The 1,153,433-nt window shown below is 42.9% G+C and overlaps 2 protein-coding genes across 3 annotated transcripts; both read left to right on the top strand.

The window, feature by feature from the left end:
• The first annotated feature begins 55,473 nt into the window (after nt 1-55,473).
• LOC126481827 (ecdysone-induced protein 74EF-like) lies at nt 55,474-56,019 on the top strand. The gene is made up of 2 exons (XM_050105786.1): nt 55,474-55,631; nt 55,680-56,019. Exons 1-2 carry the CDS (start codon nt 55,474-55,476, stop codon nt 56,017-56,019), a joined length of 498 nt encoding a protein of 165 aa, XP_049961743.1.
• A 554,090-nt stretch (nt 56,020-610,109) lies between these two features.
• On the top strand, nt 610,110-1,091,545 carry LOC126481354 (uncharacterized). Of its 2 annotated transcripts, none has more exons than XM_050105052.1 (7): nt 610,110-610,212; nt 940,793-941,167; nt 1,002,952-1,003,081; nt 1,054,553-1,054,728; nt 1,067,596-1,067,616; nt 1,076,400-1,076,526; nt 1,091,411-1,091,545. In XM_050105052.1, the coding sequence occupies exons 1-6, from the start codon at nt 610,122-610,124 to the stop codon at nt 1,076,516-1,076,518; spliced, it is 912 nt and encodes a 303-aa protein (XP_049961009.1). In that variant the 5' UTR covers nt 610,110-610,121; the 3' UTR covers nt 1,076,519-1,076,526; nt 1,091,411-1,091,545. The 2 variants fall into 2 exon arrangements, with proteins under 2 accessions (XP_049961009.1, XP_049961008.1); XM_050105051.1 differs by lacking the exon at nt 610,110-610,212 and adding an exon at nt 741,442-741,600.
• The last annotated feature ends 61,888 nt before the right edge of the window (nt 1,091,546-1,153,433 follow it).

Here is a 1,153,433-nt window from a genome sequence, read left to right as displayed (position 1 = left end):
ACTGCAGTACTCGCTATCGATAAACGCCGCTACCCACACTCACGGACACAGAAAGCGAGCTAACGTAGTGGCGCCAGTGAACAGAGCAAGAAAACGAGAGGTGGCAATCCCAACGCACGACGCCAACCTGTCAATGGCTCGAAGGCGAGCCGGAGCACGGCTCAGAAACCTAACAAGATAGATCGTAAATAACATTACCGTGACTAAACAATGTACATGCGAGGGCTGCTGAAAAGTAATAACTTGGAATTTCTTACGTAAAATCTCTTAAGGGTTTTTCTTAAATGAAACAACCATTATTAACATTCTACATCTTCATTCTTCTTGTATATCTATTTCTCAACGTAATCACCCTGGCGACGAAAACACTTCTCCTTACGGGAGACCTGTTTCTTGGTACCGTCAGTGTACAATATACTCGTATGACGTAGCCGCAGCCTAACCTCTAGCTGTACCGCTTCATCTCTACCAAACTGAAGTCCTCGAAGATGTTCTTTAAGTTCCGGAAACAGGTGAAAATCAGGTGGGGACGAATCTAGATTGTATGGAATGTGATCGATGACAATGAACTCAAAGCGTCGGGTTGTTGCAGACGTCGCAACGCTCGGGTGTAGTACGGCATTGTCATATTGAGAAAAAAGTGTGTGAAATCTTATGGGAATTAACTGCTAAGGTCATCAGTCCCTAAGCTTACACACTACTTAACCTAAATTATCCTAAGGACAAACACACACACCCATGCCCGAGGGAGGACTTGAACCTCCGCCGGGATCAGCCTCACAGTCCATATCTGCAGAGCCCCAGACCTCTCGGCTAATCCCGCGCGTGTGTCATACTGAAGGAGAGAGTGCTCCATGTGAGGACGAACCCTTCTGCGGTTAGAAACTCGTTTACAGCACGCTGTTTCTCGAGCATCGATGTGCTTACGTTGCATATCGCCATGTTACGTGGTACAGCTCGGAGCCCTATTGCTGGGGAGCGCTGTAACGTGCTTCTCGGAAGCAGGAAACTCGACCAAGCAGTATGCATGACACGTAATACGAGAACCGAAATTCAGAACAGAAAAAAAACTCTGAGGCATTCTTTTCAGCGTGCCATCGTATATGTTTATTTACTTACACGTGTGCTTTTTATGATTTTATTATTGATTTAGGACAGGTACCGCTTTAAAGTGAGCCTATCCGGCACTACTCTAGGTAAAATAATATGACATAAAAAAGAATTAATTGCAGCTCTTGTAGAATACACATAGAAAAAATGCACGTTTGTCTTCGAGGCTCCCCTTGCAAAGAAACTCTCGTCCGGAGACAAGGTGCTAGTTTTGAAGTAGTAATTGCTGCTGAGAAAACTGTCGCTTGTTTTTACGTGCGGGGGCCGGTCCTGGCGACGCTGGTCGTCTTAAATCCATGTGGCTCCAGCCTTGGCCCCGTCTGTGGTTCCCTCTCCCCAGATAATAAAGATAAATAAGCACCGGCAACGCTCCGCCAACTTGGCTGGCGCCATGGCGCAAAGAATTACGCGTTACGTTAAATAACGTCTCGCGGCAAATGAGTTTAATGGAGGGTATTACGGCCGAGCTTACTCTGTGTATAAGTTATATTAACAGAGGATTAGTTGCATCACACGGCATAACGAGGCGTGCGAAAAAATGCCCCGTAATTTATTCTCATTTACAAGGGCGTAAACGCTGAAATATGAAAAAGTGTTTCGGCGGCAGCCTGTGATCGCTACATGTACAATAAATTTAGCCTGCTGCAGAAAGAATCGGTGCTTGTTAATAAATAAAGTTTCTTAAAAAATTTTGTCACATCTGATATTCACTATACACGGTAATTTTCGGTATTCTGCACCAGTCAGCCAGATTATTGGAATTTAATATGTCTAAAAAAAAAAAAGAAAAAAATTTCACCTTGCTTCATCTACACAGGTGCGGCACACGAAAATCAGAAGCAACTTCAACGTGTAACACATTTAGAAGGATGTTCCAGAAACCGATATTCCTTTTCAGTTAAATACATCCGCTTCCAAGGAACTTTGGTATGCTTCGACAAAGACTGGCTGCCGAAATATTTTAATTGTGTATTGACAACACTCATACAACGCTCATATAACTGAGATTTAAAATGTCATTTGAACAATGTTCTAAAAGATAAAATTTAAATTTCCAAAATGTATTATAAAGGGTATTTAAGAAAGAGTATGGAATACTTTGAGAGGTGGTTGTACTCATCGAAACAAGAAATATGTAACTTCCTAGCAGATTAAAACTGTGTGCCCGACCGAGACTCGAACTCGGGACCTTTGCCTTTCACGGGCAAGTGCTCTACCATCTGAGCTACCGAAGCACGACTCATGCCCGGTACTCACAGCTTTACTTCTGCCAGCACCTCGTCTCCTACCTTCCAAACTTTACAGAAGCTCTCCTGCGAACCTTGCAGAACTAGCACTCCTGAAAGAAAGGATATTGCGGAGACATGGCTTAGCCACAGCCAGGGGGATGTTTCCAGAATGAGATTTCCACTTTGCAGCGGAGTGTGCGCTGATATGAAACTTCCTGGCAGATTAAAACTGTGTGCCCGACCGAGACTCGAACTCGGGACCTTTGCCTAAAGGCTTTCCGTCAAATGTGTCGGCGGGGTATTATGATACCTTGCTCACAGTAGTCTGCATCACCTGCCAGTTTAGCCGAGAGCGCTAATGCGCTGCTTCCTGGACTCGGGTAGGCGCACCGTCCTGGATCGAGTCCACCTGGCTGATTAACGACGAGGGCCGGTATGCTGACCAACCTGGATGTGGTTTTTAGGTGGTTTTCCACATCCCACTAGGGGAATACCGGGCTTGTCCCCATGTCCCGCCTCAGTTACACGATTCACAGCCATTTGGGCCATGTTCACACTGTTTCATGATTTACACTAGACGCAGACAGCTGCAGTACACTGATTCCGTACTGGGGGGGGGGGGGGGGGGGGCGGGGGGAGGGGGGTTTATGGAGTAGCAGCAGGTAGGGCACCCGACCGCACCATACAATTAACCATGCCAAATCAGATTGTAACTTTGCCGACCCTGCAAAAACTGCGTTACAAGGCAAAGGCAAAGGAAAGAAGAAGAACTCACAGTAGTCTGGCTACCATTAGGTGAGCCATAGTCAGTTGTGTGGTTCGAGTAGTGTTGTAGGCTACGTTAGTTTACGTTGTGTTTCTCTGCCTTACTGCACAGTACTGTCAACCCTGGGTATGTCTTTTACTTCCTTCTAAACGCAGAGTCACTTACGTGTTTACAATTATTGCGCTATTTGTACGTGAAAATGGTGTAGTACATTTACATCTTCACTCTCGCACTACGTGTTAGAAATGAAAGCCTACTTCCAGATGAGTGAAGTGGCGGATATGATATTCTGCTATGGTTTAGTAAATGGATGTAGCCTGCAAGCCCGTGCCCTCTACGCTCAAAGATATCCACTGCGTAGAGTGCCATCTGATAAGCTGATCGGCAGGCTTATCCAACGTCTGAGGGACACAGGTACCCTTGCACGTCGGGGCACTGGAAGGCCCCTCACATTCCACATGCCTGGCAGGGAGGAGCGTGTGCTACGTAGGGTGGAAGAAACCATTATGATCAGTGTGCGACGATTAGCAGCAGCGGAAGCCGTGCCTCATCTCCTATCTGGAGGGTATTTCGCGAACAATTGCTGTACCCGTGTCATCTACAAGGAGCTCAGTCCCTAAGGCCTCAGGATCATCAAAGCAGACGGCGTTCCTGTCAGTGACTGTTGCAGAAGTGTGCTGCAGATCCACTGTTCTAATCCAAGAATTTATTCATCAACGAGGCAGGGTTCATAAGAGATGGTGTTGCAAATCCCCATAACTAACATGTGAAGCATTACTGGAAAGAGGGTATCGACACCAATTCTCATCAACGTATGGGCAAGTATACTTGACAGTGGAGTAATAGGGCCACACATGCAATCACAGAGGTAAACTGGGGCGCATTATCTGGACTTCCTCATTCAAGTATGTACCTGCCTTGTTGGAGGTTGTGCCATTCCGGAAACGAAGACAAATTTGGTTCATGCACAGTGGCGTACCAGCACACTTTCGTCACAATGTGCGCGAACATTTGATGCAGACATTTCAGACCGCTGGATTGGTAGGTGAATGGGGTGGGGTGGGAAGGGGGAGAGGGACGGCACACCTTGACCTGCTCGTTCCCCAGACATCAATCCCTAGGATTTCGGTTATGAGGCCACTCGAAGGAATTGGGTCTACTCCACGCCAATCAACGATACTTGGACACTACAGGATTGTGTCTTCAATGCGTGTCAGCATGTACTATAACAACAACCAGAAACGGGTGTACTCCAAAGGGTGCGCCATTCCTTACGCCGGAGGGCAGAGGGTTGCATTGTCGTGAACGGAGGCCACGTTGAACACCTCCTGTAAACACGTGTTTATCGCAGAACTATGCGTTTCCGGACCCATGTTTGTTGGAATTATCTCAGAAAGTTCGCACTTTCGGACCTGTGTTTATTTGAATAATTTTTTAATGTTTCGGAGAGTACTACCACCTCTCAAAGTATTCGACATTTTATCTGAACGCCCTGTACATACAGCTCCATGATCCTGTTTGTTAGAACTGTAATTGAATGAAACAAAATTAAACAGGAATAAATACACGAGTATAAATATTTAGTCCAGACTGTATGTCTTTAAATATCACAAAATCATTGTACGAGTACACGATCATTACCACTAGTCACTGTAACAGTCCGTCTTGTTCGCTACTGTATCTTTGTATTTTCAAAGGACACCGTAAAGCATTTTGGGAGCAGCTATAATCAAACTTGTTGCACTCTGCCTCGTCAGTTCGTAGTACTACTGCACAATGACAACTGTACGTGCGAACTGACGGGATGCAGTGTATCGAGTTTTTTAAATGTGATTCTGATGATGGCTGTGGCCGAAACCCATGCATTAAGTGCATCTTTAACCTTACCAACTAATTTATTTCGGAAGTAATGCTTTTTAATATGTATGATGTTGACAGCGCTTCCGCTGTCATTCTGTGTTGCAACGTTCAGCAACTGGCTATCAATGATTTCGTGGTTTTATTGTGATTCTGAGAGATGGAGCTCTTTCACGAGGAGCATAACTCTTCTAGCTTAGTGGAGTAATGTCTGTCTCAATCTTGCAAAGATGAACCATTCTTTGATGAGCGCTTGAATTCAGATTCATCTTCCAGTCTCGCAGGGCTGTGTGTGGTGTTTAACGCTGAGCAAGTAGGCAGACATGTAAAAAAACATAATTAAAATTATCATGGAACATGATATGCTACAAGCATTCAAACGAAACCTAATGATCGACGTTTTGTGATATGGTGACTACGTGACATGAATCTGACACAGGATTAAGTGACAGACTTAAAGCGCGGAGGAATGGAAAAGTTTCTGAATGATGCTAGTTTAAAAAATAGCGGGTTGTGACGTGACGGCCTTCCGAAGCGAGCACCGCATAAATGGCATAATGGGTATATACGAGCTCTGATAGTCAGTACTTATTCAAAGTCAATAAATGCTAGGCAAACCGCTATTCTCAGACTGGGCACTGGAAGTCCATACTTGTCCAAGAACGAGGTGGTCCAAGACTTTCCTATCAAACAGGATTGGTTGTTGTCTATGACGCATCTGACGATAGAATTACTGGGTAAGGAACAAAAATCTTGGGGCGAAACTGTTCTTGGCACATTACTGCAGATGTGACTTGATCCATTCTTCTACTGAACCAACGATATGGTTTCCTACCATAACAGTAGGTCTGAGGAATGTGTGATTGAAGCAGTGAAGTTATGGGAACGACGATTATCAATGTGTTATATGATGAGCATTCATTACTTAGGTTTTTTTTTTTAATTTCCTTTCGAAACATTCACATATAGCCATTTCATCACTGAAAACGCTATAATACAGCTTGTTTTGACAGTTCCGAGTATACTTTATTTATTATATTTTAATTAATTAATTTATTTATATAAGAAACTTTGTTTAAGAAAATTCTCTGCTTCTTGTTTATTTTTGGTATTTTTAGTTGTGATTTTCAGTGGTTTTATTTAGGTTTTAGCTTCAGTCTCTTAAAAGCTAAAGAATGTAATTGGTTTTAGATACTACAGGATCGATCTCGCTGATACTCCTCGTCGGAACTGTCCCACCTGAAATCTCTAAAATGTTTATTTCGCTAGAAAGACCGTTCGGCACAACTAGATGCTATGTTGTATGATGCGTATGGATTGATGTGTCAAAATTTTTATCAACGAAAAGTTCACTGCTTCTGAGATAATCTCTAGCAGAATATTGATCGTGAAAAGATGCAGGCTCGCAGTGTCATTCTACACTGCAACTCCGATAGATCTAAGTCACGTGATATGTGAAGAATGTTTGCCAAATCTTTTATAAATTGATAAATACACACCTTGATTGCGTACTATTTTCTTAAATTTGTTTATTGTACCATCGACTAACTAAATATTCACAATGGAGCTTAATATCGTCGCACAACAATAGCAAAATCTCTACAACATAAAAAACGTCCGATCTCCGTAATCGCTTCACGCAGAGTCCTCAAATGTTGTTGTTGTTGTGGTCTTCAGTCCTGAGACTGGTTTGATGCAGCTCTCCATGCTACTCTATCCTGTGCAAGCTTTTTCATCTCCCAGTACCTACTGCAACCTACATCCTTCTGAATCTGCTTAGTGTATTCATCTCTTGGTCTCCCTCTACGATTTTTACCCTCCACGCTGCCCTCCAATACTAAATTGGTGATCCCTTGATGCCTCAGAACATGTCCTACCAACCGATCCCTTCTTCTGGTCAAGTTGTGCCACAAACTTCTCTTCTCCCCAATCCTATTCAATACTTCCTCATTAGTTATGTGATCTACCCATCTAATCTTCAGCATTCTTCTGTAGCACCACATTTCCAAAGCTTCTATTCTCTTCTTGTCCAAACTATTTATCGTCCATGTTTCACTTCCATACATGGCTACACTCCATACGAATACTTTCAGAAATGACTTCCTGACACTTAAATCAATACTGGATGTTAACAAATTTCTCTTCTTCAGAAACGCTTTCCTTGCCATTGCCAGCCTACATTTTATATCCTCTCTACTTCGACCATCATCAGTTATTTTGCTCCCCAAATAGCAAAACTCCTTTACTACTTTAAGTGCCTCATTTCCTAATCTAATTCCCTCAGCATCACCCGACTTAATTAGACTACATTCCATTATCCTTGTTTTGCTTTTGTTGATGTTCATCTTATATCCTCCTTTCAAGACACTGTCCATTCCATTCAACTGCTCTTCCAAGTCCTTTGCTGTCTCTGACAGAATTACAATGTCATCGGCGAACCTCAAAGTTTTTATTTCTTCTCCATGAATTTTAATACCTACTCCGAATTTTTCTTTTGTTTCCTTTACTGCTTGCTCAATATACAGATTGAACAACATCGGGGAGAGGCTACAACCCTGTCTTACTCCCTTCCCAACCACTGCTTCCCTTTCATGTCCCTCGACTCTTATAACTGCCATCTGGTTTCTGTACAAATTGTAAATAGCCTTTCGCTCCCTGTATTTTACCCCTGCCACCTTTACAATTTGAAAGAGAGTATTCCAGTCAACATTGTCAAAAGCTTTCTCTATGTCTACAAATGCTAGAAACGTAGGTTTGCCTTTCCTTAATCTTTCTTCTAAGATAAGTCGTAAGGTCAGTATTGCCTCACGTGTTCCAGTGTTTCTACGGAATCCAAACTGATCTTCCCCGAGGTTGGCTTCTACTAGTTTTTCCATTCGTCTGTAAAGAATTCGTGTTAGTATTTTGCAGCTGTGACTTATTAAGCTGATAGTTCGGTAATTTTCACATCTGTCAACACCTGCTTTCTTTGGGATTGGAATTATTATATTCTTCTTGAAGTCTGAGGGTATTTCGCCTGTTTCATACATCTTGCTCACCAGATGGTAGAGTTTTGTCAGGACTGGCTCTCCCAAGGCCGTCAGTAGTTCCAATGGAATATTGTCTACTCCGGGGGCCTTGTTTCGACTAAGGTCTTTCAGTGCTCTGTCAAACTCTTCACGCAGTATCATATCTCCCATTTCATCTTCATCTACATCCTCTTCCATTTCCATAATATTGTCCTCAAGTACATCGCCCTTGTATAGACCCTCTATATACTCCTTCCACCTTTCTGCTTTCTCTTCTTTGCTTAGAACTGGGTTTCCATCTGAGCTCTTGATATTCATACAAGTGGTTCTCTTATCTCTAAAGGTCTCTTTAATTTTCCTGTAGGCGGTATCTATCTTACCCCCAGTGAGATAGGCCTCTACATCCTTACATTTGTCCTCTAGCCATCCCTCCTTAGCCATTTTGCACTTCCTGTCGATCTCATTTTTGAGACGTTTGTATTCCTTTTTGCCTGTTTCACTTACTGCATTTTTATATTTTCTCCTTTCATCAATTAAATTCAATATTTCTTCTGTTACCCAAGGATTTCTACTAGCCCTCGTCTTTTTACCTACTTGATCCTCTGCTGCCTTCACTACTTCATCCCTCAAAGCTACCGGTTCTTCTTCTACTGTATTTATTTCCCCCATTCCTGTCAATTGCTCCCTGAATCTCTGTACAACCTCTGGTTCTTTTAGTTTGTCCAGGTCCCATCTCCTTAAATTCCCACCTTTTTGCAGTTTCTTCAGTTTTAATCTACAGGTCATAACCAATAGATTGTGGTCAGAGTCCACATCTGCACCTGGAAGTGTCTTAGAATTTAAAACCTGGTTCCTAAATCTCTGTCTTACCATTATATAATCTATCTGATACCTTTTAGTATCTCCAGGGTTCTTCCATGTATACAACCTTCTTTCATGATTCTTAAACCAAGTGTTAGTTATGATTATGTTGTGCTCTGTGCAAAATTCTACCAGGCGGCTTCCTCTTTCATTTCTGTCCCCCAATCCATATTCACCTACTATGTTTCCTTCTCTCCCTTTTCCTACACTCGAATTCCAGTCACCCATGACTATTAAATTTTCGTCTCCCTTCACAATCTGAATAATTTCTTTTATTTCATCATACATTTCTTCAATTTCTTCGTCATCTGCAGAGCTAGTTGGCATATAAACTTGTACTACTGTAGTAGGTGTGGGCTTCGTATCTATCTTGGCCACAATAATGCGTTCACTATGCTGTTTGTAGTAGCTTACCCGCATTCCTATTTTCCTATTCGTTATTAAACCTACTCCTGCATTACCCCTATTTGATTTTGTGTTTATAACCCTGTAGTCACCTGACCAGAAGTCTTGTTCCTCCTGCCACCGAACTTCACTAATTCCCACTATATCTAACTTCAACCTATCCATTTCCCTTTTTAAATTTTCTAACCTACCTGCCCGATTAAGGGATCTGACATTCCACGCTCCGATCCGTAGAACGCCAGTTTTCTTTCTCCTGATAACGACATCCTCTTGAGTAGTCCCCGCCCGGAGATCCGAATGGGGGACTATTTTATCTCCGGAATATTTTACCCAAGAGGACGCCATCATCATGTAATCATACAGTAAAGCTGCATGCCCTCGGGAAAAATTACGGCTGTAGTTTCCCCTTGCTTTCAGCCGTTCGCAGTACCAGCACAGCAAGGCCGTTTTGGTTATTGTTACAAGGCCAGATCAGTCAATCATCCAGACTGTTGCCCTTGCAACTACTGAAAAGGCTGCTGCCCCTCTTCAGGAACCACACGTTTGTCTGGCCTCTCAACAGATACCCCTCCGTTGTGGTTGCACCTACGGTACGGCTATCTGTATCGCTGAGGCACGCAAGCCTCCCCACCAACGGCAAGGTCCATGGTTCATGTAGGGGGAGTCCTCAAATATACGGTACATATTTGGTTACTTATTCCAGAGAGATGCGTCCGTTCCACGGAAGGTCCAATTCTAGCAGGCAGTTTATACTATTCTCGCCATTAATTGTTCGTCGCAGCGTCGTTATAGAGCTGGACACTTGTGCAGGTTTGTAGAACAAAGTACAAGACCAAGAGCAGTAGACAGCAGAGCAGATATCAGAAGGCTCACACTATTCACGACCTCGTTTAGTATTTTATACGTTGCTGAATGCCAACAAAGTTTGGAGGCTGCTTGGGAACTGATGACCAAGAGCTCGAAGATTACTAACACATACGTTAATTCGATGAGTATTTCGAGGACATTGTAGGAATATATGGATTGGATCTTCTTCCTGATAAGGTCATTCCTATTTATTAAGCATCTGGAAGATGTGTTTCCCCACACATACAAAACTTTTCAGTTGTGCTAGGGAGAACAATTAAAATGTCAGTGGAATTTCCTGCCCCAGAGAAAGCTTAAACACTAAGAAATAATTAACAGCGTGGAATTACAGAGTCCAATGGAACCAAACAAAGGAAAGAATATCGACAAAACATGCTATCTTTTAAAGTAAATCCATCTTGATTACTTAATTTGCAGAAAATTCCGAAGTCCAACGAGTCTCTGTTTTGGAGTTTACCGTGGTGTTTGCATCAGGGAATTCTAACAGCTGGAACCGATTAGTGATTGGCGAAGTGAAGTGAAGTGTAGTAGTTCTGCTTAGAAGTCTTCGAATTCAGGGCGACAGAAACGTCATCTCTTACGTGCGTCTCCCTCCTTATGACGGGGAGCAGATTAAGAATTGTGTTAATACGAGTGCCTAGTCACCGAAAAAACTTATCGATACAATGAATATAGATAGTTTCATTTTATCATTTATGTGTCATTTCGCAAGCTGAGTGTCCTGAGAAAGAATAAATAAGCATGTTCAGGATCAAAATGTTAGACCGAAAAGCATGTTCTGTATGCGCCTTATGATCTGGTACTGACGAATAAAATCTAAACCTGAAAAGAATAAAGAACGGATACGCGGATACCACCAACATGAGAAGGAATGTGTAGATATGGAAACTCTAAGAAGCAAAACATTTCGGCTCAATAAATTCTTGAGGGGAACTGAATTAAATTTTACCAGCAAATGTTCATAGGTACAACAAACTTAGGAATAAAAGCTGTGTCTAAATCTTGAGATATTCCAACTCAAAAGCTGTGAATAAATCGTGACATATTTCCGAACTATCGATGAAAGATTATAAGAAAGATAACAATAATTTGAAAGAAAATGCATATAGTAAGAATCACATTGAAATGAAATCGTAGGTTTGAGCTAAACTTGAAATTATATCGATGGAGTGAATGTTATTAATCTATGAAGCGCGTAAGTAATGCAGTCTTCATTGTAGAGGAGGAGACTTCTGGATGATACAGGAAAGGGAGTTCCAATGACTAAGAAAAGATGCCAAGAAACATGAAAGAGAAATTTTATATGAAAGATTCAGTTTTGCCATAAGTGGTAAGAGCGTATCAGATGAATAAACGTTTGGAAATTATTGAATTTCAAAGGGATTGATGAGGTGGTTAATGAGGTACCTACAGAAATACTAAAATCATTGCAAGTTTCAGGAATGAGGTAAAATATCTGGTACACAAGTACACTGAAACACGAGAAATCATAGATATTGGAAGATCAGTTAAACATATCTTGTAAAACTCTGGCTGAAATAAAATATTTAAGGACTGGAAGAAATACTTCTGAGTTACAAACAGATTAGCAAAGGAAGGAGCGATAAGGAAAGCCACGATAACATCATGGCATTTGTGATGCTGTACGCGTGGCATACACAGTAGACTATGTTGAGAAAATTTGGTGTAAGGTACAGACGCTGGAAGATAATTTATGATATAAATCAAATACAAAGCTGAACACAGACTAAGATTCAGGAGGATGAAATGTAAACAACAGATTACCGCTGCTTTGTTTACCTCGTAATCCGGGAAAAGAATGACGGATGTAACGGAAACAATGTGGAGGAGAATTTTCACAAAATGTGCTGATCCAGCTAGTGGAAACCTACGGGTAAATTCGAAGAGTTCACAATACATTTAAACCTATTTGCTGCATTTTATACATTGAATGACCGAAAGGTCTTAGATATTTTTTGAAGCATTAAGTAAAATTTTCTTCCAAATCTCAGAATGTTACGCTTTCAAAACTTGCTATTTGTCACGTTTTATTTTAAAAGATTATGTGTAAAGAACATATTGTTTGATTCAATCTCTTAATGTTTCCTTCATCGACCCATGTCGGGAAGAGTGAGGTGCTCATGTCCCTGCGTACAAAATTATGATCATAAGTCATCCGCTGGTTGAAGCGAATTGGTTGGGATCGTTATTTTTCATAATGGCCGTTTGCGTGCTGCTCCTCTTGGGGCTCCTGGTGTTCTGGTGACACCTGTCGGAGCTATTGTGCCGTAGTTGTTGCGTTCCACAATGGGTGTGTGTGTGTGTGGGCGGAAGGGATCAGGCGAGGCTTTGCCATGTTGGTGTTGGGACAATCAATAGCTGTTTACGATAGCCGACAGTTGGGTTACATTTCACAAAACATCCCACAGACCACATCATCCTTGTGAAGACTAATTGAAACTCAATCGTATGTCAGTTCCCAGAAGCTTCTATTAGTAGGAGCCATTAACGCAGTGACATTTGTGTGAGATGTAGATACGGTTGGTTCGTATTTAATTAACTTCACATGTTTTAAATAAGCGTTACGGGAAAACTATGTGCTCTGCAGCAGCTGCAGTCTCCTTATTACCAAATCACTTGTCTGTGATATTCATCTAATGTTTACGTCAGAGGGATATTTACGTTTAGTCTTGTTTTATAATTAGATATGTAACTGACAGAACAGTTATAAAAGAAGAATAGGGGCCATAAGCAATGGGGGAGATTCAGTAAATTGCAGTGTATTAAGCACGTTTTCCTTGCAGTGGAAGTTGTACATACTTCGGTTATAATCAAAATGGCCGTGCTCCTTCTGTGACGGATAGCTTCGTAACGACACGTCAGTTTCGTACAGTAGACGTTTAGTTAGATTCATAATAAATAACTGTTCTCTTATAGTTCTGTTTCAATTATTTTTGCCGCGTGGGGTAGCCGTGCGGTCTAGGGCGTTTTGTCACGGTTCGCGCGGCTATCCCCGTCGGAGGTTCGAGTCCTCCCTCGAGCGTGGGTATGTGTTCTCCTTAGCGCAAGTCAGTTTAAGTTAGATCAAGTAGTATGTAACTTTAGGGACCGATGACCTAAGCAGTTTGGTTCCGTAAGATCTTACCAGAAGTTTCCAAATTTTTTCAGTTATTTTTATATGTAAGATGATCGTAAAAGAACGAATTTGGAGATCTTCTAAATGCACTCACGGACGAAAATAAATAGAAAAGATTTATGTGTACGCAGTTAGGGTCCCAGGCTTAAATGTTTCGTGAAAAGTCGTTATAAAATCTTAATCAGTCGGGTAGACCGGTCGCCTGGGGCCACTTCGGCGATCTGCGTATCGATGAAAATGACATGATGATGATGATGACGACACCGTTGTTATCCACGTCCTGAACGGAGAAAATTTCGGACCCAGCCTAAAATCGAACCTGGGCCCCTTGGCATGGAAGTCCCTTACTCTGGCCACTCAGCTACCGGGGCGTACGCGAAAGATAGAAGACAAGATTCGACTGTCACTGGACGCTACGTGCCAGATGGGCCGGCTACTGAAACGCTTTGCACCGTTCGTCATTTCTTTTCGACATTGCCGTCGCTTTCACGTTCGCTCAGCAATGGACTTATTTTGGATTCCTCTCGTCTTTAGGTTTCATCTGTCGTTTGTTTTCGACCTTATTTACAATTTAATATCAGTTTTCACCTATAACGGACGAATATTTTTATTGGGTCCTAGTGTTTTCATTTGGGTCCTAGCAGAGTTCCACTACTTCAAAATGACATCCGAATCGATGCCCTAGCTAAGTGCGTTTTCACGCTACACTAATAAACATCACTACGCGGTGCTAATTCGTATGGAGCCGCGCGACCGCTACGGTCGCCGGTTCGAATCCTGCCTTGGACATGGATGTGTATGTTGTCCTTAGGTTAGTTAGGTTTACGTAGTTCTAAGTTCTAGGGGACTGATGACCTTAGCAGTTAGGTCTCATAGTGCTCAGAGCCTTTTGAACGATTTGCTAATTCGTAACAATAAAGCGCAAGCGCCTCAGTGGAATGATCGCTTCATATCAAAGCAAATACTAAGGGACAAACACATGCAGACGTAATGTATCATTTGTGAGCTCAACCACCGTTTACGACACATTACTTATTATCAATTTCAGTCCGACGGTGCTTTGTCACGCAAGAAAGTTAAAACGACGTGCGAATAGAAGTTGTCTCGTCAAAGGTGAAAATAATCTCCTCCGCTTACATTCTTCTAGCGCAGAGTCAAGAGTCAAGCATGTTCGAAATATCATTTACCATGAAAGATCTTAATCTTGGAATGAACTCAATGAAAAACGGGAAAGCAGCGGAAGTCGACGATATATGCGTGGAACAGATCACACAGCTCGGACCTAGTGCCAAGCAATGGATCCTGCAGCTCTTTAATCATTGCTTAAAAACGTGTAAGATCCGAAAGATGTGGAGGAAATCAAAGGCAGTGGCGCTACTAAAACCTGGGAAAGACGCAGGTCAACCGAAGAACTACCGCCCAACAGCACTCCTGTGCCATCTGTACAAACTGTACGAACGAATAATCCTAAACCGCATAGCAAATATCGCAGACCAAAAGCTCATTCCCCAACAGGCTGGATTCAGACCCGGGAAATCATGCACCAGTCAAATCCTAGCACTCACAGAACACATAGAGGAAGGGTTTGAAAACAAACAAATAACAGGTGTAGCACTGGTGGACTTAAGTTCTGCATACGACACCGTCAACCACAGAAAGCTCATGGAAAAACTGTACTGTACATTTAAGGATAATCAGTTCACAAAAATCACTGAATCTCTGCTGCAAAACAGACAGTTCTCTGTAATGCTGGACGGGAAAAAAAACCGATGGCGTCGACAAAAGAACGGTCTCGCCCAGGGCAGCGTGCTGGCCCCCCTACTCTTTAACCTAAACATCAATGATCAACCAACACTGGAAGGTACCACCCATTTCTTGTATGCCGATGATCTGGCTATTACAGCGCAAGGAAATAGCTTCGAGGAAGTAGAAGGGAAATTAGAAAGATCGCTACACGTAATGTCTGAATACTATAAAGAGAACTCCCTCAAACCAAATCCAAAATCATGCGTTTTAGACAGGTACGTGCCGAGTAAAACTGTGAGGGACGGGAAAAACCCACCGTGGTACAACAACAAAGTTAGGAAACTACTGCGAAAGCAAAGAGAGCTCCACTCCAAGTTTAAACGCAGCCAAAACCTCTCAGACAAACAGAAGCTAAAAGATGTCAAAGTTAGCGTAAGGAGGGCTATGCGTGAAGCATTCAGTGAATTCGAAAGTAAAATTCTATGTACCGACTTGACAGAAAATCCTAGGAAGTTCTGGTCTTACGTTAAATCAGTAAGTGGCTCGAAACAGCATATCCAGACACTACGGGATGATGATGGCATTGAAACAGAGGATGACACGCGTAAAGCTGAAATACTAAACACCTTTTTCCAAAGCTGTTTCACAGAGGAAGACCGCACTGCAGTTCCTTCTCTAAATCCTCGCACAAACGAAAAAATGGCTGACATCGAAATAAGTGTCCAAGGAATAGAAAAGCAACTGGAATCACTCAATAGAGGAAAGTCCACTGGACCTGACGGGATACCAATTCGATTCTACACAGAGTACGCGAAAGAACTTGCCCCCCTTCTAACAGCTGTGTACCGCAAGTCTCTAGAGGAACGGAGGGTTCCAAATGATTGTAAAAGAGCACAGATAGTCCCAGTCTTCAAGAAGGGTCCTCGAGCAGATGCGCAAAACTATAGACCTATATCTCTGACGTCGATCTGTTGTAGAATTTTAGGACATGTTTTTTGCTCGAGTATCATGTCGTTTTTGGAAACCCAGAATCTACTATGTAGGAATCAACATGGATTCCGGAAACAGCGATCGTGTGAGACCCAACTCGCTTTATTTGTTCATGAGACCCAGAAAATATTAGATACAGGCTCCCAGGTAAATGCTATTTTTCTTGACTTCCGGAAGGCGTTCGATACAGTTCCGCACTGTCGCCCGATAAACAAAGTAAGAGCCTACGGAATATCAGACCAGCTGTGTGGCTGGATTGAAGAGTTTTTAGCAAACAGAACACAGCATGTTGTTATCAATGGAGAGACGTCTACAGACGTTAAAGTAACCTCTGGCGTGCCACAGGGGAGTGTTATGGGACCATTGCTTTTCACAATATATATAAATGACCTAGTAGATAGTGTCGGAAGTTCCATGCGGCTTTTCGCGGATGCTGCTGTAGTATACAGAGAAGTTGCAGCATTAGAAAATTGTAGCGAAATGCAGGAAGATCTGCAGCGGATAGGCACTTGGTGCAGGGAGTGGCAACTGACCCTTAACATAGACAAATGTAATGTATTGCGAATACATAGAAAGAAGGATCCTTTATTGTATGATTATATGATAGCGGAACAAACACTGGTAGCAGTTACTTCTGTAAAATATCTGGGAGTATGCGTGCGGAACGATTTGAAGTGGAATGATCATATAAAATTAATTGTTGGTAAGGCGGGTACCAGGTTGAGATTCATTGGGAGAGTGCTTAGAAAATGTAGTCCATCAACAAAGGAGGTGGCTTACAAAACACTCGTTCGACCTATGCTTGAGTATTGCTCATCAGTGTGGGATCAGTACCAGATCGGTGTGACGGAGGAGATAGAGAAGATCCAAAGAAGAGCGGCGCGTTTCGTCACAGGGTTATTTGGTAACCGTGATAGCGTTACGGAGACGTTTAATAAACTCAAGTGGCAGACTCTGCATGAGAGGCGCTCTGCATCGCGGTGTAGCTTGCTCGCCAGGTTTCGAGAGGATGCGTTTCTGGATGAGGTATCGAATATATTGCTTCCCCCTACTTATACGTCCCGAGGAGATCACGAATGTAAAATTAGAGAGATTAGAGCGCGAACGGAGGCTTTCAGACAGTCGTTCTTCCCGCGAACCATACGCGACTGGAACAGGAAAGGGAGGTAATGACAGTGGCACGTAAAGTGCCCTCCGCCTCACACCGTTGGGTGGCTAGCGGAGTATAAATGTAGATGTAGATGTAGATGTAGACATCTAAGACACAGCGCTTTCCACCTCCGCACAAAACAGGCAAACAGGAAGCTGAACGTCACCTGGACTGGCAACAAACTGGACCATACGGACAAACCAACATACCTTGGTGTCGTGCTGGATAGATCACTGACGTACAGATAACACTGTGAAAAAACCTGCCAGAAAGTTGCTGCCAGGAACAACATTTTAAGAAAACTGACGAATAGTAAATGGGGAGCTAATCCGACTGTATTACGAATAACTGCTCAAGCACTTTGCTTCTCTACGGCAGGCTATCCATGCTCTGTATGGTCCCGATCCACACATGCCAAAAAAGTCACTAGTCCTTAATGAAACATGCAGGCTAACAACAGGATGCATGAAACCCACTCCACTTGGGAAAATATACAAAGCAGCTGGATTCTCATCTCCTGAATCCCTTAGGATTGCGCACGAACATACAGAAAAATTTTAACAGATTTTCGACGAGCGCCACCCACTGCATGGTTCTTCATGTGGACGTAGTAGACTTAGATCGCACAAGAGATTTATCACTAGTGAAATGAACGAGCCTCCGAAGGACTACCCTGCCTCACGAGAAATACCCAGCGGCAGTACATCAAGCTGGAATATTTGGAGAACACTGAACCGCATCATTACAGACATAGCACCAGTTAAAGCAAACCTAATCAAATGGGGCTTCAAGGACGAAGGAGACAACAAATGCGACTGTGGTGAAGTTCAGAATATGGAACACCTTGTACAGTGTTCCATCTGCCCCACAAGGTGTATCCTTGACGAACTATGGCTTGAGAAGAGAGAAACATTGGCCTTGGCCCGACATTGGGCTGAAAGGCTTTGAAACAAATCACCGGACACGAAAAAGTAAAGTAAAGTAAAGTCTTCTAGCGCAATCGCCTTGGTAATAATTACATAAGTAAATAAATAGACCTGTTGGTAACGAAAAAAATAGTGTCTTTCGATATGAAAGTGGCGAGTTTGGTTACGCTACCGGGAACACTGATGGGGGAATTTTTTTGTAATATTGTTATATTGCTAGTAATTTTTTCGCTAAAAGGTTTTCTATGTATGGTACCAGTTTATGGAAAAGTTTTAAGGCCATGTGACTGCTTCATATAATAAATAACTATCACGGCACGGATAAAACCAACAATTCGGACACTGTTATTCTGGGTGCACTACGGCAGAAGAAGGCTGCTGTGATCGTGGATGAAACGTTGTTTTTTTCGGTGATAGTAACTGACAATATGCAGCTGCACTATGCTAAGAAACACTATGTGTAAATTGAGCTTGTAAATTACTCTTGATTGCTTCCTGGGCCTTGACATGTTTTATTTCTTATTTCATTAATTTATTTATTTAGCATGATCTGATTACGGTCATCAGACCCCTCTCTTACATCGGATTAGGGTTTCACACAGTTAGTTACCTAGGAAATGTATTATGTTGTAATGTTCATGTTGCAGTTCGTAATTGTGCCCTTTGAAAGATTATACCCTTTCCTGGAGGTATTGATTTGGTATTACACTAACGAAAAAAAATACAACACCAAAGAGGAATTGTGCGACATAAACGAAATTTGGTACGCGTGTATATACATCTGAAGGATGATGTATGAGGGTTGTAACTATTTATTCGCAACCAATACAAAGGAGTTACATGTTTACACCTGTTACTGTCTTTCAAAGTAGTCACCAGCGTTGTGTAAAAGCGGTTGCCAGCGATGTCGAAGGCTTAGAATACCGTTAGCAGAGCCTGTTCTGTTGATGGTGCGAATGGAGCCGTCTACTGCCTGTCGAATCTCTGGAACAGTTCTGAAGCGACTGCCACGAGGTGGTCCTTCATCTTCGGAAACAAATCAAGTCACAAGGACTTAAGTCCACGGAGTATGGTGGATGGTACAGTACTTCCCAGTTCCATCGACCAAACAGAGCAGCCACAGCTTGCGCTGTATGCATCCGCGCATTGTCGTGCAAAATGATGGGTGTAATGCGCAAAAAGTGTCGCCGCTTCTTTCGCAAAGCTGATCGCAGGTGATGCTCCAAAATGGAACAGTAGTACTGTTCATTGACGGTCTGCCATGGAGGAACGTAATGTGTTAGGATAACACCATCATGTACACGAGAATCATCATAAGTTTCACCATACTGGGGCTCTTACGCACTTTCTACTTTCGCGGCGACCCATAATGACGCCATTCGTTGGATTTGCGTTTCAGTCGTGCCTCGTACGATGTGGCCCATGTCTCATCCAGTATTACGATACGGCGTAAGAAAGCCTCTCCTTATCGTTCATGGCGCTCCAAGTGAGTCTGAGCAGCGTCGTAATGCATCCATTTCTGCATTTCCGTCAAGTCATGTGGAACCCATCGTGATGAAATTTTTCGCATGTCCAGGCATTCCTTCAGGATGCCAAGCACAGTCGTATGCGCTAATCCGATTCCGTGGGCGAGCTCACGAATCGTATGGAGTCGATCACTGACCACTAACACGGCAACAGCATGCACTTCTTCTTCATAGACGCTAAGACGACCTGCCTGATGCATGTCTGCCACAGTTTGCCGACCTTCGTTGAAGGCTTTTACCCATCATGCCACTGTACTGTACGGCAATGCCGATTCCCCGCAAGCCTCTTCAAGACCTTGATGACACTTTCGTGCTGTGCCACCTCTGGCACATTCAATCTTGACCCAACTTCGTTGTTCCTGTTTCGAAAACATAATGACACCGTTACGTTAGACCGCTTGCTCACAAGTGACTGTGTTTCCCCCAAATTGTGCGCACGACGGTGACGTACAACGGGCGTGTCCATTTTATCGGAGATAAGGTAGGTATGTCAACAACGTGTGCTGTCAGCGACAATAGTCGATTCCATTGCATAGCGTCTTCACAGCAGTGTTGCCACTATTTAAGTTCAAACCTACGTATAATCTAATTTCGCGCAAGTCGCACAACAGTGATGCTACTAGGGCCACTATGCGAATGCCCATTAGTTTTGCTTCAAATACACGATGTAGAAATCGCGAGCGTTATTTACCTCTGAGATTAGATGTGCTGAGTTGATGTTGGTCAAGAATCCTCTAAGGCGACAAAGATGTCATTAACAACAATTCACTGAAATTTAACGAAGTTGTGTAATAGCGGTTCGAGAAGCTGGATCTTCCTTCTGCAATACTGCTGACAGACTTGGCTAGAATGTAGCCACTGTACTTGATTGCTGGCGGTGATGATCGGGGTATTGTGCTGTCTTAAGATGACCGGACTCGTCACGGCTGCGTTGCACTACCGAGAAGGAAGCCCAAAGAGTTCGACGTATGGCTATGACGAATCGTACTGCATATGAAGCAGCAATCTGAGCAACAGCTGGGACCACAGTGACACAACGACCTTGGATAAAAGGCTTACTTCAAGAACAGCTCTGAACGAGACACCCTCTAGTGTGCATTTCACTGACTCCAAACCGCCGCCATTTATTTCAGTAGTGTCAAGCGAGAGCTCATTCGAGGGCGAGGGGGGGGGGGGGACCTATTATGTTTTCTGATTAAAGGTGATTCTGCCTTGGTGCCAGTGATGGCCATACGTTTGGTAGAAGGTGGCCAGTTCATCGTCTGCAACCAACCTGTCTGCGTGCAAAACACATTGGAACTCTACCTGGAGTTATGGTCTGGGTTGCGATTTCATATGACAACAGGAGCCGTCTCGTTGTTATCCCAACCATTCTGACTGCAGACTTGAACGCCGTTGTGGTGTTTCGACCTATCGTGCTGCCATTCATGAACAGCGCTCCAGAGGAAGATTTCGAACAGGGTAACGCTTGCCCACAACCGCTGTAGTAACCCAACATGCTCTATAGAGTGTTGACGTGTTGTACTGCCTGCTTGATCACCAGATCAGTCTCCAACGAATATATATGGGTCATCATCGGACGACAACTACAGCATTAACCGTCCCTGGATTAACCGTCCGAGTCCATCCCAAAAACTGTCGTTGGGCACATGTACGAGACATCCATGCACGGTTTCATGCTTGCATTAGACATTCTGGCAGTTACACCTGTTATAAATGTACCAGCAATTCACATTTCCATTAGCTTATCTCGCCCCTACATTAACTTATTATATTGCAATGACAAGTACTTAAGTATGTTATCTAGACAAATGTATTTATAAAATGCGTGTGAAATCTTATGGGACTTAACTGCTAAGGTCATCAGACCCTAAGCTTACACACTGCTTAACATAAATTAAGGAGAAGCACACACACCCATGCCCGAGGGAGGACTCGAACGCCGCCGGGACCAGCCGCACAGTCCATGACTGCAGCGCCATTAGACCGCTCGGATAATCCCGCGCGGCGACAAATGTAATCCCGAATTTTTATACTGTAGGTTAATTATTTTTTGGTGATGGTTTTTCCGTCATTGCATTTACTTTTTGATGGTAATCTGTTGTGATGGCATATATGGTTGGTGTTGGTATTAGCCATGTATGTGTTTGCCATAAAAGAAATAGAAGGATATAGAGTCGGGAAGCATAGGCTATTATTTAACAGGGCAATGGTTATGATCTAACATTTCCCCAACTCATGAAAATATTTTGTCCTCCTAATTTACTTATATCAGCCATGCTACGTTATGTATCATCAGTTGCAAATGTTAGTGTCTCATACTAAGATTAGCATGATGGGAACTTGGCATTCATACATTTTTAGCCTAGGACAAGAGCGGAGCTGATACTTTGAAATTGATAAATACGACATCCGACCAAAAGCGTCCGGATGCCTATCAGTGCACATAAGTAGAGGTGTGTCCACTCTTCGTCTTTTTGACGACTTGAAGTCTGCTGGGAACACTTTTACTGAGGTGTCTGAATCTTTCAGGAGTTGGAAAGTTATGTTTACGTTTCTATCCATATTTGCGGAATAAATTTGCATTTGTAAACTCCATCTTCAACGGAACACAGTATAATTCTTTTTCTATCTATCTTTACATGTTTCGAATCCTTGTGTGCCATCTTCTTGGTCTCGATCTATTTCTGTAAAATACCCTACAAAGTTCATATTTGCTTTTTGTTTCTTTGAGAAAAACAACCATGCGCTTTGTATGATATTTTACAGAAACAAATCGAGACCCGCTCAACATAATGGAAAAAGAAATACATTGTGTTTTACATAAGGCGGACTTCAAAAGCCCAAATTCAGATGTGTGAATATCTGCGGAAGAAAGTTCATATTTCCTTAACAACTCAAACCAGAGAAGGTAGTGATCTCGAACGCAGGTAGGTACTCTGGAGGGGGGGGGGGGGGGTCTAGTCCAACTGAGGGATGTTACTGTCCACAAATCTTTGACTCACAGATGATACTTTATGACGGAGTGAGTTATGTAATGCTCCTAAGCAATGATTAATATTCAATGATCTGCCTTCGAGTCAGACGTTGATCATAATTTTCACTAAACCTAGGGACCGATGACCTTAGCAGTTTGGTCCCATAGTCCTTCCAAATATTTTAGCACATTTCAGCTCTTCTCTTGACGTCTTCGCGATGGAGGTCTAAACAGCAACTCCCAGCGCTGAAATCAAGCGATTTTCCTGTAGATGGACGAGGAAAGCATTTTAGATACTCTGCCGGTCAGAATGGACACGAAGAGGCCTCAGGAAATGGCATAAAAGGTGTCACTGAAATTGCCTCTTTCTTTGGAGCGCTCGTTTTCACAGACTTTGCGACTGGAAACGACAGTCTGCAGTGCGATGTGAAATGGGACGATGTTTCCGGCATCCTTAGAGACTGCTAACCGCCCCCCCCCCCCGGACAATTCAACTCTTTTCTAAGGACTAAGGAACTGTGTGCAGCAACATCAATGAACGTGGTCTGACTTCTACGCAGTGTAGCGTGACAGCGTGACTGCAATTTTTGCTGAGGTATACAGAATAGAACCGCTAGGAATCTATCAAAACATTCAACAAGATATGAACATGATTCGAATCGGCAAAAGTAGTTCGCGTTTTGTTTGTCGCCCTGTTTCGCGTCCTGAGGCATGATGAGGGGGAAAGGGTGATTGCCTTCGGTGCCACATAAGGACTTTTTCAACACACGTTCAGCTGAGTGGCGCTCCGTTAATGTTCTAGCATCTGATGGCAGGAAACCTCTTCGACACTCCTTACATTCCGCAGGTCTGCAACAAGGTGCTAGAGCAGTACGGGGCACCACAAAGCTGGATGGGCGTCGATGTATCTATGGAGGTACATTTTTAAAGTGCTCAACAAAGGTGCATAGGTGGCATCGTGGGTCTTGCCAAACTAGGTGTTCCTAGAGAGAGCCTTTGTTAGCGTATACAAACATGTGTCACCGTTACATACAGATATACAATTTTCTTTCAAAAATAAGACTAAACTAGGGAAACTAGGAAATGGCCCGGGATGTGGAAAGATGCCAGACGGATTACACAACGGCCAGAGAATCCGAAATCACCTATCAGAGAAACCGAAGCAAGACATAAGTAATGAGATGTAGCGGAAAAAGAGATTAGCGATAAAGTTAACATCTTAACTAGATACTAAAAAGTAAACGAAGGTAAGAAATTCTCCTTCTCAGGAAGCCAAGTAATGTGTGGAGGACGACGGCAGGAGGTTGTAAAAGGCAAGGTAGTATAGGCAAAGAGGGCATTCCTGGCCAACAGAATTGTATGCATCTAACAGTGGCCTTAGAATGAGGAAGAAATTTCTAAAAATATACTTTCGAAGCACAGCAGAAATGAATAATAGAGCGTGCGAAAATCGAAAACAAGGAAAGTGCGTGTGAGATGTGGTGCTATAGAAGGTTGTTGAAAGTTCAGTGGATTGATACGATAAGAAATGAGGTTCTCCACTGTATTGGTGTGGAAAGGAACATGTGGAAAATACTGATAAATGAAGGGACATTATAAAAGGAGATGAATTCCACCCTATTAGTTGGAATTGCGGAGGCCATAAACTGGATGGAAATCATGCGGTGTAAGCCCAACAAGCAATAATTGAGAACGGAGGATGCAAGTGCTACTGTCAGATACAGAAGCTGACGTAAGTAAGGAATTCGTGGCGGGCCGCATCAGACCAGTCAGTAGACTAACTTAATAAATAAGAAAATAAATAAACCTCTGATTGATTTAGTTAGAGGCTAAATGTAGGAGTATGATTTTGTATATTGAACTGACTGTACCCTTAAAATGACTGGTTTTCTACATTTTCTGTAGTGTTGGATATAAGCAAAAGATCTAGCCAGTCCGGATTCACGGCAGTACAGTTTTCTGTAAACTGTGTGAAATATTTTAGCAGTATTCTTTCCTACTTCATTCGAAATGAAAGATGTAAGAGAGTAGAATTGTCATACAGTCTCTCTCTTACACCATATTTGTAAATCTAAACAGTAGGTTTTCCCGAGAATAACGCAGCCTTTCTTATAGTGATTTTCCTATACGTTCCTAAACACTTCAGCAGCAGTTTGGTACAGTTTTCACTGACATGTTAGAATTCTAGAGTCAAGTGTTACAATACGTTCAACGTCTATTGTCATATATAGTTGCCCTACGAGCGTTTTGTATGCAGTTAATTTTACGTGGTATTTCTAATACATTCTTAAACTTTGAATCCATTTTTAAAGAGCCTCATATTCGCTGTTCACAGTGGAAGATATTTATTCCACAACTGTAATTTTGTCCTTTGGGTAATTTGCAAGTGGTACTGCAAGAGACTTTGCTGGAGCTCATGTCAGGCATTAAATTGCTCCAACATTTATATATCATCGTCTGACAAGTACTGAAGCAAAGTCCTTTGCAGCACCACTTGGAAATGGCAAAGAAGCTGAAACTGCAGTTGTGAAGGAAATAACTTCTAAATTAAACGGTGAACATGATAACATGATGTCCTACAAAAAATTCTACGTGGCTGTGTATCCCGACGATGAGAATTTAATCTTGGATCAATATTTTGTGTATCGTAGCATTTATGAAACTGTTTTCGTACCGGTAATGAGTACTATGATTCCTTTGAAAGAAGAAATCCATTAACAGTGTTATACCAGTAAATTCCAACAGCAAAATGTAGCTGTAGCATCCAATGGACGCTTGGAAGACGCAGTTCGGAGATGGTGCAATACCAGACGTAGTGAGTCAGAGTAGGATAATTAGTTACTGGCCAGTTCAATGAATAGGAGAACATGAGGGGGTGACTCCGTTTTAGAATCATTTTTGCTTCTTCTCTGTGGCACAAGGGACAGAAAAATAACCGCTTGGTTTGAGCGCGACCGCTCGCCTCGCGCCGCACTGACGTTTGAGGTGGCTCGGGCAGGGGTAGCTTTAATCACGATCGTGGGCCAACTATTCATCAAATGTTTCAAATGGCTCTGAGCACTATGGGACTTAACATCTGAGGTCATGAGTCCCCATAGAACTTAGAACTACTTAAAGCTAACTAACCTAAGGACATCACACACATCCATGCCCGAGGCAGGATTCAAACCTGCGACCGTAGCGGTCAGGCAGATCCAGACTGAAGCGCCTAGAACCGCTCGGCCACAACGGCGGGCAACTGTTCATCCCCAAATTTATTATGACACGGCATTTTAAATAGCACTTCATCGTACATCTTGTGGTGCTTCTACTTTTAAGACAGCATATAAGGATAAAACATGTTAATTCGGACTGGCATGGCGCCATGTCACGGATTGTGCTGCCCCTCCCGCCGGAGGTTCGATTCCTCCATCGGGCATAGGTGTGTGTGTTGTTCTTAGCATAAGTTATTTTATGTAGTATGTAAGTCTAGGGACCGATGACCTCAGCAATTTGGACCCTTAGGAATTCACACACACTTGAACATTTTTCGGAGTGGCGAAGAATTCGACCAGTTGTTTTTCTTAGTTGTCGGAAAGCTGAATCTTTTTTACAAAAGGGCAGCCATCTTGGCCAGAAAGAAGTTGCCCATATGTATCTGCAGAGCTCGGGCTGGTGATTTAATAGCTTGATTTTTTTCGGCTGATTCAACTAGCGTTTCTTGCGTGTAAAGCCGGTGAACACTTTGAATTAGTTTGCTATTAATTGGGCTTAACTTGGTCATTATACAGTAGACCAACAACGTTTTGCAGATTTGGAAAATTTACAGTGTTTTTCCCAACTATTATGTGGAGGCTCGAGTCATAGGCAGGTCGAAATAACGGCAGATATTAGATCTCTGTTTAATACTAGATTGAGTCAATAAATTAGTCGCAAACCCCAGAATACGTCATATCATTTTAAATTTCACACCTATACGTCTCTAGAAGATCGCGTGGAAAGTAGGTGATACAAAGTATTCCGCGACCAATAGTTAATGATCTGCAGTCAGACCAATGTGACAGGTATGCTATGACTGTGTACCCGATTCGAATATCTCGGTTTCTATGAGCCGAGCGAATGTCCGCAGAAATCTCTATAGCTAAATTTGTGCTGTATGTAATTAGAAACGTACTTCAAGGAAAATATAGTTCAATTGGATACAGAACTTCGGTAAAGAACACTAAAAAAGAAAAACTGAAACATGGAGCAGCTTGGCCGCCCTGGTTATGCAGTGGTGGGCCATTGTTTCCAATTCCAGAGTTATTTCGCAACCCCCAAGAGACATCGGTCTTGTGGGTTACAACATTGCAAGGAACCAACTAAATCTGATATATCTAGGGAGGTCACTCGTTAGATGCGATCGCATCGACAAGATTTATATGCTGCAGGCTTTAAACGCTTTGTCAAGCGATGGGGTATGTGTTTAATATAATGTATTTTCGTAGTCTTTCTCACGACCGACATTCTCATTCTCCAGGTTTAAATTATATGCAACACCTTCTGGTCCCTGAACGTGTGAATAAGGAACAAGCTGTCTAAGCTATTTTTGCTGTGTAATGGAAATCTGATTGTGGCGAAACAAGAGCTACATCATTTGAGAGATACAGAGCGAGCGAGTGTGTCGGGACGTACACCAGTTCATTGCTACTAGCGCTACATAGTCATAATGCGCCTGTGCGTGACACGCAAACTATTGCACCATAATCTAAGAATGAAATTAAGTAACTTCCAGGTAGCTCCCAAACAAATGTTTTCGGTAAAAGTAGGAAGTGAACTCGCGCGGACTGTACACGGTCCTTGATTGCTTAGATTTCACGGAAGGAACTATCTCTATGCCGCCCGTAATGTTGGCAAAACCGCGTGGCAAGTGGTAAGAGTATTTTACGCTGTTGAAGGGAACAGTTAACTTGGGTAATTAGAAGTCAAGGCAACAGACCTTTTTTTTTTTTTTTTTTTTTTTTTGGGGACTTACCGTAGAGGTCGCCTCTGAACTGCTAATAGTGCTGTTTACGATAGGGACATTATTATCAGGAATATTACTATATATCTGTGCGTGTGAACTTCTACTGAATATATTAATCAGTCGGAACTCGAAATTTTTGTTTATAATCATAGATCCTGATCCCGTTGAGTAAATATTTCCATTCAGTGAGCAAGAGAAGAAAGTAGACTTGCAGACTGGAAATATGTGTATGTGTGTGTGTGTGTGTGTGTGTGTGTGTGTGTGTGTGTGTGTGTGTATAGAGGGTGTTACAAAAAGGAACGGCCAAACTTTCAGGAAACATTCCTCACACACAAATAAAGAAAAGATGTTATGTGGACCTGTGTCCGGAAACGCTTAATTTCCATGTTGGAGCTCATTTTAGTTCCGTCAGTATGTTGTATCACGTTGGAATGTAGCCTCATACGTAAAGAGAACATTTGCACTGACATGAGGATTGAGACATTGCTGGATGAACCATTCGCAGAAGTGTACCCGTGGAGGCCAATCAGCTGCTCATAGTGCCTGCACACGCTGTACATGGTACGGAAACAGCTGGTTCTCCCGTAGCACTCTCCACACAGTGACGTGGTCAACGTTACCTTGTACAGCAGCAACTTCTCTGACGCTGACATTAGGGTTATCGTCAACTGCACGAAGAATTGCCTCGTCCATTGCAGGTGTCCTCGTCGTTCAAGGTCTTCCCCAGTCACGAGACATAGGCTGGAATCTTCCGTGCTCCCTAAGACGCCGATCAATTGCTTCGAACGTCTTCCTGTCGGGACACCTTCGTTCTGTAAATCTGTCTCGATAAAAACGTACCGCGCCACGGCTATTGCCCCGTGCTAATCCATACATCAAATGGGCATCTGCCAACTCCGCATTTGTAAACATTGCACTGTCTGCAAAACCACGTTCGTGATGAACACTAACCTGTTGATGCTACGTACTGATGTGCTTAATGCTAGTACTGTAGAGCAATGAGTCGCATGTCAACACAAGCACCGAAGTCAACATTACCTTCCTTTTTTTGGGCCAACTGGCGGTGAATCGAGGAAGTACAGTACATACTGACGAAACTAAAATGAGCTCTAACATGGAAATTAAGCGTTTCCGGACACATGTCCACATAACATATTTTCTTTATTTGTGTGTGAGGAATGTTTCCTGAAGGTTGGCCGTACCTTTTTGTAACACCTTGTATATATATGAAGAACTTGGAAAGCACCATATCAACTCCTTGGAGAGTTCCAAATTAACCACAAAGCTATTTCTAGAGGAGAATTTATGACAATTCCCAACATTAAGGTACAGAAAGGAGCCAAAATAGATACCGATCACTATCTTGTAAAGCTAAACTTAAATTCATGCTAAATTCAGGAAGAAATAATAATAAACCTATGTGAAAGCATTTAGAAACCAGGAATATTGAGGCAGATACTCAAAGTTATTTGAAATCCAAATTGCAAGGTGAGACATGGGACGAAATGATATCTCAAATAATGAAAGCGGCAGAAGAATCTCTTCCAACCAAAACTACACACAAGAATATCTGGTGGAATGAAAAGTGCAATGAAGCTTTGGAAAACAGACAAAAGCTATGGCAAAAATTTAAATCGAATCCGATACAAGACAACCTGGAAAGGTTCAGAGAAGGTAGAAAAATAGACCCCTACATGGTCAGAAACAGAAAGAGAGTGTATGAAGAGCTATCCCTTCAACAAGTACAGGTGCACATCACACAAAACAAATCCAGAGACTATTACCAATAATTCAAAAGACACCTGGAAGGTTACGAACCACCAACTTTAAATTTTCGTTACAAATCAGGGAAATTAGGTACAAATGACCAAGAAAACTGCCACATTTTAGCATACTATTTCGGAGACCTTCTCAACTGTAAAGAGCCTCCAGAGAAATTCAAAACTCCAGAAGAAATCCCTGCAGAATCACATCCACCAACTCTAAATGAAGTCCAGCAAGCTATTAAATCCCTGAAGAACAACAAATCTTCTGGTGAAGATGGAATCACAGCTGAACTTTTGAAATTCGGTGAGGAAAAAGTGGCACTACACCTCGGTAACATTATTAAGAACATTTGGAGAACCGAGAAAATCCCAAAAGACTGAAGGACGGAACTTATACATCCACTTCACAAAAAGGGTGACAGATCAGATGTGAACAATTACAGGGGGATTCCCCTTCTACCCATTCCATACAAGGTCCTTTCCAAGATATTGCTAAATAGGATTGAACCAGTTCTAGATACACAGATAGGAGAATACCAAGGTGGATTTAGAAAAGGGAGGAGCTGTTCGGAGCAAATTATTAACCTTAAAAACATGATTAGAACACTTGCTGGTCAGCCACATGTTACAACGTTTATTGATTTCAGAAAAGCGTATGACTCTATACGCAGAGAAAGCCTCTTCTGAACTCTGGAGAAATTTGGAATTGACAAAAAACTAGACAGATAGTAAAGCAAACACTGACAGATACCAAGCCCAAATTTCGAGGTAGGATTTCTGAACATTCAAAATCCAAACGGCTTTGAGACAACGTGATGGACTCTCCCCAATTCTATTCAACATCACTTTGGAAAAGATTATGAGGGAGATATTGGAGGAATACACACGACGAAAAGTAAAGGGAATTTCTTTTGTAGAATCAGTTAAAGGCCTTCTGATACATGCACTAGCTTCTGCAGATGATATTGCTCTCCTATCCACAAATATAGCAGATGCAATTAAACAAATAGAAATTTAAGCAAAGCATGCAGCTCAATCTGGTTTACAGATATCACAAGAAAAAACTAAATTCATGTCTAACAAATATAAAGAAATCAAAGAATTGCACGCAATTATTGGATGTATCGAAAGGGTCAAACACTTTAAATATTTGGGAGAAACAATAACGGATACTGGCATAGAAAAGAAGCTGTCAAACTTCGAGTACTAAACTTAGGAGGGCACACATTTTAACACAGAAGCTGTACAACAAAAATGCGTATCTCGAAATGCAAAGTTATTTCACTGCAATACAGTGACGAGAACAGAAGTTCAATATACAACAGAAACACTCTCCCTCAACAACAAAAGTGTAATAGATGATCTCGAGTAGAAGGAAAGAGTAATTCTGAGGATGATTCTTGGTGGACACAAAAATTTGGTGACAAATGGGTAAAGAATACCAAAGACAAGATCTACCAATTTATTAAACCAGTCACAACGGAAATGAAAAAGAGAAGGCTGATGTTCTTTGGTCATCTGGTGAGAATGGATGATGGGAGATTAACAAAGAAAATCTTCAATATAATTCAACAGAGGAAAACACCCAACTTTTGGTTGAAAGGAATAAAGAAAGACCTCGGTGAACTAGGACTTACAGAAATGGACGCAATGAAAAGGGACAGATACAGAATGGCCATAACTGAATTCGAGGTTTTGCAGGAGGCCCCAAAACCAAAGACCAGCCAGCCGCGGTGACCGTGCGGTTCTAGGCGCTTCAGTCTGGAACCGCGAGACTGCTACGGTCGAAGGTTCGAATCCTGCCTCGGGCATGGATGTGTGTGATGTCCTTAGGTTAGTGATGACCTCAGATGGTAAGTCCCATAGTGCTCAGAGCCATTTGAACCATTTGAACCAAAGAACAACAGGAAACTAACTGCTGAACATCTGGAAAAAATGGCAGCAGGCAGAAAAGTAGCCTGTGATAAGAGAAAGAAGAAAGTGACATGAAATAAAATATCATGATGGGAACAGCCCGGAAAATGTCATCTGGAATGAAGAGGTACCAGAGAGCAACTAGTACCTGTTTGTTTGCGAATATTCAGCTTTTCTAAAATCCAGTCAATTATATTAATGATAATGGTCGCCTATCTCTACTGATAGTTTCGGAACGACGTATGTAGGTATCTAAGTGTACTAGAGAATATGTTGAAATGGAAGTAAATCTGAGGCTGATGCGTCTATATCGCAGTTTATGACTTATTTACTCTCATCTTCGTAAGTGGCGTCTCTTGATATTGTCAATTTTTTTATTATGAAGATCCTCTTCTTAATTTTTTATTATATATAAATATCCTGTTATGGTAATCTTATTTATACGCTGAGCCTTTTTATTCAACCGAACAGACATTTTTTCTGATTGTATTTTAAATTTGTAGTGAGTGACAGTCTGTGACCAATGTGATTACGACCCAGTGATGCAGCGATGACACAATGACATCATCGAGTAATAGCACTGACATATAAATTTATTGCGACCACATCGTCGAACTCTGTGCGATCCTAAGTAATTCAGTGAGCTAGTCGTCGACGACATATCAAACACCAATCTTCGCTTACATGTTTTTGCCACGTGTTAGGCTAAATCAGGGGTTCCCAAGAAAATTTTCTCGAGGACCCCCTCATCGAGTATGATTGGTACCTTGTCATATCACAGTATCAAGTACCTAAAAAAGCTAAATTAAGAGTAGTTTTATACGTTTTCTATTTTTGGCACTTAGAAAAAACACTGACATACTCATTACTGAAAAAATATTGAGCTTATAACTTTTTCAATTTAGCCATCATTGTTATTGTTAAATTTCTGATTATTGCTCAAAATCTTGGTCTTCAAATCTGGGTGTTTAGAATAACAAACTCCTTAAAAATATAATGGCTAATTGTCGTCTGAAATGCGAGTTTCTGTGTAAAGTTAGTTGTAAGGTTAGTTGTCAGCTGCAAAGAGTCAGCACGCGCAGTCTAAGGCATATAGCAAAACTATTTGCTTCTATCTAACTCTAGTTTTGTGCTAGAGTGTGCTAGTGTCAGTTGACTCTAGGAAGACGGTAGACGCAGAATATAGCGTTCGCTAAAGCTCTGCTCATGCAGGAAGCGGCCAAAACAAAAAAATCTGTTATCATAAGAAATATATTTAGTACACTTTTTATTCTAATAGCATCTAGCGGACACACCTGGCATAGCTCGCGGACCCCTGGGGGTCCGCGGACCACCTGTTGGGAACCACTGTGCTAGATGATGGATTTTGTGAGCCAACTTAAACTCTGAAATGCAGATTTTATGTATAGGGATTTAATGTGGACTTACATCGACGGTGAGCGTTAGTGCAAGAGCTTGTCATACAATGACATTTTCAGGAACAAATTTAAAACTGGTACTCATATTAGTGTAGGGGTAGTCAGCCTTTCTTAAATATCGCCCATTTCTGTATCTCTGTTAGTAGTAATATTTTCTAACCGTCCACTGATTCCGCAGTAAAATGGTGATTTATAATATAGGAAATAAACTTCACTTTGTAAAATTTAAAACGCCGAGTTACAACAAGTTAACGATAATAATAACAATAATTACTTACCTTACTCTTTACGTCAGGTGTTTGTGGAAATATAGTGAAAACGTTTTTAAAACCACTACGACCTACCGCCCATCATTAAAGCTGGAACGCTTTCTCGTGTATTAGCGTTTTCATTATCCTTAGCTGTAAACTTCCTCTAGGATGACGCTACCGGGGAAAGCCTACATCGCTATAAAAATTCGTTTGAGTGATCTGCGCCATTCGGAGACGCACAGTGTTCCGAGCAAAAACAGCCTTTAATTGCCGTAGCCTCCCGGAGCCCCGCTCTCCGAAAATTAAAATTTATCTCGCGCGCAGGCGCCATAGGTCCATTCTGGGCGAATTAACAAATTACTCTAGATCTCTCGTCGCCTTTGTCCACGCTGCCATCCATTCAGACGATCCGCGCGGCTGCTTAATTAACCTTAAAAACTGGAGATAGTAAAGAGCGCGGACGCAAGATGTTGTAATTACCGAGTGGCTGCCCGGAGCCTCGCCGCGCCGCGTCTCGGCCCGCTCGCCTAATGAACAAAGCCTTTATGTGCGGTCATTGCGTGTAATCATCCGGCGCCGGCGTCCGCCGCGGCTGGGAATTTAATCTGTGGGCCGCTTTCGCTTTTTGCCGGCCGTCGTTACGCTGGGCCTACCGCCGCAGCAAGTGCCCGCCGCAGCAAGTGTCGTCCGGTGTCCGGTGATCGCCTCCGCACTCATTAGTGGCGGCGTGGACCGAGGGTGGACCAGCCACTGGCCACTGGCCACCAGCACCAGAACGCAACCGGTCGTGCGCTGCCTGCCCAATGGGGCGAGCGCGTTCGACGGTCCAGCAGCCGGGGCGATCTCCATTGGAAATCTACTTGTTTCCCTCTGGTCATTCAACGATAGTTGGCCATTCCAGCTGTCTGTGTGTAGGGCATCTAACCAGTAAATACGGTTACGATTTAAGTTCCCGTTTTATGAATGTCTTGCCTTATACATAAAACTGAGTAGCATCGTGCTCCAGTCTGAGGTGTAGCGCCTGTGTAAGTAAGAGACGGTAACTGGCAGACAGCTTCAGACAATGAGTTATGGTTATCGCATGACAGATGCGCTCGGACCTAGTAGCTACCTACAAGTAGCTGTGACCGAAAGTTATCAGTATTTTACGGGCTATGAATATTTTTATGATTATTGCGACTTTCATTTACACTACCGGCCATTAAAATTGCTACACCAAGAAGAAATGCAGATGATAAACTCGTATTCATTGGACAAATATATTATACTAGAACTGACATGTGATTACATTTTCACGCAATTTGGGTGCATACATCCTGAGAAATCAGTACCCAGAACAACCACCTCTGGCCGTAATAACGGTCTTGATACGCCTGGGCCTTGAGTCAAACAGAGCTCGGATGGCGTGTACAGGTACAGCTGCCCATGCAGCTTAAACACGATACCACAGTTCATCAAGAGTATTGTGACGGGCCAGCTGCTCGGCCACCATTGACCAGATGTTTTCAATTGGTGAGAGATCTGGAGAATGAGCTGGACAGAGTAGCAGTCGAACGTTTTCAGTATCCAGAAAGGCCCGTGCAGGACCTGCAACATGCGGTCGTGCATTATCCTGCTGAAACGTAGGGTTTCCCAAGGATCGAAAGAAGGGTAGAGCCACGAGTCATAAAACATCTGAAACGTAACGTCCACTGTTCAAAGTGCCGTCAATGCGAACAAGAGTTGACAGAGACGTGTAATCAATGGCACCCCATACCATCACGCCGGGTGATACGCAAATATGGTGATGACGAATACACTCTTCCAATGTGCGTTCACCACGATGTCGCTAAACACGGATGCGACCATCATGATGCTGTAAACAGAACCTCGATTCATCCGAAAAAATGACGTTTTGCCATTCGTGCACCCAGGTTCGTCGTTGAGTACACCATCGCAGGCGGTCCTGTCTGTGATGCAGCGTCAAGGGTAACCGCAGCCATGGTCTCCAAGCTGATAGTCCATACTGCTGCAAACGTCGTCGAACTGTTCGTGCAGATGGTTGTTGTCTTGCAAACGTCTCCATCTGTTGGCTCAGAGATCGAGACGTGGCTGCACGATTCGTTACAGCTATGCGGATAATATGCCTGTCATCTCGACTGCTATTGATACGAGGCCGTTGGGATCCAGCACGGAGTTCCGTATTACCCTCCTGAACCCACCGATTCCATATTCTGCTAACAGTCATTGGATCTCGACCAACGCGAGCAGCAATGTCGCCATGCGACAAACAGCAATCGCGATAGTGTGCAATCCGACCTTTATTAAGGTCGGTAACATGATGGTACGCATTTCTCCTCTTTACAGGAGGCATCACAACAACGTTTCACCAGGCAACGCCAGTCAACAACTGTTTGTGCATGTGAAATCGGTTGGAAACTTTCCTCACGTCAGCACGTTATAGATGTCGCCACGGGCGCCAACCTTGTGTGAATGCTCTGAAAAGCTAATCGTTTGCATATCACAGCATCTTCTTCCTGTCGGTTAAGTTTCGCGTCTGTAGCACGTCATCTTCGTGGTGTAGCAATTTTAATTGCCAGTACTGTATTATTGCCAATTTGCTTAATTATTGGTGTGAATGATGATATGAATGAATATTTTATGTCTGTTCGCTTAGTAAATGTTAGCATGACAATTATGTACTGAAAGAGTGAATTATACTCGGGGAAATTGTAAGTGTAACTACCTAGTTTATGGGACTGAGAAAACGAGATACGTTTTATGATAGGTTTGTTGTTTAAAGAGGCAGCTATTTTGATGTTTGTGGATTTTATAGACTAAATTTTTACTTTTGATAAACTTCATGAAAGCAATTACGCAACTGTAAGTCAAAAGGAAATGCGGGGGTTGCCCAATTTAATAGCAATATTGAATTGGTTACGATGTATATCAGCCAGTCACAGGACAGTGCATTCCCGAGTGTTTTGTGCGCTAAGAGAATAGCTTTCTGGAGGCCTTGTTCAGTTCGGATCTCATCCATGATTGGACGTGCATATAAGGAGCCCTTAATAGATATGGAAATTTTATGGAATAATGGTTGAAACTTGACCGTTAACTGCTGTACAGTGGACACAATCTTATGAAAAAGACGAACAAGTGAAATCGATTTTAATATGCAAACTTTGACTTTTGAATATCCAACAATCTCGTAGTGTATTATAGAAGGTATTTATGTGGCTACCGGTTCTCAGTACTCTTTGTAATAATATACATCCAGCAACTATCCACCAAATCCAAAAGTTCAACTAACGTTAAGTACTGATTAAATATTATAGTTTTCCCGCTAAGAAACAAACAAGAATGGTAATGAAAATTGAGGATGTGTTGGATGAGAATCGGTTTGGATTTATGACAGGTAAGTGCACCAGAGAGGCAACTTTGATGTTGCGGATGATAATGGAACGTAGACTGAAGAAAAGTCGAGACACGCTCATAGGACTCCTCGACATGGAAAAAGCGTTCGACAATGTCAGATGGTGCAAGATGTTAGAAATTCTGGGAAGAGTAGGCGTAAGCTGTAGAGAAAGATGGGTAATATACAATAAGTACGAGAACCGAAAAGTAACATTGACACTGGAAGACCAGGAACGAATTCCTCGGATTAAAAAGGGTGCAAGAAGAGGTGTTGTCATTGGCCCTACGGTTCATTCCACACGTGAAAAAGCAATGAGGGAAATAGAAGAAAGCTTCAAGAATGGAATTAGAATTCCACACCAAAGGATATCAATGATAAGTTTCGCACAAGACATTACTGTCTTCCGTGAAAGTGAAGAAGAACTCCAGGATCTGCTGAATGCAATGAATAGTCTAATGTATATAAAATATGGAGTCAGAGTACATCGAAGAAAGACGAAAGTAATGAGATGCAGGAGAAATGGGAACATCGAAAAACTTAACATGAGGACTGGTGATAACGAAATAGATGAAGTCGAAGAATTCTGCTACTTAGGCAGCAAAATAATACATGTTGGTCGAAGCAAGGAGGAGATGAAAAGCAGACTAGCAATGGGAAAAAGGGTATTCCTGGCCAAGAGAAATCTGCTTGTATCAAATATAGGCCCTAGTTTGAGGAAGTAATTAGTGAGAACGTACATTCTGAGCACAGCGCTGTATCGTATTGAAACATGGATTGTGGGAAAACCAGAAAAGAAGAAGATCGAGGCATCTGAGATGTGGTATTGCAGAAGGGTGTTGAAAATTTGATGAACTTTTGAGGTAAGAAACGAGGTTCTGCGAAGAATTGGCGAGGAAAGGAGTATATGGAAAAAAACTGTCAGGACGACAGGACGATACGACATCTGTTAAGACAATTGGTTCAAATGGCTCTCAGCACTACGTCTGAGGCCATCAGTCCCCTAGAACTTGGAACTACGTAAGCCTAACTAACCTAAGGACATCATTCACACCCATGCCCGAGGCAGGATTCGAACCTGCGCCCGTAGCGGTCGCGTGGTTCCAATCTGAAGCGCCTAGAACCGCTTGGCCTCACCGGCCGGCTCTGTTAAGACATCACGGAATATATCTGTCTTATAACTGAGGACTTAGGTTGCAAGTGCTACTCTGAGATGAAGAGGTTGGCACAGCAGCACAGGAGAAGAATTCGTGGCGTGCCGCATGAAACCAGTCAGGAGACTGATGACACAAAATATTACTTACAGATACAGTAATATTTGAGGATGCCCTTAATTTTGACAGAAGTTGATGAATTCGGCCGTGATCTGAGTAAAATTGGCTTCTTACCCCAGTGGCAGTGGACTCGTATATCTATGTCAAATCCATTGAGTCTCATAACATACTAATTTACTTAGGTAACCAATTAATGATGAGATCGGCACATGAGCGGTCCAGCGTGCCGCAGCACAATGTCTGTATTCGTTCTTGAGCAAAAGAGTTTCACGACTACTAATCTACTGTTTCGAAGCTGTTGCGATTACGTTTTGTATTGGCAGTAAGAAAGGCGTGGCTACTTTGTTAAGATGTGCGGAGTAAATAGCTCTGCGTGATGTATCATCTTCAAGGAAGAATCGCCGTTGTGCAGGTGCACGTGTCCACTGGCTCATTTAAGGAAAGGTGGGATCTATTTTGATATCCTGAGGTTTGCATATCGGAAAATAGTAGAGTATAGGATTTGAAGACAAAGTGGCTAGGACAGGGTCAACTGCAAACGCAAAAAGGAATCGAGACGTGTCCTTTCGTACACCTGTCACCGCAGATATTAGAGCATAAGTGATCCAGAGACATGTAAATCGTCGCAACAAGTGAACATTTTGTGTAGGTCTTGTAAATGTGTTTTACACCATGTATCGTAGAAGCCCTGCAAAAATGACATGTCCAGGAAATGAAAGATGAAGATAAGGCAAAATGTGCGAATTACTGTACGTGGCTATATCAAATAATTGAGAGTGAAATGTTGGATCCCCTGCTGAGTGATGAAGCATGCTTCCATCTGGCATAGTGGTCAACAAACAATCCGTATGCGAATAACTAGGCGCTTCTTCAATATCAAAAACTCTGAATGTGGTGTGTTGTGTCAGCAAGATTGATCGGGTAGCTCATATATTTTTGAACAACAGTAAACTCTGTGTGTATAGGTGCGAATCTTTGGGGAATTTTACGCTCACTTGACCCCCACATGAATGCACGTCTGCTGTCTTTCAATATGATGGGGCAACGTGTCACACTTCACGTGAGTCAATCACACGAATTCCTGAAAAGTTCACAGAAGAAAGGACTATCAGCAAAGGGCTTTGGCCGCCCATTCGCTGGACGTAACCAATTGTGTCTTTTATCTGTAGGGCAGTCTAAAGGGAAAACGTATGTATATAATCCGATAATGTTAGAAGATTTGAAGTCAATATTCATAACGAAATTTTGAGAATTGATGCGTCGAAGTTGCACCAAGTGTTTATTAACATGTCAGGGCGCCTGCAAAAGTGGAGTGAAGTACCACGAGGTAATTTTCAGCATCTGATGTAATATAATGTAAAAGACAAGATCAGTGCAATAAATTCAGATCTTACCATTATGTTATAGGTTATTGGTTCAAATGGCTCTGAGCACTATGGGACTTAACTTCTGAGGTCATCAGTCCCCTAGAACTTAAAACTACTGAAACCTAACTAACCTAAAGACATCACACACATCCATGCCCAAGGCAGGATTCGAACCTGCGACCGTAGCGGTCACGTGGTTCCAGGCTGAAGCGCCTAGAACCGCACGGCCACACCGGCCGTCGTTATTGGTTACTCCTTTATTATGTAATTACTACGTAATTAAATTATGACTAACTGAAACCCTCAGCTGCCGACAGGTGTTGTTGATATACCTCGTTGTGGACAGCTGAAAATGTGTGCCCCGACCGGGACCCGAACCCAGGATCTCCTGCTTACATGGCAGACGCTCTATCCATCTGAGCCACCGAGGACACAGATGAATAGCGCGACTGCAGGGACTCATCCCTTGCACGCTTCCCGTGAGACTCACATTCCGAACTCTCCACAATTCTATTTAGATAAGGTACGTTACATACGTAGAATTGTGGACAGTTGTGAATGTGTCTCACGGGAAGGGTGCAAGGGATAAGTCTCTGCAGTCGCGCTATTCATCTGTGTCCTCGGTGGCTCAGTCAGCCTTCGGCGGCGCAGCGGTTCGGACGGTGTTTACGTCCCTGCCGCACGTCTGCACGACAGGTGTTTACGTTACGTGTGTAGCGGTGTGTGGCGGTATACATAGGACGAATCATGGCTTTGTCGTTCCGCAAATCGACACTGAAATTTAGTTTTGCTAACGAATATGCTCGACCGAAGGCTTACGAGATCGAACGTTATTTACGGGAAGAGGTGAAAATCGAACCTGACGTTCTAGTTGGAATACACTTATCTATAGTCAGCAGCGTGGTCTATGTCAAGCTCATAAATGAAGCGGCATGTGACGAACTACTACTTCGACACCGACAAGGACTTCGTTTCTGTCATTCGGACGGGAATGTTGGAGCGGTAACTGTTGAACACGCCGGCATGGGCCTCCGAACGATCCGCGTATTTGAGCTTCCATTCGAAGTGCCAGAAGAATTGGTGACAGACGCCCTGCGTCCTTACGGAACGATCCTATCCCACGTGGCTGAGAAATGGGCGAGTTTCAAGACGTATCCTGTCCTCAATGGCGTCAGACAAATACGGATCGAACTCCGAAAACACGTCCCGTCATACTTGTACATCGCCGGTTGTCGGGCGATTGTCATTTACGACGGACAACCAAGGACGTGCTCTGGGTGTGGGAAGGAGGGACACATACGTTCTGAGTGTGCTCAACGAAGGTTATTACAGCTGCCACGGGATGATCCACCCCTCACGCCGCATCCGACTGTGCTTCCCATGACTTACGTCGCCGCATTACGCGATGACGTGGGCCGCGAGACAGACGCGTACCAGAACACACAGACCGCGACGGATCGTGGCGAGCCACAGACAGACGACGTTGCGGTGGACCGCCTGCAGCAGTCACAGGACGCCCTCTCTTCGGTTCCGCTTGCGGCCCCTTCAGATAACGCACTTGGAGACGTCGATCATACGACGGCGCATGATTCCGACGTCCCCCACGAGCAACTGGAGACCATGCTGACCTCTGATTCCGAGGCCCGGCAACGTAAACAGCGATCACCAAAACGCCGGAAGAAGCGTCGCCTCACGGTGGAGAACGACCACTCTGATCTAGCAGACGATTCTGAGAAGTTTACGGGTACAGAACAGACGACCATGGATACAGAAGAACTGCCTAGCGTGGATGCAACGGTGGCCAGCGGGACGGCGGCACGACCTACCGCTGACGATGCTCCAGACACAGCGAAGGCGCTCGATCGACGGCAACAGGCTACTGAGGAGGCTACGGCGCCTGCACCGCACGACAACGATGGGACACTAGGGGACTGGTCAGAAGACCCACCCCCGTGGGGAACTGATGATGCTACAGGAACTGCTCCCACGCACTCTCCCGGTGTAAGACCGGAAGGGTGCACGGAATAACGGCAGACCATATGAGGGTACGGCGGAGGACGTTAGTACGACAGCAGCCTATGTACGGAAGAATTAGCGACCGTACGGTGCCCTATCTACGTTGACAGCCATGCAACAAGCTTATCGGATAGGGTCTGTTAACATCAATAGCATTGGGACGCCGGTAAAAATCAAGATGCTCAGTGACATGATAAAGGCTGCGGATTTAGACATAGCACTATTACAAGAAGTTCGGGTACTTCCCCCCTCGGATTTTTACGGTTACGACATTTACTGTTCCCCGTGTGACGAGAGGGGCGTTGGCACAGCTATTCTATTAAAGGAAGGGATACGTGCAGACGAAGTGGAATATTTGCCTTCTGCCCGTGGTACGGCCGTGACCATAGGTGGAATACGTTTGATCAACATATACGCACCGTCAGGCTCGGATAAGAGAAGGGACAGAGCAGATTTTTACGCCCATGAGGTTACACCGTTGTTCCAGGGACGATACGATGGTTGCATACTCGGCGGAGATTTTAATTGTGTGCTCGATAGAAAGGACCAACAACCTAACTATACTACTAGCCAAGAACTTGGGGAGCTGGTCAACGGGATGGAATTAGTCGATACATGGGACCTGAAGTATCGAAACCAACCAGGATATACATTTTTTACTAGCCACTCCGCGGGCCGTTTGGACCGGATCTACGTTTCAAGGGCGTTAGCAACGTCGACGGTGGACGCAGAAATATGGCCGACGGCATTTACAGACCACGAGGCATATATTTGTACGGTTAACCTTAATAGACAGCAGGTGTGGAGACGGAGGGGTAATTGGAAGATGAACGTCTCCCACCTGCGAGATGCAGAATGCCGACGCATGGTGGAGGACGCGTGGCATGGCTGCCTCCGTCGACGAAATTCTTTCGGTTCTGTCCTGCAGTGGTGGATCGAGTGCGCGAAGCTAGCTTTACGGAGGACGTTAATAGGTTACGGGAAGGAAGTTTCTCAATGGCAGCGCACGACCACTGAGTTTTACTTTACGGCTCTCCGGGAACTGTTAGCACAACCACCTACACCAGAACGCCAGACGGCCGTCCACCGAGTTAAGGCGAAGCTGGTACAACTTGCGAAGCAGAGGATGGCAGGTACGATGATACGCGCGAGGTCGCAGGATTTCCTGCCCAACGAGGTTCCCTCGATGCATTATGTGATAAAGGAAAGACGAAGAAGACGCAGGAATTTAATACATGAGATCGATCTCGGCGATGGCCGTCGTTTTACAACACAGAGGGACATAGCACAGGCGTTCACGGACCATTTTAGCAGATTCTATACGAGCAACGGGGAGGATCAGAGGGAGCTGGGGAACGTTCTGGAAGAGATCCCAGACGCGACGAGTGTGAACGGGGAAGCGGACGGGTTATCTGAAATTACGTGTGAAGAGCTGGAGGAAGCGATTACACGAGGTGCTTGCAACAAGTCCCCAGGTCCAGACGGATTCCCGTTGGAATTTTACCGCGCCTTTGTGACCATTATGACACCGATGTGGCTATGTATGTTTAATGAGCTCCTGCAGCTAGAAGTACCGGTTCAAATTCAATTCACGGAAGGGCTCATGATACCAATACCGAAGCCCCATGGTGGCAAACGGCCTTGTGATTATCGCCCCTTGACCCTCCTTAATAGTGACTACAAGATCTTCATGCGCATCCTGGGAAGTCGTATCAAAAAGTCGCTGGAGAATCGAATACATGCCGATCCGACTTGTCTTGGCGGCATCAGTAATATCCACACAGCCTTGGGAGACTATCGTGACGTCGTCGCCCTCGCGGCAGCATGCCGCCTCCGGGGGGCGATGGTTGCAGTAGATTTCGATCATGCTTTTGATCGCGTGGATCATGTGTACCTCGCGGCGGTGATGAATAGGATGGGTGTCTCGCCATTATTGACCAATGCTGTGATGCGTTTGTTGCACGGCGCCAGATCAGCGATGGTGGTCAACGGAGGGAGAACTGAGTATTTTAAGATCTTAAGATCAGTGAGACAGGGTTGCCCCTCGTCGATCCTCCTTTATGCAATCGCCTTAGAGCCGTGCCTCGCAGGCCTTCGCCGCCGTCTTAGCGGGATCTCCCTACGGCAATTATCATTCAAATGCAGAGCATACGCGGATGATATTGTGTTCCTCGTACGGAATGAGAGGGAGACTCAAACAGCACTGGATTGGCTACAGACGTATGGGATGGCAGCTGGAAGTGTGGTCAACTACCGAAAATCACAATTCATGCATGTGGGGCGTGGACTAGAACCAGGAACGGAAGGACCCTTACCTGCGGTGGAAACCCTCCGCTGTTTGGGTATCACCTTTCATAAAGAGACAGCGAGAACGGCTGCGGACAATTACCGAAGATTGTTACTCAGAGTCCGCACGGCAGTACGACTAAACGCCCTACGGTCGATGGATATGCTGCAGCGAGTGTTACTCGTCAACCTTTATCTCGCGCCCATGATGTGCCACCTGACGCACCTTCTTCCCTTGACGCGCACGATGGCTATGAGGATTCAGGCGGCTTTTGGGTACTATGTGTGCCTGGGACAACTCTTCAAGGTACAGTACAACACGCTTACCCTCCCAGCGCGAGAGGGGGGCGTTAGTTTAGTGAACGTGCACGAGAAGGCGCGTGCCATGTATATTAATACTATGCTCAAACGGTGGCGCAACAGGAATCACTCGCTTACGGGGACGATCATCGAAGAACTCGTACCCACATCGCATCTTCCTCCAGTCAGTGTCGGCCATATATCACCCCCTTTAACGTATGTGCGCCCGTTCCTCGTGGAACACAGTTAAGTTCGAGAGCGTTTACCGACGACCCGACAGTCGACATCGAAGGACGTGTACCATCTGCTTCTTCGACAGATCGCCCGGAATAGGGTGGAACGCAAACATCCAGCTGTTAATTGGCACGTGGTGTGGCGCACGGTCCACCTCCCCCACCTACCTACATCTGTCAGGTCAACATGGTACATTGTCGTCAACAGAAAATACCCTACAAATGATAAAAAGTACGCAATACATTTGGCGGATTCGCCCTTGTGTCAGCAATGCGGCGTGCTGGATACGGACGACCATCGGCTGGTCTGCGGCGAGGCATTGGCTGTCTGGACTCTCGCAAGAAAGATAATAGCGTTCATGCGGCGCACTATCTATACAGCAGTCTGTTCTGACATAGTATTTTTTCCAGAGGAAACGTATTTTCCGCGTCATAAGACGAACGCAGTGGCGTGGATCACAGGTATGACGGTCCATTACATCTATAGAGACACACGTACGAACTTACTGAACGTCCTGGATTACTGGCAATACTTGCAAGATGGACACACGAAACTATTACGGCTACAAAAGTACAAGGATTGGTATGCCAATTTCCTGGTAACGGTATTTGCGGACCCGCCATATACTTGGGGTGTGCCGGGTGCGCAAAGATGAGCGGCGGTGCTTTCGTTGTGAAACCGACCAAGTAATGTGATCGACTAAGAACACTATGCGAGTATGCGACCTACGAAAAACTCACGCTTGAACAGTTAGCAACTGGATGTACTTCAAATTTTGTTTTCATATCCATAAATACTTTTCTTTAGGGTGCCGGAAGTGGCCCCACCTTGATTTTGTTGTTATTTCATGCTGCATGGTAGGACGGCAGCGAGGTTCCTTCCAGAACAGTTATCATGTGTCAGGACGTACTATGTTTATTTTGTGAATAATAAAGGTTTCTGTTTCTCCTTTCTCTTACCTTCCTTCACATATAAAAAAAAAAAAAAAAAAAAAAAAAAGATGGATAGAGCGTCTGCCATGTAAGCAGGAGATCCCGGGTTCGAGTCCCGGTCGGGGCACACATTTTCAGCTGTCCACATCGAGGTGTATCAACAACACCTGTCAGCAGCTGAGGGTTTCAGTTAGTCATCATTTATTCCAGGGCAAAGCTGCACGGTCATCTACAGTATCTGTTCTTTCGAGAACAGTTACTATCTTCATGTATATAGTTGAAGGCTACCCAGCCATTGACCTTCTTCTGTGCGAATGCACACAGGTTGCCCAAACTCTTACGGGAATCGCCAAAGCGTTCGCAAGTAATGAGTGAATGGGCAAATGTCTATAAGGTACATTACATAGATAGAATTGTGGAGAGTTGGGAATGTGAGTCTCACGGGAAGCGTGCAAGTGATAAGTCTCTGCAGCCGCGCTATTCATCTATGTCCTCGGTGGCTCAGATGGATAGAGCGTCTGCCATGTAAACAGGAGATCACGGGTTCGAGTCCCGGTCGGGGCACACATTTTCAGCTGTCCACATCGAGGTGTATCAACAACACCTGTCAACAGCTGAGGGTTTCAGTTAGTCATCATTTACTCCAGGGCAAAGCTGCACGGTCATCTACAGTATCTGTTCTTTCGAGAACAGTTGCTTTCTTTATATACTACTTAATTGCCTATTTGCTATTGTATCTGCTCATGGCTGACGACAATTCGTGCGTAATTGGCGAGCGGTCTGTTCTTGGGGGCGGTTTTTCGTGCGCCACCTTATAGCTAGAGTGACCTTAATTTCGGATGCAGTGAAGGTATTCACTCCTAGAGTAAGACAAATAACAAAATGCAACACAGAAGACCTACATGAAGAGGAACTCTTTTTTTCAGACCAAAAATAGGAACCAGAGAAGCCATCATAACAGCAATGAATAAAATGTCGGGTTTCCAACCGCGTCAGTTGCTTAAAACTATACGAGCTTTCGGCCAAGCACTCCTTGGCCACTGTCAAGTTGCCGGCTGTGACGTGACTGGTGCCCGTGACGTTGCCATATATGGGCATGTTTTGAGTCGGCGTTCGATGTGCCCTCTTCAACCCCGCGATAGCTGGATCCCACGCAGCGCTGAGCTGCAAGCCACCGTCTCTATTCAGGGTGTTTGCGGTAATTTTTATTTCAATAGCTTCGTTTATTAAAATGTCACAGAAGCCGTTAGTGCGAGGCACGACAGAGGTATCGTAAAATTTTATGTGTTGACCGTTTTCTAACGCATGCACAGCTAACGCAGATTTCTGTGGATAGCGCAGGTGATAATACCTCTCATGTTCTTTCACTATGTAAAATTTGACGATACCTCAGTCGTGGCTCTCACTAACGGTTTCTGGGACAGTTTAATAAAAGAAGCTATTGAAATAAAAATTACCCTAAACAACCTGAATAGAGACGGTTCAAAAATGTGTGTGAAACCTTATGGTACTTAACTGCTAAGGTCATCAGTCCCTAAGCTTACGCACTACTTACCCTAAATTATCGTAAGGACAAACACACACACCCATGCCTGAAGGAGGACTGGAACCTCCGCCGGGACCAGCCGCACAGTCCATGACTGCAGCGCCTCAGACCGCTCGGCTAATCCCGCGCGGCGATAGACACGCTGGCTTGCTGCTCAGCGCTGCGTGGGATCCAGCAGTCGCGCGGTTGAAGAGGGCACATCGAACGCCGACTCAAAACATGTCCATGTATGGCAATGTCACGGGCACCAGTGACGTCACAGCCGGCAGCTAGCGTAAGTAAGGGCGCATCAACTGACCACTGACAGTCATAACACTTAACAATGGCCAAGGAGTGCTTGGCCGAAAGATCGTGTAGTTTTAATCAATTGACGCGATTGGAAACCCGAGAACATTTTATTCAATGTTATCGCCGTGAGACTTTGCATTCATACATCGTAACAAAATGTAGTTCCTCGTAAACAACTCGCAGTAGAATCACAACACAAACACTGCTGACATTCTCATTTATCCTACTTTTAGTTTGTTAGTGTCAATATGCATTGTTCCATTTAAAGAAGTGTACGCTTGTACAAATAGTACACTAACAAAGCATTAATTCAATCTGTTTATTGGCTATCAATACTAACTCCTGTCTCCCATTTTGCGAAAACCGTACAACAACACCACTTTCCATTTCTGCTATATTTGCGCTGTAAGTTTTAGGTGATTCACCCTGTATGCTTATATACCGCACATATTTAAAAAAATAAAATAAATAGCCTATATCAGTGTGAACGTTTATTAGGGTATCACATAAGAAACCTGAAGTGGTCAAGTATTTTCCGAGATTTCTGCTATCAACATTAACCTAGGCCTTGTCTTTATAATTATAGTAGTACAGATTACACCATGACGATGTGAAACATTTGAGCAGGTTCAGTTGAACGTACGTCATTTATTATTTTCTTAATTTCTCCTGGAAAGTCATATGACAGGCTCTTAAACTGCAACCTCCCATGTGCCTGGTTCGAACTGGGCGCCGCCGCTGTGGTCGGCCGGTACATTTACTGAGCGCCCTTTCCCTCCCCCCTGTGCCCCCATGCCTCTAGAGGGCCCGCTCGCTCCTTAGGGGTTAGCGCGCTAGAGCGCGACTGCCGCGCTATCAATAATTCGGCGACCGCGCTCCGAAGTAAATTGAAGGAGGGGAGCCAACGACTTCGCATTTTTTATTTGTAAGCCAGGCTGGCGGGGAACGCAGACGGCACTATAAATAAGTGATAGCGGAGAGCGTGAAGTGAAATACTCACCGCCCATAGAACAAAAGTGCCATTACAATGCGCACCAACTTCCTGCCGGCTCCAACTCCGGTATGAAAGTTAAATAGCAATCAGATCCAAGTTATCAAGTCAGCCACGCAGATAGTTGCCCATAATGCGGTATACGAAAGCAGAATATTGTAAATGGAAAGTTCTTTCCGAAGTGAAATCCCGTCAATTTATAACGATGTTTAGAGAGCAAACTTCCTCAAATGTTTAGTTTTCGCCTTCAGGTTTGAGGAGATTTCTGTTTGGCGTACACGTATCCCAGATTTTCATCATATACGTTATAAATGTGACATGTAACTAAATTCCTCTGAGTTACAACCTACGGTTTTCTATCCTAGGACAATTTCTTTTTATTTAAGAATCATTTAGTAGCTCATAAATGTTAGTTTAACCGAATCACAGAGAAGTAATTCACATAATCTGTTGTACGTAGCCAGCCGCTGTGACCGAGCGGTTCTAGGAGCTTCAGTCCGGAACCGCGCTGCTTTTTTTAATAGAGGTGGAGCCCCTCCACGCCCACACCGGCATGATGGCCAACACAAAAGGTCTACTGCCATCTCTGCATAAGGGTTAGTATTCACTAAAGTGAGGTGTCGTAGGATGTGGATACTGCGATGTCTGCGTACGTCTGGTTAGGATTAACCATTAATACGCGCTCATCTGGAGATAGATTGGTCGAAATCTGACGAAGGGTAGCGGTTTGAAGGGCAGAGGAAAAAAAGTGCCAAAGCAAGAGCCAAGGGAAAAAAACCTCTGCGAAAGTTAGGTCGGGCGGCAAGAGCAGTAGCGGTTGTCTTGCTGCCTGCGATAGGTTGTCTAAGGATAGGCTTTGTTAGTAGTGGGTATCATGCATGTCGATACCTTGACGTTGTGCGTTTGTGCTGATCGGCGGCTGGCGCTGGGTGCTGGTACAGAGTCCTCGTTCAGCGTCCTGCAACCTGCAACAGTTAGGTTTGTTATCGGTCTTGTGTCCGATAGGTCATATACCGGAGGTACAGTGTGAGGGAATGTTGGCAGATTGCTTGTGCGTCTGTGGGCGAGCTCGTCGGTGTCCCTGCTGTGGCCTGTTGGTTGGCTCTAATAGCAGCTGGTAGTTGCCAGTCAGTGTTGCTGATATGCAGGGGCTTACCGGCGTTTGTCGCTGTTTGCGTATGTTAGTTTACCATAGGTGGTTATGCCCTAGCTGTGGTTGCTGCTGCTACAGTCGCAGGTTCAAATCGTGCCTCGGGGATGGCTGAGTGTGCTGTCTTTAGGTTACTTAGGTTTATGTAGTTCTAAGTCTAGGGGACTGCTGACCTCAGATGTTAAGTTCCATAGTGCTCAGAGCCATTTGAACTATTTTTGTTGTACGTATTTCAAACATGAATACACGTACAAAGTTTCAAGCTACTGCAAACAAAATGATCTGACAAGACAGTGTAGCAAAGTGACCTCTATTTGGTTGCACCATAAATATTCGTTACTGTACGCATTCTGTCTGGAAATGAACTCACTTGTACGCCGCAATCGCTGTGCAGACACTTTCATTGTTCCAACGTGACCGGTTTCAGCAGTCTTATGTTCCCATTGTCTGACCTTATGCAACTTACTATGAAGCTGCCATGTTATATTCCGTGCAGTCAGAACATAAAAACCACTGTGCGCATTTTACAAACTGTATTCGCTTTATCAACTGGACTTTTATGAAGGATGTAATGTAACATGGCATTTTTATTCCTTCGATAAGATCAGATGATGTAAGCATAAGACTATTGAAACCTGTCATCTAGGATCAATAATAGGATCTACATTGCGATCAAGGGGAACGAATAGTGTTCATTTCCAAACACACCGATCGCCCTACAGCAGAACACGTGTACCTTACAAGTATTCCGTTTGGAAACTTAATGATGTCGTTTTCTTCATTCTCAATTTTTTGTTGAAGTTCTCCACGCTGTCCTGTACTAGGATATCACTAATGCAGCGTACTTCCATTTGAACCTACTCACTGTAATTAAACCTTGGTCTTTCTCCACAATTTGCACTCCTCACACTTCCCTCCGTTACCAAACTGAAAATCAAGATGTGCAATAAATTTCCTACTCCACAGTGAAGTTCAGTACCTTTGCATTCGACCCTACAAAAACCTGTTGGTGGTTGATATATTTGTGGACATCCGGAGGAGAGACAGGGAGGGAGGGGGTAACTGTCATCAAATGATGGAAAAACCTGCTGCCCTTTATTCTTTGTAGCTCGTGCAATGGATATGTTTCGGAACAATTCAATTGTCCACCGGTTTCGTTAACGTAAGTAATTTTTATATCAGTAACTGTTGATAAACCAACTGTTCTGAAACATGTCCAAAGCGTGAAACATGAAACACAAGTTGAAACTACAAGCTAGTATACACGTAGTCTTGAGAAAGATGAATGAAAGCAGCTTGCTTCAGTGGACAGAAGAGTATGTCTTGATTCCCGGAGTCAATTAAACGACCAGGTATGGTCCTTTACGGACGAATGCAGTGAGCTGAGCAAGACGATAAGACAATTCTGTGGCGATCTTGGTTGTGGATTTATTTACTCCGCTACATAATTGAGAAATGTAGGAGCTCCATTGGTAGTTCAGTCATTCACTACGGACAGGATGTGTCCACCTGGGTACCAGAATTCCTGTGGTACGAACATAGAGGCTGTTTGTGCACCTCTATAGAGCGTAGAAGTTTATTTGTCGTACATGGAAAGATTTATATATCAACGACATAACGTATAGGAAATAACATCCATTCATTCAGTGAAGAAGATATTGGTAACAACACTAGTTTCCGTTGAAATGACCTAGAAATATTATTTTGTAATCACTGATAATACAACAGCTTAGTGGTAACTGATTTCCTCCATTACATATTCTTTCGATTAGTATGTTATTATCTTCCTTTTTTTTCGCGCACATGTATCTGCTGAACCCAAAATCATCTACAATCTGTTTAAAATGTTCTTTTTTCTACTGGTCCCTGTTAAATCCCCCCTTCCTGTATCAAGTTAAATAACTTTTCCTGGATGCCGTTGCTGAAGCCTAACTCATCTCTCGTAAAGGACTTCCATAGATATCTTTCCCTCATATATTTAACAACTTTCTGTCATGCTTTATTGGAACAACGTTAATCTGCGGCAGCAAATTTCAAATTCTTCCACTTTCTCCTTCTCTGATTTTTGAATGTCACAAATATTAACGATAGTAATGTCAACACAGTAATAAGATGAAAAGAGGGGCACAGATAAATTCTGTGTTCATACTACCCGGATTCAGATACCCTAGTAGACGCAACCTGTGTGCAGTGAACGACTGAACTACGAATGGAGCTCCTACAGTTCTCAACTCTGTAAGTGAGTGAATAAATCCACAACCAAGATCACCCCAGAATTGGGTGATCACCTTCTTAAGCTCACTACACTTACCAGTAAAGGACCATAATTGATCGTTTAAATGACTGTGCCAATGAATACCTCTGTTCATATTCGCTGAAGGAAACAGCTTTCATTCATCTTTCTTAAGACTACATAATCCTGTCTTTTAGTTTCTACATGTTCCTCATGTTTCACAAATTGGTCACTTTGCAGACCAATTCAACTATCGGGAGTCGTTGATATAAAAATTATTTATGTTCGCAATAGTGGTGGATAATGGAATTATTCAGACAGATATCCATTGCATGTGCTGTAAACAATATCTGCAGCGCAAACAAGGTAGTAAACATGTAGCAGCTCCTGGTCGCAGAGAAGCGTGGTTTCCACTGGATTTAAAAGTTGTGCGAACAGAGGTTGTCATCCAAAACAAGGCGCCATTGCTGCGCGACATTAGTTGAACTTAATGCTTTTAGTAGTTGACAAAGCAGCTCCACATGTTAATGACAAGACCGCACCAATAAAGATAGCGTTCCTGGCCAATCTAGCTCATATTTCCGAGAGTGCCTCCGTTACCAACATTAGCGCTCTCAACAAAACCCATTCCCACTTGTTTTGCTAGAACTTCGGCCACAGTTTCAGCATATGAGACGTCTCATGCTAGCACAAATGTTTCCTAAGCAACCTTCATCTCTCATCTGTTGGAAAGTATTGTCGCTTTTTCCTTTTCTCTGTGGATAGTGTTCATAAGATGTAACAAAACGACATTTTTTCTTTATTTGTTCACAATACCTCCTGCGATTTTCGATTATAACTTTCTACTCAGTCGTTTCGGGAACAGAGTCTTTTAATTGAGATTGATACATATATCTTTCTCCAGCATCAACGAAAATTTATAACTACATCACGGAATCACCTAGCATAAAAATTAAAATTGTTTGAGGTAGGCCAAAAACGCCCTCACTAACTTGCTCGTCTCACTAACCAACATCTCTCTTAAAATTCTGTTCCTCCGCAACTGGCTCATCTTAAAACTCGGATTTGTTGAGACATCATTTGAAATACGTCCGATAATCTTCCCATTATCTATTATATGGCTTCCGATCTATTAAATCTAACTGCATATTTTGCTGCTCTCCTGCTGAAGAAAATCTTTCGTTGCACGCCATGTAGAATACTTCCCATGACCAAAATTCATTTATATTTAATACTCCATAGTCAGAAGCTTTCCCTTTCAAGTACCCAATGGTTCAAATGCCTCTGTGCACTATGGGACTCAACTTCTGAAGTCATTAGTCCCCGAGACCTTAGAACTAGTTAAACCTAACTAACCTAAGGACATCACACACACCCATGCCCAAGGCAGGATTCGAACCTGCGACTGTAGCGGTCTCGCGGTTCCAGACTACAGCGCCTAGAACCGCACGGCCACATCGGCCGGCCAAGTACCCAATGACATATCTTACGCTTATCACACCACGAGGTAAGAAAGCTTCCCTCGAATTCTTTTAAAAAAATTACGGGGAGATTTTCCCCCTGTGGTAGAAACTTAGGGAACTGACCAGACATACCTCTGCCACTCGCAAACCGAAATTCTTACCACCACTCACAGGCTGAATGTAAGGAGGATGTCTCGCTATAAAGATATGCATTCCCTTCCTACCGCTTTGTTCTCTTGCATGGGTCTTACTAACCACGTAGGTGCTGCCTAGCCTCATCACTATCATCAGTGTTATATTGTCTTTAAAAATTAACTATTACCCTTTCCTGAGGCAAAATATCTTGACCTTAGCCCTCCCTCTCAAAAGGCACCTTTAAACGCGTCAGGCTGTAGGCAACCTTATGTTTCTTTCTCCTTATTAGTCCTCACACTAACTCCATCTGTAAGGTAGGCCTAATAAATTTCTACGTATTTACAAAAGAGTGGTATTAGCCAAGGGAATAGGTGATGATTGTAAAGGATTTCCTTTAGCTTAATACTAAACTGCATGCTGTATTTGTTCTGGTAGTTATTGTGGGTGTGAAAATATGAATGTTGCAGTTGCCGCTCGCCTTAGCTTGCCTTCAGCAGATGAGCCGGCTGTCTGGATGCTCGATGGGCGGAGTGAGGGGGTGGAGGTAGGGGGTAACGCTGGCCACCTAAGTCCAATTCACGGCCGCCCGTTGTTGCATTCACCACGGCAGATGGTGGCGTGTGTCTTTGACAAACTTAGCCACGATCGAGAAAGAATTCTCATGCTTGCTGAATCCAACAGACTCGCCCTGCCCTCGCCAGTTGGCGAATATGAATCCAGACGTTTCCCCAGATGACAGCCCAACCACGCAAATGATGTGTCCCGTGAAAATAACATCTGAATATTCTGAGGTAGCCATGGGAAGCCGGCAAAGGCGAGTCTTTTGTTTACTGCCGACGGGCCACTGATGCCTTAAGCGTAAACAAAAAAAGACAAAGTTAATGAAAGTTTTTCGGTGGATACCGTTTGATAGGTCGTAACTTGGATTCTTTGGGAATGGCCATGTGCCGTAGTGGTATACTCGCAAGTTGCTGGAAAAATCTGAAGAGGAGTTCGGATAGGTCTACGTTTGAAATTTTTCAAAAGAATTGACGCCGAATCTTCCGCAACAAAATTGTTAGGAGGTTTCGGAATGGTGGAGCAAAATACGCAGCCTCAGATTGGCCAGAATCGCAGTATGGGTTGGATTACACCAAGAAGGAGAAAAAGAGAAATGTATGAGACACTTTCTCGCTGGGAGCCTTAGTAGAGACTTTCTCAGTGAGAACCTTAGTGGAAGTCTCTTCCAAAAATGGTTCAAATGGCTCTGACCACTATGCGACTTAACTTCTGAGGTCATCAGTCGCCTAAGAACTAATTAAACCAAACTGATCTAAGGAGACCACACACATCCACGCCCGAGGCAAGATTCGAAAATGCGACCGTAGCGGTCGCTCGGCTCCAAACTGTAGCGCCTAGAACTGCACGGCCACTCCGGCCGGCGAAATTTCTTCTCTGGGTCTCATAGCACACGCTTCTTCGCAGGGTGCCACAGAAAACACTTCTTAGCTGGGAGCTATAGGAGACGGACTTGATCGTCGAGTGACGAAGAGAAGAAGGCAATTCACGAGCAGAAGGGAGACGCCACGCTCGCGTTTGACCCCACCTGCAGCCTCATCGTGCATCGTCTTTGGCGAATGATGGAAGTGTCGCAGCAACAGCGTACAAGATTCGTATGGGATAATGGGCACACTGGTTCAGATTGAGAAGTCAGTCGCTGTGTGGTCACCATTTGCCCAACACGGTTTCTTGTTCGTTTCGTCTATTTTAAGCGAACTTTCCCAGTCCTTACACTTATCGCATACTCATACGTGTATATGGACTTATTCTTCCGCGACGAGTTCTTCCGTGATGAGCATTTGCCTCTTGTTTGTCCTGAGCAAGCATTGAAGTCGTAACGATAAATATACATAATTATCAACCCTCGTTTCATTACAGTACCTGGTAGACCCCATGACTGCTTAGTAATTATCAATGTTCATTCAGAGCAAAGAGCTTCAGTCCGTGTATTAGGACCAAACCTTCCCTTCCGTTTCTGTATGTACAAGTCCTTACATACACCTGGACCATAGAGGAGAACTTGTACCTTGAGACAAGATGTTCTATGCATGTCTATGGCAAAATAGATTGACAAGAGGCTTACCCCATTGGCGCCTTGCAGTTTCTACTGCCTCTCATGGCCTGGGTTTACTCATTTCTCGCTCAGTCGTACCATTCCGTATGAATTAATTAACATTTGGTCAACAATCTGTAGGTTCTTCGTAAACTTGGTGTTTCAAAATTTCCAGTCCCAGACACAGAATTCTGATCTTTGTCTCTAACTACTTCACACTTTTGAATATGAGATACCATATGTTTGTTCAAACTGTCACGCCTATCGAGAACTAGACTATTATTTTTCATGAAGTTCGTTTTCTACGTAAGTCATATCTTCATGCACACCATTAATCTGACTATCAATTTATGCTTTGTTGACTAGACTATTTATCCATTCTGCATCAGTTTCCCTACGCTGACTACTCAAACTGTTTGCCTCCAGGACTAATCTACCAGAAATAATCTGAAAGTTGCAGTAATTCTCTTAGTGATTTATTAACGCTTTCATGTACCATAATGTATGAAATATTATCTTACTATATACCAGCTATAATCTGGTCGCAATACACTTTTCTTGCATACGCTAGTGTGTACTCCACAGGGGCCACACTCACTATGCGGCCATGGTGGGAGCAGTATCGTTGGATATAACTGCTAACTGCAGCAGGATTGGCTGCATTGAACAGTGACAGAGTGGAAGGCTGCAGGTTGGAGCAATGGCAGCAACAGTAGTAGCAAACAGAAGTGGCAGTGGGTGTGGCAGCCACAGCAACAACAGACACAGCAGCCAGGCACAGCAGCAGCTGCATCACCAGCACCAGATGGAAGCATCAGCAAAAAGGCAGAAAAAGTTGTGTCGCTAATGAAGTGGTGAAAGCACAAAGCGTATGCTATGGCAGTCGGGATGGCAGCAGCCAGAGCAGCAGCTGCAGCCAGAGCAGCAGCAGCAAGAGTTGTAGCAGAGGCCAGGGCAGCACGGAGCGGCAGCAACAGCAGCAACAGCTATGGAGGTCGCCTGAGTGGCCAGGGGTGCCAGCAGCAGCAGCAGCAACAGCTGTGGTGGTGAGCTGTGTGGCAGGTGGTGCCAACAACAGCTTTGACAATAGCCAGGGCAGCAGGAGGTGGCAACAGCAGCAACAACAGATACGGTAACAGCCAGGAGATAGGGGGGTGGCAGCAAAAGCAGCAACAGCTGCAGCAGCAGCCAGTGTATCTGGGATGGCAACAGCCACACTGGCAGGAGGTGGCAGCAGCAATAATTGTGGCAGCAAATAAGATGGTAGTGTCAGCAGCACCAGCAACAAATGCAGTGGTGGCTGGGGCAGACGATGGTGGCAACGCTGCAGCAGCAGCAGCATCGGCGATGGCTGCTGGGGAGACAGCAGCCCAGGTGCCAGCAGCAGCAACAGCAGCAGGCAGGGGTTGTCAGATGCAGCAGCAACAGCTGTGATGACGATCATAGAGGGCAGGGGCTGACAGCAACAGCAGAACAACTGTGGCAGCAGCCAGGCTGGCAGTGACAGTAGCAGCAGCACCAGCTACAGCAGCAATGAGATGGCAAGCAGTGGCAGCAGCAACAGTTACACCTGTGGAAGCGGCATCAGATGGCAGCAGCAGCAGCAACAGCTGCAGTGGTGGCCAGGGCAGCAGCAGATGGCAGCAGCAAAAGCAACAGCAGCAGCTGAACAGCTGTGGTGGCAGTCAGGGTGGCAGAGGGTGGAAGTAGTAGCAGCAACAGCTTTAGTGGCAGTGAGGGCAGTGGAGGCTGCTAGCACACACAGCTGCTGCAGTGGTGACAGTAGCAGCAGCAACAGCTGCAGTGGTGACTAAGGTGGCAAGGGGTAGCAGCAGAAGCAGCAGCAGCAATGTGGTGGCGGCCAGGGCAGGATGGGTTGGCAGCATCTGCTGCAGCAATAGGTGAGGTGGTTGCCAGGGTGAATGGGGATAGCTTGGCAGCAGCAGCAGCAGCAGCATCTGTTGCAGTGGTCATGATGGCTGTGGCAAGGGACCATAGTGGAAGCAGTAGCAGTATCATCAGTCGCCACTGCTGGGGCAGCAAGCCCTAGCAGCAGCTGCAGCAGAAACTGAGATAACTGAGTATGCCAGTTTATCTTATTCCTACCTAATCTGTAAAAAAGATGTATGCAGACTGAAACTTCCTGACAGAAGAAAACTGTGTGTCAAACCGAGACTCGATGAGACATGGAGATGAGGTACTTGCGGAAGTAAAGCTGTGAAGATAGGTCACGAGTCGTGCTTGGGTAGCTCAGTTGGTAGAGCACTTACCCGCAAAGGGTGAAGGTCCCGAGTTCGACAGTCAGCACAGAATTTTAGACCACCAGGAAGTTTCATATCATCGCACACTCTGCTGCAGAGTGGAAATTCGTTCTGGAAACAATCCCCCAGGCTGTGGCTAGGCTATATATCTGCGATATCTTTTCTTCCAGGAGTGCTGGTGTTGCAAAGATCTCAGAAAAGCTGCTGTGAAGTTTGGAAGGTTGGAAATGAGATACAGGCGGAAATAAAGCTGTGAGGAGGGTCTTTTTTTTTTTTTTTTAATGGTGCTTGGGTAGCGCAGTTGGTAGAGCACTTGCTCACAAAATGCAAAGGTCCCGATCCGGCACACAGGTTTAATCTGCCAGGAAGTTTCATCTCAGCGCACACTCCTCTGCAGAGTAAACATTTATTCACTGAGCGTTGAACGACCTAAGTGGAAGCAGGGGTCTGGGATAGACGATATCCCTCTGAATTATTGAGATGCTTGAGAGATTCATCCACGGCGAAAGATATAAGAAGCAGACAAATAACCATAAAATTTTAGGAAACAAGCAATAATATCTGCTCCAAAGAAGGCAGGTCTGAGTACTGCTGACGTATCAGTTTAATGAATCATGCGTGAAGAATACTGTCACCAACCGGTAACAGAAGAATGGGAAAATTGAGAGACACCGACCTTGTGTAAGATTCAGTTTGGATTCTGGAGAAAAGTAAGAACACGTGAGGCAACACTGATACTAGGTCTTATCTTAGAAGGTAGAGTGAAGTAAGGAGAACCTACAATTATCGCATTTGGAGTGTAAGAGAAAGCTTTTCACAATGTTGACTATTTTACATTCTTTGAAACTCTGATGGTACCAAGTGTAAAATATGGGGAACGAAAGCTTATTTACAATTTGCACGATAAATTAGGCTGCAGTTTTGAGAGTGGAAGGAGTGAAATGGAAGCTGTGGTTGAGAAGAGAGTCAGGGTTGTGGGGCATCCCTAAACAAGCGGTAGAAATTTTGGAAGAAAGCTGAAGTTTAGGAAGAAGAATTAAAATGTTTGAGGATTGTAGAAGGCATTGTAGTTCTGTCAGAGACAGCAAAGGTCTTGGAAGAGCATTTGATTGAATGGGTATTGTTTTGAGAATGGATTACTAAATGAAAAGTAGCAATAGTAAAACAAGGGAAATGCGCTGCAGTCGGATGCAAACAAGTGACGATGAGGGAATTTGAATAGGATAAAAGATCCTCAAAATAATAAACGATGAGCGGTGCCGTGATTCTAACGCCTATCGTGCGCGCTTATCCATCGCTAGAGGGTGCCACAGGGGAGTTCTGTCTCTGGCGAGATTGCCCAGGTGTGGCCTACCAGAGGGGTTCGTGCAGAGCACACTGGAGGGCCGGGTTTGAGGCTTTGCTTTTGAAGACGGGCTCATGGCTAACTTGCCTAATGCTCGTTAACTCGGTGGACCTCCGAGAGAATGTGATACACTCTAATTATTATTTCACTATTTAAGTCACTTGGTTTGTTCGGCAGGGTTCAGCCTTCCGTGGTAGAGCTTCCTTTTTATTACATATTTACCGGTTACTGTGTCGGTCATTTGGTGACACAGATGGATAAGGACATACGATCTTGTGTTCAGTTAATTTTGCATTTGTAAACAGCTTACAGTTTTGTGTGATATCTAACGCCACACTAGAGTTTTTAGCAGGTGTTCCTAATCGAAATGGCCCAGGCTGGGCCCCCTAAGCTATTAATAAGATTGTTTTCTTAAGCCCAGTAGTGCAGGTTTTGCAATGAAAAATATTTTCTTACAAATGCAGCAAAAGTGCGTTAACTTATTGTATTCTCTGTTATGAGAATTTTTAATTGCTCTCTATTGTAAAAAAGAGGGGTAATGAAGAAACTGGTGCAGGTAATTCCTAAATCTTATACATTGAGTATGAGACTCACCTATTTGCTGCCACACTATATGGCGTGTGTGAATTTTATAGTGTTTTTAATAATAGCCTTGTGAATCTTTTGCTAATTTCGGCTGCTCGGCGGTGTTCTTGTGGAGTGTCACAGGTTCTAGCGCCTGTAAAAACCACTTTCAAAACCAGGATGTTGCTTAGAATGTTTTGTAAAATTTCCCCGTAAACTCTTTTACTACAATTGTTATACGAGTATATAAGATCCCTTAAAACTTCTTTAGATTGATTCAAATGTCCTTCGATGAGCCCATTTAAGCTTCAGTTGGGGGTTTCTGTGAGTTTATGCAAATTATTTCATGCAGTGCTAAAAGCTATTAAGTATTGTTTGATTTTATATAAAAGCCTACACCGTTAAGCTTATGTAATTTTACTCTCAGATGCTCATCGGTGCAAGGAATATTTGTTAAAGTACATCACATCTGTGCATTTCGTTTGTAGGGCTCACAATTTGGAAACGGGTAACTGTACGCATTGGTTTTGGGGGCCGTTCTTTTACGTTTGCTGATGTGGTGAATTACGTGACTTTTTTGTAGTTTTGGTACATTTTAATTCAAATGTGCGTTAACAAATGATGTTCAATCACTATTTGCCCAGGCCTTCCTTGTAGAACTGTAAACAGTGGTCTGACATGAATTCTGCTACTTAAGCAGCAAAATCATTGACGGCACCAAATGTACAGTGAAATAATGCTCACTTGCAAAAGCAAGCGATGCATTTCAGAAAGAGACATTTACTAGCGTCGAGTAAATAGGAAGTTGTTTGCGATGTCCACGTTCGGTTTAATCAGGATGTAAAAAGCTCTTTTAAGGTGACAACACTGTACCCTCTCTATGTATACTGGGTGTTAAAAAGAGGTACGGCCAAACTTTCAGGAAACATTCCTCACACACAGAGAAAGAAAGTCTGTTATGTGGACATGTGTCCGGAAACGCTTACCTTCCATGTTAGAGCTCATTTTATTACTTCTCTTCAAATGACATTAATCATGGAATGGAAACACACAGCAACAGAACGTACCAGCGCGACTTCAAACACTTTCTTACAGGAAATGGTCAAAATATCTTCCGTTAGCGATGATACATGCATCCACCCTCCGTCGCATGGAATCCCTGATGCGCTGATGCAGCCCTGGAGAATGGCGTATTGTATCACAACCGTCCACAATACGAGCACGAAGAGTCTCTACATTTGGTACCGGGGTTGCGGAAACAAGAGCTTTCAAATGCCTCCATAAGTGAAAGTAAAGAGGGTTGAGGTCAGGAGAGCGTGGGGTCCATGGAATTGGTCCGCCTCTACCAATCCATCGGTCCCCGAATCAGTTTGGATTCTGGAGAAAAGTAAGAACACGGGAGGGAACACTGATACTAGGTCTTATCTTAGAAGGTAGAGTGAAGTAAGGAGAACCTGAAATGTGCAGGAGCTCCATCGTGCATGAACCACATGTTGTGTCGTACTTGTAAAGGCACATGTTCTAGCAGCACAGGTAGAGTATCCCGTATGAAATCATGGCGGTGAATCGAGGAAGTACAGTACATACTGACGAAACTAAAATGAGCTCTAACATGGAAATTAAGTGTTTCCGGACACATGTCCACATAACATCTTTTCTTTATTTCTGTGTGAGGAATGTTTCCTGAAAGTTTGGCGGTACCTTTTTGTAACACACTGTATATTTCAATATCATTTGACCTATTAGTCACTTCCTCATCATGAGTGATAACACTTATCTCACATACAAGTATTTAAAGATCACTCACAGTAGCACTTACAGTGACAATATCCTCATCATATACTTCACTAACACTATAACTGCCTGCACTATGATCACTGGAGCTACTACTATTTCCATCAACTACACTATATTTCTGTATAATATTCATAATATCCTCTTTAATCACGTTACATCTCTTTTCATTTTTCTCACACCTACTTCTGCATCTTCTTCTTTTCCCTTTCTATGCCCTGTTATATCACTACGTAATCTACATAATTCCTCTATCCAGTGGTCATAATCCTCTTTTACAACATCGCTAGCTTTACTACTAGTTTCTGTAATCACATTTACAACATGTTTTTAGGTTCTACTACCCACTACTTTTCGTATGCACTTGCAAGACACACTCTCTTCCTTAGTTGGAACACTGTCTGTACGATGGGAAATCTCATAAACTTTCCTGGGTTTATTATATTTTTCGCTTTCCTTTTCTCTAACAACTTCAGGTAAACCTTGTATCCACTTTAATTAGGAATTCCATTCTCTATTTCCCCATTTATACATATCACAGTCAGACTAAGCAAAGTAGTCCTCATTTATATTTTTCAAACAAGACTTTATGCTTTTCCTATTTTTTGTCTATTCTCTTTTTCCTCAACTGGAATAATTTCCGCTGTTATATATTTGCTCTTGTAGTTTGGGTCTATCGCTTCTATCTGCTCCACCTCAGCCTTTCACTGTTGCTGCCCATTGTCTTCCTCTTGATTGTCATTGTAATATGACCATCATTGTAATATGACCACATCTACCCCCAAAACCTCTTCCACCTCTCCTATCTCTATCCATTCTCACAGCTCTCATACCATATTCTCTGTCCCTGTCATTTCTATTATTATTATTACCTATACTTTTGTTATTGTAGAATCTGTGTTCATTTGATCTGTTCTGTCCATCCAACTTGCCGAACCTTCTCAAAAATACTAACCTGTCTTCGTTTCCTAAATTAATTTAACCGTGTACACTCCATGGTAATTTACAGTGCAACACATTTAATAACTGTTCTTCAATAACCAATCCCTTCACATGTTCTACCTTCCCGCAGAGCTCCTCACAGTAGGTCATCATAGATTTATCCAAATTAGATCTATATGAAAGTTCATTTAAGAGTTCTCGTTAGATTTTGGCAATTTGTTAATTTTTGGTAAGGTCTTGTACGGCCAAACTGCTGAGGTAATCGCCTCCTAAGTTTACCCAGTACTTAATCTAACTTAAACTAACTTAAGCTAAGGACAACATACTAACCATGCCCAAGGGAGGACTCCAACCTCCGACGGGGGGAGCCTCGCGTACCGTGACAAGACGCCCCAAACCGCGCGGCTGCACCGCGCCCTCGGTAGATTTCACTTCAATAGCTACTTGACCAAAATTTCTCCTCGAATTCACTTAAAAATTATTCCAAAGTTTTACAGTTCCTAGTAGCCCTAACCACCCAATTCCTTGCAATACCACAACATTTTGTTTCAGCTATTAAGTCCCTACAATACTCAGGTAACTCTTTAGATATTAATTTCTTGCATGCTTTCATAAAAGTTACAGAATTATGTTTTCTTTTGTGTCAATTTTTCTGGTTCAGCCCCCACGTTATTATGGCATGCCCTTCCAAACGGAAAAATCGTGGTTAACCACTCTATGCATTCAAAACCTTCCATTCTTTCTGCAATATTAGCTGCAACTATCCTCAAGTCTTCTACCTCTGGCCCTTTGATAACTGAAATTTGTTGATTTACCTGATGCACTAATGCTTTATTCTTATTACTGGCATCTGTATAAACTTTTTTTACAGTTTCCTTTAATTGCCCATTGCCCATCTAGCGCCTAACTAAAGTCCGGAATTCTAGCTTCAGTTTCTGTCGGTATCTGACTTGAAGTTACTTCTGCATTATCTAATCTTTCTTCACACGCATCTACCTTTTCGTTGATGATCTTTTAGGGCTGCTTTTATTTCTGCTTCGACGTTTTTTAATTATTGCCCCCATTGACTTGCTATTCATTACCTCGACGTCTTTCTTTATTGTATCCTTATGTCTTTATAAGCTAGCCCTATCTTTTCACCTGAAGTTTTGTTTACTGATTTATTTAATATTTCTTGCATTATTCTCTTTCAGACTTTACTTGTATCTTAATGTCTGCGTTGTCCTAGTCAGTTATTCATCTAATTTCTTTCTTTCAGATATTGATTCTGTTCTCATTGCCTGTATAGACTGACTTAAACCCAGAAAAGTACACTACTGGCCATTAAAATTGCTACACCAAGAAGAAATGCTGATGATGAACGGGTATTCATTGGACAAATATATTATACTAGAACTGACATGTAATTACACTTTCACGCAGTTTGGGTGCATAGATCCTGAGAAATCAATACCCAGAACAACCACCTCTGGTCGTAATAACGGCCTTGATACACCTGGGCATTGAGTCAAACAGAGTTTGGATGGCGTGTACAGGTACAGCTGCCCATGCAACTTTAACACGATACCACACTTCATCAAGAGTAGTGACTGGGGTATTGTGACGGGCCAGTTGCTCGGCCACCATTGAAAAGACGTTTTCAATTGGTGACAGATCTGGGGAATGTGCTGGCCAGGGCAGCAGTCGAACATTTTCTGTATCCAGAAAGGCCCTGCAACATGCGGTCGTGAATTATCCTGCTGCAATGTAGGATTTCCCGGGCATCGAATGAAGGGTAGAGCCACGGGTCGTAACACATCTGATATATAACATCCACTGTTCAAAGTGCCGTCAATGCGAACAAGAAGTGTCCGAGACGTGTAACCAATGGCACCCCATACCATCACGGCGGGTGATACGCCAGTATGGCGATGGCGAATACACGCTCCAATGTGCATTCACCGCGATGTCTCCAAACACGGATGCGACCATCATGATGCTGTAAACAGAACCTCGATTCATCCGAAAAAATGTCGTTTTGCCATTCGTCACCCAAGTTCGTCGTTGAGTACACCATCGCAGGCGCTCTTGTCTGTGATGCAGCGTCAAGGGTAACCGCAGCCATGGTCTCCGTGCTGATCTCCCATGCTGCTGCAAACGTCGTGGAACAGTTCATGCAGATGGTTGTTGTTGTGCAAACGTCCCCATCTGTTGACTCAGGGATCGAGACGCGGCTGCACGATCCGTTACAGCCATGGGGATAAGATGACTATCATCTAGACTGCTAGTGATACGAGGCCGTTGGGATCCAGCACGGCGCTCCTTATTACCCTCCTGAACCCACCGATTTCATATTCTGCTAACAGTCATTGGATCTCGACCTAAGCGAGCAGCAATGTCGCGATACGATAAACCGCAATCGCGATAGACTACAATCCGACCTTAATCAAAGTCGGAAACATGATGGTACGCATTTCTCCTCCTTACACGACGCATCACAACAACGTTTCACCAGGTAACGCCGGTCAACTGCAGTTTGTGTATGAGAAATCGGTTGGAAACTTTCCTTATGTCAGCACGTAGTAGGTGTCGCCACCGGCGCCAACCTTGTGTGAGTGCTCTGAGAAGCTAATCATTTGCTCTTCAATTACGGGAGAAAGTCGTATGCAGCAGATGTTCGGCTAGGTCTGTGTGATTTTGCAGTCTACCATACATTTAAATGACAGTAAACAAATGTTAATAGCAAATGATTGTAGACGAAATATAGTGATTTTAATGTTAACTGCCTTTGAGTTGACGATCATACAGCTAGTTAGGTCAGCTTGGAGTACTTAAATTCACATGAATGACTTATATCAATGTGCCTATATTGACACATATGGAATGGCTTTGAATAGTACAGCGCTTCTCATCAAAGTTAATAAAATGAAGTTTTAACGAGCAACCTGATAAGAACTGAAGACAATTACCTACTGTGGTGGTAACGTATTTTATGTCAACATTTTATAAATATCTTAGACAAGGTGTGAAAAAGTTTGTCACTCAGCAATATGTAAACAAAAATTACGCAATGGGTGTCAATTACTACCTGTGTTTCACGGTAACTAACACAAGCACAGATTTCCTCACACGCCACTGGTTTCTATTTGCAAAATACATAAGCCACAACAGTTTTATGACGAAATGAAGTAGAAGTTTCTCTTCACCTTGGGGTTTCTTGTTCTCAACGGTAACAGCGGCACACAGCATCCGTTACGAAATTTAGTCGTTCACAATTTATATATGAAATCTCTGTGTAAGTCGGCGAATGACTTTGTATTCAAATAAATACCAGTTTTCGTCACAGTATAAAACTTTGATATAAAACATTGAAAGTATAAGGATGCTGATTTTTAAATACATCGATAAACACACGAGATAATCTTTAAAAATAAAAAGGATATTATTACTCGACCTACAGGTTGTAATGGATCTGGGAGTTGTTATTTTTTTACCGTATTTGTCGATACTGAATTGAAAATGTTTTCTTATATTTTTGTCAGAATTTATTATAATTTGTCTTATTATATGTTAATTTACTTATGTTTTTGAGAGTAAAAGCATATTGATTACTATTAGAAAATGTATCGAAGAATAGCAAAGAAACTGATTGTGTAAAACATCTTTGACGTTGGAGTAGTCTTTGACTATAGTCAGTCCGAGTCGGAAGCTAACTCTTGGTGTGTGTTGACGGAAGAACAATGTGAAGGTCGCCGTCATAAATAATTTTGAATTATGTTACTATTATTTTTGTATTAACTAAAAAGAAGAAACTACATTTGAAGAAACTGTATTTGAAACACCAAAATGAGAGAAACACTCTGAACCACGTCATTTTCTGCAGCCGACAATGATGCATTGTGGAATCATACTTAGACAACTGAAGCCAAGACTTATATTTGCTTGCAAACGTCTAATGGAAAAGGTACTGTCACGAAATATGGCAAATTTAAGTTTATAAAAAATAGTGACCATATTTTCAACTTGTGTAATAGCCGGGATGCCATATTTCAACTGGGGACTGTAGCCGGGATATTGTGTTCACGAGATCTTCAACAGTGCTACAAGGAAGAAAATTTTTGTGTGTTAATACCAGTTTCTTCAGAATGTGTGTTATAGTTATTGTGTTCATCGGGAAGTAAAAGTTTTGGAGAAGAAATGTTTCGGCAAAAAATATAATTTTCGACAGAAGAAAATACTTCAAGAATTTTGGTCAACAATCACAAGGATGGAAAACGTGGTTTTGCAACAGTAGAAGAGTGTTCCAGATAAGTCACGAAACCCTCGTATTTTATTAAAACAATATTTTTATCTTGTTTTGTATTGTTGTGTATAAATTTTTGTTCTTCACAAAGACTTATGAGATTTTCGAGAGTATTGTGCCTAAAGTAGAAAGTAGTAATTTAATAGACTTTGAACATCAGGACATGTCAAATGAAACAGAAAGAACCGATCAATTTGATTTAAAAAGTTTTCTTGTAAATTTCACGAAAGAAATAAAACAATCAGTTGACGACAATAAGACATACTGGGATGAAAAAATTGATAACATTTTGTTGCAAGTCCAAGCAGTAAATACCCAAGTGGGTGAGCTTTCGAACAGAGTTGGCAGTGTTGAGGAAAAAATTGAATCTGTGGACGCAAAAGTAAATGAAATTGATGTTAAATTGAGCGGTGAAATTAATACTGTAAAAATGAGTTACTGGTAGATAGGGAAAGAAATTTAATTGATTTTAATGAGATAAAAGGGGAAATTAAAAATTTGGATGAGAATACAAAAGTTTTAGTTAAAAATGTACAACAAGAAACTGACAATCGTTTGGTTACTCTAGAAGAAAAAGTAGAATGCAATGATTTGGAAAACAAAAAATCTGTCAAAGAACTTAGCGAAAAAATTGAAAATATTGACATTGAATTTCAAAGCAAAAATTACAATGTCAACACGTGTAATCTTATATCTAATATTCCAGTGAAGCACTTTTCGGTAGATGGACCCTTACATCCTGTTGATTTTATGCAGTATTGTAAGGATTGTTTTTTACCTCACTCACCAGATGAAATAAAAATTAAATTTGTGGAAAAATTCTTGGAAGGGGAAGCTTTGACTTGGGCAAACCAGATTGTAACTTTGGGGATGACCTTTTCAGAATTTGAATCAAAATTTTTGGAAAAATTTTGGGATGACCTTAAACCAACTAGAATCAAAAGTGAATTTTTGAATGGGCGAAACTATAGGGAATCAGATGGGAACATGAAACAATTTTGCAAAAGTGAACTTCCAAAACTTATTCATTTAACAAAACCTTTGGATGACTTGATCAAAATTGATACCTTAAAGAGAAGATTGCCATCAGCAGTGCATTTGAGTTTAGTTCATTGTCCTGATAGTAATGTAGAGCAGTTTCTCAATTATATTGAAAAGTTGGATAGGGTAACAACAAGAACACACAGTGGGTTTACTCAGAAAGGTAATGGTCAAAATTGGGGAAATGACAACTTTCAAAAAAGGGAACAAAACAATTATCATGGCGTCAGTCAAAATTCAGGGGGATATAACAGTTTTGAAAAGAAGGACCATAATTTTTATCCAAAACAAGAACAACATTTTCGCGTTAATAATCAACAAAATAGAGAACACTTTATGGATCAAAATCACAGAAATTTTGATAGAGGTCAGTACAATAGAAACTACGAACAATCAGGTAATGGGTGGCATAGGAATGGGATCAGAAATGTTGATCAGAGACATTGGCAGAACCACAATCAGCAGTTCAAACAGGAACCGGAAATAAAAAACGAGTAGACGCCCCCTTGAAGGTCCGCAAGGTTGAGGCAGAAGGTGAGCATGATGAAAGGACCAATGGATGTGACTATCATAAACCCAAACAGGTCAGTTCCAAACCTAAGCTATCACATGAGGTCATTAGTTGTTACTTATTGAAGAAATTTCAAGAGGAAAATAATGATGTTAAAGATAACATTTTCCGTACACAAGAACATACAGTAGATAAAAGGAATTGTGATTCATTTAATTTAACAGAGTTTTACACTTGGGCAGAAAAGAAAAACACTTTGTCGGATGATGTAATTTGCAGTAGTTCAGAGATGTGTGTGAATGAAAGAGAGAATGCATGCTGTGAGAATGAAAATGTTGGTGAAAGGGATCTGGTAACTTTAGAAAGGGGAAATAATATTTTGGGGTATAATTTGAATGTGTATGACCTGAATATGTGTAATGATAATGATGTTGTTGATAAAGTTGATAATGATGGTAAAGGTATTGATGATGATGTTGAGGAAAGGTATTTCATTAGTTTAAATAGGGAGTTGGGTGTACACATGGTTGAAAATGGATTAAATAGTGAGAATATTATAGAAATTCCCAGGGATGTTACCAGGATGAATAAAGCTCACAAGCTGGATGTATGTGAAAGTGTGAATTTTGATGTTGTTGGTAAAGAATCTGACTACACAAATAACGATGACACATGTATAACTTCAAACCTAAGTGAAACTTTTACAGATACTAATGATACACACACATTTCTTATGAATATATGGCTGAACAGTGAAACTATTTCTTTTGACAAGAACTTTAGAAAGATGCTTATTAATGTATGTGAAACTGTATGTCCTGAGTGGTGGAAAAAGATCAGTTATTTTATTTTTGAAAAGCTGAAGGATAAGTACTTCAGTAGTATACAATGTGATTTGGATGAAAATTCTTGGCTATTTGAGGTAATAGAGAGTACTAATGACAATTTTGTATCTTGTGCAAATTTTATAACTGTGACAAATAATACATATAATGGTATACCATATGATTCTGATAAGTATAGGTTTGGGGAAATTGAAAGTGATTTATTACATGAGAATATAGGTTCTGAGAAAAGTGATCAATTTTGCAGTCCTTATATAAAAGTTCAAATTGGGTCATGGATTGGTAAATGTTTAATTGATACAGGAAGTGAGATCTCTGGAATATCTGAAAGATTAAGCAAAAAATTGAAAGTGGGGAAAGATTATGTTGAAATGCCAGTTGTTGGGGTAAAGATAAAAGGTGCCACTGGGAAGAGGAGTAAATTGGTAAAAAGCCAGGCTTTAGTGACATTTTTAATTGAAGGCTAGTTGTTTACACATGGATGTTTTGTAATTCAGGAATTTAATGAGGATTTTCTTTTGGGTATGAATTGGATAGTAAAAGTAAATACAGCATTTGATTGGGTTGGAAGAAAACTTTTGATAGAAGCTAGTGAAAGGGAATACATTCAGACAAATTTTGTGAACACACTTGGTGATCAGAGTAATGGAAATTTTGACAGTATTAATTTACTAAAAGAAAATAGATTGGAGAATATTGAAATTCATAGATTTGATACTGATGAAGTTGAATTTGGGAATTTAGTGAATTTGAAAATTTCAGAAACACAAAATTTATCTGGGGAGCAAAAACAACAGTTAGAAAATCTGCTGTGGGAATACAGTGATGTTTTTAGTGACATACCTGGTAGGGTAAAGGGTTATCAGTGTGAGCTTCAGGTAAAACCTCATGAACCATTTTTCATAAAACCATACACTATTGCAATATCAAAAAGACCTGCTGTTGAGAAAGAGCTGAAAAAGATGGAAGGATGTAATATAATAGAAAGGAGTATCAGTGCATATAATAATCCTCTAGTAGTAGTTTCGAAAAAAGATGGTGGAGTATGATTGGTTTTGGACTCTAGACACTTAAACAAAATTATGTTCAGACAGACAGACCATCCTGAAAATATTGATGAGTTACTCTATAAATTTACAGATATAAAATATATGTCAAGTTTGGATCTAACTTCGGGTTTTCATCAAGTACCACTTTCGGTTAATTCTAGAAAATATACTGCTTTCTTGTACAATGGTAAGAGTTACCAATATTGTGTTGTGCCATTTGGGTTAAATTCTTCTGTTTCCGAATTTATAAGAGCTTTGGATCATGTACTGGGGCAAGAACTTGCGTCTAAACTGATAATCTATGTAGATGACATTTTGGTTACAGGGAAAAATTGGGAGGAACATTTTTTGATTTTGAAGTCAGTTTGTGAAAAACTTAGAAAAGGGGGGATGACATTGAAATTAGAGAAATGTAAATTTGCAGTTTCTGAATTAAAATTTTTGGGTCATGTTGTCACAGACAAGGGAATTTTGGCAGATCCAGAAAAAATTAAAGCAATTTCAGAAATTCCTATTCCTAAGACTAAAATACAATTAAAGTCGTTTTTTGGGTTATGCGGTTATTACCGAAAACATATAAGTGATCAGAGTCTGAATGCACCATGTTTAAGTCAGTTACTTAAGAAAAACACTGTTTGGGTTTGGGATAAAAGTTGTCAGGAAGAGTTTGATAAAATTAAGCAAGAGTTGTGGAAGCAACACTTATTACACAGACCTGATTTTAATTTACCATTTTGTTTGAACATTGATAGCAGTATTTATGGGCTTGGAGCAGAGTTATTTCAAGAAAGAGTAGAGAATGGAGTTAAGATACATTGTACCATAGCATTTGCAAGCAGAATGTTGCTCAAGCATGAGAAAAATTATAGAGTCACAGAGAAGGAACTTTTGGCAATTCATTGGGCTTTTAAAAAATTTAGAATTTACCTTATTGGACATAAAACCATAGTATTTTCGGATCACAAAGCTTTGAGTTACTTACAAGAGTGCAAATTATACCACAGTAGATTGACCAGATGGGCAATTTTTCTGCAACAGTTTGACTTTGAAATCAAACACTTAAAAGGTTCTGAGAATGTAGTAGCTGATTCACTTTCAAGGTTACCAATTGGGGGAGAAAAGGAGATTTTTCAACAAGAGGAGGAAAAACAATTTAAAATTAGATACTTGAAAGGGGTGGAAAATGAGAAAACAACTAGAGCTATGTGTAACAAAATTAGAAAAAATCAAAATTTGGATCAGAGTTGGAAATTAATCAAAGAATGTTTAGGCAAGAAGGGGTATGAGAAACTTGATAAATTTTACAAATTACATAAGGGGATTTTATTTCGGAGAACAGATGTAGATTCTGATAATTGGAAACTGTGTTGGCCAGAGGCAGATGCTGAAAAGCTGATCATTTACATACATGAAAGTTTTGGTCATTGTGGGATACAGAAGTGCATTCAAAAGATACAAGAAAATGTATATTTTTACAATATTGGAAAGAAGGTAAGAAAAGAATTGGCAACCTGTGACAAATGTCAGAGAGTTAAAGTGAGCAATCAAAGACGTGGTGGAGAGATGCAAAACATTATTCCGGAAAAACCTTTAGATCTTATCGCAGTGGACTTAAATGGAATGTTACCAAAGAGTAAAGGTGGTCACTGTTACATATTTGTTATGGTAGATGTATTTTCAAAATTAATTAAACTATATCCAGTGAAAAAAGCTACTAGCCATGAAATTATAATAAAAATTGAAAGAGATTACTTCACACAGGTGGGTAAACCAAAAGCTATATTATGAGATAATGGTTCACAGTTCACCTCTAAAATTTGGAAAAAGTTTATTGAAAGATCAAAATTGTAGCATATACTTATATCTGTTTATTCTCCGTCCACCAATCCTGCAGTAAGATATATGAGGGAAATTGGGAGACTTTGTAGAATCTATTGTAGCCATAAACATCCAACCTGGTTTGAGCACATTCGAAATTTTGAAGATATTATGAATAGCCTACAACATAGTTCCACAGGATTTTCACCGTATGAGATTATGTTTAATATTAGACTTCCAAATGTTATACCAGAACTTATTGAATTTCCTAAATAGACACCTTTAACTATGCAAGAGAGAGAAGATATTGTCAGGGAAACTATGAGGAAACAAGGGGAAAAGAGGAATAAAAGACATAACAATAGGGTAAGATTAACCACTTTTAAAATTGGGATCTTGTTCTGGTCAAATCTCATGAAAAATCAAAAATGTTAACTTCAGAAATTAAAAAATTCTTTGATATCTATATTGGGCCTTTTGAAGTCATAGAAAATCCACACCCTAATGCTTATCGTATGGTGTATCCTAAGTCAAAGAAATTATTTGGTCTTAGGAATGTTGTCTCTTTAAAACTGTATAAACAGAAATCATAATTTCAAAATTTAAATAATCTATTATCATCTAAAACAAAAGTCCTCCACTGGAATATGCTTGTTAGAACAAAACTACCTGTACAACCAAGTATGTATATTTGCATGTATAAATTAATAATTTGAAGTCACATGTTAATTGAAACAGATGAAAAAAACACTGATGTAACAAAGAATGAGAGAAAGATTTATTTTTACTTTTTTTACAAAAAAAAGTCTCCCTAGTGAGCATTTCTGAATTTTTCTAATTTTGGAAGCTAAGTCTTCCCTGTGGGTGAAGGCATGCATGTGAGGACATGCGTGCAAAGGTATAAGTTTCAAAACCAATTTTAGATAAAGCCTCATGATATATGAGCAGTTTATTGTTGTTTATACTAATGTTGTGGGGAGCAAAAGTACTCTTCACAAGAATGTGACTTGTAATAATATTGTAGTAGAGAGGAAAGTGTACATAAATAATTGCAAAAAATTTAGATAATACTGATGTATCTTTAGCTGTACTAAAAGAAGAAAATCATAAGAAAAAAAATACAAAATAAAAAAAACATGAGTAAAAAAAGAAGAAAATCATAAGCAAAAAAAATACAAAAACAAAAAAACCATAACTAATAAAAAAATATAAAAATTAAAAAAATCAGAATTTAAAATATATAAATATATATATATATATATATATATATATATATATATATATAAAAGGCAAATATAAAAAAACCTCCACACTATATACGTTCATGAGCCAGTTGGCGCAGTGTGACCAAAGAAGTGGTTGTAGATATCTTATTCTAGGAAATGAGTTTTACCTTTCTATTATTTTCAATCTGTATGCTGTATGTTAGAATATTTCTCATGTATGTTTTATACCATGTATATTCGTCATGTCAAATAATTTCTTTACTTGAATTTTTTTTGTGTATGAGATTGATGGGGAAGTATCATTGCAACAACAGCCAGTAACAAGTCCACAGATTCAAAGAGTCCAAATTTGGAAGAGGTTATCAGACTGCATCATTAATTTACTAATTGTGTAATACAGATTCCTCACTGAGTGTTGTCGGGATTTTGTTGTATATGTCCATAACAACAAAAGCCCTGGGGGGCAGTTGTAATGGATCTGGGAGATGTTATTTTTTTACCGTACTTGTCGATACTGAATTGAAAATGTTTTCTTATATTTTTGTCAGAATTTATTATAATTTGTCTTATTATATGTTAATTTACTTCTGTTTTTGAGAGTAAAAGCATATTGATTACTATTAGAAAATGTATCGAAGAATAGCAAAGAAACTGATTGTGTAAAATATCTTTGACGTTGGAGTAGTCTTTGACTATAGTCAGTCCGAATCGGAAGCTAACTCTTGGTGTGTGTTGATGGAAGAACAATGTGAAGGTCGCCGTCATAAATAATTTTGAATTATGTTACTATTATTTTTGTATTAACTAAAAAGAAGAAACTACATTTGAAGAAACTGTATTTGAAACACCAAAATGAGAGAAACACTCTGAACCACGTCATTTTCTGCAGCCGACAACGATGCATTGTGGGATCATACTTAGACAACTGAAGCCAAGACTTATATTTGCTTGCAAACGTCTAATGGAAAAGGTACTGTCACGAAATATGGCAAATTTAAGTTTATAAAAAATAGTGACCATATTTTCAACTTGTGTAATAGCCGGGATGCCATATTTCAACAGTAACAGCGGCACACAGCATCCGTTACGAAATTTGGTCGTTCATAATTTATATATGAAATCTCTGTGTAAGTCGGCGAATGACTTTGTATTCAAATAAATACCAGTTTTCGTCACAGTATAAAACTTTGATATAAAACATTGAAAGTATAAGGATGCTGATTTTTAAATACATCGATAAACACACGAGATAATCTTTAAAAATAAAAAGTATATTATTACTCGACCTACAGGTCCAGTTCTGTCATGAGTCTTACGTGCTTTTATAATATGTCTTCCCTACTCGAAGTCCACTTTCCGTCCTAACACAGACAAAATAAGACTGCTACATGTTGTAGTACAGACCAAATAAAATCGTTGCATTTCACGTGACTACGAACAGTGGCCAAGCCTGTTTAACAAATGGTACTGACACGTGATGTAGCAGCTTAACAGTTTGTGGGTCTGAATGTTACAGGATCTTCAGCTGAATACATAGTCAGCAATATGTCTCTTGCAGCTTTGCAGAGCTCCATGGTACGCAATACAAGTGGCGTTTGACTCCACAATAATTCAGAGCAAACCTCTTCTTTTGTAACACAGAATTTAGCTGCGATTTTGTAAAATAGTAGCATCATCCAGCAATCATCCGAGGCTACTTTTAACATAGCTCGTTGCATTTCACGTGACTACGAACTGTGGCCAAGCCTGTTTAACAAATGCTACTGACACGTGAAGTAGCAGCTTAACAGTTTGTGGGTCTGAATGTTACAGGATATTCAGCTGTATACATAGTCAGCAATATGTCTCTTGCAGCTTTGCAGAGTTAACACACAATCACCACACACCTGGATTGTGCTCGCTCTACTACTGATTACTTTGGCAATCTTTGTTCGAGTGATTTTTCTTCTCAAAAAAGGACGCGACAGAAACGCTAAGATTAATATGCTGGAATTCCCTCAACAATTGTTACCTTTTTTTAAGCCATGACTGTTTATAATAAACAATACATACTTTTACAATCTTTTTAGCACTCTAAACTTCTTAAGTAAATAAATAGAACATAATACACCTAATTATTTCTTAATAAAGTTTAGTAGATGTATACGTTAAAGTACTCCGTCTTCAGGCCACAAGTGGCCCATCGGGACCATCCGACCGCCCTATCATCCGCAGTTGAGGATGCGGATATGGGGGGCCGTTTGGTCAACACACTGCTCTCCCGGTTGTGATGATGGTTTTCTTTGACCGGAGCCGCTACTATTCGGTCGAGTAGCTCCTCAATTGGCATCACGAGGCTGAGCGTAACCCGAAAAATGGCAACAGCGCTTGGCAGCTGGATGGCCCCTATCCAAGTACCGATCACGCCCGACAGCGCTAAACTTCGGAGATATCATGGGGACCGGTGTATCAACTGTTGTGGCAAGGCCTGGTTACTGGTTAGGTTACTTTCATTTCCACCACGATGTGGCAGCACTTTAGGGTGATTCGCAACCCACCCGTTTCTGAACCACATTGCATCATTGCAAGCAATAGATGGCATAAGCGTCTACATTAATCATGTATCATAGGTGCCTCTTTCAGTGCCAGTGGACCACTGCTTCAGCTGTGCCATCTGTTACTTTTCAAGACTATTGACGTATAAAGATGAACAATTTACATACTCGAACTTGAATAATCCTGTGAATAAACCTATTCTGTTATTAAAGCTACTGTTTAGTGCAGTAATGATACCTGTATCGTTAAACATTTCTGAAAATATTTGTTTGTAGTGTAGTTGAAATGTGCTTTTGCAGGAGAGAGTGGATCAGGTTATGGTTGTGGTGGGGGCTGTAATCAGTTACTGTTAGGTGCACAAATCACGCAAACCTTAATTTTCTTAAGAACTACTTAATCCACATTGCCTTAAAAGGATCAAATTAAAACAATACGGCTGAAGACTTAGTCAAGAAAACTTGCGATACCTCCTGGGCTCAAGGCCAAAACCACACCAAAGACAAGAACAGCTGAAGGCCTGAACACAGGTTATAAAAAATTGCTTTAAAGAATTCATGCGGCAGAAGGCCTTATTTTAAAAAAATATTTCATGTAAATAGTAGACTGAAGGCCACACACAAGACATTGAACAACTCAGGGCTTAGGGCCTGGATTACAATAATTTCAGATAGAACAAACTTTCAAAACTTTAGTTATTAAACAAATGAGGCTTCCAATTTTTAATTTAAGTTGGGTGAAGGCCTTATTTAAAATGAAAACAAACCAAATTAATAGCCAGCTGAGGGCCTCGCACTGTACATTAGACTACAATGAAAATCACAATCTAAAATCAACAGAACAGTGGTGCTCAGTAGCGTTCCAAGGGTCGACCTGAGGAGGTAGCTCTAACGTAAGGTGGGATGAGACAGGCAGCCAAGAGTAATGTTAAATAATCGGATGGCAACCCCATCCAGGGACGGCTGAAGGACCGATCAACAACCTAATCAATTCCCTTCGCCCGACCAACGGCACGACAATGGAAAGTATCAGCCGAAGATGAAGATTCCAGCAGCATTACGTCTTGCACATTGGCGTCTAAGAACAGCCAAGGCACAATAACCACTCATAAGAAAAAAATATGAACAAACAACTGAAGGTCTGTCGAACTACACGCAGTGCCGGACAGCACCAACACTGCGAGGAAAAACACATTGCCAGAAAACTGTGCTAACGACCAGGACAGGTAACTGGGGCGTTAATGGCCACAAGGCAGAAAATACCGCTGATGCACTTCACTGATAAGTAACAACCAAATTAATAGCTAATGACTATAGAGTAAGACGGCTGCAAAATTTTGGCAACTCCAACACACCATACGTTGCTGCTAGCCGAAACGGCCCAGGAACCAACAACCAGCAATGAACGAAGAGATGTCACAGCAGTTGAGGTTTCATAACAGGTTAACTGATCACTTCAGTGTCCAGGTTCGGTGGGCAACGAACTTTGTAGCTCACGCAGCTAGCGCCTCAGAATCCGACCATGCGTGCACGCCGCCAGTGGTCCCAACCTCATCTTGCGCCTCGGAGACTTACTCGCTGCTCTGTCCCAACCGACCGACTGCCACACACACCACCTCACGGAAATATAGCAGGCACACCAAAGATGGTCCAGCAGTGCTAGTATCGATAAGCACTGCTGCTGCCATTGACGGAGGCAAGTCAGCAACTCGTTATGGTAATAACTCAGGGAGAAACAAGACGCCACTCGATTGCGACAAAATGCCAAAGAACAGACGGCATCAACGCGAGCCGGGCACGGTTCAGTAGTCTTGTACGCAAGTGAAACGCGTGAAATACGTGCGCTTCTTTCGTTCTCCGTTCATAATTTATGCCCTTTGTAATACTTGATAGCATCAGACTGTTGCTCCTAATCTGATACTTTGGAAGAATGGGAGCGAGGCATTTTATTTTATTTTTTGTTTAAATGCTCCAGTCTCTCTCCTGTGTCGTTATTGGTATCATTTCCTCGACTTGACCATTTACTTTGAGAACATAGGTGAGTGATAGGAATGCTTTGTAGAAGCCAAAGAAGACCCTTTACTTATTCGCCCAAGCAGCAGCACAAATCAACAGAACTTCGCTTTCCACGTGTTTTTGGTGTAGCAAACAGGGCCTGCCTGATACATCTTTAGTGAATCAAAAGGCCTTCCTGCACCATTCGTGTTGTCTGATAAAACAGCAAGCAGCTCTATCGACTTTTATGTCATTACTCTTTGGCTAGCGGAGTGGGCGCCCCCACCCTCTCCTAAAAACTGCGGCCATCGCTCTGAACTAAGGACAGAGGTTGACATTGCGTTGGAGAGTCGTATTCTAGTCCTTGGTCACTAAGCGTGTGTGCTCCCAGTGGACACCGCATTAGATTAAGTCGGGATGTGTTTCACTAGGGAGATCTGTAAACCTTAGTGCATGAGCGCCTTCTTATTACCTCAGAATTTCATTGCATATATTTATGTTTATTTCGCGTGAAATTCACTTAGTTTGTATCACTTTCGACTGTGTGTTTGTGTCTTAGTCGTTAATCGGTTTTCTTACATGCGGGCCCACTGGGCACCTAGGTAAGTAACGCCTTTCGCTGTAATTTTGATCCGTTTTGTCTCTAGTGATTTTCCCTCTGGTCTTTAATGCGTGTCTGAAATGACTATTTCCGAGTGAGTAAATTTTCTGGGAGACAGAATCCTGTTGCTTTGTGCGCGATTTTGAGACAACGTGGCGAGTGGATAATTCGTTGGTATAGTGGAGTCAACTAAAAAATATTCGTGTTCACGTTAATGGTAATAGCTTTGGTTTCAAGTGATATGAATATCGCATGACGAATTTGCTCTAAAGTTCTTTTAACGCTCTTGTTGTGAGTTATCCTGTAGATATAGTTCACATGTTTATTAACACCATTTCCATAATGTTCTTTCCGCAACGGTCACGCTCCGGCGCATACTCTTCACGTATACTCATTGTCTCCTATTGCTTATAGATAGAAATTCCACTCCTGAGATATGTACCAACCCAATTAGATTGGATTAAATTCTGAGAGGATAGACTAAACTCCAAGTGAGTCGTATCTTTTTTATTCAAAAGTAAGATACTTTGTGTTATAAATTTGATGTTCGCCTATGAAATCTCTTTGTTAATCATCATACGAACCGCGACGTCCCTCCCAAGACGTTAACATACGAGAATTTACAAAGCACTTCCTAAGAATTTCATAATCGTTGCAAAGAAAATGATGAAAACTAAACCGTGTCGTCGTACGATTGGTCGGAACTTGCATTATCATTGGGTATTGTCTGATGAATTAGATTCATGATATGGCCTAATTTCTTCTCCTATCCGGCTTGATCTCTGAGAGTGCGACGGACATTTATAGAATAACTACTTGTACTTCTCAGTTACAAAATATTAACGTGTCTCATTATTTGGCACGAAACCAAAATCCACTCATGAGATGTTACACAATGAGTTAACAGCAGAGTTACAGTGAGAGATATTATTTATAGTCATCTTAGGCAGATATTCTGTCCTTTACATAACCGTTTTTGATTAAACAGTTCTACCCAATGGACGTAACCTGTTCTAGAAATGTCATAATGCTACTTCTCACTACAGGCAGCCCTTTGAGGTGAACGATAAACAGTTCAGAGAAGAAGAGAACTGAAGCTTTTTAGGTGTGACACAAGAATGCCGAAGCGTTGATGGGTATACCGAATAACTTATGAGGATATACCCAATCGAATCGGGACTCTGAAATTGACGATTTAGTCTGAATAAAATAAGGCATCGGATGATAGGGAATGTCCTAAGGCATCTAGCAATTGTCAATTTGGTAACGAAGATATGTGTGGAGCGCAAAAATTGTAGAGAGAAACTAAGGAATGAGCACAGTAAGCAGATTCAAACTGATGTAGGTTGCAGTTATTTGGAGCTGAAATGGCGTGCAAAAAATAGAGTATTATGGAGAGATCCTTCAAAACTACCATCAACGGAACACTACAACAAGAGGACATTCCCTTGATTGGAGCGAATCATTATAAAGAATAAACTTTTAAGAACGTGGATCACAACAGTCAGGTATTCTCGTTTGTAGCTAAGCAGACACATTACGTCATACGTCACATATCAATTGAAAGAGTCAGGTTAACACTTGCTGTCCTTCATGTAGTATAGTGTTCACAAAATTAAGCAGCTCCGGATTAGAATCCAAGTGTGGTATACAGTTTCCACGATTTCGATCGTCTACTGAGCATTTAAGTGTGAGCTGTAGAGTAATCGTGTGGATATAGTTACGTTGATGAATAAATTTATACGCAGATTTTTACAACAACGTCAGTTCCACTGAAGGCCGCCGTAAGTTTTCGACTCTTTCATTCTTTTCCACATCATTTAGTAGCCACTATTTGCTCGTCAGCGTCACGAAGTGTTGATTGCTTAATCGGAGAGTTTGGAGACTTAAGCACGATTTGGTAAGAAAAATAATGTTGAGATTGAAAAGAACAGACACGATATCCATATGAGTATTATGGTCTGTCGATGATACTGTAATTCTGACAGAAACGCTAAAATGAGGGAGGTCAGTTGAACAGAAAGTATTGTGTCTGAAAAGAAGTTATGAGATGAATATCAATAAATTATAAGAAGAGAACTGGCGTGTAGTCAACTTAATTCTGGTGATGTTGACAGTTAGGTTAAGAAATAAGACGTTAGAAGAATTTTTTGTGTAGGGATCAAAATAACTAACGGTGTACGAAGCAGAAGTATATTAAACGAAGAAGGCAATAACAAGAAAAGCCTTCTTTAAGAAGTGAAACTTAACACAGGAGTTTTCAAACTGTGTCGCTTCTCCCAAGGTGCGACGCGGTAGTTTCATAAAACTAATTATTTAATTTATTTGCTTTCTGATTACAAGAAGAACATGTGCGCAGATAATGATATCCGGAGAACAGATAAGTAATTTTTCTTTTACTACTATGGCGTTCTGAATGTTAGCATTGTCGGACGCATATCATTTTTAATTATTGTTTGTCTTCTGCGATATCTGTTCCTGTGGGAGGATGAACAAAATTATGAAATACATGAACTAAACGTGATATCGTGCAGCTGTGAAGACATGAATAGCCAAATACAGTTTCGGTTTTACGAGTGCCACTGCTGGAAATGAAGAACAACCACAACGAGCCCTTTCCTTCAGAATTGTAGCTACTGAAAGCATTCTACCTAAAAAAGTGAAACGGCATTTGGATACAAATTGTACTAGTTAATAAGCAAACCACAGGAATACTTTTACCGTAAGTTAGAAGAAATGACAGAACCAATAAAAATTCACCAAACGAGCTACAATTCCTATAAAGGTTCATCTTTCATTATACTAAGTTGCCTACCGTGTATAAAAGAGTAAGAAACGTCAAATCAAAGCGAAAGATCTTATATTACCAGCTGTTCTGGACACGGTATCTCTTCGGACAGGTAAGTCATCTACCAAGCAACTGGCAAGTGATCCTTCGTTACACAACACTACTAGCAGCAAATTCTGATGACATTAATGATCAGCCTTTGGAAAAACTCGAAGATTATGATGATTTCGCTATTCTGTTGGGTTAAACTAAAGACAACCAAAACTATGCCCATCAAATTTGTTAAGTGCGGTTAGTAAATGTAAGAAACTTTCTTGAAAATCTTCTTTTGAACAGAAAAATAGCTCTTCGAACAAAATCAACAGACCTTTTTGAAATACTTCACTCCATTATGAAAGCAAACAGCACCAGTTGGAAAATTTGTGTAGCGTGTGTAGAGATGGAAGTCTTAGTATGGCTGTCTCTTACGCCGGACTGCTAACTCTGATTCTTAAAGAGGTTCCTCTTGCTACTTGGACACAGTTTTATCCACAGAGACGCACTGGCATCGAAAGGCATGAGTCATTTTGTAACGCCAGAAATGCATATCCTCCTGTTTCCATCTATTGTACTATAAATTCTTTCCTTACTTTTTTACCTGAAGATATCGCAGTTCTGTGACTTTATATATTGTAATTGTTTTACAATATATATATATATATATATATATATATATATATATATATATATATATACATACATGGGTAGTGATAACTCTGCCTCGTGGAGTGTGGGCAGAGCAGAGTCTGGCTGGAGAAGGGCGGTGGAGCAGGTGTGTTGAGTGATGCTCCCGCGAGTTGCCGCCTCTTTCGGGGTTTGGCAGCATGTAATTGCGCTCCACTCGCTATGATAGTTTCTGACACGGTGTCGCGGACGGGAAGCATTAGCTGACACACATCAAGAGCCCGTTTCGCCTGGTGACCGTGTCGAGAAGAAGGCGCGCTAGCATCCAGCTTCTGCAACAGCGACGGCCGACAGTAAGTGACTGTCACCACCTCCTCGATGGACGACTTCAAACCTTCCATCAACCAACAAAGAAGACTGAATGCACTTAAAGTTTTAGAACTGTGTAGCAGACATCAGCTTTTAATACTGTTCCATTTGCCTCACTAAAATACAGCAACATAGTATGAAGCTTTGTTGCTCATTATCCCAATTTCATTACCAAGCAGGGTCCCTTCCTTTTCCGAAATGAACCCGAGTGTCGTTAAAATTCAAACTTCAGCATTAAAGTAATATCATTCCATTTCACTGCTTTAATTTCAAAGTTCAGTTAAAGTATTCATAGCTGGCTACAATAAACAAACAGAACTATATTTAGATTACATAAGCACAAATTCGGTGTGCGAGTTTTGGTACCATATTTTAGCTTACCTGTGGCTGCAGCTCAGTTTGGTACGTACTAAATTTTACTCTCGTTAAATGTTGAAAATCTTTTAATTCAAGTTCAGAGTTAAATCTCTTATTTCTAAACTGCGTAGATTCAAGTTGCTTTTGAGATGATTGTTGATGTAGCCCAAGGCTAACCTTATTTAATTTAATTTAGCAGTGCTTCAGAAACAAAGTTCACTAAACTAACTTTCAATTTCCTGGATTTATTAATTCTTTTGCTAAATTAAGTCAGAGTGTAGCGAAATTTATTACTTCTGACAAACATTCAGTTTCCACACAACGCGTGTCAACCTTCAGTTGCCACGCTTCTAGTGTTAATTATATGTGCATTAACCTTTCTTTTTCAGTTATTATAGTAGCTGTCCATAGGACTGGCTACCGTAATTTTCCCCAATTCTCAAATATCCAATTACCGCCAGTTAATTGTTAACGTAACGATCGCACATTTACTTTCTTTATTAACTTTACCCTTTTTCAAAATTAATTTCCACCAATTTCGTTTGCATTTTACCTTTCGTTTTGATGTAACCCTTCCTCCATCTTTACCGACAGATTAACTTCGATGACGATTGCATTTCCCAAATTTCCATTAGGCACACATAGTTTCATTTTTCATTGTCATTAAGGTCGATAAGTGAGGGGGAGGTTACAATGTCCTTTACGAGATTTTTCGATCAGCCGATCGCTTTAGTCGAGATGTTTCAAACAAATGTGCTCATGATTAATGTGCATTCTTATTCAATTTTTAAATGACGGTATTCATTTCTTAAGTAATGCATTATTTTCCTTAAATAACGAAAATTAATTCTTAAAATTAAGCAGTTTTCCAAATGTGAAAATATGATTCGAGGATCAGAATTGTCATGCACTGGGGTTGGATAAAAATATGGAAGCGACCACATTACCATGGCTTAAACGGTGTAGGACACTCGTTGGTATAAACAATAGCTTCCAGTCTTCTTTGAACTGATAAATATGGTTTTCAAGGGAATCTTACACCATTGTTCCTGTAAAATAGTAGCAAGTTCAGGTAACGATAACGGAGGTGGATAGCGATCACACACCTGTCTCTCCAAAGTAAACCCCAAAGGCTCAATAATAATGAACACTGACGACTGTGGTGGACAGGGGTGAAGCGATAATTCATCCTCGTGGCCACAAAACCAGTACTAGACGACGCGAGCTGTGTAGGCAGGGGCCTCTCGTCTGGGAACGCAGCATCATCTGTGGGAACAAACATCGTACCAAGGATTGGATATAATAGTCCAAAACTGTCTGTTCTTCGACAGTTGGGAGACCATGCCGAGTAGCTGTGGGGCTCATTGACTGCCATAATATCTCTGCCCAAATCATCACAGAACCCCAGTCATGTTTCATACTTGGGTCGTTAACACGGCCAGAAGCTGGAATCAGTGTGAAACAAGAAAATTCCTGGCAGACTAAAACTGTGTGCCGGACCGAGACACGAACTCGGGACCTTTGCCTTTCGCGGGCAAGTGCTCTACCAGCTGAGCTACCCAAGCACGACTAACGCCCCGTCCTCACAGCTTCACTTCTGCCAGTACCTCGTCTCCTACCTTCCAAACGTAACAGAAGTTCTCCTGCGAACCTTGGCAAAGGTCCCAAGTTCGAGTCTCGGTCCGGCACACAGATTTAGTCCGCCAGGAATTTTCATATCAGCGCACACTCCGTTGCAGAGTGAAAATCTCATTCTGGAAACATCCCCCAGGCTGTGGCTAAGCCATGTCTCCGCAATATCGTTTCTTTCAGGAGTGCTAGTTCTGCAAGGTTCGCAGGAGAGCTTCTGTTAAGTTTGGAAGGTAGTAGACGATGTTCTGGCAGAAGTGAAGCTGTGAGGACGGGGCGTTAGTCGTGCTTGGGTAGCTCAGTTGGTAGAGCACTTGCCCGCGAAAGGCAAAGGTCCCGAGTTCGAGTCTCGGTCCGGCACACAGTTTTAGTCTGCCTGGAAGTTTCATATCAACACACACTCTGCTGAAGAGTGAAAATCTCATTCTGGAGTGTGAAACAAGATTCATCCCACCAAATGACTTTCCTCCAATGCTCCCTACTCCACGTTTTATGGCGTCGGCACCATGTATTCCTGTTAGGAGCACTTGCATCAATGATAAGTGGGTTTGGAAATTAAGCTGCATCACCGATAAGTGGGTTTGGAATTTCAGTTCGCGCTCATACTTTCAGTCACATTTTGATTTACTGAATGATTATTTCCACTTTCCCTGAAAGCGGCATGAGTCTTCTGCACGGTGCCTCTTGAAACACGAAACACCTCTGCTCCCTTGTGCGAGGATTCCTCTATATTGTAAGTTACCTTGTTGTGATTTTCAGGTAGTAGTAGTCTGCGAACCCCTACTCGTTAAATATTTTTCTTGTCTGGAGAATAACTTAATTTTTGTTAAAAACCAGGATTTGCCAACTCCGATCTTTTAAGGCTTATATTGCACTCTTAAATACAATACATATTAGATGATAAGTATCTTATTACAGGAGACGTTCTGGGTAACGAATAACAAGCGTTTTTTCAATACATATATATATACACCGTTGGTAGAAACTTGTGGTCATTGGCATTGCTTGACACCGTGGGTGCCACAGAAAACTCTTTGCCGTCTTTGACTACATTGTCCGTAAAGACTCCAATTATGTCTTCATCTCTCACGGAACGGCACAGAGGATAGAGTACCTCATATGAACAATAAAATACACAAAACAGGACTTGTCCCCTAATAAATCTTCTTACATAATAATTAAAACTTTATAATCTAAGCGATTGTTCTGGATTACAAAAATTCATTCTACGAATAAAGCTTGCTGATTTTGATTCAGAATTATTACGAGATTTCACTTCTACTCAACGAAGTTTTTTATTTCCAAACTGCGTCTACAAAATGTACGGAAAAAATTGTTTCCTCACGTTTTTTATAGAAGCACCCACAATACGTGCACCAACAATTTGTCCAAACTACGTCTACAAAACATGTGGAAAAAATTGTTTTCTCACATTTTTATAGAAGCACCCAGAATACGTGCACCAAAAATTTGTCCAGGCTCTAATTCACTTAGCTACGACGTAACGCTCTGACATCTACGCATAACACTCTTCTGACCGCGAATGATACTTAAAACGTATTGAGGACACTACACAGGTGCCATTCGTTGCCAAGTTCAGCAGCGAAACCTCCAGGCTACGTTAACATCTGCATTTATGTTCACGTGTGCATTTCTCACGGTGTTTCATTACTCTTGCCCAAACCATTCAAATTAAAAGCGTTGCGATCGAGAAAACCTGGTCAGTACTGTATCTAATAGTCTCTTGTTACGTTATTACTCTACTGAACACCAATAATTATAACTGAACGCAGATTAACTAAAACTAATTAAAGATTAAATTAATTACGAACAGAAGCTATTTGAAACAGAGATAACTTCCCACTTTCAAAACAGGTGAAGTAGTTAAGACATTAAAGAACCCATTCAATTGCAGTTATCCCATGTCCCATAGTAAAGGACCTTCCTCTGTTTCAGGCTACCAGACAGTGCAAGACCGACAAAGAATGGTTTAACTGTCCTGATGTTATATAAACACCCCTAAGATGTATAGCGTTTTACTCACCATAAAATTCTGCACCACAAGAGTTAATAGTATATTCTAGTTAACTATAATGTATCATACAGCATTTAAATGTGTAGAACGAGAAATATTTACAAATGTTTCGCAAAACATATCTTCATGGCTGACACCAACAAAAATTGTAGAAAATCGTGGGAACTTCTTATTGCGGTCTACAGTGCTTATACCTTCAAGTAACTCTAAAATCAATTACGAGATTGAAGCACTGACCAAGAAACATCGCATGTTCGTAGGTACCTTATCCTCTCGGTTCAACATTCTCAGCTACCTTCCACTTTATGTTAATCAATACAACTGGATCAAAGATCCTTTTAGTACAGAACTTCCATTAAAACTTATCACGAAAGACAAGAGCACTTCACTGATATTTCCTCAGACTCAAAACTGAAATCTAAGTTCATTAACTCATCACTGCATGAGTTTTGGAGCTTGCTGAAGCATGAGCATGGGCACGAGTTTCTTACCTCTGGAAACATCTTAATATATGAGATAAGATTTTGCAGTGGTTGGGAAGGGAGTGAGACGGGGTTTTCGCCTCTCCCCGATGCTATTCAATCTGTATATTGAGCAAGCAGTAAAGGAAACGAAAGACAAGTTCGGAGTAGGTATTAAAATCCATGGAGAAGAAATAAAAACTTTGAGGTTCGCCGATGACATTCTAATTCTGTCAGAGACTGCAAAGGATTTGGAAGAGCTGTTGAACAGAATGGATAGTGTCTTAAAAGGAGGGTATAAGATGAACATCAACAAAAGCAAAACGAGGATAATGGAATGTAGTCGAATTAAGTCGGGTGATGCTGAGGGAATTAGATTAGGAAATGAGACACTTAAAGTAGTTAAGGTGTTTTGCTATTTGGGGAGCAAAGTAACTGATGCTGGTCGAAGTAGTAAGGATATAAAATGCAGACTGGCAATGGCAAGGAAAACGTTTCTGAAGAAGAGAAATTTGTTAACATCCAGTATTGATTTAAGTGTCAGGAAGGCGGTTCTGAAAGTATTTGTATGGAGTGTAGCCATGTATGGAAGTGAAACATGACGATAAATAGTTTGGACAAGAAGGCAATAGAAGCTTTCGAAATGTGGTGCTACAGAAGAATGCTGAAGATTAGATGGGTAGATCACATAACTAATGAGGAAGTATTGAGTAGGATTGGGGAGGAGTTTGTGGCACAACTTGACTAGAAGAAGGGATCGGTTGGTAGGACATGTTCTGAGGCATCAAGGGATCACCAATTTAATACTGGAGGGCAGCATGGAGAGTAAAAATCGTAGAGGGAGACCAAGAGATGAATACACAAAGCAGACTCAGAAGGATGTAGGCTACAGTAGGTACTGGGAGATGAAGAGGCTTGCACAGGATAGAGTAGCATGGAGAGCTGCATCAAACCAGTCTCAGGACTGAAGACCACAACAACAACAAGATTTTCAGCTTTGGTAGCCATCAAAATGAAATGTGAATGAATGTGGAGAAAGACTGCAGAGATTTGAAGAGTATTAATGATGAAGCAGGTGCATCCTCCTCACTGATTTCGTTGCAAGACTAAGATTTAATAACATTTTAAAGTTTGCTGTGGTCTAAAATTTTGAAAACGACTTTATTAACGTGTAAGAGATACATTGTATGTGGCATCATCTGAATAACTTTATGTCAATTGCATAAGTGTGCTACAAACAACGCCCCCCCCCCCCTTCCCACCTCCCAGACAACCCGCTCGCTCGAATAGTTGATGTATCACAATATGGTTCTACATTCCGTTGAATAATTCCTCCGGTGAACATAAAATAACTGTCTTCCTGGCTATTACTTGGTAATACATCTGCCACAGGCTGCCTGATTTTAATGCAGTAATTATAAATATGATCTAGTATAGACACTATCAGTAGCTCTTGTTTTTTGTTGGGGATCTAACTCTTTGGTGGTCACACGTGAATGTGAAAACTGGAATATTTTGGATTGCTTCCACTGACGTATGGTTAATTTTAAAACTATGTATAGAGAGTCTGATTTTGCATTTTCTACGGTATTACCAACGTTTTGGTAACTGCATTTAGAGATCTGAAGATTGTGTGTTGTAACACCAAAATTGATTGCAAGTAAAATAAAAACTATAAATACAGTTGAATGTGTCCACCACAACTTCATAAAGACACATATTAATAAAGTTTATTATTAGGAAGTCCCTCCTGAATGTACTTGCATTGAGAGTGGCTCTATATGGAAGCGATGTATAGACAATAAATAGTTTAGACAAAAAGAGACTAGAAATTTTTGAAATGTGTTCTACAGGAGAAACGTGAATATTTGATAAGTAGATCGAATAGCTAATAAAGAGGTAGTGCGTAGAATTGGGAACAAAAACCTTTATGGCACAGCTTGACTAAATAAACAGCCTGGCATGACTTCAGGCACCTTGAGGCATCAAGGGATGTTCACTAATAGAGGAAGAAGGTGCAAATAAATGAACGGGATAGACGAGGTTTGAGAGCCACAGAATAGCACGTCGTCAGACTGAAGACCACAACAACAAAAACTACTGATGGTACCCCAGTTTCTAGATGGCTAGATGGCGCTCGCACACAATCCCTTCCCGATCCTTTGAGAACTGTAAGATTCCTAAGAAAGTTTTCCGGCACACAGGGACAACAAGTGATTTTGTCCCTGGATGACTCACGGTTTTTTTTACAAAATAATTAAGACAGTTTTTTCTTATTGTTACCTGTAGTGATTTTCCTATCTTCTTGGATAATCAGCTGCTGTGTATTTCAGAGTGAATGCATCTTGAACCATCTTTTTAGGAACACTATAAAACACATTACGTAAATGCTTTATATCACGTAGGGGTAAGAGACTGCATTGGAAAGCTTCTAATTTATGGTTACAAATTGGAGGACTAGGACTGCTTTACGCTGAGTGCCTACAGAACTAAATAAAAACAAAATCGGCACATGAGCAAAAATGCTGTATAGCAGTCATAAATTAACAGGTAAAAAAAGTAAAAAAATACAATAATGCAATATACCTGGAACTTACCTTTATATTTGTTTTCTGTATTTTATCCGTTTAGTCGTATCACGGACTATCTATCTTCCACTTCCTGGCTCTACTGGTGGCACCTCTTGTAAATACGATTAAATTTTATAAGCTCAGGATATCACACCAAGTCACTTTGAGAAATTATGAACATGTGCGGATATGGCTATAATTCATCATGATCATATGCCACTGGCTTATGCTGCATTATTAACGTTCCCTCCAGTGACAATCGCGCAATTAAGATGTAGTGTTACAAACTCATGTTAAATAAGTATCAAGCGTCTTAAATCAACATACGTCACGTTGAAGGATGTCGGGTTCTGGATAGTTACACCCTATCGCGGTGCACAGTGTAAACGCGAATGGCTGACTTTGGAACTAACTGCATTCTGGTACGCTAAGTTTTGGAATGTTCTCTTACGAGACTCTGAATTTCAATGCTCATTTTGTATAAGTAAAGAAGAGTTTTGGAGGGTACACTCGTGGTGTTTTTAAGCCATATTTCAAGATAAAGAAACAGGAACTGGCTGTACCTCATTTTCGAATCAAAATGTCAGATGTTGACTTCTGTAATTATACACCTCAATTTGCAGAGACAAAAAAATGCTTTCAGTAAGTAGGTTTAAATTGACGTAGTTTCAGTAGTTCTGCAAAGGTGAGGAGGTTTGTTGAGGATAAATTAGCAGGGAAATCTGTGTCTAAGCGGCCTTCGGACTGAAAAGGTCAAGAATGAACAGCCTATGGACGTCATTGCGTAAATGATTATCGAAGAAATTGAATAACTTATATAAATGTCTTTGTTAAATACTGAAAATGAAATTTGTTTAAAATATAAAGAAATAAAACTATAAACTTCAGTTCTTGTTGGAGTTAAAAAATACCAACAACGTTTACCTTGCGGATTGGTTACGAGAGGTGATGAAGGCCTCAGTCTATCGAAAGCATGTTACGAAATTTACCGCAAATCAAAAAAGGAATATACACTCATTCAGTTCGGGAACATCTTTTTTATTACGTAAATCGTATGTCATGGCACGAACGTCTTGATGTTCTGACAGGGCGTATGCTGAATGGAGTCTACTGGGGTACACATGTATGTGGCACCCGAATATAGTAAAAATCATAATGCAAACTACACTGAAACTATTATAAGTAATGAACATGTTTGATAGGCTTTATAAAGCGGATCGATGACTGTGCACTACATAAGAACCAGATACTACTTCTAGTCTGAGACTATAGTGATGGAGTGAGAGAGCACTTGGTGCTCAGCAATGGGTAGCTCTCTGTGAGCAAAAGAGGATGGAGTATTCAGTTTTTGTGGTGAGCTCTGTGAAGCCACCTGTTGTTAGACTATAATGTAGAAATTACGAGTATATGTATTGTTAGAGGTACGAATGTGGGAGCAGAAGTCTTCTCACAAACAAGGTGAAGATATTGAATATTTATGAGTTTCCTTTTGCCGGTGCATTAGTGTAGATGAGTTGGTTGATAAGTTGCAGTTGTTGGGTATCCCCAGAATGTACGTAAAGAGATTTGATGTGAAGGCTAGTTAGATATTACACTTTTGTAATATATCTAAGATTTGTTAACACAGGTAGAAGTAATTTCATGCTTTGTATTTATGCCTTTTTAGTGAGTTTAGATAATTCTTGCTGTATAAATCTCGTTGTTATGACTCAGTTAATAAACAGGATGTAATTATTCTGAGTAATGTAATTTAAACTGTCAAATGTTTTGTGAAGTCAGACGTAACTTCCAATACAATTTCACTATTGAACAGGTCAGTGTAGTAATTCACCGAGTCAGTATCGTCTCCCTGTCCAGGTCATATGTTTTACAAAGACATTGAATTTTTCTTAAATGTTTCCATTTATCTGCCAAAAGGATTTCATGAACATTTCAAAATATTAGGCCAGCATTGCACACCGCTGAGCCTGTAGCTAGTATATTTTATTCTTTTTCACGAGAGACCAGAACATTTCGTAATCCACCGTTGCGCTTTAGAGGTGAGACAATTTTATTTATTTGTAATGCGCACAGCAACCAAAGTTATTAGTTTTGAACAGGGCCACAGGATTCAGTGCCTAAGGCGCTGAGTGCGTTTATTGGTATTGGGAGTGGCATTGCCCAGTTAGTTCGTATAAAGATTTTGCTAACAATAACACAGAGTAAGCTCACCACTTGCAGTTACAAAACACTACACGATAACTCGTTTTGTATTCATTCCTCAAGCGCACTTTCATTCAACGTAATCCAAAGATCTAATTTGAAGAACGTTACAACGTAAGTGTAGAATTTTAACGAACAAACAACCTTCATACTGTATTTACGACCACGAGCTCTGTTATAATGCCTGCCGGAGTGGCCGAGCGGTTCTAGGCGTTACAGTCTGGAACTGCAAGACCGCTACGGTCACAGATTCGAATCCTGCCTCGGGCAGGGATGTGTGTGGTGTCCTTAGGTTAGTTAGGTTTAAGTGGTTCTAAGTTCTAGGGGACTGATGACCTCAGAAGTTAAGTCCCATAGTGCTCAGAGCCATTTCAACCGCTGTTATCATACGGAATAATTCCAAATACGATAGCCAGTTGCGCTGAGCGTCATGATGATTTCTGTAAGAGATGTGGGCGACGGGTGTAAGAGATGTGGGCGATGAACTACTGCTTCTAATCATGTACGTCATAGCCTTTTAGTGGTTCAATGACAAGCAGGAATCCTGCAAAATATGGGGACTCGGCTTCCATTCCCCGGTCTTCGGTTCAAATGGCTCTGAGCACTACGGGACTTAACTTCTGTGGTCATCAGTCCCCTAGAACTTAGAACTACTTAAACCTAACTAACCTAATGACATCAAGCACATCCATGCCCGAGGCAGGATTCGAACCTGCGACAGTAGTAGCAGCAGCGCGGTTTCGGACTAAAGCGCCTAGAACCGGTCGGCCACCACGTCCGGCCCGGTCTTCGGATATTTTATTACTCCTATTTAATTTGTCGTTACTGATGTGTCGTTACTAGCATTTTGTACACGTGGTTCGCACAGTAGTACCACGCCCGAAAAACTGTAACATCTGTCCAATAATTAATTGTATCAGCACATGCGCATACTGAAGTTAAACATGTGCAGCAGATGACCATAATTACGTTGTAGATAATCAGTCTTCTGACTGGTCTTATGCGGCCTAACACACCTTATTCTCCTATGCCAAACTCGTCATCTCAAATTAGATCCTACATCCAACATCGTCGATTACTGTTTTTCTTTTTTGGTATATGGAAATGGAAATGAGCTTTTGACGTCATTGGCCGGCATGCGTCTTGCGGGGAATGTCCGGCCGCCTTGATGCAGGTCTTATTACATTCGACGCCACTTTGGACGACCTGCACGACGGATGGGGATGAAACATGACGATGAAGACAGCACAACATCCAGTCCCTGAGCGGAGAAAATACCCGACCCAGCTGGGAATCGAACCCGGATCCGTACGACGGCAATCCGTCACGCTTACCACTCAGCTATCGGGGCGGAATTTTTTGATATATCACGATCTCTGTATTCCTACAACATTTTGATGTCTACACTCCTTCTAAGTTCATGGAATTAGGCACTTATGTTCATACTCCCCCTTCATCTTGTCAGTGTTTTCCACATGTTCCATCCTTCGGAGCGTATTATTTCGTATTTTATCACTGTAGCATTCTCAAACAAGACTTCTTAAATGCTTCAGTTGTCTTCTTTTACAGGTTTTCCAGTGTCCATGATTGAGTTTTCCAGTGTCCATGATTGACTTACATATAATACTGCGTTTCGAAAATATTATACTCTCAAAAACTTCTTCCTCAAATTAAGGCGTACGTTACTAACAGACTTCTTTAGCGAGGAATGTTCTATTTCTCTTTGACAGTGTACTTCTTATATCCTCCTTTGTCCAACATACTTTACTCTGATTCCAAGGTAGCAGAATTCATTTACCTTCCCTCCTTTATTGTCCGAATCCTTATCTTAATCGCTGATCTGATTTCTGATACTGCTCATTACTTTCGCCTTTCTTTGGTATACTATCTATCTGTGTTCTGCGTTCAATAAGAGTGTTCATTCCACTTGACAGTTCTACAAATTCATCCTCACTTTGAATGATGCCAACGATGTCATCAGTTAATCTTATCTTTTCTATCCTTTCTCCTGAACTTTAATTCTACTCCTCAATCATTCTTTCATCTCCACCACAGCTCCTTCTTGTATAGGATGAACTTAAGAGTAAAAAGACTGCATCCCTGTGTTACACTCTCTTCAATCCTAACACTTACCTCTTAGTTTATCGTTGATATTTTTACTTCTTTGTTCCTGTGTAGACTGTATATGAGGTTTCTTATAGCTTATATCTAATTATCTGACAATTTCAAATGTGTTGTAACATTTGACGTTGGCAGATGCATAGTAATTAAGAAGGAATTTCCTGTGTCTTTCATGTTATTTGGTCGCCAATATTCCAAAGCTCTGTTTGACTCTAAAGCTTGAGCTCCTATGTCTTCCATACCGACTCTCATGTCTGCTTCTATCTCGTCAACGCAGCTCCTCCCCCTTGTAGAGACCTTCATGTATCCCCCGTATTTATTCTGTCCCTCCTTTGTGTTTTGCAGTTGAATGTCTTTGGACAACGCCGTAGCTTTTAATTTCACCGAAATTTGGACTATTCTATAAGCTGAATCCATCCTTAAGACCACCATTTACTTTTCGGTTTCTTCACATATTTAGTGGATACACAAAATGTTCGACTGCTGCCCTGGCCAGCACATTCTCCAGATTTCCCAGCAATTGAAAACGTTTGGTCAATGGTGGCCGAGCAACTGGCTCGTCACAATACGCCAGTCACTACTCTTGATGAACTGTGGTATCGTGTTGAAGCTGAATGGGCAGCTGTACCTGTCCACGCCATCCAAGCTCTGTTTGACTCAATGCCCAGGCGTATCAAGGCTGTTATTACGGCCAGAGGTGGTTGTTCTGGGTACTGATTTCACAGGATCTATGCACCTAAATTGCGTGAAAATACTCGTATATTCACATGTCAGTTCTAGTATAATATATTTGTCCAATGAATACCTGTTTATCCATCTGCATTTCTCCTTGGTGTAGCAATTTTAATGGCCAGCAGTGTATTTTCGTATGAAATTTTAATTAAAATGCTATTTTATAATAATGACGGAGTGGGAGCAACATCGACAAGTTATCAAAGCCAACTGCAGTTTCACGTGGACGGATACCTCCTTCTCAACGGTTTTAGGACGATGAGAGGCCGAACGGCAATGAGACGACGCCAACGTTTGGCCGAATGCACTGCCTGTCGCTCGTTGGACTCCGTTTACCTATTGCGTATGCGCCTTTGGGAATGATGTTTCCATGTCTGGTAACAAAAATTTTTCTCAGTTTATATGTAAACGATGCCTATCACGCTGAAAGGCGGCTGTTCTTTGTGTGAATTCCAAAGGGACCACACTGCTGAGGTCATCCATCCCTGGAGTTACACATAACTTAAACTAACTTGTGCTAAGAAACATACATACACATACACACCCATGCCCGAGGGAGGACACGAACCTCCGTCGGGAGAGGCCGCGCAATCCGTGACATGGCGCCACAAACCACGCGGCCACTCAGCGCGGCGGCTGTTCTTTCCGACAGTCCTCAACTGCGCTATTTTTATGCAGTTATTAATCAAACAATATGCCTTCGTGGAAGCGTAATATCAATGCCTTTCAATAATGGGTTGACATTGGTTAAATGTGCACATAAAGCAGCGTATATGCATAACTTAATTTCCTGGCCAGGAGTAATTGGTGTCTCCTCTGAGTCGAGGCTTGCTGTAAGTTGACTAATGAATGGTGGTCTGCCAGGGAAGGCAGAGGAACAGGTGAATGTTCAGAGAATCGGCCAAGCCGGAAGGGAGGCTCCACAACAGGCTCACCTCCCGCATGGCAGACTGAGCCAGTTCGGGGCGTTGACCAGGGAGAAAATGGTGTGACTGACGCCACCAGACGTCACCGTGTCATGGGCACAACAGTAGCTCCCACACCAGAGCAGCAACAGGTACTGTTTTACGTCACACACGCCAGCAAGATGTTTTTTCTGTTAAAAATGGTGAAACTCGATTTGGTTGGCTGCGCGATTGATGACGTCAGAATAAACGGTGGAGCTGCCTCGTTTTTGAAGGAAAATCTCTGATTGGCTGATTCTCTGTTTGACAGAGGATCGAGGGAGTGTATGTGTTGGTATAAGATGATTCTGATGGTGCTGAAAAACACAGAGTCATTCTGATTCGGTAAAGACCTTTTTTGGCGCAGTCCTGATGGAGACGCATGGCCGATGAGTGTTTTGCGGAGAAAGATGGAAGACGGGCGCTGCGCGCCGAGGACGGCAGACGCCCCACCCTCACAGCTTTACTTCTGCCAGTACCTCGTCTCCTACCTTCCAAACCTTACAGAAGCTCCCCTGCGAACCTTTCAGAACTAACACTCCTGAAAGAATGGATATTGACGTGAGTCGTGCTTCGGTAACTCAGTTGGTAGAGCACTTGCCCGCAAAAGGCAAAGGTCCCGTGTTCGAGTCTTGATCCAGCACACAGTTTTAATCTGCCAGGATGTTTAATAAGAAATATATCTACATCAACGGATAAAATCACCTACTCGACCATCTGTGTACAGGTTAACCAAGATTACTGCATAATGGCATTTACATAATACAGTTTCGCTGTTTTATGTCCTATGTCACTTTTCATTAATAACGATGGGTGCGTTCTGCAGCATTCCTTGTGGAAGGGCCGATATATTCTTATTGTGTTCGAACCTATATAAATCCATTCATAGTTTGTTACATTTTAGTCATAATTTGGTGCAGACGCCTTATATCTACGATGTTCAACCTTTCTATAAGTTATTTGTTTTAAGATATAAGTGCGTTGATTTTTTATCTTTGACGGTCATGGTATACGCAGTGTTTCTCGCCACGTTGATTTGCAGCGCGGCATCTAGGTCTACTTAGTTTCACGTTAGCTCCTGAGGCCAACCGCACGGCGTCCATGGAGACGAGGCGCACGCCAGAGCTTAAGTTAAGTCTTGGTGTTGACTTAGTACTTATGTACCGCATTTGTAAAATGTGGCTACGACTGTTCAGGCTGTTTTAGTTCCATTTCTAGACCATGTCCTCTTACACAAATTATAGATTCAGGTGTATCTTCTGAAGAAGGCTCAATTACTTGGGCTGAAACCTAGGTAAAGGTTGGTTTCATTACCGCAAACGAGCCTGATAGTTTCTTATATATTACACTTACATTGTCCCTTCCCACTAGGAGTCTGAGTGACTAGTAGTTCTGTTCTTATTTTCTCACAGTCCATATTTCACTACCATACAATACTCTGCTCTAAACATACATTCTCAGCAATTGTTTCCGCAAATTAAAGCCTATGTTTGATACTAGTAGACTTCTCTTGTGCAGAAAATGCATTTCTGCAATACTATTTTCCTTTTTATACCCTTCTTGCTCAGTGCATCATGCGTTATTTTGCTTCTTAGACAGCAGAATTTCTTAACCTTACCTACTTCGTGCTCCCCAATTCTAATGTTAAGTTCCTCGCTCTTTGCGCTTCCTCTGCTTCTCATTACATACGTCTCTCTAGGATTTACTCTCAGTGCCTGTTCTATACTTATTAGATTGTTGATTCTTAGAACTTAGAAGATATTGCACCATGTTATACTGTCGAATGTTTTTTCAAGTTCGACGAGTCCTGTTAAAGTGTCTTTATTTTTTCATTCTTGATTCCATTATCAACCACAACGTCATAACTACCTGTCCATTGCCTGTACCTTTCGTAAAGCTAAACTGATTGTCACTTAACAGCCGTGTGGGATTAGCCGAGCGGTCTAGGGCTCTGCAGTCATGGACTGAGCGGCTGGTCCCAGCGAAGGTTCGAGTCCTCCCTCGTGCATGGGTGTGTGTGTTCGTCCTTAGGATAATTTAGGTTAAGTATTGTGTAAGCTTAGGGACTGATGACCTTAGCAGTTAAGTCCCATAAGATTTCATATACATTTGATTTTTTTTTTTTTTTTTTTTTTTTTTACTAGTTGTGAACAACATCCTCCAACGCCTTCTGCAGCAACGGCATGAAGGAGTTCTTTGGCCTTTTCCCTTTATGTGTGGTCTATAGAAACCATCCTGTAGCATCATGGATTTTTCCATGTGATAATGAAAGGAAGCGGTGGTGGGTACAGGCTCGAGTTCAGTAAATAGGATCAACTGGTTGCTGGTTGCGGTGGTTATACAGAGATGAAGAGTTTTGCACTGTAGAGAACAGTAAGCAGAGCTTCGCCAAATAAATTAAAGATCTGAAAAGCACAATAACAAACCACAGGAATACTAGATTAAAATAACCACTGAAGCTGGACGAAAGCAAGAACAATTTTCATGATTAGGATTGTTCTAAGGACGATATCGCAAAGGGAAAGGAGCTATAAACTTAAGATGTGAGTGATGGTGCTTAAATGTAAATGCAGACACGGAAAAACTTGCGTAATAAAGCAAGCGTCGTTATTATCAACAGGCGGATAGCAAACCGGCGCTAGCAAGACGAGATCCAGACGTCGTCAGCAACAAACCCGCTGGAGACGAGCTGCAGTGCCTGTGAGCGGCGTTTAGCCGTGTCGCGCGGCGGCTGCCGGCCGTAACAGCTCCTGCCGCTCTAGGCATGCGGCTCAGTTTTACAGCTGCAGCGCTTTAACGGCGCCCGCTGCACGCTGTACAACATAAATGCAATTAAGTAGTGTTCTCCCCGAGTTATTTACGAAGCCAATAAAATGCAAGTGCCATTGTTTCTCTGACTTTTACGGCTGTTTAACGCCCCTCCCAGATGTCGCGCATAAGTTGTAGTTCATATAACAGCCATTTCGAGGAGTTTAGTTACGAGATCACCCGTATTTTAAAACTTTCTCTCGTTGTGCTCCTTTCGTGGAACGAAAAATAACAACAAAGAAGTCGTGGATTACATCACTTCCTTACCAAGTTTACGGTAGCATCATTATGCTGTTTGACGTTGGTGTAAAACAATGCAGATTAAAATTAACACAGACGTTAAAATTTGCGTATTATACTAAGTCTGTAAACAGGGAACAAGCATGCCGCTTTAACACTGTTAAAAAAATTTGCTATATGATTTTTATGTTTGAGTGCATTACTGAGTCTTAATATAAGTACGAAACGTACATTTTGACTGGAGAGAGGATTTTCACGAAGAGACGACACGGACTGTTGTGTCGGAATGAGAGCCACTAACAGACTTCAGCGTGCACCGGAGCACGTTGTTGGACCCTTGCTGGTCATGTTCAAGGGACTGCATAGAAATCAATCCAAGAGCACGCAAGGTTCTATTATTGACATTTTATACAATGTGAAATGGGTATAAAAGCAAATATTTTTTGTTGAAGTATGAGGACGGTGTACTGAACAATATTACTTCAGCATTTATGTCACTTGAAAATTAATAATTATTGCTATTAATAGCAGTATGTTTTTAGGTTGATTAGTACCCTCAACTAATGTGGCAAGAAAAATCCATTAATATTTATTTTTCCTTGAGCAGCGGAAGAGGTGTTGAAGTGCGGACATGTGAAAGCACAACGGTTAGTCTATATTGACAGGCGTATTCCACTTAAGAGGAGAACACGGCAAGTGGCATAACTCGATTTCCCAGAAACTTCGCTCAGTGCAAGAGGAATCAAAATAAGTGAACACGTGTCTGATTTGATCCGTAGAGACTCGATCATTTCTAAGGAAACGTCAGTCAAAGCTATCGAGGTACTTTATGTGACTTTAAGTGAGTAACTAATTCAACCAAAGATTTAGCAAAAGAGCTAGTGTCGCGGCTTCACATTTTTGCGCCCTGTATTTGAAAGCGAATTACTTTCTTATTTTATTTTATTTTGTTTTATTTATCTACTCCTATCCCTAAAGGATTGCTACAAAAATAGTTTTCCAATTTATAATGAAATACCGTTGTCGTTTTCGTCCACTGATCGTATGTCTGGTGAATGAATAATAAAAAAATGAGAAAATTATTTGAAATTGTTTTTCGTGCAATTGCGGTAGTACGTCTCGATTCATAATCAACTGCAAACTCCATTTTCCGGTAAAATGATCCGTTACGCATGGGGCCTGAATCTAAATTATTGCCAATGCATGAAATCTTCAGCAGTGTTAACGGCGCTACTTTTCCGAGCGAGATTCATAACAAGAAACGTCACTGTGGCAAAACTATCATCATGAATTGCTCGTGTTGTTCGGCATTTCTGTGTTTCGGCTGTTTGTACAATCAGCATCTTCCAAGGAAAACACCAAACCTTCCTGAAGAGTAAACGTGAGAATGAAATATAGGAATTATTATAAACATTGGTTTTAGAATGAAATATAAAAGTATGAGAATTTAAAAATGCTTTAACTCCAGAAAATACCATACACACATACGTTCCATAACATATGTACGACACTTATTGTGAAACCCAGCTGCAATTCTACAATTATTTTAAAGTCGTTGTATCCCTTAAATTGGCAATAAAATTCATGTAGTAACCTTCTATGGACAGGACAAGTGAAATGAAAATAAATAAATAAATGAAAACAATAATAGAGTGTCGAGCATGGCACGCAAAATTGAGACGCCGCGACGCTGGCCACTGTACCACCATTTCGGGTGAGATTATAGTGTGTTGAAAGGCAACTAAATTACGTCGAAAACTTTGACCTTCGGTTTCTCAGTCTCCCACTGAGAGATGTTTCCAGGAAATCAGGTTTTGGCACTTGCCATGTTCTCCTCGTTAGTGGCGCAATTTCGGCCGTGTGGAAAACATCAGGTCGTAAAGTCTGTGGCGTCTTAGTGGGAAGACTGTTTGGGGCAGAGAAAAAACAACCAACACATTGACACGTGTACATATTAAGGTAACACATACAAAAACATTTGCGCTCATACCCGTTACGCCCTGTGTAGCATATTCATAATGAGTGAGAACTTGTTGTTCCCTAACAATTGAATCTGATAGGAGGCACAACAAACTAATTGTGCCTCAAATGTTTGACAGTTGTCCCTTTAATATGTATAATTTCTTCCACTCCATTAGGCCGTATTGCGCCACGTGGAGAACATTTGAAATAAAAACAGTGTCTGTTGCAGCTTATTCTTTTATTAAGAACGCATTTCGCCTTCATGGGTCATCTTCAGATTATCTTCAAATTTTCCTTTAAAACATAATAAAAGTAATAAAACGGTTCTGTGCTAGATTGCAGCGATGTGTCTTTGAGTCTAGGCCTGCCACTGTGGTAGAGCGATTCTAGGCGCTTCAGTCCGGAACCACGCGGCTGCTACTGTCGCAGGTTCGAATCCTGCCTCGGGCATGCATGTGTGTGATGTTCTTAGGTTAGTTAGGTTTAAGTAGTTCTAAGTTTAGGTGACTGATAACCTTAGATATTAAGTCCCATAGTGCTTAGAGCGATTTGAACCACAGGGCGTAGAACCTTTTCTTCAGTCTAGCACAGAATTGTTTTACTATTTTTAATATGTTAAAGAAAGAAAATTTTAAGATAATCAGAAGACGCCCCAAGACGTCAAAACGCTTTGTTAATGAAAGTACAAATGAAAACGAAGATTGTTATAATTAAAAAGTAGAGATATTTTTGAAGATTGGATTACTTTCATAGCTGAAATGCAAGAATATTTGATTAGTATCTCCCAAGTACAATCTTTCAATATTATTCAATCCGACTAGTTACGAAATAAATCTCGAAAATATTTTTTAAATATATAGTTATTCATATGTCAATAACGTTAGTTCGACACAGAAAATTTAAAATCTGGAATAAAAGGAAAAGATCACAACCACTAAAGAAATTCTGTTGATAACAGCATAATTAAACAGCAAAAAATGCCCATGTTTCATATTCCTCTAAGAGGAGACACAAGTGCTTTCTCAACTTCGGTATTATCATTTTTTCAAAAAGGGTTCAAATGGGTCTGAGCACTATGGGACTTAACATCTGTGGTCATCAGTCCCCTAGAACCTAGAACTACTTAAACCTAACTAACCTAAGGACATCACACACATCCATGCCCGAGGCAGGATTCGAATCTGCGACCGTAGCGGTTACGCGGTTCCAAACTGAAGCGCCTAGAACCGCACGGCCACACCGGCCGGCTATCATTTTTTCTTACAAAGACTTCACATCTTATTATGCTAATAGATTTAATTCATCATTTTCATAGATTCTGTTTTCTTAATGTCAGCTGATCTGACACAGGTTCAAGAAAATTCATTCTCATAGCTACAGGTGTAGGTGTAATGTAGTTAAAATCTAAACTATCTTCCGAAGCAGCCGTGGTTCGGATTTAGATGCCTCCACACCAAGAGCAGCCTCACCTGTCGGGTCCATGGACCAGGACATGGGCCCCCCTCCCGACTCCACGTCTCAGAATCCATCGCCACCCCCACCAAAGAAAGAGAAGATCCCTCCTATGGTGGTTTACAACCCCACGAACTACATTAAACTGAACACAGAACTGTAACGCCTTATTGCAGGCCAACTGCCGACAGTTTACCAGAAAGACGATGTCAAATACCTGCTTGAAACAAAGGGCGATTATCTCCAAATCCTCAACTTCGTGAAGACGAGGGTGATGTACTAATACATTCATCAGGCTTCTGTTGGCAGAAGAAAAACAACTGTCATCAAAGACCATCCCTGCGAAGTTGCAGAAACAGACGTCAGGGACGAATTACTGTGTCTAAAGTTCTTGGACCCTTTAGTCCAACAATAAACAAGAGGAACCCTGCGTCATGGAAGTTAATCCCTATGACCACCCATGTTTTCTCCCTTATTAGGGAAGAGGACGGCTAACATAGTTACCAAACCAGGTATCTCCTGTGCACCAAAGTGCGTATTGAATCCTATGAAGGCAACAACAGCGCCTCCATCTGCCCCAGGTATCAACGTTTGCGACACACCAGCAATTAGTGCTCACTGCTTTTTCGGTCTGTCAGGCATGCCAGCTCCCATCCAGCAGAGGACGGCAAACACCCGGCTTCAGAAAATTCCACATGCGCCCACTGTTTCGATAACACACACGACCCCCACCATCTGGCTTCCTACAAGGTTTGCCCTATATACCAGGAGACTACGAAGTCTTCCCCTCCAAGAAAAAAGCGAATCAGTCATCATCACCATCAAGGAAGAGCAAATATTTCCCAATCTTAAAAGGTAGACCTGATGATCATCAAACCACAGAAGCTCCATCACCTGACGCATCTGTGACACAGGGTCCCCTTCTGACTCTGTCCCCTCCTACCACATTCACCGCTGCAGCTCAGTCTATTCTTGCTCATCCGTCTCCTGTGACGAATACTAATGCCCACCAAACAGAAAGACCATCTTCAGCCTCCTCATGCCCACCTGCTGAAGTGGCACAGCTCTCCAATGCGGCACCTTTTCCACTAGTTATCCCTCACACCCCTGCCTGCCGTAGGTCGAGCATCCCACCTGGGATATTCCCCCAGTGGTGGAGACAAATCGTTCTTGTGGGACTACGTGAGATAGATTCTCTGGGTCTTCTCTGTGTTCACGCAGCCCAACATCAACGCTGCTTTCGTGAAACAGCTCAAAAGATCCTTCGCCTGGAGGGCAGCCTCACAAAGGTCATAGCCCTTGTCGATGGAGTTAACTAGATCTTGTTATAATGGCGGGTCGTCTACCACAGAATCATCAGCACCATCGGGATGTAGTTATCTGTATTTTTTATGTTAATGGCATTAAATCATATGAAGACTGAACTGAACACCTTCCTCTACAACCTCCTTGTGGACATTTTACTTGTCTCGGAAACCCATCAGAAACTCGCAGCCGATATTCATCTCCATAACATGGTTTGCTATCGCACTGACCAATTCCATCGCCGAGGTTGGGGGCACGGTAGTGTACTTACATAAGACACTCATCCATAATCACGAGGCTCTCCAACCACTAGAACATATAGTGGCTACGGCGGTCACTGTTGCTGCCTGACTTGGTTCTATTACTTTTGCTGCTTGGTATTTGAGCCCTACCCTACCACTTCTTAAAGTGACCTCCTTACATTGATATCATTTGAGAAAAGTATTGTTTGGGCAGATCTAAACCCAAGCATCTGATTTGGCATTGTCGCATTGCTAATCGCAAGGGCAGACTCCTCCTTGAACTGGAAGATTCTCTTGCACTGTTTGTTGTCCACACTTTCCCACACATATACCAGTTCTGCTGACTGTAAGCCGGACATTCTGCATATGGCCGTTTTCAAGATCATTGTGGTACAATTTTCGTTGGAAGCACTCCACGAACAGGCTTCTGGCCATGACCCCATGTTCCTGCACCTTACTAATGTCACTCTGCATTAGACACCCATTTTACCTTGACGATCATGGATTGGGACAAATTTTCCAGGTTCGTCAAAAACGCCACTTGGCAAAACCTCGACCTTACAACTGCTGCCTATCTGGTTCGTGCTGTTGATTACCTAACCACAAAAATCCAGAAGGCAAGGAAGGCCTCAACTTCCATTGTCCCATGGGCTTTAATCCCAGTGGATGACTTGCCTTCCCTATTGCAGGAACTAGAAATCCAGAAGAACAGCTATCACAGGTGGTCAAAGCAGTTCCAAGACCCTCGGAATAAGTATTGCATGAGACGTCTCCAACGTGAACTCCGCTACCGTCTCGCCGACTGGAAAACAGAGCAATGGGAGGACAAGATGTCCGCCTTTATCCTCCAACATAAATCAGAATGGTCTGCTGTCCAAGCCCTACTGTGCCCTGCAAAAAGACCAACCATCCCATCTGCACAGTGGATGGCTTAACTTACGATTCTCTCTGTGTGGTAGAAACTCTGGCCGATGTTTTTGGGAAACGAGCACCACTGTCAATTCCCACGCAAGCCACTGATCTTATTTATCAGCAACCTGAACTGCTGTCTCACAATTGGCCCTTTCCCTCCACAGTAGAAGAAGGCCAAACTGAGTGACATCCCAAAGCCATCGAAGGATCCTACAGTACCTACTAACAACAGATTCATTATCCTTCTAAATACCGTGACAATGGTCCTAGTCCCAGAACCTTTGATCTTCCACGTCACTTCCTAGCCTCTGGCAGCGGCTGGGACAATCTCTCTGGAACAGTTCGGATTCACTTATCACCAGTCGGCAAAAATTAAAGTTCTTAGGATCACAGAGTACGTCAGCAAGGGCTTTAGCTCCAACGTGTCGATACCGGCGGTTTTCCTGGACCTGAAAAACACATACCTCAAGATTTGGCAGGAAAATTTTGTGTAAAATATGCTCATATGGACGACCATACCAGCCATCTATATCAAGATTGTACACGATTTCCTCCACGGCAGAACCTTCTTTGTTACTCAGCAAGGGAAACGCTCGAGCTTACGTCACATGTCGATTGGTACCCCTCAAGGCTCTGTGTTGATACAGCGCTCTATGCCACTGGCCGCAACCCAGACCAGTCACTCGTTCGTCTCCAGATGCAGGTGGACGCGATGGTCACCTTTTATAGTTCAAACAGGATTGCCTTCAATGTCGTCAAAACTATGGCCGTCTACTTCACCAATGGCGCCCAATCCTCCGCCACATCACTATTGCTGGCGTGTATGTTGCATGGTGTCCGCATACCAAATACCTAGGCGTCTGGGGAAGGGATTAAGAACTGCTCTTCCATCGCCATACAGAATATGTCACCCAAAAAGGACAGAAGCTGATAAAAGCGTTGTATCCACTCTTCAACAGCAGGGAACTGAACTTAGATACCAAGCTCCGACTGTACCGGATGGTTGTCCACCCTTCCCTCACCTATGGCTCCTCCGCATGGGCCGCAGTTAGTGCCTCCCGGATGCAGACCCTCCAGCGCCTGCAGAATAAAGTGCTTCGGTGGAGCCTGTATGCTCCTCCCCACACCAGGGCTGTTACCCTCCACGAAGAAACTATCAAGGTGACTCTAAAGACGTCCATTGGAGAGAAGGCAAGGCGTAGATGCCGTGTGTGGCACTGTCACTGGCTAACAGCACGTCGGCACCATGACTCCCCAGCCCTGCCACTGCCACCCTATTCCTTTTATCATCCATGGGGAATCAGATTCGAACTATGGCCAATGATAGCCCTATTACGGCCCCTAACAAAGTGTCATTCTTGCTATGACCACTCGATATATGACGCCCATAATGCGACCACTAATATCAGTCCCTATATAGTTATGTTCCCTATTGCCTGACAAAGTGTCAGTCTTGCTACGACCACTCGATATATGAGGCCCATAATGCGACCACTAATATCAGTCTCCATATAGTTGTGTTCCCCGTTGCCTGCTACCTTAAACTTAGACCGTGGGAGGGTGGACGGAGCTTCAAGTCCCACAGCCACACCCTAAACATGCACTCCAATTATGTCATTGTAGGACAGCAAAAGTGTACCCTTACACCAAAGCAGTAAGGCCGTGAGGAACCGGTGACACTGTATCCTAGCCTACCATAAAAAAAGAAAAAAACACCCCAGCAATCTGTAGTTTTTCTCCCAACGACGATGGCTGATCTAGGCATCGAAAGCTTGAGAAATGTGTTCGAACTGACGCGGCTTGAAAACGAGAAGATTTTACGAAGCTGCAAGAGTTACAGCAGAACTCGAGTCGAAACCCTCAGCAGCAAAACAACAGAAAGGGAGCACCGTAACCGGAGAACTGGAGGAAGAGTTGGATTTCTAAAACCATTCATCATTGCTGCAAATATTGATAACAGGAAAACGTCTGCCGAAGCCATAAAACTTCGACTCTAGAGCAATGCGTGAAAGTCATTTGGTAAGATGACTCTTGTTTCATACTACTTCCAAATTCTGGCAGAGCTTACAATCCTACAGTGAAACATGACAAGGTTTTTAGACTGTTTGTCAACACGCTTTATGTATTATATTGCTTAGGGTACACTTATTTCCTTTATTATTGTGTCATACCTATTTTGTATAATTATTAGGTCTGGGAAGAATTTTGTTGATCAGTTATTAACTGCGTAATATTCTTTTCATGCCATCGTGTTAGTGTGAAGAAACTTAAGTTTTTAAGAAATGCTTTTATAAAATAGGCCGACGCCTGAATAACTCCCAGCCCTTAACACACTCCACGCAAACCCTCAGCAACATTGTTGAGGTTTCATAGAAGCCTACAGTGTGCTCAAATAACTCTAAATTACGATGAACAAAGTAGGAGACTATTCGCTCTGAAAGACTGGGAGTCACTCAAGCAGTGGAGATCCATGTGCGATAGTCGAAATAAAGAAAATCTCTAATGGGTCAGTATTCAGCATCTTGTGCGACATTTTGAACATAACAAAGATTGCTACCTACTGGGGGGTTTCACAGCTGTACATACCCATTCACAGCCGACGCAAGACAGCAGCAGAAATACTGAAACTTTGTCAGAGCAATTGAGAGTTCTTTAGCGTTCTTATTACCTTGAGATGGTGCTAGTCATATCACTATGACCCGTAGAAAAGAAATAAAGCAAGCAGTGGAGTCATCTGAATTCATTTTCGCCACTACCATCCAACATCGGACAAGAAGAGGCTGAGTGTGGTTTGGGGAATGCCATGGTGTAGTGTAAGCAGATTATTTTTGTAAGGGGCAAACCGTCAGAGGACGTGAAGACATGACAGTGTCAAGGCAAAGCATTGTGGGAGTCCGTCCGAGCCACTGATTTTTCTCCACAATGTACCGGCTCACTGAGCGCAGAACGTAGTCAGACACGGTAGCACTTCTCTGAGCTGTCCAATTTTACCTCATCTCCCGTTCCCATTACATGCCAACCAATGTCTTATTCCCATTTTCTCTGATGATATAGCCATCGTATGCGTGTCTACTACGTCATTTTGCTGAACGGAGAAAACGCAGTTTTCTAAAACCAAAGCCTCCCCCAGGTCATGTTTCTATCGAAGAAACGTGGTGGATTTAAGGAAGAAAACTGATCGGTGAGAGGTGCATATCGATAGTTACTACGCTCGCCCATTTTTGGCCACAGAACTCTATGACATCCCTGCCAGGCCAAGAAAGGGCATGTCCAGGGAAGCCGATTTCAGCGGCTCCACCGCCGAGGAGGAAGAAGTTCCCGAAAGCAGTGATTTTAGATACTTTCTTTCGTGGTTGCTGGCCGGTCACAGCACCGAGAGCCGACTTCGGCGGTGATCGTGTGTGAGACCACGCGGCGGACTTGTATCTACGTTAGTACTGAGTACCACGCGGCACTGATTTTGCGGAACTGTCTCTCAAAAATGGAAACACCCTGTACTTACGTATGTTGCTCAACTGCAGCATAAAGGCGGACTGTTTGCCGCCGAGAAAATACTACGTGGTGACCAGTTTGTGAACCTTTATACTGCCTGTTTTGTTGAAGCTGGTTAACGAGGATGATTTGTGACGTTCGGCATGTCAGACTTTTGTAGTGGCCGTCATCGGAATAATAAATGATTTACTTTCAACTTTTCAATTGGTGAGAGATCTCGAGAATGTGCTGGCCAGGGCAGCAGTCGAACATTTTCAGTATGCAGAAAGGCCCGTACAGGACCTGCAACATGCGGTCTTGTATTATCCTGCTGAAATGTAGGGTTTCGCAAGGATCGAATAAGGGTAGAGCCACGGGTCGTAACACATATGAAATGTAACGTCCACTGTTCAAATCGACGTCAGTGCTAACAAGAGGTGACCGAGACGTGTGACCAATGGCACCCCATACCATCGCACCGGGTGATACGCCAGTATGGCGATAAAGAATACAGGCTTCCAATGTGTGTTCACCGCGATGTCGCCAAACACGGATGCGACCATCATGATGCTGTAAACAGAACCTGGATTCATCAGAAAAAATGACGTTTTGCCATTTGTGCACCCAGGTTCGTCGTTGAGTACACCATCGCAGGCGCTCCTGTCTGTGATGCAGCGTCAAGGGTAACCGCAACCATGGTCTCCGAGCTGATAGTCCATGCTGCTGCAGACGTCATCGCACTGTTCGTGCAGATGGTGGTTGTCTTGCAAACGTCCCCATCTGTTGATTCAGGGATCGAGACATAGCTGCACGATGCGTCACAGCCATGAGGATAAGATGCCTGTCATCTCGACTGCTTGTGATACGAGGCCGTTGGGATCCAGCACGGAGTTCCGTATTACCCTCGAGAACCCGACGATTCCATATTCTGCTAACAGTCATTGGATCTCGACCAACGCGAGCAGCAATGTCACGATACGATAAACCGCAATCGCGATAGGCTACAATCCGACCTTTATCAAAGTTGGAAACGTGATGGTACACATTTTTACTCCTTACACGAGGCATCACAACAACGTTTCACCAGGCAACACTGGTCAATTGCTGTTCGGGTATGAGAAATCGGTTGGAAACTTTCCTCATGTCAGCACGTTATAGGTGTCGCCAGCGGCGCCAGCCTTGTGTGAATGCTCTGAAAAGCTAATCATTTGCAAATCACAGCATCTTCTTCCTGTTGGTTAAATTTAGCGTCTTTAGCACGTCATCTTCGTGGTTTATTAATTTTAATGGCCATTAGTGTATTTTCGGAACACTATACAGTGGTGTATCGCATTCACGTCACGACAGACGTTTAAGGTAGCCTACATGGAGAGCAACGCATGCGTTCATCATGGACTGCCGCACTCTTTCGCACTTCCCGACCTCTCTCCTAATTGTGTCACGGGAGACGTGAACACGGTGTTGAAGGACGTACACCTCAGTAACTGGTCCAGTATACATAAGGATTTTAAATGCGCCCAGAGGTAAAAATCCAGGGGTTTAACTGCGGTGATCTCGTAGACCATTTTAGAGGGCCTTCGCGTCCTATCCAACGTCCGGGGTAGATGCTGAAATGTCGGCAATCCGTAGTGCGGAATGGGGTGGTACTCCGTCATGAAGAAATCACAAAACCGTTCTTATTTCCGACGGTACATGCTCAAGCAGCCCACGCAGAGCATCCCGCGGGCAGTCCAGGTACGTTCCTCCATCGAGGCGTTGTTTAATAGTAACCGGCCCAAGCGGGTGGTCGCCAAGAATCCCTGCCCACACACTGATGCTGAACCGATGCGGATAATACGGGTCAATAGTTCCCCGACTTTTGTCTGTAGCCAGCAGATGACGATTACGCAGACTGATGACGCCAGTTCTGGAACAGGTTTCATCGTCGGTAAAGGGACTGATGACAGAAATCCCATAATTATGCCGATCTGGAGCAAAAACAATCGACAAAGTCTTCCCGTTCAGGGAAATCCACTGCTGACAAACATTGAACTCATTGCAGGTGATAGTTATAGTAGAGGTTGTCATGCAGGATACACATAATCGGACTTTAGCTTCCACCTCGCTATCGGGCCACGTTCTTGGATCTTCCATTAGGGTTCGTCGCAGTATCTCAGTATCCTGTAGCATCGGTCTTATAAATCTGGTTTATGCATAGTCAGCCGACTCTCTGCACATTCGTCTGTCTGAAAGGATTGATCATCACAAAAACGTTCAAAAAGGGATTGAAATGTTGTGTGACGGAGTAGGTGTCTGTGACGGTACTTGTTTTGGTATAGCCGTGCTGCCTCTCGGCTGTTTCCATCTGCTTGGCCGTACAATCCTGTTACTTACTTAGTCACACAGCTTGCAACACACATGTAACACAGGGTACGTGGTCAGAGGAACATCCGTTCGTCTGTGCCATCTACCGTGGCGCCGATGCATTTCCGGACACATTTTCATAGGGCCCTTTTTCCTCCATTTCCCCTTTTTCCTCCATTTCTTGTCGGGATCCGTCCCGTAGTTTTTTCGGTTTTACTAATGTTCACCTTGTATGTACTTCCGCGATTTGCTGTCTTAATTATATAGAGTTTGATAGTGTATATTCTATGTCTGCGCTTAATCACTTGTTTGTTGTAGACCCGGTCATTGTTGTCTGGTATATAACTGCTGTTGTTCTGAGGGTTTTACAGGTCGGCCATTCAACCGCAGTGAATCTGATGTTGCCATAACGGAGAAGCTCATAAAAGGCTATTGGCTGGGACTCAGATAGTTGACTGCAAATTTTGAATTGTCACAAATAAGTGCAAGTAGTCTACGTTGACTTGTTTTTAAATGTCCTTTCAGTTGAAATAAATTTAATTTTACTAAAAAAAAAAATGGTTCAAATAGCTCTGAGCACTATGGGACTTAACATCTTAGGTCATCAGTCCCCTAGAACTTAGAACTACTTAAACATAACTAACCTAAACTTGACATTGCGCGAGCTTTAATGTCATTTTTCAGCCTAAATGCCTTGCTTGTATCTTTCCTTGCATAGCGGTAATTGAATAACAGTACCTTCCATTTAAATAGGAGTCTTCAGCTGATCAGTGCTTGTATTTTTCTCTAATCTGCTTGCGTGTTTGTTAAACTGTTTGTTATTATGGATGCATTTTGTCTATAAATTTTATAACAGTATTATTCTCCAAATACAGTAAGTCGCCTTCTCCACAATCCTGCATTACAGTGTTTGTATACATTGTGTTCGGAAATTTGTGTTAGAACCTTCTAGGACTTGTAAAGCGGAGTGAGTCCATAATATTTTGAGTAGGAACCAAAATGTGGAAATGTCACCCAACGACGCTACAGAGAGTCAAAGTGATAGACGCGGGGTGACAGTAAAGGCAGATGGGGGTGGATGGAGGAGGGGCAGGAATGGGTGGAGTCGGCAGCATACCGAAGGGCAGGAGATGGACAGGGAGCGCAAGGACTGGGAAAGGAGGAGTGAGAAGGGCAGGGGTGGGGGGGGGGGGGGAGGATAGAGGAAACAGCAGAGGGGGTAGAGGGAGGAGAGGGTGCCCAATGGAGGAGGGGAGGGGAAAAGGAGGGTCAGAGTTAGAATGAAGGATAAATGTCGAGGCGAAGCACATCATCTGGGATGGGGAGACATTCGAAGTTCCTTTGGGAGAGGAGGTGGATGATGTGAAGTTGGAGAGAGGATGGGACACATCGGTAAAGGCGAGGCAGAGGTGGAAGTGGAGAGAAAAGAGAACACCAAGGGGTGAAGGGGACCGAGATGTGTTCATAGAAAAGTAGGAGATGTGGGAAGGGGATGAGGTGCTTGAGGATCCTAGTGGACTATGGGAGATAGTACGGAAAGCGAGGCGGAGTGCATAACTTTCAAGGATTTGGAGGGCCGTATAGAGTTTAGGAGGGGCGGAGATCCGGGCAACACTGGATTTGTAAGTATGAAGGATGGTTCAAATGGCTCTGAGCACTATGGGACTCAACTGCTGTGGTCATAAGTCCCCTAGAACTTAGAACTACTTAAACCTAACTAACCTAAGGACAGCACACAACACCCAGCCATCACGAGGCAGAGAACATCCCTGACCCCGCCGGGAATCGAACCCGGGAACCCGGGCGTGGGAAGCGAGAACGCTACCGCACGACCACGAGATGCGGGCATGAAGGATGGTGGAAGGGTGTTCGAGAGGAGGCATAACTCTTCTTTACTGCGAAGAGCACACTGTATAAGCATGTATCGAGTAGCTATGGTCGCGCCTTTGTTTTTTCGCGCCAGAACTAGCAAAGGAGTCACGTGGTGGTGTTTAACGCGGTGCGTGGTGTGAAGATGTTAAGGAATCTGGTTAAGAGGATTAGTAAATTTTGTGACTATAATGGTGTTTGATGCTGTGTAATCATTCGTGTACCTCACGAGACATAATCCGCGGTTCGCGAAGTCAAAAACCACGAGAACAATCGCGAAAACGCGATTAGATGCCCGCGAGGATCACATCCGCGCCGGTAAATGAAACTTGGATTACCTATATTGCCACGAACGTCGCATCTGGATTGCAGTGTGGGATCATGTAATGTGGTGTAGTGTTACTGTATGTATCAGCGTATCAACATATTTGTTATTTTGTGAAGAGTGTAACAGTGCAGCCCCGTGTAGCGCAAATGTTAAAAAAATACATCAATGGATTATACTATGCTAAAACTAGAATTTTGCTAATTGGCACTCCTTTGTTCCCCTTGTTAGTTATCGTTTATTACAGTAATACTCAAGCTGCTGTTCCTAGACTGCAAGGGAAGAAGCGAATGACGATTGGATTTACGAGGTGAGTGGGTACATTTAGCAAACTAAGACGGAACTATAGCCTCCCCCTCCCCCATTCGCTCACAACTGCAACATGTCCATATGATTTCCCTAGCAGGACTCTTGTAACGTGGATTATATGAGGAGCTCTTCTTACAAAGCGAGCTGACAGAGAGTCGACTGCTGACGCAGTTCCCGAAACCTTACACATGCGAGCCAGAAGTCAGTTGTCTCAAGAAGGTCTCTTCTAACGTTCATGAAGGCTTCGTGCAGACCATCCCGCCACCTACAGTAGAGGAGAACATATGCGACAGCAGCAAACTCTCTCAATCCTGTATTTGAATAATCTTTAGTAATTATGAAAAGTTTACCTAATGATCTTTTAATCGTTTTTGTAACTGTGTGTTAAGCAATTCTTAATAAAATCTTGTCAATGTCTCTGCCAAATAAATTTACCACGGGGGGTTTCCACCCCATTTCGTCCCCCCACTACCATATCAAATATGTAGAGATATGTTATGATCCCGGCTTGAGTTTTTCGAAATGATATTTAAGTCTTCATGACTGCCCTTACTTCTCTGCGGAACACGTGGTCCTCTCACATCGATTTATAGATCCTGAGGGCCGGCCGTCACCGTGTATCCACGTGATAGATTTCGGCTTCCGACGAACATGGCAGCATGTGACACTACGCATCGCAGAGAACCGCGGCCGACCGCGAATCCTGGAACCCACGAGTGCGGGCAGGCAGGCCGGCCAGAGGCGGGGATTTGCGGCGTCGCGCCGACCACGCGCCGGCCCGCGGGCGCCCCCCCCCCCCCCCATCCCCCTGTCCCACCCTCCCCCGTATCCATTTATAATCAGCTTAGGGCCGGCTCAGTGCGGATTATGGGCTTCGATGCTGTATGTTATACCTCTTAGCGGCGCGCTCAACAAACGCCGCGCCGGACCCGTCCCAACCGGGCCGCATTAGGCCGCACGGAACGCCACCGCCGCCGCCCCCACCGCTGTGGTCACTTCGGCCAAAGGTGAAGTCGACACCGAGTGTTTTACTGAAACGCATCGCGTGAATGCTCAGGTATGCCGTTTGAACGCATACATTACTTCAACTGACACAACATGGAAGTTGTTCATTTCCTTCAAAACCGGAATTTTACTCGACGGTGAATTAATTCCAGTTTCATGGTACATGAATGCATCTTCCCGCGACGACATGCACTGATACAATTCTCTCGAGCTTCCAGCAGCGTGGTTCAACCATTTCGCTGCTATAGACCAGCCCTTTGCCTTTCGTGCTGAGGCTGCCTTTGTTATGGCTGTACTGATCGCTGATGCCTGTCCTGAGAGACGACGTTCCGGCAGGTATGAAATACTTATCATCCAACTTTTCCAAAAGTATAACGCGAAAAAATTAGATTTTTGCACTTATTATAGTCTGAGATCTTCACTCCATACAAAACTAAATGTCTTACTGTGCTGCATGGAATTAAGTAAAAGAGTGCACGAAATTTTAAAGATTTGGCAGATATAGAAACGCATTCGTAAACTGTGCGTATGGCTGACTTTAGGTAAGAAATCGAAATTTTATTTAAAACTGAGAGTTGAACTATCTCGCAATTCGTTATTGATTTTTATATGTGATGTACGGTCGGGCATGGCGCTCCCAGTTCTTTTAACCTGGACTCTCCAGCTGCTATGAAACATTTATCGTCCATTTTTAAGAAATCTGTAAGGTGCATATTTCGATTTTTGCACATCCTACAGCTGATATCTTCGCTTGATAAAGCACTGAATTTCTTTTCGTGTACTGTGCTGCACCAAGTTAAGTAAAACACTGCACCAAATTTTGGATTTGACGGATCTAGAAAGGCAGCGTGTAAACTTTGCATGCGGTTGATTTTAGCTCATACATTGCAGTGAATGAAATGTACGTAAGGTGTCGAAATTTTATGTAACATTGAGAGCAGGACGATATCTGACTTCTTTCTTGAGTTATTGGGATTTATATCCGAAGGACGGCCACAAAAGTTGATCATATCTCATAAACAATGCAATCAAGATTTTCCGTAAATGATAGCATACAGAGAGGTACATTTGTTGTCCTGTGAATATTCGAAACTTTTTATTCACCGAAATAAGGAGGATATTCGTCCTAAGCAGAGAGAGATCGATAGATCAGGACGCATTCAGGGCAGCCCTGTTGGAAAATCCAAGTGTCGCGAGTATACACTTACGAGACATTTGGGGAATGGCGTAGGATGGCGTGTATACCTGCCTACAGCAGCGGAAAGGTTAAAATCCAAGAATATTCGGCCGAGTATTCCTCGGTGATTGTCTAATGGTGACTAACTTTTGGTTGCAGCTACTGCCCTTATAGAGCCGTACTGCCTTCTGTAACGTTACTGGTGCTTGCTCCAGCGCCACATAAGGTATAGTTTTCGTTGTGCACCCACCGTGCCTTGTCCGCAGCTCGTGGTCGTGCGGTAGCGTTCTCGCTTCCCACGCCCCGGTTCCCGGGTTCGATTCCCGGCGGGGTCAGGGATTTTCTCTGCCTCGTGATGACTGGGTGTTGTGTGATGTCCTTAGGTTAGTTAGGTCTAAGTACTTCTAAGTTCTAGGGGACTGATGACCATAGATGTTAAGTCCCATAGTGCTCAGAGCCACCGTGTCTTCTTCAACCTCTCGATGACCAGGTCCCAAGCTGTGCTTAGCTGCAGACTGCCGTCCTTATCGAGGGTGATGTCAAAAATTTTAGCTGTTTTAAACACATAAATCGTCGAATGCAATACTGTATCCGTTTTCTAGAGGATGCTCTCCTACCGCTGGTTTCTCAGGGAACGAAGGCGAAATCATCTCTCGTGTTCTGCACAGCGCTTTTCTATAGTCGCACAGTCCGCACGACCTAAAACTGTCCACACCCACACGGTATTTTATATACTCCTGGCGTTCTGAGGTCTACATCGTCGTTCACGGGCCTTATGAGTTCAACTTTTATTAGAGCTCTGAAGACACAACCATTTTATGTCTCTTTAGGAGCAGGCAATATTTCCTGTTACAAATGGCAAAAACACAAGATTCTTCGACACCTCCTCAGATCTTTCTGATTACTTGTTTTCGGAAAGATGTCTTGCGAAATCTGGTAGTTGTTGTAGCCGATTTCCTTGAATACTTTCCGTGAGTGGCTTAGTTCTTTAGGTTGGTTTTCAGACTCTGAGACAGCTTCCTCTCGATGCACCAGTGTCCTCACACTACGATGGATGGTGATACCTATTAACGAGCAGATATTGGTCCGTGTGGCAGGGTTTCCGGTAAACATCGCCGCTGAGACGTCCATTTGTTTTACGGATGACGAGCGCGTCAAGGAACGGCAAGGCACCATCTGTCTCTACTTCCATCATGGACCGGATGTTGTTGTCATATTGTTGATGTGCTTCAAGAAACCGCTTAGTTTTTCACGTCCATGAGACGAATCAAAGTACGTGTTGTCGACGTAACGATAAAAACAACTAAGCTTTTCAGAAGCTATGTCCTCAAAGTACTACATCAATGGCTATAACTGGACCTAATGGAGTCCCCATCGCGACGCTGTAAACATTCTAAATCATACAACGTGCTTACATAAATCGACAACAGTGTCGTCAAACAACTGGGAGAGGAGGTCTACAGATCTTTGCTGGGAACGCCCGTGAATAATGACACCACATCGAAGCTGACCATAATATCTTCTGTAAGACTCAGGCATTTAATTCGATTGATGAAGTAAGTCGTATTGCTGATGTGGTGCACACAGTGATCAACGTGCGGAGTAAGAAGGCTGATGTTTCGTGGATCTAAGTCGGCGATCCACTGGTGCTGACGATGGGACCTAGAGGGATGTAGAACGCCGAAGTAAGCGTGGTGGGAGTGCGGCGAAAACATTTTCTTATGAGGTGGTGGAGCGAGCACCAGTAACGTCGCAGATAACAGCGGGACTATGCAGTCATCAGTTGACAACAGCCGAGGAGTACTCGGGCGAAAGCCGCATTAAGTAGCTGGAAGCTTGAGAGAATTTTATCAGTTTCCGAATAAGTTTGGTGTCACATGTAACCGTTCCTGACTGCGGAAACAAACAGCTGAAGGTACTTTTAATTCAAGGTTACTTGTAGCAGATCGCGAGGATAGATCCTACAATGTCTCTCCCTACTTCTAAGATGTAATAACTCAGACGGGTATAAGTAGTTAAATGTCCCTATTTTGACCATATTCGAATGCGATTTCCAACTGTTGTTCAGCATTTTCTGAATTACATTATAAGCAGCTGTCTACAGGCCCTGTATTATCACTGCCAGTGTCGGCTACTAATCACACCGTAGTATACGATTATTTTAATAATACAGCCTCATCAGAACTGCTAAACATAAAAAGAAGAAAAAATGATTCAAATTGCTGTGAGCACTAAGGGACTTAACATCTGAGGTCATCAGTCGCCTAGAACGTAGAACTACTTAAACCTAAGTAACCCAAGGACATCACACACCTCCATGCCCAAGGCAGGATTCGATCCTGCGCCCGTAGCGGTTGCGCAGTTCCGGACTGAAGCGCCTAGAACCGCTCAGCCACAACGGCCGCCATAAAAAGAACATAGATATCGAAACTCAATAGCTGATGTGTCAGAACTACTATTGTGGGAAGGTTGAGAGCTATTATCTGGGAGTGAAAATCGCCAGAAAAAGGCAGTTTACCCAAAAAATCTAAATTGTTTTTATGACTCGAGATGAGTATTACTCTTTACAGAAAATAACATTTACACAAGTTTATGCCGACAAAGCTTTACGTAAGTACTTAAGCATTAGAATCTAGTGCTCCACAAGCACGAAAAGAATGTATGAAAGTACATTAATGCACTCAGTTTACCATAAGGAGCTAGCCTCTGTCACAGACGTGCAAGCGCCTAGTAATCTGGTGCAATTTCACACTTTTTCCCATAGCATACACGGCAACTAAGTGTTTGGGAAAACTCTCGAAAAGCATGGAAACAGATAAAACATACACAATTAAATAAATATATGAAAACGAATAACTGCAAGCTAACGCATAGAGCTTGCTTAATGGAACCTGGCCGTAAATACAAGAAAACATTTCAGAATTCAGAATAAAAACTTTTATGGATTTATAAAGTGGACATTATTAAATAAAAGTGCTACTAATATTATTGACAACCGACTGCAAACAGTCACAAAAGGGACTAACTTTAAGTTAGTACCATGGGGCAAGCATTTATTATAATTAATGCCGACAGCACAACACAATCACAATGGAATACTTTTTAAACAAAATGGCGTAGACATTATAATAACTTGTGCTCTTAATCCCCGCAAAACCTGTCAAAATCTAACGCGTAAATTTTTTTTAACATTCGGGCAGTGGAGCAGTAACAGTTACAATGGAAAACACGGCCAGATCCAAACAGCACTGCAACGGTAATGAAAGAGCAAATGAAGCTTCGCCAAAAAAAAAAAAAAAAAAAAAAAAAAAAAAAAAGCAACGACCATGCACACATGAAACACGAAAGTCGCTCCGCCGTTAGGCAGGCAAGCTGATAGCTTTTTGTTTTAAAGTGCTTCTGATCACATTAAATTGCCTTTGGTACTCCGCTTGCGGTGCGGTTGTCGTAGGTCTGTCACTCGACGACCCTTCAGACCCTAGAATGTTCAGCCTGAAGTCTCGCTATATCCAGTCCAGTGAGTTGGTACCCTCCAATGGGCCAGAAGGAGAAAGCATCAAATCCATGTGTCTTAAGTTGGTGGAAGGCAGACAGAGATACCAGATTTCACACACAACACGAAGCCAAACATTGCTTTGTCTCCATCGAAACACTTTGTCCCTGTTACGAAAAGAATTCCGAGTAGTTTCACCCGTGGTCTTGAGGTAGCGCCTTTGAGTAGTACTTAAAACATCACGTGTCCAGGGTTCTAGCCTTGCCGTTGCTTAACTTGAATAACAATCGCCAGCAATGGCGTCCAAGACTTCCGGCATAAGAATACACTATCGTTCTGCCAACACCAGTGTCAAAGAGGGCGGAGGAGCGGACAAAGTATCAAGGAACGCTCTTGTTTTTGGGGTGTAAAACTTTACATAAACGACGGAAAAATCAGCAATGATCAACAGCATTAGGACGCAAAAGGCAATGGAAACCACTGCATTAAGGACGCATAATGCGTATCCACAGGGTATGTCGCCTGAAATTCAAAAGGGTCATGATGACCTCTTCATTGGCAAAAGTTTCCAGACAAGTGCCCAGTTCGGCTCTTTTAGAGGTGACTCCAAGGTGGCAGGTGACACTGAGAAAAAGGCTAAGTAACCAACGAAAGGGTAGCGCTCCTTGTGTCGGAGCGAGAAATGTCAATAAATGAACGTGGCAGGGAAGCTAGAAAATCTGAAAAGGAAAATACTAAGTCTAAAACAAGATACAGAGGGGTTAAATGAAGTGAAATGGTAATAAGACAAGGACTTCTGGTTAGATGAGCAAAGGGTAATATCAATAGTAGCAGAATATGTTATAACAGGGGTGGTAGGGCAGTCATTAGGATACTGGGAACAGTTCAGTGATAGGGTTGTTCTAATAGGAATCAACAGCAAGCCAAGGTCTTTACCTATATTTCAGGTACACGTCGCAAGCAGAAGATGATGAGATACAGGAAGTATATGAGGAAATTGAAATCGTAATTCAGTATGTAAAGAGACACAAAAATCTAATAGTGGTTGGAGATTGGAATGCGGTTTCACGGAAGAAATAGAAGAAGGGCTCACGGAAGAATATGGGATTGGTAGTCGGAGTGAAAGACGAGAAACGCCAATTGAGTTTTGAAATATTTCAGCTAGTAATAGAGAATAATCTGCTCAAGAATCACAAGAGGAGGAGGTATAACTGGAAAAGACTTGGAGATACAGTAAAATTCCAATTAGATAACACCACTGTCATTCAGAGGTTCCCAAATCAGATACAGGGTTGTGAAGCGTACCGAGGAGCAAGTTTAGACTCGGTCAAAATTTAATTGATGTAGAGTAAAAGACAAGAACCTAGTTAGGGACATTTAATCCGCTAAGAAGTGGGATACGGAAGTACTAAGTAACGAGGACATACGGTTGATGTTCTCTGTGGCTGCAGATATTGCGATAATGAATAGCTCAGCAGGCAGTTTAACTGAAGAGAAATGGCCATCTATAAACCGGGAAATCACACAAGTCGGAAAGAAAAACATAGGTACAAAGAAGACAGCTGCGAAGGAACCACGGATAACATAAGAAATACTTCACTTGATCGACAAAAGAAGGAGGTACAAAAATGTCCAAGAAAATTTACGAATACAGAAACATAAGTCACGTAGTACTGAAATAAATAGGAAGTGCAGGGAAGCTAAGAGGAAATGACTACATGAGAAATGCGTAGAAGCCACAAAAAAGAACTTACTGTTGACGCATTTAGGAAAGTCAAAACAACATTCGATTAAATTAAATGGAAGGGCGCTAACATGAATAGTGGAAAGGCTATTCAACTGTTAAACGCAGAGGAGAGAGCGGATAGGCGAGAAAAGTACGCTGACGGACGCTGTGAGGGTGACGACCTCTCTGATGACGTGATAGAAGAAGAAACAGAAATCAGTTCGGATGAGATAGGGGATTAGGTATTAGAATCAGAAGTTGAAAGAACTGTGGGAAACTTAAGATAAACTAATGCAGAATGCATAGGAAACATTCTTTCGGAATTGTTAAAGCCGTTGGGGAAAGTCGCAACACAACTGTTTACATTGGTTGTAGAAGAAATGGGACTGTCGATACACCATCAGACTTCCGGAAATACGACATACACACAATTCCGAACACTGCAAGAGCCGACAAGTACTAGAATTACAGCACAATCAGCTTAATAGCTCACGCATCCAAGATGATGGCTATAATAATACAAAGAACAATGGAAAATAAAGTTTCGGATCTATTAGACGATCAGTTTGGTTTCAGGCAAGGTACAGGCGAGACAGAGGCAGTTCTGACGTTGCAGTAGATAATGGAAGCAAGACTGAAGAAAAATCAAAAAGCATTCATACGGTATGTCGATCTGGGAAATGTTCCGTCGGAATCAAATGACACAAGATGTTCGAAATTCTGAGAAAAATAGGTGTCAGCTTTAGGGAAAGACTTGTAATACAGCTTATGTACAAGAACCAAGAGAGAACAACAAGACTGGAAAACAAGAATGAAGAGCACGTGTTCAAAAGGGTGTAAGGACAGGGTTGTGGTCTTGAGCCCCTATTGTTCAGCCAAGTAAGACGAGAATAATGAGGAGATAAATAACAGCGAGAAACCTAACATCAGACCTGGCGATCACGGAGCAGATGTTTAGGAGTTCTGCTACCTAGGCAGCAAAGTAACCCATGATGGACGAAGCAAGAAGGCCATAAAATGTATACTAGCATCAGCTAAGGGAGCATTCCTAGTCAAGAGAAGATTATTAGTATTAAATGCAGACCATAATCTCAGGAAGAAATTTTTGAGAATGTACGTTTGGAGCTCAACATGGTATAGTAGTGAGACATGGAGTGTTGGTAAACCAGAAAAGAAGAGAATCGAAGCATTTGAGATATGGAGCTACAGGAGAATGTTGAAAATTAGGTGAACTGATAAGATAAGAACATACCAACGGTCTTGCCGCAGTGGTAACACCGGTTCCTGTCAGGTCTCCGAAGTTGAGCGCTGTTGGGCTTCGTTAGCACTTGGATGGGTCACCGTCTGCCAAGTGCTGTTGTAAGCGACGTGCACTCTGGAACTGTGAGACCAATTGTGAAGCACTTGACTGATAAGTAGCGGCACTGGTCAGGAAAACTGACAATGGCCGGGAGAGCAGTGTGTTGACCACATGCTCCTCCGTATCCTCAGTCGGTGACACCCAAGGGGTGAGGAGGACACGGCGGTTGGTAGGACCGTTGGGCCTCCATGTTCGAACGGTGACAGGATGGTAGGACATCTGGTACGACACCAGAGTAGACCAAATATAGCTGTAGATGATAAATAGGTAAAAACTGTAGAATAGGCAGACTGGGATACATCAAGCAAGTAACCGAGAATGTGGGTTACGAGTTTTATTCTGAGAGCACTGTCGGTTACAGTGTGAAATGACAGAATAGAGCGACGAGTTCTGTCTATATTAGATACTCGAGTCGGTAGACGGCTGACTTGATATCTTCATCTAATCCTACCCCAGTTACACAATATACTGCCATTCTTGATATTATCCTATGTTCGTGTCACTTCTTCCCATTTCAGATCACTGGCTTCCGCTATATCTGGACTGAGCCTTTACATTCCCCTATTCAGATTTTCTAGCTTCCCTACAACATTTCAATAGCTGACATTCCATGTTCTGGCTCGTAAAATGTAACCCCTTTATTGATTATTCAATTATTTCCTCGTGGTCACCTCCCCACTGGCAGCCTCCTGCTGGAAATCCGAATGGGGAACTAATCCCTAATTATTTGCCGATCGAGCTGCAGACCATGTGTACTGCGGATACAAATGGCGACTGACAACAGCAAAGAGAGTTAAATGAACTCCTCTCGTGTCCAGTTACGTTTACTGGAAATGAAGTTTATGGAATACACTAAAATGCAGACGGAATACAAAATACGGCCACCCAAATTCAAGCGTAAATATCAGTAGCACCATCAGAAACTCCGAGTCGCTCCTGGAATCTAGTCATAGCAATAGAAAGCTACACTACTGGCCATAAAAATTGCTACACCACGAAGGTGGCGCGCTACAGACGCGAAATTTAACCGACAGGAAGAAGATTCTGTGGTATGCAAATGATAGCTTTTGAGAGCATTCACACAAGGTTGGTGCCGGTGGCGACACCTACAACGTGCTGACATGAGGAAAGTTTCTAACCGATTTCTCATACACAAACAGCAGGTGATTGGGGTTGTCTGGTGAAACGTTATTGTGATGCCTCGTGTAAGGAGGAGAAATGCGTACCATCACGTTTCCCACTTTGATAAAGGTCGGATTGTAGCCTATCGTGATTGCGGTTTATCGTATCGCGACATTGCTGCTCGTGTTCGTCGAGATCCAATGACTCTTAGCAGAATATGGAATCCGTGGGTTCAGGAAGGTAATACGGAACTCCGTGCTGGATCTCAAAGCCCTCGTATCACTAGCAGTCGACATAACAGGCATCATATCAGCATGGCTGTAACGGATCGTGCAGCCACGTCTCGATCCTTGAATCAACAGATAGGGACGTTTGCAAGACAACCACCATCTGCACGAACAGTTCGACGACGTTTGCAGCAGCATTGACTGTCAGCTCGGAGACCTTGACTGCGGTTACCGTTGACGCTGCATCACAGAAAGAAGCGCCTGCGATGGTGTACTCAACGACGAACATGGCTGCACGACTGGCGAAACATCATTTTTTCGGATGAATCCAGGTTCTGTTTACAGCGTGTTGATGGTCGTCCGTGTTTGGCGACATCGCGGTGAACGCACATTGGAAGCGTGTTATCATCATGGACATACTGGCGTATCACCCGGCATGAGGGTATGGGGTGCCATTAGTTACACGTCTCGGTCACATCTTGTACCCACTCATGGCAATTTGAACAGTGATCGTTATATTTCAGATGTGCTACGACCCGTGGTTCTACCCTTCGTTCGATCCCTTGAGCAGGATAATGCTCGGCCGCATGTTGCAGGTCCTGTCCGGACCTTTCTGGATACAGAAAATGTTCGACTGCTGCCCTGGCCAGCACATTCTACAGATCTCTCGCCAACTGAAAACGTCTGGTCAATGGTGGCCGAGCAACTGGCTCGTCACAATACGCCAGTCACTACTCTTGATGAACTGTGGTATTGTGTTGTAGCTGCATTGGCAGCTGTACCTGTACAACCCACCCAAGCTCTGTTTGACTCAATGCCCAGGCGTATGAAAGCTGTTACTACGGACAGAGGTAGTTGTTCTGGGTACTGATTTCTTAGGATCTATGCACCCAAATTTTGTGAAAATGTAATCACATGTCAGTCCCAGTATAATATATTTGTCCAGTGAATACCCGTTTATCATCTGAATTTCTTCTTGGTTTAGCAATTTTAATGGCCAGTAGTGTACCTGTCCTCCAGACTTGTGGTAAACAAAATTTCTTTTTAGAGTACACGTAAATTACCTACAGCGGGTTCTCTACACTTTCCGCCGCATCCATCACGTACTGATTACAAGGGCCCTTACTATTCTCTCGTCGCACTCTTCGCTCGGTATCCTCTCTCGCGCCACCCCTACCTACACTGTCGCTTCGCATTCGCTTTCGCACCGTGACATACTTTTGGCCTTTTCAGTCTTTCAATTGACTGTCTCGTAAACATTCATCTAATCGAGCTCCTATTGTTGAATCGGTTCCCTTCGTCGTTGCCGCCGTGTCAGGCCCTTGCAGGTGAATTGGTTCAAATGGCTCTGAGCACTATGGGACTTAACTGCTGTGGTCATCAGTCCCCTAGAACTACTTAAACATAACTAACCTAAGGACATCACACACACCCATGCCCGAGGCGGGATTCGAACCTGTGACCGTATCGGTCTCGCGGTTCCAGACTGTGACACCTAGAACCGCACGGGCACTCCGGCCGGCCTTTGCAGGCGACTTTTCAAATATATCCGTCGTCAAGGAATCATAAATATTAATTTTTAAATGGAAAGCAACACTCTACATCTAACGACCCGCATTAGTTTAGTTTTCACAGATAACATAAGAGTTTTCGGAGCCGGTAGATTTCCATAACTGCTCAGGGACCGCGTTGGTTTTGTAGCAGACATTACCATGAATATAATAACTATGATGTGATCGGAGTTCGAAAGCCTCATGTGAACGTGGACAGTGAACTACCGAAGTCTCTGGCATTCTCAATGTTCATGACTCTGCAGTTCCATTATCCATTAAACAGCGTGACATGCAAGGAATTGCTGCGTTATTAGTCGTAAAATGGAAACTTTTACTGCCAGGAATACCACATTTATTTAAATATTCCTTACTATTACACCGCGGCCCGAAGAATTTCTTGTTGCCACCCAACATTTCTTCCCTGTCTGCGATGGACGCCTTGAATGGGGTTGTAGCTTTTTAGAAGGTTCGCTGTCATTTAGGGCCGTAAAAGTGTACATTTTATAATACTATAGTTTGACGTCGACATATAACATGACGTAAGTTCAAATATTTAAAATTGGCTGCAGTGCCCGGCAGTGACCTGGAATGTTAGTATCTGCCACACAAAGTGATTGGCCCTGAGCCTTGTTGATACTAATAGCGAATGCAAGCCGCATGTGAAACTGCAATCGCTTTACATCCAAGGATATATTTAAATCGCTGAGTATCAACAGAATAAGAGGATTGAATATGCCTTCACCTGCGGCATGCCCCGTTGTGATGGCAGCCACTATTGTGTACGGCAGTAGGTTCTTCAGGGAGAGCCTATGTAACAGCAGCAGTTAATCAATAAAGAGTTTGCTGTCATATTTCTCTCAAAGTTTTGAGCTTTCGCTCGTCCCACGATCTAATGACGTCTGATGACATTATCTCCAACATGTCGTGCGAAACTGCTACTGCCGTCCTAATGTATGACAGAACCTGGGAGCGAAAACGGTCACACAGCAGGTTCGAATACTCCAATACTGAGTTTGTAGCCTCCAGTAAAAGACGGTAGTAGGCGCATTACCCTTGTCCGTTCCGCAACTAAGTAACTTCCCCCCACTTATACCTCCCGAGGAGAACACGAATGTAAAATTAGAGAGATTAGAGCGCGCACGGAGGCTTTCAGACAGTCGTTCTTCCCGCGAACCATACGCGACTGGAACAGGAAAGGGAGGTAATGACAGTGGCACGTAAAGTGCCCTCCGCCACACACCGTTGGGTGGCTTGCGGAGTATCAATGTAGATGTAGATGGGTATTGCCGCTGTAATGTATTGTCAGTATCTTTACCACGATATATTTCGTATGTTAGGAATTTAATTTTTCATTAATTTTCTTCACGGTTTCACCTGAAAGTTGAAATTTGAAGTAACTGGACTAAGAACTTGAAAGTAAATCGTGTGGTACTTTTAGAGACTTTTGGTAACAACATTTCCCATTTATATATTACATGCATTTATGTTTCAAGTCGAATTACAAAATCTTATGTAACCACTCATCTTCCTCTTTTATTGAAATTAAAGTGTGCAAATTTTCATTAATGGAGACGACATTAGCAATGAGATCTTCACTTTCGAGCAATGACCAACGACGGGCCGTGCGAAACTGCTACTGCCGTCCTAATGTATGACAGAACCTTGGAGCGAAAACGGTCACACAGCAGGTTCGAATACTCCAATACTGAGTCTGTAACCTCCAGTAAAAGACGGTAGTAGGCGCATTACCCTTGTCCGTTCCGCAACTAAGTAACTGCCTTTAGTACGGTTCTAACAAGCATACCGGGTCAGAATAAACTAGCTACTTTGTGTCAAGTAGGATTCGATATATCAGCTTTCTTACGGAGGACGGCATGTATTGCGATAGATCAAAAATCGAGAATTGCAACTACGGACCCGCGCTTGTATGGATGCATGATTGAACATGCCGATCCGTCGGACTGGACAGGTGAAAGTCGTTCATTTAGATTATGTTAACCAACCACAGAGTGGATTTTAGACATTTCCTTCAAGCGAACATTGCGGCTTTTGTTTTGGTTAAATGTTCAGCAAAATGAACATCAGAAAAAATTATCTGGATACTAGGACAGCTAAGAGGACGAACTTTAGGCGTGACGTGGGTCTTACTTATGGAATCTGTTAGCACCGATAAAGGTGTACGCTATGGCTTTCATCTCATCCTTCTCTCAAGATACCGTCTACAACATCTTAGCGATTCACTCAACGTCTTTCTCCGCTGTTTGGTGTGATCAACGTGACAGGAACTTCAAGCCCCAGCTAGTGTCTACAGTGTGCTTCCCATCATATAATACACGGAATACTTGTGATGTAAGCATCGTTTCACTGTGTCAGAAACGTCTGTCTAGTACGTCCGATTGCGGCATCTCAAGTCTTACTGCTGTATTGTACACTGACGTAACCTGTAAGAGCCATGTGGAAAAAATTGTACCAGTCGTGAAGAGTTGAAAATGATGTGAGAAAAAAGAAATCCTTACTAAAAATGATATTACTTCGAAAATCCATTAACAAAGGCCGCACCATGTGATACAAAAGGGGCACAAAGCAAAATATCTTGCTATTACTGACAGCGATTCTCGTGAATAACTACACCTTCTATTCATACATTAGGTCAGAAGAGAATTAACCTCTTTGTAAAACTTATTTTTTCAAATTCGCGTTTCTTCACTCCTAATTTCTGTCTAGATGGAATTTCATGTATAGTTTCCGTATTGTATACTTAGGATATTTGTGAGTTGGCTCTATATTGTAGAACTATGTCTCTTTCCCTGTTATGCTGTCCAACAGGCAGTAAAATTTACAGTTCTGCATACCAAAAAGGCTAGTGGTCTCGGTGAATCAGCGTAGACTACAGTATACTTGGGCTCGTGTGTAAGCCTGGCTTCCGGCAACACCAAGTCACTGCACAATACATGGTCACTCGCTATTCCCGGGGACCATTAACTAGGGACTCGTCTTTCTCCATGCAGCTGCGGTAGCAGGTTTCTCCTGCTCCCATAAAAAAATGTAATGCGTGGTTCCTGTAGAGACCCGACGGATTACTACCGCATATGCATAGATTTCAATGCGGTGAAGTGTGATCGAAACTAGTTATACCGTAGAAATAACGAAACACGTGCATCTTAGATGGAGAAATGAATGATATAATTTTTAAGAATTATTAACATACTTGCCGAGTTCTCTTGATACGAATACGTCCGCAGTAGCGATTGAATATACTGTCGATTTGGAGAAGGATGGCTAGATACAATTCTTGAATATTTTGTAGTTGATCGGAAGGGTTGAGGCTGGTTTGGTCAGTTAGGATATAGGATACCAACCCACTCCGACCGATAGCGAAGTGTGAATAGCTTTATCCATCCTGTGGACCTGATAGTAGTTCTAAACACATTTGCATACATAGCAAATACGATATCTAAGGTGATCACGTACAGCCTGAACGTCAACGTTCGAGACTCCTGTTCAGAGAGTAAGGGAAACTACAGAACTCTCTTCCAGTGCCTTCATCTTATCCTAATTACATACTGACTGTCGGTTAACTCTCTGTCAGTTGTCTTTTCATTCTTCTGTATATTAATGTAGTCATCGATTTCTATGCATAACAGCTGCGACTACATTAGTTCTTACTTTTAGCTGCCGATGATAACTTCTCGATTATGAGGTGGATATTATTCCGAAAGTTTGAAGGTATGTCTTCAGTCTAGCAAATTCTGTATAGTACGTTCAAAACACATTTACTTGTCATTTCCATCAAAGGTTTGCATATTTTGAAGCAGTTCCTTCTGTCTTGTTTGATCACAAATATTCTGAAGTTTTGTAAAGCTATTACTTTAGTACATAATTATATGGGTACTCTACATCGACTACCATTTCGTCTTTTGTTAAACGAGGAGAGAGTTTCCCCTCCTCATAAAAATCCCCAGTCTACCTGTTCCCGCTCCCACGTCTGCACGCTGAAATTGCTTTAATACTGCTAACGTTGACGATGTTGCTGTTAAATACTCCATTATTATTTAAACTTCTCAGTATGATGAGTGTGTCTTTTTGACAATCTCTCCATTTACAATTTGTTCAAGATTTTCCTCCAGCTATATCAGTTCACTTTCTCTGTAGCTTCTATTGCTATTGTTTTTTTTTTTTCTTTTTGTAAGCGCGTATTTCCGTTACCAGCTTTTGTATTTTCAGCCTTCGTTGTTCAGGTGAAGTATACTCCGTGTCATCATACCACAGATATCTACAGTTGAAATTGGCCGCCGGAAACTGGAGCCAGAGTTAAAGCGCGGTACAACACTGACGTGAATGAAAATCGTCAAGTCATATTCTTCTGTTTACCTTGGGAACGTACAGACAAACAAATATTAACTTAAAGGAAACTAATTTTGTCATCTGTTCCAAATAGGCAAAAAATCGTTTCAGCAAACATATCTCTGTCTGTCATTTCCAGCGGGTAGTTTTTGTGCTGTCAAATGTACAAATCTCGGTATGAGAAAAGCAACTGCAAGTAAATGGCTGGTAACGGAAAGTTTACTTCAGTTCAACAATGAAAGTGTATATTTTATCCAAATAGATATTCGCAAGGTTCGTAAATGATCACTGTAGCCGAGTAAACAACATGCAGGCTTTATACGTATAAGTCACCTTTTCAGATCCATGCGGTTTTCTTTTTCGCGATGAGCGAACTTGTTTATGAAGCCCTCTACTGTGTTATATGAAACATTTCGATGGTGTGCAGCTAATTTTCTACAGAAAATGCGACAGAGACTTGGCTACAAATGAGTGCGATTTACTTCTGAATGAGAATGATCTCCCTGAAGTCAGACGTATCACTTAACTATCTCTGTTTCATACCATATGAGATATCTATATTACACGGTAACAGACTGACGCCGAGTTAGGCCTGCAAGCACAAGTTTCGTTCTATAACAGCCAAAGACAGTACATGAGCAAGATGAAGCATCTGCATCACATCGCTTTCAGTCGAGTCGTTTGTTCTTGTGGATGGAGAGAATTTGACGACATCGGAGACTGGAGCACGTTATGCGATCCCGAGCACAGCGCGACAATAGAGGAAACGTAATCGATATTTTGGAGAATGAGATATCTCTTCTTCATCGATCTCCTCCTGTGCCAGACTAAAACCTACAGAACGCGTATCGGCAGAGACGAAACGGCACGTGTAATCAAACTCGCCCCTCACCACAACGAGAACCAGTGATGACCTCTGGAACATCACCCGGGAGGAGGTGGCAGGAATTGTCTTGCCATTTCACAGATTGCCTTTCTCGCGGATTGCAGACAGTCATTGAAGCTGAAAGTCTTTTGGAGGGATATTAACTGGTAAAGAAGCCACAAGCAGGGCACTATTGAGAGCCTAAAATCTATTTACAAAAACCGTGCACTATTTATTGTATTAATTTCGTAATTAGTACAGATTAACGGAGTAAAGCAAAAAATTCCACTAAGCAACAAAAATTGTTGACGAACCATCACGGGTATAGAAATAAAAATTACTTAATAACAAAGGAACAGCAAAGAACAAATAACTTATGTGAATGCAGCCGGATGACGTCGTAAGCTACCGCCAGTATTTCGATAGGAGCACACGTTGCAATTTAGTAGGCAGTACAGTTTACCGTTTAAAATGGGGTGTGCTCCTGTCGAAATATCGGCAGTTGTCAACGACGTCACTCGGCTGTATTCCTCTAAGTTATTTGAACATTGTGTACACCGGGAGAAACTAAGGTTAACTGACATAGCTGAAGCAAAAATTTGAACAAAACGTAAATTTAATGGTCATCAGAGAATGCTAACATTAGCACTACAAAAGGAATACCACTGCGAACTCAAAGGCATAAGCGGATAGGAGTACATTGGGGGGTCTTAAGGGGAGGAGTAACTGTCTCCTGATGTAACAGAAGACGAAATGGGATTTGATGTAGAGAACCTATAGGATTACATATTAAAGAAAAGCTTTACAAAGTTGTAGAATACTTGTGATCAGTAAGTCGGAAGGTATTACTTTAGAATTTTTAAATGTTTAGCGAAAGTGGCAAGAAAATGTTTATTCAAGACTGTGTATAGAATACATTACTCTAAATGAATGACATACAAACAATACAGAAGATATCATAGGCAGATAAATGTTAGAACCATCATCGGCTCGGGTTAACAAGTCATACATCAAAGTTTGCAGCTGTGGCTAGGAATGAGTGTTCGATCAGAGGGATGGGTGCCCTCTAATAAGGATAACAGGAAATGGTATAACGGAATTAGGATTCCTTATGAATAAGAAGGTAGGGCAGAGAGTGAGATACTGCGAACAGTTCAGTCGTACTGCTGTTCTGATCAAAATCGACAGGAAACAGACAACAATAGTTCAGGTTTACATCAGACGTCGGAAGCAGAAGATGAACAGACAGAGAAAGTGTGTAAAGATAGGGAACGGGTAATTCAGTACGTAAAGGGAGACGAAAATTGTACAGTCATGGATAACTGTAATGCAGTCAGAAGAAAGGGAGTAGAAGAAACGGTTTTAGGAGAATATGGGCTTAGTAGCAGGTACGAGAGAGGAGAAAAACTACATCTACATCTACATTTATACTCTGAAAGCCACCCAAAGGTGCGTGGCGGAGGACACTTTCCTGTTCTAGTCGCGTATGGTTCGCGGGAAGAACGACTGCCGGAAAGCCTCCGTGCGAGCTCGAATCTCTCTAATTTTACATTCGTGATCTCCTCGGGAGGTATAAGTAGGGGGAAGCAATATATTCGATACCTCATCCTGAAAAGCGCCCTCTCGAAACCTGGACAGCAAGCTACACCGCGATGCAGAGCGCCTCTCTTGCAGAGTCTGCCACTTGAGTTTGCTTAACATCTCCGTAACGCTATCACGCTTACCAAATAACCCTGTGACGAAACGCGCCGCTCTTCTTTGGATCTTCTCTGTCTCCTCTGTCAACCCGACCTGGTACGGATCCCACACTGATGAGCAATACTCAACTACAGGTCGAACGAATGTTTTGTAAGCCACCTCCTTTGTTGATGGACTACATTTTCTAAGGAGTCTCCCAATGAATCTCAACATGGCACCCGCCTTACCAACAATTAATTTTATATGATCATTCCACTTCAAATCGTCCCATTCGCATATTTCCAGATATTTTACAGAAGTAACTGCTACCAATGTTTGTCCCGCTATCATATAATCATACAATAAAGGATCCTTCTTCCTATGTATTCGCAATACATTACATTTGTCTATGTTAAGGGCCGGTTGCCACTCCCTGCATCAAGTGCCTATCCGCTGCAGATCTTCCTGCATTTCGCTGCAATTTTCTAATGCTGCAACTTCTCTGTATAATACAGCATCAACCGCGAAGAGCCGCATGGAACTTCCGACACTATCTGCTAGGTCATTTGTATATATTGTGAAAAGCAATGGCCCCATAGCACTCTCTTGTGGCTCGACAGAGGTTACTTTAACGTCTGTAGACGTCTCTCCATTGAGAACAACATGCTGTGTTCTGTTTGCTAAAAACTCTTCAATCCAGCCACGCAGCTGGTCTGATTTTCCGTAGGCTCTTACTTTATGTATCAGGCGACAGTGCGGAACTGTATCGAACGCTTTCCGGAAGTCGAGGAAGATGGCAACTACCTGGGGGCCTGTATCTAATATTTCCTAGGTGTCATGAACAAATAAAGCGAGTTGGGTCTCACCTGATCGCTTTTTCCGGCATTCCTACAGAATAGATGATGGGTGTCCAGAAATGAGATACACGCGAGCAAAAAACATGTTCTAAAATTCAACAATAGATCGATGTCAGAGATATTGGACTATAGTTTTGCGCATCTGCTCGACGACCCTTCTTGAAAACTGGAACTACCTGTGTTCTTTTGCAGTCATTTGGAACCTTCCGTTCCTCTAGAGACTTGCGGGTTCAAAATGGCTCTGAACACTATGGGACTTAACATCAGAGGTCATCAGTCCCCTAGAACTTAGAACTACTTAAACCTAACTAACCTAAGAACATCACACACATCCATGCCCGAGGCAGGATTCGAACCTGCGACCGTAGCATTCGCGCGGTTCCGGACTGAAGCGCCTAGAACTGCTCGGCCACCGCGGCCTGCTGTTAGAAGGGGTGCAAGTTCTTTCACGTACTCTGTGTAGAATCGAACTGGTATCCCGTCAGGTCCAGTGCACTTTCCTCTGTTGAGTGATTTCAGTTGCTTTTCTATTCCTTGGACACTTATTTCGATGTCAGCCATTTTTTCGTTCGTGCAAGGATTTAGAGAAGGAACTACAGTGCGGTCTTCCTCTGTGAAATAGCTTTGGAAAAAGGTGTTTAGTATTTCAGCTTTACGTGTGTCATCCTACGTTTCAGTGCCATTATCATCCCAGAGTGTCTGGATATGCTCTTTCCATCCACTTACTGATTTAACTAAGACCAGAACTTCCTAGGATTTTCTGTCACGTCGGTGCATAGAATTTTACTTTCGAATTCACTGAACGCTTCACTCATACCCTTCCTTACCCTAACTTTGACATTCTTCAGCTTCTGTTTGTCTGAGAGGTTTTGGCTGCGTTTAAATTTGCAATGGAGCTCTCTTTGCTTTCGCAGTAGTTTCCTAACTTTGTTGTTGAACCACGGTGGGTTTTACCCGTCCCTCGCAGTTTTACTCGGCACGTACCTGTCTAAAACGCAACAGATCAAAAAAGCGAGGTGGCGGGGTCGGCGCGTATATACGAACAGATCTCAAAGCGAAAGTCTTATGTACGTCAAATCCTGCTGCAGAAAAAGAGGCTGAATTCATGTTCATTGAAATAAATATACAAAGTCGGAAATTCTTGACTGGCGTCGTGTACAAGCCGCCAAAAATAAGCTCAATGAGTTCCTTCCAGTCGGAATTACATTCACTTCAGTGTCAATACGAACATGTCATCGTAATGGGTGACTTGAACATAGACCTGCTAAGAGACACTCCCTCCGCAATAAACCTAAGAAGACTGTTTAGTTGCAATAGCATGAACATTCTTCCATTACAACCTACACACCATACGGCGCACAGTCATACTCTTATAGACGTAATCGCAGCGAAACAGACTGACAAAGTAAGAGATGTTGTTCAAACATCGTCCCCTGGCCTCTCAGCACATGATGTAATATTCCTGGCCTACTCTGCGCAGCCCCCAAGGATCAAATCGCGTAACATAACTTGTAGGAACATGAAACGTATTGACCTTGACTCTCTAACAGCCGATTGCTCAGAAATCTCATGGCATCAAATAATCAGAAAACCCACAATCGACGGCAAAATTAATGAACTTGGTGATAAACTCACTGCCCTCTATGACAAACATGCACCTGTGCGCACAATCCGTGTAAGAAAATCTCCTGCTCCATGGCTGACAGCTGAATTACGTCAAATGATGACTAATAGGGATGCTGCCCACAGGCGTTTCAAGGCAAATCCGAAACCCGAGCGTTTCGAAGAATATAGATAGCTACGGAACAGAGTGAAACAATGCATTCGCAATGCTAAAATCAGGCACGCTCGCTCCCTTGTATGCAGCGATCTGACGCCCACGACTCTATAGAAGAATCTCCGTAGCTTGGGGATCGGAAAGGCAAAATCGGAAACTACTTTTCATGTGTCAGCTAACGAATTAAATGAATTCTTCTCTGCACCTCTGAATACCAGCACAGCTGATAATTACCGTCCACAAGAATCCCCAAACAGGATAACTAACAACGATACCTTACATCTAAAACATGTAACAACAAATACGGCAAGAAAAGCAATAATGAGAATCTCTTCTGATGCAATAGGCAACGACAGTATCGGTATAACCATGATTAAGAATGTTGCCGATATCTTAGTACCTGTCTTAACTGACATATTTAATTTTTCCCTCGTGAACGGAATATATCCCACTGCATGGAAAAGAAGCCTAATTCGACCCATCCCTAAGATCGAAAACCCGCAACTTCCTAGTGATTACCGACCAATTAGCATACTGCCTGCTGTTTCCAAAGCACTTGAATATATTGTTCATGACCAAATCACTGAACACTTGCATGAATTCAGCCTATATGACAAATTTCAATCCGGTTTCCGTAAACATCACAGCACAAACACTGCTCTAATTAAAGCAACTGATGACCTGAAATATGCCATCGACTATCGAAAGGCAACAATATTGACGCTACTGGACTTCAGCAAAGCTTTTGACACTGTTAACTTTCACATATTGCTCAGAAAAATGCAACAGCTTAATTTCTCTGATAGTGCAATGAGATGGTTTGAAGGCTACTTAAAAGACAGACAGTAATGTCTGCGTAAATGAAAAATCTTCCTGGAAACATGTTTCCTCGGGAGTGCCACAAGGATCAGTCTTAGGACCACTTTTGTTTTCTTTATATGTCAACGAGAATTTCGTCGGTTCTGTCCTCCTGTAAATATCATTTCTATGCCGACGACCTCCAGCTCTACCTAAGCGTCAGACCTGAAGATGTAAACACTGCAATCGCTCAGATGAATGATGATCTGTCTTCAGTAGTGACATGGGCGAAAAACCTGGGGCTTAAACTAAATGCAAAAAAGACGCAAGTAATCTTAATAGCCCATCAGAAATTAATAAGTTCAGATTTCCGCGGATGGCTACCTCCTATTCTGCTCGACGGTACTCCAATACCATATCAGAAAACAGTGAAGAACCTGGGTGTAACTTTGGATGAGCATCTCAACTGGGCGGAGAATACAGTCGCAGTGTGAAAGACGTCTGCTTGTCTCTATGCTCTCAAAAAGTTTCGGAACATATTTCCACAGAACTTGAAACGCCAGCTCGTGCAAGCACTCGTTCTACCGAACCTCCACTATTGTGATGTGATTCAACAAGGCATGAGGAGTGAAAACAAAAGACGGCTAGAGCTAACCATGAATGCCTGTGTGCGTTACACCTGCAACATTCGCCGATATGATCATGTTAGTGCTTCAAACTCCGAGCTAGGGTGGCTGCGGTCGGACAAATTGCGTGACTACCACACTTTATGTCTACTCCACCGACTCCTCGTCGCGCAAGCACCCCAGTACCTTGCTTCAGAGATTAAAAACCTGTCATGTCATCATAATCGAAACACGAGGTCACTCTTATTTGGTATCCTAACTGTGCCCACTCACAAATCAAAAACTTCTGCAAACTCCTTCTCAGTTGCCGCTGTCCGCCTCTGGAACAAACTGCCCCTTACCTTGCGCAAAATTCGATCTCCTGCTGCTTTTAAGAAGAAGTTGAAGCATTTCCTACTATCATCCTCACAAAGTTCTCCACAAAATTAATGTACAAGGACAATCCCCTCATCTGTCAAATAGCAAAGCTAGCGTCTCCTATCTTGCTCCTCAGATGCCTTCCTCTTCATCTATCTCTATTAGCCACGCAATCTTCTTTTCCTTTATATTTCCTTAATTATGTTTCATCATGTCTCTATTCTTCTCCTCCCTTCACCATGAGTCTCCCTCATACTCCCTGCTGCCAGCACTCCTATTTAAAATCTGTCTCTTCAGTAATGCCTAATTATAACAGTACTTGCGACCTAAGAATATAAACTCTACATGTATGTATTTTTCCAGGTGTATCTTTCAAATTGTTTATTTCACATTTTGTACTAGATGTAGTTTAACATGCCTACTAAAACATATGAATGTAAAATAAGTAGAATGCCTGGTTAGATGTAAGAGAGGGCCTGATGGCCCTAATCTTGCCAGGTTAAATAAATCAATAAGTAAATAAATAAATAAATAAATAAAACGCATTTTATGATTGCCTTGAACTTTTTCCATAAACACTCAACATTGTCAGTGTTGGAAAAGAAATTTTCGTTTCGATCTGTTAGGTAGTCTGAAATCTGCCTCCTATTACTCTTGCTAAACAGATAAACCTTGTAAGTAGGCTGTTTAGGTTTTTTTATTGGTAACACCACCTCTGTATGAAAATCACTGGCTGCGCTGTGTGCAGTCTGTGGCTAGTTTTGCATTGTTGTCTGCCATTGTAGTGTTGGGCAGCGGCAGCTGGATGTGAACAGCGCGTAGTGTTGTGCAGTTGGAGGTGAGCCGCCAGCAGTGGTGGATGTGGGGAGAGAGATGGCGGAGTTTTGAAATTTGTCATGAACTGCTATATTTATATATGATGATAACAAGGTAAATACATTGTTTGTTCTCTATTAATATCTTTCATTTGCTAACTATCCTTAGTGCCTTCAGTAGTTTGAATCTTTTATTTAGCTGGCAGTAGTGGCGCTCGCTGTATTGCAGTAGCTTGAGTAGCGAAGATTTTTGTGAGGTAAGTGATTTGTGAAAGGTATAGTTTACTGTTAGTCGGGGCCCATTCTTTTGTAGGGATTATTGAAAGTCAGATTGCGTTGCGCTAACAAAATATTGTGTGTCAGTTTAAGCACAGTCTTGTATAATTGTTCAAAGGGGAAGTTTCATATGTCGACCCTTAGCCGAGGATACCTCACTGGAATCTTCTGATTTTTTTTCTTGTAGTTTGTGTAATTAGTGTAGCTTTTGTTTATTGCTAGCGCATAATTTTAGAGAGAATCTCCTTTGGAGTTGCAGTCTTTCATTGTTGTACAGTAAAACAGTTGTGGCATGCATGTAGATTGGCACCAAGTATTTCACAGCTGCGCTTGCAATTAACTACATATTATTTTCAGTGCTATGTTAATGTGTTCTCTTATTTTTGCTCTTCAAATTGTGCTTCTCTGTGTTATCGTGTGAAATATTGTGACAATAATGGCGTGTGAAAAACGTAACACTAGGCTCCAAAGTAAACTGAGAAATAATAGTGACGAAGAGGGTAGCTTGCCAGCACCACTGTGTAATGAATTAACAGACGTTCAATGTAGAAATTTGGTAACTGTGCATAGCGAAATGGAGCGGGCTGCAAACAATGGCGTAGACAGTGAAACAGGTAGTGAACAGGGAAGCATTATCGATCGATCGCTCGGCAACAGCTCGCCTCAGTAATCCGAAATGACAGGACACAATTTTGCAAATACTGTTGATTCAGGTTTTGCGTCCTCACCGTTTTCTCAAATGAGTCAAGAGACATTTTCCGCTTGTCAAAATGTGAATGTTGCCGGTGAAAATTCACTGCCGAAAAGCACTGAGGAACATGTTTCAGACACCAGTGCATTGTTATTACAATTAATGCAACAAATGGGACAAAAGCTTGAAAAGTTAGAGACAATGGAACAAAATCAGAGACAAACACAGCAAAAGTTGGACACAGTGGAACAAAATCTTCAAAAGTTAGACACAATGGAACAACACCAGAGACAAACACAGCAACAGTTAGACGCAATGGAACAAAATCTTCACACCACGCTTGAACAAACACGAGAAGATTTAACTACTGAGTTACGTAACATTGAATCGAAATGTCAAAAAGTCTGTAATGACGTAAAAACACAAATTTGTGAGCATTTTCAACCTATTTTTTCGCGGCATGAAAATGCATAACAGAATCACGAAGCAGCCATAAAAGAACTGCAAACCATTGTTCATGAAAATCATGAGACCTTGTGGGCTAAAATTGACTCAGTTGCATCTACCGATTCGGTTACGCAACTTGCAAAAACTCAGGAAAACTTAAAGGACACAGTAGATTCGATCTCAACACAAATGGACACTCTGAAACTTGGTTCAGAAAAACACACTGAGGAAATGTGTTCACTATCGGAGAAAGTAGCCGAACTTTCGGATCAGGTCACTAACTTAGCTACAAAGGTAGATGATGATCTGAATGACACAAGACCCGTAGCCTTCACTGACACAGAAGAGTATGAACAAATAAGAAAATTCAAACAAAATCAAAATCAAATCAATACACAGTACAAAAGAGAAATCCGGGAAGTACAAGATCAGTTGACGCAGGTGATACAAGAATTACATATTTCAGAGGACACTCGTGCTCCAACATGGGAAGAGGAACTTAGAAATACGGAAAAGCCACAAAATAATAACACAGGGCATTTCGGTAATTATGAAAGGAATTGGCAAGCTGGACCGAATTTTGTGATGGAACCGCCGACACGACGTAACAATGACCGATATGCTACTCGCCGACACGATGACTTTGACTATAAGCTGTTCATTACTACACGTAAATTCAAAACATTTAAGAATTCTGCCAACGACATTCATCCACAAGCGTGGCTCCATCAATTCTCTCATTGTTTTCCTCCCAACTGGTCATTAGAACACAGATTAGAATTTATGTGTGGCTACTTGGAGAATGAACCAGCTGTAAGAATGCGATCGGTCATTCACGATTGCCACAGTGAAGGAGAGTTTTACCATGCCTTCCTCTCAGCATATTGGTCTCAAGCCACACAAGACCGAGTAAAACATAGCATCATAATGATGAAACGTTTCGAACAATCTGAATTTTGAAGACATGTTGCATAAGAATCAGTATCTTTCAAACCCACACAGCCCCTCAGAACTCATCCGCATTTGCTTAATCAAACTGCCTGAACATTTACGACATATTATTTTGGCAGGACGTTGCAAAGAAGACATTGAAGCATTTCAGGGACTCTTACAAGAATTAGAAATTGACACAGACAGTCGCCGGGTGCGAAAACAGGAAAACAATCACTACAGGTCACATACGTCACAATTCCGTGACGACAGAAACAATAACTGGACACGACAAGACTATTCTTACAACGAAAATCGTGACCAAAACAGACACCACCCATATGACAACCACTGGCAGAGTAATAATAGTTATGGAGAAAGATCGCATTTCCGAAGTAGTGAATATCACAGAGATTACCTTAGAAACGGACAATATGGGAACCAAAACAATTATTATCAATGGAGACAGAATAACTTCAGACGCAACAGTTCAGCGCGCAGTTACGATTCAGGGAGAAATTCTCCACCACGTGACCGACAAGAAAGAAACTATGGCATCTACCGACATGACGACAGACGATATGATCGTAACGACAGACCTGAATTGCATCAGAACTGGCGGGATTCAAACAGAGCAGGGCACTTTCGACAACGTGAATTTGTAGAAGCTAGGTCTCCTAATCCCAATAAAGGCGCGCGCCAACAAAGAAACAGACAATGACTCGCACCGCAGGCAGCCACCTGCGCCGGCTGGCTCAGAGAAAAATAACATAGACGCTAACCTTGAGAAAAAAATTTCAGTATTCTTTACCGACGTATACCAAATGACAATTGCATTCCAGTTCAAACTCTGAGTACTAGGAAGAGCAAAGGTTTACACCACATTTCACACGTAAAACCATTTATTGAGAGATAATCTGCTTTTTAACTTTGTCATTGCCATAAAACTTTTCACTTCACATTTCTAGTATGCTTTGTCAGACTTAGAATCTGTTAATATGTAACAATGTTTGAAGTTAAATATCCAGTCAAGAACCAAGAGAACTTATTTAAACAGAAATTACGAATGCATTGTTATTGTGAACAGACGACACAGTGTTATTGTATTTGTACATTCTTGCTTGTTAGTTGCACGTTTACGTAACGACTATAAGGCTCACATACTTAGAACATTTACCAATACTGCTAATGAGATTTTCATGCAACATTTTGGTTTACTTGAAAAGACATTCTATATTTGAAGTACTTTCTGTGAGATACCAGATGACACAGTGGTTAGTTTATGTGACAGCTACACGATTTTATCACGACTCTACTAATGTGTGACACAATTTACAATGTTGCTTTTGCGGTGTATCTGTTTTATATCTGCACAGTTTTTTCTGAGTTATTCTGGAAAGTAAAACAGGTTTTAGCAGTAACTTTTGTGGTATAGCTACAAGGAGACAGCCTTTTCCATAGCACAACAATACGTTACAGCACAGTACTTTCATCATTACAAAAATAAGCGTAATAACTAAGATATCTCTACGCAAAGCATTTCACTTTTGTTTATCATGAGGTAAGTACATTGGCTTCTGCAGAACTTAGCTTTCGGAGGAAAATAACTACGACACTTCCACAGAGATTATCTTACAACAAGATGCACATTTAGCGCTACAGGACACGCATTTCAGTGATTAATTTTGTGCTTAAAACATTTATTTTTAAAGATTTTTGAATTACAAAGAAAGTTTTCTCTGATACATTTCATTCCATTGCTGTAATCTGTAACACCTGAGGGTATAATTACATTAATCCTCAGGGGGGTACACGCTTACTTTGTGAACCATGTGTGTGGCAACCACAAGGAACCCTAGCTAATATGGTATTTGCTTATACAACTTTACACATCGGTACCATATTTCTCTAACACATAATTACACAGCTATCTGATCATTTAACTGAGAGATAAACTTTTTTTACTACGTCAGTGACAGATGTTTACGCAATTACACAGTTGGATAACTTCACACTTATGAAACTGTATTTTGTCTGTACTTTGTAAACTGTTCATATTTTTTCGGAATCATTGTGATACTATGAGAGCTTTGAATGATGTATTTGGTAAGGGAGCATGATTTTAAAGTACATTTGAGGCAGATGACACTATTGAAATGAGCAGAGAATATTTTTTATGGTTTGAAATTATTGCAGAAAGCTACGACCTTTTTGAGATTTGACTGAGGTGTTATGATGGTATTTTTACGATGACGATGTGTTTATGCTGTTGAGGTATGTTTATGTCAATAAGATGATGCTACCATATATGAGGAATGTGATTACGTGTTTATATGTATATGAATAATGAAAAGAAGTTAGGGACTCTTGACTTGTGAAATAAGATGTTGGAAACCAAGAATCGTACTTTAAAAGTTATGAAATGTGTGTAAATGCGTGAATGCATCACAATGCCGGTGAAAATTTTTTTGGACACTGTTATATTCACAGGATTTTATTTCTACACATTTGCAACGTAAATTCTCGACCTGTGAAATTTTTATATGAGACTGTCGCTGTAGCGGAAACTGCTGTCGTAAATATTTCCGTAAGAAAGTTAAGTGACCACCTGCATGTGCGTCGTCGGCACACCGCTGTGTCAGACACCTGGAGAACAAGCCATTAGGGTGTGCCTTTCCGGAAGCACAGGTAGAAAAAAAAAGGGGAGGCCATAATCATCGCTATTGACATTTCCTTGTTGAAAGCATACTGTGGAGCTCGTAATTTATGATATTTACTGAAATGCCTAATGAAATGACGAGAAATATTTTTACATCTGCACACCTGATTACGACAAGCGTCTTTCTATGAGAGTTGAGAGAATTTCTACTAATTTATGAAATGTCACATGATTATTGAATGATATTTTTATGCTTTGGTTTGCGTAATTGCTTATTTCATTTGATACCTGTTTTCCAGCTGTGTTACAGCATTAGTTTTATAAAATAAACTTAGATTCATTTGCTAATGTGAACACTTTCTGTTAACAGATCTATTAAATGATAATTTTGTAATCCACATTCTTTAAAAAAAGGAGCACTTGGAAAGGAAAGAACAATAAGAAGGGACTAGTAACAGTAACTGGACACATAATTTTCTTTTCAAGTACATGGTAATATTTCTTTTACAATAAGTTGTTGTGGTGCACCACTTTAATTACTTAGACATTAAGATGTGATTATACATTTCCCTTATCTGCATTGTTATCTTTAGTGTACTATTTTTTCTGCTTGAGCTATGTCATGTTTAGATATAAGCTGCTGTTTGTCAGGCATAGTGCTACTGAACTTTAATTTGTGTTACTCTGCTAAGCCAGATTTATTTTTTTGTTTGCTGCGCATTGCCTCATATTAGTTGTAATGTTGAATTGCTTGGTAATTTAGATTTACTGTAGCTTGCTTTGCGATTTTCCATTTTTTTTATTGCTGTTTATAATAATTGTTTTATGTGCTGCTGCATTGCCTCGTCCCTTAGTTTAGCATCTGAGCTCAGTAGATTTAAGTTAGCTTAAGAGGGGGTAGACTATATAAGAAACTGACTATGGACAATAGAAAAAATGCATTGAGAAGTTATATGAAAAAGATTTGGACCAAAATGAGTATTGTGCAGTGGAGAAAATCTATTTTGAAAGAGGATGTGAACAGAATACAGACAGCAGGCTTAGATAGTACAATTGGGAATAATGATGAACAAAGGGAGATCTCCATGCAAAATACTGCAGTAAAACAAACCCTGTCCTTTCCTTTTGTGTCATCCCTCTATATGTTTGTGTACCCTTGTGTATTTGTGTTTTTCCTGTCTTTATGTGTTTATCTGATAAGAATTGTAGAATTTTTCTAATACTAAGTTACATTCACTATGATGAGGAATACTGTTCTCCTCAAATACTATTGGCATTATAATGTGTTATTTACTTTGTACAGATGTTTAGACATTATTTATTCTGTTTTGTGTTAATGCTCATGTGTGAAGTTGATGTTTCGAAAGTTATTCTGATCTTTTATGTATTTACTCATGTCATAATTCCTGTAACACTGATGTATATGTTTATTTCTATTCTTTTGTAAAGCCCGTACTACAAATGTTGTCTGTATTGTTATGTTTTTAATGATGTATTTTGTACCTTTGTAATTATATTTTCGTGTTATAATATTGTAATTGACACCAGTTAATCAAATTAAGTAACTTGTAAGTTCCATTTCACTGCACACGTTTCTGTTGGTCATAGTATATGGACAATATGTGAGAAGTAGGGACTGTTAGTGTTTGCACGTGTGGTGATAATTCAGCAAGGGACTGGATAACAGCATTGCTCGTTCTAAGGACAATTCCAAAAAACTTTGTGAGTGCACAAGTGGGGTTTATGGACTTGCTATATTATCCGCAAGACTCTTCAATGGTGATTGTGCACCTGCACAGTCACAACAGATGGCTGCTGGCTATCTCTACAAGGACTACAGTGGGTCTACATCTTTGATGATCCATCAATACCATTATTTCTAAGGACTGCAGTGGGTCTGCACCTCTGGTGGCCCACCAATACCGTAATCTCTACCAGGACTACAGTGGGTCTGCTCTGTGATGACCTTACCTACCAATACTCTTCAAAATTTCGACTGGCTCTGCTGTGGGTTTGCTCTGTTGTGGCCCATTACCTGTATGCACGTCAAGAGTCAGCACTGTCTTTCCGTTGGAAGGACAACACTACTTCTTCAAGACTGCATGGAAATCCACTACTTCTTTGTGCATTTTCTTTTACTGCTCAGACTTTGAGAAAAACTCTGCATTTTTACTGTGATGAACAATCTGGACTGTCTTTATGGACTGTGAGAAATTTTTAGCTTTTGACCAACATTGTATCAATAAGTGTGTGCATTTGATTTCTTTGTTACTGTAATCATGAAAAATTTTTTCAAATCTGTATTGGCCACTGCCCAATCCAATTTGTAAAATTTTTTGTGGGGAGCATGGGGGCTATGTAAGTAGGCTGTTTAGGTTTTTTTATTGGTAACGCCACCTCTGTATGAAAATCACTGGCTGTGCTGTGTGCAGTCTAAGGCTAGTTTTGCATTGTTGTCTGCCATTGTAGTGTTGGGCAGCGGCAGCTGGATTTGAACAGCGCGTAGCGTTGTGCAGTTGGAGGTGAGCCGCCAGCAGTGGTGGATGTGGGGAGAGAGATGGCGGAGTTTTGAAATTTGTCATGAACTGCTATATTTATATATGATGATAACAAGGTAAATACATTGTTTGTTCTCTATTAATATCTTTCATTTGCTAACTATCCTTAGTGCCTTCAGTAGTTTGAATCTTTTATTTAGCTGGCAGTAGTGGCGCTCGCTGTATTGCAGTAGCTTGAGTAGCGAAGATTTTTGTGAGGTAAGTGATTTGTGAAAGGTATAGTTTACTGTTAGTCAGGGCCCATTCTTTTGTAGGGATTATTGAAAGTCAGATTGCGTTGCGCTAACAAAATATTGTGTGTCAGTTTAAGCACAGTCTTGTATAATTGTTCAAAGGGGAAGTTTCAACCTTCCTCCCTTTTTTATATTTGTATTTGCTTCCATATACAGGGATGCTGCAACGGGGTTATGATCACTCATTCCCTGTTCTGCGCTTACAGAGTCCAAAAGTTCGGGTCTGTCTGTTATCAGTAGGTCCAAGATGTTATCTCCACGAGTCGGTTCTCTGTTTAATTGCTCGAGGTAATTTTCGGATAGCGCACTCAGTATAATCTCACTCGATACTCTGTCCCTACCACCCGTCCTAAACATCTGAGTGTCCCAGTCTATATCTGGTAAATTGAAATCTCCACCTGAGACTATAACATGCTGAGAAAATTTATGTGAAATGTATTCCAAATTTTCTCTCAGTTGTTCTGCCACTAATGCTGCTGAGTCGGGAGGTCGGTAAAATGAGCTAATTATTAACCTAGCTCGGTTGTTGAGTGTAACCTCCACCCATAATAATTCACAGGAACTATCCAATTCGACTTCGCCACAGGATACACTACTACTAACAGCGACAAACACACCACCACCGGTTGCATGCAATCTATCCTTTCGAAATACCGTCTGTGCCTTTGTAAAAGCTGGCCGGAGTGGCCGTGCGGTTCTAGGCGCTGCAGTCTGGAACCGAGCGACCGCTACGGTCGCAGGTTCTAATCCTGCCTCGGGCATGGATGTGTGTGATGTCCTTAGGTTGGTTAGGTTTAATTAGGTCTAAGATCTAGGCGACTGATGACCACCGAAGTTAAGTCGCATAGTGCTCAGAACCATTTGAACCATTTGAACCTTTGTAAAAATTTCGGCAGAATTTTTCTCTGGCTTCCGCCAGCATTCTGTACCTATAACGATTTCAGCTTCGGTGCTTTCTATCAGCGCTTGAAGTTCTGGTACTTTACCTATGCAACATCGACAGTTTACAATTGCAATACCGACTGCTGCTTGGTCCCCGCATGTCCTGACTTTGCCCCACACCCGTTGAGGCTAGTTGCCCTTTCTGTAAATGCCCGAGGCCATCTAACCTAAAAAACCGCCCAGTTCACGCCACACAACCCCTGCTACCCTTGTAGCGGCCTGCTGTGTGTAGTGGACTCCTGACTTATCCAGCGGAACCCGAACCCCACCACCCTATGGCGCATGTCAAGGAATCTGCAGCCCACACGGTTGCAGAACCGTCTCAGCCTCTGATTAAGACCCTCCACTCGGCTCTGTACCAAAGGTCCGCAGTCAGTCCTGTCGACGATGCTGCAGATGGTGAACTCTGCTTTCATCCCGCTAGCGAGACTGGCAGTCTTCACCAAATCAGTTAGCCGAGGAAGCCAGAGAGGATTTCCTCCAATCCATAGCGACACACATCATTGGTGCCGACGTGAGTTACCACCTGCAGATGGATCCACGCTGTACCCTTCATGGCATCCGAAAGGACCCTTTCCACATGTGGAATGACTCCTCCCAGATGCACACGGAGTGCACATTGGTTTTCTTCCCCTACCTTGCAGCCATATCCCTAAGGGGACCCATTACGCACCTGACGTTGGAGCTCCCAACTACCAGTAAGCCCACCCTCTGCGACCATCCGGATCTTGCAGACTTAGGGGCAACCTCTGGAACAGAATAAGCAGCCATGTCCGGCCGAAGATTGTTATCAGCTGGAGACAGAGCCTGAAACTGGTTTGTCAGACAAACTGGAGAGGCCTTCCGTTCAGCCATCCAGAATGTATTTCGCCTCCCTGCCACACCTCGATACGACCTCCCACTCTACCATGGGTGAGGGGTCAGTCTCAATGTGGGCAGTATCCCGGGCAGCCACAGCAATAGTCTGATCGGGGATGTGTGGACGAGCTGGCCGTCCCCGACAAATCCCCGTGCGGACCCCCACAGTGCTGCCCATTGGCAAGAGCCTCAAGCTGTGTGACCGAAGCCAACACTGCCTAAAGCTGGGAGCGAAGGGATGCCATCTCAGTCCGCATCCGAACACAGCAGTCGCAGCCCCTATCCATGCTAAATACTGTTGTACAAAGAAAGTCTGAACTAATCTACAGATAGCACAAAACATTTCGACACAAAATTTAAACGGTTATGAAAATACAAGACTGTCTAGTAAATGCAGTAATGCTGCTACTTGCGCACTGCTGACACACTGCTCGGCGGCAGAAGGCTACCTAATTGCATTATGCAATAAATTCCAACAAATAATAGCGAATAGCCTGTTCAAGAATAACAAAAGGAGGAGCTGTACTTGGAAAAGACTTGGACACAAGGAAATATTTCAGTTATTCATAATCACACAGTGGTTCGGAAATCAGAACTTCGATTGCAACGAATATCGAGGAGCAGGTATAGACCGGGATCACAATTTAGTTATAATAAGTATCAAAGTTTGTTGAGGCTGTAAATACTGCGGTAATGAATAGCTCGATAGAAAGTTCATCTACATCTACATGATTACTCTGCAATTCACATTTAAGTGCTTGGCAGAGGGTTTATCGAACCGCAATCATACTATCTCTCTACCATTCCACTCCCGAACAGCGCGCGGGAAAAACGAACACCTAAACCTTTCTGTTCGAGCTCTGATTTCTCTTATTTTATTTTGATGATCATTCCTTCCTATGTAGGTTGGGCTGAACAAAATATTTTCGCATTCGGAAGAGAAAGTTGGTGACTGAAATTTCGTAAATACAGTAGATCTCGCCGCGACGAAAAACGTCTTTGCTTTAATGACTTCCATCGCAACTCGCGTATCATATCTGCACACTCTCTCCCCTATTACGTGATAATACAAAACGAGCTGCCCTTTTTTGCACCCTTTCGATGTCCTCCGCCAATCCCACCTGTTAAGGATCCCACACCGCGCAGCAATATTCTAACAGAGGACGAACGAGTGTAGTGTAAGCTGTCTCTTTAGTGGACTTGTTGCATCTTCTAAGTGTCCTGCCAATGAAACGCAACCTTTGGCTCGCCTTCCCCACAATATTATCTATTTGGTTTTTCCAACTGAAGTTGTTCGTAACTTTAACACCCAGGTACTTAGTTGAATTGACAGCCTTGAGAATTGCACTATTTATCGAGTAATCGAATTCCAACGGATTTCTTTTGGAACTCATGTGGATCACCTCAACTGCCACCTGCCACACCATACAGCAATCTTTCCTAAATCGCTTTGCAACTGATACTGGTCTTCGGATAACCTTACTAGATGGTAAATTACAGCATCATCTGCGAACAACCCAAGAGAACTTCTCAGGTTATCACCCAGGTCATTTATATAGATCAGGAACAGCAGAGGTACCAGGACGCTTCCCTGGGGAAGGAAAGCTGGAAAGGAAGCCACAGGTACAAGGAAGGTAATTGCCAGAAAATAATGGCTAACAGAAGAAATAATTCAGCTGATCGAAGAAAGAAGAAGAAACAAAAATAATCAAGGAAATTCAGGAATACAGAAACACAAGTAACTTTGGAATAATGTAAATAGCATGTGCAGGGAAGGTAAGGCGAAATGGCTGCATGAAATATGTGGAGAAATCGAAACAAAAATGACTGACGGAAGGACTGACTCAGCATAGAGAGAAGTTAAAGCAACTTTCAATGAAATTAAATGTAAGGACGGTAATATTAACAGTTCAATACGAAAACCACTATTAGATGCAGAGGGTAGACAGAATCCGTGGAAAGAGAACACTTAAGAGCCTATGAGGGGTGGGGACTTTTTTGATGACATGATAGAAGAAGAAACAAGAGTCAGCAGCGATGAGACTGGGAACCTAGTATTAGAATGAAAATTTAAGAGTTGTGGACGAGTTCAAATTAGGAAGAATGCGTAAATAACACTCATTGGAATTTCTAAAATGGAGAAAAATCGACAACAAAATGACTATATATCTTTGTACATAGAATGTTTGAGAATGGCGGTATACCATCACGCTTTCGGAAAAACGTCGTCCACACAATTTCAAACATAGCAAGAGCCTACAAGTGCGAGATTTATCGCACAATCAGCTGAACAGCTTTTGCATCCTGGTTACTTGCAAGAGTAACACACAGAAGAATAGAAAAGAAAATTCAGGATCTGTTAAGTGATAATCAGTTTACCTTTACGAAAGGTAAAGGCACTAGAGAAGTAGTTATGACATTGTGGTTGATAATGGAATCAAGAATGAGAGAAATAAAGACACTATAACAGGACTCGTCGACCTTGAAAAAACATTCAACAGAATCATATGGTGCAATACCTTATAAACTCTGAGAATGGACAATCTACTAAGTATAGAACAGGCACAGAGAGTAAATCGTAGATTGACGAATGTAATGAGAAGCAGAGGAAGCGCAAAGAACAAGAAACTTAACACCAGAATTGGGGGAGCACGAAGTAGGTAAAGTTAAGAAATTCTGTATCCAAGAAGCAAAATAACGCATGATGCACGGGGCAAGAAGGGTATAAAAAGCAAACTAGTATTGCAGAAATGCCTTTCCTCGGCAAGACAAGTCTACTAGTATCAAACATAGGCCTTAATTTGTGGAAAAAATTGCTGAGAATGTATGTTTAGAGCACAGTATTGTCTGGTGATATGGACTGTGGGAAAGTCAGAACAGAAGAGCATCGAAGCGTTTGGAATATGGCGCCACAAATGAATATTGAAAATTAAGTAGGCTGATAAGGTAAGGAATGAGGAGCTTCAGAATCGACGAGGAAAGGAATAAGCGTGAAACACTGATAACAAGAAGGAACAGTATGATACGACATGTGTTAAGATGTCAGGGATTAACTTCAGTGGTATTAGAGGGAGAGAGAGAGAGTAAAATCTGTAGAGGAAAACAGAGAATTATATACAGGGTGGTTATAATTAAACTTTAGAACCGTCGTAGAAATAACACCACTGGTCAGAATGACGTCAAATTGCAACGGAATATTACCGGAGAAGGGGAAACGTATGGCAGAAAAAAAATAAATATTACTAAATGTAGCAATAAATGGCGCTGTAAGCAGCATAATTTAGTAGTGGTCGACTACAAATGAATAATGCAACAATGCCTAAGGTGTGCGTTTGACTTTAAACAAACTGTGCTGCTCAGTGTGCCTGGCTGTACAGGTGTGATACTGTTAGTTACGTAAGCTCATACACCACGGCAAGGTCATATCACGACGGATGGGAAAAATCGGTTTTTAATAGTCCTGAGATCAAAAACCGCATAAAAAGCATCACTCACATATATTTTTAATTGTCCTGAGGCAAAAAACCGCATAAAAATAATCAATCAAACAGGTTTTTAATTCTCGCATAAAAAGCATCAATCAAAATCAAATCGGATTATTAATTTACGTGTGACTGGAGCAAAACACGTTGAATATGCTGTCCACCGTTTACTGCAACAACTTGAAATCAAGAAACAGCATGTTCCACAACTGATCGAAACGTTTCTGAGGTCACGTTCAGAATGTGTTGCACAATGTGTGCCTTCAATGCAGCTGAGCTTGCAATCGGAACACTGAACACTACAGCTTTCAAATAGCACGACAGACAGAAGTCCACGGATTAAGATCAGGTGATCGGGAGGGCCAGGCTGTAGGGAAATGGCGGTTGAGTATTTACGAAATGGCGCTTCAGAAGCTGCTTAAGTGGATTTGCAATGTTCGGAGGTGCGCCATCTTGCATAAAAATGATTCCGTCCACACATCCACGCTGTTGGTGAGATGGAATGACGTGGTTGCCCAAAATACAACTCATAGCGGTTGCCAGTGACGGTACAGGCAACAGGTCTGGAAGCACCTGTCTCTTCAAAAAAATGTGGCCCTATGATAAATGATGCCGTAAACCCGCACCACACACTGACCTTTACAGTATGAAGTGGTACGGTTGATTTGCGTATGGATTTTCCGTTGCCCATATTCGACAGTTCTGCGTGTTGACATATCCTGTCAGACGGAAATGAGCTGCGTCTGTCCACAAATACTTCCACCGCCAATCATTGTCCACTACTATGCGAGCAAGAAATTCTAAAGCAAAGGCAGATTAACAGGAAGCAACTCGTGCACATGGGAAATTTTGAATGGATAGCAAAGATGGATGGATGTTTCGTAGGATTTTACACACCGTGCTCATGGGTATGTCCAATGTTCGGACAATTCTTCGTGGACTACACGTCTGCACATCACCACTTGTCTCCTCCTGCATTGCTGTAGCCACTGATTCCATTGACGTCTCATCAATTCGTTTCCTCCCTCTACGTGGTTTCACACCAGAAGAACCCGTCTTTTCGAATTTCCGAATCATTTTCCCCAGACCCACAGCAGTCATCGGACCAACGCATTTTTTCAAACCCTTCAGAGTCCGGAACTTCTGCATAGCGACCTGTGCACGGTCATCATTCTCGTATAACAGCTTTATAAGCAGAGCGTGACCCTGCATTGAGACAGTCGTGGCGAACGCCGCAGAGGCGAAAGGAGGGAAAGCCGTGTGCCAGGCGTGTTAATACCAACTTCAATGGCTCGTGCGCATGACAGATGTTTTCATTTACGTATTCTGACACTTACAGCGCCATTTGCTGATCAATTTTCACGGTATTATTTTTTCTTCTGCCATTCGTTTCCCCCTTTCTCCGCTAATATTCCGTTGAAATTTTACGTCATTCTGACCAGTTGTATTATTTCTTCAGCGTTTAGAAAGTTTAACTTTAATTATAATCACCCTGTATATCCAGCGAATAATTGATGGCGCGGGTTGCAATTGATACCGTGAGATGAAAAGTTGACACAGGAAAGGAATTCCTGGCAGGCCGCATCAAACCAGCCAAAAGTTTGACGACTTAAAATAAATAAATGCTGTTTGAAGAGATTTCAGGATTGCAGCCAGTCGTCGTAAACTCCATTCCGCGATATTTCAACTGGACACCTGCCAGTCATCTTCAGGTGAGACACTGAAGACAGACGAAGACTTTTTTTTCTTTGTAGTTATTTCATACACATGCCTCAAGTGGGCAGGGTTTGCCTGGCAGCAGCACAGTTCTCCACTCTTCAGTCAAGAGACTATATGAAATGCCACAGAAGAATGGTACACACCTAGAATATGAGAATAAAAGATGAAGTTTACACATGAGAAGGGAAAACAATTGGAGTTAAAATATACGAAAAAGAGAGTAGTTTGACGAGGCACTTTTACGTAAAGTCCACACATAATTAAAATGACACTGGACGAATATGTAACACACAAATACTGGCGGCAAGAATAGCACAATTAAACATGGTGTTCACAGCATGGGACACGACACTGTACACACACAGCACTTATGTAACATACACAGTGAGCACCAAAACATGACAGAGAGTAACTGGATTAAACGTGGAAGGACTTACCAACGGAAGGGAGGTCAGAGAGGACGGAGAGAGGAAAGAGAGAAGTGGGTCAGCAGTGGAGGGGATGGGGCATAAAGGGGCAGAAAGGGGGTTGGACGGTAGCACACCAAGTGGCAGGCGACCCAGGAAGGAGCGTGAGGACTGGGAAAGGAGAAGTGTGTGGGAAATGGGGTAGGAGGGAGGAGTTGGAAGGAAGGATAAATATTGAGGTGAAGCACATCATCTGGAATGGGGAGACGTTGGAATTTCCTTGGGAGAGGCGGTGGAGGGTTGGAGGTGGAGAGAGGGCAGGACCAAACCATGAAGGATGGTGGAAGGATTGGATGGACGTCTGGCCAGACAGGAGTTTCAGGAGGCGGAGTCGATTGTGCGCTTTGCGTTGGTTGGTAACAAGATGGGGAGTCCAAGCGAGATGATGGTCAAGGGTGAGGCCAAGATATTTCAAGGCAGGAGTAAGTTGGATTGGGTTGTCATAGATGGTGAGGTAGAAACCATGAAGCCGGAAGAAGACGTTCTTTGCTCCACGTCATATAGCTCGTTGACGGTATTACCGCGCATGCTGACAGAATGACTATACCGCATGGCGGCAACGCCCTCGCTGGTCGAACTGGAAGGATCGGCTGTTTTCGTTGTTGTGCTCGGTCATCGGAGTATTCTGGCGTCTTTGTCTGGAGAACGTCTCGGAGATGACGGGATTCCACGCGTAATCCAGCTGATAGCCGCTGTCACGGTTCATTAGATTTTCCGCGATACTTATTCCAGCGGATTCTTTTATAATGCAGTCCCAAAATGATGTTGCTGTTGCCAAATTAATCTTTTGTCATAATCCACTGAATGTCCGTTGGGGATACATTGTTCCGTAACTGCAGGCAAGCTGGGTTGCAGGTGCGTGCAACGTTTATGTTCTGTGCAACGTTCTTCCACTGTGTGTTTTGTTTGTCCTAAATAGGCCGTACCACACTGGTAAGGGATTTTGTAAATTCCCACTGTCTGCAATGACAAGTTATGCTTCACTGATCCCACCAGGTCTGAAATCTTAGATGGTGGGCGGTAAATCACTTTCACCTGAAAATTGCTACGGACTCTTGCTATTTGGAAGCCCTCTCACACTGATTTGTACTTCCATTGTTCAAGTTGCCACAACCCACGCAAAGCTATTAGTATGCTTAAATCCCTTGTACATAGTGACCATACAGTGTCGGATGCAGTTACTTTACATAAATCCCTTGCACATTTAAGGACAGTCTTCAGAGACAATGGATACTTGACCCGGGCAATTAAAAGGCCACTCTCAGCTGAAACCAAGAATTGGGAAATGGATGAAGAGTAGAACGCGCTAGCAAAGTTCCCAGCTTTTCTACCCTACGTTGGAAATATTTCCTTCAAAATAGCAAGAATCCTTAATAATATTCAGGCGAAAGTGATTTTCCGCCCACCGTCTAAGATTTCGGAGCTACTGAGATCCGTGAAGGATAACTTGTTATTGCAGAAGGTGGCACTTTAAAAAATACCTTGCCAGTGTGGTGTGGCCTTTACAGGACAAACAACACGCACAGCGGAAGAACTCCGCACAGAATATTAACGCTGTATTCGCCTTCTGCATCTCAGTACGTCTACAGTTGCAGAACATTGTACCTGCAACGGAGATCCAATGGAGTACGACCAAACATTAAATTTGGCCGCAGCAGCGACTTTTTGGGAGTCCATTATAAAAGAATCCGTTGAAATACGCATCGCGGAAAATCTAATGAACCTTGACAGCGGCTACCAGTTGGATAATGCGTGGAATCCCGTCATCTACGAGATTTTCTTCAGACGAAAACGTCAGAATACTCCGATGACTGCGGTGAGCGACAATGCCGAAGAGAGCTGATCCTTGCAGATCCACCAGCGAAGGCGCTGCCGCCGGGTGGTGTGGTCCTTCTGTCACGGTGACTGACGCATACGCGGCAATACTATCAGTGCGCTACGTAAGGCGGAGCGGAGAACGTCTTCGTTAGCCTTCGATGGCTCACCCGAAGATCACTGGCAGGTGTCCACTTGAAATATCGAGGAGTGAGGTTTACGACGACCGGCTGCAATGCCGAAATCTCTTCAAGCACTTAATTCGCCAGGAAAATTTTAAATTTCAAAGTAAAGCTATCACAGTTGTAATATTTGCTGGCACCATATTCTTCTGATTAAATATGTTCTTTATCTTCCTGTTTCATTTCACTAACCCTTACTACGTGTAAGATCAGCTTTCGAAGTTCCATTTTTATCTTTTTTGCTCTCCTGTAATGTTCGTACTATTGTAATGCCCCACCGAGTTTCAGTAATAAATCCATACTTGAAACTCCAAAAGATCGCCATTTGTAAATAGAAAAGATTCATAAATTTATAGTCATAATTCTAGCTTACTCAACGTGAAAAATATATGATTTCCTGTCAGTGGTGTTTTTAAATTAGGACTCTTATTGTGATGGAGAGAGAAAAATAACCCGTGTAAAGTCTGTGGCATTAAGCATAAGTGTAGTGATTGATGACTAGTGTGTTACATTCCTTCACATAACTTCAAGAACAACATAAAATCTGTTGTTAAACACAAGTATTCGATAATGATGTTTGATCCTAACATGTCTTTTTGTCCAAAGGCATAATACATCTGTCCTGTGTGTAAGACAAACGGTAGTAGGCAACATTGTTTCAAAATTACATAATATTTGTTATAAATTTTTGTAATTAAAAGCGTCCTTTTACATCCCAATTATTCAATGATTTACAAGGAAACCGAAGGAACGTGACTGTTTAATGAGGAAGTTGGATGTTTCATTTATTGAATAAAAGCTATAATTTATTACCTTACTGTTCCATTCAACCACTTCTAACTTCATTCAAAGACTGCTCCATAACATGAATTAGCAACAACTTTGTATTTAATAAAGAAAATGATAACAGTGTGTTCTGCATTCTACAGCCCTGTCAGCAATTTAGAAGATTATCGAACGCTTTTATTTACGCCGCTGAGCAAAAATCAAGTTGTGTAGGAAATTATTGATGAAGGGAGACCTCCAAACTTTAAACTCCTATGTGTTAAGACAACCGTTCCCTCTGTACCCTCCATAAATTAATAGACAGTACAGTTAATTAAACAGCCTGACAACATCAACAGAAGAGATGGCCACAAACTCCCGGCGTCCTGGCTGCCGGCCATCCCAGTCCAGCGGGCCGCGAGCGGTCGCGGGGCAGAAGCTACACGGGACACGGACGTATCGGCACAAACAGCTGTAGAGCAACTGTCTGTCCACTTCCGCGCACACCAGGAGGAAAACTTGCCGACCAGAAGCCGAACGCTGATTGGCGGAAAGATACCAATCGTTGACTACATGGACATCCACGAATAGCCACTTTCTCTCCATCTTCCCTTACGTCAAGACTAGCCAATCATATTAGGGGGCCAATTAAAAGTTTTACAACAGTGACGTCAGACATCGATAGTCTGTAATAAATAGAAGCACCTATCCCCATGCAAAAGCTGTCGTGCCCTGAGGAAGGCCGTTGCAATTCGGCCGAAACGTCGGTTTTAGTTTATTATTGTTGTTAGTTTTTAGCAATGACGCGGCATAATACCCAGAAGAATTTTAATCACCATGACACCGGCCCCGGAAGCCTAAGTACTTACAACACTTTAATGTATTTATGTAACTTGGAATTAGTTTTAGCTACTGCCAGACTAAAATCATAATGAAGTCTTATCCAGTAAAACGGTGGTTTTTGATGGCACCGTTAAAGCACTGGGGAGAGATCAAAAATCAAAAGCGAAAAATGAAACATGTCCTTTCGGACAAATCAGTTCAGTGCCAACACTCTCATCCACTCATAACTGATGGCACAACCATACCATAATCCGTCCGAGACTAATAGGTGACTTTCTTACCTGTTATTTCCAGGCTACTATGGCATTAAGCAAATTACTTGGTTGAATTCTTCCCATATAGTCGCACTGCATTTGTTAGCTAGCAAGTTGTCCGTATTTGGTAATCACTTCTAGTTTCTTCAGATACAAATATCCACTGGTAAGTAATTATACTTCACGTAATGTTACCGCAAGTAAACTATGTGTTTGTTCGTGTGTGTGTGTGTGTGTGTGTGTGTGTGTGTGTGTGTTTGTGTGTCTGTGTGTCGCGCTGAAACCACCAAAGTCTTATTCGTTTAATAGTACTCCATTAGCAAAACAGTAAAACGTCCATCTCTTTTTAAGCGATTCACACAAAACAGTTACTCTTTAAGCAAGTAATAGTTTACCATAACGGAAAACAAGCTGTATAACAGCGTAATTAAATTAAAAATTAAGATTTAAGAATATTAGGCATAAGTAAACTACATTGATCGAAATAAATTGCAGCATCCGAAAATAATTAAAGTAGAATAATGAAATTCCAGGAATATATTTGTCTAGGTAATGTTTTTCAGGGATTGATACTGCAAGATCGCAGGTTAACTTAAGGTCAAGATCAGCCGTTGCAGATGTGAAATGCTCGTACACCAGTAACCGGTGTCACCGCAAGAGTGTTGAATGAAAGCACAGAAACAAGGAAGTGTTGTATTGTATAGTCGCTGGATGTCAGTTTGTGGGATGGAGTTCCATGCCTGGCGGAGTTGCTCGGTCAAAACAGCAATGGTTGATGCTGAAACTTCCTGGCAGACCAAAACTGTGTGCCGGACCGAGACTCGATCTCGCGACCTTTACCTGGCTGAAATAAAGCTGTGAGGACGGCGTGTGAGACGTGCTCTGTTGGTAGAGCTCTTGCCCGCGAAATGCAAAGGTCCAGAGTTCGAGTCTCGGTCCGGCACACAGTTTTAATCTGCCAGGAAGTTTCATATCAGCGCACACTCCGCTGCAGAGTGAAAATCTCATTCTGGAAATGGTTAATGCTGTTTGTAGGTGACTGTGGATTTGGCGTCCGACATTGTCACGCATGTGCTCGAGTGGAAACAGATTTGGTGATCGAGCAGGCCATGGCAATATGTTGAGTCTCTGTAGAGCTTGTTGCGTTACGGACGCGATATGTGGGCGAGCGTTATCCTGTTGGAAAACAGCCCCCGAAATGCTGTTAATGAGTGACAGAATAACAGGTCGAACCACCAGACTGACATACAATTGTGCAGGCATCGTGCTTGGTATAATTATGGTAGTGCGTCTGCTTTCATGCAAAATCGCATCTCAGGTCATAACTCGAGGTGTAGGTGCTATGCGTCAATCACTCAGACAGGTTGTTTGCAGGTCATCAACTGACCTCCTCCTAACCAACACACAGCCATCACTGGCACCGAGGGAGAAAGAGATTTCACCAGACAGCACAACAGACCTCCTCCCAGCCTTCAGTGAAACCTTGCTTGACAGGACTGAGGTCGCGAATAGCGGTGGTACTGGGCAGCGGAACACACGCTACAGGGCGCCTGGCAGGAAGCTCTCCTTGTAGTAGCTGATTTTTAACAGTGCTACAGGACTGCTCAGATTGCTGCTGCAGATGCAGTAGGATGCGCGAGTCACACGCTGAAAACGCCACTTGGCCGCCTTGAGGCCGGTCTTCTTTCGACAATAACATATACGTGAACATCGCTACCACAAATCGTGCACAGTAGCTACATTCATGCCAAGTCTTTGTGCAGCATTACAGCCCCATTACATGAGCTCGTTTAAACACAGTGAGGTGTTGATGATTCAAATGGTTCAAACGGTTCTAACCACTATGGGACTTAATGGGTTCAAATGGCTCTCAGCACTATGGGACTTAACTGCTGTGGTCATCAGTCCCCTAGAACTTAGAACTACTTAAACCGAACTAACCTAAGGACATCACACACGTCCATGCCCGAGGCAGGATTCGAATCTGCGACCGTAGCGGTCGCGCGGTTCCAGACTGTAGCGCCTAGAACCGCTCGGCCTCTCCGGCCGGCATGAGACTTAACATCTGAGGTCATCAGTCCCTAGACTTAGAACTACTTAAACTTAACTAACCCAAGGACATCACACACATCCATACCCGAGGCAGGATTCGAACCTGCGATCGTAGCAGCAGCGCGGTTCCGGACTGAAGCGCCTAGAACCGTTGGGCCACAGCGGCGAGGTGTTGATAATTGCTCTATGTCCTTAGAGGTATTTCTGAATAACATCAAACCAAGATGTCCACTCCCAAAGGTAACAGACGCCCATAACCCTTTCAGCGTGCATTGAAAGAAAACGTGTTTTTCAATTTCCTAGTGGCGCTACTAGTGCAACTCTAATCCGACTGGCGCGAAAGTCGAGTATATATCATCTTTCAAATGTGGAAACGCGCCTACCGGCTTTCGTTTATGTCGCATAACTCCTTCTTGGTGCTGCTTTTTCTTTCCTTGTGTGTAACATTCACCTTAATACAAAGTCTATCTCTAGGATTTGACTATGCTCGTAGTGTGACAAGGCATGCTGGCAATCCTCCCATGCGGATGCTAGCGATACTCACATACGAAGTTGTGCTTGTTGAAACGTAGATTATCCTTGCGCACCCATTTTGACATTCATATTTCAAGATACTTTGAAGCACCATACAAACATTAACTGAATTTCTCTAGTCTAAATGGCGCAGGCATGCACTTAAAGGTACCTCATTGTATCAAAAAAATGGCTCTGAGCACTATGGGACTTAACATCTTAGGTCATCAGTCCCCTAGAACTTAGAACTACTTAAACCTAACTAACCTAAGCACATCACGCACATCCATGCCCTAGGCAGGATTCGAACCTGCGACCGTAGCAGTCACGCGGTTCCAGACTGAAGCGCCTAGAACCGCACGACCACTCCAGCCGGCGTACCTCATTTTATCAGTAGTAGCATAAAAAATTAAGCTCTAGTGCTGAATAAATCATATTCTGGTATTCCATCCTCCTTTCTTTGATTTGCACTCTTTTTCACATGGCCATCTCCCTAAGATCTCTTTGGAGTTAAGTCAAACTTATTTTCTTCCGATGCACTGTCATCAAGACAATTGGTTTGAAATTACTCTCGTCCCGCAGTCGTATGTACATGCATGAGAACCAGTAGCTAGATTCGAAATCGTTCTCATAAGGAGGTATTAAATTTTGCAACTATAATTGTAAACTGTCTCTCTACTCATAGAGAGAAGCTATGTTACCAACACCATTCTTCCTGCTCTCCGTCTGTATACCACGTAATTACTGTTATTAGCTTTATCGAGCGTAATTATTTCCGTAGGTTGAGGAAATATGTTTCAAGGTACGAACCGTTAGCTTGATGAGAAGAGGAGGGAATACGACTCTATTCCTTAATTCCATTATTACTATTGATACGATCTGGATGACTGTGTCGCATGACCTCGAACCACGCTCGTGCATGTAATTCTACCATAAAAACAGGTGCAGCTTTTCTGGAGAGGCTCATTAAACGTGCTCGCTATCTAACTATGCCCGCTGAGCGGTACCGCCCTCTCGATCGCCACCGTTTCAACTATCTCAGATCAACTTCGCGAACGCCATATCGTACTGCAACTACCTTCGAGTTATCTTCAGTACTGCGCTGCATTAAAGTGTCAGAAGGCAACAAGTGACAATCATGACGGTTTTGTATGTCCTGTGCTCATGATCAGATGTGTAAAACTCTCTGACGTATCAAGTAATTTCCGTCTCCACCGAAAACGGTGATGGATTTTTTTACTGCAGCTTAGTCACGTAGCCGGCCAGGGTGGCCGAGCGGTTCTAGGCGCTACAGTCTGGAACCGCGTGACCGCTACAGTCGCAGGATCGAAACCTGCCTCGGGCATGGATGTGTGTGATGTCCTTAGGTTTGTTAGGTTTAAGGAGGTGTAATAAAAAAGGTACGTAGCTGGTAGAATACTTAACTTTAATCCATAATTGGTGTACATCGCTCTTGACTGTACATGCTTCACAAGATAAATATCAAATGCTATGGCGCCTTGCAAGGTCGTAGCAAATGACGTAGCTGAAGGCTATGCTAACTATCGTCTCAGCAAATGAGAGCGTAATTTGTCAGTGAACCATTGCTATGAACGTCGGCTGTACAACTGGGGCGAGTGCTAGGACGTCTCTCTAGACCTGCCGTGTGGTGGCGCTCGGTCTGCAATCACTGACAGTGGCGACACGCGGGTCCGACTCGCTAGTGAATCTCCAACAGAAAGAGGTTCCTACTCAATGGTCTGAAGATGACCACAGTAGTGGTCGAAACCGGTCACCTTGATAAATAAATTGTGATCAAGACTGTTTTTAATAGTAAATATTTATAAGACATTGATCACTGCTGTTCCCGTAATGCATTCAAAAGTAAAGAATGTATTTAGTTTTGTTTTGTTGTAACCCTATACGGGAAAAAATGTGTGCAATAGCAGATACGTAAGTAAAACATGTTTCTTTTCCACAGATAATCACTTGTCTTTATACTAATTTCCACGACTGAATGTAGCAGTGTGTGTTTTGCAGCGCTAGGTTCTGTTGTTGCCCAACGTTAACAGTGGTGTTTATTTCTGAAGAGGGTAGTAACTTCCCTTTCCGAACTCCAACCTCACTTTTATCGCTTTTACCTCGCTGCAATTACACTTCCAAGCAGGGAGAACAGATGCCATCGCTGTTTGTAAGAGATCGGGAAAATTAACACAACTCTCGGGAAGAAGAGTCGTATCGAGCAGCAATAAATGGTATAAAATACTCGTAAGATGGGCCGGCGGATAACAACGGCGCTGTGTACGGTGGGCGCGCATCCGTCCTGCGCCCTGCGTCCACCCCCCTGTGTGCGGCAGTGGAGGGTGCGCCCCCTGTCGCTTGCCGGAGCGGCGTTATTCCACCCACCGCGGGGATGGCGGCGGGGGCGGGAGCGGGGGAGCGGCAGACGACAATTACACAAAAAAAGTGGACAGCCTCCTCCACGACAGGCCGCCGTTAAAAATGAAGTACGCGGCCGCAGAGGCAAGCGGCAGGTCCTCGGGCCATCCATTGGCCGACGCCATTCGCACTGACAGTTATGCGACGAGTTAAGTTGCCCCTCCCTTCTCATAACTCGGCTGAATTAAAACGAAATGCCCCTATACTTATTAATTCCAGCCGCGCTAGACAGAGCGTGGCTCCATAACCTGTGAATTCAAAACGATTCCAAGTAGGAACCAGGACATAAATGATACGGTGGAATCACTTGAATAGTCATTTTCTGCAACCTAGATCACGATCATTTCCGTACTCGTCTTTGCACTTCACACTTATAAAGTTCTTCTGGACTGAAAAGAACTGATACATAACCTTTTGTATCACTTGCAGCAATAGAATTGCTAACATGATGACAGTGAGTAGGGCAGAATACTGAAAAACTCTGCAGTCACGACAGATTGAATTGTTGATTTCTTGATTATGGACTGCACAAGTCAAACAATGACGGATACAAGTAAACGTATGATTCCAGTATCTAATCATAGGCCTAGTGTTTTTCGCTTGTACACAGAAGATGGCCGGAGTGAGATAGTGTTCTTCCCATTCACAGCAACCATTCTTGCTAACGTCTGTAATTATTTATGTCACGTCAATGTGGGGTGCACTCACCACAAAGACTGTCAAATCTGGTTAATGATAAATGATCCTTTGCATTAAAAAACTTTGGGAACCCATATGATATCGTAATGTTCTGATCGATGCACTCTGTTCCACAAGCGCTTTAACACTGCAGCCATATTTGACGGGTATTCCGACTGCATTTTGGCATGTTACATGAACATATCATTGGGGTAGCTGTTACGGGTGTGGAGTGAATGTAGGGGAACTTTCACAAAATGCAAGATTTATTATAAACTGTATTAAACTTGTTTTTCTTTCAATTTTCTATGACCTAAATGTGCTTCAACAAATCTGCTAATTAGAAAAGTTCTATTGCTTCCTCAGTTGCATCTACAACTATAGTTAAATTCTTACAGGTACATTAATATTCATTTAAACTCATCGACAAGTGTTACAACACATTTTTAGATGAAGTAAATGTACAGATAAGTAAATATTTTGCAGGTTTTCTTCACACATCATTATCACGTTTATCTGTCACCTTATTTACTATTAAACGATATTAGTTGACCCACAAACTTTTCGGAGGTGGTGTGCCTTTCGTTTCTCAACTATAAAGTTAGCCGTACAGTAGACGACGAAGATGGAAGTGTGTTAGTTGCAAACAAAGCGGAGGGGTGTCTGTGGTGAGACCAGACTACACTACTGATCTTATAGGGGGCCAGCAGTCTTTTGAGTAGTTCCTGAGACAACAATCTGGTTAACATAGCCTTCGCTATGACGCTACTACGAATCATTTAAAGCAAGATGACTCTAAAGCCGTTATTTTCTTGCGAGGGCGTGCTGATGCACTTTCTGGTTGGATGCTGATGGTATCCTCTTGAGTAAAATATTCCTGAGGTGCAATGGTCACGCTACTCGGATCTTAATACGAGATTTAATCAAGAGGAGGAGGATATTAGTGTTTAACGTCCCGTCGACAACGAGGTCATTAGAGACGGAGCGCAAGCTCGTGTTAGGGAAGGATGGGGAAGGAAATCGGCCGTGCCCTTTCAAAGGAACCATCCCGGCATTTGCCTGAAGCGATTTAGGGAAATCACGGAAAACCTAAATCAGGATGGCCGGAGACGGGATTGAATCGTCGTCCTCCCGAATGCGAGTCCAGTGTGCTAACCACTGCGCCACCTCGCTCGGTATTTAATCAAGAGGATGTCATCATCAGGAACAGCAAAACGCGTTCTACGCGTCGGGGCATGGAATGTCAGATCCCTTGTATTGTACTATATTGAAATGGGGACCTAGAAACGACGGAGAGGCTTCGTCCCCGCTGTAGCCCGTAGTGGTACACAACCCCACAACAGGCTACAGCAGTCCACTCACCCCACCACCACCCCATACCGAACCCAGGGTTATTGTGCGGTTCAGCCTTCGGCCACTGTGCAACCCCCCCCCCCCCCCCCCTATTAATGTCTCACACAAGACGAGTGTTACCCCCAATGTTGCGTCGTAGAGTTATTATGGTGTACGAGTACGTGGAGACAGTGTTTGCGCAGCAATCGCCGACATAATGTAACTGAGACGGAATAAGGGGAACCAGCACGCATTCGCCGAGGCAGATGGGAAACCGCCTTAAAAACCATCCACAGACTGGCCGCCACACCAGACCTCGATACTAATCCGCCGGGCCGATTCGTGCCGGAGACCGGCACGCCTTCCCGCCCGGAAAGTACTGCGTTAGACTGCACGGCAAACCGGGCGGGCTTCAGATCCTTTAAATGTGCAGGCGGCTTAGGGAATTAAAATGGGATTTGTAGAAGTTAAATATACTGGGAATTAATGAAGTGTAGTGACAGGACGTACAAGTCTGGTGAGGTAAGTACAGGATTATAAATACAAAATCAAATAGGGTTGAGACAGGAATACGTTTAATAATGATTAAGGAAAGTGGCAGTTCGGGTGTTCTTTCTTGTAAAGCATAGTTAGCACACTGGTGAACAAGGGAAACCTGTTGCAGCAACATCCCTCGATCTAGACTTCACAACCGTGGTGAGGCATACAAATTGTCCGTGAAGCCTCTCGGTGGGGCTGGCGCATTGCCAAAACCACATGGTGCAAGATCCCAATCCGCCTCATTGGGGAAATAAATTTATTCATGCTGCCCTTACTTGAGCGAAGACAAGGACATGCCACAACGAAGTTAGGTACATTCATTATAAATTCTCGATGTTCTGAACCGAGCAATGTTTGTTTTCAGATGCCGACTACGACGAGACATACTCCATGCCTGCCGTCACTTCAGTGTGGATCAGTCAGCTTCATTTATGTCTAGCTTCATCATCCGCTGGCTGCTGTTCTACTAGCTGCAGCTAAAGGTGATGATACTGGAGCCCGAGTAAAGATGGGACCACCTCCAGGGTGACTTCGCCCACTCTCTGGACATCTAAGAGGGCTGAATGAAAAGTAATGCCTCCACCTTCGTTAACTGGGTTTGGATAGGAATATTTTTATAAATAAAATACAGAAATAATCTTTAAAATGTGATATTTAATTACAAATATTCACTTTCCCACACAATCGCCAGACAATTGGATATATTTCTGCCAACGATGAATATGTTTTCTGAAACGGCCCGGAGGAGGCCGACACTCCGTTTCCGCAACCACAGTCTCACAGATAAAAAAAAAAAAAAAAAAAAAAAAAAGTTCAAATGGCTCTGAGCACTATGGGACTTAACTTCTGAGGTCATCAGTCCCCTAGAACTTAGAACTACTTAAACCTAACTAACCTAAGGACATCACACACATCCATGCCCGAGGCAGGGTTCGAACCTGGTTTCAGACTGTAATGCCTAGAACCACTAGGCCACCCCGGCTGGCTTTACTCACAGTTCTCTCAACGTCTTTATCAGAAGCATAAGATGTCCCCGAAGATCGTCTTTCATTATCAGCAACAGATGAAAATCAGACGGTGCTAGATCTGGAGTGTATGGAGGATGCCGTACGGTGGTGAGATTCAGTCGCTGAAGTCAGGAGTCAGCATCCGGGGTAGCCATGGTGCACAGATGTTCCGATAGCAAAGCAAAGCAATAATATGACCCACACATGCTTATGAAATGCCGATTGTGCTTGCAATTTCTCTCTGAGTGATACGACGAACGTCCTGAATCAATCTGTCAACATTATTTGCTTTTTAAACTCTACGGCTGCTGTCACAGCACGTCCAACTCTTTGTTTGGCACGCGGGTCACATGTTCCCGCCTCAACATCTTTAAACATACTCGCTGAACGTCGCACAGTTCTCCCATCAACACCATCTCCATTAATTGCTTTCATTCTCTGATGAATCTGCTTTGGCGTGATACCTTCTGCTGTCAAGAATTCAATGACTACACGTTGCTTAAATCGCATTGATCGACCGTCTGCGCAGGGTTCCAAACTTAACACTGTAACAACGCAACCGTTCAATACTAAGACTTCGCGCCAACTGGAGCTGTAGAGGAGAGGCTACGGAACAAGTCACCACCTGCTGCACACTAATTCTGCCAATTGTGAAAGAGTTACGAATATGGAGGCATTCCTTTTCAGTCAACCCTCTTACATGAGATACTGGGTTGGTGACCTGAGAACTAGCACGGCACACGCCTGGCCGTCCACCCTGGCAGCTGGCTCTCCATTCCACATGCCTGTTGTCCGCCGAACTCTGACTTCAGTTTCACGTCTGCGAGGTTACCAGCAGCTGCCATTTCGCCGAGGCAGCGCTCCTGCCTGACGTTCTGGTAATAAGCAACCTATCGACCTGACGCGCCATCCTGAGACGACCTCCCTGGTATCCGGGCGCCTTAACCTATTACAACGAGAAGCCAACACCTACCACATTATTGTACGTTTGCCAGATAGGTGATAAACAGACTTCTTGATACATGATAAACAGGCTTACTTTCACACGCACACACAGGTCTCATAGCAACGGTGGGCACCATCTCGCAGCAGCTATTCCACATTATGAAGCAACGGAGCAGTGCCATATATATATATGTCACAATTGCGTCAGCGACAGTAATTATTACGTAGAGCAAGTTCCATTGGGGAGGAGGCGCATAGGGTATACGCTTGATATACATATTGGAAGTTACCAGTTGGATTGGCTGAATGAAGGCATATATGTGGTAGTTGGAAGACTTGATGACGCAGTAATTAGTTACTAAGGTGAAACATACCATTACCCACTTTGCTACGCACCAGACTACTGTCAAGTAATCATCTTGGTGAATCACCTGCGATGTACAATGTCTCATCAAGTATTGGAAAAATAGACAGTTGATAATATTATCAGAACTACGCCTAAACCCTTACAGACAGACGTCGCTTTGAACCCTGGTGTGTGTTATTTACCACAGCAAACATAAGTAACCTAGTATCAAACATAGGTATTTATCCGACGAAAACATTTCTGAGAATGTACGTTTGGAGCACAGCGTTGTATGGTAGTGAATCGTGGACTGTAAAAAACCAGGAAGAAAAGCGAATTAAACCGTTTGAGACGTGGTGCTATAGAAGGACGCCAAAAATTAAAATAAGGAATGAGGCGGTTTTCTGTCGAATCGACGAAGGAAGGAACATTTGAAAAACACTGACAAGAAGAAGGGACAGTAACAGTACATTTGTTAAGATATGAGACATTTGTTTCCATTGTACTCAAGGGAACTGTAGAGGCTAAAGTACGGGAAGACAGTGACTGGAATACATCCAACAGGTAAAAGAGGATGTTGGTCACAAAAGAGCAACTCGTAGCAGGCCTCGTCGAGCAAGTCAGAATATTGAAGACTAAGAGAAAAAACCACAGCAGAAACAATAATTGTAGGATTTGGCTTAATCTGCACTCCACACACAAGGAACTGGAATATTAGGGAGTGCTTTATTACGTGCTTCAACGTCAGAGGGTTATAACCTCGGCTTGCCTAGAAATTTGAGAAAATATTCGAGAATATCATCACGATTGCAACTGTATACCCCATAATCGTGACTCATCTACCCACAGAGACGCAAAGGAACATTTTTAGTTTTCACGTGGAGTTTAGCTTTCAAGTTGTTGCTCAGTTTTCAGAATGGTTTTACCTCCCGAGTTCAGCATCGTAAAGAATGTTACTAAAAATATGAGTTTTCATGAAAAATTTTAGTTCCGAAAAGAAGCTTAGTTCGGTGGGAAGAAGCGGGATGGATGCAAGAAAACATTAAATGCGATGAAACTGCTAAAACCGACCTCTCACGAAAAGCGGGATATTTAAGATGGAAACGATCTCTGAGAAACGTTGTAAATGGCAAAAAGTGTAGCCACACTACAAATATTTAGCACTGCAGTTATAACATGCACAAAATCCATGGATAAGCAGAAGAGACGCACACAGGTCACTTGGCAGTGGAAGGAAGGTACAAAAGAAGACCAGAGTTTAACGTACCGTCGACAGGCAGGTTGCTGGATAGGGAGCACAAGATCGGTTTACAAAAAATATGGGAAAGGGAATCGGCCGTGCACTTTTCGATCGAAACATCCCGGCATTTGCCAGAAGAGGTTTAACGAAATCACGGAAAACCTAAATATGGATGGCCAGACCGCGATTCGAACGCAATTCCTGCTGAATGCGAGTCCGATGTGCTAACGACTGCCACCACTTTGCTCGCTTTGGAAGTGGACTAGTATTTTCGCAAGTCCGATAACATTGTTCAAGTTGCCTTTTACGAACAGATATCACAGAATTTAGAATAATTTTTGGGCCATTTACTTACACTGCAACTACATCCAAACTGATCAGATGATTTCTAATTTCTAATGCGAGCGTGCAGCAAGACACTGAGGTACGTCCACGGTCCATTCTGCCTCATTCCCCCATGATTATTGAATAAGAGATTCCAGCAGCCAATGTCAGTTCTATTTAGTCAACTTGAAAGCAGTCAGTCTGTGTAGGGAGCATTTTCTTTATTTGCATGAAATTTATTTCATGGGCCAATATGGGTTAGAACTGACGGGAAGCTCCTGATGCTTTGGTGGAGTAAAATTTTCGCCTGTTCATTAGGTTAAGAAGTACGCTGGTATAGGCATGCGTATTCAAATACAGAGACATATAAACAGGCAGAATATGTCACTGCGGTCGTCAAGGCCTATAGATGGCAACAAGTGCGTGGCACAATTGTTAAATCGGTTACTGCTGCTACAATGGCAGGTTTTCAAGATATAAGTGAGTTTGAACGTGATGTTATAGTCGGTGCACCAACTATGGGACACAGCATTTCCAAGGTGGCGATGAATGGGGTATTTTCCTGTACGACCATTTCACGAGTATAACGTGTATACCAGGAATCTGGTAAAACATCAGATTTCCGACATCGTTGCCGGAAAAGATCCCGCAAGAACGGAACCAACGGTGACTGAAGAGAATCTTTCAACGTGAGAGAAGTGCAACCAGAGCAGTCGCGCCTTATTTTACTTCGCTTGGGTCTTGTCTGGCGCCACTGGCTCGGGTTTGCTATAGATTTACTGTTTGTTCAGTAAGCATTTTTGGTCGAAGTCACCCTAGGAGGAGGTGCTGGCCGTGTGATGTGTCTCTGGGTGGAATGTCATTTGGTCTGAGGCAGCGGAATTGCACGGTCAGAGCCGTGGTGTTTGTGACATCGGGGTCTTACATGAGTTGAGTTGGGCTGATTAAGGCGAGTTGGTCTTTGAAAGCCGCATCCGTCCGACAAAGGAAATTGGCTGTTGCACGGGTGGTGTGTGGTGCGTTTCGGTCGGTTGGGTCTGTATTCGTCGCGTTCGCTAACTAGTGCGGGCCTCTGGCTGTGGAAAGGGGCAACTTTAAGGCAATCCAATCGTTGATTAGTGACACTGCAATTCATCGGGTTGTATGGACTGCCGCTTAACGTTGCTCGCAGCCTGGGTCGTCTGCTTCACCCTAGACCGATCTGCCGGATATGCCATCCGACTGACTGTCTAAAAATTATCATGTCAAGACACCTGTTGCATCCATGCAGCGCCGATACTTTACACAAGATGAGTATTAAGTGTGATTTCGTTTGACTACAGTAGTCTAGTCCATACTAGGGCCTCAAGATTTAATTTGCAAATTTCATCTGAACTGGTACACAGATAGCTGTTTTCTTGTTAATATTAATGAAAGCATATTATATTGCTCTACACTGTGGCCTTAAGATTTACATTGCAAATTTCACCTGAACTTTTACCTAGCTGGCTCTTTCCTTCTTCTTCTTATTAAAAGCATATTATATTTCCCTCAAACTGTAATGTTAGGATTTAAATTGCAAATTGCACCTGGACTTTTGCGTGTCTGGCCCTTTATTATTATTATTATTAAAAGCATGTTATTTTTCTTTTAAAATGTGGTCTTAAAAATAGAATTGCAGTATTTATTTCTGTGGTTTTAAGTTAAATTTTAAGTTATCTGTAAATTTTTATTTGCTTGAAACAATAACCAGTAGATTTGGGGGCTCAGGCCTTCCCATTTTTCTTAACTCCACATTGTCAGGTTCACATTCTTTCCGCAAACTGCTGCAGATTTCAATGCCAGGCCATCAACAAGTGTCAGCGTGCAAACCATTCAACGAAAAATCATCGACATGGGCTTTCGTAGTCGAAGGCCCACTAGTACACCCTTGATGATTGCACGACAGAAAGCTTTACGCCTCGCCTGGGCCCGTCAACACCTACATTGGACTGTTCATGACTGGAAATATGTTGCCTGGTCGGACGATTCTCGTTTCAAATTCAATGGAGTGGATAGACGTATACGGGTATGGAGACAACCTCATGCAGTCATGTACCCTGCCTGTCAGCATGTGACTGCTCAAGCTGTGGAAGGCTCTGTAGGTGTAGGGCGTGCGCAGTTGGAGTGATATGGGACCTCTGATACGTCTAGATACGACACTGACAGGTGACACGTACGCAAGCACCCTGTCTGATCACCTGCATCCATTCATGTCCATTGTGCATTCCGACGAACTAGGGCAATTCCGGCAGGACAATGCGACCCCCCACACGTCCAGAATTGCTACAGAGTGACTCTTTGTGGTTTAAACACTTCCACTGGCCTCTAAACTCCCCGGTCACGAACGCTATTCAGCAAATCCGGGATCCCTTGCAACGTTCTGCTCAGAAGATATCTCCACCCCCTCGTACTCTTGCGGACTTATGGACAGCCCTGCAGAATTTGTGGTGTCAATTCCCTCTAGCACTACTTCAGACATTATTCGAGTGTATGCCGCGTCGTGTTGCGGTACCTTTGCGTCCTCGCTGAAGTTCTACACGATATTTGGCAGGTGTAACAGTTTCTTTGGCTTTTCAGTGTAGATTTTCTGTGACGGTACCGCTTACTGCTACAGTGTGACTGTCCGTTCCTCTGGGCGGGGAATAGATGCAATGTTGTACTAAGTTTTTAGATTGTTTTTTGGGTCTGACAAGCCCCATATTGAGAGCTGGAGAGCAGGACATGAGACAACGTGGAGTAATGAACTTTACATAGCTCTCCAGAGCCTGACAGGAAAAAGATCTGCTGAAAATACAACTCCTCACTGATTCGAGGTTACGTGTAGGGTCGTCTTCTGGTTTTCGGCGGAAAGGCGTTAAGGTAGGGTACTCAACGGAAGTCTGTGTGAATGTTCGATGGAAACAACGACGTAGGTCAGAAACATATGGGTGAAGTTAATCACGAATAGAAGTGCAGAGAAGCTACCAGACTCTCCGCCATGCTCCATTACACCTTCGGCAGCTTCCTCGTCGGCGATTCATTCTTGCAGCAGCCATCGCCTGGTGATAAATGATGGCAATTCTAGTCTGCATAAGGCATAAACAACAAATATTACTTATGACGACTTGTTATTTCTGATGGATCAAATTAGATTTAATTTAAATTTTCTCCGTGTAATACACTGTTATACTCCTGAGCTGGAGGTAAAGGTAGGCGCTGTGCAGGGCACAAACGGGAAATGTTATATTTTCCTGTCTGAGAAGTGGGACACACAGATGCTCATGCAAGATGTCTCCAAGCTACGAATATCTTGTAGAATCCTCATGGGCTGATTTCTCGCGCCTTAAATACTTTACCCAAACATTTGCAAAGAAGACAAAGCATTTAATCTCATATTCAGAAGAGATCTTTGCCTCACGCGCCTTGACACTATCCGGAGTCATTTTTATGGTCTGGACTGGGAGTCCTTCATCAGTTTCTTTTAATTTGCCGAGAAGATTCTTTTGATGCGATGGATTCATTTTCGTAGGGAGACTCCTTAATGACAGCGCATTTTCCTCTTCAACGGGTTGATAATGGTCTTTCGTAATGAACAACTGGCTTCACACTCTCCGGTGCTACAGTGAAGGAAAAGAGTGTGTTTGCACACCAGTCGACACAAGGGGATTGGAGAGGAAGCAGTAACGGATTTGATGATCTGACATTATTTTATTTGTTGTATCTGATTGTGCAAATTCTTCTTCGCCAAATGCATCTGTATTAAACAGGAAAACACTCCGCATTTTGCCGGCCGAAGTGGCCGAGCGGTTAAAGGCGCTACAGTCTGGAACCGCACGACCGCTCCGGTCGCAGGTTCGAATCCTGCCTCGGGCATGGATGTGTGTGATGTCCTTAGGTTAGTTAGGTTTAAGTAGTTCTAAGTTCTAGGGGACTTATGACCACAGCAGTTGAGTCCCATAGTGCTCAGAGCCATTTGAACCATTTTTGAACTCCGCATTTTAAAACCAGGCAGGTAATCTTCCATTGTTGCTTTTCTAGTATATACAAATCCGAACAATTGAGCTATTTGGTACTGGATTGCCACTCTTCCCAAGTGGCTGTTAAGCTATGTCTTCATTTCATGATCTCTTAAAGCGTTTAATCGTCTCTTGCCAAATGGAAATGTACATCGTCAATGTGGTGTACTTAATCAAATGTTTAGTGACAGAATTAATCTAAAAATTTGGCGCAAAATAACAGTATATTATATATGTACTTATTAAACTGTAATCAGTAAAACGTGTACACACAAGTGGCGTACCGTTAAAGGCAATCCTTCTTGTGTCATATATATAAGTCATATGTAACGAAATCATGAAGTATTTATCCCTTTCTTCTACCCGGACTTACCCCACCTGTAACTTATCTCTGAAATTCCTTCCTCTCATTTAACCTGTCAGACGTTCCTAAAATATGTTCAAAATATTATTCATTGTATTACTATATTCAACTTGTAATAATATGGTATAAGTTCCTTATTGAATAAAAATATATCACAAATTAAGATACGCAAGCACAAAAATGTGACAAATTACACACCTCAACAAAGATTTGGAATATCGCAGAAATTATCAGAATGACTTCTAAAAATGGTTCAAATGGCTCTGAGCACTATGGGACTCAACTGCTGAGGTCATTAGTCCCCTAGAACTTAGAACTAGTTAAACCTAACTAACCTAAGGACATCACAAACATCCATGCCCGAGGCAGGATTCGAACCTGCGACCGTAGCGGTCTTACGGTTCCAGACTGCAGCGCCTTTAACCGCACGGCCACTTCGGCCGGCCCAGAATGACTTCTCATAGTACTTCTATTGAGGTTTTTACGATTACGATATTTACAAAATAAACATAATTTCTTCTGAAAACAGAAATTATTTTGATTGGTTACAGAAAATCTTTACAAAACAAAGTAGCGTCTCTCCCAGGCGTACAACCTCAAAACCAAAATGTGAAAATCTTAATCTCATCCTGATGATTATCAGTCATTAGCTGTGAATAAGCCCTTCCCGAACGCAGAGAAGGCATGCTCTGTACGAGACCGTCAAGTTTATCTTAGGGTATGAGATCCGATTCCTCAATGATAGCTTCAGCGAGATCCTGAAGATTGTCAGTTGGATTCGGACACTGTGCAGTGGACAACTTCATCAGGTCCCATGCATGCTCAGTCGCATTCATGTCTGGGGACTGTGCTTTCCAATGCATCCGTTTGACGTTGCATCTTTGAAGATACCGAGACAGTGCTACAGTACAGAGTGGTCTTGCATTGCCATCGACTAGTATGAAGTTGTCACCGACATCCTGTAGGTCCTTACAATCATTTGTAGGACCTCTTGGAAGTGTCGGAAATCAGCCAAATGGCCGTAGATGAGGATTAGAGGGATCCGCCGTCCCATCGTTATTGTCGCCCAGAACTTTACACTTTCACTTGCAAACGGATCGACTTCCTGACCGCATGGGCATTCCTGGTGTCATCGAACCAGTCCTGATCTCGTCACAAAACTTGACATTACTACATTCTGAAATATTCCCATATTGGTGTGCAAGAGCCCAAAACCTTCTATTGCGTCGGTTCCGTTGGTTCAGTGCAAAACTTCTCGTTGGTCTACTCAAGAGCACCTTGATGCAATTCTCTACTCACTGTTTGATCTGGGATACGAATCCCTGTTGCTCGGGAGAAGTCATTTCCCATATTTATGAATCTCATGATGGGCACCTACGAGCCAAAAGTTGAAGGAAACTGTCATGCACTGGTGTTGTCATAAGAAGATGTTCACATTTCCCGCCTCTCTGCACTTTCTCCACATATTAGACATACCACTTTCAGTGACATGTAACCGATCGACATCTTGCTGTGTATGACTTGCTGAAACTAACGCCACTCTCCTGACTCTATCGAAGTGTTGTGCGCCTTGAGCCGTGCTGCGGTTCACGTTGGTGCTGTTGTAGGTTTCCGTCCTCTGTTGGAGGCCAGACTATATCGTTTAGTTGACATGCTTGCGGTTGTTTGTCTTCTTCTTGTGTTGACTGGCGCCACTTGGATTCTCAAGCGTTGCCTGTCCGCTAGTGGCAGCAGCGGCGTTATTGATATGTAGTAACTTTGGCCCTATCTTAGGAGTGACGTGGTAGCTCTTCCGGGTCGTGTGAGTGAACAGTTCGGTTGGGGACTGTGGAGGAGTCACAAGTGCAGTGGCAGAACACGCTGGGATGGCTGGTGGCACGCATTCACTGCCGGAAGGAAGGGATGTGAGCGGTCTAAGGCGCTGCAGTGATGGACTGTGCGGCTGGTCTCGGCGGAGGTTCGAGTCCTCCCTCGGGCTTGGGTGTGTGTGTGTGTTTGTCCTTAGGATAATTTAGGTTAAGCAGTGTGTAAGCTTAGGGACTGATGACCTTAGCGGTTAAGTCCCATAAGAGTTCACACACATTTGAACATTTTTTGTAAAGGCTGTGATCGCGAGGGTACACGAGCTAGCCGTCATCCAATCCAACGAGCCTTAAGTTGAGTGGATTTTAATCCGAGGAGTGAAACCTCCACCAATGTGAGATCTCACCATTCTCCAGTGACTTGAGTTCGTGTTGATGCTCGCAGTGTCACGAGACGAAGAGCAGCGAGTGGAGTGCTTGACGAAGGCGGGGGTAATTAGCTTTCCTCGACTTCTTGTTATTAATTGCTGCATTCTACAAGGTGCGACAGTACAGCAATGAGACTAATGTGAAAAAAAAGTTTGCTCATCGTATTAGTCAATTTCATTGTTGTCTCCTTCAAAGTAGTTCACTTCAGATTGCAATCACTTTTTATAGCGTTTCTGCCATTGATGGTAACATTTATGGAACTCATCTTGTGTAATATCTTCTAACACCATCGTCACAGCTTTTTGGACGTCTTGTGTTGTTCGAAAATGGTGTCCCTTGACCGCCGTTTTGACTCTTGAAAATAGAAAAAAAACGCATAGAGCGATATATGAAGAACAAGGTGACTGTGGTAGTATTGAAATTTGTTTTGAGGTTAAAAATTTCTGTAGTGACAGAGCAATATGGGATGGAGCATTATCGTCATGCAGAATCGAATTATCAGCACTGATGGCACAGACACGAAGAACACTTATACGAAGTCTTTCTAAAATTTCTTTGTAGTACTATTGGTTAACTGTTTGCCCAGGAGGCACCCACTCTTTATGAACAATTCCCTTGGAATCAAAGAAGCACACAAGCATGCATTTCACTTTTGACTTTGACATGCGATCTTTCTTTGGTATGGGTGATCCCCTCGAGCACCATTGCGAACTTTGGCGTTTTGTCTCTGGATCGTACTGAAAAAAACCATCTTTCATCACCAGTGATAAGACGGCTCAACTATTCTGGATTAATATCCATTTGCTCTAACAGAGCAGCCGCCATATTTTTCCGTGATTATCGCTGTTGTAGTGTGAAATTTGTATGGTCCATTTTTGCACAAATCTTTCTCATACCAAGATCTTCAGTTATTATTAGACGAACCGTTTCTCGATTGATGTTCAGTTCTTATGCAATCATTTTCACGGATAATCTTCGATCAGATCGTAAGAGTTCAAGAACCCTGGCCAAGTTGACATCCGTCCGTGAGTTTGATGGTCGTCCACTGCGGTCTTCTTGTTCAGCGTTCGTTCTGCCTTCACTAACCATTTTACACCAACGAAAGACTTGACCTCTTGACATAAACTCCTCTCCAAAAGCCTTCTCAAGCTTACCGTAAGTTGTCGTCGCGTTTTCACCCAATTTAGCACAAAAAGAAATGGCGTACCGTTGCGTAATATTATGCGGTTCCATTTCCGTGACGAGAGACATAGACTTAACTTATCATAGCACATCTCACAATTGAGCAGTTGCATCCATGTGCCGCTTGGACTAGAAGCAGCTTATAGATCAAGGTCAATGATATTGTGCCTATGCAAGCCCGCAGGGTTGCCACATCTTGCAAAGAAAATCAGTCTCATTACTTTATTGTCACACCTCGAATGTGATACTGTTTGTTATATTCAACCAGCGGTATTTATCCGGCCTGGTGGCCGCTAACGCCCAAGTTACCTGCCCTGGAGGTCGGTTGGTGTTTCTTCTGCTCTGGTAGTAGTGGTTCCTTTCTCCTTTCATATGCCCTAAACACAGCATTCTGAGGACGTAGTGCTCACCACCGGTTCCGGCCTTGGCATGTTGTTCCATCGTTGCCTTGGTTATCGGACGTTAGATAGCTTCAGCAGATTATCATTAGTCATTGGTTAGACTGCCTCTAGTCTGAGTTACCATTTTGTGATGCGAATGCAACTCTTGGCTGCCTTTCTCATTGCTCGCAAAAGTGTTTTTGGCCTGATCTCCTCAGAGGTCGATTCCTGGAGCACCGCCAGTGACTGACCCTTGTGTTTTATTATTGCATTATTTTATTATTGTATTATCAAGTTACCATCATTTTTCTCACCTGTTTGGTGATCAGTTCCTTGTTCTTTTGAATTAACCTTGTCATTGTATTTGCTGTTTTATGGTATGTTCTAATTGTTTTAACACAATTGCCACTCTTGACATTGCAGTAAGTTAAATGGTTGTGCTATCGAGTTTATTATCATTTTGTCCCACCTGTTTGGTGATCATTTGCCTATCTTTTAAATTAACTTTACTATTGCACTGCTATTTGACAGTGTTTGCAATTTTTTTTAAATAATTGCCATTCTTGGCGTTTAAAGCCTTCAGCCACGAAACAATTCTTAATTTATTGCCAGTAAGATCTCCAGCCATGAAACAATTCTAAATTTATTTCCATTAAGACCTCAGCCATGAGTGTCGTTACTTGTCTTAAAATTAAGATTAGGGAATTGTGTCTTTGCAGCGAGCATTACAACATTTTGTCATTTGACTTTATATTGTAATAACTGTAATTGTAAATTGCAGCTAGATTAATCAGTTCTTAATTTATTGCCACTGAGGCCTTCAGCCTTGGACATGGTTACTTGTTATAAAATCATAATTTGGTAATAGCGTTTTAGCAGTGAGCTTTAACGACTTTGGTGATTTGTTTTTTATATTTTCATAACTGTAATTGTAAGTTACAACAACTTTAAACAATTATTAATTCATGTCGATTAAGACTTTCAGCAGTGAAAAAATTCTTAAATTATTGCCATTATTTTTATTTGTTGGTGATATTGAATAAATTGTGTATGATAGAAAAGGCCAACCACTAGTGACTGATTATGGCCCCATCCATAATCATAACCAAAACCTGTCTTCCTTGGCTACCAGGTTTCAAATGGTAGCAGAGCTTGGTTTCGATTGTTATATTGCCATTTCAGTTACTGTTGGTTTTGTACGATTCCTGTCTTTGGGATTTCTGCTTTAGGTGACCATTTCTGTAATGTTCGTGAGGCAGTGCCCCGGGCTTGGGCTATTGAGGAAGGACCACCTCACCTATGAGTTGGCGATAAGACGCCAGCCTATGGAGGGTGTGTTCTGGACTTAGCAGCCCGCCTGCATGCTACGATTCGTCAGTCAGTTGATGTCACGCCGGATGTTGAGGGTGAGTCAAAAGCGGCCATTAATTTTTGTTTAAAACTGTTGGGAGTCTTGAAGAAAACATCAGCTTTTTAGAGGGCACTCGACCTAGTGGCAGTCAATTAGACAGAGTGTGGGCACAGTTGATACATTTAACCAACCGGATATCTGATTTAACAGCATTAAAGTTAGAGGATCATGATAAGGAATCAACTGCTGAATTGGAGTCCTTGGTTAATAAATTGCAGTTTAAGATTACGTGTTTAGAGCTTGATGTGAAGAGGACGGGGGAGCAGGATTTGTTACCTTCCAGGCAGTGCACTAGCGAGCCGGGGAATAACTCCCTTATGTCCTCGAGGTGTTAGTTAGGGCGTCTGATAAATTGCGTAATCCCCTGGTCCATGTGTTTCGAGACATCACAGAATTAGCTACAGACTGATTCGAGCAAATTGAAAACGTGTTACGTTTGTTTTTTCGCTTTGAGCAACACGCTGATGCGTTTGGTGTTTTACATCAGGTAATTTTGTCTCTTTTGCATCCTTTAACTAGAGACGAATTGAGGACTCTGGTATCCAGGACTATGGAAGAAGGGTTTTCATTGCAGCAGTTGAGGAGGCTTGTGATCAGTGAAACCTTGACAATGGGAGTTCGTAAACAGGTCGGTGTTGCTATATTTGGCAGATGCACCAAGATAGGGAGGAGTTACATCAATACGTGGAAAGGATTAAGACGGCCTGTCTAGCCTTGTTAGTTGACTTGCCAGAACGGGAGTTAGTTTCAATTGTCCTGAGGGGAATGCGAACGGCGGATAAGGCACATTTTGTTTTTCATGGTCGTCCCTCCACTTGGGAAGAGCTTCATGGCGCCATTGTAGCGATATTTTCGTTGCCGCTCTCGGACAATAGACACCGTGAAGTTCAGCCCACTGGCTTCACTAAGGGGAACCCTGGATTACCAACATCAGCTGAGTCTGCGAAAGAGGATTTGCAGCTTTGTTTCAGGTGTGGACGAACAGGGCATTTAGTTCATCCATGCCTTCAGCGACGGACACCCAGAGTCAGTAAATGCCGACCAGCTGGACAGCGACCCCCGAGGTCGAGCCTTTAAACCCTGGTGTGCCGTTTCACTGCTCGATCATCACCCGCACTGCCTTATATTCGTTCTCTAATATGTGGCAAATCCTATCTCTGCCGTTTTGGATTCTGGTAGCTCCTTTTCATGGTTGAGCTAAGAATGGTTTCTTTAATCTTGTCATCTTGTGAGACTCTGGCCAGTCCCTTCCTCAGTGCAGAGATCTCAGGTTGCCAATGGGCAGCTGTTGCCTCTGCATGATTGGGTCTGATGGAGTATCTTGGTTGGGGATTTCTCGTGACCCTAGTCTTTGGCCTTGGTGATTTTGGGATGTAATTTTATCAGTAAAACTGGTCTTGTCTTGGGTTATTCGGGGTACACCTTTTTGTTTAAGTTTTCTTCTGGTCAAAATTTTCGCTTCCGTGTGTATACTAAATATAAGGTGCATTGAGATGCGGGAATGCTGGCTGTTGATACTAAGGTTAGCGAGTTTGATCTCGCCCATATTTCTTCCCAGCAGGCCTCTGAATTAAGGGGTTTGTTGGAGAGGTTCCCAGAGCTTCTCTGTGACAGACTTAGGATTACCAATGCTCTTGACTACCATATTCGTCTGTCTGACCATATTCCCATCAGGCAGTCCCCATATCGCCTCTCACCGCCTAAGATGAAGATAATAAGGGAAAAGATCTCCAAAATGCTTCATCAGGGAGTTCTTAGGCCTTCTACATCCGCTTATGCCTCCGCTATATTCGTCATATCTAATGATCGGGGGCTGGACTTTCGGCCTGTTGTGGACCACCGACGCCTGAATAAGAAGACTGTCCAGGAATTAGTCCCTTTACCTGATCTTCATATCTCCTTTACCTGGTTTTCTGGGACTGATTGGTTTACTGTACACAACCTGAAAGAAGCCTATTATCAATTTCCTTTAGCCAAAGAATGTAAACACGTTACAGCATTTTGTACTGATAGGAATCTGAATTTAATAGGGTCGCCTTTGGTTTAGCGAAAGCCCAGCCATCCTTACTCGTTTGCTGGATAATATTCGTGGAGATTTGAAATTAGCTGTGTTTACAATTACCTGGACGATTTGGTAATTTATAGTCGTTTGTTTCAAGAGCATTTGGAACATATCCAGCAACTTCTTGCTAGGTTGCATGAGGCCAGTTTGCCTGTTAAACCCAATAAGGTGACATTAGGTAGGCAGCAGCTGTCCTTCTTAGGTCACATAGCATCAGGGAAGAGTATTCACATTGATCAGTAGTGCACTAATGCCTTGAGAGCCCTTCTGGGCGAGGGATTGCGAAGTTCATAGGGATGGCGAATTATTTTAGACGTTTTGTTCCTACTTTTGCCCAGTTTGCGGCTCCTCTAAATGAACTGTGCCGGAAAGGGTTGCGTTTTGAGTGGGGACCTGCTCAAGAGACCGTGACTGAGCATATTATGGCGACCTTAGCCAGTCCTCCCGTTCTCGTAGCGCCTGATATTAATAAGAAATTTATTGTCCGAACCGACGCATCGAATGCGGGTCATTTGGCAGTCCTCCTCTAGGTGTTCGAAGGTCAACAGCAGCATTAGCATAAGCGCCGAGCTTAAATATTCTGTTTACGAATGTGAGGCATTAGCCATCTTGTTAACGCTGGATAAGTCCCGGTTTTATCTCGAACACCCAAGCAAATCGTTAATGGTAATGCACCAGCCTTTATTTCGGCTCCCTTCAAGGCCTGCTGTTTCAAAGCGGTGTTAAAAATGTAACTACCACTCCGTATTATCCGCAGGGGTCCTTTGCGGAAAGGGTCAATTGAAACCTTAAATACGCAAAAGTCTTCCAGTAAGTGGGATTCCAGTCGGCCTTGACACACTTTTGCCTTAAATACCACCAGCCACGTGGCTTTGGAGGCTACTCCGGTTTCCTTGGTGTTTGCTTGTACTATTAATTCCCCCTTTCGAACTTATTGGGGATTCAATACTTAATTTATTGTATGTTCTTACCATACGTTGTCGACACGTTTTCACCAAATTAAACGCAAAAAGAAATGGCGTTCTGTTGCGCAATACTATGCGGTTCCATTTCCGTGATGAGAGACACAGACTTAACTTATCACAGCACAACTCACGACTGAGCAGTTGCATCCATGTGCCGCTTGAACTAGAAGCAGCTTATAGATCAAGGTCAAAGATATTGTGCCTATGCAAGCCCGCAGGGTTGCCACATCTTGCAAAGAAAATCAGTCTCATTACTTTATTGTCACACCTCGAATGTGATACTGTTTGTTATATTCAACCAGCGGTATTTATCCTGCCTGGTGGCCGCTAACGCCCAAGTTACCTGCCCTGGAGGTCGGTTGGTGTTTCTTCTGCTCTGGTAGTAGTGGTTCCTTTCTCCTTTCATATGCCCTAAACACAGCATTCTGAGGACGTAGTGCTCACCACCGGTTCCGGCCTTGGCATGTTGTTCCATCGTTGCCTTGGTTATCGGACGTTAGATAGCTTCAGCAGATTATCATTAGTCATTGGTTAGACTGCCTCTAGTCTGAGTTACCATTTTGTGATGCGAATGCAACTCTTGGCTGCCTTTCTCATTGCTCGCAAAAGTGTTTTTGGCCTGATCTCCTCAGAGGTCGATTCCTGGAGCACCGCCAGTGACTGACCCTTGTGTTTTATTATTGTGTTATTTTATTATTGTATTACCAAATTACCATCATTTTTCTCACCTGTTTGGTGATCAGTTCCTTGGTCTTTTGAATTAACCTTATCATATTTGCAGTTTTATTGTATGTTCTAATTGTTTTAATACAATTGCCACTCTTGGCGTTACAGTAAGTTAAATGGTTGTGCTACCAAGTTTATTATCATTTTGTCCCACCTGTATGGTGGTCAGCTTCCTGTCCTTTAAATTAACTTTTGCTATTGCATTGCTGTTTGACAGTGTTTGCTAAATTATTTAATGATTGCCATTCTTGGCGTTTAGGGCCTTCCGCCATGAAACAATTCTGAATTTATTGCCAGTAAGGCCTCAGCCGTGAGCGTTGTCACTTGTCAAAATTAAAATTAGGCAATTGTGTTTTTGCAGCGAGCGTTAAGACATTTGGTGACTTGTCTTTGTATTTTAATAACTGTAATTGTAGGCTGCAGCAAGTTTAATCAGGTCTTAATTTGTTGCCATTAATGCCTTCAGCCTTGAGCATGGTTACTTGTTATAAAATCCTAATTTGGTAATTGCGTTCTAGCAGTGAGCTGTAACAACTTTAGTGATTTGTCTTTTATATTTTAATAAGTGTAATTGTAAGTTACAACAACTTTAAACAATTCCTAATTCATGCCCATTAACGCTTTCAGCTGTGAAATAATTCCTTAATTACTACCTTTATTTTTATTTGTTGGTGATACTGAATAAATTGTGTATGATAGAAAAGGCCAACCACTAATAACTGATTACGGTCCCGTCCAAAATGGTAACTAAATGCTTTCTGCCTTGGCTACCAGGATATTTGACAGCCGGCCGGTGTTGCCGTGCGGTTCTAGGTGCTTCAATCTGGAACCGCGTGGCCGCTACGGTCACATGTTTGAATCCTGCCTCGGGCTTGGATGTGTGTGATGACCTTAGGTTAGTTTGGTTTCAGTAGTTCTAATTTCTAGGGGACTGATGACCACAGATGTTAAGTCCCATAGTGCTCAGAGCCATTTGAACCATTTTTTTTTTTTTTGTTATTTATCGTGTCAGTGTAGTGCTGAAAAAGGAACGTGATGAAGCTGTTGTTGATACTGGGCTGTTTGAGGTGTGCCGCTGCCGCAGCGGTATGTTTACATGACTAGGAAACGAACGCAAAGCATGCCGATAGTATACTCCGTCCAATATATGGGCTGTAACTGGATAATGCATGAAGTACCGCGGTCAGTCAGTCCTCTGGTATCGTAGACTTCATTATACAATAGTATTAAAAACATTTATTGAACAGTGTATTTCGGTCGACAATGACGCGTCTGACACTATCATGCGTCATGAAGGTACAGAAATTGCCTACTCTTTCCATGATCTTAAAGCCGAAGTTCTGTTTGATAACTTCCCAGCTATGTGCAAGAGCGTACTCATGATCGGTAAAAGAGGGATTTTTTTTTTTTTTTTGGTGGGGTTTAAGGGCGCTCAACTGCTGAGGTCATTAGCGCCCAGTCACTGGTGTTAGAGCACAAGGAACCTGCTAAAACTCAAGGGGATGGGGGGACATCAAAAGGACCGGACAAAGATGCAGATGAAATAAGTAAAAGGTTAAATGTCTTTGGTCAAGCCAGTTAAAGTTATAAAACGCAGAAGACGAGCAGCTGCTCGAGCGTCATCAGCTAAAACATCCGGTAAGGTAGATGGCAGGGACAGGACAACACGAAATTGACTAAAACGGGGACACGACAATAAAACATGGCGCACCGTTAATGCCTGACCACAAGGGCACTGTGGGGCTGGGTCACCAGAGAGCAGGTAGCGGTGGCTAAACCGGCAATGCCCAATCCGCAACCTGGTCAGAAGGACCTCCTCGCGCCGAGATGGTCGGGAGGAAGTTGTCCAAGCAGTTGGGAGCGGTTTTACTGCCCGGAGCTTGTTTCCTTGGAGGGATGACCAAGCATCCCACCACAAGGACACAAGCCTCTTACAGACATCCCCACAAACGTCAGATGACGGGACACAATGGGAGGCTGGGCGAGGCTGGAGGACTGCAGCCTTGGCTGCAGCATCCGCAGCCTCATTCCCAGGCACTCCTACATGTCTGGGGACCCACAGAAGGCTGACAGAACCGCCATTATCAGCGAAACAATGGAGGGACTGCTGTATTCGGTGAATCAAGGGATGGACCGGATAGGGAGCCCCAAGGCTCTGAAGAGCACTGAGTGAGTCAGTGCAGAGGACATACGATGAATGGTGGTGGCGGCGGGCATACTGAATGGCCTGATGGAGAGCAAAAAGCTCGGCCGTAAAGCTGGAACATTGGTCAAGGAGCCGGTATTTAAAGGTGGCGGTCCCGACGACAAAGGCACAGCCGACACCATCGTCAGTTTTGGAGCCATCGGTGTAAATAAAGGTGTGACCAGCAAGTCGAGCACGAAGTTCGACAAACCGTGAGCAATACACAGCAGCCGGAGTACCCTCCTTCGGGAGTGAGCTGAGGTCGAGATAAATAGGAACCGGAGCCTGGAGCCAAGGTGGTGTCGGGCTCTCACCCTCTCTGAAGGTGGTAGGGAGGGCAAAATCCAATTGTCGAAGCAGGCGACGGAAGCGGACTCCGGGGGGCAGCAGAGCAGACACATATAACCCGTACTGACGGTCGAGAGAGTCAGCGAAGAAGGACTTGTAAGAGGGGTGGTCGGGCATAGACAACAGCCGGCAGGCATACCGACACAGCAGTATGTCGCGCCGGTAGGTCAACGGTAACTCGGCAGCTTCAGCGTAAAGACTCTCGACAGGACTAGTGTAGAAGGCTCCGGTCGCAAGACGTATCCCCCGATGGTGGATGGAGTTGAGCCGGCGTAAGAGGGATGGCCGAGCGGACGAGTAGACGAAGCTCCCATAATCCAGCTTCGATCGGACTATGGACCGATACAAGCGAAGCAGGACAGTGCGATCCGCTCCCCAAGATGAACCGCTAAGAACTCTGAGGACATTAAGGGAACGTGTACAACGGGCCGCCAAATAAGAGACATGTGGAGACCAACACAGTTTCCGGTCCAACGTGAGCCCTAGAAACTTAGTTGTGTCCACGAATGGGAGAACAAGGGGACCAAGATGTAAGGATGGCGGAAGGAACGCTTTATATCGCCAAAAGTTGATACAAACCGTCTTCTCTTCAGAGAACCGGAAGCCATTTGCCACGCTCCATGAGTAGAGGCTGTCTAGACAACGCTGGAGGCAGCGCTCCAGGAGGCATGTTCTCTGGGCACTGCAGTAGATCGCGAAGTCATCGACAAAGAGAGAGCCTGAGACATTAGGTGGAATGCAATCCATAATTGGATTGATCGCGATGGCAAAAAGGGCTACGCTCAAGACGGAGCCCTGAGGCACTCCGTTCTCCTGGAGGAAGACGTCGGACAATACGGAACCCACACGTACCCTAAACTTTCGATCCGTTAAAAAGGAATCAATAAAAAGGGGCAGACGACCGCGTAGGCCCCACTTGTGCATAGTGCGGAGGATACCTCCTCTCCAACAGGTATCATAAGCCTTCTCCAAGTCGAAGAACACGGCGACCGTTTGGCGCCTTCGCAAAAAGTTGTTCATGATGAATGTCGACAAGGTCACAAGGTGGTCAACAGCGGAGCGGCGGCGACGAAAGCCGCATTGGACATTAGTAAGTAGTCGTCGAGATTCAAGAATCCAAACTAACCGAGCATTAACCATGCGCTCCATCACCTTACAGACACAGCTTGTAAGAGAAATGGGGCGGTAACTAGAAGGAAGGTGTCTATCCTTCCCGGGTTTGGGTATAGGAACAACAACGGCGTCACGCCAACGCATGGGGACCTGACCTTCGGTCCAGACGCGATTGTAGGTACGAAGAAGGAAGCTTTTGCCCGCCGGAGAAAGGTGGGCCAGCATCTGAACGTGAATGGCATCTGGCCCCGGAGCAGAGGACCGGGACAGTGCAAGCGCACGTTCGAGTTCCCGCATGGTAAAGGGGGCATTGTAAGTCTCCAGATTCAGCGAGTGGAAGGAAGGTCGCCGAGCCTCGTCTGCCTCTTTCCTGGGAAGGAAGGCAGGATGGTAATGGGCGGAGCTTGAAACCTCCGCGAAAAAGCGGCCAAAGGCGTTGGAGACAGCCACAGGATCAACAAGAACCTCATTACCTGAGGTCAGGCCAGGTACTGAGGAGTGGGCCTTAATGCCCGACAGCCGGCGCAGGCTACCCCAAACAACGGAAGAGGGAGTAAAACTGTTAAAGGAGCTCGTGAAAGAGGCCCAGCAAGCTTTTTTGCTGTCTTTGATGACTCTACGGCATTGCGCACGGAGTCGTTTGTATTCAATACAATTCGCCAACGTAGGATGGCGGCGAAAGGTGCGTAAAGCACGTCGTCGAGCACGGATAGCGTCCCTACAAGCCTCGTTCCACCAGGGGACGGAAACGCGACGGGAAGAAGAAGTAGTACGAGGTATGGAACGTTCGGCAGCATTGATGATAACAGCCGTGAGGTATTCGAACTGACTGTCACAACTGGAAAAATCGCGGTCCGGAAAGGTCGCCAGGGAGGAGTAAAGTCCCCAGTCAGCTTTCAGTATGTTCCAGCGCGAAGGACGTGGGGATGGGGTGTGGTGCAGGAGACGAACGACACAGGGGAAGTGGTCGCTCGAATAGGTGTCAGAAAGGACATACCACTCGAACCGACGGGCAAGAGTGGTAGAACAGATCGAGAGGTCCAAGTGGGAGTAGGTATGAGTAGAGTCCGAGAGGAAAGTCGGGGCGCCGGTATTGAGGCAGACAAGATTGAGATGGTTGAAGACATCCGCCAAGAGTGAGCCTCTTTGACAGGATGCAGGAGAGCCCCAAAGGGGATGATGGGCATTGAAGTCGCCAAACAATAAGAATGGCGGGGGAAGCTGATCGATCAGGTGCATCAGGTCAGCCCGACTAACAGCAGATGACGGTGGAGTGTAGACGGTACAAACGGAAAAAGTAAAAGCAGAAAGAGTAATGCGGATAGCTATTGCTTGGAGTGGGGTGGTCAATGGGATGGGATGGTAATATACATCGTCCCGAACGAGCAACATGACCCCACCATGAGCTGGGATACCGTCCACAGGGGCGAGGTCATACCGCTCCGAGGTATAGTGGGAAAAGGCAATACGGTCAGTCGGGCGCAACTTGGTTTCCTGGAGACCAAGGACGAGCGGACAGTGCAGGCGGAGGAGCAGTTGTAATTCCTCCCGATTAGATCGAATACCCCTTATGTTCCAATGAAACAACGCCATTGCTAGTCAAAAAGTTGGGGGAACGAGACGGGGAAGAGCTGGTCACCTCGATGGCCGCGGAGGGCCAGGTTGCGAGGCAACAACGCTACAACTGACGGCAGGCGGATCCGGTTCCATCGACTCGTCGCCAGCTGCGGCCGCTGTCCCTGATTGTGTAGGAGGGGCCGCATCATTTGCCGACAAAAGGCCGGCGGAACGCCTGGCAACAGAGCGTCCCGGCGAAACTGAGGACGGCCGGGAGCAGCGACTCACGGATGAAGCGTCAGATGAAACGCGCCGGGGTGGAGAGGGGGATAGAGATTTTTTCATGGAGGCCTTCTTGGAAGGCCGAGGAGGTACAGGGATGGTGGGCTGGACCCGAAGAAGGTCCTCACGCACGGGGTCCGTTTTGGAACGCCGGACCTCGGAAGCCGGGGTCCGGAACGTTTCCCCGATGGACGCCTGAGAAGAGGATCGCTTCTCAGGTGGCGTGGGGGGAGGAGGAGGAGGAGGAAGGGTGGCCCCTGGGGCAGGGGGGGTGGGGGCCGCGGGGGAGGAGGATTTGGAAGGGAGGGATTTGGGAGGCGGAGGCAGAGCCCCCTGACGGGCAGAGGAGGCGGAGGGGGGACAGGATAGAGGTGAGGATACAGCGGAAGGAGTGGACACAACGGAGGCAAACGAAGTGGCCAGTGACACGGGATGAAGGCGGTCATACTTCTTCCTGGCCTCAGAATAAGAGAGCCGATCCAAAGTTTTGAGTTCCTGTATCTTTTTCTCCTTCTGATAGGCGGGGCAGTCCGGGGACCTAGGCGAGTGGACGCCAGGACAATTAGGGCACCGAGGTGGTGGGGTGCAAGTATGTTCCTCACGAAGAGGACGTCCACAGTCGCCACAAAGGGGCTCAGCCTCACACCGGGACGACATGTGCCCAAAGCGCAAACACCTAAAACAGCGCATAGGAGGCGGGACGTAAGGTCGCACGTCGCACCGGTAGCACATCACCTTTACCTTCTCCGGGAGAACGTCCCCCTCGAAGGCGAGGATAAAGGCCCCGGTGTCGATGCGACGGTCCTTGGGGCCGCGCTGGACTCGCCGGACGAAATGCACGCCGCGGCGCTCCAGGTTGGCCCTGAGCTCCTCATCAGATTGTAGCAGGAGGTCACGATGAAAAATGACCCCCTGCGTCCTATTGAGTGCCAGATGTGGGACAATGGAGACTGGGATGTCCCCTAGGCGGTCGCACGCCTGGAGTGCCGCCGATTGTGTGGCAGAGGTGGTCTTGATAAGAACAGACCCCGATCTCATCTTGCTGAGAGCCTCGATTTCCCCGAAGACGTCCTCAATGTGTTGAACAAAGAACATGGGCTTGGAGGTGGCGAACGTCCCCCCATCTGTTCGAGAACAGACCAAATAGCGGGGGAAGTACTTCGCCCCAAGCCGGCGGGCCTGTCCCTCCTCCCATGGAGTGGCCAAGGGGGAAAGGGCAGGAGAACCAGAACTAGAAACCGTACCTTTTCTTTTGGAAGACTCGGCCGCAGAGCGACCTGATACATGCTGACGTTTCATGTGCGAAACGTCCGCCCCGATACCACCCACTCCGACCAGGGGCTCTCCCCACGGGCGCCACCCAGCCGCAGCAAGGGCCACCTGGCAGGATGACCATTGCCGGGAGTCCTGATGCCCCAAGGAGACGAGCATCTACTCCTTGGCCAACGTGGGGAGGGTGCAGCTCAGGTATCGGCAGTACGATCCCTGTGTTGTCAGGGGGCTACAACCTAGAGGGTACATGACGACCCCACCACAACGGGCTGGCTACCGTGCTGGATTTCTGGTGCCATGGAAAGTCCATCATGATCGCTGGTGCAGATGGAGAGGCACTATGGGCGTAACGTGGACAACCCATCAGGCGTTTAGGCCCAATTGGAGGAATAATGGGTATGGTGACAACGCCGGTGCAATGCTGAGTGCCAAGGTCTTAGTGCACTTAGGACCAGTGGTACACCATGTAAGGTGTCCTTCCCCAAAAGGCTCGTACTTCTGTAGAATTTTGAAAAATGGAGGTCAAACCCCAAGGGGGACCATCACATTAAGGCCAAAACATTTGAGACTCCTTTTAGTCGCCTCTTACGACAGGCAGGAATACCGCGGGCCTATTCTAATCCCCGGACCCGCAGGGGGGGGTAAAAGAGGGAGGTCACGTTAGTGTCGCAGTGAATGACTAAACGACGGCCCTGTATATTCTTACTACATATTCTGGCTTTTTCCAAGATAATACAGACCGGATACGTCTACCTTGTTCACGGTTCAGGGTGACGGTTCGATTGCGAAAAACTCTATTAGATTAGTGGTCGCCGGCCACACTTTTCCCGTCGATGGTTACGCCCTTGGATACACAGTGAAATGCATCAGAGTGATTTGGATTATCACTAGCTCCAGTTCGAACAAACAGCTGTTGGATTTTAAAAATATTCAGTTTTAAAATATTTTCATCATTTCGCAGCCCTATCAACAACTGTATAAATATTAATTTTAATATTAAAAACCAACAGCCTCAGTTGCAAAGGTAAATCTATGCAAACTTGGCAACTGAGGCTGTTGGTTTTTAATATTAAAATTAATATTCAGTTTGTCCAAGCTGCTTGGTGCGCTGTCACGCCTTCTCATAGGACACTGGTCGTTTGCATAGCGTATACACTCCTGGAAATGGAAAAAAGAACACATTGACACCGGTGTGTCAGACCATCCATACTTGCTCCGGACACTGCGAGAGGGCTGTACAAGCAATGATCACGCGCACGGCACAGCGGACACACCAGGAACCGCGGTGTTGGCCGTCGAATGGCGCTAGCTGCGCAGCATTTGTGCACCACCGACGTCAGTGTCAGCCAGTTTGCCGTGGCATACGGAGCTCCATCGCAGTCTTCAACACTGGTAGCATGCCGAGACAGCGTGGATGTGAACCGTATGTGCAGTTGACGGACTTTGAGCGAGGGCGTATAGTGGGCATGCGGGAGGCCGGGTGGACGTACCGCCGAATTGCTCAACACGTGGGGCGTGAGGTCTCCACAGTACATCGATGTTGTCGCCAGTGGTCGGCGGAAGGTGCACGTGCCCGTCGACCTGGGACCGGACCGCAGCGACGCACGGATGCACGCCAAGACCGTAGGATCCTACGCAGTGCCGTAGGGGACCGCACCGCCACTTCCCAGCAAATTAGGGACACTGTTGCTCCTGGGGTATCGGCGAGGACCATTCGCAACCGTCTCCATGAAGCTGGGCTACGGTCCCGCACACCGTTAGGCCGTCTTCCGCTCACGCCCCAACATCGTGCAGCCCGCCTCCAGTGGTGTCGCGACAGGCGTGAATGGAGGGACGAATGGAGACGTGTCGTCTTCAGCGATGAGAGTCGCTTCTGCCTTGGTGCCAATGATGGTCGTATGCGTGTTTGGAGCCGTGCAGGTGAGCGCCACAGTGAGGACTGCATACGACCGAGGCACACAGGGCCAACACCCGGCATCATGGTGTGGGGAGCGATCTCCTACACTGGCCGTACACCACTGGTGATCGTCGAGGGGACACTGAATAAGGCACGGTACATCTAACCGTCATCGAACCCATCGTTCTACCATTCCTAGACCGGCAAGGTTGGTTGGTTGGTTGGTTGGTTGTTTGAGGGTAAAGGGACCAAACAGCAAGGTCATCAGTCCCTTGTTTCAAATAGACTCCATTCTGCTAACGGGACATCTCAGTATAGTCAGAAAAATAAAACAGAAAAAGGGGAAACGTAAAAGGGCAGTCACGTTGTCATTAGTAAAAACAAATGAAGGAAGTTGGCAAGAGAACGGACCCAACACTATGCTGAAGCAGCATAAGCAAGACCACCTGTGTCTTAAAAGGTACAACTGCTATAATGCAGAAAGTACGGATGGGAATAGAAAAACTAACCAAGCCTTAAAAAGAAGGGGTAAAAACAGAGTAAAAGGGAAAGAAAGAGGATTCCGGTCAGGGAGGTGAATCGGGAATCTCTGAACACTGCCTACAGTGGGAGACACCCAAACACTCACCGCCCCGCCCCAACACCAGAGGGAGATTAAAAACTTTAAAACTGAGAATAAAAACCACTCTCCTGGAGGAAACCTAGAACCAGAGAGACCATCCGGGAATCGTCAGCCAACATCAAAGGTAAAGTGTGGGGGAGTCTGTACTTTGCACGCAGAGCCAAAAGAAGGGGGCATTCAACCAAAATGTGGGCCACTGACTGGAAGGCTCCACAACCACATAGCGGGGGTGGCTCATCACGCAAAAGGAAACCATGGGTCAGCCTGGTATGGCCAATGCGGAGACGACACAGTGTGGTCGAGTCCTTGCGGGAGAGGCTAAAGGAAGAACGCCATGGGCCTGGATTCACCTTAATGGCACGAAGTTTATTAGACAGTGGAGTAGCCTCCCAAGAATTGGCCCATGACTGTGCAAAGTGGGATTTGATGTGAAGCCGTAAATCCGCTGCAGGAGGGGTTACAGAAAACGGGGGGTAAGTAACTGCTCCCCCAGCCAAACGATCAGCGAGCTCATTACCCGGGATACCCACATGGCCCGGGACCCATAGGAAATCAATGGAACAAGCAGCACGGTGAAGATCAGCGAGATGGTCATGGATGGCAGAGACCAAGGGATGGCGCGAAAAACACCGGTCAATAGCAACAAGGCCACTCAACGAGTCCGTACATAACAAAACGCGGTTGTGTTGGGATTGTTTAATAAAGGTAAGGGCCCGGGAAATTGCCATCAATTGCGCAGTAAACACCCCACATGAGGGTGGCAGTAGATGATTTTCCGTTCCAACAAAGGACGTGAAGGCATACCCAACATGATCAGCAGATTTAGAGCCATCAGTGTAAAAAACAACAGCATCCCGAAACTCCCATAAAATTTGGCGGAAAAAGGAACGGAACACCACCGGGGGGATGGAATCTTTCGGACCGCGGCGGAGATCCATCCGAATTCGAGGCCGAGGAACTAACCAAGGAGGGGTGGAGGGGAGGGAGCGAGGAAGACAGGACAAAGAAGGAAGCCGAAAATCACGGGTAAGAGACGCAAGGCGCAGCCCAACCGGTAAACCCGCCCGAGGGCGGGAGTCAGGCGGGCGACGTCCATGGTCTGGGAAAAGGATAGAATAGGAAGGATGAGCGGGAGAAGAACGGATAGTAAGGGCATAAGACACCAGAAGCTGGGACCGCCGAACAGAAAGGGGGGGGATCCCAGCTTCAACCAAGAGACTATCAACAGGGCTCGTAGGGAATGCACCGGTGGCCAAACGGATACCACGATGGTGGACTGGATCCAGCACGTGCAGCGTGGAAGGAGCAGCTGAACCATAAACTTGACAACCATAGTCCAAACGTGACAGAACTAGAGCACGATAAAGACGGAGGAGGAGGGAACGGTCCGCACCCCAAGAGGAGTGGGCAAGGAAGCGAAGGACATTGAGTTTTCGGAAACATCCTACCTTCAGGAGTCTGATATGGGGCAGCCAAGTGAGCTTGTTGTCGAAAAGAAGACCTAGGAAACGAAACTGTGGAACCACAGGCAATCTTTGTGCAGCGAGATAGAGCTCTGGATCAGGGTGGACCGTAGTACGGCGACAGAAGTGGACCACCCGCGATTTTAAAGGAGAGAATTGAAACCCGTGTGAGAGGGTCCATGCAGAGGCACGCCGTATAGCCACCTGGAGCTGCCGTTCTGCAGATGGCATCGAGGAGGAACTAACCCAAATGCAGAAATCATCCACATACAGGGCAGGGGCGACCAAGGGACCGACAGAGGCCACAAGTCCATCGATAGCAATGAGGAAAAGAAGGACACTCAAGACAGAACCCTGTGGGATGCCCGTCTCCTGGGTCCGTGGAGAACTAAAAGCAGTACCAACTCGAACTCTGAATGACCGATGGATCAGGAACTGGCGGATAAAAATCGGGAGTGGGCCCCGAAGACCCCACTGATGAAGGGTTAGTAAGATGTGATGGCGCCAGGCCGTGTCATAGGCCTTGCGAAGGTCAAAAAACACTGCAACCAAATGGCGGCGCTGGGAAAAAGCCTGCCGAACTGCGGATTCCAAGCGAAGCAAATGATCGATTGGAGATCGTCCCTCTCGAAAGCCACACTGGTAAGGGGACAATAGATCCCGAGATTCGAGGACCCAAGTGAGCCGACGGGCTACCAGCCGTTCAAGTAACTTACAACCAACATTGGTCAAACTAATTGGCCGATAGCTGTCAACAGATAGGGGGTTCTGACCAGGCTTAAGGACAGGAACCACAATGCTATCCCTCCACTGAGAAGGGAAGTCACCCTGGAGCCAGATACGGTTAAACACCCGAAGAAGATGGTGCCGTTGTGGAGCACTGAGATGTTGAAGCAGCTGGTTATGAATGGAATCTGGGCCAGGGGCCGTATCATGAGAAGAAGATAGAGCAGAAAGAAATTCCCATTCAGTGAAAGGTTCGTTGTAAGATTCTGACTCACAAGTGGTGAAACATAAGGTGACAGCTTCAGCCTGCTGTTTTTGATGAAGGAAAGCAGCTGGATAGGAGGCCGACGCTGATGCCACTGCAAAATGGGTCGCAAGATGTTCTGCGAGAACTAATGGGTCCGTACAAATGCCATCTGGGAGGTGAAGGCCTGGGAGGGTGGACTGCCGATGGCAACCTTGGAGAGAGCGAAGTGTAGCCCATACCCGTGACAGAGGGACAGTGGAACCAAGGGAAGAAACGAATCGTTCCCAACATATCCGTTTGCTCTGTTTAATTAAATAACGGGCTTTAGCGCGAAGGCGCTTAAAGGTAGAAAGGCTGGCTACAGATGGGTGCCTCTTAAAGTGTTGCAAAGCTCGACGGCGATCACGGATGGCAATGGCAATGGCCGTACTCCACCACGGGACTTGCCGACGACGAAATTGTCCAGATGAGCGCGGGACAGCAAGGTTAGCAGCGCGAACAATCGCGGCAGACACGTCACGTAGGACGTCATCAAGACAACCCAACAAAGAGGGAGAAAACTCGACCTGTGCAGTATATAGAGGCCAATCGGCGCGGTGGAAAGACCAACGAGGTAACCTGTCCATCGGGGAGCGGGAAGGGAGCGTGATAATCAACGGGAAATGGTCACTATCACAAAGGTCGTCGTGTGGCGACCAGTGTAATGAAGGGAGGAGAGAGGGAGAAGAAAGAGAAAGATCAATGGCAGAAAACGTACCATGACCAGCACTGAAATGAGTAGGGGAGCCATCATTAAGAAGGCATAGGTCGTGGTCTGCAATAAATTGGTCTATAAGAAGACCTCGTCTAGATGGAAAGGCACTGCCCCACAAAGGATGATGAGCATTAAAATCCCCAAGGAGAAGGAAGGGAGGAGGAAGTTGCTGAAGAAGGGTGGTTAAGGCAGCAGGTGTAAGAGTCCTGTCAGGAGGGAGATAAAGATTGCATACTGTGACTGCAGAGTCTAAGTGGACCCTAACAGCAACTGCTTCCAATGTAGTGTGGAGAGGAATCCACGTGCTAGCAATGTCTGTACGGACTAACGTACAAACGCCACCAGAAGCCCGCAAGGGTCCGACCCGATTTCGACAGAAAACACGGAACCCACGGAGGGTCGGTGAGTGAGCATCAGTAAAATGAGATTCCTGGAGAACCACACAAGCTGCTGAGTAGGACGAAAGAAGGGATTTCAATTCCGGAAGGTGACGATAGTAGCCATTACAATTCCACTGGAGAACCACAGAACGATGGTTTAAATGAGGGCTGAACACGCTAAATCCAGTCATACCGCCGGGTCCCCACCCGTCACCGACAAGGAGGGGGCGACATCCATAAACGACAGGTCAGAATCCGGTTGTGAAGCCGGGGAAGGGACCTCTGGTGACACCAGAGGCTCTTTGTCCCGGGACTTATGTTTCTTCTTCTTTTCAGGCTGAGATCGAGGAGGGCTGTGTGGCATAATGGAGCCAGCTGCAGCAAGATCAGGAACAGAAAGAGACCGGGCGACCGGGGGGCCGATAGACCGCGGCTCTCGCGGTCGCCGCGCTGCAGCAGACCTTTGACCTGGAAGGTGCCGGGAAGGGGCATCCCGGGAGAGGCGCCCTTGACCGGCAGACGCCGAAGGAGTGGGACACTTCTCCGGCTGGGGAGGGGGAGCAGCGCCCAGAGGAGAAGGTGTGGGAGCCGCAGGGGAGGGGGGAAGGAGAGGGGTCCGGGATGGGGGTAAGGAAGGGGGAGGAAGGGATGAAGATGTAACCAAGGCGTAACTAGATGTCATGGACACAGGGTGCAATCGTGCGTATTTCTTACGGGCCTCTGTGTAGCTTAAACGATCAAGAGACTTATACTCCTGTATCTTTTTTTCTTTCTTATAGACGGGGCAATCTGCTGAACGAGGAGAATGACTACCACGACAATTTACACATACAGGAGGGGGAACACAGGGACTCCCCTCATGGAGTGGACGTCCACAGTCACCACAGAGAGGGTCCTGGGTACAGCGAGAAGACATGTGGCCAAAACGCAAGCACTTAAAACACCGCATAGGAGGTGGGATGTACGGCTTCACATCACAGCGATAGACCATAATCTTAACTTTCTCAGGAAGGGTATCCCCTTCAAAGGCCAGGATAAAGGCACCAGTATCAATACGATTATCTTTAGGACCCTTCTGAACACGCCGAACAAAGTGAACACCCCGCCGTCCGAGATTGTCCCGAAGTTCCTCATCAGTTTGAAGGATGAGGTCTCTGTGAAAAATCACACCTTGTACCATATTTAGAGACTGGTGAGGGGTAATGGACACGGGAATTGTGCCAAGATGGGTACAGGCACGAAGGGCCGCAGATTGGGCGGCCGAAGCAGTTTTAATCAGTAACGAACCCGACCGCATCTTGCTCAGGGAGTCCACTTCGCCGAACTTGTCTTCAATGTGTTCCACAAAGAATAAAGGTTTGACACTGGTGAAAGTATCTCCATCAGTCCTGGTGCAAACTAGATAACGGGGGAAAGGTTTTGCCCCTAGACGACGCGCCTGACCCTCCTCCCAGGGGGTAGCCACGGAAGGGAAGGCCGAAGGGGCAAGAGAAGCAGCACTTGAGGAATCAGTACCACGCAGAGAGACGGCCGCAGAAGAGCGGCCAGAGTTTTGGACCCGTATGCGTTTCATCTGCATAGCGTCCGCCCTGATACCACCCACTCCGATCAGGGGCTCTCCTCACGGGCGCCACCCAGCCACAGCAAGGGCCGTCTGGCACGGCGGCCATTGCCGGGAGTTCCGATGCTCCAGGATGACGAGCAACCACTCCAAGGCATGCATGAGGAGGTCACAGCTCAGGTATCAGAAGTGTGATCCCTGTGTGTTCAGGGGGCTCAACCAAAAGGGTACATAGCGACCCCACCACACGGGCTGGCTACCGTGCTGGCTATGCACCCTAGCATCAGACAACGACGTAAAAGAAAAGGTGGAATGTACTATGAGGGCACACGTCGGAGACACTAGGTAAGGTGCTCTTCCCCAAATGGCTCACACTACGGAAGAGAAATTTTGGAATGGAGGTCAAACCCCAGAGGGGGACCAAGGAACGCCAAAAGGAGGAGATGATTACGCAAAAAAGCCGGAGTGTAGAACCAACAGAACCAGGAGGATAGCGGGGGCCAACATAAGCAAGGACACCAATAGAGAGAGAGGAGAGGGCGAGGGGAAAGGGGTATGGAGGGGAAAGGAGGGGAAGGGAAAGGAAAGGAAATGCAGCCCGGGAGAGAAAGAAGGCTGCAATGGCTCGGGGCCCCGTGCTCGCCACGCACGTATCCACGAAAGAGTTGTGGACCCCCTGGGGGGAGACCGGCAAGGGAACTTGCTGTTCCAACAGGACAATGCACGTCCGCATGTATCCCGTGCCACCCAACGTGCTCTAGAAGGTGTAAGTCAACTACCCTGGCCAGCAAGATCTCCGGATCTGTCCCCCATTGAGCATGTTTGGGACTGGATGAAGCGTCGTCTCACGCGGTCTGCACGTCCAGCACGAACGCTGGTCCTACTGAGGCGCCAGGTGGAAATGGCATGGCAAGCCGTTCCACAGGACTACATCCAGCATCTCTACGATCGTCTCCATGGGAGAATAGCAGCCTGCATTGCTGCGAAAGGTGGATATACACTGTACTAGTGCCGACATTGTGCATGCTCTGTTGCCTGTGTCTATGTGCCTGTGGTTCTGTCAGTGTGATCATGTGATGTATCTGACCCCAGGAATGTGTCAATGAAGTTTCCCCTTCCTGGGACAATGAATTCACGGTGTTCTTATTTCAATTTCCAGGAGTATATTAAGGATCTGAAGTCATTGCCGCAAAAGCCTGAACAATGAATCCATGAATTGCTTTATCTAACTTTTTCGTTGCTGTTAAATCTTTAACGTGTGGCTGTGTGTTGTGTGACGGTTTGCACCCACAACAGTGGAACAACGTTCTACAATTCCCTGCACAAGAAGATTTTAGCTGCGGATATATATCTGTGTCTCCTATATTGATTACATGCTCGTGAGGTGACGCAAGGCAAAACTAGGCTAATTGTACAGACGATACCACGTGAGTTTTGGGTTGTTTGTAGGTGACTCTGAGTTCACTTTGAAATGTAAGATTCATTCATGCAAGAGAAACCGCGTTAACTTTGTAAAATTATGCAACATTCAAAGCCCGGGTGAGGTCACAGAATATGTTGTTTAGCTATGCCAGGACTTTCTTTGAGAAAAGAATATGGCCTTCTGCAAAGGAAACTCAATACAAAGGCTTTGCAGTGAAACAGTTAATGAGTCATGCAGTAAGAAATAAGTCATTATACTACTTTCTTAATCATTTTTGAAATTGTTGGGAGAATTAATTTTATTGTGCAATTAGTGACGCTTTACTTACATACATTTTTACAGGTATCGTCACTACTACATGTTCACGGCTGACAGGAAACATACGCTAAAAGCCATTGAGTGATTGCTGACAGGACTCGTGGTTGCTCTATCAAATCGGCACAAAAATTTTAAGACTGAACGAAGAAAAATTCACACAGTCTGCCTGCCACTGACGCCACTCCGATAAGAAGGGATTTTCGACGATTGAGGCAAAAGACACAGTTTAACTGATTGACAAAACGTAATTCTTTCTGTTAAGTTGAGGTGGCTTCAGAAAACTTGGATCATTTACAAAATTGTCATGCCTCCAGTCCATATCTGCCATAAATAGAGAAGATACCCCGAGGATTTCCCCTTCAATGATATGCCCTAACATCAGCAGGCTATAAACGGTATGAACATACTTCTATCGCTGCCAGTCTCATAGAGGCGTCCGTGGCACTGATGTATTATTCATTGCCTTTTCAGGCACTTATTCTGACGTAAGGTGATCGTTACGACTGTCACTGTGCTGAAGCACTTCGTGAACAGACTGGCGTCAAAGCTTGCCATTAAATATTGAACCGCTACAAGCGGTTATTATGTCTTTGTCCTAGCCCTCGCCAAAGGCTCTGGGACAGCGCACTGAAGCACCTTCAGACAGAGAGCTTGTTGAATATTATAATTCTCATCATATTACTCATTCTCCTACGCCGAAACGTTATGTATGTCCTGGGAATCGGTGACAAATGTGTATATTATATTCATTCGTTCCCTTCGTGTTGAGAGTCATCATTGTTTCAACTGGTTCGTACCATCCATCTCTTCCATTATTTTATTAAGCTTTCCCTTGCTATATACCTACAATTTTATACATTGTTCGCCACTGTACATTTATTTATCAACGAGTATTTGGATACATGACTCAGTCCCACTCAATAATTTTACGTAAAACGACATCGTATTAAGGTTTTTGTAAACTTTACTGGTACTGAAAGAGGTGGAGCAATGGTTAGCAGAGTGGTCTCACTTTTTGTAGGACACTGGTTCAAATACCTGTGTGGCGACTCACATTTAGGCTTTCTAGAGGTCCACTACATCGTTTGACGAGAAATAACGGGTGACTCACTACAAATGAACAGGGCCGATTTTATTCTCTAAGTTGCCCCCGATCCGAGTCAGTTATCCAACTACATCTTCGTCGGTAACGTTAAATGTTGTCTTGAGTACTTTCCAGTAAATTTCATGTTTTAGATTTCATTGAACTGTGGGAGTCGCCCACTCCCTGACTGGAAACACATACTGTTCGTCAAGATAAAGACCGATGAACCTGAATGGCATCGCCAGACGCAATAAAACAGGCCTTCATTTATTTCTTTTAATACACACAGTTGCCATATCCTTGTCGGCGGCTAGTAGCTTAGCAAACCGGCGAGGAATCTGCTGAACCAAGTGGCTGGCTTAGGCAAAAGACTTTACTAAGAGAGTTGTCGTCCGTGGTGTGGAAGATAAGTCCTGTCGAAAGTTCAGCTCTGTGTTGGCGGTGACCACTGCGCACATGTGTTGTATTTAACGCGCCGTTCTGGGAGTACTCTGTCCCTCCCCCATTACTTGCCGTGCTGTCCCATCCGGTGGTCCGCTATTTCAGATGCCATGATGAATGTTAATCCTGGCCCACCGGTTCATTGCGATGTCTGACCCAAGTGACGCTACAGTTTAGAGCGGTTTTTGCCCCAGGCTGGAACGATTTTGGTAGGCCCCTTGACTAAGCATCAGTGACGGCTTGTATAAGAAGCTGGTATTTATCCTCCATGGATATGGTTAAGTGGTCATGTTGCATGGTCGCAGGAGTATAACTGGTACTGGAGCAGTCCCACACAAAGGATGTTACAATGCAGTAATCAAAGAATCGAGTGGAAATGAACGTCTTCGGTCCTACTGATCGACTGACTGTAGCCTACCGAGGTAAAAAGTATTTATGGCGCCGAGGAGAGGCTCTGCGTTTTGATGTCATTCATCGAAACTGAATCGGTTCTGCACGATTTGTCAGCAGTCTTCCGTTCTGCTACATGTGCTTAACCAACTTATGTTATTGTCTTAAATGGTTTGTCAAATCCCTGATGGTTGCTCTTGCGTCCTCTTTTGCGCTTCCTACATCATGTTATGAGGCAGGTTGATCTGCACTCGTCAAACCCTTCCCACTGAGCTCTCTCGCACTCGCACACGGAACTGTTGATATCGCTCTCTTGTTGACCGACTAACCATGTCGTAATATCTATGCCTAGCGAGTGGTTCGTGTTGGTACTTCAGCGCACTTGAGCGATGCTGTTCTGTTCGGGATTAGGAAGTGACTCTCCCATTCGCTTATTTTCACGACGTATACCGAACACTTACCGTAGAGTTGTCCTTACTATTCTCTTGACTACATTCTGCATTTCTTTAACATCAAGGCTGCAGCTCTCTTTGAACCAGCAATTCTAATCTGGCTACTATTGCACTAGTTTACTTTCTTTGGTATTGTGAATCCACTCCTTCACAGCAGCCACACATCGAGCCCATGACCCAACAGACGCTGTGTTCCCGAAAGAGATTCTCGTTATTCTCCTCTACCGAGCTGAATGTTCGTTGCTGATTGCTCTGGGGCTTTCTGAAGGAATTTCTTATCGTTACTGTTAAATTGATGTTATGATAGCATTCTAACGCATGATTACCATCGCTATATTCCGTGAATCTAAATGATAGGGCTTGTTCTTTGTCATCAGATACGATACACGGCTGCGTCGAACAAATACGCGGCCATCACTGCATAACAGGTTGCAGAAAGCCTCATTGAACGTACTGCGTTCTGCAACACAGGCCACTATCAACTGTGATCATATACCACACAAATCTCAGGAGTTCATGTTTTATAAACAATGCCTGTCTTCAGACAGTGAAATCGATACCGTGAGATAACCCATGCCATTGAATGCAACGACCGCCACGAGTCATCAAAGGAGGTTATCCCACAGACAGAACCTGTGACATCAAAGGGACAATAGAATGTCCAGCGACATTAATGTGACCATCTGTCAAAAACCTGAATAGCCACCCTCCGCAGTGTGGACGGCTGCGAGACCTGCAGGAAGATTGTCAGTGTGGCTCTGGAAGTGACTGACGATGCGCACTATGCTGACTCCAGTGGCTTGTCCAGCTGCGCTAGTTTTCTTGGTGGATGCGTAGCTTGTTCCCGTAGATCCTCGGTTGGGCTTTAATCCGAGGAGTTTGGTGGGCAGAGGAGTATGGAAGACTCATACTAGTGCTCTTCTAACCATGCTGCACACTGCGAATTGTGTGAAATGTGGCATTGCTCTGCTGGTAGATGGCGACAAAAAACATACTACATATATGGATGGACATGGTCCCGAAGGACAGATCTATTCTGCTTTCTACAGTGATGAGATCACCCCAGGAACGCCACGTAAATATTCCCCAGCTCACAACGTTGATTGTTTGATTGGTTGATTTGGGGCAGGGGACCAAACAGTGAGGTCATAGGTCTCATTGGATTAGGGAAGAAGGGGTGGGGAAGGAAGTCGGCCGTGCCCTCTCAAAGAACCATCCCGGTATTTGTCTGATTTAGAGAAATCATGAAAAACCTAAATCAGGATGGCCAGACGCTGGTTAGAACCGTCGTCCTCCCGAATGCGAATCGGGTGTGCTAACCACCGCACTACGTTGCTCCGTGTATCGCAACGTTCGCTCGATTTTTGCGAAGTTTTTGCTTTCAGACGTTTCACGTTCAATGGAGGATAAAAAGGGCGCATAAAATCCGATTCTTCTGAAAATGCCACCTGTCGCCACTCAGTCGACGTCTGCTGCGGTCCTGGCGTGCAAATTCCACTCTTCGTCGCCTATGAGCGGCAGTCACCACGGGTGCATGAAAGAGACGCCTGCAGCAGAGGCCCATAAGCAGCTACGTTCTCTGAACCTTCGTTGAGGTTTCATGTGGCAGTCAGTTGCTCAACACTTGCACATAGATTCACCCGTACACATCTCCTCATCCTCTTTCACCCATGTCATCTATGGCCTGTGGTGCACTACAGTTGCCTCGATACCGATTACAATTTTGCTTCACTGAAACAGTCATTGAAGAAGACCTGGCTGTTTTGTACTTGGTAATTTTGCTTAACTGAAGCTGTTATTAAAGATGGTCTGCCTGTTTTCTGTTTTGATAATTTAACTGAAGCTGTTATTATCCTAATCCTGCATGTTTGTTCAAATAATCTAATGGCTCTGAGCACTATGGGACTTAACATCGGAGGTCATTAGTCCCCTAGAACTTAGAACTAATAAAAACCTAACTAACCTAAGGACATCACACACATCCATGCCCGCTGCAGGATTCGAACCTGTGACCGTAGTGGTCGAGCGAGTCCAGACTGAAGCGCCTAGAACCGCTCGGCCACAGCGGCCGGCTCCCTGTTGCTATTTGGTAACATTACTTAACTGAATCTGTTATCACCGAAGTCCTGCTCATTTGGTGTTTGGTAACTTCTCTTAACTGAAGTTGTTATTATTGGAGGCTGCCTGTTTTGTGCTTGGTGATTTTACTTGAATGAAGCTGTTATCACTGAAGGCCTGCCTGTCTTCTGTTTGATAATTTTACTTAACTGAAGATTTTATTGGAGAAGGCCTGTCTGTATTCTGTTTGGAAATTCTACTTAAATGAAGCTGTTATTGAAGAAAGCTGCTTGTTTTCTATTTCGTAGTTTATTTAACTGAAGCTGTTATTATTTAAGGCCTGGTTGTTTTATGTTTGGTAATTGCAACTGATATTATTGAAAGCCTCCTGGCACTTTTTAATTAAATTGACTACTATGTTATAATTTGGGTCAGCTGAATTATTAATCAAGGCCTACCTGTTTTTGGCTTGGTTCAAATGGCTCTGAGCACTAAGGAACTTAACTTGTAAGGTCATCAGTCCCCTAGAACTCAGAACTACTTAAACCTAACTAACCTAAGGACTTCACACACACCCATGTCCGAGGCAGGATTCGAACCTGCGACCGTAGCGATCACGTGGTTCCAGACTGTAGCGCCTAGAACCGCACGGGCCTACCTGTTTTTATTGCCTTGTTATTTATAGCTGATATCTTACTCAATCTGTGTTGTAAATAACTGAAAGATCTAGTGCTCAATTTGTTGCTCGGGTGTGACTTTATTCATAAACCTGGATTAGTTCTCCACTTTGCGAGCCGCACATTGTCTTTTAGGTTTTCGCCTAAAGAAGAAACGTTTTTGCTCTTGCCGTTGTGCAACTGTGGGGGATTCGGCAAATTTGCCATGTGTCTGATGTGGCCCTTCTTGAGCTAGGTCAGGCAGGACAGTTGTTGAATTTACTAGGGGAGTTTCCAGAGGATTTCTCTAATAAGTTGGGGGTCACTTATGTCACACAATACCACATAATCTTGGCTGACGATATTCCGGTGCGGCAGTCTCCATATCGCCTCTCGCCACCCAAAATGAGACAGAAATAGGCGAGTATGTTGGAGGATGGGGTCGTTCAACTGTCTACCGATTTTTCTCGTTTCTAAAGCTGAGGGCCAGGACTAGAAGCCGGTAGATGATTATAGACTCCTTAAAAAAAAGGTTATCGTATAATCTGTCCCCCTTCCCGATCTTCACATCTTCCTTACCTGGTTTTCTGGGGCTAAGTGGTTCACAGTACTTGATCTCAACCAAGATTGTTATCAGATTCCTCTTGCCGGGGAATCTCAACATTTCACCGCCTACTGCACTTATTGTAACCCTTATGAGTTCAACCAGGAGCCGTTCGGCTTGTCCACTGGGGCGGCAGTTCTGTTTCGTTTGTTAGCTCATATCGTGGGAGACTTTAAGTTTCCTCGTGTCTTTAATTACCTTGGTGATATTGTCATATATAATCAGTGGTTTGGGGATCATATTTCCCATCTTTGGGTAGCTCTCTCCAGGTTCCTGGATTCGAGGTTGACCTTTAAGCCGTACAAGGTTACATTTGCTACGAAACAGGTGTCCTTTTTGGGCCATTTAACTTCCGGGGACGGCATTAGGACTGACCAGGAACGAATTAAGGTCTTCAAGAAATTTCCTCAGTCTCGCAATAGGAAGGAGATAGCAAGATTAATTGTGATGTCTAATGATTTTCGGCATTTAGTACCTGGTTTTGCCCAGATGACCGCTCCCATGAATAAACTACGTAGGAAGGGGGAGAAATTTCTTTGGGGTGAGAGGCAACAGGTGGCTTTTGAAGCTATCAAGACCACTATCACCAACCCACCAGTCTCAGCCGTTCCGGATTTCTGCAAACGATTTATCGTTCAAAGTGATGCGTCCAATGCCGCTATTGGCTCTGAGCACTATGGGACTTTATATCTCAGGTCATCAGTCCCCTAGAAGTTAGAACTACTTAAACCTAACTAACCTAAGGACATCACACGCATCCATTCCCGAGGCAGGATTCGAACCTGCGACCGTAGCGGTTCCGCGGTCCCAGACTGGAGCGCCTAGAACCGCTCGGCCACAATGCCGCTATTGCTGCATTGTTGTTGTAGGACGATCAGGGTATAACACACCCATTAGCTTTCGCGTCTAGGTTGTCTGGTCCCGAGATGACCTTTTATGAGTGCAAGGCGTTAGCTGTGCTTTTCGCCTTAGTGAAGGCATAGAGAGTTTGATCTCGAGACAATCAGGCCCTAAGTTGGGTATGGGCTCGACGCAGGAAGACTGGTAGGATTGCCAAGTGGGCAGTCCGCATCTCCGCGTTTCATTTCAAAGTGCGACACAAGGAAGGATCTGACAGCCAAGACGCCTACGCCCTCAGTCGCTTGTATGAGTCACAGTCAACATGTGTTTAGAAGACATCGTTCCTGTGAAACACAACTATCTGTTTATTCACATGAAGTGTTGAGTAGTATTGACAAGGGATTTCAGATCGATTGCGTATTTCTGGATTTCCAGAAGGCTTTTGACACTGTACCACACAAGCGGCTCATAGTAAATTTGCGTGCTTATGGAATATCGTCTCAGTTATGAGACTTGATTTGTGAATTCCTGTCAGAGAGGTCACATTTCGTAGTAAATGACGGAAAGTCGTAGAGTACGGCAGAAGTGATTTCTGGCGTTGCCCAAGGTAGTGTTATAGGCCCTGTGCTGTTCCTTAACTATATAAACGATTTTAGAGACCATCTGAGCAGCCGTCTTCGGTTGTTTGCAAGTGACGCTGTCGTTTATTGACAAATAAAGTCATCAGAAGATCAAAACAAATTGCAAAACGATTTAGAAAAGATATCTGAATGGTGCGAAAAGAGGCAGGTGACCATAAATATCGAACAGTGTGAGGTCATCCACATGAGTGCTAAAACGAATTCGTTACACTTCGGTTACACGATAAATCAGTATAATCTAAAAGCCGTAAATTCAGCTAAATACGTGGGTATTACAATTAGGAACAACGTAAATTGGAAGGAACACATAGAAAATGTTGTGGGGAAGGCTAACCAGAGACTGCGTTTTATTGTCAGGACACTCAGAAAATGTAACAGACCTACTAAGGCGACTGCCTACACTACGCTTGTCCTTCCTCTTTTAGAATATTGCTGCGCGGTGTGGGATCCTTACCAGATAGGCTGACGGAGTACATCGAAAAAGTTCAAAGAAAGGCAGCACGTTTTGTATTATCGCGAAATATGGTAGAGAGTGTCACAGAAATGATACAGGATTTGGGCTGGAAATCATTAAGAGAAAGGCGTTTTTCGTTGCGATGGAATCTTCTCACGAAATTCCATTCACCAGCTTTCTCCTTCGAATGAGAAAATATTTTGTTGACTCCGACCTACATAGGGAGGAACGATCACCACGATAAAATAAGGGAAATCAGAGCTCGTACGGAAAGATATAGGTGATCATTATTTCCGTGTGCTATACGAGATTGCAATAATAGAGAATTGTGGAGGTTGTTCTATGAACACTCTGCCAGGCATCTGAATGTGAATTACAGAGTATCCATGTAGATGTAGATGTAGAAATGGAGGGCTGTTGAGAGTAAGGGCGTTAGGGACTCTCACCCAGTTGTGTGTATCGTTGTAGCTAAATTTTCCAAGTTATTTGTGGACCTTAATACCAAGCAGAATCAAGATCCTTTCTGGGGTTCATATAGAAAGCTACTCTTATCCGGCGGTGCGGTTAGCGACTACTGCACCTGGAATGGCACACCACGTAAAAGCGTTAACGAAGCCAGGGACTTTAAAATTTGTTTGCCTCAGGAGCTGGTGCCTCTTGTTTTCCATTATTTTCATAATTCTCTTATGGAAAGACATCTGTACTTCTATGAAACCTTGGAAAAGTGTAAGGCTCATCCCGCTTGGCCCACGTTGTAAATATAAGGATATCACGCGATTAGTGGGTGAGTGTGAGGCCTGTAACAAGGCTAAACCCAATAATAGTCCTCCGAAAAATGGCTCTGAGCACTATGGGACTTAACTTCTAAGGTCATCAGTCCCCTAGAACTTAGAACTACTTAAACCTAACTAACCTAAGGACGACACACACCCTCATGCCCTAGGCAGGATTCTAACCCGAGAACGTAGCGGTAGCTCGGTTCCAGACTGTATCGCCTAGAACCGCTCGGCCACCCCGGCCGGCTCCTCCGAAAAGGTTGCTACAATCCGAGAGTGAGGATAACCCTATAGGCAAACACTTTATCGATTACGTAGGGCCTCTTCCTTGTACCAGCAAGGGGAACCGATATATTCTAGTACTTGTTGACGCGTTTTTCAGATTGGTGTGGTCAATCCCTAGTCTTGGTGTCATAGTGGACATTACCACTGCACATCTCACCAAAATCTTCAGCTAGTTTTTGACCTCCTAAGGCGCTTGTTAGCGATAAATCTGTGCCGTTTGTTTCCGAACAGTTTAAGCAGCTTTGCTTTCGTAACGCCGTTAAGCACCTAATCACCACGCCGCATGTCACGTATCTTTGGCCGAGAGTGAATATCACAATATTAAGTCAGCTTTGATCATTTACTGTCATAAGTCACCGAGTAAGTGGGATACCACCTTGCTCTGCCTCAGTTCTGCATTTAACATTGCACAGCACGAAGCATCCAAGGCAGCTCCTGGCGCTCTATTGTTGGCGTATCCCATCAATTCCCCTCTATCCAACATGTGTGATATCAGCGACCTCCTGCCTTCGTCTGTTACTCCTGAAGATCTTAGGGAAAACTGGGAATGTATAAGGAATAACACTAAGTTAGCCCACCGCCTCCAGGCACGGCGATATAATAGTAATAGACGCTCCTTTCAGGGTAAGATAGGAGATGAGGTTTTCATGAAGAACTGTGCCGGTCGGGTGAAGGGTGGTGCCAAGCTCGGTAAGTGCGCTCCTCGTTTCATAGTTCCATGCTCTATCATCAAATTTCTGGGTCCTCTTAACTTGCTTGTCAGGCATATGGTCACTGGTAAGGTCGTCAGGATACGCCTTAATCAACTTAAGGCCGTTAGTTAAGCTTCCCCTCTTTCTTCTGTGGGCTGGACTGGGGTCCATTGGTTTAAGGGGGAGAGGCTGAGTTGTGGCGGGGTTCATGGCATCGCCTTTCGAATTCCTGGCGCCACTAGCTCCCTGTCGTGTGATGTCCTTCTGGTTTGAGGACTTTAAGATCGTTGATCGACGGTGTTGATGGAGACGGAGCGTGTTGTGGCGTGATGATTTGGTGAGTGGTAACGGAGCGAGGAGGGCGGTGTGCGAGGGCTGCCCGGCGAGTAAGGCGAGCACCTAGGCAAACTTCTTTGGCACAGAGTCCGGCGAGTTGTTGCTGGGCGTATTTCTGGGCCGATTTGGATTCGTGGCTGACTTCGAGTGCAGTTTTCATGCATAGTCTGGCCAGCCAAATCTGGTACGTGACACACCGATGAGAGAGTTGACGCCAGTTTTGATTTGCTGAATTCTGGGCCCCTTTGAAACCGGGAGGCTTCAGCTTCGATTCGTGAACTTCCGTTAAGTTTTGGTTTTGAAGTATTGTTATTTTCTTATTGATCCCTATAGGTCTGATGGGATCACTGCGATTTCTTAGCTGATCTATTCACCACCAGTTGGTTCCTTGAATTGTGGTTGTTGTTTGCTTTCTCTTAGTCGATACTGGCCTTGATTGCTTGTTAACGGATGTCTTAAACTGTGTGAGCCAATGGTGTTTCCTGATCGGTACGTTTCTTGTTTATCTTCTTGCGAAACTTTTTCGAATAAGTAATTTTCCTTGTAATACTGCTACGTGCCGGTCACCAAATACCTTCTGCACATTGTAGACGCCATCGCTCTGTTATAATATTGGCTTAGGAGGTGCCAATGTCTCAAAATTTGCGATTGCTGTGGCAATGTAATGGGCTTTGGCAGCATAATTTTCTTTCGGGCGTTTCGGCGACGTTGTAGAGGTGGTATCTGACAGTGACGCGGGCATACCGTTTGGCTAGTTATTGTTGCTTTCTCGTAATTAATGTTGTTGTGTTAATATTTCGTTTGCCGATCTGTACGCAACGAAAAGAACCTTGGAAGGCCGGTCCTCTCGTTGTCACCTTTTTTTGTGTAGTCTTGTGCTCCTTGCGTATCAGTCTTCTGGTGGCTCTTCTTACTCTACGTTACTTAATAGAAGCAGATAGTCATGAAGGCCTACCTGTTTGCTATCTGGTAGTCTTATTTAACTAAATCTGTCATCAAAGAAGGCCGACTTGTTCTATATTCGATAATCTTACTTAACTGGAGCTATTATCATTGAAGGCCTGACTGTTCTCTGTTTGGTAATTTTACTTTACTGAAGCTGTTATCAAAGAAGGCCTGCCTGTTTTCTATTTGGTAATTTTACTTAACTGAAGTATTATTAAAGAAAGCCTACCTGTTTTATATTGGGTAATTTTACTGAAGTGAACCTGTTATTATTGAAGGCTGCCTGTTAAATTAGGTTCCGTTTCGTAAGTTGAGTTAGCTGTTTTTATACTCCTATTTTTAAGCTGTGATATCTTTCTCAATCTGTGTGGTAATTAACTGAAATTGTGGTTGCCAAAATCCTACCTGGTTCAGAGGTATTTGTGCCAGTAAGATAGTAACAGGAAGTGACAGATGATGGTATATGCGCCCTAAGCCATAACCTTTTACAATGAAATGAATACCCCTAGCTGCATACAGGAGTTGATATAAGTCAATGGGGACAGTTGAAAATGTGTGCCCCGACCAGAACTCGAACCCGGGATCTCCTGCATACATGGCAGATGCTCTCTCTATCCATCTGAGCCACTGAGGACACAGAGGATAGTGCGACTGCAGGGAATTATCTTTGGCACGCCTCCTGTGCGACCCACATTCCCAACTTACTGTACCGCTCTGTGCTCATAGTGCCCGTGCCCATTATACTCATTACCCGTGGCTTTTTGCCGATTCCCACATGAGTTCGGGCACTGTTTGTGATGCACTATGAACACGGAGCGGTACAATAAGTTGGGAATATGGGTCGCACAGGAGGCGTGCCAGAGATAAATCCCTGCAGTCGCACTTTCCTCTGTGTCCTCGGTGGCTCAGATGGAGCAGGCATGGTAGCTCAGCATGTTAGGTCCGAGGCCCGCGTGCTCTCTGCATTAAAAAAAAGAAATACTGAGTCAGGGAATCAACGATCAACTTGAACGTAAGTATAGTGTCTAGTGAAAAAAAAAATGGATAGAGCATCTGCCATGTATACATCAGATCCCGGGTTCGAGTCCCGGTCAGGGCACACTTTTCAACTGTCCCCATTGACTTATATCAACGCCTGTATGTAGCTAGGGGTATTCCCTTTCATTTTAATTTCATTCTAATGAGCTGCATGGTCACATGCGGACATGTCCGAAAGAACAGATGACATCTTCATATATATATATAACACTAACCTTTTGCCTGACATCAGTTTACCCGTAGTTGTAGGTTTCAGATCTAAATAGTATCTCAGCAACAACCGCCAAAATTTAATTTATTAGCAACCTTTTCTTTTGCAAGTAAAGAAACTGGTGGTAGAATAAATAAGACTTCTAAAATATCATTTAAGATAAATTTTAAGGAAAAACCCTTAAGAAAAACTATCTGAAATCCTGACGCTAAATTCAAACCATAACAGAGATGTTTAATGTTGCGTTTAACATTGCAGTCCTAATTCAAGGTTTAGAAAACTACAGAAATGATTAACAGGCATTTAACATAAAACAGATTACATGTAATTAGGAAAAAACAAGCGGTCCCGGTAAATTGGCTGATGACAAGTTTTATATAACACTAGCAGCTGGTCGTGCAGACGGGCTGCCATTGTATTGCAGAAACAACGCTCAGATTAGTTGGTCAACTGAGTTCTTAGGCTCTCGCTATAATATGGTTAACAGGGAGAGCAACCACGTCAGGACTGACCATTTCCTTTACTTAAGATCCTTTTAGATTAACTCACAATATAGACCACATGTGTGCTCAACCTATCCTGTGACATATAAATTACTAGTTAACACAAATAGAAAAAAATTACACCACCAAAGGACACTGGAGGAAATTTATAAAAAGCGAGTCGTTCGCTGAAATCGCGTTATGAACTGCTTAATTTAAACTGCGCCATTTCGGCCAAAACCAGGCAAGGGGCTTCCACACCGGTAGTTTAATAGTAAAAAAATACGCAGTACAATGACCTTAAAGTATTCACTTCAAAAGTCCACAAAAGCTGTTTTACAGATGACGATGGATAACCATAACAGCAAGTGAGAGGAATGCCTTTTCACACGTCAGATATAGATACCTGGACTGTAACTGAATGCTCACCGTAATTCCCAGGAAGTAGAAACATAAGTTAAAAAACGCTCAGTCAATGGCTGCATTCAGTTGAGCATATCCATTAGCCGCCATCGTGTTTGATCATTTTGAACTGACCGATAGAAGATCAAACCAGCACCACAGTGGACACGGACTTTTTCGGAATAATGCAATTCCAGGTGGCAGTAGGGGCACACTAAATAATTTCTACATCGGGCAATCTCTACTAATCCAGCAGACTCAGGACATCACGCAATCTGCTCTGACTAATATTCCAAATGCAGCATAGGGCCAAGGATCTTGTCGGCCACAATTTCACGGTGCTTACTACCCACCGTCACCACACAAACCGCTAGACAATCGATTACTTAGAGAGAGCAAGCAATCCCGCGGTCGCGCTTAAATCGACCCCATCGTTACTGCACTTCCCTCTGGTGGCGAAATCCGCTCTGACTCAACCACCGCCAGTGATGCTGCCCAACCAGAGGGATCTGTCGGTACAGAATGGCGCCGCAATGTACCCGCACGGCACACTGTGTAACTATTACACCCTACGCCCATTTCTCTCAAAAGTTCTCCCACCGCCCTGCCCTCCATTACCAGATGTCCTACATCAAGATACCTCAGGATGCATCCCGTCAACCGACCCCATCTTTTTGTTAAATCGTATCGTAGCACTTCTCTCCCCGCCTCGATCCCGCACCTCAGCATTAATTATCGGATGTACCTATATAATTCGAAGCATCTTCCTTTAGCACTTAATTTCAAAAGCTTCTAGATTTCAGATTATTCTGTAACACCACCAGTGGTAATTTCACTTCATTGTTAGACTGCGCTACAGACAAATAATTTGAGAAATGAGTTTCTGAGGCGTCAACTTATGTTGCATGTTAACGTACTTCTCTTTTTCAAAACAGTTTTTCTTGCTATAGCAGATCAACTGAAAGTTGTATATCCTTTTTCACTTCCGCCATCGTCAATTAAACTAACGTTCATCCAAGCAATTAGAGTGGAAAGCGGATACGCCTTAAAGATAATATCAGCTATGTTGCGGAGTGTCGCTGCAAGACGAACTAATAAAACGCGATTGTTCGCAGTGGCAGGAAACTTTGGACACTAAACTAAGGCTTGACAATTAGAATGTAATATAAACAGTGTTTCCCATACTCTTACTAATGATTATCTGTTTAACTGAATAACTATTACGGCCTCTAAATGAGGACTGTGGTGACTATGGAAACGTCCTGCTAAGCATACGAGGATTGTTGAGTGAGATAAACCTCTGAACCTCGCTCTTATGAAAAAAGGGCTACGCGGAGCTCATTAAAAATAGGTACAGTCTAGTAGCCACTCTAATTAATGTAGTAGGTTAACTTCAATTTACAGTGTTACCAAGTGAAATCTATTAGTTCTTCTAATGGAATTATGCCTGTGATGCGATTGCATTACAAGAACAAATAAGTTTCAGAAAAAGAACCTGCACTGACGGTTTACTTAGTATAAAACAACTGGCAGACAGAAAGGAAAGGGTTTTAACCTAGAGTTGCTCAGAGCGTTTGTAATTATGAAAAAGATTTTGACCAAGTCAGCAGGCAGCTACTGTGACATCATGGAAAAAGAGGCTTCCCAGCGCATCTAATTAACTCCATGGAAGCTTTTTACAAACACACAAAAATTATAATCGAAGATGGAAATAACTTTTCCCACAATCAACAACAACACAGGGATTTGCACAAGAATGTGGCCTAGGTCCTAGTCTTTTCAGCAACTACGTCGATGACCTAGTCAGGACTTGGAAACAAAATATAATCTACTACGTAAAGATCAACAGAGAGAAATGTTTTAATATCCTGCTGTAAGTTATTGATCAAATAATGATTGGAGGAAACGAAATTAATTTTCAGAGAACCATCAATAGCCAAAATTTGTTAAAAAATACACGTGACGTGTAAACCTACACTAGTAAAACGACATTCAAGAGGAAATTTCCTACAAGATCTAAAATCTTAACACATAGTGTAGCACTGAAATAACAAACCAACTTTCAATGTCTTGGCTGTGACGCAGGACGTAATTTCGACCATAAAAGTGTTAACAAGATCTTAGAATTTAGTTAAGTCTCTGGAACAGTTAGAAAAATGCTACGAAAGCTAGCCACGAAAGAGACGCAGGTGAAGTTTTACAAAGTCATGATAGTACCTATAATGCGTTATGGATCTGCTACATGGGTTCCCCACGGAAAAAAGTATGTGTGCAGGATCCTTTCTGAGGGAATGAGATTTCTCCGCAGTGTTTAAGAGTACACGAGAATTGATCGAATCAGAAACGAAGACATCGCAAATTAATTAGAAGTTGATACAATGCACGAGACAATAGATCTGATTAGATACAGACATTACGAGCATGTAGATGAAATGCCTGAAGACAGACTTCCAAAACAAATACTTGATTACAGACATTGTTGGACAAGACCAAGGAGCGGGTCACGGAAGAGCTAGATTGACCTTGTTGAACGGAACGGTAAATCATCTAATCGATTACGGGAGAAGAAGAAGACGAAGAAGAATTTCCAGCTATGTGGCATATTACGTTCTATTTCATACCTTTGTTACATCAAGTCAAACAATTTTTTTATTTCTACAGAATGTAATAGCAATCGTAATAACACAGTTTCGAAAATAGCAGGTTTGCCCAGCGGTGTCACACGATATCCTTCTGCGAGTATCTGGTAGACAGAATAAATATGTAGGTCACTATTTTAGCTTAATATTTGAAAGATTCCTCCACAAAATACCTAAATTTATTTACGTTGTTACACCTTCTCCCACTACCTTGCTGACCAGCTTCCTCCTACTGTGATTCGTAAAAGCTCATTTCAGGTGACGCAGAAGTTAGTCAGATTGTGTTGGGTAATTTTCGAGATAAATTCCTTATTTGTCCCTACAATCGCCTACTTTCGTACCCTACTATTCTCAGCAATTACTGTTGTCCTAAGTACAATTGATGATTTTTGTAAAATATAGCCAGTGCGCAAAGTACGACAGTGTTCTCTCCAAACATGTTAATTGGACTTGAAAAGACGAGGCTTTGAGACGAACAAAAAGGCAAATTAATTCGATTCTTATCGGACCACGATTAAATGTTGTTTGTCTTGTAAGTAGCCATAATGTCATGCCAATACCAAAAAGCATTCAAGACTGACCACAATGTAGCTGTTATATGCAAAGTTTTTTTCTTATTAGTGGAGTTCTTTTTCCTAGAGATCAGAAGAAACTGCGTCATACCGCAGAATTCATTGAATTTCATTGCTGTCCTAACACAGACAAATACACCTGTGGTCGACTGGTAGGATCCTTGATTAGTAATCAAAATGACCATACTCCCGGGTTGGAAAAACGCCACGGCTTACATTTTGAATAAAAATTAACAGCACTGGCGTGCGAAGACTTCCGACACTAAAACTCACCCTCATTCTGCCAACGGCTTTGTCAAAGGCGCCAGAATTTCAGGGCACTCTCTTGTCCTTGGGGTGGGAAATTGCCCCTAAGGGCGAAATAATCAGTAATGGTCAACGGCATGAGAATTTGGAAGGCAAATGGAAGTCTCTCCATTAAAGACAAATAATGTGTATCCACAGGACATGCGGTCTGCAGTTGAAAAAGCGAATGACTATATATCCATTGCTAAATGATTCGCTAACAGTCTCCCGTTTGGGCCTCCAGGAAGGGAGAGCTAAGGGGGAGGTGACCTTGAGAAAAAGATTGAATAACCAACGAAACGACAACGTTCTACGAGCCTAGACGTATAATTTCAGAACCTTGACCGTGGTAGAGAAGGCAGAAGATACGGGAAGGGAAATGCAAAGACTCAGTCTAGATGTAGTTCGGGTCAGTGATGTGAAATGGTGTGAACATATGGACTTCTGGTCAGATGTGTACAGGATGGTATCAACAGCAGCAGAAAATGGTATAACGTGGGTAGGATTCGTTGGAACCAGGAAGGTAGGGCATAGATTTTGTTGCTGTGTACAGTTCAGTGGTAGGGTTGTTTTCATCAAAACCGACGGCAAACCAACACCGACAACGATAGTTCATATATACATGCCGACGTCGCAAGCTGAAGAAGAAGAGAGGAACAATATGAGGATATCGGACGGACAACGCATTATGCAAAATGGAAATGAAAATCGAATTGTCGTGGGGGATTTGAATGCGGTTGTAGGGGGAGGAGTAGAAGAAAGGGTTATGGGGGAGTATGGACTTGACACGAGGAATTAGAGAGGAGATAAGACTAATTGAATTCTATAATGAATTTCAGCTAGTATTAGTGAATATTCTCTTCAAGAATTACAAGAAGAGATATGCTTGGAAAAGGCCAAGAGGTACGGGAAGATATCAATTATATTTCATCATGATCAGACAGAGATTCCGAAACCAGATGTTTGATTTTAAGGCGTATCTGGGAACAGATATAGACTCAGATCAAAATGTAATAGTGGTGAAGAGTAGGCTGAAGCTTAAGAGATTAGTCAGTGAGAACCAATATGCAAAGAAGTCGGACGCGGAAGTACTAATGAATGGGAGAAACGCCTGATGTTCTTTAATGTTACAGATATGCAGTGAGGATTATTTCACCAACGAGTACAGTTGAAGAGGAATGGACATCTGTAAAAAGGGCAGTGAAAGAAACTGCAAAGAAAATCATAGGTACGAACAAAGTAACTGTGAAGAAACCCTGGGTAACAGAAGACATACTTCAGTTGATCGATGAGAGAAGGAAGTATAGAAATGTTCAGTGATATGCAGGACTACATAAATACAAGTCACCGAGGAATGAAATAAACGGGACGTTGAGGGAAGCTATGATGAAATGGCTGCATGAAAAATGTGAAGAAGTCGACAAAGATATGAAGACTCAGTATATTCGAAAGCCGAAACAATCTACAGTGAAATTTAAATAAGGGTGGTAATGTTAAGAGAGCAAAGTGAGTTCCGCTGTTAAATACAAAGGAGAGAGCGGATAGGTGGAAACAGTACACTCTGTGAGGATGAAGATTTGTCTGAGGTGGTGGAAGAAGTAGCAGGAGTTGATTTAGAAGAGAGAGGGTATTCAGTATTAAAATTAGAATTTAAAAGAGCTTTGGAAGTCTTAAGACCAAATAAGGCAGAAGAGATGGATCACATTCCAGCAGAATTTCTAAAATAACTGGGGGACGTGGCAACCAAGCATCTAGTCACGTTGGTGTGTAGACTGTGTGATTCCGGCGAAATACCTTCTGACTTTCGGAGAAATATCATTCACCAAATTTTGAAGACTGCAAGAGCCGACATATATGGAAATTATCGCATAATCAGCTTAACAGCTCATGCATCGAAGTTGCTGACAAGAATAATATACAAAAGAATGGAAACGAAAATTGTTGAGGATGTCTTGGATGATGATCAGTTTTACATGAAAAAATGGTAAAGGTACCAGAGAGGTAATTCTGATGTTAGGTTCATAATGGAAGCAATACTAAAGAAAAAGTCATGACACGTTCATAGGATTTGTCGGCCTGGAAAGAGCGTTCGACAGTGTCAAATGGTGCGACATGTTCGAAATTCTGAGAAAAACAGAAGTAATCTATAGGGAGAGGCGGCTAATACACAACATGAATGGGAACCAGGAGGGTGTGATAAGAGTAGATGACCAACAACAATGTGCTCGGATTAAGAAGAGTGTAAGATGGGGATGTAATCTTTCAGCATTACTGTTCAATATATGCAGCTGAGTAGCAGTGATGGAAATAAAACGAAAGTTCAGGAGAGGAAATAAAATTCAAGATGAAAGAGTATCTAAGATACGATTCGCTGATGACATTGTTATCATCTCTGAAAATGAAGACTTTCATGATCTGCTGAAGGGCATTAACAGTCGAATGAGTACAGAATATGGGTTGAGAGGAAATGGAAGGAAAGTGAAAGTGATGAGAAGTAGCAGAAATGAGAACAGCGAGAAAATTAGGATCAGGACTGGTGGTGACGAAGTACATTAAATTAAGAAATTTTAGTACCTAGGCAACAAATAACCAATGACGGACGGAGTAAGCACGACATCAAAAGCAGATTAGCACTGGCAACATGTGCATTCCTGGCCGTGGGAACTCTACTAGTGTCAACCATAGTCCGTAATTTTAGGAAAAAAATTCTGAGAAAGTACGTTTGGAGCACAGTATTGTATGGTAGTCAAACATGGACTGTGAGAGAACCGGAACGGAAAAGAAACGATGAATTTCAGATGTTGTGCTACAATGTAGAAAATGTGGTGGACTGACTAGGTAAGGAATGAGGTTCTGTGTAGAATCAGAGGGGAAAGGAATATGTGGAAAACAGGGACAGGATATAGCACATCCGGTAAGACATCAAGGAATAATTTCCATGGAAATAGAAGTAGCTGTAACGAGCAAAAACTGTAGATGGAGACGGGTATCGGAAAACATTCAACAAATAACTGAGGACGTAGGTTTGCAAGTGCTGCTCTAAGACGAAGAGGTTGACGCAGGAATGGAATTCGTGGCGAGCCACATTAAACCAGTCAAAAGACTAATGACTCAAAAATAGTACCGTTTGTTTGATCATGCAACCTCGTTTATATTGCATCCAGCAATCAATGCTTTGCTTCAGGTTGTGGTATGTAATTATGAACAGAACGAATAACGACACGCATAACGAATTTTTTCATCGGAACGGTATCTGACCATTAACACACCTTTACTGATCATGTTTTCATCTCATTAAAAATGCTTGTAACAGTTGAGCACGTGTAGATTCCAATTAGATTTGACAGTGTATCCAAGCACGACCACTGTTAGAGTTTCAGCGAATTTTTTCCAATTGTCTCTGGCCCACACTCACCTTCCTGTCCGGTCCACACTTAAATATGATGCATCTGTAGTAGCATACCCTTTGTTCATAAATGTGTATTACCAATTACCTTTTGTTAGGGGGCCATGTCCTTAAGTCATTGTCACTATTCTTGTTACCTTATATACCTTTTCAAAACATCTTCGTCAGACGTCGTGTTAAGAACCATTAAAGGTCATCCTTTGTGATCATTTAACCACCATCTTTCATTAATACATCCCATAGATCCAAAGTTCATTCCTACCTGTAACTTAACTTGTTACAATTATGTAATGCATATACTTTAATTTAAAGGAAACTTATTTCTGGACTCCATACCTAGATTAAGTCAAATAGCACCGTGTATTCATGAGCTTATTTGCCAATAAAAGTTACACGTTGTACATAAAATCGATACTGATGGTATTAGTGGACCAGTACGCTTGAAATACATTGAGATCTTTTATACGTCAGCGTATCGTAGGCAAGCAAAGTGATATGTAGATGAGATGGTATGGTGAGAATAAATGAGAATTAAAACATTCCCATGTACTTGATAACACAAGTCATGGTCAGTCGTAGCAAAATTCCGTTAAATGCACCTATTTTGCACTGAGGTCACACGCTCGTGTTGCCTAGATGCAGGGCCAAATGCTGCGTCATCCATAACGTGGTGCGCAGTTACGCTAAAAAAATTGTGACAGGTCAGCAAAAACTATGCCTCATCAGCAAAAATTCTCCCTTGTCAGAAAAGCATACATACACACACACACACAAAGTTGTTATGTCAGCACATCATTCCGCAAAATCTAATCGGAACATCTTTATGTTATCCAATTTATACCGAATACTATGCCGACGCTCAAAAGCGGATTTAAAAAAACTGAATGCTCGAAACCTTTTCTCAGAGTTCTTTAATTCAACAGTACGTGTTATCGTATGGGTCTGCTTCGGCTCCAAATTGTGGTAACAATTCTTAGTCCAGTTACCCAAAAATTGAGCATCTTCACATGATCATTGAGCTCTTGAAATTATTTCTTTCTTATTGCGCTCGCCAGAATCCAGTTTGATACCTACATTAACTCTACATAATCCTGCTGCAACAGATAGTTTAATGGTGTCCTTAGTACATTGCCCATCTTCAACTAATAATTCTTTCATAATGTCGCATCCATTGCCTATGGACATAATTTTCATTGCTCTAGGTAACATCATGTCATGCTTCGGTAGCTCAGATGGTAGAGCACTTGCCCACGAAAGGCAAAGGTCCCGAGTTCGAGTCTCGGTCGGGCACACAGTTTTAATCTGTCAGGAAGTTTCATATCAGCTCACACTCCGCTGCAGAGTGAAAATCTCATTCTGGAAACATCCCCTAGGCTGTGGCTAAGCCATGTCTCCGCAGTATCCTTTCTTTCAGGAGTGCTAGTTCTGCAAGTTTCGCAGGAGAGCTTCTGTAAAGTTTGGGAGGTAGGAGACGAGATACTGGCAGAAGTAAAGCTTTGAGGACCGGGCGTGAGTCGTACTTCGGTAGCTCATATGGTAGAGCACTTGCCCGCGAAAGGCAAAGGTCCCGAGTTCGAGTCTCGGTCGGGCACACAGTTTTAATCTGCCAGGAAGTTTCATATCAGCGCACACCCCGCTGCAGAGTGAAAATCTCATTCTGGTTACCTCAGTCAATTTACCTGCTGGGGTAACCAATCGCTCCTCATTATCAAACCCTCTAAAACCGAGGCAGTAGTTATAGGACGAACCAGCGGCACCTTTCACCTTCATGACTTCTACCTTACCATTTACGCCGTCCTATCCAACTAACTAACACACTAATGTATCTTGGAGTAACCCTCGACTGGCAACTAACGTGGAACCCTCACGTACTAAACATCCAACAGAAAGCCCACAATAGACCAAAACTACTAAAAGTAGTTACAGACTGAACATGAGGATTAAAACCCTCCAATATTCTCCACACCTACAGAACCCTGACCGGACCCATAATGTTCTATAAATTCCTTCAAATTCTCTATCCATGCATTCCGTCTCTCTTTCCGCATCTGTTTACCTTTACCCACCTGCGTCCTCTTCCATCTCATCTCATTCTCACTCCTCCTTACCCACATGGATCACCTACAATTTTCCTATACGTCAGCAAACTACTTTCCAATAATACTGTTGTTTCCCCTCTGATTACTAAACCTTATAAGCTACCACACCTTCACAAACACATCCCTCCGTCCCTACACCTCCACACAGTCTTATCATATTCCAACGCAACTTCGACCTTCTCTCTCTCCCGGACAATGAGATCCGCCCTGATACTTATTCCTCCTACCAAATTTTATCCCTTTTCCACTTATCCCACTCTACATCAGGGCTCCTCTCTCCTCTTCCCTCTACATCCTCTCGTATCCTTTTTTTTTTTTTTTTTGTGCCGCTATTCTCCCCACACACAATTGATCCTCCTCACGCTCTGTCTTTCTCAATGTATATATCCTCACTATCTGTTTCACCTCCTAGCTATCACCTCCTTATCCATCCACCACACCCATCCTGAGCCTCTGTGGAACATAGTCTACCGCCCAGGGTACTTTTTTATCCAGTCCTTCAGACATTAAGTGAAAGTGTAGTGCTCGAGTGTTATCTCATAGAAGCATTCCACCTCATCTCAATTGTGTTTGTAAGTTATATGTATTCTTCGTTCTATTAGCTGTCCGTAGTTAATCTTTTTAACATAAAATGTAAACAGTCCTCATATTTTTATTTTTCTATCACCTTTGATATCTTTTTACCGTTCACTTGGCTGAAGAGGGGAGTATTGTACCGCAGACAGCCCATCCCCCGCGAATATAGAGAGTGGGGGATGAAGTAACAATAAAGGAAATAGAAGCCTGACTGCGTTATTAGTTACAAAGCAGTTTATTACGACAGAAGTGAGGATTGCTTCATGCTCAACGCTTTCGAAACAATGTGAGGTCACGTGCTTCTTTTTGTGGGGTTATTCGACTGGTCTCTACTGAGGCAAGTGAACAACGAGGAAAAAGTAAATGTCAAAGGACTGTTGCTCCTGAGAATAATGAAACTGCAATATTTGATGCTGTGAATTCTAGCCCCCACTTTAACACTCCGCTGTTAAGTCATGAATGGGGAGTTACAATACTGTTTGCTGAGTTTTGAAATTTGGAAAATGTAATCGTTTCTTCTTACCCTCAACCACGAACTGTATGGCAGTGATTTCCACAACCGAGTAACCTGTTTAGCAAACACAGTGAGACACCAGTTTTCTTATTCGAATACCGTTCTGTCACGAGTCGACCTTCACGAATCACGGTATGATCAACCGACACAACATATATTTTTGGAATGTGGAAAATTCACAATGCTTGCGCCAAATTGAACATCACCGTCTATGAAATATGAATCTTTGGTGTAGAATACTTGATGAAAAGCTCATTGGTCATTCTTTATCGATGGCATATTAAATGGTGATAACTATCGAACATTGCTGGAGGATGACCTTCCAGTATTGCTTGCAGATCTTCCCTGGGAACTTGCGACTAACAATGTGGTTTCAACATGGTGGTTGTCTAGTACATTACTCTTTAGCAGCACGAAAAGTATTAAACCGCGAGTAAAATCAACGGTGGATCGGAAGAGGCCCTCCAGTGTCATCTTACTTTGCCTCACTTTTGTATGTGGGTTCACTTGACGTGTGAAGCTTGTAATGAAACGCGCAGTGACATGATGCAGCGTTATATCAATGTAGGTGAGCTGATTCCATCAGAAGCACTTATCAGTTGCGTGTAATCATTCCCTGTGTGGAAAAATAGGTATATGGAAGTGAACGCCGATATTTTTGAGCATTTACTGTGAAATTATATCTTACTAAGAAGCACCACATTGGTGAGAGGGCACACCTCAAACGAAAAGCCTGTTGGTGAGAGGACACATCTCAAACAAACAACCACTTGGTGGGAGGTGAGAGGACGCACCACAGACTAGCTATTTTCACACTTTATGAACACTTTTGGTGTTATGCTGTAACCCAATGAACTTTCTAGAGATGATACCGTTTTGCAACTTGGCTGCGTAATTTGTCGATTACAGCCCCAGCTATCGCGCACCGACAAAAGAGTTGCATACAAAATTACGTCAATTTTCCTCCCTGGAATCGCATTCTTCAATAATACAATATCAAAGCAGCCACAAGGGCTCTCATTGTTGTAGCCGGATAGCATTTATAATAACACATAATTTTCCGATTTTTAAACGAATGCGTAGTTTTTGACGTATTTTGTGGTCTTAAGACTAAAAAGGAATCACTCTCTATAATCTTTAAGATTGCAGGATACAGCAACGTTCCAAGAATGAGCCAGAGTAGTTCTCGGACAAGAAGACTAAGGCCGAAGGGTGCTACACGAATATGCTACTAACAGGTGAATGTATTCATCATCGGAAATAAAGTGCTGCCAAATCCAGTGTTCAGTTCTGCCCTCCCCTTTCCACACTATCTGACTGCACTAGACCTAGTGACAGTGGGACACAAGTTCCACCTGTGACAGGGAACACGTCTTGTAACGAAGATAGTAAACAAATTTCATGTAAGTATACGCTGAAAAAATCGTAGGAGAATAAGTAATCGTGAGATTGCTAACTAAATAACCGGACGGCGTTAGGCCAAAATAAAATAAAAGAAGATAAGGACAGAATCGTACACAGTGACTACGTGATGGCATGTACGCCATTGCTTCGACGGCCATTACCGAGACCCGATAAACACGCGACGGTCATCAGCAGTTAGCTGAAAGGTTAAATGACATATTTTCCTACGATTTCGGCTTGATCCTGTCTAGTATTGAGAGCCGCGTCGTGCTGATTGCTATCTTGGTGGCTATGTCGTGTGACTAGGGCCTTCCCGTCGGGTAGACAGTTCGCCGGGTTCAAGTCTTTCGATTTAAGACACTTCGGCGACTTGCGCGTCAATGGGGATGAAATCATGATGATTAGGACAACACATCACCCAGTCCCTGAGCGGAGAAAATCTCCGACTCAGCCGGAAATCGAACCCAGCCCCTTAGGATTGACACTCTGTCGCGCTGACCGCTCAGCTACCGGGGGCGGAATTGGTGGCTATAAACGAACAGATTGTGCTATTGAGTGAATCAGTAGACTGTTACACAAACACCAAATCTGAAGATTTGCGAAATCATGACGTAGCAAACGCGATCTCGAATCGCGCTTATTGCAGACCATAACCTCAGCTACATTAAGGAGCTTTTTGAGTATGAGGAAGTGCTCTAACTTCAAACAAGTCTTTGTTCTGGTTCGGTCGAGGCACATCTCGGCCATAAAATGCGACAAATGTCTAACCAATAGTAGAAGACGGGTCCCACTACTTAGCATGCTTCAATAGCCATCTGACATGCTAACATGTAGATTGTGGAGGGTATTCTGCGGAAATCTCTCTTGATGGAAGGATGTTGCGGAGAAGTGAAATCAATCCAGCGTATTGTTCAAGAATAAATCTTTCACTCAAGAGGAGAACACTCCAAGTGCCATCGTCCTATTACCAAGGAACTTCACTCAGTGGAAGAGGAGTCAACGTGTCTCGGTTATCCGTACGTGCTTGACCGCTTCTGAAAAAACGACAGCCGCAGCATTAGAGGTAGTTTCGAGTTTCTTTACGAACGTGGTTTACACCGTGCGACTTTTCAGTTAGAATGGAGGCTCAGTGGTTAGCGCCGTAGCTTTTTAACTTTGCGCCCCGTGTTGGAAACACGATTATTGTCTTTATTTACTTTATTTTTACTATTTTCAACCATCTACCCATGTCTGTAGGAAGGTACTGCACGAATGTTTCTTATCAAATCAGGTAATACAAGGGAGATATATTAACCGTTAAATTACGATGAGATTTCACAATAACTGTCATATATATATATATATATATATATATATGTGTGTGTGTGTGTGTGTGTGTGTGTGTGTGTGTGTGTCTGTGTCTGTGTGTGTGTGTGTGTGTGTGTGTGTGTGTGTGTGTGTGTGTGTGTGGGTGTGTGCGTGTGTGTGTGTGTGTGTGCGTGTGTGTGTGTGTGTGTATGTGTGTGTGGATTGCTGAAGCGTTACAATCTTTTTAATTTTTCAGTTCTGGTATTTCATCGTCATCTCAATTCTTTTATTACTTCATACGTTTTATTCATATGCTCATTCCTCAGGAAGATTTGGTGCACTCCCTTGGATGATACCGTTCGTAGACACATTTGAAACACAAACATTTCGAAAACCACTAGCAACACGTGAAGGCAAGTTTGTCACAGTGGCGAAAATTTCTCATGTTGGCAATAATTTCGCCGGCCGATGTGGCGGAGCGGTTCTAGGCGCTACAGTCTGGAACTGCGCGATCGCTGCGGTCGCAGGTTCGAATCCTGCCTCGGGCATGGATGTGTGTGATGTCCTTAGGTTAGTTAGGTTTAAGTAGTTCTAAGTTCTAGGGGACTGATGACCTCAGAAGTTAATTCCCATAGTGCTCAGAGCCATATGAAACATTTGGGAATAATTTCGAGGTCAACCATGCACAACTGATCACTTTCCCTAAAACTGGCGCTTGCAGCTGATGATGAATCAAGGTGCACGACAGGGATTTCAGAGAAAACTATTTCAAATACGTTTCTCTCTTTTTTATTTATTTAACTTATGTACAGTACGGAGATGAATAAGGACAACGTTGTAGCAATATGCACTGGAAAACATTCGTGTACTAACTTTCTACAGATATGGTTCTATAAATGAAAAACAAGAACAAAAGTACTAATCGGGTTTAGAACATTGGGCGCAAAGTTACGAAGCCGCGAAGCTAACCACTGTGCCACCACTTCGGCTGAACGTTTGGCGTGGTAAAACGCACATACAGTGCCTGAAAATACCTCGAAAGCTTTGACCATTGTTTTTGCAGAAACGCTCGAGATATGTGGTAGCTTATTTTGACACTCTTCCACTGAGAGATTTTTTTAAGAATCGGGTGGTGGTACTTGCCGTGTTCTCCTCGTCAGTGCAGCTTGTGGTAGTGAAACCTTCTTCCAGACCGAAACAATGTACTGATCCGGGCATCAATTCCGTAACCTTTTGGTTGTAGGTTTCCAGGTTCAAGTCTCAGTCTAGAACATAACTTTAATCTGCCAGAAGCGTAAAACAACCTCATAGTTACGATAGCTTCATTCTAGGAACATTTGGTCTTAGGAGCGTCTGAAACAATGTTTTGTATACTGAAGGCTGAATTCAAGTAACTTGGATTTACAGACGGAAGTGTTTCAATATCATTAGGCAATGGTTATTTACGGTCAACATTACTTATTCTTGTCACGCAGAGTGCAGGCAGAATAATATGTGAAAGCAACCTTCATTACAATAGATGGATACGAAAATAAAAATAGCACCCACTTACTCAGAGCGGTTCCGGTTTCTGTGTGCTGGGGCGGAGAAGCGTGCGCCTGTCTAAAAGCTTGAAAGCGGCAGGCGGAAGTGCGAATACGCCTGATACGGTATCGACGCGGCGGAGGGGGAATATGGCGAAAAGCGTGTGCCGCGCAAGTTTTCTGGATTATCGCGTGCGTCCGGCCATTAGCGGGCGATGACGATGCCATTTCCCGTCGGGCTGATGCGATCTGCGCCAGCGTGTCGCGCTGCCCTGGAAAGTGGACGTCGGGGCGGGCACGTGCGCGCCCCGCGAGGCCAAGCTGCGCCTGACAACACGTGCCACGTGCACTGGCTGCTGCCGCGGTGAAGCTTTTTCGAGGCGTACATACAACCGCGGATCCTTTCCTTTATCTTGTACGAGGTCTGTTAAAAAAATTCCAGGCCTTTCTCCGCAAAGTTTTTCTACTATTACTTTTTACTTAGTGTGCATGGTCTAAAAAAATGGTTCAAATGGCTCTGAGCACTATGGGACTTGACATCTATGGTCATCAGTCCGCTAGAACTTTGAACTACTTAAACCCAACTAACCTAAGGACATCACACAACACACAGCCATCACGAGGCAGAGAAAATCACTGACCTCGCCGGGAATCGAACCCGGGAATCCGGGCGTGGGAAGCGAGAACGCTACCGCACGACCACGAGCTTCGAACTGCATGGTCTACTTCGAAATACTCTCCTCCACAATTGATACACGGTTCCCAACGCCGTTTCTACTTCTGGAAGCAGTCTTGGTACGCCTGTTACTGGATCGCACAAAGCGCCGTCTGCGAATTTTCTTCTATCTCGTCTATCGTTGTAAATATTCGTCCTTTGAACGGGGTTTTCAACTTTGGAAATAAAAGAAAGTCCACAAGGAGCAGGTCTTGAGATCACAATGTAGGAGGCAGCACAGTGATTTGGTTTTTTTGTGCAATTGCCACTCGCCAACAGATATGAATATGCGAGTGCTTTATCGTGATGCAGGAGCCATGAATATTCTCGCCACATTTCAGGCCATTTCCTTCTCACATTTCCTTTCACTCGTAGCAACATGTCCCGATAGTACCGTTGGTTAACAATGTGGCCCGAATTAATGATGAACTAATTCTGCAAAGTCAAAGAAAAGTATCATCATGCCTTTGACGTTTGACACGATCTCAAGAGCATTTTTCGGCCTTGGAGAACATTTCCCGACCCATTGTGAAGTTCGATCTTTGCTCTCAACATTATAAACGTAGACCCACGTCTCATCACCACTTATAATTCTCTTAAGGAACATCTCGTTCTCATTTGCAGGATCCAAATGCTCGTCATAGATTGCGAGACGAAGGTCTTTCTGGTCTTGACTCATGAGCAGTGTCCGAACTTGGCTGCAAAACGATGCATTCCAACATGCTGTTTCAGGATTTCATGACAGGATATAACAAAAATGTTACATTCTTCTGCAATCTCTCGGACGGCTGGTCATCGATTACACGCACAATTTCGTTGATGTTCCTGAACGTCGTCGATAGATGGTGGAGGGCGTCCTGAACGAGGAACATCTATATCTCCCGTCTGACCATTTTTTCACCGTGTGAACAATTCGTAACGCCGAGTGTGGCATAAGCACTCATCACAGAGGACTTCCTACATCGTTTGGTGTGTCTCTGTAAAGGTTTTTTCGAGTCACGCAAAATTTTATGTAGGCGCGTTGCTTCTGTAACTGTGCCATCTCTAAATTCGAAAACTGTGCAACACAATGTTTTATTCGATACAACACTGAACAATAACTAACAGATAAACAACATTGAAACCTCCGGAATTTATGCATTAAGCACAGACGTGTGCAGTGATGCCAACAGCATTTCGCTCCAAGTCACCATTGGCGCGAAATTACGAACGTTGCGGAATTTTTTGAACAATGTTACTTAAAATCCGTCTTGATTGCAAATTTTTTTTTTTATTATTCATATGACCGGTTTCGGTTCATTCAGAACCATCTTCAGATCTGTAAAAATAATTATACTAATTTACTATTTCACGAAAGCAAATCTTTTTCATCCTATCTTATCAACATCAAATGTACCAGAACGTACCTGATATTTAAGTTACAGGAGTAACCCGTCCAATTCAGCAACTTTCACATGCTACGTCACATAAAATTGGTTGGCAGAGTGCACGTCATTTATATTAATTATAACACTATTACCGACAGGTGGCGTCTGGTACATTTGTTACATTCCATTTGCACATACTGTATTCAGTAGATCTTTTTTATATTAAAAATATTTAATTAAAATATGTAGATGTCAAAGCTAAAATCTGTACTTGTCAGGATTAAAAAACAGTAAAATTATCATTTTTATACGATCTAACAGGCATAGGGCGATTTATATATCTATGGTGCTGGTGTGAACTTGTTTTCTTCTACGGTCTGCTTCCGTGGTTCCCGCCACTTTGGTGTTGTGCCGCGGTCCGCTCAGTCGTCTGCTGTCCATCGCCGCGGGCAAGAGGGCCGCACAGGAGGGCCCCGTCAACGACGCCAGGCGTTGCACGCGTCTTCCGGCTTCTCCACCGCGCACCATCTTTCATCCCTCGGACTGGATCTCCATACGCAACAGTTGTCATCATAGTAGGTCGTCATAAATGCTAAAATAGGCGTTATGATTGAATTCGCTTTGTTCGTTGAGGATTAAATCCGGATCTTTATTTTTGTGGGTGTATATTTCGATCTCTTCTAAAATGTTAAGGAACCGTCCCTTGTGAGCTCTATGCAGGATGTCTAAGTTGTTTTCAATATTCGTGACTGAGTGCTTTGTCGCAGCCATATGCGCCCCAAAAGCTGTTTTGTTTTGAGAGTAGGTGTGCTCCCTGAATCTGGTTTCAAAGTTCCTACCAGTCTGCCCTATATATTGCTTACAGCAGTCATTACATTTGATTTTATATACACCTGAATCCTGAAATTTATTCCTACTATTACACAGTCTATGCCGGAGCTTCAATTTTAACGTGTTATTTGTTCGGAACCCTATTTTAACGTCGGATTTACGAAAGCTTCTTTCAATTTTGTCTGCAATTCTTCCATTGTAAGTGAGAGCTACATATTTTTTCTTGTTGTTCCTCTTAACTGCTACTTGCCTTCCTTCTGTTTGTTCCATTTGCCTCTTCTTTATCTTCCTATAAATATTCATCACCTGCTTACACGTATATCCGTTCGCTACGGCCACTTGTTTTAAAATACTTAACTCCTTTTCTACTTCGTGTTGGCTTAGTGGCAATCTTAGTAGCCTGTATACCATCTAAGTAAAATATGCCCATTTGTATCGCGGTGGGTGACAAGAGCGCTTGTTGATAACTAGATCTGTACACGTAGGTTTTCTGAATATGCTAAATTCATGCTTCCCATTTTTCTTTATTAGTGTTAAATCTAAGTAATCTATACGGTTGTTTTCTTCAAATTCCATGGTGAATCTAATTTTCGGGTGTTGAGAGCTCATATTTTGTGCTAAGTTTTCGATATCATTTTTATCTCCTTTGTATAATAAAATGGAGTCGTCCACATATCTCCTGTAATATACAATTTTCTCAGCGATACTAGGATTTTCATCAAAGAATTTGTTTTCTAAGTGATTTACAAAAATGTCAGCCAGCGTCCCAGCTAAACTGTTCCCCATTGCCAGCCCGTCTTTCTGTTGATAAATTTTACCATTGAAAGTAAAGTAATTGAACGACAAGACATGTTCCAACATTTCCACTAGTTCAATCACTTCCCCCAGTGCCAATTTACCATGAGTGAGGAGATTGTTCTTAATGATCTCAATCGTTTCTTTTACGGGAATGTTTGTGTACAGATTGGTGACATCCAATGAAGCTAGTGACGCATTCTGAGGTATAAGTACGTCTTTAATTTGCTCGGCAAATTCGTAGCTGTTGCTAATGTTGAAAGTCCGACGATATGTATATGCCGCCTTCAATCTGTTATTTAGCTCTTTATTTAATTTATAACTTGGGCTGCTGGTGTATACCTAAATCCCGCAATTAACTCAAATACAATAAAAAAGACTGTCGCAGAAGTGAAAATTGCATGTGATATCGCAAATATGAATAGATACGAACAGATAAACACGGCAATTAAAGTAAAGGAGTCGATTATAGATGAAATGCACTCTGCTCAGAAGAACAGAAACGAGCTACTAACTCTTAAGGGCTTGAATAAGAAGTTAGAATCACGTAAGGCTATCGTCACAAAGGCAGATAAAGGCGGCACTATGGTTTTAATACACGATACAGACTATATAGAGAAAACTGAAAAGTTCTTTATGGAAAACGGAATAGTAGAAGTCAAGAAAGATCCAACCAAGAAATTTCAAACAGAAATAAGGAAACAAATAGATAACAGTGTGTTTCTATTCACAGAGGAGGAAAAGTTTAAACTGAAAGTAATGAATCCGCGAATCCCCGAATTACGATCACAAATAAAGCTCCATAAAGTTGAAAAATCGATTCGCCCAATCGTTAATAACACCAGCAGCCCAAGTTATAAATTAAATAAAAAGGTAAATAACAGATTGAAGGCGGCATATACATATCGTCGGACTTTCAACATTAGCAACAGCTACGAATTTGCCGAGCAAATTAAAGACGTACTTATACCTCAGAATGGGTCACTAGCTTCATTGGATGTCACCAATCTGTACACAAACATTCCCGTAAAAGAAACGATTGAGATCATTAAGAACAATCTCCTCACTCATGGTAAATTGGCACTGGGGGAAGTGATTGAACTAGTGGAAATGTTGGAACATGTCTTGTCGTTCAATTACTTTACTTTCAATGGTAAAATTTATCAACAGAAAGAGGGGCTGGCAATGGGGAACAGTTTAGCTGGGACGCTGGCTGACATTTTTGTAAATCACTTAGAAAACAAATTCTTTGATGAAAATCCTAATATCGCTGAGAAAATTGTATATTACAGGAGATATGTGGACGACTCCATTTTATTATACAAAGGAGATAAAAATGATATCGAAAACTTAGCACAAAAAATGAGCTCTCCACACCCGAAAATTCGATTCACCATGGAATTTGAAGAAAACAACCGTATAGATTACTTAGATTTAACACTAATAAAGAAAAATGGGAAGCATGAATTTAGCATATTCAGAAAACCTACGTGTACCGATCTAGTTATCAACGAGCGCTCTTGTCACCCACCGCGATACAAATGGGCATATTTTACTTAGATGGTATACAGGCTACTAAGATTGCCACTAAGCCAACACGAAGTAGAAAAGGATTTAAGTATTTTAAAACAAGTGGCCGTAGCGAACGGATATACGTGTAAGCAGGTGATGAATATTTATAGGAAGATAAAGAAGAGGCAAATGGAACAAACAGAAGGAAGGCAAGTAGCAGTTAAGAGGAACAACAAGAAAAAATATGTAGCTCTCACTTACAATGGAAGAATTGCAGACAAAATTTAAAGATGCTTTCGTAAATCCGACGTTAAAATAGGGTTCCGAACAAATAACACGTTAAAATTGAAGCTCCGGCATAGACTGTGTAATAGTAGGAATAAATTTCAGGATTCAGGTGTTTATAAAATCAAATGTAATGACTGCTGTAAGCAATATATAGGGCAGACTGGTAGGAACTTTGAAACCAGATTCAGGGAGCACACCTACTCTCAAAACAAAACAGCTTTTGGGGCGCATATGGCTGCGACAAAGCACTCAGTCACGAATATTGAAAACAACTTAGACATCCTGCATAGAGCTCACAAGGGACGGTTCCTTAACATTTTAGAAGAGATCGAAATATACACCCACAAAAATAAAGATCCGGATTTAATCCTCAACGAACAAAGCGAATTCAATCATAACGCCTATTTTAGCATTTATGACTACCTACTATGATGACAACTGTTGCGTATGGAGATCCAGGCCGAGGGATGAAAGATGGTGCGTGGTGGAGAAGCCGGAAGACGCGTGCAACGCCTGGCGTCGTTGACGGGGCCCTCCTGTGCGGCCCTCTTGCCCGCGGCGATGGACAGCAGACGACTGAGCGGACCGCGGCACAACACCAAAGTGGCGGGAACCACGGAAGCAGACCGTAGAAGAAAACAAGTTCACACCAGCACCATAGATATATAAATCGCCCTATGCCTGTTAGATCGTATAAAAATGATAATTTTACTGTTTTTTAATCCAGACAAGTACAGATTTTAGCTTTGACATCTACATATTTTAATTAAATATTTTTAATATAAAAAAGATCTACTGAATACAGTATGTGCAAATGGAATGTAACAAATGTACCAGACGCCACCTGTCGGTAATAGTGTTATAATTAATATAAATGACGTGCACTCTGCCAACCAATTTTATGTGACGTAGCATGTGAAAGTTGCTGAATTGGACGGGTTACTCCTGTAACTTAAATATCAGGTACGTTCTGGTACATTTGATGTTGATAAGATAGGATGAAAAAGATTTGCTTTCGTGAAATAGTAAATTAGTATAATTATTTTTACAGATCTGAAGATGGTTCTGAATAAACCGAAACCGGTCATATGAATAATAAAAAAAAAAAATGCAATCAAGACGGATTTTAAGTATTATAAAATCACTGATTGCGGTTGTCCCATAAGACATTATGTCTGTTTTTGCAAAATTTTTTGAACAGGTCTCGTAAGTACGACTCACAGTCGTGAGTGAGACTCATGACCATTTTTAATGATTTTTTAATATAATTCTACAAAAAGCTGATAGGTCATAGAAGGTAGTCACCAGATGTTAGTGGAACTCTTATGTTTTCATTACGCGCTTCGGGCGTAATCCATCGTCAGATGACATGCTGGATTAATAACACACTTTTATATTACAAATGTGGATGCATACAGAAACGTTATAACACAGGCGCAGGTAGCACGTGCCGCAATATGCTATAATTACAGTGTTGTGATAAAGAAGTCTTTGGACTTTGAAGACGGTGAACTTAATATATTCAGACAAAGAAAGAAATACCCAGCAAGGGCGGCAAGAAGAATTTTAGCCAATGACTCTTCTCCAGCATATGTTCGATAAGAACCCCTTTTCATCCAGTGACGATGGTCCACCAACGGTAGCCACAGGAACTTTTCCCAATAATTCCACTTCACCACCATAATCGCGGGAAACCTCGTCCCCCCTTTATAAGAGAAAGCGACACTGGCCTTTGAAATTGTTGAGTCAGCCGTGGACTCCACAAGGTCCTCAAGGAGATAACAGTGAACAGGCAGAAACCTCCATGATGCACAAGAAATATAAAGTGGCTTCAGCACCATAATCTCTACAATTCATCACAGACTATGGGAACGCTGTTCGTCTTGGATGACCTTATTTTCGGAATCACAAAGCATGTTATTTCACATTAGTACGCCCTCCACTATCTGTGAACTAAGGTTCCTGAGCCGTGCTGCGGCTCGCGTTGGTGCTGTTTGTGGGTTTCCGCCCTCTGTTGGAGGTCAGACGGCATCGTTTAGTTGGTATGGTTGCGGCTGTTTGTCTCCTTCTCTTGTTGACTGGCGCCACTCCGTTACGCAAGCGTTGCCTGTTCGTTAGTGGCAGCAGCAGCGATTATCGATTTATAGTAAAAGTTGCCCTATCTTTGGGGCGAAGTTTTTTTTTTTTTCCAGGTCGTGTGAGTGGGCCAGCTCGTTTGGGGACTCAGGAGGTGCCAGGTCTACGCAGTGCGCAAAAAACACGCTGGGAGCACTGGCGGCACGCATGGACTGCCGGATGGAAGGGCTGTGGTCACGAGGGTGCAAGACCTCGTCGTAAACCGGATCTAGCAAGCTTCAAGATGAGTGGATTTCAATTCTAGTAAAAAATCCTCCACCATTGTGATATCTCGCGATTCTCCAGTGACTTGGGTTCGGGATGCTGTTCGCGGTGTCGCCGAGGCGAAGACCAGCGAATGGAGTGCTTGGGAAGGGGGGGACTGTTTAGCTTTCCTCAACTTCTTGTTACTATTTATTGCTGTTAAGTTCAACCAGCGGTAATTTTTCTTGTCTGGCGACCGCTAACGGCCCAGTTACCTGTCTGGGAGTTAGTGTACGTAATGGCAGTGTAAGCCTCGCCTTGCCGCTGCTGTCCGGTAAGGCGTGTCGTTTCACAGCTTTCTCGATTGTACGCCGGTTGGTGATTCTTCTACTCTGGTGACAGTGATTCCTTTCTCGTTCCGGCCGCTCTAAACACAGTATTCTGGGGACGTAGTGCAGATTGCCGGTTCTGGCTTTGGCGTATTGTTCCATCGTTGCATTTCTTTTATCGTACGTCAGGTAGCTTCAGCAAGATTATCGTTAGTCACGCGTTAGATTGTCACTAGTCAGAGTTACCATCTTTGGAAGTGAATGCAACTCTTGGCTGCCTATCTCATTGCTCGCGGAAGCGTTTGTGGCCGGACCTTCTCAGAGGTCGATTCCTGGAGGACCGTCTGTGGCCCCTTGGTTCTTGTAAGACATGTGTGTTCTAAAAGGTCTGACGGCCATTAGTTCAGTGTAACGCTCCTTCAGCCCAAGCCTTCTGCCGGTACAATATGTCTTAGAACCCTTTAAGGAACTTATGCACTGGTCCTCGTGTTTTATTATTGTATTATTTATTACAATACCATGTAATGCCTACATTAAAGGTGATATATGTCTAGTTAAGAGTTCTGGTCGCCTTCTGGAATAAATCTAGCAGTGTAGTGTTCAGTGGATATTAAGGGTTGTGTTACAAAATTTACCATCATCTTATTTCACCTGTTTGGTGACCAGCTGCTTGTTTTTTTTTTTTTTTTTTTTTAATTAGCCTTTGCTATTGTATTTGCGGTTTTACAACAGGTTTCTAAATTTTTTGTATTATTGCCGATCCTAGCGAGTAAGGCTTTCAGCCGTGATTGTCGTCACTTGCCTTAAAATTCTAATCTGGTATTTGTATTTACGCAGTAAGCCTTTAAAACCTTATTTACTGCCATTCCTGGCGTCTGATGCCTTCTGCAGTTTTTGGGGCGACTTGCCTTTATTATTTCAATACCTGTAATTAGTAAGTTGCAGCGTGTTTTAAACAATTCTTCATTTATTGTCATTCCTGGCGTGTAAGGCCTTCTGCCCAGAGTGGCTTGCTTTTAAAACATTATCTGCTGTATCTGTATTTAATGGTGCTTTGCTAAATTGTAACTAACTGAAAACACTATTATTTACGCAGTTGTTTATTCCTTCATTATTAACGTGTGGTATTTTTATTTATTGTTGAGTCTGGAATTACTGGTTTAAAATAAATTGTGTGTAACTGTAAAAGGCAACCAATAGTAATTGATTATGGGCCCGTCCAGACTCCAAATCCTTAAGCACTTCCAATTTGACTTCGTCTTCTACGTGCGTTTTCCACAGCTAGACTGATCGTTAAATCTAAACTACACTCCTGGAAATTGAAATAAGAACACCGTGAATTCATTGTCCCAGGAAGGGGAAACTTTATTGACACATTCCTGGGGTCAGATACATCACATGATCACACTGACAGAACCACAGGCACATAGACACAGGCAACAGAGCATGCACAATGTCGGCACTAGTACAGTGTATATCCACCTTTCGCAGCAATGCAGGCTGCTATTCTCCCATGGAGACGATCGTAGAGATGCTGGATGTAGTCCTGTGGAACGGCTTGCCATGCCATTTCCACCTGGCGCCTCAGTTGGACCAGCGTTCGTGCTGGACGTGCAGACCGCGTGAGACGACGCTTCATCCAGTCCCAAACATGCTCAATGGGGGACAGATACGGCGATCTTGCTGGCCAGGGTAGTTGACTTACACCTTCTAGAGCACGTTGGGTGGCACGGGATACATGCGGACGTGCATTGTCCTGTTGGAACAGCAAGTTCCCTTGCCGGTCTAGGAATGGTACAACGATGGGTTCGATGACGGTTTGGATGTACCGTGCACTATTCAGTGTCCCCTCGACGATCACCAGTGGTGTACGGCCAGTGTAGGAGATCGCTCCCCACACCATGATGCCGGGTGTTGGCACTGTGTGCCTCAGTTGTATGCAGTCCTGATTGTGGCGCTCACCTGCACGGCGCCAAACACGCATACGATCATCATTGGCACCAAGGCAGAAGCGACTCTCATCGCTGAAGACGACACGTCTCCATTCGTCCCTCCATTCACGCCTGTCGCGACACCACTGGAGGCGGGCTGCACGATGTTGGGGCGTGAGCGGAAGACGGCCTAACAGTGTGTGAGACCGTAGCCCAGCTTTATGGAGACGGTTGCGAATGGTCCTCGCCGATACCCCAGGAGCAACAGTGTCCCTAATTTGCTGGGAAGTGGCGGTGCGGTCCCCTACGGCACTGTGTAGGATCCTACGGTCTTGGCGTGCATCCGTGCGTCGTTGCGGTCCGGTCCCAGCTCGACGGGCACGTGCACCTTCCGCCGACCACTGGCGACAACATCGATGTACTGTGGAGACCTCACGCCCCACGTGTTGAGCAATTCGGCGGTACGTCCACCCGGCCTCCCGCATGCCCACTATACGCCCTCGCTCAAAGTCCGTCAACTGCACATACGGTTCACGTCCACGCTGTCGCGGCATGCTACCAGTGTTAAAGACTGCGATGGAGCTCCGTATGCCACGGCAAACTGGCTGACACTGACAGCGGCGATGCACAAATGCTGCGCAGCTAGCGCCATTCGACGGCCAACACCGCGGTTCCTGGTGTGTCCGCTGTGCCGTGCATGTGATCATTGCTTGTACAGCCCTCTCGCAGTGTCCGGAGCAAGTATGGTGGGTCTGACACACCGGTGTCAATGTGTTCTTTTTTCCATTTCCAGGAGTGTATACTGGGCGGATACACTTACTTACTTGGAAATTTCAGATATCTGAGGCCTTTTCACGCACGCGCATTACCACACTTTCTTTTGTATTCAGAGTCCATTTGTGACTCAACATCTCCATAAACTACACTTTATTTGACTTTTCAAATAGCATAATCGTTTCATACACATGTAGCGTTTCGTTAGTCAGTAGCGATACTTTCTGGCCCTTTATACGTTTTGATTCAGTCCATAATATTTTGATGCTACATTAGATAACTACAAGTTGAAATATATTGGAATTTCTTCAGAGATTTTTTGTGAATATTTTAGAATGATGGACACATGGTCCAAGGTAGCTCGTTACATATCAATTATATTTCGTCTGATTTCTTGATCCCATTTATTTTTGTATCTGCGTGGCAAAAAATATCTGCAAGACCGCGCAAATATCAACGGTATGCGCTGCACGGCTTTTTTCGAAACAAACTTGTTCTGGTCAGTCACGGAACTTAGTATTGATGATAGTTATGCGTTTTTTGCTTGCCGTCTTCAAGCTTACAAACAGTGGTGTGTGGCTTTGTCTCAGGTTTTTCGTTTTTAGTTTGCCATTTGCTGCTCTGTGTTTAGTATTGTACGTTTTGGCAATTTTTATCAGTTGGGAAGATATTTTAATCCATACAAAGGTAACTGGTCTAACTTATGGAATATATCACAATTAAATTATTACTCTGTCACGAGCCACCGGAGACTAGTGGTCCATTGTACCAAGCTACTCAGAAAGTATACCAGTACAACTTCAGACTTTCGTCGGTGGATTCCAGGTTACCTCTGTATATTGTTTACATACTGAATGCAAAAGCATTAATGTGTCATTCATTGTGTTCAAAATGGTTCAAATGGCTCTGAGCGCTATGGGACTTAACTTCTGATGTCATCAGTCCCCTAGAACTTAGAACTACTTAAACCTAACTAACCTAAGGACATCACACACATCCATGGCCGAAGCAGGATTCGAACCTACGGCAGTAGCGGTCGCAAGATTCCAGACTGGAGCACCTAGAATCGCTCGCCCACAGCGGCCGGTGCTTAGTATAGGGAAATAAAGTTTTTCGCGAAGTTTGCTCTGGCCCAAAACAGTAAAAAAAATCACCGTCCGAACAGTCCTTCGAAGGCCCAACGGTACCAACCGGCCGCCGTGTCATCCTCAACCCACAGGCGTGACTGGAAGCAGATACGGAGGGGCATGCGGTCAGCACACCTTTCACCCGTCCGTATGTTAGTTTTGCGAGGCTGGAGCCGCTCCTCCTCAGTCAAGTAGCTCTTCAGTTTGCCTCACAAGGTCTGAGGGCACCCCAATTGCCAACAGCGCTCGGCAGACCGGATGATCACCCATCCAGCCCGACAGCGCTTAACTTCGGTTGTAAGTAGGCTGTTTATGTTTTCTTATTGGCAACGTTACGTAGCGCTCTGTATGAAAATCACTGGCTGTGCTGTGTGCAGTCTGTGGCTAGTTTTCATTGTTGTCTGCCATTGTAGTGTTGGGCAGCTGGATGTGAACAGCGCGTAGCGTTGCGCAGTTGGAGGTGAGCCGCCAGCAGTGGTGGATGTGGGGAGAGAAATGGCGGAGTTTTGAAATTTGTAAGACTGAATGTCATGAACTGATATATAAATATTATGACTTTTGATGACTATTAAGGTAAATACATTGTTTGTTCTCTATTAAAATCTTTCATTTGCTAACTATGCCTGTCAGTAGTTAGTGCCTTCCGTAGTTTGAGTCTTTTATTTAGCTGGCAGTAGTGGCGCTCGCTGTATTGCAGTAGTTCGAGTAACCAAGATTTTTGTGAGGTAAGTGATTTGTGAAACGTATAGGTTAATGTTATTCAGGGCCATTCTTTTGTAGGGATTTTTGAAAGTCAGATTGCGCTGCGCTAAAAAATATTGTGTGTCAGTTTAAGCCCAGTAACGTATATAATTTTTAAAAAGCGGACGTTTCATATGTCGACCCTTAGCCGAGGATACCTGACTGGAATCTTCTGATTTTTTCTTGTAGTTTGTGTAATTAGTGTAGCTATTGTTTATTGCTAGCGCGTAATTGCAGAGAGAATCTCCTTTGTAGTTGCGGTCTTTCATTGTTGTACAGTAAAACAGTTGTGGCATGCATGTAGATTTGCACCAAGTATTTCGCAGCTGCGCTTGCAATTAACTAGATACTATTTTCAGTGCTATGTCAATGTGTTCTCTTATTTTTGCTCTTGCTCTTCAATTGTGCTTTTCTGTGTTATCGTGTGAAATATTGTATCAATAATGGCGTGTGAAGAACGTAACACTAGGCTCCAAAGTAAACTGAGAAATTATAGTGACAAGGAGCGTAGCTTATCAGCACCACTGTGTAGTGAATTAACAGACATTCGAAGTAGTAATATGGTAATTGTGCATATGGAAATGGAGTGGGCGGCAAATAATGGTGTAGACAGCCCGCATCTCGTGGTCGTGCGGTAGCGTTCTCGCTTCCCACACCCGGGTTCCCGGGTTCGATTCCCGGCGGGGTCAGGGATTTTCTCTGCCTCGTGATGGCTGGGTGTTGTGTGCTGTCCTTAGGTTCGTTAGGTTTAAGTAGTTCTAAGTTCTAGGGGACTGATGACCATAGAAGTTAAGTCCCATAGCGCTCAGAGCCAATGGTGTAGACAGTGAAACAGGTAGTGAACAGGGAAGCATTATCGATCGATCGGTCAGCAACAGCTCGCCTCAGGATTCCGAAATGACAGAACGCAATATTGCAAATACTGTAGACTTAGGTTTTGGGTCCTCACCGTTTTCTCAAATGAGTCAAGACACATTTTCTGCTTGTCAAAATGTGAATGTTGCCGGTGAAAATGCACTGCCAAAAAGCATAGAGAAACAGATTCCAGACACTAATACATTATTATTTGCAATTAATGCAACAAATGAAACAAAATCATAGAGAAACACAGCAAAAGCTTCAAAAGTTAGACGCAATTGAACAAAATCTTCAAAAGTTAGACACAATGGAAGAAAATCTTCAAAAGTTAGACACAATGGAACAACACCAGAGACAAACACAGCAACAGTTAGACGCAATGGAACAAAAGCTTCAAAAGTTAGACTCAGTGGAACATAAGCTTGAACAAACATGTGAAGATTTAACTACTGAGTTACATAACATTGAATCGAAATGTCCAAAAGTCTGTAATGATGTAAAAACACAAATTTGTGAACATTTTCAACCTATATTTTCGCGGCATGAAAATGCATTACAGAATCACGAAGCAGCCATAAAAGAACTGCAAACTATTGTTCATGAAAATCATGAGACCTTGCAAGCTAAAATTGATTCAGTTGCATCAACCGATTCGGTTACGCAACTTGCAAAAACTCAGGAAAACGTAAAGGACACAGTAGATACTCTGAAAATTGGTTCAGAAAGACACATAGAGGAAATTAGTTCATTATCAGAGAAAGTAGTTGAACTTTCGGATCAGCTAAATAATTTATCTACGAAGGTAGATGATAATCTGAATGACACGAAACCGGTAGTCTTTAATGACACAGAAGAGTGTGAACAATTAGGAAATTCAAACAAAATCAGAATAAAATAAATGCGCAACACCAACGAGAAATCCGGGAAGTACAAGATCAACTGACACAGGTAATACAAAAATTACGTATTTCAGAGGACACTCGCGCCCCAATACGGGAAGAGGGACATAGAAATACGGAAAAGCCACAAAATAATAACACAGGGCATTTCGGAAATTATGAAAGAAATTGGCAAGGTGCACCGAATTTTGAAATGTAACCGCCGAAACAACGTAACAATGACCGATATGCGACTCGCCGACATGATGATTTTGACTATAATCTGTTCATTACTACGCGTAAATTTAAAACATTTAAGAATTCTGGCAATGACATTCATCCACAAGCGTTGCTCCATCAATTCTCTCATTGTTTTCCTCTCAACTGGTCATTGGAGCACAGATTAGTATTTATGTGTGGCTATTTAGAGAATGAACCAGCTGTAAGAATGCGATCGGTCATTCACGATTGCCGCAGTGAAGGAGAATTTTATCATGCCTTCCTCTGAGCATATTGGTCTCAAACTACACAAGACCGAGTAAAACATAGCTTCATAATGATGAAACATTTCGAACAATCTGAATTTTCCAGTCTCGTGAAATATTTTGAAGACACGTTGCACAAGAATCAGTACCTGTCAAACCCATACAGCCCCTCAGAACTCATCCGCATTTGCTTAATCAAATTACCTGAACATTTACGACATATTATTTTGGCAGGACGTTGCAAAGACGACATTGAAACTTTTCAGGGACTCTTACAAGAATTAGAAATTGACACTGACAATCGCGGAACGCGAAAACGGAAACACAACAATTGCAGGTCACATCCGTCGCAATTCCGCGATGAAAGAAATAATAACTGGACACGACAAGACTATTCTCACAACACAAATTGTGACCAAAACAGACACCACCCGTATGACAACCGTTGGCAGAGCAGTAATAATATGGGAACCAAAATAATTATTATCAAGGGAGAGAGAATAACTTTAGACCCAACGGTCCAGCGCGCAGTTACGATTCCAGGAGAAATTCTCCACCACGTGACCGACAAGAAAGAAACTATGGAATCTACCAACATGACGACAGACGATATGATCGTAACGACAGACCTGAATTGCATCAGAACTGGCGGGATTAAAACAGAGCAGGGCCCTCTCGACAAGACGAATTTGTAGAAGTTAGGTCACCAAATCCCAATAACGACGCGCGCCAACAAAGAGACAATACGCAATGACTCATACTGCTGGCAGCCACAAAACGTACGTATGAAACTGACGACGCAGCTGCCGTAGCTAGTAATTACGTAAGAATGGAAGACATTAGAGACATCTTACTCCAGGAACACGACGTAAAACATAACAACATTTCATATCCTGTGATTCACATTACAGTAAATGACGTAAAATTTACGGCAGTACTTGACTCAGGCAGTCCCATTTCAGTAATTAGTGGAACAGCCTTTTGCAAATGCAACAAATCGAACGATTGTCCCACACTTCCGTTATGTAAGATTAAATTACAAGGTGCAATCTTTGGTAAAAAGTGTAGATGTGCGCCAACAAACCAACTTAGAATTATTTTGTCAAAGCCACAGCTTCTCTATGAACTCTCTTATTGTTCCATTATTGTCGACGGAAATTATATTGGGAGTAGACTTTTTGAATGAATACAAAGTAATCTTAAACTTTCAGGATGCTGAAATAAGTTTAGAGAAAGAAGGTAGGTCAATAGCTTTGAAATTTGAATATTGGCTCTCAAACCATGATGAAGAAATTAATCGGCTTTACCTTCTGTTAGACAACAGTTCGGAATTTTCTACAGAACTAGACAGTAACAATCACTCTGCAAGTACTGACAGGGATGATATCGATGGCATAATTGAAACTAATGAGTTAATTCAGAATAAAATTCAAACAATTGAGAATTGTAATGACGGTGATAGGCAGGACCTTTTTGAGATTTTACAAGCACATTCCACAGTTTTTACTCACAAAACAGGAACAATGAAGGTATTTCAATACCAATTTCGAGTTCGTGAGCATACTAAATTTTGTGTTAGACCATACGTAATTCCAGCACATTATAGGGACCATGTTAGAACAGAAATACAATCTATGCTTGACGAGGTCATTATTGAGCCTGCAGTAAGCTCATACAACAATCCATTACATGTTGTTGAGAAGAAAAATGGATCGATCAGGCTTGTCTTAGATTCGAGACAAATCAATACTATCATCATTCCTGAAACAGACAGGCCGCAAACGTTAGAAGAACTTCTTCAGAATTTTAATGGTGTAAAAGTGTTGTCTTCTATTGATCTCAGATCCAGCTTTTATCAGATCGAACTTCATCCAGAATGTAGAAAATACACAGCTTTCCTTTGTTTCGGCGTTTGTTATCAGTTTCGGAAACTTCCTTTTGGTTTGAACATTTCTTCGACAGCATTCATTCGCGGGCTAAATTCCATATTACCTGAGTTCTTAAAACGTCACATCACCTTATATGTGGACGATATTCTGATTGCAGAAGCCTCATGGGAAGAACACAGTCGCATCCTCAACAGCGTGTTACATTTTTTTGCAGAATCTGGAATTACAGGTAACTTGGAAAAGTGTGAATTCGGTTGGACAAAGGTGACGTTTTTGGGACATATTATTTCTTCTGAAGGCATTCAGCCGGATCCTTAAAAGTTAGAAGCAATCAGAGCCATTCCAGTTCCATCCACAAAAAAACAAGTCCGCAGTTTTCTAGGTCTCGTAAATTTTTACCGTCGTTTTCTGAATATGCAAATTCTTGTTACACCAAAACTTTGTTCTCTCACAGGGAAAAATACGATTTGGAACTGGGACGAACTTTCACAGTTGGAATTCGCTACTTAACGCGCCAATACTGGCTCATCCAGATCTGTCACAAGATTTCTGCCTTAGCACGGATTCTTCTAAAGTCGGTCTTGGTGCCCATTTATTTCAAGAAGCCATAGAAAATGACACTACCGTTCAGAAAACCATTGCTTTTGCTAGCCGAGTGCTAACAAAATCTGAAAAAAATTATTCCGTTACTGAATTAGAAGCATTAGCTATCGTTTGGGCATTTAACAAATTCCGTTTCTTTCTTCCTGGTAAGCACGTAAAAGTATACAGTGATCATCGTGCATTACAAAGTCTTAAGTCTTCAAAATTAAATCATGACAGGTTAAAACGTTCTACATTGTTTCTGCAAGAGTTCCACTTCGCAGTAATCTACATTCCCGCCAAGGACAACATTGTTGCGGACGCACTGTCACGCGCACCGGCTGGGCTTGAGAAAAGTACTACAGAAGGCAACCTCGAGAAAAATTTCAGTATTCTTTACATTCAGAAAGTCGCCTTTGAAAACTTCATCACCATATCTTTAAAGGACATTGCTCATGAACAAGATACAGATCCGATTTGGAAAGACATCAGGAGCAAATGGCATGAAAAGACACACACACAGATTCGGCATTATTATCTGGTTAGAAACAACATACTGTTCAAACGCTGTACTGTTGATGACAAGCTATGGGTACTTTGCATTCCAGACGATTTTGTTAATAAGCTCATTTGGTACACTCATTTCAGCTATGCACATTTTGGTCCACGAAAATGTTATCATATTCTTCGAACGACTTGTTATTTTAACAATATGGAAAAGAGAATTCGAAGAGTCTTGTCTATTTGTAAACTTTGTCAAAAGGCGAAACCATCTACTGTCTCACATCGTGCTCCGTTGTTTCCTATTATTCCTTCTAAATTAAAAGAATTTGCTGCTGTTGATCTCTTGGGACCGCTTGTCAGAACATCTAATGGGTTTTCGTACGTTCTAGTCGCTGTTGAACTTACTTCAAAATTTGTTACTTTCACACCGTTACGTAAAGCCACTGGACAGTCTGTATCCAACGCCTTTGTGAAAAATTTCTTACGTGAAGTTGGACACGTTAGTAAAGTCATTTCACATAACGGACCGCAATTCAGATCTGCTATTTGGTCACGCATGCTTCGGAATCATAAAATCAAACCTGTTTTTATTTCATTGTACTCACCACATTGTAACCGCTCCGAACGGATTATGAAAGAAATCAATAAGGTTTGCAGACCTTATTGTCACAGTAAGCATCGGCATTGGGACAGATATTTACACTTATTTCAAAATGTGCTGAATGAAATGCCTCATGACTCCACTGCTTTACCACCTACTCTTGTACTGAAGAATGAAGAACCACCGAACAGAATCAGAGAGCTTGTACCTTTCCCGAAAACACGTAAACTTCGACACAAAGACATAATTGATTTGGCTCTTAAAAATATAAAATCTGCACCAGACAAAAGGAGAAAACTACACGGTAAACCAAATGCAAAGAAATTATGTATTGGTCAGAAAGTTCTCATTAAAGATCATTCATTGTCACATAAGAAGAAACACTTGAGTCACAAATTCTTTCTAGTTTACAATGGACCTTACAGAATCCGATGTATACCACATGATAATTGCGTTGAAGTTGAAACTCTGCGTACTAGGAAGAGTAAAGGTTTACACCACATTTCACATGTAAAACCCTTTATTGAAAGATAATCTGCTTTTTAACTTTGTCTTTGCCATATAACTTTTCACTTTACATTGCTAGTATGCTTTGTCAGACTTAGAATCTGTTAACATGCAACAATGTTTGAAGTTAAATATCCAGTCAAGAACCAAGAGAACTTATTTAAACAGAAATTACGAATGCATTGTTATTGCAAACAGATGACACAGTGTAATTGTGTGTCTACATTCTTGCTTGTTAGTTGCACGATTACATAACGACTATAAGGCTCAAATACTTAGATCATTTACCAGTACTGCTAATGAGATTTTAATGCAACATTTTGGTTTACTTGAAAATACATTCTGGATTTAAGGTACTTTCTGTGAGATACCAGATGGCACAGTGGTTAGTTTATGTGACAGCTACACGATTTTATCACGACACTACTAATGAGTAACAATTTACAATGTTGCTTTTGCGGTGTTTCTGTTTTATATCTGCACAGTTTTCTGAATTATTCTGGAAAGTAACACATGTTTTAGTAGTAACTTTTGTGGTATAGCTACAATGAGACACCTTTTCCGTAGCACAACAATACGTTACAGCACAGTACTTTCTTCATTATGGCTATAAGCGTAATAACTAAGATATCTATACGCAAAGCATTTCACTTTTGTTTATCATGAGGTAAGTACATTGGCTTCTGCAGAACTTAGCTTTCGGAGGACAATAACTACGACACTTCCACAGAGATGATCTTACAGCAAGACGCACATTTAGCGCTACAGGACACGTATTTGAGTGATCAATTTTGCACTTAAATCATTTATTTTTAAAGATATTTGAAGTACAATGATACAAAGGTTTTCCGTGATACATTTCATTCCATTGCTGTAATCTGTAACACCTGAGGGTATAATTACATTAATCCTCAGGGGGGTACTCGCTTACTTTGTGTACCATGTGCTTGGCAAGCACAAGGAGCCATAGCTAATATGGTATTTGCTTATACAACTTTACACATCGGTACCATATTTCTCTAACACATAAAATACACAGCTATCTGATTATTTAAACAGAGAAACAAACAATTTTTACTCCGTAAGTGACAGATGTTTAGCCATTACACAGTTGGATAACTTCACACTTATGAAATTGTATTTTGTCTGTATTTTGTGAACTGTTCATATTTTTTCGGAACCATTGTGATACTATGAGAGCTTTGAATGATGTATTTGGTATGGGATCATGATTTTTAAAGTACGTTTGAGGCAGATGACACTTTTGACATGAGCAGAGATTTTTTTTTAGGTTTTGAAATTATTGGAGGAAGCTACAACGATTTTGAGAGTTGACTGAGATGTTAAGATGTTATTATTACGATGACTATGTGTATTATGCTGTTGCAGTATGTTTATGATCAATAAGCTGATGCTATATGAGTTACTTGAGTATGCTACATATCTGTTATGATGAAATATTGAAGAAGTGTCGACGAATAAGGTAAGGAATAATGAGTAGTTGTTAGGGACTCTGGTTTGTGAAAAAGGTTGTTGGAAACCAAGAATCGTACTTTAAGAGTTATGAAATGTATGTAAATGCGTGAATGTATTATAATAAGTGACCACCTGCACATAATGCGTCGTGGGCACCCAGCTGTGTCAGACACCTGGACAAAAAGCCATTAGTGTGTGCCTTTTCAGAGGCACAGGTAGAAAAAAAAGGGAGGCCATTATCCTCGCTATTGGCATTCCTTTGTAGAAAGCATCGCAAATACGACACTCTCAAACTTGAAAACATATGATTATACTGTGGAGCTCTTAATTTATGATATTTACTAAAATGCCTAGTGAAACTATGAGAAACATTTCACGGCTACTGTCTTGCTAGTTGAGAGAAATGCCATATGGCTTGCTTTATGTATTTATTTACTCATTTTGTTTAATATCTAGTTTCTAGCTGCACTGCAGCATTGGTTAAAATAAAATTTAATACATGTACTAATATAAATATTTTATGCCTACAGATCCAGTAAATAAGTTTATGATATATTCAAAAAAACGAAGGAGCATAAAAAGACATTTCCCTTCGCAGGAATTGCATACGGAATTTTCTTTTCAACCACTTGGCAATTTTTTTGGTAGAATAACTTCTTGTGGTGCACCACTTTAATTACATAGACATTAAGCTGTGAATATACATTTCCCTTGTCTGCATTGTTGTCTTTAATGTAATATTTTTTCTGCTTGAGCTATGTCATGTTCAGATATAAGTTATTGCATTTGCTGCTGCTGTTTGCCAGGCATAGTGCTACTAAATTTCACTTTGTATTACTCTGTTAAGCTAGTTTTACTACTGATTTATTTTTCTTGTGGCTGCACATTGGCTCATATTAGTTGTAATGTTGCATTGCTTGGTAATTTAGATTTACTGTAGCTTGCTTTGCAATTTTCCATTTTTTTGTCATTGCTGTTTGTGTTAATTGTTTTGTGCTGCTGCATTGCCTCGTCCCTTAGATTAGCATCTGAGCTCAGTAGATTTAAGTTAGCATAAGAAGGGGTAGCCTATAAGAGAATGAGTTGCGATGAATTTGAAGAAATGAACTGAGAGGCTATACGAGAAAAGTACAGAAAGCAGTTATAGATAGGACTTTTGGAAATAATGAAGAACGAAGGGAGAGCTCCGAGAAGTAAAGAAAGTTTTGTTTGCAAAATACTGCAGTAAAACAAACCCTGTCCTTTCCTTGTGTTATCCCACTATGTGTTTGTGTACCGTTGTGTATTTATGTTCTTCCCGTCTTTATATGTTTATCTGATAAGGTGTATGTTGTAGAATTTTTCTAATACTCAGCTACATGAGCTATGATGAGGAATACTGTTATCTTCAAATATAATTTGCATTAATAATGTGTTACTTACTTTGTAAAGATGTTAGACATTATTAATTCTGTTCTATTTTAATGCTCATGTGTGAAGTTGATGTTTCAATAATTATTCTGATCTTTTATGTATTTACTTATGTCATAATTCCTGTAACACTGATGTATATGTCATTTCGATGCTTTTGTAAATCCTGTACTACAAATGTTATCTGTATTGTTATGTTCTTTAACGATGTATTTTGTACTGTTGTTATTGTATTCTTATGTTATAAAATTGTAATTGATACCAGTTCATCATATTATTAACTTGTAAATTACATTTCACTGCACACTTTTCTGTTGGTCATAGTATATGGACAATATGTGAGAAGTAGGGACTGTTAGTGTTTGCACGTGTGTTAATAATTCAGCAAGGGACTGGATAACAGCATTGCTGGTTCTAAGGACAATTCCAAAAACTTTGTGAGTGCACAATTGGTGGTTATAGACTTGCTATATTATCCGCAAGAGTCTTCAATGGTGATTGTGCACCTGCACAGTCACAACAGCTGGCTGCTGGCCATCTCTACAAGGAGTACAGTGGGTCTGCATCTTTGCTGACTCACCAGTACCATTATTTCTACAAGGACTGCAGTGGGTCTGCACCTCTGGTGGCCCCCCAAACCGTAATCTCTACCAGGACTACAGTGGGTCTGCTCTGTGATGACCTACCTACCAATACTCTTCAAAATGTCGACTGATTCTGCTGTGGGTTTGCTCTGTTGTGGACCAATACATGTCTGCATTTCAAGAGTCAGCACTGTCTTTCCGTTGGAAGGACAACACTACTTCTTCAAGATTGCATGGAAATCCACTACTTCGGTGTGCATTTTCTTTTACTGCTCAGCCTTTGAGAAAAACACTGCAATTTTACTGTGATAAATGATCAGGACTGTCTTTATGGACTGTGAGAAAATTTTAGCTGTTGACCAACATTGTATCAATAAGTGTGTGCATTTGATATCTTTGTTATTGTAATTATGAAAAATATTATCAAATCATTATTGGCCACTGCCCAAAACAAGTTGTAAAATTTTTTGTGGGGAGCATGGGGGCTATGTAAGTAGGCTGTTTATGTTTTCTTATTGGCAACGTTACGTAGCGCTCTGTATGAAAATCACTGGCTGTGCTGTGTGCAGTCTGTGGCTAGTTTGCATTGTTGTCTGCCATAGTAGTGTTGGGCAGCTGGATGTGAACAGCGCGTAGCGTTGCGCAGTTGGAGGTGAGCCGCCAGCAGTGGTGGATGTGGGGAGAGAAATGGCGGAGTTTTGAAATTTGTAAGACTGAATGTCATGAACTGATATATATATTATGGCTTTTGATGACTATTAAGGTAAATACATTGTTTTTTCTCTATTAAAATCTTTCATTTGCTAATTATGCCTGTCAGTAGTTAGTGCCTTCCGTAGTTTGAGTCTTTTATTTAGCTGGCAGTAGTGGCGCTCGCTGTATTGCAGTAGTTCGAGTAACCAAGATTTTTGTGAGGTAAGTGATTTGTGAAACGTATAGTTTAATGTTAGTCAGGGCCATTCTTTTGTAGGGATTTTTGAAAGTCAGATTGCGTTGCGCTAAAAATTATTGTGTGTCAGTTTAAGCCCAGTCACGTATATAATTTTTAAAAAGGGGACGTTTCACAGTGATCTGACAGGATTCGGTATTACCACTGCGGCAAGGCTATTGGCCCAAAACAGTAAAAGTTGCAAAAGACGGCAGCCCGGTTAATCAAGTATGAAACAAAAGCTGTAGGCTTTAGTGGTCAGAGTCACAGCACGCACCATGCGAGAGTTTAAAAAAGGAATAGCCTATGTTACTGTACTTGCGGTCTAGGATTTTTCTGTCTGGAAAACTTTTGCCGCATGACAGGCGTTGCCACTACATTATTACAAAAGAATGAACAGGAGAGGCGGCCAATAGTGAAATCCTTCAGTGACTTACCACAACGTGAGGAAAATTATCTTGTTTGTGAGTTAGTAGAGTCAGCTGTTATGTTTACTCAGAGCATAAGATGTTTTGCCTGGAGACTGAAAATAATGCCATAAGTTGGGTTATAGGTAGACCATGGAAAATTTGTAGAATATAAAGACGGGCCTTCCAGTGTGATGTGTAATTTATTAAGACAACTGAAAACATGATTTCGGATAGTGTAGTTCGTACGGTTACTGAAGAAGAGGATGTGGAAGACGGTAAGAACGAGTCTAGCGCTCTCGACGATAAGGAAGCCATCGAGGAGAGGAGCAAATAGCATTGTGTGAATACGATTTTCACTGGTTACTACTTTTGCTTAATGACTGGTCTGCGTATTAAAGTAGCGAACCCGACATCTTTCAGGCTAAATAAAAGTTACAGAATGGTCATCAATTGAAACCGCACTGCATTCCAATTCCATAGTTTGCTTCGGGATCATAGGGATGGTAGAGATAAGATAGTGCTTCCTAAGGAACGGTGCCACTTGAGTTTAAATGTCAACATGAGTCCGTCGCACGGGACGGGGTGGGGAGGGACGGCCACTAGGAGACTTTAAACCTACATGAAAATAGAACAACCCATTCATTGGAAGAGGATGGTCTGTGGTACTAAGTTGTGGGTTAGTAACTGTGGAACTTGCAAAATTACCTAGCCTGACAAGGCTTCTTAGCATCTAGAGGCCAAGCATGTGGAATATATTATTATTAATATCTGGGTTCCTTATCCAGCTCGGGAACATGGTGTTATATATATATATATATATATATATATATATATATATATATATATATGTTGTGGTCGAAAGCTTTTCTCCTTTTGTGTTGTTGATACCAGCAAGAGGAATGACCGCAGCTGTAACTATTTAGTCTCTCAAGAAAATCTTTCCAAATTTGGTCCTAAACCTATCGTCAACGATAACGGGGCCGCCTTTGGAGTCGAAGGATTTTAAACGTTTTTCTTTCGAAAGCGTTCACCACGAAACAAGGTTATCCCCTGCTGTCATTTGCCGAAAGTGTGAACAGGAACTGAAGCTTGCTTACCACCACAAAAATAAGATTTGCATTTAATACCGCCACCAATATGTGTCACAAGACGGTTCACAACCAAACAAATGTTAGCGTGTGTGCCTAACTCTCCCAAATCCAGTTTGTTGTCTATTAATAATCTGTTGCCGGATGACAGGGAACGTAGTGTTATTAGAGAAATTTTGAAATGTGCAGAGGAGGAAAACACGCGTATGTAACCAGTGTGGGTATCAGACCTCACTTCGTCCCTGGCAAAAGGTCTTTGTTAAAAACTGTCGTGCAGCTATTACGGCCATCAATATCATTTTGCAGGAGATGGCTCCTTGTTTTTCGCGGCCGTGGGAAATTCTGGGGCTCGTTACCGTAGTAACTGTCCTGGTTGGTATTCTGTAGATATAGAAGTTTAACAACAGAGCACATTTGTCGCAAGTTAAATCTAATTAGATGAAATGTATTCACAACCATCCATCACCTGTATAAGAAAATGACGACAATGGTAATCTGCGCCGGATACGGACAAGAAACCGAATTTCACGACTTACTCGAGTGGTCACCTTAACCGCTTTGGCTGTCCATGCACGATTCGCGGCCAAACTCGAACTTGCATACGTCGTCGTTTCTGCGTCACAACTCGTACTCGTACACGCAATACGTAATTCCCGCACAGTGGAGAACGTTTTAATCGAAAGTCGCTGCCTGGTTTCGGCGGCTAAATACGATTTTTTGTGAATATTCTGTTAAGAAGGACGATTCAGTGTTGCTTCGGACATGCACACATGCACGGGAGTTATATTATGCGTACACGAGTACGCGTTGTGACCTACAAATGACGACTCATACACTACTGGCCATTACAATTGCTACACCAAGAAGAAATGCAGGTGCTAAACGGGTATTAATTGGAGAAATATATTACACTAGAACTGACTTGTGATTACATTTTCATGTAATTTGGGTGCATAGATCCTGAGAAATCAGTACCCAGAACAACCACCTCTGGCCGTAATATCGGCCCTGATACGCATGGGCATTGAGTTAAACAGAGCTTGGATGGCGTGTACAGGTACAGCTGTCCATGCAGCTTCCACACGATACCACAGTTCATCCACAGTAGTGACTGGCGTGTTGTGACGAGCCAGTTGCTCGGCCACCATTGACCAGACATTTTCAGTTGGTGAGAGATCAGGAGAATGTGTTGGCCAGGACAGCAGTGAACATTTTCTGTATCCAGAAAGGCCCGTACAGAACCTGCAACATGCGGTCGTGCATTATCCTGCAGAAATGTAGTGTTTCGCAGGGATCGAATGAAGGGTAGAGCCACGGGTCGTAACACATCTTATATGTAACGTCCACTATTCAAAGTGCAGTCAATGCGAACAAGAGGTGACCCAGACGTGTAACCAATGGCACCTGATACCACCACGCCGGGTGATACGCCAGTATGGCGATGACGAATACACGCTTCCAATGTGCGTTCACCGCGACGTCGCCAAACACGGATGCTGTAAACAGAACCTGGATTCATCAGCAAAAATGACGTTTTGCTATTCGTGCACCCAGGTTCGTCGCTGAGTACACCATCACAGGCGCTCCTATCTGTTATGCAGCGTCAAGGGTAATCGCAGCCATGGTCTCCGAGTTGATAGTCCATGCTGTTGCAAACGTCGTCGAGCTGTTGGTGCAGATGGTTGTGTCTTGTAAACGTCCCCATCTGTTGACTCAAGGATCGAGACGTGGCGGCGCGATCCGTTGCAGCCATGCGGATAAGATGCCTGTCATCTCGACTGCTAGTGATACGAGGCCGTTGGGATCCAGCACGGCGTTCCGTATTACCCTCCTGAACCCACCGATTGCATATTCTGCTAACAGTCATTGGATCTCGACCAACGCGAGCAGCAATGTCGCGATACGATAAACCGCAATCGCGATAGGCTACAATCCGACCGTTATCAAAGTTGGAATCGTGATGATACGCATTTCTCCTCCTTACTCGAGGCATCACAACAACGTTTCACCAGACAACGCCAGTCAATTGCTGTTTGTGTATGAGAAATCGGTTGGAAACTTTCCTCATGTGAGTACGTTGTAGGTGTCGCCACCGGCGCCAACCTTGTGTGAATGTTCTGAAAAGCAAATCATTTGCATATCACAGCATCTTCTTCCTGTAGCACGTCATATTCGTGATGTAGCAATGTCAGTGGCCAGTAGTGTAGATGTTTGGATGTGGCCGTGAATCCTGCACGGATGTACGGATTGCCAAAGCCTTTAAGGCCACCGTTCGCTTAAAGGTAGCAATCCGGGTTCGACTCACAGTTCGGCAGATGGTAGTTGTTCGTATTCGCAACTGCGAATACATTTAATGTACAGGGCTATTACAAATGATTGAAGTGATTTCATAAATTCACTGCAGCTCCATTCATTGACATATGGTCACGACACACTACAGATACGTAGAAAAACTCATAAAGTTTTGTTCGGCTGAAGCCGCACTTCAGGTTTCTGCCGTCAGAGCGCTCGAGAGCGCAGTGAGACAAAATGGCGACAGGAGCCGAGAAAGCGTATGTCGTGCTTGAAATGCACTCACATCAGTCAGTCATAACAGTGCAACGTCACTTCAGGACGAAGTTCAACAAAGATCCACCAACGGCTAACTCCATTCGGCGATGGTATGCGCAGTTTAAAGCTTCTGGATGCTTCGGTAAGGGGAAATCAACGGGTCGGCCTGCAGTGAGCGAAGAAACGGTTGAACGCGTGCGGGCAAGTTTCATGCATAGTGATGTGAAAGATTCAGTGTTTAAACCTCCTCTACCAAGAAACGTGCCAGAACTGCGAGCTCGCATCAACAATGCTTTCGAACTCATTGATGGGGATATGCTGCGCCGAGTGTGGGAGGAACTTGATTATCGGCTTGATGTCTGCCGAATCACTAAAGGGGCACATATCGAACATTTGTGAATGCCTAAAAAAACTTTTTGAGTTTTTGTATGCGAGTGCAAAGCATTGTGAAAAATCTCAAATAATAAAGATATTGTAGAGCTGTGAAATTGCTTCAATCATTTGTAATAACCCTGTATTTCACAACGTCTGCAGTAGCCGCGGTGCCTGTTCCTTTGCACATGCAAGAATGTCTGAAGGAACGTAGCATCGTTCTCTTTCACAATACCGGTAATACAATGTCGTGTCGAACTTCCAGCATGTTAAGAGTAGCTGTGGGACCGACCGGAGTTGCCGAGCGGTTCTAGGCGCTGCAGTCCGGAACCGCGCGACCGCTACGGTCGCAGGTTCCAATCCTGCCTAGGGCATGGTTGTGTGTGATGTCCTTAGGTTGGTTAGGTTTAAGTAGTTCTAAGTTCTAGGGGACTTACGACCTCAGCAGTTGAGTCCCATAGTGCTCAGAGCCATTTGAACCATTTGAACCAGTAGCTGTGGGTCAGCAACTACCGTTAATCAGTAGGACGAAAAATCAGTCAAAAGTTGCATATTTTAATTTTTTTATTCACTCGATGACTAGTTTTGGGACTGGACCCATTTTTAAATCATCATAGCATAGTCAAAACTGGTATTTACAAAGATGTACAATCCATATAAAATGTGCAACGAACAGTTATAGCGCTGTAAATGTTCGTTTTAATTCTTGTCATGGTTTTCACATCTTCTAAAATACCATTTTTGACTGTGTTACGATGATATGAAAATGGATTTTCGGCCCGAAACTAGTAACAGATTGAATAAAAAAAGTAAAATTTGCAACTTTGGACTAGTTTTTCGTTGTACTACTTAGGTTACTAATCGTCTTGCTGACTCAGTGGCTATCTACGGCGCTATTATTTTAAAGCTAACTGTGTTTGTTGTGGTCTGGGTGCGTCCACTTTGATGTAAATCTCGGTGCCGTTGAAAAAAACAATACTAAAGGCGTCCTGGTAAGACGAATGCGTGAGTTCTAGTGCAGCACACTAACAATGAAAGTATCACAGAATAGTGGATATTAAAATATATTACTCAACTTTCGTAGCGCTGGTTACAGCGGTTGTAGACTACAAGTTTAGCGTGTCGATCCTGCTTTCATTACAGTACCATGAACACAAACTATATACTGTTCTCTGGACTAAACTCGGAATGAAACTAATTACCTGGCTCGATGTGCTATTCGAAGAACAGTCAAGAACTGACAGTACTCAGTGAAATCTCCAGGCAGGAGGTCTTTGTTCATATACGATAGAATTCACTGTTTTGTTTCTGCTGAAGACTATCTGTCAGTCACTGTTTCTGTCTCACTCGACGACTTGAACAGTTGAAGACCCGACGAACGTTCTGCAGGAACTTCGTAGCAATGGTCGGACTGATTTAAAACTTGCAACTGACGATCTCTTCTCGTGCACGGTTACTTAAGCGAGCGTCTCTCTTCCCGGCAGCGCTGCCGCTGTAGGAGGTGTGATTCTCATTGGTAGCGTGATCGGTTCGCGCGCAGCGATGTTCCTGCTGCAAACGGGCGTTCACGGTACTTCTGGAACAAATTTTCGTTAACTCTTCTTGTGTGGTATCTCAGTAAACCACAGTATTTACTAGTTGCAATATTTTAGCACTTTAGCGGGGCAGCGTCTCGCGATTAGTTACCAGGCTTTGTTTCCTTTAGTCAAACCTTCTATGTATGGTTGCTGCCCCACGGCCTCCTCCCGCCCTTCTCCAACCCGACACCCTCCGCAGTTTTCGGTCGAAAGCTGGAAGCAGTACTTGCTGTGTCCTTGTAGAGAAACTGACACTATTTTTAGGTTATCACGTCTAAATTATCCGGCTGTCGTGATTAGGATTATGCGGTAGAGGATGAGCCGCTCGGGCAATGACTCTGGTTATTCATTCCAGAGAAGTGCTGCAAGTGTTGTGGTTGGCGCTCTTTGAACAATGAAGAGCTCGACTCAACGCCGCTTGGTGCTTCGAGTAGTCTGTCAGCTGGTGGGTGGGTGGGTGAGAACGACGAAGGTGCAACGTCGAAGCACCGCGGCCATACAGGAGGGGCACATACCCGTAGCAAGTGACAGGCGTCCATCGCTGGCTTTATATCATTTCTCTCTCGCTGCTGCGTACAGTGAATGGTGAGCTGGTGCAAATTATGCATGTCATCTTCAAACAAGGCTTTATGTGGATGTGATGAAGTGACGGTTTCATGCTACCATGGTAGTTACTTGTGGTTGCCAGTTTAATCAGCCTGCAAGAAATGGCGGCGTGGTATTTGTTTGCTAGTTGGCGGTGCTCAACACTATTTCTATTGCTGATAAAAGCTATTCAGTATGTTACTGCTTTTGGGGCATAGTAGCGCGACTAGAATGTTGTAGTTTCTTCATCGGCGTTACTCTTGAGGTACTTGGTTTCTTTACGGCGTTGTTTTTCTTAGTTGTGGCCCTGGCCTGGATGCGGAAGACGGTCTCTTATGAGCTTGCCGTCAAGAATAAAACAAAATATTTTCAAACTGCATAGTTCAGTGTATTTGTATTCAGTATAAGAAGAGGTGGATTCTGTCTTCACTAAAAATAAAGGTTCTTATGGCTGTGTATTAGTATTAAGCTTATACTAAGAATTATGCTAAAAATAGTGATGTAACTTCGAGAAACCATCTGAAGGTGATACTGAAAAGTTTTGAAAACGGTGGTGATGGTGGTTAGTGTTTAACGTCCCGTCGACAACGTGGTCATTAGAGACGGAGCGCAAGCTCGGGTTAGGGAAGGAATGGGAAGGAAATCGGCGTGCCCTTTCAAAGGAACCATCCCGGCATTTGCCTGAAACGGTTTAGGGAAATCACGTAAAACCTAAATCAGGATGGTTGGAGACGGGATTGAACCGTCGTCCTCCCGAATGCGAGTTCAGTGTGCTAACCACTGCGCCATCTCTTCGGATTTTGAAAACGGGTTCATGGAATAAAACATAATTATTCAAAAAAGAGACTGGTTGCTGTTATATGTAACTTATTTACATTTAGTGTTTTTGTATTGGTCATTTGTGTTGCTACTATGTGCCTTTTTGGTAGTATTAAAATAGTGTAATATTTAACTAAAAGCGTTGTTTTTGAAGTATTTTTAAATATTCAGGCCCCGTTGGCGACAACGCACATGCTGTTTTAATGTCATGTCAGCTTCCCCAGCTGAGTGAACAGCATGGCTGAATACCGTGCGAAAAGCCTAGGTTCGATTCCCGGCCGGGTCGGAGATATTCTCCACTCGGGGACTGGCTGTTATGTTGCCCTCGTCAATATTTCATCATCATCGACACGCAAATCTCAGAAGTACCATAAAATAAAAAAGAACTTGTTGCAGGTGCCGAACTCCTCGAAAGGGGATTTCCAGCCAAAGTAGGTCAGAAGCCCTTCTCCTTCTTTTATTGAAGTCGTCACACGGAATTGTTTTTAAATACTTAGTGTTCTGTGACTTTATAGGTTTTCCCAGTGCAATAAGTTTTTTTCGGGTTTGCTGCTGGATCCTAAAATTAACTAGATTCCATATTTCGGCGATCCAACTGTTCGCCATGTTTAGGAGAATGCTGCTTCTGCTGATGAGTCCCATTGAGAACTGACACCAGGCTTTTTTTGTTTTCTTTATTGAATTTCGATTCCCCCCAGGGAGGAGGGGGTGGCGGGCTGATATAAGCATAATATGCCGCTCTGCAGCCTACAGAAGCTTAATGAGGAAATATCAAAACAATAAAAACAGGCGATAAAACGGTGACTGTTTAAAACTGGAAAATGGCGAAAAGTTACAAAGTGAGAAAATAAAAACAAAGGTTGGTGATGTCGATTAAAAGACATAGTAATTAGACACGCACAATTAAAAAACATGGTGACAGTCCGGTTTCTGTTTGCAAGAGTTAAAAAACACACCTAGCCGCAGTGTGGCGTCTGTTCGCAACACTTAAAAAAGGGATGCACAACACTGAACACTCACATGAACACTGCATTATACAGCAGACACGCAGGCATATGGGCTAGGGGGGAGGGGGGGGATGCTCCGGACAGATGAGGGGGAGAAAGGGGGCAGGAGAGGAAAAGCAAGAAAGGGGGAAGCCGATGGAGGGAGAGGACACAGAAAAGGGGAAGGAGGCAGGGCGGAGGCGAGAAGAAGTGGGGAAATCAGGGGGGGGGGGGGAAGCAAAAGGACTCGGGAAGAGAAAAGGAGTCAAAGAGAGGGTAGGTGGGGGAAAAATAAGATGGAAGGGGGGTAGGAGAGGGAGCCTGGGAAAAGGACAGAGGGAGGTGGACGGAGGTGAGGATCATTGATAGGAGGGATAAATGGAGGGAAAGAGGGCACCATCTCGGAGGGGAAGTTGACAGAAGTCACCTTGGAAAAGGAGATGAAAGATGTAGAGCTGGAGGGTAGGGAGGAGACAGTGGTGAAGGCGCGGCAGTGGGCAGGGGTTGGACAGGAGAGGAGCAACTGGGGGATGGTGGGAGGGGGGGATCAAGTCGGCGGGAGGTGTAGAGGACGCGGATATGTTTGAGGAATAGTAGCAGATGAGAGAAAGGAATCTGGTCATAGAGGATCTGCATGGGGTACGGCAGCTTATACAGAAGGCGAGGTGGAGTGCATGGCACTCTAGAATATGGTGGGACATACAGGATCCGGCAGGGGGGGGGGGAGGGAGGGGGAGGACGCAGATATCCTGGTGGTACTGATATAACACAGGATGCAGAGGATGGGACAGATTAAGGATTTGGATTTGTAGGTGTAGAGGATGGTAGACAGGTTCAACCCCCATGTCGACACCAGGCTGCAAGCCCTATATAGGCCTCGCATGTCCTGCCCATCACGGTTGCTGCCCTCCAAGACTGGGCAGGTGGCACTGCACTTAGTAGAGTACAGGTGGCAACGATATATCGCATTCAGGGACGATTTTCGAACGCTCGGACTGGCTGCACCGAAGAACATTCTGTTTTGATGCAGAATAGTAGAGGATTCCACGTCCTCCTAAGAGGAAATCATTGTCTCTATTAATTAAATTATACAACAACCTAATTTCAATTGCCTCTTTGTAGACTACAGCCTGGCGCCGGTTCCCAGTGGGACTCATCAGCAGAAGCAGTATTCTTTTGAAGATAACTAATAATTGGATCACCGAAATAGGTAATCGAGTTGATTTTAGGATCCGACAGCAAATGCAAAAAGACATTCAATACGTAGTTCGCTGTTTTCGCCCAAATTACATAAAATATGGTTGAAAATAAATATATTTGTAAAAACATTCGTGTATGATCATAATTTGTGTGCTTTAGAAACTGGTTTTGAAGTTTTGTGTGTAAAAACTGGAATTAAATGCCACTAATTTTTAAATACCGTTTAGTGCATTTGCAAATGTTGATTGAGCTGTCTTGTAACTAACATTACCTAGATAAAGCTGGATATTAGACTGTGGAACTTTGGGCAACTGTAAATCAGTTCTATCAGTAATGTGTTATTTTCTTTTTGTGTTCGTTAAAAAATGTTATTCTTTTAGGTGCATGTTTGAGACCAGCATGTTCCACTTTCAATGCGCAGCCTCCCTACCGTTTCAATAGTCATTAATAAGAAAATGGAACGGGTGTCCCATTTCCAGCAGCTAGGATGTGATGCATCTTTTGAGGAAGAGAAAGAGACAGATAAAAGAACTAACAGCTAGCAACATATGTAGCTCCATAATTAACAACATTAATTTGTAAAACTAAATAAAAGTTTAGAAAATCATTGCAGCAACGAAAGTACAAAACGGGCCAGGAAGCTGGCCATTAAGATTGAGAGACGGAAGACGACTTGATACGTCAAAAATGAAGTTCCTCAGAGCAGTGAAAGCCTACACAAGGGAGGATACAAAAAGAAACGAAGAAATAGGAACAGAATTTGTGATACAGTCATTAACTGAAAAAGTAATCCGACGAAAGTAGAATTGTAAAGAGCATGTACTGCAAATGTCGCCTCAGAGAATCCCTCAAACGGTAGAACACAATACTAGTGTAAGAAGGAGAGTAGGAAAGCCAGGGAAGAGATGGTGAGACCAGAGTAGGAAATGAGTTCTGATCCCGATGGGCAGAAGAAGAAGAAAATGTCAATGATTTAAAAAAAAAAATGGTTCAATTGGCTCTAAGCACTATGGGACTTAACTTCTGAGGTCATCAGTCCCCTAGAACTTAGAATTACTTAAACCCAACTAACCTAAGGACATGACACAGACCCATGCCCGAAGCAAGATTCGAACCTGCGACCGTAGACGTCGCGCGGTTCCAGACTGTAGCGCCTAGAACTGCTCGGCCACTCCGGCCGGCCAGTGATTTTCCTTTCGTTCATAGTGATTTATGAAATTGAGAAATAATATATCGTAGTCTCCATCACTTATAAAAAACTGATATCTTGAAGCGGTAAAAATTAATTGTGCTTCAAAACAGCATGAAAGCCGAAATTTCCATAGCGTAATGAAAAAAAGGCAGGAGAAGACGAAATCTTTTAAAAATTTATACAGGCTGTAGACAAATTTCTCAAAACTTATCATTGTCATTGAAAAAATTCCTTGATGTAAAATTACTTCTTATAGTTTTGTAAGCTTAATAAAGATTTCGTTATGATTGTGCGACTGTGAATGTGAGAGTAAAATGAATTAACATTCTGAAGACCATATTGAAATTAGCATCTCGGTGGTGGAGGATACAAAAAATAATTAACTTGTAACTGCAGTATAGCAGAACAAAAGTGATATCGAGGATTAACGAGAAAATCTGATTGGAAGCCACACCGTGGGCGACACACAGTGCCTTATTCTCTCCTAAGTGAGTGAAACGTTGCACAGACGAAGGCGCACGGAGCACAGTAAGATTCTCGGTTATGGGGTCGCAGCCACGCACGTCGCACCAGCGGGGCGGGGGTCCCCCAGGGGCCCCTGGCGGCGGCGGCGCTAACCAACAGTCGCGACCCGAAAATGAGCGGCCGGGGCCGCGTCGGCGCTCGGCAGTCTGGGAAATAGGCGCGCGCTCCTCCCGTAGGACATTAATTTTCATTAAAATACACAAAGCCCGCACTATTCCTCGAGGGTTGTTAAATTAGCCTAGGGGAGACGTCCCCGCCGCCACGGCGAGCACCGCGCACCGATAAATTCTGCCGTCTCGCTAATAAGGTGCCGAGCTGCCCTTGCTGCCACAGAGACGTATAACGTGGGCCTCGGCCACATCCAGTGACCTGTGTCTCCTGTCACCGCTAGGTGCCGCGCTGCCCACCGACTTTCCTCCAAAAGTGAATCCAGAAGACGCTGCTCCATGAGGCTGCTTCTGTTGTGTTCTTGAGTCCAAAGATTGGTTTGATGCAGTCACCATACTACCAATCCCGTGCAAGCCTCTTCTTCTCCGTAGAACTACTGCAATCTGCATCCTTTGAATCTGCTTACAGTATTCATCTCCTGATTCCCCCCCCCCCCTCCCACACACACACATCATCATCAACAGTACACTGGTGATCCTTTTATACCTCAGGATGTGGCTTATGAACCGATTTCTTCTTCTGGTAATGTTGTACCACAAATTTCTTTTCTCCCCAATTATATCATTATTTCCTCACTAGTTACTTAATCTACTCATCTAACCTTCAGCATTATTCTGTAGCACCAAACTCCAAAGGCTTCTAATTTCTTCTTGCCTATACTGCTTATCGTTCACGTTTCACTTCCATTCATGGCTACACTCCTTACAAATACTTTCAGAAAAGATTTCCTAGTAGTTAATTCTATATTGGATGTCAAAGAATTTCTCTTCTTCAAAAATGATTTCTTGCGACTGTCAATCTATATTTAATGTATTATCTACCTCTGACATCACCAGTTAGTTCTCTGCCCAAATAACAAAATTCATCTATTACTTTACGTTTGTCGTTCCCTATTCTAACTACCGCAGCAAGCCTGATTCAATTCAATTACACCCCATTATCCTTGAATCGCTTTTTTTTATTTTCCTCTTATATTCTTCCTTCAAGACACTGTCCAGTCTGTTCAGCTACTCTCACCAGTCCTTAGCTGAAGCTAGCAGAATTACAATCACATCGGCAAACCTCAAAGGTTTTATTTCTTCTCCCTGAACTTTAATTCATACTCATTTTTCTTTGGTCTCCTTTACTACATGAATGACTGGTATCGGCGATAGGCTCTAAACCTCTCTCTAACTCCCTGTTCAACCACTGCGTCCCTTTCATGCCCCTCGACTCCTGTAAGTGCCATCTGATTTATGTACATATTGTAAATAGCTTTTCGTTCAAATGGCTCTGAGCACTATGGGACTTAACGTCTTAGGTCATCAGTCCCCTTGAAATTAGAACTACTTAAACATAACTAACGTAAGGACATCACACACATCCATACCCGAGGCAGGATTCGAACCTGCGACCATAGCAGTCCCGCGGTTCCGGACTGCAGCGCCTAGAACCGCACGACCACCGAGCCGGCTAATAGCTTTTCGCTCCTTGTGTTTTACCCCTGCTGCCTTCAGAATTTTCAAGAGAATATTCCATTGTTAAAAGCTTTCTCGAAGTCTACAGGTGCTGTAAACCTAAGTTTTCCTTTCCTTAAGTGTGTTCAGCTATTTCGACCCGAGGTAGAATTCCACAAGTTTTTCCATTCTTCTTTAAAGAATTCGTGTTAGTATTTTTCAACCGTGACGTATTAAACTGATAGTTTGGTGATATTTACATCTGTCAGCACCTACCTTCTTTGGAACTGAAATTACTTTATTCTTCTTGAAGTCTGAGGATGTTTCGCCTGTCTCATACATCTTGCACCCGGTGTTGCGGGTTCGATTCCCGGCAGTGTTGGGGATTTTCTCAGCTCGGGGACTGGGTGTGTGTCGTCCTCGCCATCATCAACCGTGAAAGTTTGTCGATTGGACTGTGTAATGATTGGTAATTTTTACGGGCGCTGATGACCGCGCAGTTGAGCGCCCCACAAACCAAACATGATCATCACCATCTTCTCTTCAATGGCCTCTGTAATTATCCTGTAAGTGTTGTCTATCTTTCGCTAGTGAATTCCTTACATTTCTCCTTTAGCTATTTCTGCTTGCCTACTCTGAACTTCGTGTGCGCCTCACTTTTTAGACGTTTGTATTTCCTATCGCCGCCTTAATTTGTGAATTACAATATTTTCCTCTTTAATCACTTCAATTCAACTTATCCTGTGTTACCCAAGCATTTTTACTAGACCTTGTACAAAAGGAGAATACTACATACTATGAAAGTTAGAGCAAGGTTCCATACCCTCTTCCTTCATCACACGATCGTCAGAAATAGCCTGAAAAGCTTGTAACTGTGATGGAGGCAAAGTTGTGCTGAGAAATAACCGTTAAGAACAAAATTCGATACGCTGCGCCGTCTCCGAGTTACTTAGCATTGAAGTTAGCCAGTCAGGTCATCGCACGCGCAAATTATTGTAGCCTGACAGAGACAGTGTTGCCAAATGTGTTCCTCGTTTGCTTCCCTTAAACCGAACAAACCTAACTTTTGCTCGCCCAGCCTAAATTTATCACTTGAAAAATAGGCAGTTTTAACTGCTAATGAGCATTTCAAAAGGTGATAACCCACGAACACACAGATATCTGTGCGTCACTGCATTTTAGCGCCTGCAAGAGCATGAATTTGCTCACGCAATGACCCGACTGGCTAAGTTCAATGCTAAATAACTCGGAAACGACACAACGCACCGACTCTTTTTCTTAACAATTATTTCGCAGCAGAATCTCAGTTGGAACATTCTTACAAGCTTTCCGGACTGTTTCTGACTACCGTGCATGTTGAGGCTATTATCGCTCGTGTATTTAATTTGGCTATGAGAACATGCTTATGTGTTTATCTTAGGAGTCGATGCGGATACCAAAATGCTGTACAGACTCAGTTTCCAAATATCTTAAGATTGTTGTAATATAGAACTCAAATCTAAATCTGTGTAGTGAAGTTAAGAGTAGAAATTTAGATTCGGATTCAAGGTCAGGAATGTACTAAGGTATTTGACCAAAAGTCAAGTGTTGTGACTGAATATTTCGACTTATAATCCTCACTTAGAGTCGTAATACAATTCCTTCAAGATTTTGGCTTCAAAGCTGAGTTCAGGTGAGTACCGTACCTCAATGAGTTCAGAAAATACAGAAAGAGGTTTTCGAAGTACTATCTTAGCCGAAAATTTCAACCCACCCCGCCCGTAACAAGTTTCTACAACTTCCTTGTCTCCACAATTTGACATGTTGTTAAGTTTTAAGGGAACTGTATTTGCACCTGATCAGCAAGCTCCTTTGTTGTGTCACGAGATGCCATTTCCGCCAAACTATGTCAGTGAAGAACTGACGAACTTTTTCTAATAGTATATATCGCTGCCTCTGCTCTTGCTTACAATAAATGGTGCACTGATATAACAAACACGAAGTCTGCCAACAGCTACAGTGTTCATAATGTTCGTTTCTGCTCCTCTATTTCAGGCAGGTCCTTAAAATAAGTAGGTCTATAATGTTTAGAGCAATGTATCTTCCTTTTCGTCCTTTATATTTGCCACAAAATGAACAAATTCTTCTACTACGTCTGTTTTCAAATTAACAGTTTTGCTATCGCCTTTATGTGGGATACATTATTTTAGTTACCTATGTACGTTTGCTGACGGCACCGCTGTGCTCCTACAACTGTCCCGGAAGTCAGTTCGCTGTGGCATATCTGCTTTCTCCTGTTAATCAGAATAATTGTAAGTTCCCAGGAGTTACTACGAATGTAACCACTATCAGTAGTTCCTTTACTCGATTCTCGATAGGTTCTTTAACGACACAGTCCCAGAAGTTAGATGACTATGTCAGAAGCTTAGTATGATCGCAATCCATTCAATGTAACTCCGATGAGCAATGTTCTGCCACTGCCGACCTATTAGGCTGCTGCATTGTGGTGTGCCGTTGGTGTTCTCGGCAACCACCTTTGACAGTGCACACCATATGACATATTCAGGGTAATTCAGAATTACACCGACAGCAGGCGTCTAGAGGAACAAAACTGAAACGTTATCAAACGACGCTACAGAGCATTGAAGCTACAGGCGCCGGCGACCGTGTATGTATGCATGTACAGGGTGGATCCGTTATTATGTTGCAAACTTTCAGGGATTTTGGAGAAGGGTAAATGTGTCAGCCAAGGTCAGGCAAAGTTTTACAGAAGTTCAAAATTGGCACGTACTTCAATGCGAGATGCTTTTAAGAATTTCCACAACGAAACTCTGTCTCTAAATCTGGCAGAAAACCCAAAGAGATTCTGGTCATACATAATTCACACCAGTGGCAAGACGCAATCAACACCTTCACTGCGCGATAACAACGGTGAAGTCACTGATGACAGTGCCACTAAGGCAGAGTTATTAAACACCGTCTTCCGAAACTCCTTCACCAAAGAAGACGAAGTAAATATTCCAGAATTCCAATCAAGAACAACTGCCAAGATGATAAACATAGAATTAGATATCTTCGGAGTAACGAAGCAGCTTAAATCACTTAATAAAGGCAACAACTTCGGGCCAGATTGTATACCAGTCAGGTTCCTCTCAGATTATGCTGACAAAATAGCTCCATATTTAGCAATTATATACAATCAATCGCTCACAGAAATATCCGTACCTAAAGACTGGAAAATTGCTCAAGTCACACCGATACCGCAAAAAGGGAAGTAGGAGTAATCCGCTGAATTACAGGTCTATATCACTAACGTCGATTTGCAGAGGCTTTTGGAACATATACTCTGTTCGAACATTTTGAACTACCTAGAAGAAAACAGTTTATTGACACATAGTCAGCACGGTTTCAGAAAATATCGTTCTTGAGAAACACAACTAGCTCTTTATACTCATGAAGTAATAAGTGCTATCGACAAGGGATGTCAAATTGATTCCATACTTTTAGATTTCCATAAGGCTTTCGACACAATTCCTCACAAGCGTCTTCTGACTAAACTGCGTGCCTACGGAGTATCGCCTAAGTTGTGTTACTGGATTCGTGATTTCCTGTCAGAAAGGTCACAGTTCCTAGCAATAGGCGGAAAGTCACCGATTGAAACAGAAGTAATATCCGGCGTTCCCCAAGGAAGTGTTTAGGCCCTCTATTGTTCCTGACCTATATTAACGACATTGGAGACAATCTGAGTAGCCGTTGTTTGAAGCTAATGCTGTCATTTACTGTCTTTTAAAGTCATCAGATGATCAAAACTACTAGCAAATTTATTTAGATAAGATATCTGTATGATGCGAAAAGTGGCAATTGACCCTGAATAAGGAAAAGTGTGAAGTTATTCATATGGGTACTAAAAGAAATCAGCTAAATTTCGTTTACGCAATAAGTCACACAAATCTGAAGGCTGTAAAATCAACTAAATACTACGGGATTACAATTACAAATAATCTAAATTGGGACGATCACGTAGATGATATCGTGGGTAGAGCAAACCAAAGACTACGATTCACTGGCAGAACACTTAGAAGGTGCAACAGGTCTACTAAAGGTACGGCGGGCAGTAACTGCCGACCGTCACTGACTGTGTATTTCGTTGAGACTGCTGACCGCAGCGGCCACGCCACTCAGTGAGTAGTTACCTCTGTGAAACGAACACACACGCGAGTTCGCAACATGGATGCTAATACCATTCTAGGTTTTTTGGTGGACGGGGAAGAAGAAGAGGAAATTATTGCAATGCTTACAAGATCTTGTCCCCACAGCATTTTCCAAACAGGGAAAAGTGAAGGAATTTATGGTAACTTAGTAATCGATCACTTGCGAAACGATGAAGAGAGGTTCAGAAATTTCTTTAGACTTAACCCATCTCAGTTCGATTTTGTTTTAAGTCTGGTGAGAGAAGATATAGCAGGAACAGCTACCAGTGCAGTGCAAACTCCAATAGAAGCCGACGAAGAAAATGCAGTGACTTTACGGTGAGTAGCTGTATAAAAGCATACGTATTCATCAACAATGATTTAACATGGATAATTTTGTATCTCTATGAAATAACATAAATTTCTATTAAAATAATAGCCGGCCGGTGTGGCCGTGCGTTTCTAGGCGCTTCAGTCTGGAACCGCGTGACCGCTACTGTCGCAGGTTCGAATCCCGCCTCGGGCATGGATGTATGTGATGTCCCTAGGTTAGTTAGGTTTAAGTAGTTCTAAGTTCTAGGGGACTGATGACCACAGATGTTAAGTCCCATAGTGCTCAGAGCCATATTAAATTAATAAGTTTATTTGGAAACGACTCAGGGCCTGTACAGTTTGTTGTTTATGTTTACATTATCTTTACACTGAGTTTACATTATCATTAGTAATTATTTTCAAAAGTAGTATCACCTACTTGTGGTTCGACGTTTGTTAATGGGGTGAAAGTGTACGTATCGTCTCCAACCGATGAAGTTCGTTCTTAGCTTAAAATTTCAATTTTCGCTTTATTAATGAGGTGACGCGGTAGTTTACTAATGGACGCTGCGATGCTCCTCATGAGCAGCCCCACATCATCTTCCGGGTCCCGATTATTAGCCAAGCGCTACAGCAATTCCAATCGTTGTTGGCCCCTTTGGTTGATTGCATCCCAGTGTGTTTTCCTCGATCTGCGAGCTGAGATGGAAGAGTTGGCAGAGGACAAGGAATCAATGGCTTGTGGAGTGTCAGGCCCTGTTTCATTGGCATTTTGTCATTCATCTGATAGCAGTCCTTCAACACTTATTGGCTCCTTTAGCGGAACACTGCAAAAAGACGACCGCTCCTTTCCTACAGCTCTCAAAAAGCCTAGTCTGTTGAACAACGCCAATTTTGTTGTTGAACTTGGTGCTGCAGAACCTGTTTGCAGTTGTTCTTTTCGAACTGTTTTCCAGTAGTTATCTCTGATGCCTTTCCGTCTCTTCTTACACCGGTTACCTAAAACGGAACGATATTTGTTTAGCTGTGTAATTAGGACAATACATTTATGTTTCATGTATTAATAATAATTATGGTTTGTGTTACAGGTTTATAGCTACAGGGGAGAGTTTTGTGTGACTTGGATATGGTTTCCGGATATCATCAAGCTACGTGAGCATCATAGTTCGTGAAACAGTAGAAGCTATGTGCCAACACTTGGTACCTATCCTCCTGCCTCCTCCATCTCGAGAATCTTTCATGAAAGGTGCGAAAGAATTCTACACTCTTTGGGGTTTCCCTTACTGCTGTGCTGCGATTGATGGGAAACATATAAGGATACGGTGTCCTGGAAAAAGTGGTTCCCTTTTCTGGAATTACAAAGGGTACTTCTCCATAGTATTTTTGGCATTGCTTGATGTGAACTGTAAATTCGTTGCGATAGACGTAGGTTCATATGGGAAGGAAGGAGACAGTGGCATATTTAATAAGTCGGCAATGGGGAAAATGATCATGAAAGGAGACGTGTTTCCAGCAGATGAAGAGCTTCCATTAACTGACATCAAGATGCCATTTGTTATAGTAGGCGACGAGGCATTCCGCTTCCGAAAGCATATTCTCAAGCCTTACACTCGCTCGTCTGCCCAGCAAGATAAATCAAAAGTGACCTTCAACTATAAATTGTCACGAGCGGGCTGAGTTTCTGAAAACGCTTTTGGACTTTTGTGTCAGGTATTTCGAGTGTTCTACACAAATCTGAATCTGCAAACTAACACATGTGATAAACTCGTTACAGCTTGTTGCTGTCTACACAATCTCATCAGGGAAGCCTATTTAGAAAAAGGAGGACGACCTTTATATGAACTTGACCATGACGTGAGTTTACCACAGAACATTATTCCCCTGCCCCGAACAGGGGGATTCTACCAAGCTGAAGGGTTTCAGGTACGAGATACATTTAAGAATTACTTCTGTGAAACTACAAATCAATGATTAGAACCTGGAAAAGAACTAAGGTTCTGTTACTACTCGTAACGACTATTGTAATCGTTTAGTGACAGAAAGAATGGAAGCATTGTTGTAGCCCTCATATTATAAAATTTGTCACAGTAGGAAAAAAACATAAATAAATGAATGTGTATATGCAAAACACTTACCATCTTTTTTCATTGCTTCTCCTGTCTTCGTCCACAACTTATCCTTTGCCATCACGTTTGTGAAATCTGTATGCGTATTATCATGAGAGTATCTGCTCACATACTTCACTAACTGTTCGTCGTCGTCATCGTGGAAACCTTTCTCCGACATAGCGCGTCGTTGATTTCTGCAGTCGTCACACACCTGGCTGTCGCGGCCCAACTGCTTGACTGCTTCTGCAGCGACCGAGACGCGGCAGTCGCGATGACGCCAGGACCGCTGACTGCCGAGCAGTTACAACGACATATGTTCCGTTGCTTTGCCTAAGAGCAGTAGTCAATGTCACGCAGTCACTGCCGGCCGCTACGGCCGGCAGTTGCAGCGAAATAGTACCTTGAGGAGACTGCTTACAGCACGCTTGTCCGCCATATTCTGGGGTATTACTGTGCGGTGAGAGATCCGCATCAGGTGGGACTGACGGATGACATCGGGAAAGTATAAAGAAGGGTAGCACGTTTTGTCTTGTCGCGAAATAGGGGAGATAGTGTCACAGACATGATACGTGAATTGGAGTGGCAATCATGAAAACAATGGCGTTTTTCATTGCGACGGGATCTTCTCATGAAATTTCAATCACCAGTTTTCTCCTCCGATTGAAATAACATTCTGTTGGCACCCACATACATGGGGAGAAATGATCATCACGATAAAATAAGAGAAATCAGGGCTCGCACAGAAAAATTTCAGTGCTCGTTCTTCCCGCGTGCCGTTCGAGAGTGGAACGGTAGTGAGACGGCTTGAAGGTGGTTCATTAAACACTCTCCCAGCACTTTATTGTGAAAAGCAGAGTAATCACGTAGATGTAGATGCAGAAAGAGTCCAAAGTTATAAGCGAAAGCGTTCTGATACCTCTGGGTGTGGAATGCATGTACCGGTACTGTTGTTGCTAAGATTATTCGGGAGGCAGCTTTCAGAGGTGGTAGTATGAACGAAAACGAGGAAAAAATGTTCAGCAATATCTCCTCTAAAACGAATATCTTAGAAGCTATGAGATCGTGATCAATAGAGGAAATATGTTTGACATTAGTGAAGATGAAAAAGTGCAAATAGCTCCTCATGAACGCATTTTAGAGCCCATGTTTATTGGAAGTTTTTCTCTTGCTTTGGTCTATATTACCCACACTGATTGTTGCCTGCCTTACAATCGTAGCAATAACAGTACTGGTACATGTATTCCAGTGAAGGAGGGATCCGAACGGCTTTCGCTTATAGCATTAAACTCGTTCGATTCCGGACTAGGGTTCCTGTTCTTAAATTTAAACATTTGTCCTGTTTCGTCATCCGCTGCAAGTTTGTAACATCATCATGTAATCACCTTATATATACATTCTCTATAAGTAAATGCGCCAGCGCCTGTAACATCGACGCGCTGTAAGCGTCTTTGGTTCCTATCCTCATTCTGTTCCTCAAGACACCTTCTACATCCTCTCGAAGTATGCCATTGTAGTTCTGAACACACTACATGTCTTGCTACATAGGCGGGTATCTGGTTGACAACGGAGTTCTGTAGTCTGCAGATTTATAGGGCTGTCCGAAACAGCCACGTGTTGTAGCCATTCTTTTGGAACACCGTCCTCAGATGTTCAAGTTCTTGGTTGAGACTATCCCTGTCAGAGAAGATGACAACCCTATGTACCATTCAGCTGCGGAGAATAGAATGAATTCTCCGTAAACACTGTCTTCTACCCGGGCATTTAAGTGCGGTCACTACCAGGAGGCGCTGCCGAAGTGATGGGCGGTTTTGCGGTGTGTCTGACAGCGGCTGGAGTAAACTCCGTGACGTCGTGGCCAGCATTATCCTTGGCCCGCTGCTAAAATTTGCGTCTTTGGTCACTGTGAGTTCGGTGGGACTGAGTGTAGGTTGGGGCTGTGAAGATTTCTCGTATTAAATAAAAATCAGTCTCTGCGCGATGCACGGAACCAGATTTGTTGGCCCGCATCTCGTGGTCGTGCGGTAGCATTCTCGCTTCCCACACCCGGGTTCGATTCCCGGCGGGGTCAGAGATTTTCTCTGCCTCGTGATGGCTGGGTGTTGTGTGCTGTCCTTAGGTTAGTTAGGTTTAAGTAGTTCTAAGTTCTAGGGGACTGATGACCATAGATGTTAAGTCCCATAGTGCTCAGAGCCATTTGAACCAGATTTGTTCTCGGCATCTGAATTTGGAAGAAGCCTTTGTCCACTGTGATGTTGCATTGGGTTCTCGTCCGCCAGTTTCAAGAACTTGGTATAGGGGGATCTGGTGAATATCATCCGTTGGTTCCTGATTCTTAGCGAACTCGTCATAACACCTATGTGCTAGCAGCTCTTGGTCGAGCGGTTTTCAACTTACGCTTCGATCTGAAAATATAATGGTGAGCGTCCGATTAGCGTGTGTATGATTATGCTTTGTCGTGCAGTAGCAATTGTAACTCGCCATTCTGGTTATCCATCGTAACATCTAAACATCTTCATTCACGAATACATTAAATGATCTCACCCAATTTACGTTTCTGTAAATGTGTGTGATTAAAGTAGTGGTGCTCGAGCTGTTGGACTAAGTTTATCCGCACTTATAATTAAAATTTATTGTTTATTTGGGAATCAGCTACTATATGCGCAACATCCGAATTTTTCAAATATATTTAAATTGTGTATTAGTGTTGTAAATACAAATTGTTAATTAGTGGTTCGTATGTTACTGTGTATCTTGATGTATCTGTTCTTTTACGTTGTGGATCCAGCTAAAGAGGCCTGAGTACGATAAATACCTTTACTAAAAGTCTTTGTTGATCCATTATGGATTGTGGGGCCTGAAGATGGCATAAATGTAATGCCGTAACTGGTAGCATATAAGAAGTTCATAAAATAATTTTCTACAACACATACGGCTGCTGGTAAATTATTGCATCAAGAAAAAAATTTACTAAAAGTGTCTATGTCTCTAGTGTCGATAGCAATCCACACTTCAATGAAGAAAGAGAAATTGCTTGGCTCTGCTAATCCTACTTGTATCATACTTTGAATTTAAAGTTGTCAGGTTATTCTACCTGCTTGGAACCAGTGTTCTTCCTTCTAATTGGGCGCCTCAGTTCGGAACCACGCGGCTAGTACGGTCGCAGGTTAGAATCCTGCCTCGGACGAGGATGTGTGTGATGTCCTTAGGCTAGTTAGATTTAAGTAGTTCTAGGTCTAAGGGACTGATGACCTCATACGTTATGCCCCATAGTGCTTAGAGCCATTTGAACCATTTTTTCTCTTTCTAATTACCTGCAGACAATCACGTGATAGTGGATGGCTGATGTTAATAACCTGCAAACTATTTTCAATAGGTTTTTGGACCTTGTAATGTGGAATATGCAGGTTAATTTTGTGGACTTGTAATCTGATTAGAAGTCTGTGTTACACACCTATCGACTTTTTTAACATAATGTTGTTCTCAAAAAATAATTTTAAAAAAATTTTATTTAGTCATTGCTGAAAGTTGTGAATATCTCTCAACAGTTGTGTTGAAAATTAATGTAATAATTCCGGGGGTAGCTACTCACATCGCTATGCGTCATTTTCTGTGTTTTAATAAACTGGTTTGTGATTTTAATAAATATGTTAATAAAGTTGCGGCCCAGCATCCTTCCACTAAAACCATCTCCCTACCACATTGCAAGAATATTCGTCTGTTATTGAACGGGTCAGCTCTTTTGCCTTCGTTATACACAGGAGGCACTTGCGCTTTTTTTTACAGTCGCTTGGGCTTATCGTTGGACGGCAGATTTCTGAATTTGGTCTAATGAAACAAAGCTATGGATAACTGGCAAAACGTCGCAAGTTTTACTTTTATTTCAACAGTGATAAAAGGACTGATCATATGTTTCATCGTTTATCTGCCAAATTAACGTACCATCCAGAATTACAGTAAAGCCGTTACATAGAGTGCGAATGGTAAATTATCTCGGTGATTAGCACATAACACTGGAATCAAATTATAAAATAACAATTAATACTACCACATGCCGTTCATGTCTGAGATGACAGAAAAGATTTTATTACCTACATGTTCAAAACAGTAATGAACATCACCCGCTACTGTTTCTACTGTTTCGTACCCGTTAACGATGTTCCTACACTGTAAAATTTTCCGTATGGAGCATGGCGTGGTTATATTGATTTCAAATACTGTACACTACAATATTTTTTCTTTTATTTTTACGGAAAGTAGGTCTAGTAAATTTCCTTTTCTGATGGTTAGAAGGGCAACAACAAAATTATCTAATTTTTTTAAAAGTTAGATTTTGTCGTATAATTGACAGTTCCCTACTGGAAACTGCTGATATTTTACAATGGTTGAAGAAAAGCTCTCACAGTTTCTTGTCCTAACACTCAAGAACGAACTTGTAACCAAGGAAGGCTAAAAACAAGGTTTCCCTCTCCTCAGTTCTGATGCAGCAGTCTGTACAATACGCAGTGGCAAGTGCTTGTAGATAATGCAGCAGCGGGCGGATGTAATCTGGATACTAGGAACAGCTGTTCTGGGCGATCTGATTACTTTGCGGCTGTTGGTGATCAACACCTGACGCGCTCTATAGAAATTATTGTACCAATTATCTGCATGAGAGCAGAATATCACACTACGAACTTCGTAAGCTCAGCATCAGCGAGAGTGAGGAAATTCGATGGTGTAGCAGCAGCAAACTCATAATCGCTCCTCTTCTGAATCTTCCTACGTTTAATAACGTATTTAATGAGCCGAAGTACATAAGATAGGCATTTCTTTATGTGAGATGGTGCAACCTACAATTACAGCCACAGTTACTGGATGTTCCACACTCTCTTTCAATGTGGTTCGTTAGACGTCAGTTGGTTTTCCTGTAGTCTCGATAACAATTTACCAAATATATTTCAGTAGTCGCTGTCCCTTTGTCACCTGTGTTATCATATCCAACTTGGTTGTTGGCAATGTGAAGTCCTTAGTCTAGAGACATTCGACCTGGTCGAGCTAAAATATCTTTATGTCTATTTGCGGCTCCTGGTTTATGTAACAGGGGTGTCTATCTCCTTAAGACCACGAATTCTATGAACTCATTAAATGACAAATTCATATTTACATTACCACTGACAACTTCATAGAAAATGCCTTTGTCGAAACTCCCACGTCTTTTTACTTCTCCGTAACGGGTAGCGAATATTCTTCGTCCAGAAGGATTCTACTGACGACGGTGTGCAGTAGGGTGTTCAAAAGCATAGTGAATTTCGAAGTCGCACTCACAGAGCATTATCACACCGACAATACTTTTAATATATTTCACAACGTTTTGTATTCTTCGACTAAGGCCTTAGACTGTGTAGCTCACAACCAGCTAACAAAATTATGTAGTAGAATGGAACACCGGTAGCCGTCCTTTCGATGTTATTTATTACCTAGATATCAGTTTCGGTGATTCAATACACAATTTCCAGGCCTTAACTAACGCTGAAGGGATTAACTCTAGTCATATACATGATCCCATCAGTGGTCAACATCAGTCAACCTGTTTCTACAGACTGTAACAACAATGTTGTCTCCAACTCATACCGTTGTTACGGTCTTTTTCAATTCATGTTGTAAATAAACTTGTGAATATTCCAATGAGGAAGCGCTACTTTGGAGAAGAGTGCTATCACAGAAGTAGGAAATAGGCAATGAAAAGTGATGGCATTTGTGTCCCTGAGGCACACTGGCCTAAAAAGTCAAGGTTAAGACACGTTTGGATTTTGAGCAGCTGAAGAAATCAAAATGTCAGCCGATGGGCCTTCATTTACTGGAGGCAATGTGTGAACCTTGGGAGGTGGAGGTGTTGGGGTGGTAGAGGAGGATCTTTGGGAGGGAGGAATGGGTGAACGAGATATTTTGTGTTGAGAGTATCAAATAAGGAGCGATTTATCGAAAAATGTGTTCATCCAGTATGTACAGCTTAAACCATTTCAGATTAAGAACGTTTCCATGTGGGGGAATGGCATTCCTTTTACTCATACGAAGAGTGGTGTTTTTGTGTGAATTCTTATCTAATTACTTATACTGTTCCTACTTGGTGGCGATTGGTGGGAAAATATAATAGCGAACGAGATGGAAACGGCGTATGAAGTTCGCGGTGTACATTTTCCAGTCCGTGTTTCGATATCGGAATAATTTTGATTATTGTCGTATAGTTACAGGAAAATATGTGATTCTTTGTGTGCACCGACGAGTTTAACACAATTAGACTACTTAAATGTAGGCTGGCGATCTTTATTTATGCTGGATTTAATCATATAGCGGCATAGAGACTAAACGGAAGTACAACATTATCGATACGAGTAAATATGAATAGCAGAATGTCACGTAATTTGTCTCATGGGCTGCATATCCCAAAGGGAGCGAGGATTCCGGTCGCCTTCGCATGACGACACGGTAATGAAATGAAATGTCGTGTGGCTAGGGCCTCCCGTCGGGTAGACCGTTCGCCTGGTGCAGGCCTTTCGAGTTGACGCCACGTAGGCGACCTGCGCGCCGATGGGGACACACAACACCCAGTCCCTGAGCGGAGAAAATCTCCGACACAGCCGGGAATCGAACCCGGGACCTTAGGATCGACATTCCGTCACGCTGACCACTCAGCTACCGGGGCCGGACGACGACACGGTAACAGAGAGAGTGGAACATTGCAGTCGGTCGGCAGTTCGCATTTCTCTGTATATTTAGACTTCAAATCCTTCTTATGCAGCATAATTCAGAAATTTATTTATTCGTCAGGTAACTATTCAACGGAATTTCTAAAATCATTGGTAGAAGTGATGTCCGAACGACTGTTCAAGTTTAAGGGTGGAATCCATGGGCCTCATAATAGAAAAGGTGTGATCCCAGCAAGTGATGTCCGAACAACTGTTCAAGTTTAAGGGTGGGATCTATGGGTCTCATAATAGAAAAGGTGTGATCCCATCAATTCCGAAGATACCAATGGCAGATTAACGCAAAACGTCTGGACTGTCAGCTTAAGACCTTATGCATACAAGCTGTCAACAAAAATCATATGCAGAAGGATGGAAAATAAAGTTGAGTATCAGTCATATGTCGGTCAGTTTGGCTTTAGGAAAGGGAGATGCATAAGAGAGACTGTTCTCAAGTTCTTCCCGATAACGGAACCAAGGCTTAAGAAAAATCAAGACGCGTTCATAAGATCTATCCACCTATAAAAAGCGTTCTACGATGTAAAATGGTGCAAGACGTTCGAAATATTGAGAAAAATAGGAGTACTCTGTAGGGAAAACGGGTACTAAATACAATATTCGCAAGAGCCAAGAGGGAACAATAATACTGGAAGAGCAAGAGTTCTGATTAAAATGGCTCTAAGGCAGGGACGCAGTCTTTCACCCCTAGTGTTCAATCTACACTCCTGGAAATTGAAATAAGAACACCGTGAATTCATTGTCCCAGGAAAGGGAAACTTTATTAACACATTCCTGGGGTCAGATACATCACATAATCACACTGACAGAACCACAGGCACATAGACACAGGCAAAAGAGCATGCACAATGTCGGCACTAGTACAGTGTATATCCACCTTTCGCAGCAATGCAGGCTGCTTTCTCCCATGGAGACGATCGTAGAGATGCTGGATGTAGTCCTGTGGAACGGCTTGCCATGCCATTTCCACCTGGCGCCTCAGTTGGACCAGCGATCGTGCTGGACGTGCAGACCGCGTGAGACGACGCTTCATCCAGTCCCAAACATGCTCAATGGGGGACAGATCCGGAGATCTTGCTGGCCAGGGTAGTTGACTTACACCTTCTAGAGCACGTTGGGTGGCACGGGATACATGCGGTCGTGCATTGTCCTGTTGGAACTGCAAGTTCCCTTGCCGGTCTAGGAATGGTAGAACGATGGGTTCGATGACGGTTTGGATGTACCGTGCACTATTCAGTGTCCCCTCGACGATCACCAGTGGTGTACGGCCAGTGTAGGAGATCGCTCCCCACACCATGATGCCGGGTGTTGGCCCCGTGTGCCTCGGTCGTGTGCAGTCCTGATTGTGGCGCTCACCTGCACGGCGCCAAACACGCATACGACCATCATTGGCACCAAGGCAGAAGCGACTCTCATCGCTGTAGACGACACGTCTCCATTCGTTCCTCCATTCACGCCTGTCGCGACACCACTGGAGGCGGGCTGCACGATGTTGGGGCGTGAGCGGAAGACGGCCTAACGGTGTGCGGGACCGTAGCCCAGTTTCATGGAGACGGTTGCGAATGGTCCTCGCCGATACCCCAGGAGCAACAGTGTCCCTAATTTGCTGGGAAGTGGCGGTGTGGTCCCCTACGGCACTGCGTAGGATCCTACGGTCTTGGCGTGCATCCGTGCGTCGCTGCGGTCCGGTCCCAGGTCGACGGGCACGTGCACCTTCCGCCGACCACTGGCGACAACACCGATGTACTGTGGAGACCTCACGCCCCACGTGTTGAGCAATTCGGCGGTACGTCCACCCGGCCTCCCGCCTGCCCACTATACGCCCTCGCTCAAAGTCCGTCAACTGCACATACGGTTCACGTCCACGCTGTCGCGGCATGCTACCAGTGTTAAAGACTGCGATGGAGCTCCGTATGCCACGGCAAACTGGCTGACACTGACGGCGGCGGTGCACAAATGCTGCGCAGCTAGCGCCATTCGACGGCCAACACCGCGGTTCCTGGTGTGTCCGCTGTGCCGTGCGTGTGATCATTGCTTGTACAGCCCTCTCGCAGTGTCCGGAGCAAGTATGGTGGGTCTGACACACCTGTGTCAGTGTGTTCTTTTTTCCATTTCCAGTAGTGTATTAATCGAAGAAGCAATAAGAAAGCTTCAAGACAGGAAGGTATATCAGAGATAGGATTCATTTATGACATTCATATCCTCCGTGAAGGTTAAGATCGGTTAACTGGAACGAACAGTCTAATGAGTACTGGATATCGATTGAAAGTGGACATGAAAAAAGACAAAGGCAGTGAGATGTAGCAGAAATCAGGATAGTGAGAAATTTGACATCAAAGTTGGTGATGACGAATTAAATGAAGTAACGGAATTCTGCTGCCTTGGAAGCAAAATAACAGATTACGGATGAAGTAAGGAGGACATAAAAAGCTTTAATCTGAAGGAGAAATTTCTGAGAACGCCCGTTTGGAGCAGAGCATTGTGTGGTAGTTAGAGATAGAATGGGGGGGGGGGGGGGGGGGCGTCCGCACCCGGTAGCTGAGTGGTCAGCGCGCGCGACAGAATGTCAATCCTAAGGGCCCGGTTTCGATTCCCGACTGAATAATCCCTTATTCGTGCTCGTGGTATTTTTGAAGTACAGCTTCAAGTAGTGCTCGTGCTATATCTTATGTATCTTCAGAAGATGATGATTACTTGTTATTTACCTCTTATTCCTCTTCATGTAGTAGCACGAGCATAAAATTTCTTCTTGACGTACGTGTTGATACACAACCATCAAATAATATATGGAATAAAATAACAGTCGCAAGTTGCGGAAGGTAGGAATCACAAAGTCTTGACGTAGGTTTTAACCCATTTAAATGGACCTTCTTCAGAAGACTTATTACGTTTAGAACGAAGTGACGCGAATACTGCATGTAAAATGTTAATTACGGTGTGACAGTAGTTTGGCCGTTCCATTCTTAAATCGTAAGAGTGGACCTGTCAAACTACTGGCACACCGTAGTTAAATTTCATTTTCGATATATTTACATCATCTGTCATCAATTAAACCAGTGACAATTACGAGACTGTTCACTAACGACGTAACATGGACGTCACACCAATCTAGATGTAATAAGATTTCTGAAGAAGGCCCATTACATAGGTTTAAACCTAGGTCAAGAGTTTGTGACTACTACCTTCCGCAACTGGTGGCTGTTTTTCATTCCATATATTATTTAATGGATGCATATCAACGCGTACGTTTGCATAGTGGCTGCTGCAGTCATGCTTAAGATTCATTCATTAAATGCAAGTGAATATTATTTTGAGACCAGAAACAATCTCCAAAAGCCCTCTGCCCTCGTATTTTGTCGCCTTCCGTTGAAACAAAACAATGATAGTACGCGATCACACTTCGCAATGCATTATGTACAGGCTTTTCACTTTATAAAACAAAACTAAGAGACGGTTAACACTGCTCACCTGTATACTGAGTCTTTTCACAATATTAAGAGCACATTCGTACTCGCTTTTTGCTATAGTTCTCATTTTAGTACGCGACCTCATTCAAGATACGTTAACCTAACCACAGCATGTTGCCAAGTGTCCAAGTCTTTCTTGCTGCTGCTGTGGCGCGTGTTTAACGGCATTCGCGCCTTCCAATTCGCTCTCAACAAAGTTACTGATACTACCATGAAGTGATGGTTGAAATTGTCGCTGCAATAAATATCTATGAATACCAGTATTGCTGGCCCCTCTTTTGATGACAAGCGAGGTAGATTATGCCTGAAGACGGCATACTAAAACGCTGAATCTGGTTGCTCAATAAAATAAGGTTGAAAACTGATTGCTGAAAGGCGTTTAATTTGACATATATATATATATATATATATATATATATATATATATATATATATATATTATGAACCACCATATATATATATATGGTGGTTCATACCATAGTACTTTTATATATGTCCGCTATTATAGTCTGTATAAAGAAGTCATGCAGGGGGGGGGGGGGGGGGGAGAGAGAGAGAGAGAGAGACATCTGCAAGAACTTGAGATAAAAAATGTATTTTTATTTCCAAGCGTGAAAAACACGCGTATTCCAAACCTTGTCTGAAGTTTCCGCGGTCGCTTTGACACGTTATCTACGGAAGCAGAGCTCTCATCGAAGCTTCTGAACAAGCACTGTTCTTATTGGCGCAAAATGATGCTATCGACTGACGTGGCTGCTGCCCCGAGAATATGAATATTTCAGAAGCCGGCGCTATTACTCTGTGGCCGACTCCCTGCATCACTGTGCACACTCACAATGGTCGGCCACTGTGGAGCTCAAACAATTGCTGCTCTCTAGTGTGAGAAGGTACGGTAGTGTACTTTTAATATAACCACGTGATGTCGTTTTTATTTCGGTCTAATTAATGGAAGAAAAGTCAACTCAGTCAGTTGTTATGAAGCTCTACGTCTATTTTCACTTGAAAATCAGTCGAGTAGTTTACATGAATAGAAATTCGACTAATAACTGTGGCCAAACAAACAAAAACCGTATTACCTAAACTTTTATGCAGGCTATGGACCACGTTTCTAAGAAATTATTTAAAAAGGCATTTCTAAGTTCCTGTTGCCCTGATAGCAGAAGTTTCATATACTGATCGTGAATGTGGCATGAAGTCACTGTCAATATTGTACTTGGCTAAGATGCTGGTTGAAAAGTATGAAATTCGTTTTCGTTTTCAGCAAGAATTTCACTAAGCTGCAAGTTTCAGAGGACTGTTCCAACATCGTTCTCGTTAGATTAGTTACATCACTTATTAATTCTGCTGGATTACCTTAATATACACAAAATATATTGTTTCACATTTCTCAAGAAACTATAGCTTGTGACTTTCATATACCTTCTGTCAACTTTTCTCTTTGTGTAGCTATTGTTTCTTATTTGAACTCGTTGCACTGGAAAGGGCTCTGCCCTTTGTGAAATATCAACTGAATCCCAAGTCAAACAAAATACGCCTCTTCCATTGGTCCTTGGAAGATACGAATATTCTCCTGAAATAGTTATTTCGTTTATTATAGTGCTCTTCTGTTCAAATCACCATATCTAGAGTGTAAGTACGTATCTATTATACTAAATTATGAAGCAGAATTAACTGTTACTAGTCATTTTTAAGGCGAGCCGCTTGCTTAACGGGGACATCGACAATCAATATAGTATAAATGCAACATTAAAATTCTACAATAGCAATTATTGTCCCTTTGTTTTAGCACTACTGAAATAGTGATCGTGTTACCAGTCTCACGTCTAAAAATAAGCGACAAACGGTACTGTCCCACCACAAAGGGAAGAGCGTTCTCATTAATTTATCAGAGTCCTCTTTACGAATAGCTGTTGAGAGCAGCCACTGATGTCCGAAAATGTAATTAAACAGTTTTCCAAGGTTATTTCACACTTTACGTTTGGATGCACAGCTATAACAATCACTATAACCAATAATTCCGAAGGTCGCTGCGACCGAGCCGTTCTACGCGCTTCAGTCCAGAATCGAGCTGCTGCTACGGTCGCAGGTTTGAATCCTGCCTCGTGCATGGATGTGTGTGATGTCCTTAGGTTAGTGAGGTTTTAAGTACACTACTGGCCATTAAAATTGCTACACCAAGAAGAAATGCAGATGATAAACGGGTATTCATTGGACAAATATATTATACTAGAGCTGACATGTGACTACATTTTCACGCAATTTGGGTGCATAGATCGTGAGAAATCAGAACCCAGAACAACCACCTCTGGCCGTAATAACGGCCTTGATACGCCTGGGCATTAAGTCAAACAGAGCTTTGATGACGTGTACACGTACAGCTGCCCACGCAGCTTCAACACGATACCACAGTTCATCAAGAGTAGTGACAGGCATATTGTAACAAGCCAATTGCTCGGCCACCATTGACCAGACGTTTTCAATTGGTGAGAGATCTGGAGAATGTGCTGGCCAGGGCAGCAGTCGAATATTCTGTATCCAGAAAGGCCCGTACAGGACCTGCAACATGCGGTCGTGCATTATCCTGCTGAAATGTAGGGTTTCGCAGGGACCGAATGAAGGGTAGAGCCACGGATCGTAACACATCTGAAATGTAAAGTCCAGTGTTCAATGCGCCGTCAATGCGAACAAGTGGTGACCGAGACGTGTAACCAATGGAACCCCATACCATCACGCCGGGTGATACGCCAGTATGGCAATGACGAATAAAGCTTCCAATGTGCGTTCACCGCGAAGTCACCAATTTCGGATGCGACCATGATCATGCTGTAAAGAGAACCTGGATTCATCCGAAAAAAGTGACGTTTTTCCATTCGTGCACCCAGGCTCGTCGTTAAGTACACCATCGCAGGCGCTCCTGTCTGTGATGCAGCGTCAAGGGTAACCGCAGCCATGGTCTCCGAGCTGATAGTCCATGCTGCTGCAAACGTCGTCGAACGGTTCGTGCAGATCGTTGTTGTCTTGCAAACGTCCCCATCTGTTGACTCAGGGATCGAGACGTGGCTGCACGATCCATTACAGCCATGCGGATGAGATGCCTGTCATCTCGACTACTAGTGATACGAGGCCGTTGGGATCCAGCACGACGTTCCGTATTACCCTCCTGTACCCACCGATTCCATATTCTGCTAACAGTCACTGGATCTCGACCAACGCGAGCAGCAGTATCGCGATACGATAAACCGCAATTGCGACAGGCTACAATCCGACCTTTATCAAAGTCGGAAACGTGATGGTACGCATTTCTCCTCCTTACACGAGGCATCACAACGACGTTCCACCAGCGAACACCGGTCAACGGCAATTTGTGTATGAGAAATCGGTTGGAAACTTTCCTCATGTCAGCACGTTGTAGGTGTCGCCACCGGCACCAACCTTGTGTGAATGCTCTGAAAAGCTAATTATTTGCATATCACAGCATCTTATCTTGTAGGTTAAATTTCACGTCTGTAGAAATTCATTTTCAGGGTGTAGCAATTTTAAGGGCCAGTAGTGTAATTCTTAGTCTAGGGTACTGATGACTTTAGATGTTTTGCCCCCTAGTGCTTAGAGCCATTTGAATCAGTAATTTGTATAGGAGTCTTAACATTACCTCATATTGAACTTTCCTGTATGATGTCTGTCAAGATAATTGTCTTTTGCTAATTGTGTTTGCCAGATTGATAAAATGAGATATTATCTGTGTTATCGGCTCATATCAATTGTAGGTTTATTTGTCTGTGTGTTCAAAAATATTGACTTCACTCGTGTTTGCAGATGTGATTTATTCTAGGGCAATCAGAATATTTAGATAACAATTACAAATATATGTATTGCGCCAAAGTTCGGCCTAGCGTAACGAATCACTCTTGCGACCGATTTAAAAAAAGGACAATATAAGGAGCGCATCGCAAGACTCCTCAGCATCTCAGCCATCCTCACCACATACACACAAACTGGCCGCTACATCTGGCATAAATTTTTATACATGGTCCAATATGAAGCGCCTCATTTGAGAAATGCAGATCCTTGTTTTCTCGAAGGAATAGACATGAACTGAACAAGTGACACGAAAATTCAGTACTCACCGTCAGACCAATTTAACAGCTTTAACGATCTGATAGATTAGTTCTCGCATCTACAGAAACTCACGGTACGTTAAGACTATGGAATATATTTGTTGTAATAGCGCCAGGAAACAATGGTGTACCACAAAGACGTCACATTAAACAAAAAAATTGAACGAGCAGCTTGATAATAACTTGCCGAGGCGAAAGAGATTGGGAATCATTGCACCAGACACTTATTTCAATAAGTAATAAATAATATTTACCTGCTGACGATTCCGTCGTTTCCCAGGCAGCGCACCGCAGTGTGTGCTGTTGAGATTAAATACTTCACGACCGCACAGAGAAATGCCAAAAAAATCACTATGGTTCTAATAAGAACTATAGCTTCCAGCTTCCAGAATAAAATTGCAGCCTGCACCGGGGAGTGCGTTGATCTGAAACTTGCTGACAGAATAAAACTGAGTGCCGGACTGGGCCTCTAACCTGGGACCTTTGCCATCGGCTATTACTCACCCAACTGAACTATCCAAGCATGTCACACGATTTACCCTTACAGTCTCTCATGACTGGGGAAAGTTAAGAAGTTAGTGTGGGTCGATGGTCGTGCGTGAATATAGCTCAGTTGGTAATGCAATTGCCTACGACCAATAATGATAACAGGTTTGAGTTCGAGTCCGCCACACAGTTTTAATCTGCCATGAAGTTTCAAATCGACTTACAGCTTTTAGGTGCAAAGGGCATCTTTACCGCCTCTTCCTCTTCCACATTTTCTCCCTAAGGATTACTGCTCCATCCACATAGCATAATAATAGCCGCGGTAAAAGGTAAAGTCATTAATTTCCTAAGAATTTTTTCTCCATTCGCATTGCAAGATAGCAGATGCAGTAAAAACTAGAGTCGTCAAATTCGTGTATGGTTGATTGTCCAGCCGGTGTAGGTGGAGGACGTGCTGTCTTTGGCACCCTACCCCAGTTTCGAACTAGTGACTGCCACTTCGATGTGTAAAGAGTGGCTTGAATGAGAAGATTATAGCATTAACAGTAAGAATAATCAGTGTCTCTGGAGCTTACCCTACTTCTCGGTGAATTTCCTGTCATGTTCCTTCTTACTCTGGAGTCTATTATGTATTCAGATTGGCGCGTGAATATTCATTAAAAAATATTGGTACAAAAATTAAAAATCAGCATCGTATAAGAATGTCACGTATTAACTGATTTAAAAAACAACGCATTTTCGAAGCCGAATAGACCTCCGCACAACGGAAATTAGTTTTTACGGCAAATTGGTCTTTATGGCCGTCACATTGCGGAATCTCTAGGGAAGATTAATACGAATTTGTAGAAAAATTGAGACGTAAGTTGATGTACTAGACCTGGTATGTCATATTAGTTTCTTCGGAGGAAGCGTATTTCATAAATACAAATTGTCTAGTGCGTTAGTTTAAAGATACGAAGGAAAAGACGGAAGGAAGAAAGATTGGGCTATCACCTCCCATCAGCGACCAAATCACAAGAGACAGTGCACAAGCGCGGTCTGGAGGAATACTGGGGAAGATCTCATTCACTTCCTTCGCAAATGAGCCGTTCTGAGATTTGGTTTACTCGATTATGGAAACCACTGAAATCTTAATTCGGATGTCTAGCCAGGGAATTGAGCCCCGTTTCTTACGACTGACATTAGATTTTCTTAACCTCTGTAACACCTCTTTCCCTGGCGGTAATGCGACGAAATAATTCTATTTTGCGTGTATTTAGAAGCTACTAAATCAGCGACAAGAGTGAGTTAAAGGGGAGATTTCGCACAGGACTGGCCGTATACAAAATTTCATGCAAGTCCACATTGGTTTAGCCTGTATCACTTCATCTGCTGCTTGCGACATTGGCATGTATACCTGGATTACCATTGTCGCCGAAGGTTAGCTGTCGAATCCGATGACAACAACTCTGTTACTGAACTAGTCACAGTATCTAACACTCTGCCTTACTGTCCTATCATAACGTATCCTACATATCACTCTATTCTTCTGACCAGAAATCCTAGCCCTTCTTCCATTTCACTTCACTGATCCGACTAGTCCTTCATTGATCCTTTTCCGTTTTCAGATTTTCTAGCGCTCCCACAACGTTCAAATTTCTATGTTCCCCCTCGTAGAATGTTAGCCCTTCGTTGATTATTCCATCTCTTTTTCATGGTCACCTGCTCCTTGGCGGTCCCTTCACGGAGACCCTAATGGGGACTAATCAGGAATCTTTTGCTAGTATAGCGATCATCGTAACACTTTTTCAATTACAGGCTACATGTTCTGTGAATACACATAATATGTCATGAATGGAGTGATTTGCATTGCCTCCTGTATCTCATGTCTTTGATCACTACTACTTCTTCCGCCTGTTAGGGACAGTTTCCCACTTCAAGGACAAGAGAGAGGTCTGAAACCGCCCACTCTACCACCCTGTTTGACAAGGTCGTTGGCAGAACGAGGAACATGATTTTTAATCAAAATTCAAGCAGTGCTGAGTTCGAAACTGGGACGGAGGACGTTTTTGTTTAGCGTTCGAGAAGCTACCCCTAGACCACAAGTAACAAACAACGCATACTGCAATGATGTTTAATGTTTATTGGGTTATTACTGTCATTATTTCTTGATTTGTATAGGTTTCGTTACAGGTTTAGGTGATTGGTCCCTGTTATGACAAGAAAGATATCTTCAATTTTACAAGAGAAAAATACTTATCGTTTAGCGTACGCGAGCTCATTGACGTAAGTCAGGATTAAATGTTAGCATTCAACCACCACAATGTTAGTTCTTACAACACAAGAACGCGTTTCATGAGACAGTGATTCCATCGTCGCCTTTTCGACAAGCCGCACGGGGTAGCTGGACGGTCTGAGGCGCCTTGTCACGGTCCGAGCGCCTCTCCTCGTCGGATTTTCGAGTCCTCCTTCGGGCATGGATGTGTGTGTCGTCCTCAGCGTAAGTTAGTTTGATTAAGTAGTGTGTAAGCCTAGCGACCGATGACCTCAGCGGTTTGGTCCCATAAGACCTTACCACAAATTTCCAAATTTCTCTGAAAACAAATTTTCTGCTTTCTTGGAATAAAATAACGTAATAACTGATTGGGCTACGTGTGCTTTTTTACTTTAAAAAGCCAACTGGAAATATGAAAATATGGAATCACTTTGACATCCCCAGTCAGTAGTGCCCATTACTTCATGAGAATAGAGTACCAGTTGTGTTTCCCAACAACGATGTTTTCTGAATCCGTTACGATATCCAGTCTCGCAACAACAACCTTGTGATCACTGATCCCAGTACCTGTCAGGATACTCCCTATTTCTCAGGATCATTTGTCAAGTATGTTTTCGCAAACATTTTCACTTCGAGTAGGTTCATGAAGTAAATGTTCAAAATAATTTTCTGAGAACGCGTACAGAACGATTTCGGACGACGTTTTATACCTCCGACTTTAACCACGTATTTTCGCCAACAAATCGAGGATACATTGAATCAACACAACCTATAACTGTATGAGTGGGGTACCTGTTTGAACTGAGACTCAAGTTTTCTTTGAAATGTTCAGCACTTTTATCATTTGAGCCTGGAGAGTTGGTAAAAGGAAGCAATTATTAATTTATTCCGATTGTGAAGTACAATCTCTACCGATATTAAATCACAGGAGATATTTGCTTCGATTTCACTAAAAGGTAATCTACTTCTGACAGCAATAAACTCTCTACCCCCTTTCTGAACATAGTTCCTTTCTAAGAATTTCGGCTATCTCCAGCTTTAGTTAGCTTCCCATACCTATAGCTCTAGTCTAGGAGCTCTGGTTCTTTTCCAACACAGCTACGACAATTTACAATTCTAATTGTTTCTATGTGTACTTTACTGGTTTGTCCCGCACTCCTTTAGACTGCCCCCCTTTCCGTAGTGTCCCGAGACCCTCTAACCTAAAAAACCTCCCAGCTCCCTTCGCAGACCCCCGCTATCCGTGTAGTCGCTTCCTGTGCGTAGTGGACCACTAACCTATTAAGTGGAACCCGGAAACCCACCACCCTACAGCGCAAGTCAATGAACCTTCAGCCTAAAACTTCGCAGAAAACGTCTGTGCCTCTGATTCAGACCCTCCACTACGCTCTGTACCAAAAGACCACAGTCGGTTCTGTCGGCGATGCTACAAATGGCAAGGTTTGCCTTCATCTCGCAAGTAAGGCTGGAAGTCTTCACTCTTCAGCTAGCCGCCGGAAACAAAAGAGAATCTCTTTCGATCCAAAGCGACACACATCGTTAGCTTCGACATGAGCCACTATCTGTCTTAACCACTTTGGCTATCCGTGCACGACGCACAGTCAGACTCAAACTTCCATACTTCGTAGTTCATGCGCCACATGCTACACTCGTACATATTATGTAATTTCCATACAGAGGGAGGACATTTTAATACAAAGGAATGTCGGCGGATAAATACGATATTTCGGTGCCCGTGTTGTTAAGAAGTTCGACACATTGTTCCTTCAAGGAGATGGCACTGCGGCAACTGCAGCCGTCAAGTTGTGACGCATGAACGACAGCATTTGGAAGTTTATGTCTGGCCGTGAGTCGTCCACAGACAGCGAAAACAGTTAGGGCGTAAAACTGGAAATAAGGGTTCGAGTCCCGGTCCGGCATAAATTTTCATTCTCATTCCACTATACAGTTAATGATCATCCACAGTCTCAGCTACGAATACGTTTCATGTTTTATATACTCCTATCTTGACCCAAATTCGATTTAGTAAATCATCATTAGTTATGCGATGTGCAGCATCTTTAGCTTTCTTCTATAGCACCGATTTTTAAAAAAAATTCTGTTCTACGCCTGTCTGAATTGCTTATCTCCCATGTCTCACATAACATACTACAGCCCGGACAAATGCCTTCGGAGAACGTTTTAAAACACGTTTACTGTCTTGTACTAATCTTTTCATATTTATTGCTCCCAACATTCTATCTAGTCTGTTCAGCATATTCTAGTCATTCTCTGCCCTCTACAATTTCCCCTCTCTCACGATCTCCAGCGCCAAGTTAATTATTCCTAAATGCAGTAGCACATTATCCAGTAATCTATCCTTTCTTCTGGTAACGGCTTTTCGTAGATTTATTTCCTCACACTTAACAGTACTTCTTTATTTTATATTTTAACTGTCTACTTGCATTTTACCATTCTTCATTAACGCTACATTTCGAGTACTACCAACGTTCCCTGTAGTAATCAGCTTAATTTGGAAATAAACCATCTAGCGTACAGAAGTGCCTTCGTAATTCACATTACAGGGTTTTGTCCACAGCGTCACTTGCCTAGATCAGGATTCTGCAACATAACGCACAAGCATGCACAAACAAGGATCCCAATTTTTTTTTCAAGCGAGGGGCATTGACCTTTAAGTTGAGAACCTGGTAGGTAACAGCTACGTCAGAGCGAGTATGTAAGCTACTCCACTGCCTTGCCTGTCAAACAGGCCCCCAACCGATCGGCAGCGGAACGCCGCGCCACCCGTGACAAGTCTGCCGGCGGGACACTGAAGCCGGCGGTGACCCGAGAGGCAACGACGGCGAAAATTCCGGCATAATTGGCGCTGCCGTGTTGACATTCCATCAGAGGGCGCAGGAGCGGCGCTAAATATTGCAGCGCGCAGATCGCGCGCGCTCGCTGCGACGAATAATTGATGGCCGTCTGTGGCGGCGCAGTGCGGCCGGTGCTGCCTGGGCGTGCTCCGGGTTGCATAATGCAGTCAGCAGGAGGCTGCGGGTACAGGGAGGGGTGTCGTTCCCCGAACAGGTGTCGCGGCCGCAGGGACGCCAAAACCGCAGCCTGCGGCCGGCTATCGATCTCGCCTGGCAATCCGTGGCTGCCAGGTTTCCTGTATCAACGCTAAGGACGATAAGCGATACTGCGAGTACAGTGTAGGACACTAAAATTGCAACACCGAGAAGGCGGACCGCAACAGTCCTCAAACTGGCATGACGTGTACTATAAGCTGGAATATGCAAATCGTTAGCATTTCAGCATAACCATAAAAAGTGCATAGGAGCAACGCCTATTCCATTCCGCTCCTAAGGGCACAAGAATGAAAACTTTTCCTGTGCAGAGTTATGGATGTAAATGAAAGGCACTAGATTTTCGACTTACCTAGCAGCTTCAAAGACATTTAAATCAAAACATCTTGACGTATCTGCGCTTTTTCAGTCTTTAACACCCACGTCGTATAATACACTGAAGATGCAAAGAAACTGGTAACCCTGCCTGATATTGTGTAGGGCTCCCACGAGCACGCAGAAGTGCTGCAACACGATGTGGCATGAACTCGACTAACGTCTGAAGTAGTGCTGGAGGGAACTGGCACAATGAATCCTGTAGTGCTTTCCATAAATCCCTGAGAGTATTGGGGGGGGGGGGGGCGGTAGAGATCCCTCCTGAACAGCACGTTGTAAGGCATCCCAGATATGCTCAATAAAATTCATGTCTGAGGAAATAGTCGTACGGGAAAATCTATACTTCATCGCTACGTCAGAGATGCTGTGTCCCACCGCTCGTGTGACTACTATAACACCACGTTCCAACTCACTTAAATTTTGATAACCTGCCATTGAAGCAGCAGTAACCGATCTAACAAATGTGCCAGACACTTGTTGTCTTATATAGACTTTCCCGACCGCTGTGCCGTATTATGCCTGTTTATACATTATCTCTCTATTTTGCCGCGCGGGATTAGCCGAGCGGTCTAGGGGGCTACAGTCATGGACTGTGCGGCTGCTCCCGGCGGAGGTTCGAGTCCTCCCTCGGGCATGGGTGTGTGTTTGTCCTTAGGATAATTTAGGTTAAGTAGTGTGTAAGCTTAGGGACTGATGACCTTAGCAGTTAACGCCCATAAGATTAAAAAATAAAATCTCTCTATTTGAATAGGCTTGCCTATACCAGTTTCTTTGATGCTTCAGTATACAGGGTGAGTCACCTAACATTACCGCTGGATATATTTCGTAAACCACATCAAATACTGACGAATCGATTCCACAGACCGAACGTGAGGAGAGGGGCTAGTGTAATTGGTTAATACAAACCATAAAAAAATGCACGGAAGTATGTTTTGTAACACAAACCTACGTTTTTTAAAATGGAACTCCGTTAGTTTTGTTAGCACATCTGAACATATAAACAAATACGTAATCAGTGCCGTTTGTTGCATTGTAAAATGTTAATTACATCCGGAGATATTGTAACCTAAAGTTGACGCTTGAGTACCACTCCTCCGCTGTTCGATCGTGTGTATCGGAGAGCACCGAATTACGTAGGGATTCTAAGGGAACGGTGATGGACCTTAGGTACGGAACGGACTGGAACAGCACATTACGTCCACATGCTAACACCTTTTTATTGGTCTTTTTCACTGACGCACATGTGCATTACCGTGAGGGGTGAGGTACACATACACACGTGATTTCCGTTTTCAATTACGTAGTGGAAGTGGAATAGAGTGTGTCCCGACATGTCAGGCCAATAGATGTTCAATGTGGTGGCCATCATTTGCTGCACACAACTGCAATCTCTGGCGTAATGAATGTCGTACACGCCGCTCTACATCTGGTGTAATGTCGCCGCAGGATGGCACAATACGTTGTTTCATATCCTCTAGGGTTGTAGGCACATCACGGTACACATTCTCCTTTAACGTATTCCACAGAAAGAAGTCCAGAGGTGTAAGATCAGGAGAACGGGCTGGCCAATTTATGCGTTTTCCACGTCCTATGAAACGCCCGTCGAACATCCTGTCAAGGGTCAGCCTAGTGTTAATTGCGGATTGTGCAGGTGCTCCATCATGCTGATACCACATACGTCGACGCATTTCCAGTGGGACATTTTCGAGCAACGTTGGCAGATCATTCTGTAGAAACGCGATGTAAGTTGCAGCTGTTTGGGCCTCTGCAATGAAGTGAGGACCAATGAGGTGGTCGCCAATTATTCCGCACCATACATTTACAGCCCACGGTCGCTGTCGCTCTACCTGTCTGAGCCAGCGAGGATTGTCCACGGACCAGTAATGCATGTTCCGTAGATTCGCTGCTCCGTGGTTTGTGAAACCCACTTCATCGGTAAACAGGTAGAGCTGCAACGCATTCTCTGTTAATGCCCATTGACAGAATTGCACTCGATGATTAAAGTAATCACCACGTAATTGCTGATGTAGCGACACATGAAACGGGTGAAAGCGGTGACAATGCAGTATGCGCATGAAACTACTTTGACTCAGTCAATCGGCTCTCGCAATGTCCCGTGTACTCACGTGTGGGCTCATGGCAACAGCAGCTAACACACCAACTGCATCCGCTTCTCCTGTGACGGGCCTGTTACGGACCCGTTTGCGTGCTACGACCATACCTGTTGCATACAGTTGGCGGTAGATGTTTTGCAATGTGCGGCACGTTGGATGCTCTCTGTCCGGGTACCGTTCTGCATACACCCTGCTGCAGGCTTCAGCTGCATTTCGTCGATACTCGCCATAGATGAGTATCATCTCCGCCTTTTCAGAATTCGAATACACCACGGTCACAGTTCCTACAACACTACACTATCACAGACGTCTGGTAACACGGTGTACTACAGTTGGTCTGCGTGCGGAGACGAATTCAGAATAACAATAGCAGCAAGCGCTACATGCGGACACTGCGACAGCTAGACCAAACCACAACAGTGCACTACAGCCACACCCGTAAACACTGTCGTCATCGTAAACATGTCCTTGCAGATGCTGCTCGCCGACCGTGGCCCGTGTTTGTTACAACACGCAACTGAACGTCGGAGGTTTCAAGCGTCAAATTTAGGTTACAATATCTCCGGATGTAATTAACATTTCACAATCTACAAACGGCACTGATTACGTATTTCTTTATATGTTCAGATGTGCTAACAAAACTAACGTGGTTCCATTTTTAAAAAAAACGTAGGTTTGTGTTAAAAAACATACTTCCGTGCATTTTTGAATGGTTTGTATTAAACAATTACACTAGCCCCTCTCCTCACGTTCGGTCTGTGGAATCGGTTCGTCAGTATTTGATGTGGTTTACGAAATATATCCAGCGGTAACGTTAGGTGAGTCACCCTGTATAATGCATTCTGTCAAGTAAAGTAACACGGTGAGTGATGTCATGCCACATAACATGGCACACACCATCATATCACCCAACATGGCATTTGTGATGCCGTGCAGCGTGACACACGTTCCACTAAAATTTAGAATCCATGCATCCCCACTTCTAATTGCAAGATGAAGGTGTACCAGCATTTTGCAGCTTAAAGTCATCATTACGCTGAAGAAGTATGGTTAACTCGTAAAAGAAGATGTATTGTATTAAATGTCTTTGAAGCTTCCACATAAATAAAAAAAACAGTTCCTTTCTGCTGCATCCGTAACTCAGCCCAGGACATTTTCGTTGACCCAGGCGACAACTGATCCGTAAAGGATTTCTTACTGTCTTTAGTACCATGTTGCTTATATCGTGACAACGGATAAAGCTTTCAAAAAATCACAGGGCGGCCATTAATTAAGTGTATTTGTCTACTTCCTTAAAAAGTTTGAACCGATTTGCACAAATTTGAAACGTAGAAGTGGCGCACGAAAAAATTCACAAAAAATGTATGTCTGGCACACAAAATCTGAATGAATCTCAGTGTTTGAAAACGAGTTTTCAGTTATATCGTAAGTATGTACTTTTAAATGATCTACATAAAACAATTTTCCGCGTTTCCATTTCATGTAAGAACGAATTTTAAGTGCTGCATTTAGCACGAATTTAAACCATGGCACCGCGACGAGGTACAAAGGTTAGTGAATAACACAACATCTTTTTGCCTTGATTTATCTACCTTCGTGCAGAGGTTGAATCGATTCGTACAAGTTTAAAGTGTACCTCAGAAATATCCCAGGAAGATGTGTTCTATGCACGTAAAATCCAAAGGAAGCAAGATTTTTTTTCTAACGTATAAAACATATCTGACACCCAGGTCTGATACATCGGTGGACCAAGCTTGAACTTATCAGTCTCGTTTCAGTACGGAATAATGTAAGGATTACTGTTTTTGCACCTAAGATCAGAACGAGGGTCAAGGCATTCAGTTCAGCCCAATTAAACTATTTTGCAACAGGAAATAATCGAATTGCACTATCTGCCCTATCGCTGGTTCCGGATCGTCGTTGAAACCTTGCTTAATATACTATGACAAGGCTATAGTAAGATAGATGTTCGAATGGCTATACAAATGGCCGCTGTTCCGTGCTAAACCAAAAACCTTTCTCCCCATGTTCCTAGTTCAAACAGGAACTGAGCACCTAGAACCTCCAACCAGCAATTCTACGCGACGCCTTTTCACACATATTTGTTATAGATCTTTCGCGCTGTAACTGTATTACACCGTGGGCTTCGTATTCAGAATGACATCTGAAAGTTTGTCCGTGAAAAGATAATGCACTGCATTATGAAAGGGAAATCTGTGTCAGCACGTCGAAACTGGACAATGACAGAAGAGGGAGAAGCTACTCTGTCAACGGACCTTCAACTTCTTAACCAGTATTATAGGAAATGGAGGCTCTGCTCAAATCAAAATAAAACTGAGGTAAGCGTATTCCACCACAAAAATCATGAGGCAAGACGAGAGTTACAAGTAACATTCTGTAATGAGCGATTGAAGCACAACAGCCATCCAAAATATCTAGGAATCACTCTTGACCAGTCACTAACCTATAAAAAACACCTAAAATAACCAGTCAAAAGATAAAAATTCGAAATAACATATTAAGAAAGCTGACTGGAACCTCCTGGGGAGCTGAAGCCAACACCCTCCGCATCGCAGCAGAATCTCTTGTTTACTCGGTGGCAGAATACTGCGCCCCAGTCTGGTACGGGAGCACACAAACGAAGAAAATAGATGTCCAGCTTACTACCACCATGAGGATCGTCTAAGGAACTCTGTAAGCAACTTCACTTCCCTGGCTTCATGCCCTTTGCAATATAGCTCCTCCCTCCCTCAGAAGGCAACAAACAGCTATCCGAGAATGGAAGAAAATATACCTATCCGAAAAATATTGGACCATCTACCAACTACCCGCCTAAAACCCAGGAAACCTATATGAGAAGACGAAGTCCTCAAATTCCCAGAAAGGTACGACATAACAAGGGAATGGGGACAATGCTGGTCGCTGAATAATCACCAACCTCTCATCACTGATTTTGATCCTTCGGTACCGGTGGAAGGAAAGCAAATGCCCAGAAGAACTTGGTGCAGACTTAATCGTGTGAAGACCAACCACGGCAGGTGTAAGGCCATTCTCCTCAAATGGAAACTCACTGATGACCCACGATGCGACTGTGGTGCAGAAGAACAAACAATACCTCACCTGATCTTCGAATGCCCTGCGAGGAGGTTTGAAGGAGAATGGAGGGATATTATGAATGCTACTCCACGTGCTGTTCAGTGGGTGACCTACTTAGATATGGACTTGTAATAGCTGCAGTGGCAGTCTCCCTAATCTTTCGCATACTGTTGTATGCAATCAATCATTTAATAATGTATTTGTAATTCGTTTATTATATTAATTAATAGTATATGTGCAATTTGACTCTGCAGATGCCATACGCTAAATAAATAAATAAATAGAACCGTACACTATAGAGTATGCCGTTTATCGTACCGATATACACAGAACAACGAGGACAGTACCACTACCTACCTAATAGTCGTTATGTCCACCTTGGCACGGATAACAGCGACTACACGTCGTGGCATGGAAACACTGTGGCTTTGGTATCCATTGGGGGAAGAGGAGGGGGGGCAGGTTGTCACCGTACGTGCACCGACATGTTACATAATTCCTGTTAATTCCGGAAAGGGAGCGATGAGCTCTGACGCCACGTTCAATCACATCTCAGATGTGCTCTACCACGTTCAGATCTGCTGCGTTTGGGAGTAATCGTATCAACTGGAAGTCGCCATTGTGTTCCTCGAACCACTCCATCTCTCTTCTGGCCTTGTGACGTGGCACGTTATCTTACTAAAAACTGCCACTGCTGTTGGGATACATAATCGTCATGAAATACATTGTCGTCAATAAGTGTACGACAATGCTTGTCCGTTACTGTACCTTGCATGTGCTACGCTAGACACATGGACACCCGTGTGAATGTTGCCCAGAGCATAATGAAGCCACTGATAGCTTCTCTCCGTCCCGCAGTACAGGTGTCAAGGAGCTGTTTCCCTGGAGACAACGGATGAAGGTCCTAGCATCGGCTTGATGGTATCGGGATTCATGAGCCGTTTCAATGCTCTGCCACTGCGCAAACGTCAAATGCTGGTGGTCAAGTGTCCATTTCAGTCATAATTACCAAAGTCGTGGTGTTAACATTTGTACATGCACGGTTCGTCGGCTGCGGAGGCCTATCGTTGGGGGTATTCAGATAAACATGTGCGCTGCCAAGCATTAACGTCTCACGTTAGTTCCGGCAGTGCCCCGCCTACGGCGTCCGATATCTGCAATGAGGAATGGCTGTCCAACTCCACGACGTCTGGACGTGGTTTTATCTTTGTTTTGCCACATGTTGGAGACACTCACCACAGCATCCCTCGACCACCTGACAAGTCGTGCAGTTTCCAAAATACTCGTGCCGAGCCTCCGGGCCATCACATCTGCCCTCGGTCCAATTAATAAAGATCACTCTCTTGCCCCATTCTACACACGGGCAGCAGGCTCACTGATACTACATGCACTGTACATGTGTCTGCCTAGCAGTCATTCCTCACCAGGTGCTGCTGGTATCGCCTGAACGGATTTTGTTCGTAGTAGCTCGGTGATTATAATATTCTGGTTGATCAGTGTACATTTGGTGGCGTTGGTCAGAATTTTACATCTGGTACGTCCATATGTAATAGTCATGAGGTGCATAGTCAACCCAAACCAAAATCTCAATGGTCATACACGACAGGAGCCCGAGAAAAGAGACACGTTGTTATTTATGCCCAGCATCCGAGCAGGCTGGTGCAGTCATGTTACAAACCTCCACTCAGAAAGTGGGGTTCCTAGTAGCAAGAAACGTATTCATATAGGCAGTGCAATCACTACTGGAGCTCAACGCACCGTCAACACATAGATCAGCATGGTGACCACTGTCGCAGATTTCTTGACCCTGCAGCTGAGGGAGGGTCAGTGGCACTGCACTGTCTTTCGAGAGCACGAGTTCTGCGTAGAGCATCACGATGAACGCATATGTGGGGGCTACTCGCAGATGGAATGAAGAACGTTCCCAGATCAAATTTGTCATCCGCACCTAGGATGGCAGAATGAGATTGGCTACACAAAGAACCACATCTGGTTCGCATAGCCTGTAACTTCCACAGCAGGCGTTACAAACCTGATATGTTTTGGATGCTGGCAGAGACGTACCTTCGAAATCTCCTTAGCTTTCAGCAAGACAACGTAAGAACGCATATTGCATATTCTGCTATAACATATCTTGTTACAGAATTGCACGTCCTTCAGATCTTTAGCCTAATAAATGTAGACCATTATGAGTTGATTGGGAGTGATTGCTACTCGACCACTCGCCAGCCTCGACAGTACACAAGCTCTGGTTCTGAGTTGAAGCAACATTGAGTGATGAACCCCAATCAGTCATCCAAGCTCAATTACACTCACGTCCAGCCAGGTGAGAGGCAATATTTGCGCCAGAGGTGGTGGCCGTTCGGCCTACTGAATTTCGCCCCCTGTATCCTTCCAAATCATTTCAAATTTAATCAACTTGACGCATTACTACACTGTTTACTCACAGTTAATAAAATTACGTTACTTTCGATCCTTCCGTTGTTCGTTTCCAGCAGTGCAGTTTTTGATCTGATACAAACATCTGAGTGGGTGTAACCCCAGTCGAGAAACAAATGACGAAGGCAATAGCAAGTTGTGTTCCAGTTAATATGAGTGCTCTCATCGCGTTTTCACTTTGGCTTATTCTAAACACTACCTAAAGCATCATTTTTGCATAATCGAAACGAGATACTTATCTTGATACTTATCTTATACACCACCACGCCGTTAGAGTCGGAAAGCAGGCACCGACATAGATAATTTACAGACAAAAGTGCAGGGCCAAAATGCTAACCACTGCGAGTAAGTGGATTTGATCTGCAGACTACTGCTTAATACAGTCGAGCCGGCCAGTGTGGCCGTGCGGTTCTAAGCGCTTCAGTTTGGAACCGCGTGATCGCTACGGTCGCAGGTTCGAATCCTACCTCGGGCATGGATGTGTGTGATGTCCTTAGGTTAGTTAGGTTTAAGTAGTTCTAAGTTCTAGGGGACTGATGACCTCGATGTTAAGTCCCATAGTGCTCAGAGCCATTTGAACCATTTTGAATACTGTCGATCTGTGCTAAAGTGATCAAAATTAGATGTTAACAAGGGAAGCATCTCATCTTGAACAGTTAAAAACCGTTTTAATGATTTTATAATATAGAGATTTGTGTTGCTCAGTCCCCCTTAAAGTAATTTTTCAGTTAAACTATATTTATGTACAGTCGACGTTTGATTGCTGAAAAACAGCGTGCTTTCAGATATTTCTATTTCAACCGTTCGTACTATATCCAACGGCAAAGATAAAATACAGTTTCGTTTCTTGTAAAAGTATAAATTCACAGTAGCTTCATCGTTTTGACATAAAAAACTTACGTTACCTCTACTGAGTCTAGCGCAATGGTATAGATCTCTTGCACTCCAATGGCCGTACGTGATTATTACTTCTCTGTGTTCTGCACTACGATTTACTGATTAAGAAACGAACTCCAAGAGAAAGTGAAAAGAGTCATTCTTTGGAATAAAATCCACTGTTCTCGATCGGGGCGTAAGTAGTGAAAAATGTGGTGGTTTTACAATGATCAAGTGTCTAGTTTAGAGTTAACCATACTCCTAGAAGAAACATTTTACCAGTTCCACACAAAAACAAGAGTCAGTGGTCTATTTGGAGATCATAAGCTCAAAACAATGAAAAACATTGATCATGGCTTGCTACCAATAAAAATGAAACAAGGTAAATCCAAGAATGTTGGATATTCACGTCTTGCAGGCAATGGCTACATGGGAGACATATTAAAATTTGATAATCTAAGATTAGTGCCCTTTTACGCCTCGTTAAGCTGGATCTTGGTTTGGTCTGGTTTGGTCTGACGTATTTCCTGAGGGTTTGGCATGTCATATATCGGTCTGAAACGTGGAGGACCGGTGTACTGAACATAACCGTCACAGACGCTAGCAACAGCCCAGCAAATCGGCTACTGGAGAACATTGTCCTGTCACTGGTCTCACTATGAACAAAACACTACGGAGATTCCGAAATGCACTTTCAGCTATTGGGATAGTGTTACGAAGGAAGCTGTTGAAATTAAATTAGCAAGTTACCTTGCAAATGAAGATGGAGGTTTTTCTTAATTTCTGCGTTAAATTCTGCTCTCCCCCTTGTCAGAAGACGGAGGGACAGAGCTAATGCAGCCTCACCCATTTAGTAATTTTCAATGAGGATAAATTCTGGTGTCAGTCATATTTGGTTGTATTGTAGTGCAAGTGTTTACACTGTGTGTATGTGTGTGTGTGTGTGTGTGTGTTATCTTTCCAGAATTGCTCTGCAAACCGAGGGTTTAAATTCACTTGCACAGCGTTTACATTCCGCAGTTTTGCGTTGACAGGGTGGTTATCGGCCGAAATAAAAGCGGTTATCGACGACGAGGCCCCGCTGTATTCCCGCGAATTTTTTCTGTAATGAAACCATAGTGGCATCGTCAAAGTATACGTACAAAATCAGCTTAACTACGTCTCACATATTTATAATATGGTGTAAACTAGGCCACAGTGCCGGTGGAGTCACTACGCTCACAGCGCTACTGTCCATAATAAGCTGCTATGCCGTTACCCATGGACTGAGCGCAATGGACAGTCTTACTTCCCTTGAAGCATTTCCAAGTAAGAGTACATTGCTCGGTCACATACGCTATGGTGCCCACAGAGCAAGGATGTAGGTTTCAGATGAACACTATTGCTATAGTCATATCAAAACTGTGAACTCGTAAAATAAAATATACTGTCAGTTGCAGTTCCTACGAGCCTAAGATTTCATCCTATAATGGCAGTAGAAAACATGTGGTAATAAGCGACAATATATTACGCTATCTGGACGACTTCATTAGCAAAAAACCATAATGATCGTATACTCATTTAGTATATCTTTCTCTCTGTCCATTACCCCCTCCCCTCTTTCTGTCCATCTCCTCCTCCTCCCCTATCTCTCTGTTTATCTTCTCCTGGCCCTGTATCTGCTTGTCTGCTCTTCCCTCACTCGAATTTCTATCATCCCTCTCTCTGTCCTTCTGCTGCTTCCACCTCTGCCAATCTGTTCCTTCACCCTGCATCCAGCTCTCCCTCTCTCTAAGCCCATCTCTCTATGTCCTCTCAACCCTTCTACCTCCTGCTCCCCTCTCTCTGTCCATCTCTTCCTCTCAGCTCTCTCTTTCCATCTCCTCCTCTCTCCTCTAATGGTTCATCTCCTTCTCCCCCCTCTTTCTCAGTCCATCCTATCCTCTTTCCCTTCTCTACCCATCTCCTCCTGTCTCCACTCTCTGTCTATCTCTTCGTATCCTGCGTCTCGTCCGTTTACTCCTGCCCCTTTCTCTGTCCATTTCACCCTCCTCCCAGTTGCTATCCGTCTCATCCTCTTTCCTTTACCTGTCCATCTGCTCCCGACCGTCTTGTCCATCTGCTCTTTCCTCCTCTGTCCATCTCCTCCTCCCTCTCTATGTCAATCCCCTCCTCTCCCCTCTGCATCCTCACCCCATCCAGGTCCTCCTCTGCCTTCTCTCTGTTCACATCACCTTCCCTTTCCCTCTGTTCACCTCTTCCTTTCTCTCTCTCTCGTCCAACTCCTTCTCTTTCCATTCACTGTCCCTCCTGCAACACTTCTCCCCCCCACTTCTCCTCACCCTCTCTATTTCCTCCTCCCCCATCTGTCCATACTTAACCATTCCTACCCCATTAAGGGATTGCTATTTCTTACAACTTCTGCATGATATTCTCCGGGTAGTAAGCTTTTTTTCATTTTGAATCATCAGTCTTCTCACTGGTTTGATATGGCCCGGCACGAATTCCTCTCCTGTGTCAACTTCTTCCTCTCAGAGTAGCACTTGCAAACAACGTCCTCAATTGTTTGCTGGCTGTACTGCAGTCTCTGTCTTCCTCTACAGTTTTTGCCCTCTACAGCTCCCTCTAGTACTGTAGAATTCATTCCCTGATGTCTTAATAGATGTTCCATCATCCTCTCCCTTCTCCTTGTCAGTGTTTTCCACATATTCCTCTCCTCCCGGTTCTGTGCAGAACCTCCTCATTCCTTACCTTATCAGTCCTTCTGATTTTCAAAACTCTTCTGAAGCTCCACATCTCAAGCTCTTCGATCCTCCTCTGTTCCGGTTTTCCCACGGTCAGTGTTTCACTACCATAAAATTCTGTACCCCAAACATACATTCTCAGAAATTTCTTGCTAAAGTTAAGTCTAATGGACTTCTGTTGGCCAGGTACACCATTTTGCCGGTGCCAGTCTGCTTTTGATGTCCTCCTTGCTCCTCATAGTTAGTAATATGTGTACCAAAAAGTAAACTAAGCTCCGTCCGAACAGACCTTGAAGGCCTAACGATACTACAGACCTCTACGTGATCCTCAGACCACAGGCGTCATTGGGTGCAGATATGGAGGGCTTGTGGCCAGCACTCTGCTCTCCCAGCCTTTGTCAATTTTAGTAGCCGGAGCCGCTACTTCCCCATCATGCAGCTCCTCAATTGACCTCAAAAGGGCTTAGTGCAACCCGTTTGCCAGTAGTGCCCGGCAGAGTACGCGTACCGAATTTAATTGGAATCGTTCCAGGGATATAGGAGGAAGTTTTTACCCGTTTTGCCAGCGTACGCGCATGTCACATAATTCACATATATTAACATATTTCACACTTATTAGTATATGTATTTCTTTTTTATCTCTAGCAGCTTTCATCTTGGAGTTCCGTTCTCACGGAATTCAGTGTTTATGGCATCGTATCATCTGAACTATATATCGTACAGTCATATATTTTTGCAAGCATGTTGAGTGATATATGTGAATACAGTCTGCAGAATGTGTCCTAATGGAATTAGTAGTAAAGAAATAATATATTAAAGGGTAAAGCTTGATGTGGCAGTTCAGCTCATGAACATCTTATACGTAGTAAGCGGTAGATTTTTTTCCTTTCATCATTTTGTGGTGCGTGACAGTGAGACAAAGATTGGCAAAGCCTTGAAATTATGTGTAAAGTACAACACGAGTTTCCTCATCCTCTCATTGTGGGTGAATATATTCTGAGTATTTGCGCTTCGCTTCGTGAGCTACACTCCTTTTTCACGCCTACCCCATTGAGAGAAGTGTAGTTGTAACAGACATAGCTGTTCGTTCCCGACAGTAAATGATATGTGTTTCACGTTTAGGTGAAATCGACCCAGTATTTTAGGAGGAGATGTGAAACATACGTACAGACATACATACTTACACACATACCCTTTTATGTCTAGAAACCATACTGCAAATTTTTCTATTAATTCGGCTTAATTTCCGATACGACATGATATCTGTCCAATGAAATACAACGGACCTGCAGCGTTAGAAACACGCTGGTCTTTTTCCGCCTCCTTTCACTAATTAACAAAACAATTTTGCCATCCAACGAGAACGACAGCCAGTGCTGTCATCTGTAGAAGATCTCACCTCTTCTGTAAAATCTAAATGGTAGCGTATTAGTTAGAAAAAAGGAACGTCGCTATAGAATCCACTAAGCAGCACTAAGGTGGAAGGGCGTGATGTTCTACTCGTGACCGCTCCCCATGACGCGGCTGAATTGCCGCGGCACTGCCGACGGCAAGAGGGCCCAACAAATGGACGAGGCCCGCCTGAGGCCTGCGTTATGACAGGCGATGTCCGCCGCAGCCACTTACAGCGTGCATTCACGTTAAACCAAACGGGACAATACGTCGCTGGGAGGCTCATTGTTTGGCGGCTGTCGCGCCGGGCTATTTTCCAGGACCCCCGCCTCCAGCCTGGAGCCTGCATTCCTCTACCTAGCTCGCAGATTGCCATCTCCCTGCGCCACGCCTCTGACTGTTCCCATCCCCGCCCGGCCGTCCAGTCCCTTCATTTTCCAGGCGCGCGCTCCCATTGGGAGGCACCGGCGCGCACCGGCCTCACGACTCAGGGTGGAGTGGGTTAAGCCGGGTCGTAACATTTTAACATGTCGCACTGCGTCTGCTGCCGGCGGTAGGTGGCACCACCCAAGCCTTCATTAAGGCAGTCTATTAATTATCACCAGAAGAGGGCTGTAAAGGGCTTTATCGCGTTCAGATAGACTGAGCCTAGCTTATCGCATATAAGAAAAGTTCGGTCAAGAGTACGCATCGTCTAAGAGAACTTGTTTTAGGTTTTTTCTGTGTTTGTGCACTATGCGGGAAACACATTCCTTAATCAGTTTCCTTTAATTTAAGTCTATGGTCACAAACTTTTTGTTAACAGATTACCGGTTTCGGTAATCTGTCTTTAATGACCATCATTAGATCCACAGCAAAAATGGAAAAAGCATAAATACATTCTCAAGCTGTATACAGCTTAAGAACAATACACAGACCATAATGAAAAAGAATTACTGACACAATTTACATTTGTGCGCTTTAAAGGTGAAGAAGCATTGAAGTGCTCAAATGTAAATTTTGTCAGTACTGCTTTTCCTTGTGGTCTGTGTATTGTTCGTAAGCTGTATACAGTTTTCGAGTGTATTTATGCTTTTCCCATTTTTTCTGCAGATCTGATGATGGTCATTAAAGACCGAAACCGGTAATCTGTTAACAAAAAGTTTGTGACCGTAGACGTAAATTAAAGGAAACTTATTACATATACGGGTCACTGTTCTTTCGCGACGATGTCGCAGCTTGTGAAACCATTCCATTGAAGCAGTGCATAGTGACATGATGGACCGCGTCTATAGCACGGCTGATTCCACACGGAAGCCCCGGGTTCGATTACCAATACCGACAGCGTTTTCCCTTGGTAGGAGGACTAGTACGGAGTGCACTCAGCCTCGTGATCTCAGCCCTAGCTACTTGACCGTCTAGGAGCATCTCCAGACCACATAAGCCCACAGTTGCCAGGGGAGGGGTGGGCTGACCCCACGCCTTCGGCACCGAATCCTTTGACGCCACTAAGAGAGGATGACATGGCGGTCGGTCGGTCCCGATGAGCCTATCAGAGACTCTTAGCGGATTCTAGGACAGTTATTTACTTTTGCATTGTATTATGTCTTGGTATTCAAGTAAGACAGCATTTTCCTTAGGAACGAATTAATATACGCATGTTCTAATGCAAACAACTTTACCCAGTCAGTTAATTTGCCAACGGCCTTGCCACAGAGGTAACACTGATTCCCGTCAGATCACCGAAGTTATGCGCTGTTGTACCTGGTTAGCACTTGGATGGGTCACTCTCCGGATCTGTGAAACGCTGTTGGCAAGCGGTGTGCACTCATCCCTCGCCAGGCCAATTGAGCAGCTACTTGATTGAGTAGTGACTGTCTTCGACAACGGCCGGTAGAGCGGTGTACTGACCACGTGCCCCTCCATATCCGTATCCAGCGACGCCTGTCGACTGAGGATCACATGGCGGTCGTTCGGTACCGTTGGGCTTCACTAGGCCTGTTCGGATGGCGTGGACTACAATTTATCGTACCAGCTGTCGACTCTGCACGTTACAAGACTTTAGTCCACCCTACAGCAGCTGATGGTATCTAACGATATATTTTTAAACTAATGGACTTAGAGCTGTAGTACTTACCACTGTGACGGTTGATTCACAGGCGCCCACTGCCGCACACCAACAGTACAGAAGGCAGCAGAAGCATCTAAAGTAAAGAAAATTCTCCTATACAATCCTAAGGTTTATTCGCCGGGGAGTTTTCCTCCTTCTCGCATAATACGAGGCGAGGAAACTGCTAATCAAATCACTGAGTACAGTTACACGGCTGAAAACAGTGATCCAGTGAAAAATACCTTAGCGAGGAATGTCTCCGGAAGTGTAGAGTCAGTGTCATAAACATGCAAGCATACACGACCATTTTTAACATACCCTTTGCCAAAACCGTCGTCAGTTGACAAAAGAAGACGAGGGCTTAAAAAGTAGAAATCTTTACCACTGTAGAATGCTCTCGAACGACAACAGAAAGAGAAAAGCCAAATACGATTTTCTAGAAGAGGATAAAAGCAAAAATGTAGTTTCCCATAGCTTCTCAGATAACCAAGTACGGAAATGAAATTCTTGTGCTGAGGTATCAGATCTGGTTTTGATGCTGAATGCATACAGCGTCACACATGCAAAACATGGTGACTTGACAACTATACGAATTATGATACCACATCATTATCTACACCAGCGCCGGCAAAATATCGCGCTATGTGAAGTTAGAAATGGCTCTGAGCACATCTGAGGTCATCAGTCCCCTAGAACGTAGAACTACTTAAACCTAACTAACATAAGGACATCACACACACATCCACGCCCGAAGGAGGATTCGAACCTGCGACCGTAGCGGTCGCGCGGTTCCAGACAGAAGTGCCTAGAACCACGCGACCACTCCGGCTGGCTATGTGAAGTTAGGTCGGCTATAATGCAACAGCGATGTCGCAACAGCAGTCTCCAGACACACAGCGGTCGTTACGGTTTTTTGTTCCATCCCGTAAATGTAAGCTGTCGAGCAATAAAAATGTATATAAGAATTCCGTTTTGAGATGCTACTGCACTGATAGGAAACAAGACAACGGCATTATATATTATTTATAACCATAACGAATTATATACGTCCGATAGCGGAGCAAACGAAACCGAAAATTAGAAATTGACGGTGACTGGTATCTTGAGAACAATACAGTACATATGTGCATCTTCATATTTTCGCGGCGGAAATACTGATCCATAAAATTTCGGGCGTGCAGCCGCATAAATTTGACTTCTTCTTCTAATATTTCGGCTGGCCGATATTCAGCCGAAATATTAGAAGAAGAAGAAGTCAAATTAATGCGGCTGCACGCCCGAAATTTTATGGATCAATACGGCACATAGTTTACGAAATAAATAATAGCCGAAATCGTGACTTCCCGCCCAGCGTTTTATAACGTCAATGGTGCAATAAATAACTGGAATTGATACTTTCTCATTCACCAATTCACGGAGACAATGGCGCAATTCTTTCCAGCTCCTCATCGTCACTGATGTCGGTAGCAACGCCGAAACCATCTTCAACTTGGTCGTCGCCAAAACAGGTCATTAGTTCCTCGTGGTTACTTATGATACATTCCATTGTCCGTTCTGATCTAATAAGTATTTCGACGTGCTCGACCGTTTCTCCTCCACGAGGCTCCACCCACAGTCGCAAGAGCTTCGCACAGCAGACTTTCCACTTCTTTTATTGTAAACAACTTGTTACTTCTCCACGTACTCCATACTAACTCAATCGCGTTGAAACTGCAGTGGTATGGTAGCAGCCTTGTTACAAAATGATGCAGCTCGTTGGCTGTTTCGTCTTATTAGTCGTAGGCTTATTTTCTTTAACGAACGAATGAACCAGAAGCTTTTTCATATTCATATCCGAAGTAGTATTTCGCGCCACGTTTGCGGTTGCGGCTTTGTTCACTGTAGCTGAATGATGTGGAGCGTTGTCCACTCTCGGTGGCTTCAGATCGAGCCGGCGTGGTAGCTCAGCGTGCTCGGTCAGAGGGTTATCTACCCTCTCAGGGGGCTCCCGTCTTGGGAGTATGTGGGTGGCAACCACACGGGCCCTTAGCTAAGCCTGGCATTACTCCCACTTACTTGTGTCAGGCTTTTCCTGTTTCCTTTCCTATCCGGCCCCCCTCGGCCAACTCTTGGTTTCTTCGTCCCCAACGGTATTAGGTTTCCGAGGCCCAAGGGTGTCTTTCACTTTCTTCTCTAGTATCTATTATCTACCCTTCGACCCAACGGCGAAGCGAGCGGAAGAAGAATCTTATATCCCAGGTTCTCAAAGATCGTGGAGGCGGAAGAGGTCATGCCAGACGAACTGGCTGTAAAGGCGCCGCTCAGCCATCATTGAGCTCGCGGCAGTTCGTTGCAGTTCTGGTACCTGAAGTCACATGTCACATACATATGTGCCGTGATGAATTGTTCCAGAATTATAGTGTGTGGGTCATTTCCTCGCAAGCTGTAATCCACCTTAAAGAAATTCACGCAAATGGCAATTTCTCCTGTCATTTTCTCTAAAGACCAATGGCGATGGGATAAGGACGATGGTAGCAGGCTCCGAGTGAGGCTGGAAGCTACTAGTCTGGACCTGCACACTGGCGGCAGGTGTGTGATGGTCGCCTTCCTGAGAACCCGTGTGACTACTCGGGAATCCGGTCCTGCATCTGCGACTGGGCAGGCCTATTTAGGATGACCGCTGCCCACCCTGAATGGGGAAGGCCCTAGAAAATGTGGGCTAAACATCGGAAGTCACACTTTAACCGGGCTGGGAATCCGCACCCAGTAGGTCACTCCTTATACTGCGGACGTAAACAAAAGAAGAATGAAATTATTATGACAATAGGGACATGGAATGTCAGGACTCTCCTGGACGTGAACAATTACAGACCAGAGAGAAGAACCGCTCTTATCACCCAAGAACTAGCCCGTCTAGATATAGACATAGCTGCCTTGAGTGAGACAAGACTCTCAGGTGAGGGACACATTAGTGAGGTACGTTCAGGGTACACCATCTTCTGGAAGGGAAAGGATCCAAGAGAACCACGCATCCATGGTGCAGGATTTGCCGTAAAAACGAAAATAGTGAAAGATCTTCGACTTACACCTGTCTCAATTAATGAAAGACTGATGACACTTAGAGTACCCATTGGTTCAGACAGATTCATCACCTTCGTCTCTGCATATGCTCCTACTTTAGACAGTGATGAAGACGCAAAGAATCAGTTCTACCACCAACTGAACAGTACTCTCGCTAAAATACCCATTCAAGATAAATTAATTTTACTTGGTGATTTCAATGCCAGAGTGGGAAGGGACAACCGTTTTTGGAGAGATGTCATGGGTAAACAAGGGGTGGAAAACTGCAATGCAAATGGGTTGCTACTTCTTGGTCTAAGTGCTGAGCACGAGCTTTTCATCTCCAATACCCAATTCCGTTTGCGTAACCGCTATAAGACCACATGGATGCACCCACGCTCCAAACATTGGCATCTTATGGACTACGTTATTACGCGACAGCGTGACAAGAAAGACATTTTCATCACAAAAGCAGCACTAAACATCGATGAGTGCTGGACGGACCATAGACTTTTAGTCAGCCGTTTGAGAGTACCAATGTATCGCAAACCACGATCCCACTTTTCAAACCCACCACGCAGAAAATTCAACATAAGTAACCTGAACAACAAAAACGTTCGCTCACACTTCCAAGACATACTGTCTGAACAACTTAACAAAGCTCCAGCAACCACAGATGACGTCGAACAAGAATGGACCACATTAAAGAACATCATCAAAGAAACTGCTGAGAATGTTGTTGGTTGTAGTGCACGGAAAAGAAGTGACTGGTTTGATGACAACCACGGAGAAATCCAAGCCATCATCAATGCAAAGCGGGATGCTTACCTATCCCTTGCTCAAGATCCATCCTGCGCAGAAAAGATAGGCACACTTTCAAGAACTCAAGCAGAAATGTCAAAGTGAAATACGAGTAATCAAGAACAAATGGTGGCATCAGAAAGCCACAGAACTCCAAAATCTTTCTGATGCAAGGAACCTGCGTGGCTTTTACGCTGGTATTAAATAGCTGTATGGACCTATCCGCTCCTCATCAGGAGCCCTGAAAGCTGCTGACAACTCCACCATTTTTACTCAAAGTCAGGACATCTTAAATCGTTGGAAAGAGCACTTCAGCTCACTGTTAAACAGCCCTTCTACTGCCGCTGGAGATTTTCTCAAAAATGTCCCACAGCACCCTCCAAAACCCTGGCTGGCTGATCCTCCTACTTTTCAAGAATTTTGCAAGGCACTCAAGAGTGTGAAACCTGGGAAGGCTCCTGGACCTGACAGCATCCCGATGGAGCTTATTGAGGGTGGCGGCTTGCCTGTAAAAACTAGACTCTTCTCACTTATTATACTAATGTGGGAAACCCGCAAGGTACCAGCTGACTTGAAGAACTCCACAATTGTCACCATCTTCAAAAAGGGCGACAGAAGCGTCTGTGGTAACTACCGGGGAATATCTCTACTCTCTGTCACTGGAAAAATTTTTGCAAGAATCCTTTTAAATCGCCTCCAGACACTTTCAGAGACTATACTACCTGAGTCTCAATACGGGTTTCGACCTTCAAGAGGAACAATTGACATGATCTTCTGTGCACGACAACTACAGGAGAAATGCAGAAAACAGCAAAAGCCTTTACTACTTGTTTTCTACGATCTAGAAAAGGCCTTTGATACAGTTCCCAGAGAAGCCATGTGGATGGTCTTAAAACGCTTCGGCTGCCCTGAACATTTTGTTGATTGAAGCTCTCCACGTTGATATGACTGGACAGGTCCTCTGCCAGAATGAAATGACTGGTGAATTCCCAATAACAAGTGGGCTTAAACAAGGATTCATTCTAGGACCTACATTGTTTGCATTGTATCTGGCAGCTATGCTTTACGAGACAACCGTAAACAATGCAGGAATAGAACTAAAGTACAGGTTTGATGGAGGATTATTCAACCAGTCCAGACTCCATTCAAAAAGGTTCACCAGTACCACTCGTGTGACAGAGCTGCAGTATGCTGATGACAATGCCTCTCCAGCTCATTCACCTGCAGAGTTGTAGCTGTCAGTTGATTCCTTCAGCAGGGCGTACGAACGATTTGGTCTCTCCATCAATATTCCAAAGACAAAGGTGATGGCGCAGCCAACTCCTGGCTCCTCCGTTCCTGACTTTAGCATATCCATCTATGATACACTCTTGGAACAAGTGGACCATTTCCTCTACCTGGGAAGCATACTGTCATCCAACTGCTCATCTGGAAAAGATGTGGAGAATAGATTACGTGCTGCACATGTAGCATTTGGTCGTCTTACAAAGCGTGTCTTCCTGAATAAAGACCTAACACTATGCACCAAACTGATGGTGTACAAAGCTGTAGTCATTTCCACCCTGCTATATGGTTGCGAAACCTGGATGTTATATCGCTGCGATCTGAAGAAACTAGAACGCTTCAACCAACAGAAGCTAAGATATATCATGAACCTGAAATGGGATGACTTCATATCCAACACGGCTGTTCTAGAGAAAGCAAAAATGCATAGCATGGAAGCTCTTATCATTGGGCATCAACTCAGATGGGTCGGACATGTCCAGCGGATGAAAAATGACAGACTTCCACGCCAAATGCTGTACAGCGAAGTGAGCACAGGTAAAAGGCCACGAGGTGCCCCTCTCAAACGTTATAAGGATCAGTACAAGAAAAATCTGAAAAACTTGAACATCGATCCGAGTAACTGGTCCACAATAGCAGAAGACCGAAGTCGCTGGCGCTCAGTTACCTCAAATGCTCTTCAAAACTTTGAGCTGGAACGTCGAAGAATGGAGACTGACAAACGCCAGAGACGTAAACTCCTCCAGGCTCAGCCACGTCCTCCACCTTCCATCAGCTGTAATGTCTGTGGCCGCCTGTTCCACGCTAGGATTGGATTGCTAAGCCATCAACGACACTTCCACGCCTGAACCGTGACAAAGGAAATCTCAGGAGAGAAATGAAAACTCGGATACGAGTATCAGCCGACGACGACCCTCTGTAATAAAAAAATTAAAAAAAACTGAGTGAACGGATCAACAGAGAACCTGAGCGGGTGTCATCCGACGTCCGCCCCGAACAAACGAACAATATCGAACAAAATGAGATGTAAAAAAAAAAAAAAAAAAGAAAAAAGATAACTGAGTGGTCAGCGCTACAGAATGTCACACCTAAGGGCCCGGTTCGATTCCCGGCTGGGGTTAGAGATTTTTTTCGGTTCAAGGACTCGGTGTTGTGTTGTCCTAATCATCATCATTTCATCCCCATCGACGCGCAAGTCTCCGAAGTGGCTTCAGATAGAAAGATTTGCAACCGGCGAACAGTTTACCCGACGGTAGGCCTAGTCACACGTTGGAACGTTGTCCATTGCTGTTGTTGTAGTGACTGGAAAGTGTTGTAAAAGGTTCCTGAACCACTTAATAGATCTTTTATGGGTGACGTCATCATAGAACTCTCGCACCGAAAAACTAAAATTGCATAAGGCGCAAAACCATTGGACCAGCGTGCATGCATCACAATTAATCTTGCTTCCCTTCCCATCGGCTGATGACCGCTACTGCTTGGAGTGTCATCCGTCCAGCATTTAGTGACTACCCGGCATTAAGCCACGTTTCGTGTAATTATCGAATGAGTACCTTAGCCCACCGGTCCGTGCAAGAATACGCTTCGAGCCGTAGCACTGATGCTTTGTAACGGGAACTCATACATTTAAGGACTGTCTTTAGGGACGTTAATTTTCTGCTACAGCAAGATAGCCAACATTTTCCTGTTGTAGCCGGCCGGTGTGGCCGTGTGGTTCTAGGCGCTTCAGTCTTGAACCGCGTGACCGCTACGGTCGCAGGTTCGAATCCTGCCTCGGGCATGGATATGTGTGATGTCCTTAGGATAGTTAGATTTAATTGGTTCTAAGTTCTAGGCGACTCATGAACTTAGAAGTTAAGTTGCATAGTGCTCAGAGCCATTCTTTTTCCCTGCTGTATTATGCATATACAGGATGACTATTATTGAATTATACGAAATAAAATCGTCAAAATTTCTGAACGGTTTGCGGTAGGACGTTCAAATTGCACATTTCGTCGCGGGGCATGATGGGAAGTAGTATGCGCATGCACGGTTTGGTTTAGTGACGAAGCCTACTTTCATTTGGATGGGTTCATCAGTAAGCATAATTTAGGCATTTGGGGGTTTGAGAACCCGCATTTCGCCATCGAGTAGTCTCTTCACCGTCAACGGGTGACTGTGTTGTGCGCATTGTCCAGTCACGGAATTATCGGCGCCATATTCCTTGATCCCACGGTAAGTACAGAACGGTACTTGAAGGTTTTGGAAGATGATTTCATCCCCATTATCCAAAGTGATCCTGATTTCGGAAAGATGTGGTTCATGCAAAATGGTGCTCGACTCCGTCGATGAAGAAGAGTGTTTGATGTCCTCGAGGAAAACCTTGGGGACCGTATTCTGGCTCTGGGGTACCCAGAGGCCTTCAGGCCACTGGAATGAGCGTCGATTTGCCGCCATAGCCTTCGGATCCAAGCAAATGCAACTCCTTTTTTGGTGCTATGTTAAAGACAAGATGCACAACAATCATTGCTGAGCTGAAAACAGCCGTTCTGGAGGTCGTCGACAACATTGATGTTTGCAACGGATCACGCAGAATTTCGCTATTCGTTCGCGCCACATGAGCGCCCGTGACGGCGGGCATATCGAACAAGTCATAACCTAAGTCCGAATTTCTGTAGTGGCGTTTACATGTTGAATAAATTGTGTGCACACCGTAGTTTGTAACTAATTTGCGTTTTTTTCATGTAGTTCAATAACTGTCATCCTGTAGGCCTCTATGCCTATGAAATGCGTCATTTCGGAAATAAACTAGGTCAGTATCAGGATCAGAATGCTTTTTCATCTTTCTAAGAGTGACTAAAGGTATATTATTTGATCCAGACGGCTCGGAATCGTAATGGCCCAAGTCTACCTCTTGCAACTTTTGCAATAACATTCACTTACTTACTAATTCCAAGAGTTTTTGTTGCTCGTTGCACAACTTTATCGGAAAAAATTGGTGGTTGACCATAAATACTTTCGCATTCTTTCTCCAACTCGTAAAACTCAATAGTTTTCCTTAGTAACCACAGTGCCAAGCTGTTTAGCGGCACACCTCAAATTGGCTTGGCTCTGAGCAAACTTCTGAGGTCATCAGTCCCCTAGAACTTAGAACTACTTAAACCTAACTAACCTAACGACATCACACACATCCATGCCCTAGGGAGGATTCGAAACTGCGACCGTAGCGGTCGCGCGGTTCCAGACTGTAACGCCTAGAACCGCTCGGCCACTCCGGCCCGCAGCGGCACACCTCGATGCAGAGAATTGTCACTAGGCGAATGATGTCTTTTCTGTGGTCTTTTCCAAGTACCAGAATTTCCTAATACACATCGAGAAAAAGGTACTGTAGGATTCATACAGGACGCACGTTGCTTATGTACACACTGAACAATGCCGGCCCGCGGGAGTTTCGACGTCATGACCGGCAGCGATTACTGCGCTGGGATTGGTTCGCGCCACATGCGTAGAGCCTTACTCTTATCGTTTTTCACTTGTCAAACTGTTACGTTTCCAACTTGAAACGCAAACGTCAATTGCAATGTTTGTGGGAACTGGCTATATTCTTATTTCCTTGAGTGCCTAAGAGTTGTGGCGTGTCGAACAGCACGGCTTTATTCACCAGCACCAGCGATAATTTTCTTAGATACGTGACGCTGGTGCTGCCAGAGCTTGACTATGGGACATTTTGCAAAAATCCAAGTCTTTGTGATGAAAAGTGAAACCTATGTCAATGTTAGATCACACCTTGACACCCAGGCACAACCTTGAACCATGTCCCAAATTTAGTATCCACAACGGAATTACTGACAAAACACAATTTTTTAAAGGATGTGCTTGTGATAATGACCTCGACATTTAAATAACTCTAAGCAATATGAACAAAGACAAGTGAACGTTACTACAGTAGGACGCAATTATGTTGACAAGAACATTACAAAATGTCCGCAGCAGTTCGTATTGCTAACTAACGCTCCAGTTGACAAAGTTACTGAAAGGAATGGAGCTGCATCAAATCGTGGATGTAGTTCTTTCAATTAGGCACGGTGGCCTGACTATGATTATCACGGTGACAGTTCGTCTGGTAGCAACACCCAAGAATCCTACAGGTCTGAGAAGTGCTTATAAATGAGCCAGTGTTATCTAGTTCGCAGCTGGACTACCATACTATTGGTTTCCCTAATATACCGGAGCTATAAGCTATGCTTACCATAATCTTCAGTGAAACGTGAGCAGAGTGGAGACACAGCGACTCCGAGACTTGAAAACGCAGCCTCCATCTCCTGTTCGTGACGTCAGTATCATTGCGCTCTGGACTTGTAATCATTCTCTCTCATTCACATCTCGCTCACCATCTTTCTCGTCCACGTGCCCCAATGACTCCTTTCCCTGTATCTCTAAAAGCATCACTAGCTGCTGTCTTCCCGTCAACAATAACCGTCCACCAGTCTTCCTAAAAAGTAGCAAGCGCCGTCAAATGGCTTAACTGTTTCACAGGCAAGGTTTCACGCTAGAAAACACCGAAATACCAACCAACAAATCTATCACAATTAGTTCCTTCATTTCTAAAGGTTTGCTGCCGAGTGTTACACTCTCATGACGTCACACTTAACACTCCAATCGGAGTTCATTCTGTCATGAGCTAGCCGCGCATTTTAGGTCTCATGAAAACGTACAACGACTTGCTACGAGGCAAATATCCGATTCTACTCCAGCGTTTGTCCGTAAAGTGGCTCAGAGCTGTTTCAAGTTGTTTTCCATTATTTCATTTTTTTAATAAAGCCAGGAGTTGTTTATCTACCATATACGTTTGTCATTTCAATAGCTCCTAGTGCTAGAGTTCCATCTTTGAAATGGAGACCTTTTTATCTCGGCGACCCGCCGACTGTCGTGTAAATGGACAATCGCTTGTCCACCGGTACTCTGTGTGCCAAAGCGACATCCATTCCCCCCAGGGAGGAGGCTATACTCCATTCCGCCGACTGCTCGACTGCTACGTCCCTGGGAAGGTAGGCGCGCTTCCGACCTCCCCTCCTCCCTTTACCTCCCCCCCCCCCCCCCCCCCCCCGTCGCCCTCCCACAAAACTCATCCCAGCAATACTCGCTTCTAAGGGAAGCCCACATACGATCACTATGATAATACGTAGCCCGTTAAGATAATTCACCTGTCCCCCGTTTTCATCATTAGATGTTATATGAAACACTTCTACATCTACATCTAGAAGGATACCTTGCAAATCACATTTAAGTGCCTGGCAGAGGGTTCATCGAACCACCTTCACAATCCTCTATTATTCCAATCTCGTATAGTGCGCGGAAAGAATGAACACCAATATCTTTCCGTACGAGCTCTGATTTCCCTTGTTTTATCGTGGTGATCGTTCCTCCCTATGTAGGTCAGTGTCAACAAAATATTTTCGCATTCCGAGGAGAAAACTGGTGATTGGAATTTCGTGAGAAGGTTCCGTCGCATCGATGAACATCTTTCTTTTAATGATGTCCAGCCCAAATCCTGTATCATTTCTGTGACACTCTCTCCCATATTCCGCCATACTACAAAACTGGCAGCCGTAATTGGAACTTTTTCGATGTACTCCCTCAGTCCCAGCTGGTAAGGGTCCCACACAGATCAGCAGTATTCTAAAAGAGGACGGACAAGCGTAGTGCAGGCAGTCTCCTTAGTAGGTCTGTTACATTTTCTAAGTGTCCTGCCAATAAAACGCAGTCTTTGGTTAGCCTTCCCAAAACATTTTCTATCTGTTCCTTCCAATTTAAGTTACTCGTAATTGTAATACCTAGGTATTTAGTTGAATTTATGGCTTTTAGATTAGACTGATTTATCGTGTAACAGAAGTTTAACGAGTCCCTTTTAGCACTCATGTGGATGACCTCACATTTTTTGTTATTCAGGGTCAACTGCCACTTTCGGCACCACTCAGATTTTTTTTTAAATCGTTTTGTAGTTTGTTTTGATCTTCTGATGACTTTATTAGTCGATAAACGACAGCGTTTTAAGGGTTGTAGTGTTACCTCCGCATCACTTATCGACCTTAATGACAGTGAAAAATTAAACCGCGTGTACCTAATGGAAATTTGGGAAAATCAATCGTTACCGAAGTTAATCTGTCGGTAAAGAGGGAGGCTGGGTTACATCTAAAATGAATGGAAAAATGCAAATGAAATTGGTGGAAATTCATTTTGAAGAAGGGTAAAGTTAATGAAGAAAGTAAATGTGCGGTCATTACGTTAACAATTAACCGGCGCTAATTACATATATCAGATCTGGGATAATTACGGTCGCCAGTCCTATGGACAACTACTATACTAACCGAAAAAGAAAGCTTAATGCACATATAATAACCACTAAAAGCGTGGTAACTGAAGGTTGACACGTGTTGTGTGAAAACTTAATGTTTGTCACAAGTAATAAATTTCGCTACACTCTGAGTTATTTTACAAAAGAATTAATAAAACAGGGAAATTGAAAGTTAGTGACTGAAATTAATAGTGAACTTTGCTTCTGAAGCACTACGAAACAAAATAAAATAAGGCTAGTCTTGGGCAACCTCAACAATCATCTCGAAAGCAACTTGAATCTACGCAATTTAGAAATAAGAGAGTTAACTTTGAACCTAAATTAAATGATTTTGAACAATTAACAATAGTAAAATTTAGTATGTACCAAGCAGAGCTGCAGTCACTGGTAAGCTAAAATACGGTAACAAAACTGGCACTCTTAATTTGTCCTTTTGTATTCTAAATATTTGGTTATTGTAGCCAGCTATGAATACTTTAACTGAACTTTGAAATTAAAGCATCGAAATGGAATGATATTACTTTAATGCTGGCGTTTCAATTTCAACGACACTCGGGTTCAGAAAAGGAAGGGACCCTGCTTGGTAATGCAATTGGACAGTGAGCAACAAAGGTTCATGCTAAGTTTCTGCATTTTTGTGATGCAAATTGAACAGTTTGAAAAGCTGAGGTCTGCCATACAGTTCCAAAACTTTACGTGCTTTCAGTCTTCCTTGTTGGTTGATTAAAGGTTTGAAGTCGTCGATCGAGGAGGTGGTGACAATCACTTATTGTCGGCCGTCGCAGTTGCAGAAGCTGGATGTTGGCGCGCCTGCTTCTCGACACGATCACCAGGCGAAACGGGCTCTTGATGTGCGCCAGCTAATGCATCCCGTCCGCGACACCGTGTCAGAAACTATGATAGCAAGTGGAGCGCAATAACATGCTGCCAAACCCAGAAAGCGCGGCAACTCGTGGGAGCGTCACACAACACACCTGCTCCACCACCCTCCTCCAGCCGGACTCTGCTCTGCCCCCGCTCCACGCGGTAGAACCAACACTACGAAAGATCCTAAACACTTTGGTTCTCCACACGATCTATCGATGTAATCATTCGATAGCATAGTTTTCCATGGGCAAGACCCAGAGTAAAAATACAAATAGTATTTACAAAACTAACCAATTATACATCGACATACATGCACACACACACACACACACACACACACACACACAATACAAAATGTAAAACAATTAAAACATATAAAGACATAGAAATGTCATATCTTCAGGTAACAAAATAAGGAAAAAATTTATAGTTCAATATATGGCAAGAGGAGGATATGCATTTCCTGCGTTACACGTGCCCCACATTGTCTGAGGATGTTCGTGTAACCTAAACAGACTCAGAAAATGACCTCCCCCCCACATACACAAAAAAACACAGCGGAAATGCACATACTCAAAACATCAAGAAAATTTAGCGTTAGGCTAATTAACCATAAATCAATTTTTAGACCATAATAATTGAGTAGAGACACTTTTAATCTTATTTCACTCTGTCATCTTGCACAAATCAAAACAGGTTGCCAACATATTAAAATTCATAGAAAACATAGAAAATGGTTTAGATATTCAAAAATCAGCAAAATTCCTAACAGTATCAAGAAATGGAATACTATTTACAAAATTAATCAGAGTACAAGGTCATAAAAACAGGTAGATCAGAATACGCAAATTAATAATTAATTACGTAGATACACATTTTATATAACCTTTTCATAATTAATATTCTAGCCATGAGCGTCCACTTAACGCTAAACAAGATAATAATACTAAGCAGATCGAAAAAAAACATAAATATTGACAGCAGAATTCTTTCAGATCAGCTGTCCGGGAAGAAACACAACTCCGCCCTCCGTACTCGCAAGTGCAAATAATGCCGACAGCGGCACAAGATCCGACAGCGGCTCCACCTCGCCAGTATCGTTGCACCCGCCTGTGCGGCACGCTTGATCTCACTCGCCTGTGTAACAGCGTTTCCAGAACGTCCGTTTCACTGAATTCTTTCGGGAAAACTCACTCCCGAGTAATCTCAAGGAGTCCATTAACACTATCACAGTGGCTAACTCAAAACTGTCCTTCATCACACGCATGTACTAGCCTGAGACTTAAAACAGCGTCTACGTACATCGGAAATGACTAGTAAACACATATTCATAAATCTTTTAGCTAGTTACAAAATCATATTTACACTAGCTAATCTACTGTGACTCAGCAAAAAACTTGAACTAGCAGCTTGGATTTTTCAATTGGTTAATAATCAGTTACTCTTAAATCATTTAATCAAAATTAATTACTTATTAATCACAATTTATTTAATGACCACTTTGTCAGGCAAAAGCATGGCAACGTGGCAAATCCTTAAATCTTAGACTCTATATTTACATACTGAACAAATGACCCATTCTGTGGTTGGTACAATTTCAAGCCTACAATGTTCGGTATACCAAATAGTTTTCCAGAGCTTGGATACTCTAAGCAATAAGCATTTCGGTGAGGTATACCAATGACTTTATATGGTCCATTACAAACAAACTCTTAATTTAGAGACTTCATTGTCTATCTCGCTCGATTTCTCATGACCTCTTACAAGTACTAAGTCTCCGATTGCAAACTTAGCAAAACGCGCTTTAGCGTCATGACGACGTATGAGAGCATCGGCTTTTAGCTTCATTATATTTCGCAAGAATCATAAAAGAAGGTTGTATACCTGGAAGAATCCTGGAGATACTAAAAGGTATCAGATAGATTATATAGTGGTAAGACAGAGATTTAGGAACCAGGTTTTAAATTGTAAGACGTTTCCTGGGGCAGATGTGGATTCTGACCACAGTCTATTGGTTATTAACTGCAGATTGAAACTGAAGAAACTGCAAAAAGGTGGGAATTTAAGGAGATGGGACCTGCATAAACTGAAAGAACCAGAGGTTGTAGAGAGTTTCAGGGAGAGCATAAGGGAACAATTGACAGGAATGGGGGAAAGAAATACAGTAGAAGAAGAATGGGTAGCTCTGAGGGATGAAGTAGAGAAGGCAGCAGATGATCAAGTCGGTAAAAAGACGAGGGTTAATAGAAATCCTTGGCTAACAGAAGAAATATTGAATTTAATTGATGAAAGGAGAAAATATAAAAATGCAGTAAATGAAGCAGGCAAATAGGAATACAAACGTCTCAAAAATGAGATTGACAGGAAGTGCAAAATGGCTAAGCAGGGATGGCTACAGGACAAATATAAGGATGTAGAGGCTTGTCTCACTAGGGGTAAGATAGATACTGCCTACAGGAAAATTGAAGAGACCTTTGGAGAGAAGCGAACCACTTGTATGAATATCAAGAGCTCAGATGGCAACCCAGTTCTAAGCAAAGAAGGGAAGGCAGAAAGGTGGAAGGAGTATATAGAGGGTTTATACAAGGGCGATGTACTTGAGGACAATATTATGGAAAAGGAAGAGGATGTAGATGAAGACGAAATGCGAGATAAGATACTGCGTGAAGAGTTTGACAGAGCACTGAAAGACTTGAGTCGAAACAAGGCCCCGGGAGTAGACAACATTCCACTAGAACTACTGATGGCCTCGGGAGAGCCAGTCATGACAAAACTCTACCATCTGGGGAGCACGATGTATGAGACAGGCGAAATACCCTCAGACTTCAAGAAGAATATAATAATTCCAATCCCAAAGAAAGCAGGTGTTGACAGATGTGAAAATTACCAAACTATCAGTTTAATAAGTCACAGCTGCAAAATACTAACGCGAATTCTTTACAGACGAATGGAAAAACTAGTAGAAGCCAACCTCGGGGAAGATCAGTTTGGATTCCGTAGAAATGTTGGAACACGTGAGGCAATACTGACCTTACGACTTATCTTAGAAGAAAGATTAAGAAAAGGCAATCCTACGTTTCTAGCATTTGTAGACTTAGAGAAAGCTTTTGACAGTGTTAACTGGAATACTCTCTTTCAAATTATGAAGGTGGCAGGGGTAAAATACAGGGAGCGAAAGGCTATTTACAATTTGTACAGAAACTAGATGGCAGTTATAAGAGTCGAGGGGCATGAAAGGGAAGCAGTGGTTGGGAAAGGAGTGAGACAGGGTTGTAGCCTCTCCCCGATGTTATTCAATCTGTATATTGAGCAAGCAGTAAAGGAAACAAAAGAAAAATTTGGAGTAGGTATTAAAATTCATGGAGAAGAAGTAAAAACTTTGAGGTTCGCCGATGACATTGTAATTCTGTCAGAGACAGCAAAGGACTTGGAAGAGCAGTTGAACGGAATGGACAGTGTCTTGAAAGGAGGATTCTGATAGAATCGCCTTGGGCTTACCAATATAAACAAAATAATCGTTCACAAGCTTGCTATAGACCACTTTGGCTGTAGCTCTCCTAATCGGGTATAGTTTGATGAACTTGGAAAAAGCTTCTAGCACTAGTAGAATGTAAGCTAAGTTTCCTGATGACTTGGGTAAAGGTCCATACAAGTCTACGCATAGTAATTCAAAGGTGTCGTTAGGCCTTATACTTTGCATAGGACCACGACTCGTACAGTTGATAACATTCACTTTCTGACATAAACCGCAAGTTTTCACTCTGTCAGTAACGCGTGTTAACATGTTATTAAAATGCATAACTTCACGCAGATTTTCCGTACATTTCTTCTGTCCACAGTGACCATACGCCAAATGGTAGTAGTCTATAATTTCCGTGACGTATTTGGTGGGCAAGCACACCTGCCAAATATTACTATCTTCACCCTTACGTATGTACAAGATATGATCGTATCTCTTGTAATACTTCCTCAATCATTTTGTAGAAGCTCCATGCATTTTGCAGCTGTTTGAGTGTCTTCAATGAAGTGAGGACCACTGAGATGGTCACCAATAACCCCGCACCATAAGTTTACTTTGCACGGTCGCTGTCGCTCTACCTGTCGAACCAGTAATGCATGTTTCGTAAATTCACTGCACCGTGGTTTGTGAAATCTGCTTCATTGGTAAGCAGGGAGAACTGCAACGCATCCTCTGTTAATACCCACTGACAGAAATTCACTCGAATATTAAAGTCATCTCCATGTAGTTGCTGCTGCAGAGACGCATGATACAGGTGAAATTTGTGACGATGAAGTATGCGCATTACACTACTTTGACTCACTGCACTGCCTCTAGCGATGTCATGTGAAGTCATGTGTGTGTTCATGGCAACACAAGCTAACACACCAACTGCACCTGCTTCTCCTGTGATGGGTTTGTTATGGACCTGTTCGCGTGTTACGACTATACCTGTCGTATACAGTTGTTTGTAGATGTTTTCAAATGTGCGGCGCCTTGGAAGATCTCTGTTCGGGTACCTTTCTGCACATAACCTGCAGGCTGCAGCTGCATTTTGTCTGTACTCGCCATAGATGAGTATCATCTCTGCCTTTTCGGAGTTAGAATAAACCATTTCCACAGTTCTTACAACACTGTACACACTGTTGTATTTGCGACCTTCTCACGTTTCTATTGTGCGTACTTCTGTTCTTACTTGTGTACAGTACACTATTACAGACGTCCGATAACACATTGTACTACAGTTATACCGAGTACAAGGACTAACTCAGCAAGCTCTACATGCAGACACGGGAACAGCCAAACTCGTAAACAGCGTATTCTCCGTAAACATACCCCTGCAGATCTTGTTAGTTACAACACGAGACTGAACAGTTGAGATTTCAAGCATCAACAGATTACCTCGATGTACTTAAGATGTTGGAATGTATGGAACGGCATTGATTAAGTATTTGTTTCTATTTTAAGTTGTGCTAAACATAATAACAGGTTTCCATTAAAAAAAAACATTAGTATGTGTTGAAAATCAGACTTCCGAGTATTTCTCAAGGGTTTGTATTAACCAGTTACAATGTTTCCTTTCCTCACTTTCGGTCTGCGGAATTGCTTATTCAGTGTTTGTCATGGTTTCGGGGGGGGGGGGGGGGCGGGGCGGTGTTTGTAATGGTAATGTTGCCTGGCTCGCCATGTATACTGTTACTTGCATTTGCTCGCCTGTTGAGGGATCGGATTATTACATCCGTGTTGAATATTTTGTGTTGTGTGGCCACTGCCAAGGTTTGGCCTGGCTTCAAAGTATTAATTGATGTTCAAGAGCGATTTACGTTTTGTGTGCTTATTTACCGTCTGCTCGCTTTGGTGATGTTTTCTTGCTTTACCGACTGCGAGACAGTACAATTCCCATTAACTCGTATACGCAAATGTAATTGTGACGCAATGGAATGCATTATGAGGTAAAATATCTGGGCATCACTTCATATAAACTCTAAGTAGGGTAGGTGTGCTGAACTGGTAATATAGGCTCAATTAATAAAATACAAATCAGAAGTAAATACAACCCGTGAACATGGGAGAAACTTAAATCAGTCTTACATCTGCTTTACAGCCCGCAAGGAACGAATAAGGTAAGAGTGATAATCATCTCAACAGATTGTCTGTCTGAAATGCACACTTGCTGTTGGTACATAATGACTGGTTCGATCGTACCAGGAAACAAAGTATTTGTTCCACATGCAAATATCCTGAATCAGCTCGGTCATGGATGAGTCCTTTGCTACAAGACGAAATATCAAGTCGCCTTGTCTAATCGTGTTTAAAAGAAACGAATCCAAAACAGTTAACCATTCTCCTCAAGTAACAGCCAACACTGCATGTTATTCTCACCAGCATCAACGGTTTCCTTCCTTTTCAACCTGCTGGCAGCAGCGACTCATCAGTCATGGACTGAAGAGACGATTTTCAAATGCAAGTCCTTGCCCCTATTCCGCGTTTTCTGATCCAGGGGCGTTCTTCGCGTCCCACGTACATTTTACATTTCTCTCTAGCACATAGTCTCACTCAATAGCCCACACAAACTACTCTCCACAAACGGGAAGACTCGCCCAAAGATTGTCCAATGAAATCCTAGATAAGCAGCTTTAACATCCCACCTAGTTGATATTTTTCAAGCCGCCCTCTAAGGATCATTCCAGAGTTATGCGCGTGTTGTCGTGTCTCGATGACGCCATTCGTCCTCCACAAAGAATGAGTAACTGTCACTTAACTTTAGCACATGAAAGCAACGAGATAACTATCATTTTCCCAGGACTACTTCCTCCACATTTCTCGGAAGGCCTGTTGGCGAACTGCCCCGCCATGAGGTTCTTTTCAACAGCAATAGCAGTTCATAAAGTAACTTATTTCGCATTGACTGGATGGACAACATTGTACCCTAACCGATACTTATTGAAAGTCGGCATTTCACTACGGATGGAGTTCGCGAGTCTGCTCGGCGCCGTCACGACAAAACGACGAGACCGGCAGATCCCAACTGCCGGTAAGCTATCAGGTCACTGCTCTCTCCACAAGTGAAACTCCCTTAGGAAATCGCCCCATTCCTGAGACCACGCCTGCTGCCCACAAACGGCTTTCCAACCTGCCTGATGCGTGGCTCATCCATTTCTTCTGCAGAGACGTGCAACTAGTTAAACAACGAGATATACAACTGGATATTTGGACTTAAGAAAAAAAGCAAAATGAAATGAGTTAGGCGTCAGCGGCTCGATCTCCTCAGTCATTATCATTACTTATGAAAATGAAAAACAGATTTCAAATAATCAGCTCAATCTTCACACAGATTTCCGCAATTCGGTGCAACTCAAATAAAACAACGTATCACCCTAACTCTAGGCAAAGGCGTTTCATGTTACCTGAATTAGTACAGAAATTGAGCCAACGTCTGCACAATTTCAAGCCCGAGCTCCTCTCCATCTAAGTCTCAGCATCAGAACTCATGGTTTTGTGCTCTCGCTGTAATAATGTATGTATTGATATAAATCTGTCTTGATAGGAGTTTGCATTATTTTTGCAGTACTTTACGTGTTGGAGCTTAAATGACAGATTGGTAGACAAGTAGAAAGATTAAATATATATCTACCAGAGGTTCTCTTTTAGCTTATTTAGGTACAGAAGAGGGGCAGCAGCCTTTTCAGTAGTTGCAGGGGGGCAACAGTCTGGATGATTGACTGATCTGGCCTTGTAACACTAACCAAAACGGCCTTGCTGTGCTGGTACTCCGAACGGCTGAAAGAAAGGACATGCAACTTTACTGTATGGATAGAAATCTGGCGTTCTACGGATCGGACCGTGGAATGTCAGATCCCTTAATAGGGCAGGTAGGTTAGAAAATTTAGAAAGGGAAATTGATAGATTAAAGTTAGATATAGTGGGAATTAGTGAAGTTCGGTGGCAGGAGGAACAAGACTTCTGGACTTCTGGTCAGGTGAATACAGAGTTATAAATAAAAAATCAAATAGGAGTAATGCAGGAGTAGGTTTTATAATGAATAGGAAAAAGGGAATGCGGGTAAGCTACTACAAACAGCATAGTGAACGCATTATTGTGGCCAAGATAGATAGAAAGCCCACGCCTACCACAGTAGTACAAGTTTATATGCCAACTAGCTCCGCAGATGATGAAGAGATTGATGAAATGCATGAAGACATAAAAGAAATTATTCAGATAGTGAAGGGAGACGAAAATTTAATAGTCATGGGTGACTGAAACTCGACAGTAGGAAAACGAAGAGAAGGAAACGTAGTAGTTGAATATGGATTGGGAGTAAGGAATGAAAGAGGAAACCGCCTGGTAAAATTTTGCACAGAGCATAACTTAGTCATAGCTAACACTTGGTTCAAGAATCATGAAAGAAGATTGTACACATGGAAGAAGCCCTGGAGATACTGGAAGGTATCAGTTGTGGACTCTGACCACAATCCATTGGTTATGAACTGTAGATCAAAACTGAAGAAACTGAAAAAAAGGTAGTAAATTGAGGAGATAGGACCTGGATAAACTGAAAGAACCAGATGTTTTAGAGCAGGGGAGAGCATTAGGGAACGATTAACAATAATGGGGGAAAGAAATACAGTAGAAGAAGAATGGGCAGCTTTGAGAGACACAATAGTGAAGGTAGCATAGGATCAAGTAGGTAAAAAACCAAGGGTTAGTAGAAATCCTTGGGTAACAGAGATACTGAATTTAATTGATGAAAGGAGAAATTTAAAAAATGCAGTAAATTAAACAGGCAAAAAGGAATACAAACGTCTCAAAAATGAAATCTACAGGAAGTGCAAAATGGCTGTGCAGGGATGGCTAGAGGACGAATGTAAGGATGTAGAGGCGTATATCACTAGGGCTAAGATAGATACTGCCTACAGGAAAATTAAAGAGACATTTGGAGAAAAGAGGGACGACTTGCGTGAATATCAAGAGCTCAGATGGAAACCCTGTACAAAGCAAAGAAGCGTAAGTAGAAAGGCGGAAGGAGTATATAGAGGGTCTATACAAGGGAGATGTTCTTGAGGACAGTATTATAGAAATGGAAGAGAATGTAGATGAAAATGAAATAGGAGGTATGATACTGCGTGAAGAGTTTGACAGAGCACTGAAAGACCTAAGTCGAAACAAGGCCCCAGGAGTAGACAACACCCCATTAGAACCAATGATAGCCTTGGGAGAGCCAGGCCTAACAAAACTCTACCATCTAGTGAGCAAGATGTATGAGACAAGCGAAATACCCTCAGATTTCAAGAAAAATATAATAATTCCAATCTCAAAGAAAGCAGGTGTTGACAGATGTGAAAATTACCGAACTATCAGTTTAATAAGTCACGGCTGCAAAATACTAACACTAATTCTTTACAGACGAATGGAAAAACTGGTAGAAGCCGACCTCGGTGAAGATCAGTTTGGATTCCGTAGAAATATTGGAACACGTGAGGCAATACTGACCCTACGACATATCTTAGAAAATAGATTAAGGAAAGACAAACCTACGTTTCTAGCCTTTGTAGACTTAGAGAAAGCTTTTGACAATGTTGACTGGAATACTCTCATTCCAATTCTGAGGGTGGCAGGGGTAAAATACAGGGAGCGAATGGCTATTTACAATTTGTACAAAAACCAGATGGCAGTTATAAGAGTCGATGGACATGAAAGGGAAGCAGTGGTTGGGATGGGAGTGAGACAGGGTTGTAGCCTATCCCCGGTGTCATTCAATCTGTATATTGAGCAAGCAGTAAAGGAAACAAAGGAAAAATTCAGAGTAGGAATTAAAATCCATGGAGAAGAAATAAAAAATTTGAGGTTCGCCGACGACATTGTAATTCTGTCAGTCAGCAAAGGACCTGGAAGAGCAGTTGAACGGAATAGACAGTGTCTTGAAACGAAGATATAAGATGAACATCAACAAAAGCAAAACGAGTATAATGGAATGTAGTCGAATTAAATCGGATGATGCTGCCGGAATTACATTAGGAAATGAGACACTTAAAGTGGTAAAAGGGTTTTGCTATTTGCGGAGTAAAATGACTGATGATGATCGAAGCAGAGAGGATATAAAATGTAGACCGGCAATCGCAAGGAAATCTCTGAAGAAGAGAAATTTGTTACCATCGAGTATAGATTTAAGTGTCAGGAAGTCGTTTCTGAAAGTATTTGTATGGAGTGTAACCATGTATAGTAGTGAAACGTGGACGATAAATAGTTTAGACAAGAAGAGAATAGAAGCTTTTGAAATGTGGTGCTACAGAAGAATGCTGAACATTAGATGGGTAGATCACATAACTAATGTGGAGGTATTGAATAGAATAGGATAGAAGAGAATTTTGTGGCACTACTTTACTAGAAGGAGGGATGGGCTAGTAGCGCATATTCTGAAGCATCAATGGATCGCCAATTTAATATTGGAGGACAGCGTAGAGGGAAAAATCGTAGAGGGAGACCAAGAGATGAATACACTAAACAGATTCAGAAGGATGTAGGTTGCAGTAGGTACTGGGAGATGAAGAAGCTTGCACAGGATAGAGTAGCATGGAGAGCTGCATCAAACCAGTCTCTGGACTGAAGACCACAACGACAACAGGTACAGACAAAGCATGTCCTCCATATTATCCATCCTACTCTTAAGACGTCTTTAGTGTGTACCCGGCAGAGGTTCGAGTCATGCCTCGGGAATGGGTGTGTGTGTTTGTCCTTAGGATAATTTAGGTTAAGTAGTGTGTAAGCTTAGGGATTGATGACCTTAGCAGTTAAGTCCCATATGATTTCACACACTTTAGAACATTTTTTTAGTGTGTATGCTCACGTTACACTTGAGGTTATGCGACGTTACGAGTGGGTTAAAACTTTGTTGGTGTGACAGACGATTCAGGTCGATGCCTCCAACGATACTTATGTCAAGTTCATTTCACAAACATACATTAAAGTAAATTCATGTACCACCAGTATAGCGAAGCGAACCCCCAAAAAATTACTTTAAACTCGTACATTTATAGATCAGAAATAGCTTTATCTAAGCATCTGTGCCGTTGCCAATTCTACCAATCCGTATAAGAGGAAAACATGACACTGCAAAAATGAAAATCGAAGAAAAATGCTCTGACATGGCCGCTATTACGGCTGGTTAAAACCAGTATGAACCCAACTAACGGGTGCCACGGCCCACGTGCGTTGCTGTGTTCAAAATCCACGATGCTATAAAAATTTCTGGCAAAGTCCAAGATACGAGCCAGGACATAGACCGTGAAATACTTTCGGTAGGTGTAACAGCTATACAATTTGCTGGAAACATATGAAAATTAGTACCACAGCGGGACCTCAAACCGGATTTCCCACTTGCCGCCAACGGTTCCCTTAACAACTTAGGCTATCGGACCACGCCTCCAGGAACATCAAAAATTTCCATACGTTCCAGTGTCTGATACACCCCCATTTCTTTTTAACAGGTTTGATGCAACCCGCCACGCTTTGCTCTCGTGTGCCAACCTCTTCATCTCAGAGTAGCACTTGCAACGATCGTATTCAATTATTTACTAGATGTATTTGAGTTTCTGTCTTCCTCTACAGCTTTTAGCCTCTAAGGCTCCCTCTAGTATCATGGGAGCTGTTACCTGATGTCTTATCAGATGTTCTGTCATCCCCCTCCCTTCTTCTTATCACTGTTTTCCATACGTTCTTTTCGTCTCCCAGTCCGCAGAGGACTTCCTCATTGTTTACCTTATCAGTCCACCTGCTTTTCAACATATTCTTTTTTTTCATACCACCAAATCTCAAATGCTTCTAAACTCTTCTGTTCCGGTTTTTTCACAGTCCACGTTTCACTACCATACAATGCTGTTCTGCAAACGTACATTCTCAGCTATTTCTTTCTCAAAATGGTTCAAATGGCTCTGAGCACTATGGGACTCAACTGCTGAGGTCATTAGTCCCCTAGAACTTAGAACTAGTTAAACCTAACTAACCTAAGGACATCACAAACATCCATGCCCGAGGCAGGATTCGAACCTGCGACCGTAGCGGCCTTGCGGTTCCAGACTGCAGCGCCTTTAACCGCACGGCCACTTCGGCCGGCTTTCTTTCTCAAATTAAGGCATATATCTCATACTAGTAGACGTCTCTTGGCCAGGAATGCCTTTTGGCCAGTGCTAGTCGGCTTTTATGTCCTGCTTGCTCTGTCTTTCATGTATTAGTTTGCTGCTTAGGTAGTAGAATTCCTTAACTTAATCTACTTCGTGATATTAAATCCTAATGTTAAGTTTCTCGCTGTTCTCATTTCTGTTACTTCTCATATCACTTACTTCTTTCTTCGATTTAGTCTCAGTCCATATTCTGTACTCATTAGAATGTTCATTCCATTCAGCAGATCCTGTATTTCTTCTTCACTTTTTCTGAGGACGGCGATGTCGTGAGAAAATCTTATCGTTGATATCCTTTCATCTTGAATTTTAATTTCACTTTTGAACTTCTCTTTCACTTGCATTGTTGCTTCTTCAATGTGTAGACTGAACAGTAAGGGCGAAAGAATTATCATTGTCTTACACCCATAGCGCTCACCCAATTACGTGGTTAGCGCACAGTGATAAATTTATGTAATTTTCTCATTGGTTTTGGCTTGAAATACTTCCAATATCTGTTTACGACAGCTTCGCTATAGTTCGCTGCAGTGAAGGAATATGGATGTATGCATGGATGAGTGTCCGAAGAAACAGTTCATCGCACTATACAGAAACAATGGAATACAGACACTGCACTAATGTATTTGGCGCCAAGACCCAAGGCAATCTGATGAAGCAAATAAGTCTCTCTGTGTAAGTGAATGACACAGTTGTGCGAGTACTGTAGGAAGCAGACACTTGGAAATGTTTTGATTTGAACTGGTCCTGAAGGAATGCTCAGATAGCCGCAGATGTTAAGGTAATCGCTGGCGGCAAGTGAAAAATCCGGGTTCGAGTCCACTTCCGGCAAAAATTTTCATAGGTTTCCTATAAATTGTGTAGCTGTTGTGGTACCACACTCCTAATTAGCGAGTGTATTTCATGGTTGAAAAAGGATATACCCCATGATTTAATACGACAATAAACCGCCAGCAGCGTCTACATGCATACAAGCATGTTAGAAGAAACATTGCATTGAAATATAAAGACAGTGCAATACAGATATTGCACAAATGTATTTCAAGCTAAATGTCAAGGCAAACTGACGAGCGAAAAAGCCTCTCCCAGTGAGAGCTCTGTGGTAAACAGACACTGGAACAGCCCTGGAGGCGTGCTCTGACAGCTGAAGTAGACAAGAAGATGGTCGTGAAAAGCGGGATGTCCTGGTTCGAGTCCGGCTCCATCACAAAGTTTGATATGTTTCCAGTAAATTGTACAGCTGTTATGGCACTATATTTGCAGTCAGAGAGTATTTTTCATGATTTAATACTGCTATAAATTATCAGCAGCGTAAGCATGCATGTTCGAAAGAACATTGCATCGAATTGTACAGACAAAGCCAAGGAAAACAGCGCACGAACCACGTAATTTTGTGACCACTGTGGGAAGCAGATACTGGGACATATCGACATTTGAGTCAGTGTGGGAGGCGTGCTTGAATAACCAAAGTGACTAGCGGGATCTGAGTCCCAGTCCAGCACCAATTTCTATATGTTTCCAGTAAATTGTACAGCTTTTGTGGTACCATATTCGCAATTAACGAATATAGTTCATGTTTTAAAACGGCTAGAAGTAGTCAACAGTGACTGCATGCACGTCTGAAATAACATCGCCTCAAACAATACAGACGCTGTCAAACACATTTACCACACTAACAAGGGGAGGCCTCGACGTTGGGACGGGGATTTACTGCAAGGTACTCCATTAGGACAACAAAACGTGTAAGCAGTAGCGCGCACTTCTCAAGCGTTATTGAGAAAATCGCAAGATAATTTCGGTCGTCAAATATATACCTGTGCGTAGCCATTTTTACCATGAAGCTGCGGCAGCCGTGTGGTTAGTGTTGAAGCCCCTAATCACTGGATCGAGTTCCCTTCGTCTGTTTTTTTTTCTCAACACAGCCATTTTCTTTACTATTTATATTACAATTGATATAATGGGGAAAATACGTGTAATCGGATGAACTTTTATTAAATTTACAATGTTATTTGGCAGTCTACTAAGTTTTATTATCACAAATAATGTAATATTCATAACTATCGACTAGTAAACGACCAAACGCATAAAGTGATAATGAAAATGTATGCTTGTCCGTGACTTGAGAAATCCCTTATACCTGGAAAGAGCCTGAAACGACTTGTTTTTGACCGACACAGACGACTTTCGAAAGATGTACAATTAATCGTCGCTCTCGACATTACGAGTACAAGTTGCAGGATGGTATTTTTCGTACAAACATGGAAAACATACAGTTGAACGGCAGCAGCTGCATTGAATAAATGCTGTGTTTCCGCATACGCAACGTCTTTTGACGTTTTCCGTGGAAAAACTAACCTCGTTAACATTTTCAAAAACCTCTCTTTCAGAGGATACTTTGGAAGCAAACCATGCATAACATAGTATTTCCTAAAAAATCGGGGCTAATAATTGGTTGTGCAGTATCTAGTGTATTTTAATAGCGTCTTCCGAGAAGCAATTTCTCGTTCTCTTTCGACTAAATACGAACAATTTTGAAGACACCGACAAACATACATTTTCAGTATCGTTCTATGCGTTTGGTCGTTTACCAGTCGATAGTTACGAATATTATATTATTTGTGAAAATAAAAATTAGTAGACTGCCAAATAACATTGTAGATCTAATAAAAGTTCATCCGATTACCCTTATTTTTCCCATTATATCAATTGTAATATAAATAGTAAAGAAAATGTCTGTGTTGAAGGGGAAAAAAACTGACGATAGGACTCGATCCAGCAGCTTGAACTCCAACCACATTTTCTTTTCTTAAGTTGTTCTATATTATTCGTTGAATTTGTTCAGGGCGGACGTTCGATGACACCGGTACAGTTTGGTCCCTGATCAGTTCGTTGAGTGTTTTTATTAGAAAGGGTATCTAATGCTCTGACCGAACACGCTGAGCTACCGTGCCGGGCCCACTCGACTGCAGCCGCTTCATGGTAAAAATGGGCACACACAGATATATATCTGACGACCGGAATTATTTTGCGATTTTCTCAGTAACGCTTGAGAAGTACGAGCTACCCCTTACACATTTTGTTGTCCTCATGGAGTACCACGAGTGTACGAAGTTTGCAGTAAATACGCGTTCCAAACGTTGTGGCCTCCCCTTGTTAGTGTGGTGACTGTGTTTGACAGCAGAGGTAACAGTGGTAGTGGAGAACACTCCCCTTCATGTCACACCGGGATGGCAATGAAAAGCGTAGAAGGCCGGCCGTAGTGGCCGTGCGGTTCTAGGGCGCTACAGTCTGCAGCCGAGCGACCGCTACGGTCGCAGGTTCGAATCCTGCCTCGGGCATGGATGTGTGTGACGTCCTTAGGTTAGTTAGGTTTAATTAGTTCTAAGTTCTAGGCGCCTGATGACCTCAGGAGTTAAGTCGCATAGTGCTCGGAGCCATTTGAACCATTTTTTGAAAAGCGTACAAAACAGTTTAAAGAACTACTTTCACGCTCGCCGCTTTCATGATTACGCACTATCACCCTTGGTGTGTGGATTTTCGATTCTTGTTTTTGTTACCGGTTCTGTTTATCTTTTGAAGCTAGGTTTTTTGGCGCCAAGGCATAGAGTAAATTTGCGAGGAAACTTCCAATATTCCGGCACTTCACTAACAATTAAGTGTTCACTAATTAAAAATGTAAATACATGTTCTAAACAGTAATTAAAACTGTATATTTAAACTATATACGATGTGTTGCTAAGCAATGTGTACATTAAGTGCGTGTGAAGATTTGAATCTTTCATTCTGCACATATTGGTGAGCTGTTATGAAATTTCCCGCCGTATTAAACCTGTGTGTCACATGGCGTCTCGAACCCAGAAACTATGAAGAATAGGCAAAATTGATGCTGTCGAAGCTGATCCTGATTCGTGCCTCAGTCGTCCAACCATGCTCCGTCAATCAAAAGGAAGAAGCTACCGGACCTGCAGTCACACAATGGGGCGACGCTAAAATCAAGCTGTGACGTTGCACCTCGGAAAGCCGCCATCAGGGAGGGTGGCTGCGGTGCTGTGGGGGCCTATCAAAGTAGATCTGAAGTCCTGCGAGTTGTGTGTGACAGGGCCGCATGGAGAGCGGTGCGCAGTCGGACAGAAATAGCAGAGCCCAACAGGCACAGTTAGGTCATAATGTATATTGTGGTTGAGGCTGCAGGAATGGCGAATATTCAGGAACGTGTAGACGGACTGCTATATCTTTGAGGGAACCAGTCGTCGGATACAGATAGCAGATATACCTACTGAACCTGAATATTTATAAAATGAACTCCTAATCTTTGAATTTTTACATAGGACGCTTCCTGTCGCAAAAAGTGTAGTATATTGAACAGCCATTGTAATTTACACTACTGGCCATTAAAATTTCTACACCACGGAGATAACGTGATGCTGACGCGAAATTTAACCGACGGGTGAAGATACTGTGATATGCAAATGATTTTCAGAGCATTCACACAAGGTTGGAGCCGGTGGCGACACCTGCAACGTACTGACATGAGAAGAGTTTACAACTGATTTCTCATACACAAACAGCAGTTGAACGGCGTTGCCTGGTAAACGTTGTTGTGATGCCTCGTGTAAGGAGAAGGAAATGCGTACCATCACGTTTCCGACTTTGATAAAGGTCGGATTGTAGTCTATCGCGATTGCAGTTTATCGTATCGCGACATTGCTGCTCGAGATCCAATGACTATTAGCAGAATATGGAATCGGTGGGTTCAGGAGGGTAATACGGAACGCCCTGCTGGATCCCAACGGCCTCGTATCACTAGCAGTCGAGATGACAGGCATCTTAACCGCATGGCTGTAACGGATCGTACAGCCACGTCTCCATCCCTGAGTCAACAGATGGGGACGTTTGGTTGTTGAAACCATCTGCACGAAAAGTTCGACGACGTTTGCAGCAGCATGGACTATCAGCTCGGAGACCATGGCTGCGGTTACCCTTGACGCTGCATTACAGACAGGAGCGCCTGCGATGGTGTACTCAACGACGAACCTGGGTGCACGAATGGCAAAACGTCATATTTTCGGATGAATCCAGGTTCTGTTTACAGCACCATGGTAGTTGCATCCGTGTTTGGCGACAACGTAGTGCACGCACATTGGAAGCGTGTATCCGTCATCGCCATACTGGCGTAACACCCGGCGTGATGGTATGGGGTGTCGTTGGTTACACGTTTCGGTCACCTCTTGTTCGCATTGATGGCACTTTGAACACTGGACGCTACATTTCAGATGTGTTACGACCCGTGGCTCTACCCTTCATTCGATCCCTGCGAAATCCTACATTTCAGCAGGATAATGCACGACCGCATGTTGCAGGTCCTGTACGGGCCTTTCTGGATACAGAAAATGTTCGACTACTGCCCCGGCCAGCACATTCTCCACATCTCTCACCAACTGAAAACGTCTCGTCAATGGTGGGCAAGCAACTGGCTCGCCACAGTACGCCAGTCACTACTCTTGATGAACTGTGATATGGTGTTGAAGCTGCATGGGCAGCTATACCTGAACACGCCATCCAAGCTCTGTTTCATTCATTGTCCAGGCGTATCAAGGCCGTTACTATGGCCACAGGTGGTTGTCGTGGGTACTGATTTCTCAGGATCTATGCACCCAAATAGCGTGAAAATGTAATCACATGCCAGTTCTAGTATAATATATTTGTCCAATGAATATCAGTTTATCATCTCCATTTCTTCTTAGTGTAGCAGTTTTAATGGTCAGTAGTGTATCTTGTTGTCCGGTGCTCGTATTCTCGCGGTAGCGTCCTCGCTTCCCGAGCACGGGTTCCCGGGTTCGATTCCCGGCGGGGTCAGGAATTTTTCCTGCCTCGAGATGACTGGGTGTTGTTGTGTCGTCTTCATCATCATCAGTCATCCCCATCACGGTCGGAGGAAGGCAATGGCAAACCACCTCCACTAGGACCTTGCCTAGTAAAGCGGTGCGGGTCTCCCGCATCGTTCCCCTACGCTCTGTAAAGAAGCGTGGGACTTCATTTCATTTTCAGTGTATCTTGTTACAGGATACAATTTACAGGACGTGCTTGATAGTGACCTACCGCGTTATGTACACCATACTGCGACCGACATAGATTTTAGGAATTTCAAGAGAAGTAGTGTGTGATAGTATAACTTGGAACAGTGCTGCGGAATTGGAAGACGTAAGATGACGAAATATCAAACAAAGCGTCGACTTGACGATACACAGAAAACTACAGAATCGACCAGAATGTTTTTAGATGAGATAAATCAACTTATCCCATTGTTCAGTAAGGAATTTGTTTTCAATTACGACCAATCGGGATTTGAAGAGGTAATGCAAATAACAGAAAGTCTGGAAATTCAAGGTAGCAAGAGAACTATATCATGATCAATTAACATCAAAGCATTAACGCTTTCATATACAGTTATGCCGATATTAACGGAGATGGTAAATTAGCTAGAATGTTATTCACTGTGCTCTGCCTATAAAAATTATACTACTTTAGAACAAGATATCCCTCCTGAAAGGTGTGTTACGTTGCAGAACATACCACCTGGAACCACTGGACAAATTCAGCCTCTAACGGATTGTTTTTCAGTGGCTATAAAACATATTATTGCCCTATCTGCAGCTATGCCTTAGAGGATAGCAAGATTCACAATAAGCTCCACGGTCGAAAGTTTCGTATTCTGCTGTATACTATTACATTCCACTAGTTCTCTTCACCTCATTATAGCAATACGATTCTATATTCATTCTTTAAGAGTCGTTACATAGCTGAACGTCCTTCACGGTATGTAACCCCAAAGAGTTCATCTTCGATCCTATTGTTACGAACTTCTGTGATAACTGTGAAGCGGCATTTTCCATTCGGTGTTCATGCTGCAAGTTAATGGTTTGTTGTGAACGTTTCTTGAATATCGATGATGCCTTCTTTGTGATGTGAAATACATACGTACATACATCCCATAAAAAGTTGATCCCTGCACCTCCCTGGCAATTATTTTCCGTCGCCCTCCTGATGGACATGCTTACTGATTATCTGCTAAAACTTTTCCTGTCCTTACTGTTGACATAACGCTTAGAGGTAGCCTTAATAAGGATTGAACTTGCGACCTCTCACTCAAGGAATACCCTGCAGGATGAACATAGCCTGTGCTTTCTGCGATGCTATGACGATGATCTTTAATCCATTAACAAGTGGTGGAAATTATATGTGAACTTTGACTGGGGCAATGGTCATTGCGTAGCATGTTCCCCTTTAAAGTGATTGCTGGTAGTACAGTGGCAACAGAGGTAGTCATCGGAGTGTCAAGCAGATTACGTCGGGGCCGATAAGTAGTAGAAGGGGCACATGTGGGACACTATGTAGGGGTCAGAGATTTTCTCTGCCTCGTGATGACTGGGTGTTGTGTGATGTCCTTAGGTTAGTTAGGTTTAACTAGTTTTAAGTTCTAGGGGACTGATCACCATAGATGTTAAGTCCCATAGTGCTCAGAACCATTTGAACCATTTGACCCTGTGTACTACTGTAAATACCAACAGCGGTTACTTTCTCTGTGTGTGTTTCATGATCGTCAGCAGCTGTGAGTGGTATTAAACAATCGATGAGAGTGCGTAAGAGAGTGTATAAGGGACATACTTTGAAAACCTTCTGCAGTCGCACGAGGATCTTTGCAACTTTGTGGTTAGATCTTATGTGACCAAACTGCTTAGGTCATTGGTCCATAGGCTTAAACTGTACTTAATCTAACTTTAACTTACGCTATGGACAATATACAAGCCCATGCCCGAGGGAGGGCTCGAACCTCCGCCGAGGGTAGCCACGCGGATTCTGACAAGATGCCTCAGACCGCACGGCTACCCCGCGTGGCACACGAGGACCTCTCCCCAGTTTAATATCTAGCACGAATGTTTTATAGATTTGCATTTATTGATACAAATCAGTTTATATCATGTCTTTATGTAAATAAAAAGTAAAAACAGATATTGTATGAGTTGTTCATTCTGCTGATAATGCAATATATGTAATCTCTGTATATTTTGGTGCTTTGGTCACGTGAGGAACATTTAATCTACGTAAACCTTTGTAAGTGGAGAAGTGACAAACGAAGGAGTCAGTCTTTGTTTGACTAGGTTCTGAGTGAATGAACGGGCGTGAGCGTGGAGTTCGTGAAAAAATTAATTACTATCAGGAAATGTGGGCAGCTTTAGTAATGGTGGAAAGAGGAGCAGTTTAAGAAGATTATGGAGACAGCCCATGGAGATGTATAACCCAGTAACTGCGTAAAGAATAAAAGGAAATTCAGAACACAATTGGTTCGCTAGTACTATAATAACTCACCGATGTTGTGAGAAGAAGATAAATTCCTAAATTCGACGCAGAAGAGAATTTCGCAAGAGTTGACGAATTTTGGAGAAAAGAAAAGAAACAAAAACCAAGTATTTCGAACAGAACAACGTTTTGAACATGAAAACGCAGAAGACGTAGAAATTTAGTATTAGTTAAGCATTTTAAATTCGGAAGTATCACATCAAGGCAACGTAAACACCGCACGATCTCTCCTAGGAGGGTACCGAGCTGTAAGATGTGCTATTTAGGACAGGGCGTAGGCTGCCCTGCATGTCAGTTCTGTGGACTGGGTTGCGAGTGGATGCCGACTGTTATTGTGACTATTGTTGATTGTGTACTGGTTCGTAGAACTTAATTTTCGAAAGTTACTTTTATTAGTACAAGGATCAAAGCTTGTGGTGGTTGAAGGAGAAAGTAATAAAAGTGACAGCTTGCCTTTAAAACATATGTAGCCATCATTGTTTAATGTGCATAATCTGTGCCTGCAACATTTCAAGGGCTTGTATGCCTTTATCAAATATGGTGGAATCCCTGAGACTTTGATATTTTAAAGCTATTATTAGCTATTATCCATAACTGGAAGCTTGCCGTGAAAACTAAGTATGGAGGTGTCTCTCAGAGGGTTGTTCTTTTTTTTTTTTTTAATGGTTATTACCTTAAGAATTTTCCTGTTTGTTTAATTGAAATAATTTCATCCCCATCCGGCGCGCAGGTCGCCCCATGTGGCGTCGAATGTAATAAGACCTGCACCAAGGCAACCGGACCTGCCCATAAGGGGCTTCCCGGGCAATGACGCCATTTAAATTGAAAGAGATTGTATTGTTAGATGAAGTATGGTGGAAACAGTGAGGTAAATATACATAATTGAAAGCTTACCTTGAAAACACATTGGAGGAGTCCCTTGAATGCTTTTCGTAAAATGGTTAATACCTTTAAAAAATAGTCTTGCTTGTTTATTGCTAAACATTCTGGACTCATTGAAAGCTTTCAAGGATTTGAAAGCACTTTTGGCGGGTTCTCTTAAATTGTTTTTTTTTCCTCCAAGCCGATTAACACTTTCTTTAAGAATTGGGCAGATGTAAACCTTTCTCAAGCGCCTGAGTACCCCTGTAATTAACGCTACGTTTTTTTTATTTTAATTCTTTAAAATCTGTTATTACATTTATCAAAACAGCGGAAATGTTTTCTTGCTTAAACATTTTGTATCTTGTTTAAATAAAGTCTGTAAACTGAACGATGCAAGATGTTTTCCCTGAACCTTGCCTAGCTGTTCGACGTTCCCTTGGCCTTATTTCTAAAACTGTTGTTACGTTTTGACTGGCCATGTCAACTGGTTATTCAAAGCGTGGTTTTATTGCAGAGGGGAAAACGTTTAAGCATCTATCACCCTGATTATTTACTTAGTGATAGCCCATAATATTTAAGGTAAATTACTGTTACTTGTACAGTTGCCATTTTCAGGTCACAGTTCACTATGGAGGCTGTATTATAATTATGAAATAAATAATTAAAGGAAAATTAAAGGCAGGAATGGTGATTGTCGTTTCGATTGCAACGAAAAGGGAATATTGGTACAATTGAATTATTATGAAATATTGTGCGTGTACGAAATTGTGCTATTGTTCATTCACTTTACCTTGCGTCGTTTCTTCCGATGTGTCCATCACTACTTATATATTATAATTATATTTCTCGTCTTCTGAAAGCTTCTCCTTCCGTTAATTTTACGAAACTATGACCGTGGACTTCTTTTCCTCCATTTCAATTGTAGATGGAGGCAGCCGACTCCAGGGAACACCATTGCCTCTCAAGATGATATAAAATAAGAAAGAATTCTTCTTAACTTGGTTGTATTTCATTTTAATAAAAATACTTAATACTGCTATTAAGTCTTTTCTTATTCAGAAACTCATATGATACAAAACACTCGTAACCCGTCATACTCCCAGCAGTACAGCTTAACGAAACTTCTACATACGAGAGAGTGAAACGAAATCATGTACAAAAAAGTGTATGACGTTTTATGGTCATTTGTCTACGTTTTACTGCGCTTTCGTAACTAATGTCTTTGCCGACGCTTATAGTTCGTCTTTGATTCTGTCGTTATTGCTGTTTCATTTTTTTAAAATGAAGTTTTAATATTAACATATCCGTGGTTTCTTTCACCATGCACCTACACAAAGCGCGGCGTTGCCCTGGTCTCACCTTGTTAAATGAAGAGCAGTTCGCCTACGAAGCTAAGATTCGCTATCAGGTTGGCGAGCGAAGAGTTGCCGATGTCACTGCGTGTGTAAAGGCGGCGTTGGATAAGCCCCTCGTCGTCACCGCGGAAACTGTTGTTGGAGTAGGTGACCCGTTGCCACTTTATACCATTGCGTTGGCCAGTTTAGGGCAGAGCATTGATTTTCTTCAGGCCGCTCCTCCCACTCGTAAATAACTTGCTCGTCTTCAGGAACAACTTTTACATTGGGAAAATCGGTTTAGCAATCTTGGCCATGTTCCGCGTGGTACCGATAAAGTGGACGTTACTCAACAATTGCAGGCTGAGGTTGATATATTGCAACGTGTTGTAAATCAGCGTGCTTTGGAGAATGTAGCGTATTCGAGTGGCGATCAGGTTTCTGACACCGAGCTGATTTGATAATCTTGGTGAGGAGCTTACTTCATCTCAGCGTTTAGCTATGAGTAATTTCAGTAGACTATTACACCCTATAGGAATTTTATTGAGTTACGTCAGTGGATGATCAGTTTCAAACTGTCCTCCCGCTCGAACAACGAGTTGCAGTGTAATCATTATTGTCGGGTGCAATCAAGTAATGAGCCTTTGAATTAATATACTGAGTGGATCCGAATACTAGTTTTGGCTTTGGAATTGCAAGTTCCAGAGGATCAAATTGTCGACAACGTGCAGGAAGGGATGAGGCGCGAGTATCGATCTCACATCACCTTTCCAAGCAAATCCTCCAATTTTGATCAAATAAGAGCTTTGGTTTCCAGCATTGAGAGGCTTAGTTATTGTGGTCATCAATCATCGGGTTCAATCATCTTTTGGTTGTTTGGGAGCTTGTGGTTGTTCGGTGCAACATAAATTCGATAGTGTCCCGCGACAACGATATAAAGTTTGTTTTCGTTGTCGGCAGTTGGGACATTTTATTCGTGAGTGTCCGGTTCTGTCTGATTCATTACGGTTAATTGATGGCCGGTTTGTTGCTGAATTAACTAATCTCTTTCGGATTGTGTTGACATCCACTTGCTTTTTATTCAATGACCAGTATTACGAACAGACAAATGGAGTTGCGATGAGTAGTCCGTTGTCTCCTGTGATCGCAAATGTATTTGTGGAAGGATTCGAGGAACGTGCATTAGAGTCGGCGCCTTTGAAACCCGCCTGTTTCTTTAGATATGTTGACGATACCTTTGTTGATTGGCCTCATGGTAGAACATCTGAACTCGATTCACCCGAACGTTCGTTTAGCGATGGAGGTGGAAGAGGATGGTTGCCTTCCCGTCCATGACGTGTTGGTTTAGAGGAAGGATGATGGAACATTGGGACATACAGTCTACAGGAAACGTACTCACACCGACTTGTACTTACAGGCTAATAGTTGTCAGTATCGGGCTCAGCGTGAAGGGGTACTTCGTACCTTGGTGCACAGGGCACATGTCGATTCCGACGCTGACACTTTGCCAGCTGAGCTGTCCCATCTTGAAGTTGTAACGCCGGAAATGCATATCCTCCTATGTCCATCTATTGTACTATAATTTGTTTTCCTTATTTTTGTTACCTGAATATATGACATTTCTGTGTCTTTACGTATTGTAATTGTTTTACTATTTGTATATATATATACTTATGCATTTATGTTGATGTATAATTGGTTTGTTTCGTAAATATTATTTGTATTTTTACGCTCGGTCTTATCTAGGGAAAACTGCTATCGAACGATTACATCGATAGGTCGTGTAAAGACTCAAAGTGTGTAGGATCTTTGGTAGTGTTAACTCTGCCGCGTGGAGTGCGGGCAGGGCTGTAGGGGTCTGGCTGGAGTAGCGAGTGGAGCAGGTGTGTTGTGTGACGCTCCCGCGAGTTTATGCGCTTTCGGGGTTTGGCAGCATGTAATTGCGCTCGACTCGCGATGATAGTTTCTGACATGGTGTCGCGGACGGGATGCATTAGCTGGCGCACATCAAGAGCCCGTTTCGCCTGGTGACCGTGTCGAGAAGAAGGCGCGCCAACATCCAGCTTCTGCAACAGCGACGGCCGACATTGAGTGACTGTCGCCACCTCCTCGATCGACGGCTTCAAACCTTCAATCAACCAACAAGGAAGACTAAAAGCACGTAAAGTTTCAGAACTGTATGGCAGACCTCAGCTTTTCTAATTGTTCCATTTGCCTCGCAAAATTACAGCAACTTAGCGTGAACCTTTGTTGCTCATTGTCCCAATTGCATTGCCAAGCAGGGTCCCTTCCTTTTCCGAAATGAACCCGAGTGTCGTTGAAATTCAAACGCCAGCATAATTTCCATTTCACTGCTTTAATTTCAAAGTTCACTTTAAGTATCCATAGCTGGCTACAATAGTTAGATTACACAAGCACAAATTAAGAGTGCGAGTTTTGTTACCGTATTTTAGCTTACCTGTGACTGCAGCTCAGCTTGGTACGTACTAAATTTTACTATTGTTAATTGTTCAGAATCGTTTAATTCAAGTTCAAAGTTAAATCTCTTCTTTCTAAATTGCGTAGATTCAAGTAGCTTTAGAAATGATTGTTGAGGTAGTCCAAGACTAACTGTATTTCGATGTGCTTCAGAAAGAAAGCTCACTTTTAACTTCAGTCACTAAATTAACTTTCGATTTTCCGGTTTCATTAATTCTTTTGCTAAATTAAGTGTAGCGAAATTTATTACTTCTGACAAGCTTTCAGTTTTCACACTACACGTGTCAACCTTCAGTTGCCACGCTTCTAGTGCTAATTATATATGTAATAACCTTTCTTTTTCAGTTATTATAGTAATTATCCATAGGACTGGCGACCGTAATTTCCCCCAAATCTCAAATATCTAATTACCGCTAGTTGATTGTTAACGTAACGGCCGCACATTTACTTTCTTTATTAACTTTATCCCTATTTCAAAATTAATTTCCACCAGTTTCACTTGCATTTTTCCTTTCATTAAGATGTAACCCTTTCCTCCCTCTTTACCGACAGGTTAACTTCGGTGACGATTGCTTTTCCAAAATTCCCATTAGGTACACGCGGTTTCATTTTTCACTGTCATTAAGGTCGATAAGTGAGGGGGAGGTTACACGTGGCGACCTGGTGACAGGACAATCTTCAAATTTGAGGTTGTTCTGGACACGAATTTTGCATTGTACAAATCTCGTAACAAAGTACTCGTTACGAAATGGTCGATACGTCAGCGAGAATATTAGTGTGAGGAATGCTAATTAGATTGAGATTTGGCATTTATATTGAAAATTATTAAAATGAGTGAAGGCAACAGTTACCAAAATTTGGTAGGCTTGGATAAGGAACAATCGGTCGAACAGTGGGGAACGCGCCCCGCGGTACCCATTGTTCAGGGACAGGCGGCTAGCATGAAAGACGCGACCGCCGAAACGCAACAAAGAGCAGAAATGGAATTCCACACTTTAGAAAATGTTTCGGAGTCGGAAGTGAAAATCAAATGCGAATCCCTTGATGACGAATACGGGGGGACAAATAAAGAGGAAGCCGCTACTGAAGTAAAACCGGTAGTTTCCGGGAATTTAACTGATTTATTGAATGTTTAGATTAACGAAATCAAGAGTCAATCGGCCAAGCAAGAAGCTCAGTCTGAAAAAATTGAACGAAAGGTAGACAGTCACAACAAAGCTATTAATGTTGTTAACAAAAATGTTGGAGTTGTTAACACAAAAGTTGATAAAATCAAAGAAGATATTGTTGTGATTAATAGCGAAATCGGCAATCTTAAACAGGAAATGATAGGCGTTCAGGCGGAAATTGCGAGCATAAATACTCGATTTTATTCCGAAATTAGCAGAATCGAGATAAGTGTAGGAGAATCAGTTGCTCCGATCATCGAGAATAAGGTGACGGAACAAATTCAATTAGTGAAAAAAGAGGATCAAAAGAAGGTGGAAACTTTAAAGGCTTTAGTATCCGAAGTAGATACCAAAGTGACGAAGCAGGCTAATACCTACGAAGAGAAAAAAAGGGAAGTAGAAACGCTTGCGACAACCACTTGCCAAGTAATTACGAGAGTGTCGGAATTAGAAAAGAAACTTGACGAAAAACAGAGCTATGTGTCAATCTATGCACATAGTTCGGAATTGTTGACGAAAGAGGAGCGGTTCGACCCCTTGAAAAAAGGCGGTATACACGCGACGGATTTCATTAAAAATTGTGAAAGAGTTTTACCCAGATCATGGACTAATGAGAGAAAAATTAATGCGATTATTGGTGTGTTGGCTGGCGATGCCAAGCGTTGGGGCTTAAACCTCGACATTACGGACCTGACTTTTGACGAATTTAAAAATTTTTTTCTGGCTGAATACTGGTCACAGCAAAAACAGCAAAGTGTCTGGCGCAAATTTGTCGTATCGAGGCCTTTCGATGCGAATTCGCGCGGTTAGATGAAGGAGTTTTGTGAGGGCTGGATCCGCAAGTTGGAATACTTGCGTGATCGCCGCACAGAATCCGAAATAGTCTGGGAACTCTACAAAAAGCTTCCAGATGATACAAAACGCTACGTAGGAAGCAATTACAGAACAATAAATGATTTCCTGGAAAGAGTGGAGGACGAGGACAATTGGCGCAATAATCACGACAGTGGTAGAGGCCGTGGTAACAACAATGGGTACCACAGCAACCACAACAACGATAACCGTGGGAATAATGCATGCCCCAACCATGGCAGCAATAACAATAATTGTTCGGATCGTAATAACAATCGCTACAATGCAAATAATAACAGGAATGACGGAAACCAGTATCATACTAACGTGATACGGGCTTCACAGAATAGTAATAACGCCAGAGGGTGTGATCAGCCGCCTCAGCAGCATCCGGGGACCGTATCTGCTGGGACGAGACAGGGAAACCATTAGCCACGCCGGTGAGGGGCCGACCGGGCGTGGAGAAATTTTGGCGGCCCAATAGCAGGAGAAAACCCAGGTGTCGTCGATATGAAAATTCCGTGTGGAATAATCAACGGCGGGAGAGTGTGCCAATGTTAGGAGAAAGGAGTGCTCCCACAAGTAGTAGATCAGCTGTATACACGGCAGTAGGAAGTACATTCACTGTCAGTGAGAACAATTTAAGTAGTGTTCCGGAAATCGATTATAAAGTGGCAGCTGTAATACCCACAGCGGAGCTGGAGATTGAGTTTAAGAATGATTCGCAAGTGTTGAGAGAAGATCAGATGTCGGATAAAACGTCCGTCATCGAGCGAGGGGATGCAGAGAGGGATGAGGTCTGGTTAAGGCAGTTCGGTCGCTTATACGACGAACTAAGAGATTATAGGGGCCTGTATGGGAGAAGTGTTTATGGGGAGCGCGTGCAGGATTTTCCGCGTCTCGTCCCGCAGGAAGATAGTGTTTGTGAACTGATAGAAAGTTCTGGCCCTAACCGGCAGACTTTACCAGAAATAGTTGATGTTAATGGGGAGCACGAGCAAGATTCGCCGTGTTTCGTCCCGCAGGAGTTAGATGTTGAAGTAGTAACGGAAAGTTCTGGCCCTAACCGGAAAAATTTACCGAAAGCTATAGTGGTAGAAGTGGCCGATCCATCCGACGCAAACCTCCAGTTTAAACATTGGGAGAGTATTAAGGAAAAAGATTACGAAAATTTTAGTGATAGCCGGACACGATTGGTAGAAAAGCACATAGATTACAGCGTGTATGAGGTTAGAGCTGACATTATACTGTCAGACGATAACAGTGTGGGTTGCGCAGATCTAGAGGAATTAATTGCAGATACTTCTGGGCATATTTCTCCAGGTAGATTGGCAGAGGAGATCAATCTGACAGAAGAGGAATCAACGAAGGTGACAATTAGTGAATTGATAGCAAAGCAACACTCACTAGTTGACGAGTTACAGGAAAAGGTTTCGGTATTGGAGGCGAAGCTACAGACTAAGCCTCAGGACAGACGTGTTGAGATTAAAACTGTATGCGAACAGAGGCTGAAAAAGCCGCCAGATAAACCGGATTTAGGATCAAAGCCGGATGGTTTTTTCTGGAATGACCTGGATAAAGACGAGGATTTACTGTGGGAAAATAAAGAAACAGTCGAGGACAAGTGTAGACAGATAGTAGTGTCTGTTAATATGCACGAACTACAACTAAACGTGTTGATTGACACCGGTGCAGAATTGAGTGCTGTATCTGGGAAAATATTTGAGCTACTGAAAGACAGACCTGGCATCGTAGTTATGCCAGTAACAGGAGTGAAAATTATCGGTGCTACTGGGAAGGCCAGTAAACCGGTCACAAAACAGGTTTTTGTCAACTTCGAGATATGTGGGGCACGATTTGAACAAGAGTTTGTCGTCGTGCCAGACTTAACTCCGGAAGTAATTATCGGGTTAGATTGGCTATTAAAGTACCGCGCAGTGATTAATTGCGAAAGCAAAACTTTGACATGTACGTCCCAAGATAAGACAATAGTAGTTAGTTTTGACGAGGCAGGAGACGGTGTGCATAGGCAATACCAGCCTATACAAATTGTTAACTGGCCGGATGGTATTGACGTAGGTATGAATCTGAACTACTGTAATATGAAGAATCTCGGCTTTGACAATAATGTAGAAAGTGAATTGGAAAGTATTGTAGACGGTGTGTCAAACGTAACACACGAACAAAGACGAGGCCGACTTTGCCGTACCTATTGCCATCACAACCATAGGGCATGGGGCAAATATGTAGCAGTATTTGAGAGAATTATGAACACCTTGAGACATGAATCTACGGGATTTTCTCCAGAGGAAATCCTGTTGCGTGACAGAAGTAAAAGTTTAGTGGAAGAGATAATCAAATTCCCTCCACGGATTGACATTAGTATTTGTGTGAAAAAAGATCGTTTGCGATAAGTAATGAAGCTAAAAGCCGATGCTCGCATGCGTCGTCATGACGCTAAAGTGCGTTTTGCTAAGTTTGCAATCGGAGACTTAGTACTTGTAAAAGCTCATGAGAAATCGAGCGAGTTAGACCATGAAATCTCTAAATTCAAGTTTGTTTATAATGGACCATATAAAGTCATTGGTATACCTCACACAAATGCTTATTGCTTAGAGTATCCAAGCTCTGGAAAACTATTAGGTATACGGAACATTGTAGACTTGAAATTGTACCAACCTAGGATCGATTAATACCACACAATGGGTAATTTATACAGTATGTAAAATAGAGTGTAAGATTTAACGATTTGCTAGATTGCCATGCTTTTGACTGACCAAGGTCATTAAAGAAGTTGTAATTTATAAGTAATTAATTTTGATTAATCAATTTAATTTTAATCAATTTAATCATGATCTAATCAACTGAAAAATCCAAGCTGCTAGTTTAAGTTTTCAGCTGAGTCACAGTAGATTAAGGAATGTAAATATGATGTTGTAAATAGCTGTAAGATTTCATAAATATGTGATTTACTAGTCATTGCCGATGTACTTAGCCGCTGTTTTAGGTTTCAGGCTAGTACATGCGTGTGATGATGGACAGTGTTGAGTTATCCACTGTGATAGTGTTTATGGACTCCTTGAGATTACTCGGGAGTGAGTTTTACCGAAAGGATTCAGTGAAACGGACGTTCTGGAAATGCCGTTACAAGGGCGAGAGAGATCAAGCGTGCCGCACAGGCGGGCGATACAATACTGGCGGGGCGGAACGGCTGTCGGCTCTTGTGCCGCTGTCGGCTCTTGTGCCGCTGTCGGCATTCTTTGTACTTGCGAGTACGGAAGGCGGAGTTGTTTTTCTTCCCGGACAGCTGATATGAAAGAATTCTGTTGTCAATATTTGTGTTTTTTTTATCTGATGTATATTATTTTCTTGTTTAGCGTTAAGTGCACACTCAAGACGAGAATATTAAATATGAAAAATTTATATAAAATACGTATTCTATGTAATTAATTATTAATTTGCGTATTTTGATGTACCTGTTTTCTATGACCATGTAATCTGATTAATTTTGTAAATAGTATTCCATTTCTTAATACTGCTAGGAATTTAGATTTTCAGAATAGCTAAACAATTTTCTATGTTTTCTATGAATTTTAATATGTTGTCAACCTGTTTTATTTTGATCAAGATGACAGAGTGGAATAAGGTTACGAGTGTTCAAAATGGCTCTGAGCACTATGGGGCTCAACTGCTGTGGTCATAAGTCCCCTAGAACTTAGAACTACTTAAACCTAACTAACCTAAGGACAGCACACAACACCCAGCCATCACGAGGCAGAGAAAATCCCTGACCCCGCCGGGAATCGAACCCGGGAACCCGGGCGTGGGAAGCGAGAACGCTACCGCACGACCACGAGATGCGGGCAGTTACGAGTGTCACCACTCAATTATTATCGTCTTAAAATTGGTTTATGGTTAATTAGGCGAATGCTAAATTTTGTTGATGTTTTGAGCATATGCATTTCCGCTGTTTCTTTTTTTTTTTTTTTTTTTGGACATTTTCTGAGTCTGTTTACGTTACACGAACATCCTCAGACACTGTGGGGCACGTGTAAAGCCGGAAATGCATATCCTCCTATGTCCATCTATTGTACTATAATTTGTTTTCCTTATTTTTGTTACCTGAATATATGACATTCCTGTGTCTTTACATATTGTAATTGTTTTACTATTTGTATATATATATACTTATGCATTTATGTTGATGTATAATTGGTTTGTTTCGTAAATATTATTTGTATTTTTACGCTGGGTCTTGCCTAGGGAAAACTGCTATTGAACGATTACATCGATAGGTCGTGTGAAGACTCAAAGTGTGTAGGATCTTTGGTAGTGTTAACTCTGCCGCGTGGAGCGCGGGCAGGGCTGTAGGGGTCTGGCTGGAGTAGCGAGTGGAGCAGGTGTGTTGTGTGACGCTCCCGCGAGTTTATGCGCTTTCGGGGTTTGGCAGCATGTAATTGCGCTCGACTCGCGATGATAGTTTCTGACATGGTGTCGCGGACGGGAAGCATTAGCTGGCGGACATCAAGAGCCCGTTTCGCCTGGTGACCGTGTCGAGAAGAAGGCGCGCCAACATCCAGCTTCTGCAACAGCGACGGCCGACAATGAGTGACTGTCGCCACCTCCTCGATCGACGGCTTCAAACCTTCAATCAACCAAAAAGGAAGACTAAAAGCACGTAAAGTTTCAGAACTGTATGGCAGACCTCAGCTTTTCTAATTGTTCCATTTGCCTCGCAAAATTACAGCAACTTAGCGTGAACCTTTGTTGCTCATTGTCCCAATTGCATTGCCAAGCAGGGTCCCTTCCTTTTCCGAAATGAACCCGAGTGTCGTTGAAATTCAAACGCCAGCATAATTTCCATTTCACTGCTTTAATTTCAAAGTTCACTTTAAGTATCCATAGCTGGCTACAATAGTTAGATTACACAAGCACAAATTAAGAGTGCGAGTTTTGTTACCGTATTTTAGCTTACCTGTGACTGCAGCTCAGCTTGGTACGTACTAAATTTTACTATTGTTAATTGTTCAGAATCGTTTAATTCAAGTTCAAAGTTAAATCTCTTCTTTCTAAATTGCGTAGATTCAAGTAGCTTTAGAAATGATTGTTGAGGTAGTCCAAGACTAACTGTATTTCGATGTGCTTCAGAAAGAAAGCTCACTGTTAACTTCAGTCACTAAATTAACTTTCGATTTTCCGGTTTCATTAATTCTTTTGCTAAATTAAGTGTAGCGAAATTTATTACTTCTGACAAGCTTTCAGTTTTCACACTACACGTGTCAACCTTCAGTTGCCACGCTTCTAGTGCTAATTATATGTGTAATAACCTTTCTTTTTCAGTTATTATAGTAATTATCCATAGGACTGGCGACCGTAATTTCCCCCAAATCTCAAATATCTAATTACCGCTAGTTGATTGTTAACGTAACGGCCGCACATTTACTTTCTTTATTAACTTTATCCCTATTTCAAAATTAATTTCCACCAGTTTCACTTGCATTTTTCCTTTCATTAAGATGTAACCCTTTCCTCCCTCTTTACCGACGGGTTAACTTTGGTGACGATTGCTTTTCCAAAATTCCCATTAGGTACACGCGGTTTCATTTTTCACTGTCATTAAGGTCGATAAGTGAGGGGGAGGTTACAAAGTTACGTTTCATAAAAATGGTTATGGTGATAGACAGATTGAACATGCGTTGCGCTATCTACCAACTGTACATCGGGTGATCGATGTACACCTAAGTATACAGCCTTTCTGCCTTACGTGGGAAGCACTTCCAACAAGATCGATCGTATTTTACGGAAATACGATGTGAAATGTGTTTTCCGACCTCCACCTAAAAAGAGATGGCTTTTGAGTTCTGTTAAGGATGATCTCGGTCAGCGTAAGGCGGGTGTATATCGCATTCCCTGTAGCTGCGGCGTGGCATATATTGGTCAAACTATCAGGGCCGTGGACGACCAATGTATTGAGCATAAACGGCACACACGATTACAGCAGCCAAGTAGATCTGTTATTGCCGAACATTGCTTGGATACTGGTCACCCCATGTTATGTAATAACATCGAGATATTGGCATGCACGTCCAGCTACTGGGCCGTTGTTATTAAGGAGGCAGTTGAGATTAGATTAGCGATCAACCTCGTTAACTGGGATGGAGGGTTTCGTTTAGACTCTGTTTGGAATCCGGCTCTCTCCCTTGTCAAAAAACAGAAGGACAGAGTTCGTAGTCTCACTACCAATATCTCTGACTTTGGTCGTCTTTGGTGGCACCAGCGTTCAGTGTGTGTGTCATCTTTACTGCTTCAGTCCGTGAACCGAGGTTTTAAATCTGCATGTACGTCGTCTGTCCGTTGCAGTTTGCCTTGAAAATGGCGGGGTGTTCTCCCGCCGAAATATCCGTGGTCGCTGAAAGAGTTACTTGGCTGAATTCCCGGAAGTTATTTAAAGGGATAGTGTGTTTTGTTGCATTTAAGCTATTATCTGCCCTCCGAAAAATTTCATACATTAGTGCCTCATATTGTTGCTAATATATCCTGTTTAACTAATTTCGGCTATGGTGCCCCCGATCCTATTTGTCTGTGGCAATAGTTAGTCAGGTAGTTTTCAAACAATGGCACTGAAGAATGCATACTAGCTGTATTCTAATTCCATTATTAACGCACGAATACCTACTAGTATCGTAGCTTGCGTTTCATTAGAGAGCAAATTAGCTTCCTCAAAGGCTAACTAAAAGCATTCTCACTGTTAGCACATAGAGTTTATCCGAGTAAATTTCTTCCCTGATTACTATTCGCGTTAACTGACGACAATTCCTAAGGACATGCAGTGTTCCACCTCTCATCAGCGCACTATCTTTCTTTATTCTAGCCGCGTGGGACGAGCCGAGCGGTCTGAGGCGCTGCAGTCATGCACTGTGCGGCTGATTCCGGCGGAGGTTCGAGTCCTCCCTCGGGCATGGGTGTATGTGTTTGTCCTTAGGATAATTTAGGTTAAGTAGTATGTAAGCGTAGGGACTGACGACCTCAGCAGTTAAGTCCCATAAGATTTTACACACATTTTGTTTTCTTCTTTCTATTTCCACAAACATTACGTGTCAGTACATGCTCTGCAAGCCATTGTGCTCTGCATGATGTACTCACTAACGTAAGCGATCTACTCTAGAGTTAATAAGTGTATAGAACGAGGAAAGAATGTTTCTTATCTTGACTTCATGATCTCTACATTAGATATGTATGCATGCTGCAGAACTGTTGCACAGTTTCTCGCAGTACACAGGATCTACAAATTTTCCCAACTAGGTGTACCACAAGAAAATCCGTGTTTTTTTCCCTACCAGATGCGTTTCGCTTTATTGAGGTAAGGCGTCATCAATGGTCTGTAATTAAAGATACTTATAATTTGATTTGTTTTTGAGATCGGAGATAAGTTCCTTAACAATATGTTGCTTTTTACGTACGATGATTTCCAAGAGGAGAGTAAGCTACACAAATACCGGTTTGGTTGAAGGATTAGCCTCCGGGGAAGTTGAAATTGTATGGCAGAATTTCGCATGAAACTGAGAAAAGTTTACGACGGAACTCGTGCGGCGGAAATACGAATTCAAATATCCGCTCCCGTTTCTGTCAACTCGCGCCGGTAATACGGCGGGCCGCCCGCCTAGCACGGAGCCTTATAATGCCGCGGAACTTGGCCTGCTCTTGGACGTAATCTCTGTCGACGTAAGCCCAACTCACACAAAATTCCTGCGCCGGAGTTTAATGAAACAGAAAGCCAAACACATCAGGGATATCCGCCGCGGGGCCCGCGCTCCCGTTACCTAGCGACGCGCAGACGGGCCCGGAGCGGCAGTGCCGCGGCGCGTCCGCTCCCGTTACGTCCCCGGTCGCCAAGTAATGAGCGGCAATCGCGTTAAACTGAGCAAATGTCCAGCCGTAAACTCGAGCCCGACTCACCAGGCTTGGCTGCATTAATTAAGCGAATCGGTTTTCGTAGTGTGTTGAACAATTAAGCGGATGTAGCCAGTCGTTCGTCGGCCGGAGGGTTTACCGTGAGCGCTGTACCCGCAGCAGTATTGCATGTCCACCAGCGAATTCTGATGCCAGTCTGTAATCGTCGAATTTCGTCTCACATTCGCGACGGAAATAAGATATGCTCAAATTAATATGAGGTATCTCATTTTATTCTACTGAAATTGTGAGTTTACACTGTTTCATTGAAAAGAAAAAGAACTATTCGATGATTGCTGAATCCCTTTGAGGATCAATTTATTTATGCCTTACGCTTCGTCAACGTAAAGAAGTATGTCCTGTTGCTGTCAGTTGTGTGTCTTTCACATTAACATAGCTTTGACATAAGATTGTATAAAACCAAACGAACAGGATTAAACTAAACGAAACGGAATTCTTCTCCTTGAAAACAAACACTAATGTATCTGCTATCTACACGAGCACTAGTGTGCGAATGTTTGTTTCACATACAACTTGACACGCCATATCCACGTGCAGTAATCGTTCCTGGTTATCTGCTCATCGATGAATTCCGAAACGTGTCTTATGAGCAATAAAGTCATTCTTTGCTTATGCTTGACTTCTACGATTGAGACCCAGTCCACCTGAATGGAGAACTACTGATTTTTATAAAAATGGTCACCTGTCTCCTGCCTGACTTTAAGTGAAAAAATGGTTCAAATGGCTCTGATCACTATGCGACTTAACTTCTGAGGTCATCAGTCCCCTAGAACTTAGAACTACTTAAACCTAACTAACCTAAGGACATTACACACATGACGGCCGGTGTGGCCGTGCGGTTCTAGGCGCTTCAGTCTGGAATTGCGTGACCGCTACGGTCGCAGGTTCGAATCCTGCCTCGGGCATGGGTGTGTGTGATGTTCTTAGGTTAGTTAGGTTTAAGTAGTTCTAAGTTCTAGGGGGCTGATGACCACAGATGTTAAGTCCCATAGTGCTCAGAGCCATTTCAACCATTTTGAACACACACATCCATGCCCGAGGCAGGATTCGAACCTGCGACCATAGTGGTCACGCGGTTCCACGCTGTAGCGCCTAGAACCGCTCGGCCACTTCGGCCGGCAAGACTTTAGATGATTGAAATCTAAAAATTCTCGAAAATCTTGGAATCCATAGGACCGATCTCTTGCCAATATTAATAACGACAAAAATGGACGAGATTCTAGATTTCCGGAATGGATTACCAACCGTGAGGCGCCATGTCACGGATTACGCGGCCCCTCCCTCCGAAGGTTCGATCCTCCCTCGGTCATGGCTGTGCGTGTTGTTCTTAGCATAAGATAGATTAAGTAGTGTGTAAGTCTAGGGGCCGATGACCTCAGCAGTTTGGTCCCTTAGGAATTCACCCACATACATTTTAGAGACATCTACATCTACATCCATACTCCGCCAGCCACCTGACGGTGTGAGGGCGCTAATCTCTCTCTGATATTTTCGCCATGGTCTCTTTGCGAGATATACGCAGGAGGGCGCAATATACTGCTTGACTCCTGGGTGAAGGTATGTTCTCGAACCTTCAACAAAAGCCCGTACCGAGCTACTGAGCTTCTCTCCTGCAGAGTCTTTCACTGGAGTTTATCTATCATATCCGTAATGCATCTGCGATTACTAAATGATCTTGTAACGAAGCGCGCTGCTCTCCGATGGAGCTTTTCTATCTCTTCTATCAACCCTATCTGGTACGGATCACACACCGGTGACCAGTATTCAAGCAGTGGGCGAACTTGTGTACTGTAACCTACTTCCTTTGTTTTCGGACTGCATTTCCTTAGGATTTTTTCAACGAATCTCAGTATATCATCTGCATTACCGACGATTAATTTTATATGGTCATTCCATTTTAGATTACTCCTAATGCCTACCGCTAAGTAATTTATGGAATTAACTGCTTCCAGTTGCTGACCTGCTATATTGTAGCTCAATGGTAAAGGATCTTTCTTTCTATGTTTTCGCTGCACATTACACTTGCCTACATTGAGATTCAATTGCCATTCCTTGCACCATGCGTCAATTCGTTGCAGGTCCTCCTGTATTTCAGTACAACCTATCTATATACTGCAGCAAAAAGCCTCAGTGAACATCCGATGTTATCCACAAGGTCATTTATGTATATTGTGAATAGCAACGGTCCCACGACACTTCCCCGCGGCACACCTGAAATCACTCTTACTTCGAAAGACTTCTCTCTATTGAGAATGACATGCTGTGTTCTGTTACATAGGAACTTTTCAATCCATTCACACAATTGTTCTGATAGTCTATATGCTCTTACTCTGTTCATTAAACGACTGTGGGGAACTTTATCAAAGGCCTTGCGGAAGTCAAGAAACACGGCCTCTACCTGGGAAACTGAGTATATGGCCCTGTGTGTCTCGTGGACCAAGAACACGAGCTGGGTTTCACACGATCGTCTTTGTCGAAACCCAGTAGTTTAATGCGACCCGTCACGAATTCCTCTCGTGTGCGAACCTTTTCGTTTCTGAGTAGCACTTGCAACCTTCGTCCTCAATTATTTGCTGGATGTGTTCCTATCCCCCTCTTTTTCTGCTGTTTTCACCCTCTGCTGCGCCCTCTAGTACCATGGATGTCATTCCGCGATATCATAACAGATGTCCTGCCATCCTGTCTTTTCTTATTATCAGTATTTTCCCAATATTCCTTTCCTTGCCGATTCTCCGGAGAACTTCCTCGTTCCTTACCTCACTTTCTGTAATATCACATCTCAGATGCTTCGATTTTCGTACGTTCCGGTTTGCCACAGTCCATGTTTACGATACAATGCTGTGCTCCGAACGTACTTTATCAGAAATTTCTTCCTCAAGCTAAGGCCTATGTTTGATATTAGAAGACTTCTCTTGGCCAGGAATATCCCCTTTGCCAGTGCTAGACTACTTTTTATGTCCCCCTCGTTCGGTCTGTCATGGACTATTGCAAAATTTAAAGTTATGTCTGACAAGTACTATAGTGATCCCTTGTTACACTTTCAGAACATATTTTTTGTAGTCTGCATAAGAGTATTACTTTTCTTTACGACCGAATTCGAGTATACAGAGCCATGGTCAGATCTCCAACGCTTTTATTACATCCGTAGCATGTCTGCTTTTAAGCTCCAGATTATTCGCCACCTATGTGCAAATGCGTATTTGGGTTTAATGATGTACATTATTGTTAATTGTAGACTAAGGTTTAATATCAAGCCTCAAAGTTATATACATCTGATGATGGTTCTTCATGGAAGAGACTCTCCATGAACAAAACTTGAATTTCGAGGAGAACTAATTGGATATCGTACTCATAACAGTACAAATAATGATGTTAACTACAATTTATTTCTATCTTATTTTCACTCTGCAGTGGAGCGTGCAATGGTTTGAAACTTCCTGGCGAAAAGAAAAGTTCCGTGATTCGAAACCCGGTGCTGCACACAGGTTTTGTCTGCCGCGATGTTTCAGTTTCACTGGCACAGGCAATGCCTGCAGGTGAACAGCGACCGTTTGAAATCAAAACTGCAGAGCAGCCGCGAAGTCCCATGTAACTCTTATTTGTTTTGACATGTGTCACCTGACCAACGCGAGCATCGTCAGATAATACGTGGCCAAGGGCCACACGTTACAAATGTCGGGCTGTGTGTAATGCCGCGGTAAAACATCAAATGACCACGAATTTTCATTTCTCATCGCACACACAGCTCCACGTATATTATCCTTCCATGAGTTCCTTACTTTGACTCGCTTGTGTAGGGTGCTTTCGATTGGTTCCCGGTTTCCACTTCAAATATACGATAGCAATAGAGAAAGAAAATAAACATTAACACAGAAAGAGGTACCCAGAATTTTCAGGAAAATGCGTTGATAACCGAAAAAAACTTCAAGTTTACGTAAACTATAATAACAAACAGAAGTACTGGAATAACACAGATTTTCTGGAAATAATTAACCCTACTGGAAATGAAAACGGCGAGAAATGAAAAGATACGAATACTAATTTCTTTTAATTTACCTGCGAATTTCCATAAAACTTGTTGCGAAGATGGTTCCTATGCCACGTCCAACCGAAGTCGGTGAATAAATTATTTTCTGAAATGTTTCTCCTATATTCTTAGTGTGACATTACGCTTGCTGCTACCATGTACGCCGTAACACACAGTTCTCGACGTAAAGACATGTACGTGCTCTTCACTCATAGACTATGTGGTCAAAAGTATCCTCGCATCCCTCAAAAACATACGTTTTTCGTATTATGTGCATTGTGCTGCCACCTACCGCCAGGTACTCTATATCAGCGACCTCAGTAGTCATTAGACATCGTGAGAGACCTGAATGGGGTGCTCCCAGGATGTTCTCAAGGACTTCGAACGTTGTCAGGTGATTGGGTGCTACTTGTGTCATACGTCTGAACGCGAGTTTTCGCAGTCCTAAACTTCCCTAGGTCCATTGTTTGCCATGTTATATCGAATTTGAAACGGTAAGGTACACGTACAGCACAAAAGCGTACAGTTCGACCTCGTCCGTTGACTGACAGAGACCGCCGACAGTTGAAGAGAGTCGTAATGTATAATAGGTAGACATCTATCCAGACCATTACACAGGAATTCCAAACTGCATCAAGATCCACGGCAAGTACTACGACAGCGAGGTGAGAAAACTTGGATTTCATGCTAAAGTTGATGCTCGTAAGCCACACATCATGCCGCTGAGTGCCAAACGACGCCTCGCTTGGTGTAAGGAACGTAAACATTGGACGATTGAACAGAGGAAAAACGTTGTGTGGAGCGAAGAATCACTGTACACAATGTGGCGGTCCGATGGCAGGATGTGGGTATGACGAATGCCCCGTTGAACGTCATCGACCAGTGTGTGTAGTGCCAACAGTAAAATTCGGAGGCGGTGGTGTTGTGGTGTGGTGGCGTTTTTCATGGAGGGGGCTTGCATCACTTGGTGTTTTGCTTGGCACTATCGCAGCACAGGCCTACTTTGATGTTGTAAGCACCTTTTTGCTTCCACTGTTGAAGAGCAATTCGGGGATGGCGATTGTATCTTTCAACATGATCGAGCACCTGTTCATAATGCATGGCCTGTGGCAGAGTGATTACACGAGGATAACATCCCTATAATGGACTGTCCTGCACGAAGTCCTGACCTAAATCCAATGGAATACCTTTGGGATGTTTTGGAAAGCCGACTTCGTGCCAGGTCTCACCGACCGACTTCGATACCTCTCCTCAGTGCAGCATCCCGTGAATAATGGACTTACATTTCCCAAGAAACCTTCCAGTACCTGATTGAATGTATGCCTGCGAGAGTGGAATTTGTCATCAGGGTTAAGGGTGGGACGACAACATACTGAATTCCAGCATTGCCGATGGAGGGCGCCGGAACTTAAAAGTCATTTTCAGCCAGGTGTCGAGATAGTTTCGATCACGTAGTGTACACCACATTCTCTCAGAAGTAGCCAGCAAAAGAATAAAACCCGCGACCTGCTGTGTAAAAAACCGCCACTTTTAATAGTCAACAAACAGTTGTAAATTTTATATGATGGTATTTAATTTCGTTACGATAGTTCAGTACTGTGGAGTTCTCCACTATTCAATAATCTGAAGCTCAGAGTTAAGAATGCATACCACGCAACGAACTATTTTCAGCCCATCAGAAGTAAGTCACAAATTTCCCCCAGATCTCAATCACTTTCCGAAATACCGTGCTTCTTAAAGAAAGCAAATTATACCACCATTTCATAAAATCATTATTCCGCTGTCTTGGTCTTCAGTTCTAGAACTGGTATGAGAAAATCTCTCTCTCGCCGAGAAAGTGAAAACTTTCTCTATGCTGAGAGACTGGAAGATAATGTCGTATCTATTCGGCTTCATAGTTTTCGAGAAAACCCGAATTTTTCTCTTCTTGATCAATCCAGAATTCGTAATTTACTTCTATCATCCCCAAAACTCAGATTTTTTTCTGTCATCAGTCTTTTGACCGGTTTTATGCCGCCCGCCACGAATTCGTCTCTTATGCGAAGCTCTTCGTTTTTGATTTGCACTTGCAACCTACATCCTCAATTATTTGTTTTCCAATTTCTGTCTTCCTCTATAGATTTTGCCCTCAACAGTTCCCTCTAGTACCATGGAAGTCATTCCCTCATATCGTAACAGATGTCCTATCATCCTGCCCCTTCTCCTTGTCAGTGTTTACCACATACTCCTTCCCTTTCCGATTCTGCGCAGAGCCGCCTCATTCCTTACCTTATCACTCCACCTAATTTTCAACATTCGTCTGTAACACCACATTTAAAATCATTGGATTATCTTCTGTTCCGGTTTTCCTACAGTCCATGTTTCACTACCATACGACGCAGTGCTGCATACGTACGTCCACAGAAATTTATTTCTCAAATTAAGGCCTGTGTTTGATACGAATAGACGTCTCTCGGCAAAGAATGCCCTTTTTGCCAATGTTAGTCTGCTGTTGATGCTCTACTTGCTCCGCACGTCATTGGTTATTTTGCTGTCTAGGTGGCTGAATTCCTTAACTTCATCTACTTCGTGATAATCACTCCTGATGCTCAGTTTCTCTCTGTTGTCATTCCTGCTACTTCACATTACTGTCATCTTTCTTGGATTTACTCTTAATGAATATTATGTACTCATTAGACTGTTCATTCCATTCAGCATATTATGTAACTCTGCCTTTCACTGAAGATAGCAATGTCGTCAGCGAATCGTATCATTGATATCCTTTCACCTTGAATTTTAACACCACACCTGCAATTTTCTTTTATTTCAAGTCATTGCTTCTTCGATGTACAGATACAAAAGTAGGGGCGAAAGGCCCCATCCCTGTCTTACACCCTCTTTAATCCTGAGCACTTGGTTCTTGTTCGTCCAATCTTGTTATCGCCTCTTGACTTTTACACATATTGCATATTACACTCCCTATAGCTTACCCCTATTCTTCTCAGAATTTCGAAAATATTGCACAGTTGTACACTGTCGAACGCTCTTACCAGATGACAAGATCTACGGACGTGTCTGGATTTTTTTTAGTCTTGCTTCCATTATCAACTACAATGTCAGAATTGCCTCTGTTACCTTCACCTTTCCTGAAGCCAAACTGATCGTCATCTAGCATATCCTCAATTTTCTTTTCCATTCATCTGTATATCATTGTTGTCAGCAGCTTGGATGCATGAGCTGCTAAGCTGGTTTACGATAATTCTAAAACTTGTCAGCTCCTGCAGACTTCGGAATTTTGTGGATGATATTTTTTCGAAAGTCAGATGGTATGTCGCCAGACTCGAATATTCTAAACACCAATGTGAAGCCGGCCGGAGTGGCCGCGCGGTTAAAGGCGCTACAGTCTGGAACCGCGCACCCGCTACGGTCGTAGGTTCGAATCCTGCCTCGGGCATGGATGTGAGTGATGTCCTTAGGTTAGTTAGGTTTAAGTAGTTCTAAGTTCTAGGTGACTTATGACCACAGCATTTGAGTCCCATAGTGTTCAGAGCCATTTGAACCAATGTCAACAGTCGTTTTGTTGTCACTTCCCCAATGATTTTAGAAACTCTGATGGAATCTTATCCATCCCATCTGCCTTATTTGATCTAAAGTGCTCCGAAGCTCTCTTGAATCCTGATTCCTAATACTGGATCCCTTATCTCTTCTCAATCAACTCCTGTTTCTTCTTGTATCATATATCATAACTCTTCCTCCTCATAGAGGCCTTCAATGTACTCTTTCCACCTATCCATTTTCTCCTCTGCATTCAACTGCGGAATTCCCTTTGCACGCCTAACGTTACCAACTTTACTTTTAATGTCACCGAAGGCTGTTTTAACTCTCCTATGTTTTGAGTGAGTCCTTCCGACAATCATATCTTTTCCGATTTCTTCATATTTTCCATCCAGCCATTTCGTCTTTGCTTCCCTATTCTTCCTATTTATTTCATTTGCCAGCGACTTGTATTTTTGTATTCCTGAATTTCCGTCAACATTTTTGTACTTCCTTCCTTCATCGATCAACTGAAGTATTTGTACAGTTACCCATGGTTTCTTCGTTGTTACCTTTTTTGTACCTATGTTTTTGTTTGCAACTTCTGTGATTGCATTTTTTAGAGACGTCCTTTCCTCTTCAGCTTTACTGCCTACTGAGCTATTCCTTATTTCTGTATCTATATCCATAGAGCTTAGTCTTCATCACTTCAGCCTAGTCTTCATCACTTCAACATCGTGAGCTGAGTATGTACCTGGTATGTGTTCGCCTTACACTCTAATATCTGATTTCAGAATCTCTGCTTGACGATGACGTAATCCAACGGAAATCTTCCCCTATCACCCGGTCTTTTCCAAGAATACCTCCCCTTCTTCTGATTCTTGAACAGAGTATTATTCGCTGTTACTAGGTGAAACTTGTTACAGATTTCACTTAACCTTTCTGCTCTCTCATTCCTTGTCCCAAGCCCATATTATCCTGTAATCTTTTCTTTTGTGTTAGCAGAAGAGCCGACACCGTGTAACGCGTTTTAGCTCCCGCAGGCTGGCGTGAGGAGGGAAGAACTATACTGACGCGGGGTCTGGAACATGACAAGGAATGGGAATTCAGAAAGCGGACGTAATTAGTTTGATACTCAACTTTAATCCATTAATGATGAACGTCGCTCTTGACGGTACATGTTTCACAATATTATCTGTTCAGAATACATTCTTGAAGATAGTAATTATAGTAACTGAATATGGCGCCTTGCTAGGTCGCAGCAAATGACGTACCTGAAGGCTATGCTAAACTGTCGCCTCTGCAAATGAGAGCGTATGTAGACGGTGAACCATCGCTAGCAAAGTCGGCTGTACAACTGCGGCAAGTGCTAGGGAGTCTCTGTAGACTAGACCTGCCGTGTGGCGGCGCTCGCTCTGCAATCACTGATAGTGGCGACACGCGGGTCCGACGTATACTAGCGGACCGCGGTCGATTTCAAGGCTACCACCTAGCAAGTGTGGTGTCTGGCGGTGACACCACATTTTCTTCTACAGCTTTCCCTACAGCTGCATTACAGTCTCCCATGACTATCACATTTTCACATCCCCTTACATTCTGTATTACCCTTTGAATATCTTCATACAATTTTTGTATCTCTTCATCTTCTGCTTGCTACGTCGGCATGTGTACCTGAACCTATCGTTGTCGACGTTGGTTTGTTGTCGATTCTGATAAGAACAAGCCAATCACTTAACTGTTTGCAATAACACACTCTCTGCTGTATCTTCCTACTCATAACGAATCCTACTCTCATTATGCCATTGTCTGTTGCTGTTGATATTACCCTATAATCATGTGACCAGAAATTCTTGTCTTTTTTCCATTTCCCTTCATTGATTCCAACTATATCTAGAGTGGATCTTCGCATTTTCTTTTTCATATTTTCTAGCTTGCCTACCACATTCATTCCTCTGATATTCCACGCCCCATCTCATAGAACGTTACCCTTTCCTTGATTATCCAATATTTACCTCTTAGTCACTTCTCCCTTGGCCGTCCCCTCCCGTAGAGCCGAATGGGGAACAATTCCAGAATCTTTTGCCAATGGAGAGATCATGACGACACTTTTTCAATTACACTCTGCAAGTCCTGTGGATACACGTTATGCCGGCCGCGGTGGCCGTGTGGTTCTAGGCGCTCCAGTCCGGAGCCGCGCTGCTCCTACGGTCGCAGGTTCGAATCCTGCCTCGGGCATGGGTGTGTGATGTCCTTAGGTTAGTTAGGTTCAATAAGTTCTAAGTTCTAGGGGACTGATGACCACAGCAGTTGAGTCCCATAGCGCTCAGAGCCATTTGAACCATTTGATACACGTTATGTGTCGTATTTACCGAGAAGCAAATAATATACAATTACTTGAGGACACAAATAAGGAATTTTCTTCTACACTCTAAGTCGTTTCTCAATATTAAGCACATTATGAATTGTAGGTGACCTACAGCTCAGTTACACAATATAATTCACAAGCTTACTGATCATTAATCGTCAACAACTTTCTTGATTCGCGCGGCATTCATACTCCATTCAGCAATGCATTCGTTCTTTGAGCATAGCAAAATAAATATTGCCGAAGAATTGATATGAGTAGATACTGTTTTAAAACAGAAATACTACGTAAATTGGGCTGTCAAAACAAAATACTGTCCGAAACAGTATTTAGTGACATAGTACTTTAAACCATCATCTGATGTACCTAACAGAATGTTTGTAACTGAAATTTAAGCATTGTTATTCTGAAAGGGTAGACAACATTCCATTGGAACTACTGACGGCCTTGGGAGAGCCAGTCCTGACAAAACTCTACCATCTGGGGAGCACGATGTATGAGACAGGCGAAATACCCTCAGACTTCAAGAAGAATATAATAATTCCAATCCCAAAGAGAGCAGGTGTTGACAGATGTGAAAATTACCGAACTATCAGTTTAATAAGTCACAGCTGCAAAATACTAACACGGATTCTCTACAGACGAATGGAAAAACTAGTAGAAGCCGACCTCGGGGAAGATCAGTTTGGATTCCGTAGAAACACTGGAACACGTGAGACAATACTTACCTTACGACTTATGTTAGAAGAAAGATTAAGGAAAGGCAAACCTACGTTTCTAGCGTTTGTAGACTTAGAGAAAGCTTTTGACAATGTTGACTGGAATACTCTCTTTCAAATTCTGAAGGTGGCAGGGGTAAAATACAGGGAGCGAAAGGCTATTTACAATTTGTACAGAAACCAGATGGCAGTTATAAGAGTCGAGGGACATGAAAGGGAAGCAGTGGTTGGGAAGGGAGTAAGACAGGGTTGTAGCCTCTCCCCGATGTTGTTCAATCTGTATATTGAGCAAGCAGTAAAGGAAACAAAAGAAAAATTTGGAGTAGGTATTAAAATTCATGGAGAAGAAATAAAAACTTTGAGGTTCGCCGATGACATTGTAATTCTGTCAGAGACAGCAAAGGACTTGGAAGAGCAGTTGAATGGAATGGACAGTGTCTTGAAAGGAGGATATAAGATGAACATCAACAAAAGCAAAACAAGGATAATGGAATGTAGTCTAATTAAGTCGGGTGATGCTGAGGGAATTAGATTAGGAAATGAGACACTTTGCTATTTGGGGAGGAAAATAACTGATGATGGTCGAAGTAGAGAGGATATAAAATGTAGACTGGCAATGGCAAGGAAAGCGTTTCTGAAGAAGAGTAATTTGTTAACATCGAGTATAGATTTAAGTGTCAGGAAGTCCATTCTGAAAGTATTTGTATGGAGTGTAGCCATGTATGGCAGTGAAACATTGACGATAGATAGTTTGGACAAGAAGAGAATAGAAGCTTTCGAAATGTGGTGCTACAGAAGAATGCTGAATATTAGATGGGTAGATCACATAACTAATGAGGAAGTATTGAATAGGATTGGGGAGATGAGAAGTTTGTGGCACAACTTGACCAGAAGAAGGGATCGGTTGGTAGGACATGTTCTGAGGCATCAAGGGATCACCAATTTAGTATTGGAGGGCAGTGTGGAGGGTAAAAATCGTAGAGGGAGACCAAGAGATGAATACACTAAGCAGATTCAGAAGGATGTAGGTTGCAGTAGGTACTGGGAGATGAAAAAGCTTGCACAGGATAGAGTAGCATGGAGAGCTGCATCAAACCAGTCTCAGGACTGATGACCAAATCAACAACAACAACATTCTGAAAGGCTATATAGTACCTCAGCTCGATTGGTGTACGGAATGTTACTTCATTAATTCGCAGGTTTCTGTTTAACTAAACGTGCTGAAAAGAGTCTGCGCATGACTGTATGGGCAGAAAGCAATAACGTGCAGACGGCAGCTTCCCAGAGTGCGACCGCTCTCTGTACTCCACCCAAATAGAAAAAAGAAGTGTTCTGCAGCCTCCTAATCGTTAATACATTTCGCTAATCCACAGGACCCTTAAATAACTGTGGAGTTGAGGTCTTCCATTTTATGTGAAGTAAACTAGAAACGTAGGGAGGCCGGGCGTGAGAAATAGGAACTGTCAGTTTTAGACATGGACATACCGCAAATAGAACTTAGTGCAAATATATATGAAAACTGCATATGAAATTGCATTTGGCCAAGGTGCCACAGGTTGGCAGTTAGATGTACTTACGTAAAATGACATTTAGAAATGAGTTGCGTTTAATTCCAATTTTTACCCACTATGCGTCAAAACCACCTCCTCAAGCATCGAAATTACGGACATCCATGAATATATTTGCGTATATATGTACGTTCAAGCTTGTTCGATGTAATTCTGTCGCTAACAGTGCACTGAATACACACTAAGATAAGAAAAAGAAACAACACACCGGAGGGAATTATCCGAACGGGATGGAAAACGCTAGATGTGATGTACAGTTGTGCTCGAAAGTATCCGAACGACCTGAATTGTATTTCGCCTGATTCACATGCAACCTATGTAACACAGCTGTCTAGCAGGTCCTCTAATCGCTCCTAGGTACAGTCGTTTGACTATTGACCGTGGTGCCAACAAGTCACCACTAGAAAACACTGCTCTGTATCGCAATAACTCAAGATGTAAAGTAATACCTAGGTACTACAAATACCAGGGAACCCCTTATCACAGATAAGACTGTCCTTAAGGCCTGTAAGCTCACATTTATTACAATAAATGACATACCTGAAATGTTACCACTCATTGTTACGTCAGATAGGAAATGCACGTAGTAAGTTCGTCGTATTCATGATTTCCTTTTCAAAGGAACATACCGTACCTATTGTTTAACGCAACAGGACATAAAAAATTTAAGTTATTCACGAGCAGATAGTTGAGAATATGTATGCACTTCGAATGACACGACGCAACGTCTCGTTCTCCATCTGAATTCAAACCCAGGTCATGCAGACTAACCAAAGACTTTGTGACTGAGGGAAACTAACAGTGATTCCGCACTAGGCATACACAGAGTGACATACCTCGATTTTAGACAGTATCAGTTAGCAAATATCAACTTTAAATCACATAACCAAAACATTTTTAAGGAACTCGAATTCCTACCCAGCATCAATGGTCCTTTTTAAAGAACTACGAGAGATGTTAAATATTCCTTCTTCACAAGTAACTTATTTGAAAAAGCGTGAGGTAAAGGTTTGTGTTGGACAGGGATTCGAACCGAGAACCTAATCGGATTGTTATCGAAGCACAATCAACTGTGGCATATCAGATTTTCTCGGCAGTAGCTAGATGTTTTAACTGATATGACGAGACGAAACGTTAATTTTTTCCTTCCTAGGACTCCAACCTCGCACCTACCGCTGTTATATTCTAGAGAAAACGAACGTTAAATATGGGTCTGTTACACCAGCAGCGCCATGGGAGCATATTTGAACTAGAAATAATATGACGAAGAGTTCAATGCTGACTGGGAAACAAATCCCACATATAGCGTTGTTGACTGCACACAAAGAGACGTCAGCGACCGAATTTTTCTACACCAGCAGTTCGGAATAACATGCTTGAACTTACAGTGATCGCCCGAATAATTCTGTGTCTCGCTGGGCGTCAAAAACGTCAGATATCGTTAATGTTGACAATGTATGAATATACATTAAACATCTAAATTATTATCCACCAGCAAATAGTTGTTCTCATGCTAGGACTTGATAATACATAATGAAAACTTTAGACATATTATCAATCCAGTAGGCCACCAAATCCTCTGCTCTGTGACTCTTTTTCTATCATAACAACGTTGCGCTACACTGGATGAGAATTCTGACACACGGGCCCCGTGTAGTGGTTTGCAGCATGTTCAGTACATTAATTTACTTGCTTGATCCAATCGTTATTAACTAGCTGCCTCGGCTACCCAGAGCATACATTCAACTCTGTTTTGTAATCACCGAAATAAAATCACGTAACTGCCACCTACACTGAACTGCCAACAGTGTAGGATGCAGAAATTTAAATTGGAAGTGTCCCTTTCCACATGAGCTACCGCATTGCGCTATCTGTTTGTTGAAAACGTCGTGCACTGCAAAAGGAAAGATGTAACTGTCTGTCTCACAGAAGTTATCAGTCTAATGGAACTTTGAACAGAATTCCCTTCACTTCTCAACCCAAAATAGTTGCATGTGGAAAAAGGGCTAACTTCTGCGACATTTTGGTCTTTTCAGCTTTAATAGACGGCCAGGCAGTAGACGCATCTCGAAACTTTTGTATTATGTATGAAAAGAGCGCAACGTGCCAAGATAAGTCAGAGAGGTATTTTCTACAATAGCTGTCGTGTGGTAGTGGCATTTTATTCTTCGTCAAACCTTGTTTGACAGCTTCAGTTCAGAGCAAGTTTTCCACATGCATGTAATCAATAAACTGCAAGTGCATATTCAGACTGTTATAGACAACATCAGAGAATTCGCATATATCGTTGATGATTAATTTCTCTCTCATGTTTACTATTGTTTTAACAACACTAAAAGAAGCCTTACGAAAATTGTGCACTATAAGAAATGAAATTAAGCTACCCACGATAACCCTACGACAAAAGTCTGTTTCAGTAGAACTGAGTATCAGTACACAAGCGTGCCTCTATTGGCACGAATTAATAAAATACTATTCAGATTTCGATTGGGTCTGTGTTTGATTGGTATGCTGTGTCATACTGAAGTGGTATGCAAATGTGGCACTTCATATATAAAGTTATGTATTCCTAAAAACACAAAATTTGCTTGTCAACAGCGGAAAGAGGCATTATCTGTTGTGCAGCTTTGTAAGTTTTTCACCATTGCACTATGAGCCGAAAGTATTTTCTGGCGATTTCCTTATCGATGTTTGATGTGGCTGATCGATGTTTGATTTGGCTGCTTGTATCTCTTTCACAGAAGGGATAAAAACTTCACAGTCGGCAAGACGATAACCGCAAACCTTAACAAAACTTTCACACAAGTCAGCACATTACCAAAGAGCTAGGGAAGATGGATATGTCTATACTTCCTTTTACGAGGCCAATAGTGGCTTGAACTAGTAAAACCCTATTTAAAGGACGAGATTAGTTGCGATTTTCACGTGCAACGACTTTCCTGGTCTGAAAACCGTAAATTTAGAATCTTTTGTTACACCTCAAGCGATAATAGCTCAGATTATTCAATGTAAATGACAGGAAAAAATCAAGTGGACTTTGAGGCTTATTTCCGTGCACAAAAGGAAGTACCTCGTCGATAACAGAGTTGCCAAACATACCTTGCCTGGTTGCCAAATCTCAGGTACATTACCAGCAGGAAGAAGACGAACCGATGTGATCCTACAGCGGGCTGGGATGTGATCATAGCTGGCATCTCAAAGTCGCGGCTGCTACGCAATGGAAAATGTATTCCGTCTGATTCACGTTTCTGTAACTAGGTTTAGGGACTGGAGCGTATTTACTAATAATGCTCACCATTGACAGCAAAGCCAAGCATCATAAAGCAGTATCTCTCAAGGTTGTTTATAAAATTTCTTTCCAAAGTGTACTCAAAACTAAGAACGTTATTGACAGACGATTCCGTGACTCGCCGATAGTCGAGCACAAAAAAAAGGTACATGTATGTGTGTGTGTGTGTCGTGTGTGTGTGTAAGTAGTGTGTGTACCTGTGTGTGTGTGAGGGGAGAGAGAGAGAGAGAGAGAGAGAGAGAGAGAGAGAGAAATGAAACCAATGAGAGACAGAGTAAAAAACTGTTGTAAAGAAATTTAATCATGATACATAAAGAAATCTTTCATTACAATGACATGTTCCACACCATTACGAAATGTCGTTTGGAATAAGTACTAAACTAATCACATCTAATCATATCATATTATTGACTAGCCATGAAGAGGCACGAACTACCGAAATTTTCCCCAATATCAGTAAGGAAATCTAAACTTGAAAATAAAAGACAACAGTATTTGCGATAAAACAGGACTCCTATCAAGCCCCTTTGGTCCCTGTTAACTAACCACGAAAGATGTCTATATCCCTCCATTCAGAAGTAAGAAAGTGTACATGCATTTAAAGCTGAAGCGCATGATGTGATGTTCTGTGACAGAGATAGTATCAGTTTTTCTTACCAGCTGCTAGGTGTTTCAAACTAAAATAAGGATACAAATTTTTGTGCCTCAGTGACAATCGAACCGCTCCCCTACCGTCCTTCTTTATTATCCACGAATGCAGCTTAAGTATTAATTGCTTACTCACAAACAGTATGATGTGTGCGTGTTAAACCAGAAATAACGACACCTCTTGCGATTGGTGGCAACACATGAACAGACATTAAAAACGCACTTTAAGTGTCACTATCAGGTTGGGTTGCACGTGGTAGGGCTTGAAATGAAGTTATGAATATTTTTGTACTGGATCAGCATTCGGACCCACATACATACCTTTGCAGGGCCTAGAGATGATTGCAGTCCTTGGAAAAGGAACGAAATGATTGAACTATAACGTTCCGAGAGATTCAGATCCTCGAAGGAGGAGATACGATTTCGAATCACAGACCAGCACCAAATTTTTCAACGTCTTTAGTTCAATCAACTACAAGTAAATATGAGCCCTGTACCTTTAAAAGGCTATCGGTTCAACAAATATAATAAAATTATCTAATGTAAGTAAGTATGCTGGCGACAGTATTTCTGTTTGGCATGACTTCCGCCTATGTCATTTCCCAATGTAAACCCGCTCTGCCCAGTTGGTAATGAAGGAACGTGATGTTTAAGGCGTATTCTGGATTATAACGTCTTTCTTTGGAGGTTAGCAGAGGTAAAAGAAATCTGTTTGTGCCTCTTAAAAGTAAATGCCTGAAACCATGCGTTGCACCTGTGATAGTTCTTTCCACCAGACCATTGTGGCCACATTTTCCCGCCCCAGCCCATGTAGTGCTTAGCTTGCAAAATTAGTCAGACAGTGGCTCTCAGCACTATGGGCCTTAACATCTGAGGTCATCAGTTCCCTAGACTTAGAACTACGTCGACCTAACTAACCTAAGGACATCACACACATCCATGCCGGAGGCAGGATCCGAACCTGCGACTGTAGCAGCAGCGCCGTTTCAAAAAATTAGTCACTGTCAAAAAAATGCGAGTCTATTAAATGGTTAAGAAGAAGCAAGCTTCTGACGCGGAGATTATGCAATTCTCATGTCAGCAGGATGTAAAGACTCTTCTAGGCATCATAGCCTCGATGTGAAGCCATTTTGAAATTTTCACTAATTCAGTAAATTTCCTAGTTCGAGAAAACCACAGTGAAGTGTGAAGTTACCGGATAATTCGATTATTACCGTCATTATTACTATCATTTTCTTCATATCGCTGCTTGAGCACATGTGCGTGAAGATTATTTAATGCCTTTTGGTCATTATAGAATTAGTTGCCCGGGAAGAGGTTCCTTCCCTGTCTACAGAATCCCTTTCGTGTTAATACCAAACATCAGCAATTACACCGTAGATTATATTAAAACTAAAGCAATTGATGAAGACGTTACTTGATAACAAAAACGCGCTGCCCTTCTTCATTTACTTACGCCTAGAAATGGCTGTCGAATACTGCCAAACTAAAAGCCAAGGGATCTTACTACCTTCCGATATACGTCGCTGTCGGTTCTTCTATATGATTTGGTCGACGTTATCAGTTTCGAGTTGTGTATGACAGAGAGTGTTTTAGAAAATCAATTGATTTCCTTCCTTTGCAACAAAAAGAAAGATTTTCATTCTAAGCTATCTAAGTTCAAAATTTTCGCAATATTAGTTCAAATTTAATATTCGCTTCTATAATGTAGGAAAGTATTTCACAGTTGGAAAACCCGCATCCGACTCATTGACGTTACGCTTAATCGCTGACCATAAATTCTAGCTCAGAGTGAAACCAGTTTAAGTACCCTAATGAAGCGAAGACTGTTTGCCAGTGCTCTTTCTCACCGGAAAATATGCAATTAACTCATTGGGCTCCAATAGTACACTGTAACAGCAATTTCTGTATGTATGTAATGCATACGGATTGTAGAATTTGGTGGTGTTCTCTCTTCCACTTATGTATAAAATGTGCCAGACCTAATCGGGCTCTTTATCATTACAGGCCCTGGGCAGTGCAACATCATACTGACAACAGTAATGTACTTAAACTGACAACCTCACTGTTCATTTTAGCTGATTTTGTAATCATTTAAATAAAAAAAACATGACCTTCCAGTGGGAGACATTTCGTCCCCCTTTCCCCCTTTTCCAGAGTACGGCCAGTAAACGATTCACAAACCACGATTTAGTGCCTTTAAGACGATTTCTTTAAATAATGTCGTAGCTGAAGGAATTTAGTTTCTTCTTAAAACGTATTACGTAGCAACGTTCACAGATAACTAAAATAGGAAAAGCTCTTTGTCCAGGTACGAATGTTATAAAACAAACTTCCCACAGTTTGTGTCAGGTTGATCTTTTCGTCTGATAGCACCCCTATCTACTACCTTTGTGTTTTATTGCTCGGTGTTCAAAAAGCAAAACATTATGCCTGCTCCCACGATGTATTAGAACGAGGTATTAGAACGAGGCATCCAGTTACCGTCTTCTTTTACTGAGATTTTCATATCACAATGAACACAAGACGCCGAGATAAATGTGTATATTATCCGTGATGAAACATCGCACATTCCACTCATCCTGATCCATTCGTTACGTGTATCGGCAGCAGTGAGTGATATTAAATCTGTTGTGTGGCGACGATTAACAATAACAATGGTAGTAATAACAAATCAGTAATCAAGGACGTTTACTGCATTACAGACAATTGTTAACGATTTACAAAACAACCAAGAAAGGCTGAGTGTTTAATTGTCGCACTGCATAGGTGTTCTTACCACTTTGTTACTGGTCTCGTGGAAAGAACTATCACAGGTGCAACGCATGGGTTTAGACGTTTGCTTTGAAGAGGCACAAACACATTTCTTTTAACTTTGGTAACGTCAAGAGAAAGACGTTATAATCCAGAATCCGCATTAAACATCACGTTCCTTCATCACCAACTGGGCAGAGCTGGTTTACGTTGAGAAATGATATAGGGGGAAGTCATGGTCAACAGAAATACTGTCGCCAGTAATCTTACTTACATTAGAAAATTTTATTTTGTTTGATGAACCGGTAGCCATTTAAAGGAACAGGGCTCTTATTTTACTTGTACCTGATGAACTAGTGATGTTGAAAAAATTGGAGATGGACTGTGATTCGAATTCGTATCTCCTCTTTCGAGGATCTGAATCTCTCGGAATAGTATAGTTCAAGAGCCGCGGGATTAGTCGAACGGTCAAAGGCGCTAAAGTGACACACTCGACTGTGTGGCTAGTCCCTTCAGAGGTTCGAGTGCTCCCTCGGGAATGGGTGTGTGTGTGTTTGTTCTTAGGATTATTTTAGGTTAAGCATTGTGTAAGCAATTGATACTAAAACTGTATTCGTGGTTGATAAAGAAGGAAAGTAGATGTGCGGTTCGATTGTCGCTGAGCCACAAAAATTTATATCCTTATTTTAGATTGAAGCACCTAGAAGCTGGTAAGAAAAACCGATACGTAACATTTGATTTTACTAAAGTTAACAATCAGATTACGTGTTGCATTCCTATCTCCATCACAGAACTTCACATCATGCGCTTCATCTTTAAATGCATGCACACTTTGTTACTTCTGAATGGAAGTATATCAGACATCTTTCGTGGTTAGTTAACAGGGACGAAAGGGTCTTGATAGGAGTCCCGGTTTGTTACAAAAACTGTCGTCTTTTATTTTCAAGTTTAGATTTCGTTACTGATATTGGGGAAAATTTCGGTAGTTCATGCCTCTTCATGGGTAGTTTACAAAATGATATGATTAGGTTAGTCTTGCTGCATAGATTATGTATACGACATTTTGTAATGATGTGGAACATCTCATTTTAATGAAAGATTTCTTCATGTACCATGATTCAATTTCTTTACAACAATTTTTTACTCTCTCTCTCACTCTTTTTTATTTCTGTCTCTCTCTCTCTCTCTCTCTCTCTCTCTCACACACACACACACACACACACACACACACACACACACACATACCTTTTTTTTGTGCTCGACTATCGGCGAGGCACGAAAACCTCTGTCAATAAGTTTCTTAGTTTTGAGTACATTATTGAAAGAAATAATAAAAACAACCTTGACAGGTACTGATTTATGATGCTTGGTTTTCAGTCAATGGTGAGTATTATTAGTAACAACGCTCCAGCCCCTCAACCTAGTTACAGAAATGTGAATCAGACGGCATACTTTTTCCATTCCGTAGCAGCCGCGTCTTTGAGATGCCAGCTATGATCATATCCCAGCCCGCTGTAGGATCACATCGGTTCGTCTTCGTCCTGCTGGTAATGTACCTGACATTTGGCAACAAGGCAAGGTATGTTTGGCAACTCTGGTGTGCACGGAATTAAGCCGCAAAGATTACTTGATTTTTCCGGTCATTTCCTTTGAATAATCTGAGTTATTATCGCTTGAGGTGTAACAAAAGATTCTGAATTTATGGTTTTCAGCCCAGAAAAGCCGTTGCACGTGAAAATCGCAGCTAATCTCGACCTTTAAGTACCGGTTTACGAGTTCTAGCCTCTATTGGCCTTCGTAAAAGGAATCCATCTTTAGTAGCTCTGTTGTAACGTGCTGACTTGTGAGAAAGCGTCTGATGTGGTTTGCGGTTCCAATCTTGCTGACTATGATGTTTTTATCCCATCTGTGAAAGAGCTACAAACAGTCAGTTCAAACATCGATAAAGAAATCGCAAGAAAATACTTTCGGCTCATAGTGCAATGGTGAAGAACCTACAAAGCTGCACAACAGATAACGCATCTTTCCGCTGCTGACAAGCAAATTTTGTGGTTTTAGGAGTACATAACTTTATATATGAAGTGCCACATTTGCATACCACTTCAGTATGACACAGCATACCAATCAAACACAGACCCAATCGAAATCTGAATAGTATTTTATTAATTCGTGCCAATAGAGGCACGCTTGTGTACAGATACTCAGTTTTATTGAAACAGAGTTTTGTCGTAGGGTTATCGTGGGTAGCTTAATTTCATTTCTTATAATACAGTGCACAATTATCGTAAGGTTTCTTTTAGTGTTGTTAAAACAATAGTAAACATGAGAGACAAATTAATGATCAACGATACTTGCGAATTCTCTGATGTTGTCTATAACAGTTTGACAATGCACTTGCAGTTTATTGATTACATGCATGTAGAAAACTTGTTGTGAATTAAAGCTGTCAAACAAGGTTCGACGAAGAATAAAATGCCACTACCGCACGACAGCTATTGTAGAAAATACCTTTCTGACGTATTTTGGCACGTTGCGCTCTCTTCATACATGATACAAAAGTTTCGAGATGCATCTACTGCCTGGCCGTCTATTAAAGCTTAAAAGAATTAAATGGGGCAGAAGTTAGCCCTTTTTCCACATGCAACTATTTTGGGTTGAGAAGTGAAGTAATTATGTTTAAAGTTCCATTAGACCGATAACTACTGAGAGACAGATAGTTACATCTAATCTTCTGCACTGCACGACGTTTTCAACAAACAGATAGCACAATAGAGTAGCTCAAGTGGAAAGAGTGGCTTCGTATTTAAATTTCTGCATCCTACACTATTGGGAGCTCAGTGTATGCACTGGGTAGCCGAGGCAGATTGGGTCAACCAAGTAAATTAATGTACTTAACATGCTGCAAACCACTACGCGGGGCCTGTGTGTCAGAATTCTCATACAGTGCGGCGCAACGTTGTTATGATATAAAAATGAGTCACAGAGAAGAGGATTTAGTGGTCTATTGGATTGATGATATGTCATATAAATATGCTCTGGGTTCGAATACAAATTCTGCTGAGGATTTTCGATAAGGAGAGACAGATTCTATTCCCTTCTGGCTACGCTAAATGAAGAAGGTATAATGGCTTTGTGGTCTGAAATGCACGTCAAACATAATATTCCTTCTCTACCAAGTAGGCGTTGGTTGATCCACAATAAAGTCAGGAGTCGCGTCATGCAGAAACTCTGTCAGCAGTAATTTTTCTTATCCTAGTTATTTATTTCTAGAGACGAACCAAACGCTATGTAGGGTCACAGGATACTTATTCCATCTTTCATTTGAGCTTCAGTATGTCGATAAAATTGGTTCTGAACTGGGAATGCAACTCAGACCGCCTTTAACGCGGAATTTGATCCCTTCGTGACAATACAGCTCGACTACAATTTGCTGTTTGTTCAAAACTGCAGATTCCTCAACATCTCCACATATTGAGCGTGAATATGTTCGAATCCTGGCCCGGCACTAAAGTTTTCACTATGTATTATCAAACTGTAGCGTGAGAACACCTATCTGCAGGTGGATAAGAATTTAGATTTTTAATTTATATTCATACGCTGTCCACACTAACGATATCTGACGTTTTTGACGCCCAGTGAGACACAGAACTATTTGCGCTCACTGTAGGTTCAAGGATGTTTTTCCGAGCTGCCGGTGGAGAAAAATTCGGTAGCCGATGTCTCCTTGCGCGCAGTCGACGACGAACTCTTCGTCACATTATTTCTAGTTCAAATATGCTCACATGTCGCTGCTGGCGTAACAAACCCATATTTAACGTTCGTTATCTCTAGAATATAACAGCGATAGGTGCGACGTTGGAGTCCTGGGAAAGAAAAAATTAATGTTTCGTCTCGTCATTTCAGTTAAAACATCTAGCTACTGCCGAGAAACTCCGATATGTCACGGTTGATTGTGCTTCGATAACAATCCGATTTGGTTCTGGTTCGAATCACTGTCCAACAAGAAGCTTCTCCTTACGGATTTCAAGTAAGTTACTTGTGAAGAAGCAATATTTGACACCTCTCGTAGTTCTTTAAGAAGGACTATAGACTCTGAGTAGGAATTCGAGTCCGTTAAAAATGTATATGTTATATAATTTAAAGTTGATATTTGCTAACTGATACTGTCTAAAATCGAGGTACATCCATCTCTTATGCCTAGTCAGGAATGACTGTTAGTTTCCGCCAGTCACGAAGTTTTTGCTTAGTCTGCACGACCTGGGTTTGAATCCATATGCAGAACGAGACGATTCGTCGAGTCATTAGAAGTTCATACATATTCTCAACTTGATGCTCGTGATAATTTAAATTTTTAATGTCATTTTGTGTTAAACAGTAAGTACGGTATGTTACTTTGAAGAGGAAATCATGAATACGACGAACTTACTACGTGCATTTCCTATATGACGTAATAATGAGAGTGGTAACGTTTCAGGTATGTCATTTATTGTAATAAATGTGAGCTTACAGGCCTTAAGGACAGCCTTATCTGTGATAAGGGGTTCCCTGATGATATTTGTAGTACCTAGGTAATACTTTACATCTTGAGTTATTGGGATAGAGAGCAGTGTTTTCTAGTAGTGACATGTTGGAACCATTTTCAATAGTCAAACGACTGTACCAAGGAGCGATTAGAGGACCTGCTAGACAGCTGTGTTATGTGTGTTGCATGTGAATCAGGCGAAATGCAATTCAGATCGTTCAGATACTATTGAGCACGACTGTATATCTACAGGCAAAGAGATGATTAGGCTTTCATTAAAACTGAATGATTTATTCAATAGAAAGAGCCATACTACCTCACCAGGTCAATAACACGTTGGTCCACCTCTGACCCTTAGGCTAGAGCAGTTATTCGGCTTGGCATTGACTCATAAGTGTTTTGGATGTCCTCCTGAAGGATATCGTGCCTATTTCCGTCGAACTAGCGCATTAGATCGGTTGGAGGACCCTGGGGAGAGATCTGGCGGCTTTGCTGGCCAAGGTAAGGTTTGGCAATAACGAAGACAAGCAGTCGAAGCGTAGCTTGGCTTGCCGTTAAAGGTAAGACATTGCGGCATAGAACATCGTCGATGTACTGTTGTGCTGTAAGGCTGCTACGGTTGAGAACCAAGCAGAGTCTGCTACCATATGAAATGGCACCACAGGCCGTCACTTCTGATTGACGGATATTATGGCAGACGACAATCAGGGTGGTATCCCACGGCTGTCCGGGTCGTCTTCAGACGCATATTCCTGGCAATCTGAACTCAATTTGAAGGGGACTCATCACTCAGTGAATAACACTCCAGGTCAGATGGTCTGGGTTGAGATTTCATTTCATTGCAGGACCCCTTCGGTTGTCGTTCACGCAACCATAGAGCGCCACAGCGCCACCAAAGTGACTACTGATTTAATTAGTCCTAACGGGTGAGTAGGAGAAGGAGATTCGTGTTTAACGTCTCTTTGAGAACGAGGTGCTTGTGGTTAAATATCACACACTCGTAACACTACTTAAGGTGTACACAGAAACAGCGCAAGCAACCAATACAAATGAAAACCAAGCGTAATACTAATTCATACGCCAAAGGGGACAATGAAGGGTCTTTATATTTGGTAAAACCCAAAAACCTCTCCTCTTATATCAAACACTAATACTGTAAACTTTACAGTCATAGGAAGGAAGGCTGGAAGATTAGAGTTCCTGGTGACTGAACTCACGGGAGACCTAAAACAGAATGGCCGAACGCGGATTTGAACCACTTTCCTCCCCAATCCGAATGGTTCAAATAGCTCTGAGGACTATGGGACTTAACATCTGAGGTCATCAGTCCCCTAGAACTTAGAACTACTTAAACCTAACTAACCTAAGGACATCACACACGTCCATACTCGAGGCAGTATTCGAACCTGCGACCGTAGCGGTCACGCGGTTCCAGACTGAAGCGCCTAGAACCGCTCGGCCACAACGGCTGGCTCCCCAATCCACATCCAGCATGTTGAACATTGCGCGAACTCGCTCGGTCTATTCAGCTGGAAAAAAACACTCTTTTATTTTGGGAGGCTGTCTCACACAAGACCCACGAACGGTACCATCCTGGTCAGTGTGACAACTAAAGAAAACAAAGCCGTGAAGAAATCATATGCTTGAAGAACAGCACTGCCCAAACCCCAGTCAGGCATAATATCGCCTCTCTCGCACTACTACGCTCCCATAGCAGTACCAAACGTAATGAATAGCCTATACCAGTAGTACCATTACCGTTGAACAGCGCCAACGTAAGTCCACAGCCAACCACAGCTCATAACTACATTAGAATGTAACCATCACTTCCACATATAGCGTTATAGGAGGTGACATGAGTAGCTATCACCAGCCCACCGTCCTTTGTGAACTTGAACGAGAAGGAGAGAGAGAGAGAGAGAGAGAGAGAAAGAGAGAGAGAGAGAGAGAGAGATAACCAGCGTGGGACGCGTATCACTATCTGACCGCCCTGCTATTCGCCCACGGCGCTTCGAGGTTACACCGCCAACGTTCTCGCCCACCGCCTGTCTGACCGCGAAAATCAAGCGCTAGCCGACACTACGTTGATCAAAGAGAATCGTTAGCCACAAAAACACTTGCAACCACTCTTCTCTGGAATCGATAACTAGAGTCATTCCCCGAACGCCTCACTAACTTCTCAACTGCAAAATGCTTGGTGAATGCGGGACACACCGCTTTCGTTAATGTTTGTCCGCTTTGTCATATAGTTGACAGTTTTGTCCTTAAATAATAGTCTAACAAAACCCACTGATTATGCCACACCACAAGCGTGCATTTGATAAGCTGATTTTTAAATGACCAGTATAGCTCTTCCTCAGGTATTCCCTCGTACTAACACACACCCTGAAATTCCTGAAAACACCGTTGGAGGGATACTGACGTGGACAGCCCTACCGCAATACGTTTTGAATCTCTCTGGTTCCTGTGGCATTAGTTTCCAAAGGTGAACGACCACAAAACATGTTCTTTTGTAGTTTTAGTGGTGAACGTCATTCTCCTGGTTTGTGAGGTGCCATACCTTCCTCAAATGAATATTGGCAGCCTCAAGCCGTTGACATCAGTGTGGAAGACAGAGGAAAGTAAAGAGCGTTAATGTCCATTCGTAAGTACATGTTTTCCATATCTTCTCATTATAGGCGAAACATTTGGAGATCATTCCTCAACTCAGATTCACTCTGGTAATATTTCGTTCTATTCGAGTTTCGCGGTTTTTGTGGTGAACGTAGTGTCATCGAGTTTCTACCACACGAGCGGATATTATTGTCTGAGATAATGCGCCAACAGTTTCAGTTTTCAGTCTGTATTTCACCCCTTGAACATTAGTTGCTATTTCCTGTCTCGTTGTAACACACAGCTCGTCGTCGTATCCGACCGAGGGACACGGTGCCATGGCGTGGATTCGCATCTTGGGGATGGCAGTTTACATCCCCGTCCGGCCAGCCAGATGTGGATTTCTCATGATTTTCCTAGGGCCTATGCTGGTAAGTTCACCGGACAAAAAATTAGTCACCCCGGCGCATACAAAGACGGATTGTTAAACATTTGTTTCAAGCTGCCATCGCACGTAGACAAGAGTAAATTCAAGGGCGCGAGAGAATGGCAGAAAGTGGCAGTCGTGTGGGGGCGTGCCACGCCCGTACAGTATGTGAAGTTGCTAGATTTCTTAAAGTTTAGCGGCACACTGTTCAGTGTGACTACAAGCAGTGGTGCAACGCACGTGGCTACGAAGCACGTCAGAATTGAGGTAGGGAAAGATCCTGACTGAGAAGCACCAGAGACGTATTTCCTGGCTTGTCAATCAAAGTTGCTTCCATAACTGAAAAGAATTGCTGCACGCAGTGAATGAAAGTCCATCCCAACCTGTTAATCAGAAAAAATTGCCGTGGGAACTGAATGCAATGAACTTCGGAATCGTCACCTTGCAAGAGGCCATTGCTCACACGGGGACATAAGGATGCGTTCCTTCAATGGGCTACAAAACATCTAACGTGGGCAGTAGCTGACTGGGGGAACGTAATGTGGTGTGACGAATCAGGTTTTCTTTTTTTATTCAAATCAAACGACGCACGTCGTCGACTACACCGAAGGCCGAATAAAACATTTCGTATTTAATGTTATGCAAGTCAAATTCGCAGAGGTGCGACTGTCATATTTTGTGTGTGTATTTCTTATCATGAATTGGGCTCGCTCACTGAAGTGGCCGCTAACATGAACCAACAAGTTTATACGAACATTCTGAATGATCAGTTGTAGTCTTTCAGTCAAAATCTGCATGATGGGTATGTAATTGATACCCATTTTTTTCAAGACGCCAATAGCAAAATTCATCGGGGTGGAAGATTACGTGACTGGTTTCCTGAATGTTTCCCCGCCCTATTGCAGCTTGATTGGCCTGCAGTATTTCAATTTAGCCTCATAGAAAATCTGTGCGACATGCTGGAAAGAGACGACAACGTCGACATAAGGTTCCTGTAATTTGGTGGAAATGTGCGTTCATTCCCTGATCGAGTGGCTTAATCTGGATGTGACGTTCCTGAATAAACTCGTGGACTCACTTCCTAACCGAATCTAGGCCGTTATCAAGTCCAGGGTCGGAATTACACGGTGATAGATGACGCTTGTAAAGATTTATCTAGGAATAATTGATTCTTTGTCCTGTGAGCTCATGATAGCTTTTAACTTTCTCGCAGACGGGAGTATTTCTAATGACCTTGTTCTTGACGGGACGTTAAATCTACCTTATTTTCCTTTTCATCATAGCACTTTTGTAGGACTGTTCATCACGGTGAAACTTACAAAATATTGTCACTTTGTAATAGGTACAACAATGTAGTCGGTGATTACTGAACATATACACCTAAAAATCATTCTCTGCTGCAATACATGAATAGTTCATATCAGTTGTCCCTGAAGGAAAACCTGATATCGACTGAACTCTTGGAATGGATGAATTACTTCACCTTAACTACTTTCTAGTCTTGGCCTCTCATCAGACAGCTGCGAAGCTATCTCCTACAAATTTCACGTGTTTTGTGTTCTGTTCATCTTTCTTTTCAGGGTTGTTATTTATACATTATAGTACAGGTACCTGCGTCTTTGATAAGTGGTAGTCTGAACATGAGCTTGACTGAAGGCAGTTGTAATTAGTTTGAAAGGTGGCTTTCATTTGTGATGTTCATTTCGCATATTATTCTGCATGTTTGAAATAAATAAACTCGTATAATGGTTAGTTAGTCTTATTAGATGGATTAGAAAGAGAGATACATGATGATTAGACACATGTCTGAAATAATATGGGCTTTGGTAATGATAATATTTAGATGCATGCTGTAGGTGTAAGCAAAGTGGATTTGCCAATGGAGGAGGGGAGGCGAAGGCCGGTGAGCGCCGGAAGAGCATTGTGCAGGGGCCGCGGGTCCCGGGGGATGACCTGCAAGCATCAAAAGGAACGCCGCCGGGTGCCAGGTGAGAGAGAGAGAGAGGGAAATGTCGAGCAGACAGAGAGCGTCCAACGTACGCACTGGCGCCGTCCGGTCGCGAGCTGTTTTAGCGGCAAATGGGCTGAGCTCTGGTTAGGCAGTTCATAAGAAAGTGCGGGAAACGCTGAGGGTCAACGCCCGCTGTTTGGACAGAGAAATTGTTGGATAGGTGGAGGAATTGTATCACTCCGTGAGGGAGATGTGGGAGGCCTTTGCAGCATTGGGACTCGCTGATTAGAGTTTGGCGGCAAGATTGTCGCAAGAGCATCGGGCAGAGCAAGGCAGAGGGAGAGCGTCTTGTGGCGTGAAAGCGGACATTCGCAAAGTTCGGTAGCTCTGAGATAGGGAGGGACTTAGATTCTGAAGACTATGCTGTTTGTGATCTAGAGTCTGCAGCCACAGTAGGGCATTGACTACTAGAATAATTGCAGTTGATTCCGCCTTATATGCTGGCAGTCACCATTGAACGTAGTCAACCAGTGCACAGAGCCATCATACTGGTATTGCACGATAGTACAAGACACACAGGGCTGCACCTTAAAGGTTGTTGAGCCAGTCTTGAAAGAGGAGTCAGCACGCTGGTAGACAGTATTGTAAAACTTGCAGCAGCGGCAGTAAAGTTAAGAAATAGTTGTTGGATCGTGTTCTTGCCATCCACTGAGCATTCGTGCAGTTTTGCTTACGATCCGTTATTGGTTATTTGTCTTTTTGCATGTTTTTTTGGTTTGTTTCTTGGTGGTGGTGTCCGAAGTGCGTATTATTTCAGACACAAAAGAGATTATAGGAACACAGTCAGATCGCATTTACCATTTGCTTATCCAGGGGCATAATTAAATCTGACTTCGCATCAACTTAACATTAAGAGCTGAGAGCCAATCTTACCAGTGTAGTATATCTAAGAACAGTGGACAGTTTGTTTAACTTGTTTTCATTCATGATTTTTTTAATATGATCTAATTTCTATCATGAGATAATTTTCAATAAATACAAGTTATTTACAATATCGCTTTTGATTCAGTAATCAGCGGTAGTTAGCCGTCACTGTCGCACTGATATATTTTATTCATGTTTAATAACGGCCACTACCCCAATTGAAAGACATCCAACAAGTTCTTCGAAATTGCCTTAATTCAGGTCTGAACAGTTATTTGCAAATCAGAATAACAGTTCTGCACACATGGCACAAATAGCTTATAATGTATACGACGCCAAGAAATGAATTTTCTTCAGAGATTACACTGATATGAATATTTTTTATTTGTTATGTTGTTGCACAGTGTCAATATTAACGTGAGATGTATGGTGTTTCTAATGTACTTTGAAACTTAGGTGTGCTTGTTTCAGTCAAGTGAATAAAATGGAATAACTTGATGAAATATTGCTTCTTCAGTAAGTCCATCATCATTAGGAGTAAATTCTAAATGTTGGAAGGTTTATTAAGTGTATGTTCCTTCATTGTCAATGGAGAAGAAATGGATTACTTCATTGAAACGTAGCCTTGCTCTCTCTGAAGATGATTTTCGTCAAGAGGACGCGACGGTACTTTTTCGTCCAGCAATTGGACAATAAAAGGCTACATGCTGTCACAAAGTCAAGCCCTGCACGTCTGCTTTCATGCTGTGAAGAAACAAGCTCTGTGTCTGTATGTCTAAGTTACCGAGAGAGATATAGATTTTTTTTACCTCTAGTCACGCGGCCACGGTCAAGCCAGCAGCGCCTGACTCAATTCGTCTACACTCAAACAAGAGAGGCGCAATAATCTAAACTGAAATTAAATGCTTAAATAATGTCACAAGACTTGACCTGATAATAAAAAAGCTTGGCCATTTTTAAATGTTTTGAATCACAGCGTGATCCTATGGTAAGTGTCCACGAAAATCCACTTTTTACGGCGTTTCAAAAGCACGTAGTATTGAAATTAGAAAATTATTCGTTCGGAATCAGGTTCATTTTATTATAAAAATTTCCGTAGAGCTTTCCATGAAGCTACCTCTCGTAATTTTTTAATTAAGGCGTGAAAAGTGATTTTCAGATCAAAAATTGCAAAAACTGGTTGGTTTACCTAATCTTTATCATTAACGTACAAAGATAAGAAGACAACGATATATTTAACATATGTAATAATGAATCTGTACAAACTTTCAAGAAGATACTTCTGTTTAACAAGGGTACAGAAATTAGAAAAGACGCAGTTCGGAGGTTAGTCCTCAGCTGCGCGGAGTGGCCGTGCGGTTTAGGGCGCCATATCACGGACTGCGCGACTCCTCCCGCCGGAGGTTCGAGTCCTGCTTCGGGCATGGATGTGTGTGTGTTGTTCTTAGCATAAGTTACTTTAAGTAGTGTGTAAGTCTACGGACCGATGACTTCAGCAGTTTGGTCCCTTAGGAACCCGCACGCATTTCAAAGTTTTGAATATTTGTTGGTCTTCTACTAACGTCGGTGTAAATAATTTTGCAGTCAAAAAGGGTGCTACAAAGGTACTGCTGCTTACGCCAGAAGCGATCTAACAGCAGGTCTTCCGTTTACCGTGAACACTAAGAATGTGTAATGAGTATATAAAATCGAGTGGTCTTCATTTGAAGGGTTATTCGATCGTCGCGAGTTATACGTGATGGTCCTCGCAACGCTACAGATATGTGCGGTGATTCTGTCCGTTACTGTGTCCGCTGAGCATCAGATGGCGTTAATGATGACTGGCATGGTAGTTTTCCGACTGAATTAGATACTGATCTTATATAGTGCAAGTATGCAAAAGAAAACTTATACTTGGATTAGAAGTTGAACTGGAATGTTTCATTTTTAAGGCGAACAGTTAACAGTCCGTAGTTAACAGCAGGAATAGTAACTCTAAAGACAACTAAGAGTACAGATCGTCTCTGAACTGTGAGAGTGGTGAGTACTACAAGATACATTTAATAAACTTTAACATCATTTCTTGTGCGTGTGAATTATTAGTAGAATATACTGTTTCGTTAAACGGCCCTCGACTTTCATATATCGTCGTAGTTACCGACTCCTTTGAATTATACGTAGAGAATTAGAGCACTATTTAATTCCGGCGAGCATAGGAATGGATATGCAGACTGAAGACTACTGCCTACAATTTTCCCAACGCTTTTTGGATGCGCTTGCCAGTAGTTATCACGCCCACATAAAATATAGTGCTATTAAAACTCGCAGAAACCATACTTATCCTTGTTTAATTGAGTTGCATTAATTCTGGATATGTTGTTGTCGCTGATTTATTATCCAGCTAGCAAGAAAGGCTTGATTTTGATCAGAGACAGAGTTAAATTTGCCACGTTCTGATGTAACTGCATGGGAGCTGCCCATTAAAGTGATGAAAAATAAAAGGTGCTTAAAGGAAGACACTTGGTTCACTAGAAATATACAGGATGCTTACGTCGAAGTACATTATATCCTAGAGGATATGGAGGCTAGAAAAAGCTGAATTGACTGATTTATTTTGGATAAAGGACAGAATTAAGAGAAGTATTAACCAATCGTCATAATGTATTTGTGGTAGATTATGAGTGTGCTTTTAATGTTAAATCTGGGCAAGTATTTTTCAGAAAACCTCGTCAGATCCCTAATGCTAATAAGGAAGCCACCATGAAAGAGATCAGAAGTTTGTTGGATTGGGGTTTACGGAAAAAGCATTTAGTGTTGCTGTCGTATGCTCTCTGGTTGTGTGTTCTATGAAATTATGAGTGAGTAACACCCCACCCCCTCAAAGAAAAAAAAAAAAAAAAAAAGAAAAGAAAAATATCGATAAACTGCTGCAGAAATCTGGGGAATTAAGTGTCTCACTCCAGTTAATATAAAGAATGGATACTAGATTTAGACTTTGATGAAACAATCTGGTAAATGTGAGGCCTTTTTGCGTGAGGGAGTCTGCTAGCAGTAAAAAATTGTCTCTTTTGGACTAAATAACTCTGTGTGTGCTTTTGTGAGAGTAATGGCTCATGCACAGGGAAAAGAAATTTTAGAGCTAGTGACAGTTTATGCAGACGCTATGCTGTTAGCAAATCCAGTATGGGGAGAACATATTAGTTTGCCGGACTGGTGGAAAGAATAAGAAAAGGAGACATGAAATTAAAATTAGGAAATTCCTAATGTGATGAAGAAAAATGAAATTTCATGTCACATAAAATTTGTAGAAGAGGTATAATCTGCCAGGCTATCTATTATTGAGAAGTTTGAAGCACCTGAGAACAAAAGCAGCTCAGATCTATGTTTGTGTTATTGACGGTCTACTGACGTTTTAAGCTCGATCAGCCGTTTACTGCACCTTGCTGCATCTATTATTCAAAAGTTTACCGCCTGCCTTCGGAGTGAACAATGCCAGTCCACTTCTGAAGAACTGAAACTTGTCTAACAAGCAATATAATATTGTCATCTAGATTCTGTAAGTCCCTTTTGTATGTCAGTCGATGCGAGTAAATATGGACTAGCAGCTGAGGTGTTACAGGTGGAAAATAAAGAGGATATAAAAATACTTTTAAAGGACCGTGTGTGTGCTTCATTCACTAACACCTGCAAAGCGTACTTATATCATCCCGGAATTAATGGCACTTTCCACAGTATTTGGTACGCAGACGTTTCAGCATTACATTTTGAGTCACAAAGTGATAATATATTGTGGCCACAAGGCTTTTACATTCATAAAAACTTTCAGACTGGGGCATGTAAGACTAATAAGGTAGGCAGAAGCTCGACCTGAAAGTAGAGATACACAAGTTAACTGCGATCTGGTAGCAGAAACCAAGGAGAGAAGTACCTTAAAGAAAATCTTTAAAAACTTAATAAGAGAAACGAGTGATGGTGATCAGTTGAGGCTGGGGGACCCCAGTTATTCTAAGGTAGCGCAGTACTACTGCCTACATAAAGAAATTTTAATACAAAGAAGAAAACTAGATTCAGCAGAATTGGAACTATGTTTTCAATCTCAGATAAATTATATATATTTTCCATAATGGCAGTTTGCAACTACAAACGTATCGCCAAACTAAGTTCAAAAATGTACTGTAGAGTAGAAAAAAGGCTGTGTGGCGTTCGCTGTGTTATTCAGTGGTTTGGTATTTAACTAATTTGTAAATGGAAATGATAATCTTATTTTATTACATTGAGTAATTACTAAGTAATTTTTCTCCCGGCTAAAAATCTGATCAAGTTGCTAAAGAACTCCAAGTTAACGTCGTGTTAAAGTGTTGTCTGTAAGTCGTGTGTCACTAAATCACAGTTCATACAACAGATTCTATACAACTATTGATTAAGATGTAAGCAGTTATCTTCAGCAAAATGACCATTAAAACCACCGAATATCAGCCGCTCACAACACTGACATATGTTACCTGAAACAATGTTCTTCGCAACTCGTGCGTAATTAATTTCGGCTCCATACATCAGCTAGAAAAGTTTGTTATAACGTTCGTGCTATGAGCACTGGTTTTTAAGAACCAATCTGATTCGAATTATTTTCATTAAAATTACGTTCGGCATTTATGTCTGCAGAATTGTGTAATTTGAATTTGCCGCTGTGATAATTGTTTACATGGCGGCAGACAATTGATAGAGACTTTCTATTGTTAGAGTAAACAAGTATTTTAAATGCTTATTGAACTTTACAGGAACTCTACTTTCGTATTGAGCACTATTTAAACTTCATCAAGCAAACATTTGATTTGTTTCTAAGGAAAACACAGACAAAACTGCGATACAAATCGCTGTCATCAATGGCTGCGCTCCTTGCAGCGGAAAGAAATAATTAACACAGATAATGCTTACTGAGTGAGGAATTAAAGTTACAAATAATTATTCACTCATATTTATAATAATAATGAACTCTATTTTCAAGTAATTATTAACAAATAATTACAATTTCTTAACAGGCCTCAGTTTGATATACGTCTTGCGTGCTGAACCTACGAAAGCCATCCAACAAAAGGTAAAAACAAAGGAAGACAAACGCAGATCATAAAAGCACTTTACAATTATCATTGTCTTTGTATGATACACATCGATATGTCCAATTATATCATAGAATATTATATAAATAATTAATTCACTAAAAGTTTTCATTGTTTTTTCATACGTCGAATACATAATGTTTATAACTGTTAGAGGCATAATTTCCACTCGTTGCACTGTAGCCAAAAACTTATCTCGTGGATGTTACAGCTGGCAACCTGTGTTGTGTGCAGAAGGTGCATGCGGTAATGGAAGAGGACATGTACACTGCAGAACCAGTTACAGGCAAGAAATAATAAGAGAGGGAGTTATGCATGACATAAATCGATGTCGAATCTATTGTGCTATAACTCATTCGAAATGGACAGATCCTACCAAGAAGTTTGAAGAAATCATCGACAACCTCAAACACGATGCAACAGGATTTACTCCAAGCGAACTAATATTTAATCAGGAATTAAAAAACATAATTTCAAGCATGGTTTATTTTTGAGTTCTGTAGAAAATCTCCCTGCTGGAAAGGGAGATGTAGGCGAGAGCTAATATACTTAAAAAATACTCGCCATAGAAGACATCATGAAGCGATATTTGCCCCTCTAGTTATGGTACTGTTGAATTGACATCAGTCAAGACGAAAGAGAAATCCAAAAGAATTTTAGCATCAACTAAGACGTATACCAAATACCGATTAGAATAATAGGTAAGCCACATGCGAATACCAACAGGTTAGAGTATCGAAAGAATAAGAAAGAGTTGGGACCGAAACATTGTGGAACCGAAGAAAAATGTAAACAATAACAATTAGAACCTGCACGGATTTTGGCACTCTTCGGCAGATTCGCAGTTTGGCGCACTGTGCAATCCCAGCTGAACGAAATCTTATTTCAGCTTTCTGCTTTCATTCCTTCTTCTTTCCTCTCCACAGTCAGTAGGAAAGAAAAATATTTACATGTTTGTATATGAGCTCTTACCGTGTAAGGATCTTCAGAGTATAAGAATTATTCACCGATTTGGATATACCTGATTTGTGCGTTAACATTCGTTTGAGGAAATTTTGCATTAATGGATTTAAGAACTTTCTGTAACCACGAAAGAAGAACAACGGATATGGCAGTAGATATGGGCTGTAATACCTGAAGGTAAAGTTAAGTAGCAAATCTGTAAATTCCTTGGAAGAAAACAGTGGTAAGAGCTTTGTGTAATATAAGGAAATGATAATGTTGTATTTTAAAATGCTTTTTGTCTTGACTATAGGTAAGAGAGTTTAAAATGCTTGTGGCAGATAGAGGTAAGAAAAAGCGTCTTGTTATTGTATGAAGGAGATGTGAGGAGGTGGATTGTTGCTCATGACAGAAATTTGTGCAGAGAAATCAGCAGCCCGACGAAAGAAAATAGAAGCGATGTCATTAGGGGGACCGATTCAATGAAGAAATGATGTCTAAAGGGGCCAGTACGCTGACGTAATATGTGGAGAAATGAAAATGGAAATAAACTTTATACGTATTCATTTCCCTCATGTCTCAAGAAAGTACTTTAGAAAGGAGTATATTTGCTCCAAGGAAAAAGTTCAACTAAGATGTAAGAACTGACAAACACGGATAGTGACAAACACGGACAGTAAAATGGACAGATAAAATGATTAAGAGATGTAGATTATTAAGAAAGGCAAATTTAATAGACAGTGGTGTTGATAAAGTAACTGAAACGCAAAGCGGCTGTCGAAATAGAATAACTTTCGTGGTAGAGTAATTCATACGCTAACTGGGCCATGTAGCTGAGGTTACTCAACTTTACGAAATAAAGAAACAATATTACAAAAATAAAAAATGCAAGGTAGCCGATGTATGACGAAGTAAAATATCGCTGTGAGCATGTTAAAATAAAGAAAAATAGTTTTGTAAAAAGAACTGTTTGTGTATCAGACCCCGCAGTGAAAGAGAAATTGAGATTACAATAATAATAGTTCCACGCATTTTGGGAGTCAGCCACTGTAATTGGGGTGGGAGGAGGTACCCACTAACAAACCTTAAAAAACTAACCTTTTATTAACATCATACATTTCAAAATAGATACTGATGTGGAAGTGAGGTACAAAACTTGAAAATATATTTCAGCTAAACCTTACCAGTAACAGCGCATTTTCCATAACATTTACACCAAGTGGAGAGGTACTTCACGACTATCGCTTGCGCCTTTGTCCCACATTGTGCGTGTGGTTGGCGTGGTTCAATCGGATTTGGCATGTTAATGTGAAGGGGTAGCCAGATGCCCTTCCTGCCGCCATCCCGTACCCCCTGGGATGGAATCAGAGTACCCCATCTGTCTGCATCCAGTGTAAATCATGGAAAAGTGCGGCTGTGTTTCAAATGTCTGTGAGTCGTGTAACTGAGGCGAGACGTGGGAACCAGCCCGGTATTCACCTAGAGCGATGTGGAAAACCGACTAAAAGCCACATCCAGGCTAGTTGGCACTCCAGCCCTCGTCGGTAATCCGGCAGGCGGATTCGTTCCTGGGCCGGCGAGCCTACCCGAGTCCAGGAAGCAGCGCATTAGCGCTCTCGGCTAACCTGGCGGGTCAGAGGCACTTCACGACTACCGCAACAAATAATGAGATACTTCCGTCAAATGTCGTTAATCCTCATTCACAACATATGTTTAAAGTTATGTAGTCGAGTAAGAAGGCTCCTGAACCTGAAAATATTAATATGGCATTTGTTGCGAGATGTCACATTCGCAACAAAAACATAATTTTTTGTGTTAAGTATTACTGAAAGATTTTGAACAGTTGCAGGTGCTGATATAGGAAATCATAAAAACTAAATATTTTTCAAATATTAAAATATAAAGAACCAGACCTGATTACATTTTCTGAAGGTGGGCACAAAGGAGACCCCCCCCCCCAAAACCCACCCCTCGACCTTGATGTTGCGACGGTTGATAACAGACATAATCTCGAAACAGAAAGTACTTTCTTTTGACTTCTGAATGAGGGGCGTTCAATAAGTAATGCTCTTCTTTTTCTTTTTGGCAATTTCAGTTGAAAAAATGCGGACTCTTTTGTGGGACATCGTGGAATATTTCCGCTTCAACCCCTATAGTTTCATGAACTTCCGATAGGCGGCAGCACTATATGTAGCCTTTAAAATGGAGTCTATAACGGATGTCTAGCAGAGAGCGGTCATTGAGCTTCTTCCGGCGGAAAACCAGAGCACTGCAGATATTCCTGGGAGCTAGCAGAATATCTACGTAGAGTTTATGGTGAACAACAGGAAGTGAGACGCTGGGCGAGCCGACTGTTGTCATCGCAACAAGGTCTCGCACACCTGCTCTATCTCCCACGTACCGGCAGGCTACACACTGCTGTGATTTCTGCAGTGATGGAACGTACGGACATTCCAATTGCAGGTGATTTAAAGAACACAATCAAACACCGCACTGCACAACAGTGGATGATGGGGAGGTTATTAAAGCCGTAGGACGTTGACTCCAACGTAGACCAGTAGATCAAGCTGGCATACAGACCCTTCCATGAAGATGGGGTAAGGTCGTCGTATTGAACGGATATTATGTTGAGAAACAGGGTTTTGTACATAAAAGATTGGGGGATGAAATGTTGTATTGGTCTCTAGAATAAAATCAACCTGCTTTCAGAGAAATAGGTTTTCCATTCCTTACTGAACACTCATAAAGAGAGAGCAATTAGTAGAATTTATTTTGCCCTCATTTAGGATATTAAGATAAAAGAAGCTGAAACTCGATTATCTGTTTCTTAGGTACTCGGACACATCGTGTAATCTTCCTCGCGTGAGCTGTGTGGGGAGAGCGGCGTAAAGGACAACAATCGAAGTGACTACTCCACTACCCTTGTAACGGAACAGAGTAGCGAGAAGAAAGCTCACCATATTGATATCCCACCCTGTACCTGAAGTGAGAAGTTAATGAATGGTCGATAGTACACTCACCAAGTGCCTACGGTCTGTAAAATGATACGTGAGTTCGAAAGTTGTATCTGTGCTGTGTTTGTCTTCCTTTCGGGTTAATGGACTGAAACAAAAAAGTAAAACATTTTAAACAAGAAATCCAATACGTCTGAATATAAAGAATGACTGAATTGGAAAAAATCAAAAATTTTCTTTGATATTTGTGTGCCCATGTAATAATATGTTATGAAATCTCCTCGTGTTATCAGGAGAGTGGCGTCGTCATCATGATGCAACGTTTCAGTGGGTGCCGTTTCCATCAATTTCATGCGAAGCGTTGGAATGCTGCTGTTGACCGGATAATAGCTTCCTTACACAAGGATGTTTTAGAGAGAAGGGTTTTGTCTTTCGACTTTTCCTTCAGAAGTATGGGGCGTTTTTATTTGGTTAGCATACTTGGTATTGCTCCTAACTATTCTATGGTGCGTGAGCATTATGCGGGTTTAGGTTTCGTGACTCTGCAGTTAACGCAGGATAGCCTTGGGTCTCTTGTAGGATTCGTGTATCTAGGGGTAACTCCCTATATATCTTATCAGTGGTTCGTCCGAGTTGCTTGCGATCTCGTAAAATGCGATCGTAAGTTCTCAGAATCTTTCTTTCAGAGTTTTGATTTTCTTTGCTTCGTGGGTGTTGCTCTTTGAGAAGCGAGTGGGAACGTGTGGCGCCTGTTTTAGTGCTCAGCTTTGGACTCAGCAGTCTCAGCCTGTGTCACTTGCCAGCTTATCCCTAGACAAGGCAGACGTACTGGCCCCACCAGCATGCAGTAAAGTTGCATACGTGTTGTTGTTGCGAGGCTCCTGTTCATGTTGAGGACGTGGTAAAGGGTTTTTGGTCTGGCGCTTGCTTTTATCCGGAGATCCTCGATGTGGTGCCTCCCGGTGATGTGTTGGTCAAGAGTAGCTCTTAGATACTTAGCGGTGTCTTCCCAAGGGATTTTTCGCCTCTGTGGTCGTAATGGTGTGTCTTGACGCCTTCGATGTGGAAGGCAGCGCTTACCTCATCTCTGTGTTAGCATTATTACTTGCATTTTTTCTGTGTTGCTAGTTTTCAGCCATTTCTTCGCTCAGGTTTCCGTCTTATCGAGCAGGTTCTGTAATCTACTTGTAACTATTCTCTCATTGCTAATGCTCGAGAAGAACGCTGTGTCGTCAGCAAGCTGTGCAGTTTGTGTCTGTGGGGCGGCCGGTGTGTCAGCAGTGTACGAGTTGTACATCACTAGGTCTACCACGACCCCTGTAGGACATCGGGAAGTATGCTGCGCTTAGAGGACTTAGCAATGTCTAGTTTGACGCTGAATGCGCTGTTAGATAAGTAGCTATTCAGTAAAATAACAATTTGGACAGGGAACCCTAGTGTGTACAATTTGTACACTAAACCATTCTGACACACACTGTCGAACGCCTTGGCTTCGTCTAGCAGCACTAGGCCACAGTAGCCTTTCCGGTTGAAGGCTCTGTGACGGCAACGACTACTCTCATTAGTTATTGCGTTGCTGAGTGTCTATTTCGGAATCCGTATTGGAATTGCGGGAACAGTCCTTCTCTACGTATGTGTTGGTCAATGTGAACCAATAGGGGCGCTCGTATAGCTAACTGAGCGTGGGAAGTAAGCTTATGGGACGGGGGTTCTGAAGGAAGACTGGGTCATTTCCTGGTTTTGGCGATAGCGACTACTTCGGCATGTTTCTACTCTTTCCAGACTTTTTGTGATCGTGTGATCTCGTTGAAGGTTTCTGTTGGTTTTTCTATCGCTGGTCGCTGGCTGGGGCAGGTTTTTAAGCAGTTCAATGGTGAGGAGATCGTGGCCTGGGGCTTTGTCAGTGGGCAATAACTTGAGTGCTTTGGCTACGGCGTCATCTTCTGCTGCGAGAAACGCTACTAGTTCTCGGTCCTGTGGCTCTGCTGGAGTGAATTGAGTTGGCTTTGTGTTGGGCTATCAGCACTAGTCCTCTCTCGCCGTGCAGAGGTGGCATTCTTGTGCGTCTTTTAGTGAACTGCTTGTTGACCTGCCAGAGGCAGTTACGCCCCTCTTTTAGAGTCGTGACGTGGTTTCACCATTTCTGGTTTCTGTGTTCAGTTAGTGACAGATTTAACTATCTTTGTAGTCTATTGAGCAACCTCCTGGTGTTCGGATTTCGTGTTAGTTTTCATTCCTTCGCGATCGTGTATTTTAGTGTCATATGGTCAAGCAGCTGGGTTGGCACTCGCTGGATGAGGGAGTGAGGCTCTGGTGGGTCTGGGTGTAGCGCCCAGTGCTGCCTGTAAGATCGCGTCGGTGAAACTTCTTAGCGTTTGGTCTACATCTGCTATTGGAAGCTGTATACTTAGGATTTCTAGTTTATGCGCTTGTGTAAGGCAAAATGTTGGTTGGGGGGGGGGGGGGTGGGGGGGGGGGGGGCAGGGCGGTAGCCACCCACCCACTTCAGTCTCAATGATTACAAGATTGCGGTAGGACGACATTCTGTTCAGTGAACTCACGGCCACAAACCCTGCGAGAGCTTTTGTAACAGCTATGTCGAGGACGTTCATTCTGTTGCCGTTCAGTGGGATGTGTGCGGGTGGCTTACTGCCCCATACATGTTGGCAGTGGATGCACGCGATGCATTTCACTTGTTGGCTCTCTCTATTTGCGCAGACTGGACTGCCAGTCTGTGTATTTTGCGCTGAGGTCACCCGCAGTTATGAGCTTGCCTCTAATGTGCCCTAATTTCTTTATGCCTCCTTCTGTGGGTGGTGGGTCGGTATCCAATAACCACAGTTACCGGATCTGTGGCTCTTACTACCTACATTGCTACCGTTTCCAACTGCGTCATATATAGTGGTCGTATTTGGTGATGTGCAGTCCCGCTCTCGATGTAAATTGCTACCCTGTTCCCTGCAGTTGGTCGGTCTCGTCGGTACCAGAGGCAGATTGGTGCCTTTGTTCTAATTCCCTGTTTAAGGTGAGTCTCTAACACCCTGCACAAATCTATGTTTTTGTCCGCCAGGAACTCTTTCAATATGAGTGCCTGTTGGACAAGGCAGTTGGCGTTGAAAATGCACATTTTCAGTCCCTGAATCGTTAGTCTGTCCATCGCGTTTTGTGGTGGCCTGGTTGTCGTAGTAGTCTACGTGGGCCTAACTGCCGATCATATTTCGGCTGTGAGTTTTTCGAAGTTCATGTTCGTAGTTTGCATGAGCACGTGAACGAGACTGACGATTTGGGTGAGGGCTGTTGGAAAGTGTTGTATGTGTGTGTCTGCATTGTCACTGAGAGTAGTCTGAGGTGCCTTGGTCAAATTTTGTGCTGTCCTGTGTGTAGGCTCGTCTTGTGGTAGTGATGCGATCTGGACACTGCTCCTGCATTTGTGAGAGGGAAGCTCTGTCTTCATTAGCGGGTGTGTGCCTGTGTTGTGGTTGTGTTGGCCGAGACATTCACTCTTCCTTGTTGACACGCAAGCACTGGTATTTGTGCAGGGCAGCACAGATAGCTGGCGATGTGTCCACAGCCCCAATTTGCGCATGTAAGGAGCTCATCTTGTTCCAGTTGCATTCTCTGGACGGTTGGTTCCCCGAGCATCGGACGCCTTTCGATGGTATGTCACAGCTCCAGCTGATATTCTCTATTATTTGACAGCTGAAGCACTGTGCTGCTATCGAGTTATGTTTGAATGGTTCAGGACCATCACCATACACCATCTTGGAATATTTTCCGTTTTTGGGGAGTGTCTGTTAGCACGGCAACACAGAGCCGTTTGTTTTCGCCTAAGCCATTTCTCCTCACTGAGCGAACGTCGTAACCTTGAGTGATTACGACGGACCTGATGTCAGCGGCAACTGTTCATTTGGGGAACACTGCTTTTAGTGGTTTTTGTAGCCCTGTGTGGAAGGTATAGTAGGGGATCTGTTTTTCTCCCAGTGGGGCTTTAATGATGTTATAGTCCTCTAACGTCCGCGCCGTTAGTTTTTCTTGTCCCCTCCCGCTCGCGTCCTATGTTTTTCGTAATCATGATGTTTCTTGGACATCTTGATTACGAAAAACACAGGAGGCGCACTGCGACATTCAGTGTACAGGAATAAGACACATACGGATCTTTACCTCAACGCTAGGAGTTGTCACCATCCAGGGCAATGCATCTCAGTGCTAAACAGCTTAGCACTCAGGGTCAGGCCCATCCATCTTGACAAGAAAAGATTGTATGACGAGTTACAACATCTAAAGGAAACCTTCCGAAAAATGGCTATAGCGAGACACAAATTAGACGAGCCTTGAGGAACGATAGCAGGCGGAGAAGAGAAAAACCAGAAAAGGACAAACCAAAAGCTATGCGTTCATGGCGTATGCGGTGCCACCAACGTCCAAGATAGCAAGAATCATGAAGAGGTACCAAGTGAAGAGCAACCTTAACGCAACAAAGAAAATCAAGGATATTCTTGAATCGACCAAAGACGCTCTAGGACTTTGATACCGAGGGTCTACTGAGTGTAAAAGTGGAGTGCAACACATAGGGCAGACACAAGGCTGTATCTCGCAGCGCCGCACGAAACGTGTAAGAAACGTACGTCTTGGGCAGGTAGACAAGTTTGAGGTGGCAGAACACAGGATCAGCGAAGAACGAATTTGAGGAAACTAAGAAGTTATGTCACGCTAACGGATTTTGGGATTCGGTGGCCAAGGAGGAGGTAGAGCATTGCCTACACGACAAATTAATTAATTGGGACAATGGTTATTATTCCAGTTCAGCATGGGATCCGGCATTCAGGAAAATCCGGCAGAAGCGCTCCGCTCTGAAGAGGACCGCGGCCGAGGCTGGAATGAGCGGACATTGGGTGCCGACAACCGCACAGGAGCCGCAACAAGCGTCCACCCCACCAGCGGCGACGCCGAGGGCGCCGCGCAATTTTGCTGCCGTGTGATTGGCCGGTGGGCAGCCGGTGGGCAGAGTCTGACAGAGGTCCAGTGGCTGTAGAGAAACGCGGCAGGCAGCATCCCGAATATCACTATGCAGCTCGTTAGCGATGCGGACCACATTGGCTTAGCTCCCAGAGGATAATCTCTCTGCGAGAGTCGTTAATAAGTGGTGATTCGCATAGTGCTGCGAAGCGAAGGATGTGACACCTGGACGCGCTACCAGACCTTTCAGGAACTGATGCTGCAGCGAGTGCTTGTTGCTTTTTCCGCCTGAACTGCCCCGGAGACTAGGCACCCGTCTCATTTTCTCTTTTACAGGAAGAAGATATGGACCTGGCTGCCATTTTTGCGTGTATACAGTGCAGGGAGATTAGGGACTCCGAATGGCTAGATCTTCGTAGGCGTCTCGTCCCCTTTCACAAAAGAGCAGAAGTGTAGTGCTTTCACGGAACGCAAAGCGCCGTGTTCCAGAGACAACTCAAATCCATTGCCGAGAAGCCAGAAGGAGAAAGTCGCTTTTGCGACAAGAAGGGTGTGGGTGATCGGCGCTTAACGGAAACTTTTCTGCCGGCGTCGTCGCCGCCCTCTCAGCCTTCGAATCCGAGCCAAATTGACGAGGATCGCTCTGAGCAGTCGGCTGAGGCGGCCATGGCTGCCAATGCCGAACGTTGCGAAGTTGCCATGTACCGTCTCAACACGAGAGGTAATCTATTCCGCTTCACGGGAGACGGGAGAAATGGCCTTCACGGTGAAGGTCATGTTGACAGCAGACAGTGTCATCTGCACGTTGGCCGCCGCCCGGGGCCAAATCGCTGTCTGTGGAGTGATCAGCCGGCCGAAGTGGCCGTGCGGTTAAAGGCGCTGCAGTCTGGAATCGCAAGACCGCTACGGTCGCAGGTTCGAATCCTGCCGCGGGCATGGATGTTTGTGATGTCCTTAGGTTTAACTAGTTCTAAGTTCTAGGGGACTAATGACCTCAGCAGTTGAGTCCCATAGTGCTCAGAGCCATTTGAACCATTAGGAGTGATCGGCAACAAGCCAGCAGCACCTGCCGCAGCGGCTCCGGCCGCAACCGCGGCAGACGTGGATGCGACAGTCGCATCGGCCGCAACTGTGACCAATGTGGCAGAAACAGACACACCACAGGGATGTGGGACAAACACGCCCGGTCGGAGTGAGGACAGGAAGGTGTCGCAAACCTTAATGAAGCGCGCTGACGCAGCTGTAGAGGAATCCTTCAGCACCCAGTTCAGCAGGCCGAAGTAGCAGAAGAAGTGGGCGAAGAGGAGAGGTGGCACGTCAACCAGATTGAGGATGGCTTCATCGCTCCCGATCGGAAGCAAACTGCTAGAGCTTTTGAGCTCCAGAAAGTGTGACCGGCTGCTGTGGAGACTGCAGGGTCGTATGGAGACATCCCTGGAGCAGCCGAAGAGGACAGGACGCTTCTGCCACAGCTAAATAAACCGCGTCACCCTCCAGCGACCAGCATGTGGTGGTCAGGAGGCTACGAGACATTGCACGAGAAGATACACTGCAGCGGCAAAACCCTCGGCATTCGCAAGGGAGGCTTCGGCCTGTACAAGCTCCAACTGGAGAGTATCGGTGATAATGGGATGCTTATGAAACTTGCAAAAGAATAAAAATGGATTGTTTCACCCGTAACGCCGCGCCGCAGAAGCAGATGAAGGTGGTCTTCCGTCACCTTCCACTCAAGGCGGAGCTGTTCGTGAAGCAGCAGCTCCCTGCTCAGGCCATCCCAGTCCGCTCCGCCGACCTGATGAAGTCGCTTAGGACACACAGGAACATTCCTCTCTTCCTGGTTGTCCTGGTCGACAACATCGAAACACGAAAAATTTTCGAGACTGGAAAGGTCGAGGACTTTTCGGTGAAGGCTGAGCCACTTCATGCAAAAGAAAAGAGAGCCCTGTGATACTCCTGCCATTGCATGGACCATGTGGCGCGCTACTGTCACATGGTAGCCCACTGTGCCAAATGCGCTGGACCGCTCCCAATCAGGGAGTGCAGCAACAAGAAGGGAGACCCGCCTACTCGCTGCAAATGTGCCTTCCGTCACAAGACAGCCAAAAGACGTGTCCAGCCGCAGCTCTGCGGACGCCGCCAGGGGAAAATGCTACCCACGAACATCACGCCTGCAGCAGAGGCCGAGGTCGAGGACGCATGAAGGAACAACACGCAGCCTCGCAGCATGCAGAGCACATGCAGCAGCCAGCGGACAAGATCCCAGTGACGAAGAATGTCGCAGTCGCAGCCCCTGGAACGGAGGAAAACGAACTCGGTACTCGGTATATTCCCGTAGACACTAAGCCAGCTTATGCCCCATATTCCGGCTGTCTTCGAATCAGCAATGGCTGCCCTCCAGGCCAGCGCAGTCAAAACCCAAGAACATCAATGACGATGCCCATATCCATGGCCTGACGACATGCACATTCAATGGGAACGGCTGTGTCCCCAGCAGGGCGAATTTCGCAAGTTCCTATGGGACGAGGATGTCGACATCTGTCTGGTGCAAGCAACATTCTTAAAAACCGGCATAAACGTGCGATCAATGAACTACTGCTAATACCAAGACGACAGAGCCATTCATAAGAGCAGCACAGCTATGTACGTCAAGAGGTAGCTGCGACATCATAGAGTCCACCTGATGGAGCTCGCCATGTTGGAGGCCATTTGTGTGGCCGTCAACACCAGATGAGGTAGGTTTCAATTCTCTGCTGTCGTCACTGGAGGGACGACTTTACATTGCGGGAGATTTCAGTGCAAAAAGCTTGAATGTAACTCTCGCCTCACAAACACCACTGGACGACGACTCTCATTTGTTGTTCATTGAAACGGTGCAGTCAGCCTGGGGCCGTTTGACCCCATGCGTTACCCCGCCCGAAGCCGACAGGAGAGCATGAGACAATTCACTTATGACAAAACGCGGAACGCCCTATCATCCGACCAGGTCCCAGTCATCTACGAGATGGACGTGATCGGCGCCTCCCATCGAGAGTAGCGTCCGAGTTACAGAAAGTTGGACTGCGAGCATTTCCACAAGGCAATATTAAATAAGACGCTGCTAACACCGAGTAGTCGGCACACCTTGGCGCCAGTATTCCTCTACTGAAGGATACTACGAGCAGCAAATGCAGTCTTCCCCAAACGGCCACAGTGGGCACGAGGCTTCTCGCGTCAGTTAAGGGCACAAATCCTGGCGGCTGTCACCGAGAAGAACCGACTATTCCGTTAATGGCAGTTCACTCGCCAATGCGACGCAAAACGCCTCGTCAATCGCATGCGATTGGAGTTAAAGAGAACAGTCTAAGAACATAGGAAAAGAGAATGGGCACGCCTGGAAAATTGTGAAGAACTTCTTGAGGCGCTGACAGCGTGTACCACCGTTACAATTCGGTAACGAATACTTCAGTATGCCAGATGCAAAAGCCAGCCTGCTGGTCGACGCATTCGCCGCAAACTTCACGGTAGTGGTTCAAATGGCTCTGAGCACTAGGGGACTTAACTTCTGAGGTCTTCAGTCCCCTAGAACGTAGAACTAATTAAAGCTAACTAACCTAAGGGCAACACACACATCCATGCCCAAGACAGGATTCGAACCAGCGACCGTAGCGGTCGCGCGGTTCCAGACTGCAGCGCCTAGAACCGCTCGGCCACTACGGCCGGCTGACGTCTGTGACGGGCACACTGCCGCCGGCTCGACGAGCTATTCCAGATCTTCCTAGCACCTAGAAATGAAGAAGAAGTAATAGAGTCGATTACGGAGGAAGAAGTAGCGGTGCAGGTTCGTTCCCTTAACAACAGGAAAGCAGGAGGCAGTGACGCAATAAACAACTAACTGCTGAAGAACCTCCCACCAGGAGCACGCCAGCATATAGCTCACATATTCAAAGAGATACTCCGCACAGGCAGTTATCCTGCAACGTGGAAACACGCTGAAAATATGGTCATCCTAAGACCGGCAAAGATGCACACCATATCACTAGCTACTGACCCATCAAACTGCTCACCTCCCTCACCACCCACCCTCCACCCCTTCCTCTCGTAAGATTTCGAGAGGCTGTGTGCGAAAAGGCAGACGTCACCCAGGATGAGCAGACCAGCACTTTGGTTTTTGTAGCGGTCATTCAACCTCTGACCAGCTGCTGAGACTGGTAGGGCCACCGACGATATCACTGAAAACTAGAGAATATCTTGCAGTAGTTTTCCTTCGTATGTCCAGAGCAATCGCTTGCGTCCGGCACAACTGTCTCGTATATTCGGGATACGGATGTCGCACACTGTCTTCCTAAGTGAAGGGAACGCTCCACATCAGGACAGACCGAGGTAGATTATGACGGAACGACTGTATACTTGTGATGCTGGTACAGATTTGTAAAAATTTTTGCGAGTATTACTTTGTGGGAAACATCGGTAGTAGCGAGCCACACTGGGTTTGTCTTCACTACTTTCGATTCGAGTATAGAAGTTTGAATCTTCCACACCAACCGACCAACTGCCAGGCCCGGAAACGGTGAAAGGACTAAATATACGTCGACCGATGAGACGACCAACCGAACGACCAACCAACGGTCGTCCTGCTCCAATCCCCCTCCGTCGGACAGTTCGTGTGTGTCGCCAGCTGTCGGTAAACAGATAATATTTTGTAATGTAAAAGAGTAGTTTACGTTATTATTGAATGTAATGATCGATGAATTAATCCAAGCTTTTACAAATTAAGACAATAAGAATCAAAACTGTAGAGAAACTGAAGGCGAGTTCTGATAGCATGAGAAGGATGACGTCCATTAGCGACGCATGCAACCCTAGCAGAAAGGTAGAGGCAGCTTGAGCTTTGAGGTGGGATTACCCGTTGCTCATGGCTGCGGAGGTGAACCTTAATATTGTGCAATAAGTGCTGCAATTCACTTGAAGGTGTGTGGTGTCTTTTATGTGCACTGAGGAAAGTCGTCTCGTAAAGTATGAGGTCGTGGACGGAAGAATTTCCCGACTAAATGGCTGTTTTTGGTTACGGTTGCAATGGATCCCGTAACAACAATGGTGCAAAATGTGACGTATGTTGGAAGCACGACATAGACATGGTGGGTGACGTGAAGAAGCGATGCTACACTGGATTTATCCACACTGAACACTAACAACGAATAGGACTTCACAACAAAAGGCAAGACTTTGTATTTAATTTTGTGTAAAGTCATTTGAAATGGAGTAGCTCATCAGTATGTTTCTCTGTGAACTTTAAATGTAGTGAATTCAACTAACCAACAAATTGTTTACCTACACCATGAACAGTTCCTTATGTCAAAGTTCTACAAAATAACAACAAAGCATAAATCTAAACCTACAAACAGAAGTTAAAGAAAACATTGGAGTGTTAGCAAATATCAGTGTTGTAATAACGTAACGTAAATAGTTAATGAACCGTGCACGGGTCGCGTTGATCCCATTTATTGTTTGTCATCTTCTACTACGGTACTGCCGCCTCGTTTTCTCATTCCATTTACTGGCGTCACTAACTTCCTGCCTTACTTGCTCGTGAGCGGCAGCAGCAGCGCGTATCGATAAGTGCACTGTCGTACCATCTCTGGAGCGACCGATAGTATTTCCGGATCGTCGTGTGTCCGGCAGTGAATTGGAGACGGACGAGCAGTGCAGTCGGGACGCAGCAGCAGAGAAGGGGACGTAGCGCCGGTGAGGCGCCGACAGCCATTGCTCGCCGACCGCTGGCGACACACATGAACTGTCCCACGGAGGGTGATTGGAGCAGGACGACCTTTGGTTGGTCGTTAGGTTGGTCGTCTCATCAGCCGACGTATATTTCGTCCTTTCACTGTTTCCGGGCCTGGCAGTTGGTCGGATGGCGTGGAGCAGAGAGGAAATCTCCGCGGCGGTAGTTTGGCCGAGGCCGCTGGCAGGGTCCACGCGCGGCCGGAGTGTGTGGTGCTGTTCCCATTGCTACGAGGTCCGTGGCTCACCGATCCTGGACACGAAAGATCAGTTTCGACTTAATCTACCAGCAAGTCACGACTGTTGTCATTGTGGTGTTGGGGGTTTCGTTTTCGGCTGTTGGGACATTCCCGCGAGCAACAGCGTGTGTTTTCAAGTTGTCATATCTTAGCCACCCTCCGGTGGAGTTAAACTGTACTTGGTTATTTTGAACTGAAGTGCACCAGCGGAATCTTCTGCCTTGTGGCCGTTAACGTTCCGGTTACCTGTCCTGGCCGTTGACGTAAATTCAGGCAGTGTATATTCCTCATCGTGTTGTCGCTGTCCAACACGGTGTGCAGTTTGACAGCTCAATGTATAATTGGTTGTGGGCGCCAATACTTTCTACGTTGTTCCATTGAACTCGCTGTTCTGTATTGGTAGGGTGCAGCGGACGTTATCTTGCAGGTGCGTCCGTTGACTATCTGTCGGGTGGGTTGTCGTCGGATCGATAATTGTTGGGCCGACTACCGCTCTCACCTAAGGGAGCATTAGCGTTTGAATTCCAGGCCTACCCTCGGAAACTTCTGAGAGCCGTTGGATATACTGCGTTTTCTTATTTGTTCTTGTTGTTTGTATTTGTGTTGCTTCTAGCCGATTTTTAAATTAAGGTTATTTTGCTCTTAAGGCGTAAGATTGTTTGGGCCTTCAGCCTAATTTAAAGAATTGTTTTAAGTAATGCCGTTGCCCTTTTTGAAAGTTTAATTTTGTTGAGTCGTAAGTGATGGATCTTCAGCCGATTTCGAATTAAAGTTGTTTTGCTCTTAAAGTGTCAGACTGTTTTGGTCTTCAGCTTGATTAAAGAACTGTTTTGAGGTAAAGCCTTTGGCCTTTCAAAAATTTATTTTTGTTTTAGTCTTTAGTGATGGGCCTTCAGCCGATTTTTAAATTAAAGTTGTTTTGATCTTCAGATGTCAGATTCTTTGGGTCTTGAGCTTAATTAAAGAACTGTTTTAAGATAAGTCCTACTGCCTTTTAAAAATTTCTGATTTTAATTTGAATCTCAAGTTATTGGCTTTCAGCCGATTTTAAATTAAAGTGGTCTTGCCCTCAAGGCACGAGATTTTATGGCGTATTGAGCCGGTAATTAGGTTCCAAAAATTAATGCCGTGTGTTTTTTTAATTTTTTTGGCTCTTATAATGTTTGGTCAAATAAATAAAATTGTATGTTTGAGTGTAACTGACAGCCGCTTATTTTGGCCCCTTGCCACAGTTTAAACTACCTGTCCTGTCCTGCGGGTTTAGGAAAGCGTCTCAGTTAACACCATTTGTGCGCATAGCTCGCTTTGGAAAAAAGCATAATTTTCCAAGGAACGTGATATTTTAATCAAATTCAGGTAAATTTAAATGCTAATTTGTCCACAATATTAAGAAAAAGTGCAGCTTCAGCAAAGTTTCGTTATATTTTTAGAAATGGCTGACTGAAATCGTCACCATTTTTTTTCAGAATGGCTAGAGGAAAATATGGGTAGTAAATAATTCCAAATTAATTTCTACAAAACTGATAGGATTTGAATAAAGCAATTAAAGTAATTAGCTCAGTTTGAGCTTTGTAACCACGAACAATACCGCAGATGATTTATTTCATGTGGATAATTAAGATGAGTTTCACTGCAGAACGTCCAGCAGAGGAATAGTTTCCTGTTTGGTGGATGGATAGAGTCCGAAGTAGGCAACGATACTTGGGAAAAGTGACCTGTAGGAGGGAGTGTTGGCTGGAGTATCAGAATTCGTGTATTCATTTATTGCTTGTGTAAAGAATAAACTAGGCCTTATCCGAAATAAACGGCAATCGCGTATCAAACAAAAGTGAATCATTTAATATTTCAAAGGTGTTCTATCATGCAAACTGAGTAGACGTGATACTCCAGCGAGCAAAAAAAAAGGGAACAGTGATTTTGTCTGTGTTGAGGGACATTTTTAAACTCGAGCGACAGAACGGTGAAAAAGGGAGCAGTTGGAGGCTTCTGGGGGCTGTCGCCCCAATGCTGCACGTTTCGTGTGTGTGTGTGTGTGTGTGTGTGTGTGTGTGTGTGTGTGTGTGTACGTGTGCCGGGATGTCGAGCTACCGGACGACCTGATGTACAGCGCGGTGGCGAAACGCTTTTAGCTGGGTTTCGCACTAAACACGGAGAGTACAAAGCAAAGTTATTTAACAAAGGAACATGTTCAGGAGTGTTGCGAAGAGAAGTGCCAGCTATTACGGGAACGATAAGGGGAACGGTTTTATATAATTGTCCAAATTTAATATGCTGAACAGATGGAATCATGAGGGTTTGGTCGAAACGACCACAAACCGACATATACTTGCTGGGGTGCCACCTGAGTCGGTGCTCGGTCCCTTGCTATATTCACACTGTACACTACGCGCGTCGAATTGGCAGTGTAAGCCGATGACCCAGTGCTGAACAGCCGCAACATGAATGCGCACCCGATGCAACTCTGTCTCCAATTCGGGTGCGACACTCTGGGTACATGGTCAACGAAATGGCAGCAGAAATTCAAAGCTGTGAAGAGCCAGGCAGCGGTCTTCACCAGAAGAATGGTGCCGCTATATCTCCCGCCCGTCGAAATCCTGGAAGCACGTATGCCATGGAGCAAGACGGCGAAGTACCTAGGTGTCACCCAGACCATAGACCCTCCTGGGCGCTGAACCCGCAGTTGATACTACCGCATCAACACACCATCACGCTGTGCTCAACACTGGTCCAACCACTATTGGAACACAGTTGTGGTGTAGGGAAAGGCCTCTGATTGGCTCATCGCAAAGCTGCAGAGGACACAGAACCGAGCTCTGAAGACCGCTCTACGTCTTCCGAGGGAATACTCCCTTATGTACGGCACAAGGACATAGGCCTCCTTTTTCTTGCAGGACAAATTCAGGATCATACCAAGATCCTTATACGAGAAGATGGGACAACCCCACGACCGGCTCACCCGTGGCCTCGACCACCAACCACACCTCAGACCAGCAACACTTTGGCCAGGCCTTCTGCGACAATAATTTACTCACAGAAGACACAGGATATCGTCACCACATCACCCAAGGACAATTCGTATAGGTAAGGTTCTTCTCTTCTTCCCCACAGAAACAGCAAGTGAAGCTCGCCAATAGAGCATCAGCAACATCCCGACACTTCGCCTGAAGATGATGGATACGGAATCCAATGAAACGTTACGACAACGACACCTCTCGGCTGATAATCCGAGAAGAGTTCACAGCGAAATACGACGAGAAAGCCTGCAATCACACAATAATATGTCGTTTTGTGTTTTTGATGTGCGTATATAGTTATGTTTTTGTATATCTAACAGAAGTAAGAAAAATTTGCTGGTAATGTTTTCTTGCAGATATGGTTTTAATAAACACTCGGTTCTAATCTCCAATTTGGTTGAAGAATTTTGTGACAAAATATGGTAGTAGGTGATGTAGAGAAGCAACAATGGTATCTCTACATTAACACGGTGTGTAGTGAGAGGTCGATTCCACCCCTCCCCAACCGCCTGTTAATACATGTAATATGCAATAACGAAGCTATACTACTTTCCAGATGATACTATAGCTTAACCAAGGTACAGAAATTAGAGAAGAGACACTTCAGAGATCAGCTTCTACCCTCGCCTCCGTTTGAAAAATTTTGGAAGTCAAAGTTTGAAAGTTATCGAACTGAGATTTTGATTGTACAGAAGCAGGGTATAACTATACTCAGAGAAAGATTAGGAATGTTGTTAGTCAACTAACAAAGATCTATTTTGGACATCTGAAAAATGTAAAAGCAATAACATTTTTGGGACCAACGATAAATTTTTATACAAGCTCATATTTCTCGATAAAGGCGTTAGGGGTGGGAAAACTTCGTGTGCTCCTATGAATCTGTCATGTCCCCCTCCTAACGTTTCTCGATATTTCAAGATACACATATACTTTAAGGGAAGCAGTAAAAATAATTGCAGAAGTACCAATGAAATCTGTAACAGTGGAAGCAGTTGAAGAAAATGATTGTAACAACGGCATTTGGGTAGCATTTCTCGAATTATGGTAGAAAATGGGCCATCAATCCGAAACTTCTCGTGCAGCTGTCCTAAGTATTGACACTGGGATGGTGTTTGATGTTCAAGAACTGACAAAATGGCCTTGGATACACGAAATGGGAAAGAATATTGAAAAAAATTTCATGTACGCAACTATCAGGAAACGTATGAAGGATCCAGTTGAGGAATGGAAAGTGTTTCAAGGACAACGTGGGATTCGCTATGCTAAATTCGTTGGTGACGATGATTCCAGTTCGTTCAGATAAATAGTTGACAGCAGGCCCAAAGATGACCTAAAACATAAAAGCTAAAATGTGTGTGTCATGAGAAGAAATAAATGCGTAAAATCAGGCAGAATTCTGTAGTGAAAACCTTGAAGTTGGCGAGATCATTAGAGGCGTCTAACTGGCAAAACAATCAATCAGCTTAGTGAATACTATAGCCAAGCCATTAGCAAAAATACAAAAACGCTGAAGAAATGAGAAACGCTATATGGGCTAAATTTTTCCACAAGACCTCATGTGATGGGTAGCCACTAAACAGCTTACTTTCAATTTCCCATTGACTGTTGTAAATCCGTCTCAAAGCTGAGGCAGCAGGAACCGAACACGCACATAGAAACACCATACTTGAAGCTGTTGAAGCAGTAATAAAGCCAGTATATAGAGATATAACGCATCCAGATGATCTGAAGAAATGTCTCACAGGAAAAAGTCAAAATGTGAGTCAACAATGCTGTGTGGTCCAGGGTGCCCAAAAACGTATTTGTGGACTTTAAAACACTGAATACTGGGGTCAATGATGCTGCGATCTTCTTCCGTGATAGAAATGCAGGTGTAATAAAGGTTTTGAAGCAATTTGACTTAAGTCTGGACATTATACAGAAGTAATCGTACAGGAACTGCTTAGACAGCGGGTCTCGAAGACATAAGCAGCAAGATCTCTCAGACGGAGAAATAGAGGTGACAGCACTTTATTTACTATACGTAATTTGTAAAACTGAAGCTATACCAATTTTAAAGATGGTATTATAGTTCAACAAAAGTAAAGAAATTAGAAAAAATTGTAGAAGTCGAAGTTTTAAAATCATCGTCCTGAGATTTTTATTACAGGTACGTAGGGCATAATTTTACTCAGAGAAAGATTAGGAACGTTGTTGGTCAACAGCTAACAACGATATAAGTAATTTCGTAATGAAATAGGATGCTTGATGGGCACCGCTGCAGATGCTGAAAGCCGTATATCAGCTATTGTTCCGTTTATTGTCAGCAACGAGAGACCGACGGGTCTTCACTTGACAGCTAGAGAATGTGCAGTGATTCTGTCCGCCACTGCATCTGCTTAACTTTGGATGGTATTAATGACGACTGACTTTTTCAATCGATTTAGATGCCGCGCTGATGTAGTGTAAATGTGTAAAGCTCAACTCCAAGGGTAGTATCAATACCCTATCCTGATAATCTTAATTTAACACCTATGTCTACCGTCCTAATTGCAAATTGCTTCAGACACTTATTCGGCCTGCATTTCTACCACTGAAGCATTTTACAGCATCATTGACCCCAACATTCAGTGTTTTCAAGCCGACAAATATTTTTGGGTCACCCGGGCCCATAAAACATTGTTGAAAGACTCGCATTTTGAGTTTTTCCTGTGAGACTTCTCTTCAGAAGATTTGGATGTGTCCGATCTCCACAAACTGGCTGTATTATTGCTCCAAAAGCTTTACGAATGGTGCTTCTATGGGCATTTTCGGCTCCTGCTGCCTCAGCTTTCTGTCATTTGCGCCAGTCAGTTGAATATTGAAAGCAAATTCTGTAGTGGCTACTCATTACATGACGTCTTGTGGGAAAACTTAGCCCATACTGCTTTTCTCATTCCTTCCAGATCGTTTCTTTTCCTGATAATTGCTTGGCCATGGCATTCACTAACCTGATTGATTGTTTTGCCCATGGAACGTCCTCTAATAACCTCGCCATCTTCAAGCGTATAGTTAGAAAATTCTACCTGGTTTTACGCATTCAAGTACACATTTTGCTCTTGACATGACACATTCTAACTTTTGTGTTTTAGGTCATCTTTGGGCCAACTGTCAAATACTGATCTCAGTGAAGTGGAATCACCATCAGCAATGAATTTAGCATAGCGAACTCCACGCTGTCCTTGAGAACGTGAGACGATGCTGTAGAATTCGTCCCTACTGAAAATGGGAAGGCCTCAGACACGGCCAACCGATTCGTCTCCAATTCTGCAGGTCGCTTGTGTACAACCCAAAACGAAGGATTCTAAGATATTTTGGGTCAACACCCCCGAAATTTTGAGAAAATCACCCCTAAAGGTTATGACGAGCAATCGACTCACAACTGGAGGGGTCGATAGACAATTGTAAATAGAGCATTTTTGATCTTCAGGTATGGGGTCCGCAACGCATACTTTTCCAGAAATCGAGGAAAGAAACTTTTACAACTGTCGCTTCTGTACACAAACGGTAAACGCTTTTCGCCCACAGCGCCGATAGATAATTACCAGCGGGGTGCAGAAGGCCTCTGATCAATTACAAAACAAATATAAACAAAAAAATAAAAATAAACACAAAAATAAAATTCAGAAAAAGGAAGATTTTGTTTTGTTTGTAAAGACAGCCCTAACCTTGAATTCCCATATTTCCCCTGATATATAGACAGCCCTCTGGGGTAGCTTTAGTCAGGAGCCAACGCCTGAAGTGGACCAGATTTTTTTGTTATAGGATGAAAAGTGGCGGTGGCGCTTAGTTTCTTTTTTTTGTAGTTCCATTTTCCTAAGGGACTTTAAAATAAGAGAGGAAAAAAAGAAAAAAAGGAGTAAAAATAAAAAACTAAAAAAATTAGAAAAACTAACAAAAAAAGAAAAAACAAAACAAAAATGGCGCAGGGGTTAACCTACTTTAAAAAAAATAAAGAAAATTGCGCAACGGCCAAGGTAACCGGCTGGGAATCGGAGAACCCGAGTTCGAATCTCGAAGAAACCTTCCATATCTCAATTGATAGGGATAAGGGGGTCAATAAGGTAAATAAATCAATAAGGAATGATAATAATAAGGTAGGCAAACTAATTTCCCTAACACCGTGAATTAGTAAAGTATTAAGGTTTTAAGCCTTGTCACATGAAAATAACTCCGAGTAAGAGTGCTGCGAATTCCTCACGAGGGATCACAGATAGCCAACTGCGAGACACTTGTTAAAGCGAGGCACGGGGCGGAATGCACGCGGGGAGAGTTATGTTGTCCCAGTTGCCTCTTCGTCATATCATAGTTGTGAACCTGGAAGAGTGAAGGTGTCCAGCGCAAGCCTTCTTGGAGTCAAAGAGCTGTTTTCCATCATTTTGCTGCCGCGAACCTCGTGGATACATGTAGTGATTTTTCCATCGTTAATGCGCCGAATGAAATACAATTTGTGAATGAATGCAGTGTTCTTCCGTAAGTAACATATGACCAGTACTGTATGTAGTTCGTAGTAATTAGCTCGTCTGTTTATACCTTACTAACTAGTTATTGTTTGTTGTGTCATATCTTTCAGGTGCATAATCTAATGGAGGATGTACACCCTTCGACTAGCTCTGTAATATATAGTTGGGAGCCTGTCACAGACGATGGCAAGCGGGAAGTTACCGATGCTGTGTTTTGGTTTGTAAAAGTTTTGCAAGACAGATGAATTGTCAATGCACTACTCTGAAGCAGGCAGTTCTGTTTCTCGGCGTTCCAGATTGATAGGAGCGGCTATCGTCGAGCGTCAACGGCACGCCACTAAATACGTCTCTCACAAGGAGGTACAAAATATAGCAGATATACGGAAAGTGGCGGCTTTTTTCAGCACGCAAACGGCGTCAATTATGACCGGTTTTAATCGTGATTACGTGACCAACGCCGATCAAACAGGATGCGAGTATCGGGTTAACATTCGACGCACGTTATCGCATAAGGAAGAAAAACGAACGCTTGCCGCAGTTGGTAGTAAAAACAACCTAATACACTCGTACATGGCGCAATATGCCATCACAGCCTCTGGAAAAGTGTTGCCTAAGGTTTTCCTGGGTTTACAAGAAACGAATGTTACATTTGGCGATCGCAGGTTCGAATCCTGCCTCGGGAATGGATGTGTGTGATGTCCTTAGATTAGTTAGGTTTAAGTAGTTCTACGTTCTAGGGGACTGATGACCTCAGATGTTAAGTCCCATAGTGCTCAGAGCAATTTGAACAGTTTTTGTTACATTTGGTGCTCGGGTTATAGAAGGGGTCAATCGTTTAGCCGACTCGTTGAAAAATGTTTACGTTACCTCTTACAAATCCGGGAAACTGACGAATACGACGTACAGAACATTTCTTGAGAATGTTTTAAACTCATACGTTTGTGATACCAAGTTTTGTCTAATATTGGTTTCCTGGACTGGACAAATTACTACTACAATATATTACACGATGTTTATAGATGGCGAGGGTCAGCCGACGTGCACAGTAAAAGTAATGCCGTCAAACTGCACACCTGTATGCCAACCGTATGATATTTATTTCTATCGCCAGGTTAAAAACTTTATTTCCAGGCATTGCAGTGTATTTCTGGAAACCCAGCGGGAATTGCAAAACCGCACGGATGCAATAACTATTCACAGCATAATTCATAACCATCTTTCAGCAGCGAAATTTCAGGCAATGATATGGTATGCGTGGTACGCATCTAAATTAATTACCGAAAGAAACGTATTTTTAAATGTAAACCAAGTTTGTTTTCCGCCGAATCTTCGGAAGGAACAGTGCAGCTGTCGAAAGATTGCGTTAATTTGATGTTCTTGGTGCCGTGAGTATATTTGTTTCGAATGTTTATATGACAAGTACGATCCATCTAGTTGTTCGAAGAAAAGTGAGGACACATAACAGCGACTGGAAGAGCCATAACAGTTAGGGGTGATTTTCTCACAAACTCGAGGGTGTTGAGCAAAAATATCTTAGAATCCTTCGTTTTAGGTTGTACACAAGCGACCTGCCAAATCTGAGCCGAATCGGTAGGCCGTGTCTGAGGGCTTCCCCTTGTGAGCGGGAGCTCTGTGAACAGGCGTCCAGTTTAGGTGGCATCAGGTGGCTCGAGTAAACGTAGTCTGTATGCCATAGGACAGAGGCCACTACTTGAAGGACACTGTTGGAGACGCAGTCAAAACACTGATAATTTTATTTCCGAATTTGTTTGTTTGGTTACCTAATTGTTTATCAGTTACTGCTATTATTCTATTTCGTAATGAGAGTGATAGAAGGTGTGAATGTTCAAATGGCTCTGAGCACTATGGAACTTAACTTCCGAGGTCATCAGCCCCCTAGAGCTTAGAACTACTTAAACCTAACCAACCTAAGGACACCACACACATCCATGCCCGAGGCAGGATTCGAAACTGCGACCGTAGCGGTCGCGCGGTTCCAGACTGTAGCACACAGAACCGCGCGGCCACCTCGGCCGGTGGTGTGAATGTGAAATACTGTTTTACGTGAAGTTTTTATACGATACTATGAAGTAACAGGTCACATAAATAATGTTCGGGAATACTTGTATGTTAGTCATTCGTAACGGGGAATTCTTTTATAAACTATTTCGTCGGTTTATGGTGCTGGGGAAATGAGTTTATGATTTCGCAAAAACAGATTTGTTGAATGGGAATTTATATTATATTTGGGATTTTCCAACAATATTTATGGTAATTTACTGATCAGATTCAGTGACAAATTTTCAATGGTTGTGTGTATACGCACGAGACCGATCGGGCTTGATGCTGCTTTCTGGTTGGTTGTGATGTTTACCTACCAATCACAAACTGGCATATTAGCCCGTGTTTTGGCAACAAGTAGCTTGTTTTGTGTAAAGACAGGAGCAGACTTGGGGCTTGGATCTCATAGTGATCAGACGTACTGATATGTGCTCCGCTGAAAATATTAATATTGCCATGTTTCGGTACTAAAATGTTTTAGAAGTACCGTAAAGAGTGGAAGAGAATTCGAGTTCATGCACCGGGTAAAATTCAGAACTTTTAGTGACATTTCGATTATGAATTGCCATAAATTGGCTATGGTTATGAATGATGTGAGAGTGTGAACTCTTCCGACTATGTACGATTTAGAGTAAGGCTTGGTAGTGACTGTTTTATGCTAGCTTATCTTAACAGAATTAAAAATTACACACACAGATACTTTCATTTTAATATTTCCATCCACGGCCAAAACAGACTTACTGTGACATGAATATTCAAATGCGTGTGAACTCTTAATGGATCAAACCGCTGAGGTCATCAGTCCCTGGACTTACACACTACTTAAACTAGCTTATACTAAGAACAACACACACACTCCCATGCACGAGAGAGGACTCGAACCTCCGACGGGAGGAGCCGCACAATCTATGACATGGCGCCACTCTGTGCGGCTGCGACTTGAATATTATAATGCACATAGCTCCTTTTTCTATAGCTTTTTACGACTGAGAAAGTCATGCCAGTATATTCAGGGAGATGTGTGTGAAGGAATTCACCAAGAGTTGAGTGGAACTTTGTAAATGAAAAACTCAGCGTCACCGCACGTGTTGCATCGTCCGGAAAGCATAAAGAGCTGTAGAGAAGAGAACCGCGGTCCACAATAAATGTGGAAAAGAACAGTGTCGAACAGTAATAAGAAATCAGGATATAACAATGTGTGACAAAGTGAAAAAGCAAAACACTGCAACGAAAATTCTAATCCTACTGTGGGAAGAATAACGACATCGTAGGTACGACAGAAGAAGGGGCGCGGGGTTAGCAGATGGAACGACGAATGCAGCGGCATCCGATATTTCACTAACTGCATTGACGGGGTTAGCAGTAGATGGCAGCCCACGAAATGATTTAGCTGGAGGCGGACAAGGGACCCGCACTTCCAGCACACCGAGAGTACAGTCGACGTATGGAGATGAGTTAAGTTTAGTTCATCCATTGTTTGCTTGTCTCAAAAGACTTTTTAAAATGGAAGGGAATGATAATTCTGTAGTTGTGAAGAAAGAAGGCATGATTCATTTTGATGGAAGTTCCAGCTAGACTAGCACTACAGTGTAGATAAATGTGAGTGAAATAGAGGTTAATGATGTTTTAGTTGCTAATTTGCAACACTTATCTCCAATGGTGGGAGAAAAACAGAGACAACATGTTTTAACAGATGCAAGTAGCGGAGAGAGTACCAGCTCTTTTTATAGCAGATTGAGTAATACTAATGATGTTCTTTTATTTGACATGACCCAGGGTGACTTAAGTTAACAGGAGACAAGAGAGTCAGATGTGAAACTTGATATGTTGTAATCAAAGCAAAAGGAACAAGGACGTGTAAAGGAGATGTTAGCAGCATTAACGCTTACCATCAAAGATGCAAACAGAAATTTACTAGTGAGCTTAAGTAGCAGTCTGTTACTATGCTTAGCCTCAGTGAAGCAAATAAAAATTTAGCTAGTGAGTAAAGCAGCGGTCTGATACTATAAAAGATGTAGTTGGTGAGCTTAAGCAGCTCAAAGTTGAAACTGATAGTAAGTTAAAAAAGGAGGCTGCTGAGCTAAGGGAAATGTGGCAAAAAGAATTTAAGGCTTTTCATGAAAAGGTCGAAGTTAAAGTTTCTCGAGTTGAGGAAAGTTGTAAGAAATCCTCAGACACTGAAACAGGAAAATTAACAGAGTCTTTACAGAAGGGATTTAATGAAAGCAAGAAAGACTTTGTCAGATCTAAGAAAATGTTAAGGAAGTAGAACATGAAATTGAAACAGCATATATGAAAGTGAGCATACAATTTTGAATAGTAAAATCAATGAAGAACGTGAATATTTATTAAAATCTATAAAGGTTGTGTCTGACCGTGTGGAAGTAGTAGAAACTAATATGGATCATTTGAATAGTCAGGCGGGGGTGGTAGGAAATGAGCCGCACGATCATAACAAAAGACTAAGTAAAGTATAACATAATCTACAAGTTGGTACCAACACTGATAACGGGTAATTTGTAGTAAGGAGGAGGTGACGTGTGTATGATCCATGTGATAATAGAGGTTCAAATTAACAAGAACATGTGTGAGATGTGACAGAGGAGTAATGTTTTCACGAAGAAGGCGAGAGAACAGATAGTGAAGAACTACAGAATTTAGACGAGAGAACTATTGTGGATGTGATTAATGAGAATTTGTTTGTAATAAGAGCAGAGGCGCATACTGAGGATGACCATAGTGGGGGTCAGATAAGTAATGGATTGGAGGAGGTTCAGGAACAAAAATATGAGGTGTCAAGGTACTTCGATTTGTCGTTAATCGACAGATTAACTGCTACTAAGAGGATAAATAGTGAAAGTAATCCTATAAACATCTGTGTAATCTCTAGGCATGGGGAAAGTTCTGAGAAAAGGGAAATTGGACACAGTTTGCTGGATGAATCCGAAAGCAATAATAGTGGGGGGGGGGGGGGGGGGGGAGCAGGCCAGTCTGAAGTTAGGGGTACAAGGTGAGGAAAGGTAGTGTTTAGCTCTTAGTCAAAAGTGTTTGGACGATTTACCAAACAGGGAGGGACAATGCCTATAATAGGGAGAAATATAATTGTATCATTTTCTAGAAAAAGGGATTTAACTGCAGAGGAGAATAACAGATTTCCGACGACGTATTGTAAGAAAACGAATTGTGTGGAAGGGTATAATGAATATGGCACTGAGACTTGCTGGTTTTAAGAGATATTTACACTAATAGTAGATGTAAAATGAGGTAGCGGATCTACTGACCTTGGTAGACAAACCACCTGGCGAGTGGTGCCCTTCCCAGCTCAGTGTGTTCATTCTTATTTCCTGGTGCACTTTACCATAACTCTTTCCTATCCTGGCTCTATTCCCATTATGCTCCTCAATTTCTTTTGTTTTACTCTTTTCTATCTAGGGTCTATCCCATTTAATGTGACCACAATGTCTGTGGATTAGGTGATCTGACAGTTCTACTCTTCAAACATATGCCATGTCATGCATAAAACATTTCTTGGAAGATATGGCAAGAAATAATTTTTTTGTACCCAATTTGATATGCTGAGGGTTCAATGTTCTGTATAAATGTTAAATTTGGAAGTAATAAGTTTCTGGTATACATTCTGAATGATAAATTGGAGTCAGTTGTAGAGTTTGGTAAAATGAATGTGGACTGGTGTGACAGGAGGTTAATGATGAGTAACAGTAAGAGTGCAGAAGGGAATAAGGTGGAGTCGGCTTCAATGAAAGTCAGTGGTTGTTGCGTATAGGCAGTAGGGCCTGAACCTGATGTTTTTGCAGATAGTAATGCGCAAAAAGGGGTTGTTACTCCAATGAAGACGTGGAAGATTTGAATGAACAGCCAGTGGTTCCTGTGTGCTATGTTGTAGTTGGAATGGTAATGCACTGAAAGGAAGTTTAATTTAAGAAGCTAATAGAGGTTTATGTGAAGCAAATATACCTTTATGTTGTTGTGATAACTGAAACTGTAAGTGATGTAGTGCAGCTTAGTGAGGTAAGTTCTGTTGCATGTGGTATGAATGTAATGGCTGAACAGGTACATTTTATTTTATTAAACCACGTGAATATAAGATGAAGAAAGAATTGTATTCTAGTAACCGGATCGCCAGGGAAAAATGATTCAGAAATAGTCTCTTGAAATTTGTAAGCTTTGTATTGCTGAAGGTATCGGGCAGATAAAAGAAGTTGCCATAAATACCTCAAAGGGCATTGCACACTTAATGCTAGGTACTCCAGTTATTGACAGCACTACTTCAATTTATTTTCAAGTTGTCAGTATTCCTTTTCTGCCATTCTGTACTTTGGTCTAACATATTTAACCATATTTAACTTTTTTAACTTCTGTAGTTGAGTAAACGCAGCAGGTGATATTGTGATGTTATAGCTATGAACAGAGGGACATGTTTAATTGTGAAGTGAATGGATAGTATAATTTGAAGTGATTACGGGATGTGTTTGTGAAAATGATGGGATTAAGGATTATTTGAGTTAACTTGAGGATGGTGGGAGGTGCTGTGCTGATGAAAAAGTGTAGTGGATTTTGAACTGATTATATAAAGTTTACTGAAGATGAAAAAGAAAGTAACATACCAAGAAATGCAGACTAATGAGGAATAAGGTATTTAGTTACAAACATAGATGTGTGGTCACGGTGAAAAACAAATGATGATAGAATAAGGTGACACGTTGCAAGGACGCGGCATGTTGCTCTTATGGGAAATGGTTGATAGACTTTTGTAATATGAATAAATACTAAGTAACTAATTGAAGGAAACTAAGTAGTATGATGATGTCGAGTCTAACTGAGAACACTGAGTAGTTATTGTAATATGACTTGAACCAAGCATCAGAAGGAAAGACGGAAAGAAAGTGATGTGAATAATTTTGAAAATAATTTCGTGATTTTGGAGGTCATTTGTTTGTGTATTAGGTAAATAATTATATTTTAAGGATGTTGAGAGTCATCCTTGTTTGTCTACAATACCTATGTCTGAATATAAACTCTAATGAAGGGATGGTATAAGCAGTGGTAACTATGTTATCTCGTAAACATTGTCCAAGAATGACTTGTGCCAGTTTTAAGTTCTTTGTAAATTTTTGCGAAACCTAGTTAAATAAAAATTACTGAGTTAATTAGGTAAATCTAGAAAATGCTATGACTAGCAACCTGTTTTACTAAAGTCACAGTTTGATTCTCATTGAGAGGTTTTTCAAATGTTTCCCATTTTTGCCAGTAGAGTTCATGAACTGAAAAATATTCTCTGTTAATTTACTTTAAAGAAGAAGTAAAATTTAATATAAAATACTTGTTCTGATACTTATCTTTTTGAAGACACTTTGTAAAACTGTAGTCTTAGACGAAACTCTGTTTTCATGAACTATTATAACCCTTCTACCTCTCCAGCTAATTAGGCTTTTCTATGTAACTCTGCACGTGAAGTCCCTAATCTGTGCGAAAAAGTCATCTACTCCGAAGAATAATGCAAAATCGAGAGATGAGGTAATAGCCGAATCACCACTGCTCAGTACTCGAACAATGACGTTTCGAAACAAATTTCTGTTAACTCTATGTATTTATCTTACGTGAACAACTTTTTAACTAACAGTAATTAGTGGAAAGTTTGGAAAAAAGGTTTTCAAAGTATGTAATTAATGATAATAACTAACGGTCGCCAGTTCCTCACAGGAAAAAGAATAATAGTAATAATACTGAACCTTATGCTCGTAAGCAATCGTACATAAGAATAGTTGTTGGCGTCGTGACGTAGGAACAGTACCTAAGGCACAGTTTCAAGTACTTCACACCACACATGTCACAGTAGTCAAATGATAGTCAAATAGCAAACTCATACAACATATTACCTTAATTTTCTAAGATCAATTAAAGTAAGATTGTTTACTGGCTGTGGACAGAAACTTTATGTTACATAGTTCACCGTAATACTGAGTGCCGTAATTCTAGCAAGCAGAGACGTTGTTTGAATTTACTCTTTGGTAAGGACTGAAATTTACCTGGTAATTACTCTGTGATTTCTTTGTAATAAAAGTTATAAATTGTGCCACAAGCTATAAATTAGAAATTATGCTTTGAGAGTAAAATTCAGTGTCCAAGTTACGTAAAGTTTTACTACCAATTTTTTTATTACGAAAGTTACTCTGTTCTTAGTAAATGAAGTAATATTGGCTTCTATATCAATCTATATCTGACATTATTCATACTGCAGTAAAGGATTTCATTATTATGTAAATGTCCAATAGTTGTAAAAATTATGTTTTGATAATCTAATAAATTACTGTTTACTTCATTTTCAGCTCATTTTCTGTTCGTGCAAACGTGTAGGATGGATACTACTTGGATAACGACTTAGGAAAATTATTTGCGTGACAATACGAAAGAAAACAATGTTATTTAAGCAATAAAATTCCAGCTAATCTGGTCAGCGTATTACAATTCTAGTTATAAAATGTCTAGACCTTACTTCACTCTATGATGCCGTTGGTTTGTCGAGCGGCTTTATTTATCGGTAAAATGGGCATAGATTGATCTTCTTGCCGTAGCATAACCAATAACAAGGGCCCATAGTACTCTTGATATTACGTGAATTACTCTAGCTGCATTTGTACTGTGCCCAATGAATGGCATACATATAGCTAGCCCATATTAAACAACTGCCAAAGCAACTATTTCAGTGTTCACTGCTCCGCACTTCTGCATAGCAACACCGGCGAATATATACAACAACGACAACACAGTCTCCTCGCGAATCGGAACTGCCACTTTCTTGGCGCGCCCAGCGATGATGCATTTATAATTTGTGATGTTCCTTGAGAATAAGTTTTCCCTGACTAGGCCAGTGTGTCTACTTACAAAATGTTAACGTTCGATGCGTATTCTCTTTCTTAAATAACAAATAGCAATTGTAACTTGACAACATATTACAAGAATAGTATTCAGCATGACTAATATAACAAACGTCGCAAAACACGTAGAAAATGTACGATCATCCACAGAGTTGTAGTGTTATACTATGAACTCTTAACTGAAGCCCGGATTGCAGTTGAAGGTCAGATGTTATGGACGTAACATACGTAGGTGCCCCAATGATGTAAGATGCATGATTTATATTGTAGCAGGACACTAGTGAAGTGCCAGCTGTAAGGTACGATAAATCTACAGACATACATGGGCGCACTGTACAGTGAAAAGTGGAGGAAAAATTTAAAGATTGATATTCATAATGTAACTAAAATACTATAATAAGCCCAAACCGAGTGAGCAGCAGAAGATAACTTGTTCTTTTAAAAAGGAATGCGTATAATTAATAATTTTGTGAAGAATGTTAAAAATTCGTTTTGTAAATCATAGGCTACGTTAGTTTTAGAACTACTACGTCTGAAGTAAGATAAATGTAACTTATGGCTTTGAAATAGACCCGTTGTTTCAGTTTAATTATCAAAAAATTACAACCAAAGGGAGTGAGAGACAAAGCACCTCTGCATCCTCCCTATTGGTTTGGGCGATCTATGAACAGGCTTGCAGTGTGAGTAACGCAGAAGTTTTAGTGACATTTAAATCATTAATTACTGCCTGACGTGTTGCTAACCTTTGAACTTTAACATCCTGTACCGTGAGACTATTATTCGCAACGTTTGGGCGAGCAAATGTAAAAGAAACAATCCGTTCGTAGACTTTAGGCGTAGAAAGATTCATAAGGGCACGCAAAGTTTTCCCAGCCATAGCTCCTTTACCGAAGCGTGTCAGCCCACAGAAACATCTGACGTTCGTCTCAAAAAGTTTATTGTTTTTACATTTTTCAGACCGTCCAAAATTCTTTCGTACTCCCACAACTCTGACAAGAGACGTCCAAACCAAGAAATGAATCGTTTCTTTTGTAGATATTTTCAGATTTTTCATCTCTCCAGCATTAAAAGTACAGATTCAGTTTGACTAACCTCTGCTTTTAGTACTCGTAAATCTAATAATATCTTATATCACTGATACTGGTTTCACTGTATACTTCATTTTTCTTCACAACCTTCTTTTTAATCTCTTAGGGGTGAAGAACTTGGTTCAGTGTTGCTTGCCTTAATCTCATACTGTAGATGTCAACTTCCAACAGAACACTTTCGGTATAGTCTCTTTTCCTTATTTTTTCTCTTTCTAAATATTCTTTATGGTAGAGTCATATTCAAGACAGAAACACAACACTATGAGCAAAAAGTCCAAATACACACAACGAAAGGAATGATCATTATAAAACGTGAATGATACCATGAATTATGCCACGAACAGGAAGTGAAAACACGGCAACCAAAGTATCCAACCTACGAAGCAACATGCTCATTATAAATCAACATAATTCGTGGCCTCCTTAAGCAAACAGTTTACTTGGTATCGTAATTGAACAAGTACTCATGGAACATATAGAAATTAATTGCGTAGTAAATTATTTCAAAATATATTAAAATTACTTACAGTCATCCAAAATCAACGAAACGGACATCAAATTAAAGAGAAAACTCCAAACAACAACTTTGCATAAAAAATAAATGACTTTTTATACCCACACATACCCACACACCTTTTGTGCTCACCTTGACTTGAAAGGATGTGTTTCGTTTTCGAAGTTTTGTTTCGTGTGCCACCTGCAATGTTACAGAAAACCGCATTGCAGGTGGCCTAGATTATACTCCAATTTTAAGGTGAGCAATTAATTGTTCATGACTGCTGTGAATTATACACAGGGAGTTACAACATTCCATTTGTTACAACATTTCATTTCAGTTTCAACTAGCTTAGTTGTGAATTGCAGACTAAAGATTATGTGCGGCCCATTCTCCATTACTTTTTGGCCGTTAATATCAGTAATTTATTGGTTCTTGTAAAAGGCAGTAGTATTCAGAAACCGCACAAACGAACCTTTTAAACTTTAACACATGTTCAAAAACTAATTATCAAACCATTTATTTTTACCCACCGTCCTACAATGCCCAGCAGCTAAACTCGATGAAAAACAGTTGTACCTGTGATCTTGCTCTCTAATTACCTGGGCATTGTCAAGTAATGCGAATTATTAAATCAAAAACTTACAGTAAAGTTGAATAATAATAATAATAATAATAATAGCGTGTATGCTAATGAATAATTTATGTTGACGACACCGAAATTTTTAAATTGAGTGGACTGATTTCCATACTTCGAGAGGTGTTAGTAGGGACGAAAATAAGAAAAAAATTGTCGACTAAGCAAGGGCTTTAAAGTGCATATGTTAAGAGCTGTGAGTACTTGTTCAGTAGATGAGATCTATTTCACAATAGCTACGTGGTCATAGCGTGTAACGTATGTATTTTGTTTTGGTCCATATTACTGAAATTTTGCCACTGGAGTTCTGGTTCACCCTATTTGTCCAACGGGACCTGACTTTTGAACCTTCTGTACACTATGTAACTGATCGTAATGCCTTGCACATGTACAAAAGTGAAATACTTTCAGTACAGATGTTGAAGCAGACTTCAACAACCTCAGCAACCAGACAGTAGAGCTTGTTTTCTTTTACTCCTTCGAATACATGTGACAATGAAACTGTTGCTCCAGGAAAAAGGTAACAAAGCAGTGGTGAAAGTTTCATAGTAAAAAATAAGAGAGAATCTTATCGGCGAAATTAGTTTGCAAAGAACTTCTCTCCATACTGGTTGACAACTGGCAAGGAACAGAGATGTTGTTGGACAGGAATAACCACAGGCAATGATGGGCAGCATGAAACACAGTACATACGTAACGGACGTAGAGTGGTATATTTATAGCGGGATGTGGTACACATTTCATCACATGGGAAATCAGGATAAGAGACATAAATAACATTAATGAAACTTATTGGCAGGTTAATATTGTGTGCCGGACAGCGATTCGAATTCGGGACCGCTGCCTTTCACGGGCAAGTTCTCTACCGACTGAGCTAATCGAGCTTTACCTCCACCACTATCCCGTCTCGTACTTTCAAAACTTCACGGAAGTTAAAGTTTGACACAGAAGTTAGTGTTTGACACAGACACGATTCCTAACATAAAGGTCGATATCGGACTCTTCGTAAGGAATACGTCCTTCTCGGGCACTAATGTACATTTTGGATCCGTTATTCATGCTGGCTGCCAAACTGTTGAGGAACTCACTCCTCTCTCAAGGCGGTTTTCAGTTCTTGTGCAGTTCGGGGAGGGATGCCAAGAGCATGTCAGTTATGCCATATAGGGTTTGTATCCGAGGAGTGCGCATGACATTGCACACGTCACTATCTTCACCTTCCAGTGTGTGCGACACGTCAGCGGTCATGCGTGGGCGGGCACTGTCGTCCAGAATGTCGTGACTTACCCCACCAGTAACAGATGGAAACGGTACAGAATAATCTCCCTGCAATTCCGCTGTGCTGTGACTGTTCCTCGCGGTGTTAGGCCACTGCGTATTTTGCCTGCCAACGCCATAACGCCCAGCCATACCGATGACGCTCAGTCTTCGGCTTATAACGTATTCCACCATCTCTCCACTCTAAGTCGCGGCCAGAATCGCTTACCACCGACTCATCGGAGAACATAACCCATGACCACTGTTGCTGAACCCAAATAACATTCGCCTTACACAAACGAACTCTTGTTCTACAATGCCGTGGATGACGTGGGATGCATTTAACAGGCTTCCGTGCATAGAAACCAGCCTGACGTAACTGCCGCGAAACGGTTCTGGCAGAGACACGTCAACTGGTAGCGGATGCAAGTTCTACAGGAGTGAGACTTTTGCCACTATATATACGTATGGATCCTTTCGCGGCATGTTGGTCCGTCTACGACCACCGCAATGCTTTCACATAGCATTTACACCTCCGAAAGCCTTTTTTAAACGCGAGATGACGTATTCTGGACTCATGCATTACTGTGATCATAGCAGTAACACGTTGACCACCTTCTAATCGTCCAACTGCTCGTTCACGATCATAAGCGCTCATATGATATCATGCAGACATGTTGCCGTATCACACAGAATGTCCCACTAATCGATTCCACAACTGTAGTCAAACATTGTACTGCATAAACTGTGGGACGGATGCAGAACGTTCCTGCATAGGCTTCTATGCAGTTAACACGTCGCTCACTCTACGTTTCCTTGTACTATCATTGGCCCGTTGCTCTATAGTAAATGTCAATTATTCCTTATCAGTGTGTTTCATTCTAGGCGCAGTAGCCAATCATTTGATATGTTGCTACGTTGCTTAATCTCTGAAGCTGTCTGCTTAGTGTAATTAGCTTTCCTAAATAGCCGACATAATCGTTACTGCCTTCAAACGTTAGATTAATGATATAAGAGGTGGGATTTCTGCTTCCCTTCTTCCTAGGAGAAGAGAGTTCTCGAACGGCTTACCAGTAAAATTAAATAAGAAAAGGCTGAGGCTAAGGTTAGCAATTACTTGCTGTGTTTAATTTGAAGCACGTTGATTAATTGCAACAGTTTCCTGATAATCCTGAAGATTTATTCACAGAATTTTTAATTGAGGGCTGAAAGAACTTTCGCTTCTTTCACGCCCTTTAAGCTTCGGGACAATATCAGGAGATTAATTTTAAGTCGAGGCAAGGCACGTGCGCGTAAAAATTTGTAGCCTAACTTCTGTAACCTTGCTGTCAGAAGTGTAGCGTCGGCTTTGCTCGCTACTGGCTTGGCTCTGACTGCTATATCCTATTTTATGTCCTCACAGAAGGCATACTTAAATAAAAATTTTCTGAAACTGAATTGATAGCGAAGTGTCTTTCGGTTACTAGTTCATATAAATATTTTAGTTTCAGAGATCAATGAAGTTACATATAGCTTTACGTAACGAGGCCGTTAACTTTATTGAAATGTGTCACTTCATGTAAAATTTCATCAGGGTCACTAACATGGCAGTGAGGGAAGAAATTACAGTTAAGTTATTAAACTTATCAGTGAACTCTGGATATGAAACACACTGTTTTGATTTGTGGCCATGTAAATCAACGTATCAAAATAATAATATCGAAATTAAGTAGCGAGGACAGATGTTTATCACATATCATGAAACAGATTTAAGACAGTTGCTAATCGAAGTACAGTTCTACGTAAGTTATTTTCTTGAATCGCTGATGTTACTCGTGATCTATATAACAGGCCTCTACTTATTTTTTGTGTCTGTTTTTCTTTTAAGTTTTATGGTCTGCTCTTATTCCAACATGCGAGTGCAAGTCTAAAATGATGAGATGTGGAGTTAAGGTTTCGGGGGACTATCTAGGCGCTTGATTAGCGCGCTCTAACGGTACTAAAATCCGTTGTGTGCCTGGTCTCTCGTATCATTCACTTGTCCCGTTTGTAACGTTTCTTCTCTGTCACTCTCGTCACTGTCCATTGAGACATTTAGATATTATTTCCGTCTTTACTAGCTGGTTGTATAGAAGATCGTTCTCGGCGTGAATTTGCTTGTTCTTTCAAGTGTGGACCTTTTCCTGGCTTGTTATTTGCCAGATCTGACTATATTAACTGCTGGTTCGGCGGGTCGAGCGTGGTGACGCAGCAGCTGGTACTGCCGGCTTGCGGTAGCTGTTTCATAAGTTCCTCGAGTCCACATAGAAGTCTATTGTAGGATGTCTCAATAACGCAATGTATGGTAGAAGCTGACAGAGGTTTTGAAGCACGTCCCAAGCGCTGGGATCCATGGTGCGCCTAACATTTGTTGCACGAGCACATGAGTACGCCAGTAAAATATGCCATTATCCGCCTAGCTACTGCTGCAGACGGTAGTTAATTGATATAAGTGATCCTGCCTGGTCGAGATACTCCTGACCCAACCTTCTCACTGCAACACGTTCAAGTAAAAAAAGACTAAACGATGTCAGAAATGGAATATTCGATGCTCAGTGCTTCCACGGTTAAACGGATTAAAATTAAGGGCCTTGTTCATCCTCAACCCGACTGACATGGCCAGAGACTGTCCTGTCACTTGCACAGTTAGGTTACTACGTGACATAAATTCGTCCTACTCAGTACTGTACAAGATACTTATTCAATGTTTGTTGCTTGACTAGAGTTCCTCTACGGTGCCTTCATTTAAATTTACACTGTTAGTGGTGCAGTGGAATTTTTCTAAGCTACTCTGGAATGAATTTCTATGTTTCTCTACTTCCCTGTTCTCTTTAATCTTTTTAGTCCTGAACCGCGAATTTACTTCCAAAACCTTTTCTTATGAATTTACTTCATTTACTAGCGATTCATCAAGAACATTAACACAGTTAATCACACTATGTGAGTGTGGAAGTAGTTGCCAGTGGGTAACTGATGAAAACAAATTAAATTTCTTTCAACAAATGGAAATTGTATTCCTCAAACCCAATTTTTTTTAAACAGATTTAAAGTTATAATCATAAAGCATCCTCAAAATATCAAGTTACAATTTTATTCAGAGGCAGAAAGAACAAATATTGACAGTATGAGGTTTCGGGCACAGAAGCTTGCCGCTGCCTTTTTGACACGGCCATAGTCACGACCGCTCACAACAACCTCTAAAAGACTACACTGGTGCAAATCTGCAACACACCAGATTACTTTAAACCAAAAATTTTAACAACTCACACAAACACACAAACTCTGCACCCCGTAGGAGGAGATGGAAATGGTACAAAACACTAACATTAAAAAAATTAACTAGCCACCGAAGGTGAACTTGATTAAAAAAAAAAAGAAAAAGGTGGCAACTTTATATACTAAAATGACCATTTAAATAAAAACCCATGAAATGCAGCCTTACATAAAATGTACAAACATGCTCTACATTACACACATACCGCCTCTCAAGATGATAGGTAAGATAAAAACATATTTCAGGAATTCGGCCGCTACTCTTCAAGCAATAAATTCGTTAACACCGAATCCGACAAACATGACAGAGGCAGCTATTAACGTACGGCAGACCGACAGACAGACAGATAGACACTAACTGCCTAACAACTGCGGACGGGAGACAGACGAACAAGCTGGGGACGAGAGACTGACCAAGAAAACAAGTAGAATTCAACAAGTAAATAAAACAACATATCACGAATCACTTAACTTCTAATAAACTACGATGTCTGGCGAAGACCTAGCGCAGCACCCCCAAAACATTCTTCCGAATCGTCCGCTGACAGCCGCTTTAACGGACGCAGGAGGGCGCGCCGATCTCCCGTCTCACGGCGTCGCAGCTCGCACAAGGCAGACCGATGTCGTGAGTTGGCTCCTGTTGCTCTCGTGTCGGCCGCGAAGCCTCTAGCCCTCGGTAAACGGCTCGGCCCACTGGACTGACGTGGCGACCTCACACGCGCCGACGCTCAAGACGGAGAAGTCATCTTGTGTCCCAGTGCGCTACCGACCGACCGATCAATCCAACCGCCAATGACCATTGCCTGAACAAACTAGAGCAGACTGGTGGCCTAACACATACTAGCACTCCGGACGACAGACAGACACTGGCTATCCATCTTCTGTGACTGATGTTTTTAGAGGTAACCATTGCTCTTCAACTGAACTGTATTGTGGTATTCATTTTGGCTGTACTTACAGCCTTACAGAACTGCAGACGCAAGTTATCATTCATCAGTACTCCATTATCTCACTTCATTCCACTTACATCCTTCAGGACGATTCTTTTGAACTCCAAACTGTTCTTCATAATTATCAAATAGTTATGTGAGTGTATATCTACTCCTGGGTAAATCATCGCGTGAACCAGAGGTAATATCTGCCGTTCCTGATCTAAACGACATAGCAGACCGACTGGCGAGTTTTTTTCCCTTTACTGTTATTTCAACATCTGTACATCAGGTAGGCTGGCAGCAGCATCTTAAGCTGCTCTTCAGCCTCAGAGTTAACTATCAGAAAACATAAAGAAGACACATAAGAGATTGGCAGGCAAAGAACAATAGACTCAGAATACAAAAAACACGGATCCGTTCACACACGACGAGAAACACACGAAAAACTGTCGGCACGGCGCACAAACACTGATGATTTAAACGGCACAGGTGAACGTTGGAGCGTGACGGCGAACACTAAACACAAACACGATGGCACACGTACGGAAAACGGATGGCGATGATCTCTGGCACGTGAATGTCCACGTAACGTGTGCGAGTCTGGGGACATGCCAAGAGGGGTAAAAGGGGGAGGGGGAGGGAGAGGGGAAAGCAAAGATGCCAATGGCAGATGAGATGGGAGGAGGAATGGAGGTATGGGGGAGGGGTAGCCCAGGGGATGAGTGGAGAGAAAGGGAGGAGAGAGGGAAGGGGGAGAGAAGGGAGAGAGAGTGCCCAAAGGAACAAACACAGGAAGAGGGAGGGAGTATCAAAATTGGTAGGAGGGGTAGATGGAGGGCATCATCAGGGAGGGGGAGCTCTACCACCTTGGGAGAGGGTGTGTAGAGTGGAGAGAGTGGGTGGGACGTGGAAGTACAGGCGCGGCAGTGGACGCGGGCGGGAGAGGAGGGGAGAGACCAGTGGGTGAGGAGGATCGAGTTTATGGGATGTGTAGAGTAACCGTATCAGTTTTAGGAAAAGGAGGAGGTGGGGGAAGGGAATAAGGTTGTTCCGTATTCATGTGGGGGAGGGGAGACGGATACAATAGGCGAGGCAAAGAGCATGCCATTCTAGGATCTGAAGGGATTTGTAAAAGCTAGGGAGAGCGGAGATCCAGGCAGAGTGGACGTAGGAAAGGATAGGACTAATGAGGGATTTATAGGTATGGAGGATGGTGGACGGGTCCAGACCCCAAGTACAGTCGGAAAGGAGCTTAAGGAGACAGAGTCGGGAGCGTGCCTTGGCTTGGATTGTCCAGAGGTGGGGGGTCCAGGAGAGGCGACAGTCGTGGGTGACACCAAGGTACTTAAGGGTAGGGGTGAGGGCGATAGGACGGCAATAGATGGTGATGTAGAAATCGAGGAGGCGGAAGGAAGGGGTCGTTTTGCCTACAATGATCGCCTGGGTTTTGGAAGGATTGACCTTAAGCAACCACTGGTTGCCCCAAGCAGTGAACCGGTCAAGATAGGATTGGAGAAAGTGTGGGGGCAAGGGCAAGGGCAAGGAAGGCGGTGTCATCGGTGTACTGGAGAAGGTGGATGGGGGATGAAGGCAGCGGCATGTCCGCCGTATACAAGAGGTAGAGAAGAGGAAAAAGGACGGGACCCTGGGGCACACCGGCGGAGCGGAAAAAGGTGTAGGAGTCCGTGTTGTGGATGGTGAAGTACGAAGGACATTGGGACGTAGTTAATAGGAAGGGCGAAGGTTTGGAGCTTGAAGAGGAGACTGTAATGCGACACATGGTCATAGGATAGTTCAAGGTCAAGGTAAAGGAAGATAGCAGAGTGATGGGAATTAAGCTGTTTGGAGAGGAGATGAGTTAGGTGAAGGAGAAGGTCATTGGAAGAGAAGCACGGCTGAAAGCCACACTGGGTAATGGGAAGGAGGCGGTGCTGGCGGAGATGCTGGTGTATGTGTCAGGTGAGGATGGATTCCATGACCTTGCTGAAGACTGAGGTAAGGCTGATGGGATGGTTGGAGCTGACAGCAGATAGCAGTTTACCGGGTTTAAGGAACATCAGGATACGGGAGGTTTTCCACAGGTCAGGGTAGTAGCCGGTGGAGAGGACTACATTGTAGAGCCTGGCCAGGGTGGAGAGGAAAGAGGCAGAAGCTTCACGGAGGTGGCGACTGATGACACGATCGTGACAAGGAGCAGTGTGCCGGCCGCGGTGGTCTCGCGGTTCTAGGCGCGCAGTCCGGAACTGCTATGGTCGCAGGTTCGAATCCTGCCTCTGGCATGGATGTGTGTGATGTTCTTAGGTTAGTTAGGTTTAAGTAGTTCTAAGTTCTAGGGGACTGATGACCATAGCTGTTAAGTCCCACAGTGCTCAGAGCCATTTGAACCATTTGAACCAGGAGCGGTGTTGTGTTTTGTGCGGAGTGTAGCGATGAGTTTCTGTGTAGTGATAGGGGCATTGCGTTCTGTGTGTGCAATGTTGTCCAAGTACTGGAAACCAGGTGCAAGGGGAGGGACATAGTTGGATCGCAGGCATCTGGGAAGAGGGAGTAATCGAACTGGGGATCGTCAGGGAAGTAAAGACATTGTAGAGGTAGGAGGCAAAGTGTTGGCCTTACTAATGTTGTCAGGGAAGGGTTGGTTGTCATGAAGGAGAGGATAGTAGGGGGGGGGGGGTTATATCTGGTAAGGCGACAGAAGGCTGACCAGTACTTGGACGAGTTGATAGGAAGGGTAGCGTTTAAACAGGTGCATGTCTGTCGTTAGTCCCAGCATTTCTTAGCCACGAGCAACTTACGGATGTGTCTCTGGAGTTGCCGGTGGCGTCATAGTCCATCCGGGTCACGCGTCGGGAGGAATTCACGGTAGAGACGGCAGGATTCACAGAGGAGGAGGGTGGCCTGTGGGGGTAAGGTAGGACGTTGGGGGTGGATGGCGACAGAAGGGACGTGGGCCTCCACGGCCTCAGACTAGGTCTGCTGGAGAAAGGAGTCGGCATGGGTAATATCATCAGGGTGGCGATAGCTGAAGGGGTGGCCATCGACCTGGGTGGATAGGGTATTCCGGTAGGCATTCCACTTGGCATAGGAATAATCATGGATGTACTTTGGGGGAGGGTCATGATGGGGGTTGGGGTGGGGGCGACGACTATCTGAAACCGTGAGGAGGACAGGGAGATGGTCATTACCAATGGGGTCCAGGACATCTGACATTACGCTGCCAAGGAGGTTAGGGGAGGAGAGGACCACATCAGGAGAGGTGTTGGATTCAGGGCGGGTGTGCTGGGGAATGGGGACGAGGTTGCCTTGAAGGGAGGAGAGGAACCAATGCCACCACTATAACTGGGTGGCGGAATGACTACATGTGTTGAACTTGGTGGCGATCACGTAGGAGGAGAAGGTACAGTCAATGTGGGAGAGGAAGTCAAAAGGAATAGGGGCGTTAGGGCGCTGGTGATGGTAAGGCCAGGCAAGAAGAGACTAAGGATCAGGTGCTCTGTGGGCCCGGGAAGGAGAGCTTGGAGCCAAACTGGGATCTGGTGGTGGTGACCAGTGGCTACTCTGCCACGCGCTATCTGCAGGGGATTGTTGGAGCGATGAATGAGGTAGGGCAAGGTGTGAATGGTGTGGTGGGGCTGAAGAAAGGTTTCATTGAGGAGGAACGCATCCATGTAGTGGGTGATGAGGGTGTGCATGAAGAGGTTATTGTTGGCGGGAAGGGAACAGATGTTGTTGAACAGGATACGGTGCTGTCACGCCATGACAGGGATTTAGATGAGGGTGTCGAGAAAGGAGATTATGTAATGGGCCAAATTGTGGGAGTAGGTGGCATAAATTTTAAGGTGGAAGACGGAATGGGCGGCGATGGATATCTGCTGGAGGGAGTGAGGGTGATGGAAAGGGTGGGCATTCTGTAGCACGATGGTGAGGAACCTGATGATGTCCTCAGCAGGGAGGGGGGAGGCGAAGGGAATTTCCAGGAGGGGTGGGGGCATTCAGAGGGCGAACATGGATGGTGAGTTCAGGAGAGGTCGGACGGGGTCGGGCTTTACATTTTTGGGATGTTGTAGATTACAAGTATTACAGGAGGGAGGGTACTGAAGGTTAGAGCACTGCTGGAGGAAATGTGCTTGCATACAGTGTGGGCAGGTGGGGACCTCGCGGCACTCAGATGTTGTGTGTGCGTTGTAGCACAGACACCTCTGGCAGCAGAGGGATTGAGAAGGGGAACGGTAGGGGTCGACTTTGTATCTTTGGTTGAAGAGGAGGGCACCCTCCTTCAGGAGGCAGTCAATGGAGGGGGCGTCTTCTGAAAAAACCCGGATAAGGCAGGTGGGTCCGGCAGAGTTAAAAATGCGACGGATCGCCCCGACCTCCAACGAGGGATACGCCTTGAGCTCCCCTGCGATCGTCAGACTAAGCTGAGTGATCACGGCAGTGAGGGTCGGCGGGCAACATGGGTGTTGGGGTTGGCGGATAGAAGACGGGGAAGGAGCAGGGGTGAGGGAGGTGTTGGGGCCAAACCTGGTGATGGGGATTTGGGAAAGGATGTCAGTATGAAGGGTGGGGCTTGGGGAGGAGATGAGAACAGAGTCTCTTCAGGGAGTGAGGAGAGAGATGGAGGCTCTGGGGCTTGGGGAGGAGATGAGAACAGAGTCTCTTCAGGGAGTGAGGAGGGAGATGGGGGCTCCAGGGAAGTGTTCGTGGAGGAGGAGGGAGAGGCTCCTGGCCTTGAGGAGGGAAGGATTGGGATGAGAGAGGAGGTATTTGTAGGAAGAGGGGGGGAGGAGGAGCAGGTGACGGAGGGAGCAGGGCCAGGCAGGGAGACATCCATGGCATCCTGGGGCGGGGGGGTGTGAAGGAGGATGGGGTGGGGCCTTTTTGGGAGCTGAGGAGGTGGTGGTGCCACTAGGGCATTTAACGGAGGGGTGAGTGGTGACTTGCGGGAGGGGAGCAACAGGGAGGTGGCGGGAAGTGGCAAGTCCCAGCGTGGATGCAGGAGCCTGACCCGGAGATGGTGAAGGCGATGGCGATGGCGATGACGGAGATGATGGTGATGGCGAAGGCAAGGGTGAGAGCTGGGCATGGGCAGTGGCCCATTGGGCCACCACCCTAGCGGGAGCTGCAGTGGCAGGCTGGGGGAGTGGGGGGAAAAGGATCAGAGGTGGAGATGCGGGAGGAAGAAGCGGCGGAGGGGGTGACGAAGAGCGATGGTGAAGGGAGCGTAAGAAGAGGAGGGATGGAAGGAGGGGGTGTTGACTGGGCACACCAAGGTGGTGGCGGCGGAGGGGGAAGTATTAACTATTGCGGTGGTGGTGGTAGTGGTAGTGGTGGTGGGGGCTGACATGATAAGTAGGAACTAATAGAGGAAGACAGGAGACGGACGAAGACGGACGGAAACGGACGAAGACGGACGACAACCGGGGCGAAAGTCCCACGCTGCTGGCGCTGGCGGGAGGCGACCGCTTGCAGGAACGCTGGCTGGCTGGCAAGATCGCCGCAACTGCTGCTGCCGCGGACCGGACCGCCGCTACCGCTGCTGCTGCTGCTGGCTGGTCTGCTGCCGCTGTCTGGTCGGGCTGCTGCTGCTGCTGCTGCTGCGGCTGGCTGGCTGGTTGGCTGGCACCTGCAAACCTAACGCTTCGATTAGTGACAGAAATCACGAATCAAAGGGCGGCACTCGTGGCGAGGTGCCTCCGGAGATGACTGGCGAGCTCATAGCGCCCCTTAAATGCACCTGAACAGGCAACCTTTCCCCTTTCCCACCAGAGGGAGAATCCAAAGCTGCGATTGCCTCAGCCGCACCACCGCCAGAAACGGAGGGCGATGCTTCACGCTACGCACTACGGCGCGCTCTTCGAAGCAGCAATTTTTACCACAGCTCAAGTCCTACTAACGAAAAAGGAATGTTAACAATCTACCGTAGTGTTCCTGATTCCTCACGCGACTGGCGCTAGTACCCTTTCTTGTAATGCCATCTTTGCCATCGATTTCGCACTGGTCGGCCGCGAGTCAGTTGTTCATCGCGGATTCGGCTATTTAAGTCTGCAGCGTCGAGGCAGCAGCTCTCACTGTGTTGTCGGCTGGTTGCGGTTGCAGCACGGTCGGGAGGTTGGCCCTTACTTGGTGCGCATACTCATTGCTGGTGGTGCGCCTGGAGACGGCGGACAGGTTTCGGGTTCCGGCACGAGGCGTGGTGTTTGAATTTCTCGCCACATAGCGCATGTTGAGAAGAAGAGCTAGCGGAGCGTCGCCTGGCATTAACCGTTCTCCCGGGCGTATGGTGTGTTTGATTTCAACAGGCGCAGTTGTGTGCTTATATATGTATATGCTAATGATTTACTTATGTTGTGTACAGTGACGAGTCTGATATGTCAAGGTTATTTCCATCTTAGTTTCCTACCACTTGAGGAAGGACCTGCAGCTATATGTAAGGAAACCCTATGAGTGCCTTATTATTGCGTGAGTGTGTGGTGGCACCGCCAGACACCACACTTGCTAGGTGGTAGCCTTTAAATCGGCCGCGGTCCGGTAGTATACGTCGGACCCGCGTGTCGCCTCTATCAGTGATTGCAGACCGAACGCCGCCACACGGCAGGTCTAGAGAGACTTCCTAGCACTCGCCCCAGTTCTACAGCCGACTTTGCTAGCGATGGTTCGCTGACAAATTACGCTCTCATTTGCCGAGACGATAGTTAGCATAGCCTTCAGCTACGTCATTTGCTATGACCTAGCAAGGCGCCATTATCATTTGCTATTTATCTTGTGATGCATGTACCGTCAGAACGATGTTCACCAATTATGGATTAAAGTTAAGTATTCCAGAAGCTACGTACTTTTTTTACTAGACTCAACTTCTTTAACTGTTCCAGACCTCACGCCAGCCTGCATGAGCTTAAACGCGTGCCTTTCGGCTACCTCATAGTGGCTTGGCTGTCTTGCCAAGTCACAACAGATTGTATACCTAAAATTTTTGTTATCTTCACCATTAAGTACCAAAATTTGCACCTTAACGAACGACGATGTTGTCTCGTGAAACTACATTAGATTCTATGAAAGTGTAATTTTGGCGGGCTCTTGCTCCTTTAAAGCAATTCTCAGCTATTGCCATTACCTTTCAAGGAACAATCTTACTCACTGGTGTACTGAAGTGTTTAAGTGAATACTTAAGTGTTGAGTTTAAAAAAAAAAAATTAAATATCTTCAACATTTCGCGGCCCTGTCATCAACCGTATAAATATTAATTTAAATTATAATAATGAGCAGCCTCAGTTGCACCGTTTACCTATAACTTACCTCGGTGCCCTAGTGGCTGCCGCATCGCAGTGGCGAAGTGGGGCCGAGGCAGTACCAGGTTAGTTTTACAGTTTGACCATAATTTACGGATTTGTAGTTTTAGCTTGACGATGTCCATTATGGAGAAACAGTAAATAGTGTTATTCTGAAGGATGGGTTATCCCTACTGAAACCTAGATAATAATAGGTAAACGGTGCTACTGAGGCTGTTCATTATTAAAATTTTAATTAAAAAATAATTTTTGGGCGAGCCTTGTTGTTTTGATTTTATGTTTTATTCTTCTACGGAATGCGAATGTGCAATTGAAAATGTGCTGTTTTAGTTGATTTATGTTTCAGTTGTGTGGAGCGCAGTGTATTTCGTCTGGTACGGTGGGACGGGGCACCGGGGCTTGATGACTTGGCCGTTGCGAGCAGGACCAACACCGACTCAAAGGAAGGCTTCGGCGCTTGTTCGTGACGTCACGTCAGCTAGGCACGGAGAACGCCAGGTCTGTTGCAGGCATCCTCATAATGGTGGTATCTTCCTGTCTGACACAGGAAAATGTGAAAAATTGTTCTGAGGGTTTTCTGCAATCAATTAATTGTGCAATTCATTACACTTCTTAACATATAGTGTACTCCTGAACTTAAATTTCCACCTGTTTTAAGGATTGATATACAAAAACAACTTTATGGTCCTGCAGCAACAGAATTCGTACTTCTGAGGTAGTTACGTTTGTACTGGGTAGCTTTTACAAGAAACTGTGAACATATTGGTGCTCTTCTTTAGGTATCTTGGTTGACTATGGGGTGAGGAGCACTGAAAGTTAATGAAATATCTTGCGATTGTACACGTTGGGGTAGGGGGTGGGGGACAGAAGAAGAGGCAAGAGAGAGATACTTGTTTTATCAAATAAAACTTTTTTATCTTATAAAGTTTCTCCTTTCAGTTGCAAGAGGGAAATACTTATCTTTTCCGATGTGCATGTTTAAAAAAGTTTAAGCACAGCAGTACTTTCGATGTATGAAACTATTTTGTTTCCTGTTTAGAATTCCTTTCGTTGAAAACGACTGTAATCTAATGACCGGAAACAGCTGGACATTTACACATGTAAATTAGTTCACATTTCCAGTGACGATGTCAAACGAAAATAAATAAATAAATAAAACGAGTTCATTGAACGGGGGTTGGGCTAAGTTTCTATAGCAAAATGGATCGAGTAAATATAGTTACTTGAATGTAAAATTTCCGAGGCTTGCAATGGGGCAAAGCATCTCTTCAAATTGATCTACGTTTTTTCGACAGGATTCAGTAATACAGAACTATGATCTTCATTTGTAGCTTTACGATAGTAAGAAAATCTTTCATCCAAATACAACTGCAGAATCCAAAACAATACCAAACATTTTGTTCAAAAATAAGAGATTTATAGTGATACGCACGCCCAGGCGTTTCTGCCTGCAACAGACCTGGCGTTCGCCGTGCCTAGCTAACGTGACGTCACCAACAAGCGCCGAGGCCTTCCTTTGAGTCGGTGTTGGCAGAACTGTGTTTCGTTAGACCGGGCTCCATGTTCGTGACCTTCTGTCTCGACCTCGTCCTTAAGTTACGTATTGCTGTTCTCTTTGTTTCTGGCTCAGTCAGGTCCTTAAGTTTTGTAGCTCGTTCCTCCGCCGCCTTGGCGGACGCACGTTTCGCTCGAAATATGAATGTAAACCTGTAAAACTGGTTCACTTTCTAATTAGTACTTTATTAGATTGCTGGAGGCTCCGCCTTAGTAATTCTGTATTATCTGCCATTTTTATCATATTTGTACCTTGTATGCTGACTGTGAAGTTTAGCTCTTATAAAGGAGGGTTTCGTGTGCATATGTCCTTAGGGTATGTTTAGATGCCGAGGCGCTGTTTTTTAATTGTTTGTTATTTAATTAGTGCCCACTTGTACTGGCATCAACTGGATTATTCCTTAGAAGTTCGTGTGCCCGACGTCTTCATTGTCGAGCGTTAAAGTCTTAGAAATTCCCTGATTGTTATTTGAGTGCCTTATATTAAAGCCTTAATGTTACACGTTGGAATGAATTTTTATTCTAAAGAGAAATCTTTGTACAAAATAGCCTTGCGGCTTCAGAGTTTGGAAAGTTTTGATTGTATTAAGTACTCACTCCAACAGAAATTTTCTTACTGTTTTCTGCATTTGTTATGCAGATTTCAACAGGGGTTTCAGAAAAATGTTTACTGTGCTCATGTGAGGTTGTAAGATTTAAGTTTTATTATATTTAAATTGTGCAAGCTAATAACCATTGTTCATCACAAGCTGTGTATGTTTGGACCTGCTGCTTCCTGCCGTATTATTGTCAACAAATACGACGTTCCAGTTCCAATGACGCAATTGGTATGCCACACGACACCTTCTTCATCAAGACTTATTTGAAGACTGAAACAATGGTTTCTCTATTGACGAATACCCAACTCAATTCCACGCTTGATTAAAAACTGAGAGTAGGTACCGTATGACGAAGACAAAAATGAAAATTCAGGATTTAGCAACCTGTCGATTGCTAGGTCGTTTCAGACGCAGTACAGCCTCGAACTGGGGAATTTTAGAGAAGAAAATTAGTTGTGCTTTTTCAAAGGAATCATTTTGAGGTCCGCTTTTGCTGGTTCGAGGAAACCACTGACAATATAAATCTGGATTTCCGGAAGGGCATTAGGACTACCTCCCTCCGGGGTCGATGCTCACGAACAAACAGCTGAATGTGTGATATTTTATTTACGTCAGCAGTATTCGAGGATCTGAATTGTAGCCCAGTCGGAATAATGCACACGGTGGCCGCAAGTGCCGGGAGGTCGCTTCGCGGAATGGACGACGAAGACTGCACTCACAGCGGCGTAATAATATCTTCTGCGAACCGACCAACTTTGCTACATCGCTCGAGCTTGGACAACGGTGCTGGCTTTTCGTCCGGTTCCGAAGGCTAGTGGGCCCATGTATTGAGTTCACAAGGCACTTGTTACTGAGAATCAACCACCTGTATACCTTGTATCGAGGGAAAATTGTTGTTGCATGAGGTTCGAATCCTGCCTCGGGCATGGATGTGTGTGATGTCTTTAGGTTAGTTAGGTTTAAGTAGTTCTAAGTTCTAGGGGAGTGATGACCTCAGATGTTAAGTCCCATAGTGCTCAGAGCCATTTTCACCATTTTTTTTTTTTGGTTGTTGCATGGCTTGGAAGCAGTTTCACTGTAACATTCTAACTTACAGATATAGTGTTAAATAAGAAGGTAAACCAACTGCTTTCAATGTTTTGTGATTTATGAGAAAGTGAAGTTAGAAAATTTTGTAATCCAGCAGGAGACACTGGTGTCAGTGGCCGATACTTAGTGAAGTGTCTAAGAAAGCTTCAACTGTTCTTTAAAGCATGTTTTGACGTTTTTAAACATTATCACTTGCTACTACACATTGACTCCCGAATTCATTTCTTATTCGGCTGTAGTGAATCAGTACTCTCCAGATCCAGTCCTCGCTAAAGTTTATTAACTTTTAATGACATTTATTGATTTAAAACTATTTCGTTTACTATTAGAAATTTCTTTAATTATCTGTGCCAGGGTTGGCAAACGTTTAAGAGCGTTCATTTTAATGCGTATGGCTTTTTGGTTTCTCAGTTACTACGAGGGTAATCCCAAAAGTAAGGTCTCCTATTTTTTATAAGTACATAGATCTGCCGGCCGGTGTGGCCGAGAGGTTCTAGGCGCTTCAGTCTGAAACCGCTCGACCGCTGCGGTGTCAGGTTGAATCCTGTTTCTGGTAGGGATGTGTGTGATATCGTTAGGTTCGTTAGGTTTAAGTAGTTCTAAGTTGTAGGGGACTGATAACCTCAGATGTTAAGTCCCACAGTGCTCAGAGCCATTTGAACCATTTTGAACATAGACCTGTTTGTTTCTGCAATGGTTTACATCGGTTTACAGCTGGAACATTAGGCTATTTTTCGACGTAATCACCTTTTCTGTCGATGCATTTTTGTAGACGCTGTGGCAGTTTTTGTATGCCCATGTCATACCAGCTCGCCTCCATGCTGTTCAGAAAGTTATGAACCTCTTCTTTCACCTCGTCGTCGGAGCTGAATCGCTTTCTGGCCAAATGTTCTTTTAACCTAAGGAACAGGTGGTAGTCACAGGGCGCCAAGTCGGGACTAGGTGGGTGGGTGATTATGTTCCACTGAAACTGTTGCAAGAGACCAACGGTTTGCCGAGCGATTTGTGGGTGAGCGTTGACATGGAGATTGTGTATGCCCTTGCTCAACATTCCTCTTCTACGGTTCTGAATTGCCCGTTTGAGTTTTTTCAGAGTCTCACAGTATCTGCCAGCGTTAATTGTGGTCCCAGCGATTCACCTCCAACGACGAGGTGAAATAAGAGGTTCATAACTTTCCGAACAGCATGAAGGCGAGCTGGTATGACATGGGCATGCAAAAACCGCCACAGCGTCTACAAAAATTCATCGGCAGACATGGTAATTAGGTCGAAAAATAGCTAAATGTTCAGGCTATAAACTGATGTAAACTATTTTAAAAATTAACAGGTCTACGTACTTACAAAAAATAGGAGACCTTACTTTTGGGGTTTCCGTCGTAATAAACTCCCAGGTTAATGTTGAGATAGTTCCTCCCAGTGGAGAACTTGAGTTTGGTTGTTATAATGATATAAAGGAATGATAAAGCTGTGATGTTCACCTCTCGATCCCAGTACTATCAGTCCTAGAATCGTTACACCATGAGTGAGGGACTGAAATGCTGAACATTCACTAGGGTTTTACCTTTCATTTTCATTTTAGCCGATACGATGCCATGAATGATCATCAAATTGCAGGGAATTTAGAAGTTATGAACATGTAATAAAGATGGAAGCTGTACTGCCTGCTCTCACTCTAGGTCAGAATAACCACACTGATATCCCTTGCATAAGAGCAATTTCTCTTCAAGACTTCTGAGGTACAAGTAAATACAGCCTCGTTGTATATTCCATTTCAATAACGCAGAAAAGCAATGATTACGCATCACTGTTGTCGGAGCTTTGCTGATCAATTTCGACGTACACTCATCTCTAGCAGCTTCTTATGGTGGTTAATGGGATGGAAGGCAAATTAAACACGCAGTCAACCATCTTCAAGCCCCATCTCTTTCAACGCTTGGGTCATCATGAGTGTGTAAGAAATAAAAAATATAGCTGACTTTGTACTTCCTCCTGTACATGTCTGTTCCGTTACACATTTCCCTTTTTCAGGAGAGAATGGAGAAGTAGTTTTAGCGAGAAACATTATTTAGCTGATGGTTCGTTAAGACTAACGTTTCTACTCTTACAACACCTACAAATAGTGGCCCAAATGAAACATGTGTGGATTAGTGGAAAGCTATTAAGTGATGAATAATGCAGAGAGACAGTTCCGCTTACCCCTAGCAGCACCCGCTCTTAAGCGATCAGAAACGCTAGTGTTACGTTGCCAGTCTATGCAAAACTTCAGACGGCGTACAACTAAGCAAAACTGAGTCAGCGATATCAGGATCTCTACTTACAGGATATCAGCAGCCCCACGCGTCTAGTACACGAGAGGCCAGAGATTTGTTTCGCTCGGCTCTGATGGGTTATACAGACATGTCAAATACCCTGAGGTAGGAAATTTAGAGCAAATAAGTATCCACGTGGACAGTCTGGAGCTTCAGGAACGATCAGAACGGCGACCATTCTTGCGGCTTCCCTTGACGTGGCAGAAAGGAGAGCTGTCTGAGAATTGGAGCGCCCCAAGAAAACACTGGGAACAAGAATGACAACACATCGTCTCTTCAGGCCAGTAATCAATTCTATGTGCAGCATGTCCATGTACGTAGCACAGCTGGAGAATCTGAGAAGAACTAATGTTGCCAGATTGTACTCATCACTGTCCTAGCGCGGCGGTGCGGGGCGAATCTGCGTACACAATGTGATCACAAAGTTATCTCTGAACAAAGTAACACAAGGGCATATATTGCCTGTTCGTTTGCAACCTACCTCGATAAGGAAGATATTAGACTCTTGGAGCGGCGGTTAAAATTATCGAAACATTTGGTTTGTTCTTTGATCTCTTAATCTGAATTGTTAAATAGTTGTTTTGTGCTATTTTTGAATATAACTGTCCTCTATAAGGGTCTGAAAACTATTTCTGGAAACAGCCAGAAAGCGATGGTGAATGTACGTTCATAACCTTCAATCTACTAACCCACAACACAGCTCGTCCAAAGTGATTTTTTTTAAATAGAGGTGGACCCACCCCGACGCCCACACTGGCATGACAGCCAACACATGCGACAGGTCATGCAAGGTTAGCTTCGTCAGTAGTGGGTATCACGTAGGTTGATACCTTTGTCGTTGTGCGGTGGTGTTACTCGGCGGCTTCTTCTGGGTGCCGGTGGTGATGTCTCGGTCAGCGTCAGCATACCGGTAACAGTTGCGTTCGTCATAGTTTTATGTCCGATAGGTCATATATCAGATACATAGTGTAGATAATGCTGGAGGTTTATTTGTGCGTCAATGTGTGAGCTCGTCGGTTTCCCTGCTGTAGCCTGCTGGTCGGCTTTAAAAGCAGCTGGCGTATCCAGGCAACGTTGCTGATATGCAGGGGCTTCCCGATATTGTCGTTTGTGGGTGTATGTTAAGCTCGCCATAGTTGGTTTTGCCCTAGTAAGTATATTCTTTGACCGTTTATGCTTCCATCTATGCTTGTGATCATAGTTTCCAGAGTAGTGACGAAAGGATTGTTGGAGTGTCTCGAGTTTCTGTATAGTCGTGTGCCGTGTTTTTGAATACTTCTTTGAGGGTTTCAAGGCGATAATCATTGTGAAGATCCACGATGCGTGTATACCGTGGAGCGTTGCTAATAATCTGCAGGCGGCGCAGGTGTGTAAGAGCTGCGTATCCCCATACGGGTCCTGCGTACGTCATCAGAGGTCTAATCAGTGTCCTGTATATGGACCTCGACACCCTCCGATTCAGTGTACTTTCCCTGTTCAGCATTAGGTGTAATTGTCTGAGCCTCGCGTGTGCTCTATTGGCAACGTGTTGGCTATGTGGTCCCCACATGCAAGTTTCCTGTCCAGCCAGATACCGAGATATCTGATTTTTAAAGTGAAAATAAATGTTTTAACTTTCTGAAAATGACACAGAGGAGCCAGGAACTTTTCAACGATGAGTAACAGACTACTGTCATTTAATGAAGCAGTATACACAGATCCTAAGACGGTTATTAGTAGCCAGCAAACAGCAGTCTGAAGCTGTGGTCTAAGGCGTGTGTGACTAGAGACCGGTTAACGAACATGTGCATTTGCAAATTATGTTGATTTTACGATGTTTGAATACGTTCGTCCGCACTGGGTAACAACGACACGAATGTATTTAACAGGACTGACAACGACATACTAATGTGTCAGCTTAGATTACGTTGACATGGCTTAAAGCCGTAATGTTAGCACTTGATAAGGGCCTAAGGCCGAAATTGAAATAGTGTGTGAAGATGATGTCCTTCAAAAACGCGTTTTTCGTTGCGATGGGATCTTCTCATGAAATTTCAACACCAGTTTACCCCTCCGATTACGATAACATCTGTTGGCACCCACACACATATGGAGAAATGATCATCACGATAAAATATGAGAAATCTGGGCTCACACAGAAAAATTTAAGAGCTCGTTTTTCCCGCGCGCCGTTCTATAGTGGAACGGTAGAGAGACAGCTTGAAGGTGGTTCATTGAACCCTCTGCCAGGCACTTAACTGTGAATAGCAGAGTAACCACGTAGATGTAGATATATATTTCTTACTATTGCCAAAGCGTAATCTGTTAACGTGTACAAATATTCGGTTTTAAATTTTTGACACAATGACAATTATAATGATGCTTGAATTAAATTTTCAGTGCATTCTATTTGGATCGCAATGACTAAAACATTATTATGTGAGTGTGGCTAAATTTTATTATTTACCGGAAAGGTAACATAACTTAATACAACACATATCCGTCACTGTAATATATGGATACGGCAGCGCGTAAGTTAAGTAAGTACTGCGAGCAGGTACAGTCCAAAGCCGTCTGTGACAGCCTAAGTGAATCAGTGCTCATGTGAAGTGCGTATGATGCAGCGAGCTAACAGAGTGAATGCTCCAGGTCCACTCTGTAGCTGATTTACACCAGGCGGAAAGCTGAGTGCATTGAATCAAATGGCTGTCAAAGATGACGCTTACGTGGCTACGTTACTAATTACTGTACTATGTTTTACAAATGTGAAGGGTAAACAACGTTATACAAATGCTCCTTGGTATTTCCATTATGTAAACTTTTCTGGTATCAAGAAAGAGAAACTAACTTAAAGAGTTCTTGGTTTATGGAATTTCACTGATCGATTACGTAAGGACACTGGAAAAAATGCTCAGAGAACTCCATTATCGTAAATACGTAAGCTCTGTTGACGTAATTATGTTCTCCCTTTAACAGTCTTCCTCGTAATCACACTGCTCCAGAGACACAAATTCCACACACATACACACTCACACTCACACATACACACACACAGACAATGTAAAAAAAGCATCGTATCAACAGCAAAGAATTATAAAAGTGCTGTTTTGATGTGGGTATGTTATATGGCACTGTGTTGCATTTACCGAAATATTTGTTCTTGTTAATGTATGACTAACCACACACATTTCTAGTATGATCATTAAAACGACTGAATGCCTACAATTACTGTACGAGTTTATCTCGCGAAAGTTATTTAATTAAAATTTTCCTTTCCTGTGTTCCGAAATTTGGTTGCCTGAATTTATAAAGAATTATTATGTAATTACCTGCACACGACAGTTGGGTTTTTGCTGTAGTGCATTAACACATTCACTGCTGAAAGCTAATTACTTAATTTAAAACTTTACCTCTCGTAATGACAGAATTAATCAATTTGAAATAGGTTCTGAAAAGCGGTGTCTCAATTTTTCGAGTACGAACTAATGACGTTCCGTATCTTTCGTAGTCTGCAGCCGGAAATTAGGCTTTGTCACACTGCCCAGCGACCGGGGCTGCTTCACATGTTTGTGATATTTGTTTGGGTTCCAGGAGATAATTTCTGCAGAACGTACGCAGTCATTATTTGCCACAATGGATGCCCACGCAATTATTTATTCGAGATTATGGAGATTCAATTTATTCGATACATAAGTTTTTAGAACTGACGAGTGCTACGCCCTAGCAGTACTGATTCTCATTTATCCGGACAGTTCCGAGTTCGTTCCCTAGCATAAAAATTAGGGTACCCGGCAGTTTCTAAGAATGCTTTCATTATACTTCTCTTCTATCCAGTGAATACATAATGATTAACTTCTGTGCAGTATTCTCTTCTAGTATTCTGTCGATCCACCTTTCCTTAACCAAAGTGAAAACAGTTCTGGCTCTTATTCCGTCTTGGACTCTCGTTTCTTGGTAACTTTCTGTTCGATAAATGTTGGCTCTTTTTTCTTTCTCCAATCTTGTTCTGGTTTTATATTATCGATCCACTTCTTCATGGTTTGAATACTTAACTTACTAAAATTTCAGCCACACTTACAACAACGAGGCCATGTTCAAGTCACCTGCAACATCTTTACGTTCGTTGCTAATCTTCCAAAACTGGTTCAGTTATACCTCTCCTCTACATCGACTCTCTTTCTGGTTTCTCTCCTCACGTCACCGTCCGAAGTTAGTAGGAAATAAACTTCTCCTTCCCGTAATTACAGATGAACGTACTTCCGCGAACTCGTGTCCATCACGAAAAGCGTTCCCACTTCTCCTTCAACTGCTTCTTCCTTCTTTTTTCATTACAGCTGTAACGTCCATCTTACTGTGCCACAATACTTCTTTACATCAATAAGACATGTGATTTACACTTCATTTATATTTTATACCACAAAACATTTATCTCTTTATTCGTCGATTTCGTCTTACGACTAATAAAAAAGATATAGTACGCACTACATTACATCAGTGATAAAAATCTTGAGTCATTAATTGAAATATTCTACTGGGATTTGTAAATGGAGAAAACTTCTGCCATAGTAGTTATTGTGGCCAGAAAAAATTAATTTGACTTGCGAAAGTTATCAAATCAAACTGAAAAGCTGTTTCTTGTTAACTGAGGGAATTCCGTGCATACAATTAAGGTTCAAGGAGTAGTATTCAGGCAACCAATTAGTGGCAGTGTTCCATCCAGACAAAAGGCAGTCTTACTGTCGGAGCACAACCGCACTTAGTTCTGTGACTCACAGAATCGGCTCTACTGCTGAAAATTTCAAAACGTAATAGTGTTATCTCTTCGCTTAATATCTCTAACAAAGTGCCTGGGGGATTCCTCTTAAGTCGGCAGAGAAGAGAATGTTTAACCATTACATACCCAGACGTTAGAGACGGTCACTCCTGCGGCTGCAAGGTACTCCGCGGTGTGCGTGTCTCCCCTTAGCTGCGAAAATCGACACAAAACGGTCGCCAACCGTAAAACCGGGTCGGACAGAACAACGCTACTAAATCGGCCAGGGGATTCGCAAGAAGAGCGGCGAGGAAATGGCGAGCGCTCGGCATAAATCTGCGTTTCACAGGTGCTTAACTCCCGAGCGGGAATTTTCTTTTCGCAGGTTTTTATTGTGCGCCGCTCCCCGGCTGGTAATGTACAAAATACCCGCGACGCGGCGCCATCAGCGGTAATAACTCGGCGCCAGGGCACAAAGCCCCACTAGTGGACCGCCAACACTTTGCTTAACCCTCCCATAGAATTGCAAATTTCTATAGTGGCGCGCGCCGCCATCTGGCTGTTGAAGCAGAGATGAAAAGGCAATAAAGGACGAGTCATACAAATTCATGATTTCATTGCGAGATCTGTCTGCTAGCGTGTTTTCGCAGCCGTGGGATTGGAGCGCGCGTGCATTTTCATTGGCGCCGGCGGCGGGTCTCAAGACCCTGCAGTGGCTGCCTGCTAATGCCCTCCTTTTGTCAGTCGGCTGGGGCGCGAGAGCCGCTGAGGGCTGCCGACTGGGACGGGGGAACAAATCTGCTTCATCGCAGTGGCAGTCGTCTGGGGCAAAGCGCCAGTTTGTAGTGCAGTACCTACTTTTAATGACCTCCAAGCTATGGATGTATTGACATCCTCTGTACTCAACATTCCAGTCTTACCATGAAGAAAATTGTAAACGTTTGGCATGGCATCAGCATGAGTTCAATGTTGTATTTTAGAAGTGCCCTGATCACGGATGGTGCTCTCTTGTACAAGAAAATGCACTCCAAAACGACGCACCACGAATGAATGATCCGAATGGCAGACAAATCGGTAGTTGTGATGTACAGTCGTGGACAAAACGAGCGAGACCTCTTGCCTTTTCTCTATGCTGATCCGCGCAGCTTTAAAGTGTGCTACACAGCATAACAAGCAAGGCGACGAAGTGCTACCAACATACTATGCACAGGCGTGAAATTGAAAAACTATCCGAACTTTGTCAGACTGTTTTCAATCATGTGGAAGACTTTATTAACGCTGATTAGTGTGTTAAACACAAAACACAAATAAAAGATACAAACGAAGAAGAAATGCTGATTAGTATGAACTAGCGACATATTATGCGCATTCTGCCACGAAACGGTCTGTCAACGTTCAGACCAGTCATACTGGATTACCGTTGGTGACCTACCATGAAAGTGTCCTAATTTAGCAGTGCATGAAGATTCATAACGAATTTCAGATAAAAATAATTTAGTGCCACACTTGAGTCAATTCCATTATTGACAGGCGGGAAAAAAATATTAAATTCTACAAAATTTTCACATTGAAATCCACATGGCGCTGGTGGAGAATAAAGATAGCAATAAAACATATTGTGACGCGAGAATTTCTTAAAATTGCTTTACTGATAGTCTATCTGCTTCCATCGAGATTAGAACCGAAAACAAACCAGACCTCCCTTGCAGTAGCAAGCACCTTTCACTATGTTAGCAGACAACCCAGGCCAACAGCCATCTATTATTACCCCAGACATGAATAAGCCGGCAATTTCGCAATGAAAATGGCAAAATGAACAGCAGTTTCTGTTGCATCTGGACTCAAAAACATGAATTTTCTACCTTTACGTCACGGCTTATGTGATAATCATTCGGGATGATTATCCAAATAACAAAATACTGTTATTAGCGAGTAAATTTTGTAGGATTAATCTGTACCACTCCAGGAAATAAACGGCGACATAGCTGCCAAACGTATTTTACAATATTTAGAATTCTACATTAGACTCGCCAAAGTGTTTCTTAAGCTAGCTAGCAATGGAAATCCTCGCACTTTTAAAACGCGGTGGAATCAACACTAGTACCTGAATTACAACGTCTATAGGCAAATGGATTTTATTTGCATTCCTGTAAACGTGATTTGGATCGAAAACGTAGCTACGATTAATATACTGATGTATCGACTGCGACTAGAACATTTCGAAATACCTTTCAAATGGTTCAAATGGCTCTAAGCACTATGGGATTTAACATCTGAGGTCATCAGTCCCCTAAACTTGGAACTACGTAAACCTAACTAACCTAAGGACATCACACACACCCATGCCCGAGGCAGGATTCGAACCTGCGACCGTAGCAGCCGTGTGGTTCCGGACTGAAGCGCCTAGAACCGCTCAGCCACTGCGGTCGACCTCTACCTTTATTCTGTACTGACTCCCTGTGGGTGTCAATATGAAAGTCTTATAGAATTTCATACTTCTTCCTGTCTATTTTTCCGCTTCTGTCAATAATTGAATTGACTTAAGTGTGACACTGAATGATTTTAACGGAATTTCGTTATGAATCTTCACGCATTCCTGAATTTGAACATCCTCATGGTAAGTCACTAACGGTCATCCAGTATGACTGGTCTGAACGTTAACACAAACCGTTTCCGTGCCGAATGCGCTTAATATTTTGCTAATTCGTAAAGAACTGGTGTACTTTGTCTTACTAAAACAGTTATGTTATCTCGGTAAGCTGAAATTCATTTTTATTACTACAGTTCATACTAATTCATTGATATCTTATATTTAGGTGTTGTGTTTTACACATTAATCAGCGTTAATATAGTCTTACCCATGATTGAAAGCAGTCTGACAATGTTCGGATAGTTTTTCAATTTCACGCCTGTGCAAGCATGTTGGTAGCACTTCGTCGCCTTGCCTGTTATTCTGTGTAGCAGACTTTACAGCTGTGCGGATCAGCATAACGTAAAGGAGAGGGGTCTCGCTCGTTTTGTCCACGACTGTTGTACAGACAGCAAATCGTTACAGAAAAATTTTGTTATTTACTAAAGCGAGAGAGCTTCGCAAACTGAGCACGTCAATAGCGGGTTGGTCCACTTATGCAAGCAGTTATTCGGCTTGACATTGATTTACAGTGTTTTTGGCTGTGCCCTAAGGAGTTACCAAGTCAATTTCTGTCGAACTGTCGCATTAGATTGTCAAAATCCCTAGGTATTTGAAAGGCCCTGTTCTAATGCTCCAAACTAAACAGGCAAGTTGGCATTCCGCCACCGTCTGGGGCGCCTCCAGACACTCTTCGGCCTAGAATATCCTCAAATAAAGTAAAATTTTCTTCAATGATGAGTCCCGCTTCAAACATATCCCCTACGACGAGCGCAAACATGTCTGGGTACACCCTGGACGAGAATTAAATACCAACTTGAGTGCAGCCCGCCATACAGCCTGACTATCAGGAGTGATGGCGTGCTGTATCTTTTCATAGCAGGTGCTCATCCGTTGGCGATATTGTACGCCCAGTTTCGTTTCCATCCATTGCACGTTTCCAGCGCAGCACTACGTCGACATATTCTCCGCCCCGTTTCGTAGCCCTTCGTGGCAAGCCGTTCTGGGCTTAAATTTCAGCAAGATAATCCCCTCCCGAACTCGGCGAGTGTTTCTACCGCTTGTCTTTGCACTTACCGCATCACACCTTAGCCAGCAAGGTCGTTGGATCTCTTTCCAGTAGAGAATACTTTCAGAATTATGGGCAGAGCCATTCTACCATCCCAGAAGTTTGACGAACTAACGCGCCGTTTGGACAGGATGTGGCAAGTATCTCTGAGGATGACGTTCAACAACTCTGTCAGTCAACGCCAAGCCGAATAACTGCTTGCATATGTTCTAGAGTTGGACCAACGCGTTATTAACTTGCTCATTTTGTGAAGCTCATTCTTTTCGATAAACCACCCAATTTATCTGAAGCTGCAACCGTTTGTTGGCTGTACACGTACATCACATCTATCGATTCCCGTCCCACTCACATAAATCCTTCATGGTCGGTAATTTTTTTTGTCTTATAGTCTATTACACTTTCTTTCCCGTTACTTTTTATTTCCGTAACTGAACATGGTTCGTCTACTGGCCGTCTACTGGCCTTCTGGGTCTTCATTGATCTGCAACATCAATTATTGTTTTCATTATATTATAAACGCAATTCTTTTATATTGTTCAAATTACATTTGTAGTACATAGACGTACTACTCTCAGTAATCTTACTCTAGTCGATCATAGCTGCTAATTAATTTTTTTTTTTCACTACCAGTTCCGATCACATGGTAATCCTCCAGTAGCACGTGTACGACGTAATATTAAATCTCCCGATCACTACCTGACAAATTCTTGACCTTTATTTGTTATCATGTTACGAATTTAATGGCAGTATAAATGTTAACAGCTAGCTGCATTGTGCGACGCTTTCAGTTAATGATCACTAGATACATAAATACCTACACTTTAACGTTAAGGTAAGAGGTATAGCTGATCGGAATGAAACTACTTAGCTAGTGGAAGGGCTGGACTGAATGAGTGTGACGCATTGTTTTGGAACACAATGCATTAATTGCAATTCCGGTATTCAACAACCTTTTTCTCAAAAAATGATACTAACATCCCCACCAACACATCCTTTATTACAAGGTATCGAATCGCTGAAAGCACAGTAAATATATCTTACGGATGAGGTAACACACAATAATAATATGACTCAAATGGCTTCATGCACAATTGTAACAAAGCAGAGTAGAAATGACTTTTCAGACAATTATATCAAAACAGAATATAAACGACTTCCCAAACATTTGTAGCGAAACGGGCACTAATCTCTTGATTTCATTTAAGTCAGGTATAATTTTATGACTTGGATATGAAACTGGAAAAAAAAACATTAGTAATCTTAGACAACCCCTTTCAACCTTGAAGTATTTTGAGTGAATGGTATACTGAAATATGATCAAACAATGAACAACATTTTTTCATGCATGCCCATCAAGTAGTCAAAATACCAACGCAAATAATTACTTGTCTGTACGATACAGCTCCGGCCGCTGTGGCCAAGCGCTTCAGTCTGGAACCGCGCGACCACTACGCTCGCAGTTTCGAATCCTGCTTCGGACATGGATGTGTGTGATGTCCTTAGGTTAGTTAGGTTTAAGTAGTTTTAAGTTCTAGGGGACTGATGACCTCAGATGTTAAGTCCCATAGTGCTCAGAGCCATTTGAACCAACTCAACATCGTTGTTGTTCTTCATAACGGGTCATTATCGGTAAACCTGAGGCCACTAGAAGCCAGTCAATGCTGCTTACAGAAAGCTACCATCGGCCCCTATTCATGCCCAGTAACCCACCACAGAGGACACGGGAAACATCAGCCAACGCATGCAGTGGCACCCGCCAAACCGGAAGTCCAACGTGCAAGCCTTCTCTCCTATCGACTGCAACAAATACACATAATAACATTAACGTGTGATAGTCATCGCCACTGTCACCGCGAGGACCAAGTAACCGTTCCACAGCGGTACGGCGAGCAGCGTCCTGCTCAGAGATCGAGGTGAACCGAATGATGAATGCGGAATGACACTACACCAATGTGCCCGATAAGCTTTACCACAGTCGCGCTACTCCCAGACCCCAGTTACAGTGAGAGGAATGTGCGGGAATTCATGCCAGCGCTACTCATGACGACTAGCGGTCGGCACAAACGCATAAGTTGGTTTGAACATCTGACTACTTTACTAGGCATGATTGGATTAGAAGTGCAATTATTTTATCTTCTTCCAACATTTATACTAACTTCCCATCTTGAAGTAAAGGGAGTAGAGTATAATTTCAACTCGAAACAAAGGTTAATTTCTCAGTGAAATAATTGCCAGCTGTGCAAGAATCGATAAGGGTGAGCAATGAAATTACATAACTGACTGAGGATTAAATACTGCATATTTACATTTGTCGCCAGACAGTTACCCCTTGCCTTCGAATCACTCACTTCTGCATCATTTGTAATTCTGATGTATAAATGTCCCGTTTTTTAGTATCCGAGGGTGATTCGGATTCCCCGCCTAACTCGAGTATCGATATGGAGAACGGATCAGAGATATTCCGGCTACGCAATGCAGCCGCAACTAGTTCCCGCGGAGGCGCCACTGAGCTACCACAAGCATGTGATGTGGAGCCGTCCACTGACGTGAGGCTTCCTATACGTCCCACGACCCCACACTATCCAGTCATGCCACTATTTTAGATCACTCAAGCATTAAGTATGCACCATTAATCAGCAGAGTTCGGCCTAGCCTGTATTACGTTTTCCATTCAGGTTGCTCCCTGATCTGCTGGTGTATACTTAATATGGCTTTGCTCCACTCTGCACTTGTTTTTTGGTTAGCCTTTCACTTAGTCGTCTACTTCCGGAAACATTTGTTGCTCCACCAATCAGGGCGGGTTATAATAAACTGCGTTCTGTCTGCGCAGAGCAGGTTATGAAAGTGGTGACGAGAACATTCTCACTGTACGACTCCGCCAGTGCAGTATGGATCCCGAATTTTTAAAGTCACGGCAGAAACAGTTGCTGCAAGATTCCCGTAATGGCAGCAACACGAGCAGCACTGGGAACCCACAGAATGAGCAGAAATCGCTATTGCAACTACTGCAAAATCAACAATAGTCTGTAGATGCAATTTCCCCGTCTCCCCGTACGCCATTCGGTTGCTCCGACGTCGATTTGTTCCTCACTGCAAGGCAAGTCAAGAGCCTGACCTTGGATATAACTCTCTCCTAATCATAAACCGATCGAAGTGGTGCAAAAACCACGGCCACCGTCTGACATCAATAATATGAGTTTTCCATACGTTTATGGTTTGCTGGCTGACTTTCATGGTCACCAAACCCACGTAATTGTAACTAGGCTCCAATTTAGCCTATGTGTTACGCTACGTAAGCAAAAATATCCTGCATGTGCTGCTGACTGGCAAGGCTTTTTACTGTAGGCAGTGTGGTACAAAGTATGCCAACTCATTAATCCATGACGTTATTATACGTCATGCTCTTAACAGAGAAGTTAGTGCGAAGTCGTCAGAGTCGTCTGATTTAACATTGAGCCATGTGCACAAACTTGTCAAATGGCACAAAGTACCTGGGTCAGGAAAGTTACATTTCACGACCCCTGTAGTGTCGACGATGTTAGTAGTATTAGTTGTCGTTGCGCCCTTCGATCAGCTAATAGCTTCCGATCAGCCCCATCATCCGATTTACGGAGCACCCTTCGTCCGGTATTCCAGCGACTCGGAATTCATTAGCTAGAGCGGTAGTTAGCGATCCACTGCCCTCATCTCCAGTTGAGCGTAAACACTAAACCTCTTGTTCGCCGTCGGCGTGTTTCAAAGCAAACCGAGGCTCGTACAACGATTTCCCCTCCCCCCCTGCGGGTCCGGATGTTAGAATAGGCCTGAGGTCTTCCTGCCTGTCGTAAGAGGCGACTAAAAGGAGTCCATCCCCCTCAAGGGGGTAGTTAGCGCCTGCGTCCGGAGACGGACGGTCCCATGACCTATATTTGTGGTCTTTTTGGTTTTTTACTTCTCGTTTCTTCCTTCTTTGGTTGGTTCCTTTCTTTGTTCTTCTCCATCTCACTGTCTTCCTTACTCTTTCCCTTGCCTTTTTTCCCTTGCCTTTTTTCCCTTGATTTTTTTCTCTTGCCTTCTTCTCCTTGCCTTCTTCTCCTTGCCTTCTCTGGTCTCCGCTTCGGCGTTTGAGTCAGTCTGTCCTCTCTCTCTTCCTTTTCCTCTTCTTCCTTCCTCCCTGTGGGCGCCTGAAGGCCGACCCACGCGTTCGCACTCGTAGCCCGTGACGGGGTAACGCGTAATTCCCCACTCTGGGTCGACAAGTAAGGCACGCACGTACCCCCTGGTAAAGGCCAGGCCCAGGGAGGGGTGATTGCCTGAGCTGATACCTTCTGACCATGCCCATTGGTCCCTCCGTCTGTTTCTCGGGAGGTGTGACCTGAGGTGTAAACAGTCACCTAAGGCGGGAGTGCCCTCTGAGAGGGTCCCCATAAGGAAGGAGCGCGCTATCGGAGACGCTGGGAATCATGGGGGATTCCTCCGCAATGGATTTCTCTTCTTCTCTCTCGACTTCTGCCCACAAACGGAAACATGACCAGCCCCCAGTGACAAACGTTCTACCGCCTACCCCACAGTTCCTCGTCATTTCTCGATCTGAGGACGGAAAGGATTTTTCCTCTGTCAACCATTTCGTTATCCAGAAGGGCGTAGATGCCATAGCCGGTACTGTTAAGTCTTGTACGAGGTTGCGTAATGGTACCTTCTTACTCGAAACTGAGAGCGCCTTTCAGGCACAGAAACTGCTTCGAGCCACACTCCTGTACACGTTCCCTGTCCGGGTGGAGGCTCACCGAACTTTGAATTCGTCTCGTGGTGTGGTCTATACTAGATCCCTCGACGGATTGACTGACGAGGAGATTCAGTCTTTCTTCGCTGAGTAGGGCGTGACGGCTGTCCATAGGGTCATGAAAAAGGTCAACAATGACCTTATACCGACCTGGACACTTTTCTTGACCTTTGATAGTGTTAAGCTGCCATCGCGCATCAAAGCGGGCTACGAGGATATTTCTGTTCGCCCCTATGTCCCGACACCTACGCGCTGCTACCAGTGTCAGCGTTTCAATCACACTCGACAGTCTTGTTCCAATGCAGCTAAATTTGCACTTCTGGCAGGGATGCCCATGAGGATGACTGTCCACCTCCGTCTCCTCGTTGTGTGAACTGTCAGGGTGGCCATGCAGCATCCTCCCGCGACTGTCCCGTCTATAAGGAAGAACGCTGTATCCAAGAAATTCGGGTCAAAAAGAAAGTGTCCACCTCGGCTGCTCGCAAGCTATTGGCTAGTAGGAAGCCCACGCTGCTCCCAGCGGGGAAATACAGTACTGTCCTCGCCTCTCCTCGGACTACCAGGGAGGTGGCAACCCAGACATGCGATCTGACCTTCAGCACCACGGTCGTCCGTTCGGCCAGTGCTAAGATCGCATGGTCGACGTCTCCTCTTCCTCCCATCACCCCACAGACACCAGCCCCTTCATCTGCTTCTGCTAAGACGAAGACCCAGAAGTCAGATGCACGGGCCTTCAAGAAGGAACCGTCCCGTGCAGAATTCCTACGTACCTCGACCTCCCAGCCATCGACCGGTACTTCCACCAAACGACCTTCCAAGAAGGCTCATAGGAAGCACAGTTCTCCTTCTCCGCCACGGCGCATTTCATCTCCTGCGCCACCCAGCGGTTGCCGCCCCAAGCCGTCATCCGTTTCGCCTGGCCGCACCGCTGGTAGCCGAACATCTGGCCGTCCACCGGCGGAGGAAGCTCCTCCTCCCGGCCATCTTAACGAGATTGCCGATGAACCTATAGAACCAATGGACGATGACTGTCCGCCTACTGATAGCGGCGGCAGTGCTCGCTCGAAGACAGGCCCTCAGCAGCCTTCGAGGTGACCCCTTCTTTCATCTTCCTTTTCTTCTTACGATGGCAGTTATTCACTGGAATATTCGCAGCATTCGCTCCAACCGAGAGGACTTGAAGTTGCTGCTCCGCTTGGTTCAAATGGTTCAAATGGCTCTGAGCACTATGCGACTCAACTGCTGAGGTCATCAGTCGCCTAGAACTTAGAACTAATTAAACCTAACTAACCTAAGGACAGCACACAACACCCAGCCATCACGAGGCAGAGAAAATCCCTGACCCCGCCGGGAATCGAACCCGGGAACCAGGGCGTGGGAAGCGAGAACGCTACCGCACGACCATGCTCCGCTTGCACCGTCCACTCGTCGTAGCCCTCCAGGAAACGAAGCTACGCCCATGCGATCAAATTGCCTTGGCACACTACACCTCTGTGCGTTTTGATCTACCCTCTGTGGTAGGTATCCCGGCTCATGGAGGGGTTATGTTGCTGGTCCGGAATGATATTTACTACGATCCCATCACGTTGCACACCGGCCTGCAGGCAGTTGCCATCCGAATAACTCTCCTCACTTTTACATTTTCCATTTGTACCGTTTACACTCCATCGTCGTCTGCCGTTACCAGGGCAGACATGATGCAAATTATTGCTCAGCTACCTGCGCCATTTTTGTTAACTGGAGACTTCAATGCCCACCATCCCTTTTGGGGCTCTCCAGCATCCTGCCCGAGGGGCTCCCTGTTAGCAGACCTTTTCAACCAGCTCAATCTTGTATGCCTCAATACTGGCGACCCTACTTTTCTTTCGGACACATCTCACACCTATTCCCATTTAGACCTCTCTATATGTACTACCCACCTTGCACGCCGGTTTGAGTGGTATGCTCTTTCTGATACATATTCGTGCGACCACTTCCCGTGTGTTATCCATCTCCTACAGCATACCCCCTCTCCATGCTCATCTAGTTGGACCATCTCCAAAGCAGACTGGGGGCTCTTCTCTTCCAGGGCGACCTTTCAGGATCAAACCTTCACAAGCCGCGATAGTCAGGTCGCACACCTCACGGAAGTCATTCTCACTGCTGCTGAATATTCCATCCCTCACCCTACTTCTTCTCCACGTCGCGTACCGGTCCCCTGGTGGACCGCAGCATGTAGAGACGCTTTACGTGCTCGTCGACGTGCTTTACGCACATCTAAACGCTACCCTACAGTGACGAATTGTATCAATTACAAACGATTACGTGCACAGTGTCGTCGTATTATTAAAGAAAGCAAGGAAGCGAGCTGGGCTGCTTTCACAAGTACCTTCAACAGTTTTACTCCTTCTTCTGTTGTCTGGAGTAGCCTGCGCCGGCTATCTGGCACTAAGATCCACTCACCAGTTTCTGGCTTGACGGTCGCGAATGACGTGCTTGTGGCCCCTGAGGATGTCTCCAATGCCTTCGGCCGCGTTTTCGCAGAGGTTTCGAGCTCCGCTCATTACCACCCTGCCTTCCTCCCCCGCAAACAGGCAGAGGAGGCTAGGCCACCTAACTTCCGCTCCTCGAATCGTGAAAGTTATAATGCCCCATTCACCATGCGGGAACTCGAAAACGCACTTGGCTGGTCACGGTCCTCTGCTCCAGGGCCTGATTCTATTCATATTCAGATGCTGAAGAACCTTTCTCCTGTGGGTAAAGGTTTTCTTCTTCGTACTTACAATCGCATCTGGATTGAGGGACATGTTCCCGCATGTTGGCGCGAGTCTATTGTTGTCCCGATCCCTAAGCCGGGGAAGGACAAGCACTTGCTTTCCAGTTATCGACCCATCTCGCTTACCAGCTGTGTTTGTAAAGTGATGGAGCGAATGGTTAACTCTGGTTTGGTTTGGCTGCTCGAGTCTCGACGCCTACTTACCAATGTACAATGTGGATTTCGTAGGCGCCGCTCTGCTGTTGACCATCTGGTTACCTTGTCGACCTTCATTATGAATAACTTCTTGCGGAAGCGCCCGACCGCGGCTGTGTTCTTTGATTTGGAGAAGGCTTACGACACCTGTTGGAGGGCGGGCATTCTCCGCACCGTGCATACAAGGGGCCTTCGCGGTCGCCTCCCTCTTTTTATTCGTTCCTTTTTAATGGCTCGACAGTTCAGGGTACGTGTGGGTTCTGTCCTGTCAGACACCTTTCGCCAATAGGATGGGGTGCCACAGGGCTCAGTTTTGAGCGACGCTCTCTTCGCCATAGCGATCAATCCAATAATGGATTGCCTCCCAGCTGAAGTATCAGGCTCCCTTTTCGTGGACGATCTTACCATCTATTGCAGCGCGCAGCGTACATGTTTCCTGGAGCGCTGTCTTCAGCGTTCTCTTGACCGTCTTTACTCCTGGAGTGTCACCAATGGCTTCCGTTTTTCTGCCGAGAAGACGGTCTGTATTAACTTCTGGCGCAACAAAGAGTTTCTCCCACCGTCCTTACGACTCGGTCCCGTTGCTCTCCCATTCGTGGAGACAACAAAAATTTTAGGTCTTACATTTGACAGGAAACTTAGCTGGTCTCCACATGTGTCATATTTGGCTGCCCGTTGTACCCGTTCTCTAAATGTCCTCCGTGTTCTCAGTGGTATGTCGTGGGGAGCGGATCGAACCGTCCTACTTCGCCTATATCGGTCGATCGTCCGCTCCGAGCTGGATTATGGGAGCTTTGTATACTCCTCTGCACGGCCATCCATCTTACGCCGCCTCAACTCCATACAACATCGGAGTTTACGACTTGCGATCGGAGCGTATTATACTAGTCCTGTTGAGAGTCTTCATGCTGACGCTGGTGAATTGCCACTCACCTACCGGCGCGATATACTGCTTTGTCGGTATGCCTGTCGGCTATTGGCAATGCCCGACCACTCTTATCGTTCCTTTTTTGACGACACTCTCGACCCTCAATACGGGTTGTATGTCTCTGCCCTGCTACCCCCTGGAGTTCGCCTTCGTCGCCTCCTTCAACACCTTAATTTTTCACTCCCTGCAACCTTTCGAGTGGGCGAGAGCCACACGCCACCTTGGCTCCAGGCTCAGGTTCGCGTTCACCTTGACCTCAGCTCGCTCCCAAAGGAGGTTACCCCCGGTTCGGTCTCCCACTTCCGTTTTGTCGAACTTCGTTCAAAGTTCATTAATATGACCTTCATTTATGCAGATGGCTCTAAGACCAATGACGGGGTCGGGTGTTCTTTTATTGTCGGGGCACAAAGTTTCAAATACCGGCTTCATGGCCATTGTTCGGTCTTCACAGCTGAGCTCTTTGCCCTCTACCAGGCTGTTCTTTACATCTGCCGCCACCGACATTCTGCTTATGTCATCTGCTCCGATTCACTGAGCGCCATCCAGAGCCTCAGTGATCCGTACCCGGTTCACACTTTCGTGCACCGGATACAACGCTCTCTTCAGCAGCTGGTGGACGTCGGTTCTCCGGTTAGCTTTATGTGGGTTCCTGGCCATGTCGGCATCCCTGGGAACGAAGCTGCAGATGCCGCGGCCAAGGCTGCGGTCCTCCACCCTCGGACAGCTTCTTGTTGTGTCCCTTCGTCAGATTGTAGCAGGGTCATTTGTCGGCGCATTTTATCGCTGTGGCATGCTGAATGGGCTGCACTTACAGACAACAAGCTTCGGGCCTTGAAACCTCTTCCCGCGGCTTGGACGTCCTCCTCACGCCCTTCTCGTCGGGAGGAGGTAGTTTTGGCCCGGTTACGAATTGGACATTGCCGGTTCAGCCACCGCCATCTGCTGACGGCTGCGCCGGCGCCGTTCTGCCCATGTGGGCAATTGCTGTCGGTCCGCCACATTTTAACGTCCTGTCCGGATTTTAACACACTGCGTCTTGATCTTGGCCTGCCATGTACTCTAGATGCCATTTTAGCGGATGACCCACGAGCAGCTGCTCGCGTTCTTCATTTTATCAACTTGACAACCCTCTCTAAGGACATTTGATTATGCTGTTTTTTTAATCCGATGCCTGTCAGTCTGTCTTTTATCGTGTTTTCCATTTCGTTGCTGTTTTAAACTTGTGACTTGCGGTGCATTCCTAACGTAGTCTGGGCGCTAATGACCGTTGAAGTTGTGCGCCCTAAAACCACAAAAAAAAACCGATTTCCTTCACGTCGTTCTCACATAATTCCCAAAAAGTCCGTGCAATCAAATCTTACCCACACTGCAGCTCACGGTATCAACGGCGTCACTGCCGTTTCCGTGACGCCACTTGTTACGCACGCCGAAAGACCAGTGTCTGTCTCGGCAGACGTTGGCTCTAAGCGCTCCTGCGCACTGTCTTGCCTGCGCTCGTAGCAGCACAAGAAGGGTTGCAGAGGTTCCTGTTACAACTGGACGTTAATGGACCGGCAGCAGATTTCTAATTGGAAACAGCGGCAGCTGTATCTCTGATTAATGAGGACACGTACCGGCACACTGGCTGCCCGCACCTGATGTTCCCTCAGTTCAAAGTGGTGACGTACGATTGGCAGTCGATCCCGCTGTGGAAACAGATCGTATTCGATTCTAGGAACCAAAATGCTACTTGACAACTAACGCAGCCAGTGGTCAACTCTTTGACGACAGCTAACATCTTTAGCTTAGACACTTTTGTGCTTTTTTTGTTTTGCCGGCCGCGGTGGCCGTGAGGTTCTGGCGCTGCAGTCCGGAACCGCGGGACCGCTACGGTCGCAGGTTCGAATCCTGCCTCGGGCATGGGTGTGTGTGATGTCCTTAGGTTAGTTAGGTTTAAGTAGTTCAAAGTTCTAGGGGACTTATGACCTAAGATGTTGAGTCCCATAGTGCTCAGAGCCATTTGAACCATTTTTTTTGTTTTCCAATTCAACTGCGATACCATCCACAGAGCTTGATAGTACGAGGGCTGTTCGGAAAGCAAGGTCCGATCGGGCGCGAAATGGAAACCACAGTAGAAATCTGATGAAGCTTTGGGTGGATGTGTTGGGCAGTGCTTCTAATACGCCCGCTGATGCGTCATGTCACTCTTTTCAGTTCTGTGCGCACAGTGAGCACGTAAAGATGCCTAGAGCAAAAGTATCTCCCGCCAAACATGAAAGTCTGGTCAGAGATTTCGGCTAGTGCTCTGCAACCCACATAACAGTCATGCGATTCCTTCTTCATGACAATTCTCGGCCGCTCTCTACCAGGGAAATGAAGACGCTCCTGCACGAACTGCTTGCTATAAAGGCGGCATTTAGGCAATATGGACTAGCGTAGAAAATTAGCGGAAAGAACAGGCGGCGGCCTTCTATGACGAGGATATTGGGAAGTTGCTACTAAGCTCCGTCCAAGACGGAGGGGTGACTGTGTAGAGAAGTAGTAGGAAGGTGTACCTAACTGTTGCAAACAAAACATTTTTGATTTTGACAATGGGTTCCATTTTGCGACTGATGGGATATTATTTTCCGAAAATCCCTCGTATTATAATGACTGTGTGACGTCTGCTCTTTTGGACATGTGAATTGAAATGCCTAGATCCCGTGTTCGAATCTTGGTCCAGCAGACATTGTCACTAGTCACTGCTGATTCCACATGAAAGTAGCGATGCTGCTGATATGAATAATTCCCTCCTTTTCTTACGTTTTCTCCCCTCACTAATTTCCATCAGCTTTATATGCTGTATGCGACATTTAAGCAGCGGCCTGAACCTACGTTAGGTTGTGCAACAATATTCCAGACTTTTGTAACCTTAAAGTAATGGGCAGTGGTAAGATTTTGTAGACTTTTCCTAGTTCCTTTCGCTGTCCACGCGCAAGTTGAAGGAGGTCGACAGCAGATTTCAAAGAATGTGATTTATGTTCACAGTTCGTCTAGCCAGTAGGGTACGCCCATGGTCGTAGTTCAGAAACCAAGTAGATGACTACTAATTTGTGATGATTTTACGTCTACCGTTAATGTTTAAGTAAATGTTAACTTACATCCAATTCCTAGGCTGGAGGAACTGTTGGCAAAATTGCCTAGTGGGCTGTTATTTTTCGAGAATAGATCTCGCTGCCGCCTACTTTCAGCGGGATGTAGATAATCAGATGAAATCGTTTTTAGTGTTTATTATGCTACTCAGCATGCATCGTTATAACGGATTGTCACATAGGTTTGCGACTGGTACGGCGATATTTGAGAGATCCTTTGAACCAATGAGCCAAGGTATCCATAACAGTTTTAATTATCTAGATCACTTGTTATTTACTGTGACCATGTGGGAGAAGCACCTGTACAATCTACAGACTTCGTTCAAGCGTCTCAAGGACAATGATCGATATTGTTGCCTCGACAGACGTAGTTTCTCTGAGCCAAGTGTAAAGTACTTGAGTCCTGCCTCAAGTAAGGAAAGCCTCACACCCACACAGGATCATTTCGATGCAATCATTAACTTACTGGCTTCGCAGAACCTCAAAGAATTTGTGTTGTTCTTGGACAAAGTTCATTGTTGGGCGAAATTTATTCCGAGTCAGTCCTAGCAGTTAAAGTTGTGTCGTCAGAGGCGTGGAAGAAATCATTCACAGAACTTAAAAACTCTCTTAGGCTGGCTGCTTATTTAGCAACGTACCATCCGGGCATCACTTGCCACCGATGTGTGAGATTGAGGCAGTGATAACGCGCAGTCCCACATAGACGCCAACGGCACGGAACAGGCCACTGTGTTTGCATCTGAAACATTAGACGTGGCACAGAGCAATTATTTGCAAATTGAGAAAGAGGTGTTAGCTATTATATAAAGCACCAGTAAGTTTCAGTTATGAACAGAAACAGTCTGAAAAGCTTGTACGGTAATTCAGGGAAGATTGTGCTCGGAAATAATAGTTAAAAATCGGAATTGAAGTCAGCCCATCAGGTCACTGCGCGTACAAACTCAAGCGCTTTGGTTGATGCGGTTAGTGTGGAAGATAGTTCACGAGAAGGGTCAGCCTTTAGCTCGGATTCGATCCTTACTAAAACTCCATTCAAACTTTCTTATCGCTCTCTTGTTCGGTTTTAGGAAACTAAATGAAGATAACGTTTCGCGACACCGTCTCTCACGGAGCGTTTAAATTTGCACGCTTAACGACTTGATTGGCTAACTTCAATGCCAATTAACTAGGAATCGCAGCAACACGTCTAATTTTTTTCTTAGCAATTATTTCTCAGGGCCATCTACACTGCAACATCCTTAAAACATTTTCTGACTGTTTCTTACTACCCTGTATATGTATGGTACTAACTTTCACCTGATCACTGATCAAAAGCCCCTAATTTCCCAGTTTAGTCCCCATTCTAAACTTCCCTATAACACCGCGCAGCAGCTGCAACGGTGGGCGTTGTTCTTGAGCAGCTGTATCTATGAGATCCACTGTCGACCCATCACACAGCACTCAAATTCAGACGCACTTTCCCATTCGTCGTGTGGCCCAGATGCTCGGTATGAAGCGCAGTGTTTCGGCTTGGACGTCAATGAACGACACAGTGTCGAGAAAATCCGTATTACGGCCCTTGAAGTGGATCCAGAAACAGGTCGTGAATAGCTACTCTGCAGGGTGTTGTATCCTGTATGGAGGGGCTGGCTGGAGCTCTTGCTGTGGCGTGCTGTATCGTGATTGATTGCGTGTTGTAAAATTTCACCAAGACTGAAATAAAACCAGTTACTTATTATTAATGTAACATGAGATTTTATTTAACCACTGCTTTTCCCGGCTAATGATCGTTATTTTGTTAAAGAAATTTCCACTTGTAAAGGTATAGCAATGTTTTCTGTCAAGCAATGTAAATGGCACTAAGTTCATGCACAAAAGTATCATATTTAACCAGCAAACAAGCTAATGTATGATAAGTAATCTGAACTAAGCAAGAGTAATGATTTTTAGTAATTTTCAGTGCTGTTGCATAATAGTCTCTTTACTAGTTGTAGATCGTTTATCAAATTAAACGTTACAGTTATTCGAGGTGGCAACACTTCTCTTTAAGCAAAATGAACAGGTTTGTCCCTCAATAGCAGATTCACACAACACTAACGTATTTTTTCCTGTCAAAATATTTCATAAAAGTTGTACGAAATAGATGCTGTTTGTATTCATAGAAGTTCACTACATTTAGAGATTATTCACCGTGCAACTGGAATTTATTACCTCAGAGTGTGTTCTGGGTCACCAATACACAATTATTATCGCAATTATGACTAACAACATTTATGTCTATATAGAAAAGTAATTTAAAACTGCCGCTGCAGTATTTCACTAAGATGGCAGCTAATTTAAGACAATCACTTCTTCTGCAGGCACTGTTTTACTATTAAAAATAATATGTATTAAATATTTTGGTGCCTTCAGTATACGCATTAACATTTGAAAATATTTCTCAATGTTAATCGCTTATTATTCAACATTTACCTATAAACCACGCTTTAGATCAATGGCGCTAATGGCTGCGCTCCTTTATAGCTGATCATAAAATTTAACATTTATACAGGTCGAGAATCACAGTGAAATAAAGCTCCAAACAAAGAAGATTCATTTGAATGACACATAACCTCTATTTTGAAAATATTACATTAGCAACGTAATACAGTTTTTTGCAGACTTCGGTGTTACGAGACATCACTCACTTCCTATTAGTACAACAGTTCGAACAAGAAGAAGATTTATTCTAGAAGAATCATAGATAACAATATATGGAGATTTTCATTATCTTTTTCCATGGGTACTGTCTGAGACATAATTTTTTACAAAATATTAAATTATCTCATTGAGAATAATTATTTATTATTTTATTAAATATGAAGTCCTTTATATTAATATCATGGGGAAAGTTCATTCACATTTCACACACAATGCTGTCGTGAATATTATTCTGAATAAAATATAGGCGTGGATATTACACTGCCTAAGTACATCAACGTGAAGTAAACATTCACCACACTACTACAAGTTTCTATACCGTCTGTCCCCGCAGAGGATGAAAAGCTGAAAGTAAGTATGTTGGAATAAAAGAAATTATTCCGATAGTTACGGAAGACAAAACTTCAACTCTCATGACGGATTCCAGGTCGATAATAGGAGAAGGAAAAACAGTAGAAGAACGTATGCTGGTGGCAAGGAATGAACGTAGAAGCTACCTAGTAGATTTTTAAACAGAGTATAATTTATTCATCGCTAGTATTTAATTTAAAAATCATGTTAGAACGTCGTGTACTTACAAAAGGCCTGGAGATCAGAAAAATTTCCAGTTGATTACATAATGGTAAGTTACAGACTTCGAAACGAGACTTTAAGCAGCAAAACATTTCACAGGGCAGATGTGAACTCTGACCACAATTAACAGGGCATGAATTGCAGATTAAAACTGAATATACTGCGCAAAGGTAACAAATTGAGGAGATGAGACCTAAAAAAAATCTAAAGAACTATATTTTCTGGAGAGCTACAACAAAGCATTAGCAATGATTGTTTGAAACGGGAATAGGGAATTCAATCGAACACGGATGGGTAACGTTGAGACATGGAATAGTGAATGCATCAGTGGGTCAAATATGCGAAAGCAAAGCCCAGTATTAATCCTTAAATATCGCACGAGATATTAAACCAAACTGATGAAAAGAGAAAATAATATATATACACAAAATGAATCAGGCAAAAGGAAATACAGATATCTCCAAAATGAAATTCACATGTAGTCCAAAATGGCAAATCAGCAGCGGCTACACGATTAATACAAGGGTGTAGAAGGATACAATAAACGCTACTTCCTGGACTCAGGTAGGCGCGCCAGCCCGGGATTGAATCCACTCAGCGGATTAACGACGACGGCCTGTGTGCTGGCCAGCCTGGATGTGGTTTTTATGCGGTTTTCCACATGCTACTAGGTGAATACCGAGCTGGTTCCCACGTTCCGCCTCAGTTACACGAGTGGAAGACATATGCAACACATTCACACTATTTCACGATTTACACTAGACGCAGACAGCTGGGGTACACTAATTCCGTCTCGGGGGCTATGGGGTAGCGGCAGGAAGAGCATCCGGCCACCCCTTCAAATTAACCATGCCAAATCGGTGCCTAACACTGCCGACCCTGCGCACAATGTGGGATAAAAGCAGTAGCAAAAGAAAAAGAAAGAAAGTAGAAGGATACAATAACTATGGGAGAGAAATGAATTTTTGCACTGTATGAATATCAAGATACTGAGATACCAGCTGGTGCTAAGCAAAGAAGGGAAAGATAAAAGATGGAATGAGTATGAAGGAGGATCATGCAAGGGAAATTAATCTGAACGACATGTTATAGAAAGGGTTGAGGAAGTAGGTGAAGGTGAGTGGGAGATATACTGTAATACGACAAGAATTTGAAGAGCACTGATAGATCAAAGCGGAAACGAGAACTATAGAGAAGACGAGGGTCCCTCAGAATTGCTGAGTTCCTTGTGTGAGCCAGCTATTCCAACTGGTGGGAAAGATATGTGAACGGCCTAAGCGACCTATTACTTCAAGAAGAATGTTGTTGTTGTTGTGGTCTTATGTCCTGAGACTGGTTTGAAGCAGCTCTACATGCCACCCTATCTTGCACAAGCTTCTTCATCTCCCAGTACCTACTGCAACCTACATCCTCCATGCTACTCTATCTTGTGCAAGCTTCTTCATCTCCCAGTACCGACTGCAACCTACATCCTTCAGATTCTGCTTAGTGTATTCATCTCTTGGTCCCCCTCTACGATTTTTACCCTCCCCGCTGCCCTCCAATACTTAACTGGTGATCCCTTGATGCCTCAGAACATGTCCTACCAACCGATCCCTTCTTCTAGCCAAGGTGTGCTACAAATTTCTCTTCTCTCTAATTCTATTCAGTAACTCCTCATTAGTTATGTGATCTACCCGTTTAATCTTCAGCATTCTTCTGTAGCACCACATTTCGAAAGCTTCTATTCTCTTCTTGTCTAAACTATTTATCGTCCATGATTCACTTCCATACATGGCTACACTCCATACAAATACTTTCAGAAACGACTTCCTGACACTTAAATCTATACTCGATGTTAACAAATTTCTCCTATTCAGAAACGCTTTTCTTGCCATTGCCAGTCCACACTTTATATCCTCTCTACTTCGACCATCATCAGTTATTTTTCTCCCCAAATAACAAAATTCATTTGCTATTTTAAGCGTCTCATTTCCCAGTCTAATTCCTGCAGCATTACCCGATTTAATTCGACTACATTACATTATCCTCGTTTTGCTTTTGTTGATGTTCATCTTATATCTTCCTTTCAAGCCACTGTCCATTCCGTTCAGCTGCTCTTTCAGGTCCTTTGCTGTCTCTGACAGAATTACCTCAAAGTTTTCATTTCTTCTCCATGGATTTTAATTCCTACTCCGAATTTTTATTTTGTTTCCTTTACAGATTGAATAATATCGGGGATAGAATACAACCCTGTCTCACTCGCTTCCCAACCACTGCTTCCCTTTCAAGCCCCTCTACTCTTATAACTGCCATCTGGTTTCTGTACAAATTGTAAAAAGTCTTCCGCTCCCTGTATTTCATCCCTGCCACCTTCAAAATTTGAAAGAGAGTATTCCAGTTAACATTGTCAAAAGCTTTCTCTAAGTCTAGAAATGCTAGAAACGTAGGTTTGCCTCTCCTTAACCTATTTTCTAAGATAAGTCGTAGGGTCAGAAGAATGTAGTGATTCAATTTCTAAAGAAGACAGATGCTGATACCTGTGGTTATTACGGAATTATCAATTTAATGAGTCACAACTTACAAATGACTGACCAAATTATTTACAGAAGAATGGAAAAAGTTCTAGAAGCTGAACTTGGGAAAGTATCGTTTTGGTTCCAGAGAGAAGTAGGATCACGTGGAGTAAAACGTTTTCTACGACGTATCAGAGAAGACAGCTTAAAGAAAGACAAACTTACGTTGATTGAATTTGTAGATTTAGAAAAGCTTTCGACAGTGTCGACTGGTCTACCCTCTTTGAAGGTCTGAAGTTAGGTGGGTTAAAATACAGGGAACTAAGGGTTTTTTGTAACTTGACAGAAACCAGACTGACCTTGTGAAATGTGAATACGTGGGCGGGAAGCAGTGGTTGAGAGGTGTGGGCGACACTGTTGTAGCCTACCTCTATTGTTATTCAGTATGTACCTTGAGGAAGCAACAAATGAAATACAGTATAAATTTGGAGAGGGGAATAGAGTACAGCGAGAAGAAGTAAGAACCTGGAGATTTTCCAGTGATACTGTAGCTCTCTGAGACAGCAGAGGTAGCTCATAAGCAGATAAATGGAATTTATACGGTCTTGGAAAGAAGCTATGAAATGGTCGACGAAATCAAAACAAGGACAGTGGAATGTAGTTAAATCAAATAAGCGATGCTGAGGGTATTACATTAAGGGGTGAAACATTACGAGTACTGGATGTGTTTTGCCATATGGGCAGCAATACAAACTATAATGGCCGGACTAGACAGGTTATAAAATTGATACAGGCAGCACGAAGAAAGAATAATTCTTGATATAGTGGGTCGCGGTTTAATGACACTAGATATATAGCTATCTGTGCCAGAGGGGAGCAAAGGTCGATATTTTGTCAGGGATGGTGGAAGAGAAATCGACACTTTATGGGTACTAGAATGGGCTCTTTCCTTGGCTCAGTGGATGAGATGTGAGTGAAACATCGGTGGTTCCACTATTAGTCATTTATTGAGACATAAGGCCGTTTAAACAAACCGAGTGATACAGTGTGCCTTAACTTGCTCAGTTCCTCAAGGCAGCGGTGCGGTGCGGGGTCGCAGCGTGCAGCTTCCAGTGACCGCCGATATGGTGACGGCTCGTGCTGCAGCGGAGCACCAGGTGGCGTATTCTTCCCTCAGTAACGTGCCCCTGACACTATGCGGCGGCGGGGCGGTCTTATCGTTGTGAATTCGCTACTTTCATCATTAACAAGCGGCTATAGCGTGGCATGGAGAGCACCGTCCCGGAATCGATCCAGCGATCCTCAAGTTCGGCATCTTCTGGCGGAATTCATCAGCCTCAAGGTTCACAGGTGATCCATTTAGTGGGGCTGCAGTCGGGGGCTGCAGTCCCTTTGTTCTCTCACCTATTAAGTACCACGTGAACTTCTTTCTGGTAACATCTGGGATGGCATCTTCCGTGTTGACCTATTGGCATGGTATTGACATCATCTTCTGTCGAGCAGCGTAGCAGCTGTCGTTGCAGTGAAATATTACATCTACTAACTAACCATCAGTTCGTCCGCCCAGGCAACGGTTCTTCAACTCTTCATTCTCTCTCGGAGGACCCCTCATAGGTCTGTTTGTCGGAGATATTTATTTGACGTTTTCGCCAATGTGTCAAAGTTCCTAAGGGAGGTGCTGACGCTTCTGTCGTTGATCTGTACTTCTCACGTTGGACAGAAACATCATCAATGTGGGAAAACGTGCCGGATTGCCTTGTTTTACTTCTGTACTGGAGTGGGCGGGCATTGCTCTGTCGTCCTCCACCGCATCGCCAAATATGTCTCACATGTGAGTTCAGTATGCTAATAGCACCTGGAGCATTCACCGCTGATGTAAGAGCTGCACTGGTCATTGTTCACCTTGGAAGCACTCCCATCTGCTTGATTGTTGAACAGTCGAAGTGCTGAATGCTGCTGTGCAAACTCCGCTGGTCATTGGCCTTGTTGTTCGACTGCTGCCACTTCCGAATATTGTGACTGAACGTGTCAAAGTCTCTAAAGTGTTCACTTAAACTAAAATAAGTCTTTAAGTGTATTTCTGCCGGATCTCTGCTCTGAACAACCATAAATAACATGTTATTATTATACACACTTATTATACATCCTTCATTCCTCTCTCATCCAGAAAAATTGGTCCTCGAATTTTCTCCTACGTCCATCTACAAATGACTAGCAAACAAGAAACAAAAACAAAGTGAAAACCTTAATCTGTTAGGAAAATTATGTAATTCATTCAATCTGTTACAGTTTGAAATACATCAGCATTAAGAAAATTTCTGAAAATAATGTTAGAAGTATGGTAGAATGACGATCAGTAACAATACAATGAAGTAGCAAACAACAATTATCTCGAGGTACATTTTAGCAGTACATGTCAATGGTTGGTTGGTTGGTTGTTTTTGGGGAAGGAGACCAGACAGCGAGGTCATCGGTGTCACCGGATTAGGGAAGGAAGTCGGCCGTGCCCTTTGAAAGGAACCATCCCGACGTTTGCCTGGAGCTATTTAGGGAAACCACGGAAAACCTAAATCAGGATGGCCGGACGCGGGATTGAACCGTCGTCCTCCCGAATGCGAATCCAGTGTCTAACCACTGCGCCACCTCGCTCGGTGCATGTCAATGCTCAGGATTTTTGTAGCCCATTCAACTGGAATTTGATGCACTGATATCTTATCGTGGGTCTTGTATTTTCGTCTGATACACAGGAAATAAGTACAAAGTATAATTATCAACAAGAGAGTTCCAGAAATACCGGTTCCCAATAACGTAATTCAGGTTTATATTCCTCTTGGAACTGTACTATATACTGAATCATAGTGTTGGCATCAATCTTGACTTGTTATGCAATGATAAGAATATCTAATGACTGCAGGGCGGAGGAATCAAAGGAGTTGTTTACATAAGACAGATTTTGAGGAGTCAGTAGTTGCATAGGTGTTTCTGGCCACTAAATTAGTGGATACAATGAGGTGACAATGGTCGAACTGGTTATGGTTGTGGGTAAGTGAAATTTCACACATGAGAGCGAACATAATATGCCATTAACTATCAGTCCACTATATTTTTAATAAGGAAAGTGGTATTGCAATTATTGTACACCTTGTATGTCCGAGATACTGCTATCAATACATTCTACTGAATGACTTGTACTTATTTAAGCATGTGGTGTCTAATCATTCGTCGGTACATCCTACTATTTAAAACCCAGAATTCCCCTTTGTGTATTTTGCTAATTCTCTTTTCTGTACCTGGTTCCCTGTCAGTACATTATCGCTAGAATCTGTATTAAACTTACTTACTTTTGCATTAGAATGCTAGATTTTATATTGTGGATACACAATTGACTGCGTGCAGCTGAAGGTTATATGGGGCCGAGTGTGTGTTCTGTTTCAGTGGATCTTGCGGTCTTCCACTTCGCAATAGTATTTTCTACCATTGGTAGCATTACATCTGTTACTCCCTTAAACTATTTCCACCAGCCTGCATGAACAACAGTTGTTTTTGTGTGGAACTGTAACTTGATGTTAACTGGTGATTCAATTTCGAGTACTGGGTAAGGACCCTGGTAATCTGTCACAAATTTTGTCATCTTTCCTTTAGCAACATAGGGATTGGGTAGAACAACCTATTGTCCAGTTTTAAAATCCGGATATTTAACATGTACGTTGCCTAATTTCTCCCGCCATTCTAATGCTCTGGTATTTGTTTTCTGTATTTTTTTCCACACATCCTTAATGATTAGAGCAAATTCATTAATTGCTTCACCATTCTTTCCTTCTTTTGGCCTTATAAAATCGAATGGTGTCAGCATCGTCCTTCCATAAATAACTTCATAAGGCAGCGTACCTGTTTCTTTGTGTGTTTTGATGCTGTATGCACTTACACAGTATGAATTGATGATGTACCAAATGTTGTGTTGGTCATTGATGAAGTAACCAAGCATCTTCCTGATAGTGTGGTGGACCTTTTATGTCCATCCATTGCCTTGTGGGTGTAATGGGGTGGTACATAATTTACGTACTTTCAGCAGACAGCAAAGGTGTTTCATAAGGTTGGACATGAACTTACTACCTTGGTCGGTTATAAGTGCTGCTGGTACTCTGAATTTTAAAATCCAATTATTGACCCTATCTTGCACAAAGGTGTTTGCTCGTTGATCAGGGAAGTTTACCATGGTTAGATAACTTGAGAAATGGGTTTTAATCGTTAGTATGTACCTATTCCCAGCTGATGTTTTATTAAAGGGACCATAAATGTCCATTTATGATAAAGGGATGTGATGCTTCTGGGTGTCTTTGTAATGGTATACGTTGATGGCAATATTGTGCTTGCTGGGTGCATGGTATGCAATTGTGCATGTATTGTGCTACATCGTGCTTTCTTGTCCCCCCCCCCCCCCTCCCGTCCCCCTCCCGTGAAACGTTCAGCAATGTGTCTTTCAGCAGTTCTTTGACGACCCTGACCTGAAAGAATGCGATCATGGGCCTCTTGCATGACTTCCTGTCAGAAGTGTTTGTAAACCATGATTCTCAGTCCGAGTCTAGTTGTTCGACATAGGACCCCAACCTGTAGACAAAACAGCCTTTCTGTCATGTATCTTTTGCAATCTGTGACCGAAGCCTGTGCTTTTGCCATTCTTCTTCATCATGACCTACGGCTTCTAATATTCCTACCTTTCTGTTAGGACAATGTGTGATGTAATGTTTCTTCCCAGGTTTATTAATGACTTCAAAGTCAATTTTGAAGAGGGAAAGGGACCAATGCGTCAAATGAGTTGATGGGTCTTTTATCTCAAGTAACCACTTGAGAGCAACATGGTCCATGATTATCTTGAATATATTCTCATACAGATAGCACCTGAAATATTTTTTACCATAGATCACACTCAGTAACTTCTTTCCCGTTATTGAGTAATTCCTGTATACTGTATTTAACTGTCTGCATGCATAGCCTACTGGATGTTCTGCACTGTTAATGTTTTGACCCAAATCTGCTCTGACAGCATATGCAGATGCATCGCGGGACAGGATGATTTCTTTTCTGAAAGCTGGATAAATTAATACAGGATTATGCGTTAATTTGTAATTCGGTGTTTCAAAGGCTGTGTCGCATGCTGTTGCCTAGTGAAATATAGTACGTTTCTTCAATAACTGCATGAGAAGTCATGCTATTTCTGCATAGTCTTCTACAAATTTTCTGTAATAATCTGAGAGGTCTAGAAATTGCTGTACTTCCTTGATAGGTTGTGCGGTTGGAAAATCTATAACTGTGGTTATTAGCCATAGATCGGTTTTCATTCGGTGTTCGCTGTTCACACGTCCTAAATATGCTACTTCCTTTAATGTGAAGTGACACTTTTCCAAATTTAATGTTAATTTAGCGTCTCTGAGATGTTGGAAACTTCTTGTAAGAGAATCGCATGCTCCTTGACGTGCATTCAAAATACAATTATGTCATCGAGGTATATCATGCACTGTGGCGGTTTCAACCCATGTAACACACCATCTAGGAATATTTGGAATGTTATGGGGGCATTTTTTAATCTGAAAGGCTCCCTTAAGAATTGCCAAGCAGTATTATGTCTGTCCTCTAGTACACTTCTATTTGATGGTACCCACTCCTCAAGTCAATTCTGTACAAGTATATACTGCTGCCGAGATGGTCAATGGTATGTACAACATTCAGTAATGATACTTATCCGAAATTGCTTTGCTATTTAAATGCCTGTAATCAGAACAAAACGGCCCACTGAAGGTATGCCACCTCCGCCTATACCACTTAACTTACACTATGTGATCAAAAGTATCCGGACTCCCACAAAACATACGTTTTTCATATTAGGTGCACTGTGCTGCCATCTACTGCCAGGTACTCCATATCAGCGACCTCAGTAGTCATTAGACATCGAGAGAGAGTAGAATGGGGCGCTCTGCAGAACTCACGGACTTCGAGCGTGGTCAGGTCGCTTGTGTCATACATCTGTGCGCGAGATTTCCACACTCCTAAACATCCCTAGGTCCATTGTTTCGGATGTGACAGTGAAGTGAAAATTTTAAGGGACACGTACAGCACAAAAGCGTACAGGCTGACCCCTTTTGTTGACTGACAAAGACTGTCGAAAGTTGAAAAGGGTCGTAATGTGTAATAGGCAAACATAAATCCGGACCATCACACAGAAATTCCAGACTGCATCAGGATCCACTGCAAGTACTATGACAGTTAGGCCGGAGTTGAGAAAACTTGGATTTCATGCTCGAGCTGCTGCTCATAAGCCTCACATCACACTGGTAAATGCCATACGACGCATCGCTTGGTGTAAGGAACGTAAACTTTGAACGATTGAACAGTGGAAAAGCGTTGTGTGGAGTGACGAATCACGGTACACAACGTGGACATCCGATGGCAGGTTGTGGGTGTGGTGAATGCCCGGTGAATGTCATCTGCCAGCGTGTGTAGTGCCAACAGTGAAATTCGAAGGTGTTATGGTGTGGTCCTGTATTTCATGGTGGGGCCTTGCTCCCCTTGTTGGTTTGCTTGGCACTATCACAGCATAGGTCTACATTGATGCTTTAAGCACCTTCTTGCTTCCCACTGTTGAAGAGCAATTCGGTGATGGCGATTGCCTCTTTCAACATGACCGAGCACCTGCTCATAATGCACGGCATGTGGCGGAGTGGTTACACGACAATAATATGCCTATAATGGACTGGCCTGCACAGAGTCCTGTCCTGAAGCCTGTAGAACAACTTGGGTATTTTTTGGAAGGCCGACTTCGTGGCAGGCCTCACCGACTGACTTCGATAACTCTCCTCAGTGCAGCACTCTGTGAAGAATGGGGTGCCATTCCTAAAGAATCCTTCCAGCCCCTGATTGATCGTATGCCTGCGAGAGTGGAAGCTGACAAAGCTAAGGGTGGGCCAACGCCATATTGAATTCCAGCATTACAGATGGAGGGCGACAACGATCTTGGATGGTCACAACTCCTGACCTCAATGCAGTTTGCTTATGACTGACACGGGAGTCCCAATGTCGACTACTAGCCAACGTGCCTTACTGTTAATAGTGCCTGATAACCGGTACTCCGCCTTTGCAAGAGCTCTAATAGCATATAATTTTAATGGAAACGCCTAGCGGCGGTTCTGCAGTTCCTGTTCACGTTGAACAGATCCCTGTTTGCAAAATTACCTGTACTGCTACACTCACAATATATATCGCCCACCCTTTAACAATTTGCACACTGTGGTTCTAGACACTTTTTCGCGATGTGCACCTGCCGATCGCATCTGAAACAATGAAAGCCAGTGGAAAATACATTTTTTCTTTCCTTATACTTCCTCGTGGCGTCTAATTCTTCCTATTCTGTAGCAATGTCGAAAGAATTACTTAAATTATTTGGAAATTCAGTTCTAACATTTCACGAAGTTTCAGGTGACAATCCTGGCAAAAAAGTTTATATGTGTCTATTTTCCGGTTCTTTTAGAATATACTTACTGGCTTCATCACTGGCTGACAATTGGTAAGTGTTCTACTCACTATTCGTATTCTATCCACAAACTTTCTATTGTTTTATTATCTCTTTGGGACATGGAGTTCAACTGCTCCTATAAAAGCGGCAACTCTTCCGCTTTTTAAACCCTTTGAGCGAATCTTGTCTCAATTCTTCAAAAGGTCGTGATATAGTACACGTGCCACAGCTTCCTCAATTAACCATAACTTTGTCATTTGCAACATCTGTTCATCCGACCAGGAACCTAGTTTAGCGGATGCTAACAAATCAGCAATAAATGCTTCTGTACCATTTCTTGGGCAGAGAAGTGGGTCACAACGGTGGCCGCTGATGAATCTAATATGGGAGAGATTGCACTGGATGTCGATCTACATTCGGATAATCGATTCACCAATTCATTATTGTCAGAACTCAACTGGGCAACCTGATTAAGTAGGCTATGAATAGCCTCGTGGATGGAAACTCTTTGTGTCTTACTGTCTGTCACGGTAACACTTTCCAGTTTAACAAATGGTTAGTCGCACGAAAATACTTCTTATAACCATAAGAAAATATACTCAGCTATATAACAAGTAAAATTAGAAATTGGATTACAGTTCCGAAAAAAATAACAGGAACATCCAACACCATCTGGAAAGAAATTCGCTAGCGTCAAGTTTCTTTCAAAGAATGGGAGTTTTATATTGTTTGCTTTTTTACACAGAGAAGACGTTACATTAAAAGAAAAAACATCTGGGACCAATTTGCGCTGACAAATGTACTTAAATACTGTCCGTTGGCTGCAGGTTGTCACCTGCTGTCTATGGGCTGATCATGGCCAGCCGCCGGCGATGGTGTCACAAATACCACAAATTCCCCAACATTTACATCTCAAAACAGAACCAAGGTTATCTGACACCAAATGTAGCGGGTCGGGTATTGCCCATTCGTCCTCCTCCACATCGACAGATACGTCACACACTTGAGTTCAGTATGCCGACAGTGCTGGAGCAGTGACTGCTGATGTGTGATCTGCGCTCGTCGTTGTTCCCCTAGGAAGCATTGCCCGTCTGCTCTGTCGTTGATCTTTCGAAGAGCTGACTGCTGCTACGGAAACTGCGTTGGTCATCGGCCTCCTTCTTCGACTGCTGCCGCTTCCGAATGTTGTGGCTAAACGCGTCAAAGTCTCTAAAATGTTCACTTAACCAATAAAAATTCTTTAAGCATTTTTCGGCACTTGAACAACCATAAATAACACATAATTATGCACAATTATTATTCACCCTAAATTGAAAAGGAGGAAATCCTTAATTCTGTGTCTACACATATTATAAATTAAAGTCTACCGCAGCCTTTTTGTGTTCCATCTGAACGCTAATCTGAGAATCTTCTGTAGGGATCTTGATACCTTTTTCATTCACAGACAGACTGATTTACGAGGAAGACTTGTGTATATAGGGTGATTCACTAACTATTGCCACCTAGAATAACTCCGAAAGTGTGATAGGAGCTGAAAAGTTCGTGGGACAAATGTTGCATGGAACAACAGACGCCATAATATGAAGTTTGATTTGTTGTTACTAGGTGGGGTCGCTTAAGAGATATGAGGGTCAACTTTGTTTATTTAAGTGGGATGCTATAGTTTGGTACTTATGTTCTGATAGCGACTGTCGAGACGAATCCAATGTAAGGTCTTTGAAGGTCAAAAAGGTGACATGAACGTCCATTTACAGAAGGTGTTCGAAGTGATGATCATTGGTATCAATACAGTGAGGCAATCTTCTGATCATGGACTGAATGGTATTCCTTATCACTTCGGCACTTATCGAAGCACATGCTCTGACAATTCTCTCTCGTATATCGTGCAAATAGTAAATATCCGCCGAATATGGCGTTCAAATGGCTCTGAGCACTATGGGACTTAACTTCTGCGGTCATCAGTCCCCTAGAACTTAGAACTACTTAAACCTAACTAACCTAAGGACATCACACACATCCATGCCCGACGCAGGATTCGAACCTGCGACCGTAGTGGTCACGTGGTTCCAGACTGTAGCGCCTAGAACCTCTCGGCCACTCCGGCCGAATGCCGAATATGGCGTATCCATCTAACTTGCCACTGTCACGTAAACACCATTCGACGGTTTCGCAATACAACACTAATAGGAATGGTAAGACTAGTATCGTCGAATCAATCGAATGTGAATGATGTATTCCTTCGAAGAACACGTCGATACGCTTCTCATTTACGGAGAACGCCAACGAAATTCAGTGAGAGCTAAAGACTTATACGCTGAAACACGTCCTAAACGTACTCACCCTACACGTCGTACGTTTTAATATGTGTAAGGTAAACTGAGAATAAGTGGATCTTTAACGCATCGGAAACATATCCGACAAAGAAAAGTTACAGACGATGAAACGAATTGTGGTCGAGATCCTTGTGTTAGTTCGTGTCAGATCGTAAGGGAATCTGGCATGAGCCTGAGTAATGTTCGTATATTGCATCGCAATAAATATCATCCTTATCATATCACCAAGAATTAACTGCGATGGATTGTATACGTCGCATTGAATTCTGCCGATGGGCTCAACTTCAGATTCAGAGGGATGACACCATTTTAATTTGATTTTCGTTACTGACGAGGCTACATTCATGAACCCTGGAAATGTTAATTTGAATAACATGCATTATTGGACAACTGAAACTCCATGTTGGTAGCTGCAAATTGCACACCAAAAACAGTGGTCGGTGAATGTATGATGTGGGACTCTGGAGGACAGAATTACAGGCCCCTATTTCATCGAAGGAAATCTTAATGGTAAGAAGTACATCACATTCCTGCAAGAAACATTAGGTCTGTTATTGGAAGAAATACCTTCAGGAACAATGATTAGAATGTGGTGCCAAAGCGATGGGTGTCAGGCGCACTTTTCGCTGATGCCTAGAAATGAGTTACAGAGACAATTCCCAAGTCGTTGGATTGGACACGGAAGAGATGTGTCGTGGCCGGCTCGTTCGCCAGATTGACGCCTCTGTATTTTTCTTGTGGGGATTCGTAAAAGACATTGTTTATAAAGACGTTGCAACTACACCTGAAGATATGCGAGAGAGAACTGGCAGAGCATGTGCTTCGATAAATGCCGATGTAGAAAGGAATACCATTCAGTCCATGATAACAAGGTTGCAGCACTGCATTGATACCAATGGTCAACACTTCGAACACCTTCTGTAAATGGACGTTCATGTTACCTTTGTGACGTTCGTTGGCCTTCAAAGACCTTACACGTCATTGCATTCGTCTCGGTAGCCGTTATCAGAAAATAAGGACCAAATTATAACATCCCACTTAAAAAAAAAAAGAAAGTTGACCTTTATATCTCTGAAGCGACCTCATCTAGCAACAAAAAACCTACGTCTTATTATTGCCCCCGTTGTCCCATGCAGCATTTGTCCCACAAACTTTTCAGCTCCTATCACACTTTCGGAGTTATTCTTGGTGACAATAGTAAGTGACTCACCCTGTATAATGTTTTGCCATTATGCCTTAGAAGTCATCCGACATAGAAACTTAGTGCTACCCAAGTGAAGCAGCGGTGGGTTGTAAATCTAATACATTTTTAACTTAACTTAGATCTCTAAGTTTATAATTTAGCTTTTCTAATTTAGCTTTGCATAGATGTAATTTGGATTCAAATGATATGTTGAAATTCTAATTCCTTCTTATCCCGTGAGATGGGTGAGGGTGTTTTTGGATGAGTTATAGTTCCGCGATAGAAATGTCGAGTGTCAGTAATAATACATCAAACACTCAATAAGACAATGAAACGAGGCACCGATGCACCGTGAAGGAATTATCTGCATCCGACGGAAACTAGTAGGTGTGATATACATGCACAGACAAACAAATAATTACAATCTCGATTGTTTGGTTGAGTCAAGAGAAAGAGGCTCACAAATTGAGTAAGTCAGTAGCGCGCTGATCTACTTCTGGCCCTTATGCAAGCAGTTATTCGGCTTGCCATTGATTGATGGAGATGTTGGATGCCCTCTTAAGGGATATTGTGCGAATTTCGGTCCAATTTTCTGGTTAGATCGATCTTCAAAATCCTGGGAGAGTTGTAGGGCTCTGCCCATAATGCTCCAAATATTCTCAATTAGGGAGATATCCGTTGACGTTACTGGGCAAGGTAGCGTTTGGCATGCACGAAAATGAGCAATAGAAAGTCTCGTTGTGTGCGGGCGGGCATTACCTTACTGAAATATATGTCCAGGATGGCGTACCAAGAAAGGCAACAAAATGGGCTGTAAAATACCGTCAACGTTTCGCTGCCATGGCTGACTACCAAAGGGCTCCTGCTAAAAAACGAGCTTTCACTCCAGGCCATCAATTCGTTGTATGGTGGGCGACAGTCAGCTTGTTATTCCACCGCTGTCGGGGGCTTCTCCCCTTCGTCCTGGAGTCTCATTGGAGTAGTATTGTCTTCAGAGATGAGTACCGCTACGAACTGAGTTTCCATGACCAAAGAATACCTGTCGGGAGCAGTGGGATACCAACACGACTACCGCCCTCCTTACGGCCCGACAACCAGGAGTTATAGTCCGAGGTGTCATTTATTTTCGTAGCAAGACCCTTTTCGTCGTCATCCGCAGCATCCTTACAGCGCCGACACATGTCAGAAAGTTTCCATGCCATGTATTGTTCACTTCAGGATAAACCTTCCCGGGTTAGTAATTCAGCAAAATGATGCCCGCCCACACGCGGCGATAGTGTATACTGCTTGTCTTCGCGCTTGCCAAACTTCGCCTTGGCCAGCAAAGTCACCGTATGTCTCCCAGATTGAGAACGTTTGAGGCATTATGGAAAGGGCCTCTAACCATCTCGCGATTCGGACGACCTAAAGCGCCGATTGGACAGAAAATAGCACGGTATTCCTCAGGAGAACATCCAGCAATTCTACCAATCTATATCAAGTCGAATATCTGCTCGTGTAAGGGCCAGATGTTTAGCAATGCATCTAACGATTTAGGTCCCATTCGGATAATTTATTCGCGGTTAATCTTTTTTTTCTTTATCTTTTTTTCTCTCAGTGTTTATTTTCAGACATTCTTCCTCAGTTGCTGTTTCATTTATGTTTATGATGTAGATAAGAACAAATGTTATGCACTACAATGGGATATAGCTTCTGCTACCCCTAAGAATCTAAATTAATAATGATCTATGTTAGCCAGTAAATAACGACAGTTACGCATTTCTATTGTAGTCAAGCATGAAATAACGTTAGCAGAAAGTAGACTGAGTTTCTCAAGTAAACATCATAACTGAAACGACCATCCAGCAGGTGACATTACCACGGGGCAACCTGGTGGCTGGTTGTAAAATTTGTGAGGTTTGCTTGAGAAACTCAGTCTTTATTGAGCTAATGTACGAACATGAGCTTGTATATTCAGTCAATAGGCACGTTGCTTAATGTAATAGCTATTTTATGATTGGCTGCTGATATAATGTTCTCATATTTATGAAATATTATTCTCAGATATGATACGATATAAAATGCATTTAGTTAAGATTCAATGAAATGTACCGCAAAAAGTACGTTATTTTCCATGTTGATCTATGCTTTATAGACCTGACGATGGCAACGCAGTTTGCTGAAGCCGGTCATTACAATAAATGCTGCACAATAGCGATCTTGGCTGGTTGAAGTTGTACCTATTTTTCTGCATTAATCTAGGTCGCCCCTAACTTGATCAAGTCAAGCAAATATCCCGTCCAGAAAAATACATATTTTGTAGCACCGTCCCTGGAACGCTCCTCAGATGAAGCATGAGGGCAGCTGCCGCTAGTGTCGAGTGGGTTGGCTACCACACCGGCGCATGTTGGTCGGTGGATGGGTGTTCCTCTACTGCGATACTTTTAAAGTGTTCAACAAAGGCGTGTGGGTGGCACCGAGTGTAGCTGAACTGGGGGGGGGGGGGGGCGGGTTGGTATCCTGGAGAGGCCCTTTGCATATGCAAATATCGCACTACTCCGATCACAAACCAGAGGAGGACTCGAAAAAGGGGAGGGATGAAAAAGCACAAATACCCTTTCGCTTTCAGAGACGTTCGTACTTCGTCGAATATTTTCGAATGGTCCCTAGTTTCACCTGGTATACCACAGCATAGGTTAGAGAAGGTTCGAATTGTCCAGGGCCTAATAGATTGTGTCTACGGTTGCCAAGAACGCCGTCCTATAGCACATCCAACTACGAACTCTTGTTTTCGAGCTCAAAACGTGTCCAAACGAACGTCCCAGACGAAGGAGTGGTTTCGATCACGCTCTTTATGGTAACTCCGAATGCCCCTCCCTTTCGATACTGATGTTTTGCTCGGCTGCCCATAAGGAACTTGAGCGGGGGTGAAATACGAGGAAGGGGAGATTTGACGATCTTCGATAGTGTGACACGTCCAATGTGGTACTGGCCAGAACTGTCGTAAAATGTGTGCCTATGTGGCATCATTAACTCACTTTACACTTCCCTTGAAATTATGCGCCTGTAGATACTTTAGGGTGAAATTTCTGATTTCTGCGTCACACTGGGAGAACAGAGGTGTAGGTACTTGTGTATGCATGTAAAAAACGTAGTAGGACTACAGGGTTATTTCCTTCGAAAGCTGTATTTAATAACTTTTAGTCCGTAGTCTACTTACATCACATTTTATGTTTGCATCCCAGAAAAATTCATTTTGATAATGTACCTTTGTACTACCTCTCGCACGGGTGCTCACACACACACACACGCCCACACACCCACACACACACACACACACACAAACACACACACACACACACACATTCACACACACACGGTCATTAGGTGTGCTTGGTTGCATGTTAATGAACACCGAACGTATTATGCAGAATGTGAAGATGATATTTTCCATTGATGTCAAAACATCCTTATACAATTTATTATCGGTGCCAAGCTGTAATTCAATATAAGTAGACTAAAACATAATGACTTTTCCGTTTTTTATACAATTCGATAATGTGTGTCTAAATTCCCACTGTTTCAACCAGCGTCATGACACTATAGCCAACTTCATATGACCGAAAAATGTTCCTGTAATGTTTCCATCAGATAGCTATCCCGCAGTTGCTCGAGAACTAGGTAACAGTGCAGTAAAGAGTATTAAAATGAAAAGCGACTGATGGCATAGTGTATCTACAGAAATCACCGAAACCTGCTACAACTGATTACCTCTGACTAGTAAAATATGTTCCGAGCTTATTAAAACCTGATTACATGTGACTGGTGGAATATTTCCGAGCTTCCAAGCAATTGGTTAAATCAGAAAGATTTCAGCGGCTCAGGTAGCAAAGAATTCTTTGTTAATATTGAGGCTCCGTGGGTTAAGAAATGGGAAAGAGAAGTCAGTCTCCTTCTGGTACAACTGGAGGAAGCTGACCTATTCCAGAGGGGAGGATGGACAGCACATAGACACCGACGGTACCAAGACTTAGTTAAATAATAATGTAGTTCACAACATTACTGTCAACCATCCGTCAAAGGACAATGCACGGGCGTCTCTAGGAAAACTCAATGATGCATCAACCTTCGAAATCAGCTAGAGCTGTTCTTAAGAACAATTCGATGTTCGTTGTAGATATGCAGAATACGTATGAGATAGCGAATGAACAGAATTTTCAAAAGAAGCGTGACATACCGACAGATGTGAGGAGTTCATTAAAATGTTGATGAAAAATCCAATAGGGGTGGAACGTGTAATGACCTAGGGATAAGATAGGGGCTAGGTTTGTAATAGGAATGACAGGTGCTCAGATTCGCACAATGAACCGTAGCTTTGAACAGCTGTTGTATCTTGACAAAGCTTAGGATTTCACGGAGTGCTATTAATTTCGGACCAGTCATACATCGCTGTGGTGTAAGTTCAGAATAGCCATTAGCCATATTACCAGCTGGTATGTAGGTTAAAAAATATAATTGTGATGCGCGTTCGACTTGGGAAAAGTTCCTAGGACATACTAGTATGCTAATGTTTTAAATATTTATTCCCAAATATCATAGTTGCTAAGCAAGTGCACAATTCAGATGTTAGAATGGTAACGTTTCAACAGACGTTTCGTTTTTGTAGTTTGGTTTGAGGAGACTGCTATTTATGCTTTGCTTTCGATACATCTGCATATCAAAACGATATTTTCAGAATCAAGGTATCTTCTTTCATTTAACAAAATCATTTAATTGTTGTAAACCACAATTAATTCGATAATCATTTACCATACTGCAAAAGTTACGAAATATTTCTTCATTGGTTCATTGTGGTATAGACATAAAGCAGAAAATTGGTATCCAGTGAAAAGGTAGGGAAAATATTTGAGTTAGCTGTTAGACAGAAAAATGGTTAGGATATTTATGCGGTTTTCTTCCCGACTGGTTCTATCTTCTCTGGATTGCAATACATTATTTTAATTTTAGTGAAGTGTCACTTTGAAAGACAGTGCCATATTCCACCCTAAGCCTTTAGAAGGCGTGACGACTCCACTAGCCAGTTATCTCCGAAAGAGGGAACAGGCAATTATCGCGTTGCAATGATCGCTGTAGCGTACAATAACGCAAACAGTAAACTGCAAAGCGATAGGCGCGCTCCCCAAGCGGACAAAGGGTGCTTGTTGATACGTCCACACCTGTCATTTCATGCGTAACCAATCGCTCACCGTGAAAGATACACTTTGTACGTGGCCTGACTTCGGTGCAGTTACCTGTGAACATACATAATACCGAGCCACCTCCTGACACGATGTTGTAATTACGTGGCAAGCACACGGAATTAGCGACGCTCTTGCGCTTGATTACAGAACTGGGTGCAGATGGGGTGGCTGAGTAGTGTATAAAGGGGAGGAGTGGTGAGTGGGGGATGGGGGTGGAGTGGAAGCCAGTAATCTGAGGCCCGGGCATACGCAGTGCTGCCAGCTGTAGTGAGCGCATAAGCGCATGCACTGAAATTTACAATCGGGATAATTGTCTCGCGACTGTAGTTCTAACGTGAATTTCTCGAACATCCCTTCCTCTAGTTTCTCCGTCCTTTGGGAAACATTAATCATAAACTATGCCTCCAGCTTTGCCTCCAGGACAAGGTAAAGTACAATGAGTTGCCGCTGTCCATCGGCCCTTGCACCATCATCAGCTGTTAATAAAATAGAATTCTTTACTTCCGTTCAGTTCTCCCTCACTATATGTAATTTTATTTTTGTACTTCCTCATCCAGCAGTAGATTGATTATAATAACAATAAACATTGATTATGATACTAATATTATATAATAATATGTCAATAATAATATAATGTACATTATATAACATCAAATAATAATATAATGTACGTTATTAATTACTGGCTTCATAAATGCTAATGTTAAACACATTATACAATTTATTATGTTACTATAGATTGTAGTATTGATTTTGTAAGGCTCCTAAACTGTAGATGTGATGAATCTCCATTACGTAATCAGTCTGCTGCTTACTGTTTATCACATTTATTATGTACTTTCTGCAATGTGGCCTTTTTTTATTGTATCAGAAATAAGGGTCCGTTGCTCAACGTCTGTATATTCATTTTTCACCTTCTGTTTATGCTTTTCTCCTGATGTACTACTGTAGACTTGTTTTTAACAAACTTTCTCATTTTTTTACTTATTCTTTTTGAGGCTTTATCGTCCAATCCGTTGGCTAACCTATATTTCAAGCCTATACAAACTCCTGAAGGTGACAAAATAATCAGTTGAAACCGATACAGTGCGATTATAACTTCTGGGCAGCTGACGACTGATTTTTATTTTGGTGAAAAGACGTCAGACTGCTGTTGCTGAACAACAGCTATTAACAAAATCATGAACATTTCAGTAACTGGAACATGACAACAATAGAGTTTTTGCAGGAGAGGACGGTCATGCGCAAATAACTCCGTTGGGTGGAGTTACCTCGTGACTGATGAAGAAATCATACGCCTAACGGAAAATTAACGGCTGAAGAAACAAAATTTACGAACAACGTTAGCTATCAATTAGCTGAGTAGTGGTCGACATCTCTCATCCACTGAGATATCACGAAGTGTCCTTAGAACATTTTAAAATAGCGTCCCGGTCTCTGACACACAGTCATCTCATCTAACAACTCTGAAGCTGTAAAATACAAGTTTCGATGGACTTCGTTGATTGCGTTTTTTATTTAGAAAAAAATGCAGCGAAATGCCTAGCTAACTAATTTGTGAAAAAATAATATATCGTTGGAATAACCGGACTTCAACGGTCTTTCAGCCTAAAATATATGTAGAGGGACGAGACAAAAGAGTTCAATATATATATACGCTGTAGAAATAGCACCACTGGTCAGAATGACGTCAGATTGCAACGTCATATTATCGGAGAAGGGGGAAAACGTATGGCAGAAGGAAAAAAATTGTGAGAAAATTGTTCAATAGATAGAGCTGTATGTGCCAGAATACGTAAATGAAAACAACTGTGTCCGCAGCTCGTGGTCGTGCGGTAGCGTTCTCGCTTCCCGCGCCCGGGTTCTCGGGTTCGATTCCCGGCGGGGTCAGGGATTTTCTCTGCCTCGTGATGACTGGGTGTTGTGTGATGTCCTTAGGTTAGTTAGGTTTAAGTAGTTCTAAGTTCTAGGGGACTGATGACCGTAGATGTTAAGTCCCATAGTGCTCAGAGCCATTTGAACCATTTTTGAAAACAACTGTATTGCACCCGACCCAACCGAAGTTGGTATAAACACCCCGGGTACACGGCTTTTCCTCCTTTCGCGTCTGCGACGTTCCCCATGACTGTCCCAATGTGGGATCGCGCTCTGCTTGTAAAGCTGTACTACAAGAATGATGCACCCGTCGCTCTGCGTAGGGTCCAGGCACTGAAGTGTCTGAGAAAAGGCGTTCGTCCGATGACTGCCGTGGGTCTTGAGAAAATGATTCAGAAATTCGAAAAGACGCGTTCTTTTGTTGCGCAACCTGATAGAGGGAGGAAACGAATTGATTCGATGTCAGTGGAAGCAGTGGTCACAGCAATGCAGGAGGAGACGGGTGGTGGTGTGTAAACGTGTAGTGCACGGAGAAATGACCGAACATTGGACATATTCGTGAGCACGGTGCGTAAAATCCTACTTAACATCCTTCTTTCCTTTCCATTCAAAATTACCCATGTCCACGAGTTGCTTCCTGTTAACCTGCCAACAAGTCAGACCTTTGCTTTAGAATTTCTTGCTCGAATGGAAGTGGACAATGATTGGTCGTGGAAGATTTTGTAGACAGACGAAGACCACTTCCATCTGACAGGTTATGTCAATAAACAGAATTGTCGCGAATGGGCAACGGAAAATCTACACGCAGATCAGCCAGTACCACCTCATTCTGAAAAGGTCACTGTGTGGTGCGGGTTTACGACATCATTTATCTTAGAGCCATATATTTCCGAAGAGACAGGTGCTTCCAGTCCTGTTACCTGTACCGTCACTGGTAAGCGTTATGAGTGTCTTTTGCGCCACCACATCCTTCCAGCTCTCCAACAGCGTGGATGTGTGGATGGGATCATTATTATGCCAGATGGCACACCTCCACACATTACAAATGCAGTGACCGGCCTTTTCGGAAATTCTAGAATTATCAGCCGCCCTTTCCCTACAGCCTGGCCGTCACGATCGCCTGATATTAACCTGTTTGACTTCTGGCTGTTGGGCTCTCTGAAAGATGTTGAGTCAGTGTTCCCACTGCAAACGTAGCTGCATTGGAGGCACGCATTGCGCAACACATTCTGAACGTGACTCAGTAAACAGTTCGATCAATTGCGTAATATGCTGTTCCTCAATTTCAACTTGTAGCAGGAAGCGGTGGACAGCATATTGAGCAGGTTTTCCGCCAGTCATACGAAAGTTGATAATCCGACTTGATTTTGACTGTTGCGTTTTATACGGTTTTTGGTCTCAGGACACTTGTGACTGATGCTTTTTATGAGGTTTGTGTCCTCAGGTCAACTAAAAACCGATGCGATTGATGATTTTGTGTGGTTTTTGGTCTCAGGACAATTATAAGCAGATGTGACTGACGCTTTTTATGCGGTTTTTGGCTAGGACAATTAAAAACCGACGTGAGTGAAGGTTTCTGTGCGCTGCTTCGCCTCAGAACAATTAAAACTCGATTTTTCCCATTCGATGTGATATGAACTTGCCGTGGTGGATGGGCTTACGTAACTAACAGTATCACTTCTGCACACCTTCGCACACTGAGTAACACAGCTTGTCTAAAGTCAAATGTGCAATTCATCATTGTTCTTTAGAGACGAATGGAAAAACTGGTAGAAGCCGACCTCGGGGAAGATCAGTTTGGATTCCGTAGAAATGTTGGAATACGTGAGGCAATACTGACCCTATGTCTTATCTTAGAGAATAGATTAAGGAAAGGCAAACCTACGTTTCTAGCATTTGTAGACTCAGAGAAAGTTTTGACAATGTTGACTGGAATATTCTCTTTCATATTCTGAAGGTGGCATGGGTAGAATACAGGGAGCGAAAGGCTATTTACAATTTGTGCAGAAACCGGATGGCAGTTACAAGAGTCGAGGGGCATCAAAGGGAAGCAGTGCTCGGGAAGGGTGTGAGACAGGGTTTTAGCCTATCCCTGATGTTATTCATTCTGTATATTGAGCAAGCAATGAAGGAAACAAAAGAAAAATTCGGAGTAGTAATTAAAATCCATGGAGAAGAAATAAAAAATTTATGGTTCGCTGATGACATTGTAATTCTGTCAGAGACAGCAAAACACCTGGAAGAGCAGCTGAACGGAATGGACAGTGTCTTGAAAGGAGGATATAAGACGAACATTAACAAAAGCAAAACGAGGATAATGGAATGTAGTCGAATTAAATCGGGTGATGCTGCGGGGATTAGATTAGGAAATGAGACACTTACAGTAGTAAATGAGTTTTGCTATTTGGGGAGCAAAATAACTGATGTTGGTCGAAGTAGAGAGGATATAAAATGTAGACTGGCAATGGTAAGGAAAGCGTTTCTGAAGAAGAGAAATTTCTTAACATCGAGTATAGGCTTAAGTGTCAGGAAGTCATTTCTGAAAGTATTTGTATGGAGTGTAGTCATGTATGGATGTGAAACGTGGACGATAAATAGTGAAGACAAGAAGAGAATAGAAGCTTTCGAAATGTGGTGCTACAGAAGAATGCTGAAGATTGGATGGGTAGATCACATAACTAATGAAGAGGTACTGAACAGAATTGGGGAGAAGAGAAATTTGTGGCACAACTTGGCTAGAAGAAGGGATCGTATGGTAGGACATATTCTGAGGCATCAAGGGATCACCAGTTTAGTATTGGACGGCAGCGTGGAGGGTAAAAATCGTAGAGGGAGACCAAGAGATGAATACACTAAACAGATTCACAAGGATGTAGGTTGCGTAGGTACTGGGAGATGAAGAAGCTTGCACAGGATGGAGTAGTATGAAGAGCTGCATCAAACCAGTCTCTGGACTGAAGACCACAACGTGTGTTGTTGTGGTCTTATATATGTATTCACAGACGATGAGGCAACACCAAAAGGTAATTAATGTACGGTAATGAAATTTCTGAAATGCGTTTGTGTAAGTAACATGTAAACTCGAGATAAAAAACTGCAAATGTGAGATGCTGATAGATTAATAACCGGTGTAGCCGCCAGCAAGCGTACAGACATACATGTTTTGTGTTGTACAAGTGTCAGATATCAGTTTCTGGATGGAGTTCTACATCAGTCAATACAGGGACTCTTAATGTTGTAAGACACTCCCTTGGAATGCTGTTCATGAATGGCAGCATAACAAGTCGAAACGAGAGTGTTCCTTCTGTCATACGAAATAGCATCCCAGGCAATAACTCTACATCTACATCTACAATTACTCCGCAAGCCACCCAACGGTGTGTGGCGGAAAGCACTTTACGTGCCACTGTCATTACCTCCCTTTCCTGTTCCAGTCACGTATGGTTCGCGGGAAGAACGACTGTCTGAAAGCCTCCGTGCGTGCTCGAATCTCTCTAATTTTACATTCGTGATCTCCTCGGGAGGTATAAGTAGGGGGAAGCAATATATTCGATACCTCATCCAGAAATGCACCCTCTCGAAACCCGGACAGCAAGCTACACTGCGATGCAGAGCGCCTCTCATGCAGAGTCTGCCACTTGAGTTTGCTACACATCTCCGTAACGCTATCACGGTTACCAAATAACCCTGTGACGAAACGCGCCGCTCTTCTTTGGATCTTCTCTATCTCCTCCGTCAACCCGATCTGGTACGGATCCCACACTGATGAGCAATACTCAAGTATAGGTCGAACGAGTGTTTTGTAAGCCACCTACTTTGTTGATGGACTACATTTTCTAAGGACTCTCCCAATGAATCTCAACCTGGTACCCGCCTTACCAATAATTAATTTTATATGATCATTCCACTATAAATCGTTCCGCACGCATTCTCTCAGATATTTTACAGAAGTAACTGCTACCAAAGTTTGTTCCGCTATCATATAATCATACAATAAAGGATCCTTCTTGCTATGTATTTGCAATACATAACATTTGTCTATGTTAAGGGTCAGTTGCCACTCCCTGCACCAAGTGCCTATCCACTGCAGATCATCTTGTATTTCGCTACAATTTTTTAACGCTGCAACTTCTCTGTATACAACAGCATCATCCGGGAAAAGCCGCATGGAACTCCATGTGTTGGTCCAGTGTGTATCACACAGACAAATTGGTTGCAGGACATCATCTGCCTCCATCTAATCAACACACGGCCAGCACTGTCACGGAGCAGGACTGGCTTTTATCAGAAAAAAGCGATGTCCCCCCAACCCTCCATTGAGCTCTCGCTTGACACCACCTAAGCTGAAATTTACGGTTGTTTGGTGTCGCTGGAATGCACGCCACAGGGCATCTGGCTCAAAACTGCCTTGAAGCAACCGACTTGCAAAAGTTCGTTGTGTCACTGTGATGCCAACTGCTGCTCAAATTGCTGCTGCAGATGCAGGAAGATAACCAAGATCCATGTGGGCCACACGATAATACTCCCTCTGGGTAAAGTCACGTGGCTGCCCTGAGCCCAATTTTCTTGCGACCATACATTCCCGTGAGCACTGCTGACAAAGTCACGTACAGTGGTTACACTCATGCCAAGTCTCTCTGCATTATTGTACAAATAATATTAAGCTTCTCACAGCCCTTCCCACGATCTCGTTCAAACTCAGTGAGGTACGACAATGGAGTTTTGTCACCTTTGAGGTATTCTTGACTAAGTTCAGCTTACCATGTTCAATATCACAATCCCAAAGGGAAATAACGCTCACGACCGTTATAGCTTGTATTTAAAGCAAACGCGATTTGAACACTCAGAGAGGAGCTACTAGTGCCACTCTTACGGAACTGGAGCGAGATTTAAAGAAACGTCAGCTTTAGAATATGTGTGAAACGAGAACGATTGGGTAGCTATTTATTCTTTTCTTCTTCTCCCGGAATCTCTTCATATTTCCGCTAAGGTTCGTCCGCCTTCCATCTGTCCAGACGATCTCGCTCTTACTACTTGGCTTTTCCTGGAAACCCTGCAATATCTGAGACTTAATTCAAAATTATTTGAGATCTCTTTCTGATTGATCCCGACTTCATACAAGTGCTTTCTTATTTTTTCAACCTATATTGTGGTCGCCTTTGATTTGGTGATGTAATTGACGATTTTCTTACCTTTTCCACGTTCGTTCATTCTAAAGTGGTGCGCATAACACTTTTCTCGCATGTAGTGTCTATGATCTTCTCCACCAGTGTATACACATTAATTTTTTCTCTTCGTCCTCGTTCTGTTATTTCCTTTTTGCGGTCTCAGAACCTTCCTTAGGAAACCGACACGGTTCGGCACACAGTTTAAATCTACTAGGAAGTTTCATATCAGCACACACTCCACTGCAGAGTGGAAATTTCATCCCGTGAACATCTCGCAGGCTGTGGCTAAGCCATCTCTCCTCAATATCCATTCTTCCAGTCTTGTAAGTTCCAGACGGGGGATTCTGTGACGTTTGGAAGGTGAGAGATGAGGTACTGGCGGAAGTAAAGCTATGAGGACAGGCTCTGATGCGTGCTCTTGTACCTCAATCGGCAGAGCCCTTCCCCGCAAAAGGCAAAGGTCGCACCATTGAGTATCGACCCGGCACAAAGTTTTAATTTGACAGGAAGTTTCGTATCAACACACGCTCCACTGCACTAGGCTGTATGTTAGTTCTACCTTCCAGACTCGTCCACTATTTGCTTCTTTATCTTTCTCATGCGGTTCAATCCCTTCACCAAACTACAGAGTTACAAATCTTGTATTCATATGAGTTTCTACATAATGTTCATATTTCTTGTATTCTGTTTTGTCGTAGGAAATTGATTCTTGTCTTTCTGCTATCTCGTTTAACTTTCAGGGCACCATTAAAACACCTTCTTTATACTTGACTAACAACTCCAAATCATCAGCAAACGCTAGGTACTCCACCTGAAAACCCTGCCTCTTTGCACCTAAGAAGAATCCCTGTCCATCTTTCGTAACTTCCTTCCACATTCTCATTATGTCTTTCAGTGCGATGTTAAGTAAAATCGGAGAGACCCAATGTCCGTGCTCAGATCTCGTTTTATTGTCAAAAGGCTCTGAAATTCCCTCATGAAGTTTTACCTTGAAGATTTTTGTCGCTAGCGTTCACTTTGTAAATGCCCTAGTTCTTTCCATCCATTCCGAATTCTTCTGAAGAGCGTCTGCCGGTAGACTGATTCACATGCTTTTTTTCAAGTGAATGAACAAATCTACAGGTTCTCTACATCTAACTGCTCTTATTCCGAGCATGCTTTTCTGACAGCAAATCTCTTATCGACATGTTGTCCTTGGTATTTGGCTATTTGATAATCCGTTTGTTCTTCTATCATGGTTAATAATTCTTTGGAAAATATTTTGCAAAAATGATAATAAACAGAAATCATCAGCAGCTGTATGCGTCTGTATGGTCTCCGTTATAATGGGATGAGTATGTAAGGACACGTTTCCAAACACTGGATATTGTTCATATTTTCCAGATGTCTGAAATTTCATGATGTAAATTTTGTGCTGTTTTAAACATCTCTGTTACTATTGCATCCTTCCCAGATTTTTGGCGAATTTCTTTGTTTCCATGAGTTCCAGTGGGTTTGACTTTGGATTTATATTTAGTTTTCTCTTCATCTTTACTCTCTCCATGGGATCCTCACAGATTAGAAGTGTTGAAATAGTCGCCCAGAAGTGGGAAATTATTGTTATTTAATGCTATAATATCATTCTGCCTCTTGAAACACTGACCCGAGACCTTGTATTGTTGTAGTTATTCCTCGAAAGTTCTCTATACTCCCTCGGTTTTAATTTTCTTGAAATCCTCCTTCTGATTTTCTAAAGAACTTTGTCATACTTCCTCTTCTTCCCCTGTAATCACCCTTGCAGTTGTTTTCATATGTTAATTTAAGTCTTTTCATGTTTCCTCGATTTGGCTGGAGTATCATGCAGTAGGTGAAATAACAGAATTGAATCATTTTGCTTCTATAGATGAATGTGACACAGTTCCAGCTCGAAAGGAAACAAGGAAATAAAATGGATACAAAATAAAGAAAAAAACAATAACGCACGATAAGAAGTAGGAAAGATAAGAACGGTAATGTACCTTAAGGAAAAAATACAAGAATGTTTATTAGATAAAATTACAATAGACGATTGAAACAGCCAACTGAAAAGCACATGGCTTGACTAAGAATACCTACGAGAGGTAGTCATAAAGATTTATCACGTCGAAAACACTTACGTAATTAGTTCCTCGGTTTATTTTACTTCATTTTTATTTTTTATTTTTATTTTTTTTTGCAGGCATTTGTCCACAGTTCTGGTGCACAATGAAACCCTTGGGCAACAGTACCAGTCACAATGCCATGGTAGCCAAAACTTAATGGTACAGGACATTGACTGATAGGACACGCAAAAGTAGATTTAAATTTTTCTACTCTTGGTAAATGAGAACTTAAATAAGTTTAATGACTGTTTTTTTCAAAGCAGAAAAAATCAAAATGTACGAAGAGAACAGATACAGTTTCATAATGAACCTTCAGTGTGCTGCAAATGAGGAACATGAATTCCGTTGTCGTAAACCTTTCTCTAAAGAGGCAGCTTCTTTGCTATACAACCACAACAACATTACATTTGATGTACACTGAGATGCCTATGGTCTTAGTGGAGTCGTACATCGCACCTTCTGCAATGCAACTACATTTTATACCTTTAAATTATTTGCATGTTAGAAACATAGTAGTTTTGACTAATTCAGTTAATATATTTTATCAGGGCAAGAGACAGTATAGCCTAATAGTCCCCTCACACGCTGCTCCGAGAAACTGTTAACGTTTGCGACGGAAAGCACTTATGTAAGATATGCTTTCCACCAGACGAAGATGATGTAGTGACTGAAAAAGTCTTCTGCCTTGCGCAGAGCTACAAATTTACTTTGTTATTTTAATTAGCAGTCGTAATTCTCACAAGACGGTAAATGTAGTTACGAGGAGCGTTCACTAAGTAATGCAACACATTTTTCCTGAAATCGAGTTGACGTTATTCAGAATTCCTGTACACAATATAATTACCCAATCTTCTGACTACAAACCCTATTCGTTAACATGATCTCCATTCAATGCGACGGTCTTACGCACCCCTAACTTGTAAGGCTTCTTCGCCCACATGGTACCTCTCTACTGATCGACGTCGGAGCCAACGTCCTCCTTTATCAATAAATCCCTCCAGCCGCGGAGTGCATCCTTTATTGGACGAAGCAGATGGATGTCGGAGATCCGGGCACACCCAAACTGGTGGACGCGTGTGTCAGCACTACCAGCACGGACATACAGTTGAGCAGTGAGGTATTTGATTGTGACTCGTCGATCACCTCGAATGAGAGTGTCCGCACGTTCTAACATTACAGCAGTCACAGCAGTGTGCGACCGGCCGGCACGCAGGAGATCGCACAGTTCTGCTCGACCATGCAGCAACAACTACAGACACCTCGCCGAACGACTTACCGTGCTTTTATTCACTGCCTGTTCCCCATAGAAACTATGAAAACGCCTATCTGCGATGCACTGGTTTTGTACTAAGAACGCTCAGTGACAGTTTCGAACGCACCTCTGTTACAGACGCCATTTTGGAAGGTATGTATAGCGTCGCCACCCATCGCAACTTCTTGAAACTATATAAATTAAGGGGGAATATACCGCAATGTCCCAAAACAAATTTCACATATTTCCACCGAAATTGACCGAGAAAGAAAAGTGTGTTGCAACATATACTGAGTGCTCGTCGTAGCTGATTACCTGCACGATACATGTGTTGGCAGGAACATTGCAGGAATTCTGCCAGAACACCGGGAATGAAATTTTACCTTGTAAGCACACGCAGAGAGCGATGAAGTGGCGTGGGTTTAAGCAAATATTTCTTTTAAGAACTGGAGGTCTGAGCTCCACTTCCCTCTAGAGTGGAGTCGGAATTACGGAATCGTGTGGAGAGCCCAGCGTGTAAACGCCGAGGGTGACTGTTGCGAGAATAATTGTGTTTCTTCTGCAGGTGGCGCGTGGAAGGGCGGAATTTCCATCATAATGCGGTCGCCTTCTTTTGATTCAGCCGCAGCGCGTGGGAGGGGCATTTAATTATCCGGGCCCGAGCTCTCTGTTATTTCCCCCGGGAAGTGGCAGCAGGTCAGGGAAACGGCGCACGCCCGAAAATGCGGGAAATATTTGCCTCCAGCACTCACCACCTGCCGCCGTTGTCGCCCTCCTTCGCGCAAAAAATTTTCGCATATCCTCGCTTTCTGAGATTTCTATGAGTAGGCTAAACGGTCATCAGGGAAATTAGTACTTTCACTCTGCGCTACTAAATTAATTTAATCCATTTCTAAATGTATATTTTCCATTAGTTTTTATACCGAGAAAGTCACTCAAGGTTTTCTTTAACAAGACTCTTACCTCGCAGTACATCAATGCATATTTCATCTAACGCAAGCACTAAAATACATCGGACTAACAATCGATCTGTAGCTAACTCACTTAGAAGCCCTGCCTTGTAACCATCCAAAAGAAAGCCAGCAATCATGTAACACTCCTAACCGGTCGATCATAGGTATTAAATTCCAAGACCACCTTCTATATCTAAGATATCCACACGGATCCTTTTCTCATCAATACAGATACTGAACAGATCACTGCCTCTCCCTGGATTCACCAATCCATTAAAATTCTATAGAGTCGTATTCTCCGCCTCGCTTTACATATTAGATGTCCTGCTCTATACGGATGCTGGCTCACTGAAGAAGTTCACACATCTTGTCAAACAATTGGAATACTTACACCTTCCCTGTGTCTCCCATCAAAATGAATACTTCTTTGAATCCTTATCTTCATATTCTGCCGCATTTCGTCATGTCCAATCTTTTATGCGAGCATTTCACATTTTTCCAAAGGGAATTTGAACTATTTTCAACACGAAAGTCACTAATTAATTCTCGATATCCACGCATCAATTACAATTTACCCTGCCTCTTTCATTCCACATCAAGTCTCCTCACTACTACCTGGTTCCTACCAAATACCACACATTGTACTTTTTCATATCACTTCTACCTTAATATAGTCTGCATCCCACCGTATAGTCGTCCTCACCATATTCAATCTATTCGCCATCTTGCCAACAAGTTTCAGATATCGTCCTACTATTATTATTGTTGTTATATACACTAACAACAAAACTGTAAAACTCTCTTGCCTGACCGTTTGAACCAGTGAATCTCAAAAACCAGCAGGCTGTCACAGGTAATTTGTGACTAGCTTTGTTCAAAATACAGGCTTTATTTCACCAAAATCGGGTCTTTATTTAATCAAAATTTGATAGCGAAAGACAAGGTATTGTGATTTAAATTTTACCTAAGACTGTCGTGCCTTTCAGTTGTTTGTTTCAAAATGATTATCTCCAAAACTACTCGAACGATCGTCACTGGGTTTCAACAGGTTACTAGAGCATAGCTTCGTACAATATACAACATTTATTTCTGCAAAATCGAAACATGACAAAAAGGAAGATACTGTAATTTAAAGTTTTATCCAAAATCATCTACTCAGCTTAATAGTGCGAATGAATGATCATCACGGCGTAGTAGACCAAAGAACCAATAGATGGCGCTGTTACCTCCATAGTATACAAAATAACCAATACATGGCGCTGTTAGTTTCTTTAACTCAGTGACAGATATGTCTGTGATTTAATAAACTGCTGCAATCTTGTCTTTATGAGTACAAATTAACAGCATGTTTACTTGGCTAGGATATTAGGGTTTACTGCTTTAACTTTGGTTATTAAAGCTTAAACGACATTGCCTTGCTCATTTCGATAGGTTTTTATTTATATTGTTTGCTAGAATACACTAATTTGTCAAGGGTGATACGTGATTATTTTGGTGCCTGCATATTACATTTGAATTTCGTTTCGTTTATAAATAAATTGCCTTGAAAACTGTTCAGTCTTTCTGAATAGACCAGAATGTCTAAAGGGCTAGGGCCTATGCGTTCTCAAGAATCCAGGGAAAATTGTGAGACAAGACTTGCTGTGACTCGAGAAAATCGGGCTTCAATTCACTCTTTAGAAACTCCTTCGGAAAGCAAGGCCCGATGTAGCTCTGATCGAAAACGTCACGCATTATCTTACTCCTCAGAACCTTTCATTCGAAAAGGCTAAAAGTTGCTTCTCCCCAACGCAAAGGCACAGAAGCAGAAATTTTGATTGCAAGTTGAGCGGGCTAGGGAGTTTTTATACCCAGAATCCTGTTTCTTCCTAATAATTTACCATTTCACTTAAAACACGTACAATTCCCGATGAGCTTATGTTATGCTATGACCATTAACAAAGCACAAGGCCAGACGCTGCCTTCTGGAAACGTGCACCTTTGTGTCAATTCCTTTTCACATGACCAGCTCCATATGGCTCACTGCTGTGTTAGTGAAGCGAACAGATTCTTCGTTCGTGCGGTGATATGACTAAAAATTTTGTATGAAGAGAAGCTTTATCGGTCCCAAATAATGAAAGACGTTTTAAAAATTTTGGGACTGTTTCCTTACACAAAAAAAAAACTGTCCTATAAACATGGTCTCTAAAGAGTATATCTTAAGACCCCTTCAGCACTTGTTCTTCCTTGATACTGTGAAACACATCTACTGGAAGCTCTCTGCTTTCAATATTTTGGGAGGAGGTAGTACGGACCAAAACCAGAGTAAACGGTACAGTAAACAAGGACTCTACCAGGTGTACCGGTATGAAATGAGCGTTTTTTTGTGAAAATCAAATATTAATTTTGAATTGAAAAGTAAAAACATTTTATTCAACGTCCTGACCATTGATTTCTATACATTTTGACCACCTTTCTGGCAATTTGTGGACACAACGCCAATAGAAATGTTCGTCTTTTGAAGCAAACCAATCAGACACCCAATTTTCGACTTTTTCGTAGGAATCGAAGTGTTCCTCAGCCAGTGCGTGTCCCATTGATGAAAAAAAATATGGTAGTCGGAAGTGGACAAGTTTGGTTAATACGGCGGGTAGGGTAGCAACTCCCAGCCAAGTGTCTTGATTGTATCTTGAACCAGTTTTGCTTTGTGTGCAGGTGCATTGTCGTGTAAAATAAATTACTTTGTCATGTCTTATGGCCCATTCCGGTCTTTTTTCGATGAATGCAGAGTTCACATTGATCATTTGTTGTTTGTAGCGATTAGTATTCACTGTTTCACCGGGTTTTAGAAGCTAATAATAATAATAATAATAATAATAATAATGTCGTGTGACGAGGGCCTCCCGTCGTGTAGACCGCTCGCCTGGTGCAAGTCTTTCGATTTGACGCCACTTCGGCGACTTCCTAGTCGATGGGGATGAAATGATAATGATTAGGACAACACAACACTCAACCCCTGAGCAGAGAAAATCTCCGACCCTTTTAGAAGCTCATGATACACCACACCGTTCTGATCCCACCAAACACAGAGCATTGTCTTCTTTCCGAATCGATCTGGTTTTGTTGATGGTTGTCTCGGAGTAACCCATGATTTTTCCCCTTTAGGAATCTTAAAATAAATCCATTTTTCATCAACAGTAACAACTCGATGCAAAATTTATATTCTTTAATGTCTTTGAAGCAAAATTTGACAAATGGTTTTTCGATTTTCCATCTGTCTTTTATTCAATTCATGTGGCACCCATTTTCCACACTATTGGATCTTTCCCATGGCTTTCAGACGGTCAGATTTTGTTTGTTGTGCAACATTTAGCATTGCTGCCATTTGTTTCTAACTCAATCATCTTCATCCAATATTGCTTGCAATTCGGCGTCTTCGAAGATTTCTGGTGGTCCTCCACGTTCTTCATTTCTTACATCAAAATCATTATTTCTGAACCGTTGAAACCATATTTTGCATGTTCGTCTGATAGAGCATGATCACCGTATGCCTCGACAAGCATTCGATGCGACTCTGCAGCACTTTTTTTCAAATGAAAACAAAAAATTACTGCTTTCCGAAAATCATCACTTTGTGGTACAAAATTCGACGTGGTTAATATGATGAAAACCTATGATGTTGTTTGTTCCATGACGATGTATGTTAAATATCTTGCTCGTTCACAACAAATGTTCCCTATCGATACATTTGTATCTTAACGCTCATTTCATACCGGTACACCTGTAAACAGTATCGGTCCTGTCAACTTTCTAGGTTTACTCTTGCAATTACCTTTACATCTGTTGATTTTGTTTAAGAGTGACGAACTGAGTTTTGTCTGCTAGGAAATCTTAATTGTATTGACAAATCTGGCCGGCCAAGGTGGCCGAGCGGTTCTAGGCGCTAGAGTCTGGAACCGCGCGACCGCTACGGTCGCAGGTTCGAATCCTGCCTCGGGCATGGTTGTCTGTGATGTCCTTAGGTTAGTTAGGTTTAAGTAGTTCTAAGTTTTAGGGGACTGATGACCTCAGAAGTTAAGTCCCATAGTGCTCAGAACCATTTGAACCATTTTTGACAAATCTGGTCCAATGCTTGGTTAAGTTTATATTGTGTTCACTGAAAGACTATGTGATACTGCGTCAGATTTCTTCCTGCAGTCGATGAACACATCAACCTGGATGACTACGCCTACGGATCTCTGGATCTCATGAACGGACAGATCAAGCTGAATTTCATAAGAGCCCTGTTTGTGGAGTCCGTGTTCATTTTTAAAGAGGATAATTTCGTTCTCCAAAAGTGTGATACTATCTGAGCATGAAACATGTTCAACATTTGTACAAATGACTGACGTCGGTGATATGGGACATTAATTATGTGTATGTTTCCTACGAACTTACTAGAAAACGGGAGTTACCTGTTTTTCTCTAGTCCAGTGGTTTCCAACCGTACTTGGACCATTACCCGTGAGTATAATTAGACATTAGCTACTACTCCCTCCTTCCCTGCCCCCACCCTCTGTCGTCTTTTGCCGCCCCCCCTCTTCTTTATAATATTATTACCAACTTTAGCACCTATCTAAAATGCAGAATGAAATGCTTGTCTTGGAACACTCTCATTTTTATAATAATGAAAGATGAATGATATTTAGTTTGTGTGTGTGTGTTTTAGAATGAATGACGAAGGAATTCGTGGTGCATTGCAACGCTACGCGTAACTCCTCCTCAGAAAAGAAAGCTAACTGTTGAAAGTGAGGGCACACTTTTGTTACAAAACATGTTGACCCCGCATTACTGCTCTCCTCCGTGGCACTTGCTTCACCTGCACTTTGCAACCCATTCAAAATGAAAATGGTTCAGACGTGTGCACTATACTTACTATTCATAAATAACTTCACTGCTGGATTCCTTACTTCTGAACAGGCAGAATTTGGACGACTTTAGGCTGTTAATGCATTGTGCATGACCATAGCCACTAGTAGTAATAGTAATGATAATAATAACTATAGTACTGTGTTTAACACTACAGCAGCAATTACGTAGTTCCTGCTATGTCGTGCTGTCAATTAGTCCTTTTATCTTACTCGAGGCGAGTAATGGAGCAGTTTCTTGATTATACTGCACGTACAATCTAAATCTTGGAGAAGATATTTTCTTGAGATATTTCGTATTTGTTACGTATATTTCTCACTTTTATCGTCAGCGATGAACGGAACAAAACACGACATGAGTTAGTAATGGGTGGTCTATATGAGGAAACAGGAATCTTCACAGCATTAATGCTGCTACTTGATAAAAAGTAATTATTGATAACCTATATAGTCTCTATTATGGTATTACAAAATTGTGATAATAGTAATGATCTTTAGAAACTAATTTAGTTTCGTGACTGAAATAGAATTGAGTACTTTTGTTTTTACTCCTCAGAAAATTTCATTTTAGCCCTCAAGGGGTAATTACCCGCAAGTGGGAACTTCTGATTGAGTTTCTAGGTACCCTTAGCAGCTCCGTCGACCTACGATCTATTATTTGTAGCAGGAGAGCACCTTCTTTTGCAAAATCTTTGCAGAATGTCATGGGTATCTCATTCGGTCCAGATATTTTTCCCTTGCCAAGCGATTGCAGTGGTTTTCCTATTCTGCGATGAAGTACTTCAATATCTGCGATCTCAGCATTCCTGCAATGAGGAAGAAGGAACTGTATTACGATCCTATCCGGTGAACCAGTTCCGCCTTTCCGAATTCACTATTTGGGCCTTATATTTGTCATCTACCGTTTCGACTGAATGGGTGACTTCAATCCCCTTACTGAATTTACATAAAATCTAAACTTGTTACGATATTTATTCGGATAATTTGGAAATCATTTACTTTCAGATTCATTGAATGCTTGTCGCTTTGCACTTCTTACTCTAAGTTTCACTTCGTTCGGATTTTGTTTACTAGCTATGCTTTCACTTCACTGTTATCTGTGATGAAGCTCTCTTCCTTGCGTAAACTGTTCAGAGCACTGATATGGAACACGTCTAAACTGTGTTCGGTACATACTAGTCGAAGGGGTACTAAACATTCGTTTTTATCCATTTCTGTTCCACATCTTTGTCCTCAGAGGTGAATCTTTGATGTTGAGTAAATAGTCTGTAATTTGTATCCTGTACCTCTTGCTAAGCAAACACATTTTGCTTGTAATATCCCTAGTGTGTTTTGCTATCACAGCCATCACCAATATTCTCCTGTACTGATTCGATAAAGTCTGATCTTTTTGTTGCTAAGAGGTCGAAGAAGCTAACTTCACGGATCGGTTCAGTACCTGTTCGAAGTAACTTCCAGACCAGACATTCAGAGCAATCTAACATAAACTGTCTCTGTGACTAGTTTTGATCCTAATAATCCCTCACTCTCTTGCTAGTAAACTGAAGGCTCCTTCTGTTACAATAGCACAATCAGGAAACTTTATCGCTATAACTCACAAGTCCTCTCTGAAGCACGAAAGATCTTGACACGGGTGGTCTATAATACTTTCACTAAACTTCAGTCAGATTATTTCACATTTGGAATCAGTATTAATCTCAGTATACTTAGGGCGATAAATAAGCCGCCACCAATAGCTCCTAACCTATCGTTGGCATTATATTTAGGATGTCGGTGCTATAAATGTTAGCTTGCAATCAACTTCGTGAACCTAATACTGACCGGGATTCATTACTTTTCATAAGCGATAGCAACTCTGCGACGTTACTAATAGTGCTGCTGTAGTTAACTAACTTTACATAAACCTTTTCTATTTCCGATCATTACGAACGAACGTTCTTGTCGCTCTCGATCTCGCATTCAGTACTCTTTGAAACGGCTTTGTTTTTCCGGCAGTGGTAGTTGTGCGTTAACATTGATACATAGCGGTACGGACTGGTTTACTTATGAGCAACTAGTCGATAAGCACCTCGTATAAGAGCTCACTGAATTCAGTGGAAGAGCGCTGAGAGACGGTAACGAGCATATCACAGTACTTCCTGTACATGGGCAGGAAATGGGGGAAATGGTTGATTCTGCTTATGACAACAGTGTACAGGCGGTCGAGCAGTCAGGACTGGTAAGTGAGCATCCAGGGCTGCCGTTAAATGACGGAACCGAAAATTAGGTATAATTAAGAGAATGTATTTCGGTTTACGGAATACAAAGAGCTTGCCTAGGGTCGGAAGTTACCAGGTTTAGGCCAATCTAGGAGGTTGAACAACTAATTGAGATGGGCATCGGAAGGGGAGGCGGTTCTTGTTAACTTACGTTGGCGGCCAGTCATGAAACGCAGGGCTCTGCCTCCCACGAAAGACGTCAGTTCTGCTCGATGTCTGGATCACAAGGGAGCGAGGCAACTTCATTCTGCGCTGTAAAACCCTCCAGACTCACACACGCTATTGGCTAAAACCGATGGCGTGAATTCACTAGCAGTGTCAGGAGAGGACTGAAAACTTCTCTTGTCAGCAGCTTTAACTGGACATACCTTCCTCGGTTCTGAAAGAGAGGCAACTTGTGACACGTAGGCACAGCTGAAGTTGCTCTGGGAGTGAACTTGTAAAGATTTGACTGGGCCTTTGAAATAAATCTTTTAAACGAATTCTCTAAATATTCCTCGATTGGCTGCCAATCTGTACTTTCCGCATTTGTGTATGCTTGGGTACGACAACTCCATGCCTGGAAAACTATGCTTTGCATGCCGTTGCTGACAATCCTGCCGACAGTAGTCAGTGCATTTTGCTAACTCAGCACGAAAACCGAACATGTGGTTTGAGAATATTACACGGAATACAATCACAAGCATTTTACACGGTTGTAAAAGTACGTTTATAAAAGGATTAGAAAAGATGGATACCAAACAAAACAGATAATAGTTACATAATTACTATGTAATGACCCACAGGAGACCACCGGCCACTCATACAAAAATACTCAGAAAGTAGTAACAACTTCAGATGTACACTGAGGTGACAAAAGTGATGAGATATCGGCTAATATCATGTTGGACGTCACTTTTCTCGGCCTAGTGTAGCATCTCATTGTGGCAAGGACACAAAAAATAGTCAGAAGTATTGAGCAACGATACCTCTATAGTCGTCCATAATTGCGGAAGTGCTGCCAGTGCTGGATTTTGTGCACTAACTGACCTCTCGATCATGTCCCATAAATGATCGATGGTGTTCACGCCGGTTGATCTGGGTGGCCAATATGTTCACTCGAAATGTCCAGAATGTTCAAATCAATGCGAACAACTGTGTTCCGGTGACATGGCGTATGGCATCGATTAACATTTCATCATTGATTTGGAAGTCCTTCAATGGCTGAGAATGGTCTCCAAGCAGCCGAACGTAACCATTTATAGTCAATGATCGGTTCAGTTGGACCGGAAGATCAAGTCCATTTCATGTAAACGCAGCCCACACCATTATGGAGACACCACCAGCTTACATAGAGCCTCGGTCTCGGCCGCACTCTGACCCCACCATCAGCTGTTCCCATCTGAAATTAGGCTCATTTGACCAGGCAATGGTTTTCCAGCAGTCGTCGACGGTCCAGGAGAGACGCTGCAGGCGACATCCTGCTGATAGCAAAGGAGCTGGCGTCGGTCGTCTGCTGCCATAGCGCATTAGCTCCAGATTTTGTCGTATTGACCGAAAGTATTCGTTCGTCGTACGCCCCACACTAGTTCCTACGGTTATTTCACGCAATAGTGCTTGTCTGTTAGCACTGACAACCTTATGCAAACGCTGCTACTTTCGATAGTTAAGTGAAGGCCGTGGGCCACTGCGTTGTCCACGGTGAGACGTAATGCCTGAAATTTGTTGTTCTCAGTACATCCTTGACACTGTGGATCTTGGGATTTTTAATTCCTAACAATTCCTGAAATGGAACGTGCCATGCTTGCTCCAACTACCGTTCCGCCTTCAGTGTTTATTAATTCCCGTCGTGCGACCATAATCACTCGGGAAATCTTTTCACACGAATCACTTTAGTTCAATCGGCTCCTCCGGCAATGCACTAACGCCATCTGTGTATGTGAAACATCCAGTGTATTTACGATGGAGTTCAGGTTCATTTAAAGCGTAAAAAACTATGGACAGAACAGTTTAATGTTTACAGGCGATAAGAGGGAAAACTTTCTTGTTGCAAAAAGTAGCAGATGGTCCGTTTTCCCGCTAGGAATCCATCAGTATTTTGACTTTAGTGATGTTCAGAGATGGTGATCAAACTTATTTTCAATGAACATTGCTCAGAAATATTTCTGAAAGTGTCATCCGTTTAGATTAATGCTTAACTTACAGGTCTTACGGAGTGTCTAAACCGTTCACCACGACTCACGAAAAAGAAATCCATAGGTGCTTATCAACATCTCTAAAACAAAATTCATCACACTGCAGTATCAACAACGTCTCTGAACGTAACTAACATCAAGAACTCTTTTGACCCCCAAGGAGAAAAACGTGTATCTGTTACATTTTTGCTAGCTCTTATAAACATTAAAATATTTGTATACGTGGCTTTCTTTGCACCCCAAATTTTTAAACAAAAGGAGTGCTTAAACATTCTTATGAGCTGGTCATTCGATGCTGTTTCAAATTTCTTGCAGTGTGTATGCGTTCTAAATCTCGAGCGAAATAAAATCCCTTATTCGTTTTCCATGCGTCGGTATTGATCAAAGTGTCCTCTTTGCCTAGTATTAGCTCTACTAAAGGCCCCACAACATCGATATGTAGTTTGTATAACGACTGAATAAGAGCGAGTACGTTCGATTCGTGCGAGAGACGTACCGTAGTTACTGACCATTTCCGTTACGTTCACTATACTGCATTACCAACACTGGCATCCGAATTCAATCCATTTGTTACTCCCTTCTACAAATCTGACACAGTATTTCCTTTCAACAGGTATTATAAAAAATTAAGTGTTTCAAAATGTAATAGATTACTGCATTTATACTTTGAGTGTATATGACTTTATGTAAATGTTTATAAATAGTTGTATAGAGTACAAAACTAAAGCGTTCGTAAACAACTTCTACAAAGAGCGTTCAAAAAGTTTCGCACAGTCGTCTCTAATTTTTTTATATTTTGCAGAAGGAGAATGAATTTTTTTGTGAACGTACTTTGAACTTTTAGCTATACATTAAGCCTACTCAATGTAGCCTCCATCAGCTGTGACGCATGTAGCCCAACGTTCTTTTCATGATGTAAATGCCCTTTGGTAAAATTCTGGGGATGGACTTTTACACCATCGCTTGACACAGGAAATAAGGTCTGTCTCACTATCAAATGTTTTACCACGTAGGTGGGCCTTCACACGACCAAAGAGGTAAAAATCAGACGGAGCCAATTCCGGACTGCAGGGAGGATGAGGGACAATTATGCAACCCATTTTCCTGATTTTCTCCTGCGCCATAGGGGCTGTATAGGGTTTGGCATTGTCATGGTGTAGTCCGATGAGCTGACGCTGAAGCTGTGGTCTGCGGGTTTTGATGGCACGTCGCAGCCTGTTCAGTGACAAACGGTGACGGTCCCGGTTAATTGTGGAGCCAGGTTCCGAAAAGTCAGTGAAAATGACACCACACTGATCCCCGAAGAAAGAGGCCATCACCTATCGGCCTGCTGTCTCCGGAAGTTTTGGGTTCTTCTTACGAGGGAAACCCGGATGCCGCCACTTCATGGATTGGGTTTTGCCCTCAGGTTCGGACAGAAACAACTATGTTTCATCCTGGGTAATGACGCCGTCAAGACACTGTTTCCGCTCTTCAGTAAAGGTCTTCATGAGACCCTTGCACACATTCTTCATTATCGATTTCATATCTGTTGTCAGTAATCTAGACACCTAACGTGCACACATTTTTCTGTACCCTAGTGACTGTATCAGTGATATCACACTACCCAGTGATAAACGAGTCATTTCAGCAAGGTGCCGTGTCATCACACATGTGTCATTTTGGATGATTTGATGAATGATCTCCATATTCACATCACTCACTGCAGTGGACGATCCACCGCATCGTGTAGAACCTCTGCAACCACGGCTGGATACTGCTGCGACCCAGTGTGTCCTCCTCATAAACAGGGAGCAACTTCCTGTGAATCGATGTGGCAGTGTCATCGCCGATTTTGAAGAGCAACTCCATCACCGACAGTTGTCGCGACCTGACATCTACTTCACGGTCCATTATGGCTCACCTGTAAATAAAAGAAAATACTCTTATGCACCTACTTACAGCTAAATGTTCCAAGTATGTTCAGAGAAAATTTCATTCTCCTCCTGCGAGGAATAAAAAAATTAGAGATGACTGTGCAAAACTCTTTGAACGCCCTTTGTATAAAGTTTACCCACAAATAGGATGATCTATGTTTCATAACTGCTGTCTGGTCGACACGCAGCTCTTATCTCGACGACTCTCACGGTCAACACTCACTATCAGGTAGCAGGTGCAATTTACACATCTAGTACGTGTATGAAACATGTCCTCCCACAGGCACGCCGCACACTTCATACATCCCACACAGTGGTGAACGCGTCACAGCTGGGAGATACTGTATGGTGGCGAGGGAAGTGGTGAGTACGCATATCGCATTTCAGGTCCATAGGAATTTAGCGCTCTCTAGTGTCCGCAAATGTTTGTCATGCTGTTGTGCAGAACAGCTGTCACCTGTCGGAAATGAGCATAAACACGGGGAGCTGGATCCGTCGTTTCCATTACCAGTCCGATGGTGTTTTCCTGAGGCCTAATTCAGAGCAAAGACCGTCCCTGCCCTCTCCCACCCCCTCCTCCATCAACCGGCGACGCGCTGCTGTCTCTGATGGAAGGGAATAGAGAGCTACGTTTCTATAGACTATTTTTCGAAGTATGAGATAAATACGAAAGTTTTATCACTGCTCAGCACAGCAATTATCCTTACTTATTGCTATGTAGAGTTTTGTGAAGTTCGATTGTAGAGGAGAGCTTTGTACCGTGGTACACGTTTCCGGCTTTTGCCCTGTAATGTGAGTTCAATATATTTTCTCTTTCCATTTTTAACTGAAGGCATTTACTTTCTATGTGCTGCAGTCTCTGCTTGAAATTACAAAAGATAATTAAGGTTTATACAAATGTGAAAACACGTTTCTAGGTACAACGTGACCATGTACCTAGGAACTAATATTTGATTGAAATTTAAAAGTTTTACGATCGAGAAAATGCTGTCATTACTGTCCTTGCACAGTGGTCTCTAGTTTTTTTATTTCTGAATGCTGAAGATTAGATGGGTAGATCACATATCGAATGAGGAGGTATTGAAAAGAATTGGGAAAAAGAGGAGTTTGGGCACTACTTGACCAGAAGAAGGGATCGGTTGGTAGGACGTGTTCTGAGGGATCAAGGGATCACCAATTTAGTATTGGAGGGCAGCGTGGAGGGTAAAAATCGTAGAGGGAGACCAAGAGATGAATACACCAAGCAGATTCAGAAGGATGTAGGCTGCAGTACGTACTGGGAGATGAAGCAGCTTGCACAGGATGGAGTAGCATGGAAAGCTGCATCAAACCAGTTTCAGGACTGAAGACCACAACAACAACAACAACAACAACAACTGTACTTAATAGTCTGTTGCATTAATACAATGTTATACACCTACGTCCAGTAAGTGAAATCAAGTAAAGCATTAGTATCATAGGAAACCTTGCAAAAGATAACTACATTTTGAAAATAGAAGCTAATGGAAACCAAGACAAAATTTTCAATACAGGTAAAATTGATAAGACATTAAAATATTCTGTTTATTTGCTAATACCAGGTACTCCATGGGAAAGACCTTTTCCAGTTTCAAAATTTTTACATAAATACTTCTAGAAATATATAGCATTTGACGAAGCCATACTGAAAAGCAATGCCTCTAGAATTTTTTGTGTGAAGACTTAAAAACTTTTTAAGTAAAACAAACTTCATCAACACATCTTTTTTCTTCACGTCTAAGTATGTATTTCTCAAAATAATTTCTCTTAGAACGAACACATTTCTCCCGACGAGAGACAAGTTTGATTATACTGTCGTTGTATAGTGTTTGACTACGGTGACGCAGCTGCAACGTCACCTCTGTGTGCACCGCTTCTCACTGTCAAAGTGAAGCCCTCGTAGGCATTATTTACGTTTTGGGGACATAAGAATCGGATGGTTGCAAGTCGGGAATGTATGGAGGATGATAGACAACAGTGGACCTAGACCGTGGGATTGTTGCAAATGTCGCAGCACGTTTGTGTCGTTGACATTGTCCTAGTGAAAGAGAAGATGCCTAATGTGTGCACGAACCTATTCTGGCGTTAGAAACTCGCCATCGTAAGTTTAACTCAATTTCCAAACTGAAGGAAACATTTCACGACATTCGGTTCAGAACTGCTACAAATTTGTAGGCAAGAGACTGTCAACACAACTGGCACTGATGTGAGTATCCTACGAATTCCACATCGCTGGCAACGGGTTATACACACTGCTGGTGACTACTTCGAAGGTCAATAAAACTTTGAAACACGTATCTATTTTGTACAATTTGTAAATAAAAAGTTTCTACTATTAAAGTTCCAACCCTCGTGTATTCTGTATGTCCTGCAATCACTGGTATTATTATTATTATTATCATCATCAATACTGGTATTATAATTAGCAGCAGGAACCGTATTTGTAATATCAGCAGTATGAACTTTATTAGTTCTTAGTACTGCCAGTCACGCTGTCGTCAAATTCAAACTTTTTCTTTTTATTTTAACAGCATTTTATTTGTATTTTTTAAATTTTGGCATTTATGATGTATATATGAAGACTGAAGCGACGAATGAAAATTTGGACCACGGGCTGTGATTCGAAGCTAGGCCTGCTGCTCACTAGGCATAAGCGTTAACCACATTGTCTTTCCTTAGTGACTATAGTGTAAAAAAATTGTATGTAAAACTGCTCCGACGTTACAGATAGGGTCATAGCCCAATCTCATCAGATTAAATAAATAAAAATATTGTTTCCCAAGGAATCTCAGTTGCTTTTCAGTTGAGACTGCTCAATCCTGATCTATACTTGGGTGCCCGAGTGGTACTGGAGTGATGTTATCCGTTGTGGCCAGAGGGTACAGGCCATTTTTCCGGTTAGACTTCCCGGCCTCGCACTGGAGTTCGGTAGTCGCGCATTGCCGGTTCGTGCCCTGCAAGACAAGCACCTCCACTCGCTTATCGGACCACGCCTTTCCCGCGTGGCTGAACATGGCTGCTAGAGGGGCGTCTAGCCCGGCGCCGGCTAGATATATGACCCAGCCGGCAGCTGCGCTCTGCGGGCAGATCACGCGCAGGCGATGGTTCCCACGACCCCGTAAAGAAAGTAGTCGGTGAAAGCGAATAACGTGGTGCTGCGAATATTTCTGCGAAGAGACTATGGCTGCATCTGCTAAAATTTAATTTTACAACTGGATCATAAAAAGTTGTATCACACAAGAAAAGGTATGAATGACATTTGAGCTTCAGGTGATGATTCTCGAAGAATGTTCTCGTTCGGATTGTCGAGTTTCCGTCTTTGTAATAGAAACGTTCTTAGCGTGTTCCCAGAAGTTTAATAAACACATTAGACACTGAACGAAATTTTCACTCTGCAGAAGAGTGTGCGATGATACGAAACTTCCTGGCAGATTAAAAGTATGTGCTGGACTGAGACTCTAATTCAGACCTTTGCCTCCGCGGGTAAATGCTCTAAATGTTTAAGTCAGGTCTCCACAATATACTTCCTTCCAATACTGCCAGTCTTACAAGTTTCGCATGGGAGCTTTTGTGATGTTTGGAAGGTACAAGATGAGGTGCTGTGGAAGTAAAGCTGTGAGGAAGGTTTGTGGATAGCTCAGTCTGTATAGCACTTGCTCCCAAAGGCAGAGGTCCCGATTTCGAGTCACAGTGTGGCACACAGTTCTATTCTGTCAGGATGTTTCACAACAAATGCACATAACCGAGACTTTATTTATCAATAATATATTCTTCTTCACTATTTACAACAGTCTGTCAACGATGATGTAACTTTCCTATTCCACGTCTGTAGAAATCACATGGTTTCGCGGCGAAGAACTCGTCATGTTCAGAAAGCATATCCATTCGGTTTTCCGATAACAGAAGAGATGAGACTGTGAGCTCTCAAGATCAGGTGAATAAGGTGGGTTCGGACTGACTTCCGATCCCAACTCGTGAATAGTGCTTTTTGTCAGTCTAGCAGAATGCGGGCGGGCGTTACCGTTGAGTAGCATCACTTCACGCAGTCTTCCTGGTGGTTGTTCTTGGATCGCGTCTGCAAGACGTCTCAGTTGTTGACAACATATGTCAGTAGTGATCGTAGCACCTTGGGGAAGCAATTCGTAGTACAACACAACAATGCTGTTCCACCAGACACACAACATTACGTTATGCGGATGTGCGCAGGTCTTTGTACAGGGAATTGCGGTTTTGTTTGGACTCAGCCATTCCTATCTTTTCCTTGTGTTAACATAAAGACACCTTTTGCTGTGACCAGTAATAGTACAGGATAGGACTAGTCGGTGTTGTTCACGAGCCAATTGATAACTAGCAAGCAGAAATGCAGATACGTGCAGCTGCAGATTTTTGTAGTTTTGGTTTAGACCATGCGGTACCCATACACCCAACTTTTGAAGCTTCTCCATTGCATGAAAACGTCGCACGACGATGAAATTACCACAACTCATCACACCTGCCGTTTCTCGAGAGCACAGACGTGACTCACTGTGTGTTAATGCGTTTGAACAACTTTCGTGAAACCCCGAAGGTCTTCGTGAACGTATACAGTTATTAAGGTCAAAACGATCCTCCTTAAAACGAGAAAACCATTTACTTGCCACGCTCTGTCCAGTGGCACAATCCACTTACACGGCGCACATGTTTCTGGTGGCCTCCATTGCTGTCACCCCTCTATGGAACTCAGACAGAAGAATGTGTCGGGAATGTTCCGGTCTCTCCAATTTCACTCTACTTTCTAGCGTCCTCAACTCCACTCACTATCTCCAAATGAAAAAATTGACGATATGTATACTCAAATAACAACAGTGAACTGCAAATAAGAAAATGACAATCGATAAATAAACCCGTAGCAACGGAATACCAACTTGCAAAATAAAAACGCTATGAAACCATGCATCAACCTAATACAGATTATAACTATAAAATTAAGCACGGGATGTCACTATTGTAGGCATTTCCTTTCTTTATTTAAGCATGCCATGTCTTCCGTGTCTATTTCAATTCATGATGGATATATTGAAGTATAACACTACAGACCAGGTGATCCATATACTTTTATGTGACTGTTTCCCAGTGTAAGGACAGTAACGATAATTACAATATTTTTCGTCATAGAATGTATAAAATCAAGTAATAGTCATTGCGTATACTAGTTTTTTTTTTTGTTCTAAACAAACGTGGACATCGCTAGACACTTGATATATGTTGTATCAGGTTGTAATATTAGTGCTAATTTGTGCCACTGTTGCAATTCTATTGAACTAATTCACACTGTTTTTACGAAGTATGCCGTGATTTTTCTGCTTACTTTAGGCGACAGGAGCTACAAAAATTTCACTGACATAGCGACAGTAGATTGGCAATTTGAATTTCTTTCGCAATGTTACAGAGCTGAAGGGTAACTCTCCCACTATAGCAATTAAGTAGGTATAGACTCGATCGCTCACTTATTGTTTCCGTGGTCTGTGGACAGCTAAGTTTTTAAATTGTGGCACAAAACACTGTCCACTGTCGGCACTGGCACTACGTTGACGACGTTCGAAGGATTTGGGATTAGTACAGCAGGATCAGTCAATGTCAGCTATTCTAAACTGCTTAGGACTAACTCCAGGATGAACTGTAACAGAAATTTTTAAAACAGTTAATCCAACACACCGCCTCATATTGTGCACTGGATACGAAACGCCAGACAACAGTGCTGACAAACGTCTCTCAACCTCTCAGCCTGGTTAATATTAGAACAGGAGACACTACTCCAATCTTGAAAGTTGGCACTGAAGGAATGTGAGCCAGCAATGTGGTAAATGTTAATATTGCAGATTTATATGATCTGAAACAGCAGTGAAAAGTGACTGAAAAGACCGGTTCTTACACGTTCAGTTGGTTTCAGTTTTGTGATGTTATTAAATGTCGCTTACTTTTAGATGCCTCATAAGTATTGTTTTCCCGAGCCGACTCCCGAAGATACAGTATCGCCTCACTGCTCTTCGTCATCTAAATTCTATTGAAAGAAAGCTCGGACTACATTGGAAAAAACGGAATTGAAGAACTCCACTGAGGAATAAATTCGTAAATTAAAGTTCTACTTCCCTAGTAAAAAGTCAGTCACATATAACGCGATTCTTTAGATACCGTGTGGAACTATGAACTTCCTTATACAGCTACGAGCAGGTACAAAGTCCATGACTAACTAGGGGCAGTTTTGAAGATTATGGTGCGGTCCGTCCTTGATGCTGCTGGGAAAACAGCATCCATCATTACACTTGAGTGTAAAAGCTGTCATGCAATCGGTACTTCAGGCGACAGTAAAATTAAGTACTCCTAATTTTGGCTGGTATCGTAGAACAGCCTGGCGAGGCTGTGACAACAATTGGCCTCATCAGCTGGCGTGACGTAGCTGTCTTCCTGAAAGTGTAGCCTAACCGCCTTGTGCGTCATTCTCTCCCAGTCGATACCTTCGGACCATTCACAAAGACGTCTTCCATAGCGTCAATTCCGCAACTCAGTTCCATTGAGAGATAGTAATATTATTACTGCTATTACTGTATATTACTTAAGTGTTACCCACTTTTGCACAAGCAGATTTTTTTATTTCCTGTTCATTCGTAACTGAGAAAAAAATGTTTTCGTATTTATTACGGATTTTCTACATCGAAGAAAACTTGGTGGGAAGGTAACGTAACTTCGTACACATATATACTATCAATGGGGCGTAAATGATAAGAGCTGCAGTTCTCTGTGACAGGTATAAAGGAGACCACAATGCATTAGCGTTGTTCGTATTAGATTTTGTTACTAGGCTTGGTGCGATATCCACAGAGATGGCAAAAGTCGTGGGATAGCGATTACACATACGCACATTGCGGTAATATCACATACACAGGGTATAAAAGGACAGTGAATTGGAAAGATTGACATCTGTATTCATCTGATTCATGTGAATACTTTTACGACATAATTATGGTCGCACCATCAGATTTAACAGACTTTGAATGCGAAACGGTTGTTGCAACTGCACGCATGGGACTTTGCATTTAGGAGATTGTTAGGGAATTCATTATTATGACATCCATAACGTCAAAAGTGTGCCGAGAGTGCAAATTTCAGGCATTTTTCTCACATCGGACGAAACAGTGATCGAAGGCCTTCACATAACGACTGAGAGCAGCGGCGTTTGGATATAATTGTCGGTGCTAAAAGACAAGCAACAATGCTTGAAATAACCCCAGAAATCAATGTAGGACTTACGAACATATCTGTTAGGACAGTGTCGGCCGGGGTGGCCGAGCGGTTCTAGGCGCTACAATCTGGAACCGCGCGACCTCTACGGTTCGAGACCTGCCTCAGGCATGGATGTGTGTGATGTCCTTAGGTTGGTTAGGTTTAAGCAGTTCTAGGTTCTAGGGGACTGATGACCTCAGAAGTTAAGTCCCATAGTCGTAAGAGCCATTTGAACCATTTGTTAGGACAGTGACGCTGGGTTATGGCAGCAGACGACCGACGTGAGTGGCTTTGCTGTTATGCAATCATACTCCAGGCGACACTAACACTAAGTACTCGTAATTTTGGCTGGTCTTTCAGAACAGCCTGTCGATGCTGTGACAGCAATTGGCCTCATCAGCTAGCCTTCAGCGCTTCTTCTGACAATACCGATTGGACATTAACGACCGTAAAACCGTACCCTTGTCGTATGAGTTACGATTGATGTTGGTAAGAGCTGATGGTAGGGTTGGCGTGTGGTGAAGACACCACGAAGCCAGGAAACCAAGTTGTCAACAAGGCACTGTGCAAGTTGGTGGTGATGTCTCCACAACGGTGTGGGGCTGTGTTTACATGGAATGGACTGTGTCCTCTGGTCCAACTGAACCGCTCATTAACTGGAAATTGATAGGTTCTGCTAATTGGAAAGCATTCGCAGACATTCATGGATCTCATGTTTCAAAAAAACGACGTTATGTCACAAATCCACCGTTGCTCGCGATTGGTTCGAAGAACATTGTGGACAATTCGAGGGATCGATTTTACCGTCCAGATCACCCGACATGAATCCGTACGGATCTTTATGGGACATAATCGAGAGGTCAGTTTGTGCACAAAATCCTGCACCGATAACACTTTCCCAATACAAACTGTTACGAAGGTAGTTTGGCTCAGTATATCTGCAGCGGACTTCTAACGATTTGTTGAGTCCACACCATGTCGCGTTGTTACACTATGCCAAGCAAAAGAAGACAGGACATGATACTGGGCGATATCCCACGAGTTTAGTCACCTCAGTGAGTAATGGGCCTGAACGGCGTCAGATGATGCGTGTGGAGCAACAAAGACGAAAGAGTCTATTATTAGTCTGCACGTGCAATCCCGTAAATGACGAAATAACCACAATTTTTCTGTGGTATATCTTATATGTGACTTGAATGTAACGTAAACTTCCTGGACGACCATTACTGAAACAGAAACGGACAAACTTTACGCTACGTGCTAACTTCCGAAACTGTGTACAAACTGCCACACTCCTCACCGACGTATATAAAACATAGGGGAAACTGTGTCGGTGACTACACGTTCCTCAGCCCAGGCATTCTAGATGACATGTTAAACAAAAACTGCTGATAGTATAAGAAGTGACTATGTGCCAATATTATTCTCTACGATAACCAATAACCCTTCCCCATCTAAGTGTGGAATAGTGCCTTTCTATCCAATGATGATGGGTCAGCAATAGTATCCAGAAGAGTCTAGCCAATAACATCCCTTCCTCCGTATTAGCTTGGCAATATTAGCCTATGACGATGACCCACAAAGATATTAACCAATACTCCCACTTCGCCAGCACAAAAGCAGAGAAACTCCCCTTTATAAGAGAATTCGACGCTGGCCTCTGACAGTCTTCTAACAATAGTGTGCACGGAAAAACCCTGAAGCATAGGACCGAGAAGAATAGGACCAAGGTATTCCTGCCTGTCGTAAGAGGCGGCTGAAAGAAGTCCCTCATCTTTCGGCCCTATAAGTTCAGGTCCCATTTTGTGGTTTGACCTACCACTTCCCAAATTGTACAGAAGTGCGGGCCATTTGGGGAAGGACGAATTACATGGTGCACCAGTTATCCATAGTGTCATTAGATTCGATCACCTGTGAAACACCCTGCTTAAGTCCGCCGGACAGAACAGGTAGTTGGAATTGTGGAAAAGGCACAAAAGGGGGCTGTCAGTTACACTCAAACACATATAACTTTATTTAGTTGTACAAACAATACAGCAAATATTTTTGAACTTAGTTATCGGCTGAACAGGCCACACTATCTTATGCCTTAAGGGCACAACCACTTAAATTTAGAAACGGCTGAAAGGAATTAACTTAAAATTCAGACTCAAAACAGAATATTTAGAAGGCAGAAGGTCTCACATAAGTAAGTTCTATAACTTGGCTGAAGGCACAACAAATCCAACACTTGAACAGCAAAGAAATTTAATTTAAAAACAGCTGAAGGCCGATTACTTAAAACAACTAAAATAATTTTTAGTAGGCAGAAGGACCAAAACTTTATCTTTAAACATTATTTTACACAGGCTGAAGGCCCAAGCAATCTAAGATTTAACAAGTAAGGGATTTAAATTTTAAAGCAACGGAAGGGCCGTTATTGAAAAACACAGCTACAATAAATTTCAAAAGGCAGAAGGCCCAAAGTTTATAAAAAAAAATATATTTTGAATGAGGCTGAGGGCCCAAAGAATGCAAGACTTGACAAGTAAGGAACACTCAATTTTAAAGTGGCTGAATGTCCATTATTTAAAACCTAAGTAAAAGAATACAGTTTCAAACCATCGGGTATAAGCCATTAAAATACACAATCAAACACCAATAAGAAAAGGCAGTACAGCCAGCGGCGCATAGAAGCTTCCGGGGGTCGGTCTGCACTTGAAATATTAACGTTCGCGTAAGGGAGACAGGTAGTCGGCCCAACTATATCCGACCCGCCAGCAACCCACCCAAGAGGTAGTCAGCGGACCCACCGACAGGACGACTTGCTTTCCACCCGACCAGTGCACAAGGAACTCAAACCATTAACGTAAAAGGTGTAGTCACCCACAACCAAGTATGCATTAGTTGTCAAAACTACACACGCATGTTGGACAGCAACAACAAGGTGAGGAAAGGACACTGCCTGAATTTTAAATCAGCGGTCGGTCAGGGCAGGTAACCGGAACGCTAACGGTCACAAAACAGAACATTCCGCTGGTGCACTTGGACTTCAAATAACCAAAATACAGTTAAACTCCACTGGATGGTGGCCAAACTTTCACCAACTCGAACACTCGCTGTTGCTCATGGGAATACCCCCAAAAGCCATCCATGAAAACGAATGGTACAATGGAACAGTTTGGATTCGGCAATTAAATCACCACTCAACTTTAATGCCCTGGGTCGGTGAGCCACGAACCACGTAGCAATCGGAACAGCTCCCACACACTCGAACACTGCGTAGAGACCGACAGCAGGCCCGGCCCAATGCGCCAAGCGGAGATTTCCTGGCTGATCCACACCAACCAGCCGACTGCCCAGAGTCAGTAAGCCGACAACATTTAAAATAACTTGTCAACGAGAATCACACAAACTACACACAGTTTCACAAACACCTGGATAAAGAAGTATACAATGCTAAAAGCAGTGAATCTACAATAACAGGGATGAATCACGAGTCGGCACACAGAGCCAACCCATAAGCGATCGCCGACCAAATACACGTCGTCCGGCAAGGCGACCGATCGACAACCAATCGAAGTCGTCGCCACTCGAATCATGTGTGACGACAGCCGTCGGGCGAGTGATAGGGGTCCAGACCTCACCGCTGCTGCGCCCCAACTGAACTTGTGCTGCGTGCCAACTCAAACACTGCCAGGTCCGAACTTACTGCTGGCACGTTCCCACTTACTGGAACATCTGAACTAACTCTCAATACACGACAACCGACAAGTAATAGCAGACAGCAAAGATAATACGCCACGGCTTATACCGAGAAGCGCCGCTGCTGCCACTCACAGGCAGACAAGGCGGCAACTCAGTGACACCAGTAATTGAAATTAACGTAACGAGGTGGTAGTTCAGTACAAACAGAATGTCAAATGAGGTATGGCACGAACACGAGCCATGCGCGACTCAACCTGCACCTATTCTAGTCATGGTTTTGCATCTCCACCTGCAATTCTATTACTTGAGGGAGGACCATTCCAGGGTACATCATCTAGTTCCGTTGTCTCCTGTCCTCTTTCGCCCCCATGAGAATATTGGATTTCTCTGCAACCAATATCCAGCACCGTAGGCAGTCCGTTGTGGTGGGGCCGTTATATACCCATTTGGTGCTAGCCCCCTGACAACTCAGAAATCGAACTGCTGATGCCTGAACTGTAAACTCCCTATGTATGCCAAGTAGTAGATGCCTGTCTTCCTGGGGCATCAGAACTCCAGGAAACAGTCATTTTGTCATGTGGCTGTGGGGATGGCCAATGATCAGAATGAAGAGGATCGTCATCTTTTGCTGGGGACAGAATGGCCGAGCAGTTTCTAAGAAGGGAATGGTTGATTTCAATGCTTGCATGTATAACCCTAAATCATTCTCCTCCCTAGCAACACTTTGGGAGTAACGTAAGGCTTCCGAAGATCCATATTCGCCTCATTACCTAGTGTGCGGCAGAACTGATGGGAAATACTTCCTACATACGAACCATCTGTTTTTATTGAGCACCTGGAGGATACGTTTAGGGCAGTGAAAGCACTGTCAAAAATGTGCAGTGGGTCGATTTTGATTCAGATGGCATCCGTCACCCAGTCCCAGGCGTTACTAGCCTGTGACAAGCTGAGTAATGTTCCCGTTTTGATCACTCCCCATAAAAGCCTCACCATAGTCCAGGGAATTACTTTTCATCGCGACCTTCTGCTGCACTTCGACGACGAGCTACGTGCCAATTTAGAATTGCAGGTGTTCATTTCGTCTGACGCGTTTACAGGGGACCCAAAGACAATAGGTTTGCCAGTGGTGCCTTCATCATGACCTTTGAGGGTGATTCGTTACCTGAGAAGGTCAAAGTGATGGTGTACTGCTGTGACGTCAAACATTATGTCCTTTCCCCTATGCAGTGCCTTAAATGCTGGAAATTCGGACACATGTCCTCCCAGTGCAATCCCAGCGCCACATGTAGAGACTGTGGACGTTCACTTTATCTGAATACTCCACGTGCGCCTCCTTCCACCTGTGTGAACTGTGGAGAGCACCACTACCCTCGCTCGTCAGACTGACTGGTACTCCAAAAGTAGCGGAAAATTATGGAGTACAAGACCCTCCACAGGCTGTCTTATTGTGAGGCAAATATGAAATGCTAAACCCTGTTCAAATGCTGTCTTCCTATGCTGCTGCCAATACGGCTTCGCCATCGATGACGCCATTATGCCCATCATCAAAATGTTTAGTAATAAATTCTTAGTCTGTTTCTTCAACAGAGAGAGTGAATTCAGAACGAATTTTCAGTTTCCAGAGTAGGCAGCACTGATTTGACATTTCCTGTGCCAGACTAGGAAGTTTGAGAGGGAGTCGTTATTATTTGAACGATTATGTAGTTAAAGTAATAGTAAAATAATGTAGGTGCAATAATACTGGCAAACTAAAAATAGTTGTTCATCTCTTTCGCTTTCATGACTGACTTTTTCTCTTGCTTAATTGCTATTTTCGTATTTAGGTGTTGCAAAAGCATTGAATTTGAATATTTTTACTATCGTGCAGGGAGTTTCAAATTATCTAAAACATGAAAATTCTACAAACTTTATATACATTGTTGTTGAGTTTCTTTAAACTTCATTGGGAAGTAATACAAATCTGATTGTAATGAAGAGAGCATACCGTTTCTAAAATCTATGGCGATTATTTGATTTTTCTAATCATTATATTTTATTTTGTTTAGTTTAGTAAGCTGTAAGCTGTAAAGTCACCCAAGTAATTTTCAGAAAGGCAACAACTTGAGACACATCCGAGACCAATTACCTACCTGTGGGCGCCTAGGAGCATTTTGAAGGTATTCTCTGTGAAGTCATATTTTGAAAATAATAAATGTGAACAGGTTCTACCGTGCATTTTGTCGAATTGGGAGATCTTAGAGGAACCATTGGCCGTTTCATCGTGTATGTACGACACAGGAGGGCGGGATACAGAATCACTGGAAAGGCATAAGGACCCTTTTCTGTTTCAGGTCACGTTCAAATTGTGTCGAATGGTTCGAACGGTCCCTAGGGGTTCCAACCCGTACCCGACAGAAAAAACTGCGGTGGCGCTATATTCCAAGGCGTTAAATCATGTCGATTGGGTTGGAGTCCCATGATGTCGTTTGAGAATGGTTTAATCGCCCAGGAGGTGACAACAGAGCCGAGAGTCGTCAAGAAGGTGTTCTAATTGTTCATTACACTGCGAACTGCCGTTTTCGTGGCGAAATGCGTGGGAATCAACGTCCCAAGGAAAGAGATGGTTTCATTGACAACCTTTACGCCAACCTCTGAGGACTTTGTGTTTAAATTCTGACCTGAGGTGTGTTTCAAATGTTTTCCACGGCTGCCTCCATAAGAAACCGGGTGATTTCAACGCTTAATATAGCGGTTCTGACCCCCATCGCGGAGGCGTCAAAGGAAGAGGTGAAATTTGGGAAAGAGAAGCTCTGACGAGCTTCCCATTGTGTGACACGTCTAGGGTGGCGTTGGGAAATTTCGTGCCATTGTCGCATTATTAAATAACTACCGATATCACATAAGCTTCCGAGGGCGTCGTCGCACCATTACAAAGGAACGTTGATGGCACCACTGAGCCTAATTTAAAATTTTTGCTCTGGAATGGAAGACGGTTACGTGGTTCCGAAGAAAGTGATCCTTCAATTGCACAGTTTATACCTGAAAAGATGGAGCAAGTTATTGGCAACAGTAACTTATATTACATCTTCCGTTATTATTGTGAAGTGTTTGACTTAATTTACAGTTTCGTTCACGCTCACACGCTTACGTCATTTTCATAGCCGATGTGAGGAGATTTAGTGTACATAATAGGTGGATAGGTTACTTTTTCCACTATTCTTTTTTTAATTAATTATTGCTCCACATGTACCAAATTCACATCAATATTTAGCATGTTAATTTTCTATATAGAATACGTCGTGGTGATCTTATCTACTTTTATGAACTATATTTCAAAAGTTTAACACTATGGTTTTCATATCTGACTTGGAGTGCTGTATTTCATTATAACTTCGTTTTTTGTCATTTAACGTGTATAAATTGAGTCATTTCCAACAGTTTTGGTTAGGGTTGCTTAGTACTTCTTTTAACAATTATCGATTACGTGTAGTGATGCTTCGACAGTCTTAAATCTTCGGTGATAAATTCAGAGCATACTAGTACATAATTCTTTCAAAAGTTATCAGCAAAGACCCCTCTGAATGCATTTTGGGAATTTTGATAGTTATAAGAAATTTTTTCTATTTATTGAATACGAGACTGTACAGATTACAAATATAGCGTATTAACTTTAATTAGTTAGTTTCTATGGTATCACGTATCGATACCACGGACATCATAGCACTGAAATTTCCTGTTGTGTCGTCTCCTTGCGTGTTTTTCCCTGTGAAAAGACTTAACATTTTCCTGTAATATGCGAAAAACATTCACATTTTTTTCATGTGAAGTGCATCGAGTGAAAAGGACAAAGACAAAAGCACGATTCTTTATATACGTAGGCGGTGAGTAAGAAAGAAAAAATAAATTCTGTTAATTTTCGTTTACCTAATAAAATAGTTGACACTGTACCTTTAGGAGTGGTACCGCTGAGCTAGCAAGTCGCACACTTCCTACGTTCCATATTAAGAGGTCTGTAATACGTGTAATAATTGTTAATTTATCTAAATTGTTTTCAGGATACAAAATGCTATTTGCTACTGTTGAAACCATCCTTTATTTATAGGAGAACTGTGTCCTATCCTGTAGTTATTAGAAGTTTTATTAGTTACGACCTCACCCTATTGTGGTCCGCCATTACATTCGGTACAACTATTATTGGCACTTATGGTTCTCCTAGGCCAGATATTATTGAGATTAATTATTCAGTTTATGCATTTATTAAAGTATGAAAGTATTTCAGCCATTATTTTCTTTTACTGATGTCAGTTTCGCCATGCTGGGTCCCACATGTCGAGTACGTTACTTTTCACGTAGGCGCCATTACAGAGACAGTTATAACTAAATATGCTTCATGCAATTAAAATTAATAAACCAGTGTGCCACTAATAGATATATATACTTACGACCTCTAAAATTTCAACTCTTGAGACCAAAAGAGATCATGTTGAAGTGTTGCTTTTTCTTTGGTGTGCCACAACGCATGTACACAATAACGTAAGTTAAAAAAAAATTATTTCAAATGGCTCTGAGCACTATGGGACCTAACATTTGAGGTCAACAGTCCCCTAGAACTTAGAACTACTTAAACCTAACTAACATAAGGACATCACACACATCCATGCCCGAGGCAGGATTCGAACCTGCTACCGTAGCGGACGCGCGGTTCCAGATTAAAACGCCTTGAAACGCTCGGCCACACCGGCCGGCACGTAAGTTCAATAAAAGGAAATAATTACGATTAATTATTTAGCACACTGAAGTGTTTGGTGTAATAAATCTATGTTAACGTTTTTACAGTTTAGAAGATTGAAAACAGAGCTGTGATAAAAAAAATTAACTTTTATGTAGTTAAAAGACAATTTCATACAATACGCTACAATTACACCACACACAGATTATTCATTAAAATTTACACACACACACACACACACACGCACACAGAAAATATACATGTAATTACCCTACACTGTCTGACGCTGATAGCAGTCATGCGGGGTCTGGCGGACCCTGTGCTGCGTGCCCACTGAGCCACGACTCCGGTGCCTCTGGGCTGCAAGCGCCCTCTGACGCCACGATACATAATGGCCGACGGCAGCCACTCAGCCTACTTCCAGTTGGAGCCCCTTCGACACGACACCGTTGTTCGTACTTAGTAAAGCAAGCCCTATCCTGTTTACAATTTTATGAGCTGGACTCAAATACTTGTCGCATTATTCATAATGAGTCTTCATATGCTTGGAGACGTACCAGTTAAGTAAATCTTCTGTTTATTTCGTTATCCTGTTCGCTTATTATTTCTACTTCTGCCCGGCTTTCCTACGACGACAGTCGCCACACTACTCTGTAGCCCACCTCTCTTTACCGCTGTGTAGAAAGTTTTGCACGACAGTTCCTACACCACATGATAAGGCAGGAGCACTGGAAACTATCTGTATTCTGATGCGGTCTGTAAAACTAATATTGATAACTAAATGACTAAAATTTAACGGTAGAATGTTTAGGGAGTATGTAAAATGTAAACTATAATGGCCAGAAATGTCACAGTAAATAAAACAATCTGGACTATTATGAAATGGTCTAAAGGATTTCGCATTTCTACCCAAGGTTTCGTTTCCGTCTGCGGAGAACACTTTCAAGCGGGTCGCAGCTACTTTGCGAGTTCGATTCACACCCTGGCTCGCTAATGACTGCGGGAAAATTTCGTTTACACGAGCTTCCGCGCAGCGGCTTGACGTCACATGTTTTGAATACCCGAGCGCAGTTGGTCGTTGTCGACTGCTCTCGTCCGCTGTTGCTGTCACGCCATGGTGGAAGACTGGTATACATCTTCTTCAGAACTGGGATCCAAATGTCTATTCATTTTCACACCATCCTCCTTTCTACTGAAATCCCAGGGGTGTTTTACAATCTCTGTGGCCTTTCTGTAAAGTCCTCTAAGGTATCGGCTTATGGCCGCCAGTTCTTTAATCCCATCAGGATAAACGTGGTGGGCTCCAGACTGCGAAGCGCGTACCTCAAAACCTGTTTTGTCAATCTCCGCCCTTTACCAATCGCTTTTGCGCTCCTCTAGTCGTTTATTGACCACAACTACATGGAATCATATAAATATATGCTTTTTAATTGCGTTTCAAGCAGCTCTGGTTCGCAGATATTCCTTGTTCCATCCGTCAACGTTTTTATAATGCCTTGCTTTTGCTGTAGGTGATGGTACGAATCCCAGGATAGGTAAAGGTCTCTGTGCGTGGGTTTTCGTTAAACTGTGTGGCCTAAATTATCTGTTCTTTCTTGAAAACTAGCACGTCAAGAAAATTTAATCTTCAGCCAACTTCTTCCTGCATGGAAAATAGAATCCTCGAATGTATCCCATTGAGATGCTTGTGAAAACGAAATAGTTTCTCTCTGCCGTGCCTCCAGAAACTTATCATCCACGTACCGGAACCAAATATTCGGTTTTTTGTTGGGTGTTTCCAACGCCTACCACTCGAAATTCGCTGCAAATGGGCTTAACTCTTCTGTGCATGACCCACATCGTACACACGTGCGTATCCCTGGTCCATTGGACCCATCGTGTCTAATACGAAAATTTAAATGAAAACAGGTATCTTTTTCTATTTCTAATAGTTTTTATTAAATTAAAAAGAGCATAGTTTTTAAACCAGAATATATTTATTTTAATATATTACATTATGCAGACATAAGCCACCACTATTCATTGCCACAGGCTGTTGACAAGTACATGAGTATGGTATTTAAAAAGCTCAAATCATTAAACTAAAAAGCATCACACCAGTTTTTAAAGCTGTGGCACATCACACTGCTATGGTCCCAGGATCATGTTTTGTGCACTCACATCACACTGTCTCTTTTTTATGGCCTTTGAAGCAGCACACATGAAGACCTTCTCTTCTGACAACCCATTGTACTGTTGCTGTTGTTTACGCAATAGTAATGAACTTCTCCATATCCGGATATACAGATATATGCAGAAAGGGGTTAGAAGATATTATGATCATAAACGCCTCGATCACCTCCAGCGGAAGTTCACTAACTGAAACATCCGAGCATTTATCTTCGTCAACATGAAGCAAAATTTCCCAGAAGATGAACATTCTCTCTCTAGTTACACCTTGACAATTTACTTTCAAGTACGCAAACTCTTCTTGCCTCTAGGATTTTGTGTCTCACAATTTCTTCAACAGCGGCTAGAGGAATAAATAAATCCCAAGCGTCTTTTGGGATGTGATTATGCCCCTTGTTGGTCCTGATATAAATTTCAACCATTTGTGTACAGGCATTTTATTTTGCACCGTGAGGGAGTGGGGGGGAGGGCTTTTACTCCATAAGATAACATGTAGGCCAAGATATGTTAGAAGATTCACTGCTTTTTTGCCCAGAGGTATTATTAACTACACCATCATCCCCATCATTATAACCATTACTTTCTTCTTGATCCAAAGAGTTTTAAGCCGCTGCCTGAGGACCAGCTGCATGGTTTTCATTCGAAGAAATACTTGTATCTGTCAGGAGATAATCTTCAGCTACCCATTGAGTAATAACTGATTCAAAATTTTGGGTTGAAAAACGCGCATGGCTTTCTTTCCCGCTACTTCTTTTTAGTTGTCGGTTCTGACATTCTATCTGAAAAAGAACAGTGTGAAGAAATAACCTAAGTAGTCTTTCCTTCTATAGACTGCTGTTCATTATATTGTTTAGTGTTACAAATGACCCTTAGCTTTCTTCCAAATGAATATTGAATATCAAACATAACACTGCTGTAGAACAAACTCTTACAACCCTTATATACTGTTTCACACACTTGTAAACGTCTACTGAAATAATTCGGTTTCTTACACACCGCAGGAGCACCCTGTCTGACAGTTGAAGAGAGTTGCAAGTTATAACAACGTATTTTCTGTAATCACAACAACGTATTTGTGGGACAATGACATTGTCTGAGAATTCCCAAAAAAAAAGGTATTGCTTGCAAACCAATATAATTTAATGATACTAAGATATAAACCACAGTGTCCACCGGACCCACGTAATGTAAATGTGTGGCATAAGGAAGAAAAAATAGGTGACATTTAAAACTAATGACACAAATTCCTAGTACTATCTTTAATGCGTTATTATGTATTTGTAGAGAGCCTAGTGATGAGTTGGGGATCAATTTTAAGTCTTTCGTCCAGGAATGAAATGTTAAAATTCTTCCTTGTCCTTTGGACGCTGGGTATGCATAGTAGAGTTACGGGGCTTTCCGTAGCTACGCCGTCGGCGGTCTGTTCATAGATCTCATCGTTCCATTTAAAACACGAGGTTATGAGGCGACATAGGGAGGAAAAATCTGATTCAGTTGTCGCATCACCTCACTGAGCGGAACTATAATAAACAGCGACAGCACATCGAAACTAAGTAATATGTGCGTTTAATTTACTTATAAAACGTACCAAATTCTTGATATACGAATTCAATCTGTCCGTATGCGGTCGTAATAATGTTGTTGAAATCTTGGTAATCGCATAGGTTGGGGAACCAATTGCACTCGCTGTAGGTCTTAGAGGAACAGGTTCTTTTGTGCACTTTCAGCAACCCTTAAAGTCTTGGTGGCAGTGTGACTGGATTGAACAGATTTTTCTCAACGCTTTGTTTGATATCTGACTCTTTTATCAGCCGCGAAACAGTTTTAAGAACTATGTCAATGGGGTTCTTACTCTGAGTCGTATATGTCTGAGGATCTAATGGGTTGTTAATTTTGCATTCAAAATGACCCATAATTTCCATTGTCAGCGGGGAGAATAATGCCATTGTCTTCATTCAGCCGTTTTAAGGCATTCTTCTCACCCACAGTTAAATTACTTTTCGAGGTTTTGCGCGAGCCAGTACTCTTACAGCTTCTGTTCGTATTTATTCACCTGCAATTGTGTCAACACTGGCTGTTATTCCTCCCTTTGGCACAACTCGTGGACTAATGGTAAAACCTCCACAGATTTCTCATCGTCGGATAACGAATGTCTGGATAAATTTATAACCACGAGGGAAGCGTCTAAACCATGGATCGTCTGATTAGTTTGCAAATGATGAAACCTCTTCATCTGTCGATTAGACGTTGTCAACATATGCTTCTCAATAGTATCGTGGTTTAATCTTTCAGCAGTATCACAGTCATCACTACCCAGTACATTGCTAATAGTAATGTGGAGAGATATTAACTTACAGACTCTGCTCGCTGTGTCACCACGCGGCTATTGAATCCGTTGTCGCAGTAAGGACTCTTCCGTCCGTCTGAAAACCCGTTGCGCCTTGGCTGAGTTGCATTAAACATTTCCGGCCATTAAACCATACATTTTACAATTAGACGCGGGGTGGAGGTGTCAAGATGTCAAAAAATGTGCGATGCATGGAAGGTTTCTAGATGAGGAGAACGCAGCTTTTGTGTTCCCTCAGATTTCTGTCTCGTAGCGGAGCAGTCAGTAGCCATCCTGGGTGTGCTCCGATCCTCCTTGAAAATGTCCTCTGCGAACGGGAACAAAACGTTGGGTTAAAATGTGAAATCCATTAGATTACGTCATAGTAGCCCGCAACATTTTATTAATTCTTACCGCCGTTGACGGCATGTTATACACGATTCCCACTGCGATTGGTGATAGGTTTCGTAACCGATGCCTTAGTTCCGATGTTTTCAGGCGCACAACCGCCAGTCTAGCTAACCCAACTGTGGTAAGGAATGTGCGCTCCAATATTATAGTCGTGTAGTTAATACTCTTGCAATAGAGTAACTTGGGCAATTTAAAAAGTGGTAGGTTGCTCGAAATTCTGAGGAAAATAGAAGTAAACAAAGCGGAAAATGGTTCAAATGGCTCTGAGCACTATGGGACTTAACTTCTGAGGTCATCAGTCCCCTAGAACTTAGAACTACTTAAACTTAAGTAACCTAAGGACATCACATACATCCATGCCCGAGGCAGGATTCGAACCTGCGACCGTAGCGGTAGCGTGGTTCCAGACTATAGCGCCTAGAACCGCTAGGCCACCCCGAACTAAGCGGAAAGATGGGTAATAAACAGTATATAAAAGAACCAACAAAGAGAAATAATACTGGATGCCCAAGAAAGAAGTACTCGGATTAGAAAGGGTGGAAGGCTGGAACACAGCCTTTCTCCGCTTCTGTTCAATCTGCACATCAAAGAAGAAATGACGGTACTGGAAGAACGGTTCAAAAGTTGGATTAAAATTCAACGCGAAAGGATATCAGTGATAAAATTCGCTGATGACGTAGCTACCCTCAGTGAAAGTGTCACAAATTACGGGACCTGTTGAGTGGAATGAACAGCCTATTGAGTACTGAATATGGACGCGAGTAAACCGAAGAAAGACGAAAATAATGAGAAGTACGGAGCAGACATGAGAACATGGGGAAACATCATGTAGCAAAATAACCTATGAGAGGCGAATCAAGGAGGACATAAAAAGTAGACTAGTATTGGCTGAAAGGGCTTTCCTGGCCACGAGAAGTCTACTAGCGTCAAACATTGGCCAAAATTTGACGAAGGTATTTCTGAAAAAAATGTGAGTGAAATCTTATGTGACTTAACTGCTAAGGTCATCAGTCCCTAAGCTTACACACTACTTAACCTAAATTATCCTAAGGACAAACACACACACGCATTCCTGAGGGAGGACTCGAACCTCCGCCGGGACCAGCCGCACAGTCCATGACTGCAGCGCCCTAGACCGATCGGCTAATCCCGCGCGGCGGTATTTCTGAGAAATTACATTTGGAGCACAGCATTGTATGGTAGTCAGTCACGGACAGTAGGAGAACCAGGACAGCATATAACGAAGCATTTGGGGTGTAGAGATAGAGAACAATTTTGAAAATCAGGTGGACTGATAAGTGATGATGTCGCTCTCTGCACAATTGTCGAAGGGAGGAACGTATGGAAAACACTGAGAACGAGGAGGGACAAGATGAGAGTACATTTTTTTGGCCTCAGAGAATTACCTCCGTGGTACTAGAAGGAACGCAGGGGGTAAAATCTATAGGGTAGGACAGAAATCGGAAGACATCTAACAAATAATTGAGGACATAAGCTGAAAAATGAATAGGTTAGGAGTGGAATTCGTGGCGGTCAGCATCAAACCCGGTTTACATCAAACTGGTCAGAATACTGATAATACCCCCCCCCCCAAAAAAAAAAAGCCTTCGTGGACAGAGCGGATTTTTTCTGTGAAGTACTGGCCTTTGGTGGTTGGGATGTTGTCTCTGAGATAGCCAACGGCTTGAATCTGGCGATAAAAAACGTTGTATTAATTGTTCGACTCCACACTCTTCCCTCGCGCAGAATAAGTAATACCGGAAAAGGCTCATATTTGGCATAGTGGGTGAGAAGAAGAAGTTTTCGATCGTGATCGCTCTCTAAAGACTGGATTTCTGAGCCCGCGGATGTCGACATGTGAGAAAGGCCAACCATATGGTTAAGGACTATGGTTATGACTAAATGGACGACTTGTCAATATTCAGTTATTAATCCCAATGAAATATTACATTCCATCCTCATGTCACCTAGGCAGCATGCAAAGGAAGTTAGGCAAAACCGAAACAGCCACTGTAGAAGTTCAGAGGCCACCACAACGTTAACTTCACTGACATTACCTGCTGCAGGACTGGTGTGTCGACACCTCAGCTCCTCTCTTAAGTCGTATGGCAGTCCTGTGGCATGTAGCCTACAGTGTAACAAGTCGGTATAGGAACACATCCAGTGCGACGCTTCGCCAGGTATCTAGTCGTCTTTTGCTATCTAATAAAGGGTGATGTGACAATAAGCATAGGTTATCATATGATGTCATTCGCCCACTGAACATCTATTTTTTCAATCAACACTCTTCCAAGATTTTAGGTCTGTTTTACCAGATTCCCAAAAATCTTGTGAAGACATCCTGTGCTGAAATATCGAGTAGGGTGTTGACTTCTTAGCCAGGTGAAGAGACATATTATGCTGAAATGTCCATTACAGTCTCCTGAGTGAACCTTCACCGCGGAGATTGCGCTGTTTAGAAATATCCTTGTAGACTAAAACGGACCTGACTCGAACCACGGTTCCTTGTCTTTCGAAGGCAATTGACCTATCCACCCTCACAGCTTCGCATCTTCCAGTACCCCTATCATACCTTTCTGTCTAGTAGGTGTATTACGGTGATTTAAGGGGGCGATTAATGATGTGTAGTTCCTACTCTTCATCCATGTGATTTGTTGATAAATATGCAACTCTACACTCATTGATACCTTACACAGTTAATACATGTATACAAATTTACATTAAGTAAGTGTGGGCATGCAGGCAAAATTTGGGAAACGTAAATATTCGCAATTTTTAGTTATCACTCACGTATATTTATTTTATCTCTATCACATTGCAGTACGTTTCAAGCATGTTTTGATCATCATCATTCGTTCACAGATATATGTTTCTTAACGACAATATATATTAAACCAAAATAAAAATAGCTCAGCTTTCTTCATACCTCTACTGCTGCTGGAGTGGCTGTTGGGGCACTTGTTGTGTGGGGGTTTTAGGGGTGAGGGGGGACAGTGAGTGACTAGAAATCGATATCCAGTGATGTCTTGTGTGAAGCAGTACCACATTGTTTGTTGTATCTGATACCATACGCTCTATGGGGTGAAGACAGTTTTGAATGTTGCTTTGGTGCGCTTTTATAAGAGACACAAATATGTCGTTTGTTCACTATAGAAGAACAAAGTTTTAACGCTTGAAACATGTTGCAGTATGTTAAATACAATACGAAATCAGTAAATGTGACTGATTTCAGGTGAAATACAAATAAATATCCCGCAACCCGCTACTCTGTCTGTGTTTTCATTTAAGTGGAAAATGATCTTGTCATTTTTGCAACAAAAATAAAATTCAACGTAGGGCAATGTTATTTTCAGGCAGAGTCCCAACCTTATAAAAACATGACCAGTTTCTAAGCTAGTCTAGCCCTATTACGGTTCTTAATGTGTTTGCAGACGTCGTGTTAACTGCTTCTCCGCATCTGATCATCCAGATGCTGATCACTTTCTCGTTACCTCTTACTTTCATATTACCTTCCATGATTTTATTTTTCGGATATAGAGTTGTTTTATAACACCTTAGTATATTGTCCAGTCACAGTAATGCGACCACCTGTCCGAAGCTTAAATAATCACCTTTTGCAACGCAAACCGCTGCGAGAGATGCAGCAAGGGAGTCATTGAGGTTCTGGCAGGTACTGACAGGGATGTGGAGCAATGTCACGAGCAGCTGCGGTAGGTTTCTCGCTTGGAGATCCACAGCGCGAACAGCCTGATAGAGGTCGTGTCGTCGCTGGTTCTCGATTGTGTTTAAATCAGTGGAGTTTGTGAAGTACTCAAAACTTATCATGGTGCTCTCCGAACCACGCACGTATCCTGCCAGTTTTGTGGCACGTGCATTGTCCTACTGGTAGATGCGAGATGCCATTATGTGGAGGAAAAACACATTGCATGTGTGGGGGGGGGGGGGGGGAGTCCGCAAGGAATGATGCATACTTTTCTTGATCCATTGTGCCTTCCAGAATGACGAAATCACCCAGTGGATATTTGCAGGATGTTTGACACCTGTCTGATGGACCATAAAACGTTCTTCAACCGAAAAGGTCACTGAGCCGTAGTAATAATTGCCGTTTTGAAAAGCGCGCCGCAGCGCGTAGTGTAAAGCAGTCGATCTCCGTTGCTGGCGGTGGCGCCGTTGTGGCAATCGCAGCTTTGGTGTCTCCCTCTGCTGGGAAAGGGGAAAGGGTGCCTGTTAACGTGCATTTAAGGGACGCTATGAGCTCCGCAGAGGGTCAGTCTGGGTCAGGGGAGTCTGGTCAGTCGTTCAGTCGCTCCGTCTGGCGGTCGGTGATTCGGTGAGTCAGTCAGTCGAGGCGAGTCTAGTTAGTTGGTCAGCCGGCTCAGTGTGGAGCAGTCAGTGTCTGTCCGTCGTCGGAGTGCGAGTATGTCTCTCGCTTGAATCAAACTTTAAGTCAGAAAATGAGAGTGTTTCCACTCCACCAGTAACAGAACTCAGCCAGTTGTCGCCCGGTCTGGGCTGAGTTCCTGCATCTGAGTCTGCCCGTTAGGCCGCCAGTCTGCTCGAGTTGCTCGGGCAACGGTCATTGGCGGTTGGATTGGTCGGTTGGTTGGTCGCGCACTGAGACACGAGATGACTTGTCCGCCTTGAGCGTCGGCTCATGTGAGGTCCCCACGTGAGTCCAGTGGGCAACGCGGTATAGAAAGGGGTAGTGGCTTCGCGGTTGAGAAGAGAGCAACAGGAGCGGAACCACGACATCGAGCTGGCCGGGTCGAGCTGCGACGCCATGCGACGGGAGATCGGCGCGCCTTCCTACGTCCGTTGAAGCGGCTGGCAGCGGACAGTTCGGGAGAGCGTTGGGGGTGCTGCGCCAGGACTTCGCCAGCAATCGCAGTTTATTAGAAGTTAAGTTACTGGAGATATGTTGTTTCACTTACTTGTTAAATTCTACTTGTTTTCTTCGTGAGGTCACCAGCCGCTATGTTTTGGGGTCGTTCCACCATTCGTCTCCGTTTGCCCACCCGCGGGAAGGTGGTTATTGTGAATTGGGCGGTCCGTTTTTCCCTTGTGGAGATGAAGAGGTTTACAGCAATCTGCGGTTCGCGTTGTTTAGTAACCCCCCCCCCCCCCCCCCCACCCTCTCTGTCAATCTACCACACGTTAATAGTTGCCTCTGTTATGTTTGTCGGATTCGGTGTTAACGAATTTATAGAATTTGGGTAAGGGCCGAATTCCTGAAATCTGTTTTTATCTTGCCTATCAACTTGCGAGGCGGTATATGTGTGTAATGTAGAGCATGTTGTACACTTTATGTAAGTCTGAATTTCATGGGCTTTATTTAAATAGTCATTTTTATAAAGTTGCCACCCTTCCACCATAAGACCCCTTTTAAAAACAAATTGCGCTTTTGGTGGAAAATAAGTTCTTAGTGTGAGTGTTTGCACAAATTCCATCACTCTTAGCCTGCCGGAGTGGCCGTGCCGTTCTAGGCGCTACAGTCTGGAGCCGAGCGACGGCTACGGTCGCCGGTTCGAATCCTGACTCGGGTATGGATGCGTGTGATGTCCTGAGGTTAGTTAGGTTTAATTAGTTCTGTTCTAGGCGACTGATGACCTCAGAAGTTAAGTTGCATAGTGCTCAGAGCCATTTGAACCATCCCTCTTACCGGGTGCATAGTTAATGTGTTTGTGTGAGTTGTTAAAAATTTAAGTTTAAATTAATCTAGTGTGTTGCAGATTTGCACCAGTGTAGTTTTTCAGAGGTCGTTGTGAGCGGTCGTGACTACGGCCGTGTTTAAAGGGGGCGGAAGCTTCTCAGCCCGAAGGCTCCTACGGTGACAAAAATAAAAAGCTTTTAGGAATAAAATTCACATTTGTTAAATTGTAACTTGATATTTCGAGGGTGCTTATAAATTTTGCTTATAAATTTTAAATCTGTTTTTGAAAAGGCTGTTATGAATAAAATTTCCATTGGTTGAAATTTAATTTGTTTCGATCAGTTACTCCTTGGCAACCACTTCCACGCTCACATAGTGTGTTAATGTTCTTGATGAATCGCTAGTGCCGGCCGCGGTGGTCTCGCGGTTCTAGGCGCGCAGTCCGGAACCGTGTGACTGCTACGGTCGCAGGTTCGAATCCTGCCTCGGGCATGGATGTGTGTGATGTCCTTAGGTTAGTTAGGTTTAAGTAGTTCTAAGTTCTAGGGGACTGATGACCACAGCTGTTAAGTCCCATAATGCTCAGAGCCATTTGAACCATTTTTTTTAATCGCTAGTTGTTGTTGTTGTGGTCTTCACTCCTGAGACTGGTTTGATGCAGCTCTCCATGCTACTCTATCCTGTGCAAGCTTCTTCATCTCCCAATACGTACTGTAAACTACATCCTTCTGAATCTGTTTAGTGTATTCGTCTCTTGGTCTCACTCTACGATTTTTACCCTCCACGCTGTCCTTCAATACTAAATTGGTGATCCCTTGATGCCTCAGAACATGTCCTACCAACCGATCCCTTCTTCTTGTCAAGTTGTGCCACAAACTCCACTTCTCCCCAATCCTATTCAATACTTCCTCATTAGTTACGTGATCTACCAATCTAATCACCAGCATTCTTCTGTAACACCACATTTCAAAGACTTCTTTTCTCTTCTTGTCCAAACTATTTATCGTCCATGTTTCACTTCAATACATGGCTACACTCCATACAAATACTTTCAGAAAAGGCTTCCTGACATTTAAATCTATAATCGATGTTAACATATTTCTCTTCTTCAGAAACGCTTTCCTTGCCATTTCCAGTCTACATTTTATATCCTCTCTACTTCGACCATCATCAGTTACTTTGCTCCCCAAATAGCAAAACTCCTTTACTACTTTAAGTGTCTCATTACCTAATGTAATTCCCTCCGCATCGCCCAACTTAATTCGACTACATTCCATTATCCTCGTTTTGCTTTTGTTGATTTTCATCTTATATCCTCCCGTCAAGACACTGTCCATTCCGTTCAACTGCTCTTCCAATCGCTAGTAAATAAAGTATATGCTTTAAGAAAAGATTCTGAAAGTAAATTGTCACGATTCAGTCACCTATCGCCCTCAGTGTACGTCCAGCTGTGGAGGTCGAACACCGGCGGTGGTCGCTTCAGTGTGACTGGACCTTGTATATGGCTCACTTACATACCATTTGACAAGTAACTGCTATCTCCAGACCATCGATGATGTGAACATGAAATACCAGTTGTCAAAGTAATCGGGCATTGGCGCACAGGTCACAGCCTTCGTAGCCGATGGGCTGCAGCCCGCGTGGCTGCATGAAGCGAGTGCTTGCTGCGATGGCCCATACGTAGTAACGTTCGCTGAGCGGTCGTTAAGGAGACCCTTTGGCCCATTCGGGCGCTCAGTTGCTCAACTTGTATTCACATTTATACATCTCCACAGCCATCGTTCAGAATAGCGCTATATGGAAAGTCTCTTCGGGTTGCTGCCGGATCCTAAAATCAGTTCGATTCGATATTTCGGCGATCCATCTGGTCGCTATCTTCAGAGGAATGCTACTTCTGCTGGTGAGTCCCGCTGAGAACTGACGCCAGGCTGCAAATCGGCATCCTATATAGGCCACCGTACAGTACACGGCGCATACCACGGTTGCTGCCCTCCAAGACCAGGAGGTGGCGCGGCCCTTAGCAGAACACTGGCGGCAACAATATATCGCACTCAGGGCCACGCTAAAGAACGTTCTATTTTGATGCGGGATAGTACTGGATTCCACGTCCTACTAAGAGGAAACCCATTGTCTCCGTTAATGTAACTATCCGCCAATCTAATTTCAGTTGCCTCTTTATAGATACTGTTCTTAAAACCGGAAGTGTTGGCAAATATCACAGTTTAGTCAAAATTCACTTAAGCGGTGTTCTGCTACTGCTGATTTTTCCGGCTGTTGTAGCCTCGTATGGCGCTGAAGTTCCACACACCTGCCATGAACTGTGCGAATCGAACTGCCGATGTAAGCCTTCCCACATTGACACGGAATTTTGTATACACCAGGTTTCCTAAGCCCCGAATCATCTTTTACAGAGCCGGGTAGTGCCATAAAATTCCTTAAAATCCCTCCAGTCTTAAACGATATGCCTCCAGCAAAAGGGAGAAAGGCCATGGATATATATTCCTCTTCATGCACCTCCAGCGATGGTCCAGAATCCATATCCCGATGAATCTGCTTATAAGAGTATCCATTTTCCTTAGAAACAGAATGCACAAGTTCATGGGTTAAGCTGTCCGCGTCGGAAATGGCGGATGTTCTGCGTACCAAAATCCTAAGGATATCACTGCGTTGGTGTGGTTGATGAATACTCTTAGAATGCAGATACCAATCTGTGTGCGTCAGCTTTCGGTGAACACTGTGTCCCAAAGTGCCACCTGCTTTTTATAAAGTATAACGTCTAAAAATGAAAGCATCCCATCTGAAATCTGGCTATTGCAGGACAGAGCGGATCAGGTTGTAGATGTGGAAAGGCGTCAAGATCAGTTACTGTTAGTAGTACCAAACACACAAACTTTATTTTCCTAAAGACACTTAATGACACATGCCGTTAAAAGGATTCAAAAACAACACGGATGAAGGCCCCAACACAAGTTATTAAAATTGCTTTAAACAATACACACGGCTGAAGGCATTATCTTAAAAATATTTGACGTAAAGGCTTGGCTGAAGGCCATGTACTGAAAATTAAAACAAACTAAATTAATACACGGCTGAAGGCCTCGCACAGTACTTGAGACTACAACAAAATCGCAATCCAAAACAACGGACAGTGGTGTTCAGAAGTGATCCAAGAGGCGGTCTGGGTAGGTAGCTGTAACATAAGATTGGGCGAGATAGGCAGCCAAAAGTAATACTAAAGAATCGGAAGGCAACTCGACCCAGGGGCAGCTGAACCTAATCAATCCCCTTCCGCCCGACCAACGGAAAACATCAGCGAGGACGAAGATACTGGCAGCTCTACGTCTTCAAAATTGGCGTTTAAATACAGACAAGGCACAATAACCACTCAAAAATATAAACTAACACCAAGGCTGTCGAACTAACGCCATGCCGGACTGTGTCCCAACCGACCGACTGACAACTCCTGTGCACAGGCAGCATTAACATAACAGCTCAGTCGAAATCACACACGCTAGACTCAGTTGCACGAAAACACTTCCACAAGAACTCGAACAATCCTAAAAGCAATCACTGTGGAACAGCAAGGAGAAACCACAAGTCGACATACACAGAGTTTCCATATGTGGTCGGCAACAAAATACACGACTTCCGATGAGACGATCGACCGAACGACCAGCCAAGGTCGTCTCCACTTAAGTTGTGTGTGTCGGCAACGGTCGGACGAGTCATGGCTGTCCGGAGCTCACTGCAGCTCCATCGCGACTCCCTTGATGTCCTTTCGGAACTCGGAGACACGGCGACCCGGGCACACTGGCTCTGACCGAACCATGCATACAGAACACTTGCCCGTTGGCCACCCGACGTCTCTGCACAAGGAAGGAACCGACCCACGTCCGGCAAGATGACCAACTGACGAGGCCCAGAGACGGTCAAAGGACCAAGTACAAGTGGCCCGATGAGACGACTGACCGAACGACCAATCAGCGGTCGTTCCCGCTCCAGTCTCCTTCCGTCGGACAGTGCATGTCTGTCGCCAGCAGTAGGCGAGTACTGGCTGCCCGTACCTCACTGGCGCTCAGTATGAACTGCTGCTCCGTCCCCGACTCCTAATTCGTCCCCGACTGAATTCCCGACAGACGACGACCCGGAAATACTAACGGTCGCTCCAAAGATAGTATGACAGTGCACTTATCGATAAGCGCTGCTACTACCACTCGCGGGTAAGCAAACCAGCAACTTAGTGACGCCAAAATAATTGAATATGAAAGAGGCGACAGAACAATAAAAACAAGATGACGAGAAATATACGGGATGACCGCGAGCCGCGCAGGGCTCACCATCACTTTCAACCTCCGTGGTAAATTTAATGCGGGGATGAAGACAGTTGAAGTAGTCTTAAAATCTATTAAGAGCTTTACGTCCATGTGACCAGACGAAAAAGTATCATCCACATATCTCCAGAAGTACGTTGGTTGCAAAGCCGAAGTCCAGAGTGCCATATCCTCTAAGTCCTCCATAAATAATCTGCCTACTATGAGTGATAAAGCACTACCATAGCCACTCCGTCATTCTGTTCAAAAACCTTTACGTTAAATAAAAATACTTGGATGTCAGCACATGACGACAAACCTTCACCAACACTTCTTCCAGTTTTTCACTAATCAAACTAATGGACTCTTCCAGAGGGACTCGTGTACACAGAGATACCACAAAAAAACTCGGTAATAGATCTGAAGGACACAGAATCAAAGATTTCAATCGTCGAATAAAATCCACCGAAACGGAGATATGGTGTTCACACTTGTGAACATATGAACTGAGACCAGATGATAAATACTTCCCCAGGTTATAAGTGGGTGCACTCAAATTACTGACAATAGGGCGTAGAGAAACCCATTCCTTCTGCAACTTAGGCATTTTGCCATTCACGGTATCCTTTGACCACGGCTGCATGCGAATTGTTTACAAACTTCGCCGTTTCGGAAATTCTTCGACCCTTGTCTCAAAGCCAACGATCATGCCCTTCTGGACAACAGACAAATCGCTCCGTTTTTTGCGCCTCCCGACACGCTTTACGAGTATATACCATCCACTGCTAGTGCTGCCACCTACCATCTGTAAGTCGCTACTGCATGTTAACGTCGAACAACGGCGGTGGTCGCTTTAACGTGCCAGGACCGTTTATATGCCTCATTTAAATAACATTTGCTATCGCCAGGTCATCGATGGCGTAAACATGAAATACCAATTTTCAACGTAAAAGTGCTTTTCATCAATCACTGACACCAGTTAACAAAAATCAATAAAGGAATATTATTTGGACTGCTACAACGTAACACACATCTTTCACAGTTAGGCGAAGAAAAGGAGAAAAACGAGAAGAATCATTGGTCCACTGGCGTTGGCGAATCACACCGAGGCTAGACTTGGAAATGTAAGTACAGTATTTGAGAAAACAATACATTGAAATTTCTGTTTTATAGTACTGGATTTCTCCCTCGATGACTGCCGCTTACCGTGGCGAGGAAGTATGTGCACTCTGCTATGATCCAGAGAGCTGTACTGGACGGAGCGTAAGATTTGGCATGGCCTCCCTAGCCAGAAAGGTCTTTTCAGCAGGAATCAGACGAAATACGATATATAATAATTGCTGTAGATATCTATGTGAGGATATAAGATATGTGAATCTACCGTTAAAGGAATAGTGGGGCCGCAGGGAGAATACACCAAAGACTACAGTTGAGATCAGTTAGGTGATTTTTTTGCCTTCAGCCACTTAAGAATAACGAATAGCTTTCCCCCCATATAGCCAGTCATAAATTTACATGGAGTGCTACGGCATTACATTTGTAATAGCCTGTTACTACAAATGAGAAAGCGATCCCATGAAGAGAAGACATCAGATATTACAGAGGTTATAATGTTAGTATTGACCATTTTCTGGTAACATTAAAACTAAGAGTCTCACTGTATAGCAATAAAAATGCACACATCAAAAAAAGTATTGCATCACCTCGGCGCCGAGAGTTCAGCAACTTGTGCAGAAAATTGGAATAGATACGTACATAAACATCATTTCGCCCTTTGTATAGCTAATGAAAACCACACATTGCATGTGTACCACCATACAGCGAGTCCTGCAGAGGTGGTGATCCAGATTGCTGTTCACACCGGTACATCTAATACCCAGTACCACGTCATCTAGCACTGATGCATTGATACATTCGTCATGGCATACTATCCATAAGTTCATCAAGGAACTGTTCGTCCATATTGTCCCACTCCTCAAGGGCCTTTCGGCTTAAATCCCTCACAATGGTTGGTGGGTCACGTCTTTCATAAACAACCCTTTTGAATCTATCCCAGGCATGTTCGATAGGGTTCATGTCCGGAGAACACGCTAGCCACTATAGTCGAGTGATGTCGTTATACTTAAGGAAGTCATTCACAAGATGTGCACGTTGGAGACGCAAATTGTGGTCCCTGAAGACGAATGCCTCACCAATATGCTGCCGATGTGGTTCCACTATCGGTCGGAGGATGGCATCCACGTATCGTACAGCCATTACGGCGCCTTCCATGATCACCAGCGGCGTACGTCGGCCCGACATAATGCCACCCCAAAACTTCAGGGAACCTCCACCATGCTGCACTCGCTGGACAGTGTGTCTAAGGCTTTCAGCGTGACCGGGTTGCCTCCAAACACGTCTCCGACGATTGTCTAGTTGAAGGCATATGCGACACTCATCGCTGAAGAGAACGTGATGCCAGTCCTGGGCGGTGCATTTGGAATGATGTTTGGCCCATCTGTACCGCGCTGCATGGTGTCATATGGACCTCGCCATGGACGTCGGGAGTGAAAAATGGTTCAAATGGCTCTGAGCACTATGGGACTTAACTTCTAAGGTCATCAGTCCCCTAGAACTTAGAACTACTTAAACCTAACTAACCTAAGGACGTCACACACATCCATGCCCGAGGCAGGATTCGAAACTGCGACCGTAGCGGTCGCGTGGTTCGAGACTGTAGCACCTAGAACCGCTCGGCCACCACGGCCGGCGACACTCATTAGTGAAGATGCGCATAATGCAGCCTATTGTTCGCAGTTCGAGTCGTAACACGACGTCATGCGGCTGCACGAAAAGCATTATTCAACATAGTGGTGTTGCTGTCAGGGTTCCTCCGAGCTATAATCCGCAGGTAATGGTCATTCACTGCCGTAGTAGCCCTTGGGCGGAATGAGCGAGCCATGTCATCGACAGTTCCTGTCTCTCTCTCTCTGTATCTCCTTCATGTCCGAACAACATCGCTTTGGTTCACTCTGATACACCTGGACATTTCGTTTGTTGAGATCCCTTCCTGGCACAAAGTAACAAAGCGGATGCTATCGAACCGCGGTATTGACGGTCAAGGCATTGTTGAACTACAGACAACATTAGCCCTATACTTCCTTCCTGATGCAATGACTGGAACTGATCGGCTGTCTGACCCCTTCCGTCTATTATACGCTGCCAATGCATGGTTTTTTGCATCTCTGGGCAGGTTTAGTGACATCTGTCAAAGAGACTGTGTCTGTGATACAACATGCACAGACAACCTCTTCACGAGTTCGGGGAACCAGGGTGATGCAAAACGTTTTTTGATGTATGTACAGTCAATGGGCAAACATGAAAAGAAGTTTATAGAATACATTTGCTACAAGATGGAAGCATTAGATGATTGCACAGGAAACATTTAGGTGAAAACATGTGAAAGAGACATACAACGTTAACGCGGAGTGGAAGGAAATAGTAAGAACAATAAACGTAGCTGCTGGAGATGCTTTTGGGGAACCAGAAACTACCAGGCATCATAAAATGTAACAAACAGGCCAACCTGAAATATCTACGATCGAAGAATATATAGAGGAATATATATAGTATAAGTGGCACACAGTAGTGGTCAGAAGAGACACAAGAAAAATAAAACAACGAACTGGAATATTTTCCGAGTGAAGTGAGCCATGATGTACACGGGAAAAAATTGAAGCCTGTAAAATGGTGAACACTATCGATAAATATGGAGATGTGGTTCAAATTAAATCCATTTCATAAAAAAGTGGCAGGATTGTTTCCTATAACTGCGGTTAGCGACGAGAATATTGATCTTACACCAGTGGAAGAACTCAGAGTCCGAAATCATAACTCATAAGTTTGCTGAATTTTGTGAATAACTTTTGGGGAATGTAGTGACATACCAGAAGACTAGCAAACTGCATTGTAACTTCATTATTTAAAAAAGTGGATCGCAGAATATGTGACACTTATGGAAGTAGTATGCTAGTAGAAGATATATGCGAAAATAATAACATATAGACTAAACTCTCGGAAACGTTTCTTAAGGAGGAACAGAACGGGTTTCGGATCGGAAGATCTGGCTAAGGAATTTTCCAGTCTGTTAAATTATTGGGAAACACAGAGAATGCATTCATTCCACGGCTATTGGATATGAGAAGATTTTGACAAAATAAACGGTCTTACATTATGGGAAATTTTAGAAGAGAATGGTATACCCAAGCATCTAATAAAAGTAATTCAAAATATGTAACGACAGAATAACGTTGTGCACCATTTTAAGTTTACTAATAAAGTTACAAATACGCTTCAGTCTGCAGGTGATCAAATAATCGTAGCCTACTCAGAAGATAATTTAGATAGAGGCATATCTAGAGGTGAAGAGAATGACATTCCATGGTGAGGAGCATTTAAGAGAAAAATAATAATTGATGGTAAACAAATAAATACCTTTAAATATCTGGAATGTGAGGACTCATATATTATAAGCAATGACGAAGAAAAAAAATGCAAAAGTTCCAGCAGGCGATAGATACTATAAATCGTACATACCTCAAAAAAGTTAGAAAAGAGGCAGTACGAAAATGTGACGGCAGTACCAGTTCTAATGTATGGGCCATAGATGTGCCAGTCAAAGGATGAAGATTGAAGCAATAGGGATGAGACTCTTGAGGCCTGTAGATAATTACAAACTGATAGACTGGATAAGAAGTAGCGAAGTAAGGAGTGAACTTGGTAGCAAAAGAATACTTCAGAAAATAGAAGAATACAGAATGAGTTGGCACAAACACATTCCAAGGATATCAGAAGAACAAATACCTAAATTAATATACAAACAGACACCCCAAAGGAAAAGGGATAGTGGGTGTCCTAAGAGTAGATGGAAGGACCTGCTATATTACACTTGAAAGGGGATCAGAAAAGGCTGCATAAACCAGAACTAGATAATGTGACAGTGAGTGCTGTGTTTAAAAACGCCACCAGTCTCCACTAGAAAGGCAAGAGACACCTCAGACCTCAACGCACGCATTAAACGGGTCACCTACGGCCGATTTCTAAAGAGGAAACGGTGTGTGCGATTTCACAGTCCCTGGAGCCAAAACACAAACAAACATACTGTGGATGGCGCACGCCGCTCGCTACCGCATTTGTTCCCAACCTGTTCCGCTGGCGGTCGGAGGAAGTTTAATATCGAACACGGTAATCAATAGTTCCTCTCCCTTTGTGGGCGAGGACGAGAGGCAGGAAGGGAATAAAACGCCGCAGCCATCACCCCCACCCTCGCCGCCATCAGCCCTGCCCCAGCTACAGTTAGCCGGCCGCGGGGCTAAGGTCTAACAGCGAGCAGTAAGTAATAACGGCAGCGTGGCGGGGAGGCTCTATGGCAGCGCGTGGTCGATGCCGTGTTGCGATATTAAAACCTGTAGCAGCCGCTTGTTGCCCGCTTCCGCTGCCGTGGTCGCGCCCCGCGCCTGCAGCTATGCAGCCCGCGCTGCGGCACAGCCGTGCGGCCTGCAGCTCCGGCGCACGCGGTGTAGCTCCTAAATGAGAAGAAACGGCTCCCTAAACGAGGTGGGTGCGTGGGCGTCGGCCTGGCGCTATATTCACACAGTTAAACTCCCAGGCGTCCCGCCGACCCGTTCATCATGCCACCAGCTGGGCGCCTGGTGTAGTTGGCAATATTGCTTAACGAGATTTAGGGCACTGGTGCGACGCGATGGGATATAAAGGCGCGCTGCATAGGCGGCAGCTCTCAAACAAAATTCGAGTGTGATTCACTCAATTTCCATGATACACGCATTTGGCAGGAAAGAACTAAACTTTGTGCTCTGGAGTGCTTGATGCGTGACGTGTGAAAGCTCGTATGGAAACGGTGCGCCTCACAGAGCTAAACAAATGCATCACGCGCGCGACAGGTGCACAATAGTTGCTGATCGGTTCATTGGGCTGAGGGATGACGTCATTTTCGCTTCGTGCTAACTGTCAAAGAGCGCTCAGCTTGATGCAGTAATAATATGATTGAAGCCAACGCTCCGATTTTCGAAATTCAATGTAATGCTGTGACAGTTCAGAGCTGGTGGCCCTACGCGACTCGAAACTCTTCAGCTGGAAGTTATTATACGGAGCAGTCCTTACTAGTGTTCAGTACTTATTACTTTCTATGATAATAATCAGCACTGGTTTTCATTTTTCTATTCCTTCCAGTGTCCACTGATGGTTCTGTACTACTGATAACCAAATGATACACTCCTTGATGGTTGTTAGATGTGCAGGGCAATTGACTTGACGGACAGTTTAGAAAATAATCTTCCACTAAATACAAAAATTCAACGAAACCCGTGTACTGGCCAAGGAGCCAGGGTTGGTGAAGTGCTGGATGTGAGGTGTCCCTGAAATATTAAAATATATTCTAATGAATCTTAGCCTAGCATCATACCTTACATTCAGTTTCAGTCGCTCCGTACGTAAACTCCATGACATTTTAAGGAAGTAACTGCATTTAGTGATTGTCGTACTGTCGTGTAGTCGTAAAGTAATGAGTATACGCACACTTTACATTTCTTTATGTTGAGGGCCAATTCCCATTCTCTGCACCAAGCGTAGATCCACTGCTTGTCTTTCTGCATTTCGCTACAATTTTCTAACATTGTGATTTCTCTGAATAAAACAACACAATCTGCGAAGAGCCTCATGGAACATCCATAACTATCAACTAATCATTTATGTACTTGGTGGATATTATTGACGTATCATCGTTTCGAAGACGTTTCCTCGAAACCTAATATGCCAAATTACCTCCGGGTTTCTTTAACACCTTAAAAGTGAAATTGGGCGCAAACAGAAAGATACGTGAAACTTCCTGGCTGATCAAAACTATGTGCCGGACCGAGACTCGAACTCGGGACCTTTGCCTTTTGCGGGCAAGTGCTCTACCACCTGAGCTACCCAAGCACGACTCACGCCCCGTCTTCACAGCTTTACTTCTGCCAGTACCTCCTCTCCTACCTTCCAAACTTCACAGAAGCTCTCCCGCGAACCTTGCAAAACTAGCACTTCTGAAAGAAAGGATATTGCGGAGACATGGCTTAGCCACAGCCTGGGGATGTTCCCTGAATGAGATTTTCACTCTGCAGCGGAGTGTGGTAGAGGACTTGCCCGCCAAAGGCAAAGGTCCCGAGTTCGAGTCTCGGTCCGGCACACAGTTTTAATCTGCCAGGAAGTTTCATATCAGCGCACGCCCCACTGCAGAGTGAAAATCTCATTCTAGGAACATACGTATTGCATCATTTTGCCCGATCTACATACCCCCCAAATTTTGTGCGTCTGTTCGACGACCACACTCGAAAATTAGGATGATCTGTTATTTTTTCCAGCCATTAGCAAGAATTCGCTCCGCAGCGTGGCTTGCGCCCTGCGTGAGAAAAAATGTCCACATCTCAACGGCCAATAACTACTAATCGTAGCACACACTGTTATAGACAATGGACAACGGCATATCCCCACTTTATTCGCCGCAGGAGCCTATTACACTAGTGTTTCGCACTCCTCCCGCCACAGGACACCGGAAACATCGTGTTTTTCTTTTTTGACTTACGACGTAATGTCAATCACAGTATAGCAACCAAGACAAAATATGCCTCTGGAAAAAAAAAAAAAAAAAAAAAAACAGTACAGGCCGAAGAAGACCACCGTTATCATTGTCGAAATGTTGGTTTCATCACTGATTCACGATTGTGACTTGAAGTATGACGCCCTTATAACACTCAGAATACTTTCGTGTTAACTGACTATGGCTGCAGCAACCTAGGCAATTATATAATTCTTACTCTGGCTATTCATACGTAAATTAAAGCCCCCCCCCCCCCCACCGCGGTTCCTGTTTGTGTACTCGGATTAGTCTCAGGAACTACTGTTGGGATTTTAAATCGATTTTCACAAATAGATTGGTTCACAAAAAGGTTTGAGATTATAAGTCATATATATATTTTGTGAAATTTGGCTGAGCTATGATTAACTTAAGTCCCCCGCAGCTGTGCTAAAGATGCCATTGCCAACTAGTGGTGAATTGCAGAAATCGTGGCCATCATCAATACCATTCATAAATGAGGCACCTGCCACATTTTTATAGCTGCCTGTGGAGGATAATCTCAGAAACTACTGTAAGGATGCAAGAATAAAACAGCCTCACGAAATACTGTATGTCTGCTCCTCCTAAACCACTGGTTCGATTAACCTATAATCCGTAAACGAGCACTGTAGGATGAAAGCTATCTAACTACTGTACGGGTGGCAGTGAAAATGTCTTGACATAGGAGCACAGCTCAGGAACGTCTGCAGCCCTTTTAACTAAATCTGATTTGTACGAGCGGATAGGAGCAGGCCACAGAATCTTTAATTTTTAAAAAAAATCTGAAGCCTTTATTTCAATTTTTCATTTAGCAAAATTCTCAAAAGATAGCAAAATCCCTAAACTTTAATATTTACACATTTTGAACCCATCTGAGCAAGGAGTCATGAATAGTTAAAGCCGTGCGGGATTGGCCGAGCGGTCTAATGCTCTGCAGTCATGGAATGTGCGGCTCGTCCCAGTGGAGTTTCCAGTCCTCCCTCGGGCATTGGTGTGTGTGTTTGTCCTTAGGATATTTAGGTTAAGTCGTGCGTAAGCTTAGGGACTGATGACCTTAGCAGTTAAGTTCTATAAGAATTTACAAACATTTGAACATTTTTTTGAATACTTAAAATCAATAAGCAAAACAGGAAAGACGTTAATCTTAGTTGTTGCTCTATGTTAAATTTAACAGTTGTGGAAGACTTTCATTTTAGCTCTTCGGAAGCCAGTTTAGTCGTCGCCTCTAATCAAGGACGCAACTGTTCGAACGCTTATATACAGTTACACAATACAACTGGTGCAGTCAAAAGCTTACACCGCAAAAAAGCCATAAGATACAACTTGTTAACACAAGCGAACATTGTGGAGAAACAGTTCTGAAAATAGAGTGACTGCCGAAGAAGAAAAGTGACTTCATTTCAGTGTATCTCCTCTAATAATCATAAGCCCTTTAAGCAATAGCTTAAACCAGTAAGATATTTAAACCAGTTTTGAAGCGGAAATGTTACATGCATTTATAATGAAAGTAGGAAAACTTCTACTGATAGCTGACGCATACAGTTTAGCTTAAAAAACTCTTTCAGTAGCAGAGCAGGGATTGCAACAGGTAGCGCAGAGGCTAGTGACTGTGCAATACACTGGTTATACAAAATTGTAGTTCCTTATAACCATTTCCAAGATAAATAATCGTAATATGAGTCATGATTTATAAAGAAACAACATAACTATTTAAAGAAAGTAATACTGAAAGTGACTGTATGTAACACCATCTGGGTCGTCTGAAGAATTAACCTTCAGTTACACACTTAATACGAGGATGCATATGCGATGCTCGCCCCGCGGCCATGTGACCTAGGCGACATGCTTAAATTAACCTATCTCTCTTATCGGCGGCTGGCTTGCTGCAGGCGCAAGTGGCGTCAAATCACTGCGCAAGAGCCGCGCTGACCGATATTTGCTTTGCTCCGCTACATCTCAGTTGTAGCACGTAAACCACCAATCGATACTGGGTTCGCGAATCTACACTGTAGTCAGAGCAGATCAACTGTCTGAAGGTAGTAGTATGCAGAGCTTGACCGCTACATCTGACAGGCTTATAGCAAATCGAATCAGTATAGTCACTGCCTGACTTGCAGACTTGCGCTTTAACTGCGCCAAGAGCAGCTGACACTCAGAATATCAGTCTTACGTCACTGGGGCTTCGGAATCTCATTGACTACCCTCCTACCCCCCATCCCCTTCCTTTCTCCTGGAGACTGCGAGTGAGAGCTTCTAACCGCCGGCAACACTATGTCGGTTGCGCCACCACCAAACCACTAAGCAGGCGCTGCCACTCACGTAGGCCGTGATAACGTGCAGAAATGATCTCAATAGATCTATCGTACTCGATGCTGTACCAAAAGGGCTCATCGTCCCCCCGCTGTAACTACTTCCTGTTGCTTCCCAGTGCCTTAACTTGGTTCATGAGATTAAAACTTTGTTTGCCCGTAGCCATATTCTGAACTACTAACGTAAGTGGGATAAGTGTCTCAGCTATGCGAAAGATTCCGATAAATCCCGGAGCAGCTTACACGTGATCTTGTCTGTAGCCCTTTCCACATCTTAAAATTTTTAAAGGAGGGCAAGTCACCAGTTTTAAAACAGGTACGACGCTCCCTTGGTTGTACCCTTCTTCTTCTGACAGTGTGCCAATTTCCGTCTAATGGCGGCAGGATCTCACCTATCTGGAGGGGGGGGGGGGAATCCTTTAATGCCCACAATTTTGAAATGGGAGAGTGAGAATTAACTGCACAGATTAAAATCAAGTTTACTGGAGTAGTTTTTGTGTGATTCATTTATAGCTGTACTGAATTCATTTTAACCAACTAAGTGATACACCTGTGTATTGTCAGTTCTACGATGTTAAATAATAAGAGCAGGCTTAAGACTGTGATTGAGTTCGTCGCAAAGAAAGGCTGCAGATAGTAGCAAAAATTGTTCAAAGGGCTCTGAGCACTATGCGAGTTAACTTCTGAGGTCATCAGTCGCCTAGAACTTAGAACTAATTAAACCTAAGTAACCTAAGGCCATCACACACATCCATGCCCGAGGCAGGATTCGAGCCTACGACCGTAGCGGTCGCTCGGTTCCAGACTGTAGCGCCTAGAACCGCACGGCCACTCCGGCCGGCCGGATAATAGGAAACTGTGGTGACGTGGTTAACAACATCTTGGAAACAAAGTTGTCTACACCCCATAAAAAATAAAGCAAACGCATTAGCACTGTCCAGAATCCCTTGCGGGCCAAAAGGTACAAATATACACTCCAAACTATAAATCTTGATGCCTGCAGTCATATCCTTACTGGGAATAAACCAAGAATGCGATGGAAAGCATCAACAATCACAAATATATATTTATGCCATTTCTGGTACGTGGTAACTGCCCTAAATAATACACAAGTAGCTTTTCCATTGGCTTCTCATCCCGGTAAGACTGCGGCAACCCTTGCCAGACATTAGAATTCGGCCTAGCACTTTTACAGCCCTGACACCTTTGCACCAACTTACGGATCTCAGAATGAAGAGAGGACCGGGTCTGGGTTCATTCTTTAACTTTTGATATCGTCTTAAAAATACCAAAACGAACGCCTCCCACAATCTCCCACCTTGCAGACGAACTAATTAAAATATCGAAAACACGCATGTATCAAATTTGATGGAGGGTTTGTCTTTGACCTACCATCTCCAGTACAGCTATGAAGAGGCAGTCTTTTACTGAAACTTAAACCTGGTATTTCTCCGCCATGAGTAAGCTGTTGGAAAATGCTATTACTTTAGCGATCCTCAGCCTGTTTCTGAGCGAAATGTGAAAATAATTCAGTAAACTTGCTAAAGACCAAGTTACACTCTGTAGGGAAGCAGCATACTCACGCTTATAAAATTCACATCAATCTTTCCATTGTGTGCCAGCCTAGACCGCGGCTTTATATGTAAGAACGTGCGCAAGGAAAAAAGGCCCCAGTTCTCTCCAGACGCTGATTAGCACACCAGCAGTGCCGGGAGTCGCGTCGCGTCGGTATCGTTGATATAAACAGCCTCGGATGCAGTAATAAGTTACTCGAGATACGAGTAACCATGAAATCGTTTTCGAGGGAAGTGTTAATTTTGGGATGACGTTAATGATCTATCTTTAGTTTGCGTATGTCGTATTTTCACGTGCCGCCGCAGGACAGACATTCTACCATTATTAGCGTGGCGTTTGATGAACATTATCATCAAATTATGGCGAGCATTCACTTAAACATTTAATTTGAACAGTTATAGTTGCATCAGCGCATTAGAATCTGAACTGCTCTGGAAGTTGGATTGTGTGGATTCTTTTTGGTCTGTGACTTTCAGAATATAGTGAACATTTTAGAGAGAATGGTTTTTGATTATTAATCCCAGACAATCTCCTAATTCCTCAGAGCTGTAAGCTGTAGCTATAAATGTATTTCTCAGATGAAGTGGGCACTAGGAATTCTAATTACAGGCTTCACGTTTTACTAATCACTTTATGGTTGCCAATATTGTAGTTAGAGAGCCAGTGTTGAGAACGGCAACAACAGCATAAAATAAATAATTGGAACATTAACAATTATTCCACCCGCCGCCCCACAACTCACCACGATCCGGAACCATTCTGCATCCAACTCATTATCATTGAACATTCTGCTGAGGGCATCAGCCACCTGATTATCAGCATTATGAATATGCTTCTCTATGAAACAGAATACTGAAATCTGAAATCCAGAAAACCGTCCTCGCCGTATGGCCAGTCTTTCGTGGCCTAGTTAACACCAAAATAAGGTCTCGACGATTGATCTCAAGTAAGATCGGTCGATGTTCCAAACAGAACCGAAATTATTCCAGAGCGTAAAGCACTGCCACACCCTCCAACTCAGAGACAGAAGAATTATCTTTTGAGAAGCCTCTGGATCCACATGCCACAGGATGACGTTCGCCAGCATCCTGCTCCAGTAACACACTACGAGCCCCAAGGCAGAGGCCTCTGTCTGGACTATAAGGTCTTTGTCAAAGTTGGGGATTGATAACATTCATGCCGTACTAAAGGCCATTTTAAGGTATCACATGGTGCTTGCTGACTATGTGTCCACTGAAACTGGACGCCTTTACGACGAATGATATTCAGTGGAGCTGCTAATTGTGCAAATTCAGGAATAAACTTCCAGGAGAAATTAATCAGTCTCATATGATCCCTCTAAAATTCTTGGGATGAGGAAAAGATCTAGTAACACTAGTTCACTCTGTACCTATCTTGACCCCAGTTGCTGAAATTAAATGCCCCAACAACGAAATCTCTGGATGTGCTAGATTCAATTTACTAGATGTAATCGTAAGGCCAGCTTCTTTAAGCCTGCCCAAAATGTGACGCAAATGCTCAAAATGCTTATCAAATGGCTGACAATACACAACAACGTCGGCGAAATAGTTATATACAAAGCGAAATTTAATCTCATCTAACACAAAATCCAAAGGTCTGGAGAGAACATCAGCACTAAGGTGAGCCCTGAATAGAAGTTGGTTATATTTGAACAAATTATAGTCGGTACAAAACGCTATCAGCTGCTTAGAGTTTATGGTAAGGGGTCTGTGGTGGTACACTTGGTATAGGCCTAACACAGTCAAAAAATGTGCCCCAAAAAACCACATAAGGCATACGTGCAGATCGGGGAGAGAGACCAATTGTGTAGCGCTCTGTAGTCGACAACAGGCCTGTAACCTTCATCCCTAGATTTGGGAACAAAAACAAGAGCGACACGTTTGGAAACGTTCGCGATCTGAGGACACAATCTTACAAAAGTTCATCGATATTCTTTCTCATCTCCTCCTTCTTAGGTGGGGTAGTCTATAAGGTGGATGACGAACATGAACGATGAATTTGTTTTGAAGACGATTATTAACACCTAACTCTCAGTAAAACACTGGTAAATTTTGCCAATAACTGCTAGTAGCTTTTTGGTTCTCCCCTTTCTAAACGAGAATCATCAAAGTCGGTTTTCTAGCTTAAACATAATTAGTTCCAAAGTTAGGATTATTACAAACATGAAATCTCTGGTTTGGCTTCTACTTAAATCAAAATATACAATACAGAGTTTGCACGAACAAATCGTTTGCCACCCAAAACTTAATGGCCCATGAAACATCAAGGATTTTAATATGAGCACTGAAATAACCAGGAACGGGAACAGAGTCGCCACTGACTGAATAGCTCTTTTGCTGAATTGGATTTAATGCTGAAAACATACAATGGCCTTTATGTTACAAAAATACTGCCACCTCATTGACCATAATTACTTCTCAAGTCGCACAGTGTACAAACTGGCCCTCAGTTAATTATTGTGGACACACATGGCAATGAACCTGGAAGCATGGCGCTAATGTTATTACACCTTAATCGCACATGATGCATGCACGACATTGAGGTGAGATAGGTTTCCCAGAGAAAGAGAGCCCTGAACGATCCTCCACATGTATGCCCTAGAACATATTTTTAACATCATGTTCATTACGGAATTGAAAGCGTTAAGGAACTTTAGCTATTCCTGCTGAGGCTGGCCACTTCAGACATCGTAGCGCCTAGTGCGTCGGCATCCCACTTCACGTCCAACCAACACGGGATGCCTGAATCACTGAGCTATATTCATAAGGAAAACCTACGTCGTCTGTGTTGTCAACACAAATATTTACCAGCGGCCACAACACAACACATCACCAGGTCTCCACCAACGGCCGCCAGGGGCTGCTACCCGTTCGCGGAGCCTGCAGAACAGCTGCACCAGAGGTCGCACTACTTTGATACGCCAGGCATGATGTAGCAAACAGTTCCGGCAGATACATCCACCAAATGGGAGAAGGGCAGTTCGAAGCACCACTTGGAAGTATACAGATGTGCCACTCCGGCAGCTACGGCCAGACGCCTATTCTAGCTTGTCGATCTCTTGCGGATAGCCTTTATGTAGTCGACGAACATCTTGACAGTAGAACTGTTTGATTGTAATCACTCCCCGTGAAGTGTCGGGTTATTGTATATTTTCGACGACCCGCAGTTGGGATCGAGCCTGTTGTTCTTTTGGAGACTGTATTATTGTTTCGTTTCGAGTCCAACAAGTTGTTTTCGGACTTGTGTTTTCCGAATTTCAATTCTGCTATCGCAGATACGAGGGCTGTCCAGAAACTAAGTTATGATTAATCGCGAAATGAAAATCACAGTGAAAATCTGAAATGTTTCATTTGTAACAGTTAGCTACACCTTTCAGCTACTTCTTTACGTAGTCGCCGTTCTGACTCAGACATTCGTCGTAGCGTTGTACCAACTTTCCAACACCCTCATCATAGAAGGCAGCCGCCAGTGCTTTCTGCCAACTCTCTACGCTGGCCTAAAGCTCGTTGTTTGTGCCAAAATGTTGTCTTCATAGCCAGCGGTTCGTTTGAGCAGAGATGAAACTCAGTGGGAGACAATTACGGGCCGTTTTGTGGGTAACCAAACATTTCCAATTGAAACGATGCAGGAACATCTTCATTGCCCCTGCAGAATGAAGCTGAGAATTGTCTTGAAGAAGAAACCGCACGACCGTTATGTAATGTTGGTTGCATAGCTTCAGGAAAAAATTCTCACCAGGACCTCTTACTTGGCGGGAGACACTATTGCCTATAACATCTTTACGCGCTCACTAAGAGCTCAGGAATGAAAAGAGCGACATAACTCTACCTAGAGTCATACTGGAGACACTGCCCAACACATCTTTGCAAAGCTTTATCGGATTTTCATAGTAGTTTCCATTTCGCGATCAATCGTAACTTACTTTCTGGACAGCCCTCGTACTTCAGTTCCAATACTCCAACATAGTTGACAAAGGTCATCATCAGCGACTGAAGAAGAAAATAATATTCGTTAGTCAGCCCACTTCTCCTTTTCTCAGAAAGTATCTCTTCAATAATTGTGTCAAGCTATTATTGCAATGGTCCAGGTTTTCGAATAAAACTGCTAATCATTCGAACTAGCCACCGTTGAGCCAATGAACAAATCAATTGTAAAATAACAACATGAGCAACCTAAAAAAGATTAACATGAATTGTTCATACATCAAGCAACTACAAAGTTTCTGTAGTATTCACCCTAGTCTCAATAAGGTGACCAAAACCCTGTAAAACAGACAATAACTGATACGACATTCCACTAAACGATTTCCTCAACATAGTCAGTTTATTATTCAATAACATGTCACCCTGGCTCCCACAGTCTGACAATCGTGCTACCTCGCCTGTTCCATCTCCCTACTCAAGCACATTTCCTTTTTGTTCAAAGGAAATAATTTTTTCTGCTAACTGGTCAGTTACTAATTTTTTATCGGGACTAATATTAACAATTCCCATGTCTCCAATCCCATTACAGAGAAGATTAAAATGAGTCTGAGTATGGTACAATTGAGAATGTGACAGGACATAACATTGAAGCAATTTCAATGTTACTCCTAGTATACACGTAGAGCGTGTCATTTATCTCAATTTTTAATGTAGTAAACTTCACAATTAACAGCAGAGATAGCTGAACATTAATCTTTACACAAGATGAGCCAACTCCAGCACGCTGTCTTGAAAACTTGAAATGATTAAGTACAGGGAAAACGTTAATTTGAGTTATTTCACAATGTTAAATTTAACAGTTATAAACGACTTCATTGTTACAGTTCGGAAGCCAGCTCGCTTGTGGCAGGGTTGCAAGTGTATGGAGGATGTGGTGACTGTACTCACGACTCCAGAGAGTACCGCACCACAATCGATAAGCCGCGCTCGAAACACTGGGTTGGCAGTACGAAATATACCGAGGTCTGCCAGGGGCCGCAGCTGCCAATCCATGGGCATCGCGTGTCTGGATAGCGATTGGTCGATGCCTCGTTAATTACCGGAGCACGGAGCTGCGGAGGACACTTCTCTTCAGTACGCCGAATCGTGTACAGCATCGACTTACCGCCCTGTCTGCAAGCTGCAGTATTTGTCATCTCCGAGACCTACGCTCCGTAGGCATCATAGTCTAGCTCTGCACTCTACGCAGGCATCATTCAGAGGGACCGTGACAGGAGGTTAACAGTTTGCCTTACAATTTAAATTCCTTTAGCGTGAGCCGTAAGTGGCTGCAAGGTACGGATGCGCCTTACGTTTCCCGGCGCTTACACACGCCAAGGCTGTGCAGTGCACTACGCATGGTGGCGTCCGAAGTCGTGCAGACGCCCTCGGGATTTGTAAGTACGTGAGTGAGATGCCAGTAACGTGACATTTCTGCAGGTATCATAAATAATGAGGATTAGTTTCCCATTGGAAACGAAGAAGTCATTGTCTCAAACGCAACGACACATTCTCAAACGTTTTATTTTCCTTTATAAGGAAACATACATTGATGAAATGCATCTTGATAATAATATCCCCAACAATGCAATGATCTAAGACTGTATAATATTTTGTTCAAAACATTCTGGGACCTGATACGTTAGTACGTTGCCAAATATATTTTCAAACGCAACGTCTTCACAATGACATGTACACATATTTAATAGTCTTCGATTGTATGATATTGTTAAAAACAATCTGGCACATGTAATGCATTCCCACGTTGTTTCGCTGCGTCATTTATGCTTTCTGCACACTACACAAGCTCTCGCAGGATTTACTTTTGACGGTGTTGGATCAATATCTTTGGGAAAATGTGCCCAACGTAGCGCGTGCGGTCTTTGTGGTATATCGCCGGATGAGAATGGTCCATTCCGATTATATTCCGGTGAAAATGTAGTTTTCAACAATGATTCTGCAATCTGAGTCCTATATTCTGCGTAGCTCTGTCGTTTGCCGCAGTGTATTTTGTAATACAGAATGTACGTGTTAAATAAAGCAACATCAAGAAGGTAAAAGAATATCTTGCGGTATCCTTTCATACATTTTCTCATCAAAGGGAAGCATGCGAGCATCTGATCTTGGCGATCAATTACAATCATGCCTCTATTGTATTCGACGACACATTTCGGTTTCCACGTCGCATTGTGGAGAGATGTGTCTGTGGCAATCATTTCTGCTGTTGAATGTTTTGTGGAAAGCATGTAAACGTCTCGTTTATCTTTCCATTTTAGTACCAATATTCCATTACAACTCCTCACTCCCATATTTAATTTTGCGGGTTCAGGAAGCCTGTGGCCATATTTTTTCTGTTTGAGCGCACTGTTCCAATCACATTAGTTTTATTGGTGAGGAGAGTTTTGAAAAGTTTTGGTGAAGAAAACCAATTATCTAAATATAGAGTATGCCCTTTGTGTAATACCGACTGTAATAGTTCTAGAACTACTCTTTCAGAGGCACTACCATTAGCATCAAGTTTGTCACTAACCACGTATATCTTAAAATCGTAGCAGTATCCTGAACTTACACATTTTATAAATTTTAACACCAAATCTCGCCCTTTTTGATGGGTTAAATTGTTTGTAGGATAAGCGCCCCTTAAATTTCATTAATGATTCATCAATGGCAATATTCTCTTGCATTGTGTACACTTCCTTAAATTTTTGATTGAACATATCTATAACTGGTCTTAGTTTGTACAGCTTATCTGTGTTGCTGGCTAAACCGTTATTCGCTAGATGCAGAAATCTACTTATGTGCAGAAATCTCCTGAATGGCATCTTCTTCCTAAATATTGGCGTTTCTATAACGGCCCTCCTAGACCAATACACCTGAATCGACGGTTTCCTTACTTCAGCCATGATTATACATAGCGCAATGTATATTTTTATTTCATTACAGCCGATATGAGACCACTTTTGGTCTATTTTTCGTCTCGTCTGTTCATTGTTCATTGTTGAGTACGTCTTGTGCATATCTATTCGTCTCAGTTAAATATTACATAGAAAACGTCTAATTCTCTTATGCTTGTACTCATGTGCTGTAAAGGTGCTTCCTTTATTCCGGGCAATTTCGTGTACGTCCAGATTGTTGATTCATTGTCTTCCTTTTGCCACATCCACGACTCTGACTTTTGCTGCTAGGTTTGCTCTTCTTCGCCAGTATCATCTTCAATCACCAGCCACTTTCACCGTTTTCGTACAGGAGGTAAAACGTCGCTACCACTGGCACTGCCGCTGCCGAAATATCCTGCAAAATCATTGTCGGCTATGCCACCACATGTCTCCCTCTCCTCGTGAACACGTTTGCTACACGTCGGGAACATTGTGAAAGTATTTTTGTAATTTCGGTAGATCCGAATGCGGCGAAGAACACTTCGTGTATGCCGCGTGTGCTCGATCAGCTCCGCAACGTGTCAGAGACATTCTGTTTACATTTGGCGCGGCTGACCAACGACGTCTCTCACACGACATGCGCCTGTTCGGCGCGGTAAACGTACCACGCACATCTCTCATACGTCTAAGTCATGTTTGGCCAGATCGGCAGACTACGTCTCTCACACGACATTGTAAGCTAAGGGGTTAATATTGTAGAGGACTTGGAATTATTTCATACTTCTAAATGTGCTGGACATTTCATAAGAGTAATTATCATTTAAAGTGAATATATCTTCACGTTTACTAAATATCATTTTAATACTAATTGTTGGGAATCGTTTTTAATGAAGATAATCCATGGCGTCGCGTCGTCCTGGATTTCCAGCAGAGGATGTGTGAGTTTTTCCTAACAAATCTTCTGCAGCGTACTCGAAATAATCTTGGCAACATGTAGGCCAGATTGTTTTTATTTTACTGCCTTTATAAATCTTTATCTTGGAATTGTAGGTTGGACTATTACTTTTTTGTGAGTCATCAGTCTTCCGACTGGTCTAATGTAGTCCGCTCAGACTTCCTCTCCTGCGCTAATCTTATCATTCGGAGTAGCACTTGCACTATTTGTCTCCCATTATTTGTTGGGTATATTCAAATCTCTGTTCATCGCCTATTCCTTACCTTATCGCTCTACCTGACGTAAAAAATTCTTCTCTAGCACTAGCACTAGCACTAAAACTCTTCTATTCTCTCCTTTGCCAGATTTCCCAATATCCATACAAAAGTAAAACTGGTCTTGTGGCGTTGTTGACCGGGAGGGAAGTTTGGGGAAGTTTGACCGCCGAGTTGCAAGATGACACCACAATGGGCGACTTGCGTATCGGTGATGATGAATGATGCTGACGACAACCACAACACCCTGTCCACTAGCGGAGAAAATCTACAACCCAAGAATCGAACCCAGGCCCTCCGAATGGTAGAAAAACACGTTACCACTCTGTAAAAGAGACTCCCAATATCTATGATTCAGTACCACACATTACTGGGTTCCAAACGTACATTATCAAAAACATCATCCTAAAATTAAGGCCAATGTTTGATACAAGCATAGTTATGAAACTTCCTCGCAGATTAAAACTGTGTACTGGACCAAGACACGAACTCGGGACCTTTGTGGAAGGCAAGTCCGAGTCTCGGTCCGGCACACAGTTTTAATCTGCCAGGAAGTTTCATATCAGCGCGCACTCCGCTGCAGGGAGAAAATCTCATTCTCAAGCATAGTTACGTAAGAAATGCCCTCTCTGCCTGTGGTAGTCAGCTCTTTGTGTCCTCCTTGCTTTGTCCGACATGTTTCCAAGGCATCACATTAATTGATTTTCATCCGTGATTTTAATATTTTCTGTTACATCTCATTACCTTTGATTCAAATGGCTCTGAGCACTATGGGACTTAACTTCTGAGGTCAACAGTTCCCTGGAACTTAGAACTACTTCAACCTAACTAACCTAAGGACATCACACACATCCATTCCCGAGGCACGATTTGAACCTGCGACCGTAGCGGTCACGCGGTTCCAGACTGAAGCGCTTAGAATCGCTTGGCCACACCGGCCGGCTCTCATTACCTTTGTCTTTTTCTGATATACTCTCAGTACATGTTGTGTACTCACTACAATTTTCATTCCATCGAACAGATCCTGTATTTCTTCTTACCGTTCACTACGGATATGAGTGTCATCAGCGAAGCATTCATTGTCATCCTTTCCACTAAATTTTAATCCCACTGTTAAACGTTTCTTCTCTTTCCTCATTGATTCCTCGGTATATAGACTGAAGAGTAGGAGTGAAAGGCAGCATTCTTATACATTTTTAATTAAGTTTTCGGTTGTCCAATCTTATTGTTCCCTCTTGGTTCCTATACATATTATACAAACCGGCATTCACTATAGCTTACTCCTATTTTTCTCAGAATTTTTAACTTCTTGCACCATTTTCCACTGTCGAATGCTTTCCCAGATCCATGAATGCTATGAGCATGTCTTGATTTATTTTCAGTCCTGCTTCCATTGTCAAGTGCTACGTGAAAACTGCCTCACTCTCCTAAAGCCAAAATGATCGTTGCCTAACACATTCACAGTTTTCTTTTCCACTTATCTGTATATCATTCCTGACAACAGCTTGGATGCATGAGCTATCAAGCTGCTTGTGCGATACTTTTTACACTTGTCTACCGTTGCTGTCTTTTGAATTAGTCTCGATTTTGAACACCAACATCAGTAGTCGTCTGGTTGTCACTCCCCACAAATTCCAATTGACTGTTACCTATCCCTTCTAGCTGATTTGAACTCAAGCCTTCCGGAGATCTTTTAAATTATGACTCTACTGCTGGATCTGCTATGTCTTCCCTACTGACTACGCTTTCTTCCTCTAACACGTTATCAGACAAACCTTCCCTCACAGAGGTTTCCGATGTACTCCTTTCACCTATCCACTCTCTCGTTGCGTTTAACAGCGGAATTTCTATTGCACTCTTAATGTTACCACCCTTCCTCTTAATTTCAACTAACGTGATTTTGACAGGCCTATGTATGCCGAGTCAGGCCATCTGACGATCATTTTTTGTTTGTTGTCTTCTCATATCCCCTGCAGCCATTTCGCCTAGGCTACCGGGTATTTTTCAAAATAGCTCTGGGCACTACGGGACTTAACATCTGTGGTCATCAGTCCCCTAGAACTTAGAACTACTTAAACCTAACTAACCTAAGGACATCACACATACATCCTTGCCCGAGGCAGGATTCGAACCTTCGACCGCAGCAGTCGCGCGGTTCCGGACTGAGCGCCTAGAACCGCTAGACCACCGCGGCCGGCGGTATTTTTCATTTATTTCATTTCTAAGGGAGTTATAATGATACATTCCTGTCCATCCCTGAACGTTTTTATAGTTCCTTCTTTCGTCATCAACTGAAGTACTTCATCTGTTGACAAAGCTTTCTTCACATTTACCTACTTTTCACTTATGTTAGTCTGGCCAACCCCTATCACTGCGCCTTTAGAGATGTCCACTCCTCTTGGAATAAGCTGCCTGCTTTTCCCACAGTGTCCACATCCTTAACGATCTTCAAGCACGTCTTCTCATCCCTCATTACACCACTCTCCCAATTCTTTCGCAGGATTCTCTTAACCTTCAGTCGACTCTTCATAATTTTTAATTTTTTTTGTGTGTGAAATCTTATGGAACTTAACTGCTAAGGCCATCAGTCCCTAAGCGTACACACTACTTAACCTAAATTATCCTAAGGACAAACACACACACCCATGCCCGAGGGAGGACTCAAGCCTCCTCCGGGACCAGCCGCACAGTCCATGACTCCAGCGCCTGAGACCGCTCGGCTAATCCCGCACGGCTAAATTGTTTTTTGAGTTTATATCTGCCCCTGGATACACATTACAATCCACTATCAAATTTCGGATGCTCTGTTTGAATGTAATCGAGCTGGAATCTTCCGGTGTCTCCGTTTCTTTATGAAATACACTTCCTCCCTATGTGATTCTTGTACAGATTATTCCCTATTCCCATACGAAATTTGTTGCAAAACTCATTACTTTTCCTCTCTCAATCCTGTTGCCAAGCCGATAACCTCCCATAATCGTTTCTTCTATTCCTTTCCCTATAACCGCGCTCACATACCCCATGATTAAATCACTTAAGAATGAAATAAATAGGAATATCAGGGCAGCCCAGACTAAATGGCTGCAGGAAAGATGTAAGGAAATCGCAGTAAGAAATATCGCTGGAAGGACTTTCTCAGCATGTAGGAAAGTCAAAATATCTTTTGGTGAAATTAAAAGCAAGGGTGATCTTAAGAGTGTAATGGGAAATCCACTTTTAAACTCAGAGGAAAAAGTGGCTAGGTGGAAAGAGTAGGCTGAAGACCTCTATGAGGGGGAGAAATTCTCTGATGACATGATAGATCAAGAAATATGAGTTGATAAGGAGCTCATAGGGGATGCAGCATTAGATTCAAAATTTACAAGAGCTCTGGAATACTTCAATCGAATAAGGCAGCCGGCCACTGTGACCGAGCAGTTCTGGCGCTTCAGTCCGGAACCGCATTGCTGCAGCGGTCGCAGGTTGGAATGCTGCCTCGGGCATGGATGTGTGTGATGTCCTTAGGTTAGTTAGGTTCAACTAGCTCTAAATTCTAGGGGACTGATGACCTCAGTTGTTAAGTCCCATAGTGCTCAGAGCCATTTGAACCATTTGAACCATGCAGTAAGGCAGAAGGGACAGAGAGCATTACATCCGAATTTCTAAAATCGTTGGGTGAAGTGGGAACCAAATGTTAATTCACGCTGGGCCGGCCGAAGTGGCCGTGCGGTTCTAGGCGCTGCAGTCTGGAACCGCGAGACCGCTACGGTCCCAGGTTCGAATCCTGCCTCGGGCATGGATGTGTGTGATGTCCTTAGGTTAGTTAGGTTTAAGTAGTTCTAAGTTCTAGGGGACTGATGGCCACAGATGTTTAGTCCCATAGTGCTCAGAGCCATTTTTTGAGAGTAACCGGAAAGAGACAAAAGTAATAAAAATTAGCAGAAATGAGAACGTTCTCCTCAGGATCGGCATAGAAAGGAACAGGTGACAAAGAATAACACGGTACTAGAGGGAACTTCAGAGGTTAGAACTGTAGAAGAAGACAGATTCTGAAATACATCCAGCAAATAACTGAGCAGCTTGTAAGTGCTACTCTGAGACGAAGAGGTTGGCGTCTGCATCTACATCTATATGGAAACTCCGCAAATCACATCTAAGTGCCTGGCAGAGGGCTCATCGAACCACGTTCACAATTCGTGAGAAAAACGCATTAGTTTTAATAATGTCCACTCCAAATCATGTATCATTTCAGTGACACTCTCCCCCCTATTTCGTGACAATACAAAACGTGATGCGCCTTTTTGAACTTTTTCGATGTACTGTGTCAGTCCTATCTGGTAAGGATCCCAGAACGCACAGCAGTATTCCAAAAGAGGACGGACAAGCGTAGTGTAGGCAGTCTCCTTAATAGATCTATTACATTTTCTAAGTGTCCTGCCAATAAGACGCAGTCTTTGGTTAGCCATCCCCCACAACATTTTCTATGTGTTCCTTCCAATTTAAGTTGTTCGTAATTGTAATTCCTCGGTATTTAGTTCAATTTACGGCCTTTAAATTTGACTGATTTATCGTGTAACCGAAGTTTAACGGATTCCTTTTAGCACTCATGTGGATGACCCCACAATTTTGTTATTTATGGCCAATTGCCCATTTTCGCACCGTACATATACTTTTTCTAAATCGTTTAGCAATATGTTTTGGTCTTCTGATAACTTTACTAGTCTATAAATGACAGTCTTAACTGCAAATTGTCACCCAAATCGTTTATATAGATAAGGAACAGCGAAATTCCTGTTGGGGAACACCAGAAATCACTTCTGTTTTGCTCGATGACTTTCCGTCAGTTACTACGAACTGTGACCTCTCTGACAGGAAATCGCTAAATCCAGTCACATAACTGACATGATATTCCGTAAGCACGCAATTTCACCACAAGCTGCTTCTATGGTACAGTGTCAAAAGCCTTCCGTAAATCGAGAAATAAGGAATCGATATGAAATCCCTTTTCAATAGCGCTCAACACTTCAAGCGAATAAAGAGCCAGTTGTGTTACGCAAGAACGATGTTCTCTAAAGCTATGTTTACTGTGTGTCAATAGACCATTTCCTTTCAGGTAATTCACAATGTTCGAACACAATATCTGTTCCAGAATCCTGCTGCATATCGACGTTAATGATATTGGCCTGCATATAATTTAATTACTCCTACCATCTATCTTGAATATTGGTGTGGTCTGTGCAGCTTTCCAGCCTTTGGGTATGGTTCTTTCGTCGAGCGAACGGTTGTATATGATTGTTGAGTATGGAGCTAATGCATCAGCATACCCAGAAAGGAACCTAATTGCTATACAGTCAGGACCAGAAGACTTGCTTTAATTAAGTGATTTAAGTTGCTTCACTACTCCAATGATATCTACTTCTACGTTACTCATGTTGGTAGCTGTTCTTGATTAGAATTCTGGAATATTTGCTTCGTCTTCTTTTGTGAACGCGTTTCGGAAGGCTGTGTTGAGTAACTTAGCTTTGGCAACATAGTCTTCGATAGTATTTCCATTGCTCTCGCGCAGTGAAGGCACTGATTGTGTCTTGCTGCTAGCATACATGATATATGGAGGCACAGGAGAGGAATTTGTGGCCGGCCGAATCAAACCATTCAAAACACGTAGTATTAAAAAAAGGGGTGATATTCCAACCTACAGTTCCAAGATATGTATTTACAAGGAAACGTCAAATGAAAACTATGTGCCCACATGTTGCCAACATTGTTTCGAGTGCGCACCAGACGTTTTGTTGGAAAGAGCTTACACATGGTTTATACATTTCTAATCTCTTCAGAAGCGGTATCTACATATTTCGAGCTCTAAAGAAAGACCTTCGTTGTCGTCCATTGGCTTCGCTCGAAGACGTGAATGGCTGGGTACAATCATGGTTCCGTAGAAAACTGCAAACATTTTTCTCTGAAGGCACTGAGCGTATTGTCGAAGGAAGCGACAAAAATATTTGCTGTTATGGTGACGTAATAAATAGCTTTTCCATTTGACTACCTCTTACAGAAGCAGCTACAAATGTCTACTGTGCATCTTATTCTGATACCTTGGAAAGCTAATCTTTAAACTTGAGGAGAGATGAAATATATGGATTCATAACAGCACGAAATGAAATAAAGTAATAAGTGATACAAAAACCAACTTCCACTCAGTTCGTAATAGCAACCGTGCGCCTATTACTTCGTGGAAGCGAGCAGTCGGATATCTACCCACGAAGAAATACATGTGAAAATTCCCAGACAAACCTCCCCATGCTAAACTAACCTTCGTGAGGTGAGTTTGTCTCACCTGATTCCTTTTGATTTGTAGTGTCCACTCAACGTCACAAACTGCCTCCTCGAATTCCTCATCCCAAGGTCGAACAACAAGTAACCAACAACAAAGGCATGTTACTCTCAAACGAGAAGGACCAAACGCCTAATTATTGTTAACTAATACTATTGGTCACGAGTAAACCGTCTCACCCCAAGGGCTTAAGTTTGTCACAATGATCAAGCAAGCAGGTTGCTGAAGAGCTTGTACCGATAGACCAAATCTGATTGTATCAAGTTCTCTGAGAGTATACTAAATGCAAGTATTGTGATCCACGTAGCAGCCAAATATATGGTGAGGAAACAAAAGTGCTGAGTAAACAGGTACCTCTCAAGCTATTCGTAGCAGAAGTGAGATACCATACAGGAGAGATCAGAGATAACATAGAGATCAGTAACAGAGAGAATGGGAGTCTGATTTCGAGGGCTGTATACTTTAGGAATCAAGACGCTACTCTTACGTCAGTGACTTAATGGACACTTTCCTTCCAACGCTGGCGTCGCTTCCTACTCGTCGACTCGTACCCGTACTAAAGCGTGCAGTTGTGTGTCGACTTCTCTTGTTACCATGATGAAATTTGCGCCTTTTTCTCAGCTCAGCAGAGTTTACAGAGATTTGTCTCACAAACATGGTAATACGGTCATAATTTCGAGGGAATCCTGAAACAATGTTTTACTGAACGAAAGACAGAATATGTGACAGGTTAGTAGGTGATAAAAAAGCTTGTTCTCAGTATCAAAGTAAACGTTTAATTTCTTCACTTGTGTTGTTGCAAACACGCTCGGGTTTCCATGTTGTTATATTATGTGGTTATTTCTCGTCATTAGAAAACGCTAAACGCAGAAGCATGTGGAAATATTTTACAACATTCTGAGACGATGACTGTATCAGCATGACAAAGCAACTTATCATAAAGTAACATCCGTGAAGTAATCGTTTGTGGAGAACAATATTCCTCAAATGGACTGGCCTGCTCTGAGTCCCTACCCTAATCCAATGGAACGCCCAGACCGCAGCGTATAATATCAGTATCTCCTCTAGTTTTGGCTCTTGAGGTAGAATGGGCTACCACTCCTCCATAACCAGACGCCTCACAGAAAGTGTCCGCAGGAGAGGTCAAGCCATCCTAAAGGCCAAGAAGATAAACACCACACCTTAATGCCTACAAGTAAGGTACGGATAATGTTGATCATTTGGTGTAGATCCAAACTGAGACACACAGTTTTTTTTCGTTTCTCCTCTTGTACTGATAATCAAAATTCATTAAGGAGCATTATTTTGAAGCACTAAATATATTTCCTCCCCCACCTTGCGTGATAGACGACATGTCATGACATGGTTCTTCACCAGGACATATAGCAACTACTTCCAAAAAATGGCGAGGTACGACTAGGACACGCGCACTCAAGTTTCCGTACAAACTTAATTATGTATATAGATAATTCATCTATTCCGGAAATCGAGAATGTACGACCGTATTTGCCTGTTATCGACACTGATACTGGCGAGATATTGTTTCAAGGATTACGAGATTTCTGAGAAAGTTTAAATATCGATAATATAATGCGACATAATGTCTTGCAGGTGGCAGGTAACCATTATTTTACAATCATTAATTCTCCAATAGAACGAGAAAATCAGTATGTAAAGGGAGACGAAAATCTAATAGTCTTGGGGGACTCGAATGCAGTTGTAGAGGAAGAAGTAGAAGAAAAGGTTAGAGGAGAACATGGGTTTGGGGCAGGGAATGACAGAGAAGAGACAGTAATTGAGTTCTGTAATAACTTCAGCTACTAATAGCGAAGATTCTGTTCAAGAATCAAAAGATAGGGAGGTATACTTGTTAAAAGCCGTGTGATACGAAAAGATTTCAGTTAGATTTTATCATGGTCACGCAGAGTTTCCGAAATCAGATGTTGGATTGTAAGGAGTACCCAGGAGCAGATGTAGACTCAGATCACAATGTAGTACCGATGAGGAGTAGACTGAAGTTTAAGAATTACTTTTGAATGCATTACGGGAACAGCAGTGATCAATGTCTTATAAATAATTACTATTAAAAATAGTCTTGATCACGATTTATTTAACAAGGTGACCGGTTTCGACCACTACTGTGGTCATCTTCAGACCATTGAGTAGGAACCTCTTTCTGTTGGAGAGGTTCCTACTCAGTGGTCTGAAGATGACCACAGTAGTGGTCGAAACCGGTCACCTTGTTAAATAAATCGTGATCAAGACTGTTTTTAATAGTAATTATTTGAAGTTGAAGAGTTAGTCAGGAGGAATCAATACGCAACGAAGTTGAATACAGATTTGCTGAGGCATTACAAGATAGACATGAAGTTCTCTAAGGATACAGATAAAGCAATAAAGAACAGCTCATTAGGCAGTACAGTTCAAGAGGAACGCACATCTCTAAAAAGAGCAATCACATAAGTAGGAAAGAAACAGGAGTCGATTTAGAGAAGATAGGGGATCAAGTGTTAGAAAAGAGTTTGAGATTTGGAGGACTTAAGAAGAAGTAATGCACAAGGGATAGATAACTTTCCATCAGAATTTCTAAAGTTATTGAGGGAGCTGAAGGCAAAACGACTACTCACGTTGGTGTGCAGAATGTATCAGTGTGGTAACATACCATCTGACTTCTGGAAAAATACCATCCACAAAAGACTGCAAGAACTGACAGGTGCGAGAATTACTGCACAATCTGATTACCAGCTCTGACCAAGGAAAAAGCAAGACACTTTCAGAGGATTTGTCGACCTCGAAACGGCATTCGACAATGCAAAATGATGCAAGATGTTTGTAATTCTGAGAAACATAGGAGTAAGCTGGAGGGAAAGACGGGTAACATACAATATGTACAAGGGCCAAGAGGGAATAATAAGAGTGGAAGACAAAGAACGAAGTGCTCGGATTAAGGTGCAAGACAAGTTATTAGTCTTTCACCCCTAATGTTCAATCGGTACATCGAAGAAGCATTTATGGAAATACAAGAATAGCTTATGAGTGGAAGCAAAATTCAGCGTGAAGGTATATCAATGACACGATTCGTTGATGGCATTGCTATCCTGAATGAAATTCAAGAAGAAGAATTACATGATCAACTGAATGGAACGAACAGTGTAATGAGCACAGACTATGGATTGAGAGTAAATCGAAGAAAGACGAAAGTGACGAGAGGTAACATAAATGAGAACAGAGAGGAACTTAACATCAGAGTTGATGGTCACGATAGAGATGAAGTTAAAGAATTCTTTTACGTAGGCAGCAAAACAACCAATGGCGGAAGAAGTAAGGAGGCATCAAAAGCAGACTAGCACTGGCATTAGGGGCATTCCTGGCCACGAGAGGTCTACTAGTATCAAACCTAGGCGTTAATTTGAGGAAGAAATTTCTGAGAATATAGGTTTGGAGCACAGCATTGTATCGTACTGAAATATGGACTGTAGGAAATCCGGAACACAAGAGAATCTAAGAGTTTGAGGTTTGGTGCTACAGACGAATGTTGAAAATCAGGTGGACTGAGAAGATAAGGAATGATACGGTCCTGCGCGAGATCGGAGAGGAAATGAATATGTGGAAAGTACTAACAAGGGAATGGACAGGATGATAGGATATCTATACAGACATGAGGGCAAAAACTGTAGAGGAAGACAGAGATTTGGAAACATCTAGCAAATAGTTGAGGACGTAGGTTCCAATAGCTATTCCGAGGTTGGCATAAGATAGAAATTCGTGGGGGGGGGGGAGGGGGGTGCATCAAAGCTCTCCATTCAGGCTGATTATATGACAGTGATAAAAGTAAAAACTTAGGCGCGTTTCGGAATTTATCCATCACCAGCGATTACTGCACTTTGACGTGAGGTTTCAAGTTATAAGTGAAACAAACATTTCAAGTTTGACGTCGGGTAACAAATGAAAAAAGACACATTTTTCCGTATGATGTGTTTTAAATTAATAATTCTAGGATATTTTGCCTTTACTTGTACTGTGAAGCTCTACGTCTTGCAAAATTTCATCATTATAGATCGGCGAGAAGTACCATTTAGCTTTTTGATGACTGCGAGTAACAAAACGTGAGACCTAAATGGCCGTATCTTTGGCTGCATTGAGTTAGAAGCTTCAGTTTTATACACCACGAAGGGAGGTGAGCCTTAATATGTCACACAAATTTTGAGCTTGATACGTCTACCCATTCCCGAGGACAAGGATTTTTAAGAGTCGGGCAGACAGACGGACGGACAACAGGCGACCCTATTAAGGTTCCGTTTCTACCGATTGAGGCACGGAACTGTAAACATAAATATTTCTAGGCTTATGTCTGTTTCGGAAAAGATGCCTTGTTTCTCTTCGCCAATGATATTTCGACTATTTTACAGTATATTTTTGTAGTTGCCGACATAGTAGATAGAAAGCTTGTAATTTTGAAATGTTTCTCAGCTCCTGAGTCAGAACTGGTACTTTGCTCAATAAATAATCAATTCCTGCAAAGGCAGTAGGGGCTTCGACACGCTGTTATCTATACATCCATAAAACGTAGAAGAAAGCCTTTAAAGATGTTTCGACAGGTGGTAGTTTACATTCAAGTACTTACTGTATGCGAGTAACACCCGAAGAAGGAGTATACTCTGTCGTAAAGGAACTGAACGTGAGTGGTACCTGATGCGACTGCAATCTTCCTTTCAATGAGAACAATTGATGTGTTCAATATTGGGTAGTACGTAACCGAACAGATCGGCTCGCTCTGTTTCCCCTTACCGGTCTTACAGTCCATGACTCGTCACGAGAACTGAGTAGTATTATTTAAGAAGGAAGAGCCCAGTGAGTGAAGGAAAATGAGTAAACAGCATACATACATTAGGTAATTAAGTTTGCAGAAGTAAGATACACGAAATTGATTTTTTCTAAAATATCCGATTTTGGAACTACCAGGGTCACCCCTTCTCCTTATCAGGCAACTCATTTTTCTGTGACAAAGAACCAAACTGAGGAGTAGCCCAAGAACAATTATCAGTTAAACGAAAAAGCGAAAGACAAGTTTCACCCTGCTGCTTCAGTACTAAAATCAGTCATCAATAAAAGGCAGAATATGTTTTCAATAAAAATAATTGCGTGCAAATAAACACACGAGAGTGTCAAAGGAAGCATAAAATAAGACACTGCAGTAGCACGCACAACACTTTCTTGTCTTCTGAACATTTCCAGGCATGCGTACACAGCATACTGCATTTCACGTACCCAAAAGACGCTTTTGTTGTCCTTTGCCCTGACACATGAGACACTGCTTCAATCTTTTTAAGTAATGCAAGACTTGTTGGAAAATTATGTGGAGGTAAGTGATGAATGTGTTATAGAACAAAAAAAGCTTTGTGTTCAGTAATTATTTCAAAAATCACAAGACCATATTGATCCTGTACAGATCTAGTTCTGGACCGTTTATCGTCTAGGGGTGACGCAAAATCGTGAATTTATGGTCGAAACCGTACTGTGGGCAGTTATGTTGCCTTTCACTGCCTCTTTTTATTCCAATAGTAACGATGAAAAAGGAAGGAAGAATAAAGTTGGAACGTCCCATCGACTGCGAGATCATTAGAGCCGGAGTACAAGCTCGGATCACGAAAGGATGGGGAAGGAAATCGGCTGTCCTCTTTTTTTCAAAGGAGCAGTCCCGGCATCGGATGGAGCGATGTAGGGAAATCACGGAAAACCTAATTCTGAATGGCCGGATGGGTCTTATTTGTCTACCTCCCGAATGTAAGTCCACTGTGCTAACTACTGCGCCACATCGGTAATAGTCCAGAGTTCAGATACAAAGATAATACCTAGCCGGCCACCAGTTCGATACACGGAGATTATTTCACTTCTTAGTATTAGATCGAACATTTTTGACAGCTGAACCTCGTAAACATTTTTAGAAACACTTATAATAAATAAATGTGTTCAAAGAAAACCACGACGCCGCATGTAGGAGTTACAAAAATTGGTAATAAATTGGTATTCGTAGAGGTATCGAGGAAAATGTAAACCTGTAAACTTTGGAGGCTGATGAATATATGTGTGACACCACTGCAGCTTGATTTCACCGCACAGCTCGCAAAGATAGTAAATAGGGGAACACGTCGGGAGCAGATCATAAACTTTTTGCGAATTTCACTCCGTGTACTCAGCTCGGAGGGTCAACAATATACGGAGATCTTAGCACTTGAGGCAGAGCGTTTGGTTGGGCCCAAAGAAGCCGGTTGCAGTTATCGACGAATCGGTCGACATTTGAATAGGAGCGTTGTCGTTATTCTACAATTTTGGTAGGAATGTATGATCTAAAACCGAAAACAACGTCGAGAAGGAAGCTGTGGACTTAGAGAGACAACAGAACGTGAAGACCGAGCAATCGTCAGAGAGGTACTCAGAGCTTCAGATTATCGTTATCCCGAACCCGGCGACTAACCGGTGATTCAGTTAATTGGCGGCTCACGAAAAGAGGACTGAGCTCACTGCGCCACTTCCGCACTCTGTACACCGACAAGCCCATTTACAGTGTTGTCGGGGACATTGGGCCTGGAATCTCAGTAACTGGAGTATGATTGTCTTGAGTGATAAATTCCGCTTCAGATTTAGCCCCGATCACTGGCGAATACCTGCTTGGAGACGCACCGTACAGTGGTCGGTTACCAACCCGAAGGTCGCCCGCCGTGCGATGCAACAGCCAGGAGCGATTTCGGGCCTCCATTTCGTTTAATATCTGGACCACTTTGGATTTCATCCTTAGAACCCTTACAGCACATCGCTACGTTGACAATAATTCACGTCCCGTTATGTTGCCTTTCATGACCAGCCTACTTGGGCTTACATTTCAGCAATATAATGTCCGCCCGCACAAGGCGAGAGTTTCTACTGTTTATCTTTGTGCTTCTGAAAGCCTATCTTGGCCACCAAGGTAGCTAGATCTCTCAGCAATTTTGAATTGGAGCATTATGTGTGGGGCTATCTCACAAGGTCGGGTTTTTGACGATCTGACGCGCCAGTCGCTCGGAATCTGGTATGATATCCCTCAGGAGGACATCCAATAACTGTGTTAATCAATGCCAAACGGAATAACTGTCTGCATATGGGCCGAAGGTGGACCAACGCGTTACTGACTTGCTCAATTTCTGAAGCTTTTTCTCTTGAACAGATCATCCAGTTTTTTCGGAAATTGTGAACATTTGTTTGTATGTACGTGCACAACACATCTACCGATTTTCGTCGCATTGATATAATTCATTCGTGGTTCATCGCTTTCGAGTCGCATAGTGCTTTATGTTGGAATCTTATGTTGAGAAATTAGATAGAACGATCTACTTTACTTTGTATAAGGCTTTCCATAGCCAGGGTCGGATAAAGTTTTCTTGATTTTCGAGAACCTGTCATCTACTGGTCTGTACCACAATGAATACACATGGAATGTATGTCCTATCACGATTTGTAACGCTATATTTGGGAAAAATGTACGAAGACGGTACAGTTTTGTAATACTTACGATGTTTCTGGACCATTAAAAAGACTGTGATTTTGAAATCCAAAAAGAGAATAATTCACGCTCTAATTTTATGATACTTGTGAAGGAGCCATCATTAGCTGTACACGCTGTTCACATTTTATCTATGACACGCTGCCATCTAGCTGCACCATATACCTCGTCTAAGGTGGATCATCAATATATAGAACATGTTATACAAACGTAAACTGATGTGTAAATGTGCATTTTACCGCATATTGTGATTCTGAAGACTTCAAAGTCATCTGTGAGCGCTGCATATACAGACATGGCCATGTGCATAACGTGCGTTTTGATTGTAAATGTTTTATTTTTTAAAAACCTTTGTACAATGTTGCACATTTTGTCCACCATAATGACAACGTAGCATGAGATTCAAAATCACAATGAACACGTCCTGTAGCAAAAAATTACTGAAAAATGTGTAAATGTACAGATTCCATTCCTGTTTCTTGTAATTTCAAACAAAAAAAATTTTCTCTCGAATATTAACCCTTACAACATCAAGGGTGATGGAGGGGGAGGGAGGGTGGAGGTTCCTACTTCGTGCCCAACTTTTGTAATTATTGTGATCTCCCTAGAGTCTTTACATTTTAAAATTTTAAGAAGATATTTTGTTTTTATGAACTGGTCTACTACATTCCAAGTATGTTTTAAACTTGTTAGTTAAAATTAATCCATAAATTTGATTTCCAGTAGATGTGACTTTTCCCATCGAAGATCGTATTCAGTATTCCCAGGATCACGGCCTTACTTACGTATCGGTATATCTTTAAAAAGTATATTGAGAGTAAAAGACTACAATAATTTACAATTTATTATAATTTTTTTGTGTTGGTCAGAACGTCGGTGGTAGACGTGATTGAAAACGAGTTGATATTGCTAATAGTGTATTAAAAGCTGCTGTCTGCTTCTAGACCCTAATTACATCAGCACTTCTTTAAAAAGTAAGCTGTTAAATGGTTCAAATGGCTCTGAGCACTATGGGACTCAACGTCTCAGGTCATCAGTCCCCTAGAACTTAGAACTACTTAAACCTAACTAACCTAAGGACATCACACACATGCATGCCTGAGGCAGGATTCGAACCTGCGACCGTAGTGGTCGCGCGGTTCCAGACTGAAGCGCCTAGAACCGCTCGGCCACACTGGCCGGCCAGTAAGCTGTCAAAATAACTCAACAGCAAGTAACGAATTTTATTTCCTTTAATTTATGTTAGGGTGGGCGGAAAAGCCCCCCCCCCCACACACACACACACACGTGTTAATGTGCGTTTTGGAATATGCATTGGTATTGCTTAGGGTAAGGCGTAAATCATGAGACGAGATATTATCTGTTTACATCCATTACGCCACAAACCAGCAGATAACAGCTGCATCTGTCGAAAGCGGTTGTAAAAACTAAAAACAATTTATGCAATCTCAGCTACAAAATGTTTTGTAACAAGTGTGTTATGTATAGATTCAAATTAGGAAATCTAAAACGTCTCTATTGCCGAAGCAAGAATTATGTGTAAATATTGCGATTTTACTGACACCAAAGAGATGGCGCTGTATAAAATATGTCTTCAGCCTGCACCAACATGACAAACACAAAATTTCGTTGATATGAACGTCATGTCTGAGCCTGCTCAAGGGTTCCTTTCTCCACTCGTAATTTGTCATGTCTGAGCCTGCTCAAGTGTTTCCTTCTCCACTCGTATTTTGTCATCTTTGAGCCTGCTCAAAGGTTTCCCTCTCGTGTTTATGAAAGTACACGTCTTCCCTTGAGGAATATATTTTGCGGCAAGAATAGTTTTCTCCGTACGGCACGCGATAGCCTACGTCTGGTTCGCGTGTGCTCCAGCTCCTGACACGGTAGGCAGCCTAAGAGGCTTTGCGCTGCGCCTAGTTCGCGCTCCGCCAAACGCGGGACGTATTGCCACGCCTAAGACGGCGCGCCGCCCAGTAACGACGTTTATACCGCGCCGGCAGGCGGTGCGGTGGGCTGGCAAGCGCCGGCCTTGTTATCGGCGGGGGGCGGAGCGGGGGCGGCGGCGGTCGGGGCGTCGGCGGCTCAGGGATTCCCTTTGTCCGGTGCGTCGCCGCCCCCACAGCCAGTAATGAGGAGCCGCCAGCTCCCGGCTGCGCCTCGTTACTCGTACAGCCGCGACGCCGACGCCGCCTCCGACGCCGACGCCGACGCCGCTGTCGCCCGTGGGGCTCCTCTCTCCGGTAGCGGCGGCGGCGCTGGCGAGCCAGAAAACTGAGCGCTAATAGCGCGGGCCGTGCCTGATTGATGAGGGTCCGAGTGGCCGCCGGGAAGAGGCCGTACTGTCTGCGCACCGAGAAACGTAAAGGCGGTCGGGTCTGCGGACACTGTTCTCTCTGACAGATTAGTTGCTCTGACGGGTCTTGCTGTTCAGACGCTGCCAGCACTGTCCGCTTGCTACACAATGAGACAGCCACATCAAGTGGAAGCTCAGCAGCTGTCAGCTACCAAAATAGTCCACTTTCAATTGAGAAGCTACCCCTTACTTATCGAGCTAACCTGATTGCGATATAAAATATGACCGTGGATCGCGTGTATACCTGACGGAATTTTTCTAATTGGATAAGGTTATCTTTCCCGATAAGAAGGGGGAAAGCGTACAACCGATCTTTCTGATAGAAAATTCTACTAAAAATAAAAAAGTAATTACACCGAACAGGGCTAAAATTTGGAAAAATACATTCACTCACGAACAACACTGGACAGAAAAGGGGTACCGCTGATCAAGAATCCAAAAGTTACACTGATGAACGGAAAGGAAATAATTACGGTCACCGGCCCACTAGGGCGATTTACATCCAAAATCCAGTACAAGATGATGGGAAAGAAATACATTTATTATTAAACACTGAAGTGGCAACTGAATGTTGTCACGTTTTTTGACACCTATTTTAAGTGAGTATGTAATGATTAAGAAAACTGAGAAGTCACTTTCGTGTTAAGTTTGTCATTAACTTTTGAAAAGGCAATCGAGTAATGACGGGAAAATATCCACTTAAACTGTATGTTAGTACTGAATTTCGTTATGTGAACAATGACTATCAGAGACCTCAACATAACGTCATCAAAGAAATTTACAGAAAGGCAAGCAGTTTTTACTTTGCAGTTACTTAATTTTCAAATTGGATTTCATATCATTTTCTGAGCAACTGAGTCTATTTTTACTGACTTGAACAGAATTAATTCTAGAATACGTACCAAACCAAACAGCCATGTGCTCCAAGCTATATATAAAATAAATAAAACTTCCGCACTCTTAGTTTGTGCATTTTCTGTAGATTTGAATTTTTTCCAGTGATAGATTCTCAAACTTCGGTTAGCATATAAGGAAAAAAGGGAACAAGGACCCTGCTTGGTAACAATGTCTGGGGGCAATGAGGACACAATCGCCCTGAATTTAACTGATTATTATTTAAATAAAGTTTATTAATCAAATCACATTCAGTTGTGCTGCTGGGTTAGCCGTTAATACTGTCTATCAATGAACAGTCTTACTTCATTGCTGTGCGTGCGACGAAACTCGGAGCCGACGACGAATCTGTGTTGCTGGCACTGCTGCTGTTGTTGAAGACGGTACCATCTAGTGGGGCCACGGCTAATTACAGGGACGGGCAATCGTAATTAATAAAGCCTCTTCCGCCCGTCCGCCGTCCTTCCTCCTGCTTCTAGTCATTTGGCCGGCGCGCGTATATGATGCCGCCGAAATGCTACTCTCTACTGCGAGAGCATTAACACCACACTTCCGCACATTACAAGCGCTGGAACCCGTCCCCCGCTTTCTCCGCGCGCTGTGCGCAACAACCCAAAGATTTCACTACGCACAAGCACTGCTATTATCGTTGCCACTCGATGCAAATAACAATTCCCTTGGCTTTTTCCCAGAACTTATAAGTTTCACAGTAAAACACAGATAAATACAATGAAACGTCAACAGACTTCTACCTAAATGTACACATACAGTGAATCAGTGTTCTTACTTATTAAAAGAAAGCATCTAAATTACAAATATTTACATAAAATAAAAAAAAATTATATATCGGTAGCAGGTGCCATGCATCATGCATTTTCGGTGTTACAAGCTGTAGAACCAAATGTCTCCGAATGTCACACAAACAACCCCTTCTGGAAAAATACCATCGTCCAAGGCAAGGTGATACAGATCACTATTGGAAACAGCTGGTTAATTACAGTTTCGGCAAATGAAGAAACCGCTCCTATCGCCATCGTGTTCTTTGATTATATCACTCCATCCCCACTCCTTCACCACACCCAGATCAAAGTTGTTGGATTACGGGTTGGATAACTCAATCCGCAATGGCGTGTGCAATGTTTTGCAACTTTATGATATTCTAAAAATGTGTACCGGACCCAAACTCGAACCCTGATCCTTGTCCATCGCGAACAGTGCTCCAAGCATATCTCACTACCTGTCCACACAGCTTCACTTCCGCCAGTACCATACTTTACCGAAATTCTCCTACATACTGGGCTTGTGTCGGCTCCCTTCGATGGAGCCCTCTTGCGTATTCGGTTTATATGCAGGATGGGGAAGATAAAAGCCGCTCAGACATTTTCAATTCATTTCTGGCCGCATCAATGGAAGACGAAAAGACCTACAGCTACTCCCAACAGGATGGAGCAACTACCCATAGAGCCGGCCTAATTTTGGAAACTGGTCGGCACAGTCTTCACACCTGACAGAATTGTTAGCAGAGGTCAGCCTGGTTGCGGCCGTAGCTGGCTACCAATGTCACCTGCTCTTTGAATGTGCGATCACTTTATGTAGGGAGCCCTCAGTATAAGGTGTACCGAAATCGCCCTCACAATCTTTAAAAACTGCTGCAGAACATTTCTAATGAGATTACAGCAACTCCAGCAGTCCAGCGTCGATCCGCCTTCAGCAACTTGCCGACAAGGACCCAAAAGTGCCAAGAGAAGAATGGTGGCCACTTTCAACATCTGCTGTAGACAGGTTAGTACTGTTTTTCTTTTCCTCTGCTGTATTGTTTTTTGTAACCTGGACTTTGTTCTCTGGGGCGCTTTTATTTGCCTGACATTGTACCAGCGACCCAGTATGAGTCGACCTCAGTATTATTGCACCCAACAGTGAGTGCACCTCGATCAGCTTATCTGAGATCTTACCGTGATAATCCACGAGGTCACGATGAACTACTTGATAGTAAATGTCCAAAGTATCCTGAGAGCATTCACAGTGTGATGCATTTTCCTTAATCACCACTGTAGTTGTGCGGTTCGGAAGGCCACGTGCAATAATATCGTGATCGCATAGTAGGGTCCCCAATTTAATTTGCAGGTTGTTTGTCAATAGAAGAGTCACTGAGTGTCTAGGAGTGCAAGCCACTCTATTATGGGGCATGTAATGTAGCAATTGAGGAAGACGCCTGCTCGCGTCCACGTAGGAAGACGCATGTACTCTTCAGTGTTCGCATTGCAGATCGTCTCCATAACTGCTATAAAGCGAGTGCATATGTTCTAACGGTGTAGTGTAAACATCCTGGCGCACCATGGCGTCTCGGTGGGCGCTGTCTGCATTTGACAGTTGCAGCACAAGTTCTCCAAGGCGCCTTACAAGCGAGCCCCTGGAGACAGCGCTCAAGGCTGGCATGTGGGACCTGTTGGGTGCTGTAGTGGAACACCACAGTACACATTGGCAGGCGATGAATGCAAAGGTAATGAAGTGTCCTTTACTAAATGGTGTAACCGGCAGTACTGAGATACATACTTTCAATAACAACTATCTCTTAAAATAGCCAAACTACGCACAACTTCTGAGAACGAATATCCACACAGCTTGATAACAACAATTTCAGTCCTTGACAGTGCCTATCAGGTGCAGTTACACAGACATTGAAGTGGTATGCATCAGGAAGGATTAGTAACGACACAAATCCAAAAGCCTGGGACCTCTTAGGCTGTCCATTGATGAAAAACAAGCTCTCACTACACCATGGTCCCACGAGACAGTACACTTCTGATCTATCACATGCGAACCCAGTCGTGCAGTGCCCTTGCAACTGCATGACGGAAGTGCAGCATCACACAGAGGCCGTCGCGAGGGCGAGATTACGACTTGGCTGGCAGCAGCAGCAGCACGCATCAGATACCTGTCAAAGACTTATAGTGGCTGTCGGCTGGTCAGAGCCCAGAGTGTAACTGGCGGGGACGGATCGCCGTCCTAAATATGCCTGTGTGGAAGAAGGTATGCACAGTCTCCCGTGGACACATGACTGCTGTACTGTAACCTGCGCACGCCATAATGGTGTTGATTGTGCCCGTAGACGTAGTGGCGGCTACGGGACGCTTGACGGTAAAGAACCCTCCAAGGTGAGGCAGGGACCTTACCTGGCACGCAGAGCACATCCATTAGCATGGTGGCAAAATATGATTGAGTGCAGCCCTGCATACACTCATATTCCCCTTAAAAGAGATGATGCCACCATCTGAGAGAAGAGCAGCACTCAAGAGAGGAGCTGCAACACAGATTCCAACGGAGTCTCAACAGTACAGTCAGTCAACGTAACCAACAACTTGCTGAATACCGTAAGACAACTTCGTATCCCACAAGCATTGAACAACACCAAAACTTCCCTAATACACTGAAGCACCAAAGAAATTGTGAAAGGCGAGCATATTCAAATACAGAGATTTTCAAACTGACAGAATACGGCGTTGCCGTCGGCAACGCCTAAATAGGACAACAAGTGCCTGGCGCAGTTGTAGGATCGGTTACTCCTGCTACAATGGCACATTATCGAGTTTTAAGTGGGTTTGAATGTGGTACTATAATCAGAGCACGAGTGATGGGACACAGCATCTCCGAGGTAGCGATGAAATCGGGATCTCCCGGCACGACCATTTCACTAGTCTACCGTATCAAGAATCCGGTAAAACATCAAATCTAGACATCGCTGCGGCGGGAGGAAGATCCTGCAAGAACGGAAACAACGACGACTGAAGAGAATCGTTCAACGTGACAGAAGTGCAAGCCTTTCTCAGGTTGCTGAAGATTTCAATGCCGAGCCATCAACAAGTGTCGGCATGGGAACCATTCGACGAAATATTATCGATATAAGATTCTGAAAAAAGTAGGGGTAAGCTATAGGGAGAGACGGGTCATATACAATATGTTCAACAACCAAAAGGGAATAATAAGAGTGAACGATCAAGAACGAAGTGCTCGTATTAAGAAGGGTGTAAGACAAGGCTGTAGCCTTTCGCCACTACTCTTCAATCTGTACATCGAGGAAGCAATGATGGAAATAAAAGAAAGGTTCGGGAGTGGAATTAAAATACAAGGTGAAAGGATATCAATGATACGATTCGCTGATGACGTTGCTATCCTGTGTGAAAGTGAAGAATAAGTAAATGATCTGCTGAACGAAATGAACAGTCTAATGAGTACACAGTATGGTTTGAGAGTAAATCGGAGAAAGACGAAGGTAATGAGAAGTAGTAGAAATGATAACAGCGAGAAACTTAACATCAGGATTGATGGTCACGAAGTCCATGAAGTTAAGGAATTCTGCTACCTAGCCAGTAAAATAACCAATGACGGACGGAGCAAGGAGGACATCAAAAGCAGACTCGCTATGGCAAGCCAAGAGGTCTACTAATATCAAATACCGGCCTTAATTTGAGGAAGAAATTTCTGAGGATGTACGTCTGGAGTACGGCATTGTATGGTGGTGAAACACGGACTGTGGGAAAACCGGAACAGAAGAAAATCGAAGCATTTGAGATGTGGTGCTATAGACGAATTTTGAAAATTAGGTGGACTGATAAGGCAAGGAATGAGGAGGTTCTACGCAGAATCGGAGAGGAAAGGAATATGTGGAAAACACTGATAAGGAGAAGGGACTGGATGATAGGACATCTGCTAAGACATGAGGGAATGACTTCCATGGTACTAGAGGGAGCTGTAGAGGGCAAAAACTGTAGAGGAAGACAGAGATTGAAATACGTCAAGCAAATAATTGAGGACGTAGGTTGCAAGTGCTACTCTGAGATGAAAAGGTTAGCACAGGAAAGGAATTCGTGGCGGGCTGCATCAAACCAGTCAGTAGACTGATGACCAAAAAAAAAAAAAAGTTTCTAATGCCGGAAGGCCCTCTCGCGTACGACACAAAGTTTTTCGCCTCTCCTGGGCCCGTCAACACCGACAGTGGACTGCTGATGATTGGAAACATGTTGCCTGGTCGGACGAGTCACGTTTCAAATAGTATCTAGTGGATGGATGTGTACGGTTATGGAGACAACCTCATGAACCCGTGGACACTGCATGTCAGCAGGGGACTGTTCAAGTTGTTGGAGGCTCTGTAATACTGTGGGGCGTGTGTAGTTGGAGCGATATGGGACTCCGGGTATTTCTAGATACTATTCTGACAGGTGACACGTAAGAAAGCATCCTGTCTGACCACCTGCATCCATTCATACCCATTGTCCATTCCGATGGACTTCGGCAAATCCAGAAGGACAACGCGACACCCCACACGTCCAGAATTGCTATAGAGTGGCTCTTCTGAATTTAAGCACATCCGCTAAATTCCCCCGTTATGAAAATTATGTAGCGTATGTGGCATGCCTTGCAACCCACTCGTACTCTTATGGATTTATGAAAGCCCCAGAGGACTCATGGTGACAGTTCCCACCAGCAATACTTCAGACATTAGTCGAGTCCATGCCACGTCGTGTTGCGGCACTTTTGCGTGCTCGCGGGGGCCTTACACGATATTAGGTAGGTGGACCAGTTTCCTTGGCTCTTCAGTGTAAGAAGCCCAAAATTGACATGAGCATCTGACAAAAATGTAAAATACAGCTAACAAGACAATGATATCTACAAAGGAAATACACAGCGTCCGCATAGAGCAGTGGCAACTGGCTAACGCAGGCGATAGCGAGGAGACCATGTCTAAGTAGGAATTGCTGCGAAATTTCCGTGTAAGCGCAACCCAAGGCCCAGAAGAATACAGGAAACGGTCTTCAGCGCAAGTGAGGACGGTGACCAGTAGCAGGGTCAGCAGCGTCAACAGACTGGAAATGACTCAGCTTGCGACACACACAATTCGTGGATGCCCAGTCTCGACCCTGTGGCATCAGCTGGACGGCTTGACTCTCCTGAGGGGCAGCCATGGACGCAGTAGTGACGTGGACGGTGCCTGCGAGAGCGCCTGATATGATAAGGCCAGCGATGAATGCACTGAAATAAGAGTTGGCATCAGTGTCATCAAGGCTGGCTGTGGAAAGGCCAGAGAGGACCCTACTGGACTGACGAGAGGTCTGCCATAGTCGTCGATAGGGCAGGATTTGATTGGTGGGTAGGCTGTAACAGAGCTGGGAATGACTGGAGTGACGAGAGGGCTAACGTCATCGTTAACAGTGCTGACGACGACCGGATGGCTCGCCGTGTCGGGACCAGTGACGACTTCACTGACGAGAGAGCTGACGTATTTGCCAACAGGGTTGGCAATGAGTGAACGCTAAAAATTAAATAAAAGCAGTCTCGGTCGCTTTTTCAGATATTTATTCGTTAGCAACTGGTGTCGGCCCTTTTCCTCCCTGCCGCTGTGGTTGCTGGTAACGGTAGATGGAGCGAAATCCTTAAAAGTAAGGACGTAACTACTTCTTCGGATCTCGCTCTGTCTGCCGCCACCAGCATCCATAATGGCGGGGAAAAGTGAGAAGATGGTCTGAGGAAAGAGCCGAAACTGGTTGCTGACGAATAAAAATCTGAAAACGCGATCGAGACTGTTTTTATTTGATGCTTAGGATTTCATAACCATCGAGGAGGGCTTGCAGTAACATGGTTGGCGACGAATGTGGTCGATGGTGTTGGTGACGACAGGAGGGCAGGCCCTATCAGGGCGGCGATGACATGAGTGACGCCGAGAAGGTCTGAATCTGAAGGAGTCGCATGCAAGGGCCATGCCGGGATCGGAGGGATGTCTGCGCAAAGCTCAGTGGAAACGAAAGTAAGTGCTGCATTTCAACCAGATTGAAAGTGACCCAGCTTGCGACACATACAATTCTTGGATGTCCAGTGTCGACGCTGTACATAAACACGCTCGCCCTAACACTGTGGGAAGTCTGTCCATAACTGATCAAAATAGAGTAACCGTTTTAACGTAGCCGGAAACAACTGTCATTAAGAAAACGTGTATCTAATCGTTCCACCAATAAGTTAAAGCATATGTCCTGGGGACGAGAGTCTTGAGAAAAGTGACACAGCAAACAAAAAACGTGTCCCAGCACCTGCAATAAAGAGAGCAGTGCAGTGTGTATCTTGTAAACCGTATGCAATAAAGCGCGTTTCCAACTGTCTCCGCTACGTAGCTCAATCCTCTTTCTGGCCGTAGAACACCCAAAAAATCGGCGGAAGTGCGGGAGCGCCGTGCTGAGATGTGACCTTCATAGGTAAACCTGAGTCAGTTGAGTTGCGCTCTGCAACGTTTGAGAATATGCTGACCATGTAACTGAGAGGCTTGAGTCAAAGAGTGCTCTGACGTTTGGGCAAACATGATAATTCAAACAAACACTCGAATATTATGCGAAAATACCCTTCCATTGTGCCTGGAACCGCAACTGCTGCAGTAGTAAGAAAATATATCAGATATCTATAAGAAACAATGCAGATCAAGAGCATCAAACAAGAGAATCCACTGAACTGCACAGAAAGTAGAGATATGCCGAGAAAATGGCTTCATTAAATTTCATTCACTGAGAACCTCCAACACCATCAAGAGGAACATCAAACGAAAGCATACCGAAATCGAGATAACGTACCATAGAAGACAAACTGTGATAATACAATAAGTGTGAAGCAAAATATACTAATACACGCTCAGATTTCTACTGACTAAAAAACACATCAGCGATTGAGAAACCCTGCTCCAAGAAAAAGAAACTTAAATACAGAGAGAAAGGTGAAAACACGCGAGAATCTTCCTCGTTGACATTTGAGCTGTCCTTTACTAGCAGTACTGAGGGAGACACTTCGCAGTAACAATTGATTATTAACATAGCTAAACTAGGCACTCCATTCGACGACAGAAATGTCAGTTCTTGACAGTGCCTATCAGGTACACACTACAACAAAATGCATAGATGTTGAAGTGGCAGTAGTAGCATCACAGTCCCATGAGGCTGAGAGCTCGCAGGCAGTCTGCTCGTGTGTAGCAAGGTGGCATCCTTACACGATCCCATGACCTGATGAGCTCGTGGGCAGCCACATCCAGAACCTGTGGAGTGGTGACATCGGGAGTGGTTGACGGCAGTGCAGCGTCATACGGAGCTCACAACGAGGACGAGGCATTAGCTTGGCGGTCAGCGGCAGCAGCAGCTGTTGTACCCGTATCGGACACTAGTAGTGGCCGTTCGTTGATCGGAGCCCGGAGCGTATTCGGCCTTTGAGGGGCAGAGTGCCTACATAAGCGGCCAATTCGATGTCCACCTGAAGAAATCAGGTGGTGGGTCATTACAAATAAGCAGGAGAAGAATGTACGAATCACTTGGCTAGTTACAGGTCGAGACTAGCGCTAAGATAGTGTTTCGTAAATGTATAAGTGATTGTGCATTGTTACCAATGTTTATTATTACCTGGTGAACGGTTCTTAATTTGTGGCTGTTTCTCATAATGTTCTCAGATTCTCATTAATGTTTACTTAAGCTTAGAAGATTATGTTTCTTTTTACATGCTCTGTGTAATCTGCAGTAGACCATTTGATCTTAGTACGTACATTTCTATTCATTACCATTTTTAATGAGAAATGCCGATTGTAGTTGGAGTTATCCTGTATGGCCGGTTACTAAGTACAATTATCAAGTTGCTAAATTCTTGAAGTGTCGGCTTGGTATGAGATTGTCTCCCTGTTCTTATTATGGACATTCATGGCAATAAACGTGTGTAGTTTCCATTGTTTTGGTTCAGTACTGCATTTAAACATAAAAAAGGAGTTGTTTCTTTGTGATTAATATTTTCGTGGTCTGGTACTTCCACTCCAAACCCTTTGCTCTCAACGTTTCATATACCTTTCGGAGCCAATAAGTAAAAATATACTGCGGAGAAATTGCGAAGCTACGGAATGGATATCACACTTTGCAGTGCAATTTACGTTGATTTTAAACTTCCTCGCAGATTAAACCCATGTACCGGAATGGGGCTCAACCCAGTATCTTGCCTTTCTCCGAAAATGAGCTCAGTGGCTCTTATTGGACGTACGACGGTAAAATGATTCCAGTATGGTAGGTGCACTTAAAATCCGACAAAAAATTCTAAGACGAAGGAGATAACGGGCCTGTACTATTAAAAATCGAACATTCAGGAAATATTCCACTTGTCTTGTGCGAAGACGCTATTGGAAAGTACGTCAATACGGCGAGGTATGTGGCCTCTCCGGGTGGAACTAGAGCTGACCGTAATTGAACGCTAGCGATTGGGAAAGTACATGGGACCAAATATTGTAATGTAGCTCTTGTTAAATTGATACCAAAGATTGTAATACAGCTCTTGTTAAATTGATACTGCTGTTGCTAGGATGTACTATACCTTTTATCTTTGACATGGCGTTGTCTTTGACTGTATCCTTCAGTGTTTTCCCTGATAACATCTGGCAGTGTGTGACTTTGCCTCTTAAGGAAAACTATTGTACACAGCTATTACTGTAAAAAAATTTTACTGCTATGGGGGCTCGGAAGAGGAAAGTACTCTTATTATGGTATTATAACATTCCAGCCGTTCATGCCAGTAAGTGATCACTATTTAAGCTCATATTTAGGGAAACTGTGTACTCTCTATTGATTTGATTTACTCATTTTAGGCTCGTGCTTGATAATCACCATTTGACCGAAATGAGTAGCGAAGCGGTTTCTGTAAGATAAAGTGCAGATGAAGGTCCACCATGAATATTAACGATTAGGGAATTCCCCTTCCCGCAGAATCATAAGGAAGTGGCAACGGTCATTGGAATCGTCAACTTCTTCAGACAATTCGATTCCAGTTTTACACAGAAAGCCGGCTTCCTTAACCAGTTGAGGAAGGAAGGGCATAACATTGATGCGGTGAGTCTCACAAATCTGTTTTCGAATATCTTACGCACTGTTGCGTGACCCAGTGTTGGTAATCTAGGATTTATGTCTAGACTAATGCTTTGTTGTGGCAGTGTTGTACTGCAAGAAGACTAAGGTGGTAGGTGGCCTATGTCATATGGATCCCGTGGGTTGTCATTGCCTGAGGATAAGTATCGTGTACATGAGCTAGAGGCTCTGGCTGTGTTACTTTCGAGCGACAAATTCTATTTTTGAGTATAGACTATTTTATCTCGAAAGCAATAATAACGCCTTTGAGTTTTGACAAGCCCAAGATGCACAGGTAGGTTAGCAACATGCGATACTCGAACATCTACTTTCCAGTTTGAAGCCAAGCGTGTAAGTGGCATAGACAGTGTTATTGCCGATGTAGTAAGTACACTGTTTGCGGTTGGTGCTATGGGAGACGGAAGTCAGGAAATTAGTGAGCGGCTGTCGAATTCTGAAATTGTTAAACCAATTTTGGGGGAGTTTCTAGCTCTGTTTAAAGGTATGATCAGATGTCAGGAGGAAGATGGAACTTTGAAACAGATTAGGGTGAGGTTGGCGATTGGGGAAGAGGTTAAGCCTTATCTACTGAAGGAGGGATATGGTACTGTAAGGCCAGGAGTGACCATTGCCCTAAGATAGTGGATCCCAGCAAACTTATTCTGATGAGTTTTGCATGCTATCATCAGTTCCCGATGGTTGAACGTTTGGGTGTGTACAAGGCACGTGTCAAGATCTGTGACGAGTTTATTACGAGGCACATGAAGTCTCCCATGAGGACCACGGTGCAGGGTCGCGCAGTGTTTGGTACCTTTGGTCCATATCAGCCTAAGCATCATATAATGCTACAGCTTTCACTTCTACACTTTTCAACCGGTTTTGTTTTGAGTTAAAGGTGAGGTATTATACCACCACTCCCTACTATCCGCATCTATCACTTGATGAGAGGGTGAATTGGATTCGTATTGTTAAATGTGTGACGCCTTTGCAAGCAGCTACAATAGAATGAAACCTATTAATACAGGGTGTTACAAAAAGGTAAAGCCAAACTTTCAGCAAACATTCCTCAGACACAAATAAAGAATAGATGTTATGTGGACTTGTGTCCGGAAACGCTTAATTTCCATGATAGAGCTCATTTTAGTTTCGTCAGTATGTACTGTACTTCCTCGATTCACCGCCAGTTGGCCCAATTGAAGGAAGGTAATGTTGACTTCGGTGCTTGTGTTGACATGCGACTCAGTGCTCTACAGCACTAGCATCAAGCGCATCAGTATGTAGCATCAACAGGTTAGTGTTCATCACGAACGTGGTTTTGCAGTCAGTGCAATGTTTACAAATGCGGAGTTGGCAGATGCCCATTTGATGTATGGATTAGCACGGGGCAATAGCCGTGGCGCGATACGTTTGTATCGAGACAGATTTCCAGAACGAAGGTGTCACGACAGGAAGACGTTCGAAGCAATTGATCGACGTCTTAGGGAGCACGGAACATTCCAGCCTATGACTCGCAACTGGGGAAGACCTAGAACGACGAGGACACCTGCAACGGACGAGGCAATTCTTCGTGCACTTGACGATAACCCTAATGTCAGCGTCAGAGAAGTTGCTGCTGTACAAGGTAACGTTCACCACGTCACTGTATGGAGAGTGCTACGGGAGAACCAGTTGTTTCCGTACAATGTACAGCCTGTGCAGGCACTATCAGCAGCTGATTGGCCTCCACGGGTACACTTCTGCGAATGGTTCATCCAACAATGTGTCATTTCAGTGCAAATGTTCTCTTTACGGATGTGGCTTCATTCCAACCTGATCAAATTGCAAATTTTCACAATCAACATGTGTGGGCTGACGAGAATCCGCACGCAATTGTGCAATCACGTCATCAACACAGATTTTCTATGAACTTTTGGGCAGGCATTGATGGCGATGTCTTGATTGGGCCCCATGTTCTTCCACCTACGCTCAATGGAGCACGTTATCATGATTTCATACGGGATATTCTACCTGTGCTGCTACAACATGTGCCTTTACATGTACGACACAACATGTGGTTCAAGCACAATGGAGCTCCTGGACATTTCAGTCGAAGTGTTCGTACGCTTCTCAACAACAGATTCGTTGACCGATGGATTGGTAGAGGCGTACCAATTCCACGGCCTCCACGCTCTCCTGACCTAAACCCTCTTGACTTTCATTTATGGGGGCATTTGAAAGCTCTTGTCTACGCTACGCCGGTACCAAATGTGGAGACTCTTCGTGCTCGTATTGTGGACGGCTGTGATACAATTCGCCATTGTCCAGGGCTGCATCAGCGCATCAGGGATTCCACGCGATGGAGGGTGGATGCATGTATCCTCGCTAGCGGAGGACATTTTAAACATTTCCTGTAACAAAGTGTTTGAAGTCACGCTGGTACGTTCCGTGCTGTGTGTTTCCATTCCGCGATTAATGTGATTTGAAGAGAAGTCATAAAATGAGCTATAACATGGAAAGTAAGCGTTTCCGGACACATGTCCACATAATATATTTTCTTTCTTTGTGTGTGAGGAATGTTTCCTGAAAGTTTGGCCGTACCTTTTTGTAACACCCTTTATATGGTATTAATACTGCCAATCATCAGTCACATAAGTAGGTTAGCACACTGGAGTCGCATTCGTGAGGACGATTGTTCAAACCTGCGCCGGCCGAAGTGGCCGTGCGGTTAAAGGCGCTGCAGTCTGGAACCGCCAGACCGCTACGGTCGCAGGTTCGAATCCTGCCTCGGGCATGGATGTTTGTGATGTCCTTAGGTTGGTTAGGTTTAACTAGTTCTAAGTTCTAGGGGACTAATGACCTCAGCAGTTGAGTCCCATAGTGCTCAGAGCCATTTGAACCATTTTTTGTTCAAACCTGCGCCCGACCATCCTGATTTAGGTTCCCTAAATCGTTTCAGACAAATGCCGTGATGCTTCCTTACAAAGGGCACGGCCGAATTCCTTCCCCATCCTTCCCTAATCCGATGGGACCGATGACCTCGATGTTTGGTCCCCTCTCCTAAAATCAACCAACTAACCATGAGGCATGTAAAACTCTCCATCTGGGATTATGTTCGCCTTACGACCAATTCTGCCCTGTCTTACTTACGGTCGATCGATGACTTACTGTCTAACAGAATATCTGCTGTAGTGGTTAAAGAGAAGCGGCACGACGCCAGGTAAAACATTTAATCAGTCCATAGACAGGAAGCTAAATTTTGTAAAGTGGAGACGATCTAATAGTATGACAGGAGCGGACCAGGCTTACCAATAAATGTTGTCAGAGTGAGGTGCAGGAGAAGCTAACGGGGAAGCTATTGCCACGGTCCCTGGGATCTTAGAAAATTATTAACTTTGTTACACCTTTGACTGTTGTTATAAAGCAGATTACGACAGCAGTGGATGTCTTACTCTTTCGCAGCTTAAACTATCTTATGGCTTGGGTGACGTGTAAATTGTATGTTGCTGAATTTCAGTGAGACGTTCCCCTCCGGAAGAATAAAAAATGGGGAGGGGAGAAATAGCAACCACTTCGGTGTGGAAGACAGTGCTGTGATTTCACGGTGCAGATCAAGTTCCACCTGGTTCAGCAGAGGGTGCCAGGGCTACTGCAGTTCTCTCGCCCTGTGTTGCTATTCGGACAACAATGTACCTGTTGCATTATTTAAAAATCAACCTTTACCTGGGGTTTCGTGACTACAATTCTGAGATAGACCTCATATTGACGTGAAAACTATGACAGGAGTGATAGACTGTCAGCAACAAAGGGAAACTCACGCTGCTGATAGGAAGTTGTTTTTGTTGTTGTGCAAATGTCTTAAAGCTTCCAGGCTGAGAGACTAGTTAGTTAGTTACGTGTTCCATAGGTCATTTGACTGATTCCTTTATCGACATGATATGAGACGTGTCAGATTACAGGATATGTATACATATTTAGTATCAACATTAAAGAATACATATTTTTGTCCTCACGCGAATACACTTAAAAACTAGTTTTTACACGCTACTAGTATTTGAACAGAAAAATCTTCCGTGGAATAGAAGGGATACTCCAGAAGAAACGATTTTATGACAGATTTACAACTTGCTTTGCTACAAGTCAGACATTTTCTGTTATTGGGCAAATGATCAAAAATTTTTGCACTTGCACATCGAACTCTTTTCTTAGCCGCTGGCAGCTTTAACAGTGGGTAAGAATGGTCGTTTCCTCTTCGTCAGTGTGGACATAACTGTTCTTTCCTGATTGTGATGGATTATTTATGACGAATTTCAGTAGGCCCTTGACGTCTCGTGACTGCTGGTGACATCTTCGGAGGCAGTCAAACGCAGCATCTTAGCCCAGAAGTTCAAATGAAGTAAACACTGCCTGTGAAAGCCAACACTGTATGAATATAGCACAGTTTCGATAGAATCTCTGTAAAGTCCTAAACAATATGCTACACTGCTCAACAGCCAAAACTTGGATTGAAATAACTAAGTACGATCTGTTGTACTAGTATACACTGAATATTGAAGTTACGTTGGCTATGTACTTAATACATATTTGTAAGTGGCTGACATCATTGAGCACATTAGCACGTCAATGTACGTAGTGACACATTAGAACATAAAATATATTAGGCGGCCCTATAATTCATTTCAATATCTATAATTAATTCATACCGAGTTAGTGCCCCATCGCTGATATTCCCCAGATTTAAAACTCCCTAGTTTCCTTCAGTTTTGTCTTCATTCAGTTTCTGAATCATGTAGAAAATATGCATACGTCTCTGTCGAGAACTGTTGACTGTTCGAGTGTACTTTATGCTGGATATGAGGCTGTATTTTCATTTGCTAATGGAATGGATGCTGCAAACAAACAGTACCAACTGCATTAGTGCTTCTGTCATCTGATGCCGACACATTGTATCCGCACCGCCATGTTTAAACGGTGACCGATCGAGTGGGCACAGTGGACAGTGCAGTAGAGTCTCATTGGTAGAACGACGGTTCAAGTCCACGTCCGACCATCCAGATTTAGATTCTCCACGATTTTCTTAAATTGTTCCAGGTAGGCATTGGGTGGTTTCTTTGAAAGGACACGGACAGTTTCCATCAGTATCCTTGAAACCTTCAAAAACAATGTAGCGTTTCTACTGACCTCGATGTCGACGGGTCATGAAACACTAATCTTCCTACATTTTTTCTTTAAAGGGAATATACAGGTATCGGAATTAGTATTACTTTCTATTTAGATGCATTATTGAGAATGTTGTAAGTAGTATTCCTAGTTATAGCATATGGTCGAACGCAATATGATATAAAGTCAATGATACAACTGTTTGTAAAAGAGACTATTTGTAACAGAAGATAATGAACATTTCACTAAGAAATAGGAAAAGAGAGTATGTATATTAAGGGTTCCTATCTAAATTGAAACTATATTTGTAAACTGAAGTCTGCTAGTTCTTTTGTGCAAATTACACGTTGTAAACCCCTAGCCTTGCGCAAGTAGAATAGGCCGCTGACAAACGTGTATAGGGAAGCGTGCAGTGCGCTGGCTTGGGAGATAAAAACGTGAGCTAAACAACTATCGAGCCCCTGCAACGGATCGATGAACGTGGCTGTGCACGAGCCAGGCTGAGTGTGGTCTTTAGGCCGTTTCCCACGCTCTCTTAGTCTTAGGAAAATATGATACACAAACAGTTAGACTACGATAACACACAAAACAAAGTTCAAACGATTCACTGACAGTTGACGCGCAATTCCCTCAGGAATGGCAAGCGGCCACCAAGTTGAAAAAAAGAAATCTGCTAAGATCTGAGTAAAGTGGACCCCATCCTAAATCAGGGTTAACAGTAAGCAAAAGAAGTAGAGACTACCACTAACTAACCTCGCTTAGTAAACCAAATGAAGTCTAACTGCTGCCTTTATCTGGCCGGAAAAACATTGGCTTTGACAGCCTAATCACGGTCTTGTCAGTACCCGTAACATTCTAGCAGTGTCATCTTCTCATCTGAGGTACTCAGTCGTTTCAGGATGACTAACAAATCAATTTTGGCTGTTGCCACTACATTGCGCACACATTCTCTGCGTTCTTTAGCAACGTCTCGAATCACTCTAGTATTGTTCAGTACATTACTTTTCCGGTTCGTTAGTTGAGTTGTGTGCCAATCTACGCGGTTTGCACACCTTCCACTTTATCTCTCACCTGACTTAACCTCGTATTAATCACTTTCACACTTCTCAAATAACGTTATCGATATGATCCCTCCCTGTTTCTACCGTGTAGCTGTCTGCAACACTATATCCGCTACTTGCATAATATGTCATACGAAAGTTACAGCTACTCTTATTTGTCGTTTTATATCTGAGACCACGGCTTCTTTCTGTGTCTCCTTTTGTTGCTTCCTGAATATCTCTTGTAGCCTGCGAATCTCGTTTATAACTTCCCCTACCTCGAAAGATAGTCCCACTGTGCAGTGATGACTACTCAATAATACATCTGGCCGTTTGGGAAACAGCCCTCTGGAGTTCAGTGGTTGTTGAGAAATGAATTTTCCACTTCTCTGGTGTCGAGTAGCAGTGTCACAAATGCTGTTATTCTTTGTGGTGTCCCTGCTTTTACGCCACCTAGTGGGAAGTAATGCCTGTCAATTGCCCTACCTTCTCCAAAAGGGTGTCCACATAAGAAAAGGAACTAATGTCACGCACTAATATTGTGTTAACTCCTAAAGTACTGTGCAGGTATAATATTGCGAAGCAAAGACGAAAAAAACGTGGTAAAATGCACTGTAAACTAGTTTCACGATATAAGGGTCGTACAGTGTCATGTTCATAGCACTAGTGTGTGGTAGCACATTATCGTTAACCTTCCGATGTATTTTGCTTTGCTAAGACATTGTTGGTGGAATTTTTGGTAATGCATCTACTGCACCACTGAATGGCTTCACTCTTCTACTGTCTACAATGGAAGTTGGTAGCTAATTCGGTCTTCATGTGAACTGGAGACGTCATCTCTATAACTTGATATGGACAGACAAATTTCATTAAAAATTTCTTGTTTTTCCTTTTTGGCATGTATGGAATGGTAAACAATACATATTGGCCAATTCTGAAACGTAGAAGCTGACTTGTGAGTGTTTCAGTCTTATGCCCAAAGGTGTCAGTAAAACTGTGGTATCTGTAATAGCCTTTTCTTACTATTGTCTTCTCCAGTGAGCAGAAAAGCGCCAAGCTCTTCACTCAGGCACCGCGAAGGAATGCTAGACACTGCACTCTGGTGGCGCACGTAGCTTGTGGCGTGTCAGGCACACAGCACGACAGAGACGCGACAATGGGGCGGCCTCTAAGGACATGATGGCGTCAACACTCTCAAAGACAGATGTGCGTTTAGACTTGTGCCCAGCCCATCTTCCGGATGGCATCTGTCGTGAAGGTGGATGTCGCCTGTTATTACTCCATATTCTAGAGTTTGCAGAATGACGTCCTGGCTACCGTCTTATCGTTTCGTTTGCGCTCCTTGATAAAGTGCTACTCGCTGTGTAGCAATAACCTATGACCGTGAGAAATTGCAGGGCACTTGCACTTCTGATTCGGTGTTACGCCACTTCATGCTCATTGGGGATATGATCTTTATTGCGATTTGACTACATACACCATGATGAAATGGTGGGCAGTAGTTAATGTTCTTGCTTGCGTGCTCTAGGGAAGGAATAACGGTAAGCTTCACCTGCTTTCAAAGGAATAGGGTGCCGATTCGAATGAGGGCATGGCGACGGTGGACCGAGGGAAGCGCGTTTTTTCTGTGGAACCTGAGTGGAAACATTTCTGGATGGCCAAGTTCTGCAGTCTCATTGAGCAGGCACGTTGGTTGGCGCTTGTCAGGAGGCAGCCACGTCCAGGTAGACTGACTAGGGCTGCGAAGACGCCACTGCGATGGCCAGCGCATTGGAGACTGGCAATAAAGCAGAGGATGGACCCTTGTTAGGCAGGAAGCCGACAAAACAATTTTGAGCGTTCTGCGTATTTCCGTGGGACAGGTCATTGGCGCCCAGACGTCCAGACTGTTACAAAACAAATTTGTGAAAGCACGAGGCATTTAGTGAGTTTATGCCCGTTCTTTGGAAACTTTGAAATGGAAGTACCACAGTAAATAACAAGCTTTTTATGGAGGGGTGTGGTTCTATCCTGGTCATGTTGTTAGCAAAAGACATCTCGTAAACGCACGGGAAAGAGGCCTCGAAGCTGAATCCTTTTTTCCATTTCTCCCAATTAACTTTCAAATCTCTGATTGGTCAAATGGGTGTATGCAGAGCAAGGGGCGCTCTCCGAGCTTCGAATTCCATGCTCCAGCTTATGATGGGCTTGTGCTAAAGTGGGGGAAGTCTAAGATGTAAATAGGCTTTTGGCTACTGAGCTGAGGAGGAAAGCGGACAGAAAGAGAAGATCAATCTTGTACTGACGCTTCGCTAGTAAAGAAATGCAGGTTTCTACCTAAACGGTGAGACTTGTGTCCTTTGCTAGTGTGCCACTTAGAGCCTGTGCCAGTCACCTTCTGAACGGCCAGAGGTACTGCTTCTAGCATCAGGCACACGAGTGATGAGTGCGTGTACGTATTTGTCTTGAGTCATTTGACATATTCCGTCGCGCATAGTCATGGCATGGAGTCAAATTGGTTTGGCAGACCAGCAAACGGGTCCACCTGCACACTGGAATCCACCGGGGTTTCAGAGACTTGTAGAAAAGTACCTGCATTCCGAATTGACGGAATGCGAGGCCGCGTACTTGCATTTTTCAGATGCGCTCTGTTAATAACAGATTGCGGACGTCCATGACTTCAGTCGCCGAAGGCATCGTGGGTTGCCGCCCCTGACCAGCAGAAGGGTAAAATATTCGCTGCTACGGCGTATGGCTCCAATATATGTTTCTCAGCACCCTGTCCTTTCGAACGATATATATTTTTTTGGACTCAAGTGGAACTCTTCCGCAAACTGCTGCAGATTTCAATGCTGGGCCATCAACAAATGTCAGTGTGTGAACCATTCAACGAGACATCATCGATATGGGATTTCGGAGACGAAGTCCCAGTCGTGTACCCTTGAAGAGTGCACAACAAAAAGCTTTAAGGCTCACCTGGGCCCGTCAACACCGACACTGGACTGTTGATGACGGGAAACATGTTGCCTGGTCGGATGAGCCTCGTTTCATATTGCATCGAGAGGATGGACGTGGACAGGTATGGAGACATGGAACCTGAGTGTCGATAGGGGACTGTTCAGACTGATGGAGGCTCACTAATGGTGTCACGCGTACGCATTTGGAGTGATATGGGACCACTGATACGTCTAGATATGACTCTGACATGTAGCACGTACGCAAGCATCCTGTCTGATCGCCTGCATCCGTTAATGTCCATTGTGCATTCCGACTTAGGCAATTTCATCAGGACAATGCGATACCGCACACTTCCGGAATTACAACAAAGTTTCTCCAGGAACACTCTTGTGAATTTGAACACTTTCGCTGGTTACCAAACTCCCCAGACACGAACATTATTGAGCACGTCTGGGATGCTTTGCAACGTGGTGTTCAGGACAGATCTCCACCGGTTGTACTCTTACGGATCTATCGACAGCCCTGTAGGATTCCTGGTGTTAGTTGCCTCTAGCACTTCAGAAGTTAGTCGAGTCCATGCGGCGTAGTGTTGCAGCACTTCTGCGTGCTCGCAGGGGGCCTACACCAGTTTCTTTGGCACTTCAGTGTATTATTGCGATTTGGTGAAACTATTTTGACAATTTTGAAATATTAACATTTGTTAGAGTCTGTGCTTCTGTGCTTCAGAATACAACTTAAAGACTATTGCGGTATTCGTCAATCTTAAATTACCGTCTTTTAGGGCAATAACTTGTCTTTCATACTTTGGTTGTGCCGTTGTCTACTTGGTTATCAAGTCCTCCAGTTCTTTCAGTATGGCAGTGAGTACATTCTTGCAAGTCACTAGCGTCCATATACCGTGCTAACGTCGCAGAGTTGGTGAAGCTCCCAGTCGGTGACGTCTGGGAGTATGCGTTCGGTTCCACCGTCTCCTAGATGCCTGAAGGAGCCACGAATTCCCGATTCTGCCTGGTGCTAATGGATCCCTGCTCATTCCCAGTGCTGCTGGCGGCACTGCTATCCAAGGTGCAAAACTGTGTGGAACAGAGCTCTCTTTGTCTCGACATAACATAATTTAGTCGAAGTTACAGAGCCATGCGGAATGGCAGCGTGGTTTGAGGCTCGCATTGCTTGGCCCCTCCCGCCAGAAGTTCCTCCCTCGGGCATGGGTGTGTGTTGATCTTAGCGCAAAGTAGTCTAAGTTGTGTGTAAGTCTAGGGACCGGTGACCTCAGCAGTTTGGTCCCTTAGTAATTCACACACATTGAAACAGTTGAAGTTACAGATTTATGAACAATGGTTGATGATGTGTCGACAGAAGTGCCGACACAGTGTTGTTTGAGGTGACCGAAATACACGCTATAAGCTCACTCAGGATGGCGTGAGGTCTGAAACAGGATACGTAATGAATGCTATAAAGAAAAGTACGTAGCTTCTGGAATACTTAACTTTAATCCATCATTTGTGTCTCGCTCTTGACGATACAAGTTAGACTCTTTAGATACATGCAATATAATGCTAATGGCGCCTTGCTAGGTCGTAGCCATTGACTTAGCTGAAGGCTATTCTAACTATCTGCTCTGCAAATGAGCGAGGCTTCGTCAGTGTGCATCGCTAGCTACGTCGTCCGTACAACTGGGGCGAGTGCTAGTACGTCTCTCTAGACCTGCCGTGTGGTGGCGCTCGGTCTGCTATCACTGAAAGTGGCGACACGCGGGTCCGACATGTACTAATGGACCGCGGCCGATTTAAAGCTACCACCTGGCAAGTGTGGTGTCTGGCGGTGACACCACAGTTGATAGTGCATGTAGAGTTTTGAACACTTGGGTTTGCTAGCATGCCAAGGGCAGTTCACCATATGGCAGGAGTCGCGTTTCGGCAACCATGAAATCTGCACGTTTTCAATATTTTGAACATCTGAGTCCAAAGCTTTCCGTACATAGAACTGAATTCCTTGTAAGAGTGTAGATACTGTGATAATGAATACCACAGCAGACAGTTTAGTTGAAGAAGAATGGACATATCTAAAATTTTAAATGGACATATCTAAAATTATGATCACAGACGTTCAGTATAGGAACAAATGTACACGGATGAGATACACAAAGGAACTTTGGGTAACGGAAGAAATACTTCAATTAGTCGACGAGATAAGAAGTTAGAAAAATATTCAAGGCTAGACTGGAGTATCTTAGCAATTAAATAAATAGGAGATGCAGGGAAACTCCCAGAAGCGCAGATACTCATCACAGGCAAATACACATATTCTGCATGAAGGATATCTCCACTCACCAACAAAAGGTATTTGGTGTGCGTTGTACGGCATACACATTATTGGCCCTCTGCTTTTAGTTACACGTTAGACTGTGGCAGACATTTGGAGATCTTTCACTCTTTCTATTCACAGTTAACAGACACATATAGAGAATCTGTATGTAGTATTTCAACAAAATAGAGCATCCACTCACACATCCAACTAAATTATGGCTCTTATAACCAACGTGTTTCCTGAAGACCGATTGTCGGTAGAAGCCTCACGCCCCATAAGGTCCCTGGACTTAACTTCGCGTTATTTTTGTTTATGGGGCACACTAAAAAGCAAAATGTATGCCAAAAATCCTCTCATGATAAATGGTCATAAACAGAAAATTACATACAAGTTATCAACATTACGCCTGCAGAATTACAGTGTGTTTCTGGTAACGTCATCAAACTAAGTCCGCGATTCCTGAAAGTCCTTGACCACCACTTCCAGCAGCTTTTATACACAGGTAACTACATGACTTTAACGTTACTATTATCTTTTCTTGTTTAGTAAGTTCATCGTTAATGAATATCGAGCGTAAGGCGCACCAGTTTTATGTGGGACACCCTATAGATGAACAATACGCATAGGTACACTCAGAATAATGTTACTGTTCAACATAACAATATTAACTTATACACGAATCTCTCATCACATATTTATATATGTAAGGCCACGAAATGATAAAAAATAGATACGAAAGAAAGAAAATAATTAAAATATACGTAGTTTTCGTAATATTTCCTACGCGATATCAAATAAGTGACGAGACCATATAAACAGAGGGAGGGGAAACAGGAAACTTATAGAGAGAGAATTTTCGCAAAAGGAGGACAGAGAGGAGTGAGAAGCAGCCAGAGAGAGGGAAAGGGGGGGGGGGGGGGGGAACAGCAGATTGACAGAGGGGGAGGCAAGAAGAAAATGAACACATAGGGAGGAGTAGATGGACAGGGAGAGCGTGTGAAGGAGATGTACAGAGAGAGGGGAGAAAGAGATGGCCAGACAGGGGGGTGGATAGAGGATATGGATATGAAAAGGAGACTGAAGGAGTTGTGACATGAGCTTACAAGGGCGAAGTCAAAGGTATAAAGCTCGTATTAAAATAAAAATCTTGTAAAAATTATATAAAATTAATCTTGCTTGTTTCTCAATTTCATTTTTAGGAACACAGCAAAACACTAAACATTAAACATGTTATTAATAATTGATAGGTGTAATACAATTCTACTTCAGGTATAAAAAGTGGAAATACATTGAATCAAAACTAAATTTAGCACATGTTTCTCTTAATAACTCATCAACCTGTTCAAATTGATTTGAAAAATATGACGTAAACTATAAAAAAACGCAGAAAATAATTACTTAATAAAAATAAGTTTTTAATATAACACGCTTTTTAATAGAACCGGAAATTATAAGATCATTTCTCCTCGCTCCTACAGATACCTTACCCTGTACAGGAAGTCCTGAGAACCTGGGGTTGTGAATTTTTAATTCTTATGAAAGCACTTATAAAATTTAAAACTAAAAGTGTTTTTTCCACTTGTAACCCTTCCACTTGTAACCCCTTTTTGCCACCTATCAGAAACCATTTAAGATTCAGTAACTGCATTTATGAATGTTAATTAAATATCGTAGGGAAAATTCCAATTGTTCCATTCCGAAACATGTGCTGACAACTAGGACATGGTAAAATCTTGAAAAAGAGGAGCGGTCTCAGCATCCGTTTCGAGAATTGTGTCACTGAGTTTCCAACCGTTGCAGAGCGATCGTCGTCAGATCGGCAAGTTTCCCCCGGCAGCTGGCAGCAGACGTGGCGCCGCCGCGAGACAGAGTGCCGGCAGTCACGTCACGTGATGCGGGCGCGCGATAACGCGCAGCTGTTTTGCGCCGGCCACCGCCACCGCCGCCGGCACCGGCTTCGTTAATATTCCAGCTGTTTACGTGCTTTCATGACCTCCCGCCGATATTAATGACCTTTCGCCTCCGGCCGACATGGACCGCCCGCCGACCGCCGCCGGGACAGCACGACACGCCCGGCAGATAACTTCGCCTTCGGCATGAGCCCGCGCGCCGCGGAATAACAAACAGGCCCGACTTATCGTCATCTGGAGAGCGTCGAGACACAAGAAGCTGGACGATTCACAGTATCTCATTTACATAGGCCTTCTGGCGACAGTATTCCACTGCAATACAGATCAACACTGTAGTGCACTGAAGAGCCAAAGGAATTGGTACACCTACCTAATATCGAGAAGGGCCCACGCGAGCACGCAGAAGTGCCGCAAGATGACGTGGCATGCGCTGGACTAATGTCTGAAGTAGTGCTGGAGGAATTGACACCATGAATCCTGCAGGGCTGTCCATAAATCAGTAAGAGTACGTGCTTTCTGAACAGCACGTCGCAAGGCATCCCAGAAATGTTCAATAATGTTCATGTCTATGGAGTGTGGTGGGCAGTGGAAGTGCTTAAACTCAGAAGCGTCTTCGTTGAGCCTCTCTGTAGCAATTCTCGACGTGTGGGGTTTCACATTGTATTGCTGGAATTGCTCAAAAAATGGATCAAATGGCTCTGAACACTATGGGACTAAACATCTCAGGTTATTAGTCCCCTAGAACTTAGAACTACTTAAACCTAACTAACCTATGGACATCACACACACTCATGACCGAGGCAGGATTCGAACCTGCGACCGTAGCTGTCGCACGGTTCCAGACTGAAGCGCCTAGAGCAGCTTGGCCACATCGGCCGGCTAGAATTGCTCTAGTCCGTCGGAATTCATAATGGACATGAATGGATGCAGGTGAGCAGACAGAAGGTTTACGTACGTGTCACCTGGCAGAGTCGTACCTACACTATCAGGGGTCCCATATCACTCGGCATTGACGGGCCCAGGACAGGCGTAAAGCGTTGTGTCGTGCAGTCATAAAAAGTGTACAATTGGGCCTTTGGCTCCGAAAGCCCATATCGATGATGTATCGTTGAATGATTCGTACGCTGACACTTGTTGATGGCCCAGAATTGAAATATGCAGCAATTTACGGAAGGGTTGCGCTTCCGTCACGTTGAACGATTCTCTTCAGTTGTCGTTGGTCCCGTTCTTGCAGAATCTCTTTGCAGCCGCAGCGATGTCGAAGATCTGATGTTGTACCGGATTCCTGATATTCACGGTACACTCGTGTAATGGTTGCACGGGAAAACCACACTTCATCGCTATCTCATGCTGTGCCCCCATCGCTCGTGCGCCAACTATAACGCCAAGTTCTAACTCACTTAAATCTTGTTTACCTGCCATTGTAGAAGCAGTAACCGATCTACCAACTTCACCAAACACTTGTTGTCTGATATAGGATTTGTCGACCGCAGCACCGTATTTTGCCTGTTTAGATGTCTCTGTTTTTGAATACGCGTTCCTATACCAGTTTCAGTGTATTTGTTTTCAGAGTGATAAATTGGTATTGTTAAAGGGATAATTAATCGGAAACCTTACTGTAAGAATCGAGCCCTCACCGGTTCTTCGGCGACGTGAAACACGCTACCTAGGAAGCATCATTGACGAAAGGTGGAACTTCGGGAAACACATTGACACTGTAACCCAGAAAGCCCTTCAAACATTAAACAATCTCATCTCCATCAGACACAAAAGATTTCATCTCCCCCCTCATCTCATAAAATTATACCACAATAGTATCTTAACATCAATACTGGGTTACGGCTCGGAAGTCTGGGCACAGAGGCTCACGAGGGCTGTGCCCGCCATGACAGTGACAAAGGTTCAGAGAAATATGATACTCAGATCTGTGGGGTCCAATAGAACATCTCCAGGGGGAGCGGTATTAGTCATAATGGGCTCTGCCCCCTGGACATTAAAATTAGAGAGCGGGCTGCATGGTTCTGGGTCAAGAAAGGTAATATCACGAAGCCAGAAGAGATATTAGGCACTGGGGCTGGGGATAAGGGTGAGATTCAGCAGAAGGGCGAGCAATTGTGGCAAGAACTATGGGAGGCGGATGAAACAGGGCGCAGAACATTTAAATTTCTTCCAAGCGTTAGGGAACGATTGAAAATGAGATACTTTGAACCCGATAGAAGACTGATCCATTTTCTCAGTGGACATGGGCCTTACCCGACATATTTATGTCGTTTTGGGAAAAGGGCCACACCCGCGTGTGAATGTGGCGAATCAGAGGATACCCCCGAATATGTGATCTACGAGTGCCCCCTTTCCAATTATTGTTGCTCCTACATTACGTGACCAATTACCTGACCGCGACACATACCAACTAATAAGACAAGAAGACACTTTTCAGCTAGAAGATGAGGTATCACGAAAAGTGTTACAGGAATACCTGAGGAACATAAAAATACGAAGAAATTGAGACATACTAAATACTGAATACGCGCCCTAATCCTGTACCGCCTGCGCGTGAGTAGGCCGACTTTTAGTCTGGAAACCGCCACGTACAGGACCAGGGGGAGTGGGGAACAATATCACCAATACTAGACAAGGCACCGGACGTGACTTAGGTTAAAACTAGTTAGTAGGACTTAGATTAGGAAATTAGTTATTAGGAACCTGCAGCGAATAACATCTTGGCCTGCCCAGTGTCAGGGGCACGTCCATCGGGATTATCTCGATGGACAAGGCTCTAAAGTAGGTTTATACATTTCTGACACAAGTGTGACGCTGCAGGCAGTAGAGTTTTAGTTAAGAGATTATATATTATATACTAATAATAATAATAGTAGTAGAAATTTAACTACCCATTGTCATTAGTTAAAACTGTAGCTAAGAAATTAATTAAACCTATAATTAGCTGCGTTTGATGTTTTGAACAAATTAGGACCCACTAATCATATAAGGTAGTGGATTATGTTGTATAATTATTATTATTAGTGACTGAAATAAAAATTTCAAAAAAAAAAAAATAGGTAGGCGAGACGTAACCCATGTTAAATTACAAGACAACGAAATTCATATATAGGAAGTTTCCTGCTCACAGCGTGTGCTAAAACGGTGCCCAATTGTGAGTACAGGTCCAAATAGAACTTGACAGTTAGGGCACTGCTTTTGCCGGTCGCTTTGTGTAAAGAGATTTTCGGGGGTTGAACAAAAATATCGAAACCGGAAAACAAAAAAACAAAAAAAAATAACCATGCCTAATGCAGCGTAACATGCCTAATACCGCTCCTGTGTGGTTTTCAAAGGAGTCGTGTACCAATCTTCATGCAAAATAGAGGCAGGCTCAGCTGACGATTATAGAAGTGGACAGCGATCACGCACCCTTCCCTCCAAAGGAGAACACAACGGCTCGATAATACCGAGAGCTGGTGACTCGTTGTCAGGGGAGATGCGACAATTCAGCCTAGTGCTCGCAAAACCAGGACTGAACGAGGCGAGCTGTGCGAACAGGGGGGGGTCCTGTCGTATTGGAACACAGCATCACCGTTGCGAAGCAAACATTGTACGATGGTACGGCTCTGATCAGCCAATATGCCCACATAATACTTGGAAGTAATGCAACATTGCAAAGTAACCCTGAGAATCACGGAGTACCACAACACGACTGCCCAAACCTTAACTTAACACTCTCAATGTTTTACTCTCTCCATAGTATAGTAACCTTGAGATAAATGGAGTACCACAATATTGCTGCCCAAATCATCTTTGAACATCCACCATGTTCTACTCTCTCGATCGGGTTCGAAACATTATGAGACAAGAGTTCTCCGACCAAATGAATTCCTTCCATTCCTCCATAGTTCACGCTTTTTCCGTTTCGCAAATAAAATTTTTCTATCTTGTGACGATATCAATCGTGGTTACAAATCTTATATGTCTATTGTTAGTTTCAAGCGGACGCATCAATCTGGAGAGATGATCAGTATGATTGAAACCAGTCATCGAATTGAACAAGTACTTGCGACAACAGGCTGTTTTGGTTTTTTACGTATTGTAAAACTTCGGATCGCTGTTATCTTCAAGGTTACCATGTCAACCCTCATTTATTAATTTTGATACGATCTCACAAATTGTGATCACATCCATTGATGTTCTATTTTACGTACTATGACTATCATTCATTAGTTGCACGATTTCTGTGGCAGTTCGTTCCATTTTGTTATCAAAGTCAGATAGTATTTTGAAACTGGTTATTGGATCAAGAATTTATTTGTAATAAGACACAGTCTCACTAAATCAGGGCTTTAAGATTCCACTTGTTTTAATAGTCATTTCACTAAAACAATAACCACTTTCCTACACTCTCATAATTGCTCTTGCGGGCCATCTAATTCTACTAACTAAAGGGAAAATCGCTTTTGAAATTGGAGACTTAGAACATTTTCATCACAGACATGCAATAAATGTCCCATGACATTAAACTCTGATTCAACGAACAGAAATCAATAACTATGCTCAACACCAGGTGATATGCGCCTTCAAATATTGTCATTTAGCTTAAAAACAAATAACTTGAATAATAAATTATTTAAAACACTTGGATGCATAATCGATTGTATATTTACATTAAAGAAATATCTTAAAAAGATACAGATTGATGTATGGCCTTAATTAAGAAAACAAGGGCACCAAAATTAGTAGAGAAACGATTAAGCATTTTAAAGATAGTGAAAACATACTGGAAGATATGCAATGAATCGCTTAACAGGCCTCACGTCCGCAAATATTCGGATTCGAGAATGACGTATTCAACTCTAAATACACCGGACAGAATATAGGCGTCGCATTAGAGTACAGATGCTGGCCGCACCCTGCAGACATTTTCCGTTTCACTGAAGTGGAGGAAAAGAAGTACTACTCTGTTGAAGCGTACACGAATGGGTGCAACGTAGACTATGTAGTGGGCTCAGAAATAGCTGTATCTATTAACCAGAAGCTTACTGATCAGTTACAGCTCAAACTGTATAAGGATTTCTCTAACAGGCGAGTATAATAATTTGCCATTCTACATACGCTTGAGTCGATAACCCGTCTAACGACTATTGACAGAGTTGTAGCAATCCACATCGAAGGCAAGATAACATTGAAAGCGTTGCGATTTCGGAAGAATCATAAGTTCTTGGTTGTAGGAATACGATCCTAAATTACAAGATTACAGAAGCACAGCTGGCAGATACATTGCAGTTGGGTCCACTCTCATGCGGGTTTATGGGTCAAAGAACTAGCATATAACGTTTCTATGGAAGTAGCCGATCAATAGTAATAGGAAATTACATAGAAATACAATATGGAAAGAAGGCTATTGACTGGCAACGAACTAAAAAGGGGGGAATAATGAAACAGTATTTTACTACAATTTGCCAAAGCTTAACGATTACGCTACCACTAGCAACCAGCAGCCAAGTTATCAGACCGCTGGAAACCGGAAGTCTGTTACAAAAGGTTGAAAATAACGGAAGACGCACAGTGCATCTGTAATGGTGGACAGGACACTATTGGCTACCTGCTTTTCCGGCTGCAGCATTTTAGCAACAGAGAGTTGACAATCTGAAAATGCAAATAACTGATAAAGGAGGACTATTGTCCATCAGTAAATCAGACTCAGTTCAGAAATTCGCAACTGATTTTTGTAACTTTTGTAATTCGATACTATTCTGAGTTTTATCACTTCATGAGAGTCCTGAAACACATGTGTGTATACTAGAGCCCGACAGATTTATACTCCTAAATCGTCCAGTCCTTGACACACTTATTAGATTATCAAAATATCCACGGGTGAACTGCCCCTCTACAGTGTCCAACGGGCACAATATTTCGGCGATCATACATGTCGCCATCATCAGGTGAACTGACGGACTGAGCTCCTGTGAACCGTGACTGTGGCTATAATCTTAGCAAGGCTTGGGAACCAGCGATTAGGTTAATCAAGAGTAAATAGAGTAAACGTATAGTTGTGACGACCACGGCGGACAGAGTCATCACACCGACGTCATCTCACACGCCGTCGCAATCTGTTCCACCGTGTGACCGTGGCGCGGGGCGCAGACGGCGGAGGGAGTGCGCCGTGGGCGTAGGGTATTTAAATCGGCCGCCGCCGCGACCGAAGCCAGTTCCCCCTGAGCAGCCATAGCGTACGGATCTCCGTACCGGCACGTTCACAGGAGCTCAGCCCGTCAGTTCACCTGATAATGGCGACATGTATGATCGCCGAAATATTGTGCCCGTTGGACACTGTAGACCGGCAGTACACCCGTGGATATTTTGATTATCAAATACGCCGGGAGAAACTCAAGAATCACACTTATTAGATTGTTCCACAACGGAAGGGGCATATACCCGTACTTCAATATTCATTTAAATTTACATGTGATAAGCTAACTGGTAATTCTAATTTTGTATTTAGAATAAACCTGATGTTACTATATGAGTCTATGAACATTGTTGATCTCAAATTCTGTGGATAACATTTTATGTTAACTTTCAAACATGTAATGTTACACAGTAATAGGGCACTTTTAATGAAGAATTAAATAATAATGACAGTAATAAAAATTGAAATCTTGCTGTTAACATTCTAGAGCTTTATTCTTCATGTCGACATATTTATTTGCCAACATAGTCACCCTGGAGATCAGAATATTTCTCCTAATGAGAGACCAGTTTGTTGACACCGCCACTGTAGAGTGTCTGACTTCGTTCACAGAGCCACAACCCCACTACTGCTTGCACCACCTCATCACTTTCAGAGTGAAGTCCTCGAAAATGTTTTTTAACTTTTGGAAACAGATGAAAGTCGGATGGGGCCAAGTCGGGACTGTATGGAGGATTGTCGATCGCAGTGTACCAAAAACGTCGGAGTACTGCAGATGTCGCAGCACTGATGTGTGGACGGGCAACATCATGCTGAAGGAGAGGGTGCTCCACGTGTGGATGAATTCTTGGGCTTCGAATATTACTACAGTACGGTATTTCTCACGCAATGACACAGTTACGTCACACATCGCCATGTTACACGCTACGATGCAGAGCCCTCTAGCGGCAGAGCACTGTAAGTATGTAGACATGAAGAATAAAGACATAATTTTAATAAAACTATGGAAAGCCCAGTATTGAAAGTAAGAATATTATGAAAAGGATAGCTGCTTCTAACCATTTAGCGGAGATGCTGAGCCGCAGATAGACACAACAAAAAGACTGTCAGAAAGTGAGCTTTCGGCGAACAAGGCCTTCGTCGAAAACAAACAACAGACACACACACATACTCACCAAACGCGGCTTACACACACACGACCAGTCTCTGGCTGCTGAGGCCAGACTCAACAGCCTCAACAGCCAGAGACTGTGAGTTGCACTTTCGTGAATTGGTGTGTGTATGTTGTTTACTTTTCCCCGAAAGCTCACTTTCTGACAGTCTTCTTCTTCTGCCTATCTGTGACTCAGCATCAAATATAGTGAGTAACAACTATCCGTTTCGTAATATTATAATGTTAATAATGTCTTTAAGACACGTAAAGAAATTGGGAGGCATTACATTTCAGCAAACCCTCGTAGCTCAGTCACCGCGAATAATGAATGACTTTTGTAATAGGTATTAAAATTCGTATCTATTTTCATTTGTGTTTATGATTTTTCATGTCTATTTGTCTTCAGAAGCAGAGGGAAGGAGAGCTTTCCGTTTTTTCAAAGAGTATTTACTTTCTTGCACACATTGTGTCTGCAGTGTTGATCGAAGATGTCACGTTAACTGCATGCTGGTAAGAGAAGAGACGCTCGAACTGATCAGAATCTATGACCACAGGAAAAGTGGTTTGTTTCTGTGTCCACACGCAAACAGAAATAACGAGCGTAGGAGCCTTCAGCTAGGAGGATACTTGTGAAGGAGACGCCGCGCTGTGGTCACTCTGCCGCTGTTCTTCAATGATCGGGCGATATTCACTATGTTACACTACGTGGAATTTCCTCTACGTTGGCCATTACTCTCAGAGTAACCATTTGAGTCACATTTTTATAATTGATTCACGAAATAAGTATATAGTCTTTTCTTTAGTGCTGTTCCCCCGTGCCCATATGGTCCTTAGACCACAAGTTAGTTATCACGTTTGTTTACTCATCATACGAGTTGTATGCAGTTGTTCACCACATATGATTTACGTATGCTAATGCTGTGAACTTGTAAGTGTTCCGCGATTTCAAATGCTGTGACATACGTCTACCTCGTAAACGATTAGGAATTTGTTGTGTTGGAATGTTTGGTAGGCTCGTAACATTTCGAGAATAATATGCCTTTCTAGGTTTTGCATTATTCGTTCCACTCGGCTGTTAATGACCAGTAAGCACCTTCGTCTTACCTCTGAAAACAGTGCGAGCTTAACGTGTATTGGACCAGATCTGCGACTATATACAAGACTTCCAATAGATGGTCAACACATTATTCTTAACAGAACAAAATCGACAGACGTAAAGGAGTACTCGAAGGAGGCGTGACATCGCAAGCGGTCACATGCTTTAACCATGAATATATGTTCAAGATATGCTAAATTTTATTATATTTACATAAAGAAAAATATTAACTTATCAACAATCTTCAAATCGAAGCTAAACACTTCATTCTTTTATACGAAATTAGTGAATTTACTTATGGCTCTTCTGTTGCCTCTCTCTGCAGTCGCTTTCAGAACTCGAATTAATACACAACCACATTAACAGGACTTAATTTTAAATTGTTGGCGTAACCACGTATCAAAACAATAAAATAAAACGTTGGATTGTTGAAGGTGTATGAATGAGGACAGTGTTGTACTTCAGTTTACAAAAGTAAGGACAAGATTTTATTTATTCTTTTATTACTACGATCGAGCTAATAAATCTTACAAAAAAAGACAAACGTAAATCAGGAAAAAGTATGGTGTTTGACTGGCAATGCATTTGTCGGGGGCTGTAAACTAAACAAACATTCCCCTGAATTAATTTGTCTTACAAAGCACTCTCGCTTTGTTTACATGTATCCCACTGTGATGTCCAATTGTTTTCAGATGGAATCAGCTACGACCATGTGCACTAAAACCTATTGTTGACGGAGAACTGAGAGCTGTGAATACCATTTAACAACCCTACTTCAGTGCAGCACACTTCATCCTTTCACCTCGATTTAGAGGGCAGCAGAGAACGGCATGCTGCGTGCGATGAGCGGTGCGCTGTGGGAGCCACATTGTTCTGACGTGACCACAAAAACTTGCAAATTACGCGAACTGGCATTGTGATTATTAGAAGGTGGGAAACTTCCCTACCATAGCCCTGAAATCCCGGCAGATTTCACAGTGATGTGCACCCGTTAGCTGGTCTGGCCAAGCAATTTCACGCACAGGCACGAAGGTGCATGTTGGAATTGTTAAATCCCAGACGGCCGACACGGGACGAATAAGTTCACCCTCATGACACATGGTATGTCTGAGATGACATGCAGCTCCACTGTTGAACAGCTAGTAACCGCCACTGGCTGTTAGTCTACTACTAATCGCAGATCACAAGTCTTACCCACTAGGGAAAGACCTGAAGCTCTACACCAGGGGAGGACCAGAAGAAGAAGACAAAGAATCAAAATTACTTTCCACCAAGCCTCGGTTCAAGAGCTGAATTAGCAGAAAAGACCTGCATTCATATTGTACAAACGAATTCAACTGTCCCCTACTCATTGAATCTCCACTCTTCACTATTCTGCTGGCCTATTAGCCAATCCAGACACAGCACTAGGGCTCTCACGCTGGGGAACAAGTCTATGCTTTGTATATTCTGAGAGGAGCCAATTAGTGACTCATGTCCCATCTGAGAAAAGATGATTTTAGACTAGGGAGGCATCATCGTCACGGTAAGCTTGGCCACGATTCAGCAAGAAACGTCTACCCAGACAGTCTCTCATTCAAGGAGAGAGAGATGATCCTTCCTGGTCGACTATTTCCAATTTTTGAAAGGCTGTTCAGCCTCAAAGACAGTCATACCCAAGAAATATATGTTTTTGCTGGTTGCTAAAAGAACCTGGCGACTTCTTAGCATCAGAGACAGTCTAGCCTTCGCTAAACACACGCACCAGCTGTCCTTCTAGTATAGTCCCTCCCGTCTTCTGATGTGAGAATGTAGTTTTACGACCGTCCCAACGTTTGCATAGAAGCTCAGCTTACAGCAGTCTGCCTTAAATGGCTTCCTCCACCCACTTTCCACCAACTTGCCATCTTCACGACAGTCTGTTGCCTGGCCCAGATAAACTGTTTTGTGAGAAGGTGCCCTCCTGGTTTGACCCTTAGTGGAAAGAGTGGAATTCCACAACCCGAAGTACCTCTGCAGGTACAGTTCACAGAGTTTAGCTTCCCCAAATCACTCGCACAGCCAGGTCACTGGCGTGCAGTCCATCTTCCTCCCTGTTATCCATCACCTCCACTATGATTCCTCGTCCAGAAGTTTTCTACAGGCTACATAGGTAGTTATATGAACATTCCTTCCACAGTTTCCTCATGTAAAAATATAAGCCACATACACCATATGTCGTACTGGGGAACATGTAGATCGTGACCTAAAATATGAATATTAATATTACCGACAGTGTAGTGTATGTGAGAGAGTAGAATCCCATCTCCCCACAGAACTGTTCCTGTTTACAATGTATATATATCGTCGGAAGCTCTTTAAGACTGTTCACAGACGATACGGTTTCCTACAATATGGAAAAAAATACCAGATATCACTATCAATGTACCAAATGACCTGTGGAGCATTAACAAATGATACAAGCCCTGGTAGTTGGCATTCAATGTAAATAAATATAACATACGCACATACATAGGAATAGAGATCGTCTATTGTACAACTACACGTCTGACAACTAATTGCTGGAAACAGGGAGTAGGAGTAACCATCAAGATCGACCAAGGCGGGAGGACCACATAAAATAAAAGTGAGAAAAGTGAATGGGATTCATAGGATAAATAGGAAATGTAACTCGTCCAGGAAGGAAGTGGCTTGCAGGGCTCTTATTTGACTGATTCATGAGTACTTTTTGTCAGTCTGCTATCCTTACACAGTAGGATTGGTAGAAGAAATAGGGAAGATTCAGCTATGCATGGAATTTGAGAAGGAAGATCAGGTAACTATACTTCGGGGTGGGGGTGAAGAAAACCGCCTGGCTATGAACCCCAGATATAGTATTAGGAGTGACCGGTACATAGTAGTTGCAAAAACAGGGCACACAAATGTGGGGATTGTGGAGTTCTTCCGGCGCCATAATCAGTCCTGGGTAAACATTGCTGTAAGGCATGTTAATACTGGAGGATGTTTCAAACACTGGCAAAATCTCACACAAGTATTGTTCCTTTTAATACTACTTGTAGGTGGGGAAACACTACACGTGGCCTGCACCTAAATAGGAAAGGGAAAGATAAGTTAGCTTCTCTATTAGCAGATACTGTAAAGGGGGGTGGGGGACAGTAATACAAGGGATGATCCCTGTGATTATTGGGACCAGGCAGACAAGTTTTTTTAGGTTAAAGCCAAAGTCGAGACAGACAGCAATCAAGAAAAATAGAATAAAAGAAGCTTCATGTACAGCAAATGGGGATAAAGCAAGGGGCATATCAGTTCACATCATCAAAATATGAGAGGAATGAAAAAAAAAGTAGGTGAGCTCTTAGTTTGTTTAGATGATCTCTAAAATAAGAATGAGAGTGATATACTTTGTCTGTCTGAACACCACGTAACTGTGGGGATGGAAAGCATCAGTGTAAATGGGTATAATTTAACATCTTACACTTGCTGATCTAGCACAGCCAAAGTAGGAGATGCCATTTACACAAAACAATGGTATAAGTACAAAACCGCAGAAAGAAGTAAATTTTGTGTCAATCAGTACTTTTAGGTTTCTGCATGTGAACTACAGTTAAATAATGTAGTTTTGATATTAGCAACAGTGTACGTTTCCCCATTAGGAGACAGAGTAATTCATAAAAAGTTTGTCTTCCTATTGGGCAACGGCCTTGCCGCAGTGGATACACCGGTTCCCGTGAGATCACCGAAGTTAAGCGCTGTCGGTCGTGGCCGGCACTTGGATGGGTGACCATCCCGCTGCAATGCGCTGTTGCCATTTTTCGGGGTGCACTCATCCTCGTGATGCCAATTGGGGAGCTACTCGAACGAACAGTAGCGGCTCCGGTCAAATAAAACCATCAAACGACTGGGAGAGCGCTGTGCTGACCACACACCCCTCCTATCCCCATCCTCACATGAGGATGATACGGCGGTCGGATGGTCCCTATGGGCCACTTGTGGCCTGAAGAGGGAGTGCTTTGTTTTGTCTTCCTATTATGCTGTCTGTCCAACAAAAAGGAGAAGGTATTAATCTGTGGTGATTTCTATGTACACTTTCAAAGCAATTCTGATTGGAAAAGTGAATTAGAACTGCTGTTAATTGCATATAACTCAGAATCAGTGGTCAGTTCCCCTACACATATAGCTCAAGAGAGTAGCACTCTAATAGATATTGTAACTGTACAGCAAGAGGATTTAAAACTAACACATACTTTCCCTGTGATGAATGGATTATCAGATCATGAGGCACAACTGATTAACTTACAAAACTTAGCAAAGTGTAAAGTTCAGAAACCATTAGCTAAAACTGTAAGGCTGGTCAGCCTGGTATCTATATATCAGTTCAAAGGAAGTGTAAGAAACGTTAAGTGGGGAGATGGATGTAATGAGCCAAGTGACAATGATAAATGCAACATATATATTGATAAATTTGTATCCCTTTTTAACATGGTTACCAAAAAAATTACTAAATGTAGCAATAACAGTTTTCAAAGGAACCTTGGATTACTACAGGTACTGAAGTGTCTTCATAAAGAAAAAGAAAATTGTATGAGGCAGCAAGAATTAATAAGGGCCCAGCAGTAATTTTATACTATGAAAAATATTGTAACATACTGAGGAAAGTTGTCAGGAAATCAAAACATATGTATGGTAGAGATGAAATTAAAAACCCGGGCAATAAAATCAAATCAGTATCGAATGTTGTTAGAAGATAGGCGATAAATTACCACTGTGATAGGTAGTATTACTATTAAAGGGAATGAGACTATCTTCACAAACAGAACACAAGTAGCTTATCATTTCTTAAATATAGGTGAAAAAATTGGTGACAATAGTTCAAAAGAAAAAGCCAAGCAGTACACAGACTAGTCAGTTTTCAGAAAGCCTTTTGTTGTTGTGGTCTTCAGTCCAGAGACTGGTTTGATGCAACTCTCCGTGCTAACCTATCCTGTGCAAGCCTCTTCATCTCCGAGTAACTACTTCAACCTACATCCTTTTGAATCTGTTTAGTGTATTCCGCTCTTGGTCTCCCTCTACGAATTTTACCCTCCACGCTTCCCTCCAATACCAAACTGGTGATTCCTTGATGCCTCAGAACGCGACCTACCACCGATCCCTTCTTTTAGCGAGGTAGGGCCACCAAAACCTCTTCTCCCCAATTCTGTTCAGTACCTCCTCATTAGTTACATGGTCTACCCATCTAATCTTCAGCATTCTTCTGTAGCACCACATTTCAAAGTCTTCTATTCTCTTCTTGTCCTATTTATCGTCCATATTTCACTTCAATACATGGCTAAACTCCACACAAATACTTTCAGAAAAGACTTCCTCACGCTTAAATTTATACTCGATGTTTACAAATTTCTCTTCTTCAGAAAAGCTTTCCTTGCCATTGCAAGCCTACATTTTATATCCTCTCTACATCGACCATCATCCGTTATTTTGCTTCCGAAATAGCAAAACTCATCTACTACTTTAAGTGCCTCATCCGCTAATCCAATCCCCTCAGCATCATCTGATTTAATTCGACTACATTCCATTATTCTCGTTCTGCTTTTGTTGACGTTCATCTTATATCCTCCATTCCGTTCAACTGCTCTTCCAGGTCCTTTGCCGTCTCTGACGGAATACAATGTCACCGGCAAACTTTAAAGATTTTATTTCTGTTCTGTGGATTTTAATTTCTACTCCAAATTTATCTTTTGGTTGCTCAATATACAGACTGAATAACATTGGGGATAGGCCACAACCCTGTCTTACTCCCTTCTCAACCACTGGTTTTCTTTCATGCCCCTTGACTGATAACTGCAGTCGGGTTGCTGTGCCAATTGTAAATAGCCTTTCAATCCCTGCATTTTACCCTGCCACCCTGAGAATTTGAAAGAGAGTATTCCATTCAACATTGTCAAAAGCTTTCTCTAAGTCTACAACCTACCTTCTAAGATAAGTCGTAGTGTGAGTATTGCCTCACGTGGAACAGCAAATGAGTGGTTTACGTCTTATCTACAGAACAGGAAGGAAAAAGTTTCTTTGTATGGTTTAAGTGATTTAAGGAAGTTTCCCACTTCTTCTAACTGGGGTGAAATTACATTAGGTGTTACACAGGCTTCGATAATGGGTCCCCCTTCATGGGTCCTCTACTGTTCTTGATATATGTAATGACCTCCCTTCTTTTCTGAAACAAGTATCTAAACTGAAACTGTTTCCTGATGATACTCCAGTTAAAGAAACTCCAATAGAAAATGATACAAATAATGTATTTGGAAAAGTTATTGATTGGTTCTCGGCAAATGGGCTTGCTCTGAACTATGAAAAAACACAGTAAATCCAATTTTCTACTGCAAGGAACACAGTTCCTTCAATAAATATACCACATCAACAGAAGTCAGTAGCCAGGATAAAGCATAATAAATTTTTGCGTGTACATATACATGAGAATCTTAATTGGAAAATTCATATTTAGGATCTCCTAAAGCGACTAGGTTCAGCAGCTTTCGCAGCCAGAATAATTACTAATTTTTAGGATATAGAAATTAGCAAGCTAACTTACTTTCACTCTCTGATGTCATAACGAATAACATTTTGGGGTAACTCACCACTTACGCAAAAAGTATTCACTGCTCAAAAGAAAGTGGTTAGAATAATGTCTGGGGCTCGTAGTCACACATCTTGAAGGCATCTGTTTAAAATGATAGGAATTCTTACACCAGCCTCACAGCACATTTACTCTGTAATAAAATTTATTCTCAACAATATGGACTAGTTTAAAAACAAGTGGTATAGCAGAAGAGAAAGAGACTTACACTCTTCTCTACTTAACCTATCATTCGCACAGAAAACGGTAAAATTTGCTGCGGTTAACCTTTCCGATAGAGCATATATCCTTGACAACTCCTTCTATACCATAGATGAACTGAATAGGAATAAATGAATCTATAGGGATAATACATGCATTTTGCATCATTCAAGGCAATGGGACACGTAGTAAAAATTTTAAACTTTTATAAAAAGGAATCGCTGATTCATGTGTGCATTTCTTATGCACATAACACGTTCCACATCATAACGGTTACAATGAGATTGATCAATGGAACACGTAACTAACTAGTTAACAAACGAAGAGCGGCGCATTACCTCACAAGATGGTTTAGTCTGCACAGAGCATTTGACATTCAAGTATCTCTAGTTGCAGACGGTACAATATAGGCACACATCGATTTATTACTAAAATTTCGAAAGAGCACTTTCCGGGAAGAATGGGACAACATTTTACTTCCTCTCACATACATATCGCCGAATGAGCAAGACGAGAAAACAAGAGAAATTAGAGGCAATACAGAGCCTTACCGATAATCACTCTTCCCACACGCCATTTGCGAGTGAAACAGGGAAGGAAGGCACCAGAAATAACCTCCTCCACATATCGTTAGGTGAATTGTGCAGTATGATGTGGACGAAGATTTTTATCAATGAGGCCTTGACCAGTGTAGGTTCTACGAAAAGACACGCTCTCTCGCATTATTGGGTCTTTCTAATGATTTTAGGTTATGTTTTGAGGAGCCAATTATTTACAGCATGTAAAAATTGTCGAAAACTCATGGTTGCACACAGCTATATTAACCAGTTTATTACAGAACCAGTTTCAGTCATTAACACATCTTCTCGTACGCTGTGAAATCGTAATCAAATGTGTGATAACTCGAAACCACTGTCAACCATCGTGACACAACTAGAGTTGTGCTCTACCAAAACAATGTTTCGATAATTTTGGTGCACCACAGGAGTGACGGAGAAATTGGTTGAATTATCGGCAGTATTGGTAACTTTGGTATTGAAAGAAACATAATTGGATGTGTAAGATAGAAACCGGGACCCAATGATTTCTTTCTATTTCGTTTCTTTCTTATTTTTTATTTATTTATTTTTTGTGCATATTTAGAACTCCACTCCATTCAGTGTAATTATTGTTATTTTGTGCTCAGTAGAACGTTCCGCCTCGTGATCAGAGACAAGAGGTTCCTTTTATTATTGATGACAAAGAAGTTTGATTATGAATAAGCGAAACATGTTTTATTTAAGTTCGACGAAGTATTCAAGCAATGTTTGACACACTTTAGTTTTGCGTTTTTTTTAATGTATCTCGTTGTTGAAGAAATTGCGTTTTCTAGCGCTATGTTATACATCTATATTGTTTTCTTCATTTGTGCTACAACATCCCTCTGTTTCACGTCATAAATCAACAAGTTACAAGTAAAACCTCAATCACCATTTTTCAACTTCAATTTTGGTATAAATGCTGTTTATTTTTAAGTAACAAATGGTTCAAATCGCTCTGAGCACTATGGGACTTAACATCTGATGCTATCAGTCCCCTAGAAATTAGAACTACTTAAAACTAACTAACCTAAGGACATCGCACACATCCATACCCGAGGCAGGATTCGAACCTGCGACCGTAGCGGTTGCGCGGTTCCAGACTGAAGCGCCAAGAACCGCTCGGCCACAGAGGCCGGCTTAGAGTGGAGATATTTATGTAGCGCAATAATGTTCTGTATGTTCCAGGACCCTTTACATATTCTCACTTACTTTCTATATGGTTTACTGCTTCCGGTTCTTACAGTAATCTAGCAAGACACTGAATGCCCATCTAATGAAAGTGAACGTTATAACTCCCGACAGGTATGGAACACATGTAACGTACATATAACGCTGGTATGGCATCTGAACAAATCTGTTATGAAATCTACCGTAATTTACGCTTATGTATAATACCTGCAGTAGTTTTCCAACTCTAGGCACGCCCCAACATGACCATTTAACTTTACTTCAGGAGCACATCAACCATCCATCAGTTTTGTGGCAAAGCATCTGATGTTGTTGTTGTTGTCGTGGTCTTCAGCCCTGAGACTGGTTTGATGCTGCTCTCCATGCTACCCTATACTGTGCAATGTTCTTCATCTCCCAGTACCTACTGCAGCCTACATCCTTCTGAATCTTCTTAGTGTATTCATCTCTTGGTCTCCCTCTACGATTTTTACCCTCCATGCTGCTCTCCAGTACCAAATTGGTGATCCCTTGATGCCTCACAACATGTCCTACCAACCGATCCCTTCTTCTAGTCAAGTTGTGCCACAAACTCCTCTTCTCCCCAATTCTGTTCAATATCTCCTCATTAGTTATGTGATCTACCCATCTAATCTTCAGCATTCTTCTGTTGCACCACATTTCGAGACCTTCTATTCTCTTCTTGTCTATTTATCTTCCATGTTTCACTTCCATACATGGCTATACTCCATACGAATACTTTCAGAAACGACTTCCTGACACTTAAATCTATACTCGATATTAACAAATTTCTCTTCTTCAGAAACGCTTTCCTTGCCATTGCCAGTCTACATTTTATATCCTCTCTATTTCGACCATCATCAGTTATTTTGCTCCCCAAATAGCAAAACTCCTTTACTACTTTAAGTGTCTCATTTCCTAATCTAATTCCCTCAGCATCACCCGACTTAATTCGACTACATTCCATTATCCTAGCTTTGCTTTTATTGATGTTCATCTTATATCCTCCTTTCAAGACACTGTCCATTCCGTTCAACTGCTCTTCCAAGTCCTTTGCTGTCTCTGACAGAATTACACAGTCATCGGCGAACCTCAAAGTTTTTATTTCTTCTTCATGGATTTTAATACCTACTCCGAATTTTTCTTTTGTTTCCTTTACTGCTTGCTCAATATATAGATTGAATAGCATCGGGGAGAGGCTACAACCCTGTCTCACTCCCTTCCCAGCCACTGCTTTCCTTTCATGCCCCTCGACTCTTATAACTGCCATCTGGTTTCCGTACAAATTGTAAATAGCCTTTCGCTCCCTGTACTTTACTTCTGCCGCCTTCAAAATTTGAAAGAGAGTATTCCAGTCAACATTGTCAAAAGCTTTTTCTAAGTCTACAAATTCTAGAAACGTAGGTTTGCCTTTCCTTAATGTATTTTCTAAGATAAGTCGTAGGGTGAGTATTGCCTCACGTGTTCCAACATTTATCCGGAATCCAAACTGATCTTCGCCGAGGTCGGCTTCTACCAGGTTTTTCATTCGTCTGTAAAGAATTCGCGTTAGTATTTTGCGGCTGTGACTTATTAAACTAAGAGTTCGGTAATTTTCACATCTGTCAACACCTGCTTTCTTTGGGATTGGAATTATTATATTCTTCTTGAAGTCTGCGGGTATTTCGCTTGTCTCATACATCTTGCTTACCAGATGGTAGAGTTTTGTCAGGACTGGCTCTCCCAAGGCTGTCAGTAGTTCTAATGGAATGTTGTCTACTCCCGGGGCCTTGTTTAGACTTAGGCCTTTCAGTGCTCTGTCAAACTCTTCACGCATTATCATATCTCCCATTTCATCTTCATCTACATCCTCTTCCATTTCCATAATATTGTCCTCAAGTACATCGCCCTTATATAGACCGTCTATATACTCCTTCCACCTTTCTGCTTTCCCTTCTTTGCTTAGAACTGGGTTTCCATCTGAGCTCTTGATATTCATACATATGGCTCTCTTTTCTCCAAAGGTATCTTTAATTTTCCTGTAGGCAGTATTTATCTTACCCCTAGTGAGATAAGCCTCTACATCCTTACATTTGTCCTCTAGCCATCCCTGCTTAGCCATTTTGCACTTCCTGTCGACCTCATTTTTGAGACGTTTGTATTCCTTTTTGCCTGCTTCATTTACTGCGTTTTTTCATTTTCTCCTTTCATCAGTTAAATTCAATATTTCTTCTGTTACCCAAGGATTTCTACTAGCCTTCGTCTTTTTACGTACTTCATCCTCCTTCTTCAACTGTATTTCTTTCCCCCATTCCTGTCAATTGTTCCCTCATGCTCTCCATGAAACTCTGTAGAACATCTGGTTCTACAGAGTCCTTAAATCCCCACCTTTTTGCAAGTTTCTTCAGTTTTAATCTACAGTTCATAACCAATAGATTGTGGTCAGAGTCCACATCTGCCCCTGGAAATGTCTTACAATTTAAAACCTGGTTCCTAAATCTCTGTCTTACCTTTATATAATCTATCTGATACCTTCTAGTATCTCCAGAATTCTTCCATGTATACAATCTTCTTTCATGATTCTTGAACCAAGTGTTAGCTATGATTGCTCTGTGCAAAATTCTACCAGGCGGCTTCCTCTTTCATTCCTTAGCCCCAATCCATATTCACCTACTACGTTTCCTTCTCTTCGTCTTCCTACTGTCGAATTCCAGTCACCCATGACTATTAAATTCTCGTCTCCATTCACTACCTGAATAATCTCTTTTATCTCATCATATATTTCATCAATTTCTTCATCATCTGCAGAGCTATTTGGGACATAAACTTTTACTACAGTAGTAGGCGTGGGCTTCGTGTCTATTTTGGCCACAATAATGCGTTCACTATGCTGTTTGTAGTAGCTTACCCGCACTCCTATTTTTTATTCATTATTAAACCTACTCCTGTATTACCCCTATTTGATTTTGTATTTATAACCCTGTATTCACGTGACCAAAAATCTTATTCCTCCTGCCACCGAACTTCACTAATTCCCACTATATCTAACTTTAACCTATCCATTTCCATTTTTAAATTGTCTAAGCTACCTGCCCGATTAAGGGATCTGACACTCCACGCTCCGATCTGTAGAACGCCAGTTTTCTTTCTCTTGATAACGACGTCCTCTTGAGTAGTCCCCGCCCAGAGATCCGAATGGGGGACTATTTTACCTCCGGAATATTTTACCCAAGAGGACGCCATCATCATTTAATCATACAGTAAAGTTGCATGCCCTCCCATGAACCTTGGACCTTGCCGTTGGTGGGGAGGCTTGCGTGCCTCAACGATACAGATAGCCGTAGCGTAGGTGTAACCACAACGGAGGGGTATCTGTTGAGAGGCAAGACAAACGTGTGGTTCCAGAAGAGGGGCAGCAGCCTTTTCCGTAGTTGCAGGGCCAACAGTCTGGATGATTGACTGATCTGGCCCTGTAACACTAACCAAAACGACCTTGCTGTTGTGGTACTGCGAACGGCTGAAAGCAAGGGGAAACTGCAGCCGTAATTTTTCCCTAATAATATATCAAAAATATAAAACTCATATAAATTTTCTGAAATGGACTTATATCCAAACTGTCGCTAAGTATGTCAAAAATATGTTCTTAGATTTAATTAGGGACGGAATTATAGTTTTGGGTCGAGAATGGTTTCGTACCTGAAGTGCAACAGGCGTAAAGCTTTGCGCAGTGGTAACGGCAACACAGCGGAAGCCCACTGTGCCAGCCTCCTGTTACTGCAATGGTGGCAGGAGGAGTCCATGTGACTACTTGTCAAGCCCAAACTAAATCTGACTATAGAATGAACCGAGTCAAGATAGAACGTACGAAGACAAAAACTGAATAATGGTCTGAAATTAACCCACTAAGGAGAACAAGTTGCGACAAACGACCAGGGAGTAGGACAAGGTCGTGTCAGCGACGCCGGCTAACGCCAGCTGTAAAGACCTTCCGACAGCTGACAACAATCGGTCCGTAATTGCCCGTGGCGGCGCTGCGCACGGGAGGCGCACCGCGCATGCGCCGCCGGCGTCGCGTGGTGGCAGGCCGGCCCGCGCCTCGCGGCAAGAGGGTCAGTATGGGCGCGATCCCCGTCCGGGACATGTCGAGCGGCAGCGGGGTGCGCGCCGCCTGCTGCCTGCTGGCGCTGCTCTCGCCGGCTCTCGTGGGTGAGTAGCGAGCGCGCCGGGGGGACGGGCCGAGCGCTGCGGCCGGCGAGGGAGCCGCCGCCAGCACCACCAAACGTAGTAAAACTCGGCGGGGCTGCAGGACGTGTCCCTACTTCTGGAAGTAGATCGTTAGCACCAATCATCGCGTCTGTATTATGTGCGTTGTCGAAGATTTTTGCGAGGAGAATTAATGTCGTTTTTTTTTTTTTCTAACGACGACACAAACTCACAGAAACAACAAAGCCGTTACACTACCCCTTGCTGTTTTGCAAATTCTTTATCAGGATGCACAGTCAGTGGACTCTATAATAATAATGATTTGGTTTGTTATGCATTGAAAACAGGAGGTAGGAATAGTAGATAATACTGTAGTATTACGCCGAAAGTTTTCGTTGCGCAGTTTTGTATGTCTACATTTGTCATCTCCTTATACCGCCCACGTCTGTACTCCCAGATTCTGGCTACGCTGCTTCGCCACATGCAACAATCACCGCAGAGCACGCAGCACGTGTCTGTGTTATTTAGCTGTCAAAGCTTACAATCAGCAGCTGATACATAAAATCAGTCTCTATTTGCTGCTATGTACAGCAGTCCTTTAAATACGACGAAATCTGATACGACCATTTCGGTTAAGAAAACAGCGAGGAAGTGAGGCATGAAAACATATTTGGATACTTCTAACAGAGCTATAATGGGCTTACAAATGATTCTCTGAAATGAAACTAAGATTCTCTGGTAAGAATAAAATCTCACTAAAGTTCCAGAAGAGGCCGTAATCAAGATAAGGAACTAATTTCACAACAAACATTGTTGACGTAAGACTGTGCTGAAACACACGTTACATTTTTCGACTCAATCGTTTTAATACTCTAATCACTGTTTCATTGTTCTCCTGTCCACAATCGTTGTTCCCTTACACACAAATAAGCGATTATATTTTATATCCTTCCACTTTCCAAGCACTGGTACGCAACAGTGCAGAGTCTGGGCCACACTTACATATAACAAATTCCTATATCTATTGCAGAATAAGCTGCCACTAAACGTAACTGCACGAAGGAAATTAATATTAACCGACCGTATGAATGGTTGATGTGAAATTTATTTCACTACCCATTATTCGTGTTTCCTACTTACCTATGGAAACTGTTTTCCAGGAGCGAACTGTGACCTCCAACCTATCCCTTTGTGTACACAAACTAAAATGACTAATGGGCTATACAAGACGTTCGGAAATACCTGTTACAAATTTTTAGGACTTGTGGAGGGTAGTGAGTACATAATATTTTGAACAGGAATGCTACCGTTTCATTTCAACGACGCTTTCGTTTCAGATGTTAAACTTACCCACTTCTGCTTGAGGAATTGAATTAAACGTGACGAAATATTATTGTTAGGTAATAATTCGAACGAAACATAACGAAACACCCATTTATAGTTCAAGCACATTTGTTTATATTGACGCCTAAACATTATGTGTTTACATTATCAAACAACAAAAAAGAACCTAGCATGCAGGATGCACACAACAGATGTGATGCATTGCAACAATGGCTCCATGTGGCTCCCACAAACGTTGTTTCGTTATGTTTCCTTTCGAATTTTTACCTAATATTTGCACTGCGTCGCGTCTAACGCAATTCCTGAGGCAGAAGTGAATGAGTTAAACATTTGAATTGAAACCACAGTAGAACGCAAACGGCATGCTTCCAGGCATGGGTTCCTATCCAGAATATTATGTAACCACTCCAATCTACAAGTCCTAGAAGTTTGTAACGGGAATTTTCTAACCCATTGTATTTATTGTGTCCTAAACTCTGCTGATAACCGGCCTACATTGGCTTCAATTTATCCTCCATATTTTGTTCGCTTATAACACATTTCGAGTTATGTTCTCCATGTAATCTTTCACTTAGTATCAGACTAGGGATTCGCATGTATTGATGATCACGCAGAAATTATCGTGATGATCTTGGGAAGAATTAGTAGACTGGTGCTGGTATCTGATAAACGTTTAGTTATTTGATTCTGATGGCAGCTATGCCGTAGCCCCTATGGATTCTCTTGAAAATTCCCCAATGCGAAGAACGTTGTCAGACTGTTTAAATTCGATGTATGGCCGCTGCATTTCGTTGCTCACTACTGAGCAAAACTTTAAGTCATTCTGGCCTGAAATAGTGGCAGTTTACGCGACGGACGTTAGTTAAACACACCGATGAAATCTGTTACTAATATGCTCGATTAAAAAGTCCTGTGCAGGTATCAAGCAACCACAAAATACGAATATTTTTTGTTTGCTATGCATGTGAAAATATAGTTCATAGAAGGATCTGGCAGTCTACACTGACAACAGGCATGGGGTAGGCAGGATATATATAAAAAAAAATGATATCCACATTCGTCGCGTACTAGGTGACGTCATGGTCGTACTGCATGGTTACATCATTTAAACTACTACTTAAGAACGCATTACCCTCTTTTAGTCACATCCTTTTTTTGGTGCATCCTCTTGTCACGTCTTTACTTCTGGAGTTTGATTTAGTGGCTCCAAAGCCTCTCCAGGGTTGCAGTTGAAGAAGGGGCGGCGGCGGCGCTTCTAAGGTTGTGCGTGACAGGAGTCCAGCTGCGCGACCTTGGTGCGCAACGAGCCAATCAGGCACTTACTGTAGGCCGCTGGCTGCACCCGCCCGCTCCCTGGTCACGGGAGCCGCCGCTCGGCAGAGAAATCCTCAGGGTCGCGACGTGCTGCCAACAGCGGTTCGTCTGCCGTCAGGCTTCACACACGTTTCATAGACGATTCTTGTTGTGACCTTCACATGATAGTTATGTTATTACTAATTCTAAAACCCATCGATACTATCATGGATTAGTAAATAACCAATTTCAGATATAACTGGTTTACTCACTATGCGCAAAAACTTCCGCCCAAAGACAACTATGTTTACTGATGAGAGTATCTCCTTTACTTCTGTACTGAATTATCTCAGTGCCTGCGTTCAGGCTCTAATAAAATGCTCCAAGCTACTGAGCTACTGAAACACTTTGTGTTAATCCCGTTAAACACACAGGATGAATAGCATATTCACCATTTTGTGTACCATGCCCGTAATGCTGCTTTGTCTTCAGTATTGGGAACCATGCTCTGCTAGCGACACTAATAAGCTTCATGTCAAAGTGAGAGAAATAATTTCAAATTATTTCTTGAGTTTCTATCAGACTTTCAAATAATAATGAAAATGGCCGGCGCTGGATTAAGGCCACTACACTAAGAAGATGTACATAAGTGACTCGCATTCAACGTGTTAATTTTATGTGTGAGTGGTTCTTCCCCCATGGGGTTCTGCAAAGATCAGTTCCCTACCCCCCATCCCCTCCCCGCCCCCTACCGTATTCCTAATTCTACTAAATGCCATTGCGACACAAGTGGACACATAAGGCTGGTTCAATAGTCTGCACATACCTGAACTAAGGAGTTTTGTACGAACTTCCGGTATGCTGGAATAACTTTGGTCAGCAACTTCTGTTAATCAGTAGAACGACAACCAGTCCAAGTTGGAATTTTTTACTTTTTATTCGTTCGATGACTAGTTTTCAGATCATCCTAACAGAGTCGAAAATCGCATTTTCGAAGATGTCAGAAATGTGCAATGAGTTACTTGTACGCACTGTAAATGTTTGCAGCGCATTTCCGACGTCTTCGAAAACGTCATTTTCGACTTTGTTATGATAATTTGAAAATTGGTCTAGGCCCGAAACTAGTCGTTGAATGAATAAAAAGTAAAAATTTGCAGCTCGGACTGATTCTTCGTTCGATTGAAGGAGTTTTTGTTTATCTACACATTTAAAGACCTAAGCGTATATTTGACGAGCTACTTCAGGAACACATCGAAGAAGAATTTCAACGGTTGCTACAAAAAATTTTTTCGCCTGTTCAAGGATGGAATGAAGCAGACGGATGAAGCTTGGAAAACTGTAGTGATTCATTACGACACCTGAAAAGTCTGGTACAAGACGGTCTGTGCTTTATATGTCAAGTGTGCAATCTGTAGTATTTTTCTTTCGTTAGACCTAACTGAAAGACGAGTTATTATCGAATGTAAGTTCATATAAAATTTCTTCATGTGGGGAACGAGTCTTCATACTTCGCATACGTAGTACAGTAGTGCATAGGTACATAGTTTCACATATGGCTTACACTGATAATCTGCACTACCTACCTCCCGAGACGTCACTGGTAGTAGCAGATACACGAAAATAATTAGATAATAGCAGTTGCTTTCGTCTCAGTTCCCGTAGCTGAGTGGTCAGTGCGGCTGACTGCCAGGCGGAGAACTGAGGTTCGATTATCGGTGCCTCCGGATATTTTACCTTGTGGAGGGCTGTGACAATGCACTTAGCCCTGCGACACCAACTGAGGAGCCACTGGACGAATTAGTAGTGGTTACAAGGTCAAGAAAGCCGACAAAGACCGGGAGATTGCTGTGCTGACAGCAGCAATCTCCCAGTCTTTGTCGGCTTTCTTGAGCTTGTAACCACTTGTGCTGACCGCAAGTCTCTCCATATCGCATCCAGTAACGTCATTGGCAGAGAACTCGCAGCTTCACCCGCCTTTACGTTAGCTAGGGATCTTCACTGTAGCCTCCTAATATATATATATATATATATATATATATATATATATATATATATTCACTTATGAAATTTTTTATTAACAATCCGAACGAATTCAAAAGTAATAGCAGTGTACATGGCTACAACACTAGGAGAAAGGATGATCTTCACTACTCAAGGTTAAATCTAACTTTGGCTCTGAAGGGGGTAAATTATGCTGCCACGAAAGTCTTTGGTCACTTACCTAATAGCATCAGAAGTCTGACAGATAGCCATATAGCATTTAAAACGAAATTAAAAGAATTCCTGAATAGCTACTCCTTCTACTCATTAGATGAATTTTCGGAAATAGTAAGTGGGTAATTTCCTCCCGCCCCCCAAAAATATTAAGTGTCATGTAATATTTTGTGTAATGTAATATCTTGTATAGACACCTTCTATTAATCTGACACGTTCCACATCATTACGAAGTGTCCTATTCATGATCTATGGAAAAAGTACTAATGTAATCTAAACATGTTTTGGAGGAAGAAAATTGATAGTACTCACAGATAAATCTATGAAGCATGGTTTGAAAATATATGATGAAATTTTTGTAAACGCAGTAAATTCGCCTTCTGGGGCCTATGGTTATACGTTCATATTCGCACTGTGATTTGTGTTAAGTAAATTAAATTTATCGAAAGAAAATGAACTGCGGTATATAATTACAGCTTAGGCTTTATTCATGTTCATTTATTAAACACGTCACAAACACCGTTTGCTTAGTTCTTGTCGGACATTGCTTTATATAGAGCATTTGATACCAATGTTTTTCCTTCATCCTTTCCACAGACTGTAATTTGTGGACCGTACGTAGACTGTGTTGTTTATTAGTGTGCAAATTAAAGATAAATGTATGAGGAAAACTATTTAGTTAATATGTAAGGAAACGAAATGGTGTATTTTGGAATAATTTTTAATGCTTAATAGATTCGGCTACTTCCCTTCTACGTAACTATTCTGTTTTTGCTTGCGATTGTTGGACTTTGTCAGAAGCATGGCAGCCTGCGGTACATCTTCAGGTTTTAATTATCTAGATTTCATCTATTACTGTATTGATTGTATGTCCTCGTGTCGCTTTGGAGCGTCATAAACATAGGAAAACATTTTCCGGATGTGGGAGCACGTCATGCTGTGAAAAATATATACGTTTTGGCTATTATTACTGGCAGCATTCATCAGGATGTATACTTTTGGTATGCGCTTGCTGATTTGTGTGTACTATTACCTCCCTGTCCCTCCAGCTGAAGTGACTTCGCGTCCTGCCGTGGTATGTGATGATATAGTATGACAGGATATTGCACCAGATTACCCTCCGTTAGTAAAGTGGGTGCACTCAGTGACTGTGCTATTATATATAAATTATGGAGCGGAGCAATCAGTCGACCTTTTTGTTGCAGGTTTTATTTTGCAAATCCTGATTTTAGCTAGTGCCTAGTCATTATCAATGCACTATTTTCTCGTCTCGATTCATGTCAATTTCCTGCTGTCCAGGCGTCAGTCTAAGTTCTTTCAATATTCAAAGAACTCTGACTGACGCGCGAACAATAGGGAACAGACATGACTCGAGACTAGAGAATAGTGCATTGATAATGACTAGGCACTAGCCGAAATCTGGATTTACTTAATAATACCCGCAAAAGAAATGACGACTGATTGCTACGCTCCATAATTTACAGATTTATAAAAGGATAGTGCAAGTTAATTTTGTTCAATTCTCAGTGAGGAATTCGTGCAAAGTTCCATCGTGACGTCGCGTTGCTTGGGTGTTATCCAATTACGCCTAATTCATGTCAGTGACTCCTGTTGTCTCCATATCCGCAATCGAGGCCAGGCCGCCGGCCTCCTGTGAATGGCGACCGAGGTGACGAGGCTATAAGAATCCTCACGGTTCATGTTAGTCTGTCGCCAAGTTATCTTGGTATTACCTCTTATTTTTCTCCCAATTAAAAGTGGGTAAAACACGGACATGCTTAAATAAAATTTATCCGCCACAATTAGTCACCACGACGAGGGCTGCCTGTAATATTAGCCAAAAACTTCGTAATTTTATCATATTGTGACGTGGTCAATCTATCAGAAGAATTTTATTGAAGTATGCTCTGGCCTCCTAAGCTAACGTTTATATCTATACAATTTGGCCTCACTGACATGGAGAGACTCGCAGAAACCCATAGTGCGAGAACCCTCCAGGAAACATGAGTTCATCACATGAAGAACTGATAATAAATTTCCGACAAGTATTCCACCGGCCTCGCAATTACATGTTAGGATGACTGATTCGCATGGGCAATCGTTTTTTGCTCATGGTGTATGCATTTGCCTGCCGGCCGCGGTGGTCTCGCGGCTCTAGGCGCTCAATCCGGAGCCGCGTGACTGCTACGGTCGCAGGTTCGAATCCTGCCTCGGGCATGGATGTGTGTGATGTCCTTAGGTTAGTTAGGTTTACGTAGTTCTAAGTTCTAGGGGACTGATGACCACAGATGTTAAGTCCCATAGTGCTCAGAGCCATTTGAACCATTTTTGCATTAGCCGAACGGCACCCGCGGTAAATATGGGCCCCATAACGAACTTGTGCCGTCCCACTAGACGCCATGCACAACACACGTCACGAACGCTCGGCTACGTCCAGAGCGAGGCTAGAAAGCAGTATGTCAATGAAAAGGTTTACTCAGTAAAGTAATTAACTTTGTCTCAAGTTATGGAGAGCACCAGGCTATTTAAATGCTCAGCTACGTAGTGTTCAACTGCCTCTGCAACTCGTAAGACCTAGAATCTCTCGTGCTGTGACGTACGCCACAGTGTCCGAATATCTAGTTGTCACCGTGAGCTGAATTAGTAATGTGTACAGCTTACACTCGTTTTAGGTCGCAGAAACAGATATTTTGATGGTGAAGAACGAGCTGATTTTCAGATCCCGTTCTGGGCCGCACAATAAATTCACGTTTAGAGAGACTTCGGAGTTTCTGATCGTCTGGCAGGGCCGCATAAGCAGGGTTTTATGATCGAAGACAAACACCAGTCATAAAATAGACTAATTCATTTCCGAATTTCGTAAGAACATTTCCTTGATGGACTTATAACAGAAATATCGACACACGCAATCTTGTGAATGACTTAGTGGACCGGTAAATCAACAATATAACGTTTCCCTCATTGCATTTCTCTCACTTACCATCATTTCTCCATTTCTGTATAGGTTGTGACCGGTAACACATTACAATAATATGTTTGTAGCCCTAATGACTACATCTTGCATACAAGAGAAACGCACCTGGCTCTGTTGGATGTTTGCAAACGTCTATGTAAGTGGAGAATTGTTACTGACCGCTACACAACAGCTAAATGTGGTCCAACTGTTGTTAGGCCATATCACTATTGTGTAAGAGAAAAGTGTGGGAGACAACTGTCGGACGTATTTCGCAGCTTTTATAGAACAAACAAGTTGTGGAAGCCGCAGAATTATGTTAATTATAGTCAGTTCTATCCTTACCGCGTCTTGCTTCTAGAGTCAATCTAACGTGCGACATAGTTTCGCAGGAGGCCTAAGACTATGACGTAAACTTGATGAGACATGCCTGTGCTGAACAGGTCGCTATAATAAATGTGACTCACTGTTCACATATTTTTATTACTCGAAACGCGTCAAATAAATAAGAATTTCTGGACAGACAGCACCAGATATCCCAGAAATCTGTTGAGCATTGGCATACGTATCCTTAAACATGTATGGTCAGTTTTGAAAGTTTCTGTCTCCTATTAAAAGATTTTCGGAAATACAGATGCTGTATGACGTTAACAACTTGTTATTGCAGATCCCTTTAAGAGTAATTTTTAAAGTTATTCTGAGCGGCACGTAACGAATCATTCGTCTAATGGACGGTTTATTGTTTTAGCGCACACTGATGTGTAGCGATAGAACTACGAGTGAACGAGTCACATAAAGATTCGTTTATTGGAAGCTGCAATTCTTGTGTCTATAGGTGAACAGATTAGCCAGCTACTACGTCACTGTAACTGGGGATGGATTCATCTCGCTCGAAGGTCTCGAGAAAAACTGCCAATTTCTCGAGGATATCGTAAGGCATCCGAGGGAGTACTCAGCTTATCTCTCTTGACCAGGAGTGGAAATTAACTTCCCTGTTAGAGTAAGAGCTACCCCCTACGAGTACAGATGTCGAGTTAGCTTGTGTATCGACTAGCTGCGGCTGTCGCTGTCTGTGTTGTTACGCGAACGAAACGAACGGTGAAGCGCGGCGGCTGGTGTCATCGGTATGTTTCATTGAGGGGCTGCAGTTTAGGTTGACTTGCCGGAACATCTGCTTTAAGGTGATAGTAAAGAAACTAACAAGCCTAAGCTCAGGGTGGATGTTTTTTCCACAACAAACGTATTCAGTGGAATACTCATAAAGTTGTATTTGCTCTTCCACCAAATTAATTTATGATTTTTGTGTTTATTTTTAATTATGTTTTCAAAACTGTACATGCTTCATGAGGAAAAACCGTAACGAGGAACAGAAAACTTTATCCTCGAAGCAATAATACGAGGTGTATTCGGAAAGTAAGATTCGATTAGGCGCGAAATGGAAACCACTGTGAAAATCCGATGGAACTTTGCACAGATGTGTTGGGTATTGGTTTTAGTGTGGCTGTCGATCGCTTCACGTCCTCTTTTCAGTTCAGAACTCAAAGTGATCACGTAGAAATGCCTAAAACAACAGTGTCTCACACCAAGTGTGTGCATCTGATGAGAGATTTCGCCTGAAGCTATGCAGCCTACATAACATAAATGTCATGCGTTTCTTTCTTCAAGAGAACTTTCAGCCTCATTCTGCAGGGGCAATTAAGACGTTTCTGCAGCGTTTTCAATGTGAAGTGTTTGATTGCCCACAATATAGTCCTTAATTGGCTCCCTCCGTTGTTCATCTCTGCTCACATGAACCGCTGTCTATGAAGACATCATTTTGGCACAAACAAGGAAAGGCAAAGCAGCATGGAGAATTGGCGGAAAGCACAAGCAGCTCTTTTCTGTGACGAGGGTACAGGAACGTTTGTACAGTGCCATGAAAAATTTCTAAGTCGGCCCGGCGACTGTTTAGAGAGGTAGCTGGAAAGTGAGGCTAACTTGAACGAATTACTGCGGTTTGAAGAATAGATCAGTGATAATATCCTAATAACATGAATAGTAGGCGTACTTCATTCTAAGTGGAGAGTTTCTTTATCATTTGTCATGAAGTTCAGTTTAACTTTATTTTCCTCTTTATCACTTTTCTGCTGTTGAAAACGGTTCATGGAATTTTTCAGAAAGGATTTGTCGCTTGTAACCATAGGAAGGTCCTGCTTCACCGGTCAGTGTATGTAAATTTCCAGATTAATGAAAATACGAAATTCTGTTTCATAATTTTGCGGCTACTCAAAACAGACCAAGCAAACCTGTGAAACATAATATGTGATTCATTACAGTTCTCTGTTTGACAAGACTATATATCACAAACCATCCATTCATCGCATTGCGACAGCGGTCACTGACCGCTATACGGACTAAAGTTATTACAGTCATCCCTGTCTCCTAAACGGTGGTACATGGCCTTCCTCATCCAACGTCATGTAATGGTGCAAAAATATGTAGTCGTTTACGCTGTTGGTATGTGCTTCTTGTGGAGAAATAAGGTGGTTAGATATTCCATGGACGTTGGTTTACAATGCAGTACACAGAGAACTTTCGGTATCCTGGAAGGAACGTAACAGTGGCATTATGGCTTAATTAAAGTCCTTGTGAGGTATGTAATCGTCTTTCATAGAACAAAGAAATTAAAAAAAACGAAATGAAGTTTTTGGATATGAGGGAGATATTGGCTCAGATAGGAGTAAACCAGGTGGTTTCATCACGACCGTAGCGATCTTCATGAGAAAAGGCTGTAAGAAGTCAGTATGCTTTTCTACTTGACTAACCACTTTTTTGAATTTCGTTACTTGATGTTCTACATCAGCCCCTTTAATGAATCATCCTTCACCCGATTCCATCTGTTCTCTGAAAGTCATAGCTTTCGAAAATATTTGAAATGAGTTATATGGTTGAATTGTTATTGAATTAATCAGCCCTGAAGAGGACTCACTGTGTAATACCCCTTTAGCACCAATTCACTGGTCTCCCCTCTGTCCATCTCTTTCAAATCATTCTAACCACTTCTCTATTGCTTCTAGCCATTCATTTGTCAACTATAAAAGCAATAAATGGTAAAATTTCTCGAAGTTATTCAACACGATGTCTTGAAGAAGCTACGTTTATTGCAGATGCCAAGGTTCAAATGGCTCTGAGCACTATGGGACTTAACATCTTTGGTCATCAGTCCCCTAGAACTTAGAACTACTTAAACGTAACGAACCTAAGGACATCACACACATCCATGAACGAGGCAGGATTCGAACCTGCGACCATAGGGGTCGCGCGGTTCCAGACTGAAGCGCCTACAACCGCTCATCCACAGCAGCCTGCGCAGATGCCAAGGATAAGGAACTAATATGTGATAGGTATAAGCGTACGTAGAGGTTCAACTAATATGTAGTCTATTTACAATTAACAAGCACGCTCATGTTCAGTGCAAATTTTATCAGGCTTAACATGGTGAAGAAAGTAAAAATGCTATCTTAATTTTGATATAAACTAAATTTGGCTACATCACGAGTTAATAAAATGACATGACTACTTCAAATTGTTCTATGAATCATCTTCACATCATAAAATATCCTCACATACCGTGAAACGTCACATGTTACACAATCAAGTGCTCAGTCATTAAAATATTTTAGTGAGTCAGTACCTGATACCACAACAAGCAACTTTTTACAGTCTGTAACGATATTTTACGGTCTGAAGATGGTTACTAGCCCAATCGAAACAGGAAGTATTTATTTTGTTTTACTTTGTGTGTCATGCTCCGTGGGAGCAAATTGCGGAGCACGTTTCTAATGTCATGGAACGAGTCAGGGCATGAAGTTATCAGAGAATAGCAATAACAGATTAAATGAAACGTATGTGAATCCTTTTCAGACATCAAGCCGTAAGTTTAAATAAACATTATCATAAACGTAACAAAGGAATCAGCTAGTTTCCTTTATTCTTAATTTTTCGAGGAGGAGTGAGCCATGTGCAAACTTTTCAGTTTAGACTTGAAAGTGGGTCGATTACTGTTAAAATATTTTAACTCTTTTGACAGTTAATTGGAAATGGTAGCAGCAGAATACTGTACGTCTTTCTGATCAAGAGTCACGGAGATGCTTTCCAAATGCACACTGGATTAATGTCTGTTATTAACTGATGGAAAGCTGCTAACTCTTGGGAACAAGCTGACATTGTTAACAACAAACGCCATTAAAGGAAATATGTATTGAGAGGCCAGTGTCAGAATTCCCTGAGTAGTGAACAGGGGTCTAGAAAAGTTGTTACCTTAGAATACACATTGCTCGAACCGCTCGTTTGTAGGCCAAAAAACTATTTTTGATACAGAAGAATTACCCCAAAAAATGATACCATAGGCCTCAAGCGAATGAAAATAAACAATATAGACTAATTTTCATGTTGAATGTAACTTTTTTCCGATACTCTTCTAATGGTAAAGGAAACAGAGTTTTGTTTTTGAACCATATCCTCAACATGGGCTTCTCACGACAGCTTACAATATCTGAACACCTAAGAATCTGAACTCTTCACTCTCATTTATTATATGCCCATTCTGTGTAATCAAAATGTCACTTTTTGTTGAACTGTGAGCTGTATCTTACTGTGATCTGGCATCAATTCATTTTCTCGTGATCCGGACAAGAGAAGGTCACGTTTAACGCAAACTGACTTTCGGAAGTATAATATTGCCATGCGCTAAGAAAGACCGTAATTATTTTTGCTAAAATGTATGTAAATTTATTTACCGTGAGCCTGGGCAGATATGGTCTTGAAACGATGATTAAATTCCATGTGGATGCCCACAGGACCCTGAGACTAGAAAAAATAACGAGCACCATTTCGCAGCACAAGCCTATCGTAGAATAAAATTTTGGTCCGTGCATGCTTCTTTAACGTGTCTTTAAAGATTTAATGGCGGCTTTAAAAGACGAAAGCGTGTTTTAATTAATGGCCGACTCAGTCGCTTAATACATGGAAGGCGGTTCTACTTTTCATACACAGCTTGTCAGAGCCGAGTTTTCAACACTGCAGTCCGTATTTACTTAAGAAGAATCTTTCTCCCCCACGCTCCTCACCTTAAGCCCTCCCTCACGCTCTCCAGCTCCTCCTCTCCGTCCCTCTCTTTTCCTCCTTCCTTGGCGATTTTTATTCGCGAATGGTTCAGATTCACGTTCGCACAGGTAACGGTAAGCGCCTTTTCAGTGGTACATTCGTGCACGGGCGGAGCCAAATTGTCGCGTTTTATGTCGTTCGTGAGATACGTAATTTGCTTAATTGCCGCAATAACTGCGCTTAATGAAGTCTTTAATTATTTAAATTGTAACTCTGAAGTATGTGTTTATTTGCCGGATAAGATTCAGTTCCTCCCACTCCCTCTGCGAACGAAGCATTAAAAATTCAACTCGGGAAGTTTGCTGGTTGATCTTTCTTGTTTTTCTAATAACTTACCTCACGTCTTATCGTATTCCTCATGTCTTATTGTATTCACTGGGCAGCACATGTTGCAAGGGACATAGAATTTTTTAGACAGACTCGCCGTGTTTGACATAGTATCACATTCAAATGCAAATGTGAAGCGGTTTAGTAGCCTACATTTGTCGCATCTGTCTAGTAAGCGTCAGTCATATCTCTGCCTGCTGCTCAGATCCCTCACATCCATCTACAACGGCCAATGGAATTGTTCGAAGTATGATTTACTGCTATAGGGTTTCGACGTTCTCGTTACCGGACGTGTTAACTGGTTGTGCTTCATGGACAGCAAATTCATTTTCAAATAGTCGCTCTCGTGCTGAAGGATATTACATCAAGTTTTCGGATACGTGTAGTCCGTCTGGAATATGTATGTGAATAGTAACGTAAGCCGGTCGCTGTGGCCGACCGGTTCTAGGCGCTTCAGTCTAGAATCGCGCTGCTGCTGCGGTCGCAGGTTCGCATCCTGCTTCGGGCATAGATGTGGGTGTTGCCCTTAGGTTAGTTAGGTTTAAGTAGTTCTATGTCTAGGGAACTGAAGGTCTCTGATAGTCCCATAGTGCTTAGAACAATTTGAACCAATTGAATAGTAACGTAAACATTATCACTATTTGAGTGTGTGTAATGTGTCATGGAGGTTATCGGAAGACGTGAACACGTACGCAGTCGATGAGTTCGTACGAAATATCAATGTGAAACAAAATGCACGCCAAATGACGATATTTCACGACTCAGTGAAAGTGCACGTCCTTGTATCGTGTCGCGACGATCGCGCGCGCCCTTGTGAGCAGGAACTGAATGCTGCCCACTTAATCTTATACGCATGAGGACTGAACATACATACTGTAAAACTGTATAGGTCAGGCTAAGATAGATTTGTCTATAAAACACGGCAACAGTTACAGTTAAGATATGTGTGTTTATGAACTGTGAGCAGTGTGGCACATATTTTCGTTATTTTTTTCTGTTCTCAGCAGACGAAACATTCTACCAGATATTGGCATGAGTGATTCCAGAACGTCTTCTGACCTAACCTAGGCATTAGTAAACTACAGGAGGAATTGATGGTGCTGGTAGAAAAGGACCACATGTCTGAGCGTATTCTGGCAGAACAGTTGCAGCATTCGTTGTACTGCGTTTACTAGCACAATGCTATATTACCTGCCAGTTCGCTTACAAATGGTTCAAATGTCTCTGAGCGCTATGGGACGTAACAGCTGAGGTCATTAGTCCCATAGATCTTAGAACTACTTAAACCTAGCTATCCTAAGGACATCACACACATCCATACCCGGGGCAGGATTCGAAACTGCGGCCGTAGCAGTCGCACGGTTCCGGACTGAAGCGCCTAGAACCGCTCGGCTACCACGACCGGCGGTTCGTTTACAGTCTACAATTTCTTTCCTTGAGTAAGTTTCGGAGACGTCTTAGTTCTAAAGCACATCTCTCCTTCTGCAGAGTGACTAAAACGTAACTACTCGAATACTACCGTGCTACAGGCTTAAGTACTCAAGTTTTGTACCATTGACAAGATTTTGTACAATCTGCAACTGATTTTGTGGAAATTTTTACTATGTATTACTTGGGCAATTTGAATTTCGCTCTAACTGAATCAGTTTTTCGAAGTCATTCGCAGTCTCCGACAGTAAGTTGAGTGCCTATGCCGAAGTATGGGTTTTAGTAGAGGAACACAAAAGACAGGGTTGTTTCACTTTTGTCCGATAGCAAAACTGTGTTTGCTCCACAAACACAGTACAGATACTTTAAGAATGTCAGTCGTAAGAAGTGCTCTACTTCATGGAAACTTATGCTCTGACACGTATCTGGACATTTTGAAAGTCCTACAAATTTCTTGCTGTTACTTCTAGACGCTGCTCATTTTATTTATAAAACGTAATTGTATTGTCAAAGTCTCAGATGATGTCACCCTTGTTTACATTCATTAATATTCTACAGTAACACCAGTGATAAAAAATAGTCCATGGTCAAGAGGCAGTTCGTAGAAGAATTTAAAAAAAAATTTATATTTTCTCAGTAATCCTTGCATTCATAATATTATCCGTCTTGCAGATGGATGGATCGCAAAGTAAATTAGTTTTATTTTCCTTCAGTTACGTATTAAGAAATAGTAACTAGCGATAGCTGGTATGTTACGAAGAAAGTTTCCGTGAATAGACCATGTCCATATGAAAATAAACGATTATATTGTAAAAGCATCTCTAATTGTTACTGAGTTCAAATATACCAACATAGTTACGTAGATAATCAGTGGCATAAATAGAAATTTCCGTACTTACAATTACGGACGGGATAAAAGTACTTCTTTGGCTTCGGAACGAGTGACTTACGATGTGATAAAAAGAAAATTCATCCAACGACGTGAAATGCCTGACAGTAACCAGACAAAGAGATAATGGGAAACTATATTGCAACGTACTAAAGAATTTTTATTACGTTAATAAATTCCTGCGAATACACTATCCACGATATTTGACTTCGCTGCGGATAGGTAAACACGAGACAGAAAGTAATTGCATGACTTTGGAAACCGACTACCACTCACCTTATCTGATAAAAGTTGTTGGATATTACTTTACTGAATTTATTACAGGAATGCCTCCTGTGATTGCCTGGGAAGGGTAATGTATGACTTGCTTCTGTTAATATCACATTTACCTAACACCACACTGATGCTCACTGCCACTACGCATGTACACTGAAGCGCGAAAGAAACTGGTATAGGCATGCGAACTCAAATACTGAGATATGTAAACAAGCAGAATACCTACACAAGCCTATGCAATACCTATACAAGACAATAAGTGTCTGGCACAGTTGTTAGATCGGTTAATGCTGCAACAATGGCAGGTTATCAAGATTTAAGTGAGTTTGCACGTGGTATTATAGTCGGCGCACGAGCGATGGGATCCAGCATCTCCGAGGTACCGATGAAGTAAGGATTTTCCCGTACGACCACCTCATGAGTATACCCTGAATATCAGCATTCTGGTAAAACAAAGTCTCAGACATCGCTGCGACCGGAAAAAGATCTTGCAAGTACGGGACCAACGACGACTGAAGAGAATCGTTCAACGTGACAAAAGAGCTACCCTTCCGCAAGTTGCTGCAGATTTCAATGCTGGGCCATAAAAATGTGTCAGCGTCTGAACTATTCAACGAAACATCAGCGATATGGGCTTTCCGAGCCGAAGTCCCACTCGTGTACCCTTGACAGCACGATACAAAGCCTTACACCTTGCTTGGGCCCGTCAAAACCAGCATTGGGCTGTTGACGACTGGAAACATGTTGCCGTGTCGGACGTGTCTCGTTTCAAATTGTATCGAGCGGATGGACGTGTACGGGTATGGAGACAACCTCGAGAATCCATGGATTCTACATGTCAGCAGGGAACTGTTCAAGCTGGTGGAGGCTCTGTAATGGCGTGGAGCGTGGATATTGGAGTGATATTTGACCCCTGATACGTGTATATACGACTCTAGCAGGTGACACGTACGTAAGTATCCTGACCGTTCACCTGCATCCAATTTACGTCCGTTGTGCATTCCGACGGGCATATGCAATTCCAGCAGGACATTGTCACACCCCACACGTCCAGAATTCATACAGAGTGGCGCTAAGAACATTCGCCTGAGTAAAAACACTTCCGCTGGTCACCAGAATTCCCATACATATAAATTAATGAGCATATCTGGGATGTCTTGCAACGTGCGGTTCAGAAGAGATCTCCAACCCCTCGTACTCTTACGGATCTGTGGACAATCGTGCAGGATTCGTAGTGTCAATTCCTCAGACAAAAGTCGAGTCGAAACTTCCTGGCAGATTAAAACTGTGTGCCCGACCGAGACTCGAACTCGGGACCTTTGCCTTTCGCGGGCAAGTGCTCTACTGGCAGAAGTAAGGCTGTGATACCGGGCGTGAGTCGTGCTTCGGTAGCTCAGTTGGTAGAGCACTTGCCTGCGAAAGGCAAAGGTCCCGAGGTCGAGTCTCGGTCGGGCACACTGTTTTAATCTGCCAGGAAGTTTCAGATCAGCGCACACTCCGCTGCAGAGTGAAAATCTCATTCTGGAAACATCCCCCAGGCTGTGGCTAAGCCATGTCTCCGCAATATCCTTTCTTTCAGGAGTGCTAGTTCTGCTAGGTTCGCAGGAGAGCTTCTGTAAAGTTTGGAAGGTAGGAGACGAGGTACTGGCAGAAGTAAGGCTGTGATGCCGGGCGTGAGTCGTGCTTCGGTAGCTCAGTTGGTAGAGCACTTGCCCGCGAAAAGCAAAGGTCCCGAGTTCGAGTCTCGGTCGGGCACACAGTTTTAATCTGCCAGGAAGTTTCATATCAGCGCACACTCCGCTGCAGAGTGAAAATCTCATTCTGGAAAAGTCGAGTCCATGGCACGTCGTGTTGGGGCATTTTGCGTGCTCGCGGGGGCCCTACACGATATTAGGCAGGTGTACCGCTCTCTTTGGCTCTTCAGTGCACAAACCAGTAATACATAAGCATAAAAGCAAAAATTATATATCTTTCAAAATACTAAAATACTATGAATAATTGTGATTCAGTTTCAAAATCTGCCTCTTACGCCTAAAGCAGTTAGCACTGTATCATGGCAGCTCCGAAAGCTTCAGCATCACGTTGGTTGTTCGACGGAAGTGAATCCACATTTTTCCAGTGCTTCCTTTCCTGCTTTTCCTGGGAATCGTAGTGGTACACGTGAAACTTGTCCTTTGTCGTTAAGTAGCCAAAGAAGTCCTCTATGTTCACCTTTCCCAGCTGTAACTGTGTCACTGCCACCTCGTTTTTGTTGTCTTTTTTGATTGGATGTGAGCAGTCGTGGAGCCTAGCGGACGGCGATATTTGTCGTCTAGTTGATGTCGTGCAAGATGTTGAAAAATATTCCATGAGAAATTTTCGACAGTTTACTTGATTGTGGTACTCCGGTCTCAGAGCACCAGCGTCTCGACATCTCTTGCGATTTCCTGTTCTCCTCTGAGAAGAGTTGTTCGATCTCTCAGGCGTCTACACCACGTAACCCCTGCGTCATATGAGAATGCAGTGCTGCCGCACTCCTCCACCCACTCGTCGTAGACTGTACCACCTGGCTTGTTCCGTTCAAATGGAGAATCTTACATTCTTCTAAGTTTCAATTTACTGACGTAGAATGACTCTCACTTCCCCCTGAAGTTATTATTATTGTTTTAAATAACAGCAATGTTCTCAAGATATATTTCACTGTTGAATTCAGTGTTCACTCTGTTACAGAAAAAAAAAAAAAAAAAAAAAGAAGAGAACTGCTGCCTGTAGAGTCTGTGACTCCGGCTACGTCCATTATCAAATATGTATCATTCTGAGAGGGTCAACATTTACAGGCTTTCAGTATTTTACATCGGCGTCCAAACTCTTCTTTGTACACTCTGTTTTTCCTTTGACTGAAGTCGATGATGGCTCGAATGACCATAAAACGAGAAAATCACACATCTTCTTGCCTCAGCTGTCCACAGTAGAGTATTGCTCTTGTTAGTGAGCAGTCGACAGTTATCTGTGGCATAGAAAATAGAGCAAACTCTTCTTCTACATCTACATCTACATCTATACACCGCGAGCCACCTTACGGTGTGTGGCGGAGGGTACTTATTGTACCACTATCTGATCCCCCCTTCCCTGTTCCATTCACGAATTGTGCGTGGGAAGAACGACTGCTTGTAAGTCTCCGTATTTGCTCTAATTTCTCGGATCTTTTCGTTGTGATCATTACGCGAGATATATGTGGGCGGTAGTAATATGTTGCCCATCTCTTCCCGGAATGTGCTCTCTCGTAATTTCGATAATAAACCTCTCCGTATTGCGTAACGCCTTTCTTGAAGTGTCCGCCACTGGAGCTTGTTCAGCATCTCCGTAACGCTCTCGCGCTGACTAAATGTCCCCATGACGAATCGCGCTGCTTTTCGCTGGATCATGTCTATCTCTTCTATTAATCCAACCTGGTAAGGGTCCCATACTGATGAGCAATACTCAAGAATCGGACGAACAAGCGTTTTGTAAGCTACTTCTTTCGTCGATGAGTCACATTTTCTTAGAATTCTTCCTATGAATCTCAACCTGGCGCCTGCTTTTCCCACTATTTGTTTTATGTGATCATTCCACTTCAGATCGCTCCGGATAGTAACTCCTAAGTATTTTACGGTCGTTACCGCTTCCAATGATTTACCACCTATGGCATAATCGTACTGGAATGGATTTCTGCCCCTATGTATGCGCATTATATTACATTTATCTACGTTTAGGGAAAGCTGCCAGCTGTCGCACCATGCATTAATCCTCTGCAGGTCCTCCTGGAGTACGTACGAGTCTTCTGATGTTGCTACTTTCTTGTAGACAACCGTGTCATCTGCAAATAGCCTCACGGAGCTACCGATGTTGTCAACTATGTCATTTATGTATATTGTAAACAATAAAGGTCCTATCACGCTTCCCTGCGGTACTCCCGAAATTACCTCTACATCTGCAGATTTTGAACCGTTAAGAATGACATGTTGTGTTCTTTCTTCTAGGAAATCCTGAATCCAATCACAAACCTGGTCCGATATTCCGTAAGCTCGTATTTTTTTCACTAAACGTAAGTGCGGAACCGTATCAAATGCCTTCCTGAAGTCCAGGAATACGGCATCAATCTGCTCGCCAGTGTCTACGGCACTGTGAATTTCTTGGGCAAATAGGGCGAGCTGAGTTTCACATGATCTCTGTTTGCGGAATCCATGTTGGTTATGATGAAGGAGATTTGTATTATCTAAGAACGTCATAATACGAGAACACAAAACATGTTCCATTATTCTACAACAGATTGACGTAAGCGAAATAGGCCTATAATTATTCGCATCTGATTTATGACCCTTCTTGAAAATGGGAACGACCTGCGCTTTCTTCCAGTCGCTAGGTACTTTACGTTCTTCCAGCGATCTACGATAAATTGCTGATAGAAAGGGGGCAAGATCTTTAGCATAATCACTGTAGAATGTTAAGGGTATCTCGTCTGGTCCGGATGCTTTTCCGCTACTAAGTGATAGCAGTTGTTTTTCAATTCCGATATCGTTTATTTCAATATTTTCCATTTTGGCGTCCGTGCGACGGCTGAAGTCAGGGACCGTGTTACGATTTTCCGCAGTGAAACAGTTTCGGAACACTGAATTCAGTATTTCTGCCTTTCTTCGGTCGTCCTCTGTTTCGGTGCCATCGTGGTCAACGAGTGACTGAATAGGGGATTTAGATCCGCTTACCGATTTTACATATGACCAAAACTTTTTAGGGTTCTTGTTTAGATTGTTTGCCAATGTTTTATGTTCGAATTCGTTGAATGCTTCTCTCATTGCTCTCTTTACGCTCTTTTTCGCTTCGTTCAGCTTTTCCTTATCAGCTATGATTCGACTACTCTTAAACCTATGATGAAGCTTTCTTTGTTTCCGTAGTACCTTTCGTACATGATTGTTATACCACGGTGGATCTTTCCCCTCGCTTTGGACCTTAGTCGGTACGAACTTATCTAAGGCGTACTGGACGATGTTTCTGAATTTTTTCCATTTTTGTTCCACATCCTCTTCCTCAGAAATGAACGTTTGATGGTGGTCACTCAGATATTCTGCGATTTGTGCCCTATCACTCTTGTTAAGCAAATATATTTTCCTTCCTTTCTTGGCATTTCTTATTACACTTGTAGTCATTGATGCAACCACTGACTTATGATCACTGATACCCTCTTTTACATTCACGGAGTCGAAAAGTTCCGGTCTATTTGTTGCTATGAGGTCTAAAACGTTAGCTTCACGAGTTGGTTCTCTAACTATCTGCTCGAAGTAATTCTCGGACAAGGCAGTCAGGATAATGTGACAAGAGTCTCTGTCCCTGGCTCCAGTTCTGATTGTGTGACTATCCCATTCTATACCTGGTAGATTGAAGTCTCCCCCTATTACAATAGTATGATCACGAAACTTCTTCACGACGTTCTGCAGGTTCTCTCTGAGGCGCTCAACTACTACGGTTGCTGATGCAGGTGGTCTATAGAAGCATCCGACTATCATATCTGACCCACCTTTGATACTTAACTTAACCCAGATTATTTCACATTCGCATTCGCTAATAACTTCACTGGATATTATTGAATTCTTTACTGCTATAAATACTCCTCCACCATTGGCGTTTATCCTATCCTTGCGGTATATATTCCATTCTGTGTCTAGGATTTCGTTACTGTTCACTTCCGGTTTTAACCAACTTTCCGTTCCTAATACTATATGCGCACTATTTCCTTCAATAAGAGATACTAATTCAGGAACCTTGCCCTGGATACTCCTGCAGTTTACCAATATTACGTTAACTTTTCCTGTTTTTGGTCTCTGAGGACGGACGTTCTTTATCAACGATGATAATGTCCTCTCTGGTAAGCCGTCAGGTATTTTATCGTTTCGCCCAAGGGGGGGTCCCTCTAACCTAAAAAACCCCCGTGTGCACGCCACACGTACTCTGCTACCCTAGTAGCTGCTTCCGGTGTGTAGTGCACGCCTGACCTGTCTAGGGGGGCCCTACAGTTCTCCACCCAATAACGGAGGTCGATGAATTTGCAACCATTATAGTCGCAGAGTCGTCTGAGCCTCTGGTTTAGACCCTCCACACGGCTCCAAACCAGAGGACCGCGATCGACTCTGGGCACTATGCTGCAGATATTAAGCTCAGCTTGCACTCCGCGTGCGATGCTGGTTGTCTTCACCAAATCAGCCAGCCGCCGGAAGGAACCAAGGATGGCCTCAGAACCCAAGCGGCAGGCGTCATTCGTTCCGACATGTGCTACTATCTGCAGCCGGTCACACCCAGTGCGTTCAATAGCTGCCGGAAGGGCCTCCTCCACATTACGGACGAGACCCCCCGGCAAGCACACCGAGTGCACACTGGCATTCTTCCCCGACCTACCCGCTATTTTCCTGAGGGGCTCCATAACCCGCCTAACGTTGGAGCTCCCTATAACTAATAGGCCCGCCCTCTGTGACTGTCGGGACCTTGCCGGAGAATCGGCCACTGGCCCAACAGGCGAGGCATCCTGTGGTGGCTCGGAAACGATGTCATCACCACTAGGAAGCACCCCGTACCTGTTGGAAAGGGGTAAGGCAGCTGCCACGCGGCCAGATCCCACCTTCGCCTTTCGGCCAGGCACGCGCGAGCCCACCACTGTCCGCCATTCACCCTGGAGTGATGGCTGACCGGTAAGATGCTCACTGCCGGAAGACGCAGCGACATCAGAGGTTCCATGTGATTCCAAGGCCACCGAAGTAGGCATAGGTCTCACCACAGTTGCCCCAACGCCACTACGAGCCGACGCCTGCGCCTCGAGCTCGATGAGCCTAACAGACAAAGCCTCCACCTGCCCCCGAAGAGTGGCCAATTCTCCTTGCGTCCGCTCACAACAACCACAGTCCCTACACATGACTATGTTTACCCTACTCTATACGGTGACAAATGCCCAAGATAATCTTCTGATGAGCTACTCTGATAATCAAGAAACACTCACTGAAATACGAGACGCGAAAACTACGCTAGGTTTTCCCAGAAAAACTATTTAAAAGCTAAGCGCAGCAAATAAGTACAAAAACGCTTTATACAAACAGTACTCGCTGCTGCTGGTGCTCTCGCTCTGGCTGTCACAAGACAACTGCTGATTCAAGTGACTAGTGGCTAACGGCCGCGAAACAAACAAAAGACGGTTTTAGGGCGCTTTCTGTTCTAAACGATCAAGAAAACACTAAGAAATCTAACACGAAAACTACGTAAAGTTTTATCAAGAACTGTTAGTTACTATGCAGAGCAGATAAACACAAATAGAATCCCTTCCTTAGTGGAAGGTCGTAAACAAAATGCAAAATAAACGCTTTATACAAACAGTACTCGCTGCTGCTGGTGCTCTCGCTCTGGCTGTCACAAGACAACTGCTGATTCAAGTGACTAGTGGCTAACGGCCGCGAAACAAACAAAAGACGGTTTTAGGGCGCTTTCTGTTCTAAACGATCAAGAAAACACTAAGAAATCTAACACGAAAACTACGTAAAGTTTTATCAAGAACTGTTAGTTACTATGCAGAGCAGATAAACACAAATAGAATCCCTTCCTTAGTGGAAGGTCGTAAACAAAATGCAAAATAAACGCTTTATACAAACAGTACTCGCTGCTGCTGGTGCTCTCGCTCTGGCTGTCACAAGACAACTGCTGATTCAAGTGACTAGTGGCTAACGGCCGCGAAACAAACAAAAGACGGTTTTAGGGCGCTTTCTGTTCTAAACGATCAAGAAAACACTAAGAAATCTAACACGAAAACTACGTAAAGTTTTATCAAGAACTGTTAGTTACTATGCAGAGCAGATAAACACAAATAGAATCCCTTCCTTAGTGGAAGGTCGTAAACAAAATGCAAAATAAACGCTTTATACAAACAGTACTCGCTGCTGCTGGTGCTCTCGCTCTGGCTGTCACAAGACAACTTAGGCTCATCTGTCTCTTAGCCGATGTTATCATAAATAATGTAGTATGGTCTTTCAGTTGCTGGGACACTTTCTACTTTTGTACATTACGATAAACGCTGAATATAACGGTACTGTTCATCTTCTGAATCTTTGATGCTTTTATCTTGTAGTACAAATTCTTTTTTCCTTTTTTTAACCTGAGGAAGGAATGCCTTCAGATAGTTATCAAATGGATTATGATAACAAAACATCTTCTGCAGAATAACTATTATTTTCAAGTTTCACTGCGGAGATATCTTATTCAAAGAAATCAGATCATTCTTGCTGTCAAAGAATGGCTATCCTTTATTGCCTTCATTGCCTTCATCAACATCCGGTCTGAATCTCAGTTCTTTTTGTCTTCCTCGACTTTAAGATCTCCACAACCGCCTTAACTCGCTCCCTGTAGTTTCTTTTCCTTTTGACTATAATAACGTATCACACACTAGAAGAGCTAAGCTAATGGTGTCGTTCATGCAGCCAAGTTCATTCTGTACGTGACAAACAGAGCCGTTTTTGCATCGATAGTAGCTATGTCCAGCATCTACTGTGAAGAGCAGCTATTTTTTCTTTAACTGGACTTATTTCTCTTTGTGTCCTCCTTATATTCACTTTTATCGGAGAATTTTAAGGGGAAACGACACTATGACAGATGTACTGCAAGAAGTAAGGCATTCTAGAGTATCGTGAGATTATGCCTTCTCGATATGTAACCCACATTACTTACGCATCATGTTGGCAGCATCCATCCTTACAGATAATATTCGAGGGCTGCCAGGACACAGTCGGCCCCCAGATGGCGACCAAAGCGCCACAAGACGTCGCCGAAGCCACTGGCCTCTTCCTTACGTTAGTCACGTGACAGGACGCAAGACCTGTTGGTATCCCGGAGCCTAGCGCTGTACTTAGGCCTGAGAGACCAGTTCACTGCTAGCGAGCTTCCTGGGCTAGGCGCTGAATGGTTACGCATTTTCTCTATCAGGAGCTCACTCCTGAGCCGCCGCTACGCTGTCACCGCCGTCTGAATCATCCTTCTCATCCACGATCCTGAAGAAGACGGGGCCTTTACATGGTGATCAATTCCCGGATTTGCAATAATTCTGTGATTACCTCTGATTCGGCTTTGCCGGACAGAAACTTTTCCTGCCAAAACCTAGACTCTAACCTCTCCCGGACCCTGTGTCTACACGAGTGTGTCCAGTACTTTAATCAAACTTGTTTCTACCTTACAAGTGTCACGATCCGTTAACTGGGCGTGAAAGCCTGCGCCCAGGTTATCCCACACCGCGGAGCTCCGACTGGTTACTGAATGCGCCTCCGCACCAGAAGGAACGTAGCGGACACTCATACCCACTTATTACAGCGAGCCGGATATCTTGTGTTGCGCCTAAAGCAACAACTGTCACGGAACATCCTCATAGAGAAGTGCAGCTGCAACAAGGGGGGAGCGTTGTCGGGAGCCTGGGCGTTCTTTTCATGGGCAATTGCGGTAGTCCCTAGGCTACGACATTCGGGCATTTAGACGTAAACTTCACAAACATGTCAACACCTGATGGCCCTACTGACACTTGATCATTATCTCAGGGAAGAAGAAGCAAATGGAACCAGAGAATAAAATTATTAATAGTGGACTGTATACTACGCCTGGGACGTGGTGTTAAATCTTGGTTTACTAATGCTGCCAACGATGCGTCCTAACGAAGGGCACTGTGGTCTGAAGGTAGTTATCAAACTGATACTGGTCACCAAATATAAGTAAAAAGAGACTTGGTTTGCTGCAAGCTATGTTTTTCACAAATAGGTGATAACGGCATGTAAGGGACTTAAATACAAAACAAGCAAATTCGAAAGGAAATACGGAAATTTGCAGATGTCAAGCCGGAGTTATTTTTTTGAAATGTTGTTAAGACTAACACCAAAGTTCCACAGGAGAAAGAAAGGGGAAGTAGCGTACGTAACTTTCTTTTTTTTTTTTGTGTTTACCAGTCGTATATACAGTCCTACTCGACTCTGAAGTCCTCACGCCACAGTGCAGTGGTATGTCTGTATCTACATACAAACTCTGAAAGCCACTGCTAGTAATTTCCTTTCCTGTTCCACTCGCAAACAGAGTGAGGGATAAACGGTTGCCTATATTCTACATAGGAGCCCTGATTTCTCGCATCTTAACATCGTTGCCCTAACGCGAAATGTAAGTTGTCGACAGTGGAACCGTTCTGCAGTCTGTTTCGAATGCCGGTTCTCTAAATGTTCTCAATAATGTTCTCGAAAATAGAATCGGCATTCCTTTTGAGTTCCCAAAGTATCTCCGTAATACGTGCGTGTTGTTTGAACCAACCGATAGCAAGTCCAACAGCCCACCTCTGAGTCGCTTCAATGTCTTCCTTTAATCTAATCTGGTGCCGATGGCGAACATTCTAGAAGTACTAAAGAATAGGTCGCATCAGCGTCCTATGTACGGTCTCCGTCCTAAAATTCTCCCAATTAACCGAAGTCAACCATTCGCCCTCCCTACCACAGTTCTCGCAAGCTCGTTCCATCTCATATAGCGTTACAATTCGGTATTTAATCGAAGTGGTTGTGTCAAGGAGCACACTACTAGTGCTAAATTCGAACATAGAGGAGCCAAAACAAAATGGTACAGACCATTTGCATTATTAGTGCGTGTGCCAGGGTACATAGGTGGAGGATTGCGGGATGGGGTGGGAGGGGGTGGAATATACCGATTTCTAGGGTGCTGGTAACTTTCTACTGTTTAACGACAGTGCTCAACTAAGACCATTAAGTTACTACATATGTGGTTAGGTCACCTAGCGACGCATGCCGAAGACTGGGAGTAACAAATGCAATAAGTAACAAGTCTGAAATGTATAGGTAGGATACAAGGCTTCGGATGTGGAAAGCCAGTTGTCCGGATTCTTGTAACAATATAAACAATTTTGTTTGTTGACAACCATTACACGTAGATCGTAAGTTGGCCTTCTTATCACACAGCCAAATAATGTCACCTGACATTTTATACATAAAATATTATAAAATATTCAAGACATTAGCGGCCACTGCCCTTTAAAATTTTACCACCAATAAAAACTCACCTGTAAAGGTGCAGTTGAAACAGTAACAGACAACCTCTACACATTCAGAGAGTTGTGAAACAAAGGGTTTTGAACAACAACCTAAGATTCTTAAAATCTTATTTACCTAAAAGAAAAACGCAACTTGAATACAGGTTGCGTCCATAATTGTTTACAGGGAAAGGTAATTCATTTAATTAAACAACTCGAATACAGGAAAAGGCAAACAAGTGAGATGGTAACATATTGCTGAATTTTGGACTTTCTTTAATCAACTGTCGGTATGCTACCATAGGTAATATTCAAGAACAATGGAGCTAGACCGTGGCCTAAATTAGGTTAACTAAGCCCAGCCAAGTTTTAACTGAGTTCTACAACACTTGTCAATTTAAATACAGCAGAGGGATTAAAGGAGACCTCACACGATTTTGTTAGTAGGACATTACACCCAAAATATGACCTGAATACAAAAAATTTACTAGAAAATTTTTAACAATGTGCAAAGGCAAGTTGTTTACAAGACAAGCCCCTAACGATTGGCGCCTGACGGATAGGACATATTCAGTAACAGTAGTTAGTACAAAATCCACTGGTTCGTACAGCTCCCTTTCCAGCTGAAATTAATGCACACAAACAACGATGCAGAATTCAGCAACAAAAGAAGGAAGTATAAATACTCACGCTGTCGCATGGAAGAGCAGTAGCGCATATATCAAGAAGTGTTTCCTTGTGCCAATTTATTGCACATGAAATCGCAAGTACTCATTAATGAACTCCACACAGCTGACTGTGAAATAATAAATGCTTAAAAGGCAACGCAGCCGTTTTCGCCTGCTCACATTAAAGGCGTGACAGGACGAATCTTTTCATTACATTTTTCACGGTAGCTGAATTTAAACCCACAAAGTGAAACATGAGTAGGGCAGATATTAACAAGTCATTCCGCAAGGCATTATCAAGGCTCAGACAGTGCAATTCAGTTACGAAGTTTCTCTGGTTTTCAGCTGAGTTATGGTGTCATCGTGAGGCAACGTTTCGACAAGTTTCTCTACCCGTTACCTTCAGTCGAAGAAGCCTGAAGATGACGAGTAGGAATCTCGTCGAAACGTTGCCGCGAAACGACGCTTTGACTGGGCTGATAATCCGAGAAGATTTCATCATAGCTGAGAAAGCCTGCGCTCTCAAATGGTACGTTTCAGTATGTTGAGATAAAGCTTTCCACGAACAGTCGCTACTGATGATGCACGATCAATATCTTAGCGTAAAACAGACCATTTATCCAAACGGACAGAGAGGATGAAGGCAGCACGATGCGGTACTTGCACCACGACTGTCAGAAACAACACAACGCGTCCTCCCGTTTAACTTGTTATCGCCTGTCGCTGGTTCCAGACTGTTAACCTCGCTGTCTGTCCATACCCGTCAACGTCAACAGGGACGTGGCAGCGTTCAGGTGCTCACGGCTGCTCTCAGCCATCCTCTCCCGACCTCATGCATGAGCCAACTGCCTCCTTTTTCGCACAAGCACCGTCTTGAAAATGTGTCTGGCCGTGGTGTGCGCCGTCCCGCCCCGTCAGTAGGAAGCTCAACTGCTGCGCCAGGGACGTATAGGTGGAACAACCGATCGTTTAAAGGCGATACCGTAATTATTCTGTATTTTGTTTAGTTTCGGTTAAATAATCCTTTTCCAAAGAAAGGTGTAATTTTTATTCGTAAAATTTTCGTTGATTTGAAATATTACGTTGTTCTACAAAATGGGAAAAGCGATCAGTGCAATTTTAATAACAATGACGACAGAAACGAGCAATAAACACAAGGAAAAAGAACTGGCGCAGAATTGCTGAGACAATAATGTTGCTGTTGTGTGTCGTGGCCTAAGGTACGCCAGTACGTGAAGTGGACAAGACTTACCGGACGAGAACCGTACAGTAATTTCTCACTGTCGTCGTCAGACATCCGTTGTATTTCAAAAGGGCCCCAACTCCTGTCTGGAAATATTTTTGCTAATTAACACAGCAGTGAAGCACAATGGTTTGCTTTAAAAGTTAAAGATTTGTCTCCAATTTCTATGATATACTAAAAGACTAGGGACTTACGGTAACAGTAATATATTACAAGCTTAACAACAGTTCATTCACAGTAAACAATAAAACGGGAAGTAGCTGATCTGCTGCCTGCGTCTAGTTCTTCAACACCGATTTTCGTCCTTTAGTACCAACTGTTCGTAGTGCACAAATAGTGGTAAGATCCCGGATTCAAATGGTTCAAATGACCACCGTCAGGGTTGGTTCAAATGGCTCTGAGCACTATGGCACTTAAAATGTGAGGTCATCAGTCCCCTAGAACTTAGAAGTACTTAAACCTAACTAAGTTAAGGGCACCACACACACATCCATGCCAGAGGCAGGATTCGAACCTGCGACCGTAGCGGTGGCGCGGTTCCAGACTGTAGCGCCTATAATCGCTCGGCCATCCCGGCCGGCAAGTTTATCACAGGAAATAATAACAAAAAACCGAAAATAGGTTATTCCAGAAACAGATTATTTTGAGTTGTTTTAACAGTCACGTTAAGCTGGCGTGGAAAAAAAACAATATAACGTAAATCCGACGGTTTCAGCGATAACCGCCTTGTTTTGTGGCGCTGTATCAATATGAACGCATCAGTGTCTCCCGAAACTGTAATAATGAATTGCAGACATCGGAAAAGTGTATTCGTCTGCATGAGACCGGTTACCGGCTGATGTAGCGCGAAGCCCTTCAGGTGACGAGGTTTACTCACGCCAGGCAGCTCGCGTTTCCGCGGAACACGCGGCCAGTGCTCGGGGGTGTCGTGCAGCGCGCCTCGGCGACCCCGCATCGATTCCTCACGCGGGTCTGCGCGGCCGGCGGCGATGGTAGATTGCGCCAAGGACGGCCGTAATTGCCGGCCAAATGCGCCTCTGTTTTCGCATTAGCGCCGCCGCCGCCGCCGGCTCCACGCAGCCATTTGCCCCCGGCGCTGGCTCGCTAATTAGGAAACGCGTGGCCGTGTCGTCGAACACGGGCGTCCGGGGTGCGGCCGGCGTGTACTGTCATCGCATTACCCGTGTGTACCGAAGAACGATGGCTACCAGCTGCCGGCTGAGGCACTCCACTCTGCTACTCGACGTGGATCTGGAAGGCTCCGATTCTGACAAAGCCTTACTATTACAGAGAACAGTGAAAATGCTGTCCTCGACAACCCACAGACAACTTAGTGGCCTGCGATCCAAGACTCGGGTAGATTTAAATTAGATTAAATCATGAATTCTGACGAGTGGGGACTTAGCCGCCTCTCCGCAGGCCTCACAGCAAGCGACACCAATGCAAAGCGACAAAACCGCGTTTCGAACACTATGTTGGCAGAAATCACGAAATCAGATACTGGATTGCAAGGCGTAGCCAGTAACAGATATATAAGCAGATCAAAATACACTCCTGGAAATTGAAATAAGAACACCGTGAATTCATTGTCCCAGGAAGGGGAAACTTTATTGACACATTCCTGGGGTCAGATACATCACATGATCACACTGACAGAACCACAGGCACATAGACACAGGCAACAGAGAATGCACAATGTCGGCACTAGTACAGTGTATATCCACCTTTCGCAGCAATGCAGGCTGCTATTCTCCCATGGAGACGATCGTAGAGATGCTGGATGTAGTCCTGTGGAACGGCTTGCCATGCCATTTCCACCTGGCGCCTCAGTTGGACCAGCGTTCGTGCTGGACGTGCAGACCGCGTGAGACGACGCTTCATCCAGTCCCAAACATGCTCAATGGGGGACAGATCCGGAGATCTTGCTGGCCAGGGTAGTTGACTTACACCTTCTAGAGCACGTTGGGTGGCACGGGATACATGCGGACGTGCATTGTCCTGTTGGAACAGCAAGTTCCCTTGCCGGTCTAGGAATGGTAGAACGATGGGTTCGATGACGGTTTGGATGTACCGTGCACTATTCAGTGTCCCCTCGACGATCACCAGTGGTGTACGGCCAGTGTAGGAGATCGCTCCCCACACCATGATGCCGGGTGTTGGCCCTGTGTGCCTCGGTCGTATGCAGTCCTGATTGTGGCGCTCACCTGCACGGCGCCAAACACGCATACGACCATCATTGGCACCAAGGCAGAAGCGACTCTCATCGCTGAAGACGACACGTCTCCATTCGTCCCTCCATTCACGCCTGTCGCGACACCACTGGAGGCGGGCTGCACGATGTTGGGGCGTGAGCGGAAGACGGCCTAACGGTGTGCTGGACCGTAGCCCAGCTTCATGGAGACGGTTGCGAATGGTCCTCGCCGATACCCCAGGAGCAACAGTGTCCCTAATTTGCTGGGAAGTGGCGGTGCGGTCCCCTACGGCACTGCGTAGGATCCTACGGTCTTGGCGTGCATCCGTGCGTCGCTGCGGTCCGGTCCCAGGTCGACGGGCACGTGCACCTTCCGCCGACCACTGGCGACAACATCGATGTACTGTGGAGACCTCACGCCCCACGTGTTGAGCAATTCGGCGGTACGTCCACCCGGCCTCCCGCATGCCCACTATACGCCCTCGCTCAAAGTCCGTCAACTGCACATACTGTTCACGTCCACGCTGTCGCGGCATGCTACCAGTGTTAAAGACTGCGATGGAGCTCCGTATGCCACGGCAAACTGGCTGACACTGACGGCGGCGGTGCACAAATGCTGCACAACTAGCGCCATTCGACGGCCAACACCGCGGTTCCTGGTGTGTTCGCTGTGCCGTGCGTGTGATCATTGCTTGTACAGCCCTCTCGCAGTGTCCGGAGCAAGTATGGTGGGTCTGACACACCGGTGTCAATGTGTTCTTTTTTCCATTTCCAGGAGTGTATAATAGAAGCCTATCCTTGCACGACCTATAGCAGGCAGCAAGACATCCGCTACTGCTCTTACCAGCCAACCTAATTACCCCAGAGGTTTTTTTCCCTTGGCTCTTGCCTTGGCACGTATTTTCCTCTGCCCTTCAAACCGCTACCCTTCGTTCGACTTCGACCCAATCTATCTCCAGATGAGCGCGTATTAATGGTTAGCCTTAACCAGACGTACGCAAACATCGCAGTACCCACATACTGCTCCACCTCATTTAAGTGAAAACTAACCATTATGCAGAGATGGCAGTGGACCTATTGAGTTGGCCATGATGCCGGTGTGGGCGTGGAGGGGCTCCACCTCAGTTTACCTCTATTTACTAATAGTCATGAAGGGCAGACTGAAGTTTCAGACAATATTTAGGAAAAAATGAGTCCTCAAAGAATTGAGAAATGGAGGTACTAAGGAATGAGGAGATGCTTTTGAAGTTCAAATGGTTCAAATGGCTCTGAGCACTATGGGACTTAACATCTGAGGTCATCGGTCTCCTAGAACTTAGAACTACTTAAACCTAACCAACCTAAGGACATCACACACATCCATGACCGAGGCAAGATTAGAACCTGCGACCGTAGCGTCGCGCGGTTCCAGACTGAAGCTCCTAGAACCGCACGGCCACACCGGCCGGCCGCTTTTAAAGTTCTCTGAGGCTATAGATACTGCGACAAGTTTAGGTTAGTAGGCAGTTTAGTTGAAGAGGTTTGCTTATCTGTAAAAAGCGTAGTTACAGATGTTGGAAATGTAACCGTCCGTACAAAGAAGATAGTTGCAATGAAACCATGGGTAAGAGAAGAAATAATTCAGCTGGCGTTGACGGATGTAACTACAAAAATGTTCTAGCAAATACAGGAAAACAAATACAATTCACTTTCCAATGACATAAATAGGGAGTGCAGGGAAGCTAAAGTGGAATGGCTGCATGAAAAATGTGAAGATATCGAAAACGAAATGATCGTCGGAAGGACTGTCTCAGCATGTAGTAAAATCAAAACAACCATCGCTGAAACTAAAAGCAAGGGAGGCAACAATTAACAACGCAAACGGGAATTACACCGTTAAATGCAGAGGAGGGAGTGGATAGTTGGAAACAATACATTGAAAGCCTCTATAAGGGGGAGGACTTGTTTAATGGTGTGATAGAAGAAGAAACCGTGCTCGATATCTAAAAGATAGTGGACCAAGTATTAAAATCAAAATTTTAAACAGCTCTGCAAAACTTAAAATCAAATAAGGCAGAAATAACATTCCACCGGGGTTGCTAAAATCCTTGGGGGAAGCGGTAACAAAACGACTTAGAGCGTTGGCGTGTAGAATGTGGCGGTGTACCATCTGTCTTCGGTACATCGTCCACACCGTTCCGAAGATTGTAAGAGCCGACAAGTGCAAGAATCATCGCACAATAAGCTACAGAGTTCATTCACCCCTGTTGCTGAAAACAGTGATACCTAAAAGAAAAGAAAAGAGAATTGACAATTGCTTTGGCTTTAGGAAAAGTAAAGGCACCAGAGTGGAATTTGTGCTTGATAACGGAGGCAAGACTGAAGAAAAATGAAGACATGTTCACAGGATTTATCAGTCTGTAAAAAGCGTTCCACAGTGTAAAATGGTGCAAGATGTTCGAAATTCTGCGAATAATAGGCGTGAGCTATAGGGAAAGACGCGTAGTCTACGATATGTAGAAGAACCAAGAGGGAGTAATAAGAGTGGAAGACCAGGTGCGAGACGGGGATGCTGTCTTTCACCCCTACTGTTCAATACATAAATCGAAGAAGCAAGGAAGAAAATAAGAGAAAAATTTAAGAATCTAATTAAAATTCAAGATGAAAGGATAACAGTGGAAAGATTCGCTAATGACATTGCTGTCCTTAGCAAAGATGAAGAAGATTTACAGGATCTGCATAATGGAATGAACAGTCTAATGAGTACGAAATATGTATTGAGATTAAATTGAAAAAGGACGAAAGTAATGAGAAGTAGTAGAAATCAGACAGTGAGAAGCTAAACACCAGGAATGTTGATCACGAGGTAGATAAAGTCAAGGAATTCTGTTCCTAGACAGAAAAAAACACATGACGGACGGAGCAAGACTGGCAAAAAGGGCATTCCTGGCCAAGAGAAGTCTACTAGTATCAAACACAGATTTTAATTTCGGGAAGAACTTCTGAGAATGTACATCTAGAGCACAGCATTATATGGTAGTGGAGCGTGGGTTGTGGGAAAACAAGAACAGATCAGAATCGAAGCATTTGTGTGTAATGCTACAGAAGAGTGTTGAAAATTAGGTGGACTGATAAGGGATGAGAAGGTTCTCTGTAGAATCCAGGAATGGAATATATGGAAAACACTGACAAGAAGAAGGGAGAGGACGGTGGTCATCAGTTAAGACATCAGAGAATAACCTACACGGTCATACAGGGCGCTGTAGAGGGTAAAAATTGTCAGAAGCCAGATGACTAAAAAAAAAAAAGCCGGTAGCGAAGATATTTCTGATAAACTTCTGAGATCGTCATTGTGGGGCAGTTCGTATCTTTTAAGGTACACGCTTCCTAGCCCATGGTTACTGAACGTTTTTTCTTGCTTTAGCCCGTAGTACCACCTTCCAAAATATGGAAAGCAATGAGCTTGGAGCACAAAATATTTATTTCATGTTATCTGAGATGATGTTCTCATAATTCTTAAGGTATGCATTTTAGAACCCATGGGTACTAGATCTTTTTGTTTCGAGTTATCGGTCCTGTCATATTCCCGAATATTCACTACTCCTTCCGGGACACCCCTTTGTATGTATTAATGAAGTACAAAATGTAGGCGATAAAGGAATTGCATCGAAGATTTTAATCTGTAGAAGGGACATATTAGTGAGACCTTTCACATTCTGCTTCATGCAGCAACTGTTAATTTGCAGCAACTGTTAATTCGACTCTGGAATGACGGGTAAGTGCAGAAAACAGTATACGCAAAGAAAAACCAGAAAAAAACATTACAAATGAAGGCGACTGTAGCAGTTAGGTGCAGATAAAATGATTAGCGAAAGCAGGAAACATTGTACGACTGCGTGAAAGAGCCTGATAGACGGACAGCTCAAAAAAATGCACCAATAATTACAGTATCCGAAGCCCTACGTGTCCCATTAAGTAGCCATATCGCAACATATTCCTTCTCAAGAGAACACAAATGGGACGTATCGGTACGAAAAGAGAGTACAACTGACACCGAAACGTACATAGGTCTCCAGCGCTATACGTGGCCTTCAAAGTGACGTCTGTAACTGACGTGCATTCCAGTCGGAGAGCTGTCTTTGGGTTTCTTTTAACAGAAAGCATCGCAGACACTCATAGGAACTTGCAGAATGTCCACGGAGGTCTGGCAGAGAACAGCGAACTTCATTGGACTGTTTTTCCCCATCCACTCTAAAGCCCAGATTTTGCACCTTCTGACTCCCAATTCTTTGGCGCAGAGCACTTCGCGGCAAGCAGTACATGGATGAAGGGGAGATTATTGATGCAGCAAGATGTTGGCTCCGACGTAGATCAGTAGAGTGGTAACATGTGGGCATACAGGTCCCAGTGAGGTGGTGGTAAGGCCCCCGCATTGAGCAGAAATGATGTTGAATGGTAGAAATTCGTAGCCAAAAAGAGTAGGGAATAATATTATGCATTGGAATCCTGAATGAAACCAATCCGCTTTCAAAAAAATATCTGTCGCATTACTTATTGAAGGCCCCTGGCAAGTAAAATATCTGCGTGTTTGAAAAACAACCTAGTAATTTTCATTACTATAATTTACTCCATACTGACTCTCTTTAGTATGTTACGTAGACACATGGCACCCAGGCTGCTCGGGGCTTCGGAGTAAAGCGCAGGCAGAGCGCAGTAGTGTATCGCTACTAAATGTCGGTCCTCATGAGTGATTGTTTCCCCTCCACTCCGAAAGCAATTGGCCCTGCATGACTGCCCCGTTGTCCAGAGCTGCAGTGTTTGGTGCATAAAGCGCAAATGAAATAATCTGATCGAACGGCACTCGCTTTACTTCGTTAATTGACTTTGTGTAATGAACTGCGCACGCTACGGATCATTAGTGAAGAGTGATGGCCCAAGCCAGGCCGTCCGACTATCGGACTGTGACTGCAACGGCGGATACGTTGTATTTAACGCGACGGCGCGGCGTCTCTTCAGTATTGCCACAGCGTTTGTATTTGAAAACAATCAACTGGTAGCCAAGATCGCAGGAATCCTTTTTATTCCATGATTACAGATTTCGGCCAAACTAAAGCCACCTCTAAAAGACACATACAGGTTACAACATCAAGGCAAACAATGGTGATATTAATAGTTGTCTATAACACGCAGGCATTACAAAATTGTCGTAAGTAGCACATAGGCGTCCAAGAGAGATGAAATTATAAATGTTAAGTGTATCCATCATATACAAGCGCAAACTAGGTACTCTGTGTGTCCTAAGATACGATGATGGCGGCTTTAGTTTCCCCGAAACCGGTAATCATGGAATAAAAAGAATTCCTGCGATCTTGGCTACCAGTTCATTGTTTTACAAGCATCTATATCGCTCCCACATGAGCATAATGTGCTCCCTACAAAACATTTGTATTTGAGCCGATGGTTACTGCTTCAAGAGCTTCCCGGCTGTGACGACCTTCTACGTTTCAACTGACTGTAAGTACTCGGCAGCTCGGGCTGCAGATGTGTGTGTCGTTTGTTTATGCCGTTCTAACACAGCCTGCTACACAATCACAGGACTGACGTTGCGAGAAACACCTTCAGCTGCTAAATTGACCAACCTTAAACAATATCAGATTTAGTCTACAGATCAGTTAATCGTTTCTGCGTGTCATAGTGCATTGTTGTGGCAGGCTGGTTACAAACAGTTAGTAATCTTCTCTATAATTTACACTATTATACTGAGTGGATACATAGTATTCTTTCAGTCGTAACTCTCTCTCTCTCTCTCTCTCCGTCCGAACAGACCACGGAAGGCCCAACAGTACTGACCGACCGCCGTGCCGTCCTCAGACAACAGTCGTAAATGGGAGCGTATATGGATGGTTACGTGGCCGGCATAGCGCTCTCCTGGCCGTTGTCAGTTTTGGTGAGCGGAGATGCCACTTCTCAGTTAAGTAGCTCCTCAATTCGCCTCACAAGGGCTGAGTGCAACCCGCTCGGATGACTTAGACGGTGATCCATTCAAGTGCTAGTCAAGCCCGACGGCGCTTAACTTCCGTGATCTGACGGGAAGACGTGTTACCATTGCGGTAAGACAGTTGGCTAATCATAATGCTTTCCAAATACGTACTCGTGGTTACTGATATTTCAACCATTATACCATAGTTCATAGGCGTTCATATCGGTTCAGGACATTGTAGTTGCGAAAGGTCACATAAGACTCCACGTTCATATACAGCTATCTAATTTTAATATTTTGCGTTGAGGAAGAAGAGGTACTCAGCAATCAGCTGGAATCTGATTAGTTTTTATTATTCTTGCAAATCCAGGTATCGGCTATAAACAGCCATCTTCAGTGCATTTGAGCTACAGTTGAACAGACACGCAGCAGTACGTGTAACCGTATGTTCTCACAGGTGTATAGGCGAAAGTAAACTTTGTGGCGGAAATCTAGATTTGTAAGAATAATAAAAACTAATGCGACTGCGACTGATTGCTGTGTGCCTCTCCTTCCTTATAGCGTACGGTCGCTGTGTATAACGGTTCATTATAGAACTAAAACTGGTTATTTTATGCTGATTCAGGTGGACAGTTGAGCTCTTTCGGACACTGCAGGAAGATTTCTTACTTACCAACTGTGCTACTGTTCTGTCTACAAATCTGTCGTCTTGTCAGACTTTTCTGTCTTCGTTCCTTTCTTCTTTCCAACAACTTAAAACGCTACCTGTTCTCGTTTGATGCAGGATTAGCGCCTCTGGAATGATGAATAGTAAATATTATTGTTTGACATCGAGAGTTGCGTAAATAACTCGTGCAAACTATATAGATCTACCAGTAGCCGACGTTGAGAACGATTCAAAGCTAAAAACCATTTAGAACCATGTTTGTGGTACAGGACAGGTGTGTATTTGGTTATTCCATGCATTAATTAAACTGAAAATGGATACATAATGCATACACGCGGTAAAGGCACTCTTTTTTTATAAAGCTGAGAGAGAGAGAGAGAGAGAGAGAGAAAAGAGCTAACATTTATAGCTGAAGATCTGCCGAAGCTACAGAGTACTTCAACTGAATCGTAGAATATTTAGTATCCATTCGTTTAACTCCACCGCACCAACAACGTGCACACAAATATTCCCGTTGGTATTAGGAGTTGTGATAGCTGTGTTACAGAGCTCCCTTGTCATTCGAATCATCCACAGCCGCGAACGGTATAAAAACACAGGGCCGCGTTTGATGAGCGACAGAGTCGCGGGTGTTTTAAATACAAATACTAAATGAGGAAACGAATAGGTTAAACAGACAGAAACGGTTTAATACGAGCACAAAGCAAATATGGGTTGTTATATAAAACCGCAGCGCACATCTCTCCAACAAACGTAACGCTGTGCGCTATCTGACCTCAAAGTTCCGCATGACCCGTTAGCGGGAAACCCTGAAAGCAATCTCTTTGTATGCATTGCTCTGGGACGTCAAATGCCTTCCGATTCATCAACCACCTTTCACATCCGTTTTTCTTCTGCTTTTGTCACCACGAGCTGCGATAAGGTTTATGACAACGACGAAATAATTAAAATTGTTCGTACAGTATATTTTTGTAGAGCGTTACGAGTGAGTCGATGAAGGTGACTCGCTGTGAAAATGCATAAACGACAGTACCCCGCTCTATGGTTACAATGACGAAAATGAAGATGATTCTGTTCACACCCAGTTTCATAGGAGGCGTTTAATCAGGTCGAGAAAGGATTAATTCGACTATATGCAAACAAGCTAGAAGTACATCGGTGCTACAGTATGGTACAGTACAGTGCAATGCAGTAGAAAGGGTTACTGAAAGAAATACGCAGTGTGAAACGCCCACCAAACCCACTGGGCAGAACAGGTAATAGGATTGTGTAAAGGACCAAGGGTTGAAGTCAATTTCTGCTTCTAATTGTCATTTATTGTATGTTAGCAACTCTTTCAAAGCTGAAGGCCTCCCACAAGAAATCTTAACAAGATAAAAATCCAATTAAGATGGCAATAAAATAATTCAAAAAAACAACATACGCAAAGTGCAATCCAAATGTCTGAGGGTCACAATTAATTCCTAGAGTTTTAGAATACATTACCATAGGCCTTAAAAGGCCCCCATCCATGAACAAGATTCCCGTTTTCACCTGAAGGGCGTGTTTTTGAAGATAAGAGTGCTGTATACAGTATACTTAGTGTATTTATTAATAAAAAGTTGATATGATTTTTATTTTAGCCAATGCCCAAACGTAAGAGAGGAGATATCTTGCCAGTTCTGTAGAGAAACGGTGAAAACAAGAAGAACAGCGAAATGAACGAAACACGAAGAGCGCGAAGCACGGTTCAGTTCCCAATGAACGAGAATAATCATCGTGAGAATCAGAGAAACCGAAGAATAGTGAAATGAACGCATTGAATAATCAAGAACTGCGACACAATCGTACAATAAAAGTTTGTGAACTCAAGCCAGCTATGAAAATATGACCCAACGAGAAGCACGGACGAGGACAAGTAAACAGTACAAGATAACAAATGAAGAATTTCACTACGACCCGACGAATATTACAAACACATCTGCCAATTTTCCAACCCGAAAAAATTCATTAGAGAAACACAAGGCTTCTGTTGCATGAATGGAAAAAAATTTCTTACCATCACTGGAAGCACCTCCGCAGGGAATTTACATCACATAACCGGGGAAACTCCAGAATAAAAACACTTTCTTCATAATATAAAAGCATATAACACCTGCTACCAAATCATTTCTTTCGGTGTCACTTCGATCAACACAAACAGAGATGAAATCGATTGTTTTTTTCCATCTAGGGACAAATCCATCACATGGGATCATCACTACCACAACCAACACAGACCATAAATTTCTGCAAATACATTTCATTGGCAATGAAGAAGCAAAAATTGATCAAGGATGCACAAAAATCAGGGGACTGACGCTACAAGTACTCCGAGATCTACAGAGGATCTTACACACACACAATCAACTGATTTACATACTCAAGATAGCGCAACACCGAACGATTTCTGATGATTATAAAGCTATAATTCGACCCGCTGGAGAACGCGAACGTTGATTTAACACCTTCATATAAATGAAGTCTTCATTCTACTTGTGGAAGACGAAAACAAGAGCTGTGACATAATTTTACAACGAATAAGGGAAGGACTACAACACATTGCAGAAACACACCGTCCATGTGATGCCCTTCAATATCCACCAATATTTCTGCACAGCGAGGACGGATATCATTTTAATATGAGACAAATCAAACCTGAAACAGGCTTAGAAACAAACAAAAATGTCACTTCCAATCAGTTTTACGCTTACCTTTTAATGATCGGAGACAGTGAAACATGCAACCACATTCTCAACACACGCAGTTTGTTTCAACAGTTCCTGGTAAACATGTAAGAAAAAACAGAAGCGGTTCAAAAATGGTTCAAATGGCTCTGAGCACTATGGGACTTAACATCTGAGGTCATCAGTCCCCTAGAACTACTCAAACCTAACTAACCTAAGGACATCACAGACATCCATGCCCGAGGCAGGATTCGAACTTGCGACAGTAGCGGTCACGCGGTTACAGAATGAAGCGCCTAGAACCGCTCGACCACCGCGGCCGGCAGCAGAAGCGGAACGGATGCCTTACATACGACTAAATTAGAAGAAACTACTCAATGAAGAATGCATCCACCTTCGAGATGCAATCATAAATAACGGAAACAATGTCATACAACCGTCGTACATAGGAAGTCCGAGACACATATACGAATACACTTAAGACGCAATGACATACATAAGAAAATATGGACGATGTGACCTGTTCATGACATTCAAATACAACTCGTCGTGGGCAGAAATCAAAGAACAACTAAGATACGGACAAGCTCCTGTGCGTCGACACTACATAATAGCCCGAGTTTTCCGACAAAAACAAATGGGTCTTTCGAAGTCATCACAAAATACCACATCTTTGGAACCATTAGATGTCGGATGTACATAATCTAATGGCAACACACAATCTCATATTGCTACACGACAGAATTCACCTCACGGATATCGACAGAAGCATCCAAGCTGAATTTCCCGGTCTAGAAGAAGATCCGAAACTGTAGTACCCAGTATTGGAAAACATGATTCACGGGCCGTGCAGGCCGTTACTCCCAAATTCGCAATGGATGAGTGATGGATAATGTACAAAAAAAGTAACCAACACCATAGCTAGGCGGCACACAAACCGGAGTTGATAGCTATCGCAAATACAGAAGACGATCACCCAAAAACGGCGGCTTCACAGCAAAAATACCAATTCTAGGCAGCGAAGAACTGGAAATAGATAATCAATGAGTAGTTCCATATAACACGTACCACATAACACTATATTCTAAAATATTCCAACCACACATAAACGTAGAATACTACAATTCAATGAAATACATCAAATATGTCCGTAAGAGTGTGAACAAGGCCAGTATTTCAAATAGCCAAAGATAATGAACAACAAAACAGAAACGACGAGATCTCACGTACCAAATGGGAACAAACGCCAACAGTAACGAGGCATCGTGGCTGATGTTCGGGTTTCCCATACACGAACGCGAACCAACTGTGAACATATAGCAGTACGTTTGGAGAATGGACAGAGATTTTACTTCACAAAAGACGCCGCCAGAAAAACTGCAAGCGAACCACCTCAGAAAACAACATTAACAGCTTTTTACCAGCTGTGCTAAAAGGATCCATTCGCGAAAACCTTACAATACATTGACGTCCCTACCAATTGTATGTGGAACACAAAAAGAAAAACCTTTCAGCGACAAAAACGAGGAATTTCAGTAACAGATCATCCAGCAATCATGAATAGCGGCTCACTAGAACTCAGTACATCCGAACAACGCCGAATGTTTCTATCTCCGGATGTTGCTACACGAAATACAGAAAACAACACAGATCTCAAGACTAATGACGGTTACCTATGCCAGACGTACATAGAACAACGCCAAGCTTAGGACTATTGCAAAATGATAACCACTGGGAATTAACACTACAAGAAAACTCACTCACGGCCTCAGCTGAACAAATGAGAGACTTATTCACCATAGTTCTAACAACATGTAACCCATCGAATCCAAAACAGCTATGTGACTCCTTCAAAAAGAGTATGACTCATGACATACTATACCAAATCCCACAAGCTCATCCTGAACTGACCATCGAATTCAATTACATCATCTTCAATGCAACACTTATTCGCCACGAAGATAGCGCGTGTTCGAGCAGTGCATCGTCACTCACTCAAAAGGCACTCTGTGAAAGGGCTGGTAGAACTTTCTGAAAGCTGGTTGTGACGTAGTGGGGTGGAGGAAGTGGGGTCACGCCTTCTGGCTCTCCAGTTTAATGCAGACTATCCGATCGTATCAGACAGCTTTTCTTTTACTGAAGTTTCATATATCGACGCCATATAACCTTACAAGAAAAACACTGGTAGCAGTGAGATCTGGCAGTTGCATAGAAATATAACTCACCAACAAATGCGGGTATCAGATTTTAAGATGTATACGGACATTAGAATTGAGTTCAGGAGATTCATCATTATGCTGAAACTTCTCTGGGAACTTTCACGGAGAACAACACGTACATTCTCCAACGATTGTGCCAGGAAATCTGGAATGGACATGAGATAACGCACTCCATTGAAGTGTGAACGCATCAGAAACGTTCGGGTATGATGAATTTCTACAATTTCAGTTCACAAGTCAGTAAAGAATAATTGTAGATATCGCTAAAGAATAATTGCGGAACACGTGAAACGTGTGTGACGTACAGTCAGTTCCAAAAGAAAGTGTACGCCAATTTTTAAATGTAACGTCTGCAGCGACATCTCTGGTAATGGTCTCGAATCGGTACTCATTGTGCTTTGGCACAGTGTATAGATAAACATTGTGAGAGTTGAATGTTTCGTTTATTCGGTTGCAGTTCACAATGAGTGCAAAACATCTGAGCCCTCAAGAGGCAGTGAAAAAATGAGCAATATTCATCAAAAATGCCTTCTGAGGTCCGTTAAGATGGTATTTGGTTCGTACGAGGCCAACTGGATGCTTCAAGAGGATAATGATCCGAAAAATCGCAGCCGTCTCTGTACAGCGTGGAAAAGGACAATGGGATGTCCACGATGGATGGGCCTGCAGTGTCTCTGGACGTAAATCCGAACGAAAATTTTGCTCGTATACTAAGATGGAGCTTAAAGGAAAGCCAATATATACTTTGAAGCTCATATAAAATCAGGACGATATGGATATCGTTACGGAGAGAATATGGAAAAACTCCCGTGAGAAGCATTCCAAAAAGGTGCCAAGCTATAATCGATAATGGCGGCGATTGAATTAACTCTTAGGTAATTGTGCAGTCAGTAATAACATGTATTTTCATGTACTTATATATTTATAATAGTGTCTTTTATTTCACGCAGAAAACACCGTACACTTTCGTGTGGAACTGACTGTATTGTTTTGACCACTCTAGGCGCTTTTGTTTATTCATAAACTTTCTGGCAAAAGTATCGCATACTACCTGAGAAATACTTCTTAATGTCAGATAGCGAAGAAACAAAACACTTGTTCGTTTTTACAATATCTTATACACCTACGGCACTTGCAACACGTAAAAGTGATTAAGAAATGATGACTTTCTTTGTACACAGTGAAACAGCTGCGCATCTCTATCGAATATTTATTAAATCCTAGAATCAGTTAAGCCATCAACATAGAAGGATTCTCTTCGGCTTCAGTTCCACTGCAGCAGGAAAATATGGAGTCCCCATTAAAAACGTTTCGTGGTTTAAGCGGATTCCTAGCGAATCAAAATAGTATGGGACTGTTCCATCTTCTGCGCAATTTCTGTTCATTTCTATTCTCTCGCTTGTGCCATTGCCTTTGCCGGACCAGAACGAATCAACAGCACATAGAGATGCGTCCGCTGGCGACCTGTAGTCGCAGCATTCTCCGTATTATGGCCGTCTTCGAAATGCTCCAGCCAATAAAATCAGTCGTAAATGCGGATCCAGGGACGAGCACGTTAACTGCCCCTTTCAGCGCTGGCGTCGGAGGAAATATTAACCTCCGTCTACTTCGTACCACCTAGTGCATTCAGAAACCAGGAAAATGTTTGCCTTTCTCTCACGTGAGTGTTCTGTTCCTCCAGAATTTTACATATCTGACACAATTTCATCTATTACAACCCACTTTTATATTGGCTGAAAGCACTTTGGTAGTGGTAGACAAAACGTTGTAAATAAATGAATCTAGTCCATTCTAAAGAACTGGCAAATGAATTCAATTTCATGTTCCGTTTTATGAAAACAGAAAGAGCAAGACACCCGTTCTCAAGGCCAGTTACACAATTTTCATCATCAGAATGAAAATGTATACATTATGTAATTGTAAAAAGTGTTGGTCACACTCTTCAGAGACAAGGAGAGGCGTCAGATATCGTTATAATTAGAACAATGGAAAACATTACGATTTAATGTCCAGTTGTAAGAGAATAATAAATTACAACCAGCTAAGGATAGCTCTGACTTATATAAAGGAACTATCCCCGAATTTTCTAGAAGAGATTTACGGAAACGTTGGGAAACAGAAACCTTTTGGCCTGACGGGAACGTACATGCCTCTCCTTCAGAAATAAAGTCCAGTGCACCAGATTGAGACTCACCTCTCTCCATTCAGTCTCATTTAGTACACATTGGCGCTTGCAGAAAACCATTGACCCACAGATATAGTTGATAGCAAATGGTGGACGAAGGTCCAAAATCCAACCCCAAATCGGGGCCAATAGTCTTGAGACAAGACGCTAAATTAAAGAAATAAATCGATACTCCGTAAATTATCAACGAACCTTGCGCGAGTTAAGGAACTTCTACTTGACACACTTTCGATGATATGCCAGAAAATATACGTAAATGTAGATGCCGGAGTGGCCGAGCGTTTCTAGGCGCTACAGTTTGGAACCGCGCGACCGCTACGGTCGCAGGTTCGAATCCTGACTCGGGCATGGATGTGTGTGATGTCTTTAGGTTGGTTAGGTTTAAGTAGTTCTAAGTTATAGGGGACTGATGACCTCAACAGTTAAGTCCCATAGTGCTCAGAGCCATTTGAACCATTTTTGTAGACGTTTGTTATGATTGTTAATGGTGATAATGATAGAAGAAAAGAGACAGTGAAACTCGATGCTGGGATGTCTCCTCTCCCTCTCGGGTAGCTCGTTGTGGTTAACTTGAACGGTATGCTGTCAACTGTGTCACATATCCTCATTTTACGAGACACTACGCAAAGAGCGAATAATAGATCCTCCACCATTGTGAAAAGTCTGGTGATGCGACAGCTTACTTCAGTACCTCTCCTACCGTTGCCGAGAAACTATAAATGATAGTTCCCTACTATAATTTTCTTCCACAAGACCGAGAGTAAATGCACCAGAAACGGTACTAAGTACATGAACCTCGGTGGTCACGACTGGTATTGGCCAATATCATGAAGTATAATAGAGGTGTCTAAATAATATTTCATAAACAACATGTCGAAAACCAAAGAACTAATGATTCGACGTGAATGGAAGGGTATGTTGCGTGTTTTTCGGGTAGTACCGATTTGATTGATTACGTATCCAACAGCTCGAGTGGATCCTTTTCTGAAAGAACTATCGGCCAGTGCCTGTGGGAGCTCGAGATACATAGCGTGAAGTTACTCGTGAACTTTATTCTCCGTGAGCCTTCACGCCGTCTTTGCTATCTGCGGTCGCTGTTCTCTGCAAGACATGAATCCAACATCCACTCGTCTCATGGCGGATGATTATAATTAAACTAGCGGTGTCTCGAGTGCTTCAGTGTGGGGTCTAAAAGTTGCAGAACGCTGAATCATTTTAGATGCGTTCATTAATAAATTCCCTCGTGGAGTACATTGCAAAACTAATAGTTCCACTTTCTACGACCAGGTTGAAATATGGCCCTGTAAGCAGACAATGTGAAATGTTTCCTGTTTTGACGTCAGTGTGCTGTTTGTCGCTTGCCGACGGGGGTTGATTTCTTTTGTGAAGTGACTGCTGGTGCAAAGGATTAAGGCGGCTGAAGTTTTCTGTACACGATACAACGGTCATTGGCAAGAAAAGCCGCGTCTACTGGTGAAGTTGTTTTATCAGAACGCCAGCAATAGTAGCTCAGCACTGCTAGAATATCGCATGCAGAAGCAGATCCGTTTCTATTAATGGGCTAAAGAATATGATCAGGAAATTCGAAGAAACAGGCGATTAGGTGGTGCAGCAGGGAGAGGGAAGTGGCCCGTTCTCAAGGTGGGTGTTGATGACGTTCCTTCGGATTCTGCAGTCAGCGCTTGAACTCTGTCAAGGGAATCGTCTCTCCCCTGATCAACAGTTCAATAGATTTTGAGGTACATTTTACGAGGGTGTCCCTAGAAGATTCAGAATGTGCACCAAAAGAAACCCCAGGATAGGGTATAAGTCCTTGACTTTTCCTCTCGTTATTGGCCACGAGTGGAAGTGGATGAAATGTGGCCCGAGAACATTCTTAGAAAAATGCCGTGAAACCACCGAATTGTTGCATCTGGGGTTCTACTCCCCTATATGCTGCGCGGAAACAATCAACACACTCAGCTTGTGTGACTCCATGTTCGCTTCACAAGCTTCTTCATTCTCGGCCCCTTTTTGAACGAAGAAATGGCACTTCACGGGTATGTTAATTGTACAATGATACCTGCACGTTGTAAAGACCTCCTCGTACAAAGTGTGATATGCAAGAACGAAAGTGTACACAGCACTGTTTCCGTGCAAGTTGGAGCGAAACCACATTTCGATTGCCAGATGAAACATTTGCTTAGGAAAACCACATTATCTTTAGGTAATTTCAAGACGAGTCACCTTCCAGACCCCCGACTTAATTCCACAAAGGGATATCTCACGACCATGTCTATCAAGGATGTAACTGGACTCCTCCTGATCTAAAGGGTAGCATACGACGACTTATCGATCTGATAACACCGGATATTTTGCAAGCAACTGTCGGCCATGCCGTGTTACGGATGCAGCCTGTTGCTTAGTAGGGATACTATGCTGAAGACATGTAACTTGTGACCGTATATTAAGAAACGGGCCAAAGCTACAGTTATCATGTGTTTGCTCCCCTTTCCGATATGCATGCTGCCTTTTTTCAGCATTGAAACCTCAATCTGACAGCTTACAGGTCCATATTTTCACCTGGTGGCAGACTATTATTTTTTCAGCAGACTCCTCGATCGCAGGTATTACTGTACATACGTACGATGTTTCAGGTATCTACAGTGTATACAGCCCGCACTGCAGCAATCGGAACACCGTCAATTTAATGATAACCAGTCGATTCTTTCATACTCTTGCTGAAGTTCTTATACCGGTAGTGCTTGTAGATCTCGATGGCTTCTCGGAACAAATGGATACGGTAATTACTTTACGTCGATAGAACTTGAATGTCGATGAATTTTATAGTTTTCAGCATCTCTGCTGGCTGAGTCGCTTTCTCCGTCGGTTACAACTTGTTATTTGGTTCGTTTTACATTGTGTTGGTGTTAACGAAACATCCTGTTCTTTTCATAATCGCTTAACCCCAACTACTTGGTATTCGGTAACCTACTGTGGCTGTGAGCGGATCCTATTTCCCTTAGGTCGATCTGAAGCAATACGTGATTTTGTTGGTACGATGTCTTATGTCGTGTTTTAGGAGCATACGGCCGATTGTCACTGTGAGCATTGTTTGTGCGGAAGGGACACCGTTCACAGTATTTCTGCGTTAAAGGTGTCGAATCACAAACCCATTAACATTGTAAGACTTTCGACGCCCTTTGAGGAATATCTACTGTTCCTCAGAACACGTTCCATGTCACATTAAGGACTTAACTTGTCGCCGCCGTTGTCAATGAAATGTGCATACTCTCGAACGACTTCCACGGTTGTTTATTTGTGTAATGTTGATTACAAAATCTGTAACGCCAGTGGTAAAATGTAATTAATTTATTTTGAAATTTTCCATTAAATACTGTTTTTCCAGCTCCACCATCGTTTGGAGTCCACCATAAACTGCAGTTTCCATTGTCATTGACTGGGAAAATTAGTCCAAAGCCCTAAAAGGGAAAGAGTATAGCACCTCCCATAAAACCGTGCCAACCTACGGATCGAAGAAGGTTTTACCTTATGAAAGTTCGTTAGCGCAGCAAGCCACAGGAATCATTTTCAATCTACCGGTGCAATCAGCCGAATTCCTTGAGTCTAGGTAAAAACCACCCGTAACTTCTCTACTCACTGTCGACTCTTACAATTTGTCCTACACACTTTGTTTTTTATCATCAGCCATCAGCCTTCGGACTGGTTTGATGCAGCCCGCCACGAAATCCTCTACTGTGTCAACCTCTTCATCTGAAAGTAGCACTTGCAACCGGTGTCCTCAATCATTTGCGTGGATGTATTCCAATCTCTGACTCCCTCTAGTACCGTGGAAGTCATTCCCTCATGTCTTAACAGATGTCCTACCATCCTATCCCTTCTCCTTATCAGTGTTTTCCACACATTCCTTTCCGCTACAATTCTGCCCACAACCTCCTCATTCCTTACCTTATCAGTCCACCCAATTTTCAACCTTCGTTTGTATGACCACATGTTATATGCTTCGATTCTATCCTGTTCCGGTTTTCCCACAGTCCATGTTTCACTACCATACAATGTTGTACTCCAGACGCACATTGTAAGAAATTTCTTCCTCAAATAAAGGCCTTTGTTTCGTACTAGTAGACTCCTCTGGGCCAGGAATGCCCTTTCTGCCATTGACAGTCTGATTTTCATGCCTCGTTGCTCCGTCCGTCATTGGTCTTTTACTACCTAAGTATGAAAATTCCTTCATCTACTTTTTTGTGACCATCAAACGTGATTTTAAGTTTCTCGCTGTTCTCATTTCCGCTACTTCTCATTACATTCATCTTTCTTCGATTTACTCTCAGTCCATATTCTGTACTCGTTAAGTTGTTCATTCCATTCAGCAGATCACGTAATTCTTCTTCACTTTCACTCAGGGTGGCAGTGTTATCAGTGAGTCGTGACGCTGATATCCTTTCACCTTGAATTTTGATTCCACTCCTGAGCCTTCCTTTATTTCCATCATTGCTTCTTCGGTGTACAGATTGAATTAGTAGGGGCGAAAGACTACATCCCTGTCTTACATCCTTTTCAATCCGAGAATTTCGTTCTTGGTCGTCTTATTATTTCCTCTTGGCTGCTGTACATATTGTATATTACACGCCTCTCGCTAAGGCTTACCTCTACTTTTCTCAGAATTTCGAACATCTTGCACCATTTTACATTGTCGAACGCTTTTTCCAGGTCAACACATCCCATGAACGTGTCTTGAGTTTTCTTTAGTCTTGCTTCCACTATCAACCACTACGTCAGAATCGCCTCTCTGGAGCCTTTACCTTTCGTAATGCCGAACTGATCGTCGTCTAACACACCCTCGATTTTATTTTCCAGTCTTTTGTTTTAAGGCTCTTGTCAGCAATATGGATGCTTGAGCTGTTAAGCTGATTGGGTGATATTTCTCGCACTTGTCAGCTCTTGCAGTCTACTGAAGTGTGTTGATGATATTTTTTCGAAAGTCAGACAGTTTATTGCCAGACTCATACATTTTATACACGAACGAGAGTAGTTGTTTTATTGCCACTGCGGCCATTGAGATTTTAGAAATTGTGGAGGAATGTTATCCATCGCTTATGCCTTATTTGATCTTAAATCCTCTTTTAAATTCTGATTCTAATACTGGATCCCCTATCTCTTCTAAATCGTCTCCTGTTTCTTCTTCTATCACATCAGACACATCTTCCCCCTCATAGAGGCTTTAAATGTATATTTTCCACCTATCCGCTCACTCCTCTGCATTTAACAGCGGAATTCCTGGTACACTCTTAACGTTTCCACCCTTACTTTTGATCACACGGAGAGTTGTTTTGAATTTCCTGTATGCTGAGTCCGTCCTTCCGATAATCATTTCTTTTTCGATTTCTTCACATTTTTGCTGCAACCATTTCGTCTTAGCTTCCCCGCACTTCGTATTTATTTCATTCCTTAGCTACTTGTGCTTCTGTATTCCTGAGTTTCCCGGAACATTTTTTACTTCCTCCTTTCATCGATTAACCCAAATTTTTCTTCTGTTGCCCATGGTTTCTTCGCAGTTACCTTCTTAGTACCTACGTTTTTCTGTATAGCGTCTGTGATGTCCCTTTTCAGAGATGTCCATTCCTCTTCAGCTGTGCTGCCTCCTGAGCTATTCGCTATTGCTGTATCTACAGTCTTAGAGAACTTGAAGCGTATCTCGTCATTCCTTAGCACTTCCGTATCCCACTTCTTTGCGCATTAATTCTTCGTGACTACTGTCTTAATTTTCAGCTTACTCTTCATCACTACTATATTGTGACCTGGGTCTATATCTGCTCCTTGGTACGTCTGATTCCAGTATCTGATTTCGGAATCTCTGCTTGACCTTGATGTAATCCAGCTGAAATCTTCCCGTATCACCCGGCCTTCTCCCAGTGATTCTTGAAACGAGTATTCCCTGTTACTAGCTGAAATTTATTACAGAACTTAATTAGTGTTTCTCCTCTCTCATTACTTGCCCCAAGCCCATATTTTCCTGTAACCTTTTCTTTCACTCCTTCCCGTACAAGTGCATTCCAGTCCCCCATGATTAATTGTGGAGATATAGACTTCAGCTTGAAGCTAGTCATTCTCAATGCACCATTATTCTCGCTCAATCCATGTAATGCCTGTTGGTCGGGCTTCATCCACAATTCACTGAATTTTACACTTAATTTCATCTCCCTTTACGTACTGTATCACCCTTTCAATATCCTCATATACTTTCACTATCTCTTCATCGGCAGCTTGCGACGTCGGCATGTATATCTGAAATGTCGTTGTTGGTGTTGGTTTGTTGTCGACTCTGTTAAGAACAATCCTGTCACTGAATTGTTCACAGTAGCACACTGTCTGCCCTGTCTTCCTACTCATAACGAATCATACTCCCGTTACACCATTTTCTGATTCTGTTGATATTGCCCTATACTCACCTGACCATAAATCCTTATCTTCTTTCCATTTCAATCACTGACCCCTACTGTATCTAAATTGAGCCTTCGCATTTCCCTTTTCGGATCATCTAGTTTCCCTACCATGTTAAATCTTCTGACGTCCTCCCCCGCTCCCCCGGCCCCGACTTCCGTTGATTATTCAATCTGTTTCTCATGTCACCTCTCCCTTGGCAGGCTCCTCTCGGAGATCCGAATTGGGAACTATTCCGGAGTCTTTTGCCAATGGAGAGACTGTCATGACACTTTATCAATTACATCCCACATGTCCTTTGGATGCACCTTACATGTCTTTAATGTAGTGTTTCCCTTTGCCTTCTGCATCCTCATGCCGTTGATCATTGCTGATTCTTCCGCCTTTAGGGGCAGTTCCCCAACCCTAGGACAAGAGAGTTACCTGAACCTCTGTCCGCTCCTCCGCCCTCTTTCAAATGGCTCAAATGGCTCTGAGCACTATGGGACTAAACATCTGAGGTCACCAGTCCCCTAGAACTTAGAACTATTTAAACCTAACTAACCTAAGGACATCATACACATCCAGGCCCGAGGCAGGATTCGAACCAGCAACCGTAGTAGTCGCGCGGTTCTGGACTAAAACACTGTTCATAGTAAAATTGAAATTGTTGGACTTTTATGAAGTTTTACTCGAAAATTGTTGATTTGTAACGTCAATAAGAGGAATGTTGTACTAAAAGTGTAGAAATAAACACAAATTTAACGTATAGCACTAGAAATTGCAATTTACTAAAAAAAGGTAAAAATAGAAAAACACAAAAGAAAAGCATATAGAGCATCACTCTAATACTTCGTCGAGTATAAGTAAAGCATTAGTAAAATTTTCCTGGGCTGCCAGCCGCGTCGGGTGCGATCTTAACCGCCTGACGCGGCTGGAAGCCCGGGAAAATTTTATTAATTCATATCGCCAGGAACCCACGCATTCATACATATGTAAAGCATTTCATGTTATTCAAAACTACTTTCATTCTTATCAAAAATAACAGAAACTCTAACTATGATGTGCAAACTACATGGTAAGTAGAAAATAACAATAATAATTATTTAGATTCGCTCATGTTCGCGCACTTGCACCAAAAGTAATACCTCTGTTCACGCAAAAGCCCAGGATGTACGCGATTAACTAACTTTTATTGCTTGTAAAACGTTATTTGTATATTGTATGGACATAAAATGTGCCAACGTCCTTGCAGCAGTGCTAACAGCGGTTATCGTCAGATCACCAAAGTAAAGCGCTGTCAGGCTGGGCTAGCACTTTGATGGGTGACCATCCAGTCTGCCGAGCGCTGTTGGCAAGCGGGGTGCACTCAGCCCTTCGGAGGCGAACTGAGGAGCTAGTTGACTGAGAAGTAGCGACTCCGATCTCGTAAACTGACATACGGCTGGGAGAGCTGTGTGTTGACGTCATGCCCCTCCATATTCGCATCCAGTGACGCCTGTGGGCTGATGACACGGCGACCGATCGGTACCCTTGGGCCGTCCTAGGCCTTGCGGCGGCGCGGTTCCTTCCGTCCCTTTACGACGAACCTGCACCTACCTGTGAACATTGTCTCAGCAGATCATCAGTAGGGAAGCCGAGCGAAACCTACTGTACTTCGACATGAACCAGGTTGCAATTAAAGTCACTAATCTATGTTCCGGGAGAAAGTTTTCACACGAAATGAAAGGTTGGAAATTTTGTCCTTAATTAATATATTATGAAACTTAGGTGAACATGTATCACTGCCAAGCCCGTGCTAGTCTTAACACAGTCACTCACAATCGCTTTCACTCACGTTAGCAAATTTATGGTGTTACATTTCCCGAAAACATAAGGGCTACAAAAATACGGATTATTTTTGACTGAGATTGCTCGCCCAATATTAAGTCTGTCGGTACCTAATGCAGTCACAGTTTTTAACCACCGACCTGCTCAATACGCCACGTGGAATTTATATCTTTTCTCGTCACAAAATTCACTTAAAAATTCCGAAATTTCTACACATCCATCGGAATAATTATGCCGTCACTTACAACACTTTTGATGTATGAAACACTGCTAGATCCTGGAAGTTATCATTTCCATCGGAACTACTACTACACACGTCCGAACTGTTTCATGGCTGGGCTCCGACTCCTCTCTAGAATACTCCAAGTCTTCTCCACCAGCAGAGAAAGGCGCGCGAAGAATATTTCTTTACCATTGGTCAGTTTAGTCAACAGCAAATAGCAAAACAACATTCTCCCGCGTCAATCCGCGCTTTTCATCAATAACGAATCGTAAAATAGTAAACCTAATGACTGCACTTTTTACCGGCGTAATTATCTAATTTGCTGAAGTTTTGTTTATGCATAAAGTTATTTACTATTGTTATTTATACCTGAATTAACTTTCCCTTTAGCATAAACTTACTTTACAAATCTATTCTACAAAAGTCCCCATTGTCCACATCCATACCTCTTCGAAATGTTCCCGCACTAAATCCCACTACATAATTCGTCAAACAATTATCTTCATATTTACCTTAAACCACACTCACGCATCATTCATATTGCTAAAACACGTGTATAACATTTTACATACACAAAAAGACATAATAACACTTTATTAAAATACTAGAACAGTTTATGAAAAAACATTCAACTACTTTAGTGCACTCTAGTGGGCACAATCGAAACTAAATTACAGTCTCCTATCCAATACTGTCCTCTATCGGCTGATACATAAACTATGCGCGCGTCCAGTCTCACGTCACCATATGTCACTATCCAGCTCTGAGACACATCTCCTACTTCAGCGCCTCCAAGGCAGGATCGGTATATGGGACTACGCCTAAGCCTCTTCGGATCGAGTTTTAGAGTATTGACATAATATACACAATGGACAAACACTGTAATTACGTGCAAAACAAACAAAAGATAAATGGACGTCGTCGGCTCCCGGTTTCTGTCTCGCACATTTATTTATATCTCTTTCCCTGCCAGTGCTACCAGTACTACCGGTACTCCTATAATTTATTACGTCACTGACGTACTGTACCAAAAGTATCGAACCGTTGTTTTCATGGATCGCAATTTTATTTATAGGTGACGTATCATAGTTGAATGTAGACGGTAACAAACAAATTAGGTACGATCTGGCTTTGCGCGTATATGCTGTGTTTAATGTCCGTATTTGCATTTGCCGGCACATCTTGGTGCTGGTTGGCTGTGCGCCACGCCATCTCGGCGGTACATTTCTGCGCGGGGCCGCACGTTGTGCGCGCTGCCTCGGGACGTCATACGGCGGACTAATCCGCTGAATGTCAGCCCGCCGGCCCGCGCCAGCGTTAGCGGCCACTGAAACAGCGCCCCTGGGCACCTCGCGGACACGCCGGCATTTGTGCATTAATTACGACGCGGATTGCCAGAGGACCGGCGCAGGCGGCGCCGAACGACACCGTCGCTGACACCGGCATCGACCCGGCGAGGCTGGCGCGCGGCGCGCAGTTCTGCGCTGTGCGGAGCTCCGGCGGCGTGCCTGCCATTCATAATTCACTCACTTGTTGGGACCGCTGGGCCGGGCCGCCGTAATGAAGCGCTTTCATTTGTTTGCTTCATTTGGGACGCCGGGGGAGCCCGAATTCCCGCGCGCAAGTGGCTGTCTACGCCCGTGGCAGGCGGAACGAGCTACCGCCGCCGCCGCCGCCAGCTTCACTGTACAGGCACATGAATTCCGTCTCGAGCTCAGGAGGGCTACTAAGCGATGCCAAGGCGAGTACACGAGCTGCGGTACTTGCCTGCAGCTACGTGTACACCAGCGTACGGAATGTTAATTTCGCTTCTCGGTTCCCTTACGGATTGTGCTGTCTTCTTCTCCCAATGGACTCTAGCAACGTATTCAATGCAGAATTGTAGTAGTTAGAAGCTGGGGAAGACACGAAGTAATCCTTTAAACTAATTCCGCTTAAGGGGGTGGTCCAGGCTGACGCTCGATTTTGGAATTTATAATACAGGGTGCTTACAATTAAAGCTAAACTTTCTAAACGCTGTAGAAATAACGCCACTGGCCAGAATGGCGTCACGTTGCAACGGAATATTATCGGGAAATGGGGAAAACGTATGACAGAAGAAAAAAATTGTATGAAAATTGATCAATTGATGGTGCTGTATGTGTCTGCATACGTAAATGAAAACACTTGCCATGCACACGACCCATTTAAGCTAGTATAAACGCGCCGGGTACACGGTTTTTCCTCCTTTCGCGTTTGCGACGTTCGTCAAGACTGTCTCAATGCAGGATCGCGCTTTGCTTGTAAAACTGTATTACAAGAATGATGACAGTGCACACGTCGCTCTCCAGAAGTTCCGGGCACTGAAGGGTTTGAAAAAAAGCATTGGTCCTATGACGGCCGAGGGTCTGGAAAAAATGATTTTGAAATTCGAGAAATCGGGTTCTTTTGGTGTGCAACCTGGTAGAGGAAGGAAACCTTAAGCATTTTTGTATGATTAATTTGTCATTTGTGGTCGACCACTTAGAGCACCATCTATTGCAATATTTTGTAACTATTTATTTTTCTTCGCCATACGTTTTTCCCCTTCTCCGATAACATTCCGTTGCAATTTGAAGTCATTCTGACTAGTGGTGTTATTTCTCTAACGGTTTTCAAAGTTTAACTTTAATTATAATCGCCGGCCGAAGTGGCCGAGCAGTTCTAGGCGCTTCAGACTGGAACCGCGCGACTGCTACGGTGGCAGGTTCGAATCCTGCCTCGGGTATGGATGTGTGTGATGTCCTTAGGTTAGTTAGGTTTAATTAGTTCTAAGTTCTAGGGGACTGATGACCTCAGATGTTACGTCCCATAGTGCTCAGAGCCATCTGAACCATTTTTTAATTATAATCACACTGTGTATTGGAAAAATCCTACATACCACATTCGAAAAGAAACACCGACTCGCTTGTTAAAAAAGGTATAATTCAATTAGGACACTAAGGAATTAAATACTTTAGTCGTTGGTAATGAAACATGGACTTTGGGAGACCAGAACAGGATAAAATCGAAGCATTTCAGATGTGGTGTTACGGACGAATGCTGAAAATTAGGTGGACTGATAAGGTGAGGAATGAGGAGGTTCTGTGCAGAATCGGAGAGAAAAGAAATATGTGGAAAACGCTGACAATACGGAGGGACAAAATGATAAGTCATCCGTTAAGACGTGTGGAAATGACTTCCATGGTACTAGATGAAGCTATAGAGGGCAAAAACTGTAGAGGAAGACAGACAATGGAATACATAAAGCAAGTAATTTAGGACATGGGTTGCAAGTGCTACTCTGAGATGAAGAGGTTGCCACAGGAGAGGAATTCGTGGCGAGCCGCATCAAATCAGTCAAGAGACCGATGAGTCAAAATAAAAAAAAAGCCGCCATTGGGCATTGATTCACATCAATGGAGCAAGATTCGAGGATGGGTGTCCTGCTTAATAGGTAGAAGCACTGGCCACTACCCCATCCGGACAGAGTAGTCACCATAACCTCACGGACTATGCTAGGACGCCTCGCGCCAGACCCAAATGCTCATACCACACACTACTCATGCTGTGCCCCTCCTCGTCATCCTCATTACTCGAGGCATCCCGCTTATTCCCGTAAGAGTTCGAGCTTGGTAAAAGTCATGGTGGCCCTTAAACTGTCCTTCATTTTGGACAATGCGCTTCGTTAGTAGATTCGATCAAATGACTGTTATCAAGCATAAGCTGGCATGAACGGCTGGGTGTGTGACTAGCTGTCGTTGTGAACTTTGCTTCTTTATGAAATCTATTGTACACAGCAATTAATGTAAAAAAAATGTACTAGTATGGTGGCCCCAAAAGAAATAAATACTCTTATTATGGTATAACTTCCCAGCCGTTCATACCAGCTTATGTTTAATAATGGTCATTTGACTGAAGCTAATAGCGAAGCGCATTGTATAAAATAACGAACAGCTGAAGGTTCACCATGAATTTTAATATTTATTTGGCGGTTGAATATCCCCAACCGCAAACAGACATACGTTCGTGCTTGGTGTGCATCTGCCCTGAAGGGATCTTTGGTCGGCAGACACCGCATGTATAATGTAACAGCATGTACACTTCATGAGTTACAGCTACCGCCAATTAGAAAAATGCTATTTGGAGAAAAAAAGAAACAAGCGTTTAAAATTTCCACTTACTTTTTTAATACTGAAACTGAACAAACACTAAACCAGCAATATTAGCATCCAACAGTTGGCGTTCTTTGACGAAATTACATCCATTTAGTCGCGTCTGATTATCAATAGAAGCGTTTTTTGCACGAATGGTATTAATTTTGGAACCCTTTCTATCCATACAGATACGTTTGTCATTTTAAAGCATTCACCTTTTACTTCGTATAAAAAGGTTGCGAAATGACAAGCAGACGTGTTCTTTCAGATTGCTTACCATAAAAATCATCGCGTTACGAAGAGAAATTTGGTTCAGAATAGTGTTTCAGTTTATACTAATTACCTCTGTGATACTGTCGGAAAGTAACAGGACCCAATTTTGCGGGGACGGTTATAGTATAACATCGGTTGCATTCGAGGATTTTAATGCAACTGACATCCTGCTAGTAAATCGCAGTTTTAACATATTTTAACATTTACGGCACACATTATATGAATGAATCTTAAAAACAGATTCTCTAAGGAACACATTAGGACATTAAAAGAAAATCTACCCTGGTCAACCCATTAATACGCAATCACAGGCAATGTCCGCTCCCCCTTCCCTATCGGCACCTCGCATACGGACACTAACATGATCAAGTTTGTGGACAATTTATTGTGTTTCATTCTGAATAACCTTAATGCAGAGTGTTGAGCTGGAGGTACTCAGATAAAAGTAATTCCATAAGGTATACTATTATTCTGTGAAGCTCCTCGCAGTAGCTGAGGGAGTTACTTTCTAATCAGTTATTTATTCGTGTACTCTCTCACAAAATTTTCGTGTTTTATTCATTCTCCAGTTTCTTTTGTAGAATAATGTTTCAATCAGATTTATTTGACATATATGCTGACTCGTCCATTTCCAAGTAATTTTGCAGTGCACAATATCACGGAACCTGATTAGTACACAAATAAAAATAGACTATGAGACTTACACTGAAGAGCCAAAGAAACTGGTACACCTGTCTCATATGGTGCAGGGCCCCCGTGAGCGCGCAGAAGTGCGCATGGACTCGAATAATGTATGAAGTAGTGCTAGAGGGAATTGAACCCATGAATCCTGCAGGACTGTTCATTAATCCATAAGTGTACATGGGGTTGGCGACCTCTTCTGACCAGCACGTTGCAAATCATCACAGATATGCTCCATAATGTTCATATCTCGAGAATTTGGTGGCCAGCGGGAGTGTTTAAACTCACAAGAGTGTTCCTGGAGCCGCTCTGTAACAATTCAGGACATGTGAGGTGTCGCATTGCCTTGCTGGAAGTGCCCACGTTTGCCGGAATGCATTCAGGACATGAGTGGATACAGGTAAACAGACAGGATACCTACGTAAGTGTCACCTGTAAGAGTCTGAACCAGACGCATCTGGGGTTCCACATCACACCAACTGCACACGCTCACATCATTACAGAGTCTCCACCAGCTTGAGGACTCATCTCCTGCCATGCAGGGTCTGTGGATTCATGAGTTTGTCTCCATACCCGTTCCCATCTATCCGCTCGATACAATTTGAAACGAGACTCGTCCGACCAAGCAACATGTTTCCAGTCATGAACAGAACAATGTCGGTGTTGACAGGCCCAGTCGAAGCGTAAATCTTTGTCTCGTGCTGTCATCAAGGGTACACGAGTGCGCCTTCGAGTCCGAAAGCCCATATCGATGATGTTTCGTTGAATGGTTCGCACGCAGACACTTGTTGATGGCCCAGCATTGAAATCTGCAGGAATTTGTGGAAGGATTGCACTTCTATCACGTTGAACGATTCTCTTCAGTCGTCATTGATCCCGTTCCTGCAGGATATTTTACCAGTCGCAGCGATATCTGAGATTTGATGTTTTAACGGATTCCTGATATTCACGGTACACTCGTGGAACAGTCGTACTGGAAGATCCCCGCTTCATCATTACCTCCGTGATGCTGTGTCCCATCGCTCGTGCACAGTCTATAACACCACGTTCAAGCTCACGTAAGTCTTGATAACCTGCCATTGTAGCAGCAGTAAGCGATCAACAACTGTGCCAGACACTTGTTGTCATACATGGGACTATTATGAGATATGAGATGCACGGAATTATTTTACGTCTCTTTACACCCACTGATGACAATGGTAACAATATTCTCCAAACTAAGGTTACTTTGAATACTCCACTGCTTTACTAGACGTGATCCTAGAGGAGGTCGTATGCCCTCGCCTCCGGACTTCCGTATGTAGCCACCGTAAGCGTAAAAAGAGACTGTATTCACCTACTTTAAGAATTTGTAAACTTTTATCTTCTGTCCTTGTTTGTTATCTACTCTCAACTGTAAAAATTAATTTCACTAACACTGCCACTGCACTGCGCGAATAAGTGCATTAGTAAATTTATTGTGCATTTAATTATACTTTAAGTCCCCCTGCTAACTGTGAACCTATAAAGACCTGATTTTCTCCTAAACATATTTTGCTCAACCTGTCTCTCCTGCACAGATATGTAACATATCTGACTTCATGCTGCCAAAACGTGTAATTTTTTGTTTATATTCACACTTTTGGAAAAATTAGAATCTAAAGGCATGATCATGTACGTACGTTTTACGTTTGCTACTTGGTCATCAAAAAGGCGATGGCAAATTTTTTATACGTCTCTCGTTGTATATGAAGCACGCTGCGTAGTCTAGTACATTAAATGTATAACTACTTTTTAACCTGACGACGCGCTACCTCATCACAGTTGTTGAATGGAAGTTTTTAATTACAAAGGATGTCAACGCAGACGATTACCAGGGAAACTCACGTGCTTCATATAGAACACTCGAAACAAATCAGTACGGCACAACCTGCTCTCACAGATTTATGTCGACCAAACAATCGCCGAATATATGTAGCTACTTGAAAATGACCAAAATAGTAAATTGTACAAAGGTGTGAGAATAAACTTCAAATTAATACTAGCAGGTGGCATGGAGTCATTTAAAAAATTCATGACAACTGTGGATCCAGTGCACAGAAAATGACTGAATACGAAGAAATTATGTTCGAGCCATCCGCATACTCTTAAAGGTTAGAGAAACGAAGCTGAAGCCAGTATCCAGTTTGACCGAAGGCTAAAGATTTTTCCCGATTATGTACGCCGAAGTGTTACAGAAATGACCAGTAGCGACAAACGGACCACTGAAAGAGCAATAGGTACACTGAGCTTTCCCAGAGGAACTGATTACGAATTTTTATATCTTTTTGAGATGTGGCCTTACGTATTAATAAGATTGGACTGTACTAACAAATCACTGTATCCAGAGAGCATTGAGTGTACAACCTAATTTGGCAAAATATATTGTAACAGTTACGTAGAGAAGAAAAAAACCAATTCCAAATTGTATTTGTGATCCTATATCCTAGCAAAATACTTTTTCTGTTAATATTTTGAGACAGGTAAACAGGAGCTAGAGAATAGCTGTATGTGAGGCACGCTAGTTCTGTGCTGAGAAAATGAGATAGTTCCTCTAAGTATTTTATGGTCTTGTAAGTAAAACTGAAGCTAGTTTCACAAAGAGATGTCCCAGGAGGAGTCGTTAGTTTTCAGGGATGTGACAGCAACATTCGAAACTGGAATTCTAGCAAACATGAGAATACCTTAAAAATTATGAGCACTTATTCATCTTCGGTACTGTGAAGAAGCTCTCTTCTACTGCAAGTTCTTTGTGTTATTTTGGGAGGAAGTAATATGGACAAATACGAGAAAAAATTATCTACTAAACGTGAGCTTGAAATTGCATAGCTTAGCACTAGTTCAGTACATGAGTTACGTTCCTCATTGCTCTCAAGGTATCCATTTTAGTGCCCGTACTTGCTGGATATCTCTTTCTTGTTATGCTCCGTAAACCGCTTCTCAAAATATGTAAAGCAATGAGCTTGCAGTAGAAGAGATTTGTTTCACAGTGTCGTAAAGGAAGAACTTTTCATACCTCTTAAAGTAAACTGATCATACGGAACATTGTAACCACCGACCTACTATCGATATAAACCCGTCCAGGCTATATCAGCGTGACCTGACGAGGAGTTACTGCTAGTCAAACACACGTAGTTTGCATGTAGTATCAGTGGGTGTGCTGTCCGTGTGTAGAATGGAGAAGCCACAGCCACGCGGTCTTTGTGAGTTTGAAGGGGGTAGATTGCGATGACCCGCGAGCTGGGCACGGGCATTTCGGGAACTGCGCGACTTGTACGGTGTTCGAGGGGTGCTGTCGTGAGTGTCTTCAACACGTAGTGAAACCAAGATGAATACACTTCCAGACGTTGTGGGGTCTAGCTCTCGCCCCTCTCACCAGATGTCGGACGTCGTAGGCTGAGCGGGCTGGTGGAACAGGACAGCTGTCGAACTGTTGCTAAACTGACATCAGACATTAATGCTGGGCAGAGTACAATTGTGCCCGAACACGCAGTGCACCCAACACTCCTTACGATGGGCCTCCGCAGCCGACGACCCTTGCATGTGCCAATGTCAACACTACGACATCGGCAACTGCTACTGAATTGGACACGTGGCCTTCCACACCGGACGTTGCTGCAGTGGCAGTCCGTTGCAAGACCTGATGAAACCAGATATCGTACCTTCTTTATCAAGCCGGTGGGACAGCGTGAATCCGTCGTCTTCCAGGGGAACAGCTCCTTGACACCTGCATTGGAGGACGAAGACAAGCTGGCGGCGTCTCCGTTATGTTCTGGGGAACATTTATGTGGGCATCCATGGGTGTAGTGGAGCTAGTTCGCGGCATGATGACGGCCAAGGAGATCGTACACCCTTTCATCACGATCATGTTTCCCGACAACAGTAGTATTTTTCAACAAGACAATGCAATATGTCTAAAAATGGTTCAAAAGGCTCTGAGCACTATGGTACTAACTGCTGTGGTCATCAGTCCCTAGAACTTAGAACTACTTAAACCTAACTAACCTAAGGACTTCACACACATCAATTCCCGAGGCAGGATTCGAACATGCGACCGTGGCGGTCGCGCGATTCCAAACTGTAGCGCCTAGAACCGCTCGGCCACTCCGGCCGGCACACCATCTCTAAGGCCAGGAGTGTGGTGAAGTAACTCAAGGAACGCAGTGGCAAGTTCCAACTGATAAGTTGGCCTTCCCACCTCGACAGATCTGGATCCGATCAAAACATCTGGGATGTGATTGAACGTGGCGTCAGAACTCATCGCTCCCCTCTCCGGAATTTACGGAAATTAGGTGACTTGTGTGTGCAAATGACGTGCCTGTTCCCCACAGCGACCTAATAAGGCCTCATAGCTTCCAAGCCACGATGCGTCGCCGTTGTTATCAGTGCTAAAGGTGGACATACCAGTAACTAAGTAGATGGTCATAATTTTGGGTATTCATTTTATAGCTCATGTTTGCAAGATTTATTTGTTTCGAGTGACCGTCCTGTCAAGGGCAGCTCGTCTTCTATTATCTCGAGATAGGGGAGAGAGTGTCTTGGATAGGATAAGCATGTTGGGATGGCATCATCGTTGCGATGAGACCTTTCCAGGAGGAAATTTTAATCACCAGCCTTCTCATCTGAAACTGAAAATATTTTATATTTTCAGAAGTTGGTGCCCCATAGTTATTATATAACATAAAAATGTCATACCACTGTCTTGAGCTGCCACTAAAATACTTTATTTATTCACAACCAGCTTCAGTCGTTTGGCCATCATCAGGTTCATAAAAGAATTCACAGCATAATGTTGGGCGATATAAAAAACTTTATTATCAGGTGATAAAACCATCAATAACACATTTTCATCATATCGTAATATGGGTTACGTCATCCGTATATAAAAACTGCTCCAGTCTACATATGGGGAAATGATTATCTAATAAAATAAGAGAAATCACAGCTCAAACAGAAAGATTTAAGTAGTTGCGCAAACATTACCGCGTCGTAATTTGTGATATTTCTGTCGAGTCTCCTGCGAGAACATACCGATCTCGATACCATATTTCGGCGATCAAGCTGGACGCCGTCTTCAGGTGAGTAATCCGTCGCGCTAACTCGCCGGAACTGAAACCAAACACGCAGCGGCGGCACCTTTAACATCGACCTCAGGTCCACCGCGCAGACATAACTGCCCTCTAGCGCAAGGCACAACAGCGCACCGGTGGTCAAAGGTCGTGGAAACGGTAAATCGATATCAAACACTACTGGCAGCGTTTTATGACCGAAGCATACACCGTTTTTACTTAATGTCAAGACAAAACAGGTCTCCAACTCTCAATTAAAGGCTATCCCTTATCTCTATTTGTAATATTGTCAGATGGTTGGATTTCAATGGCTTCTTTCACTACACAGTCCCTATACCGCCACATATTGTCGGCGTATCTCCAGAAACATTTTGGTTTTACTTGTCCCTGGAGATGTATCGACGGTACATGGGAGGCCACATGAGAGGAATGCTCTGGTTTGTTTCCTAGATCATTTGAATTGCCTGCATCCCAATATAACGTTCACGATGGAAGTTGAAACGGATGTAAAACTTTCGTTTGTAGGTATCTTGGTCTGCAGGAGGGGTGATGGGTCATTAGGACATAGAACGTACCGTAAGCCCACGCATACTGACCGATATCTTCATTCATCAAGTTGTCATGCCTCGTACGAACGCAATGGCGTCCTACATAACATTATTAAAGAGAGCTTACGCCATCTCAGATGCAGATACTTTGACACAAGAACTGAGTCATCTGAAAGCTGTGTTCATGCAGATTGTTTATACTGACAATCAGATCAATTGTGGTCTACAGATTGGAGCTTCGCGGGAACCAATACCTAGAAGATACAAGCAAATCAGTGGAAAGCCTACCTTTTGTGGGAAGCATATCTTCAAAAGTAGGAAGAATTTTAAAGAAATTTGGTATTAAAAGTCTGTTCCATCTGCCAGCTAAAAACAGAACTCTGCTGGGCTCAGTGAAGGATGATTTGCGTTTGAGAAAGCCCGGGGTCTACAAGACTCCCTACCTTTGCGGGAAAGCCTACGTTGGACAAACAATTCGTACAGTCCAGGATCAATGCGTGGGGCATTATCGAGACACGCGTTTATTTCAGCCAGGAAAATCTGCAGTGGCGTAACATCGTCTTACTGGAGAACATAAAAAGTTGTTCAAAGAGGCACGTCGCGGTATTGGGACTGTGTAGTGAAAGAAGCCATTTGCATCCGCCTATGTGACAATATTAGAAACAGAGATATCGGATATCCTCTAAATAAGAGATAGAGCCCTGTTTTATTTTGCATTAAGAAACAATTGCCTCTGTCTCGGTCATCAAAAGCATTTAATAGTCACCAACTGCGACATAATAGCTTGTATCATGTGCATTTAGTAGTGTTTGATATCGATGTATAGTTTCCGCGAGTTTTCTCGATCGGATCGCGCAAGGACGGTGGACCTATGTTCGGTGTATAAGGGAGCCGCCGCGGCGTGTTTGATTTCTCTTCCGGGGAGGTGGTGCGACGGATTACTCACCTTAAGGTGACGGCCAGCTGGACCGCTGAGATACTGTGTCCAGACATTAATATCCGAAAGATTTAAGTTTTATTTTTCCTCTCGAGCCTTTAGAGAGTGGGAAGGTGGAGAAGTAGCCTCCCCCTTCGAGTTCGGGGGTTAGAATAGGCCCGCGGTATTCCTGCCTGTCGTAAGAGGCGGCTAAAAAGTGTCTCAAGAGTATCGGCCTATATGTGATGGTCCCCTCTCGGGTTTGACCTCCACATTTCCAAATTCTTCCGAAGAGCGAGCCAATTGGGGAAGGGTGCATTTTGTCCATCGTGCATTCAGACCTTTAGCCAGCTTTCATGTCGTCGCATTGCCGTCCCGCTCGGTCTCCATTTCTTGAGCGAGGATACATTCCTGGGTGCCATTTCCACCATGCACTGTGCAGTGTTGCTTTTTGAGGAGACGACGACCATGGAGTTCTTTGCACCAAATATCCAGCACGGTAGCCAGCCGGTTGTGATGGGGCCGCCGTGTACCCTGTTGGTTATAGCCTTCTGACAACACAGGGATCGCTCTGCTGATGCCTGCGCCGTTAATTCTCCACGTATGCCAAGGAGTAGATGCCTATCTCCCTGGGGCATCGGGACTCCCGACAAAGTTGGTTAGAAGACCCTCCGTCAGGCACTTACACGTGAATGAGCAGTCATATAGATACAGATATGGATCTCTGAATATGGACCATTCCTGCTGGGACATACTGTATGCCACACCATTTCAAGTAACTTTACTGTCAGAAAAACCTTTAAATGCAAGCTCGCAATCATATCTTTAAAAATGCATATCTGAACTTGCTGCCAATATTGGTAGAGCCGAGATAGTCAACGAAACAGCTGTTTTCAAGTTGCAGGTGAAAAACTTCTAACAAAGTGACCTCCACAAGGGGGGGGGAGACGTATGACCATGAACGTAGGATCCCCTCGATATATCACGAAAAGAAGCTTCTCTAGCATTTAACATTGAGCACCACTACTCGTTGCCCCTGTTTTAGCTGAATGCTACACTACTGGCCATTAAAATTGCTACACCACGAAGATGACGTGCTACAGACGCGAAATTTAGCCATCAGGAGGAGGATGCTGTGATATGTAAATAATTAGCTTTTCAGAGTATTCACACAAGGTTGGCGCTGGTGGCGACTCCTACAACGTGCTGACATGAGGAAAGTTTCCAACCGATTTCACATACACAAACAGCAGTTGATCGGCGTTGCCTGGTGAAACGTAGTTGTGATGCCTCGTGTAAGGAGAAGAAATGCGTACCATCACGTTTCCGACTTTGATAAAGGTCGGATTGTAGCCTATTGCGATTGCTGTTTATCCTATCGCGACATCGCTGTTCGCGTTGGTCGCGATCCAGTGGCTGATAGCAGAATATGGAATCGGTGGGTTCAGGAGGGTAATACGAAACGCCGTGCTGGATCCCAACGGCCTCGTATCACCAGCAGTCGAGATGTCCGCATGGCTGTAACGGATCATGCAGCCACGTCTGGATCCCTGAGTCAACAGATGGGGACGTTTGCAAGACAACAATCATCTGCACGAACAGTTCAAATGGTTCAAATGGCTCTGAGCACTATGGGACTCAACTGCTGAGGTCATTAGTCCCCTAGAACTTAGAACTAGTTAAACCTAACTAACCTAAGGACATCACAAACATCTATGCCCGAGGCAGGATTCGAACCTGCGACCGTAGCGGTCTCGCGGTTCCAGACTGCAGCGCCTTTAACCGCACGGCCACTTCGGCCGGCCACGAACAGTTCGACGACGTTTGCAGCAGCATGAACTATAAGGTCCGAGACCATGGCTGCGGTTACCCTTGACGCAGCATCACAGACAGGAGCGCCTGCGATGGTGTACTCAACGAGTAACATGGGTGCACGAATGGCAAAACGTCATTTTTTCGGATGAATTCAGGTTCTGTGTAGGTTTGAATCCTGCCTCGGGCATGGATGTGTGTGATGTCCTTATGTTAGTTACGTTTGAGTAGTTCTAAGTTCTAGGGGACTGATGGCCACAGATGTTATGCCCCATAGTGCTCAGAGCCATCTGATTTGAACCAGGTTGTGTGTACAGCATCATGATGGTCGCACCCTTGTTTGGTGACATCGCGGTGAACGCACATTGGAATCGTGTATTCATCATGGCCATACTGACGTATCACCCGGCGTGATAGTATGGGGTGCCATTGGTTACACGTCTCGGTCACCTCTTGTTCGAATTGACGGCACTTTGAACAGTAGACGTTACATTTCAGATGTGTGACGATCCGTGGCTCTACCCTTCATTTGATCCTTGCGAAACCCTGCATTTCAGCATTATAATGCACGACCGCATGTTGCAGGTCCTGTACGGCCTTTTCTGGATACAGAAAATGGATTGCTACCCTGGCCAGCACATTCTCCAGATCTCTCTCCAACTGAAAACGTCTGGTGAATGGTGGCCGAGCAACTGGCTCGTCACAATACGCCAGTTACTAGTCTTGATGAACTATGTTATCGTGTTGAAGCTGCATGGACCGCTGTACCTGTACACGCCATCCAAAGCTCTGTCTGACTCAATGCCCAGGCGTATCAAGGCCGTTATTACGGCCAGAGGTGGTTGTTCTGGGTACTGATTTCTCAGGATCTATGCACCCAAATAGCGTGAAAATGTAATCACATGTCAGTTCTAGTATAATATATTTGTCCAATGAATATCCGTTTATCATCTGCATTTCTTCTTGGCGTAGCAATTTTAATGGCCAGTAGTGTACTAACACCGTCCCAAAATGTTCTGATGCATGTTATAATATTCGCAACTACGTCAGTGAAGCTGTAATGTTGTTGGAAGAAGTGTTGGACACAGTTCTGTTGACATGATTTTAAGACGCAAGTAATAAATATGTTACCAACACCGCAACGCACGACGTGGGCTGGGAAACGTGAGAGCTCGGAAATTTGATGGTGAAACTAACGCGGAAAGTGGCTTGAGCAGCCAGGGTTCTTTTTTGATGTATTCCACCGTTCATAATACGACAAGCTTCCGGTGCCCAGACGGCGCACCAGTCGGCCTCCACATTCTTCTGCTTTCGCTCCCGGTCTGAGGCAGACGGGAGACGCCTCCGGCTCGGCGAGTGCTCTACGCCGGGGCGACGTTTTACGGGCGCGATGTGCGGCACAGTGGTGCGTGAAGCGCCGGCGGCGGCACAGTGGGGCGGCGTCTGCTGCCAGCAGCGGTATCGGGTTGCGACCGGCCGCCGAGATAACGGCGGGCGGGGCGCGTGGCGTGTCGTGGTTGCCCAAGGCCGCAGCACGGCGCACCTCGTCACGTCGGCGCCTGTCACCGACCCGCGGACGCTCTTGCGTCGCATTTACACAGCTGAGCGCTCTCTGTTGATTGAGCTAGAGCGCTTTTTATTATTTTCTAGCTGAGAAACCGGCGTTGGCCGGGTATACACATTACCAATTTTCTAATAGAAAGTAAAGTAAAAAATGAACTGCGTTTGTACTAAAGTACCGAAAAAACATTATTTCCATGTGTTCGTGAAAATACCTTTGAAATTATGGTACAGTAATACAAAGCAATACATAAAAAAAGCATGATCACGAACAGTTCCTGTGTGAAGGGCTCAGGTGTATCGTGTTTCTATAACATGAGTTTGTAAACCTCTAACTCTGTAAACGACTATGGTTTCCGCCGACAGCCTTTTGCACCTCGCAGTTGAAAGCTGTCAAAAGCACTGCCAGATATCAAAGACTTCCTTACGTTTATTCCACTGTAGGAGTGTATTATTAATAAACAATAAATCTACTAAAATTTCGTGCATGTTACGTCCGATTTCTTCACGCATGTCATTTCATTCTTTGTGACACCGTATCGCGTCATCTATGTGTTCTACAATGATACACTACCGGCCATTAAAATTGCTACACCAAGAAGAAATGCAGATGATAAACGGGTATTCATTGGATGGATATATTATGCTAGAACTGACATGTGATTACATTTTCACGCAATCTTGGTACATAAAAATGGTTCAAATGGCTCTGAGCACTATGGGACTTAACATCTGTGGTCATCAGTCCTCTAGAATTTAGAACTACTTAAACCTAACTAACCTAAGGACATCACACACACCCATGCGCGAGGCACGATTCGAACCTGCGACCTAGCGATCACGCGGTTCCAGACTGAAGTGCTTAGAACCGCACGGCCACACCGGCCGGCTCGGCCATCGTTTACCGGACGCTTTCAATTGGTGAGAGATGTGGAGAATGTGCTGGCCAGGGCACCAATCGAACATTTTCTGTATCCAGGAAGGCCCGTACAGGACTTGCAACATGCGGTCGTGCATTATCCTGCTGAAATCGACTGAAGGGTAGAGCCACGGGTCGTAACACATCTGAAATGCAACGTCCACTGTTCAAAGTGCCGTCAATGCGAACAAGAGGTGGCCGAGACGTATAACTAATGGCACCCCATACATACACGCTTCCAATGTGCGTTCACCTCGATTCATCCGAAAAAATGACGCCTTTCGTGGACCCAGGTTCGTCGTTGAGTACACCATCGCAGACGCTCCTGTCTATGATGCAGCGTCAAGGGTAACCGCAGCCGCGGTCTCCAAGCTGATAGTCCACGCTGGTGCAAACGTCGTCGAAATGTTCGTGCAGGTGGTTGTTGTCTTGCAAACATCCCCATCTGTTGACTCAGGGATCGAGACGTGGCTGCACGATCCGTTACAGCCATGCGGATAAGATGCCTGTAATCTCGACTGCTAGTGATACAAGTCCGTTGGGATCCAACACGGCGTTCCGTATTACCCTGCTGAACCCACCGATTCCATATTCTGCTAACAGTCATTGGATCTCGACTAACGCGAGCATCAATGTCGCGATACGATACACCGCATTCGCGATAGGCTACAACTCGACTTTTATCATAGTCCGAAACGTGATGGTACGCATTTCTCCTCCTTACACAAGGCATCACAGCAACGTTTCAAGAGGCAACGCCTTTCAACTGCTGTTTGTGTATGAGAAATCAGTAGGAAACTTTCCTCATGTCAGCACGTTGTAGGTGTCGCTACCGGCGCCAACCTTGTGTGAATGCTCTGAAAAGCTAACCATTTGCATATCACAGCATCTTCTTCCTGTCGGTTAAATTTCGCGTCTGTAGCACGTCATCTTCGTGGTGTATCAATTTTAATGGCCAGTAGTGTACAAATTCGTAGGTATGTCCAGTGGCGTATGAGGATACTGTCCGCAAAGTGTACTGCGATTATAGTTAGTGCAAAAGAAGTAATAAACTTAAATGACATGCACAATTAGGCAGTTTCTCACGCATATCATGTCATCTCACGAAGTGAGGTGGCGCAGTGGTTTGCACACTGGAAGCGCTTTCGCCAGGACGACGGTTCAAACCTGCGTCCTGCCTTTCTGATTCAGGTTTTCAGTGATTTCCCTTAACCGCTTCTGTCAAATGCCGGGATGGTTCCTTTGAAAGGGGGCTGCCGACTTCCTTGCCCATCCTTCCCTAATCCGATGGGATCCGCCTCCTCCCCCCCCCCCCCCCCCCCCCACCCAAAAAAAAATCCAACCAACGTATCTCCTGAAATATGACTATGACAGTTTGGGATCTTACCCCAAAAACGATTTTGCCTGTATGTGTACCAAATTTGGTTGAATTATGTCCAATGGTTCAGGAGCAGATGTGGAACATACACATACATATATCCATATTTATAATATGTATAGATTTCTGACTTTTCCGGGAGCTAGTTTTTCAACTTCTTTACTCTGTCTTATACCATTTCCTTGTTTTCCTTTAACGTGTTACTAGCATACCGCACTTAAGTCGGTAAAAGCGGAACCGTTGTAGGACCACTTTCTTGTCTGTTTGGTAAGACCATTTTTTCTCAGGAACGGGTAAATCTATCAACTTGAAGTTCGCGTTAAATGGCGAGGTCTACGGTCCCTTGGTGGTGTAAAAAATTTAAGCTCCTAAGTCAGTGCAATCAAAATCTACGGCCAGTGCGTCCACACAGACGAATCGTTCAGTGCCTTTACGTGAGCATAAGGAAGTGGCGATTAGCGAGACATTTATGAGTCAAGAGAACTTTGTACGCAAGTGTAAGGACATGAAGAGCAGCAAAAAGAGTCAGGCGTGGCTGGCCGTGCCCATGGACGTAAGGCGTGTAAAGTTTTTGAATTTGCTGATGCTTCCCGGCGGATTGTTTAACGTGCCTACAAGCGGTGTAAGACACGTAGCCACCAAACACGACATTGGAGTAGAGGTCGAAAAAAAGATGCTGACTCGGAGGGACCGGAGATTCGTTTCACGGCTTGTGAATCAAAATTGCTTCCAAACCCGACAGGAATTGTTTCAGTCAGTGAATAAAGGTCCATCCGAACCTGTTAGCAAGAGAACATCGCGAAGGGAATAGAATGCAATGAAAAGTTTGGAGTCGATCACCTTACAAGACGCCATTGCCCACAAAGGCACATAAAGATGACAATAACAAAGTTCATTGTTTGAAAGAATGTGCTAAAGGTTTTCTGAATACTCCCCCACTCCATCCCACTCCATCACATCTCGACTGGCCTGCAACTCACCTGACTCGTGTCCCATGGAAAATCTGCGGGGAGTGAATTCTGGAAATAAAAGAAGTAGTCTGGAGTGAAATAATAAATTCAGAGTGAAGTATATCAACTACAACATTCACTAATTGCACTGTCATCCTCAGTAGAAGAGGGAGATGTAAATGATCTGTTGTGTGGTTGTAGCGATCTAGTGAGCGCAGAATGTGGACCGAGAGTGAACCTATAGTAATGAGGAGCAGTGGGCAGTATACTGTCTTCTCACTAATGTTGAAATACGCGTTATTTTCCTTTATGATCGTTCGTATCTTTTACCGATGCCATAATTTCAATAATGTTCATACAGTGACCTGTCTGTAATTTTCGAATGACATTAAAAAGACGTGCACACAGGACCATTCTATCGAAATAGTGCTATGCTGATTCTCTTGATTTTGACTTCGTTGTCTCGTCGCAGGGGTATGAAAATGTCTGCAGGACTTGTTAGTACGAAGAAGCTGTACTGTTGCAGGATTGTTAGATTCACTAATTCACTAACTACTAAATAAAACCAATTTCTTCATTATATTTTCCGTATTCGTAATGATTCAGATGACTGACCACAATAATAGTAAAACTTCCACACTAATGTAACTTTCAAATGATTAAGAGAGCTACAAACTCCAACAGCCCGACTACTTGTACTGTCCGTTCCAGACTCTGTTTCTCGATTGCCCTTCCAGCCAAGTGAGAGAGAGGACAACATATACATATAAAGGCAAGTTACTTAATTACATACGTCTCTGGTAAAGATCCTATTTAAATCCATTGACTACAATTTAACAAAACTTTGAGGAACTGCATTTGCATATTTTCGTTTTTAAACTGCAAAAATGGCCGTGCGCTTCTAGGCGCTACAGTCTGGAACCGAGCGACCGCTACGGTCGCAGGTTCGAATCCTGCCTCGGACATGGAAGTGTGTGATGTCCTTAGGTTAGTTAGGTTTAAGTAGTTCTAAGTTCTAGGGGACTGATGATCTCAGATGTTAAGTCGCATAGTGCTCAGAGCCATTTGAACCAGCCAAAACTGCAAAATAATCGTAATCATACCAAGTACAAACAGGCATGCATGAAATAATGAACTTCAGTAAGCGTAAATGTGTATGAACTTCTTCGCCTAAAAATGAAATTATCGATACCCTTCAGTATGATACAGTTCATAATGTCTGTAGCGCTTCATTACGCCAGGCTATGTCAAACTAGTATTTACGCTATTTGAAGTGAGCCAGTTGCAGGTCTTTTGATCTATCGTCTAGTTTGCGTCTAGTATGATCGAGTTTAGGATTTGATTCGTGTTCCTGTGTTACGTAAGCATTTCAGCATTCTAACAGTCTTTTTAGACATTTGGCGGTCACTTAAGTAGTATGGGAATAGGAACAGAACAAACGACCTGTGGCACTCCACACTTCACAATCGCCCTTTCTACATCTACGCCTACACCTACATCTGTCATTCCGTAGGCCACTTTGTCGTGTGTGACGGAGGTTACTTTGTGTATCTCTGTCACTGCCCCATTTCGTGCTCCAGTCGCAAATAATTCGCGAGGAGAACAATTGCCGCTGCGCGGGATTAGCCGAGCGGTCGCTGGCGCTACAGTCATGGACTGGGCGGCTAGTCCTGGCGGAGGTTCGAGTCCTCTCTCGGGCATGGGTGTGTGTGTTTCACCTCAGGATAATTTAGGTTAAGTAGTGTGTAAGCTTAGGGACTGATGACCTAAGCAGTTAAGTCCCATAAGATTTCCCACCCATTTTTTTTTTTTGAACAATTGCCAGTAGGCGTTTGAAATATGATTCGTCCCTGTATGTTAGTTCCCCATAGTGGACGTTCTTTCGCTTTCTTTTGTGAGGGTACGACATTTCCTCTGACACAATTTTTATTTTCGCAGGTAGAAATTCTGTTAGGTCAATATTTTACTGATCTGAAGCGAGTAAGTTTGGCAAACAATGTTCCGCGGACGCCGAATTGGGTATGGATGGGAAATGAAATCTTTCATAAAGGAAACATCCCAGGATATGATTTATTCGATTTAGGGAGACATCAAAAAATCTAATTTGAGAACGACGAAAGGATGACTGAACCGCCGCCCTCATCTTTGCGAGTACAGTGGGTTACAACTGCGTCACCCTGCTCGGGCGTTATACACTACTGGCCATTAAAATTGCTACACCAAGAAGAAATGCAAATGATAAACGGGTATTCATTGGACAAATATATTATACTAGAACTGACATGTGATTACATTTTCACGCAATTTGGGTGCATAGATCCCGAGAAATCAGTACCCAGAAGAGTCACGTCTTGCCGTAATAACGCCCTTGATACGCGTGGGCTTTGAGTCAAACAAAGCTTGGATGGCGTGTACATGTACAGCCGCCCATGCAGCCTCAACACGATACCACAATTCATCAAGAGTAGTGACTGGCGTATTGTGACGTGCCAGTTGTTCGGCCTCCATTCACCAGACGTTTTCAATTGGTCAGAGATCTGGAGAATGTCCTGACAACGGCAGCAGTCGAACATTTTCTGTATCCAGAAAAGACCGTACAGGACCTGCAACATTGAGTAGTGCATTATGCTGCTGAAATGTAGGGTTTCGCAGGTATCGAATGAAGGGTAGCGCCACGGGTTGTAACACATGTGAAATGTAACGTCTACTGTTCAAAGTGCCGTCAGCGCGAGCAAGAGGTGACTGAAACGTGTAATCAATGGCACCCCATACCATCACGCCAGGTGATACGCCAGCAAGGCGATGACGAATACACGCTTCCAATGTGCGTTCACCGCGATGTCGCCAAACACGGATGCGACCATCACGATGCTGTAAACAGAACCTGGATTCATCCAAAAAAATGACGTTTTGCCATTCGTGGACCCAGGTTCGTCGTTGAGCACACCATCGCAGGCGCTCCTGTCTGTGATGCAGCGTCAAGGGTAACCGCAGCCATGGTCTCCGAGCTGATAGTCCATGCTACTGCAAACGTCATCGAACTGTCCGTGCAGATGGTTGTTGTCTTGCAAACGTCCCCATCTGTTTACTCACAGATAGAGACGTGGCTGCACGATCCGTTACAGCCATGCGGATAAGATGCCTGTCATCCCGACTGCTAGTGATACGAGGCCGTTGGTAAGCAGCACGGCGTTCAGTATTATCCTCCTGAACCCACCGATTCCATATTCTGCTAACAGTCATTGGATCTTGACCAACGCGAGTATCAATGTCGCGATACGATAAACCACAATCGCGATATGCTACAATCCGACCTCTATCGAAGTCGGAAACTTGATGGTACTCATATCTCCTCCTTACACGTGGCATCACAACAACGTTTCAAGACGCAACGCCGGTCAACTGATGTTTGTGTATGAGAAATCGGTTGGAAACTTTCCTCATGTCACCACGTTGTAGGGGTTACCACCGGCGCCAACCATCTGTGAATGCTCTGAAAAGCTAATCTTTTACATATCACAGCATCTTCTTCGTGTCGGTTAAATTTAGCGTCTGTAGCACGTCATCTTCGTGGTGTAGCAATTTTGATGGCCAGTAGTGTATCTAAGTTCCATCCGAGTGTTACTCCAGGCGCACTCAGTCTATCGCCAGAACTCAGTTCCGCTTCTCTAGCCGTACTGCAACAAGAGCTATATGTTACTATAGTCTACGTGATGTGCGTAAAACAGGTAGTGTGGAGAATGATGGAAAATGGTACTTGTTTCTCTATGAGCAAAATAGAAGTTCTCACGAGTCCAGCCTTTGTGTTACTGCATATACGCGTACGATTCAAAGTGGCTGCCGGGAAAGGAAGGCGGGCCTCTTTGTAGACTAGGGGACGCCGGGGAGTGTGACCCGCTCCCTGGAGCAATAAAGCGGAAGTACTTGCTGTCAGCCGGAAGGAGGGTGCATTATACTGCCGCGAACACAGAGGTGCATGCGCAGAGCGAAGGTGCCCCTGAACCGTAAAGAAAGCTTGGTAATTGGTGATGTCGATTTCTAAGACCACTAGGAATAGAAATTGAAAACGATCAAGGGAACGGCATTGCCTCGGACAATCGCGGACATGCACTCACCAACAGTATCAGAGGATCTCACAGATATCCGATCTTAGAGCTACTTTCCCTGCTCTAGGCCGCCTACGAGGTGGACAGGAAATACATGAAGTTACTCAGAAGCCGCCGCCATGCTGTAGCCACGTATAATAGCACGTTCGGCCACTGTCACTGAATGGTATATACGTAGTCGTTACCAGTGTTTTAATCGAAACTGAGCATGAGTTATTTAAAATAATTTTAGAAACTAAGGACTGTTTCCATGTTATGCAATTCACTTTCGATACTGCTGAATACTGCACTGTTGCACAGATTGCCGATCTGCTTCGAAATTCAAAACAAAAGTTCGCTTCGGTAAGCTAGTGCACGCTTCATCATCCATTGGTTTATTTAAACCATAGAATTTGGATAAGATTGCATACGTCGGTCATCTCAGACATTAAAATCATTATGTTGCTTAAATTGAATATTCTCATTCGTCCTCTCCTCGTAAGCTAACAGAACATTAGGCTGTAGAAGTTTCTAGATATTTTGTCGCACCAGAAATAATGCCCACGTGGGAGGAAAGACAATTATTATCCTTTATCTCAACGTTAATGCCCGCAACCGTGACAAAACGGTCCGGCATACGTACTGGAACAGTGAAAATCACGTGGCACTCATCGTCTCTTGACTGTACTTTCGACATATATTTGCAAATAATCACAAGAAACTGTGCAACGTGAATGCGGCATACGCTCTTAAAATGTTCATATAAAATGTTCAGACCTATAATAAATTTCCATTGTTATTGCAACTAGTCATCAGCGGTAAAGTAAAATTTAGACCCCAAATGATCCAAATACGAGAAAACTAGAAACGAAAGAAGGAAACTATCAACATTTTACAGAAATTACCTCCTTTCACATTTAGCTTCTCAGTTAGCGTGGGAGATCTGAATCAAGCCGTGCGCCCCGCACGGTCCGAGGCGCCTTGCCAGGGTTTCTGCAGCTGGCCCCCGTCGGAGGTTCGAGTCCTCCCTCGGTCATGGATGTGTGTGTGTTGTCCTTAGCGTAGGTTAGTTTAAGTTAGACTGAGTAGTGTGTAGACCTAGGGACTGATGACCTCAGCAGTTTGGTCCCACAGGAACTTATCACATATATCCAATTTTCCGTCTGAATCAAATTCTCTGCTGATATACCATAAAAAGTCTTTACAGCCTGATAGGCAACTTTGGAAGTCCTAGGAACGTAAATAGAAAAAGCTAGTTTTTGCTTTATTTGATACGGTGCTCGGCTGTCCAACAATTTTCCTAGTCGAGTGCCTCTTGTTTCATGGGGGGTGGGGGGTGGGAGGTGGGGGGTGGGGGGGTGGCGTACAGTAGTGGAAATCAATATAAAGGCATGGATATTTGTAGAAAAATTAAAACTGTTGCCTGCAACAGTTGTGCACAATGCGTATGCAGTAGAATGAAACCCAGTCTACCAAACCAATTCAGTAAAATTGTACGGCATTTGATGTCAGTAGTGCAGTAGACAACAACGATTTAGGTGGCAGATGATGGACTTCAGCATAAAGACAGTCGTCTCTGTACGGAAATGGTTTGTGCGTACGGGGGGCCGGAGTGGCCGAGCGGTTCTAGGCGCTACAGTCTGGAACAGCGCGACCGCTACGGTCGCAGGTTCGGATCCTGCCTCGGGCATGGATGTGTGTGATGTCCTTAGGTTAGTTGGGTTTAAGTAGTTCTAAGTTCTAGGGGACTGATGACCTCAGCAGTTAAGTCCCATAGTGCTCAGAGCCATTTGAACCATTTTTTTGTGTGCGTACGTGCCTTTACTGAAGACAGAAAACAGACACCATTAGTGACAGTGCGCGTTGCGTACATAAACCGCGGTTATTACAGTGCCAGACTGAAAACTGTTATCATTCAACGAAACAACAAAAATCGGTACGTACAACGAATCTGATGTTTAAACAAGATAATGCATATGTATATAATATATAAGGAATTATCAGCCCTCATTGCGGTAATGAAACCAACGTTTACCTAGGTTTCAGCGCAGATAATTGACCCTTCTTCAGAAGATATAACTGAATCTATAATTTGTGTAAGAGGGCGTGGTCTGGAAGTAAATCTTTAACAGCCTGAATAGGCGTAGTCAAATTCTAAAAATTACCGCAATTGAGGCTGATAGTTTCTTCTATATTAGATTATAAGGATTGCTGACCGGGCTGCAATGTTGAAAGTACAAAGAAACATATGTATATGTTCCTGTTACAACCAAAAGTGGTTTTAAGACAGAAATATCTATTTCTTATCCTGGTCGGATCGTAGTCTCGACTTGAACCCAGTAGAAATCTTGACTAATACTTGCAAGGCGTATTTATTGCAATGAAAGGCCATTTGAGGCCGTTTGTGAGCTGAAAAGAGCGGCACGAGAAGAGTGGGTGACAATTTCACAACAACAACTATGAATCATAACAAAATCAGTGCTAAAAATAATGTTTGAGGTAATTAACACGAACGAACGAACTACTAACAATGCAATAACACAACACGGTATTGAGTGCCTTTCTACGAGTTTCCATCCAGGAAATCAAAATTTTTTTTGTTACTTATGTTGTGAAAGAAACTAAACTGAAAACCCAAAGAAACTGGAACCGCGCGAGGCCGCAAAATTTCCGCAACACGACGCCAACACGACGTGGCATGAATTCGAAAACTGTCTCAAGTAGCGCTGCAGGGAACTCACTCCATGAATCCTGTCTATAAGTGCGTAAGATAACGAGGGGGCGGATATCTCTTGTGAACAGTACGTAGCAAAGCATCCCAGATATGCTCAATAATACTCATGTCTGTGACCTAGCAGCCAGAGCATGTGTTTAAATTCAGAAGAGTGTTCCATGAGCCACTTTGTAACAATTTTGGACGTATGGGGTGTCGCTTTCTCCTGGAATTTCCCAAGTCCGTCGGAATGCACAGTGGACATGAAAGGATGCTGGTAATCAGACAGCATGCTTACGTTCGTGTCACCTATCAGAGTAGTATCTAGACATATTCCCGGGGTCTCATACGGCCCACTTCATTACAGAACCTCCATCAGCTTAAACAGTCTCCTGCTGACATGAAGGGTCCATGGATTCATGAGACTGTCTCCATACACGTCCATCCGCTCGATACAGTTTTAAACGAGACTCCTCCGACAAGGCAACATGTTTCCACTCATCAACAGTCCAATATCTGTTTTAACGGGCCCAGGAGAAGCGTAAAGATTCGTGTCGTGCAGTTATCAATGGTATACGAATGGGCCTTCATCTCAGAATGCCCATATCGATGATTTTTCGTTGAACCGTTCGCACGCTGTCACTTGTTGATGGCCCAGCATTGAAATCTGTAGCAATTTGCGGATGGGTTGCACTTCTGTCACGTTGAACGATTCTCTTCAGTCGTTGTTGGTCCCGTTCTTGCATGAACTTCTCCTGGCCGCAGCGATGTCGGATATTTACCGGATTACTGATACTCATGGTAGACTCGTGAAATGGTCGTTAGGGATAATCTCCACTTCATCGCCACCTCGGAGATGCATTGTTTCACGGTTGCTGCTCCGATTATAACACCACGTTCGAACTCCCTTAAATCTTGATAACCTGCCATTGCATCAGCAGTAAGCGATCTAACAGCTGCATCCGACGTTTTTTGTCTTGTATAGGTTTCAAATGGCTATGAGCACTACGGGACTTAACTTCTGAGGTCATCAGTCCTCTAGAATTTAGAACTACTTAAACCTAACTAACCTAAGGACATCACACACATCCATGCCCGAGGCAGGATTCGAACCTGCGATCGTATCGGTCGAGCGGTTCGAGACTGTAGCGACTAGAACCGCTCGGCCACTACGGCCGGCTCTTATATAGACGTTGCCCACCGCAGCGCCATATTGTGCCTTTTTACATATCTCTGTATTTGAATGCGCATTTTAATACTGTTGGGTACTTCCTGTGAGATTTGCTTCTTCCAAAGTATTACACCCTTTTTCCCTTTCAAAAGACAAAATTGTACTGGTTATGAACCGAAACAAGCACCAAATAAGGATTTTTGGCTGTTTTATGTACGACAACATAAAATGCAAAATACAAAACGGGCACTTAATAGTAAGAAAATGTACAGTTTGCACTTAAAATTTAAAGTATCGCTCTTTTCAATTACACGAAGGAAGAGAGTTATATCCATTGAAGTTTGAGCCGTAATCATGGGATGTGCATGTTAACTTTACGAGATTGTCCAGCAGAGTGTAACGACACCTTGCGTTTCTATTGCCACTGTGCATCTGCTAATAATCAGGCGTCTCATCGCATATATATATATGAGTTGTGGAGCCCCAAACATGTGTCCAATTATGTCTTTTTTTTTATTTGTACCGAGAACAGAACTAATATGAATTTATCAGACCTGGATGACGACGGAGCTCTGTGTGCCTCGCAGCAACTAGAAATATCGCTGCGGTGTGGAAATTGCTTCATCCGCAGCGGCAGAACAATGAACTGTTTAAATGCGGCCGAATTAAAAAAAAAAAAAAACAGGAATTACAAGGCACTCGCACGTCGTGGCAATTGCACCGGGCGCCGCTTTCGCTCATCGCACGTAATAAACGTCAGCGCGGGAGGTCCATTGCAGTCGGACAAGACGCGTCGGGCAGCGACGCCGGTAGATTAATGAGCACCCCAAGTAATTTAGCACCGAGCACCGGGGGACAAGTTGGCACGCGGGTGTTTTTTGGTCGCCGCCGGCGACTCGCCACGTTTTTGCTCGCGTGACGTCCGTGTGCGGGCAGCGGCGGGCGGCCAGAGGTAGAGAGAGCCTTTGTTTGACCGAGGGGTGCAGTAGGGCAGCGCGCGGCCGGCACCATCCAGGCGCCACGGCGGACCCAGCGCCGCCTCGCCAGCGATAAAACTCGGCGGGGCGCGTATTTACATCGGCAGCGCCTAATGGACGGCGGGCTTTGTCGCACCTGCGCGCCATTGTGCCGCGCCGCCAGCCGTCCGTCTCCGTGCCTGCTTTAGATGCTAAACACGGCGCCTGCGCCAGCGCCCGCTTCCACGCTTTCTCCGGCACCGCCGCGCTACCTTGCGATCGCCGGGAGAGCTTATCGGCGTTGTAAACAATTGCCCTCGTAGAGTAGAAAGAACTCCATTAGGTATCATCAAGTGTTCAGGTGTTTCTTAACCCGGCAGTGGTGTGGCCAGGAGGGGTTCTTACGCTAGTGGTTTGTGGAGTGCTCCATACCTCACGTAGTGTTTCGTGCTCTTATTCTGTATACTTTAACATTGACATTGGTGGCTTAATCAAATGTGAAATATCACTAAGGGCAAAATTTATTGAGTATTATTAACACACAGTTACAACAATAAAATGGAAATTTATTTAGCCGGCCGCTGTGGCTTAGCGATTCTGGGCGCTTCAATCCGTAACCGATCTGCTGCTATTGTTACAAGTTCGAATCCTGGCTCGGGCATAGATGTGTGTGATGTCCTTAGGTTAATTAGGTTTAAGTAGTTCTATGTCTAGGGGACTGATGACCTCAGATGTTAAGTCCCATAGTGCTTACAAGGGAACCTCCCCATCGCACCCCCCTCAGATTTAGTTATAAGTTGGCACAGTGGAGAGACCATGCAAAACTGAACAGAGATCAGTCGAGAATACAGGAAGAAGTTGTGTGGAACTATGAAAAAAATAAGCAAAATATACAAACTGGGTAGTCCATGCGGAAGATATGCAACATCAAGGATAGTGTGAGATCAAGAGCGCTGTGGTCCCGTGATTAGCGTGAGCAGCTGGGGAACGAGAGGTCCTTGATTTAAGTCTTCCCTCGAGTGAAAAGTTTAATTTTTTTATTTTCAGACAATTATTATCTGTCCGTCCAAAGTAGCGAACAGTAGTCAACTGCCAGCAAGGGAGCCTCGTTAGCAGGAATACTCTATCATCCGTGCGCTGTAGTCGACTGACGTCCTGTGTTTCGATGTTTGTTTAGGTGTAGCGTCCCCATACTACGGCGCAGTTACCTCGCATCGGAAGGACGGACGGACGGACAGATAATAATTGTCTCAAAATAAAAAGTTAAACTTTTCACTCGAGGGAAGTCTTGAACCAAGGACCTCTAAATAAAAGATTCTAACTACTGAAGGGACTAACTACTGATAGGCATAGTTACCAAATGAAAGATTTTGATAAAGAACAAACAATGTATTTACCTTAATAGTGTTCAAAAGTCATAATATCTATATCAGTCCATGATATCCAATATTACAAACTTACTGTCTCTGTCCAGATCATCCGCTTCCAAAACTCCGCCATCTCACTCCCCACATCCACCACTGCTGGGGGCTCACCTCCAACTGCGCAACGCTACGGGCTGTTAACACCCAACTGCCCAACACTACAATAGCAAATTCCAACAATGCCACCCAGCCACAGGCTGCACACAGTACGGCCAGTGATTTTCATACAGAGCGCTACGTGGCGTTACCAATATAAGAACCTAAACAGCCTACTTACACTAGCACACCGTTACTTGGTAAATGAAATCATTTCATGGCAATGTGAACATTTTACCTTCCTCGTAGGTTAAGGATTTGTTTCTTATGATTCTGTCTCCTTTCGCATCAATGCATTTACAGTCGATAAGGTGAAAGAAGAGCCCTGACATGTGGAGTGGTCTAGGTTCGGCTGCTTCGCGCTTCTACCACAACGGTCACCCGTATTTGTATGAGTCACTATGAGAAAGCCTCGATGTTATCGAGGATTTATAGGCGACTGTTATTTTCGCCAGCAGCTGTTTGCATAGCGACACAACAACACATCCGGCTGACAGAGCTCTGTTTCGGCGTACGAAGCCTTACATTTTTTACTACTGACTGCATTTAGTTTGTTCCGTGAAATTACGGAATGCTGCCAGATGATTTATATTTCTTGTCGGGATATTTCTGCTGACAACGATTCAGCCATCTTCAGGTGAATGTTTCACACTGGATATTGCTAGTTGACATCGAAAACGTCATACCTAAATTAGGCGTGGAGACGCCTGCACCAAAACAGCCACTACATGTGTGACCTCTGTCAAGTTTCGCGCCGTCTTCAAATACCGCCCCATCTGTGGCACGCAGGCTCATGCGTAATCATGATACTGCATGCGCGATCTCTGTCGGAATGCGGGTCGCAGTCAAATTTAGGATGTAAAATTTATGAAATCAACTGTCCCTAGACATGTCATTGGTTGTAACATGTTTTCTTCCCGAAGACAGTAAGGAAATGACCTGATTCCACTTCCTATCCAGCTCAAATACACTATCATTATTAATAAGATCTTTTACTAAACGTACTTTCCCCGATACCTTAGTGACCGAATCCGAGAAGGGTCTCGCCGAAGCCAATATCAAGATTCCCGTGACAAGATAATCCATGGAATGTCCTTTGGAGAAGCAGTAGTTCACTATGGCTTACTAGGGTGCGACAGGCGAGCGTGTCGATTATGTTCAACGCTCCTTTCACTCGCTGTGTGCGTCGTCTGACCAAGTAGGCTTTGGCACAGTAGCAAGGTATTCTGTAGATTCCCGCCCTCCTCAACACCAGATCGTTCTTCTCCGAACGCAGAAGAGCACAGTCTTCGTAGGTGGCGGGCAGATTATTTTTACATAAGTGTTTCCTTAAGATTCTGTCTAATTTAAACTAAATATTTCCGAGATATCGAACTTGAGCTGTTCCTTCTTCTCTTCATCTTGTGGATGACCATCTTTCTTCTTCCTTAAAGCTTAGTTAGATTAAGTAGTGTGTAAGCCTAGGGACCGATGACCTCAGCAGTTTGGTCCCATGGGAACTTACCACAAATTTCCACATTTCTCTATCGTTACTGATGACTATGAATGGTGTCTTTACGCTCACATAAGGATGAGAAAGAAAAGGTTGACCCAAATAAAGCAGTAACTCCCCATAAGGAGACCAGCATGCACCAACAAAGGATAATGTTATGCATCTGGTGGAACGTGGTGTACTAAGAATTGCCGACGTATAACCATTACTGCTGACATTTATTGTCAACAACTTGGAGGTCTTGCACATGTAGTCCAGGAACAACGACCAGAAAGACTTCCTGAAACAATGCTGCCCCACCATAACGCCCGCCCGCTATCTGCTCGACTGACAAAAAATACTATACAGGAGTTGGGTTGGGAAGTTAGTCCTCACCCACCTTACTCACCTGATTTTTAACTCTCAGATTTTCATGTTCTGTGCTCTCTATCGAGCAACCTTCACGGAACACCCACTCCGGAAGAAAATGAGCTCCGACTACAGCTTGACTAGTTCTTCTCTTCAAAACCACGTGGTTTCTATAGTCACTGAATCGAAAAGTTACCTACAGTCACTGAATCGAAATGCTACCTCAGCCTTGGTAGACTGTTGTAAATATTGAACGAGGATATATTATTGATGACTAAAATCTCTGTTATGTGCGTCTGTCGTGTTCATTAATCGTATGGAACGACGCTAGGAACATATGCACCGACCCAGTATAACTGTCGTCTCCTTCTCATGTGCGCGTACCTTATAAATTTCTATATCCCTGTCTATTTCGAAGTAAGACGCAGACCTGTTTTTTCTCAGGTTTGGATTTCAGGTGGTTCGTAGTATAATACTCAGTGAAAACCTTTAGTTCAGTTGCAAGAACGTCTTCAATTACCCCAGACTTTTTACTTGGGTGACTAAAGCGAGATTGTCTGCATATATGAAGCTTTTTCACGTATTAGAACTCGATAGGCCATTCGTGTACATACTGCAGAGTGTGAAGCACACAACATTTCATTGGGACAAGCCATTCTTTGGATTCCCCAACTCCACAAGAAATCTTCGATTGTGCCATAAAGTGCTAAGTATTTCTCTGAAGCTATAATCATATGTCATCCTTTCACAACTATTAATACATAAATAAAGATAATGAGCGGTTCTTGGCCATTCATAGGTTCAAATCTATATATTTTGGGCAATGATGTGATCATCCCTAGCTTAAGGTAGAGAACTAACACAATACTTCCACTTTTTGCAATGTTCGCTGTCTACCTCATATCCTACACCAGACATACGTGCTTACTTTCCTGTTATCTGATACTGACTTTACTTCATTTAGGTTAAAGCAAGAGACAGTTCTCAAGTATAACTCAAATTATTTCTGCTGTGCACATATATACACATGTTCCAATCATGAAGACATAAATTCACACCAATAAATGTCACTTTTCACATTTTCACAGCCTAGACAACTACTCGTGTGGACAAAAAGTAACTGCCTAGATCCAGGTTTTGCTCTGATATGGTTTAAAAAAATCTACACATTTCTACACTACCCTGAACAACGACAATCAACTCCTTACACAATAATCCATTCAAGAAAGCCTGGAGACAAAATCAGATTTACAAATCATTTAGAGACAGAAAATTGACAGCTTGCTCGCTGAAGTGATATGAGTATCACGTACAAGTCTCCTAGCGAACAAAACAATGTAACAGAACATTGTGTACGTTCATCCTCGTGAAGGCTATTCAACGAAAATTCAAGTCGGCACCACAGGATCTCAAGACTGACTTCATCTGAATCCTGCATTAAGCCAACCGATCTCCAAATCGACAACACACACTTAACCTCACCATGTTTCCATGTTGATAGTCCTTTCAACAATAACGTGGTTTGACCAATAATTAATCGAATCAGATCATAGACGTCACTTATGTACGAGGGGCGTTTGAAAAGTCCGTGCACAAATAGAAACTACTTACGTGTTATGGGGTGCACCTTTTTTATATTTCAACATAGTCTCCTTTTAGACTTATACACTTCGTCTAACGCTGTTCTAATCTGTTGAGCCATTCCCAATAATAGGAATTGTCCAAGACTTTAAAATAGTTTTAATAAAATTTTTGTCCCGCCAGCCATTTATTCAAATTGATTAACAAACAGTAGTCTGAGGGAGCCAGGTCTGGAGAAAAGGGGGGATGTGAAATGAGTTAGAATCCGATTAACATTAATTTTGCGACCACAACTACTGAGGTGTGTGCTGGTGCATTGTCGTGATGGAAAAGGACTTTTAGCGTTCCAGTGCATTCAGACTGTCCATTAACGATGAATAATATGCACCTGTAGTAGTTTTACCCTTTTCTAGATAGTCGATGAGGATTATCCCTTGCGAACCCCAAAAGACAGTCGCCATAAACTTTCCTACCGAAGGAATAGTCTTCGTCTTTTTTGGTGCAGTTTCTCCGTAGGTAACGTATTGTTTATATTGTTCTTTGGTCTCAGGAGTATAGTGATGTATCCATGTTTCATCCACAGTGACAAAACTACGCTTAACGTTATACGGATTCTTTCTGAATAGCTGCAAACCATCCTTGCAAACGATTCCGTTTTTGGTCAAGCGTGAGCAATCGCGGAACCCATCTTGCGGATAGCTTTCTCATGTCCAAATGTTTATGCAAAATATTATGCACCCGTTCATTCGAGATGCCCTCAGCACTAATAATCTCACGCACCTTAACTCTTCTGTCATCCATCACCATATAATGGATTTTGTCAATGATTTCTGGAGTCGTAACCTCCACAGGACTTACAGAACGTTCAGCATCACTTGTGCCCAGATGGCCACTCCTAAAATTTTCAAACCACATATAAACTATTCTAATCGAAGGTGCATAGTCCCCGTAATGTTTATCAAGCTTCTCTTTAGTCTCCTGAGGTGTTTCGCCTTTCATAAACTAATGTGTAATCACCACACGAAATTCTTTTTCGTCAATTTTTTGACAATCACTCGACTTCCTTGATTCACACGAATTCCAAACACAAAGAATTAGACCAATATGGCTGAAACTTGGTGTGCGTTCTTTCCAAAGATGCTATTTACTAAAAATGACCTCGATACGCGCCGGTGGTGTCATTTCTCGGCTTTGCACGGACTTTTCAAACATCCTTCGTAAAGAAATACACCCCTTACAATGGTCTGGGTTACAAATATCATAACACAAACATTCGTTTAAACTAGAAAATACAGTGAAAACCATTTATAATCCATACGAGTATACGATTAATCAGATAATCAATTGAAAGAGAGAGATTTTATCACAAAAAAATCTTCAAACCTAGGTTTCCCCGAAAATTTGAAGATAAATAATTTTCTCTAAATGTACATCATTTTCTAATCTCGGTGGAGGCCATTCGTTGTTCTAGGGACATTTCCAAAATGTGGTATCAGATAAGGTCGAAACCTCAGGATGGTCGCCCTTACAGAAGCAATAACACTCAGATTCATATTTTAGGTACCCTATTCGCCTTTTCCTCCAACAATGCCTCTTGCATATCATCAACACCTGATGAATTTGTGTCAGTTGTTTCTCGGCATTTCATGCACTCGTCCAGCTCCTTTACACCCATGTTGTTCTCCCATCGTTGTGGTGGTGCATTACCAGATTTTTGATACTGCTACAGGTTATGAGATCGAATCCCACTGATCTCAGCTAACTATTAAATCTTTGGGACTACTAGCTTCTTGTCCAAAGCTATACTCGCTAATGCCCTCAATATCATTCTAGTTATACCGATTTTGTTGATACAACTGATAGTGCCCGCAGTCGCAAGATGGAAGGCATTCATTGCACTGCTTTTTTATAAAATCACTGGGGTTTGGTCGAATTTATTTTATGGATACCTTGGTCGATTTCCCATATCGTTATCATCACATAAATATTCTAATGAGTCATGCAGAAACTATGTGGATACCGCAGTATCCTCTTTGCATCTCCCTACAAGTGTTTGTTGGCAGTTTGCTGACAACCACATGTACCAAATCTGAATTAATTCAGACAGACTGAACAGAATGTCCAGAAACTATATTTTTCATAACACAGCTGTGAAGTATTTTAACGGGCTACGAAAGCACAACGTCATTACGTTCTGTCCATTAATGATGACCTTTTTTACTCTAACTTGCACATCAGACGATGAATAACAGATGAGGAAGTCGGCTCTAAACTCCTTTAGGTGCTGTAGTCAGAACCTATAGAGTGCATTACTGTTCTGGAGTCATCCTCTAGGTACCCACAAGCAAATTCCAAATGATGGCACAATGGTCATTTAGGAGGCAGTGAATAAACAAACTGTTTCATCCATGCCTTAGGATGGAGTGCACTATCAAAATGAAGAAATTATTTAATAATGAGAGGAGGCAGCCCATCCTCAGGCTGACACCACTGTGTTTGTTTTGTATCGGATAACCAACTGTTAATGTGGACAATATCTGTACCCCACAATATCTGTACCTACGTAATTTGCTTGAGGAGTCAGAGAACTTTATTAAGTTTTAAATTTGGCCAGAGTACTTGTTTGAACGCAGGCAGCACCGTATCGTCTCTGTCGCCATTGTTGAAAATTTTATTTATTTATTTTGCGTTCGATATGCCAGATGCCTTACAGTACTATTCACAACTTGCGTGGGAAACTTAATTAACATGCAAATTCAACGAAACGCTATTCATTATAAATTTAGTTATACATATTACAGTACTTATAAACCTATAGTGTATACATGTTGTAATCTGTCAAAAAAATTAACAATTAAACAGGAGCACTTAAATTACAAAGCCAAGAAATGGCACAGTCCGTGAGTGTAAGCAGATCCTCTAGTGAACCGTCCCGAAAACCATGAATTTCACACTCGATTATGTGCTGCATCGTCTGCATTTCGCCGCAGTCACAGTGACGGCCGTCCACGTAGCCCCACTTGGCCATCAGCTCGTTGGACCGTTCAATACCAGTTCTCATTCTGTTGAGTGCCACCCAGATTCTTCTTGTTGTGCATAGTAGTTGGAACGAACAGTCGCATGACAGGACTGTGCGGTGAGGATGTTTCCACAAGTATCTAGGTGTGGAAAAGCCCTGACATCTGAGATGTCTCCCCTATAAAAATACCCGATGTCAGATATGATGACTATGAAAGAGAAAATGGGCTCTAAAGTCAATTATTGAAACTGCTGCAACATTTTAAATTTATCTTCGTCAGAAAATAACAATTCAGTCGCAAAGAATTCTTTAGGGGATTCCAGCACACTGTACCTACTGCCAAGAATGTTGCTCTTGGAGGATTCCGTATTGTATGAGTCATCCAGCTGCTACTCGCCCAGAATTCTCAGTTGCCCCACGATCAAGTTAGAAATTTAGGATAGAAAGTTTGATGTTAAGCTCCTTCCAATAACTAAATTGTGTTTGTTGACGGTCTGATACATATTGTATATCGTTACACACATATCGGAGTTAAATCACAGTAATATTAATAAGCCTTTAAGAATTCCTTGCATGTTTCTACAATCTCTGTTTTGTGGTCGCTTGAATAAATCGATACTCACTCAGCTTAAGTTGCAGTGTGTTATTAACTTTTTTCTCCATGTTAATTAATGATTGCGTTCTCTGTTAATTATACTTTTGCTAGACTGGCAAAATGTTTCAAGCGTCACGAACGCCAGGTCAAGTATGTAACCGGAACGTAATAGCCGATAATGCTATTTGCAAACTGCAGAAACATTCAAATTACTTCCATAAGTAGTAATTTGCAATTCAATGTATTCTGCTCGGAGCTTCAACGTGCTACTCTTTCGGGAAAAATTAGTTTAAATTTATCGCTTCTTCCAACTGTCGAGTGGCCAAGTTCGTTCAGTGCCGAAATTTTTCTTCGCTTATTTGTGGTAACTGCTATCAGTATGTATAGCTACAGTAGTTTCATTAACTGGTGCGCAAGGTACACATTCGCGTTAGTGATGTACCGCGAAACGAATCTACATATAAAAAGGACAAATGAAAGATATTGCCAGTAAAATATAAAATCTTTTGATTCCACGGGGCACACTTCCATAGGGTGAAATTCGTTTAAAGGCTGCTATTTTATACTCCAGTAATTCCTAGTTGAAAGTAATACAGTCGTAAAATAAAGATTTTAACTACTTTATCCACTAAATGCATTTTAAATGGCAGCTACTGATAAGAAGATCCAAATGAATGCACGACATTTAAAGCGCGGTGTGAATTTTTAATAATTTTGTCCTACCTTCCTAAGTCACCGAAATGAATCAGGCGCAGATATCACCATGCCCCTGAACAGATTCCATAAGGACGGAATGTTCATCACTTCAGATGTTCCTGTGATTCTTTACATTAACCATACAGAAATTTATTCTTAAATTCACATGAAAAAGGGGTTTTAGAAAGGCGTGTAAAAGTGTATTGTGGCAAACTGAATATACATAGATCAAAGACTTTATTCTTGCATGATAAACCGTAGTTTTCGAATGGGAGTTTCGCAGTTGTCACACATAACGCAACTTTAAATGTGTAGAAATGATACATGCACATTCTCAAAATACATTAACCGGCTTGTTGTTGTTGTTGTTGTGGTCTTTAGTCCAGAGACTGATCTGATGCAGCTCTCCATGCTACTCTATCCTGTGCAGGCTTCTTCATCTCTGAAACCTACATCCCTCTGAATCTCCTTAGTATATTCACCCCTTGGTCTCCCTCTACGATTTTTACCCTCTATGCTTCCCTTCAATACAAAATTGGTGATCCCTTGATGCCCCAGAAAGCTTACTACCAACAGATCCCTTCTTCTAGTCTCCTCTTCTCCTTAATTCTCAGTAGTTACGTTATCAACCCATCTAATCTTCAGCATCCTTCTGTAGCACCACATTTCGAAAGCTTCTACTCTCTTCTTGTCTGAATTATTTGTCGTATAGCTACACTCCATACAGATAATTTCAGAAAGGACTTCCTGACACTTAGATCTATACCCCCGATGTTAACAAATTCCTCTTCTTCAGAAACGCTTTCCTTACCATTGTCAGTCTACGTTTTATATCCTCTCTACTTCGATCATCATCAGTTATTTTGCATCCCAAATAGCAAAACTCATTTACTCTTTAACTGTCTCATTTCCTAATCTAATTCCCTCAGCATCACCTGATTTAATTCGACTACATTCCATTATCTTCGTTTTGCTTTTCTTGATGTTCAACCTAGATCCTCCTTTCAAGACAGTGTCCATTCCGTTCAACTGCTCTTCCAGGTCCTTTGCTGTCTCCGACAGAATTACAAGGTCGTCGGCAAACATCAAAGCTTTTATTTGCACTCCATGGATTTTAATTCCTAATCCAAATTTTTCTTTTGTGTCCTTTACTGCTTGTTCAACCTGCAGATAGATTAAATAACATCGAGGATAGGCTACAATTCTTTCTCACTCCCTTCTCAACCACTGCTTCCCTTTCATGCCCCTGGGCTCCTATTAACCGGGTTATAGAAACATAAATTTGTAACGAGAGATAGATATTGACTCAGATACTTTCTTGATACAAGATACTAAACATTTGTATAATTTATAAGATCGTAATACTGTACGTTGGAGACATTACATAAACCCCTGTTTTCCAGGAAATATGAACAAGATACTTGTGTACCACGATGGTACAGACCTAAAACATATGCAGTAAAATAATATTTCGCTTCGTATTAGACCCTTTGATAGTATTAATTTCAATCTAAAGCTTCGTATTAGGTCCTCTGATAGTATTAATTTCAATCTAACATTTTCTGCAGACACTAAAGCAAGCTGACCTATACAGTAATAAACAGGTACAATTACGTTATATGTAGACATACAAGATACACTGCAGAGTCAAAATTGATTCTGGTTACCTCTTATTGGAAAATGAAACTGTCAGCAATAAATTTCTGTTGTTTCTGAAATCTGAAGAACAGAAATGGGAACACGGCTTCAGTAAGGTGTCATATAAGCGTTTCCTATGTAATCACTGAACGAACCATTAAATATAGATGGCAACATAATCAAGTGTCGAAAAGTTGTTGGTAATAGACAACAGCCATTTCTTGAATTTCAAACTGTACACTAGAAATCGGTTGTTGACTTTTTTATAAGAAAGCTTGATAGAGCTGTTTCCAGAAAGCTGGTAGTTATCTTCAGAGCAATATATTTTAACACCACTGGTACATGCAATCCAGTGTGGTAACATTTGACAACTAAGCAAAAGGAGACGGTTTTCATCGTGAGTCACAGAGTCGTTGGTAATATTCACGCTGCATGGAGACGCATCTTCAGGAAGCACACTAGGTTAAATGCGGATATAGGTCGAAATAGCCACCTGAATGTGAAATTTATATGTACCTGTTTTAATATCTTTGAATCACAGGAGTTGAATTTTCCGAAATATCAGTTTAATTCCGATTAGTTTCTAATTTTTAAATACTTCAGATGGTGAACGTGTGGCGTTCGTTTCTCCACTTGCGGTTCTGAATTAAATGCAGTGCATCACTATTCCCTGGTATGTGAGACACGTTAACATATAATGTACATTTTCTCAGCCACTCACGTGACTGCTATGCTGCTGCGTATTCTACCATCACCATTACATTTCGCACTGTTGGCGGCGAAATATGCAGAATTATAGTTGTAGTAGATATATAAATAATTTCGTTTGTCTTTCGTTACAGTGATAAAAAACGAAAGGAATATGAGGGTACAGGACATTCAGAATTTATATACCTTACTTTGAGTCATATCTCTGTAAATCGAAACCAGTTTTGGTATTAAGATTAAGCTTATCCATTATGGATATCTTAGAATTCGTGACTTTAACTGAATGTAAATACATAAAATTGCAACTAGTCATTTTTTTGAACAGTTATTTATTATTCCATGAACCGGTTTTCGAATCTTTTCAGGTTCATCTTCAGATGCTTTTCTGGAAGTTACATCCCTATTTCTAGCATACTGCTGCATGCTGGTTTGCGGCGGTATGGGCAGCTTTTCCTGTTAGTGTCCATCTGTATGCTCCGATTTTGAGGGCTAGTTGGTACATCACTTCACACACTTTTACGCAATCTGTATGCACGATGGTGAAACTTTGTCAGCATCCAGCATGCTGCCCATACTGTTGCAAGTAAGCATCCATTATTACGCAAGAAATAGTGATATACCTTCGAGAAACATCTCAAACTGAACCCGAAAAGGTTCGAAAAGCGGTACGTGGAATAATAAAGGAATAATAAACAAGTAGTCAAAAACGTGACTGATTGTGGTTTTGGTATCATCTTAACTAAACCTCTAACAGAGTTTCCAGTCAGCGACTGCTAGATTTCGCCAAAATCACAGATATTTTCTTACACTGACAATGAGCCCACATGCCAGACTTTCGGAAAATAGTGGAGGAGATAGTTTATACGGTATGGTTTCTTTCTCGTTTTCATTATTGTTTTTAGTATTCTCTTTAGCTTTACAAACGTTATTTCAGAACGGCAGTTAGGAAGAAGTGTAGAAAATTACTTACTATCAAGTGAGCCGTGACACGTTCCAGGAAGAGATCTTAAGGCGAGTTTTTTGTCGCACGATGGAAGTGAATTTTAAATGATGGATCATCCCAGGGAGGCAGAAAGTTCCCGATAAGGCCTGCCGGAGCATTTGACATGACGGACCAAGTTTTCCTTCGGAGAAGCGGCGCCGGCAGAATGGATGGGATCATAACGAGGTTACCGCCTGTAACGCGGTTTAAAATAATTCTGATGACGCTCTGGCGGTTAAGCGAGGCTTCCCGGCCGGCCCAGCGCGGATATTGCTTCCGCGATAAGAAACAGCCAACTCCCTGGCTCCATTCAGCCCCGAGGGGCCATCTCCATGAAAGCCAGAAGTGCCTTCCGCGCTGCACTCTTTGATGTTCCTACACTTTACTCAGCATCCCGTGCGCACCACAATAATGATCAGAACGGTGCTCAGGAAACATTTTTTCAGCAATTGAGCTACTCACTAATCACTTCCTGAGGGCATAATGTGGTTTGATAGGCAGTTTTATCATTCAGTTTCGTGTGATTCGCTATGCATGTCAATTTTTATGGCATTGTGTGATTCATTGAAAAGTTAAGCAACCCTATTACCTAGGTAACAAAACAACACATGAAGGACGAAGCAAGGAGGACATATGAAACAGACTAACAGTGGCAGGTAGAGCGTTCCTCGCCAAGAGAGTCTATTAGTATCAAATATAGGTCTCCTCTGATGAATAAATTCCTGTGAATGAACTTTTAGAGCACAGCACTTTTTTGTAGTGGAACATGAACTGGAGGAAAATCTAAACGGAAGAGAATCGAAGCATTTGAGATGTGATGCTACAGGAAGAATATTGAAAAGGAGGTGGACTGACAGGTGAAGGAAAAAGGAAGATGTCCTCGGAATCGGCGAGGAAAGGAATATGTGGAAAACACTGACAAAAAGAAGGGTCAATCTAATTGGACATCTGTGAAGATAGCAGGAGATAACTCCTATGGTGCTAGAGAGAGCTGCAGTGGGAAGATAGATTGGAATACATCTTACAAATAACTAAAGATGTGGGCTGCAATAATTCATGGCAAGGGGCATCAAACCAGTTACACTGCTGACTGAAAAAAATGACTCTCCTACCTCATAAACCGCCTTACTGGCTGGTTCAAATGGCTCTGAGCACTATGGGACTCAACATCTGTGGTAATCAGTCCCCTAGAACTTAGAACTACTTAAACCTAACTAACCTAAGGACATCACACACATCCATGCCCGAGGCAGGATTCGAACCTGCGACCGTAGCGGTCACGCGGTTCCAGACTGACGCGCCTAGAACCGCACGGCCACACCGGCCGGCAAACCGCCTTACTTTTAGCCGCAATTAATGTGCGATACGAAATAGCAGTCAGTTCTGTTCGTACTGTAGCTCTTAATAGTGAATGCAGTCGGTAATAGGCAAAGTAGGACGAGAATAAGAAATGCGACAATGTACCGGGTGATCAAAAAGTCAATACAAATTTGAAAATAAACCACGGAATAATGTAGATAGAGAGGTAGAAATTAACACACATGCTTGGAATGTCATGGGGTTTTGTTAGAGCCACCCCATATTGGTAGACACGTGAAAGATATCTTGCGCGCGTCGTTTGGTGATGATCGTGTACTCAGCCGCCGCTTTCGTCATGCTTGGCCTCCCAGGTCCCCAGACCTCAGTCCGTGCGATTATTGGCTTTGGGTTTACCTGAAGTCACAAGTGTATCGTGATCAACCGATATCTCAAGGGATGCTGAAAGAGAACATCCAACGCCAATGCCTCACCATGACTCCGGACATGTTTTACAGTGCTGTTCACATCATTATTCCTTGACTACAGCTGTTGTTGAGGAATTATGGTGGACATATTGAGCATTTCCTGTAAAGAACATCATCTTTGCTTTGTCTTACTTTGTTAAGCCAATTATTGCTATTCTGATCAGATGAAGCGCCATCTGACGGACATTTTTTGAACTTTTATATTTTTTTGGTTCTAATAGAACCCCATGTCATTCCAAGCATGTGTGTCAATTTGTACCTCTCTATCTACATTATTCCGTGATTTATTCAGTTTTCAAGTTTATACTGACTTTTTAATCACCTGGTATTTGTGTAATCACACTGCTGATGTAATAAAATGCTGTTACAAATGACTTCATCTATTGTTTTAACAAGTTTTTTCCAAGTCAGTCTAATGACGAGGTAAAATTGTTTCCCAAATTGGGCCTTTCCAGTAACATTATGTAACTTGATGTTAACAAATACTATTTTGATCTGGATTAAAAATTAAAAATAAGTTGCTGTTAAGAAGAATCACGCACTTATGTATTGCCTTTATGTCTTCAATTGATTCATCACACGCTAAATAAAACAAAAAGATCTTCGTTGTAGATTTAAATACAGTTGACTGGTGGTGAAGTATCAGGGATACGTTCCCAAACTGGACTTACCTTATATCACACCATTTGGATTAAGTTAAAGGAATTTGATACCATAATGATACCATGAATTAATATCGACAGTTGGTAAAACAATGCAAGGCAGTTCATTACACTTCAAGGTGAGAGATCAGTTCTGAGCAGTAACTCGGAAGTAAGTTTTGTTTCTCTAACAACACATTTTTGTACCCTACATTCACATAACGTATACAAAGACGTGATGGAAAAATAATAATAGACTGTCTCGGTGATTAAGGAAGCCTGACAGGGAGGTTAATGATTTAATAGTGACATTAAACATCTCTAATGTCAATAGATTCAAATATTTTACATCATGCCTTTAACTGTTTCTGCAGTAAATAAGAACATTACGATAAACAGCGACAGAGTAGTTCTGACAGTCATAGACGAGCTAGTAACGAGAATACGAACATCAGGGATGCCGTTACTTCGTGATATATTCCACACTCGATTATGGATCGTGAAATGCTGACAGATATAAGCTTTTAACATGTTAGTGCGCAATGTAAGTAATTGAGCCACGCATTTTGTTGTTACTTGTTTGCTTGATGCTCTCCGTAGCTAATTTATAATTCTATCAACTGGTTTTTTGATAATGAGCAGAGGGGAAAAATAAGCCACTTACCAATGAATCTCAGTTAGTTTCAAATACAGCTATGTCTAGGAAAATACATTAACTTCTTAGAAATAAGTGATACTGGTGTGTACTCAAATATAAAAATTTCTTTGCGATTCCAGTTCCGGAGACTAATATGAATATGCAATACCTCGATTTTTCATCGGCAGCATAATCTCTGCGTTAACGCCGCGCAGTGATACAATTACCAAACATTCGCCTGCCTGATGTTTACCGCAACGTGAAACAGTCCGGAGTTCGATAACCAGTCGATTTCTAGGACTTTTTTTCGTCACAATTCTTGATTCACCTCTGGCATGGCTATGTTATTGTCAAAAATGCGAAATTCCGTTGTTGTTCAGAGACTCAGTACACTCTGTCCGTTCAAAGTTCATAGAAAATTTAAGTTCGTACCACTTGCAAGTGGAACATGCCGAGAAAAGCACAGTGGTATTAAAATCAACCGTCGGGTGAAGGACTGCTTTACTTACAGGTGATTCCATTATATAGGTTTGCAAACTGGTCCATGTTTATACGGTAGTATTAAATAGAGTGAAAAATAATTGAAGATGCCCCGAGAGTACACACTTGACTGGAATAGGAACAAAAAAGTTCATAACTATAAATTACGGGAAATGGACGATGACTCTGCACTGAAGCAGCTAGTAGTGGTACGTTATACAATACAATGTATGGTATTAACTTTTTCTATGCTACAAAATATGTTCATATTGACCTCCAAGGGATACAGTTTTACACAATAATGAGACCAATCCCAGTACACGCTCTTGACATGTTTCCCGCCTGCATTGAGTAGTCTTGGGAAGGGTTTTGACTCTCCTGCATGAAAGATAATACTGTCCCTATCGCCTGCAACGTGTGCAGATATTGGCGGCGGATGTTCCTCCATGGGAAAATTTTGACGACGCTCGGTGTCTATGGAAGGCGTAAACAGAAAGAAAAAAAAAATATTTTTGCATGTCAATTCCACAGAGTGGTCCCATATTATGTATACGAAGGTTTATTTATCGATATGTATTAACAGGAGGAGTAGAACTCGAGGAATAACTTCAGAAGCGATAGCACTGTCCAGGCCAGCGCTGACTGCTATCGCCAACCGCCCGGCGCTACTTGAGTCGCTGCTGGATTGCTGTTTATTCTTCGTACTTTACTGTCCCTGTTAATACGTATCAATGGAACATATATCGGAACAAACTCATCTGGGAGTGCTCTATCGAATGGGGATGTAAAATTCCAATTTAGAGTATTTATATTTGTAAAGGGAAACAAACCAACGGTTTCTGCTGACACTGGGCGTCGCATGGAAGATATGACGAACAGTGGAATTACTCTAGCTTCGTAATGCAAATACGGACTTGCAGATATCTGCCGTAACACCAAAAAAAATGTACCTGAGGTCTCTTAGGAGCGGCACCAGTTATGCAGATGTTGTACGATATTATCTGTTTGCTTGTTGCTTTATACGTCCTTGGGAAAGCGTTCTTCTATAAACTGTGTATGTTATCAACGAAGTCAACTGATTGTTTATACAACGACAAATAAATCATGAGTAAATAAACAAAGGTCCTTTTGCATTCTGCTATGTAGTTTCTTCTTGCTGACAGTATTTTTCTGTCCTATCTCACCTTTAACAACTTCAGGACAAACCTAGAACCCCATTCTAAGATTCATAGCACTTATTTTCGATGACTGATAATCTATAGAGCAGCATTACAGTCTAATACACGCTACGGTTGCAGTTTCGAATCCTCCCTCGCGCATGGAGTGTGTAATGTCCTTAGGTTAGTTAGGATTAAGTAGTTCAAGTTCTAGGGGACTGATGACCTTAGAAGTTAAGTTCCATAGTGCTCAGAGCCATTTGAACAGTCTAATACATACAGTCGAAACACTACGGTGTGAGACTTGTTACCATTTGGCAGCTTGAGCGATACTAGCGTTCCAAGCGATCAGAAAGCAGTCAGTCACATGTGTCATAAGGAGAACATATGTTTTAATTACTTTTCTACCGAACTAAATATATAAAAGTCATATTTTTTTCGTTTCCTTGCATTATTAAATTATCAAGGGACATGTATTATCGCGAAATAAATTAAGAAACAGCCGAATTTCACCGATACAACGACATAAGCTAAAACTTATTCATCAAGTAATACTTTCGAATATGTGTTTTACTCCAGCTTACTCCGCTGACAAGAAAAGAGTATAAATACATATTTCATGCATAAGAGGTATGTATTCTTGTATGTTCTTATTAAGATAGTCACTTTCATTGACAAGAAAAAAAAAATTATAGAGTCTAATGATTCGCCCATTCGTACAGTTCACTCCGCTTTCTGATACAAGAATAATTTTGTAAATGTATTTACTTTTACTCCAAAATCGAATGTCTTGAAGCTTATTACCGTTTGTGGTTCAGATGAATAGAAAATAGTGAAACGGGTTTCTTCTCTGTTGGGCACAGTTTCGATGAGTTGGACATTTTACATTGAACAGCAAGAACATTATGACTACCTACCTAATAGCCGGTATGTCTACATTTGTCAGGGATAACAGCGGTGACTCGTTATGGCAGGAAAGCAATGAGTCCTTGGTAGGTCACCGGAGGGAACGTGCACCACATTTGCATGAGCTCTGACTCCACAATCAGTCACATCCCAGATGTGTTTGATCTGGTTCAGATCTGGCGAGTTGGGGGGGGGGGGGGGGAGGCACATGACTTGGAACGGGTCAATATGTTCCTCGGATCACTCTATCACATTCCTGATCTTCTGACATGGTGCATTATTGCATTATCTTGTCGAAAACTGCTACTGCCGTCGCAAAACGTGATCACCATGAAGGGGTGTACGTGATCTGAAGCCAATGTACGATACACCTTGGTGGTCATGGTGCCTAGCAAGAGCTCCGATGGATCTATGGAAGCCCACGTGATTGTTCGCCAGAGCATAATGGAGTCACCGCCAGCTTGTCTTCGTTCCGCAGTACAAGTGACAAGGAGCTGTTCTCCTGGAATATGACTGTATGATAAAGAAGGTATAGGGATTCATCAGGCCCTGCAACGCTCAGTCACTGCGCCAACGTCCAGTGACTATGGCCATGTGCCACTTCAGTCGTGGTTGCAGATACCGTGGTGTTAACATTGCCACTAGCATGTGTCGTTGGCTGTGAAGGCCCATCTTTAGGAGCGTTCGGTGCACTGCATGTTCAGACACACTCGTACTCTGTCCAGTACTAAATTCCGACGTAACTTCGCCGTCTGTCCTGTTTTACCAGTCTTCCTATCTTAGGACGTCTGGACGTAGTTCCACCCTGGTTTCGTCATGTTTAAAGACACTTACCACAGCACTTCTGGGACACCCGACAAGTTGTGCAGTTTCCTAAATGCTCGCGCCGAGCCTCCGGACCATCACAATCTGACCTCAGTCAAATTCAGACAGATCGCGCGACTTCCCCCATTCTAAACATGGACGGCACGCTGTCTGATACTGCATGCACCATGCATGTGACTTAATAGTAGTCACTCCTCGCCAGGTGACTCTGCTGTCCCCTGGACGGTTTTATACCTATAGAACGTCGGTGGTCATGATGATCTGGTTGATAAGTTTATTATGACTTCTGTGCGGTTTTACCTTCATCTACGGTTGTGGTGGCTTGTTTGGTACGTTAAATAATTTAGGTATTGCATTCCATACAGATTTCTTAGTCCCAGAGTCACTGATTTGGCTGGAAGAGAAACGAACAAGACTTAGCATTGTCGGGTGCATTTTGTGCAAAAGGTCAGGTCTTCTGGTTTTTACCAGCAATTTCTTTGTTATTAAAGGAAACTGACGTTATTCAGTAAATATCTGTACGTTACAAGAGAATCGTAAATAAACTGTCGTGCAATGTATCGTTTCACATCTCTCAGGGTCCTTATAAAACTAATGAATGAAAAATCTATTTTTATTTTTTGCGGATACTATATTATAAGTCAATATAAACGATAGACTTTCGCTCATACAATGTCGTACTTAGATCTGTCTCTTGCTAGCCGCTTGGCTTGTTGCTGTCGTAGGGGAAGGGAGTAAAAAAAAAATAAAACGGAGTGTCGCGACTGTTAAATTACACTGTGATAATATCATGTGTGATTTGCAGGTAGTGGGCCACGAGTTTCACCTTGCTTCCTTAGTTGGTTCGTTGATTCGAGGGAGAGGACAAACAGCAAGGTCAACGGGCCCATCGGATTAGGGAAGTATGGGAATGGAAGTCGGCCGTGTCCTTTCACAGGAACCATTTACCTGAAGCGATTTAGGGAAATCATGGAAAACCTAATTCAGGAGAGCCGGACGCATGCTTAAAACGTCGTCCTCCCGAATACAAGTCCAGTGTGCTAACCGCTGCGCCACGTCACCCGATGTTGTTTTCTACTTACAATGTATATATGTCAGCACTTAGAACATTGGCGCATATTGTACACTCCTGGAAATTGAAATAAGAACACCGTGAATTCATTGTCCCAGGAAGGGGAAACTTTATTGACACATTCCTGGGGTCAGATACATCACATGATCACACTGACAGAACCACAGGCACATAGACACAGGCTACAGACCATGCACAATGTAGGCACTAGTACAGTGTATATCCACCTTTCGCAGCAATGCAGGATGCTATTCTCCCATGGAGACGATCGTAGAGATGCTGGATGTAGTCCTGTGGAACGGCTTGCCATGCCATTTCCACCTGGCGCCTCAGTTGGACCAGCGTTCGTGCTGGACGTGCAGACCGCGTGAGACGACGCTTCATCCAGTCCCAAACATGCTCAATGGGGGACAGATCCGGAGATCTTGCTGGCCAGGGTAGTTGACTTACACCTTCTAGAGCACGTTGGGTGGCACGGGATACATGCGGACGTGCATTGTCCTGTTGGAACAGCAAGTTCCCTTGCCGGTCTAGGAATGGTAGAACGATGGGTTCGATGACGGTTTGGATGTACCGTGCACTATTCAGTGTCCCCTCGACGATCACCAGTGGTGTACGGCCAGTGTAGGAGATCGCTCCCCACACCATGGTGCCGGGTGTTGGCCCTGTGTGCCTCGGTCGTATGCAGTCCTGATTGTGGCGCTCACCTGCACGGCGCCAAACACGCATACGACCATCATTGGCACCAAGGCAGAAGCGACTCTCATCGCTGAAGACGACACGTCTCCATTCGTCCCTCCATTCACGCCTGTCGCGACACCACTGGAGGCGGGCTGCACGATGTTGGGGCGTGAGCGGAAGACGGCCTAACGGTGTGCGGGACCGTAGCCCAGCTTCATGGAGACGGTTGCGAATGGTCCTCGCCGACACCCCAGGAGCAACAGTGTCCCTAATTTGCTGGGAAGTGGCGGTGCGGTCCCCTACGGCACTGCGTAGGATCCTACGGTCTTGGCGTGCATCCGTGCGTCGCTGCGGTCCGGTCCCAGGTCGACGGGCACGTGCACCTTCCGCCGACCACTGGCGACAACATCGATGTACTGTGGAGACCTCACGCCCCACGTGTTGAGCAATTCGACGGTACGTCCACCCGGCCTCCCGCATGCCCACTATACGCCCTCGCTCAAAGTTCGTCAACTGCACATACGGTTCACGTCCACGTTGTCGCGGCATGCTACCAGTGTTAAAGACTGCGATGGAGCTCCGTATGCCACGGCAAACTGGCTGACACTGACGGCGGCGGTGCACAAATGCTGCGCAGCTAGCGCCATTCGACGGCCAACACCGCGGTTCCTGGTGTGTCCGCTGTGCCGTGCGTGTGATCATTGCTTGTACAGCCCTCTCGCAGTGTCCGGAGCAAGTATGGTGGGTCTGACACACCGGTGTCAATGTGTTCTTTTTTCCATTTCCAGGAGTGTATTTTAAGCTTTGTGATTCATATCGATGTGTGATGAAAGAACGTGTTAGGTGTACTTCTGCTTTGGAGCTAAATGGCGAAAGTAAGAGTTAGTGTAATGACGAAATTTTACTTACCTTACATATAAACTACAGTAAGAAGAATACAAGACTAAATTTGTACTGTACTTGGTGGTATATAGCATGCGATAATGGCTATAGCCCATCTAGAAATCGAGTCGAAATGAGCCAGGATGCCAACTACAGGTAAGACATTCGTTTCTGCTTCAGCCCCCCTGACAGAATTTATCAGTCGTGATTGCTGGCGGATGTGCCACGCTCCCGCCAATCGTTCCCAGTTTGTTTCAACCGCTGAGGAATCTAAAGAAGGCACTGCCGCGGCAACAGTCAGTCATGTAGGTCGGGGCAACAGGGGCAAGACCTACGAGATAGGGCTGACCTACCAGCCGCAACGCCTCAATAATGTAACGACTACAGACCATATTACGCACTACGCCTACTTCTACCCCCTATTACACTGACAAATGCAATGTGGCAGTGTTAATTCCTGTCACAGCCTCCACACACGGATACGTCAATTGCAAAGCTCTACGGAAAACCAGGAATTACAAGTCAAGACGGCATGACAGTGCCCTGTGTCCAGTGTTGTCGTTGGACTTTTAACACTGCTGGCGCACCTCTCTTTGTTGTCTTGTTGACAAAAGACACTTAGTCGCTGTTATGAGACTCTGTGACGACGTCTGTTGAATTCCACCTTGCCGGAGTTGCAATGTTCACGTAGTGTATCAAGTCGTAGTATACGAACTCGATTTGCTGAAACTGCTATTGAGATAAAATTGAAACAATAGAAAGGAGTCCTACACTGAGGTGACGAAATTCATCGGATATCTCCCAATATTGTGTCGATGCGTCGATCCTCATTTTTCCCGGTGAAGTGCAGCACCTCGAAGTAGCATTGACACCACAAATCGTTGGAAGTCCCCTGCAGAAATAGTGAGCCACGCTACCTCAAAGCCGTTCACAACTGCGGACCTGTTATCATTGCGGCATCTTGTGCATGACCTGACGTCTCGATAATGCCCCAGAATGTCGATGGGATCAACGTCGGCGATCTGGGTGGCCGAATAGTTCGCTCGAGGAATCGAAAATATTCAGACATGTCGCACTGTCATCCACAAAAATTCCATCGTTGTTTGGAACCATGAAGTCCATGAATGACTTCAGATGGTCTCCAAGTAGCCGAACATAACCATTTCCCGTAAATGATCGGTTCAGTTGGACCCTGCGTATTCCATGTAGACGCAACTGCCGCGCGGGATTAGCCGAGCGGTCCCAGGCGCTGCGCTCATGGACTGTGCGGCTGATCCCGGCAGAGGTTTGAGTCGTCCCTCGGGCATGGGTGTGTGTTTATTTGTCCTTAGGATAATTTAGGTTAAGTAGTGTGCAAGCTTAGAGACAGATGACCTTAGCAGTTAAGTCCCATAAGATTTCACACACACATATTAGACGCAACTCACACCATGATGACGTCACCACCAGCTTGCACAGTGCTTTGTTGACAGCTTGGACCTATGGCTTCGTTGGGTCTGCGTCAAACTCGAAACCTATAACTGAAATCAGGAGCCGGCCGAAGTGGCCGTGCGGTTAAAGGCGCTGCAGTCTGGACCCGCAACTCCGCTACGGTCGCAGGTTCGAATCCTGCCTCGGGCATGGATGTTTGTGATGTCCTTAGGTTAGTTAGGTTTAACTAGTTCTATGTTATAGGAGACTAATGACCCCAGAAGTTGAGTCCCATAGTGCTCAGGGCCATTTGAACCATTTGAAATCAGGACTTGTTTCACCAGGCCTCCATTTTCCAGTCGTCTAGGATCCAACAGATATAGTCACGCCTCCTGGAGAGGCGCTGCAGGCAATATCGTGCTGTTAGCAAAGGCACTCGCGTCGGTCTTTTGTTGTAGCGTATCAACGCCAAATTTCGCCGCATTGTCCTAACGGATACGCTCGTCGTACGTCCCACTTTGATTTCTGCGGTTATCTGACGCAGAGCTGCTTTTCTTTTATCGCTAAGAAGGCTACGCTAACACCGGTGGCCTCGGTCGTTACGGAAGTCGGCCACTGCGTTGTCCCTTGTGAGAGGTAACGCTTGACATTTGGTATCGTAGACACACTCTTGACATCGTGCGTATCGGAATACTGAATTCCGTAACGATTTCCAAAATGGAATGTCCCATGTGTCTAGCTCCAAATACCACTCCGCGTTCAAAGTCTGATAATTCCCCACTTGCCGGCCGGAGTGGTTCACAAGGCTCTCACCACTATGGGACTTAACTTTTCAGGTCATCAGTCCCCTAGAACTTAGAACTACTTAAACATAACCAACTTAAGGACATCACACACATCCATGCCCGAGGCAGGATTCGAACCTGCGACCGTAGCGGTCACGCGGTTCCAGAGTGAAGCGCCTAGAACCGCACGGCCACACCGGCCGGCGAACCAAGTTACAACAAAGGAATTTAAGAGTCAAAACTTCCAATCCTACAGATTTTTATGATTCCTCCAGGAACTTTAGCACTTTCGCTTTCCGACCATCTGCCCCTCATAAAGTGTATGTTACCTAGATATAGACACTGTTCTAATGAAACACTACTAACTAAGAACAGTTTATACAGTCAGTAGAACGCCGGCCGGAGTGGCCGAGCGGTTCTAGGCGCTTCAGTCTGGAACCACGGGACCGCTACGGCCGCAGGTTCGATTCCTGCCTCGGGCATGGATGTTTGTGATATCCTTAGGTTAGTTAGGTTAGGTGGTTCTCAGTTCTAGTGGACTGATGACCTCAGAAGTTAAGTCCCATAGTGCTCAGAGCCAATTCCCCACTTGCGGCCATAATCAGATCGTGAATCTTTTCACGTGGATCACCTGAGTACAAATGACAGCTCCGCCAATGCACTGGCCTTTTGTAACTTAAGTGCACGATACTACCGCTATCTGTAGATGTGCATATAGCTGCTTATCACTTAAGTGTATCGGGAAGGAATATGGCAGGAGATGAAGTAATTTACAAAGATCGGACTGAGCCGAGGACCCCTCTGAACCAAGAAGACGGCTTCGGCCTGCACGTCACCCAGTGGCAGCGCCGCGTGACTGCCTGCAGTTAGCGCGCGGCGACTACAAACGTGTCGTTTTGAGGAGTGGCCCTGCCAAATAGGAAGCGGGCAGAGCGCTTGGCGACACCCGGCTGGGTGGGGCGTATCCGCGCGCTGCCCAACCTCAGGCCGACACACACACACACACACACACACACACACACAGCGCTGCCTTCTACACGCCAGGCGCCGCTTAGCGGCAACTGCCGGCAGGCACGCTCGCCTCCCGCCTTTCAGCGCGATACTTAGCGGCCGCGAGACCGCGCCTCCAGCCGTCACGCACCGCGACCGGCACTGTGATCCAGGTCACCTCGGCCGACGGGCCGCCTTTAAGCTCGTGTCGCTCTGCTTGGAGGTGTGTGCCTTTAGTGAGCTCGTCAACCGTTTTTCATTTTTTTAAAGTGTCTGCTCTGATGTTGTCCTGTTCCTGTCCTTGCTAGTGCTATACCGTCTATATGTACTAGGCATGTTCAGAAAATTATAGATTTTAAATTTTTTAGAAAAAGTGTACTTGGAAGAAAGCAGTATGTCTTACGGGAATCGTCACGTTAGCTTGCGCGAGTAATGAGTGGATGGGCAAATGTCTATTGGGTACATTAATATGTAGATTGTGGACAGTTCTGAATGTGGGTCTCACGGGAAACTTGCAAAGGATAAGTCCCTGCAGTCGTGCTATTCATCTCTGTCGTCGGTGACTGAAATGGATAGAGCGTCTGCCATGTAAGCAGATCTCGTGTTCGAGTCCCGGTTGCACGTTTTCAGCTGCCCCCATCGAGGTATATCAACAACACCTGTCGGCAGCTGAGGGTTTCAATTCATCATCATTTATTCCAGAGAAGCTGCACGGTCATCAGTGTTATCTGTTCTTTCGAGAACAGTTACTATCTTCAAAAAATGGCTCTAAGCACTATGGGACTTAACGTCTGAGGTCATCAGTCCCCTAGAGTTTGAACTACTTAAACCTAAGGACATCACACACATCCATGCCCGAGGCAGGATTCTAAACTGCGACCGTAGCAGCAGCGCGGTTCCGGACTGAAGCGCCTAGAACCGCTCGGCCACAGCGGCCGGCCAGTTACTATCTTCATATATAAAACGGTATGTTGTTGATACAGTTGTTGACTATTTTTTTCACATAATCGATATTACATTCAGAGCATGCGGTGAGCCGTTGCACAAGCTTCTTTATGCCATCCTTGAAGAACTCTCCCACCAGTTCCTTCCCCCACTGAAAATCTTTCTACATCTGTTCGTCGGTTGAAAATTTAATTCCACTCGTATGTGTCTTCATGCAGCTGTAAAGATGACAATCTGAAGACGCCAAACGGGGGAACACGGGGTATGGTTCAAAACATCCAGGACTAAATGAGTCCAAGAGCGGCTGGGTGTGAGAGCGGGCGTTATGCTGCAACAAGCACACTTCTCTCGTCAGCACACTCCCCTCCTTTTGTCCTGAAAAGTCCTTCTGAGCTCTTTGAGGGTCTGTCAGTATCTCTGTGCATTGATGGTCTTCACCCGAGGGAGGAATTCGACCAGAATTAAGCCTTTCCGGTCCCAAAACACAGAGGCAATGATTTTATAGTCCTAAATTGTGGTTTTGTATTTTTTAGGAGGTGGGAAATCGGTGCGACGCCTCTGTGGAGACTGTCTTCTTGTCTCACGCGTTCATCTCCAGTGACAATAAATCTTGTAAAAATCTGCAACTTCTAATTCAAGTTGCTTAAGAAACTTGCGGACTCTATTGATCATATTTTTCTTGTGCTGCTCTATCAGCTGCTTTCGGTCCCAACTAGCCCACTGTTTCCATTGTCCCAGAGTTTCTTTGAATGTCTCGTATTTTCAGGAAACGTCGCAGAAATTTCATCCACTGTCGATCGGTGGTCTCCACGAAGAGTTTCCTTTTCCTCGAGTTTCTGTACCAACCCGTCAGTCAAAATGGAAGGTCTTCCACTCCTCTGCTCTCCATTAACATTTCTTCCATTTTTACTAAACTCATTACACTACTTAAATACACCCGTTCTGTTTATAACGCCTCCGCCTAAAACGTTTGGATTCGCGAAAGAATTTCGGTAGGTGTTATTTCTTCTGCGAAAACGAAGCGTACCTACAACGCGGCTCGCACTTTGCGGGACTTCTTACCGACATGTTTCACGCAACTTGACACTACACCTTGTGTTTATGTGGTCCTACGATGTTCCTGCGAAGGTCGTGCTGGTCAGGGAATCTACCTCTGTCATTCAGTGTTACCAGTCCTAAAAAAACAACAAACCACAGCCCGTTATGGTCACACAACACCTATTTTCTAAACATGCCTCCTGCGTACCCAGCCCACACAACTTAATTACTTATAATCTATTTTATTTATACTTCCTACTTAGTGCCCCCCCCCCCCCCTAGAAGACATCACGGTGGTAACAATGCGTCTAGCCTTGATAAAATAATGGTCACAGTTCAGAGAGGAAAGCAGGGGTACATGGGGCACATCATCCTGGCCGCATGCGGTCTATCATTGATCTAATGGCAGCCCACCTCTCGCCGTTCGTTCTTGTAAATTATTGCTTTTACTCTTCCTTCATCCGCTTCCAGAAATGAGAGGGCGGGTCCATGTATAAATTAGTTGTCGTAACACTACATTGTTTTATCTACATTGGTTGAAGTGAATATTTGTCAAGCAAATGATATGAAGTAATTAACAAATGCTGTGAAGTAATTCTTCTCCAAGTACTCACAGACACACTCTTTGAGACTGGGCTGTTTAGCGGTCGATTGAATTTTCGTCAGACCAGGAATCTATGCATGCAGCCTTGTAAACATGGCAGTTTCTGTGATCTAGAAAGATCTAGCTTCTACAGAATGGTCTCCAGGAAAACGTAGCAGAAAGGGCAACACTTGGTCACAAAGATTCTCGGAATAAACATTTCACTCCCACAAGGTCACAAAACAAGCTTTGACATTAACTACACGATCCAAATGCAACGGCTGGTAGACTCGTCACACTACATTACATGCCTCCTATCAGATACTGTCTGTGTGTTGGTTAGACAACTGAGAAAGTGAAGTTTCACGTTTGCGAGATGTCGGACTCCAAATTTCCGTTTCATGTGGATCTCTTCACAGCGTTCCCTCGGAAACTTGTTAAAATGAACCTTTGTTCACTGATATTAACAGTCCCTGTTGAGATTCAAACAGATTGTCACTCACAAAGCATGACGCCCCCAACCTCTGTCGGGCCGGACGAAGTGGCCGTGCGGTTAAAGGCGCTGCACTCTGGAACGGCAAGACCGCTACGGTCGCAGGTTCGAATCCTGCCTCGGGCATGGATGTTTGTGATGTCCTTAGGTTAGTTAGGTTTAATTAGTTCTAAGTTATAGGGGACTAATGACCTCAGCAGTTGAGTCCCATAGTGCTCAGAGCCATTCAATTAACCTCTGTCGGTTACGGTGCTTTAATAACTACTATTGTTAATGGTGTCACGCGACTGAAGGGGCACACATTTCCTTATAGATACGTTGGACAGTATGCTTTGACACATCGAAGAATCGAGCAATTTCATTCACGGTGTATTCAAGGGCACAGCAAAACACGACATCTCTTTACAGGAATTCTGTCACGTTTCCATCGCCGCCCATCGTACTGCGTTATTCCATACAACGGTCTGGTACATATACACACCACTCCACTGCCATACCGTACCTTAGCGATGAAAGGTCCCATGAGCGCCCGATACGAGTTCTACACCACCTACAGCCATCGAAAACGGTCAGTGTGTGCTGTTCATTTACTCTCCCCTCCGCCAAATCATTGCGTCATCTTCTCTATACCTGGTTCATACAGCTAAATCCACAAGTACCTTCCAATGCGGTGAAGAAAAAACTCTAAGAAAGAACCATAGCGTAAGAATGGACAGTTCCATCTTTTTTCCATGATGCACGTGTAACGCCGTTCCTACTTTTGGGTGTTACTGGGTGGAAGCAGCTTCACTGCAGTCGTAAGTGAAGCAAGCAGACAGGCACGGAAGCACTGATAGGCAATTTCACAAGCATGGCCGTTTGTACAACCCAAGGCAATCGGGATGAGCCATGCAATCATGGTCACGTTACAGAAATGCCATGAAATTACGAACTGGCCTGCGGAATGCTACCGTACTATTGAGACACAAAGTTGTTCACCTGTACGTGGCTGGAAGCAATGTACCGACAAAAAAAATGGCTCTGAGCACTATGGGACTTAACATCTATGGTCATCAGTCCCCTAGAACTTAAAACTACTTAAACCTAACTAACCTAAGGACAGCACACAACACCCAGTCATCACGAGGCAGAGAAAATCAATGTATCGACAGACAAGCGTGTTATTGATCACTATAAACACCCCCTGAGTCTAGCACACTTATGCGCACTTTGACAGCGCCCTCCACGACAGCAGATTCACACAACATTCCATCGCGTTTTGACCCAGCCAGCAGCTGACGTCAGTCTGGGCAACCATCTCAACCTGAGCAGTCCGCACATGGCCATCCCGCCGCCGTAACCTCCGACGTCAGTGGCACAGATAATACAACACGGGCATGCAGAGGCTTAAGACTAGAGGCAGAGTTTTGCAAGCCAACGCCGGCCAGCACCACCGCCTCTAACCCCCCCCCCCCTCCCCCCCCCCCCCCCCGCATTTCTTCTACCCCATAGCAGCCCCAGTCCCTCCAGGTCGCTATACATATTTCACTTACATGCACTGATACGCTATGGGCATTGATTACAGGAAGCTATACAGTGCCGCATCTTTTGGTATTGGTCTCTCTTCATTTGACCTAATCTACCACCAAGTAATTGCGTACTACCTGAGTTGTCAAGTCAGAGGGGTGTTCTGAACACAATTTCGACACAAAGCAGCTCAATAGGCTGTAGAGTGGAAGGGTTAGGCTAGCAATAGAACAGTGCTTCACCATTGACTAGCCACTCATTTATCGAACACATAAGTAAGGTATTACCCAAAAGGAACAATCAGTACAAATTACAAAATAATATTCTTTTCCTTTAAGTCACTCAAACATTTAAGCAGGCTAATAGCAATCATTTAACTGAAAACCTTTTAAGAAACCAAGAGTAGAAAATTTGAATGATGAGTTAAAATCATATTTAAATAGGCTCTGACCGAGCACATATTTTAAAACGAAATACTTCCTTTAAGGAACCGGTGATCAAAATTAATTACATAATCCTCAACAACCATATTACATCCAAGACATTTAAGATTAAACAGTAATATATAACATCAGAGAGCTGCAGTCCCAAGTTTTAAGCAGCACTTTTCAGATGGACTGTACTGCAACAGTGCAATACAGGTCCCTCAGAGGATATCCCCACACAGGAAGTTATTACCGCAATCGACAAAATATCAACATCATTCCATGTACAGACCTAAAACAAACTAAAAGCTCTCTTAAGTTCGGTACAGTTAATTCCCTTGCAACATAACATACATCACAAGTCTAGCCCTAGGACGGCACCGACATCCCGCAGTTTAGCACGTGAGAAACTACAGCGATGCACTCATCACGTATCCTTGCAAAATCCAAGAACCGAGAGCCGGCTCCCCAATAGCGGAACATTGAACCACGCGCAGCGTGTGGGTTTGCGGGATGCTGATCTCGCCTTTAACCTCAACACCAGTTCAAATACTAGTCAGCATACAATCTTGAACCACCATACGCATTCCTTCAGTTACTGCATAGAAAGCCAATGTGATAGGCAAACAGACCAGCATATGATAAAAGCTTAAGCAATTTCCCTACTAGACAACCCTTATGAATAGTTGACGTAATTTTTTTTAAACGTGAGCACACCCACAATAAAAAACAAACAAACAATGCCAATCATAAGGACAGTAGCCCATAAGGAAGTAGCAATGGTAACTTCTGCTTAGATTGGCTACAAATCAGCGCGTGATTTAACACACCAGAGAAGTCTTTACAACATAACCATCAATATAATAGCAAATTACTCATACGTGTACTCCCCCACGATTTCTATTCGCAAAGCCATAGACAAAACGTGGTGAACGTATCACTTAGACCAACATAATGGTGCTTCCTCAGTGACCCCAAATAACTGACTCCCTTAGCTGCACAGCAAAGAACCAGACCTAATGAAACCACCACAATTTTCTCCTCTAAATTGTCACAGTACAAGTGAGACTCAATCACAAATGTAATTTTACATCAGTAGTTCCCGTATAAATACAAGTGCCTGATTTTTACCCGTTTATAACGGCAGGCAGCAACATCGTACGGAAAAGAGCGTAGACACAAGCTCTTACCAATTCTCTTCTCTGAAAGCAGCCACCGCAACTCTCTGGAACCACTGGGACGTCCAATAGAAAAATCGTTACTCCTTCACACAAGTTACAGGACGCTCGCTTCCCGCTGCTTGCTACGGCGCCTTCCGTTCAGAGCCAACTTCTATATCTCTATGCGATAGGTCCGGTTCCACACTCGCTGCGTCAACCCGACAACCGTCTTCCACCACGTCCCGGAGAACGCCCCCCCCCCCTCCCACGCCGCAGGACCACGCCCCGTTACTCATCGCGTAGGCCCCAGAGGGCGCTGCTTACCGCCCTGACCGTGGCAGGAAAGATAAACCACCAGAGTGGCCATATCGATATGAGCCGCCATGGCTCACTACTTACAATGCGTTTCTCATTCAGCTCTATGCTATTGCTATCCAGTTTTGCTGAAATTTATGGCCGGCCGGAGTGGCCGTGCGGTTCTAGGCGCTACAGTCTGGAACCGAGCGACCGCTACGGTCGCAGGCTCGAATCCAGCCTCGGGCAAGGATATGTGTGATGTCCTTAGGTTAGTTAGGTTTAAGTAGTTCTACGTCCTAGGCGACTGATGACCTCAGAAGTTAAGTCGCATAGTGCTCAGAGCCATTTGAACCATTTTGAAATTAATGAGGAGGCTGCCACGAAATGTTGTAGAAAGAACCACGGGACGGTAAGTGCAGTTCGGTGACATGTGGATCAGAATACTATATATGCAAAAGGATTGTGACATGTGCCAGGCATGCTTGGCGAAATCTGCACCCTGTGGCAACAGTAGCCGAAGTGGGCAGTATGATGCCACACCTAACGGCATTCAGGATGTGAGCAGTGAGAATGAGTTTTGGGTACCAGCGTAACAAATGCGTCCCAGATCCTTATAAAAAGTTGCGAATTTTGAGGCAGATTCCCCTCCCGAGGTTGTTCCTTGGTGAAAGAATTGGAACAGGGATCACTCAGTTCCATGATGGCGATTGAATTGCTAACTGACCGATAACGGGAACAGGTCACGAAAATTGAGAATGGCCAGGAGAGCAGTGTGCTGAGCACACGCCCCTCCATACCGCATCCAGTGATGACACTAAGTCGCAGCTCTTGCTCTAGTGGCTGGTGTTGCTGCCTCTGGATTCGATTCCCGACCATTTTGGGGAGTTTGTCTGTCCGGCGACTGAGTGTTTGTATTGTCCTCATAATTTCATCATCACCACCACCATTAGTGGCTAGATTGGACTGTGTAAAATAACTGAATTGTGTAAAAATTGGGACTTTGTATCCGCGCTGATGACCGCGCAGTTGAGCACCCCGCAAACCAAACATCGTCATCATCAGTGAAGACACTGGCAGTGGATCACACGGTGGCCGGACAGTACCGATTGGCTCGACATGGGCTGTGGACGAAGTTTACGTTTCAATTCATCATGTATCTCTGCCGATGACAGGAACGACGCCACTCTTGTAACCATATAACTTGTAATGTTTCTAAATAGCACGCACTGTTTTCAACATCTACGTCTACTTGATTACTCTGCTAGTCATATTAACGTGCCTGGCAGACGGTTCAATGAACCACCACCAAGCTGTCTCTCTACCGTTCTACTTCCGAACAGCGCGCGGGAAAAACGAGCACTTAAATTCTTCTGTGCGAGCCCTGATTTCTCTTATTTTATCCTGTTGATGGTGCCAACAGAATATATTCGCATGAGAAGATCCAAGTCGCAATAGAAAACGCCTTTGTTTTATTGATTGTCACCCAATTCACGTATCATGTCTCTGGAACTATCTCCCCTATTTCGCGATAGTGCCACACGAGCTTCCCTTCTTTGAACTCTTTCGATGTCATCCGTCAGTCCCACACGATGCGTATCCCAGTTCGCACATAAATACTCCAGGATAGGGCGGAAAAGCGTGCTGTAAGCTGTCTCTTTAGTAGACCTGTTGCACCTTCTAAGTTTTCTGCCAATGAATCGCAGTCTTTGGTTTGCTATACCCACAACATTATCTATGTCACCGTTCCAATTTAGGTTATTTGTAATAGTAATCCCTAAGTATTTAGTTGAATTTACAGGCTTCACATTTGTCTGACTTAATGCGTAATCGGAATTTAGCGGACTTCTTTTAGTACTCATGTGAATAACTTCACACTTTTCTTTATTCAGTGTCAATTGCCACTTTTTGCACCATCCAGATACCGTATCTAAATCATTTTGCAATTCATTTTGGTCATTTGAAGACATTACAAGGTGGTAAGTGACAGCATCATCTTCGAACAACCTAAGAGCGCTATTAAGATTGTCTCCTTTGCCGTTAATATAGATCAAAGCAGGGCCTATAACATTTCCTTGGGGAACTCATGTTATTACTTCTGTTTTACTCGATGACTTTCCATTTATTACTACGAACTATGACCTTTCTGATAGGAGATCACAAATCCAGTCACATAACTGAGGTGATTTTCCATAAACACGCAGTTTGGTTATAAGACGCTTGTGAGGAACGGTGTCGAAAGCCTACTGGAAATATAAAAATATTGAATCAATTTGACATCCCCTGTTGATTGCACTAATTACTTCATGAGTAAAATGGGTTAGTTGTGTTTCAAAAGAACGATATTTTCTGAATCCGTGCTATGTGTCAATTAATCGTTTTCTTCGAGGTAATTCATTATATTCGAAAACAGTATATGTTCGAAAACCTTGCTGAAAATCGACGTTAGTGATATGGGCCTGTAATTATTCTTGTTTCCCTTTTTGTGTATTGGTATGACTTGAGCAGTCTTCCATACTTTAAGTACGGATCTTTCTATGAGCGAGAGGTTGTATATAATTTTGCTAAATATGGAGCTATTGTATCAGCATAATATGAAAGGAACCTGATGGTGTACAATCTGGACCGGAGGCCTTGCCTTTATTAAGTGATTTACGCTGCTTTCCTGAACCAAGGATATGTACTTCTATGTTTTCTAATCTTGGGAGTTGTGCTATTCTTACGTACCACTGGGCTGGGCTGCTTTAGGTTGATACCATTTTTCTACGCAATGGCTCTGTCTCAGGGGAAGAAAGGTAGCGTCATATTTGTACAGTAAATACGACTAAGAAGATGAAATTCCTCTCTTTGGCGTGAAATCTTAACATGGAGTGAAAGTATTGATTTTCATCATCATACCTTACAAAGAAGTGGTTCGTGAATATGGGTACTTCTTAAAATATCTACGATTCTTGGAAACATGCTTCTCAACACAAGTGGACAACATTACTCTGCTCTTAAAGCATTATAGTCAAATCCTTATGAAGCCAGTTGTAACTTTCAAATCATTTGAATTCTCCTATCGCTACTATGTATTACTCATGAGCTGTAATGTACACTCATCTCCAGTACAGATGTCCAACAATGCACATTCTCCGTCGACATTGCTGGAAATTATCCACTGTGGCTAATAAAATATTTTTCATATTAAGTAGGTATTACTGATGTCGCTGACTTTAAACTGACTTTCTACGCGAAGAGTAATTATATCTCACGTGTAATTCAACTAGCAACTTGTAAGTCTGTATTCATTGCTAGTCGAAAATGAACACATGTACGAAAAACTAGCTTACCTCATGGGTGCTGCAGTAAGTATTCTTACCGATTCCTTAATGAATCATGGCAGTTATGATACATACTTCGGAAACTATTCCCTAACTGTCATGAGAACGAATATTCAGGGAAAATTTATTCACTAGTTTTAAGCTCCTAGTGATCCTGGTAGCATTTTTGACAACTAAACACCAAAATATTTCCTGTATGTGGGATGCCTGACTCCGTGAGAGTGCTTACAGGAGAAAAGAAATAAGCAAATGCATGCCTTTGTTTGCTGAAAGGTCCCGACAGGCAGATTCGGCACACAAGGGCCCCTACCCTTGCTATACGCGGATGCTATGTTTATCTCCAGAATGAGATTCTCACTCTTCAGCGGAGTGTGTGCTGATATGAAACTTCCCGGAAGAGGTCCCCAGTTCGAGTCTCGGTCCGGCACACAGTTTTAATCTGCCGGGAAGTTTGATATCAGCTATGTTTATCTGCTTGAGAGTAGGTGACTGGAATGGATTTGTGCGTGGTTGTGGTGTCAGGCGTCATATTTGTGCAGTTTGATCATGAGGGAACTGAGAGCAAGAATTCTGCTACTGCTGTTCTCTAATTACATCAAAGAGGTTGGGAGTTTAGTCCTAGACGAATTTCCAGTCATCAGAAACTATACAATCTCTCTTCCAGTTGCCAGTTAATTGCCGCTGTTGAAAATTTATTCCTCCACATAGGAGTGCTTATACATCATGTCGATCACAGTTTCTTTACATGAAGCTCCAACGGAGATTGTGGAGTGTTTACCCAACCCACTTTTTATGTGTATTTGAATGATTTTGGGGAAGGGACCAAACAGTGAGGTTATCGGTTCCATAGGATTAGGGAAGGAAGATGAAGGAAGTCGGCAGAGCCCTTTCAAAGGAACCATCCCGGCATTTGCCTGAAGGGAAATTATGGGAAACCTAATTCAGGATTGCCGGACGCGGGTTTGAACCCCCGTCCTCCCGAAGGCAAATCCAGTGTGCTTACCACTGCGTCCTCTAACGTGGTTACTGTTTGTGATCGAACCAGTCCGTGACGAATCGCGCAGCTGAAATTTCAATCATCTCTATCTTGTCCCCCAAATTATTGTTGATAGAGGCCCATACAATAGAAAAACACGAATCTTTCGGAAGAGTGGACTACGAAATAGCTTCTCAGATAATAGATTACACATCTTTAGTATCCTCGCAATGAGTCCCATGTTGGCTTCTACGTTCCTCTTAAAAGGAACATTCATAAAAATTACCTAAAATTAGTTAATTTATTTATTCAATTTATTTATTAGTAGAATTCGTGGAAAACAATATCTCAGAATTTCATTGATGAAATCGCATGAGAAGTATCAGAAGAATATTTAATGAGTGACGCAACCGTTCTGCAACGCACACTTTTTGAAGTAACATTTCGATACTAGCTCAGCGAACAACGATTCCGTGAATTACGTTCACGTCAAACTGCACGGGATGCATATAGAAGGCTATGATATACGCTTTTTGGTTTTATAGACCATATGTGACTGTTCTGTATACTAGAAATAGTTATAAACAAGTTGCTTTGTTTATGAAGAAGCAACCCTGGTTTTGCCTTGTGCTATTGAAGGATTTCATCCAGAACTGCAAATTATGATTCAATTATATGTAATGATGGGCATGTTGGGAGGATGAAGGTATTAGAGGGGATGGGCTTTAAGATAGGATATTTAAGTCCAGAAATCTTCAGACAAATAGATTTACAATGCCTGTCTGCAACTGAAAACTTTGTTGAAGAACTGAGAAATGATTCTACCTGGTAAATGAAAGAAGGCCGAAAGCAAGCAATCAGAAAGAAACCTTCAAGGTAAAAGGATCCCGAGTACATATCTGGGGTCTTCTAAAGAGGTGACTAAAGAAAATACGTTAACTTGGACTTTACATTACATTTCCTGAAAATTGAATCTTTTAAAGCTTATATTTCTTCTTCTCAGGATCTATTACATCTACAATTATGTAATTTTGTACACTTGTTTCTTAAAACTCAATATAATACATTTTCAAATTCTTAGTGTAAGCTGAGATAAGGGACACAGTGCTTGGAATCTTGAATTAAATTTATATTATGCTTGCAGAATTACAATCAAATACTTGTTGAAATTCTCCTGTTCGATATATTTAAAAATCTTGAGAGAAGCTTAATACATGCGAAGAGATTAAACACAGATAACTTCGTAGAAATCTCTTCTATAGTTTCTGAGAAAAAGATACAAATATTATTCTTTGAAAACAAAATTCTCAGATCCCATAAAAACGTTAAATACCCAGCGTGTCTCATAGTCCATGTTATATGTCCAGAAGTTGTAGAGGTGACTTGGTAGATCAAGTTTTACGTTTGAAGTCATATCCGGAAACGTTATCCAACGGCACATCAGAGCGTCAAAGCTATTGGCGCTGGTATCTCTAAATGTATGTAAACACAGGGAGATTCCGTTATAATTTTAAGAACTTTCTAGGATGATGGATAAAGATAAATATATAAATTCGAGGTAAGGGTACATCTACCAGAAAATAAGGAGTCAAGATTTATAAGTGAAGGCCGTTCTGTTACGTCTGACCGTGAAATACATGTAATAGTACTGTTGTTGCTAAGATTGTAGGGTAGGCAACTTTCAGAGGTGGTAGAATCGACAAAATCAAGAAAAAATGTATAGGAATCATGCGTTCTAAAATTCACACCGTAACAGTTACGGGCACTTTTTCAATAGAGGCTACGTCTTTCACAATAGGGAAGATATTCAATACAAGGAATTTAACAGTATATATGTTACTTTCATGTAAAGTATGGTAAAAAATTTCATGGCTGTACCTTCAAAATTGTGAATTTGGTGCATCTTTTAGATTCTACGGGCTGCGCTCCCTTCAAAAAGCGCCAAGCGGTAGTTTCTGCAGGCCAGCGTATTTTGTTGATTAAAAAGTGCTTCGCGCTGTTTTCGCGCTTCTGACTGTCGATATACGATGCTTGTATTGTTATTTATTAGTTGCGCAGACAAATGGCGTGGATGTGCGTCCTGTTTTCGCGGTATTTCTTCCGCTTTGAGTCATTGTTTTCGCCTGCGAATAGAGGATAGGTAGTGAAGATGATTTGGAGGACACAGGTGCCTTTTAATACGACTGTAGTACATTGTGCTCAAGCACAGAAATGTCAAATTGTGGAGGAAACTGTTTTTTTCTTTTTTATTTTCGCTTACTAGGCGTATTAATTGCATTTCGGTTACACAATTGATTTCAGGCCAAGAAAATGACAAATACTGATTTCACTACCAGTCTTGCCAGCAGTTCCGAATAACCAGAACGGCCCTGCAGGCTGACTGACAAGCATTTCCTGCAGCACTTACCACCCACAAGCAAAAAATATGCCTACCGTGTGTTTCATGTTTGTTCTTCAAAATCAGAGGAAGAAAGTGGGAAAATATTGCGCAAGTGCGAACAGCGCTGTGTGACATTATATATTGAACACTGTTTTAAAGTATTTCATTAGAAAACGCAGTATACATCCATGTAGAAAGTGCTGTTGTACTTAAATACGATATTCAGCACTGATCATTAAGTATTGTGAACTCATTTACTCTGTCTATATGAATGTATAATTTTTTTAAAAAATGGTTCAAATGGCTCTGAGCACTATGGGACTTAACTGCTAAGCTCATCAGTCCCCTAGAACTTAGAACTACTTAAAACTAACTAACCTAAGGATACACATCCATGCCCGAGGCAGGATTCGAACCTGCGACCGTAGCGGTCGCGCTGTTTCAGACTGAAGCGCCCAGAACCGCTCGGCCACTCCGGCTGCAACTTTTTTAATTTTACGAAAACAATGTAATATGTAATAACATAATCTGTCCAAGGCATGCCAGACAATACATAGTTGCATATTAAAGAAGACAAAATTAGCTTAAAATAGTGTTAATTTTGAATTTCTGTGTTCGACATTTTTCAAGATATGAATTTCTGAACACAGCTAAAACTGCCTGGATTCTGAGGACAGGGACAAGTATTGGGCCGGTGCTGAGAGTGCGAGATGGTCAGTTATTTTCATGAACGTCCCCTCTTAAGTGGATTTATGTGGTCGTTTTACGTTTAAAACGAAGTGAGTTTCACGTTACTTTTCCCACTGAAGCTCTAGAGGAATGTGAAATACGTCGCTGCAGTAGCTTGCATGCTCTCTCCAGGAAACGGAGACTACGCCACGGCCAGTGGATGAAGTCATTACGCGTCGGACGCCAGGTGGAACGAAATGACTGCGGATTGCCTCCCAGTCCAGCGGGGGGCACGCGACTGCCAGCGCCACGCGGCGCCAGCGGCGACTTGTTAAATTACCGCTCGCGTGATCCTCTGGCCCGTCAGCTTTATTGAAACGCGCCGTCCTACGTCCTCCTATCTGATCCGCGACCTCCTCCTGCCCTCCCGAGGGGATAAGCGCGCGTCTTATTTTCTTGGCACGCCTCCCTCTCGTGTTGGCTTTGTGTCGGTGCATGTTTATGCAACCAACGCGCCCCATGTCCGTATCTACAAGAAGACATTTTCCCCGACATTTCGCAATCTCGATATCACATCAGTGTCGCTATTGCAATAACAGTGGCAGACTTCCCTTTTGTACTTTTGAATACGATATATGTTTAGCCATTTGGAAGAGATGTGACATAACGTGGGGCAAAACGCCAGTCCATTGCGTACAAACACTGCAGATGACTGCTATCATTCAAATTATGCTCAACATAGGAAATAGATCTTATATTGATACTTAGCAAGCATCTGTGGAAAGCCACGCGATTAAACACATATAAAATTAAATTTTCTGTAACTATTAGAGCACCCGCCACAGCAGCATGAAATGATACGGGTCCAGAATCCAACAGTCCGCAAGTTCGCTGGAATCCTCGCATACGGTTCCGACAATCTCATTAACTGCGATATTGCAGTGCCTTTGTTGATGCAATTGTTCCCTCTGACATGCATGCATCGTACTTCTGAACAACACAGGCACTCTAGTATCGTATTTATTCGCCGACTCTGAGCAAGCGACTTTCAATTACAATCCCACGTACGGAAATATACTTAAAGAATGTACGTGTGCGGGTTGTAGACGCGTGGTTGACGTCATACGTAAGTTTGGTCTGACTGTGAGTTGCACTCGCGTAGCCTAATGGTAAGGCGACCGCTAACGATGAGTGGGAAATCTGTCCAGTCCGGCAAAAAACTTTCATTGTCACCATTCCATTACAGAAGAAGGAATGAAGGATATCTGGGTTTAATGACCTGTCGACGTCTAAGTTATTGGAGCACAAGGCTGGACCGTGTCAAGGATGGGGAAGGAAATCGGCAGGACCGTTTCAGAGGAACCATCCCAGCATTTGGAGGGATTTAGAGAATTCACGGAAAACCTTAATCTGCATTTCCCGACGCCGGTTTGAACCGTCGTCCTCCAGAGTGTGAGTCCACGGTGCTAACCACTGCCGCACCTCGGTCGGTGGCATTCCATTATACAGCTGATGATTGTCTATATTCGCAATTACAAATACATTTCATGTATCTGTCTTCCACTGTTTGTAATACACTATTGGCCATTAAAATTGCTACACCAAGAAGAAATGCAGATGATACACGGGTATTCATTAGACAAATATATTATACTAGAACTGACATGTGATTACATTTTCACTCAATTCGGGTGCATAGATCCTGAGAAATCAGTACCTAGGACAACCACCTCCGGCCGTAAGTACGGCCTTGATACGCCTGGGCATTGAGTCAAAAAGAGCTTGGATGACGTGTACAGGTACAACTGCCCATGCAGCTTCAACACGATACCACAGTTCATCAAGAGTAGTGACTGGCGTATTGTGACGAGCCAGTTGCTCGGCCACCATTGACCACACGTTTTCAGTTGGAGAGAGATCTGGAGAATGTTCTGACCAGGGCAGCAGTCAAACATTTTCTGTATCCAGAAAGGCCCGTACAGGACCTGCAACATGCGGTAGTGCATTATCCTGCTGAAATGTAGGGTTTCGCAGGGATCGATTGTAGGGTAGAGCCACGGGTCGTAACACATCTGAAATGTAATGTCCACTGTTCAAAGTGTCGCTAATGCGAACAAGAGGTGACCGAGACGTGTAACCAATGGCACCCCGTACTATCACGCCGGGTAATACGCCAGTATGGTGATGATGAATACACGCTTCCAATGTCCGTTCACCGCGATCCTGCCAAACACGGATGAGACCATCATGGTTCTGTACACAGAACCTAGATTCATCCGAAAAAATGACGTTTTCCATTCGTGCACCCAGGTTCGTCGTTGAGTAGATCATCACTGGCTCTCCTGTCTGTGATGCAGCGTCAAGGGTAACCGCAGACTAGGTCTCCGATCTGGTACTCCATGCTGCTGCAAACGTCGCCGAACTGTTGGTGCAGATGAATGTTGTCTTGCAAACGTCCCCATATGTTAACTCAGGGATCGAGACGTGGCTGCACGATCCGTTACAGCCATGCGGATACGATACCTGTCATCTCGCTGCTAGTGATTCGAGGCCTTTGGAATCCAGTACCGCGTTCCGTATTACCCTCCTGAACCCACCGATTCCATATTCTGCGAACAGTCATCGGATCTCGATCAACGCGAGCAGCAATGTCGCGATACGATAAACCGCAATCGCGAAAGGCTACAATCCGGCCTTTATCAAAGTCGGAAACATGATGGTACGCATTTCTCCTCCTTGCACGAGGCATCACAACAACGTTTCACCAGGCAACGCCAGTCAACTATTTATTGTTTGTATATGAGAAATCGGTTGGTTAACTTTCCTCATGTCATCACGTTGCAGGTGTCGCCGCCGGCGCCAACCTTATGTGAATGCTCTGAAAATCTACTCATTTGCATATCACAGCATCTTCTTCCTGTCGGTTAAATTTCACGTCTGTAGCACGTCATCTTCGTGGTGTAGCAATTTTAATGGCCAGTAGTGTAAAATTCCGGGTACATAATTACATGGGTGTGGAAACAGCTACCGAACGAGGCAGATGGACGTTATTTTAGTTGTTTATAATTACGTGGCCTAATACTCAAATTTATTTTGTTCCAAAAGAGACAAAAGAACGTAAGTTTATACGTTAATAATTTATTAGGAACTTAAAATTTGTTCTAAAGAGGTAGCAGTCGGAACGTAGGAGAAAGAGCACGAATTCACGACGGCACTGTACAATGAAGGTGCTGAAGTCCGCGTGTGGCGGTTTTTATGGCACCTTGTTCTCGATCTCTGTTTCCACTAAGTACGGCCAATTCACATCTCATCCGACACACGCACTCCCTACAGCCACTGCCGATCTTGCACTGCGCTGAACCTTGCTTTCCTTACTCCATGCGAATGACACCCTTTCCAGCCACCAACAAGATTCCACTGTTGTACTTTAGGTAAGGCTTAGTATTGGTAGTCACATCGAAGGATGATCGTACACTGCATCTGGCGTTAGACATACAGGGTGATGCTTATTAACTTTTAAAAACCTCTGAAACGAGATAAATCACGCTGAGACAAGTTCTTTAAGACACTTGTGGTCGCCAATGTCGGGAAATAAACCAAAAATGGATGACAAACATTAAACCTTTAACGTCACCAGATGTCGCACTTGCAACAGCTGAGCCTGACGGTCTGTCGCACCTGATCATTCCAATCCAAGGAAAGTATTCACGTCGGTGTGGCCATGACGCGTTTCTTTACCACTTTGGGTTCAGGGTTCGAGACGTGTGTATGGAAGGCAATTTTTTTCCTATTCCTTTAGATAGTTATGTATTTTCATTGAAGTAAGATTTTTTATTTTATTTACCGGTCCCACGGTTGTGCCCAGTACAACAAAAAAACTATTATATATATATATATATATATATATATATATATATATATATATATATATATATATACATAGAGAGAGAGAGAGAGAGAGAGAGAGAGTTTGGAGCAATTTTGGTATCTGATCATGGAAGTTCAATTTTATCCGTAGCATTCCTAGTCCCGGCAGTAGAGCTCACTTTCACTCACGAACTATGGAATTGTTACGTCAGCCCACTAGTTGGGCAAACACTTACGTCAGTATGTTATCTTACTAACTCAAAGTAAAAAGAATTACAATGAATCAGTTACCGAGCCGGTTAATTTACACTACGATGGTTTCTGCTGCAGTTTACTTCTGTTAGCATATAATTTTTTTCGTTTTTCTATTCCTCAACTCAAGAGTTCCGTATTTCATAATTATTTTCGCTTTCCAAATCAATCTCGTACGTATACTTGTTTTTCGATATTAAAAGTTCTTTCGCCTCTTACGTAAAGACACCATAATCACTGAATGTATAAAATTACTTCTGAATGTCCCTGAAAGATATTTATAAATTTATTAAAAATATTTAAAACTACACCTAACAAATACAGGGAACTTGAGCTGTAAATACGTATGTCATTATGTGTAAAGTGCTATCGAAATATCTTAATTCAGATATCATTTTGTAGTAGCAGTCAAACAAACGTCACAGTGTGGACCTAAAACTACAGCTCAAATAAAGTTAGCAGCTCACTGTAGTCCTTCAGAATTCTGTATAGATTATGCAGCTTTGCTCCTCCAAAATGAGTTTAAAAGTTAGTATGTGAATACACAGATGCGTTATGGAAGTAAACGTTCGGAACTCACAGAAAGAAATAACAAGAGACTTAGAGCTGTAGATACGGACCACTTGAGAGGAGCATGTACAATTTCCCAACTTGAAGGCATAAGAAATGCGGAAGTAAGAGAAAGGACGTAAACCCATTATAATATAACGGACAGAACAGAAGCAAGGCAGCTGAGATGGTTAGGACACGTCAAAAGTCTAGATGAAGACAGGTGACCAAAGAAAGCACTATCATAGTAACTTCCTCGAAGGAGAAGAATTGGAAGACCAGGAAAAACGTGGATATGGAGTGTCCAAGAAGGGACAGAAAGAAGAGGAACAGAAGAGAATGAGAAAAATGGTGAGATTGAGGCGTTTGGCGAGAGATGTGGGATGCGGCGACATCTGTAGGACCGCTGAGGAAAGAGAGAGAAGGAAGAGTCAAGAAAAAGAAAAATGACTCAAGACGACTTTTGTTAAAGACCGATTTGTTCAGTTGTTCCCGACCGTTACGGTAACAGCATAGAATCAAGTGCCAATTAACTCTTGTTTAAGTTTCATTGGGACCCTATTTGAGATTACATTAATGCTACGACCAAACGCTTGTGTATAACGTGACGTATATCGCGTTAATTTTTTGTGTGCAGGAATGGATACAAAATGCAAACAACAGCGACATTCAAGTAATAGCGTTCGTGACGGACGTGTGAAAGGCAGCAAAATGCCCGTCAATATACTAATATCAAGTTTCAGCATATGTGGAGACGACGGAAGTCGTTCTACTTCAACCTCGTGCTCATCATAGCAAATTTCTGAAGAAGAAAGGTTTACATCGGGCACAACCATAGTCTAATATTGAATGAAACCACCTTACCTTGCAACTGTTGGCTGCTTACTTAACATCAAATAGTTGCTGAAGTGCAGCCATGTTCAGATTATTGAACAATAGATATTTTCTCTCGTGTCCATGAAGGCGTTATGAAGATACCACCCACAACTAGAAACAATTTGTGCGCTGCTGTATGTATATCGTCACCTAAGATAGGTCCATACATTTTGCTAGCCACTGTTTTTTCATGTTCCCGATGCAGCCGCTGGAAACTGTTATTATAGTAACCACACCTTTGTACCGCTACTTCATAATCGGACGAAAAATTGCAAATTTGGGGTAAGTTCCTATGGCATCAGACTGCTGAGATCATCGGTTCCTAGGCTTGCACACTACATAATCTACCTTACAGTAACCTACGCTAAGGACAACACACACACACCCATGCCCGAGGGAGGACTCGAACCTCCGACGGGGCGTGCAGCGCGAACCGTGGCAAGGCGCCTCAGATGGCGCGTAATCGAACGAATATAGTGCCAATTTACCCTCATTTAGTAGTTTTCCGCGCCTAACTGGTTTTTAGGATACCAAATTTTGCAAAATTACTCGTACGTTTACTTCAGTGATATTGCAGTCCAAATTATGTTCTCCTCGCGCAAATGGAAGCTCATATTTACCATAAGCTATTGTCCTGGCAGGTATATACGATACGATCTAAAGCAGGGCTGGCCAAGATATTGTCTCGCGGGCAGTGTCCGGGAATAAGTGCCAAAGCGCTCAGTCTCACTTCAAATTGCTGACGAGCTGGATTTAAATGGCAGTGCAGTCGCACTGCATACATAATATTTAGTTTTACATTTTGTATTTCTCAACAACATAGGTCACAAAAAAAAACAAATTTTCAGTATTATTAATTATTTTTGACATACTAAGGACATAATTTTTATCTCGGACAAACTGTCCGCGTACGGATAGACATTGACCATTTTATAAAGTTTTGTACATATGTTACCAGGTAATCTTGAGTTATTTAATTTCACAATCTAAATAAAGGTCTTTCACTCAAGAATGTTGATCAAAGTATTGTAGCACTTTTACAAGCTTATTAAATGTAAAAAGATTTGTTATTAAAACTGCAGTAACACTGTAGTTCAGAAAGCAACATCGACATATGCACAGGGCGCTTTCAACTGAAAAGACAGAGGGTCTCAGAAACAGAATTGTAGAGGACTGCGGTGGTAGATCGCTAGACTGCCTATTTTCGTGCAGACAGTCATTGGACCTGCAAACGTCCTTCACACCACAAATAAAAAAGCGAAGGTTAGACAACGCTGACGGCACGATTCTGTCAAACTCTGAGAGTTACGCCGAGAGAAAACTGCCGCGCCGCAAAACAAAAAGAAATGTTGCGCTGTTTCGGGTACTTCCGATAAGGACCGAGCAAACCCGTGTGACAGGCCGGGCCTTGGCCAGTCCGAAGCCCACACGTGGTGCACACGTAAAGTTTGGTACGCCGTGACTGGCCCTGATCTAAAGATTATATTAAATTGTTTCAAGTCTACGAAAATGCGTCTACAAGTAGCAACACTCGGAATTGATGTCCAAAGTGTGAACAAACTCGGAAGACACTACCATCAGATTTTTACCAGTAAGCCATTAAGACAACGGAAAAATGGTTCAAATAGTTCAAAAGGCTCTGAGCACTATGGGACTTCACATCCGATGTCATCAGTCCCCTAGAACTTATAACTACTGAAATCTAACTAACCTAAGGACATCAGACACATCCATGCCCGAGGCAGGATTCGAACCGGCGACCAGAAAAATTGTCACATAAAACTACAATTTCGTGTGAACAGGAAGGCCAGTCATTCCACACTCATCTCATGCCACACTCATCTCATGAACACAAAGTAAAACGGGATAGCAACTGGCATTACGTGTCGTCAGAGATAAGGGGCAAATCAGCAGGCCAGTAAGTTCCGGGAGCGATCATATTATTGTCTGAGAAGAACGAGCGGAGGAGAGATTTGCCATTGATTTGGCTGTGGCATTTCAGCTTCTAGAGAGAAGGTTGCTATGATGGTGATACGCGTGTGGCTTTAGGGAAGAAATGCTATTTACAGAGTGATGGGTGAATGCTAGGAAACACTCGGTGACCATAATGTGGGATGATAATCGTTTCTGTATGTTTGTTCACCTAGCGTCACTGTTGGCTCAGTGTTGGAGCACATCAAAACCTCAAATTTATTTTACCACTCACAAACCACAATACTTTGCAGTGTGAACGTGAATGGTAAATGTGCTATACTAGGTGGCGATATATGCTGTCTTCGCACTAGTCCCGCTCCGACAAGTAATACACCGAAGGGCGCGTGTGTGTTACATGCAGCTTTGCTACAGCAATTGCGCTACGTCATCTGCACTCAACGCCACACTACATAGATCAGAAGAGCTTCCCTAGTTAGCAAGCTAGATGCATACTGATAGGCCGTCGAGACCTTACGTTAATACCCTACCCGGTATCGGTTAGTGGGAAGGCATTGAATACGACACTACTTGCAGAGAGCCACTGAATTGAGTAGATAGTAGAGAAAGAAGGTAGTAATCGCAACACTACGTAGTTAAAGATTTAGAAAATAAAACGTAGTGATATATTCTGTAATAAGTTCAGAAAAAATTACTCTTTACGGAGGGCAGGCTCCACTGACTTGAAGACATTACCGGAACGACCTATAGAAAAAGCATTGAAGTGTAACTACACATGTTTACATAGAGAACATTTAGGAGAGATTATACTGAACCTTGAGAACTACATTTAGCCAACAGTAAGGGGGATGGCAGACTTAATTAAACCTTACCGCATGGCTGGCTGACGCCTCGCGATCGCCAGACGACCGAAAGGGCATTCTAAGTCGAGCGTCAATATTGGATTGGTCCGAAGCTATGAACGTTTAAATTTTACCGCAGCATGGCGCGGGGTGTGCCTGTAGCCAAGACGCCGTCTTCTTCCAAGAAGGCGTTCCAGAATGCCATGCAATTGCGGTGCTCAGGGGTTTCGTTAGCTGATCAGCTCCTCGCACTCCTGTGCCTACGGCCGAAAACAATAGTTCTGATACCAGCTTGTTCGCTGGCCAAGTGACTAGCCTACTACCTCATAGATCCGGTTCAGATGGCTCTGTGCACTATGCGACTTAACTTCTGAGGTTTTCAGTCGCCTAGAACTTAGAACTAATTAAACCTAACTATCCTAATGATTAGGGAAAGACGGGGAAGGAGGTCGGCCGTGTCCTTTCAAGGGAACCATCTCGGCATTTGTCTTGAGGGATTTAGGGAAATCACGGATAACCTAAATCAGGATGGCCGGAGTTCCAGCAGGTGTTTATCAGCCAGGCTGGGGATGATGCGATTCTGTAACATATCGGTGTACGTCTCACCCGTCACGGTAGCAGTTACAAAACCAGAATCACGCATTTCCTCGAAGAAAAAAGGCCTGACAACGGTAGATGTGCTAAATCCAACCCATACCATGACTTTCTCGACCGTTCTAGGATTTTCGGTAGCCCAAATTCTGCAGTTGTGGGCGTTGACAGATCCTCGGAGCGTGAAATGAGCTTCGTCGGTCCACAACACGCAACCAATCTTCATCTTCCACCATCTTTTGAAACGCCCACACAGCAAAAGCCCTTCGCTTCATTAATTCGCTAGGTAACAGTTCATGATACCGATGGATTTTGTACGGATATCATTGGAGGGTATGCCTAAGTGCCAACCAAACAGTAGTGTATGGAATGCCGGTGCGACGTGCGACTGCACGAGCGCTGCATAGACGAACCCGCTACGGTCTCCATTTCTTCCTGAACTGTTTCATCAGCATTACGCCTTGTGCTCGGTCGGACACTACGGAGTCTATCGTCTAAACAACCCGTGGCTTCGAACTTTGAAATCATTCTCTCCACAGCTGCATTTGTCAACGGACCTTTACCCGTTCGAATCCCTTTCCTATGGCGATAGGATCGTAACGCTGAACTAGCACATTCCCCATTCTGAGAATACAGCTTCACTAAAAGCGCCTTTTCAGGTAACGTCAACATGCTGCGACTGCTGGCGCATCTGATTCCCTCTGTCATTACAGCTCCTTTTATACACGATTGTCATGCGCAGTCACTGACGTTTTGCTGTCCAGCGCCATCTCTCGGACATTTTGTGAACTTTGTTTTTCTCTTGGTTCTAATAAAACCCCACGTCATTCCAAGCATGTGTGTAAATTTTTACCTCTCTATCTATATTATTCCGTGGTTTATAAAGTTTTCAAATTTATGCTGACTTTTTGATCACCCAGTATGTTAAAGACATAAAACCAGATACTTGAAAATGACACAGAAGGTCGAAAACTGGGTTGTGCTGAAATAAACCATAAAGCAGTCAAATGGCGGTGTGTTCCTTTAAAGGAATTAATATTCTTTAACTGCTTCTCGATTGATCCTTCGTTTCCGGCCTTGTGCGGCCGGTCACGCGCTCGTCACGGTACGTGGTGTTCTTGGGAGGATTCGTAACACGATATTTTACACAATCTTAAAGGCTGTACTGTTGAGCGACGTAGCGGAAAATCACAAAGCGTAATTGGAGCGATACTTTGTTGCACCATGTGGTCTCCAGACATTTGTCATGAGGATAATTTCAAAATCGGTCGCTTCTTCTGATAAATTTCTTCCAGGCTACTTTATTTGTCGTACTTCAGCGTGATTCTGTTCTGCCAATCGATAACTTTCCTCGAAGATTCACAGATAGCAATGTTTCTCGATCTGCAGGGCGCCAATCGCTCATTTGGATTTATTGTTTAAAAATGGGTTTTGAGGTTTTCTGCTGAGATGTTAACTTCATTTTCCTGCTCGATATTTGACGACAGACCTATTAGTTTTCTCCAGGTACTGCAAAATGCGTTCTTGAGCTTACGCGTTGTTGATGCTTCATGCAATCGCATACAATTCACATAGAGAGCGATTACACGGGAGCATACGAGACTTTCTTCGATTTCATATGTGGGGAGCTCTGATTGCGCCTCGTGTTGCTTTCACGCTGAATTCAATTATCGACGTTAAAATTAAGTTCTGTGAACCTCCCAATACCTGCCCATAAGTAAGAAAACAAGAAAAGATGCACCTCTGACTTTAGATGGATTCCATTTCAAGACTGTTGACCACTTCAAGTAACTAGGACGTCTTTTTAGTAATAACAACAGAACACATACAGAAATAGATGCCCGTTTATCAACAGCAAACAAGACGACAAAAATGGTTCTAAGCACTATCTCAGGTCATCAGTCCCCTAGACTTAGAACTACTTAAACCTAACTAACCTAAGGACATCACACATATCCATGCCCGAGGCAGGATTCGAACCTGCGACCGTAGCAGCAGCGCGGTTCTGGACTGAAGCGCCTAGAACCGCTCGGCCACAGCGGCCGGCACAAACAAGACACATTTTAGTTTCATCAAAATTCTAAGAAAAAGATCATTTAGCCGTATCTTTAAAATCCGCTTATACCAATAGACCATTATACCTGCAATGTTATATGGATGTGAAACATTAATATTAAGAAAGAAAGATGAAGAGAAACTTAATATTCGAAAGAAAAGTACTAAGGAAAATTTTTGGATCTGTATACGACGAAAATAACACTGAATGGAGAATAAGAAGAAATCAAGAATTAAGAGGGATGTGCAAACACCGTGACATCGTCGAAGTGCTCAAGAGGAGAAGGCTGAACTGGGCAGGCCTTATAGCAAGAATGACAGAGAATGGACTACCTGGAATGGCATTCAGCATAATAATTGATGGAACGAGAGGGAGGGGAAGACTTAGAATCAGATGGTGGAATAACATTTGGGAGGACGCAACTAGGATGAACAGCAACAGCAACTGGACAAACAGCGCATTGGACAGGCAGAAGTGGAAGAGGCTCATAGAGGAGGCGTATGGTCGATAAGGCCCTTACCACATGTACAGAAGAGGAAGATGAAGAACCTCCTAATTTCGGTTTTTATGCAACACTTTTTTCAGTTTTGGGAGCATTTGTTCACCTGAAAAATGTCGAGTTGCGGTATATGTGAATCTGTATGTTCCCTAATAACTGGTTAGCTATGTCTTTTCAAATGGTGGAGGAAGGCAATTTCTTACCTCCTCCAGTAGGGTCATAGGTAGTGATGTGGGGTTGAAACCAAACTTCTGATTGATGACAACTTTCCACAATGAGATTTTTCACTCTGCGGCGGAGTGTGCGCAGAATATGAAACTTCCTGGAAGATTAAAACTGTGTGCCGGGCCGAGACTCGAACTCGGGACCTTTGCCTTTCGCGGGCAAGTGCTCTACCAGCATTTAAGGTTTTGTTCTCTAGACTGAATTCCATTTCAGTTACATGTTTCCTTCAGATAATGTAATATGGCAAATTACCAAGAAAGAAAAAAAGGGAATTGGGAGTCATACAGTATCCCTATTCCTGTTTCTACCTTACACGGGAACAGTACCTGTGCCTTCCCGGCACTGCGCTTGGAGGGTGGCAAGGGAGGGGGTGACCAGTGGCGGCTCGACAGCGCGCGCATGCGCAGTGGGAGGTGGCGGCGCGTGCCGCGAGCTTCTGGTGGCAGAGACGCGCCCTCGCAGGCGGCAGTCGTTGCGCGACATGGGAGCGCGATGGTCGCAGGCACGCAGCGGCCGCCCCTGACAGCCGCCTCCGACTCTGCCTCCGCCCCCGACGCTTCCGCCGCCGGTCGCATGCACCGCCGCCTCCAGCGCGGTCCGCGGCTGCTGCTGGCGCCGCTGCTCGCCGCCGCGTGCCTCATACACGCCGGTGAGTCTGCAGGAACGCCACGGAGGGTGTAAATCGCTGGCTTTCGGCATTTCCCGCCGCTCAGACGATAACACTGAACGCCACCCATCACATTCCGTAAATGCGTGATCTGCTAGTCGCTGGCAACTGATACACTTTCTGTCTTCGGAGTTACCAGTTGAGATCATCTATACGATCGTACTACGAGGAAACCAGTGTTGACCAACCGATGCTGTCTTTCACCTACTTACTTACGGCACAGTCAAATTATTTCGATAGAAGAAGAAAGCAATTTAAATGCTGCCAAGTAGTTATATGCAGTATCGGCTCACTTCACCACTTTCCTACATCCTCCGAAACGTTGCTTAATTTATATTGCTGAAGACACCATTAACCACACTTCAATTACACACACATCTAATTATACCCACTCCATTGTGTGTGGTGAAGGGTATCCAAACCATCAGGATGATTATCCTCTCTTCCTGGCGTATTAGCGGAGGGCGACCTTGTGCATATGTTAAATTTTCAAATTTTACTGACAATGCAGATAAAAATTGTAGGAAGTAATTTATTTACTGGTTCTTACTGAAAAGCATCTTTCTTTCAGCGTCACTCATCTGAGTTGGCTGAGCATTTCATGAGAATCTCGTTCACACAAAATAAAGTTTCACCAACAAAAACTTTTGTGGATGCGAATAAAGTCGTTTATGTTCTTCTACGAGATAGGTAATTGGTGTCATTACTACGCTCGTGCCCATAAAACATTGTACCCTTGTTAATAAACCAAAATACAATAAACAGATTCGATCTCCTGAGTAAATTCGCTATGTCCACTTCATTTTGAATAAGTATCGGCCTTATAAAGAAACTTTAATCGTTTTTAAGAGCAGCACATCGTCGTAGCGCTCCTCCACCAATCTTGCACTTTGAAATATTTGAGAAAAGAAAGATAGATATTGGGTGAATTAACCGAGAGAACTGCGGCATCACTAGGGGGACGAAATGCATATACCCTACAGGATCTTGAAAGCTGTGTAAATTGATTTTACTCTCCTCTGTGATGATAATAGCAGAGCCACATAATCTTATGTGCATGAAGTTTTCATAGGTGTCCAAAGCCAAACAAAAGTACTTTGTGCAGGTCCACACGAGAGCGAAAGTCACGGAATAGTTTCTGTATGATCGACCTTCCTTTCGTGAGGGACGATGCAACTTCTGCAGAAGTTTAAGGACATTACTAAACTTCAGCGTACTGGGTACCGTGACGACGAACGTAATATACGTTTCATGAAATATGTATCTAGAAAGTTTCCTGTAATTTTTTGCTCCGTGCGGTAACTAGGAAGGAGGATTTCACTGACACCGTGACCACACTGCACTACAACGTCGCTAGATTGTGAGTGTGCCCGAGGACAGTCGTAAGTTCTGAGATGCACATACACGCACTAGTGAGGAATTATTTAGAAATTTACGATACGTAGTCATTAGTAGGTCTTGACATGTTACTACGGTCAATATTACATAGTTAACAGCTTCCTTATCATGACTAAGTAGTGTTTTCTATAATCAAATGCATACTCCAGTGAACGCTAACATCTTTATGTTGGTGAAACTGTTTGCGCCTATTTTCCACCAATAGAAGGTTAGCCCAAACGCCTTGAAAAGCAAAGAGAGTGGTTTATTTTGTGGTTAGATTGTTGACAACCTGTTTAGAGAAAAACAAATTCAAGTATAACAATACAGAATTGATCTAACAGTCGCCAAAACAAATGACATGCAGCGCATTGTAGGCAGAAATTACAATGCCATAAAAGAGAGCTTTTGCTGAGGTTAATTTGCACTGAGTGATGGATTTTAAGGAGAAACGAGAGCGATAGTCCGTTGATTGTTAACAGAATCTAAGGAATAAAACATTCAAGTTCCTTTGTACTGGAGGATACTTTCATTTACAGAAGATCCAATACATTAAGTATTCCGCTGCCTTAATTACCCTTTCAGCTTCGTGCTTGCTGCTATGTTAAATGGAACTCTAGATGATGTAACTTACATGAGCTGGCCATGTGGCGGTTGCTACGTGTTAAGCAAGCTTCGATGCACTTCTTTTTAGCTGTCATTATGTCTTGATCCTTGTGGAAATCCACAACGCCTAAGAGCATTATAACCAATTTAGTTAATGAACACGGCGTGTTTAATACACTGTTCACGGAATTTACTAAATTTTGTGTATCGTTTCTTGCGAAGATCTATAATAATGATTTAAAGTGGCTCTCCAGGCCAAATATCGCAAAGTAACTTAGGAGAATTGCTTTCTTTCGTTAAACTTCTGATATAAATAGAATGTTGATGCATCAATATTTTCTCAGTGGCAGAAGGATTTGGTAAGGGAGTGGATGTGACCTTGATGAAAGAGGCAGGAATTCATGTCACCATTGTCAAGAAAGACATCAGAATTATTATTCTTCCAAACATTGTTGCTAGTCCCTCCATCGAGACTCGTACGGATACTCATACGCTCAGCGCAAGTGGAATATTCAGGAACGATATGGTAGCAGAATTAGTGACATTTTGATGTTCTGACTTGCACTCAGATTTCACACAAACTTTTGTGGATGCGAATGGAAGTCGATTATATTCTTCTGTAATATTGGTAATTGATCACATTATGACGCTCGTACCCATAAAATACTGTACCCTAGTTAATAAACCAAAATACAATAAACAGATTCACTCTCCTGAGTAAAATTTGGTTTTCGACGTTAACAGAAACTGATTTATATCCCAAATTCTTAGTTAAACAATAACTTTGTTGTACACCACAGCATCTACTATATTATGAACTTAGTGTATAAGATTTTTCTCGACAATGCCGACAAAAAGGAAGTTTACTGAGAGACGATTGCAAACTTTTAGGTCTCTGGACGTAGCAATTATTGTGTTATCCTCCAGTCGCCAAGCTGAATAGAAGAGAACCTCAAATAGCCCTGTGAAGAAGGTAAATTGTCAATTTGGCCAGTAAGAATATCCCTTAAGAATTTCTATAGACCTTGACAGTACATTTTCAGAAAAGAAATCTGTAAAACGACAATAACACTTCTCCCTGTATTTTATAATGTCGTGGAACAATCCGATACATTGGAAATGGAGTGATAAAGAAACGCGAATACCAAGCGGAAAGAGGAAGTCACTTTGGTCCTCTAACTATCGAAACTTTTTGGTTCACGTGTATTATCATATTTTGTCCATCATAGTTTATATTACTGGCAGAACCTGAACTTTTACTTCAGTGTATACTTCAGCAGCCTGTGGCTAGTTTCATATTTAACTGTACAGCGATAACGTCGTGTCACCATATTCAAAAATAAAGCAGCGCGGAACACGAATTGGTTTCACGCGTTCACGGGCTCCCTACATGTGAATATGGATACGCAGCGCCTCGAAATTGACTAGTAATGTAGAATAAATGTAGACCTTACAATAAAGTAAACAGTCTATGGCAAATATAACGGTTATGATGTTGAGAATATTCTGCAGGTGGTCGCGAAGAGTAGCCGCATTCATTGGCCCCAGGCCAAGGTCTCAAACCGTGACGGAACAGCAGCACCACGCTATTGCCGCACCTTCAAGATATGAACATCTTCCAGTAGGATTACATATGGAGTGGGCATTCAGATCCGCAAAACACAATTTTTAACGTTGACGTACATCGCACCCAGCATCACGTGAATATGGTACGGTGTAATGATTGCCATATGCGTTCTGGGGATTTTGAATGTCATTCCACTGCTAGCACGGATATCTGGCTCAGACGTCTTACAGATTGAGTACACGTAATTTATAGGCATCTTAACAATCTCCATTTGATATCTGCGATTTTCTTGGCACACGTGAAGCTTTTAAGAGATAACTGCAACAGCCTTTCGCTTCTTTGCGAGAGGTGCGACGGCTCAGATGTCGTACTTTATTATTATTTTTTTATTTGTTTTTAAGGGAAGACGAGGAATAGCCGCCTCATCATTTCTTAAATTTTGTACCGTACCGTGTATGGACCCTGTCATAATAAATTATACTGCGGCTGTCTCTCGAAATAACTTCCTAGCACGCCGAACTGAAAGTCTGCCGACGAACATCGAACCAGGAGCTATGACAAGCAGAAAATCAGCGATTCACCACACTCTGTAATATTTTTTAGGGGGCGATATTCTTCTGCTTTTAGTTTCTGGAACCACCTTTTTCCTTTTTGTTTATCCTTACGAAAAACTAGATATTTGTCGTACATAATCATTCTCCACGATCTCTTTGTGTCTACTCTTAAATACGCGTAATGGCTTGCAGATGTGTACAATCAGGACGAAATGAGTGTTATATATAAATCTGAATTTTTATATATTCAACGTGGTGATTGGTAGCATACTTTCTCAAATGACTCCTATCACTATGGGACTTAACATCTGAGGTCATCAGTTCCCTAGAACTTAGAACTACTTACACCTAACTAACCTAAGGACATCACACACATCCATGCCCGAGGCAAGATTCGAACCCGCTACCGCAGCGGTCGCGCGGTTCCAGACTGAACATGCTTTCTCACTACGAATGTACCTAGCACAGTGTACTCACGCAACTTAACCGAATGTGTTAACTGTCTTTTACACTCTGATTAGATATTTTTCAGCACCTAAAGTATCTCGTACTATTCTGATAACCCTAACTGCTACCTATAGTACTTTAATTGGCATCCATAGGAGCAACAGCTATTCACATGTCTGTTATTATTGAATAAACTTATCAAACTAGCGCCAACAGGTTTGTATTTAAGATTCGTTCTTTGCACAAACAATCAATACTACACAAATGCCACGTAACAATCCCTGTTCGACATGGGCAGACACAATGCTTATTCGATAGATCCTCCTACTCTATGTCGAAAACTAAAGATGCAAGCAATGGTCCGAATTGTCTATGGTCGACAAACTGCGGTAATGTTTTGTTACAATGTGCCTCTAATGGCTAACAGCCGAATCCAGAAGTGCCTATTAGCGTTAAGAGCTTCTTATGAGTACAGTTTTCTTAACCAGTAACAAATACAAATACTTACAGAGACAATAATATTTTAAAATGTGCTTAATTTTAGTTGAAATTGGTCACCATCTCCGTGACCTTATTAAAGATAATGAATGTGAGAGGAGGAGTGTTTCATTGTTGTCTTCCAATACTGACATCTGAAAGGGGTGCGCGATTTGTACCGATCATCTGCTATATTATAAATTTCAAACGGATGTAAAATGGGTTCGTGTATGCGCATTATACAGGTACTCAAACGCGATCTATTTATAGCAAGGAACATAAACTACAGCTGTTGTTATACATCGCAATAAGTAGAAGAAAAGTGACGATCAAAACATTTGTCGGCCGTTGTGGCCGAGCGGTTCTAGGCGCTTCAGTCCGATACCACGCTGCTGCTGCAGTCGCAGGTTCGAATCCTGCCTCGGGCATGGATGTGTGTGATGTCTTTAGGTTAGTTAGGTGTAAGTAGTTCTAAGTCTAGGGATGACCTCAGATGTTGAGTCCCATAGTGCTTAGAACCATTTGAACCATTCAAAACATTTGATAAATATGTGGAATCATGTGATCATGCATTCAGATATAAGTACAAATACTTTTATTAATAAATTAATCATCTCCTCACACGGAAAACGTAACATTTCATCAGATAATTGCAGCGTCACAGATTTGGAGTCGCTGAGAATGGCATCAATCTGAAACACTAAACTATGGTTGTAATGGTTCTGAGCAGTATGGGACTTAACATCTGAGGTCATCAGTCCCCTAGAACTTAGAACTACTTAAACCTGACTAACTTAAGGACATCACACACATCTATGCCCGAGGCAGCATTCGAACCTGCGACCGTAGCAGTCGCGCGATTCCGGACTGAACCGCCTAGATCCGCTCGGCTTCCACGGCCGGCACTAAACTAGGGATCCCAAGTATTCCGGATGGTGCCAACTTTTAATAATCAGTACTTGGGGACCGGTGGCCACCATATCGCGCCTTAATATATCTAGTCTGATAGGGGTTTATAACACTAATTTATGTAGGTTACTAATACTGAGATCTGAAAAATTTAATATTATCACCTTGAGCCTCTGGCAAAATTCTTTGTTTACAGTTTCAGTTGACTTAGCATGAGGTTCATAAAAATATTCACAGCTTTACGTGAGGCGAAATACCGTTTCAGACAATGTATTCAGGGGCATCGTCTACCTAAAATATAATAATAAGATCGTTCATATGTGGCCCAAGGTGCCGCATTATAAAGTCTGTTTTGTGTCTTGACAAAAACGTTTGATCAACATTGGATTTTATTACCAACGCTGTAGACAGCAGTAACCTTCCGGCGTTCGTAATTTAATAAAGAAAAGTGTCGGAGGCAGAAGCAGTGTGACAGGTAGGGATGCAAATAATTGCTACATGTGCCTGTGGCGAAGTAAATAAGGTTCCAGTTGACGTCTGTGTGTTTCGTCAGAGACGGTGTTTGAAGTAAGAGAGCCTCTTCTGAGAGCGAGGCGTGTTTGCGAGCGGCAGCGGCTGTTGACACACCGCGCTGTTGCCGGGGCCTCGCGCCCGGCCCGGAGACGCGGCTGAGCCGGCTCCGCGGCGCCTGCACTCGGCTGCTCGGCTGCTCGGCTGCTGTTTGCGTGCCGCGGGCCCCCCTGCCGGCCGGCGCTCTTGTAATATCCTGATGCGGGCTGCCTTCCGGTATCTGATACGACGCACGCAACCGCCGCGCGCACAGCGCACAGCACGTTGCGTGGCGACGTTCGCCGCCCGCGCCTCTCCCCTGGAGGACGGCGTTTCAAACCCACTCGCCCCCTGTGTAATGCGATAGTCCGTTCCCGACGGGGCTTGAAACTATTCCGCAAAAAAATCTGGCATGGCCTATTCAGGCTCCGTTAAGGTGGTATGCATTCAACTCTTTAATTTTCGAACTTTGAACTAATTAAAACAACGGAGTAAATGTTGATGTACTCTTCATCTGCATCACTGCAAAACACCTGTGAAGAGCATGGAGGCGATACAAAGAGTATCTTAGTTCGCTCACTCAAAGCAGGTGGTTGAACGTTTTTAAGTAGGCTTTCGAACGATGGGTGCCTTCTTTCGAGTCTCTACCCATTCTGGTTTTGCAGTAAAAGAAAAAAACCTATGACCTGCGCGCCACCTTCATTTCCACAAGTTCAATATCCCCCGTTAATTGAAAAAAAAAACTTTTCCCATCACATGGAGGGGATGGCAACCAGTACATACCATGAAGAAACAAACAATCTTGGTTTTCAGTATTTTAACTGTTATTTATTTACAAATGAGGTGCTTCGCCTGATTCAGGCATCTTGATATTGGTAGAATGTTAGATGGTGTCAGGCACGCGGGGCAACGAGCATATAAAATGTTCCAGCAAATAATTTCGTTTTCACGGTGACAGATTTATGTAGCAAGATTTTAAACATGGCCGAAACAACAAATTTTGAAATTCTTTATGGTAAATGTTGACAGCCAAAACAGTTGCAGGATAAAGATTTATTAAAATTCTTGACCACGGTTTCGCTATATCTAAAGATACCTTCATCAAAAGTTATACACCAAAATTACATCCTGCAATGGAGATTAATAAAACAACTGTGCCAAAGGCGTCGTCAGTAGTTAAAACATCATTTCCATTTACACAACATGAATATGATGAAGGTATATTTAGATATGCCGAAACCATGGTCAATAATTTGAATAACTCTTTATCCTGCAACTTTTTTGGCTGTCATCATTTACCGTGAAGATTTATGTAGGCCTGATCCTATTTTTATTTATTAGACTACATTGTATGCCTCACTAAGGACAGTACGTAATGTTCCTGAACATTTGACGAGGGCAACTATGTGCTTTTTTGTTTTGTATGCTCTGTACCCCATGTGCCTAACACCATCTAGTATGAGCCAGTCTGAAGATGCCTGAATGAGGTGAAACGTGTCATTTGTAAATAAATAACAACTACAAGTCTGAAACCAAGACTGTTTGTTTCTTCACCTGTTAATTGTGTCTTGCAAGGGTCCCGCATACTTCAGCAGTTTTCTAACATGACACGCCCATGTGATTAATGTCCTGCGTAGAATTATTGGATTTACCCACTATCCAGCGAGTGAACCGGTAGCTACCACCTGCATCAAGTACGACTGAGCTTACGTGATGGTTCCATTTCCTTCTTTATTCTCACTAGCGTTTGTCCCTTGCAGTGCGGGAACTACTTTTTGTTGCGTACCATCTGGCTGTGAATCGTGTACACTTCCTTCTTTGTGTTACACTGTTTTCACTGTTCGTGTTTCTGAGGTGAAATTTGGGTAGCAGCCCCGCATTTGCATAAACGAGCATGGGAAACCATACTTAGGCTAGCCGATGTACCGGCACACCGACGTTAATCCGTCGCGTGGATTCGATCCTGGCTTGCCTCAACTCCCTGTCTCGCAAGCAGCGCATTGCGTTATAGGAGCAGGTCTTTCATTCCATTAAATACACCCCCCCCCCCAATTTTTACACCAACGTGTTTTAGTGGAATGAATTTCAATTGTGACCCATTCATATTTGAGTAATGGGATACTACTGTCTAACATTCGCTGAAGTGCATATGTTTAACTCTTTAGACATAAAGTAAGCTCCCACTCATTACATAACTGTAAATCCTATCAAGACCTGCTTGCTTATTTGTCCAGCATTCTTTCACACAGTCACTTCTTTATAGAAAGTTGCATTACCTGCAAAAAATTTGAAGTTTCCATTCTGCATTCCTTGCTAGGTCATTGAAACACAACATCAACAGCAAGGGTCCTAGTACAATCCTCTGGCGCACGTCTTAATTAACTTGTGTCCGAAATCCTGTGTACATCTGGCAAGAAATCCTAAATCCTCAAAAACTTCGACAACTCATATGATCGTACGTTTCATAATAAATTTGTTACTGAGTCAAATCTTTGTTGGAAGTACTTCATCCACCGTATTACCTTCATCGAAGCTACGCATGCTGTTATGTGGTAAACGTGCGAACCGAACTTCGTGTGTTCAATGTTTTCAGAGTGAGACTCAAAATAATTTGTTTCAGAACATCTGTAACGAACGATGTTTAAAGAACGTGACCGGTCGATGGACTGTATTGTGAGCCAGCCTGTATCCCCCATCAGCGACCGCCAACCTGTGTGTGATTGTTCTATTGACTGTATAAACTGTTCTTATTTAGTAGTGTTTCACTAGAACAGTGTCTATATTCAGATCATACACACTTTATGAGGGGCAGATGGTCATATAGCGAAAGTGCTAAGGTTTCTGGAGGAATCACCCAAATCTGTAGGAGCGTATTCAGGTTAGCAAGATTCATCTGTTTCATTGGAGGAGCTTACCAAGTTTAGTAATATAGAAATTAAGAGAAGTTCTGCAATCCTAGTCATTGATCTATTATTATGTACCTAATCCATTCCATTCTAACAGTAAGCGTTTTTGTTAACTAGAAGCTGAGAGGGCCTTTCACAGATGACAAGTCTCCGTTTTCATATTGCGTGATCGTGGCACAAGAAATCAATGGTATATCTAAGTAATTAATTGTTCACGTCTTTGTATTTATTTTATGTTCTTGCACGCCTGTACGACGCCTTATACGTCTTAACTTTCTGACTTCATCGCGATACAGGTCATGTTGGGGATCTGACTGAATACTGTAACTCTCTACAATGGCCACGTACCACCGTCAAAGTTCTGTCCATAGCAGAGTAGTCAGCGTCGCAAAATGCTATCCGAGGGGTCCGAGTTCGATTCCCGGCTTGGTCGGAGATATTCTCCGCTCGGGGACTGGTTGTTGTGCTGGTTTCGTCACACGAAACTCGTCCATGTGGCGTCAAATGAAAAGGCTTGCACCAGGCGACAGGTCTGCACAACGGGCGGCCCTCACCACACGACGTTTCATTTCACTGTCAAACCGCACGTTTATGAGCACCACATGTGGTAACCGAGGATTTTAGTGAGCATATCTGTGTCTGAAACGGGCTGAACGGTTAATGATCTGTGCCGCAACGGTGCTCGCTCCCGGACCCATATTATTTGCGGGATTTATTCTTACCAGTCCATCATTACAGCTTAAATTCTGCTAGTACAATTCTGATAGAGAAAAGATGAGAGTAGATACATATCATTGCACGTTTGCACAATATCATCCACGTAATCCAGAAGATACTAAAGATCGATAAATGGACAGATATTACATCCCTTTCGTGGAATTTGTACACTTGGGGGAGGGGGGAGGGGGGGAAGCCGAGATCGTAAAACACTGAAAAAGGACCTAATTACGCAGAAAAATGTGTATGAACTATGATGGAAATCGGTAACGCGCAGTAGCAAATGAACTTTACAGAGCAATAAGAATGGAATACGAAGACATTAACAGGATTAAAATGTAGATAAAGATGCCGTTTTTGTACCCTACTCTTCAACTTCTACGACGATGAAACAATGACGCAAATAAAAGGGAGATTCAAAATTGGTTCAAATGGCTCTGAGCCCCATGGGACTTATCATCTGAGGTCATCAGTCCTCTAGAGCCTAGAAGTACTTTAACCTAACTAACCTAAGGACATCACACACATCCATGCCCGAGGCTGGATTCGAACCTGCGACCGCAGCGGTCACTCGGTTCCAGACTGAAGCACCTAGAACCGCTCGGCCACATCGGCCGGTGAGGATTCCTTAGTGTAATTTAATACAGGGTGAGATAATATAAACGGCTACATGTGCTGATTACATCGTGTTCTCAGATAAGGTGAGGAGGGAGTACAGGACCTGTCGAATGGAACGATCGTCTACTGAGCACAGAATACGTATTCAGAATATACCGAAGAAAGACTGTCGTAATGAGAGTAGTAGTAATGACATTAGCGATATAGCAGACGAAGTAAAGGAATTGTGCTATCTTGTAAGCAAAATAACGAGCGATGAACGGGCCAAGGAGAACATAAGGAACAGACTAACACAACAATATGGGAATTCCTGCTAAGATAAGTATACTGGTGTCTTAGACCTTAATCTGAGAAATTTCTGAGGAAGTACGTTTGGAGTGCAACATTGTCTGGAAGGGAATCAAGTGAATCATGGTCAGTAGGAAAACCAGAAAAATGTATGTCAGGAACAGAAATATACTGCATACACCCATACACGATGACTGTAAAATTATGTGATTATGTCTAAACACTTGAAAATAGCAAAAGTAGAAGTCAGCTAATCGTGTGAAATATTTGACTGTTGTCTTAACATATCCAAGGTAAAAAATCAAACTGTCTTTCAATAAATTTGAAGGTAAAAAATCAAACTGTCTTTCAATAAATTTGAAGTTGTGCCACGAGATACGAAAAAAAGCTCAGAGAAAAAATAGAATCTGTGCTTCCGAAATGTGATTACAGAACAGCGGTTAGAATTATGTGGACAGGCAGGATAAAAAATGAGCAGATAACTAGCAGAAAAACGGCGGACTACGGGATAAGTGTAAAACAAAATTGTTGGACGTGTATTACGACATCAGGGAATAACTTACAAGTACTGTAGGGAGGGAAAAGGTGTGGGGATGGCATACACAGAAATAAATCCAACATATAATTGGAGACGTTATGTGTAAGTTCTCTCGCAAGGAGGAGGCGTCTGACACGGCCAACCGATTCGGATCATATTCGGCAGGTCACTTGTACAGCGCCAAAAATGAAATGATCTTACCTATTTTGGTTCATCACCCCCCCCCCCCCCCCACCCACTTCCCTACCCATTGGTTTTGAGAAAACAACCCCTGAAGTTCGTGACACGTAATCGACTAAAAACTGACAGGATCGGAAGGCAACTGAAAATGGAGAATCTTTCATAATCATAAATGTGGTCTTCAAACGCTAATTTTCGGAGAAATCAAGGAAACACACTATCATAATGTAAATGCTCTTTCACGAAAGCGTCGCTGATGTAGCGACCAAGGCATCCGTCTGGGGAGAAGAAAACATGTAATGAAGATCTGACATAAAATCACGAAGAAGGCTAGCGAACCTGCTGGTAAATATGCGTATATCTGTAGTTAAGCTTGCTAGGTCGCATAAAAAGTCATACAGCAGATGAAGAATGACTTTATTGGGCGCAAAGTATGCATGATGCCTTTTGGAATTATTCCCATCTTGAGAAGTCCAAGTGCAAAGGTGACAGAAGAACAAGTGCTTTACCAGTTGTGTACGTAACACGATTGACAGACTAGTTAACTACAGATTAGTTAACTACAGATCTATGTATATTTATCTACGAAAATGTGTGTTTGTTTCCCAAATGCATTCTGCATATTTTTATTTGCATTTCTTTCCGAATCGGAATGGCTACGAATAGGAGAATTAACAGGGTAACAAATCAGGAATTGTTGCAAGGAAGGGAAATACAGTCCTCCAACAACTTGTATTTGTAAAGAATTAAATTTTTAATCCTGATAAGCTTACAATGGCTCTGTTGCTCACATCGTTACTTGTCCTCTTGTCCTCACTTTCTTCGAACATCTTCGTTGACAGCGCTTATCGTATAAACATGCGAAGAATATATACTCGCTGCAATAATGACATGTAATGCATGCAATTTTCACACAGTTACATCGTTACTTCGGAAGATACGGCGGAAAATACACTTGGTTTATGTTTAAAACTATATCTGTACTCGGTAGTTAATTTTAATGCCTACCGCTCACGTGATGACGATGTTTGAAAAATCTTTGCTAAAAACTGATCACGTATAATGCTTAGAATCGTTGCTGCATCCTTGCAGTTGCACAATTCCCACGGGGTTTCCAGAAACATACTCTTTTGGAACTTCCTTAATACTATTCTGTACCGCCCCTCCCTATGAAGAAGCATCGCGCGATCGCCTCTTTGGATCCCTCGTGACGAATTCACAACAGTATTACTCGGAATTCTTTTCAAATGACAAGGCTTAAAACTTTAAGTCTCTACTAATCCTAGTCGTTAGAGAAGTTTACTTGCCTACATTATTAGTATTCCTTATTGATTACATAACTAACCGTCATATTCCTACCCTACGATACGGCCAAAGATAAAGAAATGAAAATAAATAAAATAGAAGAAAGAACTGCAGAGTAAATTTGAAAATCGAACAGAGATTGTCCGCTCTCGAGCCGTATATCATGGTCGCTATGCCAGGGTCACTTGGACAGCGTCTACCTTATAGCTACAAGAGATGCACTCCTAACAGTTTCTTTCCTCGATTCCTAGGAAAATACTCGTTTGTGGCCCAACACATGATGATGAACAATGTTCATTTTTCTATTATCTATAGAGCCTGTCTGTTTTGAGTTAACCGGGCCTCATTAAATGTATGGGTGGTTTTCAAAACCAAGAGGGGTGCTCAACCAAAACTATCTTAGCCTTTCATTTTAGGTTGTACGTATGTAATCTGCCAAATATAAGCCGAATGTGTTCGCCATGTCTGAATCATACCCCTTGTCAGATTTATAAGTTGGCGGCAAGCACAAAGCGTCAGACATAAAAAAATAAATAAATGAATAAATAAAAAAATTACTCTCCTATAACCTGGTGAGCATTGCTTGTAGAAGCATCTTGAGTGCGTATTAGACAAAAAGTTTTAAGTAAGGATGTTTCGCAGCAGCGCCTAGTCTGCGGCTGTGTGAAATATTAAGTCTATATTCGAAGGGGTAGTAGGTCTTTGTGACCACAAACCGTAAATTCCACCATGACAAATCTGTCTACGTAGTAAATAAGCTCGCAACGCTGCAGAGCTTACGCACAGTCGGCGCTTGCGCTGTGCGAGCACCTAGCGGCGGACGCGGGCACCCCCGCTGGTCCTAGTGCGTATCGTGCTAACCGCACGCCGCCCGCAGACCGTGCCGTGTGCAAGGGTAGGTTTGGCTAGGCTAGACTGTCCTGAGGGTGGTTACAGCGGTGGTGGTCCTGGGCCGCCACACAGTTGATTTCTGCTTGATCGATATCCCGCCACTAAGACCGGCAGCCCGCTGCGCTGTGGCTGCCGTTTACACGGCCTGTGGACGGCTGCCACATGCATGCGCGCAACTACCTGTTAAGCTGAGACTGCCTGCTATTTCGACACGGTAAACAGGCTGTCAGGTGAACCACCGGGCGGCTGCCGATGAAGTACTGCATGTAACACACAATACTGCACTGGCTCTTTCGCTTACATCTTATACGCTACAATTTCGAGTAATTGACGTCACTAGCAGGATATTTCTGGGCAGGTATCGATCGTTGTGCCAATATTACTGGCCGAATTTTAGCAAGATGATTAAATTGTTAATCTCTCTCTTCCTTACTAATTCTCTGAGCTCCTTTCTTGCCAGTTTCCTTTCCTGTTATTTTAGAAGCAAATAACTCTTCCGATGATTAATTGCTTTACGTGTAGTTTACATTAAATTCCTAATTAAGGCAACATAGCTTCAGCCGAAATAATCATATTTCTAACCACCACGAACTGCTGATAAAATAATTCTTCATTTACAGTCATTTCCGGCGATCTGATCATCTTATGGTATCACAAAATTATTTACAACTGCAAATTTTTTGCTGTGACGTCAGATGGGCATATAATGAGCTTTATGTGTCGTTGTCTTCAATAGTAAAATTCGTTGTACAGACAGCAGTCAAATGTACTGACATTCAGTTAATTTGTATACTGTTTTTATCTTCGTAATGAAAAGTGTTTGGCTAAGCTAATTTTAAGCCCAAAATATCGTACCCTAGTTTCCCATTCTCGTATTGAGCGGGGTTCGTATGCCACTCATTCCGGTTATAATGACCTCTACGAGCGGTGTAAGAGTGTAGCAGCAGAATGATAGTTCACTCTTTCTTGTATATATGAAGTGAATTCGTGAAAGTAACGTCTTTCTTCCAAGCCATTTAAATTACTCTGTTACAGTATCACGTGAGTTGTACCGACGTTCTATGATCCTAACAACGCATCTCTAAATTTGTTCGAGGTCTGTTATCATACCTACTTGACTTGAAGTACTCACGGTATTCTCCACTAATTTTTTAGTCGGTTAACACCGTATTCTATCTTTTGCACTAACGTAGTTCTGCTGCTATCATGTTGTAACTTCGTTAGTCACCAAAAGAGTAGTATTTACAGCAGTGTTTCGTAAAAAATTTGAAAAGTTGACAGGTTGTGGCTGAAAGTGCTGCACATGAGGAGGTCGTCGGATACGGAGCGCACTGAACAAGATCGCTTATATACCGTTCTGACATTCAAGTTAATCGATGTAGGATAGCCTTGTAAAACGTGAAATTGGGCGGCCGGAAGACGATCTGAACACCGTTCTTCTTTATGAGATGTAAGTGTCTTAACCACTACTTCACCCTTTTGGACAAAAATATGGCGTCCAGTAGTGAAAGCACAGATGGGCTGTCCTGGAATGTCACTAGCACCGAACGTCGATCATAATGTTGTGTTGTAGTGTCACATGGCGTGTAGTGAATCACAGATCGATTTGAATTTTCAGGTGACTAGTCGTATGTCTTTGATATTCTGCTATTACACGTCCCAATCACATTAACCTGACCAGCACCTGTGTTTGACGTGAACGTGCAATGACCACTCACAGACGACAGATGGCAGCACTAGCAGTGGAAGGTACATAAAGCGTGTTGGAGGGATACGGAAAACAGCGCAGACATTATCGTAATGGAGAAACTGTGCGATTTATGTGACGTCCAAAGGGACATGATCATTGGCTTTTGGGAAAAGGCTGGAAGCATTTCCTAAACGGCTGAGTTTGTTAACTGTTCTCGTCGTGGCTTGGTTAGAGTATATCGTAGATGACAAAATGTCGGTATCCAAAACTGACCCCTAGGCAACTGCTATGCACCACGGGCCACAGATGGCGAGGGTTGCGGAGATGTGTACTGGCGAATAGTCGTTCAACTGTTGAGCAACTGATCGCCCTGTGTCATGCATCCGTACTGCTGCTGTTCATTGAAGACGAATGTTGGAATTTACACGTCAGTACCGAAACTGGACGACCTCTGAGTGGTGACAGTTGGCTTTTTCAGACGAATCACGTTCTATGCTCCTTCGGACAGATGGCAGTTGGTGTGTACGGTGTGATACGTCTCAAAGCAAACGCCTTGCAGCAATCGATGGAAGCGTCCAGGCCCTATGGTTTCCCTTGGTTGTATCGTCATTCTGGAAGGCACAAGAATGCGTATATCCTCGGGGACCATGTCCACTCCTACATGCAGTTGTTTTTCTTCGACGTGATGGTATCTACCAGCAGGACAACGTGTTACACAGCTCGTAGTGTACCTGAGTAGTTCGAAGTGCATCTGAATGAGTTTTTCGTACTCTAGTTGCGCCGTACTCCCTGGATTTCAACCCAGTCTATAATCTGTGGGATCACCATGATCTGGCTTTCCACGCCATGGATCCTCAATCTACAAACCTAGACAGTAGGGTCAGCATGGCGCCACATCCCTGTCGGTACCTTCCAGAACTTCATTGGCTCTAATACTGTACCTTTCACGGCGGTCTGCGCTTCGAAAAGGTCGTCATTCGGGAATTTTTGTGAGATGTTCACATTAATGTGACTGGACCGTGTGTATGAAAGGTGACAGCAGACTTATGTGCCACCGAAGGACGTGAATCTCAATAACATTTAACACCCTAAACACAAAGTGAGGGAGCTGAGACACCAGATATATCCAGAACAGGTAAATTTGTCGTAATAGGTTTTTTGATAAGTATTGGCGGACAATTTGGCTTACATATGGAAATGCAGGACAGACGTATGCGGGGCTCTTCTCCTAATGACGACACACTGCTACCTGGGCTATTATGTTGTTATACTGTGACTGTTCCGCGCATGTTTCCTAGCTGAAGGCCTCTTTGAAGGCTCTTTATACTACTACGCTAAGCATGTAAATAAAAATATTGCATCTGTAAACGTTAAAAATTTCTGGTGCACGTAAGAAGATTTGGCACAAAATCAGCTTTAATTTGGAGAAAACTCCACCCGATACACACATAAACTAGGTGTGGGTATGTTTTGAGAGGTGTATCTTAGCTGCCTCTGCCTGTGATGTGAATTTCATCCTCTGAACACAATGAGGCCAGCGACCACGTACACTTCGGCTACATAACGTGAAGACGTACACCAGTCCGTGGCTCTCGAAAATATTCCTCTTTTAAGTGTCACACAACAGACATAAGAGAAATTCAGCGTATAGTACACAACTAAAATGATTCAGTGAGCTACCTCCTATGTTCTTAAAACACAGTTTCTTGTCAACTCACATTACACAACAATAACTATTCATAGTATATATTAAGTTAATTATAACGTAGACAGGCATTCTCATTTATCAGTGACGGTTGATTGTTGCCACATTCCTTACATTTCTTATTTATATTGTTAAATATGGAAGGAAATATAGTGCACCACCCACGTAGAAGTTGTCACAGACAGACAAATTAAAACCTGAGATGAAACATGTACTGTAGTCAGTCTACAAGACAATGAGCAAGTTTTTCACAGTGAAACGTATTTTCACCACTATTAAAAGTCATACAACGTTCTTGGACAACGTTTTACTAAAGAGAATCAGTGAACAGGTTGTTGCAATAAGGCAAACTTATAATTTTTGTAGTTAGCGATCTAGGTCAACAATGAAGTCTAGAAATCGAAACACAGTGATTTATAGCTCCTTTCTGCAGTTTTACAAACAACTGTTGCGGGGAACATCAGACAAAGAGCAGTGATTCATTTGAGTTAACATTAGCGAGAGAAACATCAGTTTTCCATTTGGATAATTCAAAATCGGAATTTCCGGTAGCGAATCGATGTCTGACACTAGTGGGTATTAGCCCGGTTGTTTAATCATTGGACCAGTCATCTCCGTGGCTCGTAACGGTGTTTTCTGCGACCTTCATAACAAGCGTCATTGCTAGGACGATTCCCAAGCCATTTTCAACTCAATTTGGCACTATCTGAAGCAGCACATTGAATTGAAACCTGTGACATGTATTATTTGTCCAGTTTCTCCAAATGTTCCAGTATGGCAGTCATTGCCATTTTCTGGATAACAGTCGAACAGCACTGAGAGAATGTCAGCCATGTCTTGTGCATATGCAACACGCCGTACCATTGGTATAAGAGGCTCTGAAGATCATAAATGGTGACAACGCTCAGCTGTCAAAACAGTGAGTGATACTGTTAATACTTACGGAAACCTGAGGAGGCATGCATCGTCTACCTGCCACATATTGCTTCACGTTCAGAAGCACTCACCTCCAGCAATGTCTACCACTGAAATTCGCAGATAATGATGATATCTACCGCCCAATGGTTCATTGAAACCTTTCTGTTGGAATATGTGTACTCAAAATGTTAATTTATATCTAACTATGCACCGATGTTGCGAATATTAATAATTATTTTCTCTGTAAATATACTGCATAAATTACTAATATGTGACTTACCACTGGGAACTGTATGCCCCCAAATACCCCTGCAATAACAGCTCTTTGCTCGTGATCTGTTTGTACAGCTGCTTAAGACCCTGGTATAGTTGCTCAACCCATATGTATGTACATGGCATCGTTGTTTAGAACAGTTATATTTTGACGTAAGTTGATTGGAAAGTTTTCTTGTGAACGAATTTTGTGAAATAAATGAGACTTATCACTGTCAAAGATTACATTGCCCGGCAGCTATGAATCATAAAACGGCTACAGTGCGTATCTCGGTACTCTACTGTACTTTTGATAAGAGCTTTACACGTATTACTGTGGTATTATTTCGTTGTATATACGGTTGACTGTCAAAAGATAATCCCCTTCTTCAAAATTATTATTAACGTACATATTAACAGAAAAACGTAAAAATCAGAAAAGTAAGCTGAAAGAATTTACCGATTTATTGAGGCTATTGTGGTACAACAATATCTGACACAATTATTAATTAAAATTTTCGGTATGAAAAAAGTAATTGTATTCCTGTAAACGTTTCCGAACGCACTGCGGATCAGCGATCGGGTAGTTTGGAGAACACAGTCGTTCGCTAATGATAATTGCATTTATAATTCAAATTAACAATCGCGACCGATATGTTTTGCACTCGTGACTAATTAGTTATCTGTGTGTGACAATTAATCTGGCGTTAATTACTCAAAGGCAGCACTCGTTAACGCTCTTGTTTTACAAGGGATTAGTCCGGGGGCAGCGCCGCCACCCGCATAGCAAGCAGCGCAGGTTGCGTGCCGCGCCTGCGGCCGCCGCAAGGGCACCACTGCGCAAGCGCACCCGGCTCAAGGGCACATAGATGATTCAGCCTACGGCCAGGTTTCTGAACAACGATATGTGTCAAGCAACCGTCTCACCACTTGGTGTTTTTGTTTGACGTAGTAATGGCTGTTGAGTTGAAATACTCTGCCAGTGATTCAAATTGCAATAGCAGGATACAAACTTTTACATTCTCTGCGTATACAGTACAGCAGGAAGAACACGTTATTAAGTTTGTACATGAAACATGAGAAATTTCATACACAGTTGTTGCTGGCGAGGAATGACATTGCAGCCTCGCCAGCCTGTTACCAGATATTTAAAATGGGGGACAGATCCAGAAAACATATTGGGCAGGGTAACAGTCGAACATCTCTTGTATCGAGTAAAACCTAGAAAATAGGGCACAGACACCAGACTTTGCGATTTTCAAAAACGTTGCTAGAGAAAGTCAATGATTAAAATATAATATTTGAAATTAATTACAAAACAGTTTAGATCGCAAAGGAATGTTTATTTCAAGGCGAACCTGTTCGATCATCACATTATCATCCTCAGATCTTCAAAACCATTTGATGGACAACGGTTGTGCACGGAGTAGGTATCGCTGAATGACGATAGTCAACTGCTCTTATTATGGATTCTCTGTTCTGTTCAATTCGCCTCCTGCGCCAGGGGAAAAGTGACACTCTGCATGCTCTGTGAGGGACCTAATCTGTCAAATTCTCGTTCTCACTACCTGAGACACACTATGGTGGCAGCAGAATGGTCACACCGTCATTAGCGAATACAGATTCTCTAAATTGACCCTAGAGGGCTTTGTGAGAACTAAGTCGTCTTTCTTAACATTTAATACCCAACAGAATTTCCGATCCAATTCCATATGGACCATGCAGACCTATTACAACAGTAGCAGCGCGTGGCTTAAATCTTTCTGTGTCTGTTGTCATGCCCCATTGGCGAGGGGTGCAAACAAACAGGATATTCCAGAACTGTGGCACTTAAGTTTTGCATACGTTTCCCGTTGCAGCTGCACTGTAATTTCCCAGAAGCCTTCCGTCAAATATTCCAGCATGTATTCCAGTCGCCTTACCAATTATTTAGTTTGCCTGATAATTCAGCTTTACGAGATGCCCGATATTTTGTAATAACAATATTTCTCCTAACTAATTGTAGAATCTGACTTTCCCCAGATGTTCAGCACTAATCTGGTAACTGAACACAATTTTATTGAATCATCAGTCTTCTGAAGGGTTCAAAACGGCGCCAACCGCCACGGATTCCTCTCCTGTGCCAAACGTTTCACCTCAGAGTAACACGTGAAACCTCCGTCCACAGTTATTTGATGGTTGTATCCCAATCTCTGCATTCCTGTCCAGATTTTACACACCTTTCCTCGCCGATTCTGGGCAGAACTTCCTCATTTCTTATCTTATCTGTCCACATCGTTTTCAACATTCTTCTGGAGAACTACATCCCTAACGCTTTGATCTTCTTCTGTTTCCGTTTTCCACAGACCATGTTTCACTAATTTAAAATTCTGTGCTGTAAACGTAAATACTCAGAAATTTTTCCTCAAATTACAACCTATGTTTGATACTAGTACGCTTCTTTTGGTCAGGAACGCCTTTTTGCCAGTACTAGTCCCCCTTGCTCCGCCCATCGTGGGTTTTTTGTTGCTTACTGCATCGTAAACCCCAATTCTGATTTTATGTTTCTCGCTGTTCTCATCTCTGGAACTTCTCGTTACTCTCGTCTTTCTTCGATTTATCATGTATTCATAATCTGTGCTCATTAGACTGGTCATTCCATTCAACACATCCTGTATTTCTTCTTCAGTTTTACTGATGACCCCACAGTGCAGGGTTCTTGTTTAATTGTATGGGCATTATCTTGCGTATATCAATACAGGGTGTTTCCGTAAGAGGGTGCAAAAATTTAATAGGTCATAGAGGATGCTCCACTGAACAATGTGAAGTAGGAATCCTGGGATCAGAGAAACCAGCTTTAGGAGATAACAGGATTAAAATCACATTATTGAGTACTTTTTTTATTTACATTAGTTACGGTTAACTGCAAGTACCATCACTGACACAGTGAACGTATCATCTGAACTGTATCTTACGAAATGTGCTGAAACTGACGGTCATCATCCTCAATGCAAGCATGACATCGGCGACCGAGATTCTCACGCACACTGAAAATCGTGAGTGCGAGTGCCCCTCATGTTTTCAAACATGTAACGGTACTGTTCCGTCGTATTCTGCTGTATATCTCTGAGTAGCACAGAGTAGTGAATGCGTCTGTCGTTGATTCATTGCACGTTCTGTCATGGGACAGTACAAATATGATGCAACAGAGCTGCCTTATGGACAAGTAAAGTAAACAAACCAGCATCATGACTTCCTAATTTTCAGGCTCGTTCTCCTTGTTTCCTTGCAGGAAATGAAGAATGCACATGTGAATAAACAGCACAGTACGTGAAACATGTACGCATGTCTTCTGTAAATGAGCTGAAAAACGATAATGCTAGATAAAGCGGTAGACAAGTTTACTTCCATATCTTCCTAAGGTGGCTTCTCCGACCCCTGGTTCCAACCTCAAATTTCTCAGTGGAGCATTCTCCATGTTCTGTTACATTTTTGCACGCTCTTACGGAAGCACCCTGTATGTAATGAGAGTTGTTATTCATAGCACGAAGTGGAAATTTATTAATAACCTGTCTGCAAGTACGTTAAAAGACGTAGAGGTTGGTAGACGGGTACCAAGTGAGCATGTTTTGCAAATATCGATATGCTCGAAAACGCTTCGTTTGTGAGCTAGCGTCAATGGAATGTGTAAGAGGACATTGACAGTTTGAATCATACACGTTTGGCGAGGAGTACTCTCTCTCAATGCTGAAGTTTGAATGGAGGTAAACAAACCAACAAGACAAGTATGAGAGGGCGTAATGTATGTCCTGTGAGGTCGGAGTGTTTACCTGTGACATCGCTTCGTATGTTACAAGACACAAACAACGCTCCGCTGTGTTATGTAGACAATGGTAGAGTACAGTACTGTCTTCTGTTCCGTAGTTTGATATTGTGTGTAGTTTACAGTCAGTTGTGTGGCTATCGTTAAACCGGAATGAACGATGGGGGTTGTGTACACAGCGGGAGAGTATGCTTTTTGTGTAAGGAGAAACAAAAAGGAATGCCAGAGAGGTTTCCGGCTCTATGAAGGACATTATCTCAACGGGCATCACCCATCCCACAGCATGTCTGCAAGACTGGATAGGCGTTTATGTGAAACGGGCAGCTTACGATCTGTCGATCAGCATAATGGACGTAAGCAAACACCCTACACCTTAGTCTGAAGAAGATATACGTCAGCATTTTCCAGAGAAGCCTTCTACGAATAACCGAGTTAGAGTATTCACAACAGCTGTGAACCACGTGACACCATGACACGCTCTGCACGATGAACGCTCACATCGCCACTAATCCCTCAGCACTCACGAGTCACTGTGACTTTCCTCGTCGTGTCAACTTACGCCGTTGGCTTCTCGAACAAAGTGGGCAACATCCTCATTTCCTACGATAAACCACATTTTCCGATGAGTGCACCTTTACTAGGGACGGCACGTTCAACACAATAAGCAGCAATGTTAGCATACAAAGAAATATCACGCGCTTTATTCCCAAGGCCACAACGAAAACGTGAGGGCAGGTCGCATTGATGACCATATTATAGGGCGGAAACGTCATAAGGGCTCGTGTTGATGATCCCAGTTGCCTTATATTTCTGTGAGAGGTCTCACCCGAGTTACAGGGCGAGGTGCTTTTGGACTTACATCACGTTTTGTGGTTTCACCAGGATGGTGCTCTAGCACACGTCAACAGTACGTGGCCTGATGAATGACACTTTGGCAACAGTGGGTTAGACATGGAGGCCCAATACGCTGTCCCTCTCGCTCATGAGACCTAATAGCACCGGATTCTCGTTCCTGGTCAAACATGAAAACATCGTTGTATAAGACACTCGTAGCTTGAGCAGCAAGTCTTGTGGCACTAAGTGGGAATTTGAGTCATCCGTGATATGCCGGAAATCTTTCCAAGACTTCGGAAAGTCGTCTTTAAGTGATAGACAAAATGTATCGAAGTTGGCGGCGGTCATATTGAACATCTTCTATAAGTGAATTAAAGTAGTGTTCACGGAAAATTATGTACATTGTCTCCTTTATTTATTGACTAGCTTGTGTGATCCAGACTACCCAAGTACTCCTTCACCTCTTAAAAACGCTAGCACGCAAACGAAGCGTTTTCGAAACTTGTTAGTATAAGTGCTTGCGTGGTATCCATCCAACACCACGGCTTGGAATGTGCCTTATGCAATACCCTATATATTGGCGAAACTACTGCGTGTGATTGTATCAACTTAAGCAGTCGAACATCGAGCTATGTTCCTCTCTCGAGTTCCAGCACTCGTTAACTGCGTACTGCCCTCGTCCTTTCGCTGGTAACGTTGTAGACATTTCTGTCGTGGCCGCATGCCTTCACTAGTCGAAATATTGCGGTACGACACGCCTATTTCCCAAAGTCAGAATATTCTGCCTCGTTACAACTTGCTCACACGGTGAATTTGGGTGTTTTGATTTCTACAAGGCGCAGTGGCACATACATTAAGGTTTCACTACGTTTGTTGGCTCCTCGTGTTCTGAGATTATCGAAGTTGTGAACTCCATGGTAAAAAGAGAGATGCCTACAGTAGGGATTATGTGAACACCATGTTATCGCCGTCTTAAATAATTGCCTCAAGTGTCTTGTTCTGCAAACAGATTTCTTTAGGTTTATTTTATATGATACGCACAATTTCCTTCAGTATTGGTTGTATTTCTGAGTAACACAAAGGCCCAGTTCTTAAATTCTAATCCGTAAATTTTGTGACATACAAACTATTGCTGAGCTAGCTATGTGACAATAATTACCTTCGTTGCTACCTAATGTTTTATGACGAAAATTTTGCTATAGGGAACGTAACGGAAGCAATAATTCAGTCACAGACGCAAAGGCTCGAAAGAATTGAAATTATTTACTAAAACTGCAAAAGAAGCACAAGTTTCACTTTTTGAAGGCTTTATGGAATTTAAATTATTTACTAAAACTGCAAAAGAAGCACAAGTTTCACTTCGTCATGCTTATACACATCGCTTTGGGTGATTTGGCGGTTAAGTTTCTAATTGCTTCTTACTGTAAGAACTCACGTCTATATCCTTCATTTATCTTCTAGATTACTAATATTCTAATAAGCAACGGTTTTAAGAGAAGATTGAAGTGCTTCGAGCGTCAGATAATTCGCAACAGATATGTGCAGAAAGTCTTTATATTGCCCCAGTTAATTTCTACAAAAGACCACATTTTTAAAGAAGTATACGAAGCAATACCTTATTCTGAAACTGTCTTCAGCATGAATACTTCTCTGTAGCACCACGGTGTAGAATAAATGAAATTTAGAAAGTTGAGCAATACGTTATTTATGACATCATCAACTTAAAAGAAGCAAGAGGTTACATAATACAAGTACTGTCCACATCTTTTGGTCAACACTATGGACTTTACAGTATTGTCTTGTGAACTTCTGTGGACTTACAGGTTTAGACGAAGTTTAAGTGAATTGAAGGTACGTTGTTTTCTTGCGTGACCCTTTCTAGCGACAAACTTTGTCGTTGTGCTATACACTAATAGAAAACAGACCTCTATCGTTACTTGTGGAGATGTTCGGTGATACACTCAATATCCCCACAGGTTATGTGTACAGAATCCAGTTGTAAAAAGAACTGGAAAGGGTAAAAGCTTTTGAGGCACTTAGAATACATAGTAACATACGATATTATTTACTACACACTTAATGCTAACACGCAAACTTAAGAACTTATTGCGACTCTTACAACGAAAAGAACGTCGTCTTCAAATTTGTAATTGGTCACAATATGCCATAGAATTTTGACAAACCATTTCATTGAGCCGCTCGAAACAGCGGTTACGTCATGGATCTATGTAACAAGTCCGCAGAAAGCAAAATGTCAGGATGGTTCGTGAGAAAGGTCACGGCCAATTTCCATATCCATCCTTCCCCAATCCGATCATGTAAATCATCTCTAATAACTTCATCCTCAATGGGATGTTGAACCCTAATCTTCCTTTTTTCTTTACGTACTGAATACTGCCAAACGTTAAGAGCTGATAATCAACCAGCCAAGGAAATACTACTATGAGTAACATGTTACTTCAACTAGAACGATATTTCCCTAGAATTAAATTAATGGTTTCGTTATCATTTCTTAGGCAGCGATCGCGAGCATCTTCAGTCGCACTTGTGTGTTATCTTGTTTTAGTCCAACGGATTTCCAAGTAGCAACTCCATTGTAATGGACTACACTGGAAGCGACTTTTGAGCGTTATATCTGTTTCTGAGTTTATCGCTTTCTTTCAGCCGTGAAATATTCATTTTGGGCAGCGGTGAAACCTTCCAAATAACTTTTCATGAAGTCGTTAAAGAACACATATTTCAAACTGCAGAAACTGCCATAAGAACACTAACCAAAAATTGTACCAGAGCTCCAGATCTGATCAAACCTGTGGTGTTATTTTAACTGCATCATGTCAGTATTTGACAATCAGCAATAAACATAAAAATAATGAGGATAATTACTAACAAACAGCTCTGCCTAGTGTGAACTTACATTTATCTAGAAGGAATGAACATAAAATACAACACAGTATTTTGTCCTAAGGAGTAAGGTTATATAAAATATCGTCCAAGAGATTAAATTGGTTACTAAAATGAACTTATTTAAAAAGGCCTTTAAAATGTAGCTGTTAAACAATACACTTCATGCAGTGAATTAATACATAGACATCACTCAGTAAGGCTTTTGTAAGAAATCTAACACAAGCAAAAAAATGATTATATTAATAATAATAATAATAATAATAATAATAAAATATTTACCATTTCAAATAACAGTTGCAAACTATGTTTGTGAGCTGAACATCTCACTCATTACAGAGGGATGACGAGTCAGGTTTCTAGGCTAGCAAATGAGAAGTTGGGGTACACAAAATGGAAACCCAACTTCGTCGTTATGGTCAATGATTACTAATGAAAAATGGTAGAAATGTGTAGCATTACCTTCTTTTTAACATTTTGAAATAGCTCTAACATCTTTGCAAATTAGCATTGTACCTTAGTTACACACGGAGTTTTGACTAATATCTTATACGAAAAGATGGAGACTCCGAACTCCATCTAACTATCCTGAGTCAGGTTCTCTTTCATTTTGTACTATGAGGGTCATTCAATAATTAAAGGGACAAATTGTTCTGGAGAAAAAAGCGTTTATTTTCAGAAAACAATACTTTTTCTACATTTCGACGTAATCCCCCTCAAAATTTACGCACTTGTTCCAACGGGCTACAAGCTTTTTTATTCCGGCTGCAAAGAACACTTTATGTTTGAACGAATTTCCCACGATCTTTTTCACGTGTTCGTTGTCCTGGAACCTCTTCCAAGTAGTGTCTCCTACAGTGCACTAAAGAAATCGAAATCGGTAGCTGTCGAATCAGGACTGTAAGGAGAATGGGGCACTACTTCCCAGCCAATTTTATCGATGGTTGTAAGGGTTAGTTGAGCAATATGTGGATGTGCCTTGTCTTGCTGGAGAATCACACCTCTCCTCTGAGATCCACGACGTCTCTCTTTCATGGCTGGATTCACATTCCTTAAAAGAAAATCCGAGTAGTATCGGCTGTTCATCGAACGCTGCTCTTCGGGATAATCCATATAACTGGACCTTCAGCATCCCAAAACAACCTCAACATGGCTTTTCCTGCTGATGCTTGGGTGTTGAATTTATTCTTGACAGGTGAGTTGGTGGGCTCCTACTCCACGCTCTGTCTTTTTTACTCTAGCTCATAATAGTGAACCGAAGTTTCATCACAAGCTACAATTTTGTTGAGGCAGTGCTTACCTTCTTTTTCATAACGTTCCTTCAGCTCAATGCACACTCTCAACCTTGTTTCCCTGTGTAGCCGTGTCGACTTCTTTAGGACCTATCTTGCACATGTTTTGCGATCCTTCAGCTTGTTACAGATAATGTTATGAACTGTACCAGTGCTAACTCGAACCTTATCAACTATCATTTCCACAATCACACAGCAGTCGGCACGAATAACGTCATCAATTCGACTTTCGAGTGAGGGAGTTGGAACTGCAACTGGTCGGACAGAACGGTGTTCGTCAGACACTGAGTTTCGACCATTTTTTAACTGCTTTACCCACTTTAAAAAATTTGCACTATTTATTCAACCTTCACCATAAACTTTAGACATTCTACAGTATATATTCACTGGTTTCTCGCCTTCAGCAAGTAAAAAAACGAAGAACAGAACGTTGTTCAACGAAAGTATACGCTTCAAGTGGACTCGCCATTTTGAAATGTATTTTTGAGGTTATAAACAAAACAATGTTGATACATCGGCTGATCAGGGCTCATTCCAGTGATGCCAATTTAAAGCCATGAATGTACCAATCTTGCCCTACCAACAGTTTTTCCCCCAGACAATTCCTCACTTTAGTTTCTGAATGACCCTCGTATACGATAACGGTCCACTACATGTCCCAATCTTGTCAAACTATAGGTAAATGTTTGTGTATACGACACCCGTTTAACTTCACACCACAAATAACCCTTTGCCTCGAAGAAAAAAGAAAATGTATCAAGCAAATGTTGTTTAGCTACCCGGGTGAAGGGGGGTGGGGTGGGGGGGTGGGGGGAAGGATTAACCAGCTGATTGCCAATCTCGTTCCCTTGATTAAAGGACTGCCTTTACTGTACACAACGTACCGTTTAGAAGTCCTACTGTAAGGAATACACGTCTCCTTATCGCAAAAAGAAAAACGTAATTGCAATTACTATAATGCTAGCTTTAATTCTCCATAGGTAAGTATCATTTGTAATTTATCTCCGTTGGTGCAAGCTGTACTAACCCAAACCTTCAAATGAAGACGATTGGGCTGTAAATCATAGAACCACCGACTGCTGTGCCAGTTGGAAGATTCCTGGCATGTCCGCAATGTGTTTATGTAAGGTTACTGCCACCCCAGCAGGTGGAACTGTTACGTTCAACCACGTACCTGCACTCTGTGAAAACCAACTCTCACTTTCCTCAAGTGACATCTTGAAAGCCACGGAAGAAGCGATTCAAGTAGATGCGGTTCATCTTAGTTTACGAAAATCCTTTGTGTCACTACTACATTCACGCTTATTATCATAACTGTGGTTGTATGCGGTTTCAAGGACAACTTGTCACTGGACTGAGGGTATATTAGTAGGGATGGTACAGCATGTTATCTTGGATGGAAACTCATCGACATGCACCAGATGGTTAAAAGTAAAGTGAAGGTACTCACAGGGTTCCTGTGTGGGCTGTAATTACCGTGTGGTACCGAAACGTAGTCGACATTCTAAAGCGTTAATATGGAACCAATTTACGTTGGAAGAAAATTAGTTGTAATTATGTCCAACAGGTGCAAATGTGACATTATGAATGCAAGAATGTCGCGTAGAGATCTTTCCACTTATATTGGATTAGCAGCGGGACGTGGGCAGAAAGGGTCATACAAGTGAGAATATCTTAATTTTCAATATTATTACTAACCGCCGTTTCCACAGCTTGTTCAGTTTGAGAACCGGAGGCGTCTACTAGAAGCTGTACAGCGCCAGATTTGAATCTAGTGGCCAAAACTGGTAGTAATTTTTTTTCCGCGTAAATCGGTTCGTGATTTCAAATATATTTAATATATGCAAGGGTCGCTGCCACACGGTAATTAAAGCCCACGCTGGACCTCCAAGAGCAGCTGTACTTTATTGACAACCACCCAGTAGAAGTAACTTTGGGTGTGAACCAGGAAGTGTGCAGGGACCCTCACTGTTCATGTTGCATACTAATGACCGTGCAGACCATATTAGTAATAACCTCCAGTTTTCCGTAGGTCATGCATTTATCAGTAATGAAGTACTACCTGAAAAAAATTTGCACAATTATTCAATCGGATGCTCATACGATTCCAGGGCGGTGAAAATATTGGAAACTTGCTTTAAATTTTAGAAAATGTAAAATTTGGCATTTCATAAAGCCGGAAACTGTATTATCGTATGACTATACGACCGAAAAGTCACAGCTGGAATCGGTCAATTCGTACAATTTCGTCGGTGTAGTACTATGTAGGGCTGTGAAATAGAACGAACATAAATGGTCAGTCGTATGCAAAACAGTTAACAGACTTTGGCTTTTTGATGAATACAAGGGAAATGCCGACAGTCTACAAAGGAGATCGCTTACAAATCACTCGCGTGACCCATCTTAGAATACTGCTCAAGAGTATGGGACGCGCACCAAATAGGGCTACAGGGGATATCAAACATACACGAAGAAAGACAGCACGAATTGTCTCAGGTTTTTTGGCTGGTGCCAGAGTATCACAGAATGCGAAAGAAACTTAACTGACAGACTATTGAACATAGATGTAAACTACCCGGAGAAATTCTACTTAAAAAGTCTCAAGAACAGATTTTCAATAATATATCTAGGAATATACTACAAACCCTTACGAATCGGAGCCGTTGGGATCGTGAGGATAAAGTTAGATTAATTACAGGGCGAGGCACGTAAAAAGTCATTCTACCCGCGCTTCATAAGAGTGGAAATGGAAGAAACCCTTATAACTGGTACGATGGGAAGTACCCCTACCATGTACTTCATAGTGGCTTACAGATTATGGAAGTACGATGGCGTTCAATAAGTAACGCAACACACTTCTTTTTATGAAAGCTGGTTGGTTTTAGTCAGGAGTCCGGTACAAAATGGCTACAAAACCTGGTTTTTTGACATAATCCCCGTTCAATGCGACGACTCTACGCCACCTTATTGGGAGGGGTGTATGTCCTCAACGTACCACTGTACTGGTGGGAGCCAACGTCTTGCTACATCAGTAGTCCACCCTCCCTATTATCCAATAATGCTTCCCGCGAAGTGCATACTTCATTTGACCAAACACATGGAATTCGGAAGGTGCTAGATTCTGGCTGTGGAATGGACGAGGAAGAACAGTCCAATGAATTTTTGTGATCTTTCGGATGTGCACACTTGTGTGAGGCTTTGCATTGTCATTGAGATGTCGTTTGTTCAATTTCTCGAGGACTGCACAATACACTTCAGAGTTAATCGTTGGACCATGAGGGAGGACACCGAACAGAGTAACCCCTTCAGAGCCCAGAAGTCCGTCGCCGTGACTTTATTGGCTGAGAGTGCGGCTCCGAACTCTTTATTTGGAGGAGAAGTGGTGTGTCGCAGCTCCATGGATTGCCGGCTTGTTACCGGTTTGAAGTGATGAACCCATGTTTCGTAGCTTGTGACGATGTTCGACAAAATAGTGGCACCATCAGCCTCGTATTGGGCAACCAACTCCTCACAGATGGTCCTTCGGTGCTCTTTATATTCTAATGTTTTGTTAGGTGCCGAGGAACACTGCAGGCACCCACATCTGAGTACCACATCTGGTGTACAAGTGTGCCAGCATTACCAACGAGATGTCCATTTGTGCATCGAGGTGTTGGATTGCGATCCGTAGGTCACCTAGAATGGGAGTGTTCACACGCCCCAACAGTGTAGGCATCACAGCTGTGTGTGGCCGGCCAGCACGCGGGAGGTGACGGACGCCTCGCTCAGAGCCTCACCATGCTTTTTTTCACTGCCAGGTACCTGTTCACAATCGGCAAGCACCTATGATGCTCTGGTATTCCGCCAAAAGGTGCTCTCTGCTTGTAACGCACCCCTGTTAGTAGACACCATTTTGAAGGCTCCTTACAGCGCCGTCACGTACCGGAACTTCATGAAACTATTAGGACCAAGGCAGGATCATTCCACGATGTCCCACAACAACCTTCGCCCTTTTTCGGCCAAAACTGATTGCATTTCCCATTGAACGCCCCATGTACATGTACAATATTGGCCATTAAATTTGCTACACCAAGAAGAAATTCAGATGACAAACGGGTATTCATTGGACAAATATATTGTACTAGAACTGACATGTGATTACATTTTCACGCAGTTTGGGTGTATAGATCCTGAGATATCAGTACCCAGAACATCCACCTGTGGCCGTAATAACGGCCTTGATACGCCTGGGCATTGAGTCAAACAGAGCTAGGATGGCGTGTAGAGGTACAGCTGCCCATGCAACTACAACACGATACCACAGTTCATCAAGAGTAGTGACTGGCGTATTGTGACGAGCCAGTTGCTCGGCCACCATTGACCAGACTTTTTCAGTTGGTGATAGATCTGGAGAATGTGCTGGTCAGGACAGCAGTCGAACATTTTCTGTACCTAGAAAGGCCCGTACAGGACCTGCAACATGCGGTCGTGCATTATCCTGCTGAAATGTAGGGTTTCGCAGGGATTGAATGAAGGGTAGAGCCACGGGTCGTAACACATCTGAAATGTATCGACCGCTGTTAAAAGTGCCGTCAACGGGAACAAGAGGTGACCGAGACGTGTAAGCAATGGCACCCCATACCATCACGCCGGGTGATACGTCAGTACGGCGATGACGAATACACGCTTCCAATCTGCGTTCACCACCACGTCGCCAAACGCGGATGCGACCATCATGATGCTGTAAACAGAACCTGGATTCATCCTAAAAATGACGTTTTGCCTTTAGAGCACCCAGGTTCGTCGTTGAGTACACTATCGATAGGGCTCCTGTCTGTGATGCAGCGTCAAGGCTAATAGCAGCCATGGTCTCCGAGCTGATAGTCCACACTGCTGCAAAGGTTGTCGAACTGTTCGTGCAGATGGTTGTTGTCTTGCAAACGTCCCCATCTGTTGACTCAGGGATCGAGACGTGACTGCACGATCCGTTACAGCCATGCGGATAAGATGCCTGTCATCTCGTCTGCTATTGATACGAGGCCGTTGGGATCCAGCACTGCGTTCCGTATTACCCTTCTGAACCCACCGATTCCTTATTCTCCTAACAGTCATTTGATCTCGACCAACGCTAGCAGCAATGTCGCGATACGATAAACGGCAATCGTGATAGGCTACAATCTGACCTTTATCAAAGTCGGATACGTGATGGTACGTATTTCTCCTGCTTACACGGGGCTTCACAACAACGTTTCACCAGGCAACGCCGGTCAACTGCTGTTTGTGTATGAGAAATCGGTTGGAAACTTTAAAAATGGCTCTGAGCACTATGGAACTTCTGAGGTCATCACTCCCCTAGAACTTAGAACTACTTAAACCTAACTAACCTAAGGACATCACACACATCCATGCCCGAGGCAGGATTCGAACGTGCGACCGTAGGGGTCGCGCGGTTCCAGACTGTAGCGCCTAGAACCGCTCGGCCACTCCGGTCTGCTGCAAACTTTCCTCATGTCAGCACGTTTTAGGTGTCGCCACCGTCGCCAGCCTTGTGTGAATGCTCTCAAAAGCTAATGATTTGCATATCACAGCATCTTCTTCCTGTCGGTAAATTTCGCGTCTGTAGCACCTCATCTTCGTGGTGTAGCAATTTTAATGGCCAGTAGTGTAGATGCAGATATGCTTCTACAGTAAGTCCGTACTATGATAAGTTTTTAATGACCTCATATTTAGCTGAGTACAAAATTGAATCAAAGCAGCACCGCTTAATGATCACCAAATGTTTGGTCTAGTGGCTAGCGTTGCAACCTCTGAATCATGTAGTTCCGGGTTCGATTGTCGGCAGGGCTGGATATTTTTCTTTTCCCGGGTGCTAGGAGTTTCATCATTTCGCCCTCATCATCATTCGTAACCGGGTCTAATTTGGACTGTGTAAAAATTTGACTATGTATAAATTTGGTACTTCGTACGGGCACTGACGACCGCGCAGTTGAGCGCCCCATAAACCAGACAACATCATCATCATCACAAAATGTTTCAGCCCACTAGTCTAAACTCTCTTACACTTTGCGTACGGTGTTGCCCCGGACTCGGCGTCATTGCAGGCCGTCCGTCTGGCGAGTCAGGTGAAAGCGGACGGACGAGCTGTGGCGCGTCTCTTGCGACAGGCGTCCGGTAGGCAGGAAAGCGGAACGGCCGCTCTTATCTAAATGCATGGCGGGCGGGTGCCGCTTGTGTAACAAGGCGACTCGCCGGGCGCTGCCCGCCGCTGCAACAGTCGCGTCGCACGCGGCGTTCCGCAGGGCGCGCACGGAAATTGGTCCGAGGCAGCTGGGCGCCAGCCGGAGGCCACGACTGGCGACCCAGTGCCGTTCGTTTCACGTGGCGCCCCCGCTCAAGCTGGGAACGCGGCACTTCACGCGTAACAAACCGCCACAGCACATACCACCGTGCACTGGCCTGAAAAGAGGCAACATTACTCTTCTGCCCCTCACAACTATACTTGGAATCAAAAAACGCCACCAGCTGCACTTTTATTTTCAATCACCAGCCCAGGTTTCTGTATTTACGAGGGGCGTTTGAAAAGTCCGTGCAGAGTCCGAGAGATGGCGCCACCGGTGCGTGTCGAGGCCATATTTAGTTAGTAGCATCTTTGGACAGAACGCATACTAAGTTTCAGCCATATTGGTCTATTTCTTTGTGTATGGCATTCGCGTGAATCAAAGAAGTCGAGTGACTGTCAAAAAATGGACGAACAAGAATTTAGTGCGCTGATTAAACATTACGAAAAGCAAAGCAGGCTGGGGTGGCCGAGCGGTTCCAGGCGCTACAGTCTGGAACCACGTGACCGCTACGGTCGCTGGTTCGAATCTAGCCTCGGGCATGGATGTGTGTGATGTCCTTAGGTTAGTTAGGTTTAATTAGTTCTAAGGACATCACACACATCCATGCCCGAGGCAGGATTCGAACCTGCGACCGTAGCGGTCGCTCGGCTCCAAATGTAGCGCCTAGAACCGCACGGCCACTTCGGCCAGTTCACAATCTAAACAATGGCTTACCGAGGGAGGATCTGCACCAAAAAAGGCGAAGACCATTCCTTAGGCAGGAAAGGTTATGGCAACTGTCTTCTGGGATTCGCAAGGGATAGTCCTCATCGACTATCTGGAAAAGGGCAAAACTATTACAGGTGCATATCATTCATCGTTATTGGTCCGTCTGAAAACCGAGTTGCAAGAAAAACGCCGGCGATTGGACCGCAAAAATGTCTTTTTCCATCACGACAATGTACCAGCACACACCGCAGCATTTGTGGTCGCAAAATGTTTGGAAATAGGATTCCAACTCGTTTCACATCCCCGCTATTCTCCAGACTTGGCTCCCTCGGCCTACTATTTGTTCCCCAGTTTGAAGAAATCGCTGGCGGGACAAAAATTTTATTCAAACGAGGAGGCGATTGCAGCAACTAATAGCTATTTTGCAGTATATAAGTCTAAAAGGAGACTGTTGTTGTTGTTGTGGTCTTCAGTCCTGAGACCGGTTTGATGCAGCTCTTCATGCTACTCTATCCTGTGCAAGCTTCTTCATCTGCCAGTAGCTACTGCAACCTACATCCTTCTGAATCTGCTTAGTGTATTCATCATGTCGAAAAATAGAAAGGTTCACCCCAAACACATAAGTAGTTTTTATTTTTGCGCGGACGTTTCGAACGCCCCTCTTACATTTTGTTCACCTCGTATTGGGTTGCACCTGGTCAATGACTTGACGAAGATAAAAACCGACAGCCATAATTTTATGAATTACTATATATGACTACCAGTTTAGGTGCCTCATTGGCACCATCTTTAGGCACCTATACACGTAGCTACATAAGTGTTCTAAAAGTCCACCCTTTTATAGGGATGACAATTTCAACTGACTACAGTAGATTTCTGAAACATCTCTGAGGGCGTAGACTTTCCGCACCTGTAAGGACAACTCGTTAGAGGTGCGGAGAGTCCACTGCTACAGAGAAGTTTCAAAAATCTACGGTAGCCACGTGAAATCAGTGATCCCTATAATAGTACAGACGTTTAGATAGCATATCTAGCTACGTGTATAAGAGCCTGAAGATGTTGTAATGACGCACCGACACTGGCAGTCATATCAAGTAATTCATAAAACTGCGTCTGTTCATATGTATTTTCTTCTACATAGTTTTCGGCCACCAAGGCCATTTTCCAACAGTTATCTGAAGAATATTGAAAATTGGGGTACAATCGAATAAGCATAGAAAAATACAACAAATATCGTCAGAACAAGCATATTAAAAAATAATGGTATATAATGGTGTATAACAGCTCTTCCACAAATATCATGCCACGTCGAGTGGCCGCGCGGTTTAAGGCGCCATGTCACGGACTGCGCTGGTCCTCCCGCCCGAGGTTCGAGTCCTCCCTCAGGCATGGGTGTGTGTGTTGCTCTTAGCGTAAGTTAGTTTAAGCTAGTTTAAGTAGTGTGTAAGTGTAGGGACCGATGACCTCAGCAGTTTGGTCCCTTTCGAATTCACACACACACACACACACACACACACACATACACACACACACACACACACACACACACAAACGTCGACAAATCATCGTAGTAAAAGAAATGTTTCATAGCATCTCGTCCACAATATAAGAAGATAAGATATGCTGGGTATTCTGAAATTATTGTTTCTAATTAATACAGGAGGCAAAGAGTATCAAAACAATTGTTAAGGAATATACGATCTCTGCAATCAATTTGTAAAATTAGGGAACATTTTGCTAGCGGTGCTGACGTTAGCTGTTTTGTCGATGTTGCTGACTAGGAATGTGTATTCAAAACTGCTCTGTGTACGTATGGGTCGCTGTATTGGTTCGGTGTATCTTTAAATGTTAGACAAATGGTGTTCTTCCATCACGATGGAGTGTCAGTCCATTTCAGTACTGGTGTGAAAAGTCATCTGAGAGCCACCTTCGAGAATCGATGGTTTGGCCGAGGAGGACCCGGGGCCTCGCTGCCCTGACCCAATGTGTCAGGATTTCTTCCTCTGGGAGGGTATGAAGCAGCTGGTGTACAAAACCGTTGTGGAAACGGAAGAAGACTAGAACTGACGTTGTTGCCGGTAGCATTGCGGACATGCCAGGAATCTTCTAACGGGCACAGCAGTCAGTGGTTCTATGATTTACTGCGAGTATAGAGACCAATGGTAGCGGATTCGAGCAGTTTTTGTGATTACCACTGCCGTAATTACGATTCTAAATTACCTTCTGTTTAAAACGTCCCTGGCATCAGAAACAGCTGTCGTGGACCTTATTACCTTAACAACATACACTGTGTGATCAAAAGTATCCGGACACCCCCAAAAACATACGTTTTTCATATTAGGTCCATTGTGCCGCCACCTGCTGCCAGGTACTCCATATCAACGACCTGAGTAGTCATTAGACATCGTGCGAGAGCAGAATGGGGCGCTCCGCCAAACCCACGGACTTCGAACGTGGTGAGGTGATTGGGATTCACTTGTCTCATACGTCTGTACGCGAGATTGCCACGCTCCTCAACATCACTAGGGCCAATGTTTCCGATGTTATGGTGAAGTGGAAACGTGAAGAGAGACGTACAGTACAAAAGCATACAGTCCCGATCTCGTCTATTGACTGACTGAGACCGCCGACAGTTGAAGAGGGTCGTAATGTGTAATAGGCAGACATCTATCCAGACCGTCATACAGGAATTTCAAACTGCATCAGGATCCACTGCAAATATTGTGACAGTTAGGTGGGAGGTGAGAAAACTTGGATTTCATGTTCGAGCGGCTGCTCATAAGCCACACACCACGCCGGTAAATGCCAAACGACGCCTAGCTTGGTGTATGGAGCGAAAACATTGGTCGATTTATCAGTGGAAAAATGTTGTGTGGAGTGATGACTAACGTTTCACAATGTGACGATCTGATGGCAGAGTATGGCTATGGCGAAACCCCTGTGAACGTCATCTGCCAGCGTGTGTAGTGCCAACGCTAAAATTCGGAGGCGGTGGTATTATGGTGTGGTCGTGTTTTTCATGGTGGAGGTTTGCATCCCTTGTTGTTTTGCGGGGCACTATCACAGCACAGGCCTACATTGACGGTTTAAGCACCTTCTTGCTTCCCACTGTTGAAGAGCAATTCGGGGATGACGAGTGCATCTTCCAACATGATCGAGCACCTGTTCATAATGCAATGCCTGTGGCGGAGTGGTTACACAACAATAACATCCTTGTAATAGACTGTTCAGCACAGAGTCCTAACCTGAATCCTATTGAACACCTTTGGGATGTTTTGGAACGTCGACTTTGTGCCAGGCCTCACCGACCGACATCGGTCCTCTCCTCAGTGCAGCACTCCGTGAAGAATGGTCTGACATTCCCCCAAGATACATTCCAGCAGCTGATTGAACAAATTTCGGCGAGCGTGGAAGCTGTCATCAAGGCTAAGGGTGGACCAACACCATACTGAATACCAGCATTACCGGTGGAGGGCGCCACAAACTTGTAAGTGATTTTCAGCCAGGTGTCCAGATACTTTTGATCACATAGTGTATATTTGTTTTTGACATAACTACCTATAGAACATATATATCTTTTGATGTTCTCTATGTGCAGTATTAAATTTGAGCGAATACATTCGAACACCTTGTATAACACGTATTACCTACGGTCTTTGCAGTACACAGAATAGGGATATATTTGAAAAATCAGTACTTAATTAGGAGAAGGTACAGCATACGGAGTACACTACGGTGGAGAGGGGGAAGAAAATAACAATATGAAATCTAGTATAACGTTTTAAAAGTAAAAGAGGCACAGACAGATACGAAGTTTTTGAAAAATTTGCAGAGACTTATAAGAGAAAACGTAGCAAAACGTTGTAATACGAAAAATGTAAAGACAACAGACGACCTCCAGAGAACTTAACACAAAGATGGACTAAAATATGAGAACTTCAAGAAAAACGCATGCTTGTACATAAATGCAGATGCTAGCCAAGCCTGTAGATTGCGCTGTTTTATTTGAACTTCAACAGCGTCTGTGCAATACACTCAATACGTTGCATTTGTCAGCCGTTGTCTACAGTTGAGGACGCATTACGTCGGAGATACGTGTATTCGAACGTGGGCAAACTGTCGGTGCTCGTATGAAGAGTGCTTCCGTAACCAAGGTAACCGGTGTTTGGTGTTTCAAGAGGTAAGCTATTGGAGATTAACACCACTTACAGGGCAGATGGAAAAACATAATTCGTTTAGCCCAAACGCGAAGGAAGATATGTGTTGAGGGATTGTGAGAGACGATCATTGAAGAATAATTGACCATCCTCATACGAATATGGTAGGCGTCAAGGTGGATGGAGCAGTGTTGTGACTCCACAAACATGTGAGGATGGTTAAGTACTGTCCGAAACCGGCTACCATGGAAATAAATCATTTTGCTGTCGAGACTGTCTGTAACCTATTTCAAGTATCATAGGAACTTATAACTTATTTTCTGGCTTGCAAATTTCCCTTAGTAAGAATTTTCTAAAGCGACGCTTCTTCCAGAGCAGTGATTAAAAGTTTAATGAGTTCAAAGCATGTAACACTTAGGTAAACTGTATACCGTTATACTTCCAAGGACACAGGATGTTTTCGGGAGACTTAAGAACTCTCCCGTAACCCATGACAATTGAGTGAGTGACCCATGTAAACTCGTATCCATACCCTACGTGCCACAAAAATACACTTCGAGGGTGTCCTGAGTAACAGGTAGTGAATTATCCACTAAATTTCGGCATGGAGCCGCAGAAATTGTTTCTTTTCTTGATATTTCGCCCATATACATTTCGACGTGCCGACAATCTGAAGAAGACTTAACGCTCCGAAAGGCTGACGTTTACAAGATCCCCACCGCGGTGTGCCTTTCGTACATTCGGTAGATGACTCCTTCATCTCATCAAAGACTTACAGAACACTGAAGGTACACCAAGATTTATAGCCCAATAAATCGGCAGTGACAGAGCACTGCGTCGATAGCAATTACTTGATGCAATACGAGAATGTCGAAATTCTAAGGGCGACTTCATGATTTTGGGATCCGCTTGTGAAGGAAATTGTGGGAATTCATGAAGCGAAAGTTTTAATTAAAACTTGGAACCTACGCTCCCTTTAATAAATTCACAAAGACGTCCATACAGTGTTGCACATGATGACACATCGATACCCCAGCAGGGATCGACCGTGTAGTCATATATTCAATTACGCATAGTTATTTGCTCCAGACAACGTCTCTGGTGCAATGACGTGGTCCGCGGTTTTAAAAGGACAGAGCCAGTGTTGCAGCTTCATCACAGTCTAACACGCGCTCTTTTTTGTGCAAATAATTCTACAAATCAACATAAACGATATTTAAATTCCTGGCAGATTAAAACTGTGTGCCGGACCAACTCAGTTGGTAGAGCACTTGCCCGCGAAAGGTTCGAGTCTCGGTCCGGCACACAGTTTTAATCTGCGAGGAAGTTTCATATCAGCACACACTCCGCTGCACAGTGAAAATCTCATTGCGTTAAATGATATTCTTGGCATTTCTCTGTTGTCATATTCAATTGCATGTATTACTGACGACTTGGTGCGCTGTTGGCGCAGTGTATAGCAAAATGAGCAGGTGTGTGTGTGTGTGTGTGTGTGTGTGTGTTTGTGTGTGTGTGTGTGTGTTAACCTACGGTTTCATTCAGTCAGAAAATGAACGAAAGGCATATCATAGAAATATTAGGAGAAGAAATACGGTTTATGCTCTTACATACATACATTGCCGTGATGAGCTCCCGAACATGGAGTAATAGTCTCCGAAGCCGGCCGAAGTGGCCGTGCGGTTAAAGGCGCTGCAGTCTGGAACCGCAAGACCGCTACGGTCGCAGGTTCGAATCCTGCCTCGGGCATGGATGTTTGTGATGTCCTTAGGTTAGTTAGGTTTAACTAGTTCTAAGTTCTAGGGGACTAATGACCTCAGCAGTTGAGTCCCATAGTGCTCAGAGCCATTTGAACCATTTGAACCAATAGTCTCCGAAACTGGTCACGCTGATGAAGTACCATTTGGAACTGAAGAGGATTTCTGAGTAAAAAAGAGTGAATCGTTCATTTGCCACGAAAACACGAAGATGCAGAATGTCTGGGTACATTATCCATGACGCTGCTGAACGCCGAAGTTACAGCTGCCACGTTCCATGCCTGGACTTCAGCTTGCGATCAGTCGGCATTACAGCTCAACATTTACTGCCAAGTGGCTGGAGAAGAGGCAGGCGATTTGTAGCTACTACGGCTTTGTGTAGTGTAGTTCGATGACATTTCCAACCGCGATCGATTATTCTCAGTTTTTGTTCCTGAAGACGTGCTCTACAGTCTCTGTATCCTGACTTAGAACCCTCTCCCTCTTCCGACAAGTTGTCTGTTTACATTTGTTGCATTCTATTTTCACAAATCCTTTACAGTCCCGAAAGGCCCCATATATCTGAGGTCACATCATAAACCTATTGTCGACACTTTGCTGCAAAAGCACCACTTCCTACCACATTTGTATGGAGGGTGAAACGAACATCTTCGTGATACTAAGTGGATAATTCTTACTTACTGACTACCCACGTAACTCGCTTGTGATGCATTAGTTTGCTAAGTAACGAAAGTTGGAGGATGTAGTAGTTGTTGTTGTTACTGTCTTCACTCCACGTTCTATCCTGCGGAACCCGCTTCTTCTTCGAATAACTACTGCTACACATATCCATTTGAACCTGCTTAGTATATCGTCTCTTGTTCCCCCTCTGCAAGCTTTACCCCACATTTATCTCCACTACTAAATAGTAGATTCCTTGATGTGACCTATAACACGATCCCTTCTATCAGCCAACTTACGCCACAAATTTCTTTTCTTTCCAATTCTATTCAACACATTTTGATTAGTTACGCGATCTGTGCATCTAATCTTCATAATACTTGGCTTCAGGAAAGACCTCCTAACGCTTAAATTTATATCTGATGTTAACAAATTTCTTTTCTTCGGACAAGCTTTTCTTAACATTGTCATTCTACATTTCATATCCTCCCTACCCCCACCATCACAAGCTGTTGTTGTTGTTGTCTTCAGTACTGAGACTGGTTTGATGCAGCTCTCCATGCTCCTCTATGCTGTGCAAGCTTCTTCATCTCCCAGTACCTACTGCAACCTACATCCTTCTCAATCTGTTTAGTGTATTCATCTGTTGGTGTCCCTCTATGATTTTTACCACCCACGCTGCCCTCCAGTACTAAATTGGTGATCCCTTGACGCCTCAGAACATGTCCTACCAACCGGTCCCTTCTTCATGTCAAGTTGTGCCACAAACTCCTCTTCTCCCCAATTCCGTTCAATACCTCCTCATTAGTTATGTGATCTACCCATCTAATCTTCAGCATTCTTCTGTAGCACCACATTTCGAAAGCTTCTATTCTCTTCTTGTCCGAACTATTTATCGTCCATGTTTCACTTCCATACATGGCTACACTCCATACAAATACTCTCAGAAACGACTTCCTGACACTTAAATCTATACTCGATGTTAACAAATTTCTCTTCTTCAGACACGCTTTCCTTGCCATTGCCAGTCTACATTTGATATCCTCTCTACTTCGACCATCATCAGTTATTTTGCTCCCCAAATAGCAAAACTCCTTTACTACTTTAAGTGTCTCATTTCCTAATCTAATTCCCTCAGAATCACCCGACTTAATTCGACTACATTCCATTATCCTCGTTTTGCTTTTGTTGATGTTCATCTTATATCCTCCTTTCAAGACACTGCCCATTCCGTTCAACTGCTCTTCCAAGTCCTTTGCTGTCTCTGACAGAATTACAATGTCATTTGCGATCCTCCACGTTTTTATTTCTTCTCCAGGGACTTTAATACCATCACAAGTTATTTAATTGCAAAAGTAATAAAATTCATTTTCTGCTTACAGTTTTTCAAATGGTTCTGAGCACTGTGGGACTTAACATCGGAGGTCATCTGTCCCCTAGAATTTAGAACTACTTAAACCTAACTAACCTAAGGACATCACACACATCCATGCCGGAGGCAAGATTCAAACTTGCGACCGTAGTGGTCGCGAGGTTCCAGACCGCTCGGCCACACTAGCCGGCTACAGTGTTTCACTTTCTAATCTCGTTCCCATAGCATCGCCTGCTTCAAGTAGTCTATATTCCAATACCCTTCTTTAGTTTTTGTTAATTTTCTTCCTGTATATTCCTTTCAAGATATTGGCCATTCGGTTCAGCTGTACTTCGGAGTCCTTTGCTCTCACACATAGAATCACAATGTAATCGGCATACCTAAGGGTTTGATTTACTCTCCCTGAATTTGTTTCCTTCTCCAAATTTTTCTCTCTCTTCCTTTCTTGCTTTCACAGTGTAAAGGTGTAATAGCTTTGAGGATAGGCAGCAGCCCTCCCTCCCTCACTTCTCAAATGATTCCCTTTCATAACGTTCCATTTTTGTAACTACCATCTGCAATCTGTACAAGTTGTAAATAACGTTTCGCTCCCTGTATTTTACCGCTGATAACTTAAGAAGTTTAAAGAGTGTTTTCCAGTCAACATTGTCAAAAGCTTTCTTCAAGTCTACAAATGCTATAAATATAGGTTTGGTTTCTCTTAGCCTATCTCCTAAGGTATATAGTAGGGTCTGTATTACCTCTCGTATTCCAACATTTCTCCAGAACCCAAGTTGGTCTTCCCCGAAGTCGGCTTCTGCCTGTTTTTTCACTCTTCTGTAAATAATTCGTGTCAGTATTTTGCAGCTATGACTTGTTAAACTGATAGTGCGGTAAAATTCACACACGTCAGCACTTGGTTACTCTTGAATAGGAATTATTCCATTCTTCTTGAATTCTCAGAGTGTTTCCCATGTTTACACTGTGTTCGAGGTAAACTGTCGAAATAATGTTACAGCATTGGGAAGAACGGCGGAAGTCATTAAAAATGCAGCAGCACTTCGAAATTGCAAGAAAAAGAACGGCATACTAAATGACATTATCAACAGGTTCGTTAGGAATTTGTAGTATTAAACGCTAAACGAGAAAGCGGTCAGAGAGTATGCGACGTGGAGGAGGAGCAATTGCAGCCAACGCCTCCAGACGCTGAAGTAGGGAAGTTTCGGGCAGAAACCGCCTTACCTTATGCGCCAGCCGTCCATTGAGGTCACGCAAGCGCAGGAAAGGACGCTTGTTTAAAGACGATAGGTTACACTGAAGCAGGGCGTCGATGAAGCCACGTGTTTCAACGGATTTTCCAGTTAACGACGGTACAAACCCGGTTTACGGTAGCATTAAAAATTTAACCTCGGACCAAAGGATTCTCCTTTCGAAACAAAACTAAACGTATTTCCAAGCAGCCTTTAATTGACTAACAACAATGATATCACTTATTATTTAATACCGACGTCGACGAAAAAAGCCCCTATCGGGTTAATTAACGGAACAGCTCGTAGCGCTTTTAATTATTCACAGCTGAACGTATCGAGGAAAATCCGAATTAATTCAGCAGGAGTAGTGTACATAGCAGACGGGCTAGCTGCCGGATTAGTTTCGCGTGATGTATTTTTGACAAAGCCTGAATAATAATTATATACGTGAGATGAAGCAATTATTCAGTTTGTTAGTATCCTTGTGTATGTGAAACTAGAACTCTCTAAAATTTTCCTGTGTACACTGCAATAATCTCAAGAATTCTATTGTAATTGTCAGCGTACCGTAACAGCCCGTCGAGTACATCAGGGGAGCTGGTGGTTTCATTGTGCTTCAGGGTTTGCAGCTGACGGAAGTGCATTTTCGTTACAGAGTGAGGTGTGACGTGCGCAATTTAGCCGACGTCGGTTGTTATTACCAACACAGTCCCAGTGTGGGAGGCCGGTGCGATTCCCTTCCAATAACGGTAATAAGCTGTTACGATGCTCTAAGTCATCCTCCTTCGGATATAACTGTGAAGGGTTAGTCACTATAGAATCTCTTTGCAACCCATCTCATTCCTCGCTGGTAGTTGTCAGGACCTCACTGTTATGAAAGAGAATGTCAAATTTCGCAGGTTGCAAAGCGCGCCCCGCTGTTGCTGATTTATCCATATCCCCATTCGCACAAACTACACTTATACACCCTCCATTGTTTTAATTGTAGTGCTCACACAAACCTGCTGCAAGTGACATGACTATTCCATAATTTTTTGCTTTTCTAGTCTTTAGTGAGCTTTGTAGGTCACCCTTAAATATTCATGTTCTTTCGTCGCACCTTTGTAAATTACAGTGACGTTCTGTTTTTCTACAATTTTTCCTACACGGACTGTAACATCTCTAATACATGGTTAACAGACGGTGAGACCACGGACTGTGCAAAACGATGTATGTCACCTATGCAATTTTGTGATGAAAACATTGTTCTTTTCAGAGGACGAATACGTGAAGTCTACAATAACGTTTACGTACCTACAGTGATCTCAGAAAGGTGTGCACTCGTCGTACGAGGAAAGACTCCCTACCATTGTAGAAGAAATCGAATTGTTGGGCTTTGTGACTCATAGGTCACCATGTTACCGTTTACAATGAGTGTGATTCAGAAATTTACATCCTTATCAAAGGATTTAACAATTGAAAACTGAAAGAGGCACCCATATAAACGCATAAAACAACAAGAATGTACATTTCAGATATGAAATTGTAAAGACAACAGATAAATAAAGAGGCAGTCTGTGAATGTATCATTTATGTGGGAAAATGGGAAACAGGAATCTGCACGGCTATAGAGATGTGAGAAGAGAAAAATGTATTTGGAATTTACTGCTCGTAAAAATAGCCAAGATCAGTTTAGGAAGTGATAATAATAAAATTCTCTCGGGCGTCTAGTCACATCAAGTAGTTTAAAATCCACGAGTTTTCGATCGCGTGCTCCTAGGTAACTGCCAAGTTGTGACTGTCGAATGACCGCTCCTGCCGTCCTTATACAGGGTGTAAATTTTAAGTGGACAAACCAGAATAACTCGAAAAAATGCTTCACAACGAAAAATTGTATAGAGTCCAATTATTTTCGAAAGGGGGTCATCTGCTGGTGCTAAAATTAGTCCGCTACCCCAGCCCCGAGGGGTGGGGCGGGAGGAAACTCAAAATTTCAAATGGGAACCCCAATTTTTTTTGCAGAATCAGATTCTACATACAAAACTACGTCATTTTGTCTGAAACAGTTGTTTTGATTCTTGGTAGTTCGCGCTGTAATTCAAGAAAATACATGTTCTCATTTTTGCGTGGAAATGGTTACGAATAAATAAAAATACTTATTTACTTCGTAAATTTTGATTCGCTAAAACTAAAACTCTCCCTCTCCCCCATAGGGTGGGGTTTGAGAGAGAGGAAGACTTCCGGCATAAGAAGTCAGCCTCATTCTGCCAACGGCCTTGTCAAAGCGGGCGGAGGAGCGGATAGAGGTTCAGGGCACTCTCTTGTCCTAGGGGTGGGAAATTGCCCCTAAAAGCGGAAGAATCAGCAATGATCAACGACATGAGGATGCAGAAGGAAATGGAAATCACTGCATTAAAGACTCGTAACGTCTATCCACAGGTCATGTGGCCTGTAATTGAAGAAGTATCATGATGATCTCTATATTGGCAAAAGATTACGGAATAGTCCCCCATTCGGATTTCCGGGAGGGGGCTGCCAAGGGGGAGATTACCATGAGAAAGAGATTGAATAATCAACCAAAGGATAACGTTCTACGAGTCGGGGCGTGGAATGTCAGAAGCTTGAACGTGGTAGGGAAACTAGAAAATCTGAAGAGGGAAATGCAAAGGCTCAATCTAGATATAATAGGGGTCAGTGAAGTGAAGTGGAAGGAAGACAAGGACTTCTGGTCAGATGAGTATCGGGTAATATCAACAGCAGCAGAAAATGGTATAACAGGTGTAGGATTCGTTGTGAATAGGAAGGTAGGGCAGAGGGTGTGTTACTGTGAACAGTTCAGTGACCGGGTTGTTCTAATCAGAATCGACAGCAGACCAACACCGACAACGATAGTTCAGGTATACATGCCGACGTCGCAAGCTGAAGATGAACAGATAGAGAAAGTGTATGAGGATATTGAAATGGTAATGCAGTATGTAAAGGGGGACGCAAATCTAATAGTCATGGGCGACTGGAATGCAGTTGTAGGGGAAGGAGTAGAAGAAAAGGTTACAGGAGAATATGGGCTTGGGACAAGGAATGAAGGAGGAGAAAGACTAATTGAGTTCCGTAACAAGTTTCAGCTAGTAATAGCGAATACCCTGTTCAAGAATCTCAAGAGGAGGAGGTGTACTTGGAAAAGGCCGGGAGATACGGGAAAATTTCAGTTACATTACATCATGGTCAGACAGAGATTCCGAAATCAGATACTGGATTGTAAGGCGTACCCAGGAGCAGATATAGACTCAGATCACAATATAGTAGTGATGAAGAGTAGGCTGAAGTTCAAGACATTAGTCAGGAAGAATCAATACGCAAAGAAGTGGGATACGGAAGTACTAAGGAATGACGTGATACGTTTGAAGTTCTCTAACGCTATAGATACAGTAATAAGGAATAGCGCAGTAGGCAGTACAGTTGAAGATGAATGGACATCTCTAAAAAGGGCCATTACAGAAGTTGGGAAGGAAAACATAGGTACAAAGAAGGTAGCTGCGAAGAAACCATGGATAACAAAAGAAATACTTCAGTTGATTGATGAAAGGAGGAAGTACAAACATGTTCCGGAAAAATCAGGAGTACAGAAATACAAGTCGCTGAGGAATGAAATAAATAGGAAGTGCAAGGAAGCTAAGACGAAATGTCTGTAGGAAAAATGTGAAGACATCGAAAAAGATATGATTGTCGGAAGGACAGACTCAGCCTACAGGAAAGTCAAAACAACCTTTGGTGACATTAAAAGCAACGGTGGTAACATTAAGAGTGCAACGGGAATTCCATTGTTAAATGCAGAGGAGAGAGCAGACAGGTGGAAAGAATACATTGAAAGCCTCTTTGAGGGTGAAGACTTGTCTGATGTGATAGAAGAAGAAACAGGAATCGATTTAGAAGAGATAGGGGATCCAGTATTAGAATCGGAATTTAAAAGAGATTTGGAGGACTTACGGTCAAATAAGGCAGAAGGGATAGATAACATTCCATCAGAATTTCTAAGATCATTGGGGGAAGTGGCAACAAAACGACTATTCACGTTGGTGTGTAGAATATATGAGTCTGGCGATATACTATCTGTCTTTCGGAAAAGCATCATCCACACAATTCCGAAGACGGCAAGAGCTGACAAGTGCGAGAATTATCGCACAATCAGCTTAACAGCTCATGCATCGAAGCTGCTTACAAGAATAATATACAGAAGAATGGAAAAGAAAATTGAGAATGCGCTAGGTGACGATCAGTTTGGCCTTAGGAAAAGTAAAGGGACGAGTGAGGCAATTCTGACGTTACGGCTAATAATGGAAGCAAGGCTGAAGGATAATCAAGACACTTTCATAGGATTTGTCGAACTGGAAAAAGCGTTCGACAGTATAAAATGGTGCAAGCTGTTCGAGATTCTGAAAAAAGTAGGGGTAAGCTATAGAGGGAGACGGGTCATATACAATAAGTACAACAACCAAGAGGGATTAATAAGACTGAACGATCAAGAACGAAGTGCTCGTATTAAGAAGGGTGTAAGACAAGGCTGTAGCCTCTCGCCCCTACTCTTCAATCTGTACATCGAGGAAGCAATGATGGAAATTCAGGAGTGGAATTAAAATACAAGGTGAAAGGATATCAATGTTACGATTCTCTGATGACATTGCTATCCTGAGTGAAAGTGAAGAAGAATTAAATGATCTGCTGAACGGAATGAACAGTCTAATGAGTACACAGTATGGTTTGAGAGTAAATCGGAGAAAGACGAAGGTAATGAGAAGTAGTAGAAATGAGAACAGCGAGAAACCTAACATCAGGATTGATGGTTACGAAGTCAATGAAGTTAAGGAATTCTGCTACCTAGGCAGTAAAATAACCAATGACGGACGGAGCAAGGAGGACATCAAAAGCAGACTCGCTATGGCAAAAAAGGCATTTCTGGCCAAGAGAAGTCTACTAATATCAAATACCGGCATTAATTTGAGGAAGAAATTTCTGAGGATGTACGTCTGGAGTACAGCGTTGTATGGTAGTGAAACATGGACTGTGGGAAAACCGGAACAGAAGAGAATCGAAGCATTAGAGATGTGGTGCTATAGACGAATGTTGAAAATTAGGTGGACTGATGAGGTAAGGAATGAGGTGGTTCTACGCAGAATCGGAGAGGAAAGGAATATGTGGAAAACACTGATAAGGAGAGGGGACAGGATGATAAGACATCTGCTAAGACATGAGGGAAGGACTTCCACGGTACTAGAGGGAGCTGTAAAGGGCAAAAACTGTAGAGGAAGACAGAGATTGGAATACGTCAAGCAAATACTTGAGGACGTAGGTTGCAAGTGCTACACTGGGATGAAGAGGTTAGCACAGGAAAGGAATTCGTGGCAGGCCGCATCAAACCAGTCAGTAGACTGATGAGAAAAAAAAAAAAAAATGTTGATACACATATTAATTTTTTTCCGCAGATTCGGACAAGTTTTGTTTCTTTCATGGTCATGAGGACACACAACATTTAATTATCAAAAAATCGTCTGACTAGCTAACTAACTAACCAAACATCCTACTTACTAACGAGTGACCTCATTAACTAACAGAGTAAACAAAGTAAAAGATTAACTGAAGAAAAGATTAACCGACTCGCTAACTAATATTCTGTTTGTTTCGTGGTCATGAGACCACACAACATTTAATTACAAACAAATCATCTGACTAGCTAACTAACTAACCAAACATCCTAATACTAACGAGTGGAACTCGTTAACTAAAAACTTAACTTTCTCGAGAACCTAATTTTTATTAGATTCGGAGTAATCACTCTTGTTTGTCGAGAAATCGCATAACTGGGATGCTTGCTTATTTTGATTGTTTTAGTTTCTGGTGAAAAAACGTAGAAAACGACATTCATAAATTTATTGACTTAAATCACATTGTTCACACCTTTTTTTATTTCGGAATATCTCGGCTGTTACGTCGTTTACATTTTTAGAATTATGTACGATAATCGATGTCTCACTCAGCCCTGATCGATAATCAATGCTCTTATCCAACTCTTGCTGATGAGCGGCATAATGTTTCGGAGTGCCGCCGATAGGTAGCACAGGGACGAGTAATTCGCCATTTCTCGTAATAAGACTGGGCTTCAGAAATTATAAGTTGGTTGGTTGGTTGTGTTGGGGAAGGAGACCAGACAGCGAGGTCATTGGTCTCATCGGATTAGGGAAGGACAGGGAAGGAAGTCGGCCGTGCCCTTTGAAATGAACCATCCCGGCATTTGCCTGCAGCGATTTAGGGAAATCACGGAAAACCTAAATCAGGATGGCCGTACGCGGGATTGAACCGTCGTCCTCCCGAATGCGAGTCCAGTGTCTAACCACTGCGCCACCTCGCTCGGTGCCAGAAATTATAAGTATTAATGTAATAAACGTACTGTATCATTTACCCGTTTGAGCATTCAGACAGCAAATCATCGTTTATAACGATTGTCTTTTAGGCGGCTTATGTTTCATTACCTTGTGTGACCGCTTTCGCGGCGTTTGCTCGCTACCAGTCGCGTTTGACGCGGAGTTAGTGTTGCTAGGCGGAATTATGCCGAGCGGGCCGCTTCTCGCTCATAGAAATTCTAACCATGCCTTTCACGACTCCCCTTATCTTCCCTCTCTTGAAATTAATAGGTGGCATACGTCATTGTGAATTATCTCTCTGTGGAAGAAACAACTGAGATGCTGTACATTTATGAAGAAAGTGGGAGAAATTTTGACGATGCAGTCGCGCTTTTCGCGCAGCGTTTTCCTGGCCAAGTACGATCACGGTCCTTTTTATTCGAGTTATTAAACAATTTACTGCGGAAGGTAGTGTGAACCAGAAAAAAAGTCCGTGCAGCTACTGTTTGTGGAGAAAACAATCAAGTGGCAGTCCTAGCTGCTGTGGCGCATAATCCAAATGAGAGCACAAGAGAAATATCAAGGCAATCAGGAATTTCACACATGAGTGTTCAGAAAATTCAGAAGCTCCTCAAATTTCATCCGTACCATGTATCTATGCATCAGGAACTACACGGCGAAGACTTCCAAAACCGTCTAACGTTTTGTCACTGGGAACTTCAGCGGATGCAAACAAACGAAAACTTTTTTGCTAGAGTACTTTTCTCCGATGAGGAAACATTCACAAACCACGGCGAAGTTAATCGCCATAACATGCATTACTGGAATGAATAGAACCCACACTGGATTCTAGAAGTCAACCATCAGCGACCTTGGTCAGTTAATGTTTGGTGTGGTATAATTGGCGATAAACTGATCGGTCCATATTTTATCGACGGTAATTTGAATGGCAACAAATATCGAAACCTACTTGAAAATGAACTGCCAGATCTACTTGAAGCCCTGACCATCGAACTTCGACAAACCAAGTGATATCAACATGATGGTTGTCCAGCGCGTTATTCATAAGTAGCGCGCGATGTACTAGATCGACTTCACCATGATCGCTGGATCTGCAGGGCAGGTCCTGTGAGTTGACCAGCCAGTTCGCCTGACCTTACCTCGCCAGACCTTTTCTTATGCAGTTATCCAAAAGATATCGTTTATCAGGAAACGCCTTCCACTCGCGAATACATGATGTAAAGAATAAGACATGCTTGCGCTGCAATTATCAAGACGTGTGCAGCGATTTACAGCACGAGTCAATAAATGCATCGAAGTTGTAGGTCATCACTTTCAACATTTGATGTCATAAAACGGTGAGATGCAAGGGATTTACGGACAACAAGCAGGCCAAAAGTGAGAGGCGAGGGGACTCACTAGAAACAAGCACCCGAAATTAATTTACGTTCAAGTATTTGCAAATCATTAACAATAAAACGAAACCAATCGTTCCTTTCCAGGACCACCAAATCTTAAACGGGAATACGTTCATCTTTAGTTAGCGAGTCGGTTAGTCTTTTCCTTATTTAATCTTTCACTTTGTTTACTCTGTTAGTTAATGAGTTGACTCATTAGTAAGTACGATGTTTGGTTAGATAGTTAGCTAGTCAGATGATTTGTTTGATAATTAAAAGTTGTGTGCCCTCATGACCACGAAATGAACAAAACTCGTCCGAATCTGTGGAAAAAATTAATGTGTGTATCAACATTTGTAAAACTTTAATTCCTCTCTCTCAAACCCCATTCTATGGGGAGAGAGGGAGAGGTTTAGTTTTAGCGAATTAAAATTTACGAAGTACATAAGTATTTTTTATTTATCCGTAACCATTTTCCACGCAAAAATGAGAACATGTATTTTCTAGAATTACAGCGCCAACTACCAAGAATCAAATGTTTAACACAAAATGTATATAGTTTTTTATGTGGAATATGATTCTGCAATAAAAATGGGGGTTCCCATTTGAAATTTTAAAGTTGCCTCTCTCCACACCCCGAGGGGCTGGGGTGGCGGGCTAATTTTAGCACCAGCAGATGTCCCCTTCAATAATAATCAACTTTGGATTGTACACATTTTTTCGTCTCAAGCTTATTTTTCGAGTTACTCTGCTTTGTCCACTTTAAATTTACACCCTCTATAACCGCGCTGCCTCCATTGACGTCTCCAGCGTTCGCTCCAGCACCGTATGTGGTGATGTTTCCGTTGCGCGTTTGCCGCGCCCGCTTCAACCTTCCGATGACCTCGTTCCATGCTGTACTTAACTGCAGTCTTTATGGGGTTGTCATCTCGATTGCTTCTTTTATGGTCCCAGAAACTATTAGTCAGTCTAACAAGTGATGTCTCGAAGAATTCAGTAAGGTTTCCGTTTAGTAGAGCACGTTCTGCTACGGCTGATATCTCAGAATACCATAGGCAAAAAATTCTCTCGTGTTCTAGACGGCGCTATCCTATATTACGCACAGTCTCTGTGATATAAAATATTCCACAACAACATGGTATTTTAAATACTCCTGGAATTCTGAGACCTACATCGTCTTTCAGGGGCCTTATAACTTGTCGAAAATTTGCTCAGGCCCTGAAGATCTATTTTATGGCTCCTTAGCAGCAGCTATTAAATCCTGTTATTAAGCCACAGAACGGCACAAATGCAAACTTCTTCGTGTCCTCCTCGGGGGCCATCTGCGTAGGTTGCTTCGGCAAGATGGCTTGCGAAAACTGGCGCTGGTTGTAGCCTTTTTCCTTCAATACTTTTCGGAAGTGGGTCAGTTCCTTCGGAAGGTTTCAGCGTCTGAAATGGCTTCCGCTTGATGCAACAAGGTTCTCAGAACGGAATGTTTCTGTGAAGTGCTGGTAGCATGCAGATATCGGTTCGTGTGGATGGGTTTCCGATAACAGTGTGGCTGAGACACCCATTTGTTCACGGCTGACGATGACTTAAAGAAAATGGAAGACACTACCTGTCTCTACCTCCATGGTGAACTTGATGGTGTCATGGACGCTGTTGATGTGGTCCAAGAATTCTCACAGATTTTAACTTTCATGAGACCATACTGCGAACGTATCGTCGACATAACGATAGAAGCAACTAGGCTTTGCAGGACTCGATTTCCTCAGAGTGGTCCATAAACAAATTGGCTATAACTAGAGGTAATGAGTTTCCCATCGCGACGCCGCCCGTCTGGATAAAATAGTCTCCATCACACAAAAAATTCGAGGGTGTTAGGTATGCTCAAATAAATCCAAAAATTGTCATCCTGTAACTGGGAGAGCAGGTCTATAGTATCTTTGATGGGAACATGCGTGAATAATGACGCAACATCAAAGATAACCATCATATCAGCTTCTCCAAGACCGAAGCATGTAATTCGACAGATGAAGTCGATCCTATTCTCGAGGTGGTGCACACAATGACGAATGTACAGAATCAGGAGGCTGACCAGATGTTTTTCTAGTCTTTAAGTTGGTGATTCAATGGTAGCCACGACGTACGGGGTTCACTCCTCTTATGAACGTTTGGAAAGCTGTAAGATATAGGTGGCCGAGTTGCCTGAGTTAGGAGCTTCTTCAAGACGTTCTGTTCCAGTGAGGACCGCTTTAGAACCTTCGACGTCTTCCTCATTTTTCTAGATGTTGGGTCCCTTCTGCATCATCAAACGTATCATCTTGTCGTTGTCCGTTTGTTCCGTAATGATGGCTTTATTGTCCTTGTCTGCTGGCAGAACTACTTGTCATGTTCAAGGTAGGCGGTTTGTATTTTGAAAGAAGTGTACGATGGATGTACAGACAGATAGTGCTTTGCCTGTCCTTGACGTTATGCTCCACCGCAAGGAAAATGGGTGTCTTAGCCAATGTGTGAACCGGAGACCCACCCACACGAACCGACCAATGCATGCTACCAGCTATCACCACCCTTCGCAGAAACGTTCTGTTCTGAGGACCTAGGTGCATCGAGTGGGACCATTTTAGACTGTGAAAACTTCCGAAGGAAGTGAGCCACTTACGAAAAGTGTTAAAGGAAAACGGCTACAACAACCACCAGATTTTTTAAGCCATCTTGCCGAATAAATGTAAGCAGAAGGGCCACGAGTAAGGTACGAAGAAGCTTGTGTTTCTGCTGTTCTGTGGCTTAATAGCGAGAAATATTAGCCACTGCTAAGAAGGCATAAAATCAATTCGTTCTTCAGGGCCTCACCGAAATTTTGACAATGAGAACTCTGGAAGGCTCAGAGCTCCAGCAATATTTAAAATACCATGTGGGTGGTAATTTAAGGAGATGGGACCTGAATAAACTGAAAGAAACAGAGGTTGTACAGAGTTTCAGGGAGAGCATAAGGGAACAATTGGCAGGTATGGCGGAAAGAAATACAGTAGAAGAAGTATGGGTAGCTCTGAGGGATGAAGTAGGGAAGGCAGCAGAGGATCAAGTAGGTAAAAAGACGAGGGCTAGTAGAAATCCTTGGGTAACAGAAGAAATGTTGAATTTAATTGATAAAAGGAGAAAATATAAAAATGCAGTAAATGAAGCAGGCAAAAAGAAATACAAACGTCGCAAAAATGATATCGACAGGAAGTGCAAAGTGGCAGGGATGTCTAGAGGACAAATGTAAGGATGTAGAGGCTCATCTCACTAGGGGTAAGATAGATGCTGCCTACAGGAAAATTAAAGAGACCTTTGGAGAAAAGAGAACCACTTGCATGAATATCAAGAGCTCAGATGGAAACCCAGTTCGAAGCAAAGAAGGAAAGGCATAAAGTTGGAAGGAGTATATAGAGGGTCTATACAAGGGCGATGTACTTGAGGACAATATTATGGAAATGGAAAAGGATGTAGATGAAGATGAAATGGGAGATACGATACTGCGTGAAGAGTTTGACAGAGCACAGAAAGACCTGAGTCGAAACAAGGCCCCGGGAGTAGACAACATTCCATTAGAACTATTGACAGCCTCGGGAGAGCCAGTCCTGACAAAACTCTACCATCTGGTAAGCAAGATGTATGAGGCAGGTGAAATACCGTCAGACTTCAAGAAGAATATTATAATTCCAATCCCAAAGAAAGCAGGTGTTCACAGATGTGAAAATTACCGAACTATCAGTTTAATAAGTCACAGCTGCAAAATACTAACACGAATTCTTTACAGACGAATGGAAAAACTGGTAGAAGCCAACCTCGGCGAAGATCAATTTGGATTCCGCAGAAATGTTGGAACACGTGAGGCAATACTGACCCTACGACTTATCTTAGAAAATAGATTAAGGAAAGGCAAACCTACATTTCTAGCATTTGGAGACTTAGAGAAAGCTTTTGACAATGTTGACTGGAATACTCTCTTTCAAATTCTAAAGGTGGCAGGGGTAAAATACAGGGAGTGAAAGGCTATTTACAATTTGTACAGAAACCAGATGGCAGTTATAAGAGTCGAGGGGCATGAAAGGGAAGCAGCGGTTGGGAACGGAGTGAGACAGGGTTGTAGCCTGTCCCCGATGAAATCCAATCTGTATATTGAGCAAGCAGTAAAGGAAACAAAAGAAAAATTCGGAGTAGGTATTAAAGACCATGGAGATGAAATAAAAACGTTGAGATTCGCCGATGACATTGTAATTCTGTCACAGACAGCAAAGGACTTGGAAGAGCTGTTGAAAGGAATGGACAGTGTCTTGAAAGGGGGATATAAGATGAACATCAACAAAAGCAAAACGAGCATAATGGAATGTAGTCGAATTAAGGCGGGTGATGCTATGGGAATTAGATTAGGAAATGAGACACTTAAAGAAGTAAAGGAGCTTTGCTGTTTGGGGAGCAAAATAACTGATGATGCTCGTTGTAGAGAGGATATAAAATGTAGACTGGCAATTGCAAGGAAAGCGTTTCTGAAGAAGAGAAATTTGTTAGCATCGAGTGTAGATTTAAGTGTCAGAAAGTCGTTTCTGAAGGTATTTGTATGGAGTGTAGCCATGTATGGAAGTGAAAGATGGACGATAAATAGTTTGGACAAGAAGAGAATAGAAGCTTTCGAAATGTGGTGCTACAGAAGAATGCTGAAGATTAGATGGGTAGATCACATAACTAATAAGGAGGTATTAAATAGAATTGGGGAGGAGAGGGATGGCACAACTTGACAATAAGAAGGGAGCGGTTGGTAGGACATGTTCTGAGGCATCAAGGGATCACAAATATAGCATTGGAGGGCAGCGTGGAGTGTAAAAATAGTAGAGGGAGACCAAGAGATGAATACACTAAGCAGATTCAGAAGAATGTAGGTTCCAGTAAGTACTGGGAGACGAAGAAGCTTGCACAGGATAGAGTGGCATGGAGAGCTGCATCAAACCAATCTCAGGACTGAAGACAACAATAACAACATGTGCGTGTTGACGGACTGTGCCTACTATAGAACAGCGCCGTCTAGAACGCGAGAGGTGTTTCCACCTACGGTATCCTAAGATACCAGCGGTAGCAAATGGCTCTGAGCACTATGGGACTTAACTGCTGACGTCATCAGTCTTCTAGAACTTAGAACTATTTAAATCTAACTAACCTAAGGACAGCACACACATACATGCCTGAGACAGGATTCGAACATGCGACCGTAGCGAACGCGCGGTTCCAGACTGTAGCGCCTAGAACCGCTCGGCCACTCCGGCCGGCCCCAGCGGTAGCAGAACATGCGCTACAAAACGGAAATCAAACTGAATATCTCGATACATCTGTTACTGCACTGACTATTAGTTTCTGGGACAGCGTCATAAAAGAAGCAATCGAGATAAAAATACCTGTCGCCTGATAAACAAAGTAAGAGCCTACGGAATATCAGACCAGCTGTGTGGCTGGATTGAAGAGTTTTTAGCAAACAGAACACAGCATGTATTTATCAATGGAGAGACGTCTACAGACGTTAAAGTAACCTCTGGCGTGCCACAGGGGAGTGTTATGGGACCATTGCTTTTCACAATATATATAAATGACCTAGTAGATAGTGTCGGAAGTTCCATGCGGCTTTTCGCGGATGATGCTGTGGTATACAGAGAAGTTGCAGCATTAGAAAATTGTAGCGAAATGCAGGAAGATCTGCAGCGGATAGGCACTTGGTGCAGGGAGTGGCAACTGACCCTTAACATAGACAAATGTAATGTATCGCGAATACATAGAAAGAAGGATCCGTTATTGTATGATTATATGATAGCGGAACAAACACTGGTAGCAGTTACTTCTGTAAAATATCTGGGAGTATGCGTGCGGAACGATTTGAAGTGGAATGATCATATAAAATTAATTGTTGGTAAGGCAGGTACCAGGTTGAGATTCATTGGGAGAGTCCTTAGAATATGTAGTCCATCAACAAAGGAGGTGGCTTACAAAACACTCGTTCGACCTATACTTGAGTATTGCTCATCAGTGTGGGATCCGTACCAGATCGGTTTGACTGAGGAGATAGAAAAGATCCAAAGAAGAGAGCGCGTCTCGTGACAGGGTCATTTGGCAACCGTGATAGCGTTACGGAGATGTTTAATAAACTCAAGTGGCAGACTCTGCAAGAGAGGCGCTCTGCATCGCGGTGTAGCTTGCTCGCCAGGTTTCGAGAGGGTGCGTTTCTGGATGAGGTATCAAATATATTGCTTCCCCCTACTTATACCTCCCGAGGAGATCACGAATGTAAAATTAGAGAGATTAGAGCGCGCACGGAGGCTTTTAGATAGTCGTTCTTCCCGCGAACCATACGCGACTGGAACAGGAAAGGGAGGTAATGACAGTGGCACGTAAAGTGCCCTCCACCACACACCGTTGGGTGGCTTGCGGAGTATAAATGTAGATGTAGATGTAGACTATGGCCTGTTGCTATGCACAGCTTGGGCCATTGGAAGATTGAAGCGGGCACAGCAAGTGCGGAACGGTATGTTTGCCATATATGGCGCTAGTGCGATCACGAGGCCTACGAGAAAGACTGGCCGCGGCACGTATGACACTAAGGCAGGCCGGGCTCGCTCGCTCAACTCAGCAGACGAACTGTGCCTGAGTTAGATGTTTCCTTAGACTTCGTATAGTAGGGCAGATATTTACGGAACCGCTAATCCTGAGGACAGGACAGTGGTTTGTGGCGCTTTATTCGAGTTCCATACTTGTTATGTCGTTGAAGTTCACTTAGATGCTTCTTTCAAATGCAACAGAAATAAGTATATAGTTCCATTAGGAAAAAATAAACGAAGTCGCTATAGTAATTCAGTGACTAAACGGTAATAATAGCGAACGTCTGGAAATTCACCATATTGTGCACTATAATTTGGCGAACAATAATAAAACTGACAAACTACGGGGACGAATTCCGGAGTGGAAATAAAGGAAGTAAAGTCCTATGAACATCTGTCCGGAAATGCATCGTTTCGACGGTAGATGGTACTGACAAATGACAGTTCCTCAGGTCACGTGGCGTGTTTTCTTTGGGTGTAACATGCTATGAGATTGACGCAACGTACTGTTAGCAGCAAAATTGTGCGGTATTCATGTCTGGAACAAGGCGAGATGGTGTCTGTGTACGGCCAAGCAGATGAAAACGGTGAGAAGAAGCACGGCTATACCAAAACAAGTGTCCTCAAAGGTACCAAGCATATCTCGCAACATTTCAACCCCTTTTTGCGCGTCTGCGTGATGCTGCGTCCTCGCAGATATACAAAGTGCAGGGAGGCGGCCGAGTGTGCAGACGCCAGATTTGGAGGACCAGGTTCTACAGGCTTTTGAGTCGATCCTAGTTCTAGTTCCCGGCAAATGGCTCGCCAACGTGAGGTAAGCCAAAATACGATTGTGCTTATCCGTCATGACAACCGCTACTACCACTATCCTCCACAACCCCATGGTGGCCACTACGAATATTTGTTGTGACGTGGATGCGATGCCGTTCTGCACTGTCTTCCAAGACGAACAAAAATTTGTGACTGCATGAATTGTTTTCCACATTCGACCAGTTTGTGGTCTTAACTGACTGAAGTTTTTACGTCCTGGTTGAAAACTTAATAATTGTAAACTTGATGTCTATGTAAGTTGTACCTGACAGTTTTGTGAATTTCAACAGCTTAAAGTAGACAATTGTATTCGTCAGGCCTTCGGATTACAAAACTACTGTGGTTGTAAGGGTTAAGTTTCGTTCGAAAGTGACAACATAATTAATTTTACAGGAACATTTCAAAAGCTTTTCGTTCATTACCTTCACGGGCACGCTTTGATTAATAATGTTAACGAAATAGCCGACTATGCTCGTGGCGTAATAGTTCAATCAGCAGACACAAAATAAATGTGCAATATCAGGGATAGATCGCGTGTCGGAAATTTTTGTATAATGGTAGGAGGGAATGCCACGAACAACTGAATGAGTGTGGGGTTGGAGATTGCGCATGAAGGTCACTTTTGAATAATACGAAAACCGCTGCCTCCACACACACCTGCGTCGCGTGTGTGTGTGTGTGTGTGTGTGTGTGTGTGTGTGTGTGTGTGTGTGTGTGTGTATGTGTATAATTTCGATCTAGTGTAGTTTGATTGTTCCGAACAGCCGTAACGTTTCCACTGATCGACGATTCAATCACGACGGTCCTGTGCACACTGCAATCGTAATTGACGATACAGCTGGGTAAAAAAGAGAACACGGCGGGGGGGAGGGGGGGGGGTCTACTTCAGACCTCCATGTTCAACAATTGACACGATGAATGGTATGCTCCTTACCATTCCGCGCGCACCAGCATTGCAAGTATTTCGGCATAGCTGCCACAGATCACCATCTATACAACTCGTTCTGAGTGGACTACTCGACGCCCAACCATTTAGCGCTAGTGGTGCCTTCATGCCGTCCTACGTCTTTCTGTAGATGCTCACGAAATAGCCCGTGAACATTCGATCAGCTTCATCGTTTTTGGGATACTCGTTCACAGACTCTGGGTAATAACAATCGACCGTTCGTCAAAGTCGCTTACCTCAAAGGATGTCCCCATTTGAAGCCCACATCTACACCAGGGTGATCCCCTCTCCGTGTGTGCGCCGCTTACACACTTCCGCTGGATAGGTCAGGAGTCCACTACACGCAACATGCGGCTACACGGGTAGCAGGGGTTGTGTGGCGTGGGCTGGGCGGTTTTTTAGGTTAGATGGCCTTGGGCAAGTACAGAAAGGGCAACAGCCTCAACGGGTGCGGGGCAAAGTCAGGACATGCGGGGACCAAGCAGCAATCGGTATTGTAATTGTCAACTGTCGAAGCTGCGTTGGTAAAGTACCGGAACTTCAAGCGCTGATAGATAGCACCGAAGCTGAAATCGTTATAGGTACAGAAAGCTGGCTTAAGCCAGAGATAAATTCTGCCGAAATTTTTACAAAGGTACAGACGGTGTTTAGAAAGGATAGACTGCATGCAACCGGTGGTGGAGTGTTCGTCGCTGTTAGTAGTAGTTTATCCTGTAGTGAAGTAGAAGTGGATAGTTCCTGTGAATTATTATGGGTGGAGGTTACACTAAACAACCGAACTAGGTTAATAATTGGCTCCTTTTACCGACCTCCCGACTCAGCAGCATTAGTGGCAGAACAACTGAGAGAAAATTTGGAATACATTTCACATAAATTTTCTCAGCATGTTATAGTCTTAGGTGGAGATTTCAATTTACCAGATATAGACTGGGACACTCAGATGTTTAGGACGGGTGGTAGGGACAGAGCATCGAGTGACATTATACTGAGTGCACTATCCGAAAATTACCTCGAGCAATTAAACAGAGAACCGACTCGTGGAGATAACATCTTGGACCTATTGATAACAAACAGATCCGAACTTTTCGACTCTGTATGTACAGAGCAGGGAATCAGTGATCATAAGGCCGTTGCAGCATCCCTGAATATGGCAGTTAATAGGAATATAAAAAAGGGAGGAAGGTTTATCTGTTTAGCAAGAGTAATAGACGGCAGATTTCAGACTACCTAACAGATCAAAACGAAAATTTCTGTTCCGACACTGACAATGTTGAGTGTTTATGGAAAAAGTTCAAGGCAATCGTAAAATGCGTTTTAGACAGGTACGTGCCAAGTAAAACTGTAAGGGACGGGAAAAACCCACCGTGGTTCAACAACAAAGTTAGGAAACTACTGCGAAAGCAAAGAGAGCTCCACTCCAAGTTTAAACGCAGCCAAAACCTCTCAGACAAACAGAAGCTAAACGATGTCAAAGTTAGCGTAAAGAGGGCTATGCGTGAAGCGTTCATTGAATTCGAAAGTGAAATTCTATGTACCGACTTGACAGAAAATCCTAGGAAGTTCTGGTCTTACGTTAAATCAGTAAGTGGCTCGAAACAGCATATCCAGACACTACGGGATGATGATGGCATTGAAACAGAGGATGACACGCGTAAAGCTGAAATACTAAACACCTTTTTCCAAAGCTGTTTCACAGAGGAAGACCGCACTGCAGTTCCTTCTCTAAATCCTCGCACAAACGAAAAAATGGCTGACATCGAAATAAGTGTCCAAGGAATAGAAAAGCAACTGGAATCACTCAATAGAGGAAAGTCCACTGGACCTGACGGGATACCAATTCGATTCTACACAGAGTACGCGAAAGAACTTGCCCCCCTTCTAACAGCCGTGTACCGCAAGTCTCTAGAGGAACGGAGGGTTCCAAATGATTGGAAAAGAGCACAGATAGTCCCAGTCTTCAAGAAGGGTCGTCGAGCAGATGCGCAAAACTATAGACCTATATCTCTTACGTCGATCTCTTGTAGAATTTTAGAACATGTTTTTTGCTCGCGTATCATGTCATTTCTGGAAACCCAGAATCTACTATGTAGGAATCAACATGGATTCCGGAAACAGCGATCGTGTGAGACCCAGCTCGCCTTATTTGTTCATGAGACCCAGAAAATATTAGATACAGGCTCCCAGGTAGATGCTATCTTTCTTGACTTCCGGAAGGCGTTCGATACAGTTGCGCACTGTCGCCTGATAAACAAAGTAAGAGCCTACGGAATATCAGACCAGCTGTGTGGCTGGATTGAAGAGTTTTTAGCAAACAGAACACAGCATGTTGTTATCAATGGAGAGACGTCTACAGACGTTAAAGTAACCTCTGGCGTGCCACAGGGGAGTGTTATGGGACCATTGCTTTTCACAATATATATAAATGACTTAGTAGATGGTGTCGGAAGTTCCATGCGGCTTTTCGCGGATGACGCTGTAGTATACAGAGAAGTTGCAGCATTAGAAAATTGTAGCGAAATGCAGGAAGATCTGCAGCGGATAGGCACTTGGTGCAGGGAGTGGCAAAGCACTCGTTCGGCCTATACTTGAGTATTGCTCATCAGTGTGGGATCCGTACCAGATCGGGTTGACGGAGGAGATAGAAAAGATCCAAAGAAGAGCGGCGCGTTTCGTCACAGGCTTATTTGGTAACCGTGATAGCGTTACGGAGATGTTTAACAAACTCAAGTGGCAGACTCTGCAAGAGAGGCGCTCTGTATCGCGGTGTAGCTTGCTCGCCAGGTTTCGAGAGGGTGCGTTTCTGGATGAGGTATCGAATATATTGCTTCCCCCTACTTATACCTCCCGAGGAGATCACGAATGTAAAATTAGAGAGATTAGAGCGCGCACGGCGGCTTTCAGACAGTCGTTCTTCCTGCGAACCATACGCGACTGGAACAGGAAAGGGAGGTAATGACAGTGGCACGTAAAGTGCCCTCCGCCACACACCGTTGGGTGGCTTGCGGAGTATCAATGTAGATGTTATGTCACCGCGTCACGTCAACACCGACTCAAAGGAAGGCCTCGGCGCTTGTTCGTGACGTCACGTCAGCTAGGCACGGCGAACGCCAGGTCTGTTGTAGGCATACTCATAATGTGAAACTATAGGCGGTAGTTGACCAACACACATTGTTCTGAGAGATTTCTGCAATCCATTAATTGTGCAATTCACTACACTTCTTAACAAATAGTGTACTCCTGAACTTAAATTTCCACCTGTTTTAAGGATTGACATACAAAAACAACTTCATGGGCCAGCAGCAACAGAATTCGTGCTTCTTTACCTGATTTGTAAATATGAGGAAGTTACGTTCGTACTGGGTTGCTTTTACAAGAAACTGTAAACATATTGGTGCTCTTCTTTAGGTATCTTGGTTGACTATGGGGTGAGGGGCACTGAATGTTAATGAAATATCTTGCGATTGTACACATTGGGGGAGGGGGTGGGGGACAGAAGCAGAGGCAAAAGAGAGATACTTTTTTATCGAATAAAATTTTCTTATCTTGTAAAGTTTCTCCTTTCATTTGCAAGAGGGGAATATTTATCTTTTCTAATGTGCATGTTTAAAAAAGTTTAAGCTCAGCAGTATTTTCGATGTATGAAGCTATTTTGTTTGCTGTTTAGAATTCCTTTCGTTGAAAACGACTGTAATCTAATGACTGGCAGCAGTCGGACATTTACACATGAAAATTGGTTCACATTTCCAGTGACGATGTCAAACGAAAATAAAAAAATAAATAAAAGAAAATAGTTCATTACAAGGGGGTTGGGGTACGTTTCGATAACAAAATGGATCAAGTAAGTATAGTTACTTGAATGTAAAATTTCCGAAGCTTGCAATTTGGCAAAGCACTTCTCAATTTGATCTACGTTTGTTTCAACAGGACTCAGTAATACAGAACTATGATCTTCATTTGAAGCTTTACGATAGTAAGAAAATCTTTCATCTAAATAAAACTGCAGAATCCAAAACAATACCAAACATTTTGTCCAAAAATAAGAGATTTGTAGTGATAAGCACGCCCAGGCGTTTCTGCCTGCAACAGACCTGGCGCGCGCCGTGCCTAGCTGACGTGACATCACGAACAAGCGCCGAGGCCTTTCTTTGAGTCGGTGTTGGTCACTTGCCCGTAACGACACCAGACGGCATTCAACACGCTGTCGACAGTTGTCATAATTTTTTGGTTTATCACTACTATTTTATTTTAGCAGTCACCATCATCCCCAGACGCTATGTAAAAATAATCTCATATTTTGTAGAACTTACTAGAGACGACAGCAAAATAAGGCATGACGCCAGCAAGCCACCAGCGCGGCTTTTAATTGTGTCGGTCGGGGGTAGGGCGTGTACTTCGCGCGTTGTCACGAGGTGGCTGAGTGTGTTTCTGAAAATGAGCAGCAAACGAGAGTTCAAACAAAACAAAAAAAAAAACACAAAAACATGGTGAAAAATAAAAGCAGCTGTTGAGGACGCGACATTTCCGCGGTTGGCCGGCAGGTGTCACCAGCTGGGTCGCATCTGATAGGTGTAATTAAAGCGTCAGCGCGGCAGCCGTGCGGGCCGCTTTAAAACTGCTGCCGCCTGGCGCGGAAAACACGCCACCAGTGGCGGCCTGGCGCCAGGATAATGTGTGTGTGTCTGTGTGTGTGTGCGCACGCGCGTGCGTGTTTGTGAGTGAGCGGACGCTGCACACGCCCCACACATTAGCACACCCCACCCGCGCGCCGTGTGCACTTCCGCGGAAATGCACGCGGCAGGTACTCAATGAGGTTCACGCTACTTGGCTTTGTCCCTCCCTATGGGAGGGCGTAATTAATGAATTACCTCGCCTGTAGCAGCTGTCGTCCAGCTTCCCGTCCTATAGCAATATCAACCGGCAACCTTGTGTCTACGGGCTCACAGGCCACACCAAATAGATCGGCAATGAGTAAATACGTCCAATTGTGGTTTTAGCTGCCGGCCGCGGTGGTCTAGCGGTTCTGGCGCTCCAGTCCGGAACCGTGGGACTGCTACGGTCGCAGGTTCGAATCCTGCCTCGGGCATGGGTGTGTGTGATGTCCTTAGGTTAGTTAGGTTTAAGTAGTTCTAAGTTCTAGGGGACTTATGACCTAAGATGTTGAGTCCCATAGTGCTCAGAGCCATTTGAACCATTTGTGGTTTTAGCTAAGTAAGGCAGGTACTGGCGCAAGCAAGTAGTTTTCACTTGCATAGCTGTAGTATTATGGCACTAATTTTGTTAGTGCAACTACGAATGGTCTTCAAGATTGTTAACTATCGTTAGGAAAATCTGAAGTTACAAAAATAACTTTCATTTTTTTGGAATTACGCTTTCGGCCCAATACCTACACTTACATTCACATCATTACCCTAAAATTCACACTTAAGTGCGTGGCAGACGTTTCATAGAACCACATGCAAGCAATTTTTCTACCGTTACACTCTCAAACAACACTCGGGAAAAACACATAAATATTTTTATTATGGTAGTCATTTCTCCCTGTGTAGGTAGACGCCAACAAAATATTTTTCCACTCTCAGGAGAAACTTGGTGATTGAAATCCTGCTTCAACGAAAAACCCCCAGTGCACTTATCATATTCGTGGCCCTCTCTCTCCTATTTCCCGATAGTACAAAACGAGCTGCCTATCTTTGACCTTTTTCGATGTCCTCTGTCGATCTTGTCTTTTGCTGATCCCACACCGCACTGCAGTACTCCAGAAGAGAACGTATAAGCAGTCTCTTTAGTAGACCTTTCGCTTTTCTCAGTGTTTCTGGAAATAAATCGTAGTCTTTGGTTTGCTTCACCCACAACATTATATTTGTGATCGTTCCTACTTGATTTATACGTAACTTTAATCGCAAAGTATTTAACTGAATTTACAGCCTTTAGATTAGTGAGATTTATCGTGTAACAATTTAGCGGATTACTTTTGCTGCCCGTGTGGATGACTTCACACTTTTCATTATGTAGGGTCTATTGCCACTTTTTGTACCATACATATATTTTGTCTAAATCGTTTTCCAATTTCATTTGATCATCTGATGACCTTATAAGACGGTATATGACAGCGTTATCTGCAAGCAGTATAAAAGTGCTACTCAAATTGTCACCTAAATCGTTTATGTGGATCAGGAAGAGCAGGAGGCTTATAACACTTTCTTGGGAACACTAGATATTAAATCTGCTTTATTCGACGGCTTTTCATCATTTACTAAGAACTGTGACATTTATGAAAGGAAACTGACCCAAAAAATAATATATACTACCTAAGCCAGGCAACCCGGCTTATTTTTTCTGCTCCCGAGGCGAATGACGTAATTAACGTTGCCTATCTAAAGGTACACGATAGAAAACTGTAGATACTTTTGTTGTTGACTAAGGACATTATACTAACAACATTACATCAGTATTTATTTCATTTGCTTACTAATAATTATAGCTCTTAGGAGCAGTGTATTATTAGGTTGTTTATTATCTCCAAATACATGTGGCAAGAGCAAGCTATTAATGCTTGTTTTCGCATGGGTAGCACGTCCGCTGTTGAAATATGGACGCGTGGATGAAAACTGTTGGTCTATGCTGCAGGAGCAGTCTACTTGGTGCAGTTACGACTGTGCAGAAAACGTAAAGTAGAAAATCATGTGATGTGTTTGTCGGAAGACTGTTCGACGCTGAGATGTATGTATGTATGTATGTACATATTAAAGTACGACAAATGAAAGTATCTACGCTGATACCCGTCAGATCCTGCGATTTCCGCCAAGTTTTATTTCACCCCACTTGTACGTGTCTGTAACGCTAAATGGTTTTCGGTGGAAACGTTGTAGCTGTGTAAAGCCAGTCCAGATGACTTCATTAAACATCTCGGTTAGCCTGAAAATAGAACGTAGTTTGCCGACACAGTTGGCTGATCTTTCCTTTCAATTCTGATTTTACCTATTGAAAGAAGTATTTTATTCTGCGTGGTTCTATAAATGAACAATGTTACAGGACGTCTCTGTTAAAAAATAGATATACTTTCTGACAGGTCTCGCAATTTAAGACATGTCTAGGTAATACAAGAAACATAATTTCCGATTGGGAGGAGGGAGCGAAAGCTAAACTCCAGCTTCGTGATCTACATTACTGGCCATTAAAATTGCTACACCAAGAAGAAATGCAGTTGATAGACGGTTATTCATTGGTCAAATATATTATACTAGAACTGACATGTGATTACATCTTCTCGCAATCTGGGTGCATAGATCCTGAGAAATCAGTACCCAGAACAACCACCTTGGATGGCGTGTACAGGTACGGTTGCCCACGCAGCTTCAGCAGGATACCACAGATCATCAATAGTAGTGACTGGCGTATTGTGACAAGCCAGTTGCTCGGCCACCATTGACCAGACGTTTTCAATTGGTGAGAGATCTGGAGAATGTGCTGGCCAAGGCAGCAGTCGAACATTTTCTGTATCCAGAAAGACCCGTACAGGACCTGCAACATGCGGTCGTGCTTTATCCTGCTGAAATGTAGGGTTTCGCAGGGATCGAATTAAAGGTAGAGCCACGGGTCATAATACATCTGAAATGTAACGTCCACTGTTCAAAGTGCTGTCAATGCGTACAAAAGGTTACCGAGACGTGTAACCAATGGCACCCCATACCATTACGCCAGGTGAAACTCCAGTATGGCTATGACGAATACACACTTTCAATGTGCGTTCACCGCGATGTCGCGAAAGACAGACGCGACCATCATGATGCTGTAAACAGAACCTGGATTCATCCGAAAAAATCACGTGTTGCGATTCGTGCACCCAGGTTCGTCGTTGACTACACCATCGTAGGCGCTCCTGTCCTTGATGCAGCGTCAAGGGTAACCGCAGCCATGGTCTCCGAGCTGATAGTCCATGCTGCTGCAAACGTCGTCGAACTGTTCGTGCAGATGGTTGTTGTCTTGCAAACGTCCCCATCTGTTGACTTAGGGATCGAGACGTGGCTGCACGATCCGTTACAGCCATGCCCATAAGATGCCTGTCATCTCGACTTTCTAGTGATACGAGGCCGTTGGGATCCAGCACGGTGTTCCCTATTATCCTCCTTAACCCACCGATTCCATGTTCTGCTAACAGTCATTCGATCTCGACCAACGCGAGCAGCAATGGCGCGATACGATAAACTGCAATCGCGATAGTCTTCAATCCGACCTTTTTTCAAAGTCGGAAGCGGGATGGTTCTTACACGAGGCATCACAACAACGTTTCACCATGCAACGCCATTCAGCTGCTGTTTGTGTATGAGAAATCGGTTGGAAACTTTCCTCATGTCAGCACGTTGTAGGTGTCGCCTCCGGCGCCAACCTAGTGTGAATGCTCTGAAAAACTAATCATTTGCATATCACAGCATCCTCTTCCCGTTGCTTAAATTTTGCGTCTGTAGCACGTCATCTTCCTGGTGTAGCAATTTTAATGGCCTGTATTGTGTATAATAGGTTTCTGATTACGTCCACACAGGGGAGGTGATGAAGAAGTTACTCTGATTTGACCCTTACAGAATTACTCAGTACGCACAACGGAAAGTTTGATCTTACTACAATAATGAAACTGAGAAAATCAGAATACCATATATACTTTAGCCACGAAAATCAGTCTTATTGCTTTATTAATGCTGTAACAGTTACCCACAATTGCGCTCGCCTTTCAGTCGTGTTTTTACGATGAATGGTAGTAGGGGCATCGCAGGAGTGCGCATGTGTGCAATGAGCTGTTGAAGTACATGTACACTCCTGGAAATGGAAAAAAGAACACATTGACAGCGGTGTGTCAGACCCACCATACTTGCTCCGGACACTGCGAGAGGGCTGTACAAGCAATGATCACACGCACGGCACAGCGGACACACCAGGAACCGCGGTGTTGGATGTCGAATGGCGCTAGCTGCGCAGCATTTGTGCACCGCCGCCGTCAGTGTCAGCTAGTTTGCCGTGGCATACGGAGCTCCATCGCAGTCTTTAACACTGGTAGCATGCCGCGACAGCGTGGACGTGAACCGTATGTGCAGTTGACGGACTTTGAGCGAGGGCGTATAGTGGGCATGCGGGAGGCCGGGTGGACGTACCGCCGAATTGCTCAACACGTGGGGCGTGAGGTCTCCACAGTACATCGATGTTGTCGCCAGTGGTCGGCGGAAGGTGCACGTGCCCGTCGACCTGGGACCGGACCGCAGCGACGCACGGATGCACGCCAAGACCGTAGAATCCTACGCAGTGCCGTAGGGGACCGCACCGCCACTTCCCAGCAAATTAGGGACACTGTTGCTCCTGGGGTATCGTCGAGGACCATTCGCAACCGTCTCCATGAAGCTGGGCTACGGTCCCGCACACCGTTAGGCCGTCTTCCGCTCACGCCCCAACATCGTGCAGCCCGCTTCCAGTGGTGTCGCGACAGGCGTGAATGGAGGGACGAATGGAGACGTGTCGTCTTCAGCGATGAGAGTCGCTTCTGCCTTGGTGCCAATGATGGTCGTATGCGTGTTTGGCGCCGTGCAGGTGAGCGCCACAATCAGGACTGCATACGACCGAGGCACACTGGGCCAACACCCGGCATCATGGTGTGGGGAGCGATCTCCTACACTGGCCGTACACCACTGGTGATCGTCGAGGGGACACTGAATAGTGCACGGTACATCCAAACCGTCATCGAACCCATCGTTCTACCATTCCTAGACCGGCGAGGGAACTTGCTGTTCCAACAGGACAATGCACGTCCGCATGTATCCCGTGCCACCCAACGTGCTCTAGAAGGTGTAAGTCAACTACCCTGGCCAGCAAGATCTCCGGATCTGTCCCCCATTGAGCATGTTTGGGACTGGATGAAGCGTCGTCTCACGCGGTCTGCACGTCCAGCACGAACGCTGGTCCAACTGAGGCGCCAGGTGGAAATGGCATGGCAAGCCGTTCCACAGGACTACATCCAGCATCTCTACGATCATCTCCATGGGAGAATAGCAGCCTGCATTGCTGCGAAAGGTGGATATACACTGTACTAGTGCCGACATTGTGCATGCTCTGTTGCCTGTGTCTATGTGCCTGTGGTTCTGTCAGTGTGATCATGTGATGTATCTGACCCCAGGAATGTGTCAATAAAGTTTCCCCTTCCTGGGACAATGAATTCACGGTGTTCTTATTTCAATTTCCAGGAGTGTACATTATACAATGTGTTCATTGTACAACATATATTTAAAAGCAGTGTATGATGACTGAAGTAAAAATATGTTGTATTCGTTTCGTTGAATCGTACAATATAGAACATATCGACCACCAAAAGCGTTTTCCAATTACGATAAATTTCGAAGGTCGAAGAGTAGATAAGTATTCCAAAGATTAAATATGTTTCCCTAAAATGCGTTATATTGTTCAGAGCACTAAATATCATGTACCACACAAATTCTAAAGTATATAACGTTCTTCCTCAGCGTTCAAGCTATCTCCAGACGAGATTTCATCAAAACCGGTTCAGCCGTTTGGTTCCGACGCATTTGTAATATTACTATAGTTTATGGTTTGGGTTAAGATACGCAATATATTGCAATATGTAAGATGTGGTTGTCTCTTAAATATTCCTTTCAACTGTTTCACTGTCAAATTACGGCTGGGGTCACTGAATCATATACAAAGAAGTATGGTCGACCTTAGTGAATCGTATACAAAGAAATTATATTATGGAACAAAATCTACATGCATTATCATCAATAAAAACTAAATTTACCATTGTGTCACTCATAGCAGCTCACCTCCTATGGAAAAAGTGTGTCGATGGGGAAGGCATGGATATTCACAGAAAAGGTTTATATGGTTGCAGTGCAAAATGGAGCAGCCGTACGCCCGTTCTTTTGTCACAGAAACAACAATGAAAGTGATTCTTCATACTAATAACCGCTATCAATGGTACTGAGAACCCAACAGAGAAGCTGTGACTCGATGCTGCACACTGCGAAAAATACATTAAATTACAGTTTACAAAAATCAACGAAAATAATTCTTATGCATAGGTATTCGCTCTATTCCGCTAAGTGAGATCTATTCAGTGGTTAACAAGTAATGAATTTCGATGAACTCTGTGTAACAGGTGGCGGAACGAACAATTTGTGCATACAACAACCCGCCTCTTCCACGAAAAACCAACTGAAATTAGGAAAAATTTTGCACGTAATCCCTAAGTGCTGAGGGTACAGATATATACTAAAGGTTAATTTAAAATGGAATATTCGTACCATCTGTCACATAGAATAGTGGCTGAACAACGCTACCAATATTCCACTTCCAACAAATCATAAACACATAAAAAGTTCAACTCCAGGGTTTGCACAATTATACTTCCTCAATTTACTTTATACGTCGATATCAATTCCATTTTAATAACCGTGCTCGAAAACAAATTTTGTACTGTATTCCACGTTGATCCAAACCAACTCACATACAAAGTACTTCTTATCAAAAATGTAACAATAATTAATTAATACACACAAGAAACTATCGCCACAATAAGTAGCATGATATCTCCTCAATACCCAAAATTCTAAAGAAAGATTATTAAGTGCAAACTTCAACCTAAGTATACTGAAATACCTCAGACCACCGAGTGTCCGAAGGACACACATGATCTTACCAAATTTTGCCAGTAGAGTGCTCCAGACCGGACGTACCGCAACCGCTTTCGCTTGTCGAGTGTTGACGTGGTGGCCACCAAAGAGCACCTGGGTACCATGTAGCAACTTAATTGAGTTTAACACAACCAAACACTTATCCTGATGGGCCAGTTAGACCTCTCTGACTTTCCAACTGTGTTAATACTAGTCGACAAAACCAGCTACCCTTACGAAAACCACGCTTATCTCAATTACGCATACTGGATGAAGTTAGGGGGAAATGTTATAGGAGAAGCACAGCTACAGAAGTGTCAGTGTAAGAACTAAGGTAAAAGAGTGACTCACTTTCTTCCTAAGCGTTTCCTACCTTCGCGTACAGGTAACGTTTGTCACCACAACACACGAATGACGTAAAATAGAATCAGAATATATTCGATGGATCTTGCGGATCCGTCTCAATGTTTTTAAATGGAAATAATTATTAAATGCCATTTAATACGAACAGTTTCGAGAGTACAGAAATAGAACTTATATACATGACAGTACTAATGACCTTGCCTTCCACATTCATTTTCTTCTGTTCAACGACAATATCATTATTCATCTGAATATAACGACAGTAGCTCATACTGTTTATTCTCTGTTGGCCTTTCAAGTTACTGGGATGGAATGGGAATCGGCATCCGCATCAGTGTCGCACACTGATGCGACCTGTGTCGTCTTCTTGTAACACAAACCTCTGAATTTCATCAGTGTAAATTGCTTAGCAGCTGCATAGCTGAATCTATAGGCTGATGCTTTGATTTGGTCCCTACTGTTACTGTCCATTGTTTTATTCCCGGTAACATTTTCCGATTTTCGTATGATAATAAGGGCATCAGCCTCGAAACAAAACGCTGTATGAACGAACACGTAGCACACTTGTTTTTAGAGGTAGCAAGTGGCTTATGTCCATGGGCTTGAACAATGCTGTGAGCACAGATTCTCATCACTGTTATTGTCACTATCATTAACATTATTATTAGCAGTTAGATGTGACAGCCTGCGGAGAGTTTCTGTGCAAACAGAGCTTAATTATCTCCAGTCAGCACCCAAATCGGCAACTCTCTTTCCTACTGAAGCTCGCTCACACCGTCTGTATGCTACGCTAGAAGACATATTCCTCTACATCTTAACTAACTTTTGGCAGTCATTCCTTAACACTGTAACTGCGAAAATTTGTTTGTTTTTATACGAGTTTCGTTCTAGCTACCTGCCATTTCTAGTGGAGCGATTTAAGCAGCTCAATGCGCGAAATACCTGCAACGTGACTCTCCCACCTACCATTTGCCTCAGACGCAACAAATGAGCCACCAGTTTTCGAAGGGGTAATAAGTGCTTCCTCATAATTGCCCCAAATCAGAAACTAGAATGGGGGGGGGGGGGCGCTAATGTAAGTCTCTGTTGTATATTTTAAATGTTACGATTACCTTGTACACGAAAAGCTTTCAGCTGATGAAAATAGATGTGGACGTACAGAAGTGCAATCCAATCACCCATTCCACTGAAAATGAATCTGTGAATAAGAATTCGTTGCTTATTTTAACCGTATCGTAAATTATTGAAACTCTGAGAATCTGCAGTATCACATATGGATTTACTTTCACAGAGCCAAATTACCTCCATTGATTAGTCGTTTCGATGCTGTCTCTGAATTACACTCATTCAGTTATTCATCAAATGTTGCAAAAAGCCTACGACGGGCAGCTGAGTCACGAGTCAATTAAAAGTAAGGGACGTAGCGGTGTAATTAAATAGGATTCAGAGAACTGATTCCGAAATATTTGTCAAAAAAGGGACGAACGACTACTGCGTGCATTCCCCTTACTGTTGACTTTTTTACACAGATTGAAAATCCCTGGTGATTGTGTACTGTTGTCAGAGACGTACTTTTCGCTGATTACTACCTATCTGAAAGGACCAGTTCATTACTTCCTGACAGCGAATGTTTTATTACATCGTACTAGGGCACAGCAGGGTACGCAATTCATCGCTATCAGAAACAATTGCTCTCAGGATGTGAGTTACATATACATGTACGAAACGTAATTATCAGAAAGCACTGAGAGCGGGACAGCAGGTAATAAAAAAAAAGTGGCTGTACAGTGCTGTAGGGCACCTATATCGAGGAGCACCAGATACTCATTATGACAGAAGCTCAGTTTTTGCGGTCCTATATGGAGTTTGAAGGAAACGTAGTTGTCTGGACACCGACGGAAGTCTCGCGAGGACAGCCCTGAATATCGTACAAAAGTTTGCTTTAGGGACATGATATATCAACAAAGATGTACCATAATGTTCTAAACATTCGTCAGTGAAAGAGAATCTGTTTACCTTAGGCTTAGATGATAAGAGCGATGCCCCTTCCACTACTTTACTTTATTTTCAAACATTCGATACTGCTTTGAAATAGGTTATGTAAAAGACAAATTTTTATTTAGAGAGATGAAGCCTCATTTTATCATAGAATTTGCCGGTTGTGCAGACAAATAGAAATATACGTTCTATAGGCTGCTCACTGTGGAAATGAAACGCAAAGAAACGTACATGTCACCGACGTAAATTTAATGTCGTTGTTTACACACACAAATATAGCTACGCAAATGATAAGCACTAAGGACTGCTTATGGTTTCTGGTTCTGTACAGTCAGTAAGTTATGAAGCTCTCACGCGATGCACTCAAAGCGTCTAAACAGTAACGGCGAATCTTTGTACGTCTACGTGCCATTTTTCCAAGGAAATGTTTCATGCTGCCATGGCATGCCATCAGACTAATCGTAGAACAAAAATTTGGATTCCGATATTACTCTTTTTTTCCTTGCTTACTTTGTGCATATTTAGACATGATAATTCATAAATGCTCTCGTATTTTAAGATTTGATAATGGACAGAAATATGAGCTCACCTGAGTAATGAAAAGAAAAACTAATTACTTCCATTTGAATACTCTTTGTTTGCAACCAGAAATAGACCTTTTATGCAGCAATCATGAAACAAACTTCTTTAGACAACTATGTGTGTCTGAAATTCAATTTAAAGTCGGTATTTTTACTCATAGTGTCTGATAGTCTTTATAATTATTTTGCCTCCAGTTCTTTCCTTGTTTCGATAAATTTTTGAGTTCATGTTGAACTAGACTGGAAATCAAGCAGCTGCATTTCGATTTCCTCAATTTTCGATCAATTTAATTTAGACAAGTTCAGTTTATCCAGTGAAGACGTATACGGATAGATAATTACTTTTAATGGTCCCGGCAGCTATTTAACTGAGAAAATTGCGATTGAAATTCTTCGATTGAAGAATATTCCACACTGACTTTTTCGTGGTCTGGCTTCTCGTGTAAATCCAAATCGCTGGTAATTAGTTGTTTCAAATTTGGAAAAATAATTATTGTTTTAGGAGATAATATCGTTATTAAAATTTTCAGTTTAGAGTCAAAAGTGCGAGTAAGACCTCTCATGACCATAAATGTCTTGTTTGTACCTTGAAGGCTTAGGTTCAATTCATTGGAATACTGACACATATCCGTAGAAAACAAATTTTGTGATCCAATTTACATTCATTAACTGTGAATATTACAAAAACCAGTATTCTGTAAAAAGCAGCCTTATTTCTTGCTAACAATCCACAAATCTTTGAAGTGTTTTGCCTCTGCTCAACCAGCGAACAGTGTTATACATCAGTAACCCACAGTGCATCGAGCTGCCTTCAAACAACAACACTTCGAACTTCCTGTCATTAATAGCTTGCGACGATATAAGGTTCATTGTTTTGTGTGACTAGGACCATTATATTATCAAGGGAAGGGAAATCACCGGTTGCTCACAAGGTTTGTTAGTGCAAGCCAAAAATAAAATGTCAAATATATGCTTACATTAAATTAATACAACCATTTATTGCCCACCGTATTGGGAGCATGATCAGTTGTTGTAGAAACTATATGTCCGAAACCTATTTCTTGTCAGTGAGCAGATTTTAACAGCAGTACAAATATCTGTACGGCTGGAAACCATATTACAGCAGTCAATTCTCCTTTGCCGTCATTTACGATATACTAGCGAGCGAACAAAGCTGAACAGATAGATCTATACTTTTGTCAAGACAGAGTGAAATACAAGGAGAGGACTTGTAATATTATGTAGTTCTTTTAGATTTTCCGCCAGTTTTAGAATTCTGTCTTTTGTTGTGTTTCGAGATAAAGGAGTATCTTTGATGCGCTCAGTTATCTTGTCTTGATTGTCAAAATCTTCAGAAAGTAATGGGGCACATGCTAACCATCCTTTCTTAAAAATTTCCCCATCGCCAAAGCGTTTTACCATGGTAGGCAATGACTTTGCCCAGAAACTTACGCCACTTGTATGACAATCCTTGGCAACACAATTTATCATAGATACTGTCATTTCCTAGCTTAAATAGCACATCCAGTGCGTGTCTTTTGCTCTAGATCACTTCTTTGACAAATAGATGTGTGATTCTTTTTGTATTGCCGTTTTACAGACGATCTTAACAGAGGAGGAGCTGTGTAGCATACGAAAGTTGGTAGGTGTGTCTCTACATCTGAATGATGATGTCTATTCATATTTCACGCCAATCGCATAAGTGACTATGTGGTTGCAAATGAATTTTGCTTTACATACACGCTGAGACGGTCGTGAATGAAAGTTACCTCTGGGGCTGGACGTGGTGAGTTCATTTTAGTCAATAATGCTTTTAAGGCGAAGAAGACAAAATTTACAACTACTTACTGAGACAGAACGAGGTTGTGTGATATGGCTGCGAGAAGCTGGACGTCCCTTCTGTGATACTGCGAAAAGACTTGAAAGGAATGTAGCCACTCTACGTGATTGCTGGCAGTGATGGCCACGGGAAAGTACGGATGCAATGACACCGGCTTCCGGATGACCATATAGCACCAGCGAGAGAAATGTTCAACGTACGAATCGGGCGCATCGTACTGCCTCTGCAGTAACAATCTGGGCACCAGTTGGCACCACAGTGATACAACGAACTATTACAGATTGGCTACTTCAAGGACGGCTCCGAGCCTCACGCCCTGTATCATGCATTCCACTGACTCCTAACCACCGCCATGTGCGACTGCAGTTGCGTCAAGCGACAGCTCATTGGACGGCAGCACATTTGTTTTAGGAGGAGACAAGTAATACTGTGACTGGCCAGAATCTGATCAGGCAACAAAATACGATATTCAATATGATTCGTAGCGCCCAATCTGTCGTTCGACAGCTCGGGAAAACCTGCGCAATACTTCTACCAAGACCTGGCTTGACTGGGAGGCAAGTGCGCTACATCAGAGTCAATACTACAAATGCGATTATTACACGACTTACCCCCTTAGAATGTTGGCACAAACGGATGTTGGGGGCGAAATCCAAAACAAAATTGCCAGCGAGCCCAGTTCGATTAAAACAAGTTGCATCCCAGTAAAAAGTCTGTACTGCGATCCCCCATCACCGAAACTTCCATAGGCCAAGAAAATTCCCCAATCTGACAAGAAATGCGTACTCGGCCAATAAGGGGAAGAACTTCACCAATAAAAGTGCTACGAGATACGGCGACGGGTTTTAAACTGGGTGTATCTTACAAATCTTCCGGTCTCTGGAATACCATCCACGTCTCATTAGCACACAAGGGCTAGTGACTAACATAAGAGCAAAGTAACGGGAGAGAATTGTTTATTGCTTTGCCAGAGCAACACTGAACCGGGGCCGCGTCGGGCCGTCTTCTGGTGTCAGCTGTTCGGACCTTCCTTGCCGCCGAACTTGCACTGATGGGCAAAATTCCCCTGCCGACGGAAACGATGGAAACCACCTTTAACGGCCGGCAACTTATTAGCGGAACCTGTTTCTGGGATTGGTAAAATCTTGAGACGACGCTCTCTCGCAGATTATCCTTTGGTCTGCTTACTTAACCCTTCCTACAAGAGTAATCAGACTATCCAAGTTGAGATAGGGCATGGGTCTCTCAGAAAATACGACCCTGGAGCCGTCCTCGAGCTCAATACCTCGCAAGATAGTGTTAACAGCCTCGACAACTGTAGGTCGCCAGCTACGGCAACCATACGTGCTTCATGAATATAATCAACTAAATCCCCATCCCTCTTCTGAATCGCAAAGAAATAATAGTGTTCCCTCAGAACCAGTGCACGCAATTTTCAAGTACTCTCTTCTGTCTAAAATCACACCGCGACCATTTCAGCCGAGGAACCCTGATACAATCAACTGGAAAACTGTTTTCTACCATATCTTGGATACCTTGATTTACTCTTCCAGTTTAACGGAAAACTAACTCCTGCTGCCTGTCAACAGCGAAGCGTCCTATGCCACGCAACACATTCAGAAAAGAATTGGACAGTTTATCAAATCCGACGGGAGGTTTGCTATACCGCTAGTTCTACATGATGGAGAGAACTGCTGATATTCGGTAACTTCGGTTTCCCTGGAATCACTAATCCGCTGACCGCTCTCCCACTCTAAGGCACTCAGACCAGTCTGCAAATTGACCGCCCTGTTATAAAGCCGGTCAGTCTCAGGTTTGAGGTGAAGATCAGTGACCACGTGACAGTACAATAAAAGAGTTTAAAAAATTTCTCGTAAGAAAGCTCCACTATTTGCAGCGGTTCGGGGAGACCATCCACGGGTGTCGCACATGACATGTTGCACCGACCTGATGTTCTCATTGCGAGGACAGACGTCATTAAAGGATTCCATTCGTGGAAGACATTTTGAGGACAATGAGGAGGTGATTCACACAGTGAAGCACTGGCTCCGCCATCAGGACAAGGATTAGTACTACAGGGTATACAAGCCCTTGTTTCACGTTGGAGTAAAGCCACAATGGGATGGAGATTACGTGGAAAAATGGGGTGTATAGATAAAACACCAGTGTTTTGTGTGTGTAATTCTCATTATGTCCAATAAAGAGCTGTTGAAGAAAAAAATGCAGTGCATTACTTTCTGGGCAACCCTCGTACTAACAGAGGTGGCCCAGTTAAACATGGAGACAAAATGTTAATGAGAAGAGGGATCTTCTAGCTATAAACTGAAACAAATAGTCACTATAACAATGGCTTTATCGTCTTTAAACATGAAGTTTACCCACTGATGTATTAAAAAGAACCGTCCACATAGGTGAAAGTGATTATAGCTCTAAAGTATAACCCTGGCACACCTGGGTGGGGAGAACGAGAGATTGTCAGTGACTGCAGGAGTTGTTATTAACCTAGAGAGCACACAGAAATGTACAAGCAAACACTGTAGGACGGCCGAAATGTGCGGAGGAGCAAGAAGCTGGACACATGATTTCAAATCGGCGTACTTGGTTCCTGAAGGGTGGGAATTAATTTTGTATCTGAACGACGTCTTCGGGTGCGACGTTGGCCAATCTTACCAGCATACGCAATCTGAGTAAGGGGGCTGGCAGCAGTTGGATCTGGAGAATGTGATTTCCGGTCTCTCCTTATACTTAAGCTGTACAATCTAAGACAGAAGTGCAGTCCTCAAACAAGCACCATCAGAGAAACTTGCTATACCGCTGAATAGTGGAGATGCACAAGGGATGCAAGAGAAACAAACTGGCAAAATTGAAGTTAAATACTGAGTCCTGAATGGTACTAATGTCAGTGAGAACCTCATGAAATTAACAGATCTTAAATCTACTAGTGTTTGGCCAGTTCAAAAACCAACAGTGCCTACAAGGAATAAGGAAAGTAACAACTCAGTTGACCGAGCCACACTTGCATAAACACTTTTTATTGAATAAATCTAGTAATTTCTCAACTGGGAAATTGGGTCGTCCACACTCAACAGTTTACATGAGCTACAAATAAAAGAGATTGAAAGGAGACCTGCAGCAGCTGCGCAATGATTAAGACACGTACTATAGAACCCTATCTTGGCAAGGCGTAGTGGGCTCGGAAGGATTAAGTGGTGCACGACCACCTGCACCCGGCAGTTCACTCGGTCGAGCGCGGACTTGCTCCACTTTCGGACGCTGCACCTGCTCTGTCAACCAGGCAGATTTCACCCAAGTCTCACCAAAAGAAACACATATAGCAGTCGAGTTAACAGAAAATACAAAATTTACTACAGGAACTGGACTAGGCGTCTACTATAGACGGAATGCTACCACACGACAGTCGTAATTGCAGCCACAAGAAAAAGAAGTAAATATCAACTGGTTAACTGAATCAAATTAATGAAATCTGCAAGGAGGCCAACATTTGAACACAGTTGGTAAATGCAGTTACCGAGCAGGAAGTTGGACTGTGGCGTGGGCGTGGGGTAGACAAGTAACTGCTATGCGGAGGGGAGCACTAAACCCAAGCAAACGCGTTCGCTTGGCTAACGAATCACTGAGTAACAGAAAATAGAACATAACCTTTCAGATAACATTACAGCCACATTTAAGATAGTAGTAACAAACGCAAAATAAACTCCTCACAAAGAGACATAACAATTAAGATAAAAAACAGGCCGGCCGCGGTGGTCTAGCGGGTCTAGGCGCTCAGTCCGGAACCGCGGGACTGCTACGGTCGCAGGTTCGAATCCTGCCTCTGGCATGGATGTGTGTGATGTCCTTAGGTTAGTTAGGTTTAAATAGTTCTAAGTTCTAGAGGCTGATGACCAAAGATTTTAAGTCCCATAGTGCTCAGAGCCATTTGAACCAGCCATAAAAAAACAGTCAAACTTAGTGTTATAAACACCAAATAAGACAATATATTAAGAAATTAAACTGTGCGCTACAATTATAGTACTCGCAGGGCGTGGCGCACGAAATGAACCCACTTAATATAAATGCACACCGCCACAAATCCCACGCTTTACAGCAACCAATAAGGAAGTTGAGACCGAACTTAACAAGTAACTCTCAGATTATAGCATTAAATAAACAAACAATTTCAGCAGTTTTGTAGGAGTGCACACACAACTTTCCTGCGTAGAGACATAAACTGAATCAATAACCAGTGGTCTGGTATGTAACTGGACGTGAACCTCGAACAACCAACCAAAAAACTACCGAACTAAACGGTCATAGTACTGGTAAATGACAATTATAGCTATGCTTACTGCCAATGCTTGGCCCTCTTGCATCCGAAAGACCAAATCGGAAACTCACCAGACGTATTCGTACAATGATACAGACAGGAGAGCGTGGAGCCGACACACACCTTCAAAACAGCAGCGGCCCGCCGTCCATCTCCTGGTTTGGTCGGTCGCTGAAGCACGTAATACGCTCCTTCCTCGTTACGCGCACCACACATCCAGAGGTTGGCAGCCGGCCGCCACCGAGTTCGTAATAGTTCGAAATCCAGGAACCCGACTGAGTGTCTCTTCCTGGAATCGCTGTTGCTCTCAGAGCCGTTGACTAAACTACCGAACTTGGTCGAGCCATCAGCTGCTGGCATATTACTCGCCTCGGCGCCAGGTTCCAACCCGGCCGCCGCACCCCGAGCAACCAGTTTCACCTTCCCGGTCTCACTGTCGCTGCCCTCCTGTCTCAGAGTTCAGCACGAAATACGCCCTTCTAAGACAAAGATGTTCTACAGGAGACCGTGGCACTATCAGTCGATCGCGCAACGGTTCATGTTGATAATGCAATTGTGAAGTGGAAGCGCGAAGAATAAACCAAGACCGCGCAGATCTCGTGTACTGACGGGCAGACACGTCATTAAAATTACTTGGTTCCCTTACAATACAGTAAACTGTGGGGCAGCGACCACGCGATATTTGTTATTTATCTGGCCGGTCAGTGTTTCCTTATGACCGGTGAAGCTGTATCTTCCGCATCTGGTTTGGGATAGTAAGGTAACGGCCTGTTACAATGTAATATCTGAGAGACAATTGTAAGTCTATAGTAACAGTCTTGAAATGGACTAGCCTGCCCTGAACCCCGACCTGTGGCAAATGGCAAAACTTTCGGATGAATTGAAACGTCAGCTTCGCTCTTGACTCCAGCGTCCAACATGGCTAGCTCTTGAAAAGGAATGGGGTTATTTTACTCCACAGACATTCAGGCGCCTCACACAAACAGACCCCGCAGAGTTAAAGTAGTCATAAAATCGGAGGATGGATGCAACCTACATTAATATCAAGGATAGATAAAAGGTACAGTATATATTGGTATCGCTAGTAGATATCTGGACACTTATGACCAGGTAGTGTAACATACTTGTGAAAATGTGGGAAACTGATCCCGTAAGAGTGAGGCATAAGGTAAAACTTGCAAGGAAATGCATCTCGCATTTTTCCTTGAAAATTAAGGTAGGATTACGAGGATAGAGCTCGGACATAATTAACAGATATCAAGCTGAGCTAAACCATAATGTAACGCCCATGGTTTGTGCTCTGCCCTTACTGCTGTTGGCTAAGTAAATGCTTGTTCAATGTATGTAGCTAAGATGTCTCAGCATTACAGTTACAACTAACTTGTATCAGCAACTGTATTCTCATACATTGCTCCTCGAAACAAAAAATATTAATCTATTAATCTTCATTGCAAGCATACACTTTACTGTATAAACCACTGACACAGCTCAATACGTTACTGAAGTAGTTAGGTCAGACCATTTTCATCTGTCATGATCCATTAATTTTTAGGACTTTTTTCAGTATCAGAGGCTTAATCGACGATATTCTGACAAATGGGGAACAACGATTGAATGCAAAAGGTGCGAAAGCACTTGACAAAATGCAGCGTAGTGCAAGCCTAAAGTCAAGAAATAAATCTTATTGTCTGAAACTGATCACCAGCAGTTCTCATGTTTGTCTTTCAAGAACAATCACTTTCCAAATAAAAATTACTCATGCACAAGGTAAAACATCTGTAATGATTATTACGTGAAATAATGAAAGAATGAGTATAGCTGGCACAATAGTGTAAGTTGCTCCGTTGTGGTCTAGGTCTCAAACGATCCTTAAGCTTAATTTATTTGTTTATAGTAAAACAATCACGAAACTTTATTTCTGTTCATGAAAGCGTATTGGTGGGGACATAGCAGTGAAATCCATTGTACTGATAATTCGTTGGATAATATGCAGTGCATTAAATTTTCTTTCACCACACAACGAAGTTCAGGTTCGGAGGCCAGTAATGGGAGAAGTCACGACAAGCAATGAGAGAGTTGCATGTCGTGGCGTTTTAATGGGGTTTTTAACATTCTCTTGCGGAAATGACAATCACTTTGTTTCGAACTCAGTCTGTAATCATCGGAGAGTAGTGAAAGCGCTGGGTGGATTAGACGATGCGTAAACACTACTCCACGAACTTCAGCCACGGAGCACTTTTGCGTGCAGACCTCACTGCTCTCAGTGACATTTTGTTGTTAAAATTATTCCTATGAGCTCCCTTCACTGATCTCCCTGTAATTCATGTTTGGCTTAAACTCTCATTTATACAGAAGCTTTTAAAAATATTAAATGGTTTTAGAGGAACAATGTAGTCGGCGCTGATAGCCGCTTAGTGCCTTAACAGGACTGATCTTGGAAAAGAGGATTCGATCCGTCTGAATACACGCAATTAATTGGAAATTTAATATTCTCAAACATTTATACTCGAACAATGTTTTAAAATCATCGGACGTAAGCGGAGAGGAATGGCTTCTAAAATTCCTCCAATTCTTGTGTTCAGACGTTACATTATGGGTTTTCTTCTTTCCGTTACGATTTTGTTAGATCTGAACCACAAATAACAAGGCTAAGTGCCTTCGTGTCCAGAAAACCAATAGACTTTCAAGGTTTCTTGAAATTACTGTCGCCGGTCACCATTTGTTTTCTTCTTCAATCTTCATCATCTCATTACCTGTTTTGAACCACCTAGCAATTCATCATCAGATGGCACATGTTTATTGACTGTTTAGAGCTGTGTGGGAATCGTGTAGGTGTGGCAAAATGTATAAACAACTCGTGTAATCACTGTGTGTGGTGGGAATTACTCGCTTTGTGAGATTCGTTTTTCTTCATTTCTTTTAATTATTAGTATCCGTTAGTTGCTTGTTGGTGCGCACAGTATTCTGGAAAACGTAATGAATGTTTTCTAGTGACGTTAATTATACTGTACTTCACACTCTTAGCCACAGGTAACACGATCCACATGTTTTATAAAATGTAAATAAACCAAGGAGTGTGGCCAAATTTGTGTCAAAGAGCTTTTGCCTGGATAGAGTTTGAACAAACCTTCAGTTTTTCGCTTTAACTAAGGCACTTCTAACCGGACACCATGGTCTGTTTTCCCTCATTGTTTATGGAAAAGCAATCGTAGTTAATACACAGTTTTAATGCTTAACAATTGATAAATCTATGACACCTATCAAAATTCCTGTCAAATTACGAATTGTGTTTCTCCAGCTACAGTACCCACAGTTCATTTCCATATAATAGGGTTAGCAATCGGGCTACTTTATAAAATTTCAGTTATGTTCCTTTCCGTGTGTAGGCGTTAAAGGTCTGTTTATTATTCCACAGGTACTTCCCAATCTGTTCAACTTCACTTCTTATTTTCTTTGTATTCATAAGACATTTTACATCGAAGATAAGTACAATATTGTACCTGCTGTATTGCTTTACATCAGCTACTATCCTAGTTCTCACTGAGTATCATTCACAAAACGCCACTGACTTTGAGATACTAGAAGATATTTTCATGTTATATGTGCATATATTTTATTTACTTCATTAATCGCTTTTGTAAATCGTCTTCTCTTCAGAAAACCAGTTTTACATAGGAGTAATTTCACGTTCGTCGGCGAACAGGATTGATTTTAGTTTTATCGAATTGTTTAGCTTTATTCCAACGTTTGTCCTGGAACTCCATGTGCGAACTGCATCGGTAATGTAAGGAAGAGCAGCATAAAGAAATCCGTGGTCTAGGTCTGGTATCTTTGACTAGTAATGAAAATGACCTAGGTCCTGGGTTTAAACCCAGACATTGCATAAATTTTGAATAAAAATCATCAGCAACGACGGCCGAAGACTTCGGGCGTAAGAGGACAATCCTCATTCTGCAAACTGCGCTATCGAAGAGGGCGGAGAGCGGATATAGAATGCCCTCTCTTGTCAATTGGGGTGAGAAACTGACCCTAAAAGGCGGAATAATCAGGAGTGTTGAACGGAATGAGGTTGCAGAAGGCAATGGAAACCATGGCACTAAAGCCACATAATGTATATCCACACAATATGTAGCTTGTAACTGAGAATGTGTCGTGATGATCTCCCCGTTGCCAAAAGCTTTGTCGGAGCGACGAATGTCACAAGTGTGAATCTAGTACGAAAGCTAGAAAATATGAAAAGCGAAACGCAGAGGCTGAATTTAGATATAGTGGAGGCCAGTGAACTGAAATAGAAATATGGACATCTCGTCTGATGAATATAGAGTAAGATCAATAGCAGCAGAAAACAGTATAATGGCAGTAGCATTTGATATCAACAGGAAAGTAGGGCAGACGGTGAGTTACTGTGAACAGTTTAGTGATAGGTTTGGTCTCATCACGTTCGACAGCAAACCAACGTTGACAGCAATAGTTCAGGCTAGCAGAAAATGAAGTGAAAAACATAGTATACGAAGATACTGATCAGGCGGTTTGTGTATCTAAAGCGATACGAAAATCTGATAATGACGGGGTATAGGAACGTAGTTGTAGCGAAAGGATTAGAGGGAAGAGTTACGGCATAACATGGCCTAGAAGTAGGAATGTGAGAGGATAAAGACTGTGTTCTGTAATACAGTTCGTATAGTAACCGATAGGACTTTCTTCAAGAACCAGAAGAGGAGGAAATATACTTGGAAAAGACCGACAGACTCCTGAAGATTACAGCTGTATTACAGAGATTTAGAAATAAGATATTGGATTGTAAGGCTGTCCTAGGAGCAGATACAGAGTCATTTCACAACTTAATAATGACGAAGATGCTGAAGTTTAAGACAGTCGTCTGGAAGATTCAGTGTAGAAGAAAGTGGGATACGGAAGTACTGAGGAATAATGAGACGCGTTTGAAGCTCGCTAAGGATGTGAAACTCCGATAAGGAGTATCACTGTAGGCACCTTAGTTGAAGAGGAATGGACATATCTGAAAAGGGCAATCGTTGATGGAGGAAATACAAACATAGGTTCAAGGAAGGTAACTCCGAAGTAACCTTAGGTAACAGGACATACAATTAAATTGTTCGACGAAAGGAAAGAAAGGAATACGTCAACATAAATCACTTATGAATCAAATAAATAGGAAGCATAGACTAGTCAGAGCTAAATATCTGCAGGAAAAATGAGAAGAAATTGAAAAACACATGGCCGTTGGGAGGACTCACTCAGCTTAGAGAAATGTCGAAACAATCTTGGGTAAAATTTAAGTCAAGGATAGTAACATTAACAGTGCATTCGGAAAGAGCGGACAGCTGCAAAAGATTACATCGAGGGTCTCTAGGAGACGGATGGATTTGTCTGATCACGTGACAGAGGAAGAAACTGGAGTCGACATTGAAAAGTTAGACGATCCGTTATTGGAGTCATTTACAAAAGCTCTGGAAGACTTGAGGTCAGATGAGGCCAGACAAGCAGGTAACATTCCCCCGGAATTTCTAGGAAATCATTGGAGGAGGTCGTAACCAAAAGACTATTAAATTTGGAGTACAGAATCTATGAGATAGGCAAGAAACCATCAGACTATCGGAAAAATATCATCCCTACAGTTCCATAGAGAGCAAGAGCAGTTAAGAGCCAGTACTATTGTATAAGCAGTTTAACAGATTATACATCCAAGCTGCTTACAAAAATAACGTACCCAAGAATGGAAAGGAAAACTGAGGATCTGTTACACGATCATTTTGGCCTTAGGAAAGGTAAAGACACTAGAGAGATAGTCCTGAAGTGGGGCTTGATATTGGAAGGAAGATTGAATAAGGATGTATCGAACTAGAATACTCGTTCGACGATGTACAATGCTGCAAGATGCTCGAAATTCTTTGAAAAATAACAGTAAACTACAGGGGAATATCGGTGATATCAGTATATACCAGGACCAAGAGCGAAGAACAAGACCGGAAGAAGTGCTCGGGTTAAAATGGGTGGAATGCAGGTATTCAGTCTTCCGTCCCTACTCTTCAGTCTGTACATCGAAGAGATAATGACGGAAATAAAGGAAAGGTTCAAGAATGGGATTAAAAGTCAGGGTGAAAGGATATCTGTTGCAAGGTTCGCTGACGACATTACTACTCCCAGTGAAAGTGAAGAAGAATTACAGGGCCTGTTGAATGGAATGAAGAGGCCCATGAGCAGAGAATATGGGCGGTGAGTAAACGCAGACGTTGTGAATATTAGTAGAAATGAAAGTATCGAGAAATTTAATGTCAAAATTGGTGATCACTAAGCAGACGAAGTTATGGAATTCTGCTACCTTGGCAGCAAAGTGACCCATTACAGATGAAGCAAGGAGGACATAGAAACGAGAGTAGCATATGAAAAGAGGTCATTCGTGAGCAAGTGAAATCTCCTGGTATGAAACATAGGTCTTAATTTGAGGAAGAAATTTCTGCGTATATATATCTGGAAAACAGCATTGTGTGGTAGTGAATCACGGACAGCGGGAAAACCGAAACAGAACAGAATCGAAGCGTCTGAGATGTGGTGCAACAGAAGAGCGTTGAAAACCACATCGACTGATAACCTAATGTATGAGGAAGTTCTCCGTAAAATCGAAAGATAGGAACATCCGGAAAACACTGACAAGAGGAAGGAACACTATGAAACGGTCTGTGTTAAGTATGAGGGGATGACTTCCGTGGTATTAGAGGAGACTGTGGAAGGTAAGAACTGTAGATGAAGCCAAAGATTGGAATACATCCAGCAGATAAATGAGGACATAGGTTGCAAGTGCTACTCTGAAAGGAAGAGGTTGGCGCAGGAGAGGAATTAAGGTGGGCCACGTCAAACTAGTCAGTAGACTGGTTACTGAAAAAAGAAAAGCTCAGCCTTGCCTCACTCAAATTTCTATTGGCTTTGTATACATGCGTTCAATATCTACGATTACTGATCTTCCTTTACACAGGCTTTTACAGACTCTTGATAGCTGATAGAGCCTACAACAAACCCTCAAACGGTAACCTCTCTGATCCATTATTCTCCATAACGTTTCTCTAACGAAACTATCAAACACTTTCTCAAAATCTATAAAAGCAAATCGAACGAAGAGTCCTTTTAAGAGTGCTGAATGGAGATTTTGTCTGGTTAGCATAGTATAAATTATCAAGGTATTCAAAAAGGTTTCATAGATGTATGTAATAGCAGTATAATGAAGCTTACAGAGCTTGACTAGCAGAATATTAGCTTTATAAACAGTATTAATACTGCCAGTCGTGTCTGCAGCGGAATTAGGAAGTGTAATAAAGTCTTACAAGGCACTACAAAGAGAACGCTTGAATCTATGAGATTATTTAAAACCTGCTATGTAAAATGATAACTTTCTGAGTACGTGCGGTTAGTCGTCTCTAAGCTAAATAGGTCGCTAAATCAATCCCTCTCTCTTGCTTTCAAACGTACATACACTTGAATTATTGAGGCGAAAAGAATGGAAAGGAAACGACATGAAAAAGAGATAGAAAGGAAATAATTACTTCCAGCCTCACGTGGTGTTGTGGCAGTGCAACAGCGTGAGTTGAAAATTTGCGTTGAACCAGGCTAGAATCCGGATGCTTCGCTTCTATAAATCTGGTTCCCTTTACGGGCTGGTTTTTTTTTTCCGCGGCGAGCATAATATGACACCTGTTCTAGTTGATCGTTGAACATATCAGTCAGCTTTCTTCATTACAGAGGGCAGCCAGCCCTCTGACCGAATCGCCTTGGACATCCGGAAACGCTTCCCGTCACCTCCAAATTCCACATCCCGCTCGCCGTACAGCAACGACCCCCCCCCCCCGCGCATTAACTGCCAACTCGCAGATTTCTGATTTTCGTAGGAGTTCGGACGTAGCTTGTACATTCACACTGAAACTTTTTCATCAAACAGCCTTTGCACACATAGATTTCTAGTTATGCGGGGTGACTATTCTGTGGGATGTATCCGATAGAACACACACCACCCATATCTGTAGCCAAATGCGCTAGCTGCTGGTTTTTTGTCTCATGCGCCGACTCGGAAGCTATTAGTAATCACTTTTGGTATTGATAAACCATTTTAGCTGTATTTAGTCCTTTATTTTTACATCACTACCGGTTTCATGCCACTAAAACCCACGTCTTCAACTAAACATCTACATAACAATGAATCAAGAAGGCATAATAACCTGAGACATCCACTGATACGATATTTCGCAAAATTGTTTTTAGGTTTTTAATTAAGGAAACTATAAAAACTTTTACACTATAATGTTAAAATATTTGTTCTCACATGCTGGACACCAAATTCCTTGTCTCTTAGCTCGGATATTTTAGTTATCTGAGTAAAAATATTTTAATAATCTTACGTAAAAAAATTTTATAGCTTTGTTTACTTACTTACTTACTCACTGGTCATACCGGACTCGAGAGTCCATTACCGCAGCAACGTATTTTCGGCATCTGTCCCTGTCTTGGGCTATTTCCTTCCATTCAGCTTCAATACCTAGGCTCCTCAAATCAGCCTTCACATTGTCCTCCGATCTACGCCTCGGTCTCCCCACAGGACATTTTCCTTCTAGGTGCCCTACCAGTACTCTGCGCGCTGCCCTGCCCTCATCCATTCGAGCTACGTGGCCCGCCATCGCAGCCTACGTGATTTAATAATACTGATTATGTCAGGGCTTGAATAGAGTTCGTGAACCTCTTCGTTAATCAGTTTTCGCCCCTCTCCGCTAATGTCATCCCTTTTTGCTCCGAAAATTTTCCTCAAAATTTTGTTTTCAAATACTCGAAACGGCTTTTCATTTTCAACAGTGAGAGACCAAATCTCACACCCACACAGCATAGCTTTGTTTAGAAAAATTAAAAATCTAGAAACAATTTTAGGGAATTATCATATCAGTGGATTTCTCATGGTTGTTTTTCCTTCTTAATTTATCTTATGCAGATGTTCATCTGAATATGCGACTTTTAGTGCCATTAAAAAAATAGTGATCTAAAAATGAAGGACTAAATTACAAATGAAGCGGTTTATTAATACCAAAAGTAGTAATAAATGTTTTGGGTTTTTCTTAATCGGTGGCCTCGCGCAGAAACACATCTACGCGGCCCGACGTGTGGCGCATCTGGATACGATCCTTCTGATACGGTGTGACACGTTTCATCAGTGTATTTCTGCACCAGAATGTTAACAGTGGGAATGTACTGGGACTGTCGCGGGCCGCGGTGGCGACAAGCCTCTCCTGCAATTCCGGCTGAGACCTCGCCGCGCGCTGTCGCGGGCCGGGCAATCCCACCTGCACGAGACGTGTGGGGCGCTGTGCCCGCGTGGGCGCATTCCTGGCCTGGCGCACCAGTATTTCAGGGGCACCAGCGCGGGCCCGCCACTCCGAGTGTAGTGTGGCCTGTAATCGTGTCACCCGCCGGGGCTATCTGCGACCCCGGCCCGGAATGCAGGCCGCGCGGAATTCCGCAGAATTAACAGCGCCGCTGCAAAATTCGCGCCGATTTGCGACCTGGCCGCGTACGACACGTCGGCCGTCCCGTGGGATGGCGCATGCAAATTCCAGCGCTGATGTGGCCGCGTGCGTGGGTATCTGACGCCGTCCGGAGCCGCTGCGAGCTGTTTATTCACACACTCGATTCCCGCAGTTCAGTGTTACAGTACCGAATAACGAAGATGTAACGGGTGGACGGTTTGTCATTCGCGCGCTGTCATAAACTCCGACAATCTCCTTTCTTTTCCATTCGCGTGATCGACATATTAATGTATGGGTTTTGCAATGGTAGAGGGTCACCGACGGCCTTGCCACAGTGGTGACAGCTGCTGGCGTCAGATTACCGAAGCTAAGTGTTATGCCTCTGAACAAGACACACCAAGCCAAAAAAACCAGCAGCGCAAAGATGCGAGCTGGTGTCAGAGCCATAGAGACTCACCACTTGCGCGAGTTCCACGGGCGGCGCTGACGATGAAGATATCGATTTCGCCTCGGACAGTTGGCAGCCGAGTACAGTTCAAATGGTTCAAATGGCTCTGAGCACTATGGGACTTAACGACTGAGGTCATCAGTCCCCTAGAACTTAGAACTACTTAAACCTAACTAACCTAAGGACATCACACACGTCCATGCCCGAGGCATTATTCCAACCTGCAACCGTAGCGGTCGCTCGGTTCCAGACTGATGCGCCTAGAACCGCTCGCCCACATCGGCCGGCGGCAGCCGAGTATAATCCGCCAATGCCCAGACAACGGACAGCTTCTCGGAAGATATAAGAGCAGCTCTCGCCCACTTGGTCATTGATCATCGTCCAGGGATGACACAGATGGGGAACGCCGTATAGTGAACTCTTAGAAGTAAACATATCGTTGTCGTAATTATATTTGTTGTGTACTGTGAAGTTCGCCTACGATTGACATCTTCAATTTTTTGGTCCTGTCCTCCTCAGTTGCGCGTAATACTACGGTATGTTGATGATTTTCACTTATGGACCGTCTGACAGCAACTGAATAAAACACAATTTTAGTGCCATACGCGTTTCGCCTTTATTTTCTGCAAGGCATCATCAGTGGCAGGTTGCGTGGACAGTTTCTTACATATTACGCTCCTGTTGCATTTTTGGTCTTGTTCTTCTTCCTATGAGCGCCAATTTGCTGTTTTTTCTGCATTCCACAGCACTATGCACTGAACGCTTTTTTTAATGCAATTAAAGGCGAAACGCGTATGGCACTAAAATTGTGTTTTATTCAGTTGCTGTCAGACGGTCCATAAGTGAAAATCATCAACATATCGCCTACGATTATTTGCACTTATCTATTGAGAGCCTTTTGTGTTATATTACAAGCAGTGTTCGCAGACTTTATTATTCAGCTAGTAACAATGATAAGTAAGCCTTTCTAATTTGCTGGTGTGTTGTAGAGCCATCGTTCTCCTACCCTGTTTACTGACCTTGGGGCATAGCTGTGTAATAGTGGCAGCGAGAAATTGTCTTAGCGGTGTGCTGCACCTGAAGCCGTTTCACGAGCTCACAAACTCGGCCTACCGTAACAACAGTGGCGTCTCGGCCTCCACAGCAGTAGCGACGAGGCCTTTACGAAACTGGCGACGAGACTTTACTAAATTAAGAGCTTAAGGCTCGTCTAGCACTTGAGTAGCCTTCTGGGACTAACTAGCGCTTTCGGCAAGTGGGACGGATTCAGCATTTGTGTGGCCACTTGTGGAGCTACTTGACTGAGAATTAGCGGGTTCGGCCACGAAAGCTGACAGCGACTGGGAGAGCGGTGTGCTGACCACATGCTCCTCCGTATCCGCCCGGATGACACGGCTTTCGGTGTGTATCGTTGGGACTTCCGAAGCCTTAATGGTAGAGGGACACCCGATGCCCTGCCTCCCCCCCCCCCCAAAAAAAAGAAAGATCTTTCGACGGAATTTATTTGCAACCTTCCTGGGATCAGTGTTGTCCCATGTGAAAGTGTGTGAATGATTCCTAAACGTTTACGAATCGTTTAACTGAAACGGGCCGTGGGTACCAATTTAGTATTAAAATAGTTGGATGTGAAAAACCGCCAAAAACGACATGCAGGCTGGCCAGCAGACGGGTCCTCGCCGTTAGATCGCCGGGTTGATACGATATCGGAGGCGGCGAACTGAGGCGCGTGGTTTCCCGGCCGGGCTACAGGGTGTGAAGCGCGTCGTGAGATTGGGGATTGTGGCTGGGGCACAGCAAATGCTGCAAACATCTTACTCTTGGTGCTCCCAAACCCCAAACAACGCGATAGCTATAACCTTCTGAAGAAGGACACTAGGTAATTGCAACCGGTAAAGAAATAAAATTTCTTTATTGCGACTGGTTGCTGATTATTTCAAGACGCAGAAATACAGTTGCTTTTGAGGGATAAAATATTCAAATTATACACAATGAGGTTCTTTTTTAACATAACAAACGACTAGAAAAAACAGAACCTTTGTTACACCATCCGACATTTTTGGCGAATGCATCTCATCCGCGACTGTGTTCTTTTTAATCGCAGTACCAGTTACAACAAAATTTCTGCATTACCGGTTTCAGCACTAAAGCTATTTTCAGGTGTTTACAACTGAACACTACAGCCAACAGAGGGGCTCCAATTGGTAACTGGTAACTGCGACCACTTGAAAATTCCCTAAATAAACGAAAACTTTTCTGGAGAAATTTTGGTGCAATAGGGGTTGTGATTCAATAGAAACACGGGGGGGGGGGGGGGGGGGGGAGGGGGATGTTAATTAAAATGTAGAGAACTATACTGCTGTTCACCACATATTCGAGCTTATAAACTTCTGCCCTGGTTTCCAGATTAGTCCAGGATGCTCTTTTTTCTTGTCAATGTAGTATGTCAAAGAAATTACTCGAAACTGAAGAGCAGAGAATGTAAATGTAGTTAATGTTTCTGGTCATGTTTACCTCTGTTGCTAGCTCATTGTCCTTTACCTAGAAGATAATAGAAAACTTAGCATTATAATAAGACAAAGGAATGAGTAGACTGTTGAACTAGACAGGGCATGAAGATGTGTTTCTCTGTGGGTAAGTGTCACTGCCAGACGATGTGTCATACAGACTGGTCGTTTTTTTTTTTTTTTTTTAATTAACGTTATTAATATCTTACTGTAGTGATACGTCAACGTTAATCCTATATTAGTGGAAAAATACTATTTTGCACAGCGGCTTGTAGTCAGTTTCGTAAACAGTATTAAACTGTAAGTGCCATCATAACTGGTATCGTAAGTTAAAGGTGTGAGGAAGACAAGGTGTAACACTCCCCAATAGGAATACACATAGTAAACCACTTCAAACCAAATTTCCGGCTAAAACAAGGGCAGCTAATTACATTTGGCGTGCTGATGCCATAATATAATTTTTATATGGTTCTGACTATCGGCAGACGCATAGACGCAGACAATTTCACAGATTTTCGCACTCGTGTTGTCACATAATCCTGACTTATTTAGTTTCAAAAGCGACGAAAGACGTTTCACACACACATTTGTAGAATGACGTATTTTACCAAATTTGCCATCTCCTTATTGAGAAGTGGAAGCTCTTCCTTAGGGAAACAGTGTGGATATGCGGAACTGTTTTCATGTAAAGGGATTTGTCCTTAAAAAAGGAATTACATTACAAATCAGTCAGGTCCATCTGCACATGAACAGGGGCGCTTTCAGCCAAAACTGATCTAAGATTGACAGCGTCCTCGAAACGTTTATAAAGCTAGCCATATAATTCGTTCAAGCTCACAATGAGTGTTTCAAACCTCGTGTTTCCTTTAAAGCCAGAGTGCTTAGGGAAGTGGACGTTTTTGGCAGAATCTATCCCATCTACAATGCGTTTTCAGTTTTAATGGTCTCCATCAAATGAGAAATAAGTTGTTTCTCACTTACTGTCGTTAGTATGCAGATAAGTCCTCTTAAAATACGACATCTGAAATCCTTTTTCGATGTCCTAATTTTCGTTCCTGCACTCCGTTTTCCTTTATAAATTCAACAATATCCGGTTGTAAATCGAAAAATCGTTCCTGGCATCCTCTTTCACTTAAGCAAAGTACTTTTCAGTAAAATATAATGTCTACGTGCTATTCATTAACTTGCGTCTTAAACTAACGCAACTAACAATGGAAAGACGTGTGCGACATCAGAAAATTTACTACTCGTACCACCAGTTTTATCATGTGCTCTATTCCTGAAAATGTAACATAAAGTGCTTTATGATGTACATAGTAATGACTTCCGTGTCATTCGTTTTAATTTTTTTTCTCTTTCACCGTCAACTAAATTCTTTCTGTGTAGTGTTGTCGTTTCATAGCAAGATTGCGGTAACCATCGGTTATGCTAGTGCATAATAGATGTTGAGAATTCTGCAACTCACTCTTCTGTCATTTTTAAAGGGTAGTAGCAACAGATCGCTAGATTGACTCTTTTTGTGCAGATACCGACTGGACGTGTGAACTACTTTTATACCACGAAAAAAAAAAACCCAAGGGCAAACAGCGCTGACACCACGATTCTGCAGAAGTGAAGAGATTCGTACCGTCCGAAAAAGATCGCACTGCAATGCTAGACAATAGAATTTTCTCGTGTTGAGAATTCAGAAGAAGCGGTCTATGTCTCACCTGGGGGGAAAAAGCATTCGGTAGCAAAGATCGCATAAATTACTCTTTATTGTTGACAACCGGTTTCGACAGCTATGACTGTCATCTACTGGTCTTAAAAAATTTTTATCATAAAATATGTTCAACTGTGCATATTGTGCTGTATTTCATCAATCGTAATCACACCATGCCATGAGGTGCTACCAGAAATGGAATAAAGTAGCGGTATACGCAACTACATGGATTAGTGGTGCTAGTACAGGTTTACTATTTAAGACCATTCCCTAGCGTCGGCCATTCCTAGGCGTCTTTGGTAATCATCTAAAGTAAACCGTCCATCAATTTGGCAGCCGTTAAACCAGTGTATCAGGCAGCAGCATAGGCTCAGCATGTCGTCCGACCCCTTTTCTCTCCTTCCTTACAACAACAATGCAAGACGAGCTCTTCCTGTAGACGATACACCAGCAAACACAATGCGTTCCGCGGGATTATCGTCAACTGCCCTCAACAGTGCCATCAGCATTAGTGAAGTCTCCGGTGACAGCCTGTAATCTCGTCTTTATTTTCAATAGTTGCGGTAACTGTTCTAATTAACTTGCAGCGATATCAACATCGTATAAAATGACATCTAGCATCACTACGCTGTTACAGTACTAGGTAGATACTAGATATTACGCATGGTACAGAAAACGATTAAATGTTAACAGCTCATTGGTTCTTCCCATTATAAGGAAGGTTGAGTCCAGTAATACTAGGGCAAACGAATAACTTACAACATATACAAAGCCCAGCCTTGTAGTAATAAAAGTGGAAATTCAGGGAAGAGAGTGTTAAGAAGTTTCCTTAGCCAACGTCTGAGCTTATCACCCCTGCCGTTCAGCTTCTAAGACGAAGAAGCAGTGAATTAAATCGAAGACAATTTTCGAAAGAGAAAAAAGGAAACTCAAGAGGAAAGATGTGAAAGTTCATGTTCGTACACGACCTGGCCAGGTGTAACGGAAGCTCAGACATGTTGAAATGAATGAACACTATGCTTAATACATGCTATAATTTATAAATAAAAAAAGCAAAAACTAAAGCGAGAATGGAGCTAACGATAAAGTGAACGATTGCAGCACAACACAGTAAGGAAGTGATATCTGGAGAAAATAAAAATTTGTAAACACTTGAATATTATGTTATCGAAGAATATTGACAATTACGTTCACAATTAAACTACAAAATAAAGGAATACAATAAATACAATGATTGGGGAACCAGTGTACGGAAGAGCCTTACGAGAAGAACGAACAGGTTAATGTGGGTTACATAATTCAGAAATAGCTTGGAGCTGGAAGAAATAGTGGAAGGTAACACGAAAAACATATTACAGAGGCTGTCGGATATAGTAGTTAAGTAGGAACGAAACGTTAGCACGTAACATACAAGCAGGAGGCGGTGCACAACAGGTTGATGGCTGAATGACATAAAGGAAATCTGTATGACAGTGAATGGGCTTAATTTGCGAATCTACTGCCACATTTAGTCCACACCTTTAGCTTGAGACCTTTGCTTCGTCGAACATGATGGTTTACGACTTTCCTTCTCCCACGTAGTAATACCCCCTCCTCCTTCAAATCAGTGACTGGGTAAAAATGACTTGGATGGTGAAGCTTGTAATATGAGTACAATGGTACGTAGGAACTCGAATATACAGGGTGAGTCACCAACTATTGCCACCTAGAATAATTCCGAAAGTATGATAATAGTTGAAAAGCTTGTGGGACAAATGTTGCATGGGGTCATAATATGACGTTAGTTTTTTGTTGCTAGGTTGGGTCGCGTCTTTGATATGAAAGTCAACTTTGTATCTTTAATTGCGATGCTATAGTTTGGTGCTTATTTTCTGATAGCAGGCTATCGAGATGAATTCAGTGATGTGTAACAGTAAGGTCTTTGAAGGTCAACGAAGGTCACAAAGGTGGCATGAACGTCCATTTACAGTAGGTGTTCGAAGTGATGACCACTGGTATCAATACTGTGCTTCAATCTTCTTATCATGGATTGAGTGGTATACCTCATCACTTCGGCACTTAACGCAGCACATGCTCTGACGATTTTCTCTCGTATATCGAGCAACTAGTAATTATTCGTCGAATATGGCGTATCCATCTAACGTTCCATTGACATGTAACCACCATTCGACTGTTAAGCAATACAACACAAATAGGAACAGTAAGACCAGTATCGTCGAATCAAGTGAATGTGAATGATGTATTCCTTCGAAGAACAAGTCCATAAGCTTCTCTTTTACGGAGAATGCCAACGGATTCAGTGAGATCTAGAGACTTATATGCTGGAAGATATTCTCAACATACCCCACATGCCGTACTTTTCAATATGTGTATGATGAATTGAGAACAACTGGACGTTTAACCCATAGGAAACATATCCGGCAAGGGAAATTTACTAACGAAGAAACGGAAATTGGTACTCTTGCCACTGTGGTTCGAGATGCTTGTGTTAGTTCACGTTAAATCACAAGGTAATCTGGCATGAACCAGAGTAATGTTGTTCGTGTTCTGCATCGCCATAAATATTATCCTTACCACATCAGTTTCCACCTAGAATAACTGGTACGGGTTTTATGCGTCTCATTGAATTCTGCTGGTGGCTCAACTTCAGATTCAGATGGATGACACATTTATTAATTTGATTTTATTTACTGACGAGGCTACGTTCAAGAACCATGGAAATGTCAATTTGCATAACATGCATTATTGTGTAACTGAAAATCCATGTTGGCTGCGGCAAGTTGCTCACCAAAAACAGTGGTCTGTGAAGGAAGTCTTAATGGTAGGAAGTACACCACATTACTGCAAGAAACATTACATCTGTTATTGAAAGGAATACCCTTAGTAACAAGGAACTGGATGTGGTATAAACGCGATGGGTGTCCGTCACATTTTTTTGCTGATGGCTAGAAATGAGTTGCAGAGACAATTCCCAAATCGTAGGATTGGACGCTGAGGAGATGTGTCGTGGCCGGCCTGTTAGCCAGACTTGACGGCTATGGATGGGGATTCGTAAATGACGTTGTTCATAAAGACGTTCTAACTTCGTCTGAAGATATGAGCAAGGGAACTGTCAGAGCATGTGCTTCGGTAAGTGTAGATGTGATGAGTAATACCACTCAATCCATGATAAGAAGATTGCAGCACTGCATTGATACCAATGGTCATCACTTCGATCACTTTATATACATGGACGTTCATGCCACATTTGTGACTTTCGTTGACCTTCAAAGACCTTACTGTTACGCATCATTGATTTCGTCTCCATAGCCGCTATCAGAAATATACGAGGGTTGCCCAGTAAATAATGCCCCATATTTTTTTTCTCCAGAAGTATTTATTCCACAACAATCAAATTTACATATGTGAAAGACTGATGTTTTGTCTACTTGCTTTATTTTTCCACATAATCTCCTTCAAGTTCGACGGCCTTTTTCCAGCGAGACACAAGAGCGTGTATTCCCTGCCGGTAAAAATCTGTACTCTGCCTACGGAGCCAGGTTGTCACTTCGTGAATCACTTCTTCGTCATCGGCAAAACGTCTTCCACGAATGAAATTCTTCATTGGCCCAAACAAGTGAAAGTCTGAAGGAGCCAAATCGGGGCTGTAGGGTGGATGGGGTAACACTATCCAACCCACTTTCGCGATGTGTTCACAAGTCCTCAAACTTGTGTGAGGACGAGCGTTGTCATGCTGAATCAAAACATCCTGTGGGTTAACATGACGCCCAAGGCGCCGGAAGCGCTGCTTAAGTTTGTCTAATGTTTTGACATAAGCCTCTGTCGAGTCGTAATGCGTCGATCCCGTCGAATGAGAACATCAGCCCGCTGCAACATGTCAGGCGTGACAGCCGTGGGAGGCCTTCCCGACCGCGGCAAATCTCGGAGCTCCGCAGCACCGCCCTCTGATGCTTTCACCCTCTGTGCCCAGCGACCAACAGTACTCCTATCGACTGCAGATGTTCCGTAGACTTTGCACAAGCGTTTATGAATATTGTCCACGGTTTCTTCCTCTGCTACGAGAAATTCAATCACTGCACGTTGTTTATGACGGATGTCACCTGCAGACGCCATTTTAGAACATTCCTACACCACCGCTCTCTGTCGGAGGAAATTGAAACTTTGCGTACACACGCGGGAAACTTCAAATAACTCGCACCTAAAGTGTCACATTTCTAATATTTTTTATTTCGGAGAAAAAAAAATGGGGCATTATTTACTGGGCAACCCTCTTAAGTACCAAATTATAACATCCCATTTAAAAAACGAAGTTGACCTTTATATCTCTGAAGCGACCCCACCTAGCAACAAAAAAATCAACGTCATATTATGGGCCCCGTTGTCCCACACAATTTTTGTGTCACAAACTTTGTAGAGCGTGTCATACTTTCGGAGTTTCTTCCCCATATATAGTTGTGTTTTAATAAAACTTCATGTCAGAGTAAAACTGTGAGCCCATCTCTGACTCGAACACGAGACTTTTATACCCCGCGGGCAATTGCTCTGTTGGCTGAGCTATCAGTCATCCTTCTCGAGCACTGTACTCGAATGAAACGAGAAAAAACCCAAATGACTGACACTCCGCCTTGCAGAGTATGGATGCGGGTGTAGAGGCGATAACGGCGGTACTTTTAAAAAGATCATAACCAACATGTAACCCAGCAGTGTGACACGCTTTGTAAATGACAATCGGTTTTAAAATCGACAGGAGTTGTTACAGTCAGAGAATGCTGCTCCTATTCAACAAGTTTCAGGGAGACTCTGCCAAGGAAACTGTATGCGACGGATGTCAGGAGCCGAGAACCTCGCAGTAGGCAACTGCTTATAGCGTGACATAAAGTTTCACGGTTTTAACGATCCAAAATACAGTGGAGGCGTATAGTGTGGTGCGACGAGTTGCCGATTTTACATCTTGTAAAATGATGCAAGGCCTCGAGTGTGGCGTTATATCCGCAATGTATGGAGTTGAGGCCAGAGGCTGTTCTCTGATTCTTTTAGGGGTACTTTTTTATGTATGACTTTGACTCATGCAAGCCACCGTGAACATGAACCGGGATTGGAGAGGAAATTCCACCATATGCAAAACACCTTTATAGTTTTGTTTTCACCCAGATATGCTTCAGTAAATTTTGTCCTAATCTTCAGTGGATTTATTGGCATATTTTTCTTCTGACATGGAACTAGGGGACGTTAATGCTCGCAGCTCTAGGTCTATTATGCAATCTACAGGTTGTAATAGTTTTTGATGTTGTGGTGCTTTTACTTTGTTTGTGTCGAGCTATCACGCTTATTTCTTGAGCTTTTGTCGATGTACATGCATTTCTCACAATTTTTTCGTGAGGCACAGAGTTTACGTCGCCATTGGTAACTAAAACTATGGCAGGCTGTAGTCTGCGTAATAGACCGAGAGCTGCTAGCACAGACATCCATTAGCTTCATGTGAGAAGAACAAATAAATGCATTGAAGATAGCACAAAAACTGCTGAAACATGTCTGGGTGAAAACTAAACAACAAAGGACTCTTGCATAAGACGGAACTCCTCTTCCATTTTCTTAGCAAGTACGGAAATGAGAAGGGCTGCAACATTCACAAGACCAGTATAGATCACGATGTTTATTTTACAATTTTTGGGGTGCCTGGGCTGGCCTTCCTTCTATATCTGAGTGATTTGTTGTGGATACTCCAGTCGTTCACGGTGACAAGTGCTGTGTTCCCACGTCTGTAAGCGTGGTCATTTCAAAAGTTCTTTGCACTGTAAGATATAACTGAAGAAAATAATTTTACAAAATACCTTTACAACCCTTCGGTCCTATCTCCATTCTTAATAATGACAGTGTGCGACCGTTTTGGCAATTCGTACATTCCGGATAGGACACTTTCATTGTTGAGGTATCTATCTCTCACCGGAATAGTCTTCAGGTGTGTCAAACCGTTCACCACGGAGTTATTTTTTCAGTTTGGGAAATAAGTCAAAGATTGTTACGCTCGTATCAGGACTGTACGCTGACTGAGGAAGTATTTTCCTTCCTCATTCGTCCAGCGTTTCTCTCACTAATACAGCATTATGCGGTCTTGCAATGTCGTGCAAAATGAGGACAGCGTGTCAGTCCTTCTTTGGCGAATTTTCGGGCGCGAAACTTTTTTCAGAGCAGCTTGTAGTTCGCACCCGTTACAGCATCCCCTGCGACACTCTATTTGTAGCTATGATTTAATTCACGTCACATGCAAAGATAATCATCAGTTTCACCTTTGATTATTGAGGGCGGAGTTTTTCAGGTCGCGGGGAGTCGGAGAATTCCATTTTCCTTTGAGACTTCAGTTGGAGCTTTTCTATTGTGACGACTGAGACTTCATTTCTGGCTCAAAGTCTCATCAGGTGCAAGAAGCGTTTTCAGAAATATTTCTCCTTCTGATCGATAACGTTTAAGAAATCTTCTACGATTATTTTTGTGACCTCTGCCCTCTATTCATATCAGATGAAACTCATCTGGCAGCAAATTTTCTCATGTTTTACTTTTCGTTATGATTCTGTAAACTGAATCTACAGACATTCTGGTCTCGAAAGCAATTTCCTCACATGTGATCTCCACTAAGAATGTCATTAACTTTTGAGGCGTATTCTGTTGCAGTTGATGCGTTTACGTACCTTGGATTGTCCTCAGTGCTTACCCGACCTCCACGGAAACAGGCAGACCACCGTGATACAGTGCTATGGTCCACTTCACTGATCCCACACACCTCTCTCAAACGGTTTTAAATTTCTTTTGGGTTTTTCCTATGTATGGATTGGATTTGGATGCAGGAACGCTGGTCACTACGCATTATCCTATCTAACTCGATTTCAGGTTCAATTTTTATAACAGAATTACTGACGACACAGCCACGCGAAAAAGTAAACACGTAACATACGACCGTCACGCCTAAGCTCTCGCTCATAACTGACAGGAATTTCAACTTGATCACGCGACTGTGAGCTCTACTTTTGAAATAACGCTAGTATGCTCTTGTTTGACCAGCACTCAGGGAAGTGTATCGCACCTCAACTGTCCCACTAAATCACTCCATCTTAATGCACACAAAATTTGGTAGCACCACAGGATATAACCGTCAATGAGTGTTTTCAGCTGTATCTGATGTACCTGTAGACACTCCTTGAACTCTATTCCTCGCTGAGTGAGGCCGTTATCAAGGCATAGATCGCCTCACACAGTATCATCGTGATCTCTTGTACTTATATCATTGCTGACAGTTACTGGCCTCGCGTTGAATTTTGCCAGAGCTTCGTTTGTAAGTTATTACTTACAATTCGGCAGCGGCTTCTTTTACCACTGTTATATCCCTGCAAGCGCTTAACCTTAGCGCTATATAGGAATGTTTCCACAGAATCTGATTTAATGTTATCCGTTATTTCGGACCGCTGTTCTTATTTCGGTGATGAAAAAACACAAACTGACCCATTTCGCCTGTGCGTAGCGGATAGTTAACGCCGCTTGCTCCCATCGTATCCACGTTTACGCGGAAATTCATCTTGATTAATGGACGCACGCCAGAGACACTAATCGATTAGGGAAAACTCGGCGGCCCTCGCTCTGGTAGTTATCATTCGCACCGAAATAAAAGGTTTTTATCGACACCATTTGTTAGTTGAAAGCACGCAGTCCTGGAACGGAGATAGATGTGACATTTTGTTGTGTTTGGCCAAGCCAGGAACATACGTCTGGCGTTTATTACCGTTTAACGAGGGCTTAAATGAATTTTATGTTCTGCTACTTTTCAAAACGTAACTCCCAGTTCGCGAATGTGTCCCGTGTAAACATGTTATCAATTTGTGTAATGCTACTGCACCAACAGAAACATTGATGTAGCTTCAGGGCCGTTCTCTCCGGTCTATTTCTCCTTTTGCTATCGGGAAGATTGTGACGAGCCTGAAACACTGCGACCTGTACTATGATGAGTCATTTTCTTAAGGTTGAACAAGTTTATGACTTGAAATGCGCTGGTAAAAAAGCGACGCCCTAGAGCAAAGTAAATAAATCTCTTTTGTGACGTCTCGAGAAAGACATATTTCCTACAAATGTTGTCGAGACGTAAGGTGGAGCTCGTAGGCTTTTGATAATAGCCCGCTAAATAGAAGTTCCACCTAAATTCCACCAGTAAAACTACTGCTGTAATTCTCGTGTCCCAGTGTCTCTAACAGAGGCTCTAGTAGAAACTGATTTAACTACCTGCACTAGTATGACACTTCGGCTCATTTATGATGTCGGGCGAGGAATGCTTGTATGAAAGTTTCGTAATATTTGTCCTGTTTTTAACTGTCCCAAGGTACACTACTGGGATAGCATTAATTGAAAAGTTTTTTTATGACTTTCCGCTGCTGCCGCATTCAGAAGTTTTTATATTATGCATTAGCAGAAGTAATTCAAGACATACAAGCAGTACTCATTTTATAGCTGCTGCACCTAGCTCGTTTCACGCGCAAGAGCGCAACTATGAATACAGAACGCGGCAGAATCATTGCATTTTCTTGATTAATGTCAAGTATTTTGTGTGACATTCAAACGAATTTTATTTGCTTTAGAAAGAGACCTTTTCAGAGAAACGTAGTGTTATGTGGACATATTATTTTACGTTGATCATGCGTTAGGTGAGAATGAGAAATTTTCTACTTCATCCTAGATCAGTACTGCTAGCGATTGACTATCGTAAATGAAAAGCTGTGAATACATCAATCGGCTGGCGTACGTCGTTGTGGTGTCATGCAGACAGGAAAAGTTTAGACAACTTCCTGCAGATTGTGTCGATATTTGCAACGGAGGCATGTTGGCAGTACCATCTATCTCCCTTGAATCTAAGCTGCTCTTGATATTTCTCAGCAGCCTCTCAGAATCGAGCGTCGGTTCTTAAGCTCTACCAAAGGTACCACCTTCCTGATTTAAGTTGTTGTACTGTCATCTCTCGTAACAGAATAATTATCAAGGTGTCCATGATCGGAAAACACTTTTCGTCTTATCAGATATAACGCTATGGTTATTAGTGACGTTTTGCTCAGCAACAGTTGATTAATGACAGTCTCGTTACGTGCACATCTTACTGGCACTGAACTTATCGAGTAACAATCACAACAGCTGTCGCACTAACGCGAAATGTTGTATGTCTTAAGAACCCTGATGTTAACAATCATTTATTGACTGTAGCTTCTCGTTTTTATCTTTTGGGTGGTCTGGAAATAGCTTGAATGTCCTAGACTAGCAGTTTTATTTTAGAGACACGACTATTTACAGCTTTAACGTAATGTTGAAAGATCGTGGTTATACAGAGCTGTATTGCCCTAAAATTATTGGAAACGGTTTCAGTCATTTACAAACCATTTTGTGGTGTATTTTTAGACCGTTAACAGATGTGACATAAGACGATAATGATTTGTCTAACATCTGATTACGATGTAAAAATACATCAGAATATGGCCTGTGAACGACTGAAATCAGTTGTGCAGTAAGATTTTTAGTAATAAGGCTGTGTGGAATCGTGACTTCTCAACTAGCAATTTTGCGGACAGGAAGGAGTGCTACTGCTAGATTGGAATGGTTTAAGATATTTACGTTTTCAGTTCCTTCAGAGCGCTACCTTGGTGTTTCGTTCACGAAAGGCATGAGCCCCGGAAGCTTTCTGAAAAATTTTGATGACGGAGCAAACATCAGTGCCCTCAGTGCCTTATGACGCTAAGCTGCAACGAGTTTTAAACTACTGTGCACGTACGACGAACGCATCCGTTAGGGCAGTGTGGCGAAATTTGGCATTAATGGGCTATAACAGCAGACGACTGATGCGAGTGCCCTTGCCAACGGATCATCACTTGCAACACCTCTTCTGGGCTGGTGACCATTTCGGTCAGACTCTAGACGACTGAGAAATTTCAGTTGGTAAGAGCTGGTGACATGATTCGAGCGTTGTGGAGACCCAGCTAAGCCTTGAACTCCAGTTTTCACTAAAGCACTGTGCAAGCTTGTCGTGGCTCCATAACGGTGTGGTTCGTGTTTAATGGAATGGAACAGGTCCTTCGGTCCAACTGAACCGATCGTTGACTGGGAATGTCTTTTCGGCTAATTGAAGATCATTTAAAGCCATTCTTTTACTAATGCATTCAAACAACGATGGAATATTTATGGATTGCAATGCCCCATGTCACAAAGCCACAGTTGTTCGCGATTGGTTTGAAGAACATTCTGGACAGTTCGAGCTAATGATTTGACCAACCAGATCACCCGACGTGAATCCCATGGAACATTCATGGAAGATAATCGAGTGGTAAGTTCGTGAACAATATCCTGCGCAAGCAACAGTTTCGCAATTGTGGACAGCTATAGAGGTAGCATGGCTCAGTATGTTGTGGGGGAGTTAACAATGACCTGCTAAGTGTATACGACGTCGAGTTGCTGTACTACGCCGGGAGAAAGGAGGTCCGACACGATATTGGGAGGTGTCCCATAACTTTTGTAACCCCAGTGTAGCGTGAGGCAGCTAAGACGAGCCTCTCAAAATTTGTCAAAAGCGAGTAAATACACGAAGGTGTGATTTTTGCTACGCGATAGCGCAATGTTTCCATTTTCCTGACATATTTAACTAATTTCCAACGATTATTGCTGGAAAAAGTGGATATGGTTTTCATTTGTAGCTCATGCCGTCAATTTGTTACAGCAACGGTGCTGTGGGATGCTAAGCCTTCCTGATTTTCTTTGAAAAATTATACATAATCTCGGGAAACCAGAAGTCTGAAGAATAAAATACGTCAACCAAACAGAAAAAGCAAGCGATAACAGAAATGGAACTGACATTTTATCTTCATTTTTTTAATACACAGTATACATGTCCGTACCAGATTACCTGTAGATGCGAATGGGATCAGACAGATTAATATACTTGTGAATACAATATTCCAGCGCGGTTCAACCTTTCCACATTTCACTCCTTTAACAGTTGCACGATAATGACTGTAAAAACGGGATGTAGTTGTCCAGCTGCTAAGTGATACATCTTTTTCTATGAAAAGTTCTGATTACAGATGAAGCATCGTTTGCAAAAACTGGTTAAATCAGTCGTTACAGTATGTACTACTCGTCAGCTAAAAAGCAAGATGTTGAAAATTCACATCAATGGCCCCTATTTAGTAAATGAAAATCCACATAGCCCTAAAGATACGCAGTTCCTAAGTGATATCTAGCATCCGATAATCTTAGGATATCTATGTTCGTAAGGAGTACAGGAAAAAAATTCATGCTGCGGTGAAGAAATAATAATTTTGTTGGTATTAGTGAAAAATCTAGCGTTTGAGCATCTGATTCGGATTATGAGAGACAGAGCTTTTTTATTACTTTGCTGAATCGATCTTCGTAGAATAATCTTAAAGTGCTTACGGGTGTCTATATCAATATGTCTGTATAGAAAGTACAACTGCGATGTTAGAAGACACGTTGCATGATTTATGGTTATTTTCAATCCTGTGATGTCATTGACATCAACTCCAATGTCGCTCATTTCATCATGAAAAAGGTGCATATACTATACGACATTCAAGGAAAGGCCTGAAAAAAGATTAGAATTCATTTATCGCTAATCAACCTTTCGTATTACATCATACGAGGGTTGTAGCTTAAATAGTGGCAACTATTTACTCACAACCTATACAAAAGAGTTAGATGTTTGCACCTGTTACTTTCCTTGAAAGTAGTCACCAGCGCTGTGTAGAGCCCGTTGTTAGCGATGTGGAAGGCGTAGTATACCGTTAGCAGAGCGTGTTCTGTTGATGGTGTGGATGGAGCAGTCTAAAGTTATGATTATTTTAGCGTACGACTGTGATGGTGTTATCCTAATGCATTACGTTCCTCCACGGCAGACCGTCACTGCACAGTATTACTGTTCGTTTTTGGAGCATCAACTGCGACCAGCTTTGCGAAAGAAGAGGTGACACTTTCTGAGCAACCCACCCATCATTTTGCACGACAATGCGGGGGCGCATACAGCGCAAGCTGTGGCTGCTCTCTTCGGTCGATGGGACTGAGAGATACTGTACCATCCACCAACCATACTCAGCGGACTTAAGTGCTTGTGACTTTGATTTGTTTCCAAAGACAAGAGACGGTTCTAGTGCAGAGTTGCTAGAACGCTAGTTGTACACTAGATTGATGATCGTAGGTGATCACTGGCCTAAAACATAAAATCTTCTTCAACCCAGCCAAAGTCAAACATCACACGCAGATGCTGCTGCCTCACATGGACAGCCTGGAAGTGAAGTCGTTCGATGTCAAAGCGCCAGCAATACGCCACCTGCCAATTATGTGTACGCAAGCACTTCAGAAAAAGTCCACCCACTAGTGCTACGGTTGTAAAAAATGTTATAAACAAATAAAATCCAGGAAATCTGTCCTGGGATTATAATTAATGAAAAGGGAATACGTTTTTTTTAAATTTAGTTTATGATAGAAAGCTCTTGGGGATTATGCTTCAAAATGGCTCTGAGCACTATGGGACTTATCATCTGAGGTCGTCAGTCCCCTAGAACTTAGAACTACTTAAACCTAAGTAACCTAAGTACATCACACACATCCATGCCCGAGGCAGGATTCGAACTAGCGATCGTAGCGGTCGCGCGGTTCCGGACTGAAGCGCCTAGAACCGCTAGGCCCGTTCTGCCGGCTAGGGGTCATGCCGTTTATGTTTCAGACTAGGGTATTAATTAATTCTGTAAATAGTAACTACTCTCAATTTGCTCTGAAACGGAAGTCGCTAAATCAAATGGTAAGAAATCAATTGTAATGTACATTAACCACCTTCCTGCAGCTGGTGGGTGCCATTCTTTAACTTTATTAATTAACACAATTTGGCTTGCCAACATTAATAGCGTAACCACGTAAATGGCTTGCGTAAGTTGCATGTATCAGTTACTGGTATGCAAAACAGAAGGAAGAAATCAATTTTCATATGATGTGTCACTCCCAAATTACGCAACTCGACCAACTCGAATCAAATATGGGAAGAACTGATGTATATACAAAGGGTAACTGAAAGAAATGGACAACGAGACGAACAGAAATGACTTTCATTCAAAGACAATAATTACATTGTGCTCTTCTTGGTATATTATGGTACGTTGCATATTATAAATGGAGGGACTTGCAGTGTGTGACCACCACGGATCTCAACCCATGCTCTAGAGTAAGCTCCAATGGCGGCACCAATGTTGAGGAGTTCGTGTGGGACGGCGCTCCATTACTCCACCAGCCGAGTTGAAAACTGCTGGATGGTCTTTGGAGCATGTGGATTTGCTTCAGTACGTCTCCCCGACACGTCCACTCGTGCTCGATGGGATTTGAGCCGTGTGAACAGGCAGTCAGTCCATTAGCCCGATATTCTCTCATTCCAAAAGCTCCTCAACTGCGCAAAACGATCGGGTCGCGCACTCTCATTTGTAAAAAAAGTAGTCAGGGCCTAATGCACCGATGAAGTGATGCAGCTGGGGTAGGAGCTGTCACAGTACCTCTGACCAATGAGCGCAGCTGGGGTAGGAGCTGTCACAGTACCTCTGACCAGTGAGCGTACGGCGGTCAGAGATTTGGAGGTCATGAATCATTACGCCTGGCCACATCACTACACCTTTACCAGAATTGATCACGTTCGACAATGTTCCTGGATTCATCGCATGTCCCCACTTTTCGCCATACAATGGTACGTCCAGATTTTTTGAACATGATCGTTTTGGTAGTCCATGTGTTATGATATGCAGAGGCATGATGTTACATAGGCACACTGACTCCTAGTCTTTGAACAAGGTACATTTATCGGTCGGCGATATTGTAACACTGTACTCCTACCCCACGTGGGTCTTTCTGGAGTGAATTCAGCTGCCCCTCCATTTTTGTGCCGCGCGGGGTAGCCGTGGGGTCTAGGGCATCTCATCACGGTCCACGCGACCCCCCCCCCCCCCCCAGTCGGAGATTCGAGTCCCCCCTCGGGCATGGGTGTATGTGTTGCTCTTAGCGTCAGTTAGTTTAAGTTAAATTAAGTAGTGCGTATGCCTAGGGACCGATGACCTCAGCAGTTTGGTCCCATAAGACCTTACCACAAATTTCAAATTTTTTATATTTTTGTGAATGACATTGCCTGACTGCTCGAACAGCGCAGTTGGAGGGGTTCTTAGAATGGAAGGATTTTCGTCAAGTGGACTGGTCTGCCCGTTTCCCCTTCCCCCCCTCCCTCATTTAAATCGCATGGAGCGCTTGTGTGCCAGCCGCTGTAGACGAGTGGTCCTAGGCTCTTCAGTCCGAAACCGCGCTGCTGCTACGGTCGTAAGTTCGAATCACAGATGTGTGTGATATCCTTAGGTTAGTTAGGTTTAAGTAGTTCTAAGTCTACTGGACTGATGACCTCATATGTTAAGTCCCATAGTGCTTAGTGCCATTTGAACCATTTCGAGCGCTTGTGGAATGCAGTGAGGAGACACTTCGCAGCACGTCTGCATGCACAAACTTCCATCCAGTGGTTGTCATCCGTACTGGAGGAGCAATGGAACGCCCTACCTATCAAACTTCTCACGAATCTTGTGGCTAGCGTAGGAGCACGCTGCAGAGGATGGACTGCCATCCGTGGTGATGGGTCAAATAGGTCCAAGCACTATGGGACTTAACATCTGAGGTCATCAGTTCCCTAGACTTAAAACTACTTAAAACTAACTAACCTAAGGACATCACACACATCCGTGCCCGGGGCTGGATTCGAACCTTCGACCGTAGGAGCAGCGCGGTTCCGGACTGAAGCGCCTGGAAACGCTTTCATCCATGGTTGTTACACACCCTGGTAAGAACCATGTCCCTCCAACTGTAATGTGCGGTGTACCGTTATAAACAGCGGAGAGCTCAGTGTAATTAATGTCTTCGAACAAAAGTGACATTTCAGTTCGTCTCATTGCGCATTTCTTCCACTTACTTTCTGTACTACACTATAGCAGTTCTTTCTGTGTGTGGTCCTAGCTTTATCGAGCAATCCTACTTGGCCTGACGCACCATGCGAAAGTTGATTCGTCCTCAAGTTTTGCAGACCAGTGTAGTATACTGCAAGCGCCCTCTTCAAGAAAATGATCTATTGTTACTTATGAAATTCTGAAGACGTCTGGAAGAGATTGGATTAAGTAGTGAGACATGGGACAACAGCCACTTTTATGTTATCTGTCTTGAAATAATCCTTTGATCAATTCCGAACACTGGAATAGTATGTATTACAACTGGGGGTAAAATGCTTAATCTTCTGATCGCGTTTCTCTTATCAGTCGCTGTGCTGGTTTTTACGAACTTAGCTACGTTGCCCAAAGACAGACACTAGCACTGCATACGTGATCCCTTCGGCACAAATATCACGACGGTCAAAACAGTAATGTTTCTGAAACGACCGGAATCTCTGAGGTCGTTCCCTCCTGCTGCACACATTTCAGTGGTGCATGCGAGCAAATAGCGCGGAATGCGCGGTAAGGGCCGACGGGAGTGCGTGGCAGCGACGCGACGTCAGCTACAGACAGGCTCGTCTGTAGCACTCTGCTGGGGGCGGCGTGGGCGGTGGCAGAGGTGGAGGCGGAGGCGGCAGAGGCGAGTGTTTGCCGACAGGAGAGTCGCGCTCGCTCGCACTCCCAGTCAGGATGCAACTAGCTTCCTGAACGCAAGCTGGAGCACAGAAGGTAGTCTGAAGAGATACCGATACCTCTAGATCGAACCCTGATCTATCAAAAACCGATCTGTAAGTTCATACCATAAGAAACATACAGTACGATTCGCACTGCGATTTATTGAAAAAACACCAGAGTATTGGAACAGAGGTATCACTTTCTAACAGATGGAACTCTACACGTAGTTCTTAACAGGACGAAATTGCCTTATGTAAAGGTAAATTCATGAGTGTTGTTTACTGGCTACAGTGCATAATAATAATGAAAAATCGCCTATGTCTCGGAATATAAAAGAAGGGAACTAGGTTTTCCCGTTGGATGGCAACTTCAAAGACATTTAAATCAAAAAGTCTTGAAATACCTGCGCTTTTCTAAGAGCTTCCCAGGCGCAGCGGGTTCTCTTAGCTGCAAGATGCTGGCACACTTGCATCTTGCAATTTACAGGACATACCAAAATCCAGGAGACTTGCTATCCGTAGCACACATGACATATGTGTCGTCTTATACGATATGTCACCGTGTTCATGTTTCTTATTTGACACTTTGCATTATATTAAATGACCTGGATACTGATACTGACAAGTAAAAAAAGCCTGACTATGTCCAGATGTCTTTATTTAAATGTCTTTGAAACTGTCAGATAAGTCGAAAAACTAGTTCCCTTCTTTTACATCGGTAACTCTGCACAGGACATATGCACCATTTTTGTGCTGTGATACGAGCATTCTTCATAATTTTGACATCGGCAACCTACGCAGAGTTTAGCTGACTCGGGCGGTGACTCCTCCGTATAGGTTTCTTTACTGTCTTCCGAACAATCTTGCTTATGTCGTGGGAACGGGTAAACCTTTCAGAAAACAATACGACGACCATTTATTGCACGTGTTCGTTTACTTTCTTACGTAATTTGAACTTATTCGCACAAGTCTGAAAACAGAAGCGGAGCTAATTAAACACCCCACAGAGATCTCGATTTTTGAACTTAAATCGTAATGTTTAGGCCGTACTGTCTGTAGAATTGTTAGTTCTGCGTTTTCCTGTTCAAGTCAAGGGTGGTTCGCAGTAAGGTTGACTGGTAGGAAGCCTCCGTGTGAGCTCGAATCTGCTCGAGTTTTAGCGAGATATATGTAGGAGTACGGAATATATGCGTTGACCTTTCCAGGAATATACGCTCTCAGAAACTAACCATACCGTGATGCAGAGCGCCTGCACGATTTAAGCGCGAACGTCATACTTCCTCCGAAGTTGGGAACGTGGGAGCGAGGTTACGGCGTAAGTGAAGCTGGGAAGGTGCATTGACGGTCGTGCCAGGGTAGCTTACTTTGCAAGAGCATTGTACACGAAAGGTGCAGGTTCCGAGTACGAACGTCAGTCCTGCACACGGTGTTGATCTTCCAGGATGTTTCAAAATAGCGCGTGCCCCACAGTAGTGGAAAAACTATTTCTGGCTACATTAATCTAATCGTAGTAAAGGCTGATAACAGGATTTATGTTTACAGTTCTGAGAACTGTAAACCATAGACGAAAAAAATCTCTTGCGTAGGACTTGTTCGACAAATTCTTGAGTGTAGTTCGTCCTTCTGGGACCCGTACCTCGCTGCAGTAATGGGAGATATAACTATGGTTAATACAAGGTGTGTGCTTCGCCAAAGAATTACACTACGCGATCAAAAGTATCTTGACATGTGGCTGAAAATGACTTACAAGTTCGTGGCACCCTCCAATGGTAATTCTGGAATTTGTAGTGTTCCCAAGTTCTCGGGGCTCTGCCGTGAAAAATATAAAACAGAAAACCTGATTGATATCTTGAATTTTGGTGGTTTCAGTTACGGATAAGGCGGACTTATTATTGATTGAGATCGTGCTGTAATTTGACCGTGCATGGCAGACCGGGTCGGCAACACTACAAAAAGCGACTGTACGGAAACAGCATCAGAAAACTAATTGAAATTTACCTTATAATCTTGTTAGATACGCAGTATTAATTACAATATAGTCTTCATCGCTGTCCTCCTAATTTCTCTTGCAGGACGACCCGTCTTTCACTTTTCTCCGTCTGTTGAAAACTTCTTCAAGTTGTCACTGTCATGATCAGTTTACAAATTTGGCGATAACCACCTCGAATCACTATTGAAACAACCTCGCTTTGTAATTTAATTTTAATTTCCACCCAAAAGCACATTCAACACATCGCCGAAAAATACACGTCTTTCGTACGAAGACAAGAGAGAGAGTGTAATCAATTAGTTGTTAAAAACAAAAACCTACGCAAAAGTAAAATGACGAACAAAATTATTTATAAAAATCGGTCGCTGGCGCAGCGCTCTTCTGCGTGCGCGATCGTAAATTATATCTTTGTATTGGCGGAGGCGCGGAAGTCAAAGTACCATTACAATGCCTCCTCTACTGACACACTCCGCAAGCGAGCGTGGCAGTATAGAAAATTCACATAGATACATATATATGAGAAAATAAGAAATTTACATATTACAAAAAATATTTCTGAGCACAATGCTCTTTGCATATCAGTCTTTGTATACAGTCTTTTTGGTGTGTATCTTCTTTAGGAGTCGTAACATTAATGTCTTTGATTTGCAGCGTATTATCGTTGCTTAGCACAGCGTTTGAATTCAGTTCACATGATTCGTGTTTACAATGGAATTAATTCGAACAATAAATGTTTCTATTATATTGCGCCAATGTCTTTAAACGTAGTATCGGATTCTGAGTGTGTGTGTACTGCCTGGATCTCTTGCGTGTGACTTGAAGAAAATCCAGAGTTTGTTCAATGTGTCAACACAAAATTGTGATCGCCAGCAGTCGAATTTTGGTGGCGTCTACAGGGGTATAAATGGTCAATGAGGGCACAAGAAACACCTCACTGCCTACGACAGGTGATGAGCTTGTCTTTTACACCAACCTGAAGACCTGCCGGCTTCCACTACACCATACACTTCAAGGCATATTGACACTACGTAAATACACTCCTGGAAATGGAAAAAAGAACACATTGACACCGGTGTGTCAGACCCACCATACTTGCTCCGGACACTGCGAGAGGGCTGTACAAGCAATGATCACACGCACGGCACAGCGGACACACGAGGAACCGCGGTGTTGGCCGTCGAATGGCGCTAGCTGCGCAGCATTTGTGCACCGCCGCCGTCAGTGTCAGCCAGTTTGCCGTGGCATACGGAGCTCCATCGCAGTCTTTAACACTGGTAGCATGCCGCGACAGTGTGGACGTGAACCGTATGTGCAATTGACGGACTTTGAGCGAGGGCGTATAGTGGGCATGTGGGAGGCCGGGTGGACGTACCGCCGAATTGCTCAACACGTGGGGCGTGAGGTCTCCACAGTACATCGATGTTGTCGCCAGTGGTCGGCGGAAGGTGCACGTGCCCGTCGACCTGGGACCGGACCGCACCGACGCACGGATGCACGCCAAGACCGTAGGATCCTACGCAGTGCCGTTGGGGACCGCACCGCCACTTCCCAGCAAATTAGGGACACTGTTGCTCCTGGGGTATCGGCGAGGACCATTCGCAACCGTCTCCATGAAGCTGGGCTACGGTCCCGCACACCGTTAGGCCGTCTTCCGCTCACGCCCCAACATCGTGCAGCCCGCCTCCAGTGGTGTCGCGACAGGCGTGAATGTAGGGACGAATGGAGACGTGTCGTCTTCAGCGATGAGAGTCGCTTCTGCCTTGGTGCCAATGATGGTCGTATGCGTGTTTGGCGCCGTGCAGGTGAGCGCCACAATCAGGACTGCATACGACCGAGGCACACAGGGCCAACACCCGGCATCATGGTGTGGGGAGCGATCTCCTACACTGGCCGTACACCACTGGTGATCGTCGAGGGGACACTGAATAGTGCACGGTACATCCAAACCGTCATCGAACCCATCGTTCTACCATTCCTAGACCGGCAAGGGAACTTGCTGTTCCAACAGGACAGTGCACGTCCGCATGTATCCCGTGCCACCCAACGTGCTGTAGAAGGTGTAAGTCAACTACCCTGGCCAGCAAGATCTCCGGATCTGTCCCCCATTGAGCATGTTTGGGACTGGATGAAGCGTCGTCTCACGCGGTCTGCACGTCCAGCACGAACGCTGGTCCAACTGAGGCGCCAGGTGGAAATGGCATGGCAAGCCGTTCCACAGGACTACATCCAGCATCTCTACGATCGTCTCCATGGGAGAATAGCAGCCTGCATTGCTGCGAAAGGTGGATATACACTGTACTAGTGCCGACATTGTGCATGCTCTGTTGCCTGTGTCTATGTGCCTGTGGTTCTGTCAGTGTGATCATGTGATGTATCTGACCCCAGGAATGTGTCAATAAAGTTTCCCCTTCCTGGGACAATGAATTCACGGTGTTCTTATTTAAATTTCCAGGAGTGTACTTTTCACCTGATGATGACCTGGTGCTCTCCCTGTCTTAAATTCTCTACCCGTCTGGTCTGTAGAACCTATTGCAAGACTGCACCTTATGTAATAAACACCTGCATTTGTTTATACCTACGTGTTATTTCTTCGGAAATCTACGTGTATATTAGATTGTTTGGAGCATCGGCTATTTTTTCGGAGCCGACTTAAGAAAGAGAAATATGAGCGACTACAAATTTAGTACTTGCTGTTTTCCGCCTTTTTGAAATTCCAAATTGTTTTTTTTTCGATAAAGCCAGTTTTATAACGCAGCCTGGAGTCAATTTCCCTCTCAGCCTTATCACTTTTTAAACGAAGTTCTACGACCAGATGAATGAATGAATGACGTGTGACTAAGGCCTCCCGTCGGTTAGACCGTTCGCCGGGTGCAAGTCTTTCGATGTGGTGCCACTTCGGTGACTTGCGCGTCGATGTGGATGAAATGATGATGATTAGGACAACACAATACCCAGTCCCTGGGTGGTGGAAATCTCCGACCCAGCCGGGAATCGAACCCGGGCTCTTAGGATTGACATTCTGTCGCGCTGACCACTCAGCTACCGGCGGCGGACTACGATCCGATAAAACGTTGAACTAAAGTAACCTTGTTTGTATGCGGCCAGATGATAACAACCTCCCAAAATAATTAAGTCTTATGCAGTGGGTTTCGGAAAAATATCAGTATTTAGTTTTGTAGCCGTTCTCGTCATTAGCAAATCCAAAAACCTGAGGGAACCATCTGTTTAAAATTCTGCAATTAATTGCATTTTTTTCATGCGTAGTGTGAAGAATCAGGGCCATTTCCTGAATTTCATCGTAACTGCCCTGGAAAATTACGTAACAAGCAAAGTATTGTGCAAGGCTGTCTGTAGAAGTCAAAGGACACACTGCTGCTTGCATCTTCGTTGTCACCACTAGGACAAAATTACAGAATTTCAGGCTTATGCATAGGACTGGAACAGAGCGTATGTGGTGGGATCGGATGAGATGGAGAGACGGAAAGATGCAACTCTAGTACCCGTCGCCGTACAAAGTACAGATGTTTGCGGAGTATACAGTGCACAAAATTAAAGCGACAAACCACTGTTTCCTCGTACTTTTGTCTAATTTACGATATAATCACCCAGACTGTCAACAGATGTCCGTATGATAGTATTATGCACGGAAGATGGCATTCCGGTCGACGGACAACCACGCCAACGATGACGTCAGAGCACCTACCAAGCGGGGTAGTTTTTGCCGGATAGTTCCACATCAACAATCGCTATCTGCACAGTCATAGATAGTGCAGTATGACGTAGTGAAGACGCCTACCAGGCTCTCTGCGATGGAGGGCCACAGGAAGAATGGAAGCAGGACAGTTGCAAACTGATGTGGCCCGATGGTCGATGTGAATCGTTCTGTTGTTTCTCGGATGTGGCGACGGTTTCTAAAGGCTAAAACTGTATCCCGAAGACCAGGGAGAGCCGACCACATGTGACATCAGAGAGAGAGGACGGTTATTTGGCTGTAAGAGCACGACGGGATCGCTCCAGCAGAGCATGGCAACTAACCCCGTCGAATCCACTGGACGTGTTGTATCGAGGCAAATGGTGTACGGAAGGTGTCAGCAGAGTGGTCTTTAATGTCGAAGACGTGCTGTGTGTGTGTACCTCTGACGCCGTCTTCACAGAAGGGAACGTCTCTAGTGGAGTCGTCAAAGTGCCACCTGGACGGTCCAACAGCAGGCCGATGTTCTTTTCACAGATGAGTTCTGGTTTGGTCTGCAGAGTGGTTCACGATGGATTCGCATCTGGGGGGAACGTGGAAAACGATTTCGGGACCAAACATTGCGGGAAAAGATCGATATCGAAGAGGATCCCTAATGGTGTGGGCAAGGTTACGCTGACAACTCGAACAGCTCTTCGTGAAATTGATACTGGTGTCATGTATCGTGACAAGATCTTGGGACCTCATGTGCGGTTGTTACGAGACAACGTGGGCCCAGACTTCGTACTGACAAAGGATAATGCTCAACCTCGTAGAGAACGGGTTGTCGAAGTCTTCTTGGAAACGAAGATACTGCACGCATGGGGCGGCGTGCTCGCTCTCCCAAATCGAATCGCATAGAGCACGTCTGGGATGCACTAGGAAGACGGGTTGCGTAACGTAATCATTCCCCACCCACTCTCCAAGACTTGTGCGCAGCTATGCAGGAAGAATGGACGTTATTGCCTCAACGTGAGACTGACGACATCATTCACAGCATGCTCCTACGTTCTCAGCCTTCATTGCTGCCAGGGGTGGTCACACTCGACAGTGAGCACATTAATCAGTTGTTGGAATAAGCGTGCAAATCAGTTAAGTTGGAAAGAACGAAGAACATTTTTGTCTACTGTTATGCATGTTGCAGTTGTATACATTCTGTATTCTTTACATTGTTTCTACTATACTATCAAAATAAACGCAACCTTGCAAAATTTCCATTTGTGCTTTAATTTTGGACTCCAGATATATATAGAAACATATAAAGCTAAATCAGCCATTGGCAGAAAAGAAAATCTCTCTATACCGTAATAAGGCTATTTATGTTAAGTTAAATGACAATAAGTGCTACATTACACTGATTTTGCAGTAACGGTGGTATATGAATCGTGGGGGACTGATGACCTCAGAAGTTAAGACCCATAGTGCTCAGAGCCAAATGAATCGTGGAAGCCACACACTCGCGCTTCATAATAGACGCTTCATGGGAAAGTCAAGTTGGAAATAAAAGCCCTTAAATAAATGCGGATGACATTGGAACAGCGTTTTCTTTTTTAATTTACATCAGTGGTTGAGGCATCCTGCTACGAAGCAGCTCCAGCGAAATAATACTGCGGATGAACCAGCTTCACAAGTCACACGCATCTGTGCGCGTCCGCAGCTGTTCGTGATGGCTGTCAGGCACCAGCTATCGGAATGGTATACACAGTTTTCGTTCTTTAAACCTTTATTTCAATGGGAAGTTGGAAATCAAAAGGTTAAAAAAGAGCAGCGTATCATACGTCACCAGCACGTTCGTGCTGCATTATTCTGACAAGCCTATCAGAGGATATTCAATAATTGTGAAAATCTCCCGCACTGTTGGTTCTCTATTACTGGAGTGTAAACATATTTTACTCAGGAGTGTTAAGCATTATGTGGTCTTTAAGAACGACATTGTGAGACGTCAGTCATATGAGACATGTGAATAACGTATGAACTCGGGATTTGAGAAGTAGTTCTCTACCACTTTGTTTTTAACTGACTAGTCCTCATTTAATTCTAATCTATATCCTGCACAAACGTAACAGGCCCGCTATATGAGATGCCTGTATATAGAGACGTAAAATTCATTTCCTGTGTTTGTGTACCTTATTCGTTTCCCACTTTGTGACATAGAATACCAAAATTTAATTTTCTTTTCGAGTTTAACATATTACATCGATTTCTCTCATGACTTCTACTATAGTGTTGCCGATTTTTTACACTTTTCTAGTGCCGTTGTTAGTATTTATCTCTTTTTCATCCGCTTACGTAGAGTCACAACAGTTAGTTCCCGTTACCAGAGCAATACCATCGTGAAATACAGATTGGATATAAGAATAGCACGAAGTAACTCGGATTTTGTTTGGAAAAACCCTGAAAATAGTTCTAAGTAATCGTTATCTTCAATATGGAATATCAATGAATTAAAGTGATTGTTTGCTTCTCGGAATTCGAAATCCTTAAGAGGAGTTGCAACGCCCTATCCGGGCAATGTTAAATTTAGTGACTCGGCTTCGCTGTATTTCAGAAACCACTGTAGCGGTTGACATGAAGCTTTTACAGGACATTAAACTGAATGTTCTGAGTCTACTGAACCACAATAATTGCATTTCAGCCACTGCTTTGGGAAATACAAATTATTAATTCACGGTTAAAATTTTGTGTACTATTTTATACGTTAACCTAAATAATTTTAATTATACGTAACATTAAGTTCTGTTAGTTCAGTGGACTCAGGATGTGTTTGTTAGTACACCCTGAAAATTTGAGTACTCTACTCGAAATGGTTTCTGAGATTTAGGGAAAAATGCCACAGAAAATGTAAATTTTCAGAAACGGCTTCTAAGGTCTCAAAAGGCTGTAACTCACTTAATATATGCTTAATTTTGTATTTTTGGTCACTCTGAAGCACCCTGCACTATACTGTATATCATCCTATTGATCTGTTTCCAAGTTTTTTCTTCTTTTCTTGTTCCTGAACTCCTTAGTGGCCAACTGTGCTGCATACTCTGCTTCATCAATGCGAACCTTATCCATTAATTGAAGTTCTCTGATGTAGTGAGCTCCAGGATTAATTTCCATATGCTGTAGAACTTTCACCCTACAAATATTGCCATCATTAAAGGCTATAACAGCATCACTGACCCTCCCTACTTTAGTGTCTTCATCCAACAAAAACCTTTTTATTAAGCGAGTCCATATAAGATTATCGAACGACTCATTGGGATTTTGAGACTGACCATGCAGACAGTTCTTCAATAATTCAGGATTTGCCAGGTCTCTGTAAATGGGTTTTATGATATCCATGACTACTGCTGGTATGAAATGTTTATGGCTGTATTAATTGTATGAGTACTGGGCATTTCGGTAATTGCACCATTGATCAGGTCCAGGAGGGCAAAGGGGGAGTACTGGTTTTTCATCAGTTGACAGTCTGTGGCAGAAGGTAGCCCATAATTCCTGCCTCATTTTCAACAAATCCTCAGTACTATTTCTAATGGCAACCCCTTAATACTGTTGTTGTTCATCAATCATTTTGTCTGTCAGCCTGACTCTTATGGTTTCACCATCAGAAAGTTTCTTGTCTCTCAAACTTTGTTTCAACTTCCTTAACCTGGTGCCCATCCTCTTCTGGACATGGCCAACACTTTCCAGTTTTGTGACAATCTTCCCACCATAAGGCTGAGCAGATACTACACCGTTATATGCCCGAGTTCGAGTCTCGGACTGGCACAAAGTTTTAATCTGCCAGGAAGTTTCATATCAGTGCACACTCCGCTGCAGAGTGAGAATCTCATTCTGGAATCGTATCACGTACTAGCTCTGGAGGCATCAGTGGGCTATTTTCGAGTCTTGATGCACTGTACCTATCGTCATCACAGTCTTGAGCATTGTCGGGTTCTCGTGCCACTATCTTCGTCTTTATGAAATATTCTTAATTTTCATTATCACCTCATTCATTTTCTTGAACATTATCTCTTTAGAATCATTATTTAAATTCACCTCTATTAATGCTTGACTAGAACCTAGACTATAGCAGATATTTTAACGTTATATCAAATGCCTTACAAATGATAAAAAACTGACTTTACACCGAATAGTACTTTAAAGCAAATTAATTAGTTTACTCAACTGATTCTGCTCACCTATTCCATAGACAAGAGCCAAGTGAATCACAGTTATTTCTTCCACTCGTTCGTGGTGAGGGAATCATAATAATTGCGCAAAGCACGACCTGCACTCCATACTGAATTATTTTAATAGCGATGACGCGGTAAGCGGAATATTCAGAATTTGCGAGGGTAAGGTATACGAGTACAGCACCGACTTTTTAGATACTGTCCAAGCATATCTAGATCCCCCATGTGCGAAAAAAGCTTTCCGGTTATCAGCGGATATCTCCATTCTAGCTACTGCGTCCAACGCGAAGTATTTGGTACTGCTATTATTGAGATTCTACGACCTGGAACTACATTAGTCGACCAAAATATTATTACACCTGGTAGTAAGGCCGCTGCGGTCACGTTATCGTGAGCTTTTATCGTGATATTTCGCGAGGACACGCTGATGTAATACTTGATAGTAAATGCAAAACTGTCTTGAAAACCTTCATAATGATATGCGCTTTTCCTTATTCAGCACTGTACTTCTTTACTGTTTACATCATTCCGCATTTCCGATGACGGACACGCGAGGCCAAGACCAATAATATCATGGCCACGTAATACGTTAACATCCATTGAGTCAGTCTCGTCTTTCACTAAAGCCAGTTCTACATGGCTGACTGTTTTTGTCTATGCTTTAATTTCTTGAACGACAATATTGTGATAACCAGTGACGATACAATTATCTATCAGCTTTTTTTTGACGTCATCACTCTTCTGGCTGGATTGATGCAGCTAGCCACGACTTCCTATCCTGTGTCAACCTCTTCATCTCAGAGTACCATTTGCAACCTACCACGTCAATTATTTGCTGGACGTATTCCAATCTCTGTATTCCTCTATAGTTTTTGCCCTCTACAGCTCCCTCTAGTACCATGGAAGTTATTCCCTGATGTCTTAACAGGTGTCCTACCATCCTGTCCCTTCTCCTTACAGTATTTCCCACATATTCCTTTCCCCTTAGATTCTGGGCAGAACCTCCTCATGGCTTACCTTATCTGTCCACCAACTTTCAACATTCGTCTATAGCACCACATCTGAAACGCTTCTATTCTCTTATGTTCCGGTTTTCCCGCAGCCCATGTTTCACTGTCATACAATGCCGGGCTCCAGATATACATTCTCAAAAATTTCTTCCTCAAAGTAAGGCCTACGTTTGATACTAGTAGAATTCTCTTGGCTAGGAACGCCCTTTTTGCCAGTGCTAGTCTGCGTTTTTTCTGTCGTCCTTGCTCCGTTGTCGGTTATTTTGGTGCCTAGGTAACAGCATTCCTTAACTTCATCTACTTCGTGACTATAAGTTCTGACGTTGAGTTTCTCGCTCTTCTCATTTCTGCCCCTTCTTATTACTTTCGTCTTTCTTCGATTTATCTCAGTCCATATTCTGTGCTCATTAGATTCTTCATTCCATTCAGAATATCATGCAACTCTTCTTCACTTTCACTCAATGTCATCAGCCAATCGTATAATTGATATCCTTTCACCCTGAATTTTAATTTCATTCCTGAACCTTTCTCTTATTTCTATAATTGCTTCTTCGATATGCAGATTGAACAGTAGGGGGTAAAGACTACATCCCTGTCCTACACCTTTTCAATCCGAGCGCTCCTCCCTTGGTCGTCCACTCTTCTTATTACCTGTCTCTCCCTATAGCTTACCCCTGTTTTTATCATTTCCAATGTCTTGCATCATTTTACGTTGTCGAAAGCTATTTCCGGGTAAACAAATCCTATGAACCACTCTTGATTTTTCTTTTGTCTTGCTTCCATTATCAACCACAACGTCAAAAATGCCTCTTGGGTGCATTTACCTTTTTTTCAAGTCAGACTGGTCGTCATTTACCACATCTTCGATTTTCTTTTACGTTCTTCTGTGTAATGTCCTTGTTAGAAACTTTTATGCATGAGCTGCTAAGCTGATTGTGCCATAATTGTCGCTCTTGTCAGCACAGGAGTCTTTGAAATTGTACGGTGATGTTTTTCCGAAAGTCAGCTGGTAAATCGCCAGACTCATACAGTCTACACACCAACGTGAATAGTCTTTTTGCTCCCACTCGCCCACAGTGCGTTTAGCAGTGGAATAGCCATTGCGCTCTTAACGTTACCACCCTTGCTTTTAATTTCACCGAAGGTTGATTTCACTTTCCTGTATGCTGAGTCACTCCTTTCGACACTAATTTCTTTTTTGATTTCTTCACATCTTGATGCAGCCATTTCGTCTTTGCTTCCCAGGACTTACTTTTTATTTCATTCTTCAGCGACTAATATTTCTGTATTTCTGAATTTCCTGGCATTTTATTATAAACAGACAAACATCGAATCAAGAAAAGAAGGAATCAGATGCACCGAAATGCTTAGGTTACAGAATGGAGGGCTTGGAGATATGTAAATCGTCTTATCTTTCCAGCGTGTGTTGTGTGTGTGTGCGTGTGTGTGTTTGTGTGTGTGTGTCCTATGCTAACTTATGACGCCGTACCGATCTCATGATGATAATTGTTACAGAACAGGTAATAAAACACTAAACATTGTTGTAATTGACAAACAACCAATTGAAACATACCTGAAAAATTTATTTTTTAGTGTAAAGATTCCACCCTCGTCAGTTTGTTTGAACGCGAAAATGAATCATTGTTCTGCCACTTCTTTTGATGACTATTCTGCCGAAACACCACAAAACTTGATATTTTACCCACCATTCCCCATTACTCAGCACCATCAAGAGATCAGTGTTCAAAATACCGTTCTACTGTGTTTTAAATTAAGAGAAGTATTTACATTTTTCCGACGTATCACGTTCACAAGCACTTGAATCGACGAAGCCCGCTGATGAACAATTCCTCGGTGTTACGCCGTTATGGTCGACGAAGGCGGGGCTCTACCCTTGAATTGGCTGACCGCAGCCTTAACATCACGTAATGGGGCCATTCACTGCTTTCTTGCCATAAAACTGCTGCACACTTTGCTTACGCGAACAAAGGATCCGCACCATAAGCGAAGTGCTTTGAAGAAGCATTTCTCGGCTGGAAGGGGCCGCAGAGAAAGATCTCTTTGAAGTCCTCGTTATCTACTCAGTCGTGCCTAAGCCTCTTCTCGATGTGTTTTTATCACGCCAGATGCAAAACTCTGGAGTAGCCTAGATGATTAACTAGAGAGCTGTTACCAAGGATACGGACAATGCACATTCTTCTGACTGTCAAAGGAATGAAATATAGATAAAAACATCCTCCCGCGTATTCCAGAAAAGCTTCTATTTTCTTCTTTTCTTCTTATCCCACTGTCCATGATGCACTACCATACAATGCTGTCCTCCAAATGTAGATACTCAGTAATTTCATGTTCAAATTAAGGTGTATTTTTTACACCAGTTGATATCTTCTGGCCAGGAATGGCTCCTTTGCATGTGTTAGTCTGCTTTTTATGGCATCCTTGCTTCATCCATGTTCGGTGATTTTGCTTGGAAGGTAGCAGATTTCCAGAGTTCCTCGTCGTCTTCATTTCTGCTACTTCTTACTTTCTTCTTCCCTCGGTTTAATCTCAACCTATATTCTGTACTCATCAGATATCATTCCATACAACTGATTCTTTAATTCTTTCTCTCCCTCACGAAGTCTGCAATATCATAAACGAATCTTATCATTGCTATTCTTTGACCTTGAATTTTAATCACACTCCCGAACCGTCCTTTCATTTCCTTCCATACTTTTTGGATGTATAGATTAAGCACACCCCTTACACCCATCTTAATCTGAGTACTTCGTTCTTTCTCTTCCAGTCTTATTATTTTCTCTTGGTTCAGGTATACATTGCACACGAGCCGTCCTTCCTTATGAATTACATTTTTTCACAGAATTTCGGACATGTTGAAGTTTTTTGCATTATCGAACGCTTTTTCCCTGTCATCAAGTCCTATGAACGTGTCATGATTTTTCTTCAGTCTTGCCTCCATTATTATGCGCAACGGCAGGACTGACTTTCTGGTGCCCCTACGTTTCCTAGAGCCAAACCGATTGCCATCTAACAGTTATTCAGTTTTATTTTCGGTTCTTCTGAATATTATTCGTTTCGACAGCTTGGATGCGTACACTTTCATACTGATAGTTCTCCCAGTTCTCTGCTCTTGTCACCTTATGAATTCAATGGACGGTATTTTTCGGAAGTCTGTTGGTGTATCACCAGCCACCTAGATTCCGCACACCATCTTGAATAGTCGTTGGGTTATCTTTTCACCTACAGCTTCAAAATTTCCGAAGGAATGTTATCTGTCCCTTCTGTTTCATTTGATCTCATGTATTCCAGAACTGCTTTCACTTCTGATTCTAGCAAATAAATCTCTTCCATACCGACGCCGACTTTGCATTCGAATACGTGCTTGTCTTTATATATTTACTGGAACGCCATAGGTGTACACTGGCGTAAAATAAAATCACATCACCAAGACGATGTTGTGTGACAAAAACTAAAGTTAATAGGCATGTTTCTACATCTGAAAGATGACGTTTATGCCAATTTTTCCCCGGTCACGGAAGTGCAATACTAGGATCCCAATCAGGTTTGCGTTAGATAAACGCTGTGAAGGTCGCTGACGTTTGTTACATTTGAGATCGGCCGATGGGAGTTGATGTTAATCACGAATTTCTTTCAGGTGACAAAGACGCCATTATCAACACCTCACAGAGTTTGAAAGAGGTCATGTGATACAGCTACGGGAAGCTGGATGTTCCTTCTGCGATACTGCAGGAAGACTTGGTACGGGTGTAGCCACTGTACGTGACTGCTGGCAGCGGTGGTCGCGAGAGTGAACAGTGGCGATAAGACAGGCCTCGGGGTGGCCACGTAGCACTGCCGAGAGGGAAGAGCGTCAACTTCAGCGTATGGCTCTGACACATCGTACTGAATCTGCAGGAGCAGTTTGAGCGGCAGTTGGCATCAGAGAGACACAGCGAACTGTTACAAATCGACTACTTCAAGGACGACTCCGAGCCAGACCCCGTGTAGCATGTACTCCACGGACACCAAACCACTGCCATTTGAGACTTCAGTGATGTCAAGAGAGAGCTCATTGGAGGGCAGGCTGTAGATCTGTTGTGTTTTCTGATGAACGATAGTTTTGCCTCAGTGCCAGTGATGGCCGTGTGTTGGTTGGAAGGTGGCCAATTGAGGGCCTGTAAACAACTGGTCAGTGTACTAGACACACTGGACGTACATCCGAAGTTATGGTCTGGGGTGCGATTTCGTAGGGCAGCAGGGACACTATCATGGTTATCCCAAACAGCCTGACTGAAAATTTTTACGCCAGTTTGGTGATTCGGCCTGTTGTGCTACCATTCCGCAACAGCATTTTAGGCCGTGTTTTTCAACACTATGACGCTCGCCCACATACCGCTACTGTAACACAGCATTGTGCACTGAACATTCTGGCGGTTACCGCTGTTGTCAAAGTACCAGCATTTCACATTATCAATAGCTTTCCTAGCGCTTGCAGTGTTAATCACTTAAATACGTAACTTAATGTATTCCGGAAAGCTGTGAGCTTGCAGTGTTAATCAGTTAAATTCGTAATCTAGACTAATGAATTCCGGAAAGCTTTTTACTGTACAGTTATTACTTTTTGATGTTGCAGTTTTGTGCCCATCTGTATTCCAAAGAAATCTGTGAATAGCTTTCGGAGATTTAAGATTCTGTAGAAACGAACATTCACATTTATATATGAATGTTCTTTGAAATTCTTACACAACATTGATTAGAATATGTGTTTAGACATACGTACCTTTGAGATGTATAAATAAATGCGTATATGTAAAGGATATGTAAAGGGGAAAAGGGAACAAAAACCTCGGAAAGTTCTTGACCGATTTATTTCAAATTTTTTCTCGTTAGTCTAATAAACGTTTGGATAAATAGGGCTTACAAATACATGCAAAAATACGTAGTAGTGAAACGTTGTTAGTAATAATCTCGAAAAATCTGAGCTGATTTATTTCAAATTTTACCTGATACTCTACCAAACGCTCACACTAACAAATGCAGTATAGTATAAAGTATGATGCACATGCTTTGTGTTAAAACAGATTGCGAGTATGCAAATGCTCTGCTGTAAAAATGTGTGGTTTTGTTTTGATTCTCACAATCTGTTTTAACTATGACAGAGGGTCATTTAAATCTCCCTTTTACATTCTTTCTCATTACATATATTTTACCTACACATTTTACCGGGTGATCAAAAAGTCAGTATTAATTTGAAAACTGAATAAATCACGAAATAATGTAGATAGAGAGGTACAAATTGACACACATGCTTGGAATGTCATGGGGTTTTATTAGAACCAAAAAAAATACAAAAGTTCAAAAAATGTCCGACAGATGGCGCTTCATGTGATCAGAATAGCAATAATTAGCATAACAAAGTAAGACAAAGCAAAGATGATGTTCCTTACAGGAAATGCTTAATATGACCACCATTATTCCTCAACAATAGCTGTAGTCGAGGAATAATGTTGGGAACAGCACTGTAAAGCCTAGGCGTCGGATGTTGTCTTTCAGCATCCCTAGAGATGTCGGTCAATCACGATAAACTTGCAACTTCAGGTAACCCCAAAGCCAATAATCGCACAGACTGAGGTCTGGGGACCTGAGAGGCCAAGCATGACGAAAGTGGCGGCTGAGCACACGATCATCACCAAACGACGCGCGCAAGATATCTTTCACGCGTCTAGCAATATGGGGTGGAGCGTTATCATGCATAAACATCGTACGTTCCAAAAGGTGTTTATCAGCCAGGCTGGAGATGATGCGATTCTGTAACGTATTACGTACCTCTCACCCGTCACGGTAGCAGTTACTGACGTTTTGCTGTTGAGCGCCATTTGTCGGACATTTTGTGAACTTTTTTTCTTTTGGTTCTAATAAAACCCCATGTCATTCCACACATGTGTGTCAATTTTTACCTCCCTACCTACATTATTCCGTGGTTTATTAAGTTTTAAAATTTATATTGACTTTTTGATCACCCGGTATATACAGCAATGTGCTGTTTTATTTTCTTACACTCCGACGGTTCTCTCAGAAAACAGGGATTTTGGGTTTATGGCTTACGTACTTGTGAGTAGAATACCACAACAGAATACGAATTTGCAGTAACATAAGCAGGCTCAAGGTCAGACAGAGAAGGGATGGGAGATGGACAGAGGGGTGGGAGGAACGGACATGAAGAGTGGGAAAGGGGAGATGGAAACGGAGATGGGCAGAAGGAAATGGGGAGACGGGTAGGTGAAGATAGACAGGGTGGTGGGAGAGGAGGTGATGGACAGAGATCGAGGGAAGGAGGAGGGATGTAAAAACGAGGAGAAGGAGGAGACGGTTACAGAGTGGGGGAAGGAGGTTAGGACGTATACCAATCCCCATATACTCGTATATTAGAAACAGGTGCTATCTCTTTTCTTTCTAACCAAACTGCGCCACAGCAATGCCTGGCCGGGTACAGCTAGCTTAGGTTAAAATTAGTGCAGTGGTGAACTGTTGTTATGATGATACTCGTATCACATTCTTGAGTTCCACAATTTCAGACTGTTACACACTTACGCGTTGAAATTCGTTCTGAAGTTATGTACGGAAGACTTTGACCAAAAAAAAAAAAAAAAAAGAAATATATTTATTAATTGTTTTCATACACAGAAAATTCTTTTTGACTTTATTTCGTAGGTAACTGATGCCTGTTTGAGCATCCCGAACTCCAAAGTAGTTAACTACTACTAGTTTAAATTACGAAATCTGTCTGAATCTTTCAGTAAATACACTAAAATTCCCAAGTATTCCGTGAACATCATTCGACGACGTATTATATAACTGAAAACAGGACATATAAAAATTACGTAGATCCGTTAATGGCCATTACAAAATGGGCTCTTCCGTGAACTGCACTGCACTTAAAACATACTAATATCAGACAGTGCCAGGATGAGTTACACGTAGCGACCTGTCAACTAGTTCTTTTATTTTGGCCATCGGACGTATGCGTATGGCCTCTATTGGTCATTGTGTCATTACTCTGAGCATTTTGCTCAAAATAGCACACAATGCTTCTAGCGAATGTAGCCTGTTACATTAATATTACCCGTTCTACGTATTGGCAGATAGAGTGTGACCAAAAGCTAACGTAAGGTAGCCGATGTAAGCCGTAATTACTCTGCACGTTTCTGCTTTAGTAAATCTGAGTCACGCATTTATCATCCAACAAACTAAGGCAGATGGTGTCGAGGGTGAGGGAATCGTTGCAAAGTCGATGACACTACTATCTTTAATGAAGAAAAAATTTTCGAAAACCGTAAAACTACGGAATTATTCTGAATACCAGCACCAAAGAACAGTAGAAAGTGATTCTGCATGTGCCTACGTGTGTGTGTGTGTGTGTGTGTGTGTGTGTGTGTGTGTGTGCGTGTGTGTGTGTGTGTGAGAGAGAGAGAGAGAGAGAGAGAGAGAGAGAGTTTGTCTAAACATTTACAGAGAGGAGGAATGTTATTGTCCATAATGCATTGGCTTAAATATACTGCTTAATGACACGGTACATGTTGATACAATCAGTGCCTCCGATGTATGCCTGTACTGCAAGTAGAGAAAGAGACAGAGATAGAGAGAGAGAGAGAGAGAGAGAGAGAGAGAGAGAGAGAGACAGGGAGAGAAAAAAAGAGAAACGGATGAGATTAAGGGAGAATACTTGTTTATAGACAAACCGTACTAATTACGCGCATGTATGAAATTGTTGAGGAGTGTCGGCATATTGAAGTAAGCGTGCAGTACTTAAACAATAAACATTATTCATTCTGAAGTTAAAACGTTCTGGGTAATTAAGCGGTGTCATATTTCTTCAAACGATCGACGTTTCGACGCCTCTGCTGAGATCACCTTCAATAACTTGCGGTGCCCAGTATATAGTGGACATCATAAGATGTTGAAGAAGATCCCAGCAGAGGGGTCGAAACGTTGATTGATTGAAGAAGTATGACGCATTCTCGAAATATGACGCAGTTTGACAACCCAGAAGATTTTTATTTCAGGAACAACGGCCACGAAACCTTGCTGACTGACACTGATTCCATTAAACTTAATGAAGTAGGCAGTATGTTCTTAAACACGTTGAATAAAAGTTATGTGCACGATTTCTACTAAGAAATATAAATTTATTGCGACAAAACCACCACTGACAGAGTGAGAATGTGTGACGTATTTTGATAAACAGAAATTGTTTACATATGCCAACTGAACGTAATTGTTTCTCTTGCTGATCTTACTGAAGCAGTAGCTATTATTATAAAAATACTGTGAAACAATTTTATTGACACTGGCACAAAATATGAAGTGGATCCAACAAAAGAGGCAAACATTACAGCATAATTTCCACACAGGCAGATTCTGACAATTGCAACCGCAAAAAGATAATCGTGACGTATCCATAGGACACTCATTCATCCAGATGTAATAAGCATGTGTTACAACACTTAATCAGATTACGCTAATCCAATATCTTTGACAGCATACGGTTTGCTTGTGGATAATAACTTGGAGCTGTGAATGGCATTCTATAAACACGATAGATATGAAAATGGTTGTTCCTGTTTTGTCAAAATGAGCTCGAGCTCCTTTTATAGCGGTAAATTTTTGAATTAGAAACCCGTGTAATCTACAGATATGATCAGATTATTGACGATAACGGGAGGAGTGATGCCCATTAGCACAGAGTCAAACAGCTCGTTTTTCAGTTATGGTAACGATCGTAAATACTGACTAGTGGTTTAATTTTCGATGAGTCACTCCAGTGTTTGCCTTGAGCGAGTTACGTTAGATGATCATGGTCTTGATTACATTACGATTTCACAGCCGTTCGATATCGTATTAAGTAACACCATCTTGGACAGTACTATTTCTTCTTGGGAGATTAGAATTCAAATGGCTGGGTGGAACTGCTATTTACTTCCATGAGGATTTCATAAATACGTTTATTGCTTTATTATAAGGCTTTGATTGGCAGCTTTTAAGATTAATTTGATGGTATGGGTTGCCTAATGTTAGTCACAACTCCGGTACCTGATCAAAAGTATCAGGACACCTGTTAATGGACATTAATGTGGGGTGTCTCGAACCTTTCCTTTTCTTCATGTCTGTGCAGGAATGACTGTTCATTCTTCCTCTAACAGGCAGATCCAAAGAAAGTAGTGCTGTAGAACGCTCAAGTCTGGAGCGACATCGATGGCATAAACGCATCCATAGACGTGTAACTGGAGTCACGTCGTGACTTACGCCACTCAGATTAAGGAATGTTATTGTCCACAATGCATTGCCTTAAATATACTGCTTAATGACACGGTACATGCTGATAAAATCAGTGTCTCCGAACTATGCCTGTACTGTACGTGGTACATTGTGCTATAGAATGTTTCCATTTCCTCCTGCGTTAAGAGTTTTCTTAAGCGTACTAAGGGGGTCACACCATAACCACAAGAAACATACCCATACCGTAACACCACCTCCCCCGTACTTCACTGTTAGCACTACACAAGATAGCAGGTAACGTTCTCCACGTTTTCACCAAACGCAAACCCTTCTTCGTTTTGCCACAGGGTACAGCGTGACTCATCAATCCGAATAACTTCAAAAAATGGTTCAAATGGTTCTGAGCACTATAGGACTTAACATCTTAGGTCATCAGTCCCCTAGAACTCAGAACTACTTAAACCTAACTAACGTAAGGAGATCACACACATCCACGCCCGAGGCAGGATTCGAACCTGCGACCGTAGCAGTCGCACGGTTCCGGACTGAGCGCCTAGAACCGCGAGAAGACCGCGGCCGGCCGAATAACTCATTTCCATCATTCACTGTGTGGTGCAGTCGATTTTTACCCAAACTTCCCCTACTTCGCGATAATACAAAACGAGCTGCCCTTCTTTGTACTTTTTCGATGTCATCCGTCAGTTTCATCTGATGCGGATCCCACACCGCACAGCAATACTCCAGAATAGGGCGGACAAGCGTGTTGTAATCAGTCTCTTCAATAGACCTGCTGCACCTTCTAAGCGTTCTACCAATGAATCGCAGTCATTGGTTTGCTCTAGCCACAATATTATCTATGTGATCGTTCCAATTTAGATTGTTTTTTATTTGTAATCCCTAAGTATTGAGTTGAATTTACAGTCTTCAGATTTGTCTGACTGCGCGTGTAATTGAAATTTAGTTGATTTCTTTTAGTAGTCATGTGAATAACTTCACACCTTTCCTTATTCAGGGTCAATTGCCACTTTTCGCACCATACAGATATCTTATCTATACCATTTTGCAAGTCGTTTTGATCATCTGATGACTTTACAAGACGGTAAATGTCAGCATCATCTGCAAACAATCTAAGACGGCTACTCAGGTTGTCTCCTATGTCGTTAATATAGATTAGAAACAATAGAGGGCCTGTAACACTTCTTGGGGGAACGCCCGATATTACTTCTGTTTTACTCGAAGACTTTCCGTCAATTACTACGAACTGTGACCTTTATGACAGGCAATCACTAATCCAGTCGCAAAACTGAGGCGATATTCCGTAGGCACGCAGTTTGGTTAGAAGGCGCTTGTGAGTAACGGTATCGAAAGCCTTCTGGAAATCTAAAAATATGGAATCAATTTGACATCCCCTGTCGATAGCACTTATTACTTCATGAGTGTAAAGAGCTAGTAGTGTTTCACAAGAACGACATTTTCTGAAACCGTGCTGACTATGTGTCAATAAATCGTTTTCTTCGAGGTACTTCATAATGTTCGAATACAGTATATCTTCCAAAACCCTACTGCAAATCGACGTTAGTGAAAGAGGCCCGTAATTCAGCAGATTACCCTTACTTCCCTTTTTGGGTATTGGTGTGACTTGAGCAATTTTGCAGTCTTTAGGTACGGATCTTTCTGTAAGCGAGTGGTTGTATATAATTGCTAAATATGGAGCTATTTTATCAGCATACTCTGAGAGGAACCTGACTGGTATAGTATCTGGACCGGAGGCCTTGCCTTTAATAAGTGATTTAATTGCTTCGTTACTCCGAGGATATCTACTTCTATGTTTCTCATCTTGGCAGTTGTTCTTGATTGGAATTCAGGAATATTTACTTCGTCTTCTTTGGTGAAGGAGTTTCGGAAAACCGTGTTTAATGTCTCTGCTTTAGCGGCACTGTCATCAGTGACTTCACCGTTGTTATCGCGAAATGAAGGTATTGATTACGTCTTGCCACTGGTGTGCTTTATGTATGACCAGAATCTCTTTGAGTTTTCTGCCAGATTTCGAGATAGAATTTCGTTGTAGAAATTATTAAAAGCATCTCGCATTGAAGTACGCGCCATATTTCGAACTTCCGTAAAACTTTGCCAATCTTGGGGATTTTGCGTTGTTTTAAATTTAGCATGCTTTTTCGTTGCTTTTGCAACAACGATCTGACGCGTTTTGTGTACCATGGGGGATCAGTACCATCACTTATTAATTTATGCGGTATATATCTCTCAATTGCTGTCGATACTGTCTCTCTGAAAACATTCCACGACTTTTCTGCACTTACATGATCAGATCGGAAGGAGTGAAGACTGTCTCTTAAAAAGGCGTTAAGAGCATTTTTATCAGCTTTTTTAAATAGATGTACTTCGAGTTTCTTTTTTGATGGTTGTTACGGTTACGGTATTCAGCCTAGCAGCAACTGCCTTGCGGTCGCTAATCCCTGTATTCGTCACAATACTCTCTATTTGTTCAGGATTATTTGTTGCTAAAAGGTCAAGTATGCGTTCGCAACCATCTACGCTTCGAGTGGGCTCATGAACTAATAATTTTCTGAGAAAGCATTCAGTACAACTTTGGATGACATTTTATGGGTGCCGCCGGCTTTAAACATATAATTATTCCAGGATATCGAGGGTATATTAAAGTCACCACCGACTATAATTGTATGAGCAGGGTACTTATTTGAAATGAGACTCGAGTTTTCTTTGAACTGTTGAGCAACTATATCTTCTGAGTCGGGGGGTCGGGAAAACGACCCAATTAATAGTTCAGTCCGATTTTCAGGTATAACCTCCACCCATACTATTTTACACGAACTATCTACTTCAATTTCGCTACAAGGCAAGCTACTCCTGACAGCAATAAATACTCCACCACCAACTGTATTTAATCTATCCTTTCTGAACACTGTTAGATCGTTTGAAAAAATTTCGGCGGAACTTATTTCCGGCTTCAGCCAGCTCTCTGTACTTACAACTATTTGAGCTTCAGTGCTTTGATCAGGTGACATCCGATAACTTGAGAACTTTTAACATCGCAGCGCGTCAGCAATCGTGAATAATTTAAGATTATAAAGAATACGCATCGATTTCAAATAGACACCGGATTTTGATCTAGGTTTCGGCGAAGATAACCACGCCTTCTTCGAAACACACTAAAACCACAAACTGCCGAAAGACGCATGGTCCAACATTAATACAGAACGCCGAAAGGGGCAAAAAACTCGCATAAAATGTAAAATTAACGGTACGTGTGTACCATGTCAATAGCTGTACTTAGCTCAAACCTCAGAAGCGTGCTTCCTCACCCCAGCCGCGGGCTCTCAGGTAAACTGAGGTGGCGCCGGCAGCTAGGCTGTGAGAATGTCAGAAAGGAACGCGCATGCGCAAACTGAGAAATCGTCTTCTTCCATGTGATTGGAATAAAATGTGTTACGATAGTGATCCGATGACCGGGTCAAAGGCGCTATCCCACATATATGGTTTCAGCCTATCCACGTTCTATAGTTCTATAAAATCAACCTCGAGCTTGGATGTTACACATACACACGCATTGACCTAATTAACATTAAGGAAATGAGGATATTAGAAAACGTAATGTATTTGCAATAACAGAAAAAAAATTGACACATATAAGAAGAAATGAAAGCAACATGCAACTACTACAGCAAGGCAGCTATCCTTATGCAATACATTCCCAAAGGGGTACGGGATACGATGAAGCTGCGGGCAGGTTCCTAAAACCGAAACCATGAATGTAGGTAATGATGGTGATTATGTTGATGATGATGAGGACTACAGTGTGACGTTCTCATTTTGTTGAATTCAGTGTGATGTAAGTGAGATTCCCTTGGATATCATAAAAGTGTCATCCGTGCAGTGACATGTATCAACACGCATAGCTATCAGGACAGATCCTTTGGCAGACCTGCCTCATACTAGTGATAACTAATTTCACCCCTGTCTAGAGTAACAGACAAACTACTTCCTGGATAAAAATGAAGATATTACGCAGGAGAGTGAGACGGTGATATTAGCGGAGAAAAGGAACAGACTGTCGTGACCAGTTAGATGAAAAGAGAATTTTCCATATAGAGCTGTATCCTCACTGTGCTGATGCCATACAACCTTGCACTTACAGCTAACAAACCTACCTTGCCTAACGGCGTGTCAAGTCTCTACAAATTCAGGTGACTTTGTACTATGGCCTATCCTACATCTATCTTCGCTGGTGTGATTATATACGATGTAACAGGTACAATTGTAGTTATCTTCGTTAGTTACCGAGGACGGTGTACTAAACAACATTACATCACGAAGGCTTTCCAGGCGTAATGATTGATAATATTCTTCTCAGCTGTGCAGCCGGATCATAACGTCATCTTGACACAATATTTCCGCGGTCCAACTCGCCGCCATCTTCAGGTGAGAGTGCTGGATCGTATACCAGCACTTTTACCTGAAGATGGCGGCCAGTTGGACCGCGGAAATACTGTGTCAAGATGACATTATGATCCGGCTGCACAGCCGAGAAGAAAATTATCAACATTGCATCAGTATTTACGTCATTTCCACACTACTAATAACAGATACCAAGAGTAGTTTGTTTTTTTGGTTGTTTAGTACCTCCAAGCACATGTGGCAAGGGTAAGCCATTAATGCTTTCCCGTGGGCAGAAGGTCACATGTTGAAGCGTTGGCGTGTGGATGCATAGTGGTAGATGTATACTGACAAGTATAGTCCACTTAGTGGTGCAGTCAAGACCATGCAGAAAAGACAGGTAGTATATCACATGGGTGTTTGCTGGAAAACTGTTGGTCGCAGAGAAAAAACAATCAAGACAATAATGTGTGTACATATTAAGGCACCACATGTAAAAATATCTACACTTGTACCCATTACACCCTGACTCGATATTTTTTAGGCTTTAAGTGAGTGATATAAATACAAGGTATTACAGAATTTTACCTCGGAAGACGAAAAGAGATAGTTTATAACAATTTTGAGAAAATCTAATATCTTTGCTAGACAGAGTACAGGTAATAAATATGGCCATTTTCCGAGCTGGTAGATCAATAGGTGTGACGGAGACAAAAGTCGTAGTTAGCAGTAAGAAATTCAGAGACAGTAGGAGGAAGTTGTTTAAATTAGAGCGAATTCACTCTTACTGGAGTAACTTCTTCACAGTTTAGATCACTGACACATTGGATATTCTATGAATTTTTTTATCGCGAGTACAATTTTAAAGAAACTCTGACCATTTTACACCGCTAGTTAATAACAAATTACTGTGTAGACACTAAAATGGTAATAGTGTTGTGATTCTTGACTCCTTCCGTTGTAAACAACACTATTGTCCCTCCATTTCCTTGAACAAATCCTCATCCCTGTCCTTCCCTTCCCCGATACTCTCTCTCTTTCTCTCTCTCCCTCCCCCTCTCTCTTGGAGCATGTTGTTCTGAGTCAATAAAATGAAACTGTATCGAAAGTAGCTACTGTGCGGTTCCTTGAAAAAAATCTGAAAATAGTATCTTTTATGTTTAGATTGGTACATTCTTCTATTATTCACTTTCCTTCCAATTAGGCAGTACCAAAAATGGTTCAAATGGCTCTGAGCACTATGGGACGTAACCTCTGAGGTCATCAGTCCCCTAGAACTTAGAACTACTTAAACCTAAATCCTAACTAACCCAAGGACATCACACACATCCATGCCCGAGGCAGGATTCGAACCTGCGACCGTAGCGGTCGCGCGGTTCCAGGTTGTAGCGCTAGAGCCGCTCAGCCACTCCGGCCGGCTAGGACGAACCATAGTGTTTCATAAATGCTCTAAAATTTACTTCGCGTGATGGACTGTTTATTGCCCCCTTTCCGAGTTGCAAATATGAAGTTGTTGACGTGAGTTGTTCATTGTTTTTCTTAATTCTAATTGCTTAAATTTAAATGATTTGCATTGGTTCGTGTAATTTCCCACGAGCAGTGCTTTTCATTGTGATGGCATACCATATGACGCATACCGTCAGAAGCGGGACACATTCATTGCAACAAACAACTGCGAGAGTGTCGTTTTGTTTACGGGGAAGTCACGCATTTTAAAAGCTTCTCTCATCTCTTTGTGAGTGAGCTGGCTTCGTTGGTGATCTACGCAGACTGTCAGAGGTGTAACATTCGAACATCAGTCGTAGGAGACGAGAACGTAGATGAACCGAGACGAACCCTAAAACGCAAATTTACGATCTGCGCGTCCACTGCCCCTCCTACGCACACTCACGTGCGCATTTGGCTGATCAGCGTTAATTCAGGGCTCGCTCTCAATCACAGCCCGAGTGGACCGCCGCGTCACTCGGCGGATACCGCTGGGTGGCCGAGGACTGCAAAGAGCGCGCCCGCCCCACTGCGCACGAATTAGCACCTATTTTCATTGGCCCGAATGGCGAAAACATCATTAAGAGTCGCGGCCAGGGGTGGGAGTTGGGGGTGTTTTAGGGGCGGCAATCAGCGGGAGTGTTTCCGTCATTGTGCGCCGGTAAACAGGACCATAGCTCTTGATTAGAGCCGCGGGATATAGTGGAGAGGTTGCGCGGCGGAATTACCCGCGCAGCGCTGCCTGGGGCCGCGCATACTAATCAGCGACCCCGGGCGCACCCACGCTGCTTTACTTTGCGCAGTGCTGCCACTCTTTCCGTCTGCTTTATGGTCTGCCACTGTGCAGTCACCGCAGTTACACCTGAGCTATCTGCCACTTTGAATCTCTGACTTTCCTCCTGCGGTATGACAAGCATTTACGTAGTGTTTCAATTGCTCCGCTTTTGTTTCAAGAACCTTGAACAGAATGATTTCAAGGTCCCGAGTTCGAGTCTCGGTCCGGCACACAGTTTTAATCTGCCAGGAAGTTTCATATCAGCGCACACTCCGCTGCACAGTGTTCTGTAATGTCGTACCTTTCATACTACTACATACTACTACATACATTTAGGGTTTCCATATATTTTCTGCCATTGTAAATATTTCACCTTCGCTGTACTGGGACAAAGATGCATGAGCGCTCTGCCCGAATAGTGGATAATATCATTGACTCTGTGCTTTACGTAATCTGTGGTCCGCTTGGTCTCCAGTCACTGGCGCAGCGTTAGAACATTTTTATTAGAGGATAGTAACGAGAAGTTAACTTTTAGAGAGGGAGAGCTCATATTTGGGTTTAATTAACGGTTGGGGGTGGTTGGGGGGTTGTTTGGGGAACGAGACCAGACAGCGAGGTCATCGGTCTCATCGGATTAGGGAAGGACGGGGAAGGAAGTCGGCCGTGCCCTTTCAAAGGAACCATCCCAGAATTTGCACGGAGCGATTTAGGGAAATCATGGAAAACCTAAATCATGATGGCCGGACGCGGGATTGAACCGTCGTCCTCCCGAATGCGAGTCCAGTGTGCTAGCCACTGCACCACCTCGCTCGGTCTCATATTTGGGGATCTGGGAGAAATTATCCTGAATACTTTCTTTTGGGGATGAAAATTGATTGTAAAGATATTTATTTGACAGTATAAATTGAGAAGATTTCTGTGGAAATATTTCAAGGCTAGCAGTGTACGCACAAGAGTGAAATGTTTGTTTGTCAGAAATATTAACTGAAACAAATCTTGGTCCGTTAGATAACTAATAATATTCATGATTAATGCTAATTTGATCTCTTTGTTTTCATTATGTCCCAAAAATGGTTCAAATGGCTCTGAGCACTATGGGACTTAAACATTTTAGGTCATCAGTCCCCTAGAACTTAAAACTACTTAAACCAAACTAACCTAAGGACATCACACACATCCATGCCCGAGGCAGGATTAGAACCTGCGACCGTAGCAGTCCCGCGGTTCCGGACTGAAGCGCCTAGAACCGCACAGCCACCGCGGCCGGCCCATTATGTCACAAATCACGCACTTGGTTTAAGTGTCTGTAATTTTTACAATGAGTAGATTTCATAACTGTTACAGTCTTCTTACGTTGTACCGTACTTTTTGACAGTAATCACAGTTTAATTATTCAAGAACCCTTTACTTGACACCAATATCCTCCGTCCTGCTTAGTAAATTTTTAAATATTTAGCTGGGTGTGCATTGCACTTTACGCCACATGCAGCCACAGAATGTTCGTTACAAGCAAAAAAAGTTTTGCAATTAGTACATTAGCATTCTTAACCGCTGCATTTGCTGATTTCAACTTCCTTTTGAGAACTTCAGTACACCAGACACAAAATAGCATGCTGAGCAAGAGGTAACTTTCTTTCAGCGCAGATCTCAGTTCGCATTCTTGTAAGCTAATAGCCGGCCGCGGTGGTCTAGTGGTTCTAGGCGCTCAGTCCGGAGCCGCGCGACTGCTACTGTCGCAGGTTCGAATCCTGCCTCGGGCATGGATGTGTGTGATGTCCTTAGGTTAGTTAGGTTTAAGTAGTTCTAAGTTCTAGGGGACTGATGACCACAGATGTTAAGTCCCATAGTGCTCAGAGCCATTTGAACAATTTTTTTTTTGTGAGCAAATAGTACGTAGTCAGAATTTTCAAGTGTTGTGGAAGCAAGCATATTAATTTACAGCGAATAGTGGCAGTAATCTTAAACAGTTATTTTCTCCTGTGTTGAGCAGTATTTTATTTTGTGGATATTTCAGGTCACATATTGCACTTCATCTTCCACAACTTTCGTAACGTACTTCAGTATTGAGTTAAAAAAAAATGGCTCTGAGCACTATGGGACTTAACATCTGAGGCCATCCGTCCCCTAGAACTTAGAACTACTTAAACCTAACTAACCTAAGGACATCACACACATCCATCCCCTAGGCAGGATTCGAACCTGCGCCCGTAACGGTCACGCGGTTCCAGACTGATGCGCCTAGAACCGCACGGCCACACCGGCCGGCTATTGAGTTACAATTAAATAGTTTTCGCTGAGTACGTAGTTAGTTTCATTTGCGATTAGTTTACCATTTCACTTAGATTAATGTTTTGCTTCACGACGCTGTTCGCAAGGGCAATACAAGGCCAAACAACTGTCATTATTGCTCAGCAGTTGAGTACGATGTCTTAAGGACAGGATGCACTAAGAGAAAATTTTTGAGAAAGAATTTTCAGGATTTCATAACTAGATAAATTACATAGAAAGCTTACAACGAAACTTGGCGACAATTATGTTACCCCTACCTCAGAGCGGAAATTGCGGCTAGGAGTTGCAGGCTTTCCTGTGGTTTCCTGTATAATTTTACACTGCCGCAGATAGCCAGTGTGTGCGTGAATTCCTAAGGGACCAAACTCCTGAGGTCATCGGTCCCTGGACATACATATTACTTAAACTGACTTATGCGAAGAACGTCACAAACAGCCTTGCCCGGGGCAGGAGTCGAACCTCCGGCGGGAGGATCCGCGCAATCCGTGACAGCGCCTCAAACCGCGTGGCCACTCCGCGAGGACAGCAGTTAATAATGCTGAACTCAGAGTATAGTGTCATGAAAAGATATAAGATGAACTTCATCAAAATTAAAACAATGGTAACAGGATGTAGTCGATGCTGAGGGAATTATATCAGACAAAGTGACTCTAAAGGTATTTGTTGTGTTTTGTTAATTGGGCACAAATTGTTCATGGCAGTCATATAGTTGATGTGAAACGCGGCCTGTCCATACCATCAGACGCACTTCAACTTCATTTGGTGTTTAATGACCCTAATACCAGTTTTGATGTTTGTCTGTCTAGAAGCCTCAGTGACTTCACTAAGTGAAGCTTCTAGTTAGCTTGTTTCATCTGTCAGAAAACTCATTTAGACTTTTCGCCCGATATAACTGCGTGGGTGAAAGATAAATACGTTTTAAATAATGAAATACGTTATTAACAAAGTCACGTAGTACTATTACGTATCCCAGATGTGAGCAGTACTATGTTTTTGTGGATAGAAGGAATTGTTAGCGCAAACGGCGTGTACAGCAATTCATTGTTTCGAAAGTAATTCATTGTCCGACACTGATTTAAAACGAAATAACCGCTTTCTGACGACATCAGCCATCCTCAAATATAAAAGATAACTAAATATGCTTGAATACTAAAAGAGTTATTGTGCAGACTACCTCAAAATTAAGATACAGTAAACTAAAGTGATGCCAAATAGTTGACATGCATCTCTAGCAAGTAGGTAGAATACGTAAAATAATGTGACAGTACTCTTATAAATATACATCATTTAAATTTGAAATTTTTCGAGCGTTCCTTTAAATTTCATACCTAACAAGATTTATCCTAGACATAAACATTACTGTTAAAAGTAAACATTGAGCATGTTTTGGGATTTCTGTGATGCAGTTAATTTTACATCTGATCAACAGGCTGCATCGAAGTCTTCTTTTTGGCCCGCGTGTTCATTTTCTTGTTGACATCGTTGTGGGTCACACCGCACAAGCAGGCATCAGGCGATCTCGACCCGTCCTGTAGTCGCAGTGTTTACATGCTTACCCAAACGGCGGGTGGAATGATGTGAGTTTAACAATGGTCAAAAAATTTAATGTACAGACCCTTTGTGAACTCATTGTCGTCATTTAACAAGAGATCATTGTCTTTTCGTTCAGCAACATGAATTTCTAATTCACTAACGGGGTGAAAATGTTTTCCATTACCAGTCTTGTACAGGATTTAGACAATGTTAAAAATTTTGAATGGTGTAAATTTATCGCCGTACGGTTATACCATTTAACCTAGTGCATTTATATGTTACAGATGCATCACATCTCTGTTATAAAATACGGAAATTGCAGATTTTATAATGCAAGTTTACACATTTTACTGACAAATGTACACTACTGGCCATTAAAATTTCTACACCACGAAGATGATGTGCTACAGACGCGAAATTTAACCGACAAGAAGATGATGCTGTGATATGCAAATGATTAGCTTTTCTGAGCTTTCACACAAGGTTGGTGCCGGTGGCGACACCTACAACGTGCTGACAAGAGGAAGGTTTCCAACCGATTTCTCATACACAATCAGCAGTTGACCGGCGTTGCCTGGTGAGACGTTGTTGTGATGCCTCGTGTAAGGAGGAGAAATGCGTACCATCACGTTTCCGAGTTTGATAAAGGTCGGATTGTAGCCTATCGCGATTGCGGTTTATCGTATCGCGACACTGCTGCTTGTGTTTGTCTAGATCCAATGACTGTCAACAGAATATGGAATCGGTGGGTTCAGGAGGGTAATATGGAACGCCGTGCTAAATCCCAACGGCCTCGTATCACTAGCAGTAGAGAAGACAGGCATCTTATCCGCATGGCTGTAACGGATTGTGCAGCTACGTCTCGATCCCTGAGTCAACAGATGGGGACGTTTCCAAGACAACAACTATCTCCACGAACAGTTCGACGACGTTTGCAGCAGCATGGACTATCAGCTCGGAGGCCATGGCTGCGGTTACCCTTGACGCTGCATCACAGACAGGAACGCCTGCGATGGTGAGCTCAACGACGAACCTGGGTGCACGAATGGCGAAATGTGATTTTTTCGGATGAATCCAGGCTCTGTTTACAGCATCATGATGGTCGAAACCGTGTTTGGCGACGTCGCTGTGAACGCACATTGGTAGCGTGTATTCGTCATGGCCATACTGGCATATCACCCGGCGTGATGGTATGGGGTGTCAGTGGTTACACGTCTCGATCACCTCTTGTTCGTGGACGTTACATTTTATATGTGTTACGACCGGGCTCTACCCTTCATTCGAACCCTGCGATACCCTACATTTCAGCAGGATAATGCACGACTGCATGTTGCAGGCCCTGTACAGGCATTTCTGGATACATAAAATGTTCGACTGCTGCTCTGGCCAGCACATTCTCCAGATATCTCGCCAATTGAAACTGTCTGGTCAATGGTGGCCGAGCAAGTGGATCGTCACACTACGCCAGTCACTACTCTTGATGTACTGTGGTATCGTGTTGAAGCTGCATGGGCAGCTGTGCCTGCACACGCCATACAAGCTCTGTTTGACTCGGCGCCCAAGCGTATCAAGGCCGTTATTACGGCCAGAGGTGGTTGTTCTGGGTATGGATTACTCAGGATCTATGCACCCAAATTGCGTGATAATGTAATCACATGTCAGTTCTAGTACAATATATTTGTCCAATGAATACCCGTTAACCATCTGCATTTCTTCTTGGTGTAGCAATTTTAATGGCCAGTAGTGTATTTATATACCCTCTTTAATATGTTTGGCCGGCCGATGGGCCGAGCGGTTCTAGGCGCTTCAGTCTGGAACCGCGCGACCGCTACGGTCGCAGGTTCGAATCCTGCCTCGAGCATGGATGTGTGTGATGTCCTTAGGTTGTTGTTGTGGTCTTCAGTCCTGAGACTGGTCTGATGCAGCTCTCCATGCTACTCTATCCCGTGCAAGCTTCTTCATCTATCAGTACCTACTGCTACCTACATCCTTCTTAATCTGCTTAGTGTATTCATCTCTTGGCCTCCCCCTATGATTTTTACCCTCCACGCTGCCCTCCAATACTAAATTGGTGATCCCTTGATGCCTCAGAACATGTCCTACCAACCGATCCCTTCTTCTGGTCAAGTTGTGCCTTAGGTTAGTTAGGTTTAAATAGTTCTAAGTTCTAGGGGACCGATGACCTCAGAAGTTAAGTCCTATAGTGCTCAGAGCCATTCGAACAGTTTTAATATTTTTGTCGAATTTTTTAATTGAAGTGTGTTAGTAGCAAATGAATATTTAACAACCCTCCAGGGATTAACTTTTATGTACAGCAGCCACCTCACGCGTAATCATGGACATCTTGTTTTCTGCAGTAGAGGTTTGAATTACAGCATATACACTCCTGGAAATGGAAAAAAGAACACATTGACACCGGTGTGTCAGACCCACCATACTTGCTCCGGACACTGCGAGAGGGCTGTACAAGCAATGATCACACGCACGGCGCAGCGGATACACCAGGATCCGCGGTGTTGGCCGTCGAATGGCGCTAGCTGCGCAGCATTTGTCCTCCGCCGCCGTCAGTGTCAGCCAGTTTGCCGTGGCATACGGAGCTCCATCGCAGTCTTCAACACTGGTAGCATGCCGCGACAGCGTGGACGTGAACCGTATGTGCAGTTGACGGACTTTGAGCGAGGGCGTATAGTGGGCATGCGGGAGGCCGGGTGGACGTACCGCCGAATTGCTCAACACGTGGGGCGTGAGGTCTCCACAGTACATCGATGTTGTCGCCAGTGGTCGGCGGAAGGTGCACGTGCCCGTCGACCTGGGACCGGACCGCAGCGACGCACGGATGCACGCCAAGGTCGTAGGATCCTACGCAGTGCCGTAGGGGACCGCACCGCCACTTCCCAGCAAATTAGGGACACTGTTGCTCCTGGGGTATCGGCGAGGACCATTCGCAACCGTCTCCATGAAGCTGGGCTACGGTCCCGCACACCGTTAGGCCGTCTTCCGCTCACGCCCCAACATCGTGCAGCCCGCCTCCAGTGGTGTCGCGACAGGCGTGAATGGAGGGACGAATGGAGACGTGTCGTCTTCAGCGATGAGCGTCGCTTCTGCCTTGGTGCCAATGATGGTCGTATGCGTGTTTGGCGCCGTGCAGGTGAGCGCCACAATCAGGACTGCATACGACCGAGGCACACAGGGCCAACACCCGGCATCATGGTGTGGGGAGCGATCTCCTACACTGGCCGTACACCACTGGTGATCGTCGAGGGGACACTGAATAGTGCACGGTACATCCAAACCGTCATCGAACCCATCGTTCTACCATTCCTAGACCGGCAAGGGAACTTGCTGTTCCAACAGGACAATGCACGTCCGCATGTATCCCGTGCCACCCAACGTGCTCTAGAAGGTGTAAGTCAACTACCCTGGCCGGCAAGATCTCCGGATCTGTCCCCATTGAGCATGTTTGGGACTGGATGAAGCGTCGTCTCACGCGGTCTGCACGTCCAGCACGAACGCTGGTCCAACTGAGGCGCCAGATGGAAATGGCATGGCAAGCCGTTCCACAGGACTACATCCAGCATCTCTACGATCGTCTCCATGGGAGAATAGCAGCCTGCATTGCTGCGAAAGGAGGATATACACTGTACTAGTGCCGACATTGTGCATGCTCTGTTGCCTGTGACTATGTGCCTGTGGTTCTGTCAGTGTGATCATGTGATGTATCTGACCCCAGGAATGTGTCAATAAAGTTTCCCCTTCCTGGGACAATGAATTCACGGTGTTCTTATTTCAATTTCCAGGAGTGTATTTTACGGTGTGACATTATTTTATTACACTTTTAATTCTGTCGTAATCTGCATAGCTAACCTTTTAATTTTTACATTTTAATGTCTTTTAGATTTGAATATGACCGATACTAGCCGAAACCGATTATTTCGGTTGAAATTGGAATGACTGTGTCCCACAATAAATTATTTTCACACTATTGTTTCACTTGATTCCGTTAATGTAAAGTGTCAGCTTCTGAAAATAATGACTTGCATTTTTTTGTCCACTCTTGATTATTAAGAGCTCATCCGTTGCTGATCAAAATTCGGTTGCCGTTGAGCATCAAGTTCCATATCAATGGCAGCTCGGGAATTGTCTGATTACGATCAGCGTGTACGTTTCCCATTTGCTCGTTCAAATTAATGAAATATCCTTTCTTCACTTATAGTTGTTCACGGTGACCTACCATAATTCGGCTCCCTGTTGTCACCAATCCCTACAAACAAAATGATAGCCTGGTATTTTTGGTTGGGAGAAACTCATGTTGGTTTGCTCAGCTATCAGGTGCAAGGCTTTCAGTTTGACTAACAATTTAATGAGGTTATTTGATTCACGTGTCAGAAATTTGAAGAACTGCATGTTTGTCAGCAGTTGTTTAGGTACCAGTGATCATCTTCAGAGGAAAGAACAAAAGCAGATTACATTAGATAGATATGCAATTCATCCAGTTAACTGTACGTAGTCTATTCTGCTGCGTCTCCGTTTTTCTTCTTGTGGAGATGGTCATTACGATAGAAACCGGCAGAAAATAAATAAGGAATTTGTACAGATGATGGAAAACTTTCAATAATTTGAACTTCTTTTAGACGCCACTTGTGAGACATGGGCACTGATTAGGATGAGATGAAATGTGTAAGACAACACGAACACCAAATTCCCGAGCGAAGAATCTCTCCAATGCGGCTGGCCATCAGACCCTGGAACCTGGGATCTTGAGCAAGCGAACCAAATGAAAAATACTTACCACTTTCGGAGTTCGTTGAACTGCTCTCATAACGCTGGGGACTGTGAGCGCGTTGTTGCTTTCGTAAACTGCAACCGATGAGCATTCGTAATTGTTCTTGTCGTCTCTGTGCTAAAAGTGCACTTAATTTGCAATATTTGTATTAAGATACAGTTGACGTCTTACTACGTCGTGTTCCCCGACTATCCAATGCGTCATCTGCAACGAGATCGTTCATAGTATAGTTTGGATTCTTATTCTCCGTTTTTTTTCATTATCATATGGGAGGGTGGCCGGAAGCCCTTCCTGTAGCCCTTCTTTTAGCCCCCACCCCCTCCCATACTCCGATATTTGAGTATCGCAACTGTGTGCAGTGCTGCCAATTTGATCGTGGGCGAAAGTTTCCTAAATGTTTGCGAATCATGTAACTGAGGCGGGACTTGGGTTCTAGCCCAGTATTCACTTGGGGGGATGTGGGAAACCGCCTAAAAAACACATCCAGGCTTGCCAGTCCACCGACTCTCGTCGTTAACCCGGCAGGCGGATTCCATCTGGGGCCGGGCACATGCACGAATCCCGAAAACGGAATGTAAACATGCTGGGACTGTCCAGGGATGGGGGGTGGTTGGGGGTGGCGTAGGGAGATGTCGTAGCGTATTTGGGATTAAGTCCCATTAAATCGCAACTTCATTTTGTCTTAGCAATCAGTCGTCTAAACTCGCTTGACAACGCAGCTATGCCTCAACGCACGCAACCTTTTGGTTTCCTGTGGAAGTAATTTGCAATCTTAGTATTTATTAGCTTCTCGAATACCGTAGGAACACTGTGCAGCTCCACAGCGTAAATCACAAGAACGTTCAGCTACCATTCATCACGGTGGAGGTTTTTATTGTGATATGTTTGCCAAGTTATTAGGTAACTGACGGATAGATTTTACGAACCGAACTGGAGGAAAGTTGCTTTGGAAGTAAAGCAAAAATAAAAAAGAGGCACTGTCTATAAAAGGGAGTACGATATTGCTTCCAATTCGGGAGTTCTCAGCAAATATCGGAAGACGAACGCGTAAGTTCGCGAGTTTATGCGACTTAGTAACAAAGAGTTCACTGAGCGCAGCGTTTAAGGGTGGGCCTAAGGGAGTAAAAACTGGCGCGATGTGCAAGACGGCGCGGGGTGACTCCCAAGTTTCCGGCATTCCGACGCCGACCGCCTGCGTTTTACAAGTTGCGCTACGCCGAGGAATTTTACGTATTTCCTTAAAGGAAATAAAACTAGAACGGCTGAGGGTCCCGGCCGAACGGCAGTTTGAAGACCGTTTGCGTGCCCGGCAGACAAACCAGCGGAAGTCAATATCGGCGGGCGGCAGCAGTAGTGTGCCTTCCCCCCCCCCCCCCCCCCCCTCCTCCTCATCCTTTCCCGCTACCACCCTCAACCCCCCCTCCCCCCCTCCCCACCATCCGCCTCCTTTCTCTAGATCGGACACGCGTGCGTGCGCCGGGCCTTACGGCTAACGGGCTGGCTCTCACGAGACGAGGAGCGTTTTATAGGCTTGTTTTCGAGGTAGATGTTCCTTTCTGGCTCCGACTTCTTTTCTCGGGTTGCAGTCCTCCTCCGCCTCGTTTCCTCCGAAAGGACTGTTGTGGTCCTGTCATTCGCCGGTTACGGACTTTTCACTTCGCGTTTTCTGTTTTCCAGTGCCGTCGCCAGAAGAAGTGGCTGTTCGTTGCGCTGCTGCATATAGATGCTTCCGTTTTTCGTGTTAATATACTCGCTGCCGGCGGTAACCAAAATCAGTGACAAACGTACATGTTGCGTCTGAGTGCCCTAACCAACTAATTATGCGAAATAAATGACTGTGGTCATAATGCAGCCAAGATGTAAAATAGAATTATATTGTAACTTGTGGATGTCCAACGTAAACCAAATTATGAAAAATATTGAATTTGGGTACGGTCTAAGAGCAGTTACAGCAGCCCGCTTTCAGTGGGGTGACAGCAAAAGCAGTCGTAGTAACAGTTCTGTAACGTATTTACTAAGCATTTTGCACGGATAGGGCTTCATCAGATAATGTTAAAATTAATTCCAAGGGCATTCGTCAAGTTCAGATTCGGGTAATATGATTGTTTTTGTCGTCGTAACTAAGTACATTCAGTTCTGATGTTCCTTCGATGTGAAGTACGCTGATAGCGTTAATTTTAACTTGGTTTATCCCCCTACCATTTATTTCACCACTGTCTGATGAAGCCCTACCCGGGTGAAACTATAAATAAATTACAAATCTCCAATCTACGACTACAGTACTAGTATTTCCGTATATAGACATAGCAGTCATTTTAGATGGAATTGAGTTTCCTGTCCATTATTTTGCTCTAATTGCGTGTCGCTTGTACAACTTTCAAATAGAATCTTAGAATCTGTGGAATACGTTGAGTTGTGCCAACTTCGACTCCAAATTTAAAGTCGAACATAGGCTCCATAGGAAGAACCTATGCCATTCTAAACGTCGAAACGAATTCCTCAATTTTTCAGTAATCAAAATAGTTTGGGATGGCAGGTGATTGTTGTAAGACGTCGTGGTCTCCTGATCTTCATTGCTTACATATTCCGCCCCCACAATCATATTCCGCACATCAGGACGCTTCATACGAACCCAAACTCGTTAAGATAAAGTCAATATTGTATGAATTCATGTAAACGATATGCAAATAACTATTAAATCGCAAGTGTGCACTGTGGTAAAAATACTCGAGGCTGGTGTACACACATACATTCCAGACACGACGGCCACAGGAGCTTTTAGCTCGAGAGAGGCAACCACACACCAGGAGGCTGGTCGTAACCCATCTACATCGGCCGGTGACCGCCCGTAGAGCAGACAGCATTTGCCCTAGTGAAAGGACGACCCCGTGTTCGGCTTAAAAGCAAATTCCACTGCATTGTGTGGGAGTGGCCAGCCTACGCATTCTTTACACATAGCACGCAGTTTCAGAGATTTTTACAGGGAGACAGAAAACGCCAAACGCCGTTACTACAGAGTTCCGGGTTGGTCGCCTTAAACGAAACGTCATTCTCCCGTTTTAGAAGAGCAATGCTGATTGGCAGACGATATTTCGGACGCCTTGAGCTGAAGGAGTAATGGAAGAGACCGAGAGATATACCCCTTCACGTCTGGCGTGGAGATGGGCCGCTCTTTTGTCGCTCCTGGAGCGAAAACGCGTAACGAGAGCGTGCGAGCTCGTACGTGCCTCAAAGAGTGAGGAACAAGTCTCTCCTCAGTACTTCACTGAGAGAGCACCTCTGTCGAGAGAAAATCGAAGTGCGATTCTATATTGAATTCTTGCGATTAAGCGTTGTTCACTGTGTTGGCCGCCACACTTATTGTGCGGTGTGAACGGACAGAGCTATAGTTTAACGCTTGCGAGCGAATTTTGAGTGGCGTCGCGGTGGACTGGTTGTCTGACCGGTGTACCATGCCAATAGACTACGGGCGAATAGGAGTCCTTGACTTCATCAAGGTGTAGATCAATCCAGGCAGAACGAGAGTTATCTTATTTGTCAGCAGCGAGCGGCGCAGACAGCAGTCATCGCAACTTAAGGTATTGTGCGCTACAGCTCTTGTGAGCCCCATATTTCCTCCACAACAGTACACTTCACTGCATTTCACACGCGACAGCCTCGACCATACCTAGCAACACTCTTAACGGATAATCATTCAAGTTGAGTAGGCGCGGCTCTCAGCCATTCTGCCAAGTCAATAACAATCTTAAACTTTGTATAGAAATTTCATTAGCGAATCCTATCCTTGAGAGGTAACTTCACATTCCGAAAAGAACCAGAAAATAACGTGTTCAGTTCATAACTAAAAGTGCCATTGTGATTTCTCAGAATTTTAGCAAAATAAATAATAATTTCGTTAGTTTCATGTTTTTCTTACACTAACTAGCATTACTCCAGCACCCAAGTATCCCACTAGTCACGTAAGAAAATTTTGTCAATTTTTGTGTCATTTCCTTACAGCGGACGACTCCAGAAGATATTTATTGCTGAAATTTTTCCAGGCATTTCTCTTTAGAACGTTAGGAGCGTCTGTCTGATTTCTGTAGTAGTGTGGGGGTGGAAATTGAATCTTGCAGGAGCCATAGGGTAAAGGGTACATCTCAGATTAATCCGTTGTGCAGAATGACAGAATAGCAACCCCGCACGCTCACGCTGTCTTTCATGTCACTAGGCAGGCAATTTTTATGATACTTGTCCCAACCATTTCAAACTGGACTCGTGTGCAAATGTTTGTACAAATGATGTCTGGCTAAAGGGGTCCACGGTTTGATATAACTAGCACCAGCATTACTACAAAATTGCTCAACCACTGCGTGGTCGTCGCCAGGAATTACAAGCTTCAAATTGTTCAAATGACTCTGAGCACTATGGGACTTAACATCTGTGGTCATCAGTCCCCTAGAACTCAGAACTACTTAAACCTAACTAACCTAAGGACATCACACACATCCATGCCCGAGGCAGGATTCGAACCTGCGACTGTAGCTGTCCCCCGGTTCCGGACTGAGCGCCTAGAACCGCTAGACCACCGCGGCCGGCAATTACAAGGCAGTAGACGGACAAGCAGAGGTGATCGTGAACACAGTAAACAGTCCATCCCCAGAGAATCACATAAAACTGAAGTGGTTGTAACAGTGTACTGAGCCGCAATGGGAAAAGGGTGGAGCGGTTTGAGTAAGCACTACATTAATATTTTTAAGATCAAACTAAACAGAACATTGGTCACTGAGGACCATAAAAAATAATTATCCGGGAGAGAGAAGTCTTTCTTCACTTTCTGTACTATCTTTATTTTAAAAGAGAATCATTAGACACTTCGTTATGAAATTACTTTCTTTATAAAAACTGTTTAAGACTATATCACAGCCATATCTATACTGATAATAGCATTCACGGTGTAAAATCTAAAATTCGACACTTTATGCCAGTTTTTAAATACTTATCTCGCTTTTGAAATTTCAGTTGCATTTACCTTACTTAAACTTTTAATTAAATGCCTTTCTCCACACTGACTCACGAGGCACAGCTAACAAAACTAAAAATCTTAAACACTACAAAGTGTACCAAAATTAACATCTTCTAGTGAATAGACAGCTAACTCGTTTCACAATTAATAAAGCAATCAACGGCTACTAGCTGATATTAACGCTCACAGAATTTAAATCTGTATATAATTGTAAATGGGACATAGCTTTCCTTTTAGCACAGTATTGTCGAGACCCAGCTGCTGCTTCGTCATATAACGTTTCCGCCAGTATCCTGCGTCCGGCCACCTCTGTACCAAGTTCCAAGAAATACAGCACAATACCAGTTCTTGTAAGCGAAACAGCTGAGTATTAGAGACTGCGAACAAAAACTTGTAGAAGCCAGTTAGCTCAGGAAAATTCGTTTTCTTTCACTTACCACTATACCGACGGCAAGTATCCTTATACCGGCGACTGATGACCATAGATGTTAAGTCCCATAGTGCTCAGAGCCATTTGAACCTTATACCGGCCTAATTGACGAAAACCTGACACGAGTGATCGTAAATACTCGTAATAACAATCCACATTTCACAATTCCCTTTTGCAAAACACGTACTTGAGCAGTCTTTGAGTAAAAGACTGCACAGTCAACAGAATAAAGGACTAGACCACTATGTTCAGAAGTATGACATCAACCCACCATAGAGTGATGTTCCACCAAAATGGTGCCTATATAATATTGTCGAGTGATATTATCTGTGGAAAACCTTCCGATCAACGCAATATCTGCATTTGCACTTTACTTATCTGGCCTCCTGAGACAGGTTGTACAGGGTGTAACAGAAATGTACGGAAAAAATTGTAGCACATATTCCTCACACATAGACGAAGAAATTATGTTAAATGAGCAAGGGTAAGGAAACGCTTTTTAGTCCACGTTACAACTCATTTTCTCCAACGAGTTACACATTGTAAATTATCACAGCCGGCATGTTTGGGCAGGCGTCAGTCCTCGCGCACCTGTTGAAGAACGTCATCCACAAAGATTTCCTGTCGGCGTTTGGGCAGGAATTGATGGTGATAGGGCCTCACTTTTTCCCACCCTATATCAACGGATGGTTCAAATGGCTCTGAGCACTGTGGGACTCAACATCTTAGGTCATAAGTCCCCTAGAACTTAGAACTACTTAAACCCAACTAACCTAAGGACATCACACACACCCATGCCCGAGGCAGGATTCGAACCTGCGACCGTAGCAGCCACGCGGTTCCGGACTGCAGCGCCAGAACCGCACGGCCACCGCGGCTTGCTATATCAATGGACAGTTGACATAATTTTATAGAGAATGTTCTACTTGATCTGCTAGCAGATGTTCCTTAGTTGTACGACAAAATGTACTTCATGCACAACGGAACTCCTCCTCATTCTTCAGCTTCCAAATAACAGATTCGGTGACAGATAGGTAGGTAGAGATAAACCAGTTGGCTGGCATTGACACTCTCTGGGAGTAAACCAATTGGACTTTTGTTTGTGGGGGGCTTTTGAGAGCTCTTATGTATGAAACCACAGTACAAGATGTTCAGTCTCCGATTACGAGGCTGTGAATCCATACGCAATACACCAGGAATACATCTGCTCATCCGAGATTCCCTACGGCGGCGGGTTGATGCATGTATCAATGTGCACGGAGGGCATATTGAACATTTCCTGTGAGAACGAGAGGCAGTGGTATGCTGGTGCGTTCTGTTTGTGTATGTTTCCACTGATTAATGAGTTGGAGAAAATGAACTGTAAAATGAAAACAAAGAGTTTCCAGACACATGTTCATATAAAATAATTTCTTCGTCTACGTTTGAGGAATTTGTCCTGCAATTTGTACAGTATAGCCGGTCCGAGTGGCCGTGCGGTTCTAGGCGCTTCAGTCTGGAACCGAGCGACCGCTACGGTCGCAGGTTCGAATCCTGCCTCGGGCATGGATGTGTGTGATGTCCTTAGGTTAGTTAGGTTTAATTAGTTCTAATTTCTAGGCGACTGATGACGTCAGAAGTTAAGTCCCATAGTGCTCAGAGCCATTTGAATCACTTTCTACCTGTAGATTAGCTTATAAACCAAGAGCTGTAAACTCCGGATAACTGTAGAAGATTTGCAGCAGTCAATACACTGGCGCCGTTTGTGTTTGCGGCTGAAGAGGCTTTGTCTCACGCAGAAAACCTTTAGCATCCATACTTCGTCAGTAACTCAACCACTGCTTGGCATGCTCTAAAATTCGTCTAATGGACTTCTTGTATTATATATACGAGGGTATGGTGAAAAATAATCCCCCGAATGTTTTCTGTGAAAAATGTTAACGCTTTTTAAATAAAACAAACCTTATCAATATCATGTATCTTTATTCTTCATGTGTATACAGGGCGGTCCATTAATCATGACCGGGCCAAATATCTCACGAAATAAGCGTCAAACGAAAAAACTACAAACAACGAAACTTGTCTAGCTTGAAGGGGGAAACCAAATGGCGCTATGGTTGGCCCGCTAGATGGCGCTGCCATAGGTCAAACGGATATCAACTGCGTTTTTAAAAATAGGAACCCCCATTTTTATTACACATTCGTGTAGCACGTAAAGAAATATGAATGTTTTAGTTGGACCACTTTTTTCGGTTTGTGATAGGAGGCGCTGTAATAGTGACCAACGTACAAGTACGTCGTATCACATAACATTCCTCCAGTGCGGACGGTATTTGCTTCGTGATATATGACCCTTGTTAAAATGGACCGTTTACCAATTGCGGAAAAGGTCGATATCGTATTGATGTATGGCTACTGTGATCAAAATGCCCAACGGGCATGTGCTGTGTATCCTGCTCAGTACCCTGGACGACTTGATGCAAGTGTCCGGACCGTTGGCTGGATAGTTACGGTATTTAAGGAAACAGAAAGTGTTCAGCCACATGTGAAACGTCAACCACGACCTGCAAAAATGGTTGAAATGGCCCTAAGCACTTAACATTTGAGGTCATCAGTCCCATATTTCTTTACGTACTACACGAAAATGTAATAAAAAACAGGGGTTCCTATTTAAAAAATACGCAGTTGATATCCGTTTTACCTATGGCAGCGCCATCTAGCGGGCCAACCACAGCGCCATCTGGTTTCCCCCTTAAAGCTAGACGGGTTTCGTTCTTTGTAGGTTTTTCGTTTGATGCTTATTTCGTGAGATATTTGGCCCGGTCAGTATCAATGGACCTCCCTGTATATTTATCTCTCAACACAGCCGCAGCGGCAACGAATACTTTTCTCCCAACGAGAGACCAGTTATTTGATACCATCACTGTTGAACGTTTACATTTTTGACGGAGATACAATCTCACCTCTACTTGCACCACTTCTTCACTATCAAAGTGCAGTCCTTGGAGGCGTTCCTTGCGTCTTGGAAAAAGGTGGAAATCGGCTGGGGCCAAGCTGGGACCGTATAGAGGATGATCGATGGCAGTGAATTTGGTCGATGGCAGTGAATTCAAGACGTCGGATTGTTGCAGGTGTCGCAGAGCTCGTATGTGGTCTGACATTGTCAGGCTCAAGCAGAGGGTGCTCCATGAGTGGTCCAACTCTTCGAATGGGATACTTGGTTACAGCACGCTCTTTCTCAAGCAACGACATGAGTTACATTGCACACAACCATGTTACAGGTTACAACTGGGACCCGTCTAACGGCAGGGGGTTACAAATATGTAGACATGAAGAATGAATCAAAATATCCACGGGTGTATTGCCGTCTACAGTGTCCAACGAGCACAATATTTCGGCGATCATACATGTCGCCATCATCAGGTGAACTGACGGACTGAGCTCCTGTGAACGTACCGGCACGGAGATCCGTACGCTATGGCTCCTCAGAGGGAACTGGGTTCGGTCGCGGCGGCGGCGGCCGATTTAAATTCCCTCCGCCCGCGGCGCGCTCACTCCGCCGTCCGCGTCCCGCGCCACGGTCTAGCGGTGGAACAGATTGCGACGGCGTCTGAGATGACGTCGGTGTGAAGGCTCTGTCCGCCGTGGTCGTCACAACTATACGTTTGCTCGATTTACTCTTGATTAACCCAATCGCTGGTTCCCAAGCCTTGCTAAGATTATAGCCACAGTCACGGTTTATGAGGTCGTCATTGGTGCGAATTTCGATGGCCTCTCTAACAACGCTGTCCCAGTATCTCGACGTCTGTACCAGAATCCTCTTGCGTTTATACTCCATAGCGTGATTTTACGATAAACAATGTTCAGCGACCGCCGACTTGCTCGGATACATCAGTCGAGTGTGCCTCTGGTGTTCACGGCATCGATCCTCGACGGTACGCACCCTCTGACCAATATACGATTTGCCACATTGACACGGAATCTGGTACACGCCAGCCTTCGTCAAACCGAGGTCATCTTTGGCGCTCCCCACCAGTGCACGAGTTTTATTCGGAAGACAAAATACAGTTCCGACCCGGTGTTTCTTCAAAATCCGGGCGATTTTCCCCGAGAGTGCGCCTGTATATGGAACAAACGCAGTGCCTACCTCCTCCCTCGTGATTTCATCCAACTCCACAGGTTGTGCTGTACTGGTTGGGCGGAGAGCACGTTGAATCTGCCACTCTGAGTATCCATTTTTACAGTTCTCAGATGTTCCAACTGCTGGGGTAGACTCTCTGCGTCAGAGACAGTGTGCGTCCTATGTACTAGAGTTTTAAGTACCCCATTCCTCTGTGATCAGTGTGCGTTGTCTTCCGATACACCCCATGACCTAGGATGCCGTTAGCTCTTCTCTTGACCAAGACGTCAAGAAAAGGTAATTTACCCTCCGTTTTAGTCTCCATAGTGAATTTGATGTTGGGGTGTATGGAGTTTAGATGTGTAAGGAAGTCAAGGAGCTTATCCATACCATGTGTCGTCCACGTAACGGAAAATGCAAGTAGGTTTCACTTCGGATGACGACAGGGCTTCCTCCTCGAAGTTCTCCATGTACAAATTCGCTACCACCGGTGAGAGTGGGCTACCCATGGCGACTCCCTCCGTTTGTTCGTAGTATTCTCCATTAAAAAGAAAATACGTCCGTCAGTTCAACTGATGATGGCGACATGTATGATCGCCGAAATATTGTGCCCGTTGGACACTGTAGACCGGCAGTACACCCGTGGATATTTTGATTATCAAATACGCCGGGAGAAACTCAAGAATCAAATGAAGAATGATGTTGTAGAAAGTTAACAACATGTTTCTCACTTAAAAAGTTTAAGAGTTTCACTTAAAAAGTTTGGACGCATTACTTTTGAGCATGCCTTCTTAATATATGAATCGCCCATTAGGTCTATTTAAAGTAGTAATTACAGGCGATCGTATTTCAACGTTACACAAACTCAACACGAGATAATACTAGAAATGCGAGACATCCATTTAATTTTCTCACTTCTTTCCTCGTTATTTTACTAAGGGAGGACAGGTTCAGTGGCAAAACGAGTGCATGAAACGAGATTAATGCAAAATTCAATGTACGTGCGCATATAAAACATCATAACTGATTTAAAACATCGTAACTGATTTGTTCATATATGGCGCTTTCTTTTATTCTGTATTCTATAATTCACTTCCAGATTTCACTAACCGGTAATCATGTGCATTTTCGGGTTAGGCATATTTCCTGTTCCGAAATTAAGCAGTTTCATGTTGTTCGCACCATGGTTTTCGTGGTCGTCCTATCCATCTTTTACCTTTTAGTCTGTAATCATCGGTTTTCATTGGAATTCAGCTCATATCCATAGCTAGGTTATACCACTCTTTTCGGTACTGTTGGAGATTTTCTGCTATTCGTTGAACGTGAAGTTCTTCTCTCGCCTAGCGGTTCCTCTTATGAGCTGGGCCAAGTATTGCAACCCATTTGGACTCCACTCCGCGGGGGTGCAATTCCGAGCTTTGTAGTGGTGACACGCTGCCCGAGAGATCGCAGGCAGAGCCGGGGGAACCGCCGCCAGCACCGCTCTGGAGGCGAGGCAGAGCAGACCGGGAGTTCGTTGATAGCCACCAAGGAAAGCAGACCCGGGGAAGCAGAGCTTCGTGTAGCACACGCAGCGTGGAAGCAGCAGCGGGGCTCTCCCACGGTCAGTACGGGCTGTGGCTGCCTGCAGCGCAGACATAGTCGAGCTGTGGTAGCAGATGTCGTCTTCCACACGGCGCCCAGAAGAAGACTGCAGTTCATAGATATGGAGGGAGGACGATAGAGAATTTCGGTTACAGCAGTGTAGTGCAGAGCGTAAAGTGATATGTGCCTCAACTGCAGTTGTCGGGATTAGTTGTTGGGACAGTTCTGACCGACCAAAAAGTAGCGCAGCGTTGTGTGCTGGGATTAGTGAAGGCGGTCTGGTATGGTGTCTCGTTGTGAAAACACGGCGAGGCCGAGAGGAATTTAATTGTACCGTAGCTATATTTAAGTGTATATGGACAGCATATTCGTGTTGCTGTCTGAGGGTACCATCATTGTTTTGAATTGAAAACCCGGCGAGGCCATTGTGAGATCATTGCGAAATAGTGATAAGCCATTGCGACTTTTACTTTTTTACGCATTTTCCTTTCAGATTCTTCTGTAAGTTTTATATCTGCATAAATTTTTTTGGCCTATCTGTTGTCTATCTGGAATGTAATAAACGTGGTTGTAGGAGTGGTCTATGGATTATTCTAGTGAGCCATTTCGTTTGTTTCTACTTTATTTCAGTGCCCACTTGTAAAGTCATTTGCAGGCAGAAGCAATATTGTTCTATTGATATAATTTATGTATCTTAGGGTAATTTACTATACATTATCGTTGTTCACACTTCTGATCAGATTATCCTATTAATGTGAGGCGAATAGCTGTTTTATTTTTATATCTCATTTGTTATCCGAAGTTAATTACTGCAAGAAGGTGAGTGAAAAACGTTTTTTTTTTCTTCTTTTAATTCGCTTCCAGGACATGCCCATCCAGCCATTTCAATAGTGTGATGTCAGTTATAAGGATACGAACGTAAGGACAACACAACACTCAGTCCCTGAACGGACAGAAGATACGACCCGGTAGCACAGTAGTTGCTGCACTCGTATGCGCTCTAGTATTATAAATTGTTATTAAATTAAATAATGATCGATCCTGTGCCGAAGATCTTTTAATCTGCACCTTGCCCAAAGTTTTAGCAGTGACATTTCTGCAGCTTCCGTCCTCTGTAATTATTTGGTCTTTGAAGTCCATACCTCGATTCCATAGAACGGTAAAGATACAATCACAATATTATATATCTTAAGAAACGTTAAATTCCTGTTTCTGTTCACGAGCTGTCTCTTAATGGCACCTATCCTGTGTTTCCTTTGTTCATCTTAATGCAGACGTGAGCTTAGGGATTAGATACTAAATGTCACATGGTGCTTGTTCGGGTGAATAAGGTGCGTGGTCAAACACTGGGATGCTGTACTTAACTAGAAACATGTTAACAGACAATGGGGTATGAGCCGGTGCGTTGTCTCGGTGCAGAAGCCACGGAATTAAGCAAGAACTTCAAGGTAGTAATGTACATTAATAGTTTAACCTTCAGAGACCCAGTGAAGATACACAATTCCAAAGTCAGTCGTCCCCACTTTGAATCTCATTGGAGTTCTTTCGCTTTCGGTGAAGTTACGCCTTTCCAGTGCCTGGATTGGAGCTAGTTCCTAGATAATAAGTAAAAATTCAAGGTTCTTCACATGTTATTACTCTTTCCAAGAAATGAGGATCATTTATAGTGATATTAAAAGTGGCACTACAAACATTTTCATGAGCATCTTTTCGTTGGATCGTAAGAACTCTCGGCACCTGTGTGTGCACACATTTCTCACGTTAAATTGCTTGTGTAACATTTGACTAATGCATTCTTTGATAATTCCTATGTTTTCAGCTATCGATTGAATACTGAACCGAGGGCCAGATCGAATCAGATTACCTACTTTTTCGACATTTTCAAGTTTATTTTTATGTTGAAGGGCACCTAGGGCGTGAATCCTATTCAGCGTCTTCTCCACTAGCTTGGTAAATCTTGAACCACTCAAAAACTCCTCTAAGTGATAAATAGTCTTCACCACATACTTAGGTTAGTGAAAAATAGGTTTCAGTAGCAGTTTTCCAGGTTTCGTGTGAATTTTCACGACAGTTCGTTGCTCTGTTACTAAACGTTTCATTTCTCTGGCAAAACAAAATGCACAAATCCTACGTAAACGAAGTCCACGGCTACACTCATTGTCTGCAGTCACCAGAGGTGCCGCATTAAACTGAGAAGGCTTCGCGCTTCACAGCTATTGGTCGTTCATCTTTGGCGCATGTGCGTTCTTAGTCTGTGAAAGAATCAGTCCCGTTATTTTACGAGTATCGCCACCTTTCATGTACGGACATATTCCAATATGTTACGATTATATCTCGAAGACTTTCTTTTCCCAAATGGCAAAAATTTTGGTTAGTACAAACGTTTTTATTTATATTTCTCACAATATTGTATCTTAGTGCATTTCGTCAGTGCTGTACTTGTTCCACCTTAATTGTTAATAAATCTCAATCGCTGGAATTTTCCGATAGCACAGTTACAAAGTTCTCTCTTGTTTAGTTTTGCACCCGTATGACCGCATCCATCTATCCTTGTGAACTTCAGTGTACTGCATGTGTAAGGGAACTTCCGTCTCTACCACATATTAGGTATTGTTCCCGTTCCATTGCTTATGGAGCATGGACTGAATGATGCTTAAACACATGTGTGCACGCTGTAAATACTCTTCGCATTAGTGGGAGTTTTAGTACGTCAGTAGATTCGTCACTTACGTTGTTTGTTGATACTTAGCAACCAGGCATTCTCAGGATGGTTGATGTTTATCTTAAAGCGTATGCCTGTTCTGGTTTTCAGTACCTCCGACGCGCTCTCCTATGGATTTTAAAAACGTGTCACATTTGTTGCTACACTTCCTTGTGTAGGTTCATTATTCACCATTGGTCTTACTTAATAATAGTTACGCACTCTTGAGCAATATTTTACGATGGGTCGCGTTAGTATTTTATAGGGTGCCTCCTTCGTAAACTGACAGCATTTCTCCAATATCCTACATACGAAGTGAATTCTGACACCTGCTTAAGTACGATTGAGCCTGTATATTCATCAAACTTCACATCCCTACAAATTATTGCAAGCAGCAATTTCCATGAGCTGAGTGACTGTAATCGTGACTCGGTGATGTTGTCGTCATAGGACTACAGTGAGTATATTGTACCACTAACCACCAGTCCATCACGCTCGGTTGCAGTTCTAAATCAGGTCACATTCACGACACAGCAGTGTAGCCACATTTCTCCGCGCTCGAACGCTACCTTCGATGAGCTCATGGCGGTTTATGCCGTGCCGTTTGTTAGCACTGTGCTATGATCTGAAAAGTCCGCTAAAACTACACTGGCCGATATTCAGTGTCCCGAATGAGACGCTCTTTGCGTGTATGTTGTCGCCTATGGGGCTGCCAGGCTTCTGCAGATTTGTTCTTACAGCTCATGTTAATACTTCGCAATATGAACAGCATTACCGTTGTGCATAGTTAATGTGCTACATAAGCTTGCACAACAAAAAAATTTGTCGCCCTCAGAGGAATCATTACAAACTTCATTTAATACCATGTAATTGCCCCGACGAACTTGGTAACCGCCTGGATTCAGTTGAGAAGTGAGCCACTCGGTGAGGATTGGTAAAGTACCGGAACTTCAAGCACTGATAGAAAGCACCGAAGCTGAAATCGTTATAGGTACAGAAAGCTGGCTGAAGCCAGAGATAAATTCTGCCGAAATTTTTACAAAGGTACAGACGGTGTTTAGAAAGGATAGATTGCATGCAACCGGTGGTGGAGTGTTCGTCGCTGTTAGTAGTAGTTTATCCTGTAGTGAAGTAGAAGTGGATAGTTCCTGTGAATTATTATGGGTGGAGGTTACACTCGACAACCGAGCTAGGTTAATAATTGGCTCCTTTTACCGACCTCCCGACTCAGCAGCATTAGTGGCAGAACAACTGAGAGAAAATTTGGAATACATTTCACATAAATTTTCTCAGCATGTTATAGTCTTAGGTGGACATTTCAATTTACCAGATATAGACTGGGACACTCAGATGTTTAGGACGGGTGGTAGGGACAGAGCATCGAGTGACATTATACTGAGTGCACTATCCGAAAATTACCTCGAGCAATTAAACAGAGAACCGACTCGTGGAGATAACATCTTGGACCTTCCGAAGTAAGAGTGATTTCAGGTGTGCCGCAGGGGAGTGTCATAGGACCGTTGCTATTCACTATATACATAAATGACCGTGTGGATGACATCGGAAGTTCACTGAGGCTTTTTGCGGATGATGCTGTGGTATATCGAGAGGTTGTAACAATGGAAAATTGTACTGAAATGCAGGAGGATCTGCAGCGAATTGACGCATGGTGCAGGGAATGGCAATTGAATCTCAATGTAGACAAGTGTAATGTGCTGCGAATACACAGAAAGATAGATCCTTTATCATTTAGCTACAAAATAGCAGGTCAGCAATTGGAAACAGTTAATACCATAAATTATCTGGAAATACGCATTAGGAGTGATTTAAAATGGAATGATCGTATTATGTTGATCGTCGGTAAAGCAGATGCCAGACTGAGATTCATTGGAAGAATCCTAAGGAAATGCAATCCGAAAACAAAGGAAGTAGGTTACAGTAAGCTTGTTCGCCCACTGCTTGAATACTGCTCAGCAGTGTGGGATCCGTACCAGATAGGGTTGATAGAAGATATAGAGAAGATCCAACGGAGAGCATCGCGCTACGTTACAGGATCATTTAGTAATCGCGAAAGCGTTACGGAGATGATAGGTAAACTCCAGTGGAGTACTCTGCAGGAGAGACGCTCAGTAGCTCGGTACGGGCTTTTGTCAAAGTTTCGAGAACATACCTTCACCGAAGAGTCAAGCAGTATATTGCTCCCTCCTACGTATATCTCGCGAAGAGACCATGAGGATAAAACCAGAGAGATTAGAGCCCACACAGAGGCATACCGACAATCCTTCTTTCCACGAACAATACGAGACTGGAATAAAAGGGAGAACCGATAGAGGTTCTCAAGGTACCCTCCGCCACACACCGTCAGGTGGCTTGCGGAGTATGGATGTAGATGTAGATGTAGATGTAGACCTACTGATAACAAACAGACCTGAACTTTTCGACTATGTATGTGCAGAACAGGGTATCAGTGATCATAAGGCCGTTGCAGCATCCCTGAATATGGCAGTTAATAGGAATATAAAAAAAGGGAGGAAGGTTTATCTGTTTAGCAAGAGTAATAGAAGGCAGATTTCAAACTACCTAACAGAACAAAACGAAAATTTCTGTTCCGACACTGACAATGTTGAGCGTGTATGGAAAAAGTTCAGTTCAATCGTAAAATGCGTTTTAGACAGTTACCTGCCGAGTAAAACTGTGAGGGACGGGAAAAACCCATCGTGGTACAACAACGAAGTTAGGAAACTACTGCGAAAGCAAAGAGAGCTTCAAGTTTAAACGCAGCCAAAACCTCTCAGACAAACAGAAGCTAAACGATGACAAAGTTAGCGTAAGGAGGGCTATGCGTGAAGCGTTCAGTGAATTCGAAAGTAAAATTCTATGTACCGACTTGACAGAAAATCCTAGGAAGTTCTGGTCTTACGTTAAATCAGTAAGTGGCTCGAAACAGCATATCCTGACACTCCGGGATGATGATGGCATTGAAACAGAGGATGACACGCGTAAAGCTGAAATACTAAACACTTTTTCCCAAAGCTGTTTCACAGAGGAAGACCGCACTGCAGTTCCTTCTCTAAATCCTCGCACAAACGAAAATATGGCTGACATCGAAATAAGTGTCCAAGGAATAGAAAAGCAACTGGAATCACTCAACATAGGGAAGTCCACTGGACCTGACGGGATACCAATTCGATTGTACACAGAGTACGCGAAAGAACTTGCCCCCCTTCTAACAGCCGTGTACCGCAAGTCTCTAGAGGAACGGAAGGTTCCAAACGATTGGAAAAGAGCACAGATAGTCCCAGTCTTCAAGAAGGGTCGTCGAGCAGATGCGCAAAACTATAGACCTATATCTCTGACGTCGATCTGACGTAGAATTTTAGAACGTGTTTTTTGCTCTAGTAGCATGTCGTTTTTGGAAACCCAGAATCTACTCTGTAGGAATCAACATGGATTCCGGAAACAGCGATCGTGTGAGACGCAACTCGCTTTATTTGTTCATGAGACCCAGGAAATATTAGATACAGGCTCCCAGGTAGATGCTATTTTTCTTGACTTCCGGAAGGCGTTCGATACAGTTCCGCACTGTCGCCTGGTAAACAAAGTAAGAGCCTACGGAATATCAGACCAGCTGTTTGGCTGGATTCAAGAGTTTTTAGCAAACAGAACACAGCATGTTGTTCTCAATGGAGAGACGTCTGCAGACGTTAAAGTAACTTCTGGCGTGCCACAGGGGAGTGTTATGGGACTGTTGCTTTTCACAATGTATATAAATGACTTAGTAGATAGTGTCGGAAGTTCCATGCGGCTTTTCGCGGATGATGCTGTAGTAAACAGAGAAGTTGCAGCATTAGAAAATTGTAGCGAAATGCAGGAAGATCTGCAGCTGATAGGCGCTTGGTGCAGTGAGTGGCAACTGACCCTGAACATAGACAAATGTAATGTATTGCGAATACATAGAAAGAAGGATCCTTTATTGTATGATTATATGATAGCGGAACAAACATTGGTAGCAGTTACTTCTGTAAAATATCTGCGAGGATGCGTGCGGAACGATTTGAAGTGGAATGATCATATAAAATTAATTGTTGGTAAGGTGGGTACCAGGTTGAGATTCATTGGGAGAGTCCTTAGAAAATGTAGTCCATCAACAAAGGAGGTGGCTTACAAAACACTCGTTCGACCTATACTTGAGTATTGCTCGTCAGTGTGGGATCCGTACCAGTTCGGGTTGAAGGAGGAGATAGAGAAGATACAAAGAAGAGCGGCGCGTTTCGTCACACGGTTATTTGGTAACCGTTATAGCGTTACGGAGATGTTTAACAAACTCAAGTGGCAGACTCTACGAGAGAGGCGCTCTGCATCGCGGTGTAGCTTGCTCGCCAGGTTTCGAGAGGGTGCGTTTCTGGATGAGGTATCGAATATATTGCTTCCCCCTACTTATACCTCCCAAGGATATCACGAGTGTAAAATTAGAGAGATTAGAGCGCGCATGGAGGCTTTCAGACAGTCGTTCTTCCCGCGAACCATACGCGACTGGAACAGGAAAGGGAGGTAATGACAGTGGCACGTAAAGTGCCCTCCGCCACACACCGTTTGGTGGCTTGCGGAGTATAAATGTAGATGTAGATGTAGATGTAGGATTTGATCGCGCAGTCCCACCAAATTAAGGGGTTTCTTACGTCAGTGTTTCAGCCACTGTTCGAACATGTCCCACATATGTTCTGAGGCGTCCAAGTGAGGTGATTTAATACTCAGTCGAGATAGAGTGGAACAGTGTGCAGAAACCCAGACACGCATTCTTCCATCCCGATGAACTTTGCTGTTGTCGTCCCATGCGTGCGTAAGCAAAGATCTCTTCTAAGATGACCGATTCCAAAAGTTCATTTCGTGCAGTTCCTGTTGAAATCTTCCCTCTCGCTGGCAGGTGGGGGTGGACCTCCACTCACTGCCTTCATTAATTTCTGTCAGATTTGGAAGTGATTTAAATTCACACACCATGTAACGCTTCTCTGGTCTTTCTCAGGATCTTTCTCCGACCATATGCGTGTTCACCACTGCTTGCATGAACACACGCTGAATATTCCACCACGAAACATCAATAAATCCAGCAACTCCACACACCGTATAGCCATGGACACAGACAAGCGTGATTGCCGCTATTTGCTACTGTGTCATAGTCTTACATTTACCCATGTTTAATTTTCCAAATCATGAAAATAGTAGAACCACTTCGACGTAATGATCACTGGGAGACGAAGAGATTCGCCATGTGGATATCCTGTGACATAACATTTGTAAACATTATCAGTAGGCGTTTGTTGCTTTATGGACACTGTATGGATTAGCCCAAGGTGTCTTTCTTTCATAATTTCTTCTTGTGGCTCATTGTGTTATGTTTGACGTGTTTTCTGCGGTTGCTATGTTGTGTTTACAATAAAGTACGTCCGGAACATGTTGACGGTAAGTAAACAGTACAGAACCGCTTATGTTATTACAACATGACTTCAAAAAAAAATAAAGAACGCCTAAAAGTTGCCTGGATAGCGAAATTTTGTACAAGTAGATGTATGTGCGTTGTCACGGAACATCTTGACCTAATGAAACTGTTTGTCGTGCCTGCATAAAAGTAGAACTTGCTACGTTTACTGTGCGGCATCCTGGATACATTTATCGGGTACAGCAGAACTGAAAAGACGAAAGCATATGGGTTCGAGTGCCGATCGGGCGAAGAGATTGAATTGGTAAAGCTACTTCAGCAGATTACTTATACATCTACGTCTACGTGTACACGGACGCCCTACAATTCACACTTAAATGCCTAGCAGAGGGTTCGTCCAACCATTTTCATACTACTTCCCTACCATTCCACTCTCGAATGGCACGTGGGATAAAGGAACACCTGAATCTTTCCGTTCGAGCTGTGATTTCTGTTACTTTATTATGATGATCATTTCCCCCTAGGTATGTGGGTGTCAGTAAAATATTTTCGCATTCGGAAGAAAAAGTTGGCGATTGAAATTTCGTAAACAGATTTCGCCGTAAGGAAAACCGCCTTTGTTTCATTGACTGCCAACCCAACTCGCATATCATATCAGTGGCACTCTTACTCCTATTGCGCGATAACACGAAACGAGCTGCCCTTCTTTGCAGTTTTTCGATATCCTCCTGCCAGGTAAGGATCTCATATCGCGCAGCAATATTCCGGCAGAGGACGGACAAGTGTAATGTAGGCTGTTTCTTTAGCAGTTTTGTCCCATCTTCTAAGTGTTCTGCCAAAGAAGCGCAGTCTTTCTTTCGCCCTCGCCGCTGTATTATCTATGTGGTCTTTCCAATTTAAGTTGCTCGTAATTGTAATTCCTAGGTATTTGGTCGAATTGACAGCCCTTAGGTTTGTGCTATTTGTCGTATACCCAAAATTAATCGGATTTCTTTTAGTACCCATGTGGATGACCTCGCACTTTTCTTTGTTTACTGCCAACTGCCACTTTTCACACCATACGGAAATTGTCTCTGGATCATTTTGTAATTGGAAATGATCGTCTGATGATTTTACTAGATGGTAAATTACAGCATTATCTGTAAACAATCTAAGGGGGTGCTCAGATTATTACCTAAATCAATTATGCAAATCAGGAACAGTAGAGTGCATATGACACTGCCTCGCAGAACGCCAGATATCACTTGTGTTCTGCTCGATGATTTACCTTCAATCACTATCAATTGTGACCTCTCTGAGAGGAAACCACTTATCCAGTCACACAACTGAGACGATACTCCATATGCGCGCAATTTGATTAATAGTCGCTTGTGAGGAAATCTAGGAATATGGAATCGATCTGAGATCCCTTGTCGACAGCAGTCATTACTTCAAGGGAATAAAGAGCTACCTGTGTTGCACAAGAACGATATTTTCTGAATCCGTGTTGGTTATGTATCAATAAGTCATTTTCTTCAAGGTGATTCATAATGTTCGAGTACAGTCTATGCTCCAAAATCCTACTGCAAGTTAAGGTCAGTGATATGGGTCTGTAATTCAATGGGTTACACCCACTTCCTTCCTTGAATATTGGTGTGACCTGTGCTTCTTTCCAGTCTTTAGGAACAGACCTTTCGTCAAGTGAGCGGCTATTGTGCCTGCATACTTGCAGTAAGAAAATCACAAAGACGAAATGTCTCAACGAAACGAGCTCTCTCTCGGATGCTTCCATTTCGTTTGTAGTCCATTTGAACTCCATACCTACAGCGCTGCACTCCCTGCGGAGACACACGATGCGCGGCGTCAGATCTCTCCAAACACCTCGGCAGCCAGTACAGTGCCAAGGCGCGATCGATTTGTTAAGAGCAACCGCTCGAGGCGGGAGAGCTAATTCGTGAGGTGGGAGGCTTGTTTGTTTGCGCAGCCGGATAGAGCTGCGAGCTTGAGTTGTAATCGGGGTGTCGGCTGCCGACAGCTGCGAAGTATCTCGTCGCACGCGGCAAAAAAGCGCCAGCGGAGAATGGAACACACACACACACACACACACAGTGGCCGCCCTCGCGCTGCGCAGGTCATGTCAGCCGGGAGGGGGGAGCCGCTTGCGTCGCGTCGCGCCGCTGACAGGAAGTCCCAATCAGGACCTCTTGAGCGCGCGCAGCTGGTCCGACCCGCGAAACAAGCGGGACTGGCGGGCCCTCCGGCCGACAGCTGCTGGGCTCCCCCACGAACTCTCTCTGCTGGCTCAGGAGCAAGCAAAGCACGGCCAGGCGACGGCAGACCTTCGCTCGAAATCGTTCAGGTCCCATCTTCTTCGAGTCTAGTTTCGCACTGGATTCCGCCGATTTAACACGGGTCCCCAAGCGCTTGATTCGACAGAGAAAAAAAGTACCGAGAACATTTTAGAGTGATGTAGTCATCTCCAGAGTCCACCATCGATGATTCACAGCGTCTCAAGGGTAATGTAATGGTGGAAGTCTACAGCTCACCAGAAGAAATCCTGTAATGTCTGAATACTCCATTAGTAGTGTAGCGCTTGACACAGTCACGTCGACTAAATATTTAGGCGTAACATTGCAGAGCGGTATGAAGCATGTAATGGCAGTTGTAGGGAAGGCGGATAGTCGTCTTTGGTACATTGGTAGAATTTTGGGAAGATGTGGTTCATCTGTAAAGCAGACCGCTTGTAAAACACTAATACGACCTATTCTTGAGTACTGCTCGAGCGTTTGGGATCCCTATCAGATCAGATTGAGGGAGGACATAGAAGCAATTCAAAGGCGGGGTGCTAGATTTGTTACTGGTAGGCTTGATCATCACGCGAGTGTTACGGAAATGCTCAGGACCTCGTATGGGAGTCTCTAGAGGAAAGGAGGCGTTCTTTTCGCCAATCGCTACTGAGGAAATTTAGAGAACCAGCATTTCAGGCTGACTGCAGTACAATTTTACTGCCGCCAACTTACATTTCGCGGAAAGACCACAAAGATAAGATAAGAGAGATTAGGGCTCGTACAGAGGCATATTGGCAGTAATTTTTCCCTCGTTCTGTTTGGGAGTGGAACAGGGAGAGAAGATGCTAGTTGTGGTACGAGGTACCCTCCGCCACGCACCGTATGCTGGATTGCGGAGTGTGTAAGTAGATGTAGATGTAGATGTACAAGAAACAACTGGGGACACAACAAGGACACTACACAATGTTGCAGTTTTACTTACGCACTCAGCTGCGGAATATCATGCCCAACATGAGAAAGCAGAGCACACTGCTAAGGCTGCGGTCACAGTCGCACCGAAATCGGTTGATTCCGCCGCCGACCGACGTCGGTCGAAGACGGCCGATCTTTTCAATCAGTACGCCGCTACGTGCGCAGTCACAAGAGTAGCCGATCTCATCACCCGAGCGAACATATTTTGGACGACAATCGGTGAAATTTAAATCAGTTTGTCTTCTTCGGTCATAACGGTTGATACAACACGAATCATTGACTGTGAGAAACTGGTAAGTTTAGTCAAAAAAGGAATTAGTGGCATCCTGGGGCTAGAAAAAAAAGTCTTAATCTGGGTAAGTTCGGAATTTGTCGACTGAAATAGCCGGTATCTCGGATACCACACGTAGGAAATATCGTTATTGGAGTTTTTAGTTGTGAATTATTCGAGTAATATCTAGAAATAAACTGTTCAAGTGGCTGATCCCGGCGGGGGTTCGAGTCCTCCCTCAGGAATGGTTGCGTGTGTTTGTCCTTAGGATAATTTAGGTTAAGTAGTGTGTAACCTTAGGGACCGGTGACCTTAGCAGTTCAGTCCCATAATATTTCACACACATTTTTTTTCTTTTTGAGAAGAATGACGTGTCTTATTCTTAAAGCTACTCCAGTGGATCATTTTTGGGTTGTAGTAGATGGTCATTAGCAGCGTTCAAATTATTAATTTTTTTCCTGGAATTTTTATGCCAGTAGCGTGACAATTCACTTACGGTAATTGGTTTGCAATTTTGGTGTCCTTCAACTTTTCAGTGCTTCAGGTGTTCAGAGTAAATTATTTTAAACTTTATGTTTGTCTTTCACACATAAGCTGAATGACAATCATTGAAGATTAATTAACGTATGTCAGCACAACTTTAAATAAATTCAGGTAACACAGAATGTCTGTAATCTTGTTTTTAAGGTTATCACGAATCATACCGAGTGTCTAAAGGCGAAGACACATACGTGAAACGCTCTCGGATAACGAATATTGATTTCGAGCACTTGTAGAGGTGTGATGTTCACAGAAAAGAAGCAGTTGTGGTTCAAGTAAAACTACAGGTTACACTTCGACATTTGACATCTGACCATTACGTCTTTCCCTTATTTGGCCCTACTCTACGTTCTGGAAATCACACTTTCAAAATGTTTGCGAGATCTGTTGGATGCAGTATACGAAGCCCAAAAGACTAATTTAAAAGCTTACTTTCTCAAGTCCACTAGGCAAACGTTTAAAGAGCATTGAAGTTTCCAGTACTAAAATCTGATTATCTCAATATACTGCCAGTTCTGCATTAATTTTCACCATTTTAGAATAAAATGAGCTACTGTGAAACCACAAACCTACCTTTAATTAACTAATAATACTTGCATATATACAAATTTCTTCCATGCGCCATGTAATAGAAACATCATCTACTTTAACTATGTCAGTTAATCATTATGTACTCATAACCTCATTGGCAAAACCTTTATACCCCGAGGTCGCTGTTCCTACCAATGTAATGCAGGAAACCATGCTCGGAACATCGTGTTTTCGAGTGATCCTTAATTCGCTGTGTTATTGAAATTGCGTCTTTTTGTGATACACACCTATAAATACATAAACATCCAACATGGCATGTTAAGTCTCAGAGGAGGCGGCCCCTTCTGACGCTTAAGTGTGCTGGTAGAAGGAAAGTGACGTCACAAAGTTAAAGCTTTTTAACTTTTGTAGCACAGTGTTTCTCTCTTGACCTCACACATTCGTAAAACTTGTCTGGTAAATCCAGTAATGGAGGGCATTGTACAATACTTGCCACGTTCTTTTCGAGACAAATGGTTCAAATGGCTCGGAGCACTATGGGACTTAACATCTGAGGTCATCAGTCCCCTAGAACTTAGAACTACTTAAACCTAACTAACCTAAGGACATCACACACATACATGCCCGAGGCACGATTCGAACTTGCGACTGTAGCAGTCGCGCGGTTGCAGACTGAAGCGTCTAGAACCGCTCTACCACCGCAGCCGGCTCTTTTCGAGACAGTTATAGCTCATTTACATACATTTGACATCTTTTTTAATAACAAGCGTCACATTGCAGCATCCGTCTCCACCCTTGGAGATTGAAATGTAATCTACTTCATACATATTTAATCTAACCTGAGCTCGTTGACTTCTTCAAATCATGGAGGACGACGCACCGTGACCACGCTGTCGGCTGGTATTATTGGGCGACCTCTGGAGACAGCGCCTGACGACAGTTGCCGGTGCCACTGTGAACGCAGCCTAAGATGCACGTCTGAATGGGGCCAAAATGACCATTACTAGCACTGTTATAGTTTATTCCAAACCTGTGATTGACTGTTCAATCCAATATTGCCTCTACGCCCGAAATAAAAACTGCCATAGTGCAAATTCTTAAGAATGTAGAGTGCCATAATAGCTAAGTCATTACTAGAGTTTTCCAGAATCCACTACCCACACACCGGAAGTCTTACTAGCCACAATGGATCGATTTTCCGATAATAGCCATTTCCGATGTCACCGAAAATTGTAAAGAACTCTGGGACGCACGTCTTTTCCTTAATGTCAGCCTGATTCAGACTTCTGATACGCACGTGGCAGCATCGGATCGACTGATGACCGAGATTCAGCCGTATCTCGAGGAAGTGAGATTATTGTGGAGATGCTACACGTCGCTGTGGCGTGAAGGAACCGCCAGTACGACGTACTGGGAAGGCATTGCTCACTCAGTGCTGGTAGATGCCGTGTGGAAGATTTGCATGGACATCTAGTATACGATGATTGTGGTGGGGCAAGTGGCCTTCTACACAACTCACGTATAGGAACACTAAGAAGCAGGCTCCCGCCTAGCAAAGTAGTATTTCGTAAATCAATTTACGTAGACTGTGTTCATTGAGATTTTGGCGTTACATTACTTATAACTGCTTTAATTAAACTAATGCACTTAGTGTCTGCCTCGGTAGCTGAGTTATCAGAGCGGCTGACTGTCATTGGGGGGGGGGGGGGGGGGGGGAGAGAGAAGGGCAGGAGCGTGACGTGTTTGATTCGGGGCCGTGTCGGAGATTTTATCCGCTCTGGTACTACCTGTTGTGTTCTTCTCAAAATATCATCACGCTCAAGTCACCGAAGTGGCGTCAAATAAAGACTTGCAGCAGGAAGCCAAACAAGGTAGGGACTCCCTGCCACTAACGCCGTATCATCAGTTCATTGTGATGCACTTAGTGAGAAATAAACTCCTCATTCCCGTGTCTGAGCACGGCGTCGTCACTGGTTTGAAAGCAGCACTTTGATAGGGTCGGAATAGCCTATAGATAAACAGGCTAAAGGTGTACCTTCGGGTATATGTGTGGGCACTTTGCTGCTCACTCTTCAATTTGGTTCCAGATTTAGTTGTCATATGTCAGATTTAACGTTGGTAGGACCGACGTTTCGTGAAGGGATCGTCAGTCAAACGTGACGAGAGGCAGACCCGCCAGTATAAAGGAAGGCGGAGAGTATAGTCGTTACAGAAGCAGCTTATGTTGCTCAGGATAGCGCAGTGACTCCGAACGTGGACAATCCGGGCCATTTAAATCCCTCTATAACTGGCCAAGTGATACTGATAGGGTTGCGAAACGAAAATGCGGAGGAGCACCACAGATAAAATAGTAAAAGGACTGCAAAAAGTCGTATAAAATCAGCTGAAGGTATCGCTGTTGAGTGGCAGTGGGATTAAAATTCAAGGTGGAAGGATATCAATGATAAGATTTGTTAATGATGCCGCTATCGTATTGAAAGTGGAAAAGCAGATCTTGATCGGTTGAAGGGAGTGAACTGTCTCGTCAGTACAGATTAGTGATTGAGAGTAAATAGAAGAAATACAAATTAATGGGAAGTAGCAGAAATAATGACAGCGATAAACTTAACATGAGGATTGATAAACACGTAGTAGATGATGTTAAGGAGTTCTGCTAGCCAGGCAGTAAAATAATACACGACAAGCGGAATAAGAAGAATATAAAAAGTAGACTAGCACTAGCAAAAGGGGCATTCCTGGCTAAGTGAAGTCTACTAGTATCAAACACAGGCCTTAATTTGAGGAAGAAATTGCCGAGAAGATACCTTTGGAGCACAGCACTGAATAGTAGCGAAACAGGTACTGTGGGAGAACTGGAACAGAAGATAATCGAAGCGCTTGAGGTGTGGTACTACAGAAGAACGTTGGAAATTAAGTGGACTGATAAGGTAAGCAAGGAGGAGATTGTCCGTAAAATCGGCGAGGAAAGAAATATACGAAAAATAGTGGCAAGAAGAAGGGACATGATGATAGGACATCTGTTAAGACATCAGAGAACAACTTCCATGGTAGTACAGGGAGCCTTATAGGATAAAGCTTTAGAGGAAGAGTGAGATTGGAATAGATTAAGCAAATAATTGAGGACGTAGGTTGCATGTGCTATTCTGAGTTGAAAAGGTTGGCATAGCAGAGGAATTCGTGAAGGGGCCCATCGAACCCGTCAGAAGACTAATGAATCAAACATAAAATAAGAAGCTGTGGAGCAGCTTGTCATAGGCGATGTATTTCTGTGGCCTATGTCAAGCGACGCTTGAAGTGCCATAAAGAGCAATGCCACTGGACAGTGGATGACCGGAAACGAGTGACTTTGAATATGAAGCACACTAACTCAGTTGCGAGAAAGTGAAAGCTTTGTATTGGGCCAATGCCTGGAGAGCGTTACCTGCCATCAAGTGTAGATCATACAGCGAAGCAAAGACATGCCTGTGTTGCAGCATGTGTGTGTGATCCACTTATTATGCCTAAGAAAATGTTAAGGAAAGGAAGGGTATGAATGTACTTCACAAACTTGTGTATTGCTTACAGCAGACAAACATTTTGGAGACGCTGATTGTGCGAACGTGGCAATGCTCTCTGTTGTAAAGCAGCATTTGTAAGGCAGGTATTTGTGGGCAATAACAGCCCTGTAATGGACCGCCCTGCTCAGTGTCGCGTCCTGAATCCTGTGGTACACCTATGGGATGATTTAAAGAGTCAGTTTTGTTCCAGGCTCCACCATGGAACATATGTACAATATCTGGATTTGAGGAGGAATGGTCTGCCATTCCTCCACATACATCTAGACGCCGCATTGAAAAGTTCAAGCTGTCATAAAGGGGAAGAGTGGACCGACCTTGTATTAACGTTCACTGATAGATGCTCAGATACTTTTGACCAAATAGTGAATGTTTCAGAAGAGCACTAGAAGAAACGGTACCTTGATAAATTTATGTTCGAAAACATTTTAGAAAATGAGGTGTAATGTTTCAGCTTGTCTTGTCTACTACGTTTTTCTCCGTCAGATAACCAATTGTTTGACGCGCTATGTGACAGCTGGAATTGTCATGTTAAAGTGTGATGTTCTTTTTCTGATTTCATCGGTGTGGTGTAGCAAACGAACTGTGTACCAATCTGTTTTAGCTGTTATTCGACCCTATCAAGTAACTGTCGCTACACGCTCCGAGCAACAACAATAAAAAAGCGATCATTATCCGTTAAGTGCTTCGTAATGAACTACTTGTGTTCTTCTCGCTACCAGAAGAAATTGTTATTTAGTTTTTGGCTCGTATGAATGTATTCAAGTTTTGTTTTATTTTACAATGTTGTATACGGATTTAATAACACCTATGTCAAATTTTTTAAGCAATTCCTCCCATAAACTGGCACAAGCCTCCTCTTGAATTTCGATCTGATTGTGCGGAATACATGAAAAGCAGAAAAATCGGTTGACGTGGCATTCGACATGCCCAGGAATACCTCTGCCCGGTTCCATCACGTGGTAATTCTCTTCCATAAATTTTCTCTCCTGTCGTTGTCTTTTTGAAACAACAATTGAATTTCAAGAAATCTATTGCTGATGGAAGCACGACCGTGAAGAAATTTTGCAAAGTAACTGTAAACAGTTTTGTAATGTGGGTGACTAAAAATTGAACGAAACGATTCGAAGCATTGTTGCTTAATTTCAACTTTTCCAAAATCATACATGAACGTACAAAGCAAACCTTCAAGTGAAATTCCCATTGGATCGAGAACAGTGTTTCTTTAAACGCTCAACGTAAACAAGTTGTTGCAAGTAATGGTGTAGGTGTCAGTCACAGAAAATGATCTGAAAATGCCGACATCTGCCCCTTGACAACCTCCTCCACATCCCTCTCACCCTTCCCCTTCACATTTTCCTCAATCCCCGAGCATATCAATGGTTTCCTTCGTCGAAAGAGCTAACTCTATTAAAGAAATAACGTGACAAATGCAACGAGAACATTTAATACAACTTCGTCACGGAAGACTCCGTGGACATAGAAAAGGAGTTTGTTAATATAAGTAATTTCCATTAAATGCATGGCACACAGTTCATTAGAAATTTCCTGCAGTGCCGTGGACTCCTTTGATCTGGCACGCGATTATAAAGCCGCACCGTTACATCACCGCTCTGTCGTTTGTCGGCAAGTCGTCGGCCGGAGTCCGTCGAACTGCGCTTATTGGGAGGAGTATCTTGAAACCGTATTCATAACACAAACGAAAACCTATCCAAGCGACCGACTTCCGTGCGTTGAAATATAAATGCACTTAAATAAGTAAATGAAACGGCGTGAGTGGAAGCGTTACATCTTCCTCCCTATAACCTATAAAGTCGTTCCAAGTAATACTGTTGCTACATTGAGTTGTAACGTTGATTACTTCTGCATAATTATAGAATTTCTCCCTAACTGCATCAACGTATGTTCGATTCACTCTTTAGGCATACTTCTGCTAATTAATCCAGCATGATGTTCGCTTTAAGAAGGTGAAAAATGATGAAAGTGAGGAATGGGTTGCTACTCGCTGTCCTTTTTATATCATTGGAGACGGAAGATAAACGGAATATTAAACGAGAACTGGAATGAATTCGTCCGTAACGTTGTATAAGGAAACATTTGTGAAATTATCTTGCGTTGATTTCAAGAAACAACGGAAAGTCTAAATGTGGATAGATGCATGGAGATATGAAGAGTTATCACGGCAAACGTACTTCCAGTTTCTTAACATCTCGGTTAGCTAAGTTAGGTCAGTTGAAGGATTCGTAATTGATCCTCGTGAGTCCTCGTGGCGTGAAACCCCAATTTACTACTCTTGTTATCAAAAGCAGCAGAAACGTTTCGAGGAAATACCTAGGAGTAATTAAAGTGATTAGATCTAGTAGTATTTTGAAGCGCATTTTCTTGGGTTTCCATGGTTACAAGCAGCCTTGAAAAAGCGAAGTGTTTACTGCAAATACAGCGTGCTAACGGAACCAGGGTGCCAGAAGAAATTAAATGTGCATCGAATAATATACCTTATTTATCCACTTATTCTATTGTTAAGTGAATGTAAACTTTTTTTAAAAAACGCTAAGATTTTGTACCTACAACGAAGGTGATACTAGATTATATTTCCGATTTTTAACTCAAGACCTTCGTGTTTTCTGTATGGTCTTAACTAAATGTGCTCCTGTCTTATTGTTTTTACATTGCACTTACCTCAAACTTACATTTTTTTCTTAAGTACTTGGGTAAAAGAACCATGTTGATATACGGAAGAGAGCGCGGAATACGTTTCAGAATCTTACAATTCATTGAAGTACATCAGAACTTTTAGTTTACATCTTTCATTGCTTATTCCTGAGAGCAGAACGGGCTATTCTAGAACTTTACCGTTTTCAGCCCAATACACAACTACTCTGGGAAATGGCGGAGGGAAAACATTTGAATAGGGACATGCATTTCCGCTATTTGCCTGTTAACCCGGGAAAACCTTTCAAAAACGCTTCGTCGGAACTGGCAGATTGGAAATAATTTAATTCATATCTGGGATAATGTTGCCCACTGACACAGACAAAAATCAAAACAAATGTATTCTTATTCCCCAAATGTGTTTGTTTATATTCTAGTTTGGGATAACAATAAGGGGAATTACAGTATCAGCATTCGCTTGGTAACTCAGAGAAAACTACTGAAAACCATATTTCACAATGAGCTGCTGAAACCACAGTCTGCAAAGCTGGCCCTGAATACAGCCACACGATCTCTTGTAGTAGTACGTGCACACAGAATTTCGATTTCATTGTTCGGCAGTATCACCATGTACGGAAAAGTAGCTACACCAGTAAACGCAACGAAATCATAGCCCCGGTGAGTGATGAAAGGAGCGTTTTATCTGAAAATTGTCTTTATAACTAACAAATTTTGTAACACTGCAACCTGCTTCTATGCAACGTACGTGCTGAAACAGCTAATACACAATTCCTTGAACGGCTATGAGATCAAAATGCCTTTTGTGATACGAATAAAATAAATTTAACATATGTGATAGTTCAGTGATATTTATATACGTTAAAATCGTCGACTAGTGTTAGAATAATTTCAAAGCGCACTCCATCAGTGTAAGAAATTTCATTAAAGAGCGTAAGTGAACAAAAAGATTTGTGAGCTGCTGAATGTCAGAAGTAACTTTTTCAGCGCTTACGACGGAAAGCATTACATACTCACCCGGATGTTCTTACTTTATTGTTACAATCTGTTACTTTTTTGGCGTAAAGTAAATCCTACCGTTTTAGATATTGAAGCCGTGATACCTAGATTTCCATAAGGCTTTCGACAGCGTACCCCACAAGCGCCTTCTAACCAAACTGAGTGCCTACGGAGCATCGCCTCAGTTGTGCGACTGGATTAGTGATTTCCTGCCAGAAAGGTCACACAGTTCGTAATAATAGGCGGAAAGTCATCGAGTAAAACAGAAGTACTAACCGGTGTTCCCCAAGGAAATGTTATAGGCCCTCTATTTATCGTGATCTATATTAACAACATCGGAGACAATCTGAGTAGTCGTCTTAGATCGTTTGCAGATGATGCTGCCATTTACCGTCTTGTAAAGTTATCAGATGATCAAAACGACTTGCAAAATGATTTAGATAAGATATCTGTATGGTGCGAAAAGTGGCAATTGATCCTGAATAAGGAAAAGTGTGAAGTTATTCACATGAGTACTAAAAGAAATCGATGACGCGATGAGTCACACAAATTCAACTAAATACCTGGGGATTACAATTACAAATAACCAAAATTGAAACGATAACATAGATAATATTGTGGGTAGAACAAACCAAAGACAATGATTCACTGGCAGAACACTTCTAAGGTGCAACAGATCTACTAAAGAGACTGCTTACACCACGCTTGTCCGCCCTATTCTGGAGTATTGCTGTGCGGTGTGGGATCCGCATCATGTGGAACTGATGGATGACAATGAAAAAGTGCAAAGAAGGGCAGCTCGTATTATTGCGAAATAGGGGAGATAGTGTCACAGACATGATACATGAATTGGAGTGGCGATCATTACAACAAAGGCGGTTTTCATTGCGATGGGATCTTCTCATGAAATTTCAATCACAAATTTTCTCCTCCGATTGCGTAAACATTCTGTTGGTACCCACCTACATAGGCAAGAAATGATTATCACGATAGAATAAGAGAAACCAGGGCTCGCTCAGAAAAATTTAAGTGCTCGTTTTTCCCACGTGCCGTTCGAGAGTGGAACGGTAGAGAGACAGCGTGAAGGTGGTTCATTGAAGCCACCGCCAGGCACTTTATTGTGAATACCAGAGTAATCGCGTAGATGTAGATGTAGTATTGTGCAGTGCAGACGGAACCACTGAGGTCATAAGATCGACAGAAGATATTCTGTATTAGTTCAGGAAAGGCAATGGGGATGCGACTAATAAAAAGTCCAGCACGAAAGCAATACAAATAATTCTAAGAAGCACTCACTTTCCAGGCATGTAGCACCTCTTTTTGCAAATTCTGTTGGTATTTTTTCATCAATTTTCTGATAGGCTTGACGCGGTCCGCAATTATTTCCTTATTTCCATCAAAAGTTTCCTCGCAGAATAGCACTCAGAGAGAGACTCCTCAGATACTTGCTGTACATGCTTCAGTGACAGTCTTCCTCGACAATTTTTTACTCGTGCATCCGTCTCCCAGCTTGTTGGATGCGGTCTGCCACTATTTCTTCTTGTGCGTCACCTTAAAATACCTCTTGGACGCAACGCCCTAAATCATGTGCTTATTCTAATAGGGCACCTGTTTCCTCAGTTGGTGCCCTCTACGGCTCCCTCCAATAGCACGAAAGTCTAACCAATCTTCTAACTAAAATTTTCTACATATTATTTCCATGAACGAATCTGCGGTATACCTGCTCATATCGTATCTTTTCAGTAATCGACTGTAATACGGAATGTCAAATAACCCAATTATCTGCTTATCCTATTTCCCCAAAGTTCGCGATAAATTATCCAATTCCTTTCCCTCAATAACGACAAGGACTGACCCTTTTCTTGGTGAACATCGGTCTCTTTGAGCCACTTTACCGACTTCGTCCATTCTTTGTCTGACACACTTTAATTTACTTTCGAGATATTCTACGTGATCAAAAGTATCCGGACACCCTCAAAAACATACGTTTTCCACATTAGGTGCATTGTGCTGCAACCTAGTGGTAGGTACTCCATACTAGTAGCTGTACAGTAGAACCCCTCTAATCCGACCTTGGATCGTCCGTCACTCCTGTTAGTCCGACCACGCTCAGGCTCGCGAGCCTGTACCGACTTGTCACTGACTGGATGCCTGTCGGGCCATTGTTGCGGTATCTATCACTGTGCATATTGTTATACTATACGTTCCTTATTGTACAGTGTGTCCAGTTGTATGTTTTTCAATATGTCTGGATACAAACGTTAACACTTAACTCTTTCACTAAATAAAAAATTAGCAGTGCTACAAAGGCTGGACGAAGCAGAATCGCTCCAAAAAATTGCAAAGAAACTGAATGTAGGTGTTACGACGATTAACGATTGGAGGAAGAATCGGAAAGACATTGAATTCTATACAGTTACGACTGATGGTGAAAACACTCTGAAGAATCGCGAAACATTAAAAAAGCCTAAACTTGAACTGCTTGACAACGCATTGTGGATGTGGTTTTGTCAAGAAAGAAGCAAATGAGCTCCAATATCCGGGCCAATTCTCAAAGAAAAAGCGATAGTTTTGCACAAAAAACTGGAAGCCGAATGTAAATTTGCTGCCAGTGAAGACTGGATTGATCGTTGGAAAACTCATCACGGTGTCCGATTTGTTTCTATTTCCGGTGGGAAACAATCTGCCGATGCCGCAGCGGCTAAGGAGTTTTCTGTTAAGTTTCAAGAAATTGTAGAAGAAAATGAACTGTTACCCTGCCAAGTGTATAACATCGACGAAACAGAGCTGAACTTTAAAATGTTGCCAACAGAAACGCTCGCAGCTTCAAATGAATCAGTGGGAGGAACGAAACTTATAAAAGACAGAATAACAGTCATTCCTTGTAGCAACGCAGATGGTACCCACAAGCTCCCCTTGTTCGTCATTGGCAAATCTAAGAAGCCAACGGCATTAAAAAATATAAACTTATCTTCCTTGCCGGTTTATTACCGCAATCAAAAATCTGCTTGGATGGACTGCAATCTTTTTAAATCCTGGTTTTTCGACGAGTTTGCGTCATCGGTCGAAAAAGACTTGAAGCAAAAAAAATCAGCCTGTTCGTGCTCTACTGCTGTTGGATAACGTACCATCACATCCACCTGAGGAAGATTAGGTGAAAGGGGACATAAAAGCTCTCTTTTTGCCTCCTAATGTGACCTCACTCATCCAACCAATGGATCATGGCGTTATACAATGGTTAAAAAGGCGATATCGCAGAAAGTATATCAGCTCAATCTGAAGGAAGTCATAACTTATTTGAGGCAATGAAATCCCTCAACATCAAAGATGCTATCTACACAATCGCTGCAGCATGGGATGAACTGAAACTTGACACACTGCGGAAATCGTAGCGTAAGTTTTGGCCACAAGTTATGATTGAAAATGAGCATACCGAAGATGAGAAAAACAACGACGCACTGGAAATCGTTAAAGATCTACAAACTCTGGAGCCGAACGTCCCTGCCAATGAAGCTGAAGAGTGGATCAACGAATGTGACAAAGACTGTGACACTTTTGAAGAGCTCAATGACGACCTGATTGTTGCCGCTGTTATCCAGGAAACTGTGAATGAGGACTCGGACGCCGAAGACGTATCCCCCACCCTTTTGACATCGAGCAGAATCTACCTTCAACTCCAACGGACGTTTTGTGGATAAAAAAAATGGAGCGACACTGCAGGTAAATCTAGAATAACATCTGCTAAACAAAAATATCACTGACTCTTTTTTCCATGTAATCTTTTTTCGTTTTTACTGTAAAAACAGTGTGTACAGTATAATCATTTCTTAGTTTATATGTAAAGTACTTTATTTCTTTGTAAAAAATTTCTTTTTTATATACAGTGCTATAAACATTTTTTTAGTTTACAGTATATATAGTTTATACGTTATGAACTACAGTACAATACTGTAATTTGTTTGTCGTTCTTCCTTTTAAAACCAATACATATTATAGTGTGTGTAGACTTTTCTCGTTAGTATATTGTTTAACACTGTGTACAAAACATCTTTTTATATTACCGTAGATGCCTTTTAGTTCTTAAATCGTTTAATTCTTTGTACTAAATGCTTTTTTATATTTTTTACAATAAATATTAGATTTTTTCGGATACTTCGACCTTTTTTTCGTTCCGACCATGGTCCTGGTACCGAAGGTGACGGATTAGAGGGGTTCTACTCTACTTCAATAACTGAATTTGGGACTAAGTGCCATCTTAGCGTCGGTGAGCTTGTTTTGTGCACCACGGGTGGAGATACAGATAGTTAGATTCACCTTTGTATTTTATTTAAGATGGTACCGGAATGGTTGTTTGAAGTGACGTGTTCCGAGCTTTCGTTGTCTTTCATGCTAGTGAATAAAGTTCTCCATGTTTTCTCTCCTCACTCTCTCTCGTATTTGAATTTCTTGACCGTCTTAATTTACTGCTTTTCATATGAATGAATGATTTATACTCATATTCTAGCCCTGGTCTTCATGAATTCGCAGTTATCCCTTTGTATCAGGCTACCTCCCCAATTTGTTATGTATCACTAGGGAAACAGTATAGCAGCTGTGGCTTCCCTCTGTTTTCCTACCCATTACGTTCATTAACTATTAACTGAATCCCTGTTAGATGAGGATTTGTTCGGTGCCAGTCACGGTCGGGACAGCAGCCGGCAGGTAAGTGAATGACAGGCCTCACCATCTGCAGCAAAACAGACTGGCCTGCACGGGCATCTCTCCAAATGAACATTCAATAGTATTCACTCGGTCCTCTGCAGCAACCAACAACCACCACACTATTCTCTTTTTGGCGCAGAGTAGCGTTCAGCAGGTCCTGTACTCCACTTTCATGGTGGATAGCAATGCCATTAATAAATCTTATCATCGACAGTCCCTCTACCTGAATTTTTATCTCGCTTCCGGCAACTTCACTGGTGCATAAATAACAGTCTTTAAAACTGAGAGCAGTTGCCAAAGAATCTGGAGACTGGTGCTTACTGACAAATGACGTCAATGTGCCAGTACTATTGTTGGACGAGAAAGCAGGTGTTTGGCGAGAGCGGAGGGAATTGTAAACTTACCCCAACCCGGCCCGGGACGGTGACGTAATTAGCACGGAAGCCGCGCGGCGCTGCGCCGGTTGCCGCTATTCAGGCGCGAGCCGCGCCTGCTGCCGACAAGAGGCGACGCGTAATCGATAAGTCCTTAGCGGCGTTCCTCACCCCCACCCCCACGGCCGCCCCCACTACCGCCGCCGCCGCCCCCGTAATTGCCTGTCAACTTTTGTCAGCATCTGACAACGCCTCGCGGTACAAATGGAAACTCTGACGCCGTAACAGGCGCCTTGCTGAGCTCGTCGACGCTGACGCCGCCGTCCCGTCAAGATCTGACGTGGCGGATCGCGGGACGCCCTGCCAGCTAAAAGTTTCCCCAGCGCGGTGCATTTATATTGTACGTATTTCGTCTTACATGAGACCCAGCCCCAAGTTACCGATTCCATAACGTTCAGCGGCAGCACCAGAGGTGCACAAGAAACTCAACTTTTCAATGTAGAGTGACAGCGAACATATTTCTTCATCTTGATTGTGGATGGCAGCTCTGCTGTTTTGGTTTTTTATATGTTTATTAGGTTCAGTTGGGCCACGTGGCCTGTATCTACTAGAACCGGTCTCGAAACGAGTCAGCGCATACTTCATAGAATTCAGATTAGAAAATCTATAAACCAAAAATTAAACAATCATTGAAATTGAAATTGGAGGGGAGAGAAAGGAAAGCAAAGGTATTATTGATGTCAGCTGCACCGGGACATTATGCGGAATCAGCTGCGGACACCGCAAATTGATATAATTAAAGAATTATAACAAACATAAAAATAGAGAATACAAAAAAGTAACACATTACAAAGAAAGAATCTCAGATACTGCAAGGAACTCCTTTGCACAGTAAAAGAAGCTACCGCAGGGAAACCTCAATTGAATTTAAATTCTTTGGGTTAATCACACAAATACTGCAGCTCTGCAGGAAGCCTAAGGGAAAATGAAACATGGTGAACTGTGCACGCTTTCCTGTGATTTGATCAAGGAAGTGGTATCCAAGTGTATACAGCTTTTCCGTCTAGTGTCCACTTAATGAATGTTGCAGTTCGTTCCTGGTAGCACGTCACCCTCAACAAGAAATTCCGTGATGGAATATATGTACCGAGACTGCTCACTCAGAATGCCGAAGAACTGTCCACCCGAAGTTCAATATCTGGCAGCCGCAGATCAATCTGAGCGCCTCTCTTTAGGTGAGACACGGCCATCTGGTCGAATACCACCTGTACTCATCAGTCTGTTCCACCACGCCGAGTGTGTCCGATAAGTGTTGCTATCGTTTCAAAAAACCACCTGTCAAAGTTTTATTCCTTTGTTCTTTGCTTTTGACTTAGTCCGCGTCAGAATTCTGAGACACCTGGAGAAGGCTCACAATGCCACCTGGTGCGCACGATCCATACTGTAGAACATCACCAGGAGAAACAATGATATGGAGATGGTTCAAAAATTTTTGAGACACAACCAGTGTCAAAAACCCTCCCCGGAGGGGCTGTCCCCCTCTGCAGGAAGAACGTGTTGACAGTAAAATCTGTTATTTCAAGGCAACCCGTAGAAGTCAATGCGTTATGCATCACGTGAATTGCAAGAAGAAACTTGAACTGTCCGTGAAGTGCTCCCTAAGATTTTACGCCTTTCTGCGTGCAAAGTGCAAATGGTCCAAGCATTGTAGTCAAATGGTTATTCTGTGCGGTATGCGCACACGTGTTCCGTGTTGGTCACCATAGATGCTGACAAAGACTGTCCGAGATTGCGCCTGCTGGAAGCTGAGGTGACGTTCCACATTTCGCTCTCTCCTGAGGTCATGCCTTTAAACTTGCTTTTTTGTGTCTACGTCAAGAATCGCGTGATCACAAAAGTCATGCCAATAAACTTCCTTTTGTGTGTTTACGCCATGAATCGCGTGATCACAAAAGCAATTAGTACACAGCTATGCTTCGTGTTTAACTTTGAGTTTAATGTTTAGAAATATTTAAACTTGCAATATTATTAGTTTTTTAAATAATAAAAAAGGAAATAAGGTTAGTATACGTACAACTTAATATTATGATAACAAGACCTGTCGTAGTACAGGGTTTGGACAAAAATATGGAAACACCACGAGAAATCCCTACTTTAACGTAAAATAAGATTGAAGGGAAACTTTGAATCTAAAGAAATATTACCTAGCCATGAAGTCATGAAGTGAAAGCAACAATACCGAGGGGTGTCGAGATAAATCCTAATGTTCCTAATATCTGCCTGCGACAAAATCCTTCTGCCCGCGTCTGTATAAACACGCTGTATCACTGGTCCTGTGTCATTTCGTCCAAACAGCATTATAAGCAAACGACTACCAACGAGCAGATGTCCATCGCCAACAGGGTTCTTGTGGTAACAATGAGCTTGGTTCACACAACAGCCTCTTACACAGCTCACTCATTTTCAACAATGGAGTTGTTGCTGATACTTGGGTGTGCTATGGTATAGGTGGTCAGCCCTTAAAATAACCGCCTGATGGACATTTTTTTGCCGCGCTGGCAGCCCGCCGGTGGCGCGCTGATGAGGTTTGTCAGGCGACTGAATACAGTGTATCGAGTGAAAGTGTTTCAAGTGCAATTGCTAAATACAATTATTCTATTCGCCAATGAGTGTTCACGTATGATTCATATCTGCCTACAGAATCAGTGCATGCTGTAAGAACAATATTTCAAGACGAATTTCCTGATGTTCCGGTCCCTATTCGGAGAATAATAAAGAAATTTCGTGAAATGGAAAGTGTTCTTGACAAGAACCATAGACAACAACGTGCATCACTGACAGACCAAAATCTCGATAACCCAGGGCTGCTCTGGAAAGGTCTCCTAGAAAATACGTTCGACGCGTTTTCCAGAAAATTGGAATTTCCTGTGATTCTGTTCAAACGGCTACGAAGTTACTGCAGTTGCAGACCTACAAAATGACTGAAGTGCAAAAACTTAAGCTGGCCCTGCGAAAAGATTTCGGTTTTGTGAGTGGATTTTGAATGTGGTGCACGAAATTGACACTCATCTGTCTTGGTTTTTTGACGAATCATAGTTTCATTTAAGTGGATACGTTAAGTTACGAAATAACCGTTGCTGGAGTTCTGAAAAGCCTAACGTCACACCCGAAGCTCCCCTACATGATTAAAAAATTGGAGGGTAGTTCGCTATTAGCGGTGAGAGAATAATAGGCCCAATAACAGCCTCTATTTCTTTCCGGGAAACAATTAACAGCGAAAGATATACGAAAAAAATTGTAGCTTTTTGTTGCCAATTAACTGATACAGGACGTGGTTTAATAATCTATCAGCATGACACTGTCGTGGCATCTAAAGCCCACTTCTCATTACGGGAAATTTGTGACGTGTTTGAAGACAGGATTATCACCAACATCATATTGCCTCGTCTTTACCCTGATTTTGCGTCCTGTGATTTTTCTTTCTGCGGCATAAAAAGAGAAAGTGTGTGTACATCAAATCAGAGGGAACTGCAGAGTGTAAGGAGCAGTTTTCTAAGCAAATGTCAGAAATGCTTGAAGAGCAAATAGAGGCAGTTCCAGCACCTCCTTGCTTAATTGACGTAGGTTAGTAACTTTCTTTCTTATGTATGTTAGGAACAACTTCCGCGACAAATCGTTCTACATTTATTGCGGATCTCCCGTCACCCACGCCGCCGGTATAACAGCCGGCCTCACCGGCCGGCCGCCGGTTCATCACCCTGTAGTATTTGAAAGGACGGCGAGTAGGTGCTGAAGCAAATACGCTACTTGACCGAAGGCTTCTGACATTTGCCTGTTTCTGCACCTTGGGAGAGTCACGACAGTGGAGGAAGAAGGCAAAGAATAGTCTTTTGTATACATGAGTATTTAAAAGGTAGGACTAACATATTTTAATGTGGTACACGCTGGCACAGTGACGAAATCCTTGTAAGGGCAGTATTTTTCTCTTTTTTTCATAAAGATTTCATATCTGTTTGCTTTGTACCTGTTACCACAATGACCATAAAAATCCTTTATTAAGGACATCATTAGATGGAGATTCCGACACAAAAATGTGTGGAAGTAACTATGATACTATATTTCTTTCTCACTGTGACAACTAACTTCAAGAATATAAGCAATATAAGCAGGAAAGAAAACAAGATGAAAGGTATTTGCAATTTTGCTGCACCAAGGTTCAGTTAGTACAACCTTCATCGTAAATTAAAAAGCGATAAATAAGAAAGCTGTCAATAATGAGATTATAGGAACAATAGTGCCTCATTTTGATAAGCTTGCATAAAGTTAGTATATTTTTCAATGTGCTTACAAAAATAAGAGTAAGAAAAAAAAGTTAAGCTAATAGGGTAGCGAAAGGAGGGCAGTATTGGCGGTTCTGGTATGAGCGCTGATTCACATCGACATGCTCGGAGCGTCGTTGTCATGCTGTCCACGAGGTTCGTCGAGACGTTGCAGTTGACGTGTGCCATTCTCTTCGATGGTGGCCCCTCTGAGGTCATTCAGTGTGTGAGAAATATTGCCGCGAAGATGCAATGCAACTGGTCTCTAAGATACTCAAACGGGTTCGTATCATTAACTACCACTAAGCATTCCATTCGGTTTATTCCTGCGTCCATGAGCATTATATTCACGAATAGCGTGTGTGTGCTCTTGCTCGTGCATTGTCTTCTTGGAAGGCCAGAATGCTGACTGTAGAGCTGCACAGTAGATTTAAAGATTCTGTTCCGACGCTGAAATCATCTCAAATTTTTCACCGCTATTGAAACCATGGACCTACATGTCTGTACGTCTCTGCTCTCTCCTACGATGACCGTTGGACCTTAGGCAATGCATGCACTCGCTTGTGAAGAGAAACCACCGTAGTTGATCCATGTTGCGTTACAGGTTGTAACCTTCTCCTCACTTATCGACCTTAATGACAGTGAAAAATTAAACCGTGTGCACCTAATGGAAATTTGGGAAAAGCAATCGTCACCGAAGTTAATCTGTCGGTAAAGAGGGGGAAAGGGATACATCTAATGAAAGGAAAAATGCAAATGAAATTGGTGAAAATTAATTTTGAGAAAAGGGTAAAATTAAAAAAGAAAGTAAATGTGCTGTCGTTACGTTAACAATTAATTGGCGTTAATTAGATATTTGAGATCTGGGGAAAATTACGGTCGCCAGTCCTATGGAATCTACTATAATAACTGAAAATGGAAGATTATTACACATATAATTAGCACTAAAAACGTGGCCACTGAAGGTTGACACGTATTGTGTGAAAACAAAGTTTGTCAGAAGTAATAAAATCCACTACACTCTGACTTAATTTAGCAAAAGAATTAATAAAGCGGGAAAATTGAAAGTTAATTTAGTGACTGAAATTAATAGTGAGATTTGGTTCTGAAGCACTACGAAATTCAGTAAAATAAGGTTAGTCTTGGGCTACCTCAACAGTCATTTCAATAGCTACTTGAATCTACGCAATTTAGAAGTAAGAGATTTAACTTTGAACTTGAATTAAATGATTCTAGACAATTAACAATAGTAACATTTAGTACGTACCAAGCTGAGCTGCAGTCACAGGTAAGCTAAAATATGCTAACAAAACTCGCACTCTTAATTTGTGCTTGTGTAATCTAAATATTGTAGCCAGCTATGAATACCTTAAATGAACTTTGAAATTAAATCAGTGAAATGGAATGATATTACTTTAATGCTGGCGTCTGAATTTCAACGACACTCGAGTTCATTTCGGAAAAGAAAGGAACCCTGCCTGGTAATGCGATTGGGACAATGAGCAACAAAGGTTCATGCTAAGTTGTTGTAATTTTAGTTACGAAAATGGAACAGTTGGAGAAGCTGAAGTCTGCCATACGGTTCTAAAACTTTACGTGCTTCCAGTCTTCCTTGTTGGTTGATTGAATGTTTGAAGCAGTCGATCGAGGAGGTGGCGACTGTCACTCATTGTCGGCCGTCGCTGTTGCAGAAGCTGGATGTTGGCGCGCCTTCTTCTCGACACGGTCATCAGGCGAAACGGGCTCTTGATGCGCGCCAGCTAATGCTTCCCGTCCGCGACACCGTGTCAGAAACTATCATAGCAAGTCGAGCGCAATTACATGCTGCCCAACCCGGAAAGCGCGGCAACTCGCGGGAGCGTCACACAACACACCTGCTCCACTGCACTACCCCAGCCAGAATCCCTCTGCCCACGCTCCACGCGGCAGAGTTCACACTACCAAAGATCCTACACACTTTGATTCTTCACACGACCTATCGATGTAATCGTTCGATAGCATAGTTTTCCCTAGACAAGACCCAACGTAAAAATGCAAATAATATTTACAAAACAAACCAATTATACATCGACATACATGCATATATATATATATATATATATATATATATATATAAGCAGTAAGACAATTACAATATATAAAGAGACAGAAATGTCATATCTTCAGGTGACAAAATAAGGAAAAAATTTGTAGTACAATAGATCGAAATAGGAGGATATGCGTTTCCAGCGTTACGAGGTGCGTCCATGCCATATTCTTCGCGTGCCATGATATTTGGAGGTCTGATGCTAGTGTTCTCAATGCAAACTACAGGCCACATTGATCGTGTGAAATGCGATTAATAATTTGTGTAGACACAGCCCTTCCAGTTTCTTACGAAAAGAGGGCATTCCATTCCGTTGCACTCTTGCCCTAGAACTACGAGCCTCATAATACCTATATAATGGTTAAAAGCTGGGACTGTTGACCGTCGACGCCCACTACAATGGTAAGCATTGATGTTTTGTGTCTGACAATGGCTGCTGAATACTCCAATGACGTCACTGTTGTGTACACAAGTTTGCTGGGTAACTTCCTCCGCTGACAAAGTTTCGTGCCATAAAGGTATAAAACGTGAGCGCGCTAACAGTGAAATTTCCAGGCATGCTGGCAGACTGAACAGGGTACGGAATTCACATTTTACTGTCACTTATCGACCTTAATGACAGTGAAAAATTAAACCGTGTGCACCTAATGGAAATTTGGGAAAAGCAATCGTCACCGAAGTTAATCTGTCGGTAAAGAGGGGGAAAGGGATACATCTAATGAAAGGAAAAATGCAAATGAAATTGGTGAAAATTAATTTTGAGAAAAGGGTAAAATTAAAAAAGAAAGTAAATGTGCTGTCGTTACGTTAACAATTAATTGGCGTTAATTAGATATTTGAGATCTGGGGAAAATTACGGTCGCCAGTCCTATGGAATCTACTATAACTGAAAATGGAAGATTATTTCACATATAATTAGCACTAAAAACGTGGAAACTGAAGGTTGACATGTATTGTGTGAAAACAAAGTTTGTCAGAAGTAATAAAATCCACTACACTCTGACTTAATTTAGCAAAAGAATTAATAAAGCGGGAAAATTGAAAGTTAATTTAGTGACTGAAATTAATAGTGAGATTTGGTTCTGAAGCACTACGAAATTCAGTAAAATAAGGTTAGTCTTGGGCTACCTCAACAATCATTTCAATAGCTACTTGAATCTACGCAATTTAGAAGTAAGAGATTTAACTTTGAACTTGAATTAAATGATTCTAGACAATTAACAATAGTAACATTTAGTACGTACCAAGCTGAGCTGCAGTCACAGGTAAGCTAAAATATGCTAACAAAACTCGCACTCTTAATTTGTGCTTGTGTAATCTAAATATTGTAGCCAGCTATGAATACCTTAAATGAACTTTGAAATTAAATCAGTGAAATGGAATGATATTACTTTAATGCTGGCGTCTGAATTTCAACGACACTCGAGTTCATTTCGGAAAAGAAAGGAACCCTGCCTGGTAATGCGATTGGGACAATGAGCAACAAAGGTTCATGCTAAGTTGTTGTAATTTTAGTTACGAAAATGGAACAGTTGGAGAAGCTGAAGTCTGCCATACGGTTCTAAAACTTTACGTGCTTCCAGTCTTCCTTGTTGGTTGATTGAATGTTTGAAGCAGTCGATCGAGGAGGTGGCGACTGTCACTCATTGTCGGCCGTCGCTGTTGCAGAAGCTGGATGTTGGCGCGCCTTCTTCTCGACACGGTCATCAGGCGAAACGGGCTCTTGATGCGCGCCAGCTAATGCTTCCCGTCCGCGACACCGTGTCAGAAACTATCATAGCAAGTCGAGCGCAATTACATGCTGCCCAACCCGGAAAGCGCGGCAACTCGCGGGAGCGTCACACAACACACCTGCTCCACTGCACTACCCCAGCCAGAATCCCTCTGCCCACGCTCCACGCGGCAGAGTTCACACTACCAAAGATCCTACACACTTTGATTCTTCACACGACCTATCGATGTAATCGTTCGATAGCATAGTTTTCCCTAGACAAGACCCAACGTAAAAATGCAAATAATATTTACAAAACAAACCAATTATATATATATATATATATATATATATATATATATATATATATACAAGCAGTAAGACAATTACAATATATAAAGAGACAGAAATGTCATATCTTCAGGTGACAAAATAAGGAAAAAATTTGTAGTACAATAGATCGAAATAGGAGGATATGCGTTTCCGGCGTTACAAGGTGCGTCCATGCCATATTCTTCGCGTGCCTTGATATTTGGAGGTCTGATGCTAGTGTTCTCAATGCAAACTACAGGCCACATTGATCGTTTGAAATGCGATTAATAATTTGTGTAGACACAGCCCTTCCAGTTTCTTACGAAAAGAGGGCATTCCATTCCGTTGCACTCTTGCCCTAGAACTACGAGCCTCATAATACCTATATAATGGTGTAAAGCTGGGACTGTTGACCGTCGACGCCCACTACAATGGTAAGCATTGATGTTTTGTGTCTGACAATGGCTGCTGAATACTCCAATGACGTCACTGTTGTGTACACAAGTTTGCTGGGTAACTTCCTCCGCTGACAAAGTTTCGTGCCATAAAGGTATAAAACGTGAGCGCGCTAACAGTGAAATTTCCAGGCATGCTGGCAGACTGAACAGGGTACGGAATTCACATTTTACTGTCCACGAGTGGACACTTTGCGCGATCTGTTGAACTCCTCTGAGAATACTGCTTCGCTTTCACCTCCATTGCGTAGTGATTTGCTATGATTAACCGAAAACTGAGAAAGAGATTTCTGAACAAACAACACAACATAAGGAAGTCATAATAGTGTTACAAATGGTTATGTCCATGAGCAACAAATTGTGATAATCTATTCTGTTTAGGACCTCACTGACTCGAAATATTTTTAAAACCAAAACATTGAAGTAGCATTCCAAAACCTGGTTTTTATTGTTTATATTATTCACTGAGTACAGCGTTTGCAAGTTGAGGTCAATAGAACCTTAGACTAAGTTTTAGTGTCACAGCAAACGAGTTACACACCGAATTAAAATTACTCCATTTACATGAAAATCTCCTGTGATGAACAATGTATTACATTAGTGACGTAGCAAAAATAAAGTGTGTAAGTATCCTAAACAAAAAAAAGGAGAGTAGTGTTTAACATCCCATCGACCCGATGTCGTTACAAACGGATCACAACCTCAGGAAAAAGAAAATGACCCACATCCTTTCTAAAGATCCGTCTAGAAATTTTCCTTCAGTTGCCTTAAGCAGTTTCAGGACACACCGGAAAATTTAAATTGGACAGGCATTTGAACCATTACGCTCTGGGATGAAAGCGCTGTGTCTTATTACAGCGGCTCTTTGACTTGTAGGAATAATTTTAGGTTTGTCCTGGACAATTACAATAAAACACATTTACGTGAGATATACTGCACTGAAATGGAAATAGCACGAAAAGGGCGGTCCTCATATTACGACCTTCAACCTGAATGACTGGTGAAATACGAAATCAGACTTTCCGATACATAAGTCGTTACATTCATACGCGAAAAGTTAAGTTTCTAAACTCCGCTGACCTACATTTTTTTCATTATATTCGACATTAGTAAATCGGTTTTGTTACTGTTTCGCTGACTCGCATGTGACTCGCTGTCATTCGACAATGTTTAATTAACTAGACCAAAATTTAAAGTAAGCTGTAAAACTGAATTACATTGCTCTAAGTTGTGCGTAGATTATCGTCTTCCTTTCAGAATCTCAGTTTTGGTACACAAGTGGAACAGGAACTTGTTACTGCGTGTGCCTTCCAAATATTGACAGATATAAGCTAACTATGTGCTATGCTGCATATATCATTATAGAGTGTTGAGTATACAGTACATAAATTTAAACGTGTGCTTCATGTGCATACATATAGGACCTTCACACTCGACATGTTGTAGCTACCGTTGTGTGCAAGCAACGAAGTCTGGTCAAATTAAATTATAAATCCGCCACTGCATATCTGCAGCGTAATGGAACGCAGTGTTTAACTTTTATTGAAGGAAGCCGTCTTCTAAAGAACCAAGGAAATCATACGATTCTGTTCTTCAGTAATAAGACATTGTCCGTACCACCTGAACGGGCTAATGGTGGAAACGTAGCAGGTGCTGAGAAGGTCGTAGCACTTTTATATTCAGTTTGTAATCTTCACGTGAGAATGTCTCAGAATGTTTAATGTTTCAAATTGTACCCGTTTCTAGAAAAAAGTCAATCAATATAGAGTCCCTTCGGAAAATACCAGCTACCGCTACACTATTCCACAGGGTCAAGTTGACTTTTTACCGTTAGTTGTACCATATTGTAGCAATTCCTAGGCATTCTATATATTTCCCTAAAAGGTTACTGCTAAATCTTGAGGTAGGTATCATGTAGTGTTGAAATGTTACAGTGCCATTTTTGTTTCAATCAATACCTAGGGACGCTGGTAGATGGCTGAACAGCACCTGTTAACACCTCAACTGATAGCTGGTTTCGAAGATTCAAATCTTCTCATACAAATGATATGAATTTAACATTTACTAAGTTTAACTAGTGTGCTGCGATTGCCCGATTGGTGTAATTATTTCGCTTGCGAAATATGCGTGAAGCCCTGTATTTTACATGCCATTACAAATGATTTATACAATTTGAATCTATGTAAGCGAATGTCTGATGGCATCGTGTCCCGGTTACTTAATTAATCTAAACTCTCTGTTCTTGCAGTCTTCTTGGCCTATAAAGAAACGTTTCTGTTACGTCATGTTCTAAAGCGTCAGTCAGCAGCACAGGACGAACGCTTCGAATGGCTCTGAGTACTATGGGACTTAACTTCTGAGGTCATCAGTCCCCTAGAACTTAGAACTACTTAAACCTAACTAACCTAAGGACATCACATACATCCACGCCCGAGGCAGGATTCGAACCTGCGAACGTAGCGGTAGCGCGGTTCCAGCGCCTAGAAACGCTCAGCCACACCGGACGATCTTCATTTGTCTATCAGGAAGTTTACTCAGGGTTGGAACCAGGAAGCGTTCTTACCCAAGGTAATGTGGAGCGGTAGAGTTCAGTGCATAGGAACCGTGCAGACGAAGCTACTTTTAATACACAAAGTAAGGCTCATCTGACAAAATTTCACGGTGGACATTATTACTTTACGAGGCTATAGCCAGGAAGAAGCGTTGGCTTCCTCTGGCTTGGAACAGACGTAGCGGCAACCCTCATCTGGCACGAGTGATGCCCTCCCTTCGCTTTTCCAAACTGTAAAGATCTCTATCGTCAACGGTTTCCACAGACCTCAGTATGACAATAGAACAAAACTCTGCCACGATGAACTCGTTCTGTCGGTCCACGAACCTAATATCTTAACAGCTACTGAGCATTTTCTAACGTCCTTACCGTCACTGGTTGTATATACACTATTGGCCATTAAAATTGCTACACCAAGAAGAAATGCAGATGACAAACTGGTATTCATAGGACAAATATATTATACTAGAATTGAGATGTGATTAAATTTTCACGCAGTTTGGGTGTATAGATCCTGAGAAATCAGTACCCAGAAAAACCACCTCTGGCCGTAATAACTGCATTGATACGCCTGGGCATTGAGTCAAACAGATCTTGGATGGCGTGTACAGGTACAGCTGCCCATGCAGCTTCAACACTATACCACAGTTCATCAAGAGCAGTGACTGGCGTATTGTGACGAACCAGTTGCTCAGCCACCATTGACCAGATTTTCAGTTGGTGGGAGATCTGAAGAATGTGCTGGCCAGGGCAGCAGTCCAACATTTTCTGTATCCAGAAAGGCCCGTACAGGAGTTGCAATATGCGGTCGTGCATTATCCTGCTGAAATGCAGGGTTTCGCAGGGATCGAATGAAGGGCAGAGCCAGGGGTCGTAACACACCTGAAATGTACCGTCCACTGTTCAAAGTGCCTTCAATGCAAACAAGACGTAACCGAGACGTGTAACCATGGCACCCCGTACCATCACGCCGGGTGATGTTCCAGTATGGCGATGACGAATACACGCTTCCAATGTGAGTTCACCGCGATGTCGCCAAACGCGGATGCGACCATCATGATGCTGTAAACAGAACGTGGATTTATCCGAAAAAAATGACGTTTTGCCATTCGTGCACCATCGCAGACGCTCCTGTCTGTGATGCAGCGTCAAGGGTAACCGCAGGCATGGTCTCGGAGCTGATATTCCATGCTGCTGCAAACGTCGTCGAACTGTTCGTGCAGATGGTTCTTGTCTTACAAATGTCCCCATCTGTTGACTCAGGGATCGAGACGTGGCTGCACGATCCGTTACAGCCATGCGAATAAGATGCCTATCATCTCGACTGCTAGTGATACAAGGCCGTTCGGATTCAGCACGGCGTTCCCTATTGCCCTGCTAAACCTACCGATTCCATATTCTGCTAACAGTCATTGGATCTCGACCAACGCGAGCAGCAATGGCTCCGATACGATAAGCCGCAATCGCGATGTTCTACAATCCGACCTTTATCAAAATCGGTAACGTAACGGTTAAATTTCTCGTCTGTAGTACGTCATCTTCGTGGTATAGCAATTTTAATGGCCAGTAGCGTAATTAAGCTTCCTAATGATGTTAAATTGTTGAAACTTGGACAAGTTACTTGTCTACGAGGAGGTTAATAATGTCGATTATGGACGGTAGGAATTTCAGTCAGAAAATGTAATGCACACCAGAAGACACGAAATTAAGTCTACTCCTAGTTATGGCGTTTCTGTATCCCTCTTTCGTCGTGAAGTACACTATCCGAATGGGACGGAAATCGGTAGATGTGATGTAAATGTACAGACAAACAAATTAATACATTGTCAGACAAATTGGTTGACTTATTCAAGAGAGAGGGAGAGCTTTGCAAATTGAGCAAGTCAGTAACGCCTTAGTCCACATCTGGTCCGTAAGCACGCAGTTATTCGGCTTGGCATTGATTTATTGAATTTTAGGATGTCCTCCTGCGAGTTTCCGTACCATGTTCTGTCCAGTTCGTGCGTTAGCTCGTCAAAATCCCGAGATGGTTGCAGGGCCTTGCCCGTAGTGCTCCAAACGTTCTCGGTGGGGGGAGAGATCCGGCGACCTTACAGGACAAGGTAGGTTTTGGCAACAAACAAGACATGCATCATATTGCTGAAACGTAAGCGTGGGATGGCTTGCCGTGAATGGCTGCCAAATGGGACGTGGAATATCGTCGACGTACCGCTGTGCTGTAAGGATGGCGTGGGTATGGGACAAAGAGGTCCTGCTATGAAAAGAAATGGCATCCTAGAGCGGTACCCTCACTGTCGGTCGGTGAGGTATCACTGCCTGGGGCGTCTCTAGGCACATCATCAGGCTGGAATATCACTGAATGGGGTAGAATTGTCGCCAGTGGTCAGTACCGCGCTGAACTGAGGCTTGATGAGCAGCGAGGACGTGTCTAGGGACGTCCCAGACAGCGAGGGGATACCAACCTATCGCTCATCACACGCTGCCAGACGACTAGGAGTGACGTTCTGCGGTGGCAGTCCTTTTCATAGGAAGACCCCTTTGGCAGACTTCAGTAGCACCCTTACAGCACAGCAGTACGTCGACGATGTTCTACGCCTCGTTTCGTTGTCTGCCAAACCCTACTTTGGCCTGCAAGGTCTCCACATTTATTTATTTATTTATTTATGCATTTATTTTACCTGGCAAGATTAGGGCCTTCAGGCCCTCTCTTACACCTAACCAGGCATACTCAGATTCAACAAATTTCAGTTTCTACAGAACATTAAGGACATATAACATGTTATACAGTATTAACGTTAAAGAAAAAAAATAGAGATTAAAAAAGTAATACAATGATAATTATAACAATCAAAAATAATTATAACAATCAAAAATAATTATAACAATCAAGAATAATAATAATAATAATAATAATGACTATTTATATGAAAGTAAACATATTTTTCTTTTATGAATGTCAGTCCTATTGCTAGTTGGGAATTTTCTCGTTATATTCTTGCAGCTTGTGAGTTATTCTCATCAAGCAGAGACATAAGACGATGGAATGGGGTGAAAGAGATATAGAAGAGGTAGATAGGTTAGAGGAAGAGAAACAGAATGGTAAAATTCGAAGCTATGATGGAGAGGAGGAAGAAAAAGATGAGAGGGGCACAACAATGGTGGCTATACGCTTTCCTAATATGTAAGTCTTGAGTTCCCTCTTGAATGTTGAGTGGTTCTGGATAAGACGCAGATCGCAGGGGAGCGCGTTCCATAGTCGCATGGCTGAGATGGAGAATGACAGGGAGAAAGACTTTGTGTTATGTAAAGGTACAGCCAAGATGTTAGACGTATCCGATCTGGTATTGCGGTTGTGGAATGATGATAGGTGTTTAATGTGAGAAGATAAGTATTGGGGGCACCAGTGGCTAAGAAATCGATGAAGTAAGCACATCGTGTGGAGATCGCGTGCCTTATGTGGGCGTATCCAACCTAGCTGGGAGTATGAAGGACTGATATGATCATACAACCGTATATTGCATACGTATCTAACGTAAGCGTTCTTCACTAGCTCGAGGCATCTCGAATTTTCACTATTTGTGCCGTGTTGAACTACATCACAGTAGTAAAGATTAGGCAAGACTAGTGTTAGGACTAATTTTTGTTTAACATGGGTTGGAAATATTTTTCTAAATTTTTGAATTGCATGTAGGGAGGAGAGCGATTTCCGGCAAACATTGACTGCTTGTTCTTCCCAGTTTAGGTGTTCATCCAAGATTATTCCAAGGTCCTTTACTGTTCTTTGGTATGGTAGTTGGGTACCATTGAGGAGTATTTGAGGGACTGTTTCGCGAAAGTACCGACTGATTAACTTTGGATGAGATATAAGTATGACCTGGGATTTGTTGGGGTTTGGTTTCAGACCTAGGTTCTGTGCCCATCGAGAAACAGAGCAAAGATCTGCGTTCATACTCGCTACTGCGTCAGCAATGTTCTAGGGGCTTGCACTGACGTACAGTTGGATGTCGTCGGCATATAGATGGTAGTTGCAGGAGTGAATCACAGAAGAAATATCATTAATGTACAGTGAGAAGAGTAATGGACCAAGGACGGAGCCTTGGGGAACTCCACAGCGCATGTTTTTCCATGATGACTTTTCTGACCCACAAATGACTTGTTGACTTCTGTTTTTGAGGTAGCTGTCGAACCAGTGTATTGCGCTGTTTGAGAAATTCAGCTGCTTCATTTTAATTAGTAATATGTCAAAGTCAACTGTATCAAAAGCCTTGCTAAAGTCAAGCAGTGTTAGGATGGTAGCTTCACGTCTGTCCATAGCATGTTTAATGTCATCAGTTACTGTGATTAATGCAGTTGCTGTACTATGGTGCCTTCGAAAGCCTGACTGATATCACATCTCCCCCAACTGAGAACGTTTGGAGCATTTTGGGCAGGGCCCCTAAATCAACTTGTGATTTTGATTATCTAACGCGCTAATTGGACGAATTTGGCATGATACCCTTCAGAAAATCCAGGAACTCTAAATCAATGCCAAATCTAATGATGGCTTGCATAACGGCCAGACATGAAACAACGCTGTATTCACCCGCTCAATTTGTGAAGCTCTTTCTCTTGAACCAGTGTAACCACCCAACAGTAATAATATTTATTTAGCATTCACATTCCGTGTAACCTCCCAACAGTTTATTATTCCATAACTTCGCAATAATAACGTGACTAACATCTCAATAAAATTGTGACTCACTTATAACTATTCAATAATTGACTGAATTTAAAGTGGTAAATTTTGCAGTGTTGCGTCATGACCCTGCAAGACCATTCTGAATACATTGAAAATTCTTACCTCAATGAAGTCGCCGGATAACGCGTATATATCTGCTCCTATAAGAAATGTTTTTGGCACAGCCCAATGCAATGCTGGCCGCTAGATTTTTCATGTATAACAGAACACGACTGATTTTTCTTTACGATAATCGGGATGACCATGGATAGCAGAAATTAATTATTCTTTGAATTCAGATGAATGATTGTCAAAAAGTTAATTTTATAAAAATGGTTCCGATGGCTCCAAGCACTAAGGGACTTATCTTCTGAGGTCATCAGTCCCCTAGAACTTAGAACTACGTAAACCTAACTAACCTAAAGACATCACACACATCCATGCCCGAGGCAGGATTCGAACCTGCGATCGTAGCGGTCGCGCGGTTCCAGACTGTAGCGCCTAGAACCGCTCGGCCACCTCGGCCGGCGTCAATTTTATAAAAATGATTATTATTAAAATATTTTTTTGAAACATTTACATGGGACTTGATACAATAGCAGTACAAATTCTCTTGTAATAAACTACAGATGCGCGTGACTGCTTTTACCTTATATTACATCGCTCAGGCACCGCCATCGCCCCCCAACGACCGGCCCAGCCAACTCCACACACATGACTGGTAGCTTCAACTTACTCCTACTGACACTGCTCTTACTGCAGCCAACATTGCTCTCTGGTCTGAGATTCTCTTGTAGCTTACATATCGCAGGAAGCGAGTGAGCAATCCATTGAAATTACATCTGCTCGAGTGCGCTGCCAATAAATTCTTTAGTCATGGGCCTCTTACTCCAGTCATGCAATTTTTCTTAAATTTTTACCGTTTGTCTGTTTACGTACATCATATCTACCGATTTCCACCTATTCGGATAATTCTTTCATGGTGTGTCGTTTTCTATTTCCTTTTGTTTCTTTTCTATCTTCTTTTCATTTTTTTATCTTTCTCTATTCTTCCTCTGCACAGCTCCTCCAATAGCAACATTACCAATGTGTGACAGACACAGTACAGGAGGTTAAGTGCCTGTTTCCCTTCCGTGTTGCAGGGGTGGTGGGCGTGACGATTACGGACATGCGCGTCCCCTCCGAGGTGCGCAACGGCTCGACGGCGGCGGTGGTGCTCGACTGCGAGTACTCGCTGCGGCCCGAGGAGCAGGGCGCCGACTCCGGGCTGGTGGTCAAGTGGTTCTTCAACAACAGCCCCGAGCCGGTGTACCAGTGGATTCCCGGCCAGAAGCCGCAGGACCTGGGAATCCTGCGCGGCCGCCTCAAGCTGGCGCACCGCGCATCCACCAGCCACGCTAGTATGCACCGCGCGCTCTACATCGTCAGACCGACCACCGAGCTCAGCGGCGAGTACCGCTGCTCCGTCTCCACCTTCAAGGACGAGGACTTCATGACCAAGAAGATGATTGTCTACGGTTAGCACCAAACAGCTATTCTGCTAATAGACCGTAGCCTTTTCTCCGTCAGTTCCACGTACGAGGGTGGCTGAAAGAGTATGATGGCAAGTCCGTGTGCGAAGGATTATTGGAGAAAACAAAGCGACATATCGAGTTACTAAGCCATAGGTAAATAAAGTGATGAAGATTAATGTTGCATATTGCTTTACAAAAACAGACATAATGTCTGATGGGATAACCACAATAACTGGTTTTTCCAATGTTATTTACAATCCTTCTTGATTGAAAAAAAATGTTTATTCACATGACCGGCTTCGGTTCCGCTAGAACCATATTCAGATCTGCAATTTCGGTTACAGGAGTAACCCGTCCATACGCCTGTAACCGAAATTGCACATCTGAATATGATTGTAGCGGAACCGAAACCGGTCATGCGAATAAACATTTTTTGCAATCAAGATGGATTATAAATAGCATGTTGCTTTGTTGTTGACGTTTTGGTTTGTGGGGCGCTCAACAGCGCTGTTATCAGCGCCCGTACAAATTCCCAACCTTTGCTCAGCGCAATCTCGCCACTTTCATGAACGATCATGAAATGATGAGGACAACACAAACACCCAGTGATCTCGAGGCAGGTCAAAATCCCTGACCCCGCCGGGAATCGAACCCGGGGCCCCGTGCTCGGGAAGCGAGAACGCGACTGTGACACCACGAACTGAGGATCGACGTGTTGCTTTGTTGTCAGTACTGGACATTATAAGAAACAAAACTGATTTTGCTCTGTCAGTTACATTCATATGAAAACAAAAAAGAAACTAAACATATGTCATATTGATAAATACAAACAAAAAACTAAAGCTAAAACCTTCGAATGATAGCACAGCAAACATTACGCTTTCGTCTCAATGTAATCTCGAATAACACATTGTTTATGAAACAATAGGCCCTCCTCGTAATTCTAGACACTTTTCAGTGCTGTCAGGCGTACTCCTTACCAGATTGCCCAGATAGGCCTTTGGAATATTGTCCCATGCCTACACAGCGTCCTCTATGATGTCCTGTGGTCTTTGACAGGATGAGACCATTTCAAATGGCACGTTCTAGCATGCCCCGTGCATTCTCAAGGCAGGTAACATCTGCAGAACTTGGAGGCCATTTCATCCGACTGATTCGATGCTCCATTACGCTCACAAGATTGTGGCGACGTGGGGCGTGCACTGTCCTCCACCAGCGTCGACCACACTCCAGTATGTTCACCAGATGGAACCAGAATGCATACAACAATGTCGTCCTGATACTTCACAGTTGGAAACATTGTCGTCGTTGCATCCACACACGAATATCAGTATTGACAGGGTACTGTCAGTGTCCCACTGCTGCCTGGTCCCCGAAGAATGGTTTGGTGCTCATGGCTCACGAGCCGCTCTCCAAACCCCATTTAGAGGATAAACGATTTTGGTCTTCTGGCACCAATTTCGTATCGTTTGTGGTCACACCTTCATTCCTGCAGTTCTGTTACTGCCGCCGTAGATGTGTAGCATTCTGATGGGGCCTACTGCTTCTCTTATACACAGATATCGGTACTGCACCCCCGCATTTTTTCTCCTGCGGTCACTGCTGGGACGATCCTCAACGAATTCTGTCACTAGAAACTTGTTCCAGATTGTAGAGACATCGCATTGACTCACAGCAACATCCGCTGCAATGTTCACCAGCGTCATTCCCCGTTTCATTAGTGAGACTATATGGAGTGTATGATGAAGGTATCTGTTCTCTCGCATATATTAGAAGAAGAAAAAACAGATATCATCTTCATACAGTTAAGGCAAACCAGCCATTGACCTCTTCCTTCTGTGCGGATGCACACGTATTGCCCGAACTATTACGTTACTCGGCAAGATTGTCTGCCGCGAGTAATGGGTGCAATGGGCAGGGGCACTACGAACGTAGTGTACGGACATTAAGTTGGGAATGTGGGTCTCACGGGGAGAGAGCAAGGGATAAGTCCCTGCAGTCGTACTATCCTCTGTGCCGTCGGTGGCCCAGCTGGATAGAGCGTCTGCCATGTACGCAGGACATCCCCGGTTCGAGTCCCCGTCGGGGCACACATTTTCAACTGTCTCCGTTGATGTATATCAACGCCTGTCCACAGCGTAGGGTCTTGATTTAATAATCATTCTATACGGAGTGTTGTCCGAATCATCCTGAAGCAGCACAAGTATCGTACTGACACACAGCACAAGAAATGCAATGTTTGCAGATGACATGGCTGCCACAGGCTGCACATATTGCTTCCTCGATAGAAACATGGATCACAAACAAATCAGTGTATTAAAATCATGAAGTCTTTCTGGATCACAACGCTCAGTATTATCGATTGGTTAATTTATTTTAACCACTGTATTACTTTCCCACGTAGTCACCCTGCCTGTCCCACTATTCGTTCCTTAGATTCCAAAGTGTTGATCACGGCATAAAAGAAATCTGGCTGCAGCATTACGAGCCATTTAACAACTATCTCCTCAACGTCGGCAACGATTCCGAAGTGGTGAGCTGCCAGGTGATTTTTTATCAATGTGAAGAGACGAAAATCTCTTGGCGCGAGGTCAGTTCTACGAAAGGTATTCCATTAAAGTTATCGGAAACGCTGAAATCATAGCTCGTAACCAATGCCATATGTGGTGTTACGTCATCGTGCAACAACACGATAGCATTTCTGGTGTGTAAGTCTAACCTTCCACCTTCAAACTATATTTCGAAGCGGAACGGCCCATCTATCTCCATCTGGTGGTAGCTTTCGAAAATTTTGAGTGTCTCGTCTATTGAGAAATTGAATTTAATTCTCACGATGATATTTATACACCAATGAGAGTTTTTGTTTTCTTACTTGCTGAACCATCTCGTGCACAGACAGGGCCGATGAAGAAAGTCATATTACCCGTAATAGTTTGTAAAAGCTACAGGGTATCAAAATAAGAATTTTCGGAAACAACGCTTTAGAAAAATATGGCTCTGTAACTAATGTCAAATACAGTTTCTTTCCAATTGTACAGAATATTATCAGATATTTACGTACAGTAATTTGACAGACGTCAGCAGATAGTGACCTACAACAATTCAACGACTTAGTTTAGTGTATTCTTAGAAATCATAGGACATCCCGTCTCCGCAGTTACTCTGCCTACAGTATTGTTTCCCCAAAGGTTCTATCCTCTGATGGAGTATACTTCCCTGAAGGCATTACCATTCACCGTGGCCAGCGAAATGGCTGACCCTTGAATTTAGTAAAAGTGACCAACGAAGTCTGATAATTTATTGAGATATCAATATAGTATGTTGTATAAATGTTGTTAAGCCTGGGCTCAAGGACTTGTGAATCATTGAATAAATTAACGTACAGAAAGAAATTATTTGTCACCAGGTTAGAGCCTCCCATCATCAACAGGTATAATAAAGTGCCAACAACCGGCCCGTCAGAGAAGGAAGCTCAAATTCAGTCGTGTCTCTTTTTCGCGTACTTGACAATACTGTGACGTTTTACACACCAGCTGCCTTGCAGAGTCGATGTAAGTGTTCTGCACAATATTTTGTTATCTCAGGCTTCACTCAAATATCTTCACTTATCCCTAACTGTTCTTGAAATAGTAAGGACCGATAAATGCCTTGTTTGGCTGTGTTCATGGTTAACCGATATTGAGGAAGTAAGATCGCATTTTAACCCCGTATCGACGTTTTCACTTGAATCGGTGCAGAAGCTCTTATTTGGAAAGGACGCGGAGAAAATCAACCGTGTCCGTTTGATGAGAATATGTCAGCCAATGCATCAGCAAAAAGTTAAGGGATTTTCAGAAAACGTAAACTGGAATATAAGGACGGGGCTTAGGAACTTCGTCCTCCCGATTGCAGGTCCATCTCTCCAGGTGTACAGATGACCGGTAATGTGACAATTGTTCTTAGAAGTAACTTACTGCTGTTATTACCTATAAACATCATTATTTATTATGGCGTAAAGCTACTTGTTACTGTTATTGAAAATAAAGTTATATAAATAAGTGAATGCTTTTGATAGTAGAGGGCCCACCCAAACTACGTCGAGAAAATTTGAGATATTGTCAGTTGAGTTTTTCCGACTATTCTGGTACGAGGGACTCGTTGTGTTAGTGGATATTTGCAGATTTATTGTCTTCAATTACAGGCAACTGCTCTCCTATTCGCTTTTATCTTTGTGTTAGTATTGCATTGAAAATATCTGCACTGCAGTGCAAATGTCGACAGTACGCGCCAAGTGACTGGTTTGGGAGTTAATTTGATCCATTCACTCACAGTATTCATTATTGACAACAGTAAAGGCAAATCTCCGCTTCGGCGTCTAGCACACATCGGTTACTGTTCGGTTCTAAACAAAGATTGTTTTTCTGGCAGTGTTTGTTGTACGTTAAATTGATACACAATAGTATGGATAGGTTTAATGGTGAAGAATTTCCCGGGATCCACCCAGTGGACTGGGTCACTGAACACGATGGAAGAGCGGCACAATGACGCGATGATAAATTAGCGCCGGCAGCCACATCTGTGTGCAAGTGTCGTTTCGTGATTGTTGCCTTACTCTGTGTTTTGCGTTGTGTATTCTGATGACTAAGTGTTATACATTGTTTTCACTGTCTGGAAAATATTTTTCCAGAAACTAAAGTAATTGGAAGCGGGGGGGGGGGGGGGGGGCGGGGTAACAAACCGGATAACTCATAAATAATGAGCCACCGGTTTCAACGTCGCTATATACATCTGTGTGCTACAGTAAATGTCCCACTCACCTTGCGTTGAATTTTTATTCTGCAATCGAGTTCCTGTCTGAACTGCTAGAAAGGCTATAGAATGCTGTAGCGGAAACGGGACGCAATACACAACTCTACGAGTTGTATCAAATATTTTCCAGTGTCAGGTTAGCAGAGCTATTGAAAAATATATAGCATTTAAGTGAAAACTTTGATATATTGTCACTTCCCTTAAACAAAACACCGACAAGTCCGTGCTACGATACAATTACAGATTTGGCATTCACACACAACCAATTCACTCGTTATAGCCAAGCGGTCTAAGGCGCTGCAGTCATGGACTGAGTGGCTGGTCCCCGCGGAGGTTCGAGTCCTCCCTCGGGCATGGGTGTGTGTGTTTGTCCTTAGGATAATTTAAGTTGTGTGTAGGCCTAGGGAATGATGACCTTAGCAGTTAAGACCCATAAGATATCCTACACATTTGAACATTTGAACAATAGCCAAATTAGGATATTTAACCAAACCTATTACTAAACGGACCGTCTGTGACAGAATACTCGTTCACATATATTACACAACTCGATCCTTTTGTACGGTCAGTTCTCGATCCCGACTTGCACAAACCGCCATGCGGATTCTGGTTACTCGAAAATATCATTGTACTCACAAAAATCAGAATTTCGGAACTTCATCGTCTTCCCACGTTCATGTTCACTTTGCGACACAACACGGTCAAGTTTAACTCATTATTCGGCAAAACTATCATATGCATTCAGAGCTCCTAATGTACGCGTCCCAACATGATGATGGCTGAACTCCGAATTACCCTGAAACTTAAAGCAAGTCTTTAGCACACAAAATACACGCCAACGTACTGTACTCTTACTGGCTGATATACATGATAACCAATCCGATATTAGAATGAAACCGAGCAATCCCGCATCTTTTACAGTTGACTAAACTGAATGGTATAGGTTTTATGAACAATTTATTTAAAAAAATTATGAAACCCATAAATACTAATATTAATCCCTCGTTAAATAACTGAATTCTCGTAAAATGTTTCTTATTTCCCCAGTTCCGTAAAATGGCTAGTTACATTTCGCAGAGTTCCCTCCACAGTATGATTCACTCACTCCGTACAAGCATAGTTACCACACTATCGTGTATGCAGCTAATGAACGTAACTATATTCATTTATTATATTATGATATCATGATAATCTCTCCACTGGCAAAAGATTCCGTAATAGTCCCCCATTCGGATCTCCGGGAGGGGACTGCCAAGGAGGAGGTTACCATGAGAAAAAGATTCAATAATCTACGAAAGGATAGCGTTCTACGAGTCGGGGCGTGGAATATCAGAAGCTTGAACGTGGTAGGGAAACTAGAAAATCTGAAAAGGGAAATGCAAAGGTTCAATCTAGATATAGTAGGGGTCAGTGAAGTGAAGTGGAAGGAAGACAAGGATTTCCGGTCAGATGAGTATCGGGTAATATCAACAGCAGCAGAAAATGGTACAACAGGTGTAGGATTCGTTATGAATAGGAAGGTAGGGCAGAGGGTGTGTTACTGTGAACAGTTTAGTGACCGGGTTGTTCTAATCAGAATCGACAGCAGACCAATACCGACAACGATAGTTCAGGTATACATGCCGACATCGCAAGATGAACAGATAGAGAAAGTGTATGAGGATATTGAAAGGGTAATGCAGTATGTAAAGGGGGACGAAAATCTAATAGTCATGGGCGACTGGAATGCAGTTGTAGGGTAAGGAGTAGAAGAAAAGTTTACAGGAGAATATGGGCTTGGGACAAGGAATGAAATAGGAGGAAGACTAATAGAGTTCTGTAACAAGTTTCAGCTAGTAATCGCGAATACCCTGTTCAAGAATCTCAAGAGGAGGAGGTATACTTGGAAAAGGCCGGGAGATACGGGAAGATTTCAATTAGAGTACATCATGGTCAGACAGAGATTCCGAAATCAGATACTGGATTGTAAGGCGTACCCAGGAGCAGATACAGACTCAGATCACAATATAGTTGTGATGAAGAGTAGGCTGAAGTTCAAGACATTAGACAGGAAGAATCAATATGCAAAGAAGTGGGATACGGAAGTACTAAGGAATGATGAGATACGTTTGAAGTTCTCTAACGCTATAGATACAGCAATAAGGAATAGCGCAGTAAGCAGTACAGTTGAAGATGAATGGACATCTCTAAAAAGGGCCATCACAGATGTTGGGAAGGAAAACATAGGTACAAAGAAGGTAGCTGCGAAGAAACCGTGGGCAACAGAAGAAATACTTCAGTTGAGTGATGAAAGGAGGAAGTAGAAACATGTTCCTGGAAAATCAGGAATAAAGAAACACAAGTCGCTGAGGAATGAAATAAATAGGAAGTGCAGGGAAGCTAAGACGAAATGGCTGCAGGAAAAATGTGAAGACATCGAAAAAGATATGATTGTCGGAAGGACAGACTCAGCATACAGGAAAGTCAAAACAACCTTTGGTGACATTAAAAGCAACGGTGGTGACATTAAGAGTGCAATGGGAATTCCACTGTTAAATGCAGAGGAGAGAGCAGTTAGGTGGAAAGAATACATTGAAAGCCACTATGAGGGTGAAGATTTGTCTGATGTGATAGGCGAAGAAACAGGAGTCGATTTAGAAGAGATAGGGGATCCAGTATTAGAATAGGAATTTAAAAAAGGGATAGATAACATTCCATCAGAATTTCTAAAATCATTGGGGGAATTGGCAACAAAACGACTATTCACTTTGGTGTAGAATATATGAGCGTGGCGATATACCATCTGACTTTCAGAAAAGCATTATCCACACAATTACGAAGAGGGCAAGAGCTGACAAGTGCGAGAGTTATCGCACAATCAGCTTAACAGCTTGTGCATCGAAGCTGCTTACATGAATAACATACAGATGAATGGAAAAGAAAAATGAGAATGGGCTAGGTGACGATAAGTTTGGCTTTAGGAAAATTAAAAGGACGAGAGAGGCAATTCTGACGTTACGGCTAATAATGGAAGCAAGGCTAAAGAAAAATCAAGACACTTTCATAGGATTTGTCGACCTGGAAAAAGCGTTCGACAATATAAAATGGTGCAAGCTGTTCGAGATTGTGAAAAATATAGGGGTAAGCTATAGGGAGAGACGGGTCATATACAATATGTACAACAACCAAGAGGGAATAATAAGTGTGGACGATCAAGAGCGAAGTGCTCGTATTAAGAAGGGTGTAAGACAAGGCTGTAGCCTTTCGCCCCTACTCTTCAATCTGTACATCGAGGAAGCAATGATGGAAATAAAAGAAAGGTTCAGGAGTGGAATTAAAATACAAGGTGAAAGGATATCAATGATACGATTCGCTGATGACATTGCTATCCTGAGTGAAAATGAAGCATAATTAAATGATCTGCTGAACGGAATGAACAGTCTAATGAGTAAACAGTATGGTTTTAGAGTAAATCGGAGAAAGACGACGGTAATGAGAAGTAGTAGAAATGAGAACAGCGAGAAACTTAACATCAGGATTGGTGGCACGATGTCAATGAAGTTAAGGAATTCTGCTACCTAGGCAGTAAAATAACCAATGACGGACGGAGCAAGGAGGACATCAAAAGCAGACTCGCTATGGCAAAAAAGGCATTTCTGGCCAAGAGAAGTCTACTAATATCAAATACCGGCCCTAATTTGAGGAAGAAATTTCTGAGGATGTACGTCTAGAGTACAGCATTGTATGGTAGTGAAACATGGACTGTGGGAAAACCGGAACAGAAGAGAATCGAAGCATTTGAGATGTGGTGCTATAGACGAATGTTGAAAATTGGGTGGACTGATAAGGTAAGGAATGAGGAGGTTCTACGCAGAATCGGAGAGGAAAGGAATATGTGGAAAACACTGATAAGGGGAAGGGTCAGGATGATAGGACATTTGCTAAGACATGAGGGAATGACTTCCATAGTACTAGAGGGAGCTGTAGAGGGCATAAAGTGTAGAGGAAGGCAGCGATTGGAATACGTCAAGCAAATAATTGAGGACGTAGGTTGCAAGTGCTACTCTGAGATGAAGAGGTTAGCACAGGAAAGGAATTCGTGGGGGCCGCATCAAACCAGTCAGTACACTGATGACCAAAAAAAAAAAAAAGGCTGACACTGTCATTCACACGAATAACTGTTGTTGTTGTTGTTGTGGTCTTCAGTCCTGAGACTGGTTTGATGCAGCTCTCCATGCTACTCTATCCTGTGCAAGCTTTTTCATCTCCCAGTACTGCAACCTACATCCTTCTGAATCTGCTTAGTGTATTCATCTCTTGGTCTCCCTCTACGATTTTTACCCTCCACGCTGCCCTCCAATACTAAATTGGTGATCCCTTGATGCCTCAGAACATGTCCTACCAACCGATCCCTTCTTCTGGTCAAGTTGTGCCACAAACTTCTCTTCTCCCCAATCCTATTCAATACTTCCTCATTAGTTATGTGATCTACCCATCTAATCTTCAGCATTCTTCAGTAGCACCACATTTCGAAAGCTTCTATTCTCTTCTTGTCCAAACTATTTATCGTCCATGTTTCACTTCCATACATGGCTACACTCCATACGAATACTTTCAGAAATGACTTCCTGACACTTAAATCAATACTGGATGTTAACAAATTTTATCTTCTTCAGAAACGCTTTCCTTGCCATTGCCAGCCTACATTTTATATCCTCTCTACTTCGACCATCATCAGTTATTTTGCTCCCCAAATAGCAAAACACCTTTACTACTTTAAGTGCCTCATTTCCTAATCTAATTCCCTCAGCATCACCCGACTTAATTAGACTACATTCCATTATCCTTGTTTTGCTTTTGTTGATGTTCATCTTATATCCTCCTTTCAAGACCCTGTCCATTCCATTCAACTGCTCTTCCAAGTCCTTTGCTGTCTCTGACAGAATTACAATGTCATCGGCGAACCTCAAAATTTTTATTTCTTCTCCATGAATTTTAATACCTACCCCGAATTTTTCTTTTGTTTCCTTTACTGCTTGCTCAATATACAGATTGAACAACATCGGGGAGAGGCTACAACCCTGTCTTACTCCCTTCCCAACCACTGCTTCCCTTTCATGTCCCTCGACTCTTATAACTGCCATCTGGTTTCTGTGCAAATTGTAAATAGCCTTTCGCTCCCTGTATTTTACCCCTGCCACCTTCAGAATTTGAAAGGGAGTATTCCAGTCAACATTGTCAAAAGCTTTCTCTAAGTCTACAAATGCTAGAAATGTAGGTTTGCCTTTCCTTAATCTTTCTTCTAAGATAAGTCGTAAGGTCAGTATTGCCTCACGTGTTCCAGTGTTTCTACGGAATCCAAACTGATTTTCCCCGAGGTTGGCTTCTACTAGTTTTTCCATTCCACGAATAACTAACAAATTAAATTAACAATAATTAATTAAAGTCGTAATACTAACAATAGATACCATATGTTTAAAAATATACTGTTTTCTACGTGTGATTTCAGTGTCTGACATCACTCGGTTGTGGTCGTAAGTACTTGCTGCTAGGTGCTGAATCGGATCGCACATCTGTCACGCTGTATGTATTTGCTTGCTACTCACAACATTTACTGCGACACATCGTCCAAAAGACGAAAACCAAATTTCGGAAACAGTTTTTCGCTGTCGAGCTTACATGTTAAGGCACGAAGGGGATTTGCAACTGTTCCAGTTCCTGATTTAGTCTGCACGATCTCTATATCTCTTTAGTTAAGTATTGCATTAAAAACAGACAGATTGAAGCTTAGTGTAATATTTCTACTTCTGATTCACTGTGCAAAAAATATTAGCCAATTTTGTTTTTTCTTTTTTTTTAAAAAAATGTTGTAACCTGACAGCACAAGCACATTTCAGAAGCGGTATTGGGAAATCGGTGGACTGGATGCCATACACCAAAATACTCAAAAAATATCCTGGAATAAATTACGTTATTTTACCGGCTCATTATAAAATAGTTACTAAAATGAGTATTTTCGTTACATAAATGTATGAGTTTTGAGTCTTTGATTCAGAATGCGTTTGTCTGCTTTCATCATTACGTGATAAAAAGAAGAGCACCCAAAAGTTTCCGATTAGGAGAAGATCGACAATGCGACGTAGCAAAGTTGTCGACTGTAGATTTTTTTCTGTTTCCATAGAAATACAGCAGAGGAGAGTTATGAGACGGCGGTTTGTTCGGGCAGAGAGGCAGTATAAATACCGCGGAGCGACTAATAAGTAATCCGGAGGACGGACGCCGCGCTGTCGTAACTCAGAGCGGGCCCAGAGCGAGGGCTCGCGTGCTCTGCGACCGTTGGCCGCCCTCCAGCCAGGGAAGCGGACGTTCGGCCGCGCCGCGCCGGGGCGCTTTCCAGACTCGGGGGCCATCCTTCATTTAGACCAGCCACTGCGAGCGCCGCCCACGTGACTCCGGCCGCCACAAACACGCCTTTTAGTGCCGTATCACTATCTAAATCTCCAAACTGTCGGGCACCAAGAGCAGAAGTTTCTGAATTAATCTAATAGCCCCTGGAGCACTTAGTAAAGTAATCTATTTGGATTCAAGCTGTCAAAGCTAAGGAGAAATGTCTCATGAAACTGAAAAGTAGACAGTTATTCCTAGATGCGCGCATTTCCACAGCCATAGATAATAGATTCGCCGGAATAAAATTTATTGTGCCCATTACTCTTCACATATAGTAAAATAGGGGACGACATAGAAGAACATTATAAATATCCGCAGACGTAGTGATCAAAGGGTGAAGGCTGTTAATCGACAAAAAAAAAATAGTAGCCTAATAGTATAGCAGTGGCAATGGCCTTGCTGACGTGGGTACACCGGCTCCCTCCAGATCACCGAAGTTAAGCGCTGTCGGGCGTGGCTGGCTCTTGGATTGGTGACCATCCACGCTGCGATGCGTTGTTGCCATTTTTCGGGGTGCACTCAGCCTCGTGATGCCAACTGAGGAGCAACTCGTCAGAATAGTAGCGGCTCCGGTCACAGAAAACCATCATAACGACCGGGAGAGCGGTGTGCTGACCACACACTCTTCCTATCCGCATCCTCAGCTGAGGACGACATGGCGGTCGCATGGTCGGGATGGGCCACTTGTGGCCTGAAGACGAAGTGCTTTAGTAGTATAGTAGCTGCTCTGGCCTGATTCCTTTTTTCTTTAAGTCATCGATCTTCTGATTAATCTGATGGGGCCCTCCAAGAACTCCTCCAGTGAGTATCTTTTCATCTCAAAGTAGCAAATGCAACCTATGCCCCCAAGTAATCGTTGAATGTATCCTAATTTCTCTCTTCCTCTGCAGATTTTACCCTCTACAGTCCCTATGGTACTATGGAAGCTACCCCCTGATAACAGATGGGCTATCATTCATTCCCTTCTTGTCAACGTTTTCCTTATATTCCCTTACCTGTCTTAATTTGCAACGTTTTGCTGTGGCACAGAATCCCAAATGCTTCGATTCTCTGCTGCTCCTTGATAATGTCTTCAGTTCTGCATGGAACACTCTTGACGTAGGCCTTATCCAGCTAAGGCCACTTCCACACTGATGATTAGATCTTTTAGAGCAGTGGTTACTAACCTGGGGTTAATTACCCCCTGAGGGGTAAAACGAAATTTTAAGAAGGGTAAAAACACGGTTTGATTACGGTTCGGTCACATCACTAAATTGCTTCAAAAAATCAGTTTCTCTACCCCTTTAGACTAATAACATTGAGATCGGCTGCGTCTTCTAAAAGAGTCAAAAATTAGCATTAACGCGTGACGGGACGTGGCGGTGGTGCAGTAGGCGGTGACAACTAATTGCAGATGGTTACTTGCCTGTACTGTTGCCGCACTTCGTTATTTACTCCACAGAGTTACCGGCTCGCTCATTGTTCCTCTTTCGTTATTCGGTTATTAACTCACCAGCTAAATCTACGGACATGAAGTGAGTGCCTCCGATTTCACTACCCCCTCAACCTATTTCGGACTGAAGCGAGAAAAAGGAAACAGATGAGTTAAGTTTTTCTTACCCAAGAGCTAATTGTTGGGTAAGAAATTCCTAATTGGCAGCACTACCTTACTTTTACTACTGGGCATAAATAGCTGAACCGGTAAGACGTAAGTAGGTTCGTAAGGTACTTTTTTATCTGTAGTTCTCTTGCCACTAAACAGTAATCCCAAAAAGATCACTATAAATGGCGTACACAGGTACAGTCTAAAAATTATTTCACAGTGACGGTAGAAATGGATTCAGCATGTGCCCCAAGCCGACTTTTTCACTGCAGACCAATTTAAATACGCCCGTAAACACAATTGCCACTCTCAGGCTGGTAACTGCACCGACTTTTTAGCCAGCGAAAACTTATTATAAGATGGCTTAACTTGCTGACAGAATTAGAGCTAACCTCGTGCAAGAAAACATTACAACACAGTCCTGAATGAGTGACCACATGATAAACCAAAACTAAGCGCGAATTTACCCATAACCCACGACAGAATATCGAAACAAACTGCCCAAAATACACCTCCCATCGGACAGTAACGAGAGGAGGAAAGATCACTGTCTTCAATTACACCGGTGCCAGGGACAGGAGACACGGTCGCCGGAGGCCACAAGCCAGAAGAGACGCTGGTTACACAAAATTATTACTTAATGATTAAACCTTCCACGAACTTAACTTGCAATTATGCTCGAACAGGCAGTACACGACCTCCGAGGGCAAGGATCCACACATCCGACCGCGCACGCGTCGCCAGCGTACCCAACACACCACGGTCACGCGACAACACGATCTGTCACCGGAGTTCACGTCTTCTCTGCAAAGTTGACGGGTAATGACCGCTCCTTCATCTTAGGTGTCTCCTCTTAAACTCCAGTGTTGAAACGGAGGATTTAAAGGAGCTTGTTAACGTCCCATCAAGGCGAAATGAACAGCAACTACACGTGGGACTATTCTGTAAACAACCAACACGTGGGGAGCTCTTCCGTCAAGTCGACCCGCTCGTTACACACAACCAACATATATCACGTGGCGACTCAGTACAACCGACCACGCCTGCTTTGCGCTGGAGCTGCCCTCCCGTGTCCACCACACTCTCTCTCTGTGCGCAACGCCCCTACTTCGCGCCACCATACGACGTTACAACCGGGCAAAGATCTCACTTCCTCCATAGCAGTTTCCCGGAAGCAAAAACGCAGATATCCATAGCAGAGGGGAAAGACAACCAAGCAGCCACTTAATGACAGACTACATATCAAACAAACATGTCAGGGGAAGAAAAGGAAAACCAATGCAATGTAAAAACAAGGTGTAGCACGAGTCGATGCACGGCTCAAATATGTACACAAAAGATAGCATTTTAATGAAGAAGAGCTCTTTCAGGGGTTAGAGAGATTTGTTGACTCCGTCTCACAGAACTCCGACTTAGAGGGGATGATAATTTCGGCTGTAACACTAAGGTTTGCGGCGGCCCGGCATGAATTTCTCTCCCGTGTCAACCTCTTCATCCCGGAACAATACTTGCAACCTACGTCCTCAGTTATTTTCAGTATGTATTCCAGTCTCCGTTTTCCTTTATCGTTGTTACCTTCTACAGTCGCTCTAGTGCCATGAAAGTCATACGGTGATGTCTTAACAAACATCCTACCATGATGTTCCTTCTTGTAATCAGTGATTTCCATGTATTGGTTTCCTCACCGATTTTCCGAAGAACCTCCGCATTCCTTACCGTAACAGTTCAACAAACTTTCAACATTTTTCTCTAACAGCACATCTCAATGCTTCGATTCTCTTCTTTCCTTTATTTCCCGTAATCCATGCTTACTATCATGAAACACACTGCTCCCAACGTACATTCTCAGAAATTACTTCCCTATATTCCTATGTTTGATAATAGTAGACTTGTCTTGGTCAGGATCGCACCTTTTGACAGTCTGGTTTTGATGTTCTCCTTCTTCGACCGTCACAGGTCACTTTAATGCTATGTAATGGAATTCCTTGACTTCATCTATTACGTGATCACCATTTACGATGTTTTCTCGCTGTTCTCATTTCTGGCTCTTCTCGTTACATTCGTCTTTCGTCGGTTTACTCTCAATCCATGTTCTGTAATCGTTAGATTGTTCATTCCATTCAGCAGAGCCTGTCATTCTGCTTCAATACCACTGAAAATAGTTATGTTAACAGCGAATGTTATCATTGATATTCTGTCACCTAGAATTTTAATTCTACCCCTGAACCTATCTTTTATTTCCCTAATTGCATCTTTGATGTACGGATTGAACAATTGAGTGACAGACTACATCCCTGCCTGAACCATCTTTAATCTGAGCACTTTGTTCTTAATCTCCCACTGTTATTGTATCCTCTTCTTTCTTGTAAGTATTGTGTATTACCGATCTATCCCTATAGTTTACCCCTATTTTTGTCAGAAACTTGAAAATCATCCTATGAACGGTCTTGATTTTCATCCGTCCTATTTCCATTATCAAACGACACGTCAAAAGACATAAACAAACTTAAATAACGAACGAAAGATGAATGGTTTATCTTTTAGAATTGTTCTGTGAAACAATTTCGATAAAAATGTTCACGGCTGAATAACGGACGACCAGGAGAGGGCAACGTGACAACCCGTAAGAGAGATTGAACTGGTACGAGGATTCCTCCGATGTTCGATTACAACTCGGTCCACAGATTTTCTTTTTCTAAAGGCTTATCACTTCATACCGTCAGTAGTAATTTCTTAATGTGAAAACAGCCTAGCTGTGACGCGGTTCGTTACTCCAAGCCACACTCTAAGTCCTACTACACATGGCTGGGTAAATCAGTTCAAAGGTCGGAGGAAGGTCACGGAACGTCAGCTCCAACAGGACCGTGACCACTGAAGCACAGCAGTGTCCAGATTAACATCGGGCGGACAACAGCTTTACTTGCGCCGACCTTTACCCTTTCCAACAAATGCTCTGGCATCTGATCGAACCCAGACTGCGTCACAAACTGACGCAAAACCACTGTTTCCTCCAGCTCCCAGTCGTAGATGAGTGATACCTCAGCTAAAGCCCTATCTTGAACATCAATCACAATTCAGAATCATAATATGATGTAAAGGGAGAACTTAACCTCTGCATTGATTTGACCGTGAGAACGTATAACTCTTACTCTTTCCTCGTAGTCCCGATACGATTCTGTAAAGAATACGATAATTAGTCATGTGTTGATTACTTTAAGTATTAGTTGCTTGTACTCTGTAAGAATTAGCGTAAATTGCTTACCTACCAAAATGTGGTTCTACAATTGCTTTCCTGACACTGTGTGTATACGTTTTGTTTGATGTGTTTCTATATTGCTGTCAACTTGATTTTTATATTAGAAAGCTTTTCAACGAAATTTTGCAGTTCTTTCGAATTCTCGTTGTTGAAGCCCAAAGATTCACGAATTGCCAGCGTGCCAATGGGAAACGTCACACGCGGAATGGTGTGTGGAATTGATGAGGTCATATAGCAGATCACTCGATTATGTCTTTCAACTACATTACAGTCCGTTTTTCCTGATCCGGCCGGTGTGGCCAAGCGGTTCTAGGCGCTTCAGTCTGGAAACGCGCGACCGCTACGTCGCAGGTTCGAATCCTGCCTCGGGCATGGATGTGTGTGATGTCCTTAGGTTACTTAGGTTTAAGTAGTTTTAAGTTCTAGGGGACTGATGACCTCAAGATGTTAAGCCCCATAGTGCTCAGAGTCATTTGAACCATTGTTTTCTTGGGCTTTCATCCGCGTATGCACACACAGAGATGGCAGTAGTATCACGTACACAAGGATAAAAGAGCAGTGCATTGGCAGAGCCGTGACTCGTTCTCAAGCGACTGACGTTCCCGCTCGACGGGAATTAACAGGCTTTTAACGCGAAATGGTAGCTGGTGCTAGACGCTTGGGATGTCCCAATTTGGAAATCGTTAAGGAATTCAGTGTTCCGAGTTCCACAGTGACAAGAATGGACCGAGAATACAAAATTTGAAACATAACCTCTCACTACGGACAACGCAGTAGCGACGGCATTCACTTAACGACCGACAGCATCGATGTGTGCGTAGAGTTATGAGAGCCAATAGATGAGAAACTATGCATTAAATAAACTCAGAAATCATTGTACGACGCACGTCGAACGTATCCGTTAGGAAATTGCGGCGAAATTTGGCTTTAGTGGGCCATATGACTGCAGACGACCAATTCGAGTCCATTTGCTAACAGTATGACATCGCCTCCAGCGCTCTTCCTGGCCTCGTGACCATAACGGTTGGCCTCTAGTCGACTGGAAACCCGTGACCCTGTCGGATGAATCACTACTTCTAATGTTAGGATACGAGTGTGGCGCAGAACGCAGGAAGCCGTGGAACCAGGTAGTCAACAAGGCAATGTGCGAACTGGTGGTGGCTCCGATATTGTGTGGGTTGTGTTTACGTGGAACTGACCCGATCATTGACTGGAAATGCTTATTTTCTGTTAATTGGTTCAAATGGCTCTGAGCACTATGGGACTTAACTTCTGAGGTCACCAGTCCCCTAGAACTTAGAACTATTTAAAAGAACAACACACACGTCGATGCCCGAGGCCGGATTAGAACCCGCGACCATAGCGGTCGCACGGTTCCAGACTCAAGCGCCTAGAACCGCTCGGACACACAGGCCGGCTCCGTTAATTCGAAACCATTTGGAGCCATTCATGGACTTCATTTTCTCGGAAAACGGTCTAAATTTTATGGCTGTCAGTGCGCTATGTTAACGGGTGACAATTGTTCGCAGTTGGTTTGAAGAATAATGTGGTCGATTGGAGCGAATGGTTTGGCCACCCAGATTGATCGACTCGAATTCCATGGAAAATCTGTGGGACGCAATCGAGAGATCAGTTCTTGCATAACATCCTGCACCGGCAATTACGAACAGCTATAGACGGAGCGTGTCTCAGTCCTTCTGCAAGGGACTTACAACCAATTGTTAAGTCCATGCCACGCCAAGTTGCTGCACTACTGTATGTAAAAGGAGATCCGATACGATATTAGGAGGTATTGGATTGGTTGGGTTGATTTGAGGAAAGAGACCAAACAGCGAGGTCATCGGTCTCATCGGATTAGGGAAGGATGGGGAAGGAAGTCAGCCGTGACCAGTCAAAAGAACCATCCTGGCATTTGCCTGAAGCGATTTAGGGAAATCACGGAAAACCTAAATCAGGATGGCCGGACGCGGGATTGAACCGTCGTCCTCCCAAATGCGAGTCCAGTGTGCCAACCACTGCGTATTCGTAGGTATCCCATGACTTTTGTCACTCAGTGTATATAAACTAAGTGACACATACGGCAGCTGCAAAGAACCATAAAAGATATCCAAGGTCTTCGTGGCCAAAATTCAATTTGCGAGTCATTGAGTCATTGGTATTTCTAGGAATATCGGATTGTGTTGCTGAGAGTTCGTTCTGGTTCCCATATACTGTTAATGCACTCCGATTCAAATAACTATGACTGAAAGATTGCTTTAACTGGGTACTATGTTACAGGCGTGCATCTAGCCACGCTAAACAAGGAAATAATTATGTTTCGATCAAAATAACCTTCTTTCGGTAAGCCGCCTGGTAGGGGTACATAATCGATTATACCATAGAATAGTAGGCAAAAGGAATGCTTAATGAAGTATCAAAAACCTGTAAAACATGCAGCTGTATAATATTCGACGTACTTCGTGTTTTACAGGTACAGAAGAAGAGGTACTCATATCCTCATCTTGACAGTTCCCTTTATTCTGTGCAGGATGATCTTGATAGATTGTATTTATGAGTTTGAACCTCTAGATTTAAATGGACACTGAACTTAATGTACAAGAAACAACCGTTAAATTTCCATCTTGCTTCTATACTTTTACTGATAAATCATGCCAGCTTTGTTAACGAACTGGAAAATTCTAAATTATATCAAGATATCAAATATACAGTATGATACATGTTACTTCTGAACAAATGTTGAACTATTAAGTTATGAGGATTGAATATGGATTTGGCAGATGTCGTGAGAATTACTTTGCGCCTAACAATATTAATGATTCTTCACTGAAAAAGAAGAATCACATAACTATCTAACAACAGCGTGTTGTTACATTGTACACGGGCTTCTGTGTTGGGGCTCCATTTTCTGGAGTAACTGCTAGCAATATACAGAAATTTTCTGTGGACCGATTAACTAATAATTGGCGGAAAATGTATGTTTATAGCTAAAATAATAACTAGCAGAGTGCCTTGTATCGATCCATTACTTATCCAAAGTAAATTTTTACAATATAGGAAAAGAAATCAAATCAAAACTCAATATTAATTACTAGTTTTAATTCGTATAAGAGTAATGTACAGAACTAAAAATAATGATTTGTAAGTTTTCAGTAACATTAATTTAACATATCATTTCATCGCAACCATTATTGCACATCAAAGACCTTGTGGTCTATATTAACAGTAAACCTAGACTTTTTGCAGATGATGCAGCTGTCTATAATAAAGTTATGTCTGAGAGACACTGCATAAATATTCAGTCGGATTTTTATTGGATTTCAAAGTGCTGCATAGATTCGAAACTTGCTTTATGTGTTGAGAAATGTAAAACTCTGCACTTAACATAACGAAACACGTACTGCTCTCTGACTATAATATCAATGAGTCACAGTTGGAATCGGCCAACGCATAGAAATACTTTGCGTAACACTTAGTAGGGACATGAAATGGAGTGATCCCATAGATTCTAGGCACTTCAGTCCGGAACCGCGCTGCTGCTACGGTCGCAGGCTCAAATCCTGCCTCGGGCAAGGATGTGTGTGATGTCCTTAGGTTAGTTAGGCTTAAGTAGTTCTAAGTTCTAGGGGACTGATGACCTCAGATGTTAAGTTCCATACTACTCAGAGCAATTTGAACCACTTTGATCCCATAGGCTCAGTCGTGGGAAAAGCAAATGATAGACTTCAGTTTTTTGGTAGTATACTGGAAAACACAATCCACATACAAAGTAGATTACTTACAGATCACTAATGAGACCTATTCTAGAACATTGCTCAAGTGTGTGGGACCTATACCCAATAGGACTAACAGGGGATATTGAACATGTACAGATAAGGGAAAAACGAATGGTTGCAAGTATTTTGGCCCATGAGTGAGTACCACCGAGATGCTGGAGAAATTGGAGTTGCAATCGCTATAACATATACTTGAAATATGCCAAATAATCCCATTTACAAAGTTCCAAGAATCATTTTTAAATGATGAATCTAGGAGTATACTACAACCGTCTACACATTGCTCACATAGCGTCGTGAGGACAAGATTAGATTTCCAGAATGAAGTTCAGGCACTGCGGCCAAGTGTGAGCCGATATGAGACTTCCTCGCAGATTAAGACTGTGTGTCACACCGAGATTCGAGCTCAGAACCTTTGGCTTTCATGCCCCAGTACTCTAACGCCTTTTTTTCTTTCTTTTTTTGTACGTAAGGAACCGCTGCGGGGACGACGGGTAGGTCAGAAGTCAACACCCAAGACCTGTTCGTTACGTCACCACGCCCACGCAACGTGCTGGAGGATCAAGGAGAGGACTTAAGAGGTTTATCTAATTTTGTTTATTTATTTTACTAGCAAAGGAACCTACAACTGCAGCAGCGAGCGTCCGAGCCATATTCTCGTCTGTTGTTAGGTATTCCCCTTTATTCCGTGTGTAGGGGACTAATATGATACAGGAGTCTTCTTCAGGTACAGCGTCTCATACCCGGAACTCCCCAATGTGCAGGACGGTACGCCAGTAATGAACCTAAATAATTAGCAAAGTGGTTCCTGTACTTCTGATGGCAGCTGAGAGTCGCATGTGTCTTCTTAATTACGGACCAAAAGTAGAGTGCATCACGAAATACGTAGAAAAGGGACATGCCTTTTAGCCAATTAACGGCATTCGTCCTGCTGGTGGACAATATACGCTGCCGGGGCGCGACGTATTGTCAGGGGAGATGGACACCTTCAATCGTCAAAAGAGTAATGTCAGCATGCCCTGTGTGAACAGCCAGCAGTTACCGGTCGCGCCACAAGTCAGGCGATGCGCAACCAAATCAGCGACCGAGAATCTCAGACACAAGAGGGCCTCCGTCAGATGAGTGGAATGTAGTAGCGTTGCGTAGCGAGCTTCCCGTTCACAGCCATGTACCACATCGCACGCAGCGCCGTAGATAGAAAAGGCTTGTGTAGTGCTCGCCTCACCGTGTTTCAGCCAACTTCGAGGTGCCGGTGTGCAACCGTATAGATGGTTTGTTACTGTTGGTTAAGTCTTTCATGTTGGGCATCCGTGTTAACGGAAGGTCCGATCGTAAGTAGCTGAGGCCAATAAAGACTTCTCTGATGTGGGTGAGAGCAGGTGAAATGTGTCCCGTAGAAACTGGTGGTTGTAGGGAGCTTCGTGCTACTTCACCTATCAGGGTGCCTGTCAGATTGTCGTGGGCGTAGGTCTAAGTGCGACGCATAATGCTGAGACAGAGCAATTGCGCACAGACTAGAATCAAACCGATACTGCCCGCCAGCTGCCGTAGTGTCAGGGCGGTGTACCGGACTTCAAAAATATGACCGGCGCCGCGAAATGTCCGTATGCAGCTTGAAATTTTTCTGTCATCGTAACCGTTAGGGGAAGGACGTGTGTAAAATAGTTCAGTCTGGAGACAACATAGACGCTGACATAACGTTATCTAAGGAGCACGTCCATTCGACACAACTTGTTGCCTCGTATCAGAGCATGTGTCTGGTGAAGTAGTCGGTGGTATGTAGCTGCCGCTGGGCGGCGAACATTGCTATACTACAGCACTCCCAGACATTTGAGTACGGGTACCTTGTCAAAACGAAGCGCTGTTGTTTGTAGAAGTTCCCCTCCGACATCCACATATGTTGAAAATGCTCCCAGCGACCACGCCGTGCTCGGGTAGCCACAGAAGCGCCATGTGCATTTCATCCCCTGACACGGCCAGGAACATCACATCATTGGTATATGCACCGCAGCGAAAGGTCACGTCCCGTGTGCAAATGCCTGCTAATCACGGCCGTAGACCTTGGAACGCCGGTTCGAGCGACCGTCCAACAACGTGACCAGACTGATGACCGTTCACCATCATGCATGAACGCGCTCCATGGATCAAACTAAGGACCACCTTTGAAGACTCTGGAGAGAGGCTCATGCCTCCCAAAACTGTGCGTACGAATTCGTGGTCGAGGCGGTCGGATGCGTAGTCGAGATCAATGGCGGTAAGGGCGCCTCGTATTTTGTAGGCCTCCGTCAATGCCATTACGTCACGGTATTCTCGCAACGCCTATGAATGTTGCTGACACCACATGAACATGTCTGACCGGTATGGGGTGTTTTCCCGATAGCGCTGTTAAGACGCGCAAAGGATGCGGGCGGAGATCTTATGGTCATTGTTAAGGAGCGTGAGTGGGCGAAAGTCCTGCCACCTACAACCACCATTAATTTTCGGTAATGGGATCAGGATGCCGTCAGTTAATTCCTTGGTGACAACGGAATCAGGGCGGACCAGTTCCGGAACCGTTTCAAGCCGCTTGTTACCCACAAGACCATAGGAAGTGCGATAGAATTCATCGGGTAAACCGTCTGGCCCTGGCGATATGTTCGGTGCTCCCCGTGCCAATGCCGCCGGCACGGTAGCTCAGCGTGTTCGGTCAGGTCAGCGAAAAGCCTGAACGGGTGTCATGGGACGTCCGCCCCGAACAAATACAACGAACAATGTACAACAACCTAAGATCAACAAAGAATAAAGAAAAAGGCCGATTTCAGCTCGTCGGATGTGATGGGCAACAGCGGGATACCACCAAGTGCAACGTCCCGAGGGGCGGGAAACATATGCAGCACCTCTTCATCAACAAGTAGGTTCCGCGGTTCTTTTATGTACAAGTTCCCATAGCACCGTGCGAGCGTGTGCGCTATGTCCGTTTGTGTCATGGCGCGTCCGCCCGCCTCCGTGTTGATTGCCGTGATCAGCTGACGTTTCAGGTGGCTCCTCTCACGCGCAGTGTGATAGAGTGATGCCATTTCGTTGGGGACGCCGTCTTGCATTATCGCACAGATACGGACCCCGTGTACCTACTATGCTCTGATGAGCAGTGGACGGGCTTTATTGCGTTGTATGGAATCTGACGTTCTGGCGACGGCGGTTACATCGCCAGCTAACGTAGAGTAAAATTCCGATGTCGTCCTCTGCCAGCTCGCTGTGTCACAGCCACATACCATCAGGGTCTTCCGGAGTGCAGCAACGTGGGAGTGTACGTGGGCAGGTGCCTGAGAAAGAGCCGCCTCGTGACACCAACTGCTTCCGACACGCTTCCTTGAAAAGTAGGGTGACGTTTAGCGTCCATAAGCCTCGGCTGCGTCGGGTGAGTCGCCAGGGTAGGGTGACAGAGCAGGTAAACGTGAGATGATCTGTGAAGACCGTCCGGCCAGATTTCTGCATCACGGGTGGCTGTGCGGAGGCCACGCAGGACGTATATGTCCAGGCGACTGGCAGAGTGGCCAGTAAAGTGTCTGCATCCGCGTTGGATGTTCAACAACAGGAGAAATACTTAAACTGATTGATGAAAGAAGGAAGTACAAAAATTTCAGGGAAATTTAGGAATGTAGAAATTTAAGTCGCTGAGGAATGACATAAATAGGAAGTGCTGTGAAGCTATGAGGCTCCATGAAAAATGTGAGGAAATCGAAAAATAAATTATTGTCGGAAGGACTGACTCAGCATATAGGAAAATAGAATTAACCTTCAGTGACATTAAAAGAAGGTTGATAACATTAAGAGAGCAACGGCAATTCCACTCTTAAATGCAGAAGAGAGAGCGGATAGAAATGACAAATCTTCCCCCTCATATAGGCCTTCAGTGTACACTTCCAACCTATCCGCACTCTTTACATGGAGATGGTACCTGCTCTTTCGGATATGTCCTAAAGAACAGATACCACCTCCATATATAGTTAAGGCTAACCGGTCATGACCCTGTTCTTCAGTGCGGATGCACACGCATTGACCGAACTCTTAAGGGACTCGGTCAGATTGTCTGCCGCGACTAATAAATGTAGTGGGCAGGTGCACTATGAATGAACTGTGTGGACATTAAGTTGGGAATGTGGTTCTGACGGGAAGCGTGCAAGGGATAAATCCCAGCAGTCCCACTATCCTCTGTGCCCTCGGTGGCTCAGATGGATAGAGTGTCTACCATGTAAGCAGGAGATCCCGGGTTCGAGCCCCAGTCGGGACACACATTTTCAACTGTCTCCGTTGATGTATATCAATGCCTGTCGGCAGCGTAGGGTCTTGATTTAATCATCATTTCTTTCTAGAGCGCTGCGTGGTCACGAATGGTATTTGTTCTTTCGGACGTATACCATCTCCATATAAAGAGAGCGGATAGGTTGAAAGTGTACACCGAAGGCTTATATGAGGGGGAAGATTTGTCTGATGTGATAGAGGAAGAAAGAGGTGTCGATTTAGAAGAAATACCCGATCCAATATTAGAATCAAAATTCAAGAGAGCTCTGAAAGGCATTAGATCAGATAAGGCAGAAGAGATAATTAACATTCCATAAGAATTTCTAAAATCATTTGAGAAGTGGCAACAAAACGGCTATTCACGTTGGTGTGTAGAATGTATGAGTCTTGCAATACACCTTCTGACTTTCGGAAAAGTATGATCCACACAGTTCAGAAGACTGCAAGAGGTAACAAGTGCAAGAATTATTGCACAATTAGCTTAATAACTCAAGAATCCTAGTTGATGGCAAGAATAATTTACAGAAGAATGGGAAAGAAAATTGAGGATGTCTTAGATGACGATCAGTTTGGCTTTATGTTGCGGTTAATAATGGAAGCAAGACTAAAGAAAAATCGAGGTAGGTTGATACGATTTGTAGACTTGGAAAAAGCGTTCGAAAATGTAAAATGATGTTCGAAATTCTGAGGAAAATAGCGGTAAGCTATAGGGAGAGACGGATAATATACAATGTGTACAAGAGCCAGGAATAGTAAGAGTGGGCGACCAAGAACGAAGTGCTCGAATTGAAAAGGATGTAAGACAGTGATGTAGTCTTTCGTCCCTGCTGTTAAATCTGTACATCGAGGAAGCAATGATGGAAATACGGGAAAGGTTCTGGAATGGGAGTGAAATTCAAGGCGAAAGGATATCAGTGATACGATTCGCTGATGGCATTGCTAACCTAAGTCAAAGTGAAGAATAAGTACACGATCTGCTGAATGGAATGAACAGTCTAATGAGTACAGAATATGGACTGGGAGTAAACCGAATAAAGACGAAAGTAATGAGAAGTAGCAGAAATAAGAACAGCGAGAAACTTAACACTGGGATTGTTGGTCACGAAGTAAATGAAGTTAAGGAATTCTACGACACGGGCAGCAAAATAACTGAGCCGTGACAGGAATGCTGGCGTCGCCTTTCGAATTTCTGGCGCCACTAGCTCCAACTGTCGTGTAATGTTCCTCTGTTTTGAGGCCACTAAGATATTTGCTCGAGATTGTTGATGGGGGGGGGGGCGGTGCGTGATGTGGCATGGCGATTGGCGAGTGGTAACGGAGCGAAGACGACTGTGTGAGAGGTCCGCTCGGCGACTAAGGAGAGCACCTGGGAAAACGTCTTGGGCACGGAGTCCGGTGCGTGGTTCTGAATCCGTGGCTGACTGAGTGCCGTCTTCGTGTGTAACCTGGCCAGCCTACTTTGCGACGTAGCACATCGATGAGAGAGTTAAAGCCAGTTTTTCTGTGCTGAATTATGGGGCCCCTTTGGAACCGGCAAGCTTCAGCTTCGGTTCGTGAACTTCAGTTACGTCTTGGATTTTGAGGTGTTAACTGCAATTTTCTTTTTGATACCTATAGGTCTGTTGCGATCATTGAGAGTTCTTTGTTGATCTATTTCACCTCCAGTTGTTTCCTTGAATTGTGGCTGTTGTTAGCGTTTCCTGAGTCGCTGCTGGCCATGGTTGTTAAGGGGGATAGGACATCAAACGGGCCAACTTGGAGCAGGAGAGGCATCACAGGATATTTTAATTTCCAGTGTCTATACTTTTACAAATAAATTCATAAAATTTTGTCAGAATGTCCAGAAAGTATTCAGGATTCACACTCATAGCAGTGGAAGTTCATAAACATAACAAAACAATTTTTTTTTACATGTGAAATTTTATCAATTTTTCACTTACTGTTGGCTGAATTTGTTGCTATGGGTACACTTTTCTTTGCAAGTAAGAGAGATACGTCGATAAATTTTACACAGCATACAAACCATACTTACAGGTGTATGAAACTCTACAATTTATTTTATTCATGAAAAAATGAACGAGTTGTTACATTTCCAACCTCATGTTTTGAAAACACAAATTTTGTTGCTAATTATGTCAGTATTTACCACAATTTTTAAGAGATTTCGAAAACTCTAAAGTTTAGCATTAAGGAGTTTGTGTTTGATAAGCAGTGTAAAACTCAACGACGAATCTCTCTTACTTATGAAGGGAAATGTACCTATAGCAACAAATGTAGCCAATAGTAAGTGAAAAAATGATGAAATTTGACATGTTAAAAAAATTTCTTTCCTTATGTTTTTGAACTTCCACTGCTATGAGTGTGAATCCTGAATCCTTCGTAGTCATGCTTACAATGTTTTATGAATATATTTGTAAAAGTGCAGACAGTGGAAATTAAAATGTCCTGTTGTGCCTCTTCTGCTCCAAGTCGGCCCGTCTGACGTCCTACCCCCCTTATCAAAATATCTTAAACTGTGTGATACATAGTTGATGAAACTCACGTATACTTTTAAAGTCCGATAGTGGGCGAAGGAAGAGTAAGCTTAAGACATTTAGGCGGCAGTTGGTGTATGGAAACACAACTGGACTGCAATGCATGGCTAGCAGCTCCACTTCCTTGATGTGTGACGAGCTATTGATTGCACTATAAAATGTAAGTTCCCGGCCCAAGTAGCTCATTAGTGGGCTGTACGTTAAATTTCTGAGGATAAATGTTCGAGCGCAGTGTTATGAATCAGGGATACTGGGTAAAACTGAAAAGGAGAGAACGAAGTATTTAAGACGCTGTGTTATAGAAGGATGAGGAAAAGTTGGTGGACTGATAAGTAATGATCGAAGGAAAACAGTGATATGAAGACGGAAAAGGTTGATAGGACACATGTTAAGATATCAAGGAATAGCATCTATGGCAACAGACGAAGCTGTTGAGGATAAAATCTGAATAGGTGGAGATTGGTATACTCTTATTTGTCTTGTTCCTCTTTCTCACAGTGGCGCAAAATAACGTGGTTATTAATGAATTTGGCATGTTTGGTTTAAGGGCTGACCTGTTGCATATACTATCGGGTCCCCTATATTACCCGATGAAAGATTATATGTGCTCCACATGTTTGCATGTGATATTAGTCGTGCCCTCATCTCGTGGTCGTGCGGTAGCGTTCTCGCTTCCCACGCCCGGGTTCCCGGGTTCGATTCCCGGCGGGGTCAGGGATTTTCTCTGCCTCGTGATGGCTGGGTGTTGTGTGATGTCCTTAGGTTAGTTTAGGTTTAAGTAGTTCTAAGTTCTAGGGGACTGATGACCATAGATGTTAAGTCCCATAGTGCTCAGAGCCATTTGAACCATTTTTTGATATTAGTCGTGTGAAAGTGAGAGAAAATTTTCTTAATGTGTGTGAATCGTGTAACTGAGGGGGAAAATCCGGTAACAGCCCGGTATTAATCTAATCGGATGTGGGGAACCACCTGAAAACCGCATCCAGGCTGGCTGACACATCGATCCTCGTCGTTAGCCCGCCAGGGGATTCCATTCGGGATCGGCGCTCCTCCCCACCCCTGAAGCGGCGCTTTAATACGCACGGCCGTCAGGGCGTTTAAGTTTGACACTGGAGTACATTCAAGAAACACCTGTTGACAGAGTGTAAGGGCTACTCTGAGGTGAGTAGGCTGGAACGAGAGAGGGATTAGTGGTGGCCGCAAGAAATCAGTCAGGATACTGACGGCTCAGAAAGTATGTAACTGTCATACTGTCGTATGAGCGGCGCTAAGGCCACTGGTTTCTACTATACACTAGTCTACATCAGTTGCCGTTGAATTTATAAAAATAACGATAAACAATGATAAATGTTTCAGTGAGACCTTATATGGGCTTGAAAGGAAAAAAAATATGGGCCACAAAATCATAAACATTGGTCACTGAAAGTAAATTATGGCATGTCAATTACACTAAAGCACCTCGTTTCAGCCTCAGAAAACCTTCAACAGATACGTGAGTGGGTCGATGACTTCTTAAATAATATAACCAATATGTTGTCGTCGACAGCGAGTGTTCATCAGAAGCGAGGATATTGTCAGGAATGCCCCACGGAAGTGTCACACGACGGCTGTTATTCCCTATATGAATAAATAATTTGGCGGACAGCATGGGCAGCAATCTGCGATTGTATGCTAATGATGCCGTGGTGTACGGTAAGGTGTCAAACCTGGGTGACTGTAGGAAGATACGTGACGACTTAGAGAAAATTTCCCGTTTGTTTGATAATGGTAGCTAGCCGCAAACTTGGAGAAATGCAGGTTAATGCCGATTAGTAGGAAGGTATAAGCTGTAATGTTCGGATAAGTATCTGTTGTGCCCAGCTTGACACAATCAAGCCGTTTATATATCTGGGCGTAACGTTGCAAAGCGATATGAGATGGAACGAGCGTGTGAGATCTACGGTAGGGAAGACGAATGGTCGACTTCGATTTATTGAGAGAACGTTAGGAAAGAGAGCTTCACGAGTAAAGGTAACCACATATATGACTCTAGTGCGACCTATCCTTGAGTACTGCTCGAGTGTTTGGGATCCGTACCAAATCGGATTGAAGGATGACAGTGAAGCAATTCAGATGCGGGATGTTAGATTTGCTACCGGTAGGACCGAACAACACGTAAGTATTACGGATATGCTTCGGGAACGCCAATAGGAATTCCTACAGGGAAGACGACGTTCTTTTCGAGAAACATTATAGAGAAAACGTAGAAAACCGGCATTTGAAACTGACTGCGGAAAGATTCTACTGGCGCAAACATACATTGTGCGTAAGGACTACGAAGATAAGATACGAGTAATTATGACTCATACGGAGTCATACAGACAGTGTTACACGCGTGTGCAGTCAGTTCTAAGACATAACTTACAGGTGGTTGACTACAGACTGTTCCAATGCAGTAAATCATGTGGTTGTCAGGAGCTACACCACCCTAGAGACCGCGAATGTACCCCAACACCATAAAGAAGTAATGGGAGTTATAGAAGATGTGGGACTTATCAACGTTATTATCAGAGGTAAAATATCATCCTTACTATCCGGTGTCATTGGCTGCTTACAGGACGTTTACAATTCTGCTATCTAGACTACCTGAAATAGCTTATTACCGCTGTGTGAACATATCTAGGAACAGTAGATGGTGTCTGTAATTTTCATTCAGAGTGCGGATTTTTCCTGGAAACTTAAGTGCCTATATTTATCATATCATGCCGTTCTTATCCCTATGTAGAGTGTTTAATATAACAACATAGCAAAAGTACTTTGTATTCATAAATTATGATAATGTCTTCACATCACGGAGCCTTGGAAAAGGTAGCGAATTTTATCGTGTGCGAAACCAAATTCAGTGTTAGTGCACACAAATTTTACATCAGTGTTTTAAACATGCATTATGTACATAACAGAAATGTTTTTCTCCTCTGATGTGGAAATGACACACATAGTTGACCGGACTTTGGTGTAGCAACGCGTGAGCAACATGCTAAACACATTTCACTACAAACAAACGCACAAAGCGGCTGTCAATTAAGTGCCGAGTTAATTCTGCAGTGTTCGCAACTACACATAACGCTAGTAAATAGTTTGGTTCCACTCTGTCCCCTATCCTGGAAGCAGAAAACAGTACAGCTATAGATTTATTTGAAATTAATAATGTCGATTGAGGGGCAGATAGAGAGAAAGATCACATGAGTAATGTGAAGTATACAAAACAGTAGGGCGTAGCTTGAATTTACTGAAATTTAAAAGAATGTCTACCCAAGAAATGCAGTTATCTTGACGTACTCCTTACCGCTATCCCGAAAGACACTAGTTAGTCAGTACTTACCCATAGTGCATGACAAGACGCTATGTTAGTATCATCAGACCTATGAAGTACGTCAAGTTATCGACTGCTGTTTAACAGCCTACATCTGGCTCGGGGGATTGTACGTTCACCATTCGAAAGGCAGCTTCAGTAACTGAAGGTAAGATTTTCGGTCTTTATCAATATATGTGTAGATATAAAGACGTGTACTGGGTGTAGCATAATTAAGAGCGAAAATTTATACGGGTGAAAATATTAACTGTAAGCACACTGAAGCGACAATAGGCATGGGATACAGCTTAATGTCGTGTCAGACATTCGTTTCCTGCCGTAGTGCAGCAACTCGACTTAGAGTGAACTTTACAAGTCACAGTGCATCAGTGTTAAGGCCATTTTTGTTCGTCTCTTATCTGGAGTGTCTGTACACTTTTGGTATAAGAATTTTTCTAGAGTCATGTGGTGGTAACTGTCCCGGATAGCAGTGTTTCATACTTCCCGTTTCAAGAAATTCGCCAAACATAACTCCTCCATGTGCCCGTGCCTCGGAGGCAACAAAGTGTACTGTTCTTACAAAACAAGACTGCCACAAACACACAGTAAAAGCAAAGCAGAAATTAAGCTCTAATTAGTACTAACACATAATGTGCACTTCTGGAAAGATCGCAGATGTCGCTGTGACTTTATCTACACGAACCCGAATTATTAATACGAGCTAGTGTCATTATAAATGTATTCCGCCCAATATATCAAATTTTTTCGACATATATCGGCGGAAAATTTAGTTAACTTTTTACTTTCCCTCCAGCTCTCTATGCATAGTTTTCTAGTAACATTTCTGATTTATGAGTAAGATATTTATTGCATAACATTTCAGCGTCGACCTCCAGTGTGAGATATACATGTCGTTAACAACTCTCATGTAAATTACTTTCATTTTCTGCTTAATCGAAACTCATTGTCCAGTGGGGAAGCCAAGCATATACAATCACATCCTATGCCGTTTGAGTTTAGCAGAAGTTACATAATTTCATATACGCAATAGTACACGTTTTTGTTGTTTTTTTGGTAATTTTTATTAATTTATCTTCGGCGCTGTGGTACAATACAGCCATCACACTATTTCATCATCATTACTATACCTTTAACTACAGTAAATGCTAGGGGAAATTTTAAATATACAACATCCGTCGCGATCCAAGGAGCAGAGTGTTCGTCAGGCCAATCCACTTGTTAAGCATCAGCAATGAAATTCCAATATGGGACGATGAAAAGGTGGCCTTTCATAATTGGGAATACTGTACGCTGTAGTCGATTAATTCTACAACCGAATCATTTTTTATCTCGAAGTAGTTTAATTTCACAGTTGAGAAATTAATGCTAATACTGACGAAAGAAATATAAAACCATAATTCTTAAAAACATTACGGTTGAGCAGCGAATGCTATAAAACCATTCCTGCAAATTATGACTACTCTCAGCTGAACATGCGAGGATGTCATGTTTAAATGACATAGTGTGTGGATAGTACAACATTACCACTAGCGGTACCGGGGTGTATGAAAGAATACACACAAACTAGAAAAGTATTCGTGATTAGCACCTCTGAGGAATATGTCCTTCCATCACAGACAATGAAAACAGCATATCAACTAACAAAAAGTGTGTAAACAAATAATATCAGTTAAAGCCGAGATACGAAATTACAACACATTAACACATCGAGAGACTCTATATGCTACTGAATGCGCTACTCAGAACAGAAAAGGGCGAAGGGGGGAATTAGAAATAAGATAAAGGTCTTGAGGTAAGTCACAAAGCCCAATCAAAGAAACCTGTGAATACGACACGACCTTGAACTCTACACACATGTAAAAATGACTCCATTTGAAGGGGAAGGATTATTTCTGATGCAGGACAAGGATTATTTTTATGCCCACGTCTATAGTATGACTCTACAGCCTCATGTAGTCGGAAATTCCAGTACATTTCCAAAAAGAACATCAAGGAGGCTTGGTTCACCGCTGTATTGCAAAACCAGTAATATGTGGATCAAACTTGAAAGACGGCGGAACTGACTTTATCGTCGATTTTCACATTATCGATTTCTGGGATGCAAAGTGTAAAGAGTGACACATAGATCGAATTAACTTGATTTGAAAGTAGCTTATTTCTCTAATTTTGTTACAGATAATCCGACAGAGATTTCCAGTACATGAAGTACTTGTAGGCGTTTTATTTCTTCAGAATTACATTTGGCTGGGCTAGCAGTTTCAAAGAGAGACAGCAGATCAAAGCGGACCGAAGGCACCATTAACTTAACGCAGTTAGTGAAAGGTGGCGCCGACGCAAGATAGGCCACGCGGCTTTTCGCGGATGATGCTGTAGTACATAGAGAAGCTGCAGCATTAGAAAATTGCAGCGAAATGCAGGAAGATCTGCAGCGGATAGGCACTTGGCGCAGGGAATGACAACTGACCCTTAACGTAAAAAAAAAAAAAAAAAATGGCTGAAATGACTCTGAGCACTATGGGACTTAACTTCTAAGGTCATAAGTCTCCTAGAACGTAGAACTGCTTAAACCTAGCTAACCTAAGGACACCACACACATCCTTGCCCGAGGCAGGATTCGAACCTGCGACCGTAGCGGTCGCGCGGTTCCAGACTGTAGCGCCTAGAACCGCTCGGCCACTCCGGCCGGCACCCTTCACGTAGGCAAATGTAATGTATTGGAATACATAGAAAGAAGGATCCTTTGTTGTATGATTATATGATAGCGTAACGAACACTGGTAGCAGTTACTTCTGTAAAATATCTGGGAGTATGCGTGCGGAACGATTTGAAGTGGAATGATCATGTCAAATTAATTGTTGGAATGGCGGGTGCCTGTTTGAGTTTCATTGGGAGAGTCCTTAGAAAATGTAGTCCATCAACAAAGGAGGTGGCTTACAAAACACTCGTTCGACCAATACTTGAGTATTGCTCATCAGTGTGGGTTCCGTCCTGGGTCGGCTTGACAGAGGAGATAGAGAAGATCCAAAGAAGAGCGGCGCGTTTCGTCACAGGGCTATTTGGTAAGCGTGATAGCGTTACGGAGATGTTTAGCAAACTCAAGTGGCGGACTCTGCAAGAGAGGCGCTCTGCATCTTGGTTTAGCTTGCTGTCGAGGTTTCGAGAGGGTGCGTTTCTGGATGAGGTATCGAATATATTCCTTCCCCCTACTTATACCTCCCGAGGAGATCACGAATATAAAATTAGAGAGATTCGAGCGCGCACGGAGGCTTTTCGGCAGTAATTCTTCACGCGAACCATACGCGACTGGAACAGGAAAGGGAGGCAATGACAGTGGCACATAAAATGCCCTTTGCCACACGCCGTTGGGTGGTTTGCGGTGTATAAACGTAGATGTAGATGTAGATGTAGGAAAGCGTTCGCCGTAGAGTGTTGTGTCCGCTGGACAGGACGAGGGGACTGGTGTCGCGAACCGATACAGTGCGGACAGCAGTGGTGTCGTCGGAACTGTGCACAGGATGACCGCCGCTCTCACGTTCCTAAAGCCTTTTCCTTTGGTGAGGACGTTGTAAAGTACAGTAAAGGTCCCAGAAGTTGGGCAACAAAGAGGCTTGGGCGTAGAATGCAGCGAAGACTGCTGACAGGAGAGCCACATTCCGGTAGGGTCTGTGAAAACTACTGGAATTTATGGCTCTACACTCTCGGCAGAACACGGCAGGCGAGGTGTTTGCATTCTATAAGTGTGAGACTACAACTTTTTCGTCCCAAAATATCTGTAGCGGTCCCATCATATATATAAATCAAATAGAAATCTAAGGAGGGTCTGGGAAACAACATACTGTAACACAATAACGCGCCCTTTTGGCGCAGCCGGCCGCTGTGGCCAAACGGTTCTAGGGGTTTCAGTCCGGAACCACGCTACTGCTGTGCGCGCAGGTTCAAATCCTGCCTCGGGCATTCATGTCTGTGATATCCTTAGGTTAGTAAGGTTTTAGTATTTCTAGGTCTATGGGACTGCTGACCTCAGACATTAAGTCCCATAGTGCTTAGAGCCATTTGAACCATTTTATGAACAGACGAATCCACAGCGTTATCACTCTCCAAGCATTCGTCGATTATACGGAAAAGCAAGGTAGTCACGAACGATCGGTACCTATTCACAGTGAGGTAGTGGGCGTCAGATAATTAGCGAATCCCTCGTGCGACGTGTCGTCCTCCCACTAAGGCTCGTAGGCGACGCAGCACTCCATGTTTCAGTCTGTGTGATTGTGTGTGAGTCGATGTCTCGACCCCCACTGGGTTCTAATTGTATATCGAAGCCACATGGCAGCGCGTTGTTCGCCGAAATGTAGTGCGTTGTTCACAGTAATGCACATGAACTGTTGCACAGTACCACTAAAATGGCATCTCACACGGAACTCGTGTATTTCCGCTTTTTTGTTAGTTGTACTTAATTCGTTACAAGTTCAGCGACAAATTCAGTTAATATCATTTTGTAGATCATATGCTACGGATATCGCATGTCACAGGGAATAAACGAACAGTTAACGATCTAACGAAGTTATGTCCGAAACATCTGTGTTGTGAAACCTGACCAAACGGATAAATGAATCCAGTTTGAATCGACGATGAATGTCTTCAGACAGCGAGTGACAGCATAAAGGACGACCAAAGACTTTCTGACGATAACATACAGCCAAAGGCCTCCACTATTTTAATTTGTTTCGTTCTTATAGCTATAGAAGGAGGTAATACTTGAAAGCTGACAGTGATATACTGATTAATAACATTTGAAAGCTGTCACTCATATACTGATTGATAACACTGACCTTATTATTATATTTCCTATTCTACTCTTATAATTGATTGTATTAATTATAAATTTCTACAGACAAATGTATGTTAATTTCTCCCCCGCCCCCCACGAACTATGGACTTTGTAAGGCTTTGTAAGGCCTGAGGACCTCAACGATACTAGTAACTGTACCGTAGGTACAACTACAACGGAACGGTGTGGGGAGTCGCCTGACTGACGGGCTCTATGACTCACGCATCTTGCATCATAAAATTTTTTCCATTATTGGCTTGCTGTGATCGTAATGTGAATGACTGAAAGGAAAGGTAAACTGCAGCCGTTATTTCTTTTCCCGAGGAAAAGCAGTTCTACTCTTTAGTTCCATGACGGTTGCATCATCTTATGTAATCTATTGCAGAGGTAAAACAGTCCCTTAATCGTATTTCCGGACGGAGACTATTACTGATGTTGTCATAATGGAAAACAAAACTGGCATTATAGGGGTCGGAGCTTTGAATGTTATATTCCGTAATCGTGATGGTAGTCTAGAGAATTTTAGAAAAAGAAATTGATAGGTTGAAGTTACAGTGTGAGTTAGTGAAGTGTGTTGGCAGGAAGAACAGCTATTCTGGTCAATTCAGTACAGGGTTATAAAAACAAATAGGGATGAGTAGATCACCCTCCACTGGGCTGATTACATCTCCCTCCAAGAACAACAAATAGACATCATACGATAGTTGGCCTACTAATGAATAAGAAAATAGTAATGCGGGTATGCTACTATGAACAGCATATGCGGTCTTCAGTCCTGAGACTGGTTTGATGCAGCCCTCCATGCTACTCTATCATGTGCAAGCTTCTTCATCCCCCAGTACCTACATCCTTCAGAATCTGTTTAGTGTATTCATCTATTGGTCTCCCTCTACAATTTTACCCTCCACGCTGCCCTTCAATACAAAATTGGTGATCCCTTGATGCCCCAGAACATGTCCTACCAACCGATCCCTTCTTCTAGTCAAGTTGTGCCACAAACTCCTCCCCAATTCTATTTAATACCTCCTCATTAGTGAACGAATTATCGTAGTCAAAAGTGACAGGAAGGCAACATCCACTACAATACTAATGTTTGACATGGGGACTAACTCCCCATGCGGAGAAAAGATGGAAAGAATGAGCCACGAGATAAAAGAAATTATTCATATGATTAGGCAAGACGATAATTTAATTGTGATGGGTGGCTGGAATTCGATAGTTTCCATAGTAGGAAAAGAAAAAAGAGGAAAAGTAGTAGAAAACCATGAACTGTGGGAGACGAATTAAAGAACATGCCGCATGCTAAACTTTTCCACAGCACGTAATGTAACCATTGCTACTACTTCGTTTAAGAAGCATGACAGAATGTTCTTTACGTGGGAGACATTCGGGAACACTGTAAGGTTTTAGTCTGATTGTATTATGGTAAAGAGAGATTCTGAATCTAAATTTTAAACGGTAAGACGTTACTAGAAGCAGCTGTGAACTCTGTCCCATAATTTGTTGGTTATAAACTGATGATTAAAACTGATTAAATTGCAGAATGGTTTGAATTTAAGAAAATGGGACACGGATAAATTGAAAGAATCAGAGAATGTAGAAACTTAGAGGTAGTGGGATTAAGACAAGACAAAGGAATATAACAGAAGAAGAAAGAATATCTTTGAGAGATTAAATAGTTAAGCCAGCAGAGAATGACGTATTTAAAAAAATACAACGCCTAGGATATTGTAGAAGATATTCAACGGACTTTAAGAAACGAGAAAATATAAAAATGCAGCACATGAATAAGGCGAGAAGGTATAATGACTTTAAAAAATGAGACTAATAGAAAATACAAAATGGTTGAGCAAGAATGGCTAGAGGACAAATGGAAGGCCACAGAAATATGCTTAACTAGGATAAAAATGTACGCCACCTTTAGGAAATTTAAAGAGACCTTTCTATAAAAGGGGAGAACATGTATGAATATAAAGAACCCAGATGACAAGCCTTGCTAAGTATAGCAGGGAAAGCTGGAAGCTGGAAGGAATACGGACAAGGTCTACTGAAGAGAAGTAGAAGAAGTAGATACAGAAATGGGAGTCACGTTACTCTGAGAGTTATTCGACGGCAAACTGAAAGATAGAAGTGGAATCAAGGCCCTTGGAGTAGGCGATATTCTCTGACAATTACTGAGATCCTTGCTAGAGCGGAAGTTTTCCGCACAGTATATAAATATGTGAGACGGGCGAAAAACCTCCAGACTTTAGGAAGAATGTTTTAACTCAAGTTCTGAAGGAGGCAAGTGCTGACATATGTGAACAGTATCGAACCATCGGTTTAATAAATCATGGTTGCAAAACACTGACACGTATTATATACAGAAGAATGGAAAAACAGGTAGAAGCGGGCGTAGGGAAGATCAGATTGGGTCCCGAAGAAATACTGGAATGCGCAAGTCAACATTCACCCGAAGTCTTAGGTTACTTGCAGCACGTGTAGAACCATAGTGCAGATACAAGGGAAGCAATTGTTAAGAATGTAGAGAGACATGGTCGGAGACTAACCTCAATGTACAATAAGCAAGCAGTAAAGGAAGCTAAGGAGAAATTTGGAAAGATAATTTAACTTCCATGAGAAGAAGCAAACACTTTGAGGTTTATCGATGATTTTGTAATTCTGCCATAATCGCCAAAAGACATGGAACAGCCTTTGAATGGAATCGATATTGTCTTGAAAAGAGGAGATAAGAGCACCATTAACAGAAATAAGACATAGATAATGGGATGTAGTCGAATAAATCGGGCGATGCCAACGGAAATAGATTAGGCAGTGACACACTAAAAGCATTAGATGATTTTAGCTTTCTAGGTAGCAAAATTACTAACGGCCACAGTAAAATGAAATAACATGCAGGCTGGCTATGTGAAGAAAAGTATTTCTGAAGAAGTGGATTTTGTTGACTTATAATGTAAATGTAAATGCTAAGAACACTTTTGGTTTGAAATATGATGCTACAGAAGGATATTGAAGAGCAGACAGGTGGATCGAAAATCAAATGAGGAGCTGTTGATCTGTACTGGAGAAAAATAGAAATGCGTTGTACTACTTGACTAAAATAGGCGTTCGGGAGATAGGACTTATCCTGAGTCACTCGTAATCGGTGTGATAATGGAGGGAAGAGTGGGGCTGGAGACTGCAGAGGAACGCCTTGGCGTGAATACAGTACGCATCTTTGAATGGTTATGGGTTTGCATTAGTTATTTCTCAGATGAAGAAGCTTGCGGAGGGTATAGCTTATGGTGTTTATGCCACATTGCGGGCCATGTATTACTACATCCTATCCAGCTGCTTACGTTGCTGTAGGTATACGAGCTGGTAGGAACGAGAGCAGGAACAAGTAGCAGGCGGTCATACCATAAGGAGAGAGAGGGTGGGAAAGCTATGAGGCTACGCGACATTGTTCTCTAGCATGGAAAACCGAGCGAGGTGGCGCAGTGGTTAGACACTGGACTCGCATCCGGGAGGACGACGGTTCAATCCCGCGTCCGGCCATCCTGATTTAGGTTTTCCGTGATTTCCCTAAATCTCTCCAGGCAAATGCCGGGATGGTTCCTTTCAAAGGGCACTGCCGAATTCCTTCCCCGTCCTTCCCTAATCCGATGAGACCGATGACCTCGATGTCTGGTCTCCTTCCCCAAACAACCCAACCCCCAACTCTAGCATGGAAAGACAGCAGGGCGTCCTGTATTAAATTTGGTGCCAAGATGAATAATCTCTAGTTTTAACAGTTAACGTTTAAATGATTAACAAATTCTTCAAACAATTCTGAAGGCTTTATTCACACTGATGTCTACATAACTACAACAATTTCAGTTATTCGAAACTGACCTGCAAAGTTTATTAGGAGTGTTAATTTAACTTTGCGAGAGATTGGTGGATTTAACCAACGAATAATAGTAGTGTACCCTGTGTGGATAAACAAGGAAGATTTCGGATATCATAGTATAAAACCTGCCTTCCTGCTGGCAAGCTGGGTGCAAGTGTGAGGAACCTGTGTGCATGTTTGCTCTACGAGTGCTTGTCTTATTTAATTAAAAGTGAGATTGACTTTCCCACGGGAAATGTCTGCACTCAGTCTAATACCACCATTAAGATTGTGAACACGTAAAACTTGTGAGTATGTTTCTTGCTTAAGAAAACAACTTGAAGTTATTTGTTAACTTATGCGTTGATTAAAAGTGAAGAAACATGGAAACAGATACCGCGTAATGTTTTGTGAATATTATGGAGGATGTAATTAGACCATGTCATACTAGCTATAATTAATATCTTCAGACTGGCTTCCAGATAGGGCGTTTTTCTCACTTTCTTTCGACTTTATTGTAGCATCTAAGTAGTATTCCCGAAAGCCATTTAAAAATTCAGTCATTAAATTGCATGTTAGAAGCCGTGGCCTACAGAGATGGAAGTCCGTGTTAACATCTAAACGGTTTTAAAAGAGACGAGGTAAGCAAGGATCTTCCTGATGGAAGGGAGAATCAGGTGAAATTTTCTGGAAATTACCGCCTCGTTCCGTTCAACATAGCCCTCCAAGTGCAGTCTTTCGCAAACTACAACTTGTGTGCTTAGTGCTTCCGACGTAGTAATGCATCACAGTAAGAATATTTTTACTAGTTCATTTATATTTCTATCATAAACATTAATTTATATACGCGCGAGAAAAAAAAATGTGACAAGACAATCTGCAAGCATCCTTGATGAATACTTTACTCCCGATTGTCTTATCACGGAAGCTGCAGGTTATGCTAATTTGTTTTTACTATTTTATGGCTACTTACTTTATAGTATTCGCGAACTTTTGTATGGTATTGAGAAGTGCAGGGCTGGACAAAAGCATGGAAACACCGTGAGAAACGCAACATGAACAAAAGTGTGTGTTGAGTAATTCTGACGGATAATCATTAAAGAGCGCTGTGACGAAATGTAAGTGAACGACACCTCCAAAAGTCACTGCAGAACTGAATATTGGGTTGGAGAACCCTGTCAGCATCAAAACAACACGAAGGGAGCTGTGGGGAAGTCTAACCAACGACAGATTTTTGTTGGCAGGACACTTAGAAAATGTAACAGATCTACTAAGGAGACTGCCTACACTACGTTTGTCCTATTTTAGAGTACTGCAGCGCGGTATGGGGTACTTAACAGATAGGATTGACGGAGTACTTCGAAAAAGTTCAAAGGAGGACAACCCGTTTCGTATTATCGCGAACAGGGGAGAGGGTGTCACTGTTACGATACAGGATTTATGGTGGACGTCATTAAAACAAAGGCGTTTTTCGTGGCGGCAGAATCTTCTCACCTAATTACGATCACCAACTTTCTCCTCCGAATGTCAAAATATTTTTTGGACACCGACCTACATAGGGAGAAACGGTCACCATGATAAAATAAGGGAAATCAGAGGTCGTCGGGAAATATATAAATGTTATTTCTTCCCGCACTGTACGACATTTGAATAATAGAGAATTGTGAAGGTGGTTCGATGAACACACTGCCAGGCACTTAGATGTGATTTGCAGAGTATCCATGTAGATATAGATAATATGGAAACTGCCGGGAGAGCTGGAATTCCAAAACCATTCAACAATTATGTAGATATGCGTAACAAGAACTCTTGGTACCAAAACCGTAAATCCAGGACTAAGGAGCAATGGAAGAGTGTCATTTGGTTGGATGAGTCTTAATTCTCGCTCATTCCGCTTCTGGCCGAATTTACACCCCAACAGTGAAATATGGCGGGCTTTCGGTGATGATTTGGGTAGCCATATCGTGGTACTCCATGGGCCCCACGGTTACTGTGCAAGGCCACAATACTTCCAAGGACTATGTGCCCATTTTGGTTCATCACGTCGACCACATGATGTAATGATTGTTTCTCAACTGAGGTTGGGACCCTGTTCACAGAGTTCGCATCGACTAGCTTTGTGAGTGCAAGTATGAACTGTCTTATCTCCCTTCGCCACCACAGCCACCACATCTCAATGTCACCTAGCCTTTGCGGTCTACTGTAGAGGGAATGGTGCGGAATTATCCACTTCCATCCACGTTACCTGAAGTATGTTGTGGAAGCAATGGTTTAACTTTCCAATGAAAAACAGCAGGACCTGTACTGTCCCATTCCAAGGCGACTGGAAAGTATATTAAATGCCAAAGTTTTCCTACACAGTATTAACCGTGGTAGTGTGTTGTTTTTCTGGTGTGTCCAGTTTTTGTCAGCCCGGTGTACATTATGCCCTGTATGAGTCTTCCACTTTCCCGTAGGGACGATTTTCGACACCTGTGACCCCAGTAATTTTGTTTTGCACATAACAGATAAAACGTAAGAGATTTAACGTACAAATAACACCAGAGAAAGGCCACACACTATTAAACTTCCACGCTGTGCGTTTGGAATACTGCTCTATCAAAAATTTTGCCAATTGCTAACATTCGGACTGTTGTGGCAACAAATATTGCTTCTCCGCAATGCCTACTAAGCTCGCAGTAAAATTTGAAACCCTAATAGAAAGTGAATAAGCCTTATTTTGTGACGTTGGTGATGGTTCAAGGATATTCCGTTTTGAACAGTTTGATCCTTTCCCGCAACGTTTGAATCAGTACACTTTCCATGGATTCTTTGCACCTGTGTCTTTCATCGATTCAGTTACAATGCAGATGAGAAAAGATGGCAATATCCATGGGTAAGGATGAGGTAGAATATCGGATGTATACTTTTTAGGGGAGCCATTGTGACGTCGGCCCTAACTGATTTTGGGGGATCCACAAGAAAACTAAATACGGGCCCGCGGAACTTGATTTGAACTACCATGCTCCTGAATACGTGATTACTCGGCCACTTCGCTCGACCTGCCTGCTATGGCTTTCCCTGACAATTTGGACGTATCTAATATCATCACTTCCCACGCAGTTGTTCAGTCTCTCTGTGGATACATCACATTCACGCAATATTTGCAGGAAAGACTGTCTTCGCCGGCCGTGGTGGCCGAGCGGTTCTAGGCGCTTCAGTCCGGAAACTCGCGACTGCTGCGGTCGCAGGTTCGAATCCTGCCGCGGGCATGGATGTGTGTGATGTACTTTGGTTAGTTAGGTTAAAGTAGTTCTAAGTTCTAGGGACTGATGACCTCAGATGTTAAGTTCCATAGTTCTCAGAGCCATTTGAGCCACTTTGGAACTAACTTCCAAATAACGAAGCTAACAATGATTAGTGCTTTTACTAAAGAAGAACTACGATCAAGACAATTATATCTTGCATCTAAGTGAACCTTATCTGCATCACACTAGTGCAACATTTTTCTTTCGTTTTTTATATTATTTTCGTAATGACAGCAGCTTCTTCGTTCTAGACATAGTTTTATAAATTCAGTTTCTCATGTTTAAATGACCTTTCGACACAACCGTAGAGGTGAATCCGCCTGTAGCTGCGGAAGTAAGATAATCATTTATTGCACTATTTTTTATAAGTGCACTTGCCATCAGTGTGTCACAGAACCCTTGTAATTAGGTCTTGCAACATTAATAGTTTGTGCTTTTAGAAACTATATCGAGTACAAACGATCAACAGAGATGTCAGCCAGCCAGGTAAGAACTACAGCGAGTCACATATTCTTGAAACACTACTTGCCTAATCCTAGGTGTGTCGCAGCAACAGGTCACAGGATAACGAGGCAGCGAAAGTAGGAATTTGTTATACACTTTTTGCACTTCTCATGTTCAGAAGCACTTGGGAATCCAATAAATCCGCAAGAAACCTTCATTCAATTTGACAGACGAATGTAGGTCCCTGGCAGCCACCTCTGCAACAATATAAGCAATAAAATTCAGTACCAGCCAATGTCAGGCTTACAACACACACGTAAAGTAAATACGGCAACTATATTATTAACATCTACCTCCATTAATATATCAGACCCTATACCGACGGACTAATTTGTCGCGAATACAATATATTATTGCTGAAGTCACCATTCCCATTTCTCTACACATACTAATCGTATAGTGATGAATGAGTATAGTAAGAAAGGTTTTTCAACCGGATTCTGACATTGCGTACCAATGTTGCCCGGAAAACTTTAACATAAAAGAGACTGTTAACTGCCATAAGGAAAAGTACATATACGTCTACATCTACGTGATTACTCTGCCATTCACAATAAAGTGCCTGGCACAGGGTTCAATGAACCACCTTCAAGCTGTCTCTGTACCATTCCACTCACGAATGGCGCGCGGGAGAAACGAGCTCTTAAATTTTTCTGTGCGATCGCTGATATCTATCACTTTATCGTGATGATCATTTCTCCCTATGTAGATGTCTGCCAACAGAATATTTTTCGCAATCGGAGGAGAAAACTGGTGATTAAAATTTCATGAGAAGGTCTCGTCGCAATGAAAAACGCCTTTGTTTTCATGATTGCCACTCCAAATCACGTATCTTGTCTGTGGCACTATCTCCCCTATTTTGCGATAATACAAAACGAGCTGCCCTTCTTTGAACTTTTTCGATGTCAACCGTCAGTCCCACCTGATGCGGATCCCACACCGCACAGCAATACTCCAGAATAGGGCGGACAAGCGTGGTGTAAGCAGTCTCTTTAGTAGACCTCTTGCACCTTCTAAGTGTTCTACCAATGAATCGCAGTCTTCGGTTTGCTCTACCCACAACATTATCTACGGGATCGTTAAAATTTAGGTTATTTGTAATTTAATTCCCTAAGTATTTGGTTGAATTTAAAGCCTTCAGATTTGTGTGACCTATCGCGTAATCGCAGTTTAGCGGAATTCTTTTAGCAGTCATATGAATAACTTCACAGATTTTTTTTTATTTTATTCAGGGTAAATTGCCACTTTTCGCACCATACAGATATCTTATCTAAATCGTTTCGCAATTAGTTTTGGTCATATGATGACTTTACAAGACGGAAAATGATAGCATCACCGTCAAACATTCTAATAGGCCTACTCAGATTGTATCCTATGTCGTTAATGTAGATCAGGAACAATAGAGAGCCTATAACACACCCTTGGGGAATGCCGGATATTACTTCTGTTTTACTCAGTGACGGATCCCAACGACGGTAACTTATCAGTCACGAATAAGAGACGCGCTGTTCATATTACCTTATTACCAACACAATTTTGTTTGTTTTAAACTACTTATAACTTGATAATTTGCATACGATTTCGCCATAAATAGTAACCCTGACCACTGCGATACTCCATTAACTCTGCCCATCATACGCTTCCCGCGCCCGGGTTCCCGGGTTCGATTCCCGGCGGGGTCAGGGATTTTCTCTGCCTCGTGATGACTGGGTGTTGTGTGATGTCCTTAGGTTAGTTAGGTTTAAGTAGTTCTAAGTTCTAGGGGACTGATGACCATAGATGTTAAGTCCCATAGTGCTCAGAGCCATTTGAACCATTTTTCTGCCCATCATACAAGAAGACTTTCCCAAACGAATATACTTGGGAGTGATTATCGAATCCTGCGGGATATTACACGTGTCAACAAATCCTTCTGAAAGAAATTATAATTTTCTGTGGAAACATCAGACTAGTTTAGCCGTTATTAGGCACGGAAGCACAACGACTGTTCTTGAAGAGAATGTACAACCATAGTATTATGGTCCACAGCTGTAAAATGAAAACTCGCCAGAAATATGTGCATAGATAATCAAGAAACACTCGCCTCCTAAAAGGAGGTAACGGACAGCGTGACATCCAACAAGAAGTTCCACTGGACACCGCCAAGATTCCAAAATCGTCTACTGCAGACAGAAGAAATAGTACAGAGAGTATTTCCAACCAACACCATTAGTGCTGAAAATGTGATAGAATTTATCAGCACATCAATATTGTGTCCAAAAAATTAAAACTACACTAAAAGAAATGAAGAGATTGTGGAGGGAAATGAAAAGATTTACTACAATTGTGGCTACTTGTAGTCCATTGAGGGGTCTGACAAGCAGTTGTATCCTGTAGAATTCTTTCGATCATTAGATGCGTCAGGATTACCGCCACATGCATTTATACTGAATAATAACGCAATTGTAACTCTTCAGGCTTTCCCGGCGATCTAATGACATCTTGGGTTGTCGGGTGTTCTGCCGGATATCAGCGTCGTACTTGCACGATATTTCGGTCACGTAGCTCGAGACCTTCATCAGGTGCGACCTGAGACTGCTCCTCGAGTGGACCTGGTCCAGTATTTATGCCTATGGACTTCCCCCTCCACCAACGGCTGCAGGCGCTTCCTCTGTGGTCCGCGCCCATTCCCTGTGACCTGCTGGAGCGTTTCTGCTCCGTTTTCCGTCCGCTGCGGTTCTAGGTGTTCCCTCTGTGGTCCGCGCCCACCAAACCCGCTCCTGGGGGTTTCATCTACGGTCTGGGGTACCAGGCGTTCCCCCTGCGGTCCGCGCCCGCTCACCACGACCTGTTGGAGCGTTGCCGCTCCGTTTTTCATCTGCTGCGGCTCTGGATGTTCCCTCTGCGGTCCGCGCCCACCAGTCCCACTTCTGGGTGTTCCATCTTCGGTCTGGTGCTCCTGGCAGTCCGTCAGGGGCTCGTTTACCATCTCCATGTCTCTGGTTCTTCTGTTTGTGTAGTGTTGCAGCTGTCCCCGTTGCTCCTTTAACAATTCCAGAGCCGGATCCCAGGCTCTGCTTAGCTGGTACCCTGTATCACGGTTCATAAGATCGTCAGCCATTTTAATCTCAATCGATTCTCTTATGACACTGTCCCAAAATCTGGGTGTTTGTGCTAGAATCTTGGTATCCTCATACTTTATGGCATGATCTAGCTCTAGACAGTGTTCAGCAATGGCTGACTTAGTCACCTGTCTTAATCTAGTGTGCCTCTGATGTTCTTTGCACCTGATCTCCACAGTTCTTGTCGTCTGGCCAATGTAGGACAAGGTATATTGTAAATCCCTGGTTTTCGTAACCCCAGGTCGTCTTTGACACTCCCCAGCAGTCCCCCGATCTTGTTGGATGGACAGAAAACACACTTGATATTGTGTTTACGCAGGATCCTACTGATTCTGGCAGAAATAGAGCCAGCATAGGGCAGATATGCCACCTTCCTTGCTTCATCTTGGTCTTCTTCAGGAACCTGTGGTATAGTGGCTGGTCGGAGTGCCCTCTCAATTTGTCTGTCCATGTATCCATTCTTGGAGAAAACAGTTTTGAGACGTTCTATCTCTATGGGTAGATTCTCTTGGTTTGATAGGGCACGTGCTCTGTGGACCAAAGTCTTCAGAACCCCATTCTTCTGTGCAGGGTGGTGACAACTGCTGGCCTGCAGATATAAATCAGTGTGTGTAGGTTTTCGGTACACACTGTGGCCAATTGATCCATCTGCTTTCCTCTGGACTAGTACATCCAGAAATGACAGCTGGCCATTCTTCTCCAGTTCCATGGTGAACTTGATATTAGGGTGGCATGAGTTAAGATGTTCAAGAAAGTCATTGAGCCTGTCCATCCCATGTGGCCAGATCACGAAGGTGTCATCCACATACCTAAAGAAGCATGTGGGTTTAAATGTGGCTGTCTCCAATGCCCTCTCCTCAAAACTCTCCATAAACATGTTGGCAACCACAGGGGACAGTGGGCTGCCCATAGCTACACCTTCAGTTTGCTCGTAATATTGGTTTCTGTACAGGAAATACGTGGATGTCAGTGTATGACTGAACAGGTCCAACAGGGCACCATCAAATTTCTCTGCAATCAGTTCTAGTGAGTCCTTCAGTGTGACCCTGGTGAACAGCGATACCACATCAAAACTAATCATGATGTCCGAATCTGTGATTCCCCAGACCGTAGATGAAACTCCCAGGAGCGGGTTTGGTGGGCGCGGACCGCAGAGGGAACACCTAGAACCGCAGCGGACGGAAAACGGAGCAGCAACGCTCCAGCAGGTCACAGGGAATGGGCGCGGACCACAGAGGAAGCGCCTGCAGCCGTTGGTGGAGGGGGAAGTCCATAGGCATAAATACTGGACCAGGTCCACTCGAGGAGCAGTCTGAGGTCGCACCTGATGAAGGTCTCGAGCTACGTGACCGAAATATCGTGCAAGTACGACGCTGATATCCGGCAGAACACCAGACAACCCAAGATGTCATTAGATCGCCGGGAAAGCCTGAAGAGTTACATCAAAAGTCTCTACGGGGAGGAGATGTATCAGAACATCAAGAAGCTGGACAAGCTACGGCAGAAGAAAGGGAAGATGCTGAGTTCTCTCAGTTTTTTGCTGAGGTGTCGAGATGGAGAAGTGGTACCAGTTTTTGCCAGAATTAAACATCACATCAACTCCAGAGCGGCGAACAAGATAAAACGCAGAGCTAGCATGGCACTGGTGAGAGAGAGGATTCGAGATATGCGCCACAGGTTAGATGTTGTGGCCAGGGAGCTGTTACACATTCATCTGTACATGGCAGCTTCCTTAACAAGAGAAGATTGAGATTGGGTAGACCGTGCCTCCTGGTCTTTAGCTGAGTGTGCTAGAAGGAATGCCTCATCTTGCCAATCTGAAAAGTTTGACCGCATGAGCAAGAAAGCTCAGCAGATGGAAGAGACACGCACAGTGACGAATCTGAGTGGCATACAGTTTGATGATACAACCTTAAAGGTACTCAGCAGGGGTCTCAACTTTGCTACGACCCCTAGAAACGTACCCATTTCAGGTTTCGTCAGTGCAGTAGAGCAAGTTGCAGCCACACTTCCACCTAATGTGGCAGAGGAAGTCCGCCGAGAGACCTGCAGGGCCCTCACCAAGGCCAGGCCGCCGAAATCGAACATCACAACCGAGGAGAGGCTTGCACTCAAGAAACTACGGGAAGACAACAGCATTGTGGTACTGCCAGCAGACAAAGGGAACTCCACTGTCATCTTGCAGCGAGTGGATTATGATGAGAAAGTACGCCAACTTCTGGAGGACCCTGCATACAGAATTCTGGAGTGTGACCCCACGGACAAGGTGGCCAAGAAGACTAGTGCTCTCTTGAAGGAAACAGGGATGCCCGATAAGATCATCAGACAACTACGGGAAAAAGCGCCAGTGCCACCCAGACTGTATGGTCTGCCTAAAATACACAAGGAGGGTGTGCCCCTACGTCCTATTGTCAGTAATATTGGGGCACCGACGTACACAACAGCCAAGTACCTGAAAGGTCTCCTGGCTCCATATGTGGGGAAATGTATTCACCACATCCGCAACTCAGAAGATTTCCTGCAACGCCTCAAGCAACTGCACATCACAGATTCGGACATCATGGTTAGTTTTGATGTGGTATCGCTGTTCACCAGGGTCCCACTGAAGGACTCACTAGAACTGATCGCAGAGAAATTTGATGGTGCCCTGTTGGACCTGTTCAGTCATACACTGACATCCACGTATTTCCTGTACAGAAACCAATATTACGAGCAAACTGAAGGTGTAGCTATGGGCAGCCCACTGTCCCCTGTGGTTGCCAACATGTTTATGGAGAGTTTTGAGGAGAGGGCATTGGAGACAGCCATGTCATGTCAGGAAATGGTGATTGTTGCGTAAAATGGCCAGACATTGACCGGTGTTTTACTTCGAGATTCGGCCTGCCAATTCGGCAGGAAGTGTGAACCCTACGGCTGAAGTCGCAAGAAAAAAGACGGAGCCCATCTGTAGAGACTGCATAAGTTCAAACTGTATAGAAGCTATTCATTTTATCAGTCTCACTTATTACAGTCATCACGTAACCTGTAATATGAATTTTCATGACATTTGAGATTGCACAACAGTCTCATACATCTACATTTGTAGCGATTTGTTGCTCATTTCCTAGCGCAATTGCATCGGGTGTACCCTTGGCCGTCGGTCAGTGGTTGTGAAGAAGAGATGGTTGATAAAGCCTTTTCCTATGTAACCACGGGATCCAGCGTGAGCAGTCTCTCGTACAGAATGGAAAACTCGTTTCTGGAATACTGTTGCTTTAGAACACTATTCTGTTCCTAGCTTGCAGAAAGCACCATTGACTTTCATGACAACTGCAGGAACGCTTCTGGGAAACCACCACCTCCGTCAACATCTGGAATACGGACGCGAACGTTGTCTCCAGATTTTGCTAGTGAGAATTTGGCATCTGAATTTTTAAGAATTTCCGCACCTTGTATTGGCAAACTAATATGAGATATTGACCTCTTTTTCCTGGTTTTTCATTTATTTCGACATAGTCTGCAAGCAATGTTTTATGTTTTCCGCATGCCTTTCTTCCACTTCGTTACTTATTCCACAAACTGCATGAACAGCTTTGCCGCAGGATACACAACAATCTGCTGTACCACATTCAGCGCACTGACACACCACACTCAATATTTGTGCACTGATACTGTCAGACAACTGCTCTGTAGATTCCAATGGTTCCATCGTCACGTGGCAGCGGCATTATCAGGCGGAGTTCCTGCATTTATAGCAACGTTAATTTCTTTTTCGACGCTGCTACTGTGTTATCCATAACCTCTCTGAGCAGATCTGAGGTATCAGACGTACTTATCGTTTGCAGCCAAACATGGCTTCGTGTGGCAACTGCTGAATGTCTTGATGAAAAGAACTGTGTTTTCATGAAGTGAATAAATCGGAGAGTGTCAGGCCATTCTGTTTATTTCTTCTTCTGCATGAACGTTATTATCATATTCTCAACATCCTAGTTGGCACATACGACGGAACCTTGACTTTGGCTATGTCTAGGTTTTCCGTGTACCAGTTTCAGTTAAGGCCACATGCTCTTCAGATCATTTATAGGTCTGTTCGAAAATTCTCTCCCTTTATGTGACTGAAGCACACCTGGAGCACCTGTTGTTGTGAAGATGTCAAGTAGTTGGTAAGTAACTTCTTTTTCTCTTTTGCTTTTCCGGCGTCGCTACAACATAAACTTGGTTAACTGGTCGAAGTAATTATACAATTATAAAATTATTGTCACTGTCAGGTTTACTTTTTAGGTCTATCACATCCACCTGGCATCTTGACTTAAATTCCTTGGTATCAGACAGCTTGGCCTGACAAGGTTAGCATAAGGGCAGACAAAACGTTGTGACTTCTTTGTTGACATTTTTGTATTTAGTTTGCAGTTCATTTTACATCCATGTCCAGTCTTAAAATGAGTATCGTGTATGGTGTTGAACAGTTCTTCTGTATTCACGTAGTATAAAATAACGGTGTCGTCTTTTGCTACTGGCACAAAAAAGTTTTCTTTCCCGTTGAGTTCAATAAGTCAGATTTCCTTTGCCGACGATGGTGAAAACTCTCTTTTCTTTGATTTGCTTTGGCTTATCTAATGTCCTATGTAAGGCAACGATTATGCTATTATTTGCTTTTTATTGCAGCAGATTATTCAGAGAGACCGACAACCGGTTGTGACATCGAACATTGGTTCCGCATCTGCGTGTATGCCAAATTCGCCCTGCTGCGTACTCCCGTGTGAAGTAGTCATGCGACAACCCTCTGAAGAACAATGCGAATAACTCAAATCGACGTGCCGTTACAGGCGATAGGCCTAGAGTCCAAATAATTATATTCTGTAGCTGATTTACCACGTTTGAAGGAAAAGCATAGAAATATCAAAAACAAAAGAACACATCACAGGCCCGGCCATCCGACTTTCACTAATTCGGCCTTCCATTTAGTCCGAACCGGTCAGCCGGAAAAAAATTGTAAAATTAATGTTTTTTTTTTTTTTTTTTTTTTTTTTTTTTTTTTTTTTTTTTTTTTTTTTTAGAGTTAAAGGTCGTATTTGTCACTTTCCGTACCACTGACCTTTCTGTTCATCGGACCAAACTATTGTTAGCTCAGAACGGATAAAGCTCAGAATGGATAAAGTGGGCTCTACTGCATTATGACCACTGCCCACCGCTACGTTGTATGCCCCTGGTGGCGTTACGCGCACGTAACGCGATAACAAAAGTATATAAGCGGAAAAGACACGGACGGGAGATCACCCTAGCAAAGATATGGGCTGCAAATGGGAAAATCCATTGAGATAAACCGCTTTGACAGAGGGTAAATTATTATCATGCAGAGCCTGTGAACGAATATCTCGCAAACTGCGGAGCTGGTGGAATCTTCACATACTACTTTCGTGAACATCTTTGGAAAGAGGTAGAAAGACATAAAGCTATCACTAAGTGCTAAATGGTTGGACCTCTACGACTCTTCACAGAACGTGGTGCTTCAAGACTTGTGTGCTCTGTAAGGTTGAATAGAGAAAGAGCATAGTGCCGGTGCACGCACAAGATTTTCGGAACACACCGCTCATCGTACACTGTTGAAAATGGAGCTCCGCAACAGACCACTCCTACGTGTTTACATGTTGACCCAACGACATCGTCAGTTACGACTGCAGCAGGCACGAGACCATCGGGATTTGACCGCCGGTCAATGGAAACGTGTCCTCTCTTTGGATGCATCACATTTTTCCTACTCTTGGTCGACGGTCGCCTCCACAAACGCCGTCATCGAGATAAACGGCTGCTCGAAATATGCAGCGTGCCACGGATGCAGGCTGGTAAGAGCACTATTATGCTATGAAAGACGTACTCTTACGCTTGCATTGAACCTATGGTAGTAATCGAAGACACACTGACAGCTGTGAAATTCGCCTGATGTAAATCCTGTGGAACCCATTTGGGTCGCTATCGGGTGCCGTTACTGCGTACGAAAATCAGTGGCCCCCAATTTTCGTGAATTACATGACCTGTGGGTAGGCATCTAAAGCCACACATCTCCACAAATCTACCTAGAAACTCTCGGATCGTTGATACGCAGAATCAGTGATGTATTTCGTTCCAAAGATATACAAACAAGATCCTACGCAAATGATCATAATGTCTGAGCGTCACTTATACATTTCTTTTATGGAACTACTGCAAACAAGGAACAAGGAACCGTGATATCAACTGCACCTCATTTGTCATTTGAAGGAGTTAAAGCAATTTTAATCAGCTCTTAAAACGTTACCTATACGAGGAAAAACTCTTTCATTACATTTAAATGTTTCTTTCTTCCCCTAAAACCTCAGGGTATTTTCAGAGAGCAAACTTTTCACATATAGCGGCTCTTTTCTGGAAGTCTCGGAGAGATACGGCATTGAGTAAGAAACTAATCCAATGTTAGAAACGTTAGGATATTTACCGGTCACTTTATCTAGCACATTTTAATAAATTTCTCTGTTTTAGGGGACAACAGGCTCCCAATAAGTGTAGGTCTTGGTGATTGTAATGATTTGGGGGTGAGTAGATGGAGTTTTCAATCTCAAACATACTGAAGAACATTACCAGATACTTACAATCCCCGGAAATCTTCGCACATCATAACCATAAATAGGATCAGTGTTAAGGACATTTTTATTTGTCTCTTATGTGGAGTGTCCTTACACTTTTGGTAGAAGAATGTTTCTAGTGTAATGTGGCGGTAACTGTCCCAATGTTCTATACCACCAGTTTCAGTAAATTCGCCAAATATAACTTCCCCGTGTGAGCGTGCCTCGGAGGCAACAAAGTTCACTGTTCTAACAGAAACAGACTGCCACAAACTCACAGTAAAAGTAAAGCAGAAATAAAGGCCTAATTAATTCGCTCACGTAATGTGCACTTCTGGAAAGATCGCAGATGTCGCTGTGAGTTTATCTACACGACACAGAATTATAAATACAAGCCAGTGTCATTATAAATGTATTCTGCACAGCATAACAAATTTTCCCGGCACATATCGGCTGAAAATTCAGTTAACTTTCTACCTTCAAAAATGGTTCAAATGGCTCTGAGCACTATGGGACTCAACATCTTAGGTCATAAGTCCCCTAGAACTTAGAACTACTTAAACCTAACTAACCTAAGGACATCACACACACCCATGCCCGAGGCAGGATTCGAACCTGCGACCGTAGCAGCCCCGCGGTTCCAGACTGCAGCGCCAGAACCGCTAGACCACCGCGGCCGGCTTTCTACCTTCCCTCCAGCTCTCCATGCATAGTTTTCGAGTAACATTTCTACTTTATGAATACGATATTTATGGATTAACATTTCAGCGTTGCCCTCCAGTGTGAAATATACATATCATTAACATGTAAATTACTATTATTTTCTCCTTAATCGAAACTTATTGTCCAGTGGGGAAGCCTAATATCCACAATCACGTCCTATGCCGCGCCTGTCTAGTAGAGGTTACATAATTTCTTCTACGTAATACGTTGTTGTTTTTTGGGAATTTTTATTATTTTACCTTCGGCGCTGCGGTAGAACACACCCATTACACTGTTCCATCATCATTACTATATATTTAACTACAATAAATGCTAGGGGACATTTTAAATTTACAACATCCGTCGCGATCCAAGGAGCAAAGTATTCGTGCGGCCAGTCCACTTGTTAAACAAGCCTCAGCAATGAAATGCCAATATGAGACGATGAAACAAGTGTTCTTTCATATTTGGGAATACTGTTCGCTGTAATCGAGTGATTCTACAACCGAATCATTTTTATCTTGAAGTAGTTTAATTTCACAGTTGAGAAATTGATGCTAATACTGACGAAAGAAATATTAAACCATAAATCTTAAAAACATCACGGTTGAGCAGCGAATGCCATGAAACCATTCCTGTAAAATATGACTACAGTCAGCTGAACATGCGAATATGTCATGTTTAAATGACATAGTGTGTGGATAGTAAAACATTCCCACCAGCGGTACCGGGGTGTATGAAAAAATACATACATACCAGAAAAGTATCCGTGATTAGCACCTCTGAGAGAAAAGGTCTTCCTTCACAGATAATGAAAACAGCATATCAACTAATAAAAAGTGTCTAAAAAATAATATCAGCTAAAGCAAGATACGAAATTACTACACGTTAACACAACGGGAGACTCTATATGCCACAGAATGCTATGCTTTGAACAAAAAAGGCCGAATAGAGGAATTAGGAATATCATAAAGTTCCGAATAGAGGAAATAGAAATATGATATAGGTCTTGAGGTAAGTCACAAAGCCCAACCAGAGAACGATGACAGAGACCACTTGCAGGAGAAGGATTATTTTTTATGCAGGAGAAGGATTATTTTTATGCCCACGTTTTTAGTATGACTCTGCAGTGTTATGTAGTCGCAGATTCCAGTACTTTTACAACAGGAACAACAAGGACGCTTGGTTCACCGCAGTAATGCAATTAACCAGTAATATGTGGATAACACTTGAAAGACGGCGAAACAACGGATTCGTCGATTTTCACATTATCGCTATCTCGGATGCAAAGTATATAGAGTGATACATAGATCGAATTAATTTGATTTGAAAATAGCCTTTTCCTCTATTTTTATTAAAGATTATCCGATAGTGATTGTCAGTACATGAAGTACTTGTAGGGGTTTTATTTCTTGAGAATTATATTTGGCTGGGCTAGCAGTTTCATAGTCAGAGAGCAGATCAAATTGGACCGAAGGGCACCCTTAACGTAGGTTGTCAAAGGTGACGATGCTAAATAGGAAAGCGTTCGCCGTGGAGTATTGTGTGCGCTGGACAGGACTAGGGGACTCGTGTCGCGAACCGATACAATGCGGACAGCAGTGGTGTCGTCGGAACTGTGCACGGGATGACCGCCGCTCTCACTTTACTAAAGCGTTTTCCTTTGGTGTGGGCGTTGTAAAGGACAGTAAAGGTCGCAGAAGTTGGGCGACAATGAGCCTTGGGCGGAGAATGCAGAGAATGAAGGGAGTACCGATAGATTTACTCAGAGTAGCCTCCGCCACACACCGTCAGTCGGCTTGCGTAGTGTGGATGTAGATGTAGAAGACTGCCGACAGGAGAGCCATATACAGGTGGGCACTTTGCAGGCTCTTTGAAAGCTACAGGGATTTATGGCTCTACGCTCTCGGCAGAACACGGCAGGCGAGGTGTGCCGATTCTATAGGACTGCAACTTTTTCGTCCCAGAATATCTGCAGCTGGCCGCTCATATGTATAATGCAGATAGAATGTAAGGAGGGTCTGGGAAACCACATAGTGTAATAAAATAACGCGCTGTTTTGACGCATCTAGAGGACAGAGCCGAAACAAATTCCTGTCTTTAGCTATAGAAAGGTTCAGAAATTCAAGGTGAAAGGATATCAATGATACGATTCGCTGATGGCATTGCTATCCTGAGTGAAATTTAAGAAGAATTACATGATCTGCTGAACTGAATGGACAGTGTAATGGGTACAGAATATGGACTGAAAGTTAATCGAGTAAAGAGGGAAGTAATGAGAAGTAGCAGAAACGAGAACAGCGAGAAGCTTAACCATCACCACTGATCGTCACGAAGTAGATGAAGTTAAGAAACTCTGCTGCCTAGGCAACAAAATAACCAGTGACGGACGGAGCAGGGAGGACATGAGAAGCAAAAAGGGCATTCCTCGCCCAGAGAAGTCTGCTAGTAATAATCATCGGCCTTAATTTGAGGAAGAAATTCCAGAGAATATACGTTTGAAGTACAGCATTATATGGTAGTGAAACATGGACTGTGGGAAAACTGGAATAGAAGAGAATCGAGGCATTTGAGATGAGATGCTGCAGTCGAATGTTGAAAATTACTTGGACTGATAAGGTAAGGAATGGGAAATTTCTGCGCAAAATCGGAGAGGAAACAAATATGTGGAAAACACTGAAAAGGGGAAGGGGCAAGATGCTAGGACATCTGTTAAGACATTAGGGAATGACTTCCATGGTACTAAAGGGAGCCGCAGAGGAAGACAGAGGCTGGAATGCATCTGGCAGATAACTGAGGATGTAAGTTGAAATGATACTCTGAGATGAAGAGGTTGGCAGAGGAGAGGAATTCGTGGCGGGCCGCATGAACCCACAAGACTTATGACCAAAAAAATCTGGGTGTGAAAATGCCGGAATTTCAGTAGTCAGCCTGGTCTGAAGTAGTAGTTTTGGAACGTTATTGACAAGTGGGAGAACGCTCCAAGAGAACTCATACTTGTCATTGGATGACTGCTCATGATATTCGACGACTGGCCCTCGAAGATGGGATGTAGGTTGCGGGAAGCTGTTAGTGAGAGAGTCACTTCGAATTCTGCCCACAGAATACGGTGTGGAAGTAGTCGTTTCACTTTGCAGCTTCAACTGGAACATAAGGTAAGGTTTGCGTTAGGTAGCTTTTCCCGATTCACAGGTATTGTCTGACACAGTGGCCACCGACTGCAGCACTGGCGTACTACAGAACGACGCTAAAGTATTAAGATCTGCAGTCAGCTTCAGCAAGTGTAGGTCGCAGTGTGCTCAGTAAACGTTAGAGTGTTGTTGAGTAGGAGGAAGACGCCCTTCTGCATGCATATTTTTATTACGAACTCCAATTTTGTCAATCACTGTTGTCAGATCGCGGAAACAGGTTAGTGTGCTAAAAATGTAGTTACCCACTATTTGGTTCCTTGTTCTGAATCTCCGTCAACGTTAGTTACTAGTAAATGTTTCATGTTGTGATAATTTGTCAGTGCACGGGATCACAAATAATAAAATATTCTGGGCTATTATGCTGCCGTCGAATGGATTTCACCTTAAAACCCGACATTTCGTCCCCATTTGCGGAGGACATTTTCAAGGGGGATCGTAGCTACTTTCAATTCCGATTCACACCCTGATACGCTGCTGGCAACAGCAAAATTCCGCTTCCGCACAGTGGCGTGACGTCATATGTGTTGAAGGCGTGAGCACTATTGACCGTAGTCGAATGCCGTCGTCTGCTGATGCTATCACCTCATGGTGGAAAACTGGTGCACATCTTCTTCAGCATCAGAATCGGGATGTCACTCCGTTTCACGCCCTGAAATTCCTGAGTGTTTTACAACCTTTGTGGCCTATCTGTAAGGCATTTAGTGGTATCCGCTTATGAATGAATTGAGTCCTAGCAGAAGGAATGCGGTGGTCTTCTGGCTGCAAAGCATATTCCGCAATAGCTGATCTGTGAGTCTCATCTCTTCTGCGATTGCCCTTGGGTTTTTCTGATACTTTTTTGTCCGTTCCTTTCGTGTATGTGTGCCAGTCTTCCACCGTGGGTAAGTAGCAACAGCGAACGATGGCAGCCAAAAACGGTCAATTGCGCTCGCGCATTCAAAATATGCCACGCCACGCCACTGCGTAGAAGAACGTGGAAGCGGAATTTTACTGTAGTCAGTAGCAAGGCAGGGTGTGAATCCGTCCTTAAGAGTACTCCGCTGATGGGGATGAAACGTTAGGTTTTAGGGTGAAATACAAGTTAATTACAAATGTTGTAAATTTGTGGTAAGATCTTATGGGACCAAACTTGTGAGGTCAGCGGTCCCTAAGCTTACACACTACTTAATCTAACATACGCTAAGGATAACACACACACTCATGCCCGAGGGAGGACTCGAACCTTTGAAGGGGGAAGCCACGCGAACCGTGACAGGACCCCCAAGACAGCGCGGCTAACCCCTGTGCGGTCAGGTTAATTACCCAAAGGTGTAGGTGGTGGGTTATGACATTTTGTGGAGGATATATTTAAGCGCATTCTACTCAAGAAGAAGCTCCTACAGCACAATGGTTTTCAAGGAAATCCAAAACTAAAGAACATCTACTAAAACAAAGATAGATCATCGTAGGAAATGGACGTGGGAATATAGGGTTAACATTAGCAAGGAAAAGGAAAAATTTCAGTTGAACCAGCACGGTCCAGGGTTTTTCAGTGGTAAAAGGAAAATCATATGTGTATACAATATTTTGACACTGTCAGTCGTACAAATTGTTTCTCAGAAGTGCCTTTTAATTTACTGTAGCTAGTATGTGTCAAAACTGGGAATACCTTTTTGAGTCGCTTCTTGTTGACACCTTTGGTAAGCTATGCAACACATCAGCGACTGCTTATTTGGTTTCCAGAGGTATATGGTACCAAATTGATACGTACAGTTCACGCAGTTCCTGTAAATTGTGGGTTGATAGTTTGTGAGTGCGGAGCTGACACCTGATAGCGTCCCAGATGTGTAACATCGGGTTAACGTCAGGTGCATATGGTAGCCAAGTTATCAACGTGAGTTCACCACAATGCCTCCCAAACCACTGTAGCACGATTCTGGCCCTGTGACAGGGACAGGTATACGTTTTGGAAGATGTCGTCACCATCGGGTAAATCATACACGAAGCAGATGGTCCACAATACACGTAGTCCGCAGCTATCATGGTAGTCTCACCGATTACTACGACTGGTCCAACGGAAGCACAGGGGATCGTCTCCCACAGCATAATATTGCCTTCCCCCCGCCCGCGGCCTGCATTGTTGGCGCGATGCGCGTGTCAGTCATTGTCCAACATGATGGCGAATCTGGACACTACCCTCGACCTGGTGTAACAAAAACATGATTCATCCGCCGAAGCGCCACGTTTCCATAGACCGATCTCGATGATTAGATGGCTACAGCATTCACAACAGACAATGTTGATGTGTCATCATGGGTGTACGTTACGCCCCTCGTCTGCTACCGAGCTTGACGGTGTTCTCCGTAATCACCGGGATCTGTGTGTGCGTTGTCCTCTGTCAAGCATCCCTGTTTATTCTGATTTACAGAGCGGTGAAGTCTTTCCCTTTCTGTGGTGTGTGGTCATCCGACATCTTTTTTCCTACTTGTGCTTACACAGTCCTTCAACCAATTTTCATAAATGCTCACTATAAAAGCACAGTAACAGCCGACCAGATTCACCGTTTCTGAGATGCTCATTCTCAGGCACTAGGTCACAACAATCTCCTCTTTGTCGAAATCAAATATGTCTGGGATTCCCCCATTTGCGCACATATCGTCACTAAACGGTTCCCCATTCAAAAAAAGTCAGCTACCTGTATTTCCTACTTTATTTTACTTATGCGACCAGTTTCGACGTTTCACTAGCTATCTTCATGCCCCCTGACCGACGTGTAGGAAGAATCCAGTCTCATGTGCAATCGAAATAGGAGCCACCATCCATAACTTGTATCGGTGGTCTACTTTTTTAACAACGTGATCCCTTTGTTCATCAATTTCAGACTCGGCAGCTTGGTCATTTACGGCAATCGAATTGTTGTATCCATAACAGAAGTGACGAAATACAAGATTTCGCTTTGGTGCCCTTTTCCCCAAATAAACTTTGATAAAATCCTGTTTTACGAAGAACATTTTCAACACTAAATTTGTACAAAAGTTGTTTGTATTCGTTTCATTTTATTCTTTCAAACATTCGTAACAAATCAGTTCCATTCATTAACGTCGATCATTTGTGGCTACCTAACGAATTGGCACTGTATATCATCAATAATAAATTAGAGCAGTTCAAACTTTGTCAATTCCCAAAATATACTTAAAGCATACATCCTCAGTGACTATCAGAATGCACTATCTGTCCAGTCTCTTGTTAGGGCATACTGAAGCGTAAGATTGGAACATGTAACATATACCCATCTACATCTCTCTGTATGTATAGACGTAACCGTGTACAATACTGTATCGATTTTGTGGCACATACGCACAGAAGACGTATTCCTGTTCACAGTTTTTAATGTTACTGAGCAATAGTCATGCAATAATTTTTAAATGAACACACCGCCATTTTACTGTATTGTTGTTTATTGAATTACGATCCAGGTTTCGGCATTTTATGCCATTTTCATGTGATTGAGCTTATGTCATTAACATATATTGCAGGACATCAAGGTTGAAATTGGCCATAAATTAAAGAAAATATTCACTCCCCCCGAAATGCCAGAAGTAAAATATTTTTTAAGATGATGCGGTGAATTTTAGGCTTGATATCCTGTGGTATATGTTAATGACATAATCTCAGTCACTTGAAAATGGCGTAAAAGGGCGTTACCTGGGTCGTAATTAAATAAACAACAATACAGTCTAATGACTTTGTGTTCATTCAAAAAATATTCCTGTTAACGCGTACCAGCAATGTGTTACATTGGAAAATGAAGCTGGAAGCTTAAGATACGTACGGGAAAATGACCTTGGTAGACATTGGCCGATCGGTCGGATAGTAAAAGAAATGCAACCTACTTCGACCACGTTTTCATTCTCAAAACCTGCTACACAATATCAGGCTGTGCATGTTCTGCCTCACATGTATCGTGCTGTTAACAGTCCACCGCGCCACCGCGGCTTCTGTATATAAGCACGAGTAACGTCCGACAACATGCGAAATGTAATCACTTAGGTAACGCGTGGATACAGCAAGCCATGGTTTACATAGAAGCTGTCTTACAACTTGAAGACTACCATGATTAACGTAATGTACTTGAGGCTAGGACAAGTGCATTAGTGGGCACTATTGACGTTGAATCTCATGATGGCATGCTGAGAACTTATCTATACTTGCTGTACTATGTAAATTATGCTTCACCAGAAATCTACATCTTCATGGATACTCTGCAAATCACATTTAAGTACCTGACAGAGGTTTCATCGAACCACCTTCACAATAATTCTCTATTGATGCAATCTTGTACAGCGTGCTGAAAAAACCAACACCTATATCTTTCTTTACGAGCTCCTATTTCCCTTATTTTATTATGATGATCGTTCCTTCCTCAGTAGATAGGTGTCAACAAAATATTTTCGCATTCAGAGCAGAAAGTTGTTGATTGAAATTTCGTGAGAAGATTCCGCCTCAACGAAAAACGCCTTTGTTTTCATGCTGTCCACTCCAAGCCCTGTATCATTTCAGTGACACTCTGTGACCTATTTTGCGATAATACAAAACGTGCTCCCTTTCTTTGGACTTTCTCGACGTACTCTGTCAGTCATATCCGGTAAGGATCCCACACCACGCAGCAGTACTCTAAAAGAGGACGGACAAGCGTAGTGAAGGCAGCTACAACATTTTCTATGTGCTCCTTTCATCTTACGTAGTTGGTAATTGTAATTTCTAGATACTTAGTAGAATTAAGGGCCTATACATTTGAATGATTTATCGTGAAATCGAAGTTTAACGTATTGCTTTTAGCAGTAATGTGGATGACCACATACTTCTCGTTATTTAGGGGCAATTGCCAATTTTTTCACCATAAAGGTTACGTTTTCTAAACAGTTTTGCAATTTGTTTTGATCTTCTGATCACTTTATCAATAAATCTAAAACAGCTCCTCAGATTGTCACCTAATTTTTTTATACAGATAAGGAACAGCAAAGAGCGTATAACATAACGTTGGGGAACGCCAGAAATCACTTCTGTGACTTTCCGTCAATTACTACGAACTGTGATCTCTCTGACAGGAAATCACGAATTCAGTCACATAACTGAAACGAATTTCCATAAGCACGCAATTTCACTACAAGCCGCTTGTGCGTAACAGCGTCAAAAGCCTTGTGGAAATCTAGAAATACGTAATCAATTTGAAATCCCTTGTCAATAGCACTCAGCACTTCGTGTGAGGAAAGAGCTAGTTATTTTTCACAAGAACGATGTTTTCTAAATTCATGTTCACTGTGTGTCAATAGACTGTTCTGTTGGAGGTAACGTAATGTTCGAGTACAATGTATGTTCCCAAATCCTGCTGCATATCGACGTTAATGATATAGGCCTGTAATTTAGTGGGTTACTCCTACTACCTTTCTTGAATATTCTGGTGACCTGTGAAACCTTCCAGTCCTTGGGAATGGATCGTTTGTCGAGCGAACGGTTGTATGTAGTTGTCTGAATAAATGAAAAGAAAATTACACAAGAAGCATTTGTCGACAGTTGACCTTTATCACAACACCAAAGGTGCGCAGCATACAAGCTTTTAAGTTTTCAAGGTAGTTTTTCTTTTCTACTCTCAGCTTTCGAAGGCAATGTACACAGAGAGACTTCCTTGCCTGTTTCTGATACGATACCGCCCAGTAGCTTAGCGAGACTCTTGACGTGAGCCGGACGTGTAGCTGACGTGCCCCTCCCCCTGTGTTGCAGCGACGGAGAAGAGCCTGCGGCTGCAGCCCTACAAGCCGACCGGCGACTCGGTGAACGTGTCGTGCCGCGCCCAGGGCGTCTTCCCGGAGCCAAAGATGGTCCTCTACAAGTACAGCGACGGCGATCCCAAGTGAGTACCTGCTGCCACTGTACACTTGTTCTGCGTAGACGATTTGTGAGGTTAAAGTGATGCACGATAGTGTAAACACTAGTAGAACTCAATAATTTGCTGAATTTCAGCTGTCGATGTGTTATGTTACTTAGTACTCAAAACTACAATCTATCATGTTCTACCTCGTCGAGTAAGAGTGGTAAAAAGCGCTAGATGGGGATCGGGATCTACACAATTTACATTTCGGGAAAGGGGAAGGCTCATTAGCCTCTCCGATTGAGACAGCTTTCCACGATTTTCTTTCTTGTGACCATCTATTCATTCAACCCAAAATCCTTAGTACTTCGTTGTTTGCATATGCAACGTGCAAGAGGGAGGGAAGGGGGGGACATGATGGGACACTTGTCTCATCCCGGAATCTAGGTACAGCTTTGTTATCCATTACAGAATTATCTGGAATTTCTAGTAGTCGTTGTCTGTACTCCATTAAACAACAGATTCACTATTGCCGATCGAGGCGAGGAATACTGCATCCTTATCAATAACTATACAGTGTGTTCCAAAACTATTTTTTCAAATTAATACAGGAAGCAGAGAACATGAAAACAAATATGTTTAGTTATGATACATATGATCCGTGACGGCAATTATGATACTAGGCACGATTTACACGAAGGTAGTTTATCATGCCAGTTACAGCAGCGGCATCCATTGGATCTGCTCGAATGTGCGACCATTAGCCTGTGGGCACGTAGTATATTGTCGGACAACTGCTATTTCCATTCACAGACTCCGGGTCTTCTTTTCTTTCCACAACAGTTTCATACACGGGCTGCTTCATATGCCCCCAGAGGAAGAGATCCAGACACGTGAGTGCAAGTGACCTGGGTGGCCAGGACACAGGGCCCTGTGGTCCATTCGTCGATTCCCAAACGTGGCTCTCTGATGGTTCGCTACTGCAATACTGAAAAGTCTGGGCCCCATCGTGCTGGAAGTACATACTTTGTTTAACATTCAGTGGTACGTCCAACAAGTACAACCAACCACCGGTACACAGACCAATTTTGGATGTCAGTACGTATTCCCAGTCAGCGAAACTAACGGCGTAGGTTACGTCAGCTCAGAATCACTAACGTAATGTTCCTAAAACTTTACAACTTCAAAGAGCATTAGATCAAAATGTATTTAAAATGATGCACTCTACCTTTTATATTAACATGAATAAATAGTTCCGGAACACACTGTATATCTTGGGTTTTCACACTTTTCACTCTGTTCACGGGATATTAAACAGATTCCTCGGTGCGGCAGCGATTTCGTCTCTGTTCGGTAGTTATTATGAATGCGAAGGTTTACAGAACAGTACCAAAATAGTTTCTTCAATCCTTTTGTGTTGGTTTCTCGGTCAGACTTCAACGACCTGCTGAACGGGGCTGGTCTAACTGCCTGGCGTACGGATTCCGTCGCCGATTCCCCCAGCACATAAACATGGCAACTGCGTACATGCCGGTCTTCCGTTCCCATTTCCCATAATGACGTCATCTGCATTTGATCCACAACAGAATTACGAGAGTAATTTAACATTTGCCTATGGAAAAAAATACGATGGCTTGACAATTCTGCATTCAGTCACACAACGTACGGTCGGTATTTGTGATATCGCTGACATTTGATTTATAGGCAATAGGCCGTTGCCCAAGGCATAATTCTCTGTCTGACGTATGTCTTCTACTGCTGGAGATTTCAACACAGTCTTTAACGACTAAGAAAGCTGTTACGGACTAAAAAAAGCTCAGGAAACAGAATTCTTAATAATTATGTATTCAAGCAACGGTCCGTCCGGGATGTTACCAGATCGCTGCCTAAGATCGCTGACAAGGGATCGTTCCTAAGTGTCAATAAATGATCTTGATGAAACTTTTCTAATGCGTAGAGGACAAAATAATGCAATACGTATATATTGTATATGGCCCAATTTCACTTTTGAGGGGTATATCACACTACCAAAGGTAATTTGGCATATTAGGTTTGAAGGAGTATCTTCAGAACAGTGACATATGGATAATTTTTCTGATATGAAAGTAGATACGTAATTAGCATTCTTGAAAACTGTCTAACCGAATTTTGTATTAATATGAAATTTTGAAAAATACCTCACCACATCAATTAATTTTGAAAAATGGAAACTTTTGTTACAATTTAAATTAAAGAAGCTCACAATTTCCATACAACCATTTGTAATAAAACTGCTTTCTGAAATACTATAATTCGAAAATAAGGTGCACACATGAGCTGTCGGAGTATTTACAACATATTTGATTAAAATATCTAAACATTCACTATTAGTCTAGTTGTTTATTTTTCTTATATTTGTTTTAAATTAGAATTGTTATTTTACGTTTTACATTGACTTTGTTTCTTTTTATTTTGTTATTATTTTATCGTTTTACATAAGTATATTTTGTTAAATGGAAATAATAAGTAACTCGTTACGATGATACAAACTTGTTAGAAAAATGACAATATGTAAATAAATGCTTAAATGATAATGTTTTCTTACTCCAAGAACATCAAATGAACGAGGGAACGCAATGGAAACCAAAATCAGCGAGATTTCAAGTTTGTACGGATGGGTCTAAATATTATGATTTGCATCAGGCATATTTCAGTCCACAGGTCAGCCTTGGCGAAGAGAATTGATTATGTACTGGTGGCTGCAGATTCATTATATTGTTTCTCAAGTGTTTGTTGAGATCACAGTCATTCAACAGAACTGCATTTGAAAATCATCACGCAAAGTTCTTCAAACATCGAAAACCATCTACATCTCATGATTAGACATGTGCCGTCGAAGCTTTCGGGATCACAAGATGAACGAGTTCCTTGTCATCGGGTACGATGGTCTATACAGATCTTTCACACTAACCATTAGGCATTTCATAGTTTTAAGTGAAACTAATGGTATATTTGAACCGAGAATCACTTTTTGTAGCCCCAACGATGTGGGAAGAAATTTTAAGATCTAATTCTGCTGAATTATTATGATGTCAGTCTCCACTTGAGAAACAATTTAATAAAGCTGCAGTCACTGGTACATAATCACTTCTCTTTACCATGGCTTGCTGAATTTTGTTTTATATTATATTCCCCGTCATGTAAATTATCGGAAGAAATTTCGTTTATTTTATCTTCAGGGTATAAGAAAACGTTATGTTTTAAGCATTCAGTTGCAGGTTATCATTACTGTAATGATTTCGTATCATTATAATGAGTTACCTTTTCTTCCCATTAACAAAATACACAAAGGTGAAATGGTAAACCGAGAAACAAACAAAAAACAAAAAATGCTGCAAAACGTAGAATAAATTAAAACATAAATCAGATATAAGTAAAATAAATATCTAGACTAATAATCAATGTTTATACCATTTAATTAGATATGTTGAAAATACTCTGACACTACGTTATGTGCAGATTATTTTCCAGAAATGGTATTCCAGATACCTGCTCCATTATACATCGATGTATGTAGCTTGAAGGCTTCTTTAATTTTCATTTTTCAAAATTAAATTATGGTGACGGGGTATTTTGCAAAATTTCAAATTGTTACAAAATTCGATTACGCGTTTTTCGTGAACATTAATTACATGTCAACTTTCGTATGTGAAAAATCTTTAAACATCATTTAGAAGAAATTCCTTGCAAACCTAATATGTCAAATTATCTTCTGTGGTGTATTTTCCCCTTAAAACTCAAATCGCGCATAAACAAGGAAATAGGTATTACATTATTTTGCTGCCTCTACCGAACCATCAAGTTTCATCAAGATCGTTTATTGACACTTGGGAATGTTCCCTTGTGAGTCGCGCCGACGGAACTTTTACAGGGAAGAGTTGGTGCTATTTGTTTTATTTAACACTAGGGAACACAACTTGTCTTATTTCAATCCTTCTAATCCTTTGAAGTTGTTTTTGTGCTGGTTAACTCCTTTGGTCTCTCTGCTCCTACATCCTAGAGTAGTAACTATTAGATCTTGCTAAAATAGGTGTCAGAGAAAGGAATTCTGTGGTTTCCCTGTTCTCGTGCGTCATCAACTGCTGTAGATTTATCCATCTTATCCAGGCGAGAGCTGCTGTTGTGATCCTTGAGTTGTGTGTTAATGATACCTCTTGTAGTCCTTGTGCACACTTGGTCGCAGATACATGGGATTTTATAAACTCCTGTTATAGCAAGCGTCGGGCGTACGTCTTTCGCAATGTTCAAATATCATGGCATATTTCTGAGTCTGATGAAGTCTCCAACAATGGAAAACAAAATGCTAGGCAGAGAATTATGCCTTTGACTATCTTCGACCACGACTTTATGATCATAAATCAAATATCAGCTCTATCGACTCTGCGTTCAGCTTTAGACGACAGAGCTGTTTTAGGACACTCGGAAGAACACAGCCATGCTATACTGCAGATGTGTACATCTATACTGAAACCCAAATAAATCAGTTGAAAAATGAAAATATCAACTTCTGCACTAGAACAGATGGAAAAATTAGTGAAATTTTAAGATCGAAGAAATGTGCTCTGCACGGAGCATACCTTCATATAGGCTGCGTGTGCAACCAAGCTACGAGCTCTGCATTCCAGTTGGCATAGCGCACAATAATGAGACAAAGTGGAGGGACAAGCTTTGTCTTGGTGCAGTGCTAGGTTGCTAAAAGTTGATTCTACCGATCAATTTGAGGACTGTTTCGGGAGATTTCTCACGTCTACCCGTCGTCCGTTAGCCTTGCACAATATTTTACCTAACCAGTGCTAAAATATATAGCTTTAAAAACACATTTTGTGCGGTCCAGTTATGTCAGTCGACTCTACAAGAAATAGAAATCATCGAAGTAATGTAATAAACGCATTAACGAGAACAGCTGTGATGTTTTATAAGTAAAAAGAAGTTTTTGCCCTGTTTCTCCACTTGGAAGGGTATTAATATGGAATGTTTGTTGATATACAGCAAGATTTTCTTAATTATTCTGTCTTTTTTCCCTACTGAGATGATTTACTCTCGGTTTTAGTCAAATATTATGGTAGTGTAAATAAGTTATTCTTGTGAATCTTCCTCAATTTTATTTCATAATTCGTTGGATGCTTTGCATTTACTTACATCAGAATGTAATTTGAGATCATGGAATCAAAAAGTAGCCTTCCATACTCTTATTATTAAAGTAAAAAGATGTACTAAACATTTCATTTTGAAATATGTTCATTTCTGGCCACTAAATGAACAACACCAAAAATACCAGACAGATAACTATTAGTGTTTTGAGATACAATAAGATCTGTGTATTTATTGTCAGATTTTGAGCACGTTTTCAAACAAAATCAGCTGTATAATGATTGGCAAGTTTTTAACCTTGCCCCACTTCGAAAAATTTTTGAGAACGACATTGGTTGTAACCTTTATAATTTCTGTGTTCCACTAAATATCCTGCATTCTGTGGTCTCCTCTAATATCCTGTTTCATCAACCCGTCCATCTTTCCACATTTCCCGTTCCTCCGGGTTCTTGAAGAGAACCACTTTAATTCTTATTTTATGTGTCCATTTAATTTTACCATGTGAGTTGGCAAAGTGGGAATACAGTGTATTTCGGAAGGGTGGCAGATCAAACCCCAAGTGGTGATCCAGATTGAGGTTTCTCGTGATTTCGCTAAACGCTTGAGGCAAATAGCAGTACGGACGCTTTGAAATGACATGGTGACTTTATTCCCCATCCTTCCCCAATTACGTGTTTGCCCTCCATCTCTAAAGGCCAGCCGTCGACGGGAAGGCAAATTCTGATTTTTATTTTCCTTTCTTTCACTCAAATTTCGGTATCCTTCCTTAAGACCAATCTCAAACACTTCCACTCACTTCCAGGTTTCTCAGACCATGAGTCACTTCTATACAGCGCAACATCCACACTTAAAAATGTCCTTTTCTGGTCCTTGCCTACTAGACTTACTTTTCCTACGTTAATTTGCTTGTTGCGTCCTTCTTTCTTCATTCTAATGTTATAATTTGCTTCAAAGGTAACACAACCATTTCAATTTGTGTCGCATTGTTATTAATTCTGATGCTAAGATGGTCGCTAATGTTTATCCAGCTGATCCGTAATTCTGTATGTTTTTTTCAGCCATACTTTTCGTAGAGCAGGGCTCACTCAGCGAATACTGCATTTATTCGCAAATTACCTAAAGCACGATAGCAACAGCGAATCGCATCAGCGAATTTTCCATTGGTACCGCTTCGCCCTGAATTCTGATCTACAGCCATATAATACATATTATCGTTTTAAATGATATGGCTTAAAACTACTCTGACTGACAAGCTGTTAGTATCAGGCAACATTCGTAGTACACGTAAACTGCGCACATATGATTCACACGAAAGCCCCTAGAGAATTAATAAGCAACCTCATGATACCCGTGTGCACGTCCTAAGATGAGACACTAATGTTGTACCGGAAGTGAGCTTAGAGATTAGGTTTATTACAAACCGAGTACAAACTCAGGACGGGAAAGATAGAAAGGATTAAGTAGTTAAACTACTGAATACCTAATTCTTGCAGAAAAATTTCTCAACAACCGGATGATGTTTTCTGGTATGAGATTCAGAAAAAATGCAGTGACGAAATTACGGCTTTCAACAGAGTTCAGCCATCATAAAACATATATTGTCTCCCCTCAGTATTTCACTAAATGAAGTCGCAAGGGCATCCAGGTTTTCATTAACAATATCTGAAGCGCCCTCGTTTGATTCGCATATGCTTTAGCACACATCCCTTTACAACGATTTCGTTGCAACCAACATTTCATTTCTTCAAATAAAACAAGTATTTAGATATGGCCGATCAACGGTTTCAACAGTGTATCTTCAGTATCGACAAAACAACTTATCACACGTTTAAATCACTTCACAGAATGAATACAAGTGCAGGACTCGTATGAAAAAGGGCAAACCAGACATGATTTCTTAAACCACGTATCGGAGATGACGGATATTTGTTACGAAAAGAATCACCTATCTCCTTCCCTTCCCTTTTAGAATCCATATTTGTCACCCATTGGCGTCGATAACGCTGCGTTAAATAGTCTCTTCCTCAACGACGAAACAACAGAATTAGAGGAGAAATACCAAGTTCGGTCTACCAAGAATGTTTTATTAATGTGTGAAAACTAAAATAATCTATGATCGGAAGTACAGTACCTGCCATTAAAATTGCTACATCAAGAAGAAATGCAGATGATAAACGGTTATTCATTGCACAAATATATTATACTAGAAGTGACATGTGATTTCATTTTCACGCAATTTGGGTCCATACATCCTGAGAAATCGGTGCCCAGAACAACCACCTCTGGCGTAATAATGGCCTTGATACACCTGGGCATTGAGTCAAACAGAGCTTGGATGGCGTGTAAAAGTACAGCTGCCCATGCAGCTACAACACGATACCACAGTTAATCAAGAATAGTGACTGGCGTATTGTGACGAGCCAGTTGCGCGGCCACCATTGACCAGACGCTTTCAGTTGGTGAGAGATCTGGAGAATGTGCTGGCCAGGGCAGCAGTCGAACATTTTCTGTATCCAGAAAGGTCCGTACAGGCCCTGCAACATGCGGTCGTGCATTATCCTGCTGAAATATAGCGTTTCGCAGGGATCGAATAAATGGAACAGCCACGGGTTGTAACACATCTGAAAAGTAACGTCCACTGTTCAAACTGCCGTCAATGCGAACAAGAGGTGTCCTGGACGTGTAACCACTGGCACCCCATACCATCACGCCTGGTGATACGCCAGTATGGCGATGACGAATACACGCTTCCAATGTGCCTTCACCGCGATGTCACCAAACATGGATGCGACCATCATGATTTTGTAAACAGAACGTGGATTCATCCGAAAAAAATGACGTTTTGCCATTCGTGCGCGCAGATTCGTCGTTGAGTACACCATCGCAGGCGCTCCTGTCTGTGATGCAGCCATGGTCTCCGAGCTGATAGTCCAAGTTGCTGCAAACGTCGTCAGACTGTTCGTGCAGATGGTTGTTGTCTTGCAAACGTCCCCCTCTGTTGACTCAGGGATCGAGACGTGGCCGCACCATCCGTTACAGCCATGCAGATAAGATGCCTCCATCTCGACTGCTGGTGATACGAGGCCGTTAGGATCCAGCACGGCGTTCCGTATAACCCTCCTGAACCCACCGATTCCATATTCTACTAACAGTCATTGGATCTCGACCAGCCGGTCGCGGTGGCCAAGCGGTTCTAGGCGCGAAGTCCGGACCCGCGACTGCTAGGGTCGCAGGTTTGAATCCTGCCTCGAGCATGACCGTGTGTAATGTCCTTAGGTTAGTTAGGTTTATGTAGTTCTAGGGGAATGATGACAGCAGATGTTAAGTCCCATAGTTCTCAGAGCCATTTGAACCATTTGATCTCGACCAACGGGAGCAGCAATGTCGTTATACGATAAACTTCAATGGCGATAGGCTACAATCTGACCTTTATCAAAGGCGGAAAAGTGATGGTACGCATTTCTCCCCCTTACACGAGGCATCGCAACAACATTTCATCAGGCTAACCCGGTAAACTTTTGTTTGTGTATGCGAAATCGCTAGGATACTTTCCTCATGCCAGCACGTTGTAGGTGTCGCCACCGGCGCCAACCTTGTGTGAATGCTCTGAAAAGCTAATCATCTCCATATCACAGCATCTTCTTCCTGTCGCTTAAATTTCGCGCCTCTAGCACGTCATTTTCGTGGTGTAGCAATTTTAATGCCCAGTAGTGTATTTCTCTTATGCAGCGACCGGTTTCGATGGTAATGATCATCTTCAAGTTGATCTCGCCCCTTGTAGTTAGTAAAAAAAAGGAGACACATCAGTCTGAAAATTGTCAGTCCGATCCAAACCACTCATTGAATAAAACCTGCGACCATAGACTGATTTGGTTTTTACATGTTGTGAGGCTGTGGGTGATTGTTATCACGAAGGTACCCATGTCAGTTCCCATCAAGAATATTTTATTTACATAGTTTTCCTCGTAATGCTCTCGTTGAGACTGTGCTCTTTCGGGACCTCATTAACTGAGCAGTGAATTTCGTGGCAACGGTCTTTCTTTTCATACTCAATAACATCATCCCTTCTCCATCAGCACGATAGTTTTTATCAACTGTTGTATAAAGAGCGATCAAAAAGTTACTGTTCAAAAGCCGCATTAACGCTCATACGAATACAGGTGTCTCGATTGGGTTCGTCCTGCAGCATAGGCTACACTGGGAAATTTTTGATAGCCCCTTATAATTAGTATGAACTATGTACACTGGATTTTTCATCTTCCGTACAGATTGCTTCATTTTAGTGGCCAGAACATTATGACCACTTACATGATAGCCTATATGTCCATCTTAGGCACAGATAACAGCGATGGTGCGTCGAGGCATGGAAACAATGAGGTCTTGATAGGTTGCTGGAGGGAGATGTTAATACATCTGCATAAGTATGTTTCCTAAATCCCATTGATTCCGAGGAGGGGGACGATGAGCTCTGACACCAACTCAATCACATTTCAGATGTGTTCGTTTGGGTCCAGATTTGGAGAGGTCGGGTGCCAGCACGTTGGAACTAGCCACTGTGTTCCTTCATCACACTGCTGGCCTTGTGACATGGCGCAGTATGTTGCTGAAAAGTGCCACTGCCTTGATCGTCACGAAGGGGCGCATGTGGTCTGCAACCAGTGTATGATTCTCCTTGGCCATCATGGTGCCGCGCACGAGCTCCACTGAACCCATGGATGCCCACGTGAATGTTTCCCAGAGCATAACGGAGCTCTCGCCAGCTTGTCTCTGTCGAGCAGTACAGGTGTCAAGGAGCTGCTCCTCCGGAAGACGGTGGATTCGCGCACTCTTATGGGCGTGATCAAGAAGGTATCGGGATTCAACAGACCATGCAACGCTCTGCCACTGCAGCAACGTCTGGTGCCAGTGGTCACGTACCAATTTCAGTCGCAGTTGCCAATTTCGTGGTGTTAACATTGGTACATCACGGTTCGTGGGCTGCGGAAGCTTATCGCTAGGGGTGTTCGGTGCATTTTGTGTTCAAACACATTCTGCCCAGCGTTAAAATCTGATCTTAGTTCCGCCACAGTTCTCCAACTGTCCTATTTTGCCAGTGTGACGTCTGTAATGAGGGGTGTCTGCCCAACCACACTACATCTGGGTGTGGTTTCACCTTGGTTTCGCCACGTGTTGGAGACACTCACCGCGGCACTTCTCGAAGACCTGGTAACTCGTGCGGTTTCCAAAACGCTCGCGCCGAGCCTCCGGGTCGTCACAATCTGCGCTCGGTCAAACTCACATATATAGCACGTCTTCCCTATTTGACACATGGACAGCACGCTCACTGATAACTACATGCACCATGCTTGTCTCAGCCTAGCAGCCAGCCTTCGCCAAGTGACGCTACTATAGCCTGGACGGGTTTATATCGATAGTAGGTCGGTCGTCATGACGTTCTGGCTAATCAGTATATTTCTTGTAACGACTGCCACTGAATTTTATTAAGCGTCTCCGTAAAACTCTCGCGTCGACTAAACGATACCTTGACGAAACGTGCGCTCTTCGTTGGATTACTTTCATCTCCTTTATTGATCCGACTAGGTAGGGAAGCCAGACTGATAGAACATACTCAAGAACCCTCCAAAAAATGTTTTTATAAGCCTCTTCTTCGTGGATGAACTAAATTTCTGTATGGCTCTATAATTAAATCTGATCCATTCCACTTTAAATCTTTTCAGATAGTTACTTACAGACATTTAAAAGAAGTTAGTGTTTCCAGTGATTTGTAATCAACAGTGGAATGTAAAATGATTGTATCTCTTCTCCTTTTTATGTGCAGTACGTTATTACTAAGCAAAGCAAAGTGGTAGTTTCGCCACGGTGGCAGCACCGTCCTGTTTATGCCCGAGAAACAAAGAAGGGGGAATAATATTGGCTTACACCCCAGTATCCTTACATGTGGAGCGCTGTCAGACGCCGCTCGTTTATCACCACGTATACTAGCCGCACAATTTGCCGAAGGCGACAACCTCATTTCAGAACCTGAATGCGATGATCGCTATCGGCTGAATCTACTTTGCTAAATCTATCGAATACCGGTTTCCGAGTGTCAATTGTCAAACACGGGTGGGGTATGTTGTGGTTTAAACAGCTCTGAGAAGATAGAGAAGGAGGAAGAGGAGGAGGAGGGCAAGGACGACGTTGTTCAAGACGAGAAATTCAAAAATCTTATCCACGCGAGACTGTTTTCTCACTCCCGCCAGATCACATACATTATGGAAAGTGAAGTGTCTGAACATAACTATAATCAAACATATTGGAAATATACAATGGCTAAAAATATTCCGAATGTGTAAAGACATAGCGAGTAATTAACAAAAGGTATTTAGCATTAAAATTAATGGTATTTTCTCGAGCAGTAGCGTAGCGTAGGTTTTAGACTTACTCGTTATAAGCAAGAAAATGTGAGTTCGTACAGCTTCAGGTGCATTTTTATATTTAAATCTTTTTCAAAACGACTTTCATCATTATTTTTTTTAAATTAATTGTATTTATATTATTTCCAGTCCTCCGCCATGTCGTTTTAATCATCGTATTAACTTTTAATTTGACCACCACCTCACAGATGGTTTCGAAAAGTCGAGTTCACCCCTCCCCTTGTGAGTTACTGAATCTCTGGCAGCAGTAAATGAGTGGAGACGAGAGCTACAAGTGGGTAAAATAATTTACAGTTCTCCTGCTACGAAGGATAATACGGTTGTCGCCATTTGGTTTTCTTTTCTTAATTTAGAAGTTATTCCAGCGTTTGTGTATCTTGTTTCGTCAAACAAAGGTTCACGCGTAGCAAGTAGATAATTTTGACACCTTTTAAAGCTAAATATCATCGACAGAAAATAGTTCTATGAGTTTCCTTGCTACCTTAGAAGTTCAGTTCTGTGTGACAAAACCTACGTACTTTTAGCAATATTAGTATTTCTCTATATTGTTCGTATTAGTGCAGAAATTGCTGCCTGGTAATACGTTTATGCATACGTTTATGCATACGTTAATGGAATACCTAATGTGAGTACCTTGCTTCTCCTTATTTGGTGTAGAAACTTTGGTTAAGTTCTGCTCAGCATTGTATTCTTCCTTCCGTAATTTGCAGCCCACCCTCTTGCTCAACTGAAACATTTTCGCTGTTCTTTCCGTCGCCTTCTCTGCCGGCACGATAAATCCTTTTCCTCTGTCACCGGCAGCAAATTTAATCACGTTAGCTGCAAGTCGTCGCGCCTGTACCCGAAGACATACTCCTTGCTAACCGTCTGTGCTTGCACTAAGACGTGACGTGGGGTACTTTAATCGGAGTGTACCTGTATTTAATCGCGTGACCATGGTAGTTCCTTCTCCTTGCCGGTTAATTAGAGTTGTAGAACTGCCATAGGTGAACGTATAAATCATTGCTAAGAGTAGATTACCGTAGTTTTCCTAATAGCTTTGGCCAGTTAAGGTCGTACCGCGTTACCTGTACGTCAGATGAGTTTCATACCTTTCGGAGGTTACCCCAAACGATTGCTTTCTTTACGTAAGCCATCAATGTCTTATAAGATTCCCCTAGAAACAGGAAATGGTGAACCGCCTAGAAACTGAGTGAGGATATGGGGCTACGGAGTGAGGATATACTCTTACAAAGGGCCATGTAACTTATGGAACATTTTTGTTCCAGCTATCATCCTGTATGTTAATTAAAAATAAACAGTACTTACAGCAAAATTGAAATTTTCAATGTCAAATTCAGGTTTGCTTTCAAAATTGTCTGTTTATACCGTAAAACAGAGAGATATTGAGGCAAAAATAAATAGAGCAATACAGATTTTTCAAGTAGCCCTAGAAAACGCAAAACATGTTATTTATAAACAACTTTCGAATTATCAGTAAGAATATTTGGGCCTCTGATGTTTATGAAGATCGTTCCGTTGAGCACAAAATACCAACAATAATAGCATGCAGAATACGATTTTCATTCTGCAGCGAAGTGTGCGCTGTTATGAAACTTCCTGGCTGATTAAAACCTTGTGCCGGACCGAGACTCGCACTCGGGACCTCTACCTTTCGCGGGCAAGTGCTCTACCATCTGAGCTATCCAAGCACGACTCACGACTCCTCCTCATAGCTTCAATTCTGCCAATACCTCGTCTCCTACCTTCGAAACGTCACAGACGCTCTTCTGCGAACCTTGCAGAACTAGCACTCCCGGAAGACTTCAGGAGTCTCGGTCCGGCACACAGTTTCAATATGCTAGGAAGTTTTATATCAGCGAACACTCCACTGCAGAGTAAAGATATCATTCTGGAAACATCCCCGAGGCTGTGGCTAAGCCATGCCTCCGTAATATCCTTTCTTCCAGGAGTGCTAGTTCTGCAAGGTTCGCGGAAGAGCTTCTGTGAAGTTTGAAAGGTAGGAAACAAAGTACTGGCAGAATTGAAGCAATGAGGACGGGTCGTGAGTCGTCCTTGGGTAGGCTCAAATGGCTCCGAGCACTATGGGACTTAACATCTTTGGTCATCAGTCCCATAGAACTTAGAGCTACTTAAACCTAACTAACCTAAGGGCAGCACACAACACCCAGTCATCACGAGGCAGAGAAAATCCCTGACCCCGCCGGGAATCGAACCAGGGAACCCGGGCGCGGGAAGCGAGAACGCCACCGCACGACCACGAGCTGCCCTTGGATAGCTCAGATGGTAGAACACTTACCCGCGAAAGGCAAAGGTCACGATTCCGAGACACGGTCCGGCACACAGTTAAAATTTGCCAGGAAGTTTCAATAATAGTATGTACATACAGAATTATGTTGTGCATGTAAGCTATACTTACATCGAAATTTTTTGCTTTGGTTCCACAAAAGCACAGAAGTTACGCTATTAAATAATATTTATTAGTTATAAATTACATTTATAGTCTGTAAGGAGAATACTGGATGATGTGTAGTTCCAATTATGTCCAAACTGAATAATCAAACAAACAAAGAGAAGTCGTCTGCTCCCAGTTGCTGTGTCACAGATTCGTTTATGTTGCTTTCCCTACAAATGACGACAATACTACCGATAATCCTACCATTTACTACGTCATTTGTGCACTGCAAAAATACCTATTTCGTTATTTTGGTGGAGAGCAACTTCACGCGTACTTCATTTTAATTTAATTATCCGACGCCAGTCGCCACACTATTTATCTGTCCACAGCAGGTTTTCCTAAATTCTCTACGGTGTTCTGATGTTTCAGCCTTCCTGTGCACATCATCACCATCTGCGAAGAGACCCACAAAACATACAAGTGTTCCACAGTATCATCGATATAAATAACAAGTAGTTTCGACTCTGCAACACGACCTTGTAGCACGCCTGATATTATCTCCAAATATGTCTGTTTGGTTCCGCTAAGAATGACGTGCAGAGTTCGTTCTGCAAGGAATTAGTATGTCCAGTCGCAGAACAAGTCGTAAAAATGTCTTATGTATTTCACTAAAGAATAGTGCAAAATTTTCGAATGGCGTCTGGAAGTATGATAGCATCCATGGCGTTTTGTCTACTACATTCTGTACCTCACGGACTAATAAAGCTTGGCATTCAAGCAGTCTTTTATTTCAGACATGTTGTGTATTGCTTTCCTTTAAGATTATCGTAGTGTATATCACGTGAAAAAAATTGTGATGTTCTCTGTTTAAATAGAATGTCCAGAATCTTTTAGGAACATAGTTACTAGGTTTGCCACAATGTAAGTAAAAGACGCCCAGATTCTTTGAGGTGAGTAACGTTCGAAGGACGCACATTGATTTCTGCCACATTACTCGCATATAAAAAGAAATTAGGACTCCTATTTCAGGGAACGGTTCTCGGAAAAGTTATTTTGGCGTAATGCGAGGCGTAAAAGTGTGGCTTCGCTGGCAGGACGAATCGAACATCGGCTGTGACGAACAGACCGTAAAACGCCGAAGTATATGGAATTCCATCAGAGGCGTCGGGACGTAGTATCGTTTTATGGGCGGGAGTGCGTGCAGCCAGTGTTTATTACCTCGGACAGAGCGTATGCCATAAACGGATTCCGTCGATAAGGAGCTGATGGTGGGGCGGGGGGTGGGAGGGTGGGGGGGAGACAGGAGGGTAAAAGGAAAGCAAGAGAGATAGAGCCGGAAGGGTTCCGCCCTGCCATTCAGTGCGCGCCGTCTTATGAGGACCACTGGTGCGGCGAAAGAAAAATCCGAATGTCTGAGAGGGAAAGGAGGCGGGTTATCTGGGCGCTAGCCGCGTTCTTTAAGCTCGGGTAACGAGAGGGGAGAGAAGGATGAGAGAGAGAAAGCCAGAGCGAGGGGAAGGAGGCGGCGATTAGGCCGCGCTGATCCTCAGAGCGCCGCCGCCGTCAGACCAGCGCAGCAGAGGGTGCTATAGCGGAGGGAAATCCCAGGCGCATTATGCCGGCCTGCTGGAGAACACGGATGTTGTCGATAGGGTGGGGGGAGCGAGCGTTACTCGCTGCACATCGGCCCTTACGGCACGTTTTACAGCTCATACGCCGAGAAAAAGCCCCACCATGTTTTTGTTCTACCCAGGTGTGTTTTATCACCTGAAATCCTTCCGACACCGATGCCACGGGGAAACACCGGTAGCCGTCGAAGTGTTGTTCTCACAGGTAATATCGAGACCTGGACTCCCTTTCAACGTGAGAGTAATCGTTTACAGCATCCTGTCGTTGTTACGCATTGGAAAAGGAGCACTACAATTGTTACGGGAAGCTTGTCCTACAGAATGTTAGCCTCTTATTGAATAATAAAAACAAAATCAAAGGATTTCTTGATCTGGAAAAATATCGACACTGTATAATGCTAAAAGACGTCAAAATTCTGTGAAAAATTGGATTAAGCTTTATCGAGAATGTGGTAGCATACATGGTTCAAATGCCTCTGAGCACTATGGGACTTAACATCTTAGGTCATCAGTCCCCTAGAACTTAGAACTACTTAAACCAAGCCGGCCGGTGTGGCCGTGCGGTTAAAGGCGCTTCGGTCTGGAACCGGGTGACCCCTACGGTCGCAGGTTCGAATCCTGCCTCGGGCATGGATGTTTGTGATGTCCTTAGGTTAGTTAGGTTTAATTAGTTCTAAGTTCTAGGCGACTGATGACCTCAGAAGTTAAGTCGCATAGTGCTCAGAGCCATTTGAACCATTTGAACTTAAACCTAACTAACCTAAGAGGACATCACACACATCCATGCCCGAGGCAGGATTCGAACCTGTGACCTTAGCGGTCGCGTGGTTCCAGACTGAAGCGCCTAGAAACGCTCGGCCACATAGGTCATCTTATGTAAAATTAATTTGCAACATCCCTCTATAGCCTCAAATCGCATACCCTCACATTTTCCTCTATTCCTGCTTTAGTTAAAGAATTAATAAATCACAAAAACCAGGATACGATTAAATATCACATTACAGAGAAAAGTTCTCAACTACTCCAAAGAACTGCTGTATAGAACGCAATGGGTGTACGGCAAGAAAACGCTTAAATCTGGATTTGAATACTTTTAGTTTATCATTTTTTTCACTTCTTCTGGAAGCCTTACGAAAAAGAAACCTGTTTTATAGTGCACATCTTTCTGTGTGGGGTTTAGTGATGGGTTGTTCAAATATATATAGTTTTTTCGTCGTGTTCACTGAATGAATGTTAGAATTTCTTTTGAAAGAGTCACCGTTGTCAACAAAACATCCCATGATGGAAAATTTGTACAGTCATAATTTCGAGACAGTTGAACAACAATGTACACGAAGCTTGAGAAGACTCTTCTTGCAACTTAAGTTATACGACATTTGCGAACTGACAACGCAGCTCCGTCGGACCTCGATTTTCTGGGCTAAGAATATCTTTTCCCCGCACAAAGTTACTCCAGAATACAATGAGGTGGCAAAAGTCAAGGAATAGCGATATGCACACACACAGATGAACATAATATCGTGTACACACTGTATAGAAGGGCAGTGAATTGGCGGAGCTGCATTTGTACTCTGTTGATTCATTAGAAAAGGTTTCCGGAATTCTTATTGCTTCACGACGGGAGTTAACTGACTTTAAACGCGGAATGGTTGTTGGAGCTAGACGTGTGGGACATTCCATTTCGGATATCGTTAGGGAATTCAACATTCCGCAATCCATAGTGTAATGGTAGTGCTGAGAATACCACATTTCAGGCATTAACTCTCACCATGAACAATGAAGTTGCTGACGGCTTCTGTTTAACGACCGAGAGCAGCTGCATTGGGTAGAGACAAGCAACACTGCCTGAAATAATTGCAGAAATCAATGTGGGACGTAGGACGAACGCACCCGCTAGGTCAATGCGGCGAAATTCGGCATTAGTGGGCGATTGCAGCAGGCGACCGACACTAGTGTCCTTGCTACCTGCCCGACACGTAGTTGGACCGTAGATGACTGGAAAATCTTGGTCTGGCCAGATGATCCTTGATTTTAGTTGGTAATAGCTGACGGTAAAGTTCGAATGTGGTAGAGACCCCAGGAAGCCATGGACCCAAGTTGTTAACAAGACACTGTGCAAAGTGGTGGTGGCTATATAATAGTGTGGATTGTGTTTACAGTGAATGGACTGCTCTGTCCAGATGAACCAATCATTGACTGGAAATGGTTGTGATCGGCTGCTTGGAAACTATTTTCAGCCATTCATGGATTTGTGTTCCCAAACAACGATGGTGTTTTTTTTTATGTAAATGCGCCATGTTAAATGTTATAATTGTTCGCGACTGGTCTGAAGAACATTCCGGACAATTCGAGCGAATGGTATGGCCACCCAGATCGCCCAACATGAATCCCATTAAACATTTATGGGACATAATCGTGAGGTCAATTCGTGCACAAAATCCTGCTCCGGCAGCACTTTCGCTACAGAGACAGCATGGCTCAATATTTCTGCAGGGCACTCCGAACAACTTATTGAGTCCATGACACGTCGAGCTTCTGCACTACGCTGGGCAAAAGCAGGTCCGACACGATACTAGGAGGTATCCCATGATATCTGTCACTTCAGTCTGGGACACCATATGATGTAATGCAGTAAAAGTAAGGAAACTGGATAGGATTCGAGTTTCCGTTTCACAGAAATTGGAGATCACTCTCATACTGCAAGAAACAGGATTGAGCATCTGGACGAGTTCCTGATCGTGACACCGCCAGCAAAACCTTCCATACAGCCTGAGTCCTAACAATTTAAAATGGTCGACTTCACAGTCTGACCATCTTCGGACAATAATATTTTGCTTTTGCAAGAGTTCCATGTCACAGACAGTATTCATTGGGTTTTGTTACAGTTAAACGTTAATTTGTTCTCTGAAAGCCAGTTGCTGATCACACTGCATATCCTGTCAGCTACGTTATTTATCATAAGTTCCACGTGATTCACAATAACTCTTCAGTCATTGTAAGGAGAACAAATTGTGTGTGTTGTATGATCAACAGAATAAAATGATTTTGTTAAATTAAGGAGATACCATCGCTTCAGCACTGCTAGTGCCTCACACGCCAAAGAATAAGTAGCCTTTTTATGAGGATACCCCCTTTCTAAAGCCTAACTGAGAGCCTGACAGCAAATTATATGTACTGAGATGCATCACTGCTATTCTACCAATTGCTTCATAGAAAATTACTGGAAACACTGGTGACATACAATCGACGGTACCTCTTTAACATTTTATAGAAAATGATTTCACCAAAGGACCTCTCAGACTACCAGAAACCTGGCAACACCTAAAAGATTGAGTTGACAGATGACAAACTACATGAAACGATCTTCTACTAGGGAATAGGGAAACAATAGGAAGGGCCCCCTTTTGTTATCACTCGTTTTATTTAACAATCATATCGACAAATTCCTTAAGAACAACAATATCTTAATCGCCATTACTTTAGGTAATAATAACAGTAAGACATAAGAATTTGGTGAATCTGTTACAATGACTTTCTATGAAACAAAGTCGATCTCATATATAAGAAAATTTTAAAACCACTGACAATTATGCGCCTGACGACTTAAATTAAGACACACAACATTTCTGACTAGTCTTCGGACACTGAGAACTGATGTTATCAAAAACATTTACCTAAATAACAACCTGCCAAGAGATGCCCTCAATAAATAGCAGGAGGAAGTTAATACAAAGGCACTTCTTTCACACTTAAGAGTCAATCAATATCACTAAGGCTTACTAAGGTTTAAAGCTTTGGCTCCGAGACCTAATAACACAATTAGTCAGCGCAAAGTCTTACTAAGAGTAGCACAGCAACAACCTTTCACAATTACATGTTACTCTTGAGACCAGGTTTATTAAATATAATAAATACCTAAGTGAATATAATTATCACCAGAATTAATTACCAAGGAGTGCCGCCAGATCGCTCGAAGGCAGAACAAAAACTTAACTTGGAGAAGCCATGGCGGAAGGCGGCAGTTCGTACAAGACCCACTTCTCGAGCTTCGACCCAGAGTCACCTCCCGCTACCCAGGATTTCACCTGCCCCGTACCCATAGGTGGTACGGCAGCGCTTACTCCAAAACACCAGCCAGCCAGCTGTAATATTTAACAAGTACCCAGAACAGGTCCGCAGGGACAATGTAAACAACCACCAAAAGATATTAAACAACAGGTTAAATTATTCAGTAGTAATACGGCACACTGCCTTTGCCCCTCTACGAATGAACTACACTGGCAAGGTACAACCAATAGCGCAAATCTTATCAATAACCTTAAGTAGAATTGCCTGCTATTAAGATATTTAAAAAACTTACAGTTACTAGCAAGCCAGCGGGCACTCAAATCATAGCCACAATAAAATTACGTGGGCTCTTATGCCCCACTGTTCAGTGAAAATCGTAACGAGCACAATTCTCAAAATGTCATTATAAGCTTTACTGGGCTCCCTGAGCTAAGGCTACCAAACACTCGAATGCAGTATACTTGATAAACAGATTACGGCTTTGCAGCTGATTACGTATTACATCAAACAACAAATTCCCACATCTACATACATCTACATCTACATTTATGCTCCGCAAGCCACCCAACGGTGTGTGGCGGGGGGTACTTTACGTGCCACTGTCATTTCCTCCCTTTCCTGTTCCCGTCGCATATGGTTCGCGGGAAGAACGACTGCCGGAAAGCTTCCGTGCGCGCTCGAATCTCTCTAATTTTACGTTCGTCATCCCCTCGGGAGGTATAAGTAGGGGGAAGCAATATATTCGATGCCTCATCCAGAAACGCACCCTCTCGAAACATGGATGCAGAGCGCCTCTCTTGCAGAGTCTGCTAAACATCTCCGTAACGCTATCACGCTTACCAAATAATCCTGTGACGAAACGCACTGCTCTTCTTTGGATCTTCTTTCTCTCCTCTGTCAAACCGACCTGGTACAGATCACACACTGATGAGCAATACTCAAGTATGGGTAACCCACCTCTTTTGTTGATGGACTACATTTTCTAAGGACTCTCCCAATGAATCTCAACCTGGCACCCGCCTTACCAACAATTAATTTTATATGATCATTCCATTTCAAATTGTTCCGCACGCATACCCACAGATATTTTACAGAAGTAACCGCTACCAGTGTTTGTTCCGCTATCATACAATCATACAATAAAGGATCCTTCTTTCTATGTATTCGCAATACATTATGTTTGTCTATGTTAAGGGTCAGTTGTCACTCCCTGCACCAAGTGCCTGTCCGGTGCAGATCTTCCTGCATTTCGCTGCAATTTTCTGATGCTGCAACGTCTCTGTATACTACAGCATCATCCGTGAAAAGCCGCATAGAACTTCCGACACTATCTACTAGGTCGTTCATATATATTGTGGAAAGAAATGGTCCCATAACACTCCCCTGTGGCACGCCATAGGTTACTTTAATGTCTGTAGACGTTTGTCCATTGAGAACAACATGCTGTGTTCTGTCTGCTAAAAACTCTTCAATCCAGCCACACAGCTGGTCTGATATTCCGTTGACTCTTACTTTGTTTATCAGGTGACAGTGCGGAACTGTATCGAACGCCTTCCGGAAGTCAAGGAAAATGGCACCTACCTGGGAGCCTCTATATAATATTTTCTGGGTCTCATGAACAAATAAAGCGAGTTGGGTCTCACACGATCGCTGTTTCCAGAATCCATATTGATTCCTACAGAGTGGATTATGCGTTTCTGAAATGACATGATACGCGAGCAAAAAACATGTTCTAAAATTCTACAACAGATCGATGTCGGAGATATGGGCCTATAGTTGTGCGCATCTGCTCGACGACCCTTCTTGAAAACTGTAACTACCTGTGCTCTTTTCCAAACCTTTGGAACCTTCCGTTCCTCTAGAGACTTGCGGTACACGGCTGTTAGAAGGGCGAGTAGTTGTTTCGCGTACTCTGTGTAGAACTGAATTGATATCCCGTCAGGACCAGTGGAGTTGAGTTGAGTGATTTCAGTTGCTTTTCTACTCCTTGGACACTTATTTCGATGTCAGCAATTATTTCGTTCGTGCGATTATTTAGAGAAGGAACTGCAATGCGGTCTTCCTCTGTGAAACAGCTTTGGAAAATGGTGTTTAGTATTTCAGCTTTATGAGTGTCATCCTCTGTTTCAATGCCATTATCATCCCAGAGCGTCTGGATATGCTGTTTCGATTCACTTACTGATTTAACGTAAGACTAGAACTTCCTAGGATTTTCTGTCAAGTCGGTACATAGAATTTTACTTTCGAACTCACTGAGCGCTTCACGCATAGCCCTCCTTACGCTAACTTTGACATCGTTTAGCATCCGTTTGTCTGAGAGGTTTTGGCTGCGTTTAAATTTGCAGTGAAGCTCTCTTCGCTTTCGCAGTAGTTTCTCAACTTTGTTGTTCAACCACGGTGGGTTTTTCCGTCCCTCACAGTTTTACTCGGCACGTACCTGTCTAAAACGCATTTTACGATTGCCTTGAACTTTTTCCACAAAAACTCAACATTGTCCATGTCGGAACAGAAATTTTCGTTTTGTTCTGTTAGGTAGTCTGAAATCTGCCTGCTATTACTCTTGCTAAGCAGATAAACCTTCCTCCCTTTTCTTATATTCCTATTTACTTACATATTCAGGGATGCTGCAACTGCCCTATGATCACTAATTCCCTGTTCTACGCTTACAGAGTCGAAAAGTTCGGGTCTGTTTGTTATCATTAGGTCCAAGATGTTATCTCCACGAGTCTCTGTTCGACGTATTTTTGGATAGTGAACTCAGTATAATGTCACTCGATGCTCTGTCCCTACCACCCGTCGTAAACATCTGAGTGTCCCAGTCTATAGCTGGTAAATTGAAATCTCCACCTAAGACTATAACATGCCGAGGAAATTTATGGCAGTTGTTCTGCCACTAATGCTGCTGAGTCGGGAAGCCGGTAAAAGATAAGGGCGCGAGGTGGAAGAGGCACTCTTGTGCATTATATTAATATCTAACACCCGTCTTAAACATCATGAACTCTTCATTGGCACACATTTACCTCCATGGTAACACCCAAGCACTTACAGTTACTAGAAGTGAGGTAGCAGCCCTCAACACCGTCACACACATGCCCTAAGAACAATCTCACTTAACTTTTCGCCGGACGACAGATATGGCTTGAGTCGGGTACAGCAGGAGGCAATAAGACAGCGGACGACCGTAGACAGCCGTGTCCGGAACTAGCAGCACGCAACCCAAGGCAGCAACAAGCCTCCTCACAGGCTCTCCACCAAGCTGCCCCATACACGTGGTCGGTTCCCGCTCCACTAAAAGCGCACTCCGGTCTCAGGTAACATAGAACGCCAACTGCACCCGTCCTTGGCGAGAGCCTCCAGTTAACTCCTCCGGCTAGGATAAGGCAGCCAAAACTCAGTACGCGCCACAAGCAAAGACAAGAGCGCGAAGGCGAGGTACTTTCAAGTACGCTGGCGCGCCAGCAACGCCACGGCTCACTACAAAACTATACTGAAGAGCCAAAGAAATTGGTTGACCTGCCTAATATCGATTAGGGCACCCGCGAGCAAGCAGAAGTGCCGCAACACGACGTGACATGGAAAGTGTTCTGGAGAGAACTGACGTCATGAATTCTGCAAGGCTGTCCACAAATCGGTAACATTACGTGGGGGTGGAGATTTCTTCTGAACAGCACGTTGCAGGACATTCCAGATATGTTGAATAATGTTCACGTCTGGGCCGTATTTAAACTCAAAAGTCTGTTCCTGGAGTCACTCTGTAGCAATTCTGGACATGTGGAGTGTCGCGTTATCCTGCTGGAATTGACCAAGTCCGTCGGAATGCGCAATGGCCATGAATGGATGCAACTGATGAGACATGATGCTTACGTACGTGTGACCTGCCACAGTCGTATCTAGACGTATCAGGGGTCCCATATTACTCCAACTGCACGCGCCGAACACCATTATAGAGCCTCCACAAGCTTCAAAACTCCCCTCCTGACATGCAGGGTCCATGGATTCATGAGGTTCTCTTCATACCCGTACACGTTAATCTGGCTCGATACAATTTGAAACGAGACTCGTCCGATCAGGTAACACGTTTCCAGTCATCAACAGTCGAATGTCAGTGTTGACGGGCCCAGGCGAGGCGTAACGCTTTGTGTCGTGCAATTATCAAGGGTACACGAGTGGGCCTTCTTCTCCGAAAATCCGTATCGACGATGTTTAGTTGAATGGTTCGCACGCTGACACTTGCTGATGAGCCAGCTTTGAAATCTGCAGTAATATGTGGAAGGGTTGCACTTCCGTCTCTTAGAACGACTCTCTTCAGTCGTCGTTGGTCCCGTTCTTGCACATATCTCTGTATCTGAGTACGCATGCCCATAGCAGTTTGTTTCGTGCTGCATTTTAATAAGCAACAAATTTGGATAAAGCGACACTTGTATACCATGTAGGGGGAAACGGGAGTTGTATCAGAATACGAAGGACAGTCAAAGCCATCTAATGTTACTACTCACAAGACTACGAAGTGTTGAGCAATGCTATCATATTCTGTATATCGAAGTTTACAGTCAATTGTTAAGACAAGAATGTTATCCTACATTGTATCAAGTGATAAGTCATAGATTTTAGCGACAGTAATAAATGCATATTGTTGTTCATATGTATAAGAGTTGTTCGTAAATTAAGTATTGATTGTTCAAATAATAAGAAAGTGATCTAATATTTTAAACTTGGTTTGTTTCAACACTCTACAATGTCGACAAGAATATCTGAAGTGCTTTTTGTTTTTTGTCCATCCCTACACTTCATAATCGCACTTGAAATTTCATGTTACCTGTGAAGTCTTTATTCACAAATGATGTATTAATTGATTATATTTTGTCTTTAGTTATTTCGTGTCGCTGTATTTCATTTAGTTGTCTTGGAACGTCAGCTTTTAGAAGTCACATTTTATTACGTGCAGCAACAAAACTTTTATTTAAATTGCCGAAATTGCCGAACACTGAAGGGAAGTGATTATTAAATATTTTGTACAACTCTGGTGGATCATTAACCGTTTCATTCTTACACAAGAGAGGTATAACATATCGAGCAGCCACATTCTTCCCTGATACCTCTTTTACAACTGAAGATATAGTACGAAATTTGGTCTGAGAGCTTCCTACTTTTTAGGTGTTAAATATTGTTTTAGCCTGTCTAAAACCACTGCTCAGAAATTTATAGTTATGTCTGTAATAACATTTTGTTATCGGTCTCTGACTGTCCTTCATATTTTATAGCCCCTGTTTCATCCAACATGATATTCTAATGATATTAGTTATCCTGTTGCTTATTAGTACTGCGTGTGTGCCTGCACTATGCCGCTAGAAAAGTGATATATACTTGAATAAATGTGTTATATTTGTCATACAGGTCGACTGTATAGTAGGCTCTTTGTCAGGTTAAGCCTTTCTAGATTGGCTTTAAATAATTGCACTGCAAATGAATTAATATCCATAAATCCTTTACTGCTTTGGTACATGACATGCATCGATTCTTTTCATTGTTACCACCATGCTCTGACAGTCCGTTACTAATGTTTTTCCACCTTCCTCGTCAACAAGAGTATGTACATATTCTCTACGAACATCCTGCTGTTTCCCTGGTTTCTAGATGAAAAGTATATGTCTGTATCAGGCTGTAAGATTCAAGTGAATCCATTAACATTCTCTTCTCTAGAAAACAGTTAGAAAATTCATATTGAAATCCACACATCTCATTTGTTTCTGATGAACAGATCCATACACAGCACAAAGCCTGGGGAGAAAATCTCTAGTCTCAAACGAGGGATCTGTAGATCCTTATAACGAATAGCTTTTGTGTTGAAAATTCAAACTCTCCTGCGCAAGCTTCAAATATTTGACCTTCACACCATTTTGATATTTCAGTTTTGGTGAATGAGATACTATGTTTGACACGAATGAGTCCTCTTTCCACCTGCAACGAATTAATTGCATAGAAATCAGATTATTTATCTATTTAGTCTTCAATCACCCCTATAATTTTATGAGATAAGCTTACCGTATCTTCTGATTTGCATTTCCCATGTACTGAATTATCTTCCAGCATCAAAGGAACCTTCGTCATCATGGATAGCTCCTACCTGATTTCATTCTCAAAAATGGTGCGTACCTCCTGCGTTACAGTAATTTAGCCCTGGATGAGCTAAGGTCCACCTTTTACAATATCACCAACAATTCGTTCACAACCATGTTTAGGTATAGCTCCCCAAACTCCACTTCAGGAAGATGTGTCAGACGCCCTCTCTGGAAGGTTCCAGACACTCTTATCGCCCGTGGATAAGCGAAACACCATGCCACCTTCGGCATTCAGTGGTTTTTACTCCTGACGTCGATGGTGATACCAGCTGTCGGAAGCTTGAAGTGTTTTATTCAAAGTGATGCTCCTCGAAATTGAGAAGATTTTATCGGAATGCCACTGCGAAAGAGGCTGAAGACGAACTAACCTACTTCTTTCAGTCTGTGTCAATCTGCTCTCGTCCCGTAAGCCATAAATACGACTTCCCCGTTTCCCACTAAGACCGACTTTGAAGAAAGAAACAGAACAGCACATAGATGTGTATTGAATTTTTGTTTACATTCGCCTATATGGAGAAGGAACAATTTATCTACGGGTTTAAAGGCCCTGTTATCATTGTTAAAACTGATTACGAGAAGAAAAACAAAAACCGAATATTTCCAAGGCACAACATTTTCTTATCGCTGTCGGTTTTAACATAAAATACAGGACTTTGCATTCACAAATACGTACGTAAAGTTTCCATGTGGAAAAAAAATACTTTCGTTGTACCTAAGACACAGTACAAGTTAACGTACACATTTGGGTCTGAAAGGATTAAATTTTAAGGTACTTTAACTGTCCTACATTTTTCTCATGGTTAGGCAGCAACCATCTAACAAATATAACCTCTGAACACCTAAGTTGTTTTCATTGTGACGTTGACATCGTTGCATGTAGTGCCCAAAGTGAGCGATAACATACTTATTAGTCCGGGAAGGTAATGAGCTTTGAACTAGCTCGTCTTCTACGGTTATAGATCTGCTTATTGACTGGGAGAGATGTAACGATTTCGGCTAGGAATATAACGTTGCAGTGTGCTGTTTCATGATGCATTGGCTAACAGTTTTGCGGTATTCAGACGTATATAGCAACAAAATTTCTAAAGGAAAGTGATATCATGTGATATTATAATGCAGATCACGGCACACTGCCCTCCTGATTTGAGGAACAAACACGCAAATTTCAGTGTGTAACAAACCCATAAATTTCAAGAAAGTATTTGCGTTTACTGCGTACCTTTTCTCGACAAATATTGTGCATTTCAAACGAAAGGTTTGATAGTGGAAACGAAACGCTTGATAATTTTCTCGTATAAAATTTGATATATATGTACGTTCTTGAAAAGTGCTTAATAGAATTTTGTAATAATTTAGAGTTTTGTAAAATACTCCGATAACATCAAACCTTTATTACAACATAAAAATTAAAGAAGCTTTCAAGCTGCAAGTACCCATTTTTAATAGAGCTGGTTTCTGAAGTATCATTTTTGGAAAATATGCTGTACGCAAAACAGTCACTATTGGTCTAGATATTTATTTTGTCTATATATGTTTTCTGTTTTAAATTGTTATACAACATTTTAAATTCATTGTTGTCTTCCAGTTTACCGTTTCACATACGTGTATTTCCTTAACTAGAATTAGTAAGTAATTGATTATTATGATATAAAATCATTACACATTTCTTCACTTATTATGTGCGACAGAGAATACAATATTAAACACACTTCAGCAGGATTTCACACTGACGTAGATAACCCTGTAACTGTCCTAATATATTTAGGTATATTTCAGCACGTTCGTAAGTCTTGGCGAAGACAATTGATTACGTGCTACTGACTGCAGCTTGAGTATATTGTTCCTCAAGTAGACATTGACTCAACAATCATTTAACGGACCTAGATATGAAAATCTTCTCACAAAATTCTTCCAAAATCGAAAGCTGTGTATACTGATCAGCCAGAACATTACGACCATCTATCTGCCTAATAGCCGGTACGTCCACATTTGGTATGGGTAACAGCGGCGTCGCGTTGTGGCACGGAGGCAATCAGGCGTTGGTAGGTCAGTGGTGAAAGTCGGAACCGCATCTGCATACGCAAGTAACCAAATATCGTAAATTCTGGGAGGAGGGGAATGAGCTGTGACGTCACGTTGAATCACCTCCCAGATGTGAACGATCGGGCTCAAATTTGGGGAGCTGGGGTGTCACCACAGCAACTGGAACTCGCCACTATGTACCTCGAATCACTCCGTCACACTCCTGGCCTTTTGACATGTCGCATACTTTTTTCTTCCTGTCATTTGTTTTGAGTCATCTTTCTTCTTTCTTCCTTAGACTGACGCGACCCGAAACTAATTCCTATCCTGTGCCAAACACTTCATCTCAGTGTAGCACTTGCATAACACGTCCTCAGTTATCTGCTGGTTGTATTCCAGTCTCTGTCTTCCTGTACAGTTTTTGCCCTCTACGGCTCCCTCTAGTACCATGGATGTCATTCCCTAAGGTCTTAACAGATGTCCTATCATCCTGTCCCTTCACGTTACCAGTGTTTTCCACGTATTCCTTTCCTCCCTGATTCTGCGCAGAACCTCCTAATTCCTTACCTTATCAGTCTACCTAATTTTCAACATTCGTCTGTAGCACACATCTCAGATGCTTCGATTCTCTTTTGTTCCAGTTTTCCCGCAGTCCATTTTTCACTACCATTCAATGCTGCACTCCAAACGTATATTCTCAGGAATTTCGTCCTCAAATTAAGGCCTATATTTGATACTAGTAGACGTCTGTAAACCAGAAATGCCCTTTTTGCCAGTGCTATTCTGCTCTTCATGTCCTCTTTGCTCCGTCCGTCACTGGTTATTTTGTTGCCTAGGCAGCAGAGCTCCTTATCTTCATCTACTTCGTGACGATCAGTCCTGATGTTAAGTTTCTTGCTTTTCTAATTTCTGCTATTCTCAATGCTTCCGTCTTTCTTCGGTTTACTCTCAGTCCATATTCTGTACCCATTACACTGTCCATTCCGTTCAGCAGATCATGTAGTTCATCTACACTTTCACTCAGGATAGCAATAAGAGCAGTGAACCTTATCTTTGACACCCTTTCACATTGCATTTTAATTCTACTCTTCCACCTACATTCTTCGATGTAGAGATTAAACAGTAGGGGCGAAAGACTACATTCTTGTCTTACACGCTTTTTAATCCGAGCACTTCGAACTTGGTTGTCCACTCTTATTATTCACTCTTGGCTATTTTACATATTGTATACTACCCGTCTCTCCTTATAGCTTACCCCTATTTTTCTCAGGATTTCGAACATCTTGCAACATCTTACATTGTCGAATGCTTTTTCCCAGTCGACAAATTACATGGACGTCTCTTCATTTTTCTTGAGTCTTGCTTCCATTACCAACCGCAACGTCAGAATTGCCTCTCGGCACCTTTGCCTTTCCTGAAGCCAAAACGATCCTCATCTAACAAATCCTCAATTTTCTTTACCATTTTTCTGTATATTATTCTTGTCAGCAACTTGGATGCATCGGATGTTAATGTGATTGTGCGATAATTCTCTTACTTGTCAGCTCTTGCAATCATCGGAACTGTGTTGATGATATTCATTCTACACACTAACTTGGATAGTTGTTTTGTCGCCACTTCCCCCAATGGTTTTAGTAATGCTGATGGAATGTTGTCTATTCCTTCTGCCTTATTTGATCCGAAATCCTCCGAAACTCCCTAAAATTCTGATGCTAATACTGGATCCCATATCTCTTCCTCATCCACTCTCTTTTCTTCATCTGTTACATCAGTCATATCTCCCCCCCCCCCCTCCCCACATAGGTCTGTAATACACTCTTTCCTCTCTGCATTTAAGAGTGGAATTCCCGTTCACTCTTAAAGTTACCACCCTTTCTTTTGATTTCACGGAAGATAGTTTTGACTTTCATAAATGCTGATCATCCTTCCGACAGTCATTTCATTTCCGATTTCTTCACATTTTTCATGGAGACATTTCATCTTAGCATCGCCACACTTCCTATTTATTTCATTCTTGAGCAACTTGTATTTCTGTATTCATGAATTTCCCTTTACATTTTGGCGCTTCCTTATTTCATCGACCAACTAAAGTATTTCTTTTTTAACCATGGTTTCTTTGCAGTAACTTTATTTGAATCTGTGTTTTTCTTTATACCATCTGCGATTGCCCTTTTTAGAGACGTTCATTCCTCCTCGACTGTACTGCCAACTGAGCTATTCTTCATTGATATACGTACTTCCCTAGAGACCTTCAAGAGTGGTTCGTCATTGATTATTACTTCTGTAGCCCTTTCTTTGCAAATTGATTCCCCCTGACTAATCCCTTAAACTTCTGCCTACTCTTCATCGCTACCACGTTGTGATCTGAGTGTATATGTGTTCCTGGGTACGCCTTACAATCCATTATCTGATTTCGGAATCTCTGTCTGACCATGACATATTGTAACTGAAAACTTCCCGATCACCCTGTCGTTTCCAATTATGCCTCCTACTCTTATAATTCTTGAGCAGAGTATTCATTATTACTAGCTGAAATTTATTAGAGAACTCAATTAATCTTTCTTCTCTCTAATTCCTTTTCCCATATTATCCTGTAACTATTTCTTCTATTCCTTCTCCTAAAACTGCATTCCAGTCCCCCATGACTATTAGTTTTCATCTCACTTTATGTGCTGTATTATCCTTTCAGTATTCTCATATATTTCCTTTGTCTGTCCACTTCCAGCTTCGCCGTCGGCATATATGCTTGAAATATCGTTTTCGGTTTTGGTTTGCTTTCGATTGTGATAAGAACAAATCTATCACTGAACTGTTTATTGTAGGGCACGCTCTGCTCTACCTTCCCAGTTATTACGAATCCTACATCAATTACAGCATATTATGCTGCTGTTAGTATTGCCCTATACTCATCTGACCAGAAATCCTTGTCTTTTTTCCATTTCTCTTCACTGGCCCCTACTATATGTAGAGTGAGCCTTTTCATTTCTCTTTTCAAGCTTTCTAGCTTCTTTGTCACGTTCAAGCTTCTGAAATTCCACGTAGCGACTCGTGAACGTTATCCTTTCACTGGTTATTGAATCTTATTCTCATGGTCGTCTCTCCCTTGGCAGTCTCATCCCAGAGATCCGAATGGGGGACTATTCCTGGAATCTTTTGTCAATGGCGAGATCATCATGAAACTTTCGCAATTACAGGCCATATGTCCGGTGGATACACCTTACATGTCTTTCAAGCAGTGGTTTCCATTGCCTTCTGCATCCTCACGGACAATTGTATTGATGAAAAATGCCACAGTCGTCGGGGAACATGAAGAGGTGTACGTGGTCAGCAACCAGACTACGATACTCTCTGGTTGTCAAGACCCCTTGCACGAGCTCCATTGGATGCGTGGATCCCTACGTGATTCTTTCCGAGACTATCATGGGACCGCCGCCAGCTTGTCTCCACCCCATAGTACAGATGTCAAGGAACTGTTAACCTGGAAGACGACAGATTTGCGCACTTCCGTCGGCATGGTTTAGAAGGTATCTGAATTCATCAGACCATGGACAGCTCTGCCACTGCGCCAATGTCCAGTGCCGGAGGTCATGTGCCCTTTTCAGTCGTTGTTGCCGATGTCTGGTGTTAATACTGGCACATTCATGGGTCGTCCGACTGCAGAGGTCCTTCGTTAGGGGTGTTCCGTGCACTGTGTTTTCATACGTACTTGTACTCTACCCACCATTAAATTCAGATGTTAGTTCCACCCAGATCGCCGTCTGTCCTGTTTCACCAGTCTGCCCAGGCTAAAACTTCCGACATGTCTGATGATGGTGGTCCACCCAACCCAACGGCGTCTGGACGTGTTTTCACTTTGGTTTTGCCATGTGTTGAAGACACTAGCTGCAGCACTCTTAGAACACCAGGAAATTTGTGCAATTTCCGAAATGCTCGTCCCGAAGCCTCCAGGCCATCACAATATGCCCTCGATGAAACTCAGACAGATCACGCCTTACCTACTGTACACACGAACAGCACTCTCACTAATACTACATGCACCGCCATGTGTCTGACTAGCAGTCATTCCTCGCCAGGTGGCGCTACTATCGCCTGGACTTGTTTATATCGATAGTAGGTCGGTGGACTTAACGTTCTGGCTCATCAGAGTACATATCACATCTGTCCTTTGCCGTAGAGCCCTTTGGGATCACTAGATGCATGAGTTCCTTGTCCTCTAGCATAATGGTCAAAACTTTTTTTCACACTGATCAACCCCTGAACCGTCATTTATTTTCAAAGAATATTCTTAAGAATTTATTTTATTTAAGAGCGATTCATCAAGAACAAGAACACATTTAATCACACTACCTAAACATGGAAGTAGTTGCCAGGGAGTAACTGATGAAATCATAACCAAATTCATTTTAACAAATGGGAGTTCTATTCACTTTAATAGTGCCTAAAATTATTTTTTTAAAAGAAACAGATTTAAAATTATAATGAGAAAGCACCCTCTAAATATCAAGTTACAATTTATTCAGAGGCAGAAAGAAACAAGTTTTGACTGTATGAGCTATCGGGCAGAGAACCTTGCTGCTCCCTTTTGACAAAGCCGTAGTTACGACCGCTCACAACAACCTCTGGAAGACTACACTGGTTCAAATCTGCAACACACCAGAAACTTTAAACTAAGAGTTTTAACAATTTACACAAGCACACAAACCATACACCCCACGTAGGAAGATGGAAATGGTACAAAACACTAACAATTAAAATATTAACCTTGCCACTTCGGCGACTTGTTCTAAGATATGTCGTAGGGTCAGTATTGCCTCTCGTGTTGCAGCATTTCTACGAAATCCAAACTGATCTTCCCCGAAGTCAGCTTCTGCCAGTTTTTACATTCGTCTGTAAAGAATTCGCGTTAGTATTTAGTGTTTTGCAGCGGTGGTTTATTAGACTGATAGTTCAGCAATTTTCACACCTGTCAACACATGCTTTCTTTATAATTGGAATTAGTGCATTCTTCCTGAAGTCTGAGCATATTTCTCCTGTCTCATACATCTTACTCACCAGATGGTAGAGTTTTGTCATGGCTGGCTCACCCAAGGCTATCAGTAGTCCTAATGGAATGTTGTTTACTTCCGGGGTCTTGTTTCGATTTAGGTCTTCCAGTGATCTGTCTGATTCCTGACGCAGTAATATCTCCCATTTCGTCTTCGTCTACGTGGTATTCCATTTCCATAATATTGCCCTCAAGTACATCGCCCCTGTATAGAACCTCTATACATTCCTTCCACCTTTCTGCTTTCACTTATTTGCTCAGAACTGGTGTTCCATCTGAATTCGTGATACTCATACAGGTGGTTCTCTTTTCTCCAAAGATCTCTTTAAATTTCTCGTAAGCGGTATCTGTCTATCTACGCATTATTTTGCCCCTGCACATACTCGCCAAGCTTCATCTACATTGTTTACAGACACTTGGGAATGTTCCCCTGTAAGTCTAGTGCCAAGGAGTATTTACTTGCCGGTGAAGTTAGCGCAGACCTAGCCAATTATACTCAGGTGACATGCTCTTGTTTGTTAGCAGGACCTGCAGAGCGACTCCTGTGTTTCATTTGTTTCAGAATTGACAATGTTTTTCCTTGTTCTCGGCTTCCGTTTCAAACTGCTATTGTCGAAGTGATTGAGTCTGATCAATAGCGAGCTTTCCGCATATAATGCGGCCAGTGATTACAGACCACGGAGCGATCAATTCGCATTAGGAGGCTTTGTGCAAATGCCCTGGGCACGGAGTTTTGTTGGCCCATACGGAGGGAAATCTCCACGACAAACAACATGCATATCTGATCAAAAGCATCCAGATATCATCGGTAAATTATAGCCCTCGTTTACGGATGTATGTATGTATCTCCTTGCGCTGACACAAGCTTGGGTCCGGAACGGCGCAACAAATATTTTTGTTGAACTTGTACAATTGTAAGCTGTTGCATGATACAGTTATTACCGGTACATCCAGTTTTTTTTCAACTTGCGTCTCTTATGCGATACTGCATTTAAACATGTTTTCTTCGGTCTTACGTTGTATAGTTGTATGTGGATCACATTCATACAAAATTTATACATGATATCGTTCCGCACGTCAGTTCCTGACGTTTTTAAATGAATGGTGAGTTTTTACCTCTGTATTTGGTTTGCCATCAAATATTTTTAGCTTGAAGACTATCCCATAAAACTGTTTCCTAAGACTTGTCTATTTTTTGTGCTTGTGATCTGATTGGGTGAAACTTGTCTGGTCATCATTCCTTTTAAGTCGTTATGTGTAGGAGATCAAGGCAGTTAAATGGTTTTTAACATTTTATTAAATTACGTAAAATTGCTTACTTCTTCACTGGAAATGGCAGTCATTACGAACACTATTCTGTTGAAGGGTCATTTCCACTACGTCTGTAATTGATGTAGGTATTCTATGATTCATCTCGAAATTCGCTACTTAAATATTACCTCCCATTCTTGAGTAACTAAGTAGAAAATAGTAGAAAAAGAAGTATTTTTAATTGGAAAGTAGAAGAATTATCGGTTGTTAAAAATGGATATCGCGTATGGAAACAGAGAAAAAATATCTTCAGACCATCACCACATAATGTATTATCACTGTACGTAATTATCGCACACCAGTAATACAGTTACCACGACTCTGATTAACAGACACACAGACAGCAAAAATATTTGGACATTTTTAGACTTGTATGTGGATTTTTTAAAATCTGCTACTCCGAAGGCTGCACGGAATACAAATAACTGTTATAGTTAGAATGTTAAAGCACAGTTTGATGCAGTACATGTTTCTTGAACAGTCTTCCACTCTCTTGCATTTCAATATATAGTAAAATATATTGCTTTTATATTATAAATATATTTCCAATTAAGGAAATGTAGCGAATTAATGAGCAATTCGAGGCCAACCAGTGCGATCGCAGTGAAATAGTCTTTGCAAAATCGGATACGCTGGCGTTACCTGGGCAATCTTCCTGTTGTATAATGTAAACTGCTCCAGCGCGTCTGGCACCTGTGCAGCAATACTTCCGATACGTCATAGCCCGCATCCGATCCCGGAGGAAGACACGACAGCGTGTCTGCTTTGGCATGCTTGGATGTGAGCGTGTACACTATTTCGCATTGGTAGTGCAGTTTCAGTACATTGCGGCTCGGAAAGGGCACGTCCAGCTTCAAAAGTGACTACAAAGACTTGTGATCGGTGACCAAGTAGAACTGTAATCTGCACAAATACTGATGAAGTTTAATCACTCAATAGGTGATTGCAAAAGTCTCCTTCTCTGTTTGAGAATAGTTGCTTTGATAAGTGTTTCGGAGACGAAGGCTTTTGGCGAATCTGCAGAACAAATGCTGCGCCATGGCACAGGACCAATGGCGTACGAAGAGGCATTCAAGGCCAAGGATCAAAATGAACCACGCAACTGTCACTGAGCAAAGCTTCTTTTAGTCGTCGAAAGACAGTGTTACATTGCTGGGACCACGTGAAAGGTACATTCCTGGGGCGAAGGTGGTGCAAGCGTGCCGTAATCAGAGCTGCATTCGGAACGAAGGGAATGTAATACGTCAACTTCCTTCGCACTGATTGCAATTCAGTAACGAAGTAATGACCAGAAAAATTCATCGTTTTCGGGGCATTCCTGTCTTGAAGTGAAGTCCGGTGACGCAAGACTATGATCTACTTAATGGTTTGACTATAGATTGAATGCAGCCTTTTATTCGCCGCGTCACTAGGAGGATGAGGATGGAAGGCCTATCGCCCCAGCCTCGTTTTACCCCTGTAAAAGTCCCGTTACACTTTTCACAACACGCTCTGTTAATCTAAGGCACTTCTGGAAGGAGTGTAAGGAGGATAAGTCCCCAACCCCACTAATTATCCAGGAATAAATGTAGCACCCAGGTGCCGGAGCCTAGTGCTACTCTAGACCACCATAAGTGTCAGCTGAAGCCGTTTAATTTTAAGTCCTGAGATATAAGTGAGTGCTTCAGAAGTATATGGTTTGTTTAAGCATAATCGATGTTTAAGTAGCCCACAAAAAATAGTCAGAATTTGTCATGACTGCTGACCACGGTGGCCTCTACATACACCAGTATAAGGTCACTAAGAATCTGTTATCTTAGTAAAGTCATACCTGATCTTTATGTCAGAAAAGTTATATCATCTTGACGAAATCGCCATCTTTTGACGAGAACTGTGTCGTCTCATGATACTGACACGAAAACACCAGAGTGTAATGCAACCTTTGATAACAGCCATTGTTTGTTTTCGCAAAGAAAATTAGGCCTAATAAATTAGACTAAACTGTTAATGTGTTACAGTATAAAGGTTTATGATGCAGTGGCTATGATTTTCTTATGTTTATTGCCCGGTTTTTTTTTTTTTTACTGAGTACCGACGACGCATGAAAATAGGCCTCGACACTCATGATGAAAATGATGTCTGCCAGGAGTTGCAATATCCTCTCTGCAAACATGTCTTCATATGGAATCGTTTTGTTACAGGTCTTGCACAGCCATTACTTTAGACACACGTTAAGCATATTCGCAATTGCGAATACGGACTACCATCAGCTGTAGAATGGAGTAACGACAATGAAAATTTGTGCCACACAGGCTCTTGAACCGGGATTTCCCGCTTATCGTGAGTCGTCGGCTTACCAGTTGGCTAACCGTGCGTGACTCATTGCCACACCCAAATTCGATATGTCGTCAACCATGTGTCTACGACCCCTACTCGTACATACATTATGGTCCCACGTTGTACTTGAAAGTCGCTTGCCTGGTAACGACAGAGAGATACGATATTGCAAGGCCTGTGTTATTCTGGTGACGATGAAAATTTTCACTGTCGTCATTTCATGCTACAACTGATGGTTGTCCATATTCGCATCTGGATATAGACGTAATGTATTTCATAACGGCTGTAGTCGCTGCAGTGCCTTTGCATCGTCATCAGAAAAACACAGGCACCGCAATACCGTATTACTTTAGACAGACAGGAACGGTGACTGAGTAAGATTCTGCGAACTGAACGCTTCTGTCAACCGAAGAGAAGGGGCGCGACGCAACGCATAACGACAATGGGCAGCCGTCAACCTTTTGTCGTGACTTTTCAGTGTTTCACGATGTCCGTACATGTCTAACACCATTCCGCGCATGACTGCTCTCAAAATTCCCGTCCTCACCGTAATGGTCTCCCGGTATGGGACGCGGCCACGACGACCACCGTTAAAATTGTTTCGAAACGATCCCTTTCAACGTAGACTTCTTAGGCAAACTAAAAATGTTCTGCAAACCGTCTCCTCATTGATACTGAAATAACATCTTCCAACGCACGCCTATAAGCCATTCCTAAAACATTGCAGCCCACGGAAAACATAATACGTAATTATATATCACGCTACCGAGTGAGTATTCGTAGACGTGCAGTTTACTAAAGAGTCCAATCGCCCTGTAACCTTGATTCTGTAAATAACTTTCTTTTTACGGTTCCGCACCTCCATCTGTAAAAGCAGAACCCTTGTAAGATAACTTCGTTGTCTGTCTGTCCGACTGCTAAGAACCCTTCCTCTAAGGAACGAGTTGCCGAATCAAATTGAAATTTATGTGACGTATTAAAGTCTATGGCACCTTGTCGATGTAAAAGTTTAAGCTGCTACATCAATGCAGTCAAAAGATACAGCCATTTACGTTACATACATCGCTATTCGCAAGTTCACTTATAAAACTCTATCCACGTAATACTAAACTAAACTCCCACCCGAAAACAAAGGAAGTAGGTTACCGTACACTTATTCGCCCACTGCTTGAATATTGCTCCCCAGTGTGGGATCCGCACCAGATAGGGTTGATAGAAGAGATAGAGAAGATCCAGAGGAGAGCAGCGCGCTTTGTTACAGGATCATTAAGTTATCGCGAAAGCGTTACGGAGATGATAGATAAACTAAAGTGGAAGACTCTGCAAAAGAGACGCTCAGTAGCTCGGTACGGTTGGAGAACATACATTCACCGAGGAATCAAGCAGTATATTGCTCCCTCCTGGGTGTATGTCACGAAGAGACCATGAGGATAAAATCAGAGAGATTGGAGCCCACACAGAGGCAAACCGACAATCTTTCTTTCCACGAACAATACGAGACTCGAATCGAAGGGAGAACCGATAGATGTACTCAAAGTACCAAATCAAAATGGTTCAAATGGCTCTGAGCACTATGGGACTTAACTACTGTGGTCATCAGTCCCCTAGAACTTAGAACTACTTAAACCTAACTAACCTAAGGACATCACACACATCCATGCCCGAGGCAGGATTCGAACCTGCGACCGTAGCAGTCGCGCAGTTCCGGACTGCGCGCCTAGAACCGCTAGACCACCGCGGCCGGCTTCAAAGTACCCTCCGCCACATATCGTCAGGTGGCTTGCGGAGTATGGATGTAGATGTAGAACATGCACTGAACGCCGAACGGTACCGACCGGCGCCGTGTCATTCTCAGCACACAGTAGTCACTGGATACGTATATGGCGGGGTGTGTGGTCAGCACACCGCTCTCCAGGCCGTATATCAGTTTACAAGACCGAAGACGCTACTTCTCAATCAAATAGCTCCTCAGTTTGCCTCGCAAGGGCTGAGTGCACTTCCCTTGCCAACAGCGCTCGGCAGACCGGATGGTCACCCATCCAAGGGCTAGCCCAGACGGACAGCGCTTAACTTCGGTGATCTATCACGAACCGGTGTCGCCACTATGGCAAAGCCGTTGGCAATCCTGTCGACCTAGAATCAATAAATTTGTGCAGAATGCATGGTTCTACAAAACAAGCAAAAAAAAAATCCCTACATCACAAGATTTGTTTCATCCGACTGTGTGTTGAGACCCCTTTCTCCGGAACGGGCAGACTTAAAAACTTGTAATTCATATCAAATGCTAAGTTCTACGGCCACTTGGTAGGGTACAAAAATTTAGACATCTGGGGGAATGCGGTCCAAAGATAAACCCTTCTATGCCATACATTTTAATGATATTGGCTTCCATTCGGAAATTTTTGCACCACGACACCATAACAAGTATTGTAAACAAAGGAAACTCCAGTAATGGTCGTATAAATTTCTAACAGTTTCTTATTATTGTGTATCGATTTCAGTCAGAGGGCGATCATCTTCAGTGCTGGATTAAGTCGAGTGGACTCAAGTAAACGTACCCTACTGCCCATTAAAATTGCTACACAAAGAAGATATGCAGATGATAAACGGGTATTCATTGGACAAATATATTATACTAGAACTGACATGTGATTACATTTTCACGCAGATTGGGTGCATTGATCCTGATAAATCAGTACCCAGAACAACCGCCTCTGGCCGTAATAACGGCCTTGATACGCCTGAACATTGCGTCAAAAAGAGCTCGGATGGCGTGTACAGGTACAGCTGCCCATGCAGCTTCCACACGATAAAACAATTCATCAAGAGTAGTGACTAGCGTATTGTGACGAGCCCGTTTCTCGGCCACCATTGACTAGACGTTTTCAGTTGGGGAGAGATCTGGAGAATGTCCTGGCCAGGACAGCAGTCGATCATTTTCTGTATCCAGAAAGGCCCATACAGGACCTGAAACATGCGGCTGTGCATTATCCTGCTGAAATGTAACGTTTCGAAGGGATCGAATGAAGGATAGAGCCACGGGTCGTAACACATCTGAAATGTAACGTCCACGGTTCAAAGTGTCGTCAATGCGAACAAGAGGAGACCGATACGTGCAACCAATGGCACCCCATACCATCACGCCGGGTGATACGGCAGTATGGCGATGACGAATACACGCTTCCAATGTGCGTTCACGGCGATGTCGCCAAACACGGATGTGACCATCATGATGCTGTAAACAGAACCTGGATTCATCCGAAAAAATGACGTTTTTCCATTCGTGACCCAGGTTCGTCGTTGAGTAGAGCATCGGAGGCCGTCCTGTCTGTGATGCAGCGCCAAGAGTAACCGCAGCCATGGTCTCCGAGCTGATAGTCCATGCTGCTGCAAACGTCATCGAACTGTTCGGGCAGATGGTTGTTGTCTTGCAAAGATCCCCATCTGTTGACTCACGAATCGAGACGTGCCTGCACGATCCGTTACGGTCATGTGGATAAGATGCCTGTCGTCTCGACTGTTAGTGATACGAGGCCGTTGGGATCCAGTACGGAGTCCCGGATTACCCTCCTGAACCCACCGATTCTGTAACCTGCTAGAAGTCATTGGATCTCGAGCAACGCGAGCAGCAGTGTCGCGATACGATAAACCGCAATCGCGATAGGCTACAATCCGACCTTTATCAAACTCGGAAACGTGATGGTACGCACTTCTCCTCCTTACATTAGGCATCACAACAACGTTTCACCAGGCAACGCCGGTCAACTGCTGTTTGTATATGAGAAATCGGTTGGAAACTTTCCTCATATCAGCACGTTGTAGGTGTCGCCACTGACGCCAATCTTGTGTGAATGCTCTGAAAAGCTATTCATTTGCATATCACAGCATCTTCTTCTTGTCGCTTAAATTTCGAGTCTGTAGCACGTCATTTTCGTGGTGTAGCAATTTCAATGGCCGGTAGTGTAGATGTTCACAGCGAAGAACATGCCGACAGCAGGTAAGGTTTGAATATTATCCGCTTTATGTGAAGTTATATTATGTGCACGATAATGTGGGTCCACTAGACTTAGTCTGGCACTGAAGATGATCTCTCCGTGATTGAAATCGATATGCGATACTAAAAAACAGTATCAAATTCATACGACCAATGCTACAATTTCGCTTATGTGCAATACATATTTTAATGCTCACAAGCTCACTCATCGGAACATATGTGGTACTTCCCGTTGACCGAGAGTCATTAAATTTGACAGAAAGCAAAGTCTTGCAGGAAATGCAAATAAAAAATCCGAAAATTGTTAATTTGTTACTATATTACCGGAAAAAAATGTTTTTTATCGTGTTGCGTGACTCTCTGCCCGTCCGTCTCTTAAGAGCTATTTTTGTTATAAACGGGCAGACGTATCAATTTGAAATACATATAGCATACTAAAGTCTAAGGTCCCCGTGCACTGTAAAAATTTTACCTTCTACCTCAATGTAATCAAATGATACGGCCATTTATATTGCAGATTTTGACATCTTACCTCTATCGAAACCGATAAGAGGCAAAAATCGTCGAAATAGTCCATTCTCTTGTCAGATGAACTGGATATGCATAATAATTTTTGTAGTTTGCACGGGATCCTCATTGCGAGAATCCTCTTCTCACTAACCCGGTTTTTTTCCAGCCACGGAAGCATCCTACAGTTGAGGACGGGACACCATACTCTGTTGTATATTTCACTCTTCCATCAGCTTCTCTAATGGCGTTCTCACTGCTTCTTTCTTAGACACCAAGAGCCAAACCAAAAATATTACTTAGTTACGAAGAATCAACTGATACCAAGTAACAACTAGGAAATGAGTAATGAATTGTTTTGTATCAGGGATTATGATAATACCTCAACTAGTCGTCAAGATTATGCAGAATTTAGGCCGTCAGCAGAACCTGCCTTGTCCACAAACTACACGCATGACAACCGAGCGAGACGACAAAGTGCTTAGTACGCTGCATTCAAATTTTGGTGGAAGATGGTCAGATCCCCGTCAGACCGTCTATATTTAGGTTTTCGTGATTTCTCTGACTCTCCTAAGGCGAATAACGATATATACTCTTCCTTCCGTTATCCAAGCTCGTGCTCCGTCTCTAATAACCTCGTTGTAGACGGGACGTTAAACACTAATCTTCCTTATTTCCTACCTACATGTACTGCTGTCGAGCGGCAGAAACATTCAGCAAGCAGGACCATCTTTGTACAAACGACAGCTAGCGCCCTGAAATACTGCTTGGCGATTCATACGCAGCTGCTATCTGTTCTTTAAATCAGCGGCGCAGCGTCCAGGAAAGACAAACACTAAAGCACTCGGTTAGAAAAATGATTTTATTTCAGACTTGTAGCTTACATGTAGGGAACTGACCATTAGAGATCAATTAAAAAAACAAGTTCATTGTTAATTATTTTATGTAGTTGTGATCTGAAGATAGCTATTGTTTCACAGGTAGTTTGGTAAGGGCTACAGAAATTAATTTCGTGTTGTCTGCTGTACTTCTTTATGTAATCAGCCTCACCCGAAACAAAATTGTAAAACACTACGTAGATGTTATACAGAGTATAACGAGCGTAGTACACCATTATTTGATAAAGCTTTTTTATGGCCTCAGATAACGATGGTAGCGATAAGTACCATGCCGAAGTGACATACAGGGAACGTGAAGCGCAGCTAGTGAGTGTTGCATATACATACACATCAAAGATAGTTTTGCATCACCTCGGTTCCGAAACCTGTACAGAAAATTGGAATCAAGATCAACATAAAAATCATTTTCGCCCTTTTTATTGTTCATGAAAAACACACATTGCATGTTGTACCACCATACAGCGAGACCTTCAGAGGTGGTGTTCCAGACTGCTGTACGCACCGGTACCTCTAATACCCATTAGCACGTCCTCTTGCATTGATGCATGCCTGTATTCATCTAGGCACTGTTACTCCAGATTGCCTCATTCCTCAAGAGCGATTCGGCGTAGATCCCTCGGAGTGGTTGGTGAGTCACGTCGTCCATAAACAGCCCTTTTCAGTCTACCCCAGGCATGTTCGATAGGGTTCATGTCTGGAAAATAAACTCGCCACTTTAGTCGAGCGATGTAGTTTACCTGAAGGAGGTCATTCACAAGATGTGCACTATGGGAGTGCGAATTGTCGTCCATGAAGAATGCATCGCCAGTATGCTGCCGATATGGTTGCACTATCGTTTGGACGATGGCATTCAAGTATCGTACAGCCGTTACGGCGCCTTCCATAACCACCAGCGGCGTACGTCGGCACACATATTGCCACCCCAAGACAACAGGGAACGTAAACATTGCTACACTCGCTTGACAGTGTGTCTGAGGCGTTCAGCCTGACCGGGTTGCATCCAAACATGTCTCCAACTATTGTCTGGTCAAAGGCATATACGACACTCATCGGTGAAGAGAACGCGATGCCAATCCTGAGCGGACCATTCGGCATGTTGCTGGGCCCTTGTGTGCCGCGCTGCATGGTGTTGTGGTTGCAAAGATGGACCTCGCCATGGACGTCGGGAGTGAAGTTGCGCATCATGCAGCCTACTGCGCACAGTTTGAGTCGTAACACGATGTCCTGTGGCTCCACGAAAAGCATTTTTCGACATGGTGGCGTTGCTGTCAGGGTTACTCCGAGCCATAACCGTAGGTAGCTGTCACCCACTGCAGTAGTAGCCCTTGGGCGGCCTGAGCGAGGCATGTCATCGACAGTTTCTGTCTCTCTGTACCTCCTCCATGTCCGAACAACATCGCTTTGGTTCACTCCGAGGCGCCTGGCCACTTCCCTTGTTGAGAGCCCGTCCTGGCACGAAGTAACAATGCGGACGCGATCGAACCACGGTATTGACCGTCTACGGATGGTTGAACTACAGACAGCACGAGCAGTGTACCTCCTTCCTGGTGGAATGACTAGAACTGATCGACTGTCTGACCCCCTCCGTCTAATAGGCGCTGCTCATGCATGGTTGTTTACATCTTTTTGCGGGTTTAGTGACATCTCTCAACAATCAAGGTCTGCGTCTGTGATTCAACAACCACAGTCAATGTCTGTCTTCAGAGGTTCCTGGAACCTGGATTATGCAAAACGTTTTTGATGTGTGTATTACATATCATTAAGAGACTGCAACTAAGATACTTTGTGATATGTTCTTTGAGGGAAAACCAAAATATTTTCGAACACTGAAACTATAAATAAGTCTCTGAGGTGTTACAGGATAACACAGTTGGAAGGGTCTTAAATCAACTCCCAGACTGATATACAGTACCGAGTTGTCAGTAATGTTCAACACAACCAGAACTTTGTAACAAGCAAGAAGATTAATACTTTGGTGGCAAATAATTTATTTAAAACTCTCCTGAACTCTTACCAGAATCGATGTATAGCAATAATCTGATACATTACATAGCTCCAATTTAAGTGGAATGGCCATTTCTGTCCAATGATATATGCGTTTGGCTAAACGTTCATCACATGCATATGAGACTCTGAATGTTACTCGTTCGTGATTTTTCAAAAAAAAAAAAAAAAAAAAAAAAAAAAAAAAAAAAAAAAAAACCACTTTATGGCACTGCGCTCTGGGTGTAGCTGCTCTGGTCGACCGCTGTGAGCTATCCGCTGAGAAGAACGACAGATTATTGTCCATTGCTCAGAAGAAGCCATTATAATATGTGAACATTTCTGTATTTGTGATTAATGCGTTCTACGCTTTTCTGAATGTGATGATAACATAGATTACTTAACAGAGCACAATTAATCTATTATCGCTTAGAATCCTTCATGCATTTATAAGAGTAGCTTAATAATGTAAATGAAGTACTCGAGAAATTCCTAATAGAACAAGTGCTGACAAACGAATTATTAAAATTTCAATAGAGTTTGGATGATCACAAATTGAGGAAATCAGTAACGCGTTGGTTCATCCTTGGCACTTATGCAAGCAGCTATTCGGCTTGGCATTGATCGATGGATTTGCTCGGCGTCCTCCTAAGTGGTATCGTGCCATATTATGTCCAATTGGCTAGTTAGGTCGTCAAACTCCCGAGCTGGTTGGAGGGACCTGCCCATAATGCTCCAGATCTCCGGTGGGGAGAAAGCCGGTGACGTTGCTGGCCACGATAGGGTTTGCAAAGGCAGAGACAAACATAAAAAATGTGCAGGAGGTCACGGTGTTGCTGAAAGGTAAGCCTAGGATGGATTGCCATGAAGAGCAACAAGACGGGAAGTAGCCTACGATGTACCACTGTGCTGGAAGGGTGCCGCGGAGTACAACCGAAGGGTTCTTGCTGTGAAAAGAAATAGCACCCCGAACCATCACTCCTGCCTGTCATACAATATGGCGGACGACAGTTAGTTTGTCATCCGAACCGGTGCACCCCACCAACTAAGCGGTGCCCTAAAGCTCGGTAGTCGTCGTATTTGCCCGTAAGTAACACGTAAAGCTAATCAGCTACATGCATCACAAAATATGTTAAGGAGTGTGGCGTCTCCATTTTCGTTTCTGCTTGTAATAATATCTGTAGTACATGCAGGGCTGGGATGTTGCATATTCGATCACCATACTGGCAGATATGGTTCACGGTCCAGGCACGGCCCTGCATTACCTTTGAAGGTTGTTTGTCAGCGAAGGACGCTGCACTGTTTACCACGAAGCCTACTTCAACGTCTACGGCATCTGGAGGTAGAAGCCGCGCCGATACGTGGAGTGCGAATCGCGGTAAACAGCGCTGCAGTCGCAGGCACCTGTTTGAGTCCACCCTGACATCACGCCCGTATTACTCCGTAGGCCGGTACTTGGGTCGCTGCTCACCCCTCGACTGCTAGTTCAGCTCGGCTACAGACCGATCGCCAGCCGCACTACAGCCGACACTAAGGACCACGACGCTTGCCGATGCTGCTACCCAACCGACAGTGCCGGCTCGCGCACTTGCCGTGATTCCCGTCGCTACTGCCTGACACCCGCTCCGGAAGGCCCCACATCCTAAGCTCATCGGAACCACCGACGCGCGTGGAGTACGTCATACTGGACACCGGTTGCTCATCACAGAAGAACATTTCGGTTGTGTTATTGCGTGTAGCTTCTTTCTTGCATCATCACTGAATAACATTTCAGTTGTATTCTTGTGCGGACCTGCGTCCTCGAAACTGAAATGAGTTTAGTATTTTCAGTAAACAAACAGTGTTACTCCAAGCCTGCCTGTCACTCGCCACCTCGGTATACCACTCACTAGGGTAGTACACCACTCAGCAGGGTACTTTACTACTTAAAGCATACAACACAGAATTCAGAATTCAGTTGATGCAAGAGGCATGCGCAAAAGTACGTTCCCATCTCACTACGGGTTTACTATTTGAGGAATTCTGCCTGACAGAATTTGTTCAAAATGGTTCAAATGGCTCTGAGCACTATGGGACTTAACATCTATGGTCATCAGTCCCCTAGAACTTAGAACTACTTAAACCTAACTAACCTAAGGACATCACACAACACCCACTCATAACGAGGCAGAGAAAATCCCTGACCCCGCCGGGAATCGAACCCGGGAACCCGGGCGTGGGAAGCAGAACGCTACCGCACGACCACGAGCTGCGGATGACAGAATTTGTGTTTGGCCCATATCTACATCGCTCTATACTTGGGGCTACAAATTATAGTTCGTGCATCGAGTTTTCTCCCGAATGGCTGATGGCTTCGTTCAAACACTCGAAGATACTCACCCAGCACAAAACATGCCTCTGAGAGTGTAAATTGAAAGTTAGTCAAGATTAAAGTCTCAGAAAAATTCTCAAATATTGCCTTGACTGCGCCCACATCTGCGAGACAGAGAGACTTGACTGCTCAGTTTTCTGAAACCAGTCCTCTGGAACATAAACGACGTGTCTGAACAGCTTATCAATAACGTCTTTGAAGCTACTGCACTTGAGCGCCATATCATCGAAATCGTTTACCAATACATGTCGAGGCTCTGCGGCAACAGTCCCGCCACATACATTTCCTACTGTTTATTCAATGTACGTCCTACTCAGCAGTGGCATGGAAGTAACAAGGCTATGTTTATAGGAATATGAGGTTTAGTTTTGATTTCAGAAACATCACCCATAAATATCGTCTTTTATGTAACCTATTTGTCTTTCAGCTCTCTAACTCATCAGTTCAGCTTCATTAAAGTGTAGATCGGTTTTGTTTAGTTCGAGGGTGTAAATGTATATCTTCACAGACAAGGAATTGATAGATATTTCCTTTATTACAGAAGTATACGGCTGCTGATGTTACAGTGAACCAATTCTATCTATATTTGTAGGACCACATTATTCATATGAGCAGTCTCGAAAACCTGCCTTACGGATTTCTTGGATATTCATTACCGTATGGACCGAAAGTATAAACCATATTTTTTTGCTCTGCACTGCACCATTGTTATCTAGGGTTGCAAAATAATTTAGTGCCTACATCATGTACGTGATGTAGTAGTAGTGGTAGTAGCAGTAGTAGTACTTCATAATCGGTGTTTGATCTCAACCTCAAGCTGCAGAACGTGCCTCATGAAAATATGATAATGACGACCATAAAGGTTTGGAAAACGTCAGAGCTGTGTATTTAGTTGCATTGAGTATCTGTTCGCTATGTTCTGATTCTAGTTTAACATTAATTATAAACATTTACAACTATCACTAGATTTTGGGATTTAACGTTCATGATAAATGTTATGCTAAATTTTATGAAACGTCCTCTTAGAAAAATTATAAATGGCTGTGCTTAAACTGACAAACAATATTTTTAGCGCAACGCAATCTGACTTTCAATAATCGCTACAAAAGAATAGCCCTGACTAACAATAACCTATACCTTTCATGAATCACTTACCTCACAAAAATCCTCGTTACTGAAACTACTGCAATACAGCGAGCGCCAATACTGCCAGCTAAATAAAAGATTCTAACTACTGAAGGCACTACCTACTGATAGTCATAGTTAGCAAACGAAAGATTTTGATAAAGAACAAACAATGTATTTACCTTAACAGTGTTCAAAAGGCATAATATATATCAGTTCATGACATCCAGTCTTACAAATTTACTGTCTCTGATGGACACACGTCCAGATCATCCGCTCTCAAAACTCCGCCATCTCTCTCCCCACATCCACCACTGCTGGCGGCTCACCTCCAACTGCGCAACGCTACGCGCTGTTAACAGGCAACTGACCAACACTACAATAGCCAACAACTATGCAAACCAGCCCCAGACTGCACACAGCACAGCCAGTGATTTTCATACTGAGCGCTACATGGCGTTACCAACATAAAAACCTAAACAGCCTACTTACAATACCAATTAATACTTCATATTGAAAGGCAGGTATCTTATTTTTTAATATGAAATATAGGTTGTTGAGACGTAGTTAAAAGGCTGTTCAGACGTATGAGACGGTTGGTTTGTTTACAAAATTGATTTTGACAGACTTCTCTTTTACTCAAAATGTTGGGCCTGTGCATTGGGCTCTTATGGTTTTCAATGCCTCACTTGAATTGACGCGAGTATGTCGATACTCGTAATGTTTATTCGGCGGAAGGTTTTCCTCCTTCTCGTGTAACGGCAAGAGACGAATTTGTAGTTCTGATTGAAGTCATTTACATCATTGGAAATAGTGATCAAGCGAAGAAAACCCAACTGGGACCATCTTGAGGAGCGCTAGAACTATGTGCTGCATGTTTGCGATGCTCACACGCACATTTCTGATGTCTTTGCTCTCCCAAGGTTGTCTTCAGTTCACAGACGGAAGCGGAGGGCCCAAAAATAGGATACCTCTCACCAATGGTTAGAAGGAAGGAAGGATGACTGGGTTTAACGTCCCATCGACATCGAGATCATTAGGTTACAGGCTCGGATTGTGTTAAGGATGGGGAAGGAAAACGGTCGTGCCCTTTCAAAGGGACCATCCCAGCATTTGCCTAGAGCTATTTAGAGAATTCACGGTGAACCTAATCTGATTGGCTGTACGAGGGTTTGAACCGTCTTCCTCCCAAATGCGAGCCAGGGTGTTAACCACTAAGCCACCTCGCTCGGTCACTGGTTAAGAATGCTCTCGTACAGAAACAAATAGAAAGTCTAAGGGAACTGAGAAAAGTCGGACAGAATCTTCTAGAACAGGAAAAAAACTCTTTCTGCAATACGGATATTGTTCATAGCTTCTAAGAAAGCTAATTAAAAAAGAAAGAAAAGAAAAGAAAATACATTTTCTCAGGTTGCGGGTGTAATTTTGATGTTGACTGGGTGCAGTGTGATAGATGTATGGAACGCTGAAATGAGGCCCGTGAAGATTACGAAGCTGTACGTCGCTAGCATTGTGTCTACTACTGAAGAATGTTACGTGCGAATTCTCAATGCCTGTGCTAGTAGAAGTACGCAGATAACGCTTTTGTACTGTCACTATTATTGTGTGTGTCTTAAGAATCAAAATTCCTTACTCTTGGCAATAATTAACATTTAGGAGCTGAAACAATAGACCAGTGTATGAGAAGATTGCCGTAAGAGTAAGTGGGTTACACATTTTTTCTTAACTGTGCACTCTCACCCGAAACTCCCTTGCTTGCTGCGAGCATTGGCCGGCTTTGTGGCTTGAAGAACGCTCTCATAAGATTCTTATCATAGCTATAAATGTAATAAACTTACGATGATATCCGTTTTGAAACTCTTCGATTTAGATTCGTTCGATATTCCTGGCTCCACATCTTTCTGCGCTATTGTTAAGTACATGTCTCCTAGTTCTTCTAAGGAGTAAATGATCTATCTTCGTCGAGCATTCATGAACTTAAGCAGTCGCTTTACGAGATGTCCGCCGCCAGTGGGGTTAGGGGCACGGTAAGGCTCACTGGAACCGTACTGGTCCGACTACTTGGACGGCCACTTAAGAACGCATCCGGCCGACCATTCCCAAGGCATAGCGGCATTGGCATGCGTTCACTGAACAAGATCAAATCGGCTGCATATACACACAAATACACGGCCGGCTGACGGACGAATCCCAGTGAAATGGGATTGGTCGTACGTAGTCGGTGCAAGCGAGCACCTGTTGCTGCTTGTGTCTGGAAGTGTTTCGCACATCTTTACTAGCTATGTTGGTCCGCCCCCGGTAGCTGAATGGTCAGCGTGGCCGATTGCCAATCCTCTGGGCCTGGGTTCGATTCCGGGCTTGGTCGTGGAATTTTCTCCGCCCAGGGACTGGGTGTTGTGCTGTCCTCATCATCATCCTATCATCCTCATCGACTGCAGGTCGCCAAAGTGGCGTCACATTGAAAGACCGGCACCTGGAGAACGGCTTGCCCAGCGGGTGACCCTAGCCATACGATTAAATAAATAACAAGCTATGTTGCTTGTGTCGAGATGTTTTTCGGACTTAATTACGAACATAGAACGTAAAGAAGCTCATACGACTTGTGAGAGAGAACAGGTCACTGTGGAGTATGTGGAAGAAAAGGTATGAACAACGCGACTTACGGAGGGAACTATGACTGAAAGTTGCTGGGGGCATGAGTGTGGAAAATAACTGGAAACGGTGATAGTAGCGTAACAAAAATATGATACTGTGCCATCACATTTATTGAGTATGTTATACGTGACGTACAATGTTCATTCAATAAGACGAAAAATTCTAGAAACTCTATTTAAAAACAAAACTGATGAGAATCTAAAGACCTGCATATATATATATATATATATATATATATATATATATATATATATATATATATATATAAGGAACCGATAGCACCCACTCCAGTTTTAAAGAACTGTAGAAACTCTATCTGAAATCAAACCGGGTTCGATTCCCGGCAGGGTCAGGAATTTTCTCTGCCTCGTGATGACTGGGTGTTGTATGCTGTCCTTAGGTTAGTTAGGTTTAAGTAGTTCTAAGTTCTAGGGGACTGATGACCATAGATGTTAAGTCCCATAGTGCTCAGAGCCATTTGAACCATTTTTTTTTTTTAAATCAAAATTGAGAATAACATTTTCAGTCACACGTCCACCCTATGTAACAAAACTTTTGTAAAATACTCAGAACGGACTCATGTGTGCACTTTCTCTCAGCAAATGGACGTCAAATATATCTCAGTTGGAATATGCTGCACTGGCTCAACGCTTCTCGCCGATGGAAACGTGCCTTTCCGTTGACTGTGCTAGCTGGCAAGTGAATGCACCTGCTAATTCTTTCCCCTGTTTGTCAACTGCGATGTTGTGTAACCAGCATACACATTTGAGAATTGTGCCAACATTACCAGGTTTGTAAATTGCAATACTTTTTACAGCAATTTCCATTTACTAGTCAGAATTCCAAACGCACATTCAATCAGTTGTCGAGAAAGACACTCTAGAAAGTAGTTTATATTGGTCTCAGTTATGACTATGGGAATGGTCAGAGTGGGTAAGTCTTCACTTAAGTAGCCTTGCGAGTTACTGCTTGCCGAGTTATTCGGCTGCAGTGAGGAGCTTCGTCAGTCGGTCGTAGTCGCACGATCATGGGAAAAACCAGTTAGTCGAACGAATACGGCCCCAGTGTACGTCCGGACTAAGAGTAAAGTACGCTGTGCGTATGTGCAACACGAGTAATGCAGTTCTACCGGAAAACGTCAGCTGTTGGCTGGTAAGTGGGCCAGAGATCGCACTTTACGATGTAGATTCGGTGCCAACCCGTGTACCTACCTGATCTAGACAGGTATATACTAACTCGCCCGTGGTCCCGTCACAAGTGACTGTGTACAGAAGCGGCACCAGTGTCCATGAAGCAGGTAGTCGTTCACTGCGAAACACAATCAGGATACTAAAATGTCTCACACTATCTGTTTGTTCTTGCCGCCAGATATATTTAGTTCCCACCATTGGTTCTTTAAAGATATCTGTGCATTTTTCACTCAAATGTGTAGGATACTTCATATGATGCCTTTTTATTATTATTATTTAGTCTGCGAGTTTACGCAGAATCGAAGCCCATGAGCTGATAGCGTGTGTCTGCTTGCAGGCCGCAGCCGATGCAGGACGTGACGGTGTCGACGCAGCGGCGCGACGGGGGCTTCGACATCTCGGCGCACAAGCTGCTCTTCGACCGCGACCTGCCCGACTCGGCGACGTTCGCGTGCGAGCTGCGCGTGCCCAGCACGCGGTACTCGGTCCGCAAGAGCCTCGTCTACTACCCCGGTACGTGCACCGACCCACCTGCCACCTGGCGCCAGTCGCTGCCGTAGCGCCGCTCACTTCGTTACGTACCACCGGGGCTGGCGAGTGTTTGAGCCGGTATCTGTTGATGCGGTGAGAAAGGGGGGGGGGGCTGGGGGAAGCTCATCTGACGGGAAGACCCAGTCCCTCCCTCGCTAAGCCTAAGCCCACGAAATTAAATTCACCGTCTCCGCTGCCTGTTTATTTTCTGCCACGGGCTCAATGAAGGCAAATGTTTGCATTCTTTCTTGTGGGCGTTGCTCCTCAGGAGAGATAATGTGCTCTTCTGCATCTCAGCTCCAGATACACTGTGCACGAGCGCTGGTCGTGGTAGCGAATCACTCGAAAGATAACGAGGCTCCCTCATTCTAACAAATCTTTTGTACAGCCGCCATTTATCAGCTGATTATAGTCCAGTTTAGTTTTAGCATTTATTCGTAGCGGCAATACACATAAGGCCCATTTACACCTAAAAAAATATTCGATTTATTCTCTATGATACCTGTCAGAGAATCCGTCTTCCGGCTGCATATCGAAATTCGCTCCTGAAGCTCACAGTCTTTCCACTAACAAGCCACAATAATCTGCGCAAAAATCATTACAAGCATAACAGAGATAAAAAGTCGGTCATCAGGTTGCAATGCAATTTAATAAAACTTTAAATTTATTATATCTGCTTTGATAGCATTTAACAAAGTGATGTTAAAATAAAAGAGAAATAGAGAAATAACTCAAATAATACTATGAACAGTGTAATGTAATTTAATTTAGCCCGACGCGGATCAGCAATCAGCAAACTAGCTCAGCCAGTACTCACGGTGGTTACGGGACCATAAATAACTAATTGTCTCCCTCCTGAATCTTCACAGATATTCTCCAATAAATAAATAAATGTATATAAACTCATGTGCTTATAGCACCAGATAATATTTCGTATGCTAGTTCAGTTTGAAGTAATAAAACCCGTAACTTCATATCGTGGTTTCGTCTCGAATACCAATATGAGGTAACAAGCATAATCTTTTGCAGATATCTTATATTAGAACTATAATCTTGTGACCAGGCCTTTCTGCCTGGGATATTATCTCGCAACCTTGAGAAAATCTGAAAGTGAAATATATTAAATTATTTGTAGAGGCCGCATAGCTAGTAGAAATTTAGTGTCCTAACCGGCGGCACGTCTCGAAGATGAGCTGAAAGAAAATTACTAATTATTTTCTAGTATGGCGCTTAACAATGGTCAATATTCCGTTAAGTCCACGTCTACTCAGTACAAGTAAGGATGAAGAACTTACATTATTGAATACGGTAACAAATTTTAAGTTATGAACAACTATATTTTTTCTTCGCTTTCAACTTACACAGACCATTACAGCAAGATGAACTCCAGACAATCTTTCTTTTCTCTTTAAGTCCAATAACAGAAGAAGACGACAAAAGAAGAGAGAGTTCCGACACACAATCTCGAATGTCCATGGAATATATTGAAACATAATGCATTTTATTACTCTTTGGAGCACCGCGCCAGAAATTCATACAATAACTACTAGCAAAGGGCACTCATAAATTTCAAATTCATTACCACCTCCGGGAACACAGTACAAGGTGCACAAGAAAACTCTTATTTGGTTCGGCGAATAAAGGATTTCTTGTGCAGCTGATGACTGACTTCCTATCTTTGTTGAAATATTCTGCAGCTGCTGAACTACCATTATGAACAAAATCATTACAAGCACCAGAAACGCCCTGCGGATTTCTTCAGGTATCTTTGCAGTTATATAAAACGCTTTCTAAGATCAGCATGGCTACGGTTAAGAAATCTATTGTGTACGTTATTTGATTATTTAACACAAAAAATTTAGACAAGAGGATAATTTAAGATTTCGAAAAATATTGAAAATTAGACGGGTAGACCAGATAAATAACAAGGAGGTACGGAGCTTACTAAGGGAAAAACAAGATTTATTGAGCAACTTGCCTGACCGGGATATGTTGGTAGGACACATTTTGAGGCAACAATGAATAGTTAATTTGGTATTGGAGGGAAGTGAAGACGTCAGTAGATGGAGATAAAGGTAGATACAAATATATTCGGTTGTAGCACTGATGTAAAGATAAAGAGATTATACAGCCTGGCGTAGAAAGTTCCGCCCAGTGAATTTTAGGACGGAAGACTTAAATGGTAGCAATAACATTAACTTGAGAAAAACAAAATTTATCCTTTAGAGATTTAAGGTACCGAAACATTTGAAACTCAGAACAGTTGATGGTTGTTCGCTTCCAGTCGATATTCTAAAGTAACTGCGCACTTTCGACTGCAAGCTAGTAACTACTGAAGTGCTTAACGTTTAATATTCATTGAAACATTCTTGTAAGGAGACAGTATATTCAGGAGTTGTATACCAATGCGATGCATCAGCAGATGAATGATGAAAAAGTTCAAGACAATATCTGTGTGTGAAATGCCATCAGTTGTGTGGTTACTGAATTCATACAAGATTTGGATCTCTCCTCCAGACGGAGCCGCAAGGCCCTCATAAGGAGTCGAGAAACCCAGCCGATGCCCAACAGTGAATGGAAATATAGGACACCTGTGTGTTCAGGCACAAGCAGGTAGGCGCCAGAAGGCTAATCAGTGACATGGACGATATGTTTGTCATCTCAGCACACCATAGCCCACCGTCGCTTGGAGCCAGAGGCCGAGAAAGATGACACAGAACGCCTCCAGAATCTGCTGTATGTCCGGACCGACCGGACGTATAACCAACCCATGTTGCTAAACCTGGAGTGAAAGCATACATCTGTAAAATTAAAGCCAGTCTTCCCATGCAGAGGTGATAAAACGACATGCATCGGTATAATACACAACCTGCCAAACGGAAGAATAGCTTCTCCAAAAAACAGCCACGAATTCTCCTCTTTTATTATCTTTCCTTAAATAACGAAATCCAAAAGATTCCAATAACATGAAGATTTCGAACACATTTTTGTCACTTGATTATTTCTACTATACGCAGCGTCGTTCTTCGTTTCGGGACTGAGAAATATCTTAGCAAAAATATCGAGCAGATATGTACATCCACGAATCAGATACACTTCGCAGAGAATCGCTTATACCTCCAGATAGCCAGCTTTTCAGCAAATATCTTCCAGTATGGCTTCTTAATTAAGGCATTGCTACACGTCTCTGCAGAGCGCATTCAAACTCTGATTCGTTGCTGTCTCTTTCTCACATGGTTAGCTACCTTTACAAAGTGGCTATAGACTTTTCTGGAGACTAGAAATCTACTCTGTATAAAACAGCATGGATTTCGAAAAAGACGCTCGTGTGAAACCCAGCTCGCGCTATTCGTCCACGAGACTCAGAGGGCCATGGACATGGGTTCCCAGGTAGATGCCGTGTTTCTAGACTTCCGCAAAGCGTTCGATACAGTTCCCCACCGTCGTTTAATGACAAAAGTAAGAGCATATGGACTATCAGACCAATTGTGTGAATGGATTGAAGAGTTCCTAGATAACAGAACGAAGAATGTCATTCTCAATGGACAGAAGTCTTCCGAAGTAAGAGTGATTCCAGGTGTGCCGCAGGGGAGTGTCGTAGGACCTATTCTATTCATAATATACATAAATGATCTTGTGGATAACATCGGGGGTTCACTGAGGCTTTTTGTGGATAAAGCTGTGGTATATCGAGAGGTTCGAACAATGGAAAATTGTACTGAAATGCAGGAGGAGCTACAACGAATTGACGCATGGTGCAAGAAATGGCAATTGAATCGCAATGTAGGCAAGTGTAATGTGCTGCGAATACATAGAAAGAAATATCCTTTATCATTTAGCTACAATATAGAAGGTCAGCAACTGGAAGCAGTTAATTCCATAAATTATCTGCGAGTAGGCATTAGGAGTGATTTGAAATGGAATGACCATATAAAATTAATCGTCGGTCAAGCTGAGATTCATTGGAAGAATCCTAAGGAAATGCAGTCCGAAAACAAAGGAAGTAGGTTACTGTACACTTAGTGGCCCAGTGCTTTAATATTGCTCACCGGTGTGGGACCCGTAACAGACAGGGTTGACAGAAGAGATAGAGAAGATCCAACGAAGAGCGGCGCGCTTCGTTACAGGATCATTTAGTAATCGCGAAAGCGTTACGGAGATGATAGATGAACTCCAGTGGAAGACTCTGCAAGAGACACGCTCAGTAGCTCGGTACGGGCTTTTGTTGAAGTTTCGAGAACAAACCTTCACTGAGGAGTCAAGCAGTATATTGCTCCCTTCTACGTATATCTCGCGAAGAGACCATGAGGATAAAATCAGAGAGATTAGAGCCCACACAGAGGCATACCGACAATCTCTATTTCCACGAAAAATACGTGACTGGAATAGAAGGGAGAACCGATAGAGGTACTCAAAGTACCCTCCGCCACACAGCGTCAGGTGACTTGCAGAGTATGGATGAAAATGTAGATGACATATTCATTAGGAAGTGAGAGTTGTTTCCTTTCTTTGTGTTAGCTTTCTTCTTTATTCTAGAAAGCGTTTCGGAAATCTGTAGAAGCATTCTACACCAACGAAAAGGGTTATGACAAGCCGGAGGCACTTGTGCTAAAGGTAGGAGCAAAAATTCCGCTGTAATACTGAGAAACGATACGACATCCAAGCAGAATATCTTTATGGGTTTCATTAGGGAGAGCGACTGGTTACTGAGTCGGATACAAGAGAGGTGCCGCCTTTCTTGCAAAGACCCGCCTTTGTACCTGGCGGCATTGTGCTCCTGAAAGTAAAATTAGTCCCAGTCGGTAACAAAAGCGGGAGGCACTTTTTTGTAGCAAGCCTCCCCGTAAAGAACGGGCAATGTTTTATAGCAGCACGAGGTGATGACGTACCAAGTCGCGCCTCACGGCTACTGTAAGCCCTCCAGAAAGACCTCTCCAGATGTTCTCGGTTTTGGTAAATGACCTGTTACTTATTTGTAGAGTATTACTGCAGCAGGAACTGTCAAACGAAAGTAACCGAGAAATGAGTTTGTCTTTCGATAACTTATTATCCACAACATCATTCAATTAGAAATGGACTATCTGTTCCGATCGGGCTTTATAGCTCAAATTGAGTATTTATGACATCGGATGAACGTCACAGGCAGTGTAAATTGGACAAGGACTCGAAATCAGAGGTCTGTCAGCCACAAAGAGTTTTCTCTCCAGCAAGGCTATCTGAATATGCGAGTTGAGCCACCTTACAACTTCATCTGCGCCACCTTACAACTTCACTTTATCACAGCATCAGAGCTCTCGGTGTTGTGGTTTGGCGTTGTGGGGTTATCACGACATCTAAATCAGTAATCGGAAAGCCAAATGGTAAACACCATACAGAGAACGGAAGCAGGAAGAAGCAATATATCTCTTGACCTGATTTAAGACTGATCCTCCCGAAATGTCACATGTGTTGCCCTCTATAGTAGAATCCCTCGATGCCTCAGAACAAGTCGTAAAAACAGGTCCTTTCTTCTTGTCAACTTGTGCCACAAACTCCTGTTCTCCCCAATTCTATTCAATACATGCTCATTAGTTATGTGATCTACCCATCTAATCTTCAGCATTCTTCTGTAGCACCATATTTCGAAAGTTCCTATTCTCTTCTTGTCCAAACTATTTATCGTCCATGTTTCACTTCTATACATGGCTACACTCCATACAAATACTTTCAGAAACGACTTCCTGACACTTAAATCTATACTCGATGTTGAAAAATTTCTCTTCTTCAGAAACGCTTTCTTTGCCATTGCCAGTCTACATTTTATATCCGCCCTACTTCGACCATCATCACTTATTTTGCTCCCCAAATAGCAAAACTCCGTTACAACTTTAAGTGCCTCATTTCCTAATCTAATCCCCTCAGCATCAGCCGACTTAATTCGACTACATTCCATTAACCTCGTTTTGCTTTTGTTGATGTTCATTTTATATCCTCCTTTCAAGACACTGTCCATTCCTTTCAACGGCTCTGTCTCTGACAGAATTACATGGTCATCGGCGAACCTCAAAGTTTTTATTTCCTCTCCATGGATTTTAATAACTACTCCGAAATTTTCTTTTGTTTCCTTTACTGCTTGCTCAATATACAGATTGAATAACATCGTGGAGAGGCTGCAACCCTGTCTCGCTCCCTTCCCAACCGCTGCTTCCCTTTCATGCCCCTCGACTCTTATAACTGCCATCTGGTTTCTGTACAAATTGTAAATAGCCTTTCGCTCCCTGTATTTTACCCCTGCCATCTTTAGAATTTGAAAGAGAGTATTCCAGTCAACCTTGTCAAAAACTTTCTCTAAGTCTACAAATGCCAGAAACGTAGGTTTGCCTTTCTTTAATCTACTTTATAACATCTGTCATAGGGTCAGTATTGCCTCATGTGTTCCAACATTTCTACGGAATCTAAACTGATTTTCCCCGTGGTCGGCTTCTACTAGTTTTTCCATTCGTCTGTAAAGAATTCGCGTTAGTATTTTGCAGCTGTGACTTATTAAACTGATAGTTCGGTAATTTTCTCATCTGGCAACTCCTGCTTTCTTTGGGATTGGAATTAATATATTCTTCTTGAAGTCTGAGGGTATTTCGCCTGTCTCCTACATCTCGCTCAGCAGATGGTAGAGTTTTGTCAGGACTGGCTCTCCCAAGACCGTCAGTAGGTCCGATGGAATGTTGTCGACTCCCGGGGTCTTGTTTCGACTTAGGTCTTTCAGTGTTCTGTCAAACTCTTCACGCAGTATCGTATTTCCCATTTCATCTTCATCTACATCCTCTTCCATTTCCATAATATTGTCCTCAAGTACATCGCCGTTGTATAGACCCTCTATATACTCCTTCCACCTTTCTGCTTTCCCTTCTTTGCTTAGAACTGGGTTTCCATCTGAGCTCTTGGTATTCATACAAGTGGCTCACTTTTCTGCAAAGGTCTGTTTAATTTTCCTGTAGGCAGTATCTGTCTTACCCCTACTGAGATAGGCCTCTACATCCTTACATTTGTCCTCATGCCATCCCTGCTTAGCTATTTTGCACTTCCTGTCAATCTCATTTTTGAGACGTTAGTTTTTCTTTTTGCCTGATGGATTTACTGCGATTTTATATTTTCTCCTTTCGTCAATTAAATTCAATATTTCTACTGTTACTCAACGATTTCTGCTAGACCTCGTCTTTTTACCCACTTGATCCTCAGCTGCCTTCACTACCTCATCCCTCAAAGCTACCTATTCTTCCTCTACTGTATTTCTTTCCCCCATTCCTGTCAATTGTTCCCTTATGCTCTACCTGGAACTCTGTACAACCTCTGGTTCTTTCAGTTTATCCAGGTCCCATCTCCTTAAATTCCCACCTTTTTGCAGTTTCTTCAGTTTTAATCTACAGGTCATAATCAATAGATTGTCGTCAGAGTCCACATCTGCCCCTGGAAATGTCTTACAATTTAAAACCTGGTTCCTAAATCTCTGTCTTACCATTATATAATCTATCTGATACCTACTAGCATCTTCAGGATTCTTCCATGTATACAACCTTCTTTCATGATTCTTGAACCAAGTGTTAGCTATGATTAAGTTATGCTCTGTGCAAAATTCTGCCAGACGCGTTCCTCTTTCATTTCTTACCCCCAATCCATATTCACCTACTATGTTTCCATCTCTCCCTTTTCCTACTCCCGAATTCCAGTCACCCATGACTGAATTCTCGTCTCCCTTCACCTTCACTACCTGAATAATTTCTTTTATCTCATCATACATTTCATCAATTTCCTCTTCATCTTCAGAGATAGTTGGCATATAAACTTGTAGTACTGTAGTAGGCATGGGCTTTGTGTCTATCTTGACCACAATAATGCGTTCACTATACTGTTTATAGTAGCTTTCCCGCACTCCTATTCTTTTATTGATTATTAAACCTACTCCTGCATTACCCCTATGTGATTTTGTATTTATAACCCTGTATTCACCTGACCAAAAGTCTTGTTTCTCCTGCCACCGAACTTCAATAATTCCATCTATATCTAACTTTAACCTATCCATTTCCCTTCTTAAATTTTCTAACCAACCTGCGCGATTATGGGATCTGACATTCCACGCTCCGATCAGTAGAACGCCAGTTTGCTTTCTCCTGGTAATGCCGGCCGAAGTGGCCGTGCGGTTAAAGGCGCTACAGTCTGGAACCGCAAGACCGCTACGGTCGCAGGTTCGAATCCTGCCTCGGGCATGGATGTTTGTGATTTCCTTAGGCTAGTTAGGTTTAACTAGTTCTAAGTTCTAGGGGACTAATGACCTCAGCAGTTGAGTCCCATAGTGCTCAGACCCATTTGAACCATTTCTCCTGATAACGACGTCCTCATGAGTAGTCCCCGCCCGGAGAGCCGAAAGGGGGACTATTTTACCTCCGGAGTATTTTACCCAAGGGGACGCCATCATCAATTAACCATACAGTAAAGCAGCATGCCCTCGGAAAAAATTACGCCTGCAGTTTACCCTTGCTTTCAGCCGTTCGCAGTACCAGCACAGCAAGGCCGTTTTGGTCAGTGTTACAAGGCCAGATCAGTCAGAGTGTGGCCCCTGCAACTACTGAAAAGGCTGCTGCCCCTCTTCAGGAACCACACGTTTGTCTGGTCTCTCAACAGATACCCCTCCGTTGTGCCGTTGTGGTTGCACCTACGGTACGGCCATCTGTATCGCTGAGGCACGGAAGCCTCCCCACCAACGGCAAGTCCCATGGTTCATGGAGGGGGGGGGGGGTGGAAAGAAAGGAGTAAGATAAGTGTTTAAAGTTTAAAGATCCGTCAATTATGAGATCATTACCGATGGATCAGTATCAGAGTATGGAAGAAGGGGAAAGCAAATTTGACGTGATATTTCAGCAACATATTCCCAGCATTTGCATGAAGAGATCTGAGAAAATTACGAGCAGTCTGAATGTGGACGGCCGGTCGCATACTCCAATCGCCGTCCTTCAGAATAGAACCCCAGTGTTTTATCACTGCATCGATACAGCAATATTGTTGATAACATATACGTAACGAGTATTCAGTGCATTAAAACATTGGGTAAACCTGGGAGAGGCGACACATGCGGCACCCCTCGTAGTTTTGGCCAACCCAGACTGAGTCTGTGTGTGTCGACAATGCAATTGCTTAGAGGACACCAAGATATTATTGAAAGTATTTACGTTTGGCTCGACGAAGTTGTACATAAGCATTTGTGGGATAACTCAGGTAAGTGTATAAATATCCCTTCCAAACCTTTCTCAGCGTCACGACTGATTCTTAGTGTATGCTAAATAGTCAGATTTTTCGATAATTTTCAGTAGTTGTATTAACATTTAAGTTCTATTATGCGTGTTCTCATTCTAGTGTGGCCATCTTGCCTACTGAGGCCATGAATTTATAAGGTGCGGTGTCTCTGCCCTACAGATCGGAATACACGCTGCTGTAAAATCCGATAATTATGCCAGACATTGTTTCGTTAGCGATACTTCCCGCATAAATCAAATAAAAGTTTTAAATAAGTAAAAACATTTCTGTTTTGTTTGTTTTTTCGTTCAAATGACTTAGCACGCGCGTTAAGATACCATTGATATGGAAGACGATACAAAAAAAACCACAAAAAGTATTCCTAGATATCTGTAAGGAGTGCGGAGAATTATATCTGAAAACAGCAAAAAATGATAGATTATATTGCACAACTTGTACGTCTTGGTTACACGAAGACTGCATAATTTTTGATATATTTTATATCGATTGTTGCTGTGAAAATTGAAAGAAAGGTCCCGAGTTCGAGTCTCGGTCGGGCACACAGTTTTAATCTGCCAGGAAGTTTCATATCAGCGCACACTCCGCTGCAGAGTGAAAATCTCATTCTGGAAACATCCCCCAGGCTGTGGCTAAGCCATGTCTCCGCAGTATCCTTTCTTTCAGGAGTACTAGTTCTGCAAGGTTTGCAGAAGAGCTTCTGTAAAGTTTGGAAGGTAGGAGACGAGATACTGGCAGAAGTAAAGCTGTGAGGACCGGGCGTGAGTCGTGCTTCGGTAGCTCAGATGGTAGAGCACTTGCCCGCGAAAGGCAAAGGTCCCGAGTTCGAGTCTCGGTCGGGCACACAGTTTTAATCTGCCAGGAAGTTTCATATCAGCGCACACTCCGCTGCAGAGTGAAAATCTCATTCTGAAAAGGAACTAAGTTTGTAACTCTTACGTTTTGGTTTTTTATTTAATATTTCACCGGAATTAATGAAATGTATTAACTCGAAGTAAGTGGATTACCTGCCTTAATTTTAAAATATCAGTAAGTAAACTACTTATCTAAATCAATGAACACTTAGATATGAAAATAAGATATTAAAATCTGTTGTTAACAGTTCATAGTTTTTTCTTCACTCCACAACATATTTGTAACCATAACTACTTTGTTTTTAAGTCAAAACTTTATACATATATATATATATATATATATATATATATATATATATATATATATATATATCGACCAAACACAGTAGTTATGCTGTTTTTAGCAACCAGCACATCACTCATAGCGTAGGTGATAGACGCTGCAATGCAAAGTTATTTTCGTAGTCAAATATTACGTTTAAATCTTACATTGGAAAAAGTCGAAAAAATTATATGGCATAGACGACTTCGTGTTTAGTCGTACAAAAATAAATTTAACTAAATGTGCACAAGTGCACCATCTCTACCGGATTTACTCTGCAGCCCCGTCGACAGTTATCGTTGCTTAGTTCGTACAAAGACTTAATCTATTTACGATGTTTCCTTTGCGTCCCTTCTTAGAAGGATAATGAATGACAATATTTTTACTGACTGCGGGTTATTAAGAAAACTAACAACGTGTCTACCAGTATCTCCGATTTTGTTAAGATTACTAAAACGTAACGGATGTTGTTAAGTGGACTTACAACGAAATCACACAGTTCCACACATATTTCATTTAGCGATACAGAACCGCTTACCGAAAGAGCATCTTCTTACCCTGGGTAATGCTTCATATTAATTTTCATTCGTCTTCCCTGAAATACTAATTTCTAAAATCTTTCTCCCAAACAGACCCGCAGATCCTAAATGCATAACCATCTCTTAAAACGTATTTGTGGCAGACTGAAATTATATTCTTCATTTAATTACCATAAATTTTACATTGAAAATAATTTTATATAATTTATATAGTTTAAAACTGTCCTAATCAAACAGTATTTTATTTTTAAATATTCCTGTTTCATCAATACATCTCAAGCTGCCAGATGTTTGATCATACTGCGTAGGCTTTAAGGGTCTGTATTCACGTACTTGGTGATGTTTGTTTTATGGAAAATAGGCCGTGCTTTCAGACGAGTTTCAGTGCTTAAAATTTCGTTTTCTAATTCTGGAAGTTCCTTCACAGACGGTGAGGGTACAGTGTTTACATACTCTGCCCAGTCACATTAATGTGATTATCTGTCAAAAGCCTGAATAACCACCTTTATCAGCGAGACGTGACGGAAGAGAGTCACTGGGTTTCTAGAAGGAACCTATAGGGATGTGGAGCAATGCTGACTCAAGTGCGCTAGGATTCTCAGTCAACGATCCATGGCCCGAACAGCACGATTGAGATGATCCCACAGATTCTCGATTGGATTTAAATCTGGGTAGTTTTATGGGCAGGAGAGTACGGCAAACTCACCCTGGCGTTCTTCGAACTACACACGTACACTGCGAGCTGTGTGACACATTCCATTATTCTGCTGGTAGATGCCATATTGCCGAGGAGAAACAAACTAATTTGTATGGTTGGAAATAGTTCCCGAAGATAGTTGCATACTTGTGCTGAATCACTGTGCATTCCAGAATGACTAGATTACCTCGGCAATTCCGCCAAAACGTTTCCCAGACCATAACTATTTCACGGTGCTTGTTTTCAGACATTTCACTCTCTGCATGCCAGCCGCCATCTGTTCGACTGAGCGTTGGAACCTGTCACCACTCAGTGAACTTTCAGTTACGGTATTGTCGAGCAAATTCCAGCCTTCGTTGCTGATGATCGGCAGTCAACTTGGGTGCATGAATCAGTTGCCCACTGTGGAGGCCCATTCGCAGCAGTGTTCGCTGAAGCGTCGCCGAGGAGAGGCTACCAGCAGCCCCTTGGCTTATGTAGGCGGTCAGTTGCCCAACAATTGCAAATGTATTAGCCTGCCCACATTTCCGCACCTATTGTTCAGCCATGTCATCTATGGCGCGCGGTACCCTACATCTGGTTTGGCGCCAGCTTCAGATAGCACCATTTTGTTATGCACGGAATACTTAAGCCACGGCGGCACGTGTACAGGTTAAAGCTTCCGCCCTTGACTCGAAAGTGAGTGATAATGCCCTTTTGGATGTCAAATAAGTTGCTCCATTTCCGCGTTACGACAACGACTGCACAGTTTGCCGCGTTCCCCCCACACCCCCGCCACCCACCACCCCGACACCACAGTTTATATACCCTCCAATGCTAGTGCTGCCACCTGCCACTTGTAAGGTTTTATTGCATGTTGACGTCGAACACAGTTGGTGGTCTCATTAATGTGACTGGATCGTGTATAAACAGTTCGGTTTGAGTGCTCGTTTAAGTTTGAAAATAAACTAACGACATCTTTACATACCGTGAGGCTACCTTTTACAGTTGGAAAACGAGACCCTAAGCACTGTGGCGTTCCTTAGACCATGGCCTTGCACACATCAAAAATAAATCAGAAAGGATGTCACAATTCACTTGATGCAGCCTAATACATATATAATTTAAGGCTAACAGGTAGATTGCACTTTACTGAAATTTTACTCTTTGTTTCAGGAGCCGACAACCCTCTTCCTAGTAAGTATTCACATTTAATTCATATTTTTTATCATTTTCATCCATTTTGTTACACAGGTGTTCTCTTTAATTTAAACCTCTTATTCTCTCAAGGGCGTCCGAATGAGATATACATGGCTCTCTTTTTGTCTGATGATAGAAATTAATATTACGCTCTTTGCCTCTTCCTTTCGTAATTTTCAATATTAGAACATTTCTACATCATATCAAGGTGGCGAAGGAGCTATGGAAACAGAATGAAATTTCTATCTCGGAAGTTTGTTGTTTTTAAATACAGCTATTAATTTAGGTTAATGATGTACATGATGGCATTGCGAATGGGGATGGGCGTTATTAGCCGGGTGCGTCGCACATCATGTGGTGAACGAAAGCTACTAAATATTCAAAGCATTGATTGTCGTTTCCTTCACACTTCAGCTTAAAATACAATTATAAGCTTTCTAGTTAACTGGAATTCGATATTACAGTCTTTATCTGTTATAAGACTGGACCGAGACATTTTTCACTAAAAGAAACCTATTAGTATCAAACGCAGGATTTAGTTAAAGTAGGAAATTTCTAAGAACGTTCACCTGGGGCACAGGACTGCATGAAGTGAATCATAGACTATAGGAAACCGAACGATAAGAGAATTGAAATGTTTGGTTTAGGATGATAGAGAAGGAGCCCGGAGATTATGGTTTGCTAAGCAGTGAGCGGGTTATCAGCAGGGTAGGCGAGGAAAGAAAGTTTTGGAAAACAGTGACTAAGTGAGTGGACGGGATGCAAAGTATACTTTAAGATATCAGAGAATGACTTTCACGCGACTAGAGGGACACGTAGAGGACAAAAGCTGTACTGACAAGAAGAGATTTTTATATATTCGACACACAACCGAGGACGTTGTGTTTAATTGCTACTCCGAGCGGAAGCGTTTGGTATAGGAAATAGTGGAGGTCTTCATCAAATAAGCCAGAAGATCGGTGATCCAAAAAATTATTCTGGTCTTAGTAAAGAATATTCAAAGTCTGAACGTGAAAATACGCGAGATGAAACCATTTCCACTTCCACCATAATGCAGTTATGAAATTTTCATTATGATCGGTACTCGCCATAGTATTTCTCCTTCGCAATACGAAGTGGCTGATGATTTATCACACTGAAAGAAGGTGTAAGTATGTGGCAGATGATTTCAAGACAAAAAACAGTTGATGACACTGCCCTATCGACTGTACACAGGCAAGAGTTGAATCATCTGGTCTGCGAGGAATGGACTGTGCCATTACTTTTGTTCGAGGGTCCTTGGAAAGTACTGAAAGGGCTTCAGTCTCAAAGGGACATACCCAGGAACAGGATAGACACACCAGGAAAAAGTATTGCAGTTCTACATTGCCGTAGCTGTGTCGGGAAAGAAATAGAGCTCCAAGTGCTACTACAATGCACTGAAGCTCAAAACGTTACATATACCAGACGCTGAGATATAAGCTCAGCCGATATTTTTGAAAGTACCTGACGGTGTTAAGAAGGGACAGATGAATTACAGCTGGTGGCGGCGTGTTTTTTGCTATTAGAAGTAGTTTATCTTAAAGCGATTGAAGTAGACACTATGAGTTCACGTTATACTTGGCAACTGTAAAATCTAATAACTGGCTCATTTTACCGAGCCCCTCCGCCCCCCTCCCCCACCGCCCCCGCCCCACCCCTCGCCTAAGATGAATCAGTTGCTGGACAGATCAAAGAAAACTCGTCTTATCAAATAGGTATCAACACTCATGCCATTTTAATGATGATTTCCTTCAATCTGCCCTTGATATGAAAATTTATGCTCAAAGCCGGTGGTGGGCATAAAGCATCGACATAAATTGAACTAAATGCTTTCTCCAACAATTATTTTGAACTGTTGGTACGGGAGCCCACTCGAAGGGTAAATGTTTGTGGAAGCATACTTGACCACTTAGCAACAAATATTCCAGAGAAAACTGGAAGCACCTTGGTGGATACAGGGGTTAGTGACAACAAGGTGCTGTAGCGAGACTGACGACCACCATATCCAAATCCACTAAAGAGAAAAACAAAATATGTGTTTGAAAAAAGCAGAAAAGATGCATTCGGCGCCTTCCTCAGTGACAGTGTCCACTCCATCCCAACTAACTACACTGACGGTAAAAAATCGCAACACGGGAAAGTAATCAGTGTAAAGTAATAAAATTTCGGGAGTACATATGACCAGGTAACAGATTTAAGTGATCGACATTGTAAGATTACAGGTCAATGTAAGTGTGAGATACGCCATTGCACATGTGAAATGCTGGTACATTAATTACCGGTGTAGCTGCCACAATGCAAGCTCCTATGCATTTTGTTGTACAGGTGCCGGATGTCAGTTTGTGGGATGGAGTTCCATGCCTGTTGCTCCTGATCGAACAATAAAGGACTCGCTAATGCTGGTTGTAGATAACACTGGAGTTGTCGTTCTGTGATGTCCTTTATGTGCTCCACTCTAAACAGATCTGGTGATGAGCAGCCCAAGGCAGTATCTTGGCACTGTTGAGCATGTTGGGTTGTAACAGTGGTATGTGGGCGATCATTATCCTCTTGGAAAACATCTCCTGGAATGCTGTTCGTGAATGGCAGTATAAAGCGTCCAATCAGCAGACTCACACACAAATTTGCAGTCAGGGTGCTTGAGATAACCAGGAGAGTTCTCCTGCTTTAATATGCAATTGCACCCCAGACCGTAAATTTAATTGTGGCTCCTTTGTCATTAACACACAGACTGTTTGGTTGCAGAACCTCAACTGGCTTCCATCATACCGGCACACAGCCATCACTGGCACCAACGCAGAACCAACTTTCGTACGAAAACACAACATACCTTCACCCTGCCTGTGACGAACTCTCGCTTGACGCCACTGAAGCCGCAAATTGCGATGATTTGGGTTCAGCTAAATGCACGTCACAGAGATTCCGGCTCGGAGCCGTCCTGGAAGTAACAAATTTGTAAGACTTCGTAGTGTCACAGTGATGCCAATGCTACTCGAACTGCTGCTGCAGATGTAGTACCATTCGCCAGAGCCATAAGCCAAACAGGATGGTCTCCCCTCGGTAGCGCCACATGGCCGTCCGGAGCTATGTCTTCTTGCGACCGTACAATCTAGTGACCACCGTTGTCACCAATCATGTACAATGGCTACGTTCCTCCCAAGTCTTTCTGCAGTATCACGGAAAGAAAATCCAACGTTTCCTAGCCCTATTACACGGCCGTGTTCAAACTGAGTGGCGTGCTGATAATGGCGTCTTTGTCACCCTGGAGACATTCTTGACTAACATCTACTAACTAAGTTCAAAATGAAGGGCAGCAAACGCTCACGACCCTTACAACGCGTATTTAAAACGAACTTGGCTTGCATCCTCATAGTGGCGCTAGTAGTGCCACTCTTATGAGACTGGCGTGAAACTGGAAAAGAAATCATCTTTCACATTTAGAAACACACCTATCCACTTTCTATTACGCAACACGACTCCTTCTTGGTGCTGCGATTATTTTTCTTTCGCAATGTGTAAGTGCAGATCGGATGTGGTTAAATTCAAAGAAATAGTATGGCGGCAATTGAGAGATTAATAAAAGATGATACTGATCCTTTATGGTACACAATACAAAGCACAACACCGTAGCAGATACAACGATAAAGGCATGCCAAATTTAAAAGAACAAAAAATTCGAAGATTTGTGTTGTTTTAATAAAGCTGGAAACTGAGCACGAACTTCCATGCTAGATGGTTTTAATAGCTTCCTCAACCAAACTCTGTCACTAAATAGTGAAAAAGTCCAAACAGATTCTGGGCATATGTAAAGCACCCCTGCGGCATGACGCAATTAATACCTTAGCCGTTCGATAGCAATGGTAATATTCCCGATAACAGCGCCACTAAAGCGGAATCGTTAAACACAATTTTCCAAACTCGTTCCCCACAGAAGACGAAGTAAAATGGTAAAATGTTCCGACATCCGGATCAAGAACAGCTGCCAACAAGAGTAAATAGACATTCTCGGTATAGCGAAGCAGCTTAAACCACATAGTAAAGGCTAATCTTCCGGAAATCAGAGTATGCTAATTCAATAGCACCATACTTAAAAATCACATGCAGCCGCTCACACCACGAAAGCTCCACACCAAAAGACTTGAAATTGGTACACGTGCACCAATACTCAGGAGCGTAAATAGGAGTAAATGGTTCAAATGGCTCTGAGCACAATGGGGCTTAACATCTGACGTCATCAGTCCCCTAGAACTTAGAACTACTTAAACCTTACCAACCTAAGGACATCACACACATCTGTGCCCGAGGCAGGTTTCGAACCAGCGACCGTAGCGGTCGAGCGGTTCCAGTCCGAAGCGCCTAGAACATCTCGATGAATTACCTCGAGAGTAACTGCCTATTGACACACAGCACGAATTGAGATTATTTCGTTTTTGTGAAACACAAATAGCTGTTTGCACGCACGAAATAGTGAATGCCACTGACAGGCGATCTCAAACTGATTCCATTTTTCTAGATTTCCCGAAGACTGTTGACATCATTGTTCACGAAAGACTTAAAAACAAACTGCGCGCCTATGGAGTATCGTCACAGCTGTGCGACTAAATTCGTTATACCCGGTCGTAAAGGTCACAGATCATATTAACTGTTTGATAATCACCAGGTGAAACAACGTTCCCCAAGGAAGTGTCATAGGCCGTCTGCTGCTTCTAATCCATAAAAGTTATTTAGGAGACTATCGAGGCAACCCTCTTAGAACGTTTGCAGACGATTCTGTCTTTTACCGTCCAGTAAACTCATCAGAAGATCAAACCCAATTGCAAAATGAGTTAGACACCTTATATTTCTGTCGCGAACAGTGACATTTGTCTATGAATGAGGAAATGTGTGAGTTCATCCACATGAGTATCAAAACAAATCCATTAAATTTTGATTGCGCTGTAAATCACAAAAATATGAAGGCTGTCAATTCAGCTAAACACCTAGAAATTACAAGTACGAACAGCATAAAGAGAAACTATCACATAAATAATGTCGTGGGGAAGACAACCCAAAGAATGCGTTTTATAGACAGAACATACAAAAAATGCAACAGGTCTTCTAAAGAGCCTGCATGCACCACGCTTGTCCGTCCTATGTTAGTGTACTGCTGTCGGTATGGGATCCTTTCCAGACAGGACTGACAGAGGACATTGAATAAATCCAAAGAAGGACTGCTTGTTTTGTATTATCGCTAAATAGATGACAGGCCCTTATTGATGTGATAAACTAGTTAGGGTGGAAAACATAAAGGCAAACGCTTTCTGGTTGCAGCGAGATATTTTCACGAAATTTCAATCACCAACTTTCTACTTTGACTGCGAAAATAGTTCATTGTCACCACAACATACGGAGAAATGATCATCGACATAAAATAAGGAAACTAGAGCTCGTACGGAAAGATTTGAGCGTTCATTTTTCCCACGCGCTGTTAGAAAGCAGAACGTTTGAGAAGCAGATTGAAAGTGGTTTGAATAAGGTTCTTAACGGTGATTACAGGTAGCCTTGGAGATATAGACGTGTTTATGTACATGTTTTTCTATATAGCGAATGTTTCACTCGGTTCCAATTGGTGAAACAATGTTAAAAGAGCGGAAAGAGCGGAAAATGGTTCAAATGGCTCTGAGCACTATGGGACTTAATATCTGTGGTCATCAGCCACCTGGAACTTAGAACTAGTTAAACGTAACTAACCTAAGGACATCACACACATACATGCCCGAGGCAGGATTCGAAACTGCGACCATAGGGGTCGTGCGGGGAAATGTGTTACACGACAATGTAGCATCTCTGGTATCGTAAGTCTGTGAACTAATAAAGAATACGTTAACTACCCATACGGTATTTGGTGTTTGTTATCCATAGGGAAAAGCAACAAAAGAATTTCAAAAATGTTTAATCGTGTTTTCAATCAGATTCAAGCAGTTTGTACAATTTCTTGCATTAAAGGATTAGATATACATACAGGCGGTGTAAATTTTACCCTGTGAAAATCAACCAAAGACAATGCGAGACGATTTGTTTAATAAATTGTGTCAGCGTAGTTTATACCTTTTACGTAGTAAGCTCGTAAACATGAGGGCAACATCCAGCCACACCAGCGAATTTCTATGTATTAGCCACATAATAGTTAATGGCGTTAATTGTGTTTTCTGGTCACAGCAGGAACAAAATCTGTAACTGGAACCTGATTCACACTGTTTTGATGTGATTTGATCAGTGCTTCTCTGAGGTTGGTTTGAACTATTGTATAACAGAGGATCATTACAGGGACTAACGCGAAACCGTTGGTATTTTCACAGAGCACGACAATCACAAACTAATTTCTAGAAGTAGCATATTCCTTCGGTTGGATGGAAGGAAGGAAGAAAGGAAGGAGGGAAAGAACGAAGAAAGGGAGGAAGATAAGATCAGAGTTTAACGTCCTGTCGACAGTTCCGTTATCACCGACGGAGCAGTAGCTAGGATTACGAAAAGATGCCGAAGGAAATACGTCCTGTCAACTGATCAGTACTTTTTGACAAATTGGGCCAGAAATACATTTCTTCCCTAATTCTGTTCACTATGCAGTCAATTGATCACTACTTTTAGTCAAGTTGTACGACAAATACATTTTTCTCTAATTCTGTTCACTATATAATCATTAGTTATTCGATCTACCCGTATACCTCCGGTATTCGTCTCTAGTACCACATTTGAAAACCTTCTGTTCCCTTCTAGCCATGTTTCTCTTGCGAATAAAGCTACGATCTAGTCAATTAATTTGAGTAAAAACTATGTAGCCCTTAAAGTGATATTAGATATTAATAATTATCTCTTTTCGGGAATTCCTTTTCTTGCCATTGGCGGTCAGCATTTTATATCTTGTCTACTTCGGCCATTACCAGTTATTCTGCTGCTTGGATTTCTAAACTCATCTACAACTTTAAGTGTCTTATTTCCTAATATAATCCTTTCAGATTAGCCTCAGTTTATTCTCCTACATTACAATGCTGTTGTTTTCCTTGTTTTGATATTCATGAATCCCTCTATTCGCTTCAACTGCACTTTCCAACCCGTTGCCGTATCTGACAAAATCACAGTGCCTTAGGTGAACTTCAAAGATTTTAGTTTCACACTCTGAACTTTAAGTGTCTTTCAATATTTATCCTCTGTTTCTTTTACTGTACGTTCAATACACAAATTGGATAATAGTCTAGCTGTTGTAGGCTACAATAGTGTCTCACTCTCTCCTCGATTAACGCTTCCCTTTCATGTCCTACAGATCTTGTCAATGCTGTCCAATATTTTCCTCTTTTGGGAAGTTGTAGAAAAACTATATATCCCTGTATTTTATCCCTTCTGCCTCTATAATTTCAAAAGGTATAATGGAGCCAACAGTGATAAGAATTTTCTGCAAATCTACAGATGCTATAAACGTTGACATGTCACTAAAGGAGGGGAAAATGCTACATTGCTGCTAAAATATTACAAATTTTGCCACTTCAAATATTATTCTTAGAAGGATATAATTTATACGCTATGCGTTAGTTAATTACAATTATTAGATCTCCATTGGTATGTTGCATACCAACTTCAATACAAAATGTCATTCTCAATGGAGAGAAATTTTCCGAAGTAAGAGTGATTTCAGGTGTGCCGCAGGGGAGTGTTTTAGGACTGTTGCTATTCACAATATACATAAATGACCTTGTGGATAACATAAGAAGTTCACGGAGACTTTTTGCGGATAATGCTGTGGTATATCGAGAGGTTGTAACAATGGAAAATTGTACTGAAATGCAGGAGGATCTGCAGCGAATTGACGCATGGTGCAGGGAATGGCAATTGAATCTCAATGTAGACAAGTGTAATGTGCTGCGAATAAATAGAAAGAAAGATCCCGTATCATTTAGCTACAATATAGCAGGTCAGCATCTGGAAGCAGTTAATTGCATAAATTATCTGCGAGTACGCATTAGGAGTGATTTAAAATGGAATGATCATATAAAGTTGATCGTTGGTAAAGCAGATGCTAGACTGAGATTCATTGGAAGAATCCTAAGGAAATGCAATCGGAAAACAAAGGAAGTAGGTTACAGTACGCTTGTTCGCCCACTGCTTGAATACTGCTCAGCAGTGTGGGATCCGTACCAGATAGGGTTGATAGAAGAGATAGAGAAGATCCAACGGAGAGCAGCGCGCTTCGTTACAGTATCATTCAGTATTCGCGAAAGCGTTACGGAGATGATAGATAAACTCCAGTGGAAGACTGCAGGAGAGACGCTCAGTACTTCGGTACGGGCTTTTGTTGAAGTTTCGAGAATACACCTTCACCGAGGAGTCAAACAGCATATTGCTCCCTCCTACGTATATCTCGCGAAGACACCATGAGGATAAAATTAGAGAGATTAGAGCCCACACAGAGGCATACCGACAACCCTTCTTTCCACGAACATTGCGAGACTGGAATAGAAAGGAGAACCGATAAGGTACTCAAGGTACCCTCCGCCACACACCGTCAGGTGGCTTGTGGAGTGTGGATGTAGATGTAGATGTACTGTTTTATACCCTACTGTAATCATAAATTTTTCAAGGGTTGGTAATATAGATTAAACTACCTAAACGTTATAGATTGTTTAAAAATAATAATGTTCCAAAATGAGCCAGCAGTGTACACAGACTTGTCAGCCGTAGCACAGAGTTGCGCGCGTGGCCTGAGCGCGGGTGCCCTTTTTTGACAGTGTTGGACAACGGCGCGTGGAGGCGGCGCGCTCCGCCCCTCTGGTCGCTGCTGATGGCCTCCGCCTCCGCCCTCGCAGCCGCCGGGGCCAGCCTCTCCAGCTCCACCGCCCGCTGCTGAGGACTCAGGTACGCACCATACGCTCTCTTGCTGCATTCGCTGGGGCCTGTATCTAAAAGTTCGATGTCAATATGTAGTTTGTAGTAATGTCTGGCACTTAAATAAACATGAAATCATTTAACTGGTCGAACGACTGCGAAGTAACGATTCTAATGGTATTACAAAGCTCATCGAAAAAAAATCAGTCTCCTCTCAAACACAGTGGGTGCTTTGGAACACTGCAGACAGTGTAGGACTCGTGCCGGGTATCTTCCACAGCTGTCGTTAATGGTGGCAATGAAGTGGTGTGGATGTGTCAGTCTGTTAGACAAACGAAGGGTAATGAGACAGGTCGACGTTGAGATGTGACAAATTGGCAGAAACGAGCTGTTGTGTTAGGACTTAATAATGACCAAACCTTGAACAGTGGTAGTGAAAATATCCCAAGAGACAACAAGAGTATAGGAGTGGCAGTCTTTTCGACGACAATCAGTTTCAAACCCGACTACAATTGCTGCCAGTCAATGTAGGCTCATCACAAATTATTTCCGAACACTGCGAAGAAAATTGCTTGAAACTGAAGTTTGGGATCGGGTTCATTCCAAAGGACTATTGTTCACAGCGGCAGAAAATGCTGCCCATCTTTAGTGAGTAAGTTTTTTGAGTCATCAGTTTTCTTCATTACAGAGTTGCTCTTGCACGCTACGTCCTCATTATTTATTGAATGTATTCCAATCACTGTCATCTCCTATAGTTTTTACTCCCCAGAGCTCTCTCTATTAGCATGGAAGCTATTTTATATTGTCATAACACGTGTCCTGTCAGCCTGCGACCTCTTCTTTTTAGTTTCATCCGCATGTTCCTATCTTCGTCGAGCATACGGAGAAGAGCATCACTCCTCGTTCTACTTAATATTTCACACCCATCCATAACACCGCATCTGAAACAATGTAGTTCTATTTATTTTCGGTTTCCCTATAGTCCATGATTTACTACCGTACGATTCTGTGCTTCAAAAGTACATTTTTAAATGTTTCTTCCTCAAATTGTGGTTTATATTTGATGATAATAGGCTTTTTTCATTACGAATGTTCTCTTTACCTGTGCTAGTCTCCTATTTATGTCCTCCTTGCCTCGTCCATCATACGTTTGTTGCTTCTGTGGCAGAAGAATTTTTGATTTTATCTAATTGTTGGTCACAAGTTTTGATGCTAAGTTTTTTTTATTCTAATTTCTGCCACTCCTCATAGTTTTCGTCTATGTATTCTCAAGCCATTTTCTGTACTCATTAGCCAGATCATTTCGTTTACGAGGTCACATAATTTTTTCTCAATGTTCGCAGAATGCAATAATGACTTTAGGGTATCTTGTCATTGATATCTTCTCACCCTTGAACTCGACCCCATTCTCTTAACTTCCATTGTTTCCACCATTGCTTCTTCTGTGTGTGGGTTGAACAGTAGGGGCAAAGTACTAGATCCTTGTAGGACAACCTTTTTAACTGGGGAACATTTTTCTTGCTCTTCTGCTCTTATACTTCCATCCTGATACTTGTACACATTGTGTTTATTCGTCTTCTCTTACAGCTTATTCCTATTTCTCTCAAAATTTCTCACTTTTTGCCTCATTTTATGTTCTCGAATGTTTTTTCCCGTGTCGATATATCCGATGAAGGTGTCTCGATTTTTCTTAAGTCTTGCTGCCATTGTCATGCACGTAGTCACCACCTTTCCTAAAGCTGTATGGGCCATACAATACTGGAATTGCGAAGTATCTAACTTCAGGCATGTATTGTGGTCTGATTAGTTACGGTTTTGCCTCTTTCCAAATAGCGCGAGGTCTAGAATTCCCAACGACCCAAAGAGACGGTTAATCCTCCGTGGGTGGAAGGCGAAATTCTGGTGTGGGGCGGCCCTGTGATGCTTTGGGGGTGTTTCTCGGATCACGACTTGTAACCATCATTCAAGTCACCTTGAACGTGAGCCAGGGAGTTTAGTTTAACATTCAGGTGTTGTCCTTCCTTTTGCTTCTGAGTAATGAGTATTCCGAAACACTAGAGAGAGGAGAACAGCGCGTTTACATGACTGTGCGCCTACGTTCTTGATTTGACACCGCATCGCATTTCGACTGGACCACTGTATCACACGATCGTACTTCTATAGGAAACGTGTGGCGTTACGCGGAACAAACTGTAACATCACTCAGTTTGGTATCTCTATGAGGAAGGTACAAAAGGAAACTGAAACAAGCGGAAAGATTTACATGTTCGCCAAACGAGAGTGGGAAGCAGTAGTGTCATATGTCAGTGAGGAATTTAAGTTTTTAGCCTAGGACATGAGCGTGTAGAGAAACTATAGGTCAAGTTTAAGTGAATAGTTGACTACGAAATGGACAGACTCACTTCTAGTAGAACATAGGAGAGAGCATCCATAGCATAATGTCACTGTAAAAAGCAGAGACTCCTGCAGAATGGGTATTAAAAGTAATATGGCGCTATGGATATAGAGATGCTGATCGAAACGCGTTTGGCAATCAAGGCAGCAGTGCCTGAAGTTTTCAGTCACTACTTCACCGGAATATTGTCGAAAGATCTTTAACAAAACCCAAAGGATTTCTCTTCGTATGTCTAGTCACTCATGGACAAGGCAGGAACAGAAATTGAGAGTAGCAAACCAAAAGCAGAAATGGTTAACTTGGCGTCCAATGTTCCCTCACGAAGGAAAACCCAAAAGACTTGCCTCAATTTCATCCAAGTAGCACGCAAAAGGTGAGTAAATAAATATTAGTGTCAGTGGCGTTTGGAAACAGCTGAAATCGTTAAAACTGGACAAAGCCCCAGGGCCAAATGAAATCCCTAGAAGATTCTACACCCAGTTTGTGGCTGAATTAGTCCCTCTGTTAATTATATCGCAGATCCAGCGAACAAAACACCGTGCCTAGTAGCTGGAAGAAACGATAGATCACACCAGTATACAAGGAGGGTCGCAGGAGTGACCCACAGAGCTATCCTCAACATCCATTTGTTGTAGAATCTTATAACATATTCTGAATTCAGACGTAATGAGGTATCTGGAACAGAATTGCTCCGTCCATCCTAAGCAGCACAGATATCTAAAAGATAGATCATGTTAAATGCAGCTCGCACTTTTCTCACGTAAAATCCTGAAAGCCATAGATCAATGCAGTCAAGCATATACAGTATTTCTCGGTATCCGAAAAGCATTTGACTCACTACAAGAGAAACGCTTATTAACAAATGTACATCGTGTGTGGTATCAGACGAAATGTGTCACTGGACTGAGGATTTTTTGGTAGGGAGGACTCTGCATGTTATCTTGGATGGACAGTCATCGACAGGTGCAGACGTAACTTCGGGTGTAAACCAGGAAGTGTGTTGGGACCCTTCCTGTTCATGTTGTATAGTAACGATCTTGCGGACAATAGGAAACAAGTCTTTTCGCAGGTAATGATGTTATCTGCAGTGAAGCAAAGTCGGAAGAAAACTGTACAAATATTCAGTCAGACCTTGATAAGATTCCAAGGTGGTGGAAAGACTAGCAGATTTCCTATAAGTGCTTAGATATGTAAAATTATGTTGTTGACAAAACAAAAATCACGCTGTCATATGAATATAATATCAGTGAATCTGTAATGTTATACAAATACATGGCTGTAACACTAAGTAAGGACTTGAAATGTAACGGTCACTTAGGTTCAGTCATGGGTAAAGCAGGTACTAGACTTCGGTTTATTGTTAGAAGACTAGGAAAATGCAATCAGACTACAAACGAGATCGCTTACGAATCACGCATGCGACCCATCCCAGAATACTGCTCAAATATCAGAGACCTGTACAAATTAAGGCTAGCAGGGGATATTGAATGTATACGGAGAAGGGCAGCACAAATGTTCAGAGGTTTCCAGAATGAGATTTTCACTCTGCAGCGGTTTGTTTGACTCACGGTAGTGTGTCATGGATATTATGCCAGAGCTGAACTGTCAGAATCTTGAAGATAGACGGAAACCTTCCTGAGAAAGTCTACTAATAAAATTTCAAGAACCGACTTTAAATGATGACTGCAGAAATATACTAAAACCTCCTACATATTGCTCCCACAGGGATCGTGAGAACAATTATATAAATTACAGCACGCACATAGGCATTTAAACAGTCATTCTTACTACGCTCCATATGTGACTAATAGAGTTGTTAGATGTCTTCCGGAGGGATATAGCGCCTAATTAGGGACTTACCCATAATGATCCAAACGTTCTCAGTTTGGGAGAGATCCGGAGACCTTGATGGCGAAGACAGGGTTTTCCAAGCACGGAGACAAACAACAGAAACTCTCGCAGTGTGCTCAGGATGGCTTCCCGTGAATTGTAAGAAGTTGGGGATTAGAATATCGTCCACGTACTGCTGTGCTGTAACGTCGGATTCTGTAATATCCGGAAAAAATGCTACCGCTGTGATTGGAACGGAACAGTTTGTATGCTGGTCTGATCTCACTCGCACTTCTTCGCATGCACAAATTTACAAACGGTGGCATTAAGGTGCAAAAAAGATTCTCCTTTTTCTTTTAAAGTTCGCCTCTTTCCTCGGAATTCTTGAAAGAACTTTTTCAAGTCTGTATTTTCCAAATCAATTTCTTTTGAAATAAGTTTGTACATTAGGATAGAAACTTATCTCTCGGTACTAAAAATTCAAGCATGAAACATCGACTTGTCAATATTCAGTCATTTCGACAAGGGAAGAGTCTTGAATCTTGGGACGCTATTCGGACTATCGCCTCTACCCACCTCAGGTAATAGAACTTTGATATATTTTCTTAAAGCTTACAAAGGTGCTCCGGAAAATTAAGTTTTTTAATGCAAAAACATGTTTCAAGGTGCAAAAGTGTCATGTACCTAAGAACAACTACTTGACTGAAATTTAAAACTATTCTTGTCGAGAAAGTTTACTCTTGAAATTTAAACGAGCTCTTTCCAGGAAGTCGGACAACATATTACTTTCTCCCACACACATATTGCGTAGCGCTGACGAAGAAAAAATTCGAGAAATTAGAGCCTATACGGAGGCTTACTGACAGTCATTCTTCCCACGCGCCATCCGCGAATGGAACAGGTAGGAGGATCAGTTAGTGGTACCAGAAGTATCCCCTACTGGGTGGCTTGCGGAATACAATGTATATGCAGATGTAGAAAATCTTTTCAATATTGTATTCCATCTTGTATCTGTTACAAAAAAAAAAAAAAAAAAAAAAAAAAGGCTCTGAGCACTATGGGACTTAACATCTGAAGTCATCAGTCCCCTAGAACTTAGAACTACTTAAACCTAACTAACCTAAGGACAGCACACACATCCATGCCCGAGGCAGGATTAGAACCTGCGACGGTAGCAGTCGCGCGGTTCCGTACTGAAGCGCCTAGAACCGCTCGGCCACCGCGGCCGGCTTGTATCTGTTACATTGTGCCAACTACCTTTCCGCAGTGGTAACAATGGTTCCCGTCAGATCACCGAAGTTAAGCACTGACGGGATTGGGCAGCACTTGGACCGTCCCGGTCTGCCGAGTGCTGCTGGCAAGCCGGGTGCGTTCAGCCATTATGAGGCCAGTTGAAGAGCTGCTTCACTGAGAAGTAGCGGCACTGGTCAACAAAGCTGACAACGGCTGGGAGAGCGGTTTGCTGACGACATGCCCCTCTGCATTAGCACTCGGTGACGCTTAGGGCCTGAGGATGACCAGCAACTGGTCGGTCCTGTTAGACATTCATGGCCTGTTCGGACAGTGTGTTTGTTACCTGTTACATTACTGTGACACACACCAATAAGTCGAAGGAAGCACAAGTAATATCGAAACCCAGTTGCAAGTTAAATACATTTTGAAACTGAAGCTGTTGTAAGGAGACACAGTTTTCCATTATCAACATAGGTAAAATTGTTAAGACATTGAAGAACCTCATTTAATATGCAAAGGTCACAAGCTCTGCAGTAGAAAGTATTCTTCTGCATCAAAGTACAGGAGGATGCTCGAGCGGCTAAGTATTAAGTTACCCTTCAGATGCTGTACGACTAATTTCAAAAACATATAGACTTAACTTTCCATAAAATTCTTTAAGTGTAGAATTAACAGTACGTTGCAAATAAAAAAACTTCAAAATCCGTCCGAACAGGCCTCGGAAGACCATAACACCGACCAGCCGATAGACGTTACTGCCTGGGGATACGGAGGGGTTTGCGGTCAGCACACCAGTCTCCCGGCTGTTGCCAGCTTTCGTGACCCAAACATTCCAAATATCTTTAACATATTATACAAAATTACAATGTCTAACCTCGAAATATTTGCGAAAGCCGCACTACACAACCTCGTGTTTAGCAACAACCAAAACCGTGGAAACTGGCGGATGCTGCTTATGGTGGACTCTAGTGCATATTCCTTAATGTCATTATAGTATCAGTTATTAGACTAAACTGCTAACCAAAGCACGTCCTGTGTTCCTAGGTACATTATCCTCTAGGTACGACACTTTCCCATTCATCCCATTGAAGTACTGATGTACTAAGCGTTAGTGGATTATGAAAAGTGAATTTAGAAAACTTAATTTGTGTTGAAATGACTGAAAATTAACAATGCTTTAACAGAGACACATAAATTTTATAAATCATTTGATCATCAAGAAAAGAATAAAAACGGTTGCATATGGAAAGAAGAACAGGATACACACATACATTTACGTAATTCGTCATAACAGTGCCAGCAGAAAACCAGAGGCATTCACAAAGTCCTATCCGACGCAGTTCAGTTGCGCACCACACATGCACTATGTGATCAAAAGTATCTGGACACGTGGTAGAAAATGACCTACAAGTTCGTGGCACCCTCCATGCGTAATGCTGGAATTCAGAATGGTGTTGGCCCAACCTTAGCCCTGATAACAGGTTCCACTCTCGCAGGTATACTTTCAATTAGATGCTGTAAGTTTTCTTGGGGAATGACAGCCTATTTTTCACGGAGTGCTGCACTGAAGAGGGGTTTCAATGTCGGTCGGTGAGGCCCGGCACGAAGTCGGCGTTCTGGGTCAGGACTCTGTCCAGGCCAGTCCATTACAGGGATGTTATTGTCGTGCAACCACTCCGCCACAGGCCGTGCATTATGAACAGGTGCTCAATCGTCTTGAAAGATGCAGTCGCCATCCCCGAATTGCTCTTCAACAGTGGGAAGCAAGAAGGCCTGTGCTGTGATAGTGCCACGCAAAACGACAAGGGGTTCAAGCCCCCTCTATGAAAAACACGACAATACCATAACACCACTGCCTCCGAATTTTACTGTTGGCACTACACATGCTGTCAGATGACGTTCACCTGGCATTCGCCACACCCACACCCTGCAATCGGATCGCCATATTGCGTACCGAGATGCATCACTCCACACAACGTTTTTCCACTGTTCAATGGTCCAATGATTGCTCTCCTTATACCAAGCAAGGCATCGTTTGGCATTTAGCAGCGCGACATGGCTTATGAGCAGCCACTCAACAATGAAATCCAAGTTTTCTCACCTCCCGCCCGACAGTCATAGTACGAGGGTCACTCCAAAAGAAATCCACACCATTTAAAAAAAAAATCCATCTTTTATTCAACATGTTTTAAAGTTTTACCGAGTGTAGATACACCCTTTAGGAACAATATTTTCATTTCTCCACATAATTTCCATCCCTAACTGCCTTACACCATTTAGGAACCAGCGCCTGTATACCTGCACGGTAAGCCAGGTCAGGACTGTAAGGCGGGTGTTTCAGTGTTGTCCATACGAGTTTTGGGATCGCTTCCATGGTTTTTTGACTGACATGTGGCCGTGCATTGTCGCGCAACAGCAAAACATCCTGCTTTTGCCGATGTGGTTGAACACGACTCAATCGAGCTTGAAGTTTCTTCAGTGACGCCACATACGCATCCGAATTTATGGTGGTTCACTTGGCATGATGACCACAAGCAAGAGTACTTCGGAATCGAAACACACCGTAGCCAGAACTTTTCCAGCAGAAGGTGTGGTTTCGAATTTTTTTTTTTTTTCCGTGGGTGATTTTGCATGATTCCACTCCATTAACTGCCTCTTCGTGTCTGGTGAAAAATGATGCTGTCATGTTTCATCACCTGTCACAATTCTTCCAAGAAATTCGTCTCCACCATTCTCGTACTGTTCCAAAAGTTCGCTGCATACCGTTTTCCTTGTTTTTTTGTGACCCACTGTCAACATCCTGAAAACCCACCTGTCACAAACCTTTCTTAACGGCAACACTTTCAGTATTCTACGAATACTTCCTTCGCCTATCCCACCATAGCGTGACAATTCGTTCACTGTGATGCGTCTGTCAGCAGTCACCAATTCGTTAACTGCACATTGTCTGGAGTGTGTGCAGTACGAGGCCTGCCGCTCCGAGGACAATTCTCAATATTGCCGTGCCCGCTTTCATCACGAAACCTGCTTGCCCACCGACTAACTGTACTGCGATCGACAGCAGCATCTCCATACACCTTTTTCAACCTCTTGTGGGTGTTTCCCACTGTCTCGTTTTCACAGCGCAGGAATTCTATGACAGCACGTTGCTTTTGACGAAGTGTAGCAGCCATCTTGAAGACATGCTGCGACGGCGCCACTCACGGGGACAAGTTGAACTAAGTTTGAAAACAAGCGGGAAGGATGTATCTACACACTGTAAAATTTTCACACATGCAGAATGAAAACTGAATTATTATAAAAATAGTGGCATTTCTTTTGGATGACCCTCGTACTTGCAGTGGATCTTGATACACTCTAGAATTCCTGTGTAATGATCTGGATATATGTCTGCCTGTTACACATTACGACCCTATTCACTTGTCGGCTGTCTCTGTCCGTTAACAGACGAGATCAGCCTGTACGCTTTTGCGCTGTACGTGTCCCTCCACGTTTCCACTTCACTATCACATCGGAAACAGTGGACCTGGGCATGTTTAGGTGTGTGGAAATCTCGCGTACAGAGTTATGACACAAGTGCGACCCAATCACCTGACTACATGCGAAGTCCGTGAGTTCCACGGAGCGCATCATTCCACTCCCTCACGATGTCTAATGACTACTGATGTCGCTGATATGGAATACCTGACTGTAGGTGGGACCACAATGCACCTAATATGAGAAACGTGTGTTTATGGAGTTTCTGGATACTTTTGATCACATAGTGTATATGGCACAGAACTAAGGGACAATGTACTACTTGTACTCGAGTAGCGCCCTCCCCGCATTATACAGTTGTTGTTGTTGTGGTCTTCAGTCCTGAGACTGGTTTAATGCAGCTCTCCATGCTACTCTATCCTGTGCAGCTTCTTCATCTCCCATTACCTAATCCAACCTACATCCTTCTGAATCTGCTTAGTGTATTCATCTCTTGGTCTCCCTCTACGATATCTACCCTCCACGCTGCCCTCCAATACTAAATTGGTGATCCCTTGATGCCTCAGAACATGTCCTACCAAGCGATCCCTTCTTCTAGTCACGTTGTGCCACAAACTTCTCCTCTCCCCAATCCTATTCAATACCTCCTCATTAGTTATATGATCTACCCATCAGCATTCTTCTGTAGCACCACATTTCGAAAGCTTCTATTCTCTTCTTATCCAAACTATTTATCGTCCATGTTTCACTTCCATACATGGCTACACTCCACACAAATACTTTCAGAAACGACTTCCTGACACTTAAATCTATACTCGATGTTAACAAATTTCTCTTCTTCAGAAATACTTTCCTTGCCATTGCCAGTCTACATTTTATTTCCTCTCTACTTCGACCATCATCAGTTATTTTGCTCCCCAAATAGCTAAACGCCTTTACTATATTATGTGACTCATTTCTTAATCTAATTCCCTCAGCATCACCCGACTTAATTTGACTACATTCCATTATCCTCGTTCTGCTTTTGTTGATGTTCATCTTATATCCTCCTTTCAAGACACTATCCATTCCGTTCAACTGCTCTTCCAAGTCCTTTGCTGGCTCTGAGAGTTTACAATGTCATCGGCAAACCTCAAATTTTTTATTTCTTCTCCATGTATTTTAATACCTACTCCGAATTTTTCTTTTGTTTCCTTCACTTATTTCTCAATATACAGATTGAATAACATCGGGGATAAGCTACAACCCTGCCTCACGCCCACCCCAACCACTGCTTCCCTTTCATGCCCCTGGACTCTTATAACTGCCGTCTGGTTTCTGTGCAAGTTGTAAATAGCTTTTCGCTCTCTGTATTTTACCCCTGCCACCTACAGAATTTGAAAGAGAGTATTCCAGTCAACATTGTCAAAAGCTTTCTCTAAGTCTACAAATGCTAGAAACGTAGGTTTTCCTTTCCTTAATCTAGCTTCTAAGATAAGTCGTAGGGTCAGTATTGCCTCACGCGTTCCGATATTTCTACGGAATCCAAACTGATCTTCCCCGAGGTCGGCTTCTACTAGTTTTTCGATCCGTCTGTAAAGAATTTGTAATAGTATTTTGCCGCCGTGACTTATGAAACTGATAGTTCGGTAATTTTCACATCTGTCAAAACGTGCTTTCTTTGGGATTGGAATTATTATATTCTTTTTGAAGTCTGAGGGAATTTCGCCTGTCTCATACATCTTACTCACCAGATGGTAGAGGTTTGTCAGGAGTGGCTCTCCCAAGGCTGTCAGTAGTTCTAATGGAATGTTGTATACGCCCAGGGCCTTGTTTCGACTCAGGTCTTTCAGTGCTCTGTCAAACTCTTCAAGCAGTATCATATCTCCCATTTCATCTTCATCTACATCCTGTTCCATTTCCATAATATTGTCCTCAAGTACATCGCCCTTGTATAGACCCTCTATATACTCCTTCCACCTTTCTGCATTCTCTTCTTTGCTTAGAACTGGGTTCCCATCTGAGCTCTTAATATTCATACAACTGGTACTCCTTTCTCCAAAAGTCTCTTTAATTCTCCTGTAGGCAGTATCTATCCTACCCCTAGTGAGATAGGCCTCTACATCCTTACATTTATCCTCTAGTCACAACTCCTTAGCAATTTTGAACTTCCTGTCAATCTCATTTTTGAGACGTTTGTATTCCTTTTTTCCAGCTTCATTTACTGCATTTTTATATATTCTTCTTTCATCAATTAAATTGAATATTTCCTCTGTTACCCAAGGATTTCTACTAGCCCTCGTCTTTTTACCTACTTGATCGTCTGCTGCCTTCACTACTTCATCCCTCATAGCCACCCATTCTTCTTCTACTGTATTTCTTTCTCCCATTCTTGTCAATTGTTCCCTTATACTCTCCCTGAAACTCTGTACAGCCTCTGGTTTAGTCAGTTTATCCAAGTCCCATCTCCTTAAATTACCACCTATTTGTAGTTTCTTCAGTTTTAATCTACAGTTCATAACCAATAGATTGTGGTCAGAGTCCACATCTGCCCCTGGAAATGTCTTACAATTTAAAACCTGGCTCCTAAATCTCTGTCTTACCATTATGCAATCTATCTGAAACATGTCAGTATCTCCAGGCTTCTTCCATGAATGCAACCTTCTTTTATGATTCTTGAACCAAGTGTTAGCTATGATTAAGTTGTGCTCTGTGCAAAATTCTGCCAGGCGGCTTCCTCTTTCATTTCTTACTCCCAATCCATATTCACCCACTATGTTTCCTTCCCTCCCTTTTCCTACTGACGAATTCCAGTCACCCATGACTATTAAATTTTCGCCTCCCTTCACTACCTGAATAATTTCTTTTATTTCATCATACATTTCTTCAATTTCTTCGTCATCTGCAGAACATGTTGGCATGTAAACTTGTACTACTGTGGTTGGCGTGGGCTTCGTATCTATCTTTGCCACAATAATGCGTTCACTATGCTGTTTGTAGTAGCTTTCCCGCACTCCTATTCTTTTATTCACTATTAAACCTACTCCTGCATTACCCCTATTTGATTTTGTATTTATAACCCTGTATTCACCTGACCGAAAGTCTTGTTTCTCCTGCCACCGAACGTCAATAATTCCATCTATATCTAACTTTAACCTATCCATTTCCCTCTTTAAATTTTCTAACCTACCTGCCCGATTAAGGGATCTGACATTCCACGCTCCGCTCAGTAGAACGCCAGTTTTCTTTCTCCTGATAACGACATCCTCTTGAGTAGTCCCCGCCCGGAGATCCGAATGGGGGATTATTTTACCTCCGGAATATTTTACGCAAGAGGACGCCATCATCATTTACCCATACAGTAAAGCTGCATGCACTCGGGAAAATTTACTGCCCTAGTTTCCCCTTGCTTTCAGCCGTTCGCAGTACCACAACAGCACGGCTGTTTTGGTTAGTGTTACAAGCCCAGATCAGTCAATCATCCAGACTGTTGCCCCTGCAACTACTGAAACGGTTGCTGCACCTCTTCAGGAACCACACGTTAATCTGGCCTCTCAAAAGGTACCCCTCCGCTTTGATTGCACCTACGGTACGGCTGTCTGTATCGCTGAGGCACGCAAGCCTCCCCACCAACGGCAAGGTCCATGGTTCATTGGGGATGAGGGATATCACAGCCGACAGTCGGGGGATATCAAATACGTTTACGTAAACCGTCATAACATTGCAACCAGAAAAAAGAGGCATTCACAAAGTCCTATCAGTTGTAGATCAGTAGTGCACCACACATACACTATGTGATCAAAAGTATCCGGACATGCCGCTGATAATGACCTACAAGTTCGTGGGGCCCTCCATCGGTAATGCTGGCATTCAGTGTGGTGTTGGCCCATCCTTAGCCCTGATGACAAATTCCACTCACGCAGGCATTTGTTCAGTCAGGTGTTTGAAGGTTTCTTTGGCAATGGCAACCCTTTCTTGATGGAGTGCTGCACTGAGGAGAGGTATCAATGTCGGTCGGTGAGGCCCGGCACGAAATCAGTGTTCTGGTCAGGATTCTGTGCATGCCAGTCCATTACAGGGATGTTAGTGTCGTGTAACTACTCCGCAACAGTCCGTGCGTTATGATCAGGTGCTCGATCGTCTTGAAAGATGCAGTCGCCATCCCCGAATTGCTCTTCAACAGTGGGAAGCAGGAAGGCCTGTGCTGTGATAGTACCACGCAAAACAGAAAGTGTTCAAGCTCCCTCTATGAAAAACAGGACCATATCATAACACCATCGCCTCCGAATTTTACAGTTGGCACCACACATGCTGGTAGATGACGTTCACCTGGCATTCGCCATACCCACACCCTGCCGTCGGATCGCCATATTATGTACCGTGATGCATCACTCGACACAACGTTTTTCCACTGTTCAGTGGTCCAATGTTTACGCTCCTTATACCAAGCAAGGCAACGTTTGGCATTTAGTGGCGTGACGGGGCTTATGAGCAGCCACTCGACAATGAAATTCAAGTCTTCTCACCTCCAGCCTAACTGTCATAGTACTTGCAGCTTGGAATTCCTGTGTGATGGTCTGGTTAGATGTCTGCCTATTACACATTACGACACTCTTCGCCTGTCGGCGGTCTCTGTCAGTCAATAGACGAGGTCGGCCTGTACGCTTTTGTGCTGCACGTGTCCCTCCACGTTTCCACTCCACTATCACATCGCAAACGGTGGACCTGGTCACGTTTAGGAGTATGTAAATCTCGCGTACGAATGTATGACACAAGTGATACACAGTCACCTGACCACATTCGAAGTCCGTAAGTTCAGCGGAGCTCCCCATTCTACTCTCTCACGATGACTAATGACTACTGATGTCGCTGATATGGAGTACCTGGCAGTAGGTGACAGCACAATGCACCCAATATGAAAAACGTATGTTTTTGTGGGTCTGTAGATACTTTTGATCACACACTGTATATGGCGCAGAAGTAAGGGAAAAGGTACTACTTTAGTAGCGGCTTCCCCACATTACACAGTAACTAATGGAAAGATCACTTACTTTGAGAGTAGATGAACCAACAGCTGCAGCGAAATGCAGGAAGATCTGCAGCGGATAGACACTTGGTGCAGGGAGTAACAACTGACCTTTAACATAGACAAATGTAATGCACTGCGAACACATAGAAAGAAGGATCCTTTATTGTATGATTATATGATAGCGGAACAAACGCTGGTAGCAGTTACTTCTGTAAAATATCTGGGCTTATGCGTACGGAACGATTTGAAGTGGAATGGTCATATAAAATTAATTGTTGGTAAAGCGGGTGCCAGGTTGAGATTCATTGGGAGAGTCCTTAGAAAATGTAGTCCATCAACAAAGGAGGTGGCTTACAAAACACTCGTTCGTCCTATACTTGACTATTGCTCTTTCGTGTGGTACCGTACCAGGTGGGGTTGACAGAGGAGATAGAGAAGATCCAAAGAAGAGCGGCGCGTTTCGTCACATGGTTATTTGGTAAGCGTGATAGCGTTACGGAGATGTTTAGCAAACTCAAGTGGCAGACTCTGCAAGAGAGGCGCTCTGCATCGCGGTGTAGCCTGCAGTCCAGGTTTCGAGAGGGTGCGTTTCTGGATGAGGTATCGAATATATTGCTTCCCCCTACTAATACCACCCGAGGAGATCACGAACGTAAAATCAGAGATATTCGAGCGCGCACGGAGGCTTTCCGTCAGTCGTTCATCCCGCGAACCATACGCGAGTGGAACAGGAAAGGGAGGTACTGACAGTGGCACGTAAAGTGCCCTCAGCCACACACCGTTGGGTGGCTTGCGGAGGATAAATGTATATGTAGATGTAGATGTACTCATGTTGAACTGAAATCAAAACTCCCACGCTGCAGGCAGTCGTTTATTGAAAATGCCATGTGAGAACCTGATGACTCCTTTGTTTTAGTGGTCCAGGACTACCGTGTAACTCTAAGACCGCTTTGTGTCCGTGTGTTGCACAGGTCGGCACGAGCGCAGCTCGAGATCAACTTGTTGGAGGCGACCGGTGTCGACAGCGGCGCGCAGCCCACGGCGGCGCCAGCGACGGAAGCAGCGGCAGTGACTCCGCTGGACACAGGCGAGCAGTCGATGTCGTCGACGGCGATGCTACGCGGACGAATGCCGGTGCTTCGAACTGAGCGCGCCCCGTGTCGCACGGCTGGCCGGATAGAGCAGCAACACAAAAAGAGACTTCGTCAGAAATATTTTTGCTCTACTTTTTACATGGTTACCGATATGTAGTGTGTATTTTTTACCTACTGCTTTGTAATATATAATTATCTATTGTATAGAACTGCTAAATGTATCGACAGGGTAAAAAACATTAAAACTGATGCCAAAAATGTTGATAAGAATATTTGATTAAATATTTTCAAACTGTTATAAATAAATATTAATGTGTTGAAATGTAACAAAAAATCGATCATTTCATATATGCCTCTTATAATAATGTTGTTAAGTATTGATTATTTAACTAAGGTTACCATACGTATGTTTCAATTCAAATTATAATATGTGATATCAGATTTAAAATATAATCCAGAACTGTGTTTTGAAATTGATATGTTTACTCCTTTTGGCTGATACCAAGTAGTGCCATGACAAATTCTGGCTGAAGGCGGATGTTTCAAAATATATCTGCACTGACAAATCATTATTGTTACATCTTCCCATTTTTTTAAATTAATCAAGGCATTTTTGGAAAACAGCACAGAACAATTGATGGTAACAGTAAGGCCACAGAACAACGAGGAATACCGCAGTCTACGTGTGTGGTAAATGAGATTCCTAGTCAGTGAACATATATGCCTATTACAGACGGAAGCGCACTATGGGTAGAAGCATTGCCCCAGTGCCACAAACAAATCAAACTTAAATCAGCTGCTCAAAAAAATCCCACACCTGCTGATTCAAAGAGCCGCTACAATGCGGTACAAATGGGAACAGCAGCATCTTTACTCAAAATTACTTACACCATTTCGATGATGAACGTATACCTGCCCAAGTTGTTATATTCCCATAATGGCTAAAAAAATTTCTCTACTGGTGGGTGACACTCAGGATATATCCTAATGCTACATTAAAATTAAATATTCACAAGATCTTAGGTTGAATTTTTGCAACATTAACTGTAGATATTAAATGTGATATTGTGGTTCTCATTTGGTAAGAGCAAAAGTACGTTTTGACCCATGCGTGCCATATGAAATGCTGTTTACAGCTGAATACTTAATGTAAATAAAACAGTTACTAAGATCAGGCATACATAATTTCTTTGCTCCATATCATATTTTTACACATGTTCAAACTGTTTGACAACTTTCACGTAATTTTTTATTTTGAAAATAAACCATGATGTAAGTCATCTGGATAGACCAAAGTTTCAATCATTTCAAGAAACAATCGGTGCACTACGCTCCAAACCAGCTCTTGCACTAGTTTCGCCGAACATTCAGTTCTCTGGCAACTTTGTCCATCGAAGCACCTCATTTCCTTGTTATCTTCTGCGTAGGTCCCACAACCTCAGTAAATTTGAGCATGACATTATTATAGTAAGTGTCTAAACGGAAATGAGGTATGAAAAATGACACGATCTTTCCAGTTGTGTTATATTTATTTTATATGCACTACTAGTTTCGGACAGACTCCATTTGCAACTGCATCTATAGTAACCGATGTGAACACATCGTTGTCAATTCGTTGAAAAATCGCGTTCCATGCGTATCTTTGAAGATGACCGTTGACGACCGTGGATTGCACGAATCTGCATGGCACACTGTTTTCTATTTTCCTTTTCTTTAATGGATTAACAATGACGTATCCTCATCGGTTTCTGTAGATGAACTTCAGAATGGGCTGCAAGAAAGGGATTTAATACGCAGTATGGTGGAATCATGTCATTTTTCTTACCTCATTTCTATTTCGACGCATCATTTTACACACTTTGATGCATCCATCCACTAAAACGAAATATCATTGACTAACAAGTGAGCCTATATTGTTACCGATACCAATAAAAAAACATCTATTACAGTTAGAAACTTTTAATTTTGTGAATGCAGCACGTTATGGCTTTAGAATTGGACCTGTTTCATAAATTTACCAAATTTTATTTTCAGTGAATGCAATACGTAGCAGATTTACGGTTTCATTCATTTCATACTTTTAAAATTCTACTCAAACACGTCAAACCATGCGCCACTCTCTGGGCTTTTGAAAGAGTTCTGATATGTTTTGTGATCTGTGTAACTGTAAATAACTGCTACTCTCTACAGAAGAGGAAACAGCAAATAGTTTTTATGTGTTATAATGAGTTCACTCATTTGGCCGCCACAGTAAGTGCCATTTGAATTCCTAGACACTTATCATAGATACTAAGTGATATATTGCACCAGATAAGCGAAGCATTATTTATACGTTTCCTGAATAAATGATACTTCGTGAACAGTTACCATTATACTTCTAAAATTCTTCATACAGTGCGAGAAGTGCAATCACTACTTTACATCTTATTAAAGTTATGCAATTAATGTCTATAAATGGACTTACTGAAGAATTTACAGCTCTATAGAATGGGTAACAACGTAGAGATGGTAATTTCGATGACAGCACGTAGCCAGCTGGGGTGGCCGAGCGGTTCTAGGCTCTACAGTCTGAACCGCGCGACCGCTACGGTCGCAGGTTCGAATCCTGCCTCGGGCGTGGATGTGTGTGATGTCCATAGGTTAGTTAGGTTTTAGTAGTTCTAAGTTCTAGTGGACTGATGACCTCAGAAGTTAAGTCCCATAGTGCTCAGAGCCATTTGAACCATTTTGACAGCACGTACTGTCTGCATTTTTATTGCTGACGGCTATAATTAACGTATTAAGCTATTGAAAGCTAGCACCAGTACATAATCTACTGTAAGAGAACATTACTAAAGAACCTGACTAAGTGACCACTGTGTAGGATATCTTATTTGTCATTCCTCAAGAGATAATAGAAATGAAGCTGAATCAAATGAAAACCGTAATTTTTAATAAAACCTATAGTCTGCTTAAAATGGTGTAAAGTTTAGACAGAATCTCCCACATGCTCAATGCAAGCTCTCCAGAGCCCTACAATATTCCTGAACTCCCATAGGAATGATTTTGTTTGACAACCTACGCAATGAGTCGTGCACCACGAGACAAACGGTCTTATCAGAATATACATTCCTCGCCCAGCGTTTCCATATGATGCGCGCTCAAATTATTCTTGAGGCAGAGAGCTAGCTGAAAGGTGAAGTGGAAAGCTCTGAAATACTTAGCGGCTCGAGGAACGTATATCTGAAAGACAGATTAGACGCTACGACAGTCGGAGTGTTCATCGAGCTCTTGATATTCATACAAGTGGTTCTCTTTTCTCCAAAGGTCTCTTTAATTTTACAGCTGGCAATATCTATCTTACCCCTAGTGACATAAGCCTCTACATCCTTACATTTGTCCTCTAGCCATCCCTGCTTAGCCATTTTGCACTTCCTGTCGATCTCTTGTTTGAGACGTTTGTATTCCTTTTTGCCTGCTTCATTTACTGCATTTTTATATTTCCCCCTTTCATCAATTAAATTCAATATTTCTTCTGTTACCCAATGATTCCTACTAGACCTCGTCTTTTTACCTACTTGATCCTCTGCTGCCTTCACTACTTCATCCCTCAAAGCTACACATTCTTCTTCCACCGTATTTTTTCCCTATTCCTGTCAATTGGTCCTTAATGCTGTCCCTGAAAGTCTGTACAACCTTTGTTTTAGTCAGTTTATCCAGGTCCTATCTCCTTAAATTCCTATCTTTTTGCAGTTTTTTCAGTTTTAACCTACAGTTCATAACCAATAGATTGTGGTCAGAGTCCACATCTGCCCCTGGAAATGTCCTACAACTTAAAACCTAGTTCCTAAATCTCTGTCTTACCATTATATAATCTGTCTGATACCTTCTAATATCTGCATGCTTCTTCCATGTATACAACCTTCTTTCATGATTCTTGAACCAAGTGTTAGCAATGATTAAGTTATGCTCTGTGCAAAATTCTACCAGGCGGCTCTTTCATTACTTACCAATTCATATTCACCTACTACGTTTCCTTCTCTTCCTTTCCCTACTAGGGAATTCCAGTCACCCATGGCAATTAAATTTCCGTCTCCCTTCACTATCTAAATAATTTCTTTTATCTCATTATACGTTTCATCAATTTCTTCGTCATCTGCAGAGCTAGTTGGCATATAAACTTGTACTACTGTAGTAGGCGTGAGCTTCGTGTCTATCTAGGCCACAATAATGCGTTCACTATGCTTACTCATATTAAACCCATTATTAAACCAACTCCTGCATCATCCTTATTTGATTTTGTATTTATAACCCTGTATTCACCTGACCAAAAGTCTTGTTCCTCCAGCCACCGAACTTCACTAATTCTCACTATACCTATCTTTAGCCTGTCCATTTCCATTTTTAAATTTCCTTACTTACATTCCAGATTGGGGGATCTGACATTCCACGCTCCCATCAGTAGAACGCCAGTTTTCATTCTACCGATAACGACGCCCACTTGAGTAGTCCCCTCCCGGAGGAAGTCATCATCATTTAACCATACAGTAAAGCTGCATGCCCTCCGGAAAAATTACGGCTTTTGTTTCCCCTTGCTTTCAGCCGTTTGCAGTACCAGCACAGCAAGGCCGTTTTGGTTAGTGTTACAAGGCCAGATCAGTCAATCATCCAGACTGTTGCCCCTTCAACTACTGAAAACGCTGGTGCCCCTCTTCAGGAACAACACGTTTGTCTGGCCTCTCAACAGATACCCCTGCGTTGTGGTTGCACCTACGGTACGGCTATCTGAATCGCTGAGGCACGCAAAACCGAAGAGCCAAGTAGAAGAACGCATAGAGCTAGGTAAATCAAAGCAGTCGAACGTTCTCTTCTTTAAATCAGAAAACAATCAAGCGCCAAGGCCACACGTGAAACAATCACTAAAACAATCAATCCCGGGCAAGACAGTCATCTTAGAAACGGAAATAGAAGCACATAAAAGGGAAATCATAGAAAAGACAGCCCTAATAAAAGATATTAGATGCGAAGAACCGAGGAAATTCCGACCACTCCTTGCAGTGTATCAGGTTTTATTCTATTTATTTATTTATTTATTGTTCCGTGGTACCAAATTAAGGAGAAGTCTCCATGGTCATGGAACGAGTCAATACATGAAATTATAATACGATATTAGAATCAGATAGAATGAAATATAAAAAAACATTCAGGTGACAAGTTGTAAGTTTAAACGAAGAAAATCAACAATGTAACACTGGAATTTGCTTAATTTTTTAGCTCCTCCAGGAGCTCCTCGACAGAATAGAAGGAGTGAGCCATGAGGATACTCTTCAGTTTAGACTTAAAAGAGTTTGGGCTACTGCTGAGATTTTTGAGTTCTTGCGGTAGCTTATTGAAAATGGATGCAGCAGAATACTGCACTCCTTTCTGCACAAGAGTCAAGGAAGTGCATTCTACATGCAGATTTGATTTCTGCCTAGTATTAACTGAATGAAAGCTGCTAACTCTTGGGAATAGGCTAATATTGCTAACAACAAACGACATTATAGAAAATATATACTGTGAGGGCAATGTCAGAATTCCCAGATTTTTGAATAGAGGTCGACAAGACGTTCTAGAACTTACACCACATATAGCTCGAACAGCCCGTTTTTGAGCCAAAAATACCATTTTTGAATCAGAAGAATTACCCCAAAAAATAATACCATACGACATAAGCATATGAAAATATGCGAAGTAGACTACTTTTCGTGTTGAAGTGTCACTTATTTCAGATCTCTTCTAATGGTAGATAAAGCAGCATTTAGCTTCTGAACAAGATCCAGGACATGGGCTTTCCACAACAGCTTACTATCTATCCGAACGCCTAGGAACTTGAACTGTTCCGTCTCGCTTATAATATGCCCATTCTGTCTGATCAAAATATCGGTTCTTGTTGAATTGTGAGTTAGAAACTAAAAACTGAGTCTTACTGTGATTTAGCATCAAATTATTTTCCGCAAGCCATGAACTTATTTCATGAACTACATTATTTGTTACTGTTTCAATATTACACACAAGATCCTTCACTATCAAGCTGGTGTCATCAGCAAACAGAAATATTTTTGAATCACCTGTAATACTAGAAGGCATATCATTTATATAAATAAGAAACAGCAGTGGCCCCAGCACCGACCCTTGGGGAATGCCCCACTTGACAGTGCCCCATTGGGACTGAACATCACTACCACTCTCAATATTGCGGAGAATTACCCTCTGATTTCAGTTCTTAAAGTAAGAGGCGAACCAATTGTAAGCTACTCCCCTTACTCAATAATGGTCCAACTTCTGCAGTAATATTTTGTGGTCAACACAGTGAAAAGCCTTCGTAAAATCAAAGAAAACACCTAGAGTTCGCAACCTTATATTTAATTCGCCCAAAACCTCACAGAGAAAAGAGAATATATCATTTTCACTTGTTAAACCATTTCTAAAACCAAACTGAACATTTGACAGCAAATTATGTGAATTTAAATGCTCCAGTAACCGTGTATATACAACCTTCTCGATAACTTTTGCAAACATCGATGGCATAGAAATAGGTCTAAAATTGTCAACATTATCAATGTCTCCCTTTTTATATAGAGGCTTCACTACCGAGTACTTTAATCGGCCAGGAAACCGAACACTCCTAAAGGAAAAGTTACAGATATGGCTGAGAACTGGGCTAACATACATAGAACAATACTTCAGTATTCTGCTAGATACCCCGTCATATCCATGAGAGTTCTTGGTCATTAGTGATTCAATTATTAACTCAATCTCCCTCTTGTCAGTATCATGGAGGAGCATTTCAGGTAACAGTCTCGGAACACTTTTTTCTAAGAGTGCTATATGATTCCCTGTTGGGACTAGGTTTCTATTTAGTTCACTTGCTATATTCAGAAAGTGATTATTAAATACTGTACATATATGCGACCTATCAGTAACACGGACATTCCCACTACGCACTGATTCTATATCCTCGACCTCTCTCTGCAGACCAGCCAATTCCTTTACGACTTATCATATGGCTTTAATTTTATCCTGAGACTTAGCTATTCTATCTGCATACCACATACTTTTTGCCTTCCTAATAACATTTTTAAGCACTTTACAATACTGTTTGTAATGGGCTGCTGCATTTAGATTTTGACTGTTTCTAGCGTTTTGATATAATTGCCACTTTGTTCTACAAGATATTCTTATCCCTCTAGTCAGCCACCCAGGCTGCCTGTTTGTGCTAGTACCCTGTTTTAAACGTTCTAACGGAAAGCAACTTTCAAAGAGCATGAGAAAAGTCTTGAGAAAAGCGTTATATTTATCGTCCACTGTATCTGCGCTATAGACATCTTGCCACTCTTGTTCCCTTAAAAGGTTTACAAAGGTCTCTACAGCAACTGGATCAGCTTTCCTGAACGGCTGATGACTATATTTAACACGTGTTGCAGCACAAAAATCTTTTAAAGTTAAAATTTGTGCATCATGATCTGAAAGGCCATTCACCTTTTTGCTAACAGAATGCCCTTCTAGTATTGAGGAATGAACGAAAATGTTGTCTATGGTTGTTCTACTGTTCCCTTGCACTCTCGTTGGAAAGAATACGGTTTACATAAGATTATATGAATTAAAGAGGTCTACCAGCATCCTCTTCCTTGCACAATCACTTATACAATTAATATTGAAGTCACCACATATAACTAACTTTTTGTATTTCCTATAAAGTGAACCAAAAAACTCCTCTAGCTTTGACAAAAATGTTGTGAAATCGAAGTCTGGGGATCTATAAATAACAACAGTTAGAAGTTTAGCTTCAAACACCTTTTCAGTGCAGTACTTTGAAACATCAATTGACTCAAATGGGATGCCGTTTTTCACATACATGGTTACTCCCCCACACCGCAAAGAGCTCCTCGAAAAGCTGTCAGCCAACCTGTATCCTGGTAAAGGAAGCCTCTGAATTATCTCCTTAGATAAGGAGTGTTCAGATATACCAATAATCTATAGCAGTTCACTAACTTAATCTCTAATACCTTGTATGTTTTGATGAAATATACTAATTCCCTCATTACTCGGATACCTAAGCTTTGTCGAAAGTGATTCCCTTGTTAGAGAGACTTCCCTTAAGCAGGAATACCTATCAGCTGACTTCAATCTAAAAAAGGTGCAGCTCTAACACCCACTACTGCAGGAATTTTCCCATGAGTGATCCCACCAACCCCACCTATGCTGTCACCTATAAGCATTGCCAACCTCCCCTTCCCATACCTGTTGAGGTGCAGGCCATGTCTAGTGAAACCCGTCATGCTGATAGACTCCACCGACACCACTAAAATGTGAGCCATGCTTTCTGTCATCAGCGCACCCCCAAGTCTCATGTTATTACGCCTGACGGCTGTATTAAGGTGAGGCAGATCGTGACCCTGAAACAGTTCCACGAAATGCACATTCTTGTTGCCAGTCTGAGTGGCTATCTTTTCCAGATCACCATCTATGTTATACTCCCCATCCCTATCAATACTATTACCAGCCCCACCTACAATCACTACCTGATCCTCTTTAGTAAAATCCCTACATAACCCCCCTATGTTAACAGTCACCTGAGCCAACCCTGCATTAGGCTTCACAATGCTGGTAACCTAGTACTCACTCCCCAGCACTTCCTGCAACTGCTGGCCTACACCTCTGCCATGAGAACTACCTAACAGCAGAACCTGTTTCTTCTTCTTCGACTTTGCAACTGTTCTAGGCACAGTAACTACTGAGGTCTGCTACATACTTCCTACATGTACAGGTACTAGAGATTCCTCTCCACTAGACTCTGACAGTTGGTCATATCTATTGTAAACACCAATAGTAAAACTATCTGAAAATCTTCTTCTCCTAGCAGATCTCCTGCCAACAGCCAGCTCCCATTCCCCAACCCCCTTCTCCCTCCTCATCCTATCTAGCTCCTCCTGTGCGTTTTTCAACTGCACCTGAAGGGCACAGATCTTACGCCCCTGCTCCTCTATTAACTTACTCTTGCTACATAACCTGCAGTTCCAGGAGAGGATCTCACCAGAATGCCCACTGGCTTCCCCACTGCATTCCCCCCAGTGAAAATACTTCGAACAAGTCTCACACCGCAATCCACTACTCACGAACCTACGAAAAAGCCCACACTTCTCACATATGGTAAAATTTTACTTTTTCTAAGTTCCGCTACTACAATAAGAAGATGTTAAAAACCTGTCTACAATAATCACAAACTTACTCTACAAGGGAAGTAACTGCTATTATTAACAGTATTAATAAACAACAAATGTGAATATAACAAAAGACTAATACAGAAAGAGAATCAAACGTCTAATGACACAGTAATGAAGGTGAAAACAGTTCCCAAAAGGTTCTTCTGAAATTATTTCAACAGAAAACACCAAGAACACCGGTTGAAGGCTACTAAAGTTGCTAAATAAACCACTATACACAAACAATTAATTAGTACTTAGCTTTCGATGCGCCGCTGCAGCTGCAACTGGTCAGCGCGGAATGTAAACACAGGCAAGAGATTAAGTTGCTCGATACGAAACTGCTCTAACAGATCAGGACTTCTTTGTGGAACTACATGAGATTAACTTAAGCAAACACATCTCTAAGGAAGTGTTCTACGAGGAAGCCAAATAAAGCTCAAAAGAGGCCCAAAAGGAGAAGGAACAGTAAATGAAGTCCAGCATATCACTTCAAGAGTTAGTTTTCTGCTCTGCGAAGGAAAGAATTTATATTCAGTTCGACTCCTTTGGTGGCTGTTCAGAAATGCTTCAGTTGCTGGGGCCTAGGTCACGCACCAAAACGTTGCGATAAAGAACCAGTCTGTGGAAAATGTGCGAAGCCAGGTCACAAAAAGTCAGTGTGTCAAGAGGAAGCCACAGTTGGATGTGTACCATGCAAATGTAGAAACAGGATATGTGATAATGCAGGGGGACCTAACCGCCCTTCCACAAGCAGTCGTACAACAGGCAAATAGAGTGCACTGAATATGGGATTACCGACAACATTGACTAAGACGGAATACAACTACTACGGTCAGACTCTAAAGCCCTCCTTATATATATGCAAAAAAAAATCATAGTAACAAGCACAAAAATAAGTCACCAGCAACTAAAACGAGAGATTGGCTGCTTATAATAGCTTAGCGGCAACATGCGTGTATAGCACAAATAACATTTCTCAGAAAATCTTATATCGCTGTAAAAGTTAGACATAATACAGCAAAGATATTTTAACATTTCTGATTAAGTTAGAAATGTGTATGCAAGGAGCCTTTGCCTATCACATAGGAAGGCAGATAAAACAGCGAGAAATCTTCCAGACCGGACTTCTGTTAAGAGTGGAAGAGCTTGAAGAGGACGGTGATACCAGCACACATTCATCTCACAGCACCTACAAGGAACAGATAGACATACTGACACATCAGTACAAGAAACACAAAATGATACAGTACCTGTTAACATTTCACTAGGTCAGAGCAAGTAATTAAAATTACAGTCACAATATGACTCTACCAAATGCAGACCGTAATAAAGCCCGTAAGTTTTACGTTTGGTGGCAGCACACACAGCACAGACACATAGGCAAATAGCCACAAAGGAAACAGTAAGCTGTCAAATAACCTAGAGATTGGCAAACAATGTTCCAAAAACAGAAATACTGAAAGTCAAATGCTAAATATAAACAGCTTACCTACTAATATAGTTAAAAATACTACATCCACACTCAATTCCCAGTTTACACAAACAATAAGGGAAGACAAATGTCCGGATGTTTCACAAGAGACTCTTAGAAATACCGAGCAACACAGTAATAACGTAACTGATCATGATAATCTTGAAAGTAACTTACGCATAGGTAGGTTAGAAAACAGGGAAACTTTCCGGATTGCTCTGCGTCTGGTGTTACGCCGCAATCACACAGAAGGGGAAGTAGTGTGTTTCCCTACAACAGACGGAATGATAATTAGGACAGAGAACCTGCCAATCGACCATCGTGAGATTCTTAGGACAAGCATGCACACAAAGAGGTGAAGGTTTAAACATAGATAAAGTTTATAAGGACTTCGCCAGAGAGCATGGCCGCGTTTATTACGACTCTAAGGAACAACACCCGAGTGCTATGCCTTTACCGGATGTTCCCCACTTTGAAGATCTCACAACTAAACTGGGATACGAGCTCTTTGGTTGGAGTGGAACTGGATGTATTTCTGAACGAAGTACAGGCATATACACTCCTGGACATTGAAATAAGAACACCGTGAATTCATTGTCCCAGGAAGGGGAAACTTTATTGACACATTCCTGGGGTCAGATACATCACATGATCACACTGACAGAACCACTGGCACATAGACACAGGCAACAGAGCATGCACAATGTCGGCACTAGTACAGTGTATATCCACCTTTCGCAGCAATGCAGGCTGCTATTCTCCCATGGAGACGATCGTAGAGATGCTGGATGTAGTCCTGTGGAACGGCTTACCATGCCATTTCCACCTGGCGCCTCAGTTGGACCAGCGTTCGTGCTGGACGTGCAGACCGCGTGAGACGACGCTTCATCCAGTCCCAAACATGCTCAATGGGGGACAGATCCGGAGATCTTGCTGGCCAGGGTAGTTGACTTACACCTTCTATGGCACGTTGGGTGGCACGGGATACATGCAGACGTGCATTGTCCTGTTGGAACAGCAAGTTCCCTTGCCGGTCTAGGAATGGTAGAACGATGGGTTCGATGACGGTTTGGATGTACCGTGCACTATTCAGTGTCCCCTCGACGATCACCAGTGGTGTACGGCCAGTGTAGGAGATCGCTCCCCACACCATGATGCCGGGTGTTGGCCCCGTGCGCCTCGGTCGTATGCAGTCCTGATTGTGGCGCTCACCTGTACGGCGCCAAACATGCATACGACCATCATTGCCACCAAGGCAGAAGCGACTCTCATCGCTGAAGACGACACGTCTCCATTCATCCCTCCATTCACGCATGTCGCGACACCACTGGAGGCGGGCTGCACGATGTTGGGGCGTGAGCGGAAGACGGCCTAACGGTGTGCGGGACCGTAGCCCAGCTTCATGGAGACGGTTGCGAATGGTCCTCGCCGATACCCCAGGAGCAACAGTGTCCCTAATTTGCTGGGAAGTGGCGGTGCGGTCCCCTACGACACTGCGTAGGATCCTACGGTCTTGGCGTGCATCCGTGCGTCGCTGCGGTCCGGTCCCAGGTCGACGGGCACGTGCACCTTCCGCCGACCACTGGCGACAACATCGATGTACTGTGGAGACCTTACGCCCCACGTGTTGAGCAATTCGGCGGTACGTCCACCCGGCCTCCCGCATGCCCACTATACGCCCTCGCTCAAAGTCCGTCAACTGCACATACGGTTCACGTCCACGCTGTCGCGGCATGCTACCAGTGTTAAAGACTGCGATGGAGCTCCGTATGCCACGGCAAACTGGCTGACACTGACGGCGGCGGTGCACAAATGCTGCGCAGCTAGCGCCATTCGACGGCCAACACCGCGGTTCCTGGTGTGTCCGCTGTGCCGTGCGTGTGATCATTGCTTGTACAGCCCTCTCGCAGTGTCCGGAGCAAGTATGGTGGGTCTGACACACCGGTGTCAATGTGTTCTTTTTTCCATTTCCAGGAGTGTATAATCTTTCTCCAGGAGCTATGGTTGACGGGCGTGAGACTCCCAGGCCTTCCCAAACATATCATAACAATTATAGGGACCCAAAATGCCAAGGCTGCAATTGTAATAGCTGAAATAACATGTGGCCAAAGATGAAATTACGCATGAATGAGAATCTTGTATTATTACATCCACGTATGCACAGTATTCGTATGACATACAGCCTTTCGCTGACCAAATAACAGATATAGCACTATTTTCTAGGGACTGAAGATTACTCGTACCTAGTGACATCAATGCACGGTCGACTCTGGAGCAAGCAGACAGAACAGACAGTAGGGGAGAAATCATAATTGACACAAGAAATTAATGCAGCCTATTTATTCTAAACAAAACTGGACAAAAACCTATACTCTGCAACACTGGAGGAGGAAAAATATTGACATGTAACTAGCAAATACGAACTCCACAATATATATCAACAAATGGGAAGTACTAGAAAATGCCACACACAATGACCACAACGCCTTACTCATCCACACAAACACATACACAAACTCATAGACACAAATTTCACACTAGCAACAACAATGACTTCTTCTAAACAAGGCTGACTGGCAAAAGTTAAGGGACGAGGTTGAAGTATTTTCCCTCCATACAATCAGTGGTAGCATGGATTATAAAGTGGCAGTCTGACGGACCTGCTTCGAAAAGCACAACAATTACCTATCCCACAGACTGACTGTGCACCGAAAAAGAAACTCCCCTGGTCCACTGAGTTATCAGTACTAAGGATGGACGCTGTAGACGAAAGTAAACATTACCAGAAAGCAAAAACAGCATCAGAGTGGGCGGTAAGATCGGAACTATACCGTGATGCAAAGCAAAAATATAAAAACAATTTATGCAAGACCAGACAGGACCACTGGCACAATTTTGTCAGAATTCAGGTGGAAAACAATACATGGCGGGAACCATTTAAACTTTTGACAGATAGGGTAAAGACGCTGCCACTACTGTCAGCTCTTAGGCGCACGGACGGCAGTAGTACAAGGGGCTGGAGATGTTCAGCACAGTACATGCTGAGCAAGCTTCTCCCTGATAACGAAAGACTTATGAAGACACAGACTTAAGAAGGACACCTGCATAAATGGCCCCATTACTGTCCCAATTGCCCAAGAAGCGGTAGCGTTAGCAACAAAACAGTTGAAGAGTAAGAAAACTCCCAATCCATATGGCATACACCCAGTAACACTAAAAAATACTGTTGCACAGGTCTCCCCATTTCTGACAGAGTTAATGAATGAAGCACAGTTGCAAGGTAGGGCCCCCCACGTGGAAAACACCGAATGTAATAACCATCAAAACATCAGAGGATCGGCAACAGGCCCTCAGACCCATCTGCCTCTCGAACACTTTATCTAATGTGAGGGACAGCCCCCGTGTAATCGATTACAGTCCACGACAGTATGGTTTTAGATCAAAATGATCAATAGACGATGCAGTTAACGGGGCGCTTGAATAATTCAGGATACACAAGAAAAATACCCGGTATCAATAGCAATATACAGATGGCGCCTTCGACAATCTCTGGTGGTCTGCCTTGTTCGCTAGGCTACGAGAGATGCAGAAACCAACAGTGTTATACAATAGTTTACTCGACTACTGCAAAGATAGGATGGTGCAGCGAGAAGCAGGAGCACCGAAGGTTATCAAGGAAATGACAAAAGGTTTGCCACAAGGCTCAATCTGGGGCCAATTTTCTGGGATATTGCCATAGAACTGCTCCTAAGCGATCTGCACAAAGATGATAGATAGGGTGAAGGGTATTCTGACTACTTGCTAGACTCTGGAATGCATCTTTAAAGCAAGTATACACAACTCCTTGTAAAAATAATTGAGTGGTGGAGCCATAACAAGCTCACAACTGCGGCGATTAAGACAGTGTATTTACTGATCAAGGAAGCCTTGCAGAGAAGCGCCACTGTTAGGCTGAACAACACCTATGTATACACCTCAACGAACGACTGACACTCAACGAGCACGTAAGACTTGCAACTGAAAAAGCGACAAGACTAATGCACAAACTCGCCACACTAAATTGAGTTCACTACACACTGCCACTGCAGACACTGCGAATGTATCACACAGCCTTCTCGGAATGTATGATGTGTTTTGCAGCAAGTACCTGGGCATCCAAAAAACAATTTTGAGGCGTTGACAAAGAGGTGTATGCTCAAAATGTCAGTGCCACTTGGCATATCGCCCTATGTGTTGTACTTGCAACATAACCTATTGACATAACCATTAAACGCAGAGCAACAGCTATTGGCTCAAACGAGGTAAACTGGACAACGTATGAGATAACAGGGGAGCGTATTACAGAGAAACACCAACAGCAAAAAGAATGGGAAGCATCGGGAAAGGGCTGTCGGGTTTTCTCCTTCTTCCCGAACATCCGGGACTGGTTGAGGCGCAGACACATAGACCGACGTCGTGGTATGAAACACTTCCTGACGGGCCGTGGCATCTACCCTACACACCTGCACCGCTTTGGCCTTAGCCCAACTGATATGTGTGAATACTGGCAACATTGATCCCCAGAACAGATAACACTAAAATGTGGTAAACTCACACACGTAAGGCCGACGTCAGAAATCGAAGACATAGGGCAAACTATAAGAGACCCAGATAATTGGGGCAGGCTTAACCGAATCACTGGTGAAATATCAAGAGCGCTACAAAAGGCTTACAAGCAGCAACAACTATATAAAATACCACTACCCAAAACACACCCTACGTCACGACATGATGCATGGGACAACAGAGATTGAAAAACTGATATGGAAACCGGTCAGCATATAGACACGGATAATGACATGAGCACTCCAATATGACTAGATACAGACACGGCATAGAAGCAAATCAGATGACTGCAACAATACTACAAGTAATACAAACAATGAATTTAAAAGTAAGTTAGTAACAGAAACAAAACCACGAATTCTTCCCGTTTCTACAAGTGAAACAAGTATTTTTAGATTCTGGGATCATTATTTTCAAACATGTAAATGTGTAAATTGTGAAGATGTGTAAGATTGAAACTGTAAAACTTTATAAAATTGTGGATGAAAGTACATATGCAGTACAGTAAGACGTAAACACAGAAACACAAGCGCACAACATAGATAAGAAGCACCCTTCGGGGAGACGAAGGTCGAGGTCACCTACTGAGGCTTATCTGGCGCTTACCGTGCGATTAGGTGGAGGAAGCACTGTAATAACAAATAGTACCGTCATACCTTATACGCAAATCACGTGGAGTTAATAACACAACACAAGTACATATAGTAGTAGCTATAGCAGAAAATAATATGCTAATTCAGGTGAGACAGTCTCTAAGTGTTTACTGAAGCCCTCTCTTTTGAAACAGTTAGGTAAAGGGGACTCTTTTGGTATCTAAATCTTACTATTCGTGTTTTTTTTTTTTTTTTCAACAAGTAATTTTTTCCCAATTGTACTTTATGTGCATTGGGTATTTTTTTGATTTTTTTGTTTTTTTCTTGCCCTTTTTCCTTCTTGAATTAACGATTTAATTACATAAAAACAAAAAGGTACTAAAATTGTCTAGTTTGTAGTAGCAAGCGAACCACTATAGCTAGCAAGGTGGTGGGTAACTCTGTAAAAAAATGGCTCTGAGCACTATGGGGCTTAACTTCTGAGGTCATCAGTCCCTTAGAACTTAGAACTACTTTAACTTAACTAAACTAAGGACATTAGACACATCCATGCCCCAGGCAGGATTCGAACCGGCGACCGTAGCGGTCGCGCAGTTCCAGACTGTAGCGCTAGAACCGCTCGGCCACACCGGCCGGCTAACTCTGTAATGTTAATAAATAGATAAAGAAGTCGTGTGGCGCTTCACGGTAGTCAGTGCCCAAAGGTATAGTATGGTCATGTGCTTGGTGCTTGGAAAGCTTAAGCAGTTACCCTCTTATTACAATGGTATGAGGCATCACCCTGTGCAGTGGGCAGTAACTCATTGTCGCAGAATGCTCCGCAGTCCAGCAATGGGACTGACGCAGAGCCACAAGCAGGGTAGTGAGTGTCGCCTGAACCATATGATGCAAATGCTAAGCTTTGTTCAAGATGCGCCAGTCGTGTAGTCAATCTGCAGCTCCGATGTGGACTGTACAGTGGGCAATAACAGCGTTTGCCGACACAAAGCTTAAGTATTTGCTTGCTCAGGCATGACGATCAGGTAGCAAGATGGCCCATGCTGGAACCATGGAGCACCAGAGTAGATGGCCAGGAGTGGCTGAACTGCTGGTTGGAAGGTGCCAATTCTGCAGAATCGAGCAAGCATGCAAAGCAGGCTCGCAGATAGTGAAGACAGAGTCCGGTGGCATCAGATTGTTGACCCATTAAGCCTGTAGATTGGTATACTATTTTTATTGCAGATGGATGAACTGATTACTGCTTGCCGAAAATGAGTAATGTTTATAGAGATTTGGCTCAGGTCTGCACTGCTAAGGCATTGTTTCCCACTAAGTAGGACACAACAGTGTCATAGCTCCGTTGCGTAGCAAGCAGGTCACCAACGCACTGTGGCTTCTATGTTTCTGCTGTGTCAATTTGTGGCTCTAGCTTCAACTTCGGGATCGGAATATTTGCTAACTGTCCCAAGGCCTTGTATGCCAATACCCTGAGTATCAGCATGTAGTCGCTAACGTAAGTATATCTATCTGGCGATTCCGTGTCGCCTTTACGTTTATTTAGCCATGCAAAGTGAAACGCCCGCGAAACCTGCTGGGCAGAATGCGTAAATAGGATTGGGGAAAGGGCCAAATAAGGTTGGGAGTCAGTTTCACCTTCTCATTGTGATGTAGTCGCTAACGTAAGTGTATGTATCTGCAGACATCGTGTCGCCTTTACGTTTATTTAGCCATGCTTACTGAAACGCCCGCGAAACCCCTTTGGGCAGAATACGTAAATACGATTGGGGAAAGGGCCAAATAAGGTTGGGAGTCAGTTTCACCTTCTCATTGTGATTTATTGTAATATAATAACACATTTGCAACCAAAGCAGCACATAGCCGAACCTTTACGAAATGAAACTCTTTCACGGCTGAAGGCCTCCAAACAAGAAATCTTAAAAATCAACAAGATTAAAATGCAGTTAAAATATCAAATGAAATAAATAAAGAAACATATATCAAAGCTAGGTGGAAAGCCTCAAGGCAAAGTAGATAGAACAAACATATGCAAGGTGCAATCCAAATGGCTGAGGGCCACAATTATATCTCAAAATCTTAAAATATATTACCATAATCTTTAAAGGCAGAAGGACGCAATGTTTAAGCTTGAAAGACGATTTTAAGAATAAGGTTGGCAGGCTGAAAGCCCACAGTTAAATTCCCAAATTTTTTAAAAAAATATAACCATAAGCCCAAAATTTTAAAAAGCTGAAAACAGATAATAAAACAACTGTGAGAAAAACAATAAGGACAACAGCACTCAGAAGCCTCCAGGGTGGACGGTCTGCACTCGTTCACTTAGGTAAGTCAGGAGGTACGCCCAACTACAATTGATCCGTCGAAACCCAACCCGAGGACGAAAATTGGTTCAAACGGTTCTTAGCACTATGGGACTTAACTTCGAAGGTCATCAGTCAACTATAACTTAGAACTACTTAAAGCTAACTAATCTAAGGACGTCACGCACATCCATGCCCGAGGCAGGATTTAAACCTGCAACCATAGCGGTCACGCGGTTACAGACTGTAGCGCCTAGAACCACTCGGCCACTCCGGCCGGCCAACCTGAGGACAGCCACGGATCGACCGGCACAACGACTTGTATGTCATGAATCAGCACATGAGAACTGAAACACAAAAGGCTATGAACGTGATAATCCACAATAATGTATGTATTAACTGTCAAAATTACACACGATGTTGGACAGCGACAATAGGTGAGGAAAGGACGCTGCCTGAAGTTACTTTAGTGGCCAGGGCAGGTAACCGGAACACTAACGGCCACAAGGCACACAATTGGCTTGGTACGCTTGAATTTCAAATATGGTATAATAGTTAACTTCGTCCAAAAAGATCATTGCCTGATTTCGTCAGTGGCCAGGGCAAGTAACCAAAACACTAACGGTCAAAAGGCAGAAAATTCCGCTGGTGCACTCGACTTGTAGTCTACCAAAATAGTTAATGGCACTGCATGGCGGCTAAATTGCAGCAATAGAAACACTCAGTGTTTCGCACACGAAAACCTCCTCAACAGCGAATCACTTAAACGAATAACCACAACATGAATGGATGTTGCTTGGGTAGTTGTAACCAGTTGTCGGGGGAGCCATGTCGATTCAGACCTCACAGCTGCTCCAACCCGACTCCACTAGTGCCGCCTTGCAACTTCGCAACTAGCAGGTCCGCACTGCACTTGAGACACGTTTCAACTGACTGGCATCCCGAACTCGTTACCCGATCTCCCGCACAACAAACACCGAATGGGAAGTAATAGTAGACGACCAGAGATACTACGAGAGGGGATATATAGACAAGCACTGCTAACGCCATTCACAGTGAAGCAAAGGAGAAACTCAGTAGTAATTTAAATTAACGTAGTGAGGTGGAAGTACGTTAAAAACAGGGTGTGAAATACATTATGGCGGGAACACGAGCCATGCATGGCTCAACCTCACCCCTCAAACTACAACCCGGGGGTGATATGCCTAAATAAACTAACTAGCAGCTTCTAAAAATGCGCAAGGCAGTGGCCAAGAAAGGCTGCAAGCGAAGCACTCGGACGGACCCACCCCTGCAGAGGAAAACGCCCACTGGCTACCCAACATCCCTGCCCCAGGAAGAGACCAACCTAAGTGCAACTTGACGACCCAATGACAGCCATTGCGAAGCCAGCAACGAAAATATCAAGATACCCACTCGGACTTTAACAATGCAGAGGAAACATCCCCCAGGCAACCCGACATCCCTACACAGTAGAAGGCACCAAGCTAAGACTCACAAGATGACCAAAGTTGAAGGAATTATTCTAACCCAAGGTAATGTCTGAACTTAACGGATTGTCCGTGCCCTCACTCAATCCAGCTGACTGTCACCAGGTTGTGTTCCCTCTAGAAGACAAATATTGTCTTTAAAGCCTTCAATAGCCTTAAATGAAACCGAATTTCCGCTCCTGTCTCTCCGACCACCGTCGACGTGGCGTCAACCGGCTGCATCATGGAAGGGCGAACGTGCTACCATTTCTGGAGCACTGCCCTCAGTCGGTTGATACCTTACGGCCATCTCATAAACGAGATGGTCTCTTCTCAGCAAAAAAATGGTTCAAATGGCTCTGAGCACTATGGGACTTAACATCTGAGGTCAGTCCCCTAGAACTTAGAACTACTTAAACCTAACTAACCTAAGGACATCACAAACACCCATGGCCGAGGCAGGATTCGAACCTGCGACCGTAGCGGTCGCACGGTTCCGGACTGAAGTGCCTAGAACCGCATGGCCACACCGGCCGGCTCTTCTCAGCAGGGCAATCCCCATACACTATTTGAGTGCCATTATCTTAACACCTAAAACAATAACAAGCCTGACAATACGATGCCACAGATACAATCGAAACAAGAGCGAAACTGACTGCAACTAGGTTGGTAAGCACAAGCATTACCATTCTCTGCTACCAGTGAGAAGCCTGCCAAACCAGCTGGGCAGAATAGCTAATTAGGATTGGGGAAACGGCCAAATAAGTTTGGGGGTCAGTTTCACCTTCTAATTGTAATGTAATAACACATTTACAATCAAAGCGGCACATAGCCGAACCTTTACCAAATGCAACTCTTTCATGGCTAAAAGGCCTGCAAACAAGAAATCTTAAAAATCAACAAGATAAAAATGCAGTTAAAATAGCGAATGAAAGAATTTAAGAAACATATATCACAGCTAGGTGGAAAGCCTCAAGGCAAAGTAGATGGAACAAACATATGCAAGGTTCAATACAAATGGCTGAAGGCCACAATTATATTTCAAAATTTTAAAATACATTACCATGATCTTTTAAAGGCAGAAGGCCGCAATGTTTAAGGTTGAAAGATAAATTTAATAATAAGGTTGGAAGGCTGAAAGCCCACAATTAATTTTCCAAAATTGTTTAAAAAGATATAACCATACGCCTAAAATTTTAAATAGCTGAAAATATAATTAAACACCGGTGGGAAAGGCAATAAGGACAATGGCACTCAGAAGCCTCCAGCGAGGTCGGTCTGCCCTCGTTCACTTAGGTAAGGTGGTGAGCCATACTACACTTGATCCGTCCGAACCCAACCTGGGGACAGCCACTGACTGACCGACACAACGACTTGGTTGCTATCAATCAGTACATGAGAACTCAAACGCAAAAGGTTACAAACGTGATAATCCACATCGATGTATGTATTAGCTGTCAAAACTACACACCATGTTGGACATCGACAAAATGTGAGGAAAGGATGCTGCCTGAAATTACGTTAGTGGCCAGGGCAGGTAACCGAAACACTAACAGCCACTAGGCAGAAAATTTCACTGGTGCACTGGTGCACTCTAATTCTACATCTACATCTACATTGATACTCCGCAAGCCACCCAACGGTGTGTGGCGGAGGGCACTTTACGTGCCACTGTCATTACCTCCCTTTCCTGTTCCAGTCGCGTATGGTTCGCGGGAAGAACGACTGTCTGAAAGCCTCCGTGCGCGCTCTAATCTCTCTAATTTTACATTCGTGATCTCCTCGGGAAGTATAAGTAGGGGGAAGCAATATATTCGATACCTCATCCAGAAACGCACCCTCTCGAAACCTGGCGAGCAAGCTACACCGCGATGCAGAGCGCCTCTCTTGCAGAGTCTGCCACTTGAGTCTATTAAACATCTCCGTAACGCTATCACGGTTACCAAATAACCCAGTGACGAAACGCGCCGCTCTTCTTTGGATCTTCTCTATCTCCTCCGTCAACCCGACCTGGTACGGATCCCACACTGATGAGCAATACTCAAGTATAGGTCGAACGAGTGTTTTGTAAGCCACCTCCTTTGTTGATGGACTACATTTTCTAAGCACTCTCCCAATGAATCTCAACCTGGTACCCGCCTTACCAACAATTAGTTTTATATGATCATTCCACTTCAAATCGTTCCGTACGTATACTCCCAGATATTTTACAGAAGTAACTGCTACCAGTGTTTGTTCCGCTATCATATAATCATACAATAAAGGATCCTTCTTTCTATGTATTCGCAATACATTACATTTGTCTATGTTAAGGGTCAGTTGCCACTCCCTGCACCAAGTGCCTATCCGCTGCAGATCTTCCTGTATTTCGCTACAATTTTCTAATGCAGCAACTTCTCTGTATACTACAGCATCATCCGCGAAAAGCCGCATGGAACTTCCGACGCTATCTACTAAGTCATTTATATATATTGTGAAAAGCAATGGTCCCATAACACTCCCCTGTTGCACGCCAGAGGTTACTTTAACGTCTGTAGACGTCTCTCCATTGATAACAACATGCTGTGTTCTGTTTGCTAAAAACTCTTCAATCCAGCCACACAGCTGGTCTGATATTCCGTAGGCTCTTACTTTGTTTATCAGGCGACAGTGCAGAACTGTATCGAACGCCTTCCGGAAGTCAAGAAAAATAGCATCTACCTGGGAGCCTGTATCTAATATTTTCTGGGTCTCATGAACAAATAATGCGAGTTGGGTCTCACACGATCGCTGTTTCCGGAATCCATGTTGATTCCTACATAGTAGATTCTGGGTTTCCAGAAATGACATGATACGCGAGCAAAAAACATGTTCTAAAATTCTACAAGAGATCGACGTAAGAGATATAGGTCTATAGTTTTGCGCATCTGCTCGACGACCCTTCTTGAAGACTGGGACTATCTGTGCTCTTTTCCAATCATTTGGAACCCTCCGTTCCTCTAGAGACTTGCGGTACACGGCTGTTAGAAGGGGGGCAAGTTCTTTCGCGTACTCTGTGTAGAATCGAATTGGTATCCCGTCAGGTCCAGTGGACTTTCCTCTATTGAGTGATTCCAGTTGCTTTTCTATTCCTTGGACACTTATTTCGATGTCAGCCATTTTTTCGTTTGTGCGAGGATTTAGAGAAGGAACTGCAGTGCGGTCTTCCTCTGTGAAACAGCTTTGGAAAAAGGTTTTTGATTGCTGATGATGCTGTGCTGTACGGTAAGGTGTCAAAGTTCAGTGACTGTAGGAAGTTTCAAGATGACATAGGAAAAAAATTGTAGTTTTTACGACGAATGGCAGCTAGCTCTAAATATGGAAAAATGTAGGTTAATGCGGATGAGCAGGAAGAACAAACCTACAATAGGATACAGTAGTACTAGTGTCCTGCTTGACCCAGTCAAGTCGTTTAAGTATCTAGACGTAACGTTGCAAGGCGATATCAAATGGAACGAGCATCTGAAAACTGTGGTAGGGAAGGCGAATGGTTGGCTTAGATTTATTGGAAAACTTTAGGATAGAATAGTTAACCTGTACAGGAGACCGAGTGTAGAACATTCATGCGACCTATTCTTGAGTATTGCTCAAGTGTTTGAAATCCGTAACAGGTTCGAACAACATGTAAATGTTACGGAGATGCTTTGGAAATTCAGATGGGAATAGCAGGAGAAATGGCGACGTTCTTTCCGAGAAACACTACAGCCAAAAATCAGAGAACCGGCATATGAAGCCAAACGATTCTAATTCCACAAACTTACATTGCACGTAATGACCACGAACATAATACAAGAGAAATGAGGGCTCATACGAGGGCAAATAGAAAGTTGTCTTTTCTGTGGTATCGATAGCTACGATGTCACGGCGTAAATACAAGTTCTAAAGTTGGCACTACGACCGACACCGACGACAGCGCCCTCTAGCAGGCTCTGTTGAGATCTACGAGTTCCGCTGCAGATTCTGCCCATTTCATCATGTGCAGACAGCCAGGAAACATCGCTTCAGCTTAGTTTGCTATTGGGACTTTGCATCAGTTACGGTGGGACCAAGACGTCGCACCTACGTGTTCATCACCTAAAGTTATGTAATATGTTTGCATATGTTTATACACTAGTAAAGGAGCTTTAACTGTATTTGCAGTACCGACGTGTATTACCTTTTCCTGCTCCTACCCACCCGCCGCCTTCCAGGCGGGATACAAGATTTTCCTTTCTGTATTTGCGAGTGGAACAGGAAAGGAAATGGCAAGTAGTGGTACAGGGTACACGCCGCCACTCACCGTACTGTGGCTTACGCAATAACTACGTAGATACAGATGTAGATTAATAGACTTTGAATGTGAAATGGTAGCTGTAGTTGGAAACTGGGACATTCCATTTCGAAAATCGTTGGGAAATTAAGCATTCCCAGATCCACAATGTCAAGAATATGCCGAGAATACCAAACTTCAGATATTACCTCTCAGTAAGAGAAACGCAATGGCCGACAGTCTTCACGTAACTACGGAGAGCGGCTGCGTTTGCTTTGCTAACAGGCTAGAAACTCTGTATGAAATAACTGCGGACATCAATGTGGGAATAAAACGAACGTGTCCTTTACGACAGTGCGGCGAAATTTGGCGTCAATAAGCTATGGCAACAGACGACCAACGCGATTGCCTTAGCTAACAACACTGCGTTGCCTGCACCGTCTCTCCTGGTCTCGTGAACATAACGGTTGGACGCTAGACGACTGGAAAACCGATTCCTGGTCAGACGAGTCCTGATTAAGTTGGTAAGAACTGATGGTATTGTTTGAGTGTGACACTGACCTGACGAAGCCGTGGAGCAAAGTTGTCAACAAGGCACTACGCAAACTGATGGTGGCTACTCAGTGGTGTGGGCTTTGCTTACGTGGAATGGACTGGGCCCTCTGGTCCTACTGAACCGATTATTAGCTGGAAATCGTTATGGTCAGTTACTTGAAGACCATTTGCAGCCGTTTATGACTTAATGTTCTCAAACATATCAGGAGCCACAACTGTTGCCGATGGGTTTGAAGCACATCCTGGGCAGTTGGAGGAATGATCTAGCCAACCACATCGCCCGACATAAATGCCATCGAACATTTATGGGACGTACCCGAGAATCCAGTTCGTGCACAGAATTATGCAGAGAATACACTTTCGTAGTTATGGACGCTCATATAGTCAGCATGGCTCAATATTTGCGCGTGGGACTTCTAACGATTTGTTGAGTCCATGCAACGTCGAATTGCTGCACTACCTCGGGCAAACGGAGTTCCCACACGATATTGGAAGATATCCCACGATACTTGTCACCTTAGTGTAACTGTGGATGCCGACAGAGATCAGATCTGAATGTGGATGTTACAGACATTGTATACTAAGGTTGCAGTGTATCACCAGTTTTATTCATCTAGTATGTAGAAACTGAAGTGTATGAAGTCAACTGTTATGAATTTCTTAGGACGCTGTGTGCTTCTTTAGTGGCTGCTATCAAGTAATGAAAATAATACATGACTTTGTTGCAGAAGGTCCAGCATCAGTTGCTAGGACTAGATTTGACTGTAGAATTATGATCAGATACGAAAGATTTATAAATCCGTCAGTCTTCAAAAAAATTCCTGTTCACAAGATGTCGAGCCCAGGTCACTCTGAAAGTCTGTAAATGTTATTCAACTGGCAAATACACAAAATGGGCTCAATGCATGAAAGTTCGTAGTCATACACCCCCCGTTGGAGCTCCCGAGAGGAGATAGTTGAATCTCATTCGCACCCGCACAGTGGTTCGTGTCAGCGTCCTCGTGCCGCGGTGGCGGCTGCAAGAAACGCGGCGGTGTAAATGGCGGGGTGCTTATTTGAAAGTGTGACGAACGAATAGCGTCCCATACCTCACCCCTCCCCGCAGGTGTTGGAAGGTACTTGGGGAGGCCCGTGCCGTGGATAGTCATGAGGCTGGTTCCTTGGGTGGGGGCGCAATACACCAACCCGTGTCCCGACATTTGGTCTTGCGAGCCCCAGAGAAACTGCCCCGGACGCATCGGACGGCACAGGTAGGAGTATGGAAGGCGCTGCAGAGGAAGTCGGCGACTAGCCGACGGTGACGGCGTCGCAGACAGCTAGAGGCGACCTGAGCTGGCGGCGACAGAGTCGCAGTTGGTGAGCCAGAGACTTATATCGGTGAGACGGCCGCGGTTGGAGGCACCTCCTAGTTAAACTGCGTAGGAGGCTGCGTTGATGAGGATGGACGTGGCTGCCTCACAGCTACCAGAGGTCGTACAGTGAAGAAATCTGACTCAGTTTGGTCTACGGCAGAGTCACTGAATCCATTGAACCGTACCTAAGTTTGGTAGCTGCGAAGCTTGCTTGCGCTACCGCGAGTAGTGTTCTGCACTCTGCCATCTGATCTGAGAACAAGGCCGGATTCTCAGAAGCGTGGCTTTTTATACACTCGATGCTGAACTCTGATGCTCGGGTGAAACTTCGTGGTGAAGTGTCAAGCTGGAGCAGAGCGGTAATGACGAAAAAATGCAGCGAGGACAGATGGCGTCTTCCACGTAAGTTCTGCAAGTGAAATGTCAGGAGCAGGCAAAGTACGCTATAAACTCGGAAACATCAGTAAGGCATCTGAACTTGAATGTGAACCTCGACGTTTTGACATTTGCGTCTTGAACGTTCAAACGAAACGTGGCGCGAATGGTGTTGTTCTGTCATGCTGTATTCCATTGTGTTTGCAAAACTGTGAAACTTCCTTGGAAGAAAAAGGACGTTCTTTGTCAGAAACAACGGTTTTTTGACAATCCTTCCAGAGAAAGTACAGAAACGAGGACTTTAGTTGTGCTGGTGGCATTCGTCGAATGCACTGGATAACAAAGGGATACTTGCTGTAGGCATCAACGATAATGAAACTACGTGCTTGCCAAAAGGGCTCAGAAAAGTCTATAAAGAGGCGTTGCCATGGAGTATTAGAATGTGGCCAGAAGAAGAATGCGTGACATGGTGCGGCCTGGTTGTCTCCGCAAGGGCGACACTGTGCCGTCAAAGGTTCTATTTTGTTTATCCACAGCAGGCCACGTAGAATTTTAGTGTGCCAGCTGCTTAGTGCAAACTAATGACTTCCATGCAGAAGAATTAACACCTAATGTTGCAACGAGGCAGTGATTAACACAACTTTCTGTTCGTTAGACGTGTGAAGAAGAATGATATCATTCAAAAGAGATAAACTGTTACGGTGGACAAAGTATACTCGAACTAAGAGATCTGGAATACATTCCTGAGAGCGCGGCCAACTTTTGCGAATATAAGTTTTTAGCTATCACAGTGATTGGTCACACTCCGTGTCTTGTGCAATCTGCCATGCATCAATAGGAAAAGATTTCAGTAACTGCAAATCAAAAGACTCAATATGTGAACAAAAAGCTTCCAATGAGTCAAATTGTGCATCTATTCCGACAGGTAAACGAGAAAACGCGTAGGTGTTTGTGTATTGAGGCGAAGAGCAATAGAGAATTTTATACTGGTAATTTGACAGTAATAGCGTCCAACATTGAAGTTTGTTGGGAACTTGTTTCAACGGATGAAACAGTGCAGTTAAATGCTTATGCTATGTGACAAGAAAACATTTTCTGCGATACAATTAAAGCTGAAATTTGATGATTCAATGTATTGTAGCCAGGGCTTCATTCTCCAGCTGACTGCAATCAATCTGAAGCCTGTTAGAAGTTTTGGAAGCAACTGCCATGGGGCGTTCTGTTTTATCAATGTTGTGGGATAAAACAGCTCTGATGCAATGGGACGAGCTATCGACTGCAAGCGCAAGGGATTTGGGTGGATCGTAGTGGATAGGTGAGAGTGACGAAACAATGCACTTTTCAATTTTTGATAAGCTTGGACACAGTCTTTTGTCCAATGGAAAGAACATTTTTAAGTCTGAAACAGTTCAAAGGCGCGGCAATTAGCACCACATTAGGATTGAACTTCGTGTAGTAAGTCAATTGGCAAAGTATAGCTTGCCGTTAACGTAAATTCTTAGAGGATGGCAATTGCTGTATTGCTTAAAAATGTTCCGTCGAAGGGTGAGCATCATTGGCGTCGATGATATGTCCTAAATATTCAGTCGTTGCGTTGAAAATCGAATATTCCTGTGAGTTAGACTTGAAGCCCACCTCAGTTAAAACTTGAAAAAGACAGTCTAGAGCCTTAAAATGTTATCCTGGTGTTCGTCCAGAGACGATTATATTGTCAAGATAATTGAAGCAAGAAGGCTATTTGGACGTTACCTGTTCGAGAAACTGTTGAGGCAGCAAAGGCAGGGAAGCACTTAAGAAAGGTAGGTGTTGAATTTCACACAAGCCTACATGAGTACTCACAACAAAAATTGTTTTTCTGTCTTCGTCAAATGGTATATGAAAATAGGCTTCTGCAAAATCAGTTTTTGAGAAGAGCTGTCCCTCACCAGGCAATGCAAAATTTCAGGGAGCGAATAGGAATCAATGACTGTCTATCAATTTACCGTGAGCTTGAAATCCGCATAAAGGCGAATATTTCCATTCGGCTTACGAATGACGACTAAAGGTGATGCTTACGGACTTGCTGCAGTAGGTTTTAATGCACCAACGGTTTCAAGTCTCTGAATTCCTGGAGCCATGTAGTCGCGTAATGCATGTGGCACAGACCATACGCGACAAAATTTGGGCTGCGCATTAACTTTCCGCGTAATGTGAGTGTGAAAATATTCTACACATACCAGAGTACCGTCGAACAAATATTGATACCTGCCAAAGAGTTGTTGAACGGCAGCATGGGGAACTTTTGTGTCAATCGCACTCATATTGTGCTGTACATCTAATCTGAAGGAATCAAACGCAAGCATGCCGAAAATATTTTGGCTCGTGAGTAAGCGGACTACAGTGAAAGGAACTTCCTTAGTTTTTATTTTTTTTTAATTTTTTATTCTGCAGGTAAGCGTCATGTTCAAAGTACTGAAATTCTATCACCACTATAGGCGATGAGATGTAGACTTGAGTCTGCATAGGTGGTTGACGAAGTTTTTAAAAGCGTGACAAAAGCTCTGGTTAACTGAAAATGCACTGACTGGTTACAAATTTGCAACGTAATCCACAGTTTGCAGTGTGTTGTCTGAATACAACTGTCCATTCCGTGTTGTGAAAACTGTTGTCTGTTTCCACCTGCTCACTAGAGCGCTTTTATGAATTTCGAAAGTGGGAAAGCCTTTTTGCAGTGTGTGGTAATCACATTAAATTATTGTGTGTGCATTTTCTGCGTCTCCAAATATCTGAATTTTGAGCGGGAGGACGCGCAGGATCTGAACATGAAGTGATTTTGATTTCCATCCGTTCTTGCTTTTCATTATTTCTACGTGAAAGAGAGGAGGGCTTCCTAGTTTACTGCAGGCATATCGGTTTTCTGTGAGGGTCGTCCACAAACTAAGTACAGTTTCTATTTCTGTCCACTTCAGCGCTACGATCGCAGTTCCGAGTATACGCGGCAGTTACTCTGACTCAAGGAGAAGACATGTACTCCATATTCAGATCGCTGCTGCCAACGTGTGCTTTGTAGTCCTTCTTTATAACGTCAGCTGTAATTGAAAATGCCGCCACGTGTGAAATCAGATCTGTGATTCGTTTTCTAAATGCAAAGAAAGTTAAACCAAAGGAAATTCATAGGCAAATCTGAGAGGTTTATGGACAAATAGATATGAGTGATTCAATGTTTAGAAGATGGGTCAGACTGTTACACGAAGGACGTGACCAAGTGCACGATGAAGAGCGAAGTGGACGCCCGTCTGCGGTTACTGATGAACTGGTTTACACAGATGTAGAGAAGATTAAGCACAACTGTAAGTTTACACTTAGTGCCCTTGCTATGGAAGTTCAGGAAATCTCACGATCACTAATTCATGAAATTGCTACGGAGAAACTGATATTTCGAAAACTTTGCTCACGTTGGGTACCCAAAATTCCTACTGAACAACACGAAAAACAAAGAATGGGCAGTGGACTTCAGTTTTGGACACGCTGCAATGCAGAATGCGATGGGTCTCTTTCACGGATAGTCATGGGGGATGAAACTTGGGTATCGTACGACACCCCTGAAACAAAACAGCAATTAATGGAATGGAGACACACTTCATCTCCAACGAAGCCGAAGCAAATCTTGACACCTCGAAAAGTCATGTGCACCGTTTTATGGGACAGAAAAGGCATTTTGCTGATTGATTTCTTACCACGAGGCCAAAAAATCAATGCACATGATTACTGCGAGACCATTAAGAAATTGCGCCGTGCAATACAGGACAAGCGTCGAGGATTACTGTCAAAAGGTATGTATTTTTCCACGATAATGCTCGACCTCACACGGCGAATATGACCAAACAACTCTTGTCAATTTCACTAGGACGCGTTTGATCATCCTCCGTACATCCTGGACCTCGCTCCTAGCGACTTTCATCTCTTCTTACACCTCAAATCTGTCCCTGGTGGTCTACACTTCAACGCAGATGACGAGCTGAAAGAACATGTTACCACATGGTTAAGTACACAGGCGGCAACCTTCTATGAAGAAGGCATACAAAAACTTGTGGCACGGTATCACAAGTGTCTATAAAATTTAGGAAGCTATGTAGAAAATTAGTTTAACAGTTGTAGATTTTTGTACAATAAATATTTTGTCTGTATCTGTACACGTTTGTTTTATACAGGATGATTCAAAAAGAATACCACAACTTTAGGAATTTAAAACTCTGCAACGACAAAAGGCAGAGCTAAGCACTATCTGTCGGCGAATTAAGGGAGCTACAAAGTTTCATTTAGTTATACATTTGTTCGCCATTTCAGCCAATAAAGTTTTTGGTCCCTTTTTCTTCGAAGGTGCTACTGTAACTGGACTACAGTATCTGGAGACGTTAGAGAATTGGCTGTTCCCTCAGCTCGAAACGGGAAGCACAACAATTCATACTTCAGCAGGATGGAGCGCCACCACATTGGCACTTATCTGTCCGTAACTACCTGAACGTCAACTACCCGAGGCGATGGATCGGCCGCCAGGCAGCCCGTGACAGAGCACGTCATCACTGGCCTCCAAGAAGCCCTGATCTTACCCCCTGCGATTTTTTCTTATGGGGGTATGTTAAGGATATGGTGTTTCGGCCACCTCTCCCAGCCACCATTGATGATTTGAAACGAGAAATAACAGCAGCTATCCAAACTGTTACGCCTGATATGCTACAGAGAGTGTGGAACGAGTTGGAGTATCGGGTTGATATTGCTCGTGTGTCTGGAGGGGGCCACATTGAACATCTCTGAACTTGTTTTTGAGTGAAAAAAAACCTTTTTAAATACTCTTTGTAATGATGTATAACAGAAGGCTATATTATGTTTCTTTCATTAAATACACATTTTTAAAGTTGTGGTATTCTTTTTGAATCACCCTGTATAATCAAACGGAACTTACTTTGTGGACATACCTCGTATATCTCATGTGATGACAAAATTTGCATTCAGCTTGCCTAATCAAGCAGTTCTTCCGATCATGGATGACACAGCGTTTCGCACATGACTTCGCTTTGTGCTGGGCCAGTGTAATTAGCATTCTGTCTGCGCGGCAAATGCTGTATGCAGTTGTATGTCAGGCCGCGTTAACGCGGTGCTGACTTATGAGAGTGGGAGCCGGGGCTGTGGGCGGGACGTAGGTCGTTTGCTTCAAATGAAGCGATAACTGGGGGACAGAAATATTACTCGGCTAAATCTTGAACTTCGCGTGCATCGATAACTTTAAACACTCCACTGAAGCTAAGGGTTGCGATGGTTCAAAATTTCGGCCCTTAATCACTGATCTGGTAGATTCTGAATAACAACATGATGAACCATTTCCTTCTTGTAAGTTTCGCCAGAGACACATTTCAATTTTCAGTTTCTAGTCTTTCCCTGCAATTCCATATTCCACTGTTTATAGACTGATCACTACAACGTTGCATACAGAAAAAAATGCCTGATCTAGCAAATATTACCTCGTAAGGCTGGGTTTGGGGCTCACTGAGGAGGAAAAATTTTCACTAGGATAGGTTAGTGTTTTTTAACGTCCCGTCGACAACGAGGTCAATAGAGACGGAGCACAAGCTAGGGTTAGGGAAGGATAGGGAAGGAAATCGGCCGTGCCCCTTCAAAGGAATCATCCCGGCATTTGCCTGAAACGATTTACGGGAATCACGGAAAACCTAAATCAGGATGGCTGGAGACGGGATTGAACCGTCGTCCTCCCGAATGCGAGTCCATTGTGCTAACCACTGCGCCACCTCGCTCGGTAAAATTTCACTACGAGGCGTAGATGCACGCTCCTATGAATGAGAAGGAAAATGCACGACATATTTCACCTGCGATTTTTGAGGCGTCAGTTTGTTGGTGTTGCTATGTTACGTATTCCTTCCATGCCTCCTTCGTCTCATCGAACTGCCGGAAGGGCGGAGTCTGCAGGTGAACTCCTTCTTTAGCTTTTCGCGCTGGCACCTTTTGCTGCTGGACTGCATGCGATTGTACGAGCAAGGAACTGCCGTCAGAAATTAGGCCTTTTTTCTGAAACTGAAGAAGAGACGTTGGAAGCTGCTTGGTCCTTAGATGTTGCTCTCTCCGCTTTTGCAATGGTTCCTAAAATATCTCAACTTCAATATTTCAGCTTATGTAGAGGGAGCATTAGGGAACGACTGACAAAAATAGGGAAAAGGGTTGTAGTGGAAGAAGACTGAGCAGCTTTGAAAGATGAAACAGTGAAGACAGCAGAGGATGAAGAAGGTAAAGAGAAGAGGTGCGGCGGCGCGGTTCCTTCCGTGCCATTACCACGAACCTGCAGCTACCTCTGAATATTGTCTCAGCAGATCATCAGTAGGGAAGCCGAGTGAAACCTACTGTACTTCGACGTGAACCAGGTTGCAATTTAAGTCACTACTTTACGTTTCGGGAGAAAGTTTTCACACGCAATGAAAGGTTGGATATTTTGTCCTCAATTAATATATTCTGAAACTTAGGTGAACAAATTTCACTGCCAAGCCCGTGCTAGTCTTAACAAAGTCACTCTCAATCCCTTTTACTCACGTTAGCAAGTTTATGGTGTTGCATTTGCCGGAAACGTAATAGCTACAAAAATACGGACTGTTTTTGATTGAGAATGCTAGCCAAATATTAAGTCTGTCGGTACCTAATGCTGTCACAGTGTTTAGCCACCGACCTGCTCAATACGCCACGTGGAATTTATATCTTTTCTCGCCACAAAATTCACTTAAAAATTCCGAAATTTCTACACACCATCGCAATAATTATACCGTCACTTTACAACACTTTTGATGTATGAAACACTGCTAGATCCGGCAACTTATCATTTCCATCGGAATTACTGCTACACACGTTCGAACTGTTTCATGCCTAGGCTCCGACTCATCTCTAGAATACTCTAAGTCTTCGCCACCAGCAGAGAAAGGCACACGAAGAATATTGCTCTACCATTGGTCAGTTTACTCAACAGCCAATAGCGAAACGACATTCTCCCGCGTCAGTCCACACTTTTGATCAATAACCAATCGCAAAATAGTAAACCTAACGACTGCACTTTTTACCGACGTAATTATCTGATAAGCATAAAGTTATTTACTATTGTTATTTATACCTGAATTAACTTTCCCTTTACCATAAACTTGCTTTACAAATCTATTCTACAAAAATCCCCTGTGTCCACATCCGTACTTCTTCGAAATTTTCCCACACTAAATCCCACTACATAAGTCGTCAAACAATTATCTTCATATTAACCTTAAACCACACTCAAGCGTCATTCATACTGCCAAAACACATTTATAACATTTTACATACACAAAAAGATATAATAATACTTTATGAAAATACTATAACATATTATGGAAAACATTCTATTACTTTAGTGCACTGTAGTGGGCACAATCGAAAATGATTCACAGTCTCCTATCCAATACTGTCCTCTATTGGCTGATACATAAACTACGTGCGGGTCCAGTCTCGCGTCACCATCGGTCACCATCAAGCTCTGAGACACATTTCCCACTTAACCACCTCCAAGGCAGGATCGGTATACGGTGCTACGCCTCAGAGTGCTTGCAGAAATCTGTAGGTATCACAAGATACTGAATTTCATCTATAAAAGGAGAAAATATAAAAATGCAATAAATGAAGCAGGTGAAGGGGAATACAAACGTCTAAAATATGTGATCGACATGAAGTGCAAAACGTCTAAGCAGGAATGGCAAGAGGACAAATGTAAGGATGTGGTAGAATATATCACTAAAGGTACGATAGGTGCTGCCTACAGGAAAATCAGAGACATTTGGAGAAAAGAGACTCACATGTATGAATATCAAAAGCTCATATGGAAAACCAGTCCTAAGCAAAGAAGGGAAAGCAGATAGGTGGAAGGGGTGTATAGAGGGTCTATACAAGGGAGATGTACTTGATGGCAATATTATGGAAATGGAAGAGGACGTAGATGGAGAAGGGAGATATCACACTGCTCGAAGAATTTGACGGAGCACTGAAAGATCTAAGGCTAAACAAGGCCACGGTAGAACATAAAATTTCGTTAAAGTTAGCCTTGGGAGAGCCACCCACAACAAAACTCATCCATCAGATGATCAAGATGTATGAGACAGGTGAAAGAATATAATAATTCCAATTCCAAAGAAATCAGGTGTTAACAGATGTGAAAATCACCAAACTATCGTTTTAATAAGTCACGGTTGCAAAATAGTAACACGAATCCTTTGCAGAAGAGTGGAAAAACTGGTAGAAGCTGACTTTGGGGAAGATTAGTTTGGACTGAGGAGAAATGTAGGAGCACGCGAGGCAATACTGACCCTGCGACTTCTCACACAAGATAGGTTAAGGAAAGGCAAGCCTCGGTTTATAGAATTTTTAGACTTAGAGAAAGCTTTTGAGAATTTTGCGTGAAATACTCTGTTTCAAATTCTGAGGGTGGCAGGGGTAAAATACAGCGAGCGAAAGGCTACCTCTATTTACAATTTGTACAGAAACCAGATGACAGTTACAAGAGTCAAGGAGCACGAAAGGTAAGCAGTGGTTAGGAAGGGAGTGAGATAGGGTTGTGCCTATCACCGATGTTATTAAATTTGTGTATAGAACAAGAACTAAAGGAAGCAAAAGAAAAATTTAGAGTAGCAATTAATGTCCAGGGAGAAAAAAACAAAAACTTTGAGGTTGGCCGCCGTCCGCGGTGGCCGAGCGGTTCTAGGCGCTCAGTCCGGAACCGCGAGACTGCTACGGTCGCAGGTTCGAATCCTGCCTCGGGCATGGATGTATGTGATGTGCTTAGGTTAGTTAGGTTTAAGTAGTTCTAAGTTCTAGGGGACTGATGACCTCAGATGTTAAGTCCCATAGTGCTCAGAGCCATTTGAACTTTTTTTTTTTTTGAGGTTTGCCGACAACAGCAAAGTACTTGGAAGAGCAGTTGAACGGAATGGACATTGTCTTGAAAAGAAGGTATTAGATGAACGTCAACAAAACCAAAACGGGTATAACGGGATGTAGCTTAACTGAATCAGGTGATGCTGAGGGAATTAGATTAGGAAAAGAGAGAGTTAAAGTAGTAGATGAGTTTTACTATTTGGGAGGCAAAATAAATGATGATGGTGGAAGCAGAGAGGATATAAGTTGTAGACTGGGAATGGTAAGAAAAGCGTTTCTGAAGGAGAGAAATTTGTTATCATTGAGTATAATTTAAATGTCAGGAAGTCCTTGTAAAAGTCTTAGTACGTAGTGTAGCCATTTGTGGAAGTAAAACATGAACCATAAAGACTTTATACAAGAAGAGAATAGAACCTTTTGAAATGTGTTGCTACAGAAGAATGCACAAGACTTGATGGGTAGATTACGTAACTAATGAGGAAACACTGAATGGAATTGTGAAGAAGAGAAATTTTGGGGCACAACATGACTAGAATGAGGGATCAGTTGGTAAGACACATTCTGAGGCATCAAGGGATCATCAGTTTAATACAGGACGGAAGCGTGGTGGGTAAAAATCTGACAGTGAGACCAAGAGATGAATAAAGTAAGGAGATTCAGAAGGATGTAGGTTGCAGTAGTTACTCGGAGATGAAGAGGCTTGCACGGGATGTAGGAGCGTGAAGTGCTACAACATATCAACCCTCTGACTGAAGACCACAACAACAACATATCTTCACATGAAAATAGAATTCAATAGAAAAAAAACTATTCTGCTCTGGTGTCCAGAGCTCCTTGTTCCACCATCCCATCCTCGTCGCCAGTCTCTTATGACTTCCTCTGACAGCTATACGGTTATTTGGTGGACACTGAAGCTTGGAACAGGTACTGTTCATGAACAGAGAAATCAGTTATTAATTTATTCTACATCTAATGTCATATAGGAAAAGTAATATGTAACATTACTACTGAGGTTACAGTATCATTTGCCAACATTAGATTTGATTTTAGAAATATGTAATCATACAACAGATTCATAAATCTGTCACTTTTCAGTACAATGTCTATTCAGAAGATGTCGAGCCCTGGCTACTATGAAAGCCTGTAAATGTTTTTCAACTGGAAAACACACAAAATGGGCTGAAAGCATTAATATTCGAATTGAAGTACATGTATCGGTGCAGTTTGCGAGAGGAGATACTTGCATCTCATTGGCAGTAACGTAATGGTTCGTGGCAGTGCCCTAGCGCCGCGGTGGCGGCCTTACGAAACGCGACGGCGTAACTGGGGGAGCACGTATTTGAAAGTGTGGCCGACCGAACGGCGACGGATACCTCATAAACAAATGTGTTTTAAGGAACCAGATGACAGTACTACGTTTCGAATACAATAGAGCTCTTTCGACTACATATAAACAAAGCTTGGAAGAGCTGTTGAAAGTAATGGGCAGTATACTTAGCAAAGAGTGTTGTTTAAGCATAAACGAGGCAGACACATTTATTATGGAGAGAATAACGACTCGTTTACCACCAAAATTTGGAATGCCGTAGTAGTGGAGGAAGTAGATGGTTTCTCTAGCATGGAAAGCAAGATTACTCAGGATGACAAATGGAAGAAATATATTTGCAATGTTTCATCACACGTTAGTTTAGCTTTCTTCAATAAGACAGCTATATTGGTATCACCAGTATTATTTTTTTAATGTACGCCGGTAAGGCAGAACTGTATGGAAACGAGAAGCAGAGATCAAATAGTAGGGACAGACAAGAGAATATTGTACTCATATTACTGTTGCTAATGGGTGTGGCAATTATTTACATATGAAGTAATTCACCTAAGGTAGCATAACCTAACCAATCTCTACGGTGATACGTGTACGTAATGTTCTGCTGTTAGTGGGAACAAGACAATGAATCCGACAGAACGTTAGTTGTTAAACCTGATCGGTATCACACGAGTTTGTTACTTCATATAACGATCAAACCGTAGAAAAAGGGCAATGAATCAAAATTTCACTGTAGTTAGCCATAATTCTGAATTCCTAAATTTGATTTCAGTGAATTGGGATTGTAGATTAACACAGTCGCCGGCTCCAGAACAAGCAAAAGTAAAATCTGGCAAATGATTGTAATGACTTTGAAATCACACAAATATCGTATGGAAAAACAAAACAGCAACTTGACATGATGTACACTTACCAGCTTACAAGTAGCAGACACTTGACCCATGAACACAAACACGTTAATTTGGATTGCAGTGGTGTTAGTTACCATAATGAGCTCCAACAGTAAACATTGACTAGCAACACTTTATAGAAACTCAGTGTTACATAATTCACGATAATGCTGTCTGTTTGAAAATATGCTTAATCGTAACTAAACCTCTTTATCGTTTTCTTATTTGATTTGATTTGATTTGAACAGGGAAGCTAAAACAGCTTAGGTTTAACCCACCACTTCCCCCACCGAAATTGAGTTTATTGTGAGGTACTCCCTGTATATCTAGTTTAGTCAACCAATGCCCTTAAATAGTGTAAGGAGTCCTTCTACCAGTTTTTTGTTAGACACAATTTCTTCAGGTCTAGTTGTCCCGAAGGTTCTGTATCTTTTGCTCTCCAATGCCATGCATTCGAAGATTAGGTGTGATGCAGTTTCTTCACCCTCGTCACTGATTCTACATTTAGGGTCTTCTCCCGTTATACACATTGTGTGTAGGTGTTTTTTGAAATTCCCATGGCCTGTCATCAGTCCAGTCATGAGTTTGATCTCTTTTTTGTTCAATCCCAGGATTCAAGAGCTTCTTTTAAAACATGGGTTGGGGATCATTACCTTACCATGTTTTTGTTTATGGACCTTGGTCCAATATTCTATGTGCTGTTTCTTAAGCCAGTTCCGTAGTTTGTTCATAGCCTTGGTGATTGTCAGAACCGGTTCCGGTACAATTAATGGAGTCATTGCCCCCATCCTGGCCAATCTGTCGGATTGTTTATTGCCACAGATCAAAAAAATGGTTCAAATGGCTCTGAGCATTATGGGACATAACATCTGAGGTCATCAGTCCCCTAGAACTTAGAACTACTTAAACTCAACTAACCTAAGGACATCACACACATCCATGCCCGAGGCAGGATTAGAACCTGTCACCGTAGCTGCCGCAGATGCCTGAGTGACCAGAGACCCCCACTAGCTTTTACCCTATTGCTTCCCCCAGAGCCCTGTGACAATCTGCAACAATTTTAGATCTTGTTGCAGGAGCTGCCAAATTTCAGGGCTGCTTGGCTATCTGAATATGTGTAGATGCTATGGTCATTGTAGCACCTACGCATGTTCTCCTCCACACATGCCCTGATTGCAGTAATTTCAGCTTGGAATAAAGAGGCCAGTTTTCCTAGAGAGATGATGCCCTCCAGCCCTAGCTGAACCCCGTACACCCCTGCCCCAACCCCTTAGTCTGATTTCGACCCATCAGTGAACCAAACGATGTCCCCCGTGCAGCGTCAAACTGTTTATTCCCGCTGCTCCCTGCTTCCAATTATTATATTATCAGGCTTATTGAAGCAGATGGGTGTTACTATATAGTCGGCAGGCATTTCTCCAGCCATTCCTATATTTACCTCACTCACTATGGTAGTGTATGATTCTGCATATCCGAATGAGACCCAATTTTCGCCAGGTTTAAGTCTGTATGCCCCAGCTGCTGCCTCCATCTTTATCCAAAGGTGTAGTGGAGGGCATGTCCAGCATGGCTTCCATTTCAGTGGTTGGTGTGCTGCTAATTCCGCCTGTTATGGCTAAGCACGCCAATCTCTGAAATCCTAGGTCTAACCAGTGTAGTGTATATCCAGTGCATACCATTGGGGATTAGGCCACAGTTTTTGCCCCAAGCCTTTCTGGTACTCACTAGAGTACATTTTGCCTTGGAGCAGATGCTCTTAATGTGAAGGGTCCACGTTAGTTTCTCGTCTAGGGCTACCCCTAGATATTTCACTATCCTCTTCACAGGTAGAGTTTCATCGAACAGCTTCAGATTCCAACTTGGATATGCCTCTTCGTAAATGGCACCAGAACAGTCTTCTCAGGATTAACCCTCAGATCCTGTTTGATGCACAAATTTTGCAAAATGTTGAATCCTCCTTGTGCCATATTTCTAACTGTGTCAGTAAATTTGCCAAGTATTCTTATTGAAAGGTCATACGCGTATCCTCGGCAGAAGCATTGTCTGGAATTTAGTTCCTTAATGAGTTCGTTCACCACTAGATTCCACAATAAAGGGGACAGAACTACTCCTTGTGGGCTGCCTCTAGTGGTGTTCATTTCCATCTTTTCATTCATCTTGGTATCCTCTACCTTCCTTCCACTAAACACTGCCCTGGGCCGCCTACATATAGTGGTCGCTAGGTCATGCACCTCTGCTGCCCTTACCATGGAATCGAAAGTCGTGTTACTGAAGGCCGCCCTCGATATCGAGGAAGATGCAGAGTACTGTTTCTGGGAAGTGAAGTGCTTTCTCCATCCTCCCAGCGACTTGGTGGAGAGCTGTCTCACATGATTTGCCTGGTTAATATGCGTGTTGGTTTGAATGAAGAGGGGCCCTAACTAGTCTCTTCGCCCCAACGTATACATTAACCAGTTTTTCCAATATTTTGAGAATGAATGAGGACAGGCTCATTGGTCTCATATCCTTGGCTTCGGTATGATCAATTTTCCCTGGCTTTGGAATGAAGACAACCTTCATTGCCCTCCAAGCATTGGGAATGATTCGTACTGCTAGGCTACATTATCGTTCCTTACTTATTGCTTTGCAAATCGTGGCTTTTGGCGCTAATATAGTAAGAACTTTCATTCATGGCAACGACCGTTTTGGGCACTAATGTTGACGGACATACATATAACTTACAACTAGAACATAAAATTCTAAAACTAAGTTGAGTACAAGAAAGCCAACATACTTTTTTCATAGAAAAAGAATTTCAACTAAATCGCTTTTATTTTATGCTGATTGTCTGCAGCAGGAGTACAGTACCATCTGAACTACTGTTGTTACTACTTCCTTTGAACGTAAAAAGTACTTTATAGAAAATGAGTATAAATGTTACTAGATTTGGCTTCTTGTGACTTTTTATTTCGCTTGTGACTTTCTCGGAATTTATGATGAAAGGGTAGAACATTGCTGATGGTCAATGATGCGGTTTAGTGTAGTTTCTCTCTACAAGTGTTTTCTTTGACTAAACACTATATAAAGTTCGAAAAAGTTGCTAAGACGCTACCACGTCTATTACACAACTGCAAAATACTAGCTGATCTCACACTGCGATGCGTTGCCTGTGCTGTGAAGTAGTGCCTACTATCAGGTCCATAATTAGCAAAGGGCTCTTCTGGATTAGCGATCAACTTGAATAAATTTGGGCTACACATTGTTCTTCAGTACTTCCAAAATCTTCTTGCACCCATGTGTCGTGCCCACACAATTGCGCATCCACTAACAGTTTACCTGGCCACATATTAGTACATTTTCGACGCAAACACTTTTGAATATGCGCGCCAACAGGAACGTCTGTTCCAAACCACAGACGCTTCACAGCTACATCTCTGCCTTCACGTCTATGACTGCGTGCATTTGCGCCAACGATATTATTGTTACATGAACGATCTTCTCTGTGTTTGTGTAATAAAAACTTCCCTGACATGGCCAGCTTGTTTATTACAATTATATGACATAAAAAATTCATTTTTACTCTATCAGTACATTCCACATTCTCATAAACACTAATAAATGGTTCAAATGGCTCTAAGCACTAGGGGATTTAACATCTGAGGCCATCAGTCCCCTAGACTTAGAACTAATTAAACCTAACTAACCTCAGGACATCACACACATCCATGCTCGAGGCAGGACACGAACCTGCGATCGTAGAAGCTGCGCGGTTCCGGACTGAAGCGCCTAGAACTGCTATCCATAGTGGCCGGTAAACACTAATAACTGACAAAATTCACTAATGCATATATTTACAAAAGTGATATAGGCTTGAGAAATTAAGTAGCTAAAAATACGTGAGGCATTGGGTTGTAATGTTACAGTAGGAAAAGAAGGAAGACAGCTTGAGACTTTTCGAGAGACCGTTGACTTTACACAATGGAGGAACATCTGTTCAGTAAACCCCTGGTTTGCGTACAGTTACATCGTTGCTCGCAGTGTATATGAATACCGCACCACTGTAATGGTTGAACTCTGAATCTTTGGTTATAAAGTAGACCGTTGAGATGTGACTGCGACAGGACTAGTTAACAGTTTTACTATAAAATCGCTATCCAGAAAGTCGCAGTTTTGCTGACTGCATCATATTCGACCACAGGAAATATGTGCTCTGTCTGTAATAAATATATAAGTTGTTACGTAAATATTACTGACTCTGGAGTATACTTGTCGTGTCATCGATATTAACCACCAACTGCGCTGGGACAATTTCGGGATACGTAGCCACACTCGAGTTTACTACCTTCACGTGAAATTTCCATGTAAGAGTATACTTCTGGTTTGGCCATACATTCACATCGTTTCAATATTGTGAAGATTGCACTCATACTAGTCACGACGGTTACGCTGGATGTTGTGGGCAGTAACTGTGTGTTACAGAAGCATTGTGATGTGTTAACCTGAGGACAAAAAGTACTTATTACATACTATTCACTGGACAGCAATGAACGGGAACAATGCAGTCCACGTTTATACACGTTCTTGCCGATGTCACTACACACACAATTTTACCAGGACTAGTTGTAGACGGCCGTCTTGGAGTCATAGAAGCAGTCAGAGAATAACAACAAGTTTATCATATTAATTACCACAGCAATCGAAGGCGTTCTCTTACTGCGCTGTAATGGAGAATGGACTTGACCAAATCGGCGAATGTAGACGTACGTCGCACCTGGGCAGGTGGAAGGCACGCTGTGGCAGCAAACGGAAATGTAAGTTGGTCACACATTTAGTTGCAAATGCATGAGCAACTAACAGCCAATGGCCAGCTCGGTGCAGGAGGCACCCGAGTGTGGCAGCATACCGATAACTCTCCGACGGGGGATACGGCGTCAAAAGTCAACAAACAGAAGCCTGTGTTATGAGGTCAGAGCAGGCGGTCGTTCAACGCAAGTTAGGTACACGTGGTGCCTGAGCACAGCTGTCCTGGAGTCGACTGAAGTCACACGCCTGGTGGACCCAAGCTCGATAAATCAGCTCAACTTGCCCGGTGAGGCGTCGCAGCTAGGGCACGATATCGCCAATTTGATTATTAAAGCTTTCTTGTATGAATGTATGTGGGCTCCAGTGTAAGCGGTCAGAATCTTATAAGATCTGCAACGGGCTAGCTGTCCTGCAGACGTGCTTCATGAGCATATGGCGTGATTGCAGCTTGTGAAAGCAGCGGAGAGGCGCTTACAGAGTAGTTACATTCTCTGGAACTATAAGATTTAGTAACTGATCTAGAAATAGCTTAAGGAACTTCATATTTGGTATTTAACTTTCTGTTGTGCAAAGGTACAATCTGTCAAAAATCTGAAGACAATAGACAATAACTGTCATAATTTGGAAGCTACAATAAAAAAGGAAATTCAGTAAAAAACGTAATTATCCGACACTTAAAAAACTAAGTCAGTATATATATATATATATATATATATATATATATATATATATATATATATATATATATATACAGTTCATCAACTGCGACTATTTTCAAAGATATGATAACACCCTCAGTGTTTAGATTCAAATTTGGAAAGTTCTCATTTTAGAAAACCTTTCGTAATTTTGCTGTAGTAAAAACTTTAAGAATTTCTAGTAGATATTTACGTTTTATCTTAGGGTGAGTGTGAAAGAGAGTACTTGTGTGAGTGTATGTGGGACATTCGCCAATATTAAGTTTTCAGTTTGTAATTCTCTATAGAAACTTGCAAGTGTTCCAGCTTTGTATAGTAGGAACGAATCCACCAGTGGTTCCCCTACTAGTGGATGACGGATGTCCAAGCATCTTTAAATATGTAAGAGACAGCCAGAACGTTCGCGACTATATGGTTAAATTCAAGACGTGAAGTACTGCTTAAAGTTTATTTCATTTTATTTGTTTAACAATAGGGTTTTGAGTTGCTTAATTTAATGACGTCAGTGAGCTGAGAGCAGTGGTTGGTTCTTGCTAGATATTGGAGCGAGTCGCGCCCTGCAAGTCACTTCTGATTTGCCGTAATTCTGTACAGCCAATAAGAAGTGAGAGAGTTTGTCACCTAACGCAGGAGATAGAGGTGCTTGTAGAGGCAGAGACAGAAGGAAGTGGAGGACTAGCTTTCGAGGGGGCCGGTCATGCTGAAAGTGTTCAAACGCATTATGTGTAAAATGAAGTGATATTCGGCACAGTGATAAAGGTAGCTGGTGTTTACCATTAATTATCTGTGAAATTTTAAGAGTCGAGAGATATTTTGTTCTGGAGAAAATCGCGTGTGTAAACTTTGAACTAAAAGCGTGACGGTACTAAGCAAATTTTGTTACTGAGTATTTATGGCGAGCAAAAACTTTATTTAAAGACAACCACTGAATGCCGAGTGCAAAAGTAAATAGCAGTTTATTGACTGTGTTACTCTCGTAAATGATTTCGGAATTGGATAGGTAAAGTTCTGGCTGTTTGAGTATGACGAGGACTGTATACAGGAACTTGAATGATTTGAACGTATGTGGGCTGATGATGTTGCTTAATAGCAATTTAAAAAAATCCTAATGCAAGTTTGAAAGGACCTTTGAACTTAGATATTTGAACAGCAACCCCTTTCCGGTTTATTCTTTAGAGTTAACAAGACTATTTTTAGCTTTTTGTACTTATAGCGGCCTCCGACGTGTAGTTATCAAATCTCAGTTTCTTCAACACCGCTTTTCTGAGATCTCTTAAGTAGCTGCAGTCAGGAGTTACATGTGCAGATCTGCAGCAGTATAGAGGTAGGTGGACAACTGATGTCGCAGAATCGCCGTCAATGTGCGAAAGAGCGCGTTACGCCGCGCCGGGAATCAGGAATGGACCCCGCCTACAGAACTGCATCTGTCGGAGGCGGCGTCCAGCAGTAGTGAAGCGGATTGATCCACATCAAGATGATGCTGGTGAGAATTACTTCTCACTGCTGGCAGAGGACGATGAAAGGTACCACTTATCTGGAGCAGACGGCGTTTGCGGCCACTCGTCATGCCCTCTTGTGACAGGACATCATTTTGGATCGTGTGGACCACAGAAGTGACGTAGCACCAGGCTTTGACTTGGTGTAATCAAGGACACCACTGCTATGGTCTGGCCCTCATACTGTGCGTTGACGAGTGTCAAAGCGACTTTCAGCTTCTGGTCGAGAAATGTGGTGCTAGCTTTCTCCTCCTTTGTCGCTGGTTACAAACGCAAATTAAGAAATTGATTTTAAAATGTGCCTTTCCTCAACTCTGTGGGCACTAATTATTTAGAGATACTCTTGTTGTTAGTGGAACTGGTGCACGTGGTTGAGTAAATCACGGTATATGGGGTACGTGGACATCACAGGCACCAGTCGGCAGCACAGTGAGTGTGTCAGTGCCCATATTTGTGTTGGGTCTCTTATACACTCACCAAACTATCGTCAGCATTCGACCTGGGAGCCTCTTTTCCTTAAAACAGCTCTTCCATAACTCTTGTGAGGCGGAGGGAACCATCTTCTAGATTGTCCACCATGAATCACTCCCTGGTGGAGCTGATGATCCAACCTATGACCTCTACGTGTCATACATGCTAAGCGTTTACCTACAGAAACTCACCAATGAAAGTACAACAAGTGAAAGTAAAGAGAACTGTATACGGATTGTAACACTTCCATATCCATAAACGAGTCCAGCGAATTAGCTTCATTATCTTCTGTTTCACATCGAGTGATGACCGCCACAAGGGACGCAACGAACTATAGTCACTAGAACCACGACCTGTAGCCATTAGTTATAGAATTAAAACTGTTAAGTGTAGGATTGTTTTCATCAACTCAGTAATTCGTCTTGAGCAATTATTTTCAAGTACACGTATGTATTGCATATAACATCCTGCTGACTTTGGACATTGTGTTAAATAGTTCGACACACAAGACGAGAACCGTATCTCATCGCTTTACGACCAAAACTGTGTAAAATCGGTAGAGCAGATTATCCTGAACCCGACAACGTGGGCAATAACGTCCAAAAACGTCACAGCTCCACGTCGGCGCATTTGTGCTACGTCAAGAAGAAATAAATAAATACAATAAAAGTAAAAGCCGAATGGTTTTATCACAACACATCTGATATTAAAAGTGTATTTAGATTCTGTTACTTTATTTGAAAAATGTTTATTTTCAGACATTTTCGACGTCACCTCTTTCCAAAAACAAAAACTACGTTACAGCGCTTTCTACACTCTTAAGCTGTGAATTGTTGTTTATTTCTGACGCTCTTGTCCCTAGATCCACATCTAGCGCTTTCAACAAGTTAGATCTACAGATTAGGCGAAATAAATGTAAAATTTTAAATTTAAGAAATCTCTGGTCGAATTTTTAATTAACAATTGTCACAACACGGTATGGTTCAGATTATTACGAACAAAACTATACATATTAATCACGACATTTTTGTGAATAGGTTACTGTTCATTAAACGATTAATGAAGGTTTAACTTGTGAAGACAACGAAGAGGCAGATACGGAGACTGATTATAAAGTTTGTAAAATTATTTCACGAGACTGAGTACGTACTCAATATTCAGCACCGATTTTCTACTGTAATGCATGGGAATATGGAATTTATAAAAAGTTCGGTAAAGATTTGAATCGATGTTGGTGTTGCTAATTCCCGCCATTGCAACGATGTTTTCCCTCTCTATGAAGCAGTGGGATTCCACTAGCATCATCTTTACATGCTGTTTATGCTATGGCCGGCTTCGATTACTGTAACTCATTCTATCGCAAGGGGCAAAAAGGCTACTGGTAATGCTAAAAAGCTCTACTCACTACCAAAAAGTTTCCACAGATTTTGGCAGATAGACGTCTGACGCCGAGAATGTATTGAACATATTAGAAGAAGTCACGTGCAGATTATACATCGAAGAAAAAGTAATGAAGTCGAATCGGTTACATCAAACAGTTTTACACAAACATACGAACTGAAAAGTGAACATTGTTCTAATGCTCTAAATTTGGATTTATCTAACTCTGGGACTTGCAGTTTTGAACACAACTGAAAACCAAATATATTTAGCAGATTTGAGCAACTCTCATACGAAAAATCTAATACATCTAAACGCTACTGATTTCTGTTTATATGATAACGGGGGACGTTACGATTTTCCGGTAATCTGTCACCAGAAATGAGAATTGTTATTTTAGACGAACAATCCAAGAAAGGTATAGGTGACTTGAATTTCGTTATAAGATTTCTATAAAAATGGGAGTGATTTTAACTACATTTGTTTCCAGTTGGAGACTTTCAAGAAAGTGATTGTGACAGAAAGAGTGATTTTAATGATGACGATAATTTTGATGAGTTCGACTGTGGTTAAAAACATATACATATTTTTCTTTTTAAGTAAACCGTATTTTTGAAACTTTATCCCTGTTTATTTTTGTGCAGTTTATTTCAAAAACCCTTCAGTACGATGATTTCGAGTAAGCTCTTGAGTAATCACATTAAATTTGAGGGTTTCAGCTCATTTATTGGCTTCGAACAGAGACGTTCATATGCTTCAACATGACCTTGTAATGATTATTGAATACCGCTATCGAAAAGTTATCTGACTAGTAAGGTGCTGCACATAATTTTTTATGGTTTTAATTTTTTATGTGTCTGTGCAACTTATTTTGTCAAATACAACATTTTTCTGTCGTTATGTTTTGTTACTAGTTAGCGGATTTTATAATAATTTCATAATGGTCTGAAAACTGAAAGTCCTCATATTCTCTGCTGATAAATGATTTTGCTCATTAATTAGCGACATAAATCTCCCAGTAAAACAGATTTTCTAATAGTTTCTCATGTTTTTTTTCTTTGGTTTCATTTTTTATCTTCTCAAATGGTTCCCAATGTTTGCGCTTCACTACGGACGTCTGAAAAATCTTGTTTCTGTCATCTCAGATATATGATTAAATTACACTTTAAAAACCATACGTATTACTACGATACAGTTCGGCAAAATTTCTTAACATTTTTGAAAGTGATGTCCGATGAGAGAAGACTGGAAAAATTTCTGAAACCAGTATTTTTTGGTTTACGTGACTGCATCTGTCTGTTTCATATGGTTTAGACCGTTTTCAAGTAATTCAAAAATTTTGGCCGTGTGGTCTCGTACTACAATCCTTGCTCTCCCTTATCACACACGTCACTCTGTTACTAAATTAAGTATTTTCAGACGTTTCTGGATGTGTTTTTGGTCTAGATGCGCTATAAAACTACATTCTACTCAGTCCCTCATTATTACGGAGAGATCTTCAGCTATACTGATGGCTGTTGGTTTGTAAAGGAAATAAAAAAATCGCGCCACGTCTTGCCACCATCATCAGGAGAGTATTATGCCATTAGAATGTCACTATGCGGCAGTAAAATCGCGGATTAATTTATCTACAAATAACAGAGCCAGGTGGTGTGGTGGATATCACACTAGACTCGTATTCGGGAGGACGACATTTCAAACCCGTATCCGGCCATCCTGATTTAGGTTTTCCGTGATTCCCCTAAATGGCTTCATGCAAATGGGAGGATGGCTCCTTTGAAAGGGCACGGCCGACTTCTTTCCCCATTCTTCCGTAATCCGATGGTACTGTTGACCACGCTGTTTGGTCCCCTCTCTAACGTCATCGTTTGACTCCCATAAAAGCTACACTAAAAGTTTAGATTTCCTTAGAAGTTAATGAATTTCTCCTTTTCTTTATCTCCTATTCTTGCTGTCAGCAATCTACATTTTATTCTGTCTTCATGTCTGCCGTCGCCAGTTTTTGCCAAAATGGCAAAACATGTCTCCTTTTAACACTTCATTTATTATTATTATTGCCACAGTACTAGTTACTTAATTCGATTACCCTTACATTATGTTTCTTTTATAGGTAATCATGTTTTTCAAAGTCATCCGAAACACATCCTTCTTCACGTTTTGAGAACCATTACTCACTAGATACGTCACTGTCCATAAGCGTTGCCTATAAGGCAAGCAAAAAACTGTTCGAAATCAAATTCAGTTTATAGATACGCAAACGAACTACTAGAAAAGAGAGCAAACTAGTCATTACGGGCTGTAGTGTGTTGCGCTACCCCTCCCCCTACAGCAGTACCTGCAGATGTTTTCCGCGGTACAGTACCCGGCAGCACATATTGAAATTGCCCCACGTGCTCAGACCGCCGGGGAATCCCTAATGAAACGGCTGTCCGACCAGCTGACATAATCGATTCCAGGTGGTGGCGCGGCGCAGCGGGCCGTCTGCTACTCTACGCCAAAGCCCGCCGCCCGCTTGACCTGGAAACACCAGTGCTCCGACCGGATGTTGGCCACTCCGGTAATCGCCAACCGTAATTGGCTAGCGCGCTCCCCGTGTAATGTTTCCTTCCACTGACGATGTGGCTTCGTTTCTGTGTTAAAGCAGCTCACGTGCTGCTAATGTGGGTTACAATGTCAGCTTTACCTCCCACGTGACCGGATTCGTAACACACGCGCCAGCCGATAAATTCTGACGACGTTTTTTACCTGTTCGTAGAGGTCGGAAAATACACCACGTATTATTAATTGGAGCATAAGGAACGTCTCGTTGGAAAAATAAACAAGTGAATGTTGCAGTGTTACATACTGGAACATAGGGGAGAGATGTGCTCAAGGCTGTGAAGTTTTATTTACTTGTTTAATTGGGCACTGTATATGACGGTATTCTCAGGGTTATGTACCTGAGTTTCAGTATTTTGCACAGCTGCATGAAGCTACAAAATGCTCCCCTAACACAGAAAAATGGGATGGCGTTGCAAAAGGCAGAAAAGAAAGAAGATCTCGTTTCAAAAATGAGATTGCTAGAGACAGAGTAGTAGATCGGATCGGGAAAGGAATCAGTCATGTTCCTCTGTATGCGATTTAGGTTAATCTCTGGATGGTCAGCCGGAAATTTGAGTTCTCGTCCTTCCAAATTCGAGTTCATTATTTAGTAGCATACCACATTACTTCCATATATTATATTAATTGGCCAAACGATTTTACCGTTAGTGTGCAACAGATGATTCCATTATATTCCTCATATGGTTAGCGGTGGCTACGACTTATGATGGTTTTGACTGATGGATATGATCAACATCTGCAGAATGTACAAAGCAGTAGAGTGGCAGTGGGAGTTCTGGCAGGAATTTCGCTGACATCAGCATTGATGGCATCAACATTAGCTTCCCTGAAATCGCTGACGCCGATATCGAGCACTCATGTAATGACATCATCCCTCTCCCTCCCCCTACCACCAATTTACCCTCGATATGTTGGCGAAAAAAGCACGTTTAAATCAGGAGGTGCACATAAAACTTCATGCGAATTTCTGCTAAACGCAGAAAAAAGTTCGTTCATGACCCCACGTGAATAGTAAACGGTTGTGAAAACGCACTCGACATCTTATCAACAAGTACTCCTGAGTTAATAACGAGATTCAAGGCGGATACAGTGATAAATGAGCACAGGGCTGTCGTAGCGAGACTGAATATTGTAACCCCCAAATCTTCCAAAAATAAACGAAAATTATATCTATTCACAAAAGCATATAAAAACTCACTTGACGCCTTCCTGGTAGACAATCTGCACTCCTTCCAAATTAGTAATGTAATTTCAGACGAGCTGTGGTTTGAATTCAAGGAAACAGTATCGAAATCAACGGAAAGATTTATATCAAATAAATTAACAAAGGACGGAGCTGATCCCCCTTGGTACACAAAACTGGTCAGAACACTATTGCAAAAACAACGAAAAAAAAACACGTTAAATTTAAACGAACGCAAAATTTCCAAACATGGACATCAGTGCGAGATGCTTATAACAGTTTCTACAACGAAACTTTATCTCGAAACCTGGCAGAAAATCCAAAGAGATTCTGATCTTATGGAAATACCCTACAGACAAGACACAGTCATTACCTTATCTGCGTGGAAATACTATTGGTGACAGTGCTGCAAAAGCAGAGTTACTAAACACAACCTTTCGAAATTCATTCACCAAAGAAGACGAAGTGAATATCCCGGAATGCGAATCAAGTACAGCTTCCAACATAAGTAACTTAGAATTTGAAATCCTCGGAGTAGTGAAGCAACTTAAATCACTTAATAAAAGTACGTCTTCTGGTCCAGACTGTATACCAACTACGTGCCTGGTGATGCAGTAGCTCCACACTTAACAATCATATACAAAGCCCCTCTTGAAGAAAGATCTGTACTCAAAAATTGGAAAGTAGCACAGGTTACATCAATAATCAAGAAAGGTAGTAAGAGTAATCCACTAAATTGGGGTCATGTCATTAACGTTGGTATGCAGTAGGATTTTGGAACATATATTGTGTTCGAAGAGAATGGTGTATTGACACACAGTCAACACGGATTTAGAAAACATTGTTCTTGTGGAACACAACTAGCTCCTTACATGCACAGTGTTGAGTGGCATTGACAGGGATTTCAAACTCATTCCGTATCTCTAGTCCAAACGGCTTTTTACACTATACCACACGAGCGGCTTGTAGTGAAATTGCGTGCTTATTTAATATGATCTGTTATGTGACTGGATTCGTGATTTTCTGTCATAGGACAACAGTTCGTAGTAACTGACGGAAAGTCATCTAGTAAAATGAATGTGATTTCTGGTGTTCCCCAAGGTAGTGTTATAGGCCCTTTGCTGTTCCTTATCTACATCTACATCTACATTTATACTCCGCAAGCGGAGGGTACTTTACGTGCCACTGTTATTACCTCCCTTTCATGTTCTAGTCGCGTATGGTTCGCGGGAAGAACGACTGCCGGAAAGCCTCCGTGCGAGCTCGAATCTCTCTAATTTTACATTGGTGGTCTCCTCGGGAGGCATAAGTATGTGGAAGCAATATATTCGATACCTCATCCAGAAACGCACCCTCTCGAAACCTGGACAGCAAGCTACACCGCGATGCAAAGCGCCTCTCTTGCAGAGTCTGCAACTGGAGTTTGCTAAACATCTCTGTAACGCTATCACGCTTACGATATAACCCAGTGACGAGACGCGCCGCTCTTGTTTGGATCTTCTCTATCTCCTCTGTCAACCCGATCTGTATATACACAATTTAGCAGAAAATTTGAGAAGGTATCTTAGATTTTTTGCAGATGATTCTGTCTTTTATCGGCTAGTAAACTCATCAGAAGATAAAAAAATTGCATAACGATTCACAAAAGATATCTGAATGGTATTGGCATTAACTATAAATAATGAAAACCGTATGGTCATCCACCTGAGTACTAAAAGGAATCCGTTAAACCTCGGTTACGCAATAAATCAATCTAATCTAAATATCAAATTCAACTAAAACCTATGAATTACAATTACGAACAATTATAATTGGAAAGAATACATAGAAACTGTTGTGTGGTTGAAGGCTAACCAAAGACTGCGTTTTATTGGCTGAACACTTAGAGAATGTACCTGGTCTACTAAAGATACTTCTTAAACATCGCTTGTCTGTTCTATTTCGAAGTACTGCTCGGCGGTCTGGGATCCTTACCAGATTGGATTAACGGAGTATATCGAGAAAGTTCAACGAAGAACAGTATGTTTTGTATTATCGCAATATAGGGTAGAGAGTGTCATGGACATGATACAGGATCTGGGACAGACACCACTGAAACAAAGGCGTTTTTCGTTGCAGCGGAATCTTCTCACGAAATTTCAATCATCAGCTTTCTCCTCCGACTGCGAAAAATATTTTGTTGACGCTGACCTACATAGGGGGAAATGATCGTCACAATAAAATAAGGGAAATCGGAGCTCGCACATAAAGATATAGGTGTTCGTTTTTTCCGCTCGCAGTTCGATAGCGGAATAATAGGAAGTTATTGTGAAGGTGGTTCGAAGAACCTTCTACCAGACACTTAAGTGAGATTTGCAGAGTATCCATGTATATGTAGATGTAGATACGTTGAAGAGCAAACTTGGCTCCATAGTTTGAGCAAATTTAATTTAGAATTCGATTGTGCGCATGCCATTCTTTCGTTGGCTGTATGTCCATCTATGCCGTATGTCTTCCACTGATGAGATGCTTGCTTTGGGCGAAGATAAATTTTAACAACTCTATTCATTGTAATTATCTATCGGCGTCATGTGCTCGCAGCTTTCTGCATCTCTAATGGAACGGCATGATAACAGACGGCCATATGACTGCAGACAGGAATAGTACTGTCCAACAAAGAATGTAAATGCAACAGAACGGCAAGCAGATGAATTACCACTCTGGATCCACCAACACTATTTGTTGCCAATTCTGGAATTGTGTACCCTTTCTAAAATTTATATCCAGTCTCTCACCTTGCAAGAAGCGGTTGTGAATTATGCTGGAAATACTTATCAGCAAGTACTTCGTCTCTCTCTAAAATGTTGTTATCGTGTGTGTGCTTCAGTATAATTAGGACTTTATTATTATCATTGCAGTGCTAGTAGAATTACTGTTGCTGAACCATCCCAAGTCGCAACAGTCCTCAATGCAGTGATTGTCATTTAAGTGTTCACATTAGCAGCCTTCTATAGCAAGTTTATTTCGATCGTGAAGAAATCAGGAAGAATATATATACTACGACAAAGACTGGCTATTACTATTATTGTTGGCTGTAAATAAATCCAACCCCCCCCCCTCCCCGATAAAAAGATTTATTTTCAAATCTATCAACCAATAACAACATACACAGTTGGCATAATTGCAGCATACAGATCAGTGTAACATCACCGTCACACAGACATATCATACTACACATGTATATACAACACAGTTACACCATGCACGCCCCATATATACACTGTAAATACATCATACACGCTCTGAACACGTAGCGCCTTGTGTTGTGTGGACTCATTGCTCCCTGCTTTGTCTCTTAAACCTACGGAGTTCTCTGCGAACTTCTGTGGCTATCGAGGCGTAAATTACTGTCGGGATTTTATTTATAGGTGGAGACAGTTGTGTGAAACATGTAACTTCACAGGGTTGACATGTTTCGTGTATATTTTTGATGCCCTCAGGCTTCATAACTTACTTCTGCAGGACAAGGACGTCAGGAAATCTTTTTGTGTGATACAAAGTAGAAGCAATGATAATGAAACTTTAATGATGTGCTCAGAAAGTAGAGCAATATTCATTCATTTCCACTTACACGTAATTTTATAGACACAGATCGCCTTAGATCTTTGACTTCCAACCTCAAGTAATTTAAAACTATATATTTCACTAAATTTTATGCAAATATTTTTAATAGGCCTAATTGTAAATAGTAATTTCCTTTCAACAGTAACTTGATGTAAACCAGTTAATTTTTCGATCACTATGGTCTCTATAAAACTAATAATAATCTATTTTGCTCACTTGCTTTCAACTCTGATTATACATTTTATTATTCATTCATGTTAATGACAAATAAACTAACTAGAGTAACTAGAGCCATATAACAGCGTTTTCACGTTCCTTTTAGTCAATTTCCCCCCAAAATCATCGCTAATGCTAATGAATCGGAATTCCCTTTAAAGAAGATTACACAAAAACATTGACAATGCCATCAAATGAAGAAAATCTTCAAGTGAAATATCACATGACCAGACTCTAACATTATTTTTTGAAACAAAGTCATTGGTCTTGTTCTTGATAAGAGTTCGGCAGCAGCACTCAGCAATTGCCATAACGGTGCTGAGGCAATTGCTAAGCCTCCCGACAATCTTTCTCAGTGAACGCCCGTTTTCAACATTTCATTTATAAAAGTAAGTACAGGAACAGGACAGAGTGAATGTGGATACTGATTTGAGGCTAAAATAACAGGTTTAATCTAGATATTATTTCTCTCGTGACGGATAAACAATGTCGAAAACCATACTGAGTTGTTTTTCACACTGACCGCTATATATATATATATATATATATATATATATATATATATATATATATATATATATATATATATATGTTGTGGTATTACGGCTAAGCCGGTCGGAGTTGCGGAGTGGTTCTAGGCGCTACATTCTGGAACCGCGCTACCGCTACGTTCGCAGGTTCGAATCCTGCCTGGGGCATGGATATGTATGATGTTCTTAGTTAGGTTTAAGTAGTTCTACGTTATAGGGGACTGATGAACTCAGATGTTAAGTCCCATAGAGCTCAGAGCCATTTGAACCATTACAGCTAAAGCTCAACTGACCACCTCCTGCATAATGTCAGCAATAATTAATAGCAAAGAGAAATTAGCATAATCAGTGACAACGGTTTCAAAACAGATATTATTATGAGTGGAAGTCATAACAAAGTCATCGAAGAACAATTAGTAATATTATGAGTTTACCTAAAGAACATCCATTATGAACTCTTCTCTAATAAAGAAGATCGTCTCACTCAACGACACTATGCCTTCTGGAAGTGCTTGTATCAGTGAGAAGGAGGGAAGTATGGTTGAAACGATGCCAGCTGGTTACTATGTAGATGAATGCAGTTTGATGTGGTCTGCCCTCAGACAAGAATGTTGTGACACCTAGTCAGGAGCGATATTGAAGTTGATAAGCACGACCGTCAGTTATAGATGTAGTAGAGTTATGTCCAGCTGTCTCTCTCGTATATATAAATGTTTAGTAGCCTATTGTACAGTTAAAGAAAATTAACAATAAAATTATCACTTACAAGCCCACGCCATTTGTTCCAAACGCAATGTCTAAGAAATCACATCTTACAATAGGATTACAGAAGGCATCACACAATTTAAGCAAGTGAGCAATAATTACATTAAGGCTGCAGATGAAGAGTTAAAATAAACATCAACATAAAATGCGCAACGAAGTTCACAACAGCACTATCACAGCGCTAGCCAACAATAGGTGTGTGGTCATTACTTACTATATTCACGCTACATACAGTGTGGTAGCGAGAACAGACATCTAAAATTTATGATAGGAAACAGTCAAATAAAGAGTATTTACGGAAAGTATCATTTTGTATCAATAGTTTTAAAATGTGTCCATCTTTTGAATAACTAGTAGCACAAGCGGTGAGAACAGGGACCATGACGATAGATCGTAGGACTGTTCCCAATACTCACAGAATCACCTGTAGCAGGAGTACAGCTCGTGGTAGTAAAATCATTTAGTTTATTTCAGAGCTTCGAGAAAGACATATCCTGAAGTAATTATGGAGACTATCGTTCACAAGCTTTACAAACTTGCGCGAAAACATTCTCACGTAGACGTGTCATAAAACGAGGTTTCAATGATTTATTGCAAACCGATCTCCTAGACATTAGTCAATACTCCAGTTTCAATAAAGGATTCAAATACATTTTAACGGTAATGGATATGCGTTCCATGTTCGCCAGGACCGAGTCTCTGAAGGCGAAGACAGGGTCGGTAGCTATGCAGGTGCCTCAGAAATTGCTGCGGATGAGGACAAATCGATGTCCTGACAGTCTTCAAGCTGACCATCGAGGTGAATTTTACATAGACATTCGAAACATAAAAGTGCGTTTTTAATGTCTTACGTCCTGAACTGTTCATTGTAGTCCCAGTTCCCAAAGTGCAATGCACAAACTTAAGATCTTACGTCTTGAATGAGAGCAATGTCAAAGAAAGTAGTAGTAGTAGTAGTAGCTTTATTCATCTGTAGATCTCTTTTTACAAGAATATAGGACATGCCAACCAACACTCCTGGAAATTGAAATAAGAACACCGTGAATTCATTGTCCCAGGAAGGGGAAACTTTATTGACACATTCCTGGGATCAGATACGTCACATGATCACACTGACAGAACCACAGGCACAGAGACACAGGCAACAGAGCATGCACAATGTCGGCACTAGTACAGTGCATATCCACCTTTCGCAACAATGCAGGCTGCTATTCTCCCATGGAGACGATCGTAGAGATGCTGGATGTAGACCTGTGGAACGGCTTGCCATGCCATTTCCACCTGGCGCCTCAGTTGGACCAGCGTTCGTGCTGGACGTGCAGACCGCGTGAGACGACGCTTCATCCAGTCCCAAACATGCTCAATGGGGGACAGATCCGGAGATCTTGCTGGCCAGGGTAGTTGACTTACACCTTCTAGAGCACGTTGGGTGGCACGGGATACATGCGGACGTGCATTGTCCTGTTGGAACAGCAAGTTCCCTTGCCGTTCTAGGAATGGTAGAACGATGGGTTCGATGACGGTTTGGATGTACCGTGCACTATTCAGTGTCCCCTCGACGATCACCAGTGGTGTACGGCCAGTGTAGGAGATCGCTCCCCACACCATGATGCCGGGTGTTGGCCCTGTGTGCCTCGGTCGTATGCAGTCCTGATTGTGGCACTCACCTGCACGGCGCCAAACACGCATACGACCATCATTGGCACCAAGGCAGAAGCGACTCTCATCGCTGAAGACGACACGTCTCCATTCGTCCCTCCATTCACGCCTGTCGCGACACCACTGGAGGCGGGCTGCACGATGTTGGGGCGTGAGCGGAAGACGGCCTAACGGTGTGCGGGACCGTAGCCCAGCTTCATGGAGACGGTTGCGAATGGTCCTCGCCGATACCCCAGGAGCAACAGTGTCCCTAATTTGCTGGGAAGTGGCGGTGCGGTCCCCTACGGCACTGCGTAGGATCCTACGGTCTTGGCGTGCATCCGTGCGTCGCTGCGGTCCGGTCCCAGGTCGACGGGCACGTGCACCTTCCGCCGACCACTGGCGACAACATCGATGTACTGTAGAGACCTCACGCCCCACGTGTTGAGCAATTCGGCGGTACGTCCACCCGGCCTCCCGCATGCCCACTATACGCCCTCGCTCAAAGTCCGTCAACTGCACATACGGTTTACGTCCACGCTGTCGCGGCATGCTACCAGTGTTAAAGACCGCGATGGAGCTCCGTATGCCACGGCAAACTGGCTGACACTGACGGTGGCGGTGCACAAATGCTGCGCAGCTAGCGCCATTCGACAGCCAACACCGCGGTTCCTGGTGTGTCCGCTGTGCCGTGCGTGTGATCATTGCTTGTACAGCCCTCTCGCAGTGTCCGGAGCAAGTATGGTGGGTCTGACACACCGGTGTCAATGTGTTCTTTTTTCCATTTCCAGGAGTGTATTTATAAGTTCATATCAATTTAAAATAAGCTAATTCGTATACACATATATTTACAGACTTTTAGTTAGAGATAATCGTTAGATTTACTCCTGGTATACAACACTTTCTTTGCAAATAATTTATTAAATAATGTAGTACCACACTCTTCACACATATCTCACTATCAGTCACTGCACACACTATACACACATTGTTTATAACACTCACTCAACACTCACACACACGCACACACACACACACACACACACACACACACACACACACGCACACACACACACACACTACACGTACGCAATCTCTGTGCCATTTTCTGTACCGCCACTTCCCATTTGCTATCCTGAAGAAGTGAGTCAGTATCCCTCCATAATGAGTGATATGTTGATCTCAGAAAGAGGAAGAACTGTTAGTATTGTGCCATGCATAGCTTTGGGGTAAGTATTTCTAGAAAGGAAAAAAAGAAGGAAAAAAGAAAACAAAGTGAAGGTCTTATTTGGAATGTTGGATGTGTTATAATCATTATTATTATTATTATTATCAATATTTATTTGTATAACCATTTTATTGTCAAACCTGTACTCTGTTTTATCTAAGTAATCCTTCAATGTATAAAATGTGTTACATAACAGGTACTTTTTAGCCGCCTTTTTAGCCGCCTTTTTAAGTAAGTGTATTTTTGTAATTTCTTTAATCGCTTTTGGTAATTTATTGTACAGTTTTATTCCTCGCTAGAAAATGCTGTTTTGAGTTTTATGTTTATTTTTTCTTGGCAAATGTAAGTTGAGTCTGTCTCTTGTTGCATGGTCATGGACAGAGCTGTTTGTGCAGTAATTACCAATGTTATTTTTGATGTGTACAACTGACTGGTAAATGTATTCATATGGAGCTGTTCAACTCCCCAGTGTTTTGAACAGATCTTTACAAAGTGTCGGAAGATTTTTACACGGAGGAATTACAGAGAAGCTCTGATCCAGAAGTGTTTCTCATGGACTGTGTTGTAAAGGTAACAAGGCTTTAGTTAGGTGGTTAGGCCTTCCATCAAAGAACAAGGGGTGGGTGAACTTTCACGATTTGGTAAGTAAAGAGGAACATGAACCTCAAACCACGTAGCAACAGGACGTGAATGCTACGATCCACATCACAGGTGAGGGTGCTGGTACCGATAAATTACCAGCAGAATTAGATTTCTCCCGATGGAACTACTGTGGACATGGAGCGAAGCTGAAACAGAGTCTCAAGTGATAAGGGAATGAATATACTACACGGCACCTGCAAGAAAACTGAAACAGAGTCTAGCTCAAGGAGATAAGGGAATTAATATACTCCACAGCACCTGCAAGAAGAGCAATATTTTTTATAACACAAATAAACTTGTTATACTACAGATCGAATTTTAGCTAAAACAAGTAAGTGGAAGGAAGGACGCAGGCGCAAATTAAAAAAACTGGTTCAAATGGCTCTGAGCACTATGGGACTTAACATCTGTGGTCATCAGTCCCCTATAACTTAGAACTACTTAAACCTAACTAACCTAAAGTCATCACATACATCCATGCCCGAGGCAGGATTCGAACCTGCGACCGTAGCAGTCGCGCGGTTCCGGACTGAGCGCCTAGAACCGCTAGACCACCGCGGCCGGCCGCAAATTAACTGTTTGTGCATTAAACTTGGCAAAGTAATTCATGTCAGTCTTGAACATGGTGCTGGAATAGATCTCAGACAAATTATGAAAACAGTTCACTATACACTAAACAAGAAAAAGGTATAGGGTGGCTTTAAAAAAGTTACATCCCATCTCAATAGCTAAAATATTTTGAAGGAGAAGGGAAGAAGATGAAGAAGACAAGTCAGAACATTAAAAGTTCTCAACATTTAAGATATCCAGTAGAATCATTCGGCTTCTAATTCCAGCACTCGCAGTGGTATCGGTCATCAGTTCTTTGGTGGGAGGAGCTGCCAGCCACATCTTTAACAGCGAAGAATGCACAAAATGCAGAGGAGTAACTTTTCTTTCGATTCGTTAGTATTCTGACTGGTTTGATGCGGTTCACCAAAACTTCCTCTCTTGTGGCAACCTTTTCATCTGAAAACAGCAGTTGTAACAAATATCCTGAATTATTTGATGGATATTTCCAATCTCTTTCTTCCGTTACAGTTTTTACCCTCTGCCACCCCCTCTAGTATCATGGTAGTCTTTCCTTGATGTCTTAATACGTGTCCTCCCATCCTTCTTCTTGTCAGTGTTTTCCACATAGTTTTTACCTCTCCGATCCTGCAGTGAATCATCGCCGTCTGCTGTGGCCGAGCGGTTCTAGGTGCTTCAGTCCGGAACCGACCTGCTGCTATGGTCGCAGGTTCGAATTCTGCCTCGGACCAGGATGTGTGTGATGTCCTTGGGTTAGTTAGGTTTAAGTAGGTCTAAGTCTAGGGGACTCTTGACCTTAGATGTTAAGTCCTATAGTGCTTAGAGTCATTTGAACCATTTGAAGAGAATCTTCTGATTCCTTACCTCATCAGTCCACCTAATTTTCAACATTCTGCTGCAGAAACACATCTCAAATGCTTTGATTCTCTTCAGGTTTTCCCACAGTCCATGTTCACAAGCATGAGCTCCAGCCGTGCAGCCTAAGAAATTTTGCATCAAATAATGCTTATGACTGATACTTATATTTTCGGTTTGCCAGGAATGCCGTTTCTACCAGTACTAATCTACCTTTTATGTCCTCCTTGCTCTGTCTGTCATGAGTTATTTTCCTGCCTGAAGAATTCCTTAACTTCTACTACTTTGTAATCACCAATTTTGATGTTAAGCTACACTTTTATTGTTCCCTCTTGGCTCTTGTACATATTGTGTTATACCCGTCTTTTCCTAAAGTTTACCCCTGTTTTTCCCAGAATTTCGAGTATCTAGCACCTTTCAACACTCTGGAACGCTTTTTTGTCGAGATATCCTAAGAAGGTGTCTTGCGTCCATTATCAACCACAACGTCATAACTGCATCACTGGTGTCCTTACCTTACCTAAAGCCATCATCATGTAACATATGATCCATCTTTTCCGTTCTACTGTGTATTATTCTAATCATCAATTTTGGACGCATAAGCTGTTAATCTGTTTCTGTGCTAATTCTCACACTCTACGGCTCTTGCAATCTTCAAAATTCGGTGGATGAAATTTTTCTGTAGTCTAATGATATACCGCCAGCCTCGTACATTCAGCACACGAATGTGAATAGTCGTTTATTTGCCACTTAGCCCATTGATCTTAGAAAGTCTTACGCAATGACGTCTATGCCTTCTGCTTTATTTGGTCCTGTCTTCCAAAGCTCTTTTCAATTTTTATTCTAATTCTAAGTCCCCTATCTCTGTTTCTTTTTCCATCATGTTATCAGACATGGCGTCCCTCTCACAAAGGTGTTCAACGTACCTTTTACACCAATCAGATCTCATCACTTCTCTCTCCACTGCACTCTTAATCTTACCGCCTTTGCTTTTAATATCACAGAATTTTCATTTCACTTTTATGTCTGCTCAGTCAGTCCTTCAGACACTCATTTCTTTTTAGATTTCTTCAAATTTTTCGTGTAGTCTTCCCGTCTTAGCTTCCCTGCACTTCCTAAGTGACTTGTATTTCTGTATTCCTGAACACTTATGTACCTCCTTCTTTCGTCGACCAAGTGATTTCATTTGTTACTCATGTCTTCTTCACACATACCTTCCTTGTAGCTACGTTTCACTCTCCCACTTCTGTGACTGTCGTTTCTAGAGATGTCAATTCCAACTCCACTACCTACTGAACTATTCCTTAGTGCAGTATCTATAGCCCTAGATAATTTAAAGCATATTTCTTCATTCTGCAGCACATACGTATCCCATTTCTTAGCACATTGACTTTTACTGACTAGTCCCTAAACTTCGGCCTAAACTTCATCACTACTAAACTTTGATCAGAGTCTATATCTGCTCCTGCGTACGCCTTGCTGTTGTCCACGGAGAAATAAAGAAACTAAAATACTGGTTCTGGACAGGAATGTAAGTCAATGTGGAATAAATTTCATACGTGATATAGGTCTTATGCCGCGCTTAAGGAAGATTTAGATGACTTTAGGGCCGGCCGGGGTGGCCGGGCGGTTCTAGGCGCTACAGTCTGGAACTGCGCAACCGCTACGGTCGCAGGTTTGAATCCTGCCTCGGGCATGGATGTGTGTGATGTTCTTAGGTTAGTTCGGTTTAAGTAGTTCTAAGGTCTAGGGGACTGATGACCTCAGAAGTTAAGTCCCATAGTGCTCAGAGCCATTTGAACCATTTTTAGATGACTTAAGAAATAGACAACACACCCAGCAAGCAATTTCAAATACAAGAAAAGAGCAATGAAAGTAGTAGAGTAACG

Source organism: Schistocerca serialis, chromosome 5 (assembly GCF_023864345.2).
Source record: "Schistocerca serialis cubense isolate TAMUIC-IGC-003099 chromosome 5, iqSchSeri2.2, whole genome shotgun sequence".
NCBI lineage: Eukaryota > Metazoa > Arthropoda > Insecta > Orthoptera > Acrididae > Schistocerca > Schistocerca serialis.
Note: the sequence above shows the minus strand (reverse complement) of the source record. Positions and strands in the feature narration are given on the sequence as shown.

Coding starts and splice junctions, on each gene's coding strand:
- LOC126481354 (XM_050105051.1), top strand. CDS start 741,444: ATGGTCGCAGGCACGCAGCGGCCGCCCCTGACAGCCGCCTCCGACTCT. Junction 941,168..1,002,951: donor CAAGAAGATGATTGTCTACG/GTTAGCACCAAA, acceptor CCTGTGTTGCAG/CGACGGAGAAGAGCCTGCGG. Junction 1,054,729..1,067,595: donor GAGCCTCGTCTACTACCCCG/GTACGTGCACCG, acceptor TCTTTGTTTCAG/GAGCCGACAACCCTCTTCCT.
- LOC126481827 (XM_050105786.1), top strand. CDS start 55,474: ATGGCAGCAGCCAGAGCAGCAGCTGCAGCCAGAGCAGCAGCAGCAAGA. Junction 55,632..55,679: donor CAGCAGCAACAGCTGTGGTG/GTGAGCTGTGTG, acceptor GACAATAGCCAG/GGCAGCAGGAGGTGGCAACA.